This window comes from Globicephala melas, chromosome 7 (assembly GCF_963455315.2).
Source record: "Globicephala melas chromosome 7, mGloMel1.2, whole genome shotgun sequence".
Lineage (NCBI taxonomy): Eukaryota > Metazoa > Chordata > Mammalia > Artiodactyla > Delphinidae > Globicephala > Globicephala melas.
Window position 1 is genome coordinate 93813060 of NC_083320.1, and position 1153433 is coordinate 94966492.

General features: G+C 43.1%; 6 protein-coding genes, 3 non-coding genes and 3 pseudogenes across 26 annotated transcripts; 6 read left to right on the forward strand and 6 right to left on the reverse strand.

Annotated features, from left to right (window-relative positions):
- Nucleotides 1-23814: 23814 nt before the first annotated feature.
- Nucleotides 23815-61377, forward strand: MAP3K19 (mitogen-activated protein kinase kinase kinase 19). The gene is given in 15 exon segments (XM_030883013.2): nt 23815-23833; nt 26807-26925; nt 33924-34020; nt 47226-47269; nt 48941-49230; nt 49232-49429; nt 49431-49867; nt 49870-50529; nt 50738-50950; nt 50953-51012; nt 51015-51118; nt 51120-51557; nt 54367-54516; nt 55250-55947; nt 61311-61377. Coding segments are annotated over 15 exon segments (3594 nt in total).
- TRNAW-CCA (transfer RNA tryptophan (anticodon CCA)) lies at nt 60659-60731 on the forward strand. The gene has a single exon. It is a non-coding gene; the product is annotated as a tRNA-Trp (tRNA).
- A 3878-nt stretch (nt 61378-65255) lies between the features above and the next one.
- On the reverse strand, nt 65256-115394 carry CCNT2 (cyclin T2). 14 transcript variants are annotated; one of them, XM_060302510.1, is made up of 11 exons: nt 115223-115394; nt 114314-114395; nt 112144-112170; nt 86169-86297; nt 84281-84341; nt 81737-81799; nt 78489-78534; nt 76674-76837; nt 71998-72068; nt 70336-71494; nt 65256-70234 (listed from the first exon to the last, which is right to left on the reverse strand). In XM_060302510.1, exons 1-11 carry the CDS (start codon nt 115378-115380, stop codon nt 70167-70169), a joined length of 2028 nt encoding a protein of 675 aa, XP_060158493.1. In that variant the 5' UTR covers nt 115381-115394; the 3' UTR covers nt 65256-70166. The 14 variants fall into 14 exon arrangements, 13 of the variants coding, with proteins under 13 accessions (XP_060158493.1, XP_060158496.1, XP_060158494.1 ...); XM_060302513.1 differs by lacking the exon at nt 112144-112170 and adding exons at nt 88898-88949; nt 89491-89632 and having other exon boundaries at nt 65256-71494; nt 115223-115277; XM_060302511.1 differs by lacking the exon at nt 112144-112170.
- Nucleotides 115395-146224: 30830 nt separating this feature from the next.
- ACMSD (aminocarboxymuconate semialdehyde decarboxylase) lies at nt 146225-209696 on the reverse strand. Of its 2 annotated transcripts, XM_030850104.2 has the most exons (10): nt 209640-209696; nt 202637-202681; nt 190678-190774; nt 186803-186852; nt 185214-185450; nt 180423-180516; nt 177875-177970; nt 176585-176757; nt 150923-151021; nt 146225-146287 (listed from the first exon to the last, which is right to left on the reverse strand). In XM_030850104.2, exons 1-10 carry the CDS (start codon nt 209694-209696, stop codon nt 146225-146227), a joined length of 1011 nt encoding a protein of 336 aa, XP_030705964.1. The 2 variants fall into 2 exon arrangements, with proteins under 2 accessions (XP_030705964.1, XP_030705965.1); XM_030850105.2 differs by lacking the exons at nt 186803-186852; nt 202637-202681; nt 209640-209696 and having other exon boundaries at nt 190678-190752.
- A 75888-nt stretch (nt 209697-285584) lies between these two features.
- LOC138842746 (tigger transposable element-derived protein 1-like) lies at nt 285585-291510 on the reverse strand (annotated as a pseudogene).
- A 285-nt stretch (nt 291511-291795) lies between these two features.
- TMEM163 (transmembrane protein 163) lies at nt 291796-544774 on the forward strand. Its single transcript, XM_030850102.2, has 8 exons — nt 291796-292146; nt 297983-298102; nt 455087-455130; nt 456575-456666; nt 501457-501553; nt 534369-534480; nt 542479-542620; nt 544023-544774. The coding sequence occupies exons 1-8, from the start codon at nt 291945-291947 to the stop codon at nt 544081-544083; spliced, it is 870 nt and encodes a 289-aa protein (XP_030705962.1). The 5' UTR covers nt 291796-291944; the 3' UTR covers nt 544084-544774.
- On the reverse strand, nt 500560-500666 carry LOC115849133 (U6 spliceosomal RNA). Its single transcript, XR_004037897.1, has one exon. It is a non-coding gene; the product is annotated as a U6 spliceosomal RNA (small nuclear RNA).
- Nucleotides 544775-546067: 1293 nt separating the features above from the next.
- On the reverse strand, nt 546068-915775 carry MGAT5 (alpha-1,6-mannosylglycoprotein 6-beta-N-acetylglucosaminyltransferase). 4 transcript variants are annotated; one of them, XM_060302520.1, is made up of 18 exons: nt 915757-915775; nt 860310-860359; nt 775886-776268; nt 760594-760758; nt 702419-702495; nt 701300-701389; nt 685925-685996; nt 683781-683942; nt 680215-680384; nt 676421-676555; nt 660887-661020; nt 645371-645504; nt 595679-595828; nt 586386-586532; nt 577135-577251; nt 569046-569120; nt 558447-558604; nt 546068-552000 (listed from the first exon to the last, which is right to left on the reverse strand). In XM_060302520.1, the coding sequence occupies exons 3-18, from the start codon at nt 776124-776126 to the stop codon at nt 551802-551804; spliced, it is 2226 nt and encodes a 741-aa protein (XP_060158503.1). In that variant the 5' UTR covers nt 776127-776268; nt 860310-860359; nt 915757-915775; the 3' UTR covers nt 546068-551801. The 4 variants fall into 4 exon arrangements, with proteins under 4 accessions (XP_060158503.1, XP_030705960.1, XP_030705957.1 ...); XM_030850100.2 differs by lacking the exon at nt 915757-915775 and adding an exon at nt 914133-914520 and having other exon boundaries at nt 775886-776265; XM_030850097.2 differs by lacking the exon at nt 915757-915775 and adding an exon at nt 914133-914520.
- LOC115849128 (histone H3.3-like) lies at nt 782058-782419 on the forward strand (annotated as a pseudogene).
- Nucleotides 855459-855975, reverse strand: LOC115849127 (glycine cleavage system H protein, mitochondrial-like; annotated as a pseudogene).
- Nucleotides 912724-914871, forward strand: MZT2A (mitotic spindle organizing protein 2A). Its single transcript, XM_070045867.1, has 2 exons — nt 912724-913217; nt 913896-914871. The coding sequence occupies exons 1-2, from the start codon at nt 912724-912726 to the stop codon at nt 914869-914871; spliced, it is 1470 nt and encodes a 489-aa protein (XP_069901968.1).
- Nucleotides 915776-1071757: 155982 nt separating the features above from the next.
- On the forward strand, nt 1071758-1071864 carry LOC115849134 (U6 spliceosomal RNA). The gene has a single exon (XR_004037898.2). It is a non-coding gene; the product is annotated as a U6 spliceosomal RNA (small nuclear RNA).
- The last annotated feature ends 81569 nt before the right edge of the window (nt 1071865-1153433 follow it).

A 1153433-nucleotide genomic window follows, 5' to 3' on the forward strand; every position in this document is an offset into this window, starting at 1 on the left:
ATGCAGGGGACGCGGGTTTGATCCCTGGTCCAGGAAGATCCCACGTGCCATGGAGCAACTAAGCCCATGCGCCACAACTACTGAGCCTGCACTCTAGAGCCCACAAGCCACAAGTACTGAGCCCGTGTGCCACAACTACTGAAGCCTGCAGTCCTAGAGCCCATGCAGTTCAAGAAGAGAAGCCACCCCAATGAGAAGCCCATGCACCTCAACAAAGAGTATCCCCCGCTCGCCACAACTAGGGAAAGCCCATGCATGGCAACAAAGACCCAATGCAGCAAAAAATAAATAAATTTAAAAAATAAAGTTTTTTAAAAATTAAATCTCATTTATTGATTTTCTGCAACTCACAAGAAGGGATTCGTGGGTAGAGGACTCAGAAATACAGCTTTAGAAATTAAAATTTTTAATCTTAAGAGCAAGAGATATCAAAAATTTAGTGATGTAGATGATGCAGATGAGTTAAATTAGGTCAGAAGAATTTGTTAATTATTGCCAGTGCCAAGACTTGAATCCCTGTCTCTTAATATTCTTTCTAGTTTCTGTTCACTACACTAGTGGGAGTTGGGGGTTACTACTGCAGCAATCTTTCCCAAGAGGTCTGAACTTCCACCTTCATTCATTTATAAGCATTTATTAAATACCTACTATAAGCCAACCATTATGGTAGACGGCAGGGAAGTGAAGACATACGGCAGATACAATCCCTGATTTCAAGGAACTCAAGATCAAGTAGGGAAACTGGAAATTACTGCACAAACAGAAAGAGGAGATGCTACATGTATCAGTATCACTGTTAGCAACGTGGAGGTCATTGGTGACCTTCACAAGAAGAATCTTGGGGGCCAGCTGAAGGATAAGGTGGAGGCAGCCAGGTTGGGGGCAGGGAAGACTTTTAAGGACAGAGAATAGCATATCCAGAGGCTTAAACGTAGGAAAGTCTGATCTGTCTAGTGAACTGAAAGAGGACACTTAGAGCACAGTGGTTGCAATGAAGTTGGAGAGGTAGGCATGTGCCAGACCGTATAGGGCCTTCTGTATGGCCCTTATGTGAAGCACAATGGACCTCACTAAAATGTTTTAAGCAAGAGAGTATTGTGATCCAATTTACATTTTGCAAAAATCTGGATGCTACAGGAACGGATTGGGGAGGGGGACAAAAGAAGAAATAGGAACAGCTCGTGACTATTAAAGCATCCAAAGAGAGATGGTGTGGAGGCTTTGACTAGGGGGGTCAGCAGACAAGGTAAACTGATTTGATATGTATTTTGGAGAAACAATAGACAGGACTTGATGATGGATTAAATGCAGGGATAAGGGAAAGGTAGGAATCAAAGATATTTTGCAAGATTCTGGCCTAAGCAACTGTGTGAGGATGATGCCATTTTCTGAGATGAAGATGGGAAGGAGCAAGAAAGTTAGAGTTTGGTTTGGGAAGCGTTAAGTTTGACATGCTTGTAAGATATTCAAGGGGAGCTGTAAAGGAGAACATTGGGTGTAAGAATAGAACTCAGAGGCAAGATCTGGGGTAAAGATATGCACTTGGGAATATTTTAAATCACAAGAACAGATGAGAAGACTTAAGAGAATATAGAAAGAAGAAGAGGAGCCTCATAAAAAGCTTGAAGAAATTTTGTATTTAGAGAATGGATAAAGGAAAGTATATAGTGAGAGAGGAAAGGAGTGGGTAGAGAAATAGGAAAACACGGAAAGAGTAATGGCATAGAACTCGAGAAAGGAGAATGTTTCGGGATGGTAAATATTGACTGCTGCTAGGACTTCTCTGGTGGTCCAGTGGTTAAGACTCTGTGCTCCCAATGCAGGGGTCGCAGGTTTGATCCCTGGTCAGGGAACTAGATCCCGCATGCTGCAACTAAGAGCTCGCATGCTGCAACTAAAGACCAGGCGCAGCCAAATAAATAGATAAGTAAATATTTTTTTAAAATATATTGATTGCTGTTGATAAAGCAGGTGAAAGAGGAATATAAGGTCAAGGGTGATTGTTGGTGTTGTTTCTTGGGTTTTGTTTGTCTTTAAGGTAGAGGATAGTGGCTATGTTTGTATGCTGATTTGAATAATCTAGGAGCATGAGAGAGAGATTGATGATGGAGGGGAGATGCAAGACTGAAGTTCTTCATAAAGTGAGAGGCAGGAAATCCACAGAGCTGGCAGTCACACAACCCCAGGGGGCAGCATTCACATGGCATGCTGAAGTCTTGCTTCAGGAGGTGCCACCCACAGAAAGCACCTTGTGGACAGCGCTGCCTGGAGTTGTGGAGCAAGGTGGTACCAGGAATTCGGAGCACATGTAGCAGGAGGGAAAGGATATGTTGTGAGGTTGGCTTTTCTTGAGAACGGAAAGAAGGGAGGAAAAAGCTGGAGACAGACATAGACATTGGGACAGTGGTACATATGAAAGGAAAAGAGCTGTTCACGTAAAACTTTTTAAGGTTCTCTCCAAGTGAAATAAGTTTGCAGGTTTTAAGGTCAAACAAATCCAGGTTCAGCCATTTACTAACTATATGACATTGGGCAAATTACATAACTCCTCTAAACCTCAGTTTCTTCATTAGTAAAATAGGATTTGTAATACTCCTTTACCGCATAGGACTGTGGCAAAGATTAAGTTCTCTGTACATATGTAGAATGGTTAGCACAATGTCCTGTAGTAAGTGATCAATTATGATAGTAGCAATTATAATGAATGCTTTATATAATGAAAGCCATAAAGTGCTACTCACGTGTAAGGCACTACTCTTTTTCCCTGCTTGCTTAACCATGAAGAAGTTTCTGTACATACCAAAATCAGAAACTAAAAAAGCCACAAACACTTTGCTGCATGAGGTTAAATTTCAGAAACTGTATGAAACAGCCTGATCAGGTTGCTAGGTAAAGTTTTCTTCCAAGATATTTTTGGTTCCTTATCTCCTCCCTGGAGAAACTTTTAAAATAAGTTATTTGTTAAAGTGAAGTGTGAAGCCAGGATGCTAATAATGTAAAGTACTCTGGAGAGACACGCTTTTATTAGATTTTCACTGGTTCACAAAGCAGAAAAGATTTTGTTTCTTCAGTATTAAGAGCTATTTTGCTACAAGTCCAAAGGCAAGGGCTTTTCCATGCAAGTGTACTCCCTCTCTGGCTTAACTTTCACTTATTTCAAGGTGTTACCAATAATGGCCCCGGGGAGAATTTTGACGCATAGGCAATTTAAGAGATTAGAAGCCTGGAAAAGTCACCCTAGGCTTAGTCCCCAGAGGAATGTAGGGGCATCACAGTTTAATTAGGTCTTAGTGAGAGAAGCAACAGCTGTGGGATTACACCATCCTCACCTGCCTTGATGCCCTGAGTGCAAAGAGAATCAGGAATTTTCAACAATACAGCTGTGAGACCAGTTGCAATAGAAGGTACAGCTGGAAGAGGAAGACACAATATGAGAACAGAATATGAGAAATTCTCTAAATCCAAGTTATGAAAATTGTCAGCATTTATTCATTCATTAATTCAATAATATTTATCAAGTAGCCACTGTCATGGCATGTCATGGTCAATTGTAAGGAGTGATTCAAAGAATAATAATCCCTGCCCTCAAGGTGTCCACAGTCTGAGATAAGACATGAAGAACTATAATATGATTTAGAAAGGGATGCATGATGATTATCCAACTTCTTAAAGCTCTTTGTAAAATTAGTAGTGGGAAAATAATCAAGTGACCTTTCTGAACACACACACGCAATATCATATATCCTAAATAAGTAGTCCACTATTTCTTGAACTAGAAAGAGGTACACTCACCAAGGCAGGAATCTCCAGAGAATTTCAGGAGAAGTGATTTAAACCTTCCTCCACTCACCATTCATTCACTCCTTCCTTCATTCAATAAACACCTGTTAAAAGCAGCTGTTAGGTGCCTGGTGCTGTTTTAGAAAATGGGAAATGAAAACTTAAAAACAAGGTGCCTGCCTTTAGGAAGTTTCAAGTATAAATTAATTGAAGTCCTTCTAGATGATAATAAGTCAAGAACGCTAGTTCTAATTCCTAAAGTTGTAACTTAACTTCTCATCTGGTAGATCCAGCAAGGACACTACCTGTTGCCAGGTTGATTTAGTTTGCCCAAGTTAATGTTTTTCTATTTAAAATATTTTAAGGTTAATGTATTTTTGAACTCAGAATGTGGAAAACAAAAGAATTAATTAAAAAGAATCATAAGAGGGCTTCCCTGGTGGTGCAGTGGTTGAGAGTCCTCCTGCCGATTCAGGGGACACGGGTTCGTGCCCCGGTCCGGGAAGATCCCACATGCCGCGGAGCGGCTGGGCCCGTGAGCCATGGCCGCTGAGCCTGCGCGTCCGGAGCCTGTGCTCCACAACGGGAGAGGCCACAACAGTGAGAGGCCTGTGTACCACAAAAAAAAAAAAAAAAAAAAAAAAAGAATCATAAGAATTATGTACAAGTTTACAGAATAAGCATATTCTTCTACGGGTGTTGGGTATATATGGACCATTACCATATTTTACACAGGCATATTCTTATTTAATCTCCAGTCTTTCCTTGTGAGGGATAAGAACTATTCTAGCCACAGATGATGAATAAATGCAAAATATTAGTAAGTCCCACTAACTACATTTACATTAATAATATCTCCAAATGTGTGCTTATGTGCTCTTCAGATCTGCTCCTCAAATCCCTTTCACCGTCCACTTCAGTCTAGTTTATAATGAGACTAGATGGACTAATTTCCATCTCAACTGCTTCTGCAGTTCTGCTGCAGTGAATCTTATATCTTCCATTTATCCCTGCTCTTTGCTTTTGCCCATTTATATACTGCAATATACTTCCAAATAAGAAATATTTAAATCACTATTTATCTCCAAAGGTAGAGCCTGGGAATTGTTTAATTTGTCTAAGCATTATACAAGTAATAGGAATGTCTTCTCATAGTAAAAGGGTCAAATGATATACATAAAACAAATGGCCTCCTTGACCGTCCTCTCAATTCCCATACCCCCAAGATAAAATCACTAATACCAGTTAAGTGTGAATAATTTCAGAATCTTTCCTATGCTTTTACATAAATATTTGTATATATAAAATACAGAGTTTTACCTTCTTTTGATCAATTTTTTGTACAAGTAAGAATGTCTAGTACTTAATGCATGCCAAACATTCTCACAATTACCCTATGAGGTAGATACTATTATTTTCATTCATCCTTACTTTACAGATGAGGAAACTGAAGCAGAAAGAGAACAGGTAACTTGCCCAAGTCACACACTTCCTAAGTGGTAGGGCTGGCTCCTGAGCATGTGCTCTGAACCTCTTCAACCTACCAGTATCATACTATGTGGGTTATTTGGCAACTCAGTTTTTTTTACTTAGCTATATGTTGGAACCCATTTAGAAAGTTATATAAAGCTCTTTCCACCTTTTTCATACTGCTGCAAAGTATTCCAAAATTCAAAGTATGGATGTACTACTTTTTATTTAATTTTCTCCCATGACTTGACATGTAGACTATTTACTACTTTAAGCTATTAATAACATCCTTAGATGGGTGACAAGTGCATGGGGGCTCATTATACTACTACTGTTTACTTTGCATGTTTGAAATTTTCCATGATAAAAGAGCTCCAAAAAAAAAAAAAAAAACCTCGGGTAAAAATTCATTATACCTACATCTTTGTGAACATGTGTGAGAATTACTCTAGGGTGGATAGTGAGAAATGGAAATGCTGGGTTAAAGAGTACGTACATTTTAAAATGTAATAGATAGCACCAGATTGCAATGTCCAAAAAGAGCATTATTAATTTATATACCCACTAAGAGTGTAAAAGAATAGTCATTTCCCCACACATTTAATATCAGGCATCTTTTAAAATTTTGCCAGCATGCTGAACAAAAAGTGGTTTGATCTGCATTTCCTTGATCCCTGGTGAGGTTAAACAATTTTACATGCATTTGTTGGCCATTCATATCCTTCCCCTATAAAGAGTGATTTCAAATCTTTCACTTGTTTTTCATCCCAGACTCTGTGTCTTTTATAAAATCTGTCCAGATGAAGCTGACATTAAACCATATTTTGTTGCCAAGGCTTTAAGGAATGTCATTTTTGGCTTCATCTCATAGAACCGGAGTTGTCCCTGCTCACATTCTCTTTCTGGGCTGTAAAACAAAACACCTTAGTTAACGAAAATACCACCACCCCCTTCATTCAGCATCACAGAAAACCCTGGTCTCTCTCTATCAAATTTCTCTAGACTATTACGCCCCTTGGACCTCAGTGATCTCCTTTGTCTCTCTTCTCCATCCACCAAGATACCCAGTTTATCTTCCTTCCTTTCCTTCACCAACCCCCCAACCCTCCACTCCCTCCACCACCTTTTAAGTGGAAAAGAAGAGATTTGGGAGAAAGTGTTCCTAGGAAAAGTGTGTTTCTTAACAGCCCCCTTCATGGGCTTCCTGAAGAGGCTTCCACCTATTTCTACAACTGTGCTGCAGGGGACAAAGAGGTCGTGCTTAACATGCAGAAGAGGTAGCTCACATCCAAACCACTGCTGCCTCAGCAGAAGAGCTCTTTTTAGAGCTTTAAAATCTTTAATCCTTTCCTACTCAATACATTGGGGTTGCCCAGATTTTTTCAATTATTCATTAATGCATTCTTATAGCTAACATTGGATTCAAAACGTTAACTGTTGTCCTTTTCAAGTCCCCCCCACCTTACAGCATCTCATTTGCTACTACTGCTCACTGAGATTCTTTCTCCTCCTCTCTACCTCGCCAGAATGTAATAAAAACAAACAAACAAACAAACAAAAAACATAGCTCTACTGAGAACTTGAGTAAGCAAAGTGCCTATAGTAAGCAATGTGCCACTACATAAAATTCTTCAGTTTTTTCGCTCTTCTGGGCATATATTCAGTTCGAGAAATAGTCACCAAGAACTTGCTATGGGTAAAACACATAAACACAATAGGAGAAACAAAGATAATTAAAACACATTCCTCGTCCTCTAGAAACTAGAATCTGATGGAGAGATTAAAATAACTCTAAAACAAGGCTGCCTCTGTCATAATAGAAGTACAAAATGACAGGAGAATAAAGTGGATTGGAGGGGTACATATTGGATCTGAGAGGCAAGAAGAACCTGGGAATACAAAGGCCCTGAGGATATGGCTGAATGAGGGCAGGCTTTTGAATGCGGTGACCACCAGAGGGAGGCTTGATCCCAGTGTTATTTCTCATTTCTTGGGTTTTTTTTGGTTTGTTTTTATTAATTAATTTATTTACTTCTGGCTGCGTTGGGTATTTGTTGCTGTGTGCGTGGGCTTTCTCTAGTTGCGGCGAGCAGGGACTACTCTTTGTTGCAGTGCACAGGCTTCTCATTACGGTGGCTTCTCTTGCTGTGGAGCACAGGCCCTAGGTGCACGGGCTTCAGTAGTTGTGGCTCGCGGGCTCAGTAGTTGTGGCTCACGGGCTCAGTAGTTGTGGCTCGCAGACTCAGTAGTTGTGGCACAGGGGCTTAGTTGCTCCACGGCATGTGGGATCTTCCCGGACCAGGGCTCGAACCCGTGTGCCCTGCATTGGCAGGCGTATTCTTAACCACTGCGCCACCAGGGAAGTCCCTCATTTCTTGGTTTTTCTCATACAATGAAATTGTTTTTCTTACTTTCTGTTTTGGATTCCCAAATTTTTAGAACCAGAGGTGGTTTCTGAAATCATATTACACAACCCTTTCAATATATAAATAGGAAAACTAAGCCCAAGTCACACAGCTAGATAACATTAAAGAAGAGAGCTCAGTAATACTGACTCCTCTTCTAGGGCTCCTTGCTGTCCCCAGAATCTTTGCTTATTGTTTTAACTTTTCTGCTCTTCTGTCTCAAAATATCAGTGTTTGATGTCACCTACAGGTGGGAACTCAAAAGGCATGTTTCAAAGATAACTGCATCCAGTAGCTGAATATGTGTGTGTGTGTGTGTGTGTGTGTGTGTGTAACACGAAGGATCATATTGTCAAATCAGACTCATGCAAATCTAAGATCTCTTCCAGTATCAAGCTTTATGAATAATTTCAGGAATATAATCAATCAACAGGAACAGGCAAAGCAGGGGAAGATCTGAGAAACTGAGGCGAGCTCCCAGGTCCTTTCTTCCCATGTAAGACATAAGCTCTCTGTAATGAAACATTTCCATTTTATGGGCATATAGCTGAATGGTTTTGTAACATTTTTCAGGAAGCCATGTTCCTTAAATTCATAGATTCACCACAAGCAATCCTAAAGAAGTAGGGATATCGTGTAAAGATCATTCCACGAACAAGGATGCTCCTCTTAGCAAATAACCATGTATCTTCCAAGAGGTTCAGTTATTGTCATGTTTACAATACTGGGTCATCTACTTTCTTTCTTTGTCTAAGAGTATGTTGACCTCTCCACTCCCAGTAATAGGAGAGAAATTGATGACAGGCCAGCTGGCTTAACTTCTTCCTGCTTAATACTTAAATATTCAATAAATAGTAAATAGGCCTGGACTTACCTGGCAGTGCAGTGGTTGAGAATCCGCCTGCCAGTGCAGGGCACACGGGTTCGAGCCCTGGTCCGGGAAGATTCCACATGCCGCGGAGCAACTAAGCCCGTGTGCTACAACTACTGAGCCTGTGCTCTAGAGCCACAAGTACCAAGCCCACGTGTCACAGTTCCTGAAGCCCATGCACCTAGAGCCCATGCTCTGCAACAGAGAAGCCACCACAGTGAGAAGCCTGCACACCACAATGAAGAGTAGCCCCCGCTCGCCACAACTAGAGAAAGACCCTGCACAGCAACGAAGACCCAATGCAGCCAAAAATAAATAAATGTATTTATTTAAAACAAAAAAAGGAACAGGCCCCATACGTGTACGTCTTCCCAAACACTACCAGATTCTCCGTAGTGGGAAAGAGAAAAAAATAAGCCTGTAGTTTTTCCATATTTAACCATGATCAGAGGTGGCCAGTGGTGAGGAAATAGAAGTATTAGAAGTTTTGTTCTGAGCATCTTTAATCAGAGCCTATAAAAATGTTATTCCAAATTGCTTTCTTTGTGCCAAAGAAGTAATAGAAACCTCAAGCAAGCAGTCATTTCCCAAGGCCTTTTATTTCACTCTGCCTTAGTTTTTACAAAAATATACTCATAAGAATGTCCTTCAACCAAGAGCACTCTTATAGTTATATTCTTTGCCTTCAAAGCTTCCACTCCCTGGGTTTACTTATGGTAAACCAAGCACCAGCTGCTTTTACATTCACCTCTGACTTCCACTGCTGCACCCTACAATCTTTTCTCTGTAGAACTATTGATACGATTTTTTATAAAAACCAAATCAGACCTTGTCACTCCCTTGAGGAAAATGCTCTGATGGTTTTATATTTCACTTGGAATAAATCAAACTCCTTACTATGTCTATGAGGTCCTTCAAGATCTGGCCCCTACATACCTCTCCAATCTCAATTCTAATACCTTCACCATCTTCCTTCTTTCTGTAACTTTAACATGTTATATTTATGTATACGTTAGGACATTTGTACCAGCTATTCCCACTGCCTAGAATGCTCTGCCACCCACTCTACAATGGACTGGCTGCTTCTCTTCATTCAGGTAATAGATCAAATGTTTACCTGTAATGGAGACCTTCCATGAGCATACAATCTAATAAAACAAACACTCTCTTACCCACAACTATCAGTCTCTATCACTTTAATTTTCTTCATGGCATTTATAACAATTTGATGGTATAATACCTTGATTATGTATTCATTTATCCTACTATCTTGTTTATCTGGCATTTCTCCAGTGCTTAGAATAAAGCTTTTCACAAAAAAAGACATTCAATATATGATGTTGAATGAATGAATGAGTGGGCCCTCCTTTTCTTTCAGGTACACGTTCAGGTAGTTTAACCTTACATCCATATATAGACGACTCTCAACTCTTTGGAAATTATACAACACACTTATAAGAAAGCCAGGTATCAAAGAACAAATCATCATCAGAGAAATTTAAACATATTTTGAAATGAATGACAATAAAAATACAGCATATCAAAATTTGTGGGATACAGCAAAAGCAGTGCCTAGAGGGAAATGTATAGCCTTTTTTTCTTATTTTTTTTTTGTGAAAGCACCAAGTCCTAACCACTAGACCACTAGGGAGTTCCCAAAATGTATAGCCTTTATGATTACATTAGAAAAGAATAAAGGGTCCAAACCATTGACCTTCAAACGTGATCTTATGTCATCTATATGTAGATGACCCTGAAATTTTTATCTCCTAGCCAAAAAGCAGCCCCTAAACTGCAGACTTCTGCATCCAGCTGCCTTACTTATAACAATTTTTAGAAGATTAACAAACATCTCAAACTTAAGTAGGTCTAAAAAACAATTCTTGATTTTTTTGCCCCAAATGTTCCTCTCCCACTCTCTACATCTTGATAAATGAGATCCCATTTTTACATTTGCTTAAGCTCCAAATTTAATAGTCTTCCTTGATCCCTTCCTATCCCAACAGGAGCTATTTTACCATTTCTAGAAGTGGATCCATCCTCCAATTCGTTTTCCATACATCAACCAGAATGACCTTCTGAAAAAAAAGGAAAGCAGACCATGCCAGTTTCCTGTTTAAAACCCATCAATGGGGGCTTCCCTGGTGGCACAGTGGTTAAGAATCCGCCTGCCAATGCAGCGGACACGGGTTCGAGCCCTGGTCCGGGAAGATCCCACATGCCTCAGAGCAACTAAGCCCGGGCGCCACAACCACTGAGCCTGCACTTTAAAGTCTGTGAGCCACAACTACTGAAGCCAGCACACCTAAAGCCTGTCCTCCACAACAAGAGAAGCCACCGCAGTGAGAAGCCTGCGCACCACAACGAAGAGTAGCCCCCCGCTTGCTGCAACTAGAGAATGCCTGCACACAGCAATGAAGACCCAACACAGCCCAAAATAAAAATTAATTAATTAATTAATTTTAAAAACTCAATGGCTTTATATTGCCCTTGGAATAAAATTCAAACTCCTCACTGTGACCTGCATGGTCCGGCATTACCCTGCTATGCAATCCTCATACACTACCACTTTCTGCTTTAATCAATTGTGCTTGAGTCACAACCTCCATTTAGTTTTTTGAACAGAGCTTCAAGTTCTTCCCTTTCCCTAGCCTTTTGCACTGGCAACACCCTCTCTGTGGAATGCTCTTCCACAGGCTCTTGTATGACCTGTTCATTCTCATCCGCCAGGTCTCAGCTCCTGTGTATCTTCTGTAATTGTAAGAAAAATTTCATTAGTTTTCTTACTATTTCATAAATCAAACATCCACATATCAACCAGATGAAATAGAAATAGAATATTTCCAGCATTCATGTGCCCCCTATCAATTATAGACCCACCTCACTATAGACACAAGTATTATCCTGACTTTTGTGGGGTGATTTCCTTGTTAATCTTTGTGGTTTTATTACCTGTAATAAAATTCTATCCATAAACAATATATTTTAGTGCTGCCTGCCTTAAATAGAATCATTCTATTTTTCTGCGTGTATTTTACTTCTTTTGTTCAACATCGTGCTTTCGAGATTCATCTACACTGCTATGCATAGTAGTAATTCATTTATTCTATTGCTATGTGGTATTCCTTCATATGAATATAACACAATTTATTTATCTCTTCAACTACTTATGGGCATTTAGATTGTTTTCAGGTTTTGGTGAGTAATACTGCTGTAAATATTCCTGTACTTGTGCCCTGGTATATATTTGTGAGAGATACTAGGAGTGGATTTGCTAGGTTATGGGATAAGAGTGTTATCAACATTACTAGATAATGCTGGTGTTTCAAAGTGGTTTAGCAAATTATATTCCCACCAGCAGTTTATGAGAATCCTCATTGCTCTTTATCCACACCAACACTTGGAATTTTCAGATTTACAAAATTTTTGCAATTCCAATGGGTGTACGGAGTATTTCACTGTGATAATTTTTTTTTTTTTTTTTGCAGAATGTGGTCCTCTCATTGTTGTGGTCTCTCCCGTTGCAGAACACAGGCTCCAGACGCGCAGGCTCAGCGGCCATGGCTCACGGGCCTAGCTGTTCCACGGCATGTGGGATTTTCCCGGACCGGGGCACGAACTGTGTCCCCTGCTTCAGTAGGTGGACGCTCAACCGCTGCGCCACCAGAGAAGCCCTCCACTGTGATCTTAATTGGCAGTTCCCTATTGCTGTTTAGGTTAAGCACTTTTTTGTTTGCTTATTGGCCATTTGGATATCCTTTGTGTGTGTGTGAAAGTGGAAAATTGAGTTTTAAAATTATTTTTATAGGGCTGTCATTTATTGACATCTAGAATTTATTTATATATTCTATGCATGACCCCAATATTGTTTATATAGGCAGCAAATATCTCTCCCACTCTGTGACTTGCCTGTTAGCTTTGGCAAATTGGTGCTCTGCAAAGCAGACACTGAGCTGGAATTGAAAGTGAAAAAGATTTTACTGAGGAGTAACACCTGTGAAGGACAAGGGAGGAGGTAAGGTTGGGCAGGGATTGCCATCAGACAAAAATTCCAACCTCAGAGAGTCTCTGCCAGCCCACGGGGAGCACTGGGACAGAAATATTCCATTATATGAGTGTTCCGTTGGGCAGAAATGACAAGCCCCTTGTACCACTGCCGAGTTCAGTTAGTCGTTGGCCAGGGACCTCCCCAAGAGGAGAGTGACCTTGACTATCACTGGTCAGTTTTTGCCTGGGGACCACCTCAAGAATAGCATGACCTTGGCTCCACAGCTAGGCAAACGTGACTAAGCTAATAGCTGGAGGCGGTCATCAAACCACACTACTTGCAGCTGGGCAGCAAGTCATTTCTTGAAGGGGGCTCTGAGTGGCACATCTGTGCCTGTCACACTCATTTAATGGTGTCTTTCTATGAACAGAAGTTCTTACTTTTAATGTAGTCAAAATTTCAATACTTTACTTTACGGTTACTGTACTTTGTGTCTTTTTTAAGAAATCTTCTCCCCCCGCCCCAAAAAAGAAATCTTGCCCTAGTTTGAGCTCATGAAGATATTCTACTATAATCTATTCTGGAAGTATTTTTATTTTATTTTATTTTGGCCGCACCACGGGGCATGTAGGATGTTAGCTCCCCGACCAGGGATCAAGCCCACGCTCCCTGCAGTGGAAGTGTGGAGCCTTAACCACTGGACCGCTAGGGAAGTCCCTTTAAAAGCATTTTAGTATTACCTTTCACATATAGCTCTTGAAGTAATGGAATTTATTTCTGCATATAGTGTGAGGAGAAGATCTATTTTTCCCATATGGGTACCGCATTGGCTCCACATTATTGAACAGATCATGTTTTTCCCACTATTTGCAATGCTACCCCGGTTGCATACCAAGTGTGTATACCATGTATGTATGGGTGTGTTTATGGGATCTCTCTGCTATTCCATTCAAATAGCACCTTATTCCCCTTTATGAGTATCTTCATTATTTAGGGCCCTTTAAATTTTCATATAAATTTTAAAATCAGCTTGTTAATGCTCCCCAAATAACTTTATGATTTTGATTGTGACACTTCTAGAAGAATTTATGTCTTTACAACATCAAGCCTCCTAATTCTGAACATGGTATATCTCCAAAAGTTAGACACTCCTCTCCCGCGCTTCCTTAGAGCATTTTACACAGCTCTCTGGTGGCCTTATCACCTAATACTGCCCTAGTTTTGCATGTTTGTCTCATCACTTTTCTGAAAACCTGAGTTTCTTGAAAAAACATGATTTGAATGAATGACTATTTCTCAAAACGAGACACAGGAGGAGGATTACTCTTTGGGGAACCAAGTGAAAGATTCATGGATTGCAGACCATCCTGAACCCAAGGGTAACGCTGCAGAAGTGCTAAACATCGGAAACTACAGTACTTGTAACTTTCTCTTGACATAAAAGCTAAGAGAGAGTATTATTCCTCCTGGGAGTAGAAACAAGGTAGGATGTAGGAAGTAAAGCAGTAACAAACTGCTTTGTACTTGGATTCGTGTCAATCTGCGTCAGGCTGAATTGGTTGATGAAAGAGTATACAGAAACCTAGCAATCTCTGAGTGGTTTTTACCCTGTCGTGTTCACTCACCAGAGAAGTGTGTGTGAGCGAGTGTGTAAATGTGTGTGTGTGTGTGTGTTGCATGTTAGCTTAGTAAAAGTGGTGAATATTTCAACATGGCGGTCAGGCTGTTTAGATTTTTTTTTTTTTGCGGTACACGGGCCTCTCACTGTTGTGGCCTCTCCCGTTGCGGAGCGACGCGCAGGCTCAGCGGCCACGGCTCACGAGTCCAGCCGCTCCGCGGCACGTGGGATCTTCCCGGACCGGGGCACGAACCCGTGTCCCCTGCATTGGCAGGCGGACTCTCAACCACTGCGCCACCAGAGAAGCCCCAGGCTGTTTAGATTTAATCCCAGGCTCTACCATTTGTTAGCTTAAAATGTCTAAGCCTCATTGTCCTCATCTGTAACATGGGAAAGATGGTGATTACAGTATCTATTCCATAGAGTTGTTGTGAGGGTTCAATGACATCATTCATGTAAAAGACGAACCTAGGAAGCATTTAATAAATGTTAGTTGTTGTTATGATAAAATATTTAAATCCTTTTCAGTTGAATATATGTAGTGTTAAGTACATCTTTAGAAGAGAAACCCCTGCATCCTTCAGTAAGTGGTGGAAAAGAATTTGGCGGCACAGGGATGCCAGGTGACCTTATTTTTTGGAGTGCCCTGAGTCTACTTCCTCATGAGTATGTTTTTGTAGACCACAGTTTAAAGTCTCTTTCAGCTGGATTTATTACCATTTATGACTCAGACAAAAATCCAGTCCATTTACTGAAGCTTTCGCTCTGAAATAGCACAAGTCTAGACAAGAAATATGTTCTCACATAAGAATTTCCATTCACTAGTGCTTTCTCAAGCATGACTCTAAGAATACAACGACTTTGGGTGTAATCTATAGGATTCTCACTCTGTAACCCATATTCAGATTTGGAAAGGGGCCCTTTTGGTACATTACAGCAATTATAAAGGTACAGCTTTCCTGGAAAAAATCTCAGTGGATAAGGTGATAATGGCAATTGTGCCAACCGTGAAAGTCCATAGGGGTCGAACTCTTTTAAACATCTAAACAGCAACTTCGAAGAGTGTACACACTTGTTTTCCTTCTTGAATGAAATTGTACTGCTTTCAAATCTCCAAGCTAAATGCACAGTGGATGGTTGCCCAGGTGACAGGCCGTAAACTAAGCAGTCCCTGCAGCTAACTGAAGGGTTTGTACACGCAGAACCAGCTTTAAATATCTTTTTTTCCAAGTACTGTGAGCTGTGAACCACTGGAAAATAATCAAAGAAAAAAATCGATATCTATGCTGCTTTTAAATGGATCCCTTGTTGAAGTGTGGGTTGACAGCTGTCCCAGAAATCAGTGCCACGATGAATTAGAATGATGTTGACTGCTGTTTGGCTTGGTGTTTCTTCAACAGTGTACCAACTTCCTCTGCAAAACATACCACAGGTAAGCCAAATCTCCACTTTTCATCACATTTTGGATAATACCAAATGTTGCAACTTTTTTTTTTTTCTCCCCAAGGATGTCCCAAAGGAGGAACATCAGGTAAACTGATAGAGGAAACTGTGTCCTAATCTCAAATAATTATATCCTTAGAGTCGTTGTAATAAGCTATTTTTGACTTTTCAGATATTGAAACAATCCCAACCAATACTTTATATAAATGCCTCTAAACCAGTAGGCTAAACTGGGAAGGACAAGAAAAGTATATAAAAACACTTATGTTGGGCTTCCCTGGTGGCGCAGTGGTTGAGAGTCCACCTGCCGATGCAGGGGACACGGGTTCGTGCCCCAGTCCGGGAAGATCCCACATGCCGCGGAGCGGCTGGGCCCGTGAGCCATGGCCTCTGAGCCTGCGCATCCGGAGCCTGTGCTCCGCAATGGGAGAGGCCGCAGCAGTGACAGGTCTGCGTACCGCAAAAAACAAACAAACAAACCTTATGTCCACTGAATTATACCCAGCAACAATCTTTCATTTTAGTTTAATCACCTATATATGTGTTAACTTCACATGGTTTAAACCTTCTTGTGCCACTCAGTATTGTATGTGTTCTTGGCTATATTTTCTTAACATAAAAGGAGACTCCCATTGCTTTAAGTCTTAATTACATAAGATTCCAAATCATATGTAAGGTATAATAAAGATTTTGTTTTACAAGTATTGTAGATTAATCATACATACAATTAAAGATACAAGAACGGGGCTTCAATAGATGCTAAACCAGCAATCCCTGTGGAATGAAATGTTATTGCTTAAAAAAATCGTTGATCAAAGCAATCCTAAAAGAAAAATTGAGAAAAGCTTTTTCATGAAAAAACTTAAGATGGAAATGTACAGACTGAAGATCAGAAAAGGAAATGGAGCTTACTAATAAAAAGCAGGGTGGGTCCGTCCACTCTCATTGAAAGAGCTACCTGTGTATAGGGATACTGCTGTATGTCAATTCAATCATTATTTTCCTCCTCCAGTCACTGCTGAGTGTATGAGACAGTAGATTACCAAATAAACGACCACATTGCCCAGTACTGTAGTCATTTGACTTAATAACTTTAGAGTTGCAGTTGGTTTAAACATTAATTTTAGTTTTTATTTTTGAGGTAGATACTACTTTTGAAATGCTCTCCCTTAAGAGTTAAGCCACAATTCCGTAACATGCATTGTCATTTCATTGCTAGGGGTAATAAGCTTGGGAAAAAATATCTTTGGGGTTTTATTTCCACTTTATAGACGAGCTGGTGATATAAATATGTATTTCTAGTCTAGTTATTTGATTATCCAGTTTTCATCTTTATTGAAGGACAGGTTTTAATTATCTTTTGTTTCTGAAAGCTTTTCTTTTAACTGAAATGATACTGCAAATATTGTTTTCAAAAATAAGTATATAAATCCAAGTTGCAAAGCAGTTTGCTGGAATAGACACGTATATTGGTTTTAAATTTTTCTGTGGCCTGATTCTGAGTGTATCATTTGCTCCTCAGCTTTTTTTAAAGTTCCAAATACCCTGCTTACTCAATGTTAATGATTAGGATAATGATGATTAAGTGACAGCGATCAGCCAAATGTCTGCTTCATTTAGAAGAGCTTTAAGGAAAGAGACAGGCACTACTGGTGGAAATGTAAACTGGTGCAGTCATTCTGGAGAACAACCCCAGCAGTATTTAGTGAAATTAAATGAACTCAAACCATTCACTCCGTGAAACTTTTGCACAGTGCATAACAAGGCCTGAACAAGGATATTTACCACAGTGTTGTTTGTGGAGTGGGAAGTTGGAGGCAACTTAGATGTCCATCACCAAGGGAAGAGACATTGAATACGGCTGATGCATACCATTCAGCCATTAGAAGCAAACGACCAGGGGTACACATAAGTATAAGGTTAAATCTTAAAAACAACATGTCACGTTAAAAAGTAACAAGATCGGGGCTTCCCTGGGGGTGCAGTGGTTGAGAGTCCGCCTGCCAATGCAGGGGACACGGGCTTGTGCCCGGGTCCGGGAAGATCCCACATGCCGTGGAGCGGCTGGGCCCGTGAGCCACGGCCGCTGAGTCTGCACGTCCGGAGCCTGTGCTCCGCAACGGGAGAGGCCACAACAGTGAGAGGCCCGTGTACCGCAAAAAAAAAAAAAAAAAAAAAGGTATCCCCAAACTAACCATATCATGGAGATTTTTTGTTTCCCAAATTAAAAAAAAGGCAATAGCAGTCACCTGCAACCAAATCGATCCTTCATTTTTATGCCTCTCTTATTCTCCTTTCTCATATCATGAATCAGAGCTGTGCCCCACTAAATAAGTTTTCTACCCAACCCAGAAGACACTATTGGTACTCAAAAAGGCTAAATTAGAATGCTGTGGTGTTGCAGGTTGTTGGATTTCTTCTGGAAAACGGAGTAGATATCACCCTTTGCAATTACAGAAATCAAACTGCGGTCCATGTGGCTAATTGTGATGTCCAAAGGCAACTCTTGGCCATCAATGGAATCCAGGCTCCCCAAATGCAACTTCTACAAAGTTCATGGCAAGATGACCTTGAACAACTTCAGCTCTTGCTGGTCATTTAATCTGATGTTTGCTTCTGTCTTTGGGTAGGTGGGTGGGTGAGGGGTGAGAAGGGAACAGACTACGTATGACTCCTTTTAAAGAAAAATAAGTTCTTTTCAAATGCAGTTCCAGAAAGTTTCAGGCAGGAAATGTGAGAAAGAAACAGAATTAAATTGGACACTTGGGGTGGAAAACGAAATAATAAAAGAACACAGCAGCAGCCTATTTACACCTTCTTCCGGCTGGATGCGAGGAGAAGTCATGTGGCACCCCTGGGAAATGATGTGCTCCCAAGGATACCCCTGGAGAACCACTGTCAACGTGCTCACAGGTGTTCCCTTGACATCATTGCCGTTTATACGATTGCTGTTTAGATCCCTTCGGACCATTTGCAGGTATTATCTTTATCTTGAAAAGGGAATCAGAGAGCCTATGCTTTGCATAATATTTAGTTGTGATTAAAGTTAAGAGAATACATTTTTAAATGCTAAGAGAATACATTTTTACATGCTGTCTTTTTAGGGTATTGATCTTCTTATTTAGATTTTCTGGCCATAGAGACTCTTTCCCAAAGTAACTTGCAAAACCACATGCATAATCAAGGACATTAATTACTGGTAAATGGCAACTGGCTACTCTTGGCATTTACCTTCAGAGGTAATGTCAGATCACATGACTTTCCAACTGAAAGAAAATCAATTGCTGCTAGGAAAGTTTCTTCTATTCCCTTATGGTAGAGACACAGATAAAGAAAAAGTGAAAGATATTCTGGTCACCTAGAGTTCAAGGAAACAGACAACAAAATCCAAAGGACTCTAACTTATTTTGTTGTACTAAACGATAGTCTAAAATTGCCATACATCATAAACTGAGGTTTAGAAATATTTTTGTAAGACACTAAATTTTATTTTAATGGTATTTTCAACAGTTGTTGCTGTCATTCAATGTCTGTTTTCTTTTCTTTTTTTTAATCTGTTAGCTCCATCACCATATATATATATATATATTTAACATTTTTATTAGAGTATAATTGCTTTACAATGGTGTGTCAGTTTCTGCTTTATAACAAAGTGAATCAGTTATAAATATACATATGTTCCCATATCTCTTCCCTCTTGCATCTCCCTCCCTCACACCCTCCCTATCCCACCTGTGTAGGTGGTACAAAGCACTGAGCTGATCTCCCTGTGCTATGTGGCTGCTTCCCACTAGCTATCTATTTTATGTTTGGTAGTGTATATATGTCCATGCCACTCTCTCACTTTGTTCCAGCTTACCCTTCCCCCTCCCCGTATACTTAAGTCCATTCTCTAGTAGGTCTGCATCTTTACATCTTTATTCCCATCTTACCTCTAGGTTCTTCTGACCATTTTCTTTTTTTTTAGATTCCATATATATGTGTTAGCATACGGTATTTGTTTTTCTCTTTCTGACTTACTTCACTCTGTATGACAGTCTCTAGGTCCATCCACCTCACTAAAAATAACTCAGTTTCATTCCTTTTTATGGCTGAGTAATATTCCATTGTATATATGTGCCACATCTTCTTTATCCATTCATCTGTTGATGGACACTTAGGTTGCTTCCACGTCCTGGCTATTGTAAATAGAGCTGTAATGAACATTTTGGTACATGGCTTTTTTTGAATTATGGCTTTCTCAGGGTATATTCCCAGTAGTGGGACAATGTCTGTTTTCATAACCACATTTTTCACTCCTCAAGATAAGCCTCTAAGTTTTAAAAAACTGGTACCTGTAACTGGATCCAGAGCTTAATCAACAGATCCTCAAATTACTGTGCTATTGGAAAACTATTCTCAGCTCAAAACTTTCATGTTAGTTCTAACTAATAATAAACATTGATATAAGAAGTGGTTTCTTTTCAGAGATTAAAAAAATAATAACTGATTAATTCCCACAGCACCCCTCTGAGGTAGTATCATTATCTCCAGTCTGTCCCTGGAGAAACTGGGGTAGAGACACCGACTGTATTGATGTGGCATAAAGTGAAATAGAGATGGAAATTCTTGAGTTACTTTGGTCTAGAAAATAAACAATTTGGATAATTTGGCCTTCCAGTAGCTTCTCAGTTCTGAATTATCCAAATTAAATTTTACTTTCATTAAAAAAACATATAACATCTATATATTCACATCCATTTGACTATATAAATACTGTTAAATAAGCTACCTTGTAATTGTAAATCATTCATTCATTCCACAAATGTTTACTGTGCATGTAGCAAACACTCTTCTCAGTGCTTTTCATATTCTATCTATCTCCAATCATCAAAACAACCCTGCAGGGAAAACACTATTATTCCCACTTTGCAGCTGAAGCCCCTGAAGTTCAGTGTATAGGGTTGCAAGATTTTGCAAATAAAAATACAGGACACTCAAAAAAAAAAAAAAATACAGGACACTCATTTAAATTTGAATTTCAGATAAATACCAAATAATTTTTTAGTATGATTATGTCCCAGATGAAAAGTATTCATTATTTAACTAGGGGTCCCTTATTTCATCAGGGTGATTTGATCAACTTTTAACAGACTGTCCTTGATATAACCCTGTCAGGGAGGTTAAATAACCAATTTAAGGAGTTCAAGTTCAAACAGAGATCTGTCTGTCTCTCGGGCCTGTGTTCTTTCAGTTAATCAGCTCCCTCTCAAGATATTGAGGAAGAATGACTTAAAGTTGAGAATTTGGCCAAACAATGAAAATGCAAAGATTAGTATTAAGAGACATGCAGTAAAGACATAACAGAAATAAAGTTTCATGTTTTTAAAGACATCTGAAAAGCGGAAGCTAACACACCATTGTAAAGCAATTATACTCCAATAAAGATGTTAAAAAATAAGTAAATAAAAATAAAGGCATCTGAAGAGTTCCTAGATATAAATTTCCCAAACCAACATGGCTTCACCCCTCTGATGCTGGCTGTGAGAGATGTGGACCTGTGTGAGAGTCTTGATGTTAACCCTCTGTAGACATGCGGAGGTTCTGTCTGAGCTCCTCAGGCATCACGCGTGAGTATAAGTGGTTAGTCAGCACCCAAGGAAGGGGGTCTCTGCCATTGTTACTTACAAAGTCATTTGCAAACCTAGACATATAGATTGCTATATATATATAATTCTTTATATATATATAAATATATAGTGAATATATATTAAATGCTGTATATATATAAGATATATATATATAATGTATATATATATGAAACGCACATGCGTGGTCACAAAAGGGACTTCGAAGTTGCAAAGTGATGTACAGATGTTAGAGGTTGCTATCTATTATTCTTATGATATTGGTCCTTTGTTTTACTTGTTTAAATACTTACTCTTTTGGTACTTCCTGGGAATGTCAAATAATTCTTGAGTATACAGCTCCCTACCCCCCAAATGTTACTAATTATTGCAGAAAGCATTGTCAATTATCAAAAACAATTTATAGTAATGATTTACAGTTATCTAACGATTACATGTCAGCCTGCTCTTTTAGGATAGGAGACGTAAACAATTTCTTTTAAAAATTAGAGGGTTAATAAACAGTCTTTCATGTCAGAATTGCAGTTTCCTAATTCTGTTTGCTACCTATTTATCTTGTCATCAAATAAGAAAAGATAGCCAAAGCTCTTTCTCAGTATTTCACATGAATTTTGTTTTGGGAATAAAAAAGGAAGATGAAACTTCCAGAACAAAAGTATAGTCAAGAACATGATCTATTGTAAAAGGATCAATTAGTATAATAGGATGAAGATGGAAGTCTGAAGCTACGTCAAACTTTAGTGTTAAACAACAGCTGAAGAGATTGTTAAAAATGGAGATTACTGGACATCACCCCAGAGATGGTGTTCAGTAGGCCTGGAGTGGGGTCCAGAATACTGGAGATCAAAGGACACCACGTGAAGAAACACTAATCAAGGCAGATGAGCAAAACAAGGTCCTAACAAGATAAATGACTTGCTTAAGGCCACATATCAAGGTAGTGGCAGTTCATCGATTCTTGGTGCCATGCTAACTCTTTTGAATCATGACTTTTGATGGAGAAAAGGTCATAAGAATATTGTTGCAGATCATAAAACATTACCCTGTCCCATAGCAATAAAGAGATTCAAATTCAAAGGTGTTAGGTTGGAAACCATGATCAATTCGCTCCTGGTCTCAGAATGTGACTAGTGAAGCAAGTTTAGTCATTGTTTCTCTCACCATAATCTGTTAATAAGAGTTCCCATCATTTACCCTTTGGACCTCTCTGAGCTCATGTCTAATTCTAGGATCCAGTACAGCAGAGAGAGGAGATTTGTGCTGATTCAAGGTGACCTAAGACCAGTCCGTTGGGCTTAACAGTCACAGGGCAAGGCAAAGAGGAATGAAAAAATCACGCAGAGAGAGATTTTATGATACGATCACTCCACTCAACCAAAAGCCTGTGAAATAAGCATATCAGTTTAATTTCAAAGTGAGATGCTAGGCCATTCTACTATTTTGAATGATAAAAGAGCTAGCTGTTAGCATTAGGAAAAAGAAATATCAAGACTAAGCAATTAACTAAACCATTGGAAAGAAAAAAACAATCAAGTCAGCTATGTGGCGGTGATAAGACAACAGTTAATCAAGATTTTTTTTAGGGCTTCCCTGGTGGTGCTGGGGTTGAGAATCTGCCTGCTAATGCAGGGGACACGGGTTCGAGCCCTGGTCTGGGAAGATCCCACATGCCGCGGAGCAACTCAGCCCGTGAGCCACAACTACTGAGCCTGCGCGTCTGGAGCCTGTGCTCTGCAACAAGAGAGGCTGTAATAGTGAGAGGCCTGTGCACCGCGATGAGGAGTGGCCCTGCTTGCCACAACTAGAGAAAGCCCTCGCACAGAAACGAAGACCCAACAAAGCCAAAAATATTTAAATAAATAAAAATTTTTAAAAAAATTTTTTTATCTTTACTTGATTTAGGCATTATTAAAGAATTATGAAACTTCTTGTCCAAAGTTGGAAATTTTCTGCTTTAGAAGGTTTTTAGAATGGGAGAGGCATAAGATATACAGCATATTCTTCTCATTTAAAAATCTTGAAAATTTCTGCTTCCTTGGTGGCACAGTGGTTGGGAGTTCGCCTGCCAGTGCAGGGGACATGGGTTCGAGCCCTGGTCCAGGAGGATCCCACGTGCTGCGGAGCAACTGGGCCCGTGCGCCACAGCTGCTGAGCCTGTGCTCTGGAGCCCAAGAGCCACAACTACTGAGACCCACGCGCCTAGAGCCTGTGCTCTACAACAGCTGAAGCCACTGCAATGAGGGGCCCGGGCACCGCAATGAAGAGTGGCCCCTGCTCCCTGCAACTAGAGTAAGCCCGTGTGCAGCAACAAAAACCCAATGCAGCCAAAAAGAAATAAAATAAAATAAATTTATTTTTAAAAAAATCTTGAAAATTTGTCACTCTCTCTCATACATTTTGAAGTCATTATTTTTATCCCCAAACTATATAAAATTACTTTTATTTATTTGATGTCAATGGTTTTCTTTTTCAATAGATTAAACTAAATAATCTTTGATGTTGATTCTATTCTTCCTAGAGATCCTAAACTCTGTGATTTTAGTGGAAAATCAGCAATACATTATGTGTCACAAATAGGAAGTTTCAGGAAACAGCAGTTATTGGACATTCTAATGAATTCTATGCCAAAACCAGATAAATATTTCTATTCCACTTTCAAAAGTCTCTAACTACAAAAGCCCTATTAGAAATCTTTCTTTTTCTACATGGACTTGATGGATCCGTTTAAAGAAATCAAACTAAATGTGTATATATGTATAAATGAATCACGTTGCTGTACAGTAGAAATTAACACAACATTGTAAATCAATGATACTTCAATAAAATTTTTAAAAAAGAAATCAAGTGAACAACTATTTATTGAGCAGGGACTTTGTACAAGACCCAAAACTAGATACTCTGAGGCAGACGAAGAAGTCTAAGACATGGTCCAAACGTCTGAAAGTGTTCAGTACAGTCAGGGACACATCATGTAAGTCAGAGGAGAAAGAGCTTGTTGTAAACTTGAAAGGGGAAGAAGGACTTACAGTGGTTCTCATATGCTGGATAAGATAGGAAGGAAGAGAAGAAGAGAGAAGGTGTGATATAGGCAGGGAGAAAGAGTCTGAGCAGGACAAAAAAACCAGCCACAGAGAAAAGTGTAATAGAAAAAATGCCACTGAACCACATGTGACTGTGAAAGCTGCTTGACTTTACTGTTTGATTGGCTTTTTTTGGAAGCTTCTTGGCAGGGAACAAGGTTATCCCCAGGGAGGTTTCATGGAAGAGGTGAGACTCAATCTGGTCCTTAAAAAATGATGAGATTTGATTTTGTGGAGCAGAGGCATCATGCTGTAAGTGAGCATGGCTTATCCCAGGAGCAAATGGGAGACTAGAACCAACAGTTCATGTCAGGAAAAAGGAATACAGAAGATTAGATACATAAAGAAACTGGGTCCAGGGACTTCCCCGGTGGCACAGTGGTTAAGAATCCGCCTGCCAATGCAGGGGACACGGGTTCGAGCCCTGGTCCAGGAAGATCCCACACGTCACGGAGCAACTAAGCCCTCGCGCCACAACTACTGAGCCTGTGCTCTATAGCCCACGAGCCGCAACTACGGAAGTCCGCATGCCTAGAGCCTGTGCTCCGCAACAAGAGAAGCCACCGCAATGAGAAGTCCGCGGGCCATAATGAAGAGAAGAGTAGCCCCCGCTCACCGCAACTAGAGGAAGCCTGCACGCAGCAATGAAGACCCACAGCAGCCAAAAATAAATAAATAAAATAAATAAATTTATTAGGGAAAAAAAAGTAAGAAACTGGGTCCATTGAGGACTCATTAAATGTCAGCCTGAAGGACATTTTTTTTTCCCAATAAAATAGAGTCACTAAAGAATTTTAAGCCAGGTAATGATGAAAGCCATGTTTTAGGAAACTTAACCTGTCGTTGTGTTGGATGAATTTGAAGGAAGAGACTCATACCAGGGAAGCTCTCTTAAGAAACTACAGAAGTACCTGTGTGCGGTTATAAGAACCAGGAGAAGAGTCTTGGTCATGGTGTGTAGTGGTCCTGAGAAGTGCTGGGTATGGTGAGTCTAAGAGATTGTGAAAGAATTCACAGAATTTAGTACTGTAACATTGATAGAGGAGACACAGAGACGAGGGTTGAGGGAGTTGAGTTAAACATGATTCCAAAGTTTCAGCCCTAGGAAGTGGGGAGATAGAAATACAATCAACAAGATAGGAGAATACTTTGGTTTTGTGAGGATGTTGAAGGTAATGAGTTGTAAAACACTACATTTGATGGAAACTTAGGATGTTCAAAGTAGCAATTTTCTGTAGGACAGGGCTTGTGGGAATGGATGGGTTGATATGTTCTTTTGGGAGTTCTCTACAAGGAGATTGTGAGGACCTGAGAGTAGGTAAGATCACTAAAGTACTGATGATGGTAAGAAAATTGCAGGGGCTGAACAGAGGAGGTGCGCCCACAGTTAGAGAGAGCTGTGCACATAGAGACTCAGGGGAATGAGAAAAGGAGGAGAATTGGGAGAGAGTTACAAGAAGGAAGGAGTGGGAAACAACGTCAAATTGGAAAAGAGGTTACAAAGCAGATGTGATAAGGAAGTGAGAGTTTCAATGGCAGGATAGAGGCAGAAGACAGGTTGCAAAGAGTAAAGAAAGAGGATATGGTGAAGAAATGGAGGATATGATTATAGATCACTCGTTCAAATTTGTTTCAGTTATTAGGATAAATGGAAGAACGATTGCAAGAGGAAGTTTTCATGGACAAGCCTGTGCTTATTTGAAGAAGTCAGGATAGCAGGAGAGGGATGAATATGAGAGCAATGTCCCCCAAGAACTAACTGGAAATTCACTGTTTGGTGTTTAGAACTCTATCAGTTTAATATGGCTTCAAGTGCTGGACAGGAAGTGTGCTCGAAACTTTGGCCCCCTTTTAAAAATAAACAGACAAAACCCCGTTCATTCTGTGGACTTTTTTTTTTTTTAAATTAAGGACAATTTTTATTTCCTTCCTTTTTTTGTTATTACATTAAAATAAATTTTAAATGTTTAATAATTGTCATAATCTTAATAACACATAAACATTTTTCCATGTTTTCTTTTGATTTTTGTCCATTTACATGCATATTTTTCACATATTTTTATCTTTAATCTATTTTCTATGTTATCTTCTATATTTCCACTTAATATTAATGACAAACATTTTTGTATGTTTTTACCTTACCATCCATCACCTTCCTGTCTGTATGATAATAATTTCTCTTTCCTTATTTTTCTTTTTTTTTTTAACATCTTTATTGGAGTATAATTGCTTTACAATGGTGTGTTAGTTTCTGCTTTATAACAAAGTGAATCAGTTATACATATACATATGTTCCCATATCTCTTCCCTCTTGCGTCCCCCTCCTTCCCACCCTCCCTATCCCACCCCTCTAGGTGGACTCTTGTTGTGAAAATTATGGCCCTGAAGCTTCATCAGGATCCCAGTCCACTATTTCAAGAAAATCTTAGACAAAATGGAACTGATTTTAGAACCTAGAGCTAGATCTTGCTGTGAAACTGCTGGAGATGCATCTCATCAAAACACATTATTATGTTTCTTTTGGCAGAAAGACATGCTGAATCATTGCTTGACATTTGTCATGATACAAACTCTTCTCCAACTGATATGATGACAGTCACTAAAAACCAAAATATAATCTTGCAGAGCATCAGCAGCAGGGAGGTAAGAAACTCTCTTTAAAAAAACGAAGTAAAAGAAAAATGGATAAGCTACTCCATCTACACTTAACTGTATTTACATCTACTTCATTTGTGTTGCTTGAATATTTATAACAATCATATATTACAATTATAGATTTAAATGTGATTATAAAGAAACTTAAAGTACAATTAATGACAGTCTATCATGAGTTTAATCTCAGGGCAGTAATGAGTTAGTCAACTCTGAGTCTCATGCACTGTGTGTGTGTGTGTGTGTGTGTGTGTGTTTGTGTGTATGGAATACCACAGAATATTACTGCAGTTGAATCCATACTAAATAGTAAAATGTAGCTTGTCTTTATGTATGTTAATGTGGAAACGGAGAAAATCATTATTCTGATCATGTCAAATCCATCACAGGGTACGACAAAGGAGGTACCTCCTCTTGGCCCTGGTCATCACCCCCTGCCCATGATGAATGACTCCATAAAGTATAGTAGCAGTAGTGGTAACAAACATCGTGCCCATGGAAAATTATGGAATGATTCCCAAGAGGTACAGTAAACTGGTAAAGTGGTTACCTAAAGGAACAGAATTGGAGAAAAACTTTAAAAGGTATACTCATGTGTACCTTTTGAATTTTTATAAAAATTAACATAGCCCAAACTGTTAAAAATATTACTACTCTATGGGAATTCCCTGGCCATCCAGTGGTTAGGATTTGGTGCTTTCACTGTGGGGACCTGGATTTGATCCCAACCAAAAAAAGAGAAATTCCTACCCTATATTTTATTGGTAATAAAGAATATGACCACACAATTGTCTATTTCTAAAAGGTAATGAGGTATGTACTATAATATGTATAAACAATACGAAGAGTTTTGGAGATGGTGGAGTAAGATCTTTCAGTCCCTTTCTCCTTCCAAAAACCATCCCCAAATAACAAGAAGACAAAAAACAAAAATTTGAGTAAAAAATTAGTGGTTTTTTACTAATTTTGAGAGTTGGTTGAGAGTGGTTGAGAGTCCACCTGCTGATGTAGGGGACACGGATTCGTGCCCCGGTCCGGCAAGAGTCCACGTGCCGCGCGTGCGCAGAGAGGCTGGGCCCGTGAGCCATGGCCACTGAGCCTGCGCGTCTGGAGGCTGTGCTCCGCAACACGAGAGGCCACAACAGTGAGAGGCCCGTGTACCAGAAAAAAAAAAAATTAGTTTGAAATAAGTATAGATTCACAAGAACTTGTAAAAATAGTACAGAGAGGTGCTGTCTAACCTTCACAAGCTACCACCAATTGGAATTATCATCATAACTATAGCTGATTGTCAAAACTAGGAAACTGATATTGACACAATACAAGGAACTAGACTACAGACCTTACTTGGATTTCACTAGTCTTTGAATGCATTCCTTTTTCTTCTTCTGTTTTCGTGTGCCTGTGTGTACAGTTCTATGGCATTTTATCCCCTGTATTATCATGATCAAGATACAAAACTGGTCTGTCTCCACAAAGGAACGCGCTCTTACTCCTCTCTTTACTGCCACATCCTCCCTGCTAACTCCTGGCAACCACTGATCTATTCTCCAACTGTATAATTTTGTAATTTCACAAAGGTCATATAAATGAAATTATCATACATGTGAACTTTTAAGATTGCTTTTTCAACTCAGCATAATGCTCTTGAGATAGAGCCAATCTGTTGTGTGTACCAATAGTTTTTCTATTGCTAGGTAGTATTCTATTACAATTAAATTTTGTTTCACAGTTTTTTAGCCATTCACTTGTTGAAAGACATTTGGGTTGTCTCTAGTTTGGGGCTATTACAAATAAAGCTACTATGAACATTCATGTATAAATTTTTGCGTGACTTATGTTTTCATTTCTCTAGGATACATGCCCAGGAGTCCAATTAGTGGGTCATTTGGTAAATGTATGTTTAGTTTTTTTAAAAACTGCCAAACAATTTTCCAGAGTGGCTCTACCATTTTATATTCCCACCAGCAATAAATGAGATGTCCAGTTTCTCTACACCCTTGCCAGAATTTGGTACTATCAGTATTTTCTATTTTAACCATTTTAAAAAATTTAAACCAAAATTAGTATATGGTGTTATCTCATTGTGGTTTTAATTTGCATTTCCCTAATTACCAATGTTGAACATTATAAAAAAATTTATTTGTGGGCTTCCCTGGTGGCGCAGTGGTTGAGAGTCCGCCTGCCGATGCAGGGTACACGGGTTCATGCCCCAGTCCAGGAAGATCCCACATGCCGCGGAGCGGCTGGGCCCGTGAGCCATGGCCTCTGAGCCTGCGCGTCCGGAGCCTGTGCTCCGCAACGGGAGAGGCCACAACAGTGAGAGGCCCGCGTACTGCAAAAAAAATAATAATAAAATAAAATAATAAAAAAAAAATTTATTTGCCATCAGCATAAATTGTTCAAATATTTTGTCCATTTTCTGATTGAATTGTTTGTTTTCTTATCGTTGGGTTTAGAGTATTCTTTATATATTCTGAATGATGTGTGACTCGCAGATATTTTCTGCTAGCCAATAAGAAAAACTTGGAGGTTTTTTCACCTTTTTTTTTTTGCGGTACGCGGGCCTCTCACTGTTGTGGCCTCTCCCGTTGCAGAGCACAGGCTCCGGACGCGCAGGCTCAGCGGCCATGGCTCACGGGCCCAGCCGCTCCGCGGCATGTGGGATCTTCCCGGACCGGGGCACGAACCTGTGTCCCCTGCATCGGCAGGCAGACTCTCAACCACTGCGCCACCAGGGAAGCACTTTTTCACCTTTTTGACAATTCCTTTATCAAACAGAAGTTTTTAATTTTGATGAAAACCAGTGTACCCACTTTTTCCTTTACTGGTCTTGATTTTTACATCTAAGAAGTCTTTTACTTGATCCGGGTCCTGGTTACATGGGTGTGTTCAGTTTATAAACATTCACTAGTCTATACACTTATGATATGTGCATTTTTCTGAATGTATGCTATACTTAAAAATAAATTAAAGGGAAGGGGTATGCCTTCAAATATCTGAGAAAAAATATGGTTTTCAACCTCGAATTTTATATCCAGACAAACTATAAGTCAAGTATTAGGGTTGAATAAAAACATTTTTCAGACACACAAATGCTCAAACATTTTACATTTCATACACCTTTTAAGGAAGCTACTATGTGCTCTGTTAAATTAACGAAATAAGATAAAAATGGAGGGGAAAATTGGATCCGTGATTCAGGGTATCTGAAACCTAACACAAGAGAGGAGGGTATCCTTGGTATAAAGCAGAAAGCAAGTCCCAGGGCTTCAGCCACGTATGAAGTCTAGAGAACAAAGAGCTCTGATCCTTGGGGGATGGGAGGAGTAAGGGAGAACAGGATAATGGAAATTTCCAGGAAGAAGATGGAACTGATATATTATCTGATATATTTAACCAAGTGAAAAGACCACAGGATGTTTGGAAGATTTGAGTTAAAAAATATAAGAAAAGGAATTAAATATTAAATTAAATTGTGAATGAAATAAAAATAGGGGTTTTGGGTTTTGTGCAGGAAGTTATTTAGGAAAGTATAAACATACTACACTACGATTGCACTACTACAGTGCAATACATACAGTATAGTACAATACTCAAATAATCATAATTTGAACTTTGCCTATTGATTTAACAAGAAACAGAGGGTGAATTTACTGGGAAGATAGAGGCAAAGTATGAGAATATTAAATTGTCAACTGCAATAATAAGAAGCCAGTAGGTAATATATCACTTTAGTGACAGCAGGATAAGTACATTATCTAGAGATATGGAAGAAAATACCAAAAGAAACACTTAAAAGGCTGGAACTGGCTGCCTTTGGGGGAAAGAGTGGGGAAGGTAACTGATGACCTTTTTTGTTATAAGTTTTTGTTTTTAACCATTATTTGACTTTTAAAAAATGTATAAGTTAGGTAACAATGAAAACGAATTAAAAATTAAAATACAGAAATGGTTAAATCCCAACTCCTCTGGGGCAGGGGATGGGATGAGGTAGAATGGAAACATTTCTTTTTAATACTATTTGAATATTTTACTATTGTGCATTTGCAACTTTTCTAAAGAGGTTAGCCTGCTTCTCACCAAAGTTGCTTTAGTACAGTGGTTGTCAAAAGGGGGTGATTTTACCCCTCAGGAGGCAGTTAGCAAGGCTTAGAGACATTTTTGGTGTCACAACCGGGGCAGAAGCGCTGCTGGCATCCAGTGGGTACAGGTCAGGGATGCTGCTAACATCCTACAGTGCGCAGGGCAGCCTTTCCACAGCAAAGAATCACCCAGCCCCAAATGTCAGTAGCAGCGAGGCTTAGAAACCTTGCTGTGTAGTAGGCTTTGTCACAACATTGAAGGTTGTATTGTTTTTGATTACTGATATTACATAGTAATTGGAACAAAATATCTAGAGACCAATCTTTAAAATGTGTGTCATGCATCAGAAATTGATAAACAAAAACTCATTTACTTTTCTTTTTTTGTGTGGTATAGTTAGGAACTTTCTTTCTTAAAAAGACTAAAAATCCTTTCATATTAGTATATTTTTTCGTGCAAAACATTTTCTGAACTTTCACTCTATATTTTCCTTATTATGGTTGAAATAACTGAACTCATTTCTGAAGGAGAAATAGACTCTCACTATTGAATTTGCCTCTTCTTCTCAGTGCTTTCTCTAGTGCTTAAATTGCAAAACCCAAGGTCACTCTTCACTTCTTTCCTTTGAATGAAAGCTTGCTTTTCTTTTGGGTTGTCTGTAATAGGTTTTTATAGTTTACAAATATAAGCAGCTGCCTTGCTTATAGGATTGCTCCTGAGAGGCTCTTTATACCCTCTCCCAATCTCTTTTCATCTAAGGAGAATCGTCTTTCTAAATTTAATTACGTATGATTTCTATGCCTCTTTTCTGTGTGGTTGGCATTCTGTTGTTTACAGATTAGAATGCTATGCCCTCTATCTAGTCTGTTGTCACCTCCTGCATCACTGTCAATGGTTTATGAACTCCATTTATGTTTGGGATGTGCTATTCTAACATTTTCTCTCCTTCACTCACAACTGAGTGTCATTATTTTAATTTTCCTCCTTGTAGCACCCAAGCACTCCTTAAAGTCATTCATATTTAGTATTCTAAAAGAAATTAGAAAATTCTGAGCTGTTTCTACTTTTGTCTTCATTTCCATGATAACCTTCAAAGTAGACATTATTCCCTACATCCTTTTTGTTTGTGATACTTATGGTTTTTCAGTTTATTCTATGGAAGAAATTTTTGTCAGGAGATTGTAGGCATCACACATCTTTTATTTTATCTTTTCCTGTGCAAAACCTATAAATCAGGTTTGAGTATTCTTTCTTTTAATTTTGCTCACTGTTATTGATTCCTTTCTTTCTGGTTCTTGTTGAGACTCTGTTTCAAGTTTTTTATGGTAACAAGAAAGCAGAGTGGTTAAGACCTCTGTAACCAGACTACAGAGTCTGGGTGTGAATCCTGGCTCTACCATAGGCTAGCTATGTGACCTTGGGTAAGTTACTTAACTTCTCTGGACCTCACGTACAAAAGAGAATAATAGTTCCTACCTCTAGAGTTGTTGTGAGGATTAAATTAGTTAATATGTGAAAGGTGCAACAGTGTCTGGCACTTTATGTGTAAATGCTAGTCGTCATTATGGGTTTTGTAGGTAGGTGTGCCCACACTCTGTGTCTTCCAACTTTTCTTAAAGGACCAGCTAATGAATGAACTAAGCAGTTGAGAGGGGTGGGATAGGGAGGGTGGGACGGAGGCTCAAGAGGGAGGGGATATATGTATACATATAACCTATTCACTTTGGTGCACAGCAGAAATTAACACATTATAAACCAATTATACTCTAATAAAGATTAAAAAAATAGAAAAAAATTCAGTAAAGACTTTAAAAATGGTCCACATCAAAAAAAATCTTAAAAATCATGTACTGCTAAGTTATTACAATTGAACACCTAAAATATTTTCATGGCAGTATAAATGCAGGGTTTTATTTTTATTTTTTTCTGTGATAATTAAAATGAACAGAGCAAAAAGAAAAGATTCCCAAGCTCTCTTGGGAATTAATGAATGAAATATCAGATGATGTTTGGTGATAAAGGCTACCTGCTTGTCCAACAGGCATCTGCATTTAGGGCAAAGACTTTTTATCCAACAGTCTCCTTAAGTAGACGGTTCAACCAGATCACAGAAGCCAGAGAGCCACTTGTAACATCCAGGTTGTGACGGGATATCTTAACTACTACTTGCATCTATCACTGTTCTAGACATTAAAAAGGGCAAAATCACCAGCAACAACTTCTAATGAAGGAAACTGTCAACAACAATGAATTCTAATAGAAAACATTTCTTCTTTAGAGAGTTAGGAGTACTTTTTATAAATCAAGCTGTTTCTCAACCATGTTTTTCAGCATAATGATTATTTTCTAGAGGGTAAAAGGAAAGCTTTAGAGGTTGCATACCACGATTAGATCAAAAAGCTGTCATAGTGAAAACTTTAATCAGCTTTGCTGCCTCCTTTCAGTCTAAGGTTATATCTGCAGCTTCCATATGGGGCAGGGATTTCTACCCTCATCATTTACAAATGATGCCCCAGGGAGGCATTATGGAAAAGATCATGTTCCTTTGGGGTTGTTCACGGACTGTGGCCAAAGGATTCTTTCCAGTTACCCACCCAGATGGAATTTGGGGCAGTTTAACAGCCTGGACGCGGACATGATAAAGTATAAAATATTGAATTTCTCTGTGTCTCAGTGATTTCAGCTTTGATCTTCATTTTTGATTATGCAGTTAATCACGTCCGTGTCTGTCTGAGCCTGGTGCTCTGGAGGCGAATAGTTTCCCATTTTTTTAGTCCTAAATGCTTTATCCGATTTAAAAGGAATCCACAGTGTGAAACTCTAGCCTAGAAAAAAAATCAACATTCACTCTGCCAACCAAGTACGACATTGAACAACTGAGTTTCTATTTTATGATATTTCAGGAGTTTGACCAAGATGATGTCTGCACTCATTCCATATTGATTAGTGAAAAAGGAGATCCAAGTGGTGATGGACTAGACTGGCAACCCAGGACAGAAGGTATCTGTCTTCTGTCCTTGATATGGTTACAAAGATAACATGGATTATTTGGATTTCCCCCCTAATTTTGGTAGTCCTCAGTGCAGGAACATTGAAATCACAGAGAAGCGCAAAGAAAAAGAAAAATCACTTATAATCCTATCCTTTGGTCCATACCTGAATCAGTGAGTCTTGTCAGTCTGCCCAGCCAAAATGGGCATCCCTCTTCTGTCTCTCCTCTTTGTTCTACCCGACTCCAGCTCAGCCTACTGTCCTCATCTCCTATCTTTTCTGTCTAATAACATCTTTTTCCTCATTTCTTTCCTCTCAGAATCTTCCATCAGCTCCAGGGATCTGTTCTCTTCCAGGACCAAGCATTTCTCCACTATCTGTCATCCCAGAGCTCCTCCCTTGAGGGGGAGTTGCGGGCCTGAACAAAGAACTAAAGCCCCAAGTTGCACTCTTGTATTCTAGGAGGTCATAAGTCTGGAATTTTCCAGAACAATGCCCATTCCAAATATGTCATCCTGTCCTACCCATAAGTGTCCTTGCATTGAACAGATCACAAAGTATTTGCAGATTCTCACTTCAAAAAATAGTCATCACAGAGATCACATTTGTCTGTCATCTATTCGCCTATAAACTTTTTTTAAAAAATAAATTTATTTGTTTATTTTTGGCTGCATTGAGTCTTCGTTGCTATGTGCAGACTTTCTCTAGTTGCGGCGAGCGGGGACTACTCTTCTTTGCGGTGCGTGGGCTTCTCACTGCAGTGGCTTCTCTTGTTGTGGAGCACAGGCTCTAGGCGCACAGGCTTCAGTAGTTGTGGCACGTGGGCTCAGTAGTTGTGGCTTGCGGGCTCTAGAGCGCAGGCTCAGTAGTTGTGGCACGGGCTTAACTGCTCCACGGCATGTGGGATTTTCCTGGACCAGGGCTCAAACCCGTGTCCCCTGCATTGGCAGGCAGATTCTTAACCACTGTGCCACCAGGGAAGTCCCCCTACAAACTTCTTAAATGAAATGTTTATTTGAACTGCTCCAATCTCTCTCTGATAATTTTCCTATTTGTATTTCTAACACTCCAGGGAAGCTGCTCTCTGGATGTCTTTCTTCTCATCCCTGTCAGCCACCCTGAATGCCACAGTGCTGTCCTAGCTGCTGTCTCCTTTGGCCCCTTATGTGATGCTGCCCTCTTCTGGGGAGTCTTCAGTCTTTCTCAAACTCACTCGGTATCTCCTCTCCCCTGGCGGAGGGCGGGGAATAATTTAATAACATTTGAAATGATTAACTCCATGAACCCTGAAAGACCTAATTAAAATAAACAAGTTCTGATCCCCTTCCAAACAGTCTATGTGATCTGCCTTTGACTTTCAAAGGTTTCAAAGCTGAGTTCTCAGAAGCCTGATTGTGTTTCCCATCATCTTCCAAGAGGTTAAAATAATGTGTTTATTCTGCTCCATTTGGAAGTGACTTGCCATTTGAGGTGCTTATAATTCTTTTAAAATCGATTTGCAAGATTTTACGTTTTCATATAGGAACCATAACACTTATGCAGCATCTCGACTAGGCCCTTGTAGTTTTAAGCTTTCATAACTTGGGTTACACATTTGAAAGAAGCAATTATGTTTCTAAATTTTCCTCTCATAGTTGATAAGAGTCTTCACTAGAGCTAGTTACTCTTTTAAGTCACAAAGCCTGAAATAAAACTGTTTGGGGTATTATTGTGCATTGTCTACATCTTAAATAGCAATAAATCTCTTTAAATCCCATTTACATGTTTCTACCAATAACATATTCCAGGTTGTTAATGTTAAAGTGCTTGCACATGTTATGAAGACTTTATGCACATACCATGTGACTATTCTGTTGTAGATATGAACATTTTAACATTTTATTTATTTATTTTTGGCTGTGTTAGGTCTTCGTTGCTGCATGTGGGCTTTCCTTAGTTGCGGCGAAAGAGGGCTACTCTTCATTGCGGTGCGCAGGCTTCTCATTGCAGTGGCTTCTCTTGTGGAGCACGGGCTCTAGGCACGTGGGCTTCAATAGTTGTGGCGCACGGGCTTAGTTGCTCCGCGGCTTGTAGGATCTTCCTGGACCAGGGCTCGAACCCATGTCTCCTGCATTGGCAGGCAGATTCTTAACCACTGTGCCACCAGGGAACCTCTAGATATGCACGTTTAGTTTATATCTGTTCATTGTATTATTCTTTTAAAAAGGGAGCATCACTGACTAAAGTATGTATAAACTTTATATAATGTTTGGATAACTCCCCTGGTCTTTTTTTTTTTTTTTTTTTTTTTTGCGGTACGCGGGCCTCTCACCGCTGTGGCCTCTCCCGCTGCGGAGCACAGGTTCCGGACGCGCAGGCTCAGGGGCCATGGCTCACAGGCCCAGCCGCTCCTCGGCATGTGGGATCCTCCCGAACCGGGGCACGAACCCGTGTCCCCTGCATCGGCAGGCGGACTCTCAACCACTGCGCCAGCAGGGAAGCCCCTCCCCCTGGTCTTTTAACAACTAAGTATTCCTGCAGCATACATTTGCTTTATTATGGGCTTTTACAGATGGTAACTTGTAAAATAAAATCCCCCCGCAAAATCCCTCATCTTTTTCCTTAGTGTAAAAATCTTGCATTCCTCAATCAGCTATTTTCCCAGAACATATCAGATGCAAACCTCATAGACTGGAAATTGAGCGTGTAAAATTACCCTTTTCATGAGTGAATAAGAACCTATTTTCTGAAATTTCTGGGCTTAATTTATTTTTAATTGTGTATCATCAGAATTCTTAAGTGTAGATAACAGAATCTACTCTCCTTGAGTGAAGAAGCAAGGAAGTTTTCAAAGATACTAGAAAGTTCACAGACCATTGAAAAACCAAAGGAGAAGAACAGACCCCAGGTTGGATTGTCAGAAAGAATTCTTGTAGCTACATCTCAAAACTGGCTACTGACCCCCAGGTCATGCTGCTTCATCCACAACCAGGAGCTGCTCCCACACTGACCTCAGAACCTCCCTCCTCTGTTGACACTCACGTCAGCAAATGATGCCTGTGCCTTATCTTTTCTCATGTAACCCACGTGAATCCATGTCTCAAGTTAGCTTTCTGAACTCTAGTGGCAAAAAAGGCTGGAAAATGTAGTTTTAAAAAATTCTGTTGAAAATCATGATTTAGGAAACTATCAAAACATGGAGAGGTTATCAAAATGTTTTGAACCTCGATTCCCATCAATTTAAATAGAACAAGTGGAAAACACAGAAAAGTAAGACTTTTCTGGAGAAAATAATTTTTCTTCATTGAATGAATTAGGTTAGGCCAACTTTAAATATTCATTTTAATGATTTAGCACTTACATTAACAAATTAATCATCATTTCCAAACTTTTATGAATGTCATTTGCACCTCTTCTGCAAGGAAATTATGTTTCTGGTTGTGTTTAAATGTTGCCTTTTAGTTTCTCTCCACTGTAACATTTTCTGGTGGGGTTAATTAATTAATTTTAAAGATTCTTTTGATGTGGACCATTTTTTTAAAGTCTTTATTGAATTTGTTACAATACTGCTTCTGTTTTATATTTTTTGGGTCTTTGGCCGTGAGGCACGTGGGATCTTATCTTCTCGACCAGGAATCGAACCTGCACCCTCTGCACTGGAAGGTGAAGTCTTAACCACTGGACCACCAAGGAAGTCCCAGGGTTATTTTATTAATACATCCTCTTACTGGAAAGATTCACTCAGATGGGAGCAAGTGTTTTATTTTTACATGTTAACAGTGCATCCTCTTTCCTGGATCACTGGATATGTTTAGAGGCTCCCGTGACTACTCACAGTATTCAAAAGACAAAAAGAGAACAGACGTGTTCCAAGATGATTTCAGAGCCAGAATGTTGTATAATCTTTCCCCCTCCCCTCCGCCATTTAGGACCAAAATTTTTTTTTTTCCATTTAGGAGCCATTAACTTTTCACAACGTCTAAAAAGGCAGGTATTTCTCATACTCGCTTATTGTATCTTTGCTCCTTGTTTTAAAATAAAAGAAGAAATCAACCAATTAACAGATTTTGAACACCTTAAATTTGCTTAAAAATATTCTGGGTAAAAAAAAAAATAACCTGGGTTTATTAGTCCTCAATGATTGTAAAAGTACAGTCATTCTTAAGAACGTGTTCACATGAATACACTGCCCAGTTTTCTAATTTCCACAGCAAAATACTAACTGTACCTAGCCTTTACTAGAACATCATTTTCACTGACAGGTTAGTTATTAGGAAAGTATGCTGTATGTTTTTCTTACTCCAACTTGTCAGCTAAGTGTTTGCCCTCAAGGATGACTATAAAACTGGTATGAAAGACACCCATCTCCCTGTGCTATGTGGCTGCTTCCCACTAGCTATCTATTTTACATTTGGTAGTGTATATATGTCCATGTCACTCTCTCACTTTGTCCCAGCTTACCCTTCCCCCTCCCCATGTCCTCAAGTCCATTCTCTAGTAGGTCTGCGTCTTTATTCCCATCTTGCCCCTAGGTTCTTCATGACCAGTTTTTAATTTTTGTTGTGTTTTGTTTTGTTTTTTAGATTCCATATATATGTGTTAGCATATGGTATTTGTTTTTCTCCTTCTGACTTACTTCACTCTGTATGACAGACTCTAGGTCCATCCACCTCACTACAAATAACTCAATTTCTTTTCTTTTTATGGCTGAGTAATATTCCATTGTATATATGTGCCACATATTCTTTATCCATTCATCTGTTGATGGACACTTAAGTTGCTTCCATGTCCTGGCTATTGTAAATAGAGCTGCAATGAACATTGTGGTACATGACTCTTTTTGAATTATGGTTTTCTCAGGGTATATGCCCAGTAGTGGGATTGCTTGGTCATATGGTAGTTCTATTTGTAGTTTTGTAAGGAACCTCCATACTGTTCTCCGTAGTGGCTGTAACAATTTACATTCCCACTAACAGTGCAAGAGTGTTCCCTTTTCTCCACACCCTCTCCAGCAGTTATTGTTTCTAGATTTTTTGTTGATGGACATTCTGACTGGTGTGAGATGATATCTCACTGTAGTTTTGATTTGCCTTTCTCTAATGATTAGTGATGTTGTGCATTCTTTCATGTGTTTGTCGGCAATCTGTATATCTTCTTTGGAGAAATGTCTATTTAGGTCTTCTGCCCATTTTTGGACTGGGTTGTTTGTTTTTTTGTTATTGAGCTGCATGAGCTGCTTGTAAATTTTGGAGATTAATCTTTTGTCAGTTGCTTTATTTGCAAATATTTTCTCCCATTCTGAGGGTTGTCTTTTGGTCTTGTTTATGGTTTCCTTTGCTGTGCAAAAGCTTTGAAGTTTCATTAGGTCCCATTTGTTTATTCTTGTTTTTATTTCCATTTCTCTAGAAGGTGGGTCAAAAAGGATCTTGCTGTGATTTATGTCACAGAGTGTTCTGCCTATGTTTTCCTCTAAGAGTTTGATAGTGTCTGGCCTTACATTTAGCTCTTTAATCCATTTTGAGTTTATTTTTGTGTATGATGTTAGGGAGTGTTCTAATTTCATTCTTTTACATGTAGCTGTCCAGTTTTCCCAGCACCACTTGCTGAAGAGGCTGTCTTTTCTCCATTGTATATTCTTGCCTCCTTTATCAAAGATAAGGTGACCGTATGTGCATGGGTTTATCTCTGGGTTTTCAATCCTGGTCCACTGATCTATATTTCTGTTTTTGTGCCAGTACCATACTGTCTTGATTACTGTAGTTTTATAGTATAGTCTGAAGTCAGGGAGCCTGATTCCTCCAGCTCCGTTTTTCTTTCTCAAGATTGCTTTGGCTACAGGGTCTTTTGTGTTTCCATACAAATTGTGAAATTGTTTGTTCTAGTTCTGTGAAAAATGCCAGTGGTAGTTTGATAGGGATTGCACTGAATCTGTAGATTGCTTTGGGTAGTAGAGTCATTTTCACAATGTTGATTCTTCCAATCCAAGAACATGGTATATCTCTCTGTCTACTTGTATCATCTTTAATTTCTTTCATCAGTGTCTTATAATTCATTTTCATGTTTTTGAATTTCTTTTAATTTTTCATATGTTCATTTCATATAGTCTTTCACTTTGATTACATATTACAAAAGTTTCAGCCCACAATGCAATGGAAAATTTTAAAAGCATTCTTCACCAAAGATAGTTTGAGAAGCACTGGGCCTTTGGAGAATGGTCAAAGGCCTTTGGTCAACACCTTTGGAGAAGTACAAGTATGCACCCCCTACGTCTCCCCTTTGCCCCTCTGATTTCTCTGCTTGAGGAAACAGGGAATGGGAAAACTAAAGTGTGAGGGGCAGAGGGCATATGAGGTGGGGAGCAACTCAGAGGACAGGGAGGTCTTGTGCTTTCAGGAATACAGCCATTCCACACAGCAGCACCGTTTGGAAGTAGTCCTCCAAACTTTCTAGTGATGTTGGGCTGGGCTGAGAACTGGAGACCCAGAAGACATGGGGAATGACTTTTAAATCAAACCGTTTCTCCTGCCTTTTAGTCAGATAACCTCAGTGCATCAGGAATGGGTACCAGCACATTCTGTTTCACTTCCAATTAAATTGAGATGGTAGGCTCCAGGACAAATATGGTGACCAGGCAGCCTTTACTCCTGAAGAAAGAGGAACATTACCAGTAGCTCTGCAATGTGAACTTGGGCTTTTTTTTGCCAAGACCTTGCTTAGAACCGAACATCTCCAAGTCTGTAGCCAGAGAAGATGTTCCTCACTTTCTGAAGGGGCAGCCGAGAAAATCTGAAGGTGAGTTCATTTAATTACACAGTTATTCCTTTATTCTTTCGTCCATAAATATTTCTTTACTGACCTTTTTCTTCAGCGTTTGAAAATCTTTACAGGGAACTCATATTTGGTTTATTTTTATCTATGGGAGTTTGGGGGGCCTCCTGAGGACGCTTTCCTCCAAGATTTGAGTTAGCTGTTCTATCTAGCCCAAGACTTATTTACCAGATAGCACACTGGTGCCAGTGTTTCCCCTTAGGACGTTGCTCTCATTGATGTCTGCTTACCACTGTCCGAAACCAAGTGGCCTAAACCACCAGGGCAAACCTATTGTCCAAAATTTTGCATTTATTGGCTTATTGCAATGAGAGATATCGCACAGCAGAGGAAATGTGAAGCATTTCACCAAAAAAAGGGAAAAAAATAGAATTATTTTTATAGGATTTGGGTGCAAGGGTAGAGCTCAAATGAAATTTAAATGACGCAGTGGTGTTTTAAAAAATTTTTTTAATTTTAAATTTATTGTGGTACAATGTACATCACATTAAATTTACTATTTTAACCATTTTTAAGTGTACGGTTTAGTGGAATTAAATACATTTACATTGTTGCACAACCATTGCCACTATGCATCCCCAGAACTTTTTCATCTTGCAAAACTGAAGATCTATACCCATTCAACTTTAACTCTCGTTTCTACTTTCCCCCCGTACCCCTGGTAGCCACTGTTCTACTTTGTGTCTCTATGAATTTGACTATTCTATGTCCCCCATATAAGTGAAATCATACAACATTTGTCCTTTTCTGTCTGGCTGATTTCATTTAACATGATGTTGAAGCCGAGTTTCAATAGGCTGTGTATAAAAGTGTTAACATCAGGTCTGGACTGTGATGTAGACCCAGGGTCTTCTTCCTTGAAATCCAGAAATCTCACTCCCAGTTGTCTACAGCCTCTCTTCGGCCTCCTCTCTTGCCACTCTTCCTCAGCAGGTGCTAAACATAAGCATAACCAAACGCCTTCTGTTCCCAGAACAAATATGTGAATATTTGCACATGTTGTTTTTCTCTGCCGGAACATTAAGCCATCCTTCAGCTCTCCCCTTAGAAACCCCCTCCTATGGGAAGTCTTCCTGAATGTCCCCAAGACTGGGGGAGTCACCAAGCCTTTGGACTCCCATAGGATCCTGACCTTGTCTGCAACATAACACCCATCATGCTGAATTGTCACTGTCTTTTTTTGTGCTGGTCTTCACCAGATGACAAAGGCAAAAACCATCGCACCTCTGCACACCTCGCTCCAGATCTGACACATAACTATTTTAAAATGTATATTGAATTAATAACAATGGCAGTCACCATTTATTGAGTGCCTATTACCGCCTGGCACAAATATTCACTGATATAGGTGATATTAGCATGCTTGTTTTAGAAATGAGGAAAGTGAGCCTCAGAAGGTTAAGTGCATGCCCAGGTCACATTAACTAAGGGGTTACACAGGCTGCGTTCAAACCTGGACCCCCTGTCTTTGAAGCCAACGTGCTTAAGCACTATGTCATGTGTGTTCAGAGCTCACATCGCCCATTTGAGCCCCACTTTAGTTATGAGGGAAAAAAAGGAGAAACATGTAGTCTTGTGGTGGAGGTGAATTTAGAGAAAAGGGAGGGCAGTTGGTTCAGGTACAAACTGGAGGAAGGATGGATGGAGAGATTGAATTGGATATCATGGAAATATCCTCTTCTCCTGGCCAAACCACAGAAAGTCTTGAGGACGTAATCAAAGTAGCACATTCAAACAAGAACAAACTGGGTTAGGTCGGTATTCTGTGATGGGATCTGCTCCATTGGTGTTACGATCTTGTCTGAAGAAGTCAGCTGGGTTTACCAGGCTGGTGTTTGTTCCCTTTTTAAAAATATTTTTGTTTAAATGCAATCTTAAATTTTAGACAATCAATATATATGTCAATTAAGAAAAATTCAGAAAAGACAGGTGAGCAAAAATAAAAGGAAATAAGAAGTACAAATACTGTTTCAAGACCGTTTCTTCTAGAATGTAATTCCACTTTTCTAAATAACATGTTTATAACTACATTGCTTGATTGCTTAATTTAGGCATTATCTATTAGGGTTTAACAATTTTATATTACTCTGTACACACACAGGCAACCTTCGAAATCTTTGTGCTTTAAAAAAATTAATATTCAATGTCTCCCTTATTATGACTAGGTAAAATACCATTCACAGCTGAGCCCCAGGGTGTGCTATGATTACATTGCTTTTCTTTTGAGACATTCTATTTATCCCGGCTTTAACACTCGCCTCATTTCACCATTTGCTTACTTTCTGTATATCTGTCACTAAGTCATCCCCATCCTGTCTGATGGACCTGTGAAACGCACCTCAATACAGCAACTGCACACCAGGTAATCCATTGGTTTCTTTTGTTTTCTAAGACGTTGCTCCTGGAATGCTCTGCCCTCCTGTTTCACTCTGTGTTACTTGGTCTTTGGACCTCCTGACCAGCTGTCTCTTTGGGGGTTCCTCACCATTATCCTGGAAATGCCCTTGGCTACCCTCTGTGTTGAACCCCTGTGTACTGGGTACACGGTTTCCTCTCTCTTGATTAATGCATTCACTTTAGGAAGGTAAATTTTCCTGTAGCTTCCTGAAGAAGGTACATGAATGATATTAACGGTAGTTTTTCATTGTCTCTATTTCCTCTGAGCTCTCTTCTTTCTTTCTGTTTTGTTCTGTGTATTTTCATTGTTAGAGGCTATTCCCATATATCAGTTGATCCTTGGCGATTATTTGTATTTAAGAGGGGGAGACTAAAAAGTGCCAGAGGCTCAAAAGGGCTTGTGGAGTGGACAGAGACCTGGTGGTTGGGTGACGGATTCCCCTAGTGTCAGGATGCGTAGCTAGGCTTTTCTCTCAGCTAGTTTGCCTGAGGGAAGGAGAATCCAAGCTCCTGCCTGTAGGTTATAAGGCTGGAGCTTCACATGTCAATGTGGAGGCTTTCATTTATCCTCACATTTTCAGTCCAGCACCCCTTTTCTGCTCTCAGCTGTACCTAGCTCCTTCGCATCTTTGTTTCAAGCTCTTCAGAGAATAAACTTCCAGCCAGGAATGGAGAAGAGCAACTCCTGACAAGTGGGGCAGGACACAGGACAGGGAATCTGGAACCAACTCCTTGTACAGAGTTTGAAGCAACCCCTTGTTTCAGACTCACCTGCAACCCCACCCTCAGAGGTACCTGGTATCTTTAATTCCTGCTCCTTTCTGGGGTTATTATTTCTTGTTGAGTTCTACCCTCTGCAGGCAGTGAGCAGAACAGAGAAAGCTGACTACTAAACTGGTTATTATTCATCCATACAGTTTTTTTAAAAAATAAATTTATTTATTTATGGTTGTGTTGGGTCTTCGTTGCTGCGTGCGGGCTGTCTCTAGTTGTGGTGAGCAGGGGCTACTCTTCGTTGCGGTGCACGGGCTTCTCCTTGCGGTGGCTTCTCTTGTTGCGGAGCATGGGCTCTAGGCGCACGGGCTTCAGTAGTTGTGGCACACGGGCTCAGTAGTTGTGGCTTGCGGGCTCCAAAGCGCTGGCTCAGTAGTCGTGGCACACAGGCTTAGTTGCTCCGCGGCATGTGGGATCTTCCCGGACCAGGGCTCGAACCCGTGTCCCCTGCATCGGCAGGCGGATTCTCAACCACTACGCCACCAAGGAAGTTCATCCATACAGTTTTCACCTTCCAAAATTTTGTTGATGTCGTGCATGTGTGGTTTTACCCTCTAGGTTTTTGCTGTTCTTTTTCTTTACCTTTTATTTTTATTTTTTTTTGTTTGGCTGCATGGCTTGCGGGATCTTAGTTCCCAGACCAGGGATCGAAGCCGGGCCCTGGCAGTGAAAGCACTGAGTCCTAACCACTGGACTGTCAGGGAATTCCCTTCTTTACCTTTTTAAAAAATTAGTCTACCATCATTTTAGTGAGGTTTGTGGAGAGAGTGGAGAAAAGCTTGTACATTCAATCTTTTAACTGGAATTCTATACACATTTAAAAAGGCTTTCAATATATATTACCACATTACCTACTGGAAAGATCTTACCTCTACATTCTCACCAGAAATGCTTAAGAGTGCCTTTATATCTCACGTCATTCCTTATCAATACTTGACATTACTCATCTAAATATTTATAATACCCTATTTTTTTAAACTCAGGGTGTTATACATAAGCACCCAACTATAAATCATATTCAGTTATATTTCTAGTATTAACTTGTAATATCTTTTCAACAGAAAATCTCAACCTCTAGCATACAACCTCAACGAGGGCAAGAATTTTGTCTTTGTTGTTCACAATTATATTGCCATCTTCTGGGACAGTGTTGGCTACTCAGTAGGCAGTCAGTGAATATTGGTTAAATAAATGGATAAAGAATTGGGGTGGGGCTTCCCTGGTGGCACAGTGGTTGAGAGTCCGCCTGCCGATGCAGGGGACACGGGTTCGTGCCCCGCTCCGGGAGGATCCCACATGCCACGGAGTGGCTGGGCCCATGAGCCATGGCAGCTGAGCCTGCGCGTCCGGAGCCTGTGCTCCGCAGCGGGAGAGGCCACAACAGTGAGAGGCCCGCCTACCGCAAAGAAAAAAAAAAAAGAATTGGGGTGGTGCTCTGGCCAGCTGTGGCTAAGGGGAATGCCCGCATCCCCCTCCTATTGGAATCCTCTTCTTAGGTGACCATTTTTCACCTGAGAATGGCTTCTACCTGTGGTACATCTCAGAGAGGTCTTAAGTGAAATTTCAAAATGGCAGCCTGTGGCCAAAAAGGATCTACAGACATATTTTGTTCGGCCTTCAAAGTATTTTAAAAAGGAATGGGAAGGAGATTTCACATAAAGTCTCCAGCTCTCTGGCTTCTCTTGGCAATTGGAAGATCCAGCAGTGCTGGACTACCCATCTGGAATGGACAACACCAACTAGAACTGGGGAATGGATATCCCTGTAATTGGGGCACATAATTTCAGTTCACCACTGTCCCTACTTACCCCACTTCATTCATTTATGTGCCTACTTTGACCCTGAACACATTGGAGCTTTTGGCTTCAGCTTTAACCCATGATGGTGAGTGGGGTTTACCCCACTTACCAAAGTGGTTTACCCCACTTACCAAAACATTCTGATGTTTTGGTAAGAAGAAAACAGTGTCTGGGTTTTACCCTACCTAGTAAATCTCATCTCGCCCTTCCCCGCACTCCTTCAGAATTTATGATCTATCCCATGTTTGAGTTCGAACAACGGATGGGAGACAATTATACATAAATACTCTCACATTTCTGCAAAGTCTGGGTTTTCTGAGCAAAAAGCACTAGGAGATTGGGTTGAAAGATGACTGAATGGCAAACATGCCTTGGAAGTTAGAGATAAGCTATTGCTCCAGAAAGACTGAAGCTGGCTTTGCCAAGAGCTGTTTACTTACTTAATAGGGTAAAAAACAAACAGACAAAACCCAGAGACACATTTCCCCCTTCTCCTGGAGACACTTGCTTACATTTCATAGTGAAGGTCTCTCTTTCTCAGAAGGGGAAGATGGGTTGAACTGCCAGAACTCTATACATAAGCTCTGAGTCTCATAATTTCAGGGTCTCCTCCTACGGTGCAGCCTCACTACCGGTGCAGGTAAGCACCTGGTTCTCATTTGTGTCAACCTGTGGGAAATTGGGCTGCAGGGAACTGGCACTAGGATGCCCTGTGGGTGATAAGTGCTCTGCTTTCTGATCCAGAGGTCATGTGCTTCCAAAAGGAATATAAATAAAAATAAATAAATATCACTATATATACGCAAATGTTATAAATATAAAACAGAGATATACACATATATATAACATATATATATATATATAAAACAACATTGTATATAAAACAACAACCCTCTTCAGTGGCAGTAGTTTTGTGTAATCATTCTGTACCCACTGCCATGTGGATTACACCTGGAAAAATTCTTCATTTTGACAACATTTCCTCAAACCTCAGCACCAAGATGACTCCATCGCCATCGCCTGGCTTAAGGCCGACTGTGTTCACTCTACTACTAAGAATATCTGATAATAATAATAATAATTTTGGGGACTTCCCTGGTGGTGCAGTGGTTAAGAATCGCCTGCCAATGCAGCAGACAAGGGTTCGAGCCCTGGTCCTGGAAGATCCCACATGCTGCGGAGCAACTAAGCCTGTGCACCACAACTACTGAGCCCATGTGTCACAACTACTGAAGCCTGCGCTCCTAGAGCCCGTGCTCCGCAACAAGAGAAGCCACTGCAATGAGAAGCCTGAGCACTGCAACAAAGAGTAGCCCCTGCTCACCACAACTAGAGAAAGGAAGAAAGCAAGGAAGACCCAATGCAGCCAGAAATAAATAAATAAATTTATCTTTTTTAAAAAAAACTTATAAAAAATAATAATTTTTCTTGTTACAGTGTTTTCCTCTTCTAATATGAAGTATAGTAGCCGGAGAATTGAGGTAAGAGTAGTGTGAGCATTTTTGACTTAAGGATTAACCAAAGCATCTTGTTAGAGACAAATCCTATCAAAGAACTCAGAGCCCAGGGCTTCCCTGGAGGCACAGTGGTTTAGAGTCTGCCTGCTGATGCAGGGGACACGGGTTCGTGCCCCAGTCCGGGAAGATCCCACATGCTGTGGAGCAGCTGGGCCCGTGAGCCATGGCCGCTGAGCCTGCGCGTCCAGAGCCTGTGCTCCGCGACGGGAGAGGCCACATCAGTGAGAGGTCCACATATCGCAAAAAAAAAAAAAAAACTCAGAGCCCAAATCCTCAGCATATATCTTGGAAAAACCACAACTCACATACAGTTTATAGAGGAGCTAATTTCTGGGAAAATTATATCTTGACACGTATATTTCTTTTCTGGGGTGTTTCCCGTTGTCCACATAATGAAGTGAGTAGCTCTTTTGGACATATTTAATTTTTCTTCTTTTAACATATTGAGAAATGAGGTAATTCTTTTTCCATTGGTAGAAAGATTTTCCTAGTTGTCTCATTTGTAAGTAAAGCGTTTGGAAAGAGCCTTGCAATTCTCTCAACTGACTCTTCTGTATTCTGTGAGCCTCTGAGAAAATGCATAGGTACTGCTTAGTGTTGAAAAAAGGACTTCATTGGCCTAAAAAGTAAATAAATGAAATAATGGCTGTTACTGCAGAGGTGTTTAAGCACTGGGAGAATCTGTATTTTGAGAGATGGAAGAAAGTCATCTAGGTAATGAAACTAGGGGATTATACTGCATCTCACCTGTTTCTAATGCCTGTTTCTAGTGTCAGTTTCCTTTTCCTGTCTTCTTACACACAGGTGGCAACAGAATGAAAATTAAACATAAAGCTCTCAATTACCACTCGTGATCTATGCCTATAAATATTCTGATATAATTAGTTATCAAATCTCTATACCCGGAGGGTGGGGTGGTGGAGGGGGAAGGCCACAGTGAAAACTGTAAAGTTAGAGCTTACAGCTTAACCAACCAAAAAGCTGAATATTATATATTGGGTTACACTGACCTCTAGAGGTTGATAATAATATAAACTTGCTTAATTTGAAAATAGTTGGAGGGCCAAGGAGAATTAAAACCCATTTAGGGAGCTAACTCTCAAGTGTATAGTGAGGCACGTTTATAAGCCACTCTCAACAAAACAATTCAGCCAAATAATGAGGAACAGTTGTGTTCTGAATACAAATTCTGGGTTGGTTTGCAACCTAAGGATCACTATTACAGTAAATGTAACAGCAATTTTAAGCTGTTCTAAGGGGGAATTTTAAAAATCTTAGATCAATTCTATGGAAAGTAAATAGAAAAGAGAATGAAATAAAACAGAAAGTAAACAGAAAAGAGAATAGAAGTTTTAAAAAACTTAAAAGTTCTATTGTTTACAATGTAGGGCCTTTATTTTAAACATATAACCATGAATCTTTACATATGTTAACATTGGTTTTTAAAAGTATTGTCTTACCTTGGTTCTTAAAAAACACCAGGCATAAGATTTTAGTTTTTAAAACTGTGATCTCCAGGATAACTTTGTACTTTAAAGGACTTCCTAAAGAGAATCTTGAAATTTCTTCAGATTACTTTATTAATATGATATGCGTATGTGTTTCTGCATTCATTCTTTTTCTCTTTCCTTTTAGTTCCCTCAGCCACCATTGTCACCCTTGCCTGTGAGATCCTGTCTTCTTACTATACCCCCAAATCATAAGGATCAGAAAGAGAGAGAAAGAAATATTCCAAGCTTCATATCTTTCATACCTAAGCTCTCAGAGCCTGTTAGTCGATCTGATGAGTTTAGACCATCAAACAAGCAGAAGGAAGCACCGTTCAAGGTGTTAGAGGATCAGACTCTCAGGTCATTTGATAGCTCTATCTGGTCCAGAAACATGTGCTCTTTCTGGAAGGCTCACCATCACAGACAACACCTGGAGACAGGAGAGTAGGAAATCCAAGGAAACAGAGTGATGTGTCAACACTGAAATCTCTCACTTTGAAAAAGGACAGTCTTTGGTGTCCTTTGAGAATTTCAAGGAAGGCAATTTTCCTACAGATAGGGAAGTGGATATTGACTGCCATGGTGCTGAAGTGAGAAGAGCAGAAGAGAACACTCAATCTCTTTCATCAGGAAAGACACTATGAACAAGATTCAGAAGCTGGGTATATCAAACCAGTCAAGTTCCAAGAAGCCCTGCATTCAGAAATAACTCTAAGCCAGGATGAAGGGACTAGAAATGATAAAGCGGATTCAAAAACTGCTTCAGCACATAAAGGGGAAGTAATTGAGCCAAATCATATTTCAGAAGAGTATACTGTTCTTAAAAGTTTGTCCAATATAGTTCCTCATGACCCCATTGAAAAGCTCCCAGAAGATCACAGAAGCATGGAGACAAACATAAAAATATCAGTAGCAGAGGCAACCAAACCAGAAATGAACGGGATGGTGCCTCTTATCCACATCACTTTCCCTGGAGATGAAACTCCCAAGGAACCAGCAATAACTAAACCAAGCCTCCAAAAAAGAAAGGGCATCCTTCATAACAACAGTAGCTTCAACATACTTGCAGACCAAGAAACGACAGGCATAAAATGAAAACCCATAGAAATAAGTTGGATTCAAAGACCAAGGCCAGTAACAGGACACCTCAGAATTTCATGGTTTCCATTGAAAGTTCCATGAAGCCTACCATGCACAAAACCAGCATAAAAACTCAAGTTTTTCCTGCTCTGGGGCTTGTGGACCCCAGACCTCGGCAATCACCCAAGTTTCAAAAGAGAATGCCACAGATAGAAAACAAGCAATCCACTTACCGGGCTTTGAAACCTGAAAAGCAAACATTCTCTTGCATCTGTAAAAATCCAGGAATAAAAACGTCTTCTGTTCCTCTCTCTGCTCAACCAACAGAGCCAAGACTAAATTACTTAGATCTGAAGTACAGTGACATGTTCAAAGAAATCAGTTCAACTGCAAATGGACGTGGAATCTACGAAACGTTCAGGACTCCTATTTATCGTCAGATGCGAGAGGCTGAACAGCATGAAAACAAATATTTCCGAGAGATATGCTCAGCTCCATCGGGCAGATGTATCACCAATAAATGTCGATCTTCACACAGCGAGAGGAGCAGCAAGAGCCGAACCAGACTCTCTCAGAAAAGACCACATATTAAACCCCCAAAGTCTTCTCTTGGCATTAAACAAAAGCACAAAAGTTTAATTTCTAAAGAAAAGCGTTGGGGCTTTCCTGGTGGCGCAGTGGTTGAGAGTCCGCCTGCAGATGCAGGGGACGCGGGTTCGTGCCCCGGTCCGGGAGGATCCCACATGCCGCGAGGCGGCTGGGCCTGTGAGCCATGGCCGCTGAGCCTGCGCCTGTGCTCCGCAACGGGAGGGGCCCCGGGAGTGAGAGGCCCGCGTACCGCAAAAAAAAAAAAAAAGAAAAGAAAAGTGTTGCCAGCCTGTAAGTAGCAATGACACTGAAAATGGTGATGGTATTTCAGAACCAGAATAGCAGATAAAGTCTTCAGGAAATGATTTTCTATCTTCCAAAGATGAAGCTCTGCCCATGAACATGGTTCAGACTCATGAACAGTCCACCGAACAGAATGAATTCCTTCCTGTCTCAGATTTGTCCATTGTGGAGGAAGTCTTGATGAAGGAGACATTTCTAGCAATCGGATACTTGCCACGAGCCTCAGAGATCTGCATGAACTCGAAGAGCAAATCACCAAACCCCATTTGTCCTTTCAGAAAACAGCTGGGCACTGCCCAGTGAGAAGAGTTCCAGCAAGCATGTACTGCAAGAAAAGCAGACTGTAGTATCTCCTGGTGAAACTAATTGCCAATCAAATTTTAACTAACGATGTAGAGTTTGATAGTGTTTCAGATAAGTCTAAAACACTTATGAGTTTCTCTTTCCAAGAGAAACAAGAAAGTGCATCTTCTCAAGCATATCAACATTGGGCACATTCTTTGGATCATGATAGTTTGGCTAATAAGTCAATTCCATGTCAAACATTTGGAAAAACTTTAAATGATGCAGATTCAATTGCCCAAGAAATTCTAGACCCTGTAAAGAATGAAGAATCTCCAGATGAACTGTTAGGTTGTCTAGCTGCAGAACTACTAGCTCTTGATGAGAAAGACGACAACTCTTGCCAAATAATGGCAGATGAAACAGATCCTGAAAGCCGAAATCTTGCCCGCAGTAAGAGAGGAAATACCATGCAAGAATTAGGCGGAGAGACAATTGTCAAAATACAGGTGGGTATAATTACAATCAGAGATTCATTGGGGCGGGAAGGGATCTCAGAGACAATCTGTTTCAAACCCCTTAGTTTCAAATGAGGAATCAGTAACCCTAAACAATTAGTTTCATCAAGATCTCATTGTTTGGTTGCAAGTTTGGAATCCAGATCCCCTGACTCCCGTGCTAAGACGTTTTCATTATGTTGCCTTACTTCTAGAATTTAGCTAGCCTGACACTGCAATGGAATCACTTTGGTTCCATTAATATAGCAAAGCTACTTATTGAAATAGGTAGATATTATATTCAGTGATGATGTTTTCAATCAACAAGTAACAGCAGGGAGGTAATTATGGGTAAAGCATTACTCTAAGTGGTGTGTGAGATAGAAAGAAATTAACACAGCCCCCGAAGTAGCTCACCATCTAGTTCCAAAAGACCATATGAAAACATGAAAAGCTCATTTCTCAAAGATTCCCTGCACCTGAGCATTTGTTCCCAAATGGTTTACTTTAACACAAAAATATTATTGATGCCTCCTGTGTTTTTGGTATTGGGATAAGAACTGAAGACATGGTCGGGTACAAGACTTAGCCGTTGCTCTCAGGGAAGCATAAACAACACTCCTGAACACATTTTTTAAAAATTTGTTTGGCACTGGAGTGGGGCGGTGAGAAGAATATCAGCAGGTAGTAAGGTTACGTTTGTTTTAGTTTTCACTGAAGTATATGAGCCTCCTGTTCTACTAAATTTTTTTTTTTTTTCAGTACGCGGGCCTCTTACTGTTGCGGCGCACAGGCTCCGGACACGCAGGCTCAGCGGCCATGGCTCACGGGCCCAGCCGCTCCGCGGCATGTGGGATCTTCCCAGACCGGGGCACGAACCCGTGTCTCCTGTATCGGCAAGTGGACTCTCAACCACTGCCCCACCAGGGAAGCCCCTGTTCTACTAAATTTTAAAGACAAACAGTAGGTTTAGCTGAAACATTATTTACTGTACACTAACTCAGGTTATATCACACTCTTTCAGGATCAGGAATCATTATTTTAAATAATTGATCAGAAGAATACACAAGGTAAATAATTATACCATAGCTAAGTTTACTGAGAACTTACCACATATGAGTGAGACACATCATACTGTCTCCTTTCTATACTTCATAACAGCTCCATGAGATCAGTACTAAAGGTAATAACAAGTCCCCATTTTGCAGACAAGGAAACTGAGGTTTAGAAAGGCACGCAGGTAGTGAGTGGTGGGGACAGCCCCACACTCTTAATTACTACACAGTGGGAATATTCCTGGTTGTAAAAGGCCAGCTTCACCCTCATGGTGAGCCTGGTCTTGGCTGGGACGTGGGCAGTGATTCACAGAGGCTGCCAGGCTTGGCTGGGAGTTGGGGGTACGTGTGTGCATGCCTGTGTGTCTGAGATGGGTCCACCAGCCTGCCATTTCACATTCAAGAAAAGCTAACAAGCTAGTAAATACAATCAGCCCATAACCCTACCCTGCAATCACAGAGTCAAAAGCTGACCTTTTGTGATCTTTTCATCTCTAAGCAATCCTTAAATTTCAGTTTGGATAGAAACATGAGAGGCTGGGGAGGAGGAACCCAAATGGCCCTCAGGAGGCACCCGTGCTCATTCCTGCGGAAGGAAATCCTGTGCAATGTCTTATTCTTTTTTTAAAAAAATAAATTTATTTATTTATTTGGCTGTGTTGGGTCTTCGTTGCTGCACGTGGGCTTTCTCTAGTTGCGGCGAGCGGGGCCCACTCTTCTTCGTGGTGCGCAGGCCTCTCACTGTCACGGCGTCTCTTGCTGCAGAGCACAGGTTCCAGATGTGCAGGCTCAGTAGTTGTGGCTCACGGGCCCAGTTGCTCCGCGGCATGTGGGATCTTCCCAGACCAGGGCTCGAACCCGTGTCCCCTGCATTGGCAGGCAGATTCTCAACCACTGTGCCACCAGGGAAGCCCTGTCTTATTCTTAAGGACCGTCACCGTGCCTCTACATCACCATCATCATTTATTTTTAAGAACTCATAGAGGAGATCAAGACAAAGTAGTTTTGGTCCTAATCAAACAATTGGTAAACATGGTCTAAGCGCTACAGAAATATACTTGTTTCCTGACTTCCAGGGGAAGGCCTTTCAAAGTCTACTGTGGATGCACATCTCTTGAGGGTCATGCTGAAATGTAGACACTGATTTGGTATGTCTGAGGCCTGAGATTCTGAAAGTCTAACAGCTGGTCTGTAGGTTCTCCTTTGAGCAGCAAGGGTCTAGAGGACCATGGATGTTGAGTCTACTGCAGCCGGTCTTGACCATTAGACTTGCTTGCATGGCTGTGCATGGGTGAATGTATGTGCGTGTATGTGTAAGAGAGACAGTATCTATCTGTATGTATATTTGTGTGTAAATGTGTATGTGTATGGAAGTGTAGGCATATGTGCCTACCTATGTGTATATTTGAGTGTATGCGTATGTTGTAGAAATAGAACAAAGGTTGTTTATTCAGAGCTCACTATAGCAAAGGAGTCAACCGCCATCACTTGTGTTTGGCCGAGACTCAAAAGCAGGCAAGGAGTAGGAAAGCTTTCTAGTGGAAAAAAGGCTTCAGGTGTGCCCTGATTGGATGCTCTTGTCCTGGGGAAGCTGTAGGTGGGCTAACTAGAAGGGGCCTCCCACGGGATTGGTGAGGGGGTGCATATTTGGCCTTCTCTGGTTGGTCCTAAGTTAGAAGAAAGGAAGACCTTACTCTCCACCCTTTCTCTCCGTCCCAAGGACTCAGAATGTAATGATGACTTTTCTTTGTGTCTCATTCTCCCAGAGATACAGTAATGGCTTTGGGGTATGTGACAAAGAGGAGAGATTTTTCAACTCACAAGAAAAGAAGACATTTTCTGAAAACAGTTTAAAGTATGAAGAACCTATCCTGTGGACCAAGGGTGAGACCCTTGGGAAGGGAGCCTACGGCACAGTAAGTGAAACACGAAACATGTTGAAATAAAAAGTCTCCACTCCTGCTCGACTCCTCCCTCTTCCCTAATCTTCCTGAGTGCCCTCCCCACCCCGTATACTCTTTTACTTAGAACTCTTTCAGTTGGAAGTAATAGGAAACACAGCCTAAATTGGCTTGAGGAAAAGGATGTCCACAGCTTTATGTAACTGAAGGATTTGAAGTAGGACTGGCTCTGGGCACAGCTGGTTTCAGGGGTCAGACAATGTCCTTGGGGATCTGGCCTCTCTGTGTCTCCTTCTGGCTCTGGTTCTCAGGCTCCACGGGGTAGTACAATGGCCATTGTATTTCAAGCCTCTAATTCTCTGAGGTCCAAGTCCTGTGGGAAAGAAGTCTCTTTGTTCAACGGTTCAAGTTATGTTACCAGAAGTTGGAAGAATCATTGCTGAGTGGCAAAAACAAAAGATGTTCCTTACATTTTGTGAATTGCATAAAAGATCATCTAAATTCCCAGCACTTTAGATAATATTTACACAGATTGGTAAAGAGAAGATTGAACCCAAGCCATTATGATACACATTCACTATGCTACTTATTTATCCCCATCTTGGCTCCAGTGAAACATTCAATTTGCTTAAGTACTTTGCATTTAGGTAGGGATGTATCAGCTTAGAGAAAGACAAGTGTTTGGGAGGCATTTTGTGAACAAGTGTCATCATTTACATTTAATAATAAGGCATTGGTTTGCTTCTAGGTATATTGTCGTCTTACTTGCCAAGGACAGCTAATAGCTGTAGAACAGGTGGCTTTGGATACCTCTGATAAGTTAACTACTGAAAAAGAATATAGGAAACTGCAGGAAGAAGTAGATTTGCTCAAAGCACTGAAACATGTCAACACTGTGGCCTATTTGGGGACATGCTTCGAGGAGAACGTTGTAAGCATTTTCATGGAGTTTGTTCCTGGTGGCTCAATCTCTAGTATTATAAACCATTTTGGGCCATTGCCTGAGATGGTGTTCTGTAAATATACAAAACAAATTCTGCAAGGTGTTGCTTATCTCCATGAGAACTGTGTGGTGCATCGAGATACCAAAGGAAATAATATTATGCTTATGCCAACTGGAAAAATAAAGCTGACTGACTTTGGCTGTGTCAAGTGTTTGGCCTGGGCTGGCTTAAATGGTACCCACAGTGACATGCTGAAGTCCATGCATGGGACTCCGTATTGGATGGCTCCGGAAATCATCAATGACTCTGGCTATGGATGGAAGTCAGACGTCTGGAGCATTGGCTGCACTGTGTTTGAGATGGCCACAGGGAAGCCCCCACTAGCTTCCATGGACAGGATGGCAGCCATGTTTTACATTGGCGCACACCGAGGGCTAATGCCTCCTTTACCAGAACACTTCTCAGAAAACGCAGCAGACTTCGTGCGTGTGTGCCTCACCGGGTAAGAAAGTGAAAGCAGGAGGAGGATAAATCCCGAGATTCCAAGCAGCTGACGTTTCCCCTGCAATTTATGGCCCATTATAAGCTCTGCTTGGGTTATGAAATCAAGCAGGGAGTGATTTTGTGCAGAAAAGAATCATGATTGGCCATATTGGGTGATTGTGTTCCTTGTTGTACCAGGGTATGGGGGTAATGCTTCAAGTGGGAAGTGCCTCAATGAAATGTCTTATCAGGTCCAGACAATACTTCCTCAAGTCAATGGGTGTGCAAAAATTGCTAAGGATCTACTTATTTACCAATGAGACATCTTCCCAGGGACTAGCCATGGTGAAATGACATCACCTATGTTTTAGCCTCCCTTCCCTCTCGGGGAACCAGTGTTCTCATTCCTTCCTAAAACCAGCTCTCAGGAGAGTATATGAGAAATTCATTCGTATCAAGGGAATGATAGGAACTGATTGATTGATGATTGACAGAGTTAATGTATTGTTTCCCCAGAAACACTTGCATTTAAAGCGAGAGGAAGCATTATGAGCCGAAGGAACAAATCTCTAATTGGAGTGTTTCAAGCATCAAATGGGTAGTGTTTGGGGAAGCAGAAAAGCCCCAGAAGGTTGCCTGTTTTCTCCTGTCCTGAGGCTTCCTGGTACTTATGGAATAAAGTTCTGTGTAAAATGTTAGAACTGTAGGGAGCTTAGAGATTACTCATTTGTGTGGTTTTCAAACTTTTCTTATCCAGGCACTCTCTGCTCATATGAAATCTTAATTCAAAGAATAAAAGATAAAGGCAGAGAGATGGCTCTGGTTAAAGTGTGTATATGTATATGCGTGTATGTGTACGGTGGAGGAGAGCTAAAGAGTAGGGTAGGGGTGCTCAAGCCTACGTACCTGGCCTCTACGATGATGTAGAACAGCCTAAAATCCACCCACCTAGTGAGGCTCAAAATTCAGTTGCATGTGCAGAATGAGGAAGGCCTGAAACAAACAAAATTTCTTGCCTTTCAAGGAAGTATGCTTTCTTATTGCTAGATGAAAAACTCTAGTGCCCCAGCTTTCAGCAAACATATATGGCAACCTCCAGCTCCCTGAATGGGTTAATTTTATCTTTCTCAGTTAACCTCCAGAACCCACAGGCCTCCCTGTCTGCCGATGAGTGTGTCTCTTTTAGACTGTCTCCCTCTCCCAGCATGTCCTGGTTGATTTCAGGGGATCACATAGGCCAGGGCAGCAACGCATACTCCAGGGTTGCAGTTCTGGGCACCCCTACATGCAGAGATGCCGTAAGCGTTCCAGCATGGATTTTGCAGACAGAGCTCCAGGCACAGAGCTGCCCCCCAGCCCCCCCACCAAAAAAATAAACGCCTCACAAAAGGGACATAAAGGTGTTAGGAATATCATATAGACCAGTACTAGTCTTGGAGATTGGTCTTAGCTCTTAAACATACTGCAGTTGCTTTGTTCTGAATTGAACAATTATCTATTATTGATCCACAGAAAGTGCTTGCTATCTCATTTTCTTTCTAGTTCTCATTACACACACACACACACACACACACACACACACACACACACACGGCTTTAAAGAGAAAGGGTGGAATATTTTTTTCTGGCTCTCCTTTTGAACCATTGCTTCATAAACTAAGCAATACACAACTCACACCAGTAGTAATCAATTAACAGCATTGTTGTGAAGGGTAAGGGAAATGGTGTATGTAAATTGCTTAGCACAGCTTGGGGTATGTAATTAGGGCTCAACAGTTAATAACCCTTAGGGAGAATACTAATACACCTTACCTAATGAGTGTCATATTGCAAGCCTGCAATTCTATGCCAGAGACCCTAAGGACTCTAGAATCTTGCCTGTTGTCTATGACAATAACTTCTTGGAGGTGTGGATAGTCATAAATAAAGGGGTAAGGCACTCTTAAAGATTCAGAAGTAGAGATGGTCAGGTAAAAATCAGGAACAAGGACTGAACAGAAATCAATCTGGGGAAGCAGTAAGAAGCATGGCTGGGGGTACTCCTATGGGCAGGTCTCAGAAGTTTTGGGAAGTCAGGCCAAGGAGTTTAACTTTGTTGAGATAGGCAGTGAAGACCAGAGGACTGCAAAGGATTTGGGGTAGAGAATGCCATGAAGAAAAATGTCTTTGGCGAGGCAGGTCAGACAGCAGATTCAGTAGAGGGACCTCGAATGGAGGCCATTCTGGAATCCAGAATTTGGGTTTTGATGGTGATGGAAGCAGTGGGAGTGTAAAGAAGATTCCAAAATATCAGTATTTCAGGGACTTCCCTGGTGGTCCAGTGGGTAAGACTCCATGCTCCCAACGCAGGGGGCCCGGGTTTGATCCCTCATCAGGTAACTAGATCCCACATGCATGCCGCAACTAAGAGTCCACATGCTGCAACTAAGACCTGGCACAGGCTAAATAAATAAACATTAAAAAAATATATATCAGTATTTCAGAGGAAGGTGAATCAGGACTTGGTGATAGAGGATGATAGGATCTCATGGTTTTGAACGTGGATAATGGAAGAAGTAATAGAAAGTTGTGAAAGAGGAACAGCGGAGGAAGTTGAAGGAAACATTTGAAGCTGTGGAATTGTTGCTCAGGAAAGCAGTGAACATTGGAAGTGCATATTTGAAAATCATAAGGTTGGTAGCTATAATCATGAAAAAATTAGAGGGCTGAGGAAAATGTTTTTGAAAGTGCTCATGGGAGAAGATAACAAAATATGCATAGAATTAAGTCCAGTACACAACTGGAAAAAAGGGAAGGAGGGGAGTTGCCACAGTGTGGGAGAAGAACAAAGAGGACAGTTTCTCTTAAGTAGAGACTGTTTCAGAGAAAAGGGGGTAGTGAAATACCTCAAATGCTACAGAGATGACAAGGAGGGTGAGCTCATTAAATCTGGTAAGGAGAAGGTCATGGTTAGTTTTAAAAGAGCAATTTCTATAGAGAAGAGTAGGCCAAATGGTAAGGATTTAGGTTAGTGAATGTTGAAAAAGAAATCTTCAGGTTTGACCAACTTAGAGAAATTTGGCAGGAATAGAAGAAATAGGATGGCAGCTAGAAATGGTATGCCGGGAGCCGTGTAGAAAGTGCCTTTGAGTCTCAGCACGGACGAGACCCATAGTGCCAAGCAAAGCTGGTACTGTCAGGTACAAATATGGAGAAGCAAAGCTCTCCTCTGCGTGGTTCCCCTTGTTCCCCCCTGCTTTTGCTTAAGGTGATTTTTATGGGATTGCTATTAGTGTTGGGAAATATTTCCAGCTCCGATGGAGGGTTTAGGGAAAGACCCCAACTTAGGGTAAAGCCAAAAAGATTGTAACTACTCCGGCTCCTTTAATGGCTACACCTGAAATCCCCACTCCCAGGCCAGGGCGTTGGGTTCAGGGAAATACAATAGGAGCATTTGTGTGGCAAAAGCTTACTTTAGAAGACAAATTGAATGGGTTCTGGCCCTCCTGGGGAGTTAGAGATATGTTAGGAAACACTTGGGTATGGTGGCGGGGAGGTTTTATGGCCACAGGGGATGAAAGAGACTATAAGCGATAAGAAGATTATTTAACCTGTTTAACCTGCTGATGTAATCTGTTGATGTAAATTACTTTTGTTTTATGGCTTGTGTAAGAGATTTTTTGGCATGGGAATGAGGTTGTTAAGATTGAAAATGAGATTATTTTATAGTATAAATACTTTGGAATCGTGAAAAATAAATTTGTCAGATCCTTGCATCCTCTGAGGTGTCTTGTGCTCTGTCCACGCCGACTCCGTCTCCCCTTTGGGTGAAACCTGTCCAGCTGGGGCTGGTCCCCGGCAATGGTAGTCATTTAAGGATTTTTTGAAGAGAAAAGAGATTTCTGCATATTTTGAAGGCAGGAGAAAGAGCCTCCAGAAGGGGAGAGGTTTTTTATTTTAGAATGATTTTTGGTCACTTGCTTTTTTTTTTTTTTTTGCGGTACGCAGGCCTCTCACTGTTGGGGCCCCTCCCGTCGCGGAGCACAGCCTCCGGACGCACAGGCTCAGCGGCCATGGCTCACGGGCCCAGCTGCTCCGCGGCATGTGGGATCTTCCCGGACCAGGGCACGAACCCGTGTCCCCTGCATCGGCAGGCGGACTCTCAACCACTGCGCCACCAGGGAAGCCCGGTCACTTGCTTTTTAACGTATTTTATTTTTATTTCCATTTTTACCTGGTCATCTGCTTCCAAAATGATCAAGATAGCCAGTTTAACGAAAAGAATGCCTTTGGAATAGGTCACTGCAGATAACCAGTGACTGGTTCATTAGTTCATTGACTAGTTCATTGGCAAAAGCTTTTTGATTTCTTGAGGGGGAGTAAACCTAAGCCATAATAGTACTAATTAAGTAACTGCCTCCCTTTATGCTCATCCAAGGGTGCCCCAAATGGAATTATTCAAATTAATCACCAAAACATATTTAAATGTCTACTTCTTAAAGGTTTTTCAATCCTGGATATCTCTAAATTTAAAAAATAAATTTCATGCTAACTAAAAGTGCATTAAACTGTACATCTAAAAGTGTGAATTTTACTGTGTATAGATTATACCCCAAACAAATTGAGCGAAAGTACAATGGAAAAGGAGGGACTGGTTTTGAATCATAATAGGTACTAATTTTTGAATTATTAGTATGTGACACTGTTTCAAAGTTGTATATGCATTTTTAAACATTCTCCCAGTGGGGACTTCCCTGGTGGTCCAGTGGCTAAGACTCCCTGCTCCCAATGCAGGGGGCCCAGGTTCGATCCCTGGTCAGGGAACTAGGGAACTCCACATGCTGCAACTAAAAAGCTCCCTCATGCCGCAACTAAGACCCGGTGCAGACCAAAAAAAAAAAAAAATTTTTTTAAAAATTCATTATTAAAAAAAAATTCTCTCAATGAATTGGGATCGACATATACACACTACTATATATAAAATAGATAACTAATAAGGACCTCATGTATAGTACAGGGAACTCTTCTCAATGCTCTGTTATGACCCACATGGGAAAAGAATTTTAAAAAGAGTGGATATATGAATATAATTGATTCACTTTGCTGTACAGCAGAAACTAACACAACATTGTAAATCAACTATACTGCAATAAAAATTTTAAAAAACACTCTCCCAGTGAGTTAGGTGTTATTGTTATCCCCATTTTACTGATGAGGAAAGAGTTGGAGTCCCTCACCTAAGATCACACAGTTAAAATCTGGAGGCTGGACTCAATCCAAATCTGTTTGACTGGCAGAGGCTGTACTTCCATTGTTAAAGGTGGCATTTTGAGTCAACTGAATCTAGTTGGCAGGCACGATACTGGGTGCTGTTTACTCTAATGTGTTTTTTCCCCTTCTTAGGGACCAGCATGAGAGACCTTCTGCTGTCCAGATCCTGAAGCACTCCTTCTGGAAGAGAAGTCATTGAACATACATCAGGACTTCTTTCCCAGCTCCACTATAGATTACTCCGTTACTGCTTCATTGCGGAAATGATGGCTAAGGGACCCTTGTTTTCCTACTGGAAAGTCAATCTAACCCAATTTAACCAGATCCTGCAGTGGCACTAACTGAAAAGTTTGTTACAGGTTAGCCTTCTCAAGCTTCAGGCACAATTACCCATATACATAAGAAAATTGTCTTAAAGAGTTAACAACAGAAAACCTATTCCAGTGTTTATAGTTTTGATTATCCAGTAACTACAATCTCTCGCTTTATACGATATTTCCTTTTATTTTTGGCCTGTCAATTTTAATGTCATTAAATTGTAGAAACAAGAATAAAATGTATTTTCTTGCTTGATGGGTAGACATTTAATTCTTACAAAGGAGAGTAGAGGAAGGTGAGAAGGTAAAAGGAGTAGAAAGACGCTAGATTCAGTTTACTTAGGCAGCAACCTTAACGCTGCAGACTATAGGGGCCTCAAAATTAACAGGAAGAGCTAAGGGCCTTGGCGTTTCATTACCAGAGGGTCCCCTAACTCCTCAGAAGTCTCCACCTACAAGAAACTGGGCTCTTCAAGGTGTTTCCATAAACCTCAGTCTGCCTTCTCTGTGACTGGTTGTGTTTTGAGGTCTTCATGTATTTACAGCGTGAATTAGAACATTACTGCATCGAGAACCAGCTAAACCTAAGGCAGCTGGTGGGATAAAAGCTCACTGATCTGTTAAGCGGAGACTGGGTGAGCACATAAACTTTTCCAGGGCACTTTTGCTCACTTCACCTGAAGGAAGGACACCCCTGCTAAGGTCACTCTTCGCTTTCATTCCCAGAACACTGGAAAACCTTGCAAAAATGAACAGGGACAAGTTGTCAGTTATTACAAGATCTTAAGTTGGTGGACTGAGCATTTTTGGTAAGGTTTCGGTTGCTGTGACTCCACTCATCTAAATTTCACTGACACCTGTTGTCTTAAGCTAGGTCTACAGATTTTGTTTTACTAGCTACTGTCATTTGAACATGGCATAACTACAAACTAACTTCAGGTGAATTCCAACACCAGTTGTCTGTCAGACTTTGTCAAAATCAAGCTGCTACTTCAGAAGTTTTTGAAATAAATGTGAAATGCAGTCCAGCTGAGATAAAAGCTTTTACTTTGGCCAACATGTTCAGAAGGGTCTTTGCGGGTGTACCTTCCTTCTCTCTCTCCAGTTTGCAGAGTTCTTCCCTTATATTTGATAAAAATTTAAGGGATATGTCCCTTATTTTACTAACTTGTATATCAACGTAACACCATTTTAAGTAGGGTTTAGTTTTTTAATCTTAGTAGGGATTTCAGCATTCTTTAAAATCTGAATGATTGTATCTGATTTCGGAGCAATTACCTATTTACATTCAACCCTATTAAACCCTATGAGGCAAGGGCAGGGACTAAGACATATTTATACTGTGTATACAGATCACAGTAATGGACACAGGAAGTTGCTGTTAACAAACCTACCCCTCTTCTACTGATATAGAAAAATACTGAACACTAATTTCACAGAACCTTCAAAACCTGTATGTTTTTAATAGGCAAGGCTTGATATTAACAGCTTTCTGTTGTTCTGTCATTCACTGTGTCTATCATTGCCCAGGTATCTTCCTTTAGGGGGCAGAGGTCCTAAAAGGAGACTGAGAGGGAAGAAAGGTGTGGGCTGGGAGGGCTAGCATTCCTTGAGCTCTTAATGGAGAAAGGCCTATTATTTAATTCTGGCTGTTGCTTGGGTCGGTAGTAGTCTCATTCTATTAATGCACAATGAGGCTCAGAGGTACTTAACTTTCTCAAGGTCAAGTTGGGACTGCCACCCAGATTTGTCTGACTTTAGAGCCTTCTCCCTGCTGCTTCCCAGATTTGTAGTTTATAAATGAAATCAGTTACAGTTTTAAGTTTTACGCAAACAAAACTCCATAGATGCTGATAAACAAATTCACCAGTCCAGTCACTTTGATGACTTTAACGTTGTCAAAAGCTTTTCCTTTTTCACTTAGCAGCAACATTGCCTTCCCTTCTATGACTATCTTCCCTTCTCACCATGAACACCACCCCAGTTTTCAATCACATTCAGAAGCGCATTTCATTTCATACTGAATGGGTCTCAAGCTCAACCAAAGTAAATTTAACTCCCCAAGTAAAATCCTGACAGTAGTTCCAGCTCTAGAGCGTCTCCTTAACTTTAACCTACTTTAGCCCACTGGACGTCTCTCAGTGTCTGAATGAGAGTTGCCGTTGTGGAAAAGAGCGAGCTCTGGATTACAGGGTTGGGGAGTGCACAGGATTCCACTTACTTGCTTTACCCTCTCTCTCCTGCTTGACAACAGCAGTCCTGGGCCTTTAGTGTACTGAGTAGCTCCAAGATAAAAACTCAATCTGTTCAATGAGCATCAAAAGCCTCCATCACGTACCAGGCCATCTTTATTCCTCATACTTGCTGTACCTGCAAGTATTCAGTTTAAGGCAGCTATATAATAAAGCAACTTGCATTTAAAAACAGCTTTTGACTTGAAAGTACTGGCTGTAGGCAGTCTGCATCTTCCTGGAACGTTAACAAGAAGAGTTGTTGTGTATGGCACTGTGCTGTGAAAAGCTGAAATAGCAAACAGTCCTGAGGAAAAGCTGTGGCACTTTGTCTCACTGTTATGACTTCTCAAACTTGTGAAAAATCATGGCTGAATTTGTCTCTAAAGCACTTGCTCCTATGGATTATGACTTGAAAGACCAAAAAAAAACTGATCTTGGGTATATGCCTGGACATTTGTAAGGTCTCAATAGCCCGTTAATTTCATGGCAATATGATTAAAAACCCTCATTTAGTGAAGCCCTATATTGCTTTGGAAGGTGGTGTTGGGGGGAGGGAACAGGCAGGTCATACACTAGAGCTAAAACAAAAACGTATAATTTTTTCCATTATATTAAAAACAGCAGGGGGTGAAAGAGTGATGAAACAATGGAGTACGGTGAATTAGTAAATGGGATTACTAACTTTGGTTAAAGGGAATTACTAAACTTTGTGATGTTCCTAAATAAAGCTCATGTAATTTATTATATGAAAAAAAAAGACGCCCTTACTGCTGTTATCAACATAAAATGAAGACAAATCTTTTAATGTGATTTCAAAACTTTTATATTTAGGCTTAAAGTTCATGCTAGAGAAAGTAACTTGTCTATCTTAGCTCTATTTTATGAAAAGCCATTGCAAGGCTTCCATTTTCTTTCTCAAGTGTGAGGTGTAGGAAAATCGGGGAGGGAGGGAAGGGGGTTGGAAGGAGCAGCAATATTAAAGCAGTTGATGATTAAATTTCTCAGGGGTAATTCCCCTTGCAGATAATTACAATTACTCTCTGCTTTTTGTGAAGGTGACGCAAGAGGGTACACAAGAAAATCCCAAAGTATGAATCAGAATGAACAACTTAAATTCTGGAAACGGTACACATGCAGTGTTTAATACACACTCAAGTCTACTGCACCTGGATTGGGCCTTCACCACTCTCCCCAATACCCAAAACATGCTTCTATTAGGATTCTTTTCAATGCCATCTATTCCATTTATTCCCTGATCACCCAAGCCTTAAACCTCACAACCCAATGAATAGGTACTATTACTGACATTTTGTAGATTAGGAAATCAAGGCACAAAGTAATTTACCCAAGGACATCAGCTACTAAGTGATGGGGTTGAGAATGGAGTATGGACAATCTGATCTCAGTGGTCATACTCCTTGATGATATATGAAGTCACTCAAAGAGTATTGAGACCTTATTTCCCACATCTCCCAGGGACTGAAAATTATTTGATTCACATTAACAAGACATGTTAGAGCCTTGGATTTATGTAGTCAATAAACAAACTTTATTAATGATTCCTTGTAATAGATACTGAGCTGAAATTCAATGTCTGATTGAATTCATACCATATACACAAACTCCTGTTTTAGATTTTCTATCAGCAAACATCCTGTTCAATAGTCCTTGGGGGTTTTGAGTACATTCACAAAATGAAATCCCAATTTGCTGACAACAAGTGAGCACGTGTGAAGTTTTTCAAAGTAAGGAAGCTGCTTGAAAAACACAACTTAAAAAGAAAGAATGTACTCATTACTTAACAATAGGCAAATAAAGTTAAACCAACCACTAAACAGGTTTTAAGTGAGGCTTCTTCCCAGAACTTGGAGATAAAGGAAATTAGCCCTCAGAATTTACTTTTGAGATTAATGGATCACAGCAAACAGGTTAAGTCACTTTTACGACACCAGAATTACTCCTAGCCACACAGCCTTCAATGTATCTTGCTTATCTAGCTACCTTAAGAAATTTCAGGCAGAATACATACTAATAAGTTAACAGAAACAGGAGTCATAGAAGCAAAAGCTGGCTGTGCCCAAATTAACATTGTGGAATAAAAAATGGATGCATAGTATCAGACCTAAAACCCTCAGAGCATTCCAGATCCACTGGCAAGATCATCTCTACTGTAATGACAGATGTTTCAGAGGCAAACATCTCTTACAAAACAAGCAAACTTCTGATTATTTGGCTTACATCTGTCCGCTTACAGCAATCAAATTTCGGGTATTAATATAGCTGTGAATTCTCAAGTTAACACATTAGTACCATAACCTGGGACCCTAGAAGGGTAGGAACAGAATGTGCTACTTTTCCAATGCAAAAACCCCTAAATCAGCCTATCATAAACAAACTGGTACATGAGATTAGCATGTGTCACCAAGCTTCCCTCATGTATGGGGTTTATTAATCCTTCATCTGGGTAAATGTGGTTAATGAATCCTACTGCATCCCAAGAAAGCAGACTGCTGAATCAAGAATTCTCCATAACCAAAGCTCTTATTTTTCTTAGCAAAGACATCTTAAAAATCACCTAGCTATTTAAGCACAGTAGTAAGTGAGAAACAATGGCTTTTCTGTGTAGATAAAATTCGGGAACGGTGAAATATCTTGACAGTAGAACTGTCTCCCTTTAGAGATATTACCATGTTTTTAAAAATCCTTATTTCCATAGTAAACGCAAAACCTAAAATATCTAATCAACCAAGGGTACTTTGAGAGTACATAATAGTCATGCATATGCAAGCAGTGGTTTATTTCTAAGATTAGTTAAGGAATAAAAATCAGTAACTTAAATTCTCAAATACAACCAGAAAATGTGCTTAAAATGTTTTAAGGCAAGACATTTGGTAACTAACAAACATATTTCAAATTTGGTTATCTGAAATAGTCATTTCCTTTCAACTATCTGAAACTAGTCATTTCTTTAGTTCAAAGAGGATAGGCCAGAAAAGTAATGTATCCTACATAATCATAATCTGTTCGCACAAAGTAGTGTATGCACCCCTTATGACATTCTGCATGAAACCACGTATCATGGTAGAAATTTTCTTTTGACGCTTAAGAACTCTAACAAGAACAAATCTGCATACACAGAGAAGATCAAGATGCACTTGTAACTGTTTTCAAAGATAAACCTTGGGGTGACTACACAACTTTTCAGTATTTAAATACCTGCAACAAGAAATGAACCTCAGGGTTAAACAAGAAATAGGAACTAGGAATTATGCAAGGTCTCACCACTCAAGGATACTACCATCAGTTTATTTGGTAAAGTAAGCCTCTGAGAATGTTTCTGTGAAAAAAACCACTCCTTTGCTTTGGTTCTGAAAATATTGTATTTTAAAATAGCTAAGGCAAATATTTAGGGGGCACAGCTCAATATTGAAAAATTAGTTGAAAGAGGTAGAAGTAAAGCCTTTCTATGTAATGTGCTTCTGCGTAAAGGTAACAAATCTATGATCTTTGATCTAGGGAAAACACAACTAAAAAATGAATCACTCTTTTATAGGATGTTTAAAGATAATGCTTTTTAATAGTTCAAATATTTTTAAAAATCTCATCAAAAATGTATCACCTTAACAGTACTTTGCACATGTGGAATTTCATACCTAAATTTGATACTATTTTGGTTTATTTATGGCTACTTACAAGAAGACTCAGTAATAATGTCCATTCATTGGAGTCTTTTTCTTTGGTTGAGCCTATTGGGACCAGGCTGATGAACTACTTTATGCAAATGAGATGGTTAAATTCATGGCAATATGAATTATAAGGGTTCTCATTTAATGGAAACGAAACTTAAAAGAAATTCCATATTTTATCCCCATTGTGGTTTACGGAAGCTAATATCCTGTTCAGAGGTTTAAGAGTTTGAATAGCTCACACAATCCTGTAAAAATTACAACTGGCTGCCCTTTAATAAATAAAGTCATTGTAAAGAATTACATTTACAGAGTGAAAAATGAATACATAGCATTTCAAATTCGATTTTGGAAGTACTAATAAGTACTGACCCATAACAATATACACTAGCTACCTTTTTAACTGTCCATCATTAGCACCAATAAAGATTCAACAAAATTACCTTTATTCTCACATCTCAAAACAATTCTGCAAATTCTTAGTGAAGTATAGTCACAGACCTTAAATATTCACATTGTTTTCTATGTCATACTGAAAATAAGTTCACTACTTTTCTGGATATTCTTTACAAAATCTTATTAAAATTCCTGGTATTATCACCCCAATTATACAGTAGCACAATCACCCTACGTCGTTTCACATGATAGCTCCTTAGAGGTTTCACATCTAAATTACCAAGAACAAAACCCTTCCCTCCCTCATCTTGCACTCATCTTAATTCTATACTAGTCCTTGGATTATGTACCACTGTAAAAGTATAACTGTATCAAAATTACCATGTTTATGGATACAATAATATGTCATACAGAGTAACAAAGTTACATGTAATGACAAAGATTACTAAAGTTATGCCAGACAAGAACAAAGTTAGGACATGCTAGCTAGGCAAAGTCCCTAGAAAGAGGATCCTAGTATCCTAAGTTCAAATAACATTGACAAAATAATGAACAATTATCTTAAAAAAAAAATTATAAAGCTACTGGCAAATCAGGTAATTGCTAAATAAGAGTAGAGCACGAGATTAAACTCTCTAATATTTACAACTGCAACATACTTGAGTAAAATTACAATTGTGCACATATCAGTGGCTTTGTAACAAAAATAATTCATATACATAGAGGAAAAATTAAGACAGTTTTCAATTCAACAGAAGTTGAATTCAACCTATCTCAAAGATACTCAACAGCCCAAAGATTTACCACAGAATTGAAGATTAGCTGATAAACCAGAGCCATGTTACCGGCATTTAAGACAAATTTTAAACAAGTTAAAGTCTATTGTTTGTTCCGAAGTCAGAAGACTGTGCAAACTTGACTTCAACAGGAATATACTGAGATGTGCAAACAAATGTAAAACCTCCACTAGCTGTTTACCTGGAGGCTTACCTTTTTTTTTTCTCAGTGAGCTTCCTGTTAACAACCATAAGCTATAAATACAGGTACAATGCACAGTCAGTGATCTTTTTGTTTTATTTATTGTTAGAATATAAAAGAACTGAAAGAGCAATAAGTTTAATTTCATTTTTATAAGGAAGACTGCATTTACCTGAAAAAGAAATATGGCATCACACACAAACACGCTTCAGGGGAGGAGTATGTTTAAGAACATGGTGTCCTTCTGAACGCTAAAGGAAAAGCGATTCCTGTTTACTGTTAAAATACGTAGTGTTAAAGTTCTCTATTTAAGAAAAAGACTTACTAATTCTTCACTAATGTAAGTTTCTGTGAATTTAGTTTTCAAATCACAGTAATCTACATAACCATTATTAACAGCTCTGTGTTTATAGTACTGCAACAAGCCAACAAACACTTAAATGCACTTCACATCAAGAGTATGTAAACTTTATTTTTTCCTCTTCAAGCCTTCAGAAAATTAGGGGCTATTTCAGCAGCCAATCTGGTCAGAACCTCTGAAGGCAGAATCAGTGCCTCACAGTGTAAATGACCATCTGTGGCACTGCATACCCATCTGGTAGTGAAGTGTCCCCCTTCAGTGGCTTCCAGTAAGGCCTAGAGTTTAAGGTTAACATGAAAAAGTGCCACCTTTGTTTTAGATTAGTGATGGACTCTGACAAGATAAAATAAAGTTATTCTGTATATTGTTATACTTACAAGCAGCTCCAATCCTGAGTATTTATGGTAATATCTAAACATACAAAAATGTATGTACATTTTTCTCCACTTTCTTGTAAACAGTTGTCAGTATACTGTTTTATCCCTTTATCATTGAAACATGCAAATCATACATACGAGTATAAATACACAAAAGAAAACAATTTACACTCATTCAAAAGCCAAGCAACAACAAAAAATAGCTACAGTATTCAAATTATAAATAAACGAATGCTTGAGGCATCTTATATTCCTAGAAGCAGCCAGCCATTCACCCTAATGTTCTTAGCTGCAATTGTAGAAATACTGAGTTTTGCACCTTCCATGCTTTTACAGTATTTATAACACTATCATATGTGGAGATAAAGACTTGTTTACTATAATCTCTTCTTTTCAGAATGAAGAATAAAGCAGCACTTACAAATATTGAAGCAGTGGCAGTAACAGCAGGTGTTACCACTGCTAGATCAGGAGGAAGTTTTCCATTCTAACAATTTTTAAATTAAAAAAGTAAAGGAAAAATTGACCTAAACAAATGATTACATGTTCATTCCTTGGGCACTTAACAGCGAGTCCAGCATGTCGAATGTGTCTTTGTAGTCCATATGCTGGCTGTTTGTACTGTACTCGTGATTGACATCAGGACCGTGGGTCTCCACTGGCTTCTTGTCCAGTTTCACGAGGGTGCTGAGATGTCCGTAGCCCACCTGGTATGTGACAGGGGGAGGAGGGGGTAAGGGATGGTTAAAAACAGAGTTGTGAGAGGATACATACTGCTTAACAGAGGAGGAAGAACTAGATGAACTACCTGAACTTTTGGAACTTTTGCTCATTTTGGAGTGATGGTTGTGAGATGCATCATTGATATGCAGCTTCTTCCTTGAAGAGCTGGAACTAGAGGAAATGCCATCAGTGCTCAGGCCAACAGGACTCCTCAGAACAGCGGGTGGTATCCCATCAGCACTGTGCTTGCTGCCACCACTGCTGCTGCCACTGTATGAGTGGGAATACTTGTGACTGCTGGGGTGGTGGCGGTTGGAAGGATGCTCCTTGTGCTTCTCCTTATGGTCCCTGCTAACATGCGGGCTGGAATGCTTGCTCTTCCCACTGCCTTCATCAGAAGAGCTGTGTCTTTCTGAGGAAGAAACTTTTATCTTCATTTTCAGTTCTTCTTTACTGACACTTTTATCAGTGGGTGGTATTGGAATCCGTAATTTCAGTGATCCACTCTTTTCCTTCTTATCTGCCATATATTTTTCAGGTTTTTCAGCATTTGTAATGGGAATTTTCATTTTAATGGGAGAGGTTACAGAACTGCTGCTGGCTGCCTGGGACTGTACATGTTTGTGTTGCTGTTCTACCTGGGCAGCTATATAATGATCCCTTGCATCCAGATCAAGGGTTTCTAGCTTACGTTTTTCTCTGTATTTATCTAAAGACATTTTCTGAGGAATTACTCCAGGAGTAGCAGAACTTGGCCCATGGTGTTTACTGCTTCCTGCTTTATGAGTATAATCTTGCTTAATATTAGAATGGTCAGAAATTTTGTCAGGTCTGTGATGTAGTCCTGAATGCAGTGATACAGAAGGTCCCTGCTGGAAGTTGATGCTGTACTGGCTACCAGACAAAGATGTCTCCTGTTTCTGTGAATATATCTGTTCTGTCCTTGCCGACTCTTGATGTTGAGGCCATTCTTGGTGTGATGACAAACCATATGAGGTACTTGGCATTCCTGTTGCTAGCACTGACAAATTATCAGATGCATGGCTGTCTTGAACAGAAATATTTCCTGAATTTAGAGGTACTGGTGCAGGGAATGTTGATGTAGATGGTTTCTGAAAACTTGGGTTGGTAGGCACACCAGTAACACTATCTACTAAAATGGAATTCTGGACCAAAGATGAACCAAGAAGTGGTGTTTCTGATACTTGTCCATCTACTTTTGGTTTCTTAGCCGCCTGATTAGCCTATTTAAATAAAACACAGAAGAAGCAATGACAGCAAAGGAATTTAATACAAATTTCTTTGCTTATAAAAATTCTATATTAAATACATGGAAATAAAATCACCTGGGGTTTCACTTTATGTTACCAGTAAATAAATATCTTATTTAGAGGCATAAAAAGGATATAAATAGTTGAAAGCACTGGTTTTAAATTAGATGCAGACTAAATCCTAGCCCAGCATTTGAGAAAGGAATTTAACTCGTCTAAGCTTTAATTTTCCTGTTTGTAAAGTGAGGAGACTATTTCCACGGTAATCACTATGAAAATTAAATAAGGAATTTATAAAGTATTTATAGCAAAGTCTACTGGACACCGTAGTTGAATAAATTATGAGTGTATGTAGCTTACGAAACACTGTAATTACTTACGAATACTGGAAATAAGAATATTTAACAACAAAAATTCAAACTGATTAGCTATGTAGTTAACAAATTGATGTTCTAAAAACCCGCCAATTCTCTTACCCTCCAGTTTCGAATCCTCTTCAACCTACTAGGCGTTTTCTCCAATATTTGTAGAAACTCATGTGTTAGCTCTAAAGATAAAATTCAAATTTAAAACTTAGAAGGTGCCTTTAGATTTAGAATTCTCTCAAGTGGGCAATATTAGAAAGAAAGCGCAAGAGTTCATCTACTTCACCATCACCCTCCTAATTCAACCATCAGCACATACAGAAGTAGACACAGCTCTGAACTGGTATTTTCAAAGACGAATCTTAAAAAAATTTGTTTTAAATAAATAAAACAAAACACTCCTCCCACACCCCCCTGATTTTACATGCTTACTTAGAATCTCTGGAAAATTTAGTCACATTTAAAAAATTCCTTCCAGATAGAAAATCTCTATTACGCAAACATCATAGTAATAATTGGGATGGGCAAGATCCATCAGTAGATTCTTTAAAATCAGTGGGCAAAAGTTTAAGGAAAAAGAGAATATTTGTGTAATCCCAACATACCGTCCTCAAGATATTAATTATAAACAGAAAATCAGTAACTTTATGACCTTAACCAAGTGATCATGATTATCATTACCAGCAATGACATATCAACATAATACCCCATGATAAAATGCACAGTAGGATAAAACCCACTTCTGTGGTATTCTTGCCAAAAACGCATAACTTCACTCTAATAATGGGAAAACATCAGACAAAACTCCAATTGAGGAACATTTTATAAAGTAACTGACCATTCTTCTTCAAAGTGTCAAGGACATGAAAGAAAAGGAAAGACTGAAAAATTATCACAGATTAGAAGAGATTAAAGGGGCATGCCAACTAAATGGAACATGGGATTCTAGAATAGAAAATGGGGGAAATTTGAGTAAAATCTGTAGTTAATAGTATTATACCAATGTTAACTTCTTCGTTTTGATATTCATATTATTATTATAGAAGATGTTAACATTAGAGAAACTGGGTACAAGGTATAATAGTATAGAATCTGTACTACTTCACAATTTCTTTAGATTTAAAATCATTTCAAAGTTAAATGAAAAAAATTCCTTTACCTATACTCATAACTTCCTAGCAATCAACACTAGTAACATTATCAGTAAATCACCCTGGTTATATTTTTACAATTTTTTCCCTAAAATTTAGGATTACAATGAGATGACCCACTTTTCCAAAGTGGTGTGGTTATGATGAATTCGTTTTTGACTCCAAAATAGTGTCATTAATAAAGTTATTGGCCACTCTCAAGATAAATAATATTAGTCAAATGAATTACAATGTCACGTAATATTATTAATGCCAATTTAATAGAGACTAGATTCATGCAAAAACTCGGCACCATTATATGCTCACAAGCTGTGACAACTAATTCCTGCTAAAGACTCAGGAGCTTTTCGATTCAGTCTGGATGAAAACAATCTAATGTCTGTACTACCATTTCTTCATCTGAAAAAAAATGACCACTTTTCTACTTGGACACAGCAGTAAGTCTAGTAGACACATGCCTTTGGGTCCAAAATTAACAATAAACTGTTTTGACTCAATTTCAGAAAAAATTCAAGTTATAAAAAACACATGAAGGTTTGTTATTAATCATTAAAAACAACCAAGCCCCCCCCCCAACCCTGTTACAGGTAGGCCAAATACAAGCCAATGTTGTTTTGGGGACAGTCATTAAATGAATTATTTTAGTAAACACTGATGCTTCAGACACCGCGATAAAATTCAGATACTCTTAGTATCTTATACTTTGTTACTTTATTTTTACGGGATCACGATGTGATCCCATAAAAATGTGAGAAAAGGCTGCCACATAATACATTGAAATTTTCAATGTGTTAAGTGTCCAAGATTCCTATTCAGTGGTTCTCCAAATGAATAACGTACTGGAGCCTTTTCAGAATAGAAGCAAAGGGATATTTAGGTGCCTCCTGTTGTGTCAAAAAAAGACTTTACCTATTGATACAATTTAAGAGCAGGATAAAAGGCAGATTACTTGCTTTCTGTGAGCTTTATTTTAGCACCATATATACAAACTATTTTTATTAAGTTTATGCCTATTTTATCTTTATCTATTGACTGCTAAAATAAGACGGTGGCATAGGTAACCTAATTTCAAGTCACAGATGGAAAAAAAAAAGCCCCTACTAGTTTTTTATTTTTTATTTTTTTGCGGTACGTGGGCCTCTCACCGCTGTGGCCTCTCCCGCCACGGAGCGACGCGCAGGCCCAGCGGCCATGGGCCCACGGGCCCAGCCGCTCTGCGGCACGCGGGATCCTCCCGGATTGGGGCACGAACCTGCGCCCCCCGCATCGGCAGGCGGACTGCCAACCACTGCACCACCCTAGTTTTTTATTTTTTATTATTATTAAAAAAATTTTTTTACTGGAGTATAGTTGCTTTACGATGTTTTTTTTTTTTTGCCCACATCTCGCAGCACGCAGAACTTCCCCGACCAGGGATCGAACCCGCATCCCCTGCAATGGAAGCGTGGAGCCCTAACCACTGGACCTCCAGGGAAGCACCCCCCGCCACTAGTTTTTAGAAGATGTTATTTCAACTCACTGAAGATTTCCTATCACTCTGAATAACCTTTAGAAAAACCTCTGGCAATGTAAGGAAAAGAGGATAATCATGCGGCAGTAATACAGCATGAGGTATATAATCCAGGAGAAATTTTTCAGGGAGGAAAAAAAAATACCAAAACAAAATCAAGAGACCTAACAAAGAGGATATTTTACCACAAGGGTAGACAAACTATCACCAGTGGGCCAAATATGACCTGCATCCTGTTTCTGTAAATAAAGTTTTACTGGAACACAGCCACTCATTTTACAGGTTGCCTATGGCTGCTTTCCAGTTACGGTGGCAGAGTTGTCTAGGTGCATAGATAGTATAGCCCACAAACCCTAAAATAGTTACTATCTGGCCCTTCACAGAAAAGGGAGCAGACCCTTAATGAAATTTCTGTCTTAAAGCATCTAAGATATTAATGGAAAACCACATTCCAAAGCCATAGGGGTCTCTCACTTTATATAACGCAAGTCATGCAAATCCAGTTTTCAAATTAGCTTCAATTTTGTAAAGGAAATTGGGGAAAGCCCACAAAAAGAAGCAGAAAATCTAACATACCAGTTTAGATTTATGCATATATTAGGTAAGAAATGTTATCTATTTCCTTTCTGAAATCTAGAGTGCCTGGTTAAAATGTCTTAATCCCCAGGAATCCCCTGCCTCTGGCCTGCTTATTTCTCTACCAGAAAAACGTCCTATCAGGAGACCTCCAAATTCCAGGTCCATGATGTACAGAACTTATACTCCCAATCTTTCCTTGTGAATTCATACTTATTAATGCAAGACAACAATGACACACTTTACCATCAGTGGAACAGAGCAAGGAATATTACCATGAAAATACCTTTAGCTCACTGCTTCACATCTTCTACAGTAAGCTAATACCTGACTTTGTGCTTATACATTTTAAACTCAACAAAATTAGTTTACTTTATTTTTTATTTATTTTTTAAAATTTATTTATTTTATTTATTTTTTGGCTGCATCGGGTCTTCGTTGCTGTGCACGGGCGGCTTTCTCTAGTTGCAGCGAGTGGGGGCTACTCTTTGTTGCGGTGTGCGGGCTTCTCATTGCGGTGGCTTCTCTTGTTGCGGGGCAGGGGCTCTAGGCGCGTGGACTTCAGTAGTTGTGGCACACAGGCTCAGTAGTTGTAGCACACAGGCTCAGTAGTTGTAGCACATGGGCTGAGTTGCTCAGCTGCATGTGGGATATTCCCGGACCAGGGATTGAACCCGTGTCCCCTGCACTGGCAGGTGGATTCTCAACCACTGTGCCACCAGGGAAGCCCCAAATTAGTGTACTTTAAATTAGGTATTCCTGTATTATCAACCTGTAGCATTATAAATCATATTTCTTTGAAAAGTCCTGAAAAGGCTTTAGATATTGAGTGCTGGTTAATATATGCTCATTTTCCCCCCCTTTAGGCTAATGAATCCTTATTTTCATCCTGTTCATTTGATCATGTTACTATACTTTTTTTAAAAAAATAAATTTATTTATTTATGGCTGTGTTGGGTCTTCGTTGCTGCACGTGGGCTTTCTCTAGTTACGGCAAGCAGGGGCTACTCTTCGTTGCGGAGAGCGGGCTTCTCATTGCAGTGGCTTCTCTTGTTGCGGAGCATGGGCTCTAGGCATGCGGGCTTCAGTAGTTGTGGCTCATGGGCTCTAGTACACAGGTTCAGCAGTTGTGGCGCACGGGCTTAGTTGCTCCGCATCATGTGGGATCTTCCCGGACCAGGGCTCGAACCTGTGTCCCTTGCACTGGCAGGTGGGTTCTTAACCACTGCGCCACCAGGGAAGCCCTGATCATGTAACTATACTTTTAAATTCTACTGCCAAATTGTTAAAATGGAATTATGTTTTTAAAGAGTCTTTATCTTTTCAAAACAGATGAAATATTAATAGATGAAATGATGTCTGGGATTGGCATCAAAATAACTATGGGGGAAGGAGGATGTTGGATTGGCCAGAACTGATAACTTCAACTGAGCATGAGTATATGGGGACTGAGTATTTTTTCAAACCTATACAAAAGTAGATAGAAGTTTTAATCCATAATAAAAAGAAAAAATTTAAATGTAACAAAAAGATTTATTTTCTCTACTTACCATCTAGTAATTCCAGAGTAACTGTAGGATCCACATATTCCCACCAATGTTTTCCATCAGTTGACACGGGAATCTCCCAATTGGACCATTTGCAAGCCAAATGAATGCATACACATGCTATCACTGTTGGTTTATACTGAAGACAGAAGGTTGTAAGATGCAGACTGTTGTGGAGCAGGTTTGGAACGAAGAGTCATAGAAATTCAAATATGTAAAACAAAGAAAAACATTTACCAATAAGATTAGAGCAAAAATAAAATTATAAAGGTTTTCTTTTTCAAGTCTAGAGTATAAAACCTTATTTTATTAAATTAAAAGTTAACATTATAACACTTTTTATGACTATGGTCATAAAAATTTGAACACTAAAAAACCTATATAGATTATGAACATTTTCACACTCTTACTTCCTAGAGTATATTATTAATACTACTAATATATTAATATTTCTAATTTTTTTTTTACATCTAAGTTAAAAGTATTTTTACCTCTCTATAAAAGGAGAGGAAGACAGTATATTTCAACTAATTACTACATACAAGTAAAACGCTTTAAACTTTCTTTGGTGGTATTTTTGTTTCTTTTGTAATGTCATGGCAAAAAACTAAAGAAAAAGCAGACGACTATAAAACTGACAAGGTAATTTCAATAACACATCATAATCAGGGATTACCATTTGATGTGGCTTAACAAACATTAATTCTTAAGTAACTCAGACAACTTAAAACCTATCTAGGTAAAACTAACTTCTTCTCAGCAAAGCCACAGAGGAAACTTACCTTTTGCTGAACAGCTTGAAGGCCCAATGTTGTTAAATACTACAAAAATACTACCTCTCTCCTTCCATGACATGCCAAAGACTGGGCATGTAGCATGTCACAGCTAGCCTCTTCTAACCAAAGTTTTAAATTTAAGTGATTTTTTTGGCCTTGTTGTTCAGAATTTCTAGGGATAGAGGTTAAATCCCAACAACATATACCTAAGAAAATATATTGGCTTTTGCCAATCCAAAGTTTTAAACAAAACTTAACAGTGTCACAAGAAATTAAGGACCACATAAAGATGGTTTGGTCCACTCCTCCCTAATGACTCACTTTAAAAACAAATTTACATCATTAATATAATCAATCTAGAACAAAATTAATATATTAGATGTGAAAGACTTTCAAAAACTATTCTTCCAGTTCAGTTTCAGAATTGATGAAAATGTCTACTGATCAAGCACAAACCCATACCATTCTTTATATGAACTGAAGAGTAAGTTTTTTTTTTTTAAAGTAAAAATTATACTTATGCAAATCAAGGCACTGATAGGATGTGACTACTACTAATCTACTACTGGCGGGTATTATCTGGAAAAAAAAAACCAAGTTATATAAATTTTGTTTATTAAAAAAGCTTTAATGATTATTTTAAAGTTAAGATTGGATCAATGTGAAATTTTTTTAAATTGTCATTTAACTATAATTGTAAACTAGAAATAGCTTTATACTTACCAAGTTGCTCGAATTTCTACGTTAAGTTTAGCTCTTTGTAATCTTTAGCTGCTATTCAGGCTACCAATTTTAGACTTATGCACTCACAAATCGAGAATATGTCATCAGAAAGCACCACTACACTTCACATTGTGCATTTAACCCCTCTGTGCCAAAAGTCCCTTGTACAATACACCGCAAAGCAGACAGGAAGGTACCACCACAGTAGATGGTCCAGTCTCCTGCTGCAACAAGGGTAAGAGACACATTGAGGGGGCCCTGCATTAAAGGAAGCTATAGTGTGCTACAACAGTGCAACAAAGAGGGTCAGGATAACAACCTGTTGGTAGCCATGAAATAGGATGTCTGTGCCAAATCCTTGCTTGCTGTAAGAAAAGAAAAAAAAACGAAGACAATACTATCAGCATTAACATGCTACCATCGAAAAGTTCTCAACACAACAAAAACTTCAAAGATTTGTACACAAAAAGTAAATTTTACTTACTACTTACAAATATCACAAGAGCGCCATCATTTTCTATACTACTGAAAATCTTCAACAACATTCACTCAAATGTTTCTTGCTATCCCCCAAAGATCTGAGAAACAAGCCGATTTGCTTTTAGCTAGCCAGTTACAAGGGCTAAACTTGTTACTAAGTTAAGCATCTAGTCAGCTAAAAGTTGCAATAAAGCATTCTCCTGGATTTAAAAAAAAAAAAAGAAGAAGAAGAAGAAGAAAAGATTTTGAAGTCTAATACAAAATACAAAGAGTTGCCTGCCAGACTTAATCCTCAGTCATCATATTTAAGTTGGTTTAAGTACTTCCACCAAAAGAAAAAACAAAAACAAACCCCCAACCCCCAAACTCAGAGAGCACAAACTGCTCAGTTTTTCATCATGCTACTAAGCATCAACAGAGAATAAACAACCTAGAAACATCATAAGGATGTAGATACAGAAAACACCACTGTATTATTTTTAAATTATATAATCCAGTTAACCATAACGTTAGAAAAGATACAAGTACTCTAGAGGGAATCAGGATGCTTCAATACTGGTCCTCAATAGAAAAGCAATTTTTAACAACTAGCTTCTTGAAATACTGAAATGGAAAACAGTGCCCCTCTCCCTTCTTCTGCTTCTTATTCTTCCCAACAGGGATGCCTCTGCTATTAGTCTCCCCCCTTTCCCCAGTTACATTCATAATCACTGACATACCTTTCCTCTCTGCTCACCTAGGATCAGTTCACCTCAGCTCACCCCCTCTAACAGGTCTCAAATTCCTTGCCCTCTCCTATTTGTATTTGTGGCACCTGTAATTCCCCGCTGCCCCATGTGGATCATCAACATAAAGGTTTACAAAAGGGATTTGGGTTTAGCAGAGTTGTGCTAAGGAAGAGTGTCAAAGCATCAGATGTCTTGGAGGCAGTGTGACTTAAGTATGGCATTCTTTCCTGGTGGGGAGGGAAGGAGAAATCACAGAAATGAAAGGTCCCTGTAAAATGACATAAGCCAATCCTGCAGCAAAGTAGCATAATAACTTTCTCATCTCCAGAGGTCGGGGGCAGGGGAGAACTTCAAAGAACTCAAACCTTTTACCCTCACCCCCACCCACGAAAGAATCAAAACATATAGAAAAGTAAGTAAAAGTAAGTTTAAATTGCTATTGCAGTTTTCACCTCAGAACAAATGTAAATTCAATAACCTATTAAAAGTCATTGCAACAGAGAAGAATGTAGGGAAAATGTTCTTTTGTTAGCTGAAAGTGGTTTTAGGGGCAAAGGAAAAAAAATATACCAAACACGAAAGAACATTTTAAAAATGCAGTAAGATGCAAATTATAGTTACTTGAAATGTTAGTCAGACAAAATGATGTTAAACACATATGAGAGTCATACTAAAATTTAAGAATTGGTCACATTTTAAACATTAACAACAACAACAAAAAAATCAGATTTAAATATTTTGCTTTGGATGATATATCAAATTCATAGTTTTTGTAAATGTTTAAATTTTACTGTTCAATTTGGCAAAATAAATGGACTTTAATGTCTCTAGCTTCTCTAGATAGGATTTAAGAGAAGCTGACTCAAATTTCACAATACTAAGCTGAAAATTCAGTTTCATTTCCTACTAAGAGTGTGTGTGTATGTATATGCACATACAGGTACATATTTTTAACCTATATTTAATATCTTCAACATCTGTCTTTACTAATCTCAACTTAAGGCAAATTATATGGCTCTCCATTATTTAAACAAAACAGCTTACCCTTTCAAATTTTCAGGAAAACAGAACTTCTCTCAAGCTCTATTTCTTAATCCAGCATCTACAATAGTTATCTATACAATTCTATACTACACTTTAATACTGAGGATGAGAAAGTGCTATAAAATATATAACCATGAAGAACAGAAACCAAAATTAACTATGTTCTAGTTTAGTTTATAAATGATAACATTTGCTTTTAGGATTAAAAAAATATAAATGGGATTTTTATTAGTCCATTTCTTAACAATGACAACTGTGGTACCAGACAACAGGTTTGTCTGTTTTTATATGTAGCCATTAGCATAGTAATAAAACCTTAACCTAGATATAAAGTGAATTCAATTTAGAATGAATAAGAGAACATTTAGGTAAACACTAGATTCAAGGCCTTCAAAAGTCTTACCCATTTTGTTTAGAATAAACCTAAACAAGTCTGGTGGTAAAGGAATGAAACTGCAAAATTTCATTTTCAAAAAGAAGTATCAGAAAAAGGCACACTAAAGGTTCCAAGTGGTTGCTATTAGTGTGTAACACTTCACATGGTAAACAGGAAAGTAGTAGTACTGCATGCATCTGTGTGAAAAATTATTTCTAGAGATACAACGATAGATACACAGGATTCATTAACAAGAGTAGAAAAATATATACCACATGCTTTATAAGGAGTAAAGAAAACAATACAAAAACTCTGTACTCCTGTTTATAAAAGGTTTAATAAGTACATCACATGCTGTTATATATCATGCTATATAATAATTTCCTCATTATACACAAAAAGGAAACCATTTTTAGTAATGCTAAAGAACTTTGAAAAATGTATTAAATCAATTCTGTTCAAACGAACATGGGCAAAACATTTCCCAAAATGACAAATCCGCTAAGAAAGGCAATTTTTACCTGAAAGATTTGAATTCTTAAACCATAAACACTTTTCAGGAAGTCAATCAAAGTTTGACATAAATTGGAAATCAATACTATTTTCTGCACCTATATGTTAAATTTGGCCTACATCTTAAATACTACCTGAATTGGGATGGGCATAGCCCAATGGGGAAGTAGAAAGAGTCCTAGTATTTGGAAGCCCTCTAATTTTTTAGAGAAACAAGACTCTCACCTAAAGTTAAAGGAAGCTAATTCACCAGGAAGAACCAAAAATAGAAGTAGATGAATAGGCAGGTGTAGAACACTGAAAAATAATGCTTCAAAATGACATTTCTGCCATTTTAATAAAACTCAAGGCTAGAACAAAATAGCATTCAATTATCAATTATAGACAATAAAAAGCATTAAAACTTAACTTAAAAGTTTCACTTACCTCTTACTAACTGGGTACATTTCACCACATCTGTGTGTGGGTGTTCAATGGTGATCTCAAAACCTGAAATGAAAAGCACTTTTTTTCCCAGTCATTTACCACTATAATACTTGCCTGAGAAATGCCACTCATAACCATAAACGTATATTTTTCATTATTAAAAAAACTCAAAGACAAAGTTTCTCATCACTGACATGTTTATTATACCCCCAATCATAATAAATAATATCTTCTCAAAAATAGTGTTCCAATTGTGAAAACTGACAAAGTTATTTAGAGATAAGTAATATGTATTCAAAATTCTCAATTACAATTAGTTTGAGACTATCCTCAAGTTAAAAACAAACTAAGAAAAAAAAAACTAACTAAAATCATGACAAATACAATTATTAAGCTTGCCCCACAGTTTAAGGAGGGAATTCAACTACGTAACATATTTCTTAAATATATTCCAACTCTTTCAGAAGTGTGAAAAGAACATTTTTCATAAATACAACCTTTGGGCCACAGTGGGAGAAATGACCTTTTAAATATGGTCCTCTTATTTTCTCACTGTACCTTAGATCAGTGGGTTTCAGTTAGCTTATAACTACATTTCATTACCAATAAAAATAAAATTGTTAAGGCAAGTGAACCTTATAGGCCTCAAGATTAAATCACTGTTTCTAAAACCAAAGACAACATATTGAAAAGCTATCATGTCCAGTCAACCCCTTAGGTAGGGCAGGGTTTTTCCGTTTCCTTTTTTTTTGAAGTGGAGGTCGCTGTATGGTGCCTTCAGCAGTAGTAAAGGAATAACATCCTAATAAACAGATTATCTGGATTTATAAAGTTATTGTGTGGTCTCTTCACATTTCTACTGTTATTAAACCTGCAAAATCGCACTTTAACAAGAGCCATATTTATATCTTGTAAATTCTAATGCTCCCCTTAAAATAATGCTATTCATTCTCTGTGTTGAAGAATCTGTCATCAACAATATGAATACAATACACTGATTTCATATGATAAAATAACTATTTTAAAATGTTATTTTCCTTCAACTTTCATTATTTGTAAAATTTCATATTTATATAATAAAATGGTAACATGCTAAATAGATTTGAAGGGAATAAAAATATTCTCACTTTTATTTTTATATATTTATATTATAAAAACTTTCAGCAAGTTATATGTGTTTCAAACAACCTACTTTTATAATAAAAAGAATCTGTCATGATGGAAAGCTATGATTGTTAGACTTCTATTCAACATTTGGGAATGGAGTATAAATAAGATAAAAATAACTACCATAATAAATAATGATTATTTATGAAACACTATGTGGCAATGTTTTAAAAAAACAATCTTTCGGGCTTCCGTGGTGGCGCAGTGGTTGAGAGTCCGCCTGCCGATGCAGGGGACATGGGTTTGTGTCCCGGTCCGGGAAGATCCCACATGCCACGGAGCGGCTGGGCCCGTGAGCCATGGCCGCTGAGCCTGCGCGTCCGGAGCCTGTGCTCCGCAACAGGAGAGGCCACAACAGTGAGAGGCCCGCGTACAACAAAAAAAAAACCACAACAATCTTTCATCTTCAAAGTCACAATGTTATAGCTACATTATTATTCCACCTTGCACATACAGGATGGAGGTACGAAAGGTAAAGGAACTCTGACCAAGTTTAGAAAGTAAAGAGGCTTACACATTTAAGCGCAGATCTCCATAAAGCCTATGTTCTTCCCACTACACCCTGCTAGGTTCTTCCAGAAGTAATATATGACTGCACACAGTCAAAACCTGCTTAGGGCTCAATTTCCTCATGAGTAAAGTAAAAGATTAGAATAAACAATTTTTACAGATACTTAAGTTGCACAAACCTTGCAGACAATATAACTTTTAGACAAGGACGATCAACATTTAAATAAACTACTATGTCACATTTAAAATGATGTGATAGGGACTTCTCTGGTGGCACAGCGGATAAGACTCCATGCTCCCAATGCAGGGGGCCTGGGTTCCATCCCTGGTCAGGGAACTAGATCCCACATGCATGCTGCAACTAAGAGTTCGCATGCCACAACTAAGGAGCCCACATGCCACAACTAAGGAGCCTGCCTGCCTCAACTAAGGAGCCCACCTGCCCCAATTAAGACCCAGCGCAACCAAATAAATATTTTAAAAAATACAATAAAATGATGTGATAAATTCATAAGCTCTAGTACAGCAGGACTGCCATGTATGTTTATACATATTACAGTCACACACCACAGCCCTAAAGGACCATTTTATTCCCCAATGCAAATCCAAAATGAAGCACTGTGTCTCAACTATCTGAAAATATAAGAAATCACACTGAAGGCTATGTTTGCCATTCAATTAAATGCTAAACAAAATTAAAATTTAAAAAATGGCTTCCTTAGGACCAGGTAATACTATTCTGGCACCAAACTTTATTTTCAAATGAAACTTTCTTCAATGATAAAATTACTCCAGAAATCTTTCCCTTTATTTAGAATACTGCACTGAAGAACACACACACAAATAATACCTGACATAAGTACATACCTAGGGTTTGTAGCATTATGGTTTCAAGTAAAACCAGTTCTTGAGTCTGCTGAAGGTAAGCCTGCCAGGTAAAAATAATAATATTAAAATGCTTAATAAACATAACACTACTAGACTATGGGGCTGTTAAATCTCATGAGTATTATAGATTCATTACAAACTACTACAAGGTAGTTTGGAAATATGAAGAAAATAAAACTGAGGGTGATAGAGAAAACCTATTTTCTGTGATAATTCTAAATTCAATTACTTCTAATATAGGAAACTCTAAATTCAATTACTTCTAATACAGGAAATGTAAACAAAGCAAAACAAAACAAAACAAAACAAAAACCAATCTAAAAATAATAATATGAAAGGGGTAGGTTAATTGAAAAAAGACATCTCCAGTCTGTAACGTAAAACTTTACCTAGGCATTGGTGCTTCAAGACTCATTAAGGACAGGAAGCGCCAACCCAAGTAAGATTAAATTCGAACTGGCCTTTAAAGAAAAGGATTTATCAACTCACTCTAGGATATTTCATGTAGTAATTCCTTGACTGTCACAGTAGGTCAGTGCGTTATTTTTTAGAATTAAATTCCTCTCTTCAGAAAAGACAAAATAAAACAATCCCTCAAACCCCTAGATTAAAAGAAAAAATTTTAGCTATAAAATACCAAAACAATGTACCATACACCTGTGGGGACAAAAATAGACGATCTTCTCCCTCAACTTCAATAAATCATTGCCCTAATGTAATTACTCGGGGAATAAAAGGTATGAAAACTTTCCTGCCATCTCATTCTTATATCATGACAATTGACTAAGGTGATAAGAAAACTATATTATATATAAATATTCATTTCTAAGGACACATTGCTAAACTTAGAGTGAAAGCACCTTTAATTTTATTTATGCCCATTTTGAGATCACTGAACTGAATTTTAAAACAGATTTTTCTATTATTTGAACAATACCCTAAGCATTCACAAGAAATAATTCTGAATTTGTAAAGTTAATAGAAACTATAAGAAGTAACTTTAAATAATCATACATTCTCTATTATTGAATAGCTACATTAATATTTTAGTCCCTAAAAGCCAACATGTAGGATAAAACCTGTCATTAATAAAATCAGATATATTTAATTTGGACCTTAAACTTGATCCAAATCAAACTGAATTAATACAGTCTGGTAGTCATTCAGTAGTTAACAGTTCCTGATAAAGCAACTCACTTACATAGGAGTGCTAGAAAAAGGATTTCAAAGGCCCAGAATGCTAGCTTCTGTTTTAAGATGTCAGAACATTTAAAAATGGTGTTTTCAGACAAGGTCTATTGAAACATTGGTGATGAACAAGCTGCCTGTAAACCAGCCTGTAAATATTACTCTTTAGGAAAACAAAAATAATTTCAAAATGACACTCATGAAAGCATGGTAAAATAAATCTTTATGTGTCAGAGAATAGTAGTAGCATACACGCATTAATAAAGGAACACTTCTACAAAAAGAGTAATTACTGGTCTAGAGATAAATCCAGAGGTTTTTCTATTCCCTCACTTGCCAACAATTTAAGAGAATTATATATCTCTGGTCTTAAATACACCCAAACGATGAAGGTGATATGATATACCCTCTACATATATCACAGGTTTGCTGTGAGGATAAACAAAATGTGAAACACTTAAAAAGTACCTTTGACTCAAAGCTTTACGTGATGCAGAATGACAATGAAATTCATGAACATAACATGAAATATGGTTCTGTCAGATCACTTCCTGGTATTACATTCCTAAGTCGTAATAGTAATAAGCAGCATTGGAAGGCAACACTAATCGAATTGTATTTTTATTAAATCTAAATAATGAAAAGGTTTCAAAACCCAAAACATCCAATTTTTACATACATCACATTTAGTATCCAGCAGTGGCTCTAGGGGATGAAGACAAGCATGTGCTACTTTGATAACATGTTCAAGTTTTCGAGCCTGTTCTTCTACTTTTGCAGCCAAAAATAATGCAGTAGGTGATATTATCTGTGGAAAAGATAATATTTGGTGATTTAAAAACAAATAAATTTTGGAAACACCTTCTACTTTCTAAGGGAGGGGGCATGCAAAAAAGGAATGCCATATTAATAGTATGAACTGAAGTTGGGCTATGACGAGATTAAATTTTTTAAAAGTTATTCATTAGATAGAACTAGTTACCTCAGTCTATAAAATCTGTTTTACTTGTTTTGCAAGTAGAATTCTAAAAGGAAAAAGACTTACACTTTAGCTAAAAGAGAGTTTAAATAATATTAACGCACATTGTGGAGGTAAAGGAAAAAACTCAAGCAAAATAATGAAGCCAAAGCTTTAAAAAAAAAAAAAAGAAAAAAGAAAAAAAGAAAAGTGGGTAAAGTATACCCAGATTTTCCCTTTGGAGGCAGTCACCACTTACTAGGATTCTTTTAATCAATGCTTCATTTTGCGGCTAAGAGCTATACAATCTTGCTTAAGAGAGAAAAAGAAAAAGAATCTACAAGGCAAAATAAGAGGATTCTGAACATGAAACTGCTCCCTAATATCTCTATTACTTCAATACAGCAATATTAAAAGTAGCTAAAAAACCAGGGAATATAAACATGTAAGACAAACCAATAGAGCAGAAACCTTTCTAACTGGAGATGAAAAAATTAACTTTTTTTTTTTTTAGCTTTAGTAAGTTATGTTCTTGGGACAGAAACATAAGAACATTGCACTATAAAGATACTAAGAGAACACCAATTTTGAGCAAATATTTACCCAAAAACTTAGTAGTAAACCAAATAATTGCTGACTCAGAAAACTGGCATAATTTAAGTTCAAATAACATTCTAGGAATATATACAAAAAATTTTTCATGGAAAGATAATTTCTAAACGTCAAGATTCAGGTACATTATTTTTCAAGAGATGAGTATCTAAGTCTAACTGCATCTGAGGGGTTATCAATCACTATACAGAAACAATGCCAAAAGAAGGAGGGGAGGAGAGAGGGGGGCATAAGTCAAGCTACATGATTTGGGTAGTTAACATAAGGAGAAAATTTGATACAGGGGAGATGGATCTTTCTTCTGATAGCTTTTAAAACAACTTATAAATATTCTTGAGATATAAAATTTAATCACTGGATTTTGGATCTGAAAGGGGCCTTCTCTAGTCCAACTGCATTTGCAGATGAGTCAATGGAGTAAAAATGACTTCACGAAGTTCTCTTCCTGTGTATAAATCTTTAAAACATATCTAAAATTAAGTGAGTTTGGCTACAAACAACCAGCAATAATGTTACCTTAAATAGACTGAATAATTCCATCTTGGACTTTCAATTTATTTCAGTCTCTTAAAATTACAACAGGAAATGATTTAAAAAACTGAGAATGCTCAGAAAAGCAACTTATTCTTAGTTTTCATAGATACAGACTAAACTGTTATTCTTTACAACAGATTTAATTAAGCAATACCAAAATTAGTCAATATTCTTGAAATACCAGTTATATGGCAGTCATCCAGGGCAGGGGGGTCCCTGAGATGTAGAAAGTGTAAGATAACTGAGAGTGGACAATTATCTTCTATCTGTTCTGTCATTCTGTCTACATACTGAAAATTTCTTACCACTGCTACCTAGTCTGTTTGATTAATTCCTTTTCTATTTAACAGCTTGCCTCAAAAGATCACACCCACCCAAGGTAAAATTCCCGAGTAAGAGTGAATTGCTCTTCTTTATTCAATAGCAAATGGTGTATTCCTCTATCATTGTACTTACACTGTACTCTAACTTGGGGTTTATTAATTTTGTCTGCCCTACCAGTCTAGAAGCAGCTTGAACACAGAGACTAAATTATTCATTCGTTATCCAGCATTGTGAGCTGCTGTTCAAAATGCTTGCTTAATGAATGACATGTGGATAATCCACATATTAATATAAAGGCACCAATATTAAGTTCAGAGTATTCCAAATGTCAAAACAAAAAATCTAAGAGCCAATGCCAAGGTAAGAAATGCAAGAAACACTCAATAAAATGAAGATACTCTCAGTTTCCCACAATCTCTCATTTATTATCTCGTTCATGTCTAAGAGGGAAATGGCTAAGTCAACCTTCAAATGCTAGAACTCTTTGTCAAACAGTGAAGCAATACAGGCTCAAATGAAAAGTCAAATTAGACTGAACTTAATATTTAAACTGTCTTCCTAACACCAAATAATCCAGAATTTCTCTTACTTGCCTAAAGGGCACTTCTAAAAGTCTCCAATGAGTTTTTCTTGGTAAAATCTCTTAGGACTCCCAGTCACAGCTCCATCCTCTTCAGACTTTTTGTAAACCTCAATATCAAGAAGCACTTTCAAACCACATAGCTCTTCTCCTTAGAAGACAGTCTCAATGGACACAAAATATGCATGCTAGTGAATGATTCTAAAATTCTACAAAAAAGTTTTAAAAATTAAGTATTCAAGGAGCTAAGCAATGATCTTCAGGATAGGTTCCTGGTTTATTTACCCACACTCCTCACAGAAGTCTTTCTGTTCTCCCTCTAAATAGGGCTCAATTCTCATCCTCCTCCAGTGCAACTAATACCCAACACTCTTCCAAAGTTCCTGGTGAAATCCACTACCTCCATTCACATTTCCTCCTCTACTGCCTGCAAACATCTTACTCCATCAGGGCTGTAAAAACAAAACAAAACAAAACACCTTTTTAGATACTTTGTGAATTATCCATGCGAGGCTTTAATTTTAAGGATGACTAAGGAAGGTAATCAAACTAGGTACCACTGCTTTTTGTATGAAAAGCTGACTTTGTTGTTTAGCTTATTAAAACAAAAATAACTCAAAAACCTTTAAGTAACGACAATACTTCTAGTTGGTCGGTGGCTTTTAAAGGTGAGCATACTTCTGAAGGCAACAAACATTCATTAGCAAACTTGGTTCAAAGTAAAAGAATTCACACCAATATTGGAGTAGACATTTGGTTGGTTCAAATGACCAATTACAAACTGAGATTCAGTTCACTGGGGACAGGGACCATGCACTATTCATCTTTTGTGTTCTGGTACTGAGTTTAATAAACTTTCTCAAGTTACTGTAACTAAAGGGAAGAAAAACTGATCTTTAAATAGTGTCCACAGTTTGTCACTCTAGCAGATGTACAACTATTTCAAGGGTATATTACATTCTCAAAACAAGACAAATTTCTACAGAAATATACCATACAAATGATGGAGAGGGGGAGGTAGAGGTGATGAAGCCAGCTGTAGCACAGTAGTCAGACTGCCTCAGTGGAATCCTGGCTCTGTTATCTGACTAGCCTAGGCAAATTACTTATTCTCTTTGTGGCTCTGTTTCCGCATCTGTAAAATGGGAGAAATAGTATCTGCTTATTAAGTTGTGGTAAGGATTAAATGAATCAATATATGTAAAGCACTTAGAATAGTGCCCCATTGTAATATGACTCAAATATTATTATTACTATGCTGCAAAATGAAACAACAGTTGTGTATTTTTAGGGTTGATCTTAAATTTAAAAAGTGATTTAACATGCTCATCAAAATTCCCTTCTTTCTCGCTCACCTTCTTTCTTCCACGGTTAAACTCAATTCTTTAAAGGGTTCATTGTAGTCCTAACTAATAAGCAGATTCAAACACTGAAATGATGACACCTGACTTTACTTCAATGATTACACTTGTACTCCTCTCTTCCCTTCTCCCTCCAGCTGTTTTTACATTCTTCTCTTATTCTATTCCTTTGTATGTTTCCATTCCTACCTCTTGATCTGACTCCCTTCCTTCTCCATCTTTTTCCTCCTGCCCATTCCTGGCCGCTGTCTCCCCCTTCTGCTCATGATGCCCTCACTGCTGACATTCTTCACTCTCCATTGCTGCCTTCAACCCTGATAGTTGGAGGCAAGGTCAGTTTGCAATAACAAAAAGCTTGGGTGATTTCTAAGTCACTAAAAATGGCTACATCAAAATCAGTTTCAAATAAATCATTCTGGTCTTTATTCTTTTAGTAGTTAATTTTCTGCATACACTTTGTGTATACATTTTTATTTAAGAACTAGCCATAGCTGTTTTATTACTCTTCAACTTTAAATGCAAAAAAGCCCTTAACAGAAGCAAAGACCTCCAAGTCTGCTTTCTATTTGCTAATACATCATCAACCAGCTTTTTCTAATCTTTTCTTAGGTTTCATCTTTAGGTCCTACAGGCTGGTGAGGCCATTTCTGCCTTGTCCCTTAACTGCCCCAACACTTCCTGTCCCCTAAGAATAGGAGTAACTATTTTCTGTGCCTTGAAGACGCTTCATTAATAAATATCCAGCTAGTTCTAGATACCACAGTCTGAATCTGGAACTCACTTGCCTATGGCTATAGTTACAGAAAAGTGGTAATGGTTTAACTTCAGCAAAGACTCACAGAAAGAGGATCCCAGAACAGGAAAAGTAAAGTAAAAACTTAGATATGAAGAAAAACAGCCCCTCAACAAAGAAGAAAATGGAATAGGTCAAAATGTCCGTTTGTTACTAAGAAAGATCACCAAGTTTCAACAAATTAACCCAAAATTCCAGTACAATGTTAAAAAGGGGTTTAAACCCTTAATTTTACTGCACTGAAAAGACTGACATTTCAGTGTTACAGAAAATGTCATTAACTCACTCTGGCATTTTAGCTGTTTTCCTACCCATATAATTATGTGTGAGTGTAATACTGTCAACGTAAGAAATTTTATGTTGAGAATTTAAACAAATCTTCAGGTTGGATGTTATTTGGAACATCTAGTTACATTTTAAAAAGAGCTGGCTTAATAAAGACTGAAAAAATACTAGTATTCAGTATGGCTGAAAAATAGTACTGATGAAGAGAACAGGGCTTGATTTCCAGAGTAATTACATTATACTTAAATACATTTAATATGCTTAACACAATTTGGCATTTTAAAATTTATTTATTGAGGAGTACCTCATCATTATGAATTTGTTACAAAAAAAATCAATTTATAGTTTAAAATACCCTTAGCATTTCAAATGTTGGTGTTCAACTCTCCCTTACATATTCAGCTCCTACCAGCCCATAATAAACAATCATAGTACTGTGAAATAAGAACATTAACGTTGCATATGTATTCTATCATACCACATAAACCTTAAAAAAACCACTTTTCTTCAGATGGCTAAACAAACAAAAACTAATATTATAGAAGAATTAATACTGTGAAGATGGCTTGATTCTCCAAATTGATCTACAGATTCACACAATCCCTGTCAAATCCCAGCTTCTTTTCTGCAGTAACTGACCAGCTGATCCTAAAATTCATATGGAAATGCAAGGGACAGAGAATAACCAAAACAACCTTGAAAAAGAAGAACAAAGTTGAAAGACTCATACTTCCTGAATTCAAAACTTACAAGCTACAGTAATCAAGACTATGTGGTACTGCATAAAGACATATAGGTTGTGGAATAGAACAAAGAGTTCAGAAATAAACATTATATTTATGGTCAACTTATTTTTCAACAAGAGTGTCAAGATAATTCAATAAACAGTCTTTTCACCTAATAGTGCTGGGACAACCATATAATCACATGCAAAAAAATGAAGTCCATCCCTCCCTCTTTAACACCACAAACCAAAAGTAACTGAAAATGGATCACAGGACAAAATGTAAGCACTAAAGCTATTTAAAAAAACTCCTATAAGAATACAGCAATAAATCTTCATAACTTTGGATCAGGCAATGCTTTCTTAGATATACCAAAGCACAAGTGACAAAAGAAAAATATTAATAAATTGGATACATGTGCTACAAATGACACCATCAAGAATGTGAAAAAGACAAGCAATGGAATGGAAGAAAATACTCTCAAATTATTTTTCTGATAAGCGATTATTACCCAGAATATATAAAGACGTCCTACAACTTAGATTTTTTTTTTCAATAAATACATACTACAGTGCCTTAGCAACTGCAGTGGGTTGAATCCACAGATGTAGAACCTTGTATACAGAGGGCAGGGCAACGGTAAAGTTCTATGCATATTTCCTAGTGTGGGGGGGGTGGGGTCCCTAAACCCTGTACTGTTCAAGGCTTAAGCATATACAAACAGCCAACACACACAAGAAAAGATGCTCCAGACCATTAATCACTACGGAAATGCAAATCAAAACCATGAGATACTACTGTACACTCACTAGGATAACCATAATTTTGAAAAAAGCCAGTTTAAGTGTTGGCAAAGATGTGGAGGAAGTGGAACCATTTAACGCTGTTTATGGGAAGGTAAAATGGTATGAATACTTTGGAAAACCATTTGGCAGTTTCACAAAATGTCTTTTAAAAAGCTACCCAAGGGACTTCCCTGGTGGTTCAGTGGGTAAGACTCCTCACTCACAATGCAGGGGGCCCGGGTTCAATCCCTAGTCAGGGAACTAGATCCCGCATGCATGTTGCAACTGAGTGTCCACATGCAGCAACTAAGAAGTCCACATGCCTCAACTAAAAGATCCCTCACGCCACAAGGAAAATCCCATGTGCCACAACTAAGACCCGGTGCTGCCAAAATAAATAAATAAATAAAATATTTTAAAAAAAAAAGCTACCTAAGATTACTGAGGTCTAGGTTTACCATGCAATCTAGCAATTCCACTCCCAGATATATACTCAAGAGAAAACAAAACCTTAACTCCACACAAAACCTTGCACACGAATGTTCACACCAGCATTATTCACAATAGCAAAAAATTTGAAACAACCTAGATGTCCACAAACTGATAAATGGACGAATAAAATGAGGTATATCCACACAATGAATGGAATGTTACTCAGCAGTAAAAAGGAATGAAGTGCTAATATATGCTACACCATGGGCGAATCTTGGAAACATTATGCTAAGTGTAATACCACATATTGCATAATTCCATTTATATGCAATGTCCAGAATAGGCAAATCTACAGAGACAGAATGGTTGTCCAGGATTGGGAGGGGGGAGAAAAATCAGCGAACTGCTAATAGGCATGGGGTTTCTTTTTGGGGTGATGAAAGTACTATACACTTAGATTGTGATAATGTCTGCATAACTCTATAAATATACCCACTGAATTACACATTCTAAACTGGTGAATTTAAGGTATATTTTCATCACCCGCAAAAGAAACCCTATGCCCATTAGTTCACATCACATCTATTTCCTTAAATATGACATACACGGAGTACTTAACATGCCAGCATTACAACTAGGACCACAACTTATATTTAAGTATAAAATATTAAGTTAATGCCCCAAAATGCTGTGGGGTGGTAAGGATGTTTTTATCACTTTCCTCATTCCCTAGAATGTGTACACATGTTTATAGTAGAATGTATAGTGATATAATCTGATTTTCACTTAAAAAAATTACTGTAAACAATTTTATGTACTAAAAATATCTTTGTTATGCCTTCAAAATCAGTTTATAAATTACATAAAGTCAGTCTTCATACAGAGACCTTTGTGTGCCTTGGCTAATGCAAACACTCTTTGCATATTTGTTAACATAAAAATCTGCTCTATTCTATAGACCAGGCTCAGTTTAGAATTACCACATCACCAAGTTGTATAAAATACTTTCTTAGTTCTGGGACAAATAAGCTAAAGCCATCAAAGAAGCATATGAACTAACAAGACTAGCAGACACAAGTATGTGTGTGTGCACGAAAAAAAGTATGAATTATATGAATATTTTACAATCATTTAATTTTGAGGGAAAAAAGCTGCTTCATGAAGACTTTATAAAGACTTGTATAAGATATGGTCAATACATTCCACCAGTCAACATATGTAACTAGACATATAGAGCACCATGTTTCAAAATAACCTTAAAGCTTTTTTTAAAAACTTTGAGCTCTTTTCAGAATCAATCTGAAAAATAATCTAACAAGAATATCACATGCTTTCATATGTCTATCAAACTCTCTCTGATGGATCTTCTTGCTTACTCAAATCTTCTTGCTTCCTCAAATCTCCACAGAAAATCAGAGTAACAAGATAGCAAAACCAAGAGCCTATGGATGCTTATAACCACACCACTTAACAAGGAAATCCCAAAATACAAATGGGAGAGGAGAAAACAGGCTACTGTAACCACAATACCTACAGTATCAGCATCTATGCAGTAAGGAAAGGGAAGTAATGGGGCATGTGCTGGACTTGATAACAGAAGAAACTCAAAGTAGCCAACAGGCACCCACTGGAAACCATGGCAGGTCAATTTGATAACAGCAGCTAAACCTGGGAAAAATTTTGTCAAGTCCAATTAAGTGGATGAATGCATGAGGCCTAGAATAAGGCTTAAAGGGTTGAAGCTAACTTCTATGAACTTTTGAAACTGATCTCCCAAGGCTCTCTTCCAGGACTCCATATTGAAGAAAAACTTCTGGGAACAAAAAGCAAAATTGGCAGGACAGGTACAAGGCAAAGCAGAGATAAAAATGAGGTAGGGGAACACAGCCAGGAAACCCCAGAAAGCAACCTGCTACATTTCTGAATATCACACAAAATAACAGTGAAGTTAGAAAAGCTCCTCTGAAACACATCTACTTAAAACTCAGGAAAACTAATCTCTGAAAAAAGTGAGTATCACAAAAAGTATTTAGGTCTCACAAAGATACTATAAGAAAAAAATTAGAAGAGTTGTCCCTAAGCAACAAAAATCACACTAGAAAGAACTGCTTAAAAAAAAAGTCAACAAATGGTACTGAGAAAACAATATCCGCATGCAAAAATCAGACCCTTACCTTACACCACATATAAAAATTAGCTCACTATGGACCAAAGACTTAAATGTAAGAACTAAAACTATAAAACTTAGAAGAATACGGGAAATAATTTTGGATTATAATTTTGGATTTGGCAATTATTTCTTTTTCTTTTTCCCCGCAGTACGCGGGCCTCTCACTGTTGTGGCCTCTCCTGTTGCAGAGCACAGACTCCAGACGCACAGTCCCAGCGGCCACGGCTCATGGGCCCAGCCGCTCCACGGCATGTGGGATCTTCCTGGACCAGGGCACAAACCCATGTCCCCTGCATCGGCAGGCGGACTCTCAACCACTGCGCCACCAGGGAAGCCCAGCAATGATTTCTTGGATATGACACCAAAAGCACAGGCAACAGGCTTCCCTGGTGCCGATGCAGGGGACATGGGTTCGTGGCCCGGTCTGGGAAGATCCCACATGCCGTGGAGCGGCTGGGCCCATGAGCCATGGCCGCTGGGACTGTGCGTCCGGAGTCTGTGCTCTGCAACAGGAGAGGCCACAACAGTGAGAGGCCCGCGTACTGCCGGGAAAAAAAAAAGAAAGCACAGGCAACAAAAGAAAAAATTTGGACTTCATCAAAATTAAAACCTTTTGTGCACTAAAATATATATATTTTTTATATATATATATATATACACATATATATGAAGTTGGCCTACAGAATGGGAGAAAATACTTGCAAATCATGTATATGATAAGGGATCAATATCCAGAGTATATGAAGAACTCATACAACTTAACAACAAAATACTCAACTAAAATATGGACAAAGGACTTGAGTAGACATTTCTCCAAAGAAGATAAATGACCAATAATCACATGAAAAGATGCTCAACACCAGTAGTCATCAGAGAATCTCAAATCAAAACTACAATGAAATATTATTTCACACCTGTTAGGATGGTTATTATCAGAAAACCAGAAGAGTAAGTGTTGGTGGGGCTTCCCTGGTGGCACAGGGGTCAAGAATCCGCCTGCAAATGCAGGGGACATGGGTTCGAGCCCTGGTCTGGGAAGATCCCACATGCTGTGGAGCAACTAAGCCCATGCGCCACAACTACTGAGCCTGCATTCTAGAGCCCACATGCCCAGAGCCCGTGCTCTGCAACAAGAGAAGCCACAGCAATGAAGAGTAGCCACTTTCTGCAACCAGAGAAAAGCCTGTGCGCAGCAACAAAGACCCAATGCAGCCAAAAACACCAAAAAAGAGTGTTGGTGAGGATGTGAAATTGGCATCTGTGTGCATTACTAGTTGGAATATGAGATGGTGCTATTGCTATGGAAAACAGTACGGCAGTTCCTCAAAAAATTAAACCCAGAATTACAATGTGATCCAGTAAATCCATTTCTGGGTATACACCCTGAAATACTGAAAGCAAGGAATTGAGCAATCTGTATATTCATGTTTATAGCAGCTATCCATCTGTCCATTAACAAATTAAAATGGATGAACAACTGTAGTACAAACATACAATGGAATATTACTCAGCTTTAGAAAGAAAGGAAATTCTGACACATGCTACAACAAACACGAATCTTGAAGACATCAGGTAAAGTGAAATAAGCTAGACACGAAAGTTCAAATATTTTAAGATTCCACTTACAGGAGGTACCAAGAATAGTGAAATTCATAGCAATGTAGAATGGTGGTTGCTGGGGGTGGGGAGAAAGGGGAAATGTGAAGTTTGATTACAAAACAGACTTTCAGTTTGTGAAGATAAAACGTTCTGGATATGGATGGATGGTGGGGATGGGTGCACACAATGTGAATGTACTTAATGTCACTGAACTGTACACTTAAAAATGGTTTAAATGTTACATTTTATGTTATATTTTACCACAATTAAAAACACCAAAAAATTTAACAAACCAACACACCTCCAAACTAACAGACATTAAAAAAATGATTCAGATGGTGAATTTGCACCTACAAGACGGTGGAGGAGTAAGACATGGAGATCACCTTCCTCCCCACAAATACATCAAAACTACATCTACATATGGAGCAAGCTACAGAACAGAGACAAAAGGATAGGGACGGGACCTGCACCAGTGGGAGGGAGCTGTGAAGGAGGAAAGGTTTCCACACACTAGGAAGCCCCTTCGCAAGCAGAGACTGCGGGTGGTGGAGCAGGGAGCTTCGGGGCCACGGAGGAGAGCACAGCAACAGGGGTGCGGAGGGCAAAGCGGAGAGATCCCCGCACAGAGGATCGGTGCTGACCAGCACTCACCAGCCCAAGAGGCTTGTCTGCTCACCCACCGGGGCGGGCGGGGGCTGGGAGCTGAGGCTCAGGCTTCAGAGGTCAGATCCCAGGGACAGGACTGGGGTTGGCTGCGTGAACACAGCCTGAAGGGGGCTAGTGCGCCACAGCTAGCTGGGAGGGAGTCCGGAAAAAGTCTGGAGCTGCCGAAGAAGCAAAAGACCACTGTTTCCAGGTGTGCGAGGAGAGGGGATTCAGAGCACCGCCTAAATGAGCTCCAGAGACAGGCACGAGCCGTGGCTATCAGCACGGACACCAGAGATGGGCATGAGACCCTAAGGCTGCCGCTGCAGTCACCAAGAAGTCTGTGTGCGAGCACAGGTCACTGTCCACACCGCCCCTCCCGGGAGCCTGTGCAGCCCGCCACTGCCAGGGTCCCGTGATCCAGGGACAATTTCCCTGGGAGAACACACGGTGCGCCTAAGGCTGGTGCAACGTCCTGCTGGCCTCTGCTGTCTGCTGCCGCAGCCTCGCCCTGCATCCATACCCCTCCCCACCCCAGAGCCTGAGTGAGCCCCCGAATCAGCCAATTCTTTAACCTTGTCCTGTCTGGGTGGGGAACAGATGCCCTCAGGCAACCTACACGCAAAGGTGGGTCCAAACCCAAAGCTGAACCCCAAGAGCTGTGCAACATAGAAGGGAAAGGGAAATTTCTCCAGGTAGCCTCAGGAGCAGCAGATTAAATCTCCACAATCAACTTGATGTACCTGCATCTGTGGAATACCTAAATAGACAACAAATCATCCCAAAGTTGAGGTGGTGGACTTTGGGAGCAACTATAGACTTGGGGTTTGCTTTCTGCATCTAATTTATTTCTGGTTTTATGTTTATCTTAGTTTAGTATTTAGAGCTTATTATGACTGGTAGATTTTTATTGATTTGGTTGCTCCCTTCCTTTTTTAATTTTTTATATATATATATTTTTTCCTTTTTCTCTTTTTGTGTGTATGTGTATGCTTCTTCGTGTGATTTCTGTCTGTATAGCTTTGCTTTTGCCATTTGTCCTAGGGTTCTGACTGTCCGTTTTTTGTTTTTGTTTTTTAGTATAGATTTTAGCACTTGTTATCATTGGAAGATTTGTTTTTTTTGGTTTGGTTGCACTCTTTCTTTCCTTCTTTTTAAAATTACTTTTATTATTTTTAATAATTAATTTTAACACCTTTATTTTATTTATTTCTTTTCTTTCTTTCTTTTTTCTCCCTTTTCTTCTGAGCTGTGTGGCTGACAGGGTCTTGGTGCTCTGGGAGGGTGTCAGGCCTGTGTCTCTGAGGTGGGAGAGGCGAGTTCAGGACACTGGTCCACCAGAGACCTCCCGACCCCACATAATATCAAACTGCGAAAGCTCTCCCACAGATCTCCATCTCAAAGCCAAGACCGAGCTCAACTCAACAAGCAGCAAGCTACAGTTCTGGACACGCTATGCCAAACAACTAGCAACACAGGAACACAAACACACCCATTAGCAGAGAGGCTGCCTAAAATCATGGTCACAGACACCCCAAAACACACCACCAGATGCTGTCCTGCCTATCAGAAAGACAAGATCCAGCCTCATCCACCAGAACACAGGCACTAGTCCCCTCCACCAGGAAGCCTACACAACCCACCGAACCAACCTTACCCACTGGAAGGAGACACCAAAAACAATGGAAACTACGAACCTGCAGCCTGCGAAATGGAGACCCCAAACACAGCAAGTTAGGCAAAATGAGAAGACAGAGACATACACAGCGGATGAAAGAGCAGGATAAAAACCCACCAGACCTAACAAATGAAGAGGAAATAGGCAGTCTACCTGAAAAAGAATTCAGAGTAATGACAGTAAAGATGATCCAAAATCTTGGAAATAGAAGGAAGAAAATACAAGAAATGTTTAATAAGGACCTAGAAGAACTAAAGAGCAAACCAACAGTGATGAACACCACAATAACTGAAGTTAAAAATTCTCTAGAAGGAATCAATAGCAGAATAACTGAGGGAGAAGAACGGATACATGACCTGGAAGATAAAATAGTGGAAATAACTACTGCAAAGCAGAATAAAGAACAAAGAATGAAAAGAATTGAGGACAATCTCAGAGACCTCTGGAACAACATTAAACGCAACAACATTCAAATTACAGGGATCCCAGAAGAAGAAGAGAAAAAAAAAAGGGACTGAAAAAATATTTGAAGAGATTACAGTTGAAAACTTTCCTAATATGGGAAAGGAAATAGTCAATCAAGTCCAGGAAGCACAGAGAGTCCCATACAGGATAAATCCACGGAGAAACATGCCAAGACACACATTAATCAAACTATCAAAAATTAAATACAAAGAAAACATATTAAAACCAGCAAGGGAAAAATAACATACAAGGGAATCCCCAGAAGGTTAACAGCTGATCTTTCAGCAGAAACTCTGCAAGCCAGAAGGGAGTGGCAGGACATATTTAAAGTGATGAAAGGGAAAAACCTACAACCAGATTACTCTACCCAGAGAGGATCTCATTCAGATTGGATGCAGAAACTAAAACCTTTACAGATAAGCAAAAGCTAAGAGAATTCTGCACCACCAAACCAGCTCTACAACAAATGCTAAAGGAACTTCTCTAAGCAGGAAACACAAGAGGAGGAAAAGACTTACAATAACAAACCCAAAACAATTAAGAGAATGGTAATAGGAACATACATATCAATAACTACCTTAACTATAAATGGATTAAATGCTCCAACCAAAAGACACAGACTGGCTGAATGGATACAAAAACACCACCCATATATATGCTGTCTACAAGAGACCCACTTCAGACCTAGGGACACATGCAGACAGAAAGTGAGGGAATGGGAAAAGATATGCCATGCAAATGGAAATCAAAAGAAAGCTGGAGTAGCAATTCTCAAATCAGACAAAATAGACTCCAAAATAAAGACTATTACAAGAAACAAAGATGCACCCTACATAATCATCAAGGGATCAATCCAAGAAAAAGATATAACAATTGTAAATATTTATGCACCCAACGTAGGAGCACCTCAATACCTAAGGCAAATGCTAACAGCCATAAAAGGGGAAATCAACAGTAACATAATCATAGTAGGGGACTTTAGCACCCCACTTTCACCAATGGACAGATCATCCAAAATGAAAATAAATAAGGAAACACAAGCTTTAAATGATACGTTAAACAAGATGGACTTAATTGATATTTATAGGACATTCCATCCAAAAACAGAAGATTACACTTTCTTCTCAAGTGCTCATGGAACACTGTCCAAGATAGATATCTTGGGTCACAAACCAAGCCTAGGTAAATGTAAGAAAAATTAAATCGTATCAAGTATCTTTTCCAACCACAATGCTATGAGACTAGATATCAATTACAGGAAAATATCTGTAAAAAATACAAATACATGGAGGCTAAACAATACATTACTTAACCAAGAGATCAGAGAAGAAATCAAAAAGGAAACCAAAGAATACCTAGAAACAAATGACAATGAAAACACGATAACCCAAAACCGATGGGATGCAGCAAAAGCAGTTCTAAGAGGGAAGTTTATAGCAATACAATCCTACCACAAGAAACAAGAAAAATTTCAAATAAACAACCTAAACTTACACCTAAAGCAATTAGAGAAAGAAGAACAAAAACCCACCAAAGTTAGCAGAAGGAAAGAAAGCATAAACATCAGATCAGAAATAAATGAAAAAGAAATGAAGGAAATGATAGCAAAGATCAGTAAAACTAAAAACTAAAATTAATAAACAATTAGCCAGACTCATCAAGAAAAAAGGAAGACTCAAATCAACAGAATTAGAAATGAAAAAGGAGAAGTAACAACTGACACTGCAGAAATACAAAGGATCATGAGAGATTACTACAAGCAAGTGTATGCCAATAAAATGAACAAACTGGGAGAAATGGACATTCTTAGAAAAGCACAACCTTCTGAGACTGAACCAGGAAGAAACAGAAAATATAAACAGACCGATCGCAAGCACTGAAATTGAAACTGTGATTAAAAATCTTCCAACAAACAAAAGCCCAGGACCAGATGGCTTCACAGGTGAATTCAAACATTTAGAGAAGAGCTAACACCTATCCTTCTTAAACTCTTCCAAAACATACCAGAGGGAGGAATACTCCCGAACTCATTCTACAAGGCCACCATCACCCTGATACCAAAACCAGACAAAGATGTCACAAAGAAAGAAAACTACAGGCCAGTATCAGTGATGAACATAGATGCAAAAATCCTCAACAAAATACTAGCACACAGAATCCAACAGCACATTAAACGGTACACACCATGATCAAGTGGGGTTTATTGCAGGAATGCAAAGATTCTTCAATATTTTCAATATATGCAAATCAATCAATGCGATACACCATATTAACAAACTGAACGAGAAAAACCATATGATCATCTCAACAGACGCAGAAAAAGCTTTCGACAAAATTCAACACCCATGTATGATAAAAACCCTCCAGAAAGTAGGCATAGAGGGAACTTACTTCAACATAATAAAGGCCATATATGACAAACCCACATCCAACATCGTTCTCAATGGTGAAAAACTGAAAGCACTTCCACGAAGATCAGGAACAAGACAAGGTTGCCCACTCTCACCACTTTTATTCAACATTATTTTGGAAGTTTTAGCCATAGCAATCAGAGAAGAAAAAGAAATAAAAGGAATCCAAATTGGAAAAGAAGAAGTAAAACTGTCACTGTTTGCAGATAACATGATACTATACATAGAGAATCCTAAAAATGCTACCAGAAAACTACTAGAGCTAATCAATGAATTTGTAAAGTAGCAGGATACAAAATTAAAGCACAGAAATCTTTTGCATTCCTATACATTAATGATGAAAAATCTGAAAGAGAAATTAAAGAAACACTCCCATTTACCACTGCAACAACAACAACAAAATACCTAGGAATAAACCTACTTAGGGAGACAAAAGACCTATATGCAGAAAACTATAAGACACTGATGAAAGAAATTAAAGATGACACAAACAGATTGAGAGATGTATTGTGTTCATGGATTGGAACAATTAACATTGTTAAAAAGACCATACTACTCAAGGCAATCTACAGATTCAGTGCAATCCCTATCAAACTACCAATGGCATTTTTCACAGCACTAGAACAAAAAACTTCACTATTTATATGGAAACACAAAAGAGCCCAAATAGCCAAAGCAACCCTGAGAAAGAAAACGGAGCTGGAGGAATCAGGCTCCCTGACTTCAGACTATACTAAAAAGCTACAGTAATCAAGAAAGTATGGTACTGGCACAAAAACAGAAATATAGATCAATGGAACAAGATAGAAAGCCCAGAGATAAACCCATGCACATATGGTCACTTTATCTTTGATAAAGGAGGCTAGAATATACAATGGAGAAAAGACAGCCTCTTCAGTAAGTGGTGCTGGGAAAAGTGGACAGGTACATGTAAAAGAAAGAAATTAGAACACTCCCTAACACCATACACAAAAATAAACTCAAAATGCATTAAAGACCTAAACCTAAGGCCGGACACTATCAAACTCTTAGAGGAAAACATAGGCAGAACACTCTATGACATAAATCACAGCAAGATCCTTTTTGACCCACCTCCTAGAGAAATGGAAATAAAAACAAAAATAAACAAATGGGAGCTAATGAACCTTAAAACTTTTGCACAGCAAAGGAAACCATAAACAACACCAAAAGACAACCCTCAGAATGGGAGAAAACATTTGCAAATAAAGCAACTGACAAAGGATTAATCTCCAAAATTTACAAGCAGCTCATGCAGCTCAATAACAAAAAAACAAACAACCCGATCCAAAAATGGGCAGAAGACCTAAATAGACATTTCTCCAAAGAAGATATACAGACTGCCAACAAATACATGAAAGGATGCTGAACATCACTAATCATTAGAGAAATGCAAATCAAAACTACCATGAAGTATCACCTCACACCAGTCAGAATGGTCATCATCAAAAAATCTACAAACACGGGCTTCCCTGTGGCACAGTGGTTGAGAATCTGCCTGCTAATGCAGGGGACACGGGTTCAAGCCCTGGTCTGGGAGGAACCCACATGCTGCGGAGCAGCTAGGCCCGTGAGCCACAACTACTGAGCCTGCGCGTCTGGAGCCTGTGCTCCACAACAAGAGAGGCCCACGCACCGCGATGAACAGTGGCCCCCACTTGCCACAACTAGAGAAAGCCCTCGCACAGAAACGAAGACCCAACACAGCAAAAATAAATAAATAAATTAATAAACTCCTACCCCCAACATCTTAAAAAAAAAATCTACAAACAATAAATGCTGGAGACGGTGTGGAGAACAGGGAACCCTCTTGCACTGTTGGTAGGAATGTAAATTGATACAGCCACTATGGAGAACGGTATGGAGGTTCCTTAAAAAACTAGAACTACCATACGACCCAGTAATCCCACTACTGGGCATATACCCTGAGAAAACCAAAATTCAAAAAGTCATGTACCACAATGTTCATTGCAGCTCTATTTACAATAGCCAGGACATGGAAGCAACCTGTGTGTCCACTGACAGATGAGTGGATAAAGAAGATGTGGCATATATATATATACAATGGCATATTACTGAGCCATATATAGAAATGAAACTGAGTTATCTGTAGTGAGGTGGAAAGACCTAGAGTCTTTCATACAGAGTGAAGTAAGTCAGAAAGAGAAAAACAAATACTGTATGCTAACACATATATATGGAATCCCCCCACACAAAAAAAATGGTTCTGAAGAACATAGGGGCAGGACAGGAATAAAGATGCAGACATAGAGAATGGACTTGACACGGGGTGGGGGAAGGGTAAGCTGGGATGAAGTGAGAGAGTGGCATGGACATATATACACTACCAGATGTAAAGTAGACAGCTAGTGGGAATCAGCCGCATAGCACAGGGAAATCAGCTAGGTGCTTTGTGTCCACCTAGAGGGGTGGGATAGGGAGGGTGGGAGGGAGACACAAGACGGAGGAAATATGTGGATGTATGTACATGTATAACTGATTCACTGTTACACAGCAGAAACTAACACAGCATTGTAAAGCAATTATACTCCAATAAAGATGTTGAAAATAAAAGAAAAAAAAAGATTCATAACACAAAACCTAAGTAAAAAAGATATGAAATCACACATTCAAAGAGCACATCACACCCAGAACATAAGAGCATATCAACCCAGAACCACCTAGATTTTTAAGGAAAAAAAATCCTTTGGCCACTTAGGCAAAAATAAATATAAGAAAGTTAGATCACCACCCAAACTGCCAGCAATGCTTTATACCAGAAAAAAAGAAAAAAGCAATTGTTACACATTTAAGATACTTAAGAAAAGAAAGCACAAGCCAAAAATTTTATATCCAGCAAAACTGACCTTGGATATAAAGGGCACAAACAATTATCAACATCCAAGGATTCAGACAATATTGTTTCCATGATCTTCAAGATAACTTTAAACAATCAAAATGACTACAGAGACTTCAACATACGCACTGGTAGTGAACAATACAAATAAAGTTACTTGCAGAACTAAGCTTGAATGAAGATTAAAAGGGAGAGTTTTGTAATGGCTATTTATGATAATGTAGGTACAACTTTTAAAAACCAGGGGTGAGAGGGGAAAGCAAACAAAAACATTTAACTGTTCTCAGTAATTACACTGGTGGTGGTTATACTGTAATTCTGAGACATGTTTGTGTAATGTGGGATTAACAAGTGATATTGGGATATTTAAATCCTGTCATTCCCACATCCTTCAAAACTAAGATTTTTGGTGTGAAAGAAAGGTCACAGAGATGTAATACAAAAGAGGTTAAAGAAAAGAAAAAAGAAAGAAGTTAAGTAAAAAATGCTATTGTTGCTTGAATCAGAATGAATTCCTAAGATATCTTAAATATATATATTTAAAATGTATATATATATATATAACAAGTCCACCTATATTTTGTATAGTTCATATATTTACTGTTAAATGAAAAACAATATGTTGATGTGTATAGTGAATACATATTTACTATGTATTTCCTTGCTCTGTTCATTGAAGATGCCTAAAAACAAGACAAACATAGCAACAATGAGTATCTCCAGGGTCCAGGTTGATATCTTGTAATACCACTTTCTACTAAAAGAAAAAGCAGGGTTTCTTAAAGAAATGGCCATTTCAGCTGTGGATATAAAACATACAGGATGAACCTGGAATATCTTGCTATAACAGATACTGAGGAAACTATCCCAGACTATATGGGTACAGACAGAGTTACCAGATGGTCCAGCAATTCTACTCCTGGGTATATATTCAATAGAAACCAAAACATCTATCTACACAAAAACATACATAAATGTTCATAGTAGCAATATAACAGCCAAACAGTAGAAATAACCCAAATGTCCACTAACTGATAAATGTATATACAAAATGTGGTATAATGGTAGTTCAGCAAGAAAAATAAATGAAGTACTGATACATGCTACAACACAGACGAACCTTGAAAACATTATGTACTAAGTGAAAGAGGCCAGTCACAAAGGACCACACATTGAATGATTCCATTTATAGGGTATGTCCAGAATAGGCTGGTTGGAAGAATGGGAAGAGATGGCTAAAGGATGTGAGATTTCTTCTTGGGGTGACACAGATTTCTAAAATTGACGTACAACTTTGTGAACGTACGCAAAAACCACTGAATTGTACACTTTCAAAGGATGAAATATATGGTATGTAAATTTTATCTCAACAAAGGTGGTAAATACAGGGCAAGAATCAAGTATTTATTCTGCCTTTCCTATATGAACTTGTACCACCGGATGTCCAAATAGTGATGAATCACAACATTTCACTATACAAATATTCCAATTAATAAATGAAGAAGAAATGACAGAATTAAAGTATCACAACGAATAAAAGGATCTAGGCATTGAATATCGACAGCTGCTAACACCACAAAAAGACAACCAGACATCAGGTGCCTGCTGATTAAAGAATATAACATCACCTGTAGTCCTGCCAAAGGGATCTAACATGAGTCTGATCAAATTTCTGGATCCAACTGGCAATTTGCAGGGAATACAGCAACAAAGGAACATAATAAACTGCACCATGAATATACAGTTAGTAAAACCCAGACAGGTGGAAACTCTACAGGTATAATGTCCTAGGTCCTTCAACAGATAAAATTTAAGTAAAAGAAAGGGATAGAGGGGAAACCTGTACCTTGAGAGATTTAAGAAACCTACCAAATCCTTAATAATGGGAAAGGATAGGACAGTTTTTCTATCCCTTTGTGGAGGGAAGGAAAGGGTTGACATTGGGATGTAGCACATGAAGGCACTTCTGGGGTAGTTAGCAAAGTTCCCTTGTTTGATTTGAGTGGTAGTTACAAAGTTGTTTACCTTATAATAATTCACTATGCTATATATTTAGTGGTTTTACATGTTTGTGTTTCATTTTGTAACAATTAAAAAAAACCACCTCCTCAGCGCTTCCACTGTTGGGGGGCATGGGTTCGAGCCCTGGTCGGGGAACTAAGATCTTGCATGCCACGTGGCATGGCCAAAAAAACTCAACCAACCAACGAAACAAAAAACATAAAAAACCCCACTTCATTTCATATACGCACAGTTACACTACAGCACTAAAGAATACCAAATAGATGAAATAGAACAGGACCCAAAGGATAAGGTCAGAGAATCAAACAGAAGTGAAAGAGTGGAGTTATCTGGGGAATGGTTTATGAAGAGTTGTAAAGTCAGCTCAGTCTCACAACCTGACAGGTCAGGATCACATGAAAAGTGAAGGGAAAGCACCACATGGAAAAATAGGGATGCACAATGCGTAAATCCTAAGATTGATATATGGCTGAAGGAGGAATTGGGGCCTAACTCAAAAGAGGACTTCACTGGATTTCACCCAATGAGAAAAGCAAATCAATATCTGACAGTATTTTCATTATTCACTTGTATACTCATCTCCTCCTTAGAAATCACTGGCATCAATAATTAGTGTGCCCTATTTCTGAAACACATTAGGAACATTTCTTAAACATATTAGACACAAGCGAGAACTGCAGCATGCGATCAGGCTAGGGATCTAGGTTCAAATGCCAATCACGTAACGGCTACTTTCTGGACAAGTAACTTAGTAATTGCATGTTTCCTCAGGAGGAGAATACTTCAGCTGCCATAAGTAAAACGCCTATTACATAGTGGGATTTTTTAAAAAAAAATAAATTTATTTATTTTATTTCTTTATTTTTGGCTGCGTTGGGTCTTTGTTGCTGCGCATGGGCTTTCTCTAGTTGCAGCGAGTGGGGGCTACTCTTCATTGCAGTGCACGGGCTTCTCATTGCAGTGGCTTCTCTTGTTGCAGAGCATGGGCTCTAGGTGCGTAGGCTTCAGTAGTTGTGGCATGTGGGCTCAGTAGTTGTGACTCGCGGGCTATAGAGTGCAGGCTCAGTAGTTATGGCGCACGGGCTTAGTTGCTCTCCAGCTCGTGGTACCTTTCCGGACCAGGGCTCGAACCCATGTCCCCTGCATGGGCAGGCGGATTCTTAACCACTGTGCCACCAGGGAAGCCCTACAGAGTGGGATCTTAATGAATTTTCATCCACACAATTTATAGTTGAAAAGGAATTTAGAAATCATCTAGTCTAATAATCTCAAATTTACAATCCAGGAAACGTGTTTGGTCAGTACATATCATTTTGAACATAAAAGATACAGAATACGTCCATTATCACAGAAAGTTCTACTGGATAGCCCTACAGTATTTCCCAGTAGCATTAATGGATTTTGAACATAAGATTATTCTTCGACTAATTGCTTTATTAAATTAAAAAGCAGAAGCATAAGTGAGCTATAATATAAACAACCACTCAGATTTCAAAGACACTTTACTTTTGTAGGTAAAAGAATTAAACATGCTGATTTAACTTCTACAAAACGGCCAGTGTACAGTCATCTCTCAGTAGCCACAGGTGGGGGATTGGTTTTAGGACCCCTCCACATTTACCGAAATCCATGGATACTCAAGTCTCATGTAAAATGGCATAGTAATGGCATATATCCTACGCACATCCTTCCTTACACTTTAAGTCATCTCTAGATTACTTATAATACCTAATACAATGCAAATGCTATGTAAATAGTTGCTGGTGTGGGGTAAATACAAGTTTTGCTTTTTGTAAATGAATTTTTTCCCAAATATTTTTGATCTGCAGTTGGTTGAATCCACAGATGCAGAACCCACAGACATGGAGGGCTGACTGTATAACAGATTATGAGACACAGGGGAAACATCAAAATTTAAACGAACAGTCTTCAACTTTAGCAGGCATCAGTATCACCTGGGAAGCTTGTTAAGGTAGAGGATCCCAGGTCCCACCACAAATATTCTGATTACATAGGTTTAAGGTACAGCCCACTAAAGCATGTTTTAGAGGAGCATCCTGATAATTCTCATGCCGAGCGTTGGTGAATCACAACTGGCACATCACAAAAGCTTTACACATCAACTGCTTTTAGTGAAAAATTTCAGGGCTATGAAAAGATTCCTAGTAACAGATACTTGAGGCAGAAATACTGATAACTGCATCAACAATGGAGTCTAGATCTGGGTGCGATTTTTAGCTTTTGTCACTCAGCTGCTGTGTGACTTCAGACAAAGTGTTTAACCTTTATGATTCTTTTCTTCCTTATCTGGGGTAAGAAAGAGAATATCAACCTTAAGTAAGTGTTCAGGAACCACATACCAAAATAAACCTAACAAGGAAAAACAAATGTCAAAACCCAAGAATCTCTTCCCATGAAATAAATAAATAAATATAGGTAGACATTTATCTCCAGATAAACATAAAGGTAATGAAATAAAGCAAAATTAAAGGCTGGCAGATTTGAGTAACAAAAAAATTTATGTCAAAACCTACCATAGGGCTTCCCTGGTGGTGCAGTGGTTGAGAATCCGCCTGCCGATGCAGGGGACACGGGTTTGTGCCCGGGTCCGGGAAGACCCACAAGCTGCGGAGCGGCTGGGCCCGTGAGCCATGGCCGCTGAGCCTGCGCGTCCGGAGCCTGTGCTCCGCAACGGGAGAGGCCACAACAGTGAGAGGCCCGCGTACCGCAAAAACAAACAAACAAACAAAACAAAAAACCCCCACCATAAACAAAATTAGAAGCCAAACTACTAAAACATCTTCTAATATGGTAAGATTCATAACAAACTCAAATAAGAGGCTAAAAAACACATTAGTACTTAACAGAAAAGCAACATTTATTAATGAGCTAAATTTAAACTTTAAATTTTAGAAATACCAAAAAGTTTCCCTAAAGCCCCCAATTAGAAGAAGATTACAAATGTGATCTGTGTTCTTATGGTCCTTGAAGAACTACAGATGAATAGGCTATTTCTTACTAGAACAGATAAAATTCACCAAACACTCAAAATCAATCTAGTGATAATAACATAGCTTTTAGTCTTACTTCTTAACACTTTAGGAGGTTTACCCATGGTTTTTTCAACCTCAGCACTACTGACATTTTGTACCAGGTTAACTTTTTGTTTTGCAGGAATATCCTATGCATCGTAGGATGTTTAACAGCATTCCCGGCTTCTATCCACCAGATGCCAGTAGTACCCCTTTCCCATCTGTGACAACCAAAAATGTCTCTAAACATTGTAAAATGTCCCTTGGTGGGCAAAGCTGCCTCTGGTTGAGTTACACTGGGTCAATCTATACTATCCTTTTCTGGGGCCATATTAAAAATTACTTCTCCAGAAACAGCCACATCTAACCCCAACTAGGACCAGTCCAATTCTGTCTGTTCTCATATTGCTGTTGTGTGCTGGATCTAAGAATTGTGAAAAAAACAGACAAAAACCCTTTTCTGTGCTGAAAAAAATACACACATATATGCTTGCACAAGCAAAAACTATTTCTGAAAGGGCACACAGAAACTGTGCACAGCAAATGCTGTAGGGCAGGGGGCTTAGATACCTGGATGGGAGGGAGGTTTATCATATCCCTTTTTCTATTGTTTTCATTTACCATGTGTATGTTAGTTTTCAATAATAAAACATTTAAAATGTGTCTATGTGGGGAGGATGAATATAGAGGAAAATGTGGAAGAATTCACTCAACAGACCTATGAGCAACAAGATTTGATACATTCTATTGACAAACTATTGCCAAATACCAACTTTATGTGAGGTACTGGTGAGTATAGCCAAAAAAGAAAGGAAACAAAACCCCCCCTGTCCTTTTGGGGCAGGGAGGTTACATTTAACTTTATCTAGATTCCTATGTTTGAGAGAAATTTAGGGCTTTCACAATACAAATTTAAACAAAATCCTTAACTAACCAAATTGCCCAAAATGTTATTCTTTCACAAGTGGCAATTGGTTATGACAATTTTATGAGCAATCTGAGTATAAATAAGCAACAGTTGGTGTAAACTGAATGAAATCTACCATTAAAAAATCTTGAATAAATTTCTATGCAAAGACTATTAATAAAAATTAGAATGGGAGAATGCTTTATTATCAGACAAAGAACAGGGATTGTGGGCACTTTTCTAGAGAGAAAAGAATGGCTTTCCTTTAAATCACTTAAGTCTTTACAGGGGAAGAAAGGAATGCAAAAAGAAAATCTTTAAATTTTCAAGTGGTATCTACTAGTCAAGAACCAAGCCAACTAAGAAAGATTAAGACTGCAAGCAAAAAGTGGTAATCAAATTTTAGCACAAGCAAATACAAGTTCCTTTATGTGTATCAGCTGACTAATCTTAAATGTATTAAGTGAAACTCAGATATGACATAGATGGTGCATTCTTAGATGTCATCACAGTCAAAAATCATTAGTTCTGAATACTGCCCTTAACTTATTGTGTACTCTTGAGACATTAAACAAAGCTACATTTAAATTTGGCATACTATAATGTTTCAACTGCTGCAGCTCAAAAAAGAGGCAACAGAACTAAAGAAAGAGAAGATTAAAATGATCACACGAATTGGAGAGAGATATGAGACTAGACCATGACCAACAAAAATACTAAGAGTGTGTTCATTACAACCTTATCTTAAGAGAACTCAAAAGACTTGGAATTAATATAAGAAACAAATGCATCATAAACTTGACTAACCAAACTAATGAACAGAGTTTCTAGGAAAAGCTGGGTCAATTATCTATTCTACGACTGACACTGGGGAGGATGCTCTCCCACAGTACATACTTTGTGGAGGCACTACTGGTTCCAGGGCTTTTTTATATACTTCATTAGATTTATCTTGAGCTTGATCCAGCAAGGCCATTCTTCAATTACTAATCTCAATTACATAAACCTCACTGCATCCAGTGAGCAAAGAATAGATTTATCTAATTAGGTTACATATAAAAGTCATTTCCTGCTGGTAGCCATCCAACCTTCTAAAAAGAGAAAGTAACAATGATAAAAGACAGCTCTGTTGACACTAACTTTTAAAACAAGACCAACTTGACCTTTAGGGGAGTTTTTTACTTTTAAATTTGTTAATGTGAAAAAATAAAATAAAGCCACATAAATATTTTTAAATATTTTTACATAATGAATGCATATTTATTATAAAACTAGATATATGTTGTTACTAGCATCTTTAAATTGAAGCTTGTTATGGTTTAATTTACCGAATGGTGTTCAATTTACTTAGTGGTGGAGACTCATGCTTTTTTAAAGTCTACCATGACATTCCATTATAACCTTGTAAGAAAAATTTTCCCAGTGATGTCAGGGAGTATGAATTTGAAAGTGACTCACATTCAATTTGAGACCACCCCCTTCACCCTAAAAGAATAGGGAAAAAAAAAAAGATAAAAGAGTGAGGCTGTGCAATTGATGCAAGTGTACCAACACAAATAAATATTAAAACCACTTTTGATAAAATAGCAAAGGTAAAAAAGACAATGGTTAGATATGAAGGGTGCAATTTACTTCTCAAAACAGAAATTAGCATCAGATTTCAATTATTCTAATAATGACTCAATGCAAAACACTGAAGTTTGCCTTTATACACACAGAAGACAGAAAGTAGGGTAATAAAAATGAATACTCTGGCTTTCTTATTAAATGATGGCATTTAAATAAAATAATAAGAGTTAGAATGCAAGTGACCTGGGCTTCACCAGTCAACTTAAGGTTACAGCTGTGAATTTTGGCTGTTAAGTAAGGTTTTGCTTTAAAGCACACCAACCAGGCCATAGAGACAAACTATGAAAGACGGAGGGTTCAAAAAGAGAAGTGTAGTCTTGTGGTGAAATCATTACTGAAGTAGAAAAGTAAGCAAACAGGACATCTGTAGCCACATCAAGAATTTCCAGGGCTTCCCTGGTGGCGCAGTGGTTGAGAGTCCGCCTGCCGATGCAGGGGACACGGGATCGTGCCCCGGTCCGGGAAGATCCCACATGCCGCGGAGCAGCTGGGCCCGTGAGCCATGGCCGCTGAGCCTGCGCGTCCGGAGCCTGTGCTCCGCAACGGGAGAGGCCACAACAGTGAGAGGCCCGCGTACCGCAAAAAAAAAAAAAAAAGAATTTCCAGAACTATTTTGATTTGTGATTCCTACCAGCATATTCCAGGGCTACTTAAGGGAAGCCACACTTACATTAGTATTCATCAGTTCACTACTGCCTTAGGAGACAATTTAAATAAAACTGTATTTCTCTCAATCTAAATGTTACACCAAAAAGGCTTCCTCTCTCTTCCCTAACACTATCACTGACCTAAGTTCTGTGTACAAGAAATAACTGGAAAAATATAAACAGAGCAAGAATCAAACAGATTTAAAAGATGAAAAGTAGAAGCAGTGGAGACTGCAAGAAACCAAAATGTATACTGTTTAATATAAACCTATATGCCAATATGATAAACCAAATCAGATTTATGATCAGAAGAGGTTAAAATAGGAATCAATCTAAACTATGAAGCTTTTCCTTCCAACTAAAAAAAAGGACCTTTTCAAAGACTGTTTTCTTAAAAGGTCCTAATGACAATCCACAAATTGCATAAAGTCTTCCAGGGTCAACTTTTCCACACTCCTTTCAGAATAGCATTCTATAAATAGCTGTGAGCAAAAAATATGGTGAGAAATAAGGTAGAGCTAAATATTTCTAAACAATACGCAATTTTCTTTGATAACAGGTACAACACAGTATTCGTGTTTCTCTGAAAAGAACAGACACCGAAGTGCCATTTTCATAACTTAAAATGAAAATTTCAACTAAACGCCACTACTAGTTTGTCAAAATTTACAGAATATGTTCCAAATCAGTACTTTAGTATTGGAAGGTAAGATTTACTTCAAACTAATTGTACATACACAGACACACCTCTGACATAGTATTTCTGAAGCAAGACACCATTCAAACCACCAAAAATTTAAGTAGACAACTAATGCTAAAATGTGATAAACAAGAACGTTTTACAACTTAAATTTTGTTAGCAAATGAAATATTTCTGCTAAACATTTAACTCTTTCAAAGGGTCATTTGAAAACAATGTTACAATTAAACTAAGCCCAATTCACCGTATTTGAAGCAATGAGTCCAATACAATTAAGATGTACAACAGAATGACTGGGTTTTCTACAATTACATCGTACCTATAAATTGTTCAAATGTTGAGTGTAAAATTTAAATGAATACCAATGTAATAAATACTCTTTGAGAAGAAAAATGGTTCTGATTTATCTCTTAGCTCAAAAGACCTGGCAGAGCCTGACACAGCGCCTGGCAGCTTGTCAACACAAATTAAAAAAACCAACCAACCAACCAGAAACCCCACATTTGAAGCAAAATGTTTATCACGCGATTCACCTTCACTGTTAACAGAACATTAAATACAATAGTAAAATCCACGACCAACTTTTTTCTGCGTATCGATTATATCTTAAAATTTGGTTGTTTCAAAAACAGATTAATAAAACAATACTTACATTTCTATTGAATTTGGTGAAAGAATGGTGCATGTAAAACCTGTGCATATAAACAATCGCAGTGTTTATCGTAAGCTGAGAGCTGGAACGTTAACATTTAGGAAATATCGGAGAAAAACAAGATCTCTTTTCCAAAACAATTTTGAAGGAAAATTCCCGATCTACGGTTCTTTTCCAAGGCCCCCGTTCACTCAAAACCAATCCCCAAACTGTAATAATAAGGAACTAAATACCCACAGGATGATGGCGTGGGGGCTGGCGGATCGGAAAGGCTCCCCACCGAATAAATAGCCGGAATAATAACAAACGCCGAGCATTCCGCTCCAATACTGCTATTAAGCGAGCCCAGGAAGCATTTATCAATGGCTACGACTAAACCCAAAATCAAACAGTTGAAACACGCGCGCGCGCACCCATGCAAAACCATGCCAGGAACATAAAGACGTCCCGTGCGCTCCCAAGGTACAAGTGAACCGCCATCAAACCGGCGAGGAGAGCGGGGAAAGGCTGCAGAGAACACTTACGCCTTTCAGCATCTCCCTCCTAGCTCTCAACCCCTTCTCGGACTAAAAGTAGAAGCAGCCGCCGCTTTTCTGCGATAATCCCTAAGATTTCCCTCTCGCCCGGGCGGCACTCCCAGCCCCCGCCGTCACTACGCGCGGCCCCAAACAGATTACACAACGCAGCCTCCCAGCCCGCATTCACCGGACTCCCTTTCTCCTCCCCTCCTCCGCTGCCGGCCGCTCGGAGCCTCCAGAACTCTAGCCTGTCTTCCCTTACGGCGCGGCCGAGGCCCAGGAAAGACCGAGGCGGCGGCGCCATGTTCGCGGGGCACCAGGCCCGGCGACCCGGCGAGTAGTGAGGGGGACAGGGCGTGAGAGGCGCAGGGCCAAAAATAGGAAAGGATACACATTGAGACGCTGTCCCATGTCCTGGATGAGGTTGGCCGCCTGCTGGCGGTACGAGAGCTCTTTATCCGCCTCCACTCCGCAGCGGCGGCTCGGCGTGTTCTCCAGCTGTTCCCGAGTAAAGAACCAGCGAGAAGAAGCTCCACGGCCGGACGCCATGACACTTCCTCCTCCGCCCGCTCCCTCACCCACCCCCCGCCCCTCCCGGCTCGCGGACACCCAGCCAAGGCCGCGCGACCCCGCCCCACTCCGCTCGCCGTAGACCACGCACCACCCTTTTTCACCACCGCCGCCGCCCGTGCGCGTGCGCGGGGGCCGCCCTACCGGCTCGCCCTAGTCTTTTGCTTTCTTTTTCCGGCCCGGGCCTCGCTCTCGCGCACGGGACCACAATGCTCCGCGCCGCTTGTCATTTGGAGGCGCCCAAAGGTGGGGGTAGGCTGGAAGGGAAAGGTCAGCGCGGTGCATGCCGGGCCTAGGATTGGCTGGGAGAAGGGCGGGGAGGAGAGGCGAGAAAAGGCTGGTTTCGGGTCGGGTGGCGAGAGACGCGGGCGGGCGGCTGCGCCGTGGGGCCTGGGCGTGGGCTCTGAAATCCCGGCTGCTTTTTGGGCCGGGAGTCTGGCGGCGGTTTAAAAAAGAGAAGAACTTTCCTCTGTCGCAGTCGCGCGGCACATCCTCCATTTTCCTCTAGCGTCGGTCTGCGCAGTCTCGTAGGTTGCGGACTCCGGAGTCCTCGACGGACAGCCTCCGCCCAGCGGGCGGCCCTCGGAAGGACCTACCTGGGAAAGGGTGCATAAGAAATGCTTCCCCTCGCCCCCCCCACCCGCCTACGTTTGTGCCGCACTTTAGTTCTTTTTTCCTACATTATCTTGTTTGAATCCTACGACCACGCAGGCCGTGGGTTTATTTTTTTAATTACTTGCCAAAGGTTATTAGCAACCAGAGGCGCTGAATTTCTAAACTAGGTTTGGCGTCCCTCTCTGTAGTGTGTTTTCAAATCAGTCTGTGATTTGAAAGAGAAGGTTAAAGAGAAGCAGTGTAAAAGGAACTGAGTTAAAAAGTTATTAGTGTTTAATATGGTAATACCGCACATATCTATTGATTAACTCTTTATCCTGTCCCTGCAAGAAATTTTGCAGACTGGGAGTCGGTGGGTCTCTGGCTCTGAGCCAACGCCTAATATGTGTGAATAAAGTTGCTAAGTTTTAAATTTTAGCTATTTGCCAAAGATACAGCGTACAGGAAGACATACTTTTTTGTTTGCATTGTTATATCAGGATTCCTTCTTAAATTAACTTTTTATTGGAGAACAGTTGCTTTACAATGTTGTGTTAGTTTCTGCTGTACAGCAAAGTGAATCAGCTATAAGTATACATATATCCCCTCTTTTTTGGATTTCCTTCCCATTTAGGTCATCACAGAGCACTGAGTAGAGTTCCCTGTGCTCTACAGTAGGTTCTCATTAGTTATCTGTTTTATACATAGTAGTGTATACATGCAGGAAGTAATACTTCGAAAGGCAATAAATACTACTTTTCATTGAGTTCTTGATTATATCTCCAGGCTTTTGTCATTGTTTCAGGGCTCCCACGCTGAATGTACTGATATACCTTGGCTCTGCCTGCCCCCGTCAGGCCACAGTGTTGAGCTGCTGATTTGGTAGGCAGCTATCATGAACATTGTCTAACTTCTTACCTACCTTGCCTCACATCTTAGGCTGCTTAGAGGTTCCAGGATAGATTGACTTAAAGCAGCATTTAAAAAGTGGCTACCTCCAACGCTCATTCATGATAAAAGCTCTAACAAACTAGGAATAGAGGAGAACTTCTTCAACTTCATGAAGAACGTTTATAAAAACCTTACAGCTAGCATCATACTTAATGGTGAGAAACTAGAAGCTTTCCTGCTAAGGCATGGATGTCCCCTGTCACTGCTCCTTTCAACGTTGTATTATACGTCCTATAAGAAAAGGAAATCAAAGCTAAGCAGATTGGGAAGAAAGAAATAAAACTAGCTTTGTTCATGGATAACAATTGTTCATGTAGAAGATCTCAGAGTACTAAAAAAAACTGGAACTAGTAAGTGGCTATGGCAGGATTATAATATACAAGAGTGAATTGCTTTCCTGTATACCAGCAACGTATAATTGAAATTTGCGGTTAAAAACATAATACCATTTACAAAAAGTAATACTTAGGTATGATTCTAAAATATGTACAGGATCTGTATACAGAAAACAACAAAACTCTGATTAAGGAAATCAAAGTAGATATAAGTGGAAGGATTTTCTGGGTTCATGGATTCGAAGATTTAATATCATTAGATGTCAGTTCTTCCCAACTTGATCTGTAGATTCAAATGCAATCCCAATAAAAAAAATTTAGGAAGTTATTTTATAGATATGTGCAAATCGATTCTAAAGTTTATATGGAAAGGTAAAAGACCCAAAATAGCCAACACAATACCAGAGAAGCTGAACTGACTTTATCCGACCTCAAAGCTACAGTACCAAAGACAGCGTTTGCTGGCAAAAGAATAGACACATACATCAGTGGAACAGAATAGGGAGCCTGGGAATAGATCCACACAAACATGGTCAACTGATCTTTGACAAAGGAGCAAAGGTAATTCAATTGAGAAAAGATAGTCTTTTCAACAGATAGTGCCGGAACAACTGGACGTGTATGGAAAAAAAAGAATCGAGACACATCTCACAACTTTCACAAAAATTAAGTAGATCATATCCCTAAATGTAAAACGCAGAACTTTAAAACCTCTGGAAGATAACAGGAGAAAATGGAGGTGACCTTGTGTGTGGCAATGAGGTTTTTTTTTTAAATTATTATTGGAGTATAGTTGATTCACAGTGCTGTGTTAGCTTCAGGTGTATAGCAAAGTGAATCAGTCATACATATATACACTCTTTTTTTAGATTCTTTTCCCATATAGGCCGTTACAGAATTGAGCAGAGTTCCCTGTGCTGTACAGCAGGTCCCCACTAGTCATCTATTCTATATATAGTAGTATGCATATGTCAATCCCAACTCATCCCTCCCCTACCCCACTTGTCCCCAGGCAACCCTAAGTTTGTTTTCCACATCTGTGACTCTACTTCTGTTATGTAACTAAGGTCACTTGTACCCTTTTCTTAGATTCCACATATAAGTGATATCATATGATATTTGTCTTTCTGTGTCTGACTTAAATTCACTCAGTATAACAATCTCTAGATCCATCCATGTTGCAGCAAATGGCATTATTTTGTTCTTTTATATTGCTGAGTAATATTCCATTGTTATATATGTACCACGTCGTCTTTATCCATTCTTCTGTTGATGGACATCAGCTTGCTTCCATGTCCTGGCTACTGTAAATAGTGCTGCAATGAACATTGGGGTGCATGTATCTTTTCAAATTACGGTTTTCTCCAGGTATATGCCTAGGAGTGGGATTGCTAGTCATACGGTAGCTCTATTTTTATTTTTTTTTAATATATTTATTTATTTGGCTGCGGCAGTTCTTAGTTGCGGCACGCCGGATCTTCGTTGCAGCATGCGGAATTCTTCGTTGCGGCGCGGGCTCTTTGTTGCAGTGTGCAGGCTTCACTCTAGTTGTGGTGGGCTCCAGAGTGTGCAGGCTCAGTAGTTGCAGCACGTGGGCTCTCTAATTGTGGCACATAGGCTCTAGAGCGCACAGACTCACTAGTTGCAGTGCGCAGGCTTAGTTGCCCCACACGTGTGGAATCTTAGTTCCCCGACCAGGGATTGAACCCGTGTCCCCTGCATTGGAAGGCAGATTCTTAACCACTGGACCACCAGGGAAGTCCCCAGTAGCTCTATTTTTAGTTTTTTAAGGGAACTCCATACTGTACTCCATAGTGGCTGTACCAGTTTACCTTCCCACTAACGGTGTAGGAGGGTTCCCTTTTCTCCACACCCTCTCCAGCATTTATTGTTTGTAGATTTTTTGATGATGGCCATCACCGGTGAGAGGTGATACCTCATTGTAGTTTCGATTTGCATTTCTCTAATAATTAGTGACGTTGAGCATCTTTTCATGTGCTTTTTTGGCCATCTGTATGTCTTCTTTGGAGAAATGTCTAGTTAGATCTTCCACCCATTTATTTATTTTTGCGGTACGCGGGCCTCTCACCGTGTGGCCTCTCCTGCTGCGGAGCAGAGGCTGCGGACGCGCAGGCCCAGCGGCCATGGTTCATGGGCCCAGCCGCTGCGCGGCATGTGGAGGCACGAACCCGTGTCCCCTGCATCGGCAGGTGGACTCAACCACTGCGCCACCAGGGGAGCCCTTCCACCCATTTTTTGATTGGGTTGTTTGTTTTTCTGATATTGAGTTGTATGAGCTGTTTGCATATTTTGGAGATTAATCCCTTGTTGGTTGCTTTGTTTGCAACTATTTTCTCCCGTACTGAGGTTGTCTTTTTGTATTGTTTATGGTTTCCATTGCTGTGCAAAAGCTTTTCAGTTTACTTGATCCCATTTGTTTATTTTTGTTTCTATTTGTATTACTCTAGGAGGTGGATCAAAAAAGAGCTTGCTGCGGTTTGTGTTCTGCCTATGTTTTCCTCTAAGAGTTTTATAGTGTCCAGCCTTACATTTAGGTCTTTAATCCACTTTGAGTTTATTTTTGTGTATGGTGTTAGGGAGTGTTCCAGTTTCATTCTCTTACATATAGCTGTCCAGTTTTCCCAGCACCACTTATTGAAGAGACTGTCTTTTCTCCATTGTATATTCTTGCCTCCTTTGTCATAGATGAGGTGACCCTAGGTGCATGGGTTTATCATTGGACTTTCTATCCTGTTCCATTGATCTATATTTCTGTTTTTGTGCCAGTACCATGCTGCTTTTCTTTTTTTCCCAAGGTTTTTTATTTTAATGTGGACCATTTTTTTCTTCTTTTTTTTAATTATAAATTTTTTTAAATTTTTAAAAATGTGGACCATTTTTAAAGTCTTTATTGAATGTGTTACAATGTTGCTTCTGTTTTATGTTTCGGTTTTTTGGCTCCAAGACATGTAGGATCTTAGCTCCCTGACCAGGGATCAAACCCGCATCCCCTTCACTGGAAGGTGAAGTCTTAATCACTGGACTGCCAGGGAAGTCCCTACCATACTTTTTTGATGGCTGTAGTTTTGTAGGTAGTCTGAAGTCAGGGAGCCTGATTCCTCAAACTCCATTTTTCTTTCTCAAAATTGCTTGGGCTATTGGGGGTCTTTTGTGTTTCCATACAAATTGTAACATTTTTTTGTTCTAATTCTTTGAAAAATGCTGTTGGTAATTTGCTAGGGATTGCACTGAATCTGTAGATTGCTTTGGGTAGTAGAGTCATTTTCACAATATCAATTCTTCGAATCCAAGAACATGGTATATCTCCATCTGTGTCATTCTTGGTTTCTTTCATCAGTATCTTATAGTTTTTTGAGTACAGGTCTTTTGCCTCCTTAGGTAGGTTTATTCCTAGGTATTTTATTCTTTTTGACATGATGGTAAATGGGATTGTTTCATAATTTATCTCTTTGATCTTCTGTTGTTAGTGTATAGGAATGCAAGAGATTTCTGTGTATTAATTTTGTATTCTGCAACTCTACCAAATTCATTGATTAGCTCTAGTAGTTTTCTGGTAACATCTTTAGGATTTTCTATGTATAGCATCATGTCATCTGCAAACAGTGACAGTTTTACTTCTTTTCCGATTTAGATTCCTTTTATTTATTTTTCTTCTCTGACATGGCTAGGACTTCCAAAATTGTGTTGAATAAAGTGGTAAGAGTGGACATCCTTGTCTTGTTCCTGATCTTAGAGGAAATGCTTTCAGTTTTTCACCACTGAGAATGATGTTAAATGTGGGCTTATCGTATATGGCCTTTATATGCTGAGGTAGGTTCCCTGTATGCCCACTTTCTGGAGTGTTTTCATCATAAATAGGTGTTGAATTTTGTCAGAAGCCTTTTCTGCATCTATTGAGATGATCATATGGTTTTTATTCAATTTGTTAATATGGTGTATCACATTGATTGATTTGCGTGTATTGAAGAATCCTTACATCCCTGGGATAAATCCCACTTGATCATGGTGTATAATCCTTTTTTTTTTTTCTTAACATCTTTATTGGAGTATAATTGCTTTACAATAGTGTGTTAGTTTCTGCTTTACAACAAAGTGAATCAGTTATACATATACATATGTTCGCATATATCTTCCCTCTTGCGTCTCCCTCCCTCCCACCCTCCCTATCCCACCCCTCTAGGCGGTCACAAACCACCGAGCTGATCTCCCTGTGCCATGCGGCTGCTTCCCACTAGCTATCCACCCTATGTTTGGTAGTGTATATATGTCCATGCCTCTCTCTCACTTCGTCAGAGCTTACCCCTCCCGCTCCCCATATCCTCAAGTCCATGCTCTAGTAGGTCTGTGTCTTTATTCCCGTCCTACCCCTAGGCTCTTCATGACATTTTTTTCTTTCTTAGATTCCATATATATGTGTTAGCATACGGCATTTGTTTTTCTTCTTCTGACTTACTTCACTCTGTATAACAGACTCCAGGTCCATCCACCTCACTACAAATAACTCAATTTCGTTTCGTTTTATGGCTGAGTAATATTCCATTGTATATATGTGCCACATCTTCTTTATCCATTCATCTGTTGCTGGACACTTAGGTTGCTTCCATGTCCTGGCTATTGTAAATAGAGCTGCAATGAACGTTTTGGTACCTGACTCTTTTTGAATTATGGTTTTCTCAGGGTATATGCCCAGTAGTGGGATTGCTGGGTTGCATGGTAGTTCTGTTTTTAGTTTTTTAAGTAACATCCATACTGTTTTCCATAGTGGCTGTATCAATTTACATTCCCAGCAACAGTGCACGAGTGTTCCCTTTTCTCCACACCCTCTCCAGCATTTATTGTTTCTAGATTTTTTGATGATGGCCATTCTGACCAGTGTGAGATGATATCTCATTGTAGTTTTGATTTGCATTTCTCTAATGATTAATGATGTTGAGCATTCTTTCATGTGTTTGTTGGCAATCTGTATATCTTCTTTGGAGAAATGTCTATTTAGGTCTTCTGCCCATTTTTGGATTGGGTTGTTTGTTTTTTTGTTATTGAGCTGCATGAGCTGCTTGTAAATTTTGGAGATTAATCCTTTGTCAGTTGCTTCATTTGCAAATATTTTCTCCCATTCTGAGGGTTGTCTTTTGGTCTTGTTTATGGTTTCCTTTACTGTGTAAAAGCTTTGAAGTTTCATTAGGTCCCATTTATTTATTCTTGTTATTATTTCCATTTCTCTAGGAGGTGTGTCAAAAAGTATATTGTCATAGAGTGTTCTGCCTATGTTTTCCTCTAAGAGTTTGATAGTGTCTGGCCTTACATTTAGGTCTTTAATCCATTTTGAGTTTATTTTTGTGTATGGTGTTAGGGAGTGTTCTAATTTCATACTTTTACATGTACCTGTCCACTTTTCCCAGCACCACTTATTGAAGAGGCTGTCTTTTCTCCACTCCATATTCTTGCCTCCTTTATCAAAGATAAGGTGACCATATGTGTGTGGGTTTATATCTGGGCTTTCTATTCTGTTCCATTGCTCTATATTTCTGTTTTTGTGCCAGTACCATACTGTCTTGATTACTGTAGCTTTGTAGTATAGTCTGAAGTCAGGGAGCCTGATTCCTTCAGCTCCATTTTTCGATTGCTTTGGCTATTCGGGGTCTTTTGTGTTTCCATACAAATTGTGAAAATTTTTTTCTAGTTCTGTAAAAAATGTCAGCGGTAGTTTGATAGGGATTGCATTAGATCTATAGATTGCTTTGGGTAGTAGAGTCATGTTCACAATGTTGATTCTTCCAGTCCAAGAACATGGTATATTTCTCCATCTATTTGTATCATCTTTAATTTCTTTCATCTGTGTCTTATAATTTTCTGCATACAGGTCTTTTGTCTCCTTAGGTAGGTTTATTCCTAGATATTTTATTCTTTTTGTTGCAATGGTAAATGGGAGTGTTTTCTTAATTTCACTTTCAGATTTTTCATCATTAGTGTATAAGAATGCCAGAGACTTCTGTGCATTAATATTGTATCCTGCCACTTTACCAAATTCATTGATTAGCTCTAGTAGTTTTCTGGTGGCATCTTTAGGATTCTCTATGTATAGTGTCATGTCATCTGCAAACAGTGACAGCTTTACTTCTTCTTTTCTGATTTGGATACCTTTTATTTATTTTTCTTCTCTGATTGCTGTGGCTAGAACTTCCAAAACTCTGTTGAATAAGAGTGGTGAAAGTGGGCAACCTTGTCTTGTTCCAGATCTTAGTGGAAATGGTTTCAGTTTTTCACCATTGAGGATGTTGTTGGCTGTGGGTTTGTCATATATGGCCTTTATTATGTTGAGGAAAGTTCCCTCTATGCCTACTTCCTGCAGGGTTTTTATCATAAATGGGTGTTGAATTTTGTTGAAAGCTTTCTCTGCATCTATTGAGATGATCATATGGTTTTTCTCCTTCAACTTGTTAATATGGTGTATCATTTTGATTGATTTGCATATATCGAAGAATCCTTGCATTCCTGGAATAAACTGCACTTGATAATGGTGTATGATCCTTTTAATGTGTTGCTGGATTCTGTTTGCTAGTATTTTGTTGAGGATTTTTGCGTCTGTGTTCATCAGTGATATTGGCCTGTAATTTCCTTTTTTTGTGATATCTTTGTCTGGTTTTGTTATCAGGGAGATGATGAATTCTTAGAATGAGCTTGGGAGTGTTCTTTTGTTTGCAATTTTTTGCAATGGTTTGAGAAGGAGAGGTGTTAACTCTTCTGTAAATGTTTGATTAAATTTGCCTGTGAAGCAGTCTGGTCCTGGACTTTTGTCTGTTGGAAGATTTTTAATCAGAGTTTAAATTTCAGTACTTGTGATTGGTTTGTTCATATTTTCTATTTCTTTCTGGTTCAGTCTTTGAAGACTGTACCTTTCTAAGAATTTGTCCATTTCTTCCAGGTTGTGCATTTTATTGTCATAAGCAATGAGTTTTTGGATACAACACCAAAAGATGATCCATGAAAGAAAAAATTAAGTTGGACTTCATTAAAATTAAAAACCTCTGCTCTGTGAAAGACACTGTTAAGAGTGAAAATACAAGGAGAAAATCTTTGCAAAACACATATCTAATAAGGAACTTGTATCCCAAATATGCAAAGAACTCTTAAAACTCAATAAGAAAACAAAGAACCCAATTTAAAAATAGGCAAAGGATCTGAACAGATACTTCACAGAGAAGATATACAGAAGGGAAATAGACAAATGAGAAGATGTTTGACATCATATATCATATGGGTATTCTTAGTAGTAGTTTATAATTGCAAAAGTTTGCAAGTATGACTGTCCATGAATTGAGGATTGGATGATTTGATACATCTATGCAATAAGATACTAGTCAGTTCTTAAAAAGAAGGCGGCAAAAAAAAAAAAAAAAAAAAAAAAAAAAAAAAAAAAAAAAAGAAGGCATCAAAGTGCTGAAAGAAGAAAAGCTACCAACCAAGAATACTCTACCAAAAAAGCTATCCTTCAGAGTTGAAGGAGAGAGAAAGAGTTTTCCAGACAAGCAAAAGCTAACGGAGTTCATCACCACTAGACTGGCCTTACAAGAAATGCTAAAAGGACTTACTTAAGCTGAAACAAGAGGGTGCTAATTAGTTGCAGGAAAACATATGAAAGTATAAATCTTACTAGGAAAGGTAAATATGCAGTAAAAATCAGAATAATTTAAAGTTGTAAACGTGGTAGGTTAATCACTTACAAAGCTTGTATGAGATAAAAAGACATAAATAGTAAATAAAAGCTATAACTACAATACTTAGGTAAGAGATACACAAGATAAAAAGATGTTAAATTGTGACATCAAAAACATAAAACATTGGCAGAGAGGGAATTAAAATACAGAGTTCTATAATGCATCCAAACTTAAGTTATCAACTTAAAATAGACTGATATAAAAAGAAGGCAGGGACTTCCCTGGTGGTGCAGTGGTTAAGAATCCGCCTGCCAGTGCAGGGGACACGGGTTCAAGCCGTGGTCCGGGAGGATCCCACATTCCACGGAGCAGCTAGGCCCGTGCGCCACAGCTACTGAGCCCGTATGCCACAACTGCTGAGCCTGTGTGTCACAACTGCTGAGCCCGTGTGCCAAGAGCCCATGCTCCGCAACAAGAGAAGCCACCACATTGGGAAGCCTGTGCACTGCAACGAGGCGTGGCTCCTGCTCACCCCAACTAGAGGAAGCCCTTGCGCAGCAGCGTAGAGCCAACGCAGCCAAAAATATATAAATAAATTTATTTTAAAAATAAATAAAAATTAAAAAAGGATACCTTTAAAAAAAAAAGAAGGCAGCTTTTATGTGGAAGGACCACCAAGGTATTAAGTAGGGAAAAAAAGGAAGATGCTACTGTTTGGGTAACATGAACAAAGGAATATGTACATGTAAGTGCTTGTATGATTATAGATTTTCTTTTTAATTAATTAATTTATTTATTTTCTCCCTCTCTCTCTCTCTCTCTCACACACACACACACACACACACATTGTATTTTATTTTTACAAGAGATAAATAGACTGACACCAAGCATTGTAAATGGATGACCACAACAAAAGCAACAATGATTACAATTACCAAACACGAAACACACTCATACTATGTCATAATATTGACATTCAGTCCAGTAATCCTCCACTGTAACAGCTCCTTTACTTTGCAGTGAAAATTGATTTGTATATTTTTTGCCTCTGAGTCCTTGTGGGATTTTTTTTTTATTCATACAGAAAGTCACAAAAATTATAATCATCCTCATCAGTTCACTCAGTCCCATGTAATTAATTTTTTTTCATCTTGATCTTTTATTAGCACTTTTATGAGTTCATCAGTTTTCCATCAGAGTTCTGAAAATGCTTATTCACTCAGTTCAGCAGTATAGTCAGTTACCAGAAACCTGTACTTGTCAGAGTCTTTTCCATGAATTCCTTGAAGATGAAACCCTCTTATAGGAACATATTTGTATAGATTTTCTTTACAAGAATACACATATACACACAACAGGCAAAATTGGTTCCCTCCGGGAGACATACATTGAATTTGACTTTTTGAACTCTTCTAACATGTTCATATATTGACTTTTCAAAAATAAACTTAAAATTTTTTATTAGGTACCTAATAAAACTGCGTAGTGTTTTATATTCAGAAATGAAGACTTCAATTCACTTGTGTTCAATTTTCATTGTAAAGAAGCCTCAGAATGGTGTCTGTAAGCTAAAAAAAATATAAAGTGGGTATTTATTTCAATTAAGTTAATCTTAAGTGAATATACTTTTTTGAATTTTTATTTTTTTATAGAGCACGTTCTTATTAGTCATCGAGTTTATACACATCAGTGTATGCATGTCAATCCCAAACTCCCAATTCATCACACCCCCACCCCCAGCCGCCGCTGCTTTTCCTCCTTGGTGTCCATACGTTTGTTCTCTACATCTGTGTCTCAATTTCTGCCCTGCAAACCAGTTCATCTGTACCATTTTTCTAGGTTCCACATATATGTGTTAATGTACGATATTTGTTTTTCTCTTTCTGGCTTACTTCACTCTGTATGACAGCCTCTAGATCCATCCACATCTCTACAAATAACTCAGTTTTGTTCCTTTTTATGGCTGAGGAATATTCCATTCTATATATATATATATACCACATTTTTTTTTAACATCTTTATTGGAGTATAATTGCTTTACAATGGTGTGTTAGTTTCTGCTTTACAACAAAATGAATCAGTTATATATATACATAAGTTCCCATATCTCTTCCCTCTTGCGTCTCCCTCCCTCCCACCCTCCCTATCCAACCCCTCCAGGCGATCACAAAGCACCGATATGATCTCCCTGTGCTATGCGGCTGCTTCCCACTAGCTATCTACCTTACGTTTGGTAGTGTATATATGTCCATGCCTCTCTCTCGCTTTGTCACAGCTTACCACTCCCCCTCCCCATATCCTCAAGTCCATTCTCTAGTAGGTCTGTGTCTTTATTCCTGTCTTACCCCTAGGTTCTTCCTGACATTTTTTATTTCTTAAATTCCATATATATGTGTTAGCATACGGTATTTCTCTCTCTTTCTGACTTACTTCACTCTGTATGACAGACTCTAGATCTATCCACCTCATACAGATAGCTCAATTTCGTTTCTTTTTATGGCTGAGTAATATTCCATTGTATATATGTGCCACATCTTTATCCATTCATCCGATGATGGACACTTAGGTTCTTTCCATCTCCGGGCTATTGTAAATAGAGCTGCAATGAACATTTTGGTACATGACTCTTTTTGAATTATGGTTTTCTCAGGGTATATGCCCAGTAGTGGGATTGCTGGGTCATATGGTAGTTCTATTTGTAGTTTTTTAAGGAACCGCCATACTGTTCTCCACAGTGGCTGTATTAATTTACATTCCCACCAACAGTGCAAGAGGGTTCCCTTTTCTCCACACCCTCTCCAGCATTTATTGTTTCTAGATTTTTTGATGATGGCCATTCTGACTGGTGTGAGATGATATCTCATTGTAGTTTTGATTTGCATTTCTCTAATGATTAGTGATGTTGAGCATTCTTTCATGTGTTTGTTGGCAGTCTGTATATCTTCTTTGGAGAAATGTCTATTTAGGTCTTCTGCCCATTTTTGGATTGGGTTGTTTGTTTTTTTGTTATTGAGCTGCATGAGCTGCTTGTAAATTTTGGAGATTAATCCATTGTCAGTTGCTTCATTTGCAAATATTTTCTCCCATTCTGAGGACTGTCTTTTGGTCTTGTTTATGGTTTCCTTTGCTGTGCAAAAGCTTTGAAGTTTCATTAGGTCCCATTTGTTTTTTGGTTTTTATTTCCATTTCTCTAGGAGGTGGGTCAAAAAGGATCTTGCTGTGATTTATGTCATAGAGTGTCCTACCTATGTTTTCCTCTAAGAGTTTGATAATTTCGGGCCTTATATTTAGGTCTTTAATCCATTTTGAGCTTATTTTTGTGTATGGTGTTAGGGAGTCATCTAATCTCATTCTTTTACATGTACCTGTCCAGTTTTCCCAGCACCACTTATTGAAGAGGCTGTCCTTCCTCCACTATACATTCCTGCCTCCTTTATCAAAGATAAGGTGACCATATGTGTGTGGGTTTATCTCTGGGCTTTCTATCCTGTTCCATTGATCTATCTGTTTTTGTGCCAGTACCATACTGTCTTGATTACTGTAGCTTTGTAATATAGTCTGAAGTCAGGGAGCCTGATTCCTCCAGCTCCGCTTTTTGTTCTCAAGATTGCTTTGGCTATTCAGGGTCTTTTGTGTTTCCATACAAATTGTGAATTTTTTTCTTCTAGTTCTGTGAAAAATGTCAGTGGTAGTTTGATAGGGATTGCATTGAATCTGTAGATTGCTTTGGGTAGTAGAGTCATGTTCACAATGTTGATTCTTCCAATCCAAGAACATGGTATATCTCTCCATCTATTTGTATCATCTTTAATTTCTTTCATCAGTGTCTTACAATTTTCTGCATACAGGTCTTTTGTCTCCTTAGGTAGGTTTATTCCTAGATATTTTATTCTTTTTGTTGCAATGGTAAATAGGAGTGTTTTCTTGATTTCACTTTCAGATTTTTCATCATTAGTGTTTAGCAATGCCAGAGATTTCTGTGCATTAATTTTGTATTCTGCTACTTTATCAAATTCATTGATTAGCTCTAGTAGTTTTCTGGTAGCATCTTTAGGATTCTCTATATATAGTATCATGTCATCTGCACACAGTGCAAGATTTACTTCTTCTTTTCCAATTTGGATTCCATTTATTTCCTTTTCTTCTCTGATTGCTATGGCTAAAACTTCCAAAACTCTGTTGAATAAGAGTGGTGAAAGTGGGCAACCTTGTCTTTTTCCTGATCTTAGTGGAAATGGTTTCTGTTTTTCACCATTGAGGACAATGTTGGCTGTGGGTTTGTCATATATGGCCTTTATTATGTTGAGGAAAGTTCCCTCTATGCCTACTTTCTGCAGGGTTTTTATCATAAATGGGTGTTGAATTCTGTTGAAAGCTTTCTCTGCATCTATTGAGATGATCATATGGTTTTTCTCCTTCAATTTGTTAATATGGTGTATCACGTTGATTGATTTGCGTATATTGAAGAATCCTTGCATTCCTGGAATGAACCCCAGTTGAGCATGGTGTATAATCCGTTTAATGTGCTGTTGGATTCTGTTTGCTAGTATTTTGTTGAGGATTTTTGCATCTATGTTCATCAGTAATATTGGCCTGTAGTTTTCTTTCTCTGTGACATCCTTGTCTGGTTTTGGTATCAGGGTGATGGTGGCCTCGTAGAATGAGTTTGGGAGTGTTCCTCCCTTTGCTATATTTTGGAAGAGTTTGAGAAGGATAGGTGTTAGCTCTTCTCTAAATGTTTGACAGAATTCGCCTGTGAAGCCATCTGGTCCTGGGCTTTTGTTTGTTTGAAGATTTTAAATCACAGTTTCAATTTCAGTGCTTGTGATTGGTTTGTTCATATTTTCTATTTCTTCCTGATTCAGTCTTGGCAGTTTGTGCATTTCTAAAAATTTGTCCATTTCTTCCAGGTTGTCCATTTTATTGGCATAGAGTTCCTTGTAATAATCTCTCATGACCTTTTATATTTCTGCAGTATCAGTTGTTACTTCTCCTTTTTCATTTCTAATTCTATTGATTTGAGTCTTCTCTCTTTTTTTCTTGATGAGTCTGGCTAATGGTTTATCAATTTTGTTTATCTTCTCAAAGAACCAGCTTTTAGTTTTATTGATCTTTGCTATCGTTTCCTTCATTTCTTTTTCATTTATTTCTGAGCTGATTTTTATGATTTCTTTCCTTCTGCTAACTTTGGGGGTTTTTTGTTCTTCTTTCTCTAATTGCTTTAGGTGCAAGGTTAGGTTGTTTATTCGAGATGTTTCCTGTTTCTTAGGGTAGGATTGTATTGCTATAAACTTCCCTCTTAGAACTGCTTTTGCTGCATCCCATAGATTTTGAGTCGTCGTGTCTCCATTATCATTTGTTTCTAGGTATTTTTAAATTTCCTCTTTGATTTCTTCAGTGATCACTTCGTTATTAAGTAGTGTATTGTTTAGCCTCCATGTGTTTGTATTTTTTACAGATCTTTTCCTGTAATCCATATCTAGTCTCATAGCGTTGTGGTCGGAAAAGATACTTGATACAATTTCAATTTTCTTAAATTTACCAAGGCTTGATTTGTGACCCAAGATATGATCTATCCTGGACAATGTTCCATAAGCACTAGAGAAAAATGTGTATTCTGTTGTTTTTGGATGGAATGTCCTATAAATATCAATTAAGTCCATCTTGTTTAATGTATCATTTAAAGCTTGTGCTTCCTTATTTATTTTCATTTTGGATGATCTGTCCATTGGTGAAAGTGGGGTGTTAAAGTCCCCTACTATGAATGTGTTACTGTCGATTTCCCCTTTTATGGCTGTTAGTATTTGCCTTATGTATTGAGGTGCTCCTATGTTGGGTGCATAAATATTTACAATTGTTATATTTTCTTCTTGGATTGATCCCTTGATCATTATGTAGTGTCCTTCTTTGTCTCTTCTAATAGTCTGTATCTTAAAGTCTATTTTGTCTGATATGAGAATTGCTACTCCAGCTTTCCTTTGGTTTCTATTTGCATGAAATATCTTTTTCCATCCCCTTATTTTCAGTCTGTATGTGAGTCTAGTTCTGAAGTGGGTCTCTTGTAGACAGCAAATATATGGGTCTTGTTTTTGTATCCATTCAGCCAATCTGTGTCTTATGGTGGGAGCATTTAGTCCATTTACATTTAAGGTATTTATCGATATGTATGTTCCTATTCCCATTTTCTTAATTGTTTTGGGTTCGTTATTGTAGGTCTTTTCCTTCTCTAGTGTTTCTTGCCTAGAGGAGTTCCTTTAGCAGTTGTTGTAAAGCTGGTTTGGTGGTGCTGAGCTCTCTCAGCTTTTGCTTCTCTGTAAAGGTTTTAATTTCTCCATCAAATCTGAATGAAATCCTTGCTGGGTAGAGTAATCTTGGTTTCAGGTTTTTCTCCTTCATCACTTTAAATATGTCCTGCCAGTCCCTTCTGGCTTGCAGAGTTTCTGCTGAAAGGTCAGCAGTTAACCTTATGGGGATTCCCTTGTATGTTATTTGTTGTTTTTCTGTTGCTGCTTTTAATATGTTTTCTTTGTATTTAATTTTAGACAGTTTGATTAATATGTGTCTTGGCATATTTCTCCTTGGATTTATCCTGTATGGGACTCTCTGTGCTTCCTGGACTTGATTAACTATTTCCTTTCCCATATTAGGGAAGTTTTCAACCATAATCTCTTCAAATATTTTCTCAGTCCCTTTCTTTTTCTCTTCTTCTTCTGGAACCCCTATCATTCGAATGTTGGTGCCTTTAATGTTGTCCCAGAGGTCTCTGAGACTGTCCTCAGTTCTTTTCATTCTTTTTTCTTTATTCTGCTCTGCAGTAGTTATTTCCACTATTTTATCTTCCAGGTCACTTATCCGTTCTTCTGCCTCAGTTATTCTGCTATTGATCCCATCTAGAGTATTTTTCATTTCATTTATTGTGTTGTTCATCATTGTTTCATCTTTAGTTCTTCTAGGTCCTTGTTAAATGTTTCTTGCATTTTGTCTATTCTATTTCCAAGATTTTGGATCATCTTTACTATCATGGTTCTGAATTCTTTTTCAGGTAGACTGCCTATTTCCTCTTCATTTTTGAGGTCTGGTGGGTTTTTATCTTGCGCCTTCATCTGCTGTGTGTTTTTCTGTCTTCTCATTTTACTTATCTTACTGTGTTTGGGGTCTCCTTTTTGCAGGCTGCAGGTTCATAGTTCCCGTTGTTTTTGGTGTCTGTCCCCAGTGGCTAAGGTTGGTTCTGTGGGTTGTGTAGGCTTCCTGGTGGAGGGGCCTAGTGCCTGTGTTCTGGTGGATGAGGCTGGATCTTGTCTTTTTGGTGGGCTGGTCCACGTCTGGTGGTGTGTTTTGGGGTGTCTGTGGACTTATTATGATTTTAGGCATCCTCTCTGCTACTGGGTGGGGTTGTGTTCCTATCTTGCTAGTTGTTTGGCATAGGATGTTCAGCACTGAAGCTTGCTGGTCGTTGAGTGAAGCTGGGTGCTGGTGTTGAGATGGAGATCTCTGGGAGATTTTCGCCGTTTGATATTATGTGGAGCTGGTAAGTCTATTGTGGACCAGTGTCCTGAACTTGGGTCTCCCACCTCAGAGGCACAGCACTGACTCCTGGCTGCAGCACTAAGAGCCTTTCATCCACACGGCTCTGAATAAAAGAGAGAAAAAGTAGAAAGAAAGAAAGAAGAAGAAGAAGAGAAGGAAGGAAGGAAAGAAAGAAAGAAAGGGAGGAAGGAAGGAGGGAAGGGAGGAAAAAAGAAAGAAAGAAGATAAAGTAAAATAAAAGTAAGATAAAATATAATAAAGTTATTAAAATAAAATCATAATTATTAAGAGAAAAAAAACGGACGGATAGAGCCCTAGGACAAATGGTGGAAGCAAAGCTATACAGACAAAATCTCACATAGAACCATACACATACACACTCACAAAAAGAGGAAAAGGGGAAAAAAATCGTAAATCTTGCTCTCAACGTCCACCTCCTTAATTTGGGATGATTCGTTGTCTAAAGGAGGGAAGGAAGGAAAGAAAGAACGAAGATAAAGTAAAATAAAATAATTAAAATAAAAAGTTATTATTAAGAAAAAAATTTTTAGAAAAACAACAAAAAAACGGACAGATAGGACCTCGGACAGATGGTGGAAGCAAAGCTATACAGACAAAATCTGACACAGAAGCATACACATACACACAAAAAAAGGAAAAGGGGAAAAAATCATAAATCTTGGTCTCAAAGTCCACGTCCTTAATTTGGGATGATTCGTTGTCTATTCATGTATTCCACAGATGCAGGGTACATCAAATTGATTGTGGAGCTTTAATCGGCTGCTTCTGAGGCTGCTGGGAGAGATTTCCCTTTCTCTCTGTTCTCACAGCTCCCAGGGACTCAGCTTTGGATTTGGCCCCGCCTCTGCGCGTAGGTCGCCAGAGGGCATCTGTTCTTCGCTCAGACAGGATGGGGTTAAAAGAGCAGCTGATTCGGGGGCTCTGGCTCACTCAGGCCGGGGTGGAGGGAGGGGCAAGGAGTGCGGGGCGAGCCTGCGGCGGCAGAGGCCAGCGTGACGTTGCACCAGCCTGAGGCGCGCCGTGCGTTCTTCTGGGGGAGTTGTCCCTGGATCCCGGGACCCTGGCAGTGGCGGACTGCACAGGCTCCCCGGAAGCGGGGTGTGGATAGTGACCTGTGCCCGCACACAGGCTTCTTGGTGGCAGCAGCAGCAGCCCTAGCATCTTATGCCCGTCTCTGGGGTTCGAGCTTTTAGCCGCCGCTCGCGCCCGTCTCTGGAGCTCCTTTAAGCAGCGCTCTTATTCCCCTCTCCTCGCTCACCAGGAAAGAAAGAGGGAAGAAAAAGTCTCTTGCCTCTTCAGCAGGTCCAAACTTTTCCCCGGCCTCCCTCCCGGCTAGCCGTGGTGCACTAACCCCTGCAGGCTGTGTTCACGCCGCCAACCCCAGTCCTCTCCCTGCGATCTGACCGAAGCCCGAGCCTCAGCTCCCAGCCCCGCCCGCCCCGGCGGGGGAGCAGACAAGCAGCCTCTCGGCCTGGTGAGTGCTGGTTGGCACCGATCCTCTGTGCGGGAATCTCGCTGCTTTGCCCCCCGCACCCCTGTTGCTGTGCTCTCCTCCGCGGTTCCGAAGCTTTCCCCCTCCGCCACCCGCAGTCTCTGCCCGCGAAGGGGCTTCCTAGTGTGTGGAAATGTTTCCTCCGTCACGGCTCCCTCCCACTGGTGCAGGTCCCATTCCTATCCTTGTGTCTCTGTTTATTCTTTTTTCTTTTGCCCTACCCACGTACGTGGGGGGTTTCTTGCCTTTTAGGAGGTCTGAGGTCTTCTTTCAGCGTTCAGTAGGTGTTCTGTAGGAGTTGTTCCACGTGTAGATGTATTTCTGGTGTATCTGTGGGGAGAAAGGTGATCTCCGCGTCTTACTCTTCCGCCATCTTCCCGGAAGTCTCCCCCACATCTTCTTTATCCATTCGCCTGTTGATGGGCATTTTGCTTCCATGTCCTGGCTATTGTAAATAGTGCTGCAATAAACATTGAGGTGCATGTGTCTTTTTTTTTTTTTTTTTTTTTTTTGCGGTACACGGGCCTCTCACTGTTGTGGCCTCTTCCGTTGTGGAGCACAGGCTCCAGACACGCAGGCTCAGCGGCCATGGCTCCCAGGCCTATACGCTCCGCAACATGTGGGATCTTCCTGGACTGGGGCACGAACCTGTGTCCCCTGCATCGGCAGGTGGACTCTCAACCACTGCGCCACCAGGGAAACCGCACGTGTCTTTTTGAATTATGGTTTTCTCTGGGTATATGCCCAGTAGTGGGATTGCTGGGTCACATGGTAATTCTATTTTTAGTTATTTAAGGAACCTCCATACTGTTCTCCATAGTGGCTGTATCCATTTACATTCCCACCAACAGTGCAATAGGGTGCCCTTTTCTCCACACCCTCTGAAGCATTTGTTGTTTGTAGATTTTCTGATGATGCCCATTCTAACCAGTGTGAGGTGATACCTCATTGTAGTTTTGATTTGCATTTCTCTAATAATTAGTGATGTTGAGCAGGTTTTCATGTGCTTCTTGGCCATCTGTATATCTTCTTTGGAGAAATGTCTATTTCGGTCTTCTGCCCATTTTTGGATTGGGTTGTTTGTTTTTTCAATATTGAGCTGCATGAGCTGTTTATATATTTCGGAGATTAATCCTTTGTCCATTGATTCGTTTGCAAAAAATTTCTCCCATTCTGAAGGTTGTCTTTTCGTTTTCTTTATGGTTTCCTTTGCTGTGCAAAAGCTTTTAAGTTTCGTTAGGTCCCATTTGTTTATTTTTGTTTTTATTTCCATTTCTCTAGGAGGTGGGTCAAAAAGGATCTTGCTATGGTTTATGTCATAGAGTGTTCTGCTTATGTATTCCTCTAAGAGTTTTATAGTGTCTGGCCTTACATTTAGGTCTCTAATCCATTTTGAGTTTATTTTTGTGTGTGGTGTTAGGGAGTGTTCTAATTTCATTCTTTTACATGTAGCTGTCCAGTTTTCCCAGCACCACTTATTGAAGAGACTGTCTTTTCTCCATTGTATATCCTTGCCTTATTTGTCATAAATTAGTTGACCGTAGGTGCGCAGGTTTATATCTGAGCTTTCTATCCTGTTCCATTGATCAATATTTGTGTTTTTGTGACAGTATGATATTGTCTTGATTACTGTAGCTTTGTAGTATAGTCTGAAGTCAGGAAGTCTGATTCCTCCAACTCCGTTTTTTCCCCTCAATACTGCTTTGGCTATTCGGGGTCTTTTGTGACTCCATACAAATTTTAAGATTTTTTATTCTAGTTCTGTAAAAAATGCCATTGGTAATTTGATAGGGCTTACATTGAATCTGTAGATTGCTTTGGGTAGTATAGTAATTTTCACAGTATTGATTCTTCCAATCCAAGAACATGGTATATCTCTCCATCTGTTGGTATCAGTGTCTTATAGTTTTCTGCATACAGGTCTTTTGTCTCCCTAGGTAGGTTTATTCCTAGGTATTTTATTCTTTTTGTTGCAATGGTAAATGGGAGTGTTTCCTTAATTTCTCTTTCAGATTTTTCATCATTAGTGTATGGGAATGCAAAAGATTTCTGTGCATTAATTTTGTATCCTGCAACTTTACCAATTTCATTAATTAGCTCTAGTAGTATTCTCGTGGCGTCTGTTGGATTCTCTATGTATAGTATCATCTCATCTGCAAACAGTGACAGTTTTACTTTTTGTTTTCCAATTTGGATTCCTTTTATTTCTTTTTCTTCTCTGATTGCCATGGCTAGGACTTCCAAAACTATGTTGAATAATAGTGGTGAGAGTGGACATCCTTATCTTGTTCCTGATCTTAGAGAAAATGCTTTCAGTTTTTCACCATTGAGAGTGATGTTTGCTGTGGGTTTGTTGTATATGGCCTTTATTATGTTGAAGTAGGTTCCCTCTATGCCCACTTTCTGGAGTGCTTTTATCATAAATGGGTGTTGAATTTTGTCAAAAGCTTTTTCTGCATCTATTGAGATGATCATATGGTTTTTATTATTCAGTTTGTTAATATGGTGTATCACATTGATTGATTTGTGTATATTGAATCCTTGCATCCCTGCGTAAATCCCACTTGATCATGGTGTATGATCCTTTGAATCTGTTGTTGGATTCTGTTTGCTAGTATTTTGTTGAGGATTTTTACATCTCTATTCATCAGTGATATTGGTCTGTAATTGTCTTCTTTTGTAGTATCTTTGTCTGGTTTTGGTATCAGGATGATGGTGGCCTCATAGAATGAGTTTGGGAGTGTTCCTTCCTCTGCAATTTTTGGGAAAAGTTTGAGAAGGATGGGTGTTAGTTCTTCTCTAAATGATAGAATTCATCTGTGAAGCCATCTGGTCCTGGACTTTTGTTTGTTGGAAGATTTTGTTTTGTTGTTTGTTTTTAAAATTTTTTTTTAATTAATTAATTTTATTTATTTATTTACTGGCTGCATCAGGTTTTCGTTGCTGCATGTGGGCTTTCTCTAGTTGCAGAGAGTGGGGGCTACTCTTCGTTGCGGTGTGCGCAGCCTTCTCTTTGCAGTGGCTTCTTTTGTTGCAGAGCACAGGCTCTAGGCACGTGGGCTTAGTTGCTCCGCGGCATGTGGGATCTTCCCAGACAGGGCTCGAACCCGTGTCCCCTGCATTGGCAGGTGGATTCTTAACCACTGTGCCATCAGGGAAGCCCTGTTGGAAGATTTTTAATCACAGTTTCAATGTCATTACTTGTGATTGGTCTGTTCATATTTTCTGTTTCTTCCTGGTTCAGTCTTGGAAGGTTATACCTTTCTAAGAATTTGTCCATTTCTTCCAGGTTGTCCATTTTATTGGCATAGAGCTGCTTGTAGTAGTCTCCTAGGATGCTTTGTATTTCTGTGGTGTCTGTTGCAACTTCTTTTTCATTTCTAATTTTATTGATTTGAGTCCTCTCCCTCTTTTTCTTGATGAGTCTGGTTAATGGTTTATCAATTTTGTTTATCTTCTCAAAGAACCAGCTTTTAGTTTTATTGATCTTTGCTCTTGTTTTTTTTGTTCCTATTTCATTTATTTCTGCTCTGATCTTTATGATTTTTTTCCTTCTAGTAACTTTGGGTTTTGTTTGTTCTTCTTTCTCTAGTTCTTTTAGGTGTAAGGTTAGATTGTTTATTTGAGATTTTTCTTGTTTCTTGAGGTAGGCTTGTATAGCTATAAACTTCCCTCTTAGAACTGCTTTTGCTGCATCCCATAGGTTTTGGATCGTCGTGTTTTCATTATCATTTGTCTCTAGGTATTTTCTGATTTCCTCTTTGATTTCTTCAGTGATCTCTTGGTTATTTAGTAATGTATTGTTTAGCCTCCATGTGTTTGTGTTTTTTACGTTTTTACCCTGTAATTCATTTCTAATCTCATAGCGTTGTGGTCAGAAAAGATGCTTGATATGATTACAATTTTCTTAAATTTAGTGTGGCTTGGTTTGTGACCCAAGATGTGATCTATCCTGGAGAATTTCCGTGCACACTTGAGAAGAAAGTGTAATCTGCTGTTTTTGGATGGAATATCCTATAAACATCAATGAAATCTATCTGGTTTATTGTGTCATTCAAAGCTTGTGTTTCCTTATTAATTTTCTGTTTGAAAAGAAAAAAATATATTTTCTGTTTGGATGATCTGTTCATTGGTGTAAGTGAGGTGTTAAAGTCCCCCACTATTATTGTGTTACTGTCGATTTCCCCTTTTATAGCTGTTAGCAGTTGCCTTATGTATTGAGGTGCTCCTATGTTGGGTGCATATATATTTATAATTATTATATCTTTTTCCTGGATTGATCCCTTGATCATTATGTAGTGTCCTTCCTTGTCTCTTGTAACATTCTTTATTTTAAACTTTATTTTATCTGATATGAGCATTGCTACTCCAGCTTTCTTTTGATTTTCATTTGCATGGAATATGTTTTTCCATCCCCTCACTTTCAGTCTGAATGTGTCCCTAGGTCTGAAGTGTGTCTCTTGTAGACATTATATATATGGGTCTTGTTTTTGTGTCCATTCAGCAAGCCTGTATCTTTTGGTTGGAGCATTTAATCCATTCACGTTTAAGGTAATCATCGATATATACGTTCCTATGACCATTTTCTTAATTGTTTTGGGTTTGTTTTTGTAGGTCCTTTTCTTCTCCTGTGCTTCCCACTTAGAGAAGTTCCTTTAGCATTTTTTGTAGAGCTGGTTTGGTGGTGCTGAATTCTATTAGTTTTTGCTTGTCTGTAAAGCTCTTGATTTCTCCATCGAATCTGAATGAGGTCTTTGCCAGGTAGAGTAATCTTGGTTGTAGGTTCTTCCCTTTCATCACTTTAAGTATATCATGCCACTCCCTTCTGGCTTGTAGAGTTTCTGCTGAGAAATCAGCTGTTAACCTTATGGGAGTTCCCTTGTATGTTATTTGTCATTTTTCCGTTGATGCTTTCAATAATTTTTCTTTGTCTTTAATATTTGCCAATTTGGTTACTGTGTGTCTCAGCGTGTTTCACCTTGGGTTTATCCTGTATGGGTCTCTCTGCACGTCCTGGACTTGGGTGGCTATTGCCTTTCCCATGTTAGGGAAGTTTTTGACTATAATCTCTTCAAATATTTTCTCGGGTCCTTTCTCTCTCTGTTCTCTTTCTGGGACCCCTATAATGCGAATGTTGTTGCATTTAATGTTGTCTCAGAGGTTTCTTAGGCTGTCTTCATTTCTTTTCATTCTTTTTTCTTTATTCTGTTCTGCAGCCGTGAATTCCATCATTCTGTCTTCCAGGTCACTTATCCGTTCTTCTGCCTCAGTTATTCTGCTATTGATTCCTTCTAGTGTAGTTTTCATTTCAGTTATTTTATTGTTCATCTCTGTTTGTTTGTTCTTTAATTATTCTAGGTCTTTGTTAAACATTTCTTGCATCTTCTCCATCTTTTCCTCCATTCTTTTTCCAGGGTCCTGGATCATCTTCACTATCAGTATTCTGAATTCTTTTTCTGGAAGGTTGCCTATCTCCACTTCATTTAGTTGTTTTTCTGGGGTTTTGTCTTATTCCTTCATCTGGTACATAGCCCTCTGCCTTTTCATCTTGTCTATCTTTCTGTGAATGTGGTTTTTGTTCCACAGGCTGCAGGATTGTAGTTCTTGCTTCTGCTGTCTGCCCTCTGGTGGATGAGGCTATCTACGAGGCTTGTGCAAGTTTCCTGATGGGAGGGACTGTTTGTGGGTAGAGCTGGCTGTTGCTTTGGTTGGCAGAGCTCAGTAAAACTTTAATCCACTTGACTGCTGATGGGTGGGGCTGGGTTCCCTCCCTGTTGGATGTTTGGCCTGAGGCGACCCAACCCTGGAGCCTACCTGGGCTCTTTGGTGGGGATAATGGTGGACTCTGGGAGGGCTCACACCAAGGAGTCCTTCCCAGAACTTCTGCTGCCAGTGTCCTTGTTCTCACGGTGAGACAGAGCCACCCCCCGCCTCTGCAGGAGACCCTCCAACACTAGCAGGCAGGTCTGTTTCAGTCTCCTATGGGGTCACTGCTCCTTCCCCTGTGTCGCGATGCACACACTACTTTGTGTGTGCCCTCCAAGAGTGGAGTCTTTGTTTCCCCCAGTCCTGTAGTCAAATCCTGCTAGCCTTCAAAGTCTGATTCTCTAGGAATTCCTCCTCCCATTGACAGACCCCCAGGTTCGGAAGCCTGACATGGGGCTCAGAAGCTTCACTCCAGTGGGTGGACTTCTGTGGTATAAGTGTTCTCCAGTTTGTGAGTCACCCTCCCAGCAGTTATGGGATTTGATTTTACTGTGATTGCGCCCCTCCTACCATCTCATTGTGGCTTCTCCTTTGTCTTTGGATGTGCGGTTTCTGTTTTGGTGAGTTCCAGTGTCTTCCTGTTGATGATTGTTCAGCAGTTAGTTGTGATTCTGGTGTTCTCGCAAGAGGGAGTGGGAGCTCGTCCTTCTACTTCGCCATCTTGAACCAATCTCGAATATACTTTTTATTAATTGAAGTATAGTTGATTAGTTTGTTAGTTGGTTATTTTCAGGTGTACAGCACAGTGGTACAGTCACACACACACACATGCACACTCACACACATATATATTCCTTTTCAGATTATTTTTCGTTATAGGTTACTACAAAATATTGAGTTTAGCTCCCTGTGTTATACAGTAGGTTCTTGCTGGTTATCTGTTTTCTACATAGTAATGTGTATATGTTAATCCCAAGCTCCTAATTGATCCCTCCCCCCACCCCCCTTTCCCTTTTGGTAACTATAATTTTGTTTTTTGTGTCTGTGAGTTTCTTTCTGTTTTGTAACTAATTCATTTGTATCATTTTTTTTACATCAATATAAGTTCAAGTTTTCTGGTTGGGTAATATAAATTGAAGTAGAGCTGACTTCCTTTTTAGTGGAGATCGGAAATATGGGGAATGGTAGAATACAATGAAGAGAAGTACTTGGATAACTATGCATAGTTGTCCTTTGGAATCTGATGGTGGTGGGATTTTTTTCCCCCCCTGGAGTATGTTTTGGAGAAGTACTTGTAGTAGAAAACATGGGCAAGAAAAGCCTGAAAAGGTGATTTTCCTGAGAGATTTTTGAGATTCTGGGTGTGAGCAGTATTGTTTTAGGGCCAGAAGAGTCTTTTCAAAATTCAGCTCTAGTTATGTGATCTCCTAATTGAAAACCTCATTGCTTTTTTTTCTTAACTTTATTTTTTAAATTTAAATTTATTTATTTTAATTTTGGCTGCATTGGGTCCTCGTTGCTGCGCACGGGCTTTGTTTTAGTTGCAGTGACGGGGGGCTACTCTTGTTGCAGTGCACGGGCTTCTCATTGCGATGGCTTCTCTTGTTGTGGAGCCCGGGCTCTAGGCGCAGGGGCTTCAGTAGTTGTGGCTTGCAGGCTCTAGAGTGCAGGCTGAGTAGTTGTGGCACATGGGCTTAGTTGCTCCACGGCATGTGGGATCTTCCCGGACCAGGGCTCGAACCTGTGTCCTCTGCATTGGCAGGCAGATTCTTAACCACTGCGCCGCCAGATAAGCCTGAAAACCTCATTGCTTTTTGACAGATAAAATTCCTTAACCGATGTATGGCCCTACGTGATCTTGTCACTTTGTACCAAGAATGTCTTGCTTTCTCACCTCCAGCCCCAGTGGTCTTATTTCTTACTGTGGTCTTATTTCTTATTGCTCTGCCTCAGATATTTTTCACTCTCATCTTTGCCTCTCTACCTTTTAGCTCTTGTCTGCTCTTCAGATCCCAGCTCAAGCAACACTTCTGAAAATTCTCTCCCCAACTCTGATTGGCTCAAATCCCTTATTTTAAGCTCTCTATACACTGTGTGCTTCTCCTTCATAGCTCTTGTGATGGTAGAAGTTTTATATTAATTTGTTGCTTATTTGATACATGTCTCCCTAACTAGATTATAAGCACAATTGAGGACAGGAACTGTGTTTGTTTTTACTTACATCATCCCAGGACCTAGTGTGGTTCTTGGCGCATAATAGACCCTCAATAAGTATTGTTGAATGTATGTGAATGAGTGCATAAGTGAATGAAGTCATAGTTTCTGCTCTCAAGGAAGTCCCAGGCCAGTGGGAAGATAGCAGCTGCAATCCAAAATGAGAAGTATGTTCTATTAGAGATATCAGTACAGTTTTTCAAAGGGGGAGGTACTGATTAATGAAATCCCAAAGCCTAGAAACCATCACTTTAGGTCCTGAGGAATTTTGAAGGAGAGAGAGAGAGAGAGAGAAAGCAATATGATCAGATACATACTTTGGAAAATTTTCTCTGGCCACAATATGGAAGATGGATTGTACCCAGACTAAGCCAAGAGGCAGGGGTAGACATAAGAGATTATTTCAATAGTCCTGCTGAAACTTGAGGACCTGAATTTAGTTGGGAGCGTTAGGGAAGAAAGAATAGATAAGAAGTGAAAGATATATGTTAAAATGGCAGAATCTATCAGAGGTAATGTCAGGTTTGATATGGGTGAAGGAGAGAATTTTGGTGACTGGGTGATGCCATTAATCAGAGTTGGGACTATAGGAAGTGGAACTTTTTTGGGTTAAAGGGATTGAGTTATATTGGGGGCATATGATTCTGTAAAGTATCATAGTATTGTAGCTTTTTTTTTTTTTTTTTAAATGCCTAAAGCTGTTAGGACTTGTTGAAACATTGTCTCCCCCTTACTTCTGAATACCACATTTTTCTGGTTTTCCTCCTACCTTACTGGGCACTACTCAGTTTTCAATGCTGGCTACCTCCATCCGACTTCCAAATGCTGCTGAATCCCAGGTATTTGTCCTGGGTTCTTTTGGTTCTCTGCTCTACTTTTTCTCTCAGTGATTTCATCCAGTCTTATTTCTTTAAATACCTTTTGTACACTGCTTCCCTCTTGAAGTCTCCAGAGTAATATACCTAACTGCTTACTGGACATTCCTACTTAAATGTCTAAGACACATCTGAAATATAACAAGTCCAACAGTAGAACTATATATATATGTGTGTGTGTATATATATATATATATATATATATTTTTTTTTTTTTTGCGGTAAGCGGGCCTCTCACTGTTGTGGCCTCTCCCGTTGCGGAGCACAGACTCCGGACGCGCAGGCTCAGCGGCCATGGCTCACGGGCCCAACCGCTACGCGGCATGTGGGATCCTCCTGGACCGGGGCACGAACCCATGTCCCCTGCATCGGCAGGCGGACTCTCAACCACTGCGCCACCAGGGAAGCCCACAGTAGAACTATTGATTCTCTTTCTTCCTAAATCTGTTTTTCCCACTCTTCCTCATGATGGTAAAATAAATCTGCTTAGCTGCTCTAGTGAAAAAAACTAGGAGTCAAGGCATCTGTGTCTAAGGTATGGATGAATTTAATACCTTTAGCTACATCTCAGAGGCTAAATGTCCCCAGAGTTATTGCACAGAAAAGACATCATTAGAAAACCCTTCTTGGGCTTCCCTGGTGGCGCAATGGTTAGGAATCCGCCTGCCAATGCAGGGGATATGGTTAGAGCCCTGGTCCAGGAAGATCCCACATGCCGCCGAGTAACTAATCCTGTGCACCACAACTACTGAGCCTGCACTCTAGAGCCCGCAAGTCACAACTACTAAGCCCACGTGCCATGACTACTGAAACCCATGCCCCTAGAGCCCGTGCTGCACAACAAGAGAAGCCACTGCAATGAGAAGCCCGTGAACCGCAACGAAGAATAGCCCCCACTCACTGAAACTAGAGAAAGCCCGCGTGCAGCAACGAAGATCCAACGCAGCCAAAAATAAATAAATAAAATAAATAAATTTTAGAAAAAAGGAAAGAAAGCCCTTCTTTATATTCGGATTAAAGAGGAATTTTCTCATCTTTTCTTGCATCTGCATAGTTTCATTTTATCTTAGAGTTAATCTTTGATCAAATCGAAGTTGGGGTTGTCCTTATGTTTGCTGTAAGAATTGAACCTAATTTTATTGCAGTGTTGTTTGTAATTGCAAAATATTGGAAAATTACATGTAATGTTCAAATGTAGGAGACTGATTGAACAAACTGTGGTGCACTCACACATAACAGACAGGCACCTGGGTATCAGCCTTGATTTCTTTCCTTCCCATCTCCCCTTGTCCTCACATTTATCAAGTGCTGTTGCTTCTCCCTACAACCCCATCTCACCATCTCCTTTCTACTACTCTTGCCCAAGTCACCATCATTTCTTGCCTAGTCTCCCTAGTACCATTCTTGACCCCTTTAAATAATTTTCTACACAGCTGCTAATGTGTTTTTTTAAACCTAAGTCAGAGCATGTCACAAACCTATTTTAAAAAAACTCCAATGGCTTCCTATAAAACTTAATATGAAAATCTAAACTTGACCTTGGCCTGCTTACCTGGCCAGCTTTTCCGCTTTGTCGCTACTTCTCACCCCCTTGCTCACAAGCTCTGCCACAGCTCTTTTCTGCCTCAGAGCCTTTGCCCGCAAGACTCTTCTCCATGGCTCTTTCTTTCTACTGGTCGAGTCTTAGTTCAAAGTCCTCTTTAAAGTGGTATTCTCTGGCCTTACAGCTCAATGTTTTATCTCCCATCCTTCCCTTAGTCACTCTATACATTTCCTTGTTTTCATCTCTGCATAATGTTTATCAGTATGAGAAGAATTCCCTCTCTTCCTTCCCTCCCTCCCTCCCTCCCTTCCTTCCTCCCTCCCTCCCTCTCACTCTCCATTCCTCCTTTCTTTGTCCTCCTTCATTTATTTATGTTTCTTACCCTCCAGATTGTAGGCTTCATCAGAGAAGGAATTTTATCCTTTTTGTTAACTTCTATATCCCCAGTGTCTGGAACTGTCCTACAGTACTGGCACATCATATAAATACTCTGTGACTATGAATATACCCGGTATCTATTTAAACTATGTATCTATAGATCTATGATACTGAATGAGATGATCAAGTTACTTTTCATGATAACACAATCATCAAACACTGTGTTAACAGTGCTCAAATATATATTATTTGAAAAGGAACAGATATTTTCCCCAAAGAATGGGGAAGGAAAAGAATAATAACACATGCTTCATGTTGCTGTTTTGCACAACTTTGTTTTTCTTTTTAGGCAGATTGGAGTAACAGAGTGGTGGGTGGGTAAAGTCCTAGAAAGCAACAGGAGTAGCAAGAAAGAGATGGAGTTACAGACTAAATAAATGAAGAAAAAATAACGGGATGGGTGTAGTTTAGCAAAAATTAAATCAGTACAAATCACATGCCAGTACTCAACTTGATTTTCTGGACTAATGGAAGGGAAAAGAAGTATGAATGAAACTGAAGCAAGAGGGTAATTTAGAAAAATTATATTTGATTTTAGAATTCAGCCAGAGGAACATGAACCACAGACGTTCATCACCCTTCCCAGGACCAAGTTCATTTTCAGCAGTCCAGGTGGGATGACCAGAAATGAAGTGAGTAGAACAAGGCTACCCTGGTATAGCCCTGCTCAGTCTCTACAGCCTTCTTTAAACATTCTGCTCTGTATTTTAAATTAAAAGAGCTTCTCGTAAAAGTAAATTACATACTGAAACTTTTCTCCAGAATAGATAAGTTCTCATTCATATGGGAACTATGTTCCCATAGTTTTGCCTTCCTATCTATTTCCTATCTTCCAAACCTAAACATGCCTTATCCATCCGTATAGACTCAGCCCAAGTTCCAGCTTCTGTGAAGATCTGCCCAAAGTTTGAATCCAAATGAATTTTTCTTACTGAAACTTCTGTGACATGCATGTTTTATTGCTTAGTTATTATTCCATGAACATGTGTCTTGCCTCCTTAATTGGGCTATAAGCTCCTAGACATTATGGAATATGAATATTATTTATTTTTTTGGAGTCTAAAGCACTCTCAGCCCACTTCTGGGCTAATGGAAGGTGTTAAAGTGAATAAAAACAGTTTATTTGGGCCCTATGAACATATATTTGCTCAAAGTAGAACCTACCTGAATGCTCTGGGATGAATCTGTTATTTTTTCCATATAAATCATTAATGACATTTTGCTTTTTATTTCTGACATTAATTTAAAAGGCACTGGGAAAATTATTTTTGATTTGCACATGAAATAATGTACTGCTTTTCTGAATAAAAGCACGAGTCATTTTTGTTATGAACAATTTAGGTTATATATTCTATTTCTAGATAAAAGTGTTCAAAATAGGATTTTAGTGATACATATTTAAAAACAAAAATAAAATATCTTCTTGAAATTTGCCTTTGTAGTAAATTCAGTCATTCAAATTGTTTTCTCTCAAGACCCAAAAATTTTAGAGCATTGCCAGCTTTGAGTTTATCCTGAAAAAGAAAAGATTTTATTTTAAAGCATTATTTAATGGTTGTTTTAAAGTACTTAGTAAGTGTCTTTATCAGGTTTTTAAAAACTCAGTTCCCCAGTGTGAGAGAAAAATATTAGCAGGTTAAACAATGACTCTCTTGACCCATGTTTCACCCCACTGTTTTTCAAATTATATTCATATATTTGTTTTGAACAGTCTTTTAAAAGCAAAAATATAAATGGTGTGTGGTATATTTGTGCTTTTATTATTTTCCCTACTTCTCAAATATGTTGACAATCATGGACAAAAAAAGGATTTTTTTGAATTTTGAAACATGTAAATATGTATTTATGTTATAAGTAACATATAAAATGTATATTTGTTTTATGCTTATTTTTATAATAACAGTTCCTAGTGAAAGATTTCTGCAAATGCTTTTTATACAACATAATAGAATGATAAGTTTAAATATATTAGAAACAGAATTATGATATGACCCAACAATTCTACTCCTAGTTATATAGCCAAAAGAATTAAAAACAGGGACTCAGATACTTGTATGCGAATGTTCACAGCAGCCAAAAGATGGAAACAACCTAAGCATACATCAACAGATGAATAGATTTTTAAATGTGGTATATACATAAATGGAATATTCAGGCTCCAAAAGGAATGAAGTTCTTTTTTTTCTTCCAGTTTTATTGAGATATAATTGATATAGAACACTGTATAAGTTTAAGGTGTACAACATAATGATTTGACTTATGTACATCATGAAATGATCACAATAAGTTTAGTGAACATCCATCATCTCGTATAGATACATTAAAGAAACAGAAAAAAATATTTTTTCCTTGGGATGAGAACTCTTAGGATTTAGTTTCTTAATAACTTTCATATATAACATATAGCAGCATTAATTATATTTATCATGTTGTACATTACAACCCTAGTACTTATTTATCTTGTAACTGGAAGTTTGTACCTTTTAACTAACTGCCTTCAGTTCCCCCTTTGTCCTCTATTTGAAATCTAAGTTTGAAACTTGGTTGTGGCAGGAGGGGAGGAGAATTACAACAGGGAAGACCCTCTTAGGAAAATGACTTTCTTTTTACAGGACCCTCCAGTGAGTTTTAGGTCTGTAAGATAAGACAGTTGGAAAGAGTGCCCAGAAGTCATCTAGCCACCTACCACCTTCTCGGTATATGTGTTGTCCTTTCACATGGCCCTGAATAAAAAGTAAGCTCTTTTGGAGCAAGAAACGTGATACAGATGAAGAGTCTCAGAAAATTGTACAAGTATGTACATTTATAAATTTCACATGAGAAAAAGACTGCCAAGTTTTTTTTCACTCTCTCCCCAGCTATAGATTAGATCATCTCCACAGAAAGAACTCCTGTGTTTTGAGGGGTAATTTTGTGATACCCTAATTGATATATATCCCGCTTGCAAAAGGCAGGTATGTAATTGAGGGTGGAAGGAAACATGTATGGTGTCGTGTAATATCCGTACCATTAGTGTGTATCTATATATCATGACCACTTCAGGGTTCTCACACAGCCTTGCAGAGTGGGTAATTTGAGGCAGGGACCTCTTATTCAGGGTTCTTCCCAGATTCACACTTGGGCCATCCTCCTCTAAAGGAAGATTCAGAAGTGACTGTTGCTGCTGTGAGAAACTATTTGCTTTTTAAAATAGGTTGGGTGGGGCTTCCCTGGTGGTGCAGTGGTTAAGAATCCGCCTGCCAATGCAGGGGACATGGGTTTGAGCCCTGGTCTGGGAAGATCCCACATGCTGCAGAGCAACTAAGCCCATGTGCCACAACTACTGAGCCCACGTGCCACAACTACTGAAGCCCATGTGCCTAGAGCCCGTGCTCTGCAACAAGAGAAGCCACTGCAATGAGAAGCCTGCGCACCACAACAAAGAGTAGCCCCTGCTCACCACAACTAGAGAAAGCCCACACGTAGCAACCAAAACCCAAGGCAGCCAAAAATAAATAAATAAATTTATTAAAAAAAAATAGGTTGGGGGGCTTCCCTGGTGTCGCAGTGTCTGGGAATCTGCCTGGCAGTGCAGGAGATGTGGATTCGAGCCCTGGTCCGGGGGGATCCCACATGCCGCGGAGCAACTAAGCCCATGCACCACAACTACTGAGCCTGTGCTCTAGAGCCCACGAGCCACAACTACTGAGCTCGTGCGCCACAACTACTGAGCCTGTGCCCTAGAGCCCGTGAGCCACAACAAGAGAAGCCACTGCAATGAGAAGCCCGCACACCGCAACGAAGAGTATCCCCCACTCGCTGCCACTAGAGAAAGCCGGCACGCAGCAACGAAGACCCAACGCAGCCAAATAAAAATAAATAAATAAAAATAATAAAATAGGTTGGTACTGAGTATCCTTTGAAGGAGATACATTTTGGTGTGTTGGATGGAAACCTGATCCTGGAGTCTGGAGATTTGGGGTTGGGTCCATGTGCTGTAATCCAGCAGTTATATCCCTTTTGGCAAATCACTCAACCCCCAAGTCTTGTTTTTCTCCTCTGCATCTACATGGTGGAATGCATTTGCCTATCTCCCAGGCTGGTTGTGCTCATCAAATGGATTTATTTATTTCATTTAAAACTTTTTAGTGAAATTTTACCTTCATGTGGCTCAAAATTCAAAAGGTATAAAAATGTACATTTCCTTTCACTAGTGCTACCCAACCACTATTTTTTCTTTCCAGAGTTATCAGTTTCTTGTCCTTCTTCCAGAAATATTTTATGCATTTATATGTAGGTTTATAATTTTATTTCACAAATGGATAGTATACCATACACAAATGGAAGTATACTATAGGCAGTTTTTGCACCTTGCTTAACTTAATATATCTTAGAAATCGATTCTTAGTATTTTTTTATGGCTGTATAGAATCCATTGTATGGATATGTTATTATTTATTTATTCCCCTGTAGATTGTTTTTAGTTTTATTACAAACAGTGTTATAATGAGTAACCTTATACAGAATGTCATGAATTTGTGACAATATAAAATTTTTATTCAAGATTTTCTGAAAACTTGAAAGTGATAAGCACATAAAATTAAATAACAAAAGGCATGTAATAATAATTATTATTATTCCATTAAAATCTTAATCAGGATTCTTGGGGTAATCTGGTTTCAGTTTAATTTTGGTTAATGTTATAGAAAGTTTTTCATTTCTCAACCTTTGATATAAAACCTTTGATATAAAAAGTTAAAAAACTTAGTATTGCTTACTACTTTAGTAAGTATATATTTAACAATTCAAGACTTTTAGTGCCTTAAGGTGGGTAAGTGCCAAAGGAGAAACTTCCTGTTTAAAGCAGTCTGAGGTCTCCCAGTCAATAACTTGCAACTAGTATATGTCAAAATGGACCCTTGGGACTTCCCTGGTGGTCTAGTGGTAAAGAATCCGCCTTACAATGCAGGGGATGCAGGTTCGATCCCTGGTCAAGGAACTAAGATCCCACATGCCATGGGGCAATTAAACCCACACACCGCAACTACTGAGCTCACGCGCCTCAACTAGGGAGCCTGCGTGCCACAAACTACAGAGCCCACGTTCTGTGGAACCTTTGCGCCACAACTGCAGAGCCCACACGCCCTGGAGCCTGTGCGCCACAACTAGAGAAAAGCCCTGTACACCCCAAGGAAGAGCTCATGTGCCGCAACGAACGATCCCGTATGCCTCAGTGAAGATCCTTAGTGCCACAACTAAGATCCTACGCAGCCTAAAATAAAAAATAAATCTAAAAAAAAGAAAAAGGACCTTTGTTGGCATCTGTTCATGTACTTCAAGCCTACTGAGAAGATGTGATGAGCTAATATATCCTTAAAAATTAAAGCAGAGAATTAGAGTTGAAGAGAAATTTTGGATTCTAGTTTAGAAGAAAGCCAAGACTTATACAAAAGGACTATGACTAAAACTTTTGTAAGATTTGTTAAGAATTTATATATCCCCATGTTTTCATTTTTGGCCATCCCTGTCCCCTGGTAGTAATTGGCAGTGAAGTCTTAGGAAAAACTTGTTTTGTTGGGGGTGGGTGTGGGATGGGAAGGGGATGGCAAAAGAGAGGAAATCTGGGGACACTGAGTCTCATTTTAACCTCATTTTCGTTCAGGAGCCTGAGGGGCAGAATGGCAGTGGCAGCATTAAGGCACATTTAGCCACTCTAAAAGTCAAATGCTAAAAGAAAAAAAAAATCCAGTTACTTGAGGGTTCTGGATCCTTGAGTTCTGTTAATCAAGACTTTAGTCTCAATATCCAAATAACTAGAATCATTACAACTTTTGAGATTGGTAGATTTGTAACAGAAACATTAAAGGAAAAATTTAGACATTTCTCTCATTCATCTAACATGCAAATCTAAATATATTATTATTATGTGCTTCTTTACCGTTTTCTCTCTTGGCTTTATGAATTTAGTTGTACTAGATTGACTTTCAGCATTTTAACTTTCCTTTGCCCTTTAATAGGTCAGCTATTTCTGGAGATCAAGTAACAGTTCTAGGAATATTAAGTGTAACGATTTCTCTGTTCTTTGCTATCACATAGCAAAGTGCTCTGAAATCAAACACAATTAGAGCAGGAAAATTCAGGAAGAAGATCATGAAGTAAAAGGCACATACCTTTGTTTCTGCATCAAATTCTTCCATGGATTCTATCAGTTTCCCAGGTTCCAGCTCACCGAGTGGAAAGGGGTAATCGGTTCCCAAAATGACTTTATCCTGAAAAAGGAAAAAACACTTTTATCTCTAATTTTGCAGAACATCAAAGAACCTCTTGTAAATTTAATTATATTTACATATTACAAGCACTCCTATGGTAAAATAACAAATTTCTTCCTGATTAACAGAAACAAACTGATCTAAAATTTTTAAGATTTAATGGCTTCAAAACTTATTCTGACATTTTCTCCAGCAGGTGCCGCTATTAGGTCTCTTAAAGCTGCAAATCAACCCCCATCTTCCCTTGTTTTTTTTAAGTAACTGAAATGCAGAATACGCAAATATAAGAAGCAGGCGTTTATTTAATAAAACATGCTGATGTCTTCAGATGATATTAAGGATTCTATATTTCTTAAAATGATGCATTGCAGTTGACCCGCACAATTTTTGAAAATATACTGGAGTTTAAAAGGAAAACATAAAAAACAAACAACTGGATGAAAAGAAAAGAAACAAACAAACAAAAACCAACCAACCCCCCCAAACAATTACCATCTCTATAAACTAGATTGTTGTTTGCTTTTTAATGATGTAGCTTTGAAATTCTATTTGACACTTTGTACAATAAAGCACACAGGCTTGTCTGTCTACAAATAAGTAAAGCACTATGTCAAGCAATGTGCTAAATTCTAGATTGCTAGATTGGTCAACAAAACAGAAATGGGGATAGAGAAAGATCAAGATGGCAAGATCAAGGAAGATCCTGAGCTCAGCTCCTGTCACACCTAAGTTACAGCTACTTACAGGCCAACTATCTCTGAGAATGACCCGATGGCTAGCAGAAAAGATTTTTTCCATAACTAAAGATATAAAGAAAGAACCACAACTTGACAGGTAGCGGGGTGGAGACGTGGACTGTCAAGACCCACATTCCTGGCATGGTGACCCATAAGCAGGAGGAAAATCACAACTGTGGAGGTCCTCCCTGAGGATCAAGGGGTCCAAGTCCCACACTGAGTTCACCAGCCTGGTGGTCCTGCACTGGGAAGGCAAGCACCCAAAATACCTGGCTTTGAAAACCAGTGGGTGTTATGTTTAGGAGAGCTAGAGGCTGGAAACTGAGACTCCATCCTTAAAGGGCAGGTGCAAAAACTCGCTTGCTCCAAGTCCCAGTGCAGAAGCAGCCAAAAAAAAAAAAACTTTGGGGCTTCCCTGGTCGTCTAGTGGTTCCCTGGCGCAGTGGTTGAGAGTCCGCCTGCCGATGCAGGGGACACGGGTTCGTGCCCCGGTCTGTGAAGATCCCACATGCCGCGGAGTGGCTAGGCCCGTGAGCCATGGCCGCTGAGCCTGCGCGTCCGGAGCCTGTGCTCCGCAATGGGAGAGGCCACAACAGTGAGAGGCCCGCGTAACGCAAAAAAAAAAACAAAAACAACTTTGTATGATGACAGATGGTTACTAGACTTATTGTGGTGATTCATTTGTAATGTATAGAAATATATCGAATCACTATGTTGTATACCTGAGATGAATCTAACATTGTAAATTAACTATAATTTTTAAAAAGTACAATGAATAAGAATATGATATATTTTTGTAATGGAATAGTATACAGTGATAAATGAACAAATTTTGGGGAAAAAAATAGAAATGTTCCTTCTCCTTAAGAAACTCATAATCTAGTAAGAGAGACATTAAATCAATAATCAATCCATCTATCAAAATAAGAACATATTTTCAACCAGAAATTTTACTTCTAGAAAGTATCCCACCCATATGCATGTAATGGAAATACATCAAGGAAGTTAATTGCAACACTATTGTAGCAGCAAAAGACTATCAAACTAAATTATAGCATATCCAAAAATAAAAAGGAATGAAGGATACTTGCATATGCTGTAATGAAATATCACCAAGTTATATTATAAAGAGGAATGATCTCGTACAGCAGAAACTAAAACAACATTGTAAATCAACTGTACTCCAATAAAAAATTGATTAATAAGAAAAAAAACCATGATCTTGTAATTGAGAAAATACAGTGTAATAACTGTCATATGGAATTTACTAAAGTTAATTCAAATAGCATATGATATCACTTATATGTGGAATCTAAAAAAATGGTACAAATGAACCTATTTACAAAACAAATTGAGTCACAGATGTAGAAAACAAACTTATGGTTATCAAGGGGGAAAGAGGGGGAAGGGATAAACTGGGAGATTGGGATTGACATATATATACTAGTATATATAAAATAATAAGAACCTACTGTGTAGTGCAGGGAACTCTATTCAATACTCTGTAATGGCCTATATGGGAATAGAATCTAAAAAGAATGGATATATGTATATGTATAACTGACTCACTTTGCTGTACAGCAGAAAGTAACACAACATTGTAAATCAACTATACTTCAATAAAAAAATTAATTAATTTAAAAAAGAGGAATGATCTTGAAGTTATATCGTGAAGGGGGAAAACAAAGTCTAGGACAGTGTATTTGCTATGCTCATACTTCTGTTTCTACTAAGGGATCTATAGACACACAAATATATGTTTGTATGTATAAAGTCTATTTCACGAATGGTAGCCAAGAAATAAGTAACATTAGTTGTCTCCACCAATGAAGACTAGGATTCAGGGGTGTAGGAGATCCCCCCGCTTCTTTTTTTGAGATATAATTCACATACCATAAAATTCACCCTTTAAAAGTGTACAGTTCAGTGGGTCTTCATATATTCATGAATTTGTGTAATCATTCCCACTATCTAATTCCAGAACATTTTTATCACCCCAAAGTAAACCCCGTACTCATTAGCAGGCACTCCTTGTTACCTCCTTCCAGCCCCTGGAAAACACTAATTTACCTTCTGTAAAGGAGGTCCATGGAATTGCCTCTTCTGACATTTCATATGAATGGAATCAAACAGTATGTTGCCTTCTTTTCTCTTAGTATATTGTTTTTCAAGGTTTATCCATGTTGTAGCCTGAATCAGTACTTCATTCCTTTCTGGGCCAAATAATATTCCATTGTATAGATATACCACATTGTTGTTTATCCATTCATCAGATGATAGACATGTGAGTTGTTTCTACTTTTTGGGTGTTATGATATTGTTTCTCTGAACAATTGTGTACAGAGGAGTTTTTGTATGAACACGTTTTCACTTCTCCTGGGTATATACCTAGGAGTGGAGTTGCTGGATCATATGGTAAGTCCATGTTTAACATTTTGAGAAACTATTTTTCACAGTGGTTTCAGCATTCTACATTCCCAACAGCTATGTATGAGGGTCCCAATTTCTCCAAATCCTCACCAACACTTGTCATTATTCATCTTTTTGATGATGGCTATCATGGTGGGTGCAAAGTGGTATCTCACTGTGATTTTGATTTGCATTTCTGTAATGACTAATTACATTGAACATCTTTCCATGTGCTTATTGGCCATTTGTATGTCTTTGGAGAAATATCTATTTATATCCTTGGTGTCTATTCAGGCCCACGTGTTTCCTTTTTATTGTTGAGTTGTAAGAGTTCTGTATATTTTCTGAATACTAGAGACTTATCAGATGTATGATTTACAACTATTTTCTTCATTCTGTGGGCTGTCTTTTCACTGGTTGTATCTTTTGAAGCACAAATTTTTAAATTTTAATGAATTTAATCTATTTTCTTTAGTTGCTTGTGGTTTTGGCGTCATATGCAAGAAATTATTGCCTAAAAGGTCACAAAGATTTACAACTATGTTATCTTCTAAGAGTTTGTAGTTTAAGCTTTTCCCTTTAGGTCTTTGGTCCATTTTGAGTTAACTTTTGTGTATTTTGATTGTAAAGAAGAGATCCAACTTTATTATTATTATTTTTCTGTATGTGGATATTCAGTTATCCCACTATAATACATTGAAGAAATTATTCTTTCTTCATTGAATTATATTGGTACCTTTGTTCAAAATAAGTTATCTTTATGTCTGTCCTTAAGCCACTACCACACAGTTTTGATTACTGTATGTATCTGTGTTGAAAATTTTGAAATTGGGACTGTGAGTCCTCCAATTTTGTTCTTCTTTTTCAAAATCATTTTGGCCATTCTGGGTCCCTTGCATTTCCATATGAATTTTAGGATCAGCTTGTCAATTCCTGCAAAAATAAAAAAGCAAACAAGAAAACCCTGGATTTTTGATAGGGATTGCATTGAATCTATAGATCAGTGTGAGAAGTATTGCCATTTAACAATATTAAATTTTCCAACCAATGAACATGGGATGTCTTTTATTTATTTAGGTCTTCTTTAATTTTCTTCAACAATGTTTTGTAATTTAGTGTCCAAATCTTACACTTCTTTAGTTGAATTTACTCCCAAGTATTTTATTCTTCTTGATGCCATTGTAAATGGAATTGTCTCCTCAATTTCATTTATGGATTATTCAATGCTAGTGTATAGAAATACAGGTAATTTTCATATATTTATCTTGTATGTGTTTATATATATTTTGTATATTTATCCTACAACCTTACTGAATCTGTTTATTAGCCCTGATGGTTTATTTGTGGATTCTCTAGGATTTTGTGTATACAGGGTCATGTCATCTGCAAATAATTTTGCTTCTTCCTTTCCAATTTTTATGCCTTTTATTTATTTTTCTTGCTTAATTTCCCTGGCTACAATCTCCAGTACAATGCTGAATATAAGTGATAAGAGCAGAACCTTTCAATCTTTTACCATTAGGCACGATATTAGTTGTGGGTTTTTCATAGACGTTCTTTATCAGGTTGAGGAAGTTCCTTTGTACTCCTTTTTGAGTGTTTTCATCATGAAAGACTATCAGTTTGTTGAGTGCTTTTCCTGCATTTATTGAGATGATCATGTAGTTTTTGTCCTTTATTAATATGGTGTATTGACTGATTTTTGTGTGTTGAAACAATCTTGCATCTGTGGGATAAATCTCAATTGATCATGGTGTATAATTCTTATTATGTGTTGCTAGATTCAGTTTAATAAATATTGTTCAGGAAATTCACATCTGTATTCATAAGGGATATTGGTCTGTAGTTTTCTTGTGATTTCTTTTTCTGGTTTTGGAGTGTGCTGGCCTCAGAATAAACTAAGAAGTGTTGCTTTCTTTTGTACTTTTTTGAAGAGTTTGTGAAGGATTGGTTGTAATTCTTTTTTAAAAATTTGATACAATTCAGCAGTAAAGCCATCTAGTCCTGGGCTTTTCTTTGTGGACGTTTTAAAATCACTGATTCAATCTCTTTACTTATTATAGGTTTATTCAGATTTTCTATTTCTTCTTGAGTCAGTTTCTGTAGTCTTTCTAGGAATTTCTTCATTTCATTTAGGTTATCAAATTTGTTAGCACACAGTTGCTCATATTTTTCTTATAATTCTTTTTATTTCTGTAAGGTCTCTAGTAATACCCTCCTCTTTCATTTCTAATTTTAACAATTGAATCTTATCTGTTTATTTCTTGGTCAGTCTAGCTAAAGGTTTGCTAATTTTGTTGATCTTCTCAAAGACCCAAGTTTTGATTTTATTGATTTTCTTATTGTTTTTCTATTCTCTATTTCTTTTATAACTGCTTTAGTATCTGCTATTTCCTTTCTTATGCTTGTTTTGGGTTTAGCTTACTCTTCTTTTTCTAGTTTCTTAAGGTGGACATACAGGCTATTGATTTGAGATCTTTCTTCTTTTTCAATATAGGCATTTTAGAGCTATAAATTTCCTACTAAGCCCTGCTTTAGCTGCATTTCATGAGTTTTGGAAAGTTTTGTTTTATATTACATTTGTATTAAATATTTTCTAATTTCCATTGTGATTTCTTCTCTGTCTAGTGTCATTTCATTTCAGTCTGAAGGACATCCTCTAGCATTTCTTGTATGGCAAGTCTACTAGCATTGAATTCTCTTGACTTATGTTTATTTGAGAATATCTTCATTTCTCCTCATTCTTGGAGGATAGTTTTTTGTTTGTTTGTTTTTATAGATTTATTTAGATTTGGATATAGAGTTTTTTGTTTGTTTGTTTTTATAGATTTATTTATTTATTTTTGGCTACATTGGGTCTTCATTGCTGTGTGTGGGCTTTCCCTAGTTGCGGCGAGCGGGGGCTACTCTTTGTTGCATTGCACGGGCTTCTCACTGTGGTGGCTTCTCTTGTTGTGGAGCACGGGCTCTAGGTACATGGGCTTCAGTAGTTGTGGCTCGCGGGCTCTAAAGCACAGGCTCAGTAGTTGTGGTGCACGGGCTTAGTTGCTCCGCGGCATGTGAGATATTTCTGGACCAGGGCTCGAACCTGTGTCCCCTGCATTGGCAGGCAGATTCTTAACCACTACACCACCAGGGAAGCCCTGGATGTAGGGTTTTTGATGAATAGGTTTTTGTGTGTGCGTGAGCTTTAAATATGTCTTCTATGGCACAGTGGTTGAGAGTCCACCTGCCGATGTAGGGGACACGGGTTCGTGCCCCGGTCCGGGAAGATCCCACATGCCGCAGAGGCGGCTGGGCCTGCGAGCCATGGCCGCTGAGCCTGTGCGTCCGGAGCCTGTGCTCCGCAATGGGAGAGGCCACAACAGTGAGAGACCCGTGTACTGAAAAAATTAAAAAAAAAAAAAAATATATATATATATATATATGTCTTCTACTGCCTACTGGCCTCCATAGTTTTTACTGAGGGCTAAGGCTAGAGCCATAGGGAACATCAACACTGGGGGTGGAGTGCTTCCAGGAATGCAAGACAGAGGGAGAATGTCCACAGGCAGAGAGAGCCAGTGAGGCAGAGAAGGAGAGACAGAAAAAAAGTGGTATTAGAAAAAAATGCAGTGAGAGATATTTGAAGGAGAAAGTGTTTAATAAGTAATGCTTTAGAAGAGGATGAAAAAGATAAGGGCTAAAGAGTCTCTGTGGGATTTGGCAGCCTTATTAAGTGCACTTTCAGTGGAGTGATGGAGAGAAAAACAGATGCACAGGATGAAAAAGTAGATGAATGGTGAAAAAATGTTAAGTGTTGACTACACATATCTCTTAGCTTGGGTTTCTCTCATCTTTGATTATCACTCTATTTGTGCTGCTTGGGCAGTCTCATCCATAAACAAAGATCTAGTTCCTAAGCCTCAAGTCCTGGGTATATGGCAGCCTGCTGGACACTTCCACTTGGCTGCCTTACAGGCAATTAAAATGCAGCATGTTATCTAATGTTGAAGTGCTCATCTTCATATTTATGCAACATCATGTTCATTCTCATTCTCTTGTTCTCACTTTTGCATTCTCTTACTCTCCTCCCTCACCCCCTCACATCCCATCCACTTGCTCTCTGGATATCTTTTTTTACTCCTGTTTGTCCCCTGGAAGCTGACCTGTCTGTACTGTACAACAGGCTTCCTTGACCTCAGGTTTCTAGTTGGGTTTAACTAATGGGCAACATAGGCAGGAGATTAGAGAATGGAGGAAAGTGTTTATGCCCCAGATCCCTCCCTTTGGAGTCATCAACTTGGCTCCAACTAAACATCTTGGCTCCTGTTAGCAGGCCCTTTTCACAGAGCCCTCTCTGTCTTTTGGCCCGGAATGGTAATGGAGCTTTCCATACCTTTGTAAATAATCCATTTATTAATTTTTTTCTCTAGTTTTCTCAATTCAGGATGCGATCTTATTTTCTGCTGGAATCCTGCATGAGTCACACTGTGTTCCAGTTATACCAAAATCTTTATAGTTTTCTCACTTTACTAGGTTTATCCTCTGGTTGGCATGTCCTATCCAGCCCCAAACTCCTATTTTTAATTGATTAATTGATTAATTAATGTGGTGGACAACTTTTTATTTTGACAGAATTTCAAATGATTAGACAGATAGAAATGTTGCAGGCTAATTCAGGGATCTGCCATATAACCTTTACGCAGATTCACCAATTGTTTATATTTTGCCCCCTTTTCTTTATTATTTTCTCTGTATAGATATTTGTGTATCTATACAGAAACACACATTTTTCTGAACTGTATGCAAGTTGGAGACATTACAGCCCCTTACTCCTAAATAAATTAGAGTTTATTCCTAAGAAAAAAGACGTTTTCTTATGTAACCATAGTACAGTTCTTAAAATCAGAAAATTTATAAGTTGATATATATATAATATTATATCAATGTTATTATACACACACACACACACACATATATATATATACACACACATATATATAATATCACCAGTCCATACTCAGACTTTGTCAGTTATCCCAACAGTGTGCTTCATAGCTAGTTATTTTTTCCTGGTCCAAGATCCAGTTGATAATTACATTAAATTTAGTTATCATGTCTCCGAAGTTTCCCTTAATTTGGAACAGGTAATTTTTTTTTTTTTGGTCACTCTTGACTTGGATATTTTTGAAGAAGACTACAGTCCAGTTATTTTACAGAATGTCCCTCTATTCTATTTTATAGAATTTTATAGAATGTCAGTTCGTGTTTTTTTGATCTTTCCTCATGATTACATACAAATTATGCATTTGGGGTAGAAATTTTACAGAAGTGATGTTGTGTCTTTTTCACTGCATCATATCAGGGGTACATGTTACCAGTTTGTCCCAGTATTGGTGATGTTTGATCATTTAGTTAAGTTGGGACCCACCAGGTTTTTTTCCTATAAAGGCTATTTTTTTCCTTCATGATTAGTAAGTAATTTGTGGGGAGACACTTTAAGATCACATAAATATCTTGTTCCTTATCAAACTTTCACCCACTGGTTTTATCATTCAGTAATGATTTTCTTCCTGACAGTTATTGCTGATGTGAACTGTATGTGTGTGTGTCTCTCTTGTCTTGTTTCTGTTCTTTGATTTTGGCTCTTATCTCTATTTTTTCTTTCTTTCTGTCTGCTTACTTTTTTAGTTTACTTTTCTCCTTCCAGTTTCTTAAAGTGGAATCATAAATCACTGATTTTACACATTTCTTCTTTTTCTAATAGAAGCATTTAAACCTATACTTTTTTACTGAGGTATAATTGACATACCATATTATATTAGTTTCAGCTGTATAATATAATGATTTGATATTTGTATATGCTGCGAAATGATCACCACAAGTCTAGTCAACATCTGTCACCAAACATAGTTTAGCATTATTGATAAAATACTTGAGCAATTTTTTGATAGACTTTAATGAGCTTAAAAGCCCCTCCTAGGAAATTGCCCCTCCACTCAATTGACTATTAGTCTTGAAACTAGTCTAAGAACTTTAACCAATAATGCAAAAAGGCTAATTGTCCTTAACTAGATAGTCATCTCCTTCTTTTTTAAAATCCAGTCTAACAATAGTTGTCTAACCATTTTTCCCCATGAAATGTCTCGGCCAAGATAGAATCTTTGAATTGGGCTTTTCAGAAAGCCTCTTTGTTTGAAATAAAACTCTGACCTATGCTTATAATCAATCTGAGAGTGGCTTTGTGTATTGAAGGAATGAAGGCTTGAATGTACAAAAGAGGAAAGTCTGATTGTTACTAGGCCTGAAATATTAAATGTATAAATGCTCTCAATTTGAGCTGAGGATAAATGATTCTTTGATTTCTACTAGAAAAAAAGGATTTTCCTAGGTTTTATGAATACATTTACATGAAATAATGTGGGGAAGTATATAATAAAATTTAGAGGAAGGCCACGATAGACTCACAACTCTATCTCTAGATTCCTGTATTCATGTACTGTATTAAAACCAAGCAAATACACCTGCTGGTAGAAGCCCTAAAGACCCAAAGTTATGTCTCCTCACATCTGTGCCAACAGCTGATCTCGTTCTGAACTGCCTGCTTGGTATTCCCTGGAGGTTCATTTGTCCTTATTTCTACTCCTCTTGCTAAAAGTTGTTTACAATTCCAAAACACAACATAATTTTAAAAAGTCCCATGCTTACATTACATTTGTCAATCACATTAACATGAAATTGAAATCTAGAAAATAATTTTTCTTTCTAGTCAGGAATTCTTCCATTCCCAGTATTATGGCCTTCTCAGATATAAATACATTTCAAGCGGGGAGGGGTCTGTTCTGTTCTGATGAGAAGAAAGCAAACGATTTTAAAGCCGAAATGTAATTCATTCTTCCTCTGCAATTCATTCTTCCTCTGCAATTCATTCTTCCTGGTTAAGACACTTCCCTGTTCACCTAACTTGAGTTTGAAAGCCTATTGTAGAACACCAAACTTATAGTTTGGCAGTATTTAATTATTATTTAATAGCTACTCTTCACAACTCCTCTCCATAGGAGGTTAATTATCCACTTGTGATAATCTGGTTTGTAAATTTTTCATACCTGTTATCTATCTATGTACCTTTTATTGATATCTTCTGATAAACTTTTGACCATTTCTAACTTGCTAGTGATTTCTTAAGGGAGAGGGAAGTAGGCATAAAAAACCTGGAAGTGAAGTTCTTGTTAACTGCATTTCTTGTTCAGAGAAGGGATAGTAGCAGGGAAAGGGTGGGGAGAAGAGATTCCTTAAAAGGCAAACGGTCCTATAGGATAAAGGTCACATACTCCATCACTTGATAGATGCTTAATAAACACTTCTTGAGTTTAAAAAAAAAATTTTTTTTATAAATTTTTAATTTACTTATTTTTGGTGGCGTTGGGTCTTCGTTGCTGTGTGCGGGCTTTCTCTAGTTGCGGCGAGTGGGGCCTACTCTTCGTTTCGGTGCACAGGCTTCTCATTGCGGTGGCTTCTCTTGTTCCGGAGCACAGGCTCTAGGCACGCGGACTTCAGTAGTTGTGGCACACAGGCTCAGTAGTTGTGCCTCGTGGGCTCTAGAGCGCAGGCCCAGTAGTTGTGGCGCACGGGCTTAGCTGCTCCGCGGCATGTTGGATCTTCCCGGACCAGGGCTTGAACCCGTGTCCCCTGCATTGGCAGGCGGATTCTTAACCACTGCGCCACCAGGGAAGTCGTAAAAATACTTTTTGTATTGCTATTTCTACCACCTGTTATAACTGCAAATTGTGATTTAAATGGATGCAGAGTCCTGGTTAAGGAAGCGTAGCATATGGCCTTGGATGACTGTTGCCTCATTTCCCACTGATCCAAGCTCTCTGGTATACCCAAGACTCTTGTGACATCTCAGGCTCCCAAGTAGCATACCTGTTCCTGGCCTCCCAAAAGCTAGAACTTTCTTCCTTCTTCTTCCTTCTTGTCTGTGATCCAGGATTCTGTTCCCTTGGGATTGACCATAATCATGAACCAATTTTTAAGGACATCTGTGCTACTGTAATATTTGACAACATCTACATTTTAGTAGGACCTTTCTAAAGACTCTATTAAACCCAGAGGAATAATTCTAATGGTAGGCATTTTAGGTAGCGTGGCTGCCTCTTCTAGGGTCCTAAAATTATACCTTTTCAACAGCCACTGGCTTCCTTTATTAGGCAGGAAAGCAGTGGATAATCCTGATTGATTTCTCCACAGCAACACTGCCCCAATGTGCATTTTCCTTCCCAAAGCCAGCTGCACACACTCCCTATGAAGTCAAAGACTTACTGAGCTGATAATAATAGTAATTAATATTCCTTCCAGGGAAAAGAAATAAACTGCTCATCTGCTGGGATGCATTAACTTTTTCACATTTTCAGGGAATGTTGCAAGCACTGAAAGATGTGGCTTACTGAAGAAACTCAAATAGTGGAAGAGAATTCATTTGTCTTCTGGAAAAGGAACGATTAACTATCTTCTCATTTAGCATATTTCATTAGTAGCATTTTGCAATAAATACAACACACCTCTATTATAACATAGTTATTACAGACCTTCTAGTATATCAAGGATTCAGTTTGTTCCCTGAGACATAATTTCCTCACTAAGGAGCCTGATTTAATTCAATCAGTGCAGGGTAAGATTAGCCTTATACCCACAAGATCATTACATAAGTTACAAATATTAACACCTACTGTGCATAAAGCACTAACATTTGTACAGTCCTTTGGCATCATGTTATATTAGCCTCTCCCATCAACTTTGTCTGGTTATCATCTCCATTTTACAGTTGAGGAAACTGAGGCTGAGAGGGTAAGTGACTTGATATTAAAGGTCACCCAGCTAACAAGCAGTAGAGCCAGGACTTGAACTGTTTCTCACATCCCACAACTTCGTGAGAAGGTAGTAAGTTATATTCTTGTTCTCAGGAATCTTACAGGCATCAAAAAGGGTTCCACTCTGTTGAGGACTGCAGCACACAGAAAACATCACTTAACCAGAATACTTACAGACAGAATGTTAAAATACATTTAAATTTCAAGTCAGGGTGGAAATACTTAAAATTCACAGGGTATACTCCACTGCCCCCACTAGCCCTAGAAATAATCAAGTCTTTGGTGTTAAAGGACCTTTTCATTGCTTCCAGATCATGTTAACCCTTTAGAATAGCTGAATAGAGCAGTCCTGAATGTTAAAGAGGTAGATGGCCTGGAAAAGGAATGGAGAAAAAACTTTGGCTTTTGGGCCTGACCGGTCTCTAGTTTAGGTTCATTTTCTAACCCACAGATCAAATGCCCAAGACAAGATCACATGTATGCCTACTGTAAAAATTGGGGCATAAAATGTCCCAAAATAACATTGTTACTTCTAAAAGTGAACAATTTATTTTACTCTAAGATAAAATACTTTCTATTTTGTGGAACAGGTGTTTCTGGTTTCTCTTTTAAAAATAAAAGAACATATGAATAGATATTTTGGTTTGGGTGGTTGAAAGTCTATCTTGCAGAGAAAGGCCTCTTCATTTTTTAAAAAAATTGAGGTGAAATTCACATAACATAAAAATTAACCATCGTAGGGCTTCCCTGGTGGCGCAGTGGTTGAGAGTCTGCCTGCTGATGCAGGGGACACAGGTTCGTTCCCCGGTCCGGGAAGATCCCACATGCCGCGGAGCGGCTGGGCCCGTGAGCCATGGCCGCTGAGCCTGCGCGTCCGGAGCCTGTGCTCTGCAACGGGAGAGGCCCCAACAGTGAGAGGCCCCGGTACCGCAAAAAAAAAAAAAAAAAAAATAACCATTGTAAAGTGTATACTGTGGTGACATTTAGTACATTTACAGAGTTGTGCAACCATCAGCACTATCTTGTTCTAAGACATTTTCACACTCTCAGAGGAGACCTTATGCACATTAAGAAGTCACTCTCCATTCCCACCCACCCCCTGGCAACCACTATTCTGCTTCGTGTTTCTGTGGGTTTATCTATAGTAGATTTTTCATATAAATGGAATCATACAGTACGTGACCTTTATGTCTGACTTCTTTCACTTAGCATGTTTTCAAGGTCCATTCATGTTATAGTGTGTATCAGTATATCATTTCTTTTTATGGCTGAATATAATATTTCATTGTATGGATATACAACATTTTGTTTATTCATCCATCTGTTGATGGACATTTGGGTTGTTTCTACCTTTTGGCTATTGCAAATAATGCTGTTATGAACATTTGTGTACAAGCATTTGCTTGAAAACCTGTTTTCAATTCTTTGGGGTATAGACACAGGAGTGGCATTGTTGGGACATGCTAATTCTGTGGTTAACTTTTTATAGATTTGCTAAACTGTTTTCCACAGCAGCTGCACCATTTTATATTCCAACCAGCAACGTACAAGAGTTCCAATATCTTCACATTTTTGTCAACATTTTCTACTTTTTAAAAAAAATTATAGGGATCTTGGTAAGGATGAGAATTGGTATCTCATTGTGGTTTTGATTTGCCTTTTCCTAATGACCAGTGATGCTGAACATCTTTACAAGTGCTTGTTAGCTATTCATATAGAGTACTTATATATTTGGATACAAGTCCCTTATCAGGTATATGACCCTCTAGTGAATTTTTCATTAAAGTTATTGTACTTTTCAGGTCTAGAATTTTTATTTGGTTTCATGTTATAATTTCTATCTGTTTATTGATAGTCTCTTTTGGTTCAGTCATTGTTCTCCTGGTTCCCTTTAGTTCTTAGTCTATGATTTTCTTTATTTCTTTGATCATATTTAAGGCTGTTAATTTAAAGTCATTGTCTAGTAAGTCCAATGTTTTTCCAGTGACAGTTTCTGTTAATTTCTTTCTTTTTTTTTTTTTTTTTGCGGTACGCGGGCCTCTCACTGTTGTGGCCTCTCCCATTGTGGAGCGCAGGCTCCACGGCATGGGGGATCTTCCCGGACTGGGGCACGAACATGCATCCCCTGCATCGGCAGGCAGACTCTCAACCACTGTGCCACCAGGGAAGCCCAATTTCTTTTTTTCATGGGAATGTGCTGTACTTTCTTTTTTCTTTGCATACCTCAATTTTTTTGTTGAAACTGGACATTTTGAATAGTATAATGTGGTAACTTTGGTAATCAGATTCTTCCTTCTCTGGGTTTGTTCTTGTTCCTTTGTGTGCTTTGTATTTGCTTATTCAGTGACTTTTGCAAACTATTTTTAAAGACTTATTCTTTGTTGTATATGCTCTCTGCAGTCTGTTCCTTAAGCTTGTGGTCAGCTCATGTTTTGATAAGATGTTCTTAAATGCCTAGAGCAAAAAGAGAACCAAAGAAAGACAAGGGAAAAAACCTCTCTCGGCCTTCGCAGATTGGCTCTGTGTTGGGCCTTCCTCTAATGCTTGGCCAGGCCATTTACAACTCCACCCTAGCATTCACACCCTGCTGATACTGAGCCTAAAGATCAGAGAGAGATTAAAGCTTAGGTTCCTGTCATGTCTTTTCTGAGCATGTGTCCTGCTCTCGGCATGTGCTTGGCTTTCTAGACTCTTCCCTCTTTCTATCTTGTTCCCTCTTCACTTTTGATTAAATTGCCATAGAAGATCCAAGCCTTATTTTACATCATTGCTTCAGAAGGAGACACATTTTGTTTGTTGTGAACTTTAATTTAGTAGAATTTTTTTCCCTTTATCTCAATTTTGTAGTGATTGTGTAATTCTGAGGTTCCAACATTTCAAGATGAATGAAAGATCTTGCAAATTGATTGATGCTGTCACAGTTGTTCTCACTGTAGTTTCATTCTTGAAAGTCTGTATGTACCTTTGTCAAATGCTTTTATTGAGCACTTACTGTGGGACTGGAATTGTGTTATATACTTTATGTGGTTTTCTTATCTAACGCTGTCTACAACCCCAAGAGTTAGGTACTATTATTATCTGTATTTTATTGATAAGGAAACAAGTTTAGAGAGTTCAAATAATTTACTCATATCTCTCACAGCTATGACTATGTTGTATAGCATTAAACTCTTAAGCATCATTTACTGTTTGCTTCACAAGAATGGGATTTCTAGGACTTCTTTTTTTCCACTTTATCTTCATTTCTATTTTTATTTCTACTCTTAATTGTATTATCATTTTTTACCACATTTCTCAGGCATGCAGAAACAAATCAGCAAACTAACAGAAACCACTGGAAAGTACAAACTACAAACAAAAGACTAACAGCAGTAGTGAATTCAATTTGGAATAGAATGCTATGTGTGAATAACATAGGGATAGTCCTGTAGTTCCTCCATTTCTAGAAGAAAATTCTAATGATACTTGGTTGTAGATGAAGCTTAGATATTTAGAAACTTAGGAAACAGACACTCTCATTAAAAGAGTTTATTGGACACCTTATCTTTGATAAAGGTGGCAGGAATGTACAGTGGAGAAAGGACAGCCTCTTCAATAAGTGGTGCTGGGAAAACTGGACAGGTACATGTAAAAGTATGAGATTAGATCACTCCCTAACACCATACACAAAAATAAGCTCAAAATGGATTAAAGACCTAAATATAAGGCCAGACACTATCAAACTCTTAGAGGAAAACATAGGCAGAACACTCTATGACATAAATCACAGCAAGATCCTTTCTGACCCACCTCCTAGAGTAATGGAAATAAAAACAAAAATAAACAAATGGGACCTAATGAAACTTCAAAGCTTTTGCACAGCAAAGGAAACCATAAACAAGACCAAAAGACAACCCTCAGAATGGGAGAAAATATTTGCAAATGAAGCAACCGACAAAGGATTAATCTCCAAAATTTACAAGCAGCTCATGCAGCTCAATAACAAAAAAACAAACAACCCAATCCAAAAATGGGCAGAAGACCTAAATAGACATTTCTCCAAAGAAGATATACAGACTGCCAACAAACACATGAAAGAATGCTCAACATCATTAATCATTAGAGAAATGCAAATCAAAACTACAATGAGATATCATCTCACACCAGTCAGAATGGCCATCATCAAAAAATCTAGAAACAATAAATGCTGGAGAGGGTGTGGAGAAAAGGGAACACTCTTGCACTGCTGGTGGGAATGTGAATTGGTTCAGCCACTATGGAGAACAGTATGGAGGTTCCTTAAAAAGCTACAAATAGAACTACCATATGACCCAGCAATCCCACTACTGGGCATATACCCTGAGAAAACCGAAATTCAAAAAGAGTCATGTACCAAAATGTTCATTGCAGCTCTATTTACAATAGCCCGGAGATGGAAACAACCTAAATGCCCATCATCGGATGAATGGATAAAGAAGATGTGGCACATATATACAATGGAATATTACTCAGCCATAAAAAGAAACGAAATTGAGCTATTTGTAATGAGGTGGATAGACCTAGAGTCTGTCATACAGAGTGAAGTAAGTCAGAAAGAAAAAGACAAATACCGTATGCTAACACATATATATGGAATTTAAGAAAAAAAATGTCATGAAGAACCTAGGGGTAAGGCAGGAATAAAGATGCAGACCTCCTAGAGAACAGACTTGAGGTTATGGGGAGGGGGAAGGGTGAGCTGTGACAGGGCGAGAGAGAGTCATGGACATATACACACTAACAAACGTAGTAAGGTAGATAGCTAGTGGGAAGCAGCCGCATGGCACAGGGATATTGGCTCGGTGCTTTGTGACAGCCTGGAGGGGTGGGATAGGGAGGGTGGGAGGGAGGGAGACGCAAGAGGGAAGAGATATGGGAACATATGTATATGTATAACTGATTCACTTTGTTATAAAGCAGAAACTAACACACCATTGTAAAGCAATTATACCCCAATAAAGATGTTAAAAAAAAAAGAGTTTATTTACTGCAATGCTTATATGCTATTAAAAACAATTTTAATGCCTCAAATGGTGTTTCTAATAATGACAAGGCACTATGTCAAAGATGCATATTTGAACAAAATTGTTTCATGAAATGTAAATGTGGAAAAGTAATATTTATAAACTAAGTTATGTGATTTTAGATGTTCTAGTTGAATTAATAGATTAACTTTTAGAAGTAGAAAAAGGGTGGTCCAGTAGTTAGGATGCCACACTTTCACTGCCCAGGGCACGGGTTCCATCCCTGGTAGGGGAGCTGGGATCCCACAAGCCGTGAGGCGTGGCCAAAAAAAAAAAGTAGAAAAAAAAATCTTAAGACTCTGAAGATGTGCATATCATCTCTCGTCCTTCCACCTTCAACCCAAGCCAGAGAGAGGACTAGAATATTCTTTAACTTCTGAAAATCTAGCCAGACCCCTTCTATTGCTGTAGTTTCTGCTGACCTCTAATTGCCTATAACCATGAAAATGACTTCAGGGAGTTGGAAGCTGGGCTATAGGTGGATGCAATATAGGTAAGATAATTTTGTTAGCGAAAAGGAGGAAAGCTCAAGACCAGTATTAATACATGCACGCAAACTGGTCTTTCAGTTGTCCATGATGACCTAAGGAGCTTACCCCAGAATGTAAATCAATGCACTGCTTCCTTTACTGAAAAAGTCTTGCTATTAAAAACAAAAGTCAGTTAAACTAAATGGTGTCTTTAGTGACTCAGTTTGCATTCTGGCACAAGTTCCTTTTCTCATCATGGGCTGGTAACAAACTCTTTGTGGACTGGTATTGGTCTGAGGATCACAATTTGAAACCCCGTTAAAAAGACGGTAAAGTGCATTTTGAAGAGCATATAGCCACAAGGACAAAGAGAACAGGATAGAAGAACTAAGAAGAAAACTTCAGAAACTGGAAAGCAGTTGGATAATAGTAACTAACTTTAGAAGACCAAGAAAGAAATTCTTAGCTAGTATGAGATAAGCCAAAAAGTAACCTGGCTTATATCACCAAGCCCCCAAATATATGTAATTGATAGCACCAGGTGCCTCTGGAAGTAGAGACAAAGAACTAACAACAGGAGGATTCATTGTAAGCCTGTTTCAGAAGCAGTTAGACCCTAGATCATCTCCCTAAGTCCAGTGTCTGCTTTCCCCTCATCCTGGCAAAAGACTGGTCGTTTAGTCTCAAAAGGGGATGAAAGGATCAGAGAGTCTCTGAACTGGGAGATATCAGGCATAGTGGAGAGTGTGGAATGTTCTGAAAGCAAAAGGTTAATGAAAGTTTATTTATTAAAAATCGAGCATCCCAGGGACTTCCCTGGTGGTCCAATGGTTGGGACTCCATGCTTCCATTGCAGAGGGTGTGGGTTCAACCCCCGGTCAGAGAACTAAGATCCCACATGCCACACAGTGTGGCCAAAAAGTAAAAAAAAAAAAAAAAAAATTTAATTAAAAAAAAATTTTTTTAAATTGAGCATCCCAGCCTTTATTCCCTACTCAGTTCCCAGGATGCTGGCAACCGGGCCTTTACCATTCAGGTAAGAGATTGAAAGAGCTCTGGGAAAGTGATAAATCAAAAAGGAAAGACCAGATTTCTGGAGTTTCAAAAGAACATGGCTCAGTTGGATTACTCTATAGAGAAAACCACACTTGACAGGCCCCATCCATATGCAGAGACTTCCAGTCATCCTTTTAGTGACCGCTCTTAAATATGAGCAGACAGCCAAGGATTATAGACATTTGAGGAAAGCATTTAATATGAAAGACTGAGACTTAAAAAAAAAAAAAGACAAAAAGCCAATTGGAGGAAGGCTTGTGGGGAGAAGTACATTTCCCAAAATTACTAATACTTTTAGAGAGATAAAAGATATTGAACTCAATCAACAAGAACAGGATGCTTTAAAAAAGTTTACAGAACAAGAACAGTAACAACAGCTCTTTCAAATTAAACAAATTAAAAAGCCAATTAAATAAAAGGATTTATTAATAAAGTTGAGGAAATATCCCAGAAAGTAAAACAAAAGCTCAAAAAGGGGAGGTGTAAGACAGAAGAAAAATAAGGTTCAACTTTAGGAACTCCAGAAAGAGAAAACAGAGGGAAGGAAGTCATTAAAGAAATAAATTAAGAAGATTTTACAGAATAAAAGGGCTCACCAAATGTCTAGCATAATGGATGAAAACAGTCCCATACTGAGTAACATCACTGAGAAATTTTAGGACAAAAAGAAAATCTTAGAGTCTTTGAGATTGGGAGTGAAGGGGAAAGAAGTAGGTTTTATATGAAGTTTCAAGGATTAGACTGGAGTTACATTACTCAACAGCAACTCTGGAAGCCATAATACATAAAGACATAAAAATGTCTTTAAAATTACTCAGGAAAACAGTTGCCAAGCTAGAATTATATACCTAGCCAAACAATTAACTCACTGTAAGGGAAGAATAAAGACATACTGAAATAACCAAGGTTTCAAAAATTTCATCTCCCATACTGTCTTTCTTAGAAAGTTATTGGAAGATGTTCCCTACCAAGATGAAGGAATAAAGCAAGAAATTGGAAAATCATAGGGCTCAGGAAGCAGGGAACCCAATGTGAGAGAGAGAGAGAGAGAGGGAGAGAATGTGAGGAGTACAAAGGGGAGATTCAAGATGACAGCTGTGCAGCAGGTCTAAATAGCAGCCCAGTCCATATTAGAGCAAGTCAGAGACTCCTGAATATATTTTTTCAAGAAGAAGGAATTAATAGACTACTGTACCTGATGTGTTTAAGTGTACTGAGAGGAGAGTTATAAAATTGGTGGAGAGGTTGGGGTTAAGTTAGTGTAAAGTAGTGTGCAAAAAAGAAGTAAAGGGTGAAAGAATGAAAGATAGATAGATATTATTGGGCTGCAGTCATCTCATTGAACCTCATAAGAAACCCTGAACCCGAATTGCCCAGCCATGGGGTTCCTGGATTCCTGACTCAGAGGAAATGAATGAGATAATAAATATTCATTGTTGTTTTAAAGCTAACCTAAGTTTTAGGTTAATGTATTATGTAGCAATAGATAACTAATACAGATTTTGGTACCTGGAAGTAGGCTGTTGCCATAATGAAAACTTAAAAATGTGGGAGTGGCTTTGGAACTGATTAGTGGGAGGAAGTTGGAAGGACCTTGAGATAGTGGAAGACTGAAGATCCTTGTAAAGACTGTTATTAGAAGCTTGATAACCTGTGAGGTTACCAGTAAAGACTTTAAGGAGAATGAGGAAAATGTTATTGGAAACTAGAGGAAAGGAGATCCGTGCTATGCTGTGGCAAAAAAAAAAAAAGTAGCAACACGGTCACCTACAGTAATATGCAAAGTAGAAAATATATTTAATAAACTGGGTGATAGAGCTAAGGAAATTTCCAGACAAAGTGTTAGAAGTGCTGCATGGCTGCTTCTTGCTGCTTATAGTAAAATGCAAGGGGAGTGCCTTAAAGGAAGGACTATTAAATATAAAGGAGCCAGGAACTGTTGGGTTTGAAAATTCCCAGCCCCTCCAATGGCAAATGATGCTAAAATTAGAGATGGCTTTCTGGCAAAGATTAACTCCAGGGCACAATCAGAAAAATATAGTCTAAAAATGAAGCCAAGATATGACTATAATATCTGTGTTATGACCTCAAGAGATTTAAGGCAGTGCCTCAAAGAACCAGTGTCAAACACTTAAGAGTGTTGTTCCTCAGCAGCCTTTGCAGAAAAGGGCTTTTCTCAGAGATTTGTGGGTAGGGCTTTTGCCTAATGGTTTGAAACCTAATAAGATTCACGAAAGACCTGCAAAGTTTTTTTGTTTGTTTTTTCTTAAACTTTGTTACCGTTTAATCATTGACAATGTTCTCTACACTAACGCCACATTCGTAGTCATCAGTGCTGTTATGATCTGCAAAGTTTTTAAGAGAATTGTATTAGCAGAAACACCAGCAGGATTGAAAGGAATGGATAGAATAAAATGAAAAGAAGCTTTCGAGCCTCAAAAGTTGTAGGGGCATGAAGCAGTCTGTAGAAACTACTCAGCCGCAAATATGGGCTCCCTTTCATGGAAAAGGAGGGATGACTCAGAGGGTAGAACCAAGAGCTGTGGAGAATCATTCCTGTATTCTGAGTTCTAATCAAGGAACTACTAACATGTGCCCAATGGATTTCAGATTTGCTAGTTACTAGTAACTCCTCTAAACCTCCTGATTTTCCCCTTTTGGAGTGGAGGGTGTATAGCAACTATCCTTTGCATGTCTCACCATTTTATAGTGTTGCATGAGTGTGTGCTGGGTAAAGAACTTGTCTCTGTGGTTCACAAATCTTAAGGTTGAGAGAAACTGTGCATGAGGAGCGTCATCCCTGAGTTACTTTAAGTGGTGAGATCCTGGACTTTAAGCTGATGCTGTAAATGAATGAGACTTTGGGGTGGTGTGGGAGGACTAAAGGTAGTTTGCATTTAGGTGGCTGGAGTGTGGGGTGTGGTGGTTTACAAACATGTCTTCAACAGGTGGAGCTGGGCTGCCCTGGGGGTGCAGTGGATAAGCATCCACCTGCCAATGCAGGGGACACGGGTTCCAGCCCCGGTGCGGGAAGATCCCACGTGCCACGGAGCAACTAAGCCCGTGTGTCACAACTACTGAGCCCATGTGCCACAACTACTGAGCCTGCACTCTAGAGCCCGTGAGCCACAACTACTGAACCCACGTGCCACAACTACTGAGCCTGCGTTCTAGAGCCCACGTGCCTCAACTACTGAGCCCATGTGCCACAACTACTGAGCCTGTGCTCTAGAGCCCACGAGCCACAACTACTGAGCCCACGCGCCACAACTACTGAAGCCCATGCGCCTAGAGCCCATGCTCTGCAACAAGAGAAGCCACCACAATGAGAAGCCTGCGCACCGCAACGAAGAGTAGCCCCGCTATCTGCAACTAGAGAAAGCCCGTGCGCAGCAACGAAGACCCAACACAGCTGAAACAAATAGGTGGAGCCGAATTCCATTCCACTTGAATGTGGGCCAGATTTAGTGACTTGCTTCTGATGAATAAAATGCGGCAGAAGTGATGTGACGTGGCTTTTGAGGGTAGGTCATAAAAGGATAGCTTCTGCCTGGCGCACACTCCATCTCTCTCTTGTTCTCCTTTCCTCTGCCACCTCCGTCTCTCTTTCAGATCACTTATTCTTTAGGAAAGCCAGCTGCCATGTTGTGAAGACACTCAAGCAGCTCTTTGGAGAGTAGAGGGACCCAGATGAGGAGGAACTGAGGCTTCCTGCCAAAACCCAGCACCAGTGTGCCAGTAATATGTAAAATAAATCCTTCAGCCCTGGTCAAGCCTTCAGGTGACTGCAGCTTTGACTGACAACTTGCTGCAACCTTGTGAGAAATCCTGAAATGGCTGAGCTGTTCCTAAATTCCTGGCACAGAGACCATATGAGATAGTAAGTGTTTATTGTTGTTCTAGTCCACTGAGTTGGGGCAGTTAGTTACACAGCAATAGATTAACAATGGATCTAGCCAAAATTGTGATATAATCGTAATGGGAGGAAAATGGACCTCTCAAAATCTACCCACCTAAATATGTAAAGTGAATTGTCTATGGTCATGTTAATGTAGGGAGGCAATACATTTTTTCATATTTTTCACAGTGATAGACTGATAACATATAACTAGCATTCTTTGCACTCTGTCTTTAAAAATGAGTAGACAGGGCTTCCCTGGTGGCGCAGTGGTTGAGAGTACGCCTGCCGATGCAGGGGACACGGGTTCGTGCCCAGGTCCAGGAGGATCCCACATGCCACGGAGCGGCTGGGCCCGTGAGCCATGGCCGCTGAGCCTGCGCGTCCGGAGCCTGTGCTCCGCAACGGGAGAGGCCACAACAGTGAGAGGCCCGCGTACCACCAAAAAAAAAAAAAAGTGCTTAAAAAAAAAAGAAGAGTAGACATGGATTAAAAGCAAAGAATTTTAGAGATGGGAGGAAAATAAGAGATTATGTAATTCACGTCTTCTGTTTAGAGGGAATTTTAGAAATAGTAGGTACACAATATATGGTTTTGGTGTATGTACGACATACATCTATTTATTCTGAAGGTATTATTTAAAATTTTGATTTATCAAAATAATACCTATACATAGTTAAACAATCCAATATTACTAATATCTTTCTTATCAAAAACAGTCCTATCCATTTTTGTATCCCAAGACAGCCACTTTTACCTTTTAACATGAATCTTCTGATAATCACCCTCATAGTTTCAGATAATGAGATTATACTATTGTTTCTCGATTTATTAGCTTTAGAGAGTATTTACTGACTTTGCATTATGATCATGGAGAATTTCTTTCTTAACCCAACTTCTCCAATTTCCCAGTAGAATTACAATTTTCAGTTAAGCCAGTGCTTAATATTTACACCATAAATATAAATAGTTTTCACTGCTGAGTCAGGTAATATACAATGATTATCTGTCTTCATATGGACGTTTGTTTTCTTGGAGTTAATTATTTCCTTTTCTTTATTTTGCTTAATTTTCTATATATGTACAGCTTGTTTGGTACTCATGTATTAACAGATCCGATGAATGCCCGGCAATCATTGTTTCAAATTCAAACACATCATATAATCCATCCGACCCACAGCCTTCTGTCCTCTTGCTCAAATAGGGACAGTGGCTCTCTAGACTAGCTGTCATGTTAGGACTTTCCTTAGCCATTCTGGTTTGGGGATTGTTTTTGAAAGATTTTGCAAATGTGAATATAACTAGAAGGAGGAAGCATTAGTATTTTAAAGAGAATCCTAAATTATTAATGTATACTGTTTCTATGTCCTAGATTCACCAGCCTGTGAGGTCACATAAAATGAATTCACTTTTGCTTTTGATGCCCAAGGTATAGGGGCTCAAGTCTTCACAGTTTGAATGCAAGATCTTAGCACCTTTGCAACATTGCAACTTTGCAAAGTGCCCTCTGAGTTTTTCTGGGGGTCCACAAAAGGGATATACTTACTAACTAGTCTATCCACTGGTTACCACAAGGCACTTGCCGTGTTTTTCCTCTTCTGCTGTGACCCCCTGGCCGATGTGTATCGCCCTGAATGCTGTTTGAAGGGGCTGATGGTCTCCCTCACTGCTGATGGTATTGCTCGTAAGATAGATGTTATATTTGCCAAGGGTGTTTTTTCCTGATGTCGCCATTGCCAGGAACACCAGGGGTACTAGGCTTGATGGGAGGTAGTTAGACTGACCCTTTCCCCACTTCCACGCCGCTTTCCTACTCCCCCTCCTCCATTGCTCAAAATCCAGGGTTTATAGACTCTTTCGGCTTCTCCTTTTTGTAGTTTCATACTTACACACCTGCCCATAGCTCCTCTGTCCAATCCAATGATAATCAACAGTCACAACCAGCTGCTAAGCACCGATTTCAGCAGGGACAACACAAAAGCCAGAAGGCTCAGAAACATAGCTCAGCCACATAACTTATTCCCAAACCAGAATGTTCAACATTCATATTCTAGTGAGGTTCTCAAGCCAGAGAAACAGTCAGCTTTAAAGTGAGATGAAGTCTTCATTCTGGAGATGGAACAGTAACTTGCAGCTTTCAAATAATGGACCGCTTTCTCTGCTAAACAAGATTTTAAATGCCTTAGCATCTCCTCTCAATCCAAGCACCATATTGCCAATCTTTAAACACATATGTCCATATTCTTTTAGAAACCCCAAAGAGTTTTTTTTCTTTGGGTAAATTTGGAAGCCTTCTATTGCTATCTGTAAGTAATCAAACAGAATTGAAATACTAAATATTTCAGACTACTAATTCAGACTGACCTTTGCTCTAAACACTGTCTAAACTTGCTCAGTTAGCATTTCCAAAGAATACTTAAAAGTGGAGATGCCACCAACAGGAGAGCTGCCAGCAGACCACAGAAGAGGAAAGGCCTTTTCTTGTGAGGTTTAAAGCACTACCGTGCTGGTCTTTTGGGCCAAATGAGAGAATGGTTTTCAAAACAAAGGCCATGTTATTCCAGCAAAACATTTCAGGTGGTACCCAAGACCCTTCATCATCTTCCCCTGCCTTCCTGGCCAGTGCCATCCCCCCCTCTTTAATGTTCCAGTTTTCTTCATTTAGTGGATGAGGACAGTTAGAGTCACACTTTACCTAGTCAGTAAGAAGTAGAGCCAGGATTTTAACCCAGGTGAATTTGACCTCAAAACTGGTGGCTCTTTCCTGCTTACCTCATCGTGATGTGTCACTTCCTTACGGTCACTACAGAGGCGACCGTAAGGAAGAAGAATTTATCTGAGGAGCTACCCAGCCATGTGGCTTATCTGGGATTTCCTTGGCGTACATCCATAATGGCTCCCTGCTGATACATGGTCTATGTTGCAGGAGGTTCTGGATTGGATACCCTGTGCAAGCAGACCTAATCCCGAACCTCACTGTCCCTCCTTTTTCTTCTAATGCCTTTTCTCCCATCCCTTTTTCAAAGAGAGACCAAGCAACTGGTTGCTGATCCTGTACTCTGCTCCCCATAAGTCACCCAAATGGCAGCCCTGGCTTACCTTTCCTACGACATCTGTTAATAGCTTCAGGGCCAGAGGATCATGAACCAAGGAGTCCGTGTAAAAGGAGCCAAGGTATTTCTTTGGGTTGGTTGGATTGTCCTGGGCACACAGATCTGGACGCATGCTGAATCCATGGGAGATTCTTCCTACTGTGTAGGGGAAGGAACCACCTGCAAGTAAAGCCCATTCCTGAGGGACTAGGGTTAATTGAAAAGGATTCTTTTCAACCCTCATGTTGTATGCAAAGAGAAGTTACTGTAGCCCAGCTAGTTAACTGTATTTACAAAGGATCTACTGGGTTCCAAATGTGAGAGAAGACCCAGAAAAAAGAATAAAGTTTAACTCATCTAGAAATTCAGATTTAAGGAATTTATCCTAAAGAGAGAAGACAAGTGTATAAAGATGTGTGGTCAAGGTTTTCAAATGTAGCTTGGTTATAATAGAAAAATACAGAGGGAGCCTTTCAGTTGGGGAATATCTAAATAATGACGGTATATCCATAAAATGCATTGTCATGTATACAGCCATCAAAAATGATGAAGCTCTGTACTCCCTGACATGGAAAGATGTCTCCATGTGCTGTTGAGAAGGAAAAGCGGATTAGAGAACAGTGTGTATAGTTTGATATTGTGTGTGTGTATTCAAGGGTCACAAACTCACTTACCTACAGGGACCAAGCAGGAAATGGAAATGAATGAAACAGGCCTGTTTGTAAACAATAGTGAATGGTAGGGACTATTGCAAACTGGAGAGCTTGTGGTAGCTTGTGGTCTGACGAGAGATTTAAATGAAAAACAAAACAAAATCAAGTAAACTGTGCCAACCAAACTAAACTTGTCTGCAGAAATGGAATTTGGTCCTTGAACCATCATATACTTTAGAACAACTACCAGGACTAAATTGTGTCCCTCCAAAATTGTGTCCCTGACCCCCAATGTGACTGTACTTGTAGATAAAGCCTTTAAGGAGATAATGAAGCTTAAATGAGGTCATAAGGTGGGACCCTCATCCTACAGGACTGGTGTCCTCATAAGAAGAGGAAGAGACATAGGAACTCTCTGTCTCTCTTCCTGTGAACACACAAAGAAACGGCCATGTGGGGACACAGTAAGAAGGCGGCCTTCTGTAATCCAGGAAGAGAGACCGCACTAAAAACCAGCTGCACTGGCATCTTGATCTGGGAACTCCATAACTGTGAGAAAATACATTTCTGTTATTTAAGCTGCCCAGTCTGCGGTCACATTCTGTTATGGCAGCCCAAGCTGACTAATACAGATAGGGTCTTACCTCCATGTGCAAAACATACTTTCAGTTTAGGAAACTTCTCGAACACTCCACCCATGATCATGGAGCAAATGGCTGTGGTGGTCTCTGCGGGCATTCCTGGAAGAAGAAACAGTCATGACGTATAGCGCTTGTCATCACGAGCAAGAAGTTCAGTGATGTTAATGGCAGGGGAATGGGACCTTGCTGAGAAGCGCAGGGTCCCTGTGCCCTAGCATGGCTTGGTTGTACGCAGGCCACGACTTTGGCAAGCAGAAACCATCTGACACTTCCTATTTGCCACTTGCAAGTAGAGTCATCTAATGGCTAGAAGAGTCAAGGAGCCAGAGGACCTGTCTTTTGTCCTGATTCTCCCAGCTTCCATTTTGTGTGCAGTGGGGCAAGCAGAGTACAGTGAGTCTAGACTGAACCCTTTCTCCTCCAGTTGTTTGCTTCTTGGCCTTTGACAAGTAATTTAATGCCCCCGAGTCTGGGCTTCTTCACCTGGTAAATGGGGACAGTGTTGCCCATCTTGGAAGGCTGTTGTGGAACCTTGCAAGTGATGATGCTGGGAAAGTTCTTGGCCAGAGCTTCACATTGGAGGGGCTTGACAAATATGATTTGCCTCCCTGCTTTAATTTCCTCATCTGTAAACTGGGGTTAAGAATGGTTAGTTCTTGCCACTTAGTGAATGCTCAATAGATATTAACTAATATTAATATTCCTGCCAAATCTTTACTGCTTCTTGGAGTTGAGGTTGAAAATAACTGGATTAAAATGAGTTATTTCAAGTGCTTTGTGCTTCTAGAAGAAGCAGCTGGTCCATGCCTGATGCCTTCACCTCCATGGAGTCCATCTGGGCTATATTTCCAGATGACTGCTTTTCAGACTGTGATTAAGAAATCTCTGGGGGCTCTGTGACTGAGCCCTAGGCCTTCTGGGGAAGCCTGATTCTCTGGCTGCCTAGTGGGCCTTTACTGGTTGTTCATCCTGCCTTAGGCCTGTCACTGTTCCATGGACAGAGATGCCCCTGGCTCCCTGGATCCTTGGCCTCTTGAGAATTCTGGAAGCATGATGGATTCACATCTGTCTGGGAGTGGTTTGTGGGCAGAGTTTCCTGCAGGCGGGGGAATAGACAGCATCCCTTCCCTTTGGTCCTGTGATTCTGCTTTCCATTAACTACCTGGACAAAAACCCCACAATTGTCTATATAGGAGCCAAAGTGGAATATTTATAATGTAAATTGGATCATGGCCCTGCCCTGCTGGGAATCCTCCAGTCTCCTAAAGACCGCCTTTGCATCCAGTATAAAATTCAGAAATTAGCCTGTTTGTTTATGACCTGTGTACTTGTCAACTCAGGCTTCAGGGGGGCAGAGGTTTTGTCCATGTCTGGTACATCTTCAGTGCCTGGTGTGCTAGAAAGGATCAATATATGTGTTGCATAATGAGGGATGAAACGATCCTCTATGTAAATGCTCTCCTTTGTTTTTCATGTGGGAAGTTGCAATGCAAATAAGTTTGTGGAACTTGTCAAAGTGTTGTGTGAATTAGGATGAGGTTTTCTTAGAAGCCAGAGAGCACAGGGGCTACTTAGTTTATCTCTTCCGACTAATTGTTGCTCAAGAATTTGGTGGGGGATGGGTAGGAAGCTGCCTTACTAAACACATTCAGTCTCCAAAAGCAATAACAAGGGCATGAAATGTCAGAGCAGAAAGAGAATCCGGACCAGCTCCTATCCAGAGCTTGGTAGGCTCAGTAAAGGTCTCTCCTCTTTGCCCTTCCCTTACCCTCAGGTGGAACCATGGGTGAACAGTGCAGGTGGCAAAGAACAGGTAACAGGGGACTTGAAAGCCTGGTCATCTGCAATCTAGGGTCTCAGATCCTTAGGCGGTAGAAGCTGACCTTCTTTCTGCTTGTAACTCCAGGGTTCTCATTTGTAAGGGCTGATGCGATCATTGCCTTCTAAACATCTATTAGACAGGCATGGCTACTTTTTTGCAGAGCCTTTTTGGGAGTCTGTGTAGTGAGGTGGTGGCTTTGGAGTCAGACAGATCTATGTAAATTCCATTTTCACTTTTTAACTATGTGACCTGCACAACTTAACCACTTCGAGACTCAGTTTCTCCATCTGTAAAATGGCTATTACAGGGAATTCCCTGGTGGTCCAGTGGTTAGGACTCCGAGTTTCCACTTCAGGGGGCACGGGTTTGATCCCTGGTTGGGGAGCTAAGATAACCTGCAAGCCATGTGGCCCAGCCAAAAAAAAAACAAACAAAAAACTGGCTATTATAGTGTCAACCTCATAAAGTTTTGTGTGGATAAGATTAAAATTAAATGAGGTAATCTAACTGAATCACTTTGCTGTATACCTGAAACATTGTAAATCAACTATACTTCAATTTAAAAAATTAAATGAGGTAATACATATAGCACTATCTGAGTAAGAGCTCAATAACTCACAATCCTGTTAGTTATTCATACTTTCTCTCTTTGACATAATAGGGTCCCATAGATAATTGGAAAAAACTAAGGGCTTGACTCTCTTTTCCAGATCCCAAGCTGACACAAACCTATGAGCCAAGGGAACCAGTATTTGGCCATCCGTCCATCCATCTGCATGTCCCAGGGGTGCACAAATAGGGAACAGTTCAGCTTTTCAGCCTCCTTCAAAGAAGCAATGAGAGAGTGAGGGGGTTATTTGGATGAGCCAGCAAATTATAGGGCCCTATTTTAGGGTATTGCTTTTCTCTGGGTCTATATTGATCTGAATAAATAAACTAAAATATTTTTGAAATTTTTTCTGATCTATATAAAAGAATATTGATAAACTCTGCTCCTGCTTGGCAACTAAAAAGAACACTTAGAATTAACAAGGGTGTTGGTGGATTTACCATTGAGGTTGATGAAACATCTACCCTTGAAACACTTTGGCTGAGAGCAAAACACTCAAGGACTGATCTCACACCTCAAACGTGAGGAAATTTCCCCTTCTGGTTCCTGTTTGGTCCCCTCTTTCGGAAGGACTGCTTAGATTGTAGTGTTGAAGTCAGGGGTGGAGTGTTCCCTCCTCTCCCTCTCTTGGAAACCCGACGATGTGGAAAGTGAGGAAGTGATGGGTTGGGAGCCAGGGGCTCATAACTGGCCTGACCTACGCCATCTGGCCACTCCGAGCCTGACACTGGGTGGGAATTCTGGGATCTACAGGCACTCACAAAGCCTCAGGACCACAGCTGAGCGCCTGAAGAGTCCGCTGTGTATGAGATGACTTTAGAAAGGAAAGAGCTCTCAGTGCCTCAGCCAGGCAGGTACTGAAAAGACTGTCATGAGCAAACCTGCTCCAGGACCTTCTGGGAAATAGAAATACCATCTGGAGGAAATGACCTTTATTCGACACAATGGTTAATTAGAAAAAGTCCTCACAACAGGCTTTTAATATTAGTTGCTTGTCAAGGTTCAAAACAGATTTTCCTTGGACCATTTCTTTTCCAAATATATTGGGGTGCTGGGGTGAATCATCCTACCTCTACATATAAACATTTGGGCTAACCAGGCTGATGCAATGTGACTTGTGTACATAAGCCTTTTCAAAATGGAGAAATAATCCCGGGACAATAGGGGATTCTGGAAGTGGCAGGCAACGGGCAGATTGAAGAAAGCCCTCCTAAATCAACAGATTCTGGGGAGCAGAAGAGATAGAAATCTTTTGAAGGGAGAGGAGCTGATTGGTTTCTAATAACGGATGCAGGCTGGAAAGAGTATCAACTTCTTGGGATGGTTTGGGCTTGACAAAGGCATGTGATCCTGGTATCTTGGTGGGATTTCACTCCTCATAAGGATAAAGCTTTATTCTGTGTACGTGTGATGGTTCATTTCTATTCAATTCAAATTAACAAATATTTCTGATCACCTTCTGCATGTGAGACATTGTAGAGAATATAAAAAGAAGCCACTTATACCCTCAAAATCATGATAGTTTAAATTTAGTGAGCACTTACCATGTGCCAAAGCTGTTTATATATATATGTATATATGTATATTTTATATATAATATATATCCTATGTATATTATATACTACTATGCATTTTATATATATTATATATACTCATATATTTTTGTATATTATATTTATTTTATACATAGCATATTTTATACATAGCATAGCATAGCATATTTTATACATAGCATATTTTATACATAACAATTGTTAACTAGTTTAATCCTTTATGAGATGAGCACTTTCATTACTCCCATTTTATATAACATATGTATTATTATATATTTACATATTATATATAATATCTAATTTTATATATTTAATATATATTTTTAATATATATAGCAATTTTACAATTGTTAACTAGTTTAATCCTTTATGAGATGAGTACTTTTATTACTCCCATTTTAAAGAGAAGGAAACTAAGGCAGATAGAGGCTAAGTAACTTACTCAGGTCTTCTGGCTGATAAATGATAGGCAGTCTGCCACTACCACTCTGTTTGCTTCGTACTCACCACAAAATCATTTTTGTACCTGAAAACTGACCTGAGCGTGTGCTGTTGGTTTTGCTCACTAAGAAGGGAGGTCTAGGAGATAAGGGGGACAGTTGGGTGCTCTGGAGCTCAGGCTGCCCTCGAGATGACGAAGCCAACTTGGCTTACAGAAACTCCTCTCATTTGTTTCAGCACGTTACTGATGCGAGTTAGATAGTGCTAAGGCTGGGAAGTCTTGCTAACCAAACAAATGTGCTATCAACTCCAGGACATCACAAGTCACGTGGGGCCAGGATGCTCTTTTGAATCCCCACAGAGACTGGTATCCCCCAAAACAGCCTAGTTAGAATGATTGATTGAGCTGGTCACATAAATGAAAATATCCATTTGGACCCCAATGGGCTGCTATTGCGTTCTGAGCCCCTTAGTAATTCATAAAGCCGATTCCAGTGAATCCTAAAATGACCTACAGCTGAAGGCTTGCTCATACTGTGCTGAAACAATTTGGATGCACAAGTAAATACATCCTCTTTCAGAGCTCATTAAAGTTTCTAGAAAACATTCACTGGATCAGTTCAGCCACTGCAGCCAATCATCTTCTGGGAGTCTGATATTTAGAGGAACATTAACTAAATCTTTCAGGTCATTAGGAGGCAATTTAACAGGCAGTCCCCCAGCTGGTGGGCAGTGTCCACAGATACAGGCATGGAATGCATTCTGCATGTAGTCAGAGCTCAATAAATATTAAATGAATAAATCATCAGTGATTATATTGCCTGATGAGTCTACCAACATCTACTTAATTCATTATTGAAGATTTTGCATTTACAGTGAAAATAACAGAAAATGATACTATTATAATTCTAGGAGGCAAGTAAGAAATTTTTTAAAAATGCAATTGAATAAAGAATTATGCATCTTGAATCCTGGAATTAAGGAAAGCAGATTTATGTACAGAAAGAACAGAAGGTAGAGAGGACCATGGGACTGTGGACACTTCTGTTGGATATTTCAGAAATGGATGGCACTGTGTTTTTGAAAATGTATCTCATTATGCAATATTTCAAATATAGAAAGTTATAAACAACTAAAATGAACACCCATATATTTACCATCTAGTTTCATCAAATGTTAACATTTTGATGGCATTATTTTTGTTGCATATTTTTATTATACTACATTTAAAAAATATATGGCTTAAAAAGTATCTTAATTGCGGGTTGGTTAAATAAAACATATCCATATATTGGAATATTATGCAGATTGAGAGAATTTTCACTTAGGTTGGAAATTCTCAATTAGGATACAAAATCGCATGTTTAGGGGCTTCCCTGGTGGCACAGTGGTTAAGAATCTGCCTGCCAATGCAGGGGACACAGGTTTGAGCCCTGGTCCGGGAAGATCCCACATGCCGCAGAGCAGCTAAGCCCGTGCACCACAACTACTAAGCCTGTGCTCTAGAGCCCGCGAGCCACAACTACTGAGCCCATGTGCCACAACTACTGAAGCTTGCGTGCCTAGAGCCCATGCTCCGCAACAAGAGAAGCCACCACAATGAAAAGCCTGCGCACCACAACGAGGAGTAGCCCCTGCTCGCTGCAACTAGAGAAAAGCCTGCACACAGCATCAAAGACCCAATGCAGGCAAAAATTAAAAAAATAAAAACATTATTAAAAAATCACATGCATAGTGTATTTCCAATTTCATTAAAATATAAAATATGCAGATGTATGCAAATAAAAAGATAAATGGGGCTTCCCTGGTGGCGCAGTGGTTGAGAGTCCGCCTGCCGATGCAGGGGACATGGGTTCGTGCCCCGGTCTGGGAAGATCCCACATGCCGCAGAGCGGCTGGGCCCCTGAGCCATGGCCGCTGAGCCTGCACATCCAGAGCCTGTGCTCCGCAACAGGAGAGGCCACAACAGTGAGAGGCCCGCGTACCGCAAAAAAAAAAAAAGAAAAAAAGAGAAATGAAATGTACTATTAACAGTGTTTACTCATCTTTGGGTGGCAGAATTATGGGTTCTTTTTGTTTTCCTATTTATTTAAAGTATAGTTCATTTACGATATTGTGTTAGTTTCAGGTGTACAGCATAGTGATTTGGTTTGTTTTTTGCAGATTCTATTCCATTACAGGTTATTACAAGATATTGGGTATAATTCCTTGTGCTATACAGTAAATCCTTGATGCTTATTTATTTTATGTATAGCTGTTTTCCTCTTTAAACATTTTTGTATTTTCTGCAGATTCTTCTAAATTATTTCATAATTTTGAAAAATGATAAGAACTTTTTTCCAAAGCAAAAACAAATACTTCGGGGTATGTCATTAACCTGATTCTTTTGCACAGTGGCTGTGGTGAGGGTAGTATTTTGGCTTCCAAATGAAACTTTTTTTTCCAGTTTACATAACCTCTTTATTTAAAAAAAATTTTTTTAATTTTTAGTTTATATTGGAGCACAGTTGATTAACAATGTTGGGTTAGTTTCAGGTGTACGGCAAAGTGATTCAGTTGAGCATATACATGTATCTATTCTTTTTCAAATTCTTTTCCCATTTAGGTTATTACAGAATATTGAACAGAGTTCCCTGTGCTATACAGTAGGTCCTGGTTGGTTATCTATTTTATTCCAAATGAAACTTTAAAAGGAGATCAAGGGGGCTAGAAAGAAGAGAGATTTCACTGAGTTAACTTAGGGCTGGCCTGGGAAGCATTTCCACCTGTCCCTCTTCTAGTAGGATGGCCCACTTATTTGGGGGAGCTCTTTCCACATTTCCCCCTACATCTAGCATGTCATCAGGCATCTCTCCCACCCAGGGACACCGAGCACAGTGCCTGGCCACGCTCCGAGAGTGAGTGCCACGTACTCACCGCGTACACTGGGAAGAGTTCCTGGGCGTTCAGGTCCCACTCGTTGATGTGGGAGCCAATCTGAACCCCCGGAAAGCCCAGCTGCTTCACACAGCGCTCCAGCTCCTTGACCGCCAGCCCAGGGGCCTGCATGGGCAATGTCCCCAGACCCACAAACCTCCTTGGGTTGCTCGCAACAGTGGCAGCTAGGTCATTGTTTAGAAGCTGGCACAGCTCTAAAGTGTCCTGAGGTTTCGCCTGGTGGAGACAGGTAAGGGAAAGCACATGGTTCAAAACTTGCTTCTTTAGATATTTACTCTGATCAGCACCTCCTCAGGGCTCAGTCATTTGTCACTCTCAGTGGCTTTACCCCTCAGAAAGCTGAAGGACAGCCTGAGTTAGGCCTTGGCCACAGGAGACCCAGAAGCCATTCATTGCCAAGGCAAAGAAAACTGCTAGCATATTGCTGATTAATTAGAAAAACTGGGGCTGTAATCAGAAGGGCCTGGAATCCTACACTAGACATGGAATGAGGGTGGGCCACCCCACCAACTGCAGACAGGAGTCTGCAGGGCTGCACACCTAGGCATCCCCCCTCCCAACCCCAGGAGCTGGGCCTGGTGAGGGCCCGATTTCAGGGCACCTCCTTGTCACGCCTCCTCAGAGGATGCCGGGCTGCTTATGGACCTCTCCTGTTCCTGTCTGTCCTTCTCTGTGTCCTTCCTGTTGGCAGTGACACTCAAGAGTAATCTCTCCGCTATTGCTGTCTTTCAACATCATCCCACCCCACTGCTAAGAATTTGGTATTCGCCTGCAATCCCAGTTGCCCAGTCAGAATAGCACCCAGTCTGGTAAATTCAGGTATCTCGAGGTCTTAGGGGATTTTAAGTAGTGAATCTCATGATAGGAACAGATAAGGATTGAATCACTAATACTAGAATCATGAGCACAGGTGGAGGAAGTAAGTGTGAGCAGGTGGTATTTCCATTGCTTATTAAATAACAACACGTGTGAATGTTTATTTGGTTGAGAGGGTACTTAGTGCACCCCCAACTATGTACAAAAATGTCCTTCCACAGGCTTGCCATCATGCCTGAAACTTTTAGCACTCAAGACTTAGTCACTCGGGGAAAGGCATCCAACTCTAGGAATCCTGTTTTGAATTGTATATTTCCATGGGAGAGGCAACATATTAGGCCATTATCATCACTTCCCCTGCCTCAAAATCATTATCCCTTTTGAATAAGCTGGCTTGTCAGTTACTAAGCTAGGCACCGCAGGAATGTCAGCAGACAGGTCAGTTCTGACGGAGATTAAGGTTGGGTCTAGAACTGTGCTGTCCAGTGGAAATGCAATTCGAGTCACATAGCAACCTGCAGCCATTGGCTACCATACTGGACCGTGCAGGTCAAGAGCAAGGACATGACTAGGAAGACAGGCCTGGGAGGGGACGGTGTGGTGTGAGAAGCTGAGGGACCCTGCTGATCTCTGAAGGGGTGGAGAGTTGGGTGGGCAATGTTCGAGACTTGAGGCATTTGTCTACTTGCTAGGGAGCTGGACGTGATTGAGCCTTCGCCCACCAAGGAGATGGTTTGAGGTTTCACACTCACCCAGTAGCTAAACATGACGGGAACAGTGGAAAGGGCTTGCACGGTCACTCCTAGACACAGACACAAAGGCAAAGCTAATGAGAAGAATGGCCCGGGCACTCCGACATTTCCCAGGGCTGAGGAGCCCAGCAAGTCTCCGTCCCACCGTCTTTCCTCTCTCCCCTCCCTCGCTGCTTCTCCCTGTCCCCCTTCTCGCAGGGTCTCTGTCCCAGGCTTCCCTCATCCCTCGGCGTCAGTTCTAAGGAGAGGAGTAAAGGCTGGACAGAAGTGAGATCATTCAAGAAAAACTAAAAAGCAGTTTTTCAAAGGTGTTTTCCAACCCTCCTTCCTGTGAAGTTTTATTTAAGCAAGACATTTCCCAATCAATTTTTTTAGGACTTTTCATCTTAGGTCATGCATGACAGACTGTATTTCTCAGGCACCTTCCTGGCCCCTTTAATTCATCTCCTAAGTGAGCATGGGTAGAGTCCCACTGTCTGGAATGCCCAGAATGAGACCCTGAGTGTGGTTCCAGAATCCAGCATCCAGGATGCCTACAATCTCTTATCTTCACACTTCTGGAGCTGGGTTATCAGGAGAGATGCTGCCAAAGCAATGGTGGCTCCTCTTTCCCTCATACCCACGTCCAACCCAGCAGCAAGTCCTGTTAGCTCTACTCCAGTTCCTTTCATGTGCTCACCTCTCCCCATCTCCTGCCACTGCCTGGTCCAAGCCACCAGTATTTCCTACGTGGACCACTGCAGAAGCTTCTGAGCTGGTCTCCGACTACCACTCTTGTCCTCTTACAGTTTGTTCTACACTTGGAAGCCAGGGTAAGGGTTAAAACTTAGATCAACTCACTACCTTGCTCAAAACTTCCAAGCACTTTTCATCACATTCAGAGTAAACTCCAAACTTGAACACGGTCTATAAGGCTCCGTCTCTCCTGGGAGCTCACGTTGAGCTTCATAGACCTCCTGCCTGTTCTTTGGAGTGCTTTCCTGCCCCAGGACCCTTGCACTGCTGTTTCATCTGCCTGGAATGCCCTCCTTATGGCTCATCACAGGACGAGCTCCTTTTTACCCTAAGGTCTCCGTTCAAATGTCAGATCCTCAGAGAGGCCTTCCCCAACTCCATCCACTCTCTATCCCATTGTTCTGTTCCTTTCCTTTTCTGATAACTTATTACAGTCTGTCATGACTGTGGTTGTTTATCCTGTGCCATGCCCTACTTGAATTTCAACACCACATGCACCTGTCTGTCCATGTTCTATCCTTAACATACCCAATATATGAATAAATAAATCATTGTTTAGTGAGGACTAGACACTACAGCGTTTGATTAGAGAGCATTGTTAAACATTGTCACAGATACGATTTGTATTCAGTGATTAGTATACAACAGATAAACGCCGTTCAATTATAAAATCTTTACATTTACACAAATGCTTTTTCTTACATTACTGTATTTCATTTTATAGATTAGATCACATGGCCTGCAAGTGGTGGGATGAGGCTGCTGTCCAGCCTTGCACCTTCTGTATACCCCAGTGGCCATCACTTGTCACCATATTTTATATTAACATAGTAAATTGCATTATTTATGTGTTGGTTGATTTGGACACATGTTCTTTGGTTTCTGGGAATCAAGAGGGGAAAAAAACAAGTCTAACCCAATGAGAGCTGATTGTTTTTAAAGTGGTGTTTAACAGTTTGGCAATAGCACAGTGTTCCCCAGACTCACCTGCTGCGTAAAATGGCTATAGGGGCCAGGGGGTGGAGGGAAGAGAACATTGTAAAAACAAATTCCTAGGCCCTCCTTTGGAAACTGTGACTCAATGGATGGGCCCTGAAAAAAGGTTTTAATAAACACCCCAGGCAGGTCTCATCCTGAGGGAGGCTTGGGAAAAGCTCCCTTGGGAAAAGTGATGGAATGAGAGAGACAGTCCTAGGTATAATTCTAGCTCTGCCATTTACTGCTGTGTAATCCCGAGCAAACCACTTCACCTCCTAATACCCCTCAGGTGGCACTAGGTACAACAATGCCTGCCACATAGAGATGTGATGAAGTAAACCAGGGACTGCAATTACATATTTCTCCCTGTGAAGATGGCATGGCTTGCTGGAACCTTCTGTGCTGTGCCTTCATCATTCTTTTACCTCGGCAGAGGCAGTAGGATGCACCTGTTAAGCACTTGGATCCAGACTGCCTGGGTTCAAATCTCGGCTTTCCCCCCTACAAGTTGTGCGATCTTGGACAAATTGCTTAACCTCTGTTCCTCAGTTTCTTCATCTGTAAAATGGGCATAGTAATAGATGCCACCTACGATGGTTGTTATAGGAATTGAGTTAATACATGTCAGGTGCTGAGAACAGTACCTGGCACAAAGAAAAATGCTCAGCAAGGGGTAGACTTGACTGTCCTCCTAAGGATAGCTGTGGAATGAAACAAACAACAAAAACCAAAGGAGACACTCTTCACCTAAACTGCAGTCGGGAGCAATGGTTCTGACACCAGTCATCTGAGTCTCCTTTCCACTAGTTTTCTCCTTGAGAGGTGGGAGCTGCTTGTGCTTCACATTTAGAGTAAGACCTTTGCTGTCTTTGCTGTCAGTCTGAAAAGCTGTTCTCTCTCAGTGCCCCTACCACCCCCGTTCTAGTACATGGGGCATATATACTATGTTCTATGGAATGGTCTACAGAAGTGCTTCAGGGTTTCCGCAAAGTTCAATTTGAATGCAATTTAGATGTACTTTTAATTATTTAAAAAAATCTATAAAGCAATATCTAGCCTAAAGTAGCTATACCAAATTCTAACATGCCAGAGACCACCTCCTTATTTGGGGCTGATATCTATGAACTTGTTTTATGCAGACCTTGGAATAAAATGTCTCCTGCCATCTCTGTGTGTATTTTTTGAACTTCTTATACATTTGTCCTTGGTTAGGAAGGTGGTAGTTCTAAAGGGCTCTTTTATTTGTGTGTGTGAATTGTTTGTTTTCTGGATTAAATCTAGACCACTGATGTCAAAATTTAGGCCTGATAGTGTTGTCATGGGGAGTTCCCCATCACAGTCTCTGGGCAGATCCCACGCGTGTTCAGAAGGCTGGGTTCTCTCATTGGAGCACGCTCTCCTTGGTGGCACGGTCAATCAGGTAGTAACAAGTGAAAGTACAATGCGTCTGTCATGCCACATTTTTATTTTACTACTTTATTATGTTTTATTTTGTTTTATCTTATCCCCTACCCATCATACCATATTTTAGATAGGCTTTCATAATTCTTTTAAATTATGGGGATTTGTTTGATTTTAAAATATGGGATGAGGAATGCAAGCAGTTCTTAGAAATGGTTAGTGACTCAGCTTGGAAACAAAAATTTCCTCATTCTCCCCTTTCGAATTTCTGGCTTGGTTTCATTGTAGAGTATTCTGAGATTACATGATTAACTTTTTTGTAAACTGCTCCCGTTTCCACCCCTTATGTGTCAGTGGGGACATTCTGTGTACTGTGCACCAAAAGAAACTACAGAAAGAAATCGGATCCTGAATCTGACTAACCAGGCACTTGGCATCCTTAATCTGTGAACTCTTATTTTTACTGTTTTAATTGGCTCTATAATAAGTAAATACTATGCAGTTGAACTTAAAATGTGTTTAAATAATACAGCATTCTACTTTAAAACGGTATACCTAATTTCAAAAAATTTTAAATCCACACTCTAAAAGCATAACTGTGGAAGGTGCCATCCCTCCCCCAGTGAAGCTGGAACAGCCTGGCTTGGAGGATAAAAGGAGATGTCATCACATAAATCACCTAAAGTGGTCAACAGACTTTAGCGGTAGACATGCCTCTTACATCAGATGCAAACATTGGTAGTGTTTCTCATTGGAAGTACCTGTTTGGTCCATCTCTCTAAGGCGAACTTCTGGGTCCCAGCAGTTCTCTTGGACCACTCTGAAGACCTTTCCATCTTTCAGCATCTTTGCTTCTCCCTGAGTCAGAAAACTCACATCAGCATCAAAGGTGACCTAAGCTTACTTAGATTAATCCTTCCTCGTATACTTTGGAACGTGGTTCTCCCCTAACCTTTTTAGGGTTTTTTTACTTAATCCTCGAAGAAGTAGAAATCTGTTTATTTAACAGAACTCAACTCTTTGTCCTTGTGCCTTAATATTGGCTTGGATTTGAAGGGGTGTGCTCTGTGGATGTCAGTGGCTGGACACAGAGAGAACAAGGTCATGGTCATGGCCTTTTGGGACTACACAGCTGAGGATTGTGTAAGTCACCTTGCCAGAACCTCTGGCTCCAAGACCCAAGAGGATAGCCCAGCATCTGGAAAACTCTAGATTCATAACATTTTAGAATTGAAAGGACCTCTGAGATAGACCATCTAGTCCAACCCTCTTGTTTTATAGAGAAGCAACAGATGGATAGTGAGAGTAAATAATTTGTCTAGCAGAGCAGGGCCCACTGATGTCAACACCTGCAGGAGGAGGCAGGCCATGCAGTGAATCAGTCTAGCAGCATATGTGAAATTTGGTTCTGAGCTGCTACCTCTACCAGGCATCATGCCTGCCTTGTACACTACCTTTTAATACTCAGTGCGGGGGTGGGGAGGTGCAAACTAAGTGTCTGTGTGGAGCATGGCAGCGGCCTCTTAATTGGGCCTCCTGTTGCTGATCCCTAAAGAAAAGGGAAAAGTTCTGATCCAGGTCCCTGAAATCAGACTGCTAAGGTTCAAATCCCTATTCTGCCACTTACTGTGTGACCATGAGCAAGTTAAACAACATCTCTGAGCCTAAGTTTTCTCAGTTTTTTTTTCAATTTATAAAACAAATATTTATGTGGCACCTAAGGTGGACAATATACTTTCTCTGACTGATGTAAAACTTTAAGGATATATAGTTGAGGAAAAAAGACAAGTTAGTAATCTGCCACCAGAAAATTAGGTCATAAGCATGGAGATTGGAAAGACTGTGAGAAAAGGAAGAAATTAAGGCACAGATTCCCATCCACAGAGACAAAGAACAGAGTACTTGAGCTGGCTGAGCAGACGTTCCATAAGCCAAAGGTTATTATTATTTGTAGATATTAATATTTTATTATTATTTTAAAATTTATTGATGTGTAGTTTGGTTTCTTTTGGTTTTTTTTGTTTTTTTTTTTTGGCTGCACCGTGTGGCATGTGGGATCTTAGTTCCCTGACCGGGGATTGAACCTGTGCCCCTTGCATTTGGAAGCACAGAGTCTTAACCACTGGACCACCAGGGGAGTCCCCTATTGATGTATAGTTGATTTACAATGTTGTGTTAATCTCTACTGTACAGCAAAGTGATTCAGTTATATATACATTCTTTTTCATATTCTTTTCCATTATGGTTTATCACAGGATATAATTCCCTGTGCTATAAAGTAGGACCTTGTTGTTTATCCATCCTATATGTAATAGTTTGCATCTACTAATCCCAAACTCCCAATCCATCATCCTTCTCCCACCCCACCTCCTCCTTGGCAACCACAAGTCTGTTCTCTCTGTGTGTCTGTTTCTGTTTTGTAGACAAGTTCATTTCTGTCATATTTTAAATCCTGCATATAAGTGATATCATATGATATATGTCTTTCTCTCTCTGACTTACTTCACTTAGTATGATCATCTCTAGGTCCGTTCATGTTGCTGCAAATGGCATTATTTCATTCAGATGTTATTATTATTATGCTCTGCAGTGACGTTGTATTTGGAACATCTGAATATCTTTCTCTCTCTGTTATTTAAATTTGAAGATCTGTGCTGGACTCCTTGGATCTCCTGGAGGAGTTGGCATAACTGGGGCACAGCCTTCTTCTCTCGACCAGGCTTCGTTGGAGTGACAGGTCAGTGGTTGCTTTTGGGAGGAAAGAAGATTCTTGGTTCTTCAGTTACCCTGCTTTCATTGCAGCCTCTTCAGCTCCATGAGGAGGTATTGCTTCCAGCTTACCACCCAGCATACAAGGCACGCATACATTGGATTTGGACTGCTTTTGGCCCAGAGAACAAGACGGGTGGGACAGAGTCATGGTCAGAGTCGATAATGACCGCTTACTTTAAATCATTTTGGCAGATGGCACAGATTAGTTCAAACTCGTCCCATTTAGCCATGGCTCCATGGTTTCTTCTGCTTTGTGACATCAAATATCTGTGGAGTCTCATACTCTGTCCCGCTAGCTGTTCTGTCTAGAAACTTCTGAGTTTGGGCTCATTTTTAAGATAGTTATAATAATATGACTTACCTTAAAGGGATCTTGTGAGCATGAAATGGGATAATCTTTATAAAGCACTTAGTAGAGTGTCTGACACATGTTGAGTGTTAGTTATTCTTAGTATTAATGATGTATGGTTAATTAGAGACTGGGCTGTCTCCCGACATTCCCTTGCTTAAGGACACATGACCTCTGGTGGTGCTTCAGAGCCTCAAGATTGCCCTTGGGCCCTACGTGATGGCCGTGTAAGCATGTGGTGATCCAAGGCCTTGAGTTGTGCTTGATGGAGTTCTCTGCACTCCTCCTCTTCCTCTTGGCTTGCGCTCAGGTCTTGCTACAGCTTCCTCCTTTATCCTTCTGATCCAAGGACTAGACCTTCCCCATCTCCTTCATGGACGAGGCCGAGCACTTTTCACCTTGAAGTGCGGCAGCCTGTGCACATCTCCCAAGCATGAGCAAGCCCTCACATCCATGTTTTCATTGCTCACAGACTGGAGAATAGGTCAGTAAGCAAGTGACTTGTGTAACTATGACAGGTATCTACACCCAGGCAGAGCCGAGTCTCTGAGATCTGGACATCAGGATTGATTTGCCTCAGTTCTGATTCTTTGCTGACAATGACAGCACCTGAACCACCTTCTTAGATTGGGGACTCTCCTGCAAGAGTACTGGTAGAGGTAGGGCCCAGCCTCCCTCTACTAAAACCCAAATACTTGCTCTCCTTGTCTCAAACTTGACAGATCAGTGCTTGGTTGTGAATCAAAATCAAGTGATGCAAAAAGACAAGAACAGGGCTTCCCTGGTGGCGCAGTGGTTGAGAGTCCGCCTGCCGATGCAGGGGACACGGGTTCGTGCCCTGGTCCAGGAAGATCCCACATGCCGCGGAGCGGCTGGGCCCGTGAGCCATGGCCGCTGAGCCTGCGCGTCCGGAGCCTGTGCTCCGCAGAGGGAGAGGCCACAACAGTGAGAGGCCCGCATACCGCAAAAAAAAAAAAAAAAAAAAGACAAGAACAGTTGAGTCTATGCTGCCAGTATTGATTCCAGCAGTGGCCATGAGCTATGTCCATTGGCAGTGGTGCTGGTGGCAGTGTCCTAACCGGGCTGTACCTGTGGCATGGCCTTGGCCGTGGCTTCAATCACCTGCACATTTGAGTGTGGTTCCCTAAGCATTTTGTAATTCTTGAGGGGCTTAAAATACTTTCAACAAATTCCTTTTCTGCTTAAACTAACCATTCTTTGTTTCTTTTGTTTGCAAGCAAGGGTGCTGATACTGAATGCACAAATAGAATGTAGGAACACATCTTTTTATTTGTGAAGGGAGTAGAGAGGGGTGGTGGGAAAAGAGAAAAAGTTGACAAACAAACTTTCATTTGGCAATTAGAAGTTTTTTCTTTTGCTTCTTACTAGGAAAGCTTAATTACCATAAAATACCCAGTGTAGCAGAGTGCTGAGAGCCTGGTCTCTGCATTTCAATAGATAGGGGCTTAAATCTCATTAGATTACTTACTAGCAGTCTAACTGGCTAAGTTACAGCCCTTCTGAGTTTAACCTTCACTTTTTCTATCTGTAAAATGTGGACCGTTTTATTTGTCATGCTTGTAGCCACCCAGCATCCTTGGAACACTTCCTATATGCGAAGATATTTTCACATTATGATTCCCCCTTCCTGAGGGGGAATTCAGAATTCACTTTCCCAGCTCCCCTTGTAGCAGGGGCACTGGCATGTGCTCTAGGCTCTGCCGATCAGAAGACCCCACGTGTGACTTTGATTTGGAAGTGAGCCCTGTGAGGAAGCAGAGACTCTGCAGAATCCAGTCTTTTACTAAGGGGTGTTGCCTGAGGTGTCAGACGTGGCTGGAGCAGAAGCTGCAGTGCTTTGCCCTCCAATGTCAGCATCGTCAGCATGAGCTTCCTGTCTCACAGCCTTGCTAGAACAGGTCCCCGGCCAGGTATTGGGCATTGTTTCTGTTAGCACAGCCTCTGAGCTTGATCTCTGGCCCTCCCAGAAAGTCTGTGAGCTGCTTCTCTAATTAAACTAGCTAGAGTGGATTCTGCTGTTTGCAACTAAGAACACAGAATGATACAGAAGTTTCAATACTAGACTGTTTGTAAAGAACTTAGTACAGTCCAGAGAGCTTGCTTAATGAATGATGGCCAGATTTTGTTTTTGTTTTTTGAATTTTATTTTATTTATTTTTTTATACAGCACGTCCTTATTAGTTATCTATTTTATACACATCAGTGTATTCATGTCAATCCCAATCTCCCAATTCATCACACCCCCACCCCCACCCCTTTCCCCCCTTGGTGTCCATACATTTGTTCTCTACATCTGCATCTCAATTTCTGCCCTGCAAACCGGTTCATCTGTACCATTTTTCTAGGTTCCACATATATGCGTTAATATACAATATTTGTTTTTCTCTTTCTGACTTAATTCACTCTGTATGACAGTCTCTAGATTCATCCAATGGCCAGATTTTACCATATACTATCAATGGCAAGGGAGGAAATTGGGTTTCTCTGGGAGGTGCACAAGTAAGTTTTGGTTTCTGACAAAGCAGAACGTGTTAAAACAGAAACGGATCATTTCTTTAGTTCAACTCTTGCATTTACCATTGAGTCCATGAGATGCGGTGGTATAGAGCTTAGCTGCTATAGAGCTCTTAGTGGTATAGAACTGGGAAAAGAATCCAGGTTCATGAAGCCATTATTCCACCCTGTCTGGCTGATATTTGGTAATTGCTGTCTATCTAGTAAGCAAATGTTAATTACTATAATTTCCTAAGGAGTCCAGTCTTTTTGGGGGGTTGCCCTAATTATGTTGCAGGAGAATCAGACTTACTAAACTTTTCACTCCACACCCTTTATGCTGGATCCATCGTAAGGCAAATGAATGACCGCAACTGTCAGGGGAGCTCTTTCTCAGTGAAAATTACCACAGGGCAGCTGTGCCCCAATAGGCTCCCAGTTCGGACGCGCAGGCTCAGCGGCCATGGCTCACGGGCCCAGCCGCTCCGCGGCATGTGGGATCTTCCCGGACCGGGGCACGAACCCGTGTCCCCTGCATCGGCAGGCGGACTCTCAACCACTGCACCACCAGGGAAGCCCTCTCTTTGCTTTTTCAACCAGTATTTTGGGACCTGACAGTTATTGTGGAGAATCAATTCTTGATCCCTCTCACATGATATTTAGGAACCCAGGATCCCCGCAGGGATATAAATGGGCCTCAGACGTCAGCACTTGCTGCTAGGGGAGGGACTGGGGGGTCTCGTAGGTTCTGTTTTTAACATTGATCCCAACATCAACCAAGATCTTAAACTTAACTAAAAATCAAGTAATTGGAGCAAGCTGCTCTAAATTATTTCAACTCAGAAACAAATTGTTTTTTTATAAACTCTTGAAAGAAAATCAAGGGTTCTTTTTGTTATTTTTATTTTAATTAAAGAATTCTCCAACCATCCATCCCCACCCAGATAACTCATTTCAAATATACCTCTAATGTTTTTTAAGCCAGAACAGCATGGGGTAGTAGAAGTCATGATAACTACAGCGGTCAGGAAACATGGATCCTATGTGTAAATCACTTACCCTTAAAGTCCTGCTTTATTTCCAGGGAAGCCCACTTCGAATGACTGACTGCCACAGAGATGTAAAGGCCCCTCTTCCTTGCCCTCACCCCCCAACTTGGGACAACTCTGGAGGTTAGCTTTAGAGCTTTTTGTAGGGTCAGCTGAGGCCTCCACTGAGACTACATCACAGCTCGACATTGCCCTCTGTTTTATCCTGCTTCCTTCTTTTCCCTTTCAGTGATGTCCACTCTAAGAGCACTTCCTGATAAACCTTCTGCATGCTCATCTCTATCTCAGAGTCTGATTCCCAAGGAACTTCACTTCTGACACTTCTGATTCTTAAGTTCTAGTTCTAATACTATCTGCAAATGAGTTCAAATATGGCTGGTATTTCAAATGTCTGGTATCGTGTATCATTAAAAATGTATTTTATGGAATTAACCATATGATACAGCAATCCCACTCCTGGGCACATATCCGGACAAAACTGTAATTCAAAAAGATACATGCACCCCTATGTTCATAGCAGCACTATTCACAATAGCCAAGACATGGAAACAACCTAAATGTTCATTGACAGATGAATGGATAAATAAGATGTGGTATATATATACAAAGGAATACTACTCAGCCATAAAAAAGAATGAAATAATGCCATTTGCAGCAACATGGATGCAACTAGAGATTGTCATACTAAGTGAAGTAAGTCAGGCAGAGAAAGACAAATACCATATGATACCACTTATCTGTGGAATCTAAAATATGACACAAATGAACCTATCTACAAAACAGAAACAGACTCACAGAGACAAGAGACCAAACTTGTGGTTTCCAAGGGGGAGGGGAGGTGGGGGAGGGATAGACTTGGAGTTTGGGGTTAGTAGATGCAAACTATTACACACAGAATGGATAGACAACAAGGAAAAAACTAGCACAGAGGGAAAAAAGAAAAAATGTATTTTAAAATTCAGTATTTCATATCAGATTCCATTCTCCTCCCCCTGCCCCCAGTCCCCACTCAGGCTCTCCCTCTAGACCATGCAAGCTGCCAGGCTGGTTGGACTTGAGGTACAAAGGTGGCAGAAATGGCCCAGACACTGTCACCAGGAAGCAGCCTCTCTCCCACATGACGAGGTTCTGAAGGACAGCTCCACGGAGGCTCTATTACAACCACCTCCCGCTCTATTCTCTCAGCCTACTGCTCTCTCCCCCAGATCTGCTTGTCCTCCTGGCTTGGCCGCTTCTGTCCTTTGATATCAGCATTATCTTTCTCATCCCTCTGAGACTGCATCATTTTCTCACTTCCCTCGGCTTGACGTGTCACCATCCCATCCATTTCCCAATGCCGTTAATTCTGTCTCCAGAATGGACGCTGCAAGGGCCCACTTCTCTCCATCTCCACTGCTCCAGCTCTGGTCCAAGCCCCATACTCTCTCACCTGGACGACTGCTCCAGCCTCCAGCCTCCAGCCTCATCTCTTGCTGCTTTCACTCTTGCTCCCCTCCAGCCCAGTCTCCACAAAGCAGCCAAGTAAACTCTTAAAACCCAAAATCAGATCTCGCTACCTCCGCCGCTTAAAACTCATGAATCGATTCTTGTTGCCCTGAGGTGAAATCCAAACTCCTTAACCTGGCCTAAGACCCTTCATCATCCAACCCCTGCCTACCTCCGCAGCTTCATCCCACGCCTACACCTGTATAAGCAGGCGCTTTGTTAACCCTTTTCAGAATATTCTAAGTATGCTGTTTGCTTTCTGTTTGGAACCTGATTGACTTAGCTAAAGGTATGTACATAAACATATTAAATAATACTATGTCCTTTTTAATAGGTGCATGTATGGAAAAGTAAAATCACAGGAAAAGGTCTGCAAAGATACCCACCAAACTGTTAATAGGAATTACTTTTGAGCATGGGGAGGGCTGATCCAAGGGAACTGTAGCTTTATCTTCAATAGCTTAAATTTAAAAAGGAGAATTTATTTGACAGCCTTATTTTTTTAAAGTACCTTAAATCAAGAAAGGTTTCATTTGATTTTGTCATTTTTGTACGAATGTTATATTTGCATTGCAAATGGGACTCTTTCTCAGTTCGTGTAGTTAATTCATATAATAAATGCATGTAAAATGAGAAAAATAAATAAAAAATAGAAAGGAGAATTTATTCAGATTCTACATATGTAATGGAAAGTTAAGCTTAAAAATAAAAACAGGAGATGAGGATATTGGACTAGAGGAATGGCTTTCAATCGATTTTGGCTGCGACCCCACATTAAAAAATATATTTTCCATTGTGACCCACTGCATCTGTATAGATCTATTGGGGCTGGCCAAAAAGTTCGTTCGGGCACATTGTTCTGGAAGAAGACGAACGAACTTTTTGGCCAATCGAAGATTTATACAGATACAAACTGAGACAAAAGTTTGATGAAGCAATACTTACTCTTACCATGAACAATACATTCTGCTATTTTCTTTTGTAATCTATTTTATTTTTAAAGCTGTCCTAACCCACTGAATTGATATTATGACTCACTGTTGGGTTGCAGCCCGTATTGTCAAACACTGGACTAGATGCTCCCTAGTCCTACAGTCCTATGATTCTTTATCTTCATGAGAATTGCCCCCGCCTTGGCCTTCCCACCCCCTTGAATTCCCTTACTATTTATTTTCTCTTTTGCTCGGCACAAAATTGTCACTATCTGCATGTTCTTTATTCATTTGAGTGTCTTCCTGGCTCCGCAGTGAGAGGGAAATCATGTTTTAGAGCAGGAACATGATGATCGAAGATCACACATAATAGTGTGTCTGAAAATGCTAAGTGTGATGGAAATGGCGTGTGTGTGTGTCTTTGTATTTCAAGGGCCTGAAGAACACTCAGTCGATGTTTCTAGATGCTGCTGACCCATGGATTTGAACTAGGTCCTGTGTCTGGCCTCCTTTAAATGCTGTTGGGTGTTCCTGCCATCAGCACTCAATTCTGCCGCCACCCCATGTGGCTCCTGAGAGGAGGCCGTACATACTTTTATGAATCTTCAACCAAATTATAAATATTCAACCCAAGGACAAATGTTGTTTTTCAGTTCTGAACAAGGCTTTACCATGGCAAACAAATACCCCTTGTTTCATTCCAAAAGCACTGAAAAACCAAAGATTAAGACGAGAAACAAATAGGGCAGACCAGAGAAGTGTATTGCAAAGACCTTTCAGAAAACAGGAATCTCTGAGGTAAATCATTCATGGGGGACAGAAAAGATTTGTTCACCAAAGGGATACAGGAGAATGAAAAGAAATTTCTACCCCAAAGTGCTGGATTTTCTCATTGCTCTTAGCTGAATTTGCATATTTGTATATATTTGCATGTTGTTTTCCAGTGACTGTGATCCCTGACCACTGTAATTAGGTAAATACCAATTTGGTTCTGTTTTGGTTTGTTTTGTTTCTGAAACAGAGGAAAGGAAAGTGTCACTGTTTTGTTTTATAAGACTACTGTTATATCCAGTTTTGCTGGAAATATCAGGTAATAGATTTGACTGGAAATATTTTCATTCTTGGATTTTTTTTGTTTGTTCTGGGTTTTTTTTTTTTTTTTTAGATTTGCTGTTAAGTTTTTACAGTCTCTTTGACACAGAAGCAAGGATGAAATGAAGGCCATTCAAATCCAGTGTCAAGGTTACAAACTGCAGCCTGGGACAGGGAGTAAAAAAAAAAAAAAAATTACAGGCTGCCCATCCCTGCACTTGGGGCTTCCTAGTGGCCTTGTCATCATCTCCACTCAGCTTGTCTTCTCTTTTGGGGAGACTTGAGGCCAGCTTAGATCATCAGCTCCCGGGCTAGGAACTGACACTTTTCATGGGAGAAGTGCAGCCCAGTGTCTAAATTGGCACTTAGTGGGTGGCCTTTGATGAAAGTGAAAATGGGCTGCTCCAGAGATTCTGATGTTTAAAAAACTCTAATGATTTCCCACTGCCTTCAGGATCAAGTACAAAGGCCTAAACCCATCCTCCAAGGCCCCGTCTGATGAGGCTTCTGCCTACCTCTCCAGCTTCTTCCCACCACTTTGTGCCCCAAACTCTTACCTGCCTCTATCCATCCTCCACAGATCAGACAAGGTGACCTTTTTCAGCCGCTAAGACCCTCCGAAGAATTTGCATTACATTGAGAATAAAACCCGGCCTCCTTAGCACGTGCTACAAGTCCCTCCATGATATGGCCCCTGCCTACCTGGTTTCCTTCCATCTCCCCCTTTCACCACATCTCAGCCAAACTGCCCTCCTTCCTGTTCCTTGAACACAGCTCTTCCTCATATGGCGGGCTTTGCAACTGCTATTCCCTCATCCAGGGATGCTCTTCCAGGCTTTTCCTTCTCATCCTCTAAGTCTTTGCTAGCTCCCCGACCAGCCAGCCCAGATGCATCTCCCCAGTCATTCCCTGTTCCAGCACTGTTTTTATTTCATTCTCTGAAGTGATCATGTTTGTTTGTCTCCCCCTAGAATTTGAGCACCACAAGGGCAGGGGGTATGTCTGTCTTGTTCACCAGCATATTCCGCGTGTCTAGACTGGTGGGCCTGGCATCAAATAGGTGTCGATAAAAATCAGTGAGTAAGTGAGTGAATAGAGCCAGTGGTTTTCAAACTTGAGTGAACATCAGAACCAGCTGGAGGCTTGTCAAAACTCAGATTGCTGGGCTTCCCTGGTGGCGCAGTGGTTGAGAATCTGCCTGCCAATGCAGGGGACACGGGTTCGAGCCCTGGTCTGGGAAGATCCCACATGCCGCGAAGCAACTAGCCCCATGAGCCACAACTACTGAGCCTCCGCGTCTGGAGCCTGTGCTCCGCAACAAGAGAGGCCGCGATAGTGAGAGCCCTGCGCACCGTGATGAAGAGTGGCCCCTGCTTGCCACAACTAGAGAAAGCCCTCGCACAGAAACGAAGAGCCAACACAGCCCAAAATAAATAAATAAATTTTTTTTTTAAAAAAAGGCAAAATTCCTTTAAAAAAAAAAAAAAAGATTGCTGGCCCTATCCTCAGCGTTCCTGATTTGGTAGGTCTGAGGTGAGGCCCAAGAATTTGCCTTTCTCCCAGGTTCCCAGGTGAAATTGAACTCGCTGGTCCACAGACCACACTTTGAGAAATGCTGGTACCAGCCCCAGCCAAATGCTTGAGTTCTAGGCTTACGTAGGTTTGATATCTCCAGGCCTTTGCTCCCTGTCTTTGCTTTCTAGTTTGCTTTATTCCTTGGGCAAGCCTTCACCTCTGCTTCCAGACCCAGGATGAGCATCACTTCTTCCAGGAGGCCTTCTCCAGTCCTTGGTGCCCAAGTGTACATCCTCCAGTACCTGGTGCAAAAGCTGTCCTTACCTCATCACAGTGCATTGAGTTACCCCTGCACATGGGCTTCCCACACCACCAGTCCTCCAAGGGGCCTTAGTCATGTCTGTGCTCCACTGGGAGCTCAGGGGGGCTCCCCATGCACTCCACGAGGGCTTGTGATGCCTCTGAAAATGAAGTCAGACCTGACCTGTGTGCAGCTCTAGATTTGCAGCTCTCTCAGGCTGAATGCTTTGCCCCAAGCCTTCTTCCTCTCGCTCTTTCCTCTGACCAAACTCAACCCTTTCTAACAGTGGCTTCTTCTCCCTTTTGCCTCCAGTGTTTAATTTCTCAGCCTGTGCGCAAACCTAAACTGTTCCATTTATTTGGTCAGCTGTAATATAATGTCATAACTGTGGAGAGGGCCAGGTTGCTTCCTTGACACAGAGCAATGCTAAAATTGGTTCTAGGGCAAAAAAAAAAAAAAAAGAGAGAGAGAGGGAGAGACATTTCTTAATGGCTTGTGCAATTCCAGTTTTATCTTCCTGAATGCTGTTCTTTGACGTTATCCTCATTTTTGCAAATAATTTAGAGAAACCTCAGTGCTGTCCCCTTGCCTACTATAAAGTCGATTGGAGGGCAGAAGAGTTGGGGGTTCCTAGAGGCCCGCCTGCTGGAAGGTTTCAGACTCAGGAGGTCTGTGGGTCTGAGGCATGCTCGTGCTTTGGGAGAAACTCACCTTGCCGTGGTGTTGGAGCTGCACCCAGCCTCCATATCCGAATCTCTGTGGGGGAGAGGAAGCACAGTTAGACTGAAAGATCAAAGCAGAGAGGACTGCAATAAAGGCGCATCCCTGGGACAGAGCATCCCAAGCTCTATCCTTTCAAGCAACACTTTCCCATTTTTCCCCACGCTCATGATCACTTAGTCAACATTTATATTCAAATCAATGTTTTTCCTGAAATGTATTTATTCAGGAAGAAAATTCTCTATCATAGAAGTGCTAGTTTTACCTTTTCTCCTAATGCAGGTTGTAATTTTTAAATAAGGATGCACATTAAAAAATATTTGTGTACCACCTAAAATCCTTTCCAGGCCACTAGGAGTACAGACCGTAGGGACCACTCTTTAGGAAATACCATCTTAGAACATTAACCCTGTTCTTCAAACTGTGGTTTGCAATCTGTGAGTAGATCATGAAATCAGTTTAGTGGTTAATGACCCAGATGTTCTAAAAACATGAAGTAGTACGTGTAACAGATAAGGCTGGTGTCCTACCCATATTCCTTCCCCGTAGTGTGTCTGTGCACACCAGCCCTCCTTCAACTAAAAGCACTCGCATTTCTTTGACAAGATTTTCCCTTTTGCCATTGGCGCCAACTTTGATTAGGCCCTTCTAGAAGACCAGAAGTACCAGGAAATTAGTGGTGCTAATTTCCACCCCCCAAATCCCTCAGTCAACGACTGAGGGCATTTGTATATAAACTGCACACACTGGTTTCCTCACCTCCTCGGGCAGGATGTCTCTGAGGTGAGGCACACATTCTACACTTTCACTGGCTGCCTTGCTTTCCCTGTCTCATTTCCCCACTCTACTGGTGTTTCCTGGCATCACCTCCAGAGTAAACTGTTCGCATTTGAATCCGTATCTCAGGGTCTGCTTCTTGGAAAACCCAAGTTAAGATAGTAAAGCAATGGAATGGAATGGAATGAAATAGGATAGGATAGCATAGGATAGCATAGCATAGAACAAATATATGAGAATGGCTTCTGTGTAGTATTAGTTTCATGAAACTGTTGTTTCCATTATAGATATAAATGTTTGTACCTAGTCAAGTATGAAATATATTTCTTCTTGGGGGTCATAAATAAAAATATTTGAAAGATTCTGCCCGTGAACATAGGCATATATGACTCATGTAACTATAGGTTTTAAAATCTCATTCTTTTCATTCATTCATTCATTTGTCAAACCCTCATGGAGTCCCACCATAACCAGCCTTTCTAGGGCAGAGAAAATAGAAGTGAAGGACAGTTGCAGCCTGTGTGGAGCACAGTCTTGAGAGGGCGAGGCCAGGGTGGGTGGGTAATTGAAGAGCCTTACCATGTGTGAGGCATGCTGTGATAGAGTGACATACAGGTTCCCCGGGAGGAGTGGGGGAGGGTACTGACACACAACATGGGCCAGGCGGTGTCATGGGAGGGAGGCTGGAAAGGTAACCTGGGGTCAGATTGGAGAGGTGCTTCCAGTGTTCAGCATTTCCACGCTCCAGAGCAATGGCTCTCAAAGTGTGAAGTTAAGGGGAGGGTGTGGAGGCCAGAGACCACAGTGTAAAGGGCTCATGAACAGCTCTTGTCAGCAACAATGGGTAGAGGTAGTGAAGCTAAATATTGTGCAACTCCTCGCTTGTTGTGGTTGGATGAGACCAGGTGACCGTGGCTTGGCTCTCATGTCACAGTACAGGGATGTTGTCTTGAGGGGGTCAGGTTCTGGCAGATCCCTCTTCCTGGCTTCCCTCTCACCTGCAGACTCAGAGGGGAGGTCTGGGCCTGCAGCACAGGGGTGTTTGTGTGTCTCTATGTCTGTCCCTGCATTCTGCCCCAGTAGACTTAAGATTTGGTCAGTTCTTTACCAGCCTTGTTCTACCTGGGCAGAAGGTCTGTTCTTGAATTCCAGCTCCAAATTGTCACATTAGCTCTGGAAGTCCACCTGCCTCCTCCCAGGTGACACTGGAGGACCTGGCTTACTAGGCTGGTCACGCAAGTGAACCTGTCCATCAGGGACCCCAGCTCCTCCTCCCGGCACCCAATTTCTCCTTCGTTGGTGCCCTCCCACCCCTTCATGCATTCAGTACCCTTGTGCTTTTCCCCTCTCTTCTCCTGGATAAAGCTGCCCAGAGTGCATGTCGGGGGAAGGGGTGGAATGTCCTCAATCAGTTACACTTTACAGTAAACCGAAATGCTCTCTTGAACCAGAAATTTACCATTGAAATCTTAATTTACTGTAAAAGGAAAGGTTTTATTTCCTTCTTTCCTTCCTTCCTCTGTTCCTTCCTTCCTCACTTTCTTTCTTTCTTTTTCTTAATTCCCTATGGAATGTTAACCCATAAGTTAGCTGGTGAGAGAAGTATTGCCCTGGGGAAGGGCAGAGAGGCAGGGAGGGGCAGAAAGGAAGGATCTGGTCACACACAACAGTCCGCCTACAAGATACTTTCTTGGAGTAACTTAACATCTTGAAGCCGCTGTTTTCTTATGTGTGAAATGAGGCTCACCGCAGTCGCGGTGACATAAGGTTTTATGGGAAGTAACTGAAACAATTTGGACAAAGCTATGGACACCAGACCTGGCTTACAGAAAGGGCTTCATCAATGCTAACCATGATAATGGTGGTGACAGTGGTGGGAGCAGAGGCGGTGGTGGCAGTAGTGGTGATGATGATGGTGATGACGATGGTAGGGATGGTGGCGATAGTAATGGCAGTGGTGGAAGCTATGACATGGTAGTGGTGATAGTTGTGGTAGTGCGTTTGGTGACAGTGGTGGTACCAATGATGGTGATGGTAGTGGTGGCAGGCAGTAATGGCAGTGGGGGTGGCATGGCGGTGACAGCCTCTTCCATCCTGAGGTCGTGAAATAAGGTGGACACTGGGAGCAGACACTAAGGAGTGCTGTGAAGGAAGAAGCCCTTTGTCACTCTGTGTTCCTCCCTTCCCTGTCTTGGAAAGCACTTGGAACGCTTTGGAACACCTTGTACTTGCCCTGAGCCTTTACAAAGACCTAACTTATTTGGGGCAACTTTATTCTGCTCCACATCTGGCCTCCACACAATCCCCAGGCTCTCATCCTAGGTTGAACCAAGCCTGGGGTCTGAAATTTTTGACCCTTGGAGTAGTTTTTGCCAGAGCGTATGCCAGGAGGCATTTACCATCTGAAAATGTTTGACAGTGACCAGTGTCCCATAGACAGTTATGGGCATGACAAATAAAAAAACATATTAAAAATTCAAGGGCGGGCTTCCCTGGTGGCGCAATGGTTGAGAGTCCGCCTGCCGATGCAGGGGACGCGGGTTCATGCCCCGGTCCGGGAAGATCCCACATGCCGCGGAGCAGCTGGACCCGTGAGACATGGCCGCTGAGCCTGCGTGTCCGGAGCCTGTGCTCCGCAGCGGGAGAGGCCACAACAGTGAGAGGCCTGCGTACCGCAAAAAAAAAAAGAAAAAAAAAAAAACCGTTAAAAATTCAAGGGAATTCACTTCTATCTACAAGAGTTGTGTTTCTGAAATGGGTATATGTGAATCAGAGGTTGATGAGCTGAATGACATTTTTAATGTCTTGGGGACCTCACACTCATGAGGTGAATAATGAACCTCCTGGGTAATGAAACCAGATATCTGTTTCCTCAGAGGAGTTGTTTAAAAGTCAAGTTACGTCTGGGATTTTGTCTCCTAAAACCTTACAGCGATCAAGTGCAATTAAATCATCACTAATGAAAGAAGATGTAAACATATAATTTTTTTCCTAAAGGCTGGAATTTTGGGACCCCATTTAAAATTAGAAGAATCTTTGCACACCCTACTCTCAGATACCTAGTAGGTGGGCAATGAAGTCTTGCTGAAGGAAAAAGCTGAAACCTTATTAGCATCCTTGTTGTTATGAATAATCCCATTGTGGATCAATCTGAAACAACTTTCACCCTGGTTTCTTGGGCCAGAGTGTGGGTCCTGATTCATCAGGAACAATGTAATCAAGTGCACCCTGAATCTACTCTCTTTCTACCTCAGGTAGATTTCCCCCCCTAAGGATCTTAACTCTGACTACAATCATTATTAGCAAGTGAAAAATGCAAAAATTTCTCAAATCCCAGTCCTTTGTAATCATTAGTTAATCACCAACCCAGGAGTGTTGATTCTGCTTTTCTATTTCTTTACTGCATAAGGAGGTCAAGGATTCTGAAGTGTGTCTATTAATATTTAACAAGAAAAGGCAGGTTTGAAAAGAGATATCAGTTCTTCCAAAGGGGCTTCATCTTCCAAAATAAAACTAGGACTGGCTTAGTCTTTTCATTTTTTTTTATTGGGAAGTTTGAACAAATGGTGAGAAAAGATCGGAGATTGATGTTTTGAAATAATATGTTACCTACTAAGAAACGATTTGAAGACAAAGGAAATTCTGCTAGAAGTATTGAACTCTATGAACGCCAAGGACTATCTGCTGTCCACTAATGTCACTTTAATACTCTGATCATATAGACTGGAAATAAGGAAAGAGAGAGAGAGAGAAGGAACCCAGCACCATTTAGATGTATTTTCATTTATCTCCCTCCTCCCAGTTTGAAAACACAAACTGTTTTCTGCGAATTGTTTCATCACTGACTTGCCTGCAGTCCAACAGAAACTTCCAGCACATAGCAGATCACATTGCTTGACCTGCTGTGAGGAAGCCCTCAGTGGGTTTACATGAGTGTGGAGAGTTGGGGAGCGGGCTGGTGTCTAGCAGAGGGAAGCAGGGACATCCCCCCCATGATGTGCTCCTGGGCAGCTCTCGGAAGGTAGGTGTGGGTGTAGAGCTATGGAGGGGGCACCATAGCCCCACGAAGCTCTGGGATTCTAGGCTCATTTCTGAGTCTCAGGGGCCTCATTTGTCCAGCAGGGCTAATGATAGAAATCCTATCTGAAACTCACAAGATTTTATATGAATCAAATTACATGTATATATTGCTCTCTGGAAGTGTAAGAGTATTATGATTATTATTACTACCATCAGCAGCATCATAATCATCAAGTATATCAGTTATTGAAATAAAAACAGACTCACAGACATAGAGAACAGGCTTGTGGTTGCCAAGGGGGAGGGGAGGTAGGGAAGGGAAGGATTGGGAGTATGGGATTAGCAGAGGCAAACTATTATATATAGGGTGAATAAACAATAAGGTCCTACTGTATAGCACAGGGAACTATATTCAATATCCTGTGACAAACCATAATGGAAAAGAATATGAAAAAGAATATATATATATATTATATATATATACTCAGTTATATACATATAACTGAGTCACTTTGCTGTACAGAAGAAATTAACACAGCATTGTAAATCAACTATACTTCAATAAAATTTTTTTTAAAAAGTATATCAGTTATCTGCTTGCAGGGTGTGAGATTGCTTGATAAAATCCTGGTTTATGGGTACAAAATGCCCCTCCCCTCTTTTCAGGAATAATTAGAAGATAGGAAGGCATAACTAGAAGATAGGAAGGCATAACTAGAAGATAAGAAGGCATAACATAAAGAGCCAGCAGAACTTGTGCATGGGGAATCTCCAGGGCACACAGCTGTGGCTATAGCCTCCCCATGCTCTGCATCCCTGAGCTTCTGGAGCAGTTTTGTTTTTTGTTTTTTGGAGCAGTTTTAACAATGCCTTCAGGGCCCTGCATTAAGTGGGACGGCTAGAAACTGTCAGCTCTTGGTGACCAGTTCTCAGCTCAAAGTGGAGGCAGGCTTGGGAGGTAGGGTTATGGCACAGGATACTAGGTGGAATGTTTTGGGTATTCATCACTAACATTGTGAAGTGGTGTCTACACTTTAATAAAATATGATGAGGATGACAGCATTCAGAGCAGCAAGTTCCCATGTAGGCACTTAGGCTCCTTTTGGAGGGGTTAGTTTGATAGGGTTAATTCTTACCATGGACTATAATAGGAAAACCTTTCAAAGATGTTTAGCATCACTTGTATTTTCTGATCTACAATGTCCACGGTCCATCTTACCTAAAATACCAGTGGACAAAGAAACACTTAAGATGACCATTTTTCCAGGAGACAACTATGAGTAGAAAATCGTTTCATCTACCTGCACAAATGAAACAGTGAACCACATTTTAATTAGAGTTTGGGTTCATTCATTTTTACTCACTTGGGATAAAAAAGATGAAACACTATGAGTAGTGTATAAGTACTAGAGAAGGCTGAAGATTGGGTAAGATCTGATACTTAGCCCGAACAAAACTCAAACCAACTTTAAATTTCTTTCATTTTTCCCCGGCTTCCTGTTTTAGTGTTCATTTAAAAGTTCTTAATGACAAAAAAGAAATGTCCATCTTTTGAGAAACACAGAGAAGAGTCTTGAGAGACATTCATTGTGCAAATGTTTCATGTCATTTCCTCTAGGTTTTTTTTTTTTTTGATGTTCCTACTCTGTACTTCATAACAAGGATTTACAGCTAAAGAACATCAAAAAGGCATGGTTTCAGACAGTGTCTTAAAATAGACTAAAAAAAATTCCACAGAGCTATCATTTGGTGCTTCTAAAACTTATTTTAAACATTTTAGAAAGGAGATATGTTTTAGAAGTAATGAGAACCTATCACATTCTGTTTTTTAATAGTCTCTTACTTGAAACCATAATTGTCACCTATCTCCCCAGCAGCTGAATATGTGACTTAAATGGAAGTAAACCTGCTTGACTTACATTGTCCAGAAGTTTTAAAGTGTGCTTCATTTGAGGGGAAAAGGGATTTTGAGAGAACACTTACTTCTTTTTATCAATGTTCTTTCAAAATAAATATGAAGTCATTAAAAAAAACTAGGAAATCAGAATAACTTAATAACTACCAAATAACTTAAAATCACTCCTAAAGCAGAGAAACTTAACATCTAACTCCCAAAAGAAGACATCATTCTATAGTAGAGGCATTGAGAAATGCTGGAGAAGTTCTAGAAATAATTCAGCAAATTAATCACCATTACCTTCTTTAGATCTGGCCATTCTTTTGGTAGAATATGACTGTGGATGTCAATTTTCATCTCCACGGGATCAGAGGAGACGCATGTAAAGAAAGAAGTTTTGATATGAAGAGGTCTTCATGAAAACCATGCAGTTAATTGATTTACTTCGTCCTTACAGCTGCCTTCAGGCACCACTCAGTATGCCTGCTCAGCCGGTGTAGATCCATTGGAGCTGCCTTCTTAAAGTCCACAGTTCTGTTTATCTGTCCACTTGGCTTTGGGTCAACAACTCTTTGGTAATCAGGACTCCGGGCACAAAATTAAAAAACAAAACAAAACTGTACTAAACCCCGTGAGGTCAAATGTACTGCAGACTACTTTTGAGTGATAGCAGGTCAAAAATGGACTAATCTTTGTTTTTGAATATTTTAATTTTTATCAAGATATACATAATTAAAAATCAAATATCAGAAGACTTTTAAAGAAAATAATAGATCCCTGACTCATCTGTTCTTATTCTTGGTTTCATTCCCCAGAAGAAACCAATTGTAATGCTTTTTGCTTTTTGTATGGTAGTTACCTCTAGGTCTTTAAACAGTACTTAGCAATTGGCTTGTTCATGAAAATCTAGCATGTTGAAACGTGTGGAGGAAGTTTCATCTTGACTTTTAAATCATAGAAAGAACCCATACTTGGTATATGTTATTTCCTCCATTGCCTTTTCTTTCATTTGTTCATTCATGCGTTTGACAAACTTTTATTGAGAACTACTATGTGCTGAGAATATAAGGTTGAGTGAGAGATAAAATGATACGTACATTGTTATAGGTATTTGTACAGAGTGTAAGTGTAGGGAGAAGTAGAGGGTTGTCAGAGCAGTTTGGGGAGGGCTTCCACTGGAGCATAAAGGGATGCTTATGGTCATGCTTCCAGAGAGAGCCTGGAGCAAAGTAGCCCTTTATTGTTCTGTGTTTGTCCTTTCCTATTCCTGGAAAGCTTAAAATGTTCAGGGGACCTAAGGACCCTGGCAAAACCTTGAACCTGCTTTGGAATGCTTCCATCAGCTCAGTCTCCACAATGAAGGGACTAGGTAGTTTAAAAAAAACAGCCTTCCTACTAGGCTATTCAACTAGAATCTGGATAAATTTTAACAAACATTCTTTTCAACTAGATTCTGGATAAATTATAACAAACATATGTTTAAATGCTTGCTCAGCTTGAAAGAAAATGCAGGAAATCCTCAAGATCATTTTTGTAAAAAGTTCAATGAGCTTAAGCAAATGAATTAGCCTTAAAATAACATGGAGGCACATGCCAGTACTCAGGGTAAGTGTAAGCAGTTTTAAAGCACTTTCTATGGGCTAGGCACTGTTCCAAGCATTGTACTCAAATCAACTCATTTATTCTTGATAACATTCCTATAAGAGGAACTATTACCAATATCCATTTGATAGGAGAGGAAACTGAAGCACAGAGAAGTTAGGTAACTTGTCCATAGTCACACAATAGTGAGTGTGTAAGTAAATAAGCCAGAATTTGAACCCAGGTTATGTGGATTCAGAACCCTGGAGCTTTGAAAATTAATATCCTAGAGGGAAGTGGGAGATCATACCATAGGCTTGTATGAAGTTGAGACTCCTTCATTAATGAATTGGAAGAGACACTTGATGGAGATGCAAGGGGATTGAGCGTATATAAGAGTATATAAGGGTGTCACAAAGTACAAAGGGTAGATTAAGAAAGTCTAAAAGGAGTCTAATTGGAGTGCTAAAAGAGGAGAGAGAAGTTGGAGGAGAGATATTCCAAGAGATAATAGCTAGGAATCAAAACCTATATCTACAAGGATTAAGAAAAAGAACTCCCTTTCTAGAAACTTTCCAGTGAAACTACAGAACACCAATAATAAAGATCCTATAAACTGCTAGAGAGAAAAAGAGAATGCCTTCAAAACTCAGCAATTAGACTGACAGCCAACTTCTCACAGCAATGATGGTAGCCATAGGACAATAGAATAATATGTTCAAAAAGCTAATAGTCAGCCTGGAACTGTATACCTTGTAAAATTTTATTTTAACAATGAAGAAGAAGTAAAGAAATTTTCAGACAAAAACTGAGTTTCCTACCAACAGAACTCACTTAAGGAATTTCTAATGATATACTCCAGAAAGGAGGAAAAATGACCCCAGGAAAAAATTGTCTGAAATGTAAAATGAGTGGGGAGTAAAGAAACTGGTAATCTTATAAGTACATTTAAATAATATTTTTAATAATAATAGTGATGATGCCTATTTTCCAGAGTTAAGGCACTAGCAAAAGGTTGTCCAGCTATATTCTTTTTTTAAAAATGAATTTATTTATTTATTTATTTTTGTCTGAGTTGGGTCTTTGTTGCTGTGCACGGGCTTTCTTTAGTTGCAGCGAGTGGGGGCTACTCTTTGTTGTGGTACACAAAGGGCTTCTCATTGCTGTGGCTTCTCTTGTTACAGAGCACAGGCTCTAGGCACCACAGGCTTCAGTAGTTGTGGCACGTGGGCTTCAGTAGTTGTGGCTTGCAGGCTCTAAAGCTCAGGCTCAGTAGTTGTGGCGCACGGGCTTAGTTGCTCCGTGGCATGTGGGATCTTCCCAGACCAGGGCTCGAACCCGTGTCCCCGGCATTGGCAGGCGGATTCTTAACCACTGTGCTGCCAGGGAAGCCCTGTCCAGCTATATTCTTGGTTTTTCTCTCCAAAGCATGCCCTCCTAACAGTGAATCTCCTAATTCTAACATCTTTTGCAATCTTGATAAGCTGAGAGTTTCCTAAATCATCAAGTCCTGGTTCCTTTTCTCTTACCAGTTTTTCAATCTTTTTCCTCTTGCATTTGACTATAAACAGCAAGAAAGAGCCAGGATGAACCTTTAACATTTTGCTTAGAAATCTCCTCAGCTAAATATCCAATTTCATCACTTATAAGCTCTGATTTCCACACAACTGCAGGACACACAATTGAGCTACGTTTTCCATCACTGTATAACAAGGATTCCCCTTTCCTCCACTTTCTAGACTGTCCCTCATTTCCTTCTGAGTCCTCACCATTAGTGCCTTTAACATCCATATTTCTACGAATGATCTATTTATGGTGATTTAGGTATTCCCTAAGACAATATAGGCTTTCTCTACCATGCTCCTTAATTCCCTCTGAGCCTTCACTGGCAGAATCTTTAACATCTGTATTTCTACTGACTGCCTGTTCAAGGAAATCTAGGAATTTTCTATCACGCACCTCAAAGTTCTTCTAACCTCTGCCCACTGCCCAATTCCAAAGCCACTTTCATATTTTTATGTGTTTCTTACAGTAGCACCCCACTTTCAGAGGCCAAAATCTGCACTGATTTCCAGTTGCTGCTGTCACAAATCTTAGTGGTTTAAGCCAACACAAATTTATTCATTTATAGTTCTGGAAGTCAGAAGTCTAAAATGGGTCAGCAGGGCTGTGTTCCTAAGGAAGGCTCTAGAACAGAATTGGTTTCCTTGCCTTTTCTAGCTTCTAGATACTGTGTGCGTCCTTGGCTCATGACCCCATCCTCCATCTTCAAAGCCAACAGTTAGCATCTCATAGTCCTTTTCTCTGCTTCTGCCATCACATCACCTTTTTTTGACTCTAACCCTGCCATCTCCCTCTTCTAAGGACTCATGTATTCACAATGGGACCACCCAGATGACCCAGGATAATTTCCCCATCCCAGGAGCTTTAATATAATCATATTTTCAAAGTGCTTTTTCCCATGTAAGGTGGCATTTTCACAGGTTCTTGGCGTCTTCGAGTAGGGACATTATTCAGCCTACCACAATTAGGCATGGTAAAAATTTCCAAACTAACTACTAAAAGATTACATATAGAGTATGTAACTTCCAATCCAGTTAAGTGGAAGATGGAATAAAGAAAAAAAATATCAATTCAGGGACTACCTTGGTGGTGCAGTGGTTAAGAATCCGCCTGCCAATGCATGGGGCATGGGTTCGATCCCTGGTCCGGGAAGATCCCACATGCCGCGGAGCAACTAAGCCCGCGAGCCACAACTATTGAGCTTGTGCACCACAACTCTGAAGCCCATGTGCCCTAGAGCCTGCACGTTGCAACTACTGAGCCCACACACTGCAACTACTGAAGCCTGCATGCCTAGAGCCCATGCTCCATAACATGAGAAGCCACCGCAATGAGAAGCCCACGCACCACAATGAAGAGTAGCCCCCACTCGCCACAACTAGAGAAAGCCCGTGCACAGCAACGAAGACCCAATGAAGCAAAAAAATACCAAACCCCCCCAAAAAAAATCAATTCAGAGGAAGGCAATAAAGGAAAAAAGAAACATAGAAGAGATAGGCAAATAGCACAAAATGAAATGGCAGAAATAACAACATCCAACCATGTGTTGTTTATAGGAAATGTGTTTAAACTATAAGTATACAGAAAGTTTGAAAGTAAAAAGGTAAGAGGAATTAAAAGAAGCAAATCCTAACCAAAGGAAGGCTATGATAGCTGTTTATCGTAAACAGGGTAATTCAAATAAAAGAGACTATAAAACAAAGAGCATTATTAGAGCAAAAGAGGACCACTATATAATAATAAAAGGTTCAACTGATTACAAAGCCATAGTAATTCTAAATTGGTATAACTAATGGCCTCAAAATGTAAAATGCACACACACACATACATATTTGACAAATCTTTCAACATAGGTCTCTCAATTATTGATAGGTCAGTCAAATAAAAATTATCTGCAGGGAGCTCCAGAGGAGGGCCCCAGTGCTAGGGAACCACCAGAGAATGTCAAAACCATTCCACAAGAGAAAGAGATGCTTTTAAGCCCCAGCCTGCCCACAGAGCTGTAAGCCATTTTACTACATGGTCGGTCAGGTAACAATTTGCCTATAACCCTAACATTTAATCTCTCTCCTTGCTTCGACTCTGCCAATCAAAGAGATCAGTCTTAAGGAGAAGCAGAAATGCCAGTTGGGGAAGGAGAAGAAAGGACCATGTGCCCACCTTTAGGAAGAGAAATCGTACCTTTCAATGAGAATTGAAGAGATTATTAATGTATTGTACTAGACATTTTCACTTTTTTACCTATGGATGGGTTTGCAATTTAAAGTGACTTTAGGAAGTTTTATTACCTATAAGGGAGTGGAAATGTCTTGGAGACTGTCTAGGTTTTCATCCAGAAGAAGCAGAAAGACTACCTTCACCAAGCAGCATTGAAAGGAAAGTAGGAGATTTAAAATGTTGCATATGCAACTATATCCAATGAGTCCTGTGTCTTCAGTGTACGTGTAACAGAAGAAGAGAATAATGCTTTTACTTCTGCTTATAAAGACAGGCAAACTTTTTGGCTAAATGTGCAGAAGGTCACAGGGTCCTCATGAGCAAAAGATAATACTCTTTCAGTTCCTACCATAACACTAAGGAAAGTGACAGCAAAAAGGAAAATTGTATAAGATCTCATCTCCACATTTAAGAAAATGAGTTATAAATCAGATGAGCTTTATACTGGCATTCCTTTGTGGAAAAAGGCAAAAGATCTTTAAATTATTCAGTGGTTGTATAAAAATAAAATATGGTTTAGACCAAGTCTGAGTAGCTCCTTTCTCCTGGCCCCAATCTGATGGCTATGAATCAGCTCAAATACCAAGGTTCAGCTCCTGACTCTACTGATTATTAGTCGGATGGCATTGGGAAAGTTACTTAGTCTCTCTGTAAAATGGGGATGATAATAGAACTGATTTCATAGAGCTGTTCTACATATTAACTTGAATAATATAAAACTATCAGCAATGAATTAGATGATGACACATAATCCAGTTATTTCTTAGTCCGCCATACGCAGACTGGCAGGAAGTCTGATGGTGGATTATATAAGAACCCTGGGTTTATGTGATGCAGGACTGTGTGGTTGGGACATCCCCTCTGCAGTGGTCACCATGATTGTGTTTCTTCTTGTCCAGGCCTGTGATCCACTTGAAGGTAGGCAGCTCCATGGGTAGAAAGGACCTCTCCTGGAGGCTCCCACTCCAAATTGGAATTCTTCTTTTCTCCAGTACCTGCTGCTCTTCTTGTGTTTTCTCTATCAGTGAATGACACTCTATCCAAACCAAACTTCTCCCTCTCTGCCTCTCTCCTTCCCTTCCTCACAGTCAATAAAGCATCAGGTTTTTTTTTTATTCTAACCTGATTGCGTCTCCCAACCCAGTTCCCTCCTCTCTAGTCTCACTTTTAGGCCCTCATCATGTCTCTCCAGGATTGTTTACTCGCCCACTAATGGTCTCTGACTCCAGTCTTGGCCCACTGTAATCCATCCCCAGGACTCTTGGCCACTGTGACCGCTCTAAAATACAAAATGATCACATCTCCTTCCAGCTTAATGCTTTTCATGGTTTCTCACTGCTAAGTACAAGCATGCATGGTAAACAAGGCCCCATGTGTCCTTTTCTATCTCTTCTGTCCCTGTGCTCTGTGCTCTGGCCACACGGAACGCTTTATTCCTCCCCAAAGGGAATGCATTTCCCTTTTTGTCTTTATTTATGGCTTCTTTGACCTCTAAGGTCTGGAATGACCTTTCCCTGTCCTTCTTTCTAACAAATGTACAGCTATCCATCACTGAACATTTTTGGCTTAAACATCACTCCTCTATAAGCCTCTCCTGACTACTCCCATCCCTAAATGGTAAAGGGGGACTACCCACTCCTGGAAGGCTTAGTTGAAGGAATGAGTGAGTAGGAATGACCCTGATAAAGCTATGAATGATTTCAAGTTCATCTTCAAAGATAACAGAATCCCTTTCTGCTATCTTTTACCCAGCCTCTAGCTTTTGGCACCCAGAGACCTCTTTACCTATTTTTCTTCCTTATCAATACTTGCTATTTGAAGAAGAGCTAGTTTTAGTCTTTTGCAGTTGAGTTTGAATTTGTCTACATTGGGGAACTGTTGAATTAATGAAGTTTTGAGAAAATACCATAGGGCCAGGAACCATGTTTGTCTTGTCTGTTAAAACCCCCGTGAAAAGCAAATGAGTAGGTACTTGTGATGATTAATTTTATGTATCAAGTTGGCCACAGTGCCCAGATATTTGGTTGAACACTATTTTAGATGTTTCTGTAAAAGTTTTATAAGTTTTTTTGGATGGAATTAACATTTGAATCAGTAGTCTTTGAGTAAAGCAGGTTACCAATGTGGGTGGACACTTCTAACCATTTGCAGGCCTTAATATAAAAAGAGTGACGGGGCTTCCCTTGTAGTACAGAGGTTCAGAATCTGCCTGCCAAAGCAGGGGACATGGGTTCGAGCCCCAGCCCGGGAAGATCCCACATGTCGTGGAGCAACTAAGCCTGTGCGGCACAACTACTGAGCCTGCACTCTAGAGCCTGTGAGCCATAACTACTGAAGCCCACACGCCTAGAGCCCGCTCGCTGCAACTGGAGAGAGCCTGTGTGCAGCAACAAAGACCCAATGCAGCCAAAAAAAAAAAAAAAAAAAAAGAGTGACGGCCCTGGATGAGGAGGAAATTCCACCAGCGGACGGCCTTCAAACTTGAACTTGAAGCACCAACTCTTCCCTGGGTCTCTAAACTGTTGGCCTACCTTGCAGATTTTGGATTTGCCAGCCTCCACAATCACGTGAACTAATTCCTTAAAACTATAAATGTTTCATAAATATTTGATGAACTAATTCATCAATTAGTAAATACATATGAGTAGGTGGATAAAATGTATTTTTCTGGAACATTTCTATCTAAGCCTCGCATGGAATTGTTATGGGAAGGGTTTCAGCTTTTATTCAATATATGCAGCAACAGGTGTCATTCCCAGTATTTCTGTGAAGTCTCTGGCACTTTTTATATTTGGAAAATTAGGTGTTCAAGGGTAAAAACAGAAACCAGCTCTTGGATTTTGAGGGTTTTTTCAAATTGAAGTATAGTTGATTTACAATGTTGTGTTAATTTCTGCTGTACAACAAAGTGATTCAGTTTTATATATGTGTATATAATTATATACACATTCTTTTTTTAAATATTCTTTTCCATTATGGTAGGTAGGCAAGCCAGTCATGGGGGGGCCTTGGGGTGAGGGATGAGTCAGCAGGCACCTGTGTGTGTTGATGATGGAAGGAAGATGTTTCAATATACACCAACATGGACAGTGACCCAAACCAGATACCACTGAAACCGAGTTCCCCTGCTGAGTTTATGATTAATCTCGCTATCCAAAACTTTATTCCCCTGCTTGTCCTGCCCCTGTTCCCCTCAGGACTGAAGAGGATCAAAGAAAAGGGGACCCTCTGGTCCGCCCTCAGTTACAAAAGCCCCTCGGTGTCCCCTTTTTCTTGTTTGTAGAGAAAGACTTTAGTTTCCTAGGCCTTCCCTGAGTTCCAAAGAGCAGACTCAAGCAGTTACTAGTTAGGGAAGTGAGGGAAGGCAGAAACAAAGGTAAGGCAGTCAAGCAAGAAAAGTAATGATAGATTAAACAATAGTTCATCAATAAAACTGAGTCCTAGTTCCTTCTCAAGGGATATACATAACAATTTGATGTATATCTTGAGTTGTTCTATAGGAACTGTGACCCCCACCCAAGTGGTGGATGGTGATTACATGCTGACCACAAGCACATAGAACCCATACTGGTTGGAACCAGAAAGTTGATGATTAAAACATCACGCTGTTACCTCACCACCAACCAATCAGAAGAAAGTCAACTCTTGCCCCTAATTTTGCCTTTAAAAACTCTTCCCTGAAAGCCATCAGGGAGTTCAGGTCTTTTGAGCATTAGCTGCCCATTCTCCTTGTTTGGTGCCCTGCAGTAAATGCTGTACTTTACTTTACCACAACCCAGTGTCAGTAGATTGGCTTTGCTGTATGGCAGGTGAGCAGACCCAAGTTCAGTTTGGTAATAACCACCTCTGCCTGCTAATGCCTTGGGCTCCACAAGACAGTAAGGAGCGTCTGGGGTAATGGTTTAGAGCACAGACTATAGCATAAATTTACGGACTTTATTTCCCTGAGCAAATTACTTAATTCTCTATGTACTCATCTCCCCATATGTAAAATAGGGGAATAATAAAACCTACCTTGGGGGAATTCCCTGGCGGTTCAGTGGTTAGGACTCTGCACTCACGGGGTCCAGGTTCGATCCCTGCTTGGGGAACTAAGAACTCACTGCCTGGGCTTGGCCATAAAAAAAAACAAAAACAAAAGCAACCCAAAACCTACCTTGGTCTGTTTTAAGGATCAAATGAGATAAGACATGGAAGGCATATAAAATTATGCCTACCATAATGTAAGCAGTATATAAGGGTTAGTCATTGTTTTTCATGTTATTGTCAACACATAAGCCCTCCAGAATTCAGACAAAACCTCAAGGAAAATGTGTGGGTAAGGGAAAACCTGAAATAACTGTGATTAAGTTTCTGCCATCTGATGACATAAGGATTTGTATTAACAGTTGAGAGAGATTATTGAAAAGCAGAGAAACTTACATTTTGCTTGCATTTATACAATGGCACACTGGAAATTTTTGCAAGCTCCACTTGGAATTCCAGGTGTTATTATATGGGCAGGGAAGTTTTTGGGTGGAAGTTGGGGTTGATAATTCCACGATATATAGGCCATATTATCAATGGATGTGAGCCAACTGAGGAAGCCTGGAGCAGTGGAGACCAAAGTTTAGGTGGAGGGTTAGCTCAGGGGGGACAGGAAGTGATGAAGACCAGAGTACAGGTAGAGGGTTAGCTTTGGAGAGGAGTGATCACCTGTCTTTTTGAGGGTGAAGGGAGAGATGAAGTGATACAAGGGGCCATGATGTGTCACACGAAACCTCAACCATCAAGGGCTAATACCTATGGTCTTTCTGAGGTGGGAAGTGAGGTCATCTACTGAGTCAGTGTTAGAAGTTTAAAAAGAACAGGAAGAAAGGAAAGAAAGGAACACCTTTACAATGGCATTTGAGTTGCTTGCTAGGTGATGAACAGCAACATCAGCGCTACAGTGTAGTTGGACTTTAAGAATGTTTAATGGAAAACCACTTGAAAACACACAAAGGAATTTTTAGTCTAGGGGAAAATGCAGCTATAAATGCACACAGTGGTTCTATTAGAGTAGTGAGAGTCTGAACTATTTTTTTAATCTCTGTATTTTCAAAATATTTCATAATGAAGTTACAATAATCTCATCATTGGAAATGTTTATAAAAATATAGTTGAAAGGAATTTATGATGTGTTGCATTGTCAGTGTTCTCAAAAGTCACCATACCTAGTGTCATTTTTGACCCTGAATCACAATGCTTTGTCTTCTCTAAGCAGTTTTTTTTTTTTTTTGGCTGTGCCTTGCAGCATGCAGGATTTTCGTTCCCTGACCAGGGGTTGAACCCGTGCCCCCTGCAGTGAGTCCTAACAACTGGACCACCAGAAAATTCTTCTAAGCAGTTTTATCAACGCTGTCATCTCACTCTGATAACCTAGACATGATTTAGCTTACCTATTTGACAATACTCCCACAGGGATGTATATTCTACTCCAGTTGACCCCTGAAATATTTTTTACATCAACTGCAGGAAACAAGAATTAAGATTCAATTCAGGATCTCTTCTGATTACATTAGCTTTTGCCAGATCAGAGTAACCTAATACGATTCTACATTCATAGAGACCTGTGCCTAGTGGAACTCAGGAAGAATGATTGGCTCACACTAAATTAGATTCATGAGTGTCAACCTAAAAACTAGTGGTACACTTGAATTTTATTCATATTTTTTTCTCTGTGACTTTGAATCAGAGATCAGCTCTCCTCTCTAAGTCTCTTCATTCACAATTGCCGTAATTGATGCCTAATTCGGAAATGAGGTGGTAGGCATTTACGTAATGGGGGATTATGTGTTATTCACTCATAATGACAATGCTAGGGCTGTCAATCATTGCACGCTTTTACAGTGCTATGGAGGGGAGAAGTGGAAATGAATGCATGTGAAATCCATCACCTGAAGTGCGTTTAGAAAAGAATGAATTCCACTCTAGACTTACTCGGAGCTCTGATGATAGAAAATAATAACTTTTATCCCGTGGGGTTGAGGATCGATTGGGAAAGACTAGAGACTCTCAGTCTTAACCCCCAAGTGGTAATCACTAGGGGAACGTTAAAAATATTGACCTACCTCCCCGCAACCCTTGCCCTTGTCCCTGTTTGCCCTGTCCAGGGAGGCCTAATTAAATTTGAATTTATAAACAATGAATAATATTTTTAGTATAAGTATTTCTCAAATATTGCATGGGGCATACTTATATTAAAGATTCATTATTTATCTGAAATTCAAATTTAACTATGCATCCTGTATTTTTTACTTGCTGACTCTGGCATACATACACCCTCCCTCCCCCATCCCCAAACCAGATTCAGAATTAAAAGGTCTGGTATTTTTAAACAGTTCCTCAGGTGATTCTAATGTGCACCAAGATTCAGAAACACTGTGCTAAACCTTAAAATGTTCAAGCTGCAAAGCTCTGGAAGCTGAGGTTGGCAGAAGGCAAACTAAAGCAGGAAAGAAGAGAATGGGAAATGATTGTTAAGACAGGTCAGTAGCACCCATCACAACTTCTTTGAAGTCTTCTATTTTGTTGTCCTATGTTCTATATTTGTTATAATTTATTGAAGAGAACATTTACACTGCATCTATAGCCTCTCTGAACTACCATAACTGATGCTGAATGAACAATTCTTGGTGGTTATGCAGGGAGGTGTAGCCATGCTCTGTGTCAGTGACCCTTTCTGCCCCCCTCCAAACTATGTCCCCTGGTGACAGGGCTGACTGAACCTGAGGGAGACACACAGCCCAAGACAATCAGTTTATAGTCTGGACAGTGGCCTATGAGGTACTGCGGTACAAGAGTTCTGCCCAGTAGGGTGATGATGATTGAACTAGACCAGATAGCTTCTCTCTGTGTGCATTTTATTTCTGGATACAGAGCACCAGATGTCTGATAGTGGAAGCAGAATCAATTGGAATAGGTTAGGTCAGTGGCGCTCAAACTTCAGTGAGCATTAGAATAATTTTCAGGACTTACTAAAACACAGATTGCTGGTCCTCATTTCAGAGTTTCTGATTCAGTAGGTTTGGGCTGGAACCCAAGAATTTGCATTTCTAACAAATTTCTAGGTGATACTGCTGATTTTAATTCCGGGAACACACTCTGAGAATTACTGGGTTAGCTTCTGCTGCAGTAACAAACAAGCCCCGGATCTCAGTGGTTGAAGGAAACAAAGGTTTATTTCTTGTTTGGGCCAAGTGTTTGTTGTGGGTTGTCTGGGTGCTCAGCTTCCAATGTCAATGTCAGCTTCTTCACTCCGAGACCCAGACTGATGGAGTAGCCACTGTCTGGAATATCCTGGCCACCACAGCAGAAGACACAGGGAGTGCGTGGTGAAGCACACCCGGGCTCTTAAAGTTTCCCCTGGAAGTGACATGTGTCACTTCTACTCGATTGCACTGATCAAAGGAAATCATATGGCCCCACATAACTTCTAGTGGAGCAGGTAAACACAATCTTATTTGTTTAGAAAGAGAGAGAACTAGAAGCTTTGCAAACTGCTCTAGTGATCAACCAGCAGCTGGAACTAAAAAAGACGCACAGAAAGAGACCAGCACACAGAGGGCATGAGACCACTGGAGCCAGGGATGGAGGAGAGCCCTGGCTGGTTGGATGGTAGTGGAGGGGAGAGTAAAGGCAAGGCATGGATATACAGAGTTATATAATGGTTGATGGCAGTTGTTGAAGCTGCTTTTGATCCTGAACCACCTCTAAAGCTGTTGCATTATGTTCTGATCACCATGGATGTGTTAATATAGGTGTTCACACATCCCTGTGAGATTCTCAAATCCTTATTCCCACAGACACCTGTAAGCTTGTAAAGCCTTCTCCCATGGGATCTCATCACATAACCAAGCCACCACCAACAAAGTGTGTCCCAGCAATTAAATTAATTTCAAGGTAATTTGGGTCTCCAACTTGTAGGTCTCAAATACCATGAAGTGGACATATAGACCAAAATAAAGCATCTTACAATTTTTAAAAAATTTTCATTTTATATTGGAGCATAGTTGATTAACAATGTGTTAATTTCAGGTGTACAGCAGAGTGATTCAGTTATACATATACATGTATCTATTCTTTTTCAAATTATTTTCCCATTTAGGTTACTGCACAGTATTGAACAGAGTTCCCTGTGCTATACAGTAGGTCCTTGTTGGTTATCTGTTTTAAATATTGCGGTGCATACATGTCAATCCCAAACTCCCAATTAAATTTTTAAAGTACATTTTTCCCACATAAAGCCCCAATTCTGCCCCAGCCCCAGCCTTTGGATTTCTAGTTTTTCTCCTTCTTTTCCTTTTCTCCCAATTCTGCACTTCAAAATCCCCAAAATCTGATTTAGCAATACAGGGGTGGGGACCAGCATAAGCAGGCCCAGCGGGACTCACGTGTGGTGGTTGGAGGGGGAACGTTTAGAGATCCACTTAGGGTAATAGTCTGACCCATCACAACATTGGGACAAACCCCCATTATTTTAGGAACCTGAGGGACATTTGGTTCCTTTTACATAAGAGAGTCCAAACAACTTGGGCATGGACTTTCATACCAGGAGTAAATGATTTCTAAGGTGAAGAATGTGTGTGGGGGGCTTAAATGTTCTGACAACATTCACAACCAAAAAGAAAGTGGTAAATTTTCATCATTGCTCAACTGCTCATCTTTTGATTTCGAGCTTAGTCATGTCCAAAACATCCCCACTGTGCTGGAATTTGGGGTCTACTTAGTTGCTTTCCCCCACTGTTTACTTGTCTAACACATGGGTTTATCATGAACCCTGTGATTCTTTCTCCTTACTGCTCTCTTCTGTTCAGTAACTGACTGATTGGGCTTGAGTTCTGAATTTTGTCTATGTCCTAGGATTGCTTCTGTGAACACTTCTAGGGGCAGGCAATAGTTCTTTTGGGCTTGAGAAAGAGGGTCCCTTCTCTGGGCTCCATGCTTTAGTGGACTTTGGCTCCTGCCTCTCCTCTGGCCTCAGCCCTCCCCACAGGGCGAGGACTCCTGGAGACCAATGGACAATGCCCACCTGTAGGCCTCCTTCTCACCACTTAGACATGGCCGTGGAATTCCCAAGGGCTCTGAGCCTGCTTCTAGGTTCTGGGTGGGTCTTGTCCTCAGTCTTGAGTAGCCCAGAATATGTCACTGCATGCATGCCCCTAGGCCCAAAATATGGCCAAGGGGTGGCTATTTGGAGGTGTGTAAATGGAGCTTGGACATGTGGCTTGGGAGTTTGAGGCCATGGGGGTACCTAGAGGTAAGAAGAGAAAGAGAATGGTTCATGGACCGGGGAGCAGAGCTCTCTGCAATATCACAATCGGGCACAGAAGTTCTAAGCACCCAAGAATTTTAACTTCAAACTTGGCCTTCCACATGGTTCTGAGGGAGTACTCATAAAGGTAGGTTGGATAGAATAGATTCTACCTGACATCTTCTTAGGTTGGCTTGTACTTATAAATATTCATAATTGTGGTACATAGGTCTCCACTTATATCCTCACCACAGACCCTGTAAATATTAGACACAGAGCTGGAGGGTACATGGACAAATCAAGAGGCCGAGACTCAGATCTTGGCCTGGGCCAGGAAGAAAGAACCTGTCGATATAATTCCATGGAGCAAACACTGATGAGAATGCTTTGACTATACAATTTTACAGATTTAAAAGACAGTGAGGGAGATTGGTTCAAGATGGCGGAGTAGAAGGATGTACTCTCACTCCCTCTTGCGAGAACACTAGAATCACAACTAACTGCTGAAAAATCATCTATGGGAAGACACTGGAACTCACAAAAAAGATACCCCACATCCAAAGACAAAGGAGAAGCCTCAGTGAGACAGTAGGAGGGGCGCAATCACAATAAAATCAAATCCCATAACTGCTGGGTGGGTGACTCATAAACTGGAGAACACTTATACCACAGAAGTCCACCCACTGGAGTGAAGGTTCTGAGCCCCACGTCAGGCTTCCGAACCTGGGGGTCCGGCAACGGGAGGAAGAATTCCTAGAGAATCAGACTTTGAAGGCTAGCGGGATTTGACTACAGGACTGGGGGAAACAAAGACTCCACTCTTGGAGGGCACACACAAAGTAGTGTGCGCATCGGGACCCAGAGGAAGGAGCAGTGACCCCATAGGAGACTGAACCAGACCTGCCTGCTACTGTTGGAGAGTCTCCTGCAGAGGCGGGGGGTGGCTCTGTCTCACCGTGAGAACAAGGACACTGGCAGCAGAAGTTCTGGGAAGGACTCCTTGGTGTGAGCCCTCCCAGAGTCCGCCATTATCCCCACCAAAAAGCCTGGGTTGGCTCCAGTGTTGGGTCGCCTCAGGCCAAACAACCAACAGGGAGGGAACTCAGCCCCACCCATCAGCAGTCAAGTGGATTAAAGTTTTACTGAGCTCTGCCCACCAAAGCAACAGCCAGCTCTACCCACAAACAGTCCCTCCCATCAGGAAACTTGCACAAGCCTCGTAGATAGCCTCATCCACCAGAGGGCAGACAGCAGAAGCAAGAACTACAATCCTGCAGCCTGTGAAACAGAAACCACATTCACAGAAAGATAGACAAGATGAAAAGGCAGAGGGCTATGCACCAGATGAAGGAACAAGATAAAACCCCAGAAAAACAACTAAATGAAGTGGAGATAGGTAACCTTCCAGAAAAAGAATTCAGAATAATGATAGTGAAGATGATCCAGGACCTCAGAAAAAGAATGGAGGCAAAGATGGAGAAGATGCAAGAAATGTTTAACAAAGACCTAGGAGAATTAAAGAACAAACAAACACAGATGAACAATAAAATGGCTGAAATGAAAACTACACTAGAAGGAATCAATAGCAGAAAAACTGAGGCAGAAGAACGGATAAGTGACCTGGAAAACAGAATGATGGAATTCACTGCTGCAGAACAGAATAAAGAAAAAAGAATGAAAAGAAATGAAGACAACGTAAGACACCTCTGGGACAACATTAAATGCAATAACATTCGCATTATAGGGGTCCCAGAAGAAGAAGAGAGAGAAAAAGGACCAGAGAAAATATTTCAAGAGATTATAGTCAAAAACTTCCCTAACATGGGAAAGGACATAGCCACTCAAGTCCAGGAAGCACAGAGAGGCCCATACAGGATAAACCCAAGGAGAAACACGCCGAGACACATAGTAATCAAATTGGCAAAAATTAAAGACAAAGAAAAATTATTGAAAGCAGCAAGGGAAAAATGACAAATAACATACAAGGGAACTCCCATAAGGTTAACAGCTGATTTCTCAGCAGAAACTCTACAAGCCAGAAGGGAGTGGCATGATATACTTAAAGTGATGAAGGGAAGAAGCTACAACCAAGATGACTCTACCTGGCAAGGATCTCATTCAGATTCAATGGAGAAATCAAGAGCTTTACAGACAAGCAAAAGCTACCAAACCAGTTCTACAACAAATGCTAAAGGAAGTTCTCTAAGTGGGAAACACAAGAGAAGAAAAGGACCTACAAAAACAAACCCAAAACAATTAAGAAAATGGTCATAGGAACATACGTATCGATAATTACCTTAAACGTGAATGGATTAAATGCTCCAACCAAAAGACACAGGCTTGCTGAATGGATACAAAAACAAGGCCCATATATATGGTGTCTACAAGAGACCCACTTCAGACCTAGGGACACATACAGGCTGAAAGTGAGGGGATGGAAAAAGATATTCCATGCAAATGAAAATCAAAAGAAAGCTGGAGTAGCAATACTCATATCAGAAAATAGACTTTAAAACAGAGAATGTTACAAGAGACAAGGAAGGACACTACATAATGATCAAGGCATCAATCCAAGAAGAAGATATAACAATTATAAATATATATATGCCCCCAACATAGGAACACCTCAATACATAAGGCAACTGCTAACAGCTATAAAAGAGGAAATCGACAGTAACACAATAATAGTGGGGGACTTTCAACACCTCACTTACACCAATGGACACATCATCCAAAATGAATATAAATAAACAGAAGCTTTAAATGACACAATAGACCAGATAGATTTAATTGATATTTGTAGGACATTCCATCCAAAACAGCAGATTACACTTTCTTCTCAAGTGCGCATGGAACATTCTCCAGGATAGATCACATCTTGGGTCACAAATCAAGCCTCAATAAATTTAAGAAAATTGAAATCATATCAAGCATCTTTTCTGACCACAATGCTATGAGATTAGAAATCAATTACAGAGAAAATAATGTAAAATACACAAACACATGGAGGCTAAACAGTACGTTACTAAATAACCAAGGCATCACTGAGGAAATCAAAGAGGAAATCAAAAAAATACCTATTGACAAATGACAATGAAAACACGACGATCCAAAACCTATGGGATGCAGCAAAAGCAGTTCTAAGAGAGAAGTTTACAGCAATACAAGCCTACCTCAAGAAACAAGAAAAGTCTCAAATAAACAATATAAACTTACACCTAAAGGAAGTAGAGAAAGAAGAACAAACAAAACCCAAAGTTAGCAGAAGGAAAGAAATCATAAAGATCAGAGCAGAAATAAATGAAATAGAAACAAAGAAAACAATAGCAAACATCAATAAAACTAAAAACTGGTTCTTTGAGAAGATAAACAAAGTTGATAAACCAATAGCCAGACTCATCAAGAAAAAGAGGGAGAGGACTCAAATCAATAAAATTAGAAATGAAAAAGGAGACGTTACAACAGACACTGAAGAAATACAAAGTATCCTAAGAGACTTACTACAAGCAACTCTATGCCAATAGAGTGGACAACCTGGAAGAAATGGACAAATTCTTAGAAAGGTATAACCTTCCAAGACTGAACCAGGAAGAAATAGAAAATATGAACAGACCAATCACACGTAATGAAATTGAAACTGTGATTAAAAATCTTCCAACAAAAAAAAATGGCTTCACAGGTGAATTCTATCAAACATTTAGAGAAGAGCTAACACCTATCCTTTTAAAACTCTTCCAAAAGTTGCAGAGGAAGGAACACTCCCAAACTCATTCAATGAGGCCACCATCACCCTGATACCAAAACCAGACAAAGATACTACAAAAAACGAAAATTGCAGACCAATATCACTGATGAATAAAGATGCAAAAATCCTCAGCAAAATACTAGCAAACAGAATCCAACAACACATTCAAAGGATCATACACCATGATCAAGTGGGGTTTATTCCAGGAATGCAAGGATTCTTCAATATACACAAATCAATCAATGTGATACACCATATTAACAAATTGAGGAGTAAAAACCATATGATCATCTTAATAGATGCAGAAAAAGCTTTTGACGAAATTCAACACACATATATGATAAAAACTCTCCAGAAAATGGGCATAGAGGGAACGTACCTCAACATAATAAAGGCCATATACGACCAACTCACAGCAAACATCATTCTCAATGGTGAAAAACTGAAAGCATTTCCTCTAAGATCAGGAAATAGACAAGGATGTCCACTCTCGCCACTATCATTCAACACAGTTCTGGAAGTCCTAGCCACGGCAATCAGAGAAGAAAAAGAAATAAAAGGAATACAATTTGGAAATGAAGAAATAAAACTGTCACTGTTTACAGATGACATGATACTATACATAGAGAATCCTAAAGATGTCACCAGAAAACTACTAGAGCTAATTAATGAAATTGGTAAAGTTGCAGGTACAAAATTAATGCACAGAAATCTCTTGCATTCCTATACAGTAATGATGAAACATCTGAAAGAGAAATTAAGGAAACACTCCCATTTACCATTGCAACAAAAAGAATAAAATACCTAGGAATAAACCTACCTAGGGAGACAAAAGACCTGTATGCAGAGAACTATAAGTCACTGATACCAGCAGATTGAGAGATATACCATGTTCTTGGAATGGAAGAATCAATATTGTGAAAATGACTGTAATACTCAAAGCAATCTACAGATTCAATGCAATCCCTATCAAATTACCAATGTCACTTTTTACAGAACTAGAACAAAAAATCTTAAAATATATATGGAGACACAAAAGACCCCGGATAGCCAAAGCAGTGTTGAGGGAAAAAAGCGGAGCTGGAGGAATCAGACTCCCTGACTTCAGACTATACTACAAAGCTACAGTAATGAAGACAATATGGTACTGGCACAAAAACAGAAATATAGATCAATGGAACAAGATAGAAAGCCCAGAGATAAACCCACGCACCTATGGTCAACTAATCTATGACAAAGGAGGGAAGGATATACAATGGAGAAAAGACAGTCTCTTCAATAAGTGGTGATGGGGGCTTCCCTGGTGGCTCAGTGGTTAAGAAGCTGCCTGCCAATGCAAGGGACACGGGTTTGATCCCTGGTATGGGAAGATCCCACATGCCGCAGAGCAACTAAGCCCATGCGCCACAACTACTGAGCTTCCGCTCTAGAGCCCGGGAGCCACAACTACTGAAGCCCACGTGCTGCAACTACTGAAGCTCGCACACCTAGGGCCCATGCTCCACAACAAGAAAAACTACCAGAATGAGAATCCCGCGTACCACAATGAAGAGTAGCCCCCACTCACTGCAACTAGAGAAAGCCTGTGTGCAGCAATGAAGACCCAGCACAGCCAAAAATAAATAAATAAATAAATTTATTAAAAATAATAATAGTGATTGATGCTGGGAAAACTGGACAGCTACATGTAAAAGAATGAAATTAGAACACTCCCTAACACCATACACAAAAATAAACTCAAAATGGATTAGAGACCTAAATGTAAGCCTCGACACTATCAAACTCTTAGAGGAAAACATAGGAAGAATACTCTTTGACATAAATCACAGCAAGATATTTTTGATCCACCTCCTAGAGTAATGGAAATAAAAACAAAAATAAACAAACGGGACCTAATGAAACTTCAAAGCTTTTGCACAGCAAAGGAAACCATAAACAAGACCAAAAGCCAGCCCTCAGAATGGGAGAAAATATTTGCAAATGAATCAATGGACAAAGGATTAATCTCCAAACTATATAAACAGTTCATGCAGCTCAATATTAAAAAAACAAACAACCCAATCCAAAAGTGGGCAGAAGACCTAAGTAGACATTTCTCCAAAGAAGACATACAGATGGCCAAGAAGCACATGAAAAGCTGCTCATCATCACTAATTATTAGAGAAATGCAAATCAAAACTACAATGAGGTATCACCTCACACCAGTTAGAATGGGCATCATCAGAAAATCTACAAACAAGAAATGCTGGAGAAGGTGTGGAGAAAAGGGAACCCTCTTGCACTGTTGGTGGGAATATAAATTGATGCAGCCGCTATGGAGAACAGTATGGAGGTTCATTAAAAAACTAAAAATAGAATTACCATACGACCCAGCAATCCCACTACTGGGCATATACCCAGAGAAGACCATAATTCAAAAAGACCCATGCACCCCAATGTTCATTGCAGCACTGTTTACAGTAGCCAGGTGATGGAAGCAACCTAAATGCCCATCGACAGACAAATGGATGAAGATGTGATACATCTTCAATGGAATATTACTCAGCCATAAAAAGGAACGAAATTGGGTCATCTGTAGAGACGTGGATGGATCTAGAGACTGTCATACATCGCTTCTCGGCCTTTTGGCTAAGATCAAGTGTAGAGACTGTGATACAGAGTGAAGTAAGTCAGAAAGAGAAAAAGAAATATCATATATTAACCCATATATGTGGAACCTAGAAACATGGTACTGATGAAACGGTTTGCAGGGCAGAAGTTGAGACACAAATGTAGAGAACAAATGTATGGACACCAAGGGGGGAAAGCTGTGGGGGGTGGGGGTGGGGGTGTGATGAACTGGGAGATTGGGATTGACATGGATACACTGATGTGTATAAAATGGATGACTAATAAGAATCTGCTGTATAAAAAAATAAAAATACATTATGGAAAAAAAAAACAAAAGCAAACAACAGCAACAAAGAAAAACATTGAGGGACTTCCCTAGCGGTCCAGTGGTTAAGACTCCAAGCTTCCACTGCAGGGGGCATGTGTTCGATCCCTGGTTGGGGAACTAATATCCTGCATGATGTGTGGCACGGCCAAAAAAACCCCCAAAAAACAAAGAGCAATGAATCGTCCCCAAATTAAGTTCTCCAAAGCCTCACAGAAGAGCCTGGCAGAAAAAGGCTAAATGCTTATACTTCACTTAGCTGGTTTGGCTCTCACTCTAGTGTGTCAACAACCTGTATGTGACATGCTGTGTTGTCGTATTAAAAGCACTAATGCTAGAAGTTAAAGACGTGGTTTCTAGGCACGGCAGCCTGGTGGCCAAGAGCGTGGGCTTTGGAGTCAGGGAGACCCAAGCTGGGAGGTCAACTCTCCTGCTTACAAGCTGGGTGATCTCAAGCAAGTCTCAACCTCTCTGAGCTTCAGTTTCTTCATCTATAAATAGGATAATGATCCCTGCCTGACATGGGTACTGTAAGGGTTTAATAAGAAAGATCTGAAAGTGCCTGGCTTATAAGGGGTAGCTGCTGCCACTATGTTGTTTTTACTTTTACTGTTATAATTGATTCTGCAGCCTTAGACCAGCAAGTTTTTTAAACTCATTTCAAAATTAATTAGAGGGACTTCCCTGGTGGGCCAGTGGCTAAGACTCTGGGCTCCCAGTGCGGGGGGCCTGGGTTCATTCCCTGGTCAGGGGACTAGATCCCACATGCTGCAACTAAGAAGTTCACATGTTGCAACTAAAGACCCCGCATGCCGCAACGAAGATCCCGCACGCAGCAACTGAGACCTGATGCAACCAAATAAATAAATAAGTAGATGGTTTTTTTTAATTCGTTAGAAAAAAATAGGGTAGCACATTCACATAGTTAGAAAATCAGATATGAAAAGGTATATATTGAAAAATCTTTCTCCCACCCCTCTCCCCATCCACCTTATTCCACACAGCCTTGTCTTCTGTAGGTAACCACTTTTTTTAGTTAGTTTTTGGTGTGTCCTTCCAGTATTTCTTTATTCAAAAATAAGCAAGTTAAAATATATATTCTTATTTTCTCCCTTTTCATACACAAAAGGTAGCACACTATGTATGCTTTTTTCACTTAACAATTTATCTCGGAGACCTTTCCATATCAGTATGTAGAGAGCTTCCTCATTCTTTTCCACAGCTGTATACTATCCCATTGTGAAGTTTATTTTGTTACTCCCCTAGAGATAGACAATTAGATTGTCTTTTTTTAATTGAAGTATAGTTGATTTACAATGTTGTGTTAGTTTCTAGTGTATAGCGAAGTGATTCATATATATATGTGTGTGTGTGTATATATTCTTTTTCATATTCTTTTTCATTATAGGTTATTGCAAGATACTGAATATAGTTCCCCATGCTATATAGTAGGACCTTGTTGTTTATCTACTTTATATATAGTAGTTTGTATCTGTTAATCCTAAACTCCTAATTTATCTCTCTCCCACCTTCCCTTTTGGTAACCATAAATTTGTTTCCTATGTCATGAGTCTGTTTTTGTTTTGTAGATAAGTTCATTTGTATCATATTTTAGATTCCACATATACGTGATACCATATGATTTTTGTCTTTCTCTGTCTTACTGACATCATTTAGTATGATAATCTCTAGGTCCATCCATGTTGCTGCCAATGGCATTATTTCATTCTTTTTATGGCTGAGTAGTATTCCTTTGTATATATATACCACATCTTCTTTATCCATTCATCTGTCAATGGACATTTAGGTTGCTTCCATGTCTTGGCTATTGTCAGTAGTGTTGCTATGAACACAGGGGTGCATGTATCTTTTCAAACTAGAGTTTTGTCCTGATATATGCCCAGGAGTGGGATTGCAGGATCATGTAGCAGCTCTATTTTTAGGTTTTTAAGGAACCTCCATACTGTTTTCCATAGTGGCTGCACCAATTTACATTCCCACCAACAGTGTGGGAGGGTTCCCTTTTCCTCCACACCTTCTCCAGCATTTATTATTTGTAAACTTTTTAATGGTGACCATTCTGACCGGTGTGAAGTGGTACCTCACTGTAGTTTTGATTTGCATTTCTCTGATAATTAGTGATATTGAGCATCTTTTCATGTGCCTGTTGGCCATCTGTATGTCTTCTTTGGAGAAATGTCTATTTAGATCTTCTGCCCTTTTTTTTTTTTTTTTTTTGGTACGCGGGCCTCTCACTGTTGTGGCCTCTCCTGTTGCGGAGCACAGGCTCTGGACGCACAGGCCCAGCGGCCATGGCTTACGGGCCCAGCCACTCCGTGGCATGTGGGATCCTCCCGGACCGGGGCACGAACCCGTGTCCCCTGCATCGGCAGGCGGACTCTCAACCACTGTGCCACCAGGTAAGCCCTCTTCTGCCCATTTTTTAATTGGGTTGTTTGTTTTGTTATTGAGTTGTATGAGCTGTTTATATATTTTGGAAATTAAGCCCTTGTAGGTCGCATCATTTGCAAATATTTTCTCCCAGTCCATAGGTTGTCTTTGTGTTTTGTTGCTGGTTTCCTTTGCTATGCAAAAGTTTATAAGTTTGATTAGATTCCCCCCCGACACCTCACCTTTTTTTTGGCCTCGTCGTGCAGCATGCAGGATCTTATCTCCCCAACCAGGGATTGAGCCCATGCCCCCTGCACTGGGAGCACAGAGTCTTAGCACTGGACCGCCAGGAATGTCCCTGTTTATTTTATTTTATTTTTTGCCATGCCACGCGGCTTGCAGGATCTTAGTTCCCCAACCAGGGATCATATCCAGGCCCTCGGCAGTGAAAGCATGGGGTCCTCACCACTGGACTGCCAGGGAATTCTCCCATTTGTTTATTTTTGCTTTTATTTCTATTGCCTTGGGAGACTGACCTAAGAAAACATTGCTACGATTTATGTCAGAGAATGTTTTGCCTATGTTCTCTTCTAGAAGCTTTGTGGTGTCCTGTCTTATATTTAAGTCTTTAAGCCATTTTGAATTTATTTTTGTGTATGGTGTGAGGGAGTGTTCTAACTTCATCGGTTTACATGCAGCTGTCCAGCTTTCCCAGTACCACTTGCCAAAGAGACTGTCTTTTCTCCATTTTATATTCTTGCCTCTTTTGTTGAAGATTAATTGACTGTAGGTGTGTGGGTCTATCTCTGGGCTTTCTATTCTGTTAATTGAATTGTTTCTGGTATTTTGCTCTAACGAACAACGTTGCTATGGATGAACTTGAGCACGTGCCATTTCATGCAGCTAGGTATATCTGTAGGATTAGGCTAAGTGGAGTAAATGCATTGGTAATTTTGATAGTTAATGTCAAAGTGTCTTCTGTTGGGGTTATACGGTTTTGCACTCCCTCCGGAATACATGTGGTTGAAGTTATGTGAACATTTCACTCATTTTTTTCATCTGTTAAATGGGACCAATAATGATGCCCAACTATATTAGTTTCCTGCTGCTGCAGTAAGTTACCACAAACTTAGTTGCTTTGAACAAGACAAATTTATTATCTCACAGTTCTAGAGGTCAGAAGGGCAAGATGGGTCTCCGTGAGCTAAAATGGAGCATTGGCTGGGTTGCATTCCTTCTGGAGGCTATGGCAGAGAACTTGTTCCCACATTCCTTGGCCCATGGCCCTGCATTACTCCAACCTCTGCTTCCATTTGTCACATCTACTTCTTCTTACTATCCTGTCTCCCTCTTATATGGACCTATGTGATTACATCACCCAGATAATCCAGGATGATTTCCCAACTCAGGAACCTTAACTTAATCACCTTTTGCCATGTTAGGTAACATAATCTCAGATTTGGGGGATTAGGATATAGACTTCTTTGGGGAGCCATTATTCTGCCTACCACAACTACCTACAGCACGGGATGTTAGGAGTCAAGATAGAGTAATTACCTGCGGAAAGTTATATAGTTTGCTGTTTCCTTGTTTCTCTCCCCAACTAGAATATAAGAATGGAGGTGCTTTTGGTTCAACTCTTTAGTCTCTAACTATGCTTGATACCATTTGGTCACAGAGCAGACCTTCTTTATAATTGTTTTATATTTTATATTTATATTTAAGTTATAATATATGAAAGAATGAATGAAATTCTTAGAAAAAATATAAACCATATGCAAAAAAGGCATTATTATTTTCTTTTTAAAAAGGGTATCTATATCCCAGTTGGGAGAAAGCTTGTCTCATTAGACAGAGAATAGTGGTAAAGATCACTGTGAACTCTTGAGCCATTATTTTTTCAAATTTTGTGAATCAGTAAAACAATCTGTTCTTATTCAAAACGTATGTTTTATCTCTCAGTGAAGGAAATGCATCTGCCTATATCTAAAAAACAAAGATTTCCAATTTTTCAGTTTCATGCAAAACTGAATATGCATGTTTCTTTTAACATGCAAAATAGTCTGAACATGCAAATAGTCTGTCCCACTTTTTCCAGGCTTGTGTCACTGAGTCCACAGATCAAAGAACAGACTGGATTAAAGCTAAGAACACACAAATAGTGAGGAACTCAGTTAATATGCACTGATAGTGCCAAAGCAATGACAAATAGAGCTGCTAAGGCCTTAGCAGGAATCAAAGCAACGGTAAAGAATCGCACTAACAGTTACTTTATTTTCACCGTTACACACTTGCCATTAAAAAAAAAAGACAGTTTAACTTAAGAATGTCCTCAATGAAGCAGTAGAAAGTATTAATTTTATTAAACCTCAACTCTTGACTATATATCTTTTTAATAATCTGAGTAGTAAAATGGAATATCTGCATAAAGATCTGTGGCTGCATATCCTGAAGGCTGCATATCTTGAGGAAAGCACTTGGGTAATTATTTGAGTTATGAGTTAAACTAGCCGCCTTTCTCATGAAATACCATTTTTACTAGAAAGAATAACTGTCAGAGAAACTATGGCTATTGAGACTTGGATATCTGACAGACAGTTTCTTGAAAATTAACAAAATGGATTTGTTACTTTAAAGTAAACAACCAGCAATATTTTTTGCCGATGATAAAATTCTAGCTTTCAAGCTTTCCAAAATTAGAACTTTGGAAAACTTGCATCCACGTCCATGAATTCAGTAGCTTCCCGATACTTAACAACTTTCCTGATGAGGTTAGTGGTGATATTAATGAATGTGACTGTTTAAATATTGTGTAATGAATTTTGTCAACATTGGAGATCTGCATAATTCAGAGAACCAGTATTTTCCAGGTATTGGAAAATGCCATTACAAAATCATTCCAAATGCAAGATAGGCCAATGAATTTTAATGTACCAGGGTACAAGAAAGTCACTAAAGTGGTTTCAGATTCTATACCGCTGCAGCTGACTTCTAAGAACGTACCAATGGTCAAGTTTTAGTGCAGTACCGAAGTAGAATGTACAAAATCATCTGAAAATGCTATTAAAATAGTCCTCTCTTTTCCAGCTGTGTATCTGAGTGAGCCCAGATAATCTTCATATCCTTCAACCAAAACTATGTATTATCACAACAAATTTAGTGCACAAGCAGATGTAAAATCCAGCAGCGTTCTACTAAGCCATGTACTAAAGAGATTTGAAAAATTAACCCTCTCTCCCTCTCGGTTTTGGAAAATATGGTTATTTTTCATAAAATGTTACATTAACATGAAATGGAATTATTGTTATATTTATGTGAATTGATAAATATTCACAGATCTAACCATAGAAACAAAAACTCTTTGGGGTCCTCAATGATTTTTAAGTGAATAAAGAGGTCCTGAGACCAAAAAGTTTGAGAATCACTGATACATTACATGATAGGTAATAGAACCCTTACCCAGAAAGTCAGGGCAGAGTTAGAGCAGTGAAGAACGGCTGTAATAAGGTGAATTTCAGTATCGGTGGGCAGCCTTTCACAGATAAATACATTTCAATAGTATGTAGTTGACTGCATTGGTAACTGAGCCATCAGTTTAACCAGAAACTAACAGGCAAGTAATTGTCTAAATATATTCTTGTTCTGAAAATCCCTTGATTTTATCTCCCTCTTGGGAAAAACTGAACTGGAAATAAAATAAGGCCAGATCTTCTGCTATCCATTGCATTACCCAGCCTCCAATGCCAGACCTGCCAGTGAGATTTCATACCAGGCCTCGGGGTCTGAGTGGGATGTGTTCCAATTGAAGTATAGTTGTTGAATTCTCTAGAAAAGGAAGCAGTGGGATCAATGGATATTTAGCTACAGTAGCAAATGGAATTCAGCTGGGGCCTGATGGGTCCAACTGGGTATCAAGGTCTTCACATACTTCTGACAGACTGAAACTCCAAATCCTGTGCTTCATTGAGATTGATGTGCAGTTGCCCACACGAACTTATTCCTTCTCAGCTTTGAGTTGGCACTGTCAGTGGTCATCTGGCCAATGTGTCAGTCCAACGCTCAAAACCAAAGGCAGTCATCCAGGGATGGCAGGCCCGGCAAAATCACAGTCAACATTATGTCAAGGTTTAAACACTCCTGTTTGCAAGCAATCTTCATTTGATCATTTTTCTTTCCTGTGTTTGTTGAGAAATTCATATCAAATATTGGCTGACAAATCTAGTCGTTCATTTCTGTTACCAAAATGTAACCAGTGTTTCTGACTTTCTATGAAGGTCAGACCCATTTGTATTCTGTAAGGTTTCCTTCACTTTCCTGAATGAGTTTGTTTTCACATCCAGTTTTGCCAACCCCAAATCAAATTCTTTGTTGAAAATGTCTTTGGTTGCTTTGCTAAGGGCAGAATGTGACAGAGAAATGGGTATCGGTCTCACTAATGTCTGCCCGTAAGCCGCCATGATGAGACCTCTCTTGCTCTCTGAGCAGCCCAAACCCCTGAGCTGTAGGTGACCTGGGTTGCCACTGAGTCCCCATTTGGCTTTGGGGTTCACCTATAGGGACTGGAGGGAGATTGCTCACTGTCCGCAGGCCTTTGGTAGAATTACTGCAGTGAAAAGACCTGACTTGCTTCTTTTCTGTTTTAGATTTTAGATCTCTATCAGCATTGGTATCTGTCTCTGGAGGAATAGAAATGATGGACTCACGTTAGTGAATTAAAAGGAGACAGAAAAAAAAAAAAAAAGGAGCCAGGAATAGTGTATATACTCAGTAATGATATTATATGCAGAACATGGGATGCCTAATACAACAGTGTGCATGATGTCGTAGTACTTAGAGACTGCTTACCCATGGGCCATATAAATGAACACATTTTCTCTTCTGCATCAATCAAGGGTCCTGGCGGAAACTGGTGGCACATTCAAATTAGAAATTTCAAGAGACTTTGATTAAGGAACTATTTACACAGTTGTAGGCAGGGGGTAGGGAAGCCGCTTGGCTGGTGCAGTACCCCAAGGCTAGAAACAGTAGGGTGAAGCTACCTCTCCCAGGCCTGAGGGACATGGGGAGGGAGTGGTTCCCAGAACCCAGAAGCAGATCTGTGTGGAGTTGTGACCCTCCATGGAGGGCACGGCCAAGCCGAGGCAACCCCACAGGGAGGGAGTGGGGGAAGGTATACTCCATCAGAGTGGATTTACCCTGAAGCTGTTGAAACCAAAGCCTGAAAACCCCTCACTCATATAGGCCCCTGGGTGCTGATTGCTGCCAGAACTTGTAAAGTGTTCTGCACAGGGAAGCAAAACCAGTTAGCAATTAGAAGTATTTCTCTGCAAGCACTTTTGATAACTTGTCTAAAGAGGCCTCATACTAAAAAGTCAGCAGCCTCCAAGCCTCCAGGAGTTTGTTCTGATTTCTTTTGTCATTCTAAAGAAATAGTCACCTTTATATCTAATTGTGTATTTGTAATTCTATATTTTTCTTAAAGAGAGCCTTTGAAATATCAGCTTTAGACTCCACAACACCTGGATTTGATTCAACATCACTCTACCCCAACCCCCAACCTCCCTTGGACCCGAGAGAAAGTTAAGATGAGAATACACCATCTCTGTCCACAAGAGACTTAGAATCTCGTGGGGAGATACTGATGGACAAACAGTAGTCCCCACACACAACAGTTTCCTTTGTCCCATACCACCCCATGCCAGCATTATACATCACAGCCCGTATTGTCTTGTCTTGTCAATGTCTGGGTTCTTCCTTCTCTCTCTCCAGTAATCTAGGAGCTTCTCAGAGCAGGAAGCGGTATTTTAATCACTTTACCCCTCACACCAAGCACAAAGTAAGAGAGGAATAAATGAATGAATGAATGAGTGAGTGAATGAATGAGTGTGTTAAGGGCTGTCATTGATCACTCTAGAAAGTGCAGTCCAAGCATAAGGAAAAAGCAATCTTAAGTATTTCATCTTTCTTTATGGTATTTTATCTTCCTTCAGATTCACGGACATGGGATTAAAAGTCCGAGGTGTGTATATAACCTTTGTCAAATAAGAAATCAGGAACACAAAAGAGCACTTATATATTTACTACATTACACGTTACATCACACTGACCTGGGAAGTTTTTAAAAAATGCGAGTGCCCTGTCCTTACTCCAGGATTACTGAATCAGAATTTCTCTAGTTGGGGCCTGGACATCTAAATTTTTCATAAACCATAAATAATTCAGTTCATCTCTTGTTAAAAACCACTATGTTTAAACTATGTAGCATGTTCCTCTGTCCATCAGCATAAATGAGAAGTGAACTGGAAGTGATGATGCATCACGGATGTGTGGTTTTGCCTGCCCAGCGCCCCTTCCCCTTTTCCGGCAATAGCACTCTGACTTCCCTTTGGAGGTTCAAGCCTCACCCCACCGTCAGTTGACGTGGTTTGGGTTGGGCTGACCCCGGGTCCGCAGACCCCCTCCATCCACATCCTCCAGCGTCCAGCTCCAGGGTGGAGCTGAGACCCTGTTCTGGGCTGATCGGTGCAGCCCATCCCCTCTGGCCATAGGGTTGGCTCCGAGATGGGCATATGATGTCAGTTATTCCAGTGACACCCATCCTGAAATCCTTGCAGGACATTTTGGGAAAGGGAAGGCCTCTTTCCACTGGGATGGCCAGTTGTAAGGAGGTCGGTGTGGAGGTGTGAGAGTCAGAAGTAAAGCCAATAGGGAAAAACAGACACAAGTAATGGGGAGAGAGAGCGAATCCTGAAGATTTTCTTTAAGCCTCAGAGCCAGCTCTGCCTGAAGAAAACCCAGCTTGGAGCCAGTCCGACACCTTTTTCACATAGGCCAACTTGAGTACAAGCCAGCTACGGAGATACTGCGGGTTCATTTCCAGACCACAGCAACAAAGCGAGTATCATGATAAAGTGAGTCATGCAAATTTTTTGGCTTCCCAGTGCACATAAAGTTATGTTTACACTATACTGTAGTCTGTTGAGTATGCAATTGCATTACATCTAAAAAGAATGTACATACCTCAATTAAAAAATACCTTTTTATTAAAAGATGCTAACCATCATGTGTTAACACAGGGTTGACACAAACCTTCAATCTGTAAAAATAAAAAACAACACAGTATCAGCCAAGTGCAATAAAGCGAAGTGCAATAACGAGATATACCTGTGGTTACTTACAAATGAGTCAGTCCTGACTAACAATTTACATTTAGTTATTTTTTCTGTAAATTTGATTAAAGTTCCTGGTCAAAACAAATGGGAGTCAATCTTACTTATAATGATAATTATAACTAATATTTATTGAGCACCTGCTGTGTCCTAGGCACTGTTCTAAGAGCCTTACATACACTCACTCATTTAATCCTCACAGGAACCTACAAGGGGCTACATCCCCATTTTACAGATGGAGAAACTGAGGTACTCAGTGAGCTCCATTTCCATCAACGCCATGTTCAATACACTTTCTGCTCATAGGTTAGGAAAAACTTATGAAGATCTTGCCTTCTATTTGAGAAGCCACCAATTAAGTGAGCTATTGTACTTGTAAGGGTTCAAAGTTTATTTCTGTTTCCAGAAGTGTCTCACTGAAGCCTTGGGAGGATAAGAAAGAATGATGGCAGCTACAGTGCAAGATCACAAAGGAAAAATCAGTGGCAGGCTGTTTCCACATGAGGAGGTCTCTTTTTGCAGAAGGAGGGTTAGAAGGGTTCTTTTCTCTCTGCAAGATTAACTAAACAATCAAGGGTAGCATACTACTCTCAGAAATAGACTCCCGCAGAAAGAAGATGGATTAGGAAATAATGGCGCGTTGCCATGGCAGAGGAGATGGGGAGTTGGCTCTTCTCCTATCTCCTGGCAACCATTTGACAAGGAGCTGCACTAGACTTTGAATTACAGGCAAGAAAGCTCCCACTCGGGGATCATTTGAAAGAGAACTTTAATCACGCTTACCTTGGTGCCTCAAGAGAAGCTCAGATTTATTAATAGAAAAATAAATACAATGTCAGGCCCCCCCCAATGTCTACCTCAGTGGATCTTCCTGACTAGTCATGAAAGCAATGAAAGTTTTGCTCATGAAAGAGCCTTCCGCTTTAGTTTTTGGAAAGCACACCAAGGAAGGATTAGCCCTTGTTTGCAAGTGCCTTCACTCAGGGACCAGACCATGGGTGTGATGGACTCTGGGACACCATCTGGAACAGAATTGCCAATAACCTTCTTCTCCCTAACCACTAAATCTTCTAGATATTTCCAAGCTACTATATCTTTGCCTACTTCATTTTTTTAAAAATTTATTTATTTATTTATTAAAAGGTTAGACTTTATTTTATTTTATTTTTTGGGTTCACTGTGTGGCTTGTGGGAATCTTAGTTCCCCAACCAGGTATTAAACCTGGGGCCTTGGCATTGAGAGCTCGGAGTCCTAACCACAGGACTGCCAGGGAATTCCCCTACTTCATCCTCTATAATTGCTGTCTGGTATTTTGTAAAATGGATGTTCTGTAATTTATTTTACCATTTTCTTATTCATGGACACTTAGGCTGTTTCCAGAGTTTTGTTATAGTAAGCACTGCTGTCCTCAGCATCAGGTTAATGCTGCCAGGTGCAAGTGGTTTTTCTGTGCTAGGGACGTAAAACAGGTTTGCTGGGTTGAGGAGTATATGCACATCTAAAATATTATAGCAACTTCCTGGGACTTCCCTGGCAGTCCAGTGGTTAGGACTGCATGCTTCCACTGCAGGGGGCATAAGTTTGATCCCTGGCTAGGGAACTAAGATCCTACAGGCCATGAGGCATGGCCAAAAAAACCCACAAAAAACTGAAAAAAACAAAACAACAACAACAACAAAATATATGATAGCAACTTCCAAATTGCCTCTCAAAACATTATTGATTTTACATTCTTTATTTTTAAATTTATTTATTTATTTATTTATTTATTTATGGCTGTGTTGGGTCCTTGTTGCTGCGCGCAGGCTTTCTCTAGTTGCGGTGAGTGAGGGCTACTCTTCGTTGCGGTGCGTGTGCTTCTCATTGCAGTGGCTCCTCTTGCTGCGGAGCACGTGTTCTAGGCACATGGGCTTCAGTAGTTGGGGCACGCGGGCTCTAGAGCACAGGCTCAGTAGTTGTGGTGCTCGGGCTTAGTTGCTCCGCGGCACGTGGGATCTTCCCGGACCAGGGCTCGAACCCGTGTCCCCTGCATTGGCAGGTGGATTCTTAACCACTGTGCCATCAGGGAAGCCCCATGATTTTACATTCTTATTAACAGCTCCCAGTGAGCATCCTGCCCCCTTCCTTCTCAGTGCCTTTGTACATGCTCTTCCCTCTAATAGGGATGCTTGTCTCTTACTCATCTTTCAGGTCTCAGCTCAGGCTTTCCTTCTGAGGAGACTTCCCTTACTCCCTGTCCAGGTCATTGTTCTGTGTCCTAAGCTGTCAGAACATCCAGCTCTTTTCCTTCAGAGCATTTAGTATCTGTATATTAATAATGGGACTGCCTGATTAAATCTGGGCTCCCTGTGTGGATTTAATTCTCCATTTGCCTCTCTCTTACACCCAATCTTTGTCTTCTCTGCACCCCAGAGGTTGACCCCAGTCTCCTTTGTCAACTGGCTTCCAGTTGGATTTGGCCAGTGGGGGCTGTGGAGGCTGTGACTGGTATATCTTCCCATTCTAGAAAGCATTCTCAAGTGTTATATCGTTATAGAAATACACTCATTTCACTTAATTAAAAAATCATACACAAACTCCAGTACATTACTATGAGTCCCAAGCGATAACCCACCATATCATAGAAGTCCCTTGACAGAGAACTCTGAGAACTTTGAGAACTAAGATAAGATCATGAAATGAGGGCTCCCAACCTGACAGGGGTTTCAGAGACAGATGATTCACCATTATTGGTAGTTATAGTCTATAAAGTTGCAGCAAATACCGAATCATTACTCCTAGGGGAGATGCAGGGTTAGGTTCCTGTGCGCCTCTGGTCACATTTTCATCAGCGATGAATACCGTAGCCTTGTTTTACGTGTGTTTCTGTTTAAAGGCACCTTATTTAATGTATATTGTTGATTCATTAACATTGAACACATGGCCAACAGCATTAAACTCATGCCTGAGTGAAGCTTATCGAACACATTTATTTTTGTCCATAAGGCACATACGGCCTTTTTGAGTTTAGGGAAAGACAGCACTTCAGCACTATGCTTGGGGGTCATTTTAAACAGCACAATCACCAACAAAAAGCTCAAAAAATTTAAAAACAAGTCCCTAGATAGACTGTGGAGATGATGCTGTTTACAGTATGAGAGCTGAAACAGGAAGGCAGAATATCAGATTGTTTAACCTCAGCTATGTGCCTGGAGACTCAAATTTCCCTCTGCTCTGTGCATGTCCGCAAATGACTACAAAAGTGCTGCAAGTACAGTTGGCCCTCTGTAACCACGGGTTCAACCAACAGTGTATCGAAAAATACAAAAAAAAATTCCAGAAAGTTCCAAAGAGCAAAAGTTGAATTTGCTTGCAACTATTTACATAGTATTTACATTGTATTAGGTATTATAAGTAATCTAGAGATGACTTATTTATTTTTATTTATTTTTAAAAGTATTTTATTTATTTATTTATTTGGCTGCACCAAGTCTAGCTGTGGCATGTGGGATCTAGTTCCCTGACCAGAGATGGAATCTGGGCCCCCCTGCATTGGAGGCTCGGAGTCTTAGGGAAGACTTCAGGGACCACCAGGGAAGTCCCATAGAGATGATTTCAAGTATACAGAAGGATGTGTGTAGGTTACACGCAAACACTGCACCATTTTATAAAAGGGATGTGAGCATCCGTAGAATTTGGTATCTGCCGGGGTGTCCTTGAACCAATCCCCCATGACTCCTGAAGGGCAGCTGTATTGCTTTGGGGGTTACAAATACATTTTAGTGAATAGGCAAATTTGCAAATTCAGAATCCTCCAATAATGAGGATCAACTGTCTTTTGTTTGACCAGAATGGTGACACAAAGAAGAAAACTTTGAGAGGGAATGATTGGGATTACAGGAGTGTCCTCTGGAGCTTGCCCCATTCCACCCCCACCCCCCACCCCACCCCCCCACCCCCACCCCACCCACCCCCCCCACCCACCGCCCTGCCCTGCTTCCAGCTGTTTACAGCTGACTGCTTCACACATTTACTCTACCTACCGGCCAGTAGAGGAACAAGGCAGGTCTGAGAAACCATCCTCGGTGTGATATTTATCCAAGTGGAATGGGATAAATGAGTATCAAGGGCAGACTTAGAGGGACAGAAACACGGACTCGCCCGAGGGAGGGGAGGGCAGAGATGTTCTAGTGACTAGCCAGGTTGGGGTTGGCATTGTGGCCCCCCAGTTCCAAGCACCTCAGTTCTCTCAAGGAGCCCACAAGACACCATGGGAGGTACTGCCCGCCTCCCCGTGCCCATCCCCTCCTCTGCATGCCATTAGGTAGGGCCTGGGCCAGCCCACCCTCCTGTTCTGCCCTAAGGGCATTTCTCTGCAGTTTCAGGTGGGTGGTCTCTCCCTGGGCCATCAGGACTGGGAGAGGGTGGTGAGTCAGACAAGTTCCCATCATCTATTCACAGCACGTGAGGAGTGAGTTTTCCAAGGACCTGAAGTGTATGCATTGAGCACACAAATTAAAATTTCTAGCCATCTGGGGGGAAATTTTTTGGATAAATATTTTGCTTCACCACCAGGTAAAATGATGATACTGAACATAAAATAGTATGGCATCACCCTTACTACCCTATAGTTTTGCACTGAAGTGACTTCCTTCAGGCTCAGAGACTACACTGAACACCCCCCAGCTGTCTTCCTTGTGTTTATCTTTTGTTGGATTTTGAGATCATTTAGCTGGTCAGTAGTTAACTTGGCTGCTATCAGCATCCTCATGGAGTCCAGAAAACGCTCAGGGACAGACTTAGCAGGGTAGAGCTGTGCTGTTTAATTCTACAAAAGCAGAAAAAATTGTCTGGAAACCCCAGAGTAGATACCACAGTGTGTCTGCTTGCTGACTCCTGAGTTACAGAGTTCTGCAGGATTAGCACTGTAGTGGGTCCCCTTGACTTAGTCTGTTCTATGTCTTAGGATCTTCAAGACCGAGACAAAGACCTGTTACTCCTGCAACTTTGCCCAGTCCTGGCCTCCCACTAGCAAACCTGCTCACTTTCGCCACGCTGTGGTCTTTCTAACTTTCTGGTCCAGCTGTTGAAGTTGCTGCTGCTGGCCAGAGAGATGAGTCGTTGCCGTGTGCAGCTGGTAAACCGTCTCCCAGAATTAGGTTCACTGATGGAGAAATTGGGTTGATAGGAAATCTCAATGGGTGGGAGGTTTCAGGCGTGGCAGACTTTTCCCCTGAGGAGCTAGAGAAAGGAAGTAGCAGGAAAGTAACTTCAGAATGCTTGAACTATCTGAAGGGGTTCCAAGAACCCTTGAGAGGCTGCTTGCAAGAAAGTACGTTTTCTAGCTGTTCCATAATCAGTATAACAAAGACAAAAGGATTTTTGTTCGTTTGTTTTTCTGGTCTAGAACAAACGTTGAAATTTTACCATGAATTAACTTCCTGACACAAACAAGGTCCAAATGGGAAGAAAGTTTCCTCCCTACCTCTGGGGATGGCACAAGTGCCCACTCCCCCGCCCCTTGTCACCCAGGCCAGAAGCCAGGGATGCACAGCAGACGTGTCCTTTTCCCTCCATCCCCACAACAAATCTGTTATGAAGTTCCATCACCCCATCCCACCAGTATCCTGAGTATGTCAGTCCTCCCCACTGCCTCATTCCCGGTCTGGTTTCTGACGTTCCATCCTCCACACTATCACCAGAGAGAACTTCCTAAAAGGCCAGTAGTGTCATGTGCCCCCTTGCACATCACCAACAAGAAAAGCCCAGTTTCATCAGCATGGCAGGTGCAGCTCTTCTTGATTTTGCTGGCAAAGTATGTGCTTGTCGTCAGCTCCAGAGGTTTTCGCCAGACTCCCCAGCTTGCCTGGTAGTTCCCACCCAGAAGGCAGAGCCAGAAGCGTGCTGAATCCCAGATGTCCACCTGCTAACTCTGTAACCCCAGGCGAGTTAATATTTCTGAGACTCACTTTTCCCATCTGTAAAATGGGGAGAGTTATACCTAGCTTCAAAACTCACCAGTAATACTGGCATTGGAATCAGGGGAAGTGTGAAGAAGTGACTTAACATTTTACACATTTTAAATTGTTGGCTTCTCTAGTAAGCCATTACTTTTGCCAGTAAAAATATTCAAGGGATGAAAAAATAATCTGGTAGAGTTTGCATAGTGCGGTGATTATGAGCACAGACTTTGCAGCCTGACTGCCTGGTTTAAGTCGCTGTGTGACTGTGGGCGATTTACTTAACCTCTCTGTGCTTACTCTGCTGATTTGTAAAATAAAGTAACTAGAGTACTTACCTTTCAGTGTCGTTGTAATCATTAAATGAGTAACATACGTGAACTATATGGAATAGTGCCAGCACATTAGAAGTGCTGCATAGGAGTTTGCTGGTATTAGTAATAGATGGTGAAACACAGTAAATGAACCATACCTGTCTGGTGTCTTCTGCTCTCCCCACATATTTCCTGGGGTTGCTGTGAGGATTCAATGAGGTGATATATGAATGACACCTGGTTCGTGTTGAGCACTTAGTGCCTGCTGAATATATATGAATTCTCCCTCCTGCTTTCCTTGCCTTTCAAGTTGAAGGACTTTTCCTTTGCGTTTTTTTGGCCGCGAGGCATGTGGGACCTCGGTTCCCTGACCAGGGATCAAACCCTTGCCCCCTGCAGTGGAAGTGCGGAATCTTAACCACTGGACTGCCAGGGACCAGAGTCCCAGAGGACTTTTCCTTTGGAAAGGCGTTCCTGACCCCTAGGCTGTCTGGGCGGCCCTCACATTTTTCTATTTTAGGACACTTTTCACATGGCCATGTCACTGCTGGTTTACTTCTCTGTTCTTCACCAGACTCTAAGAACTTTACAGGTAAAATTGTCTTAATTTATCCTAGCATTTCTAGCCCTCAGCATAGTACCCAGCAAAGAGTAGGAGCTCAATATACATTTGCTGTACTTTTTCATGAATCAATGTGATGTTCACCTTCACACAGTTTATAATGTGTCTAGGGTGAAAAGATACAAACATCTGAAAGGTTAATCCCATCATCAAATGTAAAGATCTATTTGGGGCATATGATGGGCACCAGAGGCAGCAGGGGGCAGTGACTCAAGACCTGGGAAAGGGTCAGAAGACTCGGCTGGAGTGTCCAGGATGTTGCTGAGCATGCTGGGAGACTGGGAGAGTTACCTAACCTCTGTCAGAGGAGGTCCGCGTGGCTGGAAAAGGTGACGAAAATGCCAGGCTCCATGCAAATGCTTCATAAACAGACTGGTGATTAAGTACTAGACTTGGGGTAGCTTGTCAATAGTATTTGAGCCAAGCTTTGAGGGGATGGACTGAAATTAGGCACATGGAGGGGAGGCTGGAATATTTCAGGTAGGGTAATAGCTTGAGAAGAAAACGTTTAAAGGAAATGAAGAGACAGACGTGAAAGAGTCACATATCTTCATTGTCCACAAAGAGGAATTAAAAGAAAATGCTCCTTGGCTTGTGAATGCTGGCATTTTATTTATTATTATTATTATTTTTTTTTTTTTTGCGGTATGCGGGCCTCTCACTGTCGTGGCCTCTCCCTTTGCGGAGCACAGGCTCCGGACGCGCAGGCTCAGCGGCCATGGCTCACGGGCCCAGCCGCTCCACGGCATGTGAGATCCTCCCGGACCGGGGCACGAACCCGTGTCCCCTGCATCTCAACCACTGCGCCACCAGGGAAGCCCAATGCTGGCATTTTATTTCATCTGTCAGCTTCGAAGGAAAGCAGGAAAAACACGAACTGGACACTATGAAAGAAAAGCTGGGGGACGGAGGGGTCTGCTCAAACCTGGAGAAAACTGAGACTCTACATTAATTTCATACACTATTGCATTTAAAAGAAACCGAAAGCAGTATGTATGAAGATAGTTAAGCTCATAACCAAATGTTTTTATTGCTTTGAAGTTTAATTTAGTTGTTTAAATGAATTTTAATCGTCTAAATCCACAACTCAGTTAAAAGGTCTTTTAAAAAATAAAACCCTGGCGGATATATGTATATGTATAACTGATTCACTTTGTTATAAAGCAGAAACTAACACACCATTGTAAAGCAGTTATACTCCAATAAAGATGTTAAAAAAAGTAAATAAATAAATAAAACCCTGGCATCTACTTGTTTTGTATTCAGCTTTTTTTTTTAACACATTGCTCCTTTATTTCTATATAATCATAAAATATTCAATTATGACCAATAAAAATGACAAATTCTTTTTTTTTTAAGTGAAGTATAATTGACTTACAATATAATTGACTTACAATACTATATCAGCTTCAGGTGTACAACATAGTGATTCGATATTTTTATACATTACAAAATGATCACCAAGATAAGTCTAGTTACCATATGTCAGTATACAAAGTTATTAAAATATTATTGACTGTATTCATGCTGAACATTACATCCCAATGACTTATTTATCTTATTTCTTTTTAATTGGAGTATAATTGCTTTACAATGGTGTGTTAGTTTCTGCTTTATAACAAAGTGAATCAGTTATACATATACATATGTTCCCATATCTCTTCCCTCTTGCGTCTCCCTCCCTCCCACCCTCCCTATCCGACCCCTCCAGGCAGTCACAAAGCACCGAGCTGATCTCCCTGTGCTATGCAGCTGCTTCCTGCTAGCTATCTACCTTACGTTTGGTAGTGTATATATGTCCATGCCTCTCTCTTGCTTTGTCACAGCATACCCTTCCCCCTCCCCATATCCTCAAGTCCGTTCTCTAGGAGGTCTGTGTCTTTATTCTTGCCTTACCCCTAGGTTCTTCATGATATGTTTTTTTCTTAAATTTCATATATATGTGTTAGCATATGGTATTTGTCTTTCTCTTTCTGACTTACTTCACTCTGTATGACAGACTCTAGGTCTATCCACCTCATTACAAATAGCTCAATTTCGTTTCTTTTTATGGCTGAGTAATATTCCATTGTATATATGTGCCACATCTTCTTTATCATTCATCCGATGATGGGCACTTAGATTGTTTCCATCTCCAGGCTATTGTAAATAGAGCTGCAGTGAACATTTTGGTACATGATTCTTTTTGAATTATGGTTTTCTCAGGGTATATGCCCAGTAGTGGGATTGCTGGGTCATTTGGTAGTTCTATTTGTAGTTTTTTAAGGAACCGCCATACTGTTCTCCACAGTGGCTATATCAAGTTACATTCCCACCAACAGTACAAGAGTGTTCCCTTTTCTCCACACCCTCTCCAGCATTTATTTTTTCTAGATTTTTTGATGATGGCCATTCTGACTGGTGTGAGATGATATCTCATTGTAGTTTTGATTTGCATTTCTCTAATGATTAATGATGTTGAGCATTCTTTCATGTGTTTGTTGGCAGTCTGCATATCTTCTTTGGAGAAATGTCTATTTAGGTCTTCTGCCCATTTTTTGGATTGGGTTGTCTGTTTTTTCAATATTGAGCTGCATGAGCTACTTGTAAATTTTGGAGATTAATCCTTTATCAGTTGCTTCATTTGCAAATATTTTCTCCCATTCTGAGGGTTGTCTTTTGGTCTTGTTTATGGTTTCCTTTGCTGTGCAAAAGCTTTGAAGTTTCATTAAGTCCCATTTGTTTATTTTTGTTTTTATTTCCATTTCTCTAGGAGGTGGGTCAAAAAGGATCTTATGTGTGATTTATGTCATAGAGTGTTCTGCCTATGTTTTCCTCTAAGAGTTTGAGAGTTTCTGGCCTTACATTTAGGTCTTCAATCCATTTTGAGCTTATTTTTGTGTATGGTGTTAGGGAGTGATCTAATCTCATACTTTTACATGTACCTGTCCAGTTTTCCCAGCACCACTTATTGAAGAGGCTGTCCTTTCTCCACTATACATTCCTGCCTCCTTTATCAAAGATAAGGTGACCATATGTGCGTGGGTTTATCTCTGGGCTTTCTATCCTGTTCCATTGATCTATCTGTTTTTGTGCCAGTACCATACTGTCTTGATTACTGTAGCTTTGTAGTATAGTCTGAAGTTACGGAGCCTGATTCCTCCAACTCCGTTTTTCGTTCTCAAGATTGCTTTGGCTATTCGGGGTCTTTGCGTTTCCATACAAATTGTGAAAGTTTTTGTTCTAGTTCTGTGAAAAATGCCAGTGGTAGTTTGATAGGGATTGCATTGAATCTGTAGACTGCTTTGGGTAGCAGAGTCATTTTCACAATGTTGATTCTTCCAATCCAAGAACATGGTATATCTCTCCATCTATTTGTATCATCTTTAATTTCTTTCATCAGTGTCTTATAATTTTCTGCATACAGGTCTTTTGTCTCCTTAGGTAGGTTTATTCCTAGATAGTTTACTCTTTTTTTTGCAATGGTAAATGGGAGTGTTCTTGATTTCACTTTCAGATTTTTCATTATTAGTGTATAGGAATGCCAGAGATTTCTGTGCGTTAACTTTGTATCCTGTTACTTTACCAAATTCATTGATTAGCTCTAGTAGTTTTCTGGTAACATCTTTAGGATTCTCTATGTGTAGTATCATGTCATCTGCAAACAGTGACAGCTTGAATTCTTCTTTTCCGATTTGGATTCCTTTTACTTCCTTTTCTTCTCTGATTGCCATGGCTAAAACTTCCAAAACTATGTTGAATAAGAGTGGTGAGAGTGGGCAACCTTGTCTTGTTCCTGATCTTAGTGGAAATGCTTTCAGTTTTTCACCATTGAGGATGATGTTGGCTGTGGGTTTGTCATATATGGCCTTTATTATGTTGAGGAAAGTTCCCTCTATGCCTACTTTCTGCAGGGTTATCATAAATGGGTGTTGAATTTTCTCAAAAGCTTTCTCTGCATCGATTGAGATTATCATATGGTTTTTCTCCTTCAATTTGTTAATATGGTGTATCACATTGATTTATTTGCATATGTTGAAGAATCCTTGCATTCCTGGAATAAACCCCACGTGGACATGGTGTATGATCCGTTTAATGTACTGTTGGATTCTGTTTGCTAGTATTTTGTTGAGGATTTTTGCATCTATGTTCATCAGTGATATTGGCCTGTAGTTTTCTTCCTTTGTGACATCCTTGTCTGGTTTTGGTATCAAGGTGATGGTGGCTTCATAGAATGAGTTTGGGAGTGTTCCTCCCTCTGCTATATTTTGGAAGAGTTTGAGAAGGATAGGTGTTAGCTCTTCTCTAAATGTTTGATAGAATTCGCCTGTGAAGCCTTCTGGTCCTGGGCTTTTTTTTGTTGGAAGATTTTTAATCACAGTTTCAATTTCAGTGCTTGTGATTGGTCTGTTCATATTTTCTATTTCTTCCTAATTCAGTCTTGGCAGGTTTTGCATTTCTAAGAATTTGTCCATTTCTTCCAGGTTGTCCATTTTATTGGCATAGAGTTGCTTGTAGTAATCTCTCATGATCTTTTGTATTTCTGCAGTGTCAGTTGTTACTTCTCCTTTTTCATTTCTAATTCTATTGATTTGAGTCTTCTCCTTTTTTTTCTTGATGAGTCTGGCTAATGGTTTATCAATTTTGTTTATCTTCTCAAAGAACCAGCTTTTAGTTTTATTGATCTTTGCTATCGTTTCCTTCATTTCTTTTTCATTTATTTCTGATCTGATTTTTATTTCTTTCCTTCTGCTAACTTTGGGTTTTTTGTTCATCCTTCTCTAATTGCTTTAGGTGCAAGTTAGGTTGTTTATTCGAGATGTTTCCTGTTTCTTAAGGTAGGGTTGTATTGCTATAAACTTCCCTCTTAGAACTGTTTTTGGTGCATCCCATAGATTTTGGGTCGTCATGTCTCCATTGTCATTTGTTTCTAGGTATTTTTTGATTTCCTCTTTGATTTCTTTAGTGATCACTTCATTATTAAGTAGTGTATTGTTTAGCCTCCATGTGTTTGTATTTTTTACAGATCTTTTCCTGTAATTGATATCTAGTCTCATAGCATTGTGGTCAGAACAGATACTTGATACAATTTCAATTTTCTTAAATTTACCAAGGCTTGATTTGTGACTCAAGATATGATCTATCCTGGAGAATGTTCCATGAGCACTTGAGAAAAATGTGTATTCTGTTGTTTTTGGATGGAATGTCCTATAAATATCAATTAAGTCCATCTTGTTTAATGTATCATTTAAAGCTTGTGCTTCCTTATTTATTTTCATTTTGGATGATCTGTCCATGGGTGAAAGTGAGGTGTTAAAGTCCCCTACTATGAATGTGTTACTGTCGATTTCCCCTTTTATGGCTGTTAGTATTTGCCTTATGTCTTGAGGTGCTCCTATGTTGGGTGCATAAATATTTACAATTGTTATATCTTCTTCTTGGATCAATCCCTTGATCATTATGTAGTGTCCTTCTTTGTCTCTTCTAATAGTCTGTATCTTAAAGTCTATTTTTTCTGATATGAGAATTGCTACTCCAGCTTTCTTTTGGTTTCTATTTGCATGGAATATCTTTTTCCATCCCCTCACTTTCAGTCTGCATGTGTCTCTAGTTCTGAAGTGGGTCTCTTGTAGACAGCAAATATATGGGTCTTGTTTTTGTATCCATTCAGCCAATATGTGTCTTTTGGTGGGAGCATTTAGTCCATTTACATTTAAGGTAATTATCGATATGTATGTTCCTATTCCCATTTTCTTAATTGTTTTGGGTTCGTTATTGTAAGTCTTTTCCTTCTCTTGTGTTTCTTGCCTAGAGAAGTTCCTTTAGCATTTGTTGTAAAGCTGGTTTGGTGGTGCTGAACTCTCTCAGCTTTTGCTTCTCTGTAAAGGTTTTAATTTCTCCAGCCAATCTGAATGAGATCCTTGCTGGGTAGAATAATCTTGATTTCAGGTTTTTCTCCTTCATCACTTTAAATATGTCCTGCCAGTCCCTTCTGGCTTTCAGAGTTTCTGCTGAAAGATCAGCTGTTAACCTTTTGGGGATTCCCTTGTGTGTTTTTTGTTGTTTTTCCCTTGCTGCTTTTAATATGTTTCCTTTGTATTTAATTTTTGGTAGTTTGATTAATATGTGTCATGGTGTATTTCTCCTTGGATTTATCCTGTATGGGACTCTCTGTGCTTCCTGGACTTGATTAACTATTTCCTTTCCCATATTAGGGAAGTTTTCAACTATAATCTCTTCAAATATTTTCTCAGTCCCTTTCTTTTTCTCTTCTTTCTCTGGAACCCCTATAATTCGAATGTTGGTGCGTTTAATGTTGTTCCAGAGGTCTCTGAGACTGTCCTCAGTTCTTTTTATTCTTTATTCTCCTCTGCAGTAGTTATTTCCACTATTTTATCTTCCAGGTCACTTATGCGTTCTTCTTCCTCAGTTATTCTGCTGCTCCTGAGTTTGCTGGGAGAGATTTCCCTTTCTCTTCTTTGTTCTCACAGCTCCCGGGGCTCAGCTTTGGATTTGGCCTGCCTCTGCGTGTAGGTTGCCGTAGGGCGTCTCTTCTTCGCTCAGACAGGACAGGGTTAAAGGAGCCGCTGATTCGGGGCTCTGGCTCACTCAGGCTGGACGGAGGGCGGGGCACGGAGTGCGGGGCGAGCCTGCGGCGGCAGAGGCCGGCATGACGTTGCACCAGCCTGAGGCGCGCCGTGCGTTCTCCCGGGGAAGTTGTCCCTGGATCCCGGGACCCTGGCAGTGGCGGGCTGCACAGGCTCCCCGGAAGAGGGGTGTGGAGAGTGACCTGTGCTCGCACACAGGCCCCTTGGTGGCGGTACCAGCGGCCTTAGCGTCTCATGCCCGTTTCTGGGGTCCAACCTTTTAGCCACGGCTCGCGCCCGTCTCTGGAGCTCCTTTAAGCAGCGCTCTTAATCCCCTCTCCTCGCACACCAGGAAAGAAAGAGGGAAGAAAAAGTCTCTTGCCTCTTTGGCAGGTCCAGACTTTTCCCCGGACACCCTCCCGGCTAGCCGTGGCACACTAACCCCCTGCAGGCTGTGTTCACGCCACCAACCCCAGCCCTCTCCCTGCGCTCCGACCGAAGCCCGAGCCTCAGCTCCCAGCCCCGCCCGCCCCGGCGGGTGAGCAGACAAGCCTCTCGGGCTGGTGAGTGCTGGTCGGTACCGGTCCTCTGTAAGGGAATGTCTCTGCTTTGCCCTCCGCACCCCTGTTGCTGCGCTCTCCTCCGCGGTTCCGAAGCTTTCCACTCCGCCACCTGCAGTCTCAGCCCGCGAAGGGGCTTCTAGTGTGTGGAAACCTTTCCTCCTTCACAGCTCCCTCCCACTGGTGCAGGTCCCGTCCCTATCCTTTTGTCTCTGTTTATTCTTTTTTCTTTTGCCCTACTCAGGTACGTGGGGCGTTTCTTGACTTTTGGGAGGTCTGAGGTCTTCTTTCAGTGTTCAGTAGGTGTTCTGTAGGAGTTGTTCCACGTGTAGATGTATTTCTGGTGTATCTGTGGGGAGGAAGGTGATCTCCGCGTCTTACTCTTCCGCCATCTTCTCTCAGCTTTTTTTAAAAAAAATTATTTTTGGCTCTGTTGGGTCTTAGTTGCAGTACATGGGATCTTCCTTGAGGCACGCGGGATCTTTCATTGTGGTGCACGGACTCTTCGTTGTGGTGTGCAGACTTCTCTCTAGTTGTGGCTTGCGGGTTTTCTCTTCTCTAGTTGTGGCACACAGGCTCCAGAGGGCGTGGGCTCTGTAGTTTGCGGCATGCGGGCACTAGTTGAGGCTGCGTGGGCCCAGTATTTGTGGTGTGCGGGCTTAGTTGCCCTGTAGCATGTGGGATCTTTGTTCCCTGTCCAGGAATCAAACCTGAGTCCCCTGCATTGCAAGGCAGATTCTTTACCACTGGACCGCCAGGGAAGTCCCTGTATTCAGCTTTGAAGAACCAGGCGTGACATACAAACACTCCTTTTATTACTGCTTAATTGTATTTTCTAACTTCGTTTACAATGTGGTATTACTTGAGGAACTTTAAAAGTTCTAAAATAAAAAAAGAAGTGAGTTAGAATAACCTCTGAACTTTTTGAGCTCATAATCTCCCTTTTCTGGCTCATTTGTCATCTACATAGCAATAGCCTAAGAGACAATAATAGAAGGGAATCATGATTGTTTATTTTTGTTTTTATTCGTGTTACTCTAGGAGGTGGATCCAAAAATATATTGCTGCAATTTATGTCAAAGTGTGTTCTGCCTGTGTTTTGCTCCAAGAGTTTTATAGTATCCAGCCTTACATTTAGGTCTTTAACCCATTTTGAGGCCTTAAATGACACATTAGAGCAGATGGACTTAATTGATATTTATAGAATATTCCATATGAAAGTAGCAGAATACACATTCTTCTCAAGTGCACATGGAACATTCTCCAGGATGGATCACATGCTGGACCACAAAAATAGCCTCAGGAAATTTAAGAAAATTAAAATCATATCAAGCATCTCTTCTGATCACAATGCTGTGAGATTAGAAATCAACTACAAGAAAGAAAAAAAACCCTGCAGGTCCTTTAGCATCTATTTATGTGTACTTTTGCACCTTATCTACATTTCTGAGATGCTTAGACTTGCATAGTAACAGTAAAGTTGGAAACCATCTCTTCTTTGGCTAACCTTTGGCTATTGCCAGTGACTGAGTGACACATCCTGTTATTAATGGATGTTGTCCTCTGGTGGAAAATCATGGATCCACACACAACTGGGGCAGCTACCTGGGCACAGTGCAGTTTTCAAACCACTCTATCGGTAATGCAAGAGAGATGACCCTTCCCCCATCCTGCCCCCGTTTTAAGCTGTTTTGTCAAACCTGGTGATGGTAGAAAGAATAATGGTCTCCCTAAAGATGTCCATGTCCTGTGAATAAGTTACTACCTGGCAAACGGGACTTTGCCGGTATCATTAAATTAAGGATATTGCGATAGTGAGTTACCCTGGCTTATCAAGGCAGGCCCAGTGTAATCTCAAAGGTCTTTGTTAAAAGGGAGGCAGGAGGGTCAGAGTTGGAGGAGAGGGCAATGTGAAGATGGAAGCAGGGAGAGAGAGAGTTCAAGATGCTATGCCACTGGCTCTGAAGATGGAGGAAGGGGCCATGAATGCTGGTGGCTTGTAAAAGCTGGAAAAGGAAAGGAAACAGGTTCTCCCCTAGAATGTCCAGAAGGATCTCAGGCCTGGTGATACCTTGATTTTAGCCCAGTGAGAACCATCTTGGATTCCTGACCTCCAGAACTGTAAGAAGAGAAATTTGTGTTGTTTTAAGCTGCCAGATTGATGGTAATCTGTTATAGCAGGGATAGGAAACTGATGTGCTGGTCTTGAGAAAAGGAAGATCACCCATGGGCAGGCACTAATCACCCAGGAATAGTGTGAACTGGAATCTTCAGAGTCATTACACTATGAATATACATGTGAAAGAAGGGCAATATTACTCTCTGTGGACCAACAGGGGAGTCAACCAAGGTGGCATCCTTGCAAAAGCACTGCTACTTGGCTGATAAGAACACACACTATTATCCTGGGAAGGGGGAACCTGTTTTTAAAGAAACACCTGTTTTCCCTTAGACAATAGATATGATACACGTGCACTGTAGTCAACTTGAAAAATATAGAAAAATAGAATGAAAATTATCCATAACTCAACTCAGAAAACCACTATTTTAGCATTTTTCTTTTAACAAGTTTTACATTTCTTAATATAGAGTATAAGCAAGCTTGAATGCTTTTTTATTTAATATTATAAGCATTCCCCACATCACTATAAATCCTCTGAAAATGTTGCCTTTAATGATGATGCCATACTCAACTAGTTTTCATATTCTAAATTGACTTAACTATTACTCTGCTATTGAGCACTTAAGCTGTTGGGGGTTTCCAGTACAATGAATAACAGTGCAGTGAATATTTCTATGTAATAATCTTTGTCTGAATTTTGGATTATTTCCTTAAGATGAATATCCAAAGGTGGAATAACTGGTTTAGAGGCTGTGGGTAATTTCAAGGTCTATGAAATTTATTGAAAACTTATTTTTCCATTAGGTGTGTACTGTTTTCCTCTTACTAGTAGTTTATATAGGCTAAGAAGTGTGCATACAGTAATCTTAGATCAGCAGCTTTCAAATATATTTTATTGGCTCACCCTGAGAAACACTGTGTATCATAACCCAACACACACACACACACACACACACACACACACACAGAAACAAATCTTTCTCTTTCCCCATAAGCTGCACTACGACTATGATGTTATGTTTTCTGTTATCTTCTAATTTTTTTAATGCTGGTTTTGATTCATAAGGTGATTTCAGGGCCTGTGAATGGGCCATGACCCAGTTTGAAAAACACTGCTTTAGATCTTGGTGGTGGATCCAGCTGAGTTTAATTCATATTTGCATCTAGGAGGATTATAGGAACTACGCCTCCTAAAAATATCTCAAACCTCAAGTTTCCTGCCATTTCAAGAAACATGTTATGTGATGAAGTGATCATGGCACTAGATTAAAAACAATATCTGTATTGAACAGCTGACCAAGCTTTGAAAAACCTGAATTTAGCTCTGCCTCAAAACCTAAATGTCACCCGCATTAGTTCTATATTATAGATGTTTGTTAACTCACGAAATTCTCACAGGTACACACCTTGTGATTTCTATGCATTTAATAATGGAAGGTGAAGTGGCAACAACAGATCCTTAAAATTTTGAATCCTGTGAGATTTTGATGTAAGTTGCACCTTTGGTGCTATCAACACTTTTGTGTATCTGTGAGTTCTTCTAGCTAGGCTTTAAAAAAAGATTTCCATTTCCCAGTTAACATCTGGGCAAGGCGAATGAACAAGTAGTGGGCTTTTAAAAATAGAGAAAAGGACATAGAAAGTAACCATCTCTATTTTTAAACAGGTGTTAGATTAATTTTCTGGATTCAGGTCTAAGAGAAATTCCTTCTTGTGTGTTAAATGCTACCACAGTGATGAAATTTTTAAAAAGTCTACCAGCAAATATATCTAAAATATACTGTAGGCCATTCAGCTCTATAATTTATGAGAGATTAAAATGCCAAACATTTCATGAAACGTATTGTATTTCTGATTGCTATTTTTTCTCTTTTTTTTCAGCTGGCAAGTACATAGAGAGCCCTAGAAGAAAGACAACAATGATGAAACAGTTGAATGTTACAGATGGTGAAAAGGTGCCTCAAAAATTTTCTCATCTTTTGTTTTTTATTCAGTTTTCCTTTAAAAACTTCAAAGCACTTCACAGACATTGTCCTCATTAATTTTCACAGTCCTTTAGTGTCAGAAACAGACAAAACAATCTTATATCCACTGAATAGACAGATTTAGGGGGAAAGAAGGGCTATGGCCAAAGGAACTGCCCAGATTCAGAAGTCTAGATAAAAAGCTGACATTTGTTATTCTAAATCACCATCTCACATGTGACCCTGCCTTCAATCACAAGTCCCTCAAGAGTTTGAGATCCTGAGACCAGAGTCTGAGAGGGCATCACTCGATGCCAGGAGCTGTTCCAAATGCTTCCCAGATCAAACCCGGTTAGTATTCATATCAAGCCTATGAAGTGGGTGTGATTATTATTTCCATTTTCCTGAGGAGGAAACTGAGGCACTGAGATATAAAGGACTTGCCCAAGTGGAACCCGGGTTTGAAGACTACACATCGGGCTCCATGGTCTTAACCATTGCACTCTGTTGCCTCCCATACTGTAAAGTAAAAGAATCCTCAGCCTTTTCATTTGAAAGCCAACCTCCCCTAGGATCTTCTGTTGTCTGCTATTTTTGACATGATGATTTTTGTTAGAGAAGGAATTCATAAGCGTGTGTGTGTGTTTGTGTGTGTGTGTGTGTGTGAGATATACACGGGTAAAGCAGAATAGAAGTTTACACACTACAACTCAGATGCAAAAACCCCCAAGTAACCTTATATTCATGAACTGAGCCCATCCTGCTTGAGACCAATGTCCTTGCTCATGCTGAGGAACACACTTACAATTTTTTTTTAAATTTAACTCAGTCTCTTCCAGTTTAAAATTGTCAGCTGGGGGTAAATAGTGGATTCAAATTCACTTCCTGTCTCAGGACTGTATCTCCCTTCTCCTTGGGCACTTGGGTGCAGGGGATGAGGGTGCTTTGGGTTTCCCCTGCCTTCCACGAGATGGCCCTCATCCTACAGGGTCACTGGACCAACTGTACCTGTGATGCTGAGAAGTAATGGGTCCTGGCTGGAATTCTGGGAATCACTGATAAAGCTGAAGTTTCCTGAAACAGCCTTTAGTCACAAGACCCTATGTTCTGTGACCGCTTCCTCCTGATTCCCAGTCTTCCTCTGGCCTAACAGTTTTCTTAGCATTCTCTCATCCACTACTGGTACTTTTGCGTCCTCCTCAAGCCTCCTCATGTGACATGTAGACTGGGGTCCACTGGGACCACTAACTGCTCTTGAATGAAGCTGCTCTATCACTCCTTAAAGGCATCAGTGCAGGGCCATTGCCCAATGTAGGACTTCTTTGAATGCCCTGTGGTCTCCTCCAACATAAAACCCCAGTGTTCTCAGGTTTCTCAAAATGTAACAATGGGTTCCTTACACCCTTTCTGGAAGTTTCCACCCCACAAGACAAGCAAGACATTTGTATCTGACCTTTCGCCCCCTTTCCCTTTCCTCTTCCAAATGTTTTGCCCTTATCCAAGTTCTTCCCTTCTCTATAGTCCAAACTTTACTTCTTGTTATTTAAGGGGAAAATTTCAGAATTTAGAAAATACCTTTGTCACTCAGTAAAACCCAGCTTTCGATATTATTATCTTCACCATGGCCTTCAAATCAATTTGACAATTAAAGCTGAGCTGTGATTTCTTTGATCCCAGTAGTGTTGCCTTCTCTTTGAAACAAAGAACCATTGAAGAATTGTTGAAGCAACGGATGGAGAGTTGCCCAGCAACATGATTCCCCAGGAATGACAAGTAACATTCCTTGATTCAGGTACCAGTATTAGAGAATAATGAGACTTCAACTTAAAAATGTCAATTATAGACTACTTATAGGAGTAGACTGATGTTATGGATAAATACACCTGAAAGGACTGTTTTAAAAATTACACCGTAAACAACTGTCACAACCCTATCTCTTTTTTTTTTTTTTTTTTGGCTGCATCGGGCCTTTGTTGCGGCACGTGGGAGCTTCCTTGAGACATGCGGGATCTTTTGTTGTGGTGCGCGGGCTCTTCGTTAATGTCACGCGGTCTGCTCGCGTTTCTCTCTAGTTGTGGTGTGCGGGTTTTCTCTCTCTAGTTGCGGCGTTCAGGCTCCAGGGCACGTGGGCTCTGTAGTGTGCAGCACGCGGGCTCTCTTGTTGAGCCATGTGAGCTCAGTAGTTGTGGCGCTCGGGCTTAGTTGCCCCGGCGGCATGTGGGATTTTAGTTCCCCGACCAGGGATGGAACCTGCGTTCCCTGTGTTGGAAGGCGGAATCTTTACCACTGGACCACCAGGGAAGTCCCCCTGTCTCTGTCTTTCTTCTCTACTGCAGTCTGTCCTCAACATCCTCTAACAAAAATATATTTTGTTCCTTCTCTGTTTTAAATCTCTTGACTTTCTGTCACCTTCAGGATTAAGTTCAGTTTCTTCTGTGATCCGGGCTCAGCCCAAAGTCCAACTTGCTCTGCTGCCATCCTTTCCCCAGTGCATCCTGTGTCTCGGCTGCCGAAAGCTGAATTCCCTGGAGCCCCTCCTTGGCCTCCTGCAGTCACAACAGCACATACTGCACATGCTGCAGGCCGACCTGAAGGCCCTTCACCCTGCTTCTCCACCCTGGCCACTTGGCTTGTCCTCTAAGACCTAGCTCAAGTGGCGTCACCTCCAGGGAGCTTGTTTATAGCTTTGACATAAATTTTCTGAGTTTGATATATCTCCTCTGAGCTACCTGAGGCCTCACTATTCTAGTATTTATCAAGTTTTTCTTTGTTTTTTGTTTTTATTGGCTGCGCCATGCACGTGGGATCTTAATTCCCTGACCAGGTATCGAACCTACGCCCTCGGCAGTGAAAGCGCAGAGTCCTAACCACTAGACCACCAGGGAATTCCCTATCAAGTTGTGTTTTAATGGTCTGTTTATCTATTTCTTTCTACCACCACCCTCTCACAGACAGACACACACACACACACACACACACACACACACACACACGAGATCATGAGTTCCAAAAGGCCATAACTTATGTTTTTATCTCTGTATGCTCAGAATCTAGCATGAGTGTCTGAAACACATTAGATGCTCAGAAATTCTTCATTACTGGGGAGAAGAAAGGAAGGGAGGAAGAGGGAAGGGAGGAAGAGGGAATTGAGGGTACCTCAAGGCTCAGGAGAAGTAAGCATTAAGCTCGACGTTGTTCTACTTATTGGTACAAACAAATTGGCTAGAATGAAAAACACTCAAGGCATCAGCTTTTGTTCCCCACTTGATTACAACTCCTAACATGTTTTGTTTTGCCTTTGCTATTAACAAGACTATTCATAGCAGGACTGGGTCACAGTGACCAGCACAGTGCTTGGCACTTAACAAAAGCTCAATACCTATTGGTCAGTTGACTTGTTCAATGTTCTGTTTTGCCTTCCACGGGACAGGCAACTAGGGATCTCCTGTCAATCTGTGGTTATGAGCCCCCCAAAGGCCTGTGTGAATGTTCTCATTCCGTGCAGTACCCATGCTTCTGAACAGTCACCCCATCGAAATGGCCTTGTAAGGTAAGATAGAAATCCAGGAACCCCCAAATGTCCCAGTTTTCTCCGTAATTGTCATTTGAAACTACCAGCTAGAGGGTCCCCATGACAAGCCTTTGACACAACAAGCTTTACCACCCACTCCTCTCCTCCCCTTCCCAGGAAGATAACAGCTAAAATCACCAGAAGTAGTAGATAAAACTTCTTCACAAGCCCAGTAGAGGAAAAGGGACTATGTCCCTATTAAACCTCACAGAAGCCATAACTTGGATCAAGACCTCTGCTCTTGGATTGTTCCAACTGTTTTTTTTTTCCAGGATGGCTTATACCTGCAACCATTACACACTTAAGATGCTGTAGTGCATATAATCGTGCTTAGTTTCACTGGATGTAACTAATATTTTGGACCTTTCCAGTATGTAGGTAGGAAATGAAGTTACATTTGCTTTTAATGCCCAAACTAAGATTGTTTGAGCCTTAGCCAGCTGTACTGTGAGATATCAGCAGCTCTTACTTTCTACTTATTTCTGGAAGTTTCTAATGGTGTGCCTCACGAGTGCTTAGAAATCTGTTTGTCCACTAGATGATCCTGCAGCATCACCCTGTTCTTTCTCTTCCATTCACCACGTTCTGTCCCTCATGTTCTGGCTCCCCCAGACAAAATCCACTGCTCTCAAAACTTCCTAAAGGGGGACTTCCCTGGTGGTCCAGTGAGTAAGACTCCATGCTCCCAATGCAAGGGGACCGGCTTCAATCCCTGGTCAGGGAACTAGATCCTGCATGCATGCCATAACTAAGAAGTCCATATGCCTCAATGAAGATCCTGCATGCCGCAACTAAGACCCGGCACAGCCAAAATAAATTAACTAATAAATAAATATAAAAAGAAAACTTTCTAAAGGAACCTCACTGTGTATTGCCATTGAGGATGGTTTTCTGTTGAAAACTAACCTCAGGGATGGTTTGGAGAGATTTCAGTGGACCTCCACAATCTTCTCATAATAAAAACAAGTCTCAGACCAAACTCTGCCACCCCTGCTGATACTTATTACAGGAACATTTATTAGCAAGCAGCAGGGACCAAAATGGTCCTAAAACCTCTTCTGTAATTTCAATGAAGTTCCAGCTCCCTGCCATTAAAGTTGCCCTGATGACTCCAACATTCCAGAGGCTGATTCAATTCAGGTTAGAGTGGGCTTTGGCAACCAGGAATCCTCAGAAACAATGGCTGGATACGGGACCATTTAGGAACAATCCTTCCTCAGGGTGCAAGATTCTTTCTTCCTGGCTATAAAGAGTGGGAAATATCTCTAAAATATTATGTCCAGCCTACATATCTTAAATATCATTTCTTTTACCAAATGACAATGCATTTCTAAGCATGAATGATGTTAGTCAACAAGTTGCTAATTTCATCATTGAAAAGCAATTTCTGGACTTCCCTGGTAGTGTAGTGGTTAAGAATCCACCTGCCAATGCAGGGGACATGGGTTCGAGCCCTGGTCCGGGAAGATCCCACATGCTGTGGAGCAACTAAGCCCGTGCGCCACAAATACTGAGGCTGCGCTCTAGAGCCCGCGAGCCACAACTACTGAAGCCCACGCACCTAGAGCCCGTGCTCCGCAACAAGAGAAGCCACCGTAATGAGAAGCCCGCACACCGCAACAAAGAGTAGCCCCCGCTTGCCGCAACTAGAGAAAGCCTGCGAGCAGCAACAAAGACCCAGTGCGGCAAAAAAAAAAAAAAAAAAAGCAGTTTCTGACATTTACTCTTCCAGTTAGCAAAGCAGTGAAGGAAAGACTGATACCGGAAATACTCTGTTATGGCTCTTTTGATGTAAGGCCAACTGATCACCCCTGGAACACATATTCTTACTTTGGACAACTGACATACTTAGAGATGATGCTTGAACTAACTAGCACACATGTAATCACATCTGATCAGTGATGAAATATTTAAAGCAATTTTCAGACACAGTGGTATGCTCCTGAGGGTTTCAAGAACATCTGTTTCAAGTAACTCTCTCCTGCTGTTGCTGAAGTCCACTTCCTGGACTTCTAGAGCAGTTGTGGGCAAAACATGGACATAGATCCTCTTATCTGCTTCAGACCTCTATGCCATACTTTGTTACCGGCCTTGAAACAGTATTGCCCATAAGACTACCGCTAGCCCTTATGGTACCTTTGTGCAGTTGAGAAAAAATGCACCCCTTCCTTCAGGTAGATGCAGCCTGTGCCAGGAGCGAGTTGGATTTTTGTGCCCACTCACCCCGTTGGCCAGGTGCTCTTGTGCATGGTAGAAAAAAGGCCTTGACTCTGCAAGTATAGACTTCCGTTAAACCTCTCACAGAAAAAAAGCTCCTTTAGCTTTTCCCTCGTGTCCTTATCTTTTAAAATTGTCCAAGTGCATCCTCATTTTTAAAACATATACATACACACTTCCTAGTAAAATGTAGAAAAGTAACTACCCATCTCTGCAGGAACAAACACTCATTCAGGCACATGCTAGTCTCAGTTTATGGACAGCCAAGAAAGACTGTGCTTCTCCTCCTTCATGGTGCCCTCAATTTTCCCCAACCCATCACAAAACAAACTAGAAGATTCAGAGAAAGACGATTTAGCCTTATGACTATTTATATGATTAAATTAGAACATTGAAAATTGACTTCAAGTCTTGTATCAGTTAGGACACTTTTAGTGTCAATGAACAAAAACCTCAGGTGGCTACAACTATAAGAAAAATGTATTACCTCACTTAGCAAGAAGTCTTGAGGTAGAACAGCTGCCACGGCTGAGTAGTCCATTGGCTCAGACAATGTTGTCAAAACCACAGATTCTTTCCATCTTTCCACTTTGCAGTCCTCATTATATCAGCTTAGCTCCCTCCCTGTCACAAAGTGGCTGCCATGGTTCCAGGCTTCACACACAGACATGACAATGTCTGGCAGAATGAGAGGAACTTTTTGTTTAATGTTCTTTTTTTATTTAAATAGTGGGAAAAGGGAATTCCCTGGCGGTCCAGTAGTTAGGGCTCCACACTCTCACTGCTGAGGGCCTAGGTTCGATCCCTGGTCGGGGAACTAAGATCCCACAAGTGCACAGTGTGGCCAAAAAAAAAAAAAAAAGCTAAAACTTAATTAGTGGGAAAACTTTTCCCAGAATCCCCTCTTCCCCCAGCACATTTCCCTTTCATCTCTTTGCCAGATCTGTGTTACAAGCTCACACCCAAACCAATGACCAGCATGGCAATGGGAGCACTGAGATTGGCCTTGGACACAACTAGTATTCACCCCTGGAGCTGAGATCAGGAGGAAAGAAGGGCTTTTGTGGAGGTGCACAAGTGTGAGAGACACATGTTCTAGGATGTGAATAAAGTTCTGGGCAGCTGGTAGGAGGCAGACATAGGAGGGACGCAGGGCATAGCACGCCATGTTGAGGAGTCGGCCTTTATCCTACCTGTCACATTGTATTTAATACTCATTTGTAGAAATTATCTTGAAACTAGAAGTTTTGACTTTAAGTTGAAGTTGCTCTTATATTCCCTACTGCTCTCCACTGTGTATCTTCTAGTGACGCCTAAGTGGAAAAGGATGAGATGCCTTATCTCCTGCCTTCCCATTTCCCCTTGGAGGACTCTGAAATGACGGTGAGATTACCTGATGAAGCCATTCATAATAGTGGGGCTCAGGCATTCCTCTCGGGACCCACACACATGATTCTTCTGGAGGCCTCAGCAGTTCTCACCCTTCAAGACCCCTCAGACCCCGGGACAGGAACAACTTTTCAATACCCAGGCTGGCCACACTCCACCTTCCTCACCGACTGGTGCTGTTGAGGCAACTTGGGAGAGCGTCTACACTTCCCCCCGAAGAGAGTTACTCACATTTTCCCAAATTAACTTCTTCCCCTAGGTCATTTTCATTTTGAACCCTCTTTAGGCCCTGAACTGTGACTTTGAGTCTCAGCACTTCACCTCACATCTATTTTAGTATCAACTGCAAATGTCAAGGTAATGACGTGTGATTCCCTCTCTAGAGCACTATTGAAGATACTAAGGGAGAAGTGTGTTGCCAGATGACCTTCTGAGGTCCCCAGAAGGAGGATGCAGAGAGGGAATCCACGTCAACAAGACTGGTCTCCATGAACAGGAGCAGGAAATAACATTTTCTGTGACCTACTATGGACCAGGGGATCTGCAGACATTTTATTTAGCCTTGCCCCACAGCCTTGAGAGGTGGGTATTATCATCCCAATTTTGCAGGTGTGAAAACCAAGTCTGGGATTAAGTAACTTGATCAAGGTGGGATTTGAGCCCAGGTATGCTGCCTCTAAAATCTGTGGTTTGGGGACTTCCCTGGCGGCACAGTGGTTAAGAATCCACCTGCCAATGCAGGGGACATGGGTTCGAGCCCTGGTCCGGGAAGATCCCACATGTTGTGGAGCAACTAAGCCCGTGTGCCACAACTACTAAGCCTGCGCTCTAGAGCTCACGAGCCGCAACTACTGAAGCCTGCGCGCCTAGAGCCTTTGGTCCGCAACAAGAGAAGCCACCACAATGAGAAGCCCGTGCACCACAATGAAAAGTAGCCCCTGCTCGCTGCAACTAGAGAAAGCCCAGCCCTCCTGCAGCAACAAAGACCCAATGCAGCCAAAAATAAAATAAATAAATGGATATATATATATATATATATATATATATATATATATATATATATATAAAAGTAGGATTACTTGGTCAAAAAGCAAGAATAGGACTTCCCTGGTGGTCCAGTGGTTAAGACTCCACCCTACCAATGTAGGGGGCACGGGTTCGATCCCTGGTCGGGGAACTAAGATCTCATATGCCACACAGCGTGGAAAAAAAAAAAGAATATTAAAAACAAAAATCTGTGCTTTTATCAGCACATGATGTCAGGCTCTGGCAGGGGTGAGTGAGGCTGTGTCTTACGGGTATTGTTGTAAGAGATGACTGACCTCCATGGTGATAAAAATCCTGACTCTGGGGTCCCTGTGGTCGTGTCACAGTTTCCTCTTGTGCTGGCGGGAGCAACTGGAAGGATGGGGCATGGAGCGGGGAAGGTGTGTGTATGGGAGCAGGTGAGGGGCCAGATTTTGCCCCTCACCCTGTACTCCCTTCGCAAATCAGTATTTAGAGCAGCTGCTCTCTCTTCGGCCTCACAGTTTGCAAGAAATTCAGGCAAAATGCAGGCAGGTCACTGGTTCTGAGCCTTAGTACTAGGTCAGGAATAGAAAGATGACAGTTCCTCTCCGAATGAGATGTTCTGGGAGCTGAAAAGACAAAATGAATTCCCAGGGGTTTCCTCTCTCCGCTGTGAAACCGCTGCTGAATACCCTTTCCTGAACCTCACAGCTTGTGTAAGGAAGTAAATTTCCTGCTGCCACAGAACGAGCCTCTCACTTACCCAACTACGGGTGGAAGCCTCGTGGCGGTGAGGCCTGTTATACACAAGAGAGTCACACCAGCCAGCGCCCATTTATGTGTTTATCCACCAGGTGCCACAGGTACACGTCAGAAAGCCAGGCTCGGGCTTCCCTGGTGGCGCAGTGGTTGAGAGTCCGCCTGCCGATGCAGGGGACACGGGTTTGTGCCCCGGTCCAGGAAGATCCCACATGCTGCGGAGCGGCTGGGCCCGTGAGCCATGGCTGCTGAGCCTGCGCGTCCGGAGCCTGCGCTCTACAATGGGAGAAGCCACAACAGTGAGAAGCAAGCGTACCGCCAAAGAAACAAAAAAAAAAGAAAGCCAGGCTCCTCATCTGCTCAGCAGATGGCAGAGCCGAGTGGCCGCACAGCCCAAGGGGAAGCACTGACCATCCTTGTGCAAAACGAGGCATCTTGGGCAGAAAGCCTGCCTTGGAGAGAGTGATGATATTTTCATGGATGGATATTCACCAGGTGAGTCTCCCAAGGGGCCCCACATTTCCTTTCTCATATATTTTTTTTTTTATAAAAAGGCAAAACCAACTAATACTTTTTGGGCATTGTGTGTCATACAAAATATATACATTAGCAAGAGTCTGAAAGGAAATATATCAAATGGCTAAGAGCGATTATGCTTAATGAGATTATAGGTCATTTACATTTTGGGTGTTTATTATCTGGTGTCTGGTCTCTAAATTGAACATGAAATACTTTCCTACTAAAAACAGAAAAATAGAAATTAATTGCTCTCTAAACGAAACAAAGGATAAGGAATACAGCTAGTTCTCCACCTCAAATCTTCAATGTAGAAAGGCAGGACCAAGATCTGGGTCCAAACTTTGGTTTTGCCAACGGGTGACCCCATTGTTCAATCTCACGTTTTTAAATGCCATTTCTCTGACTCCCAACTTTTATCTTCTAGCCCTCTTTCCTGAAGTCAAGATTTGGATTTACAACTGCCCATTTGGCAGCTCTACTGGATGTCTCAAAATTAACATTTTATGAACATTTATTAACATTAACATAGAATCTCAAAATTAACATTTCCCAAATGAACTAATTATCGCCCCCAAATCCACTTCTTTTTTTTTTTTTTTTTTTTGCGGTACGCGGGCCTCTCACTGTTGTGGCCTCTCCCGTTGCGGAGCACAGGTTCCAGAAGCTCAGGCCCTAGTGGCCACGGCTCACGGGCCCAGCCGCTCCGCGGCACGTGGGATCTTCCCGGACCGGGGCACAAACCCGCGTCCCCTGCATCGGCAGGCAGACTCCCAACCACTGCGCCACCAGGGAAGCCCAACTTCTCTCTTGAACCTCTTTCTCCAGTGATGGCAGTTCCATCTTTCCAACTGCTCAGACCAAAACCCTTAGGGTCGTTCTTGACTTATCAGTTTTCTCACATCCTACAATCTGTCTGTAGCTCTGGCTGTATGTCATATCCTGTCAGATCACAAAATCAAATTGCTCCTCTTCACCTCCACTGCTAGTACCGTGAACCACGTTATCACTTTCTACCGTGATCACCGCGATAACCTCCTGGCTTCCTGCCTTGCATTTGAACAGAATTTTAGGAAGGCAGACCTTATTAGTCTCTGCTTAAATTCCTCCAGAGGTTCTATCTCACTCCAAGGAAAAGACCTCCTCCCAACTCTCTCTGGCCTTTTTCCCCCACCATCTCTCTTACCCTCCGCCAGCCCCACTTGTCACCTTCTGCTCTGTGAATGTATCAGATGCACTCCAGCCTCAAGGCCTTTGCACTTGCTGTCCCCTCTACCTGGAATGCTCTTCCCCCCAGGTGTCTGCACAGCTGCTCACTTTCCTCCGTCAGACCAGTGTCCCCTTCCCAGTGAGGGCTTCCTGGCTCTAAATCCCTTCACCCAGCCTCAACTCACCTTTGCCTCCTTTCCTGCTCTGTACCTCTCCATAGAACTAATCACCATCTAACATGATTTATTTTATTTGTGTTTTTGTTTATTGCCTCCCTCCCCCTGTAATAGGGGCGGGCCAGGCGCGAGCTGTAGCAGCCCCGCTCAGCCATTGGTCGGCGCTGCAGTGGCCCTGCCCCCTCCCCTCTTCTGTATAAGAGGAGCCCAGAATTCGGACTGAGGGAAGATGGTTTTTTTGAGACGCTGGTGTGTCTTCTCGGTCTGCTAGCTTTCTGATTAAAAGCGTTATTCCTTGTTGCGACAGCTTGTCTCCCAATTTACGGGCCTGTCGTGCGGTGAGCAGAATGAGCTTGGGTTCCGTAACGCCCGCAGCTGGAATATGAACTCTATGAGGCAAGGGTTATGTGGCTACTGTCCTCCTGTGTCCTCAGTGCCCGGGGTAGAAGAGGCACCAGCTCAGTGGTACCTTTTGGGGCAGGCAGAGTAATGGCCCCCAAAGATGTCTGAGTCCTATTCTCCATTCCTTTATTATAAAATATGCTCATATTCGCTCATACTTTTTTCTAGTACTTTTATAGTTTTTCTCTTTAACGTTTATATCTAGAGTCACTTGGAATTTATTAGGTGTAGGGATCAAATGAGGGATTCAGTTCTTTTGTCTCCCAAGCTGGCAACCCAGTTGTTCCAATACTGTTTATTTTTATTTTTTTATTTTTTTTGCGGTATGCGAGCCTGTGACTGTTGTGGCCTCTCCCGTTGCGGAGCACAGGCTCCGGACGCGCAGGCTCAGCGGCCATGGCTCACGGGCCCAGCCGCTCCGCGGCATGTGGGATCTTCCCGGGCCGGGGCACGAACCCGTGTCCCCTGCATCGGCAGGCGGACTCAACCACTGTGCCACCAGGGAAGCCCCCAATACTGTTTATTGAAGGACTTGTTGATCCCCACTGGTTTGAAGGGACACCTTTATCCCATAACAATTTTTCGCAAGCATTTGTGTCTATTTCTGGGCTCTTTTGTATTGAATTGATCTGCCTGTCTATTCATGGGTTACTCTCCAGCTGAGTCTATTAATTATTGTAGTCTTGACAGTGCATTTTAATACCTGCTAGGGTTTGTCTCCTCTCATTTCTTTTCCTTTTCAGAAAATTTTTGGTTATTCTAGTATGTTTATTTTTCCATATGAACTTTAGAATCAGCTTGTGAGATTCCAAAAAAAGACCCTGTGGAATTTTCACTGGGAGAACAATCTATTTATAGATTAATTTATGGTGCACTAACATATTTACAGTGTCTAATATCTGTAAAAATTAGTTCAAAAGCTGTTCTAATATAGAAGTAATTTATGCTCATTGTAAAAATGTTCTGGCAATTCTGTAATGTAGGAAGTATGGAAGTTCCATTTCTCCTCCTCTAGTCCTTCCTCTGGAGGTAACCATTATTAATAATTAGAGGCTCATCCTACATGGTATTTTTTAATATGTACTTTTGTAATCATGTATACATATATACATTTTAACATATGCATATTTTGTTATGTAGCTATATATAATTTCCTATCACACATACTGTTTCAAACCCACTTTTTTCATCAATTATGTGCCATGAATATATCGATTATATACCGTGTTAATACACGTAGATCTATCATATTCTTTTAAGGGTCACATCGTGGGCCACTATGCAGTGGGACAAGGTTACCAAAATTAATTTACTCATTTTCCCCCGTTGACGAATATTTGCATGTTTCCAGCTTTTTTAAAATTATTTTTTTATTTTTTAAAATTTATTTATTTATTTTTGGCTGCGTTGGGTCTTCATTGCTGCACGCGGGCTTTTCTCTAGTTGCGGCGAGTGGGGGCTACTCTTTGTTGCGGTGCGCGGGCTTCTCATTGCGGTAGCTTCTCTTGTTGTGGAGCACGGGCTCTAGGCACGCGGGCTTCAGTAGTTGTGGCTTGCGGGCTTCAGTAGTTGTGGCTCGCGGGCTCTAGAGCACAGGCTCAGTAGTTGTGGTGCATGGGCTTAATTGCTCCGCGGCATGTGGGATCTTCGCAGACCAGGGCTCGAACCCGTGTCCCCTGCATTGGCAGGTGGATTCTTAACCACTGTGCCACCAGGGAAGCTCTCCAGCTTTTATTAATTACAAATAATACTGCAGTGAACAGCTTTGAGTATTATCTTTGCACCTTTGTGCTGGTATTTCAACCAGGTAGATTTCTAGAAATAGAACTGCTGGATCAAAGTCTAAAGGCGCTTTCAATGGTCAAGTGTTATGACGTAGTAATGACCTCTCCATCAAAGAGAGACTTGTCTGAGAAAGTGCCCTTCTTAAACGCTGCCCTCCCCCAAGCCTGAGCGATGGCACTGCCAGTAGTGTGCAATTCAGACCTCCTGGGGGAGCTCTTGCTCCCTTTACAAGTGCATACAGGTCCAGTGCCTGGTTCAGTGAATGCAACTAACAAGTTCTCGGTACATAGAGGCTTGGTTCCACCAAAGGGGCTGTCTCCGAAGGCTGACCAAGTCTCTTACCACATGTTGGGCAGGGATGCTGGGGGAGAGACTCAGAGATGGACGGTGGTGGGCAGAAGTGTTCCAGTTCTACTGATCTGTAACTTGGAATACCTTTTCCCTTAAAAGGTTGTTAATTAGTAATCATGGGAGGTGATATTGAAGTATTAATATAGCATTAGCTCATGACCTCATGGACTTGGAAGAATAAATGGGCTTTGGCAGGTTGCTGGCTGGAGAATTGAATCACTGTAAACAATAGTTCCAATAGGACAATGCTTTCTGAGTCCTGACCACTTACATAAAAGTAGTTTTGTCACCATTTGTGGATCAGAGGCTGTGCATGGAAGACATCCTTCCAGCCTTCAGCTCTTCCCCCGCTGTGTTTCCCAGCCTCCTTTTCTTTCTCTTTGATGATCCCAGATCTGCTAGGGTCCTCTGTTTGTGCCAGACCTTTTACTTGTCTTTAGCCAACTCTCTCTTCCCTTACAAACCCTCATCACTTTCCTTAAGCCTTTCACACAGCCCAGCTCTCTCATAGTGGGATGGCTTCATCTCCTAGGTGACCAAAAAATTAGGTCGTTGGGCAAAAACTGTCCTTATTTCCTGCCTCCCACTTTACCCCTAATATATTCCTCTATCCAGTCTCAAAGGATGAGTACTGCAACCTGTGCTCTAGATCCTGGCCCTATCTTCCTCTCCATCAATGATCACTTCTTTCTTATATGCAACTGGGCCACTGCATCACATAGCCATAGCAGGTGTCATCCACATGTAATGCCATGTAAACGATGCCACCTGGGGTTGGCAATGGACAGTGCTGACTTGAAAATCCTACTTCTCTCCCATCCCTTTCTCCTGCCTGTCCTATTAACAATCTCCCTGCCCTTTGTGCCCTCCTTTAACCACACCCATTCTCTCTCCTCTCAGCCAGTCTCCTCAAAAGAGTTGTTACACTTGTCTCCACTTCCTTTTCCTCTCCATTATACTGCAATTCATTTATTCCTTCCATATATATTTATTAACTACCTATCAAATGCCAGGCACCACACTAGCTGCTCAGACTACAATAGCAAGTAAAAAAAATATATAAGCCCTCTCACACTCGTAGAGCTTACGGACTACTGAGAAAGAGAAACAGGTAACAAGAAATCACATGTTAAAAGTATGCAGTTTCAAACAGAGGTAGGTTTTACCTCCATATAAATGGAAGCAGCATGTAAAAGTCTCATGTATAGCAAGGAAGCTGATTTGCTATCCCTATTAAGTAATGTATTTGTTTCGTGAAAGGTACAGTCTGGAAATACTACTATATCCTAGGACTAAGGGTAGGGATTTCTCACGCTGGAGCAGGTTAGTGGGACAGACATTTGAAGGTGGCCGAACCTTTTGGCAGCCCTCAGATCTATTTGCTTCAACACCTGTAGGCCAGCCTGTTGGGGTGCAGGGTTAGGCCAGGAGTAGGAAGAGAGGACATTCCGTTCATCCTCCCCTGAGCCCTCTGAGTCCAGTACAAAGTGAGTAGCTTGATTTCTGAGGCCCCCTGATGAGAGCATGCTGGTTTGGGGGAAGGGCCTACTATTGAGCCCAATTCCAGAAAACAAGCGAGTGGAGTGTATCAAGCTCCAGACATAAGCACAGTGAAACGAAGGGGGTGCCACGAAGGCAGATGAGTGACGAGTCTTGTTGTTTATTATGACGGCCCTTGACAACAGCCTCCACAACACTGAGGGGGGAACCTGACTCCCACAGGGCCGACCTTCAGCAAGTGTCCGCCCAGAAAGGTGAGAGGAGCGGCTGTGTTGAGATCTGGGTCCAGCATCAGCTGTGGCTGGGAAGCGCTTGCATGCTTGTTCAAGCCCATCCTCTCTCAGAGTTGCGGAGTTGGAATTAAACTGGGGGCAGGGCAGAGGTGAGAGCCCGTACGCTTTGGCTCTGCAGACAGACAGACAGACAGACTCGGCTTTGCAGCCTGGTGCTGCCATTTCCTAGCTGCGCGTCCTTGGCAAGTTATTTATGCGTTGGGTACCATGTGACAGGATTCTCGACTGGCCTGCCTTCATTCATAAGGACATTTGTGATTTGCTGGAGAAGAAGCCCAGAGGTGGACAGTACCAGGCTCAGTGAGACCATCAAGGACCAAACGTCCCATCCTTTCCTCCTGCATCCTCAGACACATCCCATCCCCCCACCTCACAACTGCCATAGACTGACAAAGCCTCCAGCTTTTCCTCCTCTCCTGATAACATCCAAAGCCGGAAACAGCAGGAACGAGGCATAAAGGGCTTTCTCTTCTGCTCCTTTTTCTCTCATGAGGGAGAAAATACTTTCCCAGGACCCCCCAACTGCCTTCCCCTTGTATCTCTCATGCCTGCCTGTGTACCAACTACAAGTAAAGCAGAGAGCATGGTCACCAAAACTGGCTTTGACTAGATCTTGACTTGCTGACTCACTAGGAGCTGGACTCATTGCCACCCCTGACAAAAATCAGGCTCGGTTAACAAGGAAGCAAGTGCTGGGGGCCCTGGCTTGGCAGCCAGAAGCATCTGAGTCTCAGGTGCCTCGTCTCTCCGAAGCGGGGATAATGATACCTGCCTCACTGGGTTGGTATGAGGATGAAATGAATAGCAAAAGGAGAGCACCTGGCGCATAGTGAGTTGCTTGCTCAGCGTCCACTCCCTCCTATGGGGTAGACTATCTAGACTCTTGGGTCTAGCAGGGACCTCAGAGGTTAGCTAGGCCGGCCGCCTCCTTTTATGGGTCACAGAGCAAACAGGTGTTGAAGCCAGACCCAAGAAAGAGATAAATGTGGCTTAAAAAAGAGTGGTAAGAAAAGGTCAGACTAGGGCTCTATTTTGAAGATCTTGCCAATGGGATTTGCTGATGCCTTAGGCATGAAAGAGCAGAGTTGAGGATGCTCCAGGGTTTTTAGATGGTGCTGGGTGCTAAGATGGGAAACATCACAGGGGGCTTAGAATTACTGTGGCTAAAACGGGAAGAAGACGATTTGTTTTTTATTTATTTATTTGGCCATGCCACGTGGCTTGTGGGATCTTAGTTCCCCAGCCAGCTCTCGGCAGTGAAAGTGCAGAGTCTTAACCACTGAACCGCCAGGGAATTCCTGGAAGAAGGCAGTTTGAAACTTTCTTGTCTTTACATTCTTTGTTTTACAGATTTTGGAATTATTTATACCATAAAGAATAATGGGTAATTTCTAAATTGTCTGGGGGTCTGGCCAGGACATTAGCAATTTTTAAACACTCCTCCAGTGCTTTTAACATGTAGCCGGGGTTAAGAACCACTCACTTTGTTCCATTCTTCCTTTACAAATAAGCTCGTTGAGTCCCAGAACTAGAATAAGGCCACATAGCTCATTAGCTAGTGTACGAGGATTCAAACTCAGGCTTCACAAATCTTCTATCAATGGTCTTAAGAAGAAGGAGGCATAGCCAGAGAGAAAAAGGAGGAAGACTAATTTAGAGGGTTAGGGGGAATGCTTGTGAATTTACTGAATCTAGATAGTTTCTGTGGGTCATCTAAGAGTTGTGGTTAGATCACTTCAAAATGTTCCCCAGTGAGAGGGCATGGCGCGGGCAACCGCAGACAACAGCCCTGGTTAGTCTTTCTCCTCCAAAGCCATACCCCGCCTCGGGATTGGTGCTCTCCACTCTGGGCAAACAGAATTCAAGTGAAAAAGAACAGAGCTCATGGAGAATGCTAGATTTTTTTTTTTTTTTTTGGCCGCATCGCACAGCATGTGCGATCTTAGTTCCCCGACCGGGGATTGAACCCATGCCCCCCCGAAGTGGACGCTTGGAGTCTTAACCACTGGACCACCAGAGAAGTCCCTTTTTTTTTTGAATGCTGGACTTTTCATCTTGGTGTTCCCATGGCTGAAGAACTATGAATGGGAACAGGACACCTGTACTCATGACATTAAACAGGGCTGCTGGACAAGTTTATAGGAACCAATAACCAAAGTCAAGCATTCTAACACTTTAAAAACAATGCCTGTAGCCCTACATTTACTTTATTTATTTAAAAAATTTTTATTTTCTATTGGAGTATAGTTGATTTAAGTCATAGTTGGGGGAAGGGTTAGTAAATTTGTCTCTCGTATTATAGGTTTCCAAATCAATCCATAGGAACAATGCTTCTTAGTAGGATTGACTAATAACCGTAGTCCTTATTTTTCAGACACTTTCTTGAATTAAAAGTTAACAAAGTTGTGACCTTGGGTAGATGTCTAGGAGTGGAATTACTGGGTTGTGTGGTAAGTGCATGATTTACTTTTTATGAAACTACCAAAATATTTTCTCAAGTGTCTGTACTATTTTATGTTCCCACCAGCAATATTTGAGGGTTCCAGTGGCTCTATATCTTTGCCAACATTTGGTATCGTCAGTCTTTTTGATACTTCTAGTAGGTGTGTAGTATCTCATTTTCGTTTTAATTTGCGTTTCTCTAATTCCTCGTGATGTTAAGCATTTTTCATGTGCTTCATAGCAATTTGGAAGTCGTTTTTGGTGAACTGTCTATTCAAATCCTTTGCTCATTTAAAAATTGGATTGTCAGTCATTGAATTTATTAGTCATAGTAGTTTGGGTTTGTTTGCTTGTATGTTTGTTTTTTGATAGGTTCCTTAGGATTTTCATGTCATTTGTAAATAAAGACAGTTTTTTACTTCGTTTTTTCCAATTTGGATGTGTTTTATCTCTTTTTGTTGCCTTATTGCATTGACTAGAACCTCTAGTACAATATTGAATAGGCCTGATGAGAGGGGGCATCTTTGCCTTGCTCCTGATCTCACGGGTAAACCAATCAGTGTTTCATATTAAGTATGAAGTTTGCTGTAGATTTTTCACAGATACCCCTTTTCAGACTGAGGAAGTTCCCTTCTTTTCCTATTTCGTTGAGAGCTTTTATCAGGAATGGTGTTGCATTTTGTCAAATGCATTTTTTACATGTATTCGAGATTTAATAGGCCTAATATTAGAATTAGACCTTGGGTGAAGCTGGAAGAGGGAGGTCTGGAAGGCTGCAGCTGGAGGATCAGAGAAAAAGTCACTAAAGAAAGACATGTTGCTGGATTCAGATTGCTAATATATTGTTAAGAATTTTTGCATCGATATTCATGTCTTTAGTTTTCTTATGATGTCTGTCTGGCTTTGTTGTTAGGATAATACCAGCCTCATCTAATGAACTAGGGAGTGTTCCTGAATCCTCAGTTTTCTGAAATATATATAGGATGTATTATTACTTCTTTAAATACTGGATGAAATTATCCAGGTGAACTTTTAAAAGCTTATTTCAAATTATGTCTCTTTCTGGCTTAAAATCCTGTTGCTTTCTATTCCATTTAGATTAAGACCCAACCTCCTCACCTGACTTAGAAAAATCCTAAATGGTCCCTTCTGTCTACTGTCCCAAACTCACCTCTCACCTGTCCACCACCCTCTCTCACTATGCTACAGCTACCTGAGTTTTGTGCGTCCCTCAAACATTCTGACCTTGCTCTAATCACGCACAACTCGTTTTCATCTCTGGGCCTTTGCACTAGCTGCTTTCTGGGCCTGGAATCTCCTTTCCCCACCTCATTGCCTCATTGGTGCCATCCTGTTTTTCAGATCTCAGCCTGAACCTCACTTCCTCAGAGAGGCCTTTCTAACGTAGAGTCTAGACTAAAGAATCTGGCTCAGTGCTATCACATATCCTATTTTAATTCCCTGCATAACACTTAACCACTCTGGGGTTTTTCTTTTTTTTTAATTAACTTTTATTGGAGTATAGTTGATTTACAATATTGTGTTAGTTTCTGCTGTACAGCAAAGTGAATCCGCTGTACGTATACATATATTCCCCTCTTTTTTGGATTTCCTTCCCATTTAGGTCACCACAGAGCATTGAGTAGAGTTCCCTGTGCTGCGCAATAGGTTCTCATTAGTTATCTATTTTATACTCATTAGTTATCTATTTTATACTCTTTAGTTATCTATTTTATACATTGATACTATTTAGTATCAATAGTGTGTATATGTCAATCCCCATCTCCCATTCATCCCACACCCTGGGGTTTTTCTTGGTTATCTGTTAACTGTCTCTTCTCACTGGAAGCTCCCTAAGAGCAGAAACGTCATGTTTTTTCCTGCCAAAATCTTCCCACTACCAAGAACAGTGCTGACACATAATAGGGGGTCCGTAAATATTAGCTGAACAAATGAACATCCATAACAACAATAGTAGCTGCTCTTTGGGAGCAGGCACTGATTTAAGTGTTTACAAATATCATTTAATTCTCTACCATAACCCTAGATGCAGATATTATTTTCCTCTATTAACTGAGAAGGAAATGAAACTTAGCGAGGCCGTGTTCATAGCCACACAGCTGTCAGGGTGCAGAGCAAGGGCACACCCCGGGTTTGTCTGACGGCAGAGCCTGAGCTAATCTGTACCAGGACATACATCCTTTTCGGTTACAGGCAGGAAAAGCTGATCCACCAAGTGAGAGGTAGTGACCTCAGGCTGACACGTCTTTGTGGAAGCTTAAGGTTGAGTCCCCTTGGTTCCAAGCAGTGACCTGCGTGGACCAGAGGAACCGCTACCAAGGCCCGCACTTTCCATCCCCAGACAGGCTCAGGCTGTGCTTTCACATGGTCTTTTTGAAAACAGATTTGATCCCTTAATCACCCTTGGCTTAATCTTGTACCTAATGCAAATTCTTACTCCCGTCTTTTGTGAAATAAGTCAGTGGCCTCCACGTGTCTGTGAGCTAAAACTCTGGTCTTTTAGACAGTCTGGCCTCAGAGGCTAGAAATAACTAAGAATTACTTGAGAGCTTCCTCTGCTCCAAGCAATGCATCAAAAGCACCTCAGGGATGATCTCGCATCACCCTTGCAACAGCCCCAAGAGGTAGCTCTGGTTATTAGCCCATTTTATGGATTAGACTCTGAGGCTTTGCAATATTGTGATTGATAAGAAATATATATAGTTAGGTCCTTCAGAGGATCAAAGTATATTTCTCAGATATATTTGGTCTTCATCCACAGCTCCCAAAACCCTGAAATTTCCTGAACAATAAGAGCAATGGGAGCATCTTTTGTTACAATATTTGGTTTCTTCTCCTTAATTCCTGAAACAAAACGAAACAAAAACAAAGCAAAACAAAAGAACCCCAAAACTGCTTTGGAGCCAGGAAGGTGAAATGGGTGTCCTGTTACCCATAACAAGCCCTTTCCACCATAGCTGGGTTTATGTTAATGAGGTGACTTCTGTAAAGCATCTAAGTAAGGATGGGGGCTGGTTGCCAGGGCAACCAAACAGGAATAGAGGGTTGGAATTTTCAGTCCCACTCCCTGATTTCCAGGGAAGGGAGAGAGGCTGGAGGTTGATTCAATCCCCAGTGGCCAATGAGTTAATCAATCATGCCTATGTAATGAAGCCTCCATAAAAACCAAAAAAGGAGGGATTTTGGAGAACTACGTTGGTGAACCAGACACTTCCACGTGCCACTGAGCCAGGCTCCAAGCTTCCCAAGAACAGAAGCTCCTTGTTGGGGCCCTCACCCCATGTATCTCTTCATCTGGCTGTTGATTCGTATCCTTTGATATCCTTTGTAAGAAATTGACAATCTAGTGAGTAAATGGGTTTTCCCGAGTTCTGTGAGCTCTTCTAGAAAATTAATCAAACCCAAGGAGGGGGTCATGGGGACTTCTGATTTAGAGCCAGTCGGTCAGAAGCGCAGGTAACAATCTTGTCTTACGACTGGCATCTGAGGTGAAGGGCAGTCTTGTGGGACTGAACCCTTTGCCTGTGGAATCTGATTCTATCTCCTGGTAGATAGTGTCAAAATTGAGTTTGTTGGTGTGGGAGGCCTCCACACACACACACACACACACACACACGCACACACGTTGGAATTGGGTTCAGGAATCCTTTCAGGCTCAAAGGGGTTAAATGACGCACCCCAAATCACAAAACTAGTCCACGGCAGTGCTGGAACAGGATGTGAACCTATGTCTGTCTAGACTCCTACTGCCTACGCATGCTTACATTATTGAGCGCAGCATCTGGCAGAGAACCACGCGTTATGTAATGTTTACTATTACTTTTGTACAACAGAGATAAAATGATGGTGATAACTCCCAGCATTTTGATGGGCACTTGAAATACATTACCTTACAGCAGCCCTCTAGGGGGCCCACCCAATGCCCTTTAATTGGCCACACTTCCCCCAGCAGCTGTGAGTGCCGGCAGCTCACGGCTCTCAGCTGTTTCCTCCTTCAGAGCCCTGGGCTGCCTAGAAATGACTGCCTTCCCTGTGGAGATGACCCCCAGCCAATGACTGACAGATACAGGGTGCAAAAGCCTAGTCCCTTGTCTCAAGGCCAGACAACTCTGGCGCCATTAGTGCTATAGAGCTCCCTGCGGGATCAGGCTGAGGTTAGAACTCAGCTGCACCACATCTTTCTTGGCTTTTTCCTCTGTCCTCTCGGGCTTCCCTCATTCCTCTTCTCCCGAGAACACTCCTACCAAGAACCCCCATCTCAGGCCTTGCTTCTATAGAACCTCGGACAAGCTCTGTGAGTCCACAACTACCATCTGTATTTTTGCAGCGTGAGCTCGTGGAGGTACTGTCCCCACGGAAGGCACTCCGAGTTGCTTCTGGAGGTGTGATGTGACTCTGGACTCCCTGCCCAGGGAGGCGAGGTTTCTCCTGTTTGAAACTACTGCTTCCCAAGGATAAGAGGAGTATTTCCACCTTTACGGGCTCTTCACCCTCTGGGTTCACTCTTTCTTACTTTCATCCTTTCCCTGGCTTCTGTTTCATCCTTGTCCCCCATCATCCACCAGGAACCATGGCTCTCCGACCCACGCAGGCAAGCTGGGGGCCGAGGTAGCCATGGATTTGGGCTGCTTAGCATGATTTTCCTCGTGCCCCTTCCGCTGATAACACACCTTGCGCCCCACCACCTGGCCCGACTTCAGCCACATGTGGGCACACGACGCAGCTGGGTGCAGAGACTGGTTCAGAAGTGAGCACGTGACCAAGCCAGGCCAATCAGAGCCTTTACTGGGACTGTTCTGTAGAAACCAAGGAAAAAGACAGCCTCCTGCCTCTGAGATGCTGGAAGGATTTGAACCTGGGGCTGTGAGTGGCCATCCTCCCTGCTATGTGGAAAAAGCCCTTCTGAGGTCATGGACACTAAGCCAGCACCCAGGGAGCAGCATCACTAAGAGGTGGCGAGAGAGAAAACAGTGGTCCTGACAACATGCATGCAGTCCTGGATCTGTCACGCCGAGGCATCCTGTCCTTCCCGCTTATACAACCCAGGGTAGGCCTTTCATCGAGTTCTGTCTGTTGCGCTTGAAAATGTTCTGGTCAGCACTGAGCACAGCTAGATGTCACTTACAGTAGGAAGGATCCCAGGGGACAGGCTAGATTCTCCAAGGGCGTATCAGCAGCTCTGTCATCAGAAGGTGAGAATTAGCACCAGAAATCACTTCTCCTGACTCTGGGTCCTGTTCCCTTTATTCCCTGGAAAAGCTGGAATTACCAGCCCTTGCACCTGCGTAGTGAATGACCAGGATGCAAATCAGCTGGGAAGGAGCTCAGAAGATGTAACTAGGTCTAGAGGATCCCATTCAGCTAGAAGTCCCTCCTCAGAGACATCTCCCCCAGGTCTTTTTATTTATGGTGACTCTTGGTTGAGGTGCGCAGGCTTCTCATTGCAGTAGCTTCTCTTGTTGAGGAGCACATGCTCTGGGCGTGCGGGCTTCAGTAGTTGTGGCACTCGGGCTCAGTAGTTGTGGCTCGCGGGCTCTAGAGCACAGGCTCAGTAGTGGTGGCGCACGGGCTTAGCTCTTCCGCCCCATGTGGGATCTTCCCAGACCAGGGCTCGAACCCGTGTCCCCTGCATTGGCAGGCGGATTCTTACGCTGCGCCACCAGGGAAGCCCGCCCCCAGGTCTTTTCAGCGGGTGAAGATCTGGAGCTGAAGTTGGGAAAAGAAGTTGTTAAAAGGCAAGTCCCAGAGACATTTTTGGCCTTTGCTTAACTCCCGCAAAGCAGGGTGTCCTCATGGGACTCTCTGTCCTACTGTGGTTTTCCTTACTATGTTTACTCCTCCAGGGAAGATTTAGGAATCTACTCAGGGTGGGGCTGGGAGTTCTGATCACAGTTCGTGCAGATGTGAGCCACTCCAGTGCTGGTTCTGGGGAATGAGGGGAAGTGCACACTGGCTTCCCTCTTCCTCTACTTCCTCTACTTCACCTGACTGCATCTCATGTGTCCACACCCCTCCCTGCATTAAAGTCTCTTCTCAGGAGGGGATCGAATATCCCTTAACTATGGCTTCGTGTGAAATGAGATACTGCATACTCTTCTCTGGGAGATTTTGGAAGCTAGATATATATTTGGGTAATAAAAAAATACTATTTCGGGCTTCCCTGGTGGCATAGTGGTTAAGAATCTGCCTGCTAATTCAGGGGACACGGGTTTGAGCCCTGATCCGGGAAGATCCCACATGCTGTGGAGCACCTAAGCCCGTGCACCACAACTACTGAGCCCATGAGCCACAACTACTGAGCCTGCGCACCACAACTACTGAAGCCTGTGCGCCTAGAGCCTGTGCTCCGCAACAAGAGAAGCCACCACAATGAGAAGCCTGTGAACCGCAACGAAGAGTAGCCCCCGCTTGCCGCAACTAGAGAAAAGCCCGCGCACAGCAACGAAGACCCAATGCAGCCAAAAATAAATAAGTAAAATAAATAAATTTAAACCACAGTAATCTATAAAAACAAAACAAAACACTGTTTCCCATTAAAAGACTCAGGGAGTGATGGGTGTAGGAGGCATTTTTTGGTGAGAATGGAAAAAAAAAGCATCCCTCCAGAACCTTCTGTTTTCACACGTAAGGATATCGCTGACTAAAGGCGCGTGGGGTCCTACCCATTTCCTGGAAGTACAAGTGCATGATCACAGGTTCTTTTTGGAGATTGTCTCCTTGTTGATGTTGCTTATTCTAATGGACTACTTTTGCCTACTGCCTTGGTTTGAGTTGCTCCAGTTGCAGACCCTACTGTGAGAATTTGCGTGCAAGTAATTCATTTGGGAAGTAATCTTGAGAAATGCTGATAGTGGGGTATGAAAGTGAGAAAGAGAAGGGATAGAAATAAATATGTGGTGTGTTAGCAAGTCAGTTACTTCTAAGGGTAACTGGGACTCAGTCCCTCTGGACAACCCTGAATGAATGAATGAATGAATGAATGAACATATGCATGAGTGACAGTAATTGCCTCTTTGAGTGGTTTCAGGTAAATCAAGGAAAGGGGCTGAGTCCCAGAACTGGATCAGCACAGAATGGGAGAAGACAAGGAACCAAGAGAAGAGAATGGCTGTAGGAGTTCAAATGCACGTAGGATTAGGAATTCAGTGGCGGCAGGAACTCAGAGAGTGTGGGGAGAGATGACCTTGAGAAGATACGATGGAGGAACTAGCCCATCAGAAGTTAAACAGAGCACGTTTAACCTCTCACAGAACCTGGGATGGGGGCTGGATTCAATTTTACATAATCTTGAATGACAGTCCTCAGCAGACACCCAGATGGGAGCTACACAGGAGCAGCCGTGTATCTACCATCCATCCTGGCTTCTTCCTCATGGTGTCAACTTAAGCAGATCTATTTACCCCATGCTGTAGCCTGGATAATGGCCCCAGAGATATCCATCTCCTAATCTCTGGAACCTGCGAATGTTACCTCACGTGGTGAAAGGCATTTTGCTGATGTGATTAAATGAAGGATCTTGAGCTAAGGGAGATTATCCTGGAGTATTCAGCGGGCTCGAAGTGATCACACAGGTCCTTATAAGAGGGAGGCAGGAGGATCAGAATCAGAGAGAAGAAGGTGATGTGACCAGGGAAGCAGAGACTGGGGTGAAGCGGGGGGCAGCCAAGGAGTGCTGGCATCTTGTAGAGGCTGGAAGAGGCAAGGAATGCATTAATCCCTGGAGCCTCCAGAAGGAACCAGGCCTGCTGACATGTTGGTTTTAGCTCCTCAGACTCATTTCAGGCTTCTGACTCCCAGAAATACACAAGAATACATTTGTATTGTTTTAGGAAACCAAGTTTGTGATAATTTGTTACGGTAACAATAGGAAACTAATGTAATGCTTGTCTCAAGTTCCTCATCTGTAAGGTGGAGCCTCCTGTGAACTTAGATGACCTCCGTGGCCCCATCTAACTCTCTTTCTCATTCCACAGTCATTATCCTGGCTTTCTTTGGGGCTAGACAGAATAAGCATCTATGTCTTTTTCTTCCTTTTTTTTTTTTTGCGGTACGCGGGCCTCTCACTGTTGTGGCCTCTCTCGTTGCGGAGCACAGGCTCCGGACGCGCAGGCTCAGCGGCCATGGCTCACGGGCCCAGCCGCTCCGCGGCATGTGGGATCTTCCCGGACCAGGGCACGAACCCGCGTCCCCTGCATGGGCAGGCGGACTCTCAACCACTGCGCCACCAGGGAAGCCCTTGATTTTTTTGTTGTTGTTGTTTGTTTGTTTGTTTGTTTGTTTGTAGTGCATTCTTTTTTAAGCCCTACTCCTCCCTGTGTTTGACAGCCCATTGAGCCGAGATGACTCGTTAGTCCTCAGTGTCCCCTGGCAACCTCTGCCTGGGTTCAGTAAAAACTGCTTTAGCCGCAATGTCATCTATCCCTCACAATATAGATGGTTCTTCTGGATAGACTTTTTATAAATATTTTATTGCAAAATAAAACACAGACATTGCAGACCACACAAATCAAATGTATGGCTTAACGAATTATTATAAAACAAGTGCTCCCCAGGTCAAAAACCAGAACTTCCCCAGTCACCCCAGAAGCCTCTTTTAACATGTCCCATCTCCTTCCCATTCCCATCCCAACTCCCTTCTTCCCCTAGGTAAGCATTATATGGAGAGAATTGTGGATCTTGTCATTTCTGCCAAGTTTTGGCCAATTTGATCACAGAATCTTCATACCCATCATTGCCCTGTTCTGGGATGCTCGCCCCCTGTAACTGCAGATCACTGTTAGCACTCACCCCCAGGAAGCTGTTCCAGATTGCCCTTTCCTCTGTGTTGAATGCCCACTGTGTGTGTTGAGCACTGAGGGGTCCCAGAGAGTAGTGTACCCTATCCTGCTCCCTCTCTGTGTTGCATGACTAATTACTTACATTTTGCTTATTTGATTTTTCCCCTTTGTCAGTTTTGTCCCCATATTTCTCCCCGTCCTGACTATGTTGTAGATTCTTTCGAAGTAGAAACCAAACCTGCTGCTCGTGCATTCCAGACCTTTGCCACTCAGAGGGTGGGCCGAATACCAGCACTGGCATCACCTGGGAGCTGGTTAGAAATGCGGAAAATTGCGCCCCACACCAGGCCTACTGAATTGAAATCTGCATCTTATAAGATCCCCAGGTGGTTCTTGTGCACATTCCAAGTTGAGGAGAACTGTCCCGGAGCAGTGGTTTCTCAAGCTTGGCTGCACGTTGGAATCACGTGGGGGGGGGGGGGTCTTCCAAAAACACTCAGGGAGGGATTCTCTGGTGGCGCAGTGGTTGAGAGTCCGCCTGTCGATGCAGGGGACACGGGTTCGTGCCCCGGTCCGGGAAGATCCCACGTGCCGCGGAGCGGCTGGGCCCGTGAGCCATGGCCACTGAGCCTGCGCGTCCGGAGCCTGTTGCTCCGCAATGGGAGAGGCCACAACAGTGAGAGGCCCGCGTACGGCAAAAAAAAAAAAAAAAAGTGAATGTCATAATAAAGTGAATCCCACAATTTTTTTTGGTTCCCAGTGCATATAAAAGTTATGCTTACACCATACTGTAGTCTAAGGTGCAATAGCATTATGTCTAAAAAGCAATGTACATATCTCAAAAGATACTTTATTGCTAAAAAGTTCTAGCTGTCATCTGAGCCTTCAGTGTGTCATAATCTTTTTGCTGGTGGAGCATCTTGCCTTGATGCTGATGGCTGCTGACTGATCAGGGTGATGGTTGCTGAAGGTTGGGGTGGTTGTAGCAGTTTCTTAAAATAAGACAACAATGAGGTTTACTGCACGGATTGACTCTTCCTTTCACAAATGATTTCTCTGTAGCATGAAATGCCATTGGATAGCATTTTACCCACAGTAGAACTTCTTTCAAAATTGGAGTCAGTCCTCTCAAACCCTGCTGCTGCTTTATCAACTAAGTTGATGTCATATTCAAAACTTTTGTTGTCAACAATCTTCATATCTTCACCAGGAGTAGATTCCATTCCACTTCTTTGCTCATCCAAAAGAAGCGGATCTTCATCTGTTAAAGTTTTATCATGAGGTTGCAGCAATTCTGTCACATCTTTGGTCTCCACTTCTAGTTCTCTTGCTGTTTCTACTACATCTGCAGTTGCTTCTGCCACTGAAGTCTTGAACCCCTCCAAGCCATCCTTGAGGGTTGGAATTGACTTCTTCCAAGCTCCTATTAATGTTGATATTTTGACCTCTTCTCATAAATCACAAATGTTATTAATGACATCTAGAATGGTGAATCCTTTCCAGAAGGTTTTCAATGGACTTTGCCCATATCCATCAGAGGAATCACTGTCTATGGCAGCTATAACCTTACGAAATGTATTTCTGAAATAATAAGGCTTGAAATTTGAAATTACCCACTGATCCATGGGTTACAGAATGGACGTTGTGTTAGCAGGCATGAAAACAACATGAATTGCATTGTACATCTCCATCAGGGCTCTTGGGTGACCAGGTGTATTGTCAATGAGCAGTAATATCTTGAGAGGAATCTTTTATTCTGAGTAGTAGATCTCAACAGTAGGCTTAAAATATTCAGTAAACCATGTTGTAAACAGATGTACTGTCATCCAGGCTTTGTTGTTCCATTTATAGAGCACAGACAGAGTAGATTTAGCATAATTGTTAAGGGCCCTAGGATTCTAAGAATGGTGAATGAGCATTGGCTTCAGTTTAAAGTCACCAGCTGCATTGGCCCCTAACAAGAGTCAGCCTGTTTTTGAAGCTTTGAGGCCAGGCATTGACTTCTCCTCTATAGCTATGGAAGTCCTAGATGGTATCTTCTTCCAATAGGAGGCTGTTTCATCTACACTGAACATCTGTTATTCAGTGTAGCCACCTTCATTACTTATTTTAGCTAGTCTTCTGGATAACTGGTTGCAGCTTCAGCACTTGCTGCTTCACCTTGTACTTTTATATTACGGAGATGGTTTCTTTTCTTGAACATCATGAACCATCCTTTGCTGGCTTCAGACTTTTCTTATTCAGCTTCCTCATCTCTCTCAGCCTTCACTGCACTGAAGAGAGTTAGGGCCTTGTTCTGGATGGGGCTTTGGCTTAAGGGAATGTTGTGTTTGGTTTGATTTTCTATCCAGACCACTAAAACTTTTTCATATCAGCAGTAAGGCTGTTTTGCTTTCTTTATCATTCATGTGTTCACTGGAGCAACACTGTTAAGTTCCTTCAAGAACTTTTCCTTTTCATTCGCGACAAGGCTAACTATTTAGGGCAAGAGGCCTATCTCCGCTTTTGACACGCCTTCCTCACTAAGCTTAGTCACTTCTAGTTTTTGCCTTAAAGTGAGAGAGGTGTGAATCTTCCTTTTACCTGAACACTTAGATGCCAATGTAGGGTTATTATTTTTTTTCCAGTGTAGAGTTATTAACTGGCCTAACGGCTGGTGGTGGAGCAGTCAGTACACACACAATATTTATCGATTAAGTTCACCATCTTATGGGCACGGTTTGTGGAGCTCCAAAACAATTACAATAGTAACATCAAAGATCACTGACCACAGATCATAACAAATATAATAATTTTAAAAGTTTGAAATATCGTGAGAATTACCAAAATGTGAGATGCATAGTAAGCAAATGCTTTTGGAAAAAATGATGTCAATAGACTTGCTGGATGTGGGGTTGCCTCAAACCTTCAATTTGTTAAAAAATGCAATCTGCAAAGTATAGTAAAGCAAAGCACAATAAAAGAAAGCATGCCTGTACCGAACATGTAAAAGGGAATAAATAGCAAAAAAAAGACACCACTCAATTTGTGGTCTTTCAATAGTCAGGTTACATGTTCATGTGCTCTTACCCAAACGTGACTTTCTAAAGTGTCCTGGTGGAAGCCCCCTGATTTAAGAATTTGAGATTTCACAAAATTCACAAAAGTTCCTAAATCCTTAAATATACTAACAAGTTCCAGTAAAAGCCAGTGGAATAGGCTTAAAATTTTGACTCAGTTTAATTCTATGTCATATTCTTTCTAACCATTATTCATGAACATTGTACTCCTGATGACCATATTAAAGTTTCCAAGTAACTTTAAAGTATTATTAAAGACCCCATGTACTTTGTCTTTCCATAGTTTCTCTTCTGCAATGGGCAAAATTTAAGGTTAGGATGTCTACCTCTACTCAAGTCTTCCCATCTCCCCCACTTAATTTTACTCTTTTTAAAAGTAGACTTTATTTTTTCAGACAGTTTTAGATTGCAGAAAAACTGAGAAGATAGTATAGAAAGTTGCAATATACCCTGCACCCAGTTTCCCCTATTATTGACATCTTATGTTAGTATGGTACATTGCTTCAATTAATGAGTTATAATTGATACATTATTATTACTGAGGCCCCAATTGTTCAGATGTTTTAAATTTTAACCTAATGTTCTTTTTCTGTTCCAGCATCCCATCCAGGATATTTTACATTTAATTGTCATGTCTCCCTAGGCTCCTCTTGGCTGTGACAGTTAAGGCTCCCTTTTCATAATAATTATTATATTACTGTAAGTTATTTGGTACTATTCACTATTGTGATCATGAAATAGAATGCATAGTTAGTCCCTACACACATAGTTTAAACATTAATATAATGACCTAACTACTGATATAATGAAGGAGTAAAACAATAAATATTTAATATGTAGTTGCTTTTATAAATGCTCAGATCTGCATCAGAAATCATAAAAGTCAGATACTTGTACCCATTTATAATTCAAGAGCAATAAGACAAGACTCTGGAATATTACTGACACTTTATTTTTGACATTTTGAAGTGAGAGCTAAATAAAAAATACTCATATACACATTTGGAATTACTGGGCCTGTGACAGTTATACATTTGACAGGTGCTGATGTATTGATTGCCATGAGTGGAACTGGTGTCACTGTCTTGATTTTCCAAAACAGTGAACAAAGTACAACCTTGCCTAGAGTTATGCAGTAGTTGCATTTACAGAAAATCCAGTGTGTACTCAAATGGTGCAAAAAAATATTTTGTCTATATGGAAAACAGAGTTAAAGTTCTAATGTAATTAGAAGCACATTTTAACCGCCCCAGATGTCCAGTCTGACAACCCCTGTGCTGCAAAATCCTGCCCTGGAGGCACTTCCTGCGTCCTCCTCCATCTCGCGTTAAACGCCACTGCCCCCTCCTCATCATTGCGAGAACCAATCAAAGCACATGCAAATTTCCAAAACGCCCCCTAGGGGGCGGTACTGCTGTGGGCTGAGGTGCTAGACGGCTTAACAGGGGACTTGCCTTGATTTCTTCCTTTGTAAAATGAGGATAGCAGTAGTTAAGGGATGGAGACAGTGCACGTAAAAAACACTTAGCAAGGTGCCCACACACTACGTCCTCCAGAATGTAATATAACATCTCCCAGTCAATCAGCAGAGATTGGGGGAACACTGCGTTCCCCCCAGATAGATGCAGATGAGTGAAGATGGGAATCAGGCAAGCACCACATTCCCTGCCTCCAACATGAAATAAGGAGTGAATTATTAAACACTTACAGCTCACAAAAAGGAGAGCCCGGGGAGAGCTGGAGTCAGAGAAATCTTTCTAGAGGAGAGATTGGCTTACTGAGCCAGGGCAGCTGGGTACTTGAAGGAAAATATATTTATCCCATGAATAATAAATAACTCCTAGACCCTTACGTCTCAGAGCGTGGTCTTCAGGCTAGCGGCATCAGCAGCGCCTCGATGTTTGTTAGAAATCTTAGCTTTTACCCTAGACCCACAGGGTTAGAATCTGCATTTTAACAAGAATCCCAGGTGTTCAACTGCACATTCACTGTTGCGATGTGCTGGCCTAGAGAACCAACTGAGGAACCAGAGGAAGGAACAATAATACTTTATCCTTTGAGAGAACACAGACCTTGGGTGCTTGTGTGAGAGGAATAGAGAGAGTGAGAGAAAAGTTCAGATTGTGGAGGGTACTAAGGTAGTGAGAATCTCAAAGATTCCTAGAGGAATCAATCTATATCAGAATGTGTGTTATTCAAATGAAGATTCTCTGCCAGATCCCAGATTTACTGAATCAGAATCTCAAAGAACAAGGAATCAGCATTTAAATAAATTTAAAAAAATCTTCCCCAGATGATTTAAGAATGGGGAGGGACTAACACACCATTGTAAAGCAATTATACTCCAATAAAAACATTAAAAAAAAAGAATGGGAAGGGGGCTTTAGAAAATACCCACATTATCACCTGTGATATTAGAATCTCTAGCAGCAGGTGAGTCCTGGGTATTTTTGTTTGTATACTCCCCAGGTGATTCTTATGTTTGAGAGCCATTGACTGATTAAATGCGAAAACCTGGAGGAAAACAGTCTGGGTGGGAGAGAGTAACAGAGGTGTGTGTGTTGGGGTGTCTACAAGTACCCGAAGTCTGTCTACCTCAGAAGACAGAAGCAAGACCAGTGGGTAAAAATTTTTGTTGTTTTTTTGTCCAAAGAATCATAGCGTTTTTCTTTGCTTTTTTTCCCCTTCCTTTCCTCCCTCCCTTCCTAGCAAGAAGGGGCCTTTGAAACGCCCTAGTCCCAACTCTTTCCGTTTGTAGTTAGATGAGTGGTCCGAAAGGTAACGTGAGCTGGCCAAGGTCAACTCAGATATTCTCATTCCAACCCTACAACAGCAACAAAATAAAATGAGACCCTCTTCCCAGTGCTAGTGCTGTTTCCACTGCACGACAAAGGCATTTAAATCCCGCTCCGATTTCCATCGCAGGCAAAGCGAGAATGAGAAAGGAAACTGGTTACTCTTCAGAAAACAGGGTGCCGTTCCCCACAGTAGGCAGGCTTTAAACGAGGAATTGGCATTTTAGAGAACTCATTAAATCTGAAGACTGATTATACATAGGAAGGTGAAATCTAGGTTCGTGAATTTGAATGTTGCTATTACATTCAAGCTGAATCTGACAAATGGCTGATCCCCCCTCGGCACCTCTCCGAGCTACACCGCCGGGCGTGGGTCCCGGAGTAGACGAATTCGCCGCCTCGCTGCGGAGATGAGCCCGACGGCGCAAAGGGACGACCTCCGCGCGCTCAGAGGTGGGGACAGTTGGCCGCGCCAAGAAAGCCAGGGGAGGGCTTCTTGTAGGAGGGAGGCTTCCATCGGAGGCCTGAAGTACGGGCAAGACTCGGCTACTCAGAGAGGAAGGAGAGAGCCGGCTGGGACCAAGGCCCAGGGGCAGTCGCAAGGAGGGCGGGGTGGGGTCCAAACATCTTCTAGAACGCCCTGTGGTCCTAAGATACCCGGCCCCCTTAAGTTGGTGCTGGAGGGCAATCAAAGCTCCTAGAAGAAGGCCCGACACGGATGGGCTTGGGGGCAGGTGAACCTCGTTTTCCCGGGATGGGCGGTGAGGATGGCAGCCCAGGCAGGAGACCCTCCATAGTCTCTGAAGCCTGTGCGACTCCAGAGGAGAAAGATGCCAAATTAGGGCGCTGATGGCTTTTCTACCCAAGCGCGGCCGCAGGCTTCTAGGACGGTAAAGGAGTGGGGTCCGGGGTCGGGGGCGGTCTCCTCTGGTCACCATCCCGCGGCACGAGTGGGGCAGGTCTCCTGTCACACCCTCACCAGGCCCTGCCCCGGCCGCCTGCTAGTCACGGCTCTCCCAGTCGTCCTCCCACACCGCCGAGCCTCCGGGTATCAGGCCTGGCCGCATCCCTCCCTTCCCACCGGCCTCGGAGCGCCGGCTCCGGCGCCCGTGCCTCGGGGCGGGTCCCTGCCGCACGCACCTGCCCCCGGGGGCGGAGCGCGGCGCCGACGACTGGGCTCCAGGCTCTGCCACCCGCCACGCGAGCCGCGCCGCGCCCGCACCCCCCGCCCCCTGCCACCGCCGCACCTCCATTCCGCGGCGCCCGCCCTCCCTCTCCGTGCGGTCGGTGCGTCCCTCCGCCTGTTCCCAGCCGCTGCGCCTCGCACTTCTGACTCGAGTACCCGCCGCGCTCGTCGTCGCCGCCCCGCGCCATGGAGCCGGCCGCGGGCAGCGAGCGCCGCAGCCCCCCGGGCCCTGCCGTCCCGCCACCGCCCCGGGTCCACGCGCCCTTGGCCGCCGCCCCCGGCCCGGGCCCGCTGAGCTCCCCCGCGCACGAGCCGCCGCAGCCCGAGGAGGAGCGGCAGCTGCGGATCAGCGAGAGCGGCCAGTTCAGCGACGGGCTGGAGGATCGAGGTGAGCGCGCGCCGCACCGGGTCCCTTCCCCCGGCCCGGCCCCTTCCTCCCGCCGGGCGGGCGCGTTGAGGAGCCGCTGCTCCAGGCCCGCCTCTCCCCGCTGGCGGGTGGGGCCGGACGCGGGGCTTGGCTCCTTGGCGCGCGCGGGGGCGCGGAGCCGGGACTTCCCGCGAAGGCGCGGAGAGCAGAGGGCGGCAGCCCCACCTCCCTCGGCCGGCGCCGCCCGGGCCGCGGAGCCTTCGCCGGAGCCCGCGAACCGTGCTGCCTCCTGGGCGACCCCGCCGGGGCCCGCGTCCTCCTCTCGGCCAGCCCTGGTCCCTCCGGCGCCCACTGGAAAAGTTTGCGGGAGGCGTGTGCGTGTGTCTGTGTGTGTGTGTCTGTATGTGTGTGTGTGTCTGTGTGTGTGATTTTTTTTTTTTTCCTTTTCTTTCGGAGCCGAGCGCTCCCGGGGACTGCGGGTCCTGCTCAGTTGGGAGGGTCCTGAGCTCTGTGCATCCTCCTTCCCCAGCCCCCTGCGGCCCCCGCCGGCTCCCCGGGAGAACTTCCCTCTGCGGATTTAGCCTCGAGGAGTCCCTCGGCGACCGCCCCGGCGAACGGGAGTCGGGTGACTCCCGACTCTCATTTACAGGGGACCCAGTTTACCGTGGGTCACTGCCCCGCTGTCTGCCGGTGGGGGGAGAGGCCTGGGACACTTGGATTTGGGCCACAAATCCTGGATGGATGCCACTGGAACGTGATGGTTCCCGGAGCGCCCATCCCTAGCCCCTTCAGAATCCTTCCCAAGACACTGGCCTGGAAGCCCGCAAACGTCCCTTTCTGGGGAGGCCAAACCCGACCCTCTGACGGACAGCTGATGCCCCCTTTGAGTTGCCTGTAAGAAATGGGAGAGTACCCTGTTCATTCCCGTGTCTCTCTACATTCCTCTTTTTCTCCCTCTCTCGTTTCCTTTTGCCTCAGAGAGAGCCCTCTTCGTAGCCACGTCTATACCTTCTCTGCTTCTTGCTGAATCGAAATCCAAATCGGCCCCCTCAGAAAGACTCGGTGGCTTTCCTAAACCCGGTTAGTGGCCGAAACGGGATTCTGACAGCCGGCCCTTAACGGGGAGCCGGCTCGTCGCCACTTCCACCCCCTGTTCTTGGAAGCCTTATTTTGTTGGCTGCGGCGGATTTGTATATTTCAGTCTTCGCAGGTTTCTGTCCTATTCTTAGTATCTCCTGTACATTTTTATTCCGGTTTAGTGTTCGGATGCACGATCTCTTTCGTCTTAGAAATTTTAAATTGTAGCATGTGAAGCATGCAAACGGCAATTCCCAGAGAATCGGCAGGGATGCCCGGGTGAGAACTGGAGCCCCTCCAGGTGCAACGAGTTCCGCCCCTATGTTGCAGTTTCTCCTCCTGTTCTCACCTAACTCGACAATCATTTTCGAGCTGATGATGGGTGACATCACAAGCACCCAGTAAAACCTGTTATTTTTAGTGTAGGTCGTGTTAATTACCTTTCCCACTATAACTAGTGTTGTAGGATTTTAAAATTTTTGCATTGAAGAAACACCGAGCTCTGGGCTGGGCTTATTTTTGTAGCATTGCAGGTCATCTGTAAAAGCTGGCCTATTTCTCCCCACCTCACAAAATGATAGGAGGGAAAAAAGTGCTAGGGCCAGTTAATATTTAGTGTCATTTTGTAGCTCATGCTCAAGTGTAAGAAGCTCTTCTGAATTTATTCTTAAGGTCATTTTTCACTGGTCAACTGAATTTCATTTTCCATTATGTTATAGCATGAAAGCATTCACTGTTCATCAACTGTCACTGTGTGAAAGCGCTGCATGTCACACACTGCCTCTCTGTTAAGATGAACCCTGTCCCCCAAAGAACCCAGCGCCATGTGGCGTTGAAAGCTGAAAGTCAGTGTGACATTCTTCTGTTTGACCCATTCCTGGCAGCAAAGAGTTAATGCTGAATGAGTCATTTTTATTAAATAAATCAGAAGCTTACCTAGGGAGGTTTCTTATAATATTTTGTGTTTGTGTTATTTTTTATTAACGGGGCTGCATCTTTCCAATATCGATGTTTTGTATCCCTTGGGAACTGTTCCATTGCTGCTACCTTTTTCCTAATGGTGAGAGGATTTGGGGAGGAGGAAGCCTCAGCAGTTGCTTGATGTGTATCTTTACATCACGTCTGGCTTGCTTTCTTCGAGGCCTAAATACCTACCAATGGGTATGTGTGTTTCTGGTGGGTGGGCACCTGGATTTGTACCTATACTTGGCCTTCTCTCTTGCCCTAAATTCCTTCTGAGCTATCAGGACCCTGTGACAGGCTCCATTTAACTTTGATCAAAGGCTTGCTTTATACACATCTAGTGTTTGGAGACTTGAGAGGTACTTTTTCCTTAGAAGTGATGTGGGCTGGTTCCCAGAACCCTAATGAGCTCATATTGTCAGCCAAATGACACTGCAGTTACTGAGCCTTGTAGTTCAGGGAGCAAGAGGTTTGTGGTCCAAGACCTTTAGGGACTAAAACAAAACATAGGCCAAGTTTGTCTTACGCATTTCCACGCCCTACCTTTTAATACCCACTCTTCTCCCCACAGGTGTTTTCCCATCATTCTGCCCCAAGCCTTAGGGCCCTGGAGTGTTACATGCTTCAGCATTTCCTACTACCTTCCCATCTAATGAATATACCCCTTCTTTCAGAGAATCCAAGCAGGACTAACTCATAGGAGAAAGCAATTGGAACTAATTCATACTAGCATGGAAATGACTGATGGCTTCAATCTCCCTGCATATATTTGCATCTCCTCCCCCCCCAAATAAGGTATCAGTCCTTCATTAATACAACCCTTATGCTTACTCTTGCCAGGCCCAAATTACAAATAGGTGAAATTCAAGTGAGATTAAAAATTTGAATGTGGAGGCCAACTATGGGTAGGAAGGACCCAGCCCTGTGTGCACATTTGAGGCCTGCCTTGGCTTCTGTAGGCTGTGCTGCTTTTCTTCTACCTTTGACACACAGCTTCCTGAAAGCTTCAGGAATTCTCAGCGCATCTCTGTGTCTTGCGCGTGTGCGTGCAGCTAGCACGGGGCGGAGGTAGTGGCACCTGTGTGCGGACCTTTCATTTATGAGCTGGGTCCTCATAGGTCATTATACCCCACTTCCTTTGAGGAGTGGGAAGTTTTCCATTCTTGGTATTAGCTCTATTTTTAGGAAGGAAAACTAGCAGGAAACAGAAGGTTGGATAGAAATGGGAAAGTTCTTCCCTTCTTGGACAGTCTTCCAATTTACTCCAGTGTTTAAAGTTTGAAGCATCTCGTGGGGAAGCACATACAGGATCAGATCTGCGGAAGAACTACCAATCCTGCTGATCAGAGGATTCACCTGCCACCTTGGCAGGGCAGTGCAGCCCACGTGAGCTGGCATCCCAGACTCCCTCCAAGGGGAGTGCTGGCCCACTCTGGGGTGAGGCACATGATTGGTCTGTGCGGTCAGCTCCAGTCATGTTGTTGGAAACAGCTGGCTTTGGTAGGGAAAATAAATGTCAGGTGTTGGAATTGAAAACCCAGATCCTTGTTGTTTCTCTTAGAAAATTAAATCTACTTCTAGAAGAAACCTCGTTTTTACCCCCAGTGGATAACCTCTCAAGATGGTTGCTGTCACAGTACCCAGCAAATGAACTGCTTATTTGAGTCAGTACTTAAATGTTACAGCTTCACTTCTCTTGAAAATCAACTGGCCAGGATGAAAGAAAGATTTCCATATCATTTGGGCAAAGGGAAGTAAATTATCGGGAGTCACTGGGACCTGCTTATTCTAGGTTGTGGCTTTAACTGGAGGTAAGGGTGATCACAGTTGAAAATTAGAATGGGGTGTTTTTCAGCAGGAAGGGAAGCAGACAAAGGGACAGTTTGAAATCACTTGTACCCAGGGCACAATTTGATAAGAGAGAAGGTCTTTCTTTTTTCTGTCCAAGTGCATTTTTAAAGGAAGGTCTGGGGAGATTTTTACAGTGAGGTGATGGAGATGGAGTTTATTACCTACCTTTTGCAAATTCATCTACCTTTTGCTTGTAAATAAGTCTACAGGTTTCAATGATTAAAAAATCTGTGGGGCCTTCCCTGGTGGTGCAGTGGTTGAGAATCCGCCTGCCAATGCAGGGGACACGGGTTCAAGCCCTGGTCCGGGAAGATCCCACGTGCCGCGGAGCAACTAAGCCCGTGCGCCACAACTACTGAGCCTGCGCTCTAGAGCCTGTGAGCCACAACTGCTGAGCCCTCGTGCCACAACTACTGAAGCCCGTACACCTAGAGCCCATGCTCCACAACAAGAGAAGCCACTGCAATGAGAAGCCTGTGCAGCACAATGAAGAGTAGCCCCCACTCACCACAACTAGAGAAAGCCCACGCGCAGCAAGGAAGACCCAACACAGCCAAAAATAAAATAAAAAAAAATAAATTTATTAAAAAAAAAATCTGTGTCTGTACACTGGACTCAGTAAGCAGGCTTCTCCACATTTCCTGTTTATTTAGGCCCTCTTCAGGGTGCTTAAATCTGGGTAGTTAATGGAATTGGGAAGTTTTAACAGGGTCCTTGTTATAATTTTTGAGCAGGATGCAGTTTTTGGCAACCAGAGGCTTAATGTGGTACCCAGTCAGTCTAACGGAAAGATGCCTTTTCCACAATGCTTAGGTGTGATTTGTTGCACACTGTGCCTTATTTTACAGGTGGGTGCTTAAGCTCTGACTACCAATTCCTTCATCATTTGGAGCTGTTGTGATGAGGCTGCTCCACCTCTGAAAGGTATATTATGGGTTGTTTGGCCAGAGATGTTGTCCTGTTTATGTAGAATGCCGGGCTGAGAGTTTGGTTCTTCATGCAGCTAAGAGATGCCGTATATGATCTCTTTACAAAGGAGAAGAAAAAATATAAATCAAGATCGTGCTGAAGATGTTTTAGTCTTCAACCCATGGCTGCTGAAGCTTGGGCATTGCCTCAGAGTCGTCCTGAATTTCTGTTACCATTGAGGACTCTCAATGTTGAAAGCATAGGAGACGAAATCAAACCTTTCTTACACGTGACCCACCTGGGGAGCGACCTCCAGTTTTAGCAGGTTTACCCCGCTGCAATAGTGTGAGAATTTTTTGACATTTGACTGATATACAGGAATAGATACTATAGAGCAGAAAGAGAGGGAAGAAAACGTGGCATCTCATTTAGGCCTGGTGGCTGTTGGTTGTGGTTAAAGAGGAATGGCCCTCCTTCTGTTAACTGTTGAGGGGAGGCGTGGGGGCATTTGTATTCCACAACCCCCAAACCCGGTCCGCCAGTTAGGGCCATGCTGATGGAGCAATGCAAATCAGTGCCACGCTGAGGAGCCCAAATGCCCAACCAGATGTGGGCTACCTGTGCTCTTTTTCTAATGAAAAAGTCTCGTTAGAAGGAGCAGCACCTATGTGAGCCAGTGAGCCACAGGGGCGGGGGGATGGCTGGGGTCATATGTCAGGTCAGGGGGTGGTAGGGTACTTGAGAAAGAAGACAGCTGCCATTACCCTTGGGAACACGAGTCAAATATTGCCAGAGCCCGAGATCTTTCAAGAGAGGCTAGAAAGCTTGATTTCCGTGCGACGCTCCTAAATGTTAAAACACCTCTTGGATCACTGAATCACTTTGCCATACACCTGAAACTAACACAGTGTTGTAAATCAACTATATTTCAATGGAAAAACCCCACATCTCGGCCGCGGGCTGTCAGTTTGCAATCCTTGGCTAAGAAAGAATAGCTCTAGTTGTGGGTTTCTTAATAAGGAAATGCCTAACTTCCTTTTCTCCTTGTTTTTGTCAGGCTTACTAGAAAGCAGCACTCGGCTAAAACCCCACGAAGCCCAGAACTACAGAAAGAAGGCGTTGTGGGTCTCCTGGTTCTCCATTATTGTCACACTGGCCCTGGCGGTGGCTGCCTTTAGTGAGTATCCAGCGTCTTGCTGAGCGATGTATGTGCCGGTGTTGCCTGTTTTATTCTCTGACTCCTATGGGATGTGCTTTTGCTTTTAGCCGACTGTCATTGATGAGTAAATTGTTTTCAATGGTTGCATAGTCAGGTTGCTTATAAATTAGCAAAATGGCTTCTCTCCTCTGCAGAGGCAAGAGGTGGTGAAGAAGAAGAAATAGAGAACGTGGCTGGGGGCTTTGGCTCTCATCAGTATGCGGGTTCGTGGTAGTAGATTCTGGCTGCCAGCTGAATAGTGAAAATATTCCCTTGGTGGATGCCTTCAGCCTGGGCTGGCGTGTGACAAATGTACGTCCTTGAGATTCGTATTTTGAGCCTCATGCCACCAGATGAGTGCAATCTCTCCCCCGATTATATCTGCGTAAGGTTTAGAATAAAATCATCCGTACGTTTTAATGAAAGGAGAATGGGAGGGTCCTCTCTCAAGTTTTCAGTGGCCACGGAAACAAAAATATTTATTATAATCAAGAGGAACGAAGACAACTGAACACTTTCTGCCCATGGATGATCCTGTTTCCGTGTTAGGAAGCCCCATGACATGCGTTTTCTCTGCTAACATTTGCAGCCTATAGAGATGTGTGTGTGGTGTTTATTCTTATTACATTGTGCGGTGATTCACAAGCTTAAGCAGTGACATTCAGCTTCAGCTCAACCTTGCTGGAAACCACAGTGTTTTTTATTTATTTTCTTTAATGTTAGGGAAAAGAATGTATTTTGTGCGTTTCGTGATTAATTTATGACTTTAACAGAAAGATCTATATTCTAAGTGATGAGTATCGTACGAGGTGTCTCATGTGACACCCCACAGAGTAGGAGAAGAAAGGGCTGTGTCCGCCAGAAGATGCTGCCCTGTGTGTGTTTGAAATTCCATTCTGCACAGTTAGAGCTGCTGCTGCAAGTTGGTGTTGGCTCCAAAGAGGGAATATTAGAATTTGACCAAGTGTTCCCTGCAAAACTCAGCATATATTCCTGGAAGCAATTTATATTGGAAACACTGTAGTACCATGTCTTGGCTTTTTGTTTTGTTTTTTAATTTTTTTTTCTGATTCCTGTTTTTTTTTTTTTAAAGGGAGGTTGCAATTTTAATTTATTTATTATTTATTTATGGCTGTGTTGGGTCTTCGTTTCTGTGCGTGGGCTTTCTCTAGTTGTGGCAAGCGGGGACCACTCTTCATCGCGGTGCGCGGGCCTCTCACTATCGTGGTCTCTCCCGTTGCGGAGCACAGGCTCCAGACGCGCAGGCTCAGTAATTGTGGCTCATGAGCCCAGTTGCTCCACGGCACGTGGGATCTTCCCAGACCAGGGCTCGAACTTGTGTCCCCCGCATTGGCAGGCAGATTCTCAACCACTGCACCACCAGGGAAGCCCTGTTTTTTGTTTTCTTAAAGCCACACGTTTAGCAGCCAAGAATAATGCATTTCAGGGTAGAAACATTTACCAGTGAGCCAGAAATCTGATCAAGAAGAATTCTGGGAAGGGTAAGCTGGGATGAAGTGAGAGAGTGGCATGGACATATATACACTACCAAACGTAAAACAGATAGCTAGTGGGAAGCAGCCGCATAGCACAGGGAAATCAGCTCGGTGCTTTGTGACCACCTAGAGGGGTGTGATAGGGAGGGAGGGAGATGCAAGAGGGAAGAGATGTGGGAACATATGTATATGTATGACTGATTCACTTTGTTATAAAGCAGAAACTAACACAACATTATAAAGCAATTACACTCCAATAAAGATGTTAAAAAAAAAAAGAGGAATTCTGATTCCTGAAAATAGCTCTTCCTCCTCCTTTTTTTTTTTTTTTTTAATGCTGAATCAAGAATAACGAGCCCAGTTGATGTCCCTGGAGCCCGACTGATGTCCCTGCAGCATAATTTGGTCGCGGTGGCTGGTGGTGGGGTCCGAATCTGACACCATAATTTACATATGGAAAGAAAGAGGAATGCCAGGAAGGGAGAGGTGATTTACAAACAGAATAATAGTTACTCCCATGCACGGCTGTGTGCCTGATAGAGATGTTAACAACTCTATAACGTGGGTGTTTGAATGAGGACCTGAATGTGAAGAAATGCTGAGCAAGTCTTTCCTTTGGGAGAAGAATCCTACATTTGATGTCTTTAATCTCAGAATAAGAACAAATTTGGAGGAAATTTTGGTTTCCCATATTATGCCTGATCAGTTGAGTTATCATAAAAACTTTGTTCCATTTCTTATAATAGGAAAAGACTATTGCATAATGCATATGGAATCCGAATATTGCTTTGTGAGAAGCGTTCTGTTTCTTTTCAGAACAGTCTTACCACTTTTTTATGGCAGGCAAACAATTTAACTCCTGTAAGTTCTTGCCTATAAAATGTTGGCATTGACATATACGTGATATGATCTTTGTTGCTTTCTATGGTACATTCAGTTTGTTCCCAAGTTGCTTTCAACTTGTTCTGGTCCAGTGAAACCAAAACATGTAGAGGATAAACTATATTTTTCCCGCTTTAACTACAGAGTAGCTTCAGTGTATGTGCACCTGTGTTTCGTATTTTAGACCCTTGAGGTGGCCTGTGGCTGTGTTGTTAGCGCTGCTGGTTTTACTCTTTAGTTTCCTAAGTTTATTTTGTAATATGAAATATTAAAAAAAATTTAAGGCATCGTTTACATGTTGACAGGCCTTCGCTCAATCCTTTTCATAGTTTTGAAGGGAGAGAAAATCAGTAGAGATTAAGCAATATAAACTGACTTTTGAAGTTGTGTAAATTAGTATTTCAAGGAAAATGGTACGTTTCAGAAAGTGCAGTAAAAGTGTTTTTTAAAAAGTGTCAGAAGGAGCCCCCAGTCTTATTCTCCAAGGAGGTGGTTGACAGAGAGATGGGATAAAATGGAATATGGTCTGGCTTAGCAAACCCCTGTTTTATCCTGTGAAATGGTCAGGTTGAACCAGTTAGCATTTTAAAGAGAATTGCTATAGAATGCAGTGCTTTGAGATGGCAGAGAAGTGTTTGGAGTGTGTGTCTGCGCACGCGTGCGTGCGTGCGTGCGTGCGTGTGTGTGTGTGTGTGTGTGTGTTGCCGGGGGTGATAATCATGGTGAAGAGTAGAAGACTGTGTTTATTGTCATGGCTTCTTGCCACTACTGGATGGTAAACTCTTTGGGGGCAGGATGAACATCTTTACATGGAATCAGTACTCAAGACTGTTGAATGAATGAACAGAGAGAAATCTTAAAAAGTGTTTTTTCAGTTAAGTGGAAGGAAAAGATTTCTTAGAAATAAATTTCATCTGAACATTTGTTTAGATACCAGGCTTAGGTCTCATTTATTTTACGAACAATTGAAATCTTGTCGAGACAGCTGGAAAATCCGACAGCCATTCTCTGGCGAAGGGCCTTGTCTTGGAGCTGTTTCTGCAGGTTCAGTTAGAAACCCATCTTTATCTCCCCACCTGCCATTTTCTCTTTACTCGTAGATGCTGATTTTTAGCTGAGCATCCTCTGGAGAAAGGCTGTTGTCTCTTTTGTGTTTGGAAATGAGGCTGCTGGATATATATGTTAGGGGGGCACTTTTTCTCAGGGCTGGGAAGATTTGTATTTTTACATAGTGTGTACATTGCAAATAAAGACTATTACCTTTTACTTCCTTTATGCTTCCAAGTAATCAGGTATGCCATGTTTTCCCAAATTAGTACTTTCCAAAAGACTATTAGATGAAACTAGCTTTGGTCAGCATTACTGAGTGATCTGTGACAAATCACTTACATATGTAACTACGGTTGACATTCGTATGTCTGGTGTAGTTTGAAAAATTAGGTGAATTTTCAGAGTTTGTGACTTGAAAGTATTTTGAGGGGAATATGTGCTTTGAAAGGGAAATGAACTATTTTTGATAATACTTGGTAATGTAGTGATTCTTTGGACCTGCTCAAATGCTGATATAAAACCAGATGGTAATACATCTTGAATATTTCAGAGAGAGCTCTAGCTTGGCTTTAAAATTACTTCTGTTTATAATCGGTAGGCAGCATGGAAAATGGCAATCCTGTTATGAACAAACCTTAAAAAAAATCTGTTTTAATAATGAGGCTAGAAAGAGAACAGAAGTTCTGTTTCAAAATTCAGAGTTTTGACATCATTGATGTCTTTGTTAGAATGATTTAGGAAAATACATTCTAACTCTTTCTGAGCTTTGAATGAGTGCAAGTTAATTTTTAGGCACTCAATACATGTTCTGTGAGAAATGAAGATATATTTGAAACATTCTCAGGGGAAAACTTTTCCTAAGATACACAGTTCTACTTAAAAAAAAAAAAGTACTCCAAACCAAGATCTTCTCAGAAAAAAGCTCACTCAAAAATTTTGTCAATCAGTAGATTTAAGAATTAGAAAATTTTCTGGGGCTTCCCTGGTGGCGCAGTGGTTGAGAGTCCGCCTGCCGATGCAGGGGACACGGGTTCGTGCCCCGGTCCGGGAAGATCCCACATGCTGCGGACCGGCTGGGCCCGTGAGCCGTGGCCTCTGAGCCTGCGCGTCCGGAGCCTGTGCTCCGCAACGGGAGAGGCCACAGCAGTGAGAGGCCCACGTACCGCAAAAAAAAAAAAAAAAAAATAAAGAATTAGAAAATTTTCTGAAAGGAGTGATTTTATATTTGGGAGTTTTAAAGTAATATATCTGGTTTTCATATAAACTGTTGACCCTTAAAAATGGTAGAATAAGTGTACTTATTCTTTTTATTTTTAATTTGTGAGTCCAAGAGTTGAAAGATAAGTGAAATGAAATGACAGATTCTTCTATAAACTCAGCAAAATATGTCTGGGAACTTTTTTAGGTATCTCTCAAGTGACACATTTGTGAGGTGGGAAAGAAGATAGAAGATCCTCCAGTGGCTTTCTGGTGCCCTAAGAGTAACGTCTAAATAGTTACAGTGGTGGGACTTCCCTGGCGGTCCAGTGGTTAAGACTCTGCTTCCAGTGCAGGAGGACAGTCGGGGAACTAAGATCCCGTATGACCTGCGGCGTGGCCAAAAAAAATTTTACAGTGGCCTAAAACGTGCGTCCTGGTCTGACCCTTGCCCCACTTTCTCAGACACCCCAACTTCTCCTCAGGATGCAAGTGGGCATCTTTCAGCAAAGCTCATCTTCCCATGGATCTCCAGGTGGCTGAATCCTCAGAGGGCCCTCCCCAGCCACCAGGACTCATCCCCCAGAGTAGTTTTACCCATCACACGGTGTATTTTCTTCATCCCAGTTTTCCCCTTTGTGTCCCCTATGCCATTGGATTATGACACCTGTGAGGGCCTCTCCTCTCCTGCCTGTGTCCTTAAGACTCAACCCCTGAACTGTTTCCCTGAACCAAAGACTTCAACAGTTGGTTTCTATTCTGTTCATAGAATGATCCTTCGTGTTGTTTGCTGTTCTTTTTTCTTCCTATCGATAAAAGAAGTATGTGCACATTATAAAAATTCATGAGGCCAAAGGTACACGGTGCCAGTCTCTTTTCCATCCTAAGCTCTCTCCCTGTTACTGCTCCTCCCGGACGATGTTTGTTGCCCGTGTCTTGTATTTTCTTCTAGACATTCTCTGGGCACGGGAAGCCCAGATGTGGTGCTGTGCACGCTTCCCGTTGGTACTTAGGTTAGATATGGCGTCTTATTCTTGCTGGTCTTCTAAAGAGCCCGGCCTCTTCCCAAGCTGCTGTTTCCCTAGTGTAGTGTGAAGTCGATTCGAGGTGGAGAGTTTTCCGGAACAACTTCCCAACCACGGCCTGCCTGGGCTGCTGAGCCGGGTGACACGGTGGGGGCAGGATGTGGGCAGGAAGCTTGTGAGCCACATCCTGGCCGTGCCGAGTGGGATAACTTGCCACCCGGGAACGTGCCGGGCGAATGATAACCGGGGATGCTGATTCTGAGAGGTGGAAACCGGGAGGGAGGAACAGGCTGAAACACAGTTTGGGCGCCTCATCCTGACAACACGCCCTGCCTCTGGGTTCCTCCTTCATATCCTCGAGGTCGTGTCCTCACAGGTTGCTGCCTGGTCCCCTCCCCCATACGCTGGCTCAGTGATGCCTCTCGGACACGGAGTAGTGTTTTCGTCCCACCCCTTTGCTTACCTAGAGGCTCCTCCTGATCTTGGCCCCGCCTTCCTGGCTGTGCTCGGCTCCTCCCATCTCCCGGCCATGCCAGCCCACAAGCACCCCCGTGTAGTTCCCTAAATGCTGCGTCCAGCCCTGCGCTCTCATACCCATGCACCTGCTCTGCCCTTGGCCTCAGATGCCCTTTGTTCCTGACCCCCCGCTTTGTTTTCTTGCTAAATTGTACTTATCCCCCAAAACTGAGATGAAAGATCCCCTCTTGCAGGAAGCATTCCCTGACCCTCCGGGCTGTCTGAAATGCCCCTTTTGCCCATAGCCGCGTGGGCACCCAGCAGTCAGGAACGTGACACACAATCATTGTCGCTCTGTGCACTGATACACCCTCCTCACAGGCAGGGCGCCGTCTTCTCCAGTCTGCTTTCTCAGCCCCTAACACAGTTGGCGCTCAGATATTGGTTGGACTGGAGTAGTTTTTGACATCTTCCTGCTGAGGCCACCGTGGCTGCAGCAGGTTGAGGATGTACATTTGCAGGTAAAGAGCTCCGAAAAAGGCACGGCAGCGTTTTCAAGTGAATGGAAACAAGGGGGAAAGCCGGCTTCAGCTTTGTGGGGAAGGGGGAAGGGGCTTGCAGGCCCCTTCCCTCCCCCTCCCCCTCCCCCTCATTCCACTCTCCCGCCCTCCCCTCTCCCTGTGCCTCCTCTTGGACCGAAGGGTCCAGGGTTCTTTTGACTGGACTCGCTTGTGGCTGTTAGGAGAGCGCCTAACCGTGAGCTGCTGTTTCCAGCCACAGTGGAGGAGGGGTCTTAGCAGCTGCTTGCTTGTTCGGCCTTCCTTCTCCCTGCATTCTGCACAGAGCCTTTAATTAAAAGTGTGGCCAGGGTGCATTTGCATGGGGATGTCTTTGTCACACAGCGGTGGCAATGACTCAGGGGAGCTGGGCAGTGAGCCCCGGCTGGACTCATCTCATTAGGCTCGCCGGGTCCTTGCCCCTCCTTGCTGGCGCCTGGGCTCTGCTAGGAAACGGGCCAGAGCCCTGTGGGAAATTCCTGAGGGCTTTTCCTATTGCCTGTCAGTCTCTTTCTAGGCATATTTGTTAGCTGGTTGGACAAGAAGGGGTTTTCTGGTCTGCTTGTACTCCAGGGCTGTGATTTGGTCCTCTGGGAATTGCGTCCTGAAGATGAATGTCTGGCAAACTTCTTGACAGGAGGTTATTTCCTCGTGTCCCATCCTGAGGGCTGAAGATGATGCCAGAGTTTGGGAGATAACCCTCCTTCCCCCAGTAAAGGGACCTGTTCCTCACTCTCTGCCAACTCTCCCATGCCTATCAGCTCATCCTTCCTTCCAGCTGGTGGATGTGTTCATCCAGTCCTTAGCGAATTTCTGTTGCCTGTCTGCTCTGCTAGGTACGACGGAGAACATTAGGAAGTGGGACATGGACCCAGAGACTGTCATACAGAGTGAAGTAAGTCAGAAAGATAAAAACAAATATATTAACACATATATGTGGAACCTAGAAAAATGGTACAGATGAACCGGTTTGCAAGGCAGAAATAGAGACACAGAGGTAGAGAACAAACGTATGGACACCAAGGGGGGAAGGCAGGGGGGAGGGTTGGGGATGGTGGGATGAACTGGGAGATTGGGATTGACATGTATACACTAATATGTATAAAACAGATAACTAATAAGAACCTGCTGTATAAAAAAAAATTACATTAAAAAAAAAAAGGAAGTGGGACAGTCTCTTGGTCCCCTTGAAGAGCTCCAGCCTAATGGGAAGGGGAACTCCGCAGATGTCAGAGCAAATAGTGGGGACTAGAGGACTTATACCTTCAATGAAAGGATAGACTAGAATAAACCCACTCACCAGCCTAGGAAGACAATAAGGAAGCTTATCTGACTCAGCTTAGCTTGCTGAGGGCTGGGGAGTGTTCCACTAGAATTCATAACCACAGGACTCACCTTGTGCAAGTTTATGTTTGGAATTTTCCTAGGTTGATTTCCTAAGAAATAGATCCTGAGACTCTGAGATTTACTGCAAGAGGTGTATTGGGAGTAGAGGCTGGGAGAGGCTCTAAGGAATAATACCTGAAAGGGAGCAAGGGAATCAAGATTGGGCAGAGGGAGAAGTTGAACTTTGACGCTGTTACCTCAGAGGCTTGTCCCACAGGGACTTAGAAGCTGGAATCGCCCTTCAGAATTTTCTAATTGAAGCAAGGTTGTCAGAGCAGTCATTGGTGTGAGCTGCCCCACGGAAAAGTGTAACCTTGGCAGAGGTAGCTTCCTTCAGTTGAGGCTGGTTCCAGGAGAGGGATGTAACTGTGAGCCGTCAGCAGCCCTCATTCCTGGTGGCTTGAGGAATGAATGCTCAGGTCCTGAGGGAGGATATACCATGGCATCCGCTTTAGGAGTTTATCCTGCCCGAGTAGCCTAGGAACCCTCAAGCTGAGATATTAACAGAGACGTGGCTCTAGGTCAGAAATATCCCTGGAGTGCCTGAAAGAAGCAAGTGTAGAACCTCAGGTAAGTCCCAGCAGCATTCCATGGCTGATGCCCCACCAAAGATGAGCTTATAATCCAAAAATAGGAAGCTCCTGAGAAAGGATCCACCATGACTAAGTCAGACAGCATGTGATTAGAACTCCCAATTCCAGAGGAGAGAATTACCTGACAAAATCTTTAAAATGCGTATATGTAATGAGTAGACAATCAAAAAGGAATCAAACACACGAAAGGAAAAGACACTGAAAAGACCCAATGGAAAATAACCAAAGAAATATATATTTTTGTTGTTTTTATGGAAGCCATAACGTGGATGTAGTTTTGAAAAATTTAAGAACTATAGCAGCCCCCACTCTCTCTCCTCTCTGTTTCCTCCTTGTCCCCATCCTGGCAATGACTTTGCCTCTCTAGTTAGTTGATCCTTGCATTTACTTATATCTGTATAAGTAACAGGCTTCTAATGCCAGCTCTTGAATTTTTGTCACTTAGGCATTATTTGTTGACTTCCCACCATGGAAGAAGATAATTTACCCTTTACCCTCCTCCTGGTCCTACACAAACATGCCGACTTCTCGAATTTCCATCCTTGCATAATAGTTATGCTTTGCATTATTATGACTACATAATTCTTGCTCACTGAGCTATAGGGTGAAGAACGATTACTTTTCTCCTGCACCGTTTTTCATTTTCTCTTGGTTTTAATATCTGTTTTGTTTAGTACCATGTTTACTTTTCTCTGCATCTATTTCTTATTAAACTCTAATTCAGCATTTTTATTCCAACCTCAACTTCTCTGTAATATTTTCAGATGCACTGATAATTCTGTCAGTTTCATCTTGAAGAAATCTCTCTTGGAGCTGTTTGACATCCTCTAATCTGTTTGGTTGCCCTTTTTATTAGGTGCCCAGCTGCATCCTAGGATCATCCTTCACAAGGGATTTGGGCATTCCCTGTATTTTTCTCCTCTGCTGAGTTCCCCGTTTCCTGGATACCACGTTCTCTCTTCTCTGATTGACACCCTTATCTTCTTTTAGCTCCTCTATCTAGGAAGGGGCGCAAGGGAAGGGAAGCTTTCAAGCCTGAAATGTCATTAATATATCCTGACACTTGACTGATGCCTTAATAGAAAATTCTCGGTAGGAAATAATGTTCCTTAAGAGTCTTGAAGTTCTTATTTGTAGGGTTACTATTTAAGTCCTAAACCTTTCTAAATCATAATCCTTTGTATGAGACTTGCTGCAGTAGGGTCTTTTTCATGAATGTATGCCCTTCCTTTCTATTTTTTTAAATTTTCCATTTATCTTTTTCTGTCTTTCTGCTCTACATTGTGGGAAATTTCCTCCATTTTATACTCCTACGTTTCTATTGAGCTTTTCATTCCTACTGTCAAGTTTATTTTTAATTGTCTGAGTGTGCCTTTTTTTTTTTTTTTTTTTTTTTTTTTTTTGCGGTACACGGGCCTCTCACTGTTGTGGCCTCTCCCATTGCGGAGCACAGGCTCCGGACGCGCAGGCTCAACGGCCATGGCTCGCGGGCCCAGCCACTCCGGGGCATGTGGGATCCTCCCGGACCGGGGCACGAACCTGTGTCCCCTGCATCGGCAGGCGGACTCTCAACCACTGCGCCACCAGGGAAGCCCTGAGTGTGCCTTTTAAATAATCATCCAACTCTTGTTTTGTTGATCTTTTCCATAGATCTTTTCTTATCTTTCTGAGCAAATATTAATGCTAGTTAAAAAAAATCTTTTTCTGGTTCTTGTATTGTCTTCCTCCAAGGTGCTTTTTTTTTCCTGCTTGCCTTGGGTTCATGGCTCATGTGAGGAATCCTGTGAATGGTGATCCTTGATAGTCTGTTCATATTAAGAGTGGGTGTTAAAAAAAAAAAAAGAGTGGGTGTTTATGCCTATGTTCATAGCAGCACTATTTACAATAGCCAAGACATGGAAACTACCTAAATGTCTATCAACAGATAAATGGATAAAGAAGATGTGGCATATATATACAATGGAATACTACTCAGCCATAAAACAGAAGGAAATAATGCCATTTGCAGCAACATGGATAGACCTAGAGATTAGCATAGTAAGTGAAGTAAGGCAAACAGAGAAAGACAAATACTGTAAATCACTCATATGTGGGATCTAAAATATGACACAGAGGAACTTACATACGAAACAGAAACAGACTCACAGATGTAGAAAACAGACTTGTGGTTGCCAAGGGGGAGGGAGTGTGGGGGAGGGATGGATTGGGAGTTTGGGATTAGCAGATACAAACTATTATATAGAGAATGGGTGAACAACAAGGGCCTACTGTATAGTACAGGGAATTATATTCAATATCCTGTGATAAACCATAATGGAAAAAAAAAGAGACAAATAAAGTGGGTGTTTAAAAGCTGACTAGAATACACCATTGTAAAGCAATTATACTCCAATAAAGATGTTAAAAAAAAAAAAATAATAAAAGCTGACTAGAGTTCTGAACATGTAGATGGACTTCCCTGTGGGTTAGACTGTTTTGTTGGGTGGATTCCGGTTTAATACTTCCTGATCTTTCCTCTTGGACTTCCCAGGTTGCCCAGAGAAGGGCTTTCTGATCTGCCTGGAGGGTAGACACCTGACTGCCTGAGTTTTGCGAGCTAAATTGAGGAGGAAGATTGAGATCTCAGCATTCTATTTGGAATTCTTAACTTGGTCTGCCGATTAAGAGCTCAGTTTGATTTTCCCACCTTTAGCTGAGTCTGGTGTTCCTCCAACAAGAGACTCTTGCACCTTCTTCAGAGAATAAACCTCTAGTGTCTGATAGGAGTTGGGGAGGGAATCAGGAGGAGTGGTTTTTAAATAGACTTTGAACCAGTCATTCTGTTTTCAGTCTTCTCTTTGTTACCCTGTGCCACCAATTGTTGTTTTTTCTTCTTCAGTGCCCTGAGTGTAAATTGGGTTGCCTTTTTGCTTTCACACAGCTGTCTTAGGAATTTGCTTTCTGGAGTCTGTTAAATCAATTACTGCTTGCCCATATGTTTTCTAGCATCTAAAAATACTTTTTGCTGCCTCTTTCATTTTCTTTTTCTAATGGGGTTGTCTTTTTTTTTTTTTTTTTTAAATATACCTCTACTTTTAGTGTAGTGAGTTTTTTAGAGGAAGCAAAAGTAAGTGTGAGGAACCATCCTGCCATATTTCCCGGGAAGTGTCAAATACAGCAGTTTATAGTGAAAAATGTACTAAGTGAATCAGAAACCAATGAGAAATAGTGAACCAAAACATAGTCTGAGGAACTTACCCAGAATGTAGCACAAAGTAATTCTTCTCTTTCATATTTTCTAAGAGACATGAAAGTTAGGAAAATTTCTAAAATAAATGAATAAGGGTTCCAAAAGTAGAAAAAAGAGGAAATAGAGAATAGTCAGTATTTTTAGAAGTGTCTGAGGCTGTTTTGGAATTGATGGAAGGAGTGGAGTACATACGTTTCAAACGATTACAGGGGAAAAATAATTAAAAACTTATTTAGTAGGCAGCAGGAGAAGTGAAAAAAAATGGAACAGAAAAAGCATAGAAAGGGCAAAAAGTAGAAACAAATCCAAACATTTGAGTAATTTTAAAAATATAAATGGATTAAATCCATTAGGTAAAAGTCAGATAGCTTGGATTTAAAAAATCTAGCTGTATACTGTTAGTAAGAGATAAACTTAAAACATAAGGACACAGAATGGCTTAAGTATAGGGATAGAAAATATGTCTGACAAATAGGAACAAAAGGTTTTTGTTGCTATATTAATCAGAGAAAATAGAGGCTTGAAGACAAAATGCATTATTAGGTATAAAGGGTGTTACTCTATAAACAAAGGTTCAGTTCACCCAGAAGACAAAACACTTGTGAATTTGTTATACCAAACAAAGCTCCAAAGCCCCTACCAAAATTGATGGAATTATAGGTAGAGATTGATAAATCATAATCATAATGGTAGACTTTATTGTAACTCCTATACTTGTTGACAAATGAAAAGACAAAAAACTAGTGAAGACATCGAATATTTGAATTATGGAATTAAGTGGTTTTCCAACATTTTTGAGTGCTATCTGTAGTAAAAAATGCACATGTCACCTAGTATATCTGAACTTATATTTTATATATACACTACATGTCATCATATCTAAGCATATTTAATTATAATACGCAGCATGGTTTTTTTTGTGCTACTAGGAAAATTAAAAAATGTTGTCATTGAACTATATCATACTGACCATGTGTGAATGACTTAATGTCACAGATTGTAAAATTAGAAAAAAAAAAGTACACTTGAACATTTCTCTTTCATTTGAAAAAAGTGCTGGTCACAACCTAATAAATTGATTTTGTGTGCCACCAGTGAGTTGTAACTTTCAGTTTAAAGAACACTGACCCAATGGGTCAATATAGAACCATGCGTCCAACAAGTCTGTTTAACGTTATGGAACATTTTAAAATGTGACCACTTCCATAGTCACAATGGAAGTCTCATCTAATTATTAAGAATCTATATTTTACAGTGTTCTCTATCCACAGTGCAATGAACGCTTGGAATCAAGTATAGTTAAAATAGTTCTGTATATCACGACATATGTGGGAAATTAACACCTTTCTGAGTATCTCAAGGGGGAGAGATCTTAAATATTGAAAAATATTTAGAACTTAAAGGAAATTAGACACTAAAAATTGATGAGCAAAAGTAAAACAAGAGACTAAGAAAGGGAAAAGCAGTAAATCCAAAATAGGTGGAAGGAAGAAAACAATACATTTAAGAGTACAAATTAATGAAAGAGAAAAAGATACAGTAGAATCGATAAAACTAAAAACTGTTTAAGACTGATAAAATAAGCTTAACTCTGGTAAGACTGATCATAACAGAAAAAGAATGAGTGAAAAGTTCTTAGAAGTTAAATGAAGAATAATAATTAGTAATAAAGAAAAATTTAGGTAACAAGACTATTATTTACAGTTTTATGCACATAAATTTGAAAGCTTAGGTGAAATGCATGCTTTCCTAGAGTCATAATCTGTCATGATTGACTCAAAGAAAAAAATGACCAAGTATGCCTGACTTCAATTAAACAAGTTAATCTAGGCCATTGGTTCTCATCCAGGTATGATTTTGCACCTAACTCTGCCCCCTCCATTGTCAAGGGACATTTGGCAACATCAGGAGACATATTTGGTTGTCACAACTGGGGTTAGGAGTGCTACTGGCATCTGGCTGGCAGAGGCCAGGGATGCTGTTAAACATCCCACAATGCATAGGACAGTCCCCCACCAGACAAAGAATTATCTGACCCAAAATATCAATAGTCCAAGGTTGAGAAACTCAGATCTAGGCCAACATGGTTTTACAGGTGTTTTTGTGAATATTCAAGGATTAGATAATCCCACTCTCATGTATTCTGTTTCACTGAAAAAGAAGGAAAGCTTCCCATATCATTAAAAAAAAATTATTTATTTATTTGGCTGCACCGCACAGCAGGTGGGATCTTAGTTTCCCAACCAGGGATTGAACCCGGGCCCCCTACATTGGAGTCTTAACCACTGCACCATCAGGGAAGTCCTCCCATATCATTTTGAGAGCAGTACTAGCTTGATAACAAAATCCAACGATGATAGAGAAGGATTTATAGATAAGTATCACGAATATAGATGTGAAAATCTTAAATAAGATATTAGCAAGCTGAATCTCTCTGTGTTTATATAACAAAACAGTAAATAACCGTCATTACCATATTGTGTTAATTTTGGAATGCAAGGATGGTGTAGTTAGAACAGTTATTACATAATTCACCATGTTTATAAATTAAGCGGAAAAGTCATAGCATCTCTCAGTAGATATTCAAAAAGCATTGGATAGAATTCAAGGCAAGATAAAAACTTATAGCAAAGAAGGGAATTGTTTTAGGCTGATAAAGGCTATCTAACTTAAAATGTCAACAATTATAAGTGATAAAGATTAGAAGCAGTTCCATAAAATCTAGAATGAAGATAAGAATGCTGCTATTATCCCTTCTCCTTAACATTATTCTTGATGTCCCAGCCAGTGCAATAAGGCAAGGAAAAGAAATAAAAGTACATATATTGACTGGAGAGGGGGAAAAAAAGAAACCAGCATTACTCATGGATAGTATAGTCTGCTGTACATAGAAAAGACAAGAGAGTCTCCAGACACTGTTAGAAGAAATGAGAAATTTCAGCAAAGTTGGTGTGGATGGATAGAAGTTTAATATACAAAAATCAGACAGCAACAGTCAGCTCTACCCACCACCAGTCCCTCCCATCAGGAAACTTGCACAGACCTCTTAGATAGCCTCATCCACCACAGGGTAGACAGCAGAAGGAAGAACTACAATCCTGTGGAACAAAGGCTGTGCAGCCTGTGGAACAAAAACCACATTCACAGTAAGATAGACAAGATGAAAAGGCAGAGGGCTATGTACCAGATGAAGGAACAAGGTAAAACCCAAGAAAAACAACTAAAAGAAGTGGAGATAGGAAACCTTCCAGAAAAAGAATTCAGAATAACGATAGTGAAGATGATCCAGGACCTTGGAAAAAGAATGCAAGCAAAGATCGAGAAGATGCAAGAAATGTTTAACAAAGACCTAGAAGAATTAAAGAACAAAGAAACAGATGAACAATACAATAACTGAAAACTACACTAGAAGGACTCAAGCAGAATAACTGAGGCAGAAAAACTGATAAGTGACCTGAAAGAAAGAATGGTGGAATTCACTGCTGCGGAATAGAATAAAGAAAAAAGAATGAAAAGAAATGAAGACAGCCTAAGAGACCTCTGGGACAACATTAAACGCAATAACATTCGCATTATAGGGGTCCCAGAAGAAGAAGAAGAAGAGAGAGAGGAAGGAACAGAAAATATTTGAAGAGATTATAGTTGAAAACTTCCCTAACATGGGACGGGAAGTAGCCACCCAAGTCCAGGCAGTGCAGCGACTCCCATACAGGATAAACCCAAGGAGAAACACACCGAGACACAGAGTAATTATTGAAAGCAGCAAGGGAAAAACAACAAATAACATACAAGGGAACTCCCATAAGGTTAACAGCTGATTTCTCAGCAGAAACTCTACAAGCCAAAAGCGAGTGGCATGATATACTTAAAGTGATGAAAGGGAAGAACCTACAACCAAGATGACTCTACCCGGCAAAGATCTCATTCAGATTGGATGGAGAAATCAAAAGCTTTACAGAGAAGCAAAAGCTAAGAGAATTCAGCACCACCAAACCAGCTCTACAACAAAGGCTAAAGGAACTTCTCTAAGTGGGAAACACAAGAGAAGAAAAGGACCTACAAAAACAAACGCAAAACAATTAAGAAAATGGTCATAGGGACATACGTATCAATAATTACTTTAAACGGGAATGGATTAAATGCTCCAACCAAAAGACACAGGCTTGCTGAATGGATACAAAAACAAGACCCATATATATGGTGTCTACAAGAGACCCATTTCAGACCGAGGGACACATACAGACTGAAAGTGAGGGGATAGAAAAAGATATTCCATGCAAATGGAAATCAAAAGAAAGCTGGAGTAGCAATACTCATATCAGATAAAATAGACTTTAAAACAAAGAATGTTACAAGAGACAAGGAAGGCCATTACATAATGATCAAGGCATCAATCCAAGAAGAAGATATAACAATTTTAAATATATACATGCCCCCAACATAGGAGCACCTCAATACATAAGGCAACTGCTAACAGCTATAAAAGAGGAAATCGACCGTAACACAGTAATAGTGGGGGACATTAACACCTCAGTTACATCATCCAAAATGAAAATAAATTAGGAAACAGAAGCTTTAAATGACACAATAGACCAGATAGATTTAATTGATATTTATAGGACATTCCATCCAAAAAAAGCAGATTACACTTTCTTCTCAAGTGTGCATGGAACATTCTCCAGGATAGATCACATCTTGGGTCACAAATCAAGCCTCAGTAAATTTAAGAAAATTGAAATCATATCAAACATCTTTTCTGACCACAATGCTATGAGATTAGAAATGAATTACTGGGAAAAAAACGTAAAGAACACAAACACATGGAGGCTAAACAATATGTTACTAAATAACCAAGAGAGCACTGAAGAAATCAAAGAAAAATCAAAAACTACCTAGAGGGGGCTTCCCTGGTGGCGCAGTGGTTGAGAGTCCGCCTGCCCATGCAGGGGACGTGGGTTTGTGCCCTGGTCCGGGAAGATCCCACATGCCGTGGAGCAGCTGGGCCCGTGAGCCATGGCCACTGAGCCTGTGCATCCGGAGCCTGTGCTCCATAACGGGAGGGACCACAACAGTGAGAGGCCCACGTACCGCAAAAAAACAAAACAAAAAACCCCCAACTACCTAGAGACAAATGACAAAACAGAACGATCCAAAACCTATGGGATGCAGCAAAAGCAGTTCTAAGAGGGAAGTTTATAGCTATACAAACCTACGTCACGACACAAGAAAAATCTCACATAAACAATCTAACCTTACATCTAAAGAAACTAGAGAAAGAAGAACAAATCCCAAAGTTAGCAGAAGGAAAGAAATCATAAAGATCAGAGCAGAAATAAATGAAATAGAAACAAATAAAACGATAGCAAAGATCAATAAAACTAAAAGCTTGTTCTTTGAGAAGATAAACAAAATTGATAAACCATTAGCCAGACTTATCAAGAAAAAGAGGGAGAGGACTCAAATCAATAAAACTAGAAATGAAAAAGGAGATGTTACAACAGACACCACAGAAATACAAAGCATCCTAAGAGACTACTACAAGCAACTCTATGCTAATAAAATAGACAATGTGGAAGAAATGGACAAATTCTTAGAAAGGTATCACCTTCCAAGACTGAACCAGGAAGAAATAGAAAATATGAACAGGCCAATCACAAATAATGAAATTGAAACTGTGATCAAAAATCTTCCAACAAACAAAAGTCCAGGACCAGATGGCTTCACAGGTGAATTCTATCAACCATTTAGAGAAGAGCTAACACCCATCCTTCTCAAACTCTTCCAAAAAATTGCAGAGGAAGGAACACTCCCAAACTCGTTCTATGAGGTCACCATCACCCTGATACCAAAAGCAGACAAAGATACTACAGAAAAAGAAAATTACAGACCAATATCACTGATGAATATAGACGTAAAAATTCTCAACAAAATACTAGCAAACAGAATCCAACAACACATTCAAAGGATCATACACCATGATCAAGTGGGATTTATGCCAGGGATGCAAGGATTCTTCAATATATGCAAATCAATCAGTGTGATACACTATATTAACAACCTGAAGAGTAAAAACTATAGGATCATCTCAATAGATGCAGAAAAAGCTTTTGACAAAATTCAACACCAATTTATGATAAAAACTCTCCAGAAAGTAGGCATAGAGGGAACCTACCTCAACATAATAATGGCCATATACAACAAACCCACAGCAAACATCATTCTCAATGGTGAAAAACTGAAAGCTTTTCCTCGAAGATCAGGGACAAGACAAGGATGTCCACTCTGATCACTGTTATTCAACATAGTTTTGGGAGTCCTAGCCACAGCAATCAGAGAAGAAAAAGAAATAAAATGAATACAAATTGGAAAAGAAGAAGTAAAACTGTCACTCTTTGCAGATGACATGATAGTACACATAGAGAATCCTAAAGATCCCACCAGAAAACTACTAGAGTTGATCAATAAATTTGGTAAAGTTGCAGGATACAAAATTAATGCACAGAAATCTCTTGCATTCCTATACATTAATGATGGAAATCTGAAAGAGAAATTAAGAAAACACTCCCATTTACCATTGCTACAAAAAGTATAAAATACCTAGGAATAAACCTACCTAGGGAGAGAAAAGAACTGTATGCAGCAAACTATAAGACACTGACGAAAGAAATTAAAGATGACACTAACAGATGGAGAGATATACCATGTTTTTAGACTGGAAGTATCAATATTGTGAAAATGACTATACTACCCAAAGTAATCGACAGATTCAGTGCAATCCCTATGTGGTACATATATACAATGGAATATTACTGAGCCATAAAAAGGAACGAAATTGGGTCATTTTTTGACTTGGATGGTCTGTAGCCTGTCATACAGAGTTAAGTAAGTCAGAAAGAGAAAAACAAATATCGTATATTAAGGCATATATGCGGAACCTAGAAAAATGGTACAGATGAACCGCTTTGCAGGGCAGAAATTGAGACACAGATGTAGAGAACAAACGTATGGACACCAAGGGGGAAAAGGGGAGGGGTGGTGGTGGTGGTGGTGGTGTGAAGAACTGGGCATTTAAGATTGATATGTGTGCAGTGATGTGTATAAAATTGATAACTAGTAAGAATCTGCTGTATAAAAAAAAATAAAATAATATTCAAAAATTCAAAAAATAATCAGTTGTGTTCCTATACAATGGCAAACCAGAAGTAGAATTTTTAATTTTCAAAACAATACCATGTCTTATAGTAACAAACCAAAAGGAATAAATCTACGTACAATTCCTTAATGCCGAAAGTTAGAAAATATTAAAACTCATGAAATAAAATAAAATAGAATAATGCGAAAAATCGTGTTTTCATGATTGGGAAGACAATGTAATAAAGATATTAATTTTCCTTAGATTAACCTGAATACGTGCAATTTCATTAAGAATTCCAATAGTTTTTTTTTTTTTTCCAGTAAAGTTGGTAAGCTCTAAAATTTATATGGAGGAATAAAATGCTAAGAATATTTAGGGTGATTTTGAAGAACGAGGTGCATGCACTTGTCTAAACCTTAAAAACTAGAGCAGTTAAGGACTTCCCTGGTGGTCCAGTAGTTAAGACCGTGCTTCCACTTCAGGGGGTCACGTTCAGTCCTTCGTCAGGTAACTAAGATCCCACGTGCTGCGCAGCATGGCCACAAAATAACAACAAAAAAAACTAGAGCAGTTGAGATTGTGTTTTTAGGGACAAACAGACCAAGGAAGTGGAATAGGGAGTTCAGAATTAGCACCACACGTATATGGAAATTTTTTTTTTTTTTTTTTTTTTGTGGTACGCGGGCCTCTCACTGCTGTGGCCTCTTCCATTGCAGAGCACAGGCTCCAGACGCGCAGGCTTAGCGGCCATGGCTCATGGGCCCAGCTGCTCCACGGCATGTGGGATCTTCCTGGACTGGGACACGAACCCGTGTCCCCTGCACTGGCAGGCGGACTCTCAACCACTGGGCCACCAGGGAAGCCCCGTATATGGAAATTTGATATGCGAGAGAGGTAGCGTCACAAGTTGGGGAGGGAAATAACCGTACTGAAACAATTGGCTGTCTGCACAGAAAAAATGAAAATAAATTTCTACCTGCTACCATACACAAATGTAAATTTCAAGTGAGTTAAGACATTAAACCTGAAAAGCAGGAATTTAAAAATTTTAAATTAAAATATGAGAATATGCATATGACGTGGCAGTAAAGAATGTAAATTTAAGACAAAGTACAAACATCAATAAATTTAACCACAGGAATGAAAAGCATGAATAAATTTAACATTAGTAAAATAAACATCAATAAATTTACCTACAAGCAGACTAAACTATTTGTGCATAAGAAAGAACTATGTAAAACAGAAGATGAGCCTATGACTGGGAGAAGATATTTACAAAGCATGCAACTTTTATGTGTGTTTAAGAGATACACAGACTGTTCATAGCACTTTTGTTTCTAATGACAAAAAACTGGGAGGGAGACAGATGTCCATTAACAGGAGATTTGATAAATTGCAGTGTCTTAATACTGTGTATCTCTATATATAGCATCAGTTTGCAGCTTTATGAGATCCAGTGTACCCTTTTTATAACAAATACTTCATCATACCTATTTCACTATCTTAAAGTTTCATCTATACATAACATTTACAAAAATAGTATTATATCCTATATGTAATATACTGGAGAAATAAAAGGAAGGTAATTTTGAAGAAAATAGTGTATATGTGAACATATAAATGCTTGGTGTGATGATATTATTAGATACAACTAAGCAGTTAGTTTATTACACCTGCAAATAAGGAGGAAGTTGGTATATAAGAGAAATAAGATCCCATTGTTGACATTTTCCTTTGTAGGACATTTTGAAACAAGGACTAAAGAGGTATATTGGTGTGCACATGCAGAGTCATCATGAACGTGACAGCTACAAGAACAGATTGATACAATGAGTTATTGAAAAAATGACTTAGTCATTGATATAATGACTTATTGAAAAAATAGATTGTAAAAATGACTTACAGTCTTGTCAAACTATGTCTTGGTGATTGCTATTCTGGGTCAACTTTTCCCAGGTAGAAGGTGTAGCTTGATGTCTTTCTATTTCAGAAACGTTTCTTGAATTATAGTTTTTAGTATTCTGTTCTATTTCGTTTTATACCTTAGGAACTTCAGGTGTAGGTGTGTTGGATCTTCTTTTTTTTTTAATTTTTGAAATTTATTTACTTTTTTATATAGTAGGTTCTTATTAGTCATCAATTTTATACACATCAGTGTATCTATGTCAATACCAATGGCCCAATTCATCACACCACCATCGCCCCCCACACCCGTGGCTTTCCCCCCTTGATGTCCATACGTTTGTTCTCTACATCTGTGTCTCAAGTTCTGCCCTGCAAACCGGTTCATCTGTACCATTTTTCTAGGTTCCACATATATGCATTAATATACGATATTTGTTTTTCTCTTTCTGACTTACTTCACTCTGTATGACAGTCTCTAGATCCATCCGCGTCTCAAATGACCCAATTTCATTCCTTTTTATGGCTGAGTAATATTCCATTGTATATATAAGTACCACATCTTCTTTATGCATTCGTCTGTCGATGGGCATTTAGGTTGCTTCCACGACCTGGCTATTGGGGTGCATGTGTCTTTTTGAATTATGGTTTACTCTGGGTATATGCCTAGTAGTGGGATTGCTGGATGATATGGTAATTCTATTTTTAGTTCTTTAAGGAACCTCCATATTGTTCTCCATAGTGGCTGTATCAATTTACATTCCCACCAACAGGGCAAGAGGGTTCCCTTTTCTCCACACCCTCTCCATCATTTGTTGTTTGTAGATTTTCTGATGATGCCTATTCTAACTGGTGTGAGGTGATACCTCATTGTAGTTTTGATTTGCATTTCTCTAATTAGTGATGTTGAGCAGCTTTTCATGTGCTCCTTGGCCATCTGTATGTCTTTTTTGGAGAAATGTCTATTTAGGTCTTCTGCCCATTTTTGGATTGGGTTGTTTGTTTCTTTAGTATTGAGCTGCATGAGCTGTTTATATATTTTGGATATTAATCCTTTGTCTGTTGATTCATTTGCAAATATTTTCTCCCATTCTGAGGGTTGTCTTTTCGTCTTGTTTATGGTTTCCTTTGCTATGCAAAAGCTTTGCAGTTTCATTAGGTCCCTTTGTTTATTTTTGTTTGTATTTCCATTACTGTAGGAGGTGGATCAAAAAAGATCTTACTGTGATTTATGTCAAGGAGTGTTCTTCCTATGTTTTCCTCTAAGAGTTTTATAGTGTCGAGGCTTACATTTAGGTCTCTAATCCTTTTTGAGTTTATTTTTGTGTTTGGTGTTAGGGAGTGTTCTAATTTCATTCTTTTACATGTAGCTGTCCAGTTTTCCCAGCACCACTTATTGAAGAGACTCTCTTTTCTCCATTGTATATCCTTGCCTTCTTTGTCATAGATTAGTTGACTATAGGTGCCTGTGTTTATCTCTGGGCTTTGTATATTGTTCCATTGATCTATGTTTCTGTTTTCGTGCCAGTACGATATTGTCTTGATTACTGTAGCTTTGTAGTATAGTCTGAAGTCATGGAGTCTGATTCCTCCAGCTCCGTTTTTTTCCCTCAAGACTGCTTTGGCTATTCGGGGTGTTTTGTGTCTCCATACAAATTTTAAGATTTTTGTTCTAGTTCTGTAAAAAGTGACATTGGTAATTTGATAGGGATTGCATTGAATCTGTAGATTGCTTTGGGTAGTATAGTCATTTTCACAATATTGATTCTTCCAATCCAATAACATGGTATAATCTCTCCATCTCTTGGTGTCATCTTTAATTTCTTTCGTCAGTGTCTTATAGTTTGCTGCATACAGTTCTTTTCTCTCCCTAGGTAGGTTTATTCCTAGGTATTTTGTACTTTTTTTGCAGTGGTGAATGGGAATGTTTCCTTAATTTCTCTTTCAGATTTTTCATCATTACTGTATAGGTATGCAAGCAATTTCTGTGCATTAATTTTGTATCCTGCAACTTTTCCAAATTCATTGCTTAGCTCTAGTAGTTTTCTGGTGGTATCTTTAGGATTCTTTATGTATAATATCATGTCATCTGCAAAGAGTGACAGTTTTACTTCTTCTTTTCCAATTTGTATTCATTTTATTTCTTTTTCTTTTCTGATTGCCATGGCTAGGACTTCCAAAAGTATGTTGAATAATAGTGGTGAGAGTGGACATCCTTGTCTTATTCCTGATCTTAGAGGAAATGCTATCAATTTTTCACTACTGAGAATGATGTTTGCTGTGGGTTTGTCGTATATGGCCTTTATTGTGTTGAGGTAAGTTCCCTCTATGCCCACTTTCTGGAGAGTTTTTATCGTAAATGGTTGTTGAATTTCGTCAGAAGCTTTTTCTGCATCTATTGAGACGGTCGTATGGTTTTTATACTTCAGTTTGTTAATATGGTGTATCACATTGATTGATTTGCGTATATTGAAGAATTCTTGCATCCCTGGAGTGAATCCCACTTGATCATGGTGTATGATCCTTTGAATGTGTTGTTGGATTCTGTTAGCTAGTAGTTTGTTGAGGATTTTTGCATCTATATTTATCAGTGATATTGGTCTGTAATTTTCTGTTTTTGTAGTATCTTTGTCTGGTTTTGGTATCACGGTGATGGTGGCCTCATAGATTGAGCTTGGGAGTGTTCCTTCTTGTGCAGTTTTTTGGAAGAGTTTGAGAAGGATGCGTGTTAGCTCTTCTCTAATTGTTTGATAGAATTCACCTGTGAAGCCATCTGGTCCTGAACTTTTGTTTGTTGGAAGAGTTTTGATCACAGTTTCAATTTCATTACTTGTGATTGGCCTGTTCATATTTTCTATTTCTTCCTGGTTCAGTCTTGGAAGGTGATACCTTTCTAAGAATTTGTCCATTTCTTCCAGGTTGTGTATTTTATTGGCATAGAATTGCTTGTAGTAGTCTCTTAGGATGGTTTGAATTTCTGCAGTGTCAGTTGCCCCTTCTGCCTTTTCATTTCTAAATTTATTGACTTGAGTCCTCTCCCTCTTTTTCTTGATGAGTCTGGCTAATGGTTTATCAGTTTTGTTTATCTTGTCAGAGAACCAGCTTTTAGTTTTATTGATCTTTGCTATTGTTTTCTTTGTTTCTATTTCATTTACTTCTGCCCTGATCTCTATAATTTCTTTCCTTCTGCTAACTTTGGGTTTTGTTTGTTCTTCTTTCTCTAGTTCCTTTAGGTGTAAGGTTAGATTGTTTATGTGAGATTTTTCTTGTGTCTTCAGGTAGGCTTGTATAGCTATAAACTTCCCTCTTAGAACTGCTTTTACTGCATCCCATAGGTTTTGGATCGTTGTGTTGTCATTGTCCTTTGTCTCTTAGGTATTTTTTGATTTCATCTTTGATTTCTTTGATGGTCCTGGATCATCTTCACTATCATTATTCTGAATTCTTTTTCTGGAAATTTCTGTAATTTATTTCTAATCTCATAGTGTTATGGTCAGAAAAGATGCTTGATATGATTTCAGTTTTCATAGAATTACTGAGGCTTGATTTGTGCCCCAGGATGTGATCTATCCTGGAGAATGTTCCATGCACACTTGAGAAGAAAGTGTACTCTGCTGTTTTTGGGTGGAATGTCCTATAAATATCAATTAAATCTATCTGGTCTCTTGTGTCATTTAAAGCTTCAGTTTCTTTATTTATATTCATTTTGGATGATGTGTCCATTGGTGTCAGTGAGGTGTTAAAGCCCCACACTATTAATTTGTTACTGTCAATTTCCTCTTTTATAGCTGTTAGCAGTTGCCTCATGTATTGAGGTGCTCCTATGTTGGGGGCATATATATATTTATAATTGTTATATATTCTTCTTGGATTGATGCCTTGATCATTATGTAGTGTCCTTCCTTGTCTCTTGTAACATTCTTTGTTTTAAAGTCTATTTTATCTGACATGAGTATTGCTGCTCCATCTTTCTTTTGATTTCCGTTGCATGGAATATCTTTTTCCATCCCCTCACTTTCAGTCAGTATGTGTCCCTAGGTCTGAAGTGGGTCTCTTGTAGACACCATATATATGGGTCTTGTTTTTGTATCCATCCAGCGAGCCTGTGTCTTTTGGTTGGAGCATTTAATCCATTCATGTTTAAGGTAGTTATTGATATGTATGTTCCTATGACCATTTTCTTAATTGTTTTGGATTTGTTTTTGTAGATCCTTTTCTTCTCGTGTTTCCCACTTAGAGAAGTTCCTTTAGCCTTTGTTGTAGAGCTGGTTTGGTGGTGCTGAATTCTCTTAGCTTTTGCTTCTCTGTAAAGCTTTTGATTTCTCCATCCAATCTCAATGAGATCTTTGCCGGGTAGAGTAATCTTGGTTGTAGGTTCTTCCCTTTCATCACTTTAAGTATATCATGCCACTCGCTTTTGGCTTGTAGAGTTTCTGCTGAGAAATCAGCTGTTAACCTTATGGGAGTTCCCTTGTATGTTATTTGTTGTTTTTCCCTTGCTGCTTTCAATAATTTTTCTTTGTCTTTAATTTTTGCCAATTTGATTACTCTGTGTCTCGGCGTGTTTCTCCTTGGGTTTATCCTGTATGGGAGTCGCTGCACTGCCTGGACTTGGGTGGCTACTTCCTGCCCCATGTTAGGGAAGTTTTCGACTATAACCTCTTCAAATATTTCCTCTGTTCCTTCCTCTCTCTCTTCTCCTTCTGGGACCCCTATAATGCGAATGTTATTGCGTTTAATGTTGTCCCAGAGGTCTCTTAGGCTGTCTTCATTTCTTTTCATTCTTTTTTCTTTATTCTGTTCCACAGCAGTGAATTCCACCATTCTTTATTTCAGGGCACTTATCAGTTTTTCTGCCTCAGTTATTCTGCTATTGATTCCTTCTAGTGTAGTTTTCATTTCAGTTATTGTATTGTTCATCTCTGTTTGTTCTTTAATTTTTCTATGTCTTTGTTAAACATTTCTTGCATCTTCGCGATCTTTGCCTCCATTCTTTTTCCGAGGTCTTGGATCATCTTCACTGTAATTAATCTGAATTCTTTTTCTGGAAGGTTGCCTATCTCCTCTTCATTTACTTGTTTCTCTGCGGTTTTATCTTGTTCCTTCATCTGGAACATATCCCTCTGCCTTTTCATCTTGTCTGTCTTTCTGTGAATGTGGTTTTGTTCCACAGACTGCAGGATTGTAATTCTTCTTCCTTCTGCTGTCTACCCTCTGGTGGATGAGGTTGTCTAAGAGGTTTGTGTAAGTTTTCTGATAGTGTTGGATCTTCTTTACCTTTCATCTGTATCTGTTAATTTTCCTCAAATCTTTTAAGTTTCATTTCTTTTTGAGTTTAAAGATTTTCCTCCTTTCCATTTTCTAGAAAATAGTAATACTATTTTTTTTTTGCTCTTGTGGTCTTTCTAGTGTTTTCTTTATTGCTGAAATGAAAATTTTCTTTTAGTTTTAAGCCTTTGCTGAGTTCTCTCATCTGTGTTTTTCAAATTTTTTATTTCTCCAATCACATGCTTCTAAAGTTTTAAATTGTGGTTTATATATACATATATTTCCATACATGTGTCACTTTCTTTATTTCTATGTGTTCCCTTTGAGATGCTGTGCTCGAGTTGGCATCAGTTTAGTGAGCACGTTTTTCTTGTGTGTGTGTGTTCACCACGTAGAGGGGCTTCTCATTCTTTTATTTAATTGAATAATATTTGGATGCAGTCTTTTTCTGTGACTCATGTTTATTTATTTATTTTTAAAATAAATTTATTTATTTATTTATCGCTGTGTTGAGTCTACGTTGCTGCGCGCAGGTGTTCTCTAGTTGAAGCCAGCAGGGGCTACTCTTCGTTGTCGTTTTCCGGCTTCTTATTGCAGTGGCTTCTCTTGTAGTGGAACACGGGCTCTAGGCACACAGGCTTTAGTAGTTGCGGCACGCAGGCTCAGTAGTTGTGGCGCACGGCCTTAGTTGCTCTGCAGCATGTGGGATCTTCCCGGACCGGGGCTCGAATCCATGTCCCCTGCATTGCCAGGGGATTATTAACCACTGCGCCATCAGGCAAGTCCCCTGTGACTCATGTTTAAATGAAACAAGTCTTCCTGTACTTGTACGAGGAAGGGTAAGTTTGGAGAGGTTTTTGAGCATGAGAGTTTCTAGAAGTCTGTCTTTTTTTTTTTTTTTTTCCATAAAGTGATTTAAAAAATATGGCCTCTTTCTTTGGGTCTGCCTCCTATTCTTTGGTTTTCTGCCTGTTTTTCATTTTTCATTATGATGGAGCTTTCCTTTGCCCCAGTTGTTTCTGATCTTTTTTGTTTGGATTCTGCTTCTAGTAATTTTTTCTCAGTGTGGAACTGTGTCCTAAAAAAGAGGTTTGCTGTGCTAGTTCAGCGCACACAGCTTTAACAGACCTTATTGCTGTTCCTTGTCCATGAATTGGAGCTTGTGAGGCTTTCTCTCAGTTTGGGCTGCCTTTCTCAGATTGACCTATTACTCATTCTGGTGGTTATCTGTTGATTTTGGGGTTTTTCCTTCTGTTTCTTCCTGATCACTGCTGATAGTATGAAGGTCAGTGCTCATATTTTATGTTTTCTGTAAATGCCTTTCACCTAGTTTTGTTGTAAATGTTTGAGTTTTTGATTTTTCTATCCTAGTTTCTCTGTTGTTTTTATGGCAGAATTCAGGGAGATTAAAAAAAAAAAAAACCTACCATTTCTATCTTACCAGAAAATCTTGGAGCTTATATTTCTTACCTGGGTACCTTATCCATGATAGGTTTTTTTTTTTTTTTTTAATTCAGGGAAATTCCTGGCATTCCCGTTAATTGCATTTAGAAACATTGTAGCATTTTTACATGACAAGTGAACTTTGTTTATTTGATGAAGTACATTTTCAAAATGGAGACGTCTTGATATTGTTTTTGAAAAAGAGTAGTGTGTAATATATAGTCATTTTGTGAGCATTTGGATCTAATCCCAGGTTATTCTTTACTGTGAACGAGGAAATATGGTATCAGAACTGAAGAGATATTTATCATGGAGTAATTGATGTACCAGTCTCCTGAAAGCAGAGGCTTAAACTAAAACTTTACATGTCCCATAAAGAGAGCATTCTTAGAGAATGATTTTTATACAAAAGAGGACTATTTTTTGTTCGAAGCAGGGATAGACACAATTTATTTCTGGTGAAATAAGAATAAGTTCTTAGTTGCAAGTAGATTTCAGTACCTTTAAGTGATGAAGTCACCATGCTAAGGACACTAGACCTTTAGTTCTCCAGTAGTGCCCCCTGCATAGGGCAGAGGGAAGGTTCCTCTTTCCACATAGCACCATGTCTAAGTTGCCATCATGGAGATTCTTTACTCTCTTTAGGTAAATTCTAATGTTCCTCCAGACTTTGTTTGAATACATCTACTATTGAGATTCTAGTAATTTAGTGGTACCCAGTTTATGTTGCCCAATCCTAACTTCAGAAAGCTTTGGGACTTCCCTGGTGATCCAGTGGTTAAGATTCTGCGCTTCCACTGCACTGCAGGGGGCGTGGGTTCGATCCCTGGTCAGGGAACTAAGATCCTGCATGCTGTGTCCTATGGCCAAAAATTAAAAATAAAATAAAAAATTAAAAAAAAAATTTTTTTTTTCGTGGTCAGATGAAATGTCTTTTTCTTTTTTTAATTAATTAACATTTGGCTGCGTTGGGTGTTCATTGCTGCGTGTGGGTTGTCTCTAGTTGCAGTCAGCAGGGGTAGTCTTCATTGCGTTGTGCAGGTTTCTCATTGCGGTGGCTTCTCTTGTTGCAGAGCTCAGTCTCTAGGCGCGTGGGCTTCACTAGTTGTGGCACGCCAGCTCAGTAGTTGTGGCTCGCAGGCTCTAGAGTGCCAGCTTAGTAATTGTGGCGCACGGGCTGAGTTGCTCCGCGGCATGTGAGATCTTCCCAGACCAGGGCTCGAACCCGTGTCCCCTGCATTGGCAGGTGGGTTCTTCATTGTGCCACCAGGGAAGTGCTGTTTTTCTAACTACTGCTTCTTAGTTATTATTTTCCTAGCTAACATTTTATCAGGCACATATATACTGGCCACTGTGGTAAATGCTTTACATACATGATTATACTTAATTTGTACACCAGTGCTCTGAGGTAGTTTTATCATTCCCCTCTTTGTAGACAGGGATTTTTAAGTCTCAGAGAAGTCACAGAACTTTCTGGAGGTCCTAGAGCTAATAAGAGATAGATATTGTATTCACATCCCTATCAGCTTCACTGTAGAGTCTGTGTTGTTAACCACAGGATGAATCTCTGTTTCCACATGGCAGAACTTCGGAGTGAGCTTATCTTGTTGACTTGTCACCTCTTCTAAAGACTGAGCATCCCGGACTCTTCCGCTTTTCCTGTGTGAGGTAGATTTTGGAGCCCACTGTCTTGGCCAACCTTGTCTGGACTTACAGGTGATAGGTGTCCTGTTTAAAGTGATGCCCAGAGGTGAAGACTGTCCTCTAGGTTATGTCATCAACAGAGACCAGTTATCAGTGATTACCTCTGAAGATGCGGAATTCACACTCATTCACATTTATGCAGGTGAAGTGTAGAAGATTCATCATCTGTAGGTTTTGATTCAGTTTTGGGTCATCTAAAATTGCTAGAGTTAATTTTTTAAAATTTGTTTTATTTTTTATACCTTGCTCTTCAGGCAGGGGCCATACTGGTACCTGCTGATGCTCACAGAGGACAGGAGGAATGGCAGAATTTCTCAGAAATAAGGGATTAGAGAAAAAAAAAGATGGTTCTGGTAGCAGTGATGAGGGTGATGCTGGGCAGAGGCAGGAGATGATTTCAATTGAGATACCCTGAATTTAGCTCCTGGTGCTACTTGGACAAGGAAACAGCTGGTGGTCAGTGGGAAATGTGGGCCTGGAGAATGAGGTAGATACAGACAGGGAGATGGACTTTGGGGGTGTTTGCATCAGGGTAGGGGAGTGGGTAACACAGCCTAGGATCATGATGAGACAGGAGGTGCTGGGGACTGAATTGTGTCCCCCCCAAATCATATGTTGAAACCCTGCGCCCACACATGTGACGATATTTGGAATGGGGCTTTTTGGGGAGGTGATTAGGTTTAGATAAGGACAGGTAGGTGGGACCCTCATGATGGGATTAGTGCCCTTAAAAGAAGAGGAAGAGGCGCCAGGGAGCTTGTTCTCTCTTTCTTCACCCACATGCACCAAGGAAAAAAGGCCGTGTGAGGACATAGCAAGAAGGTGGCCAATGGCAGCCCAAAGAGAGGTCTCACCAGGATTTGGCCCTGCTGGCACCTTGATCTTGGACTACCAGTCTCCAGAAAGAACTGTGAGAAGTAAATTCTTGTGGTTTAAGCCATTCAGTCTGTGGTCTTATGTTATGGTAGCCTGAGCTGACGAAGGAGGGGAGAGGGCAGAGGGCAGAATTTGGAGAATGACTCCTTTTGCGGGGGAAGACAACAAGGCACCAGCAGAAGACTCGGCAGTCAGAAAAGTCTGAGTGGAATGTATTAGTTTCCTGTGGCTGCTGTAACAAAGCATTGAGTTGGCCAAAAACTTCGTTCGGTTTTTCCTGTAAGACCATATGGAACGAACTTTTTGCCCAATTCAGTACTATAAACTGGATGGCTTAAAACACTAGGAATTTATTGTCTGATGATTCTGAAGGCCAGAAGTCCAAGATCAGTATCCCTAGATGGACATCGGTTATCAGTAGGGCCATGCTCCCTCAGGGGCTCCGTGCAAGAACCTGTTCTTTGACGCTTCTAATTTCTGGTGGCTGCCAGTATTCCTTGGCTTGTTGTGCATCACTCCAGCCTTCAAGGCCAGGTCTTCAACTCTCTCTCTGTTCTGTCTTCACATCACCTTCTTTTCTGTAGACGTGTGTCAAATCTCCCTCTGCCTCTCTCTTAGAAGGACACTTGTGATGGCATTTAAGGCCTACTTGGATAAGACACCCCCCCCCCCGTTTCTATATAGGGTAATATTCACAGGTTCCAGGTATTAGGACGTGGATATCTTTTGCAGGGGGTGGGGGGAGATTTTTCAGCCTATCACAGGAACCAAGAATTGTACAAGGATACAGAAGCCAAATAAAGTACTTTACCAGGTGAGGTTGTGGGAGTTCCCTGGCAGTCCATTAGTTAGGACTCTGCGCTTTCACTGCCGTGGCCTGGCTTTAATCCTTGGTCGGGGAACAAAGATCCCACAAGCTGCGCAGCATGGCAAAAAAACCCCAAAAAACAAAAAACAGTGAGGTTTTGTCCAGCAATGTTACATTGCCTCAGGTCAAGGTTGAGGATATTGTCATTGGATTTCGTATTCAGGAAGTCACTAGTGACCTCACAGAGAACATTATGTCAGAGAGGTAGGCCCAGGAGGCAGGCTGCCAAGAGATGGGAGTGGGCACAGGAGAAGGAGAGGGGCTGTCTGTTGGAGAAACTTGGGGTCACATTGGGGTTATATGAAAAGGTTGTGTGTGTGTGCGGTTAGAGGTTTTTTTGGAGGTCCATTGAATAACATCCATTTTTTCTGCCCAAGTTCAGAGCCGGCTGAGAGAATGATAGAGAGAAGTGAAACAGATGGAGGGCAGAGTATCACCCGTCTTGCTGATAAACTCAGATTGGAGAACAGGGCTTGCAGTGCAGCCACAGTGGCCTCTTTACATCTGGTGCCTAAAAAGACACACTTAGCGAACTTGTGCCTCGTCCAGGGTGGCAGGGGCTGCCCTGCTCAGCGGGTGGGTCCCAGAGTGGACTGTGGGGCTGCTCTGCAGAGGCGGCAGCAGGGGGTGTAGGGGGGCTTCACCCTGCCCGTCCTTGACATTCACCAGGCATTTCAGCCGCTCCCCTGCTGTCTCCAAAGTCTCACCCTGGGTCCTCACTGCCCTTTGCACAGACTGGCACCCTAATGTGTCCCTCTTGGTTGTCAGGGTGTCCGCCCCACCTCCATCACACTGCGAGCACCTCGGCAGCAGGTGCCTGTTCTCTTCTGCGGGGTGTCGGCAGCACCTGCGACACTACCTGCCTGGAGCCAGTAGCTGGGCGGTCAGGGTTTGTTGAGAACATTGATAAGTAAGTTGTCTCTGAGAGTCGTTATTCAGGGCTCCATCTTTATTTCCCCCACCTCTCTTTGTTCCAGCCCTGGGGCAGGTCTCTCTGAAAGCCCAGGTATCTCTTGGGTGGCGTCAGGCCTTTTAGGAAGGGGTAGCTTGGAGGGGATGTTATAGCAATGATTATTTGGGGACGTGAACTGGATGAACCGTGTGTCTAGAGCAGCACTGTCTAATAGAAACAAAATAGGATTTGAGCCACAAATACGAGCCACATATGCAATTAAAAATTTCCCAGGAGAATGTAAATTGGTGCAGCCACTATGAAAAAACAGTATGGAGGTTCGTCAGAAAACTAAAAATGGAGTTGCCATATGATCCAGCAACCCCACTCCTGGCATATATCCGGAGAAAACTATAATTCAAAAAGATATATGCACCCATATGTTCATTGTAGCACTATTCAGAATAGCCAAGACATGGAAACAACCCAAATATCTATCGACAGATGAGTGGATAAAGAAGATGTGGTACATATGTACAATGGAATATTACTCAGCCATAAAAAGAATGAAATAATGACGTTTGCAGCAACATGGATCCAACTAGAAATTATCATACTAAATGAAGTAAGTCAGACAGAGAAACACAAATACCATATATCACTTATCTGTGGCATCTAAAATATGACACAAATGAACTTATCTACGAAACAGAAACAGACTCACAGACATAGAGAACAGACTTGTGGTTGCCAAGGGGGAGAGGGGATGGATTGGGAGTTTGGGATTAGCAGATGCGAACTGTTATATTTATATAGAATGGCTGAACAACACGGTCCTACTGTATAGCACAGGAAACTGTATTCAGTATCCTGTGGTAAACCATAATGGAAAAGAATATGAAAAAGAATGTATTAATATATATATGTATAATGGAATCACTTTGCCATACAGCAGAAATGAACACAATATTGTAAATCAACTCTACTTCAAGAAAATAAATTAAAAAAAAATTTCCAGGGCTACATTAAAGAAAGGAAAAACAAACGGGTAAAACTGACTTCATTGATACTGTTATTTGCCCCAGTAGATCCAAAATTTATACCAGCACTTGGTAATAAAAAGATAAGCATAATTAATGAGATGTTTTTCACTTTTTTCGCATTGAATCTTTGTATATATGGTTTTTTAAACAAAATTATTTATTTATTTTTGGCTGTGTTGGGTCTTCATTACTGCGTGCAGGCTTTTCTCTAGTTGCAGCGAGTGGGGGCTACTGTTTGTCGCGGTGCGCGGGCTTCTCATTGCGGTGGCTTCTCGTTGCGGAGCATGGGCTCTAGGCACGTGGGCTTCAGTAGTTGTGGCACGTGGGCTCAGTAGTTGTGGCTCGCAGGCTCTAGAGCACAGGCTCAGTAGTTGTGGTACACAGGCTTAGTTGCTCTGCAGTGTGTGGGATCTTCCCGGACCAGGGCTCAAACCTGTGTCCCCTGCATTGGCAGGTGGATTCTTTTTTTTACTCAAACAGAAAGTCACAAAAGTTATAATCATCCTCATCAGTTCACTCAGTCCCATGTAACTAATTTTTTTTCATCTTGATCTTTTGTTAGCACTTTTATGAATCCAAAAAAGTTTTCCATTAGAGTTCTGAAAATGCTTATTCATTCAGTTCAGCAGTATAGTCAGTTCCAGAAACCTGTACTTGTCAGAGTCTTTTCCATGAATTCCTTGAAGATGAAACCCTTTTATAGGAACTACAAAAGGGTAGTTTGCAAAAGCATCAGTGTACACCCAGAACTGTCTCTAAATGACAAAAGACTTAAAAATGACCATGGTTAAAGATTTGATGAAAGTTCATAGCAATGCAATTGACAAGGAAATTTAATTATTTCTGAGATATACATTTTAAAGTAATAACTAGAATTAAGACTTATAACATTATACGAACATATAAGATTTTTAGAAATTTCATGTAATATCTGAAACATTTATATTAACATATTTCCATACAAATAACCCAAGGAAAGTTTAGTATTAGTTGTGTTTTTGTTTGTTTTTTTATAGTGCAGGTTCTTATTAGTCATCACTTTTATACACATCAGTGTATACATGTCAATCCCAATCACCCAATTCATCACACCAGCGTCCCCACCCCACCATGGTTTTCCCCGCTTGGTGTCCATACGTTTATTCTCTACATCTGTGTCTCAACTTCTGCCCTGTAAACTAGTTCATCTGTACCATTTTTCTAGGTTCCACATACATGTGTTAATATATGATATTTGTTTTTCTCTTTCTGACTTACTTCATTCTGTATGACAGTCTCTAGGTCCATCCACGTTTCAACAATGACTCAATTTCGTTCCTTTTTATGGCCGAGTAATATTCCATTGTATATATGTACCACATCTTCTTTATCCATTCGTCTGTCGATGGGCATTTAGGTTGCTTCCATCACCTGGCTATTGTAAATAGTGCTGCAATAAACATTGGGGTGCATGTGTCTTTTTTTTCTTTTTTTTTTTTTTGCAGTACGCAGGCCTCTCACTATTGTGGCCTCTCCCGTTGTGGAGCACAGGCTCTGGACGTGCAGGCTCAGCGGCCATGGCTCATGGACCCAGCCGCTCCGCGGCATGTGGGATCTTCCCAGACCGGGGCACGAACCCATGTCCCCTGCATCGGCAGGCGGACTCTCAAGCACTGTGCCACCAGGGAAGCCCCATGTATCTTTTTGAATTATGGTTTTCTCTGGGTATATGCCCAGTAGTGGGATTGCTGGATCATATGGTAATTCTATTTTTAGTTTTTTAAGAAACCTCCATACTGTTCTCCATAGTGGCTGTAACAATTTACATTCCCACAAACAGTGCACTAGGGTTCCCTTTTCTCCACACCCTCTCCAGCATTTGTTGTTTGTAGATTTTCTGATGATGCCCATTCTAGTTGGTGTGAGGTGTTACCTCATTGTAGTTTTGATTTGCATTTCTCTAATAATTAGTGATGTTGAACAGCTTTTCATGTGCTCCTTGGCCATCTGTATGTCTTCTTTGGAGAAATGTCTATTTAGGTCTTCTGCCCATTTTTGGATTGGGTTGTTTGTTTCTTTAATATTGAGCTGCATGAGCTGTTTATATATTTTGGAGATTAATCCTTTGTCTGTTGATTCGTTTGCAAATATTTTCTCCCATTCTGAGGGTTGTCTTTTCGTCTTGTTTATGGTTTCCTTTGCTGTGCAAAAGCTTTGCAGTTTCACTAGGTCCGATTTGTTTATTTTTGTTTTTATTTCCATTACTGTAGGAGGTGGATCAAAAAGATCTTACTGTGATTTATGTCAAAGAGTGTTCTTCCTATGTTTTCCTCTAAGAGTTTTATACTGTCCGGTCTTACATTTAGGTCTCTAATCCTTTTTGAGTTTATTTTTGTGTGTGGTGTTAGGGAGTGTTCTAATTTCATTCTTTTACATGTAGCTGTCCAGTTTTCCCAGCACCACTTATTGAAGAGACTGTCTTTTCTCCATTGTATATCTTTGCCTCCTTTGTCATAGATTAGTTGACCATAGGTGCGTGGTTTTATCTCTGGGCTTTCTATCTTGTTCCATTGATCTATATTTCTCTTTGTGTGCCAGTACCACATTGTCTTGATTACTGTAGCTTTGTAGTATAGTCTGAAGTCAGGGAGTCTGATTCCTCCAGCTCCGTTTCTTTCCTTCAAGACTGCTTTGGCTATTCGGGGTCTTGTGTCTCCTAAGATGATTTGTCCTAGTTCCATAAATAATGCCATTGGTAACTTGATAGGGATTGCATTGAATCTGTAGATTGCTTACAGTAGTATAGTAATTTTCAAAGTATTGATTCTTCCAATCCAAGAACATGGTATATCTCTCCATCTGTTGGTATCATCTTTAATTTCTTTCATCAGTGTCTTATAGTTTTCTGCATACAGGTCTTTTGTGTCCCTAGGTAGGTTATTCCTAGGTATTTTATTCTTTTTGTTGCAATGGTAAATGGAAGTGTTTCCATAATTTCTCTTCCAGATTTTTCATCATTAGTGTATAGGAATGCAAGTGATTTCTGTGCATGAATTTTGTATCCTGCAACTTTACCAAATTCATTGATTACCTTTAGTATTTTTCTGGTGGCATCTTTAGGATTCTCTGTATAGTATCATGTCATCTGCAAACAGTGACAATTTTACTTCTTCATTTCTAATTTGTATTCCTTTTATTTCTTTTTCTTCACTGATTGCCGTGGCTAGGACTTCCAAAAGTATGTTGAATAATAGTGGTGAGAGTGGACATCCTTCCTGATCTTAGAGGGAATGCTTTCAGTTTTTCACCATTGAGAATGATGTTTGTGGTGGGTTTGTCGTATATGGCCTTTATTATGTTGAGGTAGGTTCCCTCTATGCCCACTTTCTGGAGAGTTTTTATCATAAATGGGTGTTGAATTTCATCCAAAGCTTTTTCTGCATCTATTAAGATGATCATATGGTTTTTACTCTTCAATTTGTTAATATGGTGTATCACATTGATTGATTTGTGTATATTGAAGAATCCTTGCATCCCAGGGATAAATCCCACTTGATCATGGTGTATGATCCTTTTAATGTGTTGTTGTATTCTGTTTGCTAGTATTTTGTTGACGATTTTTGCATCTATATTCATCAGTGATATTGGTCTGTAGTTTTCTTTTTTTGTAGTATCTTTGTCTGGTTTTGGTATCAGGGTGATGGTGGCCTCATAGAATGAGTTTGGGAGTCTTTCTTTGCAATTTTTTGGAAGAGTTTGAAAAGGATGGGTGTTAGCTCTTCTCTGTATGTTTGATAGAATTCACCTGTGAAGGCATCTGGTCCTGGACTTTTGTTTGTTGGAAGATTTTTTTTTTTTTTGCGGTCCGCAGGCCTCTCACTGTTGTGGCCTCTCCTGTTGCGGAGCACAGGCTCCGGACGCGCAGGCCCAGCGGCCATGGCTCACGGGCCCAGCCGCTCTGCTGCATGTGGGATCTTCCCAGACCGGGTCACGAACCTGTGTCCCCTGCATTGGCAGGCAGACTCCCAACCACTGCACCACCAGGGTAACCCTGTTGGAAGATTTTTAATCACAGTTTCAATTTCATTACTTGTGATTGGTCTGTTCATATTTTCTTTTTCTTCCTGGTGGCAGGTGGATTCTTAACCACTGCGCCACCAGGTAAGCCCCACACTGAATCTTTGAAATCCAATGTGTGTTTTGTACTTACAGTGCATTTCTATTTGGACGAGCCACCTCTCATGTACTCAGTAGTTACACGTGGCTCGTGGCTCCCATCATGGACAGTATCGGTCTCAGGAGTGTGTGTGTGTCTGTGCCCTGGGAGATAGACACTTCACTGTTCAGTATTAGGAGGTATCTGAATAGGGTTAACACTTTGATGAAAACTGAAAGTCGGTTTTTCCATTGTTGCCAAACATTGATTGCTTCCCTGGAAACAAGTGGAGAGACTGTCTATGACTGCTACTAGTGGAGAAACAGTTATAGCTGAGGGATGTGGGTGATGGGAGAACTAAAATTATTTCCTCCTCAAACTCCAAGTGATAAATGCTATAATTATTTTTACCTATTTAAGCATATTTTGAGGACTAATACATTCACATAGACTGGGAGTATATAGGAATTTCTATAAAGAGGAAATTGATAGGGACCAGAGATTTAAAAATTTCTCCTTTTGTCATTGGTTGATTGCTGTTTTTCGTGGTGTGCTCCGTGTATCTACTGTGGTGACATTCCTTTCGTGTTATTTTCTGGCCACTCAATCCCTCTCTTGTGTTTGGAGACTCAGCATTTGTGTCTTGATGGGACAAGAAGGGCTCTGGAAGAAACTTGCTTTCCCAAGGCTGAGGCATGTAACCCAAGCTAAACCAATGAGAAGTCCCTGCATGGGGTTGTGAGTCTGGTGGCACTGCCCTTTAAGATTCCCTCCCGCGTTGGAGATGACAACCCTTCCAGGGCAAATCCCTTCTCTGCTTGCTAGTCAGAGTTGGTTTGTGGTGTTGGCAACCAAGGATTAAGCTCCTTGAGTTTGGGAACTGTTTCCATACTTCTCTGTACCATCCCATGGAACTTGGCTCAGAGTTTGGTTGATAAACTAGTTCTGCTTCTTACCAAGGATCCATTGGTAAAGTAACACGGGGTATATAAATGTTGATCATGGCATGTGTAATTTATAATGAATTTGACCCTCCACTTGGAATAGCTTTCCCTGTCACCTGGATCACGGATTTCACAGTTGAACATCATTTAAGATCGAGTATTGCCACCTCTCCTGTACGCACTTTGTCCCGCTGCATGACATATAGAGAGGTCTCTGGTCTGCAGTTGAAACTGTATCCAAAGAATGAATACACAGTGGTTGTGGTTTTTTTCCCCGTCTTATTTTACTTACTTATTTGGTCGTTCCACGCGGCTTGCAGGATCTTAGTTACCTGACCAGGGATTGAATCCAGGCCCTCAGCAGTGAAAGCACGGAATCCTAACCTCTGGACCGCCAGGGAATTCCCAGTGGTTGTGTTTTGTTGCTAAATTTTTACATATTTTAAGATGAATTTTATTTCTCGAAATGATACATGCTCATGATTTAAGTCAAATAGTGTTGAAGTCAATAACAAAAAACTGTTCCCTTTGGTGCTCTCCCCTCCTTCCTCCTCACATAGCTGCGTCTTATCCCAGGGGCACCCAGTTCCCAATGATTCTTCTGTGCTTTACCGTAAACCTGTGTTTCCAAAAGTCATCACTTTCTGGTATTTTTATTAACTTGTTTTAGTCGGCGGAGGTTTTAACTTTCTTCCCTGTTGGGAGATAGTTCTTCCTGGGTCTCTTGTGTTTCTGCTTGTGTTGCAAGCAAATGTACCAACTCCCCTTGTTTTAGATTCTCTTTTCAAAGGTATTTGTATAGTGAGTAGCCTTGCAAGCTGGAGATAGTATCTCCTCCAGAGCAGAGGGCAGCTTTGCTTACAGCCTGGGAAGGAGAGAGGGTGTTTTCTTCCAGAGTGAAGAGCAGGCCTACCTACTGCCCATGAGGAAAGGTTTAGCTTCTCGAAGCTTGGGGTTCCTCTCCTGCAACACAACCCGTGGTGTGTGCAGGTATCACCAGGGCCTCTGTGAGTGGCCAGGGGAATGGAGGCTTTGAGAATCAAAGCAAAAATGACACCCTGGCTATGGCTATTGCTGTGAGTAATAAATTGTCCTTTTTCTCTGACCCAAAGTCTCATGGCTTCTGCCAGCAACCATGGCAGGCTAACTTGTTAGTTTGTAAGTCAGGTTAAATCTCTGACCCTTCACAACTTTTCACTTTCATCTGCCCTGTTTTCCCAGAATTAAAAATTTTGGTTAAATATGTATTAAGTATATTGATAATTTTGACTACATAAAAATTGTACACTGATGAGCTGAGTAGCATGCTAGGATTATATCTCCTTTTCTCTACAACTTCTGTTGCTTCTAAAGTCACTAATTGTCTTTGAAAAATATTTGGTTGATGAGTTTTCTTTAATCTCTGGTCAAGTCTTCCCTTGCTTTTTTTTTTTTTTTTTTTAAAAAGGGAGGGATTTATTTTTATTTTATTTTTCTGGTTTTATTTATTTATTTTTGGCTGCGTTGGGTCTTTGTTGCTGTGCACGGGCTTTAGTTGCGGCGAGCAGGGGCTACTCTTCATTGTGGTGTGCGGGCTTCTCATTGCGGCGGCTTCTCTTGTTGCGAACACAGGCTCTAGGCGCACAGGCTTCAGTAGTTGTGGCGTGCGGGGTCTAGAGCACAGGCTCAGTAGTTGTGGCGCATGGGCTTAGTTGCTCCGCGGCATGTGGGATCTTCCCGGACCACGGCTCGAACGCGTGTCCCCTGCAGTGGCAGGCGGATTCTCAACCACTGTGCCACCAGGGAAGTCCTTCCCTTGTGTTCTTTTTCTTTTTATTTAATAAATTTATTTATTATTCATTTATTTATATTTGACTGCGTTGGGTGTTTGTTGCTGTGCGTGGGCTTTCTCTAGTTGCGGCGAGTGGGGGCTACTTTTTGTTGCAGTGCATGGGCTTCTCATTGTCTTGGCTTCTCTTGTTGCTGAGCACAGACTGTAGGGACTCAGGCTTCAGTAGTTGTGGCACACCGGCTCAGTAGTTGTGGCTCGCGGGCTCTAGAGCTCACGCTCAGTAGCTGTGGCACACGGCCTTAGTTGCTCTGCGGCATGTGGGATCTTCTTGGACCAGGGCTCGAACCCATGTCCCTTGCATTGGCAGGCGGGTTCCCAACCAGTGTGCCACCAGGGAAGTCCCTTTCCTTGCTTTCTAACAACTCTATAATATGTGAAAAACAGCTCAGAGATAGACTGTCAGATAATCTACCAGTTCTTCCTTTTAACTGGAGACCTACGTCTTGGAGCAGCCATTGTCCTTTTCTAATGTGTACCAGTTGCTTTTGGGGCTGTACAGGTGCTTTCGCTGAGCCTGGTGGCAGGCTTCCAAAGCCCCATTCACAACCTTTTCTCCGTTCCTCCACCTGCTTTAGAGGCTGAGTACGTTATGCTTTCTCTTCCCCAGGTTCTGCAGTCTGGGGTGTCTATGTAAAACTTGTGGCAAGTGATATATGAGCAGAGGTTTATCAGGCTGGTGCTGGGTTTAGGGAGAGCTTTTACTTTCCTGATAAAAAGGCCAAGAAGGACCCAGATGGTATTCCTTTCCTCCCGGCTTGATTGTGGGCACGATACCAGGACCCGTGGCAGCCATTTTTCTGAACAGGACAGATGGGTATACAGGGTGGTAGGGTCCTTGGCTCAAGCCATACCTAACGTTAGTTTTGCTCTAGATTTTCTTTTTGTAACATGAGTCAGTACATCTCCTTTTTGCTTAGGCCAGTGTGGTTTGGATTTTCCATCTCTTGTAGTGAAAAAGTCCAAATGATTGCAAAACCTATCTGCTCTCCCTGAATAGGTAATGGAGAAGATGGTCATGTTCAAGAATGTATAAGGTGGTAGTTTCAGATAGTGGGTTTAATGATTTTGTGATTGATTTGTAGACAGAGAGTCCTTTCCTTGTTTTGGCTGTATTTCATTCTGCCATGTTCCTTTTACAATAGCTTTATAGTGATTGCATGAAATGCTGATGGACAGAGGTTGAAAGTGGGGTCTGTGGTTGGGAGGTGGGGTGGGCTCCAGATCCAATTAAGCTACTGCTGGACCTTACAGGGACTTTTCTGGAAAACTCCTGATTTTATAACTCATATAGGTGTAACATGATGCCAAATTATACTTCATTACTCATAAATAATTCATTTCTATCATTCGATATTCCTAACATTCTGAGTTGCTAATTTTAGCAAAGAGCAAGATTGTTCCCCCAAAATTGCTCCTGATAAAAAGTTCTAGTTACTGATTAGGTTGTTGATTTGTTGTTTTCTACCTACTGTGAAAGAAAAAAATGTTGCCTGCTGTATCAGTGAACAAAGGATGTTACAGCCATCAAGCCATCACATTACAGCTGCCCTGAGGGTGAGCCCTGAGGGAACTCGGTATGGAGACAGGATGCCCATCATCTAGGGGTCAGTCGCTGTAGCCATCACCAGTGGTGCACCCTGAGGAGACTCAGGATGAGAAGCACAGGATACTGTTCCCCAAGAGATGAGGTGCACGTCAAAGGAGTGATTTCAGTGACCCCAGACTCTTGCATCTTCCCATACGTAGGAAGGTGCTAACTTCCTTAACTTGAGATGTCTGGTTTTCTTTAATTAACAGTAATCTTCTGATGTTCCGACTATGTGGTCTTTGTTAAAAAACTCCTGTATATCCTGGCTCCCCCCTTGCATCTTCAGAGCAGTCCCTCAGTTATCTGAGATGCCATGTCCTGGACTTAAGTCCTCAGTTTTGTCCACCGAATAAAACATAACTCAACTTTTAGGTTGTGCATTTTTTTTTCAGTTGACACTACCCACAGGTCTTCCTGGACTAGAAATTTATATGTTATTCAGGATGTTTCGATGATTTGTGTAGAGGAAGAGAGCCCTCAGTGGTGGGTTTATAGTGGAAGTCTAGGGCAATTAGATGGGAATTTTGGAAACAGTTATTTTTGAGGGTCAGACTTCTCTAAGACGTGATGAGTGGCTTCAGGAACCGACTCAGCCAGGATCTTTAAACGTAACACTGTGTTTGACTTTTGAGTGGGCACACATTCAGCCAATTGTTTTGTCAACTCAGAACTCAAGGGAAGGTCTGAAGAAGCAGCTCCTGTTTTATTTTAGTTATGACATCAGTGAGGTAAGGACACAAAGATTGAGAGTTAGATTGGAGAGACTGGACATTGTTGGAGTGCCAAGTTTTTGTTTGTTTGTTTGTTTTTTTAGTTGAAGTATAGTTGATTGACGATGTTGTGTTAGTTTCATGTGTACTGGAGTGTACATGTTTTATGTGGACCTTGATCTTGGGAGCTAATTAATTCTGCTCCTGTGTTGTCTCTCTGTGTCTCCAGAACGCTGGAGTTGTAGGACAGCATTTTGTTCTCGTGCCATTTGATTGGTACCTTTGGAGTCCAGCTTCACCAGCCGATGGCTTGGCCCCCAAGGGCTTCCCTCAGAAGGGCTTCCCATTGCCCCTCGCCATGAGAGAATTTTCCACTGCTTCAAGGCCCTGCCTGAGCCTTCGCTCATGTTCATGATCAGAATTAATGACCATACTTCCGCCCACTCATGCTTCTACAGCGCTGCTGCGTATGGTTTTACTTGGTGCTCCTTTCATTTTGTCCTGTAGTTGGGTGTGTCTCTAACCCTCACTAGAGGAGCCCCTAGAAGGTGAGGCTTGTAATTGACAGATCCTTTCAGTTACTAGTAAATGGAAGATGCTCAGTTCAACGTTTGTTAGGAGAATAAATGGATAGGGTGTGTGTATAACAAGGCAAAGACCAAGAGCCGCTTGTTCTTTCTGTGACCTGGGACTACGTGTTGAACTTTTCTTCTATGTCTTGCTTTCCCCACCTGTACAGCAAAACAATAGTACTTACCTCAGGGTTGTGGTGAGTATTGGCCACCGCTTAGGACGTTAGAGCGCACATACGTGGCAATGATTTCATCAGACGTTGCTAATAAATTGCCCCTTTTACTGCTTTAAATTTACCATGAGTTAAACCGTACTCTTCAGAGACCACTCGAAACCAAGGGCATGGTGTACAAAAAGGGTTCCTCCTGTGTTCCCAGTGGTGAGGATCTTAGTGTTGATACGTCAAGTTTAGGGAATTGCTGATCAAGTCCCTTTAGTGCCCTCGTGTCCTTTCACCTGTTGCTGGCCATATTTGTTTCCATAGCATAGTCTGATAAACTGTATCGCCCACCCCCTGCCCCCGTGTCTACCAAACGGTAAAAGCCAGCGGCTGTGCTGGGGACACAGGACTGAGTTAGTAAGACCTGCGCCTGCCATTCAGCATGTCCGGAAAGGAGCAGGACTTATTACACACTTGATCAGTTGAGTTGCAGAACCTTTATAAGCAGACATTTAGGTTCTAGTGTCAAGTGATTGAGACTTTGTAATTCCCCCTGATGTTTACTCTATCAGAAAAGATGTTCTCGTTGTTTAGAGCTTAACAGATGAGCTTGGTTTGGAATCAGAGTTGAGTGTAGTGGAAAGAGTATGGAATGGGGAGTCAGGAGGCTTGGGCTCCCAGCTTTGGGACTCCGGAAGTCATCGCCGTTCCTGGAGCCCTGGCTTCCGTACTCTTTTGTAAGATCTGAGAGTGAAGAACTCTCTCGAGGCTTCTCCAGCTCCAACAGTCTGTGGTTCTGAGGACCTGGGCCCCCTTGCTCACTGATTTTATTCCCATATGCCTCTCCTAAAGGGATGGACACCATTCCCCGTGATTTACCGTGGGTGATGCTGACTGCGACATGGCTTTACCCGCCAAAATGATCTGAGTGTGATCTGGGCCTTCACAAAGAGGAAGAGAAGTTTTCAGCTCTGTGAAGTGACAGAGGAAAACAAATACAAACTAACAAGAAAGTCGCCCTCCTCCAGCCTTTCTCAGCGTAGGCTCTGCAAGAGGATTAAGCCTTCCTGCCTGAAGAAGAGTGCAGTGAATTCATATGCGATGAATTCATATGCAGTGAATTCGTGCCCGTCTCATGCGTCTAGAATAGTAGTAGCCATGCACCATGAATGAGAAAACTCACGCCCACCATTTTCTGGGGTCTGTGGTTCAGAGGAGGAATCCTGGTTGAAAAGGATTGCATGGCCAAGGGGCATCCTTTGGATTAATCGCATCCAGAGTCTTCTGTATTCGTTTTCTCAGACATCTCTGAAATAAGTATTTGATCCAGTAAGGTGGTTTTTCATATGTAACATGTGTCCACCCACCCCAACTGCTAGCTTTTTAATTATTAGTTTTAAAAGTTCCCTTTATATCTGGGTTCCTAATTTATATTTATGAAAATACGCCTACCATGAGGGTGCTTTGGGGCATACGAAAACTGTATTGGCCACCTATGGACATGAGGCTGTTTTGTTCCTAGAGGAAAAAGGTGCTTGTTGGTGACCTGTCCATCTGTCCATTCCACAGACCCCTGATTGAGGTCTCTGTGCTGCACACCAGGTCACCCCGTGGAAGGCAGGCAGGAGGACTCGTAAAGTCAGGGTACGCTGTGTGCCGTGGGGATGCTCTGCTTAGGGAAAGCATGATGCCTGGGTCCAGTCATGGAGGCTGGATAGTGGGGTTTCCAGATGGGCTCTTCTGGTCCTCCTTGGTTAGGAGAGTGTGTGTGTGTGTGTGTGTGTGTGTGTGTGTGTGGAGTGGGGAGGCAGAGTTCCTCAAAACCCTAGTGCCTTTGGGGAATTGCGGGAGGTTAGATCGCTTTGGCAAGAGCACAGGGATGGGCTGTGTGGTAGGAGCTACAAGAAGCTAAGCTGAGGAAGGTGGGGGGCCGGGGATGCGGGGCAGGGGATGCAGGGCTGGTTTTCCTGGCAGGGAGCTGAGGCTCCATCTAGTACTGAGCGGGGTCACCGAAGGAGGTCAGCTAAGACGGTGGCACGAGCCGATGTGCATGTCAGAGACGGCCACGTGGCCTGGGTGCGGGTGGAGGAGGGCGCCCTTCTCGCTGGCTGTGGTGGACACGTGGGCGAGAGGGGAGGGGCTTCAGTGTGCACGTACGATGTGCTGGATGGACAGAAGAGGATGACTTAGGAACTTAGGGTAGCTGTCCAGGTGCCCTTAAACCACCCGAGGATCTCAGGCAGTTGATCTAAGTGGTTTTAAAGTTTAAACCTTTACAATTCAGTCTCCATCTCGCATTATCCAAAGCACTCTGTTTCACTGATTCTTATTCAGTTCTCTTTTTTTATTAAATAGTTCACAGCGGTTGTCGCAGTAATCACTAGAAAGCTAATCTTAATTGAGCACTTACTGTATGCCAGGCTGTCTTCCAAGCCCCTCTCATGTTGTGTGATCCTCGCAACAACTCTATGTAGAAAATCCTCGCAACAACTCTGTAGAAACAGAAGCGTGGAGAGGTTAATAGTGCGCTCAAGGTCCTACCACCCACATGTGACGGAGCTGGGTTCCAAACCGGGACCTCCAGCTCCAGGGCGATGGTCATCCTTTCTCTACGTGCCTTGATGATAAGCCCTGCCTGCCTGAAACCTCTGATTCTCTGAGCACGGACGGGAGGCCATCCCTCCGTTTGTGAAATGGACAATGGGCAGCGGGTAGCTAACTCTCCAGCATACAGATTGCTGTCAGAAGGACTGATGGGAAGCTCGTGCTGTAATTCAGTCCTTAATAAGCCTTTGGGAATACAATACCAGTGGAGAAGTACAAGTTTTGGTGATTTAGTTAACGAAAAAGTGAAAAATTTGTGGGAGGTGGACGTATGGTTAAATGTGACCAGTGACTGGGCTTCCCTGGTGGTGCAGTGGTTAATAATCCGCCTGCCAATGCAGGGAACATGGGTTTGAGCCCTGGTCCGGGAAGATCCAACATGGCGTGGAGCAACTAAGCCTGTGCGCCACAACTACTGAGCCTGCGCTCTAGAGCCCACGAGCCACAACTACTGAGCCCAAGTGCTGCAACCACTGAAGCTGGCGCGCCTAGAGCCCATGCTGTACAACAAGAGAAGCCACCGCAATGAGACAGAGTCAGGGACATCCCTGGTGGTGCAGTGGTTAAGAAACCACCTGCCAATGCAGGGGACGTGGGTTTGAGCCCTGGTCCGGGAGGATCCCACATGCTGTGGAGCAACTAAGCCTGTGCGCCACAACTACTGAGCCTGTGCCCTAGAGCCTGCGAGCCACAACTACTGAGCCCACGTGCCACAACTACTGAAGCTCGCGCGCCTATAGCCCGTGCTCCGCAAGTGCAAAAAGAGAAGCCACCGCAATGAGAAGCCCGCACACTGCAACGAAGAGTAGCCCCCGCTCGCCGCAACAAGTGAAAGCCCGCTTGCAGCAGCGAAGACCCAACGCAGCCGAAAATAAAAATAAATAAGTAAATGAAAAAAAATGTGACCAGCGACTTTAAAGGCTAGTTTTTATAAGTTTCTTCTTTGTGCGTTAAATCGGCTCTTTGATTTAGTCTTTTAATTTAATCCTTTTATCTCTCCCTTGAGGATAAACATCCATTTAAATGAAAATTCCATGAAAACAGGAATGAATCATTTAGAAAATGATTAAAAATTCTTTTAAGTCCTCATTACCATGTTTTTTTTTTTCTGCTCCAGAACCTCACATAGAAAAACTTATTTTCCCATGCAACCGTCTACGTGGTTACGAGCCTTCTAAACCGGCAACCTCCTTCGCCAGCCATTGTGCCACGTGGCACAGAGTCACAGAACCTGGGATATTTCTGTGCCTATTTTGTGGCTTCGTTGGTTCCTTTGTATTTTAGGAGGAATTGGTGTTTAAGGAGTAAGTTAGGGTCCAGCAGGCATAGGGTGCAGTCGTTAGGGGAGCGGGACGCTGAGCAGATGGGTGAGGACCACGTGGGTGAGTCCCTCCTCATGGCATCACTCAGTTGTGGGGTGGCGGTAGGGGCTGGGGACCAGCGTCTGGGGTTAGGAAGGTCACTTCTAGACGGGGCACCCCTCACTAGCTCTGTAACCTTGTATAAGTTATTGCGTCTCTCTGAGCCTCTTTGCCCATCTGTACAATAGGGATAGTGATCCTCACGGTTGGCCCTTTCCAAGACAGGCGTACGAATCAAAATGCCTTAGAGGGCTTCCCTGGTGGCGCAGTGGTTGAGGGTCCACCTGCCGATGCAGGGGACGCGGGTTCGTGCCCCGGTCCGGGAAGATCCCACATGCCGCAGAGCGGCTGGGCCCGTGAGCCATGGCCACTGAGCCTGTGCGTCCGGAGCCTGTGCTCCGCAGCGGGAGGGGCCACGGCAGTGAGAGGCCCGCGTACCGAAAAAAAAAAAAAAGCCCTAGAAAGCCCTGGTAAGTTCTGGAGTCATTTTGCAGCTCCTCACGCACTCTTCCTTGCAACCCGGAGCACTTATTCACCGAATCACTTGGGTGAAATTGTTCTTTCTAAATGTCAATTTTCACAGGGGCCTGGCAGGTATGAAAATGAGTGAAGTGTATGGGGCGGATTGGGGTGATGGCACTCGTGTCACCTACTTGAAGTGTCCTCTTGCCCGAAGTGGAGAAGACCTCTTCGAATGTTATGATGTAGGATCGAAAATGAATGAATTTTTCCTAAGTTGGTGGACCAAACAAATGAGGCTACGTGTATAGTCTTATACACATCTGCAACATACGGTACAAACACGTGAGATATGCATGTAGAGTCATATACGCATGTACATTAACCAAAGGGCTGGGGGGTCAGTGGTCCCTACCAGGACGGTCTGCCGGTTGTTAAAACACCACTTGCTAGTCAGAGACGGGCCCGATCTCCCGCCTCAACCCTTGCCTCCACCCCTACCTCCTACTGAGATCCTGTGGACATACCCACTAACAGCAGCTGAAAAGGCTGATGTCTGGCGTGGGCCTCAAGGACCAACCCTAGCCTGGGAACAGATGCTGTCCTTTATGGCTGATGGGGACCAGAGCTCTGTTAGTTGTTAAATATGATGATTGTCACCTCTGTGTAGAAGTCCTTTGTTTTTCTTTTTCACTTGGTGAGAGACTGACATGTCAGCTGTTGAAGTAACAGTTGTTCTCAAATACAGTGACCTCGTTAAAACGTGGCTTATCTACTTGTAGTTAGAGGGGAACAAATAGCTTAATAAAAATTCATTTTAAAGCAATTAAAAGCCAGTAACTTGAAAGATTAATGTATTCAGCAGGCATTTATTGATCACCTGGAAAAATAATACCGTATCCCAAACAGCGACCATTGCATTGCCCCAGTGAATGTGCCAGGGCTGGGAATGCTTCGGGCGCTTGCAGCCCCGTGTACCTGCCGTGGTTCTGGTTTTACAGGTGTGGGATGGGAAGGAGCTTCCCAGGGTAATGTGGCTTGTGAGTAGCAGAGGCTGGGTGTGAACCCAGTTCTGAAGGTTCCAGAACTGCTGCTGTGACCTCGATGCCCACCCCCACCCCCCACCACTGGGTGACATGAAGGGAAAAGCTGAGAAAGAGAGAGAAGATTCTGGATTTTCCTGCAGGAGGTCATTCTAGTGAGAAAGATCTAGTTGTAAACGTGAGCAGTCCCCACAATGCCATGTTACTTCCAAAAAGAAAAAAACCTCTTCCTCCTTTTCTTTTCTGGAACCATTTAGAACCCATGAAGCCTGAAAAGGGAGCCAAAGAGAGTAACGCATTCCTATGCTGACCTCGAGGGCCTGGGAATGAGGCAGGGCACACCTTTGTACCGTTTTGGCCGCGAGCCTCAACTGACACCCGCTAAGCTTCTATCAGCGGGATTTCTCCGTGCCCTGGTGTAGCCCATGGACGTGAAACCTCAGAGCTCCCGAGTCTCTGTCCAGCTCTCCTTACTCCTGGTTGTTTGCTAGTGGACCGGGGAAAGGGCAGATGTGTTAAAGATGAATTTCAACGGCCCAGTGCAGTTCTAGAAGATGTGCCTTTTGGAACTGAGACAGCAGAATCACTTCACTTTCCTGAGACCAGAAAGACAAAGCAACTCTGACAAAGAGGGCGCTGCAGGTCCTCTTGGGGCAGCAGGCGAGTTTTCTGGAAGGCAGGGAAGCTTTTCACAGCCAGAGTTTCTCCTGCCTGTTAAACCCTACCAGGAGAATAATGACCTTACTCGTTCTCGCCGACATGTCCAGCAACGTGGGAAGAATTGCTGTCCGTTTCATTATGAATGGGTGACACGTGGGTATGTTTAAGTTAAAAAGATAAAGATTACTTAGGTATTTGTTACCAAGTAATATTATAAAGGTAACACACCATCTGGAAGAAAAAATTGGAAAATAGTCTTCTGTTCTCCCATATCCCAGGGACAGCCATTTTAATATTCTTTGTTCACCCCTGCAACTTTCTTAATCTATTTTAAGAATTAGAATGGCCCCCACTTGCCGCAACTAGAGAAAGCCCTCGCACAGAAATGAAGACCCAACACAGCCCAAAATAAATAAATAAAAAATTGATGGAAGTGAAATTTAAAACAGGCAAGTCTGTGTATGGACAGCTTGCTAAGTAAATTATAAAAAAAAATCATATAGCTGTGGTCATATTATAAATATAGTTTTGTATTCTGCGGTTTGGGGTGACTTTATTATAAACAGACATTTTGGAGATTGAAACTATTTGCCTCATATGCCATCCCTGCTCAGAGGTGAGGTTTTTCTTTTGCTTATAAGAGTTTAAACCATGGTATGGTCCAAAAAAAAAAAAGGGTGCTGAAAGCTGATGTTTCCTTTGTTTTAAAAGGCTACTGGCACCTTTATTTTCTGTCTTCCGTGTGCCTTTTCCTCCATGGATTTTGCAGTAAGCTTTTTGTCTGTAGCACTTCTCTTACAAGGAGTGGGTTTTCGCTGAGGGAAGGGCACGACAAGATCAGTTGCTGAAACTTGGGAGACGCCTTTAAAAATAGCCCCGTCACAGGAGTCCAACAAGCCTCACGCTTCTGCTGCAGCCTCCGTCCTGCCGTGCGAGGATCCTGGCACATCTTCAAAGGCATCGTTCCTCTACATGGTCAAGGCTACGATGGGAGGGAGGAAGACAGAAGGGCAGGGTCGCCAGCTTTGATGCTGGAGAGTCACAAGTTACACTAATGGGAAGCGGACATGTTCATGGTATTTTACATCTTTCTCCTTGGTGGCTGTGTCTGTAGAAGGAAGATTGCTGACAGAAAACATGGATGTGTCAGACTCTCCTCTAGTTCTTCCTGCCCTATTTATGGTGTCTTATCAGTTGGTTCTACAGGAGAACAGTGAGGGTGGTTAATTTTTCCATGTAGCACTACCTCATGCAGCGCTAGTTCATTATGGTCTGTTCATCTCAAATGTTTTTATGTTTAAAAATATATATACAGGGGCTTCCCTGGTGGCGCAGTGGTTGAGGGTCCGCCTGCCGATGCAGGGGACACGGGTTCGTGCCCCGGTCCGGGAAGATCCCACGTGCCGCGGAGCGGCTGGACCCGTGAGCCATGGCCGCTGAGCCTGCGCATCCGTGGCCTGTGCTCCGCAATGGGAGAGGCCACAACAGTGAGAGGCCCGTGTGACGGAAAAAAAAAAAATATATATATACATACACACACACACACACACACACACACAAAATTACATGATTTTCATATATGTGAGATACCCAGAATAGGCAAATGTACAGAAGCCGAAAAGTAGACTAATGGTTGCCTAAGGCTGGAGTTGTCTGGGGAAAGTGAGAGGTGGCTTCTAGAGGATAAGGAGTTTCTTTTCGGTGTGATGACAGTGTTCTAACATTAAATGTGGTAATGGTTGTGCAACTCCATTAGTTGTGCAACTAACAATGATTGAGTTGTACACTTTAAATCAGTGAATTATATGGTGTGTAAATTGTGTCTCAATAACGCTTTGAAAAAAATATGAATGTATACATGTGCACAGCAGTACTAAACAATGCAGTTAATAAAACACGTTGCAAAGACATGTCCCTTAAAGAGAGAACCCAAAAAACCAATTCTTTACCCATAAGAATGAGTGGAGATTTAGGCATCTGGATATGAGCGTTTACTTTTAATTTTCTTTTCTTTTTTTTTTTTTGAGAACGAGTGGAGAGCTACTCAATGGAGTCCACTGGCTTGTGAGAGCCAATTGTTAAGTTTTCAGGATTTTTGTAAGTTGGTGACAGCAAGTTGGTAGCTTGAAATCGGCAATGGTGGGTGTATTTGCACCGTGGAAATTGGCAAATGCTGCAAGTCAGGGCTCTTTTTCTTTCCAGGGAGCCGTCACAACACTCACCATCCCTACTCCATTGTACCTTGTATCACAGACAAGTCAGCTTTCCTCCTGGCAATTGAATTACGAGCTGGTTTCAGAGAACTGTATTGGTGGGATGAGGGTGGGGCAGTCAGGAGATCTGATGCCCTGGGTCTCTGCTGCGCTCTCACATTCCTTCTGCCTGAAAGCATCTGATTGACATGTGTCTTTAGCATTTGGGGGCTAAAGACCTGAGGGGTCTTCTCTTTCTGGGGAGCTGTGCTCTGTGGAATGTCTGCTAATAATCAGTGATTGCTTTTGTCTGGCCTTTTTGCTTTTGAAAAAGAAGACAATTTGATTCCCAGATCCCAAGACCAGATTAGTTAATGAGTGCTGTTCTCTCCCGTGGAGGCTGCCCTATTGTGACTCCAGATAAAATTTCCAACTGTGACTTGTGAAGCTGAGGAACAGAATCTACCTTCCTGCTTATTCATCTTCTCTAATTAATTCAGTCTGATTTGGGCTTAGGTATCTAAAAGTCATTTTTTCCAGACAGGAAATATCTGAATTATTCATATCCTCCCAATTATGAACTGTGCATATCGGTCCCCTGAGAAATCAGTGCTGCGTATCTTACTGCTGTTCCCCTGTGTTAGTTTGTCAACATCTCTCAGGGAGATTAGTAATTAGACAGCCAGCCTCACTGGAAATTGTGGAAATAATAAGAGGGTTTGCGAAAACCTCAGGTGGTACAAGTGGCTAAAGTTGAAACCCAGATGTAATTCTCTTCATACCTGCATGGTTCAGATTTCTTTCATTGGTTCATTATTTTTTTATTATTAAGAAAAGTAGTGGAATAATGTGTTTCATTAAATTATATTAAAATATTTGGTCTGACTCTTTCCTTTGTGTGATGATCAAAATGAAATTTTGACATGAAACTTTGAGAATGAGTGTTTCCCTCAAATGGAAATTTATTCACGTATTTCTTTTTGAGAATAGATTTGATAAAATATGATTAGTACATAGAAAGTAAAAGCTGATGCTTAATCCTGTCATCAGAGATGTCCCTCAGATAAGGGAGAGATACTTTTGTATTAATTGGGATGATACCTGTGATGTAATACATAAAGTGAAAAAGGAAGGTTAGAGAGTAGTGTGTATAGTACGATCTGATTTATGTACAGAAAAGTGTATCCCGAATATGGAAGAATATATGCCCTGGACAAAAGTGTATGTTTGTATGTACATATAAATGATCAAAAGAGCAATAACAACCTTTTCCTTCCTAATGGATGTGAGGTGCTTCATTAACCAGTCCCCTATTGATAGATGCTTAGGAACACAGTTTTAGAATTCTAAACAGTGATGTAATGAGAATATACAACAATATAGTCGTGTATAGTAATTTGTGCTAGTTTCCTATTGCTGCTGTAACAAACAAACAACTACAAACCTAGTGGCTTAAAAACCACACAAAGTTATTATCTTACATTTCTTGAGGTCACAAGTCTGAAGTCAACCTCAGTGGGCTAAAATCCGTTTGTGGGCAAGGCTGTACTCCTTCTGGTGGCTCTGGGTCTCCCTAGAGCTGTTTTCTTGCCTTTTTCAGTTTCTAGAAGTTTCCTCATTTCTTGGTATGGGGTCTTTATTCATCCAGCAATCACATTGCTTCAACTTCTGCTTCCGTTGTCACATTCTCCCAGTTTCCCTGATAAAGACTCCGGATTATCCAGGTTAACCTCCGCCTCTCAAGATCCTTAATTTAATCACATCTGCACAATCCCTTTCGCCATTAAGGTAACATCTTAACAGGTTCTGGGGGTCAGGACGTGGACATCTTTCGGGGGGCATTATTCTGTCTACCATATGATTTAAGACAAACTGCTAGCTTAGAGTAAACTTTGCTTATTTTGTTTAACCCATTTCCTAGTCGGAGCACTAGGTCCTAGGGATACAGAAAGTAATGGCACAGTTTTTTGCTTTTTCAGGGGGTTATAACATTGAAAGGAGAAGGGGACTCAGAATGTGGGCTTTTGGAGGGTCTGTGGGTCATTGGAGTACAAGGTGAGAGACCGTTGGAAATGAAGGTTCATCAGAGGCAGACCAGCAAGTGCTGGTGTGAGCTTATGACATGGGACTTGACCTCATGGATCAGGGCTCCTTATCCTAGGTTAATGGCAGGACACCAGGGGGTTCCTTGTCCCACCTAACCTTGTATGTGAAATTTTAGGTGTTGTGCGTTTTCCTGCGGTGAGGGTTGATGATATTCATTAGACAGGGACTGAGTTCCTGGATGAAGATGCACCATCCATGAGAAGGAAGGGATCAGTGCTTGAAAGAAAAGGAACGAGCCAGAGTATCCCAGACAGGTTTCGTTTATGCAGGCACCTAACACGGTGTTGGTTTCAAAGTCCTTTAAAATCGAGGACATTCATGTCAAGTAATTGGCTCTTTGTGGAAAGGTTTCTTGTTACAGATGGTCTCACATTCTAGCTGAACTCAGTTAAAAGGTCTTTGGTTTTCTGAAAGGGAAGCTTCCCGCTCCCAGGACATGCCCCTCCCCCTCCTTCCCAGCTTGTGCCTGGGCTCATCAATAAGCCTTTCTTCCCCTTACGCATCATTTGCTGCCGCTGCCCAAAGCTACTGGAGTCTAGCAACTCTAGGCAATTCAGTGAGTGTCACCAGTCCCTTTTTCTGGTGTTTTTTTTAGTAGCAAGTGAGCCTGATTCCTGGTTGTCAGGGGCCTGCTCTGTGTACCTCTCGTTGTGGAGGAAGGATGGTTAAGGGCGAGAATGCTTGAGAGGAAGTGGGGAGGCCCACATTTTGCCCAGCTCTGCAGGGGGCCCTGCTCTGGGTCTGCCCTTGGGGAACACCGGAGGGCCCTTCCCTTCTAGCTGTGGGGATTGCCTAACCCCTGTTCGAGAGGCCTCGAGGTCTCTCAAGGAACCCTGAAAGAGGTATTGTGAAATTCTCAACATCTTGAAGTAAAAATTTAAACTGATTTTTAAAAAGTGCCACGTAGCCTACCAGAGGTTGAATTGTGAAATTGAACACTGACAAGATGTTCTAAACCTACCCCAGAGGTGACAAATTGCTGTCTTGGGAGACAGGGCTATTAAAGACCCTGGGTTCCAGTCACTATGCTGCATAGAAAGGTCATGGCTCAGAAACAACAATAATCATTATCTCATGGTTTCTGTGGGTCAGGAATTTGGGAGCCGCTCAGCTGCGTGATTCGGGACCAGGGTCCCTGGCGGCGTTGCCATCAGAGAATGGTTTGGGTCATGTCAAAGGCTTGTTTACCCACACATCTGGGGCCTGGTGAGGGGACCCTTGAACATCTGGGGGCTGGCACAGATGGGGCTCCTAGGACAGCTCTCTCTATCCCCATGTAGTCTGTCCACGTTCTCTCTCCAGGATGGTGGCATCAGGGTCCCCGGAATTCTTCTATGTTGGCTCAGGGCTCTGAAGGTATGTGTCCCAAGAGAGAAAGAGGTGGAAGCCGGTTTGCCTTGTATGATGTAGCTTCGGAAGCTGTGCTACATTCTCTCAGTTGAAGAAGTTACAAAATTCTGCCCAGGTTCAGGAGAAGGGAATGTAGACCCACCTCTCGGTGGTGAGTGTCAGTGTTAAGTTGTGAGATGCACACATGGGATGGGAAAGTTACTGGTGTAATCATCTTTGGAAACCCAATCTGCCGCACCCCGGGACAGGGAATTTCTTTGGAAGCTGACTTGTCAGAGCTGATGAGCTTTGGAATTGGAGCGTTAGAGAGTCTTCATTAGAGGTCTGGTTTCTTTCTTCCATCTGGAAGTGATGAGAAGTGAAAGCAAAAAGAAAGGGACGTGGAGGTGGTCAGGGCTCTTGACTCTTGTTTTTCCTTTTCCATGTGATTGGAGGATAGGACTAGACCTCAAAAGACTCCATAGGCCATTGACCAAGGTAGGAGGGAGTTTGCAAGGGGAAGAAGCAGCTCAGGAACACATGATTGGGCATCAGAAGGGGTTAGCGTTAGCTTTGGGGAGGGACTTCGGTCCTTATAGAGTCAGCATATCCTGGAAGTGATCAAAAGACTTTTCATTCGCTTCCCATCCTGTTCTTCCGAAGTGAGGGCGGGTAGCTGGAGGCTCTGCTCGCGCAGGACGCTGCTGTGGTTGGGAAGTGGCCCTGGGCGCCATGGCCTCTTGTTTGATTCGCTCCTTGGTAGTGGTCTCTTTCATGGAGCACATGCTGGAGGCCTGAACTTGTGCATCCCTTGGCATAAGAGTTCCCGTAGGGAATGACTTCATTTAGTAACTGAAGTGGACAAGTGGCCACATGTGGTGGAGTTTGGTTTCCCAAGTGTGAAACAAACACGGGCTCATTTTGCTTCTAAAGGAAAATGATGTAAACATCCAACCACCTTTTTTTTTTTTTTTTTGCTGTACGCGGGCCTCTCACTGTTGTGGCCTCTCCCTTTGCGGAGCACAGGCTCCGGACGCACAGGCTCAGTGGCCATGGCTTACGGGACTAGCCGCTCCGCGGCATGTGGGATCTTCCCGGACCAGGGCACGAACCGTGTCCATGCATCGGCAGGCGGACTCTCAACCACTGCGCCACCAGGGAAGCCCTCCAACCACCTTTGTAAATTATTTTGTGGTTGGGTTCTTAGGAGATCAGTCATTTGTTTAAAGTAAATGAACTATGCGTTTACCATACGTAAGTCCATGTTAGGGTATGAAGAGGAGAAAGGGCACCAGAAGGCTTCCCCCGTCCTCTTTTTTTGGAACAACCTGTGTATTCTTTAAACCTAGTGAAAGGGGAACCAGAAATGGTAGAAACGACCAAAAAAAAAAAAAAAAAAAATGAGGACCTGCTATCTGGGTTTGGGGGCTTGAATTTGGGGTCTGAGTGTCTGGGAAAATGTTAATGCCAATGATCAAGAGACTTTGTAGACCACACCCCATATCCCCCCCACCGCCAGTTACCTCAGTGAGAGGAAGATGCGGCCAGTAGTGAGCACACACGTGGGAATTCTCGCCTTGTTCCGGAAGAGGGTTGTGTACTGACTGGGTTTGAATGGTAACAGGGCAGTGGCTTATAGATTTGATGGACTATTTTTTGGGGTTCAGGGTTTTCATTTTGTGTCCTTACTAGTTTTGTTTCTCCTTCCAGTGGCTACTGTTGGGCCATTTCTTCCTTTGATTGTAGAGTTTTGGTCTCTGGCCCCACTGAATCTCTCAGCTTCAGTGTTTTACAGATGTAGGAAGTGAGATCCAGTGGGTCTTGCTGCCTGGGGCAGGGCTGGATCCACAGCCCAGATCTCCCAGCAGCTGGTCCAGAGCTTTGCGCATTAGAATGGTCCATATTGTTCCAGCTGTGTAGTTCCAAAAATTTGTTGGAAGAGAGCATTGTAAATGTCACTGAATGCGTTTGGGTGTTATTGTCGGATTTAGACTGTTGGATTGGTTTTTCTCCCCCATCTCAGGAGATGTAATGATTAACTATCCAGTGTGTGACTCATTAAACAAATAACACTCTAATACTCCAACTGGCTGACTGTTCCCTTCTAAGGAGTCACTTCGGGAAATTTCACAGAATGTTTTCCTTGCTAAAAAGGTATCTTAAACTTTTCTTTTGCAGATACCTTTAGAAGTTGTTACATGTCCGAATTAGTTTGTCTGTAGGTTCGGTTGCTGTAAGAGATAGTCCAAGTAGTTGTGGCTTAAACACACTGCTGAGGCATAAGCATTCCAGGGCTGCTATGGTGGCTCTGTGGTATCAGAGAAGCTGTTTCTTTTTGCTCTGCTTTCTCTAGCATGTTGATCGCATCCACATGAGAAGAGGTTTCCACGTTCTGGGTTTCATGTCCATGTGCCAATCAGTGGGAAAGGAGATGGGAGAGGAGAAGGTTTATCCTTTCTCTGCAGGGGAAACACCACACGATGCAGGCCACATTCAGGTCTCATTGGCCAGAACTTCCTCACGCCACCATTCCTAGCTTCAAGGAACACTGGAAATAAAGTCTTCTTCTGGATACCATGTGCCCAGCTACAAACTGGGCTTCTACTGCCACAGAAGAAGAAGGAGGAGGGAATAAATATCAGAGGATGACCAGCAGCCTCTGCCACAATATTATTTTTGATTATTATCAGAAGGAGCACTTTGTTGGGTGTGGGTTTGATTTAGGGTATCATTAGACCCTCTGAGCCTAATGGGCGAATAAGGATGTTCAAGCACTAGGTCCTACTCCTCCTGGGATAAACAAGGGGCCATCATGCATGCTGAATGGAGTTCCCTAGCGAGGCTTATCCTCTGAGTCAGAAAGGGACAGCATCATGGAAGGGCTTCAGTGATGTTCTGAGGATGGAAGATTTGATAGCCTCCAAGGGTGACATCTCTGAAAGGGAACAGTTAGATTACATAAGTTCTGGTAACAGCTTACATTTACTGGACACTTACTATATGCTGGACATCATTCGTTATGTGGGTTATCTCCTTTAATCCACATAAAATCTTTATGTGGGGCTTCCCTGGTGGCGCAGTAGTTGAGAGTCCGCCTGCCGATGCAGGGGACATGGGTTCGTGCCCCGGTCCGGGAAGATCCCACATGCCGCAGAGCGGCTAGGCCCGTGAGCCATGGCCGCTGGGCCTGCACATCCGGAGCCTGTGCTCCGCAACGGGAGAGGCCACAACAGTGAGGGGCCCGCATACCGCAAAAAAAAAAAAAAAAAAATGTAGTGTCAAGGGTCTTTATGAGAGGCAACCTTGGGAAGAGTCAATGACAGAAGAGGAGAAGGCAAGGACCAAAAATTGGAGTGATGTGGCCACAAGCCAAGGAATGTTGGCAGCCAGCACAAGCTGGAAGAGGCAAGAACGGATTCTCCACAGGATCTTAATTTTAGCATCACAAGACTCAGATCAGACTCCTGGCCTCCAGGCTCTAAGAGAATACATTTGTTTTTTTAAGCCACTAAATTTTGGTAGTTTGTAACAACAGACATGGGCAACTAATACAGCAGTGACGCTGATATCGCTGGTCGGGATCCACACTTTGAGAACTCTGCACTCTACCTATCCCTGGCCACACCTAATGCCAGTTTGAGGAATGGTCGGTCCCCTGGAAGATATGATTCCGAACAGTGTAAGCACTACAAGTTGCACCCACCCCCTCCCTTCTCTTTAACGCTTAGAGAGGGAGAGAGCACAGCACAGTGGTTACAGAGCCCGGTTCAATACCTGGCTTCACCACTCACTGGCCCTGTGGTCCAGCCAGTCCCTTAACCTCTCCATGCCTTGGTTTCTGCATGTGTAACTTGGTGACAGGACCACCAGCCTCTGTCCACTATCAAGGCACTAGTGAGAGCATTAAACGAGATGATGTGGGTTAAGTTCTGCTCGGCTGATACAAAGTATTCCTCAAACATCTTCTACCGTTATTATTTTTGTGACTTGAAACTCCTTTTAAAGTAGCTGAATGGATATGCCCTACTCTGATCAACGGAAGCCTTCTTTTTTTTTTTTTTTTGCGGTACGCAGGCCTCTCACTGCTGCGGCCTCTCCCGTTGCAGAGCACAGGCTCCGGACGCGCAGGCTCAGCGGCCATGGCTCACGGGCCCAGCCGCTCCACGGCATGTGGGATCTTCCCGGACCGGGGCACGAACCCGTGTCCCCTGCATCGACAGGTGGACTCTCAACCACTGCGCCACCAGGGAAGCCCGACACTACATTTTTGACGCAACAGACAATCCAGAATAATTTTCCCATCTCAAAATCCTTAACTGAATCACATCTGCAAAGTCCCTATTGCCATATAAGGTAACATTTACAGGTTCCAGGGATTAGGACCTGCATATATTTGGGAGTGTGGGGGAGTGTACTCTTCAGCCTATCACACTGGAAACTTGTTAGAAATGGAAATTCTTTGACCCACTCCAGACCTATAGAATCAGAAACTCTAGGGGTGGGCCCAATGGTCTATGTTTTAACAAGTCCTCCAGAAGATTTTGTTGGATGCTGAAGTTGACATTGAGCTCACACAGCTCAGCCTGTAATTGGAAACTGTGCTGAGTCAGGGGCTGGGGAAAGGGTAGTCAGAGCTACGAGCATCTTGTGTTGCTCCTTATTGATTTCCACAAGGATGTAACTGGTAACAAGAACCAATATGCACTAGCCATGATGAAAGCCTGGCTTTGCTGCTTACTAGGGAAGCTGGTCTGAGAATAAGTTCCAGACCAGGAACTTATGAAGCAGGAGAGGGGCACATGGTATAGATAAAAATGCCATGATACAGATGGGAAAAGAGGAGAGTCACAGCCCCCAAATGGGGAAGATGACATTGTTTGGGCCCTTCAGACCATGCCTTTAGGGTTTCTGAGAGTCAGCAAGTTGGCCAGGTCGGGTGTTTACCTGTCAGAATGGCCTCAGGGACTCTGGAGCATCTGAGAAGGAGCCAGTGTGGTGGAAAGGGCAGGTCTCTTGATGTTGAGTGTCCTGGTTTTGCCACCTTCTAGCTGGGCAGCCTGGGCATGTTGCCTACCATCAGCTCATCTCCCCCTCTCACCTGTGGGATGGAGGCGATTCCTACCTTGCAGGGTGGGAGGAAGGTGCAGGAAGATGCCGGAGGGTGTGTGCGCGGAGCATCCAGCGTCCCTGCCCGACGTAAAGAAGATCAGCGCAGTCCTGTTGATGATGCTCCAGACTGACACCATAGCGGGGACGCTCAGGCAGAAAGCACCGTGCGAGGCACTTATTTAGAGCGCTTGACCACAGCTGCTAAGCTGTCACTTTCCAGATCTATCCCAGAACATGGTGCAGCACTTGTCCACACAGCCAAGCCAGGGCCTCCCCCAAAATCAGGGCTTATTCCTAAGGCTTATTCGTACAGGAAAGGGGGCCTGGAGCTCAGAGCTGGGACTGTCACCACGCCCTAGAAACCTGCTGGGACCCCAGCCATCATTTCCTACCTCTATGCCTCTCTCTGCGTCTGTTTAATTCTACTGTCGCTGCAGCTGAGCTTTCTTCACTCCCTAGGCCACAGGGTGAAGTATGGCTGCCTACGAGAAAGGGTTGGTCACACAAAGAGATGGAAGAGTCCTACAGACCCGATTCAGGGTTTCGCGGCCAGACGGTCTGATTGGCCTGCGGTGGGTACCTGCTTCAAGCCGTGCTATCTGTCAGTGGTGGCTGGGAGGATACTGTCACCACCAGGCCACCGAGTCTGCCAAGCATGGCACCGAGAAGCCGTAACTTCATTATTAGGTATAAACTGTAATGAGAGGTCTTGGAAAGCCCCTTGTTCTTCCTCATTCTTGTGAAGCCCAGGACGTGATAAGTCTTGGGAGTTCTGGTGGATTTCAGGTCAGTGGTGCCAAGGGATTAAAACAAATAAATTATGCCCTCTCTCCCTTCATTTCTTCTTTCCTAGGAGATAAATATGAAGGAGGAATATAATAATTATTCACCTCTCAAATCCCAGAATGAGTCACTATTAACATTTTAATTATATTTACAGCTAGTCTTTTCTCTGTATGCATACAGGGATTGAAATTATATGAGAAATTATCTTATGAACAGAACATTACACATATGGTTGTTTTTCATCAGTATCCCCTTTCTGGCCTTGCCTTCAGTATATCTGAAGATAGCCACGTTTATGAGTTTGGCATACATCCTTTTCGTCCTTTTATTATACCTTTCTTTGCATTTTTATGTATGAACTCTAGCCAGTTCAAATATCTATCTTAGATATTTGAACTGGCTCTAGTTTCTCCATCTTTACTGACATTCAATAAAGAAGGAGAAACTATACCATATGTTTGCACATTGGTTCCCAGGGCAGAAAGGAACTGAATGAAAGTGGTAAGCCCACTACAATGAGGCAGCTATAAGAGGAATAAGACCTAAGCTACTGTGGTTGACAATACTGTGTTGCATACCAGACGCTATAAGCATAGAGGCTAGTATTCTTGCCATAACAACAGCAGCGAAATGGTAATCATGTGAGCTGTCAGAGGTGTTAACTAACCTAATTGTGGCAATCACTTCATACTATATACCTGTATCACATCATTACATCATACACCTTAAACTTATACAATTGTTATATGTCAACTCTATCTCAATAAATCTAGGAAAAATAAAAATAGAGGCCATGTGTCATCCTGCATGGGATCCTGGAAAAGAAAAAAGAACATTGGTGGAAACACTAGGGAAATCCACATGAAGTTTAAAGTTTCACTTAAAAACCATAAAAATAAAGTAGGGTAAGTGCTATTAAAAATTTCCAAACTAGGGCTTCCCTGGTGGCGCAGTGGTTGAGAGTCTGCCTGCCGATGCAGGGGACATGGGTTCGTGCCCCGGTCCGGGAAGATCCCACATGCCGTGGAGCGACTGGGCCTGTGAGCCATGGCTGCTGAGCCTACGCGTCCGGAGCCTGTGCTCTGCAACGGGAGAGGCCACAACAGTGAGAGGCCCGCGTACCGCAAACAAACAAAAAATTTCCAAGCTACAATGAGAGGACACACCAGGAGCAACTAATCAGGACACAGAGATTTCAAAGCAGAATAAAAATCTGGATGTAATTTTTTCAGTGAAAAACTCTAGAAACGGGCGATTATTCTAAAGGTGAACTGACTTGTTTTACTGTGGCTGTTGTAATTATTATTATAATTTATCATTTTTGTCTCTCCCTTGCTACACACACACAGTAGAATGTAAGCTTCATGAAAAAGGGGTCAAATCTGTGTTATTCACTTCCTTACCCCCAGTATCTAGAGCGATGCCTGGCATACAGTAAAACAGTGACTGCCTCGAAAAATACATATAAGTGAATGAATGAGCCATAGAATTGGAAATACCGTAATTCAGTCCATCATTTCCCTGTTAACAGACGTTCAGATGGTCTCCAATTCAGATTGGTTTTGTTGCGATTGCCTTCCAGTGCTGTGATATACAACATATCTTTTGCTACTGAAGCATATCCTTAGCTACTAGTCCCTTTGTTCCTGTAGTATAGATTCCTCAAGGTGAAACTTCTGTCATAGCTTTATGCCCCCTTTTTAAAAAATTTTAACAGGGAATGCCTTTCCTAAAAGGTTGTGCTAATTTACTGTCACATCAGCAGTGTAGAAAACTTTCTTATTTCTTTCCCCACTCTAGATAATGTCAATTGTTTTAATATTTTCCAATTTGTTGAATGAATAATTGTTTTTCATTTCACATTCAAATTAAAAATCTTAAAACACTGGAAAAAAGAAAGTAGTAAACCCACGAATATTTCCTTTGAAGACTAAAATTTTGTTACTTATTTCCAATTCTGACTCCATTAAAAACAAACAAACAAACACCCTTTTTTTTTTTTAAATTTATTTATTTATTTATTTATTTTGGGGTGTGTTGGGTCTTCGTTTCTGTGCGAGGGCTTTCTCTAGTTGCGGCGAGTGGAGGCTATTCTTCATCGCGGTGTGCAGGCCTCTTACTGTCGCGGCCTCTCGTTGCGGAGCACAGGCTCCAGACGCGCAGGCTCAGTACTTGTGGCTCACGGGCCTAGTTGCTCCGTGGCCTGTGGGATCTTCCCAGACCAGGGCTCGAACCTGTGTCCCCTGCATTGGCAGGCAGATTCTCAACAACTGCGCCACCAGGAAAGCCCAACAAACACCCTTTTTAAAATCACATAATTCTCCAGGAAATATGCGGAGCCTTCAAGCTCCTAATCTTGGATTGGCAAAATGTTTTCTCAAGACTGTGGAAGTTTGTGAGCTGTGCACACATTTGCTTAATGTCTGAATGAAAAGAAGTTAAATTAGACTTGGTTCTATAGAATTTACATGGGTTCTATATTGTGAATGGCTCCCTGAGGTCATCATAAGTTGAAACTTAACAAATGTTGCTGTGTCTCACCTGAAAAATTAAGGAGCTGCAAAGTGAAGTCTTCAGACCTCGTTGCACGAGCTTCCTCTAGAGCTGGCAAGATGTAGAGAACACTTAGTGAAGAACGCTTAGGGATGATGCTGTGACGTCGGGTGAAGCCATGGTTCTGGAACATGAAGATGGCTGCAGATTTCATTTGCCAGTTAAATCAAGGAAGTTATCCCGTGAATAACTACGTTGTGAAAATGATGCCTTGATATGTGCCAGTACTTTTTCCCAGGGTCACCTTTCATTTCTGAACTATCAGGAACATACTATTTCTTTCTCTCTCTCTCTCTCTCATGCACACAAACACTAAGCCACTGGGCAGTTTTGGGTGTCTCCAGCAATAGCAGTGGGCACCCAGCTCACTACCTGGCTCAGCTGTTTAAAGTGCAGGCCTGGTGAGGGTCCAGTTGAGATTTGTCTAATGGCCTGGTTTCTCTCGCTTCTGTCTGCTGTACACTGGCCCCACGGTGGACGTCAGGTGGCTGACTTCAACCACTGGTCGTGGCTTAGTGGGTGGACCTAGTTTGGGTGCTCAGGCAAATCAGTACCACAACAGAGAGATGTCTTTAAGGATGATTCGGGCATCAGGAAAGGAATTGTTTTTTGTTTAAAACAATGTGTTTTGCTTAAAGAAAAACAATTCCTTTCAAAGTAATCTGAAATTCTACCTGTGACATTCTTGATTTACCCCTTTTTCTTATCCCTGCATCTAGTCCCTCTGTGAAGTCCATTAGCAGTCATCCATGATGCCCCCAGTCTGCCCAGTCCCCTCTAAACTGGCTTACCTCCCACCTACCATAGCAGATAGATCTTTTTTTTTTTTGAATTATAAACTAAATCTTCTCACTCTCTTACTTTAAAATCTTCCTTTGCTTCTCTATTGCTCTTATATAAAAATCTAAACTCTTCCTTCTCACCTCTAGGTCTGCAGTGGTCTGACCCTGCCTGACCTTCCGACCTCATAGGGACCTTCCTATGACTCATTCCCCTCTGACTACTACTACCACCTTCCTTGGTCCTCCAACACGCCCAGACTCCTCAAAAAATCCCCTCTGCACAGGAGCCTGCCCTGACGCTTATCTTAGGTAGCCCCCTCCAGCCCATATTACTTCATCAAGTTGCCCTGTTTTGTTTTCTTCATAAGTTGGACATTACCCGAAGGTTTTTTCTTGTCTTTGTTGACTTTTTAACTATTTTTTTTCCCTTGCTTGAATGTCAGCTCAGTGGCAGGGACTTATCTTTCTCTCTCACCAGGGCACCCTCAAAGCTTAGAACAAATACAAGGCACTTGGCAAATGTTTGTGGAGCGAATTAGCTAACATGCCTGCAGGAGATGGTGCGTCCCAGCCAAGGAGCGGGTTCCCTGCCTGTCCTGACTGTTCCTGGTTTGGCGTGGCGTGGCATGGATGGTGGCAGGCTCTGAGCTGCTTGAGTCGCCCGTGCTGTGTTCTGAGAGGTCCTTTACAGGGTCTGCGCTCAGTATGGCCGGGAGGCGGGGGGACCTTTATCGATGTCTCAACTCTCAGACTTTGGCTTATTTTTTATATCTTTATTGGAGTATGATTGCTTTACAATGGTGTGTTAGTTGCTGCTGTATAACAGAGTGAATCAGCTGTATGTATACATACATCCCCATATCTCCTCCCTCTTGCGTCTCCCTCCCACCCTCCCTATCCCACCCCTCTAGGCGGTCACAAAGCACCGAGCTGATCTCCCTGTGCTACGTGGCTGCTTCCCACTAGCCATCCATTTTTTACATTTGGTAGTGTATATATGTCCATGCCACTTTCTCACTTCGCCTCAGCTTTCTCCCCCCTCCCCCATGACCCCAAGTCTGTTTTCTACATCTGGGTCTTTATTCCTGCCCTGCCACTAGGTTCATCAGTACTGTTTTTTAAGATTCCATACATGTGCGTTAGCATCTGGTATTTGTTTTTCTCTTTCTGACTTACTTCACTCTGTATGACAGACTCTAGGTCCATCCACCTCATTACAGATAACTCAATTTCATTTCTTTTTATGGCTGAGTAATATTCCCTTGTATATATGTGCCACATCTTTATCCATTCATCTGTCGATGGACACTTAGGTTGCTTCCATGTCGTGGCTACTGTAAATAGTGCTGCAGTGAACACTGGTACATGACTCTTTTTGAGTTATGGTTTTCTCAGGGTATATGCTCAGTAGTGGGATTGCTGGGTCATATGGTAGTTCTGTTTTTTCAACTCTCAGACTTTAAAGGCTGTTGTCCTCATTCTTTTTGAAGTATCTTAAGTTTCTTTGCAAACCAGAGCTTTGTAAAAACGTAAGTGATTTTTATGTTATCTATTGCTTTGGAAGATGCATTCTGCTTTTCCTCCTTTAATATGACAGTTTTACTCATATCAATACTCAGAACAAGGCCAGGATATTCTCAAAAACATTAAAAATATATAGTTTTTCAGATTTATTGTCTGAAAAACATTGTCTACCTTTCTGTGTCATGTGGGGGAGGAGGCTAATTTTTTTTTTCTTTTTTTTTGCGGTACGCGGGCCTCTCACTGTTGTGGCCTCTCCCGTTGCGGAGCACAGGCTCCGGACGCATAGGCTCAGCAGCCATGGCTCACGGGCCCAGCTGCTCCGCGGCATGTGGGATCTTCCCAGACCGGGGCACGAACCCGTGTCCCCTGCATCGGCAGGCGGACTCTCAACCACTGCGCCACCAGGGAAGCCCAGAACTTATAATTTAAACAAAAGTACATAAAGTCCTTTCATATTGCTTTTGCTCTTTGGCGTGAATAGAACCCTGAATTGAAAACTGGGTTTCTGTGACGTTAGAGCTGTTAGGTTGGAACAGTGAACATGGCTGAATTTTTTTCTTAGCGGTTTTCTTTCTGCAAGGGCTGCTTATGTTTTGGGGACATTGCTTTGTGTCCGCACAGGCTCTCACCCACACATCACAGAAGCTTCCTGAAGTCTATAGGAATCTGCATGTGGTTGGTTATGACCAGCGTGCAATGAATAAAAGTTGCAGTAAAATATTTGATTCTCATTCCTACCTGTTACAGCTACTTGTTTCTAAAACAAGCTTTTACTTAGAAATAAACCTTTCAATCTTGATTTGTATCATCACCTATAATCTCACTGCTTCAACATTGTCTTAACGTTTTCTTTATTTCAGTTTGATTTTTGAACATACAATTGATTTTTTAAAATTTAAAAGTAATTTAAGTTGTTAAATATATATATGGTAGAGGAGGGAGTAAGTTAAAAATTAAAGGGTCTAAGCACACTTTTTAAGTGTTAATGTTTGAAATATATAACTCCAGATTTGTAATGCATATATATATAATAAATCACATACAATATAGTGTAGGTTTTTTTTTAACACAAAAATGTGATCATACTGTGCGTATTGCTCTACACCATCCTTTTTTTCTTTCAAAGATATATTGTGGGCATCTTTACATGCTACCACATACAGACCTACTGCATCCTTTATCATGGCTGCATAGTGTCCTATAGCAATAACTTATTTCACCCATTCCAGTATTGGTTGACATTCAGATGGTTTCAAATTTTTGTTATGAAAATATGCACCCATATGTTAATGTAAATTCAGTGTACTTGCAAGTTTTTAATCATGCACACTTATCCATGTTTCTCTTTCATAGTTATTGTTTAAGATTGACCTCTTTCAGCCAATACATTACCTAAACAGTTGTAATGCTCCTAAATTCCACCTTTTCACTACTATAGAGAATGCTTCAGTGGGTTACATTGCACTGTTGTTTGCAGAAGGGATTGTAAACATTTCCAATGCAACTAGGACTTTGAGGGTGTATTGGTCACTGGTATTGGTCCTGAGTACTGGGCATGAGAGGGGTACAGAGGGGAGTATCTCTGTTGTACTAAGCATGAGAATCCTTCAAGTTTTGAGGATTAGTTGAGACTGAACATTTCAAGCATTTATTTCCTTTTCTATGAATTGTGAATATATATTTTGCTCATTTATTTCTTGAAGCTTTGATTTTTTTATGAGTTTGAGAATTTTATATATTATAGATGTCATACTTGGTTATATTTCATGTAAATATTGTCATCAACCCTTTTGCCTATTATTTTGTTGCACAAACTTTTTTACTTTGATAGACGCAAGTGAGTTAAGCTTTTCTCTTGATATATCTTAGGTAGAGGATTACGCCTCCAGAGTTCTGACATTCAGTTCTTTTTTTCTATTTCACTTTTTCCCACTGCAAATAAATGGATACATAACAATTCTTTAGTAGTTGAAATGATTCCACATCACCATACAAGTTTTTAGCCAGGAGCCATCAACTATAGTAATATCCTGAGGAAGTGCTTACTTCTGGTTGAAGTGAATCATTTATGTCCCATATTAGCAACGGCTGAATGGTTATAAGAAATATCACAGTTTAATACTGTTGGTAGGAAGCAAGTTCTTGGCACCATGAATCATGCGACCCATTTCAGAGAGCCTATTATAATTAGAAGTAGCAATGCTTACACATGTTGACTAGTTATAAGTTTGTGTGGGGTTGTTGTCTTTTCTTTTTATGTTTTTGAGCATGCAGTTGAAATAGAAATGTAAATGCAATGATTTTTTACTGTTGCAAGCTGGATGGTGGTTCTTCTTCACATCCTTAAGATGTGTCTTCTCTACTCCTCAGCTAGGTTTTCCAAATACTCAAAACTGGTGGTGGGCAATCTGTTTTTGAGGTGTCGACTATATATTTTTTTAATATCTGTGGGGTACAGAGAACATAAATCCTTCTATCAGTTGTGCCAGGAGACCTTGTCTATCACCTCCACAATTTACATTGAACCTGACTGTTTAATCCAGATAGAATGAGCATCTAAATAGAATTCCCACTGTACATGAGTGCTCAGGAATTGTTGAAAAGAATCCTTCATAGGTGATTTTAGAAGTTGGTAGAACATTCAAAGACCATTAGTTTCTAGCTCTGAGAGATGACAGATGATGGGGGGAAATTAAGAGTTTTATTGTTTAAAATTCATAAAAAGACTATCTTTCATGACTTCATTTTGTGCATAAATGCTTCCTCTTTATCAGTTTTCTTTTTACTGCTTAATAAATGTGCTTTCGAGACATTTTGATTAATGAGTTAATGGATAATAATAATATAAACTCAATTGTTGTTGGAAGAGAGTGTAAAGGATATTGAGGGGGCGTCTTCCTTTCGCAAGTGAGGAAATTGAGGCATGGAGCAGTTAAGTGAGTTGGCCAAGAACACACAGCTAACTGAAGGCAGGTCTGGTTTTTCTGAGACAAGTCCAACATCTTCCTTTTCCTTTTCAAGTTGGACATTTGCACCATTCCTTTTGTCTGTGTTGACAGAACTTCCTGAGAAACTGGAAATAAGGACCCAAATTGGGAATAAACTTTAACTGATTTGCCTCTAGCAATTACACAACTCCAGGTGGGTGAAAATTGTGAGGATGAATTGTTCGTAAGTATGAGTTATCGTAGGGTCTCCTGGAACAGTTTCTTGTGTGGCTTCTTCATGAATCCAACCACAATGTGTTTGAGTCCCCGGGCTCCTTCTATGGGCTCAGGCTTTTCATTTAATTGGAAGAAGCAGAATAGGGGTTTGATGCTGAAAACAGACAAATGAACAATAAAGAAGCGGTTTTGTATGTTTACACATTGAGACTATGTTATGTATATTAACCTTCAGATACTAGAAGTGAATAAACATCTTATATAGGAGAATCATAATATTAGAAGCAAAACTTACTATTTTTAAACTTTACTTTCTAAATTAACATAGAATAAAATTGGCTTTGTTTTCGGTATATATAGTGTGACCTTTTTTTTTTTTGTGGCTGTGCTGCACCACATGTGGGATCTCAGTTCCGGGACCAGGAATCGAACCTGTGGCCCCTTGCAGTAGAAGTGCCAAGTCCTAATCACTGGACCACCAGGGAATTCCTGTATAGTACTGTGACTTTTAACACATGTATAGATTTCTGTAATCACCACCATAATTAGGATACAGAACACTTTTATTACCTACCAAAAAAGTCCCTTTGCACTTACCCCTCACACCTAAACCCTGGCAACCACTGATCTGTTCTTTGTCACTATAGCTTTGTCTTTTTGAGGATGTCATACAATAGAATTGTACAGTATGTAACCGTTTGAGACTGGCTTCTTTCACTCAGCTTAATGTCTTTGAGATTCATCCAAATTGTGTGTGTCAACAGTCTGATCTTATTTATTATTGGTTAGCATACCATTGTATGGATGTAGCACAGCTCATTTATCCATTAACCTGTTGAAGGACAGACATTTGGATTCATTCCAGTTTTTGACGATTATGAATAGAGCTGCTCTGAACATTTGTTTACAGGGTTTTGTGTCAATACGAGTTTTCTTTAATCTAGGGCAGATGTTGGCAAACTTTTTCTGTAAAGGGCCAGATAGTAAATATTTTTGGCTTTGTATGCAGTACGGTCTCTGTTGCAAGTATTCATCTCCACTCTTGTTGCAGGAAACAGCCATAAACAATATGAAAACAAATGAGTCTGGTTGAATTTGAAACACTGCTGGATTAGGCCTGAGGGCTGTAGTCTGCGAGAGTGTAAATGCTTAGGAACAGGATTGTTGGGCCATATGGCAGATTTATCTTTAACTTCCTAAGAACCTGTCAAACTGTTTTCCAGAGCGGTTCAATTATTTTGCATTTCTGCATTTATAAGAGTTCTAGTTGCCTGGGTTTATCTCTGGGCTTTCTTTCTGTTCCATTGATCTATATTTCTGTTTTTGTGCCAGTACCATGTTGTCTTGATGACTGTAGCTTTGTAGTATAGTCTGAAGTTAGGTAGTCTGATTCCTCCAGCTCCGTTTTTTCCCCCTCAAGACTGCTTTGGCTATTCAGGGTCTTTTGTGCCTCCATACAAATTTTAAGATTTTTTGTTCTAGTTCTGTAAAAAATGCCATTGGTAATTTGATAGGGATTGCATTGAATTTGTAGATTGTTTTGGGTAGTATAGTCATTTTCACAATATTGATTCTTCCAATCCAAGAACATGGTATATATCTCTCCATCTGTTTGCATCATCTTTCATTTCTTTCATCAGCATCTTATAGTTTTCTGCATACAGGTCTTTTGTCTCCCTATGTAGTTTATTCTTCGGTATTTTATTCTTTTTGTTTCAAAGGTAAATGGGAGTGTTTCCTTAATTTCTCTTTCAGATTTTTCATCATTAGTGTATAGGAATGCAAAAGATTTCTGTGCATTAATTTTGTATCCTGCAACTTTACCACATTCATTGATTAGCTCTAGTAGCTTTCTGGTGGCATCTTTAGGATTCTTTATGTATAATATCATGTCATCTGCAAACAGTGACAGTTTTACTTCTTCTTTTCCAATTTGAATTCCTTTTATTTCTTTTTCTTCTCTGATTGCCATGGCTAGGACTTCCAAAACTATGTTGAATAATAGTGGCCGGAGTAGACATCCTTGTCTATTTCCTGATCTTAGAGGAAATGCTTTCAGTTTTTCACCATTGAGAATGATGTTTGCTGTGGGTTTGTCATATATGGCCTTTATTATGTTGAGATAGGTTCCCTCTATGTGCACTTTCTGGAGAGTTTTTATCATAACTGGGTGTTGAATTTCGTCAAAAGCTTTTTCTACATATGATCATCTGAGATGATCATATGGTTTTTTTTTTTCAGTTTGTTAATACGGTGTATCACATTGATTTATTTCCATATATTGAAGAATACTTGCATCCCTGTGATAAATCTCACTTGATCATGGTGTATGATCCTTTTAAGGTGTTGTTGGATTCTGATTGCCAGTATTTTGTTGAGGATTTGTGCATCTATATTCATCAGTGATATTAGTCTGTAATTTTCTTTTTCTGTAGTATCTTTGTCTGCTTTTGGTATCAGGGTGATGGTGTCCTCATAGAATGAGCTTGGGAGTGTTCCTTCCTGTGCAGTTTTTTGGAAGAGTTTGAGAAGGATGGGTGTTAACTCTTCTCTAAATGTTTGATAGAATTCATCTGTGAAGCCATCTGGTCCTGAACTTTTGTTTGTTGGAAGATTTTTAATCACAGCTTCAATTTCATTAGTTGTAATTGGTCTTTTCATATTTTCTATATTGTCCTGGTTCAGTCTTGGAAGGTTATACCTTTCTAAGAATTTGTCCATTTCTTCCAGGTTGTCCATTTTATTGGCATAGAGCTGCTTGTAGTAGTCTCTTAGGATGCTTTGTATTTCTGCAGTGTCTATTGTAACGTCTCCTTTTTCATTTCTAATTTTATTGATTTGAGTCCTCTCCCTTTTTCTCTTGATGAGTCTGGCTAATGGTTTATCAATTTTGTTTATCTTCTCAAAGAACCAGCTTTTAGTTTTATTGATCTTTGCTGTTGTTTTGTTTCTATTTCATTTATTTCTGCTCTGATCTTTATGATTTCTTCCTTCTACTAACTTTGGGTTTTGTTTGTTCTTCTTTCTCTAGTTCCTTTAGGTGTAAGGTTAGATTGTTTATTTGAGATTTTTCTTGTTTCTTGAGGTAGGCTTGTATTGCTATAAACTTCCCTCTTAGAACTGCTTTTGCTGCATCCCATAGGTTTTGGATCATCGTGTTTTCATTGTCATTTGTCTCTAGGTATTTTTTGATTTCCTCTTTGATTTCTTCAGTGATCTCTTGGTTATTTAATAGTGTATTGTTTAGCCTCAATGTGTTTGTGTTTTTTACGTTTTTTTCCCTGTAACTGATTTCTAATCTCATGGTGTTGTGGTCAGAAAAGATGCTTGATATGATTTCAATTTTCTTAAATTTACTGAGGCTTGATTTGTGACCCAAGATGTGATCTATCCTGGAGAATGTTCCATGTGCACTTGGGAAGAATGTGTAATCTGCTGTTTTTGGATGGAATGTCCTATATTGTTTGTGAAATGTCCTATATTGTCAGTGAAATCTGTCTGGTCTATTGTGTCATTTAAAGCTTGTGTTTCCTTATTAATTTTCTGTTTGGATGATCTGTCCGTTGGTGTAGTGACGTGTTAATGTCCCCTACTATTATTGTGTTACTGTCGATTTCCTCTTTTATAGCTGTTAGCAGTTGCTTTATGTATTGAGGTGCTCCTATGCTGGGTGCATATATATTTATAATGGTTATATCTTCTTCTTGGATTGATCCCTTAATCATTATGTAGTGTCCTTCCTTGTCTCTTCTAACATTCTTCAATTTAAATTCTATTTTATCTGATATGAGTATTGCTACTCCAGCTTTCTTTTGATTTCCATTTGCATGGAATATCTTTTTCCATCCCCCCACCTATGGTCAGCTAATCTATAACAATGGAGACAAGGATATACAATGGAGAAAAGACAGTCTCTTCAGTAAGTGGTGCTGGGAAAACTGGACAGCTACATGTAAAAGAATGAAATTAGAACACTCCCCAACACCATACACAAAAATAAACTAAAAGTGGATTAGAGATCTAAATGTAAGACTCGACACTATAAAACTCTTAGAGGAAAACATAGGAAAAACACTCTTTGACATAAATCACAGCAAGGTCTTTTTTGACCCACCTCCTGTAGTAATGGAAATAAAAGCAAAAATTAAAAAAAGGGATCTAATGAAACTGCAAAGCTTTTGCACAGCAAAAGAAAAGACAGCCTTTAGAATGGGAGAAAATATGTACAAACACATCAACGGACAAAGGATTAATCTTCAAAATATATAAACAGCTCATGCAGCTCAATATTAAAAAAAGAAACATCCCAATCAAAAAATGGGCAGAAGACTTAAATAGACATTTCTCCAAAGAAGACATACAGATGGCCAAGAAGCACATGAATAGCTGCTTAACATCACTAATTATTAGAGAAATGCAAATCAAAACTACAGTGAGGTATCACCTCACAGCAGTTAGAATGGCATCATCAGAAAATCTAGAAACAACAAATGCTGGAGAGGATGTGGAGAAAAGGGATCGCTCTTGCACTGTTGGTGGGAATATAAATTGACACAGCCACCATGGAGAACAGTATGGAGGTTCCTTAAAAAACTAAAAATAGAATTACCATATGACCCAGCAATCCAACTACTGGGCATATACCCAGAGAACACCATAATTCAAAAAGACACATGCACTCCAATGTTCATTGCAGCACTATTTACAATAGCCAGGTCATGGAAGCAACCTAAATGCCCATCGACAGACGAATGGATAAAGAAGATCTGGTACATATATACAATGGAATATTATGCAGCCATAAAAAGGAACAAAATTGGATCATTTGTGGAGACGTGGATGGATCTAGATACTGTCATACAGAGTGAAGTAAGTCAGAAAGAGAAAAACAAATATTGTATATTAACACATATATGTTGAACTTAGAAAAATGGTACAGGTGAACCCGTTTGCAGGGCAGAAATAGAGACACAGATGTAGAGAACAAACGTATGGACACCAAGGGGGGAAAGTGGCAGGGGTGGTGGTAGTGTGATGAATTGGGAGATTGGGATTGACATGTATACACTGATGTGTATAAAATAGATAACTAATAAGAACCTGCTGTATAAAAAAATAAATAAAATAAAATAAAATAAAAAACTTCTAGTTGCTCCACATCCTTGTAAGCACTTTGTATAAGAAGTATTTTCAGTCTATGCCATTCTAGTAGGTATGGAGTGGTATCTTTTGAAGGTTTTAATTTGTATTTTCCTAATGAGTAATGATGATAAATACCTTTTCTGTGCTTATTTGCTGTCTCTATATGCTCTTTATTGAAGTTTCTTTTCAAGTTTTTTACCCATTAAAAAAAATTGATTGTTTGTTTTCTTACAGTTGGGATTTGAAAGTTTTTTTTAGTATATTCTGGATAGAAGTCTTTTGTTTGGTATGTGATTTGAAAATATGCTCTTAGTCTGTAGCTTGTCCTTTCATTCTCCTTACAGTGTCTTTTGCAGAAAAATATTTTTAATTTTATAAAGACACTTTATCAATTTTTTCTTTTATGGGCCATGCTTTTGTGGCTTGTCTAAGAACTCTCTGGCTAACCCAGGTCTCCAAAGACTTCGCCTATGTTTTCCCCTAAAATTTTGATAGTTTTATGCTTTACATTTAGATCTATGACCCATTTTGACCTAATTTTTATATAATGTGTGAGATGTAGTTGTGGTTTATTATTTTCCTTTGTATATGAATGTCCTATTATTCCAACATCATTTGTTGAAAAGACCATCTTTTCTTTATTGAATTGCTTTTGTAACTTTGTACAAGATCAAATGGCCATATATGTGTGGGTCTATATCTGGATTCTGTTATGTTCCATTAATCTTCTTGTCTATCCTTTTGCTAATACCACACTGCCTTAATTACTATAGCTGTATAGAAAATTTTCAATTTGAGTACTGCAGTTCTTTTAACATTGTATTTTTCTTTCAAAATTGTTTTAGCTAGTTCCTTTGCTTTTCTAAATGAATTTTAGAATCAGCTTGTCTATGTCTAGAAAAAAATCCTGCTGAAATTTGACTGGAATAATGTTAAATGTACAGATCAATTTGTGAGGAATTTGCATTTTTACTGTTTAGTGTTTCAATTCATAAATATAGAATGTCTCTCCATTTATTTAGTTCTTCTTTGACCTCTTTCTTCAGTGTTTTGTAGTTTTCAACATACTGCTACTGTACATGTTTTATTAGATTTACCTATATTTAATTTTTTGGATCTATTGTAAATATTAAAGAAGTTGTTTCCAGTTATACATTGTTAGTATATAAAAATATAGTTGATTTTTATGTGTTGATCTTATATCCCATATCCTTGCTAACCTTACTTATTAGTTATATGAGGCTTTTCCCCCCGTTTTATAGATTCTTTGAGTTTTTCTGTGTAGTCAATGTCGTCTGCAAGGAGACAGTTTTCTTTCTTTCCAATCTATTTGCCTTTTATTTCTTTTTCTTGCCTTGTTACACTGGCTAAGACTTCTAGTATAATGTGGAATAGTAGTGCTGAGAGTAAATATTCCCTTCTATTTGTAGTTTGCTGAGAGTTTTTGACATGAATGGATATTGAATTTTCAGAATTATCAGTTGATATGATCATGATTTTTTTTTTCTTTATACTGTCAATGTGTTGTATTACATTTGTTGATTTTTGAATATGGAAGCAGTCTTACATTCCTGGGATAAACCTCACTTGTCCATGATGTAGTATTCTGTTTTATATAACTAAACTTTTAAAAACTAGTATTTTGTTGAGAATTTTTTCATCTATGTTCATGAGGGTTATTGGTCTGTATAATAGTTTTTTTATACTTTCTTTGGTTATGAAAAAGTTGAGAAGTAGTCCCTCTTCTTTCATTTTCTAGAAGACTCTGTGTGGAATTGGAGTTATTTCTTCCAATTTTGGTGGACTTTGCTAGTTGCTAGTGAAATTATATGGATCTGGAGATTTAGTCTTCAGAAGGATTTTTAATTACAGATTCAATTTCTTTAATAGTTGTAGGGCTATTCAGCTTATGTTCTTCATTTTGAGTGAGCTTTGGTAGTTTGTTAGAAATTCATCAATTTAATCAAAATTGACAGAATCATGTGCATAGAGTTTTTTGTGATTTTTTTTTTTTTTTTTTTTTGCGGTACGCGGGCCTCTCACTGTTGTGGTCTTTCCCGTTGCGGAGCACAGGCTCTGGACGCGCAGGCTCAGCGGCCGTGGCTCACGGGCCCAGCTGCTCCATGGCATGTGGGATCCTCCCGGACCGGGGCACGAACCCGTGTCCCCTGCATTGGCAGGTGGACTCTCAACCACTGCGCCACCAGGGAAGCCCTTGTGATTTTTATATTCCTTTATTCTTTTAATGTCAGTGGTGTCTATAGTGATGTCTCATCTTTCATTTCTGATATTGGTAATTTGTGTCTTCTTTCTTTTTTGGTCAATCTTGCTAGAGATTTATAAATTTTATTTTATTTTTCAAAGAAGTAACTTTTATTGTTTTTTTTCCCTTTCATTGCTTTCAATTTCATTGATTTTTTTAAAAATTTATTTATTTTTGGCTGCATTGGGTCTTTGTTGCTGTGCGCGGGCTTCTCATTGCGGTGGCTTCCCTTGTTGTGGAGCACGGGCTCTAGGCGCGTGGGCTTCAGTAGCTGTGGCTCAAAGGCTCTAGGGCACAGGCTCAGTAGTTGTGGCGCACGGGCGTAGTTGCTCCGCGGCATGTGGGATCTTCCCGGACCAGGGCTCGAATCCGTGTCTCCTGCATTGGCAGGTGGATTCTTAACCCCCGTGCCACCAGGGAAGCCCAATTTCATTGATTTTTGATCTTTATTATTTCCTTCCTTCTGCTTGCCTTGCTTATTTTGCTCTTCTATTTGTAGTTTTAAAAGGTGGAAACTAAGGATATTCATTTGAGATCTTCCTTCTTTTCTAATATAAGCATTTAATAATCGAAATGTTCCTTGAAGCACTGCTTTGTCCGTATCCCATAAATTTTGATATATTGTAGTTTCATTTTTTTTCAGTTAAAAATATTTTGCAATTTCTTTTGAGACATACTGTTTAACTCATGGATTATTTTGAATTGTATTATTTAAATTCTAAATTTTTAAAGTGTTGTTGGTCATTTTTCCATTATTGATTTCTAATGTAATCCTGTTATGGTCAGAGAATATACTTTTCATGATTTCAAGTATTTTTTTATTATTAAGATTTGTTTTATGACCTAGAATATGATCTATCTTAGTGAATGTTCTGTGTGCACTTGAAGTGAATACTTATTCTCCTATAAGAATACTTATTCTCTCCTGGGGTAGAGTATTTTATAAATGTCAGTTAGTTCCAGTTTGATGCTAGTGTTATCCAGTTTCTACTTTCTTGCTGATTTAACTAGTTTTATCCGTTAATGCGAGATTAGCATTGAAGTATTCATCTATGATTGTGGATTTGTCTGTTTCTCCTTTCAGTTCCTCTTTCGTGTGTTTTGAATCTCTATTGTTAGGTGGATGTGCTTTTAGGATGTTATTTTTTCTAGATGATTAGAGCCATTTGCCATTACATAATGTCCCTCCTTATGCTTGGTTGTTGTCTTTTTTCTGATATCTACTTTATCTCATATTAATATATCTACTCCAGCTTATTTTTGATTCATGTTTACTGGTATATCTCTTTGACTGTTTCCTTTTAACTTATTATTATTATTATTTTGGCTGTACCGCACGGCATGTGGGATCTTAGTTCCCCTACCAGGGATCAAACCCGCGCCCCCTGTATTGGAAACTTGGTGTCTTAACCACTGGACCACCAGGGAAGTCCCACTTTTAACTTTGTGATATGTGTATTTGAAGTGAACTTTACGTAGGTATCAGATAATTGGGTTATTTTAAAAATTCAGTTCTGATTATGTTTTTAAATTGGTGTTTAGACCATTCATATTTAATGTAATTATTGATATACTTTCCTTTAAGCATACCATTTGATTATTTGTTTTCTGTTTGTTCCCTCTGCTTTTTGTTCCTGTATTTCTTCTTTTCTGCCGTTTTTGAGTTATTTGAATAATTTTTAGTATTCCATTTTAATTTAACTATTGTGTTTTTGATGATATCTCTCTCTATATATTTTTAGTAGTTTCATTCATATATGTATATATATATATACACCATATACACACACACACACATATATACACCATATTTTCTCCCTCAGTCTGCTGCTTGCCTTTTTATTTTCTTAGTTTTCTTGATCATATGTTTTTCTGAACAGAAGTTTTAAAATTTAATTTCTCAGTTTTTAAAATGATACTGCTTTCTGTGTTACATTTAAGAAATCTTTGCCTATCCTCACTTTGGAAAGGTATTTTCTCATGTTTTCATCTAGGAGTTTTATAGTAACTTTTATGTTTATGTCTACAGTCTATTTCAAGTTAATTTTTATGTATGGTGTGAGGTAGAAGTCAGAGTCCATTTTTTTCTTTCAATTGAATATTCATTTATTCCAGCAGCATTTGTTAAAATGATTTGCCGTTTGCCCTTGGAATACCTTGGCACCTCTGTTGAGAATCAATTGACCATATATGTGTGGGTCTATTTTTGTACTTTATGTTCTGTGCCATTGTTTATTTAACTATCCTTATATCAGTTTTGATTACTACTGAGCATTTGCACTCGGGGCAATTTCCTTTGGTTTTTCCAGTTTTTTTTTTCTGACTGTGCCCTTCATAAACTTTCTAAACAATGCTATGAAGCTCTCTTTTTCGAGTTTGTAGTATGTTTGCACATTTGCTTGCTGTTTGCTGTATCACGTGCCTTAACGTGGGTAAGTCTATCTAGACCTATGTTTTGTTTTTGTTTTTCTAAATATTTATTTATTTATTTGGGTGCACTGGGTCTTAGTTGTGGCAAGTGGGATCTTCACTGCAACATGCAGCATGCGGGATCTTTTAGTTGCAGCACGTGGGATCTAGTTCCCTGACCAGTGATCTAATCTGGGCCTCCTGCATTGGGAGCATGGAGTCTTAACCACAGGACTACCAGGGAAATCCATAGACCTATTTTTTGTTTTAATAAACTGATGCTGATTTCTTCAGGACATCCTTTCCATTTTAAATGATACTTGCTTGCCGTCTTCTCTGAGCTGCCGTTTGAGGACGCTGAGTATTGTCTTCAAGTTTTCTGTGCCCTGAAGATGCATAGTAGGCAAAAGGGATTAGGGATGGGGCTTGGCTAAAGCTGGTTGCAGCCTTTTTGAATGAACTAAGCTGTGCTTTCTCTTCTGAGATTTGGTTAAAGGTCTTAAACCAGGGTTTACCGCATCAGAGTTAGGGATATGTTTGTTCCCATGAGGTCGGGGTATACTCAGGCTTGGAAGCATTTTCCCAGTTCACATGGAACTTCCCAAATAACAAGCTCTGGCAGTTTCCCTGACTTCCACTAAGATCTAGAGATACTACAGTGATGGTTAAAACTCATCCCTGCTAATGCCGTTTTGCTTAATACTTCTAGGCTGTTATCCATTTCCTCATCTCACTTCTCTCTAAATTGATCGGTGTTGGTAAGAATTTTCAATATGTTGCCATACTGAAACGAAACAGTATGCTTCTTTTTTGAGAATTTATCCATTTTCTTTTTATTTATTTTTTCTTTTCTCTTTTATTTCCTTTTTGGGCTTCTGTTTTTCATCATTTTGTTAGGTATTATTGAAGGGAGGGGGTGCTGGTCCTTAATCTCTGCCATCTGTACCCAGTTTTCTGAAAGAATTGTTCTTCCTTTTTCTGCCTTTGGGTCTATTTATAATTTTACCTTTTAATTTTGCATTTCATGTCCCATTTTACTGGCTTGAGTTTTAACCTTTGCCTAAGTACTGGTTAGCTGGTTAGCAGAACTGGTACTTAAAAAATTGAAGGTATATTACTAATAAAAAGAAGTGTCAGTAAAGAGACCCAAATTCTTAGATAAACTACAACCTGGGAAAACTGGTTTTTAATGAAATTTGAATTGTAGGCACTATTTGTGAGAGAAGTAAAAAGATGATTAAATATCCGAAAGAAGTAATTTGCTGAATTTAATGATGTTACTGACTTGATAGTAAAGGAATGAATCAAAGAGACATTCATGTTTTCCTTCCCTGGGAGATATGGGGCATATTCAGAAAAAACAAGTTTCATTTCATTTCCAACAGTAGTTTGGAAAGTATCTAATACCCTAAGCCTTGAGAAGAGTCGTATGCCATCTTTTGCATTGCTGCTTGTTTTTGTGACATTTTCTAGATCTTTATTTCAGATTTCGCAGACGGTTTGCTATAACTAGACAAAAAGAGTCCTCCGTGGACAAGATTATACACAAATATGGCACATTCAGATGGCAGCTTGTGTCAGTGACATTTTGCTGTGAGCCTCTTAGAAGCTTCTCTTGATGGAGAAACACCACTGGGGGTTAGCAGCTCACAGCATCTCCAATGGAAGCAAAGGCTACCAGAAAATGGGAAATAGGAGTTGGAACCAGGAACCAAAAATAAAAGGAACCATGGCCGTGTTTAAGCAGTGTGACAGTGGGCTGATTTTCAGATGATCGGACTCTCTTGTCAGTCATGATAATGAGGCATCTGGGGCCAATAGTCCTGAGATTTTGCATGTCAGTTACCTCCTCTGTCTTTTCTTCAGTTCTCTGCTCTTTTCACTGAGAACCTTCTCTTTGGCTTGTGAACTCTGAACTCTCTTCCTCTTTCCCTAAGAAAAATCTCCCTTTACTGCTCCTCTTGAACCCTGGGTCCATTCTGCTCGGTGCCAGCTTGGTTGAATGCAGCTTCTGCCTTGCTTCCTTGAGTTCCTTTGGTGTCTCCCATTTGTGTTGAAGAGAAGCTTGATCATCCCTTTACTCCCCTGCTGTGGGCTTCTCTCTCCCTCCGGGCTACTTTCTACTTGACTCACCCCCCTGTTGGCTTTCATGACACACCGTTACGCTTTTTGTCCCTGCTTCCTCTGTCTGATTGCCTCGTCCCGGCTTCCTAAATGTTGGTGATCCAAGAGAGGTGGTCCTGGGCGCTCTGTGCCCTTCTCTCCCTGGGTGGATCTGTCTGTTCCCAGCCACCTCTATGGGTGGCCTAAATCCCTGTTTTCATTCCTCTCTCCTCTCCTGAGCTTGGTGAGACATTTCCAGCCACAGTTAATAAAGTCCACCTGGTCGTGCCATAGAGTCTCCATATCACCATGTCTCCTTTATGTAGGACAGTGGACCCCACGCAGAGGGTTTTGTTTGGTACCCATGTCCTCCTGCATTGGTCCTGAAATCCCTTTCCCTCTCTTCTTTTTTTTTTTTTTTAATTTTTAATACATGTGAGTATTTATTTAGAATGAGAAAAAATCACAACAAATTAGAAATTTTTAGAAGTAGACAAACATCGCAAAATCCCAAAATATAGCATTTCATCTTTGTTAACTGCCTGAAATACTTTTTCCTTTACAATTTTGGTTACATATTCTTTTTAAAATTCCAGTTTTATTGAGATATAATTGACAGACAGCACTGTATAAGTTTAAGGTGTGCGGCGTAATGATTTGATTTACATACATCATGAAGTGATTACCACAGTGAGTGTAGTGAACATCCATCATCTCGTATAGGTGCAAACTTAAATAGAAAAAAAAATTTATTTTTCTGTGATGAGAACTCTAAGGATTTGCTATCTTAATTAACACCTTTCGTATATAAAACAGCAGTGTTAATTATATTTATCATATTGCACATTACATCCCTCCTTTCCTTCTCTCCTTGCCCTCAGTCAGGTCCTCTCACCTGTATATCACTACTGCCTCCCAGGTAGTTTTCTCCATCATCTCCCTTCCCTGAATCATTTTTTCTCTTCTGTCCAGATTTCCCACCTTGACACACAAATGCCTCTATTCTTGTCCCCCTTTGTTTTCTTGCCTCTCCCACTCACTTAGGAACCTAGAGTGGTCCATACACGCTCTTTGACCCAGCATTTCCACCTCTGCTAGAATATCTCTCGTGAATTTACATAGATGTGTGCACGTAAAGACTGACACTCCATGGTGTTGGCTGTCATGTTTGTAACAGCAAAAGTGGGTAATAACCTCTTTCAGTAGATCACTGCTTGAATTAATAAAGGTAGAGGCCATATAGCAAATAGAATACCTTGCGGTGATTAATAATAATGAAATAATAATATTTGCTGACATGTAACAAACTCCAAGATACATTGGTCAGTTGAAAAAAAGGGTGAGGAACATTATAGTGTATATATGAATATATTTCTGTTTTGTGTTAAAAAAAGAAAAGCAGGATGAGTTTATACACACTCTTGAATATTCATAAAATATTTGTGGAAGATTACCCAACACTGTTTTGTACAGTTTGTTTGTTTATTTATTTATTTATTTATTTATTTATTTATTTATTTGCGGTACGTGGGCGTCTCACTGTTGTGGCCTCTCCCGTTGCGGAGCACAGGCTCCGGACACGCAGGCTCAGCGGCCATGGCTCACGGGCCTAGCTGCTCCGCGGCATGTGGGATCCTCCCGGACCGGGGCCCAAACCCGCGTCCCCTGCATCGGCAGGCGGACTCTCAACCACTGCGCCACCAGGGAAGCCCTGTACAGTTTATTTTTTGATTGTGTGTATGTATTACATTTTTCCTAAAGAAAACTTAGTTAATAAATAAACAAAACCTTGTAGGCACTTCTTATGGACTAGACAAGCAAGTCTGAATTTCTGAACCAGCTTTCTATGAAAGCGCCTTTAGATATGGTGCAGTGGGTATTGACAGCCTCGCTTTTATTCCTTTCCTTTACACGGTCTTCGTTAGCCAGCCTGAGCCCAGTGAAGAAAGGCACAGCCCTCTCACTCCTGGTCTGGTGGGTGTGGCGTGGGCACAGCCCTAACAGAATGGGCCCTGGACACCGGATCTTGCTGCAGCATGTTCTCAGTTTAGTAACTGGATTGTGGGGACATGTGGGAAGTCCATGGGGGACTGGGGAGGAGGACAGCTTGGGTGGCCAGGGTGATGCTGGCAGAGTTGCCTAAGGCAGGAGCCGGTGGGCCAGGGTGGCAGCCAGATAGCTTCTGATATGGAGGTTTGGGGGGTCTTAACAACTGGCACAACCAATCTGTTCTGTCCCCTCTGAATGTCAACACAAGGTGTCCTTTCTTTGGCCTCTGCTGACCTAAGTGTGTGCCTGTTCCCTCTTGGTCTTTTCCACCTGGAAAACCCTTCCTAATCTCTGCCTTTGCAGTCCCTACCCACCCTTCAAGGTGGACTGAGATCTTCATCTCTCCTCATTCCTGACTGTAAGTTATCACGCTCTGCTCTCTGAAGCTCTGAGCCTTTTATGTATCTGGGTTTTCACATTTATCTCTTTCTTTCCCACATTTATCTCTTTTTTTTTCCTTGTCTTATCTCCCCTGCTAAGGACATGCTGAGAATACCAGGGTAATTCATCTTCATATTCCCTCTGCCATGTGATGAGATTTCCCAGGTCTCTTGCAGTGTTGAATGTTTGGTTTGGTCCTTCTAAGTAGAGTAATATTCCTCAGTGCAATGGTCTTGACTTCTTTTTTGGAAGATTTTGTCACTCTGAGTTGCCTCAGAGGGTACCTGAACTGATGGGTGATGAGAAAGGGATGGAGAGGGCTGAAGTGAATTCTCCTTTAGCAAAGGACATTAGCAAAGGTACTTCTAGAGTGTAGGTGGGGGGATGGGGGAGGCTCGGGGATGCACTGAACTAAGGGCTGGAAGAGCCCTCCACTGAGCAGTGAGTGCAAGTCCCTGTCACCAGGAAATAAGGTAGTAGTATTTATATTTTCCAGATCAGCCCAGGAAGCTTAGCAAGGAATTGGAGACATTGCACACTGGAGTAATTCTCTCAGTGTGCAATGTAGATGGGCTTTCATAAATGTTTTTACTTATGTGTTTCTCTAACTTATTATTTTCCATGAGAGCTTTTCATGTTTTTCAGCCAATCTTTTTGTCCTCCCCAAGAACAAAGGAACACTAAATATGTGAAGCCAGTTGTCACACTTGGAATTCTGCTGGCCTGGGTACTTGAAAATTTGATCTTACTTGTCTCAATATATGTTTCTCCTATCTCTTTTACCTTCTCTAAACCTAGCAGCTGGAGTTAGAGGTTTCAAAACGTTTGCCATCTTTTATCACCGGGGTCAGCAAACTGTGGCCTAGAGGCCGCCACAGCCTGTTTCTGTGAATAAAGCTTTATTGGGACACAGCCATACCCATTCATTCATGGATTGTCTATGGCTGCTTTCCTGGTACAAAGGTAGAGTTGAGTAGTTGTGACGAAGACTATGTGGCCCTCAAACCCTAAAATTGTGCTTCTCTGGCACTTTTCAGGAAAAGTTTGCTGATTCCCTGCTGTATCATGTTAAATTGTCACCCATTCCCTCTCCCCACCCCACGATCGTGTTTTCTTCTTGGTTGGTTCTTCTCCTGTGTCCAGGTCACGACATATAGTCAACCATACAGCAGGTACCACTGGTTGGTAGAGGGCAGACCTGCCCTGCTCAGCGCTTCCCTCCCCTGGCTGTCCGTGCAGAGGGGGAACTAACTCACTGGCCTTCTTGGTGCCAGTGGAGGAGGGGCAGGAGGAGGTGTTGAACAGCGGTTGCTGCTGATGGGGGACCAGGCGTTGGGCCAAGTGCTTTCCATGCTTAACCTCCCGCAGCTCACATGTAGAGAATGGCGTTATCTTCATTTTACTGGGGAAAAGGAGGCACAGAGCTATTTCGTAACTTGCCGCAGGGCATGATGGGCAAGGGCCAAAGCCGGGACATGCATCAAGGTCTAAGGTCTGTCTGACTGCAGAGAGCAGTGTCTTCTTACCTCCTGCCTCATTAAAACCAAACTCAGCCCGAGGCCCCACAGGCTTGTGTCCCAGCTTGTCGTACTTCATGTTTCTGGTGCATTTGAACTTCTGCCTACTGTTGGTTCCCTTACTTCTTCCACCTAGAGATAGAAATTCCTTCCCGGCTTCTTTCCATTACCCTTCCTCTTACTTTTGCATCTTGAACCTAGGCATCCTTTAAGATTCTTTTTCAAAGGAACCTTCCTATGCTGTTGGTGGGAATATAAATTGATGTAGCCGCTATGGAGAACAGTATGGAGGTTCCTCAAAAAACTAAAAATAGAGCTGCCACATGACCTAGCAATCCCACTCCTGGGCATATATCTGGAGAAAACTATAATTTGAAAAGACACATGCACCCCAGTGTTCATTAGAGTACTATTTATAGTAGCCAAGACCTGGAAACAACCTAAATGTCCATTGACAGATGCGTGATAAAGAAGATGTGGTGTATGCATATATATGTATATGTGTGTGTGTGTATACACACACACACACACTACTCAGCCATAAAAAAAATGAAATAATGCCATTTGCAGCAACATGGATGGACCTAGAGATTATCATACTAAGTGAAATAAGTCAGAGAAAGACAAATATCATATGGTATCACTTATATGTGGAATCTAAAAAAATGATAAACGAACTCAATTTACAAAACAGAAAAAGACTCACAGACAAAACAAAGGGGAAGGAGGGGGAGGGATAAATTAGGAGTTTAGTATTAAGAGATACATACTACTATATACAAAATAGATAACCAACAAGGGCCTGTATAGCACAGGAGACTATACTCAATATTTTGCAATAACCTATAAGGGAAAAGAATCAGAAAAAGGGTGTGTGTGTGTGTATATATATATATATAATCTATATATATATGTATAATATATATAGATTATACATATTATATATGTATGTATATATATAACTGAATCACTGCTATATACCTGGAACTAACACGGCATTGTAAATCAACTATACTTCAATCAAAAATAAGAGATTCTTCTTTCTCACCCTTCTCTTAAGGACTTCTCCATGGTTAAAGCTTGAAGAGCCGACATTCTCTAGAAAACTCCAAACCTGGAACCTTCTTTGTGAACTAAATCTTGTCCTATTGGGCTTCCCTCACGTGTCCCCTTGAGATTGCAAATTCATTTTCTCCCCCAGGATCAGTTCTGCCTCTGACCCCAGGATTTCTGTTCATGGCAGTATTGTTCTTCCACTCACTGAGATTCCAGAGGTAATGGCTAGGTTTCTCCTTATCCTTTTCCCTCAGAGCTTCTTGTGTCTGCATCATCTTGTGTGTTTGTCCCAGTGTGTCCCATACCTGCCATGTCAGCCCCAGGCTAGCCCTCACAATGCCTTTTGCTTACACTGGTAATAGCCTCTTTCTAATTGTCCTTAGTGTTCTGGGCCAGGAATGACAGACTGCCTCATGGTACAGAAGCCTTCTCAACACGGTAGGTGATGATGGCATTCCAGCCCATCCCTTCCCTGATTTATTTATGCAGTTATAGTGAAATAATTTCCTGGAAGTGCAGCATCATTTATATCACTGTCCTGCCTAGGAGCTCAGTGGTTCCTTAGCAGTTAGGCAGCTCAGTGGTCCTAATAAGTGGTTCCTTACTTCTCACCTCTATGCTATTCCTTCTTCCTAGAATGCCTTTCCCATCTTGCAAATCCCATCTCAGTTGCTTTTTCTTCTGTGTTTCTTTGATTTTCAAACTAATGTGAGTATTCTTCCTTCTAAGCCTCCATATTGCTTTGTTGGAAACTTTCTTAGGGAACTTGTTCTTATGGAACTTGTGCCATGGTGACTGGTGGACTTGTCTGACTGTCAGTTCACTGCACTGCTAATGCACTGAAGCAGGGACTCTTCTCTGCTTAACTAATTTTGGAGATGCCTCAAAAATGCTTAAAAAATATTTGTTGAATCAGTCCGAATGGGAGCATAGGAGAAAAGTCATATGGTTGGCCGTGAAATTTAACAGGTTTTCATTTCAGTATCCCTAATATACTATTAAGTTCTTCAAAATATGCCTTTGGTAACATTTATTTTAAGTTTTAAAATATTGTCATCTTCAGTTTAAGCCCCAACACGAGCCAGTTCCGTGTGACGGAACACAAAGAACCGAGGAGCAGCTCCCATGGCATGTGCCCTGTTTTGGCCTCTGATTCAGCTCTATGGCATTGAGCATGCCTCTTGGCCTTTCTGGGCTTCAGTTTTCTCATCTGTAAACTGGATGTGGATAAAGATCCTCTTCTGGTAGAGCAGCAGTACCAGGGGGTGATTTTGTTTCCCAGGGGACATTTGACAATATCTGGAGACATTTTTGGTAGTCCCTACCTGGGGATATTGCTAAACTTCCTTGTTGCCCAAGACAGCACCCAACATACGATTATTTGGTCCAAAATGTCAATAATGTTGAGGTTGAGAAACCCTAAGGTAGAGTACAGTATGACTCAAAATCTTATTTTAATTAATTGAATGAGTATTGCAAATCTGATATTTTAATTATAATTTAGTCGGTGACTTATTCTTTTCCTAAGAGGTGTTCTGAGATGTAAGATGGTTTTCATTTTCTTAGTGTTTAAGCAAATGGGGATAATTAACATCATTATGGAGGTTTAAAATGTACGTAATTTAAAATCCTGTCCACCTTCATCACGTTGGGTCAGTAATTCTCCAGGTTTCTATCTTATTATTAGAACATTTGAAACAATTTGTAGGGAGGAAGTTCAGAAGAATTGGAAACCACATGTACGTGGGCTGAACACAGGCTTTAAATAACTGGAGGAATTAAAAGTGAAACTTTTTTCCCTCTTATTCCCCTAAGTACCACATTTACAGGTGTTGGCTGGGGAAGTTCCTGAAACCTGATGACGGTGGGACCTGGGCAGTTTGAAGGTGGGACTTTTTGCCATTCCTTGAGACCAGTAAATGCACCCAGTTGATGGTGCTTTACAGTATGGAGAGTTTGTCTTGTTAAACACAGCAGAGTCCACAAAAGAAATAAAGCTGGTGTGGAGGTAGCAGGGCTGGTCTTGTATACAAAGGCGGGTCCTGCCCGTGTACCACGCTCGTTCTCCTAGGATGCCAGGAACCCAGTTTGTGCCTCTTGCCGATTGCAGACACCAAAGGGGGTCCCCTCTTACCATGGATGTGTTTGGAGCAGGTTGGGAAGACAAGGTCGTTTACTCTTGCTTCTTCCCTTTCTCCATCTGTCTCTCCATAGATGAGCTTTGGAAATGGTACCAGGTACAAGAGGGGAAAATGGAATTTAATTTATGGAGAATCACTGTTTTGGAATGAACTCAGAGCTGGATTCTAAGAACTTAGTGTGACGTTGGCGCAGTTGCAGCGATTGGCAAAAATATAAAAATAATTGACATGTATTGGAATGAAAATGAAAGTATTAACTAATTAAATAGGATTAGATGATTTGGCATTTGCACTTATTTATACCACAGTGCCATTAACTGATGACAATGAGAGAGAACTCCAACTCCACGATTCCAGCAGAATTCCTGCAGCCTAGGAGGACTTGTACAAAACCTGACTAGGGTGACTTAGCCGAATGGGAGGTTGTTCTCCTCATCTGAATCCAGAGGAAGGCAGTTCAGAATACTGCCAGCAGCCCAGACCTTCTAGCTTTTGCTTCTCCATCCTTAGTAGTATGAGAGTTTCATTGTCATGTTCATAGGATCGTTGTTTCACCTCCAGGCTTGGCATCCCTCGTGCCTGGCAGACAGAAGAGGGAAAAAGGTCTGAGCGTGCTCTGCTCATGCCTGATTGGCTGGTTCTGGTTCACTTGGCCACCTCTAGTCGCAAAGGACGCTGGGAATCGGACAGCCTGAACCAGGATATTGCTGTCCTACCAGAAGTGGGGTTCTCATGGCAAGGGTTAAAGGAGAATGGATCTCGGAGGAACTTGAGGAGTGTCTGCTGCTCGGTGCTTTAGCCCATCGTCCAACAGACCTGTGCAGGGATTGCAGATGCATTCCTTCATTGGTCTAAGAGAAACAGATCAGGGAAAAGAATTTTCCTCATGTTTCCCTGCTGCCATTCTCTTTCACTGGCTGGGTTGAAAGAGATGGTCTTGTATTTGATTCCTTTTTGTTGCCAGAAAGACTTTAAAATCGTCCTTTGCTATGTGCAGCATCCTTGTGCTATTTGATTTTCCTGCCAGGACTAAAATGTTCACTTTCCACGCTGGGGCATAAGTCTAGCTAAAAGGCCTCTGAATGCTGCTCCAGTGAGAGAGGCTACAGAACCATGGGCACCTTTTAATTTAGAGAGGGGGGCATGAGCCTCTTTCTACTTTCATGTTGGTTAAGTGTATGGTGCGATGTTCTGTCAGAGAAAGACGACCTGGCTGTCCAGATTACCTGTGTTTCTGGAATTTTCTACTCATGAGTGGGTGGAAGTTCTGTGGAAACTGGTAAGAGGTGATGGCCACACAGGTGCTGGCTTATGTGCTGCGTGCTGTGTCTGTAAGGCTTAAGCGTACATGCCCGCCCACATGTTTTATTGTTCTTTATTGTTCGCTGTGATTACTGAACAAGCTGTGTTTATTTTTGACCCATCTCACCTGCCTGTGACAGTCAGAACTTCAGTGCCCACCTTGATTTGTCTCTACAGAGATTTGATAAACCTCTTTTGGGTCTGCTTTTTCCTTTTTATCGGGATGTCCTTCTCCATGCCTTGAAGAGGCTCTGGGCTGCCTTTAATCCATTCCTTTTAGGCTCTTGTTTGTACTTTGTTGCTGATTTTCCTTTGTCAACCAAGTTTTCTTTTTCGCAAGTTTTTGACACTTAGCTGAGTGAGGTTGTCAAAATGTTTTCCTTCCTTCATTAACAGAGCCTGTCTGAGCTCAGTGTTGTGTGTGTTTATGGTGGGTTTTTGTTTAATCTGACGAGCCACAGATTAACAGCCAGACCTCCCCCTCTTCGCCTCACACATCTCCCGTACAGAATGCAGTTGTAAAAAAAATTAGTTTCAAAAAGCATTCTAGACATTTGAAAGCGCTGAAGTGGACAGGCTGCCTGCTTCACAGACTGGAGGTGGTATGTCTTCTGATGGAGGGTTGCCATGGTGACCGTGTGCAAGCTAAGGCGTCCTGGTCAGGGAGGAGGGGGGCCTGGCCCTCAGGCCCCCGATCTGCCCCTAGAAACGTCTTATTTCTTACTGCACTCTTGGGATCGGCATTCAGCTCTCCAAGAGCACAGTGGATGTGCGTGTGTGGAGATGGCTTTGTCAGTTGTGTCCTTATCTTGGTTATTTGCTTGTGCCTTTCTGTCACATTCCAGTATCAGGTGTTTCCCTCTCTTCCAGCATCTCTTATTCTCTGCACAGCGCTGCATTGGAGATGAGGGACCTTATAAAGGAAATTCAGATCTGTTAAGACATCGCTACTTGAAACTGCTGGAAATGAAAGGAATATTATTTAGAGGTTTTTTTTCCTTTCTTTTTGAAATGGCCTGATTGTGTGGCAGGTGCATTAGGAGTGATGATACTTTCCCTTTCTTGGGTACCTACTGTGTTCTAGAAACTTATCATGTGTTGTCTCATTTGATCCTCATGGTAATTCCCAAACGTGTATGATTATTATTCTCACTTTACAGATGAGAAAAATAGCATCAGGGAGGTTAGGTAACTTGCCTAAGATCACACAGCAACTAAGTGACAGATGTGAGTTGGTTTTATAAGCTATTACTCAGTTAAGCACCGTGAACAATCCTGACACAGTAGGCACATAGAACGTAGGTTGCATGATTGAATTCAGTTGCTACTGACGAGGTCCTCAGAGGGCCTGTGAATATTGATACTGATGTATAATTCAACATATCCTCTAATCAGAAAAGTAGCTCATTGGTATTTAGATGTAGCTGTTTGCATTAGTTTATATGTCCACCTGGAATGCCCAGTCATCACTGATCAGTTTATCCATCGAACCCTTTCTTCACAAGCAGCGGCTGTCAACTTTAAGCCAGCCCCCCTTGGAATCAGAAATTCTGAATTGCTGTTCTCTTTATTAATAAGGCTTTGTTCCTGTGTGAAATCCATGCAAATAACTCTAATTAATATACTAATGGAGCTTTATTGGAGAACTTGATAGAGTGATACTGAAGTTTATTTAGAAAAGTAACTATGCAGAAATAACCCAGAGTTTGGACAGAGATTGGTGAGGAAGGACTAGTATAACCAGAATTACAATGAAATAGACCTTAAAATAAAACAGAATGATCAGTGAAAGAGAACAGAAAGACCAGAAACAGCCACCCCTCCATCCCCCATGTGTCTATAAAAACTGGGCATATGATAAGGCAGACCTCCTAACTACCAAAAATTATTATAATGTTAATAGATGCTTTTACATCAAAAACACAATACATATGAAAGTTCAAAATAAAAGTAATACCTTTTCTTCCTGTAATCTCACTCCTAAGAAGAAGAGATTATTAATATATATATCTTGATGTATATTACAAAGGTATCTACAGATATGCACACATTTTGAGAGGGAGGCAACATGGTGTATTGGTTAAGCATGTTGGCTTTTGATGTAAGATAGCTTGGTTTCAAATACTGGATGTGTTATTAAAACTGTGTGCCTCAGTTTTTCTCATCTTTAAAGTGATGATAATAAAAGTACTTAACAGGGTTTTTGTGAGGATCAAATGGTATAATATATGCAAAACACTTAGATAAAGCCTGGCACATCATGAATGTTCAATAAAAGTTAGCTTTTAAAAATGTAAGGTCATACCCATCATATTGTGCAATGAACTGTTATTTGTTGTGGGCATCTACTATGAGTGGATACTCATACACATATGTATGTTTCATTCCTTTTAATGGCTGTATACTGTTCTGTTGCATCAGTTTATCAAAAGTCCTGTTGGTGTGTTGGGGGTTTCCAAGACCATCCTCAGGCTTGATGGTTCACTAGAAGGACTCACAAGACTCAGAAAAGATGTTACAGTGAAAGGATGCAAACTGAAATCAGCAAGGGAAGAGTCACACGGTGATGGGGTGAAGCCAAGAGAAACCAGGTGTAAGCTTCCAGATGTTCTCCCAGTGGAGTCACATGGATGTACTTCATTCTTCCACCAATGATGTGTGACAACACATGTGAAGTGTTGCCAAGCAGGGAAGCTCACCAAATCCAGGATATTTATTGGGAATCAGCATGTAGGCGTGCACTGCCTGTGTGACTGGCCTCAGCTCACCACACTCCAGCCCTTCAGAGCAAAAGCAGTTGTCAGCCATATATCATATTAGCACAAACCATCTGATGAAACTGGTACCTCAGGCATACAAAAACACTCTTGTCAGGCAGAATATTCCAGGGGCTCAGAGCTCATCTCCCTAGAGCTAGTCAAGAGCCAGTCCTGAAGATGGGCCTTTCTTGGCAATGTGCAGGGTTTGATCAGTACAGGTCTACTGAGTTAACCCTATTCCACACAAATAGGCATTTAGGAATTTTCTAGCATTTTGTAGGTATTATGTGTAAAGAATACTTCAATAAGTAGCTGTATATATATTGTCTTAAGAACTTCTGTGAACATTTTTGTATTATAAATTCATAAAATTTAAATTGTTGAGACAAAGCACCTATAGAATTCAACTTTTGACAGTTTCGTAAGTTGTCCCCAAGAAGATTGCTCTCACACTCCCACCAAAAAAATCAGTGTTGGCATTTCCCCACATCCTCTTCAGTGTTTTATATTCTAAAACTTTGTGATCTTTCCCAAACCAGTCGTGACATGTCCATTTAATTTGCAATTCATTGTGATTAGAGAGATTGTACATTTTTTATATGTATACTGGCCATTTCTACTTCCTTTTTGAGTTGAAGTGGCATATCACATTCAAAGAATAGAAGGATAGAATAATGTCGGGGCAGTTGGTTAAATTTCTTTGAAAAAGAGTAGGTTTTTATTTCCCCCCAAATACACTAAAGTACATTTCAGATGAATTGCTTTGTCTGTAAAGGACCAGGTAGCAGATACTTTAGGCTTTGTGGGCTGTACAGTCTCTGTTGTATATCCTTCTTTCTTCCCCCTGCCAACCCCAAACAGCTCATGGGCCATAAAAAATAAGTAGCAGGCCATAGTTTGCTGAACCTTATTTTAATAATTTACTGTAAAAAATAAGTCATCTGATTCTTATATGGTTTTTATCTGATTTTAGTATGAGAATATTTTTATATTAAGTAAAACTCAAATATATAACATTTTCTACCTGCAGTTCAGTGTTCTGTTATACTCCAGTCATAAGCAACAAAGGAAGTCAACATAAGGGAAAATAACGTACCAAAGGGAAAAGCCTGATGATTAAACACATTTTTTAAAATGAGGATTTAACTATTTAGTCCCAAACATCCATAAATACAATTCAAAAAGAAGGTGAAGAACTAGATATTTGTAAACTACACTTATAAGAGATGATATTAAAAATTTAACAATCTTAAAGACATTTTCAAAAGCGTAACAAGTAAAGTCCTATTATATTAGTAAATGAACAAACGGCACGGCCAGACAATTTCAAAGGAAGAAATACAGGTTACTAGTTAATATAACATCTAGAACACAGCGTCACTGGAAAGAAAAGAAATACGAATGTAAACATTAAGCTAACATTTCCAACCAAGTTGGCGATGATTGAATAAAATATAATATTTCATGATGGCAAGAGTGGTGTGAAATGGGCACTCTAATATGCTGCTGCTGAGCATGTAAATGAAAAGTCTTTCCAGAGGGCAGTTTGCAAGCTTGTCTCAAGAGCCTTAATCAGGGCCTTAGAGATTCTTAGATCTGAAAATAATCACAGGAGCGCTGGGTGATTTACATAGTACAGTGTGAGTTTTAGCTTGGGCTGTTGTAACAAAATACCATAGACTGGGTGGCTTATCAATAACAGAAATTTATTTCTCACAGTTCTGGAGGCTGGAAGTCTGACATCAGCGTGCAGGATGGTTGGGTTCTGGTCAGGGTCCTCTTCGTGGTTGCAAACAGTCAACTTCTTATTGTACCTTCACATGGTGGAGAGCAGGGAGACACAGCTCCTATGTCTCTTCTTATAAGGGCACTAATTCCATTCCTGAGGGCTCCACCCTCATGACCTAATTACCCCCAAAGGTCCCACCTGTTCATACTATTACACTGAGGGTTAGGATTTCAAAGTAAGAATTTAGGGGGGAACACAAACATTCAGCCCTGTTAATGTATCTATTTCAGCATAACAGCAAAATATTTAGAAACAAGCTAACAAAAACCATAGGAGAGTATGTGACTTACCCATAAGAGGGAACACTACACATACATTAAAATTCATGTTCCTGAAGACTGTTTTATCACTAGCTGTGGTAGACAGAATAACCACCACCTTCCCCCACCATCCTGCCAAAGATGTTCATCCCTGGAACCTGTGTATATGTTACCGCATATGGGACCAAAGGGACTCTGCAGAATTAGGTGTGATTAAGTTAAGGATATTGAGATGGGAAGATTATCCTGGATTTTCTGAGTGGGTCTAATGGATCACAAAGCTCCTGTGAGGGCGGGAGGAGGGTCAAAGTCAGAGAAGGTGATGTTATGACAGAAGCAGAGGCCAGAGTGATGTGGAGCCAGGAGCCAAGGAATGCAGGCAGCCTTTAGAAGCTGAAAAGGCAAGGAGACGGATTCTAGAGCCTCCAAATGGAATGCAGCCCTGCCAACACCAGGATTTTTGCTCACTTAGTTGCCCAGTGAGACTGATTATGGACTTCTGACCTGCAGAACTGTAAAACAATAAATTTCTGTGTTGTTTTCAGGCACTAAATTTGTAGTAATTTGTTGCATCAGCAATAGGAAAGCAATACCCTAGGGGAAAGCTCACATTCTGTACCTGGTATGGGGAGACAGGATGTCATCTATCTCAGTGAGGTGGTTGGTGAGGTGGGGTGCTCTCCCTGCAACAGACTCTCTGATGAGCTGTTGACCTTGTCTGCCAAAAGCGTAAAGTTGCCAGATTAGAAAAGTTGAGGCTGAATTTTGTCCTGTGTCACAGTCTTTTTTTCTATCACTATTCAGGAATGACATATGAAATGATCTATTTTTCAGTGGGTGATATTCTCACCCATTCGGGACCTATTTGGCTTTATTAATTTTTTTTTTTTATTTTTAATTTTTTTTAATGCAAAGCTTTTTTAAAGTTTATTTTTATTGGCGTGTAGTTGATTTACAATGTTGTATTAGTTTCTGCTGTACAACAAAGTGAATCAGTTATACGTCTATCTATCTATCTATCTATCTACCTATCTATCTACTCTGTTTTAGATTCTTTTCCCATATAGTTCATTACAGAGTATTGAATAGAGTTCCCTGTGCTATACAGTAGGTTCTTATTAGTTATCTATTTTATATATAGTAGTGTGTATATGTCAATCCCAATCTCCCAATTTATCCTCCCCTGCCTTTTCTCCTTGGTACCATAGGTTTGTTTTCTACATCTGTGACTCTATTTCTCTTTTATAAATAAGTTCATTTTTACCATTTTTTTTTGATTCCACATGTAAGCGATATATGATACTTGTCTGACTTACTTCACTCAGTATGACAGTCTCTAGGTCCATTCATGTTGCTGCAAATGGCATTATTTCATTCTTTTTTATGGCTAAGTAATGTTCCATCGTATATATGTACCATATTGTCTTTATCCATTCATCCGTTGATGGACATTTAGGTTGCTTCCATGTCCTGGCTATTGTAAATAGTGCTGCAGTGAACATAGGGGTGCATGTATCTTTTCAAATTACGGTTTTCTCCAGATATATGCCCGGGAGTGGGATTGTTGGATCATACGGTAGCTCTGTTTTCATTTTGTAAGGAACCTCCATACTGTTCTCCGTAGTGGCTGCACCAATTTACGGTCCCATCAACAGTGCAGGAGGGTTCCCTTTCCCATTTGGCTTTTGAGCTAAGCTTAGCATCAGCAAAGCTTAGGAAAGTAAAGTCAGGATCACTCTCCAGGTATCTCTGCTTCTAACCTCCCGATTTCCCTGAAACTTCATTTCCCCAATAGTGTTCTGTGGCTCTGGCCCAGAACTGCACGTAGCTTGTGATCACAGAGCAGCCCTTCCTCCTCCGCTGAAGGAAAATATGTATGCATATGTATGCAGCCGAGTTCCATCAAGAAATGGCTCTCTGTAGTTCTTGGGAGAAAAAAGATTGGCGACTGGTTCTAGGTGGTGAGGTTAGTGGTGATTTCTATCTTCTTGGCTACGCTCTTTTGTGTCGTCAGCTTTTGGCAGTGAATGTGTATTGATTTCTTTAAATATAACAGTGCTTTCTTTTTTTTTTTTTTTAAGGAAAGTAGAGAAACTTCTATGTATACGTGATCCTTCTTTCTATGTGACGCCTCTACCTGATGATGGTTTGTGGCAATGATCATCTCTCCAGTGTCAGGCGAATACAAGTATTTATTTCCAGACTTGCCTTTATGTGCTGGCCCCAAATTATGGAGATGAAGGATAGTGGTGCCTGGGGGTTCTTGTTTCTGAGCATTCATGGAAATAATATATAGACTAGGGATTGTCCGCCATCTTCATTCAGTGATTTCTGTACTTTAATGCCTTGATATTAAGAAACTCCATTTGTGGAGTGGCATGTTTGTGTTCACCGACAACAGCAAGTAGTCATATTACTGTCAGTTGTCTTTTGGTCGTGGATGGTCTCCTCTTTTTTTGTTGTAAAAGTGAAGCATGGAATAATGAAACGAGCACTAAACTCAGAGCCAGAAGGTGAGGATTCTTGCTATAGGCCTGTTGCGAACTGAACCTTGTGAAACTTGCTTCACCTCTCTGGGCCCCATATGCCTATATTCCTTTAATAAAACAGGGAATTTTGGATGTTGTGAACTTTCTGGTCTTTCCATGTCTAACACTCTAGAATTCTTAGTTGAATCTAGTCCTCAGATGCGAGTGCTGCTTTGACAAAGTGTAAATGGAACTCACGAGATGAATTTAATGTGGTCATCCCTTGGTATCCACAGGGGTTGGTTCCAGATGTGCACACCACCCACCCCTGGAGATACCAAAATCCCCAGATGCTCAAGTCCCTTATAAAATGACATAGTATTTGCATATAACCCACACACATCCTCCCTTATACTTTCATCACCTCTAGATTACTTATGATACCTAATTCAATCTAAATGCCGTGAAATAGTTAAACTACAATGTAAATGCTATGTAAATAGTTGCCAGCATGGCAAATTCAAGTTTTGCTTTTTGGAACCTTCTGGAATTTTTTCTTTCTTCGGAATAGTTTTGATCAAAGGTTGGTTGAATCTGCAGATGCAGAACCCATGGATCTGGAAGGGTGATTATATACTCTTGGGTACGTAGACTTAGTTGAGTGGCTATCATCAGAATTTGTCTGGGGTCTGCATTGTTACATAGGAAAAAGAACACACAAAGCCAGTGTTGATGAGAAGATGAAGTTCTGTCCCTTTATTTTTTCTGTTTCTCCTATTCTTTTTCACTTTCATCGGAAATCTTCAGAAGAGGGATAGAAAATAGGATGGGAGGGAAGAAATGGTGTGATCCACTGAAAATCCTTGTTAGGAAATTGATGCATGGGTCAGAGGTCAGAGAACCTCTGCTTGCACCAATTCCTGCTCACTTGTGTTTTAGATACCACCTCTCTGCTTCTGCCTTCTTTCTTTCTACTTTCTTCTTGTGGTGAGAGTAGATTTTGTTTAATATTAAAATACCCCAAGGGCCCCCCTGTGCTTCTGTGTAACCAGTGCCCCATTCAGCAAGCAGGCTGATAGTTTTTCAGGACTTAAGAAAACTACTTGATTTGATATAATAAAAATCAACATACACCGTAACTTAAACATCTGCATCTGGAGTTATCTTCTCATAATACTTTCTGCTGGGAATTCACGTTAAGTCAGTGGAGTGAGTAGAAACCAGTATCATTTACCCCAATACAGAAGGACAGACCACACTCTCTTGGTGTCTTATGCACTTGGAAGCCAAATGCTTTAGTACCAGTTTCACCACAGGCTGTTGATGATGCATAGACTAGCCTTTGCTGTAATTTAGCCAAAAGATCTTCTTGTCAAGTTTCATTCCAGCAATTAGCGTTTTCCCTGTTAGGGAGTGAAGCCACTGATTCCCTGCTGTGGGAGTGACAGAGACAGTGTAAGGATGGAAAAGTTATTTGCTGTACCATCCAAGCTATGATTTTTATTGAGGTATAATTTACATAGAAGATCTGCCAGTTGTAAAATTATCAAGTTATGCAACCATGATTCAGTTGTAAAACATGTCATCGCCCCCCAAAGTTCCCTAATGCCTGTTTGTATTCAGTACTTGTTCCCAGCCCCAAGTAACCGCAGATCTTTCTGTTTCTATAAATTTGCCTTTCCTGGAAATTTCATGTAAATGGAACCATGCAACACGGAGTCTTTTGTGTTTTGCTCCTTTCATCTAACATAATGGTTTTGCATTTCATCCATGTTGTAGCAGGTGTCAGTATTTTATTCATTTAATTGAAATATAATTGACATATATAATATTGTGTAGGTTTAAGGTGTACAATATGCTGATTTGATACATTTATATATTGCATATATAATATATAAATATATAAATAATAAATATAATATATACATGTATAATAGATATAATCATACTGCAATATGATTACCATTGTAGTGTTAGCGAACACCTCTATGTTGCATAGTTATTACTTCTTTTTTGTGCATTAGATCTCCAGGACTTATTTATCTACTAGTTGCAAGTTTGTAGTAACACCGTCTCCCAGTTCCCCACCTCCCCAGCCCCTGGTAACCACCATTCTGTTCTCTGTTTTTATGAGTTCGGCTTTTTTTAGATTCATACTGTGAATATTCATATAGTGATCAGTATTTGTCTTTCTGACTTAATCTCACTTAACATAATGCCCTCAAGTTCCATTCTTCCTGTTCCAAACGGCAGAATTTCCTTCTCATGGCTGAATAATATTCCACTGCATATATGTACCATATCTTCTTTATCCATTAATCCATTGATGCACACTTGTTTCTATACCTTGGCTGTTGTGAACAATGCCACAGAAAACATGGGAGTTCACATATCTTTTCCATATCTTGTTTTCATTTCCTTGTATGTGCACCCAGAAGTGGGATTGCTGGATCATACGGTGGCTCTATTTTTAATTTTTTGAGGAACTTCCATACTGTGTTCCACAGTGGCTGAACCAATTTACATTCCTACCAACAGTGTACAAGGGTTCCCTTTTCTCTGCAACCTTGTCAACACTTGTTATTGCTTGTCTTCTTAATAATAGCCATTTTAACAGGTGTGAGGTGATATCTCATGGTGGTTTTGGTTTGCATTTCCCTGGTGATTAGTTATGTCGATCATCTTCTCCTGTACCTTTTGGCCATTTGGATGTCTTCTTTGGGAATATGTATGTATAGTTAATCTGCTCATTTAAAATACCAGATTGTTATTGAGTTACATGCGTTATTTATATATTTTGGATATTAACGGCTTATTGATATTTGGTTTGCAAATGTTTTCTCCCATCTGTGGGTTGCTTTTTCATTTTGTTTCTTGTTTCTTCTGCTGTGCAGGAGCTTTTTAGTGTGATGTAGTCCCATTTGTTGATTTTTGCTCTTTTGCTTGTGCTTTTTGTATTCTATCCAAAAAGTTATTGCCAAGACCAATGCCAAGGAGCTTCTTCCCTTTGTTTCCTTCTAGGAATTTTATGGTATCAGGTCTTTATTTTAAGTTAATTTTTATTAATTTTGAGTGGTATAAGATAGCAGTCTCTTCCAAACACCATTTGTTAAAAAGACTATCTTTTCCTCCTTGAGTGTTCTTGGCTCCTTTGTCAAATATTAGTTGACAGTACACGTGAGGGGTAGTTCTTTTTAATTGTTGAATAATATTCCATTGTACACATGTACCACATTTAGTTTACCCATTTGGTTAACGGGCATTCAGGTTGCTTCCATTTTGGAGTTTTTATGAATAATGTGGCTATGAGTATTTTCATATTGTGAATGTTTTCATTTCTCTTGGTTATATTCTTAGGAGTCGAATTACTTGATTGTATGGTAACTCTATGTTTAACCTTTTAAGAAACTTAAACTGGTTTCCAGAGTGGCTGTACCATTTTACATTCCTACCAGCACTATATGAGAGTCACATTTTCTAAATCTTCTGCTAACATTTGTCATTGTTTGTTTTTTTGATTATAGCCATTTGAATGGGTATGTAGTAGTATCTCGTTGTTTTAATTTGTATTTTCTTAATGACTGATGTTGTTTGAATATCTTTTCATGTACTTTTTAGCCATTTCTTTGTTAAATGTCTGTTCAAATCATTTGCCTGTTTTTTTAATTGAGATGTTTGACTTATTGCATAATATGTATATATATACACACATACATACATACATACACACACATACTTACACATACATACATTCTGGATATAAGTCATTTATCAGAAAAATGATTTGCAAGTATTTTTTCCCAGTATTGGCTGCTCTTTCTATTTTCTTAATGGTATCTTTTGAAGTGCAGAAGATTTCAATTTTGATCATATCTTGTCTATCAACTTTTTCTTTTATGGATTGTGCTTTTGGTGTCATATTTAAGAAACCTTGGCACTCAATCCAAGGTCATAAAGATTTTCTCCTAAATTTCCCTCCACAAGTTTTATAGTTTTGACTCTTATATCTATTTTAGTCAATTTTCCATTTTAGTTAATTTTTTTTTTCCAGGAGAAGGAAGAATTTATTACTTGCAGCAAGGAAGGAGAACACTGGGGATCTTTCCCAAAGCAGTGTCTCTCATTTAATTTCATTTTATTTATTTACCTACTTATTTATTTATTTAACATCTTTGTTGCAGCATAATTGCTTTACAATGGTGTGTTAGTTTCTGCTTTGTAACAAAGTGAATCAGTTATACATATACATATGTTCCCATATCTCTTCCCTCTTGCGTCTCCCTCCCTCCCACCCTCCCTATCCCACCCCTCTAGGTGGTCACAAAGCACCCAGCTGATCTCCCTGTGCTATGCGGCTTCCCACTAGCTATCTATTTTACGTTTGGTAGTGTATATATGTCCATGCCCCTCTCTCACTTTGTCACAGCTTACCCTTCCCCCTCTGCATATCCTCAAGTCCATTCTCTAGTAGTTCTGTGTCTTTATTCCCGTCTTGCCCCTAGGTTCTTCATGACCTTTTTTTTTTTTTTCTTAGATTCTCCATCCACCTCACTACAAATAACTCAATTTCGTTTCTTTTTATGCCTCAGCAATATTCCATTGTATATATGTGCCACATCTTCTTTATCCATTCATCTGTTGATGGACACTTAGGTTGCTTCCACGTCCTGGCTATTGTAAATAGAGTTGCAATGAACATTTTGGTACATGAGTTTTTGAATTTTGGTTTTCTTAGGGTATATGCCCAGTAGTGGGATTGCTGGGTTGCATGGTAGTTCTATTTGTAGTTTTTTAAGGAACCTCCATACTGTACTCCATAGTGGCTGTATCAATTTACAATCCCCCCAACAGTGCAAGAGGGTTTCCTTTTCTCCACACCTCTCCAGCATTTATTGTTTCTAGATTTTTTGATGATGGCCATTCTGACTGGTGTGAGATGATATCTCATTGTAGTTTTGATTTGCATTTCTCTAATGATTAGTGATGTTGAGCATTCTTTCATGTGTTTGTCGGCAATCTGTATATCTTCTTTGGAGAAATGTCTATTTAGGTCTTCTGCCCATTTTTGGATTGGGTTGTTTGTTTTTTTGTTATTGAGCTGCATGGGCTGCTTGTAAATTTTGGAGATTAATCCTTTGTCAGTTGCTTCATTTGAAAATATTTTCTCTCATTCTGAGGGTTGTCTTTTGGTCTTGTTTATGGTTTCCTTTGCTGTGCAAAAGCTTTTACGTTTCATTAGGTCCCATTTATTTTTGTTTTTATTTCCATTTCTCTAGGAGGTGGGTCAAAAAGGATCTTGCTGTGATTTATGTCATAGAGTGTTCTGCCTATGTTTTCCTCTAAGGGTTTTATAGTGTCTGGCCTTACATTTAGGTCTTTAATCCATTTTGAGTTTATTTTTGTGTATGATGTTAGGGAGTGTTCTAATTTCATTCTTTTACATGTAGCTGTCCAGTTTTCCCAGCACCACTTATCGAAGAAACTGTCTTTTCTCCACTGTATATTCTTGCCTCCTTTATCAAAGATAAGGTGACCATATGTGCGTGGGTTTATCTCTGGGCTTTCTATCCCGTTCCATTGATTTATATTTCTGTTTTTGTTCCAGTACCATACTGTCTTGATTACTGTAGCTTTGTAGTATGGTCTGAAGTTAGGGAGTCTGATTCCTCCAGCTCTGTTTTTCTTTCTCAAGATTGCTTTGGCTATTCGGGGTCTTTGCGTTTCCATACAAATTGTGAAAGTTTTTGTTCTAGTTCTGTGAAAAATGCCAGTGGTAATTTGATAGGGATTGCATTGAATCTGTAGATTGCTTTGGGTAGTAGAGTCATTTTCACAATGTTGATTCTTCCAATCCAATAACATGGTATATCTCTCCATCTATTTGTATCATCTTTAATTTCTTTCATCAGTGTCTTATAATTTTCTGCATACAGGTCTTTTGTCTCCTTAGGTAGGTTTATTCCTAGATATTTTATTCTTTTTGTTGCAGTGGTAAATGGGAGTGTTTTCTTGATTTCACTTTCAGGTTTTTCATCATTAGTGTTTAGGAATGCCAGAGATTTCTGTGCATTTATTTTGTATCCTGCCACTTTACCAAATTCATTGATTAGCTCTAGTAGTTTTCTGGTAGCATCTTTAGGATTCTCTATGTATAGTATCATGTCATCTGCAAACAGTGACAGCTTGAATTCTTCTTTTGCGATTTGGATTCCTTTTATTTGTTTTTCTTCTCTGATTGCTGTGGCTAAAACTTCCAAAACTATGTTGAATAAGAGTGGTGAGAGTGGGCAACCTTGTCTTGTTCCTGATCTTAGTGGAAATGGTTTCATTTTTTCACCATTGAGGATGATGTTGGCTGTGGGTTTGTCATATATGGCCTTTATTATGTTGAGGAAAGTTCCCTCTATGCCTACTTTCTGCAGGGTTTTTATCATAAATGGGTGTTGAATTTTGTCAAAAGCTTTCTCTGCATCAATTGAGATTGTCATATGGTTTTTCTCCTTCAATTTGTTAATATGGTGTATCACATTGATTGATTTACGTATATTGAAGAATCTTTGCATTCCTGGGATAAACCCCACTTGATCATGGTGTATGGTCCTTTTAATGTGCTGTTGGATTCTGTTTCCTAGTATTTTGTTGAGGATTTTTGCATCTATGTTCATCAGTGATATTGGCCTGTCATTTTCTTTCTTTGTGACATCTTTGGTTTTGGTATCAGGGTGAGGGTGGCCTCGTAGAATGAGTTTGGGCGTGTTCCTCCCTCTGCTATATTTTGCAGGAGTTTGAGAAGGATAGGTGTTAGCTCTTCTCCAAATGTTTGATGGAATTTGCCTGTGAAGCCATCTGGTCCTGGGCTTTTGTTTGTTGGAAGATTTTTAATCACAGTTTCAATTTCAGTGCTTGTGATTGGTCTGTTCATATTTTCTATTTCTTTCTGGTTTAGTCTCAGAAGGTTGTGCATTTCTAAGAATTTGTCCATTTCTTCCAGGTTGTCCATTTTATTGGCATAGAGTTGCTTGTAGTAATCTCTCATGATCCTTTGTATTTCTGCAGTGTCAGTTGTTACTTCTCCTTTTTCATGTCTCGCATTTTAGTTAATGTCTTTTTTGTATATGGTATGAGTGTAAGGGTCTAAATTCTTTTTTCTTGTTTTGTATATAGATACTTAGTTTCCCAACGCCATTGTTGAAAAGATCAACATATCCCCCACTGAATTGCATTGACATCTTTGTCAAAAAATTAATTCATCGTTAACGTAAGGTTTTTCTTCTGGACTTTCAGTTATTTTTGATTAGTAATTGTGTCTGCTTTATGCCAATACCACACTGTTGATTACTATAGTTTTATGCTGCTGAAATCGGAAAGTGTAAGTCTTCCAACTTTGTATGTGTTTTAAACAATTATTTTGACTTTTCTAGGTCCTTTGAATTTCTATATAAATGTCATGATCAGCTTGCCCATTTCTTAAAAAAAAATGCTTGTATTTTGATAGTGTTTCTTTTGAATCTGTAGATCAATTTTTGGAGAATTGCCATCTTGACATTAGTGGATATCAGAGTAGAACATTTTTCCATTTATTTATTTGTTTGTTTTTTATAAATTTATTTATTTATTTTTGGCTGCACTGGGTCTTCATTTGCTGTACGCAGCTTTCTGTAGTTGTGGCGGGGGGGGCTCCTCTTCGTTGCAGTGTGCGGGCTTCTCATTGTGGTGGCTTCTCTTGTTGCAGAGCTTGGGCTTCAGTAGTTGTGGCTTGCAGGCTCTAGAGTGCAGGCTCAGTAGTTGTGGCAGACAGGATTAGTTGCTTCGTGGCATGTGGGATCTTCCCGGACCAGGGCTTGACCCATGTCCCCTGCATTTGGCAGGCAGATTCACAACCACTGCGCCACCAGGGAAGCCCTTTCCTTTTTTTTTTTTTTTTTGCGGTACGCAGGCCTCTCACTGTTGTGGCCTCTCCCGTTGCGGAGCACAGGCTCCGGATGCACAGCCTCAGCGGCCATGGCTCTCGGGCCCAGCCGCTCCGCGGCATGTGGGATCATCCCGGACTGGGGCACGAACCCGTGTCCCCTGCACTGGCAGGCGGACTCTCAACCACTGTGCCACCAGGGAAGCCCAGCCCTTTCCTTTTATTTAGGTCTTTACTTTCAGTAATGTTTGTAGTTTCTATTGTACTTCTTTTGTTAATATTGTTCCTAAGTATTTCATTCTTTTCATTCCATTGTGAATGGGATCGTCTTCTTCATACCACTTTCAGATTGTACATTGCAAGAATATAGTATACAGAAATACACTGAACACCCAGTCTGTGTCCAGAACACTGTTTAGTGCTAGAGATATGATGAGACATGGATCAAAGGCATATACTTTGGGGATGTGGCTTTTTTTAAAAAAAAAAAAAATTAATTAATTTATTTATTTTTGGCTGTGTTGGGTCTTTGTTTCTGTGTGAGGGCTTTCTCTAGTTGCGGCAAGCGGGGGCCACTCTTCATCGCGGTATGCGGGCCTTTCACTGTCCTGGCCTCTCTTGTTGCGGGGCACAGGCTCCAGATGCGCAGGCTCAGTAGTTGTGGCTCACGGGCCTAGTTGCTCCGCGGCATGTGGGATCTTCCCAGACCAGGGCTTGAACCTGTGTCCCCTGCATTGGCAGGCAGATTCTCAACCACTGCGCCACCAGGGAGGCTCAGCGATGTGGCTTTTTAAGGAGTCCCAAGCCCAGTCTACTCTTTCTGGTGGCTGTAGAGCCTGCTGGTTTTCAAAGCTGGTATGGCGCTGGAGAGGGGAGGGTGAGAGTAGTTTGAGTTAAAACTCCCTGAGCCTACTGAAGTTACTGAGGTTCAACCTCTTCATAAATAGTAAATGCTGCTTGAATTGTTTCAAGTCTTTGGTTAATTTCCAGAGTTCTAAAAAGTTGATTTTGACAACATTGTTTTTCCTTTTTGTCATAGGTCCTCATTCCACCATTCCGAAAGTCCTGCACAGACAGGTTCTGTTAAATTTTTTAGCTAGTCCTTCAGTATCCTGCATACCCCAGGATTGCAACCCCAGGCTAGGAGAGATGGGCATAGTTTTCCACCCTCTGGTCCAAAGTAAGTTAGCCCTTTCTGGCAGTGGTGCTACCAGTTTTCACATCCAGCTCTGCCTTTGTGTAACCATCCTGTTCATTGAGCTGGGCTGAGGGATGCTGGTAGCTTCAGGCAAGAGTGTCACAGAATCCCACTCAACTCACCCAAAGTTGAGCAGTGTTTTGTGAACATGTGCATCTCAATGTATCGTATGCCTTTTGTTATTTTCCAGAGACCTGAAATGATTGTTTTGACAGTTTTATCCACTTATGGTGTTGTATTTTAGAGAAGGGATTTATTGACCTCTTCTCTCCTTTATTACCAGAAGTCATGCCTATGATTTTAAATGTCTAGAATATGTAAGGCATGGTGGGGTATGTGTGAAAGCCTAGTGGAAGAGAACCAAGGTTTATAATGAACCTTGGTCTGGCATTCCCAATTCTATATATTGTGATCATTTAGTGAGGTCAGCTGAAAGTGAGTGTATCACCCAGTGTTGATGGGACCCTCCATGATGCTTATTCTACTGTCATAGGGTAATTCTTATTTAGAGAAACAGAAGAAAATCTCTTTTGTGTTTATTTTTCCAGTGAGATAATCTGTAAAGATATGATGACATCATTGATGGAGGTTAAATAAGAGAGACTTAAATAGTATTAAAAGTAGCCTAGGTTAATTTGCTGCAGACATTAATACTTCAGTATTTAACTATACCTTGAGTTTCTATAGAATTTACAGAAGAAAATACAAGTTATAATGCAGTTTAACAATGCCATTTAGATAAATAATACAATAGTGTAATTAATGCTAATTTTTTAGTAATTTGTTAGTTGATCATTGAAGATAGTTTAGGGTAAAATGCTGAGGCTACTGTGAGCTTTAAAATTCTGAGGCATTGTACAAATTAATTGCCTAGCACAAACAATATTGTTTTTTACATTTGTAAGACAAGTTGTTCACTCTTCAGTGTAGTGTTCTGCTTTTGACAGAGGTTCCAAAGATCATTTTCCAAGAAGGCAGGATTATTTTATTTTCAAAGTTAAAATGTAGGCTATATACTGGCAAACTGAATCCATCAGTATGTCAAACATTATACTCAATAACCAGTGGGATTTATCCCAGGATGCAAGGTTAGTTTAACATCTGAAAATCGATTAATGTGATACCTCATATTAATAAAACAAATGACAAAAGCCACACAATCATCTGAATAGACACAGAAGAAACATTTCACAAAATCTACCGTTTCAGGATCAAAATACTCAACACACTAGGAATAGAAAGGAATGTCCTAAGTTTGATAAAGAACGTCTATGAAAAACCTACAGCTTAACATCATACTTAATGATGAAAGACTGAATGCTTTCCCCTTAAGATCGCGTTATCTACTCTCACCATTTCTCTTCAACATTGTACTGGGGGTTCTAGTTAGGGTAATCAGGCTAGAAGAAGAAATATATGTATCCAGATTGGAAAGGAAGAAGTAAAACTCTATTTGCAAGTGACATAGCTTTCCATATAGAAAAGCAGAATTCACTAAAAAGCTGTTAGAACTAATACATGAGTTCAGCAAGGTTGCAGGATAGAAACAAAATAAATATACAGAATCAATTACATTTTATGTAATAGCAACGAAAAGTTCAGGAAGGAAGTTAAGAGAACACTTCCACTTACAATAGCATCAAAACAAGTCAAATACTTAGGAATAAATTTTATTCCTTAGGAAATTTTTTCCTTGGGAAAAAGAAGTACAAAACTTGAATCTTGAAACTACAAACCATTGTTGAAAGAAAATAAAGAAGACCCAAGTAAATGGAAATACGTCCATGTTCATGGGTCAGAACACAATATTGTTAAGATTACTCCCCAAATTGATCTACAGATTTAATGAAATTCCTATTGAAATTCCAGCTCCCTGTTTTTTAGAAATTGACAAGCTTATTTTGAAATTCCTATGGAAATGCAAAGAACCCAGAATTGACAAAACAATCTTGAAAAGGAGAAATTTCGCGGACTAATTCTTCTCAATACCAAAACTAACCACAAAACTGCAATATTCAAGACAGTCTGGTATTGGCATAAGGATAGCTACATAGATCAATGGAATGGAATTGAGATTCTAGAAATAGACCCTTACATTTACATCAGTTGATTTTTTTGCAAGGGTGCTAACACAATTCAATGGGGAAAGAATAATCATGTCAACAAATGGTTTTGGAACAACTGGGTATCCACCTAAGAAATGGTGGATTAATGCTGGAGCCCCTTTCTCACACCATATACAAAAATTACTTCAAAATGGATCATAGATATAAATGTAAGAGCTAAAATTGTAAAACTCTTAGGAGGAAAACAGAGGAAACCTTTGTGAACTTAGGTTAGGGAAAGCCTTCATAAGTATGACTGCAAAAGCACAAGGGACAAAAGAAAAAATATAAATAAACTGAACTTTCTAAAATAAAAACTTTTATATTACAAACAGTACCATCAAGGAAGTGAAAAGATGACCTCCATAATGGGAGAAAATATTTGCAAATCATATATTTGATAAGGCAATGGTATCCAGAATATATAAAGAAATCTTATGTCAACAACAAGAGGACAGCTCATTTAAAAAGTAGGCAAAGAACGTGAGTAGATATTCCTCCAAACATGATATACAAAGGGCCAGTGAACACATAGAAAGATATTCAATGTCATGTCATTAGTCATCAGGGAAATGTAAATCAAAACCACAATGAGATAATAGTTGACACCCACCAGTATGGCTATAATCAGTAAGACAGACAATAATACGATTTGGGAGGATGTGGAGAAATTGGAACCTGATGTGGGAATGTACAATGGTGCAGCTGTTTTGGAAAAATTGAGCAGTTCCTCAATATGTTAAACAGTTACCATATGATCTGGCAATTCCACTCCTAGGTGTATACCCAAGAGAAATGAAAACATGCATCTACAAACACAAAGACTGGTACAGGAATGATCTTAGTAACACAGTCACAATAGCTAAAAAGTAGTAACAACCCAAATGTTCATCATCCAATGAATGGATAAATAAAATGTGCTGTACTTATTCAATGGGAAATTATTTGGCAGTAAAAAGGAATGCAGTACTGGTACAGGCAACAACGTGGATGAAACTTGAAAACATGCTAAATGAAAGACCACACATTGTGCGACCTCATTTATATGAAATGGAATAGGTACAGAAAGTAGATTTGTGGATTAGGATGAAGTGCTTGGGAAGAATGGATAGTGACTATTAATGGGTACAGGGGTTTTTTTGAGGGTGATGAAAGTCTGATAAAACTGTGGTGATGGTTGCACAATTTTGTCAATATACTAAAAACCGCTGAAATGTATACTTGAAATGAATGAATGTTATGTCAATAAAGCTGTTTAAAAAAAGCTTTATTTCCCATGGGAGTTTCATAGGGCTCATGCATCCTTGAATTTACCAAAACTCAGCTTTCCATATTAATTGTTTCATTGGAATTGTCAGGTTTTCAGAGGTCTTCTAGTAAAGGAGATGATAGTTAGTGCAAGACAGTGCATCATCTTCTAGAGCTTCTTCTGTACTGTGGCATATTTCTTGAGAGGTATCGAGAAACATACACAATGTTATCAACTTATTATCTTGGCATACTTATTATTATCATCAACATTTTCATTAGTTCCTGGGCATTTTGCACAAGCTCTTGAAATACATTTCCTCACTTAGTTATCTTGAAAACTCTATGAAGAAGGTGGTGTATGTCCATTTTTCAGATAAGGAAGTTGAGTCTTAGATACTAAGCAGTCTAGTTACAATTCATGTGGTGATGCTAAAACCAGCACTTAGTTCTGGTTGATACCAATGATTTTGCCTTGTCCTTGAGCTTCATTGTGCCTGAGTAATATAAGTATTGGGTATATTTTCTCTTTTGTTTTTTAATACTCTTCCTGGGACACTCTCCATTTAGCCGGGCTTGTTTAGCAGATATCTCACTGTTTTCAGCCAGACTTCTGGGTTCATTCATGAGCCTATCGTTTGGATGACTTTTCTGCAGGTGCCTATTGTTTAGATCCGTTCCCTCCAATGGGATACTGTGTTCTTTACTGTCTGCCCTGGCAGTCAGACAGAGGTCTGCAGGTGGTTTCTGGTGGTTGGCTTATCTCTCTGGAAAGCCTTGGTACAAGTTGAAAGTATGAAGAGTCCAGGGTGCCAGGTCTCCTTCAGATTACAGAAATGTGTTAAGTGGGTTGAGTCCAGCATTGTTTTCTGGAAAATAATGGAATTCATATGATTTTTGGCCTGTCTTTGTTCTTTTGCTCTTTGCTCTCTGAAATGCCCTTCCTTTTTATTGTCCCTACTTCACCCCCAGTAAAACACCTCTGAATATTTCAAGAGTCAGTCGATTGTCTGTACCTCTGTGGATCATGCTTACTAATCCCTGCTCCTCTAGTTAAGTACACCTCACTTCCGTTTATGGCTTCACTGTACCCTGTAAAAATAGTTGCACAGCACCTTTAACACTTCATTTTACTTTTGGTTTAGTTAGGTACTTGTCTCTTCCCTCTAGCCTGTCAGTCCCTTATGGGTAAGGACTGTATTTCTCCATCTTATTAATTTTTGCATACGTAGCACTGTGCCTGGGGACCTAGCAGCCTTTCAGTAAATGTTGAATGAATGTGTGGGAAACTTAGGTGAAGCCCAAGTATGGGTGAGTGATCGATCCATGCTGGGATAGCCTGGATTCTGTTGGTTAGAAATTACAGGTGGTGTGCACGTGTGTGCGTGCGTGTGTGTGTGTGTGTGTTTGTGTGTGTTTTACTGAAGGGTACCAATTTGGCCACAGAGTACCTATTTGCCTGTTAAACTTTTTTGGGTTGTTATTTTTTTATTTTATTTTATATTGGAGTATACTTGATTAATGATGTTGTGTTAGTTGCAGGTGTACAGCAGAGTGATTCAGTTATACATATACATGTATCTGTTCTTTTTCAAATTCTTTTCCCATTTAGGTTGTTGCAGAATGTTGAGCAAAGAGTTCCCTGTGCTATACAGTAGGTCCTTGTTGGTTATCTATTTTTAAGTATAGTAGCGTGTAGATGTCAATCCCAATCTCCCAATTTATCCCTCCTCTAAATTTTATTTTTTTGTTTTATTTTTCAAAATGCTTGAGCAAAAAGCATCTGCTTTTAATTATATCTTATTTGTCCGCTGTGTGTACAACATCCTGTGAGCTAGTTATTTGAACATCGCTGACCTGCCTCTTTCAGAAGACAGTTTGCGCGTTGAAATTACAGTCTTGGTAAAGAAGCTCTTTGGATTTAAGGATTTTGCCTCATCTGTAGTAATTACCCCCAGCCCTAGGGTCTTTCCACACGCTCCACATTCCTCCGCCAAATTCCCTAACGCCGTGCTTCTCAATCCTGTTGCTCATTGCATTCACCAGGGGAGCTTAAGAAAAATACTTCTCGGCCCCTCCCACAGAGAATTTCTAGGGGTGAGACCCAGGCGTGGGTATCTTTTGTAAAACTCCCAGACTGAAACCGAGCAAGACCCTTGTGGGGCCTTCTTGGGTACAAGAAACTTTCTGAATCCCCCGATTCTTGTTTGTAGGGAAAAGGCTTCAGCCTCCTAGTCCTTCCCTGAGTTGCAAAGGGCAGATTCAACAGTTACTAATTAGGAAAGTGAGGGAATGCAGAAAGAAAGGAAAAGCTGTCAAGAGACAATAGTACAGCGATAGAGCAGAGTCCTAGTTCCTCCCCAAGGGATGTGCATAGCAATCTGTACACATCTTAGAGTTGTTCTATTGGAACTAAGACCCCCACCCACGTGGAGGAGGGCAACTTCAGGTTGAGCACAAGATACCTGGAGCACCGCCCTGTAACCTCACCACCAACCAATCAGGAGAAAGTCACACACCCTGCAGCCCTCACCCCAAATGTTGCCTATTATGACTCTTCCCTGAAAACTGCTGGAGAGCTCCAGCCTTTGAGAACGAGCTGCCCGTTCTCCTTGCTTGGCCCTTGCAATAAATACACCTTTCTCTGCCCCAAACTCTGATGTTTCGGTTTGTTTGGCCTCACTGTGCGTCAGGCACATGGACTCAGGTTTGGCAGTGAGGCAACTGGTGTGCAGCCAGGGTTGAGAATCAAACCCTGTGTGCATCCTGGGGTTCTTTCAAAGATGATGCTGTCAACATGCGTGTGAACTTTTGAGGGCAAATACCTTGTTTGGGAGGATGAATTTAAAGCAGAGGTTCTCAAAGTGTGGTCCCCAGATCAGCAACATCAGCATCACCTGGAAATTCATTCAAAATGTGTATCCTTGGGCCTCTACCCCAGACCTAATGGATCAGAAGCTCAGGGGTGGGCCCCAGCAATCTCTTTTCACAAGCCTTGCAGGTGACTGATGTACTCTGAAGTTTGAGAATTACTGAGTTAAAAAAGAAGAGCTCTGTCCTTGGAAGGCAGGAGGGCCAGACCACAGCTGGCGATGGTCCCCGCTCTGAGTGTCTGCCCTCCTCGGGCCTCCTGTGTTGCAGGAAAGAGTGTGGGGCGTGAGAGGGTGGTCACTTCCCAGGTCTCAGGCAAGTCCCTGGGACAGCCACAAAGTGTGACTTCTTGGCTTTGGGCAGGAAAGAACTCAAGAGTGAGCCATAGTAAAGTGAAAGAAGGTTTATTCAGGGAGAGACATACTTCATAGACAGAGTGTGGGCCGTCTCAAAAGGCAAGAAGCCCCAAAATATGGGGTGGTTGTTTCTTATGGGCAGGGTAATTTCATAAGTTAATGAGTGGGAGGATTATTCCAACTATTTTGGGGAAGGGGCGGGGATCTCCAGGAGTTGTGGCCCTGCCCACTTTTCACCTTTTATGGTCAGCCTTGGAACTGTCATGGCACTGGTGGGTGTATCATTTAGCATGCTGATGTACTGTTACAGTGAGCGGATACTGAGGCTCAAGGTCTAGTGGAAGTCGACTCATCTGCCATCTTGGACCTAATTGGTTCTAACCAGTTTATGTCGTGTCCTCAATGGCTGTCATTCTTCTAAAGGTTGTGCCCTGCCCCCTTCCTGTTTCACCTGTACGCTCAGCAGAGCAGAAAGCCTGGCTCTGCCTCGATTCAGGAGATGAAGGTCTGTCCTGGGCTAGTTTTGTTTTCAGCAGCCTTTCCCCCACTTCCCCCATAGGTAGCGGGACCGCCTTGTTCTTGTAAACGCTGGTGCTTTGGCCGATGCTGTTTACCCCTCCTCCCCTTTCTGCTTCCTGCAGGATCTTCAGTTCTTTTGCCTCCCTGCACCCAGCATCTTGGGTTTTCTCTCTCTGCTTTCTCCTTCCCTGTCCCCTGCAGACACTCCCAGCCTCCCAGCAGCCCATAAAACCTGCCGTGCTCTTTTCAACACCAGAGTGCCCAGAGGTCTGTACTCTCCGTCCTCGCTGCCTTGCCACGTTCAAGCCTATTTACCCATAAGTCACTTCTTCATTGTTCTAGTGAAACTGCTTTTCACTGAACCGAAGTTTACCAAATCTAAAGATTCCCGCTGCCACTCCCCCCCCCTCCATTAATCTTAGTCATCCTTGAATTTTCTTTGGTGTTCGATGCTGTTGGCTACCCTTTCCTGACTGGTAGATAACTTTGTGTCATTTGCGTGTCACTTACCCTCTTGATTTTATTTTCCCTGCCTGCCACTGGCTCGTCGCCAGAGCTCTACCTTGTGTCCACTCATCCACACTGTGTCTGACTGCTTGGTCCTGGGGATACGATGACACACAGACACAGCCGTCGCCTCCCTGGAGCCACTGGTCCCCCAGCCCCACTCTTCCAGAGAGACTTTGAGGGGAGTGATGGTTCTGCAGGCCTGGTCAGGAGAGACTCACAGAGGAGGGGACTTTGGGTCAGGGGATGCCCAGGAATTTGCTTGTGGCAAGAGCAGGGAAGAAAACATTCATTGTGAGCAGAGGAAAGAACGTGACATTTTCTGAGAGCGGCAGTTTTAGTGTTAGAGCACGGGATTCACGAGGGCAAGTGTTGGAAGTTGACCCTGGAGGGGTTTGGGGGGCCAGATAAAGACATTACATTCTGTGTTTAGAAATTTGTAATTTACACTTAGAGCAGTGAGTTTAAAAATACACGTTTCCAATTTAACTTTTGCCCCAAATATCGCATTCTCACTATATCCCCTTCTGTAAAACAAACAGCTCCCCTCTGTAGTACGCAAGCATTTAAAAGGAAAAGTGAATTTCCTTTCCCACAAAATCACCCCAAGGGTGACCTGTGTTACCAGTTTGTGTGTGCCCCAGACGTTTTTTTTTAATCTTTACTGGAGTATAGTTGATTTACAATGTTGTGTTAGTTTCTGCTGTACAGTTATACAGTTATACATGTACATTTATCCACTCTTTTTTAGATTCTTTTCCCATATAGGTCATTACAGAGTGTTGAGTAGAGTTCCCCATGCTATACAGTAGGTTCTTATTAGTTATCTGTTTTACATATAGTAGTGTGTATATGTCAGTCCCAATCTCCTAATTTATCCCTCCCTGCCCCTTATCCCCTGGTAACCTTATTTGTTTTCTATATCTGTGACTCTACTTCTGTTTTGTAAATAAGTTCATTTGTGCCCCCCTCTTTTTTAGATTCCACATATAAGCGGTATCATATGATATTTGTCTTTCTGTGTCTAATTTACTTCACTCAGTATGACAATGTCTAGGTCCATCCATGTTGCTACAAATGGCATTATTTTGTTCTTTTTTATGGCTGATATTCCATTGTATATATGTACCACATCTTCTTTATTCATTCCTCTGCTGATGGACATTTAGCGTGCTTCCAGGTCCTGGCTATAGTAAATAGTGCTGCCGTGAACATTGGGGTGCAGACTTTAATAAATATAAAATTTGCTGATCTCACTTGATACGTTGCTGTCCTCTTTACACGTCAGCATGTTTGGGTCTGCCTCATGCTTTCTCACACCCATGGCACGTCATTATATCAGTGTCCTGTATTTCGTTTAACCACTTTCCTATTGATGGGCGTTAAGGTTGTCAGATTTTCACCATTGTGAACACATAGCAGCAAACATCCTTGTCCATGTTTCTTCGTTCTTTCGTGTTTCAGTAAACTTTTGTAAGAGGGAACACAAAGGGGAAATTGCCAAGCCCAAGGTTAAGCTCATTCAGAATGTCTCTCCAAGGTGGTTGGAGCCAAAAGGAACTTTGCCAAACTGATAGGTGAGAATTAGGCATTTTATATTTTAGTAGATGTCCCTTTCATTAGCGACATTGAGAACGTTTTCCTATGTACGTTGACCAATGATTTCTTCTGCGAAGTGCCTATCGTTTGTCCATTTTCTTATTGGGTTGCTTTCGTTGTTTTCCTTCAAATTTATCTATTTATTTATTTTTGGCTGCATTGGGTCTTCGTTGCTGCGTGTGGGCTTTCTCTAGTTGTGTTGAGCGGGGGCTACTCTCCGTTGTGGTGCGCAGGCCTCGTATTGCGGTGGCTTGTCGTTGCGGAGCACAGGCTCTAGGCACGCGGGTTTCAGTAGTTGTGGCTCGTGAGCTCTAGAGCGCAGGCTCAGTAGTTGTGGCGCTCGGGCTTAGTTGCTCCGCGGCATGTGGGATCCTCCCGGACCAGGGCTCGAACCTGCGTCCCCTGCATTGGAAGGCGGATTCCTAACTACTGCACCACCGGGGAAGTCCCAGTTGCTTTTTTTTCTTATTGATGCAGGGAGGTTTTAAAAACATTTGAGATATTATCTTTTCATTTGAATTTAATTAACATTTTAAATTAAAATGCAGTCTGTAAATACTTGCAGATACAAGTTTTGAATACTCATGAGGGCAGTCCCTCCACCTCCCTCCCCCAATCCTTTTCTTTGTGCCCCTGCCCCAGAACTTTTACCATTTTGGGGAGTGACCTTTCAGGCCCCTTTATATCCCTTTACACACATATGTACCGAGACAAAATATCTTGCATTATTTTGAGGGTTTTATTTTTCAGTAACTGCTGAGGCTACATTTCAGGTTCTGAAACTTGCTTTTTCATGAACAGTGTGTCTAGTTCATCCTTCCTTGTTGCTACATACAAACCCAGCTGTTGTGTTTACCTGCTGCATAATATTCTGTATGTCGCTGTAACAATTGTATGAACCATATTCCCCATGGATGAACCCTGCCCACTCCCCGAGTCTTTCCTGTGTTATAAGCAGCGCCACAGTGACCATCCTTGTGCGTACCCCCTTGGGCACTCCAGTATTTGTCGTGGATGGTTTAAAGTAAGAGAGTTAGCATCAGATGTGTCTGTCAGAAACCACTCTGACAGCATAGTGAAGGAAAGGGACCTAGGTTGGAACCAATTAGGAGGTTATTGCAATAGTCCACGTGATAAAGAAATGAATCTGAGAGAATGAATCTGAACTGATGCAGTGGGTTTGGAGAGAGAGAGGACCTGTGAGAGGGGTGTGGAGTGGTTAGGCTGTCCGCAGACGAACTACAGAGCTTGAAAGTTGAAACAAAGCTTCTTTCTTCTTATTGATGAGGTCAGTAAAAAGATTGGCCTGATATGAGTAAAACAGTGCTAGCTGTAGGAATGTCTCCTGTACTGCCGGTCCCAGGGGACAAGGAGAGAGTCTTCAGCCCAGGGAGGATTAAGGGTTACAGCTGTCACTCTGCCAGGCAGGACGCAGTGTGTGCTGAGGTCAGGGGTGTGGGTGTGTGGGTGTGTGTATGTGTGGTCCTGGTGACCTGGAATCCTGAGGGGTGCTACTTGGCTTTCTTTTGTCAGGGAAAGGACAGCAACTGTATTAGTGGTTTCCAGAAGATGCCACGGTAACCTCACCTAGCCCTGGGCAGAGGGCCGGAAGACCCCTTCTTTTGTGGGGCTTCTTTACTAGGGCATCTGGGAATGTATGGGATATATTCACTCACTGTCTTAAATTACTTTGCTAAAATCTCTCATGATCTTCAGTTCAAGATTTGGGGCCCCTTTAGGGCCAAATCCAAACCCTAATGAAATTCCATCATCTTTTATAATAACATTAAGGGCCTTTGAACTTGAACTAATTTAGAGGAGAGTCTGGTAACAAAAGGGCAAAAGCCTTGTTAAAAAGTAAAATCAGACCCCTCCGCCTAGGAGGGAAATTTTCTGGGTGATCTCTTCCAGCAGGAAGAGAGAAGGTTGAAATGACTTAATGTTGGATATGGGACTGTGAAAGTGGGAGTTAAAGCTTTGCGAGCGAATGGGATCCCGAGAAAGAAGGTGTGTCAGTTGAATAGCTAGTGAGACGAGCAGAAAACCAGGGAAGAACTGGGTTCTAGAAGCCTAAGGAAGACAGTTTCAAGGAGGAAACAATGAGATAATTTAGACATTCCAGTTTGGTTAGTGTCCTTTTCCCTTGGAAATCAGGAGATCTTCATGCGCCCTTTTCGAAAGAGGATGCTGGTCCTTTCCACTTTAAGTGTCTGCTCTGTAGCTGTGTCTGTTGCCTTAGTCAGGGCAATTCAAGCTAGTTGCTTTAATTACACCCCTAGAAATCTCCAGGGCTTGACACAATTAAGTCATAGTTTCTCACTCATACCACATACTGTGCGGGTAGCTCTGCCTTCCTTGGCAACAGTCCTCCAAGCAGTGACTTGGGAATCTGAGAGCCCTTTATCTTATCACGCTGCCGTCTTTACAATGGTCACTGCAGTTGCTGTGGAAGGGGAAGAGACAGCATGGACAGGATTACAGGGGTGTATGGCCAGGTCTAGAAGCAGCATAATTAACTTTCACTCATACCCTTTTGCCTGGAACTGTGTCACATGATCTCTACGTATTTGCACAGGAAAGCCAAGACTGGGAAATGGAATTGGTGAGCATTTAACCCTTCTCTGCTACAATACCAAAGGCATACCCACAGCCTTCACTTCTCTCTCTAGTTACAAGGTCCACAAGTTGAATTTATTAGTGGACATTTCAGACTCCACTTGTTTGAATTACAGTTGATCCTTGAATAATATGGGGGTTAGGGCGCTGACTGTCCAAGCTGTTGAAAATCCGTGTATAACTTAGAGTCCACCCTCTGTGTATGCGGTTCTTCTGTATCCACGGTTCTTCTCTATCCAAGGTTCCACATCCTTGGATGCAACCCATCTCAGATGGTGTGGTGCTATAGTATTTACTATCGAAAAAAAATCTGTGTACACGTGGACCCACACAGTTCAGACCCGTGTTGTTCAAGGGTCAACTGTAGGTCTTAAATACTCCCTTCCCCCATCTACACAAGAGATTGCTTTCAGCTGCTGGTAACAGATTTTAGTTTTATCCTTTAAGGCCAACTCTGGGAGTCAGAGAGGGACAGTCCTATCTTCAAGCCTTTGCTCAAGCGGTCGCCTCTTGCTGGAATGCTCTTCCTCAAGGTATTTGTCTCACTGCCTTCATATCTCTGTTGAAACTTCACATTCTTAGTGAGGATTGCTTTGTCCTCTCTATTGAATACTGTAACACCCTGCCCCACTTAGAATTCCTGACTGATCCTCCATACTCTGCCCAACCTCTTTCTTTTCTTTTCTTTTTTTAAAAGATTTTTTTTTAATAATGTGGACCATTTTTAAAGTCTTTATTGAATTTGCTACAATATTGCTTCTGTTTTATTATGTTTTGGTTTTTTGGCCACAAGGCATGTGGGATCTTAGCTCCCGAACCAGGGATCAAACCTGCATCCCCTGCATTGGAAGGCGAAGTCTTTAACCACTGGACCGCCAGGGAGGTCCCCCTACCTCTTTCTTTATATCTCTTAAACCTTCGGATGTACAACATACTTGTTTATTATACTTATTTTTTATAGGCTGTTGTCCCAGAAGAATATTAGCCCCAGGGCAGGGATCTTGGTTTTCATTTCCTGACTGAGGAGATCAAGTGTCTTGGACAGTGTCTGGCATATAGTAAGCACTCTATAAATATTTGTTGAGTGAATTGCATTGAGGCGCTTAGACCAGAAAATCTTGGAACCAGTTTAGGAGGTAGGAGCACAGGGAGGGTACGGTTGGCGGTCAAGTCCAGCAGCGCTGTCTTTGCAGTTGCTGTGGCATCTGTTCCCTGGCGTGCTCACGGTTTAGTTACCACTACACTGTTTGGTTGGTTTCTGTATCACTGGCCTCTCAGCTTTGAGGGCTCTGGCCTTGCCTTCTCCTGCCCCTCTGCGCACGTAGCCACGTGCATCTTCCTGCAGTGTCACTGATGATACGATCGCTGTTGTATGAACACAGCTCTTGTACATGGTCTGCTTTGCAGGGGAGGGGGTGTGTGTGGGGGGGGCTGCCTGGTGTTCCTTGTTCCCGTGGATAGGTTTAGGTTGACTTGTCCTCTGTACCAGGCAGTCTTGAGGGCCTAAGATACTTTTGTACTGCACCCATGAAAATATTTTAGTTTGTTTTAAAATCAGTAGAGAAAACTCAGAACTTTTAGGTTGAACAAAAAGTTTTAATACATAATAGCATACTCATCTACAAAGTTGTGAAATACAATAAAATATAATATGTAATTAATAGGTACTTGCTATGGAATTAATTAATATGTAATTACTGGAGGAAGGGGCAAAAGCGACTAGGGCTCATAAAAGTCATATTGCAGCCCTGGACATGACTTGCCTGGGGTCACTCAGAATGTGGTGGACTCAGGCCTAAGATTGTCTTCAAGTCCCTCTCATGGATGAGGGAACTGGGGCCCTGAGAGGCTGTCACATGCTGTTGAGTTGTTAGGTCATATTTAGGTCTTCTGAACTGCTGGCTAATGCTTCTTGCCTGTGTGCCATGCCCCTCTGTCTGAGAAACCTTCCGAAGAAGTAACTTAGATGAGTATAGTTTCTAAGTATATCTCATTTATTTGAATTATTCAACAGATGCTTACTGACACTCCATTCCTTAGCCATTTATGAAGAAGACACCTGTGAGTGGCTGCGAAGTGTTCATCCCATTCTTCAGTCACGCTAGATAAAAAGTTTTACTGTGTTAACTAACAAGCCAAGTCTTAAAAGGGAGTAAAGTAAGGGACCATTAGGTCAGTAGATAAAACTCTTAAAGGGGATAAGAACTGCTTTACAGATTTTTGTGTTTTAAAATGAAAATGAATCTGGAGGCATCTGGTCCCTTAGTAGGCAAGTATTCATTGATCCCTTTCCCTTCTCTTCCATTAGACAACATTTTTAGTCCTCTGCATACATCATATTTTATGCCATTGTTTGCTCACTACCCTCCTGGATCAGAGACAAGTGAAGAATTAAGTCATATAAAACAATTAACCCAATTAAGTCACATATAAAAACCACAATCACCTTCATTACCACGTCTATTCCCTGTGCTATTTTGCTCATCTAGACCGAGTTCCACCTAGCCCGTATTATAGCTGCCCTTGGGCCATTTTCTAGGCTCTGGGGATACAGAAGAGCACAGAGCAGCTGCCCTCAAGGAGCTTGATGTCCACTGGGGGCAACGGTGGGTTTGTTTGACAGCATTTTCAATTGTGAGGTTCCGGAGAGCTCTGGATGTGTGTGTGGGTGGTGTGTGTGTACGTAAACACTCCTACACACAGCAGAAGCCTCTTAACTGGGTATGGTTAGGATTAGGTGTTTTGGTTAATAAAAAAGTAGGGTAAACCTGGGAACATAGGTACCTTTAGTGTTCATTTTCACTTTATAGAGTTTATGTGCCTACACCTAAAACATGCAGATCCTTCCGGTGAATATGGATTCAGTGCCAGGAGTTCTGAATTGAGCTTGTTATGAACCGTATCCAGAACATGCTGCCTCTGATTTCCAGTCCTGGCGTTAAGGCAGAGCAAGCACAAACACGTCCAGACGTGTCAAGTCATCCAAGCCCAGGATTCTACATTTTTTATGACTTTTTCTTCCTCCCACTCTTTCACAATTATCTTGCCCATACCTGGTGTCAAGCTGACTATTTTTCAACAAAATGGCTATAATAAGTCTTTCTAAAGCATTTAATCCAATTTATAAAAACGACTATTTTTTTTTGTCCTCATGAATATCAATGTACCTAATATTTGTGTAGCCAAGCCTAGTAGTTAAAAGCATGGGCTGTAGAGCCAGACTGCCCAGGTTCTTTCTGAGCTTTGCTACTGTGAGCTTGAAGCTGGGCTGTGGCCTCAGTTTTGTCACTGATAAAATAAGCCTAATGATCAGATATATTGCACAGGATTGCTGAGAGAATTATATCAATTAATACCAATGAAGTCCTTAGAGCAACTAGCACATAGTATGTGCTAGCTCTTTTTTTTTTTTTTTTAAATCTATATTTATTTATTTGTTTGGTTGCACTGGGTCTTAGTTGTGGCAGGTGGGCTCCTTAGTTGTGGCTCGTGGGCTCCTTAGTTGCAGCACGTGGGCTCCTTAGTTGCAGCACGTGGGCCCCTTAGTTGCATCATGTGGACTCCTTAGTTGTGGCATGTGAACTCTTAGTTGCGGCATGCATGTGGGATCTAGTTCCCTGACCAGGGATCGAACCTGGGCCCCCTGCATAGAGAGCTCGGAGTCTTATCCACTGCGCCACCAGGGAAGTCCCTGTGCTAGCTCTTATGATTACTGTAAATATTTAGTATTATGTGATTGTATTAACAAATTCAACTGGCATAAGCAGGATTGGGAGCAGGCAACACTGTTTCCTGGCTAAAAACTGGTGAGATTGGAATGGAGCAGGCATCCAGGGAGAACAGCCCAGCTCCCTGGGTGTTTTACAGTAGTACGAGCGGCCGCTGCTCTGGCTAAGGCATAAGTGGAGGTCCGTTCAGAGAGGTTATGCTCGGTGTATGATTGATCGTCTCCTTGTACGTACTGTAAGTCAGAACATGCATCAAGCTGCCTGGAAGTATATTTTCCATCTTTTTTTTTTGGTTCAGTGAAAGCCATTACCTTGCTACAAAACCATTCTCTCTGATTCTCTCAGAGAGAGAATGAGAAAAGGAGAGATAGACAGACAGGCAGACTGACCTACCGACTGATCTTGAGCCCATGCTCCATGTCGTGCTGTAGAGTTTAGAGTCTGCAGATTCTGTGGGATTCAGAGAATTGGCCACCATGCTCTCTTCTGAATTTGGCACGCTGTGTGCTTGATGAAATGCTGTTTACTTGCTGATCATCCAAACTAGTAGAAGGAAATGAACCTAAAGTAATGAACTCAGCAAGCAGGATGTCTGCCAGGGGGTGTGCCTCCCTGATTTACAGTTCTGCTGCATCGTCGGCTCCTGCAATGGGAAGAGTAACTTTTTGCACCACATATGTCTTTGTTTTCATCCTGCGGTGTGTTTGAGAGGACACGGTGACAGGCAGCATATAAATAGCTAGCTTCCATTTTTATTTTTAGTGGTAATGACTTTTTTTTGAAATGGGATTTCTTATTTAATAAGTTATGGGATGTAATTACCACCTACTTAGAATGCCTCACGTTCATCTGAAACTCTCGGTAAAATCAAAGTCCGCGTATAACGGAATAAAATAAGCCTGGTGATGAAACAGATAACCTTTAGGCCACCCTAATGTTCAATATTTCCCTCTCTCCCTCTCTTCCTCTCTCTCTCCCTTCCCCCTCCCTTCCTTCCTTCATTTTCTATAAATTGGAATGATGCCACTTAAAAGTGTTACTGGAGTGAGCTAGTAAAAGGCGAAAGAGTTATATGATCTGAAGAGAAACCAGAGTATTCTGGAGTGAGCTAGATGGCACGTGTCTTCTGCCATCCACAGGTCTCCCACTGTTCAAGGGCTGTGCCTATAAATGGATTTTTCCCTTTGCATCGTCATATAAGTAGTGGCCCACAGCCTTTAAATTTCTCCACCTAGAGAACGTGAAGACTTCATTAAATGACCCTCCCTCTCTGGTTCGGGAAAGGCTGCATAGTGGTAGTGGCAGAGCAGCCTTCGTAGGGCTTAATCACTGCAAGGCAGGCAGCATCTTCCTGAGTTAAACCTCTGCATATAAAAAATTCCCAGAGCCAGAGTTACCTTCAGTTTTTTATGAATCACACTCTTAGTCACTAGAAACTATCAACCCTGCAGTTGTAGGCGATCTGAATGGCCTGGGCCCAGATTGGAGAAGCAGTGACTAACGGTCAGTTTTGGACCTGGCTGACCTCCCACCCACTTCCCTCCTCCCCAGCCCCCTCCCTGCTGGGCTCTGTTCTCACCACCTGAGGTCTGCACATACAGGTCTTTTCATCAGAGGGTTTATTAGGCGATCTGCTCCAAATAGGACTGTAGACAGCACCCGGGGCATGTGTCTTTTGAAGAGCTTGGTGGTGACTGGGTCTGCTCAGTTCCTAGGAGATGCTAAGGGCAGAGGGCAAGGAGACTGTCTTCTTCTTCTCGGGCTGCTCTTCTCAACAGTCGGTCTCCGGGGAAAGGTGTGGTGTAGTGTGTGGTTTCTTCACTGGCCATCAGGCTCAGTGCTACACAAAGGGGGTTCCTCATGTCATCTTAAGTGAATGCATTTAGAATCACAATGGAGCTTTTAGGGGATTCTTGTGTCCTCTGAGAAGGTGAGAGCGCCTGTCTTTCTCTTCTCCATGTGTCTCAATTCTGCCCTCGCCTCTAAAGGTGAGCTCAGGTTCTAGTCCAGCCCTGACGGCAGGTCCTGTCCATTCACATAGATTTCTGCCTTCTCTGAGCTCATAGGAGCTTAATCTGTACCACACAACACGGGTATTCATCACATAGTGTCTCATCTTCCTAAAAGCTTCATATCTTTATTCCCAACGAAGCAGAAGCCCCTGGAGCTGAGCTTTGGAAGCTGAGCAGATGATTATTACAACATTGGTCTTCTCTCATTTCCAAGGATATATAATATCTATGTCATGCCTGTCTTATATGTGCACATTTCTGGGTTGTGAAGGCAATAGGAAAACATAACATTGTCATTGTTCCTAAAAGCCAAATGGGAGGCAGCCACATATGTAAAGAGTGGCATTTCACCGGCAGTGGGAGTCCCAGAATGCCAGGCTATGGAATTTGAGCTTTATTTGGTAGACACTGGCGAGCTATGAACCTTTGTAGTTGGAAGTGGTGTGATGCAGATCCGGGTTTTGGAAGCACTAGGCAAGAACCGGTAGAAGCCAGACCAGAGGTGTGTAATTGGCCGTAGTCACAGATGCCAAGTGACAGCAGACAGGCTGAGTTGGGGACTCTGAGAGCGAGGGGAAGGGTTGGGTGGAAGACTTCAGGGAGGGAGGGAGGCAGGTAAGAACATAGGGTTAGAGACAGATGAGCTGGTCTGGCCACTGGCTGTGTGCCCTTGGCTGTGTGCCCAAGTTACTTACCCTTTCCGTATCTCCACGCGGTCCTTGTCTGAAAGTGGGGACCTCAACCTTAAACTTCATAGGATTGGATTAGGTGTAGTTCGTCAGCAACTCGGTAGAAATAAGAATCAGAGGGGCTTGGGACTGGAGGGTACGAGAAAGCCTGAAAGATGACGGGAATTTAAAGTCTAAGTGACTGATGAATAAGAGCAAGTCTCTTTATCCTAGAAGTCCAAACCATATAGCTGTTGCCATTAGTAACGTGGTTTGTGATTCTCTACCCCTCTGGGGTTTCTTGAGTGCTTGGGGGTGTGTTAGCCATATTTGCATTGCCAGTGCACTGCATGCAGTAGGCACTCAATGAGTGTTGAGTGGCTCATCCTCCTCTAAGTGTTGGCCTCTTCTTTGATCCTCGTCTCCCCTTTTCAGTGTCCAGGTCCTGTGTGTTCTGTCTGTACGTCAGAGCTCACGCGAGTCCCTGCTCTTTCTACCGCCTCTCGCTTCTGGATATCAAGACCTTGTGCACAAACCACTGTGATAGCCTTATAATTATATTCTGCTTTCAACCTTTGTCTTGTCCAATCCATCCTGGGGGTTTCCTGGATAATAGCACGTCTCGTATTTCCCGCTAACATTCAACGGCCCCCATTTCCTACTAAATAAAGCCCATGCTCCTTAGTCTGCTGTTTAAGGCCTTTGATGAACCCTACCCTACCCTTCAGTCTAACTGGTCCTCTACCCTCCACCGGGAACGGCCTCCTGCTTTCCCAATTTTTTGCCTATCTGATTGCTACCCTGAGATACTAGCTCAAATGTCACCTATTCCATGCAGCCCTTCTTGATTCTGCCATCAGCAAGCAATAAATCTTATGGCCTTTTGGACTCTTGGGACAGGCAAACTTTACATCATGATACATCTGCGTTACTGGTGAGTTTCTAGGCATCAGGGTCCCTGTGTATATCCTGGAGTATGCACGTGGGTAGGTTCTCCACCACCCCATCTGGTATATGTCTTTTGTACACAGTAGGCATCTAATGAATGCCTACTAGATTGAAGACTTTCCTTCTGTGGGGTAGCCTTGGTTGCTGGCATGTGTTGGTTGAGCACCCTCTCCCTGTGTCCTGGGATGGCCTTGTCTTCCCTCTCAGATATAATACCACTTCAGTTTCATCTGATTTAGGGACTGTAGATTGGACCCCAAGGTGATAATTGTCTTCTTTGTCTGGCTTTGCTTCTCTGGCCCAAATGATGCTGTGATGGGATGTGATTGGCGTAGGCTGGCTATGGGGCAGATGCCTTCATTGCAGAATCCTTCTCTCTTCCCCCCTCCTTTCTTGTTCTCTGATTTACTCTTTTCTCTTGGAGTTGCCAGAGAATGTTTTTTTTAATTCCATTAACAGCTTAACAGCTTTCCAGGCCTGTGGGCTGACTGATTCTCCAGGTTCTTCTCAGCTCTACATGTAGTAGGGTTTATGGAAAGACAACAGTCCTCGTATTCACTGGATGAATTCTCTTGGTTCCAGAAGTGTTCATCTAGGACCCCAAGGTAAGTGGACTTGGGCTTAGGGAGATGTTCTAAGTTGGGTACAAATCTACCTGACGTTGAAGGGATTCAGGTCCAATTTTTTTTCTGGGCTTCTGTAATGTTTTACTTCCCTTTGGATGTGGCGATTTACAGACACTGTAAACTGACAGGGTTATTTTTTTCTTGTAACACAACAGGGAACATGATGAAGTTTCTTTCCTCCTAAAAGTAAATTAAATGTAAACACTATGTAGTAATTGGATTTGAAATGCATCCCTTCTTATGTTTTATGTGTTTGAATACCTCTTCATCAGTGCCAAGGAGATCTCTGGAGCCTTTTCTGTTTTTGACATCATGTGGCTTAACTGAGTCTTCGTTACCAAGGAAAGGAGTCCCACCAGCCAGCTACCCCTCGGGCAGCATTTGTGTCTCTGCTTAAGCAGCTGCTGTCCTATTCAGAGTCTTAGTATTCCAGATTTAGAACGGTCAGGTGACAGAGTTTCTCAGTGCCCTTGATACTTGATCTACCTACGAGTTCCTGTCTCTTTTGTGTCTTCGTTGGCCTTTGTCAGGGACATATATGCCTGGACATGTGGAAAGCCAGGCCCTGCGGACTGTGACTTATGCAGAACTTTAAAGACCACGGGTTTTCAGGACTCTGGATTTAGGTATTAAATCAAAAATGGACCCCTATTAAACCCTTGTTTTCCCACCTTTTCATTTCGCCCAAGTCTCATGGGGAAGAAAAGTGCCACTCTGTCCACTGTTCATAGGTGTGGCAAGGATAAAGGGATCCTTTTGGATTTCTCTGGTGGATTAAACGTAGGTGATGCTTGACTTAAGATGGCTTGGTATAATAACCCCTGGCATTTTGTTAGATTTCTATGGTTAAGTAAAGCTGTCGGTAACAGCCGGCACTGGGACTTACCACCATCTTGTGACGGGGCCTGCAGCAACAGTCCCACTGGACAGGCCTGGACTCTCTCAACAGCTGTTACGGGTTGACTTGCGTTTCCCAAAATTCATATGTTGAAGACCTAACCCCCAGTACCTCAGAATGTGACCATATTTGGAAGTGGCATCAAGCAGCTATAATTAGTTAAGATGAGGTCATACTGGAATAGGGTGGGGCCCTAATCCAATATAACTGGTGTCCTTCTAAAAAGGAGAAATTGGGACATAGACACACACAGGGAGAATGCCATGTGAAGATGAATGCAGAGAATTGGGGTAAAGTAGCAGAAGGCAAAACAAGACAAAGATTGCCAGCAAACCACCAGAAGCTAGGAGAGAGGCGTGGAGCCGGTATGCGGGCCTTTCACTGCCGTGGCCTCTCCCGTTGCAGAGCACAGGCTCCGGACGCGCAGGCTCAGCAGCCATGGCTCACAGGCCCAGCCGCTCTGCGGCATGTGGGATCTTCCCGGACCGGGGCACGAACCCGTGTCCCCTGCATCAGCAGGCGGACCCCCAACCACTGCACCACCAGGGAAGCCCCATGGTTATTTTTAATGAATGGAATATCCCAATTTTACATCATGTTTATAAGAAATATTAATGATAATAATAGTTAACATTAATTGAGCATTGACTATGCCAGGCTCTGTTCTAAGCACTTTATTGTGTTAACTTATTTGATTCTCATGTCAACCCTCTAAGAGGAAATGGAGGAACAGAGAGATTAAGTAATGTGCCCCAAATTGCCCAGGTAGGAAGTAGAGGTGAGATTGTAAGAGTTTTACAGATGATTCAATCTGCAGCCATCACCCGGAAATGGATTAGGTTAAGACGGTGAGATTGCTCTCTCTTTCCATTCCTGTTTCTGGGGAGGGATGGGGGTAGAAATTAAATGTATAAGTTTAACAACTGCCTCTACACGTGATGTGGTTATAATGGAATGAGAATATCTGCAGGCAGAGCATGCAGTTTGGGGACCTGTCCTTTAAGTTCCTAAAGAACATCCAGGTGTCCATAAAGTGTCTTGGCCATGGAGCATCTGTGGGATCACTGTGTGCAGTTGGGGTCCAGAGCTGGGCCTTGAGCTCTGCAGTTTACCAGCTCTGTGGTTCTGGACAAGTCATGGCCTTTGGTGGCCTGAACTTCCTTAGCTGTAAATGGAAATTACAGCTTCCCTATGTTTACAGGCCACGCTCAGTGTCTGGGCACATTGTTGATACTTTCACCTTGTAGAGGGTTTTGACAAACTTTCAAGTATGAATCCAATACAGGTTGCTTTTTTCTTTCCCTAGCAAGAATCTTGGGTCTTCATCCTGTGTTTTTGGACTACTTTTTACAAGCAGTTTCAGAGAGGTCTTCTAGAATGAAATGGTCAACAAATTCATGGTTCTGGGTCCTTTGCCTTCCAAATAAACTTTGAGGATTGTATCTTGCTTGAAACTCAGTTTGTGGGAGGAATTTTCCACCTACGATTTTCACATGGGTGACAGTGAAGGGGTTGTGTAGACCACCTGGCAACCCTACTATACGCTCTCTGGGTGTTTGTTCCATGACCTTGGAAGGGCTCAATGAATACATGCCTTTGCGGATGCTGCTTTGAACACCATGACTGGGTGGTGAGTTTGTGGTTTTTGTTCGAGGCTGATGCCTTTCTCTGATCCAGCCCTCTCCTGGCAGGATTCTATGTTTATGCTTTTGATTTTAAGGGTTTGCATCGTTTCTCAACCTTGCTCCTGGCGACAGCTGAGAAATTTTACTTGGATATCATTAGGGCATCCAAAAATGTGATTCCATCTGAAGAGCAAGGAGAATTTAGGGGTGCATCTGTTTTATCTTTTAACCTTTATTTCTAACAATAGCTTACATTTCCTGGGCGGCAATCTCGTAGCCCGTTTATTTAGCACCTACTACGTGCCAGGTGCCGTTCTAGATCCGTGAACAGAAATTCCGGTCCTTATGGGGCTCCAAAGAAATAACATACATATTCCATTGTTAGTAGTGCTGTGGAGAAAAGTGAAAATGGGAAGGGACCAGAGAACAAAATAGCAGTTGCTTGTTAAATAATGTAAGCAGAGAAAGCCTCCTTGAGAAGGTCACAGATGCTCGGAGGATGTGAGGGAATAAGCATGCAGGTGTCTGGGGAGGTGCATTCCACACAGAGGGATGGACAAGACAGCGGGTCCTGAGCAGGGGAGTAGGCTTCCCAGAACAGCTGGGCAGCCAGTGTGGCCTGAGCAGGGATGGGGGATGGGAGGTGGGGGAGTATGAGTCCATATGAGAATCTGAGCATAGAACAGGAGCCTGCTAAAGTTTGAGAGCGTGGGTTGAAGGTAGCGTCCATGGGTGTGGCGAGGCCCTTTTCGAGGAATTTCATTGGCTGTAGCTCCCTTCTTGGCCCTGGAATTCTACCGCAGTTGCAGACACATGGCCTCCCACTTCTGAGGGCCTGTGGCCTTCTCCATGGGGGCCTCCTTAGCCCTGGATTTGGTTTGATTGACTTTTTTTTTTTCCTTTAGTCTGTAGGAGCTTCTTATCAGATTTTTGTCCTCTGAAAGGTTTATCACTAAGTGACAAATCTGAGCATGCAGAGGGTGATGGTGACGAGAGCTAATTATTAAAAGCTTACGTGCTGGTAGGTGTTTACTCTGCGCTCTGAAGGCTTTACATGTATCAACTCCTTCAATACACGGCAACTCCGTGCGGTAGAGATTATTATTCCCATTTTATAGGTAAAGAAACCAAGGCACAGTGACATGAAAGTTTTCCATCCTTAGCAGGGGTGGAATGAGTATTCAAATCCAGACCGCTGGGTTCCAAGTAACTGCTATGCCAATAGTAACATTCCAAGGGAGCTCCAAAGTTTCCCTTTCCACATGAGTGAGTGAAAATGAAATTATTCCAATATATTCTTTTTCTCCAAACAATCATTGCGCAGAGATGCCTCCTAAAACTGAGAAGTAGGTTTTAGTGCCATCGTTATAGGAGGTAGAGTAGAGACGTCTTAGGAAGCATGTGAGGCGTGTTCCAGCAGGTGGATTCTTTTCTAGTCTTTGCCAGTAAGAGAATTTAGCCTCCTTGAATCCACAGAAGCGCTTCCTCTGTCTTCGGCCTCTTCTCCTCTCAAAGTGGAGTCTGCCCCTACCTGCGACAGCACCACCTCCTCTTCTTCAGTTGCCAGTGACTTAATGTTGCCATAAAATTGGGTGCAAGGTTATCTTTTGTTCCTTCTCCCAGAGACTGAGCATTTATCATGACTAAATTGTTCTATGCAGCTGGTTCTAGAGGCAGGACTGACCTGAGTTGGGGTTTCCGATTAGTCTAGGTGCGTATGAATTTGTAAAACTTACCTGTCCCTGCCCTAGCCTCTGCCCCCTCTTTATTTATTTATGTTATTGGAGTATAGTTGATTTGCCATGCTCTGTTAGTTTCTGGTGTACAGCAAAGTGATTCAGACATATACGTATTTTTTCCTATTCTTTCCCATTGTGGTTTATTACAGGATATTGCGTAGAGTTCCCTGTGCTACACAGTAGGACCTTGCTGTTTATCTATTTTATGTATAATAGTGTGTATATGTTAATCCCCCCCACCCCTTTGGTAACCATAAGTTTGTTTTCGAAGGCTGTGCGTCTGTTTGTTTCATAAATAATTTCACTTATATCACTTTTTAAGATTCCACATAGAAGTGATATCATGATATTTGTTTTTGACTTACTTCACTTAATATGATAATCTCTAGGTCCATCCATGTTGCTGCAAATGGCATTATTTCATGCTTTTTATGGCAAATAATATTCCATTGTATTTATGTACCACATTTCTTTATCCATTCCTCTTTTGATGGACATTTAGGTCGCTTCCATGTCTTGGCTATTGTAAATAGTGCTGCAGTGAACACTGGGGGTGCAGGTATCTTTTTGATTAGAGTTTTCCCTGTATATATGCCCAGGAGTGGGGTTGCTGGATCATTTGTCTGCCCCCTTTTTAGTTCTTTTCTGTTTCAGAAGGCATCTTTCCATAGTACACAGCTTTCTTTCTTTCTTTCTTCCTTGCCTTTTTGAAATGATCATACTTTCCAGGAAACCCCCTGAAAGTTTCCTCAAGCTCTTGCATTTCTTGTACTCTGTCATAGGCCTCTGCTGTTTGTGTGTGTGTGTGTGTGTGTGTGTGTGTGTGTGTGTGTAAACCCAAGCAGTTTTGATCAAGATATCTCTTGATATTCTAGCCGTATTATTATTTTTTTTTTGGCGGTATGCGGGCCTCTCACTGTTGTGGCCTCTCCCGTTGCGGAGCACAGCCTCCGGACGCGCAGGCTCAGCGGCCATGGCTCACGGGCCCAGCCGCTCCACGGCATGTGGGATCTTCCCAGACCGGGGCGCGAACCCGTGTCCCTGCGTCCCCTGCATCGGCAGGTGGACTCTCAACCACTGCGCCACCAGGGAAGCCCAGTAGCCGTATTTTGAGCCACTGAATATTTAAAATGGAGAACCAGTAGGCCAGAGGTAGGAGGGATAGTTAGTTGCCTTTTTGGTTCTAGTGCTTCACGTAAAGATGTTTTCTTCATGGCTGATATGGAATAATTAGTGTACATGTGCTGATATGTGCGATGGGAAAGGATGGGGAAACTGAAAGTAGAATCCCTGCATCCAGGTCATGAGAAGATCTCCCCACTCCAAAGAGTATGAAGAATGTTCTAAGCTCCTGTAGTTGGGGGATCATTGTGGGGTGTGATGGGGGAGAGTCCATACAGCAAAGCAGCCACAGTGGGATGGTACCTGCTATTTTATATTCGGATGAAAATGGACCTAGTTCTGGAATGAGTGTGAGGGTTGACATTCAATTTTTCTCACCAAAGGGAAGTAGAGAATTTCAGATATTTTCTGAAAGAGACAAGCATGATGTGTTGTTAAGGCTATTTGCATGTAGACACTTTGAAGAGGGTGTGAAGATTGTTTCTGTGGTATGTTTTTTCTAGTTAATTTATTAAAAAGTAATTGACTTTTTAAGAGGAAAAAGGCTGGTGAGTTATTTTTCAAAGAACTACTCTAGGCGACAGAAGCTTGGTTTTCAAAAAAAAAAAAAAAAGGGAAAGAAAGAGCAGGGCTAACCGGAAGTGCTGTCTCAGGATGCTGCTGGTACCTTTTGGACTCCAAGTTCTTTTCTGCCCGATTTGCCCAATGTGTCTCTGACCCTGAATGTCATCTCCTTGCCCTGACTCTGTTCTCACCGGCACCAGTATCTGTAATAGTCAGCAAGTTTGTCTTCATTATAGCATCTTGGAAGTGAATTGAGCCTCAGTTGTCATCTCATGAAACCTTACCTGGAGAGGTTGGTCGGCCAGAGCCAGATTGAGCCAGAACCCCTATTCACATCTTGCCTGTGTCCCAAGGTTGTTGACTTATAAATGCATTAGTCTTGGACCCAGTTCCAGATTCATTTCTTGTTGTCCCAAAGACTGACATCCTTTGCACAATGAATGAATGAATGAATGCATTTTATTGCATGTATATTATTATATATTTTGAAGGGAAGCTGGTGACCTCCTGAACAGGATTTTGTTTTCCTCTTCTTTTGCAAAAGGAGCACTTTAGAGCATCACATAATCTGTTCCACCAACCTGCTTAATTGGGCTTGACAATCAGGCTGTGGTTCTTACACAGTTTTGTAACTCTCCTAATTAAAATCCATTGTATGGTGTTATGTCTCTTAAATTGATGGCTGTGACTCATGGGGTTGAGACGGACTAATTAATTTGCAACCTTTAATGAATTCTAACTCGTTTCACCTCTGTTTGCCTCACTATAAAAGTCTTTGAGGTCCAGACAGCAGCATGTAAAGTGCCATGAAAATTCATCTTCTAAGCTTAAGAGAATTCCTTTATTAACATGTAATTGCACAAGTAAAATACTTCTGCTTGGCTTATTGAAGCTCTTGATAAAAGCCTGGGGTTTAGATTTCTTTTAAGTACCGGATCTTCCCTGGTTTAATAATCAATCTTTGATACATAAGGTACTTTTTGTTTCCTGTGACTTTGTTTTTGTAAGACTAGATTTTTCAATTTGGTATCACATATAATCTTTCATGTTGTATGTAAGAAAAGAAATCCTTACCATTAACCAAGAATTAGGTTTTTTTTTTTAAGCAAGAAACGCGCATGCAGTGAGAAGTAAATTGTTTACTACGTGACTGGTATTTTACATACGTTCCTTCTAATTTTCACAACTTTATGAGTTAGTATCTCACTTTTCAGAGACGAAAACTGAGGTTTAGAAACATTAAACAATTTGCCCCGACTTATGGCTGATGTAGGGTCATGACTAGATTCAAATCCAAATCTGTCTCAATGCCTCGTGTAGCCACCTTCACTACCCCTAAAAGAGCACTTGTCCTTTCTTGTAAGGGAGCAATTAGGGGGAAGAAAGTACTTAGTGACAGAAACTTCACATTTACTTAGAAAGAAAATAAGGAGGAATGAATCATCCTGAAAAATTACCAGAGTCAATCATAGCATCAATGTCCTAATCGTAGGTAAATAGGTTTATGGTGGTGTGTTTTTTTTAAATCCATTTTGTTTTGTAATGTGAGAAAAACATCGAGTTTCTATGTCCACGCTATATATGTTTCAACGAACTGGAAAATTCACCAGTAATCTTTGTATTGAAAGCTCTTATGGGAAGTTTCCCTTTTGTAGATATAACAGCACCCCCTTGAATGGACTTCGGAGAGCTGGGGGTTGTAGGGAAGCGGTTACAGGAGCTGGGGCTGCTGTAGCAAAGTGGGGTGGGGCGTGGATGGACCACACTCTCCCCCCAGTATAGGAGGGCTTGGCGCCATCCTGCCCTTTCGGTGGCCTCCTTCCAAGTGTTCTACCTGCTGGAAACTTCTGCTCCTTCTTTTGCTCTCCTGTAGGAATAATTGAACCCTCCTATTTGTTTTTGTGATTGTCTATTTAAATACTGGATGGGTTCAGGATAGAGGTTTGTAACTCTGTGGTACGGAATGTGTCGATGGAGGGAATGTATACTAGTAAGTTAAGTTGTTGGGGAATAGAGAAGTCTTCTTTTACCTCTCTCTTTCCTGAGAACATTGTCAGGTGCCACTTGGCTGAGCTACAAAAAAATTGTTGGTTTATATGCACATGTACGTGGAGACACCCACACCCACACACACACAGACACGGAGTTATTTATATATCCACTTAGGCCGTGAGGTTTCACATGATCAGAATTACCTTGTCTAGGTTGAATGTCAGATTCCTGGGGTAAGATGAAAGGGGAGTAATCACCACGGCATATTAGTATCATTTTGGATGTGTAGAGTATTTTTCATATTAAGTGTACCATGTGTGTTATCTGATGCCTTTTGCAGTTTGTCACCAAATGAATCTTCTCAAAATAGCTTCATGCAACATTACATATGCAAAATCTAACTGTTAGCAAATTGGTCGACTGGACCCGTGCCAGGGTCCTAGCCCAGGCAGAGGCCCCTTGCCTCAGTCGGGAAGGTTCTTTTTCTGCTTGAATTTGCACAGCCAATAAGGAGCGCAAGGTTTTATTCAATGGCCAAAGAACGGAGAAGCAGGAACTTAATCTGCAAATCAACTTCTCAACCCGATATGGGATGAGACACCATATGTATAGGAGGGTCTCGGTAAAAGGGAGGGAATTGAGTAAAGAGAAGAAAGAATATTCATGAATTCTCTGACAGGGGTGTGGTTTGGATCCAGAACGGAGGCAACACTCCTTTTCAGTCCTTATATATGCTCTTCGCATTGTTGTCATGGCGGTCATCAACTGTCATGGTGCTGGTGGGTGTGTTCTTTAGCATATGCTAATGTATTATAATGAGCGTATAATAAGGCTCAAGGTACACTGGAGGTCAGATCTTCTGCCATCCCGGGCCTAGTAGGTTCTAACAAGTTTTTGTTTTTCTCTTTGCAGCTTCCTCCTTTTGTAATTGGGCCTGAAACTCAGATAAGAGCAGTTATTTTCCATTCCAGGAAGGGGTAGGGATATGATTCTGGGGCAACAGGCTTTGTAACATAACCAGGATGCTTGACTATTCACTTGTGTAGCAAGATGGAACTATAATTGGCTGACGTGAATGTCACCCATTACATTTCTGGTTCCAGAAAGGCTATATCAGTGCAGTGGATACATTAACATAACCAGAATGTTCTGCTCTTCCCTTAGGTGGGTCTGTCTGGGTTCTCCTGTTTGACTTTGGTGAGAGTAATCATTTTGAAATGGGCAAATCCAGAATACAAAGGTGTGAGCAGAATCTATATGTGAACTTTTTTCTTTTTCTAGTTAAGTCCTCCGCATATCCTCTGCTTTAGCTACTCTCCGAAGTACCTGGATAATACTATTTGATGCAAATTTCCTGAGTTGTTTTGCAGATGTGAACCAACACCCCTCCTCCCCCAAATGGAAGAACTACTTGAAGACCTTGAGCACATAGCCCCAGGCCTCCTGGAGCATAAGGACTGATAATGTTAACCCCTGCTGCCTCACCATCAGCCACTCAGAGAATCGTGCTTGAGCTGATCACACACGATCCGCCCTCTCCTGGCCTTTAAAAATGCTTTGCCAGGGCTTCCCCGGTGGCGCAGTGGTTGAGAGTCCGCCTGCCGATGCAGGGGACACGGGTTCGTGCCCCGGTCCGGGAAGATCCCACATGCCGCGGAGCTGCTGGGCCCGTGCGCCATGGCCGCTGAGCCTGCGCGTCCGGAGCCTGTGCTCCGCAACGGGAGAGGCCACAACAGTGGGAGGCCCGCGTACTGCAAAAGAAAAGAAAATGCTTTGCCGAAACCCTTCGGGGAGCTCAAGGCTTTTCAGGGCATGAGCCACCTCCTCTCCTTGCATGGCCTCGCAGTAAACCTTTCTCTGCTCCCAACTCCGATGTTGCAGTTTGTTTGGCCTCACTGCGTCGGGCACGTGAACTTGCATTAACAAACCTGCCAGAACATTGAATATCTCATTTGAAAACCATCCCTTCTCTTATTTTAAAATTTTGAAGCTAATATAACTATTATCAAAAGTAGGAAAATTGGAAAATTAAAGGAGTCATTCAGCCATAATTTCCCCTCATTTAGGATAGACGTAAATATCCTGTGGGCCCCCAGGCTCACAGTGGCAGGTGTGGCAGGTGGGGGAGAGCAGGGAAATGTCTCCCAGCTGGTGTGGGTGTGGCCTGGGCACCTGGGAGCTTCCTGCCAGATTCCGCAGGTAGAGAGGGAGGTTGGGACGCTTCCCTGCTCCCTCCGTCCTGGCTTTGAGCCTCTGGAACAGCGGCCCCACAGGGACTTCTTTCAGGAGTGGCACCTCTTGCTGGGCGTCAGGCTCCTGCTGGCTCTGGGGACACTGTCCCCTCCCCTCGTCACTCCAGCCTTAGGAGCGAAACCAGGTTCTGAATGTTACATGCCTGGGTGACTCACCATATTAATTTTGCTCCCTTAACCCTGCAAGGTAAGGTCTGTTCGTTTGCACCATTTGGGGTGGCTTCTGTTCCCTGCTGTGACCTTGGTTGATAGAAGGGATTCTTGAGGGAGGGAAAGGACCATCCAGAAGAGAGAGGATGTGATTCCCATAGAGAAAGAACACTTATTTTGTTTCTCAAGGGAAGTTGACTTAGAGTCCATGCCATACATATCTTTGTGTGTGTGGTGTATCGTAATGTGTGGTGCATATATGTGTGTATGTGTATTGTAGACAGAATTTGGGGTGAGGGCTGCAGGGTGTGTGACTTTCTTCTGATAGGTTGGTGGTGAGGAAACAGGGCGGTGCTCCAGGAATCTTGTGCTCGGCCTGAAGTTGCTGTTCTCCACCTGGGTGAGAGCCTTAGTTCCTGCAGAACTAAAGATACAGTTCTGTTTATTCCTTGAGGAGGAACCAGGACCCTGCCCCAAGGCTGCACTATTGTTTCTTGATTGCTCTTCCCTCCTCTCTGCATTCCCTCTCTTCCCTGATTAGCATCTGTTTGAATCTGCCCTTTGGAACTCCGGGAAGGTCAAGGAGGGTGAATGAGGCCTATCCTACCAACAAGAAACAGGGGACAAAGGAAGGACTTGTATGGGGAGGGCCCCTTAGGGTCCTGCTTGTTTCATGTGTATGACTTGTATATGTCTGTGTATCTGAAAGGCTAAAAAAAAAAAAAAAAAGGCCTTCATTAACTTCAGGAAATATTTATTGGGTGCCTGTTTTGGGTCAGCCTCTTTGCTTGGCACTGGGGTGAGATTGGAGGAGGGGCTTACAAATGGGAATAAGATAGTTGCAGCTGCTGAGAGTTTCCAGGCTGGAGAAGTCAGAAAAAGCAAACTGGTTTGAATGGGCTGTGTGTGATAGTGCACAGATACAGGTATCTGCAAGATTTGGAAAGTGCTGGCTGTGCAGCATATCACCAGGGAGGATGTATTAGTATCTTTGTTTAATGATAAGTCCATTTAGGAGACTTTAAAGGGTTGTCCCTACCTCCTATCCTTAGTGTTTATAACCGGAAGAAAGGAACCCTGTGCATCAGAAGAAGGGAGGTGGACCTGTTTGCAAAGAGTTTAAAATGTTTGCAGATGCATTAGATTTGGGGAGAGCCGTGTCCCCTGCCAGCCCTAAACCCTCAGCTTTGTAATCAGAGAGGTTCAGGTGAGGTTCGGCCATTATCTTGCGCTCCTGCTGGCTCCTGCTGGTTTGTGTGGGAGACCTTTCTCTCCTAAAAAAGAAAACCTTGGCCTCTGAGAGGCATTCAGCCCAATTGGTAAGGAATCCCGCTGGGCCATTTGTTCAAGCTTCCAATTCTCACTGCCGCATAATGGGTGGCTTTTCATATTGGGAGAGCTGCTTTGCAAGCTAGAATTAGGCTCCCCTGGGATCAGGCGCTTATAACTGGGTGTGCCGCTTTCCCCGAAAACGTGAATACCGTTGGCCCTCATTGGTTTCCCAATTTAGGGCTTAGTGAGAAATATAACAGCAACAGACCCTTCATGACTAAAACCACTTTGTGGAGTTTCGCAGGCAGGTCATAATCCCGTACCCAATATTTTGCGACCTTCTTTTTTTTTTTTTGCGGTACGCGGGCCTCTCACTGTTGCGGCCTCTCCCGTTGCGGAGCACAGGCTCCGGACGTGCAGGCTCAGCGGCCATGGCTCACGGGCCCAGCCACTCCGCGGCATGTGGGATCTTCCCAGACCGGGGCACGAACCCGTGTCCCCTGCATCGGCAGGCGGACTCTCAAACACTGCGCCACCAGAGAAGCCCTGTGACCTTCTTTTTAAGAGCGCCAAGAGTTTTCACAATCCTCATACTCCTGCTATTCTTCCTCTGTGTCCCTTGTCTCCACTTCAGCCTGCTCAGCTGGCCAGTCAAGTGTCCTTTCCTCGGGGGCCTGTCCACCTGTGGATACTGTTGATGCCCCCGCCAGCACTTCCCTTAAGCACTTAAGGCACTAAACCTTCCAGCCCTCATTTTCGTCCTCCCCGTGGCTCCTTTTCTTTTTTCACTGACTCTTCTTCCATCTTTGCCCACCTCTTAAGCAGAGGCAGTCCCCAGGGTCCTTCCTCAACCTTCTTTCCATGGAGCACTCCTTTTCCATACACACCCCAGGACCTTCCACAAGCCTAGTGCTGATGCGGAAAGCTCGGCCTTTGTGCACCTGTGCTGAATCGAATCTCAGAGACAGAGTTTTGAATAAATTAGAAACGAATAGCTTTATTGCTTTGCTAGGCAAAGGGAGATAGTGTGGGCTCATGCCCTTGAAAACTGTGTGTCCCAACCTGGGAGGATTTGGTGAGTTTTATAGCAATGTTTCAAGGATGGGGTTGCTGATAAGATTAGGGTGTGTGCAGAGCCTGCACGTCTCTAATCTGGTCTCAGCAGGCGGTCTCCTAATCTTTTTTTTAAATAAATTAATTTATTTATCTTGGTTTCCTTTGGTCGGTCTTTGTTGCTGTGCGTGGGCTTTCTCTAGTTGGGGCGAGCGTGGGCTACTCTTCGCTGTGGTGAGTGGGCTTCTCATTGTGGTGGTTTCTTTTGTTGCGGAGCACTGGCTTTAGGCATGCGGGCTCAGTAGTTGTGGCACATGGGCTTCAGTAGTTGTGGCACGCGGGCTTAGTTGCTCCGCAGCATGTGGGATTTTCCCGGACCAGGGCTCGAACCCATGTCCCCTGCATTGGCAGGCGGATTCTTAACCACTGCGCCACCAGGGTAGTCCCAGTCTCCTAATCTTCATGAGCTTCTCTGGTTCCTTTAATTTGGAAAGAAGAATACTAACACCTTCCATTTGTTGGGGGTTTTAGTTCTGTAAAGAGATGAAAGATACTGTTCTGTGTATCCCTTGAGGCTGCAATATAGTTTCTTGTCTGCTCCTCCCGTTTCTGCATCCCCTCCCATTCCTGATTAGCAACTGTTCTAATCTGCGGTTTGGAACTCAGGGAAGGTCACGGAGGCTGGAGTCTGTTCCCTACAAAGAAAAAACCAGGGACAGAAAAGCTTCTGTGCCCAGGAGCCCCACAGGGTCCTGCTCTGTTTCAGTTCCTCTCCTGGGGACTCAGTACTGCTTGGAGATTGTCACCCCACAATGTGCCTTGTTGTGATGTAGAATGTTCATAATCTGTTGAAATCCTGCCTAACGTAAAATAGAATTCGGCTCGTCTGTGAAATCTTCCGTGTTCTCTCCCAGCCCAATTGGACACGGCTGCAGTGAATTTGTTCTGCCTTCCTAGAGGCTGGGCTTGGCTCCCTGTAATGAGAGACCTATCTCGTTAGAGGGTAACACACAGGGATGGCTTGGAGCTAGGAAAGATCCTGAGAACACTGCCTGTGTGTCTGTCTCCCCTACCAAACTGTGAGCCCGGGGCCAGGGATTTTTCTGTTCACTTCTGTGCCTGCAACTATTGTTGGACTTAAGTCCTTGTGCCTGATGCACAGTGAGGCCAAACAAACTGAAACGTTGGAGTTTGGAGCAGAGAAATGTTTATTGCAGGGCCAAGCAAGGAGAATGGGTGGCTTGCACTCAAAGGACCTGAACTCCCCTATCATTTTCAGGGAAGAGTTCATAAGCAGAATTTGGGGTGAGGGCTGCAGGGTGTGTGACTTTCTTCTGATTTCTGGTGGTGAGGTAAGGCGGTGCTCCAGGAATCTTGTGCTCAGGCTGAAGTTGCCGTCCTCCGCCTGGGTGTGGGGAGAACAACTCTAAGATGTGTATCAGGTTGTTACATACATCCCTTGAGGAGAAACTAGGACCCTGCTTTATCGCTACACTGTTGTTCGACTGCCTTTCCCTTGTTTCTGCGTTCCTTCACTTCCCTAATTAGTAACTGTTTGACTCTGCCCTTTGGAACTCAGGGAAGGTCTAGGAGGCTGAGGCCTTTTCCCTACAAACAAACAGGGGACACGGAAACGCTTTCCTACTCAGGAGGGCCCTCGTTTCACAACCCTGCACACGTGGCAGACCCTCAGGCAAAGTGTGTGGAGCTGCAATAAAGACAGGTGTGAGCATTACCCCCAGGGAATTGTCTGACCCCCCCCCCCCCCCCCCAGGAGGCAGTTCTCAGCCTGGGCTCCTGGAGGAACGTAAGCAGAAATGGTGGGGAGTCAGGGATGGGGGTCCGACTTTGGTTTACATGGATTTGTTTCCAGACTGCTCAAGCAGGTCCCATTGTGTAGGTGGAAATCAAGGCCGAGCATCTGTATAAAGTTATCCCAGCTGTTACTACGTGTGCTTTCCGATCCTTTCCTTCCTCTTCATTCTCCCCGCTCAAGCTATGCTGAAGAAAACTCCAACAGGGCCAAAGAGGTCACAACTCTCCCTCCCCTCCCCTCTGTCTGGCCTTCCAGGCTGTATGCCTAGGATCCCTACATTAACCCCCTTTCTCCCTGGAGCACGGCAGGTCTGGGCTGGCCTTGCTCAGAAAACGGCTCCTACCTTCTTCTCTACCATGTGGCCTAATTACCTCCAGGCCGTGGGACACCTTTGAGCATATTAGGAAAAGGCCCTCTTTTCTGAGCGTGGCTGCAGCCCCCACCCCAGGGTGCTCAGCTTGGCTGGTCCCCTGACCCTCACTGGACCCCTTGGCAGGAAGCCCTTGGGCAGTCAACAGCCTGTACAGCTGAACAGGGCTTTGCATCAATGTGGGAGCCATCATGCAATCTCTTCCCATCTTGTAGCTGGGAAATCTGCAAGCACAACACCTCCTGTGAATGAGTTTACCCTACCATTTGGTCTTCAGGTACCTTCTTCATCCAAATTGGTGTTTTCTTGGTGCAAGTTAAAGAACACCGAAAGGCCTTGACGACTACTAAGTAACTTTGGGGAGGGGACATTTGAACACACCTTCCTAGGTCTTTGGTATTTATATAGTCGGTACCCTGGCTCTGTTTTACTCTCTTAATGCTTGACCATTTTCCCCCCCATAAACACACAACAAGCAGATCTTATTTATTTTTATTGTATTCACCCACTCTGTCTCCTAAGGTACCCGGATCTACTGCGTTTTGACTGCTTGGCAGTGTGCATTTTATTTCCCACTCCTAATTGCTTTCTTGATTTACCAGTGTTTTCATAGTGCTTTAGAAAATTTTACTCTAAACCCTTAGAAAAGTAATTAAAATGACAAACTGCTGGGTGGTTGCCGGAGGCTCTGGCACGCAGACCACGTAACAGATGATGGCTGCCTGGGCGAGCTCGTGGCTGTGGGTCCCTCTCCAAGTTCACCCGAGGGTCGTAACTCCCTGAGTTCTAATAATGGAAGCAGAGCTGCAACTGGCGTCCCAAGTATCATGACCAAATTCTACCAAACAACATTCCAAGTTTTACAGAATGAAAGGACACAAGCCTTAAAACAGTGAAATAAACAGACTAAAGCTCTTTGTAAATATTTACGGCAACTGGAATCCTCTGGTTAATTAAGTTAGGTTTTAAATTCTGTTTTAATGTTGGAAATTATCTTCAAATATCATCCTGCTTGACACTGAAGCAGTACAGAATTCTCAGAATCGATCTATGTACACATTCTCAAGAACTGCAAATTGGCCTTTATCTCTTTAGAGCAGTGTTTCCCAGCCTCGGCGCTATCCATATTTTGTCCTGGATAATTTTTGTTTTGTGTGTGTGTGTGTGTGTGTGTGTGTGGTCTGTCCTGTGCACTGTAGGATGTTTAGCAGCATCCCCAGCCTCTGCTCACAAGATGCCAGGAGTAACCCCACTCTCGAGCAGTGAAGTCAATGTCTCCAGACATTGCGAAATGTCCCCTGGGGCGGGGGCGAGCAATAGTGCCCCCAGGTGAGAAGTGCTGGGTTTACACTTTTCTGACACACCTTGAATGTCACTTCCTTAGACTGAGCCCCTTCTATCCATCTTTTTTTTGTTTTTTTGCGGTACGCAGGCCTCTCACTGCTGTGGCCTCTCCCATTGCGGAGCACAGGCTCCGGACACGCAGGCTCAGCGGCCATGGCTCACGGGCCCAGCCGCTCCGCGGCATGTGGGATCCTCCCGGACCGGAGCACGAACCCGTGTCCCCTGCATCGGCAGGCGGACTCTCAACCACTGCGCCACCAGGGAAGCCCCCTTGATATTCTTTCATCAGCACACAGCTTGCTCAGGAGTTTGGACGTGGAAGGCCCCTTGGTGGTCAGTCCAGTGGCTGCCTTTGTGGGTGGTTGATGTCTTAGGCATGTTGAATCTTTGCAGATTCAGCACTGTGTTGTACTTCTGGGTAATCATGAATATTTACAAGGGGATACATACAAACATCATCTAAATGTCATATCAAATATCCTCCAGTGCAGCAGTTATTTTTATTAAAATTTATTTCTAATTTGAGGAATATTGGCTCTTTGCTATACATATATATATATAGCTATAGATTTCCTTGCACAGGTCATGAAGAAGACTTTATTTCAGATCATTAAGTACTTAAGGGCCTATAATAAACGAATATGGTCTTCTGAGATATGAACCTGGGCTGATAGGATATCATGGGGCACTAGAAGGGCACGTGACTTAAAGTCAGGAGAGGAGGGTTCTAGTCCCAGCTTTTAGACACACTGATGTTGGGGCCTCAGTAAAGTTGCTTCCCTCCCTGGACCCCATTGCTTTTTCTGTTAAATAAAGATGTTGGACTAGATGGACCATCTCTAAGGACGTTTCCAGCTTTAAGTGAAAATGTAAGATTTTAATTAAAGTGATAATGAGCTTGGTATTTTCAAATATAATTAAATTGAGTCAGAGAGGTATCTTTTTCTAAGAGGAGGGTTAGTGGTAGAATATTAAAAAATTATATTTATTCCATCAGTGAAACTTGCAAAGTGATGGATATAATTAATGTTGCCATGGAGAATTTGTGGCTGGAGAATCAAAGCTCTCCCTGCAATAATTTCTTCATTTGCAGTCTCTGCTCTGAAGTGAACCTCTTTGGAAGATATGTGTCTGGAGGCTGAGGGTGGGGCTGACTGTACTTTCCTCTCTCTGGGCATCTGGAGACCTGGGTGCCAGTTCTAGCTTTGCTCTGTGCTTTTGGGCAAGCCACTTTGTGTCTCAGGGCTCCGATCTCACTCTGATGTGAGAAATTAAGCTTTGGTCCTGTCTAGAAACTGATAATCTAGCAGGTGGGCTGCTGCTATCCTAGAAAAGCCTGCTTGCAAGGCTGGCCTTCGGGTGGCATGTGGGGACTTGACCAGTGAAGCATGGATATGACACTTTCCATGATCAGAGGGGCTCACTGAGCCTAAACTGCCTGTAGAAACGGTGTGGTGTATGCTGAGCACCTGCTTGCCTTCTGGGAGTCTGGGGTTTTAGTACCTGCCAGACAGAAGGTACTTATAAGACAAGTCCCACGGCCCCCCTCCTCCCCCATAAAATCCCCAGGGGCTGGGTCTCTAATGAGCTTCTCTGGGACACAGCGCTTCGTCCGTGTTGTCCCAACTTATTACGGGAGGAGTTAAGCACATCCTTCTTGACCTCCCTGGGAGAGGACTCTTGGAAGCTTGCGTGTGGTCTCCTCTGGCCTTTGCTCGGGGCACCTTTTCCCTTTGCTGATGTGGCTTTGTATCCTCTTGTTGTAATCAGTCTTGGCTGTGACGAAATGCTGATTGTTGTGAGCCCTTCTGGTAAGTCACCAGGGCTGCTGATGTAGGTAATCTAAAAGTTTGAAAATCTATACAGTAGAATTCTTTGGATTTTTTTTTTTCCAGGGTAAAGATAATATCCATACCTTAGGCTTTCCCCACCGCTGAACTTGGTAGTGAGTAAAGGTCACGGCAGAGGCAAGTGGGGGTGAGCTCTCAGAAATCCCCCTGTTCTGTGGTTAAACCATAGCCTAGTTGGTTAGAAAATAAATGCCAGTGAGAAAGGATCACTACAAAGTGAGACGGTAACTAGGCAATACCATTTCAGTCATTATTCTCTTAGCTGTGTGCATCCTTTGTTGTCACATTGGATGTACCTGGATCCTTAAGACTGAGGCTGTTTATAATTTGAGGGCAGCTTATCATTTGCAGAGATCCTTGTGTGCATCAATTCTTAATTTATCTTTGAGGTGAAGCCAACTTGAGTGGGGGAGTCGTGTTTAGCATTGAGTGTTCTGATTGAAAAAGACGTTCATGTGTTGTAGCCGTCAAGAGTGTTCAGGTTACAAGCAATAGAGATGCCTCATGTTAATTTAAGCACAATAAGTGAGAACATATTACTGAGTGCAATTGGCTGGATCCGTGGCCTCAAGTGATGTTGTCAGAATTCTGTGTCTCTCCTGCCACCCACCTGCTTCCTTCTCTCTCCTCTCCTTTATTCTGTGTCAGCCTCATTCTCAGGTTGACTCTTCAATTTGTGGTGGCCTTGAATTATCTCCGAAGGCAGGGCCATCTTAGTATCAATTACCCCTACTGGAAAGGGGCAGACCCCCCCCAAAAGAAAAGACTTCTTATACCTGAACAGTAAAGCAGAAATGAGCAAAAATAACTGTCTAGGATATGTGGATCCCAGAAAAAAGTTCCATGGTGTCCACAGAGTTGAGTATTGTGGGTCCCCTTGGTTGGTGGTAGTTGATGGACGTCTTCAAGGACCGTCTCTGAGTATGGGGACAGAATATGGCCTTATTTTCCCTGATCCATAATAATTAGGGGGGCTTTCCTGGTGGTGCAGTGGTTAAGAATCTGCCTGCCAATGCAGGGGACACAGGTTCGAGTCCTGGTCCGGGAAGATCCCACATGCCGCGGAGCAGCTAGGTGCATGCGACACAACTGCTGAGCCTGCACTCTAGAGCCCCCGAGCCACAAGTGCTGAGCCCTCATACTACAACTGCTGAAGCCCACGGGCCTAGAGCCTGTGCTCCGCAACAGAAGAAGCCACCGCAATGTGAGGACCGCGCAGTGCAGCAAAGAGTAGCCCCCGCTCGCCGCAACTGGAGAAAGTCCGTGCGCAACAACAACGATCCAATGCAGCCATCAATCAATCAATCAATCAATAATAAAAAAAATAAATAAAAAATTGTATTAGGGGCTTGATTTCTGCCAGGGGCTGGGCATTGGCTAGAACACGAGTCCTACCTAGAAAGGACGGTGTGCAGTGTGAAGACCATCCCCCTTATTAATGTGCATAGGGAGCCTTCGTATATGTGTTCTCAAGTGTTCTTTTAAATTAACTCTTTGCAGCTAAATTTTGACAGAACCCTAGTTCTTTTTTTTTTTTTTTAATTTTTTGCGGTACGCGGGCCTCTCACTATTGTGGCCTCTCCCGTTGCAGAGCACTGGCTCCGGATGCGCAGGCTCAGCGGCCATGGCTCACGGGCCCAGCCGCTCCGCGGCATGTGGGATATTCCCAGACCGGGGCGCGAACCCGCGGCCCTGCGTCCCCTGCATCGGCAGGTGGACTCTCAACCACTGCGCCACCAGGGAAGCCCAGAACCCTAGTTCTTAATCAAGGTAAAAAGGAAGTTGCTCTGATGGAAAGGGGGTAGGAGTAGAGTGGGAGACCCTGTGTGATCCCTAAAGGTTATGAACCTATAGAGCCTAAGGAATTGATTTAGAAAAACCCTGAGGTAGATGGGCCAACCATGGTTAAGAGTTTCATTCACTGTCCTGCTACGTAGTTATGAGTTATTTATCAGCACTGAGTGGAAATAAAGCTGGTCCTATCAGGGAAGAATTATTGTCATAGGATCAAGAAAACCATGACTCCTTAGTTATACTTTCTTCTAGGGGCATCAGCACTGATTCCTCTTTGATTTATAGCTCAATATCACTGGGAGATTGTCCCGGTTCATGTAAAATGCCAAAAACACAGTTCTCACGTATAGAATTCAACCGGAGCTCAGTTCAGGCTCTTTGTCTCAGGCACTATGGGTCTTTGGCTTACTGACACCATGGAGTGTCTATAATTCACGTTCGAGGGTTGTACCGTCCATATTTGTTCTTGCGACTGAGCCTAGGCTTCTCCCGTGAAGTTGTATTGATTGTGTGATGGGTCTGCTGATGTCTTTTCTTTGCTGTTGTACTCTCCACACTTTAGGGCGCTCACAGGGTACATGCATAGCTGATGCATTTGTTGACTTAGAAACTGAACTTAAGATTTCTTTCCTTCATTCTTGTTTCTACCTTTTTGAAGGCCATGATGACTTATGTTCAAGGTTAGTGAAAGCTGACAATATTTTACTGAAACATAATAGACCTGGGACACCCCAAAATATAGCAGTTAACACGTGCTTTCAAATATTGTAAGGTGAATTATATTTGTTGAGTAAATTGCCTTATTCTATGCTAAATCTTATTTGGATCACATTTTATTTTTTTAAGTGATAAGAATGCTAAGCTTATGCAGTGAACTACTTCAGGTGTGATGGTGACCTTTATATAAGAAAACACATAAGTTTTCAACCCCCTAGAGAGGGAGCAATGTAGCCAAGTGGAGACCTGACCTTTTTAGCCACTGCAAAATACATTCTCTGACCTTCGTGTCTAGGAGACAAAGTGAGTGTCCAGGACAGTTGTATCACTGAGGATGTTTGCGTTTGTTCTTCCTCCTCTTGATTTCCCATCACCACCATCCCCAACTAGGAAGGAAATGATTTGTTGCAGTGGAGAAAAGTGCTATCTTGGGGCCATTAATTTCGGTCATTTTTTTTTTTTTTTGCGGTACGCAGGCCTCTCACTGTTGTGGCCTCTCCCGTTGCGGAGCACAGGCTCCGAACGCGCAGGCTCAGTGGCCATGGCTCACGGGCCCAGCCGCTCCGCGGTAAGTGGGATCTTCCCGGACCGGGGCACGAACCCGTGTCCCCCGCATCGGCAGGCGGACTCTCAACCACTGCGCCACCAGGGAAGCCCCAGCACTAGCTGTTTAAGCCAGGTCTTTGAAGGCTTATTGGGTGTATTCCTCTTCCCCAACAATATATTCTGTTTTTTAAATAGTTCCTTTAGCAGTTCTTTAAACCAAAGGAGTCCAATGTGTGGTGTGTGTCAGCAGTGCCAGAGTAAGGGGCATCTTAGTCGTCTGACAAGGTTGACCTTGGGTGGCAACATCGACACCGTCGCGAGCTCTAGTTGCCCGTGGCATTAGCTTTTGGTTCCGGTATGAATTAATGATTGCATGTTAAGTAAAAAGCTGACATTATTATCAGGGCTTAGAGATTTTTTAAGAATTTATCGCTCAGTAATCATTTATTAAGCATCAACTCTGAGCTGGTGCTTTCACAGGCCTTGGAGATAGTTGAATACGATGCAATCAGCCTGATTTCAGGTCTTCATAGGCTGGTTGGAGAAGACCCAAGGATCATTTCTCTGTGGTGCAAGGTGAGGGCAGCAGGGACGGGGGCTTTGGGTGCCAGAGGACAGATGCTGAGCCAACTTGGAAATAATGGCCTGAGAATGAGCATTCAAGCTTCAAATTCACAGCAACCACACTCAGAACAGAAGGCTAGAGGTGACAAACTGTGAGGTTCTGTTTTATAAAATTCCCCCATCTCTGATTTCTGTTCAGTGAATGCTTTATTTATGAGGCAAAAGTAGCAGTGTTCTAAGATTAAGGGACAGTTAGGGCTTTTAGAGGCATATTTCATCAAATCGCAGGGCAAGTCATGCCTGTATCCCCAGCTATCCCCAGCAGTGGCACATAGTAGATGCTCAATAAACATTTATTTATTGAATGAAAGAATGATTGGGGAGCTCAGGCTCCTCGTGTTCGTCTGGAGAGGGTTGCAGGACAGGGCCGAGTGTCATCTGAGGGCCCCTGGCCAAGCCACCCACAGGCAATAGAGCTGTGCTCACAGTAACCAGAGCACAGGGAGGAATAAAGTTATATGTAAGGCAGTTGACATTCAGCGAGAGGCTTGCTCCTCCCCTTAGTTCTGGCGAGTGAGGTCTTTGGAATGATTGTAAGAACAAGTGAGGGTGGGTCGTTTACTCCACTGATGACAGTCCGTAAAGGATCATCAAAGTTGGGTAACCGTGCTTCCAGCAGCTCTTCCACCTCTTTATTCCCTGTTTGTAGAAGAAGCGACGTGAAAGTGTGCTGTGTTGCTGAAGAAACTCTGGCATGAAAAGCTGGGCTCTTGGCTTTTCATCCCTGAACTGGTGCCTCCTGTGCCCTGGGACCCTTGAGAGCCTCTCGAAATCCCGTCTTTCCCTGTTAAGTAGCAGTTGTCCCGTTCATGGTCCAGGAACACTGACTTCCCGCTCTGGAGTGGGGGTGGGTGCATTTCATGTTACACTCACTGAAGCGGAGCGAATGAGCGTCTGGTGTGTGTTGGAAGGAGTGAGGTGCCCTGGTCCAGGGTGGAGACTCTCCCTGGGTTGCTCTCATTCTGACTTTCTTTTTTCATGTGCTATTTATTCTGTGCTGGCTCTTGGCTTTCTGGGTTCGAGGCCGTTCTGGCTCTTCCCATAGTCCCAGGTCTTTGTCTTTTGCAGGTGCTCCAGGTTCTCTTTAAAAGAATGGGCCTTACAGAGGCTGCTTTCTCTGTGATGCCTTGCAGAGTGTTGGCTGCCACTCCCGTTTGCTCAGGGAATGGCCGCCTGGTCACACATCTGGGCCTCTCGGTGCGTGTTGAACCCCAGTCCTGTCTGCTTTCTCCCCGAAGACTTTGTTCACTGCAGGTTGAAGCTAAGCAGTAGGCGTCGTTTCAATCAGTCAATGAATCAATCAGTCAATCAAGCTGAGGGCTTTTGTGTGTTCAGGCATTGATTTAGGCATATGAGAAACACTGAGGAACAAAACAGAAGAGCCTGTGGCCTTTGTAGTGCTTACATTCTAACGTGTGAAGTGGGGCAAAGGGTATACAGTATTCATAGATAAGTAAGTGGGATGGTGTGGTAGAAGATGTATGTGCTCTGGATAAAGGAACCCTAGAGCATGGTAAGGGGAAGGTTGCAGTATTAAGTAGGGTTGCCAGGACAGGCTGAGGTGAGCTTTGAACAGAGACCTGAAGGCAATGAGGGAGTGAGCCAGTCAGATTCTGTGGTAAGAAGGCTCCAGGCGGAAGAATGAGATAGAACCCAGACCAGCAGGAGCATGCCTGGCTGAGGGGAGGTCAGTGGACAGGTGCAGCTGTAATGGAGGAGGTCAGTGCGTGGGGCCTCCTCCGTCATAAGGACCTAGGCCTTTCCTGGGAGTGGGACAGCTAGAACCACTCTGGCTGCATGTTGAGAAAGCAGGGGGACGGTTGGGAGGATGTGGGGAGTTCAGGCAAGACACCTTGGGAGTTGCTTCCTGTTATAAACCTGAATGCAAATTCATCTTTCATCGCAAAGCTCCCCAGGTCACCATCAAACGGTGCTCCCTGCCCCATTGCAGTAGCTCAAGGACAATATTTTCTAACCTCTTCATGACTGTCCTTGCTGTGGGTCACACAGGTTATTGTGGGTGTGGGATGGTGGAAGGGACTTTATGGCCACTTTTTGTACATGACCTGCCTCTTGGTCATGTGAAAGAAAGAGAAACCTTCATAATCGTCCCTGAGGTCTTGGCAAGAGCTTCCCTGTCTGCAGACAGGCAGAGCCCTGGAGGGTGGGTGGGCAGTGCCCATAGCCTGCCTGGGCTAATGACTGCTTCTCAGGTTCTAGGGAAGATGAATCTCTCAAAGAATGGTGTTGGCTTTGAGAACTGACCCACCCACCGTACAGCTTTCTATAATTTGCCGAGAGCCAGACCTGACAGTGGAAACGTTGGAGGCTACTGTTCATGCAGTAAAATGAATATTTAGCAGGGATTTTGCTGGCAACTGCAGACACAGAGGTGAAACTACTGTCCTTTCCCTTAAGCTGCTCAGAGCTATACCCTCAAGCCTGCCGGGTCAGCTGGATACCCTGAGGGGCCAGGCGGGTGAGCGAGGCCAGCTGGGTCCAATGATGCAGGAGAGGCAACTGGCCAAGAGCACACCCCGCCCAAACACAGCGCTGCATCGCTGAAAGGGACTGCCCAGCACCGGCAGATCTCAGGTTTTCCTGACTTAAAAATGTTGGTAACCAGTTCTGATGCTTGAATAATACTATATAGGTCAAACAGAAACTTCTGAATTTCATCCTTAGGTGCGCTTTTGCAAATTATGGTCTAGACAGACCAAAGTATTGGGCTGGCCAAAAAGTTCGTTGGGGGTTTTCCGTACCATCTTTCAATACAAAGTCGTCACTGTGCTGCCGCTGAAGATGAGTAGTTGAACGGGCTAAGCAGTTCTGTTGATCTATTTTCCTAACTGCTTTACCCTCTTCCTTCAGCGGTGACTGAATCCAGCATCCTGTCACTCATTTTTGGGTACGTTATATTCTTGTTTGAGTGGGAGGGAGCGTCTGGAAGCTGTTGGAGGTGCTCTTGAAGTGGGTCAGAACATCAGTCAGTTAATTTTGACTCCTGCGGCTGCCTTGGTTGCAGCCAGCACGATGAAGGTGGATGATGGAAAGATGGGTTCGCAAATGGCGTTAGTTCCGTAGCTGTGGGAGGGGTGGTTGGTAGACGTCGGAGGGACAAAGGTGGTCTAATTAAAGTGGGGTTGATTTATTAACGGAGCTGTACTGGGCACAGAATTTAGCAATGGGAGGTGTTAATGGACCTGGGGTATTGCTAAAGAGTGCTAAGGCTCAAGACAATTACTGCCTGACTTTGGTGAGAATGACAGATGGGTCCTTGCTGTTGGATAAATTTTGCCTGCAGCTGAAATGGCATTCTTTGTTTCACCCTTGAGGGGCTCTCGGCCTTGACCCTCAGTTGCCTCGCTGGCTCTCTCACCTCCCTGTGCATTTCCAGGACCTCCCTGTGCATTTCCAGGGCACTTTGTCTGCACCTCTGCAAGCCTGCTGCTTACTCAGCTGTGGGATTTGCATGTGGCTTTGCCCTAACAATGGGTTGCCTGGGTCCGCTCCATTTTCCAGCTGTCCTTCTGTTTGAATTGGAGTTTCCAGCTGAAGTGATTTCTGGCCTGAGTGGGACTTAAAGACGTTCTGGTCTTCAACCAGACCTGTATAAATATTTCCTTAGGACTTCTGTTGTATGTGTGCTTCTGGGAGTGTAGCTGTTATTACCCCCTTGACATGTCAATGAAAGTGGAGTGTAGGACACGCAAAAACCGCGGAGGCTGGAGGTCCCTTAGATGGGAAGTGACATTTTGCTTGTGTCCCTGGCCTGTCTGCCCGCGCCATGCTTCTAAGAACTCTTTGGGGCGTTTGCAAGCTGCTCCTGTAGGTGATTTGGCCTGGGAGATGGATTTCAGAAATGGAGACGTAATAAAGATGTGTATGGTAGGATGCGTTCCTCTTAGCCAGAAGCATTCATGAGCTCACAGTGCCGCCTGCTCTCAGATGTTTGTCATAAATCTGCTTTCTGCTGTGCTGATTTACATCTTTGACTACGTTGTTACAAGTCGGATAATTTTCCCCCCAAATAAAATGGATTTCTTTTTCTACCTTGAGTGGTCATATATGATGGTTGTGGAAAACGTAGGAAATACAAAAAAGTAGAAAGGAAAGAAATCCACTCAAACAGCCCTCAAATATTCCAACCCACTAAAGATTAACCATTGTTATGAGTTGAGGGCTTTTTAAAAAGTTGTTTTCAACGCATTTTTGAAGTGTAGTTGTACTGTATCACACATATCGTCTTGTCTCTTGCCCTTTTCTACCTAAGTTTTTTGCTCAAACAGTAAGGAAATCTATGATCTCACGTAACTTCCCTCTTACTCCCTTTTGTCTCGGACAGAATGGCCTCATAGATGTCAGGTGTCCCACCTCAGGGCCTTTGCAATTGACTCCTCCCATTATCTGGAAGTTTCTTCCCCCAGATGATTGCCCTGCTCTCTTCCCCACCTCCTCCAGACCTTTGCTCAAGTCTCACCTTCTCAGTGAAGCCTCTTCTGACCTCTCCATTCAGTTTGCACCTGTACCAGGCAGAACCCCTCCTGACCTAGACCCATCCTTTCCCGCGGCACCCAGTCCTCACGGCACCAAATACACCAGCTGTTGATTGTCAACACCATTATTCTATCTAGTATGCTAATATCAACGTTAGCCAACAGCACCCTTGGTAAACACTTCTGAACAGCTACGTATAGCTTATTCTTTAAATGGACCGTTCTTTAATCATTACCCTACTGCTGGATATTTAAATTGCAACCAGTGTTTTGCTATTATAAATCATGCAAACCTACAGTGAAGCTTTTGTGTAGAAGGTGTTTGTCCATTTCTTAGGCATTAAAAGAGATTCTTGGAAAAGGGATGACTGGCTCAAGGTGTATTAAGACTCATTTGGCTTCCAGTGATACAAACTCAACTCAGACTGGCTGAAAAATTATTGGAAATGATTGACCAATGTATTGATATTTGAAAAATATAGGGGTAGACTTCAGGTAGGGCTGATTCCAGAGGTTCAGTCCTTGTCACCAGGGCTTTGATTTGTGTCTGTCTTAATAACTGCTTTCCTCCATGTTGGCTTCGTCCTAAGGCAGCCTCCCCTCATTTAGGGCAGAATTGCTACTGGCAGCTCCTGTTTTCTTGCTGCCAGCTCTACTGTCGCCTCTTAGAAAGACATCCTCTTCCCAGTATTTTCAGCAGAAACTCAGGACTGGTTGTCACTGGCTCAAATTGAATTGTGCCATCTCTGAATCATTAACTCTGGCCTCGGGACAGGGATAGACTAGAGTGGGGGTCACAATGCCGTCCCACTCACACCCCATAGTCTGAGAGTAGGGGATATACTGTTTCCCAGAGGAGACTCAGGGCCCTTCTAACCGAATGGGGAATGGCTGCTGGGCAGGCCCCAAACTATAGGTCTTCATTTGACTTAGGAACACCTTAAGAACTCTGTGTCTTAGTATTTAAAAAACAAGACACAAGACAGCAGGGAAAGTGAGAGGAGCCCAGTTGCTAAGCGTGCGTTTTTGGGTGTGCTAGGCCAGCCTAATCAGATGACAGCCTGCTTCCACTCCGAACACGGGGTCGGGGTGGGGGGATGAGAGGACGGAAGCCAAGGCCTCAGCTCCCTGGGGAATGAGGCTCACTGGCCTGTAGGCTGTACCACCTCCTTGAGTGCGTGGTTCAGTGATGAGTGTTAGAGACAAGTTCTGAATGTAAGGGCAGAAACATTCCTGAAAATTTCCCTGATTTTCCCTCTGCTACCAGTGGTATCCAGAGGAAACTGTAGGCTGCTGGTGGTGGGGCGTGTAGCCGAAATTCGGCCTCTGTACACCGCTCCCGAATTGAATCTCGGAGACAGAGTTTCGGGTAAAGTAGAAAAGAATAGCTTGGGCCACAGCAGGCGAATGCCCTAAAAACTATGTGTCCCCACTTGGAGGGGGCAGTGAAGAGTTTTATAGTAATGTTTGAAAGAGGAGGGCGTGATCAGCTCGTGGGCATTCTTCTGATTGGCTGGAGGTGAGGTAATTGGGAGTCAGCATCATCAACCCTCTGGTTCCAACCGGTCTGGGGTCTGCGTGCTTGGGGGCCGCATACGGTTAACTTCTCCCACCTGTTGGGGGTCAGTATCTGCAAAACAGCTCAAAGATATTGTTCTGTGCGCCCCTTGAGGGGGAACCAGGACCCTGCCCCAAGGCTGCACTATTGTTTCTTTTTTAACTTTTTTATTGAAGTAGAGTTGAGGTACAGTGTTGTGTTAATTTCTGCTGTACAGCAAAGTGACTCAGTTATACACACACATATATATAGACATTCTTTTTTTAATATTCTTTTCCGTTATGGTTTATCCTAGGAGACTGGATACAGTTCCCTGTGCTAGACAGTAGGACCTTGCTGTGTATCCATTCTGAATGTAACAGCTTGCAATCTACCAACCCCAAACTCCCCGTAGTGGGAGGCTGCACTATTGTTTCTTGGCTTCTCCTTCCTTGTCTCCGCCTCCCCTCCCTGCCCTGATTAGCAACTGTTTGAACCTGCCCTTTGGAACTCAGGGAAGGTCATGGAGGCTGAATGAAGCCTGTTTCCTGCAAACAAGAAATGGGGGACACAGAAAGCCTTTTGTGCCCAGGAGCCCCACAGGGTCCTGCTGGGTTTCAGGTGCTCCATCCAGGAGCAGCTGTGGTGTGCATTAAACAGCCTCACACTTGCGTGCTGAGGGCCACAGAGATTTCATTATCTTCAGCTGGGCCTCTGCCTTGACCCAGAGCAGCCTTCCTAGGAGACCTCCACCCTTGCAATGAGAGTGGACCTTGCCAGCTTGCAGCATAACGGTCTGAGGTCGACATGGCCCTTTCTTCTCTGTTGTCCAGTGTTGAATGTAGCACCTGCCTTAAAGGCGCCGCTGCACTTTTGTTGGACCTTTGCTGGCTTCCCAGCTCCCGTCAGCCAAGTACTTGTGGGCTCCAGGGGCACCTGCCCTGTGATCTCTGCCTTGGTGTGGGTCATCTTGGCCCAGGATCTCTTCAAGTGGAACTCATTCTTAGCACAAGGGAAGTTGGAAACGCCCTCATGGAAACCCCACAGTTAGCTCTCTTTCTGTGGGAGTAGCAGCTTTCTAAACCAATCCGACCCTTTCCTCTGAGTCCGTTCTTATCCCAGAATTAGGATGTGTCATGTCAGGTTAGGGCCAAGGAAAATAAAGTCATTTACTCTAAAGAAATTCCTAAAAGTTGGGCTGACCTCTTGCATTTGGGTCCGGTGCCAACGACTGTTTGCTGTTGTGTCTTCGCGAGAGCTGGGGAGTCGCTCCCAAAGGGAAGCTGCCAGAGCTGTGCCCAAGTGGAGGGCCCTTCAGTGCTCCCTCGATTCCCCATGCAATGTCCAGCCTTTCCCCCTTTCCATCGCATCAAGGAAATTCGATGGAGCCAATTTAGAAGTAAATGAGACATGGGAATGCCTCCCTTGTCTTCAGGACTCTACGTGAACCTGGGGCCCAGCTGCTCCAGTTCTCCTTGGTGTGTGTGGGATAGAACAATATGAAGATTCTACCTGTGCTCTCAGTTATTCATCCACTGGGCAGGCTCAAGTCGCACAAGCAGAATTTTCCAGTATAGTTCTGAGAGTACTTGGAATCTGTAGCCCACTCTACAAATGCCTGGTATTACCGAATAACTTGATTAAAACATTTTACAGCAATGGTTTACTGCTTGGAAAGCAGCAGGTCTTCTGTGAAGGCTAGTGGAGGGCTTTTCTAGCTGTGTTGTCCATTCCGTGCTGCCCAGTCCAGACAGTGCAGGTGGAGACAGAGAGGGGCCTCCCGCCTGGACAGCTCTTCATCTGAGGTATATATTGAGCATCCGTGCAAGATGCTAGTAAGAGTTAATAAGGTTTCCATTACTGGTAAAGAAGTCACCCACAAAAAGCACACAACTAAGATATCCTAAAAACAGATTGTAAAGGAAACAAGCCAGATACTCATTTCGATTCATTTCTATGAAATTTTATTAAGCTTCATCCACAGTTACTGAGTGCTTACTGCAAGCCAGGATCAGTGTCTTACAGGGCACTTCAGACCTGGCAAGGGGTCTGCTGCCTTTTTTTTTTTTTTGCACATGCCAACCTGGCCGGGAGTTGAGTTCTTTGGGAAGGTCCAGTGCCTCTTTGCACCGTCACACCCATGTTGTCCTTGAAAGCTGCAGTCGGTCACTGCACACGGCTGGCTTTGCCCTTCTCCCTGTGCCAGTAAGAGTGACAGCAGGGGTGACAGGAGCAGCTCACGTCACAAACACAGAAGGCCAGCAATGTAATGAGTTGCACTCACCTCACATAGCCCGAGGACCCGAATGTGGCTGAGTCTCTGGAAAGGCTGGGAAACTTCGAGAAGCTAGCGGTTCTCTCTTGCCCCAGTGCTGTGCTTACCCCTGTAGGAGCTTGTCTCTCTGTGTAGCAAACCGTGTGGCCAACCCTAGCTCTGGTGTTTCAATTCCAACAGCATAAATTGACCGGCTAGGCTCTCTCTCTGTCTCAGTTCTTTTTTTTTTTTTTTTTAAGTTTGAAACTTCATTAGAACACTTGCCAGTCGTGTGTTGCAATTATCTATAAAAATCAAGCCAGTAGTTGGTTGCTTATAACATTCAAAAATCCATCAGGGGGCTTCCCGGGTGGCGCAGTGGTTGAGAGTCCGCCTGCCGATGCAGGGGGACACGGGTTCGTGCCCCGGTCCGGGAAGATCCCACATGCCGCGGAGCGGCTGGGCCCGTGAGGCATGGCCGCTGAGCCTGCGCGTCCGGAGCCTGTGCTCCGCAACGGGAGAGAGGCCTGCGTACCGCCAAAAAAAAAAAAAAAAAAAATCCATCAAACTGTTGTTACCAGGCAAAGAAGATAGGTGCATTGACATACTAGCTTAGTTCTATCAGGAACTGGGTCAGAATTGGGAGAAATAAGTTCTAGTGTATTTATCAGCTACATCGTTTAGAACAATAAAATTCTTTCTATTTCTGCTACACAGAGGAATTCTTAAATCATAGAAAATGAAATATGCTTGCGTCACACTGGGTCAGATGACCCCCCTCATGGCTGTGGGCAGGGGTCCAAAGCACAATATGGCCACCCAGGGTCCATATGGATAAGACAGAGAGCAGCTCCCAGAGAAGGGACATGTGCTGCGTTGAGTGGGAGTCCAGAGGGGTATTGACCTCCATGCCCTGCATCCATGCCTTCCTTACTCGTTGCGGGAGTGCTTGTAACATCTGTGCCCAGAATGATCCACTTCAAAGCCTTGCTGACCCACTGGGTTGGGTTTCATTCTTTATTAGTGAGTGGACATATGCTTGTTTCATAGGGCTTTTGCGTGGAGACCTGCCTTATTAAGTCAAACTGAGAACTGTCTTTGAAGCTGGACATTGCTTTGGCGCAGAACAGATCACAGAATTAGACAAAAGTGCTACCCAATCAACTTGCCCCCCAAAAGGTCGACTGATTTTTGAATATGCATGAAATATGTTTTAATTATAACTGTAACACCTACTTTTGTAGACATCTCTTGTTTAAGGTAATTTGTTCATTCTTTTTCTAGACAGCTTTCATGAGGTCCACACTGGATATTAAGCTCTGGTGGGCAAGAGATTTTATTCCAACCATGCCAGCAATGGTGTGTGCATGTAGTTACCACCACTAATTACCTTATTATGGGAACAGTTTGGATGGTTACAGTTTCACTTTCAAAGTTTAATATGGTTCCCAGCTCTCTATTCCCAGTTGTTAAATTCTCAGAGCCTCAGCTGTCATTTGACTGACAACTGCTTGAGCATTTTCGTTCTGAAGCTGGCCCTTTGCTGCTTCAGGGCACACTGGGAAGAGAGGGTGTTGCAGGTGAAGTCTGGACGCTTTTCACATCGCTCTTGAATTTTTTAAATTCTCGGATTTGACAAGTACAGTTAATTTTTAATTTCCTTCTCTTAGAACTTTTCCATTGATGTGTAAAAGGCCATATCAAATATATGAATAGTCTCACAAATGAGAGAAAATATCTATGAGGTCTTAAAATATTCTGAATAATATTTTCTTTCTTTTTAGCTGTCTCCGTTATGAGGTACAGCGCCTCTGCTTTTGGGTTTGCAGTAAGTAACCTGAAATGTACTTTTATGAAGTTTTGCACGTTTCTCCTGAGCCTGCAAATCTCTTGCTGGGCTCTTAATTAAGAGGGTGGTTAGCAAATGAGAGAGAGCATGACAATCACCTTTTATGGAAGTGGCTTCTACAAACAATTATAATTTAATAGAAGTACACTGCAGTGACACTGTATAATTCTCAACAAGAGATCAGGGCCACCATGTTTTCTGCATCTGGTTGAGAAGGATGCTTATAGGGTTTTAGCCCTTCCCGCCAACCCCCCAAGGTTTTAGGTTTGAAACTGGGCACACATTGGAGTGAACCATTTGCTGGTGTGGGCAGAGGTGTTGGGAGTTAAGATCGGGGCTGCTGGCACTAGGACGTCAGTCCGTAGCCAGACTTGGAATAACCAGGCTTCCCTGCCTGCTTCCTGATGGGTGTTGGTTAGAGAAAATGGGTCTCAGTTGCTGAAAACTTGAGTGAAGTCTTCCCACATCCCTTTAAGAGAATGCTAGTACTTGTAATTTTCCAGATGAAAAGTGCGGCGTGGTGACTCATGCAGAGAAAGCTCCTTGAAACAGCCCTCCTGCATAGCTTCAGGGCTTCCTGTACCTGAGGGTGTGTGTTCCTGTTCCCAGACCTACTTCTTCCCTTTGTTGTGGGGAGAAGTCGGGCTGGGAACAGGAACACACACCCTCAGTGTTTTGAGGCTTGCAGATTCTTTTCAGGATCTTTTGAAAGGTGTGGACTGTCTCTCCAGAAAAATGCCAAAGTGCCGCATACACGCACTCACACACTCCACACCACCCCCCTGCCCACCTCTCATACTCCTGTCTCTCTCCCCTCCTCTCTTACATTTCTCTCTCTTATGCATTCACTCGTTCATTTGAACAAAAGCATTGAATTTTGCATCCAATTTCACGGTGTTGGCAGACTTCCCGGAGCCCCTGGGTGACCCCACCTTCTGGACCCCTGGACCCCGGGTATCAATAGAACAGTCCCACTGAGAGCCAGAAACACAGAGTCCTTGGCCTGAATCTTCTACTTGGGACGGGCAGGAAAATGCTGAAATTATCTTGCCTGCCCTGGGGAAATCAATTTCACATGTGTCAGAACAGCGTCATCACCCTGCCCACATCTCCAGAGGGCTGGGAGCCAGAGGCCCCGGGAGCAGAGCCCTGCACACCAGAGTGTGGTTTCTCAGGCCCCAGCAGCAAGGGACCAGGGAGAGCCGTGACCCTGGCACCAGGCAGGCGTGTTGGGTGCCCTGGCTCAGAATTCCCAGGATTCACCTTGAGGATGATGAATGACCAGCATTGTAACGATGTGAAGCCTGTTTGCTCTGAGGTCACTGGCTCAGATGTTCTGAGTCACAGAACGCTTACCTCGTGTCTTCGCAGTTGTGCCCTATTAACTCTGGGAAACCACTAATACCGTGTCTCCTTCTCCTAGTTTGATGCCATCCTTGACGTCCTGTCTTCTGCGATCGTCCTGTGGCGTTACAGCAACGCGGCCGCTGTACACTCTGCCCATAGGGAATACATGTAAGTGGATTTTTGTCTTCTTCCAGACTGCAGAACCCTCGCAAATGAGGGGCACGTAATTAGGCTGTCAGCACAGCTCCCCCTGTAGCTTTGGTCCCGGTGATGAGAATAATAAGTTCCCCAAATTGCCTTTGAGACTGGCTAGTATGATATCAGCTATATGATAGGCCCCTTCTGCGATGGTCAGAGGGATGGGTTGTCCCTTTATAATTCTCCCTGTTCTATGCACTTGAGTCTGGAGTGAATATTTGTATGCTCATTTGCCTGTCCATCCATTCATCTATCCGTGGATCAATCCGAAACTGCACGGCTCAGATTGGGACTTGGACCCCCAGGCCAGGACTCAAACCCCGTCAAACCCCAGCCTGGGACTTGAACCCACTGTCTTTTCATTGAAATCACACACCTGGTCTCAGGACTTACTGAATGAAGCTCAAGTTCTTTACATCTCGGCACAGAAAGAATTCAGTGAGAGACAAAGTGATAGGTATGTATTTAGAGAGATACACATTCCACAGACAGAATGTGGTCCCTGACTTATGGGGTGGCTAGCTTCTATGGGCTGGGCAATTTCATAGACTAAAGAGTGAGAGGATTACTCCAACTATCTTGGAGAAGGGGCAGGGATTTCCACTAATTTGGCCACCGCCCACTTTTTGACCTTTTATGGTGAGCCTCAGAACCATCATGGCTCTGGTGGGTGTGTCTCTTAGCGTGCTGATGTATACAGTGAGTGTATAATAAGACTCACAGTTTTTGTCATATACTCAACGTCTGTGTCATTTTTTTTTTTTTTTTTTTTTTGCGGTACGCGGGCCTCTCACTGCTGAGGCCTCTCCCGTTGCGGAGCACAGGCTCCGGACGCGCAGACCCAGCGGCCATGGCTCACGGGCCCAGCCGTTCCGCGGCATGTGGGATCTTCCCAGACCGGGGCACAAACCCGTGTCCCCTGCATTGGCAGGCGGACTCTCAACCACTGCGCCACCAGGGAAGCCCTGTGTCATTCTTTTAAAGGTTGTGCCTGTCCCCTTCCCTCCTGTTTCAAATCCATCTACCAATCCACCCATCCTTCCATCCTCTCTCAATTTGTGTTACTGGAATCTTTGCTCCCTTGAATTTTTATGCTTTTTTTTTTTCCTTTCTTTGTAAGTAAGATGAGTTCTCCTCTGTAATTTACAGAAGACATCTTGAAGGCATTCTAAATTATTCTACTTGTCTTCTCTCCCTCTCTGTATTAGAGGATATTGCTTGCCCCAGTCTCTACATCTTGTGGGTGATGATTGTGTGTTTGAGGTACTTGTGTTTGTGACCTTAAAACGTGTGTCTTTCCGATTTCCATTTTTTTCTTCTCTTGGTAATCCCCAGGTTCCAAAGTCAGATCTGTTGGCTTTGAATCTCAGCTGCACAACTTGTCAGCTCTGTGACCATGGGAAGCTATCCTAAACTGGTCTATGCCTTGTTTCCTTACCTGGAAAAAAGGGGAAATAACAGTACCTCCTCATAGGATTATTGTGACGATTATGTGAGTGAGGTAATCATCACATATACGATGTAATATAATATTAGGTTATATATATTAACTTAGAGCAGTGTTTGGCATGTAGTTCAGTAAGCCTTAGCTGTCATTGTTATTAATTATAAAGGGGGCTCCCCTGGGACTGAGCCATCGCTGGTTATTAGAGCAGCAGCTTTACTCCACCTCAGCAGCATTTGGACAGTTGAATACAAATGAGTAAATGCCCCGTGCTTTGTTGCGGTGCCCAGACAGAAGGTATTCTTGATGGGAGATGCTGTGTCACAATCAGACATACGAACGTTGAGTGTCAGGGGACTCAGATAGTAATATATCTGAGGTTGCATGTGCCAGATGGAAGGCTTGAAAGATGATGCCAAAACTGATTCGAGAATGAGAGCAACTTTTAGTTTAGCTGTTGGCTTTAGATAGAGCACAAAAACTTCTTTTAAGTGTTAACTGTGTATTTTAATGTGCATTAGCTCTTGTAACAAATATAATTAAAGTATCAAATCTGTGATATCACAGATGATATTCTTTAGGATAAGGTTAATTTTTGAAAAAGTGAGTCAGCTTATTGGTTGAAAAAATTAAGAAACAATAGTAGTAAACTGATTTTGTAAAATTTCAAATGACGGTATTATAATGATAGAAGTTGAATCAACACTGGTCTAGCTGAAGGAGCAGTGAATGCATCTACCCAGGCTGTTGCTGGCTGGTATTTGAGGAATACACTGAGAACAATCTGGAGAGTGCAGTACAGACACATACTCGACTTTCAAGCGTTGGTCCCTGTGCTCTCAGAAGAACACATATTCTTGGGATTTATGGTTGCGCCATCCAATATGGCAGCCACTAGAGGCTGGTCCTGAGAGGTGTTGTAACTGTAAAATACACACCAGGTTCCAAATACATAGTAAGAAAAATGAGTATAAACGTTTTATTAATAATTTAAAAACAATATCGATTACATGTTTAAGAATATTTTGGATGTATTAGGTTAAATAAACTATTACAATTAATTTTACTTGCTTGTGTTTACATTTTTAATATTGCTTTTAGAAATTTAAAATGACATATGGGGCTAATATTATATTTCTGTTGGGCCTTGCCCTCAGAAGAGAAAGCTCTTCCCTCTGCCTTCTCTTATTTTGGAGTTAATAACCCAGAATTTGATTTGCAATTCTAGGAGGAATTGAATTCAGTGTTTCTCAATTTCTCTCTTCTAATTTGCTTTTTTAATCTGATTTCCTTTATGCTAAAATGAATCTCTTACATATTAGTCACAAAGCCACAAATTATCGTGGCTTTTCTATAGTGTTGGGATCTCTGTGAGCATTTGCCAGGTGGCCTGGAGTTTTTCCAACATTAAGGTTGATGACAAGAAATGTCATTGGTTTCACTGTTTTTAATGATCCCCAAACAAGTACCCTTAAAAAATGTGTATCTTTATTAATACCCATAAGGCAGAAACTCACAGATTTGCTTTGATAATTCCCAGATGGTTGTTCAACGTGATGATACCCATGGATTCATTTGGAGATTCTTAATCTAGGGATTAAAATAACACTCAATCCCCTGTATCGCTGGCTTAGTTTAAAGTTTTAATCTCTGGCTCATCTCATGTAAATTAAAAATTCGTGAAATCACCGCCAGCTGAGAAACTGATGTTTGCATATGAATGAGCGTGAATGAATGATGAGGGGCATAGCCAGAAGAGCCTCTGGTTTTCAGTTAGTTGCTGGAGAACAAGATTTGAGAGAATGGGGAAATACCCAACTAGTTCTTAGTTAACTCTTCTAATTTTCCCTCCTCAGCCTTGCTGCTTGATGACAGTGGGTGTGACGGGTGTTTGATGCTCAGAGGAAGAGAGCATGCATGCCTTCACCACCATCACAGAGCAGAGCTCTAATAAGCTTTGCTTTGTTTCACACTTTTTTATTGTGCCCAAAAACATCCCATTTACCGTCTTAAATATTTTAAGTTTATGGTTCAGTAGTGTTAAGTGTATTCACGTTGCTGTGGGTCGTCAAATTCACAGAGACAGAAGGTGGAACACTTCGCTATTTTTAAACAATGTAAAGACATATTTGACTAGAGGATGGCAATAAGAATTGAACAATTATAAACATAAGCTTCCTCATTTTTCACAACTAAACAATAAATACATTTCCAGAAATAGATGACAATACCTCATGCAAAATTCCAAAGTCATGTAGTCATTTAGATTAACCCAAACTGTTTGTAAATTAAAAGACAACAGCAAAAGGTCACAAAAAGCCTATTTCTTTCATAGCATCATGGCTGATTCCTTTTTTCTTTTTTTTTTTTTCGCGGTACGCGGGCCTCCCACTGTTGTGGCCTCTCCCGTTGTGGAGCACAGGCTCTGGACGCGCAGGCTCAGCGGCCATGGCTCAGGGGCCCAGCCGCTCCGCGGCATGTGGGACCTTCCCAGACCGGAGCACGAACCCGTGTCCCCTGCATCGGCTGGCGGACTCTCAACCACTGCGCCACCAGGGAAGTCCTTATGGCTGATTCTTTAAGCAGATAAACAAAGTACTGTAAAGAATGGTCAAAACTTGGCCTGAACTGTCTTCTGGTAATTATTAATACCACTATTTATAGTTTTGTTGTCCAAGGACAAAAGCTGTATGGGATCGATCACCTTCTGCTGTTACTGGAACAGATCTCCAGGAATTTTTCATCTTGCAGATTGAGACTCTATACTCATTAAACAACTCCCTATTACCCCTCCTCTAGCCCTTGGTAGCAACTCTACCTTCTGTCTCTATGAATTGGACGGCCCTAGGTCCCTCATATAAATGGAATCATACGGTATGTGCCCTTTTTTGCCTGGCTTGTTTCACTTAGCGTAGTGTCTTCAAGGTTCATCCATGTTGTCGCATGTGTCAAAATTTCCTTCCTTTTTAAGACTGAGTAATATTCCGTTATATGTATAGACCACGTTCTGTGATTCCATTCATCTATTGATAGGCATTTGAGTTGTTTTCATGTCAGCCATTGTGAATAATGGTGCTTTGAATATGGATGTACACACGTCTATCTTCATGACCCTGCTTTCAGTTCTTTTGGAAATACACCCAGCAGTGGGATTGGTGGGTCATGTGGTAGGACTATTTCTTCCTTCCTCCCTCCCTCCCTCCCTCCCTCCATCCCTTGCTTCCTTCCTTCCTTCCTTTCTTCCTTCCTTCCTTCCTTCCTGATCTAGTTCCCTGAGCAGGGATTGAACCCACCTCCCCTGCAGTGGAAGCGTGGAACCTTAATCACTGGACGGCCAGGGAAGTCCCAGGACGAGATTTAATGTTTCGAGGAATCTCCATACTTTTCTCCATAGCAGTTGCTTCATTTTGTGATTCCACCAGCTAGTTATCTATTTTGAAAAGCTCCAAATTTACATCATCTTCCTGTGGTAGGAAATATGTACGTGGGGAAGGTGGACCATTGGGCTTACATGCGGTAACGGTTTTCAACAGGTGACTGTTTTAGAAGGAGGGGCAAGGGAGTCATTTGTTTGTAAGGGAAGGATTCTAAGAATACACTAGGATATCCAGCTGGGTGAGGGCTGGGAGGACCACAGCAAGGTTAGTGGACAGTCACCGTTGGATGAGAAATCCTGCTTTGCTTGGCAGTTGTTGGTGTGGGGCACTAACTTGACGGTGGGATGCTAAGAACCAGGGTTTCACAGGTGGTTCATTTATTGGTGTGGATTTAGGGTGGGAGTGGGTGGCTGAGGTAGGGTGAGGAAAAAAGTCAGGGCCAGGTGTGAGCCCAGGCGTTTGGGGGCAAGGGAGCAGGGAGACACGAAGGAGTGTGGTTATAAGGGTGCGGTGGTGACGGTTGTCTTGGCGATAGTGGATTGCTGTGAGGCCACGCAAAAGAATGAAGCATGCTTTGTACACTTATATTGGGATCTCCGAGGTTCATTCAGTGAGGAAAGCCTGGAGCCGAATCGTATTTAGTCTTTTCTCTTTGTGGATGCAAACCTCTTTTGTTAAAACCACACACTGTTTGGACATATGAAAAAAAGTCTCCGCAAGCATACAAAGGAGACCAGCAGTAGGGTCACCTCTGGGAGGGGGACTGGGGACAGAGAAAGAGGGGAGACACTTTATATCCTTTAGACCAGAGCTGTGCATTGAACTCTCTGTGGTAATGGACACGTTCTCTCTACTGTCCAATACGGTAGCTATTAGCCACACGTGACCCTTGAGCCCTCGACATGTGGCTAGGATGACCAAGGGTCTGGATTTTTAACTTTATTTAATTTTAATTAATTTAAATTTATATAGTCACACATGTGGCTAGTCGCTACTGTATTGGACAAAGCCTCTTGAGCTGCTTTGATCATTTTTACTCTTTTTTAAAAACAGACAGAGTTGTTAATAAATCACAATCCAGGGACTTGGAAATGAGAGAAAGATATTGAGGGGGGAAGGAGATGATGGAGGCAGAGGGTGTGGGAGAAATTAGTGTAAGAGGAATTTGGCAAGGTCGAAAGACACAGAGAATTTCATGCCTGTCTTAGCTGTTCGCAGCCCTGGGTACCATGTAAGGCCACAGGAAGTACCACAGCCTCCTGCCGCCGTCAGCTGCGGAGGGCCATCAGGATGCTTGCCTTGGAAGGTACAGCTGGGTGCTCACTGGGGGCCTGTGACGTTTTGCATATGATTGCGGCACAGGTGGGAGGGCCCCCCGAAGGCTCCCCAGTGCCAGCTGTCTGTTTGGGCCGTCCGTCCTTCAGCTCCCTGAGATGGAGAGGCGGAAGCAGATGGGAGGCTGTGCACCTTTACAGGCTTCTAATTCTGCCACATTGAGGCAAAGACACAGCTTGGGAGGTTGTTCTCTTGTGCCAGATGTACCTCCAAATGGCATTATGCTCCGCAGCATATCGGAAGGCGAATGTGAGAGGTACAGAGGAATATTCTTAGAGAGATGGAAATCCTTTGTGTGTCTTCTCATGTGAAAAAGGTGGAGCGTGCTGGTTCTCACCCAGGCAGGGTATTTCTCCTGTTTCCTTTTCCAATTTGCTTGGCCTGAAAACTACCAGTTGACAGAATATCTTGATAGTCTTTTTTGTTGTTTTTTGAACTTTATTTTATATATTTTTGTAAACAGCAGGTTCTTATTAGTCATCCATTTTATACACATCAGTGTGTACATGTCAATCCTAATCTCCCAATTCATCCGCCCACCCCCCCACCCCCCCGCCACTTTCCCCCCTTGGTGTCCATACGTTTGTTCTCTACATCTGTGTTCTGTGTCTCTGTTTCTGCCCTACAAACAGGTTCATCTGTACCATTTTTCTAGGTTCCACATACATGAGTTAATATACGATATTTGTTTTTCTCCTTCTGATAGTCTTTTGATTCCTGGTTTCGGTAGCCCCCTTGCTGGTTTTGAAACCAAGCCAGAAATGGAAAAAGAAAACTGCTGCAGTCAAGTAGAGGATGGGTTGGTGATTTGCTTTTGGCGTCTGGTCTAAGTGGACCCCAAAGGCAAAGAGTTACACCAAGAACGTATTAAAATAGTACCACGGGGCTTCCCTGGTGGCGCAGTGGTTGGGAGTCCGCCTGCCGATGTGGGGGACGCGGGTTTGTGCCCTGGTCCGGGAGGATCCCACATGCCGCCGGCCAGCTGGGCCCGTGAGCCATGGCTGCTGGGCCTGCGCGTTGGGAGCCTGTGGTCCGCAACGGGAGAGGCCACAGAGGCCCGCGTACTGCAAAAAAAAAAAAAAAAAATAGTGCCACGTCCCTCCGCCCCCCTGCCCCCCTTGTCAGGGAGCATTCCTTCTACCCTTAAACTGAGGGCTCTGGGAAGGTGAATTGCATTTCCTCCACGTTTGTCTAGTGCTCTTAACTTTACAAAGCTCTTGAAGTGCGTAAAGTGTGTTTTTAGCTCAAGAGCAGACCTTGAACTAGAAGAATAAATAACTTCCGAGATGACCTCCATGCCCGTTGAAAGCTAATGCAGAAGGTGGAGCCTTGATAGCAGGACATGAGCTGCTATCCTGAGCTCATCTGCCTGGAATAGTTTAGATTTAGTCTTGCCTGAAGGCAGAAGGGAGTTGCCTTCCACTGTCAGGAAACGAACATATGAAACCCGCCAGACACAGACATGATATTAATGGGTTGTGATGCGGTGGGCAGGATGTATTCGAGGAAGGAGGGTAGGCTTGGTCCCTGTTACCAGTTGAATTGTGTCTCACCAAAAGATGTTGAAATTCTAACCCCCTGTGCCGCAGAATGATACCTTATTGGGAAATAGGATCCTTGCAGGTGTCACCAAGTTAGATGAAGTCCTAATCCAGTACGACTGGGGTCTTTGTAAGAAGAGGAGACACACAGAGACAGAGGCACTCAAGGAGAAAATGACCATGTGACAATGGGGGCAGAGTTCAGAGTGATGTATGTACAAGCCAAAGAATGCAAGGATTGTTGGTCAATCCCAGCAGCTAGATGAGACAAGGAAGGCTTCTGCCCTATAGGTTTCAGAGGGAGTGTGAGCCTGCCAACACCTCGATTTCAGACTTTGAGACCCCAAAACTGTGAGACAATAAATTGCTGTTGTTTTAAGACCCCCAATTTGTGGTGCTTTGTTATAGCAGCACAGGAAACTAATACTGTCCTGGAGAAGAATTCTCTGTCAGACCTGCACTCACTGGCTCCGTGACCTTCAGAGGTTTATTAATCTTTTGAAACTTCAGTTTTCTCATGTGTGAAAGTGGGAGGGCCATTGTAGCTACCAAAGGGCGTTGAGGTGAAGATTGAACACGATAGTGAATGGAACATCAATATACGCTCAAAAAATGTCAGGCCACTACTTTTCCATCCCTAGAGTTTTTTATTAGTCAGTACTGGGATAGTTTCTCATTGTCTGCTCTACTGTTCTATTTTGCTTTCAAGAGTGTGGAATAAAAGACTCTGCAAAGAAAAATGGGAAAAACTGAAATACATGCTTTGGCATATGTAGAAAGTTGCTTTTGACCTTGAGACATGGGGTAGTAGTGTAGTGAGGTGATAAAAGATTACTCCTTGATTTCCTGATTTCATCCCATGCCCCTCCTCCATCCCCCATTTTGGATCAAGACAAAGGTTGGAAAAGGTTGGGGTAATTCCTAGTGCCCCAAAGAATACAGTAAAACTCACTTGTTATAGGACCTCCCCGAGCTAACATTTTGATTTATAGCTTGTGTGTGTGTGTGTGTGTGTGTGTGTGTGTGTGTGTACATGCACACATGTGCATGGTTCCGTATACGTCCTTTTTTTCCACATAAATAGAGATGATCTATATATACTCTTTTGAAAACTGGGTTTTCTCTGCTACCAGCACGGTTTGAATATCTTCCCATCTTAGGACAGATACGTTATTTTTTGACAGCTATGCAGTGTGCTATGTATGGATTTAACATATTTTGTTTAAGCAGTTTTCTACTGAAGACATGGGTTGTTTTCAGTGTCCTGAAGTTAGAAACAACCTGAAATAACTACGTGACACATTTATATTTTAATGCTTGTCCTCTTATTTCTTTAGGATAAATTACTAGAAGTCTGGGTGAAATAATATGCTAACTTATAACTGATGCCCGGTGTCAAACTGTGCTCCAAAAAAGGTCATACTGATTGACATTCCCACTGGCAGGGTTGAGGACGTATGTTTACTCACTTTTGCCCACACTAAGTGTTATCATTCATTTTGATCACAGCCCTTTGTCCAGGTGGAAAATTGAATTCTCTATGTTAACACACATTTAAAGAAACGTTAGTTACCAGTCTAGCTGAGCATTTTCACATATGTGTTTTTGGCATTTGTATTTCTTTTGGGAAATGGGTTGCCAGAATTTCAAATGGGATGAGAAGTCTTTTATTTCCATTTTGGGACGTTGCCCAGACTCTAGCTGGTAGAACTTCCGTGACTAAGGAAGTACAACTTCCTTCCTGCTCTGCCCAACCCCATCCCCCCATAATTCTTTCTTTTGCAGTGCCATATTTTTTTCTTTCGTAGATCTGATTACCTGTATTTAATTGATGTATTGGTATATTTGTTTATTGCCCATCGCCCTCACAAGATTTTATGCTCAGAAAAGCATGGGTATTCCTTGACTGTCATATTCTTTTCAACCCCTAGAGTAATGCCTGGCATTTAGTAGGTGCCGGTTATCGAGTTGCAGAATGAACGATTGAACTATGGAACCCCTTCATCTTACGTAAATTTTCATAGCCTTTATTAAGATGATAAGTATTTACTGAGCACCTGCTCTGTACCTGGTATGCGGGGCTGTGCGTTAGATAGCGATATTATTTAACGCTTGGTAGAGAAGGTAAATATTGCTGCTGAAGGCTCATGGCTGGTAAATGGATACAACTGGAGTGTGAACCTAGGTCTTACTTGCCTGGAAATTTGCTTGTAACCATTATGTAACACTGCCTCTCCAAAGGACCATTTGTGTGTCTTGGTTTTACCACTTTTTTGTCCTTCCCACCCCTGGAAATGCCCCTTCCTAGCAATTAGCTGCAACCCAAAATTGATTGGAGGGAGAGGGAAAGTGGAATTAAGAACTATACAGTATTCAACTTGAAGTGCAGTCCTGGGCTTTGGTTCTGCGTACAGTGGGGAGATGGTTGGCAGCTGGCCAGGCAAGGGTAAACTGCCTGGGCCACCTCAGGGCAGTCTAGAGGCAGGGTTGGTCTTCCCAGGAGCTGGTGGTCACGTCCCGGTTTGCCTGGCAATGGCTGCTGAGACGAGCACTGCAGCCCTGCGATGTCTCGAAGGTCTTGCGAATGAGGATCATTTGTCTTAGCTGCAGCCTGGACTTCTTCCATGCTCTTTGCAACTTTGGTTCCTGTTTTCAGACCAAGCTGGCAGCTGGCTAGGGCCTGCTGGAGCCTGGGCTGAGGGCTTTGCCGTCAAGGAACTGGAGCCCGAGTTTGTCCACGGCTGTGGCCTCTCCTCTGACACCTGCTGCAGGATGGGGCATTTGCTGAGTGGAGAGCATTCTCTCTCCAAGAACACCGGCCGGTCAGTTTCACCCTGAAGATGGTCACCCTTTGGGATTTGGGTTTGGATATCCTATTGACCGTCATCCTTCCATCTGCCACTCTGGGCTGTGGTAGTCTAAACCACTGCCTGTGCTTTGAGGTGAGCGGACTTAGTTCTGAAGCCCTCTTTGAAGTGGGGAGATTTTTTTTTCATATATAAATTCATTTAGTTATTTTTTCGCTGCGTTGGGTCTTCGTTGCTGCGCGCGGGCTGTCTCTAGTTGCAGCGAGTGGGGGCTTCTCATTGTGGTGGTTTCTCTTCGTTGCAGAGCATGGACTCTAGGCATGTGGACTTCAGTAGTTGGTGGCACGAGGGCTCAGTAGATGTGGTGCACAGGCTTAGTTGCTCCACGGCATGTGGGATCTTCCCGGACCAGGGCTCGAACCCGTGTCCCCTGCATTGGCAGGCGTATTCTTAACCACTACGCCACCAGGGAAGTCCAAAGTGGGGAGATTTGAGGCAGTTGAGAACGAGGCCCTTCTCTCTTTGAGAAAAAGAAAAATTAATTTATTTATTTTGGGCTGCACCGGCTCTCTGTTGCTGCACGCAGGCTTTCTCTAGTTTCAGCGAGCAGGGCCTCCTCTTCGTTGTGGTGCGCAGGCTTCTCATTGCAGTGCCTTCTGTTGTTGGCGGAGCGCGGGCTCTAGGCGCACAGGCTTCAGTAGTTGTGGCACGTGGGCTCAGTAGTTGTGGCTCGCGGGCTCTAGAGCACAGGCTCAGTAGTTGTGACGCACGGGCTTAGTTCCTCCACGGCATGTGGGATCCTCCCGGCCCAGGGATCGAACCCATGTCTCCTGCATTGGAGGTGGATTCTTAACCACTGCGCCACCAGGGAAGTCCGAGGCCCTTCTCTTTGTGACCACCTTTGTCAGTGGGAGACATTGGCAGATACTTTCCCTTCTCTGAGGGGTCCTATTTTCAGAGGAGATCTCTGTGGGCTTGGTTCCTCCATAGTTGTCTTTGAAGGTTCACAGTCAGAATATTCAGGGCATATTTCCTTTCCCTTCAGTCTCCTATCGAACATTTTAAATACAGTTTTGCATAGTACTTGCCACTAATGACTAATTAATGCAAAATGTTGCTGCTAGTTATAGCTGGTGGTGACTTTCTTGTTTATACTTTCTGATTTTTGGAAAAATATTTTACAAGGTACATGTGTTATTTTTGTAATCCTCTCAAGCATCCTTTTTTCCCATTGGGGGAATAGAAAGGGCAAGCCAGTGTCGGAACGAAGACTAAAGCTCTCCTCTCTGTTTTTACTGCCTGCCTGTGGGTGCTACTGTGCTACCATCAACGCCACCCGGTACTTTTACATACGCTTACTTCCTTGATGAAGTGACCCACCACAGTGCCTGTAGCCTTCCTATGGGTGGTCATGAAATTGCCTTGATTAGAACTGGTGACTTTTCTCCCCGGTCTCCTGCCTTGCTCTAAATAGAGGCACCCTTTGAGCTCTTAGTCAGCATGGGTTTTACAGGCATCTCTGGCTGATTCAGCTTATTCATATGACTAAATAGAAGGCACCTAGAGGGATACTTGAGTTGGTTTTTTGTTTCTTGGTTTTCTGGGGAATAATTTCTATCTACCTCATAAAATTGTTATGAAAAACAAATGAGATAATATAGGTCAGTTTCTTGTCACAGTGTTGCTTGTTACATATAGTAGGTGTTGGATAAGTGGGGGTTATTTTTATTATTTTAAAAAATATTTATTTATTTATTCACTCATTTATTTTGGCTGCGCTGGGTCCTGGTTGCGGCATGTGGACTCTTAGTTGTGGCACGCATGTGGGATCTAGTTCCCCGACCAGGGATGGAACCCGGGCCCCCTTCATTGGGAACACAAGACTCTTGCCCACTGGACCACCAGGGAAGTCCCAAATGGGTTTTTTTTTTAACGGTAGGCTTTCCAGACGAAATAGAGATAGGTATGTGTTTTTTAAAATAGCTTTACTGAAGCAGACTCACAGATCTAGAGAACAAACTAGTGGTTACCAGTGGGGAGAGAGAAGGGGGGCAATATAGGAGTGGGGGGTAAGAGGTACAAACTCTTAGGTATAAAATAAGCTACAAGGTAAACAACAAGGTCCTACTGTATAGCACAGGGAACTATATTCAATATCCTATAATAAAGCATAATGGAAAAGAATATGAAAAAGTATATATATTTGTGTAACTGAAGCACTTTGCTATACAGCAGAAATTAATACAGCATTGTAAATCAACTATATGGTAATAAATTATAAAAATAGAATAAGAAATATAAGCTACAGGGATATGTTATACAACATTTTGATTATAGCCAATATTTTATAACTATAAACGAAGCATAACCTTTAAAAATTGTGCATCACTATATTATATACCTATAACTATATAATACTGTATAGCAACTATACTTCCATAAAAATATAAAAATAGATTAAATTATAATTCACATAGCATACTGTTTATGCACTGAAAGTGTACATACACATCAGTGGCTCTTAGTATGTTCACAGTTGTGCATCTATCGCCACAGTCAATTTTAGGACGATTTTATCACCACAAAAAGAAGGCTCACTCTCTTTAACTTTCACTGTTCCAAACCCTCCCAATCCCTTTTCCCTCTTCCTAGTCCTTGGCAACCACGAATCTCCTGTCTGTCCTGTAGTTTTGCCTATCCAGGACCTCTCGTGTAAGTGCAATCATACACTGTGTGGTCCTTTACTCGGCATGTTTTCTTCTTTTCCTTGTCTGTCACTTAGTTTAATGTTTTCAGCATTTCTCCACTTCCTAGCAGATATCAGTGTTTCCTTTCCTTTATTGCTGTGTAATATCCCATTGTATGGATGTGCCACATTTAATTTATCTCTTCATCAGTTGATGGACATATGGGTTGTTTTCCTGTTTGGCTATTGTGAATAATGCTGCTGTGAACATTTCTGCGCAAGTGTTTGTGTGGAAATATGGTTTCATCTGGGGGGATTCATACCTAGGAGTGGAATTGCCGTGTTGTATGGTAACTCTATGTCTGATATTTGAGGAATTGTCAAACTGTTTTCCAAAGTTGCTGCACCATTTTACATTCCTGCCAGCAACTTACGAGGGTTCTAATTCCTCCACGTTCTTGCCAGCACTTGTTATTACCTGTTTGATTCTAGCCATCCTAGTGAGTGTGAGTAGTATCTTTTTTTTTGGCGGTACACGGGCCTCTCACTGTTGTGGCCTCTCCCGTTGCGGAGCACAGGCTCCGGACGCGCAGGCTCAGCGGCCATGGCTCACGGGCCCAGCCGCTCCGCGGCATGTGGGATCCTCCCGGACCGGGGCACGAACCCGTGTCCCCTGCATTGGCAGGCGGACTCTCAACCACTGCGCCACCAGGGAAGCCCTATCTTTGTGGTTTTGATTTATACTTGAGGGTTCATATGCTTTGGAAAAATCACCTTTCTCTTCCCTTGTTTTACTCCTGGTCTTGATTCCCAAGGACCCTTTAGAAGGGTCCACCCCTTTGCGCTACCCCTGCTAGTAAAGTGGCTTGTGTCTGGAGAAAGCGGCCTCCAGGAGGCCCTCCATCCACTGATGATATCCTCCTGGCCTTCTTCTGGCTCTGCAGAGTCTGGCTTTTGGCCTTATAGGCTGAGGCTCGGTGTCATTAACGGCACAAGGACAGGGGACTCAGATTAATCAAGCTTATAGTCCTGACTGTAATAACAGGATAGCAATTTATCAGTGGTTGCAAGGTATCTGCATTATAAGACCTTGTCTGTGTATTCACGTGGTTTTTTCCATCTCTATCCTTGTATGTAGACCCATGTAGAAATCCCGGGTATTGGAAGAAACAGGGGTTACGTGAATGCAATGTTTTGTGGATTCAGGCTCTGAGAGCCTGTTATATCCATTTGTATAGCAGACATACTGCTCAGGACTAAAAGAACCTTACCTTTGATACCACGATACTGCCCGAGAGTCTGTCTCCTTTGGGAAGCATAGTCTGGAGGGATTTATCATATTTGTCTTTATGATTAATTTTCTTCTGTGTGTTTCCCTAACTGACCAACCGCTTTCTATTTTATGAGATTTTTCTTCTGTTATGTTGATAGTATCACCGTCTTCTAGCAATGGAGACTTCCCTTTTTTTTTTTTTAATTCCATATTTTCTGAGTGCCTGTGGGCTCTAAACATACAGCTGTGGATTTTATAGTCTGGCAGGGAACCAGGGCCAGGGAGCCAAGGGATTTTTGTAGAGTTCCTATTCTGATCTGCTAGGTTTTGATCTAAAAGTTGAACTCTAAAGACGGTCTTAATTACTGATTTTCCTACCATGCTTTGGGCGCTGTGCCAAGTACTTTCTCTGCTATGTCTCCTTGAATCCTCAGAACAATCCTATGAGGTGCAGGTGTCACTGTTCCAGTTTTATAGCTGAGGAAATGGAGGCTTAAGGAGACACAGTGGCTTGCCCAGAGTTGGAGAGCTGGGATTTATGCTGGTAATTTGCACCAGGCCCTGCTGGACTCCAAAGCCTGGTGTTGCCTTCCTTCCGAGATGGTACCACGTACATCCTGTTCAGCTGGGAAGCCCCGTGGATTCATTGTGTGCTGATGGCCCGGCGTGACTTGGACTCAGAAGTAAGCAGGAATCAGGAGAGAACAGCCGGGAGCAGCTCCAAACCTTAGTCATCGCTCACAAGGATGTCCCAGGGCTTCACAGCGAGCTGGAAGGGGTTTGTGAACGGATCTCCTTTCCTTTTCCCTGCAGCCCAGAAAGAAGTCATCTTTCCAGTGCGAGAGGCCAAAAGATCCATGTTTTAGGTCTGTTTTTGCTACATATAATGTAACTACCCTTCGCTTTTATTTCCTCCTCTATTCGGTAAAGATTAACACTGCCTTGGAGGTATCAGGTAAGGGACGAAAAAAAGAGTGTGTTCTGAAGAGCTGAAAAGGGTTGCATGTTTGTGTGTTTATACGTGTGTAGATATATACACACACATACATGTATACATAATATATAAGCAAATAAATAAAAGTTTGTATAAAAATATGTATTCTTAAATACAATTAAACTACTAAACTTAAATTCTTTAAAACAATTTTTATTTTATTGCAGTAAGAACACTTAAGGTGAGATCCACCTTAACAAATGTTTAAGTCTAAGAAACAGTATTGTTACTATACATTGTTACAGTCGTTGTACAGCAGAATCTCTAGGACTTTGGCATCTTGCTAACAAGATTTTTGCCTGTTGCTAAGCAACTTCCCATTTGCCCCTCCCCCCTTTAGTTAAAGGCTTAAATACAGGGCACTAGAGGGGAAAATCTCCGAGAAGATGTAGTATATGTACAGAAAATTTGCTCCAAGCTTTAAGTGGCAGGGTTAACACCCACCACACGCCCATTGCTTTCCAAGGGCGACTCTGAGAACCCGCAAAGTTGCCGTGTTGCTCCAAAGGGGCCCTTTAGTGTGGGTGTGAGCACCCACTAAAATTTGTTCCTTGGCAGTTTCAACCAAGAAATCATTTGCCCTTTCTGAGCGTGTACATTTTTTTTTTTTTTTTTTTTTGCGGTACATGGGCCTCTCACTGTTGTGGCCTCTCCCGTTGCGGAGCACAGGCTCTGGACGCGCAGGCTCAGCGGCCATGGCTCACGGGCCCAGCCGCTCCGCGGCATGTGGGATCTTCCCGGACCGGGGCACGATCCCGTGTCCCCTGCATCGGCAGGCGGACTCTTAACCAGTGCACCACCAGGGAAGCCCCTGAGCGTGTACTTTTAACGAGACTACCTGTGTGAAAGATACATCAGTGGCGTGGACATCCCTACAAACAAGCCTGACCTTACGAGCTTTTAAATCAAAGATCAAATCCTCATCCTCTCCCAAGGTGACTGAGGCCTAGATCGTGGGAAAGTCGGGTTCTCCGAGGTGCAGTTCTTTGGATGTGAAGACATGTGCTGGAGTTTGAAATTGAGTGCCCTTCAAAAATAGTAGCGGTAGGGAGACTCTGTTGACAAGTTCTGTCTGAGAGAATAGAGGGAAGTTTGGAAACTGACATGTTTACGTATTGCAAACATGGCGCCCCTTTTTAACCCCTATTCTGAGTAAGCATTTTGTTGGCTCCAGTTAAGACCCATCTGGCTAAATACCTGCTCTTCCTCAGGGTTCCTCTGGCTGTCGGGATCAACAACTCAGGAAAGGTGGTCACGGAGGGACTCTTTCCTGACATGTGCGAGCGTAGGAAAGATTTATGGATAAATACATCTTAAGGGACTTCCATGAAGTATAGGTGAATCTCAACCTGGTCCTTCTTTTGAATTCTGTAGCTCATCTGCATTTCTGGGTGATGAATGATGATCTAGGCATCCGGTTTCTGGTCGGTTAGGTGTTTTGTGAATTGCGAGGAGCTAAACTTTATTATGTATGTGTGTATGTATCTATGTATTTATTTATTTTCCTCATATGTGAGGAGCTAAACTTTGTTTTGAAGCAAGTCTAGTTTTCCTGATCAGATTCCTATCAGGAGTCGCATTTTCTAACACCCGACTCTGATATGTACTCACTGATTCAGCAATGAATTGCTGAGTGCCCACCAGGTGCCAGGTACTTATGGAGACACCAGGAAACAGACAAACAAGCCTCCGCTCTCATGGACCTAACAGGAGGAGACAGAGCGTAACATGATTGTGGAGAGAAGTAAGAGCTGTGAAGAATATCAACCAGGTGACGTAACAGAGGATGTGTGGAGGGCTTCTCTGAAGTTGGGGGTCAAAGAAAGTCCCAAAACTGATATTTCGGATGGCAGAAAGGAGCCAGGAGGAAAAGCATCCCTGGGCAGAGCGGTTGGTGGGAACCAGCCTTGGTGTGTTTGAAGATCAGAAAAATAGGTTCTTGTGGCTGGACCCAGTTAGTGGGGGACAAAGGGGAGATGAAGCTGAGAGGTGGCCGGGGCTTTGGGACCCTTGGGAGGAATTTTGATTATCAGAACAGTGGGAATCCTTGGGCAAGTCGGGGCAGAAGTGATCTGATTGTATAATTTACGTCAGAGAGCTCAGACGGTTTGTCATAGGGAATTGTGCCGTTCTTGTAAATGTGGGACGCTGTATGTTGTTTCTTTAAATATGAAAAATTTTTTTTCATTTCACTGATTATAGTTGTACATATTTGTAGAACAAATACATTTCAATTAATATAAAATTTAAAGTGAAAGTTTGATCTCATTCATACTTACCCTCATCCTTTTCTCTCTCCCATAAAAGAGAATCACAATGAACAGTTGGGTATATGTATTTTCAGAATATTTTCTATGTAAATACAATATAATACACCACCCATATTCTTTATACACACACAACTAGGTGTAAATGAAAATAGGATGTTTCTGTATATATTGTTCTGGAACCTACCTCTTTTTCCAACATAAAACCCAAGGACATTTCAAAATCTCCTACCTATGGATCTAACCCATTCTTTTTAATGGCCTCATGGAGTTCTGCTGTTGGCTAAACCAGAATTGATTTTGCAGTCTCCTATTAGTAAATGTGAGTTGCTCCAGCTTTTCTGTTGTAAGCTGTCATGCCGTCTACTGCTTGTGCGTGGATCTGTACACACCTCTTTGTGTATTCCTTTAGGCCCTGTGTTTGAAATATGTGGTCCCCCCCCCTTTTTTTTTTTCTTTTTTAATGAGAGACAAACTGTGAATTTACAAACCCTGTAGTTCATCCTAGCCCAATCTGTTTTCTGAATGAGGGTGAAAGCTGACTTGTTGGCAAGAGCGTGCCTTACACAGGAGACCTGTCAGTCTCCAGGTACGGCGGGGCTGTGGTTTGCCCTGATCTGTAACCTTCGTGGTTCGAGGGGTGGCCACTGTGGTTGGAAACGCCGCCAGCCACAAATGCACGGGAGAATGAGGAACATATGCAGGGGATGATAACCTTACCTACTTTATATGCGCGTCAAGCCGGCAGGATTCCCCAGGCATCCTTCTCTGTGCTGCGGGCCCAGCTGCAGGTCTGAAAGAGGTTGCTTTCCCAAATAGCATGAGTAACCAAAGCCGCGGCCAGGCTTGCAAACAGTCGACTACACGAAGCTGGGTTGGCCCTTCACATAATTAACCGGTGATTCTGCATTTCCAGAAATGTGATTGTTGGAGGTCCCAGTCAGGATCAAATACACGCTTCCTTACTATCGAATCTACATCTTGCAAATACCACATCCTATTAAAAGCAAAGAGCTCAGGGAGAAGGATGTGGCTGATGCAAGGGCTCGGGAGGAAGCAGTGACTTAAAGGGAAGTCTTCGGCGTGTGTGGCTGGACCCAGTCCCCATGATGTGATGATCCAGGAAGGCTAATCTTGCTGAGATGTTTGGAGAGGAACTGCACAGCACTTGGGGCTTGCTGCGTGTGGTTTGGACATGAGGCTGGCCTCCATCCACTGCCTCTGTGTGCCCAGTCACCAGCCGGGAGGTGGTGGGCGCCTTCATGGGAAGGCAGATGGGCTTAGGATCGTAGCCCAAGTACATATTTCAATGGCCTTTCACAAGGGGGCTTTTTTTTGTGTTTGCTTTTAAAGGGCAAAGCAGAACCAATGTAGACGTTATCACTCCCTTCTCCACATCAGAGTCAGACAGTGATAGAAGCTGATAAAAGTCATCAGAGCTCAGGCCAGAAGGAATCAAAGCACAGTTGAGGAAATGTGAAAAAGTATGTCCACCATTTTCTCTCTGGGGCCTAAGCTTTATAATGTCTGTTTGGCCCATTTCAAGAAAGGGAGGGTGTGTGTGCGTGCGCATGTGTGCTGGGAAATTGTACTCTGGGAGAAAATATATTTGCACGTTAGCTACTTTCCAGAAATAATTGCTTTGATTTATTCCTCCTTCAATCCCAGAGGGAAGCCCAGGATATTAGGTTTAGGTCCAAAAGAAGGCATGTGTTATTGAGTCAAAGAAACAGCCTTAAAGTAGTAATTCATGTTTTTTTCTTTTTATAGACTAAAAAGGATTGGGGTAGGTTTATTGAGGGAGACACTTTTTGTATTTCATGGGGACCCATTTTATACTGGGAAGTCAATCTTTTTTCTCCTGCCTCTTAGACAGTAGAACCCGGAGAGGAATCCACATGGATGGAGGGGCTGTGTCTTGGGCATCTGAACAAACAGGGGCATTTGTAGGATGAACTTTAAGGGGAAGAGTAGGTACTGCCCCGGCTTCTGCTCTCTACATATCTCTTCTTAGAGTTTGAGACCCGTATTCCTTTTGCTTTGGTATTCAGATGGGGACATATGGGAGCTTCCTCACTTGCATGATTATAATTTTCTTGTGAAGGCCTGGACAGGCCACTAGATTGGAAGTGGCCTTGGAGCTCGTGATGTCATCTTTTTCCCTGGTGTTGAAATCTTCCCTATTGCATTTCCATCACAGCACTCAATGGGCTCCCTGAAGCCCCTGCTTGGATATTTGTAACTTACCATTTTAAGATTTTGGAAAACCAATTGTAAAAGAAAAAATAGTGTTTTTATGACTTCCAACTAGTATATATTTATTATTTTAAAGTTGAAAAAAATCTCAAAGTATAAAAATAAAAATCACCCCTCATCCCTCCACCCAGATAATATGGTTAACTTTCTTTCCATCTCTTTTATATCCATTCACAGGTTTGTGGGTATTTTTTTTAAAAATTGAGTTAATGCTCTGTTTGTTGTACATCCTCCTTTCTCCCCCACCTAACTTCCTAGAGTGAGCATTTCTCTGTCATTAAAAATTTTGATATTTCGTTTTAAGTGTCAGTGTTGCGTCTTACGGATGCACCATCAGTAACCATTCCCATCTGATTAAATACTTGTTTCTCTTTTTCTGTTATAATCCATCAACAAAGAACCTGTACATCCTTGCCTGTATTTGATTATTTTTTATTAAGAAAATTCCTTGAAATGGAATTTCTAGTCAGAGATGTGATTCATATGACTGCTTTGTCCTCTGAGAAAGTTATGACAATTTATATTCCAACTGGCACTGGAGTTTTTCATTTTAAAAATGAACAATTTAGGACTTCCCTGGTGGTGCAGTGGTTCAGAATCCGCCTGCCAATGCAGGGGACACGGGTTCGAGCCCTGGTGCGGGAAGATCCCACATGCCGTGCGCCACAACTACTGAGCCCATGCGCCACAACTACTGAGCCTGAGCTCTAGAGCCGGCGAGCCACAACTTCTGAGCCTGCGTGCCACAACTACTGAAGCCCATGTGCCTAGAGCCCGTGCTCTGCAACGAGAGAAGCCACCACTCAATGCAACTAGGGAAAAGCCTGCACTCAGCAATGAAGATCCAATGCAGCCCCCCCCAAACAAACAAACAAACAAACAAATATATATGTATATATAAAAAGACAATTTAAGAGGCAAAATGGTGTCCATTACAACTTTGTTTGCTTTACAAATGTTTTTTTTAAGACAGGGTGCTAGGTACCTCATTCCAAATCGATTGTGTTTGGCTAATCAAGATTTTCCTGAAGCGTTACCCACACCAGAGTTTAGGGTAACTAAACTAACTAAAGCCATCTATGAAGGAAATGAAGTTAGGCCAGTGCAATTTAGGTGGACAAAATCTTGTTCATTTTGGAATGTTTCCAATAAATCTGTTGAATAAGTCAACTAAGGATTTGAAGTAGAGCTTTCATCCATCTTTAATTTCTAAGATCTATTTAAAAATGTTAAGACTTATTTTTCAGACCTTTAGAAATGTTTTCTGTCTGCCCTGATTCCTTTTCAAAGACCGCCAGCAAATTTTCCATAACGTTGAATGATGCTTCAGTGTTTGGGATGATGGGGTTTGGGACCTGGAGGCTGTTAGCGTGACCGGGAGCTTTTCTTCAAGTCTCTCTGGTTGCATTTGTGTCTTCTTCATGAATTTCCTTTTCTGTGCCTTGTCTACTTGGAAGGTCAGGATGCAGATGAAGAGGGAGTGGTGCTTGTTCTGTGTTTCCTTTGTCTCCTCTGGACCATTTTCTTGGGTTCAAGCCTGCCTGAGCATTCTTCTCTGAATAGCACTTGAAAGGTTTTGGTTTTGCCTTAAATATCAAAAAGATGTTTTCAAGGCTCAGCTCATTTGGGACCTATATCTAATATATATGTTTGCACTATTCATTTGGTTGTGTCTTTGACTAATTAATTGACTATTTTCTTACGTTCCTCTTAAATCTCACCTCATCCGAGAGTTTCCCATGCTGTCACGATGATGGATTTATGGACATCTTTTCTTTCAATCTTAATGTTTTCCAAGCCAGTGATCCTGGTTTCAGCCAGGACCAGAACAGCTCCCTCGATTAGGATGGGTGACTCTGGTAGCCTTGCTCAGAACTTTGGAAAGGCGGGAATTGGAAAGCCCCTGAGATGTTGGTCTCATTGCCACATGCTTCTCTGGAAATTATAAAGCCCTTGTCCCTTGAAAACTTCCTGCCATACCTGTGGGTCTCTACTCCCATCCTCAGCCTATATTATAGCAGGATTTGGGACTCTGGGACTTTTTTTGAGCAAGCATCCTTTGATGAGTTTGTTTCATTTCCCTCTGGAACATTTTCTGTGACTTTTCTGAAGTTTTTTACAAGTCTTTCTAAAGTTTCTTTACAGACTTCTGAAAGTTCTCTCCCCTCCATCCTTGTCTGTCCATCTCTCTCCCTAGTGTGTGTATGTGTGTGTGTATATATATATATACATATATATGGCCATAGGTGCACTTACGCACACATGCGCATGACACATATAGGTAGACACACATACGCATAAATACATGCATATGTAGAGATTTGTAGAGGAGCCAGGGGAAGTGAGAACGAGAGAATGAAAGTGAGACAATGTCTTAATGACTAAGGATATGAGATTTATTCCTGGTTTTAGCTCTTAGTCATGTCTGAAAATGGTCTATTACGATTGGAAAGGAGATGAGGAATATAGGAGATATACTTAAAACTGAGAGCACTCTAGAGCCCCCGTTTTGTTTTGAAGTGAGGCATTTTTATAAGGACTTGATTCAGGGGACTAGGCTGAGACGGTAAGTGATGGGAGCCTCCGTCTGTACTTCTGTCTCCACGGGGGCACACTGGACCTGCTGTCATGTAGAGGTATTTTACGTACGTTTTTATTACTGGGTTTTCCCAGTGAAAATCTCATTGGATTTGGTAAAAGACAAGGCATGGAGGATGAGTGTTTACCATGTCCTTCTCAGAATAATTTCTAATGGCCCAGTTAGGACCAAAGCAGACATAGAACTTGAGAAACAATAATGTCTGGAAGTGATTTCCTGCAGGACCTATGAGCGCACTGCGGTGGTGGGCTGTTTTCACTGCCGTTTCTAAAGCAAAGCAGTGTGGGCTCTGGGTTTAGAAGTAGGTAACCTAGATCTGGGGTCCCCAGCCGTAGCAGGCCACACAGCAGGAGGTGAGTGGCGAGCAAGCAAGCGAAGCTGCGTCTGCAGCTCCCCCTCGTTCGCGTTACCGCCTGAGCCATACCTCCCCCGTCCGTGGAAACACTGTCTTCCGCCAAACTGGTCTCTGGTGCCAAAAAGGCTGGGGATCGCCGACCTAGATGGAGAGGCTGCGTGAGTTACACAAAGGCTCATGTCAGGCAGTCAGGTTGTCTAGCATAGTTGTGGCGTGGATTTTAATTCAGCTCCTCCCTGATAGACTTTTGGTGTCAGTAGCTTTTCCTTAAAATAGTTTACAAATCTTAGGTAGTTTTATAAAATTCTGTTGTCATGCTAAATGTGTCCTGAAACATCCCTTCCCTTTTGTTTCTTTAAACAGAAGAAAAACATGCCTTCCTTCCTATTGGCTTCAGAAAAAGAGTGTTCATTGCAAAGAGTGGAAGGCACCGTGTTTTTTTGACCTACTGTAGGCAGAGCAGATCTTACTATGAAAGCTCTGTGCCCAGAATTGTGGCTGATACCCGAAGAGACCTGGCCCAACCTATCTCTCCAGCATACTCTCTGTAAGAACCCCCTCGCCTAGCCTGATGGGGCAATTTGTTTTTCCGTTTAAACGCCTGTTCCTACCTGCTTGTTCTCTCGAGAAGCCTGCCGTGTCCTCACTCCACTTATCCTCACCTTGCTGCCCTGAAAGACTCACCCTCCTCTGGAAAGCTTTTCTGGACTCCATTCACCCACCAGGTCTGGGAGGTTGATTAGGCGAAGAGGCCCCCTTGAAGTGTGACCAGGGGCCGGGCAGGTTCTGCCACGGTTTGCACGTGGTCCCACCTTGCTCTCAGGTGTGTTGGGCCCATGCAGAAGGCAGATTTCAGTGGATGCTTTCCTAAGTACAAAGTTGGAGGTCAAAGTTCATTTGCATGGCTCCAAACTGTCTATACATACACCTTTACCCCAGAAGTCAATCGCAAAAACACACTGTCCATCCCATTGGGCACACCTGCATACAGCACGTGCAGGACCACAACGAAGGAAACCAGGGCCTCCCAGGGCTGCTCAGTGAGTGATTTTGTAATATGTGGAAGAACACAGCGATATAATTCCAAACGATCAGAAACTGCTGGGTGGCCGTGGGCCTGTCGTTTACTGCAACGCTGGTCCTACTCAGGCACTCCAGTTGCCCCGAGAACTGGTGAGAGCTGACACTGCTGGGCCCACCCAGACCCTCTGATCAGGAGAGGGAATGAAGCTGGGAATCTGCATTTCTGACAAGTTCCCAGGTGGTGCTCTTGCTGCTGGTATGGGGACCACACTTTGAGTAGCCCTGATTTACCATATTTGAAGACGGTGGTTCTCACACCTGGCTGCATATCAGAATCACCTCGGGAGCTTCTAAAAGTCTGGCTGCTCAGACCAGTTACAGCTGGATGTCTGAGGGTGGGACCCAGGGAGCAGCCACCTTTGAGAACCGTTGTTCGAAGTGCGTGCGGCTCAGGTGTTAATATCCTTACTAATGGTCTGGGAGGTTAAAATGCAGATGCTGGTTCAGGAGGTCCGGAAAGGGTCCTGAGAGTCTGAAGAGCTCCCAGGTCAATGCTGCTGGTCCGCGAGCCACACTTTGGGTGGCAAGGCTTGAAAATATTGGAGTAGAACAGGGCATCTCAACCTCTGCTCTGTTGACATTTTGAGTCAGATTAATTCTGTGTTGTGGGGCAGTCCTGTGCACTGTAAGATATTTAGCCGCATCCCTGGCCTCTACTCACTAGATGCTACGAACAGCCACCCACCCGCCCAGGTAGGACAACCAAAAACGTCTCTAGACCATGCCAGCTGTCGCCCCGGCATGGGGTGGGGTGTGGGTGAACTCTCTGGAGTGAGAGGACTTACTGAGCTGGACTTAAGGGCCCGTCTCCCTTCTTCACATTTCTTTCTTTCATGGAAGTTTTCCTCCTCTGAACAGGAGAAAGACCATTTACCTGCATCTAGACGATTCTAAGTGCCTGGCAGAGGCCACAGATTCACAGCAAGATGAATGAAATACCAGCCCTTTTGCAGAAGACACAGGGAGATGGCAAAATGGTGATGAAGCAGTAGGTGCCGGAGAAGTTGGGGGACCTGGGGTGGGGCCCACAAATGCCTGAATGATCTTTTAAATAACAGATTTTGAAAGATGTCAGTAATAGCTTTATATATATTTCCACGTGAGATTTTTCTTGTTCCTGGTTCCGATCATCTCTGAGTTAAAAAAATGTTTTTTTGAATGTCACATCTCAGCTCCTTTCTGTTAAAGGAAGTTTTTGGCATGTGACCTTTTAACAAGCCGATGAATAATTCCCTTAAGTGACTGGCTGGTGATGTTTTTATTCCGCGGTGTCTGAGCAGTCCAGCCACAGCACACACACTCCCACCCCGACCTACACACCCAGTGACAAGCTATTAATTCAGCCAGGGGTGCAAATTACATATCTCTTTCATGGTTTTGAATTGCAAGCCTTTTTTACACCAAGCATGTTAATGGTTAATAAAATTACTGTGTACACATGCATCCGTCTTTATCTACAAGACCCTCATTTTCTAATTCGGTTGAACCACCTCTGGCATTAATGGTGCAGATTGAATGGATGTTGTGATTACCCAGGGCCTCATTATATAGGCTCCATTAGGGGCGGTGTCATTCTTTTCCATCTGTCAGGAAACCAATGGGCTGGTAATTAGGAAGGGAACGAGCATTGCAGGGGCTGCTCAGAGCCACGTCGTATTTTTCTTTCAACATGCCCGGGATTCCATCTTTCTTACCCCCTTGCTTAAAAAAAGCTGTGGCAGTTTAATTCAAAACCGTTGGGTAGACAGATTAGAGCAAAATAGGGTACTTGCAACCGTAGGTTGAATAATTATGGCGGGAATAATAAATGACTTTCCTCCTTACTGCTCCCATGATTGTTCATCCCATGTGGCTGGCAGTCTGTCCCTACAAGACTCTTTTTGTCATTGGCAAAATAAAGGCCGTGGTTGATAAAAGTCTCTGTTAGATCTGAGTCCCCCCAACTCAGGCATAGTGAATTATTTACAAACAGGCCCTCGTAATTTCTGGTTGTGGGGCTTTGGAGCGACAGACTATCTAACGCATGCATCCGTGAAGCCCTAGCCTGCGACACTGTTAGCGCCAGAATAGCTTAGGAGACTAATCCGTTTAGGTGAAACACGTTTCCTTTTTTAAGGAGCTGGCTTCCTGTAGGAGGGGACACCAGTTCAAACACTTTCCTTTTGTCTGATTCATTGAGCCAGCATTTTGTTTTGTTAAGTTCTGTTTTCTCTTCAGGGGAATCTCTGTGTCTTTATGTAGCAGAGCTGGTCTCTGCCCTCTGTGGGAAACAAGCCCCCAGCATTTGGCCTCTGTAACAGGCTTGGACAAAAGCTGTCGAAGTACAGTATCTGGTTCTGAGACTTCAGGGCGCTCAGGAATCATCAGTGGAGCTTATAAAGACCCCAGAGTCTGTGCCCATCCCACTCGAGAGATTTTCTACAGATGTGGGCTGGGCCATGGAATGTTAGGTATAATAAGAGCTTCAGATCATGCTTTGGAGAAATGAAGACCCAGAATGGGGTGAGAAGCAGGGGCGTGGGTGGCCATACCATGCGCTTCTAGTAATACTGATGGATGAGGTATTACCCAGTATTATTTCTTGGGTAATACCCCCCCCCAAGAAAAAACAAAAAATTTAAAACCCAAAGAAATAGAAAAAAGAAAAAAATTTAAAAAGAAGAAAAAGAGAAAAAAAAAAGAATGAAGGTTCAACTAGAGCTTTCACTGTTGTTGCCAATAATGGGGGCATTCGAATGGATTTCTCAGAACTCGTGTATGATTCCTTCTGAGAGGGGTCCACATCCTTAATTAATGAGTTGACAAATTAGTCATTTTTAGGACATTGAGTTGATTGTTTGGAGGAACGTGTGGACATATCAAACACAGGTGGTCTTCTTAAAATGGTTTCTTCCTCCTTTTGGTAGTATGTACAGTTAGTGAAATTATAACGAGGTTTTCTTGATGCCCCTCATCCTTAATTTTTTTCCCTTTTTTTTTTTTTTTTTTGGCCTTGCCACGACGCATGTGGGATCTTAGTTCCCCAACCAGGGATTGAACCCATGCTCCCTGCAGTGGAAGCTCGGAGTCCTAACCACTGGACCGCCAGGGATGTCCTGCTCCTCACCCTTATACTGGCACAAGAGTTTGGTTTCCAGATGAATATTGAGGGTGGGACTGGTAATGTGAACCATCTTGGCCTCTGCGGTCGGCCCTCGGCATCCACGGGTTCTGTGTCCACAGGTTCTGCATCCTCGGCTACAGAGGGCCGACTATACCACACCATTTTCTATAAAGGACTTGAGCATCCATGGGTTTTGGTATCTGCGGAGGTCCTGGAACCAATGCCCCACAGGTAGCGAGGGACGATTGTCCTTTGTGCCCTGAAATGTGACCCTGAATGCTGTTTGTCTGGTGCGTAGCTGTCTACAACCGCCTCTCTCCCTGTACTTACCCCCTTCCTCTGCAGGCAGATTTGTGTTTTAAGATTGCGATTGCTACCTCCGCTCTCCTTCTCTGCCTTTCTTTTTCTTTCTCTCTTTCTTTTTCTTTCTTTTTTTGAATCAGATCTCTGTCTTTCTGATTGAGCTTTTTCAGATGACTCAACACTCAGGTCCTCCCCTCCATCCTGGACGGTGCCAGCCTTCAGAGGGGCCACTGGCCAAACTTGCTGTGTTCATCTGGCCACAGGAGGCTGATGTCTCTCTCTGCTTCAAACTCCCCGCTGCCTCGCAGTCCATATGCCCAGATTCACCTTTGTTCTCGGTGCCGACTTGCGGCACAGACCTCAGCCCTGACTCGGCAAGACCTCCTTTTATGGTCTATGTCTATGGACAGCACTTTCCCCCCCGCATCCCCGCCAAGAGGGGAAAATCACTGGACTTCGGAGGCAAAATCTGTAATGGTTTGAAGGGGCAAAGTCTCACCTTCTTTGACTCTCTGATCTCATGTCCTTGGCTTGGTTTATCCATAGCCTCGCTTTTGCATCTGTGAGTCTCTTACAGGGTAGTAGGGAATTACAGGCTCCTACAACGATTGTGCCCCAGACTGTTGCTTTTGGTTGGACATTTGAGCCCGGGAGAGCGGCCCAATTCTGGGGACCTTGAACAGGTTTAATGTGCAAAACCAGGAAAATGTTGAAGTGGCTGTCCTGGATCTGTTTGGTCGTTCACATGGTTGTTTGTGGTCAGACACTGAGTTCAACCATGTCATCTCTAAGTTGTCTTGCTTTCTCTTTGTTTTGACAATATACCACGACTGTCCTTCCTTTAAATTCTTCCTGGAACTCCTCTGCCTCAGATCAGGGCCTCGGGCAAGGACCTGTCTGCAGGTAGATGATTGGGCAGTGATTCTTGATCCCAGAAGGCAGGAGTGAGGGAGAGGGGAGAGTTAGCGGGGGAGGAAAAGCAGATGAAGAGGTGTGGGATTTGGTGGCTTCTGTAGTAGGGGCAGGATTCCCCCCCGCCCCGCCCCCCGGCCTCTGAGAAATGCACACCAGGCCACCGGCGCGGGTGCTGAGCTGGGACTCTGTGGGAGAACCCAGAGCCTTCACCTCGACGGCACCCCTACTCTGAGCTGGCCGAGGGGATGTGGTGTGGCTCTCGAGACACCTGCTATACCTCCCAACCCCCTGCAGTCTTTCCGGTGACATCCGTGCGCCCCGCCCACCCGCCAGTGGTTAAAAAAAACCCGCCTGTTTACTCTGAGATGTCCTTGTATTTATTCGGCACTGCAGCAAGTTACCTATAGACTCCTTAATTTCTCCGTTCCTAAAATGGGCAGGGTGATAATGGATGTGTGAGCATTTCTCTCTTAAGATGGTGTGATGGGTGATGTTTTTAGCTTACACTGCTGATTTGGGGACCCAATCAGTAGCCTATTGGTAGGCAGATCTGTAGTATTTGGGCTTCCCAAGGGAAGCGTTAGCATTTTGTGACTCTTAATGAGAGAAATCAATGTAACTTAGAGTTCCAGAATTTTCAGGACCTAGCTCCTCCAGGTGAAGGCTTTTAGGATTACTCATTCATGTGCGTTTCCCAAGCTATAATATAGTGAGGCTACAGCATATTCACGTTATTCAAATAATTTAAAACTGTCGCTCTGTTTAGAAAACTAGTTGCCCAACTCAATACATGAATAACATTGTGTTTTAATGCGCTCTCTTTCTGTGTTAAGTATTTTTTCTCTCTTACTCTGGGAAATGTCAGCCTTTCAAAAGAGTAGAGTGTGTAGGTCACAGAGAAGTTGCAGAAATAAGTGAGAGCCCGCCAAAAACGTGATGAATCTTTCTTGCTGTCTGACAGCTCTGTAGTAGTGTATGAAAGGAAGCCCGTAATTTATACATCAGTCAGTGGGAAACTCATATTTTTTTTCTCCTAACTTGCCAGTAGGTAAATAATACCTACTGTTCAGTTCTTACATCTCAGCTCTGCAAATAAATCTGTGCCTCAAACCTGTTGATTTAAGCTAAAAATCTTTAATGAGCCAGAATTCCCACTGCTACCTTGAGACTTGAATTTTAGAGTGTCAGGACCCTGGTGATTAAATCAAAGTTGCTAATTCTCAAATGAGGAAGCTGAGGTCTAGAGAAGTTCTATTATACTATTCCGCTGTTTTTCCCCAAGTTCACGACAAGGATGGTTCTAGAACCCAGGACTCATGAACTGCAACCCCAACTCAGTGACTCCAGCAGTACTGCTGTTTAAGTTAGAAAATTCTGTACACAAAACTGTGTGCAAAAATTGTGTGTGTTAAAATGGACAGAACATCCAAATAAATACAACTCTAGCTTGTCTATGTTTTCAAGCTTCAGATTTGGAGCTGAACTCCAAGTTAGCTACTCACTAGCTTTATAATCCTGGGCAGGTCATGAGGTCTTCCCTAGCTCTCTCTTTGCCTGAAGCCTGCTCTCTCATCCCTTCTAACTTATCAGATGGCGGCACTGATAAGAAGTCCATGGAAGTTCTCTGTAAGCCACAGATTCTTAGCCACATGCCAAGGGGTGTTTGTCCCAGGGGATTCATACCCATAGGGCTTGGCCCTAAGAGTCTGCTTCAGACTGGACGTGCTAAATAGTGGGTCCCAGATATGGAAGAAAATGACATAGGATTAAATGTTATTTTTATTACTTTACATCCGTTCAGTGTCATCGTAATGACACGTAGCATTTTAACCATCGCCTTATTTATGTTCAGAACAATTTTGAAGAGGAAGTAGTATTTTTATCATCCCTATTTTACTTGTAAGTAAACTGAGTCTTGGAAAAGGGGACACGATCTGTAGAGCTCAGGTGGAAGCTTACTGTATTGCTGAAGTAAGAGTGCTGAAACCCACCAAAAAGCATGCCTTCTACCTGTGCCCCCCTCACCTTGTAGGACACAGAGTAGATGCTCAGTGAAAACCTGATCAGTTTGCGTCGTCAAGTTTGAGACTTGATAGAGACCAGCATTTGAGGTCTTATGAAGATACAGTAAAAAGAAATGTTAAAAAATGATACAGCTGGAGAAGGCATTTTTAGAAATTTTCTTTTCATTATAAAAGTACAACATACAGAAAAGTAGAAGGAGAAAAAAGTCCATGTTCTCAGCACTGTTACTTTTCAGTGTGTTTCCTGCTAAATTTTTTTACCTGGGGTTGAGATTTATTTTTATATGGTTCTAATCTGCATACATACAATTTTATATATTGCTTTTTTCACTTAATGTTTTACCTGTTGGTAAAACATATCACTTTTATGTTGTAGATAAACACAGTTTTAAATAGCAGTTAGTAGTCTTCTGAATTGATACATCACTGTTACTTAAACCCTCCTTTTGTAGCACATTTAACTTCCCTATTTTTAAATATAAATAATGCTATCAATGAAGAATGCAGACATTCTTCTGCAGAAAGCTTTTTCTTCAGGGGTAGATTCCCAGAAGCGGATCAAAGAGAATGAACAATTTAAGCCAATTACTTTGAATACAGTAATCAAGAAGGTTAGAAACACTGGAGAATAGGTTACCAAGGAAATGATACAGTATTTTTGTAGGGATGAAAAGAAAGAAGATTCAATTAACCCAGTCATGCCAATAAGCACGTGTCCTGAAGGCTCAGAGCCTTTCATTTCCCACAGAGACAGAAGAGTGGAGTTGGTGTCTGATGCCTGGAACGCAGAGACGGGAGTGCCAGAGATCAAGGAGGCTTCCATTCTTGTATACCTTTTTTTTTTTTGCGGTACGCGGGCCTCTCACTGTTGTGGCCTCTCCCGCTGCGGAGCACAGGCTCCGGACGCGCAGACTCAGCGACCATGGCTCACGGGCCCAGCCGCTCCGCGGCATGTGGGATCTTCCCGGACCGGGGCACGAACCCGCGTCCCCTGCATCGGCAGGCGGACTCTCAACCACTGCGCCACCAGGGAAGCCCTGTATACCTTTTTGATTCAGTAAGAATATTCATTCAAGAAATGGTTTGCTTTGCATATCAATGACACCAGGATTGCCTGCTTTACGGGATGGACTAAAACTTGAGGTGCTTCCTCTCTGCCATGAGCAAGCTGTCATCAGACATGTGTTCTACAGTGATCCTTAATCAGCCAGTGCCCTGCTCCAATTCCAGCGCTGCTTTTTTGAGACAGCCTTTTGCTGCCACTGCCATAAGAGGTTTATCTTTTGAGAACCTCGTATCTGTCAGTTTTGCTGCAATAACAAACAACACCCACATCTAAATGACTTAAACCATAAACAGGAATTTCTCAGTCATTTTCCATTTAAGCCGAGGCTTGGCAGCGGCCTTGTTCCACCTGAATTCTCTTTCCAGGTCTTGGGCTAAAGGCGTGACTCCTCTCTGAGCACCTGAGCAGATGCGTTGTATGTCATCTCCACTCACATTCCATTGGCCCAAACAAGTCACATGTTCAAGCCTGAAAGTGGATAGGATGCACACTTCCCCTACACAGAGGTGCTGAAAAGCACATGGCAAGGGCAGGAATGTGTAAATTGAGATCAAACTGCTGTGAACAATGATGTAATCTACCTACTAGGAGTTGGCTTCCTTGTTGTATTCTGACATCTATCCATCCTCTTGTCCGCTGCAGTACAGAACCTGGCTCTCTGTGTGAACTGCTTTGACCCTAGCATAATAGATTCTCCAGACAAAAAGGATTTACTAACCAAGTATGTGACATTCTTTAAACTGCCCTGTCATTCCCCTATAAGAGATGATGTCTCTTTCCCCTCCCTTTAATTTCAGCAGGCCGATGACTGACTCATAACCGACAGAATGTTCTGGAAGGATGCTGTCAGGTTTCCAAGCCTGGAGACTTCTACCTGATTCTCAGGGAATGCTTGCTCTGGGGGAAGTCAGCCGCCATGTAGGAAGGAAGCCTGACTACCCTGAGGGACATTGCTTAACCACACTGGTCCAGAGTCTCAGCTGAGCTCAGCCTTTCAACCATCCCTGCTGTGGGATGAATCATCTCTGTGTTCAGTCCTTGTTATCATTCATCTTGGATTCAAAGACCGGGGAAAGAGTATCTAATTAGCACAAGCTTGGGGTGAGTACCTTGGTCCAAGGCCAGGTGCAATTATGGTCAGACTTCCCTTTGATGAGAGTGGGGCCTGAAATGGCAAACGGATGCAGGTCTGACCCAGCAGATGTTCCTAGAGGCTGTTGACTGAGTCAGCTGTTGAAAATGCAAATCTAATCATCTTACTCCATTTTTAAAGCCCTCGGGCTCTGCAGGATTTTCATAAGAAAGTTGAGACAACTACACTTAGTCCGTGAGGTTCTTCAGCATTGGCCCTTGCTCACTTCTCTCCCGTGCTTCCTGGCCAGGATCCCTCATGGAACCTTCACTCCAGTCTTACTGAGGGACTTGTGATACTTGAGCAAATGATCTCGTTCACTTTCAAGGCTTTAATTACAGTCTGTGTGATGACCCCCAGTATATGTCCTGGCTTGGACTTTTCCTTGAAACTAAACTCCTGTCTCCAACTGTCTTCTCAGCACCGCCACTTGGGTGTCTAACAGAGATCCCGAACAGCGTGTCCAAAACCCAACTCCTGATCACCCCCCTGCCCCCCCAAACCCTGCTTTTCCTGCAGTCTTCCCCATCTCAGGAAATGGCAACTCCATCCTTCCCTTTCTTCAGGTCAGAAACCTCGAATCATTCTTCAGTCTTGTTTATTTCATGCTACTTGTCAACTGTACCTTCAGAATAAATCCTGAACAGACCAAAACTTGAAATCAGAATATATCCGACACTCACCTTTCAGTGCTTCAGTCCTGACCCAAGACACCATCATTTGTCACTCTCTCACCCGAGTATTACAATGGCCTTCTAACTGCTCGCTCCGTTTCTTTCTTTGTTAAACAGCGCGATCCTGTTAAAACATGTCATCCCCAAGTCAGAGCTTCCAGTGGCTTCCCATCTTTATAGATCTGTTTTTTTTAATTTTATTTATTTATTTATTTATGGCTGTGTTGGGTCTTCGTTTCTGCACGAGGGCTTTCTCTAGTTGCGGCAAGTGGGGGCCACTCTTCATCACGGTGCGCGGGCCTCTCACTGTCGCAGCCGCTCTTGTTGCAGAGCACAGGCTCCAGACGCGCAGGCTCAGTAATTGTGGCTCACGGGCGTAGTTGCTCTGCGGCATGTGGGATCTTCCCGGACCAGGGCTCAAACCCGTGTCCCCTGCATTGGCAGGCAGATTCTCAACCACTGTGCCACCAGGGAAGCCCTCCCATCTTTATAAGTGTCTAAATCCTTACAGTGGCTGTAAGACTTGACGTGACCTTTACCCACTGCCTTCAACTACCATTTTCCTCCTTCATCTTCATCCCACTGGCTGCCTTGGTTTTCTTCCATCGAGTCAAGCAGACTTCTGCTTAGAGCCTTGCGCCTCCTGTGCCTGGAAGCTTCTTGCCCCATATATCTGCATGGCCTGCTCCCTAGAATGGTGGCTGGCACAAAGTAGCTTTGCAGGGAAAATGTGTTGAATGAATGGATTCCGATAGGCCTCTGGATATACTCTCCTGGAAACATACTCAGAATTCTACCCAGCTAACTTCTTTTGGTTCTTTCAAAGTCAACTTAAATCTCAGCTTCTCTAGGAATATTCCTGTGATTTAAATGCCCCCTTTCTCTACTCTTTGAGGAAAAGGACTATGTCTTATTTGTCATTTTATCTAGTGCATCACAGGTTTCTTGGCATCTGGTCGACCCTCACTAACTATTTCCCTCAATCTCAAATTGATGTAGTCTTTATTTTAATAGGTGGTGCAGGCACGTTGTTTACAAAATACATAAAATACATGCTAGGGTATATAGGGAAAAGCAAGCTGCTGTTCCCCACGTGTTTTCTGTAGAGGTCGTCATCACTCTTTTTGGGTATCTCCCTGCATATATTTTATGCATACACAAGCGGTTAAACGTTTTTTAAACATTAAAAAAATTTTTTTGTTTAAGAAAAAATTGAAATTGGTGCACAGATAATTGACACTAAATATAATTTTAAATGTAAAATTGACTTAAATATACTTAAATGGTTCACTCTGAGTAACCAGTTTGCTTAAGTAGTAAGATTTCTTATTCTCCTGAGAAACAAGGATTACCCTGAAAGTCCTTTTCAAATCTCCCTAAAACCCATCAGTTCACTTTGTACTTCCCTAGGCTGAAAACAGTGACTATCAGCAAATCTGCCTTGGATCTCACAAGAACTTGTAGGACCGAGCCCCCTCTCCCCACCTCCACTTCTCCCGCCCTATTCTAGCATCATCTCTTTCCAGGATCCTTGCTGTTACTGTCACCGAATTAAGCCCCGTGGACCCTGCTTGGGCCATAGCCCTACCAGGGCTGCAAGGAAGGTTCTTTTTCTGTTCCGGTTTGTGCAGCCAAAAATGAAAGCAAAGCTGAGATTGAAGCAGTGCAGGCTTTATTCAATGGCTAGAGAATGGAGAAGTGGGAACTTAGTTCACAAATCAATGTGGTGAGAGGGATCTGATTTTAGAGTAGAGACAAAGGGAGGAGGAGTGAGGCTATTGATCGGGAGGCATATGCATTAGTCTATTGGGGAAGGGGCGGGGCTTTCTGAGGGAGTGTCCTGCCACCCTCTCTTTATCCTCTTTGGGTCCTAGACTTCCGGTCATGGCCACAGATGGGTGTGTCATTTAATATGCTAATGCAGTAAAATCTGCATATAGTGAGAGGGTTGGAGGTCGGATTAGTTGCCGTCTTGGTTCCAGCTGGTTCCACTTTTTTTTTTTATTATTATTTTGGCGGTACGCTGGCCTCTCACTGTTGTGGCCTCTCCCGTTGCGGAGCACAGGCTCCGGACGCGCAGGCTCAGCAGCCATGGCTCACGGGCCCAGCCGCTCCGCGGCATGTGGGATCTTCCCGGACCGGGGCACGAACCCGTGTCCCCTGCATCGGCAGGCGGACTCTCAACCCTTGCGCCACCAGGGAAACCCCAGCTGGTTCCACTTTGTTTTTCTCTTCCTTTAGCTTCCCTTTTTATCTCTTAAAGATTTGTGTTAACTCCTATTAAAGGTGGGAGCTGATGGGTTTTGAGCAAGGATCTGGCACCTGTTCTGGCAACATTACCTTCTCTCTGGCCACCCAGCTTCCACCAGTGTCCCTCTTTGGTCTGTTCTCAGCAGAGCAGCTGGAGTGATCCTGTTTACATGTGAGTCATTTCTCTGCTTAACCCATTGTTGGTTTCCTGTCCTTAGCATGACCAAGTCTTTAGCATGACCGTTAAGGTCCTGCATGGTCACTGTGTTCCAGCCTTGTGGGCCCCATCGCTGTTCATGGGCCCGTTCCAGATCCTGAAACAGCAATACCATAGAAACAAATCTCTCTTCCTCAAGACTCTTAGACAAGCAAAGCTTTTTTTATTAAAAGAGCTTGTGCACAAGGGAGAAAACTCAGCTCCGTGAGTAGAGGGACGAGTTGCTTTTATAACAAAACGGAGGGTTTTGTCTCATGATCACTGATAATTTCCAGAAATTGTTCAACTTGTTTGATCAGCAGCAGATGGCTCCGTGGTGGCTCTCGGGAATAGGGAGCCCTTCTGTGAGGGGAAAGGAGTGCAGGAGAATTTTCTGCAAGAATGCACCAGAACAGATGCGGTGAAAATTTATAGTTGAGCTTCTTGTTTTGTGGCAACTAGGTACACTCTTTAGTATAACAGAGATAAACTTAATCTTTTTTTCCTTCCAGTCTGGTTTTTGTCTCTGGGACTCTGGCCTCCAGGGCCTTTGTTCTTTAGCTTCCAAGGCCTGTTTCGCCCAAGGCCATACCCTGGTCCTTTTCCAAAATGGGTGTGCTCGTGCCTTTGTGTCTCACCTCCTGCGCAGGCGCCTTTGCTCTCTGTTCCCTCTGTCTAGAGTGTTCGTCCTCAGGTAGCTGCACAGCACATCTCCCATCTCTTAGGTCTGTGGTTAAATGCCCCCTCGTTAGGGAGAAGTGTGACGACTGTATGTAAAATACACTCCCGTTGTTCTCCTTTGTGCTGCTTTATGTTTCTTTGTGGACTGTGCTTATTTGTTCACATGCTTATTGTCGGTCTCTTCCGTGTAAGCTCCAAGAGAACAGGTAGTTATTCGCATGCTTTTTCGCTGGCTGCTGAATCCTTGTACTGGGAAACAGTAGGCGTCACTCGATATTTGTTGGTGGATCAAAGGAGCCTGGGGCTCGTGGGTCTCAGCATGCACCCCCCTTGCAGCATACATTGAAAGTTGAGGGACTGGGTGGGGTCTGGCAATCATTAGAATGGCCGTGCCCTGTTCCTTTGTCTCCTTGCATCTCTCTACACCCCGGAAATAGCATCGTGAGACCGAGAGGGGCCCAGGAAAATGACCCTGGGCTGCCAGGCTCAGATGATGCCTCTTCAGCTAAGGTCCGTGTAGCTGGCTGCCTGGACATTGCTTCTCAAGCTTCGCGAGTCCTAGACTAAACTCACTACCAGCTCCCCACTCCAGTCTCATTCCTCCTACTTTTGGATGTGCCACCACCTCTTGCCTGTAGGAGAGGAAAATCAGGGTTTTCCTGGCGTCCTTCTCCGCTGCCCAGTCAGTTACCATGTTCCATCCACTCTGCCTCCGTAAGGTCTTTCCCGATTGATCCCTCTGTCTGACTGTCAGGGCTCCTTTGCAGGGGGTCATCACTTGTTTTCTAGGCTACTAGCATTGTCTCCCCGCCGATTCCCTTGCCTCTAGTTTCTTTCCCTTCAACGCTGCCAAACTCTAAGCCCAGTCAGAGGGTCTTTGTAAAGCCGAGATCACATCATGGGCCTCTCTTGCCTAAAACAGTTTAATAACTTCCTGTCGCCACTGCAGGCTTTCTCAGCCTCAGACGTGTGTTCCACCTTGATGATTTTTGCGCTGTCCTACGTACCACCTATACTATTGCTTACTTAACATTTATTTAAATATAATCATGTTTGACTTTTTTCCACTAGGCAATAATATCCTTGCAGGCATGGGGTGAAAATCAGTTTTTCTAATGCACATTAAAATAAATAACTATTAAATACAATATGTGGGTCCTTGTACCATCTAAGATCCGTTGTAAATATCATGTTCTCAAACTCTTCCGAAAAACTGAAGAGGAGGGAACACTCCCAAAGACATTCTGTGAAGCCACCATCATCCTGATACCAAAACCAGACAAAGGTACCAGCAAAAAAAGAAAATTACAGGCCAATATCTTTGATGAATATGGATGCAAAAATCCTCAACAAAATATTAGCAAACTGAATCCAACAATATAAAAAAGATCACACACCACGATCAAGTGGGATTCATCCCAAGTGCACAAGGATGGTTCAACATATGCAAATCAATCAACGTGATACACCACAGAAACAGAAGAAAAGATAAAAACCACAGGATCGTCTCAGTAGATGCAGAGAAAACGTTGTGCATATCACGGGTGTTGTGCCCTCCATCTCGAGGGGACTTCCAGGACACAGAGGGCCCTTCGTGTGGTCCTTGCACTGCTGCTCCCCTAGCCAGATGCTCCAGGAACAGCATCTCCACTTTGAATTGCCATGGAAGCAGGACCACCCAGTGTTAACGTCTTCACATTTTTGCTTATGACGTTCCCTCTGCCTGGAGCGCCCTCCACAGCCTTCCGGCTTCTCTGCTTGATGACTCCTGTCCAGTCTTCTAGACCCAGATTAACTGTCACACCACAGAACCATCCCTCCTTCCCACTCGGTCCCCAGGTTCTGTTTCATTCCTTTGACCCTTTTCTTCTTTTTGTTCCTTGTCCATTATCTCCTCTCACATTCACAACTAGTGACTGTCCAGTAATGATTTTCAGGCTTCCCATCCCAGATTTGTGCTCTCGGGAGCCTGGGAATAGATTTTTTTTGCCTTAGCCTTGGCACGTAGACCTTGAAATGTGAATGAATGCAGTTAGCCTGGTGGAGCAGTAGATGTGCTGGGACTGGTTGACATTAGATGAGAACAAGAGTGAGACTTGGCATGTAAACCTGGGAGCTGGGGGTTTACTGGAGGGAGGGAAATGATACATTGATTGAAGAAAGATACCAAAGACATGATGCCCCTTTGCAAGGTTTCCTAGAGCAGTCCCTGCTAGCCCACTTTATAAACTTACCTGATCGAGATGAGCAGCTTCTGGGTCTCTCTCTCTTTGTCTCTCTCCCTATCTATCTATATAAATTTATATATTTTAAAAATTTAAATTAAAGTATTGGGTGAACTTCTATATTTTCAACCCAACCATTAGAGCTCCACTGTCCAATATGATAGTCACTAACCACATGTGGTCACTTAAATTTTAATTAAGTAAAATTAAATAAATTAAAATTTTAATGAATTTAAAAAGTAGTTAAAATGAAAACTTCATTTCTTCAGTTGTATTAGGCACATTTGAAGTGGTCAGTAGCCACATATGGTTAGTGGCTACCCTCTTGGACAGCACAGGATGGAACGCCTCCATCATCACAGAAAATTGTATTGGACTGCACTGCTCTAGAGTCTAATCCTTTAACAAATCCACCATGTTGCCTTTTGTCCCTAAAGTTGAAGCCAGGAAGAAAGTTCTATCTAAATGAGATTTCACTTGGATGGGATTAGTCATCTTGTGTATTGTTAGGTGTAAAAGCAAAGGGCCATTTGTTGAGTAAGGAGAGGTTCTTAGTGGTTACATGTTGAGGAGATGGACGGTCTATCCGTGGACAGGGTTTGACCCCGTGCCTGGAGAGCTCTGGCCTGAGTGATGGCCCCTGGTCCAAGCCATCTTCCCCCTCACCACAGCCTGTTCACAAAGCAGCAGGTGGATGAGGTTGAAGCTAAAGAGAGAAGAGAGGGACTTCCCTGGTGGTCCAGTGGGTAAGCCTCCGCGGTCCCAGTGCAGGGGGTCCAGGTTCGATCCCTGGTCGGGGAACTAGATCCCGCGTGCATGCCGCAACTAAAGACCCCACGTGCTGCAACAAAGATCCCGCGTGCTGCAACTAAGACCCAGCACAAACTAAATAAATAAGTAAATAAATAGTTTTTAAAAGTCGAGAGAGAAGAGAGATGGGGATGTGGGTAGAGAGAGGAGATGGAGTCTTAGAGCCTGGGAGGGTCAAGTAGGTAAGATGAGTAAGAGCGGGAAGGGGAGGGGAGGGAAGTCCTGCGGTGGGAGAGGAGGTGACTGGTGGTAATTAGTCAAGGAGCAGGGAGTCTTGAATAAAATGGTGGCTGTTTGGCATGGCTGTTACAGAGAAGGAGAAATGGCTCATGGCATGCTTGGCACCCTGTCTCCTTGCCTTTATCCTGCCTCCTAGCTGGTTTTGCTCGTGGCTTTATTTAAAATGGCAGACTACGTGGAGTGAAAGAGGACTAGCTAGAACGAAACAGCATCAGCAATCGTGCACCCCTAAGTACTATGTGTACTCGCCCCTTGACTGTCTTTCATTTCTCATTATTTCACATTTGACTGGACGACAACCCAGATTACATATGCTTTGGAGACTAGGGTGACAGATGATAAATAAAACATTACACTTTAAGCTGTAGATTGGATTGGTTAAGTGCCAGAGCGATTGTGTTTTAGGTCTTTTGTAAATTAGGGGATGGTTAGAAGAAGCTTCTTTTTGGAAAATAATTTAGAATGGGTATGGTAAGACCCAGGCTTTATTCATGTGAACCACAGGCCTTTAAACCTGTCGTTGACCAGGGACCAAACTTCCAACCTTCTCTCCTTTGGATGTGAGAGTGTCTGCCAACAGGTTTTGCCCTTACAACTTCAGAGGCAAAAATTAATGCTGACTGCAAGGTGATTCATATATTCACGATGCTGAACACTGTGAGAACTTGGCAGTCTTTCGGAGAAGAAAAAAAATGTGCTAGTGGTGTTAACCATTTCTTTGGATTCTACTAGTCTTCTTTTAAATATTAAATGTGTCTTTGGCAAGACTAATACTACCATGGTTCTCGAACTTCAGTGAGCATCAGAAGGACTTATTAAAACAGATTGCTGGGTCCCATCTGCAGAGCTTCTGATTCAGTGTGTCTGGGGTGGCCTCTGACATTTCCCTTTCTAACAAGTTCCCAGGTGACGTGGACATTGCTAGTCCATGGACTACGCTTTGAAAACCACTGGTCCTGTGGGAATTTAAATGCAGCTTCAGTCTGGGTTGGTTGGGAGATTGTGTTGAAAGGGGGCTGTAGTTCATTTGCCTCTTTCTTTATTTTTAATTAAATTTTATTTTTTTTCAATTTTTGAGTATAATGTAGTTGATTTACAATGTTGTGTTAGTTTCAGGTGTACAGCAAAGTAAATGAGTTATACATATACATACATCCACTCTTTTTTTAGATTTCTTTCCCATATAGGCCATTACAGAGTATTGAGTAGAGTTCCCTGTGCTATACAGTAGGTCCCTATTAGTTATCTATTATCTTTTTTTCTTTCTTTCTTTCTTTTTTTTTTTTTTTTTTGGCTGTGTTGGGTGTTTGTTGCTGCACTCAAGCTTTCTCTAGTTGTGGCGAGCCGGGGCTACTCTTCGTTGAGGTGCACGGGCTTCTCATTGCAGTGGCTTCTCTTGTTGGGGAGCACGAGCTCTAGGCACGCGGGCTTCCGTAGTTGCAGTACGTGGGCTCAGTAGTTGTGGCGCACAGGCTTAGTTGCTCCGAGGCATGTGGGATCTTCCCGGACCAGGGCTCGAACCCGTGTCCCCTGCATTGGCAGGTGGATTCTTAACCACTGCGCCGCCAGGGAAGCCCTAGTTTTCTATTTTATATATAGTAGTGTGTATATGTCAATCCCAATCTCCCAATTTATCCCTCCTCCCAAAGTTTTTTTTTTTTAACTGAAGTATAGTTGATTTACAATACTGTGTTAGTTTCAGATGTACAGCATAGTGAATTGGGTTGGTTTTTTTTTGTAGATTATATCCCATTAAAGGTTATTATAAGATGTTGGGTATAATTTCCTGTGCTATACAGTAAATCCTTGCTGTTTATCTATTTTACATATAGTCGTTTGTATCTAGGAAAGGGAAAATCACAGTAGGAAAGGCAAATATATGGTAAGAGTTGGAGATCTCTTAAATAAGCCAGGGCGTGGATTAAAAAAACAATACAAGAAACAGGTTGTAAAAGCCATCACTTGCCTCTTTCTGAATCAGTGTCTTCCTGCTGTGGGATTTGGCCTGGAGGGAGGAGGAGTCTGCCTTCACTGCGGTGACCTGGCTCTGCGGGCACACTGCCCTCTATATGTGCCGGACTAGCCTCTCCAGGTGAAGGCCAAGGTGCGCTGATGGAACAATTCCCCTCCCCCGCCCTACCCCCGCCCCCCGTCCATCTCCCCCCAAACCAGGAAAGAACCCACACTTGCCGATTCAGAAGCCGCCATACTTGCAGTATTTGCTCCTGACCCAAATCTTCCCTGCATCCTGCAGACGACTGCAGCCCTGTCAGTGGTGGGGTGGGGATGTCACGTGAATGGCCACAGCCTTAGGGTGGCTGACCACAGGGAGGGCGTCAGGAGACCTGGCTTTTCTTTCTGGGTGGACTTCAAACTCCTGCGGTGACTTTGGACAAGCCTCCCAAATCCTTGACTTTCCCATTTCGACTCCTTGTGTTTACGAAACACATCTCTCGCCACCCCCCAGCTCCCAATCCATAAAATAACAGAAGAACAAAAACCCAGGTCTGGTGAGTGGCCACCGGGGCATTTATGAGCTGATGTGCAGAACTTCTGAGCAGCTGAGGAGAAATCTGCTGTGTAAACACAATATAGTATTAATAACACGTTAAAAAATAGCATCACACCCTCTGCTCATAATAGCTGCTTTTCAGCCCTGGGGGAGCTCTGACACACCGGCTTCCAGCAGTGTTGATGGAAGGGTGACTGTGGGCTTTTGAATTTGCAACACATTTAAAAGAAGATGAAGGGCTTCCCTGGTGGCGCAGTGGTTGAGAGTCCGCCTGCCGATGCAGGGGACACGGGTTCGTGCCCCGGTCCGGGAAGATCCCACATGCCGCGGAGCGGCTGGGCCCGTGAGCCATGGCTGCTGAGCCTGCACGTCCGCAGCCTGTGCTCTGCAACGGGAGAGGCCGCAACAGCGAGAGGCCCGTGTACTGTAAAAAAAAAAAAAAAAAAAAAAAAAAAAAGGCCCTCCAGTAAGCCACCTCATCCTGCATGACTGTCCTCTCAGCTGTGGCCCCTCTGCCCCGAGCACCCTGCCGGGACTGTGGTGACCAGGCCCGGCACATGGCCTACGTTAGCCTTCTTCACTCCTGCCGCTGCGTCCCTGTGTGCTTTTGGCCTGCGTTGTCTTTTCCCCCTTCAGTGCATGCTCTTCCCCTGGCTCCCCATGGGGGTGTATGGCGCTCAGGGCAGATTATCCTTTTGGTTTACAGGGCCAGGATTTCCTTTTGCGCAAGCCTGTACCAAGAGCCCCAGCCTGTTTGTTACTTTTCCCCCTTCTCTATGTTCTTTTGTGTTTCACCCCAGCCCTCGACGATCCTCTCTTTCCATCTGTGTTTTTGAAAGAATAAACCCTACAACTAACGTGTTAATTAGAAGCCTACTGAGTGGACTCCAAGCAGCCTGATTACATACTTATTTCTGACTTTTAGGTTTGGGGGAACATGTCTGTCTATAGGTTGGCTAGGATTCTAAGTAGGTGCCACTGTGGGCAATTCTGTTAGTGCAGAGAAGGGAATCCAAGGTGGGTAATGAAAAATGATTTTATCTGATAGCTGGGGAAGAGGGCTGGGAAGGCTGCCGAATGATGGCGACCTCATGTTGGGACAGCTAGGGTTGACTGCAGTCATTCTTGTATTTCTCGTTTCTCTCTTTTCATTTTTGTTTGGTATTTTGACCCTTGTATTACTATCATCATTTCCTCAGGTTTACTTTCATTTTCGGTCTGTCTTTCTCCTGTGAGTTGTCCTGTCTGGGTTGCCAGAGACAGCTGATGCATCCCGAGCCCGTAGACATCCTCCCAGCTCCCACCCCCAACCCTTGTCTGAGTGTCCTCTGCCTTTTCCCTTGGCCTCATCCCTAACTCACTCCTTCCTCCCCCTGTGCTGGGGGTCTTGGCTGACCTCATCCTTCCTTCTCTCCTCTTATTTCTTTTAAAAGAATCGTTCCATCCTGCCATGAATACTCTTCTTTTGTCATTACCAAATTATTCCTTCTTTTTATCTTTGGGAAAATCCAAAGGTGTCTATCCTGTCATATCATCAAGAGACATCCAGGGTGGGCTTTTCAGTTACTTTGTTTAAGCCAGCATTAATGGGTAACTTTTTTTTTTTTTTAACATCTTTATTGGAGTATAATTGCTTTACAGTGGTGTGTTAGTTTCTGCTTTATAACAAAGTGAATCAGTTATACATAAAAATATGTTCCCATACCTCTTCCCTCAAAAATATGGAACGGTTCATGAATTTGCGTGTCATCCTTGCGCAGGGGCCATGCTAATCTTCTCTGTATCATTCCAGTTTTAGTATATGTGCTGCCGAAGCGAGCACAGTGGGTAACTTTTTTGTGCTCTGTGCAATTATCTCATTTCATCTTCAGGTAGGAAATAGTATTCCCATTTGGCAGGCGAGGAAAATGAGGCTCAAAGAAGTTTGGTAGCTTGACTGAGATCAACCAACAGGTTAAATGGTAGAGCTTGGGATGTCTCGTGCCAGAGCCTCCACTCTCTTTTTTTAAATTTATTTTACTGAAGTATAGTTGATTTTCAATGTTGTTAATATGTGCTATACAGCAAAGTGATTCAGTTATATACATAATTTTTCATATTACTTTCCATTATGGGTTATCCCAGGTTATTGAATATGGTTCCATGTGCGATACAGTAGGACCTTGTTGTTTATCCATTCTGTATTATAATAGTTTGCATCTGCTAATCCCACACTCCCAATCCATCCCTCCCCCACCCCTTCCAAAGCCTCCACTCTTTGCTATTAAACTCTGCACCCTCCAGCTGGAGAAGTGAAATGTTGTATTGCCAGGCAAGGGGGAAGGATTTTATGGCCTTGAAGACCCTCCCACACCAGCATTCATGGGTTGCTGTGAGGTCACGTACCGTGGTGAGCCCCTTTCCCATGGGATTGATTTGGTGATACATCTCTGAGCTGTATTCTTCTGGAGATGATTCTGTATCAGTTCTGAGACTAGGGGTGGTCATGGTGGGAGTGTGGCAAATTACGGTGGATCCCAGTGCCTCAGGCTGTGTCACTGTCACTGTCATTGTGTAAATCAACAGGGTGGAGTTCTCCCAGTAAAGAGTCCCAATGTTCTGTTTCTTTGCAGAGCCTGTGTCATCTTGGGGGTGATATTCCTTCTGTCATCCATATGCATAGTGGTCAAAGCCATCCATGACCTCTCGACTAAGCTGCTTCCGGAAGTGGTAAGGTTCTTCTTTTGTCTTAAGAGTCTTTCCTGATGGTACCAGCCTCCTGTGTTACCTCTCACCCCAGATGTACTGGGGGAAGTTGGGCAGGTGGAGAGAAAACATACAATATTTAGGAGTCCAGAAGAACTCACTGTAGAATGTGAATGACTTGGTGGAGACAAGCCCTGGGCAAGATAAAAAGGTAGTTGAGCTGGTACTGGGTTCTGTGCCCCTCTCCTTAGATCTTTTGACTACTTTTAAAGTCTTTTATGTTAAGAGAAATGGAGTGATTTTTATACAGCAGAGCGATCCGATCTGTGTTGTTCGCATCTGTTTTTCTGTGTCCATTCAATCACTATTATAATAAGAATTATTTTTTTCCTTTGTACCTCAATTCAGTATATAAATTTGTTCACATTAGGCTTTCTGAAACAACTGACATTCAGATGCAAAAACTGGAGGACATAATTTCGTATTGAGGTGACATAATTTCATATTAAAGGACATAATTTCATATTAAAGGACATATTAAAGTGTCCTTTAATTAAAATTAAAGGACATAATTTCATATAAAACTGCCTTGTTTTCTGGGTGAGAGGCACCCAGATTCTTTTTTTTGGCACTCTGATTCTTTTTTTCCCCCCCGCCCCTTATGAATGCTGTGATAAGGAATATTTTTACACTCTCCTGTCAGGCTATCTTCATGTTAGAAGGCAGCTGATATACGTACCAGGAGAGTAAGATGCTGCCCTTACAATGCTTCACTGTACAGACAGTACCTCAGAGATATCGCGGGTTCGGGGCCAGATCACCACAGTACAGCAAATAATGCAATAAAGCAAATCACACAAAATTTTTGGTTTCCTGGTGCCTGTAGAAGTTATGTTTACTATGCTGTAGTCTATTAAGTACTCAATAGCATTATGTCTAAAAAAAAAAGTACATACCTTGATTAAAAAATACTTTATTGCAAAAAACATGAACTATCATCTGAGCCTTCAGCAAGTCTTAACCTTTTTGCAATAGTAACAAAGATCACTCATTATAGATCACCATAGCAAGTATAACAATCATGAAAAAGTTTGAAATATTGCGAGAATTAACAAAGTGTGACACAGGGACAGGAAGTGAGGAAATGCTGTTGGAAAAATGGTGCCGATAGACTTGTTCAACACAGGGTTGCCACAAACTTTCAATTTGTAAAAAAAAAAAAAAAGCAGTGAAATGAAGTGTACCTGTATGTAAGTTGCATAGTGATTTAATACAAAATTATGGACTGTTCTTTTAGGATGTGATTTGGTTTGAGCTTGGCTATGTGCACCATCTTATAAAAGGCCTAAATTATGAGACCTTTAATTTCACTTTTAGAAAAATACACGTTCATCTTTTGGGGGTAACGTATTGCATTTGTGTGTGTGTATAGGGAAGATGAAAATGAAGCGGGGCGTCACACTGCATTTAATAGAGCTGTTAAGGTGACTGCTCTAAGTTGTACTGTGTGCCCACCCCCGCCAACTTGAAACAGACATTAGAGCCATTCCTTTAGTAACTCCCGAGGACCTTAACCGTTATTTATCATCGCAGCTGGCAAGGAGCATGTTCTCTAATATCTCCATGACAGGGAGGAAAGATGGAGAGCAGGTTAGGAGTGTACCTACCTATGGATCTGGTCTTTTTCAGCAGAGCTAGCTCACACAAATAATCCCATGGCTTATACTCCGTGTGCTTCCTCTCACATTGTGCTTGTCTCGCCTTGATCTTCCTGGTTGCCTGGGATCCTGGACTTTTCCATCCTTTTCCTCCATCAGATTGGCTATCCTGTGTTCCATTCCATCAGAATCTGAAGCTTAGGTAAACCGTAGACATAAAAGTATTAAGCATGATGGATTAAGATGTCAGTCAGATAACATCTTTGCATTTTATAAGGGATGGAAATCTCACTCCACTCTAAGAAATGTGTATTGGTGGGAATTTTCAGCCCTGGGCTAGTCGATGCATTCATTTATTTATACATTAAAAATTAATGTGTAGCACGGCTCACTTGATGTGGAATAGATAGCTGTGCTCATGGACCCTTGTTCGTGGCCCCCCTCGTTCTTGTCTTGAAAGCTGAACCATTTTTAACCGGGAACAGTCTTACATCTTACAGTGCATATAGTCTTAAGAGAAGAAGCCTACCAAGTTAAATTCCACATCAGGGTATGATGTCTGATGCCCACCCTGGCTGGGATGGGAGAGGGTGAAGAGCTCCATGATTGTACCAAGACTGGCCCTGTTCTGGGAGGGCTCACACCCACTGCATCTTTTATTAGTCCTGGTGTGGGATTTAAAAATCACACCTGTTTATGGTCATCTCATCAGAACTCTAATAAAAGATGTAAGGTGGTTTGTTTTGTTTTGTTTGTTAAGCCTTCAGAGTTACCGAAAGGTAACAAAGGCATGTGATCTCCTGTTTCCAGAGGGGAGGGCTTCTGATCAGCTGAGTGGCACACGGGGACCAGGTAAATGCTGCCAGGTGTTATCTGACAGCATTTCAATCCCGAGTCTTTGGGTTCCTACTCTCTGCTCTAGAAGTTTGGGGAGCCCAGACCCCTGGCCTGCAGTCATTCAAGATGAGCGTCCATCCACAATGTCTCATCTGAATTCGCAGCCACAAACTCAGATGCTCACAGACGCCAGTCCCGAAAACAGGAGAAACTGCCTGGGTCTGTGGCATCCAGACAGTGTGTGCGCAGAGGAAGGGTCGGCCCCTTAGCAGAATTGCCATGGAAACCTATGTTTAATGTGAAATAAATGGGCAACTAATTAAATTTTGGGAACCCTGGTTGGGAGTCAGTTTCCCGCAGGCCAAATACAGCCTTTGCCTCTTTGCTGCTGCTGGGCTGTGACGGTAGAAACCAGGGAGACTGGTGTTTATGGCCTTGATGTTCGGGATTTCAGGTCCAAGTTACAGATTCACTCTTGCCCTCTTCTGCAGAATTGCCTTTTGATGTATGATTTCCATCAAGTTGTTACTGTGGGTTTGTCTGAAGCAGTGTCTTCCCTGCCCCAGGTCCATCCTGCCCCCACCCCTCGCCCCGGCGGCTTTCTTTTTCTTTTTTTTTTTAAAGGTTTTATTATATTTTATTTTTGGCTGCATCGGGTCTTTTCTACTGTGCGTGCGCTTTCTCTAGTTGCGGCGAGCGAGGGCTACTCTTTGTTGCGGTGCGCGGACTTCTCATTGCGGTGGCTTCTCTTGTTGTGGAGCACGGGCTCTAGGCGCACGGGCTTCAGTAGTTGTGGCATGTGGGCTCAGTAGTTGTGGCTCGCAGGCTCTAGAGTGCAGGCTCAGTAGTTGTGGCGCACGGGCTTAGTTGCTCGGCGGCATGTGGGATCTTCCCAGACCAGGGCTCGAACCCGTGTCCCCTGCATTGGCAGGCGGATTCTTAACCACTGTGCCACCAGGGAAGTGTCCTCAGCAGCTTTCTTTTTAATGTCACCTGCGCAGTTCTCAGCGTGTGAGTAATTGTAAGAATGGGTGAGTTTTGAATAAGAAAGCTATGCCGTCAGGAATTTCCCACCTGTGAAGTCAGCTGGCTCTGAGCCGTGATGTCGCCTGCCCCTCAGTGGCCTCATGCTGGAGGAGTCTGGCCAGCTATGCTCTCAGGGGACCCCCAGACGAGAGTCTGCAGCGTCTGCTGTGAGTGCTTCATGAACAAATGGCTTAGATCTGCACCCTCGCGACCTGCACGGGGTCACGAAGGATCATCGATGAAACAGATTCCAAAAGAACCTTCTCAGAAACTCTGCATGAACTACGGTTCTAGAAGTTGGGGAGCATGGGTGGTGCCGCAGATGTGGTGGTGATAGTCTGGCCTTATGTCTGGGGCTGCTTTGAAAGGAGTATCATCGTCTTGCTGTTTTTACACCTGCCACAGCCCACTTTGGTAGGCGGGGAAAGGTGACATGCTTCTCTGTTATGGTGGCATATGGGGGCTCTGAAAGCTGAGGCGATCTTCCCGAGGTCATCAGCTGGCTAGTGGCAGTACCTGGATTTGAACCCTTGTCTCCTCATCTGGGGCTGTCTTGGCTCCTGGTAACTGTGAGCTTACACGCTCCTGCTGTTCACTGGCTTTTCAGGTCCAGGCCTTCTGTCTTATTTCTTCTTCTTCTCCTTCTAATTTTTTTTTTGCGGTACGCGGGCCTCTCACTGTTGTGGCCTCTCCCGCTGCGGAGCACAGGCTCCGGACGCGCAGACCCAGCGGCCATGGCTCACGGGCCCAGCCGCTCCGCGGCATGTGGGATCTTCCCGGACCGGGGCACGAACCCGTGTCCCCTGCATTGGCAGGCGGACCCTCAACCACTGCGCCACCAGGGAAGCCCTTTAATTTGTTTTTTTTTGTTTTGTTTTTCCTTTTCTGTCTTCTCATCTTCAGATTGGGGTGCCCAGACCCCCAGCTGGTCCCATCCCTGGCTTTTCTGGCTTCCACTGCTGCCCTCACCATGCGGGCCCCCTGCACGCTGTGCCGCTGACCAGGGTGTAGTCCCCTTACTTTGTCTCTTGAAAAACCTGCAGGCAGGTGAACCAAGAAGCAATGGAGAAGTAGGCCAAGTGTGAATGGAGGGGGACTCAGGGGTTACATGGCATCACGCGGAAGAAGGTGCTTTAGGGAAGCTGCTTAGCGTGTGGGAGGGATGCGGGCGTAGGGGTTGCTGAGCTGTCGGAGGTGTGACGCCCCCCCCCCCGTACCCACGTGACCGCCGCAGGCAAGTCGCTCCACCTCCCTGCCCTGGGCTTCCTAATTCGCACAGTGGGGACGGTACTTCCATCAGAGGTTTATGGTGTGGATCGAGTGAGCCGTGTATTTAAGATAATTGTCATGAGAAGACAGTGCTGCTGTGGCGGCTGCTGCTCTTAACCGTCTGATGTTTAATGCTTCTGAACTACTCATCAAAGTTCCAACTTGTGGCCTGAGTTCATTTCAGAGGGGCCCCTCCATCCCTCCTTCCTGCCTCCTGGTCCCCCTTCCCTCTGGCTGGATGGAACCGGGGCTGTTCTCTCTCTGGCTTCAGGTTGCAGTAGCCAACTCTGGGCCACTGCATTTCGGGGAAACGGCGTGCTGTCGGAAGGCTTGTCCTCTAAGCCTAACTCACCGCTCGTTGGCTGCGTGGCTTCCAGCAGATTGTGTTTCCTCTCTGACCGACGGTTTCCTCTTTGTAAATGGGCGCCATGCCCCTTACCGCACAACAAAAGTTGTGAGAATTAAATGATGTGATGAACGTGCAAACGCTCTATCAACCGTCGTGTACTTTACAAAAGAAGAAAGTATTGTTTCTGATCCCAGTGCCCGAGAGGTCCCATCCTTTCCCACGCGCTTTCTCTCTGTGTCCTGTTGTTAGACGCGCTCATTAGCTCCTCTGTTGGTGACTGTGACATCTTTACCTCGAGCTCTTGACCCGTGTCTGGGTCTAACCTCCTTAAGTCAGGTGCACTAATAGTGATAACAATTATAATTAAAATCATGCATGCTTCCTGACTGGCAATGAATAACATATGGTCCTGTGCTGATAATAATAACAGTTGCGACCATGTGAATGCCTCCTGATCCCAGGACCCCCTGTCTAGGCACCGGAGATTCAAAGTCAACTAGCACTAATGCCTAAAGTTTTCCATTTCTCTGCAAAGTCCTTGACTTCTCATAGGAGCTGGCTTTTGCTCCCAGGGATGTCACAGCTGGAGAGAGACCCAGAAACCGATACATCTGGTTCGGGTGATGAGGGTCGTGGTAGAGCCAATCGCATGAGAGCACAGAAGACTTCCTTATCAAGCCTGGCATGGGGGAGGAATCTTGGGGCCTTCCTGGAGGAGCGCTCCCTCCACGTGACATCCGAAGGACGAGTGGGCACTGGGCAGGGGGTGGGGGTGGGACCCGGGGAGGAGGGGGCTCTCAAGGGCAGAGGAGCTACAGGAGCCGTGGGGTCCACGTGAGCCTGTTTTCTGTTTCTCGTGCCCTTTGTCCTCTGCTGACACCAGCATGTCTGGGTAAGAGGGAGGAACAGAGAGAAAAACGTAAGGGAGAAGGGGGCAAAAGGAAGAAGGAAAAATAACTGTGTTGTGGGTCAGGAGTGATGGCTCAGCATTTTTATTCTTCTTCCTTGAGGAGCGAGGTTGCCTTCAGACTTCCCCTTGTCTCTCTCCCTGCTAAGTTCTTCCCTGACATTCCATCCCACCCACCAGAACAAAGGCGCTTGCACCAATAATCGGGAGCCCCTCACAGCTGCTCATTTTCTGGCAGGCCACCAGTCATGAGCGCTGTTTCATTTCCAGTCCTCGTGGGACGTGAAGGTGGCTTCTGGCGGGGTGGCTGCCTGCTTTCATGGGTGCGTGTCTTCACGCCATGTTGCTGCCAGCCTCCTGCGCTCCAGGGTGGGCTGACTGCAGAGCTGGGGGAGGTCCGTGGTGTTCCTGCAAGAGCCTCCGATGAGATCCCACTCTTAGGAGCAAAGCTAGAGAGAAAACTCCTGTAATGGATAGTTTAGGGTGATGCTCACAAGTCCACAGCCGAGAACTTTCCCTCGATCTTCCTACAGAAGTGACCATGATTCTCGGATTTGTAGGCTTTTGTGTTTGCGAAGTGTTGAGCGTTCAGTCTCTGTTGTGGGTGGGTAGGAGTTACTTAGGTTCTTTAGCTGCTTCTCATCTGGCCCTTGGTGCGCCTTTACCTTGTGGAGAAGATGGAGATGGCCTAGCCTGCCCCATCCCCACACCCCTGTTGTCAGTACAGGGGACCATTTGCCCCCTCCCTTTCATCCTTCCCTCTCGCTCAGGGCCTCTCCTTCCCACAGTTAACTCTCTGAGCCCCCTCCTTGCCCACCTCCTTGGAAATGTCGCCTCTACCCCCATTCCTCCTCTTTCTGGTACCTTCCGTCACTCCCTGCCTGCCACCTCCTCCTCGGGCATTTCCCTTCAAGTCCTTCCTTGCCCCCCTTTAGTCTCTGCTGCTCTCAAAGATGCTCATCCCTTCCTTCCCGTTCCTCTTGTCACCCCTCAGCCTGCCCCGGTGGTCTTTCAGGTCCATTCTGTACGGCATCCCTTTGGAGGTAGGAGCTGGTTAACAGGAGGACCTGGGGGAGGATGGTGGGGCAGCAGTGAAGGTTTGGGGCTGGGTGAGCAGTTTCACCGAGATGCTACCCACCCAGGCAGCTTGTCAGCCTCAGGTATTCTGAGGCCAGCGCCTCATCCATGGGAGTGAGTTTCTCAAGGCTGCTGTACTGAGTGCTCTGAGGCAGTAGCACCATGTGGTTAAAGACGTTGGAGCTGAAGTCAGGGAGACAGCGCCCAACTCCTACCCCATCCTAACTAGAGGAAGGTAGAGCATGTGGCTCAGCCTTCTCTGCCTCAGTCTCCTTGTTTGTAAAATGGAAATAATAATAGAGGTCTTCTCTGTAAGATTGTTAAGAAACAGAATAAAAAGATGCAGGTGATGTGCTTAGCACATAACTGTCGAATGAATGCTGGCTAATACTATTGTTGTTGGACCAGAGAAGAGACTTCTAAGGAAGTTGGTGGACCTTCTGATGCCTTTAGTTCTGGAAGCTTAGGCTGTATTGAACCGTCCAGGAAATGCCTTCAAGGATCCTATTTTCAGCTCAGGTTGGGCAATGCTGTGGACGCCTTCTTGCGCAATAACCTCTAATTCCTGGATCCGCCATCAGCGATAGATTCATCTTCCCACATGACGTGCTCTCAAGCATAACTCTAAATTTGATTTGGGAGTCGCATTGACAAATACTTTAAAAACAAACAGTTGCACACAGTCAAGGTCCTCACCATCCATCCACCCTGCCAGCACCTCCCCAGCACTGCACAAAGAAAGGCAGAAATTCCTGCTGTTAGACCGTCAGGGGTGTCCCACTCTTGTTACTTTAGACAGAATAATTCCATCACTGCAGCCAGACGGACCTCTTCATTAATCTAATGCCACAGGCCTACCGGCTTCTAAACAGAAGAGAAGTGAGCACGGATCAAAATGGGTTATTATTGGCTCAAGTGAGCTCAAGGAGAATAGAGCCCAGAAATAGATGCATACATATCTGGTCAACTGGCTTTCAACGAAGGCGCCAGGGCAGTTCAATGGAGGAAAGAAAAGTCTCTTTTCCACAAATGGTGCTGGAGCAACTGGAAAGCTTTATGGACAAAAATGGATATTCACCTATATATAAAAATTACTTCAAAATGGATCATAAACCTCAATGTAAAATCTAAACCCCTAAAACTTCTAAAGGAAAACAAAAGAGAAAATCTTTGCAATGTTGGGATAGGCGAAGTGTCTTAGATATGGCACTAAAAGCTTGAACCATAACATAAAAAAAAAGAAGAAAATTGGACTTCATTAAAGTAAAAAACCTTTGCTCTTCCAAGACACCAATAAGAAAATGACAAGACTGCACAGACAACACACACAGATCAGACAAAAGACTTGCCTCCAGAATGTATAAAGAACAGTTTAATAAGAAGACAAACACTCCAATAAGAGAATAGGCATAAGAGTTACCAGACAATTCCCAAAAGAAGAGATAAATGAATAGCCAATAAGCATGCAAAAAAATGCTCAACATTATTAGTCACCAAGGAATTACAAATTAAAACCACCATAAGATATCACTGCATACCCATTTGAATGTCTAAAATGGAAAAAACAAAAGTACGTGGAACGTCTAGGGCTCACATACATTGATGATGAGAAAGTGAAATGGTTCATCTACTTTAGAAAAGAGTTCAGAGGTTCGTTAAAAAGTTAAACATCTGTCTACCATATGGCCTAGCCATTCCACGACCAGGTATTTACCCAAGAGAAATGAACATATACATATGTACAAAGACCCTTACACAAATGTTTATTGCATTTTTATTTATAATATCAAAAACTGGACAGAGGGGGCTTCCCTGGTGGCGCAGTGGTTGAGAGTCCGCCTGTCGATGCAGGGGACACGGGTTCGTGCCCCGGTCCGGGAAGATCCTACATGCCGTGGAGCGGCTGGGCCCGTGAGCCATGGCCGCTGAGCCTACGCGCTCGGAGCCTGTGCTCCGTAGCGGGAGAGACCACAACAGTGAAAGGGCCACGTACCGCAAAAAAAAAAAAAAAAAAAAAACACTGGACAGAATCCAAATGTCTGAATAGGTGAAATAGTAGTATATCCATACAATGGAATACTACTCGGCCATAAAAAAGCATCACTGACTCATGCAACAACATGGATGAAACTCAGAATAATGAAGGTGGGTTCCAGACGCAAAGCAAAATGAAACATATACTAGGGACTTCCCTGGTGGCACAGTGGTTAAAAATCCGCCTGCCCGTGCAGGGGATGCCAGTTCAAGCCCTGGTCCGGGAGGATCCCACAGGCTGTGGAGCAGCTAAGCCCGTGTGCCACAACCACTGAGCCTGAGCTCTAGAGCCCACGAGCCACAACTACTGAGCCTGCACGCCTAGAGCTGGTGTTCCACAACAAGAGAAGCCACTGCAAAGAGAAGCCTGTGCACCGCAGCGAAGAGTAGCCCCCGTTCTCCACAACTACAGAAAGCCCGCGTGCAGCAACGAAGACCCAACACAGGCAAAAATAAATAAATAAATTAAGAAAAAAGAAAGCTATGTGCAAACACATAGCTTTATAAAAAAAAAAGGAAATATGTAATATGCGGGTATATCTTGGAGATGTTGTGGATTTGGCTCCAGACCATCACAATATAGCGAATATCTCAATAAAGCGAGTCATGTAAATTTGTAGGTTTCCTAATACATAGAAAAGTTACATTTATACTATACTTTAGTCTACTAAGTGTGCAGTAACATTGTATCTATAAAAGCAATGTATATACCTTAATTTATAAAAATACTTTATTGCTGAAAATACTAACCCTCATCTTGAGTCTTCATCGAGTTGTGGGTAACATCAAAGATCACTGGTCACAGATCACCACAGCAAATGTAATTATAACGAAAAAGTTTGAGGTAGAGTGAGAATTACCGAAATGTGACGGAGAGACACAGAGTGAGCAAATGCTGTTGGAAAATGGCACTGAAAGACCTGCTCGATGCAGGGTTGCCACAAACCTTCAATTTATAGAAAATACGGTATCTGCGAAGCACAGTGAAAGGAGGTATGCCTGTATCATTCCACTTACATAAAATTTTAGGTGCAATCTAATCTCTAGTGACAGAAGGCAGATAGTGGTTGCCAGAGGATGTGGTGTTAGAGGCGGGGGAGGGATTATTAAAGAGTCACAAGGAAACTAGTGAGGGTGATGGAAATATCCTCTTGCTTTTGGTGGTGATTTCATAGGCATAAAAAAAGTCAACCGTGGGACTTCCCTGGTGGTCCAGTGGGTAAGGCTCCATGATCCCAATGCACTGGGCCCAGGTTCAATCCCCGGTTGGGGAACTAGATCCTGCATGCATGCCACAAGTAAGAGTCTGCATGCTGCAACTGAGAGCCCGCATGCCGCGACTAAGAAAGGATCCCACGTGCTGCAACTAAGACCTGGAGGAGCCTAAAGAAATAAATAGTAAAAAAAAAAAAAAAAAATGTTAATGCTGATTAAGCTGTCTAGTTTAAATATGTACGGTTCAAGTATCAATACATCCAGATGCTATGCTTGGCCACAAATGACCTCACATAGCTACACCAGATAGAAATCCTGCTCAGATCTATTATAATAGGATAAATATTTTAAGATGCTGTGAAGTGAGGGTTTAGTTTTCTCAGTGTAACCCACACGTTCAGTACCTGGGATGTGGACAGCACTGCTAAAAGTTACACTGTAGTCAATAACATGAAGAAAAAGTGTATGATGAGAGGGGCAAATGTAGAGAGTAGGCTAAATGTGACAGCTGTCATCAGAGGTACATAGTAAGAGGAGCTTCTGCTGAAATATGACTGATCTCATGCAGTGGCCAGAAACTCCCCTGAAGTGCCTGCTGGTGGCTCTGCCTCTTGAGAGTATTAACCGTTTTAAACCTGAAAGTGTGGGTAGTCTGTCCTTTCAGTCCCTTGCATACAGTGTGATTTGGTTGTCAGTTCAGGTGTTACCTGGGAAATTGCTCTGAAGGGGCTCTGATTGGTTCTCTTTTCCTTGCTGTGTAAGCCTAGGATTTTAATCAGAATATGATGTCCGTGATCGGTCTGCCATGTTGCTCTCTTTCTATGATGCCTCTTTGCGTTTTCTGCTTCAAAAAAGGGCCTTTTAGCTTGAGGCTCATTAGGCCTTCGCAGTGTTTCCGAAGTAGGCAGAGACATCAGACCCACTGCCATTTTATAACAAGGAAACAAAACCTCAGATAGAAAAATAAAGTAACTGTATGAGATCCACCGTCAGAGACAACCATGGCAAATGGAACCAGGTCCTGGACTGGTCAGGAGGGCGCCTTCTTTTTCCATGGACTGTCTCCTGAAGTACCCCAGGGTTTGAGACCCAAAAGTCAGCTTTTAAGAAAAGCTAATACAACTGGTTCCGTTTCCCAGTTGAGAAAATATAGCCCAGAGACGTATTCTCACTGAAGATTCTAATTAAACTCCACATCTAGCATTTCCCACACTCAACTCAATGGGAGTGAACTCCTCTGCCCACCCCGATATCTTCCCTGTGGCCTTGAAGATTCCAGCATGACACCTGCTACCAAAAACCTGTCTTAGGGGGCTGCTGGGTTATGGTACCAAAACTGGAGAAGAGAAAGGAAGGCAGGGAGAGAGGGAAACGTGCTCATTCCTCTCCATGTCCTAGGAACGTCTGTGTATTTAAAGATACGGGTGTTTATCAAAGATGGGCGTTGCTGGGTCAAGGTCGAATATGCTGCTATTCAAATGTGTCTATTCTTGACCTTGGGAAACGTATTTAATCTCTTGCTATGAGAATGAGAGAAGTTATCACTCTAACTTAGCAATTTTTTTCTCTCTGTGAGGTTTTGAGAGCATTGTTATCTTTGGAAGGAAGAAAAAAATATATTTTTTTCAAAAGGTGTTTGTTTAACATTTTAAGGTAATTACTTTTTCATTCACTTCCCTAAGTATAACATGGACAACAGAGTCCTCATAACATTTCTGTTCTTGTGTTTATTGTTTAGCTAATGGAGAGAATCATACTGAATGCCTTGTTATTTCTCAAGCGTTGACTGAAATACACCTGTGTATCTGGTGCGCACAATACATCCTAGTACAGCAGAGCATTTCGGACTAAGTTGCAGTGCTAGTACTTTGGAATAGTCTGCCTGTGTCTAGAATGTGAGTATTTGGTGACAAAGCCATACGTGTTACTGGACTGTTAGGGAAACAGTTGATACTGGGAAATAGTTGGGGGCGCACTGGGTAAAAATTCCTATTTCCTGAGTAATCCTATGAAAGTGGGCTCTCTTATCACCCGAGCCCCCATGGACTCAATATAGGATCTTTACCCTAAAGAACTTTCCGAACAGAGGTAAAACACGGGGACTAGGCTGACTGTGGGCACTCGTGAAGGTCAGCTGCTTTAGGAGGGACCCTGGACTTTCTCCTTTATTTTCTGTGCGGTGGCTTTTCAAAGTGGGGGGGGTATATGCGGAGAGGGTTATAAGAGGAAACAGCTGAGTTAAAGCTCTCACTGTTGAGAGCTGTGGCTGTCCACGTTTCCCCCCTTCTGCTAGTGAGAAGCAGCATTGGTGAAAGTTAGCGTTGCACAAGGTCTGCCTGCCGTCCTCCTATATTAACTAACCCCCTCACCCCCACCCGAATCCCATTTAGAATTGCCCAGAAGCCACCCAGCCCATCCTCTGTGGTCCCATGGTACCTCCTGCTGACTGCTGGCCACACTGCGGTGTAATTTCCTGTCTACTCGCCTCCCTGAGTAGACTGGAGACTGAGGATTTAGCCTTGCTGTTCTCCCAGCACCTGATAGGGTTTGCCATGTAGCAGAAACTCAATAAATATGTTGCATGCATGACGCCTTTGGCCCTACCAGGTGACAGGCTAGAACCACACTTAGGAAAAGGTTGTAACCAGGAGGAGCTCATCTTTCAAGGCACTGCAAACAGAGATTGCCTGGGACCTCGCCATGGACGTTCTTCACCCCTGTGGGAGAAGCATCGCTTGCAAGGAGGGCTTATTCCAAATGGACCCACCCCCCTTCCCATTTATAGTCTAGAGTCCTCTCTTTGTGCTGTGGTGCTAGTGATGTATGTGAATAGGTGATGCACAGGTGAGGCAGCCCATATATATGGCTCCTTTGACCATCACCCTAAATTTTTGTGATACATATTTATATCCATAGGAAATCCAATATTGTATGTGTTATTACATCGATGGATATTGTATATATCACACTGCAACTTTTAAAATCAACATGTTGTTTAAATCTAGACTATTTATGATGTTAATTGCCCATCATATAAATTCATGTACCTTTAACCCCTCTCCTGTTGATGGACATTGGGTTGTTTCCAGCTTTTTCACTATATCAAAACTGTTAGAATGAACCTTGCTGTACTATCATGGTAATATGTAGTGTGGGCAGATGGTGTTTCCAGAGGGTAACGTCTTGCAGAGGAATTTTTGGATAGTAGAAGGTGCACGTATTTTAATAAATACTGCCAATTTGCCCTTCACTGTGGCTGTACCAGTTTACGTTCTCCGAATGTCACCATATTTGATATCTTGCAACTTATCACAGTTTTTCAGTCTAATGGGTGAGAAACCGTATTTCATTTTAGTTTGCTTTCCCTTGATTTTTGGTGAAGTTGATTACACTTAAAAAATCATTTATTTTGTCGTTTGAGTTTCCTCTTTTATAAGCTGCTACTTTGCCCATTTCTCTGTTGTCCTTTTCTTATTGGTTCTTAGGGTTATTTATATGTTCTGAGTATCAGTCTTCTCATATACAAGTTGCAGATAATTTTAGAAGTAACCCCTTGCCCCAGCCTTCCATTTTGGTGTAATGAAATTTATCAATCCTTTCCTTTAAGGGGTTGTGGTGGTTGTGTTTCCCTGGAGAAGGTAGGGGGTTAAGAGTACTTTTACTCCTGTGAATTAGATAATGATAGTACATGAATGCGAATAAATGAGTGGATGAATGAATAAATAAATAAATCCATCCACCCATCCACCCATTCATCCATCCACCCATCCATCTGTTGGTTTATGCATAATCCTCCAGTAACACAAACTGAGAGTCTGCATTAGGTTTTTTTTTAGGATAAATGGTTACTTCTCATTCCTGCTATTTCCTTTCATATGAAAGAATCATCTATTAAAATAATCTTGGCCTGTCTCTGCCCTTTCTTTCACTCTTCCCCAGGAAAGAAGTTGCTTTCTTATCTGATTGATGTATTGGGGAGAAGGGCCTCTCCCTATCTCTCTTTGAGATCTGTCTGTCTGCAGAGAGCACAAGTTCTCTTAACCTTTGCTCATTTGATACAAAGGCTCTTCCTCCCCTGGGAAGACCTGTGCTTTTCCTGTCGGTCTATTTATGGAGATCAGATCTGGAAACCAGTTTTGCAGCACATCTAAGCCATGTTCTCCAACATCAACTTTAATGGTAATAAAACTTACATTTTGCTTAAGAAAAAAAAGAAAGAATACCTTACCACCCTGATGCCATAAAGATATATGCCTTTATCTTCTTACTTTCTTTTCATGCATGTAAGAAATTAGACTTTACAATTAGACCTTTAGTTCACCTAGAATTTATTTTTGTGTTTGGTATAAGGTAGACATCCAATTTTGTTGATTTTTTTTTTCCCACCCTCAGGTGATTATACTACGTTCCCATCACGATTTCAAAGGCTACAACCATCATACGCCGAATTCCCACGGGTGTGTGGCCGCCTTTGTACTTGAGGTTCTGTTCCGTGGACCTTTTGGTTCATTCCGTTCTAGTGTCATACTTTTAGAATTTCTGTAATTACAGTAAGTCTTAACGTTTGGTCACCCTCTTTTCTAGGGTTTTCAAAGTGGTTTTGACTAATGTTGCATTTCTAGTACTTCTTATGAATTTCAAAGTCAGCTTGACAACTGTAATGAAAAATCCTCTTGACGTATTGTGTGAGTTGCTTTCAGTTCATTAATTTTGAGAGAACTGGCTTTTTTAAGCTATTTAATCCTCCCCTCCATTTCATCTTTCTCCATTCAGGTTTTCCTTTATGTCCTGTAATGAAGTTTTATAATCTTCTCCATACGGACCTTAGACATTTTTGTTAGGGCTATATTCCTGTATAGTTTTTGAGTTCTGTTGCTTTATATATATTTCATTTTCTAAATTATTACTGCATAAAAGAGGTAATGATGTTTGAATATAGATTTTGTTAGCCTGTAACCTTGCCGACTTGTAAAAATTAGTTTTGTTTTTCGGTTGATTATTTTGGAGATATTATATGATGACAGTTTCTCCCTTCCAGCTGTAACAGGATATATTATATAATGACAGCTTCTCCCTTCCAATTGTAATATTTTTCTTTTTTTCTTGTCTTGTTGCTTAGCCAAGATCTTTAGTACAATATTGAATGGTTTGCTGCTGATTTTGGAGTGATGGCTCCATTTCTGTTTTGCTAGGAGGGTTTTTTTTTTTAAATCACAAGTATGTGTGGAATTTTGAGTAATTTTTCTGTGTACTCTGAGATATTTCTTTTCTTTAACATGTTCATATTTTAATTAATCAATAGTCTAATATTACGTCATCCTTGCATTTTCAAATAAACCCTGCTTGGCCGGATAGTATTATTATATTATTCCATTGCTGGTTTCCACTTACTATTTCATTTAGGATTTTTGCATCTATGCTCATAAGTGACATGGGTCTAAAGCCCCTGTCCTTGTGTATCACATGTAATGGGTTATGTAAGCTTTTCTTCTTTTTCTGTGCTTTGGAGTACTGGTTGTAATGTAGGAATTACTTGTTCATTTAAGTTTTAATAGAACTCAAACTTGGGGCTGCTGCCCTTTGGAGAGACTGTGAAGGATGTTGTTTGTTAAAATAGTGAACTCTGGGGCCAGACCGCCTGCATGAATTAGCTGTCGCACTGGGACCAGTTACTTTCCTCTTTGGTTCCAGTTTTCTCATGTGTAAAATAAACATAACATTAGTGCCTCGCTCATAGAGTTGTAACGCTTAACTCAGTTAATGCACATAAAAAGCATTTTAAAAAGTGTCCAACACTTAGTCCTACAATAGGTGTTTGCTGCTTCTATTATTATGATCATTATTATTATTATTGAGGCTTTTTTCTCACCATCTCAAATATTTTATAGTTATGTTTTTGGAACATTTTTCAAAATTTGTTTTTCTAGAAAATTGCCCATTTTATTTAGGCTTTCAAATTTATTGCATTAAAGTTGCTCATATTACTCCCATATGATTTAAAAATCTCTAATGCATCAGTACTTATGGGCCCTCTTTTATTACTAGTGTTTATTGATGCTCTTTTTGTCTCTGAAGCTAGCTTGCCAGAAGTTCTATTTATTTTTTAAAAAAACCTGCTTCTGATTCTGTAGATCGAGTGGATTTTCTTTCTAGTTCATTAAGCTCTCATCTTTATTTTGTTCACACTCAGTTTTAGGGGGCGGGTAAGTGAATTTCATGTTTGTTTAGTTTTCCTTTTTAGGTTTTGCTTTTGGCATATCATTTTTCTTTTTTGTTCTCAAACTATGAGAGAGACAAAATATTCATTTATGTGAGGACCTAGCAAAGTCAGTTTGCTCGGAAGGGTGCTGTGTGCGGCATTTTTCCACATTGTCTCTTTTAGGTGTTAAGAAGCTTTCAGATTCTGGCATAAACCACACTCTCCTGTGTAAACTGTGTCAGTAACAACCTCTGCTGTAGCCCCAGTATTTATAAGTGTGAGGAACAATTCAGGTTCTTTAGTGGTTGCCCACCAATGAGTGCTCTTAGGGTAACCATATGATGGACCTGGTCCGGAGCGTGAGCATGTTACCTAGCGTGATGGTCAATTTCATGTGTCAACTGGTGAGGCTGTAGTCCCCAGTTGTTCAATCAAACACTCATGTAGGTGTTGCTGTGAAAGAATTTTGTGGATGCGATTAACACCTATTATCAGTTGACTTTAAGGGGATTATCCTTGATAATCTGGGTGGGTTTGATCCAGTCAGTTGAAAGGCATTAAGAGCAATTCTGATGGGACTTCTTCCCTGGCGGTCCAGTGGTTAAGACTTCGCCTTCCAGTGCAGGGGGTGTGGGTTCGATCCTTGGTCAGGGAGCTAAGATCCCACATGCCTTGCGGCCCAAACACCAAAACGTTAAAGAGAAGCAGTATTGTAACAAATTCAATAAAGACTTTAAAAATAGTCCACCTCAAAAAATATCATTTAAAAAAAAAAAAAAAGAGCAATGCTGAGGCTTCCTTGAGGCAGAAGAAATTCTGCCTTAGAGTCCCAGCCTGCCCTTCTGCTTGGCCCTGTGGATCTGGGACTTGCCTAGCCAGCCCTGTAATCACATAAGCCAATTCTTTGCAATACATCTGTTTCTTTTTTTAAATCCCAAACTCCTGTTTATCTCTCCTCCTGTCCCCATCGTTTCCCCTTTGGTAACCAAAAGTTTGTTTTCTGTCTGTGAGTCTGTTTCTGTTTGTAAGTAAATTCATTTGTATTATTTTTTAGATTCCACATATAATTGATAATATATAATATTTGTCTTTCTCTGTCTGACTTACTCCACTTAGTATGGTAATCTGTAGGTCCATCCACTTTGCTGCAAATGGCATTATTTCATTCCTTTTTATTGCTGAGTAATATTCCATTGTGTGTGTGTGTGTGTGTGTGTGTGTGTGTACATACACATACTACATCTTCCTTATCCATTCATCTCTCGATGGATACTTCGGTTGCTTCCATGTCTTGACTATTGTAAATAGTGCTGCTGTAAACATTGGGGTGCATGTGTCTTTTCAAATTAGAGTTTTTGTCTTTTCTGGATAGATCCCAGGAGTGGGATTGCTGGATCATATGGCAATTCTATTTTTAGTTTTTTGAGTAACCTCCATACTGTTTTTCCACAGTGGCTGCACCAATTTACCAACAGTGTAGGAAGGGTCCCTTTTCTCCACTTCCTCCCCAGCATTTATTATTTGTAGACTTTGATGATGGCCATTCTGACCGGTGTGAAGTGATACCTCATTGTAGCTTTGGCAATACATCTCTTAATATCTATGTCCTACTAGTTCTTTTTCTCTGGCTAATACACTCAGAAATTACTGCTCTGAAATATTTTCTTTACGTTGAGTTTTAATTTTTATCCAAGCTGTATGTGTTTATAACCTAAATAGTCAATTATTCTATAAGACTCATAAAAAATAACCCCCTTCCCAGAGGCAATCATTTATAACTCCTTTCAACTTCCACATCTCTAATGTACATATGTTGCTCCTTCTTGCTTTCTCAGTTATAGTCATGATTTCTTGACTTCCCACGCTGGGTGTCCCTTTAACCATTGCCATTGCCCAATAACTACCCAGTATATTTACATTGTTATTTTTGTTGGATCGATATTCAACATTGTTATTATGATGGTAAATGTTATTAGTAGCTGAGCCCTATAGTCTTGAGTGATTTGCTTTTCCCTTTAGTGCATTACATTTTGTGTTCCCTGATACTAATAAATGAATATGTAATATAAATTACACACACACACACATGCACACTCTGGGTCTCCTCCACAGTTGCCTTCTTGGGATCCATTTATTGTAATCCTGGAGATTCATTTTACTTTTCTCTTGGGTCATATCTTATTGAATCTCATGTTGTCATCTTTCATGGTTTACTCCATTGTTTTGGAGGAGCACATCCTGCAGTAGCTTCCTAAGAACAGATACAGGGAAGGCAGTTTTTAATTTTTTTTTTAGACTTTGAATGTCTGAAAATATTGATATTCTATCCTCACACTTTATTCGGTAGTTGTCCTGAGTTTACTCTTTGAATTTTGAAGGCACGAATCCACTGTCTTTTAATTTCTAAGTGTTGCTTTTGAGAAGTTTACCGCTATTCTAATAACAAATTATCCAACCCCCCTTTTTTCCCACAGCACTGTTTTTCCTCTCAGTAAGCTTGTAAGATCTTCTGTTTGTCCTCAGTGTTCTGAAAGTTTACAGTTAGTATTAGCCTTGGTGAGGATTTCTTTTTTCATGTATTGTGCTAGGCCCTCAGACCCTTTAATTCTGTAACTCATCCTTCAGTCCTGGGAAATTTTTTAAAATTATTTTATTATTAATGATTTTTGTTTTTTTGCTATTGTTTTCTCTGTTCTGTATTTTTAGGCTTTCTATTACTTCAAATGTTGGACTTGTTTTCTAATTTTCTTTTCTTTGTCTCCTATATTTTATTTTTATTGTGTTTTTGTTCTACTTCCTGAGAGATTCCCTCAACCTTATCTTCTGATGCTTTTGTTAAGTTGTTAATTTCTGTTATTATACTTTTAAGTTCTAAGAAGTTTTAAATTTATATGTTCTTTTCAAAACATCCTTTTCTTGTATGACAGGTGCAATGTCTCCTATCTCTGATGACAGTTACGATAATTTTTAACAGTTTTCTTCTGTTCACAAATGGCTTCCCCAAATTCTAGTGATTATTGGCTGTCTGATTATACTTAAGAAGAGTATACTCATGATTGTGTGTGGGTGAGTTTTGTCATATGTGATTTTTTTTTTTTTTTTTTTTTTTCGGTACGCAGGCCTCTCACTGTTGTGGCCTCTCCCGTTGTGGAGCACAGGCTCCGGACGCGCAGGCTCAGCGGCCATGGCTCACGGGCCCAGCCGCTCCACGGCATGTGGGATCTTCCCAGACCGGGGCACGAACCCGTGTCCCCTGCATCGGCAGGCGGACTCTCAACCACTGTGCCACCAGGGAAGCCCCAATCATATGTGATTTTAATTCAAGGACTGGGGTTTATAACCTGGTATTTGAATCCATGGATGGAATTTAGGGGATTCATGAACTCTAATTAGAAAGAAGTTGTGTTTTTATTTTGATTTAACCGCTATCGGAAATTTAGCATTTTCTTCCATCATAAAATTAGGCAACAAGCCACAGTTGTCATATTAGCGTAGTTGTAACTTTGTCACCAATAAAAATCAGATTTGTTTTTTATCTAAGATTGGTTTTGGCAGATATTTTAAAATATCTTTTGTGCTTATCACGACTTAAAATCACTGTACTTATTAGATCTGCTATTAAATACATTAATTTAGAAGCACTTATATTATTAAAGCACAGTGTTTGTTTTATATCTTAGTAAGTGTCTGCTAATATAATTGGTTTCCGTAGGATGGCTCCTCTTAGATTCCGTGGCCATGTCCAGAGATGAGAGTGCTAGTGCCCCAATGAGCCTTGCGCTCCTATCTTGTATGAGAACAGAGCAGTCAGACGGATGCTTCACTTAGAAGCCAGGCTGTGTCTGGGAGTGGCAGCCAAGCACTTCAAAGTCCCTTCTTGTCACCGAGGCAGTCGTAGTGCCTCAGCTGATGCTGCCTGTCCCTCCTCTCCTTCATCCCGTGATCCTGCCTACCTCAGCATCCTGGCGCCTGTGGAGCCGGGCATCTGCTTCCTTCACAAGACTTTGCAGGGACTCCACGGTCAGGTTGGCCAGTGTGGCCAAGACCCGCTAGGGACTGGGGTTCCCAGTCTGTCTGTAAGTCCCGCCAGTGACCCCCATGTCCACCAGCTGCAGAACCTCCTGGCTACTAAACCTGATTATCTAAACACCAACTCTTGACCCTCCCAACATCAGAATGGTTCGATGCTAATTTAAAAATTGTGAAGTCACTTAATGTGACTCCATGGCAATTTGTCAGTATAATTTAATAACCAGGGGAAATTGCGGGCTCCTGCTCGGTGTCATTTCCTCCACATCTGCCAGCTTTTCTCATCTGTGGGGGTGGGGCAGGGAAGGGGGTGATGAAAAGATCTGAGGCTGAGAGTGACTTTTCATTTCACCTGGGGTCATAAATCAATGCACATTTCTTATTCAGCCAGCATTCGTATTTCCCTGGGTAATTCTATAACATGTAGTGTCAGAATGGTTTAGAATTTGTCCTCATTAGGAAAGCAAAGGACGCCTTTTAAAAAATTTTTTTGCAGACGTAGCAAGTGAGCGAGCCTCCACATTCCCCCACAAGCTGTCACACAGCTTATGAAAAGGGAGAGTGTTGGTCTCTGGGGGAATGGGCAAGGTGTATGTTCAGACGTGACCTCTGGCTGGTGTTAGTGGCCACAGCTCCCTGGGACCTGGAATTGCCACCAATAGTGTCACCTATGATAAGGAATAAGCTTAGTATAGGAGGTGATAAGTGGCACTGCAGAAAAGTCAGTGCTACCAGAGATTTTTCTGTGAGCAGCACTGTGAGTCAGAAGGCTTTAAGATGAGGCTGTATGGGGAAACGGGGGTGTTGGCAGGGGGCACCGAGAAACTCAGTGTTGCAGTGTTAGAAACTGCTGCTGGCAGCTGGCCTTCCAGAAACAGGGATCGTCAGAAGATGAGTTGGATTTACAGGTGTTAATTCACACCCCCCACTTCTATTTTGATGTACAGGGTATTGGTGGAAGAGATGGTGGAGGTGCCTTAGTCCTTTCTAGCTGCTGTAACAAAATATCATAGACTCAGTGACTTTAAGAGCAAACATCTGTTTCTCACAATTCTGGAGGCTGGAGAGTCTGAGAACAAGGTGTCAGCAGATTTGGTGTTTGGCAAGAGCTCTCTTCCTGGCTCACAGAGGGCCGCCCTTCTTGCGGTGTCCTCATGTGGCAGAGAAAGAGATCCTTTCTCTTCTGTCTGTCCTTACAGGGGCACTAATCCCGTCATGAGGGCCCCACCCTCGTGACCTCATTACCTCCCAAAGGCCCCACCTCTAAACACCATCACACTGGGGATTAGTGCTTCAAATAGGACGTTTTGGGGAACACAAACATGCAAGGAGAGTGGGTGAGGTTCTATTTTAGCCCAGCCACTTGTGAAGGGGTTGGAAAGTTGCATTGGGACATCCTGGCAGCCATGATCTTGGTCAGTGGTGGGACTGGCCTTTTTGGAGGCTGCTCTCAGATGCTGATGGAAGAGGTGGTTCTAGTAGTTCTCCACCTGAGTTCATGCCACCCTGATATTTTGACCCAAAGGTTCAACTCTCATGGTGGCAGGTGATTTCCTATGTAAGGGGAGAGGGTCAGACCCCATCAGACTCCTTCCTGTGTCTTTGCTTGTTCCTTGTGTCAACAACTGTCTATCTTCATTGGGAACCTAAAGAAAAAAGCCTGGTGTCAACAGGGGGCATATAGATTGAATTATTAAAAAAACCTTTTATGTGAAAATAATCACCGGAGTAAGACTCAACAATGCAGAACGCACTGTTGATACCTACAACAACAGGGACGAGTCTCAAAAACATGTTGACAAAAGAAGCAGAGAAAACAACACATACTATAGATTCCATTTATATAAAATACAAGAATAGACTAAATCTCTGATGATTGAAGTCAGAAAGTGGTTGCAGGAGGTGGAGCAAGGGACATGAAGGAACTTTCTAGGGTACTGGAAATGTCCCTAGACATTTTGTTTGGGGCAGTGTTTAAATGGGTGTTACCATTGACAGAATTCATCAAATTGAATGTCTAAACTTGCACATTTTATCATGTTAATTACACCTCAATAAAAAGTATATAACAATTAAGTCCAAATTGAATCCCTAGGTGCCTTTTGGAGACAGGGAGTCAATGGTGATAAACTAGCCCTATGATGGCTGAACTCGAGGTATGGTCTCCTTGGCTACTGTTTGACCATTTGCCAGGTCATAATCTCTATTTGCTCCTTGTCTAGACCGTTTGCTAGCCACTTACTACTCCCCAGTATGACAGCCAATAGCCCTGTGTGGCTTGTGAGCACTTGGAATGTGGCTAGTCAAATGAGTTTTCCGTTTTATTACAGTAAGTCCCCTACATACGAACGAGTTCCATTCCAAGAGGGTGTTCGCAAGTCCAATTTGTTCGTAAGTCCAACAAAGTTCGCCTAGGTACCCAACTAACACAATTGGCTATATATAGTAGTGTACTGAAAAGGTTTATAATACTTTTCACACAAATAATACATAAAAAGCAAACACAAAAAATAAAACATTTTAATCTTACAGTACAGTACCTTGAAAAGTACAGCAGTACAGTACAACAGCTGGCATCCAGGGACTGGCATCGAGTGAACAGGCGAGAAGAGTTACTGACTGGAGGAGGGAGAGGAGTGGGAGATGGTAGAGCTGAAGGATCGTCAGCAACAGGAGACGGAGGGCAAGCTGCCATTTCACTCAACGCCTGACGCTGATGGCATGGGTTCTGGCTCCTTGCTGGATTCAATTCTATCTACCCTCTTGAAAAAAGGATCCAGTGATGTCTGGGTAGTAGCTCTTTTTTTCTCATCATAGATGACACACTAACACTGGATTGCGTTCTGAACAGCTGCTGCAACCTTCGTGTACCGTTCTACGTTCAGGTCCTGAGCCTCAGAAACTAACAGTGCTTCCTCAAATAAAGAAAATCCCCTTGCCGTTTCCTACGTCATGTATCTCTTTGGTTCTTCAGTTCTTCTTCCTGTCTCTCTCTTCATCCTTTCTCTGGGCCTCCAGGGCCATCAGGTCTTCATTAGGAAGCTCCACGTTTGCATCTTTGAAAGTTTGCGACTTGAAGGTTCGTATATAGGAGACTTACTGTAATTTTAAATTTAAAGAGCCAATATGTGTTTGAATGTGAAAAGCGCTATTAAAAAAAATAACAATCAGACTATAGGGGAAGGATTATTAGTCAGGGACCGTCTCACTGAGAAGGTGATATTTGAGCAGTGATATGACAGAGGTAAGGGAGTGAGTAGAAACAGCATGTGCAAAGGCCCTGAGGCAGGAGCATGCTCAACGTGTTTGAGGAGCAGGGAGGAGGCTGGGGTGGCTGGAGCCGAGTGAGAGAAGGGGAGAGCGGTAAGGTGAGGGCAGAAGGGTCAGCTTCATCCAGTGAGTTTAGTTGGGTTTGGCTTCACTGAGTGGAGCTGGAAAAGATGGTCATCTTATGACCTTATGTGACCATCAGGTCACAGTGACCCTCATCTGCCAGGTCACCAGACTGTGTGTGGGGCAGTGCAGGGGCCCTACATCCTCCTGGGAAAAAGCTGAGCGAGGCCCAGATCTGGCTGACCGAGGTCTCCTGAGCTAGTGTGTAAGAACAATATGTCCCATGTCAGTACAGGGATCCTCCCTGGATCCGGTTTTATCAGCTCTGCCCTGATTGCCTTTGAATCCTAAAATTAGCCCTGTGTCCAGCCTGGGCTTAGAGAATTAGAAGGGGTTGGTGGTGCCAGGCTGCTCAGGAGGAGGTGGAGAATGGGTGGGAGCCTCTGCTGTCTTTGGGGAGCCACCTGCTCTACCTGAGCCTCAGCTGCCCCACCTGCAGCATGGGTTACATGGTCTCTAGGCTCTTTTATAGTTCTAATACTCTATGATTTTAATTAAGATCACTTCATGTTTATACAGAAGGTATGCTCTCTTGTCTGGTGCTGGGCCAGATCTGGGGGGCTGGTGGTGGTGATGCTGGGGGCCTGGGGAGGGGGCATGTCTCCAGGACCTGATCTTTTAGGTGACACAGGACTAGTCTTGGCACAGCCCAGAGAATTTGGGGTGGAGAGCTTTTTATACCCCAGGGGTCTATCAGGTTCCTGGAATTTCTCTCTAAGTGATTTATTCCACTGAGTCAAGGTGTTGCTTCTCACATTTGGGGATCAACAAAGTTAAAACATTACAGAGTTAAGGCATTACTGGCTCTTGGAAAAGACATGCCACTTAGATGGACTGACCTTTGGCCTTCATCCTATGCTGTCTGGAAGGGAGAGGCCGTGTTGAGAGCGGGCTGAGGGGCCTTCTCCTCAGCTGTCCTAAAGTTTGGGTTGGGGGTCACGGGCTATTGCCCAGAAGGACAGGAGGCGCTCAGCAGCCCTGGAGACGGGAATGGGGAGGGCGGTCACCGTCGAACCCTCGTGTCCCACAGCCCTGGCTGCAGGGAGCAGAGGGGTGTGTTCAGACCCAGCTCGTGTGTGGCATCCTGGAGCGTGAGTGCGGCCGTGAGGATCTGTCAACCCAGGATCCTCCTGGCGTCGCAGAATATCGGCCTTGCTGCACTGATGTCCTGCTTCCGTCCAGAAGTCCAGGGACACAGCTGGTGCTCAAGAACTGTCTCTGGGGTAGTGTTTCTTCCCACTCCAGGGTACATTCCAGCATCCCATTTGATCATGGGAAAACCAGCCAGCTTAACCCTCTACCCTCCCCTCTCCCACCACCCTAGGAATGCATTTACCCAGTTAGATTTTTAACCTTAAGCTCCCTACTTCCACAGAGGGTCAAGGTGACGGACAGCTGTGTGGATAAACATTTCTGCAGCATCCATTAAAACTGCCTGTGAAAGACTTTGCTGATTATGATTTTGGTGTCTCTGTGCAGTGTAGCATTCCATATCACAGATATATATATATTTTTATTGCATTGGGCATAGTGGATGAGAAAGGACCTCTCCTCTCAGTGAGCTCACAGGAGAGGGAGACAGTGAAGGAAGGGCAGGTGTCAGAACCAGAAGAAAGAACATGGTTCAGGGGGGCATGGAGTGGAAGCGTTGTCAAGAAATGCTTAATAGAAGAGGAAACACTCGAGATGAGTCTATTAAAGGAAGTGTTTATCCACCCAGACAGTGGAAATACAGCAGTAGAGGAAATTCATGAGACTAGACGGCAGCCCACCTGGGTCCATGTTCCACCACTGACCTGTCAAGCCTCTGATCTAATATTTATAATGACCATGCTGTGATCTCTGTCCTCTGCCTCACAGTATGACAATGGACATTAAGTCCCTTGTAATAATGTGCATAAGCTGAGTTATGCAAATATTAGGGGTCATCACCTGGGGGTTCCCTGAGATAAATTGATTTTTTTAAAAAGTTAGCTTTGGGACTTCCCTGGCGGTCCAGTGGTTTAAGACTTCGCCTTCCAGTGCAGGGGGTGTGGGTTCAATCCCTGGTCGGGGAGCTAAGATCCCACGTGCCTTGTGGCCAAAAAACCAAAAACATAAAACAGAAGCAATATTGTAACAATTCAATAAAAACTTTAAAAAATTAAAAAAATAAAAGATAAATTTTAAAATTAGCTTTATTGAGATGTTAATGTACATGCAGTAAAATTCCACCCATACAATTTGATGGGTTTTGATAGATGTTTATACAGAACTACCACCACATTGAAGATAGAGAATGTTTCTGTCTCTCCAAAAAAGTTCCATCAGGCACTTTTGCAGTCATCAATTACCTCTTCTCCCCAACGGCTGATCTGCTTTCTGTCAGCATGGTTTTCCTTTCTAGAATGTAATAGAAATGAAATCACGAACTGTTGAGTCTCTTGCGTCTGCTTTCTTTCACTTGATGCTTTTCAAGTGCAGCCGTGTTCTTGCTGAATGCAGCACTAGTTCACTCTTTTTCGTTGCTGAGTAGTATTCCATCGCATGGCTGTTTCACAGTTCATCTATCCACCACTTGTTGGACATTTAGACTGTTTCCAGGTTTTCGATGCTATGAAAATGGTAGGTAAGAACAGTGGTGTGCAGGGTTTTGTGTGGACTTATGCTTTTGTTTCTCTTGGATAAATACCAAGAAGTAGAATTTCTGGGTCCTATGGTAAGTCCATATTTAACTTTCTAAGTACTGGCCGGTCTCTTTTACAAAGTGGCTGTACCATTTTATACTCATTCCCGCAGTACAGGAGAATTCCAGTTGTTCCAAATCCATACCGTAATCTGTATTCTCTCTTTAGTTTTACTGATTCTAATGGGTATGTAGCAATATCTCATAGTGGTTTCGGTTTACATTTCCCTGTTGACTAATGATGTTGCTATCTTTTCATGTGCTTATTTGCTAGTCATGTATCTTCTTTGGTGAAGTGTTTGTTCAGATCTTTTGCTCATTAAAGAAAAAATTGAGTCATCTTTTTTCTTCTTATTGAGTTGTAGAAATTCTTAATATATTTTGGATAGAAATCCTTTAGCAAATGTGTTTGCAAATTTTTTCCCCCGGTCTGTGACTTTCCTTCATTACTTGGATGGTGTCTTTCAAGGAGTGAAAGTTTTTAATACTTTTGGTGTGAGGAAAAATGGTATCTTGGTGTCGGTTTTTTTTTCTCTTTAATAAATTTATTTATTTTTGACCATGTAGGGTCTTTGTTGCTGCGCATGGGCTTTCTGTAGTTGCGGTGAGTGGGGGCTACTCTTCATTGCAGTGCACGGGCTTCTCACGGCGGTGGCTTCTCTTGTTCCGGAGCACGGGCTCTAGGCACGCGGGCTTAGTAGTTGTGGCTTGCGGGCTCTAGAACGCAGGCTCAGTAGTTGTGGCACACAGGCTTAGTTGCTCCTCATGTGGGATCTTCCTGGACCAGGGCTCGAACTCGTGTCCCCTACATTGGCAGACGGATTCTTAACCACTGCGCCACCAGGGAAGTCCCTCTTGGTGTAGTTTTGGTTTTTGTTTCTTTTATGAGTGTGCTTAGGCATCTTTCATATGTTTAAAATTTGTTTTATTTTTGCCCATGTCCCTTGCCCATTTTGTATTAGTTTTTTAATCTTTTTCTTTTGGATTTCTAAGAGCTCTCTGTATTAGGGAGACTAACCCTTTGTGATAACATTTTTCCTAGTTTGTGTTTGTATATAACCTATCCTGTGCATATGTTTTAGTTTTCCATGTAGCGAAATATATCAGTCTTTTATGGCTTTGTGATGGTTATAAAGGCCTTCACCACTACAAGGTCATAAAGAAGCTTGCCAGAATGGATGTGATTTACATAAGCATTTACCTTTAATATGCAGTTTAATACGCAGTTATCCTGGGCTTCTGAGTGAGTGGCTAGTTGTCTTAACCTTTTTGCCCTGATCTTCTATCCATTCAATAAAGATCCAGTTGTGAGAAATCACAGGGGCCCAGCGTAGGTAACAGTGGAAACAGAATACCTAAGGAGGAAATGCCTGTCCATCTGTTTTTACAGGGTTCACATTCAGCAATGTTAGAGCTGTTTAGGAGGCCATGGTTGAGGCATCTTGGTACAGATTACAGCCAGGAACAAATCTAGGTCCTGCCATTAGCTGAGTGACCCTGGGCAAGTCATTTAACCTCTCTGCATCTGTTTCTACACCTTTCGGATGTCTGCTTGACTGGGCTATGAGGATTATGTGGGACATGACAGGTGTGGCTGCACTTTGAGAGAAGCTTCCGGTGGTGCAAACCTACTCGGGTTGCAATTTCTCATCCTCAGCCAGGTCTGCTCTGTCTTCCTGACTCTCGGGAAGGAATCCTCTCAGAAGCTCCTTGTATTACACTCAGGACTGTCTTAGCTCAGGATGCCATAACAAAATACCATAGACTGGGTGGCTTTTATTTGTCATGTTTCTGGAGAACGCAACTCCAAGATCAAGGTGCCAGCAGAGTCAGTGTCTGGTGAGGGATCTGTCCTTGGGTCAGACAGCTGCCTTCTCACCGTGACCTCACCTGACCTTTCCTCAATGTGTGTAGGTGGAGAGAGAGAGAGAGAGAAATCTATTCCTCTCATTATAAGGGCACTAATACCACCATGAGGGCCCCCTCCCTCATCTCCATCTCCAAATACCATCACAGTGAGGGTTAGGAATTCAACATAGTGCATTTGGGGAGGGCACAAACAGTCCATAGCAAAGACTGATGCCTTGAGCAGGCTGATGACTACTTCTCTGTGACATTATGCTCATGCTAACAGTAGATGTGGTGGGTGTGTGGAAAGAGGAGAGCCAGGTGGGCTCTGGGTGGGAAAATCACAGCAGAGTTCTAGGATGTTGAAAGCTGTTTTTGGGCAAGGGCATTGGCAGGTCTGTGCCAGCCCAGGTCCTCCGTGGGTCCTTCTTCAGGGTTTATTTTTTCTGAAGCAGATCAGCACAGCAATGGTGAGCAAAGCCTGGATGAGGCTTCAAGGTGGCCACAGTCTCTGTTTTTCCAGACTTGGGGAAGGAAGGCACATGTTCCTTCAGAGCTGGTCCTGGGAGCAGACTGTGGTTGCTGGGAATAATCCACAGATAGAAAAAACCTGAGTTTTGCATGTTGGCTTCTGCATATTTAAATACATCATTTACTCTGTGCCAGGCACCTTTGGAGCACTTTGGAACATCCTTATGGAGGAGTATGTGAGGCTCGAGCAGCGTAGCGGAACCTCTCTAAGTGGTGAGGACAGGGCATTGTTGCAGGGATGGGGCCGTGCAGGATGACGGGAGCTGCTGCTCCGGAATCTGGGCCTGAACTCAGCGGGGCTCCCCGGCAAGAGGGAAGCACTGCAGGAAAACTTGGGACCCTGAAAGTGGCCTGAATCCACATCTGACCCTCACGGTCTCAGCCTCGGTGACAGGGGTGACCTGCAGAGGAATCCTGTGTCATGAAGCTGCACACATGTCTGGCTCAGGACTCAGAGAAGCTGGAGGAGGGGATCCAGTGGGAGCTGGCAGAGCTGAGGGCCTGGCTTCTACCCCACCCCCAGGCCGACCCAGTGGATCAACAACACGTGCACGACAGCACCTGGTGCCCTGTACCTGCCTTCGGGGACGAGGGGCCGCCACTTCACCTCCGCCTTCTGAATCTCACACAGGTGTCTCTCTGGTGGCCGAGTGTGACTTGGAAACACCTAGCAAGGGAATTCCAGGAAACATAGTTCCTGCTGATCCCTGTGGATACACTACACAGCTACCAGGGGTGGCAGGTCTCTTCTTTTTTTGCATTTTACAGATGCATGAACGGAGGAGGAGATGGGGGGAGGTTCTGTGACTTGCTCAGAGTCACACAGTTATTAAGTGAGGCTTCTGCTCCGGTGCCTTTAACTATCATACAATGCTTCTGTTATACTTGATTACATCAGAAACCCCATCTCCCGTTCCTCCGGGATTCCAGTCCATGGGAGGATTCTCTAAGGTGAAGGATGGGTTCCAAACACCGCTTCGCCCTTGATAAGCCACTGTGGACCCCAATCATAGTTTCTCTTACGTTTTTTTACATTGCACCATGTGTGCTTCTTTCTAGGTAGTAAATTCCCTATGGTTTCTTTGATAGCGATGCTTACCATACTTTGGGGCTCACCATTAGCACCTAGCGTGGCTGTTTGGTGCAATAAGTGAGTGTGTGGGTAATGCGTTTGGGGCCTTTAATAACAGTTGCTACATTTTATCGCACATCCGCTGCCTGCCGGAGGCTGTGGGTGTCACACTGCTCTTTATGGAAGAGAGAATTGAGATTTGAGAGCTTGGGTTTGTTTCCCTAGTAAGCAATGAAGTCTAGATTTGAGCAAAGATCTGCTGGCGGGTCACTGCCCTTTGTCAGCCAAGCCCCCGTTCAGCAGTTTGCTCCCCGGTTAGCAGACCCAGGGGAGGACCAGCAAAGCCATGCTGGCTCCTCTCAAGGTGCATCTGGGGGTGGGAGTGGAACCTCAACCCCCAGCTCCCTGGGACCTGGATGGGGTGAACACAGCCTTTCTCTATCTCTGAACATGTAGGGATGAGGGCTTTGCCAACAGATCGGGTGAAGCCAGAAGGGCTTTAGGCATGGGGTGAGCAAAGTGAGAATTCACCTTCTCAATCTGGGGCCTCACAGTACTTAATGGACTGCCTCAGTCTCCCAACTTAGGCTTTTTATTTTAAAAAGTTAATTAATTTGGTTGCACCAGTTCTTAGTTGCTGCAGGCAGACTCCTAAGTTGCAGCATGCGGACTCTTAGTTGCGGCATGTTTGTGGGATCTAGTTCCCTGACCAGGGATCGAACCCAGACCCCCTGCATTGGGAGCGTGGAATCTTAGCCACTGCACTACCAGGGAAGTCCCACCAACTTAGGCTTTTTGAATCTTATCTGCATCTGGGTCTATGTTGGTACTTGATTCCTTAATCATGTTTGCCTTTTTTTCTGATGGGCACCCTCTCCCATAATTAGACTGAGTTTCTGCATGAAGAGAGCTTGGATTGGGGGGTCCTTCCCCGCCGCCCGCACCCGTGGCCCCTGGTGCATTAACTTCATGCACCAGCAGGGACTGGGGATCCGTCCAGAGGCCAGGTCTGGCACAGTCCTTACTGGTCATTTGAGGAAGTGAAACTTCAGTAAGGTGATTATTTTTAAAAACTTCAAAATTTGAAGTAATTTCAGATTTATACGTCCGTTACAAAGACATTACAGAGGGGCGCCATATTCCCTTCCTCCAGCCTCCCCTAAGGTTAACGTCTCACGCAGATAACCAGGGTACCATTACCTAAACTAGGGAATGACAACAGTATTAACACAACTCCAGCCTCTGCGCTGATTTCTCCGGCTTTCCCATGTCATGACCTTTTCTGTTTCTGTGGCATTTCATCCTCACATCTCCTTAGCCTCCAATCTGTGACAATTTCTCGGTGGTTCCTTGTCTTTCACGACCTTGAAATTTCATGACCTTGACATGTATGAGAAGTAGTGCTCAGGTGTTTTGTAGACTGTCCTCAGCATGTGTTTGTGTGATGGTTTTCCACGATTCAACTGAGGTTATGGGTTCGGGGCAGAACACCCAGAGGCCTTCTTCTTCACGTCCCATGCCGTCTGCAGGCACATGATAGCAGCATCACTTCTGCATGGTCATGCTCATCTTGATCACTTACTGGGTCTCCCCCCTGTAAAGTCATTGCTTTCCTCTTCTCTGTATTCTGTTTGTTAGCTACGAGGCATGAGTCCAGTCGACGCTCGGTGGAGGAGGGAATTAAGCTGTGCCTTTTTGGGGAGGGAGTAGCACAGGATTTGTGGACATCTGTTAAAACCAACCACCATTGATCAGTGCTGTGGAGGAGGTGCTTTTCGTTTTTGTTTTTCTGCTGCACCGTGTGGCCTGTGGGATCTTAGTTCCCCTGGGGGAGATGCTTTGATGTTTTGCAGATACCCTGTTTCCAGCAAGGTGATTTTTCAGATCACTTTGCTGAGTGTTGTACCCGGGGAAACAGGCTGTCTTCCCTCTTACCAGCGTTGTTATTTGATTAATCAACAGCGTAAGGAATCCTATTTCTCTGAGTGTGATGCTTTATGAGATTTTTGCTGGCAGTGGCATTTTAATATTGGGGACTCTGGAGGCTGTGTCTCATGGGAGTGATGCCTGGGAGCCCGAAGCTGAGAGGCCCTATGGGCTAGATATACAGCTACTCGCTTTTGCATATGTGACGCATGCCTTTGCTTGCAAAGGTAAGCTAACGACTTATAGGAAGTGCTAAGATAACATCAATAGCAGACTTTATTTTTAGATACCTTTTCCCACCTTGAAGGCTACAGATGAACTTCCAGTTGCTTGCGCGAGGTTAAGGAAAAAATATGGTTATAAGTAGCTCCAGCCACGATGGACCCCATGGTCCAGCTCTGTTCTTAGGCCAGTGGTGTACTTACGTGTTCCAGACTTCGCAGTCAGCTGCTTTTTGACTTCTCCATGGAAAACTCGACACAGAAGTCACTGTGTTTAGCATTTGACCAACTCCGTTATTGATCAGTGATTGCCACCATTGTGGCAGAATAGCGGGAAGGGGAATCTCCTACAGGAAAAGAAGTATGTGATCGGTTTCTAACGAAATATAAGTGTGGATTATTCGTTTTTGATCATCTTTTTTGATTCCCAGCGACACAGGTAACTGAGGTATAAAAACAAGCAATATACCCCACCTGGTGGCAGCGTACACCAGTGATGATTTGTTCTGGGAACAAAGGCCAGTGGCTTGCAATCTGCTCTCACCTGAGCTGAACTGTTGAAATCTGGAACTTTCTCTTCTAGGATGATTTCCTGTTCAGCGTCTCCATTTTAAGTGGGATCCTTTGCAGCATCCTGGCTGTGCTGAAGTTTATGCTGGGGAAGGTTCTGACCAGCAGAGCCCTCATAACCGATGGTGAGTAAGGCCAGTGCGTCTAGGGGCTGAGCTCACATGGAGGGGAGGTGCTGTTTGGGTCACGTTTCGCTGCTCGTCTCGCAGAAGAGCTCAACAGTTCGGAATCTGTTCCTCACTGCCCTCCCCTCCACCCAGGCTGTTTAGTGATTCTCAGGGTTTCCTGTCAGGGCAGATGTCTTGTGCCCTAGGAATTGAATACACTCTTCTTGAATCACCTCCACCGGCACCTCCCACCAGGGTGGCTCAGGGCTCCCCAGGCTCTTAATCATGGAGCACAAAGGGCTTCCCAGAGCCTTGCATTTGATGTGCATTGCTCCAAATAAAAAGTAAATGTTTTCCCTGGATTCTGTGCAGGTTTCCTTGGTGAACGCTCCACGCCCATTTCCCCCTCCAGCTAGTGAAACGCTTACCTGGGAGTTCAAGTTGCAGTGACCAGGGCTTCGCCAGGGAAATGAGCCGTGTGTTCTCTGCTCAAGACCCAAACCAGGCGGAGATGTCCCTCTGCGTCCTGTGGGCCAGGAGGAGCTTCCCGCGTGGCCTCTGGGCTGACAGAGAAGGATGTGTGAAAGTAGAAAAAGCACGTTTCCGTTTTTTTGCAAACTAATGCTGGCATGTAAACTAGAAACATGATGGACGCTACTGCCTGCCTGTCTTCTTTTTCTTTATCCTGGAGCGTGTGAAGTTTCTGGGGGTCGGGAGTAGCGACCTGAGCCCCTGTGCCCTGGGGTGGGAGGTCCAAGGGTAAAAGCTGGTGGGTTGGTGGATGTGCCTGCACAAAGTAGAGCAGAGATCGTTAGGATTTTCTTTCTTCCTTCCTTCCTTCTTTCCTCCCCTCCCCTCCCCTCCCCTCCCCTCCCCTCCCCTCCCCTCCCTTCCCTTCCCTTCCCTTTCCTTCTCCCCCCGCCCCACTCCGGCTGCACTGCACAGCCTGTGAGATCTTAGTTCCCCAGCTAGGGATTGAACCCGGGTCCCGGCAGTGAAAGTGCTGCATCCTAAGCACTGGACCGCCAGGGAATTCCCATGATTTCTTTTTAAAGGAAAGCACCACTCCCTCCTCCTCAGATTCTCAGGGTTCTCTCCTATGTGCAATACGTGGGCGCAGTCATGTGTGGGTAGCTGTTATCCGTTGAGGACGGGGCGGACGGCGGTCAGAGGGCCCTTCCCTCCCAAGTGACGAGCTTGGTGACACGGTGTGGACTTGGACTCCTAATCCTGTGCTGATGCCCTGCCGTGTGTGGAGCTGGACTTCTGCACGGTGGGGCAGGCAGGCAGGAGGTCAAAGTGATGCTTCCAGGACTGGGGGAGAAGTGTTCACTCCGTGTGATTTTTGTGGTCTGGTGTTTTTTAAGCTGGAAAAGAAAACGCCTCCTTTGGCTGTGGAATCCTCCTTTTTTAGGAATGAGAGCACAGGCGGCCTTGGGCTGAGAGCAGTAACCAGGAGTTCGGGTGTGGGTTCTCCAGCCACCTTCCAGGTTCTTTTCTGTTGCTCTGAGGGGCACAGCTCTGCCTGCACCCTTTAGGCCTGAACAGAGCAGAGGTCTGGCTGGACCTTGAATCTCCAGCGACGTGTTCTGTTCCTTCCTTTCGAAGTCTCTTTACCTTGCACACGAGGGACGGGAAGGCAGGCCTGGGGGAAGCTGCACCGGTCAGCACAGTTTTCGGGGCTCCGGGTGGTGAGTACCCAGCAGGCGCTCCTCTGTCTGCCCTGAGTTGATCCCATAAGTCAGAGAGCCCCTCTGACTTACAGATATCAGCACTTTCTGTATTCAGGTGACTGCAGCCGAGACACTGGGCCGGGAGCCTGAATGTGGACCCAGCAGTCACGCCTTCCTCCCAGGCCGCCAGGCAGGAGGCCCTGTCCCCTCTCTACCCATGACCACGGGGCTTGACCCCCTTCTTCTCAGAACAGTGGGTGCCCCTCCCTCGACCGGTGACTTCACCTGACGCCTTATAGGCGTTCCAGATGCTGTTTCTATTTAGGCTTCACTCGTTCTAACGTCCCGCCATGTTGTGTGGTGTAAGAGAAGCCCCTGATGAGAAGTATGTGCTTTCTAATGAAATAACTCCTGATGTCATCATTTTCACATACAAAACCATCCACCTGCATAAGCAGTACTTCCGTCCCAGTCTTGACCCAGGGAGAGGGGTCATTACAAAGAGAAGTGGGTGGTTTAAGTGAAAATTGTTCCACCGGCAGGCTGGGGACAGGCACTCCTCAGGCAGAGGGAGTTGAGTTGGGAGGGAGCCTGGGGCATCTGCGGGGGGAGAGTTAGGAAGGGAGGATATGAGGGGCCCCGACGAGTGGGCGAGGGCGGACCAATCAGCACGTTAGGTCAAGCGTGGGATTTTGGATGTTTTGCTAAATGTTTGAACAGACGAGGTGACATGATGTTTTTAAAAGAGACTTGTGGCCATCAAGGTAGAGAACAGAGCGGAGAGGCCTCAGGGTGGGGAGAGGTCTCTGGGGAGCTCTCGGGGTGGTGGCCTGGGTCGGGGAGGGGGAGATATGGGGGAATGGAGGAAGGGTGGGCGATATTTATAACATGGGCAGGGCTCGGGGATGAATTGGCTGTGGACGTTGAGGAGAGACAGACTGGCAGAGCAAGACAGGGGCCGCTATTGCAAACAGCTGAGGCAGCACCCCGGTCCCCTAGCCTGTCACCCATGAGGGCCCCCTCCCCGCCATCAGGGGACATGGTTGTCGCACTCTGCAGTCCCCCGCTTGGTGGGAGTGTCAGCTAAATAGGCGGCAGTAATTACAGCCTCCTGCGAATTGCCTTGTCTGGGATCCCGATTTTCCTCATTCCTTGATGAGCAGTAGGGAACCATCTGTAAGTATCTGCTCTCTGTTCTTCCCTCACGTGGGGAGGTCGGGGGCCGGCTGGGCTTCGGGAGCCATGCCTGCCGTTACTGTTGGTCTGGCCCAGGGCAGGGGGCCAGGCAAGTTAATACTACAAATCAGACAGAGGAAGATTGTGGAAAGGTACCCGGGGGGAGTTCTGAACGAGGGGCCAGCAGCTGGGCTCCAGCGCTGCCCGCAGGACAGCCGGAAACCCGAGTTGAGGGGCCTGGGTTGACTGCTCTGACGTATCAGGAGTCTGTGGTGGATTTCAAGTACGTGAACGACTTTGAATCAGAATTTCCTGCATACAATGAATAGGTGCTTCATCGCACAGATTCTTGTCTAGTCGTCAACGCCAGACTGTTAGAGCCTCTAATCAAGATCGCCTGAGACATTGTTCTGTTTTCTAAGATGATGACGGCGTTTATTTTTGGCAAGAGCCCTGGCTTTAACGGGCAGATGGAACAAGCATGTGGGCCTGGGTGGGGTGCGGACAGCGGCTCAGAGGTGAGTGACCGATGTGGCCTTGTGTGCCTCGTTAGGAAGATGGGTGGCCTGTGGGCTCAGTGTCCTTCCTGGGGAGTAGTTGCCGCTAGGAAGCCTCTGAAATTCTGAAGGAGGCTGCAGGGTGGGTACGGAGTCGTCCCCCAGGCCGGGTGTGCCGTTTCCAGTGTCCCCGCACAGGCTCATGAGAGGTGCAGCTGAAATGAGTCAGGCTCCGTCACAACCACAGGTGGGCAGAGCGGAGCAGGTCAGAGACTCCTGGAAGGTGTGGGTGAACAGGGTGAAAGTTCCACCAGCTGTGAACCATCCGGAGTCTGCGTGGGGTGGGTGGGTCCCCCCACTGTGGAAAGGAGAGGCTGGTAGGTCCTGGGCTGGCAGAGCCCGGTGACTTGGTGCAGTGAGTGGGCATCTAGTGGCTGTCTGGGGGAACCTCCCACCCTCTGCAGCCTTTCTGAGCTCCTCCGGGCTTCTCTGGGGGCCCCGGGGGCCCACTGGTACCCACGACAAAGACGGAGAAAGAAGAATGAAGGACTCCAGTCTGCCCTGCGGCAGCAGCCATCTCTAGCTCGTCTCTGCCATTTTCCTGTAGCCACCCCCGAAAACAAAGTTCCCCCAACTTGATGCCTGAGAGGTAAACTCCAGCCCAGGTAGCCCCTTGACAGGGTAGTGGTCTCTGTGGACGTTTTTGGTGGCCTTCTGAGAAAAGGCGTGGGCTGCAGAGACTTCTTTTAAGAGGACTGGTCTGATTCCACTTGTTAAAAAGAACAGGGAGATTCGAGGGACAGCCAGACGCAAGAGGGTAAATGCCAGCCTCTACTAATGGGAGAGGGGAAGTATCTTGATGATCCTGATGTATCAGGAGACAGGAGAGAAATACGGCCTCCCCCGTCTCAGAGTGGGCTCACCGTCCCCCTCCTTGGGGAGAGATGGAAGCAGAATTGAGGGTGTGATATGCAGAGGCCGAAACCATGGGCAGGACAGAGAGTGGGGAGCTCCAAAGCGCTCTGCGTGCGAGGAGCTGGTAGAGACTCTGCGGTGACAAGGGCGGAGTGGAGTCAGCTACATGAGCCGCATGGCCAACAGAGAAGGGGAGCACGCTGACTGCTTTTCCCCATCGTCTAGAGGTGAGCGAGCCTGGAGGAGCCACGGAAACTAACACCACAGGGGCCTGGGTTGCAGCCTTGTCCCCGGGCGGCCCTGAGGAGAGGCCAGGACGTAGCACGGGGAAGGGCGCCTGTCTCCTGTCGGTCGAAGGTGGAAGGCTTAGAGATTTGGCCTTGGGACCTGGAACTGGTGGGACACATCTCAGGTGAAGCTGATGCCAGCCCTGCCCTCCCGGTACCCACAGGGCACCCAGAGAAAGCTCTTCGTCAGGTCTGCTGTCTGCAGTGGAGGCCTTGGGGGAGGGGTACAAGTGCTCCCTGCGGACGGTGGGTCGGGATCCCCAGGTAGACACAGCGGGGCAGGTGGAGGCCCCGCCTGGAATAGCCCTCACCCACCTCAGGATCCCAGCAAGTCCCGGCCGCTCTCTCCACCCAGTTCCCTGGACTGGCCTCTGGAGGATATGGTCCCCGGTGGCAGGAAGGTGGAGGGGTTTGCCTTTGTTAACCCATGTCACCTGTATTGAGGTGAAACTGGGTTGGAAGGCTCCGCCGGGTGTGAACCTTGTGGAGAGCCTCGGGAAGCGACTGGAGAAGTTTGGCTCTCCAGGGGGCCCCAGACCACACCCTGAAGTTCAGGGGTAAATCGTCCGCCTCTCGGGGGGCTGTCTCCCCAGAGCTGTAGCCGCAGGCCCGCCTCGGCAGGGAGCCCCCCAGAGCCTGGGCAGCGGTGGCTTCCTCTCTCCCTCGGGACGGCCCAGCCCGGCCGGTGGGAGTCCAGGGCTAAGGCCATGTCCATGCCTTCCCCTCCCCCCTCCCCCCCTCCGTTAACTCAGTATTTAATGCAGCAATCAATCGAGTCCCCGAGGAGTGCCAGCCCCTGTGCTGGGACTTGGAGCAGAGCAAGGAGAGACACAAAACTCCTGTCCTTACGCGGACATTTCTGGTGGGAAAGAGGGATGTCTGCAAAGAGAAAAATGGTAAAAATGTCTTGTTACGGAGAACCGTGAAGCAGCAGCAAGGGCGTGCTGGTAGGAGGGTGTGGCTGAGGGAGGGAGGGACGGCCTTAGGGGCTCTGAGTCCAGGCTGGGGAGGCAGCGTGGGAGGCCCAGGACGAGGGGTCTGGCCGGCGGAGGCCTGCGGGGGAGGCTGGGGCCGGCGGCTGCAGGCAGCGGCACGGCCGGAGGGGGGGGGCCGAGGAGCGGACCGGCAGGCCTGGTGCAGCTGAGGAGGGAGGGGCTGGTCACCGCAGGACTCGCCGGCGTGAAGAGTCTGGATGGTTTTCAGAACCGGGCTGCTGTTCGCTACAGAGGTCAGTCTGGCTGCCGCGAGGGGACTCGTGGAGAAGATGGGGGATGCGGGCAGGAGGGGCAGCGGGAAGGGGTTAGACCGGGGGGGCGGGTTTGGGGGGTGACAGGTGGCAAGAATGACTTGATGGGTGGACGCGATTCGGGATGTGAGAGAGGTCCAGGCTGGGCTCCTAGATGTTTGGCTTCGTTAGCTAGGTGCACGGGGGCGCTGTTTACAGAGAGGGTGGCCGGAGGGTGAGTCGTTGGGAGGCAGCAGTTTTTGCCCTGAGCGTGTTCAGTTTGAGATGCTTATATGTCTGCAGCAGAGGGGAAAGGTCAGGACGAAAGAGAGCTAGGGAGATGCGGGCTTATGGGATGGAGGTGAGAACCTGGCCGGAGAATATAGGCGGAGGAAGTGTTCAGGGGACTAAGGCAGGCATGCAGATGGGCCCCAGGAGGAGGGTCTAGCAAACGGGACTGAGAAGGACCAGCGAGGGTGCAGAGCGGGAAAGCAGCAGAGCGCGGCGTCCCTTGAGGCTGAAGGGACGTGTTCTTATTAGGAGGGCGTCCAGTGAGGACGAGGCGTTAAGCATGGCCTGTGGCAGCCGGGAGCCATCCAGGACCAGGGCAGCGCTGGGGGGAGGGAGGGACCTGAGTGGGACGGGGCGAAGAGAGAATGGGAGGTGTGATGGGGTAGCCAGCTCTCCAGGGAGTTTTGCGAAGGGCGGTAGTGAATGGGGATCGTGGTGGGTCCAGGAAGGAGGTGGAGGTGGGTGATGATGCTAAGACTTATCCCAGTGGGAGTGACCCAGGAGAGGGAGAAGAAATTCAAGAGCAAAGCCCTTCAGTGGACAGGGATGAAGGTGCCAGTCTTATATAGGAATGGCAGTAACTGGAGAAGCAGCTGAGTATGTGAGGGCAGCAGGCATAGGCGGGCGGTGGACTTGGTGTTGCGAAGATGAGGTGTTGGTGTCTGAACCTGTGTGCTCGAAGAAGTACAAGGCCGAGTCCTCAGCTGAGGCCTGGAGTGGGGAGACGATGGAGATTTGAGGGTGTGATGCAACAGGCAGTGAGATGTCCTTGCAGGCCCAGCGTCATCTCGGTCCCATTGCTGAGGGGGCCGCCTGGTGAGGTGCACCCCGTGGATCCTGAGAAAGGGCTTGGCCTAAATCATCTCTACCCTACACTCTTCTTCCTGTCCCTCTGCTCTTCATTTAGAACACCCCACACCCCCGCAGTGGTGCAGCCCACAGTGAATGCATTTAAGGTTATTCAGCAGAAGCATGGCGCCTTTACCCAGGTGGAGTTGCCAGGGAACGGAGCAGGCCTGCTGTCGGAGAGGTTACTGGCCTGCATGGGCAGCTGCCAGAGGACCACCGGGCAGCGTGGACCTGCAGCTGCTCTCTGGCCCCAGTTATGCTGGGGCAGGCGAGGAGCCTTGTGGCTCGCAGCACGGCGAGACCCCAGGTGCCCCTCTAAACCATTCCCTTCCCACGTGGCCTTGGAAAATCCACAGGTAGACTGGAAGTGCGATGCCTCAGTCGTGGGGACCCACTGAGGTGACGTGTGTGAAAGGAGACGGTGATCCACGTCTGTTAGCTCCAGTTCTGGTTGGATTGCCCTTTCTGCAACCAGGTAGCTAATGCTAGTCTATGCATTTCTTTCCTGGAGAGTGAAGAATCCTTGGGTGACTTAGGAGACACGGCAGAGAAAGCACACGGGTTCAGGTAGAATCCCAGCCCTGCCCCCTCTCAATCTGTATAACGCTGGTCAGTTTACTAAACCTCAGTCACTCTGCTCAACTTAGTTTTCTCATTGGTAAAACGAGGGTGATAATCTGACTTCAGAGTTGAGACAATCCCAGCTCTGTACTTGCCCAGCAGACACTGGACAGGTATGAGTCACTGAGTATTGAGTGTCCCCTGTGTGTTTGGCAGGCCTGGTGCCCCTGCTGTGTCCCTGGGGCCTGGGAGGAAGACGACAGGAGCCTACACAGGCTGTCACTTGGGCATGGTGGCTGGCAGGGGATGGACGGTGAGGGTGACAGCTCCCTCCAGGGAGGTCTCTGGTGACGTGTGAGCAGAGATTTGTCAAACCACGTGGGTGTCTGAGGTGGTGGCTCTCCCCCGAGAAGTGCTTCTGGAACGTCCCTTCCAGTACGCGTTCCGGGATGCAGAGGCATGCCTGGCATTTTGGTAGTTTTCCTGGTGGCTAAGCAAGTTCGCTGGGCACTGCCCTCAGCCCCTCTCTGCGTCTCTTCCAGGGTTTAACTCCCTCGTGGGGGCCGTGATGGGCTTCTCCATTCTGCTGAGCGCCGAGGTGTTCAAGCACGACTCGGCCGTCTGGTACCTGGACGGCAGCATCGGGGTGCTCATCGGCCTCACCATATTCGCCTACGGGGTCAAGTAAGTGCTGTTTCCTCTTTGCACTCCGGGCGGCCACGGGTGCTTTATTCCCCAGCCCCGACGATCACGTCTTGTACCTGTGACCCTCCCGCCCCCGGGGGAGGTCAGGAGACTGGAAAAGCCCCCTGCAGCCATCACATACGCTGGGGGCTGGGACAGGAGTGGGGCAAGGACTTGGACCAGGGGCCTAGGCTTTCGGTCACAAAGGGTCCGCTTTTGTGTGCCGTCTTTTGTAGTTCACTGAACGGTCCTCCCTTTTTAACCCTTCGTGCCTAAAGATTTGTGCCCCTTTCCGCCTCTGTAGTGAGGGTCATGATCAGCACCAGGGAGGCGTTTGTGGGGCTGTCCTCACCCTTAAAGTCCCCTCTGCCACCTGCTACAGAGGCCGGGACCTCACACTTAGAGAACCTCTTACAAAAGGGACTCTGGTGCAGGAGGGCTACATGCAGAGTTGGTTCTAGCCCAGCCTGAGGCCTGTCACTGAAGAAGGAAGTGCCCAGCAGGCATCGCTGGCTCTGCATCCAGCATCTAGGCTGGAGTCGGCCTTTGAAAAGAGAACAGTTTCTCAAAGGTGCCGAGCTTTTAAATGTTAACATGCCTCCTCTCTCCCACTACGATGGCTATGGTAAAAGACACGGTAAGAGTTGGTGAGAATGTGGAGAAATCGGAACCTCCGTATCTTACCCGTGGGCATGTACATTGTTCAGCCGCTTTGGGGATAGTTTAGCAGTTCCTCAAAATGTTAAACACGGAGCCGCCATTTGACCCAGCAAATCCCACCCTTTGGTATATACTGCAGCGAAACGAAAACACATCCATGCAAACACCTATGCATGAACATTTATAGTGGCATTATTCACAGTGGGCAAAAAAGTAGAGACAACTCATATGCCCAACGTATGCGGGTTTTAAAGAACCCAAACGTCCATTAACTGATGAATGGATAAATAAATAAAATGTGGTAGAGCTATGCAGTGGAGTATTTATACAGCCATAAAAAGAAAGAAATACCGATTCATGCTACTGATGGATGGCTGAACCTCGAAAACACGCCCAGTGAAAGAAACCAGTTGCCAGAGGCTACATCTGAATGATTCCACTTACAGGAACTGTCCCCAGTAGGCAAGTCCATGGGGGTTCAGAGTACGTTTGTGGTTGTCAGGGGAAGATGGGGTGGGGAGTGACCGCTAGAGGGCATGGAGTTTCTCTCGGGGGGGCAATGAAAACGTTCTGGAATTAGGTGGGTGTGATGGTTGCCTGTACTAAAAACCGCTGAATTGTAGGAATTCTATAGTATGTGAATTATATTTATAAAAAAACAAAGCCCCCATCTGTTTCCCAAGTGCTCAAGCCCAGGGCTGCGGAGGGTCTGTGTTGGGGTGACCGGCCTTTCTCTTCGCAGGCTTCTCATCGACATGGTGCCCAGGGTGAGGCAGACGCGCCACTACGAGATGTTTGAGTGAAGGAGGCCGGGGCCGGCTGCCCTGCATCCGCATGAGGACTGTCGGGGCCACCGGAGGTTTCCATGCAGGCAGACGGTACTGATGTTTAACTGAACGTTCACTTTCTTTGTGCTCACGGGAACCAGGTCTCCCTAGCAGGCCGGACCGCACTGCTTCCCGCCACTGCCCCCGCCAAACACCGCAGGACCGTGAGCACGGAGCAGGACCCCGTCTCCGGCGGGAGGACTGACCTTTTCCATCATCTTCTGCAGTAAAAAGGTTCGTGTGGGGAGGATACGACGTCTGCTTGGTGGACTGCCTCTGGGGTGCTCCCAGCCTCAAATGGAGAGCAGCTCCCCGGACTCACCTCCTCGGTCCTCCACGTGGGCCCGGAGTCTCCTGGCAGATTTTAAGAGAAGACCGTACCCGTTGGTCCCTCACCCCTTTATCACTTCCTAATTTCTGTCCATGTATTTCATTCATTTCATACTGTTTTACTAATCCTCAATCTAAACACCAGATTTGTTCTGAAGGAGGAGACCATTCTATTTTTAAAGTGCTTCGTGATAGACGTGTGAGCTTTTGCATGGTCGATCTCAGCCCCTGACCCTTCCTTGTACATTCAGAACCCGAACGTACGTGTAAACACAGGATCCCTTTTGGAGAGGTGTGAAACTACAGTTTATTTGTAATAAATAATTATATAATCTATCCATAGATGTATCTATATGCTTATGCTGTGTGACGTGGTAATGGTACATTTCAGTCTGTTCACGTCGTAAGGAACAAGCTGTTCTCGGTTTATGCAGCGTTAGGCATAGATTCTGTTAAAGACACACACACAAAAACAGTCTCCCCACACGCAACATTCTGTACCTCTAGCACTGCTGCTTGTCCGGGCGACGGTGACCAATAAAGACCTTGACCTGTTTTATATGGTATGGGGACGTGATGGTGAAGGTTGTCACTGCTGTGGGTGAAGCACGGGGTGTCGGGGTGGGGGCGGGGGTCAGTCTCACCCCCTGCTCAGGGAGGGGAAGAGAGAGTAGCCACATACGTCCATGTGGTGGTGCCTGGAGCTGACCACCACCCCCCCCCCAAGTCCAGGAGGGCCGTGCCCCGCCCCCCAGCTACCTTAGGCCCCGGAAGGGGAGGTGGTGTGGTCCTAAGAGGTCACTGACCTTGGAGAGAAAGGCACGCTGAAAGCATCCGATTAAACCAACGGCATTTTGAGGCATATTCTATTGGGCTGTTACCATGTTGCACAGAAAAGACGGACACTGTCCAGGTGTGGGAAATGCAAGATTCAATAGGTTTCTTTTCTGCAGGTTTTCTCCCTGTATTTACTGTTTAATATAGTTCCCATTGTGACAGCTATGCCGTGGCAGCCCCCCAAACTTAGGCACTCAAGTTATGCTCACCTTCCTTGGGGACGTGTGTCCCATCAAACATGCAGGCTGTCTCCCTTGGTGTCTCTGCTCTGGGCAGCGACCAGAAGGTTCACCAGCTTCGGAGAGGCTGCATCACGGCCCTCCACCATCCCCACAACAAGCCCCTGGTGGGAGCATGAACTTGAACTTCCTTGTTCCCAGGGCCTGTGCCTAACCACACTGAGCCCTGGGGTCAAAGTGCTCTCTCTGAAGTGGGGAAACATGTTCCAGGTCTAATAAGCCCTCAGCCACTTGAGGGCTATCTTGCTAGTACATCCTTCAAGATTTTTAAACATCTGATATAGTACAGTTACCTACAAAACAAACAACAGTCTACTTGCAAACTCAATTCCCTTCTAGGTGAGCGTGCTCTGCAAATAGTGCTGGTGGGTGTTCCATAGTGAGCCCCCCACCTCCCCAATTCCTTAAACCTACCTTCCTATCAGCATTTTCGGCAGTGTACCTGCAAACGGTGAAACGCAGTCAGCAGCTACCACTGCTGGGGGATGCAGCTGGACGGGGTCCTGCTGGAGCCCTGGTACCCACCCGCCCCGCCCCCAAATCACTTCCATCTGTCACACAAGAAAAGTTTATTGAAAAATAAAGTTCTCCCTAGTTTTCTCTACAACAGTGGAAAACAAAGCAGTGCTCTCTACGCCGGTACAGTACATTTGACAGCAACACCTTATTTGCAGAATCCCGCACTACTTAACCCCAGAAGTGAACAGTAGAAAATGGTTGTACCAGGAGCTGGCTGAAGACACAGACGCGAATGGCCATTAGCTTACAGACATCAAGGCTGTGACAGCAACTACAGCAGAAAGGACGTCACCATCTCCTTTGGCATAGACTTCCACTCTTGTTCATACCCGGGCAGGCCGGTGAGCAAAGGCATCCCACGTCTGCTCCATCTCAGCTGTGCCAGAGGTGGCTGCCTGTGCTAGGTTCCTGGCTGGCTGGCCCAGGGAGCCCTCCAGCACCGCAAAGGCTCTGAGCCTCCAGGACCACCCTTGCCCCCCACGGACCCAGACGGGGCCCTGCCCGACGTACGAGCGCACGGCTGCCCTTGCATCCCTTTGTCGTGCCTCACCGGATGTGGGGGGCTGGGGGGTAATCTGAAGGCTCCACAAGATCTGGGAAGAATAGAGGAAATGATGCTTTGAAGAAGGTAAGTTCCGATCTTAAATGACTGCTGATTCAGCTGAAGAGAATCCAAAGGATCTGAAAAAGACACCAGACTCCAACATAGTCCTCCATTTTCCACAAATGCAATCTATGCAGAATAGGGCCAAGATAGGAGAGGAGATAAAACTCTAAACCTATCTAGGGAAGCAAGAGGCTGAAACCAACCCCCCCCCCCAAAAAAAAAAGCGAACTGACATTCAGGTGATCTGGGAAAACAACATTAAGCCCCGAGTAGCCTCTTGGAGCTCTGAAGACGCCCCCGCCACCTCCATAGAATAACCTTGAATGTGAGAGAAACGTGACAACTAACCAGCCTGGGAGCCTGATCCTCTTGGACTGGACAGTGCAGGAGCCACCCTGGCCAGCAGGGGGCGCCAAAAGGGGCTTCCTGGGGAGCGATTAAGTTCAATTGGTCATTCCTTTCCCCTTCAATAAAAAACAGAAACGCCTCTATCATTGCATTTCAGAGAAAGATGGGTAACTTTAAGGGGACAGTCTGTCAGAGAATTCATTTTAATTTCCAGCTCACCAAGTTCTGCAAAGCAAAACCCTGGAAGGATCCAGAAGCTGAGTGGGGTGCGGTCCACAGCATGTGGCCAGAGGTCACTCTCTTACGTTCAGTTTGCTAATTCTTGTGGCCCAGTTCCATCTGGGGCTGCAGTCAGGCATATTTTCCAGTCAGTGCATTTTAACCAGCAGGGTGGACACAGGACTCAGGTATCTTCCACCACTACGTCCTACAACATTCCATCAACTTGGGAGTATTCTCCCGTAGGTATTACTTTTGAATCAAGGATAGGAAGTGAGCTCAGCTCTTTTTTTCTCGAATTTTATGAAAGGCGAATAACAACAATATTTAACACTCACTAGGGCTTACTATATGCCAGACACTGCTAAACACTGCTAATTCACTGCTAAACTGAATCCTCACAAAAACCCTAAGTGCTAAGAAAGCTGGGGTAGTTTTTTTTCTGCATCGGACACTAGGCAGCTAATTTGGCCTTTTGCTATAAAAACTTGGTTTTCCATTTTTTTGTTGAAGCCCACAAGAAGGAAAGGAACCCGCCCTGTGCTTTAGGAAATTCCTACCTTCCTAAAGAAGTCTGAATCTCTCTACATCCATCCAGCTCTTCACACAAAGGTGCTCTGCAGCCCCATAGGGATGGATGGGGTTAGAATGAAGCCAGTGTAGAAATGAAAATATTTTTCAATAAATACAACATTCCAGGCACGGGAGAGTAACACAACTGAGCCTGTCGTTAACAGACCTTTTTTTTTAAATCAAGAATTGCGGGGGGCATGGGAGAGGGTGGCAATGTTCCCATTAAATACACAATCTAGGTAAACCACCTCGGAGAACGGGGTGGCCTGCCTTGGTCTGGTCTAAAAAGCACAAATCCACCCATAAACAGAACAGTTTCTGTCTACCTGGTCACACTCGTGGCTTCACTACCAGTGAGCTGCACTGGGGCGCCCCAAAGTGAGCTTACCGGGAAGCTGAGTAGTCACTTTTATCGAACCCCACGTTTGCCAAAGAAACAAAAAAAAGGGGGTGCGTATTCCCCTTCATCCTGCTAACCAGATGAAGTGGTTTGGGGCCAGTGCTTCCATGAGTTCAGCAGGGCCTGCTTCCCTTCAGTGCAACCCCTCAGGTAGGGCTGGTTTTCTGCTGCAGCCAGACCTCACCAAGATCCCGGGGTGGCACGTGTCAACCAGCAGTCCCCAAACCCAAAGACCTGGCCGAGCAGCCTGGGAAAGTATGGGCTGGTCTGGAGGAAGCCAGACCTTTTCTTGGGGGTTCTCATGGCTTCATGGGGGTGTATGTGCCCCTACACTATGGCCCGGGGGGGGGGCTTGGAGGGCATTTCCAGCGCCCAGCCTGAGTTGCCCGCAGTGATGCCAGGGCATGTCCTATCTCCAAGCTGGAGGAGTCTGCTAGCTTCCTTCAACAAAACCCAGATTCCAAAAACCAACCCCACATTCCGAAAACGAATCCGAAAGAAAAGTGAAAAGGCACCTCAGAGAAAAAATAAATATCACCAAAGAAATATCTCCAAACATACAGCAAAACACACAAAAAGTAAACTATAAGCAGTGACAAAACCGAATCTAAGCAAAAATGCAAAAAGCTTCTCCAATTGTACTTGTGCAAATCGAATTACATACAAGAAATAAATGAGGTGTTTACTGGCGGGAGAAGTGTTTCCCCTTTCAGGAACTTTTATTCCCGAAAGTCTTTACATTTCAAAGGAAAGCTTTCTCTCCTTTAATAAATTAAATGTTTTCCCTCGAGTTTTTTTTTTTTTTTTTTTTTTTAAGAACTTAGGATCACAGTGGAGGGAAAAAAAAAAAAAATCCCAAATCTTTTAGGAAAAAAATGTACGAAAACTAAAGACCAGGCAAGAGATGAGAGATGCTCAGAGCACAAGAAGACACTAATCCTGATTGGGGATTTCTCTCCCTGTGGAATTGTCATCAATTACCCATTAATTGGTTTAGGATTCTATTAAGATTGGCATCGGCAAAACCATCGAAGGCTCCCAGCCCACACTCTGAGAGGTGCCCTCCTCTCCCAGGGCAGGCAGGAATCGCACCCCTTCCTGTGCAGGGCAGATGGAGGTCCCTATCCCAATGTCCTCTTGGGTCGCTGACCAGACTTGGGCCACGTGTGTGGAGGCCTGAGAGCCAGTATACATTCAGTGTCGCCGCCTCTGTTCATAATGCCCTCAAGAACTGGAGTGTGGGTTTCTTTGCCCCAGGAGCAGCAGCCCTGCAGGCAGAGAGCTCTGGCTTACTTCCATTACTAGAAATGGGGGGAAGCCACAGGAATCTTCAAATGGGGGAGGTGCTCTCCTGGCTGCCTGACCTTAGAGTCCTGACGTGGAGAAGAGGAATTCTCCAGAAGGCGGAGAGTCCCTGAGCTCAGGGGCAGCCAGCAAACAATCCCTGCAGCTTCTGGAACACAAGCCCGGCACAGCATCTTTCTGAGAACAGGGCTTTCCAACTTCCTTGCTTTCAGAGTTCCTGGGTTGGCTGTAACAGCTCTCTCGCAAAATGGCTTTATCTGGCCGAGTGGGAAACTGGTCTCGGCCCGCCGGCTCCCCCTGCTGGTCAAACACCGGCACTCACGTCCTCAGCACTGGAAGCTCCCAGAAGAGCCCAGAAGAGGGCAGCACCGGCCCAGGAATTGCAGGCCTGGGCCCTCAAGCAAATTGCCACCAGCGAGGCTGCAGCCAGGAGTCCCATCTGTAGGGAAAAGCTGTTCCCCACAGCAGGGATGGCACTCCCACTGCGGGAAACCGCCCTTGCAAAGCTTCAAGGCACCCAGGCACTCGCACCCTCCATCCTTATTGCTGTTCTCAGCTAGGCTGTGACGGGCGGGCCCCTGCATCCACGCTCAGAGCAGAGAGACCTCCCCGCCAGCATTCTCCCTGGCACATGTGGGCCACCTATGGGGTCGGGGAGACCCCGGCTGCCCTTCCTCCTTCCCTCCATTCTCTAAGATGGGAGGTGCAATTAAGACCCACAGAGGGTCTAAGAAAAAATGGCTGGCTGTGTGCTTGATATTAATTTTACACCCAAGAAGAATCTAGAAGCAGGCGGAATCTAACTTCCCATAACTCAAGTCTCCACACTCCATCTGGTCCTCAGAAAGCAGAATTCTAGCTTTAAGCTCATGTCCCGAAGGCCCACCCAGGCCATTAGCCTTGCCCAGCTGCTCTGCTTGGCGACCAAGGCACTCAGAAGCATGAGTGAGGGCTGGACGGATCACGGGACAGCTCATAAGGGGGACGTTCCGCCAGAGAGAGAAGAGGGCTCGCTCTTAGCAGTACGGAGATGCCAGGGGCATCGCAGAAACATACACGCTTACACGCACAGCACTGAGGCACGGGGTGGAGGTGTGCAGGACCGGGGGGAACTCACAAAAGCTGGGGGGGGGTAACTCCACGGTTTGGTCCAACCTGCCAAGCGGCTCACCACCCCCGCCCCCCACAAATACCTGTGCCTGGAGTAAAAGCCAGCATCACATTCCTGCCCCTTGCACGCCGCACCCACACTCATAGGTGAGGGGCCAGGACAGTGTACATGCATCCTGGCCTGCCCCTGCTCCCCGAGCCGGCATCAGGTTCACCAAGAGCCCCATTCCCTGGACTTCAGTGACATCAGACATTAGAGGGAATACAACACAAGCCCATCTGTCCAGAACCCGGCTCTGGTGGTCCCTAAGACCAGCTTCACTCCCGTCCAAATCTCAGCTCGAAGACAAATCTCTGAAGGGGCAAAGAGCACGGCCTCCAAGAGCTCCAAGGGTAGCTCTTCTAATCCGAACCAGAAATGACAGTCAAGGTTGTATGTGGGTGTGGGTTTGGGTGCGAGTGTGTTTTCGGCTGGGGATGGGGTGGGACAGAGGAAAGGAGCCTCTCGCTGCAAAGCAGCCCATCTTTGGTCCCCGTGGCTCTCTGGACCACACAGGCATATCCCCGCACGCCAGGGGCTGCCCATGCCCTAGCTGCCGTGTGGCAAGCACACAAGATCTGTTCTGTTCTGCCACCATCCACTTCGAGGAGCTAGGTCCCCATAGCTGCCCTTAAGCATGCCACCAACCCCACAGGGCACCCTGCCCAAAGCAGACAGTAGTAATATTATAGTGAAGGTGGACGGCCAACAGAGGAAGATCGAAGAAGTTACAAGACACGTGATCAATCCCTCTCTGCCCTCCCTAGCTCCCCCTCCCTCCCTCCCAAATAAATAAGTTAATGGGTTTAGGAATGTTCCCATACGAAGTCCTTTCCAACTAGCTCAATTCCTCCTCTGGTTTTGTTTCATTTAAATGAATCTTGAGATTCTCTTTCTACCCTGGAGCAGCTGCATAGACAGTCTCCCTACAGTAGCTCCTCCAAGATTAAAAATGAATTTGTGCCAGGGAGAAGCCAGGCTCCCCGGCCTGACGTCGACTCTCGTTTTGTTTTGGTGAGAACTCCGCTGTGATCCTCCGACCGCAGCGGGAGCAATACCAAATCGAGACCTCCCGCCAAAAGAGTTCAGGCTCTGGCGAAAGTCCCCGAATGATTTCTGCCCACCGTCTTCCCCAGGAGAGTGCGTGCGGGGACGAGCCGGTGGCTGCTAGAGACAGTCTTTACAGAGAGCCACCTGGCCCTTGATGAAGTCCCGGCAGGGGCAGATCCTCCGGTGCCTGGGGTGGGCGCCAGCACAGCTGAACAGCAGGAGGTCACCTTGAAACACACAGTGCTTGTTCTTGGGGTCGAAGGAGGGCACCACGATGTCCTTGGCCATCTCTGAGCTTTGGCAGGTCACCTCGTACCTTGCGGGGGAAGAGAAAGGGGTTAGGGATGCAGGGGTCGTCCTCACCCCTGCCTCCTCCTGTCCACCGTCCGAGGCGTGGGGAGCTCGTTCGGGGCTCCTGCAGTAGAAATGAAACGTCAGCCAGCCTCTGACCCAGCCATTCTCTCACCTCTGGAAATCCAGGCTCGAGAAAGGCAAGTGTGTGCCTGGACACGTGTGTGGGGCTATGCGTTCAAGGCTGCTTAGCGAAGCACTGTCCGTAATGGAGAAAAACTGGAAATAACCTGAATACTCAGCAAGTGGGAAATGGCTGGATCAACTCTGGCTCATCTATACCATCAGAGTTACATGCAGCCCTTGACAGAGGAGAGGTGGAAATGTGAGCATTAGCATGAGAGCTGTCCTCGAGTAAGGCAGGTAACGACAGGATGTACGGTGTACCGACGCGCGCGCGTGCGCGCGTGCGTGCGTGTGAGTGAGAGAGACAGAGAGAGAGAGACGGGGGCGGGGGGAGGAGGGGGGAGAGGGAGAGAAGTCATGAAAGACTACACACTAAAGACTTAACAATGTTTACTTCTGAGGAGTGAGACTGGGGGAAAGATAGGCATTATTTACATGTTTTTTAAAAACTATATTTAATTTTCTCAATTAATGGCTTAAAGATACCCCTGTTACATGGCCTTAGTCCCCACTGGACAGCAGTCAGACCGTCTCCTGGGGAAGGTGCCGTCCTGGACCTGAGTCACTGGACCTTGGAGGACGGTGGCAACAGTAACACCCCCACCCCAGCCCTGTCCCCAGCTTGAGGTTTCTGGGTGCGCAGAGCAGGGACTGAATCATCCCAGGTCTGTGTTCTTGCCCCTGTGCCACAGTCTCCCAACAGGTGAATTTTCTGTGGGCTGGAGACCCCTGTGGCTTTGCTTTCTCAGCCTGGGACCACTGCCTGGGCGGGGGGGGGGCGAAGGAGAACCGGATGTTTCTGTTTCCAACAGTGTTGGCCTCATTTCAAAGAAGAGCCACGTAAGTTCTCCTCTTACCTGGGGTACCTGGGTCCTACCCACCTTGTCCCCTGTACCCCACATGGCTGGTGGGGACCAGTTCAGAGAAGGTGGTATAGGAGGGCCAGACAGATCTGGGTTTGAGTCCTGGCTTCATCTCTCATGAGCTGTGTGGCCCTGGACCAATGACTGAGCCTCTCTGTGGCTGTTTCCTCTTCTGTGAAATGGGGAGAGAGAATCCTTACCTCACAGGGAAGGTCCAGGGATTAAATTAATGCTTATCGAGCAGCTGGCAGAGTCTAGCTCTGGGAAGTATTCAACACACGAGACCTATCATGATTCCCATCAACACCCTGCCCCGGCCGACGCGGGCTGGGCTATGCCACCTTCCTCCTTTGCCCAGCAGTGAGAACTTACACACGTGCCAACCATCTCTGTTTTGCTTTGTTCACGGAAGTCTTGATTCTTGCCGGTAGGGAGGGGACCTGGATGTGGAACCTGAGGTCTCCTGCTGCCTCTGGAAAGCCTCCAAGTGTCAGGGGAAGAGCACATGGCGCCCCCATTACTCCTGCGCCCTCTTTTTTCTTCCTCCCGCCAACTAACTGCCAGGGCCCACCTGCCCTCCTGGTGGTTCCCAGTGCATCTGCTGGGGCTTCTGGCGAGCTCTCTGAGGCTGCCTGCCTGGCTCCCGGTGCCCAGGAGGGCAGCACCGGCCCATCTTGCTGCTGCAGTCGCCAGGGAGCTCTGCGGCTTCTCTAAGTGGCCCAATACCCCTTGATGTTAGGTAAGCCAGCCGGGAGACGGAGGCACCCAGAGGGCATGGCGAGGGTGGGACGTGGAGGTCTTAAGGAAACCTGAGCCGGAGACAGGGGCTACCAGCTCCCTCACAGGACACTCCTCCTGGCCAACACGAAAAAGGGTCTCCAGAGCTCCACTGTGCGTGAAAAGTTGCCATATGGAATGCGGCGCTGGGATCCAGATTCATGCTCATGCTATTTATTTATTTAGGCGAATTACAGCAGCTGCTGTGTCTTAACTCAAGCCATCTGCCTGGTACACTGCTCGTCAGGAGCGTGGAAATCTCCACAACTCATCTGAGACCCCGAGGCAAGGGGGAGAATTGCCAGGAGCCAGGAAGAAACCCTCCTCCCGCCTCTGGTCTCCTGGACTCAGACTCCAGGCCTGGCCTCCTGGGGTGCGAGCACATGCGCCCGTGACCACGAGGCTGCAACAGCAGCAGCCGGCCCAGGGCCGATGCCCAGAGATGACCACGAGGCACTCAAGCAGCAGGTGCTCCCCGGAGCCACAGGGGACCCGTCCCCAGGCAGCTCCCCAGCGGTTTAGCTGAGGGGCACCGGAGCCACCCGTGGGTGTGACCCAACCCCCTACCCCGGGGAGCTCTACCTTCTGTTAGCTGCAGGTCTCCGTCCCACAAGCCCCGGGCGGTCGGGAAGGCCCCTCCAGCATCCTTGCTGAGCTAGTGAGCCACAGTCCTCAGCTGTTGCCAAGGAGACCTTCCCAATGGCTGGAGCACATCGTCATGCTCTGCCGTGGTCCCTCGCCTCTTCAGGGCGTGCGTGTGGCTGTTTCTGCCTCTCTGTTCCTGGGATGTCTGTGTCGCACACACGCGCACACACACACACACTCCCCGCTCAGACCTGTGGCGCGCTGTGCTGTTTCCTTTCTGTGGGCCCCTGTGGTCCTCACCTCTCTCCAGCTGGCCTCAGTAGCTTCTCTCACAGGATGGGAGCTGGGGCTTCCGAGGCCCCTCAGCCCTTAGTGTAGAGTTTATAGCCCTTGAAGAAGAGAAGGGCAAAGCCCCCCTTCCCGTGGGGCTGCCTATTTCCTGAGAGGAGGGAAGCCGCCCACCCTTCCCCCGACGCAGCCCCACTCAGGATGAAGGGATGGAAGCAGGACCCACCGGCCGGTCTTACTCCTTCCCCCACCCCATCCTCCTTAGCCCCGCCTCGTATCCACCAAGTCTCCCCAAGCTCCCTCGTCACCACTCTGACTCAGGGCCACCTCCCTGCTCCGAAGGTGCCCACGAGCTCACAGTCCAGGCCTCATGGCTTAGAATTCCTGTTCTTCAAACCAACCAACCCACACTCAATAAATGAATCTTTTAGAAGGTACAACCTGTAAAGGTCGCAACATCACGAAGTAAGCCTGCCGCTAACGCACGTTCCCATTTCGGAAGCCGAGGTGCGCCCGCCCTGGGTCCCACCAGCCCGGACTCTGGCTCTGCCTGGGGCCTCTGTCCTCCGGCCACTCCGGCCCCGGTCCGGGTCAGGTTGGATGCCACCCGTATCACGCATGCTCCGTGCACAGGAGTTTGTGGTCGCCTCTCCATCACTCCCACCTCGCCCTGCCTGACTCCCCGATTCAAGACGACAGCACGGGACGCTCCAAAGGGCTCTACTTAAGTCACATCAGGTCACACTGCAGAGCGAGGACAGGCCGGGGACACCCGAAGACGGAGAGGAGCTTAAACTCAGAGCCAGGCCCCAAGTTGGAGAAGAAAGAGCAGCAGCTCGCTGCTAACAGGCCATGAACACGAATAAGCCAGGACTGCCTCACTGAAGAGGGTTTCAACAGACGCGCCAGAGAGCCGGGCTTTCACGACGTTATCAGTATTTACAAGTGCAGAGGCAAGGTATTCACCAGGGCTCCTGCGCACAGAAAATTAACTGCAGGAGGCTCTACTGCAAACTCAGCCTTCACGGCAGCCTCCTAGGAAGAAAACCCACGTATCTACAAGGGGATGGGGTGGGAGGGGCGTTTAGTAACCCCACGGCCGCCCCACAGCAAGGCCTTCTGCTCCCTGGGCTCAGCTTGGAAGACGGCGGCGGGCGGGGGTGGGGGTGGGCAGGGAGGTGGCAGGGCACTGGCGTTTCTGGTCTCAGCCTGGTGGCCTCGGGCCTGCCCCGCTGCCCAAGCTCTCTACAAGACAGGGCTTTTCTGCTCTGCCTGCAGCACCAGCTGCATCTTCTCTCATCATTACCCGGGCTGTCCCCATCTCACAGGTGAGGACATTGCTGGGGACAGAGGAAACTGGTTCCTTGGTTCCCTGTACTGTGCCTCCGCGGGACCTAGCCCTTGGGTCTGCAGACGGGCGGGCTGTGGTGGGCCCCGTGCTCTCTGAGAGCGAGCCCCGGGAGCCCCGCCTGCGGCCTGGCCGCCGCTGCTGAGGGTCCCGTCCGGGTTCCCTCCTCCAGCGCTGGGGCAGCGGCTGCACGTAGACAGTTCTGTGTAGACGCTCTGTAGTCTGCCCCCAGTGCATCCAGACTTCCGCTCAAACAGAGGGAGACACTCGGGGTTCTCAGAAAGCCACTTTGCTACGGGAGCCGTCTGCAAAAGGGGCGAGTGGCAAGCTCCTCCCAGAACCTAGAATTTGGGATGCGTGCTCTGGAGATGGAAGCTTCTGGCACCATCAGGGCTTTCCACAGACGTCAGACCAGTGTTCCCTCCCACAAGGCTCCACGGGCTGCAGAGCAGGCCGCCGACCGACTCTGCTGGCCTGGCCTTTATTCTGATGGTGGAACCGAGGCCACCTCTGATCCGGGTCTTCACGTAAAAAGAACGAGAAAAAATAGCATCATCCACATCCCCACTCAGGAGAGCATCCCTGTAGGCGCGACGCTAGAGACCACGCGCTTTCTCTAAAAAGGGTTTTATACCACACTTGAAGGTAGTAAGACTTTCAGGCAGGATCAGGGCAGCTCAGACCACTAGGCATGGATGAGCACGGTGGCCAACCACGCTCTAGAAGGGTGTGAAGCCAGAACAGGGGCCGGCAAGCCGCGAGCCCTGAGTCCACTCTGTGCCTTATTATTATTATTATTATTTGGGGAGGGGGGTGCGTACGGCGTGCAGGATCTCAGTTCCCTGACCAGGGATCGAACCCGTGCCCCCTGCAGTGGAAGCGTGGAGTCCTAACCGTTGGACTTCCAGGGAAGTCCCCACTCTGTTCCTTAAACATCCTCTTCAAGACTGGGGCCCATATATACAATGGAATATTACTCAGCCATAAAAAGACATGAAATTGAGCTATTTGTAATGAGGTGGATGGACCTAGAGTCTGTCATACAGAGTGAAGTAAGTCAGAAAGAGAAAGACAAATACCGTATGCTAACACATATATATGGAATTTAAGGGAAAAAAATGTCATGAAGAACCTAGGGGTAAGACAGGAATAAAGACACAGACCTACTGGAGAAGGGACTTGAGGACCCGGGGAGGGGGAAGGGTGAGCTGTGACAGGGCGAGAGAGAGGCATGGACATATATACACTAACAAACGTAAGGTAGATAGCTAGTGGGAAGCAGCCGCATAGCACAGGGAGATCAGCTCCGTGCTTTGTGACCACCTAGAGGGGTGTGATAGGGAGGGCGGGAGGGAGGGAGACGGAAGAGGGAAGAGATATGGGGACATATGTATATGTATAACTGATTCACTCTGTTACAAAGCAGAAACTAACACATCATTGTAAGGCAATTATACTCCAATAAAGATGTCAAAAAAAAAAAAGACTGGGGCAGAACCACAGCTGTGCGGAATATCTAGGGTTGGGATAGCAAATCCCTCAGGGGAAAACACCGCATTAAGAGTTCTTAAGGTTGGGAAGGGGTGACAGGTAATTAACCAGGTTGTGGCCCAGGGAGGGTGTGATAAATATCGAGGAACAGATTCAGCACTGACAGGGGGCATGAGTCAGAGGCCAGAAGAAACTTCACATGGAAACCTGGAAAGTGCAAACACCAAAGTCAAAATGCCACTGCAAAGGGAAATGAATGATGTGACTGCAAGTAACACAAGCAGCGCGAGAAAAGAAATCCCAGCAATAGGGAAGGTCCTTCCTTGCTCACTCTGGCCTGCGATCCCACTGCTGCACCCGCACCCCTGCTCAGGGACCCGGCAAAGCCAGGCCTGCTCACGCCCTCAAAGGGGCTGGAATAAAGCACAAAAGGAGATGGGGCTGCAGGAGGGGAAGGTGGCAGGGAAATTTGCTGCGGGCAGTGCTGTGCTAGCTCCCTGCCCGTATTTTTCGTTTCTTCCAGACTCCCTGACTCTGCGGACCTAGCTACAGCCAGGGGACCTCAGGGGCGGGTCCGTCCGTGCTTGTGGTTCTGTGCCCATCTCGGCTCCCATGGTTCTTGGGTACCAATTAGCAAACCGAACACCTCCCGCCATCTCCAAGCCCCGACTTCCCGTTATTTATGCAAACAAAACACCCCTATTCGAATTCTAAATATATCAGCAGGCCAGGTGACCTCATCTACTTAACAATAAAAGCGCTGGGTCAACTTTCTCTGGGTGGAGGGGGGCGGTGGGATCATGCTATAACCTTTTCCGCATCTTATTCCAACAGCCCACGAGCCTAGAAAGGAAAACCTCATCCCTCGCAACCCAGCTCTGACCCAGAGGCGAGCTGCAGGCTGAGCTGCCTCTCCCGCGCTCCAGCACTTACTTCAGCAAGTCCTTGTCCTTGTTGAGATGCTGGAAGAAGGAAGGCTCACAGATGAGCTGTTTCTCCTGACACACCTGCTTGCAGGACTGCCCGGGCTCAGCAAGCTTTACCTGCAGGGCACTCAGGGGCGGCCACATCACTTGCCCATGGCAGAAGTCCTGGAATGACAATGAAATCATCAGCCAAGGGACCAGGGATGCAAGTGGGGGGTCCCCAGTCTGCCAACGAGCCCCAACAAGGGGGCCGGGCACCTGGTCATGGGAGAGCAGTGAGGGGCAGGAGGCAGGACCAGACAGACGTGGGTTGGAACCCAGCTCAGCTAGAACACGGCCTTGGCCTTGGCTTTCTGTGCACAGCACTGTGTCTGCCAGTAACGGGGGCTATTCATTCGTACCGCCACCTACAATGATGCAATCGAGCTAAAGCCTCCACGCTTGAAAGCCCATCTCCAGATCCACCTTCACCAGCTGTTCTATTCCCTCCGCCCTAATTCCAAAGACATTTTCAGTGTCTACCTAATTTGGCGGTTACCTAATATGACACTGTTTTGTGAGTGCTGGTTTCAACTTTGGGAAGCAAAGGAGCACAGCAAGGAGTCTGCAGGCATCTGGGAGAGGTCTGCAGGCATCTGGGAGAGGACTATTGTGGGGTCGTGGTCTTGAGAGAGGCTCAGTGCTTGTTGGTTGGAAACAATTGTAACACACAAATTCAACGGCTAGAGAAACAGTCTGAGGATGTGTGATAGGAGGTCAAGTAAGCTGGTATCCCCTGCAGGGAGGGGCGCCCCGAGGCATGGAAGGTGGTGGCATGCTCAGGATGGGGCTGGGTGGTCATTCCTAGGATCTGGAGGGTGCGCAGGAAATTAACACATCCAAGGAAGTCACGGGCGGGGAAGACCAGGAAGTAACCTGTGCAGCATGGTGAACGGGCAGCCTAGTTATGAAGCTGAGTGTTGAGGAGAAAGACGCAGTGGGACCAGGGAACGGGCAGGTGCGGAGTGGGAACTCTCTCTGCCCTGGGACCCCAGCTTTCATCTCAGCTGTGCCTGGAGCGACCCTGAACAGGTACTGAGGGTGGAAACTCATGCACCACTGGCAACCAGAGCTTGCTCTGCTTGCACGATGTTGATGGAACCCTAGTAAAATTCTTCTGAATCTCCGGGGCCGCCCAACCTGCAGAAGATGATGTCAGGGCAGGAGCCCTTAAGAGCCACGTTTGTGTAACTTTTTGGGGGGCGGGCTAGCCCTCAGGGGTACCCAGTGGTTAGGGTTAGGATCCTGGGCTCTGAATTCCACTTGTAGGAATTCACCCCAGATGTATGGGACACAATTGGGCAAAGAAACCTACACAGGACACAGGAATCCCAGCAGTATTGTTAGAAGAGAAGCAGAAGACTTGAAACAACCTAAAAGCTGTATTTAAACAGGTAACTGTTTAGAAGTAGTGAAAATATGTCAGTGAGAATGTATACTGGGTGCAGCCGCTATGAAAAACAGTATGGAGGTTACTCAAAAAACTAGAGTTGCCATACGATCCAGCTATCCCATTCCTGGGCATGTATCTGGAGAAAACACTAATTCAAAAATATATATGCACCCCTGTGTTCACAGCAGCACTATTTACAATAGCCAAGACATGGAAGCAACCTACGTGTCCATCGACAGATGAATGGATAAAGCAATTGTGGTTGGACGATACATAGGTAGATATGGATACAGATATAGGAATACTACTCAGCCACGAAAAAGAATGAAATAATGCCATTTGCAACAATATGGATGGACCTAGAGGTTATCATACTAAGGTGAAGTAAGTCAGACAAAGACAAATACCATATGATGTCATTTATATGTGGAATCTAAAATATGACACAAATGAACTTATCTATGAAACAGAAACAGACTCACAGAAATAGAGTAGACTGCTGGTCGCCAAGGGGGAGGTGGGCGGAAGAAGGAGGGATTGGGAGCTTGGGATTAGCAGATGCAGACTATCATATGTATGTATAACGGAATCACTTTGCTGTACACCAGAAACTAACACAACAATGTAAATCAACGAAGCTTCAATAAAATAAATTAAAAAAAAAAAAGAAATGGTGCCAAGAGCAGCAGGCCCTTCTTAAGGTTTGGTGAACCATCTGGAAAGCCTGAAGGTGATAAAATTGAACAGATGGAGGCCTGAAGGTGTCCTTAGTCGCTATGACACCAGGTAAGGCAGGAGGGAGTGGGGATCTCAGTTATGATTCTGGCCCCCAGCTAGGAGACTTCATAGCTGCCCCTCAAGCTCTCTCTGCCCACTTTCACATCTAAAAATGAAGAAAATATCACTTGTCCTTACATAACTCCTGTCAGATTAAAAAAAAGACGTGACTCTTAAGAAGGTACCTACAGATGTTAAAGATAACATTCCAAGGAAGACCCTTATTTGCTGCCAGGGTCCAGAGCGAGAAGTTGAGTTGCCTGGATTATATATGACAATCGCCCACAAGGGGCATCCCTTTGCCCAGCTGCTTGGAGGGCACAACTGACGCAGCAGCCCGTCATAAGCCTCTTCTCACCCCCAGGTGCCAGCCCCACTGGGTGCTCGCAGAAAGCTGGAGGTCCTCTGTTTCATTCAGCCTCAGCACCAGCTATCAGGGCAATGCCGACACGCCTTGTCTCCCTGTTTGCTCACTCACTCGTTCATTTGTTCATTCAATAAAATACTTGCTAAGATGCAGAAAAGCCTAAGGGTTTGGGGCTCGAACTGCTGGGGTTTGAATCTCAGCCTCTCCATCTAGCAGCTGAATGCTCTTGGCTAGCTCTGTAATTTTTCTTTGCCTCAGTTTCCTCAACTGTAAAATGAAGAATACATCAACGGCCACCTCCTAGAGTTGTCGAGGGGATTAAGTCAATTATAATGTGTAAAGTGCTCAGAAAAGTGCCTGATAAATATAACACCATGGGTTGGCTCTTCTAGGCCTTGGGGGTGACTTGGTGGAAAAAAAAAAAAGGAACCAAAAACACCTGCCTTTATAGAGCTTATTTTCAGTGAGGGAGACAGAGAAACAACAGAAATCAATTATATGTAATATATTAAAGGTGATAATTGCTCTAAATAAGAATGAAGTGAGGAAAAGGAATCGGGACTGTTGGGGAAGAGGGTATTCAGATAAGTCATCATTGAGAAGGTGACATTCAAGAAAAGACCCGAGGAAGTAAAGGCGTGAGCCATGCAAGTGTGTGTGAAGGACATGATAGGCATAGGCAAAGCAAGATTGGAGGCTCTGACAGCGAAGCTTCTAGCAGGTTCCAGGAGGAGCAGGGAGTTGCACACAGCTTGAGCAGTGTGTGCACGCTGGGGCCGGAGATGGGAGGAGATGGGGTCTGGGAGGTCCCGGGGGTTAGAGTACCCAGAGCTTTGGGGGCCCATGCAAAGCCTTGGCTTTTCCTTGGAGTGAGACAGAAGCTACTGGAGAGTTCGGGGCAGAGGAGTGACTGAGCTGAGAACGGAAGGCAGGAGAAGAAGCAGGAGCAGAGAGACGGGAAGCCACGCAACAGTGTGGGAGAGAGAGAACGGCCTCAGGCCAGACCCACATCTTTGTCCAATAAACCTCCATGAAATGCTCATGTCATAGGGTGGCTTTGAAGGTTTTCTCATGCATCCATTCAAAACTTGACAAATGATCATTAAAGCCTATGCTGGGTGCTGGAAATAAGAATGTGGATGAGACAGAGTCTCCGGGTTCAAAGACTCCATCTAGTAAGAGAGGCTGGCATTTAAAAAATGACAGAACAGTACAAAACAGATGTCCAAACAGGATGTAAAGGCCACTGAGAAGAGAGAGAATTATTAACTCTGGGGAAGGGAAGGAGGGTAGGGGTAGCAATCAGAGAAGGCTTCCAGGAAATAGGGACTTCTGGGCTGGGTTTTGTAGGCTAAATAGGAGTTAGTGGCTTATCATAAACATGGTGCTTTGCAGATAACTGGTGCTCAATAAAGAGCTGTTGAACTGCACTGAAGGGTTCTGGCATCGTGGGGCTTTGATAGTAGAAGTAGAAAAGAATAATATTCTAACCCAGAAGCTTTATACAACCAGAGGAGACATAAAGAGTAATTTCCAATCTGGTTAACAAGCCCACTTAGAAACAGAACATCTGCATCCCTCTCTAATAATTATTTCAACCAGTCACCAAATTTCCCTAAATTTGCTTGACTATGAAATTCTCCTAGAGTAACTATAATAAGAAAGGTTTATTAATCAACAAATTTATGAGAAAAAGTAATGTTCGGAACCAATGAACACAATGAACTGTGAAAAAGAAGTAAGGATGCTGCCTCTATAACAAAGGCTAAGTAGCAGCATGGAGAAAACGTTATTTATCAACTACCAAAAGAGCTGGAGAAGACTGGGTAGGGGGAAGAGGGAGGCGACTCTCTAGGAGGGAAGCACCAGGTGGACGGGCTGGCTTGTCCCTCCCTCTCCGTGGCATGTGGTGGGATCTTTTCCACAAACCCCCCACCCCCAGAGTGGAGGTCTGCCCAAACCTTTGAGTTACTACGTCCATGACATATCAGGTGCAAGTAGATTTCTGCGGAAACGCACATTGTCTGGAACCAAGAAAACAGGTTCAGATACAGATCTGGGGGCAGGATCTAAAGGAAGTAAGGTCAGGAATTTCCAAAAATAAGAAAGAAAAGGGGGTGGTGGTGTAGGTTCAAGGCCATGAAACTGGGGTTTGGGCCAAGTTCAGCCAGCTATCTTATAGCTGGGAAATCCAGGGCCAAGCACAGAAAAAGTGTCCAATACATTGTGACCGGATTAAACACATTTTGGGTGCCTGCCGGCGCCTGCCCTTCTCAGCCTGTGCTGTCCTCAAAAGGAGTGAACTCTGTCCACGGGTGGCCCCTGGGGCTGATCCCCAGCAGTGGGTGCGAATTTACATTTCCACAAGGGCAACAGAGGAGGTGGCTGTGAAGCTGAGCTGTGGTGACTCATCTCTGTGATGATCTTTACACTGCAAATCAACGAGCCAACCAGCTCACCCGGAAAGAGTCAGACATAAACCTCCCACATTTCAAATTCTTCTACGACTAGGAGTCTATCGGGAGAAACAAAAAAGACGTCCACACGCATGCGAATGTTCAAGATAACACTCCACTTTTCACGACAGCTAAAAGGACGAAACGACCCAACTGGAGAATGGATAAACAAACTGTGGTCTATCCATACAGTGGAATATTATTCAGCAGTGAAAAAAGAATGAAGTACCAACACATGCTACAACATGCGTGAACCTCACAAACATTAAGATGAGAAATCTCCGGGAAAGGAGAATCTACAAAGACAGAACACAGGTCAGTGTTTTCCTGGGGCTGGGGGAACAAGCCAAGACTGACTGCAAATAGGCACAAAAGAGCCTTTTAGGGTGATGGAAATGTTATAAAACTAGATTGTGGTGGTAACTGCCCAAGTCTATCAATTTACTAAAAAAAAAAAAAAAAAAAAAAATCACTGAACTGTAACCTTTACATGGAGTGAATTTTAGGGTCTGTAAATTACACCTGAATGAAGCTGTTTAAAAAACTACACCTCGATTGGTTTCTGGGCTCCTGCAGCAGCAAGTAGTTAAGGCTTTCAGAGGACCTACTGTGTGCCAAGCACTGTTCTTTGTCTTGAACATGTATTCATCTACTGATTCCTCCACCAGCCCTATGGGGTAGGTAGTAGTATCCCCATTGCACAGAAGAGGAAACAGCACGGAGAGATTAGAAACTTGACGGAGGTCACCGAGACAGTGGGGGCAGAGCCAGGATGTGAACCTGGCTGTCACAATGCAGGGTCCAGCGATGAAATCATTACCCACCCAGTCCCTCTGGGTTCAGGAATGGCTGGGCAAAGAGCAACCACTGATTTTTCAAAAGAGGAAACATTCCTAGGTGACTGCCAACTTTCTCCCTGTTTCTACGCCTTTTCCTCTTCCCCTGCAAGCTGGCAACTCCACCATTCCCCCTACCCTGCCAATCAGCTTCACTGCCAGGCTCGAACATGCCCCATGGAGTTCGGGATGGGCCCCGATGAGCCGGATTTCCCAGGAGCTGAAGCTGATTCCACTGAGGCTCTTGGAGCTAACGCTTTTCTCCCCTCCGTATCTCCAGAGTGCTTTTCACATAAATGACACAGCTCCTTGCAAAATGATATGAGCACAGTCGTCTTGTAGAGTATTTGCAGGGTCTTTACAGAAAGTAGAAAATAGGGCTGAAGAGCATGTGCATGGTTTTCAGAAATCAATCTCAACATCGCCAAGAACTTGCTCTACTCTCCAGCCTGAGGCAAATACCTAAGTCTTTCCCAAGAAATACACAAGGAGAACCTTAACAGGCCTGGACACACCCAGGTTAGGGAAGAAGAGTGCTCCTGATCTTAGATTACAAGGATTTTTCTTCTTGGCACACACTCCTGCTGCTGGAGCAAGTGCCTCTTTTGGAGAGCTGATATAAAACAGCATGCAAGGCTTCCCTGGTGGAGCAGTGGTTAAGAATCCACCTGCCAATGCAGGGGACACGGGTTCGAGCCCTGGTCCAGGAAGATCCCACATGCTGCGGAGCAACTAAGCCCGTGCGCCACAACTACTGAGCCCACGTGACACAACTACTGAAGCCTGCGTGCCTAGAGCCTGTGCTCTGCAACAAGAGAAACCACTGCAGTGAAAAGCCCGTGCACCACAACGAAGAGTAGCCCCTGCTCGCCGCAACTAGAGAAAGCCCGTGCACAGCAACGAAGCCCCAGTGCAGCCATAAATAAAGAAATACATTTATTACAAAAATAAATAAAGAGTGTGCAATCCAAATCAACATTTTTAGTACAGTAAAGGGAGAGAGGGCATTAAGCGAAGAAGCAAGTGGCTTTCCTAAAGCCAGGATTTGTTCCCATTGGTGCTGCCTAGGCTGGTAGGGTAGGTCAAGCTGCTATCGACCACTCTGTACAGAGTATATGTTGAAACCTGGGGCTTTTCTCAATTGCTGTCAATTGGCTTCCTCTGGCTCCTGTTGCCTGGGGTGAGTATGATGAACAACCTTGAAAGGGTTCTGGGATAAAAGCTTCCTTATTCCCCTAGCAGATCGCATGGAGGACTCTGAAGGCAGAGATCAGCCTAATTAGGGCTGCGATGCTCCTACAGTTTAAGAGATGGGAAGCTTATGCTCCCACCACCCCTTCGGAGCTTGAGGCTTTCCTGTTCATACCAGGAACACCGCTCTGCTCTCTCCTCTCACTGCTCTTTGAAGATATTCTTTTGGCTGCAAAAATAATGAACACCCCAAGCTCTAAAACACTAAAGCCTGGGGTTAATCGTTAGAGGCAGAAGACCCAATCTGTGAACCAGTGGGGTCTTGGCTTCCTAATTTCCCTCTGGTTTGGGGGAACATTATGGCTCTGACAAAACCCTCCCCAGAGGCCTGGGATAAACTCAAAATAGGCCCCTTTATTGCTCATTTAGCAGCACTGAGAGAATGTTGAGTAAGAAATGCCCCAAACACAAGATTCCTAGAATGACTTTTCTAAAGCACCAATCTGAGAGCATCACTGCCCTATTCCTGGGTTAAAACCTTTCTTTAGCTTCTTGTCCCAGAAACAAATTCTGAATTCTTCAGCTGAGCCTCAGCATCTTTTCATGATGTGTCTCCTCCTCCAAACTCTTCTCTCACATCATCTCTCTCTTCAGTCACAGCCAAGCTTCCAATAATTCACCACCATTTCTCTTTTTCACCCCCAGGCCTTTGCATCGCGACCTCTCTGTACCACGACTTTGCCTTTAGGACTCATCTCCCGCAGCGTGCTTCCCCGGTGGCGCAGTGGTTGAGAGTCCACCTGCCGATGCAGGGGACACGGGTTCGTACCCCGGTCCGGGAAGATCCCACATGCCGCGGAGCGGCTGGGCCCGTAAGCCATGGCCGCTGAGCCTGCACGTCCGGAGCCTGTGCTCCGCAACGGGAGAGGCCACAACAGTGAGAGGCCTGCGTACGGCAAAAAAAAAAAAAGATGCTCTCCAAATCATAAGGGCCAAGATGAGCCTCCTGGTTCTTGGCACATAGGGAAAACAAGCACACACACTCACTCCCCTTCTCATTCATTTATTCATGTCTTCGGCTTTTGTGCACCTACTCTGTGCCAGGCAGAGGGCTAGGCACTTGGATGTCAAGGGGAACAAGCTAGGTGTGGCCCTGAATCCCAGAGTATTTGACAAGGTCTATTTGGGGCACGGGATCTTCCTGTTTGAAAGGAAACCTAGTAATAGATTCACAGAGAACAGGCCACATGAGAACTTCTAAGGACTGGCTGGGACTCAAGAATCTTAGGGAAGAAAGAAAGACAGTCTTCAAATACATGTGATAAAGAGCCTTTTCAAGTATCATATGACAGCACTTCCATGTGGAGTCTAAAAAAATGATACAGATGAACTTATTTACAAAACAGAAACAGACTCACAGACATAGGAAACAAACTTACGGTTACTAAAGGGGAAGGGGTGGCGAAGGGATAAGTTAGGAGTTTGGGATTAACATACACACACTACTATATATAAAATAGATAATCAACAAGGACCTCCTGTATAGCACAGGGAACTCTACTCAATATTCTGTAATAACCTACATGGGAAAAGAATCTGAAAAAGAATGGATATATGTACATGTAAAACGAAATCATTCTGCTGTACACCTGATTGATTTAGGTTGTACACAACATTCTAAATCAACTAGACTCTAATATAAAGTTTAAAAAGTCTTTTTACACCTGGTGGTGAGTAACCATTTTCCCTGAGAGGAAGCAGAGACAGGAAAGGCAGAAGTTGGTTCCGTACGCAGCTGCAGGGATCCTAGTAGGATCCTGGCCTCCTTGGAGGGTAGTTAAAGCTGTGATGTGTTAAATCTCACTGTCAGAGGCCACGGCTGCCCTGTCTGCACCTTCAGGAAGGGCCAGCAGCTCCTTGAGATCAAAGAAGATGGGAAGTATAGCTCTGGGACAGGTGCCAGCACCCAGGCCCACAGCAATGCTGCTGGTGCAGGCCTGGGCTCAGACCAAACCAGCGTCAAACCCTGATTCCAAGACTAAGCCCTGCGACTAAGACTCTCTGTTCCCATTATCCAGAGAACGGGGTGATGACTGCCACCTCCCAGGATTACTGTGAGGGTAAATGAGATGATGCATTGGGACGTGTTGGCATAAAGTCTGTACGTAAAGGGCTGCTCAAGTTAGGATGATGATACTGTCATTCTTAAGTTGGGTGTCATGTGAAGAGTGACTGAGATAGTGATTCAAATGCTCAGCTCTTGTGGTAAAGTCTAACACTGTAGAATATATTATGTTATATAATAATACACAAGAATATAATACACTAATGTATAATATAGTAACATCACTAGTGTGTCTTTACTGAGCAGTATGTGTTAGCCCTGTTCTGAGCACTTCACATGTACTAGGCTCATTTAATCCTCCCGTCAGCCCCACGAGGTTCTATTTTTATCCTCAGTTTGCAGGGGAGGAAACTAACACATCCCAGTCATACAACCAGACAGTCTTGGCGGAGGGGCTGGAACCCAGGCGGCTGGCTGCACTGCACTCCCTTCTTGCCACTCACAAAAATTCAGAACATCAAACCTGGCACCCTGAAGCCTCTGCCTCTGGCTCGGCCCGTCCAGCGGCTGCACTCAGGGTCGTCTGCTGCTCACCACGGTCTGTGGCCTCAAATCTGTCCTTTGAAACCTGCCTTGGCCTGCAGTCTGCAACTACTTCCACTTTCAACATGCCATTTCTACTTTCAGCCTTCAGAGTCCTCACCCCCTATTGTGTCAAGATCTCATGACTGCCCCAAGACACTCTGCTTTGTCTTTTAAGAGGAGCCCCTTATTTCTGACATCTGGTCAAGGAGTTCATATTCCCCTACCCACGGGGGTGCTCAGTCTGCCTATTTCTGGCTCTGTGTTGCTTTTGAAGCCTACGGAATGAAAATGTTTGAAAACGACAGCAATGACACTTTTGGCCTTTACTTCTACGAGCACAAGACATAGTTTCCCAACTCTGTTCGGGGTGGTGGGACCCTTGGAACCCTCCGCTGCTTTGGAAGTGAACTTCTGCTTTTATCTGTTTTATATACTTGGATTTCACGTGAAGTTTCATTTGAAAACGGGTCCTATTTTTAAAAACGTTTGAAAATCACTGAAGAGTCCGAACATATTTGCAATTACCAAAGAGATATTGAGCCATCTCTCTGTTCCCTCCCGACCCAAATCCTTGTAAGGCCCCTAGAACCCAGGCAGGGCACAGGTCTGATGGGGAAGGACGTTTTCATCTTAACCATCCAGTCTCTCCCTTAAGTTTCCATTTGACCTTCCACCATCATAAAGAACATTTTTACCCTAAGGACAGACTGACTCCTTGGAGTGACCTTGACAGTGCATAATTTAGAATTTCAAGAAGCCATTCTCTAGCCTGTAGAGTCCTCCAAATCAGGAAAATAAGCACAGAAACATGGTAAACTCTTAACTGTTCATGAGAGTCCTCTGGGGTAGCAGGAGGTAGGACACAGCAAGGACAGATGGACTTCTGAAGAGCCTTACCTGTTTCTCGATGAAAGCGTTGATTCTCTGTAGCATCCCCTCGCACGTGAATTCATACGGCATGTACGGCTCAATCTGCAGAAACAGAACACGGTATCATGAAAGAGGAAGACACAGGACATGCAACACTTACCCAGTTCTCCATTGATTCACTCACACTCAGGTGCCAACACCTGCAGGGATCCTTGTAAGGGGCTAAGACTATGAACTTGGAAGTCAGCAGACCTGGCTTCACAACCTCATTCTGCTCCTTATCAGCTGTGGGACCGTGAGCAAATTATCTACCACCTCTGAGCCTCAGATCCTTCATGGGTAAAATGGTGATAAGAAAAACCCATTTCTTGGAACGTGTGGTAAAGATGACGGGGGGGAAAAAGCGCTTAGTTCAGTGTCTAACACAGAGTAGGCACTCAACAAAAGGTGGAGAGTGTGTCACTTGTTAGAAGGTAAGCTCCATGGGGCAGGGTCCATGGCTGCTGGGTCATCTACATCCCGGTGCTGAGTGGGGCGGCACACGTTGGAACCAGCAAACATCTGGTGAATGAATGCATGCTCCCTGCCCTGAGAAAGGCGCATGATGAGTGGTTTAAGGACCGTGACAGTGACAAAAGCTTTGTTTTGCATTAGTAGGTGAGCACGTTCCCAAAGAACTCATGGTGCAAAAACAGAGTGATGAAGTGTCCCAGAGAGTTCAGCTAGAGGGTCCCAGGAAGCTAGAGGGTCAAAGCCAACTTCTGCTCATGCTGGGCTTTTAAGGTCAGCTATGACTCCAGCAAGCCAAGACTGAGGAGGGCAAAGATGCAGAAGACGTTCCAGGGGGGAGCATTAGTGGGAGATTAGACATGAAAGAAGGACAGCAGGAGGACAGAACTAGGATCATGGAAACTGGTGAGAAAAGCTAGTAAGAGGTTCACTGGATTTCCACAAAAGACTTGTGGTTTCTACTCTAAGGAGCCTAGCCTTTACTTGAGGGTAGCAAGCAACGTAGAAGGTGCTTCACTGGGGTAGGGGAGGCAATCTGATCAATACTGTGACACCTGACGGAAGGGGAAGAAATGCAGGTTGGAGCTCTGCAGTGCCTGTGCCGACACTATGACGCCTGCGTCTTCAGGAGCAGCCGGCTGGCATTATTAATCTGAAATGGAAATTTCACTTGGGAGAATATGGCCAGCAATCCAGTTTGTTACAGCTTCAGAAAGCCCAGTAGCACTTATCAGCACATTCACCACCTCCCTCTTAAGTCTACACTCGCCTATCTCAAATCTACAGGGTGGAGACCTGGACAAAACATCTGTGAGTTGAGGCCTGCTGAAAATGGGACAATTGACGGAGAAGACACCCTTCTGGGGGCAGCCAAGTAGCTGTCCTCAAGGCAGCTTCTCCCGTTTTCCGTGTATGTTGATTCACACATTACATTTGAAATCTTCTTCAACCATGATTAGTAATTTCATAACATGTCTTTGAATGCACAATTAGATGACACATCACACAGGCTGTAACTCAGCCATCCCTGCCCACATCCATCCAGAGAGAGCCGTAAGAGGCTGAGCCATAAGTGCTGTAATATCAGGGTAGGACTATTCTGCATGAGCTGAGGTCCTTTTGTTCCTAGATTATTTATCTCAGAAGAGCTCAAAATGCTTTAACTGACTTAACATCTTTCAAGCTTGCATCTTCTCATCTCAAGCTTTTGCACTTGCTGTGCCTTCTCTAACCCAACCACAGTCCTTTCCACCAAATGTAGACTTTTTCTTTTAAAGAATATTTATTTAATCACCTTGTGAGTGATTCCAGAAGCTTTCTCCAACTGTCTAGAGATATGCCTCTTCCCATGTTTGTGGAAAAAGATATGAACGAATAAGAACAACAAAAAATGTACAATAGAGGACTTCCATATTGGGCTCATTTGGGGATAAGTAGGATTTCTAGAGTGAGGTAAATAAACATCGGTGGGCCATCTGTCATGCGACCGACAGATCCAGTTATATGGTGGGAAGCATACTGAATACTCAAGGGTCATTCCTACAACATATTCTAAAGGGTATCCATTAGAAATGAAAGTGCATTCATTCAAAGGGCTTATGCAATAAACACAGAAAAAGGGCTCTTCCTGTGTCCTACTAACCAAAGCCGGTTTAACCAAAGGGGATGTGACTCATTAACTGCTTTGTGGCCAGTTCACTGTTTTAAAAGATAAGAAGCTAATTTTCCTATAAAGGAAAAGCAAAAAAAAAAAAAAGAAAGAAAGAACTTGTATTCTTAAGCCACCTCTGCCATGAGTTCCACTAGCCCTGCTGTGTACAGAAGCAGGGCCCTCTGTGTGGGAAAGCTCCCCAGAGCCCTGGCTTTAGGAATACTGAGCACTGGCTAGCCTCTGATGTTGGATCTGCTGCACAGATTGTGTGTGTGTGTGTGTGTGTGTGTGTGTGTGTGTGTGTGTGTGTGTGTGTGTGTGTGTGTGTGTGTGTGTGTGTGTGTGTGTGTGTGTGACAGTTTTCTGTAGAACTTCAGGAACAAGTCAAGGTCTTTTGGGGGATGAATGAAAGGGAATGTTGAAACCACACCAGTCACTGAGAATCCCAAGTGGGGTCAGTTATGGAGAAGCAGGGGGGAATGTGCTTGGTCATCTTGCTGGTGGACAAAGGACTGTTACTCATATGGCCATAGGAAGGATGCCTGCAGGCTGCACCATGCAGTCCCTGCTGGCCTTGGAAACGTTCCCTACCCCCCATCTTTTCCTCCGTTTTCTCCTCTTCACCTCCCTTCCAGTGGGATTTCCTGTCTCTAGTATTACTCAGCGTTCTAAGTCAGAGTACGACTTCTACAGGGAACTGCTCTCTGATACCAGTTAACCTCTGCATGGTCCCACCTGACAGGTGGCTTGGCATCTTTCAATGACAGATGGTCTTAGAAGGTACCAGAAGTTCAGGGGTTGAGTCTTATCTCCTCTATCTACTAAGCAGAGAATTTTAAGTCAGACGTTTCCTGGAATTTCTCTTGATGATTTCAAATGTAAAATAGGTCATGTCATTTCCCTGCTCAAAACTACCCATCATACTCAGAATAAAATCCAGAATCCCTCTTGTGGTCTATTTGGAGGCCCTACACACTCTGGCTCCTGCAGACCCTTTTATGGTCTCCATTATTTCTGATGGGAAGTTGGTGGTCTTTCATGCTGTTATTCCCCTGAATGTAATAAAATTTTCTCTGGCTGCTTTCAAGATTATTTTCCTCATCTTTCGTTTTTGGCAGTTCAGCTATGATGTATCTAAGTGTGTTTTTCTCCATATTTATCCTGCTTGGCCTTCACTGAGCTCCCACAATCTGCAGGTTAATGTTATTCATTAATTTTAGAAAATTCTTAGCCATTATCTTTTCACAAATATTTCTTCCAGCCATTCTCTCCTCTGAGGTTCTAATTACACATAAATTAGGCTGCTTGAATATTGTTCCAGAGATCTCATATGCTCTTTTTTATCTTGTTCTTTTTCCTCTGATTTCAATAATTTCTATTGATAAGTCTTTAAAGTTCACTGATTATTTTCGTCTGCTGTGTATAATCTGATCAGCCCACTGAAAGAGTTAATTTCTGATACTGTACTTCTCAGTTCTAGCATTTTTTCATTTGGCTTTTAAAAAAGTTCCCATCTCTCTGCTGAAATCCTCCATCTATTCACATATGTTGTCTATCTTTTTCATCAAAGCTTTTTTAAAAAATAATTAATTAATTAATTTGGCTGCATGGGGTCGTAGTTGTGGCAGACAGGTTCCTAAGTTGCAGCTCGTGGGCTCCTTAGTTGCAGCACATGGGCTCCTTAGTTGCAGCATGCACGTGGGATCTAGTTCCCTGACCAGGGAATCGAACCCAGGTCCCCTGTATTGGGAGCACAGAGTCTTAGCCACTGGACCACCAGGGAAGTCCCCAACAAACCTTTTAATACATTTATCTCAGCATTTAAAATTTGCTGTATGGTAATCCCAACATCTGAGCCATCTCTGGTTTTATTGATGGTGTCCTCTCTTAATGATGGGTCATGTTTTCTTGCTTTTTTGAGTGTCATGTAATTTAAAATCTTGTAATTAAATATGAGAAAGCTTGGCACCAAATTTCTGACCCATTTATAACAAGCATAAGGATTATAATGTTAATAGTCTTTGTATTAATCTCATTCCTTACTTTCTCTCTCACTCTCGTCTTCCCTTTACTTCATTTAATGATGTTTTTCTTTTTAAATTTTTTCTTAATAAACTAGTCGAAAATACTAGTTTCAATCCAGGTTCTACTACTTACTAGTTGTGCGATTTTATGTAAATTACTTAATTTTCTTTAAACCTTAATTTTCTTATCTGCAGAAGGATTAAATGAGACAAGGCTCATAAAGATGTACAGAGAGAGAGCTCCCCTGGTGGCGCAGTGGTTGAGAGTCCGCCTGCCGATGCAGCGGACACGCGTTCGTGCCCCAGTCCGGGAAGATCCCACATGCCGCAGAGCGGCTGGGCCCGTGAGCCATGGCCGCTGAGCCTGCGCATCCGGAGCCTGTGCTCCGCAATGGGAGAGGCCACAACAGTGAGAGGCCCACGTACCGTCTGGAGGTATAAAAAGAGCTTCTCCCTACATATGACCTACTATTATAATTACTTTTTATGCCCCCTTAAGTGGCCTTAAATGGTTTTAGGGAAAGGGTTGGTCAGGGTTTTAAAAAGAGGAGCAGTAGATGTTCCATGAAGTGAACAGAGCCTCATGTAGAAGTGGATAGAACTCAGCACCCACTTAGCGCTTTACATGTCAGGCATTCCCACGAGATTTTTGTTTGACAAAAGGGATCTATTATCTAAAAAGTTTTGGACTCTGTGATCCAAGATTTTCTGCCTCTACATTAGCTTTCAAATTACTCCTCTTCAAAAGAATGCACACTTAACTAAGTGTTGTGGGTTGAACTCTGTCCCCCACCCCCAAAAGATATGTTGAAGTCCTAACACCCAGTACCTGTGAATGGGATCCTATTTGGAAATAAGGTCTTTGCAGATGGAATCAAGATAAGAAGAGGTCATAGTGATTTAGGGTGGGCCCTAATGCAACATGACTGATGTCTCTATGAGAAGTGGAGAAAACAGATAGACACACACACACACGGAGAACACCATATGACAGCAGAGACAGAGATGAAAGTGCTGCAGCTGCAAAACAAGGAATACCTGGGGCCACCAGAAGGTGGAAGAGCCGAGGAAGGACCCTCCATGAGAGGCGTCAGAGGGAGCATGGCCCTGCCAGCATTAATTTCAGATGCTGACATCTGAATTTTAATTGCAGCCTCCAGAACTGTAAGAGAATAAATTTCTGTTGTTTCAACCACCACTTTGTGGTTCTCTGTTATGGCAGCTTTAGAAGCTAATACCCTAGAGGACTCTGAGACTGAAGAAAGAAGAGCCTTCGAGCTCTGCAAGAAGGATCCTCTGGTGGGAAGCTGCAGACATGCAGCAGGTGCTTGAGGTGGCCAGCAGCACCACACCCACTCAGCACTTCATCTCTTGGCTTGGCCACCAGAGGTCTGGGGGGCTTCTGCCCTAAACTTGAGACTGGGATGAGATCGTACACGTCGCTGATGGGAAGCTCTGAGCAGCTACCTCAAAGCTCAATAACTAGACCTGCTCTAAAGGGACATGGGTGACACGCTGGAGTACTCCTGTTCCCCAGGAGATGTGGTCCGTAGCTGAAACTGGCAGTTGGGAGGGCCTCACTTTATTCCCCAAAGGGGAAAGGCAGCCCTTTACACGGGCCAACTGGCAACTCCTCCTCGGATACATGCCTTTCTAGCCTCTCCCCCTTGACTCTCACTGTTCCTCTAACTCATGTCTTTCTGGGCTCACTTCTCTGTTTAACTTTGCAGATTCCTACTCATGCTCTGAGACTTAACTCAATGCTGCATTCTCCAGATGTCCTTATAAGGAGCAGAGAAGACAGAAATAGAAGAGAAACTTACGGTTACCAGGGGGGAAAGGAGCGGGGAGGGATAAATTAAGACTTTGGGTGAGCAGATACAAACTACCGTGTATAAAGGCAGATAAACAACAAGGACCTACTGTATAGCACAGGGAACTATATTCAATATCCTGTAATTAAACCATAATGGAAAAGAATATGAAAAAGTATATATATATACTCATATATATACACACATATATATACATATCGGAATCATTTTTGTTGTACACCAGAAACTAACACAACATTGTAAATCAACTATACTTCAATAAAAAAAAAAAAGAAGCAGAGAAGACAGACACTCCTCCATCTCTGGCATGTTGGTCTTGGCACTGAACATACTCTGCCTCAGTGTGCTGATGTGCATACATCTATGCCTCGCTCCCTCCATGCCTCCCACCATCTATTAGGTACATCGCTATGCTGGGTCCTGAGAACACAGCAGTGAGACAGGTATCGTTCCTGCCCATGCTGCTTACGGTCTAATGGAAATCCAGACTATCACTAACAAAAGTAAGAACGTTATAGTATTACATTAGCCAAGACATGGAAACAACAGTCCATCGACAGATGAATGGATAAAGAAAATGTGGCGTGTATGTATGTACACACACACACACACACACACACACACACACACACACACACACACACACAATGGAATATTACTCAGCCATAAAAAATGAAATAATACCATTTGCAGCTACACGAATGGACCTAGAGATTATCATACTAAGTGAAGCAAGTCAAAGACATATATGATATCACTTATTTGTGGAATCTAAAATATGACACAAATGAGCTTATCTACGAAACAGAAACAGACTCACAGATATAGAGGACAGATTTGTGGTTGCCAAGGGGGTGAGAGGGCAGGAGAGGGTTGGATTGGGAGTTTGGGATTAGCAGATGCAAGCTATTATCTATAGGATGGATAAACAACAAGGTCCTACTGTATAGTACAGGGAACTATATTCAATATCCTGTAATAAACCATAATAGAAAAAGAATATGTAAAAGAATGTATATACATGTATAACGGAATCACTTTGCTGTACACTGGAAACTAACACAACACTGTAAATCAACTATACGTCAGTAAAAAAGAATGTTACATTATTATATATGCAATACTGACTTAATACTCCTGACTAGATATTTATTATGAGATCGACACTGCACTTAAGCACTTTATATTCATTATCTCATTGGATCCTCTCAAGTACCTGTAAAGTAGGTGAAATTAGCCTACATCAGGGATGAGGAAACTGAGCCTCAGAGGTTAAGTAACTGCCCGAGGGGACACTGCTGGACCCCAACCCAAGCTGTCTGATTCTAGCCTGTCCTTATAACCACACCTATACTGCTTCTCTTAAAAAATTATAACAGAGTAATCGCTGCTCTGATAGGAGGAGGACGGAGGGCAGGGTTTACTGGTAGAATCCAAGGCAGTCCCGGGGTTGGGAGAGAGGATAACTTGACCCATCCCCTACAGGGTGGTAAGTTTCCTACAGGCAGGGAGCCAGCCGCGTTTATGCTTATGGAAGTGAGCGTCCCTGACAGTGGTTCAGAGGGCGGTCTGAATACAGTAGGTACTTAATACATGTCTGCTGAATTGTTCTGGAGAGTCCAGAGATGTTAGTTACTTACACAAAATTTTATAAGATGTTTAGGTAGAAAAGCCAAATAAACAGATGCTATAAAAAACATTTTCCAGTATTTCCTTAATTAGTCCTTTTCCTTCTCACTTTTTTTTTTTTTTTTTTTTGCAGGGGAGCGGGTCTATCTTTTCTGATCTTTGGGAGAGCTACATAATGAGGTCACTGACACAAGCAGAATTCAAGTTTCTACTGCTGTGTCTGGGACCCAGGAGCCATGTCGAAAGGGTCTGTAGAATCCATGCACGCATCTGGACACCAGCTCTAATTCCATTTCACAGAACATCCACAAAAATCCCCAGGCCAGTCCTACAGCTGGGCCATTTTCTAAATTTCAGAGTCAAGCTGACATGGAACCATTCTAATTACTTGAACGAAGGGCCTGTGATGCTTTCCACATGATCCCGTTCACATCACAAATGGGGGAAAATGGAATAAAAGATATAACCTTCTGACTTAAAATTGCTTTCACGGCGTCCTCCACCCCCTCCTGATTGTCGAGGTCAACAGTCCAGACGTGTGGCTGGCCGATGAAAACTTCGGCATAAGGATGCTGGGAGGTCAGCTGGAAAAGAGAAAACAGAACACCTCAGTCTCACGAACACTGGCTTTTTTCATTTCTCAACCTTCTGTGCTAGGTGAAGCGTTATGCTTTTTACGGTTCCGAGTTGTACTTGTGTAGGTAATGTCACTTTTTGTTTTGGACCCTTGACGATCGAAACCTCCTAAGCACCCCGTAAGCAGGTAACAATAAAAGAGGGAGGATTCCACAGCTTTCTTTCTTTCTTTTTTGCTTTGACCAGCAGGACATCTACTGTCAGGACCATCTGGAGAAGCAGGCACAGCCCTGACAGGTACAGGTAAGGACACCGAGGCTGTCAAGTGTGCCCGGCTGGCAACACTGGCAGTGCCCACGGGTGCCCACCAGGCTCATGTGGGATGTTTTAAAAGACACACGGCCAGGCTACGCTGTCTTAGACCCTTGGAGCTGGGATCTTGGGCACTTTGGAGGGGTTCCTGGGAGTCTAGGGGTCCCAGGAGGGCATGGCCCTGTGTGAGACCACGGCATCCACAGGGCAGGTCCGGTGATGGCTCCTCACCTTGAGTACCGCTTTGAAAAAAGAGTTAGAATGTCATAACCAGGTGACATGGAGGCTGTTACAGATGGCTTCAACCCCCCAAATCACACCAAGAAATAATGAATATTTACCCTCAGTCATATCCCAGCCCTGAAAATCACCTAGATCAAACTAGCATCTGTTATAAAATACTGGTTAGGATAGACAGGTAAGTATAAGGAAATTACAATAAAGTTCTCATAGGCTTTAAAGTCACAGAAGGACACGTAACGGCACATATGAAAGGTGACAGAAAGGGAAATAATGCTACTAGAAAAAGAGAGAATTTTGGAATAATAATTAGCATAACACTGGAGCCTTAAGAGTCATAAAGGCAATGTGTGATCAGAAAAGCAAGGAAAAGTAGCTTTTGTTTTAAAGGAGGTTTTATTTTAAAAACAAAGGGTGGCCAAAGAAACCCACAGGAATATTGGCAATTCTCAGTTCTTGAAGAATCCGTTTTCTAAAGACAGCTAAATTTACCCCTCAAACTTGTTCCCACCTTTATTCTTGTATCCTTTTAAGGCTGTGGTATAAAGAAAGCATTCTGGTGCACTTTCAGTTCTCAAAGTTGGTGGGTCCTGCCCCAACCCGTGGCTGAGGACCAGGGATGCCAGACGCCTTGAGATGTGTGTGACCGTCCTGCACAGGGCAGCACTGTCCACTCCCCACAGGCCTTCACATGCCCCGCCAAGCTCTCAGGTGGGTTCACAGAACCTGCCTCTTTGGCACAGTCTGAATATACATTGAGTTTTCCAGGAACATAATTGCCATGTAAATCAAGGGACATGTTATTGGGAATTTCACCAATAAGCTGTTATCACTTCAGAAAAATCATGGCAGCAAAGTCAATGCCACGCAGAGGATCTGGGTCTCCAGTACAACATACCCAAACCAGTCCGCCAATGGGGTAGATCTGTGTGTCTACACGTAGGCACCTTTTTATTTAGCTTCTCTTTCTTTAATGTCAATTATAAGTAAAAAGGGCTGACCAGATTTGGCTCAATGTTTTCTTCTTCTTCTTCTTTTTTTTTTTTTTGCTGTACGTGGGCCTCTCACTGTTGTGGCCTCTCCCATTGCGGAGCACAGGCTCCGGACGCGCAGGCTCAGCGGCCATGGCTCACGGGCCCAGCCGCTCCGCGGCATGTGGGATCTTCCCGGACCGGGGCACGAACCCGTGTCCCCTGCATCGGCAGGCGGACCCTCAACCACTGTGCCACCAGGGAAGCCCTATTCTTCTTAAATACAAACATATTCACTGTAAGGAGGAATGAGACACCATGATGCCTTCTAGTGTGGTTCATGGGTATGATACAGTATTTCTGGACCACATATACACAAAATATCTATTACCTTATAGCAAAGTATTTTCCTTTTACTTCTCTTTCATATTATAATAAGAGAATCATTCTTTGTGTGTGTGTGATAATCGCATTTCTCTTTGATTTTATTTAGATTAAACTTGCAATTGAATACATTTTTTAAACATCTTTATTGGAGTATAATTGCTTTACAATGGTGTGTTAGTTTCTGCTGCATAACAGAGTGAATCAGTTATACATATACATATATCCCCATATCTCTTCCCTCTTGCGTCTCTCCCCTCCCACCCTCCCTATCCCACCCCTCTAGGTGGTCACAGAGCACGGAGCTGACCTCCCTGTGCTATGCGGCTGCTTCCCACTAGCTATCTATTCTACATTTGGTAGTATATATATGTCCATGCCACTCTCTCACTTTGTCACAGCTTACCCTTCCCCCTCCCCAGGTCCCCAAGTCCATTCTCTAGTAGGTCTGTGTCTTTATTCCCGTCTTACCCCTAGGTTCTTCATGACCTTTTTTTTTTTTCTTAGATTCCATATATGTGTCAGCATACGGTATTTGTCTTTCTCTTTCTGACTTACTTCACTCTGTATGATGTTAGCAGGGTATATTTTTCATTTCAGGAGGGAAAAGAAGATGTTATAATACACTTAGAATAAAAGAGGGTGTTGGGTGTGGAAGGGTTGAGGCCAAGCTGGTTCCCTTTTCTTCCTTCAGATCCCAATATACTCAGAGGACTGGGTGATTCAACTGGCACCTCTGCAGCTTGCTCTTGGCCACCGTTCTTCGCGTCTTACCACACCAATGGTGTGCATGCATTACTCAGGGGGGAAACCCAGAAGATAAATTACTGGGCCTCCACTCTGAGCCTTCTCTGGCCCCCACTCGTGGAAATCAGGCGATTCTGAGGTGCAGGTATCCTAGACTTTGCTCCTGCCTCTTCTGCCAGAGTCACGCCCCTCGCTAGCCTGCAGCTCCCCATGCTTCTGACATGTACCCTTTTTCTTTTGCTCAGCTGCGTGGCCAGGGATAGAAGAAGAGTGCCCGCAGCCTCCTGGAGCTGGGGGAGCACGCTTTCCTTTTTCTCAGCACATACTTTAGATTGAGCACGCATCAGTGAGGCCCCTCAGTTGGGGCAGGCACGGGGCTAATCACCTGAGCAGACATTATTTATCAGGTTTCCTGTGCATTGATGAGGATTCTGAGGGTTAGAGGGGCTTACAACTCCCCAAGACCACATAGCTAGAAAGCAGCAGAGCAAATTCAAATCTAGATCCTTCAACAACTTTTTACCTTTTTGACAGAAACGGAAGATGACAATTTTAAAGGATGCTCTTGAGCTCTTAAGACAATGACCAAAAGGAGCTCAATGGAAACACCAGCCTTTTCATCAGTTGCTTAAAACCAGCTAACCTAAAACAAAATCCCAGGACTGAATGTATGTCTGCATTAGACCTTTCCTGAAGCTGAGTAAAGTGTCATACCATTTTCATTTTGTGGCCTGGAGAACAAACTAATTAATTCTTCCAACTGAATCAGGGTAAATGAAAGTTGCCGTCAGTGTCACTATTTAGCAGTCTCTCTCCCCTCTGCCTTTTAAGGTCCCTGCTCATTTACAAGGTTGCTCTAAGCACTTGGAAAATACAAGATGCTGAGCCATTATCATTTTGTTCATTTACATTTATGGAGGGTTACTTAATTTTATGAGTAAGGCGTTTTGTGATTCATTATTCCCCCTCTGAATGTTCCATTCGTCCTTGTTAATTTCTTGAGAACCGTATGATCTGAGCTATCGTATATCAATCAGTATATTTACTGGAGTATAGTCTGTAAAAGTAATGAAAATCTTATTAAATATAAGACGTTGTTTCAGAGCGGCTGTTAAATCTCCAAGAAGAACACAAGTTCTCTTCATGGAAAAGGAAACCCTGGAGTCACAGAATTTCTAAAGGTTTACAAAATGTCAGAATAATGATTAAGAACCGGGCTTCCCTGGTGGCGCAGTGGTTGAGAGTCCGCCTGCCGATGCAGGGGACACGGGTTCGTGCCCCGGTCCGGGAAGATCCCACATGCCGCGGAGCGGCTGGGCCTGTGAGCCATGGCCGCTAAGCCTGCGCGTCTGGAGCCTGTGCTCCGCAACGGGAGAGGCCACAGCAGTGAGAGGCCCACATACCGCAAAAAAAAAGAACCTACTAATATGTTTCCCAATATAAAGAGAGAAATCCAAATTATATTACATTTAAAGTGTAACTTGAACCAACCACATTATACTTAAGGCATACGGAACTTCTCTTGAGTGTGTACACTGTGGTTTTAAAAATGGGTCCAATGCAAAAATAAAAACAAAGCTTTTTGTTTTCTAAATACAAAGAAAAATTTAGACTTCTCTTCAAATGAAGGCAAAGAAGAGACATAGATGCAATTTACATGGACCCATTTACATGGATCTATTGCTGCTTAGCTCTAAAGATTAGCAAGGGCACAAGAAGATAGCTACGTAATTATACACGCTTTGGTTAAAATTCTTCTATTTGCTGAGGAAAAAAAGAAAAAGGATACTTCCTAGGGATTCTTGACCCTTAGAAATCTGTACAAGTGTTGATAGCTCTTTCCCAATTAAAAGCATCTTTGATCAGGGGGATTCTGTGAGCTGAAAGAGCAGAGTGGGGTGGCCCACCTGCCCGTGAGGTCAGGTTCACTGGCTCCCCTCAAAGCTGTGTCATGTCGCTGGCTACCAGCCTGCTCTCTGCACCGTCTCCAGCGGAGAAGGAAATGGACATCAGATGGAACCTGCCCTCCTGCATAAAGTAAAGTGACCTGCTTGGGGTTTCCCTCCAACGCATCAACATTCATGCTTCTCCAACTCAAAACACGACTCTTCTTTTCCTCTAAAGCACAGCTCCCCCACTATCCCCTTCTAGCTAACCCAGCACATCCTCCGCCGGGCACCACTCCAAGTTAACTTCCCCTGCTTAATGTACTCAGCTCTTTCCTTATGCGTGCCCGTTGATTAGACATCGCTCTTATCACACTTCCATATCAAAATCTGAGCTCCTGGGAAACAGGAAATGTGTCTTGATAAGTTCCCCCAGTGCAGTGACCTAGTACCACAGGCCCTGTGGGGATACAATGAACATCTGTCAGCTGACCTCTGCATCCCAGCCCTCCCACGGGAGCCCAGGACTGATGGAGTCACTTGTGGGAGGTCACTTGCTGAGCAGCTGTTGAAAGCCTCCCCCAGTGCCATTCTAACCGGAGTCTCATTCCAGCACTGGTGGGACCAGCTGAAAGGACAGGAGGAACCAAATGCCTGGGCGGCAGCTCCAACACCTATTCCCTTTTGATGCCATGAAGAATGAAAACCCTCTATCACCTCAACAAAAAGCAAATTACTAAAGAATCACAACCGACAGCATGAACATACTTTTCGCAACAATTTCATACTGGCTGATCTGATCTATGTAACATTACATCATTCACTGGGAAAGGGTTAGATTGTGTTTAAGAGGGTCTTAAATTTTTTTCAGGAAAAAGTACTCAGTTGTAATACAGTGTTATCAAAATCTTCAGAATTATCAAAATTGAAATTATTATCTAATTCTAGTGATCAAGAAGGTACCAAGTCAGTCCAAAATAGTTTTGATGAATCATTTCCCAAAGTCTTGTATATAGAAACTGCAATAAGAAAACTGATGGGCTTCTTTGCTTTTCATGCATTAGTAAGTCAGACAGAGAAAGGCAAATACCATGTGATATCACTTATATGTGGAATCTAAAAAAATGATACAAATGAACTTATTTACAAAACAGAAAAAGACTCATAGACATAGAAAACAAACTTATGGTTACCGCAGGGGAAAGGGTGGGGTAGGGGGAGGGATAAATTAGGAATTTGGGAATAATGTATACATACTACTATATATAAAATGGATAAAAAAACAAGGAGCTACTGTATAGCACAGGGAACTATACTCAATATTTTGTAATAACCTATATGGGAAAAGAATCTGAAAAAGAAAAAATATATATATGAAACTGAATCACTTTGCTGTACACCTGAAAGTAATACAACATTGTAAATCAACTATACTTCAATAAAAAATCATTTTTAAAAAGCCCTTAGCACACAGTAAGTGCTCCAATAAATGTTAACTAAGATGGTTATTATCATGGGAAACCAGAAAAAAAAAATCATGAGGGAAAAATCAAATGGTTGCAAGAAAGATCCACTGATACATGGTAAAAATAAAGGGGCAAAAGTTGGAGGAGAACGAGGGTATTTGCATGGTCTCAAAGCACTTCCCCCAATATAGAGAAAAACAGTAACTTTACGGTGGAGAAACCTGGCAAACATGACCTTAACCAAGTGATCAAGGTTACATCACCAAGTAATAAAACACTGGTATCACGCACCCCCTGACATGATACACTGAGGCCACATGACTTCTGTGGGATTCTTGCCAAAAATGTGTAACCTCAAACTAATCAGGAGAAAACACCAGTCAAATCCAAATGGAGGGACAGTGTACAGAACAACTGACTGGTACTCTTTCAAAATGTCAAGGTCATGAATGACAGTGAAAGACTGAAGAATTGGCACAGATTGGAGGAGACTAAAGAGACATGACAGGTAACGGCCATGTGGGAGGCTGGACCAGAAAAAGGATGTTGGTGGAAAAACTGGTGAAATCCAAATAGAGTCTGTAGTTTAGATAATATTACGGTACCAACGTTAACTTCTTGGTTTTGACAATTACACCGTGGTTTTATAATATGTTACCATTAGCGGAAGCTGCATGAAGCATATAACCAAACTTTGTAATCTTTCTGCAGCTTTTCTTTAAGACTAATATTATTTCAAAATAAATAAAAAGCAAGTTCCAGCAATTCCCCTCATAGGTATATATACCACAAAGAACTGAAAGCAAGGACTCAAACAGATACTTGTACACCCATGTTTGTAGCCGCACTTTTCGTAATAGACAAGAAATGGAAACAATCCAAGTGTCGATGAACAGAGGAACGGATAAACAAAACGTGGGCTTATTCATACGATGAAATATTATTCAGCCTTAAAAAGGAAAGGTTCTGACACATGTAACATGAACGAACCTTGAAAACATGCTTAGTGAAATAAGCTGGTCACGAACACTGTACGATGACACTTACGTTAGGCACCTAGAATAGGTAAATTTCTATAGACAGAAAGTAGAGTAGTGGTTACTCTTCTGTTCAGGGCTGGAGCAGGGGAGAAGGGAGAGTTACTGTTAATGTACAGAGCTTCTGTTTGGAACAATAAATCTATGAGAGTGGACAGTGGTGATGACTGCACAACATCGCGAATGTACTGAATGCCAGTGAACTGTACACTCAAAAAAGGTTAAAATCATCGTTTCTCACTGTGTATAATTTATCACAAAAAAACATCGAAAATTACAAATAATTATCCAATTTAGGCAGATGTAGAACTTCAGAGATTTCCTACATTCAAACGTAACACAGGAATGATTGATTAGCCCACATTTCCTACCCAGAGCTCCGAAGTTTCAAAGTCAGTCGCACGCTAAAGCACAGATGCCTAAGTTGAGGCATTCTCACTGCTGGGGAGCATCCTTTCAAACCTTTGCAAAGAGTAAGTTCTTGGGTACCAGACTGAAGGTTCCTGATCTGTGTTCTGGTACCTGCCCCACAGCACGGGAAGTCCAAACACTGTGTGCATTAAGTGTTGCTGAGGAATGACCCCCCGCCCCTCAAAATGAAGAACTCAAATTTACAATACTAGCAGAAGGAAAAAGCAAGCGTGCGCGCACACACACGCACACGCCTCGTTAACCTTTGTCAGAGGTTATCTGGGCCATAGGTTCATCTTTTTCAGGATAATCTGTGGTCTTGCTGATCTTCTTCCATCTCCTTTGGCCCTTTCACCAGTGATGGGGTGGGTCAACGAAAAGAACTCTCAGAATGATCAACTCTATTAACTGGTAAGTTCTCTGACTGAAAGGTAAAGAATAATCACGGAAAATGTGTTTTATATGCTATTTGGGGAAGGGGGGAATGGGGTCAGGAGAACTGACCCAGAAAGGTTTAAAAGTAGCAGAGGTGGGCTTCCCTGGTGGCGCAGTGGTTGAGAGTCCGCCTGCCGATGCAGGGGACACGGGTTCGTGCCCCGGTCCGGGAAGATCCCACATGCCGCGGAGCGGCTGGGCCCCGTGAGCCATGGCCGCTGAGCCTGTGCGTCCAAAGCCTGTGCTCCGCAACGGGAGAGGCCACAACAGTGAGAGGCCCGTGTACGGCAAAAAAAAAAAAAAAAAAAAAAAAAGTAGCAGAGGTGAAAAATGTATGCTTTAGAAACATGTCCCGGGAGGGCTGCCCAGCAGTGTCCTCCCCAGCAGACGGTCCCAAATGACAAGGGCACTGGGACAAATCGACACTTAGAGGCTTCCTCCTTGAAAGCAGCCTGGAGAGCCACTTACGAACTGTGCAGAAATAAATAAGAAATAATAAGAAATCAATCTTATGGGTTCTTGCACATACGTGTTTCTAACCAGATATAGAAACACCCAGCCTGGTCACTCACATGCTCTAAATGACTTTGGTTTATGGTCCCAAATAGAATCCAACTGCCTTCAATGGTGATTCATCACCCACTGTGGATTTTCGAGAGGACCTCCAAAGGCAATCCCAATAAGGCTTCTGCAAATGGTTCGAGCGACGGCAGGACTGCTTCCCAGGACGGCACCCTGCTGACAGTCGGCTAAAATACCAGGCATACTATTCAGTCACCCCGATACGCCTTTCTTCTCAAGGATGATGATTCTTCAAGGAAGGAGCCCACGGCCCACTTTGTATTCCCCAAAGCTCCTCACAGAGAGTAGGTTCTTTACAAATACCTGTTAACCCCTTGACTTTCTTTTTATTCCATAAACTCTAATCATCCAGGGAATCAGAGTTCAGCTAATTGGAAGACCGGCGATATCTGTTCAAATTAGGATGGAGATGGGGTAGGGCGAAAAGACCCCGTACTTTGTAGAACGGAAATAGATCGAAATCCTGGCTCTGCCACTACTTAGTGAGGGGATGTAATCAAGTCATCCATCTCTCTGAGCCCCTGCACACCCTCCCCCTTCCACCCAACTAAGTGAAAGGAAGTTGACAATACCTACCGTCCAAGGCTCTGAGGTTCAAATGGGCTCCTAGCACTCAATAAATAGCTACCATTCCTACGAGTGAAAGTAGAATGAGTTTTACAGATGCTTACCTCTCTCAGAGTTGGCTTGCCAATGAAAAAGTCTGTGTTTTTGCTGCTTTTGGGTGGGTTGAACTTGGGATTCAGAAAAGCACATCCATTTGCGATGGCCTCCAAGGGAGCCGGGCCTTCATAAGGGAACCCAAGTCCAACAAACAGCTGTAAGACAGAGAAGCACACCACATGTAAACACATCAATCAGACTGGCATCCCTGGCTCATGGGGGTCTCTTCTGGGCTCCATTCCTGTGCTGATGCCTCTGAGACTCTGGAAAGTTCCCAGGCCCTGGTTGGGGGTGGATAAATGAGAAGCCAGCTTACACTAGGACCTGAAAAACATGACCAGGGACCTTGAAGGGCCCAGGAAGCGGCTCAGGTCATTATGAATTTCCCTCCTTTGTAAAAAAGTAAAGCAGTAAGTGTCAGGGTGGGCAGCTGAAGGGGTAGGGGGGTGGAGGTACTCACAGAATAAAAACAACAACAAAACCCAAGACCCAACAATAATCTTTCTGTAACTTACCAGGAGACATGACTGCAAAAACACTTGCTTAACTAAACAGAAGGTTTCTTCATTGAACCAAAGGAACAACAGGCCCTTTCAGTGATGCTGGGCAGAGGGACAGAAAGGTCGCTCGGCGGTTTGATTACAGTTCACATGGAGCTGCATTAAAATGATGGTAGGTCAGCAAACATGGGTTTTCATAATGGGGTTTTCGCTGGGGGACACCAGCATCTTGGGTTTTATTTTCCCCTCAATGTGGGGAGAGGGTGTAGAGCTGTAACTGGGCAAGGCTTTCCCACCCCAGCAAGTAAACCACGAGTTGTCCCCACGGCAGACAAGAGATGGCAGCAAAAACACATCTCAGAGTCCTCACAGGGACCACGGCTGAGAGCCGCTGTGACAAAGGGGCCTCCCTGCAGTCAGTGGCACTGACTCCTGGGTCCAGAAATGAAACATCATCTCATAGAAAGGCATCCTTGCGTACCCTCCCCTCGGGGTATTTCACACCACTGGACGGCTGTGGGTCCTGATGGGCTTGGTCCAAGTCTAGCCTTGGTGACGTGTGAGATCTCCCTACCCACATGAAGGAGCAAATGCTGAAATCTCTCCAGTCTCCCAGGCACATCAAGTGGCAAAGGATAACTGGGTCCCAGGGTGTCCTTTCCTTCTGCCATCATGTTGGGGAACATCCACATGGCCATGCCCCGAGAGTGAAGGATGCTGCTGAATTGGATACGGCTAGATGCTTTCCCGGGCCCTCTCCCCAGTAATCCTGTCCCTGCAGCCGCTTTAATTGAATGATGATCTGGAATACTTCTGCCTAGACAGCCCTGAGTCTGACCCCGGCAGCACTGGAAGATGCAACCCGTACGTGCTGGGCACTCAGTTCCAGGGCTGAACACGCAGCGTGGCCCATGTTAGGCATATTGAAGAGTCATGAAGCCCCCGCAGGGAATTTTCTGGGGCAAGAAACTAAAATCTCAGGTTTTCTGGAGAGATGCCCTCTCCTATAACTGTATGTTCTTCTGCACAGAACAGGGTACTTAACCTTTTTATTGTTTGGGAAGAATAACCTTTCATATCCTGTAAACCTTGAGATGACCCTCAGGGGCGTCCACAGAGGAGGGAACTGTGGAAGAAAAGCTTTAAGAAGCCAGCCGAGCTCTCACTGCTGGCTGGGTCATTTCTCCTGGAGCAGAAGAACTGGAGACACAGGGATGAGGGAAAATGTGGTAGCAGAAGAGCTTGGAAGCCGTCTTCCACGAGGGCATGAAGAAATAGTCCCAAGACATCCCAGCTTTGTTAAATACGAAGAACCCAGGGTTACTATCCTTGAGGCTTTTGATCTCTGTGATCTGCCACCCCCAGCAGATTTGGGGGAGGAGGTGTCGGCTCTCCAGGGAAAAGAGGACCTCTGTCAGGCCGTGGCTGGGCTCAGGAAAGCACAGGACTTCCAGATCCTGGAAGATGCAGACAGGGGTCTCCGTGGGTTTAACCAGGGGCCCACAGTGTTTTCTGACCTCTGAAAACCAGGGCCTGCCATGAAGTGTTGATACCTTCATCAACACTAAATTACAAAGAATAACTTTGGAGGAAATGTAGGAAGCACAATGGTTGTCTATTTAAATAGAAAATCCTGGGGAAAAAATTTAATTAGCTCCTTCAGGCCCACCAATCTGAACCCATTAATTAAAAGGATTTGAGGCTGTTGCTTAATGGACTTGAATGTGACGTAGGTTTAATTATATGTGAATAACGACTTGCACCCCCTCTTCTGCCCTGCTGGCATCCGAATATCTCAGTACACATAAACACTTCAGGCTAACTCTCCGAAGCCGCACCATTTCAGAAAGAAGATAAAGCAAATATCACACAATTTCTTGGCAATGAGTCTTCTCGTCACACTCATTAGGATCGCAGGAAACGCATTCCTTGGAAACACCAAAATAACAGTTCTTTGTCACTTCTGTCAATAAGCAACCTTCCTTCTTGCTTCCTGTGTACTCACTACCTGTGACATTATAAATGGAGCAGATGTATTAAGGTCAAATAGCACACTTGAGGTTTGAATGACAACAGGATAGGCAGACAGTTCATCACCACCAAAGGGTATTCCATGAACTTTTGAGTGCTTACGGCCTCGCCACACACTGGTACCTTAACCACACTAAATTGCTTTTCCCCTAATTCCCCACTCCCCCCGTCATTCTGCTCGCTTACAGATTTCCTTAGCATGGGGGCAAGAGAGACACTGCAAGAATTCATTCAAGTGCAGAGGCTTAACTCCTCAGGAGGACACAGCATATTTTATTGATACTTCATCTGGCTTTCAGAAGCCTAGAATGTAATGAGGATCTTCCAGACGACGGGACATCTCCATGGCTGCAGCTCTGACTCCATCAACGAGCATTTCTAAATAGAGCTTTAAATTACATACTCTAAAATTTAACTTTTGAACTAACACTAAGGAAGAGAGAACAGATGAAGCTCCAGGATTGGGAAGTCCCTACATGTCGACAAAGAGTTTATTAGTTAAACCACTCAGATTTTCACTCTGTGTGAAAGGAGAAGCAAAATTGTTTTAAACCCCTAAGCGGAGTAGTTCACAAAGAATCCTTTAAAGGTGGATAAAGGTAGTTCTGAGATCAGGACAATGTGGTGATTAAGAGCACAAGCTCTGGAGTCAGGCTGACCAGGTTTCCAACCCTGACTGCATCATTTCCTAGCTCTGTAACTGTGGGAAATTGTTATACGCTTCTCTCTATGGAGTATCTGAGGTCCACTGATAATGCATTCTGTCTAGCTATGGGCCTTAGTCAAGGTAACACAAGCTCTCTAAACCTGTCTTTTCATGTGTAAAGTGGTGAAAGTAATTGTGCTTTATTTCACGGGGCTGCTCTGAGGATTCAAGGAGATATTTCATGGAAAGGATGTATTCCAGGGTTTGGCACTTAGTAAATGTTCGCTAAACGCTAGTCCAAGTTCAAACCCAGGTTCAACTTTACGTGCAGCACATACACGACCTTTTGTTGTCTAGCTGGAGTTTGCTGTGCAGGAGTTGTGGTTGTGGGGTTTTACGAGAGGTTCAGCACTGCTTACGTGTATTTATGAGTTCTCTGTGTTTCATAAAGTACCTGGATTAAAAACAGGGAGAGGCATCCATCAGAAGACAGAGAGGACACAGTTTACAGTGACTGCCTCAAGCAAAGGCCAGTCCCATGAGCCACATGCTACGGCTAAGCCTTACTTGTTTATTCTTCATGTAATGATTGGGAATCATTACATTTTTGATAACAGGTATCCCTTTTATATCTTTAAAAGGAATCCACACAAGGCTGCATATGGAGAAAATCTATTTTCCTGATAGGTGATGCTTTTGTGTCGCCGGCAGGGTCCCCTCTCTGGACATCTGTCTTCCCTTTTGTACCCAACGCTGATGGAAGAGAAAACAGTGCCCCAAATCTCTCCCATATATGTTTGGCTACACCCTCTCCTGGGCTCCATAAGCCCCTCACCTACCCTACCTGAAGACTGTCTCCTAAAGGTCCAGGAGGGCAAAGGAGACAAAGACAATGATACTTGCCAAGCACATTTAAGCACCCCAGGGTAGTCAGTATCGGCCACTAAATCAAAGGTCATTTCCTGGAGACCAGCTCACTGGGTAGACTCCCAGACTATGCCCACTATGTAAGTGGCCTTCCAGAAACAAAACTAAAAACCCAACAACAACATCGAGATCACAAGTCCCTGCCCTTCGGTCATGTGGAAGCCCCAGCACAAAATCCAATGCATTGCAATTTGCATTGAGAAAGCATGTTACCCTGAAGATGGAGAGGAAGAGAACATTCAGATACATGTACAGCTGTAGATGCCGACCATCTTCAGCTGTGCCAGCATGCAATGTCTGCTACGAAGAGGCAGCTCAGGTGCACCTCCTCGCAGGAGCTGTCCCGGACCACCACTCTCACCCCAATAGCTCACCAGGCCTACCCCTCAGCTCCTGACGGTGCGGAGGCATCACAGGCCTGGCTCGCCACCGCAGTTAAGATGTGCTCTAACGGTACCGAGGTCAGAGGACTTTATTGATGAAGAGAGAATTCATGGAAAGGGCTTAACACAGGGAAGGGTTAGAGAGATGGTCGTTACTGTTGCAGTAAAACCCCACAGTCGTGCCCCGTGATAATATGAATGGGTTGTGTGTATTTGGGTGTCAGGAGGTGCCTTTGTTCTTGAAACCTCATTCGGAGAGGTTAATAAATCCTATGTCCATACGTTCTACATTCTATATACATAGGTGGGAGGGGAGGGGGGAGGATGGAGTGTGTGTGCATATGTAAGTGTATGCTAATTAGTTTCCATCTAGTTGGAATGGGAATGGCTTTTGGGACCTGTCACCAGGATGAAACCTGCTTGACTGCCTGAGGTTGAATACTGGAGGACCTGAAGTAGACACGGAAGACGGGTTGCTCCAGCAGTAAGCTCGCTCTTGGGCTCTCTCTCACAGGGCCTGAGGATGTGGGCAACACCACGGAGAGGCAAGCATGGGCTATCAGAAGGACAGTGCCCCTTGGTGGGGAGATCTTGGCGATCTGGGCACATGATTCAGGAGAAAAGCAAGAAATCACTCCTAGGGGCATGGCCCCAAGATCCCAGATGGCCAGTGGATTTCTTCTGGACTCCTTCCTTCATTCTTCATCCGGTTATCTGAAGGCCTCTGCAAGCCAGGCCCTGAGGAGGTAACTGTCAACAGAATAAGCAGAGCCCCTGGGTTCTCATGGAGCTGCATGAGGGTCTGGTCCACTGGTGGTGGATGCCTTGGTCCCTGGGTTTTTGACAGAGCTTGTGCAACCACATCCAAGCTTGTGGGAAGAGCCACGGTTGATAGGGGAGGTCAGACCCGAGGATGGAATGGAACAGGGACAGTGGTACATACTGCCTATCTTCCAACCCTGCCCGGGCTTCTAGGCGAGTACCACAGCTAAAGCTGCTGAGCTGACGTGGGAGGGAAACAGGGCCACCATGCCCCATCCAAGGGCTGGAGGGGGAAACGGCCAGAGTTGTGGGCAGAAAAGGTGTGTGGCAACAGCAGGGGCAGCAGCTGCTTCTTCCTCTGCTTTCCCACAGCCAGATTTGTTCTCGACTCTCACTGTCAGAAAGGGAGGTACCCGTTTGGGCTCACTCCAAATGCTCCTCCAAGCCAGTGTGGGATGCGGATGCCCCAATCTGTGAGGAAATTCCCCTGGTGACTGGGGGAGGTGGGCACAGGGAGGGGAAAATTAGGAAGGAGAAGAAAGAAATCACATTAAGGAAGATGGGGACTGAAGCCAAAAATAAAAACACGCCACCCCAGTTCGGTCCTTATTTGCTGGCTTAAATTGCTCTCCTGGAGTTTGCTGGCCCAAATGACTCATCTCTGGTCTTTTGATAAATGAATTCATCCACATTTATATGCCTATTAGAAGAGTCTTCTACATTCAACAACTTCCCAGCTCCTGAGCCCCGACTTGAGGGTTACACTGAATCCCTCCCATCTCCATTAGGCTCTGTGGGCCCTTCGTGAGGGCCCCTCCTCACACGCAGGGACACAATTCTGCTGAGGAGACAGTTTTCGGGGCTTGGTGCAGAGATTCAAAGATGGCTCATAAAGAAAAACAGTAAGTCAAAAGCTGGTTATGCATCAATCATTTCAATATGTCTCTAGACCTTGAGGGGCACCCGACTCGCTTCCCTCTCCCATAACGAGTCTGAGGAACGTGCACATCCCATTCATTCCACACACATTTGCTTGTCTGCATCCCCAGTTCTGCACTTCCAATGTGGATTGGAATAAATCACTTTTAAATTGCTCAGAGACACCGAGGAAGGAGTTAGAGGCAGAAAGGGTTATAAATGCAAAGCCTGACTAGTCTTTAGTGTCATTATTCCAAAGCCCAAGATTCATTCATTTCAGTGCTGCCGCTGTGTTCTGGGTAGAGGGGGAGCCTCAGCAACACACCGCCTCATTTTCATCGTATTTGCCGACCGTTTTAGCCATAATTCCACTCGGAGTCCTTTCCTATATTCTAGTCCTCTGAACAGGAAATACAAAATGGGATCAGCGACATCCTCTGAAAGTACCAGTTTTTCAAGGATAAACAGATGATCCTTACACTCAAAAAAAAAAAAAATTCCAGCTGTAATCCTTGGGTAATCTCAGGCAATCTCCGACCTCATGGCCTGGGCCTTCCAGGCCTCTTCTCTGTTGCTCTCCACACATCAGGGACCTTAGCTTCGGCCTATCTCATTCTCTGACAGAGTAAGTGGACGGTCTGTAAGTAAGTGTTCGTTTAAGATTTGTAAGGCTGAGTAAGACATTCACACAGCTGGGTTAATAGAAGCGTGTGGGACAGTGATGACAGAGAAGCAGCGTTGCCAACTGTAATTTTAAAGGAGCTTGAGCTTTTCCCACAATCTGATGTGGGGAAAAGTAAAATGAAGCAAAAATAGCATTACGGGTAAAGAGCCTGGACTTTCGGGCTTCCCTGGTGGCGCAGTGGTTGAGAGTCCGCCTGCCGATGCAGGGGACACGGGTTCGTGCCCCGGTCCGGGAAGATCCCACGTGCCGCGGAGCAGCTGGGCCCGTGAGCCATGGCTGCTGAGCCCGCGCATCCGGAGCCTGTGCTCCGCAACGGGAGAGGCCCCAACAGTGAGAAGCCCGCGTATCGCCAAAAAAAAAAAAAAAAAAGAGCCTGGACTTTCTAATGATTCTAAAATGTCCTCCTAAGACAGAAGGTGAACGGAAAGCAAACAGTGCAAACCAGGGAGCACTGGTGATGGCCACCGTCATCAGACTGCAGATGACCTTGTAAGGAAATCAAATCTTAATGAAACAAACTTTCTCTCCTTTGGCCAAGGAGAGAAATTTATCAAGTGAATTTATTCATGGCATCACACACATGACTTGGGAGGTAGACATGATCAAATGCATTTACCTATGGAGAAACTGAGGCAGAAAGGAGATGCAGATTCTTTGGGCTTGTGACTATCCACTGAATGTTCTTAAGTTTGTATGTTTATTCATGAGGCTGGTACGTCGAGGGCCTAGCAGAGCTTTCACTTGCAATAAAAAAATCGAGAGTCAGGGTTACCTCCAGGGTGACCTCAGTGACAATGGACAAGCCCAACTCTCTAGTCTATTTTCTCCTGTTTAGAATAAAGTTAACAGTAATACCTGCCCTGCCTACCTCTGAAGGCTGTGGTGAGAAGTACACAGGACAGCATCTAGGAATGTGCTTTCCCACACTGAAGTATCACACACACTGATCAGAAATGCTACGATGCCACAGAAGCTCATCCGCTCGGCCCCTCCCCTCTACCTGGACAATGAAAATGCAGTCAGGACCAGAGCTGAACAATTCACTACTGATAATGCAGGGCAGGGATCGCGCTTGTTTTCTTTGCCCCTGTATCCCTTGCACGATGCCTGGCACATAGGAGCTGCTCGAGACATATTTGTAAAATTCACACATAAGAGCTTATTAATAAACATGAATTTCCATGATATGTATTACAATCCTCTTTGCTTATCTAAATAACTGACTGAAGTCTGATATATTTGTCTAATACCTGTGATGTTATCGTGTTCAATACCATAACCCTTTTAATGGATTGCAGTATTTTACCTAAAGAACGTGCAGCATTTAGAGGCAGGAATCAGGAATCTATGCGATAAACATGTGAATAGGTGCTCTGCCTCACTCACAGAGAAAGGTAACAAGCACTGACTGATAGACTGTATGATATCTGTGGAGCCATTTTGGCTATAATCTTTAAAACTAAAAACGTATATATCCTTTAGCCCAGCTACTTCTGATACGGAAAGATTTTTAAGATATATACGTTTAAGTTTTTTAAAAAAGAGCTTATTAATAAACATGAGGGATACATCAACGTGCCAGCCAACCCTTCAAGGCCCAACACGGATCTATTTGCAGGTCCCCTAACCTCACCGGGTTCGTCCATGTCAGAATTATAGACAGGCCAGAGACCACTGGGTGGACGCCCCCAGGGTGTGAAAACACCACGCTCATCATGCTACTGAAATGACCGTCCATCAGCTGCTCCTACCCACCTGCCCACACCACGTGGCCTGAATTCTACAGCTGTGACATTCAGACCCTCAGCCCCTCATCAAATTTTATCTTCCACTATTTCCCGACACACAGACTCGCTGGATTGGTCTCTTGACTCTCCTGGGTGTGTCATCTCCACCTCTACCACCTGACTCACTGCCGTCTGTGCCAAATGCCAGGTGCATGCACACCCACATCCTTCACCTCTCACAGCTCTCACAATGCCTTCCTTGCTCCCTGAGCCCCCGAGGACTCTTCCCTTGTCTGAACTTCTCCAGTGTCCAGTACAAATATTGAACAAGCAGGTGTGATGAAAAGCTAGTTGGGGGACGGGTTCCTTGAACAGGGGGGATTGGAGAGGTGCAGGAGTTAAGTGGCCCCAGGCTTGCCGGGAAAGCTGCTGCTCTCTGAGAACGTCTGATACCCTACTTTTCCTGTTTGCCGCCATGTCCCCAGCCCCTCACCTGATGCTTCTTGGCACAAAGCAGGTCCTCAGTAAATAAGTTTTTTTCACAATTTGCTAACTTTTAAGCTACAGCTAGTCTAGAAAACCACTGCCCAGCAATGACCTGAAGATCAATGGTACCACTGAAGAGAAAGCACCGAAGATTCTGATCCCATTTGCAATGGCAAGAGAAACAAACCTCCGCACAACAATACTGATGCATTTTTACAAAACTACAAAAAACTTACCTTGGTTTCTCGGAGAAGAAACTGCAAGTCCCGTCCACTGAGGATCCCGTGGTTTTTCACGTAACTGGGAATGTTCTTTGTGCTGGAGCCGTAAACAGTCGCATGCACTTCCATGTATGTGTGAATGATGTCCAAGTAGAGCTTCTTATTCTAAAGAGGGGACACAAGGAGAAGGTATTTCTCTTTTTGTTCTCATAAAAACCTGCCTCATAGCTGGAGGCCACAGAGACAGGAGCTCTTAACATGGAGATTGCATGAATTTGGCAACCCAATTCCTAAAACTTCTTTCAAAAGTAATCTGACTGGATTTTGAGGGTAAAAGCAGTCACGTGGATACTGTACAATTCTGTAAGAAGAAACATATCCTATAGCGACATACTACTGAATAGTAACGATGGCTCAAGACCAATTGTTTTGAAGTATTGTCCTAGCCTTGTAAATTACCGGGGACCCAACACTTTGCTTTTGGCTTGTCTTCCTTACGGGGGAGTAAGTTTGGGGAAGGAAAGCTCAGAGAAGGCAGTCAGCTGGATTGGAATATTTATCTGGAGACGCTAAACTGTCCCTGAGGAACGCAAACATCCCCAGCTCTTGCCAGTATTTCTAGTGATGATTAACTCATGTTGTCAGAACTGGATCCCACCTAATTCGGATCATGGGGGGATGAGAGTTTCCCACAATATACACTGATTGACTCAGCAGATGCAGAGATGATGAGAAAATCCAGGTAGACAAAAGTGGAAAAAATGTTAAATGGAAACTTTGATGAGCCCTGAAACATTCAAGAGTAGTTTTACTTTTCTTAGAAGCAAAACAAAACCTCTCCTCTGTGTTGGTAGGAACTGAATTTCGAGGCACATTTTCTAAATCAAAACCACCTGCAAGTAGGAAGCAAACTCCCTTTCCCTTCCTCTTCATGTTTCCGTGTGACTAAGTCACACAAGCTGGATTTTGTGGGTTGTCTTTTGGGGTTTTTTTTCCTGGACATTTGAAAGATTCAAGTGCTGTAATGTTTTCCAGTTGTATAAAAGTGGGACAGGGTTCTTCCCATTTGAAGCCTGTTTTCACACACTCCAGGAAAGTGTAATAATCGCCGGTTTTGTGACTTAAGACCGCAAGGGACACGGGGGTGTGGCATCAGCAGCCACAGAGCACATGATGGGCTCTGAAGAGAGGAGGGGCAGCAACACCCCTGGGGTGCGGGGCCCTCGCTCTGACCTGGTAGGACAGCTCCAGGCATCCTGAGCCCGGTTCAGGGTCTACCGTCTGCCTACATCTCGCAGGTGAGAATACTACAAAGCACTCAACTTTGGGGGATACACGTTTCAAATCCTGTAACCGAAGTCTTCACGACTGGAAAAACAGTACAGTCCACAATCTCCATTTTATGCACTGAAAGATTTTGTTTTGTTTGCAATCAATCAAGTCCACCCCTGCACCCTACTGTGTGAAAAAATGAACATTCCGAATTAAAGTCTAATTTCATGCCATGTTCGGCGTGGCTGGAAGATGCTAAATTCATCACCTCAGAGATGTATACCCTTCCATTCGTGCGGAGGTGACTAGGAACAGTTTATAAACCATGACTCCCATTCAGCTTGAGCCAAATTGAGGATCATCTTCCTGCTGTGAGTTAACTGGAGGGGGTCTATGACACAGTTTTTGTGCTAGAGGGACCTGATTACTCCTGAGCCCACAAACCCCCTTTCCCAGGGGCTCTACCTCCACCCCAGCCCCTGGTAGGTAGGCAAGGGTTTCTGTAACCCTGCCCACCCCCTGCCACTTCTGACCGGCCCAGAGTGTGTCTGACCTGAGGGGGACCCATCCCCAGGCTGGCCAGCAGCCCGGGACAGAGTGGCCGGGCTCAGGACAATGAGCTGTGCTGGTCAGACCCTCTCTCTCAGGAGCTCAGAGTCCTGCTCACAGAGAGATGACTGACAGACGGCTGGGGTTGTGGAGCAAAAAGGTCATGCGGTGTTGGAGTCCGGGCAGTTATGGACCAGATGCAAGTTCTGGGGAAGTCAGATGACAGTCTTGGGGGTGAGGGTGAGAAGAGAACTAGGTAAGAGCTGAAAGGAGGAGAGGGAGACAAAGATGCATAATGGGTAATAAGAGGGACCTGGAGTGACTGCGACCTAGACATTCCCCCTGTGAGTGTGACAGAAAGAGAGCAGGGGTGGGGAGGGAGGAGGGGAAAAGGAGGGGGGAGGGAGAGGGGAAGGGCAAGGGGGAGGAGGAGAGAGAAAGGGGGAGGGGGAAAGAGGAGGGGAGGGGGAAGGGGGAGGGGGAAAGAGGAGGGGAGGGGGAAGGGGGAGGGGGAAAGAGGAGGGGAGGGGGAAGGGGGAGGGGGAAAGGGGAGGGGAAAGAGGAAGGGGAGAGGAGAGGGAAAGAGGAGGGGAGGGGGAAGAGGAGGGGAGGGGGAGAGGAACGGAGGGGGAGAGGAGGGGGGGGAAAGAGGAGGGAAGGGGAAAGAGGAGGGGAGCGGGAAAGAGGAGGGGAGGGGGAAGGAGGGGGAGGGGAAGAGGAGGGGAGGGGGAAAGAGGAGGGGAGGGGGAAGGAGGGGGAGGGGAAGAGGAGGGGAGGGGGAGAGCAGGGGGAGGGGGAAAGAGGAGGGGAGGGGGAAAGAGGAGGGGAGGGGAAAGAGGAGGGGAGGGGAAAGAGGAGGGGAGGGGAAAGAGGAGGGGAGGGGAAAGAGGAGGGGAGGGGAAAGAGGAAGGGAGGGGAAAGAGGAGGGGAGGGGAAAGAGGAGGGGAGGGGAAAGAGGAGGGGGACAGAGGAGGAGGAGGAGGAGGGAGAGAGATGGGGAGGGGGAGACAGACTGATGAGGGGGGAGGGAGAGGGAGGAGAGAGTTAGAAGAGGGGATGGAAAGAAAGGTAAGAGGAGGAGGATGAAGGGAGAGGAAGAGAGGAGAGAGTGAGAAAAGAAAGCAGAGAGACAGAAGGGAGAAAAGCAGGGCCCAGAGGTGCTTCTGGGTCCCACCCCATCAGCCCGAGAGTCTGTCTGGACCCTTAGAATAACAGCAGCTGCCCAAATCCCCCCCCCCAACTCTTCTGTCTGGGCCCCTCTGGCTGGATCCCTCCCATCTAAAGGGAGGCCTGTCAGGATGTCATTCAGGGCTTTCGGCAGGGACGAGGCTGGGGGCAGGCATCTTTTCTTTAATAAAGCAAAGAGAGACATTTCCCTGTGAAAAACCAGCTGCTAACTAGTCAGGATGGACCAATAGCCCCTGAACCAGGTCCGCAGTGAGCGACAAAGGAGACCAGTGAACGATCACCCAGGTCCTAACCTGGAGATGAATACTCACGGCAGACAAACTCGAGGTTAGGATTGCCACACCAAATGCCTGGGAAGACGCATGTCCTGCCACCCATCCCAGAAAAGGCTGGGGCTCCTTGAGGTTTAACAAGGGGGCAAGTTCAGGCAAAGAGAAAGAAGTCTATGCCAAGGCTGGTAAAGTCTATGAACTTATTACAAGAAGGCACGGTAAAGTCTGAAAGCAGAAATTCCATTCAGAGAGGATTTCTGTAATTTCATGAAGGAGGAAATCACAACAGGTTATTAGAGGGAAAAAGAAATGGTTCAGATATAACCCTAACCTTTCAAGATGACATGACAATGAAGTGATTCCACCTCAGGTCTCTTGTTGCCACTTGTCAGAATTCTGAAGAAACCTGGCCAGGGTGATTCCCCAGGGTGATTCCAGGGAGGAGCCGCCCCCTTCCTTCCCAAAGTGAATGCTCACCGGATGCGAAGGGAACCCAAAGAGGCATCGCCAGCTCCAAACCACTGCCTGATTTCACAAAATCCAACTGCCTCCTGAACCTCCCCTCCTGGGTTGCCACGGACACTTCCACGCCTTAACAGGTCATTCAGTGCCTTACTTTCCCAGACCAGAAACCCTACCCCCAGGCTCCCGATCTCAGTGATTGGCATTCGTCTCCTAGCCAGGTACCAGAATCACACTTGGCATTCCACACATCAAATTAGTCACAAAGCCCTGCTGATTCTGCCTCTGTAATATCAAATTGTCTCCTCCTCTCCAGGCTTTGATCCTTGATCACCTGGACTGCGCCAGGATGAACACAACCAGCATCTTAACCATCTGCCTGCAGCTCAAAAAGTTGAGCAACTAGTCCATGGTTTCTACAAGTGAGCAGCAGTGCTGGGACGGATTGCAAAAGAATCTGTATGGCTCGATGCCATTTTTTAACCATGCAAAGCAGTAGTAGTCCATGTTAGGCATATCAACAATATTTTTACATATGGGCATTTGGAGTTAACTACAAAAATATGCATGGGGATGACAGATACAATTTCCAGCTATTGATCACTGAGGAGGGAAGGGAGGGTCTGGGGAGGCGGCTGGAGCTTTCATGATATTTGAACTATATCATTTTTCTCTTAAGAAAACAATTGGACAATATCAACATCTATACATCTGGGTGGTGGGCATATTTGATATATTTCACAATTGAAATACAAAAATTAAAATACATGCAACCAAGAAAGAACAGAAACCAGTCGGTATGACACCAAAGCTTGCACCACTGCCATCTCACTGGAGGACCCAGTTTTTGCCAAAAAGAGGTTCAAAGGATCTCTCCTCAATGGAAAATGCTATCTTTTGTGTTTAAGAAATAAGGATAAATTAGGAGTTTGGGATTAACATATACACACTACTGTATATAAAATAGATAACCCACAAGGACCTACTATATAGCACAGGAAACTCTACTCAGTATTCTACAATAACCTACATGGGAAAAGAATCTGAATAAAGAATAGATATATGTATTGCTGAATCACTTGGCTGTACACCTGAAACTATCACAACATTGTGAATCAACTATACTCCAATATAAAATAAAAATTAAGAAAAAAAAAAGGAAGAGAAGGCGCTGCAGTTTTGTAAATTAATCACGGTCCTGGCCTGCCTTTCCCCACCCACGGGAAGGCCCCCAGTGGGAGGGGTGTGTGTGCAACAGGGACCACTCCCCTCCTGATTTTGGACATCCAGGCCCACGGTCAAGGTGACAGCCCGGAACTGGGGGTCCCACTGATCCAAGAACTGGATCAATACCACTCTCCAGAAAGCTTTCCTCCTCTGACTTAAGAGACCAAGGTCAGAGAAAATCGTCTCCACCATAAACCGCATCACCTACAAATCTGTTGAGACACAGTCCAAAAGGGCTTGCAGGGACTCACCACATCGCAGCACGCCACCACCCCTGTCTTGGGGGTGAGGTGTGGCCTCCAGAAGGTCCCAGCTAGCAGCCTGCAGCCCCTCAGTGCTCTCGGTCTTCAGTTCAATTTAAACTCCCATTAAATACAACCAATCAAACGGATTAAAATTTCAATCTACCTAAACTCATTAGGAGGCAGGGGATGGGAAGATGCTAAGGAAAAGGAGAGAGCATGCTGGGGCCAACGAGCAGGGCTTTCAGTGTGTAGCTGGCGGCAGCTCTGTTTGTAGAGCTGGTCCTAAGATATTCAGAGCTTGAATCGAGAGCTTTAGGAAAACAATTCAATCTAAAGCAACACTCGCGTGCGTCCTTAGCAGGGGGAGAGGTAGAAGGCAGAACCGCACAATCTGGAGCCCTTTTCTTTTCCAGCTGGTGAATTAGGGGTACAGGAAGGCTCTCTGGCGAATGGTAGCGTTCTGAGCTTTGGGCTGCAGTGGACATTATATACTTTTCTCCCCATCAGCATCCTTGCTCCCCGTGGCAGATATGCACATCCGTTCTCCTGGACCCTCTTTCCCCTCATCCACATGGCACCTTGTGGCCTCCCATTTAAAAAATAATAATTCTGCTGCCCTGCACAGAGTTAGTTGGTCCATGGAGAGCACCTGGTAAGTGCTAAGCCAGTGGGCGTCCTTCCCAGGAAGGGCTGAATGGGTGTGAAGGGCCAATCGCTCTCCAGAGCCACAGCAGTGAGCTGGAAACCAGGCTGCTGAAGCCAGCATCAGTCCTGGTGCATGAAGGTCAGGCTCCAGACAGAGAAAAAGGAAGTCGTCACAAAGAGAAAGTCACGTGTGAGAGGGTGCATGTCCCAGCAGGGTATTGGTCCACTGTTCCAGTGACATCTCTGCCCAGGGCATGCCTGCCCTTCCCTGGGTTCTGAGAGTCCCCCAGTCCTAAGCTAGGAAAGCTGGGCTTCTGCCGTTTCAGCAGAAAGAATCCTGACAAGTACACTTGTGACCAGATTCTTTATTTTGAGCATCATGGATTTTTAACCATTTTTATAGTAGCTTCCTCTCCTTCCCTGGCAAATACAGGAATTGGCTTATTCCAGGACTTTATGAATGAATCTACAATGATGAATCATATATTTTCCTTAGGAAACCACAGGCCGTAGAGTATGCCTCACCCCACGCTAGCCATGGAAGCCCTTACTGATTGCTGTGATGTTTCTCCCCGAAAGGCTGGGGCTGGGCTTGCTGACTCTACAGAATGAAGATCTTGGACATCTTTCTCTACTCCAGCCTCCTCCATTCACTCTGGCATCCACCCACTCCTGCTTGGACTGCTGTCCTCCTCTCTGAGCGGAGCTTCCTGTCTGAATGGTGACGGCCCTTACGAGCCTTCTCAGATTCCCCGGCCTGCCTGCTTTTCTTTCTCTTTCTCAGCTGGTGCTCACACAAGCCAGGCTCCCCTCTGCTGTCAGACTGGGAAGAAGCTACCCCAGGGTTGAGGGGTATGGTTGGGGGGGGGATCTCCATCCCCAAACAGCACCCCAGATGTATGGGACGCCAGTGACGGGAACCAGTGCCAAAGAGAAGGAAACAGGAGGGAGCCTCTTTTCTCTCCTCTACAGACTATGCCAAGGTAGAGTCAGTCCCTCCTTGCAAACCTTCCAGGGGGTCCAGAGTGCCCAGCGCCCGTGCTGCTGTGTCTGTGTGGCTTCTGGTGCAGCAGGAGCCAGCCTGGATCCATCTGGTACTTCACCTGGCCCCTTCCCTTCATCCTTACAGCCCTGGGCTTGCACCTCCTTCCCCAACAAGTAGTAATATATCAATCTTTGTCTCAGTCCCCCTTTCTAGAAGCTCTGGGCTAAGACACTATTTCTAGGATCTCGGTCCTTCAATCCACCGTCCCCAGTGCCACAGTTTCCAAAACTGAAGATTTAGTTCCCCTCTATAAAAGTTTTCAAAGGCTCCTCATGGCAATGAGAGACCACTTCCCCAACTGCACACACGAGGATCTTCACAACCATGGGCTGCTACAGGCTCTCCAGCTTCACCTCCGGCCATGCCCTCTCCTCCTTTGCTTAAGGTCCCCCTACAACTTAACTCCATATTCCCGAACATCTCCTGCTCTCTCGCATGTGTCTGGCCTGCCATTGCATCGTCTTCCCCTGAGACGCCCTTCTTTCCTCCTTCCTTTTCTCTCCTGAATGGACTCCTTCCCCCTCATCCTTTACAAGTCGGCGTTCCTGAGCTCACCCAGGGGAAGTCAGCTACCACCTCCTGTGTAGCCTTGGTATCTTCCTGCTTGGCCCCTTTGGGCTGCGCTGTCACTCTATGTGTCCACGCAATGGGACTGTGAACTTCTGAAGGTCAGGACATCGTAGGTTCTGTGACTGCAGAGACCTGGCACAGAGCAGGTGCTCGGTAAGCCCACACTGGCTGCATGAAGGAGACTTAAGAGGGCGCACGAACAACAAGGCATTTACAGGAAAAGATGTCTCGGGCATGGCCCATCTCCTCCCACCTACTGTAGTCTCGCCCACCTTCCCAGCCTGTTTCAGGAGCCAAGTTCTTCCACATAAAAACCTGCTCCCAGCAAATGAGCTTAAGGTCCGTGACTTTACCTAAGGATGTATTTGAATCAAAACAAAATAAATCAGAGAGTTGCAAACCTTAAAAGATATATTTCATGGTTGATTCATCTTCCTTTCAACATAGCTACCAAGTATAAGGTTCTCTCTTGAGTTGTGAGGTCAAAGAAAGGGAGGGAGCAAGAGAGGGACAAAAAGAAACTACCTCGGGCTTCCCTGGTGGCGCAGTGGTTGAGAGTCCGCCTGCCGATGCAGGGGACACGGGTTCGTGCCCCGGTCCGGGAAGATCCCACATGCTGCGGAGCGGCTGGGCCCATGAGCCATGGCCGCTGAGCCTGTGCGTCCAGAGCCTGTGCTCCGCAACGGGAGAGGCCACAACAGTGAGATGCCCGCGTACCGCAAAAACAAAAAACTACCTCACCTGCCCGCTCCTGAAGTCGAAAATTCAACAAAGATGAAAAATGCTTTTATTCCAAGATTAGAAGTCAAGTTCTAAAAGCAAATCTCTGTGAATTTCAGCAGTGAAGCAGAAACAATTTACATTACACAATAATTTCAAGTCTTTGCAGTCCCTGGCTCATTTATTTCAAGTAGCCTCCCAAGGTTAAGGTGGGTGTGTGTGGGTCCTTGCTCTGTCCCACTCAGGCCTCGTAGGGCTCTGCAAGACTCCAGGAAGCTAAGATTCTTAAAGCCTACCCACCCCTCACTCCTTCTCCCCCCAAGTCCTTACCTCACTAGGACACAAGATGGTGCTCAATAATTACAGGGGGAATAATAACAAGAGGAAACTTGCTCTCGTCTCCAGCCTGGCCGGCAGTCCAGCTATGGGCCCACGGGCAATAAAAAGGAGGGACTCTGCTTCTTTTTGCTGTATGGGGCTCCACATTTACTCTTTCTTAGCAGATTTTTTATTTTATATTGGACTACAGTTGATTTACAATGTTGTGTTAGTTTCAGGTGTACAGCAAAGTGATTCCGTTATACATATACATGTATCTATTCTTTTTCAAATTCCTTTCCCATGCAGGTTATTACAGAATACTGAGCAGAGGTCCCTGTGCTGTACAGTAGGTCCTTGTTGGTTATCTATTTTCAATAGACACTTATTCTTGACTGGACCTCACCTGGTATAAATTACAACTCATCTAGAGCAGTGGGTGAATAGTTATTCGTAGGTAAGGCTGCCCTCAATGATGAAAGGAGTGGTTCTAGAGCCCACCTACCTTTGTGTTTGGGACGGAGGACAAAAGAAAAGAGTGAGTGAAAAGGAAAGAATCTTCAAGAGCCCTTGACTTATGATTCTCCACTGTCTGGTCAGGTGAAGATTTTGGTCTCTGGCCTAAAGAAAGGAACTGGGAGATTTCTGAGGCTAAATACATGAGTAATGCGGAAAGAGCCACCAGCCCTGTTTCTGCAACTTGAAGGATCTACAAACAGGGGATAATACCACTTCCCAGTTCTATTAGACACTGACTATCTGTGCTGAGCTAGAAACGGGAATAATGACATGTATGTAAAAACTGTTTAAATATATACTCTTAGTTTAAAACACAGAGGGCTAATACTGCCCTGGGCCATCAAATGGGACAACCTAGTGATGAGTCCGGGGACGGCTAGAGCCTTCGAGTCACTGCCCAGCGGCCCCCCTCCAGATCCTGCCCTCAGAACCAGCTGTTTAATTAGTGTGCTTCCCCGGTCCCAGCACTTTCAGGTCTCCGGGATCTCTCTGCCTTAGCACTGGAGCTTCCCGCTACTTAACGAATGCCTTTTAAAGGGCCCTGGGGATGTGCCAGCCAGTTTGTAAAAACAAGAAGCCCTTTGACACGACCTCCTTTCTGCTTTGAGACGGGCAGGAGGTCTTCAAATTGTAAAGCTGGCTGGTCTCCTCACCAACGCAGACGCAGTCGCTTAGGGATAATGTTACCCCTCACTCTGCTCCAGCCTGAAAGCCACAAAGCCCCCCCGACTATGCGATTGTGCTCAGAAAACAGGCTGAAAGGTTGAAAACAGACCACTGCGGCCTAAATGTGTAACCAGGCTCTTTCAGGAGCTCCGCTAATCGGTCTGTCTGGGCAGTAATCACAGAAACAGACTGTCCCGTGACAAAGAGAGAGCTGTCACGATGGAAGGTTAGAAAACCAAGAGGTTGCCTGGAAATCGGAAGCTGCATTTTCTATAGAACCTCCACAGGGTCAGTGACTTGTGGATGGAACGGACTTGACCTGAGAGACTCATCCACTCCTGAAAAAGTGGAGGAGATGATATTCTGATGGGCTTTGGCCCGCGCCCTGCAATCGGATGCTGTCTGACGGCAAAGGCGACCTGGCCGCTGTGCAGGAGTGTCCTGTGCGTCTCCAGGGAAGGCTTCTGGAGCACTGGGGCTGGGCACCACCTTGGCACAGCAGCAGGACAGCCGTGGAAGGTGGGACAGTGTGCATATGGGCTTGCTTCGCCCCTTATACCAAGGCCCCAGAGGCCAGCAATCAAACATGGGTACCAAGTGCCCCCCAAAGTGAGCAGCCAGCCCACGTCCCCACACCCCAAGAGGGAAGGAGGGAGGCCGTCCTGGGGGAAGCCGGGGGCTGTTCCCCTCTGCTACCTAACCAGGTAAGAAGGGCCTCCAGGGGACCACTTGCGGAGCTTCACGTGCACTCCCAGGAATTTCTGAGGCACACAGATCAGTGCCAGACCCGAGCCCTGCAACGCCTCACGGGTGGAGACTGGGGTCAACAGGATGCCCTGAAGGAGGAGTCGTGAGCAGGGCCTGCTCTGGCATCTCCCTGAGCTCCTAGAATTAAAGGAATGGATGCCGGTTTCTCTTGGTGCAGGTGTGGACCCCACAGAAGGGCACCCGACTAAGTCCTACTGGGAAGGGCTCTGCGTAAGGGGCCACGGGGAGTGTGGGCTACCAGAAACTGGTACCAAGAGGAAGCCACTCGACCAGTCTGAGGAGGCATCGCCTGTGATAAGGGAACGTATTACTGTTGATGAGTGATCTGTGGGAAGAGGGGGACCCCAAGGACCCACAGTAGTCCTGCCAGAGAGAAGGTCCAGCATCAGACACCTGCTGGGACTAGGTAGCATTCATACTGGATGGTGCCAGTAAGAGCTCACCTGCCCTCTCCCCACATCGGCCCTCTACCCACTGTACCTGTTGGGAGAAATGGCAGCTGGTTTGGGAGGTGGGAGGACGGTGGGGAGGGTAAGAAGGTGCCCTACAAGTTGGGGAAACAAAGATGCCACACCTGCCACCTCCCCTTCAGGTTTCCCAGGCGAAGCTGCACTTAGAGGCAGGAGGGAAGGAGCTTAACTTGAAATGATGTTCAGAGTTTCAAGTATTAAACTAAAGTGGATACTTCCATTACTGCACTTGGGATTGTTCTTGGGACTAAAAGTAACAAAGGTTTTTGATTATTTGAGAGTTGCAAGGACCTGCCAAAATTGGATCCAAGGGGCAGAAAAGACAGTACAGTTCAAGGGAGAAGAGTTTTTCTTGCTTGTATTTTACGGGGTCCCACGCTTTCAACTTAATGGTTACATATATAAGGTGATTTTAGGTGAAATATGGATAAAAATGTTTAACAGTTGTAAATCTATTTATATGTGGTTTAGAAACACCTAAGTAACATATCCACGTGATTTCATAGATAATAATCACTTAGGACAAAGCTAAAGTAATTATTTTAAAAGTGAGTTCATTTAAAATATTCAGTTAGGGCTTTCCTGGTGGCGCAGTGGTTGAGAATCTGCCTGCCAATGCAGGTGACACGGGTTCGAGCCCTGGCCAGGGAGGACCCCACATGCCGCGGAGCAACTAAGCCCGTGCACCATAACTACTGAAGCCCACGCTCTAGCGCCCATGAGCCACAACTACTGAGCCCGCGCGCCTAGAGCCCACGCTCTGCAACAAGAGAAGCCACCGCCATGAGAAGCCCGCACACCGCAACGAAGAGTAGCCCCCGCTCGCCGCACCTAGAGAAAGCCCGTGCGCAGCAACGAAGACCCAACGCAGCCAAAAATAAATTTATAGAAAAAGTAAAAATAGTAAAATAAAATATTCAGTTAATTAGCCCAGGTGGGGTACGGATATAACAGAAGTCACGATTTGGTGCGGGCGACTGAACTTTGGAAACTGATGCCTGCAAGAAGTGTGTGGTAGAGGGCCTTGTGCTACAGGTGGGGACACAGAACGGTGAGGAAGGCTCACACTGTCATTCCACCAAGCACACTGGTGGCAAGGCCACAGCCAGAGGACTCAAGATCACTCTCTTCCCTCCCTTTCTCAGATGGCAGGAACACAGAAAGGCAAGAGGCACAGGGCAAAGCACTTCTGAGCAGGGGAAGTGCAGGTAGAGGGAAGAGGTAGGGTGGTGGGTCGGTGAGTCAAGAGAAAAAGGAGGTGGGCAAACATTTTCCCTCAGTGTTCTCTCACTTTGCCAAAGTCCAGGCATGGAAAGCGTCCTCATCAACCACACTTTCACCCTGCGGCAGCTGACAACTGCAAACGCCACGCGTGACCTTCCCCCTTGCCGCCTGACTTCTCCCTTGTGAATTTCTCAAGTTACCCAATGAGAAGTCTCGGGTGAGGCTGTGCAAGGCTATTCAGAGTGAAGTGTTGTGAGGCAAGACATCCGGGTACAAGCTTTAGTCCTTCTGGAACGACCCAGAGAAGCACGGACAACCTACTTTATCTTCTGCAACTTCAAATTCCTCCCTTGTAAAATGAGGGGCCCGATGATTTGAAGGTCCTTTGAGCTCAAGAGTTGCAATATTTTTAAATTTATGACTGAAAGCACCTGCCTCTCTGCTCTCCCAAGGGCAACAGCCATTCGTCTGCAAACGAAAGGAGGCGTAGTGGCTGCTGACAGCCACTCAGGTCCCCTTTCCCACCAGCTCACCGGCCCTGGATGTTTAGCACTAATCGTTAATCTCACATCTGACCCCTTTCCAGAGAGTGGCCCTCTACTGAAGAGGGCAGTGACTAACTGTCAGGGGTTCCAAAAGGCAGACTCCTTGTCTCCAGGTGGGGTCACCTCTCCAATAACTCACTCTCCCCCTGCCCCTCCCCCAAAGAATCAGACCGAGGCTGGTCTCCAGCTGAAAACCCGAGGTGTCCCTGGGCCACCTGATGGCTGTAGGGGATCATTCGTTAACACCCGCTCCTTTGGATCAAAGATTATTTTCAGCAATAACCACAAAACAAAATAAGTGATAATAACAGAAAAGAAACACAGACTGTGAATATTTTCTTTCCTGAACTTTGTATATAGAATCTACACAATCATGTCAATAAGGAACAAAAACATGACTGCATGAAAACCAAAAAGTGTTAGATTAATATTTTTTAATCGCTTAATGTATTTTTTTTTCTACAAGAAGGGGAAAAATGTCTCTCTTTTGGTCTCTCTCCGTAACGAAAACCAACACGACATTTCCTGTTTTCAAGTGTCAGCTTCTACGGATCTGTCACTGACTCCACCAAAATCAGGGCTTTTCGTATGGTCATGTTACTGGACAGTGCAGCTGTACCTGTCCATCTATCTTTACTCATAGTTTATCCAGGAACACTTTTTATTAATTTCAAAAAGTCTCTTTCACATGAAGCGAGATGTACGAATAGGCACACACGAGGGGGCTGGCGGAACACACACCTAACCTGGATGCATGCAGGATGAAAGGGCATTGCTTTCCTGCAGTTTCTAACTTTTCCACATGTAATTTCCTTACAGCCAGGAAAAAAAAAAAAAAGGATAACACCTGTCTCCAAAATCACATTTGGCCGCCCTGAAGGGTACATTTCAATGCAGTGACCATGTAGAAATCTGGGAGGCGGGATAAACAGAGACAGCCCTATTTTGTTGGGAAACCAGGAAGAGAAACTGCATATGAGCCAGATCTACGGGACAGTGCACACCTCCATCCTTCGTTCTAAAGAGGGATGGTTTCCCACGTGCCTCACTTTCCTGCTAGCCTCTCCCAGATTGGAATGAGAAGAGAAGCTTGCATTTGCTGAATCACACAAGGACACGATTTAGGCTACCCTGAATACGCACCTGCTTCTCCTTGGACCTTGCAAACATGGGGGTCAGGTCGGGGGAGCTGCAAGACTGGCTCCATTCATTTAATTCTGAATTACAAAAACCACAAGACCAGGCCACCGTGTTGTAGAGAAACAGCAACACACAGTCTGGGACTGAAGGCAAGTTTCCTTTAGTGTTTCACTGATTACTGGAGAATTAATAAAACGATTTGATCCTATGGTAGTAATTGGAGGTATTCTTCTCTCTGGAGCCTTAATGAATAATCAAAAGCACCTCTTTGGGAATACTGGGGAAGCCAAACAGATTAGGCAGGTCACAAATGTGCCCGCTGGTGCTGTCCCAGATCTTGACTGCAAAGTCTGCACAGGAGGGAGACATCTCCGAATAAGATATAATTTAATGTGCCAACAAGCTCTTTCACCGTTGGACCAGTTACATGTTGGGTGAACGGCACTGCTTCAAAAAGGCTGAGGGCTTTTTGAAGATCCTTACGCTTGGGGGCTCTTACCAGCAGTTGGCACTCGGCGTAAGCCCCATCTCCCAGAATGGATGGCAGACTTGGGCCACCCGTTCCAGCCCTGCTTCATCACGCAGAGTACGGAGAGGAGGGAATTGGTAATTGCCTGTGAAGAGCCCCCGCACTGATCTGAAGTTATTTGGCCCCTTTTGGGGACCCATCCACATTTGTGTAAAATTTAGTAGGCACTTTGGGGTCAAGAATGAAGCAATCTGGACTTTTACGCAGCTCTGTAACTTCTTGTGGGACCTTTGGGCCAGTAGCCAAGCTTCAGTTTTCTTGCCCATAAAATAAGGGAGGAGTAAACCTGCCCTGTTATCTCACAGGAGCATCCGCAGAAACAAATGGGACTTTTTTATTATTACGTGATGGGGTCATAATTCCCACCACATTATCCGACACACACGCGCACACAGTCACGCACCCCACTCTCTGCAGGCCTGTGAAATAACTCCCAGCGCTTCGTCCCGGCAGAGACAGGGCCCACCGCTGACCTTGGAGGGTGCAAGGTCCCCCTGTGGAATAGAACAGATACTTCACTCACCAACGGGTCTGTTGTCCTCAATGCTGGGCCCCTGACTGAGGGGATCCCACCTCCAGGTGGGCCCTCGCAGGCTTGCTCCCATCGCTGTTTTGAATTTCCAGGCTTCAGCTCTACTGCATAAGGGCTGTGCTTGTTAAGTTTTCTCTCCGAGGCACTCAGCCCAGTGCCATATACATTAATACCCAGGACTTCACGATGATGGATGTGTCCTTTGGTAATAATGTGCATAATCTCTCCCCTCTGAACAGCAAGTGTCAACGCATCTTTGTTGTAAAGGCTGGGACCTGACATGTGATAAACCAGGCCATTTAAAACACAGGACTCTCCTCTCTCGGGCTCTTTCTTTGCCCTGCTCCAATCAAACCAAGAACCACCTTCCCAATGCCAGGCATAATCTGTCTGCGCTTACTGAGGAAGTTTGTTTGTTTGTTTTAAATAAATAAATAAATAAAGGTATGTATGTATGTATGGCTGCGTTTGGTCTTTGTTGTTGCGCACGGGCTCTCTCTAGTTGCAGCGAGCGGGGGCTACCCTTCACTGCGGTGCGCGGGCTTCTCATTGCGGTGGCTTCTCTTGTTGCGGAGCACGGGCTCCAGTAGTTGTGGCACGTGGACTTCAGTAGTTGTGACTCGAGGCTCTAGAGCACAGGCTCAGTAGTTGTGGCACACGGGCTTAGTTGCTCGGCGGCATGTGGGATCTTACCAGACCAGGGCTTGAACTCGTGTCCCTGCATTGATTGGCAGGCGGATTCTTAACCACTGCGCCACCAGGGAAGTCCAGATTAAGATTCTGATTTTGGCACAGCAGAGAACGTTCCCTTCGAAGGACAGCTAACCATTGGTGTTTAAGTAAAGGACCGATTTTAAGAGGGAGGCTAAAAATACCCTTCTTCCCTCTCCTTGAAATAAATCACGTCTCTTGAAATTTCTTCCCTTCATTCCTGACTTTCTGAAAACATGAAGTTAGCAAAATAAAAGGGATCAGCCTAATCACACACATTTGAATCTAAAATGCTGCAAATAAATACATTTAGAAAAGAAAAACAGCTAAAGTGTCCAATTTAGAAGAGTTTGAAAACAGAAACAATTAAAATACACTGGGAATGTGAAGCTGAGGTCTCAAGCTTGTCCATCACTTTGGAAACTCTCCTTCATGCTCTGTGTACCCTCCTCCCTCCCACTCAGTCCACACCTCTTCCTCGACCCCTCACACATTTCCCAGGCACCATGCGAGTTCTGAAGCTCTGCCCCCAAACCAATGCTCACCATGACCTGCCCTAGGGAGGCACGGGGAAAAGGGTGAGAGAGCCGGGGTCAGGAGGCCTGGGTTTCAGCCTGGGCCCTACCATTTACCAGGCGTGTGCTCCTGGGCAAGTGGTTTCACCCACTTGAACCTGGATTCTTCGGGTGATAACCTGCCCTTCCAGAGAGGCCCAAAAAAGTTACGTGAGATGATGTGGACAAGTGACTCAAACAGCAGAGAGCCATGCCAGGGTTGGGATTTTTCTTAGGACTTCTCAACCTTATCAAGCCTTTCTTCCATCCTGAGCCCATGGCTCAGACGCACTCAAATGGTACCTTCTTTTTGACACTTTCCTCAAGCAGATCACTAATGGCACTACCTGCCTCCCCCACTCTCCTGCTACTCACTGTGTCTCCCAGCCCACAGACCCTCATCCTTTCCCCTAGATTGTGTCCCACCTCCTTAAACAGTGCTTGAGGGCATGGTGTGTCTACGTCCCCAACTCGATTCCCAGTTTCCGGGGAAGGCAAGGAGCTAGTCCTATATGTCTCTGAGCACCAGTGTAGACCAACACCATGAGAAGTTGCTCAGTAGATATCTGCTAAATGAAAACAGTCAGGAGTCCAAAAAGCAAAGACCTCTGGGGTTTGAAACAGGAAAAAGAGAAGCACAAGTCTGAGAACTGGCAAAACCGATACTGAATAAGAGATGTTTATCCAGCAAAACACACCATGTAGAGAGATGGGAAGTGGCCCACTTCAGGGGAGACCTGGCCCTCAAATAATTTATTGACAAGGACCTACTGTATAGCACAGGGAACTCCGCTCAATATTCTGTAATAACCTAAATGGGAAAAGAATTGGAAAAAGAATAGATACATGTATATGTATAACTGAATCACTTTGCTGTACTCTGCTGTACACCTGAAACTAACACAACATTGTTAATCAACTATAAAATAAAAATTAAAAAAAAAAGGAACTCTGCATTGACTATTTTAGCAAAAATCAGTGACCACTATGCTAGATTTCTTTGGAGGGGGGTGTGTGATTGAGTTTTCATATGCTAGAATACTTAGCGTGACTTAACTTTTTATCCTTGGTGATAGTCACACTCTTTCATGCAGATACTAGTGGAATTAGAGTCAGATTCAAGTCCTTCGAGAAGTCCCACCTCTGAAATGGATATGGGGCCCTGCCACGTGATTCAAAATAAAATTTCACTTCTGAAAACAATAGAAACTTTATGTTGAAAATAACGAAAATCATTTCTTTCTGTATTTCCTGATTTTACAAACGAGGTGAAGTTGAATTTTGCTTTTGGTGTGTGGTTTGTCCGGAGGGTACCACTGCTTCACTGGAACCTCACACAGTGCCTAACCTAACTGCTGAAGTGCACCCCAAAGTGGGATGCACAAGGAGATCCAGGGTATGTAAGAAAAAAGTGAGAAAATATTTGTTTGTAGTTTTCAAGGTTTTTAGAATGTACGAAACATTATTATAGTATTGTTCATTTTTATCAATAAATTAATATCCGTAGATTTGGGGGGGGGGTCATGCTCAAATTTTTTTTCATTGACATGGCTGTAACCATCAAAAGCAAACTGAAAGCCAGGTAGCAAACCAGCCCTAAACAGATGCTTGCAAATAACTACTGGCCCACAGCAAAATAAAGTGGGCATGTCAAATTCTACCGGCATCTGTTTTTCCTAGAAGGAAGGGTTGGAAATAAACTGATAAACCACACCAGCGCGTCATCTGTCTTGGTCATTTGCAGTTCTCAGTTTAGAGAGAGGAAGTGTAAAAGGAGAATGACGTGATCTCCCAAATTCCAACAGGATGTGAAAAAGGGAAAGCGAGTGTCCTCATTAAGAAGGTTCAGAAGAGAAGGCATTTGCTCTCCTGTGTCCTTGACAGAATTTCTGAGCTCAGGGCTACATAGCTTCTCTACAAGAGAGTTTCCTAATACCCACTTATGCAAAAACAGAAATATTCCAAATTTATTATAGGAGCAGCCTGCCATATTCCACATTAGTTCTCATTTCGTATTTATTCAGGTCACCTTCACACACCATTAACTCAGTTACTCCCCATTAGATACCATATGTGCACCATTGTGGGCCTCTGGGTCTCTAGGAAAAACAGTCACCAGGGAACCTGTCTAGCTGCTAGGTCTGAAAGTTCAGCTGGTAAAGCATATGGAGACAGCAGAGGGGCTGAGGCTTAACTCCACTTAAAAACTGTAAAGTGAGAAAGCTTTCCTTTAAAAAAGGAGCCAATCTGGAAAAGGCAGAGGGGGCCAGCTGAGTGCAGATGTTATCCAGGTCTCTTTCCTTAGATGAGTTTCCAGATGTTCCCAAACTTAGCATTTATGAAATTTAAATCGGCTAATTTTAAAAGTCAATATAATATCAGTAAGAATAACTTCGACAGACTGAAAAACATCCACTCTATTTAAATTGAGTTTGTAAAGACACTTAATTAGAATATCACCACTACAAGCACCGATGAACTAATGGATCTAGGCAATGATTTTTAATGGCTGAGAACATCTAGAAAAGCAAGATAACCAGACTTCTGTACCTCCTGATGGTAACCCCCAACCACACCTCCAAAGTAGCCTCGCAAAAAGTCAAACCTGAATTTGATCAAACTGGAGTATCTTATCTACCAATTTCAGAAAATAAAGTAGGGAGAGAAAGACGGCAAATCACACCATAGGTATGCGATTAGTAAAATTCAGGCTGTGGGAAACTCTGCAGGATAAATAACCTGGTTTCTTCAACAAATAAACTTCCATTAAAAGAGAGTCGAGGAACGTACCCAATCACAATGTGAGGATCTTATTTGCATCCTGACTGAATAAAATGAAAAAATTATGAGACTGATCTAAGAAATCTGCACACTGTGTATTCAAGGTTAAGAACTCACTAGTAATTATTTTTAGGTGCAATAATGGTATTGTAGTTAAATTGTTTTGCATCCTTATATTTTGGAAGTACACACTGAAATACTTAGGGATGAAATAAGAAGATGTCTTGGGGCTTCCCTGGTGGCGCAGTGGTTGAGAGTCCGCCTGCCGATGCGGGGGACACGGGGTCGTGCCCCGGTCCAGGAAGATCCCATATGCCGCGGAGCGGCTGGGCCCGTGAGCCATGGCCGCTGGGCCTGCGTGTCCGGAGCCTGTGCTCCACAACAGGAGAGGCCACAGCAGTGAGAGGCCCGCATACCGCAAAAAAAAAAAAAAAAAAAAAGAAGTTGTCTTGGATTTGCTTCAAAATAATCTGGGGACGGGGGATAAAGATGAAATGTGACTGGCCATGAGTTGATAACTGGTGAAGCTGGGTGAGGGGTACATGGGGGCTCATTATAGTGTTCTTTTATTAGATATTTTCCATGGTAACTACACATGAGTCACTATATTTTATTTTGAGAAAAGCTTTGAAACACTCTGAAGTGCTCAAACACTCTTTTCTGCTGTCCTTGACTTCTGGGGGAAGAGGTGGCAACTTTTGAGGTTTAGACTCCTCTAAACTTACTACAATTTTAGTTCTTTGCCTCTGTTTCTTTCATCTTTTGTGCATCCTTCCAAAATCCAAGGCTCTGACCCCCATGAGGTCAAGGTAACGACTTTTGTGTTTCCTAATCTCTCATCACTGGGATTGCCCTAATCACAGAATTAATTGTACATATGGGAAGTATCCTGATTCCTCAACAATCACCTAATCAGTCATTTTCCCTTGGGGGTTTGCAGGCAAAGTCTTCCATTCATAGACATAGTTTTTCTTCTGGCTTTGAAGCTCTCAGGTACACACTGAATACTCAACTCTCTGTGGCTATGAGAGGGCTCCTTCCTCCCAATATTCCTGCCCCTTCTCATTCTCTTTCACCAAACAACTCCTCCGAGTTGCTCAGGACTGGGTCAGGATGAGTGTGATACCTCCTCGCCCTCCAGCATGAGGTGACAAGAGCCTGCCAGCTGCTCTGTTCTCAGCTGAACGGGACTTCTAGCAGCCACGTTAGTGGGCGTGGTGCCCCGTGTGCTGGGCTCTGCCTGTACTGGGACTTTTTATGCAGCTTTTCAGTTAATCCTCAAGACCACCTTAGGAGGGAGGGACTGCTGCTGCCACCTTACAGATGAACAAACTGAGGCTTAGAGAGATCAAGACACCTGTCTAAGGTCATCTAGTAAATGACAGGGCAGAATCAGGATTGGAAAAAAGCTCTTCACCATGGCTCTATGAAAGGTAGTGTCTGTGCCAGCTTATTTAGTAAAGAGAGTATATCATACATATCTTTTACCTGTCCAAGTGGTCTTTGACATACTCCTACTGTGATAACATTTTTTTGTTCTTTATTTTTATCTTTACCCCAACTTTTGTTTATCTGGAGATGTCCCACACAGGCATATTTTCTGGGCATCCTCCCTACCCTTCATTTAATACAAAGAGTAGCTCAGCACATATCTCCTCTGTGGCAGAAAGAGCCGGTGGTTACACTCTTCCTGCTTATGAACAGAACTCCACTTTTATTTAGGGCAGCAATAGTTCCAGATAAAAGGTCACGTTTTCCAGTCTCCTTAGCAACCGGGGGTAGGTCAAGACTGGGTACAACTTTCAAGAGAACTCTTTAAAGAGGGCTGCCTCACCAGAGATGTACCCTTTCTATCCTTTCCTCTTGCATCCTAAGTGGGTTGAAGACCTAATGGCTGGAGCTCCAGTACCCATACTGGATCAAGAGGTAACTTTGAAGACAGATGCCATTACTAAGATAGCTGAGGAGAAGGACAAAAACAGCCTGGATCCCAGATGATAGGCCACTAAAACAGCCCTCAGTTGCCTGTCTTACTTAAATCAGAGAAAAACAAAACCCTTAATTTGTTTGAGAAATTATTTATTTTTGGTGTGTGTATAATCTAATATTCACATTTGAATGCAGTTCCAAATTTAGTTAATACACCCACCCATTGCAACACTCCAACCTGGGGGAACTTCAAAGCCAACATTTTATCTATGCAGTTACTCATTTGAATGGCATTTCTAACACCGCTGAGGTCACTCTTCCCTTTCTCATTTTCCATCAATGGCTTGTTCAAACATTTCACATTTTACCTCTGACAGCTGCTCATACCCTGACACTTAACTGTCTCTCTATAGTCCGGCCACAAGCTAATTTCTGGACACTTAGAAATAACCCGTTATTGGGCTTCCCCGGTGGTGCAGTGGTTAAGAATCCGCCTGCCAGTGCAGGGGACATGGGTTTGAGCCCTGGTCCGGGAAGATCCCATATGCCGCAGAACAACTAAGCCCGTGTGCCACAACTACTGAGCCTGTGCTCTAGAGCCCATGAGCCACAACTACTGAGCCTGCGCTCTAGAGGCTGTGAGCCACAACTACTGAAGCCCGCACGCCTAGAGCCTGTGCGCCTCAACAAGAGAAGCCACCGCAATGAGAAGCCCATGCACCACAACGAAGAGCAGCCCCCTCTTGCCACAATTAGAGAAAGCCCACACGCAGCAACGAAGACCCAACACAGCCAAAAATAAATAAAATAAATTTATTAAAAAAAAAAAAAGAATTTGGTCAACTCAAACATTAAAAAAAACAAACAAACAGAAATAACCCATTATTATACTGTGCATCAGTTTTTGGCTCTGACACCCTTTTGAGGATTTCTGCCAGCATACTAAAATGTTCCCAGTGTTCACTGTGATGTGATTCTGGCTGGTTAACAAGGTGCTACTTACACCTCATCTCACCTTCCACAAGACTGCTGTCGCTTAGCACAGCTTCTGCTGAGCTGCTCCATATTTTCTCTACTAGGACCAATATGACCTCATTTTATATGCCCTGAGCAAAAAAATGCTAGATTTATCTTTCTTTTCACAACATTTATCAAAGTCTAATTTTCTGTATTTCTTCTTACTCCTGAGACTGCTCAATATTCCTCAACTCCAGTGGGTTTGTTATCTTTCTCTAGTGTTATATTGTTAAGGGTTTTTCATTTTCTTATTGTCATGCCCTATACATGTGTTGATATATATTTATAAATACCCAACCTTATATGTGTCTTTAAAAAAATTATAGACGTATGTCTAGAACTTGGTCTTTGAGGCTTACCTCACCACCTCAAATTTTGGTGGCATAAAAAACAATATTGTCCTCCATTCCCAGTTTGTTGGATGTACATTTGCACATGATGGAGCCCATCTGAATTGAACATGCCACTCAATCAGCAGCTGAGAATTTCTCTAGTTGGGAGCTGGAAGTGAGGGGCTTTAAATGGCACAGGAAGGACTAGGTACTTAATAACCTTCCAGTCACCCTTTTATTCTTCATTCTCTTTGCATTTAATAGAGACTGCAATATATACACGCTGTCTTGACATAAATGCTGACCTGCAATTTTTAATGCTCGTTTGATATCCACTTGTGTTTTTGGCCAGTTATTGGGATGCAGATTCTCCTGCCTATACTGCTGTTTAATATGTAACATTATTTGGAGAAAGGTAAGAAGTGAGAGAGTCTAAAGGAGGAAGTACAGTCAGTTCTGCTAAAATGCATGTTTCTTCAATATTAACAAGCTCCTACATGGGGGGAAACTAGGGAATGATGTGAACAGACCACTTTAGTGGCTTTGGCGCATATGCGATTTTTTCCCGGCACATTAATATTCTGTAGAATCACTAACAGCAGCTGAATGCAAAAGAAACTCACTCAACTGCATGCAATAAGCCACAGAGGGACAGAGGACTGCGCACCACACCTGTTCTCCCTCCTGGCTCAGGGCGGCGGCCATGGGCTCTGTCTGGGAAGTGCTCCCGTGGGGTCTCTTCCATCACTGTGCACCTTACCGAGCTTCCATGAAATGGAAGTAGCCTCAAATCATCCTAACCTCCCCTCCGGCACAAGCATACTGTAAAGGTAAAGTTAGGTAGTTATTATAGCATTTACGTTTTAGGTTCTAAATGTGTCTTTTTCAACTCTGCTGCAATTTTTATTAGGAGTGTTATTTTTTATAATGGCTGTGGTTCAGAGTGTTTAGATTTGAAGTGGACTGGTCTGACCCTATTTTTCTCCTAAGTTCTGTTATTTTTAGTGTGTGACTTCGCAGTTGGAGATGTCTTGGGAATATAGATATCATGATATAGCACAAGGGCTTGTGCATACAACTTCAAAAAGGTAATGGTGGCACCAAAAGTAAATTGAGGAATTTAAAATAAATTTGTATTTGTAGAAATCAGATAGTTATTAACCCATTAATTTTTTTTAAAAGCTGAGATTTGATTTTACAAACATTTTGTGCTTTAGAAGATTCTAGGAGCTTGGGGTCTTACACACCAGAGGATTGGCCAGGATTAAACAAGTGAACAAAGAACCCTTGAAAAACTGACCCAGTTACATTCAACACATTTACTTTAAAGCCAGGCTATAGGCAAGCCCTCAAGGACAGTGGGAAAGGGTAGGACTAGAAGCAGTGGCTCCCTAAAGGGACAGCTAAAAAGGCAAGAGACTGGGGAAGAGCTGGCATTTGAGTCAGGGGTTCACAACTTTTTTCTTAAAGGGCCAGATAAATATTTTAGGCTTTGTGAACTAATAAACAAATTCAGTAAAGTTGCAGGATACAAAATCAATACACGAAAATCTGTTACGCTTCTATACACTAATAATGAACTATCAGAAAGAGAAATCAAGAAAATAATGCGATTTACAATTGCATCAAAAAGAATAAAATACTTAGGAATGAATTTAAGCAAGGAGGTGAAAGACCTGTATATTGAAAATGACAAGACATTAATGAAAGAAATTGAAGAAGACACAAATAAACTGAAAGATATTCCATGCTCATGGATTGGGAGAATATTGTTAAAATGTCCATACTACCTGAAGCAATCTACAGATTCAATGCAATTTCTATCAAAATTTAAATGGCCTTTTCCACAGATATAGAACAAATAGTCCTAAAATTTGTATGGAACCATAAAAGACCCCAATTAGCCAAAGCAATTTTGGGAAAGAACAAAGCTGGAGGTATCACACTTCTTGATTTCAAATTACATTACAAAGGTTTAATAATTAAAACGGTATGGTACTGGTATAAAAACAGACATGGAGATTAATGGAACAGAACAGAGAGCCCAGAAATAAATCCATGTATATATGGTTAATTAACTTATGACAAAGGAGCCAAGAATATACAACTGGAAAAGGAGTCTCTTGAATAAATGGTGATGGGAAGATTGGACAACCACATGCAAAAGAATGAAACTGGACTATTTTCTTACACCATACACAAAAATTAACTCAAAACTGAATAAAGACTTGAACATAACAAATGAAATCATAAAACTCCTAGAAGAAAACATGGGCGGTAAGCTCCTTGACATTGGTCTTGGCGATGATTTCTTGAGTTTGACACCAAAAGCAAAAGTGACAAAAGCAAAAATGAACAAGTGGGACTACACACTCTGAAAAGCTTCTGCACAGCAAAGGAAACCATCAACAGAATGAAAAGACAACCTACTGAATGGGAGACAATATTTGCAAATCATATACCTGATAAGCGGTTAATATTCAATATATATAAAGAACTCATACAACTCAATAGAAAAAACCCTCAAACAATCTGATTAAAATATGGGCAGATCTGAATAAACATTTTCAGAAGATACAGAAAAGAAGATATAGAGATGGCCAACAGGTACATAAAAAAAGATGCTCTACATCATTAATAATCAGGGAAATGCAAATCCAAACCACAAGGAGATATCACCTCACACATGCTGGAATGGTTATTATCAAGAAGACTAGAAATAACAAGTGCTGGCGAGGATGTGGAGAAAAGGGAACCAAACCTTGTACATTGTTGGTGGGAATGTAAATGGTGCAGCCATTATGGAAAATAGTATGGAGGTTCCTCCCCAAAATTAAAAACAGAACTACCATGTGATCCAATAATTCCACTTCTGAGTATTTATCCAAAGAAAATGAAAATACTTATGTGAAAAGACATATGCACTCCCATGTTTATTGCAGCATTATTTACAATAGCCAAGATATGGAAGCCACCTAAGTATCCAATGATGGATGAATGAATAAAGAAAATGTGATACACACACACACACAACAGAATATTATTCAGCCTTTAAAAGAACGTAAATTCTGACACAAGCTACAACATGGATGCACCTTAAGGACGTTAAGTGAACTGAAATGAGCCAGTCACAAGAAAAAAATACTGTATGATCCCATTTATATCAGATACATAGAGTAGTCAAATTCAGAGACTGAAAGTAGAATGATGGTTGCCAGGGGCTGGGAGGGAGAGAGGAATGGGGAGTTGTTTAATGGGTACAGAGTTTCAGTTTTGCAAGATGAAAAGAGTTCTGGAGCTGGATGGTGGCTGCACAACAACGTGAATGTATATTTAATATGTGTGTGTATGTGTGTGTGTATAGGTATATATATACACACACACATTTTACACACATATATATACACACACACACATATGTGGTGTACACATATACAATGAGATATTATTCAGCCATAAAAAAGAATGAAATCTTGTCATTTGTGGCAACATGGATGAACCTTGAGGGCATTATGCTAAGTGAAATAATAAGTCACACAGAAAAAGACAAATCCGGTATGATCTGCCTTACATGTGAAACCTAAAATCATGTATTTCTCACATGTCACAAATTACTATTCTTTTTTGATTTGTTTTCAACCGTTTAAAAACATAAAAACTATGCCTAGCTCAGGGGCCATACCAAAACAGGTGGTGGCCTATGGGCCAGAGTTTGCCAACCCCGATTCAGAGCTCTGAGATGTGTTAAGGATGAGATTAACCACTGTATTATAAATAACAACTGGTTACGAAGTGGATAAAGTGGACCATGGCAGTACTGACAAGAGCCTGGGGCAGCCAGGAAGACAACTTCCAAAGCAAATCTTTTAGTGAAGTACAGCTCAATAGCTAGGTTAGTAACAGGTCCTTGACTAATTTTTCCTTTCAGTGATTGATTTAAATTAGTGATACTGTGTTTTATAAGAAAAATAGAAAGTTCACTAAATTATTTACTACTGTTTAAGTAGATAGACAATTAATGCTGTATCAATATGTTAATAGCTGATCACTGCTACTCTCCTTATTTACAGCAGATATCACTGTTCATTGTTTCTTATTTAACTAAAGAGGGATAAGTAGTTGATCAGCTAAAAGAATCCTTTAAAGTACACAAAAATGAAAAGTTATACCTATACACCAGTAATGTTTTAACTTAAAACTATAATGCAATCACTACCATTTCTTTAAAGTGTTGTATAAACTTAAAAAGACTTGTAGAGCAATATAAATGCAGCCTCAAAACTCTTATGAATTTTCCCATTATTTTACTATTGTTTCAACCATCCATAATTGAACAGCGAATCATTTTTCAGAGGACTCCCTTGGACCAAATCCTTCCAAAGCTACAATCTAAGTTTGTACAGAAGTGACTGTTAATTTTCACACTTATATATATATATCTCAGTTGACATAATATTTAATGAAATTATGTAATTACAAGTATGTGGCATAAACAGGTTTGGTAACAGACACACCTGACGTTTGATATGCACACAATTTTAATGCTGGGTGCCTCAAATTCCAAGGGCTGTTGGCCTCAGCAGATTTGACAAGGAAATGGCAGATGTAGGTTACTCAGGCCTTTGAGAAGTGGGGGCCGGTCAAGAGAACTTTTGTTCTACTCTCAATTTTCCAGTATATCCTCAAGTCTCTGGAATACCTTAGAATCATCTGGGAGGCAGAGGCTGAAAAGCTCTATCTAAGTTTGGTTCCCCTACTATCTGTATCATACTCACCTAGAATATCTGTAATCCTCAGGCCCTGCACAGCCTTCCTGCATCCAAATCTCTAGGGGTGGTACCTGCTTTTGCCCAGTTCCTGGGTGATCCTGATGCACGCTACATTTGAAAACCACCCTTGCCTGGCAGCCTTACCCTTCCCATGAGACACAATCATGGTGGTCAACCTTGGCCGCATACTGTAATCACCTAGGGAGCTTTTATCAGGCAGACAGAGATTCTGATCTAACTGGTCTGGGGTGGATGACGGCCTGGGCACTGGGATTTTTGACAGCTGTCTAGGTAACTCAAAGAGCAGCACTGAGGGCTGAGAAACATCGCCACACTCCAGGGCTAACATTACTGATGGGGCCAGCTCATAAAGACGCTTCTGAATTCCCCAAAACCTAAACTTATTTCATACCACCAGGCTTTATTAGGCAAATAATGTTTTTCATTATAATATACATTACTAATGTGTTTTTACCATAAAAGACCTATGTTCATACTTAAGCAGGGCCGAGGGAATGCACGCAGCTACAAATCAACTTCTAGAGAACAGCAAATTGAAATGATGGACAGAACAAACCTCTAAAGGCCAAGTTCCCAAGAGCTGATTGCAAGGTTTGAAGAAACTGAGACTAAGATATGCATTTGAGAGCCTGGGCAGCATTTTCAAAAAACGTTTGCATTTCTGAAGCCAATCGCTCTTTCCAGACACTTACCTGGGTACCTGGAATCACAGTCATTTTAGAAAGTCTTATAATCAGGCCAAAGACATGAATTCAAACTCCCCATGATTCAAGAAGAATTCAAAACTCATTTCCACAAAAAATGACACAGGCTCTTCTATTTGTAAGGACTTTACTGGAATTTGGGGGAGGGGGCAGGTGTACGTAAAAAAAGAGTACCCTGTCCACTGTTCTCAGTTTCCTTACCTTATTTTATCATTGCTCATAGAAAGGTTCACCGTACTAATTATACTATGTATTTACTTAGTGGTTTAGCACCGCCTTTTTCCTTACTAGAATATAAGTCCCATGAAGGCAAGCTTACGACCTATTTACTTTTGCAGTACCAGACCTCAAAATACTGTCTGGCATACAGTACACATCTATTCTGAATGAATGAATGAATGAAACAAGGTTGTTGCCTTCTGGAAAGTTAGAAATGGAATATAACCCACTTGGCTGCAGTGGGGCAGACACAAAGCAGCTAAATATGGCAACATCTAACCACATGCGTGGCAGTGAAAGCAATATGGAATTAAGACATAATCGCAAAAATGATGGCTTCCACTCTGGCAAGGCACCAACATTTACACTCTGCTCTCATCAGATTTTGACAGCATACCTGCCAGGTAGATGAGGAAACTGAAGCTTAGAGAAGACAGGTGGCTTATTGACAGCTACAGCGCTCGAGGTGAGGGGAGAGGGGAGGGGTCTGCCCTCCCTCCCCTTTCTTTTTTTTTTTTTTTTTTTTGCGGTACGCGGGCCTCACTGTTGTGGCCCCTCCCGCTGCGGAGCACAGGCTCCGGACGCGCAGGCTCGGCGGCCATGGCTCACGGGCCCAGCCGCTCCGCGGCATGTGGGATCTTCCCGGACCAGGGCACGAACCCGCGTCCCCTGAATCAGCAGGCGGACTCTCAACCACTGCGCCACGAGGGAAGCCCCTCCCCTTTCTTAAACAGACTCCCTGAAGCACAAGCAAGGCCAGGGAGGGTGTACCTACATTTTAGTGGCCTAAAGCTGAGCCCAGATAGAGACAACTGTTTTTCCTTAAAAGGCTAACTTAAGTACAACCATAAATGCTGAGTATTGGTGTGATGTCATAAGATAATAATAGTTACCATTTACTAAGCAATTACTATGTGCCAGCTACACTAATGCGTATTTCTAATTTACTCCTTTCCACAGTCCTGTGAGATGAGTACTGTGATCCCTGCTTAGCAGATGAAGTTTTAAAAACTTGCTGTGTAAAGAGCAGATATGGGAGAGGATGGACCAGAAAATGATCTCGTAATCCCTTTCTTAGTGCTAAAAAATCTCCGGGTCTAAATGACACCTTCCTTGACTTAGAGGAAAGGAAGCTGCCCACAGGCCTTCCTTGAAACTTACTATGTGACAGACACTAAATGAACCATTCCCTGACCTTCCTTATTTCATCTCTGCAGCCCTATGACCCAGGCACTGTTGGTGTCATTCTTGTTTTACAGATGGGAAAGCTGGGTTTATGGAGGTTTAAAGGTGCCCAGGGCCACAGAGCAAGTGATAGAGTTAAGACCAAGTCCAGAATCCCATGGCTAATCCCTTGCAACTGCAAGATGCAAAGCACTTTCATTTCCCCCTTTTCCCTTTCACTGCAAAATGCTGGACTTGCTGTTGAGAGGGTGTGGAATCAACAGCACGTTCCCCTGGCCCATCTCACCCACATGTTCACATATCATTTCTTAAAAGATTATTTTGTTCCCACTGTGGCCAGAGCCTGGCTGGGCACCGAGTTTCAAATGTGAACAAGACCACCGGTGCTTGTCCTCAGGCAGCCTGCCATGCAGCCCACAGCTGCTTGCTGGTAAAACAAGTCCCAATCCCATCAGAGGCAGCACTCGCCCACAGAACCACTTTCTCTGGGTTTCCAGGTGCTGGCAGGCTGCCCCCGTCTGCTGGTTCTGCCTACGTGAAATTTAATTCTTTGAGCTCTATATCCAGCTGGAGGTGGGGAGCCCTCAAAAGTTACAGATGTTTCCTCCCAAGGACGAGAAATCGCTTAAACTGAGACCTCTGTGTCTATTCCTGAGCTGTGACTCATCTGTCTTTCGGGTCATGGCCAGAATAATGCTTCCTTCTTATCCTATTCCTGAAAGAAAAAAACTAGAGAGGGAACACTTGGCCCTGGAGACAAGTAACACTAGCAAGTCATCATAAAATAAAATATTCAGAACAAACGCATATGCATTTCTGCAAGGCCCTGAGCAAATATTTCTAAACTGTTTCATCAAGCCCTTGTTAATTCATCACACAGCAACAACCTAAAAACGGGGAGAAAGAATCAAGAGAAGCGTGAGAACAGGATGGATGAGCAGGGGAGAGAGGAAAGAGCAGAGACTAGAGAGAGAAAGGGAGACAAAGGCAGAGATGCAGAGGAGGTAAGGCAAGAGGCTTGAAGCCAGGTGGACCCACACGGGAGTGTGGATTCAGAGTGGAAAGGACTCACGAATCACCCAGTCCAGTCACCTACAGAGAGCCTGAGTGCCCCGACAATTGACGGAGTGACTACTAGATGCCAGGCACTCCACTAAATGTTTTCACGTCTAAAAATGATCTCACTCCCTAACACCATACACAAAAATAAACTCGAAATGGATTAAAGACCTAAATGTAAGGCCAGACACTATAAAACTCTCAGAGGAAAACATAGGCAGAACACTCTATGACATAAATCACAGCAAGATCCTTTTTACCCACCTCCTAGAGAAATGGAAATAAAAACAAAACTAAACAAATGGGACCTAATGAAATGTAAAAGCTTTTGCACAGTAAAGGAAACCATAAACAAGACCAAAAGACAACCCTCAGAATGGGAGAAATATTTGCAAATGAAGCAACTGACAAAGGATTAATCTCCAAAATATACAAGCAGCTCATGCAGCTCAATATCAAAAAACCAAACAACCCAATCCAGAAATGGGCAGAAGACCTAAATAGACATTTCTCCAAAGAAGACATACAGATGGCCAACAAACACATGAAAGGATGCTCAACATCACTAATCATTAGAGAAATGCAAATCAAAACTACAATGAGGTATCACCTCACACCGGTCAGAATGGCCATCATCAAAAAATCTACAAACAATAAATGCTGGAGAGGGTGTGGAGAACAGGGAACCCTCTTGCACTGTTGGTGGGAATGTAAACTGATACAGCCACTATGGAGAACAGTATGGAGGTTCCTTAAAAAACTAAAAATAGAACTACCATACGACCCAGCAATCCCGCTACTGGGCATGTACCCTGAGAAAACCATAATTCAAAGAGTCACGTACCACAATGTTCATTGCAGCTCTATTTACAATAGTCAGGATATGGAAGCAATCTAAGTGTCCATCGACAGATGAATGGATAAAGATGTGGCACATATATACAATGGAATATTACTCAGCCATAAGAAGAAACAAAATTGAGTTATTTGCAGTGAGATGGATGGACCTAGAGTCTGTCATACAGAGTGAAGTAAGTCAGAAAGAGAAAAATAAATACTGTATGCTAACACATATATATGGAATCTAAAAACAGAAAAAGAAAATAAAATGGTTCCAAAGAACCTAGGGTCAGGACAGGAATAAAGACACAGACGTAGAGAATGGACTTGAGGACATGGGGAGGGGGGAGGGTAAGCTGGGATGAAGTGAGAGAGTGGCATGGACTTATATACACTACCAAATGTAAAATAGATATCTAGTGGGAAGCAGCCGCATAGCACAGGGAGATCAGCTAGGTGCTTTGGTGACCCCCTAGAGGGGTGGGATAGGGAGGGTGTGAGGGAGATGCCAGAGGGAGGAGATATGAGGATATATATATATATATATATATATATATGTACAGCTGATTCACTTTGTTATACAGCAGAAACTAACACCTCATTGTAAAGCAATTATACTCCAATAGAAATTTTTTTTCAAAAAAAACTGATCTCAAGGAATCCAGATAACCGTGTCTGTTGTATATTACTCTCCCCATTTTAGAGTTGGGAACACCGAGGCTTAGATGAGTTCAGTGTCAGATGAAAGAGCTCACAGTGATTAAGTGGCAGAGCCTGGAAACGAATCCTGGTGTGTGTCTGAAGCCCATGCTTGTCATTGCTGGGTCCTGCCTCTAGGGTTCTATAGGCACGTCTATGGCCGAATGGCCTGTTCAATCTGACTTTGGTAAGGGTAAATAAGAGAGAGACAGAGACTGATTTTACGAGATGGGAACCTTGCCACAGGCTCTGCTTCCCCCAGCTCACACACTCTGCCCCGGCCACATGGTCCCCAACTCCCCCTCTCCCACTTTAGGACCGGGGTGCTGTACAAGCCACTAGAGAACCAGATGCCACATCCTTTCCCTCCTGTGAGGTCTTTAATGCACCCTGTAGTGATAATGCTCTAGTGCCAGTTTCAAAGGAGAAATACTGCCAGGGTCCAGATCCACTGCCACAGAGCAATTAGAAAGGGTGAATTTGTACCTGAGCATCAGTAAGCAGGTACCTGGCATATTGGCTTACCTTCCTGCTAAGGCCAGGGAACTTCCTGTCTAGAGGCCTAAGCGCGGTTGGGAGTGGAGGGCTAGAAAGAGCACCTAGGTGTGTGTTGGGTGTCGTAGATGCCACACGGGTTTGGTTGAGGACTGTGCTGGAATTAAGCCCATGGTACCTGCTTGGACACATCTGCTGGTCAGGCCAGTACGAGCATCAGCCAGCTCTCTGTAGAAGAGCAGCTGGCAACCATTCTGCTCTAGAAAACATGAGTAGAGAACAGGCGGGGAAGAGAGGACCGAATAAAGAAAAGCTTGATCAGTTTCGATGGCGGGAGCCCTCGGAATGACCAAGTCACATCAGGTAGGGGAGGAAGGGCCCCGGAGCACACAGATTTTTTACTTTATTTTCCTCAATATTGCCGACGATGTGTTCTACCTCCAAAGTGTCATCTGACTTTGATAAAGAGAAAGGGGTAAGTGAACGTGCCACAGACACAAAATCCACTTCCCTTCCCTTCCACCTTGTTACAGGAATCCCAGTACCCTTGAGGATATTTGAATCCTGATTGAAAAGTGGATCACAACCGTCCGTTCCTCCACTTTCCCGGCCACCCTTGTGCCCAAGGATGGCCATGTGACCGCAGTCAGGTAACAAGACCTATCAGGGGAAAACGAGCAGGGATGCTTCTGTTTCCGATAAAGGAACAGATGTGGCTGGCTCCAGCCCCATCACCCTCCTTTCTGCTTTGACCACAGATAGGATGCTTGCAGCTGCAGGAGTTTCTGTGACCAAAAGCCAGCCCACACATGGACCATCACTCATGCCTCACAGAGGCCATCCTAATCCTCAAAGTCCCGACATCTTCAAAAGCCACCTAGTTTTAAACTTGTTTTAAAAAATAAATTTATTATTTATTTTTGGCTGCATTGGGTCTTCATTACTGCACGTGGGCTTTCTCTAGTTGGGGCGAGCGGGGGCTACTCTTCGTCGCAGTGCATGGGCTTCTCATTGCGGTGGCTTCTCTTGTTGCGGAGCACGGGCTCTAGGCGCATGGGCTCAGCAGTTGTGGCACGCGGCCTCAGTAGTTGTGGCTCACGGGCTCTAGAGCGCAGGCTCAGTAGTTGTGGCGCACGGGCTTAGTTGCTCTGTGGCATGTGGGATCCTCCCAGACCAGGCTCTAACTCATGTGCCCTGCATTGGCAGGCGGAATCTTAACCACTGCACCACCAGGGAAGTCCCTAAGCTTCGTTTTCAAATTTCCCTCACTTTTCACTTGTCTGGGTCAGTATTTCTGTCTCTCCAAGCTCCCCAAGAGCAGACATGTCTTTGTAAGTCCTGATATGCAAGTAGGTTCCTAATGACTGGTTCTAGAACAATTGTTTTACATATAATGAAAACGGACAGGTTTCACCTTTAGACTTGGGACAGAGGCAAATGGTTTCACGCATTCAGTTCCACTAGTTCTACATATGGGATTTTAAGTCTCCACACAGAATCCTACAGAACTTTTCCTTGAAATCTATCGATGCCATCGTGGATATAGTCAGGCTCCTGGGATTTGAGGGAATGGGCAGGAGAAAGAGGAAGGAGTTACGGAGAGTCCACTTCTTGGGAGGCGGTCCGGTGTAGGGGCTGCAGTATTCAATACTTCAATTCAAATCTTGACTCAGCCACTTACTACGTTCCTGCGGTATCTTAATCTCTGCCTCAGTTGCTCACTCGAAAATGGGGTTAATAACAGTACTGACTTGATAGAACTGTTGTGAGGATCATGCCTGGAACATAGGAAGTGCTCAAATATTAGCCATTTTCATCATCACCTCCCCAAGGAGCTCAAGCTCGTTAAACAGAATCAGGGAAGGGAGACACAAAAAGGCCAGCCAGCTATAAAAATTCCGATTGACAAGGGATAATTCCAGTGTTCCCTGGAGCTCTGCTGTCCCTGAGGCTGGACCAGGCTTCTCGAGCAGGGTGGTGTGGGGGGGAGTCCCGAGTTTTCTTGAGTACAGATGGACTCATTCAGTACTGAGGGCTGCACAGCCAGATTTTATGAGCATATGCTACTTATATGATTTTTATTTAAGTATGAAATTGTATATAGATGCTAAATATGATTTGAGAAGCACACATATAACTACATTAAAAAAAAATCTTCTCAATTGGTTTATTAGTTTTTCAATGGTCCTAATACCTCTTCTTTTAATAAAATGATGAATTCTGCTTCCAGAAGCACTGTACCTTGTCAATGATGCTCCCAATCTGTATTTTTGCTATAAAACCCTTCCACTAGCTCTGTCCTTGCAGGGCCTGTTTCACAGTCTCAATGGCATGGCTTTGTGCTGATGTAGAAGGTTATACAGGGTCAAGTCCACAGCTTCAGTTCCTACCAAAAATTATTCCTCGAGGATTCCAGCTGGCCTGGGAAGCCACCTGGGTGCCAACTCACAGAGACACCGCGTACATCTGGTGCCCGTGGCAGTGTAAACAGCACCAGCAAGAAGTTAAACTTCCTGCAACCAGACCAACACACTCGATCAACTTATTTGACTACCATACTCAGATTTATACTCTGAGTGGCTTCTAACCTCGTTTTCAAACAATACTTCTACCTGGCATTCTTCTCCAAGAAACAGCCAGAAATCCACATTTCTACTTCCTTCTACTGCCATGAGTTTGCTTTCTTTGCTGAGTTTCTAAACGAGGGATGATATACGGACCACAGGGACCCCACGTAAAGGCATTCTCTTTTCGTTGTGTCTGAGCCCCTCTCTGGCAAGTCTGATGGGGAATGAACTTCATTCTCCCAGGACGAAGGCAGGTAGCCTCAGGGACCTGTATTCCTCAACCAAACAAAGACATCCAAGTTCTCCTCCCCACAGGAAGCTTTCCTCGAGGGGGAACGGTGGTCAATCTCTGCACGTCTCTCAAGTCTCCTGAGACTGCACATCTTCAGCTGCGCTGAGATGCTGCAGGCAGGTGCGTGGGACCACCGCGCCGCTCAGCCTCTGCTCTCAGGATCTCGCGTTTAACAGGGTAGCTACATCCTCCTGGCCCAAGCGGCTTCAGCCTGGCGTGGCTGAGTACAGATGTGTGCCGTCTAGTTGTGACTGCGCTTTTGGAAGAACTCGAACGATGCCTAGAAGTCTCATCTGAAACCATATTCCTAGAAGCTGTCCTTAAATACTGTTCTGTTTGAGGGAAACATTATATCAATATGATATCTCAGTTGTTCTTACAAATCTGTGCCTCACATTCAGAATGGCACGCCTTTCAGACTGTTATAAATTCACAGCCATTATGTCTCTCTCTCCTTTCGAGAATGATCTTAACCCCTTCTTCGCTCGAAAGGAACAGCCTCCCAGCACTTTTGTAACTCCCCTCTGCACGGTCCTCTGGCCGCGCCCCATGCTGCTCAGCTGGTCACCCTGCTTCTCCGTGGAGCATGGCTTCCACGCGCTTGGCATCGCTCAGTGGCTTCTGCCCACTGTCAGCCGCCGCTCTCTTCTCGGCTCTCAGACAGCAACTTCTTCACCCATCCCTAAGCATCATTGTTCCCATACCGGTTGCCAAACTATTAGGGTTGGAGTAATAGTAAAAAGCCTCGAGGCAAACTACAACCACAACAGCTGTGTTTACTAAGAGCTACAAAGGAATCTGTCCCAGAGTTTTGAGAGCAGGCAGGCCGTGACTCGGAACCTCCCAGAAGCACCTCACCCTCAGGATGATGGCTGGCTGCCTCAGCCTCCTGCTACCCCAGCCAGTCCTGGTTTTTGGAGGGGACCCTCTATTGGGCATGAGGGGCCTCTTTTCACCCACAAGACTTTGATAGGTTTTCTTCTCCCAGCTGCGGTAATTTACACTCAGCTGTTTATGCCTCTGTGGGAGCTACCAGTCACCGACAAGAGCAGGCAACCGGATGGTGGTTCCCCGCAGGGGCACCAAGAAAACGACTCTCCATCCCTAGGGCTCTCAAACAGCTCCCTAACCACCTGCGACAAGGTCTGAAATTCCACCATTCATCGTTCACACTTTTGGACCAACGGTGACCTCTCAAAGTATACACGTTGCAGCAAAAGGAATGGCATCGACAACTATCATCCATACGTACCTCAAGGTGGATTGGTTTTTTCTAAACGTTTCCAAGGCTTTATCACCTGTGAAACTGACGCCTGTAAAACTGAGGTTATGTGGAAGTGCTTTGTAACTTCTCAAGCTCCTACAAATTCTCATTTGAACGGCTGGATTAGAAGGCAAGCATTCTTGAGAGACTTCAAACTGAAACTGGTACCAGGTGATGCCCTTGCACGGATTAATTTAGGCAACTTGATATTACCATGGAAACAAGAGGGTGGGTCCTTGGGGGAGGGGCCTGGGGCTAGGAGCACAGGATACTGCCTGGTAAAACAAGGACACACACATCTTCTACAGCATGAGACAGTTCTTGGCTACATGGCAGCCGTCCACCATGCGTGGAAAGGAAGCGATTAAGGTTTTACTGATCTAGGGACATTTTGACTACCTAGTACAGTGTTTCCCAAACTCGCCTATTTAAAAGAATCACCTGGAGCAACACAGCATTCCCAGGTCCTTTCCCTGGAGGTTCTGATTCTGAGGAGGGCCCCTTCCATCAGGGTGTTTAACACATTTCCAGGGGGAACTTATGATCAGGCAGCTTTGTTTAACACTGACCTAGATTCTAAGCACCGACTTAAGCTTTCCTGCGTTTCCTTGGAACAGAGGCTGGAAATCATTTTAGCAAAAACACCCCCATAAATCACTGCTACCCTGGAGGACTGGGCCAAGTCCCTGCATGGCCCTACAACAGAGCTGCTGCTTCAACTGTAGCCCTGAGAGGCTCTAGCAGTTGGGTTGAAAGGAGAGGTTTTCACTCCCAGGTGGGAAGGAGCCTGAAGACTTTACTACATTATACATGAGCAGTAAGCTGACCGGCTCCAAGTCCCAGATGCAGAGTCGATGGCCATGCATTCTTCCCAGCCGCCCTGATCCTCAACCCAAAGGCTGAAACTCCGTTCCAACTACAAGACCACTTGGCAGATGTAGCTCTGGCAGTATGTTATCAGGGCTGGGCTCTGACCAGAAGAAAAGCTCAAAGCCTCACATACAGATTTCAAGGACCTGGGCTTCCCGCTGGAACCACAGGCTGCAAATGGCCTTCGTCCTCCTCTCAAACTCCCCTTATGCCTCACGACTTGGCAGACCTCCACACAGGCCATTCAAAGGATGACGTGGCCCGGATGAAACGTGGAATTCATTCTTCCATTCAACTTTTTTTTCTGTCACTTCACCCTCTTCAGAGAAAACCTACTCCCTGAAAGCAGGAGACAGAAACGGTGGCTTCTTCCTAGCCTCCCTAGGGCAAGGTCACAATCTCAAATACCTCTGGGGGCCAAGCAGGCCATGGAGGTTAGAGATGGCCCCAGAAGGGCTATCGCCCCTGGAACATCCCCTGACCCATACGTGGAGGTAGCCACTACTCAGCTCAGCCACTCTTTGGCATGTGAGGCGTTAAGAGTCCAACGGGGGCTTCCCTGGTGGCGCACTGGTTAAGAGTCCGCCTGCCGATGCAGGGGACACGGGTTCGTGCCCCGGTCCGGGAAGATCCCACATGCCGCGGAGCGGCTGGGCCCGTGAGCCATGGCCGCTGAGCCTGCGCGTCCGGAGCCTGTGCTCCGCAACGGGAGAGGCCACAACAGTGAGAGGCCCGCGTACCGCAAAAAAAATAAATAAATAAAAAAGAGTCCAATGGGCCACACCACCTACATTTTCAAGAGAAAGTGGGGATTCTGGCATGAATGAACCTTCCCAAGTGGGAAATTTCCCAATATAAAAAATGTTGTGCTGGGCATTCCCTGGCGATCCAGTGGTTAGGGCTCCATGCTTCCACTGCAGGGGGCACAGGTTCAATCCCTGGTCAGGGAACTAAAATCCCGCATGGTGTGCGGTACGTCCAGGAAAAAAAAAAATGTTGTGATGGCTAAACAAAAATGTTCATGGGGTAACCTACATGGCAAAAGAATCTGAAAAAGAATATATTCTTTTTCAGAAACGTGTGTGTGTGTGTGTGTGTGTGTATAAAACAGAATCACTTTGTTGTACACCTGAAACTAAAACACTGTAAATCAACTATACTTCAGTAAAAAAAAAAAAAAATTAAAGAAAATGTCCATGGGGGCTTTTCCTCCTTGGAGTGCCTTCTCCTGTCTCCCACCCTCCTGCCCTTTTCCACCCGCCTTCAACGAACACATCCTCGCTCAGTACACTTCAGGCAGCCCGAAGTCCCCTGGTACCAGTGACACCTCTCCAAAGGCCTGCCAACGTTCCTGCAGCCAACAGCAGTAGGGGGGTTCATGGCTTCCCAGGAGGCCTGCCTCATCTCTGGACGGCACTGACGGTTGTTATGCTGCGCCTGATCTTCCCTGAAAGCTCAGCAAGTTCACGAGCAGCGAGCAGCCCGTTTATTGTCCTTTTTTGGGTCATCCAGGACCAATCTGATTCCTCATCTGTTTGCCGCCCCTTTGGAGTTCTCACCCGCCCACCTGCAGCCTCAATCAGGCTTCTTGTTTCCAGGCCAGACACGCCAGTCTCTTCAAGCAGTCTTCCTAAAGCATGCTCCGAGTCACCCCACATGGTGCTCCTTCCAATCAAAAGGCTCTAATTGGGCTAGCTGATAATAATAAGAGCAAAAACGAACAGATACTAATGAATACCAGGCACTGTTTTAAGAGCTTTGTATTTATTAACTCAGGCGATCTTCCTATGAACCCTAAAGAGGGGTGCTATGATTACCCCCCATTTTACAGATGAGAGAAGAGAGGCGCAGGGAACCGAAGGCACTTGCCTGCAATCACACCGCTGGTCAGGGCAGAACCAGGATGGAACCCCATCAGAGTGACTGCCACACCCCGGAGCCCACTAGGTGCTCTCAAATGGATGGGAACAACAGTCCTTCGTTCTTTACCACTGAAAGTCTGTTATCCACCTGGCAGCTCCCCACACCGCTGACTCACATAAGCTTACCGTCAAGGACTTCCTGAAGTCTCTTTTACACACACGAATGCCGTGTCCCAGCAACCCCGTCCTTTTCCCCAGGCAGTTGGTTTTATGGATTCTGTGCCTGGCCTGGCCCAATTATCCCGCTGCCCTATTTCTGACGGCCCATAAGCTTGTCCTGGAGGTGATTTTCCCTGTGCCTTTGCTTTTGAAAGAATGAGAGGAGGCCAAGACGGAGTTCAGATTACAGCATCATGGAACTCTGGGGAACAAAACCAAAGAACATCCAGGCCTCTACCTCATTTTTCAGATGAGGAAAGTGAGACCCGGAGGGCAAAGGAATTCCAAGGACACGCAGCCAGCGAGCGGGTGCAGCTGAAATTAGAATCTGGGCATCTGCTTTCCCACCCAGGGTTCCTCCAACTGCTCCGGACTGTCTCCAATCCGTGTCTCTGGGCTTACACGGAAAGATGACAAGGAGGATGTGCTCTCTCTGACAATCGACAAACAAAAATCCTTGGGGGCTTTAAGATGACAGCGGAGAGCTGGCTGAAACAGGGGGCAGACCGCTAGGATGATGAGATGGGGAAAAGGCCACCCAAGCAAGGCTCTCTGATCTTCGAATTCACAAGTTCGCTCTTCACACACCGACGAGCTCACATCAGGTGCCACACAGGGTTAGGTACAGTCAGCACGTGGCCCACGCTGTTTTCGAAAAGTCCTTAAATCTCTTGGACTGCAGTCCTTAAAATCTTAAAAGCCATTGATTCATGCCTGATGTTCTCTTTCCATTTGGTTTCTCTTCCTTCTCCTCCCCCCACCCCACCCCCAAGCTTGTACTTGAACGTGGGAAAAGGCTCTGCAGAGTGACTGACCTCTATTGTGGGCCAGGCGCTAAGCCAGGCAGGATGGCATGCCCAGGGGACTGAGGCTCGGCCAGCAGCCGTCCTGGAGGGGCGCATCTGCACGGGGACATGGAAGTCCCGCCTCTAGGCAAGTGTGGTCTCGCAGGGATGGTGATGAGGTCTTTTCTGATTGATTCCCCGACCCCAAGGGGAATAAACTGGGGGAGATACAGGGATGCTTCTGAATGCTCTTCTGGTTGCAACCAAAACCGCAAGCTGCGATCACAATACGTCTTCCAGAAAAATCTCACCAAGAATGAGCCCAGTTTCGTTATTTCAAAACGTATAAGGCCAATGTGACCGAAGGTAGGTTTAAATGTATCTGGTTTATCTCTATCTCATCTGGGAAGGAAAGTCTGGCCAAGTACCTTAAAGAACAGGATGACAAGGTTTAGTTAACCTCTTACAAAAATGCGTTTTCAAGGATTTCAGTACGTCCTTTAAGTGAAAAAGGTCTTTGGCGATTCATTAAAACAGTATACTAAGAGCAGTTAAACCCTACTACGAAATAAAACAGCATTTCTCCAAACAACTCCCATTTCCAATTTTGCATTAATTTAAATTAAGCCCAAATCAACGAAATCAGTGAGTTAGATAATGACACAGTTTTCAGTATGGGATTCTATCTCAGACTCAGAGGTCACCTAGTCTAGAGACTTTCAAGATTTATTTTTGGTTGTTTAAAGCAGTTGAACCCTTTCTCCCAGTGAAATTTGACTGGAAATCCAAATCTAGGCCACAGAGAAACCAGAGCTGCTGTGGTAAGTGGGGACCAAATCGTGCAGCCGCCCCTCTATTTCCCACAGGAGCTGGTCCCCAGGGCCCCAGTGAACACAGGTGAATAATTATTTCTCATCCAAGGCTTAGCAAACTTCTTCTGTAAACGGACTCAGAGCAAATATTGTAGACTTTGTGGGAACACATAAGGTATCTGTCATAGATTCCTTTGTTTTTATTTACTTACTGTATTTTTTATAACTTTCAAAATGTAGAAACCATATTGAGCTTGCAGGCCATAGGCCCACAGGCCACTGTTTGCCAACTTTGATTTAATTTTTACCAGCCTTACTGAGGTATAATTGGCGTATCATAAACTGCACATTTTTTAACTTGCATCCATGGCCCCATGTGCTTTCTAAAGGCAGTATAATGGCTTCTGGCAACATCATAACAATGAATGTTTTCTCTCCCAGATGCTTGTTTTCTGAGGCACCTTGTACAGAATAACATATTCAAAAGCCTGCTTCCTCCCCCCACATGGTCATCTGTTCAAATTTTTGCCCTCCAAGGAAAACGCTGCACATATTTAAAGTGTACAATTTTGTAAGTGTTGACATATGGATATAATGGGAACCCATCACCACCATCAAGATGGCAGATATGCCCACCTCTCTCCCTCAACCCTCTCTAGGCAAACCACCCATCTGCTTTCCGACACCATGGATTAATCTGCATTTTCTAGAGTTTTATATACACAGACCATACAGTAGAGACTCTTTTCTAGGTTTGGTGTTTCCATTCAGTGTAATTATCTTGAGGTTCGCCATGTTGTTGGATCTATCAATAATTTACTCCTTTTTACCAACACCTTCTTCATTCATACAAGGGAGGAAAACAAGGACGGAGAAGCTGCTCCAAATCGCAAAGATGACGGTAGAGCTGGCCCACAGCCAGGTCCCAGCCTCTTCCCAGGTCCTCTCTCTACTCATTTCACCAGGGGTTTTGAAAACCTCTTGACACAGGTAGAGCTCCACTCCTTTCCCTTCAAATCCCTCCTTCCCGTGTCCCTCAGACAAGAGCACAGGGCAATGCCCAAAGCAAGCGCATTCCAAGTCGCACCCTAAACTCCACATATAAATCAGTGTTAAAAGAAATCAAAAGGAGATTCATCCATCCACTAGTTACCGCATGCCAAACGTGCCAGGTACCATGCTGGGTAGAACAAAATCATAATGATTCCTGTCCTCAAATCACTTAAGTTCTTAGCAATTAAGAAGAGACTGACAGAAAAAGATAAGTATGATCACAAAATGGTTAAAATTACATAAAAGGAAGGAAGAGGATGCTGTGATACAGATGGGGAGAGGTGACATTTGGTTGAGGGCATACACGTGGGACAAGGGGGCCCTAGGAGGAGAGGGTTGCGGGGTGCCAGGGCAGGGAACAGCCTACAGAGGCTGAGCTCCCAGCGTGGGGGAGTGGCACCTGAGGCCTTGCGTAGCCAGAGCCTGGGGAGCAGAGGGAGAGCAGTGGGTGCAGAGCACATGTGGCTTACTTGCAGGGAGGCTGCTCAACCACTGACCGACCGGATTTCACCTGAAACGCAACATACTCTAAGTTTACAATGAAGCCATTGGAGGGGTTTGAGAAAAGGAGGAACACAATCCAATTTACATTTTTAAAAAGATCACATGGGCTACTGCTGTGGGGAAAATGGATTAAAAGGGGCAGGAAGGGGCTTCCCTGGTGGTGCAGTGGTTAAGAATCCACCTGCCAATGCAGGGGACACGGGTTCAAGCACTGGTCCGGGAAGATCCCACATGGCGCGGAGCAACTAAGCCCATGTGCCACAACTACTGATCCTGCGCTCTAGAGCCCGCAAGCCCGCGTGCCACAACTGCTGAGCCTGCACGCCTAGAGGCCGTGCTCCGCCACAAGAGAAGCCACCGCAGTGAGAAGCCTGTGCACCGCAACGAAGAGTAGCCCCTGCTCGCTGCAACTAGAGAAAGCCCACGCGCAGCAAGACCCAGTGCAGCCATAAATAAATAAATAAACAAACTTAAACGCGGGGGCAGGAAGTTAAGATGAGAGAAGGGAGAGGTTGTATTACGTTGCTGTTTGCAGTTGTATGGATTTATATCCTATAAGATGCACTATAGGCTTAGAAACTTGTTCTCCTTCATTTGTGCATTTGCACTTTCATTTTGAATGGTTAATTATATCGAGATGCTTAAAACATTATTAAAGACTAAATGCGATATCATCTCTTTTCTAATGCACTGCCTAGTATGCCAGGAAATGTCTCAGAAACAGAATTTCAACTTACAGTTGATATATCAGAAACTTGAATATGGGGTAAACACTGCATGTGAGAAGCAACCATAGTAGTGTAACATTTTTATTGAAAAAAAAAAAAGGTAGTTCTGTGGGATATCTGTTTGGAAATTTCATTGTTTAATAATTGAAATGTGATAATAAAACTATATTACAAGTAAAAATAAATCATCCTTTTCCCTGTTCTGGGGCCTGTGGGTATGGGACTACGTGTCATTTTAGGGGAAGCTTTAAAACCACAATCTTTCATGAAGAACAGACTTGTATAAATCAACTATATTTTGGTAAAATTAAAAAAAAAAGACTTGTGGTTGCCAAGGGGGAAGAAGGGTGGGGGAGGGGTGGACTGGGAGTTTGGGATTAGCGGATACAAACTACTATACATAGAATGGATAAACAACAAGGTCCTACTGTATAGCACAAGGAACTGGGATCTATATTCAATATCCTGTGATGACCCATAATAGGAAAGATTATGAAAAAGAATGTATGTATATGTATAACTGAATCACTTTGCTGTACAGTAGAAACTAACACAACATTGTAAATCAACAATACTTAATAAAAAAAAAGTAAATTAAAAAAAAAACAACACACAGTCTCTGTCATCTAGGTAAAAAGGAGTTTTCTAAATGCAGGTGAGACTAGCTGACTTTGGTTGCTGCCAGGGCAGGCTAGGACTGGGGCAAGCCGGGACCCTGGGGTCTGGGGCCAGCCAGGACCCTGGGGTCTGGGGCCAGGAACACTTGGAAGTGCTCAGATCAGGCGTATTTCCTCCGCAGAACTGGCTGCGAGGCTGTTGCAGAGCTCCTCATCTGTGCGGTGAGCACCCGGGAGCAATGTTTTACCTGTTATACCAGTATTTGTCCAGGGTTCCTGTTGTGCACCTAAGTCACACATGCAGACCTTGCTTCCTGGCTTCTGAATCCTGCTGCTCTAAGCATGGACTCACCGATGGGGGTGGGCATGAGGGGCACAGAACAGCTCCTCCAGCAAGTGGCAGCAGGGAGGCAAGTTTCCAAGAGGGGTGGTGGCCAGAACCTTGACCCTGGTTCTGGATTTGTCATGCCGTGAGCTGCAGAACCTTGGCCAAGTCCCTCCATCTCCTTGAGTCGGTTTCTCCTCTAGAAAGCAGCATGGTGAAGGAGGTAACAGCTGCCCGTGCTTCCTCGGAAGGAATCATCATGCACCTCCCTAAATGATGGCTGTGAAAGGCCCAGAGAAGCGTAAACACCGCACTAATAAGGCCCTCTTTTACTATCAACGCGTCAGCTATCGAATAAGCAGTAGCCTTTGCTGACTGCCTACTACTAAGAGGTGCCAGGCCCAGGGCTGGGGCCTCTGTCTTTATAGTAACAGATTTTAGTAAAATCACACTTCATTTTCCATGGATTGCTTATCCATCGGCCTGAATTATACAGAACATAACCAAGAACCCCCAAAACAAGCTAAAAAGACCCCTGATGAGATCCAACAGGGACTGTTGGCCAAATGTGTCCTCCCAGAGAGATTTGGTTTACATGGGACATGATGTAATTCAGGGGTCAGCAAATTTTTCCTATAGAGGGCCAGATAATAAATATTTTAAGCTTTGATGGTCATACAGTGTCTATCACAACTATACGACTCTGACACTTTAGAGCAAAAGCAGCCATAGGTGATGGACAGGTGTGGCTATGTCCCAATAAAACTTTAGTTACAAAGACATTTTTCACTCAGGGGCCAGAGTTTCAAAATAGGAATCTGAATATCTGGGCGCAGGCTTGTATTTGCCAGTTCCCCACAGGCTCTACCCTGCACATCCCCAATCTCACATCCCCATCAATTCTCACTATGTTTCCAATCTGACCCCAGTAATGATATTAATAATAGCAATCATTTATTTAGACTTACTCTGTGCCAGGCCATTTTCGAAGCACTTTACACATATTATTGCATTTAATCACTACAGAAACCCTATTGCCATCATCCCCAGGAAACATGAGGCCAAGTGAAGTTAAGCAATTTGCCCAAGATCAGGCAGGGGTGGCAAGAGGCAGGATTTGAACCCACGTCTGTGTTCTTGACCACTACACCCTACTGCCCAGTAGGCACCAACTGTACAAACCAGGACGGCAGATGACCAGGAAGACACCAGGCCTCCCACCTCCTCTCAGAGTCCACTACTCATCACAGGTTTGCCCCACTCGAAGAGGCCAGGCACCAGAGATTAGCAGTAGCAATGTTTGCAAATGTACAGAAATGTGCTTAGTGGGAAGTGAGACTCGGGGGGTGACTGGAATCAGGCGCTATGAGGAGTAAAAAGTGATAAGAGCTGGCAGCCTGACAGGAGGAGCAGGAAGGACAAAGTAAAGAGGAAAAAGGGATTATTTATTCACTGACTGGCCAGCTACTCAGGGCCAAGCACTCTCCACAATCCCCATCATCCCAAGGCCTTGTGCTTTGATCAGCATCACCTGTGCCTCACCTGGGTGCTTTCAAGAAATGCGGGATCTCAGCCCCGCCCCAGAAGGTCTAAATCAGAGTTAGCAGCTTCTAACAAGATCCCAGGTGATTCCTATGCACTATGAAGGCTGAGAAGCCCTGCTCTACATGGTACTTGTTACTGCTCCCATCTCCCAGGTCAGGCATCTAAGGCTCAAAGTGGTTAATTACTTCTCACACTGGTGAATTGCAGGCTAAGGCAGGAGCCCCAGTTTGCGGTTCAGCCCCTATGCTTATTCCCTGGAGGGGCTCAAAGCAAGGCCTTCAGAACAGTTACTTTAGCGGCAGGTGTGTACCAAGAAGTAATAAGAACATCATGGTGGGTCCATAAATATGAAAAATGCTGACCCACCATCAACAGAAGCATCAGTTGTGCTCAGGATACTTTCTTTTAAAGAAACATGGAAATAAAGAATACAGTTAAGCAAGATTTCAGTTACTTCTAATTTCTACAATTTTCAAAATCCCTTATTTTTACAAAATTGCCTAATTTTTCACTCCCTGATGACTTAAGGTAACAGGATGTTGAAGGACTTTGAATCTGGCCACACTGGACAGACCTCTCTCCTTCTAGGCACATGTGTTAGCTGATGCCAATGACCAGACTGCAGCAGGGTAGATAGGGAGAACCTAGAACTGTGGGCTATCGGGCTAAGAAAGATATTTGTACTTGGAATCAGGCTTTATGCCGTCCCATTTGATGCTAAGCGTCGTGGGTAATGATGCTTCCTAAGTAGGCATCTTTGGGTTCTGGAATCAGACAGTAAGGTCCCCTCTTTCCCAGCCACCTCCCTACTATGTATTATAACATGAGGACAAGACCACAGGGTACCTCAGCCATGAACTGGGGACCAGTGCGGGGAGTTGAAGAGTTAGTCCACTCCTCCTTAGCCTGTATATTTAACAGACTGTATTTCTTGATAGGCATTTGGAAGGCAGGGAAGACATATTTTAGAAGATACCCTTCATATGACTATAAGGGACAGAAACGACTCAGGATATTAGAAGGGAACAGAGTATGATAGACATGTATGATCTGGAAAAAGAAAGCTTCCAGAAACTCCAGCAACTACTCTCTCTCTCTCTCCAGGCTGCATGGGTGGTTTCTGTCTGTCTGCCTTCCTACCTGGCCCCTGCAAAGCACCCCACATTTTTCACGGTGGTACCTCTCCTCCCTATGGTTCTGCTGCACCATCCTCTCAACAACACCCTCTCCCTTTCCAAATCAGTCCCGCCTCCTCATCACTGGACTCCTGGAAGGCTTTTGGGTCTCATCACACCTCTGGACACATCGTTTTGACTTCTACACCCACGGCTCACTGCCCTTCTACTTTCCAATGTCAAGTGAAGAATCCCATTGATCTAGCTTGGCTTTCTGAGCCAGAATCACGGTAGCCAACCACCAATGTCCTGCTGCCTTGGGTCAGAAGACAACCCGCTGCGCCAATCGGTGAAAGGTGGAGGGGTCATGGGGTGGCATTCCCCAATCACGTGCCTCGGCAGGTGGGGAGGAAGTGGCGGAGGAGTGATAGCATAGCAGCTATCTTCAGAATTTCAGTGAGTCCTAGAACCTGAGGGGGAGGGAGGACTGCCCAAATCATCTGATCCAAAGCTGTACCAGCCCACATGCGCCCGCTGCAATCCCAGACCTCCCGGGACTGACAGTATTGCTCCCCTTCCCAAGGACGTCTGGTTGGATGGGAGGAGAGAATGGGGCGAAAGGTTGGAAAAAAATACACCAACCTTCCTGCTAGCTAAAGTCAGTGTTAAACGTGACTGATTCCTATGCACTAGGTACTACGGGATGGGGAAGTTTTGAAGAAAGAAACTAAACTCTCATATACTGTGCTGTGTTCCAAAGTTTGAGATGATGTCCTGAATTGATGTGAAAACTTTACAGTACTTTTCATCTTTTGGGGTCTTTTGCATCAAAGAATGCTGGGTAATAAAAATGTATTAAAATGGAAACAACACCCCAGATTTTTGGTATTCAAACAAATTCTAATGTAAACTCACCACTTACTCAGTCTTTGGTAATACCTGAGTGATGTACAGGATGGGGAAGGTCAGGCCACTTGTGGGGTTTTGGAGGGATTTCCAACCCTAAACCACTCGGGCTAACACGGTTAATACTTTTGGGATTCTGACTGGCATCAAGAAAATCATCCTTTTACTGGCAGTATTACTTTGTCCAAAAGAAGGTGGCCAAAAAGCCTTCAGAACCAATTTATTGTTTTATTTTTCTAGGGAAACTGAAAAAGCTGCCAGGAGCACCTAGGAAGAAGCTGCACTTGGGTCCAAAACAGAAGTGTATAATTTCAAGGCCAAGTCCACGTGGACATGCAAACTAGTTTTTTTGAACAGGTACAGGAGGGAGAAGGGAGTTACAATTTTTTTTTTTTAAGAGCCCCAGTCTTCCTAAAACCAGTGCCATGATCCATTCTCTTTACAACGGAGTTGAGAACGAGAACATCTAATGTGCCCTTTTCAACCCAAGTTCACCTGAATGTCAGCTGAAAAATGCTCTGTTCACACAGGGCTGATTTTGACACAAAGGAAGCAAAGATATAAATTCATGGGAACATCTGAAATAACCACTTATAATCTCAACTGATTTTATTCTACTTGAGAGGAGAAAATGTGGAATAATAGGAAAGAAATCTTATTAACCAGCCCTAGTTTCTCAGACTTGGCACTGCTGATATTTTCTGCGAGATAAGTCTCTGCTGTTGGGCTGCCCTGCGCACTGTTAGATATTTAGCAGCATCCCTGACCTCTACCCAGTAGATGCCAGCGTCCCTACCCTCGATCACGACAACCAGAATTGTCCCTAGACATTGCCAGATGTCCCCTGGGGGGTAAAACTGTCCCCAGTGGAGAACTACTGTACTAAGACAGGATTCTAGCTCTTTACAGCAAAGACAGTTATCTGGAAATAAATCAGCTTCCCTGGAAATAAATCAGCTTCCCTGCAAATAGGCTGATGTGTTGCCCCTTCCACATAGTTAGCATTTTAGAACTGCAAAGGGGGTGGCAATGTTTTCCCTTTTCTGAACACGGGGTCAGAAAACCAAGAACAGGGAATCCTTCACCTGCACATCATGTGTGCTCTCTCAGGGATCAGATTTCTAACTTCCTAAGGAAGGGAGACAGGGTAACAGGAGAGCACAGTTCCTGAGCATTCCAGAAAGTGATTAACTTTTATGTTTAGGAAGAGGCACGTTTTCGAAGTCCTGGAGACTGTTCTGCCTTGTACAAACACGTCCTCCGAAATACTGCAAAATTTGCATGCTAAGGCGGACTTTCCTTATAAAAAGACTTGCATGCCATGTCAACAGGTCAGGCCCCAATCCGGTTCCTCTTCTCTCATACCTTCCCCAGATGGGGCCTGGAAATAAATAACCCAGGAGGACCAAGGGGCCCTCCAGGGCCCAACAGTCCAGTGTTCTTGGAAAACCTGGCTCAGTCTGTGACCAAGAATGTTGTTTCAACCAAGATGTCCCCATGTAAACTGCCTGTGGTCAACCCAGGCAGGCATCTCCCTTTCCCACGTAGTGGAGTACTGACCACAGTACTGACCACAGCCAAGAGGATGCAAGGGCCACTGCCCTCCCCAGGCAAAAGGAGCTGCCTCCCTTTACAAATCATTTCACAACAGGCAGAGGAAATGAGTCACTTGGCAAAGGGCCTCCTTGTGCAATGCTTTGCTCCAGAAAGGTATCCAGCCCCTGTGAGGCCCCGGCTTCTGGAAGCAAGCAGAGGATGGGAAAGGAGCCGGAATGCATCACTTCCAAAATGCAAAGAGTGAGGGGCACTGCTGTGCAGCCACCGTACAGATGAGCGGGTACATACAGCCTTTATTAGACACCCAGACGCCGATCAGCCCAAATCCCTGCATGTTCTTTTTTACTTCTAAGCAGACCCTGTCAAGCCGTGGGCACTTGGCTTGATCACTCCCCGGATCAAAGTTAAATTAAATTACGCGACAAGCTTCTTTTCAGAGCAATAGGCACGCACAGACTGACTCACCTTCCAGAAGCTATCCACTTTGCCGTACACAAGGGACTGGTTCTGCCTCTTGATTTCGTTAATGTGGTGGATATCGCTGGAGTTCAGGTGCTGCTCGACCACGAACCCCAGGAAGCTGTTGTCTGGGGTGTGAGCTGGTGCGGAAAGGATGGGACAGGGCAGTTAGGATTCAATCAGCAAGAAGGAACACCAACGATTACAAATGTCACGTAAGCTGTCTCAAACATATTTAAAGGTTTTCACTTCACCCTGTTCTCTTACCTGGGAGGAGCGAGGGGTGGCCTGCTCCCACCCAGCCCCAGCTCAACCTTCACGGAGAACAATCCTCTCCAGGATGGATTAACCCAAGCCCAACCCTGCTTGTTTCAGTGGAAAGTCCATCTGTTTAAAATCCATTCAGCTGGGTTCTCCCCTCCTTCCTGTTTCCTCAGCCCAAGGCTACTGTCTCCCTCGTCCAGGTTTTACCAACTAGTGGCCAGAAATCTGTAGGGAGCAGGGCTGAATCCATGGTCCTCAATAGGGTCAGTGGACCCTGCGGCTCTCATCTACTCCAGCTGTGTGTTCACCATCCAGTAGGGCACAAGGGGATTTGGGGGGCAAAACCAAGCAACATCGCCCCAACCCTGCACCTCCTCCAAGAATCACTCACTAATGACAGATGTAATTCTGGGGCTGTGTACTGAACGGATGGATGGGACGAAGACAGCATAAAAGGTGAAGCTCAAGGGGAGGGGAACCCCCCCCACAAAAGCCAACCACCCTAAGGAAGCGTGTCTAGTCTCCAAGGTACACGACTCTGGAAGAGAAGAGGCATTTTCCTTTGGATCGAGTATTTTAACACTCGACCAAGGGAGAAAGCAAGCCCATACCCTTCTCAAACATTTGTCTCTTGTGCCTATAATTTTAAAAAGGAATTTCACCAGAAAGCCACAATCAGAAAATGAGTCTCTCTCGAGGAAACACAGACCCTCCTCTCCTAAGCAGTCATCTGACCAGAGAAATCTGCTTTGCAGGAGATGACCAAGCCTGCAGAGGCCTCACAATATGAAATGAAGCAACTGCTCGGCTTGGCTCTGACCTTAATAGCACGACTAAAAATAACTTAAGTGGAGAGAGACTGGATATTCAGTAAAGTCCACACAGTGCCGCCCGTGCCCTAGTCATTCACCGGTGGGTGGTCGACAATGGACAACCGGAGGAAGCTGGTTCCTGTGTCTTGTTTTGGTTTTCTCAGGACTCTCTCAGGTGGGAAGCAGGGACAGAAGCCCTTAAAGATGCTCTAGGGATCTGAAGGCCCGGGCCCCAAGCATGCACCCGCAGGAAGATGAACCAGGAAGCCAGGTGGAGAGACGTGAGCTGTGGACGTGAAGGGGATGCCTAAATACTCGTGATCACCATCCCGTCTCCCAGGCTGCTGCCTAATGGGGGTGACAGATGAGGAGATAATAGGGTTGTGTCTGCAGAGTCGTGTGTGGTCTGGCCAATCTGTTATTTCATTTCGGCGTTTTTGAACAAGCGCCCAGAGGCAATGGCAATGGCTGCAGTTGGCTGGAAAGTAAATCACTGAATAAGTTCTACTGACAACAAGAGGCAATGGTTGCTTTCATTTTTTCCTTTTGGAGGAGATGGCAGGAAGGGGGTCTGAAGGGGTCTGGGGGAGGGGAAGAGAGTCTGCGTGCATTTGAAATGTCGATAAGGCAGCTCAAGAAATCTCTTTTTAAAACTTATGGTTCGTCATAGAAATTCTGAAATAGAATCAGACACTTTAAACTCTGAAATCGTGGTTTTATCTTCAGAAAATTTATGTGGTGACTAAAGCTCCATGCTTTACATACACGTTTCTGCAGTTCAGTTATCTAGTCTCTAGGTGGGCCTGTCTTTTTTTTCTTTTTTTTTTTTTTTGCGGTACGCGGGCCTCCCACCGTTGTGGCCTCTCCCGTTGCGGAGCACAGGCTCCGGACGCGCAGCCTCAGCGGCCATGGCTCACGGGCCCAGCCGCTCCGCGGCACATGGGATCCTCCCGGACCGGGGCACAAACCGGTGTCCCCTGCATCGGCAGGCGGACTCCCAACCACTGCGCCACCAGGGAAGCCCGGGCCTGTCTTAAAAAAGGAAATAATCTAGTATCTAAAACACTTAACAGGTTAGAAAAATACATCATATACTAAGGTATGTTCAAAAATAAAATGATCATCAAGACCCAAAAAAGAAAAAAAAAACCCTCATATCTGTTTATATTTTTGTGTCAAAGGTTCCCCACAGCTTGAACAATGAGAGCGAGAGGCAGTAAATAATCTACTCAAAAAACTTGTGGGGTGGGACTTCCCTGGTGGTCCAGTAGCTAAGATTCTGCACTCCCAATGCAGGGGACCTGGGTTCGATCCCTGGTGAGGGAACTAGATTCCGCATGCTGCAACTAAGACCCTGCGTGGAAGGAAGGAAGGAAGGAAGGAAGGAGGGAGGGAAGGAAGGAGGGAAGGAGGGAGAGAGGGAGGGAGGGAGGGAGGGAGGGAGGGAGGGAGGGACAGAGGGAGAGAGGGAGGGAGGGAGGGAGGGAGGGATAAATAAATAATAAAAAACTTGTGGGGAATGGTGAGGTTTTACCATTTTATGAGTATCATTTGGTACTAAATTGACTATTTGGACACTGTATGAGGAATAAATTACACATACAAGCTCTCCTCTAAGTTTTCATCTACACACCTTATTTCAACTCCTCTCTCTCGTCTGCAGTATTAAACTTGGGGATCGACAACCTGCAGGACCAGTTTAAGAAGCTCAGGTGCGACTTAAGTTAAAAATAGAGGTAGCACTTAGAAATGCACTGCCACGTTTCAAGAGCAGCAGGCAGACCAGCCATGTCTCTTCCCAGGCCCCACAGGACCCACAGGACCCTGACTGTCTATAACATGAGGGGATGCTCAGTTGAGACTCGTCCGGCAGGTGATTCGCAAGTACCCACAGAGCAGGCGTGTATTGCTTCCAAGGAGCCGGCCAGCAGCTGGGTGCCTTCCTGGTGTCATCCCCATCACGAGCCCTGGTCTGAACACAAGTCTTCCTAAAGTTGCTTATAATAAACCAGAAGCCGAAAGTACAGGCTGATGGATCTGAAAGGACCTTTCTGTGGAGATCTACCCTCAGGCCAAGCTCTGTCTTTTGCTTTGCCTTCAGATGGGAACACAGACTTCAGCTGTGGGAACGGTTTTCAAAGGGAAGATATTTACATTTCAAGGTAAATCAAAGAAATCCCATCATAAATGAGACACAGGAAATCTTGTACTTTTGGAAATCACTCCAACCCAGGCGGTAAACAAATGTGATTTTTTTTTAAATAACTGACAATCCGAGTGCTTTATAGTGACCATTTCATTATATCTTCATGACAACCTTATAACATGTTTGTACAGATGAGAAAAGAGAGAGTTACTTAAACTACCCAAGTTGGCACGCCAGGAAATGGCAATGTTGGGATTCAGAGCCAGACCAGCTGTTTCCAGAGCCCAAGCTCCTTAAAGCACTTTAATATACAGCTTCAGAGTCCAGATATTTTATTTTCTGGACTCTGTGAACCAGGGTGGTAAACATGCTTTGGAGGAGAATAATATTGTAAGGTAGACCAAAATACACATAAAAGACTACTTTAAAAAAAAAAAAAAAATATATATATATATAGAGAGAGAGAGAGAGGGAGAGAGGGAGAGAGGGAGGGGGAGGGGGAGGGGGAGGGGGAGGGGAGGGGGAGGGGGAGGGGAGAGACTTTCCTCAGCTTGAGCTACTTATATGTATGTGGAAGCAAGCTGATTTTTTCTACGTGGTACAAACTGGAAGGGATTTCCTCAACATTAGTAATGATCTTTAAAGAATTTTAGGACATTTTTTTCTTATTAAGAAAAGCATTATTTTAAGTACTTGGAAAGCACCTATTCACAAATGATTACAAACCAAATCAGGTTGGTGAGTTTCCTGAGCTGACCCCTGCAATGACTTCTTTGAAGAATTACTGTTAGTTTAGACGGAATAGTTCATTCAGTGACAAACATTTTAGAGCACTCTTTCTATGAACCACATTTATATGCTAGGTATTGAGGAACTACAACATAAAGATGAGTTTCTGCCTTCATGGAGCTTACCAACTACTTAGTAAATTAGGTATACACTGTATCTACCAAGCAGTTATAATGTCCTCGTTTGAAATGTAATTCACAACTTTTATTAAGTCCAACTGAACCTTCTTTCAACAGCATAAATTCTCCTAGGTCTGATTTTTCAACCAGTCAGTTCTAAACATCTCTTAAGAAGTACAAAATTCCTTCTAGCAGATGTCGGCCAGCCCTGCAGTGTTGGGGACCCCCATGTCACCTAGTCACCAAGGGCAGAAACTGCAGGGCCAGCTGGGCTCCCTCTGCAGCCTCACAGCCATCCAATTCACCAAGTCCAGGGGATGTCAGCTTCTCAGAAGCCATCTCCTCCTTCTCTCCTGTTCACCTTTTCTAGCTCTGACCTCACCAAATCTTGTCAAAACTTCAATAGATAAGTTTTTCTTTAAATAGAAATGGTTTTCCTGGTTGTAATAGAAACACATCCTCAGTGTATAACTTTTTTTCAGACAATAAAGACAGTAGAAGGAAAGAATGATGTCACCCGTCATCTTACCACCTAGAAATAACCACTATTAGGCTCCTTTTTTCTAGACTCATGGATCCTTTTTAATCCTCAAACCAAAGCTGGGTCTTACAAAATTGGATCTTTTGTGAATTTCTTTTTTCTCTTACAGCAAGTGCTACAGGTATCTTTCTGGGGTAATAACCATAGCTCATCACTACTTCTTAAAGCAGCACAATACCTCAGCGCCTAGACTGAGGATGCAATGCCCATGGCTCTGTTCTGCCAGCATCACTTAGTGGAACTAACTGCACTTCCCACACCAGCCATGCAATTGTGTTCCATTCGGGTGGCTTGAACCGGTGCCAGTCTTGACCCCTTATCTCCCCCACTCCCCATGCCTCCAAGGATGGGCACATGATCCACAGGACTCGACTCGACCAAGGCTCACTTGAAAGGTGGGTTTACCATCCGAGTCCCGCCTATCACAGTTGCTCCATGATGCGCGCGCTGCTTTTGGAGTCAACATCTTGCTGCTACGGTTACTAAGCTGGCAGGGTAGAAGTCCAGAGCTGCACATGTTATCTCCGTGCCCATGTGAGGAGAGCCTGCCTGAGAATGACGCTAATCCAGAGACATGCAGAGCCGAGATAGGGAGAGGGTAAAGAGACCCTCCAAGCCCTGAATCCAGCTCTGCCTTAAGCCGGTTTTCACAACTCCCAGTGACAAGAGCCAACAAACCCTTGTGACCAAGCCAGTTCGACTGAAATCCTGTCTAATACACCCTACCACTTTAGGATGTTTCCAATTCTTGACTATCTAAATCAATGACTATCGAATATCACTGCACCCGCATAAACTCTGCAGTGGATTTCCGAGTAGTCCCCACACCTCCAGCCTTGCCCCTTCGTCCCGTTCTCACTGCCTCCTAACTCCAGTCCATCCTTTGCGTTGCCTGACAAGGTATTCTTTGAAACAAATATGTGACTATGGCAGTTTCCTGCGGAAAAGCTTCACTTCCCTCAGGGGGAAGCAGCGCCCAAGTACACCTGTCATTCCAGGTCACCCTTCCATGGATATCTCTTCTTCACGACCTACCCGGGGTTTTTAATGCCATGTTTTTCCATCTTATCTCATGCTGGCATGTGTCTGGCATGTCTATCACTTCCTCCTGCCTTTAAGTCTCAGCTCTCATCGCCTCCTAGTTGAAGGGTTCCCTGACTCCCTAAGACTGAGGTGAGTACCCTTCTTCTGCTCTCTTAGACCACGAAGAGTTAGAGTCCTTATCACACATCACTGTCTCCACTTATGACTATATGCTCCTTGAGGACTGAGCCATGTTTTATGTGCCTCCGACTTCCAGGAGCCCAGAGCGTAGTAGGAACTGAGGAAATATTTTTTGAATGAACAACTGATTAAGTCAATGATGAATGCTTCATTACCTGGTGTGACTGACTTTGTAGGCAGAGCTCTATTACTAGGCAGCAGAGGTCACGCCTGAATTACTTCCAGCATCATGTTCTTTGCACACAAGCTCCCAAACCAAAGCCCATTCTTCTCAGGATTCATCATTAGCTAAGGAAGCTCACCACTCTACCCTAGAACCTAGCTCAGGCCTAGTATAGTACAGATGTTCAATAAATATTTATTAAATAGATAAATGAACATATCTTTTTATCTAGGTCACAAAGTAGATTTGGGAAGAAGGGAAACAAATCAGTGATCTAGGCTTTTAAAATTCTAACATCACAGGTTTCTCAGTATCATCATTCATTCAACATTCGGCACATTTACTGAGCACTTACTATGAGCCAGGCAACAACTTAGGAGTTAAGGATATACCAGTGAACAAGATAAGCATGGATGAAGCTCCCCTCATGCAGCTTATATTCAGCCAGGGAGGAAGACAGTAAACAATTAAATAAAATAATTTAGTTTTGTACATAAAAAAAATAAACACAATTTGGTGACCAATATTGAACTCTCGTTAATGATGTCGTGCTGAAACATCTAAGGGTTAAGTGTTCTTTTATGCATAAAAGGAAAAAAAATTGGATTGATGGATGGAAAGAAGATAGAAATATAGATGGATAGGTCATAGAATAAAGTAAACTGTTAACTGTGGAGTCTAGGCTTTGGGTTTCTATTTTACATTTCTTTCCATTTTTGTATATTTCAAAAATTTCATAACAAAACAGGGAAGAATACTGGCTGCTGTCACTCACGGCACTCACAGTTTTGATGCTGACTCTGGTGATGATGAAACCTACATGACAGAAAAGAACTCTACTGAAAAATAGCTACATCACACAAGTAGCCGTCTGATTTTAAAACGTGCACACAGTGATGCTTTGCTTCAAATTTCATCAAACTTGATTTTGTTTCCCAAATGGTAGTGATGCTAGGCTCTTTGAGAGACAGGAGGCTGGGATACAGGCTAGGGAAACTATTATGTACAGTTGAGTTGAAAAGATGAGCATCTGAATTGTTGACAGAAGGCACACCAGAGTAAATTTTTCAAGTGTCAAAAAGCAATTTAGGAGGGAATGGACCCCTTAGAAGAACATTTCTCCTGGAGGCTGAGTCTCAGACTGAAGGAATTACAAGGCTGATCCTGTTACTCACTGGTCAGCACAGATGTACAAGGCAAGAGCCCTCCCGGTCCAAGTGAAAGGCCAAAAACGCTGTTTGAATCAAAAACAGCTCCTTTGCTTGTCAGGCCCTGAAAATAAAGTCGTACATGGAAGCCATGGATCCTCAGCTGAAGCCAACATGTTTGTCACTCGCATGAAAGGGAACTGGCTTGCTTCTAAAATTCCTGTTTCGTCAGGCAAAATTTTTGGTCTACAAGCCACTATTCCCATCTGATCACGCAAATAAACATGGATGCAAACCCCAAGTCCTTGGAGAAACTCAAAGAGTTAGAATGTCAATGACAACAACCACCAGTATGATTTGAACAACTCTTGAAAACCCAACCATGTGAATCATTTCTGTGGGAAGACAAGGGAGAGTAACATGAGTTCACTGGCTTCAAGAAGCTTCTGTACTCTTAGATTTTTTTTTAATTGAAGTATAGTTGATTTATAATGTTGTGTTAATTTCTGCTGTACAGCCAAGTGATTCAGTTTATACACACGTGCGTGCACACACACACACACACATTTTTTTTTTTTTTTTTTGGCAGTACGTGGGCCTCTCACTGTTGTGGCCTCTCCCGTTGCGGAGCACAGGCTCCGGATGCGCAGGCTCAGCGGCCATGGCTCACGGGCCTAGCCACTCCACGGCACGTGGGATCCTCCCGGACCGGGGCACGAACCCGTGTCCCCTGCATCAGCAGGCAGACTCTCAACCACTGTGCCACCAGGGAAGCCCCATTTTTTTAAAATATTCTTTTCCATTATGGTTTATTACAGGATATTGAATATAGTTCCCTGTGCTACAGTGTAATCTTAGATTTGTACATTTCTTACCCTTCCCTACATTGTTGCATGGACTAAAAATAGAACATGCATTATTGTTCAATTTAATTTAATTCAATCGATAAGTATTTTCTGAATGCCTACCATGTGCCAGATATTCTTCAAGGTATGGGAGTCTCAGCAATGAACAACACAGACAAAACTCCTACTAATACTATCCTCAGATTCCAGCAGAGAAAAAAAGAAAATAAACAAAAGTCCGTGAAGCATAAATGCTAAGTGATAATACAGTTATAGAGGAAAAGAAAGCAGAGAAGGGGTATAAGAAGTTGGGGGAGAAAGGAGTTGCATTTAAAAAAGGTAGGGGTGTCAGGGTTAGTCTCACTGAAGTGACATTTGAGTTAAAGATCTGAAGGAGGGGATATGGAAGTCTAAGGAAACAATGTCCTGGAGGATGGAACAACTGATGCAAAGGTCCTGGGGTAGGAGTGTGCCTGGCCCATCCAAACAACAGTAAGGAGGCTAGAGAGTAGTGAGCAGCAGGACACGTAGTAAGAGATGAGGCTGGGGTGGGGGGTAGTGGGGCCAGACCACTCCAGGCCTTGAGGCAACTGGGGTGACTCATCTTCCCCTACAGTGAGAGGCTACGTCATTGTGGGCACAGGAGTGTCATGATGTTACTTACATTTTCATTAACTCCATTCTGTGGTTGGGTCTACTTTGTTCTTTATTCTCTTTTTTTTTTGCGGTACGCGGGCCTCTCACTGTTGTGGCCTCTCCCGTTGCGGAGCACAGGCTATGGACACGCAGGCTCAGCGGCCATGGCTCACGGGCCTAGCCGCTCCGCGGCATGTGGGATCTTCCCGGACCGGGGCACGAACCCCTGTCCCCTGCATTGGCAGGCAGACTCTCAACCACTGTGCCACCAGGGAAGCCCCTGTTCTTTCTTCTTAATTCAACCAATATTTATCACCAGTGATGTTACAACTTCAGGGACTGAGGACTCAGCAGTGATGATGCTCATGGAAATCGCAAAGTGGCATCTGGGCAGGCACACAGGTGTGGGGTGGGGGAGGGGAAAGGAGCAGAAGCCCGAGGCTCAGGGAGGGAAGGCTTTCTGGAGGACAGGACACCTCCCTGGAGGGTGAGCAGGGGGGACGTGGGGAGCGAGGGACACGGTTTCCAGACAAAGGAACAGCACATGCAATGGCCTGGCTGTCAGAGAGAACTTGGCACCCTGGGAGACCTAAAAGCCTACACAGGAGACAGCACCACATCAGAGGCCAGATGGTATAACAAATGCAAAGGGGTTGGAGGTGAAACAGGGAGGCTCTAATGCCTCCAGAATCCCCAATCTGTTCCTCACTCAACTCTATCGCAGCTCCCAAATTTCTACATGTATCGAGAAACGCTGAGCATCTCCCAGCCCGGATTATAATTACACAATATGAGCCACCCAGAAGGCAAATTCTCAAAAGGACTAAAAAAATTACTTAAGTAAAAATAAACCCGTACAAACAGACTTTGCTTCGAAAATGGGACATGTTCTATTACAGTGATATGAACAGTGAGGTTGCTAAACAGACTAATAAGCGCTACGGAAACTTTTCAACGACAGGAGGTAAATATAAGTCTGAGATGCAGCTTGCCTGAAACTAGGAATGGGGAATCTGGTAATCTCTGCTTTTGCTACTTTCAGCCACAGTCTTCAGGGCAAGAGAGGACAAAACTCAATTAGATGAAGATGTTTTCCCACGACTGATGAAGTTGTGAAAGAGGGTGTCAGGCAGATAATTAGAACTATTCAAATACGGGATAATTCAAGGTGCAAGACACCAACTTCAGGGGGTTATTTTCTCTTGTAAATGGTGCAGGCAGATGTCTTCTCTATTTGATTTTTCTGTGTGGGCAGATTCCTCTACTGGGGTACGATGCACCTTGTTTGGGACTGAGAAAAATAAGAGAATACCCGATTTTTTCTAAACTCCTTCAGGAGTTTAGAAAAAGCAGTACGCACAGCAGATTAAAGGCTGTTGACGGAAATAATGCCTAAATATAGGGTCAAGTCCCTGGCAAGCCCAGAAAAGGCAACAATTAATTCTCAACAAGAATTAGCAAAAGTACCCCAAATAAATACAAAGTCCACTTGATAGACTATATAAAACAGCCTTGGAAACAATGGTTTGAAAAGTTGAACCTTGAAAATATTTTTTGACATAGTAAATGGAAAAATAGCAGATATAAAATTTTAGTATGCGTGTTATAACTATGCAAAAATACACCCCTGAAAAAGATAATAATGCTTACATTAGGATATGGGGGCCTTTTTCTCTGGGGAGGCTTCCCCTGTTTTTATAATAGGGTTATTATTATTTTTTTAATTTGATTGGAAAGATGGAAGTCATTTAAATAGAGACTTCAAGAGAAAAATAAAATTTTGCTGTAAGGGTGATATGAAGGCAGCAAAGGTGGTGAAGAATCATGGTGGCACCTTCAGAGACCAGCAGACTGTCTGGTGAGGTCGGGGAGGCCAGGGGAGGGCCGTGGTAGGGGAGAGAAGGCAGGGGGCCCGAGAGCTATGCTATGGAATTTGGAACTGACCCCATGGGCAAAGGGAAGGCACTATGGTTTTTGAGGAGGAATAGCTTGGTCCATGCTGAGCTTTTCAGAGCTGGCTCTGGGGCAGGAGGAGGGTCTCAGTGCCCAGCTCAGAAGCGACACTAGAGTATTGACAAAAGGGAAAAAGAACAAGAGGCCTGCCCTGACGGAGGAAGAACTGCACTTCTCAGCTCAGCTTCCTGGAAAAAAAGCGATCTTTGATCGCTCAAAGATCTAGTTAAATGTCCTTACTGTTGTCTGACCACTCGGCTGGTCCCTATAGAAGCTGCTTAGGAAGGTGCTGGGAACAGTCTATGCTGACACACAAAAATGCCCAAATGCAAACAGAATACACAGAGAGGATAGTTCTAGTGAAATTCTGAGATGTGGGGCAAAACACTGAAGAAAAAAAAAGCCAGGCTTTTCAGCTTGTAGAAATTCTACCAACTTAGTGAGGAAATGAGTTAGAGGAGAAATACAAGCAGCCTTAAAGTGAGAAGTGCTCTCTGAAAATTCAAGAGCATCGACCGGGTCACGAGCATCCGTCCCACTTCCCTACCCCTAAACATGCTTCAGGAACAGTGTGGGTGCGTTCTTCTCTTTCCTTACCCTCCTGCTGGGCCCTTTCTAGACAGCCTTCTCCACCCTCTCCCTGTACTGCACACCTGCCAGAACACTGGTAATCCCATAATAAGACAGCCGGACTTGACGACGACCTGATTCTACAAGTACAACACTACTTCTGTGGTCTCCAAACTTTTCCTCGTGCATCCCATCAAGAGAAAACAATCCAGGTACAGCCACAGTGTATGTGCACATTATACATCAATTATGTAATGATTACTATCAGCCCATCTATTAAGCACTAGTAAATCTGTTTCATTTTTTAAAAATTGACAAGACATAGGTACACTTTTGACACTTTCATCTTCTACTCAAAGGAACGGTCTTCCCCTTCAGGCCGTGAGAATAGTCACACTTACCGGAAGGAAGATTCTATGGCAACGACCGAGTTAGACTGGACCCGGACTTAGCCACGAGGAAATTTTCCATCACCCTGCTACCTGATGGATTTTGCCACCATTGATGGTCCCCACCTTGCTCCGCTGTCTCATTAGGAATTGTAAAATGCTGATTTTCTAAGTTTTCATTCCTTTTGCATTTATTAGCTGTGATTTCCCCATAATTAACAACGTTCTCTCATCAACTATTTGATTATCTTAAAATACAATTTGTCCTAGAAAGGCACGATCAAAGCTGGATTCTTTCCATTTATTTTTCAGAGTAATGAAGTCAGTGTCTTAGCAACTCGCAAAGGTGATCGATTGATTTTCTGGGTTTTTCTTGCTTGGACTATCATTCTGGATTCATGGATTATTTTCCACTCGTTTGATTCAAATCCACTGCAGTCATTATTTTTTTTGATGCTCAAACTACCCCAGCTTTGGTTCCTGTGTCCTTCTGACTCCACCCCAGGGGTCCTTCTTAGCTTCCTTGCTTCCACGTGAAAGATGTCCCATCTTTAACGGTTCCTGCCCTAGACCTGGAATCACCTATTTATCTTAGAAGGAGGATCCTTTAGTGGGAAAGGTACTTAGGAAATCCCAATCTGAGTGTTAAGGATACTCACTGCCACTGGATTGTCTTTACCTTTGATCCTTTTCAAAGTACAGAGTTAGGAAACATTTCCTTTTCAGAGAGAAAATATAAGTTCATAGTGATATTTCCTATTCAAGCTGAGTATTATACAACCTTTACTTAAATTCTTTATACACTCCCCTCTTCCTATATACTGCAAACTGTAGTTCCTACAGTATAACTGTAATAGTTTCAAATAACAATATAAGTATTCCCCACTACAACTGTATGGTCCAAAGACTGTGCTTAAAATCACTTGCAATAATTATTTTATCTGTGTGAGAGATTAGCACCAACCTGATACAGATTTCTTGTTTCATTTTTTGATCTCTTTTCAATCTTTAGTGAATTCTTTTTTCTTTTTAAATTATGTAAAACATTTCTATGGTTCCAAAGTCAAAATAAAGTACGTTAAGAGACATCTAGCACAGGGAACTATATTCAATATCCTGTAATAAACCATATGGGAAAGAATATAAAAAAGAATGTATCTGTATGTATAACTGAATCACTTTGCTGTACAGCAGGAATTAATACAACATTGTAAAACTATACTTCAATTTAAAAAAAGAGACATTTATTTCCTATCCCTGCAAACCCTCCTCCAGTGGTAATCATTTTTATTAGCTTGTTATTCTTCCATTGTTTCTTTTGAAAACACAAGCACATTCACACATGTACACACACTTCCCTCCCACCATACCCTTCTTATATAGAAGGGGGTGACTCCACATACCTGCCTGCACTTTGGTTTTTACCACTTAATATATCCTAGACATCTCCCTCCAGAGACTGGAGTCTTCCCTCGGCCCTTTTGCACAGTTACACATGACTTTGCTCTATCAACAGACCATATTATTCACTCAGTCCCCTATTAGGAACCTCTGGGTTATTGCCAGTCTTTTCCTAGTACAAATCGTGCCACAATAAATGGCCTTGTACACACTGTACACATACCATGTCTGACCTTTGCTCACGTATCTTTGGGATGGATTCCTAGATATGACCTTGTCAAAATGCCTAGGAAGCTATGCTAGACAGTGACAAATCCCCTTGCACAGGGGCAAGTACCAGGCGGGCTGCATTCCCACTGCTTCCCCTAAGTCTCACCATAGGAAGAGCTGCGTCAGCAAACTTTCAGATTTTTGCCAATCTGATATGCGGGACATGGGATCTTGGTGCAGTTTTAAAATGCATTTCTCTTATCATCAGTGAGGTTAACATGTTTTCATATATTGGGGGCAATACATTTCTTTTTTCTCCGAACTGCTTTTGCCCATTTCCTACTGGATTGTGGAATGTTTTCCTCTCAATTTTTAGAAGCTCTTTATACATTAGTGATATTAATCCTCTGCAACACAATTTGCTATGGTGTTATTTTTCTGTGTTGTTGATTTTGCCATACAGGTTTCGTTTTTTTTTAGGCAGACAAATGTATCAGTTTTGCCCCCCGCCCCACCCCCACCCCCGATTCCTGCTGAATTCTGAGTCAGTTAAGAAACTATCCCTTTCCCAGGTTAACAAGAATTAATCTATTTTTCCATCTTTAGTTATATTTTAAGCAGTGAATTGATTTCAATTCAATCAGCCAACACTGCTGAAATCCTCCATTCATGGAGAATAAAAATAAGTTCTTTTGGACTCTGAATTCCAACATTCTAAAAGAGAACTTCTTTCTGGAAAAGCCTCCTATTTCTACGCCCCAGATATAGGGAAATACCATCCCACGGAGGGCACAGATATACCATGTCATTTAAGTAGTGTTGGCCGTTTTGGACACAGCTAACATTTTATGTATGTGACGTAACACACAAGCCACTTCTTAGGTTATTTTGTGTCACCTCATCCCAGGCCCTCAAAGTTACACAGCAGTGTCGATCCAAAGGTAACTCTAGCCATGTCTCACCATGCTGCCAGCCACCTGTCACCCACCATGCCCTATATTAGTTTGTCCCCTGAACTGTGCCCCCGTGACAGGCTACGATAGGATGACAGAACTCCAGGAGCGGTAATAATAATGTCTACGATGCATACAGAACACTCTCAAACACCGCTCTGAGTTAAAATGAACATTTAAACATGAGTCGATTTTTAAAATCACTTCCCCATCTGCCACAGCCCTTCTTAATTCATCCTTCCTTCTCATACTTCACACCCAAGGATTAGTCCAATGTGTTCGCTGCTGCACTTAGTGAATCCGGCAAAAGGTCACCTTCAGGTGGCTGCACGTGAGGGGGAAGGGTCAGTACATGGGGAAAAGGCACGGCAGAGGGCCTTGGGTTTTAAAGAAGGAAACAGATTCGCAGCTCAGATCCTAATTCCAGGATGGAAATCTCTGGATTAAAATTATTCCGATAATTTAGGAAAATGGAAATCTGCACTCTGAGTGTCCAAATGGACTGTTTAACTCGGAGGACCTTTCATTTCCAGAACAGGAATTCACCTCAACAAGGGGAATCACCAAGGTCTATGGACTTAAACAATAAATTCATTTTTGGCATGAATACTACAGGATCCGGTATTTGGCTTCACAGTCCTCAGCTAATTATAAACGAAATGAAGCTACGGGCAGGTAGACTGATGGCAGCAACAAGACATGGTGAATGTGGGAAAGGAACACAGAAAATTGCTGAAAGGCTACAGTTGGGGCCAGCAGGTTCATCAACTTTTAGCCTGTCCACTACAACACTTTACAAAATAATCACTGCTCGTGGCAACATGGACACCACGTGAGCAAGAGAGGTTGAGATTTCATCCTAGGCCCAAAGTTTAAGAAGCCAGTAAGGTATGAAAGAGTTTTAAATCGTTCCATTTTGAAAAGACTGACTTTTTTTTCTTTACAAAGGTTGATGCTTAAAGAATGAAGATTTAATTACTTGGAAAATGTACGCACATGGAAGACCTCATTCCTCTTGAATATCAAGTGGACCCTAAACAGTGTCTGTGTCGCATGAAGCATGTTTACTGCCTGCCAAAGTCCATCCAAAGTCCTTTCCCAGATGGTTTCCAGTGACACCTCATATTGAATATTTTTCTCCAGAACATTTCTAAGGTTTTTTACAAAATGTTCACATAGCCTTTCAATTCCGGTTTTTAAAAAAAATCCAGTTATTCCCAAGAAAAAAGGTTCTACAGCACCCATTCCTACAGCTAAGGGCTCCGGGAATCACAACTGAAAACACATGGTGGCCTCATTTCTTTTCCCATTTGTCTTTGGCAGCATTCTGGAAAGTAGAGGTGAGACACAACTACTCACGGAACATGGTGTAAAACTGCTGCGGGTTCAGATTCCACTTGCCCCAGGGGGTTTTGTGGCCTTTCAGCTGGGCATAGTTGGCGTGGTTGAACTCTGGTTCGGTGCCGAATGAGTCCAGGACACGCAGCATGCACCTGAAAGATAAAAGACGCCATGGGTAAAACTACAACCTTGACCCCAGAGTCAAAGAAACAAAAGCTCTACCCCCTCAGGGACCACCAAAGATGGACAAATCCTTTAAACTGAAGGCCACTGGGCAGGAATTGAGAGGCTTTATACTAGCATGTCTACAAAACATCCCCACACGTGGCTTCTGAGCCAGAGCCATCACAAAGCTCATACAATCTGCTCTAGATGAGTTGCCTAACCACAGAAGATGCTCCAATACCAGCGAAATAAAAAGCTCCCAAAAGCTGGAACTGCAGACCGCCACGGTCACTGCTGTACCCCTAGCCTGGGCTGAGCATACAGTGGTGCCTCAGGGACAACTGTGGAAGAAATACAGAACTACCATTTTTAGAGGTTACTATGTCCCCCCAAATTCATATGCTGAAATCCTAAGGAGGTGGTGTTAGTAAATGGGCCTTTGGGAGGTGATACGGTCATGAGGGTGGAGACCTCATAAATAGGAACAGTGCTTTTATAAAAGAAATTCCACAGAACTCCCTAGCGCCTTCCACCGTACGAAGATACCATGAGAAGTCTGCGACCTCACCTGACCATGCTGCCACCCTGATCTCAGACTTTCAGCCTCCCAAAATGTAAGCAATACATATCTGCTACTTATAAGCCACCCAGGCTGTGATGATTTGGTACAGCAGCCTGGGCGGACTGAGACGGAGGTCTTATTCTGCTTAGAGCACATAGCATGTCCTGTCTCCTTCAACAACTAGTCAAGATTTTCATCAACTAACTACAGTACGTGATTTTAGGTAAAGCTTAGAATCTCACTCAACAGGCAGTGGTGATTTTTATGTATTTGATAGTAAGAGGGCATTATTATTTTCTCCCAGAGCTCAAAAAGAAGTGAAACTGAAAATGTTTTGTTTGGCTATTCCACAAAAGCCTTAGCACAGCATCAATCAAACCTGGTCTATCGCCTGTTTTTGTACGGCCTTCTAGCTAAGAATGTTCTTTACATTTTTAAATGGTTAGAAAAAAAAGAGGGAGAATATTTTGTGATGTGAAAATTATACGGAATTCAACTCTCAGTGTTCAAAAATAAAGTTTTATTTGAACTAGCCAAACCTAGTTGCTTCTGTACGTCTATGACTGATTTCACACAGTAGCAGTAGACTTGGTAGCTGCAACAGAGACCACATGGTCAAGCAAAGCCTAAAATATTTACTGTCTGGCTCTTTACAGAAAAAGCCTCCTGACCACTGTTTTGGAGTGCGTAAAGAATGACCAATCGGAAGAAAGGAATCAATACTAAAACAGAATTTATTGATTTTGGTTACATTTATTTCATCACTGATTCTCAAAACACTGATGTAAATTTAACTCATGACTGGCCAATGAAAAAGCACTATTTTCTGTTGTTATGTATCAGGAATAATTCTGAATGGCTCTTACTGGACCAATAAGCATACAAGTAAATGAAGATAGAGCCCACATTTTAGAATCAGATGACGGCAATGACTTTTAAGCATCTGATTCACTTTCTTTCTTCCTTTCCCCACTAGGAGGAAGTCCATCTTCCAATTATTTTTACATCAGTGCATATTGCAGAAAAAAAGAATGCAAACACCAGATAGGATTTTCCAGGAAGAGCAACAGTAAACTGTCATTTTAGTGTGATGATTTTCACATCAGAGCTCAGCACTATTTGTCTAGACAAGGAAGAAAAGAGAGAGGGGAGGCAAGGTGGAAGGAGCGCGGGCCAGGACCACAGAGTTAAATACAAACCGACCCCAGAAACAGTGTCCTTCTTCTGGATTCCCATGTGGCTCTCAAGGAACATTCGATCCTCACAGTGACTAGATATATATGTATAAACAACTGAATCGCTTTGCTGTACACCTGAAACTAACACAACACTGCAAAACAACTATACTTCAATTAAAAAAAAAAGAAAACAGCTGGGATGATGGTGGCAACGCTTGCCAAGGTCACTACAGGAGAGGGGCGGAGGGGATGGAGGGACTCACACTGACAACTGGGGCTGGGGAAGGTTCAGCTCCCTCAAGAGGGCCAGAGCTGGGATTCCAAGGTGAGAGCGCCCTGAGCAGGCACAGCAGGGAGAAACAGGCCACCCTCATCAGAGAAACCTTTGCCTTGAAGGCTCTGGCTACCTCCACTTGTTTGTCATTGACTGACCGTCTCTAGCTTGTGACTCTATATTGAACTTGGAGTTTTAGTGGTGTTATTTTGAATGTGGATAACTAAAACAAACCCTGATGAGGAAAGATGCCTGGCAGGAGCCTCACTCCTGAAATCTTGGACTTTTATTACATGGGGCCTATATGTACGCTACGTGAGGCTGGCTTCTACTCAACGGAAGGCTACAGAATGAATGATGGGATGCATGAGATACTTATAACTCTACATGCTTATACTTGAAGCTTTGGTTTGGGAGTTGTCTGGTTTTTTTTTAGCTTATCTGGGTTTGTCTTATAAACCCAAGGCAGGAGACTGATCTCTGTCTAGGACAGAGGAGGCTGAACAATTATATTCTTCCCTCTTCAATCACTTTCTACACCTGTGTGTTTTGGAATTGGGTGTGTGCCGGTAGTATTGATGCTGTTCCTCTAATGTCTTCTGTGTGTCTGGAGCATCAAGAACAGACTGATGACTTAAAAAGATATTTGCCTCGCGGCCCGAGGCAGCTGGCCTCCTCACAGGGCTGGCTGCAGCAATGCCAGAGGATTCCTGGAACATTCTCTCTGCACTAAGCCACACTATTACGAGATGGACGTCCACAACCTCCTTGCCAGGACCTACTTCCTAATTTGGAGTTTGATGTAAAACACGGTATATCTTGGACTATTTGCATCTCACTTTCCTGTGTGTTGTCCATGCTCAGCAAAGGCCTCACATGAAGCAAAATGGATATGAGTTTTGCAGTACCTAGCAGAATACTAGTCACATGTAGGTATTTAATAAATGTTTCATCGAATGTCCTGGGTCGCTATATAAATTGGACAGAATTTATAAATATTTTTCCAAGATCAACAGGAATCACAGATTTGCTCCTAAATAAAAAAACCAACTGATAACTTTACATTTAATAGAATTCTTATCATCTTCCATCACCCAAGATGAATACAGAGAGCGCCGACAATTTCTAATCTTTAAAAGGGAAAGAAATGGGCAAGAAACTTTCTAGAGGACCTGCTTGGCCTTTGGATGAGATCTTAGCTGCCTGAGACCACAAAGACGGCAGCACTGAAGTCCTAACAGACCTCCTGCCAGCTAATATCATTAACACAGATGATTTATTAAAGAAAGGAGGGATAAAACACTCTTCCATAAAATCCCCTCAGAGAAAATATGCCTTTTCATCCAACAAGAACCAAATACCAATCAATGGTGACCATTTTAATAATAAAATCATCCTTTTTAATTGACCTAAACGCTACCACTGAGAATATATTTCCACCCAAACAGCCCTGCTTAATCATGAGAATATGTAAGTCTAGGGACGCTCAGTTCCTTTTGCACATTTATCAGATGCCTGTCAGTCACAAAACGCCAGAGAAAAACAGCTCTTTCTTTTTTTCAGTGCTGTAGCTAAAAAGAAAAAAAAAGTTTGCTTATTTACAAGGTCTATTAGCAACAAGAAATATGGCTACTCCCATAGAGCGGAGAACATTTATGGCGGCCCATGATTCATGAAGATTTCAAAAAAGCAACAAACCAAAAAACAGGAAAACACCTGATGCAGAAGGTAGAGTGCTATCCTGGACCAAACCCAGATTTTTACCTTGCTTTTTTATGAAACCGCAGACACACCTCATTTTATTGTGCTTCACATTTTTGCACTTTGCACATACTACACTTTTTACGAATTAAAGGTTTGTGGCAACCCTGCCTTATCGGAGGTTGGGTAGCATTTTTTAGCAATAAAGTATATAAACTTTTTTTTCCCTTTCCAGTTTTATATTGAAATATAATTGACACACAGCACAGAATATGTTTCAGGTGTACAGCATAATGATTTGATTTATATACAACATGGAATGACTACCACAAGTTTAGTGAACAACCATCATCGTAGAGAAACAAAATAAAATATTTTTTCCTTGTGATAAGAGCTCTTGGGTTGTACTTACTTATCTTAGAGCTGCAAGTTTATACCTTTTGACTACCACTCCCCCAACTCCCCCTCCCCCCGTCCCCTTCCTCTGGTAACCACAAGTCTGATCTCTTTGTCCATGACTTTGTCTTTGTTTTCGAAGTATAACTGACCTATGGCACTATGCCAGTTCCTGGTGTGTAGTATAGTGATTCCGTATTTCTGTACATTACAAAACGATCACCATGATAAGTCTAGTTACCATCTGTCACCACACAAAGATATTACAATATTATTGATTATATTCTCACACTGTGCATTTCATACCTGTGAAAGGATTTTTAAAATTAAGGTATGTTCTTTGGGGTACGTGTCCTTTATACAATGGAATATTACTCGGCCATAAAAAGGAACAAAACTGGGTCATTTGTAGAGATGTGGATGGACCCAGAGTCTTTCATACAGAGTGAAGTAAGCCAGAAAGAGAAAAACAAATATCATATATTAATGCATCTATGTGGAACCTAGAAAAATGGTACAGATGAACCTATTTGTAGGGCAGGAATAGAGATGCAGACGTAGAGAACGGACCTGTGGACACATGGGGGGAAGGGGAGGGTGGGACGAATTGGGAGATTAGGTTTGACATAAATACACTACCATGTGTAAAACAGATAGCTAGTGGGAACATGCTGCATAGCACAGGGAGTTCAGCTCGGTGCTGTGTGACAACCTAGATGGGTGGGATGGGTGGGGGGGGGGTGGGAGGGAGGTCCAAGAGGGAGGGGATACAGGTATACATATAGCTGATTCACTTCACTGTACAGCAGAAGCTAACACAACATTGTAAAGCAATTATGTTCCAATAAATAAATAAAGGTGTGTATTTTTTTAATACCTAATGCTGTCGCACACAATAGACTATAGTATAGTATAAACATAACTTTCATGTGCACTGGGAAACCAAACATATCGTGTGACTCACTTTATTGTGATACTCGCTTTATTGTAGTGGCCTGGAGTCAAACCCTCAGTATCTTTGAGGTCTGCCTGTGTATCCAAAAGGCAATGAAAAGTGGGTAGTCTCCTCTCAATGAATCCCTTTACTCTGCCCAAGACCATTTCACTGCCCAGTGAGAAAATCACTGCCACTGCAAAGAAATTCCACAACAATGGGTGTTCCCCCAACTCTGTTTTTGAGAAGATTCTTAATATTTTGAATTTTCATTGTTTTCTTTTCTATTATGGTTTATTACAGGATGTTGAATATACTTTCCTGTGCTATAAAACAGGACCTGTGGTTTATCCATTCTATATATAATAGTTTGCATCTGCTCATCCCAAACTCCCAGTCCATCCCTCCCCCACCCTCACCCCCACAATCCCCAGCAACCACAAGTGTGTTCTCTATGTCTGTAAGTCTGTTTTGTAGATAAGTTCATTTGTATCATATTTTAATTTATTTACTTATTTTAAAAAATTAACTTATTTTTGGCTGCGTTGGATCTTCATTGCTGTGCACAGGCTTTCTCTAGTTGTGGCGAGCGGGGGCTACTTTTTGTTGTGGTGTGCAGGCTTCTCATTGTCGTGGCTTCTCTTGTTGCGGATCATGGGCTCTAGGCATGCGGGCTTCAGTAGTTGTGGCGTGCCGGCTCAGTAGTTGTGGCTTGCGGGCTCTACAGCACAGGCTCAGTAGTTGTGGCGCACGGGCTTAGTTGCTCTGTGGCATGTGGGATCTTCCTGGACCATGGCTCAAACCCGTGTCCCCTGCATTGGCAGGTGGATTCCTAACCACTGTGCCACCAGGGAAGCCCCCGTGTCATATTTTAGATTCCACATATAAGTGATATTATACGGTATTTGTCTTTCTCTTTCTCACTTACTTTGCTTAGCTTTGATGATAATCTCTAGATCCATCCATATAGCTGCAAAATGCATTACCATTAAGTGCCCAACATACAAACCTTCAAGTTGCAAACTTTCAGAGATGAGAACATATTATAAACCTATTACAGTACAGTACTATATAGCCGATTGAGTTAGTTGGGTACCTAGGCTAACTTTGCTGGACTTATGAACAAATTGGATTTATGAATGCACTCTTGGAATGGAACTCATTGGTATGTAGTGGACTTACTGTATTTCATTCTTCTTACTGTATTTCATTCTTCATGGCTGAGTAATATTCCATTTAAATATATACCACATCTTCTTTATCCATTCATACATCGATGGACGTTTAGGTTGTTTCCATGTCTTGGCTATTGTAAATAGTGCTGCTATGAATATAGGGGTGCAGGTATCTTTTCGAATTTGAGTTTTGTCCAGATACATGCCCAGGAGTGGGACTGTCGGATCGTGTGGCAGCTCTAGTTTTAGTTTTCTGAGGAATCTCCATACTGTTCTCCATAGTGGCTGCACTAAATTACATTCCCACCCTCAGTGTAAGAAGGTTCCCTTTTCTCCACACCCTCTCCAGCATTTGTTATTTATAGACTTTTTTTTTTTTTATAGACTTTTTAACGATGGCCATTCTTACTGGTGTGAGGTGGTACCTCACTGTTGTTTTCATTTGCATTTCTCTAATAATTAGTGATGTTGAGCATCCTTTCAGGTGCCTACTGGCCATCTGTATGTCTTATTTAGAGAAATGTCTATTCAGGTCTTTTGCCCATTTTTTGATTGGGTTGTTAGATTAATCCCTTATTGAACACACCATTTGCAAGTATTTTCTCCCAGTCTGTAGGTTGTCTTTTCATTTTGTTTATGGTTTCCTTTGCTGTGCAAAAGCTTATAAGTTAAATTAGGTCCCATTTGTTTATTTTTGCTTTTATTTCTATTGCCTTGGGAGACTGACCCAAGAAAACATTGCTACGATTTATGTCAGAGAATGTTTTGCCTATGTTCTCTTCCAGGAGTTTAATGGTATCATGCCTTATATTTAAGCCTTTAAGCCACTTTGAGTTTATTTTCGTGTATGGTGTGAGGGTGTGTTCTAGCTTCACTGATTTACATGCAGCTGTCCAACTTTTCCAACACCACTTGCTGAAGAGACTGTCTTTTCCCCACTGTAGATTCTTGCCTCCTTTGTTGAAGATTAATTAACCGTAGGTGTGCGGGTTTATTTCTGGGCTCTCTGTTCTGTTCCACTGATCCATATGTCTGTTTCTGTGCCAATACCATGCTGTTTTGATTACTGTAGCCTTCTAGTATTGTCTGAAGTCTGGGAGGGTTATGCCTCCTGCTTTGTTCTCTTTCCTTAGGATTGCTTTGACAATTCTGGGTCTTTTATGGCTCCATATAAATTCTAGGATTGCTTGTTCTAGTTATGTGAAAAATGTCATGGGTAATTTCATACGGATCAAATTAAATCTGTAGATTGCTTTGGGTATTATGGTCATTTTAACAATATTATGAATTTTCATTTCTTTCAATTCTAGAGGACTTCCAATCTGGAATAACCTTGGACATTAAAGTTAATAATACTAAACTATAAATTAACCTGAAATGGAGAAACCTAGGTCAGGCCATTAAAGATGCATTTATTGGTTAAGTTAAAGAACACATCAAAACATCTCTTTACAGAATAACAACAGAAAAGAAACATATGAAGGGACTTCCAAGTTGTACTAACTGAAAGATTTCAGAGTGCTCTCTTAGGAAGGTGATTCAAAACAAAACGTAGGTCAATACATACTACCAGTTGGTAAAGCTGGTACTAATTTCATGATTTTTACCCAAATTCATGACCATTGACACTATTAAATAATTATGGGGCTTCCCTGGTGGCGCAGTGGTTGAGAGTCCGCCTGCCGATGCAGGGGACACGGGTTCGTGCCCCGGTCCGGGAAGATCCCACATGCTGTAGAGCGGCTGGGCCTGTGAGCCATGGCCACTGAGCCTGCGCGTCTGGAGCCTGTGCTCCGCAACGGGAGAGGCCACAACAGTGAGACGCCCGCGTACCGCAAAACAAAAACAAAAACAAAAACAATTATGATGTTTAGTTAAATGTATTCACCTTTTAAAATTCATTGGAAAATTTTATAGACCACAAATAAAAGACAGTATCAACTGTAATAAATGGAAGACACAAAAAAAGCACATTACTATTCTTCCCCTTTTTTGTGATTATTATTTTTGACTATACTCCGTTAAAAGTTACTACAAAATAATTCCCTGTGCTTATCTATTTTATACATAGTCATTTGTATTTCAATACAATACCCCTATCTTGCCCCATGCCCCTTTCCTCGCCCCACTGGTAACCACTAGTTTGTTTTCTGTATCTGTGAGTCTGTTTCTCTTTTGCTGAATACGTTCATTTTATTTTTTAGATTTGGCATATAACTGATATCATACCACATGTGTCTTTCTGTCTGACTTACTTCAGTAAGCATAATATCCTCTAGGATATTGCTGCAAATGGAAGAATTTCATTCTTTTTTTTTAATCACTGAGTAGTATTCCACTGTATATATATGCCACTTCTTCTTTATCAATTTGTCTATTGAAGGACCCTTAGGTTGTTTCCATACCTTGGCTATTGAAAATAGTGCTGATATGAACACTGGGGTGCACATGTCTTTCTGAAATAGTGTTTTCAACTTTTTTGGATATACACCACAGCAGTGGAATTGCTGCGTCATATGGTAGCTCTTTTTCAGGTTTTTGAGGAACCTTCATACTGTTTTCATAGCAGCTATACCCATTTACTTTCCCACCATGCTGTTTGGGTTACTAAAGCTTTGTAGTATAGACCAGCGGTCCCCAACCTTTTTGACACCAGGGACCGGTTTCATGGAAGACAATTTTTTCACGGATCAGGGATGGGGATGGTTCAGGCTGTAATGCGAGTGATGGGAGTGGCAGATGAAGCTTCACTCACTCACCTGCCTGCCGCTCACCTCCTGCTGTGTGGCCTGGTTCCTAGCAGGTTGCAGACCAGGACTGGTCCGCAGCCTGGGGGTCAGGGACCCGTGGTATAGACTGAATGAAGTCAGGAAGCGAAATACCTCCAGCTTTGTTCTTTTTCCTTGGACTGCTTGGCAATTCAGGTTCTTTTGTGGTTCCACATAAATTTTAGGAATATTTGTTCTAGTTCTGTGAAAAATGTTACGGGCATTTTGACAGGGATCACATTAAATCTGTAGATTGCTTTGAGTGGCATGGCCATGTTAAAAATATTAATTCTTCCAATCCACGAGCGCAGGGTATCTTTCCATTTCTTTGTATCATCTTCATTTTCCTTCATCAATGTTTTACAGTTTTCAGAGTATAGGTTTTTCACCTCCTTGGTTAAGTTTATTCCCAGGAATTTTATACTTTTTGAAGCGATTTTAAACAGCATTTTTTTTTACTTTCTCTTTCTGATAGTTCATTATTAATGTATAGAAAAGCAACAGATTTCTGTATATTGATATCATATCCTAAAACTTCTCTGAATTTATTAGCTCTAATAGTTTTTTGGTGGAGACTTAAGGGTTTTCTACATAAAGTATTATGTCATCTGCAAATAGTGACAGTTTTACTTTTTCCTTCCAGTTTGGATGCTTTTCTTTTCTTTTTTTTTTTTTTTTTTTTTTTTTTTGTCTATTGTGGCTAGGACTTCTAATACTATGTTAAATTGAAGTGGCAAGAGGGGGCATCCTTGTCTTGTTCCTAAATTTAGAGGAAAAGCTTTCACCTTTTCAACACTGAGTATGATGTTAGCTGTGGGTTTGTCATAAATGGCCTTTATTATGCTGAGATATGTTACATCTATAATCGATTTGATGAGTGTTTTTACCATAAATAGATGTCGTTTTGTCAACTGCTTTTTCTGCTTCTAGTGAGATGATCATGTGATTTTTATCCTTTTGTTTGTTAATGTGGTATATATCACACTGAATGATTTGTGAATACTGAACCATCCTTGTGTCCCTGGAATAAATCTCACTTGATCATGGTGTATGATTCTTTTTATATAATGTTGGATTTGGTTTGCTAATATACTGTTGAGGATTTCTGCATCTATATTCATCAAAGGTATTGGCCTGTGATCTTCTTTTTTTGTAGTGTCTTTTCTGGTTTTTGTGTCAGGGTAATGGTGGAATTATAGAATGAATTTGGGAGTGTTCCTTCCTCTTCAATTTTGTTTTTGAAATAGTTTGAGAAGGGTAAGTATTAGTTTTTCTTTACGTCTTTGGTAGAATTCCCCTGTGAGGCTGCCTAGTCCTAGACTTTTGTTTGCTGGGAGTTTTTCTTTGTTTTACAAATTCAATTTCACTACCAGTGATCGGTCTGTTCAAATGGTCTGTTTCTTCTTGATTCAGTCTTGGCGTGTTGTATGTTTCTAGAAATTTGTCCATTTCTTACAGGTTGTTCACTTTGTTGGCATTTAACTGTTCATAGTACTCTTATGATTTTTTGGATCCCTGCTGTACTGGTTATTCCTCCTCTTTCATTTCTTCTTTTGTTTATTTGGGTCCTCTCTCTTTTCTTCTTGGTGAGCCTGGATAAAGGTTTATCAATTTTATTTAACTTTTCAAACAACTAGCTCTTGGTTTCATTGATCTTTTCTATTTTTTTCGTCTCTATTTTATTTATTTCCTCTCTGATCTTTATTATTTTCCAACTTCTGCTGACTCTGGGCTTTGTTCTCCTTTTTCTAATTCTTTTAGGTGGTAAGTGGGGTTGTTTGAGAATTTTCTTGTTGCTTGACGAAGGCTCATATCACCATAAACTTCCCTCTTTAAACTGCTTTTGCTGCATCCCATACATTTTAGAGACTGTATTTCCATTTTCACTTGTCTCAAGGTATTTTCTGACTTCCTCTTTTTTTCTTTGATCCATTGCTTTTTTCAGTGGCATGTTGTTTAGTCTCATTTGTTTGTTCTTTTCCCATTTTTCTTTCTGCAATTGATTTCTAGTTTCATACTGTTGGGGTCAGAAAAAATGGTTGATATAATTTCTATCCTCTTGAACTTGTTGAGACTTGTTTTGTGGCCTAGCGTGTGATTTATCCTGGAGATGTTCCATGTACACTTGAAGAGAATGTGCATTCTGCTGTTTTCAGATGTGATGACCTGTAGATATCTATTAAGCCCAACTGCTCTATTGTGTCATTTAAGATCACTGTTGCGTTACTGATTTTTGGTCTGGATGATCTGTCCACTGATGTAAGTGGGGTGTTAAAGTCCCCTACTATTATTGTCAATTTCTCCCTTTACGTCCGTTAGTATTTGCTTTATGTATTTGGGTGCTCCTGTACTGGATGCATACATGTTAACCGGTGTACTACCTTCTTCTTGTATTGATCCCTTTATCGTTATATAATGCTCTTCTTTGTCTTTTATTATAGGCTTTGTTTTAAAAGTCTATTTTGTCTGATATGAATACTGCTATCCCAATTTCTTGCCATTTCTGTTTGCATGAAATATCTTTTTCTATCCCCTAACTTTCAGTCTGTGTGTGTCTTTAGCTTTAAAGTGAGTATCTTGTAGGCAGCATTTAGATAGATCTTTTTTAAATCCAATCAGCCACCCTATGTGTTTTGATTGGAGCATTTAGTTCAATGACATTTAAAGTAATTATTGATAGATATGTACTTACTGCCATTTTATTACTTGTTTTCTGGGTTTTTTTTTTTTGGTAGTTCTCTGTTCATTTCTTCTTCTTTTTGTTTCTTCCCTTGTGGTTTGATGATTTTCTTTAGTAGTATGCTTCTGTTCCTTTCTTTATATGTTTTGTGTATCTATTGTAGGTTTTGGATTTGTGATTACCATGGGGTTCTACGTTGACTGTAACTATATCTACTTGTTTTAAATTGGTATTCATTTAAGTTCAAACTCATTCTAACGGATCTGTATTTTTCACTCCTTCGCCACATTTTGTGTTTTTGATGTCATATTTTAATCTTCATGCTTCTCCCCTTATTGCTTTTATAATTTTTTTGTCTTTTAATCTTCATACTGGCTTATTTAACTGGTTGATCTTCAGTACTTACTATATATGTGGCTTTCCCAGGGGCATTTTCCCTTTCCTATAGATTCTTACTTCTTTTCCACTTAGCGAAGACTCTTTAACATTTCTTTTAGGGTTGGTTCAGTATTGATGAACTCTTAGTTTTTGCTTGTCTGAATTCTTTATCGCTCCTATTCTAAGTGATAATCTTGTTGGGTAGCATATCCTAGGTTGCAGGTTCTTCCCTTTCAGCACTTTGAATATATCATGCCACTCCCTTCTGGCTTGCAAAGTTTCTGCAGAAAAATCAGCGGATAGCCTTATGGGGTTCCACTGTATGACTTATTTTTCTCTTGCTGCCTTTAGAATTCTCTCTTTAACTTTTCTCATTTTAATTATGATATGTCTTGATGTGGGTCTGTTTGGGTTCATCTTGACTGGGACCCTCTGTGCTTCCTGTACATGGATATCTGTTTCCTTCTTCAGATTTGGAATGCTTTCAGCCATAATCTCCTCAAATACATTTTAGATCTCCTTTTCTCTCCCTCTCTCAGACACCTATAATGTGAATGTTGGTAGACTTAATGTAATCCCAGAGATCCCTTAAACTGTTCTCATTTTTTAAAATTTGTTTTTCTTTTTGCTGCTCTGATTGGGCAATTTCCATTATTCTATCTTCCAGACGACTTAGGTGTACTTCTATTTCACTCAGTCTATTATTCATCCCTTCTAGTGTGTCTTTTTTTTAATTTCACTTATTGAATTCTTCATTTTCGTTGGGTCTTTTTTATACTTTCTAGTTCCTGGTTAAAACTCTAACTGTGTTCATCTACTCTTTACTCTAGTTCAGTTAACATTCTTATTACCAACGCTTTGAATTCTTTATGCAGTAATTTGTTTATTTCTGTTTCATTATTTTTTCAGGGGTTTTCTCCTGTTCTTTTGATTGAGACCAGTTCCTCTGCCTTTTCATTTTGCTAAACTTTCTCTGCCTCTATGAATTTAGGTGAAAAAGTGACCTACCACAGTCTTGAAGGGGTGTTCTTACATGGGAGTACCCCTATACAGACTGCGTGTGCCCAGTGCCTTTGGCGGGAGAGCTGGATTTGATGTGAATGCAAGTCACCCTTTCCTCAGGGTGTGTTGGCAGCTATCACCTTGATATGGGTGGGGCTGGAGATGAAGGGGCCAGAGCTGAAGGCGGGTGTGAGGTGGGGCTTCCTCTCTGCTCGGTGGCCATCACCTCCCTATCAGGGGTGGAGTCTGATGCCAAGGTGCTGAAGTAGAAGCCCTGAGGTTCAGGCCCGAGCTGGCTCTGTTCCTTTAAGTGTGTGCTTTCCCTTCTCCCAGCACTGGGACCCTTACCCCAGAGGACGAGGGAGTGCTGAAGCAAGGACAGAGGATGCAGGCTCTCAGCTTGTGTAGCTTGACCACAGAGATCTGAGCTGTCTCCAGTGCACTGTCTGTACAGGCACCAACAATTGTTTCCCTCGCTCTGCTCAGATGCAGCCTTGGGTCCAAGTACCCTTTTGCCCCTCACAGTCATTCATTGCCCCCAATCTCCTCCACCCCTGCCTTGCTGCGGCACCCTTGGCAGGTGGAGCCTGCGTGACCTCTCAGCACGTACTGGAGGGTGAGTTGTGGTTGAGTGGCCGCCGTCAGAGGTCTGGGCTGCTTCTGATGCACTGCTTGAGTAAGCGCCAACAATGGCCACCGCCTCCCTCACTGCCCAGGCTCCATCCTGGGACCAGGTCGCCTCTGTGTCACACAGTCTTCTCTCTCGTGTGGCCACCCCAGCTCCAGTGCCATCTTGTGACATGGAGTAAGTGGGGCTAGAGCATTTGCTGGGCTAGGGCTGGCACGTGCTGAGGCAGCTGCAGGAAACCTCTGTCCGTCCTCTCTGCCCTGCCTCAGGAGCAAGCCAGGGCACACATGCGCCACACAAGCAGGGTCTAGGCCTTCCACAGCTCTCCTGTTGGTGCCAGTGGTCCTCCAACCTAAAAAGGGGGCTTGTTTCCCCTGTGTATAACTCCACGACTCAGGTGCCCAATCTGTGGCTCTCACCGCTCACTTCCCAGGGCAGGTCTCCACTTGTGCAATCTCCCTTTTCCTCTGAGTCCCCTCCCAGGGGTCCCTACCTGATCCCTTTTCTTCCCTTCCTACCCGATTACATGTGAATCTTTCTTACAGTCTTGGTTGTACAGGAGTCTTTCTGCCAGCTTCCAGTTGGTTTTCAATGAGAATTGTTCCACAGTTAGATGTATTCTGGAGGCGAGTCCCACATCGTCCTACTGGGCCATCTTGATCAATCCTCCATATTACTCTTCTTTAATAAGAATTACTAAACTCAAACTAGGTATTTTTTTTGCCTGCTGAACATTGAGACTTACAGCTACTCTCATGCAAGTGTTAAAAGTAGTGTTGGAGATACAGTAGTATCAAACTAAGCCTTTTTTAGAAAGATTGAAAGGAAATTGAAAAAATTAAAAAACTTCATTATATAATTCAATGTTATTTAGTGTCATGCTTGTAAAATTGTTTCAAATGTTGTTCCATGTAAAATTGTTTCAAATACTAAACCATGGTCTCAAACCCACAAGAGGGAAACAGTGAGATCTTCTACTAATAAAACCTGTACACAGAGTAACACATGCACTCTGGTGATACTAAGCATGAGGCTTATCTTTAAAAGTACAAGACCCCAGCATTCAGACAAGTTACGCCCAGACTTCTCTTCTAAGAATGACAAGAATACCGGTGGGGGAAAGGGACAGAGAAGTAAGTCATCAACTCAAACCTAAGGAACACAAGAAATGACCCTGTCCGTAGTTTATCAAAATCATTATTTGATTAAACAGATGAGATTAGTGTCGACAGACTGACAGAGGCAAGCTAAGTGTTAGGGAAGGGAAAAAGGAGGTTGGATACGTGTTTTCTATTTTTAAAAGAAATCAATGAAAATAATGAATAGCACTTGAAAGTCAAAAGGCACCGAGGAGAATCTGAACTTCAATTAGGAATGAGAAACACTCTACACAGGGAAGCAGCCGCACAGCACAGGGGGATCAGCTCCGTGCTTTGTGACCACCTAGAGGGCTGGGACAGGGAGGGTGGGAGGGAGACACAAGAGGGAGGAGATATGGAGATATATGTATATGTATAGCTCTTTCACTTTGTTATACAGCAGAAACTAATACACTGTTGTAAAGCAATTATACTCCAATAAAGATGTTAAAAATAGAGACAATTATTTAAAAAAAGATAATATTTGATAAGCTTTTTCTACCAGCAACCATGTAACTCTTGTTAAAGAAATAAAAAGCTCTAAAAACTTAAGAACAGTACGTAGCACTTACTGGTAATGAACCCAGGATGGTCCAAGAGTTTTCTTGAATTGAGCGAGTCCTACAATATCAATATAAATAAGCTCAACAATTCTGTCTCCTACAGTTGGGCAGCCAGATCGGTTTCCTACAACCTTCTTCATTATTCTAGAGAAAGGACAGAAGAGAGGGAAAAAAAAAATACAATTTACTGCAAGGTACTGCACTTAGCAACTTTAACAGGTAAATAAACATCCCAAGAATCCTTATCAGGGAGGATGGCATGGCCCTTCCCAGTCAGCTGCCTATCCAAGTTCTGCCCACTCATCACGTCCATCCAAAGCCTCAATTCCGACTCTTGCAAAAGCAAATGGTTGTATACAAACACAGCCTTGGAAACCAAGGGAGATCTGGGTCTCAATCTGTCTCCATTTAATTTGCTGGTCAAGAAGATTAGGGAGGTCTTTAAGTACTGGTGACAGGGCCAGATGTGTTTTATTTAAACAGATCATTGTAGAAGCAACATGAAGCAGTGGGTCCCAAACATGCCTGCACATTAGAATCACCTGGGGATCTTTTCCAACTTCCCAAGACCAGACCATATCCCAGACTAATTAAATCACACTCCACTGTCTAGCAGCTGTGAGATCTTAGAAAGTAACTTCTCTGAATCTTTCCTCATTTAAAACACACACACACACACACACACACACACACACACACACAAAACAGGATTGGATACAGAGAAGACGGTAGGACAGCAACCTCTCAGGAATTCTTCAGGTAGTTAAATTAGGTATTCAGTGGAAAGTACCTATGTATACTAGATATTCAGTACCTATTAGTTTCTCCCAGAGACTGTTCTTATCATACAGCCCTTACTGACCTCCTAAATGTCTTCCATTTCTAGCCTCTACAATATAAACTTCTTTCTGTACTGTCCTGTACTGTTCGCAAATTTCTTTTATGTCTAATTTTTCCTTCTGACTACAATGTATCACAGAACTGGCACTATAGTTTATAAGTTTCCCTTATCCTTCCTTCCATCCACCCACCCATACAAACCCAGCCATCCATCCAAACCCACCCTTGCACTGAGCCAACATGCTTGATCGTACATCAATTTCACATGGGTGGGGCAAATAAGTGCTACCCATACTGCCATTCACCCAGAAATCAGTCATCATTGGCCTTTGTATCCCTGCTCACACCCTGTAACAGTCCTTCACCAGATTATGGACACCCTACTCCAAAGGGCAAGAATCATCAATAGGGCTCTGCCCTAGAGCTCCATACTGACACTGCCCCAGGCACCCTTTTCTCCACTGGGTTTCTGAAAGAGGTAGGTTCCATAGAACAAATTTCTTCCCAACGATTTGAAAATGTTTTCTGTAAAGGCCCAGGTAGTAAACACTTGCATCTCTGCAGGCCACACATTCTCCGTCACAGCTATTCAGCTCTGCTCTTGGAGAAGGAAAGCAGCCACGGGTGTGGCTTTGGGCGCGTGATACTTGATTAGCAAAAAACGCACAGGACTGCATTTGGCCTGCTCAGCCATCGTCGCTGACTCCTGGTCCACCCTGTATTCAGTGGTTCCCAAACCTGCCTGCACTTTGGAATTACCTGGAAGCATCAACAGATACTTATGCCTGAGTCCTATCCCCATAGGTCGTCATTTAGTTAGTCTGGGATATGGTCTGGGCTTAGGGAGCCTAAAAAGATCCCCAGGGGATTCTAATGTGCAGGCATGTTTGGGAACCACTGCTCCATGCTGCTTCTACAAGTATCTACTCAAATAAAACACATCTGGCCCTGTCACCAGGGCCTAAAGACCTCCATAATCTTCTTGACCAGCAAATTAACTCTCTGCCTGATAGATCCCTAATATGCCTTTTCGGAGCTCCCTGGGGAGCGCCTATCCCCAGAGCTCCCACTGTACTCCATTTCTTTACCCCCGACTCATTCATTCATCCCTTCACTCATTTGTTCAGTAAATAGTTATGGGCACCCACTGTATGCCAGGCACTGTTCTAGGTGCTCAATACACAGTGGTGAGCAATATTCACAGATTCTGCACTCCCTGCGCTAAGCAGCGTCACCTCAATTAGAACTAATCACATTGCAATTAGTGTCAATATTGTGCAACGTATCAGTGGTAATTATCAAAAGGTTGGCATCTCCTTGGCCACACACTGGTCATCTCTGTATGTCCCATACCAAGAAGCAGCCCACAGAGAGCACAGAAGGAATGAACGCTCAATGTATGAAGGCACCCACTTCGTACGTTGTGTTCCCCAGTGTGTTTTAAAAGAAGCGGGAGAGGAAGGCAACAGGAGGCAGCTGTTAAAGGGACAAAAGTGGTGAAGGGCTCAGAAGACCTCAGGTTTATCGAGTTCTGAACGGAGCACTGTGGTCCGGTGGTCAAGAGCACAGGCTTCGAGGTCAGACAGACAGAGGGCTCAAATCCTGACTCTTCCACGTACTCTCCATGGGACTTTGAGGAAATCTTTTTTGGTCTGAATCTCAGTTTCCTCATCTTTAAAATGCAGAAAGCAACAGTGCCTACTTCCAGGTTTGCACTAAGGACTAAAAAACATAAAACATGTAAAACACTTAGTAACTGGTGCATGGGAAGCGCTCAACAAATGTTAGCTTTTTTTTTTTTAATATTTATTTATTTTGGCTGCTGCGGGTCTTAGTTGCAGCACACAGGATCTTTGTTGAAGCATGCAGGATCCTTAGTTGTGGCATGCAGACTCTTAGTTGCGGCATGCATGCAGGTTCTAGTTCCCCGACCACGGATCAAAGCCGGCTCCCCTGCGTTGGAAGCGAGAAATCTTACCCACTGGACCACCAGGGAAAACCCCCAAATGTTAGCTCTTAATAGGCATCATCACTGTTATGGTTGTCGTAACTGTTGATACTACCACTGTAACTAAAGCCCGGCTCGTGGTTTCAGTGTATGGAAATCATTTAACAAAAAGAGAGCTGACATTATTTTACGGATATTACTGCTTTCATCCCGATACTGCAACTAATCCGTTGTGGACCTCAGACTTAACACAAGTGACCTCTCTGGGCATCAATGTTTTAGACAATAAAGTAGGAGCAGGGTGAGACATACATTGTCTTAACACCTCTTCCATTTCTAGAATGTTCCTTCAAGCTATTTCTCTTGGAACAGTTGACATATTGCTAGATGTTAACTTGGCTGTTGGGCAGAGAGTCTCCATGGGCAGTTATCCAAAAAGGAGGGAAGGGACTCTAAGCATTTCTGCTTAGCCAGTCGTGTCAATCTAAAAGGGATTAAGAGAGGGCTTGAGCTAGAAGCACATTTCAGTGAAATCAAAAAACCTAGGCAGAGTTGAAAGTGGGCTAACTGAAATAGGATTGGATCAGGGCTTTCGAGAAACTCATTCTATCCAAATTAAATTGCAAACAGGAACCTGCCCCGTTTGAAGATTTAGAAAGCTTGCTGTTGAGTGGGGAACGGTATGAGTTTCAGCAAGAGACAGGGAATTAGGAAAGTCAATAATGTTGCCTGCTGCAGATGCTGGAAGCACCTGTAACAGCAAAGGATAAGCTCCTTAGTTTGAGTTTTCTGGCATTCATTTATCAAGCCTCTGGAGCCTGCAGCTACAATGAAAACATATTAGCCTTTTCACAGTGTATGTATTTAGCTTCTGAAAATAATCTTCTTATCTCCTGTTTCATGAATTATCACTTTCATTTTCCTCCACAAGAAATTACACACCAAGAGAGGGCTTTAAGAGTTTACAATTTCTTTTTTGTATTCTGATTTTAAAATTGAAAAATAATCTCCTTACTCCTTGAGCTCCGCCAGTGAAGCTGAAATCCTAATGTCATGGCCCAGTAAGTACAGAGATGTAATTAAATCACTCCACTGAACTAATTCACCAAGAGGGCCACCACTGAAAGCTGTCTCTGCAATCTTAAATCCAGATTCCTTAGTCAGGAGGCCCAGGTGAACAAGGACCTGAAAAAACAAAAAAAGAAAAAAAAAAAAAAAAGAAGAGGCACATACTGATTCCCGTCAGACAAAGTACAAACTCCACAGTAACCTACCCAAAACCCACCACCAATTCCAAAGTCATGTTTACGTTCTAATGAAATCTCCACATGGGGTAAACCATTTTTCTAGAAGGTACAGAGAACGGAAGGAAATGATTTTTCATTGTTGTTTTAGAGGAATAAAGTCATTACTGCATTTGGTATGAGTATGAGGTAGGGACAGATAATCCTGTTTTCCAAAAGTGGGGTACATTTGGAAAATCGGAACCAAAGGGGAATCAAGCAGGACGATAAAATATCTTTTAACTATATTGGGCTTTTTTCCCACAGCTGGAATACGTTTAAGCTTTTAACACAGAAAATTTCAAACACTAACAAAAGCTGACATGACAATATAGTCAATTCCACTGTAGTCAACAATTATTAACTTCAACAATGATTAACTCCTGACAAGTCTTATTTAATGTACATCCCTCATTTTCTCCCAACCCCTCTAGCTTATCTTGCAGCAAATCCTAGACAGCCCAACCTTTCACCTGTAAATAGTTCAGTTGGCATTTCTAAAAGAAACAAACTTTCACTTAAAAAACATAACCGTAACATCACCCCAACACCCCTAACATAGCTATTAAATCCTTAGTATTACCCAATATCCAGTTAGTCTATACACTTGCTCAATTGTCACTTATTTTTTTCAAGAGCAGTTGGTTGAGTCAAGTCAAATAAAGTGCACAAATTGTAATGCCTCATACATCTCTTCCTTAACCTACAGTGGTGCCCGATTATCCTTTTTTGGGGGGATAGAGGCTGGTAATTTATTTGTCAAAGAAATTGGGTTGCATTTCCAATAGAGCCTCTCACACTCTAGATTTTGCTGACTGTGTAACAGATTCTTCTGTCCCCTGTGTTTATGGTAAATTAGTAATCAGATCTGCAGCCATGATCAAATTTGTATTTGATTTTTGGGGCAATACTACTTCGCAGGTGGTGACGTGTACTTCCAGTGGTGAGAACAAAATCTGGGTGTTTCTGTTTCGTGATGTTAGCAGCTACTGATGATCACTAGCCAGATGCAATAATCCATTAGGGGTTGCAAATGGTGATATTCTATCATTCCTCCTGCATTTATTAGCTGCAATACTTCTATAAAGAGAAACTACCCCTCACGAAGGACAGCTTACATAGAAAAAACCTGGCAAATACTTGATTTTTTACTTGACAGTTTTCAAAATAACTAATTTGATCTTTAGCGTACTCTAATGATGACCAATGAGGATTTTAAATATATATATATCTCATTATAAAATCATGAATATAAGTATATTTGATGTGTTTCAATAACTGCAGTTATTATTCTTACTCATTACCAAATTGTACCATCTTGGGCAATGGGAGACTATTAAAGTTGGCTTCTAAGTTCTTTGACAAAACCCAGTCGTCTTCAATAGTTTCTTTGCTCTCTGACACGACAAGGCGTTCCAAGCTCATCTGGTACAATGTCTGTCTCAGGCCTTAATCAGCCATTTTTCCAAGAACCTTTTAGGCCATTTAGTGAAAATGGTATTTAAAGATCAAAGTCTGGTGCCTAGCATACTCTAGATGATCACTGTTTACAGGCCTTTTCAGTGGACATAGCTAGAAAATTTATTTTTCCTCAAGGATAAAATAAATAACATTTATTTTTCCTCATGATAATAATCATGAGTTCACACTGGTTTTTCCAATTCAAACCCAGGATTACAGGAGCTTTATCAATTTTTATAACATTATCCATCTCACATCTGTTACTTCCTTTCTCTCTCCCACACTGAAAATTCCACTTCTCCAGGACACTAACATAATTGCTAATTTGCTTTATTCCAAGACACATAATGGATTCGGAAGGAGAATATCAACACCACCACCTCTTACAGGATTAGAAAAATTGTTTTAAGATATTTTTGCAGTTTTTTTTTTATCATGTGTGATATCCCATCAGAAACGTTCAAAGTACTGTGCTCTGAAGTCACTAAGAACAGCCCTTCTCTGTGTAAAGTAAAAGTGGACACGTGGTCAGTTCATTTGCTTTATTTTTTCCTTATGATTTTGTTTTGTAATTAAATTGTTTTACACTTAAGTAAAATGATTCCAGTGTCAAATCTACAAAGCAAGATATATTCAGAGAAGTCTAGTTTCTATACTTGTTGCCTCCACACTACCCCCTCTGACTCCCCTTATTAGACATCTTTTTATTGTGGTAAAACATACATAAGCTTTACCATTTTAACCATTTTTAAGTGTACAGTTCAGTGGCATTAAGTACACTCACACTGTCGTGCAACCATTACCACCATCCATCTCCTTTATTGTTAATTGCATGCTTTGCTATTCCATTTAAAAAATCTGAGCAAGAAGCATATATGTATATCATGTATACATTATATATGTGTATATATGTGTGTGCATATGTATATATCTATAGGTACATATGTAGGTGTAGATACAGATATATAGATAAATTCCTTCTTCCTTTTAAAAATAATGTTCACTATTCTCCACCTACCATGTCTTCACATAACAATATATCCTGGAGATAACTGCAGAGGATTATATAGAAATTACTCTTTCTTTTCATAGCCCACCTGGATCTGTGACCACATACTCTTTCCTGGAGGACTCTTTAATGCCAGGATGTCTGGTCCTGCTGTCTCATAAACTCAAGGGATCTAAGCAAAACTGACTCATTAAACTGTGACTTGGGGTTCTGCACGTGTATCTGTATTTTTGCCCCAAAGGTATCAAATTAGTCAAATTAGGAATACTAAACTCATTTTTCATTTATTTTTAGATATGGGAACAGATTGTTTACTTTTCTCGTTTATTCTTCATCAGAATAGTTCATCTAACGTCATGGCCACTTGATGTATAACTAATAGGAACATAAGCAGAAGCACCACCAAACAGAACAGCAATGAAACTCACCAGTTAGTTGCCCAAATCCCAGAGCTGACACATACCAAGAATATGAAATTGTCATGATGATGTCAACAGGAAGTTCTTCCAGATTGTATTCGGGTAAAGAGCAGAGAATTACATTTCCTGATGCCACTGACACAGAGTCAGAGGGTTCATAGCAAAATCCTACAAGCAGATATTCTGCCTGGCTTCACCCAAGAAACATGTGTACCAGTTCCTGCTAAGTATAATTACTGTAACCGGGGAAAACGACAGCCCCAAACAATGGCTGTACAAGAAGAGACTGCACAGATTCACCCTGAGGGAATATCATTTGAGACATGACATTTCTCTTAGCCTGTCTCCACAAAAATCAAATTTTCAAGAAAACTGGCACCCAACTGAAGTGAATTAATCAGAAACTCACTTTCTTCCGCTTTCTCTTTTCAAGATTCTGCTTCTCTGCCAAGGACCTGATTGCCTGGATCCACGCATCAGCCATTCGCCGGATCCGTAGCCTCATCCATCGGAATTCTTCATGCTTTTTCATCATACTGTAGAGAATATTAAAATCTGTACGAATCTCTGCCTAGAAACAGAAATTTAATAAAAATGAGTAGAAGATAAGAGGTCCAAAAGCATAATGGTTTTCATGATGTGACATTTGAAAACTTGAAAGAGACAGTCAATTAAACACAGGGCTTCAAAAGCCTGGTCTGCTGAATAGCTTTGCTTGAAGCGCCCAGGACTGCAAATTGAGGCAAAGGCCTCTTGACTGCTGCGCTGCTATAAGGGACATCATTAAAAAATCAGAAGTGGAGAAAGGCAGCACAGACTTGCAAAGCCCTGAGCTACGTCAAAAATGCATATTTTACAGGGAATGTGCTTGATACACCTTGAAATTCTCTGCACCCGAATTTACTGGCCCCTTGATCTACTGCAGGGTAGCAGACTCCTGGGAAAACTGAAGTCAATTATTAACAGGCTACCTGCCATTGTGTAGGCTGCCAAAAAGCCTCATTCTGTCCACAAAGTTAAGTAGGGAAATAAATGCTCATCCTCTAGTTTTGTCCCAATCCAAACAAACAGAAGTTTATTATTTTCTAAGGAATTTAAAAGCCAGGAATACCATTTTCCTATAGTAACTGAATAAAATTTCAAATTCAAGCCAAAAGGGCTTCCCTGGTGGTGCAGTGGTTAAGAATCCGCCTGCCAATGCAGGGGACACGGGTTCGAGCCCCGGTCTGGGAGCAACTAAGCCCGTGTGCCATAACTACTGAGCCTGTGTTCTAGAGCCCGCAAGCCACAACTACTGAGCCTGCGCTCTAGAGCCCGTGAGCCACAGCTACTGAAGCCCACACACCTACAGCCCATGCTCCGCAACAAGAGAAGCCACCGCAACGAGAAGCCCGTGCACCACAACGAAGAGTCACCCCCGCTCACTGCAATTAGAGAAAGCCCACGTGCAGCAGCAAAGACCCAACACAGTCAAAAATTAAAAAAAAAAAAAATTCAAGCCAAAATAACTTAAAAGTCAGTAAGACTATTTTTCTAAGATGGCTGGATGCAACCAGCAATTGAAATAACAGAGAAAAATAATAACACTAGTATTTTTGTCATATAACATCTAAATAAAACATTCACTAAATCCATCTTTCAGCAGTTACCATAGTTCACTCCAACACTCATCTGACCATGTCCTTGACTCAACAGTTTCCCAAGAATGCCATGGTCTAAGCGAGGCTCGGCAAACTCTGGCTCTTGGACCAAATCCCCCTCGCTATGTAAAGTTTTATCAGAACACAGTCACGCCCACTCATTTACACATTGCCTACGGCTGCCCTGTGCCACCGGTCAGAACTGAGTAGTTGCAACAGAGATCTGGTCTGCAAAGATGAAAATATTTAGTATCTGGCCTGTCACAGAAAAAAATTAGCTGATCCCTGGGGTGAAGAATAAAGACTTGAGCTTTTAATACAAAGCTTTTCCAGCCCCTACCTACCTTTCCCATTTCATCTTCATTCCAGCTCATCCAAACCCCTATGGCCTTGTCCCACTGAACCAGGCTCTACTCCCTGAAAATGCCACGCTCTTGTACAGGCACCTGTCTCCCTGCCACCAGAGACATCTTTCTCTCCTTGACCTGGTATAAACTCATTCAGCGCTTTAAATTCAACTCCAAGGTCATCTTCTCTTTACATGCTCTCCTGACCCATGCAGGCTGAGATCGCCACTTCTTTATTAATTTCCATGGGCCTATGTTTCAGTGTTGACACGGTCATTATTTACAACCATCACCTTCATTATTAAATCACTGGGCGCCTCCATGTCTGGCACCAGGTCTTATTAGTATCAGTAGCCTATCACGTAGGAAACCTCAGAGAACTGCTCAATAAATAAACATATGCTAACTGGTTGACTGATTTGGTCACTCAGACTTCCACAGGGCTGGGGATAGAAGTTCTTCCATTTACCGTTATTTCAGATTACAGCTGGCAGAAGACTCCACATGTATCACTTGGCATCATACTCAAATCACAAGCCTAGTAAGAGGTTTCCAAAATCACTTACCAATGAATTACGATCAGCTTCTTCGTAGGGATTTTTTGCTCTCCAAGGTAAATGAGGACACCAATTTTCAACCTGAAAAATAGAAATCAGAGACACTGAGTATGCTGGTGCATCTGTAAATGAATTAATGTCTGTGCAAAGTTCCAAGCACAGTTCCTGGTACACAGGAAGTGGGTTAAGTGGGTTATTACTATTACCGGTCAGACTCCCACACTTTTAGCTAGCCATCCAGAGGCAGGGCCCCTCTCAGATGAAACAATAATTAGCCAAGGTCCCAAGGAGCGTATCATGACACTTCACATCTGTCCTTCAAAGACTTCACAGTGACTGATTTCTTAATCATTTAATCCTCGAACTTCTACACAGAAGGAGAGGGGGTCTTGCAGCAGAAAGTTAAAAGACTTGAACACTGCTGCCAGGGAATGGGAATGCAAAGGTGCCTCTGTGCTATTTAGCAAGAGGACAGGAATGACTCGTTATCTGCTGTGGTGTGGTGGGCACGGAAACATCAAGGCATATGAGCCACAGAACTCCATCGTGTATCACCAAATTAGGAATGCAACAGAGAGTTTAAGGCTAACTGATCAAGGCTTCCCCTCATTTTCTGGCTGTTCACTTCACACTAACTCAAGGAACAGGGTGATAAAACCTATTGGAAACAGAGATGAAAGAAAAAAAAAATGCCGCAGCAATCTTGTGAGAGCCATTCTGGAAGATGGACTGTTCTGTCAATGCACTGGAGTTTAGAGAGCTGGGGGAGGAGGAAATTTACAGGAACGACTTCGACAAAGGTTAACAAAGAAAATTAGGCAAATTCACACTTTCTAGTAAATGAAAAATGCACTGAGCAATACTGATGTCTGACCTCTTTGCCAAAACTGGCCATATAATTCCAAGATAGCATGTCACCCATTTATTAATATATGAGGTTATTAAAGATGGTTAATAAACAGGTGCTGAAAATAATGTTTCTGGGGCCAGGTGGACCTATAAAAATGAAGAGTACAAGAGGGTGGGGGGCATCCTTGGAGCGCACGGGGGGAGGCAGGGAGGCGTGTGAGGTCAGAGCTCCTGGGTCAGCAATGCACAGTCACACAAGCTGGTTGGCCCTCCAGCTCCTGGTGAGTTTTCAAAGAAACAAAGCAGTTTCACTACTCTAGAAATCTCTCTTAAAGCAAGGTGATTTTGACTAGGACCCGAAATAATTGGGCAATCTGCATAAAGCCCTCTGCCGCTGCAAATGATCTGAAAGTAACAAGCAGAGGGCAAAAGCTTGGGGGAGGGTGGAATTCCTGGATAGGAAAAGTGCACAATATTCTGTTTTCTTTTTGTGGAGTGAAATCAGACTTGGCCATATTTGTGAATGACTTCAGAGACTCAAAAGGACTCCTCATAAGAAAAGTTGCAGTGGTTTTTACTCATAAAAAAAAAGAAAATACTAACTTGCCTGGAATGCCTATGTCTAAATACTGAGCCCTTATACAGCAACATCACCATGAAAGGCAAAATCACCAAGGAAAAGCACTCTATTGACACAAATGAGAAAAGTGAGAGAGAAGCAGCAGAAAAGAGGCCGCCAAGGGGATGAAGCCTCGGCTGGTCCCAGCAGCCTACACACGACACACATGTGTGCCTTGTGTTCTCAGGCCGGACTGAATTATTGAATTCAAATTATATTTTTGTAAATGGACTCAATAAGACAGTGCTTTAAAGCGTATTTGTAACGTGAAGGCTTCAAATGGATTGTAGACCTGATTGTGAGACCTTCCACCGCACAGAAAAAAGCGTGAGGATGCGCAAGCAGGGTATAGATTTGTAGTCGACCCCACACTGAATAAATAACAAAATGTACACAGCAGCATGTCAGGATAAAGAATGTCCTCATGAAGAGCACGATAGGGAAAGATGAAACACGACTATGAATAAAGCGAACCAACCCAAAGGAGAGGCATGAGTGAGGTCAGGTAAAGGAGAGTACATTCACTCCTCTGCCCTTAGAAGAATCTTCTGAAATTTACTCGCAGGAAAATACAGTCCAAGGTGATCTTCTAAAATACTGTCTTCCCTACAGAATACTCAAGACTTTAATTCCCCTTTGAAACTGATCTTTATCTCAGTTCTTCTTACTTTAAATCACTGGATAATACTGGGCAAGATTTCAAGGGCAACCCTGAAAGGATGGGAAATGGAGTCTGCCTATTTTCGCTTTTAGCAAGAAATCTTAGCGTCACACATTCACTCATAACGGAGGAGAAACCAATTCTGAACGTCCTGACACAGGAGTACAGTGGGTTTTTAGGGTGGCTGTTTCTGTACACAGTGATAGGATAACTGGTTAACGAAATAATTAAATTATACATAAACCAATTACTCCACAGGGAGAGGGGGAAAAAGCAAACACATTTCTTTCTGAAACCTCAGAGGATTACCAGGATTGGAAGAAAGCCAGCACCTGCAATAACTCCACCGACTGAAACAAAGAGCCCTCAAATGAGCAACATTATTCCTAAATAAGAACATCATTAATAACACTCAGGGAGAATCTTGCTCAGGGCTACTAATTCACCCTCCTCATCCCTAACTGTTTTGTCTGATCTACCTTGGCTCCTTCAGTGAGTCTAACCACCCAGCACAGCATCCTACCAAGAAAGCTGGAACCCAGAATGAGTCCACTGTCTTCCTGATCTGGAAGCTCTTCTATTTCAACTCATTCTTACCATCTCTCTTCCTGGCTCTCAGAACCCTAGTGTCCTAGGTCTGCCTGTGGTCATCTTCCTTCACTTACTGCCTTGGCTATGCTTTTTTTCCAGCTGTGCCCTTGGTGCTCTCCTTGGGACAGGATCTGTGGCACCGGACCCTCCCACTGTCTACCCTGACCTCTACCAGACTCCTGCAAGCTGGCAAGTCCTCCATCAAGCCCTGTGCCAGGGAAGGGACTGGACAGCCTTAAAATAGTCCACAAATCACCACAGTAAGTCTAAAAATTGAAAACCATCTGAGTTCACGGCAATACGTACACAACAATCGATAGAGGAGCAGAACCGTGACTCTATTAACCTTCGATCTGAAGGCGAAACTTCTACAGGAACTAATCTTTTTAGTGCACTAGACTCGGGCTACAGAACGAAGAGGCAGCAGAAACAGAAAAGACCAGCCAGGCTAGACCTTTGGAACATTAAGGTGTCTTTCACAGAGAGGGCACAATGAATCACTTTTCTTGAGCAAGGAGATCTAAAATTAACCAATTTTATTTTTGACATTCCTCCTCCCAATGATGTAAACTTCTTTGATCTGAGAAGGTTTTACAGCTTCATCACATACAATGTGAATCAAAGGAAAATTCCTAAACAGACCTCAAACTTACTTTCAAGTTCCGTAGGATGGACAATTCATTACATTTAAGAAAAAAGAAACTGCTTATAGAGATTCCTACAGCTCAAGTTGGAATTTAAAGGGGGAAAAGAAGAAAATTATAGCAAAAATGAGGAGATTTAACGTATATATGTGTGTACTTCGGTGTAACTGGTCTAACTCTCTGTAGTAATGTTCTGTTCTTTTGAAAGAATAATAATCAGACTCCATTATGGCCTCTTCTCTCATGCTTAATGTGAAAGGTTTTGCTTTAATGGATCACTGACATAGAACTTCACGCTGTTCTTTTCCTAGAGTAAGTGCAATCAAAACTAAGTGCGCAAAATGCCTAAGAAAAGTCTGAGGTTATCTCTGGATATTGGCGTCATGGGTCCTTTGCATTTTCTTCTGTATGTGAATCTTCATATTACGACTTTTTTTTTTTTTTTTACAATGAACATTTCTTAAATAAGTTTTAAAGGCATTACATTATATAGGCATACAGTCATTTACTGAAGGTTTACAGTTCAGGGAAAAAAATGAACTTGACTGCATCCCATCATTTAATCCCCTGAAGTGCCCTATGACGTGGGTACCATTGCCAGGTTACAAGTGAGGAAAGCAAGGCTTAAAGGGGCTGAGAACTTGCCGAGGTCCACTCACTAGTGAGCAGCAGGGCTGGGTGATGACTGAGATCTGTCGGTTCCTGGACCAGGACGTGTCAGAGCCACCGTAAAGGCCAAGCTCAGTGAAGGGCGAGGATAAGAGAGCTGCGCAACTTGGAATCCACCAAAATGAATTCTATGCCCAACTCCACAAACAGCTAGGGGGATAGCCTCAAACCATTTGACTTTCAAGTTTTCTCATCTACAAAATGAAGGTGCTGGCTTGGGTGACCTCTTAGTAATTCTATTAGCTTTAAGGTCTGAAAAAGATGGTTGGACATCATCCTGTCAGGCTAGTTGGTTACATACCAAAAGGATACCATTGACTATATCTATTCATTTGATCCACTGATGATACACACATATATACATCCACACAGATTTGTTGAACTGATGACATATCAAATGTAGTTACTCATTAAGGGGCATGCTTTTAAAAAAGACTTCTTTACTGCACGCCACTCCCCTCCCTGGCCTACTCCCCTGTCTCAAGCTTTGAACAGGAAATGCACATGGTAAAGGATGTCCACACATGTGAGTGGCTCTGCTATCTGGGCTCATCCTCTCCATCAAACACCTGAGATGATGAATATTTGGGCCAAATTGCTTATTAGGAAAGGTTGTGCCTGTGGGGTGAGTAGAAGACGAAGAAGAAAAGCGACAATATGCTAGGAGCCAAGCACTAGGAAAAGCGCTTCACACACATCATGTCCTTCGGTCTCCACATAATCCTCTGGGCAAGGCCCATCATGACAGATAAAGACAGAGGTGCAGGGCAGCCCCACAGCTGGGGACAGAAGTGCTGTCTGTCCTGCACAGGGCCGTACACTTAGCAGAGAAGCCAGATGTGTGGTTCCTGCAGTCCCACGAGCACAGTCCAGCCTTTGATATTAGAGTATGATTGCCTAGATCTTCTCTACAAAATCCTTCAGAAAGGGTTTACTCTGCTCCTATTGCAGGGCAGTGCTGGAAGGGCCATGAAAGTGATGGTAACTCCCTGCCTGCAGCCCTCGCCCCTGATGTCTCTTCCACGGATAAGGGGCGATTGTTTCAAAGCCTAAAGTGGATTACCTCCTACACTAACTCAGACCCTTCAGTGGCTTCTCCTCGCCCTCAGAATAAAACCCAGAATTTATCCTCAACCTTACACTGCCTGCCTCACTACCCCCGTCCCCCAAAGAACTCCCTTCCAAGTCCAAACACACGCTAGGCTCATTCTTACCTCGGGAGGGTGGCCAGGTTTGTGAGGGGAGGGGAAAAGATGCTCAGTTAAATTTGAATTTCAGACAAAGGATGATTTTTCTTTTTGGTATGTTGCATGCAGTATCTGTCATACACTCGCAGTTAAAAATTAAATAAAACACTCTTTCCCTGAAATTCATTATCATTAGGTATCTTGTATTTTACCTGGTAACCCCATACCTCAGCGCTTCTGCATCTGCTCTCTCTCCACCTGAAACACTTTTCCTTCCAGAGCTCCCATGCCTGCCTGCGTGCCTGCCTGCCTCCCTCCCTGCTGCACTATACTCCAACGTTTCCTCTGAGAAGCCTTCCCTGGCCACTCTACCTCCTTACTCTGTTTTTCCTCGGCACACCTACCACATGTGGAAATGATCTGACCCATGGGTTGACTGTTAATTGCTGTCCCATCCGAACATAAGCTCCTTGAGGACAGAAACTTCAGCTGGCCTGTCTCCTCGGTCCCCAGTGGAGGCCCTGGCACACAGCAGGTCCTCAATCGTTACTTGTTACACAGTAAACAAACAAACAAACAAACAAAAAAAATCAAGGACATGACTTGAGTACTTAAGATATTCATGATAAGGATACTCTTTTCCATTTAAGTGACACTTACCTATTTTCATCATTTCATTAGAACCTTTCAAAATACCCTGAGGGAAGCAGGGCAGGCTTTACCTTGACTTCGGTGGGGAGAAACCAGTCTGAAAACTCAAGGGAATGTTCTAGGCCACACGGGTAGGAGTTGGATCCAGATAGGCAATCAGGCCCATGTATTTTCTTTCCATTTTTCCATGTAAGGCATTTTATTTCAAATACACCAGTTTGTACATGTCAACCCCAAACTCCCAATCTATCCATATATTTTCTATAATATGTAATGCTGCCCCCTACCACGGGAGGGGTGGCAAGAATATCACAGAGAGTATGGAACTGATCGTGTGCAAGAGAGACCCGAGGGCTGGGGAGATCCGATACAGGGCTACTCAGGATGTTAGGGAAGGGGCAGGACTTCAAGAGAAATTGCTGTAAGTTTTCAACATACCACAAACCAGTGGGGTTCTAATGACAGGATGTCAGAGTTTCAAAAATCCATCCCAAATCTCTGTGGGATGAGACCTGTCAATTTCCTTTACACAGGAGAGGGAGCAAACGAATTCCTCCGTAGTGAATCACATAGATAATACAGAGAGGTGCTTCTTACATTGCACAGTGGAAGAACCGGCCTCACTGGGCCTACATCCACACTGAGGACACAAGAGCCACAGTCACCCCATTTATAAAGGTAGTCACATTCCAGTGACCAAGGACAGAGTTCCTCTTTTGTGGTCATGTGCAATTTCGCCAGAAGCGTAGATCCAGGCAAATAATGCAGAGTGACAATAAGAATAAAAGCGGGGCGAGCAAACTGTGCCTTCCAATATAATTGGCTCGTTCCATTCTAATAGTCTAACCTGATCCCCTGCATTCCCTTATAGATAAAATATGAGAGAGCATTATATTAAAATTGTTAATAAGTGCTCAAAATGCCCTTGCTTCATGTCTCAAATTTAATGTTCTTAGCAGATTTTAATGTTACAAATTTACAATAACGTTTTCTTCAAGATTAGAAAGGTGATAGCTGGGGAAGTCACCCACTTAGAACAAAGAGACAAAAAAGCTATTGACTATTTTAAAAAATGCTTTAAATAGAGTTATTCATTCAACAAATATGTGTGCCAGGCACTATTATTCCTGTGAACAAAACAGACAAAAAAAATCTCTCTGGAGATGACTTTCCACGTACTTGCTCTTAACGTTGGATATTGATGGTCACCCCAGGACCTTTGCACTGAATTGTTCCCCCGGCCTGTTAAATACTTGTGCCAGACATCTGCACCTCTTACTCTCTCACCTCTAATTTGGTGCTCACATGTCCTCCTCTCATCTGCTCAGTAGGGCATATTCTGAACACGCTGTCTAAAGCTGACACCATCACTCCATGAGGCCCCTCTCAGTTTCATTTTTCTCCATAGCTCTATTGTAATCTAAAAGATATGTATTTTATTTTTTGTTGCCTGTCTCCTCCTACAAAACATAACTTTAAGAAATGTTTGTCTTTTTGTTCACTGTCATATCCCCAGCACCCAGAAAATAACAATAGCAATGAATTCCCCTGGTACCCAGATGCTGGTCTCTAAGTGTCATTTCCCACTAAGAGGAACCAAAGGTACTTAGAGAAAAGGCTGATTCTAGGTCTAGGGCAGAAATTATATGAGATGAACCTGGAAGCTCTTGTCATACCAGACGAGATCAAAACTATTAAAAACTCCTAGGTTATGTCAAAAGGACTCAGAAGACAACGTGAATTGGCCCCCACCGGTCAAAGAAGGTATAATATGAGAACTAGTAAGAAAATAATTGGAATGCATCAAACATATCAAATATGTTTCAATCAATGAGTTCATAATGATGGTAAAACCCAACAAGCATACAAACAAGCAGGCAAACAAACTACTAGTCACCAGTGGAAGATGCTAGGAAATCAACAGAGAACTCAACATTTCTCTTATGAGCTGTTCCGCAGGGTAACCAAATATCAGATGAGGACTCATTTCTCTATACAGGGTATTCCTGATATATTACAAAGGAATCCCTGATGAATCCAGGCAGTGATTATCAATGGCTGCTAACATCCCCCAAAGAGAGAGAACCAGGCATCTATATGCCTCTTAATAGACGTATTTAATACCACCCATGAAACAGTTTTGAAAAAAATATTAAGCCTGACTCTGATCAAACCTCAGCTCTACTATCAATTTACAGGAAGTGCAAGGGGCAGGGAAACAGGTTATACAACAACACGGGGATATAATCGTCAAAATTCAGAGGACAACAAACTCTTCTAAGGGCAAAGTTTCTTCAGTGAAAAATCACAAGAGGAAAAAAATAAGAGATGAAAGGAAACCTAAATTAAAGGGACTTAAGAGACACCAACAATGGTAATTTATGGTCCTTGCTTGAAACTCTGTTCAAATAAATAAACTGTAATTTACAAGAAATGTGAATACTAACCTGATATTTGATGATATTAAGGAATTCTGTAATTTTTAAAATATGGAATGGTATTAGGAGCTATAAGTTTTAAAAGAGCCTCTTTTAAAGGTACGTAGTGAAACATTCACAGACGATGAGATCTTTGGGATTTGCTTCAAAATAATGAACTGGGGGCTTCCCTGGTGGCGCAGTGGTTGAGAGTCCGCCTGCTGATGCAGGGGACACGGGTTCGTGCCCCGGTCCGGGAGGATCCCACATGCCGCGGAGCGGCTGGGCCCGTGAGCCATGGCCGCTGAGCCTGTGCGTCCGGAGCCTGTGCTCCGCAACGGGAGAGGCCACAACAGTGAGAGGCCCGCATACCGCAAAAAAAAAAAAACCAATAATAATGAACTGGGAGAGGTGTCAATGGATGAGATTGGCCACGAATTGACAATTATTGAATGTGAGCCATGGGCACATGGGGGGTTCCTTATACTCATCTCTTTTACATATGCTTGAAATTTTCCATATTAAAAACAGTTTAAAACATAAAACTTTACAAATATTTTATTGGTATATAATAGAAATAAATGATCAGAGACCATATTTAAAAGTTTGTAAAAGAACAAATTGGAGAGACTGCATCAAAGCCCCAGTCTGCCACATGTATTCCAAGCAGCAAAGAGGTGTTGGTTTGGGGTTTGGCAAATCCTGCCATCTACCCTTAAATTTCTGTTTAAGGTAGAGGTCAGAGTAAGAAATCTCAATCTAAATGTTGTAATATGTGAAAAAAAAAAGAAATAAAATAAAAAGAAATAAAAAAAGAAATAAAATAAAATAAAAATAAAGAAATAAAATAAAAAGAAATAAAATATAAAACTAAATGTTGTAGTATATGAAACTACGGACAAAGAGGACGTGTCACGAGGAGGATGAACTTGGGAGAAGGAAGAGGTTGGGGGAAATTGAGAGATCAATCAGGCTGATGAGAAATGCTGTTCTGTAAACTTGGGATTGTTTTAAAAAATCCTTTTTCTAAATATGTCTTAGAATTCAGGTAATAAGAGCCACGAAAACACATAGATGAAAAAGATAAAAGTAAAGGCTGAATTCAAGAAGTGCAAAGAACACGATCATAAATCTCTGTCACCTCCGGTACCGCCAAAAAAATATTATCTCACAGAAAGTATATTTCGTATGTCAAGGGCTAGACATTTGAAAGGTGTGTGTGGGTATTCTCAGGCAACAGCCTAGTGGCATTTTTAAAGTACTCCCTGACCCGTCGCAAATGTTAGTTATATTTTCTCATTCGGATTTCTTCCTGCAACCTAAACAGTCAATTCTTTACTGCTGCCCACTTTGACAAATTAGTTTGTGCAACACCATTTCCAAGATATCTTTAGCAGCCAACACAGCCCATAAATCCAAATCATTGTACTGGTTATTAGGATTTCATTTCATGCTCACATTCGCAAACATTTAAGCTTTCAACCTTTGCTGTTGGACATTAATCTTGGTATTAATCAAGGGATTAAGTACGCTGAATTTAAACTCAAGGTTAATAGCACGCTCAGTCAATATTAGTTTTACATATTGCCAAGGGCGAACAGAAAGAGGAAGAGACCTTTATGCCTGTTGTTTCTGAAATATAAGAAACAGATTCATGAGCAAGGCATGAAATTGCTTCTTTTGTTCCTTTATGAGGGAGTCACACACACAGGCAGGCGCGCGCGCGCACACACACACACACACACACACACACACACACACTCACTCACTCACTCAACCAGTCCAAATCGGCATTAGCAGCAACAGCCTGTACACATCCTAAGATCTAGCAATCAATCACTGAGCAATTTGATTATTTCAGAGCAACTATACTTCCAGTGGCAACACAAGTGCTTTAAAAAAACAGTACAAACAAATTAAGAAGTCTGGCAGGGTATGATGGTTGCTAGTTGCTAGAATAATTGTGTAAATAGCAAAAATCTGTGGGAGTCAAATATATCAGCACCATCTATCAGCATAATATCAATAGGGGTAAAGAAATTTATTCTCAATTTTGTAAAAGCTGATAGCAGTAAAAGGCTCTGCAGAGGGCTAAGTTAATAACACCTGAAACAATGACATTTAGAGTAATTACTTTATAGGGTCTTGTGTCTATAACGGGAATAGTTAGTTACATGGCTCACAAAAACAGACACAGAAAATGAACTGCTCGATGATCTGGAAATGCAAGGCTGCTTAACGTATCATTCTTTCAACCCTCACCACTTGCAATGGCTAAGTACCTGGTTTCCATGAGTTATATGTTCAGGAGGATTGGCACCGTTTCTTTTTCTTTCTTTCTTTTTGGCAGGGGGGGTAAAGTATTAAAACTATGAGTATTAAACTAGCAATGAAGACTGATTAATGGAAACCAGCTAACTTAGAGCCATATTTCAAACACAGGTGGATTTGAGCATAGAACTGAATGCAAAGGCAATGGTGACAAACGACTTCACTTGAGTTCAGCTTTCGTTTGACGTGAAAGGGAAACAGGAATGGTCGATGCGGAAGCACTAAGCAACTTAACCTCTCGGAGCCTCTAGGATGCGGCTCTCTACTACTCAGAGATGGGGAGAGGTTGAAATGACGCTGTGTATTTGAGGTGTCAGGCACACAGTGCAGCTCAGCCATGTTTCATTCTTATTGTCTGCCACTCAACAAGGGCAATGACGAGACTTTTAGCATCACACCCAGTCCCTAATACAACATCAGACATACGACAAGCATCCGTGGGGAAAATGGAAGGGGAAACACTGATGGCTTTACCTCCTGGGATTTCCCATAAAAGGCTGGGAGACTACAAGTTGGTGAAGGTAAAAGCAGAAGTTTATACTCCCATAATTCAGCAGAGGTGGCACACTGAGACAACTGGGGGAAAGAAAAATGCAGGAAGAGCGCTATCTCCTAAGACTGGTCTGAATCTAAATGCCTCAGTTCAACCGGTGACTGACTATAGAGGAGACATTTTATTTCATGTCCTCTTTTATATCTGTCAAAGCTCTGCAGTTAAACACAGATGGAAACAAGAATTGGCTCTTCGGTAAAGATTAAGAAAAGAAAGTCACCAGCACATCCACTGATCAAGTAAACAAATCAAATGAAGATGTCTCTCTCAATCATTTTACCAATTGCAAGAGTAACCAGGCATACGATACAGGTTAAATGAAGTAACAAAAGATGGAAAGAAAGCAAGAGGACAAAAAAAAAAAACTAGACAAAATACATCACCACAAAGCCATAGATGTCGTCCAGGATTTACAGAATACTAGAACACAATTAACTGGCTTTAGGAAACATCTCTAATAATTTCATGTAGGCAACGGCAGAGGGGTACTGCTGTTCCATGCATCCGGTTCACGATTTAACTGTGAACAAGTTGCACATCCTGACAAAGGAAGTCAAGGGGAACAGCTGAATTTCTGTTACCAGAAGCCTAGGGATCTAAAATTAAATGAGACTGGTGAATGAGAACCAGAAATTGATTCCAATTCTAAGACAGAATCAAGGTCCCACATAAAATGTCACAGGCTAAGTGACACCCCACAACTGTACTCAAATAATGGCAATATCAAAAACCTATCATGTATAGACACAGAAAAGAAACTTATGGTTACCAAAGGGGAAAGGTGAGGGGGAGGAATAAATAAGGAATTTGGGATTAACATATACACACTACTATATATAAAATAGATAATCAACAAGGACCTACTGTATAGCACAGGGAACTCTACTTGATATTCTGTAATAACCTACATGGGAAAAGAATCTGGAAAAGCATATATAACTATATACAATTGAATCATTTCGCTGTACACCTGAAACTAACACAACATTGTAAATCAACTTTATTTCAATAAAAATAAATAAATAAATAACCACTCCCCACAAAGAAGTAAAACAAAAACAAAACCCAAAAAACCTATCATAAAAGTGTCAGTTCTACAAATTGAGTATCATTTATTTGCCACGTTCTACTCTAAGCATGCTCCCATATAGGCTCAGGAATTCTCACGGCAGGATCCTTTAAAAACAAAATTAAAACATATGATAAAGGAAGAACCTGAGGCACAAAGAGGACAACTTTTCCAAGAGCACAGTGTTTAGAAAGCATTAGAAACAGAACCTTAAGTCAGCTACGAGGCTCTAAGGCAGTACTGCCTATTCAAGTGGCCATGTTGGTTAAATTTTCCTCTCTTATAGGATCCCTGTTAAGATGCTTTGATAAAATGGAAAATTTTTTTAAAAGGCCAGAGTTTCAAGGTAATTTTCAGATTAAAACTTTGAAAAAGAAGTTCCTAGTTCTTTCCCAGGACCCCTTCCTGGCTTAATTACCTGTATCCATGCTTCCTCTTCCATTAGACTTGAAAGATAATGAATGCATAGCATGGTGCCAAGTAAATGACTCCTCAGTAATTGTTGACAATCAGTGAATACAATAGATGTTCAGTAAGTGCTCACTGAACTGAATTCAGTGTTGCAGAAAGAAAGGTCTGATCATTTGCATAAGAAGAGAGTGGAAGAGGCAAATGAAGTACCCTTCCACATCTCGAAAGGAGAAAAAATAGTTAAAGGTTCTGCAAGGAAACACCCAGGCTCCAATATGAAGTCTACATGATCCATCACATCTTTATGCGGCCCCATCTATCCCACACTCCTCTCAGTTTACCTGCACCAGAATCTCCCTTTTCTCTCATCTTAGCTAGGTCCTTCCTTCCCTGTCGGTAGGGGTAGGGTGGCAGTCTCAAAGGAAGGGAACCAGGTCATATATAATTACAGCCCCTGTCCACCTGGACCATTCTCCCACCCCTCCCCAGCTCCGGCTTGGGAGATGGAGATCCAGGCTGGAGTGAGCACGTCAAATCCTCTTTCTCTCCCTTCACCTCAGGCAATCCTCCCCGAGATGCTGGAAGGCATGAAATTAGCTCAGCTTGTCCATCAGGGAGCCCGGTTAGACTCTGGCTAAATTCTATCAAATGGAAATGGGAAGAAAACTTTTGAAAATTGAACTAAATGAGGAACTTTTTCCTCAGGGCAGGAAAGGTGCCTCTAACTGACTTCTCACTAGAGTGAAGGTTCACCCATAGCCCCAGGCCCTACTCCTCCGGAGAAGAAAATGAGGCCGGCCCCAGGCCACCCAAGCTCCAAACACACTCAAATACATGCTACAAAGTCAACTGGCCAGCAGCCACCTAATGAAGTGCATCACACACCCAACCTCTCAGTGCTTTTCGTTTCCAAGAGGCATTTTAACTGTCACTAACTCTGACAGTTCCCATGATGGCCCTGGGGTGGCCGTGGAGCAAACCTTGGCAAAAAAAAGTCTGACTGGATCTTACAGAAGAAAGAGAAGTGAGGGTGCGGAAGAGGGACAAACCCCACAGATTCCAGGGCCACATGCCCTATAGCAATACTGGCTTGGCCTCCATCCCCAAAACTGTCCCTGTCACCTTATACCAGAGAGAAGAGGTACCTGAATCCCACAAGGGAAACTATGGCAAAAACATTTCATTTAGCTTCAAAATGGAGGCATTCTCCTTTCTGCATGGCATCACCAGGGAGCTGTTATTAAACTACTGATGAAACAGCAAGAGAACCAAAACCAGGGGGCACGAATCAAAAAAAAAAAAAAAAAAAAAAAGGCAGTCAAGAGCCTGCCAAGTGCACATCCTCAGAAATTAGCTGGCGTCTGTTTCACAAGCCCCTAGGGCTGCTGCCCCTGCCCATAACGGGGGTGGGGAGGGGGGCAGCCGGTGAGTTTTCATTCCCTACTCAGTTCTCTCCCAGTAACTGGCGCTGGATAAAGTCTTAACCCCACCCTATCCCCTTAACCTTTCTAAAGGTGAAATGGAGATCCCTAAAGCATGTAACAAATTCCATGTGGTCTGTAAAATGCCATGTAGCCCTTAAAAAAAAAGGAAAAAAAGCTGCTATTTAAATTCAAGGGTACAAATGAAATTGAGATAAAAAGGGGAAAAAAAGTAAATAATTCAGCCTGTAAGTAGATAGCTAACTCAGCCAATAAGCATATGAAAATATGCTTAACATCACTAATCGTTAAGGAAATGCAAACCACAACCAGAGTGAGATACCCCCTCAAACCCATTCAGAGGGCCACTAAAAAACAATAATAATAATAAAACCAGAAAATAACAAGTGCTGGCGAGGATGTGGAGAAGTTAGAACCCTTGTGTACTGTTGGTGGGAATGTAAAATGGTGCAGCCGCTGTGGAAAACAGTTTGGTGGTTCCTCAAAAAATTAAAAATATAATTACCATATAATCCAGCGACTCTGCTTCTGGATCTATACCCAAAAGCATTGAAAGCAGAGCCTCAAAGAGGTATGTGTACACCTACGTTCATAACAACATTATTCACAATACCTGAAAGGTGGAAGCAATCCAAGGGTCCATTTGACAGATGAATGGGTAACAAAATGTGGTCTATACACACAATGGAACATATTATTAAGCCTTACAAAGGAAGGACACACTGACACATGTACAACATGGATGAACCTTGAGTACACTATGCGAAGTGAAATCAGTCCATCACAAAAAGACAAATACTCTACACTGCACGTATAGGAGTACTTGGAGTAGTCACAGTCAGAGGCAGAAAGTAGAAGGGTGTTTGCCGGGGCTGGGAGAAGGGAGGGAACGTGGAGTTACGGTTTAACGGGAACAGAGTCTCAGGTTGGCAAGATGAAGCATTCTGGAGATGGATGGATGGTGGTGACGGTCGCAGTGTGAATGGACTTAAGGCCGCTGAACTTTACACTTTATGGTTAAGAAGTTTTACTACATTTTTGTGTTAGGTGTATTTTACTACCTTTTTTTTTTAATTGGGAAAAAATTAAACAGTGAACTCAGACTATTCTTCCCTCAAGGAGAAAAAAAAAAAGTCACACTACTTGGGGACAGAGGAGAGTCACGCAGAAGGGAATCACAGGCCCTTCGTGGGAAAACAATACCCGTTTTTCAGCCTTTCAGATTCCAGGCTCAGCTACAGAACAGACCGTCCACTCCCACACCCCACAAAGCCACAAGAAGCTACTCACCTCACTGAGGTAAATAAAAAAAGAGCAGGTGGACCCATCCACTCCGTATTCTGCGTAGCAGGGATCCGAGCGCCACATATCTTTCATCCACTGAAACAACCAGAGAAGGCGAGAACGCCGATGAGCAGCCTGATCTCTGCGGCCAGGCACACCTGCCAACAGAGACGGCGAGGGCTCGGAGGGGGAGCGGGCTGGCTCAAGCCGTGGCCTGAAGCTCGGGATCCCTGGGCTGAGGTCAGGAGACAGATGCTCAGCTCTTGGACGACCGTGGCTTGAGCTGGGCCTTAGCACAGAGGCCTTTGGAGTGAACAGAGGCCATGAGACACACCCTGCAGTGCAGCCCGGGAGAAGCAACGGCAAGGAGTGTTTTATCAAGAGCAAGTGCCTAATGCAGTGCCCCGGCATCAGAGTCCCCTCCCCGGAGAACTACAGTTTCACAAGCCTCGGCACAGTGCCTGGGAGAGAGCGCACGGACGAGGGCAGGAGCTCAGCGTGCGGTGAGTCCCAAATGGAGGCTAGGTAAACGCCCTGTGGTTTGGTCTCACCATCCTACGTGGCGCTTGAACACTTAACTTTTCTCTGCAAACCACTGCGAAGGAGAGTGGTCTCCCCAAGGGCTGGCCGTATAAATGGGATGAAAAAAAAATGTTAAGAGTCAAAGAATGGCCAAGAGTATCTGGGTACTGGACTGCACATGCAAATGTGACATTGAAATCTCGATCTGGAGACCTCACAGCAGAGGCCTGGGGCAGAGGGAAGGTGGATACTAAATAATGGCAGCCCCTTGTCTTTGGCCCTTGAAGGATCACCTGCTGGAGGATGGGAAGGGGGTGGTAGTGACAGCTTCAAAGCCACTGCAGGTGCCTGCAATGGCCCAGCCCTTTCAGTCTGACCACTTAGTCACTGTTGACTAACCCCACAGAGCTGGCATAAGCAGGGAAGGGTTGTCATGGCCACAGCCCCTAACTGGCAAGACTGAGGCGCCCCTTAAATGACTCCCTTAAAGGGCTCGCTTGCCCATGTGTATCGCTGGGGAGAAGAAGGGAGGGTGGGGGAAGCAAGGGGCTGTTCGTGCAGATTAAGGAGGATGGGGACGAATGGACATCCCTTCTGCCTTACCTTAATTTTCCCCTCGCAGTGGGGGTAGCCATCCATAGGAGGCAATACGCATTTTTCTTGAGCTCCATTAATGATATCTGAAAAGGAGGAAAAACAACAAAGGATACTATCAAGTTTATTGCAAGTGAGGGTCAGAGAGAGAAAAGGAAAAGAGAAGTCTACCCTGGGAGCCCCTCCAGCTGACGACAGTTCTGACTGGTCTGCAGGGAGGACCTGACCCAACCACAGCCCACCTCCAGCACGGCCAGAGACCTGTGACATGCATGGCCCAGCCGCAAAGGTTGAGCCGGGCCAACCAGAGTGCTTGCCTGAAAATCTGCAACTGGGAAACTGAGAAACCATACGGGGGGGGGGGGGGGGCAGGAAATGAAGTCATGAGATTAGGAGGGTCACAGGGCCGGCGAGGCCAGACTAGGCTATGAGGACAAACTGAGGCCATGAGCAGCTTCAGGAACACGTGTGCTTATCACTTATGGAATCTAAAAAAGTGGTACAAATGAACTTATTTCCAAAACAGAAACAGACTCACAGACATAGAAAACAAACCTATGGCTACCGAAGGAGAAGCGGGGGGGATCAGTTAGGAGTCTGGGATTAACAGATGCACACTACTATATATAAAATAGATAAACGATAAGGACCTGCTGTATAGCACAGGGAACTCTACTCAATATTTTGTAATAACCTATAAGGGAAAAGAATCTGAAGAAAATAGATATATGTGTGTGTGTGTGTACATATATATATATAAATAACCAAAACTACTTTGCTGTACACCTGAAACTAACACAACACTGTAAATCAACTATACTTCAATAAAACAAAACAGACATGCGCTTGAGCTGAGGCAGCCCACAGGAGAGAGAAAGGCGAAGAGAACCATGTGCTCAGAAAGCCACAAGATGCATCTGCAAGGTGCACCTTCTTACAGACCCGGTTCTTAAATTTCCACCAAGATCTCCTTATTCTTCCACTATTTCCTCCCAATAAACTCCCTTTGTATTAGCAAGCTAGAGTAGATTCCTATTCCTTGTAACTACAGAGTCAAAACTGAAAAGAATGCCTCCCAGAAGCTTTAGTGATGGACAACAGACAAACCAGTAAACAACTGAACAGCAGTGTAAAAGGCCTTATGTTAGGGCAGGGCAAGGGAAGGACACGCGGCTTCCCTGGATCCAGTGACATCTGAGATGTGAAGATGAAGGAGCGAGCCAGGTAGAGGGACAAGGTAGAGATGGTGTTCAGGAAAACATCCAAATGCAGGACCTGGTCTGACTGGAGTGAATTAGGACGAGGTACTGAGAGGCAGCGCCCAACCAGAAAGGCCTCAAGCACCAAAATAAAGACTCTGGTCTTTGTACTAAGGGCCTGGGTGGCGGAGCACTGAAAAGTTTTAAGGAGAAGATAGTTACGATCAGTGTTTTGTTTAGGAACAATCATTTCAGCTGGAAAGGCCGACAACCCTAAACCTACATGCTTCTGTTTTTGGACCAACTATATTTTCTGCACATGCTTGGAAAATGTCCCAATTATTCACTGCTGACAGTTTCCTATACCAAGTACTAATCGGAAATTAGATCCCAAACTACAATATCAACCTAAGGATAACTAGAGTGTAAAATCAATATCCTCCTTATCATAGGTCGGAGGCAGTGTCTGTTAGTTGTTAACATGGAAGACAGTTAGTTGGAGGCTTTGTTTCCCCATCTGTAAAATCGGAATAACTGCACCTCTATTTCATCCAGGTCTTATTAAATATTTAAGTTAACGTTTGTAAGAAGCCTGGTCTGGCACTCGCATCACATGATACCACAGACCATGGCAGGTGCTTAAAAGTTGGCATTTGCTGTATAATTCCACGCAACTTTCACTCACTATACCCAGGAAAGCAATATTTCAAATGCACATGCTTCTGGAAATGCATTCTCTTCGTTTTTAAAATAAATGCAGGCTTGAATGGTGGCTCTCCCTAAAGCTCCCCTTCTCTCTCATGTGTACGGGGACAGCCAGCTCCAGAATCCACTGACAGACGGGCTCCCTCACCAAAGAAAAGAAGTGCTTTCCAATGACTACTGCTCCTATCACTATTTTAAATTCCAATTTTGTTTACTACTTAAGCAAGTAAGACGCAGCAGAGGTTCCGAGAAATTAAGCAGAGTCCAAAACAGCCGAGGGTTGGGATAATCAGACATCTGAGATACTCAGGGGTAAATTACTCTCCTTTCTTTACACACAAGAGGTATTACTCTAGTTCCAGATGTTCAGAGTCAGAAGTTATTGAAATGAGGTGAGCTGGAGGTATGGCAGTGTGGGACGAAGAGAAATCGCCGAGTGTTAAAATAAACCAGCAGGTCCGTGAAGGCTGCAGGCAAAGCCTAGTTGCTGGCAGTGTGGGTCCTCTTCATTTAAGAGTTTCAAGAAATAAAAAGATGTTATGCTAAGAGTCAGCAAACTTTTTCCGTAAAGGGCTGGACAATGAATATTTTAGTCTGGGCAGGCCACATGGTCTCTGTCCGGGATGTAGCAGGAAAGCAGCCACAGACGACAGGGGGAGGATGGGTGTGGCTGTGTTCCAATAAAACTTTATTTACAAAAACAGGCACAGGCCCCCCGATGTTGGCCATGCTAAGAGACTCCCCAAATGAGGATCCTCGCTTCTGCAAAGACCTGCTGAACTTTTTTTTTTTTTTTTTTTTTTTGCGGTACGCGGGCCTCTCACTGTTGTGGCCCCTCCCGTCGCGGAGCACAGGCTCTGGACGCGCAGCCTCAGTGGCCATGGCTCACGGGCCCAGCCGCTCCGCGGCATGTGGGATCCTCCCGGACCGGGGCACAAACCCATGTCCCCTGCGTCGGCAGGCAGACTCTCAACCACTGCACCACCAGGGAAGCCCTGAACTGACTTTGTAAAGGACATCTGCAGGCACTCCCCTGTCCAGCGTGCCCTTCCTGTCACCCCTCCCGGTTCCCTCCACCCATTTAAAGCCCCTCCTCCTTTAAGACCTAGCTCGAGCATCCCCACCTGAAGAGAGCCCTGATCCTTCTCCATCCCCAGGCTGAGTCAGGACCGAGTCAGGGCTGAGTGCTGCCCTGCGGCTTCTGGCCCTCCCACCACAGTGAGCAATCCTGTTCTCTTGTTCACATCTGTTCACCTCCCCTCCTAGGAGGTGGGAAGGTTACGTCTTTCTGCTCCATCACCAGGCACTCAGTGAGTGCTGCTGGGCTGAATAAACATACGCATGTTCTGCCTGCCTCCCCACCATCCCCGGCCTGACCCTTGGGCTCAGGGAGAATGAGTCTGAGCTGAGACCCCTGCTAGACCAGCATTTTTTGCTCCTCTTCCAAGCAGCAGTGTGTCAGCTAATCCAACAGGGGCTCCTCTGCATTTCCATGATCTAATGAGGAATTTTCTCATTATTTTGTTACACAGTGGTGGGTTTGAATAGACAGTGGCTTCCAAAAGTGTAGTTGGATGACTTGAGGCTCTGGGGTGGAAGAGATCTGTGAAACGGAGACCCGGGAAGCGCCATGGGGCCGAGCTGCTCACAGAATCCAACCCCCAGTAAGTAACCTGAACAAGACCCTCCATTACCTCCCAGGCCCTGAGGAGCTTCAGCACATCCCACAAGACAGCTCCCGGCCTTGTTTCCATCACAATGACAAAAACTCAATGAATCATGTTTTCATTCCTTTGTGTCCACAGAAGACACTTCTACCTTTGCAAGAGCCTCCAACCTAAGGTTGGTTAAAAAACCCACAAAAATTCAGGCCAAAAGAGGTTAACGTGACGGCTTTTCAGGGGCCACTTAGCTTAATGAGGCCCTTCCCCACAAAAGGTGTCAGGATTCTGCCAAGATACATTACTAGAAGGCTCTCCCTGCTGTTCACCCCACCCTCTCACACAGGTGATCTTTTTTTTTTTAACGGTGAAAGGGCAAAGGAAAAAGAAGATGCTAATGTTAAGCAAAGAAGCTCAGCTCTTCTACTGTTTAGGATTCAGTTTCATCTCTTACCCTCATACACCAGCCCCAGTAGCATCTTGCACTGAAAACTTCACCTCTGAACTGATTCTATGGTACCGTCAACCAGGTATTAGAAAAAAGGCAGGGTACCCTAGGTGCAAAAAACTCTGTTGTTTTATCAGGGTAGTAGGAGGTCAAATATTAGGTTTAATCTAAGAGAACATTTCTCTTATTATCAAAAATGCTTACAACTCCGGAAGAGCACATGTACAGCAGGAGAAGTGACAAAAGATGCCATAAACACACCCAGAGCAGCGTGTTCCCATCAAGCGTGGAGCCATATTCTCCCCAACGGTCCTAACATGCATACACAGATTGAGAGACACAACAGCATTTCAAATACATATCTGGAAGCGACAGAGACAAAGAGATATGGAACCAGACACACAGATGTTTTTAACTCATGGCTTCCTCTGCCCAAGGAAGGAAGGAAAGTGGGAGAGTACAGGGCAGAAGTAAATGGTAAAGACAGTCTCAGAGGGACTGTGAGAATTGAAAAGGGTGATAGAGGAAACAGAGGTGGACAACATGACCTCCCTTGATACAGTACCAGCCTTTCTGAAGTGCTGGCACACACGTTAGCACGTTTTATACTCACCACATCCTCCTGAACAAGGAAGACAATTACCTCATCTTATAGTTTGGAAAGGAGACGCTTCAAAATCCTCAGCGGCTACCTCCAAACTCAGCCCACAGCCGCCTGGAACATCTCTCAAAAGCCTGCTGCTGGCCATGTGCTTCCATGTCAAAGCTACATCCTTGGGCTTCCCTGGTGGTGCAGTGGTTGAGAGTCCGCCTGCCGATGCAGGGGACACGGGTTCGTGCCCCGGTCCGGGAAGATCCCACATGCCGCGGAGCAGCTGGGCCCGTGAACCATGGCCGCTGAACCTGCGCGTCCGGAGCCTGTGCTCCACGGCGGGAGAGGCCACAGCAGTGAGAAGCCCGCGTACCGCAAAAAAAAAAAAAAGCTGCGTCCTTGAAAGACATGGTCCATACCCTGGAGGAGCTCCCCAGGACTAGGGGGAGGGACCACATACAGCAGAGCCCCCTCCTCGGGTATAGCCTCCTGCAAGGCGGGACACCCACCCTCAGGGCTGTGGCCCAGCACCCAACCTACTGCCTGGCACCCTGGCAACTCCATTGTATTTTTTTAGACAGATGAACAAATGTAACAAAGGGATTAAGAGCCCCAGTTCCAGAGAAGCACAGGGAGAAGAAAGAGCCACGGAAGAAAGGGGGTGGGCGGTCCTCACTGGGAATCTCTGAAACAGAAACGCAAGAGTTCCGGACCACACACTAAACAAGCCAAAGGAATCTGGGCTCCACACAAGGAAAAATGTCACAAAGAGGAGCAGTGAAAGAAGACTCACTGCCGCAAGACAAATACCGCGTGCTAACACATATATATGGAATCTAAGAAAAAAAAATGTCATGAAGAACCTAGGGGTAAGACGGGAATAAAGACACAGACCTACTAGAGAATGGACTTGAGGATATGGGGAGGGGGAAGGGTAAGCTGTGACAAAGCGAGAGGCATGGACATATATACACTACCAAATGTAAAATAGATAGCTAGTGGGAAGCAGCCGCATTGCACAGGGAGATCAGCTCAGTGCTTTGTGACCACCTAGAGGGGTGGGATAGGGAGGGTGGGAGGGAGGGAGACGCAAGAGGGAAGAGATATGGGAACATATGTATATGTATAACTGATTCACTTTGTTATAAAGCAGAAACTAACACACCATTGTAAAGCAATTATACTCCAATAAAGATGTAAAAAAAAAGAAGACTCATTGCCAATGCAGGGAGGGAGGAAGTGGCCTATCCCCCATGTGAATGACTGATATTCATACCTTATTAGTATTTAAAAAGAGAGGCTTGCAGTTTTGTGAGATATGATCTTAATGACTCATATGTTAACTGTCCTGATGCATTTACAAGTCAAACACAAGATCCATTGGGTACCATACAAGGATACCTTTAGTTTTAGCTGCCAAGTTCAATACATATACATGGAGATGCTGTCTGTTTTTAAAGTCATCAACTATCAACTATGCAGCATCATAAAACACTCACCTACTACAAACTTATTTCAAGTTAATGATAACCTTTCCTGACTCTGTTGAACAAAAGAGCTCCAGGAATATGGTTATAAAAAGAGGCTCACAACAAACAAGGCTGGCAGCCAGGTGTCACCCTTAGTCCGATTCTATAAATACTTGTGTGTGGTACCATCTGTAAGAAACTCGGCTACATGCTCCCGGGTGGTGACGATAAAGTGAGGACATGAGCGGAGAGGAGGGGAGTGGATGTGTGTGGTGGGTAGTGGGAGGCAAGGGGGAGGCGGTGGAGAGGGGGAGAGGTGTTTTGTGAGCCCTACACAGAAAGAAGATAGTTATTTTAGAATGAAAGTTGACCCTCCCAAGAGAGCCTCCTTTGGCAAGGTTCACTTTTCTGAATATTAATTACAGCAAAGATGACGTGTCTGAATAGTAATCATAGCAAAGACGACGTGTCTGAATATTAATTACAGCAGAGATGACGTGTCTGAATATTAATTACAGCAAGAACGACGTGTCTGAATATTAATTATTGCAAAGATGACGTGTTTGAGTATTAATTATAGCCAAGACGACGTATCTGAATATTAATTACAGCCAAGACGACGTGTTTGAAACAGCACTTCTTTTTAAGAACCTGTGAAACACAGTGCCATTAATTTTTTATCTAGAACTGAACAGGCATCAGATAGGTTAAGGGTGCCTGATTTCTTCACCATTGCTATTTTAATGGAAGATGAAAAAGGAAATTTAAAAATCTCTCAGAAATCTCAAAACACGTGACCATCTGTCTACCCCTGGAAGTTTTAGGAAACCGAGTTCAATCTCCTGGCCCAGTTCCTTTGCCAGCAGCTAAGATAACCATCTTCATGAGTGAGGGCTCGATTCGGCCCAAAGGTACCCCAAGCATATTTCCTCTCAAAAGATAAAGGGTCTCCAGCAATTCTGTTTTTTGTGTAGGGTAAGGTAGTGTTTCTCTCCGAACACCTGATAGGAACACACCGCCCCAGTTATCAGATGGCCCCTGCAGGGTGCCCACGTGAGCACTGCACCAGCCGGGAGCTGACTTCACCTCTGTGCTCAGCCTGGAGACCATGCTCTTGCCAGCGCCTCCATCAGCCGGCCTCACGTCAGGAGTTACCAGCAATAAATCGGCCAGGAATCAGCCATGGTGAAATACAATCTCCCATTACGAATGACCTCACCAGTCATTCTCAGTTGGCAAATATTCATTTAGGGCCACTTTTTACATTTGCATTATGAAAAAGTGATTTAATTTCCATAACTGAATCATGTACACATATTCCAGAGCCCATATTCCAGGGCCCACAGGAACAGGAAGCTCTCTGCCCACTGAAGGAGCTGGGGAGTCATGACGGGTAATGGGCACGACACACTCACGGACTCCCAGGGATGGACACCGGGCACTTTGAAAAGAGTTGTTTGCATTTTGTTGGTTTTGTTTTGCTTTTCAATGTAAGAAGCTAGAAATGCAATCACTGTACCGAAGAATTTCAGAGCTGCAGAGGACTTCTGAAGCCATATTAGTAAGCTGTTGACTTTTCCTGATTCATAATAAGGCCTAGAGAGATGAACTGCCTTCTGCATTCAGTGGTTTAATAAAATTCACTAGTTACCTCTCATGCACAACACATTCTGCATGTTCAACCCAGGCTTCTGTCTTCTGGGTCAAGAGTGTTTCCACTACTCTGGCTCTTGGTATGAAAAGGCACACGACCGCCATCATCACCATATTCACACTCTACACCAGAAATCCAAAGAGTCAACCCTGAAGAATAAAATGATCAGTTTTTACTTGTCTCTGAAGAAGCACTCCAAGGGCCTCAGGGACTTGCTAAAAACCTGGAGCTACAGTATTGCCCATAAGCAAACACTACAGGCATAATGGAAGTCAACAGGAAAATCATATTCAATGGACAGTTGTTCAATCATGCACAGCTTTTCAAGGATGACGTTAATGTGAAAAAAAAACGAACTTGTGAGGACTATGAAAACGCAGTGCCAAGTATAATCAACGTCAAAAATTTCAAACCACAGTAACAGCCAAGTAACCCTAGATTATTTAGGCTTTCTTCTGTCATACCCTGGGTCATTTGTTTGTTTATTTATTTTTGCAGAATTTCCACCTCATTAAGCTTTGAAGCTAACATTAATACCGTTTTACCTTTCATTGGTAATACAGAATTAAAAAGAATATCTAGGATTAAGATTCTCAGTACAATGAGGTATCACCTCACGCCGGTCAGAATGGCCATCATTAAAATGTCTACAAATAATAAATTCTGGAGAGGGGGTGGAGAGAAAGGAACCCTCCTACACTGTTTGTGGGAATGTAAATTGATACAGCCACTATGGAGAACAGTATGGAGGTTCCTCAGAAAACTAAAAATAGAGCTACCATATGGTCCTACAATCCCACTCCTGGGCCTTTATCCAAAGAAAACTCTAATTCAAAAAGATACGTGCACCCCAATGTTCACTGCAGCACTATTTACAACAGCCAAGACATGGAAGCAACCTAAATGTCCATCGACGGACGAAAGAATAAAGGTGATGTGGTATATGTATACGATGGACTATTCCTCAGCCATAAAAAAGAATGAAATGATGCCATTTGCACCAACATGAATGGACCTAGAAATTATCATACCAAGTGAAGTAAGCCAGATAGAGCAAGATAAATATCACATTGATATGATATCGCTTATATATGGAATCTAAAAAAAAAAAGGATACAAATGCATTTATTTACAGAACAGAAATAGACTCACAGACTTAGAAAACAAAATTACGGTTACCAAAGGGGAAAGCGGGGGAGGGATAAATTAGGAGATTGGGATTACCATATACACACTACTATACATAAAATAGATAACTAATAAGGAACTATTGTATGGCACAGGGAACTATACTCAATATTTTGTAATAATCTACAAGGGAAAAGAATATATATATATATATATATACACACATATATAAAAAACTGAATCACTGTGCTGTACACCTGAAACACAACATTGTAAATCAACTATATATAATTCAATAAAATAAAATAAAATAATTGAATTAAAAGGGATTCTCAGTAGGAGGGGCAGGGTCTGTAAGAATGTTGTGTACACACACATACAGAAACACACACACACACACACACCCTCCATTCTGATAGGCCCCCAGGTACTGCTACTGATACAAGCATGTCACATTCCTTAGAATATTCAGGCAGAAAAGGTTGGTCATCACACACCTAGGAACACGTATGTGCAGTGGGCAGAAAACAGCTGGGGTTAAACACCTGACAGTGACATGGAAAAAAAAGTTCATCATCGTTAGCAATCAGGGAAACGCAAATGAAAACCACCATGATATATCACTTCATCCACTGAAACAGCTATAATCAAAAATTCAGGTCATAACAAGTATTGGCAAGAATGTAGAGAAATCAGAACCCTCAAGCACTGCTGGCAGGAAGAGAAAATAATGCAGCTATTTTGGAAAACAGTCTAGCAGTTCCTTAACAAGTTAAACATAGAGTTACCCTTTGACCCAGCAATTCCACTCCTAGGTAGATACCCAAGAAAAATGAAAACCTAGACCCACACAAAAGTTCATGGCAGCATTATTCATGAGAGCCAAAAGGTGAACACTGGAAACAATCCAAATGTTCATCAGTGGATGAATGGACAGACAAAATGTGGTACATCCACACAATGGGGTATTACTCAGCCATACTGGGAATGAAGTACTGATTCATCCCACAACATGGATAAACCTTGAAGAAATTAAGCTAAGTGAAAGGAGTCAGTCACAAAAGACCACATATTATATAAAATGTCCAGAACAGGCAAATCCAGAGAGACAGAAAGTAGGTTAGTGGCTGCTTCGGGCTGGGGGAAAGGGAGGTTGAAAGGGGGTTAATGATTGCTAATAGTAGGTACAGAATCCTTTTTGAGGTCAGAGATGGAAAACAGATCTTTTATCCTATGTTTTAACCCCGAGTGTCCTACTGAGAAAGGAAATCTACCCCCAGTGGGTAAGAGCAACCAATCAAACATCAATGTCTGAGCGGGTGTGGGAGAGGGGAGAGGATCTATGTGGCTAAAGCAGCAGACTCAGAGCAGGGCAGGAGGAAACTTCAGCTTGGAAAGGTTAGCTGACACCACACCCTGGAGAGCTGCAAATTCCAGGCAGAGAACACCATCACCCACTGCGGGAATACGAAGGTCACTGCATACACTCGGGCAGCTGGGTGTTATGACGCTGGGGAAGAAACAGAGTCTTTGAGGAGAGAAGCAACGTGCTGAAAAACGTGAAATCCAAGGAAAAGGAGAGCGACAGCTACATTATGAGGATGGAAATTTGACTTGTGGACTTCCAAAGATACTGATGTATCAAGTCTTTACAGCTGAATAGAGTTTATACCTAAAGTTGTAAATTGTCAAGGAGCAGAAAGCTGTCTTTCACCAGTAAGGAAGCCCATGTTATTTTTCTGACAAGGGGTCTCTAAAGATAACTATGAATGTTTAACCCCTTCTTTGATTTACAGCAGCTTCTAATACCCTTTTTCATCCATTTACATTTAATTAAGCTCTCACTGATGCCTACTTGGCAGGTAATAGGTAAATTCTTTTCAAATTTTCAAATGTATTTCCAAAATGGCACAGCATAAGCCTCTGAAGTTGTAAAACTATAAAAATCTGTCTTCTGACTGTAGTTAACACTGCTGTATGGTTTATCTCAAAGTTGCTAAGGGAGATCCTAAAACTTCTCATGACAAGAAAAAAACCATTTTTTTCACCCCTGCCCTTTTTTTTTGTATCTATTTGAGATTATGGATGGATGTTAACTAAACTTACTGTGGCAATCATTTCACAATATATGTAAGTCAAGCCATTATGCTGTACACCTTAAACGGACATAGCACTGTATGTTGATTCTATCTCAATAAAACAAAGGAAAAACGTCTGTCTTGTCCGAGCTTCAAAGAGTAGATGAATCCTCTCATGAAATGCCATCTTCCCTCCTTGGCCACCATGCTACCTGCCTGCTCATTATGAAGCGACCTGCTCCTGGAATTGACACTGTAAAACGCTCCAAGAGAAAGCAGCCCTCTGTGCCCTGGTATTTGAGTACCTGACCACATTCCACCCCAGCAGTGGAAACAGGAGAAAAGGTGAGTACACATTATGCGCTGGATGTCTTTGCTGGATTTATTGCTAAGTATTTTATTCTTTTTGATGTTATTGTAAGTAAAGTTATTAATTTATTTTTGGATTGTTAATTACTAGTGTATAGAAATATAACTGATTTTTTACATTGATCATGTTTCTTGAAATGTTTCTGAATTCATTTGTTAGTTCGAATTGTGTGTTGGGGGATGTATTTCTTATATACAAGATCATGTAATTGGAAAGTAAATATATTTTCACTTCTTCCCATCCCCCCCCCCCAAAAAAAAAGATTATGTGCTGGAAAGGGCAGGGTGTCTAAGACATCTCAACTGGGATTCTCTCTCTGCTGCTTACCAGGGGACAACCTGGGCAGGTTACTGGACCTTCCTGAGCCTGTTTCTTCATGCAGTAGATGGAGTCAGTAAAACTTTGCAACATCTGAATTATCCTTTCTGTGCCAGGTACCACACCTGGCACTCATTTATTGCCTCATGTCACCCTCAGCCTTCAAAGTCAAATAAGAAATGCTGAGGGAGATAAAGCTGTAAGAGAGAGAGATGCCTATGTCACACTGAAATATTACACACTAGCTCTCGTTCACTCAATTCGCCTATTTGTTCAACATACTTGTCCTGCTGTCCGTATCTGTGTGTGTGTGTGTTACCCATCTCTGATTCGTTTTATGCCACAGCACTGGATGGAGTGTGAGATACAGCCAGTGACTAAGGTGTGAGATACAGCCAGTGACTGAAATGCTTTGAATTTACGGAAGGAAAAAAGTTCAAGTCTTTTTAAATGAATAGCACAAAGGCATCTGCTGTATATTCTAATAGCTCTGGGAATGGAAGATAAAACTGCATGAACAATATGATTTAGGGAATCAGAGTTCTTTTCATGCATAAATCTACATGTATTCATCTGTATGGGAAATATATTCTCCCATATTCTATTGAGATATATATATATATATTCTACTGATATACTCCTATTCTATTCATATAAGTTCATACTTAATCCCTGTTATCATTTCTTCCACAACAAAATGTTCTTCAGCATTTTAAGTAACAATGTAAGGGACGTAAAACATTCCATGTGGCTACTATCTTATGTATCCAGTTATAATAAATGGACATAACAGTCCCTAAATTGGGAAAATGCTTGTTTTATGCATCAAAAACAAAATAAAAAGTTATAATGGTATCATATTTCTAGAAAAAAAGTTTTAAAAAGTTTTTAATATTTAAAAAAATAAGACATGCCATTTGCAGCAACAAGGATGGACTTAGAGATTATCATACTAAGTGAAGTAAGCCAGACAAAAATAAATATCATATGATATCATTTATATGTAGAATCTAAAAAAAAAAGAAAGAAAGATACAAAAGAACTTATTTCCAAAACAGAAAGAGACTCACAGACATAGAAAACAAACTTATGGCTACCGAAGGGGAAGGTGGGGGAACAATTATGAGTTTGGGATTAACATATACACACTACTGCATAAAAAACAGATAACCAACAAGACCTACTGTATAGCAATGGGAACTCAACTCAATATTTTGTAATAACCTATAAGGGAAGAGAATCTGAAGAATATATATAGTTGTAAATCAACTATACGTCAATAAAAAGTAAATAAAAATTGATACAGACATTCAAATAAAACAAATAAGATATAGTACTGACAGATTTTAATGCAACCTCAGCTGTCAATTTAGATTTAAGAAAAGATACTGGGAAGTAGATGGCGGACATTAAAAATTCAAGATTAAACTTGCAAAACGACATGATATTCTCAAGTTGGGAGCCTAAAGCAATTTTCACACCTATTCTCCTTGTCCAATAAACAAGGGAGGGCCTTTCATAACTTCCCTCTTTTCGCATGCAGTTTACCGCAGCTATCATGCTGTAACAGCCACACCCCCTAGAACGTGGAGCACACACATCTCCCTACTCCCTTCCAACAACAAATGGTTCAATTTTTCTTCTAAAACATGGTTAAGCACAGCTCACACATTTCTGACTATTCTTATCGGACTGTCAAAGCGTTTGGGATTTGGATTTTGTTAAGAAAAAGAAAGAGGGACTTCCCTTGTGACGCAGTGGTTGAGAATCTGCCTGCTAATGCAGGGGACACGGGTTCGAGCCCTGGTCTGGGAGGATCCCACATGCCCCGGAGCAACTAGGCTCGTGAGCCACAACTACTGAGCCTGCGCGTCTGGAGCCTGTGCTCCGCAGCAAGAGAGGCCGCGATAGTGAGAGGCCCGCGCACCGCGATGAAGAGTGGCCCCCTCTCGCCACAACTAGAGAAAGCCCTCGGACAGAAACGAAGACCCAACACAGCAAAAATAAATTAATTAATTAATAAACTCCTACCCCCAACATCTTAAAAAAAAAAAAAAGAATCCACCTCCAAGGCAGGGGACACGGGTTCGATCCCTGGTCCGGGAAGATCCCACATGCCACGGAGCAACTAAGCCCGTGCGCCACAACTACTGAGCCTGAGCTCTAGAGCCTGCGAGCCACAACTACTGAAGCCCGCGTGCCTAGAGCCCGTGCTCTGCAACAAGAGAAGCCACCGCAATGAGAAGCACGCGCACTGCAACAAAGAGTAGCCCCCGATCGCTGCAACTAGAGAAAGCCCGCACGCAGCAACAAATACCCAACTCAGCCAGAAATAAAATTAATTAATTAAAAGAAAAAGAAATATATACCCAGTTTATGAACATCTGTTTGTATTTCTTTGTTGAAACTAAAGAAGAAAAGCAAGCAACGAAGAGTTAGTTTAATGTTGGCCACACTGGGTCTTCATTGTGGCATGCGGACGATGCCCCTTTTTGAATCACCTGTCACAAACTTTTTTGTCGCTGTTGGTGAAGGACAGGGATTCTGATTACACATCAAGACATCTACGGGCACTGAGGAAGTACTTTGATTATTCTTTTAATGGGAGATCAAGATAAATTTTTGTTATCACTCACTCATATGAACTGAGTTTTTCATTTTGTTTTGGTTGCTCGGTTATAGTCTCCCTCCTCCCTTTTTAGCACGGAAAAATAAACTAAGTTAATTTAGAATTAACATGACACCCTGATAATAAGTTTTTGGTACTACAAAAAGAAGCAGAGTGAGAATAAAACACAATAACAAAAAAAGAAGCTTAAGGCCTACAATATTGAGAACACCCCCAAGTACATCAAACGCTTGGGTACAAGTTTGAAGAAAGGCTGAGAGCTACTTGATTTTTAGTTCCATTTGATTTATCCGGAGTTTCATGAAATCTGCAAGCCCACTGGCGTAACACATACATCTATGCCTGCTAGATATGTCCTTGGCTAGCGATGTCTCTCAAAAACCAGGTTGCCTTATAACTTAATTCCTTTTATCTCTCCCAGCCCTTAGCAGGTTCTTCTTCCTGTGGAAAGGAAACATGTCTGCTTAAGAACATGTAAATTTGGACAATGATACTCAGCTTGTGAGGCTGAGAGAGTAATGTGCATATACTTAAATGTATGTCTTACCCTGGAATGCTATTCATCTACTCAATAGAAAATGTTAGTAAATATGTGAACACAAGTTCTTTCCAGTATGAAAAACAAAGGTTTTCAACTGCCTAGGAATCTGTTACAGGAAGTAATCTGCTCTCAGATGGGAAGCTGGTTTTTGAATCAGTTCTTCGACAGCACTGGTCCTCTGGCGGTGGGATTACCACCTGGAGGTCTTCACCTGAAGACCCATGCCACTGTGCCAGTATCCAGGGCAAACTGCACTCACCCACTCACTCTCTAGCCATGGTGTCCAGGAGAGGGAGAGCCCTTATTAAAAATACACTCTCGGGGCTTCCCTGGTGGCGCAGTGGTTGAGAGTCCGCCTGCTGATGCGGGGGACGCGGGTTCGTGCCCCGGTCCGGGAAGATCCCACGTGCCGCAGAGCGGCTGGGCCTGTGAGCCATGGCCGCTGCGCCTGCGTGTCCAGAGCCTGTGCTCTGCAACGGGAGAGGCCACAACAGTGAGAGGCCCACGTACCGCAAAAAACAAAACACTCTCTTTGCCAACCTAGAAATGGTGGTTATTGTGTTGAAAGCAAGAGAGAGCCGGCATATATACCAAAAGGCAGGAGAAGGTCAGAGCAGTGATAAGAAATAACTCAGATTGTTTCTTGGCCAGGGCAGACTCCTGAACTGCACTACCCCACAGTGAACAGCAGCTGAACCTCTGAACACTTTTAGAGCTTTCCTTTAGAGTTCTTCCTTGTGTAAGAACTGTGTGATCAATTTAACTTGGAATTCTTTATAAAGCAAAGCTGAGAAATTATTGATATATATTGGCAATGGCAGAGAAGCTTATATTGGAATAATCTTCCCACAGATATTGATACTTATAAGACAATGAAGAGTAAGGAAAAGGGGCAAAATGAGAAGGAGTTTGAACCTTAAAAGAAAGGAACTGGGCTTCCCTGGTGGCGCAGTGGTTGGGGGTCTGCCTGCCGATGCGGGGGACGCGGGTTCGTGCCCCGGTCCGGGAGGGTCCCGCATGCCGCGGGGCGGCTGGGCCCGTGGGCCGTGGCCGCTGGGCCTGCGCATCTGGAGACTGTGCTCCGCGGTGGGGGAGGCCACAGCAGTGGGGGGCCCGCGTACCGCAAAAAAAAAAAAAAAAAGAAAAAAGAAAGGAACTACAGTGGATAAGACCCACATTAAATGGCTTTGCCCTTCAGGGGACTCTCTGGGTGGTAGGAGATCACTAGAAGGTAAGCAAAAGACTACAGTCTTAGGATGAAATTTGGGTCATCAGGATGACAAGAAACTGAGGTAGGGTACTCCCATAAAGAGGGAACCAAAGAAGGGGAGCCCCCAAATCTGCATATAAACTACCTTAAAATCCTTGAATGACTCCATAACCAAGCCTTTGTAGGGGACACTCCAAGGAAAGCTCTAAAGGTGTTCAGAGGTTCAGCTGCTGTTCACTGTGGGGTAATGAGAGTTTCAATCTTGACCAATTAGAGGGGTGTGGCCAACATTTCAAGCTTTCCATTGAAATCACAGAAAGGCCTTGCATCAGGCCCAGGACTTAAGACTTCCTAAGACTAGGGCAAAAACTGAAACAGACACACCCAACAAACCACAAAATCAAGACTTCTTAGGCTCAAGGTGGTAAGTTAGTAAATTAACTGCTTGCTAGAACAAAAAAATCAACTCTTCAGAGGATAATAACGGAATACATACACTCAACAACATATTATAATGCCCAATATATAACAGACAATTACTAGACATGTGGAAAAACAGGAAAATGTGGACCAGAGTCAAGAAAAGCAGTCAGCAAAAGCATATCCCAAGATGATGAAACATTGGAATTGACAAAGAATTTAAAGTAGCTATTATAAATATGACCGAAGACAAAGAAATGGACACTTTTTTTAAAAGTAGAAATTCTGGAAATAAACTGAAAAGTCAACAAATGGAATTAATGACAGTTTGAAGGTGGCAAAAGAAAGGATCAATGAACTTGAAAAAATAAAATTATTCAATCTGAAAAACAGAGACAATAAAGATTGGAGAGGAAAATAGAGCAGAGCCTCAGTGACCTGTGGGACAACATCAGGTAGGCTAAACTCTGTATAAATGGATACCTAGAGGTAGAAAAGACCAAAAAATGGGGAAAAAATACTTGAAGAAATGATGGCTGAACATTTTCCAAATCTGGTGAAAAACATTACCTTCAGGTCCAATATCTCAATGAATTACAAGTAAGATAAATACAATTACATTTACCATCATCAAAATGCTAAAAGCCAAAGATGAAGAGGAAATGTTGAAAGCAGCCAGAGAAAAATGAGACACATTATATAAGAGAGCCCAAAGATAGAAATGTCGCCTGACTTCTCATCAGAAAAGGATGGAGGCTAAAAAACAAGGAAATAGTATTTTTAAAGTGCTGAAAGAAAACTACTGTCAACCTAGAATTCTCTACCAGATATCTGTATCTTTGTCCTTGAAAAATGCTGGTCCCCAAAAAGCCATTTCAAGATAAATGAATAATGAGAAAATTTACCACCTGCAGACCTGCATGGCAAGAAATAAACAAAAGTAGTTATTTGCACTGAAAGGGAAATGCCATCAGATGGAAACTTGGAACTACAGAAAAGAATGAAAATCATCAGAAATGTTAATGTGGGTAAATACGAAAGACTATTGTGTCTTCCTTCCCTTAATTTCTTTGTCAATTGACTGTCTAATGCAAAAATCATAGTAGGGTATAGTGAGGTTTAAAATATACGTAGATGTAAGATATCTAACAACAACAGTACACAGGATAAACATGCAGGATTAACAGAATTAAACATGAAGTTTGTAATGTTAACCCCTAAGTAGACTGTGGTAAGGTAAGAAGGTATATTGAAATCTCTAGAACAGGGGACAGCAAACTACAGCTTAGAGGTCAAATCTGGTCCACTGCTTATTTCTTTAAATAAACTTTACTGTAATACAGCCATGCCATTCATTTACGTGTTGTCTATGGCTACTTTTGCACTACAACCTCAGAGTTAAATAGCTGCAACAGAGATCATCACAAAGCTAAAATATTTACTATCTGGTGCTTTACATAAATAGTTTGGTAATCCCTTTCTTACAGAGTCCTTCGGTCAGTCTTACTACTTAGAGAATTTTGGGGGGTATCTAGGAGGTGGAATAGTAATGATTAGCTTCCACCAAGTCTCTTTCATTTCAAGACAAAGGGACCAACCTTCTGCAGAACATCCACATCCCAAGGTCAGAGGCAGGAAAAAAAAAAGACAATGGGTGTTACTCTGTCAACATGGGCTCCAGCTCATACTTGTGGATTCCAGCACGTTATTATTCTCCTCTGCTTAACATTCATCTTCCCTTCCTGGCTGTCTGACTTATGGATTTCAAGCTCCAGTGTCAAACACAAAGTCAATACCTTACAGAAACTGTTAAACCAGCTCCCACAACTGTGTAAGGTCAAAACCCTTCAACAAATCCCTTAATACACACGCACGCATGTAAGCACATGCTTGTGTGTGCGTGCACGCACACATACACACACACACATACACAAATACCTCCAGTGGTTCTGCTTCTGATTTAATCCTGACTGAGAGATAAATAAAGCCAAATTTCGTTCTTTGGAAAGATGAATAGAATTTAGAATTTCATGGGCTTCCCTGGTGGCTCAGTGGTTGAGATGCAGGGGACACGGGTTCATGCCCCGGTCCGGGAGGATCCCACATGCCGCGGAGCGGCTGGGCCCGTGAGCCATGGCCGCTGAGCCTGCGCTTCCGGAGCCTGTGCTCCGCAACGGGAGAGGCCACAACAGTGAAAGGTCCGCGTACCGCAAAAAAAAAAAATTAGAATTCCTAACAAGAGTGATCAAAAAGAGAAAATTTAAATGAGCAAATATTATAACTTAAAAAAGGATTGTCACTACAAATCCTACAGATATTCAGAGCATAAGAGAATATGAACAACTTATGGCAACAGGGTTTACTATTTAGAAAAAATGATGGGCTCATGTATTTCCAGCAGTATTTCTAATAGTCCAAAACTGGAAATAACTCATATGTCCATTATCAGGAAAATAGATATTATCAATTATGCTTATACTCATAAAATAGAAAATCATCTGGTGATTTAAAAAAAGAACAAACTGATAAATGCAACACCATGGATGAATCCAAAAGTATTATCCTGGGAGAAAGAAGCCAGACACAAAAATATGTTTATACTGTATGATTCCATTTTTATGATGCTCAAGAATAAGCAAAATTAATCTATGATGATAGAAATCAGAACAATGGTCGCCTGTAGGGGAGGGAGATTAAATGGAAGGAGGCATGAGGGAACATTTGGGGTGAGGAATATGTTCGGTACCTCGCCTGCAGTGCTGGTTTTATGGATGTACACATTTATTAAAACTCAGATGGGGGGCTTCCCTTGTGGCGCAGTGGTTGGGAGTCCTCCTGCCGATGCAGGGGACGCGGGTTCGTGCCCCGGTCCGGGAAGATCCCACATGCCGCGGAGCGGCTGGGCCCGTGAGCCATGGCCGCTGAGCCTGCGCGTCCGGAGCCTGTGCTCCGCAACTGGAGAGGCCACAACAGTGAGAGGCCCGCGTACCGAAAAAAAAAAAAACTCAGATGGTAGTACACTTAAGACCTGTGTCTTGCATTATATGTAATTTTGTTCTCACATAAAAATTAAGCTAAGTTCCTTTTAAAAATGTATGCTCCCTCTATGATTAGGAACACAGATGAAGGAACACTATTTTCCTTCGCTAATCTCTATTTATTAATCCTTTGCAACCACCTTCAGAGGAAAAGATGTACTCTCCAATGAGCTCATATGCATCTCAAAATAACAGTGCCTTCCATGGCCTCTAATATTACATGTTTCACCATGGCTGGCCATGACAGGGGGTCCCTCATTTGGGTTGGTTACAAAAGCACAGAGAGAACTGACGTTTAACCTTTCTTCTAGAAATTACAATCTCAGAGTTAAACACTATCTGTTGGGAAGGTGTTTTTTTCGGTCACTGACTGCATCTCGGTGTCCCTTATTTGCAGTAGACTAGTTAATTGTGTATTTAGGGTGCTTGGCTTGAAGCTGAAACAGGGGTTTAAATAATATCCTTAGCTCTAAAATGTATCTGGCACACGTGAAGAGTGAAAAGTCACCAGTCCCAGGAAATAATCAGCCGAAAGACACTCAGCAGAAGAAAGGCTGTGATTTCACTCCTCCTGACTGCAGCCTTTGACAGAAATCACTTGACTTCAATTTGCAATATGCAACCCTGATTGCTCAGCCTATTTGTAATATGTGATGTTCTGCCCGTCAAAATAAGCTTCTAAGTAAGTACTGAGAAGGGAAGATGGTCTAAGTGAGGGAAACGGGAGGAGTGATTAGGAATTTTTCATTCTTCAATATCATGCAGAGGTAATAAACCAAGGGATTGGAGAAGGGTTGCTTCTTGCAAAAGTTATAGCGAACAACCAGTACTGTAAGGAATGAATCTCACTTAACTTCCATTCTGTTCACTAGAACACAGAAACTAACTTAATAGTAACTTGTGCCACAGAACTGCAGATCAACTAGTAACCACTAATGATTTCTATAACTATCTGACAAAACTGCAGGATATGAGCTTGGAGGTATTCACAGAGTTCCAGGCAAGTTCAGTGCAAGGTAAGGAGAAAGCCAGGGAGCAGCCCATTGGGAAGAAGCAAAGTTATGTGTTCCAGGGGTGAGTGGTTGCTACAGGAAGGGGACATTGCCCAAGGAGGCCTTTGGGATTAAAGAAAGCTTTGAAGTGAAAACTTTTTTTTTTTTTTTTTTTGGGCTGGAGACTGTACATATCAAGTCTGAAGTTCTGGAGTAATAAAAGATGAGATGGGAAAAATACTTGATATTTATCTAAATACTAGATAAGAGAGGAAGAGAATTTCCAGGAGTTCTTTTAGGTATTCCTGTTTGTCTGGGTCCTCCCACTGTGGAATCAGAACAGAGGGTGTACCTACCCTTATCAACGCTTGACATTCATCTTGCTGAAATAAAGAAGATCCTGATGCAGACACACTCGATTTTAAAAATCAAAGAGCTACAAAACCTTAAATGTAAATCCTGTTTCCATTTATTCAATGTATGAAGTTCATGCAAGTAGCTTTCGAAATCTTAGCCAGTCTGCAGGTCGAGCTCAAACTCTCCCTTATCTGCAAAGCTTTGCAACAGTACTTCCACTCAAAGAGATACCTTAGGCTGCTCGTGAATGTCTATAAAATTTTTACTCCATATTGCGCAGTCTACAACTCTGTCTTGTGTTCGTTTTGTCCTCTAATTGGGGTGTGTTTGTGTGTGCACAACCCCAAAATACTGCAAAGTCAGTAAGACTAACTTCTGCCATGTCAGTGACTATGTATCAGCTTCTTTCACTATTCTCCAGAACAAGAGAACAACAAGGGCTCACACAATTGATACAGGTTTTATGAATTAAAGATGGTGATGATAGTGTTGGTACTTGGAAAGGTCAGCTATGAACCTTAGGGGAGAAGAAAAAATGATAAGCTCATGTGTTTCTGGGCAAGATGGAAGAGTGCTGTCAGAAAGACCTAGGCAAAAATATTATTCTCAAATAAAGACATCACTCTTTCAGAAGAAAGAGGAAGAATCTTTGCTAAATGTCACTGTCTTCTTCCGTTCTTCTGTTGCCTTCTTCATTCAGAAGGAAGTCAGAGTCTTAACCTGCCTTCATGTTTGTTGCTGTGAAATCAACTCAGCTTTACACATTACACCCAACGAGCCCCAATTCCAACCCATGGCCCCAGCCAACCAACACAAACAGCCCCCAGGCACACATATACACTCGACCACCATTACCACCACTACCACCAAGAAAAGCCATCCCCCTTCCCCCATCCCCAGCCTAGATTCAGTTCTTTGGTATACTTCCAATAATATCCAATCAAAGAGACTCTAAGGGACTACCCAAAATCATCTGTGGTCCTGATTTATGTCATACTGAAAATAGCTTCCAGCACCTGGAAACTTGAAAACTATATTTAGTTGACATTAATTTTTGATAAACAGAGATCTGTAACTACAGGATTTGATTTATATGCCCAGTTCCCATTATAAATAATTCCTCCAATTATCTGATCACATTCTTAGGGCTGGAAAAAAAAAACTGACATGAATTTCTACAAATAGAAATAACGTTCTAACTCTAAATTTTCAATTATATTATTTATACAAGGAATTCAGTGTTAATACAAAGATATACACATTTATACTCCAAAAGAAAAAAATTGCTTATATTACCTTACAATTTGGATAAACAGAAAACACAACAGACTTAAGGACTTGAAAGTTGTTTTTTTTTATATATAACCTAGGTTATTTTTTTATGTTTCTATTAGAAAAAATTTGAAATATACACAACAGTAGAAGGAATGATAACAATAAACCTTTACTACCCACCACTTAGTTTCAACAATTAACAATATATTGTTGAATAGAAGTGACAAGAGTAGACAATCTTGCCTTTTTCCTGATCTTCTGGGAAAAGCATTCAGTTCTTCTCTGTTAAGTAAGATGTTACCTGTAGGTTTTTCCCTAGTTTGTTGAGAATTTTTTCATGAATCAGTCAGATTTTTTCTCAAATGGTTTCCTGCATTTATTAAGATGATATGTAATCTCTGACCTTTGTTCTATTAATATGGTGTATTATATTAATAATCTCTTGAGTGTTGAACCAACCTTGCATTCCTGGGTTACATTTCAATAAGTCACGATATATAATCCTTTTAATATATTGCTAGATTTGGGTTCCTAGTATTTTAAGAATTTTTGTGCCTGTGTTCATAGGAATTCATGATTTGTAGTTGGTTTATTTGTGATATCTTTGTCTAATCTTTAGTGTCTGCGTAACACTGGACTGATAGAATGGTTGGGAGGTATTCCTTCCTCCTACATTTTATGGAATCGTTTGTGAAGATTGGTATTATATCCTCTTTGAATATTGATAGAATTCACCAATGAAGCCATATGAGCCTGTATTTCTCTTTGTGGGAAGAGCTTTAAGTACTAACTCAACTTCCTCATTTGTTACAGAGCTAGTCAGATGATTCTGAGTCAGGATGGATCATTTGTCTCTTTCTAGGAATTTGTCCAGTTTCATCAAAATTGTCAAATTTGATGGCATAAACTTATTCATAGTATTGCCTTATAACCTTTCTAATTTCTGTGAGGTCATTAGTGATGTTCCTTTTCTCATTTATGATTTTGGTAATTTACTAATACATTACTCTTTTCTTTTTCATCAGTCTAGCTAAGGATTTGTCAATTTTCTTGATCTTTCCAAAGAACCAACTTTTGGTTTCACTGATTTCCTCCATTGCTTTGATTTCTATTTCACTGACTTTTACTCTCATCTTTAGTATTTCTTGATTCCTGCTTGCTTTGGGTTTACTTTGCTCTTCTTTTTCTCATTTCTTGGTATAGAGGCATAAGTTATTGATTGGAACCTTCCTTCTTTTCTAATATAAGGATTCCAACTTATAAATCACATTAACATGTTATAAACAATATTATTTTATAAAATCTTGAAGAAAAAACATACGTATATCTATCTATAGGTAAATCTATCATATTTACCCAAACATTTACTTTCTCTGGTGTTCTTCATTTCTTTGTGTAGATTCAAGTTACCATGTGGTGTCATTTCCTTTTAGCATAAAGGACAATTTTAGCTTTTCTTGTAAGGCAGGTCTTAGCAACAAATCTGAGTCTTTATTTGTCTGGGGATGTCTTCATTTTGAAGGACAGTTTTGCTGGAAAGAGAATTAATTGCTAGTTTTTCTCTTTCAGCACTCTGTTCAACAGTGTCTTCAATATTGCCACTGTTTCTGATGTGTGAGTTATTTTCCACTTACTGCTTTCAAAAATTTCTCTTTATTTTCCAACAGTTTGCCTATGATTTGTCTACGTGTGAATCTCTTTGTGTCTATACTATTTTGGGTTCACTGAGATTCTTGGTCACTAGATTAATGTTATTTATCAATTTTTGGAAGTTTTCCGCCATTCTTTCTTTTTTTTTTTAACATCTTTATTGGAGTATAATTGCTTTACAATGGTGTGTTAGTTTCTGCTTTATAACAAAGTGAATCAGCTATACATATACATATATCCCCATATCTCTTCCCTCCTGCATCCCCCTCCCTCCCACCCTCCCTATCCCACCCCTCTAGGTGGTCACAAAGCACCGAGCTGATCTCCCTGTGCTATGAGGCTGCTTCCCACTAGCTATCGGTTTTACATTTGGTAGTGTATATATGTCCATGCCACTCTCTCACTTTGTCCCAGCTTACCCTTCCCCCTCCCCATATCCTCAAGTCCATTCTCTAGTAGGTCTGCGTCTTTATTCCCATCCTGCCCCTAGGTTCTTCATGACTTTTATGACCGATTCTAGGTCCATCCACCTCACTACCAGCCATTATTTCTTCAAATGTTGTTTCTGACCTCTTTTCCTCTCTATCCTGTTGGGGCTCCTATTAAACATATATTAGTATGCTTGATTTCAGACAGGTCTCTGAGACTACTTTTCATCATTCTTTTACACTTTGTTCCTCAGGTTGGATAGTTTCTATTTACCTATCTTCAGGTCCACTAATTATTCCTTTTGACATCTCAAATATTGTCATGAGTTCCTTTGGTGAATTTTTCATTCCAGTTATTTCACGTTAAAACTCCAGAACTTCCATTTGGTTCGTTTTTTATAGTTTTTCTCTTTGCTGTGATTCTAATTTATGAGTTATTGTCATCATGCTTTCCTTTAATTTTTAAAAAAATTTATTTATTTTATTTATTTTTGGCTGTGTTGGGTCTTTGTTGCTGCGCGCAGGCTTTCTCTAGTTGTGGCGGGAGGGCTACTCTTTGTTGCGGTTCGTGGGCTTCTCATTGCAGTGGCTTCTCTTGTTGTGAAGCACGGGCTCTAGGCGCACAGGCTTCAGCAGCTGTGGCACGCGGGCTCAGCAGTTGTGGCTTGAGGGCTCTAGAGTGCAGGCTCAGTAAGCTGTGGTGCACGGACTTAGTTGCTCCGCGGCATGTGGGATCTTCCCGGACCAGGGCTCGAACCCGTGTCCCCTGCATTGGCAGGTGGATTCTTAACCACTGTGCCACCAGGGAAACCCCTCCTTTAATTTTTAAAACGTAGTTTCCTTTAGTTCTTATAACAACTGCTCTGAAGTCTTTTTCTGATAAGTTCAAGATCTATGCCCACTAACAGAGAGTCTCTATTAACTGCTTTTCCCTCCCTAAGGATAGCCTCACTTCCTGTTTCTTTGCCTAGCTCGATATTTTGGATATATGTTGTAGCAGCTCTGGATTCTGTCCACCACCCCCCCCACCTCACCCCTGCTGGGAGTTGTTGCTAATATTTCGTTTGTTTAGCAATTTGCCTAGACTTAATCTGGAATCTGTTTCCTCCTTGGTATTTGGCGCTGAGACGTTCCTGCTCAGGTGTTTTTGTTTTTTAATATCTGGTTTTTTTTTTAAGCCTAGAGTCCTAGGGATCACCCCGTGTCTGCACAGCTTAGTAGTCGGCCAAACATTGTTCAGAGATTGGTCTGTTGGTAGGGCATTCCATATTCAGTTGTACTTAAATCCATCCAGGCTTTTATTTTCTGCCACATCCCCTTGTGTTTCCCCTGTACGTGCACACAGGTTTATGGTCAGCTAAGGACGAGTAGGCAGCTTGAGCCCTCTCTGGTCTCTCCTGAGCAAATCTGTGGAAAGCTCATAAAATCTTATGACTGTCTGATTTCCCAGATCTCCGTATCTGGCTAGTCTTCTGGTTCACTGCTTGCCCCAACCCAGGAAGCAAACTCCATCCAGCTGAGCCCGTGGTGTTCCCATTCATCTGCCAAGATCACTACTGTTACTGACTGGACATGGGATTTTCCTCTGCTCTGCTCCAAATCAAGTCAACCCCCTCTCTATCAATCAAGCTGTTGGTTTTCTCACATTGCCTTTCCCTGGTAGGCTGAGCTGGGGTAGAAAACAGCAGCAACTCCAGGCAAAAGGCTATCAACTCCCATTGTTCTAATGCAAAACTCCTGAGTTTCTCACGAGTAATTGCTTCTCAAATTGATGGATGCCTTTTGCCAGTTTCCAAAGCCGTGAAATGATTATATTTGACATGTTTGTCCAGTTTTATTATTGCTTTTTTTAAGAGAGGATCTGCCAAGCTACACCTTCCACCATATTGGAAGTTCTGACCCCAATACACATGGTGTCTTCAGAAAGAACTACAAATATTATGCAACATAAAAGTGTAATTTCTTCCTATTAATTTTCATCTATCTTCCCTTTTCTGGATTCTATAAGCTCTTATCATTTGAATACAGATTTTTTTTCTTTTCCTCATCAAATAGCAAAACTATTTTAGAGAAGTAAAAATGACAGAAGAAAGAGAGGTTACATGAAATAGATAACATCTGCAGAATAAGGTCAGTTGTAAAAAGATTCTCTATTTTTGACTGTCTCTTGTACATACTCTGTAAGGAATAAGAAAAGTGGGTTTTTCTTTCAAGTATTAAAATTAACTCCAAACGATGAAAGGGAGAAGGAGAAACAATGCAAAAAGAAAGGGGAAGCAAAAGAACCTTAAGTTCTAGTCCTATGCTACAAAGAAGAAGAAATAAAAAAGAATATTTAAACTTCTACCGACAAAAATTTGAAGCCAAGGATATTAAGAACAGGAAATTCAGAAAAACTCAATGAGCCAGACTCTCCCTCAATACCAAACCAAGTAATTTAATATTTGGTGTTTATTTAGTGCCCACAAATTCCAGAAAATGACTCTCAGGTTCAGCCTGTTATATATGGTTTTAAATTGTGTACGGTTTTTTGAGTACCAGGTGTCCATCCCCGATTCCCGGAAACACAGATGTGTGAAGAACACAGCAACTCAAAGACAATTGGCTCTGCCTACCATGCTACACAAAATTTAATGAATTTAGTCTGTTCCCCACGCTTTTTTCCTCCACCTCACCTCTTTGCCTAAATGGCCAAGAACATAGTATTTCTTTGTCCAAAGAGTCAAAATTCAAATAAGAACAAACATGTGTGCTTGAGGCTGCCAAATACTACTAGATGAACCATTCTTCACCTCCAAAGGAGTTCACCTTACTTTCTACCTCCCAAAGCACTTGCAGTCATTTTTGGGTCCCACTACAAACCGTAAACCCATAGATCTCTATGATTTGGAGAGAATGCTGTGAAACCATCTAACCATTCCCCCTATCCTGAGGCAGAACTTACATTAAGACAGAGGAATATTTGTTGCATTATGGTTAAGAGACTGAGCTGAAAGACAAACAGTACCTTGGTGTAACTCAAGCTTCCTGAAACTACTCTGCTGGGCCTCAAAGCTGCCCAAACAGCCATCCTGATGCTTCCAACAGAAACTCTGAACAGCCTTTTCCTGTTCGACTGAAGCCAGTGACATCATCAACGAACCACTGTCAGGCCACTACTGCTACTCCTATAATCCTTGGAGAGAATCTATGTGATGTATCAAAATGGAACGAATATGCTTGGTAAAATGATCATAAAACCACCTGCCAAAATCAAGGCGGAGAAGAGTGAGAATAAAAGAGAAGGCCAACAGAGGGACAAATATTTTCAGTGCCACGAAGATTTCTTTCCAACTACATCCTATTTCATAGCTCTCGTGTTTGGAAATTACTGAAGGAGGATCCCCAAATGACTGCATCTTCTCTGCCTGACTGAAGAGAGCCACGTAACTGACTTGGGCCCACCGACCTCCATCCCCATCCCCAGTCCCGCAAGACTCCAGCAGATACTTCTAGCACAGTCTGGCTCTCCTGTGACTATATTCAACTTATATCCATAATTTCTACATTTTCTGGCCACTCCAAGTCTCCAATTCTTCTTTTCTGGCATCTTCAAAGACCTTAAGGGCCACCAAATGTCAATCAATGTATGGGCACCCATAACTAGACATCTAGACCTGCCTTTTATAAAACCACAGCCCTAAGCACACAGGATTACAATCCATTTACATAGAAGCCGACCTGCAGTGGGATGTACGTGGGCTAAAAATCCTCTGTTAGACTATATATTTCTAAGCTGTCTCAGAAATATGAGCATCCTACCCTGAGTACTCCATCCTAGTGGTTTCTCAGGCAAAGTCACCCAGCATCCCAATAAAATCCTTATGTTGAGACTTGGAAACAGATGAAACGACAAATGAAAAAATTAAAATGAAGACAGTTACTTTACTGCCAGCATGGAGATCTTCCCACTACTTATAAGGTCTATGGGGCTAGAGAGCAGGTGCAGCCCTTAACCACGGCCTGAAATAGTGCAGACCAGCCACCATGAAAAGAAGGCAGAACACAATTTCATCTCACTTCTGTGTCCCTCACTCAGAGGCAAAAGGATTGCGGCCACCAGAAAAATGCACAGGATCTCTGTGCTGGATGGGAAATGCTGTGTGAAGCAGTCCAAGGACTAGTCCCTGCTAGATGTACCTTCCATCCATTTGGACATTGAAACACCCAGAGAACAAGCAGGCAGGAATCCGGGAGGGGAACAAAGGGAGTGAGTTATCTGCCAGAGCGTGTGGTCCAACCCTCTCACCTCCCCACCATCTTTCTCACTTGTGGCATCATGTGAGAGAAGGGACAGAGAGTATGGACAGAAGGGGCCTCACCTCATTACAGCAAAGCCACGATCACAGACCTGGGAGTGGCTGCATATCCACGTGTCAGCCTAGCTTCCAAGGGCTCAGCCACTATCAAAATAGACACTTTTCCAGCTTGGCTCTTTTTCAGTTGAAACGAGGAGAGAGAAGGAGAAATAAAAAGAGGAAGGGAAGGAGGAAGAAAAGGGTAGATATGTGGAAGAAGAGGGAAGAAAAAGAAGGGAGCAGAGCACTTACTTACTCGCATCAACATCTACAGGCTTGTGTAATTTCCCTGCGTACTTATTATCCTAAAATCACAGCACAAGTAACCAGCCTAGTGCTTGGAACCAAGTGTCCGCTGATGATGGATTCATTTGCAATTTAATGAATCTACCAGCCATTTTCCATTTTCATATTTTCCACTCAATGAATAGTAACACTTATTATCATATACATGTTATAAAAACAGGCAGGAGAGGCCAGGGTGCACAGTGGTACCCAAAATGAATCGTAATTAAATGAGAAAAGGCTACCTCTCTTGTGTGAAGGTTTGCTAAGGACCTGAGCTCCCCTGGAGACATGCTTGCTTGCTATTTTCACCAGTGACAACAGTGGGTTTGCCCTGAGCCAGGCACCTATCTGGGAAGGGGTGACTGGAGACTCATGACCTCTCATCTGAAAGCTATTTGCGGAACCCACCTTGAAACACGGCCTTCCAGGTACCTGTCTGCCCTTATCAATTAGGTATCTGGGCCAACTGCAGTGGTTTTTCAAAGAGCTGCAAGAACAGGGGGTCATATGCTTTGATAAACACCCCCTGCATGGCACGGAGAGCCTACAGCACAACCAGTGGGTACTAGAGTTGTCCATGGAAACTCCAAAGAGAAATTCAGCCACCAGCTATGGTCCAAGGCCAAGAATAATGAGGAAAATGGATCCTAATGGGGGAAAAAAACACTAAGTGATATCTGGGATCCTGGAATGGTCAGGGTAGGGCGGGTGGGAGGGGATAAACCTAAATTCTATTAAAATCACAGAATTTTGTAGTTGGAAGACCTTAGAGAGAACCCAAGTCATCTAACTCCAAAAGTAAACAAAGCAGAATCTGGCTTATCCTCGAGTTAAAACTCCATTTAGCAGAGCTGGCAAGAGAAGCAAACTCTCCTGTGACCGCATACAAGATGAGGGACTAGAAAGAGCTTGGAGTCGGGTCGCAGGAGCTCCAGTTAAGAGTGGGAGAACTTGGGCTTCCCTGGTGGCGCAGTGGTTGAGAGTCTGCCTGCCGATGCAGGGGACGCGGGTTCGTGCCCCGGTCCAGGAAGATCCCACGTGCCGCGGAGCGGCTGGGCCCGTGAGCCATGGCCGCTGAGCCTGCGCGTCCGGAGCCTGTGCTCCGCAACGGGAGAGGCCGCAGCGGTGAGAGGCCCGCGTACCGCAAAAAAAAAAAAAAAAAAAAAAGAGTGGGAGATCTTGAGCAAAGGACACTCCTCCCTGCTGTCCTCCAAAACAGAACTAGGAGGAATATTCTAGGACTGCTTCCTGAGGTACACTCTGTTCTGTGAAGACACAAGCACGATCCGAAAACTCGTCACTAAATGAGGCCATGTTTCCCTGCCGAGGTAGTGCAAGGTTTCCATTTTACTCATTCATTCTAAGGGGGCCCAACCCTTTCAACATATTAAAAATGTCAAACTCCAGACAAAAAAATATGATATGTATGTACGTCAACCCAGCCTGGCCTGACCCAGCCTGCTGGGTGAATGAATTTGAGAGGGGAGCCTTCTAGATAAACAGTCATGGAAGGTCCCAGAATGGAGCAAACTCTATGACTGCTGATAAACAGGCAGAGACAAAGCACCATGCTTAATGCAGCCTGAGCAACCACCAGATACAGAACATGCACAGATTCTAGCAGGGCCCAAGTTTTATAAGCTGTTAGGAACAATCGACTAGACAAGTAATCGTAGCAGCTGCTATCACAATTAGCATCAATATATTCTCCCAGGGCTTCCCTGGTGGCGCAGTGGTTGAGAGTCCGCCTGCCAATGCAGGGGACACGGGTTCGTGCCCCGGTCTGGGAGGATCCCACGTGCCGCGGAGCGGCTGGGCCCGTGAGCCATGGCCGCTGAGCCTGCGCGTCCAGAGCCTGTGCTCCGCAACGGGAGAGGCCACAACAGTGAGAGGCCCGCGTACCGCACACACACAAAAAATATATATATATATATATATATATTTTTTTTTTTTCTCCCAGCAGCCAGTGAACGAACCCAATTTGGCCTGCAGGGCTCTCAAACCTCAGCCTGTATCCCTCTCCCCCTTACGCACTCACTGCCCTGCGGCCACACTGGCCTCACCTGGACCTACAGAAATGCTAAGGAACATCCCGACTCCTAGACTCTCTCCCTGCTGTTTCCTCCGTCTCCAATGCCCTTCCAGGCAGTGAGTGGCTCCCTCACTTCATTCAGATTTTGGCTCAGAGACCTTCCCCACCCAATCTAAATACACTCTCAATCAGCCTCAGGTCATTTTCTCTCTCTTAAACTTGCTTTATATTTTTTATCACACTTATCACTACTTGACATTATTATATGCAAACTTGTTCATCTACTGCCTGCCTTACTTGCTAGAATGTAAGTTCCCTGAAGGGAGGTTCCTGTCCATTTCATTTTGCATTATGTCCCAGTACCGAGAAGACGCTGCACAAACACTTATTGAGTTACGTAATAAATTTTCAGACTCCACGTGCCCAATCTAATCGTGAACTGGTCTCGCCCTGCTTGGTTCCACTGATGAAGTGTTCTCTGCTATGCTTTTCTACCACGACTGTAAAGTGCTGAAGAAACTGGTTTTGCTTTGCAGTTTGGTCTCTCTAGTATATTTTTCTCTGCTGGCAACAGATACCAAATAGAGAAGAAGCCACAGAATCAGCAAATTCCTCTGTCACAGTGATTGACTATGCATGACCGGCCCGCTGGTGCCCATTTTCGGGGCGGGGGGGGGCACCCCTTTCAATGCAAAACCAGCCACAGTGGATGCATGTCCAGTGGAAAACCGAAGGGTGAGGGGGAGAGGTTTTAAAAAACAATTTATTGGGTTGGCCAAAATGTTCATTTGGGATTTTCGTAGGATGTTATGGGAAAACCCGAACGAACTTTTTGGCCAAAACCGTGTGGGAGGGGCGGTCAGAAATCAGTACAAACCCAACATTACATGACTAAGACAGGAAGGGATGCCTCGTTCGTGTGTGGAGCGAAAACAGGAAGGAAGAAGAGTGTGACAGAGGAGCGGGGGTGAGCAAACCACTGGCCCCATATTTATTGCTCTGTAAGTAGAATTGATCTGTCACCTGCTTCAAGCTCCCACACAACCCTCAGAAAGGCAACACAATCAGAGAAATACAAAGGAGACAGCTCCTGCTAGAAACGATAAGAGCCGAAGCTCAAAACACACTACAGTGCATCAAGTGGCCAAGATAAAGCTGGTGGGAGCAGCTCTTCTTGGTTTCACCTCATTGGTTCCAGCGTACGCTTTCTGAAAGAGTAGGCCAACATGAGAATACGTGTGTAGAATGATCCGACACCAGACAGCCTGTCTTGAATTTGCATAGCCTGCAAGGTTCCGAACGTTTTGAGAGCCAGCCCTGAGAATAAGCCGTTTTGTTGGGGGTCAGTATCCAACGCCGCTCCCAAGTTTGGCGATTTGCTAGGAAGACACAGCTAACATCTGTTACAGCAAAAGCAAAACCAGCAAAGGGAAAGAGCGCAGGGGGCTGAGTCAAAGGAAACGAGGCACAAGCTTACGAGTCCTCTCCTGGTGGAGTCACGCAAGATTCAGTTGATTCCTCCAGCCACAGGTTGCAACAACACGTGTGAAATGTTGTCTAGCTCGTTAGAGACTCGATGCCCTGGGTTTTTATTGGGGGCTGGTCACACAGGGACCCTCCGCCTAGCAGAAGCCAAGACTTGAAACTCCCAGAAGGGAAGCAGGTGTTTGGCAAAAACTACATTGTTTGCACAGGTCATTTAGGCACAGAGAGCCACTCCTATCAGGACATGGTAAGAACCCTCCTGGAATCCAAGTCCCCAGATGCCAGCCGTGGGCCAACCTTGCAAGCAGGCCTTTCTAAGGACAACAGCCTCGGGAGCATAATGTGAATCCTTTCTGCATAGGCAGCCCTACACCATACCCAAGTCTGTCACCTCTATACACGCATGACACACAGGGCACTGCTGCCAAGATGCCCTGCCTCACGTAACGTGCAAGATTGTAGGCGGGAAGCAGCAGCTGGCAGCCTTGTGTCCGGGCCACTACCCAGGCACTGTCGTTGGCAAGGACTCTGGAAGAGCCACAGAGGAGTTATCAGCACCCAGGAAGAGAGAGGAGGTCTCCCAGTGCACAGAGCCCAGCAGTAGCTCTCCGCCCAAAGTCAGAGAGGGAGAGGCGGGGCGCACTGCAGAAGAGCAGTCCCACCGAGCACAGGCCGTGCAGTGGGGGGCCAGCCACATGGGACGCTCAGCCCCCAGTGCAAGCACAGCCCTGGAGAAGTGGGTGGAGGTGACAGCCACAGGGGCAGATGTGGAGAAGTCACAGAAGGAACACTGGGGCCCTGCAGACAAGAGAGATGAAGGGCATCCAAAAAAGACTGGTGGTTGAAACATATAGAGAGGCTGTCAGCTTCCACATGCTAACCGCTGGCATCCATCCATCTGCTGGTTGTCTTCGCAATGCTTTGAAAACGGTGACAAAACGAGGTTTGAGCAGGTTAAGCCCATGCTGTACATCTGATATTTCCAGAGGCACGGGGAGTAGGGGAGAAGCGTGGAAAGGGAAGTGGGGTGGCTTTCAGGTAGCATGTGGCTATAAGAGCAATATTCTGGAACCCTCCTGCACCGTTGGTGGGAATGTAAATTGGTGCAGCCACTACAGAGAACAGTATGCAGGTTCCTTAAAAAACTAAAAATAGAACTACCATATGACCCAGCAATCCCATTCCTGGGCATCTATCTAGAAAAGACGAAAACTCAAATTTTAAAAAATACATGCACCCCAATGTTCATATTAGCACTATTTACAATAGCACAGACAGGGAAGCAACCCAAATGTCCATCAACAGATAAATGGATAAAGAAGATGTAGTACATATATACAATGGAATATTACTCAGCCATGAAAAATGAAATAATGCCATTTGCAGCAACATGGATGGACCTAGAGATTATCATACTAAGTGAAGTAAGTCAGACAGAGAAAGACAAATACCATATGATATCACTTACTTGTAGAATCTTTAAAAAATGATACAATGAACTTATTTACAAAACAGACTCACAGACATAGAAAACAAACTTATGGTTACCAAAGGGGAAAGGGGGAGGATAAATTAGGAGTTTGGGATTAACAGATACACATTACTATATATAAAGTAAACAACAAGGACCTACTGTATAGCACAGGGAACTTTATTCAACATCTTGTAATAACCTATATTGGAAAAGAGTCTGAATAAGAACATACATACATGTGTGTATATATATATGTATATATGTAATGGAATCACTGTGCTCTATACCTGAAACTAACACAACATTGCAAATCAACTATGCTTCAATAAAGAAAAAAAAAAAGCAATATTCCTGGAAACCAGTTATCTGGGAAATTCAGAGAAGGGTGGACTGACCAGATATTACACTCACATACACCATTTGAAGAAAGATGACTGCCACTGTCATCTTATTTGTTTTTGCAGAAGGCATGACAATCCCACTTATTAGTTTTTATTTATAAGAACAAGGAACCATCCATCTTCCTGAGCCTTTGCAAATACTTATATAGTACAAAGCAACCAACAAACATCTAGTTCAAGGGTTTGTGAACTCTTCTTTAAAAGAGCCAGGTCATAAATATTCTACACTTTAATGGTCTCTGTCACAACTTCTCCACTTCTGCCATGAAAGCAGCAAGAAGGTAGCCATAGGCAACACGTAAACAAATAAGCCCGACTGTGTACCCGTAAAACTCTGTATTTACATAACAGGACGTGGGCTAGATTTTGCCCACAAGCCATCATCATTTGCTGACCACTGCTCTAATTTATATATAGAACTTGTGAGAGGCAGAAACAGGTCTTGGATGGCCATTTAGGTTTTTAGTTGAACTGCTGTTGACCTATCTGATAAGAAATGCATATAGAGCATTTCAGGTCCCTCTATCCTCACAAGAGACTACTAGAGCCACGTCAGGGAGACAGAATCACACAAAGCTAACAAATATAAAGGAGGCCTTCACTTCCAGACACCAGGATTCAAACTTCAGTGAGTGCTCAAGAGACTAAAACCAAAAAAGGACATGAACAGGATATATATGAAATATACAAGTCTCATGAAACATATGGAAAACATCCAACCTCTCTAGTAATCAGAGAAACACATGTAAAATATCATTTTCTATTTATTATGCTGGCAAAGTTTTTTCTTTTAAAGGAAAATACCAAGTATTTAGACAGAGAATGTAAAACAGGGATATTCAGACATTATTGGTGAGAGTGTAATTTGTAATGGCTATACTTCAGATGCTTATATTAGAGATTTCCAGTCAGAAACAGCAATGGTTTACTCCCTGGAACCAAAAAAGGTTCTGGATCTAGAACAGCAGAAAGGGTAGAGAAGTGGGGATAAAGTCCCTACTCCAAGTTTTAAAAGGCCCCAGTCTCCAGCTCTGTGACAGAGTTTTAGCAGTGATGCTTTTGGTCCCCTGGGCACTGAAGGATTCATCTCTGAGGAAAGTAACCAGAGAGAGAAAAGACTAATCCATGTGTCTGGGGTCGTCTTGTAATGTCCTCTAGAGTTCCTGTGAGGGGTCCAGCCGCTGTCAATCCTCAACCATCGCCAAGCCCTGTGCTCCCCATAGCTTCCCCCTCCAGTATGAAAAAACATGCACAGGTTACCTGACATTTGAGAAAACATTCTAACGTGAAAGAAACCAAAACAAACTCATAAATAGAAAGAAAGGGACAGAAAAAGAACTCAGAGGAAATAGAGATTACACAGAAAACAGAAAACGATTTAACAATATTTTTAAAATATAATAAATATCTGACAGATACCAAGAAATATATTGATTCAGGAAACCAGAACAAGAACAGGATGCTATTTTTTTTTTTTCTTCCGGTACGGGGGCCTCTCTCTGTTGTGGCCTCTCCCATTGCGGAGCACAGGCTCCGGACGCGCAGGTTCAGCGGCCATGGCTCACAGGCCCAGCCGCTCCGCGGCATGTGGGATTTTCCCGGACCGGGGCACGAACCCGCGTCCCCTGCATCGGCAGGAGTACTCCCAACCACTGCGCCACCAGGGGAGCCCAGGATGCTATTTTTTCTTTTAAAAAAAGAGGAAACTTGAGAGAACAAGCACTCTTGGAAATGAAGACTGAATAGAAGAATTAACACATTTAGTAAAGGAGCTGGATATAAAGTTGAGGAAATCTTCCAGAAAATAAAGCAAAAAGATGAACAGAGGGATAATAGGAGAGAAAAATTAGAAGTGAGGAGAGGGGAAATCAATCACAAGTGCAAATTCCAACTAATGTTCTAGAAGAAAAAGTAGGGGAAAATGGGGAGCTGGGCAGGGGGCAGGGAGGACGAGGGACTATAAATATAATAGTTTAAGAAAAGTTCCCAAACAAGAAAAACATAAATATCCCAATGGAAAGAGTCGGAATCATGATGAAATACAGCCCACACCAGGCATAGGAAATGCAGAGAACAGGGCAGAAAGCGAATCCCACAAGCTTCCAGAGGGGCCACAGGTCACACCCAGGTACGAGAATGCCACCAGACTTCTCAAAAATAACACAAAGGAACAAGGTCTTCGAATCTTTAAGAAAAATAATTTTCAGAGTTAGAATCTCATATTCAACTAATTTTACATTCAACTAATTTATCATTCAAGGTACAAGGAAGATATTTTCCATTTACTGAGGCTTACTGTGGTGATCATTACGCAATATAGGCAAATATCAAATCATGACACTGTACACTTGAAACTAACATTATATGTCAGTTACATGTCAATTAAAAAAGTATATTTTCCAACAGTCAAAAATTTTCTCCCTATGTACCCTCATCTCCTCAGTAAACTACCTGAAGTTGAGCTTTACCTGGATGAGGTAATAAACCAATTTTAGAAACACACTGAATCCAGGAAATAGAAGACCCAGCACAAAAGAGAGGGAAAGAGTCTTCCCCAGCGTGTTAGAAATAAGGCAGCCCCAAGACAACAACCGAATAGGAGGCCCAGAAAGACCAGGCCAGACTGCAACAGGAGGGCAGGAGGCTCCAGGAAGAAGGCTGCTGAATAAAAATGCATCCAAGACACTATCTGATCTGCTGCCCAAATTAAGAGGGATTCTGATGGAAAGTTCAGGGCTGAATTTTGATGAGGGCAAGAATTTTTGTTGGTTTTGTTCAATGATGTATTCCCAGGACCCTGAAAGTAATTAGTAAATATTTACTGTACCTATTAAAACGAAACAAATATAAAAAGTAAATTATTAACTGGGAAAAACAAAAAGATGTATCAGGAAGGCAATTCAGTATCATACCACTTTACTGGAGAGCTATTCAGTATCTTTATAGCTTAAGCACTGACAGCTGATTTAACTCTTAAAAAAAAAAAAATCAAGACAATAGGATTCTAGAGGATGGGGAGAGAAGTGTGTGTGGAAGGGGTTCCTGGCCACCGTGGTATGTAGTGCTGGAAAGCTATATTCCCATCTTCCACAACAGAAAACCAGTAGATAATGTTGAAAACTACAAGATGAGGAAAAGCAGCATATATGTGTTAATGAGAAATATGAAGATATATATTGGAAGAAACAACAAAATAGAGCTAAAGGTATTTACATTTGTCAGGGGGAGGGAAAATGAATAAATACAAGACAGGCGACGGGCTTTGTAGAAGTCTTGTATTATTTGACTTTTAAATTTAGATGCATGCGGTTTCCCTGGTGGCGCAGTGGTTGAGAGTCCGCCTGCCGATGCAAGGGAAAAGGGTTCGTGCCCCGGTCTGGGAAGATCCCACATGCCGTGGAGCGGCTGGGCCCATGAGCCATGGCCGCTGAGCCTGCGCGTCCGGAGCCTGTGCTCCACAACGGGAGAGGCCACAACAGTGAGAGGCCCACGTACCGCAAAAAAAAAAAAAAAAAAAAAAAAAAAAAATAGATGCATGGCTTAATTTGATAAAAATAAAAATTAAACCTAAGAAAAGGCTTACATTTTAGGCCTAGCCATTTGATAGCTAAGAAACTCTCCCAGGAGAATAATCAGATGTGCAAAGACCTATGTTCACTGCAACAATCTTCTTAATAGAAAAAAAAGGGGGGGGATCTATTATTTCTTTCATAATAGAAACTATTAGGGATTTAGTTAATGAAATAAGAATGAAATATTATGTTGTTATTTAAATAATCAAGCTTTTGAAGAATAATAAAAACAATAGAATGCTCCTTTAAAAATCAGGATTTAGAAACTATACAGAGTACAAGGATAGTTTCCATATGCATAGAAAAAAGAAAAAAGCAAGTATATGTTAACAGCTATGTGCTCTAGAGAGTAGGATTACAGGTCATTTTTCTTTCTTATTTATACTTTTCCATATCTTCTAAATTTCCTACAGTGAATTTGTATCACTTGGTCAAACACTTTTACAGTGTTTTTAATTTATAAAGCAGGAAAAAAATATAAAAACTGGAAAACAATTCTTGGTATTTTTCTAGAGAAAATGACCTCATTTGAAATACTTAATGGTTAAGAAAAAAATAAAAGGGTAATCAATGCACAAGGGCAAAAAGACAAAAATAAAAAATCAAAACCCACAAAATAAAGTACGTCTGGTGCCTGAAACACAATCACACTGGAATCGCCAAATAAAGGTCCTGTCTCTTCGATTACCTTCCATTGTTGAGCCTTAAACTGGTCTCATCTTTTAAAACACCCTGGATGTGACCTTTTGGCTTGAGGGTCAGTGAAATCCTATTGTCCCAGCTGTGGGCAGCATCTCTGGATGTGAAGTTTAGATCCAAGCCAACCAGGATCTGAGTCCCAGCTCAGGCTTTCACCAATGTGGGCAGATTATACACTCTCTCCTACCCTGCTATTCCTTGTCTATTAAATTGGGATAATTATTTTGCAGGTCTGCTCTGAGAAAAGAACTAGTAAAGTACTTTAAAATGATTATTTGTAGGGCTTCTCTGGTGGCGCAGCGGTTCGGAGTCCGCCTGCCGATGCAGGGGACGTGGGTTCGCGCCCCGGTCCGGGAAGATCTCACATGCCGCGGAGTGGCTGGGCCCTTGAGCCATGGCCGCTGAGCCTGTGTGTCCGGAGTCTGTGCTCCACAACGGGAGAGGCCACAACAGTGAGAGGCCCGCATACCGCCAAAAAAAAAAAAAGATTATTTGTGTCTGGGACATAGTAATCCATCAATAAATGGTGACTATTTTTTTGTTCTATTTTATAAACACCTCACAAATTAAATCTGTTTAGCCGTAGTCACTGATAGAAAGTACACACTCATCCACTCACTGACTCCTCCCAGACTTAACTATGGGCCATGTGTGCTCAGTTTGAGAACGGGCAAAGGGACAGACTGATTTCAAAGAGCTACACAGCAGTGACTAGCTCACCGTGTCAAATTTTTACAACTTCATCCTTTATTAAGAAAGTGGCTATCTCCAAGGGAACTTGATCAACTTGCAAAGGATTTGCGAGCTCTTTTTACAAATCACAGATGAAGGTTCAAGAGGTACAAGAGATGTGCAGTGTGAATAACAAAAAGCTATACCTTTGGAAATTAAATCAATCAGAGCAGTATTAGTTAGACTGACCTTTACCAAGGTCAGGGTGTTACATCCACACAAGGTATGCCTTTCATCAGGGCTTTAAACATTTTTAATAGTGTTTTCAATGACTCTGCTTGTAGTTTCTAGCCCCCAAATCTGTAGGGTGTCAAAGTATAAGTATGATGTAGATTTGAAAGATGAGGAAAATCGGCACCATTATCAAGAAACTGTTGAGAAGACCAGAGATGAGCGAATGTTTCTCCTCCATTCAAACGTGGTAGAGGAATAAGATTATAAAAAGTAAGAATAAGCTTCCTGTTCATTCCTGGCAAAATTCTAGAGAAGACTACTATACAGATAAGAGTAATTAGAATACCAACTAAACTATCATTCTCCACAACTCTCTCCCTCCCCCTTTTTAAAGGGGTACCAGATCAGGAAAGGAGGGAAGGGTGAAATGTCCTGACATGACATCTTGATGTTAGTCTTTTAATGATAGCCTTGTGAATAAGATTGGAAAGTGATTGACTAACTGGTTGTATTTGTACCTGGTCCAGCAATTACACCAGAGCGATACTGATCAATGGACCCACTTCAACCCAGAAGTTGCCTCTAGTGCGATCGCCATGCCTCTGCTCTTCAACTCATTGACTGAAAGCCAAAGTGGAAATAATGATGACCCACTTGGAAGAAAAAACTAATAATTCAGAAGACAACAAAAACTTTAAAGAGTCAATAGGAGGGTAAGGTCCCTCTTTTCTTCCAAGCTCCAGACTACTCAGCTACTTTCTGGAGGAATGAATACAGCTGTGGCATCCCACCATAAGTGGAGAGTCTTGGCAAACTGGAGCATGCTCAGAGGAGGGCACTGGGGCAAGGGGTGGAGACGCCACACACCAGGAATGGACTGGTGACAGACCTGACACGGTGAGGAGGTACTGCCTGAAAAGGAACACTCTGTAGACACATGACACAAGTCTCCAAAGAATAGGAGTTGTTCTAGAAGGAGAAGCCAAGGTCAGCAAGTGAAAATACCAAACTAAACTGCCCCAAGCCCAGCTGGTTATCCTCTACAGTGGTTGAGCCCTCCCAGGGCCAGAGCTCATGGGGCACAGGTGGTGCACTGCACTCCGGGGAGCACCACTCATTTAGAGCAATGGGCAGCAAGCTTTTTCTGTAAAGAGCTAGAGAGTAAATATTCTCAGCTCTGTGGATCCTATGGTCTCCACCACAACTTCTCAATTCTGTATCTGTAGCACAAAAGCAGCCATATATGGAAATAACTGGATTCTAACACTTTATTTAAAAAACATGTGGTTGGCCAGATGTGGCCAGTGGGCCATAGTCTGCTAACCCCCTTATATAGACTATGAGGTCCATTGGCGTTGTATAAGTTCTAGGCTAGAAGATCATCCACCCAGGGTTTCAGAAGGTTGCAGTCCCTCAATTTGGGGGAAAGGTTAGAACATCCAAGTCTCTTCTACTTCTAAAAGTCCATGAAAATCTGGCTATGAAAGAAAAAACAGAAAAATCAGATGATCTCACAGTTGGTTCTGATAGCAGTAGGTCTAGAACCCAGACCTCCTGTATCCCTGGTCCTATACTCCTTCACCGTGGCACACAGTTCCAAGCCTGGCATTCCTCAACTTGTGGCCAGCTTACACTCAGAAATCTTTTGAAGGCCAGCCAGTCACGTATTCTCAGAAACCTTCTTGCACTGATGCCCATGTCTTTGCATCCCTGATATCACACAGAGAGAACCCAGTGGCCAGGAGAATCCGTGCGATTCTCTCCTTTGGAGACCAAGGACAGAGTAGGCAGAGACTGAATGTCACCTGTAGAAGAGTTTCTTGTGGAGCCTGGGAAGCAGGGCCAGACTTTCACCTCATGACTCCGTGTGTCCAAGATTTATTTCATCTTGAGTCAAGGGGAGCAGAGGAGATGACTGAAACAGTGAGAAAATCTGCATCTTGGACCCAGATAAACCCTGATGACTTCTAGTCCAAGTACCATCTTTCAGGAAGCATTAAGCTGAAAGCAAGAACCCAATGTAGGTCAAGCCACACAAATACCATATAGGACCAATGATGATTTCACTGTGGCCCTCTGAAGACTTGCTGTCACACACCCACATCCCCAAATCTGAAATGGTTTCTGAAAAACAAACACTACATTCTTCAACAATGGTTTTAAATCTGAAGAGAGATAGGCAAAAACAGACAAGAAGTTGATCTCCACTTCATGACCAAAAGCCCAACCCTACCCCAAATGTGTGACCCTTCTGCTAAAGACTTGATTACATTTAGCCTACTTGGCAAACGAATAGAATTTGCCCTCACTTTGGTGCCTTAAATACAAGTTTTTAAAAATTTATTTCATCAAAGTATAGCTCATTTACAATTCGTGTTAATTTCTACTGTACAGCAAAGTGATTCAGTTATACATGTATATACATCATTTTTCATATTCTTTTCCATTATGGTTTATCACAGGATATTGAATATAGCTCCCTGTGCTACACAGTAAGACCTTGTTGTTTATCCATTCTATAAATAATAGTTTGCATCTGCTAATCCCAAACTCCCAATCCATCCCTCCCCGACCCTTTAATACAATTTTTGAAGCTCGTTAAATTTGGCTAAAACGTCAATGGAACAAAGTCACCTACCATTTGCCAAAACCACTTTTTGATCGTTATAATAATTGCCAGTGTTTTCTGAGCACTTTCTGTTTCCCAGCCCTTCGTACACACTTTCTCACGAGGTCCTCACAAGGTCCCCATGAACTAATTTCTGCAGTACAGATGAGGAAACTGAGACTTGATCTCTCTAAATGACTTAGCCAGAGCCACAGGTAGAAGTCAGATTTGAATGCCAGCAGCCTGAGCACGGAGCCTGTACTCTCGGCTGCTATACACACTTAGGATCATCACGCACTGAACCACTGCATTAACACAATACTTGGCCATGGTTCCGATACCATCTCTCAAATACCCGGCCTGAGTCTAGCATCAATCACAATATATACCAGATACAGTCTGGTAGTAAATGTTCTCTTTTGGGGTTCTAATAGACCATCTTCTGCAGTAAAAGATTAAAAGGGCGCAGCAGTGTTTCTTGAATACACCCAGGAAGAATGTGCCAGTGATCCCTGTGTGTGGACCAACCTTCCCCAGGTGGCCTCATGGCTTCCTTCCTCACCCATCTGGGTCTCCATCAATGTCACTTCTTCAGAGAGGTTTTCCCTGCCAACCCACCCAAACCTGAAGCAGTCCCCGCTTCCCTGCTATCTCCTCATTCTGCTTCGTTGTCTCCTATAGCATTTATCACCACTGGGCATAGTATATGCTTGGGTATTTGTTGATTACCTGCTTTCACTGCTGGGCTGTAATCTCCAGGAAAGAAGACACTTGGTTTTGCTCACCCCTCTATCTCCAGCACCTAGAAAGTACCTGGCACAGAACACATGCTTCCACTATCTGGTAGGAAAGCAGCAAATCAATCACTCTCTGAGTGACAGCATAACTGCTGCTTTGTATTTTCGTCTTTGTGCTTAGCTGTAATTTCTAAATTTCTAGCAGTCAAGTGTTATCCTTTTTTGTAATACAGAAGTAAAGTTCTATTTACAAAGCCCTTCCTTTAGAGAATACTACCTCTTATTACATAAACTCAAACCTAGAGATTATGACTGCTTTTGGTCACTGGTAGCCTGGAGGCATGAAAACCACGCTAAGCGAACCCCCGGGTGCCCTCAGATGACAGGTGAGCATGGCCAGCCACGGGCAGGCACTCATCACAGGCTTTGCTGGCCAACTCAGCTGCTGCTAATGGCCCTGTCTTCGGTGAACAGCGGTCCCCCCCAACCCGGCCCAGACATGTGTGCCAGAGCCTCTGCCTAGCCCTCCCAGCGTTCCTGGGAGTGCAGGGAAGGCAGTAGGCAGTTTCTCCTCGTCACCACGTTACTCCGTCTCACAGGGGCCAGAAATGGAAGGAGAGAATGGAGGTCATAACAGTCCCCTGGAGGATACCCATGGGCGGCCCCGGACCTCAGCTCAGGAGCGCCACGGAAGAGAAACCACTGGAACCGCAGCCAAGTGGTCCACTGTATCTCCATCTCAGACACCATCAGATTCAGCTTTTACTCATCTTCTCTTTACCCCAAGCCAACTGCCCCTTGAAATAAAGTCTTAAATATTTACTCGGCTCTTCAGCTCATCTCGCTATAATGTGTACTGCTCCTATTAACTTAATCTTAATGAGAGCAATTATTGAGGAAGTTCTATTAGCATAAAGTTTAGACAGGTTAATGACTGCCTTCCCTTGAGAGCTGACCTCTACAGCACAGGAATTCCCCACCCTGCTTTGGAGTGAGATGGTGTAGCGAGGGGTCAGGCACAGTTTCCAGAATGCTTGAGTTTGCTGTCACAAAGGCCATATGACAACCACCGTGGGACAGTGGACATTCCTTCTGTGCCAAATCCTGTAGGTTATTCCAAGCCCTATCCCCAGATGGCTACAGAGTTTGAAGGTCATTTCCCAGGCAGAGCCAACAGGTCCTCCCAGACTAGAGTGAAAGAAGCTCGAGGTTGAAGGTCAAGGAAGGTACTCTGAGCATTGCTGATCGTGGCTTCCTTCTCCGCTACACGGCGAGCCCTACGTTCCCAGCAGGAGCCCGAGCTTCTGACCCGGCTGCATCCCCACTGCCTGATACAAGGCCTGGCACCATTCAGGCAGTGCTGGGTGTATAAAGGGCACATCAGTGCTTGCTGTATTATCTTCGGGCCCCTCCCTTCTAACAGGGTACTAACCACAAAGGGCGGGGTCTGCCGGTATGTGGCGACAAGACATGGTGCAGGCTCTCAGCACAACTTTATCTCATACATCCTCAGCGCTCTTGGGGAGAACGTTGGTATCACTATCTCTCTTGCACAATGAAGCTGAGGCTCAGCGATAGTGACAAAACGCCAACAGCGGGTAAGTAAGGGGGGCTGGGAGTTCTGCTTAAGATTATCTGATACCAATGGTCCAGCCTGTGAGTGCCAAGAGCTTCCAGGAGTCCCTTTCCCCAGGTCCAGTTTCCTCTAGGAAACAGCATCAGAACTGGGTAGTTTACACACTCACAAGCACTGACCATCTGCTACACGCCTGGCCACAGGTCGAAGCCTGAGCTGCATCCTTAAGAAGTGCATCTCCCGAGCTTCCCTGGTGGCGCAGTGGTTGAGAGTCCACCTGCCGATGCAGGGGACACGGGTTCGTGCTCCGGTCCGGGAGGATCCCACATGCCGCGGAGCGGCTGGGCCCGTGAGCCATGGCCGCTGAGCCTGCGCGTCTGGAGCCTGTGCTCCGCAACGGGAGAGGCCACAACAGTGAGAGGCCCGCGTACCGCAAAGAAAACAAACAAACAAAAAAAAGAAGTGCATGTCCCAGTGGCCAAAACTTACTGAGCTCTTATTTTTGTTTTCCATGTATTAACTCACAGTCCTCACCATAGCACCACAGCCCAGGTACTTTAATCCCAGTGTACTGATGAGGAAGCTGACCGGGTTTCTCCAAGGACATATGGCTAGAAGTGGGCAGAGTGGGTATTTGAGCCCAGGCAGTCAGGGCTCAGAGTCTGAGCCAGAACCTATGGCTGCTGTTAGATCACACCCGCCGGACAGGGCAAGCATTAGCTCAAGCCCTTCATTTGATGTTCACCGTGGTTCTCCCATTTCAAGAGCCCATCTCCAGCTGCATCCAAGTAGAGAGGAAGTCCCCACTGTAGATGTTGACTTGAAAAGTTCACCAACACGAAACATCAAGACAGCTTAAAAGCGGTTCAAGACTTGTGGTTGCCAAGGGGGAGGAAGGGAGAGGGAGGGAAGGTCTGGGAGTTTGGGATTAGCAGATGCAAACTATTATATAGAGGATGGATAAACAACAAGGTCCTACTGTAGAGCACAGGGAACTATATTCAATATCCTGTCACAAACCATAATGGAAAAGAACATGAAAAAGAATGTACATATATGTCTAACAGAATCACTTCGCTGTACAGCAGAAATTAACACAACATTGCAAATCAACTATAACTACAATAAAATAAATTTAAAAAAAAAAAAAAGCAGTTCAGAGCGTAGCTGGTCACCTCTGACAAGGCACATCAAAATGCACCCTCTGTCGACCCCCGACGGGAGCCCCGCAGCTGGCCCTGCTGATGCTACAGGCCCTCAGTCTGACATAAATGGACTTGGGGGCTATGTGATCATGCATGTGAGATGTGCCTGATGTCCAAAAGCAAAGGAGGGACAGAAAAAGGAGACCACCAGGAGGTGATGTCTGCAGGCCGAACTGTGGGGCAGCTCAAAGTCGCTTCCTCATGTTACCGAACTGAACACCTCTTTCCTTCATTTCTAAACCCAGCCAAGAACTTCAGACCACCTTTACCATATATGCTCCATCTCTTCTTTTTCTGAGATCCAGTGAGGATGGGAAAACCAAACTAGCAACTGATTTTCATTGAGGCCACCTAATTTTAGAAGCTAGGGATATGCAAAGCCAAAAGCACAGCTTAAAAGAAAATTCCTCAAAACCCCAAAAGCCTCTGAACCTAAGAATCCTTTTCAACAACGTGGAGACACAGACAGTTCCCTGCTTCCATCTAAACAGCTTTCATTCTAAAATATTTCTGAATTTTTAAAATCTCAGGCTCTAGAACGCTTCTATTGAAATAACGTGTCAACGCAAACAGGTAGAGGATGAAACGGCGAAGACACGGGAGTGTCTTCAGGAAAGCATAGGCTGAGCTGTCACTGTGGGATGTCTTTTGAATCAATACCATATGTAAGCTGATAGCACAACTGTATACACACACCTCATTAAGCCAAATGAGAGCGAGTGGGATCTGTCGCCTTCTGATTAAAACAAACACGTCTAAGTTCAGTATGTCCTATCTCCGATCCACAGAAGCACCGCGCGGAGGCATTTTCACAAATAACACTAATGCCCACACAAGTTCGCAAGGCCAACACCACCGTGCACATTCCTAAAGGCTGCCGTTCTTCCTGATGGTTCCCCTCAAACAGCTGGGGAAGCACAGCATTCCCTAGAGGGATACTCACTCTTACTTTTTCAAAGGAAAACAGCCACGGATTCCTTGAAGGATCAGTAATGAGTCCAAAGGCATTGAGATTGGTGGGCCCCTGCCTCTTTTCTGCAAGAACTCTTCATTCAGAGCAATCCTTAACAGAGTGTAGCTGGTGAGAATTTTTTTTTAATCCTACTTACATTTTTACAATTAGCCATGAAGAAATAACAAAGTAAATTATCTTATTATGGAAACTTAGTTTTCAGAAAGCATAGGAAAGCAAAAAAAAAGCACTTCCCTTTTGATCAACGTAGCAGTCAACTTCCTAGGTGCTTTCAGGAATTCCTAAAATATTTAGGAAACTACCAAAGCAGGCGAGCAGCAGACACTGCAATTCAGAACTGAGCGTATGGCTATCACTGTCGTGCTAAAAGTTTCAGGACAGTGGCTGACCTGGTGTGTGGCCAGGAGAGGGAAGCATGCGTTCAGTTGGACAAACACTTATGGAGAACCTGCTATCTGCCAGGCTCCCAGCTAGGTATTGGGATGAAAAGAAAAATGTAGGGGACTTGGTCCATGCCTTTGAAGAGCTTGGAGCCTGGCTGTGAAAGGTCCAAAGATGCACACAGCAGTCATGGGAACATAAAGCAAGGGCACCAGAAACCTCTGGGGCACGAAGGACATCAAGGAAGGCTTCTTATTGGAGAGAGTGCTTCAGGTGAGTCTTGGAACAGATGATAAATAAGGGTAAGCCAGAAAAATGGAGGGCATTCCAGGCTGAGGACAAAAACATGGCAATGTATCAGGGCATACATGAACAGCATGCTGTGGGCTGGGCTAGTGCCTGGCAGGGCTGGGGCACACTCAGCCACAGCAGCATTTCAAATGGGGACAGAGGGCTTCCCTGGTGGCGCAGTGGTTGAGAGTCCGCCTGCCGGTGCAGGGGACACGGGTTCGTGCCCCGGTCTGGGAAGATCCCACATGCCGCAGAGCGGCTGGGCCCGTGAGCCATGGCCGCTGGGCCTGTGCGTCCGGAGCCTGTGCTCCGCAACGGGAGAGGCCACAGCAGTGAGAGGCCCGTGTACCGCAAAAAAATAAATAAATAAATAAAATGGGGGCAGAAAGGTTAGCATTCCAGAAGCTTTGCCCTCTGAACTCTCCTGGAAAGAAAAGTTGGAGTCAGGCTTAGGATGACTCTGGAAATCCAAACCATAACGCGATATGGGTCTCTGATCACTTTATCTCTTTTATCTGCTTGCTTGGAATCTCTTTAGGGACCCTCCCCCATCATGAAATCTCGGGGTGACCTACGTGATACAGGCCTAGCCAATCAGGAGGTCACTGGGCACTGTCACTGGGTTACGGAGAGGCTCACACTGCAAGCCAGGCCAACAGAACGCTCCCAAAGGGTGTTGCCAGAAACCCAGAGCCTCCTGCGGCTACTTCTGCCACCACCCTGGGAAGATAGCCTAAGAATGAAGCCAATGCCCACGGCAGTACCACTGAGGTTCTTCGAGACGGCTCCTGTGTCTGTATCTAGCAATACAAGCTCAGCCTCATCTTCTGAACTCTCCAATTACATGGGCCCCAAATTCCATTTCTGTTTGAGTATTTTTGCCTCTTGCAACCAAGAGATTACTGACAAATACGTGGAATTCCCGTTAAGCCTCTAATATTGATAATAAAGGTCTCCACGTACTGACAAAAAGGTCAATTTGGGAACTTCAAGTTTAAGGCACTCAAAAGAAGTAATATACATGTATGAAAATATTTTCTAATCCAAAAAACACTACAGAAATATTAGTTTCACCATGGTGATATCAATAACTAGTCAATATTATATTGCATATAAATATTAATAACAGTCAATCCAACTTTCATTCTTCTATCAATATTCTAAGTGTGTAGCCTTTAAACTGTAATTAACAAATGCCCATTTAGTGCTGACTTTGCACCAGGCACGTTTCTACGTAGGATACTGATCTCACTTAATCCTCATAAACAACCCCCATGAAATGGGCACTACTATTATCTCCCGCATTTTACAGAAGAGGCAACGCAGGCATTGAAAGGTTAAGCAACACACCCAAGGTCACACAGGTATGAAGTGCTGGAGCCTGGATGTGAACCTGGGCAGCGTAGCTCTACACACAGTGCCTTTCACTGTCCCTCATCTCCTGAGAATCAACGTTCCAACTTCCTTTAAACTGATATTCCTAAACAAATGACTTGCGGCAAGGCAATTTACACTCCCTAAATCCACATTAACACATGGCTACTGTCCTCCCCAACTCCTGCCTTTGCTGGCTTGTTTCCTCCATAAATGCCCCACCCCAGTCATCCTTCAAGCTCCATCCTTGGGAATCATATGACGGCTCCTCCCTCGCCCCCTCCCACGGTCCACCAGCATCCCCGTCACATGAGCTCCACCCACGTGGGTCTCAAATCCTCCCCTTCTCCCTGGCCTCACGCACATGTCTTTCAATCCTTCTACACAAGTCAATTAAACTCTCATCTGGCTCAGTGTGACCCCCTTCGCAAGCAACCTGCGTCCACATGGCCATTAATTTTTCTCTGAAAATACAGACCTCATCTAATCATCCTCCTGCTTCAAACCCTCATCAGCTGTCACTGCCTACAGAACAAAATAGAAACTCCTTAGTGTTACACTGAAAACTCTTCACAGATCCCCCAACCCACATTTCCAGTCTCATCTCCTTTGATGTTGCTCCAGATAAGGTCTGGAGGGTATTTCACACTGTGAAGTAGATCTTTGGGGACCTCTCATTTTCCTTAACTTATTTACTTGCTCATATCTCGATAATTAAATACTCTGCTTAAAAATTAATAAAATGGAATTTCTTCTAAAACATTCTGGTAATTTAAATCCACTCTCTCCAACTACTTTGCCATCATTATTCTGAATTAGTGGCTCTTTCATGAAAAGAAATAATTACCTTCTATATAAGCCAGAGTAAAATGCAGATTGCCAAAATTTTACTGGTTTGTGTCCAGGAAAGAGGTTTCTTAAGGTCAGAACTCCAGAAGAGCATTCTGGGAGTTTATAAAATCTCTTAAAGCTTTCAAAGACCAGTTGCAAAGCCAGAAGCGGTGATGACTGGGAGGTTTGCAAACTGCCTTGCTCGGAAAGGGGAAGGAGACTGAAGGTCCCAGCTGGCTGATAAGGAAGCCTCAATGTCTCAAACATCATTCTACACTGATCATAAGTGGGAAAACCAGTTTCCAACAATACCTTATAGATCAGGGTTTCTGAACCACTGCGCGCAACTGACATTTGGGGCTAGATAATTCTCTGCTGTGGGGCTGGCCTGTGCACTGCAAGCCGTTTAGCGGCATCCCTGGCCTCTATCTAGTAGATGTCACTAGCACCTCCTCAGTTGTGACAACCAAAAAATGTCTCCAGATATTGCCAAGCGTTGCCTGGCTGGCAAAATTGCAGGCAGTTGAGATTCAATGCTATAAATACGCAGGCACACAGGTCAGCACCACTCCTCTGAACTGGATTTTCTTCCTCTTCCTCCTTCTGTGCCCTTGACCACATAAAGTGAAAACCACACCAACAATGGCATACATTTTCTGTGAAGATACCAAAGGGACTGTTTCTCACAAGCAGCCAAATACTTATTGCTGCCTTTGCAAAGAATGAAACAGAAAGGGACACGTAGATAGAAGGAACTCATTTGTTTCTTACTCAGATTAATAATAATAATAAAGAAAAGCCCCCTGCAGTCTCACCTCTCTCCTTTCTCTCGGGCAGCATCTGGGGTGCCACTGACAGGCCAATACCTGATCCTGGGAAAGTCATCTGCTAAGCTCCTGCCTGGGTGGGGCTGGGACACTTCAGGTGCCACACCAACACATCTGAAAACTTGAGGACACAAGCAAGAAAACAGAACAGGTGCAACTTCATTTCAAGGTCCATTAGCAGCCCCAAAGGGGGGGAAACTGCACTTCCAAATACAGGCCCTGGGACTCAGCAGGGACATTTTTCATTATCAATTTTCCAATGCTAAGAATAACAATTATGGTTCTTTTATTGAGAACAACACCCAAGTTCAAATACACTGCACTTCAACCCCAAATACGAGAATATGTTACATGCTGAAACTGACGTGTGGAAAATGCAGGGCTGCCTAATGTTCAATTTGAACTCAGCAACAGAAAGCATCCTCTTGGGTTGTGCTCTGTTTCCCAATTCACCTCGCAATTGTGACTCTGTTTCCCAATTCACCTTGCCATTGTAAGCAATCAAAACAGAAGGCGGTGCTATCACGATGTTCAGCCTTGGAGCGAGCCATCAGCGTTGGCCAGTTATTCAGCTGCTGCTGAACGGCAACAACAAGTTCTTGAGAGTATAAACCAATAAATTTGCAAACACACGTGTGCCCACGTTCCTCCCTCCCCTCCCCCACACCACAGAGAGCTGCACAATATCCCCATTCCCCTCAAATATTACAATCTACAGTTGGAACCACCACATTCTAGGAAGGCTCCACAGCACCAAATCATCCGTGGAAAGCTCAGTCACGACCGACAAAAACTCCTATTTCTTAGGCAGTGTCTGCTGCTCAAGTCCGAGATAGGAACACGAATGCCAAGTCCCACTTCCAAGCAAATCCTCATACATATAAATGGAAAAGAGGAGCAACAAGGAGAAACCCTTGCAGAAGTGAAACCAAATGCCACCCACCTCCAGCATAATCCAACCCATGTGGACAGTATTTATTAAACACCTTCAACAGCCATGCTTTGAACAACACAGTGGACAAAACGAGGATAAAAGCAGACACGAACAGTCCTCAGAAGGCCAGCACTGTCACATCACACACCTGTAGCTTTTTACCTTTCCCCCATGTCAGTACATGGCCAAGAAGTGCAGACGCCATCCTACTCACTCCACTTCATAATTTAATATCACAACTCTAGAGAAAAGCAGAATCGGTCTTTCAAAAAAATCAAAGTATCATTCCGAAAATAAATAATTTTGAAAAAGGCACACTCAAGTCCCTTCAGGGATTAAGCCTGGAGATATCATAATTGGTTAAAACGTGGTTTTTGTTCTTTTCAATCTATTTTTTTTCATTTCTTTGATTCACTGTCCTCTTCCGTAAGATAAACAGAACTCAGAAATGCAGTTCATTGGGTCACAAATCAAGCCTTGGTAAACTTTGAAAACTTGAAATCGTATCAAGTATCTTTTCCGAACACAACACTATGAGACTAGATATCAATTACAGGAAAAACACTGTAAGAACTGCAAACACATGGAGGCTAAACAATATGTCACTAAAGAACCAAGAGATCACTGAAGAAATCAAAGAGGAAATCAAAAAATACATAGAGACAAATGACAATGAACACATGATGACCCAAAACCTAAGGGATACAGCAAAAGTAGTTCAAAGAGAGTAGTTTATAGCAATACAATCCTACCTCAAGAAACAAGAAACATCTCAAATAAACAACCTAACCTTACACCTAAAGCAATTAGAGAAAGAAGAACAAAAAAACCCCAAAGTGAGCAGAAGGAAGAAATCATAAAGCTCAGATCAGAAATAAATGAAAAAGAAATGAAGGAAAAAACAGCAAAGATCAATAAAACTAAAAGCTGGTTCTTTGAGAAGATAAACAAAACTGATAAACCATTAGCCAGACTCATCAAGAAAAACAAGGGAGAAGACTCAAATCCACAGAATTAGAAATGAAAAAGGAGAAGTAACAACTGACACTGCAGAAATACAAAGGACCATGAGAGACTACTACAAGCAACTATATGCCAATAAAATGGACAACCTGGAAGAAAAGGACAAATTCTTAGAAACCGCACAACCTTCTGAGACTGAATCAAGAAGAAACAGATAATATAAACAGACCAATCTCATGCACTGAAATTGAAACTGTGATTAAAAATCTTCCAACAAACAAAAGCCCAGGACCAGATGGCTTCACAGGAAAATTCTATCAAACATTTAGAGAAGAGCTAACACCTATCCTTCTCAAACTCTTCCAAAATATAGCAGAGGGAGGAACACTCCCAAACTCATTCTACGAGGCCACCATCACCCTGATACCAAAACCAAAGATGTCACACAAAAAGAAAGCGACAGGCCAATATCACTAATGAACATAGATGCAAAAATCCTCAATAAAACACTAGCAAACAGAATCCAACAGCACATTAAAAGGATCGTACACCATGATCAAGTGGGTTTTATCCCAGGTATGCAAGGGTTCTTCAATATACGCAAATCAATGTGATACACCATATTAACAAGCTGAAGGAGAATAACCATATGATAATCTCAATAGATGCAAAAAAGCTTTCAACAAAATTCAACACCCATTTATTATAAACACTCTCCATAAAGTAGGCATAGAGGGAACTTACCTCAACATAATAAAGGCCATATATGACAACCCCACAGCCAACATCATTCTCAATGGTGGAAAACTGAAACCATTTCCTCTAAGATCAAGAACAAGACAAGGTTGCCCACTCTCACTGCTATTATTCAACATAGTTTTGGAAGTTTTTGCCACAGCAATCAGAGAAGAAAAAGAAATAAAATGAAACCAAATTGGAAAAGAAGAAGTAAAACTGTCAACTGTTTGCAGATGACATTATACATAGAGAATCCTAAAGAATCCTAAAGATGCTACCAGAAAACTACTAGAGCTCATTAATGAATCTGGTAAAGTAGCAGGATACAAAATTAATGCACAGAAATCTCTTACATTCCTATACACTAATGATGAAAAATCTGAAAGAGAAATTAAGGAAACACTCCCATTTACCACTGCAACAAAAGAATAAAATACCTAGGAATAAACCTATCGAAGGAGACAAAAGACCTGTATGCAGAAAACTATAAGACATTAATGAAAGAAATTAAAGATGATACCAACAGATGGAGAGATATAGCATGTTCTTGGATTGGAAGAATCAACATTGTGAAAATGACTATACTACTCAAAGCAATCTACAGATTCAATGCAATCCCTATCAAACTACCAAATGCATTTCTCACAGAAGTAGAACAAAAAATTTCACAATATGTATGGAAACACAAAAGACACCGAACAGTCAAAGCAATCTTGAGAAATAAAAACAGAGCTGGAGGAATCAGGCTCCCTGACTTCAGACTATACTACAAAGCTACAGTAATCAAGACAGTATGGTACTGGCACAAAAACAGAAATATAGATCAATGGAAAAGGATAGAAAGCCCAGAGATAAACCCATGCACATATGATCACCTTATCTTTGATAAAGGAGGCAAGAATATACAGTGGAGAAAAGACAGCCTCTTCAATAAGTGGTGCTGGGAAAACTGGACAGCTACGAGTAAAAGAATGAAATTAGAACACTTCCTAACACCATACACAAAAATAAATTCAAAATGGATTAAAGACCTAAATGTAAGGCCTGACACTATAAAACTCTTAGAGGAAAACATACGAAGAACACTCTTTGACATAAATCACAGCAAGATCCTTTTTGATCCATCTCCTAGAGAAATGGAAATAAAATCAAAAATAAACAGATGGGACTTAATGAAACTTCAAAGCTTTTGCACAGCAAAGGAAACCATAAACAAGACGAAAAGTCAACCCTCAGAATGGGAGAAAATATTTGCAAATGAAGCAACTGACAAAGGATTAATCTCCAAAATAGACAAGCAGCTCATGCAACTCAATATAAAAAAAAACAACAACCCAATCCAAAAATGGGCTGAAGACCTAAACAGACATTTCTCCAAAGAAGATATACAGATTGCCAACAAACACATGAAAGAATGCTCAACATCATTAATCATTAGAGAAATGCAAATCAAAACTACAATGAGATATCACCTCACACCAGTCAGAATGGCCGTCATCAAAAAATCTACAAACAGGGCTTCCCTGGTGGCGCAGTGGCTGAGAGTCCGCCTGCCGATGCAGGGGACACGGGTTTGTGCCACGGTCCGGGAAGATCCCACATGCCGCGGAGCGGCTGGGCCCGGGAGCCATGGCCGCTGAACCTGAGTGTCCGGAGCCTGTGCTCCACAATGGGAGAGGCCACAACAGTGAGAGGCCCGCGTACCGCAAAACAGAAAAAAACAAACAAAAAAAAATCTACAAATAGTAAATGCTGGGGAGGGTGTGGAGAAAAGAGAACCCTCCTGCACTGTTGGTGGGAATGTAAATTGATACAGCCACTATGGAGAACAGTATGGAGGTTCCTTACGAAACTAAAACTAGAACTACTATATGACCCAGCAATTCCACTACTGGGCATATACCCTCAGAAAACCGTAATTCAAAAAAAGACATGTACCACAATGTTCATTGCAGCTCTATTTACAATACCCAGGACATGGAAGCAAACTAAGTGTCCATCAACAGATGAATGGATAAAGAAGATGTGGCACATATATACAACGGAATATTACTCAGCCATAAAAAGAAACGAAATTGAGTTATTTGTAGTGAGATGCATGGACCTAGAGTCAGTCATACAGAGTGAAGTAAGTCAGAAAGAGAAAAATACCGTATGCTAATATGTATATAGAATCTAATAAATAAATAAATAAATAGTTCTGAAGAACCTAGGGGCAGGACAGGAATAAAGATGCAGACGTAGAGAATGGGGAGGTGGAAGGGTAAGCTGGGACGAAGTGAGAGAGTGGCATGGACATATATACACTACCAAATGTAAAATAGATAGCTAGTGGGAAGCAGCCGCGTAGCACAGGGAGATCAGCTCGGTGCTTTGTGACCACCTAGGGGAGTGGGATAGGGAGGGTGGGAGGGAGGGAGACACTAGAGGGAGGAGATATGGGGTTAGATGTATACATACAGCTGATTCATTTTGTTATACAGCAGAAACTAACACACCGTTGTAAAGTAATTATACACTAAGAAAGATGTTTAAAAAAAACATGCAGTTCAATCTGATTCTTGATTTTCATAAAGTTCATTTCCACCTAAATTTATCTAGGAGAACATTCATTTTCACATAATAAAAAAGCCCAAGAGCAATAATAAATTTGGTAAGACAAGCCATTTTCAATAAAAGCCACATAGAACACAGCTAAAGAGAGAAAAAGGGGACACACACACACACACACACACACACACAAACACACACACATCCCTAAAAAGAAAATATATTTAGAGAATTCTTCTTCAACTGCTATGGTACCCAATTTAGATGCAGTTTATAGCCAACCAGAAGAACTATCAGTGAGCAGTAAGACACAACAGTAAGCAGTCAGAAACATCAGTTAGCAATAAGACACCAGAGTAAGCAGTAAAGTCACACCAGGGAGAACATTTCTTAGCAATTACCACATGTCTTAATGCAGAAAGGAAGAAAGAAAAACTTCACTCAACTAGGATTGGAACCCAATTAAAACGACCTCTCTCACAGCTCAAGAGCCACTCCTGCTATGACAGGAGGGGTGTGAGGACTGCCAGCACAGCCATGGATCAGGAAAAGGACAAAAAAAAGCCATAAAGGGTTGACCATGAGCTAGGACTAGGAACTTAAGTGCTTGTCCTTCTTTTTGGCACCCTAAGCTATAGACCTGGCAAATAAAAAAAAAAATATGTGGGTTATTTGACAAGATATAAAGGACCCTCCAACCTCTGGGGGAAATAAAGGAGGATGCCCGCATTCTTCATTCCACATCTATAGCCACTGTGACTAACGCAGTGTCTGGGCAGGGAATGCATATGCACCCACACGCACAGAGGGACAAGTTTTTTGTTTTCTAACACACAGGTCAGCCAAAGAAACAGACCCTCAGTCATAAAGAACTTCCTTATTAGACAGGATATTAAATAGTCCAGGAAACTGGCAGCTCTTTGGGGAACATCTAAGAAAATGGTTGCACATTTTTTCTAGGCTCACCTGTTTGGGATGATTTTATAAGTGGAAGCAAGAAAGAAGGAGCAAACACAATGTCTTCTCTTCTTGGCACGAGGAGGTCTTCAGCTGAGCTCAGCAACAAAGCCTCACCCCATCCCAAATGCTTAAAGTCACAAAACCTGTGTGAAACCACGTCTCTGAGATGCTGAGAAGAGTAAATAAAATCACGTGCCTCCAAGGCTCTGGAACTGTACTGGTATTTACTGAGTGGTTGCTAGTTGGAAGGAAGGAGAGGAAACTAACAACTTTTTATCTGTGTCACAATCCATTTCTAGTCTGTCTCTTTCTCAATCGCCTCAATCCTACCCACCTTCAAAGTTTACCTTCTGACTATGTCAGAAGCCTTCCACAGTCACCCCTGCTTAGAGCGACCATAATTGGTGTTATTCTAAGCATGTGTATTATATTACTAATTGGCCAAGTAAAACTCCCGAAGGTATGGAGTGTGTCACACACGAGAGCCGCAAACGAGTAAGAATGAGGTTAATTATCAAAGGCATAACTTTAAATTTGCTCCCTTTTTCCCAAAAGGAAACAAAATAAAATACTCTGGTTCTATAAATATCAGTAAAAACACAGTACCAGTGGCACCTCTAAAGGAGCCCTAGTCAGAGCCAATGACTTTCAGGATGTGCTCGGAGATATATGTTAGCCAAGTAAACTAGCTCCATACACAGGGCTGGGATCCCACTTGAAATAAGTAGCCACCACCTGCCTTCCATTTCATTCCACAGTTTTGTACCCTGAGACTTGGAGCTCAGGCACCAAGTCTCCCTGTGAGCCTGGCACACAAACCAGACAGTCAGAGGCAGCTAGATCCCTTATCAGGAAGAGAATGACAGCAGACATGTTGACACAGGCCCTACAGGACAGAGGCGCTGGGAGGCAGCAGTGTTAGAGGCAGAGCAATCTTCACCAACCACCCCCCCCATATAGGGTCCTGCAGAGCTGCCATGAAATCAGACAGGACCTTCTCAACAGCATCTCCTACTGGGAACAGGGGTGGAGGAGTGGAGGCTGGAGAGGCATGGGTTCCATTTATTAATCAGTAGCTCAACACAGTGGGAGGTTTTCTTGTCTAATTACAGAAGCTGTTGGAAACTGCAAGGGAAGACAGGATTTATGGCCTAGATGACACTGCCTCTGAGTTGTAATTAAAAGTTATTTTTAATACCTGTTTAGTGGAATACTTTGGATTATTAAAAATATATTTTGCAATTTAAAACTTGCTAAAGGGCAAAGAACACAGCAGAAACGTAATACAACAAGCTTGCCTGATGTGAAACAATTAAACGTTTTGACACTGGGAGGTGGGAAAGGAAAAGAATCTCTCTCCTACTTAAGGCTGTGAATTTCCTATAAGAAAGAGGGAAAGAAAAGCCAAAAAGGGCACTCAAGGGCTTCCCTGGTGGCGCAGTGGTTGAGAGTCCGCCTGCCGATGCAGGGGACACGGGTTCGTGCCCCGGTCCGGGAAGATCCCACATGCCGCGGAGCGGCTGGGCCCGTGAGCCATGGCCGCTGAGCCTGCGCGTCCGGAGCCTGTGCTCCGCAGAGGAAGAGGCCACAACAGTGAGAGGCCCACGTACCGCCAAAAAAAAAAAAAAAAAAAAAAAGTAATTCCAGGAGCCCATTATGGGAAATATGCCATGGAGACCACCAGATATTACACATCATGAAGAGACTATGAAAGCATTTGAACGTGTTATTCAAAAATAAATTAAAAATGAGCTTTACAGGGGCCACACCAAGTTTATGGGATTTATATTATGCCAATAAGAACACTGTGCTCCTGTATTCTCTTCCGAGTTCGAAGCAGGCTTTGACTTCATGTCAGGGCATAGAATTGCAGTCCTTACCTGCCACATTAATTTTCTCAAGTGCTACCAAGCTGGGAACAGCTGTGGTGGAGTTGGTCAAGTTCGTCCCTGTGCCATTGATTACAAGGTTGTCCACCTTTGACTCTAACTTGCCAATGCGCTGCAAAATGTTATCCAACAACACAGCAAGAGTCTTCTTCAAATCTGTAAAAGAAAACGTACATAGTTTGAAAATCCTTTGGTCCCCGCACATTTGCCTGGTGCGCACACGCTCACCCTCCCCCCTTTGTTTCTCTCTCTGACATGAAGAACAAAAGGCGGCAAATCAAAAAGTACCACTTGAAGACCTGTCCTAACAAACCACCTCTTAAAGATGACGGAGGCCACATTCAAGTGGCCCAAAGAGTACAAAACAAATCAGTTCGCTCTGTAAGACAACTTTCGCGGTAAGTAACATTAAAATTATTCCTGGCTACTAGGTTGAGAGAGAAAACTCCGTTACTCAGCATCCTACCAAAACACTCTGTTAAATTCTTCCTTGTTCTAGCATGGTGGTTACTGACACACTGAATGACAAGCCCAAAGTGTAGCAAGGCCCTGAAGTAACTTCCGGATCAAGTTCATTGTTAGTTTTTTTAGCGCTGTAGACTCTCGCATGTCCAAATTTTTTGCAAAGTCTTTACTGCTGTTGGTTACATATGGTAATACTTAATAAAAGCTATAGTTCCAGATTCCAGACATGCTGGATAACCTAGAGTTAACTATAATGCAATTTAGGAAGACACTTATAATAAAGACCAGATTCATTCATTCATTCGAGACATATTTATTAAACAACTACTATGTGCCAGGCATTGTTCTAGACGCTGGGACGCTGTTCTTTTCTGGTGCTTACATTTAAGAGTTGATTCTCTTTCTTACGTATCTGGCTGTGGGTTATAGAGAAGTGTTCTTCTCTCTGGATAAATTACAGACACATTATCTTCGTGCCTACGTAAGTATTTACTAAGTTTGTATACAAGGTATTCTACACACACAGAGAGAAATTAAGTTAGCTCCCTCTCCTGTGGAAACTCATAATCAAAGAAAGATAGTCTGACTTGTACATGTGATAAAAGCAGGAGGACCACAGGATAGCCATCTAGGTGAACAGAATTCAGACTCGCTTATGAATTGGGAGTGGGCCAGGGGAGTAGGACATAAGTGGAGGGAACAGGATGCAGAAAAGTCCTGAACTGAGACAAATGGGAAGTTGTCACCTTCTATTCTGCTGGGAACAGAGCACACTAGAGCCGAACAGGTGCTCTGATCCGGCCAGGAAAGAAACACACACTGGATCAATCCACCAACCCCAGAGCACAGCCCATGACCCTCCACCAACAGGCATGCAGGCCTCCTACTTTGCCAGGTCCAAGAGAGACACTCATCTGAACAGAAACAAAGGTGTGTGTGTAACTGACATGAAATTTTGCATCCTTGGTGGTTTACAGACGCTTCACCGAAGCTGACTAAAAACTACGAACAGAAACAGAACCCACATCTTCATCCTGAAAGTCTGGTTCTATGTGCTTATTAGCATAATCTCAATCGTTCCACCACACCCAACACCAAACATCAGACTTCTTCACCACGTTAAGATCTGTAGCAGACTGTTCATTCACTCACTCTAACAAACATCCGACCAGGTCTATTTTTTGCTCTTCAGTGTGTACCTTACCCACAGGTAGTAAGACAAGCTGGCCATAACATTAGAGCAATTGGCTAAAAATATGATTCTAACAAAGAAGGTTAGAAGGGAACTAACAGTTCCTGAACGCCTATCACGTGCCATGCACACTTATAAGGAATTCCATTTATCTTCACATTCTCCATGAAGCAGGTATGACTTCATTTCACAGAAGAGAAAACTGAGGTTCACAGACAGAAAGTAATATGCTCAGGGTTAAAGAGATACAAAGGCGCAACGCAGACTCGACTCAGGTCTGCCTAATTCCCTGACATCTCAGTGTGACCAGCCAGAAGTCGAGAGCCTGGCTGAAAAAAGAAACCAAGCATGAAATTCAGTGACTTTCATCCACAGCATAACGATTAAGGGCTTATTAGACTCTAATCACTTCCTAGGTTTGAGTCGTCTCTCTCCATTTTTGCATCCTTATTTGTACGAGTTGAAAGAATAAGCCTACCTCTTCGGGGTTGTAATGAGGACTTAATGAGTTAATATGTTTTGAACACTGCCTGGCACACAATAAGCACTACATAACTGTCTGTTACATAGATAAATAAAAAAATAAAACCTTTGGAAAATGCTCTCATCCTTCCTGGAGAAATCTCTCCCTGAGTGATGCAAAGCTTTACCGTTTTATCCAAAGGGTCATGAGATCATTCTCCTCCAGGGGCTGCAGTCCCACAGTCAGCATGACTCACAGCCTGTCCCTGACACATCATTGGCTGGCGTGGACAGCAGGAGTCAGCCACCGGCTCTACTCTTACACTGGATCTAAAGCACTGCCCCCTTCTCCAGAGCTCTGAAGATTGCCAGAGGACAGTCACACAGACGGGGGCAATGGTGCCACTCGGGGGCTGTATTCACTGTAAAGAAACCACTCCTCAGATAAATGATATCAATCTCCCCCATCTCCAGCCTCTTTGCCCAGAGCCTGAATTATCAGCCAAGGAGTCCACATGTAAAAATGGCATTTAACTCTTACCAGCAATTGTCATCAGCCAGACGCAGAGGCCCTGACCCTCCAGTTTGGGTTAACTCAGGCTTTCTCAACTTTGACACAATTGACACTTGGGACCAGATAATTCTTTGCCCTGGGGCGGGGGGGGGGGGGGAGGCAGGGGATGGGAGAGGCTGTCCTACGCATTTAAGGTGTTTGGCAGCATCCCTGGACTCCAGCCATTAAATGACAGTAGCAATCCCCCCATGTGACAATCAGAAATGCCTCCAGACTGCACCCCATTTGAGAACCACTGAATTAAGCACACTCCCCCAACGCTTGTCTTCCCCGCTGCCCTTCTGTGGAGATGTCCAGAGAGAATCCGGACAGAAGGGTTACGGGAGAGGGAATGAAGTGTAAGAACACAGTCACTAAACTGGCATTCTGTGTGACTTCCATGGTGGCACTGCTACAACTATGATGGGAACTACAATGAGGGAAGGTGGGAGCGGACAGCAGCCTAGCCCATGCTGCAGGTCTCTTAAGGGCTGGTAACCTTTTGCCCTTTTGTTAAAAGGTAACAGGACTACTGGACAGAGTCCCCAACCCACAATTTTTGGTGATAGTCACTGATGGCACACAGCTTAGGTAGAATACAAAGTTGTCACATCAGTGTTAAGAAGACATTCTTCCTTGATTCTTAAAATACAGTCCATCGGGCTTCCCTGGTGGCGCAGTGGTTGAGAGTCCGCCTGCCGATGCAGGGGACACGGGTTCGTGCCCCGGTCCGGGAAGATCCCACGTGCCGCGGAGCAGCTAGGCCCGTGAGCCATGGCCGCTGAGCCTGCGCGTCCGGAGCCTGTGCTCCACAACGGGAGAGGCCGCAACGGTGAGAAGCCCGGGTACCACAAAAAAAAAAAAAAAAAAAGATACAGTCCATCAATAAATGTGACCCCCTATCTCTTGTTGATCCCCCCTACATAGATGGACCTTTTGTGACTGTGACATGGTACGAATAAAGGAATTCATGATGATGATAAGGTGTTGATGGTCACCGTCACCACTACTGCCCCAATACTACCACTGCTGCTACTATCGCTAAGGTTGCTACTGCTGCTGCTACTACTATTGCTACTATTATTACTGCATTGTTGCCACTGCTACTAGTGCTGCCGCTGCTCCTCCAGCAGCACCACCAGCGTCACTATTTACTGAGCCCTATGTGTCAGCTACTGTCCTAAGCACTTTCCGTGGATTAACTCACTTGATCCTGCCAAGACAATATGAGAAACGTGTTGTCATTCCCATCTCCATTTCACAAATGGGTAAACCACAGTACCCAGAGGTTAACTAGTTTGTCCCACGCGTCTGCAGATTCAGTGTCCAAACCCAGATAATCGGGTTCCAGACCCAACAGCTCTTACCCTCTATGCTACAATGCCTCTTGAGGACCACTATGGACCTGCCGGCCAGCAAGCATCTGTGACCTGCTACTTCTGAACACACTTAGCAGGGATTAACTCCTGAGCTTCTGCCACGTGTTTCTGTTAAACCATATCCCAGCCACCCTCAAGACTCGTGATACCACTGTGCCGTGAGCAGCTCCAACACTACAACGTAATGAAGAACTTATCTTTCTATATCGTCTCCCTTAAAATGAAAATGGAATATAAGACTATCAAAACCTTAGCCTCTCTAGACACTCTACCTGAGTAGGCATGGTTTCTCTCCTAATATGGGGGGAAAAAAAAGTTCATTTTCAACTCAAGCAGCTATTTGAGTCACAATTTCAAGGCAGTCCAACACAAGATAAAAGATACTGTGTCAATAAAACACACAAGGGCAAAGATGATCCCAAGCCCATCTTTGTATCCTTACCAACTGGCACAGTGCCTGACACAGTAATCAGTAAGTGTGTGTTACCTAAATGAATAAGTGGGTGAATGAATGAACCAACAACTAAATGAACTACATTTAGTCTTCCCACAAAGAAGGCTAAATAAACTATACCTTTCTAAGTGATGAAATTGTTTCTCACCTTTGTATTTCACAGCTAAACCTGCAAAAATTGTTAAGAGTTTTACTGCAATTTTAAACTAATACCAGAGTATTTTTGTATATTTTCGTCTTAATGTTAACCCATATATTTGATAAGACTGAACACCCAAGAATAATTTCTATACAGTTTAATAAAGAAATGAAGATGAAAACATTCCTCCAAATTCTAGTATAGTATTTTCATATTTATCATTGTGTTTTAAAGTTATTACAGCCATAAACTGTATCCTCAGCAGGATTACAATTCCCAATTACTAACAGGCTTTTAAAATTTTGTTTGTGCTTCAAAGCCTCAGTAATAAAAATTTAATCCCAACATTACTACTGCAATTCTGCATTCCCAAAACTTACTGTCCGTGATAAAGATGAGATCAAAGTAGGTAAAAACATTTAAAATGTCCCTCTGGGGAAAGGAAGCTTTTCGTTTCTATCATGCCAGGAGTTCTCTGATAAAGGGTGAGATCAACAAAATCTCAGAACAGGTGCCCTGGCAGCTTCTGTAAATTTTCATTTCCTGAAAGCCATGACATTAAGGATAAGAGGGGCTGGAAGATGCTGCCGCATCCTTGAGCAGGACAGTCAAGGAGATATCACTGCCAGCTACACCTTCCCCCGTAGCTGGAGTCCAAGGAGATGAAATATCAGGAGAAAGGGGGGTCCTGCTGGTGGAAAAAGGTCTGTCAGTTTATAAGTCTATCAGCTAACACTGTGAGACTGGGTGGTAAACCCTGATTGCCCAGATCAGCAAGTCAACTGAGAAAGGTCAGTGCTTGAGGGCAGTGCCTCAAGGCTGGTCCCACCCCATTCCCCTGGGACACGCTTCCCAAAGCAGTGGTTCTCCAGCCTGCTGTCCATCAGGCTTGGCTGTGGAGTCAGAGGTACCAGGTCCCATCCTCAAGCTGCTCAGTCGGAACTTTCAGAACCTGCATGTCAAGGATTCTGGGCACACACGATCAAGAACTACATTTAAGATACAGCCGCCACGATTCACTGGCACAGAAGCAATAAGCAAGGACTTACAGCGGAACTGCCAGAGATCATTTACATCTGTGTTTGTTCCTAATGCAATTCCTTCTCTACCATGGCCGTGTTTCCCCGCCCCCCAGTCCAGAGCAGAGCTGGAACAGCAGGACCACAGAGCAGATTCACTTGCTGCTCCAGAGAAGCCAGCAAAAGACAGGGCGCTAATGAGAAAGGAAGGCGCTAATGAGAAAGGAAGGCGCTAATGAAAAAAGAATTAACCCCAAACTCTCATTCCCACTGACTGCCAGGAATGTAAAGTTTCATCAGTTACATGTTTGAAAATTAATTTTAAAATGACCTTTCCACAGAAAGATAATACGGTTAGAGTAATGACCAAAATACAGTCCATTCATTATGTACAAGGACATTCGAGACAGTGCTAGTTATAAAAGAGAACAGTGCTATTTATTATAGGTAAGCAGTGGACACTACCCAAATACCCAACAAAAAGGTTACATCATATGGTGTCCATCTATTCCTAAAATGGAATAAATCGCTAGACTGGAGGCCAGAGAGCAGGTCTGTTCTGTCATCTCTGTTTACTGCCACAAGCTATTGACCTCAGGAGCTCAATAAATGTTTATTGAATGGTTGGATGAAAAAGGAAAAGTGTATGGCCATTAAAAAAATATATAATGGACAGGGAAATAAAATAAAGATGAGTTCAAAAAGCTCTATGTAAAATATTCCAGTTTTTAAAAATGAGCATACACACACATATATATCTGCATTTAAATAAAGGATGGAGAGAAATCAAATTTACCTGGTTTGGGGGTAAAGAGTGTTTTATCTCTTTATTTGTAAGAATGCAAAGCTGGACTTGGGATCATCTCTGCCCTTGCGCATTTTACGGACAATATCTTTTATCGTGTGTTGAACAGCTTTGAAACAGTGACTCAAACAGCTGCTGGAACTGAAAATGAATTTTTTTTTTTCCTTTCACATGGGGAGAAAAAAGAAGTCAGCCCAGGAGAAGTGCCTGGAGGGTCCCAGGTTTTCGACAGCCTCATATTCCAGAAGCTCTGAATTTTCTATAAACGTTCACATCATTCTGACAATCACAAAGGCAAGAAATGCTACCTGAAAATGCAATCAGTACTGTGTATTCTACCCTCGGAACTCAAGGATACTGGCCACAGGTAGCCTGATGTCCCCTCCCCCCTCCCAAGAAGCATCTCAGTCACTGACCCTCACTGCCTCATCTCAGCTGGGTTCTTCAAGCCCCCCCGGTGGACAACTCACCGTCCCCTAAACTCACAAATATGCCCTTCCCCCTGCAGCTGTCACAGGCCGTCCAGGTCACAAAGGGAACAATCATCACCCAGTGAAAGAGCAGCTCAGAGGCACTGACTGCCGTGCTCTCCTGGGTTAGCTGTACGGAATTAAGCTTTGACTTGAACTTGTACCTAGAAGTAAATGCTATTCCTGTGCTGGGGGAAGGCTCCCTAGTATTTCAAGGAACTTCTAGGGAGCAGAATCTGAGAAAGAATCCTATCTAGGCCTGTGGAGGATAGTGAACTGCTTTACGGAATCTGTAAACATCCAGACGGAGTTCTTGGGCTGCTCTCTCCATCTTCCTAACTCTTCGCCAGCTGCATGGAATAGGACTCAAGCCGACCTAGCCCTCTGGGTAGAAAAGGACTCAGGCTCTGAAAGGTCAAGTCCACTGACACCCGTAGTCCCCACTGACTCCAGGGCATCTTCCCTGTCGGGAAAGGGCAGCCGTAGCGCAGCCCTCCCTGCTCACTACCCACACCAGAAACTGTGCCCCAATGGGGCCCACTTCAGAGACGAAGAGAGCTCGGCCACACCTCACTTATCCCACACCACAAAGGACAAGCTTTATCTTTTGAACGGGAGAATGACAATCCCGTTTCTATGATGCCAAGGTCACTCTGGAGCTAACACACCTTTGGAAAGGGATCCAGGGAAGAGCCGAACAGCACCTCCCTGGAGTTCAGAGCAGCAGGTCTCAAGCCCGGCTGGGGTGGAGCCCAGCATCGGTGCTGGCACCGCAGCCCAGGGGATTCTGGTGCACAAGCCCTGGGCATCTTGTTTCATTAGCAGTGGGTGGCGAGCCTGCCCTCCTCCAGTCCACAGCTTATTTCTTCTCCTGTCTGGTCGTGCCCCGTCCCCTGTAAACCCTAAAAGCAGCTATATAAACAGGTTCCTGAAGCCCTGTGTTCAAATGAATAAACAATGTCAGCTCTACATGGACAATTCTGGTTGGGTGGTAACTACTGCGGGTCCGTGTAGGCCAGGGTTAGCGATAACCCATAATAACGAACGCATGTTACTAAGCTAAGTGCTTTGATAAGCTCGGTCACGTGCAATCCTATGAGGTCAACAAGTCTATGAGGTCAGTGATATTATATCCTCTATTGCACAAAAGAGGAGGCAGTCTTTTAAAACATCAGCGACTTGCCCAAGGTCACACATCTAGTAAGGAGACCTTCCACAAGCCACAACTAAACACGCTTCAGCTGCTTTCCAGAAGAAACAACGGTTCCCACGTCAGGATCGTGCATAATAGCTACTTGGAGCCACCTGGACACCAAGTCCATAGGGAATCTCTTCTTGTTTCCTGTCTCACTAAAAACATTACTGTGATTTTCTTTTTGTTTTTTTTTGGCCGCACTCCTTGGCTTGCAGGATCTTAGTTCCCCGACCAGGGATCGAACCTGAGCCCCTTGCACTGGAAGTGCAGAGCCCTAACCACTGGACCGCCAGGGAGTTCCCACTGTGATTTTCAAACTAGCCTCAGCAGTAACTGTACTAGACAGAGTCAGGGTGGAGGGGACACTGCTGCTATTCACTCATGGTTCCTACTATGTGCCAGGCACGTGCTAAGGCCCTGGGGCACAGCAGGGAACAAGAGAGACAGGACTCTCTGCTCTCTGGGGGCTTCCATTCTAATAGGGGAGAGAGATGATAAAGACAGTAACATGATAGGTAGTTTAAGTGTCATGAAGAATGAGAATGAAGTAGGGGTGCGGCCCTACTTCTGATAGGGACCCGAAGGAGAGGAGGGAGGGATCTCTCTGGAGGAAGGGCATGCAGGTGGAGGGAACAGCAAATGCAGAGCTCAGAGGCAGGAAGATGCCCAGCCATTGTCCAAAAGCTGGTGCCAGAAGACAGCTGCACTGCCAGGCAGCATGAGAAGGGTGGACAGCTCTTCAGGGTAGCCGTGAGCTCTGCCCAAGCAGTTCTGGCAGAAAGAGCACCAGGACACCGCTGGGAAGGGGAGGCGCTGCAGGGAAGATGAGGGACCTACTTCAGGGCAGGACTCTGAGGCAAATCCCTTTACACCTGTATCCCCTCCTCCCGCCAGGACCGGAAGCAGTGGTGTGGTGTGCAAGGAAAGGGCTTGAGGACAAAGGGAGTACAAGCAAGAGCCTCCAGTTCCTCCCGGAGACCCAGATTCCGACTGCACTCCCGTCTCAAACACACCCGAGGTCCTCCTCAGACATCCAGACTGGGCTGGGTGTGCCCGTGAACTTGGCCTGGCTCTGATGGGGATGCTGGGCGGGGGTCTTCTACCACAGGATCACTGGAAAAGCCCCAAGCCCCAGAGAAGCCCGTTTGTAGGTCCAAGCTTTTGAAAGCAGAGAGCCCTTTCCGGAATCACACCAGCCACGTCACTGTAGGGTAACCAAGTAACCTCCTGAGACACACCAAAGAAAGGGCCCAGCTCTTTTCTCCCCCATTTCGCTCCAAGAACAGTGTTTTTCCCACAAGGGTTCTGCTTAGGCGATGGTGGTTTTCCACATCACGCAGCCCTCCAAAAAACAGTCCCTTGATCAGATTTGGAGGAACAGAGGCAAAAAGAAAAAACTTAAACAATAACCTTCACAGGCTTATCCAATGTAAGTGTTTTCTTCTTTTTCATAGGAGAGGTGGAACGAAACACACGGACAAGCCCTTGTCCGACTCTCAGATCGTTACCTAGGTCCGCAACGCAGGATGGGGGCTACATTTTTGGAGCAGCCTCAGGCTGCCACGCCAGCATCACAGTGAGGGGCCCCCCCCACTGACTTCTGAACCAACCCTAAGCGGTGTTTATGTCTTGGCAATGGACATCGCCAGGCCGACAAGGGCCACAGAAGCCCAAAGCTGCTACCCCCTCGCCAGCAACCAAAAACTCCCCCCTGGTTCTCCACCCCTATGTCCTTAAGGAAACAGAAAGAACTTCCTTCCTCTTGAGCTCCCTGTGGAGGTGACAGTGGACAACAGGTCAGGGTCACGGCCGGCGCCAGGTAGGGGCAAGCCAGGCCAGGCTCCCTTGCAAGAGCATTCGTCTTCCTCATCTCCTCCGCCGCTTCCATCACACTGAGACCACAGCCTTCAGGGCCTCGGTACCCATGCCTTCTTCCTGATTCTCCCACATCAGCACTGGCCACACTGCCCTGTGCTCACCTTGTTCTAGCCGCAGCAGCCTCTGCTCTGCTCTTGGAGTGTGCGTGAGGCCTTAGGACCTGGCACACACCCTGCTTCACCTCAACCTCCCGCCTCCCACCCCACCCGGCAGCTCCTGAGCATCATTTGGGCTAAAACACACCTCCTGGGCTTCCCTGATGGCGCAGTGAAGAATCCACCTGCCGATGCAAGGGACAGGGGTTCGAGCCCCGGTCCGGGAAGATCCCACGTGCCGCGGAGCGGCTAAACCCGTGCACCACAACTACTGAGCCCACACGCCTAGAGCCCGTGCTCCGCAACAAGAGAAGCCACCGCAATGAGAAGCCTGCGCACCGCAACGAAGAGTAGACCCCGCTCGCCACAACTAGAGAAAAGCCCGTGCGCAGCAACGAAGACCCGACGCAGCCAAAAATAAATAAAATAAAATAAATAAAAAATAAAAGACACCTCCTGGGAGAGGCCTTCTTTGATCTTCTCCTCCAAAGTAGCTCCTCAAGTACTTTTTAAAAAATCCCATCTCCCTGTGTCATTTTACTTCCTGGAATTTACTGCTATCTGTCATTCTCTTGTTTATTATTTCTCCCCCCAAATGAGTGCAGCCTCTGTGAGAGCAGGGACCCTGTCAGTCTTTTCCCAGCTGTACACACAAAGCATCGACCGCACTGACAGACACGAGCCCACGGCACAGACATTGCCCAAAGTGCCAGGCTGGAAGGATAAGAGCCAATCCCGGGGACAGTCTAGGCCCAAGGAGTTCAGGGAACCAGGAGACAGGAGGTAAGGCAGAGCAGGTGTACAGACCTGGAGGACAAGGGGGAACCAGGCAGCAGGGAAACAGAATATTGGTGGGGGGCTGGCAGAGAAGCTGAGGGCTCATAGCTGCTTCAGCCTGAGCTGGTGACCAGTCCAGGGCAGAGCGTCCCAGCGCCCAGAGAATCAAGTAGGTGAGAAAAGTCAAGGTTAATGAGGTGCGGATGTACCCCTGGGTGGGGGAGGGGTGTCTCTCATCACCCTAGATTTCTATTCCTGCTAATTTGAGAACACAAGTGGACCAGGCCTGGCCTGTTAGATAAGAGGTGATCACTGGGCATCAGAATTTGGGTCAGGCCATTGGAGACAGAGACCAATTCACCTCAGAAACAAGCACAGCATTGACTGGGCGAGTGACACCATTCGGGACGCAACTCCCGAGAAATCACAGACAGGCATGGCCCTGCCACGCGGGCCTGGGAGATGCAGCGGAGGCTGAGCGACAGACGGCTCTGGCCCCCATGCTCCTCCCCGCAGTGATAGAGAAGCACCCAGAAACGCCCTCCACACCCCAGGAATGAATGCTGCGACTGTTTCACACAGGCTGCCCCGGATATCTTCCAGGCACTACTTCTGAATGACCGTATCCCAAAAGAAAGTCAGAAGTCTCTCTTCAAATCACCAGAACGAGGATGGAGGAGGGGGGGGACACCATTTGAAAGTTCTTCTACTGTTGTTTAAGGACCAGTCAAACGAACAACCAACTGCATGTCAGAGACTGACAAACATTTTTGGCAAAGGACCAGACAGTAAACATCTTAGGCTTTGCACTCTCTGCAGCAGCTACTCAGCTCTGGGATTGCAGCACAAAAGCAGCCACAGACAACACATAAACCACGGGGTGCTGGGTTCCAAACCCATATGAAAACAGGAGGATCCGGCCCAAGGCCATGGGAGTCCTGGGAAATTGTTGAGTCAAGGAGGGACACGATCGCACGAGTGTTTTAGAAGGAACTATGGGGACTACTGAAAGATGGAGTCAGCACACTTTAGATGTTATGTGAAATAAATACTGGTGCTGCCACGTCGCTCTGTTATTACAGTTGTTATAAACAAATGGCAGTGTTTGTGTTTTAAGGAAACTTTATTTACACAGACAGGCAGAGCTCCAAATATGACCCACAGGTCATGGTTTGCTGAACACTTCTGCCCTAGCATCTCAAGTCAGGAATTTTAATCTAAAATCAGCTACTACGATTTTTCAAACACCTGCCACAGCTACTTAAGACAAATTTGTAGCACATTAAGAGCCTCTGATTATACCAATATGGGTTGGGAGAAGGAAGAGGTTTTTTTTTTTTTTTTGGTCTATTAACTGGATTCGTTCAAACCAGACACAGGTCCCAGCCACAGAGGGTTAGCTCTTCACTGGTCCAGAGCAGGCATCCAGGCAGTGCTCTGTACATGGGCTGCATCTGTGGCAGAAAAAGAGACTGCACACCAATGGCTCACGCATCCTCATCCCCACTCCACCAGCCCAGCTAAACCACTGTACATCCATCCGGCAGTCTCCATACTTCCATCTGACACATAACATCACCACCAGAGCTGCCTGGCAATTGACATGCCCACAACTGCTAGTGATGGATTCCAGGGGAAGCACACTTCATCAGAATGGCTCTCCAGCTTTCCAGGACTGGCTCTGGACTCTACCACCTGGCTCAATCCCAGTTGCTGATACCAAGAGCTGAGAACCAGGGAGAACTAGCCTGGCAAATTTCAAACAATAAAATCCAGTTATCTGCTCCGTAAGAAGATGCTGTTAGATGGGGTTTGCTGTTTCCAGTCTTCGTGCAGTAGTTCTCCAAGGTGGGGAGGAGGGAAATTTTGCCCCCCAAGCCCAGAGACATTTTTGATGCTACTGGCATCTAGTGGGTAGAGACACCAGAGATGCGGCTAAACATCCTACAAGGTACAGACAGTCCCCCACTCATAGAATTATCTGGCTCCAAACATCAATAGTGCTGAGATGAAAACCTGTGTCTGGGTAAGACTTCATCACATGATGATTCCCAAACCTCAAGCAGTAACGCACAGTCCAATTAAGTTCCCGAAACTCAGCTCCAAAGACCACTTTGATTGGCATGTTGAGTTGATGAGATGAAAGAGAAAAATACGTTAGAGGTGCCGATGGGGCCCGTTTGGTTGTTTCTTTGTTGTTTTTGAGGAGAATTATTATTTTGCTAAGGTTCGTCTGTAAACGGAGGAAGTTGAAATAAATTTCTGTAGTTTCTTTGAGCTCCAAAGTCCTTTGATTACAAGCATATACAGTGGTTCATATTCTAACAGACTACTCTGGGTTTTTTGATATCTTTCTAAAAAACATACTGCCTCGGTCAGGCTGAAAAGCTAACACCAGATCACTGCTCTTTAAGAGTGTGGAGGAAACCTACCCTATGAGATGCTTAGCAGTACACAAGAAATAAAACTGGTCTAAACAACTAGAAAAAATAAAGTCTATAAATTTACCATTCATGTGGCTTCTTACTTCCCACGGTAAAGGTTTGAGAGAGACCGAGATAAACAGAAGGAGGAAGTTACTACAGGACTAGACCTCTTTCCCTCCAAGTGTTAACGTGGAATGCACTGAACCAGAAACTGAAAAACAGCATCGGTTTTACTTGTGACATTTACTTGTAACCCACTGGTAACACCAACGATGATAGTTTGCTTTCTCTTTTTCTGACGGTTTACCTATAACATTTGGGAATTATTACAGAAGATCGAAGTCAATGAGTAATTTAAAACGTACCCTCTGAAAAACTACCTAGCTGTTTTTCAAGGTCAGCTCTCAAAGAAGTCTCATTTTTTGATCCATTAGATTGAAAAAGGTGACATTTGATTTAGACATATTAAAAACCAGTGCCTACAAATCTTGAAGGAATAGATTAAAAGCAGACTGTGTGATCATTCAAATAGTAGGCACTGAAAAAGAATGTCCACATTGTATGTTAAAAGCAACCATTTCCTCCTTACCAACAAATATATATGTATATAATTTTTATATCTATATATTTATAAAATTAAATTAACTAATTATATATAGAATTTTAAAATAACCGAGTTTCCTGGATCCTTTAGAAAAGAAAAAATGTATATGTAACATTGAGCATGATTTCCTGTGTTAAAACTCAAGCTTCAACCTGTGGCTACACGTTTTATTTGACCTCTACATACTTCAAAGACCTTGAATGGGTCACAAAGTAGAACATCGAACTTTCCCACCTTGCCCAACCCCACTCCTCTGTCTGATTTATAGTATACCTCAGATCTCAAACCGTGAGGCCACTGAAGTCTCCCTTCAATGACCAGAACTGTCACTGCCCAGTAACCAAGGTCATCTTCTGTGGATTAAGTCCACTCCAATACTCGGTGACCACAGGAGGGCTGGGACTTGGATTCTCCAAAATACAGTCTGATCTAAATTTCATTTGCAACTTTCGTTTTGTATTTGTGTGTGTATGTTTTTGTAAATATTTTATTTACACAAACATATATATACATATGTTTATGTGTATATATATATAGTGTGTGTATACACATATTTCAGAAAGATATACACTGAAATTTAATTGTGATTACTTTCTACAGTAGTAGATTTATATGTGATTTTCCTTTTTCTTCTTGATTTTTTTTTTGCTTGTCTACAGCTTCCAACTTTTCTATATTAAGCCTAACTTTTGCTGAAAGAAAAATAAGTAATACTCCATATGTGTATTTTTTTTCACTCAACGTCATTTCAAAACGGATTTCAAGCACCTGACAAAAAAAGCAACGAGTACAGAAAGATTTCTTTCAAAGCGAGGGCAACCAGAGACCAGAGCAAGACACAACAGCGGTAAACTCTAAGGAAGCCAAAGGTTAAAACTATCAGTCAGCACGTAAGCCCTGATGTCCCTGCATACTGGCCAGGGGGAGGCACACGTTCGGCTCTGAGTTTCTTGGCGTCCGTAGGACATTCTTCCCCACCCTCCTTACCTCACGCCCACCAGTCCTAATTAAGGTTTGTTTAGGGAACGATAATGAGAAGATTTTTCTACATTCCCTGATCATCCCCCCAGATGAGATCATGCAGTCCAGCAATGTGTCCAGGGACGAGGAGGCAGCTGCAAACACAACCAACAGAGCGCCAACTAGGAAGCCCCACCGCTCCTGGCGCTAAGTGTCAGCGTGCAGAAGAGGTCAGAATCTCCCGAAGGGCGTAGCTTTAACTTTCTAAAAGTGTCCCTCTGTGGGCAGTTTATCGCCATGAAGGTAGCGGCGAGGGATATACTCAATCCGTGACCAAGTCTGAGAGCCTCTGGGGTCCCTTGGAGGCAAAGCCACGCTCAACGGAGGAGCCCCGGCAGTGTGGTGCTTACCGTAAGCTGTCATGACCCCCGCGTAGGGCCCATCCACCACATTTCTGTTTTCTTCTGCCAGCGCCTTGATGTACCTCTTGCTGAGGTCCAGGATCTGTTCCCGAAGCATGGAGCTGCTCTCGGGCTGAGTTCTCTGCTGGATGGTAAAATGCAAGAGCATCATACCCCAAATAAAGCCAAAAGTCACGAGGAAAAAGCCCAGCTTCTGAGAGGACAGCTTCCACGGAGTAAAGAGAGCCATTGCTCTCTGGCAACTTCACCTGCCCCGGGCTCTTACAGTGTGGAAAGGAGACACGAGTTCATGGTGTAGGCTGGGCTTGTGGGTTTCTCCCTCTCACTCGGGCTCCTGCGTCAGCCGATTTCCTTTCCTCGTTTCCATCCTGCTGTGAAGAAGGGGGAAAGTTAGCAGAGTCTTGTGGCAAAACACAGTGAAATAAACCAGAGCCTTGTTTTCACCCAAATAGCTCTAAAATGTGAACTTCCTTTTTTCTTAATCTGCCAGTTCCCTACCCTCTGTTATGATTCGGGATCTGTAAATGGAGAGGGGAAATCTGGCTGGGTGATGAAAAGCTGTACAAATACGGAGGAGGGAAATGTGTGTCTGCACGTGTTCACAGGTGTAGCAGGGCTGTTCCAGTCTGGACCAAGTTCAAAACAGGAAGCTTGTTCTGCAAGGTGGGGAGGAGATGGAAGGATATTTCACTGAATGTCAGCAAAAACCCAAGTGGAGGGTGGAGTCTCATCACCACCCAGCACTTCTGTGCCTCTGAAACTTGAACTTACAAAGTCATCATTATGTGCTCTAGCAAGGACAAGAGCCCGCAGCTGGAGAGGCGAGCCAGAAAGTGGACGCCCCTGGCGGGTAATCAGACGAGGAAAGGGGAGAGGGCCCCCCGTATTACTTAAGCACGGCCAGCTTTCAGTAGCAGTGTCCACAGCTGAGCTGAATGCCTCGGGGCCACCAGGTGGCCTCGCCCTAGGCACCAGCACAGAGAGGCTGGGCCAGGGGTACCCAGCCGTCTTTCCGTGCTAGCTGCCACGAGTGACAGCTGCACCATACTCACTTGCACACTTGAGCACAGGAAATGCGGGGCACACGATGGCCTGCTTTTTTGTGGTTCTCATTTTCACTCACACCATGGGACAAAATGCGAGGTTAAAAGCCATCGTTTCAATACGAATGCAGCCAGATCCTACCTGGTACCAGCACAGGCTGGACAACAAATGGCACCGCATTTTAAGCAAAGGCTGAGCATGACCTCCTACGAGGGACTAACCCAGGATGTATTCAGAGTGTGCCTATGTTTCAGATCAAAGGATTCTTCTTCCTAAGCAGCCTAAGAAGAAATGACAACGGGATCCTGGGACAGTTAGCTTTCAGCGTCTGCGATGCAGCGGATCTGTGTCGGTCTTCCTCTCTCACTCTTTTCCTCACCTATCAACAGAGTCATCAGTACCTGGTAGTACCTCTACTGATAGTAAATGATAAATAAATTCTAGTTATGTCCCAGGCACTGTGATAGATGCTGTTTGTGCCTTAGTTCATTGAATTCTTGAAAGAGTCCTATATGGTAAGAACCATTAATGTTATCATGTCTGTTTTATAGATGAAAAAACAGGGACACAGGTAGATTAACTTGGCAAAGGTCAGCCAGCTATGTGGCAGAGGAGGGATAATCTAGGGATAAGCCAGCCCAGGAGTCAGTAAACCACACCCTGCCTTCCAAGGCCATCCTTCCCCCCCAGTTTCTTTATGACCAAGAATGGTCTGTACATGCTTAAAGGGCTGTGAAAAACAACAAAGACTATGCGACTGAAATCTTACGTAGCTCAAAAGCCTAGAACATTCACTCTTGGCCCTTAACAGAAAAAGTTTACCAACTGCTGAATTCTAGGCCAGTGGTTCTCAAAGTGTGGTCCCTAACTCAGAAACAGCAGGAGCATCAGTGAGAGATGTCAATCCTCAGGCCCCACCCCAGACCAACTGAATCAGCAACGCTGGCAGGGAGGGGTGTCCAGCATCCTGTGTTTCAATCAGCCATCCAGGCGATTTTTTGTTGTTGTTTTTGGCTGCGTTGGGTCTTCGTTGCTGTGCGCGGGCTTTCTCTAGTTGCGGCGAGTGGGGGCTGCTCTTCGTTGCGGTGCGTGGGCTTCTCATTGCGGTGGCTTCTCTTGTTGAGGAGCACGGGCTCTAGGTGCAACGGGCTTCAGTAGTTGTGGCTCACGGGCTCAGTAGTTGTGGCTCGCGGGCTCTAGGGCACAGGCTCAGTAGTTGTGGTGCACGGGCTTAGTTGCTCCACAGCATGTGGGATCTTCCCGGACCGGGGCTCGAACCCGTGTCCCCTGCACTGGCAGGCGGATTCTTAACCACTGCACCACCAGGGAAGCCCGTCCAGGTGATTTTGATGACCACTCCAGCTTGAGAGGCCTGGATGCAGGCAGACGGATGCCGTCACGATGCCACACCACCGCACTGGCAATCAATGCGGAGGGAGCTCCCTCTGGGCCCCTCTTTATCACATAAGTTCCTCTGGTCCATCGCTCTCCACTGTGATGCTCCTCCCCAGTCTGAAGTTGTAAAACACTTGTCTGTCTACCTTGCTTTTTTTTTTTTTTTTTTTTTTTTACCAGTTTCTGTGTAGGATCCATGACATCCTTTAAGAGACTCCCCCGCTTATGTTTTCAGAGACAGAGAGTGACCCAAGGGGCACAAATAGAATACCTGTTGACTGAATGAGCTTGTCACCCAGGCACTGTGGCACTCCATTCAGCCCCTCTAACGTGGGCCAGATGAAAGGCACCTGCCATCCACTCCTTCTACAAGGATACACTGAGCAAGGACCCACTTGTTGTCATCAGGCCCTGGGGACTGAACTGGGAACAAGACAGGGCTCCCACCCTCAAGTGGCTGACGCTTTAGAATCCACCCTTCTAACTGGTGCTTAGTTCCCCAGGAAATGTCTGCACTTCCTTTTCGATAACCCACGCCAGTTACCCGATGTCACCCCACGGCTGAAGGGATTTTCCCAGAGCAAGTACACGAGGTGCTGTACCAAGAAAGACAGTCTCTGGTAATTTTCTTTTGCTATTTTAGGAGACAGCCGCACGTGCAGACAGGAATTACCTGTCAGTTTTCAGATAGGAAGCCCTGCTCCGCTTCCTCGATGAACCCCCCTGAAGAAGCTCCTCAAGGCTACAAAGTTTAAGCAAAGGAAAGACCAGGCTCAAGAACTGAGCAAGGGGCTTCCCTGGTGGTGCAGTGGTTGAGAGTCCGCCTGCCCATGCAGGGGACACGGGTTTGTGCCCCGGTCCGGGAAGATCCCACGTGCCGTGGAGCGGCTGGGCCCGTGAGCCATGGCCGCTGAGCCTGCGCGTCCGGAGCCTGTGCTCCGCAACGGGAGAGGCCACAACAGTGAGAGGCCCGCGTACCAAAAAAAAAAAAGAACTAAGCAAGGACCCAGTACAAGGTGGCGTGCTTCTCTGCCTTGACCTTGGGGACAGTCAGGACCACCCAGGTGGTGCATTTGAGGGGCAAAAGGATGGTCAAGAAACCCAGTCGTGGTTAAGTCTTTCCAGCTCAGAGACATAAAAATTTGGAGTGAAAATCTCTAAGTTCAGAGCACAGTTCTGACTATTGAGGCCCCAGATTTCAAGTGACTACAGAACTGCCAGAAATATTCCTTTCTCCGATGAAATCCAGAGTTTGAAATAACAGCATCTATATCAGCACACACACACAGAATTAAATTGGAATCCATCTCTACAATTCCTACTAGAAAGAAAGAATTTAAAGAGACTTTTCAAAATCATCATTAGGGAGACATCCCTAACTGCAACAGTAACAGGACAATGATAGGACAGCAATCCAAACCAGAGGGTGCTGGTGCCATGAGAGGACTTCATGATAATTATCAGTCATGGCTATGATATTAATCAACAGGCCACAGAACAACAGTCATCAAAATGCTGTCAGTCGGGCTCAAAATCTGCCTGCCTCCTGATCTCCTAGCAAACAGCTGGGTCCTCTCCCAAACTGGATTCAGTAAGGCACAAAGAGGGCGACACAGTGTATCTCAAAAGGTCTTGTTGCCAACCAGAGTAGCGACAGCCCAGGGCCATGGCTTCATCTATCCTCCTCCAGAAAGAAGTTTGTACCAAGTCTGTCCCTAATATGTTACGCTTCTAGATTCATCACGGACGCTAACCACCCTAATATGCATCTCCTCTATTCTTGTACTTGTGTGCAGCGTGCACTTCCTCCCTTCCCATTCACTCCTCAACGAAATGTGTGATCAAAGATCTGTGGCAAGGACGATGCAGGGGACGCGGGTTCGTGCCCCGGTCTGAGAAGATCCCACATGCCGAGGAGCGGCTGGGCCCGTGAGCCATGGCCACTGAGCCTGCGCGTCCGGAGCCTGTGCTCCGCAACGGGAGAGGCCACAACAGTGAGAGGCCCGCGTACAGCAAACAAAAACAACAACAACAACAAAAAAAAAGATCTGTGGCAAGGAAATGCATCTTAATTTCAAAAATAAAAGTATATGAAAAGACACTCAACATCATCAGCCATTAGGGAAACCCAAATCAGAAGCACAATGAAATACCAATTCCCATCCGTTAGGATGACTACAGTCAAACAAGACAGATAAGAGCAAGTGTTGGTGAGGATGCAGAGAAATGAGAACCCTATATATCCTGTGGGTGGGACTGTACAATGGTGCAGCCGGTGTGGACAACCGTCTGGCGCTTCCTCAAATGATTAAACAGACAGTTATCATAAGACCCAGCTAACTCCACTCCTAGGAATTCTCCCGAAAGAAATAAAAGCATGTGTCCACACAAAAACTTATACAACGTTCACAGCAACATTATTCATAATAGACAAAAAATGAAACAACCCAAATGGTCATCAACTGACAAGTGGATGACCAAAATGGGGCAAACCCATACAACGGAGTTCTATTCGTCAATAAAAAGAAATGAAGCACTGATACATGTTACAACATGGACGATCCCTGGAAACACCATGCTAAGTGAAAAAAGGCAAAAAGGCAGTCACAAAACACAACACATTGTATGATTCCATTGATATGAAATGTTTCGAATAGGCACATCTCTAGAAGTAGAACTTATAAGAGTAGTTTCTTAGGGCTTGAGAGGATGGGGGATCTGGGAGGTGACAACTAAGGCCTTGCCAGGTTTATTCTGGGTGGTAATGAAAATGTTCTAAAATGGACTGTGGTGATGGACGCACAATTCTGTGGATATTCTAAAAAAAAAAAACCAACACTGAATTATATACTTTAAATGGGAGAATTGGATGATACGTGAAACATATCTCAATAAAGCTGTTATGAAAAAAAAAAAGCAAGCAAGCAAGCCCACCTCCAAAGTTGGGGTAGAAGCTGAATTTGAAGACAGGCAGATAAGCCTCGGGGGCGCGCTGTGGCCCCAGCAAGGAGCCATCCTTCCCCCACTGCCCACAGCACAGCCAAGGTAAGGTTGTGCCCTTACTAAGGGCTGACCACAGGCCCAGCGCCAGAAGGAAAGTACAGAGAAATGTGCCACCCCGTTTACAAGACACAGCTGTCCTTCCCAGCTCGGGATCAACCTCCCGGGCCACGCTCTGAGGCAAGACCTGCTTTGCCTGCCGGATGCCAATTTCTCACAACACTTGAGGACGCTCTCAAAAACAGCCCCATGCCAATGGGGTCAAAGCCAGACTGATGAAGCCGTGAAGAAGTTCCTTCAGGGGCCCATCCACCATCCTTGGAGGACCACTTCTGACATCAGGACCTGTGTCGTCAGAGGATGGATGAGGCTGGAAATGCCCATCCCTTCAGGAGCGATGTCAGCCCCAACCAGAGAGATGTGATCTTTTCCTCACTGCCCACAGGACAGTCTCGACACAGCTTGCCGGTCCCACATTCCCATGGGTAGCACTGCTTGAACTGTCATTCACACACCTCTGCTGTCCTACTACGGACCACCGCATCTTCCCACCTGTCTTTAGATGGCGGCTGTCAGGGCCTACCTCTCGCCTCACCCTCGGCAGCAACATTCAAGAAATCCTAATTGTGTTCGCAGCCGCCGCCATGCGGTGGTCGCTCTCCAACGCCAGCGCTGCTCCAGCCGAAGGGGAAGATGGTAAGGGAGGAGGTCTCTATACACCATGGCTCATACAGAGCCGACTGCCCGCAAATCCACCGGTGGTAAAACACCGAGGAAGCAACTGGGTACGAAAGCTGCTCGCAAGAGTGCGCCCTCTACTGGAGGGGTGAAGAAACCTAACCATTACAGGCCCTGCTGATTCGCAAACTCCCCTTCCAGCGTCTGGCAGGGGAAGTTGCTCAGGACTTCAAAGCAGATCTGCGCTTCCAGAGCACAGCTCTTGGTGCTTTGCAGGAGGCAGGCGAGGCCTCTCTGGCTGGCCTTTTTGAAGACACCAACCTAGGAGCTATCCATGCCAAATGTGCGACAATTATGCCAAAAGACATCCAGCTAGCGCGCCGCATACATGGAGAACATGCTTAAGAATCCACTCTGACGGGAAACATTTCATTCTTTAAAAAAATATATTCTCTTCTTCCTGCTATTGGTAGTTCTGAACGTTAGATTTTTTTTTCCCATGGGGTCAAAAGGTACCTAAGTACATGACTGTAAGTGGAAAAACGGGGGGCGACAGAAATCAGGTACCGGCAGTTTTTCCATTTTCATGTGTGTGTGAATTTTTAATATCAATGCGGGGACATGAAGCATTAATGCAAGTCAAAATGTTTCCGCGAACAAGTTTCAGCAGTTCAACCTTGTAACAATTATAAATAAACCTGTTAAATTTTTCTGGACAGTGCCAGCATTTGGATTTTTTTTAAAACAGGTATATTTCTCACTGACTGAAACTAAATGGTGTTTGTAGCGTTTTTATCATACAGTGGATTCCATCCATTCACTATACTTTTCTAACTGAGGTGTCCTACATGCAGGTACATATTTTTAATGTTGTCTGTCTTCCGTGCTGTTCCTGTAAGTTTGCTATTAATATATGTTAAACTATAAAAAAGAAAGAAATCCTGAGTCTGCTGTGTTCATCCACGTTGCCTTGGAAACCCCGCCCCTGTCTCACAACTGAACCCCACATCCTGCCTAAAACCTCCCCTGGCTCCCTGGACTGAGGAGGGCGCATCCTCCTTGGAGCACTCCCAGCAGTACGTGCTCTTTCTAAAGAGCTTACCTACTGCTCTGTCGGATGATCTTTTCTTTCATTTCTCCGTAAGCTCTCTAAAGACAGGAAGTGCCAGGAATGGGACTGCCTTGCACACCGGGGATGGTCATTATGTGTTTGCCAGATGAAATAACAGGATGATGGGGATGAGATGATGAAACACAAATGAGCAGTGACCTCCAGGGCCACCTCCTGGTGTGAAGCACAAAGAAGTCAGGCACTCTGAGACTGTAAGTTGACCTCACCTTTTGGGAGTTTTTAACCCTAAGACCTGTCGCATAGCAGTGAAGGATCATTATGCCCTTGACTAGATGGGGTTAAACTAAAGGGGATATGGTGGTAGATGGGTACTAATGGGGGGGGGAGGAAAAACAGCTTCAGAAGATAATTCTAGAAGGGGCAGTGACTGTGGGACCAAAATGATGTCCAAGACAAGGGATGAGAGGGGAAACAAGTTGAGGGGAACTCTGGGGGAGGCTGTTGGTTTCATCACTGGGTATCCGAGATGGTGATAGGAAAAGATCAGAAGGGTGATGAGGGGTAACTGAATGAACTCCCCGTTGTTTAAAGCATCTTCTCTTAAAACAATTGGTTAGAAAAAGTCTTATACTATAGAGATTTTCAACAAAACTTCCACATACCTCTGTATGTGGAGTTTGAACTTTGAAATCCTACACTAATTTGCTCAGGAAAATTAATGCTTGGCAGTGGTCTTGTTTGCTCATTTTTTTATAAAATTCAGGTCCACATATCTACTCATGTAAAACTGCACAACAGCAAACACTATGAGACCCCGATTAAATGCTAGATGAGGGTCAGTCCTAAACTGTAAGTTTCAAAGACATGTGTCTGATCACTCCTAATTATAAGTAGCAATAAAAGTCTTTAGAGAATGCTAATGACTCAACTCTGAAACAATTTCCTACTACTTCTCTTTCCAGCCTCAGTACAAATTTACATTAAGAGCAACTTAGAGTGCTTGGAAAACTGTGTTAAAACAAAAATACTAGCCATTAACATCTGCTATCAGGGTGAATCTGGACGTCCACTATTTTGCAACCAAAACGCGGCACAGAAATCAACTGTGTGCTAACCCTGACACGAGTGCACACCACTCCCAACTCTGCTCACCAGCGCAGCTCACTGGCCTAGTCATCGCTTTAAAAGGAAGTAGGATAAATTAAAATGTATAAAGTACCTTCATGCAGACTGGGACACTACATGAGATCTTGCTTAGGAACATAATAACCAAGCACAAACTCTTGATTCACAGAGGACACTGAGGTCCCGAAAACGTTATGTTTCCAACTGGAGTCAGAATCAAACCATAACTCAAGTTCTGCTTCCTGATCTGATTTGGTCTCCACCACACCAAGCTGCGTCTCTCAGCTGCCTGCAGAAACTCAAAATGGAAGAGACGTATCAATATGAAACACCAACCAGAAACCACAGTCTGGTGACAGTAAGGTACTGTGAGTCTACTGCGATGTCCCCCCAACCTCGAGGAGCTGGGAGAATCAGCAGATGAAAGGAAGAAAAACATACATTCACGGAATTACTGGTGCAAGGCAGGCAGATGGCCTAGGCTGGGGTGGGAGTCTGGCTCTAAATATGGTGTGTTCTGTACTTAAAAGGAGAAACTGAGCAGGAGGGAAGGACAAGCAAAGCAGCCTTTTCTTCCAAAATAAGCCCAAATTCCTGGGAAGATGCTCCGAGGCTAGATGCTCACTCCCTGGACGGCTCGGTACCGCCAAACTGAAGCCAGCCCCCAATATAAGGTGTGAGTCCTTGACAACTGTGCTAGCCGCGAGCGCTCCTCCCAATCTGTGGGGCAAAGGAGGCCAGGAACCAACGGTGGTGGGGATACTGCTGGAACATGGACGGACGGGCCCTTTCTCTTCCACTTTCCTGACTCGGTTCTCTGACAAATTCTGGGCCTTTATAAACAGGAAAAACACATTTGAAGTGAAAACAGCGTGCTCTTCTTAGAACCGGCTAAACAAGTCTTATCTTGAGTCACTAACCAAAAGACACCCGCTAAAGCAACACACCTTTGCTATTCTCGAGACGGGGGGAGAGGGGTGGCTGCCTGCTGATGCCTGGTCTTACACGGCCCGTCCCTTTTACTTCATTTTTTTTTATTTTTTGAATTCTATTTTATTTATTTTTTTATACAGCAGGTTCTTATTAGTCATCCATTTTATACACATCAGTGTATACATGTCAATCCCAATCTCCCAATTCATCCCACCACCATCCCACCCCCCGCCACTTTCCCCCCTTGGTGTGCATACGTTTGTTCTCTCCATCTGTGTCTCAATTTCTGCCCTGCAAACCGGTTCATCTGTACCATTTCTGTAGATTCCACATATATGCATTAATATACGATATTCATTTCTCCCTTTCTGACTTACTTCACTCTGTATGACAGTCTCTAGATGCATCCACGTCTCTACAAATGACCCAATTTCGTTCCTTTTTATGGCCGAGTAATATTCCATTGTATATATGTACCACATCTTCTTTACCCATTCGTCTGTCGATGGGCATTTAGGTTGCTTCCATGTCCTGGCTATTGTAAATAGTGCTGCAATGAACATTGGGGTGCATGTGTCTTTTTGAATTATGGTTTTCTCTGGGTATATGCCCAGTAGTGGGATTGCTGGGTCGTCGGCTCATCCCTTTTACCTTTGAAGGGATCAAACCAAGACAGTCCTGCGCCCAGTTTGCATTTATTAGGCTGCACTTGCATTCTTGGTGTGGGCGGGGAAGGGAAACAGCCAGCCCTGCCCACCTGAAGCAGGATCGGCCTTGCAGCTACACTGCTTGCTAAGTGTAGTTCAGGGCTCCATAACTGGCATCAACAGCTAAGTAAATTTTCAAACACTGTAATAAGGCTAATGACTCTGTATCCAGAACAGGCCTTCCTTCCCGCCCGCTCTGTTCCATCCCACCCTCCCCTCCCTCCCAACTGTCCTCTGGTCACTGTGCCTGTGGTCATGTCCACTAGGGGGAGCAGAGGGGCAGGGAAAACAGTTGGAAACACACATGGATGAACTGTATTCTGACTCTGCCTCTCAGGCAGGAGGTGTGCACATTATTGGCAGGTGGACAAAGGAGTGAGAAGGAAGCTGTCACTTCTGGATAAGAATCTTCCCGTGTTCTGTAAGTGTCATTTACCAGGCTCACAGGTTGTTCACAGTTGACAGAATTTCCCATCAACAACAAAAAAATGAAACCACAGCAACGCTAAGAATTCGGAAAACATCTACTAAACCAAAACAAAAAGCACGGGTCGGGCTTCCCTGGTGGCGCACTGGTTGAGATGCAGGGGACATGGGTTCGTGCCCTGGTCTGGGAAGATCCCACATGCCGCGGAGCGGCTGGGCCCGTGAGTCATGGCCGCTGAGCCTGCGTGTCCGGAGCCTGTGCTCCGCAACGGGAGAGCCCACAACAGTGAGAGGGCCACGTACCGCCAAAAAAAAAAAAAAAAAAAAAAGCACGGGTCCCTGAAAAATGAAATAAATCCATTTAATCCAAGGTGTCTCGATTCTTGGCACAATTGACGTTTGAGGCCAGAGCATTCTTTGTCACAGGGGGCTGTCCTGCGTGCTGTAGGATGTTAGGCAGCATCCCTGTCCTCTAGCTACTACACGCCTTTAGAGATATAGGCCATTAGAACCCGCCACCACCAACTGTGACAACATAAATGTCTCCTGACATTGTCAAATGTTCCCTAAAGGATAAAAGCACCCAGGTTGATAACCAGTGCTTTAGCCCATCAGCAGCACCTTACCCGCCCCATAGGATGAGGCTCAGGGAAGGGCAGCCCATAGGACTAGATCGCAGGGCAAGGAGAAGCAAACCAAGTAAACTCAGGAGCCAGTCACCAGCCCTGAAGATGCGCAGGCTCAGAGCCCTGAGCTAAGACTAGAGGCCACAGAAAGACGAGAGGAGGGCGGATTCCTGATGCTGCCCCAAGCTGACTGATCATGAGTCTCATTTTCTTCCACATCCCTCAGTGCCAACACTATCCTGGCACCCGCCACGGAGTTCATGCCTGGGCTGGCTATGCCTCCATGTACTAATTAGTATATGTCATTGACGCTCCACTCCACAAAGATCCTAGTCTACAAATCAAGGTACAGGGAAGAAGGCTTTGAGAAGACAAAAGGTGGATGATGCTACGTCAGACAGTCTTAAATAGAAAAGGATTGTCATCTGGCTTCCAGCCCAGGAAACCATGAACACACATTGTGACAGGTCGATGATGACTCTCTAGGAAGAAAAAAGGAATGGTCTGTGAAAAGATCACATGGTGTATAAATTCGTTAGGTAGGTCTCCTTGATGTTGGATGAAAAACTCAAAGATTCGCTTCCACTCAGAGCCAAAGGACAGTAAAGCCACAAAGGAATTTTATGGGTTTTTTCCTCTGAGGATCAGACTTCCGGCAACTCCTTATACGTAGAAAACACCCACGAATGACAACAGGCCCCAGATGGCCCCAGTAATCAAGAAAACCAGAGTCACAAAAATCAGCAAAATTACTTCCAAAAACTAGGACAATGCCCTGAAGATAAAGCTCATTATTCAACAAGTGTTCCCCGAACCCTACAAGTCAATCACCCCAGGACCCCACTCCTCCACCTGGAGAGCAGCACACGCTGGGGTTGGCTCAAGAGTGTGCACTGTCTGCAGGAACGGGACAGCCTTTCAAGCATGAGATCTGATAAAGACCAGCAGGTTAAAAGTTTTTAAAAACTAGCTGGCGGGGACTTCCCTGGTGGCGCAGTGATTGGGAATGCGCCTGCCAATGCAGGGGACACGGGTTCGAGCCCTGGTCCGGAAAGATCCCACAGGCCGCGGAGCAACTAAGCCTGTGCACCACAACTACTGAGCCTGCGCTCTAGAGCCCACGAGCCACAACTACTGAAGCCCGAGGGCTTAGAGCCCGTACTCCGCAAGAGAAGCCACCGCAATGAGAAGCCCGCACCCCACAATGAAGAGTAGCCCCCACTCGCCCCAACTAGAGAAAGTCTGCACGCAGCAACAAGACCCACGCAGCCAATAAATAAATAAATAAATAAAAACCAGCTGGTGAGTGAGAAGATGAGTGCACACACGTGAACATGCACACACCATCAGCGAAAGTGGCCACTCAGAGGCTTATCAAACGTAAATGGTTTAATGAATTTCCCATCACTCCTAAAACGGGGTTATAGCAAATCCCCCTGGAATGCAAAGCCCAGGCTCTGGCAGAACCTAGGTCATAAACGCCCCCAGTCTGAATTTTCTTAGGGAAGAACTCAACCACCAGATGCTTACTTGTCCCTGAATTTATAAATGAAGGTCAAAGCTAAAATGGAGCACCTCAGGAGAGTTCCCTGCCCTCAGAGTTAAGGATTGCCGAAATCCAGGCCTCCCAACCGTGATACACTTAAGAATCACCGGGGCTCCTTTTTTTAAAAAAAAAAAAAAAAGACAGCTGCCAGGTCTCACACCTCAAGATTCTGATTAACTTGGTCTGAGGTGCGGCCCAAGCCGGGGTATTTTTATTTAATACACAGGCAAACATGATAACTATTACATTCTTGGAAAGATGTCTTTGCTATCATGTCTATGGGTCCTATCTAGTGGGATCCAAAACATGGTCTAGCCCACTATTTAAAATGATAAACTCTCTACTCTGGACAAATGCAGTCGAACTGGCTTATTAGACAACCTACATGCAAGGCACTCTGGTTTTCTCCTCAAAGAATCATGCGCTGGTCTTCTCAGATGAATGCCCACGAAGCCCTGCCCAAGGAGGCAGTCTTTCAGGAAGAGCTAGCCCACTATAGAGCCCTGTTAGACCTCTACACCATGGAAGGACTTGTTGGACTGTTAGGGTTTTTATTAACCTCTCCTTGGCATTTGGCTCCAAAGATGAGAGATTATCTGAGGCCTCAATGTGTACCAATGCATCTAGTAACCAGCACCTCTATAACCTTGCTACTCAAAACCTGGCCTGCGAGGGGCTTCCCTGGTGACGCAGTGGTTGAGAGTCCGCCTGCCGATGCAGGGAACGCGGGTTCCTGCCCCGGTCCAGGAAGATCCCATATGCTGCAGAGCAGCTGGGCCCCTGAGCCATGACCGCTGAGCCTGCGCGTCCGGAGCCTGTGCTCCGCAACGGGAGAGGCCACAACAGTGAGAGGCCCGCGTACTGCAAAAAAAAAAAAAAAAAAAAAAAAACCTGGCCTGCAGGCCTGACCAGCAGAACTGAGATGAGCTGGTGGACTGTTAGAAATCTCAGGCCCAATCCCAGACCAACCGAATCAGAACTGGTATTTAGAATGCGATCCTCAGGTATTTGTTTGTTTGCACATTAAAGTTTAGAGACACATTGGTTTTTTTTTTTTTTTTGCAGTACGCGGTCCTCTCACTGTTGTGGCCTCTCCCGTTGCAGAGCACAGGCTCCGGACGCGCAGGCTCGGCGGCCATGGCCCATGGACGGGGCCCAGCCGCTCCGTGGCATGTGGGATCTTCCCGGACCGGGACACGAACCCGCGTCCCCTGCATCGACATGCGGACTCTCAACCACTGCGCCACCAGGGAAGCCCAGACACATTGTTTTTTATCTCATCCAGGATACTAAGAATGAGGGCCAATCGGACACTACTTTCCAGTGGGGGGGGTGATGGAGAATGTGGCACAATTCTTCTCCTTTTCATAATGTGCAAAGAACTTAATGATTTGGTATTACTTCTGAATAAACTGGAGACACGTCAGGAAGACCGGCTGTCTTATAGACATTCTTTGAGTTACTGTTAAGATGCATACCGCTGAGATGAGAATGACCTCTGCAGATGGCAAGGTTTTATCATTGTGAATTAGGAGTGCTTATAAGACAACTGGCCATGCTTTCTAACTGCAGGATTTTGATCCATTTTGCTAAAATCCAAGACACAGTGTGGATCCATGTCTTCCAACTTTAACTCCGATATAGCAAATAACTCTATACAACGAATCACTCTATGCAGCTACCCATCATATACTCTGTGCTGCTCAAAGTCAGATATCAGCAGGGGGTTATTGGGCTTTTGTTGTCTTTTAATTGCTCAAGTGCGCAGTTTAGAAAACCTGCTTAAGGATCCTGACTATTGTCCTACATGACTTCAAAGTGAAACAGCCTTCAACTCAGGTAAGCATCCTTTATCAGGGCCTTAATTTTGCCTAAGATGATGTGAACCAATATTTAAGTTTCTAGAAATGCCTCTAATTCTGATATCTTCCAGGGCATATAACTAACTGACTTTATGGCCACTGAAAGCCTTTCAAAGCTTTGCTGAAAGAAACTATTTTTGAAAGATGACTTAAGTTCTTTCTGAAAGAAACTATTTGAAGGATGACTTAATCCATCTACTGTTCTTGATCGACTTTGCCCAACCTTTTGTAACAAACAAGCTCCTTTAACAGTCTTTCTTTCTCTCACACACATACGCATAGGCACACATACCATAGGAACTTTCTAATCCTTTAACTCCTATTTCATTTTTGAAACAAGATATTAGTTTATGAAGTTCATTTTGATAACATCTTTGTTCATGTGCAAAATGATTAATGACAAATTACCTTTTACCCATTTAGCGTGTAACACACAGCATCTAATTATGTAAGAAAAAAGTATGACTGGTCAACAAAATCAATTTCACAATTACAGTCTTATTAGTATACATTTTGCGTGGGGACCCAACGTCTATTCAAAACCAGAGAGCAATCTAATTACCGGCCCCAGCATCAAAACTAGACAGGAAACAGCCCAATGTTTGGATTTCTTGTATCTGAATTTGAAAACAACTAATCGAATGGTTTATAAAGGGAGGACTCTTTACTTCCTCTGGACACATTTTCATGCAGAACGTGTGCTCCATTTCCCAGGAAGAACCACAGAGGAGACTATTACTGCTCTTTCATCAGTGTTCACAGGTCTTCTTGGGGAGGAAGGACAGCATCTCAGCTGTGGCGCGGGGAGGCGGGGCATGACTGCTGGGCTTCCTGCCCTCAGGAGGTGCACTCCCCCTTTCCCTGCCCGCAGGAGTTAAAGAGGCGGGGCTTCCCTACCCAGCTGAGTCCACCCAAGGCTTCCTGGCAATCACCAGGGCAGCTGTGTAGATTTCTATCTAGGATGGATCAGAAGTCTTGCACCCAAGACCCATCTTCCAACTCAGCTTTGCTCTAATAAAGCTGGTTCTGTAATCTTCATCTGGCTTCTACTATTCTCTCTACTTCAGAACCCAGAAGGGAGGAAGGGTGTGATTAACTGGCATCTCCAATCCCCCATAAGTTTATTTTCTAAGTTTTCCATGTTTTGTTGCTAAGTATCAGGATAAGACAGGTGGTTTCCGGCAGCTATTTGAAAGCACTTCTCCACAAATAACAAATTCCAGGTGTATGAGTCTTTAATTCTAATAAATTAAAAGACAAAATGACTATCACAGTCAAAATATTTTCTCTAAATATTGATTTTTTTAAAAATACTGTAAGATATGCCAAAAGATTTCTGATCCGATGACTCCAACTTGTGGCTAGAAGGGAAGATAATCTGGAGGAAAATCGGCAGAATTATCAGTAAAATGCTCAATAATTTATACTTTGCCCTGAGTGTTCCTAATGCATCGTGCCTGTAACCAACAGTCTGTTGGGGATATACATATTTTTATAACATAGCATTTCCAAAAACTTCCTGGGTTGCTGGTACAGAACTACTAACCACAATGCAAGCTCTTGATAAATGCTGGCAGGCTTTCAAACTCTTCCATCTTAAAGTGGGATCGGAGATCATATATGTAAATATCTATTTTATTTAATGACTTTGAAAAATAGAAATGGTGAAAAGGACATCACCAGCATTCAGAATGAAAGCCTAGGACACCCTCAAGAACCCCCAGGGCATGAGAACCATCACATGGCAACTGCTGCTCTAGACATTTCCAAAATCTTCAAAGCAATGTATACATTTGACCTAAAATAGAAGGCAGTAAAAAGGAAATGGCCAGGGCTTCCCTGGTGGTGCAGTGGCTGAGAGTCCACCTGCTGATGCAGGGGACACGGGTTTGTGCCCCGGTCTGGGAAGATCCCACATGCCGCGGAGCGACTGGGCCCGAGAGCCATGGCCGCTGAGCCTGCGCGTCCGGAGCCTGTGCTCCGCGACGGGAGAGGCCACAACAGTGAGAGGCCTGCGTACGACCAAAAAAAAAAAGAAAAGTAAGAAAGGAAATGGCTAGATAAAACATATCTCTGGGTTTACTGTAAACCTGACAAAGGTTTTTCTCATTCTTCTTCTTGTATTCAGAAGGACCTAGAGAAGAAAGTTCTCTTTCATCTTAGTATCATCTGGGCATCTAAACAACTGGTCGGATCTTACTCAATGACACAGTAAAATATAACTGACATTGCTTCCCCCTTCAAGAGAGTGGCTAGGAAAAGCTCAAAGCCAAATCACAGTTCACTTCCAGGAAGTAAATTGGTGTCTATTTTGTGTTTAAACCTCATTCCTGACTCTAAATGTCCTCTTATTTTCTCCCTGTTTCCCCTTAATTTTTTTTTTTTTTTTTTTTTTTTGGCGGTACGCAGGCCTCTCACTGTCATGGCCTCTCCCGTTGCGGAGCACAGGCTCCAGACGCACAGGCTCAGTAGTTGTGGCTCACGGGCCCAGCCGCTCCGCAGCATGTGGGATCTTCCCGGACCAGGGCACGAACCCGTGTCCCCTGCATCGGCAGGCGGACTCTCAACCACTGTGCCGCCAGGGAAGCCCTCGCCTTAATTTTAAATGTATTTTTATCTTCCTGTATTACATATTTTAATCCTTTTTGAAACATATTGTAGGTAATTAGTTAAACAAAAAGCAACAAAACTATAGCACATAGAATAATGGTCCTCCAAATACGTCCACATTCTCATCCCCAGAATCTGTTACATTACATGGCAAAGGGGGATTATGGTATCGATAGAATTAAGGTTGCTAATCAGATGACCTTAAAATAGGGAGATGATCCTGGCTTATCCCGGTGGGCTCACTGTAATCAAAGGATCCTTAAAAGTAGAAAAGGGAGACAGAGGGTAGGTCAGAAGGATACAACAGTCTCTCCTCAAGAACTCTCAGACTGTGTCCTAAGTTGTTTGCACAAAGCCAAGCATATCGATGTAACAAGTCTAGTCATTTGGTTTCTCCTGGTGACCTTTGGTTCTACTCTAGTGGTGAGAGATTAGGAATTTTAGAGGTCAGGAGGGTGTGAATGAAGATGACAGCACACAAACTAACAGCAGAAAAGGACCACAGTTTAGGGCCATTTGGTATAAGTGCCAGCAGCCTCTCAGGAGGGCCTGGGAGCATCACTCTACGATTCTGACCAGAACTGATCTTCACAACAATGATACTGCACCACCTCACTCATTAACAAGATGTAATACAGAATTCAGGGATATTTCTCGATAAATTCATATAGCTGAGCTCCTCATTTATAGATAAATGAGGCATGGATGGGGGGTGCAGAGGGAGGGAAGACTGTATGGTGAGATGTGAAAAGCACAGACGGGGTCAAATGTCACATGTGCTGACCACGGTGCTTCCCTGCTGGACCCTGGTTGCTACCCAACTACCCACTCTCTGAAGGCAGGGCTGTCCTCATCCTCACTGCAGTAAGAGCTGGCCGTTATCACTGTTAACACACATCCTCTCGGCTGATGAGGTCCCCATTTAGAGCGGGGAAACTGAGGTATGAACGACTGAGCAATGAAGGCCACACAGCTACCAGGTGGCAGAGCTGTTGAAGACCCCGGCCATCAGGCTTAACCATGGTTCTCGGATGCCTCAGCATCTATCAGAGAGCCTCACACCTCGAAGGTATCTCACTGATGAATAAATGGAGTGAGTCTGCAAAAAACCAAAGGGATTAAATCACTTGCTTGGCCCACGACAATAAGCACTTAATAAATTATCAGCTGCTTTCCACCGAGTGTTAGGGTTTTCCCCCAATTTCAAGGAAACCCTGTAAGGCAGCTCTTTTCAAATGAGGAGCTGGGGAGATATATAATAATCATCTGGAAAATGTTCAAAACATTTAGCGCTGAGCAGAGCCCTCCCTCATCCTCCTCCCCTAAGTTTGCTTTAGTCATCCTAGTTGGGCTTCAATTTGGGGATTAGAAAAGAAAACAACTTCCCAGGTGATCCTGCAAACACTCACTCCTATCCCCACACCACTCCCACCCAGCAAAGCATCTCTGCTACGAGGGGTCTTGGCCTTTACGACAGGGAGGGAACCCAGAATGGGTTGAGTGTGTAGCCTCACGGTGGAGACTTCATTTCAAAGGTTATGAGGGGGCACAACTAAAATTTATGTAATCAGCAAAGTAATTCCAAATATTAGAGCTGGGCATCCAGGTATATAGCAAGGGCGTAAAAACACACGCATACCTTACACTGCAGAGGCTATCCGGAGGAAAATGGCTGATTACTAACACCTCCGTCAGGCAGACGTGCACAGAAGGAGCACGCGGTGTGCCCTCTGTGGGTCCACACGTTGTGGAGAAGACACCGAAGGTTCAAGAGATGGTCCCTGCCCTTAGAGACAAGTGCCTTCTCCACCAACCCTCCCACACAGCCGTGCAGAACACGCGAACTCAGGGCTCTCTCCAGGGCACCACACCAGGGGGCCCCAGAGGCTCGGGAGATGGAGAGAAGCTCCCCAGAGGTTTCAGAGACCCTGTGATGTAAACTGGGTCTCTTCCCTTCATTTCCCCTCATTTCTTAAGCTCCAACTAATGCCAGGCTCCAGGCTAGGCATCGGGGGATAAAGGATGAACAGAAGTTCTGGAAGCTACTGACTGCAAGCTGCAAGCTTGAGGAAGGGTACACAGCAAGAGAGATACCCAGTTTCTCTGCAGTTCTGGGGACCTGGGGAGGGTAGCTGTAAACCAGAGGGAGGGGACCCTGAGGCACAGAGTTCCAGGACTCGGGACAGTTTTGAATGAGTCTCTTAACATCTCAATTTGTTTCTGTCTGTCCTTAAAAGGAAGCCGCAGAAATAGGGGGTATCTAAGTCCCTTCCATTTTAAGATTCAAATGAGAACAGACTTCTATTGACCAGCTACTCAAATGTTTTGATAATTCAGGATGAACAATCTCATAGCCTAGAATGCGATCCTGGCAGGAGAGGGAGGGGCAGGTTGGCATCAGATGACAGAAACTGATTTACAGTGAGGGAATTATACATGAATGAAGCCATTATGCAGAACGGAAAACCACCGAAGTTCATTTTAACTGTGCCCCCTCCATTTTATCCCTTGCCTCGAAGGAATATACTAAATTTATGTCACTTGCCTCTCACGACCGCTGGATTTATAAGCTCATTAAAAAATACTTTTATAATCACTGTGCAAAATACTATGGTCATTATTATAATGATTTAAATGCCTGCAGCAGTGCAGCAGGACCTGGGGAGAGTTTATTAATACCTTGGCAAAATGTGCCGTGAACACGCCATCGGGATGTTTGCTTTGAAAAACGTTCCCTGATTTTTTTCCAGTGAGCTCAGTTCACGTTGCGCTCACATTGTGACAGCCCCAACCAATGGGGCAGGTGAACTGTTTCCTCATTTCCTCTGCCCCATGGTGCTTCTCCCCACCAAAACCTACCCCAGGATCAAGGTTCTCAACCCGGAGGCACTGGTTCTCAACCCTCACTGTGCATCAGAATCACCGGGGGAGACTTTTTAAACACAAATGTCAGCCCACCACCCTCCCCAAGACGATGACTCAGTTGGCCTGGGTAAGGCGAGGAAACCAATGTAACGTTAAGCGTGCCCTCAAATTCTAAGCGCTATTGAGCGTAAGTGTCCACCTTATCAGACACATAATTGAAGTGCGCAGAGAGAAAAATGGGGGAAAAGCAAGTCTGAGGGGTGAGGGTGGTAGGTGAGGGAACCCATCTAGAGGCAGCAGCCACTCTGCAGCTCCAGACATGGGACAGCTTGAGGGTAGACAGTCTGGGGTTGGCCGAATCTTTCATTCTTTCCAGAGAACCAGAAAGCCCAGAGTCTTGGGACAAATCTCTGTATTTATCAATGTCTGCACTAATTTCGTTTTGTCGTTGTTGTTTTTTTAAGTTCAAAGGAGTTTACAGTCTGTGCACCTGCTCAGCCCACCTCATTACAGGTATCTGTTACTTTATCCTAACTGCCTAACCATACTTAACTTTCTGAACAGTAGCCGGTATTGTTCTCAACCAGATACTAATTTCTTATCATCACTCTCAAAGGCTTCAGAGCTCTAGCTTCTAGCCCGCATGCTCTCCCCAACACAGGCTTGTGAATTAGTCATACCTAACTGCCAATCCTAAGAAACTGGAAAGGCATTTAAAAGCCGTCTAGAAAGAGAGATGCAGACCCCAGGATCCAGAAAGTCTAAGTGACCCGCCCAGGACCACAAAGACTGTTGAAGGTGGGGTGACCAACTCCACCCTGGTATTAGCACTGGAAGTCCCCCGTCCTGGGAAACCCAGGCAAAGCGGGATCGTTGATCGTCCTGGATGAAGGACAGAGCCACACGGCTGTTCCTTTGGAAGGCACCCCCATCATCTGGAACTCTTGATACATATACACATTCTAGCGTCAAGGTTTGCTCCCTGTTAAGATTCAAACTCCCTGAAGGAAGGAATTCAGATCCTGCAAGTCAAGTGCTTGATACTTGCTGGAAAAAGTCCTTATGACTCCTTGGTCAAGAAAGATGCCTGCCGGTCTTGTCCTTGGAAAATACAGGCATCACTGCTCTGGGAATCTCTCTGAAGAACCTAAGGTCTTGACTATTCAACTGGAGCGTCCTTCTCAGCCCGCAATGACCACTTCACCACTTCACTGACAGCAAGCATGAGAAACATGAATGAACGAGATGAGTAACTTTCAGCTGGCCGCTCCTTTCTCTCCTCGTACCACAAAGTCTCCTTCCTACCCTAATGAGGTTATTACCCATCACCAAGGACGTGGCACCTAGTACGTTCTGAATTCTCCACTCAGAAGGCAGCCTCTCAGCCGTGAAAGGCGTCAGCCTCTGCAATCCTCTCTCAGAAGCCTGCTTGGGAATCACTCAAGAGGGTCAGAGCTGAACGCCGAGTGTCTTGCATGGATGGAGGGGCCGTCTGGTGTGGCAGCAAGAACCAGATTCCAATCTCAGCACTGACGTGAACTGCCTCTGAGCCCCCTCCCTCCGGGAAATTACAGAAATGGAGACGCAGCTTCCTCGTCTATAAAATGTCTACCTTGCAGGGTTTTCATTTGCAAAGGGCCTAGTCCAGTGCCTGGTCCTGTAAGGCACCCCAGAGGCCTTTGCAAGTCAGGTGGGAGATCTCCCCCTACTGCCTGATTTCAAAACACACAACCGGCCTCCGCTAACCTAGTTTTATTCCGAATCAGACAGTGGTTTTCTTACTGCCCCTCAGCTGCCTTTCTCAAAAGATGCAAGCAAATCTGTGCGAGACACAGAGAGCAGAGGCAAGTGTTAGCAAATGTCACCACAACTGACACAAAGGATTTTTCTAGCTCGTCCGTCCGTGTTGATGGGGAAGACCGCAGAGCTCTGTCACCAAGCCCGATTCCCGATGTTGGTAAAGATCACTGCTTCAAAGAATTTCCTAGGTCAGCCCTTAAAGTCTGAAATCCGTTCCCCGAATTCATTATAACCCATAGTAATTCATTATAACTCCATCTCTCAGAGCAAAACTCCACTTTCTGATTCACGGTCTAGAGCCATTCCCTTGTAGATGCTGTAGTTTAGAATTCCGACCAAATCAAGACCGAACAAGCCCTGTGCCCTTACGTTTTACCATCTAAACAAGTTAAAACAAAGCAAGATGTACACATGCTTGGGAAACAATTCACATGGACATCATTTTAAGCAAACTGTATCTTAGATTCGAGAACTGTCTGCATTATTCTCCTAGCATAAAACCCGTTGTGGCAGTTCCACCTTTTTACATAACAAAGTTATGACCTTAGGTCACCAGATAGAATTACACTGCTCAAATTTATTCTTGGCAAGCTCTTTGGAGGTATAATCCACTTTGCAAGGATAAACAAGTGGCAGCTATCAAACTCTTACAGACACTCACATACAACAAACACCACCGCCATGACCCTCAACTCTCACAGACTCAAGACTGTCCATGCCAATCCTAAATTAAAATGTATCCCGATAACGTCAAGAAATAACCCAAGAGTCCGTGTAACAGGAAGTGTGACATTCTAACCTGGCAAGGGAAATGGGCATTAAAAAGCATTACTTAGGTCTGTAGTCAATGTCCTGGTACTAGAGCATACAAAATGACACCACTGGGGGAAGCTGGGTTCATGAAACTCTCTGTACTCTTTCTGCAACTTCCTGTGAAATAATTATTTCAAAACAAAAAAGTTGCCTTTTAAAGCATTACTTATTGGGTTTCTTCCTGTTTGGGGAGATTTTTCATAATACAGAAGCCCAAACCCCATTCTGAATGCCCCCTTTCTACTTATGGGTCCAGGATAGGACCTACACCTAAATACTTTGAAAAAGGTCTGCAGATGTTTCCAGAAAACCTCCCCTGTTCAATGAGAACCCCAAATGACGTAAATCACTGGAGACTTTAAGAGTGGAGAGGCCGTTGTATTTGATCTTGGCTGCCGTGTGGAGGATGTGAAGAGGACACGGCCAGAGCCCAGGAACCCAGGGAGAGGCTCCTGCAGCTCTGGGTGAGGACTGAGTCGGATAAAGGCCTCAACAGGGTAGTGGCAGCCTTGGTTGGGAGAAATATTTAAGAGGTCAAATAAGCAGGACAATGAACAATGACTAAGTGGTGGGGATGGAGGGAGGAGTCTCAGGTGACCACTAGACTTTCATCTTGGGCAGCTGAGGCAACGTGGTATGTCGTCCACCAAGACAGGAAAATGGAGGAGCCGGTGTGTAAGACAGGATCAGGAAGGCTGCCTGAAGGTTCTACAGGGCAACAGTATGATGTACCTTCTTCCTCTAGTGGAGGAATCCCCTCTCCCTTGTCTGACGGAACATAAAGAACTGAGGACGGACAACTTGGCACAGGGGGTGAGAAGAGCGGCCGTTGTTCAGCCACATCACCCACTTGACCCTGGTCAGATCATTCTCACGGCCAACAACACACACAGGCATTTAAACTTATGTACCTCCATTTGGAAAAGAGCTACCCAACCAAGATGTCGTGCCCCACAGGATCTAGAGGCGCTTGGATTCGAACATTTCTATGAAAAGAACTAAACGTCACAGGAAATCTGACTTAAAACTTTTTTTTTTTTCAAAATTGAATATCCTACAACAAATGTTTTCACATTTTTTTCTTACTTGTAGGAGTACAGGTTATTGGGAATAGGAAGTAGGTCCCTGGACAAACATTTCCCTGGGTAGACTGCCACAGGCCCCCAAAGTTTCACTTAGAAATGCTTTGGGGTAGAGAATTTAAAATCCAGGAACCCCCTGCAACAAAAGGAATGTTCCTAGAATAAACTACCAAGAATCATAAGAAGTAGAAGAGACCTCAAAAATAGTTACCTCTGCTGTACACCTGAAACTAACACATCATTGTAAATCAACTATACTTCAATAAAAAAATTAATTAAAAAAAATAGTTACCTCCGATTACCTTCTCTATACCTAAAGGAATCCTTTCAGTATCACTGATTATCAGAAATTAGTCTCTTCACCATATCCCCCATCCTCCACCCCAGTCTTTATCTACTGAAAGGCCATTTTCAGATGAAACATTGCCTTGTCAGGCCCTAAGCATACAGGATCCCTCCCTTCTGTTTCTCTTATAACTTTTATGAAATATCTGTGCATGGCATGGTTACTTTTATACTTGAATTATTCCTGATTATATTATTATGCTATATAATAAGTACTATTTCTTGAGTGCTTGCTATGAACCAACTAGGAACTTTATGTAAACCTTAATTCTCACAGCCAGTATAATATCTATTTTACAGAAGAACCCAAGACTGGGAGATTCAAGTACCGAAATGCTCTTATTACTTCTCTGTCCTAACCCAGGCTGCCCCTTCCTGTAAACCCTAGTTCCTTCCACATTATACGTGTGATGTGAGGGTTTTCTCCCCAACGCATCTAACATAGTTTTCCCACAGAAGATACTCAATGATTATTTGCTAAACTGCACTGACATCTCCCAGGCCCTCCCCCAGCAGGGCCACCCTCTACCTGCACTCCCTGTAAGTCGATGATTATGTTAACCAGGTCCCAATGTTCCCAGTGGGATCTGGTTCTTGCCACCTACTGGTACAATCTCTTCCTTAACCTAGAATCCCTATTTCTGGAAACATCATCTGTGTCACCATCATATAGTGCCTACTAGGTGCCAGGCACAGCTTTAAGGCTTCACAAACATTAACCTGGCTGATCTTCACAACAATCCTGTGAGGTCTATACTACTATCCCCATTTTACAGATGAGGAAACTGAGACTTGGTGAGGTTACACAGCCTGCCCTGGGCCATTCAGTCATTAAGTGATGACCTGCGGTCTCACCAAAACTTCAGGGTTAGCTTTCTGGAAGCCACAGCAATCTTTGGTTCTTATTTAACCTTCCTCCCCACCATAACCCAACTGAAACCACCATGGCTTTATTTCTAATTGGAATGACCATTAAGCAAGGTCTTCTCCACTCTGGGTTGGTGTAATCGATTGTTTTGCACCTACGTGCAAGACTTCCTATTTACAGTGCCCCCCCCTTATCCTTGGGGGATACGTTCCAAGACCCCCAGTGAATGCCTGAAACCGTGGATAGCACCAAACCCTATATATGTTATGTTTTTCCTATACATACCTACCTGTGATAAAGCTTAATTTATAAATTAGGCACAGAAAGAGATTAACAATAACTAAAAATAAAATACAACAATTCTAACAGTATACTGTAATAAAAGTTATGTGAATGTGGTCTCTCAGAATATCTTATTGAAGAAATTTACTGTCTTTCCTTGTTAACTAAACACCATGCACTGTGGCTGTAAGTTTTGCAATCTGAGGGGCAACAGCAAAACTAGCAAAAATTTCTTTTTTCTTCTTCACAGTTTCACAGAAGATTCGTTTTTACTGTATATCTTAGCAACCTCATTAAGTTGAGAGCTTTCACGTTTTCATTTAAAGAAATCACTTTAGAGCTTCCCTGGCAGCTCAGTGGTTGAGAATCCACCTGCCAATGCAGGGGACATGGGTTCGGGCCCTGGTCTGGGAAGATCCCACATGCCGCAGAGCAACTAAGCCCGTGAGCCACAACTACTGAGTCCACGTGCTGCAACCACTGAAGCTGGCGTGCCTAGAGCCCATGCTCTACAACAAGAGAAGCCACCGCAATGAGACGCCTGCGCACCACAATTTAGAGGAGCCCCCACTCGCCGCAACTAGAGAAAGCCCATGTGCAGCAACGAAGACCCAACACGGCCAAAAATAAATAAATAAAATAAATAAATTTATATTTTAAAAAATCACTTTACAGCTTCTCTTTGGTATATGTGAATTGCCAGCATCACCACTCCTGCGCTTTGGGGCCATTATTAACTAAAATAAGGGTGACTTGAACACAAGCCCTGCAATATCACAGCTGTTGATCTGAAAACTGAGATGGCTACTATGTGACTAACGGGCAGATACACTGGACAAAGGGCTGATTCACATCTGAGCAGGATGGAGTGGGATGGTGCAAGATCTCATGGCTGCTATTCAGAGTGGCGCACAATTTAAAACTTGTGAATTGTTATTTCTGGAATTTTCCATGTAATATTTTCATACTGTGGTTGACCGAAGGTAAGTGAAACTGCAGAGGGCAAAACCGCAGATAAGGGGAGACTGTATACCCAAGGCATTTTATATTGTTACTTTTGGTCCATTGCTCTATCCCAGTGGTTTTTCTTTGAAGTGTTTCTGTCAATCAAATCTCTAGGTATCATTTTGGCTTTGTACAATTTGTAAATTAAATAATTTACAAATTTACAGACTCCTTCAGCAGCCACTATCACAAGACCTTGACAGGAAAAGATACAAAATAAGACTTTAAACACTTAAGTAGTGATAGAAAACCAGGAGAAATAAAGGTTCCAATAAAGCATCAGTTCTCCAAACTGCTTCCAAAGCTGGGGTATGGGGAGGGGAGGGACATCCTGTTAAGAAATCATGCAGCTATTCAGTTCATTTTGCAATAATCTTCCTTAAAGAAATGGTGCTCCAGGGCTTCCCTAGTGGCGCAGTGGTTGAGAGTCCGCCTGCCGATGCAGGGGACACGGGTTCGTGCCCTGGTCCGGGAAGATCCCACATGCCGCGGAGCGGCTGGGCCCGTGAGCCATGGCCGCTGAGCCTGCGCGTCCGGAGCCTGTGCTCCGCAACGGGAGAGGCCACAACAGAGAGAGGCCTGCGTACCGCAAAAAAAAAAAAAAAAAAAAAGAAAAGAAAAGAAAAGAAATGGTTCTCCAAATTAAAAAGGAAAGTTCTATGTGAGAGGACATACAAGGAGAAAGCACATGAAGATCTTCTGACCTGCGGACAGTGGATCTGTAATGTTCACGCACAGGCAGCATTCACCACCCACCACTGAGGAATTCGGTTTATCTGATGATCATTTGTCTAGGTTACCTTTTATTTGGTAACAGCTTTATTGAGCTATAATTCATATACCATACAATTCATTCTTTCAAAGTGTGCAATTCACAGGTTTTTAGAACGTCCACAGAGTTGTGCAACTATCACAACAATCAATTTTAGAACATGTCCATCATCCTGAAAAGAAAACCCTTTACTTATCACCTCATAGTACTCCATCCTCCCCCGCCTCCCGCCCCCAGGAAATCAGTAATCCACTTTCTGTCTCCATAGATGTGCCTACTGTGGATGGTTCATATAAGCAGAATCCTATACTATGTGGTCTCCTGTGACTGTCATCTTTCACTTAGCACAATGCTTTCAAGGCTCATCCTTGTTATAACATGTATCAGTACTTCATTCTGTTAGTGGCTTAATATTCCACTGTATGGAGAGATCAGATTTCATCTATTCACCAATTGATGGCTATTGTGAATAAAGCTGCTCTATAAACATTCATGTCCAACTTTTTTTGTTGTTTTTTAGGGTTTTTTTTTTTTTTCTTTTTCGGTACGCGGCCCTCTCACTGTTGTGGCCTCTCCCGTTGCGGAGCACAGGCTCCAGATATGCAGGCTCAGGCTCACGGGCCCAGCCGTTCCGCGGCATGTGGGATCTTCCTGGCCCAGGGCACGAACCCGTGTCCCCTGCATCGGCAGGCGGACTCTCAACCACTGCGCCACCAGGGAAGCCCCATGTCCAACTTTTTGTATGGACACGTTTTCATTTCTCTTGTGTTTATATCTAGGTGTAGAATTGCTGGGTCATATGGTAACTCCATGCTTAACATTTTGAAGAACTGTTAAAATGCTGTCCACAGTGGCTGTGCCATTTTACATTCCCAACAGTAGTGTATGAAGCTTCTCATTTCTTCATATCTTCACCAACACTTGTTATCATCTGTCTCTTTCTTTTATTATTATTGTAGTCATCCTAGTAGGTGTAAAGTGGTATCTCACTATGGCTCTGATTTGCATTTCCCTGATGACTAATGATGGTGAGAACCTTTTCATGTACTTATTGGCTATCTGTATTTCTTTGGGGGAAGTTATCTATTCAGATTCTTAGCTCATTTTTTAATTGGGTTGTCTTTTTATTACTGAGTTGGAAAGAGGTTTTAACATATTCTAAATATAAGTCCCTTATCAGATAATATGGTTTGCAAATATTTTTTCCCATGCTGTGGCTATGTTATGAATCTTTTTTCCCCCCAAATTCACTGGTTTTATTTAATTCAACAAACATCTATTGAATGCCTTCCCAGTGCAGGACACTGTCCCCAGCAGGCGGAGGTTAGAGCCGTGAGTGAGCTCAGGACCCAGGTGAGGACTGGGGCTGACCACTCCCTGATCATAAAACAGAATGGGGTCAGTACAGAAGGGACAGAGAATGTTGGGGGCCGGGTGCATGTGTGAAGAACAATCCCAGATGAGTCACTGGGGGCCTTCATACAGGCAGCCATCTGTGAAAGGTGTCTCTGAAGTGGTGTGAATGGTGGCCTATTGCCAGATCTCTCATTTTCAAGAGACGTCAGGAATCCCTGGTGGTGGTACACATGGGAGTGGACACTGGGCACCAAGGTCCCCTTGGGTGTCCACCCATGGCCTCCTCTGGTTCCTCTGGTTACAGCCCCCATGGAAGCGGACCTGTGGCCACTCCGGGACCCCCGTGGGAGTCTCTTCTGGTTCCCCTGGAGGGGACTCGAGGACCCCCTGGCGCTGGTCCCATGGGAGGGGCCCCGGACCCCCGACATAGGAACCGGCGAGCACGGGCGCAGCCTGGGGAGTGGCAGGCGGACTGACGTACCCTGGCTGCCCGCCACCCTGGTCTGCTATGTTATGAATCTTTATCTTCTATGTCAAAACATAACTGTAATACTTATTTGTTCTTTCAAATAGATTTTACTCTTCTATTTGTCCAGTTATAAAATATTAAAATGTTTCTAAGTCAAGCAATTCATATCACCATTTTCTATATTTTTTAATATAAGTGGGCATATCTGATGAGCTCCTTAAAGTATTATATTGTTATGATTTTTCTACAGATCAAACCATGACTCTTACAAATATAAAATGAACAGATATCAAAGATTTTACTTAGCTCATTAATTAAAGAGGGAACCAGAAGGCTATTACAACAAATTCAAAGGAGATTACAAAGAACACACACAGAACACATTAGGAGTGTTGAAATAAATTTGTTAGTATATATAAAACTTGTTTCTTGAGAGCAATCAATAGTAGCTCCACTGGACAAAATTAATTTGTATTTCTATAAATAAGAATCACTTCCACTGCTATCATTTTCCTATAACTTGCCACATTAGTACAATAGTTCAAAGAAAATGAAAGGCACAGATGACCCAGAAGGGTGCACTGGACACTAAATTATCTCTTTTGAAATATCAGAGTCAATTTTCTTGACAGTACTTTACAAGATGTCTAATATCAGTCAATCCAATCAGGAGATGGAAATCACACAGTAACATTAACAGGAAAAGCTTAATATAAACAATAGTTAACTACAACCAGGGTTAGGGTAACAAGAGATTGACTAGTACGCAGTAATACAAGGGATGCTAAAGCATACAGGAAGAGCAGCTATAAGAAACAGCCACTACCCTTGGGACTGAGACAGAGAACCCAAGGAGGGGGCAGCACCCACCCCAGGGTGGGGACCCTAATTGTTGGAGAGGGCACAGCTTTGACTCCCTAGATGGCACAGAAGCCACTGTGGCGCCAGCTGGCCAAATTTCCTAGAAATGCATCCTCTACAGTGCCAAGGAAAGCTGTTCACAGGGAGGTATCTCACTGCAGGCAATCTGCTATATATCACCAAGAGGGTGCTCGGGAAGCTGCTGGCCACCGTGCTGCATGACACAGGAGCCAACACTGCAGAAGACACACAGCCTGGAGGAGCCCCCCAGAAGGCACAGAGAATCAGGAGCGAAACCCTTTCCTCCTACAAAGTCTCCCCAGTGCCCTCTACTGGCAAAGCTTAACATTGTGCCATCTGCCAAGGAGAAACAAAGAAGGGGCCCAGATTCAGTTTTAGGCAGCAGGCAAAAGGGACAAATCGGCAGTTGAGAGGCCATAAGCCAACAACGGCACAAGTGGTACAGTCAAATACATTTGAGAAATGCCAGATATATACCCAGAGAAAGACATTTGTGTTGTACCCTCTGGCTGGACAACTTGAGGCAACTTTCACCAAAACTGAAAACGAGCATTCTAATTGGGGCTTTTCTTACCCTATAATTTGTCAAAGGCTGACCCTGAGCGTTTATAAATTTATAGTACTAAGAATCCTCCTCAACCTTCCTATGAATCCTCACCTTCCCCTTCAAAGGAATACCCTTACCTTCCACTTCACTCCTGCTCTTTTCCTACCCTCCTAAACACACACACACTCTCACAAACACAACGTTGTAACAACAGGTGTCACAGTCATCTGTGACTCACCCCACACCAATTCTGTACCGTTCTGACTGATTACATTCTGACTGAAACAGCGACTAAGAATATCCCAGTTCTTTCCTCTCTTAACATTACTTCCTGCATAAATCCTTCCAATTTTGTGCTAATATTCTTGCTTAGACATCACCATCCTGAGCCTGGTATTTTCTGGATCCAATTCTTCCCTGCCTGAGCTGTTAAGCCAGCCTGTGTTTTGTCTCTCTAATGGCTGGCAGGTGAGTGAAAAGCTCCACAACTGGGCCCTAGTCTAGGTAAAAGAAACGTGGCTCATCCTCACACGTCACACTCCACAGCCACAGGCAACACAACCGTTAGCACCAGACCTGCCACTCCAAAGCCCATGGAACTGACCACAGAATACAACGCCTCCCACCCCGATGAACCAGGACAGTCTGAGGCTGTATGAAAGGCTGAAGAAGATCGCAGTTAGAGAGGGTTCTAGACTAAGCCAAGGGCCTTCTCAAGGACACCATCTCTGCCAAGCCCACCCCAGGAACCATACGATGTAATTCAAAGTAAGTAGGTATGGGTGAGAGTACAGCTCTTCCAGAATCCAGCCTATAAAATAGCCAAACTAACAAAGAGGTTGGTACCATTGTTTTCTGAGAGGTACTTTTTTTTTTTTTTTTTTTGCGGTCCGTGGGCCTCTCACTGTTGTGGCCTCTCCCGCTGCGGAGCATAGGCTCCGGACGCACAGGCTCCGCGGCACAGGGGATCTTCACGGACCGGGGCACGAACCCATGTCCCCTGCATCGGCAGACAGACTCCCAACCAATGCGCCACCAGGGAAGCCTGAGAGGTACTATTTTATTGTCTGTTTGGGGCAACATGTGTAGCTCAGAACTTGAGTGCTCATAAATGCTGAACCCTGCAGAGTATGAATATAAAGGTCCTGCCAAGAAGAGCTCCTCTCTCAAACTTACTACTTCAGGTTTTCATTTTGGGGTTCAAGGGGAAGCAGCAATTAGGACAGAGAGGTGGAAAGACCGCACACGCAGAGCTCAATCCAGTATGAGATTTTTAAACGGTTTTGTTTCACAGACAAGTAGCCATTCCATGGTCAAGTTTCCTACCACTGCAGCCCACGACTCACAAGGAAGAGAGTGTAGGCGAGGCCCTGGGATAGAGACTCCAGGCATGTGCCCTGTTAGTAGGAAACAAGATGGAGTGGAGGACAGGGGCCCTGCTTTGGGGTAAAGTGATGGGCCAGAGAGGGCAGAATATCAAAATTACATGCGTTGATAAGGATATGCCCTTACTGTTATTTGATGGTAGACTAGAAATTAGGTCAAGGAGTTTTTTTTAATGACTTAACAGCATTTGGGAAACAGGGGGATTTCATTGAAAACTCCAAATTTCTGGCATCCCCTGAATAAAATGGGACTATGTGGTCACAGTGAACCCTTTCCTGTGAGAGGACCTTGGCAGGAATGAAGTGTTGAGCATGTCCATCCAATATTCCACGGAAACTACGCAGGCTGCTTTACATACCTGCCACCTGCCTAGCATTTTAGTACAGTCATGTACTAAAGGACTACAAGCTCCAAGGAGAGCAGGTCATGTGTTATTTTCCTTCGTAAGCATATTTCAACATAGTGGCAAGGGCACAGTGCCCAGCAACTGTGCCTGCTGGGTGCTAGGCACTAGGTATCAAATACTCTACTAGACCCTCTGCATACACCACCTCATTCCATTCTTACCCTTTTGAAATATTTGCTCCCCACTTTGCATATGAGGTTCAGAGAATCAGCTAACTGCTCTTCCAAAGCTCACACAGCTAGGAAGCAACTACAGAATCTTATCCCAAGTTTATGTGATTCCAAAACAGTGTGGAAAAGCAAGTCAGGCTATGGAAAAAGAGTTTCTAGTTTTAAAAAAAAAGAGCTAGATAGCAAACACTCTCTGGTTTCCCAGATACAGTTTTTGTTCCACATCTGTCAACAGAAAGTACAGATATTATAGGGTCATTGCTTCTCTCTTCTGTAACTCTTAAGAACCTTGCATCAAGAGAGCCGAGCCCTCTCTAGCCTTTGGAGATGGTCCACACTCTGTCTGTGGAATGTGTATCTCTCTATATAAACTCACTTTCACTTAAAAAGAAAAAAGAGAGAGAGCGCGCCAACATCTACCTCCTATATCTTCAAATGGGTTATTTCAGCTACAGGGATTAGTGACCATGCTTCATCTAGGCAATTTGGAAGGAAAAGCATTAAGTTTAAACATAACACGCCTTCAATGTGAGATCACAAAGACAAAAAGTCATAGCGGGAAGTCATTCCATGTAACAGGAAGCAGGGACTCGTAGCCAAGGGGCAGAGCACAGAACAAGCTCTCAACGACAAACATTCTCTCTCGGGCTACATATCAGCTGACTGGTAACTGAACAAATGGCTATTTAAGCTACTTGCTTGAAAACACAAAAGGTGCTACCCATTCACGGTTTGAAGAGGCAACAGGGCAGCTCCCAGAAGAGGTCAAATTCTGGCAAAGGTCTAAAAATGACTTTATCATATAGGGTTGTCCACCTATCAATGTATACTGATTGGTGACATGCCAGCAGTAGGACAAAAAACTACCTGCTCTTTTCTCTGGTCCCTTATGCAATCACAAGATACACTGTGAGATGAAATTACCCTTTTAATGTTTATCTCCCTGGACCAGACTCCTCAAAGGCAGAACCAGTGTCTTACTGCTTGAATCCTCAGCACCTTCTATGGTGACTGCATATGGTAGGCATGATGGTAACTTCCCATCCCCAGACCTCAAGTAGATAGTCAAAAAGGATTCTTTTTCTGATCCACACATTTGCCTGCTAACACAGCAAGGTGCCGAACTAAATCACATACAGATATATATCTAAACCACTTTGTATTAGCATTTACCATAAAAGTGATAGGAAATCAGAACTGAATCTAACCCATGGACAGGCCATGCCCGTGACACAATGCTCAGAGAGACCTGGCTGCTACTCATGGAACATGCTGAGCTTAGAGCTTTGCTGCTTGAACATTCATGTGCCTCTGAATCACCTCAGACTCTGGTTATTCTATAGATTCTGAGTCTGTGGGCCTCAAGAGTCTGCACGTCTTTTTTTTTTAGTTGAAGTATAGCTGATGTACAATGTTGCGTTAATTTCTGCTGTACAGCAAAGTGACTCAGTTATACACATATATGCATTCTTTTTCTCATTCTTTTCCATTACGGTTTATCCCAGGATACTGAGTATAGTTCCCTGTGCTATATACAGTAAGACCCCGCTGTTTATCCATTCTGTATAAAATAGTTTGCATCTGCTCATCCCAAACTCCCAGTCCACCCCTCCCACAGCCCTCCTCCCCCTTGGCAACCACAAGTCTGTTCTCTATGCATGTGAGTCTATTCCTGTTTCACAGATAAGTTCATTTGTGTCATATTTTAGATTCCACATATAAGTGATATCATACAGTATTTGTCTTTCTCTTCCTGACTTACTTCACTTAGTATGATAATCTATAGTCGCAAGAGTCTGCACTTCTAATAAGCTCCCAGCTGTTGCCGACACTGCCAGTTCGCGGAGCCCCTCTGAGCAGCAAGGATCTAGGAGCTCCAATGGGGACCGTGACCACCTTGGTTCCTTGCAGCCTCCGCCATGCTCTAAGAAGCTGCGCTCACTTGCAGCATAGGATAGCACTGATGTGACGTGCTTTAGATGGGATATTCCTAAGGCAACAACCTTTTCCTTTTATCCCATTCAAGCTCTAACAATCTATCAGCAGTCAATCCTAAGGGGTAAGAATCAGTACAGGGGGGAAGTAAGTCAGAAAGAGGAAAACAAATATTGTATATAACGCATGTATGTGGAATCTAGAAAAATAGTATAAGTGAACTTATGTGCAGAGCAGAACTCGAGATACAGTTGTAGAGAACGTATAGATACCAAAGGGGAAGTGGGGGGGATGAACTGGGAGACTGGGGTTGACATATATACACTACTATGTATAAAGTAGATAACTAATGAGAAGCTACTGTAGAGCACAGGGAACTCGGTGCTCTGCGGTGACCTAAATGGGAAGGAAATCCAAAAAAGAGGGGATATAAGTATAGGTATGGCTGATTCACTTTGCTGTACAGCAGAAGCTAACACAACAGTGTAAAGCGACTATACTCCAATTAAAAAAAGAGAGAGAGAGAGAGAGACTTAGTATACGAATAGCAAAGTGCCTTCATGACCGCCACCCCCATGCGGCTGTCACAGCCATGGCTGCCTGGGCTATGCACCCCTGCGCGCCTGGTGAGGGCTTTACCCCCGTTAGAAACAGGTTCCTACATGCTCCTGCAGCCGCTGTCCTTTTCTTCCAGGTTGCACATTATAATTTCCAATCTCTTTAGGCTTTCTAAATAACCTAGGCAGGGGGTCCGAATATTGAGGGGGGCACAGACTCCAAGGGGAATCTGATAAAAGCTATGAACACTCTTTGCCCCGCAAATACACAGACACTAAAGGTTACTTAACGTTTAAAGGGTTTCAGAGACAGTGCCTGAAGCTATAAAAGGAAGCCTGCTCCCTGGCTTCTGGAAGATGTACTTTAAAGACACAGGGTAACACTTGGAACGCTTTATTTTTAAAATACGAATCCTTTTCAACAAATACTCCATGGGAGATACCAAGTCCCTGCCTCTGGAAACTTACTGCAGATCGTAAAACGCCTGCAAACAGGTTACGTGCCTCATTACAGAGCAAGATGACAAATGAATAAAATCCCAAATTTCAAGACAAAGCCGCAAGCCTAGAAACAATAACCGTGATGGACACTGCTCTGACCCACATTTTCTTAAAAGCACGCAAGAGACAGTGGGACTTGTTCTGTTTATCCACAGAAGGACTGCAGGATGGAGGGGACCAGAGGAGAAGCAGGAGAGGAAAACTAATTAAAAAGCAAATAGGGAAAAAATGAGCTTGGAAAAGGCTCACTGAACTGCTGACAGCCTAGAGTGCGGAGGTGAAAAACAAATGCAAAAGAGATTTGGCAGAATCCAAAAAGAGCAGGATCAGAATGAGAAATGAGGACACAGCCAACTTCCAGCCACAAGTCAGAGAGAGGAGTCAGAGGGACATTGCGCAGAGGAGAAAAAAAAAGTTCCCTGGATGAAAGCGGAAAGAACAGAGTGGACTGAAGGAGAGAGAGGAATGAGGAGGAATGTGGACAGACTGCTGCTGCAGCAAATAAAACATGGCAGCATCACACACACACACACACACACACACACACACACACACACACACACACACACGCACACCCCCAGCGGAGAATCTCACCCAATGCAATCCAATGCCCTCTTAAGAAAAAAGAAGGAGGGAGGGGACAAGGAGCAGCCTAAGCCATCACAAATCAGTTTAAAATTACAAACGAAAGCCCACCTGGTGCGTGGAGGGATTTGCAGGCACCCGCAAGAGCACCTCCCACCGCCACATCACAGGCTGTCCGGCTCCTTTCCATTAATGCAGGAAACGACAAGCCAGAGACACCCTCTTATGCTCCTTTCATCTGAGCCATTGACTGCGGAGACAGGTCATTTCACAGGGGGTAGAGGTGGGGATGCAGGAAAGAGACAGGCTATATGAATGGAGGTGACTAAGAGCATGACTTTGAAACAGAGCTGCGTCTGGAAAGGAAAGTTTCCTCAAATGAGAGGCTGGGGGAGAAGAGGCTCCCGTGGCTGACTGGAAAGATGCACAGCACTGCCCGCTGCAGCCTGTAGTTTCACGCAGAACAGGAAGTCCCACTGGCCACTCAAAGGCTTGTGAACTTCTCTGTAGACCTTCCTTCCAACAGGGGTACCTGTGCTGTGCTTGTGTTACCCTCACAAAAAAAGACAACAGAACCGGCAACCGCCCAGTTACGGGGGCAGTGCTGAATGAGTAACTGTGATAAGGCAGCTAGGGACTTCCCTGGCGGTCCAGTGGTTAGGGCTCCGCGCTTCCACTGCAGGTGGTGCAGGTTCGACCCCTGGTTGGGCAACTAAGATACTGCAAGCCTAGCAGCGTGGCCAAAAAAATCAAAAAAAAAAAATTCAGCTAACCAATTAGTGTTTATCCACTGCCAGGCTCCACTTACAGCCCTTTACTTATACAAACTCATTTATTCCTCTCAATCACCCTAAGGGGGAAGTACCATCCCCACTTTACAGATGAGGAAACAAGTCTGAGAAAGTAACTCGCTTGCCTGAGGTCACACCTCTAATAAGAGGCAGGGGTAGCATTCGAACCCAAGACCCTTAATAATTTCATCAGCGGTTCCCAAACTCAAGCTTTCTCACCTTACTGTGCCCTTAGAGTTTCAGTCATTTTTTTCATGATACCCTTCAGCCAAAAGAAGTAACTGAGAAAAGCTCATTTACTAAAGAGTTAGGGCCAAAGAACTTCATGGCAGTAGTCAAGTGCTACCTGGCAGAGACAGCTGTTTTCCTCCACATTGCACAATATCCCCATGGTGCCCTCATGACTTTCTCCGGGAATCCCAGGTTCCCTCAGCACACAGTTTGGAATCCACAGAACCACACTTGCCTGCCTACCTCCTTCTGGTGAGGGAACGGCATCGGCCTGCAATAATCACACTGTCTGTTCCTTCAAGCACATGAGTCACTAGAAGGAGTCCTTTGGTCGTCAGGAATGGCTGAGCCCCTGAGCCCTCCCGGCAGTGGGGTCCACCTGGCCCACCTGATCTCCTGTCACTTCAACCCAACAGTGACCCAAGCCTTCCAGAAGAAGCTACTAAAGGTCCTGCCACCTGCTTCCCCTTGCCTCCAGCCATCTCCTGCTCCTGGTTCCTGGGTGACTCAGTTCCTATTGTGGGAAACCTCTCCACCCACAGACTTGGTTCACCCCTTCCTTGGAGGTCGATGCCCACTTTGCACACGAACTTTGCTGGGCTACTCCAATTGGCCGCCTTCGTGTGCATCTCCCCCACCCCTTTGGTTATGAACTTCTGCAGGGTGGGCTCAGACTTCGCTTATCTTGGTGGCTTCCTCAGGGACTATGCACAGTAAATGGTACACTCTTCCTTGAGTTTTCATTAAGGAAGAATAGAACAAGAGAGCAAAGGATGGCTTAAGGGACCACAAGAAGGATTATGGGATGAATGAATAAAAGAATGTGGTAGATGAATGGCATTGATGGTCCTAATTAATGGTCTCCCTTATCCACGCACCTTGCAATGAGACTCCACAGCAACTCTCATCAAGGCGAGTCTTTATCCTTATCCTTTGAATCTGGACGGATCCTGCACCTTGCTTTCGCTGATAAATGCGGTGGAAGTCAGGAAGGCCAGCTCTGAACCTGAGCCTCAAAAGGCGTTCACTGCATGCTTCTGCTTACCCTCTTAGAACCACATAAATAACCTCGGCCAGCCTGCTGCAGGAGGGCAGGCCGTGTGGAAGGGAGCCCAGCTGTCCTGACACAGGCTGGGTCCTGGGACCCTTCGCTGCAGTGCTTGCACCAGGACAAACGTCTCCTCCAGCAACAAAATACAAAGAAAATATAAGGGACTAAAAGTAACTGTGTGCATGTGCAGTTGGGCCAAATTATGGACGACAAGATACAAAGACCAAATCGCCCAAGTGCCTCTTCTGAAGAGCCATGAGCAAAAGCAGGGGGTCAGGAACAAAAGCAGGGTACTGCGCATGCCCCTTGCACACACCACCACCGAAGGGGTGGGCAGACCACCTAAGCCCCGCCTCTGGCCCCACCCCCTGGACACACCCCTACCCTCACCACATATAAGAGACCAGCTCTCCTCCCCCCACCCCCCGCTCCCTCCCCCAGGGAGCAAGTGAGCGAGGGAACACGTTACTTGTTTTCTCTCCCCCCTGCTGCAGCAGGGGCCCCAATAAAGCCTTGCCTGAATTTCTTGTCTGGCGTCTGTCTGTTGATTAAGGAGGCCACAAACGCTGGTCAGTTACAGTCCCAGCTGAGACCATCCTGGAGCAGACTCAGCCAGCCAACCCCCCAAACACATGAGAAGCCGGCTAAGAACAGCAGACTACCCCCTAATCGCATGAGTGAACCCAGCTGAGACTAGAACCACCACCCAACTGACCTGAGACCCGGGAACACTTACCGTCTTAAGCCACCTACTTAACACTTACTGATTTAAGCCACTAAAGTGTTGGTGTAGCTTGTCATGTTGGCGTGCCAACGGCTAACTGCTGATGAATGAACAGTCTAATAACTTAGGGCAGTAAAGAGTGTCTGTCCTGTGCCTTACTGAGCACCCAAGCTCTTAAGCAGATTGTGGTCGCATGTTAGGAGGCACCTCATGATCTGTTGTAAGGTATTTTTTTGTTTGCTTGCTTGTTGGAGAGAATAAAACGAGAGCTTCATTCATGTGCACTTAAATGTTTCTTACATTTTTATAAAACAGGCTGATTTCATATCAGTCCTTACAGTCACACTCATATCTGGAGAGAAACCCTGTTTTAAGGGATTTGAATAAAATTCTGAACAAAATATTTCTGAACTTTACAAGGGATTTACTTGAAGTTAGGTGTGGACGCATCATCACCCTCATCTGTAACACTCCCTCTGTGCATTTTGATCATCTCTCTAGAGGGAAGGAAGGGGCAGAGGTGGACAGGACCCCACTTCCTGTTCCACCTCCTGGAAGCCAATAAATAATAGTAACATCCAGCGGGTATTCATCACCTGTATAACCCACCCTCTTCACTCACACCACCCTGCCTGGGAACCAGCTCCCAGTGAATCTAAACCACCATTTCCGGTGAAGATGTCGAATCCTTTTGAAAAAGAAAAATGCTCTTATGCCTTGCCCTAAGTTATAATTCATTTTTTTTCCTTCGACGTTCCATGTTTTTCCCCCTTCGGTCAATATATTGCCTAGTTACCTGGAAAACGAAAGACATGTCTTCTGCCCCCAGGGAACTCCAGTCTGATGGACTGAAGAGGTCCTCTTCTCTAAGCAAGAGGTTAGATAAGGGCCCAGCCTTACTCCTTCTGGCTATAAGTCAGAAATCCACAGCAGGTGGTGAGCCCCAGGGCCTGCCATCTAAAATGGGAAAGTCCTAGGAACCAAACCTGCCGTGGTGGTTGTCCCAGTGGTGCTGCAGGAAGCCTGTAATCTCAGCCCCATTTCTGAAATGAAGAACTTTAATTAATGTCCTTGTGGAGGGTGACTGCTTCTTTGGTGGCAAACGCAGCATCTCTCCATGATGCATTTCCTCTGGAAAGTGGCTTTCGGTTCAGTTTTTAGGTACCCACACCCACTTTCCCTTACACTTTCCCAGGGAACTCTAGCCCAGCCAATTCTCAAGGCCTGCAAACCTCAGTTTCACATACGTAAACTGGAGGAGAAATGAGATTGAATAAGATGCTATGACATGAAAATCCAAAGGCTTGGCATGGTCCTAAGCAGCTATCAGTGCTCACAAATGATTGCTTTCTTTCCTTGCAGCTACAAAAACCCAACTGGTATACACACACACACACACACACACACACACGCACGCACGCACGCACGCACTCCTTCAGGCCTTACTCATCCCCTTCTGCCCAATATAATGTCACATTTGTAACAGCATGAAGTCCTGAAAGTCAGATCCCCAAAACATAGACATTCATTCAACTTTTAGCCAACACCACACTGGGTATGATCAACATGGGGCCCCCTGAGGCCCTTGCCAACCTCCAGGGACATGTCTCTTACTAGAAAGGATCACAACAACCTCCTGAACAATCCACGAACAGCTAATGAGAAAGCAAGCCACTGGGGTCCTAGCAAACAGCCTCCCGTTATCCTACTGAAGTCGGTCTTCTACCAAGTCCACAGTGGCTTTATTTTCTGGCAAAGGCATCCCTGTGCTAAGCAAGACTCCTGTCGTGTACAGTCGAGGGCTCTGATCTATTCAGCTGGCCCTCAACTGTCAAGTACAAGATGGATGGTGCCTCCCGTCTGGAGACCTCACTCCCCCGCTCCCACCTCCCTCATTCCCTGAGCACCCGAGATGGTCCCCAGGCAGAGAGCAGTAACAGCAAAAAGGAGCAGCATAGAAAACGATGCCTAATCTGTCTTCATTAATCACCTTCCTATGCTGGGTGTGAAAAGAGCTGGAGAATGACTCAGATCACCGGCTTACGTAAGGCGACCTGGGTGTCTAACATGCTTCATGTACCAGCACTATTTCCTAGTCAATCTTTAATTTCCCTTCAGGATCTTCACGGTACATTCTTTAGATCATGAAATGGCCTCAGAAGAAAAACTTGGACTCCATTCTAGGAAGTAACGCAACAGTGTGCTTTCAGGTTGTCAAGGGGTTTTGAGCTACTTCATCTTCATTTTCCTTCGTTGTAATCCTTCCATCCTGGAAGTGTATTGGGTTGCAACAGGGGAACTTCCCACTAAAAACCTGAAAATCAAGTTTGGTCTCATTGGACCTAGACGTCAACAAGCTTCAGACTTATTCATCTTTTACCCGCTGAGTCCCCTGGGTAAAACTATAAATGCCCAGGGTGAGTACTAATAAATTCAGCTAGACCAAATTAAGCCAGCCTGATTTGGACCTTGTTCCTTTTTTCTGCTGATCTCACGGCAACAAACCAAACAAATGGTGAGAGCAGAATGGTATGCAGTACAAGACACCAACTTCACAAGCTTCTCCCCTGCAGAACAGCTGAGAGGTGGTGGGGTCCGTTAGAAAACATCAGCCTCTTCGAAAACTTCATTGTGCCTGCCTAAGGTCAGCATCTCAAAACAGTAAAGATTACAAAGTCCATTATAAGCACACAACGAAAGCATATAACCAAGTCCTCTGGAATCAAATATAAAGGATGAGGTTAAAACCACAACATAGTACCAGGACACACCCACCAGAATGGCTGAGGTGAAAAGGACAGGAAATAGTGAACTGAGGATGTGAGGGAGGGTAGCTCTCACACACTGATGGTAGAAGGTAAATACAAGCTGGTATGACCAGGAAAACTGGCAGTTTTCTCATACAGCTGAGTATGCACACTCCCCGTGACCCAGAAATTCCACTTCTAAGTATATTCTCAACTGCAGTGTGGGCCTCTGTCCACCGAGAGCCATATACTAGAGTGTTTCCAGAAGCGCCATTCAGAACAGCCCCAAACTGGGAACTATCCAGGTGCCCGTCTACGGCAGAACGGACCAATCAATGGCAGCATATCCACACAACGGAAGACGCTACCACAATGAGAACAGATGGTCTACAAATATACACGATAATATGAACTGCATAACATCATACTGAGCAAAAGAAGCAAAACACAAGAGAGTACACACTTCATGAGTTCATTTACATAGAGTACGCAGAAACAGACCAAAGCAATCAGGGATAGCAAAGGTCAGGACAGTGGTGGGAAGGGTAGTGCAGGTAGTGATGACCAGAAGTGAGCAGAAAGGGTTTCTGACTTGCTGGCAATGTTCTGTTTGCCCGTCTGGCTGGTTAGGGGCTGTGAGCACTTTGTGCCAATCCATCAGGCTGTACACCTGTCATGGGTACTTTCCTGTATGCATATTATATGCCAGTAAAACGTTAAATTGAAATCAAGGGTGCTGGGTTGTTTTTTTTTTAAGTCCTAGCTTGCCTCAGTGACTCTACCCAATGCTGGTTGGCCGGTAGGTGGAGCTAAGGTTCCTGACGACTACGGTGGCTCTGGGAAAGGTACCTACCCTTAGGCGCTAGGTGGCTGTGTGCCCTATCACCCCACGTGCCTAAGCTTGTTAAAGATTGGACAGAATGCTGACTCAGGATTCCTCGCAGTTCTAATTCTTGAAGATTCTAACGTCGCCCTCCTCACCCATTCCTTCATGAAGTGGATCAGAATCACACGTGGAAGGTGGCCAGCCTTTAGGGTACTGCCGGAGCCGGAGGGAGCCCAACTCTCACCACCTGAACGTCTTCGATGTTTCCAAAGCCAGCCCCAATCCCTGATCAGATAAAATGGCGCCTCACCATCAGGACCACCTATTTATCAACCTGCAGTTTCAACCCGAGAGTCCAACTTGCTGCCAGCCTGTCACTTGCCTCCTTTTCTTTCCTCTAGGAAAATGAGGCGATGAGGTATATACAAAGTCATGCTTTTACCCAAGTCAGCAGCAAAGGCCCTCTGTAAATCAAGTGCACATATTCAAAAGCTTGTCCACACAAGCCTCTTCCAAAGAGCAGAACAGATCTCAAAGCCAAGGAGAAGACGACCCAAACATTCTGCACCTGCATCGACTTCCCCGAATCGGGCCTTCCTCGCCCAGTGAGGCTCAGCACGCAGGCTGGTTCATGCACCACCATTGCCCCAGAGACGTGCAGGTCTCAAGGTCTTCCTGACGTTCCCCTTCTCCCCAGTTTGATGTATCACAACGGAATAATAAAAGGAGTATTTCTAGAGAAGAATGAGAAGACGATGAAGAGAGACAGAATGCAAGTATAGGGGAAATGCAAGTCTTCCCCATGATTTTCCACGTAAAACGAAAGCCTTGTTTTGGGGGGGAAGTTGGAGATGCTCCCTGTTTCCAGAGAACTCTGATTTTATATTCTCGCAAAACTGGACGAGAGGAGGCCCAGGAAGCAAGGTCATCATTTTAAGGTGTTTTATGTTGTTGTACAAAGAAGCCAACCCCTTGTACAACCCCCCCCGACCCCAAAAAAGATGCAAAAGCAAGAGAAGAGGAAGACAAGTGGCTGCTGGTGACACACAACTGCAGGACAGGCCTTGGTCTTTCCATGCACATGGCCTTCATGCCAATGGAACAGAGACCCCCTGGCAACGCTGCTCTCAAGATACTCAGAAAATCTGACACTGATCACAACTGTGGGGCCTTTCCTTACTGATTTGATTTTCTTTATTATTTAATGCTTTCATTTTCCCCTGAGGCTGAAAGTGAGATCACGTTTTATTAAAACAAAGAATATGGTATAAAAATTTTAAGAAGTTTAAAGCCCAGTCAAGAAAGGTCAAATAGATATAGAGAGTTATGTTTATTACATTTTTGCTTCACTTGGATGTTCAGTTTCATGGTCTGGTGAAGGCCCTGTTTCGATCTTGTTTCCTTAGACATTTCATATAGACATACTGTAAGTTCTTCCTTAGCTTTTATTCCCAAGCGGGACAAAGATGAAGGTTTTGGGGCGGGAGGGTTACATACATCTCTGTGTTATTTATATTGCAAATACTTGTGTAAGAAACTACACTCTTTTGCTTGCTGAGAATATCAGCTTGTCCACTCCCTGGTGGACAGGAATTCTACTTGCAATGTTCCTAAATAGCTAACCAGCCACCCTCTTAGCCACTAAAGCTAACAGAAGTCTGGCTGATGACTTTATCTCCCTAGGGTGCGAAACGTCCGGGGGAGTCAGCATGGTCTAATATAGTTTTTTTTCTGAGTGGGGGACATTTACACCCTGGCACACATGATATCCAAACACACTCTTGATTCTAACAGTTCAGTAATTATTTCAACATGTACACACACACCAAATCTGTACGTTTGTATATGTTGTCAGGATGAGACAAAATTAAAATAAATGATAAATTTATTATATATAAATAAAATAATAATACATTCTTATTAAAATAAGTTTGAAGAAAAAATGCTAAGTAACTAGTACAGGTGGTAACAGGAAGATGGTAAAAACTGTGCATGAAGTTTGGAAAATACTGGTCTGCTGTAAAAAGAAAAGGTCTTGCCAAGATTCAGAAAGCTCTGGCTGTACCGGCTGCCTGGCTGTGCTGTGTCCTTGGGGACTCTCCACCTCCCCTGCCCCGGCAGCCCTCGCTAGAATGACTGCAACAAGGCTGACAGGGTTAGGACAGGGTGACAAATGCGAAATCTTTTAGAAATAGAACACAAGGGCTTTTTCCTTCAAATAAGGTGTGGGTACTGTCCAGCTGAACCTCATGCACCTTTATTGAGTTTTGACACACACACCAACAGGGCAATAGAGTAAAAGTTTAAACCTCCTTAAAACCTCCCTGAGCTGTGGAAAGGCACTCTGCCAAGCCTGCAGGCACTGACCCCCTGAGGTCTGCTTGGTGGTACCACACCAACTAATACATATCACTGAGGCCTGGGGTCTCAATGCCAACCGTGCCCAAGATTCCCAGGAAGGCAGAATGTTCCAAGGTCATTCATTACTGGGCTCTCAAGATCACTTTTGAGCCTAGCAGAAGCAAATGACCAGTACCTCTGGTAAGCAACTATCTTTTTTTTTAACCTGTTAGTAGTATCCTGGGGTTTGCCATGTGCCTCGAAAAAGCAAGCTTGATCTGGAGGCTAAAACATAAAAGTCTGGCGGGCTCAGGGAGCTGAAGGAGGAGCTTGCCCAGATGGGCAAGTTAAGTTTCCCAGAGAAGACCTATTTCTTCACCTTATATACTTTTTCTTAAGTAACTGCCCACTGTGCTAGGCAGAATGATGTCCCTACCCCCAGGAAAAAATGTTTCTGTCCCAATCCCTAGAACCTGTGAATATGTTGCCTTACATGGCAAGGGGAATTAAAGTTGCACATGGAGGGTGGGGGGATGGGTGAATTAGGGGAAGAGGATTAAGAGGTACCAACTATCGGTTATAAAATAAATAAGTCACAGGAATATAATATACAGGGAACACAGTCAATATGATAACAACTTTGGATGGTGTATTATCTATAAAAATATCGAATCACTATGCTGTACACCGGAAACTAATATTTTCAGTCAACAATACTTCAGTTAAAAATATACGGTTGCGGGCTTCCCTGGTGGCGCAGTGGTTGAGAGTCCGCCTGCCGATGCAGGGGATGCGGGTTCGTGCCCCGGTCCGGGAAGATCCCACATGCCGTGGAGCGGCTGGGCCCATGAGCCATAGCCGCTGAGCCTGTGCGTTCGGAGCCTGTGCTCCGCAACGGGAGAGGCCACAACAGTGAGTGCGAGGCCCGCGTACCGCAAAAAAAAAAAAAAAAATATACGGTTGCATCTGGAACTAAGGTTGCTAATCAGATGACCTTAAGAAGATTAGGCTGGATTATGCAGGTGCGTCCACAAGGGTCCTCACATGTGGACCCTTGTCAATGTCACAGGGTCAATGTCTAAGAAGTGTCAAGACAGACTGGCTTTTAAGATGGAAGGGGGCCGCCAGGTAAGGGCTGCAGGCATCCCCTAGAAGCTGGAAAAGGCAGGTCAACATTCTCCCCTGGACCCTCCAGAAAAGAACGCAGCCCTGCTGGCCGTGATTTTAGCCCAGTGAGACTCGGTATTAGTTTCCTATTGCTGCTGTAACAAATTACCACAAACCTAGTAGCTTAAAACAACAGGAATTTACTCTTTCACAGTACTAGAGTCCTCAAGTCCAAAATCAGTTTCACTGGGTGGAAATCAAGGTGTCAGCAGGGCTGTGCTCCGCCCTCCCCACCAGCCTAGGAGACAATCCATTCCCTGGCTCCTCCAGCTTCCAGTGTCTGTGGACATTCCTTGGCTTGTGGCTGCATCCGGCCAGTCTCCACCTCCCATGGTCACTCTGCCTTCTCCTCTCCTGTCTCTGTGTAATTTTCCTCTGCCTCTCTGTGATAAGGGTATTTGTGATCGCATTTAGGGCCCATCTTGATAATCCAGGATAGCCTCCCCATGTCAAGATGCTTAACTTACATCTGCAAAGTCTCTTTTTCCATATAAGGTACTATTTACAAGGTCTAGGAGTCAAGAGTTTGAAATCTGTGGAGGGCACTATTCAGCCTACCACAGACGCATTTCAGACTTCTGACCTCCAGAACCGTAAGATGAATGTGTGCTGTTTTAGGCCACGGAGTGTGGTCATTTGTTACGGCAGCAATAGGAGACTAATACGCCCCCTATCTCCCAAATGTGGGTTACAAATCAGGAGACAGCGTGGGTAAGAGGAAGGAGCCAGCCCATCCCTACTAGTCACACATCAGCATCCTGGGGGGCCTTTGTATCTAACGATGACACCCCTCTCCCCCCACTAGATGTGAAAAAATGCCAAGATTCTGAAGTAGGTGGCCGATAGAATCTTCAGAAATCACCCTTCTCTCCTCTTAACTACCAGAAGTTTCTTAAATAAACTTTATGGTAATTCATAAAGCAACGCTTAGGGGCTAAAAAAGAACTGACATTTATTTCAGGGAATTCCTCTTCATATAATGAGTATGCTCCATCCACAAATGTCAAAGGGTTTTGCTCACAAAGCCCATAATCCCTACCACAAATATAAGACAGTGTCAGACCCTAAAGGACCATATTCCTCAATTAGGAACAGCCTCTTCAGAGAGCTTCAGTATCAGCCCAGGGCCAAAACATCCCACTTTGAAGCACCCATTCACCCTCGGGGCATGTCATACTGCTGACTTGCTGTCATTTCTGGAGGGATTTCTATTCATGGAACTGCTCCCTTCTCACTGACCTGCTTCAAGACACTGCAGCAATTCCTGGGCGGACTCCTCTCCCAGAACTCACACATCGGGACACCCATAGGTTCTGTCCTCCGCCTTCTCCTCTCTGCGGTCTCTCCCTTAGTGAGTGTACCCTGGCCCACAATCTCAGATCCACACACCCAGCCTTGACCCCTCCCCTGAGCAAACTCCAGATGCAAACGTCCAAGTGCCTACTCCACTTGAATGTTTAGGAAATCCTCCCCGTTTAGCCAGGCCCCAAACAGAGCTGCTGGTCTCATACACATGCACCCATCCACTCGGTAAAGGCACCACCGTCCACCCAGAGCTCCAACCAAGTCCACAGCCCTGACGTTCACACTCTCTTCATACCCTCCCACCCCTCGTATTTAATCCCCCAGCAAGTCTATCAGCTCTGCCTCCAATATGTATGCCAAATCTGACTATGTTTCAATCCAGTCCAAGCTCCCCTCACTTCCCAACCAGACTATGGCTACCAGCTGGTCCTTTCGCCTCACTCACTGTCGCCTCCAACCAGACCGTAACTCTCCACAGGCGGTTAGTCATCTTTCTAAAGTAGAAATCAAATCCACTCCCCACTGTGAAACTACCCAGGCCCTTCCAGCTACACACGAACTTACACTTGACCGTGATCTATGATGCGCTCTGGCCACCGCCTAGCCCTCAGCCTCTCTTCCCCTTTGCTAACACGCACACACGCTGGCCTCTGTCCTCGCCCGGAACGTGCTAGGCTTATCCCACCGCAGAGCCTTGGCGCTTGCGGCCCCTGACCTGTGAACGTGCGTGCCTCCTGCAGATCTATGTGTGACTGTCCTCGTCCATCCCCGAGGCCTCGCCTCAAACCTTTAAGACCCGAGCACAGCGAAAGTGACCCCTCAGTCACCCCTTTCCTACTGCCCTACTTTGTCTTCTTCAGAACACTTAGGAATACCTGAAAAGGTCTTCGTGGTTTGTTGATGCAGGCGTGATGCCCTTCTGAGGGAGTGCACGCTCACAGAGGGCAAGCCTCTTTACCATGGTCTCCCCAGTGCCTGGTACGTCTCGGGGGCTCAGTCAATACTTGGTCACAAGCTGGCGAGGGCTTTACAATCCAAGGGCAATAGCAAATCATCTTAAAAGGTATTATCTTAGTCTCTGTGTTTTTCTGTTTGTTTGTTTTGTTTTACTTCTTTTCCTTTTTTTTTTTTATTTTTTTTATTTCTTTGCGGTACTCGGGCCTCTCACTGTTGTGGCCTCTCCTGTTGTGGAGCACAGGCTCCGGACGCGCTGGCTCAGCGGCCATGGCTCACGGGCCCAGCCGCTCCGCGGCATGTAAGATCCTCCCAGACCGGGGCACGAACCCGTGTCCCCTGCATGGGCAGGCGGATTCTCAACCACTGTGCCACCAGGGAAGCCCCCCTTTATTTTTTAATTGAAGTATAGTTGATTTACAATGCTGTGTTAGTTTCAGGTATACAGCAAAGTGATTCAGTCATATATTTTTTTTTCTTTTTCAGATTCTTTTCCATTATAGGTTATTACAAGATATTGAATATAGTTCCCTGTGCTATATAGCAGTCTTGCTGGTTATCTACTTTATATATAGTAGTGTGTATATGTTAATCCCAAACTCCCAATTTATCCAGTCGCCTTGGCTCGGAGGAAGAATTATTTCCTGGGTTCCAAGAGGAAAAGTATCAAGATCCCCCTCCTGCACATCATTCCCGTCCCCTCTCCAGCTTCCTCTGCTCTCTTTGGGTGTGTCCCGTTCTTTCCTTCCTACCAGCTAGCTGGCTCCCTAACCTTCCATTTTATATTGCTTCTGCTTCTTCATAGAGCTCAGGGCATCATGATACTCGCTAACAACAAAGCTTTCTTTCGAGTCTCTCAATTCTTCTTCCTAAGAGGCCATCTCCCTGGCCTGGGCATAGAATGAGAGCACTCGGGCAGAAATTAGAAGTTCTAGTACTGACATGAAGAAAACCTCCCAACAGTAGTGAGACCAAAGGCATCTCCATTCATTCTCTTTTAAAACATGAGTACAGACCACAGGATCCTCCCCCAAGGGTGGGAGGAGTGTCAAAACCAGCAGATGGCAGGAATCACAAGGACATATGAAATGAGGATTGAACGAGAATGAAGATTAGGTGGGGAACAAATCTCTGTGTAAACAACATGATCCATTAAGAAAAATTAAGCCATGGAAGGACACGCCCGATCCTTTCTTAAATGCCTGTACAAAGGCTCACTCTAGCGGAATGCTTCCTCTTGGCCACTATACAACTCCAATTTGTGCCAGGTAGTAAACATGTTAGAAGGTTTTGCTCAAAGTGGATCTAATGCCTACAACATGCCTGCAAAGGAACTACAACCTCCCTTTTCAGGGGAAGAAAAAGATGTTCAGAAAGGCGCAAGGCCGGTTTATCCAGGAGGCATGGCATGCATGGCATGGAAGGCCTGTGAAACTCTTAGGGGCCAAGAAAACGCTCTCATTTTTTAAAAGTAAGAAGAAAAAAAGTGCATATAATTCCCCCTGGATACAATCAATAAAATGTAATTTTCAATACTGTAATGGAGGAAGGGGCCCATTAAACCGCCAAGGTGGCTCTGAAGAGATGGAGTGAGATTTACCTACAGTTACCAGAAGCAAAGAGCTGAGAAAAGGCCAGATCAGCCCCTACTCTTTTCCATAACACCAACTGGCCTCCTCATACTTTCAAGCCTCATGGAACCCTGGGTAACTCTTGAGTTTTAGAATGTCTCCATTACTTGAGCTTTTTGAAAATGCATTTTTTTCAATGCAAGAATCATGTAGCTAGATACTGTCTAGCACAGGGAACTCTCTTCAATATCCTGTGGTAAACCATATGGAAAAGAATATGAAAAAGAATGTGTGTGTATGAATCACTTTGCCGTACAGCAGAAATTAACACAACTTTGCAAATCAACTATACTTCAATAAAATCAATTTAAAAAAAAAAAAGAATCATGGAGCTAGAAAGGTACCTTATAGGACTCACCAAAAATCTGATCATTCCTCCTGTGACAAATCCTTAGCTTACTTGAAAGACTGGTTGTTCTTAACATATTAAAACAAGTAGGCTCTGAGGACATCCCTAGGACATCCCTTGGAGAGCCCTCAAGGCAAATAAAGACTGAGTTTCAAATAACGTGTCTCAAAGCTTGTCCCAGGACTGATAACTGCATTGAAATGACCTGGCATGCTCCTTAAAAAAAATGCAGATTCCAGGGTCCTACCTCCATATCTGCTGAACCACCAGGGTTAGAGCCCAGAAATCTGCATTATAAACGAGCAGCGCAGGGGATTCTGACCTGCTGTGGAGATTAAGACCCACTGTACTGCTCAGGAGCCCAGATGGGGACAAACTACTTTTTGCACGGTTTCAACATTGTCTAAATTTTCCCAGTACACAAATATCAGGTACAATGAACCAACAATATACTTTGTTTTGTTCTCAACTTTACCACAAGCAATAAAAAAAAAAAAAATCATATCACTGACGACAAAGCCACTTCTGGAATATGAGTCACCAAATCAACCCCGTATTTGGAGTTGTTACATTTCTTGATGATTTTACCAGTACATACAGGGATCTGATGACATCATTTCGTCTTGTTAGTACAGTGGGGCCCAAGCATTTAGACAGTAAAATACCTACTTGATTATGCATTACTTGCATTTCTCTTTCACATTAGTTAGGAAATTGCATTGATTTTTTTCTTCCAATTATGTGTGCCGGTAGGTTCTATCATCTATGACTTGCGTTCCACGTGGCAAAGAGAGCATGACAAAATAACTGTTAGAAAGGAGACCATGGGCCTTATAGGATAAAGTTGGACTAAGAAGAACCTGGCTAAAATGTACTCTCTGAGACGTTGCTGCTAATCTCACAGGTAGGGGAGGTCCCGAAGGACATTTCCCACCCAACCACTCACGCACATACAAAAAAGAAAAGAAAAAAAAACAGTGAGCTGGGCTACAGGGGCTGGCAGCCAGAGCAGATACCTAGAGCAGCACCTCTATCCAGGAACTGAGCCCTGGGCCAGTAACAAGGCAGACAAGCTGTATGAGAACACAATAAACATGAAATTCTGGCACGTGGTCGCTGGGGCAGGAGGCCAGGGATGGGAGAAAAGAGGAATAGAGAGATGAGAGTTCCTGGCAAGTCCAGGCCCTTGGGTTGGGTGGTTTCAAAGGTATTCAATAATCATCATCATGACAACAGTAGCAACAACAGCAATAATGAAGATGAAACGGGTTGCATATATTCATTAGTATCAATCAACTACTGTATCATAGAAAGGAAAATAATTAATTTAGCAACGGTACCAAACCCTGACAGCTTGCACTACAGACAAGAAGCTACATATTAGCACAGAGCGGTTTAAGCCTGAGAACTCACGGGCAGCTTCACGGGGGACGAAGAGCCACTGTTCTCATATTAAGAAAAAGAAAAAGAAAAAAAAAAGCAGGCGCTTGGCATGGAGAGCACGGCCTCTTGAGCGCTGTGTCAGGCAGATAAAGATGCCGGCGCCTGGCGGCCACCAAGGCCACCACAACCAACCATTCTGTTTTCTCATTAGCATCGCGCAGCCGTTACCTCACTAGACAATAACACCCGTGTCGAGGGATCTGACAAGCACAGGTCACCCTGAAGACGAGGGGAGACAAGGATCTGAAGACAAATCATAAAAATTGTTTCACCCTGACTGGAGCTGTCACAGGTTGACTGGACACGGCAAAAGATGGTGACTTCTTTTCCGAGTGGCCTCCGGAGGCTTCGAAGGGGCACCTACCTGTCTACTCTTCCCCCCTCCCTCCCCATCATCCCATCTTCCCTCCTATCTGCAGGTTCCCTAACACAGAAAATGCAAAGAACGAGGCTTTGCAAATAGAAGAGACAGAGGAAAATAATTTGCTGACTATGGCCAAAGCCTAAGAGAGGACACTACGATCTCCTACCCGACTCCATCACCTCAGAAGAGCAGACAAGCCCCTCTCTGGTGCCCCCAAAAGACACATCTTTGTGCCCCCCACTGACCCCTGGACCTGCCTTTACATTATCACTTAAGACCTCACTGTACCTATTGCCCCAACTATGTCAGAGAGGCTTCAAGAGGGCAAAGACCACATCCTCTCCATTTTTCAGAAACAGCACCATGAGTAAGATCAGGCACAAAACAGGTCTTTAATAAAGGTAGTTGAGGGCTTCCCTGGCGGAGCAGTGGTTGAGAGTCCGCCTGCCGATGCAGAGGACGCGGGTTCGTGCCCCGGTCCAGGAGAATACCGCATGCCGCGGAGCGGCTGGGCCCGTGAGCCATGGCCGCTGAGCCTGCGCATCCGGAGCCTGTGCTCCGCAACGGGAGAGGCCACAACAGTGAGAGGCCCGCGTACCGCAAAAAAAAAAAAAAAAGGTAGTTGAACAATAAATACAACAGATAAGCTCCCCCAAACTGAAGAATAAATCCACTTTTTGTGTTCAAAATCCAGAGTAGCTTATGGGAAACTCAGGCACTGACGTGACTTAAAGTCCATGGATGTGCATTTTATTATGCTATATCACACATGACCTTTGTGTCTTTATGAGACCTGGTGATAATTTACAGGAACAGCAGAGGAGGAGATAGAAAACTTTAGGCACAGCCCCAAATGGGGACAGAAAAGGGAAAGGCAGGGACAGAAAGCCAGCCATAGCTCTCAGGATGTGGGTAACGATGATTTGCTCCAGGCATGCTTTATGCAATTTCTCTTTTCTCTCCCTCCACCGGCGAGTCAGGAAAGAATATTAGTCAATATCAACACAGGGACAGACAGGCAGTTAGAGTGGCCCGAACTTCCCTGCCCACAGCACCTCCACGAGCCAATATAATCACAAGGAACAGATTCTGCTGTGGCAGATGAAGCCCTCGGTTGTGTAGGATGAATCTATTAAGGCAGTGAGGACGGCATGGCATGTCCCCTCTAGAAAGGAAATCAAATGTATAACCTGGCACTTAGGTCTCAATGTCCACATGCCAGTAAGTAACCCAGAATACTGGCCCTGATGGAAATGTGAGGCCATTGGTACAGCTTTCCTTAGTAGGGCTGTCCTCTTTATTCCAATGATTCCCATTACACTGCAGGGAAACTCGCAACCCCTTACCCTGGCTGTATGCCAGGTCTACCTCAACCTGGCCTCCTGCCATCTCACCAACCTCATTTCATCCCACTCCATACTTCCCGCCCCCATCCTTGGTGATGAGAACAGGGTCCATTGCGTAGTGAGTGCTCAACTATTCCCTCAATGAATAAGTATGTGGAGAAAGGCTAACAGCCAACAGAGGTGACACCGAAAGACATTTGACCTGTACCAAATTGGGTTTATCTGATTACATTTAGCGGGTGAAGGACGAAGAGTGGCTAAACAGAGAAGAAAAAGAGACCAGTGGTACCACTAATTGGCAACAACCGCCCTGGTCCAGGAAGAACAGCTGTGTCCCTGCCAAGGCAGCATCACTGCAGAGATGAGAGAATTTTCCAGAAGAACTCACAAAGGAAGCTGATGTCAGGGGACCTTCAGACGGCTCTGTCTGAAGCATTCAGGCTGAACACTGCATTTCCTCGGCAGAAAATCTGCTGAAACCCTTCAAGCATGACTATTAGCAGTGTCCTTACCAAGGTGAGTCACCCACATATTTCTGGAACACTTCCCCCAAAGTTGTGACTTTCTCAGCCTTTACTGAGGAGGCCAGGAGGGTCAGTGGAAACACTCATCGTGGTCCAGATAAAAGGCTTATTGCTATTTGCAAAGTCCTATGTAATCAGCTCTTAGTTTCAGAGAAGTTGACCTAAGACAGAGAAAAAACAAATCCTCAGGTATTCCAGAAACATACTTCTAGTCAATGGCTTTAACTACGCATGAAGTGTTATGTTTGCCAAACTACGGAAGTTCCTTGTGGGCAAAGATGTTCAATTCTGCCATCTGCTCCACTTCAACAAAAACAGCACCCAGTAGCTACCCAATCAATACCTACTTCCCTCAGACCAGCAGGACCAATGAACAACAATGGATACCAGCCATCATGCAGAGCCATTCCCGAAGCAAAGGATTTTTTGGGTCACGTTCCCAAACTTGAAAGTTCAAATAATAAGGGAGAAGAAAAAGCGAAGGATTCCAGGTAAACCCTAAGAAGAAAATCCTGAATGACTAAGGGAACAAAACCACAGAATGAATGATCAAACAGTTGGGGGAAAAAAAAAAACACAGAACAATGACATGAAAGAGTTGTTGGACCAGCATGCACAACAGGGTAAAAGTCATCGTGTTTTTCTCGACAGAGATTTAATCCTCCAGCCCCACAGAGTGAACGGAACAAAGAGGTACAGGCTACTGGCTTTAGAAAATGAAAACAGATCAAGTAAACAAAATACAGCTGCAGCCAGCCCGATGGATCAGCTTCCATCAGAGACCAGCCAGATAGTCTACAGGTGGCACAAAGGGGAAAGTGGGTTTCTGTCAACAGCTGGTCACACAGCTTCAGACACTTGGCCCTGACCCCCTCCAAGAATCCAGCCCCATCCCATGAGATTTTGTCTCGTGGGATACACAAGCTTCTGAGCCCTACCAGGAAACAGGAAAACATACTGTCTTCCCATGAGAGGTGCAGGATGGGAGGCAAAGAAGTGCAGTTAAGAAAGGAAGCAAATTCGGTACTCTTGAGAATCTAGCCAAATTACGTGGAAAAGATTTCCCTACCAAGCACTGGCTTAGTCTAAAAATTCCAGAATGGAGTTCAATGTTTACTTTCCAATCTATCACCAATTTTGGAAGATCTGAAAGTATTTCATTTCCCGGAAATGGTACACATGCAACATTTCCTGGTGTGCTCATTTTTACCTTCTGTTAACCAAAATGTTTTAAAACAACTTAGTATGCCACGAGAATACATTTCAAGGGAGCCTGGGAGCTGCGCACAAATACCATTCATTCAGAAAATAAACTTCTGTCTCTTTGATACTTACTGAGCGCCAAAAACAGCCCAGCGCTTAGCACTTACAAGTCAAGCTGTAATATAAACCCCTTCATGGACAGGGAAATGAGATGCAGTTACCTAGAGTTGTAAGTAGTAACAGCTTACAAAAGCAGTGGGTCCCAAACCTGGGCCACCATCAAACCCACATGGAAGAGGTATTGCTTCAATGTCCACTCTTGGGTACCACCCTAAGAACCTGCTGGAGCTGGTCTACTATGGTGGATCGCAGGAACCCACAGATTTAACCAGCCCCGCCTTCGGGTGATTTTGATCACGAGGCAGGTTTGGGAGCAGCTGCCACAGGAAGCACGGGCAAGGATGAGTGGACTGCACTCACCCACACCAAGCGAACTCCAGGTCCACAGGCTGCTCTGTACTGGAATGCCCAAGAGATCTCATTAACTCAGCCACCTTGGAGGGAGTCCAGATGGCCCAAGACAGCCCAGCCTCCCATCCAGCTGGACTCCGGAGCAAAAGGAGTCCTCCAGAAAACTTCCTGGGCATTGCTGCCCGTAGCTTGGCAGTTCTGAAGAATGCTGGGTTGGAATGCTAGAAATCTTCAGAGCTGGACAGACCTTGAGAGCATGCAGTGTGCCTGTCCGCCCAGGCATTTGTATTGCCCATGATGCTGAAGCTCGCGGAGAGCAGCTGGAGGCCAGCTCGTGCGCTCAGGGTGTCTGAAGACGCAGACAGAGAGAGTAAAACCTGTCTCATTTTTCAGCGTGAAGCACTCTGAGAAAGTACGCTGTGCCTACCCTTCTTGATGACTCAGGGTTTAAAGAACCATTTATTTGTAGTTACCAGTAGTTTCAGCTGCAGAGGACAAGGTCCAAACAGGGCTGTGATGGACTGCTACTGTTCCCCAAAACCATTCTCCACTCCTTCCATAGAAACAGAAACTGAGCAGAGCACAAGCATCTCCTGCAGTAGGTGGCAGTGTGATCAAATTCTGCCCAGCGGGGTAAGAGTTGAAGAAATGTGTGGGAGATGCAACCCAACTGAAGGAGCCCAGGCCCTGAGCCTTTAGCAGAAGAGAAGTGCCATTCTAGCCAACTTGAACAGGAAAGAAAACTAAACTCTAGGTTGTTTAAGTCACTACTGTCTTGGGTTTCTGTTAGAGCAGCTGCACGTGTATCCTAACACAGGCTTTTCTTTCCCACATGGGCTATCAAAACTACTGCTCGAGAAGCGATCCTTTCATACTTCTTCCTCCTCCTCAGCCTATCAATATGGCAGATATTATCACCTGCGGCTCCAAAGGATAGCAAATTATGTCAGGAGACTCAGAAATCTCCCCTTAATCCCAAGCATGAAAACTTTAAGTGCTAGACCTATCTGAAAATACAAGCTTTTGTCTTTTGGCCAATCAACGCCTCCATCTACCTTCTGAAGTGAATCTTCTACCAGTAATTACCACGTAAACGATTCACAGTTTCTGGAACAAGTCGAGTATCACTTCTCCAATGCTCATGCTGTTCCCTCTGCCTGGAAGGCCCTTCCTGACCTAGAAGATTCCTCAACATCATAGCCAAATTCAAATGTAAAAATGTCCCAACTCCTAAGGGCTTAGAGGACTTTTTTAGAAACGGACTGGAGATATATTGTAGTATCTATGCCTGTTAATCTTTGAGTCTGCTGGGTTCTTGATGCCAAGAACAGCTGAACAGCTTATTCATCTTTGTAACCCTGATCACCACCGCCCTCCACTGCATGCATCTCAGTACCTGGCATAGTAAGAATGCAATGAATGTCTGGTGAACTAATGAATGAAACTGTTGAATGAACTGTGTCAATGCTATCTTGAGAGTAATTTCAAAATTGTCGAAAATTCAAAAGCAGAGCCTATACTTTAAGGATATCTCCATGTAAATCAAATAACCACAAATATTCCCCATAAACTATTATACCTTAGTCTGTTAAGATAGGAGGCTCAGATATTAAGGATAAAGGCGGAGTTAAAGGTCCATGGCACTTACGAGCATCAACTATCATTTATTAAAAGTTGCACTTAATGGAAAGACAATTTTGCACCTTAGAAAAACAGCTAGCTCACTAAGAAGTCTGAGCAGTCATAGTTTTTAAATGATCGTTTTGCTTTGTTTTTTTGTTTTTTTGTTTTTCGGTACGCGGGCCTCTCATTGTTGTGGCCTCCCCCGTTGCGGAGCACAGGCTTCGGACGCGCAGGCTCCGGACACGCAGGCTCCGGATGCGCAGGCTCAGCAGCCATTGCTCACGGGCCCAGCCGCTCCGCGGCATGTGGGATCTTCCCGGACTGGGGCACGAACCCGTGTCTCCTGCACCGGCAGGCGGACTCTCAACCACTGCGCCACCAGGGAAGCCCGATCGTTTTGCTTTGAAAACAGATCCTACATTAAGTCAAAAACATACACACATTAAACAATATTTTTAAAAGTTCCCTTAGATACTATATAGATTTGTTTTTACCTAAAGATCTGAAGGAAAAAATTATACACACATCCCATGCTAGTACTTGAGCACCGGAAGCAACAGCCTAAAATCTCTTTTCAAAGATAAAGGAAACAATATTTTCACAAACACCAAGGATAGGTCATGGGTCACAATTCCCAAGCACAAGGCAAATTTGGACCAATTCTACACTCAGTGGAAATTTCCACTTCTGCTGCTTGCTTATAGCTTGGCTCGGGGACTAAACAAATGTCTAACAAAAGGTTAAAGAACAATACGGGCCATGAGAAAATTCAACTATCAAAGAATACCATGTCCAGAGTATAGAACAGGAGCCTAAGGGGACCCACCTCAAATGATAAGCTGGGGGAGAGTTACTTTTAATTCCATAAGGATCATCTAAGACTTTTACCCTGGAGTTGCCAAAGATAAACAAGGTCTATCTTATTCTGAAGCTCACAGCACTTTAATGGTTGAGGAACCTTCAAGACCATCTGTTCTAGATGCCCAGATATATTAAGTGACCTGCTGGAGAACACAAGCCCGTTATGGGCATAGCAAAGCCTAGACTCCCCAGACCTTAAAGATCTAACCCAGGGTGTCTCCAGCACAGCACAAAGAATAAAGACTACTCCTGAATACAATCTACACAAAGAAAACCAACTCAGGGAAAGGAGATCATCCAGCCCATCCAGAAGTTCTTCCCAAAACACACACACACACACACACACACACACGGCATCAAATACAACAAAGATTATATATAGACATTAAAAAGGCTCCAGGCAAATTTTACAATGACATTCACTTAACGCAGTAGGTATTTACTAGGAATACAAAAATGAGTGAGGCTAAAGGAAACCCATTCCAAAGGAGCTCACAGTTAGTGAAGGAAACAGAGGGGCCTACATACATAAATTATAAAACTACATGCTTCATCCCATACTGGAGATAGAAACAGGGTACCATGGGACATTTCCGACTCCGTGATTAAATGTTTATCTGAATCTTTCTCCCCTCTGTAATTTCTAGGATAGCTTCTAGAAAATTACACTCTAACCTAAGTGGATAAAAATGTACGAAGTTACAGACAATGCCCAGACTAAAATCAAAAGACTCTTTCAGAACCTTTGAAAAGACGAATCCTTCTCCAGAACAGGAAATCCATCCTTGAAACTTTTTTCTAAGTCAAGTTTAAAAATACTGAGGGTATTACATTTGTTGAAGACGAACAAAGTTTCAATTCTAGTATAATGCCTTCTAATTCAGATTCAGGTCACCCTCTCAGGTGGGTGAGAAATTAACCCAAACAGTTGACAGGAATATTCCAAACAGTGTTTGTCCTGGAGGTGGACAAACTCCATTATGCATGACCCCAATGCCAGCTGTATCCTGGGGACATTTGAGGTCAGAGACCATGAAAATAAAATAGATATGAGACCTTCAAAGCCTCAGTCACTAATAAAATGCTGGCGGACGTTAAGAACCTGAGCAAGTCACTCAGATCAGGGAGAAAAGCCTTCTGGATATTGGTAAAAGAGCTCCCAAGTTCACCGCTCTCTTGGCTTCCCGAAGTGAGGGTCTTGGGGTTGTCTGGACCATCTGAACCACAAAATACCATCTAACATCGTGGAGAGGCATAAACGCCAGAGGACATCCCACCAGGGCCCTCACCAGTGCAGAAAGTGAGGGCAGCACAGAGGAACACTCCTACCACTAGAAGGGCTGGTGAAGGAGGCAGGACCTCAGAACCTACTTAAACAATCGGAGCAAAACTGTCCACCATATGTCGCCTGAGGGACCTACACCTCCTGGGGAAGGGAAGGAATTCATGCGGGCAGGACCAAAGCTCTTGGATTCTAAACATGCCCCCACCATTTCTTGCACAGCCTGTGAGCCAAAGATTCGATTACTTCAAACATTTATTACTGGGACTTCCCTGGTGGCACAGTGGTTAAGAATCCGCCTGCCAAGGCAGGGGACACGGGTTAGAGCCCTGGTCCGGAGAGATCCCACATGCCGCGGAGCAACTAAGCCCGTGCGCCACAACTACCAAGCCCGCGTGCCGCAACTACTGAAGCCTGTGAGCCTAGAGCCCGTGCTCCGCAACAAGAGAAGCCACCGCAATGAGAAGGCTGCACATCAGAACAAAGAGTAGGCCCCGCTCGTCACCACTAGAGAAAGCTCGCGCGCAGCAACGAACACCCAACGCAGCCAAAATAAATTAAAAAGCAAACAAACAAAAGAAGTCTCTTAGCTGGTTCTGATCATTGTCTGCTTCGCCATACAAAAATATTAAAAAAAAAAATTTATTACTGCACAGCACCTAGATAGACATCTCATCCTTTTTAAGCTGTTGACTGATCACTGGGTGGACTTCAGAGGTAATATTTCTACATATACACACTACTGTATATAAAATAGATAACCAACAAGGATCTACTGTATAGCACAGGGAACTCTACTCAATATTTTGTAATAACCTATAAGGGAAAGGAATTTGAAAAGGAGTATATAGATAGATAGATAGATAGATGTGACTGAATCACTGTGCTGTACACCTGAAACTAACACGATTTTGTAGATCAACCATACTGCAATAAAAAAAAATTTTTTTATAAATTTATTTATATATTTATTTTTGGCTGCACTGGGTCTTCCTTGCTGTGTGTGGGCTTTCTGTAGTTGTGGCGAGCGGGGGCTACTCTTTGTTGCAGCGCGCGGGCTTCTCACTGAGGTGGCTTCTCTTGTTACGGAGCACGGGCTGTAGGCGCGCAGGCTTCAGTAGTTGTGGCACGCGGGCTTCAGTAGTTGTGGCTCACAGGCTTAGTTGCTGCCTGGCATGTGGGATCTTCCCGGATCAGGGCTCGAACCCGTGTCCCCTGCATTGGCAGGCAGATTCTTAACCACTGCACCACCAGGGAAGTCCCTAAAAAATTTTTTTAAAGAGTTAATATTCTACAACCTGCCTCCTTATTACCACCCAAGGTTGCAGCGGGAAGGAGTGACAGAGAACGGATGTGGAACACCATAAGGAAAGTGGTATTACAGCCACCAGCATCATTTTCCTAGCCCCCTTCACGCCAATACCTACAGGCATCCTATTCCACCGGAGGCAATAAAACTATTTTAAGCTACACTTGCAGACAGCTCTGAGAAGAAATGTACTTTTCCCAGAAGTTGGCACAATGTGTGTTTATTTAGGGAGACATATCTACACAATACTAGCAATAAAACTAATTCGACCCATGGGAAGTTATTCCAGAGAGACGGCTCACCTCCTTCTCCTTCCTAAAAAATCCAAAGAGGGAGAAGAGAAAAAGAAAAAAAGCAAATGCAAATTGCCACTGGCAGAGTCTCGTGTTTAAGGTGCGCAGAAGGATTCAAGAGAAAGTCAAGGTGCCCGGCAAATGCCTGTTCATTAACCCGGTAGGAGGTGCCACGCCATCTGGCACCCATGTCCAGTGGAAGATATACTGCTTAGGATCAATGCTGAGAAGCGAGCAAGTTTATTTTTACCCTTTTATGCACAAAACTACAAGGACACAAATGCCTGCATTGGACATACCAGAAAAATTTAACGAGACTGGAAAATGGGATCCAAAACTGGGATCCGGCAGAAGCCAGCTTTCATTGAGCTTGATTAAATAACACCCTCCTCCCAAACGTTCAGGAATCCCAGCAAACCCCACAGCGTCTCAGTTAGAGACTCCTTAAGAAACCACGAGGACTCTGGGCGTGTAAGGGAGGGGAGCCGGCCCTGCATCCACTGATGCCAAAAGACTTGGAGGGGCTCACGTTCAAGGCGGGACTCTGGAGTTTGGCTGGGCAGAGGGCTCTGGGGGCGCCTCAGCGGCTGGGCACAAGGCCAGCCACCAGGGGACAAGACAGCCAATCACTGGGTGTCGGAACCCCTATCACACTGGCCACTCTGCAGCATTCTCCCTGAGGCTCTCTGAGCCTCACATAACCAACCGGAATCTTCTTTATCCAAGTGAAGTTACTACCTTTTTCTCTAATAGAAACATAATGCTTGTCCAACGCCAAAAATTTGTTCAGTGCCAAATAACCAGAAAATTCCAAAAAAATTTTTTAAATGTTATCATTCCACCACTCACACTGCTAAGATTTTGGTATATTTCATACACACACACACACACACGCAGTGTGGATACACACATGTATGTATCACAAAAATATATTTGCTTTCTTAGAGTCTGCTTTTATATCTTAATAACACATTTTAAATGCTTTCTCATGATAATAAATATCTTTCCACCACAATTTTAAAGCTAAATAGTACTCCCCGATTTCACCATGTTTTACTTAAATAAGCTCCAAAGTATTAGGCATTTATTTTTCTCCCAATTTTTCTCTATTAGAAAATAACACAACAATGAACTGTTCCTCACTCTTACCTTTGCAATTTCAGATATCTGCTTACAATAAAGGAATGACCAAATCAAATAAGAAGATTTTGAGGCTTTTGATGTAGTAATATTCCTACATTTTCTTTCAGAAAAGTTATGCCAACTTATGTTCCCTATTAGCAAGGTATAAGAATGCTCCTATAGGGCTTCCCTGGTGGCGCAGTGGTTGAGAATCCGCCTGCCAATGCAGGGGACACGGGTTCGAGCCCTGGTCTGGGAAGATCCCACATGCCGTGGAGCAACTAAGCCCATGCACCACAACTACTAAGCCTGCGCTCTAGAGCCCCCGAGCCACAACTACTGAACCCACGTGCCACAACTACTGAAGCCCGCACGCCTAGAGCCTGTGCTCTGCAACAAGAGAAGCCACCGCAATGAGAAGCCCACGCACCACAACAAAGAGTAGCCCCCGCTCACTGCAACTAGAGAAAGCCTGCGTGCAGCAATGAAGACCCAAAAAGCAGCCAAAAATAAAATAAATTTTAAAAAAAATAAAATAAAAAATGAATGCTCCTATACCCTATGTTCTTACCAAAGTTTTTATTATCTATATTTTATTGTCACTTAAAAAATGATCTGCCAATCAGACAGGTGCACATGACCACTGCTAATAATAATAGGAATAATAATAATAATTCAACCACGACATTCACCAGGCACTTACTATGTACCAGTCACTGTTCTAAGAGATTTACATTTGTGAAGTAGGGCTATATTCTTAACCCCATTGTATGGATGGGGAAAAGGAGGCACAGGAAGGTGAGGTCATCTGCCCATGTGGTAACTGGAGGAGCTAAAGTTTGAACCCATGTAATCTGGTTCCAGAGTCCAGGCTCTTGACCATTAGACCATACAAACACATGGGGAACGATCAGGAAGACGAAGAGAAGGGATAAGATTAACATCCGGTGGAGAGATCACTGGAAACACAACCTGCCCTTTATCACACCCTGACCTTTATTTACATGTTGAATATCACAAATGGTGGGCCATCCCATAAGTGATGAACACAGTCGTCTATTCTAGCAAACCAAATCTGAAAGCAGACTATTAACTTCCCACTGGCTCAGTCATCAGCAAGTGACCTGGGTTTATTACTCTGGCATGTAACTATTTGCCTGGTCACACTAATTACATAAAAGGAAGTGGCTTATTTGTTTCCTTGTGTAATAAAGGATTAGGGACCCAATAATTCCACCTCTTGGTATAGAGACGGCCTAAAGCGCTGAAAGAACTGGAACAGACACTTGAACACCTATGTTCACAAAACCAAACGGTGGAAGCAACTCAAGTGTCCATCGACAGAGGAGTGGATAAACAAAATAAGGTATACATACACAATGGAATATTACTTAGCCTTAAACAGGAGGAAAATTCTGGCACATGCTACAATATGGATGAACCTTGAAGACATTAGGCTAAATAAGTCAGTCACAAAAGGACAAGTATCATATGATTCCACTGATGTGAAGTACCCAAAACAGGCAAAGGCAAAGAAAGGCAGAAAGAAAAACGGTGGTTGCCAGGGGTTGGCTGGGGGGGGGGGGTGGGGCGGGCGGCGGCGTGGGTAGGAGGAAGCAGGGGTTGTTCTTTAATGCGTACAGAGTTTCAGGTGGGAAGATGACAATAGTTAGGGCGCTTCAGCCATCTGGGCCCTCATCAGATCCTCATAAGCCTTTCTGGGTAATGCCACCCAGCAGACGTTGAGAGGGGATACAAATGCTCAAGAAGAGATGAAAATGCTTCTAGAAACAATCTTTAATTGCAGGGAAGGACTTGTACTGATGTTCACATAAGTGAGCACTTTGAATGGCAAAGGAAAAACAGACTCCAAGGAATGTACTATAAAAACCACCCCTGTACAGCAATCAAAGAACGAATGGGGAAACCAGGTGAGCATTTCCTAACGACTACCGAGCATAGCAAACACAGCCACGAGAAAGGTCTTCCCACCAGCCTGTGCATCAGCAGAACTCAGGTTTTCAGGGGCCAAGAACATCAGAAACAGAAAGACTGCCCAGCCAAAAGCCAGATTTGGGATACACTTGTTGAGAAGGGCACCTCTGGGAGCCAGAAAGACAGCTTCTGACCACTCAGTGACTCACTGTATTCAGAGCACCACAGAACAGTTTTAAAAAGACTCAAATTCAGAAATGCTGTCTTTGTGACTTATTTAATAGAAGGTCACTATAAGATCCCCAAAGACAGCTTAATCACCATAAGACCATATAAAGCTATTCTAAAGAAAGGAAAGCTAGAGCTATCAAGGCTAACCACACGCTACTGCCTAACCATAAACCCAACCTGACAGACACAGGATTAGAGGGGCCACACCAAGACGAGGGCTCGGCTCACTTCCCAGGCCACCATCTTGTACTTCGCTAACTCAAATATAATCCACTCCTTGTACAATAAAGAATCTGACTCGTCTTTGTCCCTGGTTCCTGAAAGGCAGCCTATAAATCCTTGGAACTTCCCGAGTAAGAGAAGGGTCTTCATTATTCATGAGCCCCTTGAGTCACACCTGAGATTATGTAAAATGAGAAGACTCAGGTTGGGGGCTGATCACCAGTAAGACCAACCCTGCGATGAGAGGGGTGGGGCTTTGAGGCAGCCCAATCCTGGGAAGAGGAAGGAGGCTGGAGACTGAGTCCATCCACATGGCCAATGATTCAATCAATCATGCCACATAATGAAACCCCAATAAAATCTCTGGACATCAGGCTCAGTGGCGCCTCCTGGCTGTTGAATACAGTGATGTGCCAGGAAGGTGACACACTCTTAACCCCACAGGGAGAGGGCATGGAAGCTCAGCATTTGGAATCCTCTCAGACCTCACCTATGTCTATTTGGATGCCTGATCTATATCCTTTAAAATTAAAGTATAATCATAAGTATAGCACTTTCCTGAGTTCTGAGTCATTCAAGAGAATTATCGCGCCTGAGGGAGTCAGGGGAGCCCCCCAGATTTGTAGCCAGTCAGAAGGGTTAGTGGCCTGGGGACCCCACTTGCAGTTGGCATCTGAAGTGGGGGCCATGTTGTTGGGACCAGATCCTTTAACTTATGCGATCTGCACCAACTCCAGGCGGTTAGCAGCAGAACTGCATTGCAGTCCACCAGCTGGTGTCAGAACTCCCCCGACACAAATTCCCAGCTCACTCAAGTGCTACACACGGCTTCAATACTCAGCTCCATATAACGTAGCTTTTATCTGCTAAAATTCATGCCAAATGTTAATGACTAGAAATTTTCCCCCAGTTCAAATATTGCCATTTGCAGCAGCATGGATGGACCTAGGAATTATCATACCAAGTGAATTAAGCCAGAAAGAGAAAGATAAATAGCATGTGATATCCCTTGTATGTGGAATCTAAAATATGATACAAATGAACTTTTTTTTTTTTTTTTACAAAACAGAAACAGATTCACAGACATAGGCAACAAACTTATGTTTACCAAAGGGGAAAAGGGATGGGGGGGGGAATAAATTAGGAGTTTGGGATTAGCAGACCTACCCTATTACCTATAAAATAGATAAAGCAACAAGGTCCTACTGTGTAGTACAGGGAACTATATTCAATATCCTGTAATAAATCGTAATAAAAAATATGAAAAATGTGTGTATATATACACACACATATACATGTATATATAACTGAGTCACTTTGCTGCATACCAGAAACTAACACAACATTGTAAATAAACTATATTTCAATACCACACACAAAAAAGAAAATTTCCCCCATTCAACACTAGTAACAGCTAAAATGTTTTGAATAATTGCTATCTCAGACATGGTTCTAAGATCTTCTACGTGTATTAACTCACTCACTCCTCAAAGCAACCTCACAGGGTCAGTACTGTTATTATTCCCTTTATAAATGAAAGCACCGAGGCACAGAGAGGTTAAGGAATTTGCCTGAGGTCACACGGCAAGCTCACGTGGCAAGGTCACATGGTCAAGGTGCCAGAATTCAAAGCACGTTCCTCTGTCTCTGAAGCTGCCCCTTAGCCACAAGTCCAGAGGAAAAGGCGTGACTGCTGGCCGCCAACCCCTCCAAGGGCCACAGGTCACTACCCTTCCCCATCCCCACTGGCTCCCATTCTCCATCCTTAGAATGGCCACATGCTGAGTTCCTTGGGGAAGACTGCATGCTTTCTGACGATAGATTCATCCGGTTTTGACTGTAGCTCAGGAAAGCTAAGTTTGAGAACACTACAGCACTGGGGAAGATGAACTATTTTCCTGAAAGTCTTTTCCAAAAAAAACACAAATTAGCAGCTGGATGGTTCTAGATGTAAACGAAAGTGATAAATTTCCCTGCAATAAATGAATAGATTCAGAGTTGTTCCTTTTTCATTATCATCTCCCTTACTGCAGGCAGAACGGCTCCACGGGTGACACGAATTCCTTCTCCCTTCTTTTTCCCCAATTATTTAAACTCAAAAGTGCTACATAGGTACTTCTTCACTTTTATTAAATTAGTAGTACAGGTTGATGTTCTCAGTGTTCTTAGTACTGCAATTAAAACCTCAGCAGTCACGGTGGTGATTTTTCAAATATAAACGACGTAATAAGGTCATCAGCTGGCTGTCCTTCCGTTTCATGTCCTCTTTTAGTAACACTTTTGAGCATGCCAGGCACTTGGGACTTGGCAATAAATCCGAGCAAGTTTCTGCTTGCCCTCAGGGCACTTACATGGCAGCAGGAGAGAAAGCCAGAAGAGGGACAAGTGTGTGCGTGTACTGCCCGTGTACGTATGCATAATTTAGGGAAATGGTCAAGGATATTAAAAATAGAGTGAGTGTAGATCTGGGGGACAAACAAGAAGATGTGTGTTTCTGGAGTGAAATCAACATGGGAAAAGGGTGGGAGATGAAGAGAGAAACGCACCAGATCATTCTGAACTGAGGTATCCAATTCCTTATCACCATGTCCCTCACCTCCCCTGAGTCTATGCCTCCATCACCTTACATTGGACAACTGTCTTTCTTACCTGACCTCTACGCTTCCTTACAGCCAGTTCTCCACAAATGTAGCTGTAGTTCTCTACAAATGACCTTTGTAAAACAGAAATCAGATCAGGTCACGTCCCTGCTCAAAACTCTCCACACATCCCTCCCAATCAGAATAAAACCCTTAACTCCGCACCGCGCAACGAGGTTCTCCATGTTCCAGCACTACCTGCCCTCCAAACTCAGCATCTTGCTCCCTCCCCCGCCCACACAGCCCTCACACTGGGCCACGCGTGTTCCTGCCTCGGGCACCTCATCCTGGATACCACCTTGACTCCACCACCATTCAGGTCTGGGCACAAACATCCCTCCCTGGTCTGGCGGAGGGGGCACTTAGCCCCCCTAGTGGAATTCAGGCTTGAGTGGGACATGGGGTTCCTTCCTTGAAGGGGGGGTGGGGTAGAGGGAGGGAGAGGATACCCTCTCACCCTTGCCTGAAATCTCACCCCTAAGGCTGCCTTCAATACTTTCACGGTGATCAAAGCCAACTTTTCTCTTTCTCTGGACAAGGGTAGTGACGCCGAGGACAAGCTCATGGTGACTGACAGAGCCTACCGGCCTTAGCCCAGAGAGAGAGAAGGTCCCTCTCAGGTGGCATTGTGTCACAGCATAACAGAGATGGGCAGCCTTTACAGACAAGAGCTTCCCCGCCAGGTGAACTTCCTTGATGGCAGCGGCTGTCCTAGGGCTGCTTAGTCCTCACCTGTGTTCTTTCTGCCCAGGAGACTGAGCAACTCTCCCACGTCCTCAGGCCAGCGCAGGGTGCTCCATTCAGAGTAACTATCTCTCCAAAGCAGGCCTACACATTCCAGCTAAAGTCATAACGGGATTTGGGACATCCCTGGTGGTGCAGTGGTTAAGACTCCACACTGCCAGTGCAGGGGACGTGGGTTTGATTCCCTAGTTGGGGAACTAAGATCCCGCATGCAGCGTGATGCTGATAGATATATAGATATATAGATACATAGATACATAGATACATAGATCATAACGGGCTTTGCCTGGACCATGTACGATGATCTGCTCAATTCTCCAGTTTGGGGAGAAGTAGGGTTAGGAATGTGTTTAGGAATCAGTCTTCTCTCTCACTTTCTTTCCCCCAGGTTGGCAGCAGGGAGCCACACCCTGTAAGCCACGGGCCTCAGGCAACATGCCTCTGTTTGGAATCCAGGGGTCCCCAAATGTGTGAAGCAGCAGAACTCCGAATGTCTTGGGCTCTGGGACACCAGGGGATCCCTTGGACGCCCTTCTTCTGAACCACGAACAATCCGACTGGCAGGACAGGGGACATGTTGTGGGCAGAGGCCTCAGCATCGCAGAAGAATGCAGAAAATATTTAAGAGTCACATCTCCCTGCTTTCTTACGGAATGTTTTTTCCTTGGTTATTCTTTTCACCACCCACGGCACTTACTGGTAAAACAAGTGATTGCCACAGATCTGAGCAGGTTAGGGGGAAAAAAGACTCAAATTTGGGAAAGCTCTATCCCATCACTTAATCTCTTTTTCTGGGAACTGAAAAAACACCACTAGGATATGGTTCTAGGGGCTGAGTACCTGAATCCAGGTAAGCGCTTATACCAAAATTACTGTAGAAATAAGATGTGCAAAACATAGAGCCTTTACTGGGCTGTACAGTCATCATGTAAAAATGACAGTTATTTCCCTAAAGGGATGATAATTAATGCTGCCTTTACATAAGCCACTGCTTTTTAAGTTTTTCTTTTTTCCTGATGTTTGCCTGCATTAGCAATCAGCAGGGTAATGGACATCAGTGTCGGGCATTTTCTCTGAGAGATGAACACTTTCACCAACACTTGCGCATATGCAGAGGCATTCCCATTTGAATAACAAGGCAGGGGGACTTCCCTGGTGGCACGGTGGTTAAGAATCCACCTGCCAATGCAGGGGACACGGGTTCAAGTCCTGGTCCAAGAAGATCCCACATGCCGCAGAGCAACTAAGCCCGTGCGCCACAACTACCGAGCCTGCGCTCTAGAGCCCGCGAGCCACAACTACTGAGCCCGAATGCCACAACTACTGAAGCCCGTGCGCCTAGAGCCTATGCTCCCCAACAACAGAAGCCACTGCGATGAGAAGCCCACGCACCTCAACGAAGAGTAGCCCCGGCTCGCCACAACTAGAGAAAGCCCGTGCACAGCAACGAAGACCCAACGTAGCCAATCAATCAATCAATCAAAAAGAAAAACAAGGCAGGGGGATGGGGGAGTTTGAGGGTATAGTTCTTGCCCCAGAGCATTCTGGGATTCCCTTGCACCTGATCACAAAGCCACAAGAGGTTCTGCCCATACACTCAAGACAATGCAAACGACTGAGGTGCAAGAAAAACTCTCCCGCGTCTCTAAAATGCTCTCCCCGCCAGACCGGGCTTTCCTCCCTGCCATTCAAACATTTTTGAGTACTTCTGTCAGGGACTGAGTATGTGACGATGAAGAGACATGATCCTGGCCCTCAAACTGTAGCGGGGAGACACACACGTCAATGGATCATTAGACTATAACATAAAAGTGGAATCTACCCACTGATTCAACCAGTGTTTGCTGAGCACCTACTACATGCAGGGCACTGTTCTGGATGCCAGTGTACAAAAGCAAGAGTACATAATAGACACAGGATAATCAGGAGAACACAGAAGAAACCCATCACGTCCTATCCAGGGGGATCAAGAAAGGCTTCTCTGAAAACGGAAACCCTGGAAGGAGTCCTGAAAGACGAAAAGAAGATGGTGGAGGAAGGCATCCCCAGCGTGGGGTGGGAGCCTGTGCGTGGAGCAGAGGTACCAGTGACCAGCGATAGTCAAGGGAACTGTTGCCCTGCACACCTGGAACAGAAGGGGAGGCAGGGGGCCAAGATAAGTCTTGGACGGCAAGACAAGGTGACCAGGGACCTTGACGCCACAGCAGGACTTAGGGCTCCCCTGTAGTTGAGTAATTTTGAAGAGCCTGAATCCCAGGAGTGGCGCGATCTGATTCCCATCTCAGATATAATACCCCGAAATGGTTTTTATTTTCAAGCACTGCCTCTCCTGCCTCAGAGGCTTGAAAATGCAAAAGACGGGCAGATTTAGATTTAGTAACTAGATACAAACAAGTTTCAAAAAAATAAGGCATATAAGATTCTTCCCTGTTTTAATTAGAGAAGATGGTTAGAAACTACCAAGGCGGCGGGGGTGGGGGAGAAAAAGAAGAATGTTTTTTCACAAATCCCAAAAATCAAGTGAGCAAAAAGCAGCTTCCCAGAGACAAACCGTCCTGACTTAGTAATTCTGCTAGAACTGCTCATTTTCATCTCCGCTGGGACCAACAGAAGCTGCGTGACAAATGCTCTTCACGTCCCGTGTGGCCTGCTGCCACATCACACCTCGGTACGAGCCACACCAGCCTCCCAACTTGGCCACCAAGCTCGTGGTGAAGGAGCCAACCTCTGACAGATCCAGAAAGGAGTGAGTGTACATATTCTCACCATGGACAATGGCTGCAAGGAAAGCTATTTTTTCCAAATAATATTTTCTATTAATTTAACAGTTCAACATTCCCAAAGGCCTTCAAACTGAGGACTGAATTTCCCCTATAACATGAAGGGCAATTTCAGATCCCCGTAGTCCAAAATTCAACTATTCAACATCCCATTCATTCTGTCCCTATAGACGAGACACACTTACTACTCAGAAAATGGTACCCTGTATATAATAAACTGATGCAATGAGATTGCATTGCAGTGTTATGGTTTCCAACCCAAATCCAGTTAGAAGCTCCTATGTCATATATCCTGTTTATTGACCACACTTTAAGCCTATCAGCTACTCTAGCTTCAAATGAACTTGATTGCTTCGATACAAACACAAACTCCAATTTAATTTCTACACAACTAACTGCCTTCCAAATGAAATTCTAAAGCCCAACAAGTGAGATCATAATTAGGTTGGTTACGTTTTTTATTATAGAAGCAAGTACGTTAAATGTTACTGCCTTGAAAGCCCATGTTTCTATTAGCGAAGCCACACATGAAATAGACTGGGGATTTTTCATCAGCGACCACTGCGAGTTGCCAAGATGTTTAACTGCCACATTTTGGAATATTTCAAATGTTTCCAGTCAGAATCAAAACTGAGAGATGGGTTAAAAATTAGTCTTCACTGTATGCCGTGTATAATGAATTCCATCACTTAACATCCCCAAACAGGCAAAACTAGCCTTGCTGAGAAGTCAGGTCGGTGCTTATGCTTGGGATGGGGGTGAATGCAGACCTTGACTAGAAGGAGGCACAGGGGAGCTGCCCGGTACTGTGCAGGGTTTACTTCTTGATCTGGGTACAAAGGGCTGTGCTAATTCACCATGCTGTACATGAACCACGTGTAACTGTTCTTTCGTAGAATTCAGTTAACGTTTAAAACATTAGGGTAGAGGACAATTCTTTGTCTACTCTCAAAAAGACCCTAATAGGTCAGCACTTCAATTCTATGCGGCATTTGAAAGAACATGGGTTTCACATGGACAGAAATCAGATCAACAGAAATCCTGATCGGCTTTACTGGACATGCTTTCATTCTCTTTCCTTCATTTTTCTGAAAGATCGCAACCATATTGTTCATTGCGGAAGTACTTACAATTGCCAAGATGTGGGAACAACCTAAGTGCCCATCAATGAATGAATGCATAAAGAAGATGTGGTGTGTCTAGATATACACAATGGAATATTACTCGGCCATAAAAAGATGAAGTCTTGCCATGTGAAACGATATGAATTGACCTTGAAGGTCTCATGCTAAGTGAAATAAGACAGAGAAAGATAAATACTGTATGATATCACTCATATGTGGAATCTAAAAAAACACACGAACAAGAAAACAAAATAAATGAACAACCAACAAAAACAGGTAGATACAGAGAACACAGCAGTGGTTGGCAGACGAGAAGGGGTGGGGCAAAACAGGTGAAAGGGACCAACTTTGGTGATGGATGGAAACTAAACTTCGGACTGTGAGCAGCCTATAGGGCATATAGAAGATATAGTGTCGTATACATGAAACTTACATAATGTTACAAACCAACATTACTTCAATAAAAAAAAGATACTAACCATCCTAACGGTCATGTGCGCAGCATGGGGAACACCCAGCGTGAATCATTATTTAACATCCCCTCCTCCATACAACACAACTACTTCCAGCGACAATCATGCAATAATCATCATTCTATTCTTGAATCATTTAGTTTTAAAATAACCATTTAAAAAGACGGTCGAATTTATTTATTTATATATATATTTTTAACATCTTTATTGGAGTATAGCTGCTTTACAATGGTGTGTTGGTTTCTGCTGTATAACAAAGTGAATCAGCTATATGTATACACATATCCCCATATCCCCTCCCTCTTGCGTCTCCCTCCCACCCTCCCTATCCCACCCCTCTAGGGGGTCACAAAGCATGAGCTGATCTCGCTGTGCTATGCAGCTGCTTCCCACTAGCTATCTATTTGACATTTGGTAGTGTATATATGTCAATGCTACTCTCTCACTTCGTCCCAGCCTACCCTCCCTGTGTCCTCAAATCCATTCTCTACGTCTGCATCTTTATGCCTGTCCTGCCCCTAGGTTCATTAAAACCTTTTTTTTTCTTTGTTTTTTGAGATTCCATATATATGTGTTAGCATACGGTATTTGTTTTTCTCTTTCTGAATTACTTCACTCTGTTTGACAGACTCTAGGTCCATCCACCTCACTACAAATAACTCAATTTTGTTTCTTTTTATGGCTGAGTAATATTGCATTGTGTATATGTGCCACATCTTCTTTATCCATTCATCTGTCGATGGACACTTAGGTTGCTTCCATGTCCTGGCTACTGTAAATAGTGCTGCAATGAACACTGTGGTACATGACTCTTTCTGAATTATGGTTTTCTCAGGCTATATGCCCAGTAGTGGAATTGCTGCATCATATGGTAGTTCTGTTTTTAGTTTTCTAAGGAACCTCCATACTGTTCTCCATAGTGGCTGTATCAATTTACATTCCCACCAACAGTGCAAGAGGGTTCCCTTTTCTCCACACCCTCTCCAGCATTTATTGTTTGTAGATTTTCTAATGATGGCCATTTAAAAAGAAGGTCAATTTTTTTTTTTTTTTTGGTACGCGGGCCTCTCACTGTTGTGGCCTCTCCCGTTGCGGAGCACAGGCTCCGGATGCGCAGGCTCAGCGGCCATGGCTCACGGGCCATAGCTCACAGGCCTAGCCACTCCACGGCATGTGGGATCTTCCCGGACCGGGGCACAAACCCGTGTCCCCTGCATCGGCTCAACTACTGCACCACCAGGGAAGCCCAAGAAGGTCAATTTTAAGGTGACTTCTAAAATGCAGCAAAACATTTCTTCCATGAACTAAAATATGCACTTACCCAGCAATATGACACCTAGGAGTTCTCACTCTCTCACTGTTTTAAATTTTAAGCACATATTAAAAACTCCAGGGACTTCCCTGGTGGCGCAGTGGTTAAGAATCCGCCTGCCAATGCAGGGGACACGGGATTGAGCCCTGCTCCGGGAAGATCCCACATGCCGCGGAGCTAAGCCCGTGCACCACAACTACTGAAGGCCGTGCTCTAGCGCCCGCGAGCCACAACTACTGAGCCCGCATGCCTAGAGCCCATGCTCCGCAACTAGAGAAGCCACCGCAGTGAGAAGCCCGCGCACCGCAACGAAGAGCAGCCCCTGCTCGCCACTAGAGAAAGCCTGCGTGCAGCAACGAAGACCCCAGGCAGCCAAATAAATAAGTAAATAAATAAAAACTCCAAATGGTCACACAGTGACAGAAGTGAAGAAACTCAATTTCCATTTGTTCATCTTCAACTGCGCTATCACTGTTTATCTCAAAGCCGTATTTAAACATAAGAACATGTTGTACCATAAGGACGAAAGGCATGAAGTACTCCTAAAGCAGCTCCAACATGGCCGAACTGCTAGGAACTTAACCCTCAAATCAACGTGTATCACTCGGTCCACGTGTATCAGGGCCAACTGTATAAGAGTTGCCCAAATTAATTTCCATGTACAATACGATGCTTATTAAGGGGAACTTTTTTTTAAGTGTGCTAATCTGATGTGTGTAAATAAATATATACTCACACATATGTATATGTAATTATTAACAGCAGCAACTATTCAGAATTTAGAGGAGCAAAAGAGTTTTTCCCAGAAACTATTTTATCAGTGGCTTTTTTCGGATTTGCCCACACGTGGTGGTATCAAACCGCAGACTGGCTGAAGTCAGCTGTACAGGTTTTAGCCTCTGTAAAGGCTGCCCCGCCTGACAGCCCCACCTGCAGGGGTCCGCTCCCATGGCTCCACCCATGGGAGGCAGCTGCACACAGCCAAAGGAACCCTGCAGACAGAAGGCGTCTGAAGACACAAACTAAACGTCCAAGTTCAGACACAAAAGCTTTTGTGTTGCGCACATTAAGACAGCCCTTGCAGTTTACAGTGAGGGTAAAGCAGGGTTTCTCGACGTCAGCACCGTTGGCTATTTGGGTGGGCTAATTCCTTGCTGTGGGACCGTCCTGTATGTTACAGGATGTTAATCTGCCTGCCTGGGCTCTCTCCACTGCATACACAGACATACACTCCCATACCCTTGGACCAAGATGTAACAAAGGTCGCCCTTCACCAACAGCTCAGAGGCCCTCGGGTGGAGGTTAGAACACCTTGGGAAGAAACACAGGAAATCAAGCCCAGTGCTGCCCCAGGAAGGGAGACGTGGTTTATTTTTAGAGCTCCCTTTTCATTCTTAGCAAATGCATCTATTTCTTATTCAAACACACATTTAATTAAATACACAAAGAGAGGGTGTGCCACTGAAAAAAATGCCGGCAGCCCTCTCAAATTATTTTTCCTTTATTTTCAAATATTTACCTAATGAACGGAAACAAAACGAACATCTTTCCCAAAAGGCCATTCCAGCCCAAGAGAAATATTCTATAAACACGGACATAAATGACCACTGTAAAGAAAATATTTCCGGACATGCATCCACCCCCGAATCACTTCTTTTACACACGATCCTAACTTGCCGTGGTTCCTCCAGATCAAAGCAGCGTGGGAGCGGCAAATCAGAACAAGCAGCAAGGTAAGCATAGTGTCCCCAGACAGACTTGGGAGAGGCAGCCTGGGTATTGCAAAAAAAAGAGCCGGGGATTCGGGGACAGGAAACCTGGATCTGAGTCTCTGTTCTACCACTTTCTCACCCTGGGGCTCTGACCAAATCACAACCTCCCAAGATGCCAGCTTTTATTTATGACATGGAGGGTGACGTGTGCTTCTAAGAGCTGCCTTGAGAACTAACTATTGGAACTAAGTGAAGGTTTTCATCCAGGTGTCAAATGTTATTACCTTTATTTTAGAATTACACACATCACCAGTCTCAGCCAGAGGTAACTGCTGGCTTTACCAATAGGAATTTTGTCACTGGAAACAGCCCCAGGGTTGGTTCCAACAGCATGAACAGCAGATCCAGAAGGTGGAAAAGAGTAGGAAACGTGAAAGCGTAGAGCACAGGAGCGAAGGACAGGGAAGCCAGACTGCCTGGGTTCTCATCCCACTGGGTGACGCTGGGCAACTTGTTTGACTTCTACATGCTCCAGTCTCCACCTACAAACTGGGGATAACAGTGGCACCGTCGGTGCCCATTATTTGCGGTAGTGATACTTTACAAAAATCTCTGTGAACACTGACTTGGCAAATATTAAACCAGCGATCCTAGGGGAAGGGAATACGGGCTTAGGTTCCTGGGAGCCTCTGGTCAGAACATTTTTGTCCACTGATCAACACGTAACCATGGGGACTTCCCTGGCGGTCCAGTGGTTAAGACTCTGCGCTTCCACTGCAGGGGGCAAGGGTTCAATCCCTGGTCGGGAACGAAGATCCCACGTGTCTCGTGACCAATAAATAAATAAATACATACATAAAAAATTTGCTGTCACCTATTAAAATCTTTTTAAAATCAGAAATAAATCATTTTTAAAAATACATAACCATGTTTTATGTCCTTCCGTTTTAAGACACCTTATTTAATATATGCGGTTGATTCATCAATATTGAACTCACAGCCAACAGGACTATAACTCATGCTTGAAGAAGCTTATCTAACACACCTGTTTTCTCCCTAAGGCACAGCACAGCCTTCTAGCACTTCGGAACTCTAGATATAATTCCAGTACTACCCTTAGGGGCCATTTTAAACAACAAACTCACCAACCAAAAAAAAAAAAAGCTCAAAAATGCCAAGAGTTGCACTAATGAGACCACGAAGAGGACACCTTGTTATAGTAGGAGACCTGAAACAGGAAGGCAGAGCATCTCCTATCTGAGCTGGGAACATGCACATCAGTATCTCAAATTTTCCTCCACTCTGTGTGTGTCTACAAAGGGTCGCACAGTGCTACAACTACTGATTTGAGCGTTATACAAATAAGTTGTAACAAGGAGGCAAATTTGCACATACAGAATCCGCAAATAATGAGGATCAACTGTACCAGACTCACAAAGTAGCTCTGATGATTCAATGAATGGATACAGATAAAGCACTGAGAACTCCCCCATGTGCAGGAAGCACTCCACAGATGTTATTATTGGGGAGTCAAATATGTCCATAACATATCACATGGTGTAAAAGGCTTAACAAAACTGTGAAAAAAGAACTTAGATGGTGGTAGAGAACCACAGGCGAGGGAGTATGGCAAAGAATAAAGAAATCAAAAACCAAAACTCAGGAAATTTCTTCCCTAAAGGAATCTTCCACTTAACCTATTTAACTTTCTTTCTCTCCACCAAAAGGTTACACTCCCCAGGCCAGTCGTCTACCGTTCCGCTCTCACATACATTCTCTGGATGCTTTGTCCTTTTTGCAACGTATGGTAGGAAACTACATTTCCCCAACTCCCTCACCAACTGGCTTCCAGGTAGGGTTGGCCTGCGGGAGACAGCAGCAGCAGCTGGGAGGACAGGCGCAGGGAAGGGGTCGGGGTCTCTCATCCACTTTCCATCCACCCACCAGCATCGCCTCCAGGGATGCAGCCCTTTCCAAAGGGTTCTACTTCCCGTTTCTGGTAACACTTGCAACTCCCATGCTCCCTGCAGTCCTCGGGGTGGATTTCTTCTGGTGGCTGCAAATCTCTGGGTTGTCACATGCTCTTTGGTACATCAATGTCACCTCTTCCGTCACCTACAAACCCAGTTTTCTGTAGTAGGTCCTCTGGTCAAAATGCCTAGTCCAGTTATCCTGACTGACATGATACCACATGTGGCTCCAAAAAGATGCTAAACCTGCAACTCTCCTGCCAAGACCAGCTCCCCTATACACACACACACACACACACACACACACACACACACACACACACACACACACACACACACACACACACACACACACCCTGTCCTTCCCACAATCTCACCTCACATTCAGACTCTCTGGATTGAGGACAAATAAAGGTGCTTTGGTTTGCTTTCTTTTAATTCACTGCTGCCGGAAGAAAGTGCACTTACAAAACTATTAGAGTTACTTCAGCTTTTTATCAAGTACGTTACCTCCCCCTTTCAACAAGGGTTACAGGCTGCCCCTGCTCCAACCGTCTCCTTCTGCTTAAGTACTATTTACTTTTAAAAGACTAAGCAGTACTCTCCCCTCACACATACCTTGATTTAAAAAAAAAAAAATCCAAATGTGGCCGATGGCACATGGCCAATTTCCTCCCCCGGTCAGCACTAGCCATGGCTGCTGACAGCGGCCAGTATAATCAATGTCCATTAATTCTGAGGCAATTTCCAATCTTCTCTTCCCATTGTTTCTTACTCAGGGCATAAAAATGCAACGCCTGACCATAATCACGAACAGGCGTAAAAGAGGAGTAAACAAGTTCAGGTGGATAAAAGAATGCAAGAGTGAACAAGATTCTGATAAGTGAATCACAGAAGCAGGAGAAAGGGGGCCTGTGGGCAATGCTCGCTACTCACTGAATGCCTGTTCCCTTCTCCTCCCTAGACGCACAGGTGGATGACGTGTCCCAGCAAGGTGAGGCCAGGGGACCTGCGTCTGTGCCCCCTTCCAGGGGGCTAGAATGAACGCCACCGCAGGGTGATCCTGGAGGGCAGGGGTTCACGAAGTCAGCGCCTATTTAGCCTTGGTCGTTAAATGACTTTTTTTCTTTAATTGAAGTAGAGTTGATTTTAAATATTGTAATAGTTTCAGCTGTACAGCAGTGATTCAGTTATACATATATATGTAGATATCTATATTCCTTTTTCTCTGATTCTTTTCCATTTTAGGTTATTACAAGATATTGAATATTGTTTCCCATGCTATACAGTAAATCCTTGTTGTTTATTTTATATATAGTAGTATGTATCTGTTAATTCCATACTCCCAGTTTATCTCTCACCCCTCTCCTTTGGTAACCGTAAGTTTGTTTCCTATGTCTGTGAGTCTGTTTCGTAAATAAGTTCATTTGTACTATTTTTTTTTAATTTTTTTTTTTTTTTTTTTTTGCTGTACGCGGGTCTCTCACTGTTGTGGCCTCTCCCGTTGCGGAGCACAGGCTCCGGACACGCAGGCTCAGCGGCCATGGCTCACAGGCCTAGCCGCTCTGCGGCATGTGGGATCTTCCCGGACCGGGGCACAAACCCGTGTCCCCTGCATCGGCAGGCGGACTCTCAAACCACTACGCCACCAGGGAAGCCCCTTGTACTATTTTTTAGATTCCACATAGAAGTGATATAATATTTGCCTTTGTCTGACTTACTTGACTTAGTACGATAATCTCTAGGTCCATCCATGTTGCTACAAATGACATTATTTCATTCTTTTTTATGGCTGAGTGATATTCTGTTGTATATATGTACCACATCTTTATCCATTCATCTGCCGATGGACATTTAGGTTGCTTTATGTCTTGGCTATTGTGAATAGTGCTGCTATGAACACTGGGGTGCATTTATCTTTTCAAATTCGACTTTTTCCAGATATATGCCCAAGAGTGGGATTGCTGGATCACTCGGTAACTATTTTTAGTTTTTCAAGGAACTTCCGTACTATTCTCCATAGTGGCTGTATCAAACTACATTCCCGCCAACAGTGCAAGAGGGTTCCCTTTTCTCCAAACCCTCTCCAGCATTTATTATGCTAAATGATTTCTTAAAAGGGGTAATTTCCCCACCTCCACCAGCCTAAAACTATGAACTAGGAAAAAGAAACTTGCACTGGGTATGACTATACGTATAGACACACACACACACACACACACACACACACACACACACACACACACACAGAGGTCCTTCTGTTACAGAAGGTCACAAACGCAGGACGTGTGCCTTTCAAATGAGCTGGGCAGACATCTGGTCAAGGTGGCCAAAGGCGTATATGAAATAACCCCCAGCAGGTCCCTTCCAGACGGATCTCTATAAAGAGAGATCACCATTTGGGTGAGGAACACAGAAATGGGCACTGTTCCTGGTTCCTCACTCATCTCCTGTCGGGGAGAACAGTGCCCTGCAGACCAATAACACTTTCACTTTGTAGCATAAAAACCAGGATTCAGAGAGGTCAGGGTGGGCCCTCCAGCAGAAACAGCTGAGACCCCCATCTCCCAGGTCAGTGCTACTACTCAAAGCGGGTGGGAGCATCCACAGAGGGGGGCCAGTCCACCAAGTGTTTCTGGTGTTTGAAGAGCTAAGTACCAAAACTGAGGGTAAGTGTCCTTTTAACTTTTACAGTCAGTGGACAAGGTAACTCTATGTCTTTGAATCTCATAATAAAATTGAAGGCTAGTATTTTATACTTTTTTTTTTTAGATTAAGTTGTTTCAAACTAGTTTATTTAGGGGTTCCATTTTCACTCAACAGATTTTACGTATTTCTCATATGCTTCTTCACTCATTAGTTCATCTAGTTCTGAAGGGTTACTGAGTGTCATCTTGATCAGCCAACCATCTTCATAGCAAGATTTGTTGACAAGTCCTGGATTTTCTGCCAGAGCTTCATTAATTTCAGTTAATTCTCCTGATAGAGGAGAATAGAGTTCACTAGCAGCTTTCACACTTTCCAAAACACCAAATTCCTCGTTTGTTCAATTTTGTCCCAACTTCAGGCAGACTACAGTAAACAACATTTCCCAAAGCTTCCTGTGCAAAATTGCTGATTCCCACTGTTCCAACACCGTTTTCTGCTGTTACTCATTCATGTTTGTCTGTGAATTTACGATCCGACAGCAGAGCGGGTCCGGTGCGCAGCGCCCGTACGGCGCCCGCCCGCAGTCCCCAGGGCCGCGGCGGCCAGGGCACGTTGGGCGCAGAGACGGCGCGCAGGCTGCAGACCGCGGCCCGCACGCTCCGTGCCACTCGCAGCGCCATGTGCGCAGGGGACCACTTTCTTCTTTCTTTAATCTCACTTTTTCTAGCAATTTATTTTTATGGTACCAGACCATGATGATTTAGAATTTTAAAAAACGGTTCCAGGCTTCCCTGGTGGCACAGTGGTTGAGAGTCCGCCTGCCGATGCAGGGGACATGGGTTCGTGCCCCGGTCCGGGAAGATCCCACATGCCGCGGAGCGGCTGGGCCCATGAGCCATGGCCGCTGAGCCTGCGTGGCCGGAGCCTGTGCTCCGCAATGGGAGAGGCCACAAACTCTTCAACCAAATTCCCATGGCCACCACACCCCCTTCCCCAATCCTTCCTGACTCACCCTCACCCAGGCTCTCCTCTACCTTTCACCCTTCCTTTCCAGCAGGCATCTCCCTTTAAATGGGTGGTGGTAAACTTTCCGGTAGCCCCTCCAATGCATGCGCAGTGGGCACTGACTCCTGTGAGCCATCCTGAGCTCAGACCAAAAGGAAGAGTTAAAAGTAATCAGTCATTCATCCACACAGCCTAAATAACACAGGACTCCGGTCCCAGAAAGCCATCACGGTAAAAGAAGAAAAAAACCGTCCGTGGCCCTTACCCGCGTTAATTAACCCGAGGGAGAGCCTCAGCCTACCCAACAGATGCTCTCTATCCATCACCTAAACCTGAGACGCAAAGTAAAGGAACCTTCGCCTGTCTCCTCCAGGGAGGTCGACATACGTGGTGAGATGCCACGCCGCCTTGGGGAGAAAGGAGAGGTTACTGACAGAGTGAGTCACGTGTGCGGCATCAGGTATGATGAAGTGTATTATGGGAAGGGGACGTGGAGACGGCATTAGCTCTGTCCAGCGGGACCCACTGAACTGCCCATTACAAGGGAGCCCTGAACTAGTGGAGGAGGAGGACTTGGGGAGAAGGATTTAAACACATACACCTCCTTGAAAATGAATGAAGAGAAACCGTCTAGACGACAATGACGGGACAGTGACGTAACGAACGAGACCATAGGAAAGGGCGGAGCCAGGCAGCACCAACCCTCCCCGGAGCGTTCCAGGCAGGCCACGTGTTTTAGACTTTCCAGGGACAAAAGGATGGTAATTTTAACAGACGCCAACATCGGCACCTTTCACAGTTACTAAGACGTGTCATCCACGAGTTCAGAAAGGCAGGGACTCGAGGGGGATGTAAATGAGCAAGTATTCCACTAAGTCTCTGCACTTGTCTGGGTATTTGAAATATTTAAACATTTTTCAGTATTTTTTTTCAAGTATCGCCAGAGAACAGACACATGACGCTGTTTTGAAACGTCTTGCCACAAACCGGGAATTCTGATTAGATCCAGTCCAAACCAGGCATGCCTTGGGAAGACAACTGCTCTGCTGTTCCACGTCTGGCCTGGTGACAAGGGGCAGCCCCAGCCCTGACCTCTGCCCTGCACCCCACCTTTCCCTGGGGCAAACAGGGCATCGAGGTTAATCCAACATGCCCAGCTATCAATGGGCGGCAGCTGTCTAGACAGACTGCAGGCAACTCTTGGGCTTGGAGAAGGAGGGCCGAGATGGAGATCCAATGTGCACCACAGGCAAAGGGCCGGGAAGGTGACAACCATCCTCAGCTGACTCTCTTCCCAAATCCTGTGGCCCCCATCAAGCTGGTTCAAGAGCCTGTCCCTGCCCCACTCCAGGCAGGCCATGCAGTGGACGCGGCTGCACGGCACACAGCCAAGGTCAGGCACTGACATTTCCCAAGACGTGACTAACAGCCTGGGAACCACAGAAAGCAATCTGAGCACGGACAGTGAAGGCTGTTTCATCTTAATTGCATCCAAGACTTGCCATCTAAGCCCCCATTTGTGTTACACCTCTTCCAAGATTACTCATCTTTGATGCCAACAGGAGAACACCATGAACTTGAAAACTCCATCATCTGGATTTGTTGATGACTGTATTTCAACGCCTGCATGAGCAGGATAAAAAGAAAATGAAACCAAATTTTTCCTGCCTATGACACCTGTTTCTTTTTGACACTCATTGGCTTGGCTCATCCTGCTGCCACATGCCAGGTTGTGTACTCGCCACTGGTGGTGTGAAAAGGAATAAGGCCAACCCTCGTGCTCAAGGAATGTACAGTCTAGACAGACCCACGGTGAGGAACACGCCTTCTGCTGCCCTCCTGCGCCTTAGCCTTCTCCTCTGGCAGTGTGTGTTCACGAGATCTGCTGGGGTGGCTATGGTTTTAACTTCCATTTTTATCAACACTGCATCCTTCTCTTCCGGTCAGGTCTCCAGAAATGAAACTCAGAGATGGTTCTTTGAGAAACTAAGGCATAAAAAACCAGGTACAGATCTACCAACCTAGGTGAGAAACATTTTCTGACACCCATTTCCCAGCAACACCCTTTCTTACCACAGACTCTGTAGCAGAGTTAGAGTCATTTGTTTCCAGAAGCCAATCATTTCCCTGATCTAAACCGACTCAGGGTTACACATAAACCCAAGCCCAACGCTGGGACAACTTCCTTCCCACTGCATCAGAAGAAAGACAGTTTTACAAAATGGCCAGGGGAGAAGGGTGACTGCTTCTCCACCTTCAGGAAGACCCAACCACCTCCAAAGTCCTGGGCGTTGTCAAAGTGTGGAGGGTGTGCTTTATAACCTGAAGGCTAACTTAAAAGATGGTAAGACACGCAAACTCATCTGTGATACGGCTTTCAAGTTATAAATGTCAGTGACAGCCAGTCTGCTGCGTTGGGAACTCCTCCAACAGGTTGACAGCAGCCCAATTCCATGGTTCTGGAGGAGGCTGACAGACAGCTGCTCTTTCAGTAGTTATTTTGAAAGGAGCCAAGAGGCCCTTCCAAAGGCAGCTAGGTATTGGCGCGCTGAAGGGGGAAGGTGACACCATATCTGGTGGCAGGTAGACACAGCCCAGGAGTGCCACATGATGCCAACACGTCTGCGTGCTCCACAAAGACTGTCAACCCCACACAGAGCAGGAAAAAAAGAAAAAGAAAATCACAGCAGAGGAGAGGCAGAAAGATGCACATCCTTCCCAGAGCATAAGCCACTGCACCTGGGTATCAGGGACCGCAGACCCAGCTCCTATTCTTCACGACGCCAGCCTGCTACAGCCCCAGCTGCCATGCGCCGCACCTCTTGGGAGGGCAGTGAACAGACTTCCTTATCTGTCAGCACTCCTCTAGTTTCAGAACAGACCCTTGAAGATAGACGGTTTACTTGTCCGGTCCCTGAACTGAAAACCACTCCCTTTCAGTCATGTGTGTGATGTGGAGGTAGGGGGATGTGTAAGAGGGATTAAATATGCTTGTTCTTAGACAAAACCATATGTCTTTAGACACGCAAAATCTCTTTGAGGTTCTGACAGAGACACCTCTTGTTTCTCTGGTTTCTCCCAGCGGGACAAACTTTCAAGGTGACAGCTAGAGAGAAGCCTCTGATAAAAGTCACATGGTCACATCATTTGAGTTCTAACTAAGGCTTTTATTCACATCAGACATTCATCTGCTTGTCAGTTGCTGGAATGGATTTTCCTGTGATGTTGTTAGGGACAAAGTTTGTTCAAAGATCCACACACATAAGAGAAACAAGAATTATGAATGTTTCACGTGTCATTCTGCTGGTCCCATAACCTTGACACCCAAATCCTATTAGCCTGTAAAATCCAAAAGTTCTGCTCCCAAGCTGAATGTCTGATTTACCAAGGTTGACTCTCAAAGGTAGCTTAGACAGTGGTTTTAAGCACTCAGGACTATTCATACAGTTAGAACAAGGAAGCGCTCAGCAAAGTGCTTCCTCCGTAAAATACGTTCATAACTGGGGGCTTAGGAAAATGTACTCCGTGAACAATTCCTTGATACAGACACAGTTCAGAGATTGTGCAGTCATTCTGAGTCACACTCTCCACTTCATTGGCTTTGCTTATTTATGTTCATACCATGATCCTCTGTGTCTGAAGGGGCCAGCCCTTCCACCTAAGAGTATCAGGCCATAATCCAGCCCAATACATTTACGTTTGATAATGACTAAGTAATAAATGACCTTCTGCTCCAGTCACTTCACTAATTCGAGGCAGATAAAACATTCTCGCCCAGCTAACCCAAAAGATAAATTTCACCAGGTTTCAAGCAAATAGCCAGGGACGTACGTCTCCTTGGGATTGAGTTGCGCTAGAAGGGCAACCCCCCGGCCCTTTGGGACTGTGGTGCATTTTGACGGTTCCAAATGCTAACGTCTGACTCAAATCCTCGGTCCTCTCCCCCTAAGGGCAAATATCCCAGGGTCTGTGCTTAGCCAAGTAAATATGTGCTTACTGTGGTACTTACATGGCCTGATGGATCCGCCTCCAATGTCTACTACAGAGCAGTAATCACTCCTGCAATCACAAGAACAAAGACATTTTTAAGTTTCTCCTCTAAGAACTTGATCCATTGCAAACAGACAGGCTGACAAAGAGCTTCTGCGAACTAGGCCTCTCACATTTCGGAACCGAATGCCTTTTAAGATAAATACCGAAAAATAGCTAGGTGAGCATTCCCTATCGCTTCAACACCCAGAGGCATTTGTCTAAAAAATTACATTATCTCACTTGTTAGGATCCAAATCCATCCATTATTAGTTCAGCAGGAGTAAGGCTACATTTGGCGAAGATGGAGCATCTCCACAAAACCATTCTTTGTTCCAAGTCTCAGGAGGCATTAAACCAAAGCTTTTACCAATCCTAATGCTTCCCGGACTAGACTACATTAATTTATACACACAGTCTCAAGTAGGTGTATACACATGACTTAAAAAATACAGAGCCCTACGACAAAAAACCAAGGAGTCTGCAATACGAGATAAAGCCAGTTGAATCACAAGCCTGTTCATTTAAATGTAACAGATTACTTGTACCTGCTTCACCTTGAATAAAATCAGAAAAGCAGTAAAAAACCATTTTAGAAATATATCTACTATGTGTGCTTCTGATATCACTAATATCTTTCCTCTATAAAACTTTACTGGGCTTCCCTGGTGGCGCAGTGGTTGAGAATCTGCTTGCTAATGCAGGGGACACACGTTCGAGCCCTGGTCTGGGAGGATCCCACATGCCGCGGAGCAACTAGGCCCGTGAGCCACAACTACTGAACCTACACATCTGGAGCCTGTGCTCCGCTACAAGAGAGGCCGTGATCGTGAGAGGCCCACGCGCCGCGATGAAGAGTGGCCCCCACTTGCCACAACTAGAGAAAGCCCTCGCACAGAAACAAAGACCCAACACAGCAAAAATAAATTAATTAATAAACTCCTACCAACGACATCTTCTTTAAAAAAAAAAAAACTCCTTTACAGAAAAAGAAAAGGGGGAAAACATGTCCTTTTAACAAATACATACAGTGTGTTTCTGATATTTATGGAATTTATCAGCAGAGAATTATAAAACTGAAAGAGAGCTCAATAGAGAGGGAGGGAAGAAGAGGGAGGGAGGGAAGGAGAGGGAGAGGAAAAGAATAAAGACGATGCTGAACAGACCCATCTTCAAACTAACTGCCCAGAAGTCTTCTAAGACTAGCCAACTGGTCTACTTTTTACTTAAGACCCTCACAGAAGAACATGTACCATATTCTGCTGGGAAATGTCTGAAAGAGTTTTGTTTTTTTAACACAAAGATGATTCTCTCTTTATATGGTCTGCAGCATATAACTACCCTTCACAGCACTAACATTTGTGTGTGTGTCAACAGTCTCTGAACAATAGCAGAGGGTTGGTGCACTGGGGCAACTTACAAGAGCAGATTCAACCTGCTGTTATTCCAAATCCACCATCTCCATGAAACAGTCTGGCCTCAAATGCTTGCTAAGGAAGGGTAGAAGGCTGGAAGGAACTGAATCAATGCTGGTGACCACGGGGCCCCTTTTGTACCAGCTTCATTCTGAGATAGCTTTGAGGTGAAGGAATGGGTTATCATGATACAGAAAAGCTACTAACTCCTGTAAGCAGCACCAAGATACATTTCAAGAAAACAATCCTAAGCATCTTGGTCAACATCAAAAACACATTCTCATGTAGCAGTGTCAGCTAACAAAATGAACACCCATGTGCCTCCGACTGCAATAATATCAACTTACTTTCAGTGCCTTAACTCTTTTCTGTATGTTTTCATAAACACCTAATTTGGTATATTACCTGGCAATTTGCCTTTGAATGTTGCGATCAAGTGCACAGCCCGTGGTGACTTAATGAATCATACCAGTAGTGACACTGGTGTGATTCATAAGTCAAAGTGTTCATGATGTGCCAAAAGGAAGAGAAAAGTTCATTACCCTTTACCTCCCCCAACGCTTTCAAATCTGGATTTTCTTTAATAATACTCAGACTAATTAAGAACTCAATCTCGACTTCACTTTAAGAATCAGACAAGCTATTCCCTGAGTCATACGCAAACTACTGCATTATGCTTGGCTCTATACATTAGCAAAATTCGTGGTCACCAAGAAACCCAAAGGCCATTCACTTTAATCCTCAGCAAAGCTTTAATGTTCAACTAATCTTAAATATCATTTTCTGCAGGTATATAAGATTAAAGTTTATAGCCATTTCTAGTTGCGTCTATAGATAAAGAAAATGTTGAAGGAAGTCCTTTCTCCTTCCTAATTTTCAAAACCAGCACCACTCCACAGCTTTCATCAAGCTTTTACCCAAAGTATCTTTTCTAGGTATTAATAATAGGCCCCCTCAATCTCTTCTTGGGCTTATGCTTTGATTTTCCTCCCTTAATTAAACCTAAACTTGTGAAAGCACTTGTAAATAGAGATCATGGGAATGCAATTCAATCTAGAAAGAATAAGGTAACAATCACTGGAGATAGAGAGTAGCTAGGAAAAACTGGAATCCCATTTTCAACCAACCTATACCCCTTTCATTTTATATTTCGGATAAAATATACTATAAATGACCCACAAACAAAACAATCTACTTGATGAGCTCTGCCCTCTCAAGCGGCATTCTATCAGAAGTCTGCATCTGCGTATCTTGCCTATCGCCCCTTCCCCATTCAAAGCATCTCTAAAAGTGAGCCATGGTAAACCCAGCTTGTTCAAGGACCACCTCTGCAGCACCTACGCTGCATCTGATGACACAGGATAATGGAGGCCAATTCCAGACTGGTGGGTCTCACACCTCTTTGTCCCTAATGCCCTTCAGCACCGTCATCTGTTGGGTTGATCCCTTTTCAATTTTACACCCAAGTGTTCCATCCTCTTATTCCCTGTGGACAATGTCTCTCCAAATAGAGAATCTCAGAATCTGTATGTGACCGGGGATACAACTCAAAGCAGGCTTTCCCTCTCTTCTTTTCCACAGCCTAAGCAAAGGTGGCTCATTGTGAACACCAAAGCTGTCCCGACATTGATTCATGTGAGCAAATAGTTGAAGGGAGTTTATGGCTCAGCTTAAAATATCTTCATGTCTAGAAAAAAGACTTCCAACGATAAGGCCACTGAGCGCTTACACATTACAAACAAATCATGACCATCATTATAAGCGTTTTTAAATTTTTTCCTTTAATTCTTTTTATTTTTTTAATTGAAGTATAATTGATTTTACAATATCGTGTTAGTTTCAGTTGTACAGCACGATTCAATTTAATATATATTTCTATATGTTATATATATATATTTTTTATTCTTCAGATTCTCTTCCCTTAAAGGTTATTACAAAATATGGAGTATAGTTCCCTATCATTATAAGATTTAAGTCATTCAGTCTTCCGTAAGGAACATCAGCTAGTCACAGAGAAAAAAAGGCCCATAATTACAGGAGTGGCTTCATATATGGCTTTCACCTTAGGTTGGGCAGAGCAGCTAAATTTACCGCATAGCAAAATTTTGCCCCGTTACAAAGATCTAGAGTGGTCCTTGACATCAGAACTTCTACAATTTTGACCTGATATGTTTGGTTTCATCACATTTCAAACTTGCTAGCATCTTTCCATTTCGGTGAGGTCTTTCATCAAGGCTCCACTGAGAGCTTCCCAAAATAGACTCCAATCTACATTTGCCTCACATGGCTCACACCGCCTGGACTCAAATGCAGAGGCCCAACCTCACAACGCCAGTGCCTCCCCAAGCCTCTGTCTCCTTGTGTCTGAAGGAGAGAGAACCACAGCGCCTCAGTCAGAAAGGATGGGGGGATTCACAAACTACTACGCCCAAAAAGCACAGCTGCTGCATCAGAGAGGCAGCGAACCCTCCACAAATGTTAGCAATTATTACTGTGGTTGTTACTCCTATAAGAGGATAATAAAAGGGCAGTTCTAGAACCGGTCAGAAGCCTGGAACCATAGCCTGGTGGTGCCCGATGCATTACATTTTGATTTTGCTAACAGCTATTTTGTCAGGCAGGTGTGACAATTAACAATGATTTAGTGCCTTGGGCCCTGGAATACCCTTACCTAACACGACCGTGCTACAGATGGTCCCTAGGTAAAGTGCTCGATTTACAAATAAGAAAAAAAAAATGCATTCCTTGCGAGTTCCGAATTCATCACTAACTTGGATTACAGAGAGAATACTTGTAGCCAAACAAGTTTACCCAAGATTTTACCAAGACACGGGCCGGGAGACCACTTACCAAGGTTTGCAACTATTTTTAACATTCATTGACGTCACAAAGAGCAGATCCCCTTTACAAAACTGGCACATAACCCCAAAGCTCAGTATTTTCATCAAAATTATTTTTAACAGCCACCGGGGAATTAATCTTAAAATTCTGGTTTTGGAACCATCCGAGTTACACCTGTTTCTCTCCCCTAGCCTAATGGCTCTCAACGTACAGCCCTGGAAGCAGCAACATCATCATCACCTGGGGAAGTGGGGAATGCAAAAATCTCAGCCCCCACCACGCACCTACCAATCAGAAACTCGGTTGGGGTCCCGCCATCTATCTGAACAAGCCCCTCAGGAGTCTGGGATGTAGTCTCAAGCCTGAGACCTGCTGCCAATAGGCTCTTCACATGTGGCCTGGGGAATCACTTCAGGCGGCTCTTTTCCTTAAAAACTATCTGGCATTTTTCTGTTCCTTAAAAACCTGCTATAGGATGATGTCAACTGCTCCTTTCTATTTTTAATTCCTCATGATGAGGCTGAGGATGATTCATTCAGCACCTTATGTGATCACTTAAATAAGTAAGGCTCCTTCTCTCCCACCCCTAATGGAAGGTGACTGATGCCTGTTAGTTCTGATGTAATTATAGGAACAATTCAGTAACAAAAGCCTGTCCTTTATCAACCTCGGCGAAAGCTGTAACAGAGAGTTATAATTATAATGCTCCATTCTTTTCCACAATGTGTGCATAATAATGTCTCCTTTGAAACTGATCATACTGCATGTCATAACAAGGAAACACAGAACCCGGGATCAAATTTAGTTTATTGCAAATAGAGATCAAAACTGCAAGTGTTTGGGCAAACCTTTTCAACTCACAGGAAACAAGTATGCATTAACCATCTGGCTTGGTCTCATTTATCTAAGTGAAACATGAAAAAAGAACGTTGATTTGATGCTTTCCATGGGTCTCAAGGCGACCTCACAATACAGAATGGGTCTTATCACCAGACACCACCCATCATCTAACTAATTATCAAAGTGGGAAGCATTAAGGGGCATTTCCTAAATAATAAATAACCCTTCTCTATACCTTTAATTTGTTGAAGCGTGTGTTAATTCGAAGTTAATTTCATACCTGCTGTGAGGTAGCCTGATGAATTGTGACTACCAACCGTATTATTAATTTCCCGTTCCTTTTTGATTAATTTCACACTTAGGCCTGGTAAGAAAGGCAAGATTAATGATGTCTGGAAGACAATATTTGGTTCCTGTAAGATACTAAATCAACCTCAAGTGTTGAAGTAAACAGAGAAGCCAGATAAGGAAATGATAATGGAATCATCTCCAGGAGGGGGTCCAAGGTGCCATGCAAATAAATACCCAGAACCCCAGAGAGTGTTTAAGCTGTACACTCCAGTTAATACTCTGCTGGGAGGGGAGGAGAATGCAAGTTGGAACTCTGAAGATTGCAAGACACGCTGATAAACTTGTGCCCTTTCCAGTGACCGCAGCGACGGATTTATTTATCACACTAGAGTTCTCAGTTTGGCAAGGGTCCCTCTGTGTACTACTTAGCCTCTTCACAGCCTTCTTGCCTTCTCCCCACTCTCTCTGTGACACTCTCAGGACTCCTAGCTCAATGTGTCAAGAGACAGATCTCCTTCATCAAATGATATAAAGAAAAGGAGTATAAACTCAATCGTATTATGCACTTTTCAACAGTCAGGGACCTTTGTGTATATATGCTAATCCTATTTCCAATAATAACACCTACATTCATTGAGAACCTGCTATGTTCCAAGACACTAGGAACTCTGTATAAGTTATCCAACCTAACAAGAGCTCTTGGAGGTACCATCACACACATTTTACGGATCAAGAAACGGAGGCTTAGAAACCTAAATATCTTGCATAAGTGAACCCCATCTTCACAGAGATCTGTCAGGCTCCTAAGCCTGGAGTCTTCCATACCATACTGCTTCCCTGGGCGCATGAGTGAAGAGAACGTTTACGGCTGTGTGGAAATTATTCCAGAAAACCTGAAAGCTATGGGCATGCCATTCTCCTCTAAGAAACTTCCCTGCCTACCCCAGCTCCAATGACCCAAGTCTTCTTTGAAGTCCAACATTTTTCCTTTTATACTGGAGTATAGTTGATTAACAGTGATGTGTTAGTTACAGGTGTACAGCAAGTTATACCCATACAAGTATCCATTCTTTTTCCAGTTCTTTTCCCATTTAGATTATTACAGAATATTGAGCGGAGTTCCCTGTGCTATACAGTGGGTCCTTGTTGGTTATCCATTTTAAATATAGCAGTGTATACATGTCAATCCCAAACTCCCAGTCTATCCCTCTCCCCCCACCCACCCTTTTCCCCTGGTAACCATAAGTTCATTCTCTAAGTCTGTGAGTGCTTCTGTTTTGTAACTAAGTTCATCTGTATCATTTTTTTAGATTTTTGAAGTCCAACATTCAAATAAAATTCCACAATTCTATGCTATCTCTTAGACTTTCTAATGTCCACTAGAGTACCCTGTATCTTACATCTCCCCTCACAAACAAGCCTGCCCAAATAAGACCTAAATCTAAGTTCTAAACACGGCCATCAGTCATCTCTGACCATTGTCTAGAGCATCATCAATATAGTAGTAGCCACTTGCTACATGTGGCTATTTAAGTTACAATAAAATAAAAAACTCAGTTCCTCAGACACACTAGGCACATTTCAAGTACTCCACAGCTTCATGTGGCTAGTGGCTACCATGTTGGACAGCAGAGATACAGAACATCTCCATCGTGGCAGAAAGCTCTACCGGACAGCACAGGGGTAGAGATATTTCAGGACAGCATCTTTTCATCTAAAATCCTTCTGACACTGTACAGAAGGACCAGCCTCTTCACAGAACTAATTAAGGGCTTCACTAGGCTAACTGAGGCCATACCTACATGTCCTCAGATGTCATCTTTTAGGAATAACACTCCTTGAGAAGTTAGGTCACTGGATAAACTTATAAAGCAAGCAGACCAACCTCATACAACACAAAGTGTCAAACTAGAGGTGCTAACAAACAATCATCGTAATAAGGCCTTCCATTCGGGAATAACCACCCTGTGGAACCACAGGTCGGGATTCACCAGGAACAATCACACAGACACACGCATGGCCACCCACACAGGGGCATCCCCAGGCTCTTCCTCACCAAAGCCCTCTTCCCTATGCCTCCTGGGCAAGACAAGGTCCCCACGTTTGGTCTCTCGTTTCTAATTATTAAGTAAATCAATGCAAGAAAATCACCTTTCAATCAGATTGGTATTTCCCACCAATCTCTCTCAATTGCTTTATTAAAAGCTGGAGAATCAGCAATGAGACAGGCTTTTGGTGACAATGACAGTCTGACAGTAGGCTAGAAAAGAGAGCCTCAGTCCCCTCAGTGACACCTGACCTGGAAGGAGTTACTTAAAAGACTTTCAGAGGGCTTCCCTGGTGGCGCAGTGCTTGAGAATCTGCCTGCCAATGCAGGGGACACGGGTTCGAGCCCTGGTCTGGGAGGATCCCACATGCCGCAGAGCAACTAGCCCCGTGAGCCACAATTACTGAGCCTGCGCATCTGGAGCCTGTGCTCCGCAACGGGAGAGGCCGCGATAGTGAGAGGCCCGCACACCACGATGAAGAGTGGCCCCCGCTCGCCACAACTAGAGAAAGCCCTTGCGCAGAAACGAAGACCCGACACAGCCATACATACATACATACATACATAAAATTAAAAAACAAAAAGGCAAAACTCCTTTAAAAAAAAAAACTTCCAGGAATTAAAAAACTTGAGAAACTCTGGGTATAGCTCCACTTTGGGGGAGGATCCTAAAATACAGTGTTGGTTACTGTTGGATTAGAACAGCCCTGGATGGGACGTACAGAGTGATAAAGAGGCAAGGTCACTGATCTGACCTTCGACTGTTCCAACCTGCAAGTGCCCTACAGGAGGCATTTCTTCTCTCTCTCCATTCTTCACTGCTTTCTCCTTCCTCCCTCCCCACTGCTGTCTATGCACCAGGCCCTTAAGATTGAACTCCACGCCCAAGATACGCCAGACTTCATGGCTGCCGGTACTCGTCTATAAAGTGGTAGACCGACAATTGAATGCCACCTCCAGTGCGAACTCCTTTAGGTAATTACAGTAACCCCTTGACAGTCCCAGACTCAAATCAGCACGCAGGTCAGACCTGGGGCTCTCTCACCACAGTTATGGATGGGAACTTTGTAAAGCTAAGACAAGAAATCGAGGAGGAGAGTTTTCTAAGAAACATGCAAATCAATTCATCCTCGGTTGGGGGAAGGTGATGATAAACTAACATGTTCCTCTCTTACAGCCTATGAAAGTCATCTCTGAACTCCCAACTCCATCACATGAGTAAGGCCGACTTCTGCCTCTCTTCTTTGGCATTACTCACCTTTGCTTAAGGACCACAGCCAACAGAATCACTACCTCCAAGGAGAGGTCCAGCATTAACCCTTTCCTGCCCAGTAGCTCACAACAGCTTTGTAACCTGGGGGACCTTTCTCTAGCCTCATCCCTCCACCTCCCAATCTATTCCCGACCACCTGCCAGGTGAGCCTTGGGAAGCAACCCGCAGGTCAGGCCTCTACACATCAATAAGGTGGGTCAGGTGCCACCTTCTCTAAGATCCAACCCTGGCCTTCAGGTCTTCCCTGCCCCCCAACACATCCAACTTACCCTCCATAACACCGACAACATCTGCTCTGGGAAATTTTCCCAGGCCTGAAATGCCCATCCCCTTTTGGGTGCGGTAACACTAATAACCAGTCATCTCCTCTAGAACAGGGTACGTCCTACACTTCCTGGTATCTCTGAACAGCGTTTCAGAGCCAGACTCTTACACAAAAATCAACGCTCTGCAAGTATTTGCTAATCCACTGAAAACAGCTGCTATCCATGCTGGTAAGTTCATTATTTCGACAGTGGGTTCTCAGACCATGAAGACCCCTTCCACATCCAGTTTGCTCACTGTGAGCCCATGGAGGCTCCAGACTCCGTCTTGTGATTCCAGCTCCACCATTTATCAGGAAAGGCACTTAACACCTCTAAGCCTCAGTGCTGTCTTTTGTGAAACCAAGGTCATAAGAGTACCAATCCTCCACCCGCACTCCCTGACCCAGGCAATGTGGCCTGGAGACAAAGGTAAAGCACTTAGCATAGGGCCTAGCACACAGCAGGCATTCAGTAACGGTTACCTTTACCCTCTCTCTTTCTCCCAGTTATTAGTAAGTCTCCTTAAGGGGACATGCAGCATAGTAGAAATAACACAGTCATGGGAATAAAAGAAACCTGTGTTCAAATCCCAACTTAGTTCAGATCCCAGCTGTGGACCCTTGGAGAAATTTCACCACTCAGCTTTAGTATCTTCATCTGTAAAACGGGGTTAGCAATCAACCTTAAAGGGCTCGTCTAAGAATTATACAAGGGAATATACCTGAAGTTCCCCGTACCTAGTCAGCAATTCACTCTGTGCCGTTTATTAAATATGAATTTAATTCAGTCAAAACACAACTGAAAAGGAAACAAACACCCATGTATCCTCACATCACTGTCACCTGCTTCCAGTCACATTCTTTAAGTCCATAAACCAGGCCCGGGCCATTTGGAAACAGAGCAGGACCCTGTGGGATGCTGTTGGGCACAAAAGCCTTGCCGTGTGCCCCGTTTCTTGTTTGCAGGAAAAAGGCTTCAGCCTCCCAGACCTTTTCTGAGTTTCAAAGGCCAAACAGTTACTAATTAGGGAGTGAGGGAATACAGGAAACAAAGGAAAGGCAGTCAAACAATAGTGCAGGACGGGGCCTGGTTCTGGTTCCTCCGGGGGAATGTGTGTAATAATTTGATCCGAATCTCTGAGTTCTTCTACAGGAACCAGGGCCCCCTACCCAGGTGGAGGAGGTAACTTCAGGCTGAGCAAAAGCACGTGGACCCCAGACCGGCTGGAGCCAGATGGCTGATGACTGAGATCCCTGAACACCACCCCGTTCCCCCTGCAACAACCGATCAGAGGAAGCCCTCAGCCCAAATTGTGCCCATACAAACTCTTCCCCAAAAACCATCGGGGGGTTCGGGTCCTTGAGCGCCAGCTGTCCCATTCTCCTTGCCGGGCCCTGCAGCCCACATTTCTCCCCTCCAGACAACCACGATTCGGTTTGTTGGGCCTCACCGCGCGCTGCGCACACAAACTCAGCTTCGACAAAAATTTCAGCTGCCCATCCGCACCCCCCGGGTCATCAGCCAGAGTCCTCACACAGTGAATGCCAGAAAATTCCACCGGGCGCTGCAAGGAGACCCATTGCCTTAAGGCGAATCACCTGCGTTCACGTCCCCATCTCCAAATATTCACATCTACTCAGATTGACACTTAACACTAGCGAGGCCATTCCTGAAAGGAAAATACACTAGGACGATTAGCTACTTCTCCAAAACAAACCTATGGTTGAAATCATTCTAACCGAACAAGAGCCCCAAGCGCTAGGGGAGAGAAAAACCCACAAGTCTGAATATTCAAACAAGTGGTTGAAACCCTTGCAACCCCAGAAAGGAAGTCCCCAGCCAGGATCACACTTTCATTGGAAAGAAAAAGAAACTCCACTCTTTCAGATCAATTTGCAAGTTTCCGGAAACTCAAGAGTGGGCGTTGGAGCATTACAGAGGCCTGGTGCGTCCCCTCTCCCCTCCCACGGGGCCCTGAGGGTCCTGACGTCTGCCTCCCCCTAGCTCCAGGCCGGGGCCCAGGAGGCCCAAGCTCCAAATCCTTGGCGCCGATCCCCCCAGGGCTGGAGGGGAGAGGAAGGGCAAGAAGACAGCATTCAGGGGTTGCAGGAGTTACTGGGTAAGCAGGCTCCCAGCAGAAATATGTGTCTTCCCTGCGATGGTCTTAATCCCCAGAGCTGAAAGAGGACTTCCTTTCCTTCCCAGAGCACCCAGCTCAGCTCAGTCCAGCCCAGCCGACGCCTCGATGCCCTGGGCTCGCTCAGGCTCACAGGTTCTTACCCCAGTCCCGCTCTGTCAGCTGGTCCAAGGACAGCCATTCTCCCCGACACAGGCGGGGGAAGGCTTGGCGGTACCCAGGGCGAGGGAGCTGTGCTTCACAAGGGCCTGCGTGTCCCTAAAGAGCTGCAGACTCACCGCCCCTGCCCGAATCCTCCGAGCGGCTCTCCACCTCAAACTTTCTCAGCTCCACTACCTCCCTCCGGGTGTCCCCAGGTTTCCCCTCGCCCAAATCTGCCCCGGGGGCAATCAGCTGGATGCTCCCAGCCTGAAGTTCACCGGAAGGTATCAGATAACACAGCAGAGGCGGCCAGAATTACCCACGCTCCCCAACCAGCCACGACCTCCAGGACCGGTGACTTTTACAACCACCCCGTTTGCAGATGAAGGAATAGAGGCTCAGAGTTAAAGTAACAGGCACCAAGTCACAGAGCTGACAGGCGACGGTGCCATGATGGGGACCCAACTAACCACACAGCTCTCCCTTGTAGCCTCTGGAAGGGCCACGTACCTTCCAGCCACTCTCCACCATCTATCCTCTCACTGCCTCATCATTGGAGGAAAGGATGACCTCTTAATAAGCCCAACTCATCATCATCAGGTGCTGTGTGCTGGGGGAGGGGAGCAGGGAGGACCAGCTGCGTCCACCCCCAGCTGTACCCACCTCATCAGCATCTCTCTCGAGAGGCTCGGGCAAGCCAGACCGCACTTTGCAGCTATGAATATTGAGGCTTACGCTGCAAGCCAGGCTGCACTGTCCCCCAAGTCAGGCCGAGTCCACTGACTTGTTTGGTGTACATCCAGCCTCATTCTGGGCAACACCAGCGTGCAGAGCTCAGGAATCTGCATTTCACTCCCCAGATGACTCTGATGCCACTTAGGAACCCCTGGACCATCCCCCTTCCCCAGAGTGGCAGTTTTGGGAAAGGGATTTTAGACTCCCCTCGAGGGCTGTTAAAAAGATGTGCCACCAGCCCCAGCAAAGATAAAACCAAAGATGGGCTTCCCTGGTGGCGCAGTGGTTAAGAACCCGCCTGCCAATGCAGGGGACACGGGTTCGAGCCCCGGTCCGGGAAGATCCCACATGCCGCGGAGCAACTAAGCCCATGCGCCACAACTACTGAGCCTGCACTCTAGAGCCCGCGAGCCACAGCTACTGAAGCCCACGCGCCTAGAGCCCGTGCTCCGCAGCAAGAGAAGCCACCGCAGTAAGAAGCCCACGCACCACAACGAAGACCCAATGCGGCCGAAAATAAATAATAAAATAAAATAACTTTATTAAAAATAAAACCAAAGAAATAAATCCAAACAATCTGAAAACTGCTCAGGCGTAAAGAGTAAGGTGGGGAGATGGAGACAGTGATGAACTTCCCAACTGTATGGTCTGGGGTAAAGCACGCACTGCCTCCTCTACTGGGCAACCTCAACATGCTTCAAAGGATTTAACATTCCCAGAGATTCATGCAGCCAGCTAGTTGCAAAAGGAGGGGAGAGAGACAAAAAGAGAAAAAGACAGACGCAGACAAGGGAGGGAAAGAGAGAAAGAGAAATCCTGGGGAAGCCTTTTACATATCACAGTGACAGAAATAAAAAGACCCTTCACACACACACACACACACACACACACACACACACACACACGCTCACACACACAAACTCACAGATGATGAGTAGGATTTAGCCCAGCACTCTCCAAAAGAAAAACAATGCAAGCCACATATATAATCTTAAATGTTCTAGTAACCACATTAAAAAGAAACAGGTGAGGGAATTCCCTGGCGGTCCAGTGGTGAAGTCTCTGCGCTTCCACTGCAGGGGGCGGGGGTTGGATCCCTGGTCGGGGAACTAAGATCCTGCATGCTGCGCAGCACAGCCCCCCCGCAGAAAACAAAGAAACAGGTGAAATTAATTTCAATACTGTAGTTTAACCCAATATATCCAAAATATTATTGTAAAACATGTAAGCGGCATTGCAATACCATTAACGAAGTCTTTTATGTTCTTTTCTTCACACTACGTCTCCAAATGTCAGTGTGTATTGACAGCATATCTCAATTCAGATTAGCTGCATTTCAAGTGTTCAAAAGCCACACGTGGCCACTAGCTGCCATGCTCGGCAGTCCAGATTTAGATAGAGATGGGCAGGTCAAGAGGAAGAGGAGGGGTGGACAAGGAACTAAGGGAGTATGACATTCAGGATCATCTATGACCCCCAGAGAGTGTTCATAAGGGGTCAGATGTAATCAGCCTTCAGACTCAACAGTCAGTACGTCAGCACAATTTGCTAACCGAGAGCGAGCTGGGGTCACCATTTTGGTGCCCAAAGTACCAAGCCCACAACTGAAGAATCTAAGTCCATTACCACTCAGTGACATGGCACCCAGTGGCACATCACACACACGTGCTAGACCCCGAGCCACAGTCTGAACCCCCAGCAGCCACCCACGTGGAGCTCAGGCCTCCACGGGAAATGGCTGAGAGCTGCCCTCTCTCTGCCCCGTGGGCATAAGCTCCACCCAAGGAAATCAAACAACAGGTTCCTCCCACCTACAGGCTGTAAAGGGGAAGGGGAACACAGGCAGGTGAAAAAAGGAGAAGGAAGATACCTTAGCGCTTGCGGTGGGCAAAATAATGGCCTCCACAGATGTCCTTGTCCCAACTCCCAGAACCTGGGCATGTTGCTTTACGTGGCAAAAGGGCCTTTGCTGATCTGATTAAGTGAAGAATCTTCAGCTGGGAAGAGTATCCTGGATTATCCAGGTGGGCCCAAAGTAATCAGAAGGGTTCTTATAAATGAGCGGCAGGAATGTCAGTCAGAGAAACGTGGAATCCCAGAAGCAGAAATCACAGTGACGTGATCACTTGCTTTGAAGATGGAGAGGGGGAGCCCTGAGCCAAGGAATACATGGCCGCCTCTAGAAACTGGGAAAGTCCAGGAAACAGTCTCCCCTACAGCATCCAGAAATAATGCAATCCTGCTGACATCTTGATTTTAGCCCAATGAGACGTCTGTTGGACTTCTGATCTCCAGAACTTTACCAAATCTGTGTTAAGCCACCAATTTTGTATCAACTTGTTACGGAAGCAATAGGAACTCACATACCATTTGTAGAGTGGTCAGCTAGACACACACATGAGTTACCACGACGCTGCAAGGTATCAGCAGCAGTAACTGTAGTTGTCTTAGTAGTAATGGTAACGGCCACCGTGCACTGAGGGCTTACTAAATCTCAAGCACCCTGACTACTTCGCCAACGTTTTTAAAAATACACTTTTCATTTTGGAATAACTTTCAATTTACTGGAAAGTGGCAAAGATAGGACAGAGTCCCTGTATCTGTTCACCCAGCTTCCTGAATGCTAACCTCTTACACAACCATAATGCATTTGTCAAAACCAGGAAATTAACATCAGCACAACACCATTAACGAAACTCCAGACTTTATTTGGAATCCACCAGTTGTCACAAATATTTTATCTTCCCGAGAGCCCTAGGAGGCGAGTACCATTCTAATCGCCATATGATAAACGAGGCGGCTGAGTCTTATTAAGATCCAATCACTTGCTGGGGGTCACAACAGCGAACACCAGCAAGGCTTTTCAACTTGATGCCTCTGTTTGGCTTTTCAACTTGACCCCTACACCATAAGCTCCCCTGGATATCAACACCCCTGTCTTATAGGACAGGAAAACCCAAGGAGAAGCAAGTTACCCAAAGGCATGCTACCGGAAGCAACAGCAAACCTGGGGGCACCTGACTCCAGAGATCACAGTCCAGCAACAGTCTCCCTCCCTGTCATGGAGGGATAGGAGCCTCCAGGGGCCATGAAAAGCTCCTGAGATCCATGAAAATGTCGTGGTGGCTGTGATGGGAAAGAGGGGATCAGGGCTCTGGACGATGCCTACCTGCCTAGGACCACTAGGTAAACCTCAGGGCTTCCTGTGGCTCTCAGTCAGCAAGGGGGCCCACTAAAGAGGCCTTTACCAGGAGCTTTCCTATAGAGGAACGGGCAGCAGAAGCAGCTTCCATCAAACCACCGGGATCCCCGCTCTGGGGCCTTCACAACATGATTACAATGAGCTCCTGGAAAACATTCCTCTCCGGCGGGATCCTGTACCTCCAACCTTTCTAGCCCCTAGATTCTACCAATTCAGCAGCAAAAGAAGCAGGCAGAAAAGATTCTCCCACTGTGAAGTCGTTAACGACCTCACCCACAACTACACACAGCAAGTGGGACAGGAACCGGGACAGACTCACCTGGATGGCCCACAGCAAGCCGCCCTGTTCACTTTTCTCCCAGCCTTTGTTTCCTTGGTGGCATTCCATGACCCAGCAGGTCTCTGAGCACTGTGATGGTTGGTTGCTTTGCTATCTGTACACCTCTCTCAGTGGTTCTCAAAGTGGGGTCCCCAAACCAGCAACCTCACCTGGGAGCTTGTAAGAGATGCAAATTCCCAGGCCCCAGCCCCCAGCCCAGGCCTACAGAATCAAATTCTGGGGACGGGCCAACAATCAAGTTAACAAGTCCTCCAGGTGTTCCTGATGCCCGCTACAGTTTGAGAACCATTAAATTCTGTATCCCCTGTACCTCCTCCATGGCTGACGTATGACCCAGAAATGTGCTCGGAAAGGTCTCTGTCTGCAGAGGTAAACACAAGGTCGTACATACGCCGACTGTGGGCCCAGGGCAGGAGCTCACAAGCCCGACTGGGTTAGCAGTATTCATTCATCACAGTCAGGGAGCAGCACGGGCCAGTGCAGGGCAGGCCTGTGCCACATGCTGTGGGCCCATCCTTGGCTTCACGGCGCTTAAAGGGAGGAGAGCTTGAAGATACCAATCGAGCAAACCTACAGATGAACGGAAAATTACAAACTGTGGCAAAGACTATGAAAGAAAAAAAAAATGGGGGTGCTGCAGCACAGAATGACAAGGATCTCCTTCCACCTCAGTGGTTGAGGGAGGGGTCCCCGAGGATGGGACACTTAGACCAAGATACAGAGGAAGAGCAGGAGTCGGCCAGGCAAAGAGGCAAACATCCGCAGTAGAGGAAAAGCTTGTGCCAAGGCCCTGGGGCAGGAGAGAGTGTGGTGCTTTGGAGATACTGAAAGAAGCTAGGGTGGGTAGAAAACAGGAGGAGGCAGGAGGAGTCCTTGGGAGAGAAGACAAGTTGCCCAGCCTTGGATGGTGCTGCACCTCACAAGATTGGTTAGAAGTCTGTGTTGGGGGCTTCCCTGGTGGCGCAGTGGTTGGGAGCCCGCCTGCCGATGCAGGGGACGCGGGTTTGTGCCCGGTCCGGGAGGATCCCACATGCCGCGGAGCGGCTGGGCCCGTGAGCCATGGCCGCTGGGCATGCGCGTCCGGAGCCTGTGCTCCTCAGCGGGAGGGGCCACAACAGTGAGAGGCCCGCGTACTGCAAAAAATAAATAAATAAAAATAAAAAAGAAGTCTGTGTTGGAGTCTAGGCTTAGGAGGCCCATGAATTTTAGGCAGAACACTGACAATAAACATAATAACTAACATCTATTCAGCAGTGGTCTAAATGTTCCAGGTAAAAAAGTAATCCTTACAACAACTCATGAGTAGGTTCTATTAGCATCATCATCTCCATTTTACAGTTGAGCACAGAAGCTAAGTTGCCCCCAAGTCACCCAGCTAGTGACGGATCAGAATCCAGTCGGACCAACTTCAGATCCCAAGCTCTGGATCACCTCGCCACATGGCCTCTCGGTAGGAAAAGACTGACGGCAGTGATCTGGTTTGCATTTTCAAAAGCTTGCTGAAGATGCTGCACCGACGGGGAAAAGACGATGCAGGCAGAGGCCACTGCATGGTCCAGGCAAGAAATGGCAGCAGCTGTGTGACAGGCTGGGACCCAGGACCCTCTGCTGCAGTGCTCGCACCTGGACACACCTCTCCTCAAGCAACAGGATACAAAGAAACTATATGGGACTAAAAATAAGTGCGTGCACGCACAGTTGGGGCAAATTCTGGACAAAAGACACAAAGAGACCAAAAAACCCAACGGCCACTTTTGAAGAGCCTGGAGCAAAAGCAGGGTACTGTACATGCTGCCTGCACACAACAAGGGGTAGCCAAAGCACCTAAGCCCCCGGTCCGGCCTGACCCCTGGACACACCCCTGCCCTCACCCCACATAAGGATCCAGCTCACTCCCCCTGAGCGAGCAAGCAAGCAAGGGAAGCTGTTGCTTGTTCCTGCTCCCCCCCTGCTGCAGCAGGGGCCCCAATAGAGCCTTGCCTGAATTTCTTGTCTGGCCTCTGATCAATTTCTATTGATTAAGGAAGGCCAAGAACCCTGGTCGGTAAGGTAACAGCCGGGCCAGGGTAGTGGCAGCAAAGTTGTCCAGGCGAGAGAAATGTCTGGGTGCAAAGAAAGAATGGTCTCTCTCAGGGGCGCTCACCAAGTCCCCAAACTCCTGAACAAAAGTCAGTGCATTCTAACCCACCCCCTGCACCTTCCATCAGAGAATCAGAGTAAGGGCTGAGGAGAGGGCTCCCCGTCCTGGGAGGTAAACCCAAAATACAGGGCTGTCATCATGACAGAAACAGCGCTTGGCCTCTTCAACCCGAGCCTCTGTCATTCTTCTCTTTTTTTTAAATTTTTTATTGAAGTATAGTTGATTTACAATGCTGTGTTAGTTTCTGGTGTACAGTAAAGCGGTTCATTTATACATATATATTCTTTTTCAGATTCTTTTCCATTATAATTGATTACAAGATATTGAATATAGTTCCCTGTGCTATACAGTAGGTCCTTGTTTTTTAATCTATTTTATATGTAGTAGTGTGAATCTTTTAATCCCAAACTCCTAATTTATCCCTCCCTACCCCTTTCCCCTTGGTAACCATAAATTTGTTTTCTACGTCTGTGAGTCTGTTTCTGTTTTGTAAATAAGTTCATTTGTATCTAAAACGTTAGCATTTTGAGGAAAAAGTCTGTTCCTTGTTCAGAATGGATGTCGTTAAGCACCAACAAATGTCACCAATGGCCAAGATGCCTCACCCAATACCCTCACATAAAACAAGGACCCTAGTCAAACTTAAGAGGTAAAGAGAGGCTTCCCGCTCCCATTTGAACAAGCAGAGTTTTCTTTAATTACCTTGATTGCCTCGCAGTTCATCAGGGAAAGTATGACAGCACATTGCTCAGGGTGGCTGACGTTTCCAGACAAGTCCCACCTATGACTAGGTAAAATGGTGTGGGTCTTGGGGAAACCAGTATTCAACCATTGCCTTGGGCTTGATTTAGAGTCTGAGGGGTGTCGTCAGTGTTACCCGACTTTAAAAGGGTGGGTGAGGGTGGGAGGCTTCACCCCGTCATCTGACAGAGCCTGAGACTCAAAGCCACTGACTGAGATCTGTGTTGGCAGTGGGCCAGACCACTAGAGCCACCGGGTTTCCTGTCCCCGACAGATCGAGTCTGGACACCCCTGGCCTGCCATTTCCCCAAGATAAGCCTGGCTTCTGCCCTCTGACCTGCAGGTCTGGACGTAGCTTGGACAGGCCAGCTGTGGAATCCAGCGGGCCTCTACAGGAGAGGCTGGGCACGTTCCCTTCTGTAAATCAGTCACAGCCTCATTCGGTACATTTGCGAAAAGGCAACATGGATTTCAGAGCTCTGAAGGGCTCTGTCTTGGAAGGCTAACAGAAGTGGGCAAGGGCTTCCCTGGTGGCGCAGTGGTTGAGAGTCCGCCTGCCAATGCAGGGGACGCGGGTTCGTGCCCCGGTCCGGGAAGATCCCACAGGCCGCGGAACGGCTGGGCCCGTGAGCCATGGCCGCTGAGCCTGCGCGTCCGGAGCCTGTGCTCCGCAATGGGAGAGGCCACAACAGTCAGAGGCCCGCGTACAGCAAAAAAAAAAAAAAAAAAAAAGAAGTGGGCAAGCTGTCCTTCTGAAGCCCCCTCTGGCATAACCATCCATGCCCCACCCACCATTCCTCTGTCCCACATTCTTCTTCCTTGCACTGGCTGCCTTAATGAGGTACAAAGTCTCTGTTTTGTACACTGAAACTATTAAAACCTGGGGAGTGAAAAATGCTACATCTTTCTCTTGCTTACGAAAGTATTCAACTGCCTCTTGTTTTGCAGGGCTCGTGTATTTTTTCCCTAGAGGATGGTGAACCTTAAAAAGAGAGAGCTGTGAACTACTGGGCATATACCCTGAGAAAACCATAATTCAAAAAGTCATGTACCACAATGTTCACTGCAGCTCTATTTACAATAGTCAGGACATGGAAGCAACCTAAAATGTGGCACATATATGCAATGGAATATTACTCAGCTGTAAAAAGAAACAAAATTGAGTTATTTGTAGTGAGGTGGATGGACCTAGAGTCTGTCATACAGAGTGAAGTAAGTCAGAAAGAGAAAAACAAATACCGTATGCTAACACACATATATGGAATCTAAAAACAAAAAATGATTCTGAAGAACCTAGGGGTAGGACAGGAATAAAGATGCAGACATACAGAATGGACTTGAGGACACAGGGAGGGGGAAGGGTAAGCTGGGACAAAGTGAGAGAGTGGCATGGACATATATACACTACTAAATGTAAAATAGATAGCTAGTGGGAAGCAGCACATAGCACAGGGAGATCAGCTCGGTGCTTTGTGATCACCTAGAGGGGTGGGATAGGGAGGGTGGGAGGGAGACGCAAGAGGGAGGAGATATGGGGACATATGTATATGTATAGCTGATTCACTTTGTTATACAGCAGAAACTAACACAACATTGCAAAGCAATTATACTCCAATAGATTATGTTAAAAAAAAAAAAAAGAGAGCAGCAGGGACCTCCCTGGCGGTCCAGTGGCTAGGTCTCCGCGCTCCCCACTGCAGGGGGCGCCAGTTGGATCCCTGGTCGAGGAGCTATGATTCCACGCGCTGCGTGGCGCAGCGAAAAGAAAAACACCGATGTCAACAACAAAAGAGCTACAGCCCTGCCCTTGCCCCGCGTGAAGGGTCCAAGAAGCCTCTGATGCTGTAAGAAAGGTAAAGGGGCAGGGTGGGAAGGAGGACTCCGTCTCCCTGGGCCTGGACCCCAACAGCATGAGGCCCTGGGGAGCCTCCCTTCCCAGGGAACAATAATCAAGTCAACGCGCCACGCAGCGCGCTCTGGGGGAAAGGCAGCGCCACCTCCAAGCTGATGGTCCTTCAGCGGCCTGTAAGATGCCAAGTGAGTGGCTTAAGGACCCAGCAGGATCCAGTACACGATACACAAAACTCCTCCCAGAAGGCAGGCCTGTCAATGGAAAAGTAGTATCATTTGTGACAGCATTAATAACAACCCAGGCTTGAGGCCAACAGATACCACTGGATTACTTTTCCAACCTCTTCAGGGAGACCACCTAGTTCGATGGAGGCTGTTATTTCTTTGTTTTCAAGCATGACAGCATCTCCCACCATGTGACAGCAGGATTCCCTTCCAGGGAATTTACTTCTGATGCGTCTGTCCTGCCAATGACAGGCTGCCTGAAGTACAGGGGTTAAAACAAACAAAACAAAAAATACAGTCTGGAAGAAGGTCCAGAGGAAGTTTACAATTCTGATTCCAAAAAAAAAAAAAAAAAAAAAAACAAACCAAAGAGCTCCAGATCAAGCATCAATACCTTAAAAAAGGCTTAAGGGGGAGGCAAGGGTGGAGGGTGGGAAATAGGATGAAGACAGTCAAAAGGTACAAACGTCCAGGTATAAGATAAATAAGTACAAGGCATGTAATATACACCATGATAAATGTAACTAACACTGCTGTTGCGTTTATGTTATATTTGAAAGTTGTTAAGAAAGTAAATCCTAAGGGTTCTCATCACAAGGAAAATAATTTCTTTCTATTTCTTTAATCTCGTACCTATACGAGATGGTGGATGTTCACTAAACTTATTGTGGTCATGATTTCATGATGAATTTAAGTCAAATCATTATGCTGTACACCTTAAACTTAAACAGTGCTGTCTGTCAATTATATCTCAGGGGAAAAAACGCTTAAGGAATGTTTCAGTGTTTTCTAAGCCGTGTTTCTTGAACCACCTGGGGAGTCGGCTACAAAGGTGGGCTCTGTGTCTTGGGACAGGGTTGGGGGGCTGAGATCTGCCTTTTTAACCAGCTCCTTTGGTCCCTTCTTATACTACTGAAATTGGCAAACCGCTGCCCTACAGATGGCTGAAGCCTGAGAACGATCCCGACTTTTCTTTTAAAACTAAGGTAGTCTCAATCACGTTTGCTTGGAACTTGGGGGATAAAACAGAGTCCACCATGTTCACCAGCCCAAGCCTCTGGTCCCCAAATCTTTCAACAAACAGTTTATTGTTTTAAAAAATGAAGACGACACTGATTTCACATTTGCTTCCTTTCTTCTCCTTCGGTGAAGTCTCTACGGACTAGCAGTGATCTACAAAAGTCAACATCTGGAGACAGAAGATGAGGTGTTCCCCCGGTGGTGAGCTGAGCCACTCTGCTCCTCGAGAGGTTCCCGCAAGGCTCCCATACTCATGCTCTATCAGCCCGACAATGACGCAGAACACAGACGTACTTTCTAAACCTGGGTCTCAGAAGGCACAGAGAGGCCAAGGGAATCAAAGCACACAGAACACGGAGGGATGGGGGGTAGATTCGGCAAGAGCTCAAGTCACCACAGCCTCAGACCCCGACATATGATACTTTCTCCCAGGGAGTCACAGAGCCTCAGAGAGACACAGCGATGGGGTTGAAACAGAAGACATTCATCATATAACTTTGAACTGATATCCCATTACCAGATCACACCACTTAGAGTGTGCTCTCTCTCCATAGTTTCGTAACTCCTATAATTATCTTGTGAAAAGCGTGATTAGGTCATATTATGTTTCTCTGTGTTAAAAACATGCAGTTCTCACATATAAACATTTAAGATTCCCTAGGGTGTTTCTAATCCTAATATGCATTTTCCCACTTTTCAAATATATCGGGAGGCTCTAACGATGGAAGCAGCCTGGTCTTCTCTTGAGCTCTGAGGGGCTGACCTGCAGAGTGGCTGGTGAGGCAACTCTGGCACGAGTGTGGTCTCCTAGCTGCCGGAGATGAAATCTACAACTGGAAATCTCCAGGCATGTGTGTGAGAGGAAAAAAGAGAGGGAGTTTCCAAATTAAAATTAACATCTCCTCAACTGGACCTCCATGTTTCTGGTGTATTACCTGCCCGGTGGCAGCGGTGAACTGAGGGACAACGTACATGGATAGCTTCTCTGCACAGACAACAAGAGAGCCAGAACTCAGAAAATATATGACAGATCTTGACTCGAGGGTTTGTTTTTTAGTAGGTGAAGCTCTCCCTCCTTTTCTGTCTGCCTGAATCGCCTTGCTGCTGTTTCTTTAAGACAAGGGTGAACAGCTGCCGTCCAAATCCTAGGAGGTGAGGGGAAGGGAACAGCACGTACTGGGCCCCATCTAAGTGCTCAGCCCACTGGCAGGCACTTCACTCACTCCTGATGTCTAACAGCCACTGTGCTGCTTATCTGGTTATCATCACTGGGGCTCCACTGTCTGCTGGCTTCCCACTGGTTCAGCCCAGCAGAGGCCCAGCAGAGGATTCAGGGTATTTCTTCCCAGCTCCATCCCTCCTTGGATGCCCCATCTTGGGGCGGATTCTTCTTGAACGCAGCTCCTGCTGGGCAGCCCTTCTCCAGTTCCAGATCCCACTGGGCTCCAGTAACTCTACTTCTTCCCTTGCCCCCTTAGCCCTAGCGGTGACGTTGGTGTCCCACTGTTGTTAGTCCCTGGGTGCTTCACGGTGCCTGGCCAGCACCTCTGTAACTGTTCCTTTCATTAGTCTTCATTCAAACCATCTGGGGTGAATTCTGTTTCTGGCCATGTGCTCCGATACTGGCTCTCACTCTAAATGTAACTGCTTTTGCAAGTGAGATGAAATGCAAAGATGTGGGTCAATAAGCTTGGAGGAGCATTTCTAAGAATGTGTTAAGCTGGTAGTATAAGTACTCGACTAAGAAGAGCTAATAAGGTTAATTCATCACCAGTGTGGCCTTGAATCCAACTCCTAATCCAGGCAGATAATGGCTATCCCAAAGTGTGGTTTAGGGCCTCTAGACTCTGTCTGCAGTAGTTGCACAGGGATTTTTTTTTTTTTTTTTTTTTTTTACTTACCCCGTGTTTTCTGCATACTAATAGAAAAAAAGAACTGAGGGGCCCAAGGACCATGCCAAGCTCCTTTGGGGAATACAATCTGCAATGAGGGTCATGATAATCGCTACCTGTCACTGAGCTTGTACACATTTCACAGCAGCCCTGGGAGGAAGCCTTCTTTGTCTCCCTCTGACTGATGAGCAAACAGATTCAAAGAAGTGTGCATGGATAAGCGGCTTGCCCCAAGTCCCACACCCCAGATGGACCCGATCCCAGTGCTGCTGTTTCCTGTCCATCCCACTAGTGCTTAAAAGAGGGAAATGAGGATTCAGGGTCTCCAAACTACTCCTGAACTGGGCCTACAGGGATCAGGCTCCCTAGTTGCAGGCAAATCAAAAAACACCAAAGAAAAAGAATTTAGTCTCAAGGACCAACGTAGCTCAAAATTAGTTTTGAAAGCTCTCTATAAGTGAAAAAACTTGTATGTCTGTATGATGTAACATGTGTAGTATATACCACGGTGGGTATATGTGTGGATGTGTGTCTATAATGATTGTTTATGCACAAAAACTGTCAAAAACAGTTATCTCTGGAAAGGTGAGTGAGCTGTGCTCTCTGTACAGTTTGAATTTTCTACTGTGAGCATGAAACTCAAGTTCTTATTTAAAGAATCAGAATGGAGGGGAAGAGGGAAGTAGGCTGGTTTATCTGAACATACAGACCAGTGGTCTTCAACCTCAGCTACACATCGGGATCACCTGTAATCACCAAGCTCCTTTCCCTGGAAATTCTAACTTAACTAGTCTGGCGTATGGCCCGGGGAACCAGGGGTCTTGAAGCTCCCAGGTAATTCTTGTGGGCAGCCAGGGTTAAGAGTCCTTCAGTCAGCCCCAGTTCCTTAGTATAAAATTTAAATCACAAAGCATAGGGTCTTAACCTTTTGTATGTCATGGATCCCAGGGGCAATAAGGTGATGCCTCTGGACTTCTCCAAATAATGTTTTTAAATGCATAAAATAAAACAAAACATTTCAAAGCGAACAAATTATACTTAGATTTAGTCATCACAATGTTTTTAAATTGTGATAAGGTGATATGAGCGTTTCTTTATTAATACACCAAGTAACAAGATGGAAAAGTAGCTCTGGGATCTAGCATCATTGTGAAGTAGTGATGTGTGTGAATAACATTTGGAGGTATCCACAACCGCGGTAATGTGATATGGATTTATTGGTGACGAAATCGGGATACCTCTAACACTACTTTGGTTTGTTGCCCAGGTTCATAATTGAAGAAAATGCCAAATTTCAGTTAGAATTCATTGTACATAAACATGGAATGTTTCTCCCATTCAAGCTCACAGATTCCCAGGTAGACAGGGAGGAGAAGAGGATGCTGTTAGGGAACAGAGCTCTAGGACTCGCTCATCCTAGCATCAGTATTACCACTAGGTGTAAGGTCTCAGACAGAAAGGAAGGGGCAAAAAACAACTTCAACCCTATCATGTGCTAACTTCCAGTAGAGGCTGTTTCTTTTTTTTTTTTTTTTAAGTAACTCTGTAAGCCTCCTTCAAGACATGAAAGATGTACATTTCCTGAAAACTAACCATACCGTATATTTTAATTACAGTAATATTTTTCAAGTACCACTTCACGTAAAAGGATCCCTGTTCCTTCCACTCAAAAGACTCAACTGTTTTATCTGCCTCAAGACATCCATCACAGGGCTTCTCTGGTGGTGCAGTGGTTGGGAACTCGCCTGCCAATGCAGGGGACACAGGTTCGAGCCCGGGTCTGGGAGGATCCCACATGTTGCAGAGCAACTAAGCCTGCAAGCCACAACTGCTGAGGCCTGCGCACCTGGAGCCCGTGCTCCGCAACGGGAGAGGCCACCGTGATGAGAAGCCCGTGCACCGCAACAAAGACCCAATGCAGCCAAAAATAAATAATAAATTAATTTTTTTTAAAAAAAAAAAGACATCCATCACAGGAGGGCCAATATCTTGGGATTTAAAAGGAGGTTTCTGGAAACTTTCTAAGTGTTTAATCAATAGGTTCTTTTTCATACCATACTACGCTGTCTGCATAGAACCTGAACCCTTTTTTTCTTTAATTTGAATTTAAAATGGCATTTACCATGTATTGAATGGCTGTTATACTGCAGGCACAACACTGGTCTCTTTTTCTGAATTAGTCCTAATGCTCACATCCATGCGGCACTACTATCCCACCTTATAACACAGAAATAAAAGGATTAGGAACTTCACAACAGAGCCTGATGCTGTAAAATCACTCTCTCAGGAAGAAAAAAAGAAAGAGGAAAAGAAAGCCCCAGGGGCTTTCCTGGTGGCTCAGTGGTTAAGAATCTGCTTACCCATGCAGGGAACACTGGTTTGACCCCTGGACCGGGAAGATCCCACATGCTGTGGAGCAACTAAGCCCGTGAGCCACAACTACTGAGCTTGTGCTCTAGAGCCCGTGAGCCCGCGTGCCACAACTACAGAAGCCCACACGCCACAACTACTGAAGTCCTCGCGCCTAGAGCCCGTGCTCCACAAGGAGAAGCCCCTGCAATGAGAAGCCCACGCATGGCAACAATGAGTAGCCACCGCTCGCCGCAACTAGAGAAAGCCTGCACGCAACAACGAAGACCCAACGCAGCCAAAATTAATTAATTAATTTAAAAATATAAACCCCCAAATACATTAACATCTGTGTTGACACTCCAGTTATAAATTAAAAGGTAGTCATTTTTAACTAAACAATAAAATATTTTCCTAGGGTGGGGAGGGACTACCACATCCATGTATCCTAGCAACAGACTAAGTAAGTAAAAGGCCTATTTTTCTTCATAGCCATACTTTTCTAATGAATGACTTTTAGGGACTTCCCTAGAGGTCCAGTGGTTGGGACTCCGAGATTCCACTGCAGGGGGCGCAGGTTAGGTCCCTGGTCAGGGAACTAAGATCCCACATGCTGTGTGGTGCAGCCAAAAAAAAAAAAAAAGAGAAAAAAATTAAAGAATGACTTTTAAAACTTCTTCCAGTCTTCCATTCTTCCATTCACGAAGTATACAGCACTCAGATTAAATGCAGGAGAGAATGGCATGGTCAGACCCAGCATGCAGGCCGTCCAAGAAGCAGCTGCCAGTACCCAAAGGTGACAGAAACCCAGCCGAGGAGACGGGCACCCAGCAGTCCCGGAAGCCTGGCCTCTGTCATGTCGAAACAGGCTGGGGAGGGTCCCCAGGCCACCAACATCATCATTTTCATATAAGAAGGTTCCCATTCTATAGCCACAAAAGGGCTTTTTAAATACCCCTACTAAAACATTTTGATTTGAAATGCTCTCAGACTTAATAATATCTGAAATGCGGGTGGGGGGGGGAGGTGGCATTATTTTGTTTTCTGCCCCCTATGTAATCAGTTCCTCATGAAGGCATTTCGTGCGGTGAGGAAGGCTCGTAATTAATAAGTTGTTTCAACATTAGCCGAACACCTTAACAGAACTTAGGATGCCCCAAACTCTCCTTGAAACAGAACAGAGAGGCTGGGGAAAGAAACCCACGGAAGAGATCACGAGGCAAAGAGAGGCAATGTCAAGGATACCTTTAAACCAGCTCAACAGGAAGGCTTAGCGATTCACCCTTTGTTCTCATCTGTCTCCTCCACCAGGGCGGAAATGTACAAGAGGCAAGCATAGGCGGAGACTGGGGGTGGGACGACGGGTGCCCAGGAGGAGGAAGAACTGGCGTTTATTGAGTCCCCGCAAGCTTAGGGGCTTCCACGTGTGTCAGTAACTCCTTTAATTTTTCCCATAACCTTATCAGATAGAAAATCACCTCTCCAATTTTAAAATGAAAGCAGCTGTCAGAGAAGTTAAGCAACTTGCCCAGAAGCACATAGCTCATAACAGCAGTCAGAATTGGAAGCCAGATTGCCTTTGCTCAGGACCACACTCTATTTCTCCTGCCCCTGACTCCTCAGATCTTGAGTTCCTTTCAATTCAGATAGCAAGATTCAGGAAAACGTTATCCCAGGTTCCTAAAAAAACTCCCCTAGGTCATAATCTCTTGAGGGGAGGGGGGGAATATTAATGAACATCCAGGAAGTCAGAAGAAAAAGGTCCAACTTTCAAAAAAAACTGGGTTGGAGGTTGGGGATGGATTCCAGAAACAACCGACATTGATGAGTATTCAGGTTCTACAAGGAATATTCGGCAAATGGGTTGTGATCAATTTTAAAAGGTGATCCACAGTGCATAATGGGTTTGCACAGAGCCAGTGACTCCAGGGAAAACTCATGCCTTTTCTGGAAGATACCCTTATTTGGTCAACCAGGCGATGGTGACAGACACAGGAGACACGGGGCTTCTGTTTCAGCAAGCCATGTGGCCTGGTCTCCCATGTGACATCACTCCCAAAGATGTCATCCCAGGCCTGCCAACTTCCCAAACCAGTCGCCTTCACAACTATTGGTTTTTTGTTGTTTGGGTTTTTTAACTTAATTTTAATTTTATATTAGAGTGTAGTTGATTTATCAATACACTGTTGTGTTGGTTTCAGGTGTAGAGCAAAGTGATTAAGTTATACATATACATACATATACTTATTCTTTTTCAGATTCTTTTCCCATATAGGTTATTACAGAATACTGAGTAGAGCTCCCTGTGCTATACAGTAGGACCTTGTTGATTATTTTATATATAGTAGTGCGTATATGTTAATCTCAAACTCCTAATTTATCCCTCCTCACCTCCCCCCTCTTTCCCCTTTGGTAACCATAAGTTTGTTTTCGAAGTCTGTGAGTCTGTTCCTGTTTTGTAAATAAGTTCTTCACAACTATTTTGGCCACACATCCCATTAGTAAAAAGCGAGCATGCACCCCTAATATATGTTCATTTATTTAAAAATAATAAACGTGTAAATATTACTAAAACATAAGTGCTTAACTTTTAAGGGAAAAAAACAAAGTTAAAGTTTTCATATTTTCTTCCCATATCCCAAAAGGTTATCCTGAGTACCAAATCTTGGAAATCACTGCCCTGGGCCTGCAACACTGTGACCCCCTTGGAGCCCAGCAACCATCACCTTCACTCCACGTGACCCACACCCCTGACCTCTTCTTGTTCGGGTCAGCTGTCCCAGTCTCCACTCCCAACAATGACGACCTGCTCTTTACGTCTTAGAGTCCTGGGATCACTTCTTTCCATTTTGTCCAGGTCCAGAGCCGACCCCTCCCAGATTCCCTCACCTCCCTGAACTATTTATCACCAATGCCCTCTTCTCCCCTAAATCCTTGTCTTTCCACTGCAATCACCCAGCAAAATCCCCAACTTGTGGCAACAAACTCAACCTCACAGCCTACCTCTTCTTCTGCACTCAGCAGAACCAGGGAAAGCAGTTGTTCCCAGGTGCCTTCATGTCCTCATCTCCTGCAGGCCTTTGACCATCAGGAACCCAGGCTTTTCCTGATCCTCAGATCCATTTCCCTGTATCCTCAGCCAACGATTCCAAACCGGCAGCCCCTTCCACCCCCAATATCCAAAAGCCCACCTGACCTTCCATCCCATCCACCCCCGCCACCATTCTTTCGTTCATTCCAGCATCTACTGAGCACCAGTACTAGAGACAGGATGGAATCTCACCGCCCTCTTTTACGTTCTAGTAAACAAATCGACATCAGCTGTTGGGAGATGATGCCAATAAAGCTGTTATATAACAGGGGGCAAGCAGGGGCCAGAGAATCATGGTCGTTGGATGTGACCCACTTTCTCCCCTCCCACTTCTCCCTCTTCCAATTTTTTTTTTTATTATTGAGGTAAGACTCATGTAACTTTGAATTAACCATTAAAAATGTCCAATTCAGTGACATTCGGTACATTCACAATATTGTGCAACCAGCACCTCTGTCCAGTTCCAAAACGTTTTTATCACCCCTGGGAAGAAACCCCGAACCCGTTCAGCAGCCCTCCCCATTCTGCCCATCCCCCCAGCCCCTGGCAACCACTAACCTTCTTTCTGTCTCTGTGGATTTACTTATTCTGCATATTTCCTACCCATGGAACCCTACGACTCCCCTCCAATTCTGACAACAGCTCTGACCTTCCTGCTTTCTTCCCTCCAGCCACCTCCTCCTCCTTTTCCTCCTCCAAGGCCTCCTCTCTTCTCTGTGCTTGTCATCCATCACCTTACACAGCGGTCCTCAGACCCCAGGCCCTCTCCTGCCTCTATCTTCAAAATCTCCTCCTGAGCCGGCTCTTTCTCTCATCCTTTCAAAAAAAAACAAACACCCACCTTAACCCGACCTCCTCTATGCCCTCAAGATAGCTCCAACACCCTCCTTCTTTTCTCAGGCTCTGATTCAGGATTTGCAGAAGTCTTCACAGATTATCATATTGACAAAACGTGCGCGCGCGCGCACACACACACACACACACACACACACACACACACACACCCCTAGGGGGCTTCATCTCGCCAGGACATTCTGGTCCTGCGATGCACGTGACCTTGCGTTGACTGTGATTAACACTCTGTGCCTCGCTTTCCTCCTCTGTAAAATGGGGACCAGAATAACACTTACCTCATAGGGGTTTTATAAAGAACAACTGAGTGAAAGCACCCCCAATGCTTGTCCAAGTGCCAGGCACACTGTAATGGCTCAAAGAATGTTATCACTCCGGTGAGGATGACCAGTTCCATAAAACCCACGCCCTGCTCTACTCCGGCAGGACCCAGGCCTATCTGGCTGTTCTTCCGGGGCTTCTTTTGGGCTTAGCTTCCAGAGATTGGCTCTCTCAGGGTAACACTGTTTGGGGGATGCTATCATCCAATCTCCTGTCTTTATCCACCACCTGATGCAGGCGCCGCCCAAACTCCCATCTACCCCATCCTTCCCCTCCAGTTCAAGCTACCTTTGCATTCACGGGGGAGCATCTGTGTTGCACATCAGCAGCCCTAGGACCCTTGAGCTCAACATGCCCAAAGTTAAGGGTCACCCTCTTCTCCTACCCCTCTAGCCACCTCTACCCCCTCCCCCACTCCAGCGTCCCAAGATCTCTTGCTGGGACCCCTGCAGTAGCCTCTCCCTTGCCCAATCTCATTCGTGTTCCTTCCACCCTTTACACTATAGCCAGAACACGCCATCAAAAATCCAAAGCTGCCCGTTCCACTCCCCTGCTTAAACACTTTCAAGAGCTCTCTCTCCACTGTCCTCAGGAGTGAGCACAAATGCCTTTCCCAGGAGGGCTTCTCCTGACCTCGCCCCATCTCTATCAGCCCCTGCCTCACCCTCTATGCTCTAGGAATAGCTGACTGCTGTGGCAATGCTACAGTTAGTTCACACGGCTCCCCTGCTTGGCATGCCTTTCCCACCAGATTCTCCCAAATTCTGCACATCTTTCAAGGCTCAGTTCAGGCATCACCCCCTCAAGGAAGGCTCCGCTGATGCCTCAGATTGGACTAAGTATCCCTCCTGACAGCGACTGACATTAGGTGTTTATGGGTCTGTTTTCCTCCTTAAGCTCCCCAAAGACCTTGTTTATCTCATCCATCCATCCATCCATTCATCCATCCAACCAACCACCCATCCATCTATCCATTCATCCATCTATCCAGCCATCCAATCATACGTCCATCCATCCAGCCATCATCCATCCATTCATCCATCCATCCATCCATCCATTCATCCATCCAACCAACCATCCATCCATCTATGCATTCATCCATCTATCCAGCCATCCAATCATACGTCCGTCCATCCAGCCATCATCCATTCATCCATCCATCCATCTGACAAAAATGCCTCCATAGCCTGTGTTGGGCCAGGCACTAGGGATACAACAGCTAACAAGACAGACAAGGTTGCTGCCCTTGGGCAGCTGACAGTCCAGCAATGGAAACAACAAGAACATGTGACAGCTACTCCCCCTGCCCCCCCTCCACACACACACACACAGCAGCCGCGCCGTGTAAGATCTAGAGCCAGGCTCCCTGGGTTCAAATCCTGATTCCACCACTTGTTAGCTGTGAAACCTGGGACAAATTACTTCATTTCTCGGTGCCTCGAAAATTAGAACACTCATAGCTACCTCATAGGGTTGTTGGGAGGCTTAAAAGAGCTAACAGATGTAAATCAATGGGAAGTAACCATAACCCTGCCCGGCACATAACAAACGCTTTCTAAGGGTTAGCTGTTCTCCTTGTTGATGGGCAACAGGGGCATTTAGGACAGGGCCCCGCCCTAGATGGAGGGCCACGGGATGCATTCGCTTTTTGTGCCCCTATGCCTGACATACAGGCGCTCAGGAAGTATTCACTGGGCCACGCTGGTGAGCCCTGCAAAGATGGTTCAGCATCCAAGGCTCACAGAGCTGAAAGTCACGTGCGTAACATTTGACCCGACTCGCCCAATTTTGCGGAAGAGATGGAGGCTCACCAAGTGAGTTAGCAGGAGGAGAGCGCCAGCCCCCAGATCTCCTGACTTCCCAGCTGATGTCTCCTGCCCTATTCCAAGAAGGCTCTTGTCCCCAGAGACGGCACAGCTGCTCTGCATCTTCCACAGGCTCTCATTATCCACAGCAGAAAGGCTGCTCACCACCTAGGTCACCTCTTTTATCTCCCTGCTTCCCCTTCTCACACCTCTCCTCCAAGCCCGTTTTCTTTTTCTCTCTGTCTCGTGCCCTGTGGTTCTCTTATTTCCAATGGGAAATCTGGCCTTTCAAAAAGGCCACCAGGGCTTCCCTGGTGGCGCAGTGGTTGAGAGTCCGCCTGCCGATGCAGGGGGCAGGGGACACAGGTTCGTGCCCCGGTCCGGGAAGATCCCACATGCCGCGGAGCGGCTGGGCCCGTGAGCCATGGCCGCTGAGCCTGCGCGTCCGGAGCCTGTGCTCCACAATGGGAGAGGCCACAACAGTAAGAGGCCCGAGTACCGCAAAAAACAAAACAAAACAAAAAAAGACCACCAGAGATCGTGGTCTTCCTCAGGGAGCAGCTCAAACAAATCACAGGAGCAGGTGCAATCCCTGGGCCCCCCCGTCCCTCTCCCGCTCCCACTGGATGGGGGAAGGCTTCTTTCTCCTCCATCTCCAGAAAGTTTCATTTTGCCTTCTCTGGGAATCAGTCATTTTTGGATGCTCCAAGTTTCAGAAGGCAGATCCCCCAGGGACCTGGGTGCAGCCTGAAGGCCCAGTAACAGCTCTCATCTGAAAGCCAGATCCCGTATTTCCAGCCAAACACATAACTCTCATCCGCCAGCTTGCTCTGGTTCCCAGCAGTGGCCTTTGAATGGCACGCCATTCTCTGGCACTGCTGACTTGATGACAAGTGGCAATCCAGCAGGACGTTTTTAGAGGCTGTGGGATTTACAGAACCTGCTCTGCTAGGAAACTCTTCCTTTCACACCTCAACTGGCCTGGAAGGTGGCAAGAGAACGTGACACAGAAAAAATAAATCCTAGAGTGCTGTGTGATGTTCTTTATTACTTTCCGTGGTTGGGCTATAGTATCAGTTATAAGTACCCTGAGCTTCACCTACCCTTGTGTCTGCACCTCTGCTGGGTGTGTTCACACACGCGTGTCTGAGGCTCACAGCGGCACAGAGGCTGGTCACTAGCCAGGGCATCCAATCCTGAGAGAGCAAATATATTCAAGTTCTGGGAATTTATCTTCACATCTCACGGTAATGAGTATACCACACAGATCTGCCTTGATAATAAGAGTCATGGACAGAGTTCTAAAAACAGGGGTAGTAAATTTCATCTCCACACCTTACTATTGAAGAATTCATTATATGACCCTGTATGGCAACAGCCACTGGCCATGAAGATGTTTGCCCTGCATATGAGATGTTATGAGTCTTCCTTTATCTTTCTGGGAATGGCTACAGCAGACCCATTCTTTTGAACAACAAAAAGATGGAAAACGATTTTTTTTCAGAAGAGAAAAACCACCTGCCTTCCCAACAAAACCCTTTCTACATTTTTGTATGAAAGACAATCTCTAGTAGACCTTTTTCCTGCCAAAGGGAACTTTTACCTAGCCTAAGGGGAATTCCTCTCTGGCTCTCTACCTAGCGCAGAACTCACCTTCAGAAGTTCATTCAATGTGTGCCTTAACAATTCATCTGTAGATGAGGCAGCCCAATTTAATGCATCTGAAGGAGAGCAGGCAGCCTGGGGAATCAGACCTGAATTAAACCCCCAATCTGCACCTCATTAGTAGGGGGACCATACGTCCCTGTTTATTGGTGTTATCCCAGCTTATTCATTAATTTAATAGCACCCCTTTCGGTCACAAAAGTGTTCAGGTTTAGATGATAAATTACATGATCACCTTATATTTATGTGAGTCACTGCAGGCAGGACACTTAACTTTCCCATACTGTGGTTTTACATGTGTTTAACGAAAACAAGGGATTCTAATGTACAGGGCTGTCATAAGCATGAAATTAGACAGTGTGCTCAAGGCTCGGTTCCCAGGAGTACCCAGCACTCCCACGAACACCAGCTACGTGCTCAAGAGGTCCACTTTCCAGAAAAAGCATTACTCTGTATGTGGGGTCTTTAGATTGTCAGTTTCAAGGCGGGACCTGTATTTTCCATTTTTCATTGTGATAAGATCTATAAAACAATAACGGCATCTGCGTCCAGCAGCTGCACAATTAATTCCACCAACTCTGACCAGGAAGTGAATTGCTTATGGATATTTTAACTCTTATATTCTAGATCTTCTGAACTTCATTTACTCTCTCCACAAAGGTAGGGTTAAGATTAAAATTCACCCCAAACCAGACCTGTATGAAAATGAGACCAAGTGCACGTGGCTCACAACCAGAAGTGGGTGAGGGATAAGAGATCCTTCAAACTGAGTGAAAGCCCTACCCCTCAGCCAATGAGTCTGGTGAATTTCTTGCTTTCTCTAGCCAAAAAAACAAACAAAAAAAAAGCGGCCTTACCAATCCAATGATAGGATAGTTCCTCGATAAAAGGATCTGAGGTATCTCATTTTAAAAATTAGGCCAGGGACTTCCCTGGTGGTTTAGTGGTTAAGACTCTGTACTTCCAATGCAGGGGGCACGGGTTCCATCCCTAGTCGAGGAACTAAGATTCCACACGCCCCATGGCGCGGCCGAAACATAAATAAATAAGAATTAGGCCAAATAGTACCCACAGTCTTGTACATGAATCTGTGATAGCATCATCATCTCAGGAAGCAACGGAATTTGCTGTTCTCTTTTACAAAAAGAGAGAGAAATGCTATCACTTCATTGACAAGATTGTTAAAGACACCTATGCTCTCCTTAGTCTGACATGAGCCGTAACAATATCTTGTAAGGGGGCTGCTCCTATTTCTTGAAGGGAGTGGCTTCGACTCAATGAGAAATTTGATCAATAACTAAACCCACAACAACCTGCCAAGACTGAACCAGGAAGAAATAGAAAATATGAACAGACCAATCACAAGCACTGAAATTGAGACTGTGATTAAAAGTCTTCCGACAAACAAAAGCCCAGGACCAGGTGGCTTCACAGGCGAATTCTATCAAACATTTAGAGAAGAGCTAACACCTATCCTTCTCAAACTCTTCCAAAATATAGCAGAGGGAGGAACACTCCCCAACTCATTCTACAAGGCCACCATCACCCTGATACCAAAACCAGACAAGGATGTCACAAAGAAAGAAAACTACAGGCCAATATCACTGATGAACATAGATGCAAAAATCCTCAACAAAATACTACCAAACAGAATCCAACAGCACATTAAAAGGATCATACACCATGATCAAGTGGGGTTTATTCCAGGAATGCAAAGATTCTTCAATATATGCAAATCAATCAACGTGATACACCATATTACCAAACTGAAGGAGAAAAACCATATGATCATCTCAATAGATGCAGAGAAAGCTTTCAACAAAATTCAACACCCATTTATGATAAAAACCCTGCAGAAAGCAGGCAAGAGGGAACTTTCCTCAACATAATAAAGGCCATATATGACAAACCCACAGCCAACATCGTCCTCAATGGTGAAAAACTGAAACCATTTCCACTAAAATCAGGAACAAGACAAGGTTGCCCACTCTCACCACTCTTATTCAACATAGTTTTGAAAGTTTTAGCCACAGCAATCAGAGAATAAAAAGAAATAAAAGGAATCCAAATAGGAAAAGAAGAAGTAAAGCTGTCACTGTTTGCAGATGACATGATACTATACATAGAGAATCCCAAAGATGGCTACCAGAAAATTACTAGAGCTAATCAATGAATTTGGTAAAGTAGTAGGATACAAAATTAATGCACAGAAATCTCTGGCATTCCTATATACTAATGATGAAAAATCTGAAAATGAAATTAAGAAAACACTCCCATTTACCATTGCAACAAAAAGAATAAAATATCTAGGAATAAACCTACCTAAGGAGACAAAAGACCTGTCTGCAGAAAATTATAAGACACTGATGAAAGAAATTAAAGATGATACAAATAGATGGAGAGATATACCATGTTCTTGGATTGGAAGAATCAACATTGTGAAAATGACTCTACTACCCAAAGCAATCTACAGATTCAATGCAATCCCTATCAAACTACCACTGGCATTTTTCACAGAACTAGAACAAAAAATTTCACAATTTGTATGGAAACACAAAAGACCCCGAATAGCCAAAGCAATCTTGAGAACGAAAAATGGAGCTGGAGGAATCAGGCTCCCTGACTTCAGACTATACTACAAAGCTACAGTAATCAAGACAGTATGGTACTGGCACAAAAACATAAATACAGATCAATGGAACAGGATAGAAAGCCCAGAGATAAACCCATGCACATATGGTCACCTTATCTTTGATAATGGAGGCAAGAATGTACAGTGGAGAAAAGACAGCCTCTTCAATAAGTGGTGTTGGGAAAACTGGACAGGTACATGTAAAAGTATGAGATTAGAACACTCCCTAACACCATACACAAAAATAAGTTCAAAATGGATTAAAGACCTAAATGTAAGGCCAGAAACTATTAAACTCTTAGAGGAAAACACAGGCAGAACACTCTGTGACATAAATCACAGCAAGATCCTTTTTGACCCACCTCCTAGAGAAATGGAAATAAAAACAAAAATAAACAAATGGGACCTAAATGAAACTTCAAAGCTTTTGCACAGCAAAGGAAACCATAAACAAGACCAAAAGACAATCCTCAGAATGGGAGAAAACATTTGCAAATAAAGCAACTGACAAAGGATTAATCTCCAAAATTTACAAGCAGCTCATGCAGCTCAATAACAAAAAAACAAACAACCCAATCCAAAAATGGGCAGAAGACCTAAATAGACATTTCTCCAAAGAAGATATACAGATTGCAAACAAACACATGAAACAATGCTCAACATCACTAATCATTAGAGAAATGCAAATCAAAACTACAATGAGATATCACCTCACACCAGTCAGAATGGTCATCATCAAAAAATCTACAAACAATAAATGCTGGAGAGGGTGTGGAGAAAAGGGAACACTCTTGCACTGCTGGTGGGAATGTAAATTGATACAGCCACTATGGAGAACAGTATGGAGGTTCCTTAAGAAACTACAAATAGAACTACCATACGACCCAGCAATCCCACTACTGGGCATATACCCTGAGAAAACCATAATTCAAAGAGTCATGTAGCAAAATGTTCATTGCAGCTCTATTTACAATAGCCAGGAGATGGAAGCAACCTAAGTGTCCATCATCGGATGAATGGATAAAGAAGATGTGGCACATATATACAATGGAATATTACTCAGCCATAAAAAGAAACTAAATTGAGTTATTTGTAGTGAGGTGGATGGACCTAGAGTCTGTCATACAGAGTGAAGTAAGTCAGAAAGAGAAAAACAAATACTGTATGCTAACACATATATATGGAATCTAAGAAAAAAAAAAGGGTCATGAAGAACCTAGGTGTAAGACGGGAATAAAGACACAGACTTACTAGAGAACGGACTTGAGGACATGGGGAGGGGGAAGGGTAAGCTGTGACAAAGTGAGAGACTGGCATGGACATATATACACTACCAAACGTAAATTAGATAGCTAGTGGGAAGCAGCCGCATGGCACAGGGAGATCAGCTGGGTGCTTTGTGACAGCCTGGAGGGGTGGGATAGGGAGGGTGGGAGGGAGGGAGACGCAAGAGGGAAGAGATATGGGAACATATGAATATGTATAACTGATTCACTTTGTTATAAAGCAGAAACTAACACACCAGTGTAAAGCAATTATACTCTAATAAAGATGTTAAAAAAATTTTTAAAAAATAAAAACAAGAAAATAACTAAACCCACAGAAAAATGAAGGCACAACATTTGAAACTATTCGATTCCAATCTTATAATATTTTCTGAAACAAAGAATCAAACAATATGATTCCCATTATTATTTTATATGATTGCCCAAGGTATTAGTAGTATTGGATGCGTGAAGATCCCTCCCATGATCAACTTCTAAGAATTAGAAAGGAAATGTTCAGCATTTTCATGCTGTAAATATAGATTTAGAAGCTGTGAGAGGAAAAAGATGCACATGGCAGCACAGCAATGACTCGAAGAACGGTGCAGTAAGCTACTCTGTGGCAAAGTCATTTCCTCTCAGCAGAAGTTTCCAGAAACAGAAAAAGGCTGACGCCACTCCCAGAAATCCAGTTACAGCTGGGGCACAGCCTCTAAGGTGGACTCACTGGGCAGCAAGGTAGCAACCAGGACAAAGGGCACCCCTTAGGAAGCTGTCTACCTCCACCCCAAACCCTGATTTCTGAGAAATGCCCCTTCCCCCGCAAATCAGGAAAACACCCAGGCAGCTGTTTACGCAACATATTTCTTGGGCAATGGGGTACTTCATAGGGCCGTGCTGTGGTTCTATCACTTTGAAGTGCACAAAGAGGAAAACAGAAGTTGGGCTGTATACAGGCACTCCTCCTGCAGAATGTCTGTGGGTTTTCTCCACTTGAAAAGCAGAACCAGAAACCACACTTCTGTTAAGGATTCAGATAATCAGTCCGTTTGGCTTTAAATGCATCTTGTACCGCGTAGTGATCAACACAAGCCTTGCCAGAGGACTGTTCTGACAAACTTGCCTCCTTGTGTATGATAAAAGAATGACCCAAGGGCAGATCAAGCACAATTCTTTGACCAGGTCTAAGAAGAAAATGAGCCAACTGGAGATAAGCCCACACCCCCTCTAACCCATACCTGGCAGTCTTGGGGAAAGGCTGAGTCACGAGGTGGTCAACTCCCCAATGAATGGAAGAGACAGCGCAGCGGTGGGGTGTGTAGTGTCCAGACCGCTCCCCAATTCTACTCCACGATTTCTGTACTACCCACCCCTTGGCGGATAGGTGAGATGGTACCCCTTCTCCAAATGTTTGAAATGTATAAAATAAAATACATAGGATTACAGAGGAAGTCAATTATATTTAAATATGGTTACCAAAAACTTTTAAAATTGTGACATAATAACACATATGCTTGGGACTTCCCTGGTGGCACAGTGGTTAAGAACCCACCTGCCAATGCAGGGGACACGGGTTTGAGCCCTGGTCCGGGAAGATCCCACATGCCGCGGAGCAACTAAGCCCGTGCGCCACAACTACTGAGCCCGGGTACCTAGAGCCCGTGCTCTGCAACAAGAGGGCCCACCGCAATGGAAGGCCTGCGCACTGCAATGAAGAGTAGCCCCCGCTCGCCGCAACTAGAGAGAAAGCCCGCGCGCAGCAATGAAGACCCAACGCAGCCAATAAATAAACAAATAAACAAAATTGCTAAAAAAACCCGCACACATATGCTCGTTTATTAATACATTAAATAACACTATCTAGCAGCATGTAATAACCACCATAATTTCTAAGTCATAATGAACATGACATTTCAAGATTATGTGTTAGCCATCTAAAATCTGATATGAAAATATGGGCTTCCTATTGGTGACAAAGTTGCAGACAATGCTAATATTACTGTGGTTTGTGGCCAACATCCAAAAGTTAAGGAATTGCTCAATTTTGGTTAGCGGTGAGTGAAAATCAAGGTGTAATACTTTCCCATGCAAGCTCACAGATCCCCTTGAATCTCTGCAAAGAGGGCTGCAGTAGCTCACATGAAACTCATGCGATAATCTGATTTCATCGCCTACTCTTATGGCTCTTCTAGAATCATGAGACCCACAACAGAGCCAGAACCCAGCAGTAGAATCAACCACTTATAAGGGAGCAGGGAGGATCTACCACAAGGAGAGTCAGCCACCCATGGAAGAAGCAGAATGGGCCAACAACTCTACTCCCTTTTTCTCCATCAGTTGTACCCAATGTGTGGGCCACAGTTTTTTATTTTTTAAACGGTTAGTGTTAAGAGATATTTAATTCAGTTGACTGACGGGTGGGGGGATTACTTTGCAAATCATTTCCCCTAGCGCTGTGTTCTAAACGTTATTAGCCCCCGAGTTCAAGGCTTATAGCAAACTTCTAACACCCCTTTACTCCCTGAAATCAAATTCTTAGATAACCTTCCTAAACACATTTTCAAACATATGTATTTATTGCTTTAATAGTAATATAAATGAAAATAAAAGGAAAATAATTTATAACAAACTGAACATGTATTTCAATATGCAATCAGTTGGACAAGACCAATCTAGAAGGCTTAAGAAGTTGTTAGATGCTTGTACTTTACATAAAATAAAAAAACAGGTGAGCTACAAGTGTGGACTGCCACAGGCGATATGGTGATATCATGGGCGGGTGGTTTCCAAAATGGCAAACACCTCTTGGTAAATTTCCCAATAAAACAAAGCACAATCTTTCTTCATTGACTGGAAAAGTCAACGTTTATTTGCAACATGCAAAATACTCTTCATGTATAAGTTAGGTCTCTAGGTTCAGGTAATAAATGGGTTTTGTCATCCACAATCATCTTGTTACCAAATTGGCCCACCAGACCTGCGCCAGGCAAAGCCCCCCTAGTCTTCACCGAGGATGCTCTTTTTCAGATTGGATTCGAGTAGCCAATAACTAAACCAATGCTGAGACTGGAACAGCACAAGCTGTATTCAGTAGCCAAAGACTGGAGAAGAGGGAACCTAGTTTGCAAATCAAATTAATCCAATTCCGACAGAGACACCAAATATATAGGAGGGTGGAGATTAAAGATTGGGATTTGGAAACAGTGGGAGAAATACTGATGAGTTATCTGAGAGGAGGGGTGTGGTTTGGACCTGGAACTGTACCAACTCTCCTTTTCAGTCATTGCATGGGCTTTTCCAGTGGCTGTCATGGCAATCGTCAAGTGTCATGGCGCCTGTGGGTGTGTCATTTAGCATGTTAATATATTATAATGAGCGTATAATGAGGCTCAAGGTCTACAGGAAGGTAAATCTTCTGTCATCTTGGGCCTAGTTGATTCTAACCAACCCTTTTTTTTTTTTTTCCTCTTTGCAGCTTCCACCTGAAACTTAGATCAGATTTGGTTTCTATTCAAGGGAGGGGCAGGGGTATGATTCTGGGGCAACAGCCATGGTAATAGTCTCATAGTGAGACACAGGATACACGTAGGGGTGTAAGACTATTCTACCCATCACAGATGTTGGCATCCCTGGTCCCCATCCAGTAAATGGTAGTAGCACACCTAACTCACTGACAACCAAAACTGTTCCCTAAATTTCTAAAATGCCCCCAATAAACTCCCTAGAGCTAGCCAAAATCCACACTGCAGTACCCACGCTCTGCCCACCTCTGGGTGACGTCAAGCTGGACCGCTCAGGGGACACTGCCCAGGAAACTTGCATTTGCATAATAAGAGAAAGATCAGTCTTGCTGAGTGGCTTACCCAGCAACAAGCGCCCTTACCCAGAGTTCTGCCCTTGGGACACAAAAAGCAGAACAAGGCAGGGAAGAGAAATAAGCAGTGAGGCAGATGGAGGCAGCAAGGAAGCAAGGGGGTTCCTGGGGTCCCTGGGGTCCCCAGAGCTTTGATCCCAGGCTGCTGGCAGCTCACAGCTCCGTTCCTGTGGCCCTGAGGTGAACTCTCCACTCGTGCTGAAGCAAGCTCCAGCGGGTGTGTGTCGCCAGCACCCAAGACTCCTTATTCATTACACACGTCCAATCCCCTGCTGGGAGGGCCACCCACCTGAACTAAGGAGGGCAGCTCACATCAAAAATGTTTAGACAGGGCTTCCCTGGTGGCGCAGTGGTTGAGAGTCCGCCTGCCGATGCAGGGGAACACGGGTTCGTGCCCCGGTCCGGGAAGATCCCACATGCCGCGGAGCGGCTGGGCCCGTGCGCCATGGCCACTGGGCCTGCGCGTCCGGAGGCTGTGCTCCGCTGTGGGAGGGGCCACAACTGTGAGAGACCCGCGTACCGCAAAAAAAAAAAAAACAAGTTTAGAAGAACCTACTCTTTTGTTTGTTTGTTTTGGCGGTACGCGGGCCTCCCGCTGTTGTGGCCTCTCCCGTTATGGAGCACAGGCCCCGGACGTGCAGGCTCAGCGGCCGTGGCTCACGGGCCCAGCTGCTCCACGGCATGTGGGATCTTCCCGGACCGGGGCACGAACCCGTGTCCCCTGCATCGACAGGCAGACTCTCAACCACTGCGCCACCAGGGAAGCCCAGAAGAACCTATTCTTTTTCGAAGAACCTACTTTATTTGGGGGACGCTGCTCAGACTTTTACCAAAGCTCCCCATGCTGTACTTGAAGCTCATTTGGTTTTGACTCTGTTCTCACTGCCAGTAAATAAATGGGCCAGTGCCCATTCTTCATCTGGCATTTCAGAATCTAGACAGATCCAGATCCTTCTGAAGCCTCTTCTGCCTCAGCTCCTTCTCATCAGTCTCATTAGCCACACAACATAAACAATGTTGTCCTCCCCCGGCAGGCTTGGGAAATTTAGATATCGGAGAAATTTAGCCTTTAAGGGCCCAATTAGATATCTGAGTAAAAAGGGAAAAAAATTTTTTCCAGAGACTTTCCAACTCCATAAGCCCATGACTTAATGTCTCTAAATTTTATTATGCTCAGAATTAATATCACCCTAATTCAGAAAGGTGTTCTAAAAGAACCCAAGATGACTGTTGTTCAACCTCTTCCACTAATGGACTCCATTATATCACAAAAAAAGGCACTGCTGGAATCTAATGAATAAATAACTAGCACTTGAATAGAATTTGTGTCCATTTTAATGCCAGCTACTTTCCACAAGAAAGCCTCATTTAAATTAGAAAGCGGGGAGAGGGGGGAGCCTGCTTACAATGAAACACTTCCGAAATGCTTGAAAAGTTTCCTGTATAAGCCAATCAGGTATAACGTTAAATAGCAAAAACTTAATTGTTGAATCTAAGTGAATAAACCAGAGAATTTGAGTGGAACACAGGAAAAGGGTTAGTTTTCACATCTGCCGGATTTGTTTAGTGTCATTTCCAGAAGAGTTATCAGGAGAGCTAATAGTCCCTTGAACGGTGTGTCTTCCAAATGGAGGCTCACAAGTCACCAATGGGTTATGAAACCAATTCAGGACAAGGGTCAGAAAACTTTGTCTTCAAGAGCAGGAGAGTAAATACCTTAGGCTTTGCGCAGGCCAGAGATCTCTGTCACAACTGCTTGGCTCTACCATTGTGACTTGAAAGCAGCCATAAACAATCTTTGCGTTCCAACCAAACCTTATTTACAAAATGGGCTGCAGGCCACAGCGCTGACTCCAGACCAGAATTTTTTCAGCAAATGGAAGGGTAGAAAACATCAGAGGCCATGAGAGGTAGAAGGGTAGGTAGTATCTCATGAAAGTTTTCTTGCTGCTATACACACGTGTATATGTGAGTTCTGGTCAATATGTATTTCTTACTGTAGGTTGAGAGTCAAAAGCCACCATGTTAGAAATGATAAATAGTTTGAGAAGAAAAAAACAAGTTTTCTTCTGACTGAAACTGATAAGAGTTTACAGGACTTTCATGTTTAAAAAACAAGAAAGAAAAAAGGGTAGATATAATGGGCAAGTTCTTAAGCCTAACGTATAATCTTAAAAGAATATTTTAAAATATATTAAAATTTGTAAAAAGAATATGAATTAGTTACAAGTAGTCCAAAATGATCTTCAAAAGGACACTAAAACTGCTTCTTATGCTATGCAAACATCTGATCTGAGCTGTGCATCAGTTAGCAATGGCTGCATAACAAAGTTCCCCCAGAACTCTGTGGCTTAAAATAATCATCAATGCTTTCCACAACTCTACAGGTCAGCTGGCTGGTTGGTTCCGTCCAACCTAGTTAAGCCTAGGACAGGCTTAATCTTGGCAAGATAAGCTCAGGAGACTTCGACCAGCATGAAGTTTAGCTGGGGGCTGGCTAGTCCAGGAGAGCCTCAGCTGACACAACTTGGCTCATTCCCCTGCATCTCTCAGTCCCTCCCTTAGACTAGCCCAGGCACGCTTTCATGGGGCTGGCAGGGATCTGAGCAAGCACGCCTAGCTGTGTAAAAGGTCAATCAGAAACTCGTAGGCTCTTAAACGGTTTATATGGCATCTGCTAACATCCCAGGAGCCAAAGCAGTCACGTGGCCAGGAATGGGGAAGGGGAAGGATGGGGACTAGTAAGTTACAAGGCAAAGAGTGTGGATACACGGAGGCCATTAGTGCAATCAATCTGCCACAGACGTTATTTACTATTCGTCATCATCACCTTGGCAGAAGCAGAGAGATTTTACATTGTTTTAAGCTGTCCCATTACCATTTCTCACTTTGGTTTTCCATTATCACTTCTAAGGCAGGAAGGCAGAGTGAAAAGAACATAGGCTTTGGAATCAATGAGATCCAGTTCTGCAGCCTGGCTCCGCCACTTCTGGCTACATGACCCTGTGCAGGTCTCCTTTGCACCTCAATTTCCTCATCATAAAAATAGGACTACTGGACTTCCCTGGTGGCGCAGTGGTTGAGAGTCCGCCTGCCGATGCCGGGGATGCGGGTTCATGCCCCGGTCCGGGAGGATCCCGCATGCCGCGGAGCCGCTGGGCCCGTGAGCCATGGCCAGTGAGCCTGTGCGTCCGGAGCCTGTGCTCCACAACGGCAGAGGCCGTGGCGGTGAGAGGCCCACGTACCGCAAAAAAAAAAAAAAAAAAATAGGACTACTAACATAACATCAGCCGGAACACGAAATGTGTGTAGCTCAATGTCTGGCCACCTCAGATCTCAAATCTTAAGACACTGTTTGCAAATAGTTAACTTAAATATATTCAAAAAGATGAGGAACAAGGCAATAGGAAAATTTCCTGAGAAGTGAAGTTTCTCGACAGAAAAGTACAGTTCCTTTACATAAAAACTAGAAAACCATTTCTTTACAAAGAGTTTTGGGGACTGTGGCAGCAAAAAAATGGCCCCCGAGGATGTCCACATTCTAATCCCTGAAGCCTGTGAATACAGGACAGGTGTGATGAAGCTATGGACCTTGAAATGAGATTATCCTGGATTATCTGGGTGGACCAATCTAATCACATAGATCCTTAAAGTCAGAGAATCTTTCCTAGCTGTGGTCCCAGCCTGATGGCAGAGGGACACGGAGTCAGCCCAACATTGCTGGTTTTGAAGCTGGAGGAATGGGCAGGAGCCTGTGAATGTGTGTAGCCACTGGCAGATAAAGGGGCAAGGCAAAGGATTCTCCCCTAAAGCTTTCGGAAGGAATGGACAACTTGATTTTAGCCAGTAAGACCCGTGTTGGACCTCTGACCTTCAACATAACATAATAAGACAATGAATTTGTGTTGCCTTAAGCCACCCAGTCTGTTGTTATTTGTTAAAGCAGTAACAGAAAGATGATGTAACTTGTCACCTTTACACAAAGGCTGACAACGAGGAAATAGAAAAGTCTCTCTTGAAGCCACTGAACCAGAAGGAAGAAACTGTGGAACGTGGAGAACACTAACCAGGCATGGCATCAGAATTGGAAAGCTGTATCTGATTCTGGTTATAAGGGCAATGAAAGGAAAGGCAGTATGACCGAATAAGCAACACATTAACCAGGAAAACACTTCATTGCAGGCTACTGGGAAATACAATTAAATCATTATTTACCCATACAATCTCCAAGGATCCCCTGGCTATAGCTGACAAGCACGTGCTAGGGGAAAAGCCATATTTTAAAACTACTTCCACAGAAACTTTCTACAGGTTTCATTTAACTGATGGCTATTCCAGAGATACGCAGCTCCGACTCTGATCACTTCCACTTCTGTTTATAGATAACAGGACAATAAGGTAACAAGCCCTAGTGGTGTGTGGACATGAACACACACACACACAAAGTCTCAATTTGTTGGGCTTCCTGAGCCCACAAATAATGCTCACAGTGAGGGAGAAAAAAGTGTACAAAAAGTCCACTGATTGACTTGAAAAACAGAACTCCAAACCGGCACAAAGAGGACCCCAAAATTAGGAATACATCTAAGAATATTCTTAAGGACAGATTAAAGAAACTACAGTAGATGAGTGTGCTGGGTTCAGCCCGGAAGTCACAGATCCCACAGATGCAGGAGACACTAAGAGATGCCTCATTTGGTGGATGAGAAACCAGAACCACCCAGCGCCGAACTGACCTGCCTGAGGACAGCCCTCTAACTGCGGAGAGGCCCCACCTGCCTGAGCCGGAGCTAACGCATGACGCCATGCTGCCCAGCTGATCACGTGACTCTTGTGTCGGGCCCCGTGCAAGGCTATGCGGCTTCCGGTCATACCTACAGAGCTCCAGACTCCTTGCTGCGAAACCCCTGGAGCCAGATGTAATTTTTTAACCAACCTGGGGGAAAAAAACTCTCCCTTTCTGGAGCTCCCATCAGAATAGGAAATAAGGAATGGTGAAATATAGAAGAAAGTTGATAACATTTGCCTGTACTAAATTATGTACCGTGAAAGATTACCCACATATAATGTCACCTTTAAATCTAGCAAGCACAGTGGTTAGGCATCACAGAAGGGGAGGAGGGGGAAATGGACCATTATTAGTCGCTGGAGCTGAGAACTCTGTTAAAGAAGGTAGGCCATCCCGATGGACAGAGGGGCTGGAAGCTATGTTTGAAAGGATCTCACATCAGACTGGGACTCCTCATACATATGATGAACAATATTGGGGAGGGAGATGGAGGAAAGCATCCCTTTCCCTCCAAGTCCCCACTTAGGGCGCCTCTAACCTTGGTGGCTTTGAAAAATTCTAGGAGATGGGGTAAGGGAAGTATACAAACACAAATACTAAGAAAAGTATGGAAGGAAAACAGAAAGATCATACTTAGCAAGAGGCAAAGACAGTGCTTTCCTAAACAAGATGTGTAAGAGAAAGAATTGGTCATTTAGAAAACTCCTCAGTGGAATAAACATTAGTAAACAAAAAAATCAGAGTTGAAAATAACAGACGGTCCCAAAAAAAAGCAGCTGCAAGGAGACTGATATCAAAGTCTCTATTCCTTCAACATAGATGTTTCAAAGGGAAGCAGCGATGAAGTTATATAAAGAATTTGGTCCAGTGCAAATTCTTAGGCACTTTCCCCAGGACGCTGTGCCACAGAACCACAGAACTCTGTGAGCCTGGTCATCTTCTGCTCTTTGAATCTCAATTTCCCAAGAGGGAAAAAAAAAAAAAAAAGCTTCACTAGGGGAAGCTGGCTAAGCCGGTTATTTCTAGGCTGAGAAGGACGGACCGTGGCCTCTTATTTCTAAACATACAAAAACACACATCCCAAAAGATAGTGATCATAAAGGGCTGGTTCTTGTTAGGTAAGCATTTCAACTGTCTACTAAAGATTCTGCCAGCAAAGGCAAAAACAACTTGAGTTTCTCCTCAATCTTTTTTTATTCAATAAGGGAATTTTATTTCTTTATTCTACACTTCCTTTGCCACATGTGTAAGATTATACAACTTTAGGACTGAACAGAACGTTGGAGCTCGTTCAATCCCCTCCTACTTTCCAACATAAGAACTGAAGCCCAAAGCGGTCATATGGGCTGAATTAATGTGTTCTTCATTTGCATACTGCTTTATAACTGAACTTAACTCTTCTGTGTGGGCCCTGACCAGGCCTAGACTTTAAACTTTTGAGCAGCTAGGGACTATGTATTAACCAGAAGTGTTCAGAATCAGGAACAGGTGAGAGCAATGTCATGTCTGATGCAAGCCCGGTCATATGTAAGGAATAAGATGAAAGGAAATGGTGCTTGTTGGCACGCCGAATGGGAAAATTCCACGAAGCACGAAAATCCCGGTGGTCGGAGGAATATTTTGCAGGGCCTTAGCTCTCTTTCTAGGATCCCACAGATACTAAGGGAATGTCTTCACAGGCCCCTCCTTGGAAATGTTGAGAAATAGCCCTGACTCCTCTGCCGGGTTACCCCCGGCCCACCCCATGCTCCTAAAGGGTGGAAATCAACACTGAGAGGAGCCAGGAGCTGTAAGACACAGCTGCAGAGATTGACACAGAGAGACAGAGGGAGAGAGAGAAAAGGAATATTTAAGAGTGAAATGTAAAATCCATCCCAGGCCAAATTCCTAAGATGTCAAACTTAAAAGGTGACATGAACAAGGGAGCACCTCATGTAAAGGCACGTAAGTTGCTTACATCCTCCCATTTGGGGCTGGAGAAAGGAGTGGGGCACACCCACCTGTTCCCCACCAGATTGCAGGGTGAGGCTGGGTGTGAGCACACAGGGTTCTGGGAGTGGGTGGGACAGACGCCAAATGACCATCACATTCTCTTCCTGGGTCATTTCTCTAAACAAGGCAGGCACACATCTGTTATCAGCTGTTGTCACTTGTCCCTGAGGGACCAAGGCCCAGTTTGGCCACTGCTGTCAGCCAGAGGGACTTCGAGCAAGTGCTTCTACCTCCCTGCACCTCCAGGACCGCAGCTAAAAAGAGAAAGGACGCAGGGAGATCTCCCTGAGGTCCCTTCCAACCCCTGAGTGCCTAAGACTCCTCTTGGCTTTGGCTGGAAAGCCAGCGCTGGCCAGTACAGGGTGAGCTTGCTAGCCTAAACAACTAAGCACAGTCCAGCTAACGCGGGCTCGGGACCTAGACCACCCGGGTTCGAATCCTTACCCTGCCGCAAGTGGCTAGCGGTGCGTGGCCCTGGCCAGCTTTCACAACCTCCCAATTCCTCAGTCTCCCTACTGTGGAAACTGGGAATAACAATACCATCCACCTCGGCGTTGTAGCGAGGAGTAAATGGGATAGGAAAGAAGCCTTTGTAATCGTGTCACCTCTAGAAGATACAGATACATTTCTCATCACCATCGCTCCGAGTTTCCTCGCCCACCTGCTCTCGACACTTCTCCACCCAGACATACCATCTCCGCTGATCACCAACATAACACACTCCCATGGGTGGACGGAGACATGAAAGAGATCCAAAACTATCATAGCAGAGCACTGTTCTGTGTGGGATATTAGAAAAAGCATCTTACCAGCATGCCAGGCCTTAGAAGCGGCTATGCCGAGAATGCAGCCCTAAGGAGTGGCTATTTAAGCAGGAGTCGGTGGGCGGAGCTTAGGCAGGAGTCAGTGGGCGGTACCCATGCCCTCAGCGGCCATCGCCCCCAAATTACAGAGGGTGTAAATCAGTGAGGCTGTTATTCTTCTACGGATAACGCTGAAATGCTGACATTTTTGAAAAAGTAAATCAGTTGCAAACACCAGTAAGTACTTAACTCCTACAGGTAACGAAGTACTTGCATACACCTCGCTCCTGAGTTCATGAGCAACAGGGTGGAGAAATACTCCTTAGCCATCCTAGGTAACCGCCCCAGCTGGGGCCAAGGTTCAGCAGGCGTTAACTGCTGGGGGTGCCCATTTACAGGGAGAACTGCACCCTGCCCCCCCCAAGCCCAGCCCAGATAGCTTATCCCTCTTTCTTGTCCAGATCTGTGAGGCTGGACAAAGGGCCCGGATAGGAAGGACCCTGTTCTCTTTCCAGAAGGTTAGGTGTCCAGACAAGAGAGCGGTGGGATCTTGAAGAAATAAAGTGATTCCTCCAACCTTTCCCATGCGCACATACAGCTTTCCAGATATGACGAAGTCGGGGAAGGAGGCACTTCGTTGTGGAAATGAGAAAACAAACACATAAATACAACAGTCCAAGCTGGCAAATAGAGATGGAGTCCCAACTCTTCCAGCTGAGAACGTGGTTACAGTACTAAGGCTCCTGGGACCCATTTTGGCGGCTTTCCAAGAGCTATTAATTTGCCTTAATATACTGAAAGAGAAGGTGAGATGAATTAAAAGTGAGACGGTAATTTTGAAGGAGGATGTACGCCTTCATACCCAGCACCAGCGCCCACCATGTATGACTCAAGGTGGCTGCCTGATAAACACCCCGTGAGAACCTACAGCTGGCACTGAGGTCACAACTATGCTTGGACTTTTCGTGTTGACCCAGGATGTGACACAGTATGAGGACATGGCTTAGATTAGCAACTTTAAGAAGAGGGGTTTAGGGAGATCTAGACTCAATTTCAAACAGGAATTTAAAAGTTTAGCCATTTATTCAATATCCTGGGATAAACCATAACAGAAAAGAATATAAAAAAGGAATGTCTATATGTGTATAACTGAGTCACTTTGCTGTACAGCAGAGATTGACACAACCTTGTAAAGCAACTACACTTCAATTTAAAAAAAATTTTTTTTAACTGAAGCCATCTTCTGGCTATTAAGAGTGACTCTAGGGCTTCCCTGGTGGCACAGTGGTTGAGAGCCCGTCTGCCAATGCAGGGGACACGGGCTTGTGCCCCGGTCCGGGAAGATCCCACATGCCGCGGAGCGGCTGGGCCCGTGAGCCATGGCCGCTGAGCCTGCGCTCCGCAACGGGAGAGGCCACAACAGTGAGAGGCCCGCGTACTGAAAAAAAAAAAAAAAAAAAGAGTGACTCTATACTTCAAAGCAATCATGAACTTTAAAGGCAGCCTAGTAAAACGTGCCCTGGCAAGTACCAAATTTATTTCTGACCCAAACCTCTCCGCTGTCACCCACCTGGCACTCTCCCCCAAATATAAAGGTATCACCTCTCTTTTTTTTAAAGTACCTAGATTCTGTATCTTTTTTTTTTTTTTTTTTTGCTGGATTTTAGTTCCCCGACCAGGGACCAAACCCGGACCCTCGGGGTGAGAGCGCACAGTCCTAACCACTGGACAGCCAGGGAATTCCCTAAAGTACCTAGATTCTGAAACACACACACCTTCCTTCAGCCAAAACTATCTGTTACTTTTGGCTGACACCTGGTGTCACCTGACACCGGGACCCTTCCCCAGACTTTGCCATCCATCCCCCATAACAAACCCCAGAGATAATCCTCCTGACAGCACGGGCTTTCCGGAGAGCTACTGTGACAACATTGGCACAGAACGCCACCTCCAACCACCACACCACCCTCCTACAGCCAGTAAGCCAAGACACACAAAGAGGACGGAATAAGAGTCCTCACTGCTCTCTAGGCCTCTAGGGAAGGAGCAGAGCAACTACCTGCCTGGAGGACCAGAGTGCAAAAGGACAGGAACTTTCCAACCCAAGCAAGACTTGGGGTGGGAAAACTGCTCTGGGCAGTTTTCCAGACATCTCTGCAGGGGACACTGGTCACTGTCTGTCCCCCCCCCCGCGCCAAAATCAACCTGAGAGTGACTCTGCAGTGACTTAGATCCCGAACCACATGGAACATTAGGAAAAGTCATGTCAAATATCAGAGTGACATCTAGAATGATCGCGAGGAGGCTCACTTCTCAGTGGAAGAACCAAAGGTCAGGAACCAAAGGCCCCCTCGGCTAGGATCACAGGGGGACTCTGCTGTTGCAATGCTTTTGGAGGCCAGCTGGGCAGAAGGCTGGCTGGTTATTTTTAAACTGAGAAAACTGAATGGGAAGGTAGCAAATTTGAATTCTTGTGATCTCCTGAGGTCCTTTCCAGCTCCAAGATGCTACCAAAGAACACTGCATATGCACATACATATGCACACGCTTCTTTATAAAAACGTATATACGGATGTGTGAATATATATAAATGAGTACTATATTCACACTTCCAAACACAAAGCACTTGAAATGCGCACTGCTGAGGCGATTCAGAGGCCCACGAGGCTGGAACACAGATGCAACTGGCAGGCCTGAGCAGAGCCACCAGCCCTCCTGCGACTACAGTCACCTTAAAACCAACCTGCAGCTGCTTGTGTAGGTGTGAACCCTGCCAAGCCCCAAAGCAGGACTCCAGACGCCTTTCTTCCAGTGACTCTAGTCACAAGTGTCCCAAACTCAGGAAGGCGGGCTGGAACAAAGGAGGGGAAGAAAAGAAAAGCCCAAACCTCTGTCCAGGCACCCAGCTCTGCCAGAGCCAGGGATCGGGGCAGAGCAGCATCCTTCTCCTCTTGCCCTGTCCCTCCAAGAAGCAAAAAGGTCACCCTCTTCCCGCTCTGCCATCACCTCCTTGCTCAGGGCCTCTCCTCTTCCAGTTGACTGCACGGACATCAAGTTGGTAACTGGAGAAACTAAAAAGGCCTCTAGAAAGGAGAGCTTTGCTCTAATCCTAACCAAGCCAAACAAATTTGAGGGAGCCTATCTCAGCCCTGAACAATAACAGCAAAAAGAATCTGTGGTTTGGGGTTGGGGGGGGAGGGGGAGGTGGTACGAAAATTTATTTATTAAGAAAGATCTGTGATGGTGTGCCTATCATGGTAAACAGTTTGGTGATTTTCTCCAATCAAAGACAAGGAAGTTCTGATCCTGAGTCAAGGCTCAGGATGTGGGTAGCTAAACTGGGGAGGGGGTTGGGGGGAGGTGGGCGGTAGGGGGTGTGTCTCTCGTAGTAAAAAACCAAGTCCCTCAGGTGCTGACAATGAACGGGGGCGGGTCGCACCAGCTTCCCACTTGCCTCTCTAGAGAATGAGATCCTACCTCTAACACTTGGATCTGAGTTGTTTACAGGTGCAGTGCTGTCATGCCACGGAACCCCGCACAAACCTCAGCTTTCCCCTCCTCAACTTCACAGCCCCAGAAGTGCCCAGCCTTCCCTAACTTTGCCGCCAGAGCCGGGTGCAGACCGCGGCGTCCGCCCTGGGCCGGGCCTGGCAGTCAATATCAGGAGTACCCGGCCACAGACCTCGACTCCGGCATTTCTGAAAACCTTATGCGTCTCCAGGTTACCGCAGTACCCAAGCGCCCAGCACCCTGTTCGCGCTCCAAACGCGGCCCGGCAATGCAAGCGCCACCTCTTCCCTCTTCCGCGCGGCAGCTACGAAACCACGGCATTGTGTGTGACAGCGAGTGTGTGAGCGAACGTCCCCTGGCTCACACACCCCCTTCCACCCGGTCTGCTCACGGCGCCCGGTCTGTGCGCGCGGCGAGCGCATCGCGAGCCGGTGCCCCCATCAAGAGGCCTCACCGCCAGGCCTCTAGCCACCCGGCCTCGGACCTGACCTCGGGAAGCTGGGGGTAACGTCCACGCCCCCATTCTCGGCCGCGGGGGCGACCGGCGAGAGCAGCCCTGGGAGCCGGGCAAAGGCGAGGCAAGGGCCGAGGGGACGCGAAAGGGCGACTGGAGGGCGCCGCGCCCCCAAGTTTGCCAGCCGCGGGCCGGGAGGGGGCCAGGAGGGGGCCGGGGCGGCTCGCGACTCGGCAGGAAGTTCCCAGGGCTGCACTGAGCATGCTCTCGGGGATTATGTGCGCGGGTGTGGGCTCTGCGCTCCCCGCAGCCTCTCCGGCCAGGCAGCCTCCGGAGCGCGCCAGCGGGATCGTGGGCCCACGGAGGTCCCTTAGGGGTGGGGGGCACCCCCGGGCTTCCCTGGTCCCCAGGACCAGAGCGCCCGCCCACCGCATCCCCCTTCCCCCGGAGCCGGGAGCCAGCCTCCCTTGTTGTTCCTCCCCACTGGCCGGTAGCTGAGTCCGCCCTGCGCGCCCAGGTCCCGGGGACCCCAGCCCGGCCCACACCCGCAGCGTGACCCCACCAGGCTCCTCCGCGGTCCGAGCGCCCCTCTACCATCCCTGGCCGCTCGCCTCCAGCCCGCGCAACCAAAGCCTACCCCGGACAGTCCCTTGAAAAGCCCAAACCCCCCACTTCCCAGGGGCCATGGGGGCCTGCAGTCTCCCCTGAGAAGGGGTTGCCCCGGGTAGGTGGGCGCCTCCAGGCGCGTCCCCGGCTGCACTCCCGGCTGTCTCAGAGCGGCCGGGGCACCCACGCAGGCGGCGGAGGGGCGGCGGGCGGAAGCCCCCAGCCGCGCAGCCCACGGAGCAGACTCTCCCCCCGCCTCCCGCGCCCAGCTCCCCGCGCCCTCCGCGGTCCCCTCTGCGTTCATCTCCCCGTGGAGATGGAAAGCTTCGACGCGATCGCCCCGACCCACTGGCTCTCACCTCCTTGTTGAGGAGCAGCAGCAGCAACAGCCGGGAGTGCCTGCCAGCTGCCGTCCCCGGGGGGACCCAAGCTCCGCGGGGCACGGGGTCGCGGCACCCCGAGCCTGCGGCGGGGCTACCTGGGCTGGATCGAGCCCGGGGCCGCCGCGGCAGCCGCGGGAGCCGCAGGGCCGCCGCCGAGCGGGCCGCGGCAGGGACGGTCTGCAAACTCTCAGCCCTGGCGGGGCCGCGCACGGCGCGTCCACACTCGGCCTGGACACTGCAGAGACGCTCCTCGGGGGCTCAGCTGACCAGGGCGGGGGGTCTGGCTTCAAATTCTTCCTACCCTCCCCTCCCGACCTCTCCAACTTCTCCCCGCTTCTGGGCTCGCAGCTCTCTAAGGCAGGGATTCCGGCCGGGGACGTTCGGCAAACTCCCCGCCCTCGCCGCGGAGCGCTCAGCCAATTCGGAACGCCCCAGCCTCTCAGGGGCCGTCTGCAAACTACCAACCCTGTCGGAGAGGACTTTACCAACCTCTCAATTCCGCAACCCGAAGGCAGCAAGGGAGACACTTCGCAGCCACAAATACTATTCTAGCAAGGTCAGGGGCAAATGTGCAAATGCTGATGTGACAATGCATCCTCCAGAGAGGTGCAGTCCAGGCCTCTCAGCACCAGGGACCTTCCAGCAGTTAAGCCCAGTGACGGGAGATTATGGACTCAACCATCTACCGGACGGGCAGCTTGAATCAATGCCCTGAGCCTCAGTTTCCATCTTTGTAGAATGGGCTTTATGAAGCAGTATATGTTTCTGCCACTTGGTTGCTGTGACCTTGAGCAACCCACTTAACCATTTGAATTCAACTTCTTTATCTACGAACATAATAAATGGGGCTTCTTGAGGTTATTCTGAAGATGAAATAAAATATATGTAAAGTACTTAGCAATACCTGGCACATAGTAGGCACTCAACAAATGAATTCCATTTCTCTTTCTCTTTCCCACTCCCGCCCCCGGATTTTATGAACACTCTGGACTGGCTAGCTGAACACTGTACTGTTGTAAATTCAGAAAGAAATAAAACACATCATGCCCTGAAGGCACCACAAAGAACACTGACTGACACCACATATTAAATCCAACCAAGCCCCAGGAGAGAGAATGCTGTACAATGCTAAGCATTACAGATCCTTGTTAAGTATAGTATCTGGAATGGAATGACAGTGACCTGGTGAATTACCTAGGGGTGGAAATTACAAGGTTCATAACCCCATCAAGTTCCAAGCCCTGTAACCAGTCACTACATCAAGTCACTGTATGAAGGTTTATGTTCCAATTTCCCTTATCTTCCCTGCAGAATTTCTCCACCCCCATTTCACTGTCCCCCCTGGGGTCTTCTTTCTTAAACTCAGATCACCCTACTCTGCTGCCCACCCTTCCCAGCAGAGGCGTTTAAAACCTGAAGATCATGGAATTCTTAGACCCTAGAAATGACTTAGTCCAAGTCCTTCACTTTGTAAGTAAGCTCTCAGGGCCACCCAGCTGGTGGGGGAGGTCTCCCGTCTCCAGGATCTTAGTAGAACACACCCTGTAGCACCTGTTCCATGGAGTTACTCTAGGCCCTAGGCACATTAGGTCAGTCCTACCTTTAACTCCAAGCTGGAGGCAATGGCTCTAACAATTCCTGACCAGATGAGCCCCAAATTATCAGCCACTTAGATCCTCAGCTGTCAGGAAGTGTCCAGGTAACGATCAAGAACCGCAAGGAAATGTGCATGGGCAGGATGATTCCTCTTAATAAGACTTTTATGTGAAATGCCAGGAATGTTGGGAGGCACGTATTTCCCTCAGTCCCTTGGAAGAAAAATAACATCTCTCTCCCTCTTTGGGCACTGGGAGGGAAATAGAAGAATGGTGACATCTGGTGGCCAGGACTTTCTGTGCTTTGGATATGGATGGTACAGATTCTGATCCTAAGAGATTCGCTTTGAAGCCAAGTTCCTGCGGGTGGTTAATAATTGTACCACCTGGTTGCCTAGAGATTTCTGAAAGACATCAATCATTTAAACTCTGCGGACCCACTGCTGTAGAGGATATTACAGATGGTTATTATTTCAGGATATTTTTTATACAAAACTGTATGTGTATATAGAGAAATAAAGTATAAGGATGTGATATTCATATGTACACACATCATATATATTTGTATTACATAGATTCTATTTATTTGTATGAATAATGTACTTGCAATGCCTTTGAGGGAAATTATACTATCCCAATTGTTCTTCTTACAGAGTTAAGTTTGTAAATTATAATAATTGCTAAAGGACATTGCTTGTAGAATAGAAGTAAAGATGCTTACTAGGATGGAGTTGTATATTTCATCACGTCCTATCAAGACACAACTGATTACAAAATGACAGAGGAAGAAAATAACACAGTGGGGTTAAAACAGTGAAAGCCCAGGCAGCTGATGGTCCAGGCCAGGCTTACCTGGTGAACAGTGACTCGTTTTCAGCATTTCCATCACTTGTGAACAATAATGTTAGGTTCAAGGAAGAAAGATGTTTGGGATTAATTCACAAAAATGCAAGTGTCTGCTGGTGTTACTAAGTGTTCTTCATTTCTTTCCGTGTTTGTCCCATGTACCATATTTCATATAATTGCTCAGTTATAAACTTAGAAAACACAACTCTGTCCACACAGCCAAGTCCATTGTTTCTCAGCATCACTTATCAAGTTCTATGTGAATTATGTTAATCTTTATAACAAATCATGGAGCAGATTTTACTATACCCATTTTATAGAAGAAGAAAAGACTCTGAAAAGTTAGGTAACATGTCCAACAGAAGGCACGACTGAGTAGAGTCCGTCAGGATTAAATGGAAAGTTTTCTGGACTCCAGAGCCCAGAATCTTTCTCCTATGCTGTGTTGCCTACCCCAGGAAGAAATGAAGATCAGAAACCACTCTGAAGATATGGGGATATATGTATATGTATAGCTGATTCACTTTGTTATAAAGCAGAAACTAACACACCATTGTAAAGCAATTATACTCCAATAAAGATGTTTAAAAAATAAAATGAACACTGAAAAAAAACAAAAGAAACCACTCTGAAAAGCACACTAAAGACTAAGGGGGAGGGCTTCCCCGGTGGCGCAGTGGTTGAGAGTCCACCTGCCGATGCAGGGGACACGGGTTCATGCCCCGGTCCAGGAAAATCCCACATGCCGCGGAGCAGCTGGGCCCGTGAGCCATGGCTGCTGAGCCTGCACGTCCGGAGCCTGTGCTCGGCGGCGGGAGAGGCCACAGCAGTGAGGGGCCCGCGTACCGCAAAAAAAAAAAAAAAAAAAAACTAAAGTTACTATAGATAAACTACATTTCCTGACCTATTCAAATTGAAAATTATAAGCAGCAAAATAACAATTGTGTATGTAAACCTTGTAAAGCTGAGACCCATGTGATTCAGTCTTGGAGCAGCTCTCTGTGAAATAAACAAATGAATTTTTTCCTGCCCAGGACCTGATCTACCTTTAATGGCTTGGGAATTATCCACTATGTAACCCTGAGTGACTCCTAACACTCCTACATTAATGATTGTTGTTCCATCACAGATAATTTTTAACTTTAACTTTTAAACTTAAACTCTTTAGTTTCCTTTGCTTATAAAGGAAGTTTATGTATTTCAGATCCTATTAGTCACTTGCATTTTTAAAGGAAAGATGCCTTCTCTTGGAAGACAAGTTGGTCCCAGTATGAAGTCAAATCACACTTGAGAATGTCAGTGTTCACAAACTGCATACCTTAAAATGATATAGGATATATATATATATATATATATTTTTTTTTTTTTTTTTTTTTTTTTTGGCGGTACGCGGGCCTCTCACTGTTGTGGCCCCTCCCGTTGCGGAGCACAGGCTCTGGACGCGCAGGCTTAGCGGCCATGGCTCACGGGCCCAGACGCTCCGTGGCATGTGGGATCCTCCCGGACCCGGGGCACGAACCCGTGTCCCCTGCATCGGCAGGCGGACGCTCAACCACTGCGCCACCAGGGAAGCCCTAGGATCTTTTTAAAATATTCATAATGCTTAAGATGACATTATATGTAAAAACAGGGGAGTTAGGTTTCTTCCTATATATGATTGTATTAATGGTGCTTTATTAGTTTCCAGTTGCTGCTGTAACAAATTACCACAAATTTGGTGGCTTAAAATAATACAAAGGTATTATCATATACAGTCCTGGAGGTCAGAAGTTCAAAACGAGTATTAAGGGGATAAAATCAAGGTGTCAGCAGAGTTGGTTCCTTCTGGAGGATCTAAGAGAGAATCTATTCCTTGCTTCTTCTAGCTTCTAGAGGCCGCAGCATCCCTTAGCCACTGGCTACGCAACTCCAATCTCTGCTTCTGTCATCCCATCACTTTCTCACTACCTCTGTCTTAGAAGAACGCTGTGATTATATTTAGGGACCATTTAGATAATACAGGATGATCATCCCACCTAAAGATCCTTAATAGGCATAGCCGCAAAGTCCCTTGTGCCATATAACGTTAAGAGTCACAGGTTCCAGAGACTAGGCTGTGAACATCTTTGGAGGATCCTTACTCAGCTCACCACAGTCTGCCTCCTGGACCCCAAAGATTTACATGCATCCCACATCAAAATACATTCACCCTTTTCCAACACGCCCCAACATCTCAACTCATTACAGCATCAACTCAAAGTTCAGAATCTCTTTGAATGTTATCAGTTCAACAGTCCCGCATCACAGACATTTCCTCCATCAGACAAGAGGTTTCTGCGCAGACTTTCCCCAGATAAATCTATGAGGTGGCTGGCTGAGGAGTTTGATGAGCCACATGCGTAATCTCGTCAAGGACAGAATACTGAAATATACATACATTATTCCCAGGCTCTAGCAAAAGATTGTGCAGCCACATCCTTGGCTTTCTCTCCAGCGCATGCTTTCCTGACAGTAAATCTCCTACTTTTAGCCAAAATCTGGACAGGCTGAGAATTTCCAAAAGTCACTTAGTCCTGGTTCTATTTGCCTAATGGTACTTTTATCAATTTATCTCTTTCTTCTTGCATTTTACTACAAGCAATAAGAATAAGCCATGTGGCACCTTCACCGCTTTGCTTGGAAGTCTCCTCTTCAGTTAAATATCTAAGTTCATCACTGCCAAATTCTTCTTTCCGTGTAAATAGAGGACACAATTCACCTAACCTTTCTGCCACTAGATAGCAAGAATCCTCTTTCCTCCAATTTCTAATAACATATTCCTCATTTCCTCCCAAGCCCTCACCAGCAGTCTTTAATATCTATATTTCTACTAACAGTGTATTCAAGGCAATCTTAAACTTCTTCCATAATCCACCATTATCCAATTCCAAAGTCACTTCCACATTTTTAGGTATTTCTTACAGCAGCACCTCACACCCAGATACCAACAAAATCTGTACTGGTTTTCAATTGCTGATCTAACAAATTACCACAAACGTAGTGGCTTAATATAACACAAATTTATTCTCTTACAATTTCGAGGTTAGAAGTCTAAAATCAAGGTGTTGACAGGGCTGCATTTCTTCTGGAGGCTTTAGAGGACATTCCGTTTCCTTGCCCTTTCCAACTTCTGGAAGTTGTCTTCCGTCCTTGGCTCCTTTCCTCCCTCTGCTACCATTGTGCCTCATCCTTCTTCTAACTCTAATCTCTTACCTCACTCTTACATTGGACCCTTGAGGTTACATTGGGCAAATCCAGAAAATCCAGGATAATCTCTCCATCTCAAAATCCTTAATCACATCTGTAAAGTCCCTTTTGCCATATGAGGTAACATTCAAAGGTTGCAGAGACTAGAATGTAACATCTCTGTGGTGCTTTTTTCAGCCTATCCCAGGCCTCAGTTCTTCACCCCTCCTTGGAACTGGGCAGTGCCCTCTCTCTGGGAGGGGGGTGTCCTCTTCACCCGTGGACTCTGAGCTTGGCCCTGTGACTTGCTTTGGCTAATAGAAAGAGGCAAGTGATGCCCTCAAATGGTCTTTCACATTTTCTACTGTCTTTGAGCTCTTGCCACTGCTATGAGAAGGAATGTTTCCATCAGTTTAGCCCAGTGGCCCCATGAGATAGATGAGGGATGTGTGGAGCAAGGCTGCCCCAGCCAAACTCAGCTTAGAGCGGAGCCTCCAGCTGCTCCACAGACAAAAGAATAAGCCCAGTTAAGAGTGGACAGCTTCTGCAGCTAACCCTCAAATGTGAGAAATAAACGCTTATTGTTGAATGCCATTGACCGCAGGGTGATTCGTTAAGCAGCAAATACAATTCTTTTGTTTCCACAATAACTTTAAGGCCTAAGGAAAAACTACCAAGGCCCATCCAATTGTTCAGAATACCTAGAATCGTGCATTTTAACACACACACACATATACACACAGACTTCATTTTATAGAGCATCAAACAATTTTTTTAGTGCTTCGTAAAAACTGCTTCCAAAGAAAATGTCATGTGGGCCGAAGCAAAGAGGAATCAGAGAAAAACTGGAGAAGGCAGTGATTTAAACCAGAGGGACCACCTTTCTTGGAGCATCCCCCAACAGATTAAATTATGAGGGAGGGTATTTACTGAAACTGGTTTCCTAAAGGCCTAAAAATTCTGTAAAGAACACCTTCAGGGCTTCCCTGGTGGCGCAGTGGTTGAGAGTCCGCCTGCCGATGCAGGGGACACGGGTTCGTGCCCCGGTCCGGGAGTATCCCACATGCCGCGGAGCGGCTGGGCCCGTGAGCCATGGCCGCTGAGCCTGCGCGTCCGGAGCCTGTGCTCCGCAATGGGAGAGGCCACAACAGTGAGAGGCCCGCATACCGGGAAAAAAAAAAAAAAAAAAGAACACCTTCAGGTAATGCACATTGACTCTTTTCCTTGTTTTACAAACTTTACAAATTAGAAAGCATTTCCCAAAGAGTTCCTTGCAACCCTAATTTGGCAGTCTTAACTGATGTTGCTGTTGTGTGTGTGTAGCCATCGCGTGCTGAGAGCAGATTGCGTACATCTCTTCCCAACTCCACATTCAGTGATTCAGTGACATCAGGTGACAAGTAGTAATGAGCCTTGGTGGAGTATTTACACCATGGAGATCTTGCTTCAGTTCTGGATGTGTGCATTGAGTCATAATAGAAATGGTAGTTTTTACACTTGGGTCATGGTCAAAAGCTCTGAAGGCCATGGCTCGCATAGTGATTGAGTAAACTTCAACTCCCCACAGTACTAACAGTCTATCTGTGCAAAACATTTTTGCCCCGGAAGTGAAGTTTGACATGGCAGCAAAGCAAATGGTAACATTGCCCACATTAATTTGGAAACAGGCATTTTTCTGTGGCTGTTTCTGCCATGCGTGTTCAGGTTTCTGTGTTTTTCTTTGTCCTCTGTCCAGCTGCAGGAGCTGGGGGGCAGTGTGTGTGTGTGGGTAGTTCATCCTAATGCTTCAGGCTACAAGTTATAATGCATGTTGATAATAAGAAAAGAATGGGTGTTTTGTCTGGATAACTTCAAAAGATGGTGGTGGTCCCTGCAGCCCTTCTCTCAGACCATGCCAGCTCCTGAACAATGTCATTCTTTTTTTTTTTAATTTATTTATTTAATTTATTTTTGGCTGCGTTGGGTCTTCGTTGCTGCGCGCGGGCTTTCTCTAGTTGTGGAGAGCAGGGGCTACTCTTCTTTGTGGCACGCGGGCTTCTCACTGTGGTGGCTTCTCTTGTAGCGGAGCACGGGCTCTAAGCACTTGGGCTCAGTAGTTGTGGTTCGCGGGCTCTAGAGCACAGGCTCAATAGTTGTGGTGCATGGGCTTAGCTCCTCCCCGGCATGTGGGATCTTCCCGGACCAGGGCTCGAACCCGTGTCCCCTGCATTAGCAGGCGGATTCTTAACCATTGCGCCACCAAGAAAGCCCCCAAGCAGTGTCATTCTTGAGTGAGATGGGAGATAGAATTGGCTTTGAACCATGCTGGTGGCCCTTGTCTGCAGCCAGCAGGCCCTTGCACAGCAGTTGGAGAGACCTTATGCTCCAGAATAATTCACCAGCTCACCTGGGCTGGGAACTAGAAGTAAATCCAGTTGGCATTGCTATGAAGGTTGGAACAATCTCTGTGTCAGACAAGAATCTTAAAAGCTACTTTTGAGTATCCATCCTTATGAGGAGGCTGAGATGTTGTTCTTCTTTGAATTTCCCATATTTTATGAAACACATCGTATGTCTGGATAAACATACTCAACGTTTTGCTTTTGCTTTACGACTTTCTGTGCATTCCAAGCCTCAGACATATTTAGGGCCTTGGTGTTTCTCCTTGTCCCTTTTACTGAGCTTCCCACTTTCACTGTAGCAGAAGTTTAAACGGGGCACTGTGGGGAGATACTGATGTAAAAGGAACCTTCCTGGAGTCATATGGTGCAAACCATCTCCACAGCCCTTAGTCAAAGTTTGCTTCCTACGCCCCTCCACCCCACCCCTTACACACACAATGAGGGTGGTATTGGCAGGACTTTACCCACACCCCAGTCTCCAAAACCTCACTGTTTGATTTGATCAGTTGACTAGTCACCCTGGCTTAAATAGCTATGCCTATGCAGTATCAAGTCAACACCTCCCTTATTCACCCTCACAACTTCCAACTAGATTGGTACCATTGAGCCGCTCCTGTAGGGGAGCATGGGAAGTCCACTTGTGTCTGTGCTCCCAGAAAGCAACACTTAGCCAAGGAAAGCCTAAAAAATACCAGTAACAATGGAAGGTCTAGCAGTCATTAGAGCTAATTCTATACACCAGACATCATTCTTGGGGATTTACATCTATTAAATCACACAATTCCTCTGAAATGGGTGCTATTAGCATCACTTTACAATTGAAGAAAACCAAGGTTAACTAACCTATGGCTTGCATATAATTAGCCCTCGAGAAATACTGTGCTCAAGATCACAGGGCCATTTAGTGGCAAAATCTGGATCCAACCCCAGAGACTTTGGCACCAACTCTTAGCAAGACTCTTAGCAAGATGGTCTCACACCCGATTCCAAACCCTTTACATCCCCGGCCAGATTGAGTTCTAAGTAGTAAGAGGGCCCCCCTTGTCTTGCCCTTGGCTATCTCTCCAGCCTCACCATTCCCTGGCCCTCCTCACTCCACACTCTCCCCAGGCTGACCAACTCTCAGTGCCCTGAGCTGCGGCATTGTTTGAAGATGCTCTGGCACAAGTTACTCCCTTCCCTGTGGCCCAGCAAGTGAACGGGAAGGCCACTGACTGTGTCTGAAGTTATATTTTCAAAGGTAAATCACCTTTCAAATATCAGTGTTTGACTTAGATGTAGTAAAAAACATTATGATTCATCTTACAACGGATTACAATGATCAGTGTGGTATGATGCCAATGTCAAAAGCCACTAAAATGACAAGAATAACCAGAGCTTCCATTTAATTGCTTGATAAGCCCTCACCATTTTAAACCTGACCCGAGCCCTGGACTCCAGGAAAACAGCAGCAGTTAAGAAACCTTCCTGGGCTGCCCTGGTGGCGCAGTGGTTGAGAGTCCACCTGCTGATGCAGGGGACGCGGGTTCGTGCCCCGGTCCAGGAAGATCCCACATGCCACGGAGCGGCTGGGCCCGTGAGCCATGGCCGCTGAGCCTGCGCATCCGGAGCCTGTGCTCCGCAACGGGAGAGGCCACAGCAGTGAGAGGCCCGCGTACCATAAAAAAAAAAAAAAAGAAATCCTCCTATGCTTTTAATTGAACTATAGTTGATTGACAAGGTTGTGTTAGTTTCAGGTGTATAGCAAAGTGATTCAGTTATACATATATCTACTCTTTTTCAGATTCTTTTCCCATTTAGGTTATTACAGAATATTGAGTAGAGTTCCCTGTGCTATACAGTAGGTCCTTGTTGGTTATCTATTTTATATATAGTAGTGTGTATATGTTAATCCCAACCTCCTAGTTACCCCTCCTCCCCTCCTCCTTTCCTTTTGTTTTCTGAAATCCCCCATCCTTTCCTGTTCCAGGAAACAGCTAAAGACAACATAGATAAGACCTATCTCCACTGGGCCTCAGAAGTCCCTCATTTAACTGATTCGATGAAACCCCAGATCTCCCTCTTTTTCTTTGAGAGTCTTCATTCATGGATGTTCTCCTTACTGCAATAGCCCGAATAAAACCATCCCCTTAATTATACAGGACATTTTGTCTTTGACAGTTTGCTCTCATGACTCAGATTAGACCGGGCCTCTCCCTTCAGATCCTCCTTTACCTCACCCTGGTCATGGGACTGGCAACTGGGTGGCCCAGTGGTGTGTCAGACTCTTGGTCTCCTGTGTTCCAGACTCTTGTCCATTGATAGCACAGTAAGGATTTGATTTTGATTCTTGCTTGATTTCTAGTGCCAGCTTCCTCTGATTTTATGATCTGACCATTTGTGGTCTCTGTAAATGGATTGAAGGTTTATAGAGATCTTTTCTCTGCTGGGTGAGAGAGGACACATAATCCAGCTTCTTATCCTCCTTTGTTTTTGTGTCAATTTGTCTAATCGATTAAGAATTTGTCCCTAATGAGAACAGCTCTTTGAAATGAACCAGTGAGTTTTGTATTTCTGTGTTTATGCTTGACCCACAGCTGAAACTTTAAAATTGAAGCTATAAGCTCTCCATCTGTATCTGTAAGTATACGTCTATAAGTTTTAATAAATGTCTATATCCAGGTGGTATTAACAAATTAGAGTATAAAATTTCTTAAAAGAGCTCCATTCTGATTGGCTTAGAGATAAATAAGCACTTACACAGATTGAATATTCCTGAAGTTCCTACATGATACAGAGAGGTTATAGCTTTGGGTCTGTTAATAAATTTGTTGATTTTTGGCCACTTTGAGAAATTACACTAAAGGGGATGTGTTTTTGTTAAGAAAAAAGGAGAGTAGTTTTGTCCTAAAGTAAAATGACTGATGGTTCAAGATTAAGAAATAGGAGAGTTTAGGATGAAACCTGAATAGTTATGAAAAGTTGTAGAAAGTTTGCAGAAAGGGAATTTTACCTGCCACAGTCAGAGGAGGCTAAGGTTTATGACTTATTTATAAAATTTTCCAAAAAGAAGTTTTAGTGTCAATTGCTGTACTGATACAAAACTAGAATTTGGTTTTCTCTTGATTAAAATGACACAATTTTCTGAGATGATTGGTCTGCTCTTGACAACAGCTTGTAAAAGGTTATTCTTACCTTCTGTGTGGTCTGCCTAGATAACAAAGATTCTGTATATTATAAGAGCAATTTCCTACTCTTGATGTTGACTTTGTCATGTCCTTGATTATTTAAGAGAACGAAGTTTTCTCACTTTTGAAAGAGCTAAGTCAGGGTTCTTGACCACCACTGTACCACCTATGTTTCCTTTTTAAATCTGTTGCTGTCACTTTGGTTAAATGAGTAGCCAAGTATTATTCTCGGTAACCTACGATCCTATTTTAACCAGTATTCAAATCTCCTGACAACTTTTGATATTTTGCCTTTCCTAAGTCGAATCCTAAATGATATCTTTTACTTTCAAGGCTGTCTTTAAGATTTCCCAGAGGGCCCCCAGAAAATCACAAGCAATTTGTTCTTTCACCTTGTAAAAAGAGAGGTGCTGAAAATAATTAGGTTTATTTGATATGTTACGATTGTTGAGTTGCATGGAAAACATTGTCAAATGAGAAAAGATACTTAACCTTCTCTAGGTTAAATGGGTATGGATAAAATATTATTAATATGAATATTTTGAAATGATATGCCCCATCTTTAAATTATCCTAATGTGAGAGCGCTCACTGTTTTCTGCTGGGACTCTCATTGACATAATTAAATTTATTTTAGGACCTCAGAAGACATTTTTGTTTTCAGGAATCCATTCTCCAAACACTCTTGGGAAGGACAATGGCTTAAATTATTTTCCAAGAACAAGGCCCACCATGATCTGGCCCCTCTCTCACCTCTGAACCTCTTCTCACACATTCCATGCTTGAAGCAACTGAAATTCTTTGAAGTTCCCCAAGCGTCGAATGTTATTTCACCCAATCATGCTTTGACCCAGGCTGAGACACACACTCATCCAATCTGGCAAACTCTTACCATCTTTCAGGATCCAAGTCAAAGCACCCTTCTTAGAAGCTCCCTTCCCTGTGCCTTTCGGGCAGGGATGCCCACTCCTTCCTCCACAACCCCTGGTATTTACCTCTAGTTCTGCACCTGCCATGCTCTCCTGGAGAGGTCTTCTCCATGTCTGTCTCTGCAGTACATTCTTAGCCCCTTGAAGACAGGGTCTTATTTAATTCATGCTAGCATATGGCTTGCATATAATTAGCCCTCGAGAAATACTGGGTTTGTTGAATTAATGTACAACTGATTGAATTAAAATGGGAGTCCAATTCACATTGGGATAGTGAAGAAAGAGAGGGGCATTTGAAACGGGAAGGGTGGGATGTTCGATCTTGACTTTTTACCTAGTGCGGGTCTCACATAACTTTTATACCATAATAAGAAAGAAGAGAAAAGAAAAAGCTTCAGAGTTAATAATATCTTGCTGGCAAACTGGGTCATAGTGAAGCTGGGGGTATTCAAATTGTTCTTCTCTCTAGGGAGGCACACTACATAAATTAATACACTGAACCATGGCCTGAAGGGCCCCGAGGCTTTAATAAATAAAGAGCTGCACTGGGCCAAATAAGAACATAACACTGCCAAATGTCCCGATGTCTCAGTTACAATAACAATGTTTCCTGGGCCCGGGCCAGAGAGCAGCTCAGAGAACATTAAAGAATTTTTGTGCTCCTCTTAAATTCCTCTTTGATTGAAGAGACAACTTTGGCGTCTCCCAAAAGCAAAGTAGACATCTCCAGTCTGCTTAAGGTTCCTTCCTGACTCCAGCTTGAAAAGAAAGCCTATTTCTGGAGACTTTCTCTCTGTGCTGTTTTCTCCTCTGTGACTTCTCCATTTATTTAGGACAAAAAACCAGCTGGTGTTAAAGGGATAATTCTGCTGAGTATGGTAGGGTCTTTGTGAACAAGATCTCTTTTATAGAGAAAAAGAGGGTAATTCTTGGGATGAATTCCCCCTACTCCACTACATAATATCAGAATATTTGAGTAAGAAGGGACCTTAGAAGTCATCTAATCTCTTATTTTAAGGATAAAAAACTAAGATCCAGAGTGGTGATCAAACTCGCTCAAGGTCAGAGAGCAGGGCAAAAATTGGTTTAGGCGTCCAGTGCGGTGCTTTACTCATTCAGCACTCCCTGTTCTTTGAAATATCTCTAACTTTCAATCGGAAGATTGAAAAAAAAACTTTGAAAGGAATGAAAATTTCAAAGGATCGAAATTTCACCATTTACAGCACCATGGATGGAATCGGAGGGCATTATGCTAAGTGAAATAAGTCAGACAGAGAAAGACAAATACTCTATGCTATCACTTATATGTGGTACCTAAAAAATAAACAAACTAGTGAATATAACAAAAAAGAAGCAGACACACAGATATAGAGAACAAACTAGTGGTTACAGCGGAGGGGTGGGGAGGAGAAACATAGAGGTGGAGGAATGGAAGGTACAAACTATTGAGTGAAAGATAGGCTACACGAATGTACTGTACAACACGGGGAATATACCCAATATTTTGTAATAACTGTGCGTGGAGTGTAACCTTTAAAAATTGTATTAAAAAACTTACTAGGAAATATACACAATAAAATATTGATCACAAAACAAGAAGCTACTGCAGTAAGTAATCCATATGGGAGATGATGAGTCTGAAATAAGGAGGGATGGCAGAAATGAAGAGGCAAAGACAGGGACTTCCCTGATGGTCCAGTGGTTGACTCCATGCTTCCACTGCAGGGGGTGTGGGTTCGATCCCTGGTCCGGGAAATAAGCTCACGCATGTTGCCGCATGGCCAAAAAAAAAAAAAAAAAAAAAAGAGGCAAAGACAGATGAGACATATATAGGAGGTGGACCCAAAGGGCTGCAGTGATGGATTGGATGAGTAGAGAGGGAGTGATCAGAAACTAGCCAGTCACAGACAGTCTCTAGAGCAGCGTTTCTCAAGGCTTCCTCAGCACCATGGGTATTTTTAGCCAGACAATTCTTTGTTAGGAGGAAGCGTGTAGCTGTCCCAGACATTTTAGGATGTTTGGCATCATCACAGGTCTTTACCCACTAGATTCCAGTACCACATCCTGCCTCTCCCGAGTTATGACAACCAAAAGTGTCTTAAGACATTGCCAAAGGTCAGAGTGGGATTGCAGAGGGGAGCAAAATCGTCACCAGTAATGTTTCTCAACACTTGGTCTGAAGACCAGCAGCTTTGGCATCACCAGGAACCTTGTTAGAAAGGCACTTTCTAGAGCCCCAAACCAGATCTACTAAGTCAGAAACTCCAAGGTGGAGCCCCACAAGCTTTGTTTGAATGAGCCCTCCCAGGGAACTTTGGGAACCAGTGGTACCAGAGAGGAGGGAGGAGGATGAGGTTGAGGTTAGAGGCTATGGACTGGATCGGGTACTTCGGACCCAAAGAGGGTGTGTCCTAGACGGAGATTAGGTGACTCCTAGTCCCCCTGGCTAAAACAGGTCAGATCACTTTTTCCTGAAGCTTGGGTGTAAGGGATGGAGAGAGAGTTAGAAGATCATGCAGGGTCCAAAGATGGTGATTTACTTTTCGGACTTGGCTTAAATATGCACACAAGTGTAGTCCAAAGAGCCAGCCAGGACAGCGGTTAAAAGCTGCAAAAGGGAGAAGTAGGTCTAAGAGAGAGTAGTTCCGAAGAAAGTGAAGTTCATGGGTAAACAATGCAAAACATCAAAGAACACAGTGGCAAGGACCATTATGTGGTTTAGACCACAGTCTCAGCGGAGAGGTATGGAAAAGTTCATTATTCAGGTTCAAAGTCAGCCTTGGCAATGTGCCTGGATCCTGCAAGGGTCTCAGTGAAGACTCAGGCCTGGTCTACATTCATGCAAAATACCTACCTTTTCAGGCCAAGGACAAAGAACTGAGTCCTCAATTATTCAGACATACCAATTAAAAGGATTTCCTTTGTTTAATGAGTTTCATTGCTCAAATTAAGAAGTTCTTTCCCCACCTTATCGATCCATTTATCTTGCACACAGATCCCGCTTCAGTGGCCTAGAAACTTCCAGTTCATAAATCACCGTAGAGTCCTGGACTCTTGGTGTGAGAGAGTACCTTAAGAGGTGAGCCGGCCTCTGCCCTCTCTTTGGGCAGGTAAGGCCTATTTATGCCCACCTTCACAGGTAATTCAACTGAGTGCCCAAGAGAGAAAGAGATTTGCTCGAGGAAACAGAGTCACCTTGTTCGTATGTTAAACATTAAATGATAGTGCTTGATACTGATGACTCCGTGGCGGGGTGTCCGAGCGTTATCAGGGCATAGTCCATAACTGACAATTACAGGATGGTGAATACAAATCCCGAAACAAACAATGCTGTTGAGAAAACAGCTAGTTAATGCTACACAACTGGAAAGACCCCATGGACCAAAGAGGTAAATTCTCAGGCTATTTGTTGCACTCGCAGCTCCCTTAGGGACCTCCTTCCAGTGAATCATCATACTGGTGCCCTCTGAGCCTCTTTTCCTCCTAACCTCGGCAGATAGGATAAGAAGTAGACACCTGATCTAAGCACAACCAGGTTACAGGCTCTGCAAAATCTCTGTTCAAACAGAGACTTCACTGATCAGCTGGACCAATCAGATTTCCTCTCTTTGGACTTTGAAATGCAGCTGAAAGCAGAAAGGTGGTTAGTTGGCAACGTGAGCCCAGTAGAGACAGGCTTGGAGAGAGGAGAAAGAAACCTTGTCACACTGATGATGGAGCCCTAGAGTAAGGCTCAGCATGATCTAGGCACTGGGGTTGCTTTGGATTCAGAGCAAACCCTGAGCTCCTGACTCTGGAAGCCCAGTTGCCTCAGGATCCTGGTACTGTTGCTGTTCCTGGGCTAACATAAGAACAAACGTAAGACTATGATTCCAACCAAACCAAACCAAAAAACAAAACAACAACAAAACAAACAAACTTTCTTCCTTCCTTGAGGGATCTGGAATCTCTGTTGCTTACAACCAGATATGCCTGGCCAGGCATTCCACTCTAGAACCCCCATCCCTGGTGCAGCCCCAGCACATACATATCCTAAAATGAGGCCAGAGAATCCCAAGCAAAATCTCCATGTCCTAGTCCATAGAAAACCTTCTATCAAAGGAATATGTTCAGAGGGAAGGAAGGCCAGCTGATCCATGGTTGTCCTCTGTACTTGCAGTACAGACAATGCAGCTAAGGTTAGTGATAATAGTAATGTCTGTGGAGGAGAGGGTAAGAGGCAGTGTCTAGCCAGCAGGATTCTCAACAAAGTTTCCAGTAACATACTTACCCCTTTTCCTTCCATCAACCAATGCTGGGTGGGCAAGGTCTGTTCTTTGCCCTCAAGAACTCACTGTCTAGTGGGAAAACAAATATGCAGGCAAGAAAATGCGATACAATGTGATAGGTGCTCTTATTGTTGCAAATACAGGGGAAGTGAGAGGATACATCGAAGACAGGAGGGAGGAGAGGGCCGTTCCCGCAGAGAGAAGGTCATGTGTAGAGTCCTGGAGGCAGGAAGCGTGGCAAGTCTGGGGAATGGCAGCCAGTGCACTCCGGGAAGGCACAGGATGAGGAAGCTGGGGAATGTCAGAGACGGATGGGGCCAGGGCAGGTCACGATGAAACTCATCAGAGATTCCCAAACTTCCTCACTTCCCTGCTCTCTCAGCATGTGAGTTACTTTTTCATGGGGCCCTGAGGCCAAAAGAAATATCTAACAATTCCATGTATTAAGTAGTTGGGTTTAAACAGTTGAATAGGTATTTATGTCCTAACAATTATTGCCGCTCAAAAAAATACACATAAAAGAAAAATGCATGTTTCCGTTCTATTCTTAAAAGATCACGATTAATTATGAACAGGATACATGTACCTGTTGGACACGGCACAGTTTCTCAAAACTGGAAATCAGGTTGGACTCTGCCACCTCATTTTCTGCTTCACCTTGAATTTGGGTGATATTTCCTTTTCATCACCGATACCACCCGAAACCCAGCTTGGCAAAGTCATAATGTTATCAAAAAGAACGAGTTGGGTGGAATGCTGAACTGTGAGCCTTCTCAGGCTGGCGTCCCTCAATGTCGAGGACTGCTGCCTTTCCCTCAAAGAATGTAAAATATCCTATGTGCTCTGAGGCACCCCAGAGCCCAATACAGGAATCCTGGGATTATGATATGGTTCCTGGTTTCCAAAAGAGGTACAGCAATGAAACCACAAAACTGTAAACTTGGAGTTAATACCAGGATACTAAGCAATTGTTGATACGATTGGTGAAAGATAGAGGAACTCCTTGGACACAGGCAAAGTAAATGGGGAGAAGGAACACAGGAAGGTAGAGATGATAGCGAAGGAGATCCTGTGCGCCGGTGAGGTTATTATTAACCCTCTCTGAACGGTTTTGGTTTCTGTTACCCCATAATAACACTCAGTCTGGGTGGAAGGAGGAAGGATGTGGGCTCGAATCAGTCAGCCCTCTCCCAGGTCTGAACGTGGCAAGGGGTTCTGGGATGAGCCCTCACACTGCCCTTTGTTGCTTTGGTGGTGGTGTGCTGTGTGTGTGCAGGCACCTTTCTGTTTCAGGTAAACACAAAAGCACTGAAATAATTGCTGTGGACTCCAGGCCTTTTCCACTCCAATCCCCAGCTTTTCATCCATTGTGAGTGGAATTCCAGGATTTCCAAAGGACTGTAGCAGCAATGAATGTCAGAGGAGACAGAAGAAATGAAGAAAAAAAAAAAAAGAGAGAGAGAGAAAATGTCAGCAGGCAGCAAAGACAGAACTTACCTGGGAATGGAACGACCCCCTCAGTGAAGGAGATAGAGGAGAGAACGCCTGACCTTTATTCACGGGAGACGAGATACAGTCAAAAGAGCGATGCCTTGAAAAGAAAGGGGCATGAGAGCCCTGGAGAGAGAGGGGCATTTTTCTGTCACTTGGACAGTGGTAGCATTATTGAGTCCCTGCCCACGTTGCCTCTGACAGGAATTGTCTCTCTGGGCCTCCTGAGGAATGGGTAGAGATGCCCCTAGTAAGAACAGGCAGAGGGCTGCATGGAATGATTAGAAAGTCACATCAACTCCCCAGCCCTAGACCAAAAAGAACCTCCCTACAGGCCTGCCACCAAGCCTGAAATGCTCTCCATTGTCACAGTGCTTTTGATTTGGGGCACTGGGTCTTCAGGGTTCTTCTGTTAAAATAGAAAGGTGCTATTTAGGGAGGACAAAGCATGAAGCCAACAGTGTTTGTCCAAATTTTAGCTCAGATTGGCTAATGGTTAGCCAATATAATCTAATGAATTATCTAAAAATACATTCTTCTGTATCTAATGTCACCTATTCCTATAAGATGGATTATCCCAAGACTCAGTGGCTTAAGACCAAGTAAAAACTATCTCACAGTCTGTGTGGGTCAGACATTTGGGAATGGCTTAGCTGGCAGTTCTGGCTCATTCTCTCATGAGAATGTGGGTGAGATCTGGGCTGGAGCTGAAGTCCTATGAAGCCTTGCATGCTTCCAGGATGACTCACTCATGTGGCTCTTGCCGGGAGGGCTCAGTTCCTTACCACACGTACTTCTCTCGGGGCTGTATGAGTATCCTCACAACATGGCTGCTGGCTTCCCCTCAAGCGTGAGTGATCCAAGAGAGAGAGCAAGGAGGAAGCTACAGTGCCTTTTATGACCCGGTCTCAGAAGTTATGCTCTCTCACTTCTGGCGTACCCCATTCCTTGGGATATAGTCACCGAGTCCAGGCCATACTCCAGGGGTGGGTAATTAAGCTCCATCTCTTGAATGCAAGAGTATCAAAGATTTGTAGGCATATTTACAACTCACCACAGCTAATCACCTAGCAGCCATAAAGAGAAGGGGGATGATACAGGTAAGGATAGTTTTTAATAGCTTTCCTGTAGTATATTTGACATAACCATACCATCCACCAATGTAAGGTGTACAATGCAGTGGGTTTTAGTACAATCACAGTGCTGTGCAGCCATCACCACTAATTCCAGAACATTTGCATCACCTCAGAAAGAAACCCTGTGGGCTTCCCTGGTGGCGCAGTGATTGAGAGTCCGCCTGCAGATGCGGGGGACACGGGTTCGTGCCCCGGTCCGGGAAGATCCCACATGCCGCGGAGCGGCTGGGCCCGTGAGCCATGGCCGCTGAGCCTGCACGTCCGGAGCCTGTGCTCTGCAATGGGAGAGGCCACAGCAGTGAGAGGCCTGTGTACCTCAGAAAAAAAAAATAATAAAAGAAACACTGTAATCATTAATGGTCACTCCTCATTCCTCCCACTGGCCCAGCCCTAGGCAACCACTAATCTACTTTGGGGATTAGGTTAGATTTTTAAATTTTTAGTTGTTTTAGTTTAATTTTTTATTTTTATACAATTCTTTTAAAATGTATTTATTTATTTTTGACTGCATTGGGTCTTCATTGCTGCGCGTGGGCTTTTCTCTAGTTGCAGAGAGCGGGGGTTACTCTTTGTTGCAGTGCGTGGGCTCTAGGCACGCGAGCTTCAGCAGTTGCGGCTCACGGGCTCTAGAGTGCAGGCTCAGTAGTTGCGGCACGCAGGCTCAGTAGTTGCGGCATGCAGGCTTAGTTGCTCCACAGCACATGGGATCTTCCCAGACCAGGGCTCGAACCCATGTCCTCTGCATTGGCAGGCGGATTCTTAACCACTGCGCCACCAGGGAAGTCCTATTTTTTATACAATTTTTAAAGGTTACTTTCCAGTTACAGTTATTACAAAATATTGGCTATATTCCTCGCGTTGTACAGTCCTTGAGCTTATCTTACACCCAGTTGTTTGTATCTCCCACCCCCTCCACCCCTACGTTGCTCGTACCCCCTTACTGGTAACCACTAGTTCTTCTCTATAGGGGACTGCTACTTTTGATAGGTGGTTAGTGAAGAAGAAAAGCTCAGAATGGAGTTCTATCCTGGTCTCACATCTTGGAAGGCTGGTCAGTGGAGGGCAGGCAGAGGCAGGAACCCTAATGAGATAGAGATAGAGATATTGCCAGGCCTACCTGTGTGCTACAGACAGCAGTCAGAGCTCACTCAGGACTTCTCACCAGCAGCAGCCCGAGCACAGACACTGCCTAGTGAACTTGATCTGCCTGGTGGTCTTTAGTGAGGACTGAGAAGCAGACCAGCAACCTGAGGATTGTGATGCCTTGTAGGGGGGAACAGGGGCCTGAATGGAGTGCTACAGGTTGAGAGATGCTGGATCTAGGATCAGATACAGCTGTGTTGGGATCCCAGCTCTGCTATTGACTAGCTTGTGTCTCTAGTCAGATGGTATAAATTTATTGAAATTGAGGCTTCCTTGGAGGACAGTACAGATTCTCCTTTTGATTCCTCCCTGCCTACCAGTTCCTGAGACCTACTACAGAAGTACCAAACTTTCAGTTTAGCTGTAAGAATTCGAAATATCTGGAAGATACTTAGCTTGCGTACCTTGCATATACTATGTCTTCAATAGAGGATGGTTATTACTATTATAATTCACAAGGTTGCCTGGAATCACTTGGATTTAGGCTGGGAGTCTCAGCATTTCGGGATAGAAACGCAGGTAAGTCAAATCTCCCTTGGATTACCTTTCTCCAGCATGGGACATATGAGGCCCTCTCTTGCCTCCCCTGGGGATGTTTCAAATCTTTCTTTCGAATGGAGGATGAATCTGAGAAGCTGTTTTGCTCTCACTGCACTTAGAAATATAGCAAGAGCTTAGAAATACCATGTAAGTTTATACATTTATATAAAAGTGGGTTGCTTCCTTTTTGAATGCACATCATCTCATAAACACATGTATACACAACTGCACTGCTCTGCAGTGTTAGCAGAAAAAAGTTCTACAGTTCAAACAACAAACCAACAAACAAGCAGCTTAGCCCAGCTGCACAGGCAGTACGGAAGGAAGGCACGTAGCTGGACAGGCTCTCCTCCTGGGCTCCTTTCCAGACCCGTGCATGGGCTAGGGTGGTGTTAACACTACCCTCTGCTGCCCTGCTTGGCACTACCAACATCAGACATACCTCACGGCAGAGGAGCACCAGGGGGAGGACCTGCAGTCTGAAAAAAGAGAAAACAAGCTGCTCCTCTAGCATCCTTCCTCCCCGAGGCCAGCAGTGCCCTGGCACTGCACGGGCACAGAGGGTTTACACACGCCTCCACATCCTTCCTTCCTTGCATGCGGGCCATGGCTCTTTAGGGAGCCCCTGAACAGGCCACTTTTCCTGACTTCCCATCTCACTTGTGTACGCCAGCCATCCAGTCACCACCAGGTCTCCACGTTTTATTTCCTTCATAGCAGTACACATCCAAATCTTTTGTTTGTTCACTCGCCCCACACCATGTGAACATAAGCTCCAGTGGTGCCAGGGAATTTGCCATCTTTCCACCCAGTTTCCCTGGGTGATGCACGGCAGACATTGGGCAAATATTGCTGAAAGAATGAGTAGAACCATCCAGCATTCAGCATCTTATAAAGCCCTCTCTCATGTGTGATCTCATTTGATCTTCCCCAAACCCGTGAGAAAACCATTTTTATTGCCTTTATTTTATAGATGAGGAAACAGAGGACTGTACGCCTGGAATGACTTGTCTAAAGCCACACAGCTGGTGAGAGAGGGAGCTGGAGTCTGAACGAGCTTCTTCAGACCCATTGTTCTTTTTACCAAATCCTGCTACTATTCTGTGTGCCCCATGATGGTGTCCCTACTTCCAGAAAGATTCCTACCCCCCCGACCCCTGTTTAAGACTGTGCACTACTAACACCATGTTTTTTCCTTCAACAGGAATTTTCATCTTGCATGATCATGTCTCATAAGAAGGCCACCAAAGAGAAAAGTGTCCGGGTTGTCATAAGTTTAGATGCATGATGCTTTCCATGCATTTTTAAAAACTGCCTTTAAGAATTCATTGGAATTGATATGGAGTTATCTCCAAAATATAAATGAAAAAAGCAAGATGCAGTACACTGTGCTACTGCTTGGGTAAAAAGGGAAGGGAGATCATTCAATCCAGCAAATGGTATTTACCCAAGTGAGCTGAAACCTTATGTCCACACAAGGACCTGCACACAGATGTTTACAGCAGCTTTATTCATAACTGCCAATACTTGGAAGCAACTGAGATGTACTTCAGTAGGTGAATGGATAAGTAAATTGTGGTACATCCAGACAATGGAATATTACGTAGTGAAAAGTTACATGCACCCCAATGTCCATAGCAGCACTAGTTGTAATAGCCAAGACATGGAAGCAACCTAAATGTCTATCAACAGGTGAATGGATAAAGAAGATGTGGTATATTTCTATACAATGGAATATTACTCAGCCACAAAAAGGAATGGAATAATGCCATTTGCAGCAACATGGATGGACCTAGAGATTATTATACTAGGTAAAGTAAGTCAGACAGAGAAAGACAAATATCATATGATATTACTCATTTGTGAGTAATCTAAAAAAATGATACAAATGAACTTATTTACAAAACAGAAATATATTCACAAACATAGAAACAAACATGGTTACCAAAGGGGATAGCGTGGGGAGGAGGGAGAGAGATAAATTAGGACTTTGGGATTACCATATACACACTACTATATATAAAATCAGTAAACAACAAGGACCTACTGTATAGCAAAGGGAACTACACTCACTATCTTGTAATAACCTATAATGGAAACGAGTCTGAAAAAGAATATGTATGTATATATGTATAACTGAATCACCTTGCTGTACACTTGAAACTAACACAACATTGTAAATTAACTATGCTTCAATTTAAATAAAAAACATGGAGGAATCAAATGCATATTACTAAGTGAAAGAAGCCAATCTGAAAAGGCTGCATACTATATGATGCCAACTATGTGACATTCTGGAAAAGGTCAAACTATGGAATGATGAACAGGGCGAGCACAGAGGAGTTTTCGGTGAGTGAAACTGTTCTGTGTGATACTATAAAGAAGGATGCGTGACATTACGCATTTGTCAAAACCCACAGAATGTACAACACCAAGAGTGAACCCTAACGTAAACTATGGTCTTTAGGTGATGAATGATGTGTCAACGTCGGTTCATCAATTGACACAGATGTACCACTCTGGTGGAGGATGTTGATAATGGGGGAGGCAGTGCATGTGTGGGTGAAGGGGGTTATATGAGAGATCTCTGTACCTTTCAATTTTGCTGTGAACCTAAAACTGCTCTAAAACATAGTCTATTTTTTAAAAGTTCAAAGATTTAAAACTAAAATTGAAAAGGGAGGGGAGAGAATACTTATACGTGTTTGCTCATATATGCGTTAAATATTTCTGACAGGATATGAAAGAAATTAATTACATTAGTTGTTTCCAGTGAAGTAATTAGGTGCCTGGAGTCAGGGGTGTGTAGCCTTTTGTTCCTTTAAAATTTTACAGCATGTGACTGTGTTATATACTCAAAAATAAAATACCTCACTGATAGAAACCACGACCACACCCAGTGTCTGCTTTTGTTTAAGTCTAGTGACAGGTGAGTTCTGAACACCCAATTTGGGTTTCCCTTGACTTTCCACCAAAAAAAAAAAAAAAAAGGGCAGAGCAGCAGGATCCTGGCAGGGGACCAAGGGCAGCTCCCATGTCAAACTCTCCCACGCAGACCCACCCAGACAAATGCGGTCCCGGCAGGAAGTATGGCTCCTGGCATGGTAAGTGGATGTGCCTCTTGGAGACCCCCAGGCCACGTGCTCCGACTCCTTTTTCACCCTCCAGTCCCCAGAAGTAGAGATTGGGGCTAAGGCAGGCATTCTGGGGAGCAGTTGTTTCCCTAAGCATACTTTCTAAGTGCTTTTTCAGTATTTTTTCCCGCCAGGTAATTTGTTGATATGTTAGTTGTTAGAACTGTGATGAAAAAAATTTTCACAAGAGCACATGACATCGGACAAAGTAGGCCAGGGGAGCTGCTGCTCTTTTCTTTCACCTGTTCACTCTTCCATCAACTACCAAGCACACGGCCGTGACACCCCCAGCGCCTTCCTGCCCCCTGCCTCTAAGGTGAGAGCCTGGCCATCCCTCTGCTTGGCTCCCACCGCCAGCTTTTCCCTCTTTAAAGGACAAAATGGTGAGAATTACACACAAAGAGTTAATATCTCCTTTTTCCCTTCTGGTCTCTCCTGTTTTAGATGACTGGCAACACTTCCGTCCTGTCCTGGATTTTAAAGCCCAGCAGCTTGCAGAGGCTTTCAGAATCGATGGCAGATGATTTCCTATTTACTGCAAGTCCTCCTCCGTAGGAGGTAAGAGCATGCTGTGGCCTCGCCTGCCACTCAAAGACGCCAAACATTCCCCAGAGATTCCTTAACCAGCCAGCTCCCTGTCCGCTCAAGCATCAATTAAGTGCCGGCTTTCAGGCACCGGCACTTGAAGAAGGGGAACAATCAATCAATCCGAAAGTATGTACCATTGTCTGAGGAAGTCTTGATTCCAACAGGGGAGGCGTACATCATACTTTAAAAAAAAAAAACAAAAAACAAAACATAATAACATAGTGCAGTAGCAGCAGAAGCTTAAGTACGCGACTAATTACAGATAGGGAAGCAGATGGCCTCAGCCTCGTGGAATAGATAAGGAAAACCTCCGCTGAGCAAGGTTCGGACAGACAGCTCTGATAGGCCCTTGGCAGATGGAAGAAAGGCAGGCTTTATCTACCGTCTCATCGGTCCTCCCCACTCTTTCAAGGCTGGAGAAGCTCTCAGTCATTAGCATGTCAGAGCCACAGGCGTAAACAAAGACAAAGGCCCTCACCTTTCTGGCAACTTGAAATACGGAGAGGGTAAGAGACATTGAGTGAAGGAAATGAAATGCCACTTTGAGCTATTTCCCCTGTGCTTCCTATTCGGAAGCATTTCACCCAGGTGACTGTCTCTGACTGTGTGTATCCCACTGACAGAGCTTGGGAAATGTTGGTCTTGCACATCTCCTTCACCTTGATTCATGTGGTTGTCAGAATCACAGCCCCCAAACACGTCCTTGTCTTAATCCCAGGGGCCTGTGAATATGTTACGTACATGGCAAGAGGGAATGAAGGGAGCAGGTGGATTTAAGGCTCTTAACCAGCTGACCTGAAGAAAAGGAGATGATCCTGGATCGTCTACGTGGGCCAGTGTCACCACACGGTCCTTAAATATGGAAAAGGGAGGCAGAAGAGTCAGTGTCAGGGTGATGCAGTCTGAGAAGGACTCAAACAACCATTGGTGGCTTTGAAGGTGAAGGAAGGGGCCATGAGCCCAGGACTGTGAGCAGCCTCTAGAAGGTGGAAAAGGCAAGGAGAAGAGTTCTCCTCTAGACTCTCCAGAAAAGAACACAGCCTTGCTGACACCTTGATATTAACCCAGTGAGATCCGCTTTGGACATCTGCTCTCCAGAACTGTAAAATGATCCATTTGGGTTGTTTTCGACCATCAAGTTTGTGGTAAGTTGTTACAGTTGCAACAGGAAGTGAATAGAATTAGAAAATCAGATCCTGCTTGACGCAGGTTAGGGCGGGACCTGCCTCCAGGGCCATCCTGGAGGGGGTCAGCTACATCATCATCATTCACAAATGAAGATCAAAAGAAAGCAAATTCCACCCACTGGCTCTGAGCTGGGGCAGCAGGAAGGTTTGAGGAGTCTCTGACCTTTGGCTTCCAATGTCTTGGGGAGAAATGAAATTAAATAGTGCTCGATACTCATAAGAGGACATGACTGGAGCATTTGCTTAGAGGTCTGGGTACTAAGTGTTGGAAAGAAAGTCGTGGTAAGAAAGTACTGCGTAAACTCAGGTGGCAGAAGCAGACCAGGCTTTGGCCTGAAGGTTGGGAGGATCTAGCGAGATGGAGTCAGGAGAGGATGCTGAGGGGTCCCCAGGAGCTGGAGAGCTCTAGAGGGGGCGGTGCTTATCCACTCTTCAGAAAGAGCCACCTTGGCCTGAAGGATTCACTCACACATGACACAGAGTCTCCCCTGAAGCTCTGAATTCCTTGCAAATTACAAAACTAAACCTTATGGATTCATCAGAAGGGGGTAATGACTGCTGAATGGTGCGACTAGTACAACTTTAAAAAATTCAGCAGAAACTCATTACTAATTCATTCCTAGAATCAGCTTTTTAAAATCCCTATTTTCAGTGCTCATGAGCTACAGAATGGGGCTTCACAGGCTGTTTATTTTTCTCCCAGAGGAAAGGCAACACATAATGAGTCCAAGCCTCTCTTTATTTCTGAACCCTCCCCCAGCTGACTCCATCTTCTTTCCCCAGGAAAACTGTGGGGAGTGCGGAGAGGAAGCCGGGCCAGCGTTGGATGAAACCCAGAAAAGCATTTCTTGCCCATCAGTAGAGGTGACCCCTGCTTACTGAAACAGGAAGCATGACCCCCAGAGGGGGTGGTGGCCTGAGATGGAACAGGTTGGGGGAGGAGGGAATGGGATACCTGTGACAGCCAGAACAATTCTAAGCGACACACTCTGGGTTCCCTCTAGCTGGAATCCAACCCTTAGCTTTGGAAACTCTAGAAGCGGAGCTCATGTCTGTTCACACTTTTCACCCCACTGCAACCACCCATCCCAGTGCCAAGTAGAATGCTGGGGACAGAAGGACATTCCACTGAACCCTTGCTGAATTGCATGGGATTGAAGATGCAGCCAAGGTCTTCTTTCCCTCCCAGTCACTGTGACTGAAGATCTCTCTTGCAGCTGACTCCAGACCTCTCTCTGTACCAGGTCATAGGGGTTTAAATGAGACCATGTAGCATTAATGTAAATTGCAGAAAGTGTCATTCAATGAATGCTTCCAATTGCAACACTACCGGATGGCTAATTTGGGGTGTAATCTAACTTCTGAGGAAAGCAAATTTATGATAACTGAACTTGTCTCCTGTTCTAACCATACTCCTCCAGTTTCTCTCCCTCTTCCCTACAGACCCACTGAATGAGTCGGCCCTCTGCGAACACCAGATTCTTTGGGGTTATTCCTCTGCCTGGAATGCTCTCCCTGTACCCTCTTCCCCACCTCTCTGGCAAATTGCCATTCATTTTTGTAAGACTCTATTTCAGTCTCATCTCTCCCAGGAAGCTTTTCCTGATGCTCCAGGTTGGGTTAGGTGCCTCTTCCCCAGGCACCTCTATTGACTGTCAACTTGTTTCAAGCATGGTTAATACTCTCACCTTCAGGGATTGTGTCGTTTATCTTTGTATCGCCACAGCCTAACAAAATGCCTGGCATGTAATAAACTCTCTGTAAATGTCTATTGAATGAATGACCCAGTATTAACAGCTACTATTTATTGAACATATTTCACTCTGGGCATTGCATTATGCTAAGCCTCACATGTATACTATCTCATTTAGTCATCTCAACAGTCATATAAAGCTCCATTGACAGATGAATGGATGAAGAAGATGCGATACATATACACAATGGAACATCACTCAGCCACAAACAAGAATGACATATTGCCATTTGCAGCAACATGGATGGACCTAGAGATTATCTTACTAAGTGAAGGAAGTCAGACAGAGAAAAACAAATGTCATATGATATCATATATGTGGACTCTAAAAAAATAGTACAAATGAACTTATTGACAAAACAGAAACAGACTCAGACATAGAAAAGAGACTTATGGTTACCAAAGGGGAAGGAGGTGGGGGGATGATTTGGGAGTGTGGAATTAACAGATGCACACTATGATGTGTAAAATAGATAAACAACAAGGATTTACTGTACAGCACAGAGAACTAGGTTCAATATCTTGTCATAAACTATAACGGAAAAGAATTTAAAAATATATATATATTAATATATGTATATTTATAAATAGATATGTATGTACACATATATATGTATAACCAAATCACTTTGTTGTACACCTGAAACTAACACAATATTCAACTATATTTCAATTTTTAAAAAAGTAAATTTGCCCTTCCATTTTATAGATTCAGGAACTGGGGTCTGAAGAAGTTCAATAATCTCCCCAAGTTTACCCAGCCAGTCAGTGGAAAAACCAGCATTCAAACTTAGAAGTTTTATCAGATTCTCTGTGGGGTCTCCTAAGGTTCCCAAAAGGGTTATGGACTACTGCTTTGGTTTAAAATAGAAAAGATCAGGATGATCATGTTATGTTTCCCACTTGTCCTCCAATCCACGCCCTTGATCACGTGAGTCTGCAGTCCCTACCATGAGAGCTGGAGTGATTTTTTGGCTCTACTGATGTTGGGTTTGGCTGTGTGATTTGCTTTGGACAAAGGAACGTTAGTGATGGGAAGTGAGCACAGACTTTCAAGCCATCAGTGGGGCTGGGCTGGTCCTCTGTGCTCCTACTTTTCCCCAAGGGAAGGCATGCCTCAGGGTACCACTGATCTGCGGAGAATAAGGAACCAATAGAGTAGCCCTGGTCCCAGCCATGGCTTGATGCCAACCTAGCTGAGGTAAATCTAGCTGAGTCAGATCTCTCACAATCCACAAATGCCTGAGCAAGAAATCAGTGCTTTTGTTATGCCACTGAGTTTTGACATTGTTTCTTAGGCAACAGCCGATGAAGACAATTAAGAAAGTAACTTTAGAGACATCAAATATAATAATAACGAAGAATCCTTTCCCAGTGAAGATTAAAAGGGATCTCTAGCTTTTAGAATCATAGGAAAAATAATTTGTTGGTGGTAACTGTGTTGTCCTAGATTGGTTAATTGGGGTACATTGGAAAATGTTTTCCAGGAGAGCTTAATGAAGAGTCATTTTTTCCAGAATTTCTTGCAGAGACTCAGATGTGGTAAGAGAATAAGCTAGAGGTCCTTTAAAAGTCCCTAAAAACCCTGCAGATTTTGCTGGCCTGTAATGGTTTCGAAACAAAGTTTAAAAGTTTTTGAAGTCACATACATATAATTGAAAAAAAATTAAACTGGCAACCTCCTGATTAAGTAGCAAATTATACTATTTACTTTCTGGCAAGGTTGCTCTTGGGAACAAGGGTACCACTCCGTGCTTAACGTAGGAATATAAGTTAGAGGCCAAAGAAAAGAAAGGATTTGGATTCGGGAAAACTATGCATACATAGATTATGAAAACTTTCGGTATGGTCCCATCACACACAAAATTCCATCGAATTCTCTGCCTTCTAGCAAGTTTCTGCTGATTCCTCAGCGCGAAAAGCCCTTCTCTGGGCTTTCTGGGGAGAAATGTAAAGCTGAGAGGTGAGGTTCATTCCAGGTTCCTCTTCCTGGAGCTTGGCCTTTCTCTGGAGCTGTGTCAGCCTCCTTCTCAGACAACCAGGAGGGAGACTGAATGTTTGCGGTCAACCATGGCAGGCTACTGAAGCGTCCATTGTGTAATAATTACCTCACCTCCCATCCTTCTTTTGCTAACAAGTTTCATGATGATGAACTCATTGGGGGTAGAAAAGGAGACCATCAGCCCTTTAGGAGCTTTTCTTTTTCTAGGGCGATTTTTCTTTAATAAATTGGATGCGTTCCCCTCCCTCTAAGCCCTCAAGTGTACCCAGTGAAAGAATTAAAGAGAATTGTTAAGATTTATAGCAACACAGTCTGACCTACTTTGGAACAAGCACATTCTGGGAAGCAAAAGAGCCTAGCTTTCAACTATCTGTTCTCCTTGTGTCTAAATCCTTCTCTCTTTTAGTAAAGAAGGTCCAAAGATAAACACGGCTTCACTGAGATTTAGAGAATTTCATTCTCTGTGGCAGATCATTGACTAATAAGCTTGATTCTGAGGCGGGTGAAGGCCGTCATGTAAAGGAATCGCCTTTGTAGCTGGGTCAAGGGAGGAGTTTCCATTTCAGCTTTATTAAAAACTCAAAACTCAGGGCAAAAATCTTAGCACTTGCTAAAGCTGACCAAATTGGAAGGATAAATGTGTAACTTTTTCTGAGTGTCTTAAAAACAGAAAGGGAGGGTTGAATTTCAAATGAATAAATGTTACTTGACAGTGTTGTTTGAAGTCTTCTAGAGCAGTCTCTTAAAAAGAGCTATTAAAACAACCTCAGAGACAATGATGGGAAAAACAACAACAACAACAACAACTATTCCGGGTCCAGAGAATTAGTCAAATGTGTTTGAAGAACTTTCATATCCATGACATTTTAAACTTAATGATCAAAAAGACAGAGTCAGGGGCTTCCCTGGTGGCACAGTGGTTAAGAGTCCACCTGCCGATGCGGGGGACGCGGGTTCGTGTCCCGGTCCGGGAAGATCCCACATGCGGCGGAGCAGCTGGGCCCGTGAGCCATGGTCGCTGGGCCTGCGTGTCCGGGGCCTGTGCTCCACAACGGGAGAGGCCCCAACAGTGAGAGGCCCGCGTACCGCAAGAAAAAAAAAAAAAAGACAGAGTCAGGGACTTCCCTGGTGGTGCAGTGGTTAAGAATCCACCTGCCAATGCAGGGGACATGGGTTCGAGCCCTGGTCTGGGAAGATCCCACATGCCGCAGAGCAACTAAGCCCGTGCGCCACAACTACTGAGCCTGCGCTCTAGAGCCTGCGAGCCACAACTACTGAGCCCGCATGCCACAACTACTGAAGCCCGTGCGCCTAGAGCCCGTACTCCGCAACAAGAGAAGCCACCGCAACGAGAAGCCTGCGCACCGCAACGAAGAGTAGCCCCCGCTCGCTGCAACTAGAGAAAGCCCGTGCGCAGCAACGAAGACCCAACACAGCCCAAAATAGATAAATAAATTTAGTTTTTTTAAAAAAAGACAGAGTCAGAGTCAACTGCTTCCCAGTCAATAAATACCTGAATATATGACCTCCACATCTCATTAGAGGCCTTAGAGCTCCACCAGGGCAGGAATTTGAGAATTGATCATGGGGTGGGGTCAGGGCCAGTTTTCCCTGATGCTTCTTTTCCCTATTCTAGTCTTTAGCAGCGTATTCCTTACATGTATCTCCACCTGCCAAGTTGTCCTGGGTCCAACTCATCCATTGCATTGTTGCTCTCTTTCCTTTCCACCCTCCCCAGGATGACAACGATAGGCATTTAGTTACAGTGCACAGTGGCATGTAACTAGAATCTACACGTATTTGGGGAGCAGCTACTATCACAGGTTACTTAGCTTGGTGGGGAAAGCACTGGAAGTATCAGGAGACCTGTGCATGAATGTTCATGACTGTACTGCTGTGATGGTGGCAGTGTCCTAAATGTTCACAAGCCTGAAGATAGGTAAAAATATTATGGAATATTCATAATATAGAATACTACAGAGGCGGAGACATGGGTGCATTTTAAAAAATGCTGGATGAAACAAAGTTGCAGAAGGGTCCCAAAGTACGACAGCAAGAATATAAAGTTTAAAATATGGAGAAAATATACCATAATAGAGTATAGTAGTAAAGGCATGAAGATCCTCATGGGGACAAAAACAACACGTTCAGGACAGTGGTCACCGCTTGGGGGTGAGGTGGGAAGAAGGGCAGGAGGTTTCATTTCTATTCTTTTCTGAAGGTGGGTAGTGGCCGCAAGATATTTGTCTTATTTTCCCATATTTTTTTATATGCCGAAAAAACTTCATTATAATAAAAATATGAGAAAGAGAGTGCTATAGACTGAATGTTTGTGTCCCTCCAGATCTATGTTATGTATGTTAAAACCTAACCCCCAGTGTGATGGTGTTAGGAGGTGGGGCCTTTGGGAGGTGATTAGGTCATGAGGGTGGAACCCTGATAAATGGGATTAGCACCCTTGTAAAAGAGGCCACGGGGAGACTCCCTCAGTCCTTCTGACAAGTGAGGACACAATGAGAAGACAGCCATCTGGGAACAAGGAAGAGGGTCCTCACCAGACACCAAATCTGCTGCCGCCTTTCTCTTGAACTTCCCAGTCTCCAGAAATGTGAGAAAGACATATCTGTTGTTTATAAGCCAGCCAGTCCGTGGTATTTTATTACAGCGCCGAATAGACTGAGACAGCGAGCAAGCATCCGGGCAGGGCCTGAGCTCTCCTCTCGCTGCCACCCGTCACTCACTCGCTCAACCTCGGCCCTCTAGACCTCAGTTTCCTAACCCAGGAGCTGGAAAGGGTTGGATTCCACAATCTAGGATGTTAGGCACCCACCTGCAGGAAAGAGACCATTGCATTTCTCTGCTTGTCAGCATCCATCTGAGTCTGGACAACAGGGTGAGGATAAGAGTGAAAAACTGAAGTGACTAAGTATGACCCCAAATGACTGACATGCCTGATGCTTCTAAAAAATTGCACTGACCATCTGCTTCAGCACCTTTTGAAGCCACCCTGGCTGGATGGCGCTCTTCTCTCCTTGAATTCTTCTAGAGAAAAAAGATTCTACAGTTTCTCTTGGTAGCCCATGCTAGTATCTGGCAATCACTGCTAAGGAGTGTAGTGCTTGAGGAAATAATGCTATAATCATCCTTTTCCCCCTTAGCATTTTTATATTAATAAAACTATAGGCTTAGTAAAAATCATGCATTAAAAATGCCACTAAAATAATCTTTTTTTTTTTGCGATACGCAGGCCTCTCACTGTTGTGGCCTCTCCCGTTGCAGAGCACAGGCTGCGGACGCGCAGGCCCAGCAGCTATGGCTCACGGGCCCAGCCGCTCCGTGGCATGTGGGATCTTCCCAGACCGGGGCACGAACCCGTGTCCCCTGCATCGGCAGGCAGACTCTCAACCACTGCACCACCAGGCAAGCCCTAAAATAATCTTTTTTAAAGAGAAAACTTAATGATTTGACAAAATGCCCATGATATAAAGAACTATAATGGAGGATATATGACTATATATGGTATGATCCCACTTCTGCTAAAAAGTCACACACACAAATAAGTGACCAGAAGGAAATGCATCTAGGAAGTGGAATTACGAGTGATTTAATATTTTTCTTCATATTTCAATGAATTTTTCAATTCTTCTACAATAAGCATGTATTATTGTTGTAACAGATTATCTATATGCATGCATTACTATATATATACATATATATATATATATATATTTTTTTTTTTTTTCTTTTGGCGGTACACGGTCCTCTCACTGCTGCGGCCTCTCCCATTGCGGAGCACAGGCTCCGGACGCGCAGGCCCAGCGGCCATGGCTCACGGGCCCAGCTGCTCCACGGCATATGGGATCCTCCCGGACCGGGGCGCGAACCCGTGTCTCCTGCATCGGCAGGCGGACTCTCAACCACTGCGCCACCAGGGAAGCCCTACTATATATTTTTAAATGTGGTTTCTTTTGGACTGGAAGCTGTATTTCTAGCACTACCTGCCTGTCCCCAACCCCTGCAGTGTGAAGGAGGCTGGGGCAGGCTCTGAGTTAGTCAGTAGGGGTAGAGCACAAACCCTTCCTGGGAGTCATTCATACACTAAGCCAGGTGTTCAAAAGCCTAGTTTCCTAGAGGCTTTCAAAGCTCCATTTGACACATTGCAAAAGACCAAACACATTGCCAGAGAGGATTCCACTGCTTCCAGAGACTTATAAAGAGTGGAATGGAGTCGGTTGTGATTGCCAGCATAAAGTCTGTGTCTAGGGATTAATAAAATGCCTCGATACATTTCCTCAGCCAGCTCAGCAGCCCGAAGTCTTAGCGAGACATCCCCTTAAACCACACAAACGTCTCTGTCTTAGTCAGCTTGGGCTGCCATACAATACACCACAAACTGTGTGGCTTAAACTTTATCTTCTCACAGTTCTGGAGGCTGGAAAGTCCAAGATCAAGGTGCTGGCAGGGTTTGAGCTCTGGTGAAGAGAAGTCTCACAGAGAAGTCTTCCTGGCTTGGTGGATGACAGCTTTCTTGCTGTGTCCTCATATGGCCTTTCCTCTGAGCTCACGTGGAGAGAGCAAGCTCTCTGCGTCTCTTTTTCTAAGGGCACTAATCCTGTCAGGTTACAGTCCCACCCTTCTGACCTCATTTAACCTTAGTTACCTCCTAAAGGCTCCATCTCCAAATACAGTCATATTGGGGGTTAGGGCTTCAACAAATGAATTTGAGTGGGGGGGTGGTGAGGACGGTGGATACCATTCACTACCTAGCAATCTCCTAAAAGTGAACTTTGGAGAGACCCCAATCTGCTTTTTCTCTGTGGGGTCAACCAGCCAATGCCCTTGACAACCTGCCTCTGCAAGGACCAGTTCTTTGAAGAACACAAAGGAAAGGGCACAGACCGATGTAGAAGCAGATGGAGAGAAGACAGCAGTTGTAGAGGAGTACAGGGTGACATCTGGCGAGGGGAACACCTGTAAGGAAACCCCACTGGCTTTCTTAACAAACCACCATCCAATCCTACAAGGTTGGAAATGAAGGGAGAAACTCCAAGTGTGCAGGCATGGCTGGAAATTAGCATCCAAAGATTTAACCTTCTCTCCAGAAATCTCTTGCTACTCATGACAACCACCATGATGGCCAAAAGGATTTCTGTTCCCTTTCATGAAACCCCCTTCTAAGGGTGTCATTGATTTTCTCTTTTCAGTTCCCAAATTTATATGAGCAACCAGAGGGGGTCATCTCCCCAGGAGGAAGGTATTTCTTTATGCTCTCTTGGGCACCCAGAGTTGACTTATTCATCTCAGACTGAGTCATCTAGGACATTCCTTGGTTGACAACACAAGGTATTTACTCAGTGTTACTGCCTACAATGTTAATCTTGGAAAAGGAAATGACTAGTTGGCAGAGACTGGTTTTGCTTTAGAACAGTTAGTGAAGTGGCTGTGGAATGAGCCTGGGTCCCCAAAGATGCCTGTCACTGTGTTAGGTTCATTACCAACATATGACGGCAACTGGGCCAAGGAGAGAATTTATTGTCCTTGTATGAGAATGATGACATGCTTCAAATGACTGGCACTAGTCCAGCACCTAAGCACATAAGTAGGTTCTCCAAAAAATATTTGTTACTGTATGCATGAATGAAATGACCAGTCAGGGTGTCAAGCATGGCTATGCTTCCAATCTCCTCGTCATCAACAACTACAACAATAAGAGTCAATCCTTATTGAGTATTTCCTATGAGGCCAGAATTTCTGAATGTGCTTTTGAAAGGGAAAGTCACTGACAAGTCAAAGGCCCATAACAGTCATAGAATCTAGTGTTCTCACCTAGGAACCCTAGGGTAGCCCAAATGTATCTCAGAGGGTTTGGGCAGGGATAGCCCAGAGGTAGAAGCATCATTTTTATCTGTCTTCTCTATTGGCAGTCACAAAAAAGGGTATCATGAGAAAGAGGGTTCCACTGCTAAAATCTGAAGAGCATTGTTTCATTCAACACTCGCATTGAGAAAATCAAGTACCAGAGTTAGGAAGAGGCTTAGCAAAATGTCACACGGTTAGTAAATGGCAGAGCTGAGCCTAGAAACTTGTCTCAAAGACAGTGCTCTTCCAAACACCCTCCATCACCCTCTGTCCATGATATTGATACTAACTGTTAAGGTAACAATGTAGTGATCTTTGGATTATATATATTAGGCAACTACAATAAAAAAGGCTTTGTTGAGTCCTCACTGTGTGCTGGGCATTTTTAAGTACTTTGCAGGTACTTATTTAATTTTCTCAAAAATCCAGAGAAATAGATGCTGTTCTTGCTGTCATTTGACAGATTCAGAAATTGAGTCAACAAGAGATTGAATAACTTTCCCGAGGCCTCACAGGATGTGTGTGATGAAGCTGGGATTTGACCTCAAACAATATAGCTTCAGAGTTCATCTCCCAACCCGTATATTATTCTGCACACCAAGATCAAAAAGAATTCACATTGCAGCAACATGAATGGACTTGGAGGGCTTACTTATTCTAAGTGAAATAAGTCAGACAGAGAAAGTATCAAATACTGTATGATATCACTTACACGTGGAAGCTTAAAAATACAACAAACTAGTGAATATAACAAAAAAGAAGCAGACACAGATATAGAGGATGAACTAGTGGTTACCAGTGGGGAGAGGGGAAGGAGGGGCAATATATTAGTGGGGGAGTGTGAGGTACAAACTACTGGGTATAAAATAGGCTCAAAGATGTATTGTACAACATGGGAATATGGCCAATATTTTGTAATAACTGTAAATGGAAAGTAACCTTTGAAAATTGTATAAAAATTAAAAAAGGAATTCACATCAAAGCAAAGATGCACAGCGTTAGTCCTTAGCCTTTTCTCTCTGCTTGACAGTTCTTTTTCTGTTTGTCACCTTATTTCCCAACCTTTAAGAAATGAGAATTATAGAATCCTCAATGGATTCATTGAAATCTCTGCAGTGAAGAATTAGCGGTGAGAGAATTCTTTCTGCTTTATAGATGAGGTGTCTCACAGAAGCTTATAGATAAACTCACCATTTCTCATTCAGCAAATGCAGATAAAGTGGGAAATTGCATTTGTTTGAGTCCCCATACTTGGTTCCCCCGACAGTGTGAGCTGCCTAACGGCAGAACAAAATGGGTGTGTGTGTGTGTGTGTGTGTGTTGCGGGGAGGTCAAGTGGGGTGTGGGTGTTGGGACATAAGGCTAGAGAGGTACACAGGGAGGGGTCCTCAGTGGTCTGGAAACTCTTCAGCTGCTGTGCATGACACGATGCCACAGAAGAGCTTCCAGAGAGACAGTGAACAACAGTTAGCTTCATGTTTTGGAAATGTCACTTTCCATGGTTAAGACTGGAATGTAAATCGGTGCAGCCACTATGGAAAACAGTATGGAGGTTCCTAAAAAATTTTAAAATAGAACTACCATATGATCCAGCAATCCCACTCCTAGGCATATATTCAGACAAAACTGTAATTCGGAAACGTACCTGCACCCTTGTGTTCAGAGCAGCACTATTCTTGACTAATAGTCAAGACATGGAAACAACCTAAATGTCCATTGACAGATGAATGGATAAAGAAGATGTGGTACATATACGCAATGGAATATTACGAAGCCATAAAACAGAATGAAATAATGCCATTTGCAGCAACATGGACAGACCTAGAGATTATTATACAAAGCGAAGTAAGTCAGACAGAGAAAGACAAAATACCATGATCTCACTTATATGTGGAATCTAAAGTATGACACAAATGAACACATCTATGAAACAGAAACAGACTCAGACATACAGAACAGACTTGTGACTGCCAAGGAGGAGGAGGGGTGGGGGAGGGAAGGATTGGGAGTTTGGGATGAGCAGATGCAAACTATTATAATAGGATGGATAAACAACAGGGTCCTACTGTATAGCATAGGGAACTCTATTCAGTATCCTGTGATAAACCATAATGAAAAAGAATATATACATGTATAACTGAATCACTTTGCTGTACAGCAGAAATTAAACACAACATTGTAAATCAACCATACTTCAATAAAATAAAAAGAAGACTGGATTGGAGTTGGCTAGTCTCCTTGAAAACTACGCAGGAGAGTGGGGGTCAGGGAATCGAGTTAGGAAGCAGATGCACTTTTCCAAGAGAGAGACGCCAGTGCTGTTTGAGCAATGACAGAGGTGCCTGACCACACTTGTAGGCAGTCCCCACGCCTTGAATGCTCTGCATTTCAGTGATGAAAATACTCTCTAGTGTCATTTAAGCTCTCAGGAAACCCTCCAGTGTTGATTGACTATAACGGTAGTTAGTTGAAGGCTCGTGGTGTGCGGATGCCTGATTAGAGATTTCGAACTAACTAATCTGTCCCTGGAGGTGGTAGAGGATAAAAGTTAACATATATATTTATTACACTGTGGATGCCACAAAATTGAAGAGTACGCAGCCAACAGCAGGACTGAGTGATGGGAGAGTAAATGACAGGCAAGGTGAGTTGGAAGAGATGCTTACCCTTTGGGATCATTCCAAATAGAAGGAAGACGAAATGATAAAACGTGCAGCCGTTGCCTACTCAGGTGAGGCCAGGTATGACAAAGGATCTAAGCGTGGGTCGTTAAGAGAGAAAAATGTCCTCATAGTTGGCCGGTGGTAAGATGGACTGGTCAGGAGTAAACTTAGCTTTTCATCCATTTAGCAAATATTTATTGAGCAGCAACTACATGTCAGGCTCTGTGGGAACACATCAGTGAACAAAAGAGATGAAAACATCCCTCCTCATGGGGAGCTTACGTTCTTGGAAACATTCTTAGAGGAGGTGGGACTTGAGCTGGATTTGGCAGGAAGGGGAGCCTTGATTGGCAGAGAGCAGACAACATCAGAGGGGGGAATAGCAAGTATGAAACTCAGACACAGGAAATGCTTACAGTGGGAAATAACAGGAGGAGACTTGGGGAGTGGCTAAGGTGACTTTGTACTTGGGGGTGGGGACAGCAGGAAATCAAAGTGGAGAATGAGGATGAGGCTGGGCTTGAAAACCTGGCAGGGGAGACCGGACTTTATCCTGTAAATATCACAGAGCCCTGGGATCGAATGCGAGCTTCAGGTCAAAAGGTGGAGGCAGCAAAGATAGGAGAGGGTGGGGCAGGAAATCAGGGGCCATTTCAGAAATCAATTATTTTTCTTTCTCTTGCTCTGTCTTGTTGTTTTCTCCACCCTCTGAGGTGTTTTTTGGTTTTTGTTTTTGCGGTACGCGGGCCTCTCACTGCTGTGGCCTCTCCCGTTGTGGAGCACAGGCTCCGGACACGCAGGCTCAGCGGCCATGGCTCACGGGCCCAGCCGCTCCGCGGCATGTAGGATCTTCCCGGACCGGGGCACGAACCCGCGTCCCCTGCATCTGCAGGTGGACTCTCAACCACTGCGCCACCAGGGAAGCCCCACCCTCTGAGTTTTAAAGATATCTAAAATGTTGTAATTATGTCTGAACGCATAAGAAGAGTAGAACCAGGTGGAAACAGCATACAGATCCATGGAAATTCTTATGTAAGTGACTTAGAAATAATCTAGACTGTGTCCCCCGAGTGAACACTTAGCCATTCTTCTACTGGCTACTTAAATATATTGTGAGCTTAAGAATAAATCCGGGAGATTGGTGTGCCTGGGTGAAGTACGTCCCTGGGCAGGGTCATCCGAACATAGTTCTTCCACTGGAAGTCCCGCATGGAGAATTTAATATTAAATGGATGATAATAAAGTGGAGAATTAAGGTTCAGTGAGAGGGAAGGAAAATGAATAAAGACTCTGAGTTCTTCTCTCTCTCTTATGCTTACCACATGCTTTATGGAATCTTTTATCATTTTGACACTTGCCATTTATAGCCCCAGCGTCATCTGCCAGATTTACTTTACTTTTACTGTTGAGGAGAAATAAAGCTGTTTATGCAATTCTCCAGTTTGCTCTGCAAAGAGCAGCACCCCATGATCATTTCAAGGGTCCATCATCTCTGGAATTTCTCAGAGCAAAGATGTCCATCAACTTTACCTTGAAAAAGAATATGGGAGTTTTTCTTTGTTCAACCGAGAGGTCCCCAAGCTGTAAACAACCTGATGGTACAAATAATCGTGGGGGGATTGTGGAAACTCAAAGCTTGGGCTGAGTCTCCCACAGTGACTTGGGGGAGTCTCTGGAGGTGCCTCCCTTGTGCTCACGTCCTCCTTCTGCTGCTGGTAAATGTGTGCAAGAATGCGCTCTGCTTGGCAAGCCAGTCCTTGAACTCTTAGCCACCTGCGTCTTCAGATGATGAATGAGGCTGCAGGGTGAGCCCCTACATCTTATCAAGGAGGCCCTGAAGCGTCAATGCTTGTATCCAGTCTCACAAAGTCCTTATGACTTTCAGCTTTGAACGTCTCTGTTCACAGAGCTCAATAACAGGCCATCAGAAATAGGCAGAAGAATGTGCATTGCAGATGTGTTTTAGTACCGAAGAACGGGAAATAAACGGATTTCCCATCGAGAAAAGAAATTGCCTGAATAAATTGTGATATACCCATACTGTGAAATTACAGGCAGACATTAGAAAGAATTAGAACTATTTCAGATGACTTGGAAGGATTTGAGTTACAAATAAAAGAGGTAGAAACGTTTTTGTACAACAACGAAAACCTGTATGACAATGGAACCTGTAGAAATAACGTACAGTGTATTGTACGTTATTTGTACAATAAGGTATGCTGTAACTCTGTATGTTTTAGTGTATGTGCATATGTAAAGGAGTTATTTAATATGGTTGTTTATAAGATTTTATTAATATTAAGAAACAGGACATAACCTAGGTTGTTATAAAGGTATCAGACCCCTCTTGTGCCCCAACTCCTACCTTTTCAGTCCACCTGAAAAAAGATGTATTAAAATTTTTTTTAAATTGTTGCAAAATACACACAACATACAATTTACCATCTTAACCAAGTGTACAGTTCAGTGTATAGTTTCAAGTGTACAGTTCAGTGGCACCATGTATATTCACCGTGTTGTGCAACCAGCACCACGACCCATCTCCAGAAAGCTCACATCTCTCCAACTGAAACTCCAAACCCATTAAACAGTAACTCCCTGGTCCTCCTCCCCAGCCCTGGTAACCACTCTTCTACTTTCTGCCTATGAATTTGACTACTCTAGGTACCATATACAAGTGGAACCATACAGTATTTGTTCTTTTGTGATTGGCTTATTTCACTTAGCATAATGTCCTCAAGGTTCATCCATGTTGTAGCATATGTCAGAATTTCTTTCCTTTTTCAGGCCAAATAATATTCTGTTATCTGTACAGAGCACATTTTGTTTATCCATTTGTCTGTTAATTGTCGCATGGGCTACTTCTATCTTTTGGCTGTAGAGAATAATGCTGTTCTGAACATGGGTATACAAACATCTCTTTGAGACCCAGCTTTCAGTTCCCTTGGGTGTATACCCAGATGTAGTATTGCTAGATCATATGGTAATTCTATTTTTAGTTTTCTGAGAAACTGCCACACTGTTTTCCATAGTGACTGAATTGTTTTATGTTTCCACCTACAGGGCACAAGAGTTCCAATTTCTCCACATCGTTGCCAACACTTATTTGTTTTTTTGGTGTTGTTTTTGATAGTAACCATCCTAATCGGTGGGAGATGTTATCTCATTGTGATCTTGACTTGCGTTTCCCTAATAATTAGTGATGTTGAGTACATTTTCATGAGCTTATTGGCCGTTTATGTATCTTCTTGGGGAAATGTCTATTCAAGCCCTTTGCCCATGTTTTTCATCTGTTTGTTTGTTTCTTTTTTGTTGTTGTTGAGTTCTAGGAGTTCTTTATATATTCTGGATATTAACTCCTTATCAGATATATGATTTGTAAATGTTTTCTTCCATTTTGTGGGCTGCATTTTCACTCCATAGTTTACCTTTTTGATGCACCAAAGTTTTTACTTTTGATGTTGTCCCATTTGCTTATTTCCTTCTTTTGTTGCCTGTGTGCTGGTCCACCTTTTACGCCAAACTTTGCTGGAGCTACCAGCTTCAGCAGGTGTAACTTGACAACACCTCCCTTCACCTCTGCTTCCTCCACTTGGGATTTCTGGGGCCACTGTGTGGGATGCCTGCTGGATCCACCCGACCCTCACACACGCCTACGCAACCTGGAAGTTCCAAGTGGTTAACACCTACGTGACAACCAATGGGGCTTGGAGGTGGTGGATTAATCTTCTCTTCCTTCCCTGAGGTGGGCAATTCTGAGGTGCATTCTATGGAACTCCTCAGATGTCTGTGCTTGGCCGAATAATGACCTGCCCAGAGATCCATGTCAAATATCTAGACTCTGTAAATGTTATTTTGTTTGGAAAAAGGGTCATTGCAGATGTGATTAAATTATGGATTTTAAGATGAGAAGAATATCCTGGTTTATCTAAGTGGGCTCTAATTCCAATGACAAGTGTCTTTTTAAGAGCAAGGCAGGGGAAAATTTGAGACAGACAGAAGAAAAGACAGACACAGAGGAGAAGGTGATGTGAAGACACAGCAGAGGGAGGCACAGCCACAGCCAAAAAATGCCAACAACCCCCAGAGGCTGGGACAGGCAAAGAAAGATCCTTCTCTACAAACTTCGGTGGGAATGGTCCTGCTGACACCTTGATTTCAGATTTTTACCCCATAGAACTGTGAAAGAATACATTTCCGTCGTTTTAAGCCAAGCAGTTTGTGGTGTTCTGTTACCGCAGCCACCGAAACCAACAGTTTCCTGGGGGGATCTAGCCCCAGTTGCCCACAGCTGGGGCAAGCTCAGTAACTGAAGGACTGGCTTTCCTTCCTGCACTGTCTCACTCTTCCCAGGCCCCCATTCCTGTTCCCTAGGACCATTTCCCCAAATAAGTTTCCTGCATGTAAACCATAGTCTCAGGCTCTGCTTTCTGGGGAAAGTCTAGGCTAAGACACTTGGTTGCAGAAGTGACCCTAGAAAGCAGAACCTCAGCTGGGATTGTGGAATTTGTTCATTCACTAGTCAGACAGTGAAAAGGACCGTGTTGCTGGTGGGAAGCAGGCTTGTAACAACTGATGATGTGTTTGGTGGCCCCGATGACAAGGGGTAGGCAAGGACAGTCCCAATAAGTTGCAAAGGACAACTTATTTTTTTTACTTCTACCTCCTACTACCAGGTAAGAGACATTATACTTGTACCTCTTTCAATTTTGGAGGCTGCCCTGAAAACATCTGGGAAAATGGCTCTTGTCCTTTGATTGGGTGACTCAGAATCCTGTCTGTCCTGAGAAGGCTCTGCAGCATGTCTAGGCTTTGGGGTGGGCTGTCCTGCCTCTTGAATCATAAGACTTGGCAAATCCACCAGTGTGAGAAGTATCTACGGTAGATAAGGATGCTGTGTGGAGTCCTTGGAAAACCTGAATGGGAAAATCACAGCATAGAACCCTAGGGATGGAAAGCAAGGTCATGCCTTCTGCAGCAGAGATTAGCTCACCATTTGAAAAGCAGATGTATGCTACTTTATATGACACTGACCACCTGTCATGAACCGTCAAGGGACTATGCGACCTGAGCTGCCAATCAAAAGTTGGGCATTATGGCCTACACCAAATCCTAAGATTGGACAGACACAACAACAGAGATATGGCTAAAAGGAACGGTAGATGTTTGGACTGCACGTGAAGAGGCACCAAGGGCACAAATAAGTGACAGGAATAGGTAGCCCTGATTCTCATGCCACCTGCCTCTGTTGTACCATTGCCTCAGCTTAATAGCTGCAGCCTTGAGGTCGCAGGTAGGGGCGAGGGTTATGACCAGCTGACATAGGAGGAAAGAACTTGGAGATTGTTCATAGATCGATAAGCTCAGAATGTTGATGGACCCCTCTGCAGTCCCACCTAAGGGGGCCCTGTGGGACAGTGAGAAAAGAAGTACTCTTTGTGGGAGGAGCTGCAGCAGTACACTGATGACAATTTGCATGGAGGCAGAGATGGCCTGAAGTATGGCTTATACATAGACTGCTGGCAGGGGGAAGGGGCTTGGCTGAGCGGCTAGGGGCCCAAGGGAGCAAGATTAGCAGATGAGAGTTGAACAAGTTAGGAGGTGAGGCATTTGTGTCCATGGAAGTGGGCACAGTGTATAAGATCTTTGTGTCTCATGTTAATTCTCACCAGAGAGCATCTACCATAGAGGACATCCTTTTGTGTGGATAACAGCCTCTCTCCTTGGACACCCAGGTTTTATTCAATAGTCCCCTGAATGCCATAGGAACCGAGATTAAGGCTATATAACTGGGCCCAACAGCATGAGCTTCTTCTCATCAGGGTCCATCTAGCCATTGCCACTGATGAATGCCTAGATTTCCAGCCAAGGAAACCACAGCCAAGCTCTCAATGGGATAACATCACTCAAGGAGACCAACCAGCCGCCTGGTGGCAGGTGAATTTCTTCACCCTGGTGGGGCAGCAATTTGTTCTTATAGGAATTGACACCTACTCTGGATATGAGATTCTGCCCCCAGGCTGTCAACATCACCATCCAAGGGTCTACAGAATGCCTGATTTACCAGCATAGAGCCTATAGTACATTGTCTCAGATAAGAGACTCATTTTATAGTGAAAGACAAGTGCCGTTTGGATGTATGGCTACAGGAATCAACTGGTTCTACCATACGGCACAGCACCTGGAAGTTGACAGCAAAGAAGAAGGATGAAGGATTTAGTAAAGATTCCTGTAAGATGTTGTCTCGGGCACAACACTCGGTGGTGTCAGAATGTAGCTTTCAGGAGTGTTACATGCACTGAATCAATGGCCAGAATATGGTTTGTGTCCTTAATAGCTTTTGCTCTGGAACCAAGGGGTGAAAGAAGATTAGCCACTCTCACCATTATTCCCAGGGACCCACTTGAGGAATTTATACTTCCCACACTGAGACCTTATGCTCTGTTGGATTAGAGGCCTACAAGGGGATGGAGTGGAAGAGGGGGTTGGGAGGCATGCTTGCTCTGCTGGACTTGAAGTTGCAAATACTGCCTACTTCATTTTAGATTTCTTGAGCCAGTGGACTGTAAATAACTATATTGGTGGGGATAATTGACCCTGATTACTATAAGAAGCTAGGATTACTGCTCACCAATGGAGTAAGAAAGGAGCTTGTCTGGAACCCATGGAACACTGGTGTTTCATGCCAAGTGGTAAGTAGAAAAGGGCCATCGGAGCAACCACGACTAAATAGGAATAAGAGAACTAAGGCTCCAGCTCTACAGGGATGAGGGATAAAGGCCTGGCCAAGGTGAGGGAAGTCTGGAACGAGTGTGGGGGAGAGAATCAATGTACATCAACGATGGTACTGGGACTGGTTGCAGCTGGGAGGACCGTAGCTTGGTCTACAAACTCTCCTGTATTTTTTGTAGAGGTTGCCACTGGCCACCACATTAAAGCAAAACAGAAACAGACTCATAAATACAGAGAACAACCTGGTGCTAGCAGAGGGGAGAGGGTAGGCGGACAGATGAAATGGGTGAAAGGGATTAAGAGGTACAAACTTCCAGCTATAAAATAAATAAGTACATAAGTTATGTACACATAGGGAATATAATCAATAATATTGTAACCACTTTGTATGGTGATGGATGGATGGGAACTGGACTTACTGTAGTGACTATTTTATAATGTACAAAAATATTGAATCACTATGCTGTACACCTGAAACTAATATAATATTGTATGTCAAGTATAAAAATGAAAAAAGAAAGACTCTGTGACTAAGTAGACTCCAGGAAGGGCATGAGTGGATTCAAGTGGTGTAAGGAATGAACTGTATTGGTCACGACTCACGCCTCATGCCTTGTATCCCTTCAACCTACCTTTCACCGTGTCCATTGCTGCAGTGTCCAGCTTCACACCGGTATAACCTTCCAGCACCTTCCCTCAGCTGAACGTCACTTCTCACTTTCTGTCTGGAGGCCTCTCTGAAGCCACTTGATGAGATGCCTGCTAAACCAGTCTGGCAGCTGCTCACTCATGCATAATCTAGAAGTAAGAGGGAATTAATACTCCACGGGGCAATCCTTAACCAGTGGGTGACAGAAGCTAGTGAATAAATAAGTGCTTGCATCTTCCCTCCCACAGGTGGACAATTCTGAGGTATATTCCACACAGCCCCTTAGAGGGTCCCTGGGAGATTGAGCCCCAGTTGCCCATGGCCGTGATCAGTCCAGTAAAGCACCCTTGTACTGGCTTTTCTTCCTTCCCTGCTTTGCTCTTTCCAGTCCCTCGCTCCTGTTCCCTGGCTCACTGCCTCAAATAAACTACTTGCCTGTAAATCCTTGTCTCAGGCTCTGCTTTCTGGCTAAGACACATGGGTTAATTGGGAAAATGGAGATGGATATGGGCTGCTGATATGGGTGAGGACAGAGAGAGGTGGGGAAAGGTGTCCACAGGAAAAATGATCATTTATATAAGATCCTATTTTTATAAAATTACATAGATATGTGCATGTATGCATAAAGAGACGCTTATAAAAATGGTCACCAAAATATTCGTGCTGGTTATTTAGGATTGTGCCATATATTTTATTACATTTTTATATTTTAAAAGTATTATATTTTTATAAGTTGTTGGAATTACTTACAATGAACTTGTGATATTTACATATTGTAATCAGATGACATTGTAAGGAGGGGGGTATAAATGGTGGGGAAAAAAGTAGACCTTCAAGCCAAGGTAGGATTCCTGCGGCTAAATATCTGTGCACAAAACTCTCCCTCCTTCCTGAAGCCAGGAAGCAAATCCCTCTCTACATACCAGCTCAAGATAAATAGAAATTCCAAGGTATGATAAGACCCCGCTAGTTCTATAGCAGGGGCTGAACTTTGATTTGAGCTCAACTGGGATTCCTGCTACACATACACACAGTCTTCCAGCCTTGTTGAAACCAGATGAATCAAACCCCAACTTGTAGGGAAAGAAAAATAATGTCCTGAGCTCATTGGGATTTGGTATTTCCTCAAAATTCTCACTTATGCTAGATGGCAAAGGCAGCTAAAAGGCCTATAGATTACAGAGGACGAGTTGGATGCTCTAAAAAATGATGTCTTCTATTTATTATCTTCTTCCTTCCTCCGGTCAAAGGTCACCACATGGGGGTCCTAAGCCCATCTGATTCTAAAGGCCTCAATCCGGCCCACAGTTTCAAGTGTCTTATTTAAAATTGTCCTCAGTTCATCAGGGAACCAGGCCCTGGGTAACACATGGTCAGGACACAAGGCTGTGCTTTTGGGAGGTGGGGGAAGCCATGGAACTCTTTTTTAGGACTGGAAATTGGATTTTGGAAGATAGAGGAAAGTTTCTAATTTGAAGAGTGGGCTGTCATGCCCCTGACAGAGGAAACCTTCTGGGTAGAAGATTCTAAGTACAAAAGATTTTTAAATGTGACCTAGAAAGAAGAAGGTTGGTGAAATCAGATCCCAAATCCCAGGTTGACAGCAGCCTTGTGTGTTATTAAATCCTGACTTTAGGGTGGAAGAAAATTTCCCACTGGAAAAAAACAGAGTGAAAGCTGATACTTGGTGCTTGATTCCACAATCAAGGAGAGAGAAAAGGCAGCTCCCTGCAAATATCAGTTTAGGGATTTAAAAGCAGTAGCAGCATCTTTTTTCAGCCTCAATGCTTCCACCACTCAGGGGCTATTAAACAAGCTTGCATATGCTTTATTGAAAACTGTAATTTATGAGTCAGACCTCTTTGGTTTCACTGTTATCTTTCTCTTGTCCCCCATATCTGGATTTTCCTTAAACCTCACATTCATTGCTATCCTCACCCAGCCCCCATACCCTTTTTCCTTGCCTGAAGGCTTCTTTTACTTTGTCAGGAAAATGTTCTCAAGGGCATGGGGCTGCTTGGAGAAGGCGATTGATGGGGAGTTCTGAAATTACGTGCCTGAACGTCTTGCACCTGCCTTTAGGAGAAATCTTTCCTGCCATCTCCGCTGGCTACCCACGGGGGTCCATCCCACATTTGGGATAATTTGGTCACCTCAGCGGGGGAGTCTGGAGGCTTCAATTTGCATAATCTTTAAATGTTATTTACATATTTGTGCACCCTAGGAACCTTTTGGGGGCACTGGAAATGTTCTCTACCTTGGTTAGTGTGGTGGTTACCAGGTTTATAATATATAAAAAGTAATCAGCTTTGTACACTTCGTTGTATATAAGGTATACTGCAATTAAAAACTTAAAACTATATATGCCTTCAAAATGTGCATAGATAAAACCTCACACTGTCCTCCTTATGGCTTTGGAATTTGAAATATGCAATAGAAGCCATTGCTATTTTATAGGACACTAAACACCACTAAGATAATATACATTTTATTTAAAAAATTTTTTTTGCGGTATGCGGGCCTCTCACTGTTCTGGCCTCTCCCGTTGCGGAGCACAGGCTCCGGACGCGCAGGCTCAGCGGCCATGGCTCACGGGCCCAGCCGCTCCGAGGCATGTGGGATCTTCCCGGACCGGGGCACGAACCCGCGTCCCCTGCATCAGCAGGCAGACTCTCAACCACTGCGCCCCCAGGGAAGCCCGATAACATACATTTTGAATCAGCAGCAGTTTTGGTTTGTACTTGCATCTTGTAGCTGTAAAAACATTCCTTTTTCTGGGAGAAAATCAGAACTCAGAAGAAATGGACCTTTTATGGCATGACATTGTGATGGGAGGCAGCTGTCTCCACTTAGCTGATTGGTTTCTTTTTCTTTTTAAGGTGACATTTGATTTATAGGTGACAGTACCCTGGAATGCCAGTTAGTTTCAAAACTGAAAATGCTCAATTCTTGAGTGAGCTGCGGACAGCTCCTGCTTTCAGGATCCTTTCCCAGGAGACCACCTTGGACAGCCTGCAGGACTGTGTCGCTGATGGCTCTTGGCTGGAGCCTGTGGGCTGGAAAGGGACCATCCCTGATATTGTTCCACTGGGCAGGGGTCCCAGGCACTGCATGTGGCTTCTGCTCCCAGGACTCTAGGCTAGGAACAGGACAAGACGCTCTGCAAACCACAGGCCAGGTGTCTGTTTATAACTTGGCGTTGTCTGCTTTTATTGATATTATATTAAATCAGCCAGTCTCTGGGGAACCTGCACAAGCTTTTTATCCATACTTCTCAAGGTTTCGGGGTTTTTCATCTGTAAAATGAAGGAGCTGGTCAGACGCAGTGGATGATAGCCCCTGAGGCAGCTGAGACTCACTGGGAGATTTAACCAGAACAGAAAACAGGTGCTGTAGCAGACGTTTTTCAAGGCTTTGGCTTAAAGAATGCTGATCAGCCTATAACCGAGCAGGACCCTATGGGGCTTTCCCCGGGAACAGACACCCCCCGCCCCCATATCCTCTCCTCTAGCGTATCTCATGCAAATTTCCTGAGTTTTTCAGAGGCTAAAAACCACCACCAAATGGAAGAAATTAACTACTTGATGATCATGAGCACGAAGCCCCCAGACGTACTGGTGCCTAAAGATTAATCATGTTAACTGCCCTGTTACCTCACCGTCAGCCAATCAGAGAACTGTGCACGAGTTGATCACATACCCTGAGACCCTCCCTCCCTTTCCTCACTTTGCCTTTCAAAATGCTTTGCTGAAAACCTTCGGGGATTTCGGGGTGTTTGGGGACATGAGCCACCTTTCTCCATTCATGGCTCTGCAGTAAACCTTTCTCTGCTCCAAGGTCCCACATTGCAATATTGTTTGGCCTCACTGTGTGTCAGGCACATGATGAATTTGCATTTGGTAGAAAGTCTTTAGGTTTATTAGTCATGGAGGACATGCTTTTAAAAACACATGTCTGTACTTACGGATATAGAGAACAGACCTATGGTTGCCAAGGGGGAGGGGGTGTTGGGGAGGGATGGTTTGGGAGTTTGGGATTAGCAGATGCAAACTATTATATAGAGAATGGATAAACAACAAGGTCTTACTGTATAGCACAGGGAACTATATTCAATATCCTGTGATAAACCATAATGGAAAAGAATATGAAAAAGAATGTATATATATATGTATAACTGAATCACTTTGCTATACAGCAGAAATTCGCACAGCATTATAAACCAACTATACTTCAATAAAATAAATTTTAAAAACGTGCCTGTATATCTGGAGAAAACTCTAATTTGAGAAGATACATGTACCTCAATGTTCATAGCAGCACTATTTACAATAGCCAAGCCATGGAAGCAACCTAAATGTCCATCAACAGATGAATGGATAAAGAAGATGCAATACATATATACAGTGGAATACTACTCAGCCATAAAAAAGAATGAAATAATGCCATTTGCAGCAACATGGATGGACCTAGTGATTATCATACTAAGTGAAGTAAGTCAGACAGAGAAAGACAAATATCATATGTTATCACTTATATGTGGAATCTAACAAAATGATACAAGTGAACTTATTTCCAAAACAGAAACAGATTCACAGACAAAGAAAACAAACTTATGGTTACCAAAGGGGAAAGAGGGGGGACGGATAAATTAGGGGTTTGGGGGCTTCCCTGGTGGCGCAGTGGTCGAGAGTCTGCCTGCTGATGCAGGGGACGCGGGTTCGTGCCCCGGTCCAGGAAGATCCCACATGCGGCGGAGCGGCTGGGCCCGTGAGCCATGGCCACTGAGCCTGCGCGTCCGGAGCCTGTGCTTCGCAACGGGAGAGGCCACAGCAGTGAGAGGCCCGTGTACCGCAAAAAAAAAAAAAAAATTAGGGGTTTGGGATTAAAAGAGTCACACTACTATATATAAAATAGATAGACAAGAACCTTCTGTATAGGACAGGGAACTATATTCAATATCTTGTAATAACCTATAATGGAAAAGACTCTGAAAAAGAATATATATATATGTATATGTGTATATATATATATACATATGTATATATGTATATATGCATATATATATGTATAAAACCAAATCACTTTTCTGTACACCAGAAACTAATACAACATTGTAAAACAACTATACTTCAATAAAACAACAACAAAAAATGCCTAGTGAAACAATCTTCACCCTCCATCTCATTGAGTGACATTCAGAATACATTAGCCTCGCAATTAGGTATTTTGAGTATGTTCCATAACCTGCCCGTTCCTCTCCCTTCACCCCACCTCAAGTCATCCATTTCTTGTTAGGATAAATGAAACTATTGTTTGGTTATTATTTTTAACCTTTGCCTTTTGAAATAATTTTAACTACAAGAAATTGCAAAAATAATACAGAAAGTTCCTGTGTATCCTTTACCCAGCTTCCCCCCAAAGACAGCATCTGACACACCCGTCCTCACTGGTCATTATTTCACATCATGATTAACCTCATTCTCACCCCTTAACCCCAATCGGTCTTGGAATCTGAAAGAGCCTAATATCAAACAGCAGCATGTTTGCAATGAAAGAGTGAGCATCTGAGACAAAAACTTGTTTCCTGGTCCCTAATCCAGAGCTTGTGTGTCTTTATGTGATCTGGCTTTACAAGGAGGTTATAAAAAAATCCCCAAACAAAAACTGATGGTTTATTTATTTAAAGTAGATGCAGTGAATAACTCAGGAATGCATGCATTTGCTTATTAGTCTCCCTCGCAGTGGAGATGGATGGGTAAATCAATTTATCTCTCTGCCTACACACCTCTCTCCACCACGTAAGGAAAATGAGGTAAGTTGGGGAAGGCAGTGAGCTGTGATAGAAAGACGACATGAGACTTGGGAAGCAGAAGATTTAGCCCTAGTTCTGCCAATGGGGTGAACTTGGTAAGTCGTTCTCTGAGCCTTCGTATCCTCGTTTGTAAAGTGAGGAAGGAGGCTCAAATTGTATGTCTGTGGGAATGGGCATGGCATGTTGGGTTCCCTAAGCATCTGACCTGAAGAAGCGGGTTAGCGTGCAGCATGCTGCTTAAGGAGGAGCTGTGGGAGCCATGCCACGGGAGGAAGGTGCAGAGGGAGAAGGTGAAGCCAAGTGAAAGCCTTGGTCAACTGCATGGAGACCTCCAGAACTGGAGTGCCCTTTGGCACAGTGTCAGTCGGGGTGAAAGGGCTGGGTGTTCACACTCTCCATCCACCAGGGTGGGCTGTCCCAGGACAGGCTGGCACTCTGCAGCTTGAGGCACCTCTTCCCAGTGACACTCCTAACAGCTGGGTGATAAGGTCTTCACTGAAGAGAAGCTTCCTCCATAAGGAGGGGCAGCACCCTGTCCATCTCAATGTGAAAGCATACATTGCTGTTAATTAATAGAATACTAGGAAGAGTAGGATATTAACATACACAGGGATATTAGAAATCAAGCAGCTCAACCTTTTCATTGAATAGGGAAGGAAAATGAAGGGTTGTGACTTGCCCAAGTGAATTACAGAAATGCATCTCAGGGAGGGGAAGCTCTGGGGAGCTCCAGTTCTCTATATCTCAGCGTAGAAATAATTCAGTGAGAGGCAAAGTGATAGATAAGAAGTGGTTTATTATAATGGGACGCTTGTGAGGCTTACAAGCAGGCAGGGGAGAGAGTGCCACACCCCGAGAACTTAGTGGGCTATAGTTTTGTAATCAAAGGCAAAGTGGGGAGGGGGAGAAGACCACCTTCTTCCTCATTCTTGAGTAGACATCAGACTTCCATCATCAGCTTCTCCTCCATGTCAGGTGGGGGAGTTTTGTCGTCCCTACTTGGTCAAGCCGAGACTGCCATGGCAAATGGAAATGACCAAAAATTCCATAACATATACTAAAAATGGTAAATCATCTCAGGTTTCAGTATAATATCACCCTTTCTTTATATTTTTGTTTTTAGTGTGCCCAGAGGAGCATGTCCTAGGAATCATTAACTTACTGAGCTCACTGGGCAGGATGTGGGTCTCATTCCACCATTGTTTTACTGTTTGGGGGCATGTCTCATGCTTCTGTTGCATGGCTTTGCTGCTAAGCAAGTCTGCTGGGTTTTGTGGTTAAGCAAACCTGCTTTCTTGAGTGATCATTAACTTACAGGGGTCTCCCATGCTTGCTTTCTTTACTTACAATCCCCTAGTGGGATTAACTATTTAATTACCTACTTTGTCCCTTTACTCTGTCCCTATCACAAGGTTACACGGTTAGGTCATGGTCGACCAAAGCCTTGTCCTTGCCTTTGTTCTTTCCAGGACAGGGCAGCTCACGTGCTAGGCATCTGCCCTACTCTCCACATCAGCAAGGAGAGGACCAGGCAGGCCACAAGTTGGCCTCAGCCACAGCCAGTGGGGCCTGGAGCCCACGTTGATGCTTTTTTTTTTTTAACAACTCTTTTTCTCCCAGTGCCCTTGGCCTTTCCAAAAATGTGGCACTCATCCTTCTGGCTTCCTGTGAGCCTACCCAGGGAAGTTTTTCAAGGCGATCTTTTCTTTGGCGCTGGGTTAAAAGGGGGAAAGTTAAAAATACATTAGGTTTTCTCAGGGTATATGCCCAGTAGTGGGATTGCTGGGTCGTATGGTAGTTCTATTTTTAGTTTTTTAAGGAACCTTCATACTGTTCTCCATAGTGGCTGTATCAATTTACATGCCCACCAACAGTGCAGGAGGGTTCCCTTTTCACTACACCCTTTCCAGCATTTTTGGTTTCTAGATATCTTGATGATGGCCATTCTGACCGACGTGAGGTGATACCTCATTGTAGTTTTGATTTGCATTTCTCTAATAATTAGTGATGTTGAGCATCTTTTCATGGGCCTCTTGGTCATCTGTATATCTTCCTTGGTGAAATGTCTACTTAGGTCTTCTGCCCAGTTTTTAATTGGACTGTTTGTTTTGTTGATATTGAGCTCCATGAGCTGTTTGTATAGCACTATTTACAATAGCCAGGACATGGAACCAACCTAACTGTCCATCGACACATGAACGGATAAAGAAGATGTGGCACATATACACAATGGAATATTACTCAGCCATAAAAAGAAATGAAATTGAGTTATCTGTAGTGAGGTGGATGGACCTAGAGTCTGTCATACAGAGTGAAGTAAGTCAGAAAGAGAAAAACAAATACCATATGCTAACGCATATATATGGAATCTAAAAAAAAAAAAAAAGGTACTGATGAACGTAGTTGCAGGGCAGGAATAAAGAGGAAGACATAGAGAATGCACTTGATGACATGGGGTGGGAGGGCGAAACTGAGGCGAAGTGAGAGTAGCATGGACATATATTCACTACCGAATGTAAAATAGATAGCTGGTGGGAAGCAGCTGCAGAGCACAGGGCAATCAGCTCGGTGCTTTGTGACCACCTAGAGGGGTGGGATAGGGAGGGTGGGAGGGAGACAAAAGAGGGAGGGGAGATGGGGACATGTGTATGCATATGGCTGATTCACTGTGGTGTACAACAGAAACTAGCACAGTATTGTAAAGCAACTATACTCTAATAAAGATCTATTTTTTAAAAATGCATTAGGATTCGGCCCAGTGGCCACGGCGCCTCGGTGCCTTCAGCCACATGGGAAATTCATCAATTCATCGTCCAAAGCTGGATGGACAGACCACAGAGCCAAGCCTGAGAGGATCGGGAACTGGCATTTTTCTCTTGATTTGCGCAATTCATCCCCAAGGGTCGCTGGGGCCCAGCTTGGAGAGGCCCACGTGGCTAGATAATGAACTCTTGGGCCCGTGCTGAGAGCTTGCTGGGTGCCTGGCGGCACTTGGTGGGGTGGGGGGAATCAGGGAGGGAAGAGTGTCAGAAATGATTACACTTCGTAAGAGACGTGTCTTATCTTGTTCCATTCACAGAGGAAAAGAAAACAGCAGTTCCAATGCCAAACCTACGTCTCCAGGTAACGCATCTCTGTACAGCTGCTCCCTGCAAAGCTCTCTTGCATTAGGTTGCCTGGGCTTCAGACTAATTCACACGCTGCATTCCTCGGAAATTTAATAAGAGCCCTACGTGTCTTTTGTAATTCGTGTTGCTGTGCCTTATCTCCACATAATGCATTAATATGGAAATTAATTTTGTGCTTATCAGATTAGCAGAGTGAATCGTCAAGGTGTGGGTTTCTTTCGGCTTTGTGGAAAGCTTTCCCTGCCCCCCTCTCTCACAGCTGAATACTTAATATTATCCAAACAGGAGGAAATTAGCTTGCTACAAATACAGAGAAACTAGTTTAGAGCTGAACGGATTCCTTAGCTTTTCAAGCCTGGATCCAAGGTGGCTTTCCCTGCTCAGTCTGTTTTCCCATCACTCCTACCTGTGTCCCCCTTGGGTATCTTTCTAGAAGATTCCTAAATACTTTCCCAAGTCTCTGTCCCTTAGTATACGCTGGTCCCTTTGTCCGGGCCACTGTTCCTTGCCTTCTTTACAGGAGAAACATCTTCACCTTTTAAGACCATTAAAATGTCACTTCCTCCAAAGGATTGGAGTTGGGGTCCTTCCATGCTGAAGGTGTCATCAGTGGCTGGGGATGGGGAATACACTCCTGCAGGTGGGCTTATCAGAAATCCCTGGGGAGCTTCGATTCGCATTCATTGTGACGCTCTCTCCATGGAGAGACTTCCTGCAAGGGAGACCGTCTCTCGCTCCTTGGGGGCTGCTTTCAGAGTGTTTGCTTTTATTGGGCCCCTCCTGGATAGATTGTCAGCAATGCCCGTGTAGGAACCTGGGCTGCCGTTGTTGGTTTCCAGCACTCAGCGGGTCCAGCAAGGGGGCAGGTAGTAGGAGTCTTTCTCAATGAATACACGAATGAAAGAGGGAAGGCGTCAAGTAGGAACAGGAAGTAAATATGTTTCCAAGAGAAAACAGCTGCAAAAATTATTTTTCTTCTGATTTGCAAGATTACAGCTTTTTTTTTTTTTTTTAAAGTACCCTTCTCTTTAATAGAGAAAAAGTTTAAAAAGCAAAACAAAACAAAACAGGTAAAAGATTCCTCAGGTCAGAAGCCAGAAAGAATTTTCACAGTTCTGAAACGTGAGAACAGCAAATTCACTCCCCTTGGGCCCAAAAGACACAGACTCGTGTAGCGCAAGCATTCACCTCTCCCTGTAAGCCCTTCATCTGGAATATTTGGGAGGAGGAAGCTTGTCTCGAATGTGCTCCCCTGAGCTGTTCCTCTGTGAAGTCGGAGACCCTCCTTCCCACCCCAGCACAGCCACCGACCTCTTCCCTGACCACATGCCGCCTTCAGTAGCCCCTGGACCCCTGCAGCCCTACCCCCATCAGTACTACTGCCCTGGGAGTGAGGGCACAAGCATGGGCAGAGCATCCTTCCTTCCTGTTACCCCATCCTGTGCTTCTAATAACCACCTCTCCAAAGGCTGTGTGGGAGGGTCTGATTTCACTGAAGGGTGGGGAGAGGTAGGGAAAGGGGATGCAGACACAGGAGGGAACCATTAAAAAAAACGGAACTTTATATTACCACCTATGGTGACCAAGAGAGAAGCACAGTTAGCCCTTCATAGACACGCCGTGCCCCAGTCCCTAGCCTTCTTCCCTCCCCTCGGGTCGGCCTCCTTGAAAGAGAATCAGGGGCTACCATGTACATTTATTTACAGCGTGGTAGAAACAGCGTCCCCTGGAGTTGTGCAATGCAGCAGCCCTGGGGAGAAGCCCTTTCAAACCTTCACATCCTCAGGAAAGAGACCCCAGAGGGCTGGTCTTGTCTAATTTCACTTCCCTCCATCCTCCCCACCCAACCCCTCCTCCCCTCTGGAGACAGCCATCCCCAGCACTAGACATGGCAGGACAGTCCTCAGTGGGCCTTGGCAGGTGCATTGGTCTCTTTTGAGCTCTTCCTGCTCATATGAGATTTATTCACACCACACATTTTTTTTTGTTGTCCTGGGGATAATGACTGACACAATTCCCAAAGTCATATATAGACACACCTCAGAGATATTACAGGTTCAGTCCCAGACCACTGCAATAAAGTAAATATCGCAATGAAGTGAGTCACGCAAAGTTTTTGGTTTCCCAGTTCATGGTAAAAGTTATGTTTAGACCATACCGTAGTCTGTTAAGTGTGCAATAGCGTTATGTCTAAATATATATATATATATATATATATATATACACCCTTAATTTAAAAACCTTTATTGCTGGGGCTTCCCTGGTGGCGCAGTGGTTGAGAGTCCGCCTGCCAATGCAGGGGACGCGGGTTCGTGCCCCGGTCTGGGAGGATCCCACGTGCCGCGGAGCGGCTGCGCCTGTGAGCCATGGCCGCTGGGCCTGCGCGTCCGGAGCCTGTGCTCCGCGACGGGAGAGGCCACAGCGGTGAGAGGCCCGCGTACCACAAAAAAAAAAAAAAAAACCTTTATTGCTAAAAAATGCTAACCCTCATCTGGACAAAGCAGGTTGCCATAAACCTTCAACCTGTAAAAAATGCAATACAGCAAAGTGCAATTAAAATGAGGTATGCCTATACTAAATCTCTCGGATAGTACAGTCTCTCTAGTCCACATTAATAAAGTAAAATGTCTCCCTAAATAGAACAATTATCCGTGCACCAACCAGGGTGCACCAATTCGTGCACCAGCGGGGAATATTATTTTCTAGAATCATGCATGATGATGTCAGAACACCGTCCCCATCTCCAATCTTTCAAGGCTTGCCTGGGCCTGTGTGAAGGAACACTTTCCTGTTAGTGGCAAGATAAAGAAAACACTACTTCACTGGGGGCAGGTACATTCACTCTCTGGTTTCACGTGTGGTTCTAGTTCCCATGAGAGCCCCCAAGCACCATGTAGGCACAGCCTCACTGCCCCTTCTTGGCTTTGCAGGCAGGAAGGCAGTCACTGGAAGCCCGTCCTGGGAGGAATGAAGGTGCTGCCTGCCGGGAGCTCCCCCAGGACTGGGAAGGCCAAGCCTCGCTCCAGAGAGGAGCACAAAACCCTACGAAGCCCAGAGCAGCTAACACTGCCCAGCACACACCTGGGGACGCTGAGGGCTGTGGGCCAGGGATCCTCACTCAGAGGCAACAGCTTACCTTCCGTAAGGCAATGTGGGGGACATTATCAGAGGGCCAGAGCATCATTTTCCATTTACATGTGCCACCTTGGGTCTCTTCATTTTCCTTCCCCAGTATTTCCTGCGGGAGACTCTGCGGCAGTTGTCACCATGGGGAGGGAGGAAGCATGGGTTGCATACGATGGACCACTGACACTTGTTCATTCTGAGTAACGTATTCAATTCAAGGGACACAATGCATTTACTCTGAGCTGGGACTGCTGGGCTAGGTGTGTGTTGCTTAGAGTAAAAAGGGGAATGACACATGTTCTGAGCCCTAAAATAATTTCCGTCCAGTAGAACGGTGTTTCTCAAACTTTTGGGGCCCTGAGTCACAGTTAGAAATATCTTTAAAATTTTTATATTTAATTGTGGTAAAAGACACATAACATAAAATTAACCGTCTTCACGATTTTTAAGTGTGGAGCTCAGTTACGTTAAGCACATTCACATTGCTGTGCAACAGATCTTCAGAACTCTTTTTGTCTGGCAAAGCTGACACTCTCTACCCATTAAACAACAACTCCCCATAAGAAGTATCTTTTATGTTGAACCCAACATGTTCATGTGTGTACATACATGCACCCACCACTGATACAAAATGTCATGGGACAATGCTTGCTCTTTCTACATGAGACTGATATTCTATGATACTCCTATTCTATTCTATTCCATTCCATTCTATTTAGTATTCTTATTTTTTTTTATTTTTATTTTTTTGCGATACACGGGCCTCTCACTGTTGTGGCCTCTCCCGTTGCGGAGCACAGGCTCCAGACGCGCAGGCTCAGCGGCCATGGCTCACGGACCCAGCCGCTCTGCGGCATGTGGGATCCTCCCGGATCGGGGCACGAACCCCTGTCCCCTGCATCGGCAGGCGGACTCTCAACCACTGCGCCACCAGGGAAGCCCAGTATTCTTATTTTTTTAAATGCTGATCGAGATCCAACAACTATTTCAGTACACTTTAGTTGGTTTTATACCTGTGCTTTGAAACGCTCAAGATCACAAGTAGCCCCGTTACAAGGCAGAGCCAGGTTTAGGGCAGAAGGCAGAAGCAGGAAGAAAGTTCTGGCAGATTCACAAGAGGGAGGGAGTCTATTTAGTCAGGAAGATCACCAAGTGGAGGCAGAGGTCTCCCTAAGAAGAATCGATATAGAATCCACATAGTCCAGGGCTTAGGCTTGAATGACTGGGCTACTAACTGTAACTCCAGATCAGATGAAAATATGCACAGAAAGGGCTTAATTGCATCCTTCAATTAATGCCAGTGATTGTTACTGCTGCTTTTACTATTTACTAGCCCATAGACGATAGTCTGTTAAATCCAGTTCTTCAGGTACAGGGAAGGCTTTTTAAATCTAGCCGGGCTGGGAGAACCACCCTGTAGAAGGCAGCAGAAGTCCTGGGTTCTTTTGGAGCAACAATGGAGATGGCGCTCTGCTCCCCTGGCTGCCCAAGGCTGCAGAGAGCACGGCCTGGATAAACATTTGACCTTGACTCAAGAGCTGACCTGACGACTCCCTGTCTCTAAGCCTTAGTCTATCATTTGTAGAAACTCCAGGCTACAAACTGTTTAGCTGCATTTTCTAGTGGCAAACCTAGGAAGCCCTGCCAAGCTCCACCAAGGGTGGCATCGACCTCCTGACCCAGCGTGTAGATCACTGAGCTGGCCATCTTCATCCCGTACGTTCAGCTACATGACAGCCAGCTGAAGACCAGGCAGGAAAGCTCTTACTCCTGACTTGAAAGACCACCTCTCAGGCCCTCACTCAGAGCCTGCTAATTCTTGTATTAGTATAGATATATCCTGACCAGTCCAAATAGCCGACTTTCTGTCTGCAAGCAGATTAGAAACAGCAAAGCAGAAGGGAGTAGGATGTGTGATGTTTAATTTGATGTGTTGACTTGACTAGGCCAAGGGATGGTCAGATTGAACATTACTTCTGGGTGTGTCTGTGAAGGTGTTTCCGCAGGAGATTAATATTTGAATCCGTGGACTCAGGGAAATAGATTGCCCTCCCCAATGTGAGGGCCTGCCTGGAGCAAAAGGTGGAGGAAGGAGGGATTGGCCCCCTTTTGCTTCCTGCCTGCTTGACTGAGCAAGGCTATCCATCTCCTGCCCTTGGACTGGGAATTACACCATTGGCTCCTCTGTTTCTCAGACCTTTGGACTCAGATTGGAATTACACCCTGGCTTTCCTGGCTCTCTAGGTTACAAGCAGCAGATCGTGGGAATTCTCAGCCTCCATACACATGTGAGCCAATCCCTCCTAATCAATCTCTTTATTTATATATATATATATATATATATATATATATATCCCATTGGTTCTATTTCTCTGGAGAAGCTTGGCTAATACAAGGTGTGTGCATGAGGGGAGATTGCTAAAGACAGCAAAGCCTAAAAAGAAATGATGGAAATGAACTTACAGACTCAAAGACATAGAGAATGAACTTATGGCTACCAGGGTGGAAGGGTGGGATGCGGGGGAGGGATAACTGGGGAGTTGGGGACTGACATGTACACACTGCCATATTTAAAATGGGTAACCAACAAGGACCTACTGTACAGCACAGGGAACTCTGCTCAATATTATGTAACAACCTAAATGGGAAAATAATTTGAAAAAGAATAGGTACATGTACATGTATAACTGAATCACTTCGCTGTACACCTGAAACTATCACAACATTGTTAATCAATTATACTTCAATGTAAAATAAAAAGTTAAAAAAAAATAAAGACAGCAAAGGAAGAAGAAACTGAGACGTTATACATAATAAATGAATATGCACAGAGAACTCCACACCTGGGGCCAGTGTGGGGTATAACCACTCGACACCGCTTTGAAGCCCACTGGACCCCCTGCAGGGCAACCCATGGGCAGAAGGAGACCCTGAGTTCTCCAGGCGAGCTTAACTGCTGGAAGGCAGTGGCAGGCCTAAGTGGAAAGAAAAGGAGAAAATGACTCCGAAGACCAGGAGTCAGGCCCAATCCCACCACTTAACAGCCATGTGACCTTTAGCAAGTCACTGTCCCTCTCAGAATCCCAGTTTCACATTCGTGTAGCGGAGCCCAGGGTTCTTGTGAAGACAAGATGATACAGATAGAAAGTCCTCTGTGAGTTTAAAAGCACAAAGTAAATGTTTGAGTTTAATTATTCAGCTCCATGTTTAAGAAGAACTGTGTGTGGTAAGATTTGAAAAGAGTTCTGGAATGGAAAGGGATGACTTTCAGTGTTTTGAAGATTTCACTTAAGTAAATGTATGTGTGTGTGTGATCTATATATCTCTATCTATCTATCTATCTATCCCTCTATAGAGAGAGGAATGGAAAGTTTCACTGATGGTAAAAGCAGGGGTTCTGGAGTCTCTTAGGTATAAGGTATATGTTCATTCATTCATTGATTCACTGAGTATCTACCATGGAGCAGGCCCTAGACTGGGTGCAGGGGACACAATGGTAAGAAGAGACCTATATGGTCATGTTCCTTTTAGTCTAGTGGGAGGATTAATAAAATAATCCCATGAATGGATGTACTGTTACAAACTGCAGTAGTTCCTCTGAAGCAGGATCTGGTGGTGTCAGTTTGCCTGGTTTAGAGCCCAGATTTCTGGCTGGGTGACATTGGGTGTGTTACGTAACTCCTCCAGACTTCAGTTTCCTCAACTGTTAAATGGGGTATAATAAGGGCACCTCTTAGGGTTGCTGTGGTGATTAAATGAGATAATACACCTAGAGTAGGGTTTCCGAACCTTGGCATCATAGACATTTTGGGCTGGATAATTCTCTGTTGTGGGGCACTGTTCTGTACATTTCAGGAGTTTGCATCCCTGGCCTCTACCTGACACATGCCACAAGCACCCTTCCCCCACAGTGACAACCAGCCATGTCTCCAGACACTGCCAGACGTGGCCAGATTCAGAAGTGCTGATCTAGAGCACTTAGAGCAGTACCTGGCACGTGTTGAATACTCCGTGTATGCTGGCTTTTATCATTCTCATGAAGGAAGGGTACACGGAAAGACCTAGGATTCAAATCCTGATACTGTCACTGTCATGGGATCTAATTTGGGGAAGTTTAATGATATATGCATACCTTGGTTTCTCCATCTCAGAAAAATGTTGATTATTACACATAGCTTACTTAGTTGATCTTAAATAAAATATACACATACTGTATATAAAATAGATAACTAACAAGGACCTACTGTGTAGCACAGGGAACAACAGTCAGTCTTATAATAACCTAAAATGGAAAAGAATCTACAAAAGAATATATATATGAATAAATATATACATACACACACATATATATAGAACTGAATCACTTTGTGGTACACTTTTAGTGGACCTTAAATAAAACAATATATTAAATATCAATTTGGCTCCACATAAGGGTATCTTAAATAATGTTTGTATCTTTAAGGCAAAGGTTGACAAACAATAGCCCTTCGGCCAAATCTGGCCTGCTGTTGGTTTTTGTGTAGCGCACAAACCAAAATGGCTTAATTTTTTTTTTTATTGAGTTGAAATTCACGTACCATAAAATGAACCATTAACCATTTTAAAGTGTACTATTCAGTGACAATGGCTTTTAGGCTTTTTAATGTTGAAAAAAATCAAAAGAAGAATACATTTCCCTGACTCGTGAAAAGTATATGAAATGCAAATTTCAGTTTCCACAAATAGGTTTTTTGGAAGCCAGCCCCGCTCATGCTATGGCTGCTCTCTCACTGCAACAGCAGGGTTAAGTAGTTGTGATGGAGAACGGTATGGCCCAGAAAGCCTAACATATTTCCTATCTGGCCCTTCATAGAAAAAGCTTGCTGACCTCTGCTTTAAGGTATTACTAAGGTGGGAGAGTTAAAGCACTAGCTTTGGGGAAATATGTGCTTCCTTCTTTTTTGCTCTGCTTGCTGATTTCAGTGAATGACACAGCATACTCTGAAATAGGAGGCGCTGGCATTTTTCCCCATCAATTTGTCATAGTAGGCAGCATCTTTCACCTTGTGGCCCCAGAGGCCAGCGAAGAGGTTGGTACCATGAGGACCAAGGGCAGGCCTCCTGCTGTCTGATTTTCAGTTCCTGCTCTTGACTTCCCTTTGCCATCTGGGGCCAATGCAGCTGTGTCTGACTCAGATGGCTTCAGTTTGGAACGCTTAGTCATTTCAACTTCTGGTCATAAACCTGGGCTGCCCTTGTCTTTCTATTCTCTGTGTCACCTACTTCTACCTACGGTATCTTTTCTAGAAGACCCCGTAAAACATTTGACCGCCCTGTTTTCATCCCTGGTCTAAATCAACTGATCATGAGACACTGCTTGGTCCAAGGTTGAAAAAGAGATTCCTATTACTGTTCAGTTCATGCTAAACCATTAGACTGCCTGGTCTAGGAAGTTTGTTAGAATATGAAACACATATAAGAGGGAGAATTAGAAATTATGCTTTCCTTCTGAAGGCCATAGTGTAGGAAAAACCTGAGGAATATTTATCTTGAGCAGATACAGGTAAGATGGAAGCAGAAAGAGAATCCTGTATGAGAAGCAAAATTCTTGAGTGTCTCCCACACAAATAGTCTGGACAGTGTGCAAAACATGAATCGACAGGCAAAGAGAAGGCTTCTCAGGTACCTGATAAAGCCTTCCCGTGTGTTTATTCCCAAAAACCCACCGGAGTATGGGATTCCTTCCTGGCTTCTGCAACTTGATTAGAGCTGAAGACCTTCTGGCCATTATTCCCCAAGACCCTCAGGGGATAATATCTAGACAAAAGGAATCTAAACTACTGGGCTTTTCACCCTAGGAAGCCTTATTTTTCACAGTGAATGAGTAAGCGTCTTTCCTGGGTGTATATTACACAGATGTAGAGGCTTCCACTGAATACACGTTATTCTGACATTGATAAATCTGTAGATCAACTTATACCCCAAGAATCCCTTTGTCAAAATCCATCTATTGTCTTGTCCCACAAAACCCTGTGTCTCCCAGACTGGGTCTGAAATTGTAGCCATGGTCAAAACATCAGAGAGGAACTGGGAAGGCCCACACAAAGCTTGAAAGCTTTTTGATGTAGCAGATCTTACTTAGGAGGAAGTCAAAACGTTTCTGGCAATAGCTCTGAGCCTCCACAAGGGTGAATGTTGATTCCTCCTGGGGCTGACCAGCCACATGTTTGTCTCCCAATCTGAAGAACTTTTAGACTCCTTTAAAATTCCTTAGCTCTGTGACAGGTTAACTTGGAATGAAAAGAATTAATGTATGACACAAGAAAAGTATGCCCATTAGTTTTATATTAGAGATAATTATCTAAAAATTAACGGAATAAAAAACAGAAGTCAGACAAATGCCCTCAAGGTTCTTATAATCACGTCTGGGAAGTCTTTTTTTCAACCAGGGGAAAAAAAGCCAGTGAGGGGGGCTTCCCTGGTGGCGCAGTGGTTGAGAGTCCGCCTGCCGATGCAGGGGACACGGGTTCATGCCCCAGTCCGGGAAGATCCCACATGCCGCGGAGCGGCTGGGTCCGTGAGCCATGGCCGCTGAGCCTGAGTGACCGTAGCCTGTGCTCCTCAACGGGAGAGGCCACAACAGTGAGAGGCCCGCGTACCGCAAAAAAAAAAAAAAAAAAAAAAAGCCAGTGAGAATGACTATGGAAGTTGGATAATCTAATCTGTATGACACTAAAAACCGTAATTCTTTCAGCCTGTATTTTGGGGGCTGTCATATGGATTTTGCACTTTTCCTTTAACCTACTGATGCAAAATGGAAAAGTGGGACTTTTTAACATCCTGGAGAAGGGTTGCCCAGGACATGGGACTTTCAGCGCTAACAGCAGGACAGGTCTAGGTAAACCAGTTCGGTCACCCTAACTGCCCTCCAAGACTGTACACCACCTTTACCACCACTATCTTCTAGATTGTGTTCTGGGTGCTGGAACCCCAGAATTCCTTGCACAGATGGTCCCAAGACTGTTTCCGGAACCTGCACAGCCTCTCTCCTGGGTTTGCTCTTGACTGTGCCATTGGTATTCATTTGCCTAGGCCCACAGTGAATGTGTAGGGAGAAGGGGTATTCTCTTTGCAAGTATAAGGATAGAGCTTAGCCAGTAGGCTGGGGTGTCAACATGCATGGTGGAGCAGTCCCTGGAAATATGCAACAGAGCAGGGCTGAGAAGAGTAAGGCTCGACCTGAGACTGACTCTCTCCATGTCTCCATCTTTGATATGGAACTCTAAGTAGTCTGAGAATTTTAACTTGAATATGGGCTTCCAAGTTATTAGGAAAGTATCTTTTTCTAGGTAGGATGATAGAACATCTTTTCTTTAATAATTTGCTAGCTTGATTTATACCTTTTAAACATGGGTAGAAATGGTTATGTGAATGTCCATTTGTACTTTTACCCCAGGCCCTGGCAAGCATTATGGATGGCATTTGCTTATCTTAGTCCTATGCTTGAACAGAAATTCTGCAGGCAATCTTATGTGGTAGAGAATTTTGAAGGTCCTTGGGGGGTGTTCTCCAAATTTTCGTCTATGGACAGACAGTTAGGTATCTGAAGAAATCAAAAAAGCAGCTCTCAGTGAGAAGCTAAGACTGACTAATGAACTCATCTGAGCAGCCATCCATGGGCACAGTAAGATTCAAAACCTAAAGAAAGGGAGGAAGCTAATTTTAAGTTCCTCCAAGTTAAAAGTTTACAAAAGCAATGGATCATAAACTCATTCCTTAAAGATAGCCCCTCCCTAAATCCTACCTAACAAATTGCTACTATATAAAACTCCAGGACGTTGGAAAAACCAATGTCTTAGAAAACCTCTGAGATTCTCACATTCCCCTTATATTTAAACAGGACTTAGGGTGTCCTGTCAGCCTGCCTCAATCACTCCTAACAACACTTTCCCCTCTTTCACCTACAAATCCCACATCCCATCACAGACATATTCAGTTTTCTTCACATGGGTTACTTATTCAATGTTGTCATTTGTTTGTTCTGTCCACTGTCTGGTTGAATAAGAGCAATCAGCCATCATCTTAGTAAATGACTTCAAATCACCCCATAACCCTTCATGAAGGAACATACCTTCCTCCTTGACCTGTGTGTGTACTGAATTGAGATTTACTTTGTAAATTAAGTACAGCAATATACTGTACCTTACACCAGATCTTCCTATCTGGACAATCTTGAGTGGAAAACACAATGACTAAGTCACAAACACTGTATCATTTGGGACTGACCCTTGCAGAAGTCCCATCTGTCTGTGGGCAGCGTCCCTAATGAGATGGGGAATCAGTTTACAGTACCTTCTGCTAAAACCAAGGTCAAATTGCCTATGTGGCCACTTAGATGCCCTAAAATCTGTGTTTAAAATAAGCAGAAGTTTTGAGGCCTTCATTAATAACCTCCTTAAACAGGATGTCTTACTTCTAATCTAGAGTCCACTAGACACCTAGTGAAGAAAGAGGTCAGGGAATTTTAACTCTGTTGACAGACAAGTCTATTGCTTTGTTGAGAACCTTTGCCACCTTAATGTGTAAGTCAGCCCTGTTCATCCCATAGTTCCCAATTCTAATACCATCCTCTCTAGGATCCCAACTCAGGTCTCTACTGTTTTACCTGGCCAATGCATTATTTTTCCTCTCCAGTATATTGCTATTCCTAACCTCTTACCTTTTCTACCATGACTAATAGCTCACATCAATTACATCGATGAGATTAGTCAGGGAATTGCTTGAGCTGTTGCAGCCACTGAAGCTGCTTCTCTCAAAGACCATCTATTTCCTCTTGCCACTTACCAACCATAAAACAACTCTGTGACTTAAAGAATGAGGCCCCTGATTAGAAAAATGCCATCAGGAAAACAGCAGCTTGCCTCCTTCACCCCTTTTACAACCTGTTTACGTCCATACAGTCATCCCATAACTCCTAAGTCCCCTCTACCAGTCAATATATCAGTTGGAGGGGACACCCAGGAAAGTCGAGGGAACAGAACAAATCAGAACTGTCTTGTGCACCTGGATTATTCACCAGAGCAGCTTGTCATTGTGTGTGCTCTCTGCTTATAGTGCAGGGTAGTTGATCCAGGAAACATCCAGGACTTGACTGGGAACTGGATGCCTTCTATCCACTAGCAAATTAAATGTATCAACAGTCTCCCATCAAGTGGTAACCCCAAGTCCTAGTAACAATATGCTTATTTTCTGGAGGGTCCAAGGATTTTCCCTTGTAGAGTAGTTTCCAGACTTTGGTATGCATGAGGACCACTTGAAGGGCTTGTTAGAACACTAACAACAATGGTTTCATTACACTAACAATGAACTATCAGAAAGAGAAATTAAGGAAATAATCCCAATTATCACCACATCAAAAAGAATTAAATACCTAGGAATAAACCTACTTAAGGAGGCAAAAGATTTGTACTCAGAAAACTAAAAGATACTGATGAAAGAAGCTGAAGATGACACAAACAGATGGAAAGATATACAGTGTTCTTGGACTGGAAGAATCAACATTGTTAAAATGACCATACTACCCAAGGCAATCTACAGATTCAATGCAATTCCTATCAAAATACCAATGGCAATTTTCACAGAACTAGAAGAAATAATTTCAAAATTTGTATGGAAACACAAAAGACCCTGAATAGCCAAAAGAGTCTTGAGAAAGAAGAACAGAGCTGGAGGAATCAGGCTCCCTGACTTCAGACTATACTGTAAAACTATAATAATCAAAACAGGGTGGTACTTGCCCAAAAACAAAAAAATGTAGATCAATGGACCAGGATAGAGAACCTAGAAATAAACCCACACACTTATGGTCAATTAATCTACAACAAAGGAGGCAAGAACATACAATGGAGAAAAGACAGTCCCTTCAATCAGTGGCGCTGGGAAAACTGGACAGCTACACATAAAAGAATGAAATTGGAACATTCTCTAACAACTCAAAACTCAAAATAGATTAAAGACCTAAAATGTAAGACCAGATACTATAAAACTCCTAGGGGAAAACATAGGCAGAATACTCTTTGACATAAATCACAGCAATATTTTTTTGAATCTGTCTCCTAAAGGAAATAAAAGCAAAAATAAACAAATGGGACTTAATTAAATGTAAAAGCTTTTGCACAGCAAAGGAAACCATAGACAAAAACAAAAAGACAGCCTACTGATTGGGAGAAGATATTTGCAAATGATATGACTGTTAAGGGATTAATATCCACCATATATAAACAGCTCATACAAGTCAACATCAAAAAAACAAACAACCTGATTAAAAAATGGGCAGAAGAACTGAGTAGACATTTTTTCCAAAGAGGAAATGCAGATGGCCAAAATATGCTCAACATTGCTAATCATCAGGGAAATGCAAATCAAAACCACAATGAGACATCACCTCACACCTGTGAGGAATGGATATTACAAAAAAGAACACAAATAACAAACGTTGGTGAGGATGTGGAGAAAAGGGAACCCTTGTACAGTGTTGGTGGGAGTGTAAGTTTGTGCAGCTGAGACAGGCTGGGACTTGGGACCTGGGACCCTTTGCTGCAGTGCTTGCACCTGGACAAACATCTCCCCAAGCAACAGAATACAAAGAAACTACAAGCAACTAAAAATAACTGTGTGCATGGGCAGTTGGGGTAAGTTCTGGACAACAATATACAAAAAGACCAAAAAAAAAGCCCAACTGCCACTTCTGAAGATCTGGGAGCAAAAACAGGGTGTCAGGAGCAAAAACAGGGTACTGTGCATGCCCCCTGCACTCAACACCACCAAAAGGGTGGACAACCCCCCTAAGCCACCCCTCTGGCCTGACTCGTGGTCCTGCCCCTACCCCACCCCACATAAGGAACCAGTTCACCCGCCCTCAGGGAGTGAGCAAGGGAACCTGTTACTTGTTTTCACTCCCTCCTGTGGCTGCAGGAGCCCCAATAAATCCTTGTTTGATCTCTTATCAATTTTTATTGATTAAGGGAAGGCCAAGAACCCTGGGCAGTATCACAGCCACTGAGGAAAACAGTATGGAGGTTTCTCAAAAAACTAAACATAGAACTGCCATATGACCCAGCAATTCCACTCCTGGGTATATATCTAAAAAAACCCCGAAACACTTATTCAGAAAGATACATGCACCCTAATGTTCATAGCAGCATTATTTACAATTGCCAAGACACAGAAGCAACCTAAGTGCCCATCAACAGATGAATGGATAAAGAAGGTGTGGTATATATATACAATGAAATATTACTCAGCCATAAAAAAGAATGAAATTTTGCCATTTGCAGCAACATCAATAGTCTTGGAGGGCATAATGCTAAGTGAAATAAATCAGACAGAGAAAGACAAATACTATAGAATGTCACTTATATGTGGGATCTAAAAAATGCAACAAACTGGTGAATATACAAAAAAGAAGCAGACTCACAGATATAGAGAACAAATTAGTGCTACTAGTGGGGAGAGGGAAAGGCGGGAGGGACAGTATAGGGGTAGGGCGGTAAGAGGTACAAACTATTAGGTATAAAAAAAGCTGCAAGGATATATTGTACAACACAGAGAATATAGCCAGTATTTTATAACTATAAATGGAGTATAACCTTTAAAAATTGTGACTCACTATATTGTACACCTGTAACATATAATATTGTACAGCACTATACTTCAATTTAAAAAATGCAGGTTTCTGGGCCACACTTCCAGTTCCTCATTCAATAGTTCTGTGGTGGCACCTAAGAATCTGCATTTCCAACGAGTTCCCAGGTGATACTGGTGTTATCAATCTTGTGACCACAGTTTGAGAACCACTGTCCTAAAGGAAAACAGACATGTGACTCTGCCAAAACCTTGCTCCAAAAACACATTCCTCAATATAGACTCAGATTGTTTCCAGTTTTATGGGATAAATTTTCCAACTTTTATGTAAAGCCCCAAACATTAAATTCTAACCACAGAATCCATAAGCTTGAAAAGCTTTGACGAGGTAGATAATGACATTAAGCAAGAATTAAGTTGACTTTTCAGTGAAGACCTTAAATGGCCTGAGACCTCCCCAATTATCATAATGAACATGTTATGTTCATTGTATGTTCATATGAACATGTATGTTCATGTCCAGAGAGCTCAGCCCATGTGAAATTGTAAGGGGATGGCCCAGGCTGGTTCCAACTTACATTCAAGCTGTTTTCCTCTAGAACAGTGGTTGGCAAACTATGACCCACAGGCCAAATCAGGCCTGCCATCTGTTTTTGTACGGCCTACAAGCTAAGAATGGTTTTTATATTTTTAAATGGTTGAAAGAAAAAAATAAGGACAACTGTTTCATTAAGTGTGAAAATTATACAATTCAAATTTCATTGTCCATAAAGTTTTACTGGAACATGCCATGCCCATTTTATGGTGTGTTGTCTGTGGCAGAGTTGAGAAGTTACAACAGAGACAGTATGATCCACAAAGCCTAAAATTTAGTATCTGGTCCTTTATAGAAAACTTTTGCTGATCCCTAGTCTAGAGGGAAAGGGGTTACCTTGTGGCATCTACTGAGTGAAGACCATGTGAAGCCTGCAAAGAAGTGGTGAAGAACTCTTTGGAGCCACAGGTCATGTGAGTTCAGGACTTGAGACATGCACTGGAAAATGCTGAATTTCTATATTCCCATTGGATTATTAACCATCTTTATTGTGCTCACCACGGCAGTTGCTATGTCTGCTAGAAAGACCTTTCCTCCTGCCATCTGCATTTTCTGTGCTCAAAACCCCAGCAGAAGGTTTAGAAACCAGTTCCCTAAATCCAGCAGTTGTGTTGGAAAATAAGTCAGTGCTGGGCTTGTGTGTATGGCCCCCTTGATGATGGTGAGCTTTCTTTTCACTGTCTTACTGTAAATATTCCATTTTGGAACAATTCCATGGGCTGGGTGAAGGCCCCCAGATCAAAATAGAGTTGGAACAATGCTAAGCAAGAGGCTGCATACCCATCAGTGTGGTCACATACAAGCCCCACAAACTTCATAAGAGTGACGTATAACCAATCACTAGGTCAGTGGCACAAGTTCAGCCTCATAATCTCCTGTGACTGACCACTAATGGAACATACTGCATGAGAGCATATTACCCAAAGACAAAAGCATTCAGCAAAACAAACAGATATTTTTGAATAAATATGGTGTTTTGTGATTGCAAAGTCTCAAGAATGACTGACAACTTAGAACATTCTTTCCAAGCAAACAGTTAAAAAATACTTGATTGAAAGCGTAAAGCTTTCATTGATAAAGCCGTAAGTACTCTGTTTGGAGGTTTCCTAAAATCTGTGTATTTTTATAACCAGGAAAAATATGTGAATTTCTTTGTATACAACTAAAAATTATGAATTAAACTGCTTTAAAAATAAGACTTCTATTTTTCTACCATAGTCTTAAGCTCAAAACGTTTGATCTGCTAACAAGAGAACACAAGTCAAGGAATAAAAAGTCCCAGTTCTAGAAAAAGGGAATACGTGGGGCTGATTTTTTGGTTTACAAAGTCTTTTGTAGTTCTTGTCTTTCTTAAGCATATTTTTCAAATATAGATACCTTTGTATGATATACCTTTAAGCTTCAAAAGGTGCTTAAACATATTTATATAATGAAAATGGGAAATTTAACATTTCAATATTAAGAATGTGATTTGTTGCTTTTCTCCATAGAGGAAAAATTTTATTTTATTTCAATAGGCAATATAGTTTCATGATTCAATAAAATCAGAACAGTACAAAAAGGTATGCACTAAAGTGTTTACATTCACCCTTTTTCCATTCATGCCATCTAGCCTGTTCCCCAGAGGTAACCATTTATATTAATTTCCTGCTTACATTCCAAGTGTTTGTTTTTGAAAAATATAAGTATGGATATTTATTGTTATTTCTGAGCTTTTTCTCATATAAAAAGTAGCATAATAAAGGCAGTGTGAGGCACTTTGCTTTCATCATTTCTACATAACTTGTAGATCTTTCTTTGTCCTACATAGAGAGCCTCTGCATTCTTTTTTTTCAGCTGTATGGTACTCCACTGTGTGGCTCTACCATGGTCTCTTCAACTGATCTCTTATTGCTGGACCCTGCTTGTTTCCAATCTTTTGCTATTGTGCCCTTCAGGAATGTTTTAAAGTTTTCCTCTATTGGTTTTGTGTATTTCCTGTTAAACAACTGGTCTTTGTGTATATGTAGTTCTTTCTCTTGCTCTGAGTAAAATTTTAAAGTATAATACCTGTCACATTTTTCTAACATCTGTTTATTATAAAATGTATTTTACCTGGTTAAACGTGGTTATATTTTTTAAGATTCTTTTTTAAAAGTTGAGATATAATTGACATTTAACATCATCTTAGCTTCAGGTATACGACATAACGATTTGATATTGGTATGTATTGTGAAATGACCACCACAATAAGTCTAGTTAACATCTGTTACCACACAGTTACAATTGTTTTTCTTGTGATGAGAACTTCTAAGATGAACTCTATACAGTATTAACTATGGCCACCTCGCTGTACATTGTATCCCCATGACTTATTTTTATTTAACAGCTGGAAGTTGGTAACTTTTGACCCCTTTCACCCATTTCTCTCACCCTGCCCTCACCTCTGGCAACCACCAATCTGTCTTCTTTATTTATTTTCTTGGAATTTTTTTTTTTTTTTTGCTTCCGCATATAAGAGAGATTAGTATTTGTCTTTCTCTGCCTGTCGTAATTCACTTAGCATAACGCCCTCAAGGTCCATCCATGTTGTCAGAAATGGCAAGACTTCCTTCCTCTTTTATGGCTGAATTATATATATATAATATATGAATTATATATTTATATTATATAGATATAAAATTTTCTTTTTCCACTCATCTATCAATCAACACTTTGGTTGCTTCCACATCTCAGCTATTGTAAATAATGCTAAAATAAACATGTGTGTGCACGTATCATTTCGAGTTAGTGTTTTCATTGTCTTCAGAAAAATACCCAGGAGTGGAATTGCTGGATCAAATGGTAGTTTATTTTTAATCTTTCGAAGAAACTCCATCCTGTTTTCCATAGTGGCTGCAACAATTTACATTCCCGCAAACAGAGCACAAGAGTTCCCTTTTCTCCATATCCTCACCAACACTTGTTATTTCTTGTCTTTTTGGTAATACCTATTCCAACAGGTGTGAGGTGATATCTCATTGTGGTATTGATTTGCATTTCCTGATAACTAGTGATGTTGCGCACCTTTTCATGTACCTGTTGGCCACCTGCATGTCTTCTTTGGAAAAATGTCTATTCAAATCCTCTACATAGGGCTTCCCTGGTGGCACAGTGGTTAAGAATCTGCCTGCCAATGCAGGGGACATGGGTTCGAGCCCTGGCCCGGGAAGATCCCACATGCTGTGGAGCAACTAAGCCCATGCGCCACAACTACTGAGCCTGTGCTCTAGAGCCCGTGAGCCACAACTACTGAGCCTGTGAGCCACAATACTGAGCCTGCATGCCACAACTACTGAAGCCCACATGACTAGAGCCTGTGCTCTGCAACAATATAAGCCACTGCAATGACAAGCCTGCGCACCGCACCGAAGTAGCCCCCACTCACCGCAACTAGAGAAAGCCATGCATAGCAAAGAAGAATCAGAGCAGCCAAAAATAAAATAAATAAATTTATTTTAAAAAGATCCTCTACATACTTTTAAACTGGATTGCTTGTTTGTTTTTTTCTATTGAGTTGCATGAGCTTTTATGTATTTTGAATATTAATCCCATATGAAATATATGATTTGCAAGTATTTTCTCCCACTTGGTAGGTTGCCTTTGTTAATGGTTTCCTTTGCTGTGTGGAAACTTTTTATTTTTTATTTTTTTTATTTTTATTTATTTATTTTTATATTTATTTATGGCTGTGTTGGGTCTTCGTTTCTGCGCGAGGGCTTTCTCTAGTTGTGGCAAGCAGGGGCCACTCTTCATCGCGGTGCGCGAGCCTCTCACTGTCGCGGCCTCTCTTGTTGTGGAGCACAGGCTCCAGACGTGCGCAGGCTCAGTAGTCGTGGCTCACGGGCCTAGTTGCTCCGCGGCATGTGGGATCCTCCCGGACCAGGGCCCGAACCCGTGTCCCCTGCATTGGCAGGCGGACTCTCAACCACTGCGCCACCGGGGAAGCCCTGCTGTGTGGAAACTTTTTAGTTTGATGTAATCCTACTTGTTTATTTTTGGTTTTGTTGCCTTTGCTTTTGGAGTCAGATCTAAAAAATCATTGCCAAGACTGATGTCAAGTAGCTTACCACCTATGTTTTTCTAGGATGTTTATGGTTTCAGGTCTTATGTTCAAGTCTTTAACTCATTTTTAGTTTTTGTGTACAATGTAAGATAATGGTCCAATTTTCCCAACACCATTTATTGAAGAAACTGTTCTTTCCCCATTGTGTATTCTTGGCTCCTGTGTTATACATTAATTGACCATAAATGAGTGACTTTATTTCTCAGCTCTCTATTTTGTTCCATTAATCTAGGTGTTTTTTTTCATGCCAATACCATACTGTTTTGATTACTATAGCTCTGTAATCAGGAAGTGTGATGCCTCCAGCTCTGTACATCTTTCTCAAGATTGCTTTGACTATTCACCGTCTTTTGTGGTTCCATAAAAATTTTAGGATTGTTTGTTCTATTTTCTAATATTCTTAATTTGCTTTGAAAAATTTGAATTTATGTGTGATATTAGAGTAATGAACATTTGTGTTTATATAAAGGCCTCTCAGAAACTGGCATTTCATACTGGGCTTGTTTTTAATTAAAAGTAAGATTCATAATAACACATATTATAAGAAATATTGCTGTCATAATAACCATATGAACTTATGTTTGCATATATCATTTTTTGGTAATCACATAGATTTTCAAGATGTTAGGGATTATATATAAAACTTCCTGGGAAAAAAGTAAATATTTTAACTGGTATTGGTCCAAAATAACAGTAATTGGGAGAATGATTTAGATTTATATGCTATAAACTTTGGTATAACAGTACATGATATAATTTTTTTTTTTTTTTTTTTTTTTGCGGTACACGGGCCCCTCACTGTTGTGGCCTCTCCCGTTGCAGGGCACAGACTCTGGACGCGCAGGTTCAGCGGCCATGGCTCATGGGCCCAGCTACTCTGCAGCACGTGGGATCTTCCCGGACCGGGGCACAAACCTGCGTCCCCTGCATCAGCAGGCGGACTCTCAACCACTGTGCCACCAGGGAAGCCCCCATGATATAATTTTTATGTAATTAAGGGAACATTTATTGATCATTGTAAGAGGAAGAAAATCTTCTAGTTCAGAAAATATATAAAGACAACATAAAAAGTTCCAATATCAGATTAGGATTCAATAAAGTAAATAGCTGAATATGTAAAAACATGTAAGTTCTAATATTACTAGAAACTGAATAACAGAAAGCACAATTGGTATCCTTAATCTAGATCTTGTGTTTATGAATCTTCAGCTATAACCATGCACTTTATCATTGCACATGGCCCAGAGGTGAAAATAAAACTCTTATACATGACTTTCTACATATATCTTAAAGTGGTGTGACAAGAATGATTTCTACCCTACTCTCCTAGCGGGATATTGCCACCAAGAAAATACTAGTGGTCAAAGCCACTCTGTTTATTTTTATTTTTTTTACAAGGAAAAAAGTATCTATATTGGGAAAAGCTTTTCATTATATTTAATAGAAATCAGAAAATGTGCTTCCTTTTTAGAAGAGTATATTATTTAAGGTAAAAGACTAAAATAAAGAAAAATAACATTCTAACGCACTGAATGCAAAGCTATTCTCTTATAAGAACTTAGAACTACCATCTATTAGAATGTCAACACTTTCTAATTGAAAAATAAATGACAACAATGAGACTAAATGAAACATTAGATAAGTACTTTAAAAATGCACAGAATACAGAATGATAGGTGACTTTAAAATTCAACTATAGTTATTAAGTGAGGACTCTAATACGAAGAGTGCTGGGATATATCAGAATACAAATTAAGGGGAGCGACATCAGCAAGATGACTAAATAAGGCATCTCTCACATGTATCCCCCCCTCAACAACAATAATTTGGCATCCATCCCAAAAGTGCCTTCCTGGGAGCTCTGGGATCCAGGTGGGAGATTATGGAAATTTAGTGTAGTCCAAGATCAAGGAAAACCATTTTAAGAAGACAGGCCTGTAACCAGGTGGCTGACTCATTAACTGTGTTACAAAGTAACTCTGTATCCCTGAGGACTTGGCTACAGCTCTGTTTGGCTTGGTCCTGTCAAGCTTCTGGGATATGACACACCCACCTGTGCACTGGGTAATAGGCATACAGACCTCAGTCCCAGCTGTGGACACCAAAGTGGCCCATGATCCAGCTGCGGCCCCACTCAGCTGTGGTCTGGGAGTCCCTGGAGGTAAGCCTGCCAAACTCAGTCAGATTGTGGATCTAGAAAGGGCACTATAACTGGGCTCCACCCCATCCCCGCTGCAGTCCACAAACAGTCTTGCTGGCACAGGAACCAAAAGGAGACACTCTGATCTGTACCCTTGGGGACCATGAAAGGGCCCTCTATACAGCTCCAGCTTCCTTACAACCACAGTCTGCCAGTAGTCTGGAGGGTCCAGGGTCTCAGCAAAAGAGACTGTCATCTGCAACCCTGGAGATTCTAAAAGGGCCCTATACTCAATTCCAGCCTCTTCCAACCATAGTCTGTGAATAATCCTGCTGGCACAGGGACTCAGAAAAAGACTCTACTGTTTGCATCCCCAGAGATCCTGTAGGGCCCCATGCTTAGCTCCAACTCCATCACAACCACACTCTTCCCCAGACTTGCCAGCCCAGGGACTCAGGAGGAGACAATCCTGTCTATGCTCATGGAGATCCTCAAAGGGCCCTATCCTCAATCCAGTCCCTCTTAGCTACAGTCCATGAGCAGTACTGCTGGCCCAGGGGACCAGTGGGAGACACTTCCATCTGTGTCCCTGGAGATCCTTGAAGGGCCGTATATTCTGTTCCAGCCCATTCTAGCTGCAGTCCATGTGCTGTCCTACTGGCAAAGAGACCAGGAAGGACATACTCACATCTGTACCAGGAGATCTGGAAAGGGGCCCAACAATGAGCTCCAGCTCCTCCAGCCATGGTCAAGGACCAGTCTGGCCTACCCAGGAACATGATGGAGGCATATCCATCCATATCTGTACCTCCAGAGCCAGGTCTGCAGACCTCAGTCATGGATGTGGAACCTGAAACAGCCCAGGGGGTTGGTTCCATTCCTTCCCAGCCATGGTACAAGGCCAGTCTTGCCCACTCAGGGACTCATCCAGTGACCAGGCTGTAGCCCTCTCAAGAGCTTGGTCAGAGCCATACTCACCATGTACATGGTAATAGGCTTACTGACTGAGAACCCTAAAGTGGACCCTTGGCCCAGTGTCACCCTACTGAACAGTGTACTGGAAACAGGGACCAGATAGGATCTATGACCACCTGAGCTACTGGTAACAAGCTGACCAACTGTGGAGCCTACTGCAGACCCAGTAACAACCTTATAACTGGTTCCAACACAGCATGACTGCAATTCCAAAGGTAATCCCATCAGCTCAGGGAACAGACAGGAGAAGGTCTTTATCTGGTGAAACCAGCCTATAAAGAATGGAAGAGGTGTTTGCTCCCTAAATGCACAGACATCCATGCAAGTCAACACAGATCATGAAGAATCAGGCACATATGACTCCACCAAATAAAATTAATAAAGTTCTGGTAACTGACCCCAAAGAAATGGATATCTATGATTTGCCTGAAAGAGAATTCAAAGCAATCATCTTAAAGAAACTGAATGAAATGCAAGAGAACACAGACAACTAGAGGAAATTAGGAAAGCAATGCATCATGAAAACGAGAAGTTTAAGAAAGAAACAGAAACCATACAAAAGACCCAAACAAATATCGTAGCATTAAGAATACAATAACAGAACTGAAAAATTCAGTGGAGAGCTTCAACAACAGACATGATCATAGAGAAGACGGAATCAGTGAACTTGAAGAGAGATCACTTGAAAACAACCAGTTAAAGGAACTAAAAGAATAAAAAAGAGTGAAGAAAGCCTATGTGAATTATTCAACACCATCAAGTGAAGGAACGTTCACATAATGGCAGTCCTGGAAGGAGTGGAGAGAGAAAAGGCAGCAGAAACCTCATTTAAAAAACTAATAGCTGAAAACTTTCCAAATCTTGGGAGAGATATGGACCTCCAAGTAGAGGAAGTTCAAAGGACCCCAACTAAGATCACAAAGATTACTATGAGACACATTATAATCAAAATGTTAAAAGCCAAAGACAGGAGAGGATTCTGAAAGCAGCAAGAAAAAAATGACTTATCACATACAAGGGAACCCTCCACTCCCCCACCATAAGAGCAGCAGCAGATTTCTCTGCAGAAACTCTACAGGCCAGGAAGGAGGGGGGCAATATACTGAAAGTGCTGAAAGAAAATAAAAAGCTGTCAACCTAGGATACTATACCCAGCAAAATGGTCCCTTAGAGATGAAGGGGAGATAAAGACATTTCCAGACAAACAAAAGCTAAAAGAGTTCATCACCATTAGATCTTCTTTACAAGAAATACTAAAGGGAGTTCTTCAAGTTGAAGTGAAAGGATGATAAGCAACTACATGAAAACATATAAAAGGTAATGGTAGATATATAGTGAAAATCAGAATGCCCTAATACTGTAATAGTGGTGTATAAATTACTTTTTTTTTACATCTTTATTGGAGTATAATTGCTTTACAATGGTGTGTTAGTTTCTGCTTTATAACAAAGTGAATCAGTTATACATATACATATGTTCCCATAACTCTTCCCTCTTGCGTCTCCCTCCCTCCCACCCTCTCTACCCCACCCCTCTAGGTGATCACAAAGCACCGAGCTGATCTCCCTGTGCTATGCGGCTGCTTCCCACTAGCTATTTATTTACGTTTGGTAGTGTATATATGTCCATGCCACTCTCTCACTTTGTCCCAGCTTACCCTTCCCCCTCCCCATATCCTCAAGTCCAAACTCTAGTAGGTCTGTGTCTTTATTCCTGTCTTACCCCTAGGTTCTTCATGACATTTTTTTTCCTTCTTAAATTCCATATATAGGTGTTACCATATGGTATTTGTATTTCTCTTTCTGACTTACTTCACTCTGTATGACAGACTCTAGGTCCATCCACCTCATTACAAATAGCTCAATTTCGTTTCGTTTTATGGCTGAGTAATATTCCATTATATATATGTGCCACATCTTCTCTATCCACTCATCCGATGATGGACACTTAGGTTGTTTCCATCTCCTAGCTATTGTAAATAGAGCTGCAATGAACATTTTGGTACATGACTCTTTTTGAATTATGTTTTTCTCAGGGTATATGCCCAGAAGTGGGATTGCTGGGTCATATGGTAGTTCTATTTGTAGTTTCTTAAGGATCCTCCATACTGTTCTCCATAGTGGCTGTACCAATTCACATTCTCACCAGCAGTGCAAGAGTGTTCCCTATTCTCCACACCCTCTCCAGCATTTACTGTTTCTAGATTTTTTGATGATGGCCATTCTGACTGGTGTGAGATGATATCTCATTGTAGTCTGATTTGCATTTCTCTAATGATTAATGATGTTGAGCATTCTTTCATGTGTTTGTTGGCCGTCTGTATATCTTCTTTGGAGAAATGTCTATTTAGGTCTTCTGCCCATTTCTGGATTGGGTTGTTTGTTTTTTTGTTATTGAGCTGCATGAGCTGCTTGTAAATTTTGGAGATTAATCCTTTGTCAGTTGCTTCATTTGCAAATATTTTCTCCCATTCTGAGGGTTGTCTTTTCATCTTGTTTATGGTTTCCTTTGCTGTGCAAAAGCTTTGAAGTTTCATTAGGTCCCATTTGTTTATTTTTGTTTTTATTTCTATTTCTCTAGGAGGTGGGTCAAAAAGGATCTTGCTGTGATTTATGTCATAGAGTGTTCTGCCTATGTTTTCCTCTAAGAGTTTGATAGTTTCTGGCCTTACATTTAGGTCTTTAATCCACTTTGAGCTTATTTTTGTGTATGGTGTTAGGGAGTGTTCTAATCTCATACTTTTACATGTACCTGTCCAGTTTTCCCAGCACCACTTATTGAAGAGGCTGTCCTTTCTCCACTGTACATTCCTGCCTCCATTATCAAAGATAAGGTGACCATATGTGCGTGGGTTTAACTCTGGGCTTTCTATCCTATTCCATTGATCTACATTTCTGTTTTTGTGCCAGTACCATACTGTCTTGATTACTGTAGCTTTGTAGTATAGTCTGAAGTCAGGGAGCCTGATTCCTCCAGCTCCGTTTTTCATTCTCAAGATTGCTTTGGCTATTCGGGGTCTTTTGTGTTTCCATACAAATTGTGAAAATTTTTTTTCTAGTTCTGTGAAAAATGCCAGTGGTAGTTTGATAGGGATTGCATTGAATCTGTAGATTGCTTTGGGTAGTAGAGTCATTTTCACAATGTTGTAAATTACTTTTGCCTTTAGTATAAAAGTTAAAAAGCATTAAAAATAACTATAGCTACAATAATTCATTATTGGATACACAATATAATAAGATGTGAAGTGTGACATCAGTAGCATAAAATGTAGGGGAAAGAAAAGTGTAGAGTTTTTTATGTGATCAAAGGCAAATTGTTATCAGTTTAAAAACAGACTGTTATATCTATAAAATATTTTATATAAACCTTATGTTAACCACAGAGACAGAAATTATAGTTGATACAAAAAGATAAAGAGAAAGGGATTAAAGCATACCACTACAAAAATATATCACACAGGAAGACAGTAAAAGAGGACTGAAGGAACAAAGAAACTAAAAAAAAATGACAGAAAATGATTAATGAAATGGAAATGGTAAGCTCTCACCTTTCAATAATTACTTTAAACATAAGTGAACTATATTCTCTGATAAAAAGACACAAAGTGGTTGAATGGATAATAAAACAAGATCCAAAAATATGCTGCTTATAACTTAGTCAATTTAGGTTTAGGTTTAGGGACACTAATAGGCTAAAAGTGAAAAGATGGAAAAAGATATTCCATGCAGTGGTAACGAAAAGAGAGCAGGAGTATAACAACTGTATATCAAATAAAATAAACTTTTAGTCAAAATTTGTCATAAGAGACAAAGAAGGTCATTATAGAGTGATAAAGGGATCAATTCACTAAAAAGATACAGCAATTGTAAATATATATGCACCTAACACTGGAGGATCTATTTAAAGTAAATATTAATGGAAGTGAAGGGAGAAATAGACAGCAATACAATAATAGTATGGATTCAATATCCCACTGTCAACACTGAATAGATCATTTAGACAGAAAATTAATAAGGAAACAGTAGACCTGAATAATAGTATAGACCAAACAGACTTAACAGACACACAGAAAATCACATCCAACAGCACCAGAATGCACATTCTTCTCAAGCACACACAGAACATTCTCCAGGACTGATTATATGCTGGGTCATGAAGAAATCTTAACAAATCTAAGAAGATTGAAATCGTATCTAGTATTTTCCCCAACCACAATATTATGAAACTAGAAATCAATAGCAGAAGGAAAACTGAAAAATTCACAAATACATGGAAATTAAACAGCACACTCCTTAACAACCAATTGGTCAAAGAAATGATATCAAAAGGAAAATCAGAAAGTATCTTGAGACAACTGAAAATGAAAACACAATATACCAAAACTTATGGGATGCAGCCAAAAGCAGGTCTAATAGGGAAATTTATAGTGATAAATGCCTACCTTAAGAGAAAAGAAAAATCTTAAACAAATGATCTAACTTTACACTTCAAGGAACTGGAAAAAGAAGACTGAAATAAGTCAAAGTGGGTAGAAAGAAGGTAATAATAAAGATTATAGCAGAAATAAATAAAAAGGAAACTAGAAAGAGAATAGAAAAAAATCAATGAAACTAAGAGTTGACTTTTGAAAAAGTAAACAAAATTGACACACCTTTAGTAGAACAACCAAGAAAAAAGGAGGGGGGACTCAAATAAATATTATAAATGAAAGAAGAGACATTACAACTGACACCACAGTAATACAAAGGATTGTAAGAAGCTACTATGAACTATTATACTCTACCAAATTGAAAAACTTAGAAGAAATGGATAAATTCCTAGAAACATACAACCTACAAAGACTGAATCATGAAGAAATAGAAGATCTAAATAGACCAAAAACAAGTAAGGAAATTGAATCAGTAATCAAAAACCTCCAAACAGAGAAAAGCCCAGGACCAGATGGTTTCAGTGGTGAATTCTACCAGAATTTTAAAGAAGAATTAATATGAATTCTTCTCAAACTCTTCCAAAAAACTGAAGAGGAGGGAAGATTCCCAAATTCATTTTATGAGGCCAGCATTACCTGGATACCAAATTCAGATTAAGGACACTACAAGAAAAGAAAACTACAGGCCAATATCCCTGTTGAATACTGGTGCAAAAATTATCATTAAAACCTAGCAAACCAATTTAACATCACATTAAAAAGATTATACACCACACGTCAATTGGGATTTATCCTTGGGATGCAAGGATGGCTCAACATACACAAATCGATAAATATGATATACCATTTCAATAGAATAAAGGATACAAATATATTATCCTCTCAGTAGATGCAGTAAAAGTGTCTGACAAAATCCAACACTCTTTCATGAAAGAAGGCTCTTCTATATCCAACAAATTGGGTATAGAAGAAATGTACCTCAACATAATAAAGGCCTATATGACAAGTCCATTGCTAACATCATATTCAACTTTGGAAGTCCTAGCTAGAGCAATTAGTCAAGAAGAAGAAATAAAAGCATCCAGATTGGAAGGGAAGAAGTAAAATTATCTGTGTTTGCAGATGACATGATCTTACATATAGGTAATCCTAAAGACTCCACAAAAAAACTGTTAGAACTAATATATTCAGTAAAGTTGCAGGATAGAAAACCAACATACAAAAATAAGTTGCATTTCTATACACTAAAAATGAAATATCTGATAGAGAAATAAAGAAGACAATTCTATTTACAATATATTCAAAACAATGAAATTATTAGGAATAAATTTAACCAAAGGGATGAGAGATTTGTATACTGAAAACTATAAGACACTGATGAAAGAAATTGAAGAAGACACAAATAAATGGAAAGATATCCCATGTTCATGGATCAGAAGTATTAATGTTTTAAAATATGGATTCAACTCAATGCTACCTATAGTTTCAATGCAATCCTTCTCAAAATTCCCATAGCATTTTCCATAGAAATAGAAAAAGCAATCGTAAAATTTGTATGGAACCACAAAAGAACCCAAATATTTTTAAAAATCCTGAGAAAGAACAAAGCTGGAGGCATCTCATTTCCTAATTTCAAACACAAAAAGAATAATAATCAAAACTGTACGGTACTGTCATAAAAACAGACACAAAGACCAATGGAATAGAAGAGAAAGCTCAGAAATAAGTCCATGCACACAATCAAAAAATTTACATATTTTATGATCCCCCCAAATCACCTAGGACAAGTTTCCCATTTAATGGGACAAATTTTCCAACATGTAAGAACAGCCTTAATCATCAAATTCTAACCACAGACATCAGTTTCTGGGAATATGGTGGACTAAGTATAGAAAATAACCATACTAATGAAAACTACCAGAAATGCTGTACAAAATACAGCATTTGAGAAGATTTTAAAATCTTCTCAAAACCATTGAAGGGCTTACAAGAATGTAAGTAATTTTCAGGCCAAAATCTAAGTGAGAGAAAAATACAAAAGGCAGCATAAAGAAACCAAGAGGTAGATAATATAAAAAAGCAATTAGGAGACATGGAGTATAGAGTGATAAGGTCTAACATACATATAACTGGAATTTCAGAAAGAGAGGAGATAGGGAATTGGGTAGAGGCAATGTTATAAGAGATCTTTTTTTGACATTGTCCAACTGATGAAAGATACCAATCCACAGATTCAAGAAGTATAAGAAATTCCGAGGAAGATTACAAAGAAAAGAAAGGAAAAAGAAAAGAAATCCACATCTATAGAAAACTAATGGCAAAGAGAATATCTCAAAAGCAGGTCAAGAGAAATGACAGATGACCACCAAAGGAGTTAATGTTTGATACTTGACTTCTCAACAGAACATGAAGCCAGAAAACTATATCCTCAATGTGATTAAAGAAAACAACTGCCAACTTAAAATTCTGTATCCAGTGAAAACATCTTTCAAGGATAAGGGCAATAGCAAGAGGTATTGTTTTCTGGCATGCACTATAAATGTAGTGAAAATTATAAGTCTCAGTGGAGTGTACAAAGATATTTAGGAGTGTACCTAAATATCTCAGGTCTCATATTATGGGTTGAGAAGCCCATATGGGTTTTAATATGGTCTGTATTATTCTCAGCAGTCTATGCTTGCTTTTGTAGGTTGTTGCTACTTGCCAGGAAACACTGTTCTCTCCCTGCCCTGCAATTCCTTGACCTGATAGTTACCAAGTGACATTTCCCATGTTATTCATACAGAGCATAGTAACCTTGGTACAGTAAAATGGAAAGACATCATTTTGCAGAAGAAATCTTCCCTTCCTCTTCATCCGCCAATAATAAAGCTGCATGTCACAGAGACTGCTAGTTTAGACCTTGGAAAACAAATAATAACCTTATGTTTTAGTTCTCCTGAATAAACAGTGTGACCCATTTCAAAAGTCAGTTATAAGTATGCTTTACAAATGGCTCTAGAAATTGCTAACCCAGGCTCTAGTTTAAGAGAACTGCAATAGAATACCTCACCATGTTGCAATATTTTGCCATGACCAGTTTGCTTCTTATTTAATGTACCTGAAATAATCCATTATTTCTTTTGTAGATTTAATTTGTAAGCCTAGAAAGGTCAGTCAAGGAACTGGGTTGAGTGTTGTAGAAACTTTGTGTCATGTGTGTGTTTCCCTCATTTCTTCCTGTATGAGGACTCTTGGTAAACAATAAGGTCTTCCTCAAAGCCTGGAGGCTGAGGACTTATTTTCTACAATAATCAAAATTACTCTTGAGGAGAGCAATTTGATAAGCCTATGAAGTAGTGGCTAAGACCCCAAGGTCTTCTTCAAGGGAAAAAACATAACCTGTGAATTGCCTTCATAGGAAGGTGGGTTTTATACCTGGAGAGACCCTCATTTTGCTGAGTACCTTGACAAGGTTGCTGAGGTGAGTTGTCCTGTATAGTTGAGTGGGGTGAGGACTCTGAAGTTGGGGTGAGTGTGTATAAGAGTCTGGGAGTGAAGAGAGAAGAACCAGTGAGGCTCAAGACATAGATGCAGAAGCAAAAATAAGAACAAAACATCTTAGGAGAACGTATCTATTATCCTAGAGTGAGGGTTCTTAACCTTCCATGTGCCATGCACCCCTTGGGTAGTCTGGTTAAGCCTACAGATCTCTTTAAATGCACAAAATAAAATATGTAGGATTACAAAGGAAACCAATTATATCAAAATATAGACAAAGAAACTAATTTCCAATATGGTAACCTATGAGCTTGTTGTTAACACTGTACGTAAAAAGATCTAGCAACGGGTCTAATAACCACCATAGATTTTGAAGTAGTGGTGAGTGTAGGACATATTTCCAGATACAACAACTATATGTGATATGAAAATGCCTGTGATTTCTGTTAGTGAGAAAGTCACAGGGATTGCTAACAGTGTTGCAGATATTCTTAAGGGAAGGAAAAGCTTAACTTCAGTAATTTTGTCTAACCAAGGTCACAGGTCCTAGACTAAGAACTCTACTGTAGAGTGTAATGTAAATTTTCTTTTTCCCCAGGTAGTTTCTAGCAAAGATTACCCTGTTATGCCTTGCTTCCATGTCAGTGCATTCTCTTGGGGGACCTCAAGGATGAGGAAGCAGGACGAGGACCCCCCATGTCCAGCCAACTCTTAATCCTAAGACATTTGCCAAGAGCTCAGCCACCCATGGCTCTGTCCTGCTGAGGGTGAAGACATGGCCTCTGCCTGTCACCTTGTACACACACAATGCAGGTGACAAGGAAGACTATACAATGAACATCCACTTGTAAGAGAAATGCGCTTAAAAACCAGGAAATGAGTAGATTAAATATTTCCCTGAGGTACACTGAGAGCATTTATTAGGAATGCTGAAAGGGTTTTGTGATTTCTTCCACCTCCTCATATCTGTGGAGCACTTTTAACTTCTCAAAGCATTTTTTCTATCCATTATTTAATTTGTTATTCACAACTACCCTGGGTTTGGCAGTGCAGTTCTTATTCTTTTGCTTCTTCTTCTACACAGATATATTTAAAACACAAATTTACCAGAATCAGAGGAAAAATTCAAGATGGAATAAACAGTGATATTTCTGAGAAGAATACAGCTGTTCCCTCCTCAGAGTGAAAATTTAAATGAAATGAGATATTTAACATATAAATAATCCCTTTCTGCTAAAGCATAGTACTAAGTGCTTATTAAAGGAGAACACATTTTTAGGTCAAATTTTTCCAAGAGAGAAAATGCTTATAAAAAGTTCAGACAATGTGGTAGTGTTGTAGAGAATACTTAAAATTTTCCACCAACTTAATAATAATAAAAAAAAAATCAGAGAACTTGTGTGAGGCCTATTCCAGTTAGGAGACAGAAATAACAAGTTATTCGAATGAAGTCAATTTTATACAAAGAATTGCTAACTAGGTATAAAGTTGTCAACTTGGTAACTGAAAGGGTAAAAAGAGAGTAAGGCAGAGGTCTGTAAACTGTAACCTGTGGGCCAAATCTGACCAGCTGCCTGTTTTTGTAAATAAAGCTTTATTGGAACACAGCCATGCTCACTTACGTATTGTTTATGGCTGCTTTGTGCTATAATGGCAGAATGAAGTAGGCTCAACAGAGACCATATGGCCTGCAAAGCTTAAAATATTTACTATCCAGCCCTTGGACAAAAAGGTTTGCAGATGCCTGCTCAGTATCAAGATATCAAGGATGCAGCAATTGCAGGAAGCAGCTTTGACCTCTAGAACTGGGGGAACAAAGAGAAGGGGTTGGAATTATTAACTCTTAGAAGCTTGGAGGAGCCGAAAGTCAGACCACCGAGGAGGGGGTTGAAGTTTGGCAGATGCTGGTGTTTCAGGGACGGGGCGCCATGAGGATGGTTCCCTAAGTGTTGGCAGAACTGTAAACCAGGTCTGTCTGAGTGAACAAATGAGGCTCACAGTGGTTAAGAGACTTGCCTTTAGACCACACAGCCTTCGCAACAGAACTGGAAGTTCCTCCAGGAAATGGAATTTCAGAATTGGCTTAAAAATGTTGGAAAGGAGAGAGAGCCTGGCAGGATGGTGATGTGGGAAGGGCCTTCTTATTAGGGAATAGCTCAAGGGGGAAAATGCAATGCAGGCATTAAGCGTGGAAAAGATGAAAAGAGCACCAGATCCCCAAGCCCAGGTCACAGCTCAGATGGATTAAATCAGGACCTCTGGTCATGGTCCACAGGCATCAGTGGTTTTGAAAGCTCTGCAAGTGATTCCAATGTAGGGGCCAAGGCTGAGACCAAGTGCTTGAAATGAGACATGGATGCACTCACTTTCAGAAGCATCCCCTTACCCTCTTCCTGCTTCACTCGTGGAATCTTCCACCTTGGAAGGAGCCCACTGTTTCGGGGTGGAGGGGGCCACTTCTGCACTGCGTGGGGAGGTGGCAGGGGGCAGCAGAGAAGCAGCAGCCCCTATTCCTCAGCAAACAGAGACCCATGTACACCTTGGTGCTGCAGCCACAGGGGTGAGCAGCTTTTCTCAGACTCCTGGCTTAGAGCAGCTTGGCTCTATCCCCTGTGTTCCTATTGCAGTCAAGCCCCTTAATGAAGCTTTCATTGAGCGAGGTCATTTTCAGAGCAGTAGCACTTGTGTATTGAAGATAAAACAAACCCTCGTGAGGGAGGAAAACACCCACACAGGAAGAGGCAGGGGCAGGAACCTCACCACCCCAGGTAGCTCTGAGCTGGGGCCTCCTGTGGAAGGTGGCACCAGAGGGACCCAAGGAAGGCAGCTTTGCTTAGCAACACAGCCTGGGGCCTTAAAAAGCAAGCCTGATCCTTCTGTAACGTTTTTTTCCACAACAAAAGAAGTGCGTGTTCATTTTTTTAAATTTGAAAGATACTGAAAAGCACAAAGTAGAAAATTATCACCTGTATTCTACTACCCAGATATGATTACAGGTAGAATTACAGGGTAATAGGCCTGGACAAGCAATGCATACATAAAATGAAATACAGATAGAGCAAAATTCATATCACATTGATTGCATGCTCTTGTACAGTTTTTTAAACTGAATGATATATCTTGAGCATTGTCATTTGTAGAGTTATTTTGAATGGTTTGTTGGATTCTAGTGCATGGATAGGATAGCTTATTTATTTTAGACTTTTTTTTAAGAGCAGTTTTAGGTTCACAGCAAAATTGAGAGATTTCCTACATACTTCCTGTCCCTACACATGCATAGCCTCTACCATTATCAAATCACCCACCTGGGTGGTACATTTGTTACAACTGATGAGCCTACACTGATACATGGTAATCACTCAAAGTCCATAGATTACATCAGGGCTGACTCTTAGTGGTGCACTTTCTATGGATTTAGACAAATACATGTCAGAATACAGACATGTATTCATCATTATAATATCATATAGACTTTCTTTGCTGGCCTAAAAATCCTCCGTATCATAGCTTATTTAATTATTCCCCGGTTATTGGACACATGGGTTATTTTTCATTTTTCATTCTCATAAATGTTACTCTAATGATCATCCTTACAGATAAGTCTTGACACGTGTAATTATTTTTCAGTTCCTCTTAAGTTCAAGCTGTGGGCTTTTATACCCTCTGCCTGGAACACTTCCATCTCTCTTGGCTCTTTACTTAGTTAACTTCTACTTATTTCCGGTGCGAGCCTGAAATATCAGTTCCTCTAGGGAGCCTTCCTGACCCCAAAGCTGAGTTAGATCTACTATTATATACCTTGGTAACAATTGTCCTTTGCTTTCACAGCAATAGGACTTTTATTTCTGCCTTGCTCTCTCCCAGGCCCCCAGAATTTGAATAGTGCCTGGTCTACAGCAGGTATCTAAGCATTTTCTAATTGAATTTACATGGGCATCAATGCTTCTCAGCTGGGTTTTCAGATATCTTTTCATTTTTCAGAGAAAAGTTTTTGAAGACTGAGTGAGCCTCCATTTCACCCATAGTCCTAAGGCTGCATTGCCCAGGTTGCAGGTAATGAAGCCAAGACCAGAAGCCTGATCATTTCAAGTGTTAATTAACTGTACTTGCTGATGGCCACACTCAGCTCCTCCAATTCGGGCCCAAAAAGCATACCTTGGTTTCCCCAGAGGACACATTTATCTTTGCTAGAGGAAAACTACATATCTCTCTATCCAACTCCCATCTGTCAGCCCATCCATCCATCCATCCATCCATCCATCCATCCATCCACTGATCCATCCATCCATCCATCTATCCTATTTAGAGTGAACATATATTATTCCTTCGCACAACAAATATTTATTGTCCACCATGTGCCAGGCATGGTTCAATTTTCAGTGAAAATGATGGATAACATCTCTTTCCTCTTGGAATTTATAATTCATCTGTTATATGGGAAACATTGTGCCATCAATTTAGAAAATATCTACAGAGGAAGGGACATGGTTCTTATCCCTAAGGAACTTACGTCTACTGATGACACAAATAGCCATAACACTAGAAGACAGGACAGCTAGAAACTAAGAATTATGGAGAGTACAGCATTACATCCTTCATGATGGAGTTCCCATATTCATATAAAATTTTAACTCTTGGTCCAGTGGTGGGACATCATTCAAGTTGGTCAGTATCCTCTGGTCACAGCTGATTGGTCTAGAGAAGGAATCTGACCAACCCTCGCCAATCTGCTTCCTTCCCTGGAATATTTCACACTAAAATCAAAAGTTTCTATTTCTTTCTAAGAGTGTGCATTTTAAGAGGAATAGTTTCAAGGAGCTGTAGGCAGCATGTTTCTTGACATGTGGAAAAAAATGGGCTGTAACGAGATAGAATGGAGCCTAAATGAAAGAGATGGAGAGTCTGGTGCTTTTCATGCGATGGTTCCTTCTGTTCCTGCTGCCCAGCTGCAGTTTCTCCCTTGTATTGTTTGTTCAAGCCTTCCTTGTATTTCACAGCTGACATATTTACGACTGGTATTTATTGGTTAGGGTTGGGTTTGTGTCACTTGCAACTAAAAGAATCCTTCCTAAAACTAAAGGCTTTCTAGAAGAGGTGAAATTGAGCTGTCTTAAAGGATAAATAGGACTTAGGTGTTTTAAGTTTTGGCTTTTGCTCCAAGCCTGAGTTACCAGATAAAATGAGTCAAATCACATTTCAATTGTCATTCTGTACTTTAAAAAAAAATTGAAATAACTTTTCCCCTGATAATATTAAAAGTATGAAAATTTCAAATAATACAGAAAAAGTTAATGTTTATCCCCTATTGCCATATAATCCCACCCTCCAGAAATAACTTTTGTTAACAATGTGGGATGAATACACAGTATTCTATAGTCTACTTTTTCCCCCTATGGGCTTCTTTAAAAATGTTTTTATTTAAAAAAGCTTTTTATTTGGAAACAATTTCAAAAACATTTGAAAAATCAAAATAGTACCATGAGAAGAAAACCCACATAGATTCATCTTATCTCATTTGCTTTTCTTTTGCTCTCTCTCTTTGAAATGTTTGAAGGCAGGTCATATACATCATGGCTCTTTACCTCTAAATTCTTTAGTGTGTGTGTCTAAGAATAGGGATATTCTCTGATATCACTACAGTATAGTTGTCAACTTCATAAATTTATACTGATATGACACTCTTACCTAACTTACTGTCTACAGTTCAGTATTCCAGTTGTCCTAATGATGTTCTGTACAGCCTTCTTCCCTCTCAGTACAGGATTCAATCTAGGGCCAGGGATTGCATTTAGTTGTCATATTTCCATAGCTTTCTTTAATCTGGAATGTTTCCACAGCCTTTCTTTGTCCTTTATGACATTAACATTTTTAAAATAGAAAGTGCATCATTTTGTATTCATCTGCTGTTTCCTTATGATTAGATTGAGGTTATTTATTCTCTGCCAGAATATTGCGTAGGTGATATTATAGTCTTTTAAGAGTATTTCACCTACAGGTATAATTTATATGCAGAAAAATGCATGAATCCTAAGTGTACAGCTTGATGAATTTTTTAAACTGAAGTATAGTTGATTTACAACATTGTGTTAGTGTCAGCGTACAGCAAAGTGATTCAGTTATATATATATGTATATATATATTCTGACTCATTTTCTTTTCCATCATAGGTTATTACACGATACTGAGTATACTTCCCAGTGCTATACAGTAAATCCTCGTCGCTTATCTATTTTATGTGCAGTAGCTTGTATCTGTTAATCCCATACTCCAAATTTATCCCTCCTCTCTTCCCTTTCCCCTTTGGTAAACATAAGTTTGCTTGATAATTTTTTCTGCATATTCATATACCCATATGACAAGGTCAAAATCTAGAATATTTCCATCCACTCAGGAAGTTCTCTTGTGCCCCTTCCCAGTCAATGCCCACTCCCACCCCCTCACCTCAGGGGAGCCACTATTCTTCCATCACAATATATTAGTTTTTTGTGTTCTTGGGTCACATATAAATGGAATCATGCAGACGGTACTCTTTTACTTCTCTCATTTCACATAATTCGTTGAGATTCTTTTATATTGTGTACATCAGTAGTTCACTCTTTTTTTTCACTGTTGTTTAGTACTCCATTGTATGAAGACACCACAATTATTTTTATCCATTTTCCTGTTGATGGAGAATGTTTTAAGCTTTTGGCTACTGTGAATAAAACTGTTATGAAAAACCTTTTACAAGCCTTTTGTGGATATACAGTTTTATATGTCTTGGGTAATTAGCTTGGAGTAGAATTGCTAAAGAAAGCTTATGCTTACATTTTTTTTGAAAGTACTAAATAGTTTTCCAAAAAAAGTTCTATCATTTTAAACACATAGCAGCTATTTATGAAAATTCCAGTTGTGCCACATCCTCACCTAGGCCTGCCATTGTCAATTTTTCATTTTAGCTTATTCTGGTGATTAAACAGTAGTATCTCTTTGTGGTTTTCCTTTGCATTTCCCTGATGATTAATTATTTTAAGCATCTTTGCATGGTCATTTGGATATCTTCATTTGTGAAATGCTTCTTGGGTCTTTTGCTTGTTTATTTTTTAATTGGATAGTTTGGCTTTTCTTCTTGATTTCTAAGAGTTCTTTACATATTATCGTATACAAGTTATGTCAGATATATAGATGGTGAATATTTTCTCTCAGCTTCTCTTTTAATTCTCTAAATGATGTTTGTCATGAGTAAAAGTTTTTTTATTTTGACCAAGTCCAATTTATCAATTAAAAACAATAATTTCAGCTTTCACATTTCATATATCTATGAATTAGTTTTTGCATTTGGTGAGACACAGGGTCAAAGTGTTATCCTATATGTGTTATAGGTCCTTGCCTCTAGCAGGACTCTGGACCCTGAGCCCTGGTGACTGTGGCTGTCTCTCTCTGCCCTTCAGCCTGGCTCCAGCTTCCCTCCCTGCTGTTACTGCACACCCAGAAAATGTGACATGGGGAGAATTGGTAGACATGGAGAGCTAGCTCTGCATTAAATCTAACAGATCCCTGTCTCTCGTGCCAACCCGCAGGTTGTTCTAAACTCCACTGGTTTCTCCTTATCCCTGTAAAGTCTCTGCCTACAACAAGCTGGATTCTTCATACACTTGTATCAAGACTCAGCGGACACCTCAAGGGAAGAAAGCAATCCCTAGTCTCTTCTCATCTGTGGAGGTCCCATCCTTTGCAGGCACTTTGTTCCCTTAGACATCTTTGCTTCCCCAAATTTCTGATGTCCTTTAAAATTGTACATTTTTTAAATGTATCCACTATTTTTTAGTTATTACAGGGAGTGTGATGATCCACTACAATTGTCTCCATCAGAATTGAAAGCTAGAAACCTAGCTCCATGACTTTCAACTAGTATCGTCCTGTTGTTAATTCTCAATTCTTTATTTTGAGCCAGGACTATGCAAATGAATCCAAGACCTTTATCTCTAGTTATCCTAATGTTCCATTATCCTCTCACATTTGCAGAGGACTCATCACCTTTCCCCATATACCAGCTCCTACCTGGAATTTCCTGTCTTGGTGAACACCATTCCCACCCACTCAGCCACCTAACACCTGGACTTGTTGATTTCTCCTTCTCTCTCACTATCCCAGCAATGGGTTACTAATTTCACTGGCATGTGTCTCTGAAATTCTCACAAATCCATTCCCTTGATTCCCCTGCCACTGCTCTAATCAAGGCCTTAAGAACCACTGGCCAAAACTATTGTAACAGCCTCCTGACTGAACTCTGGTGTCTCTCTCTCTCTCTTTCTGTGTAGAAACACACACAGACACACACACACACACACACACACACACACACACAATATTTTCCTTACTACTTTAACAGTGATCTTTTAAAATAAATATCATTTTGAAGCATTAAGCAAGACTGAAAAACTCCAAGACTTTGGGCTCGGTTATGAGGAACTTTGAATTCTAAAGAACTTACACTTTCTTCTGTGGGAATTAAGAGAGCTATCAGGAATTCCCACAGAATAAAGAAATAATTCTTTAGACTACAAAGTCCTTTATAACCTAGCCCAAACCTACCATTCCAGTCACATAACCATTCCTCCCACTTAGATGCTTGGGGACCAACTAATGCTATGCAGCTTCTGGGTGCCAATCATATGGAATTCTATATAAGTGGCATCCTATAAAATGCAATGTCACTGGAGTTTTTGCAATGAAATAGCTTGGTTATACTTTAGCATCTCTGGATTGTTCTTTGTTCTCTAAAAAAAAGTACATTTACACCTTTGTATTCTTTCTCATGCTCCCTGGAAACCACTCCCTTAGCTGGCAAAATTCCTCTTCCTACTCCAAGAGCCAGCTCAGATGACTCTCAGCCATCTTAGGTTTTCCTAAAAGCCCCTTCATCCTACAGAGAGGAATGAATTATTCCATTATTGCATTGTATTATTAATATTTGTTTTTATATCTCTCTCTCTTACTAGGCCACCAGATTTTAGGGGAAGCTTATGCGGTTATATACCTCCATGTACTAGGCTGAGTAAATCTTTGCTCGTTTGAGTTGGAAATCATTTAGATGGATGGGTGTGTCTGATTGTTGAGGAGCTTTGAATATCAGTTTGTGGAAGTTGTATTTCATCCTGTAGACAATGGAGAGGCATTAGGACTGGGGCGGCTGGGTGCGTGGTAGGTAATAAAATGGACCCTAGCACACTTAACAAAAACGAGGCAGCACCAAACGAAAGAACAGTCCATGTGTGTGTGGAGGTGGGAAGGGCAGCTGCGTTGCCTGCCCAACCCACATGCCTAGATAATAATCTCCTGAAACATTATGAACAGTCATGTGAAGGCGTGATTCCTGCAGAAGAGAACAATTAGCCAATTTCTGAATTGTCCCCATGTTAGCTTTCAATTTGAATGTCCCATTTAATAGTCCAAATGTTGATTTGTTGAAATAACCCTGTAAGCACATTCATATATATTTCTTTCTTTAAAAAAATTTTTTTTAATTTATTTATTTTTATGTTTGGGTGCGTTGGGTGTTTGTTGCTGTGTGCGGGCTTTTCTCTAGTTGCGGCGAGCGGGGCTACTCTTCGTTGCGGTGCATGGGCTTCTCTTTGGATGGCTTCTCTCGCTGCAGAGCACGGGCTCTAGGCGCGTGGGCTTCAGTAGTTGTGGCACTCGGGCTCAGTAGTTGTGGCTCGCAGGCTCTAGAGCACGGGCTCAGTAGTTGTGGCACACGGGCTTAGTTGCTCCAAGACATGTGGGATCTTCCTGGACCAGAGCTCGAACCCGTGTCCCCTGCATTGGCAGGCGGATTCTTAACCACTGCGCCACCAGGGAAGCCCCATATATATTTCTTGATGGCCTTGGCTGGGCTGGTGCTAGGTGTAAGGAGCAGCTTCTTCCTTTATGACCATGGCTGCATATTCTGCTTTCTGCTGGGCTATGTGGGGAGAGAAGCACTCAGCTCAAGGGCAGGTATAGGTCTCTGCTTCACTCCTTTGTTTGACTCTCCTTTCCTAACTGGATCCCACTGACTCAAATAAGAGGGCCTAGGGCCCTTCCAGGGTGGACATGTAACATTTTATTTCAGGACAGAATCAGATCATTTTTGCAGCTCCTTTGTTCATCCCTCCTTTTCCTTATTTGCTTTCTTTGTTTTTCCCTTCGTCCCTATTTTCTATTTCATTAACTTCATTGTATATTTCTTCTGCTGAAAACCATGCCAAATACATTTTGGAAAAAGACAGGCTATAAATAAAACCAAGGAAAAAATGAAACAATAGCATGCTTTTGAAAAAAAAAAGCAATACACTTGTATTATAGAAATTTTATGACATGTAGACAGGTATAAGAAGAAAATGAAAACTATTTAGAGAAGATGAGTATTAACATTTTGGGATATACCTGTGGACAAAGAATGCTGCACAACATCAAGCCATCAGCCACTGCAACCCCCCCCCCACATCACCCAGTGTTTCCTGAGGGGGACTGAGGATGGAGAAAACAGGATACTGATCCTAGATAGATAAAATGCACATCAAAGGAATAATTTCAATGAGCCCAGATTCCTGTATCTTCCCATACATAGAAAAGCACTAAAATCATTAACTTGAGGTGTCTGTTTTATGATTAGTGTAATCTTTTGATGTTCGACTACATTTCCCTCTTCAGCAAAAACTCCTATATATCCTAGTTCCTCCCTTACCTCTTTGGAACGTTCTTCAAGAGCATCTGAGAGGCTGCCTCCAAGGCTATAGTCCTCAGTTAGGTTCCCGAATAAAACACAATGCACAGTATTTGGTTGGGCATTTTTTTCAGTTGACATACCCTTACACATTTTTATATAAAATTTATATGTTATAGTTTTATTTATCTATATCTATCTATCTGTTCATCTATATTTATATCTTTAGGCTTCAGTATAGATATAGATACATACACACACATTGATCAAATCTGTATTTTAATAACAATAAAACAATTGTTTCATAACCTGCTTTTTTATTCAAAAGCTTATCTCTCCACGTCAGTCTGTATCCATCTAGTTTCCAGATAAATGTAGTGGAATGAAGTTGGAACATAGAGTTTATTTCCCTCTATGTCTAATAAAATAAAAGCAACAAAAACAAAACCCAAACTAAAACAAATAGCAACCAAACAGATAAATACAACCTCATCATAACCTTCTAATCTGATCAAGAAGACAAATGCTTCTTTTTCCAACCCTTAGAAGTAGGTTATGAAAAAAAGAATATTAACAAAGTCCTGAGAATTTTTGCAAATATCTTCTAATAAGTAAGGGAAAAGAATAAAAGTTGAAAAGGAAGCTTGGGATCTTTTCTACCTAGGGAAGTAAGAATATCTGCTGGGAAGAGGTGGGTAAAAAGAAGAGGTACACACAACTGGAACTGACAGTCTTATATGACATATAGTCTCCAGGGATTCACACTGAATTAAGCAAATAATACAAAGTTGAAGTGCAGCACTAATACTTCCCACTATATTAAGTGGAACCCTTTTACAGGACATTAAACTCATAGGAGACAGGTCAGAGCCAAGTTTTCCAACAAAGATTGCATACAGCCCAAGCTGAAATCTTCTTCTATCTTCAAGTGAATCAAATTTTATACTCAGTTCATATGGAGCAGTAGGAAACCGATTTCAAGTGGGAAGGAGTCAAGGAGAATTCATCTACCTTCCAATAGAGAACAGAACTTCCCTCTTAAGCATCTAAACAAACTGTGTGGCACTTAGCAACCAAAATAATAATATTAATAGAAATTATAACAATAAGTGAAAGGAATATAGAATGCAGCTGACAGCTGAAGATGCCATTCTGGAAAAAAAAAATAACCTAAGGAACAGAAGAAAATTCTCTGCAAATATTACATTCTATACAACAATTTAATGAGAATTTGAATGCAATATTTAGAAGAGTTCTGAAATTAGATGATAAAATATCTAAATGAGATGGATATGCAGTTGCAAAGCTAAGGAATGAAAATTAAGAATAAAGCACTATCACTACAGAAGTAATAAATAATTTAGAAACAGGAAGGAATAGAATAATTGTGGTTGGAAATGTAATCATGGAAATCCAGGAAAAGCTAGAGATAATTTCAACAAATATAAATGATTTAGAAAGAGACTAAAGGAATTAGAGAAAGAGAAGATAACAGCTATGGAAGAGAGATAATAATAATCAAATGTTGATAAACTTGAAGTAGATAACCCAGAAAGTAGAATAGAACATTTATTAAAAGATTTAATAGAAGAAAAATTTACCAGAAAAGAATACTTGAGTTTGATATAAAAAAATAATCTGTGTTGTACAAAACCATTGTTCCAGATGGTAGACTCTGGTTATATCCTTTTAAGCTTATTGGGGAAGGAAAAAGATAACCTTCTTTAGGTCACTATGAATAAAAAAATCTTTTGAAAAAGAATCAGGTTATCTTTACACTTCCCATACCAACATTCAATGGAGCAATACCTACAATCACATGACGGAAAGTATGAAAAAAAAAACACTTAGCAATTAACAAACATTAAAGAATCAGGGAATAAGTACATATGAGCCATTCTGGAAGCAAATAAAACAATAACTACTTTGTGATAAAATCCAGTTGATTAAAAGATGAATGGAGAGGCCATGGGGGGAAAAAACCCACGAAAGACTAGTGGAACAATACATGCAAGAACATGGTGAAATTATACCTACAAATTTCTGAGGTAAAGAAAGTGTGACTCAAAGATATTATAGCCCCATTGATTTTATATTAGAAAGGTGAGGACTCCCCTCCACAGCCCCCAACACACATGTGAGAGTTGGATTTTGGGCCTAGACTCAGAACTCTTTCAAAACAGAGCTGAAGCCCTCTAGTGATGAGCAGGTGCAGGGAACTTCTTCCTTGGACGATTGCTGCCTCTGTGCCTATTCTGACCTCAGTAGCTCCACCACTTTGACTGCTATCCCCTTGCTTTGCCAATAGAAAGAGCATGATATTTAGTGTAGCGGTTCTGAATTTATGTTCATGAGTGAGGTTGAACTGAAATATTACTTTCTCATCATGTCCTTGCTATGGTTTCGAATCAAGGTTATGTTTGCCTCATAGTATGAGTTGGCATGTATTATTTTTATTTTATAATCTTTTAATAGTTTGGGTAAGATTAGAATTAATTTTCTTTAGATGTTATAATGTAATATGTGTTTTTAGTTGCGAATTTCTCGATTAGTAACCTAGTAGTAAAAAAGGATAGTCTAATGCTACCAGTTGTTTGAAATTTACTGAGATTTATTTTATGGCCCAGTAGAAATATCAATGTCATTCTTACAAATGACATTCTTACAAATGCTTAATGTTTGCTTCATATGTTCTCTTTTATTATTGGTCCAGAGTTACATATATGCTATTAGGTCAAAATTGTTTATTATGTTGTTCAAACTGTTTATATCCTTACTTATTTATTTTTTAATCTGCTTGAAACAATGAATTTCTGAGATAGGTATGTTAAAATTTCCCACTATGATTGTGAGACATACATCTGTATCTCTTAGCAGTTCTGTCAAATTTTGCTTTATATTTTTTGAGACTATGTTATTAGAGAAATATTATATCAATTAAATCAATCATATCGAATATTATATAATTTAAACTTTGTTTCCAGGAAGGCTTTATGCTTTAAAATTGATTTTTCTGATTTAATATAACTTCAGTAGCTTTAGTTTGGTTAATATTTACCTGGGATAGCTTTTCCATTCTATTCTTTTCTTTTTTTTTCAACCTTTTAATATCCTTATTCATTTTATTTACATGCTCTTATAAACAGCATATAATTGGATTTTTAAAAATTCTGATACTCTTTAATGAGCAATATATTTATATGTATATTGTTATCACTTGTGTATTTAGATTTATTTCCACCATCTTATGTTGTGTGTTCTATTTGTTGTGACTTTTTCATTGTGATTTTTCTCTTGTCTCTTCTCTGGAGAGATTAAATTTTTTTTTATCCATTTTTTTGGTCTATGGATTCAGAAGTTATACACTACTACTTCTATTCTTTTAGTCATTAGCCTAGAATTGTAACATTAGTGCTTAACTTATTATATTTCTAAAGTTACCCAAGATGTTTGCTCAACATCTCAAACAGTAAACATCAATTCCAATCATGTCTTTCTTTCTTAATATGCAGTTTTTGTCATGTATTTTCATTGTAATTTTGTTTTATTTTCTCCCCATAAGATACTATTGTTCTTTGATATTTACTTGGTTTTTATAATATAGCCCATGGTTCAAAAAGTCAAACACAATATAAAAGGGGAAGTTCAATAAAAATTCTTCTCCTGTCACTGACTACAACCCACCTCCTTACACACCTCTCTAAACAGAAGATTTTTGTAATCTTCTAGTATTTCTTAGTATTCATACAAACAGCTATCAATATAAATTCTCATTTTTGTACCTTCTCATACAACCACCAGCATACTGTAAAACTCTCCTGTATTTTGGTTTTTTGAATTTAACAATATACCTTAGAAATGATTCATATCAATACATAGAGATTGTCATTATTCATTTATATATAGATGCATAATATTCCACTGTCTGTATGTATAGTAATTTATTTAATGAGGCCTTTACTGTTGACAACTTCGGTTGTCTCCAGTCTTTTCCTAATACAAGCAATGATGCAATAAATACTCTACATGTGAACACTATCATTTTATAGGAGGGCAGTTAAATCTGTGAAGCAAATTCCCAGAATTGTGATTGCCAGGTCATAGGATAAATGCATTTTTAATTGAACAGATTTTTCCAAATTGCCCTGGTGGATTTGGTTTGCTAATATTTTGGTTAAGAGTTTTTACATCAATGTTCATGAGTGAGATTGACTTATAATTTTGCTTTCTTGTAATGTTCCTGCCAGATTTAGGTATCAGGATTATGTTTGTCTCAAAAAATAAATTTGGGATATCCCCTTGTTTTCTTTACTTTAGTAGAGTTTGTGTAAGATTGGCTTTATTTTTTATTAAATATTTTGTAGAATTTGTTAGGGAAGCCATGTGGGCCTGGAGTTTTCCTTGTGGGAAGGTTTTAAATCATAGCCTCAAAATTTTAATTCAATTGTATAGTCTGCCATTACCAGAAGAGGAAACTCCCTATGACCTTATTATAGAAGGATACTTTCACAGGTAAAAAATTCAGGCTGACAGTTATTTCCCTCAGCACAGAGAATTAATTGAATATAGTGGTCAAGGACATGGTCTCAGAAACAAGGCTAACTTGACTTGAGCTCTAACTCTGACATTTACTAGCTGTGTGAACATGTTAAGATTTCTACTTCAGGGCTTCCCTGGTGGTGCAGTGGTTAAGAATCCGCCTGCCAATGCAGGGGACACAGGTTCGAGCCCTGGTGCAGGAGGATCCCACATGCCAAGGAACAACTAAGCCTGTGCACCACAACTACTGAGCCTGCGCTCTAGAGCCCGAAAGCCACAACTACTGAGCCCGTGTGCCGCAACTACTGAAGCCTGCGTGCCTAGAGCCCATGCTCCGCAAGAAGAGAAGCCACCGCAATGAGAAGCCTGCACACTGCAACGAAGAGTAGCCCCGCTCGCCACAACTATAGGAAGCCCGCGTGTGGCAACAGAAACCCAACGCAGCCAAAAAAAAAAAAAAAAAAAGATTTCTACTTCAGTTTTCTTGTGTGTAAAATGAGAATAATATCAGTACCTACCTCCTTGTAATTTTGAGGAGTGAATGGGTTGTTAAAGCAAGAGAAGCCTTTAGGACATTCTTAGGTGCATTATAGATACCATGTAAGTGCTGATTTCTATTATCCAAGATATCATCCTTCTATACACTGTGCTTTATGTTGAGAGGAGACTTAATCTTTGTTCCTTTGAAATTCACCTGTGGGGGCTTCCCTGGTGGCGCAGTGGTTGGGAGTCCGCCTGCCGATGCAGGGTACACGGGTTCGTGCCCCGGTCTGGGAGGATCCCACATGCCGAGGAGCGGCTGGGCCCGTGAGCCATGGCCGCTGAGCCTGCGCGTCTGGAGCCTGTGCTCCACAACGGGAGAGAAAAAGAAATTCACCTGTGTTTTCTTCCTGGCTACTTGTATGATCACTTTTCGGTTTTGGTATTTCCCAGTTTGATTATGATGCATCTCAGGATATATTTCTCTTTATCTGTCCTCTTTCTTCTTTTTAAATCTGTGCATAAGAGTAATTTATCACTTTTAAAAAATGTTGAGCTCTTTATTTCCTCAAAGATTGCTTCTGCCTCCTTTTTCTTCTGCTCTTTCTGGAATTCTAACAATACATATGTTGTACCTTTCTACTTTATCTTTAATTTTTTTTTTGTTTTGGTGTTTTTCCATCTCTTTGTGTCTGTTTAATCTTGGATAATCCCTCCAAATTCTCACTTCCAGTTCGCTATGTCTCTCTTCAGCTGTGACTAATCTGTTTTGTAGCCAGTCATCAAAGTTTTAATTCTATTTATTAGATATTTTTCATTTCTAGAAGTTATTTTTTTTAATGATCACAATATTTTATTTATTTATTTTATTTTTTGGCTGCACCCCACGGCATGCGGATCTTAGTTCCCCAAGCAGGGATCGAACCTTGCAGTGGGAAGCATGGAGTCTTAACCACTGGACCACCAGGGAAGTCCTACGTTTCTAGAAGTTCTGTTTGCTTCTTCTTGAAATCTGTTTCGGTACATTTTATATTTCTAGTTCCTTGATCATTTTTCAAGTGTCCCTTCTGTTTCTTTAAGGATGTTAAATGCGATTTTAAATTATGTGTCTGATAATTCTAATGTCTGAATTATTTAATGTTGCTTCAGCCCTCTCTCTTGTTTTGGCTTATTCTCAGACCTGGTGACTTGTATTCTTGTGTGTCTTGTGACATTAGAGTCTTAGCTGCTCATTGTCCTTGGAACTTGATCTGTAGGAATTCTCAGGATTCTGGGATGAGTGGGTCCTCCAGAGAGGAACTGTGTTTATTTCTACTCTGTGTCCTAAGGCAATATCACAGTCTGGGATGATTTGAAACACTATTTTTGCCTTGAAGTTTTTCAAAACATGACGAAGTATGAATTCGGGGTGCAAATTTAAGTAAAATGTAAGAAAATCTAAGTAAAGTCAAGTAAAATTAACTTTCATACTTTAAAAGTAACATTTAGTAAATATCTACCTGTGTGTTCAAGTGTCCATGCACCTATTTATCTATGTTTCTGTCTGTATATGTGCTTAGAGTTGTCTGAAATGGCATCCATCTAATGGGAATAAAGCTTATTCCTCGCTAATAAAATTTAATGTTTTATTCTTTGACCTCTGTTTCTTTTCGTATTGCTTAATTTTATGTTATAATGACCACATATTTATTTCCTAAAACAATGAAGTAATTTTACTTTAAAAACAAACAAATATGCAAACACTTTCCTATCTGACCTGAGGCATTTTGCCTGGCCTCTGCTTGTGCTTCTGTTCTGTATCTGGATTCCTGCCTTGTGCTCTGGGCTTAAATCTCTTTTGTAACCTTGGATTAGAGTGCAGTCTCTACAGTCTCTGGTTTCTAATCCAGCATGTCCGGCTTCACTACTTGCTGGCAGACTTTAACTGAGCCTGCCCACTTGGTTCTCAAATCTGGTCTGCGGGGAGAGTCTTCCTGCCAGGGCCTGGCATCTGGCAGGTCCCTCTTGTCAGATCTTGGTGCGCCTGCTGTTCTGGCATCCCGTCAGGCATCTGTGGTCAAGTCCTCAGGATGGTGTGCGCTGCTGGCTCAACCCAAATCCCCTTGGTACCTTCTGCTGTACCTGGGCTTCCCTTGGGGCAAAGCTACTTGCAGGTGCCAGTTGCTCTCTCTCTAAATCTCTCCCTCCTTCACTCTTTCTCCACCTCACCTCTTCTCGAGTCCCCTCCCCACCCCCCTTCCCCTCGTGATCCTATCCCGCCCCCTTTTCTTTCCACTCTCCATTCATCTGCCTCCCCCTTTTCCCCTCTTCCCTCAGCCGCCCTCCCTTCCCTCCCCTCATCCTTTTGCCCTCTTTCCTCTTTCTTTTCCGTTAGTCTCCCCCTCCCCATTTCTTATCTGTAAAATGATTTGTTAGAAGGATTAAATGGGATGATAAAATGTAAGTTGTTTAGTGTAGTGCTGAATACATAGTAAACGCTTGTTCTATATGGGTGCCACTTTAATTGTTATCTGGTTACTGAATCCTTCATTCATTCAACAAACGTGAATGAACCTACCATACACCAGGCACAGTGTTAGGCATTCACGGTCACAGTAAGGATTCAGACATTTCTGCCCTCAAGGAGCTCACAGCCAAGCAGGGAGAATAACACAGGAAAGGACAAATACCGTGTGGTTAGCTGGCCATCTGCGTCCCTGTCACCTTCTGTACAGAGGCCGGGGATCGTCAGCTCTGCGGCAAAATCCGAGAGAACCGCTCCACAGCTTGTTACTGTTGCTGGTGAAGGACTGGTTCCCTGAGCAGAGAGGGGAATAACACCAGCAGGGTGTTACGGCCAAAGAAGATGGAGTCTAACGCCTTAAGTAAATTGATCTTTTTGGTCTGCTCAGAACTCTAAGTCAGCCTGCTTAGTGTCTAAGCTGGGACAGCCCTGAAGCAGAGTTTAAGAAGTCTGTATTTGATCTATCTTTATAAAGAAGGCCGTGGGCTGGAAACAAGATGGGGCAGCAGTGCTTGCAGGAAGCAAACTGGGTCCCATGAGAACTGAGATTTCTTTTAAAAAAGAACCGCCATACATTCTGCCATTTTCATCATGAGCCAGATTCGGGCCTCTGGCACCTCTTCTTGTCCAAAAAAATTTGCCTTTGAAAAATAAGATGTCCCGAGACATTCAAAGGACAATTTTCCACAAACAGTCCAACTGCTTTTAAAACTTAACCGTGTGTGAAATGTATTATCTCCACCTGTACAGGCCATTTGGCCCTTGCAGCAGCTTCCCGGCCAAGGCTCTGTGCATGTTAGCTGTCCCGAGGCAGGGCAGCTCCAGCTTGGCTCTCCAGTGCATCCCCAGCAGGCAGCCCTGTTGCCAGGCAGAGGTGGGAGCTTCTCAGTCTTAATGTTATTTGTGCAAGTTGGCCTTTAGCTCCTTCTCTGGATGACCCCTGGATGCCCACAGCTGCCCACTGTTTCCTCTAGGCCGGGTGGTGTGCCCTGGAACTTTGGATACTGAACCTGCCAGCAAAACTGATCTATCACCTGTCCTCTTACACTCCTAGTGACCTGAGGTCAATCTAGGCGTTGCATTAGATCACAGCTTTCCTGGTTGGAAAGTGAACGCTGATCCCTACCAGGTAACGGTGATGATGCACATCTTCCAAAGTCCTTTAGGGAACAGTCTCCTCAGCAATCTCCAGGACCATAGCAGGTGGGTGAGGGGGCTATTTAAGGGCCTGGGGGATTTGCTTTACGCCTTGAATGAATCACACCTATTTGGTGGCTGCTTCCTTTGTCTTATAAATAGATTGCTTTTTGCTGTAAAGTGTCTATAGCACAAGGTTCTGGGAAGGGAAGGGCCAGCCCAGGCCTGGAAGGAAGAGTGAGTACTCTGCCCCTTGGTCAGTCTCATTTTCTAGGATTATATTAGACAGACCCAACCAGCAAGTCTCTTTATCTTTTGAATAACACTTTTGACATATATGTTTTTTAAATTTCAAGAGAAATACATGCTCGTTTTAGGTAACTAGAAAAGTTCAGAATGCGTGAAGTAAAAAATATAAACCGTCTATAATCTTACAACCTAGTTATAATCACAACTGCCATTTGGTATATGTACTTCCGGTCATAGATGGCTAGATAGACAGACAGACAGACAGACTGACAGACGGAGAGAAGCCTCAACATCACCCCCTTTAGCTGTGCTCAGACCATGGTGTTCCTTAACTCTCTAGAAGAGTGGTTCTCAAGATGGCATTCCAGGACTAGTAACATGGACATTATTTGGGAAGTTCTTAGAAATGCAAATTCTGAGGCCCCATCTCAGACTTCATGGGAGTCAGAAGCTCTGGGGGAGGGCCCAGTGATGTGTGATCTAACCAGCCGTCCAGGTGATTCTAATGTACACTAAAGCCTCAGAACTACTATATCTATAACTAGTTTGATCCTCTGCCCCATTCTGCCCCCTACCCCACACTATCACCACATGGAATTGCTAGAAAATATTCTCCATTGAGCTCATTGGAGTTTAAACTTAGTCCAAATCGGTAACTGGTATCGTCTCTTTAAGCTTAATTTCATCTCCTTGGGACAATTGAGTCTTTTAGATTCTTTCCCTGCCCGCCTCACCAAGCTCTTCTCTAAGTGACATTTGGGAACACGGGGCTTAAGCCTCCCTGTCCCCATGGCCAGAGGGACCCCTGACCCTGTGCTTGCGTTCCTGTGAGCTGACTGCTAGTGCTGAGACACACCTGGCCTAGTCTCATCACTGGACGTCCTACTGGCATTTGCCCCTGCCATGTGACTGCTGACATGCGTCCTATTCTGTCTCAACTTGTTCGGGGACCAGGGGCCTCTCTCTGCAATCTAGGTCCTTCCACGGCTCCTGTAGCTGCTGCATAACCCTGAGTTTCTGCCATTTCTTCTTATTTACTCTTGACTGGCTTGATCCACCCATGCTGTCAACTGTCTACGTCTTGACTCATGCCCCACAGGGATGCTTGCTCTGCTCAGCTGTGTCTCTCTGCCTTATTAGTCCTGCACCATGGACTTGTCTTGTACCATGGACTTGCCCTCTCCAAGGAGAGACCAGGGTAAGATTCTGTCTGCCCTCAGTCCGGTCCCCTGAGCTCAGGGGAAACAGCTTCTCACTCCCCACCCCCACCCCGCTCTGTCTCCATTTCCCTTCCCTCTAATCCCTTATGCAAAGCCATTGATATGTACGATGGTCCTTTTTAACTAGTTCCCAGCCCTCAAGCCCATCTCTGGGGTAAAATCCTATTTTGAATGTCAAAAGCTTAACAGTCATTCTTTCCCTTGGTATCTGTTATCATGCCTTGCCCTGAGGCATATGGATGTAGCAAAGCAAGATGGAAAAACACAATATGTTTCCAAATCTTCCGCTCTTCTCCTAATCAAATATAAACATCACTTTCATGTAATCTGGATTCTACTGCACGAACTTTTGGATAGGTCTTTTTTTTTTTTTTTTGGCCGCTTAACCATATATCATGAACACTGTTCCCATGTCATTAAATACTTTTCTACCACATGATTCTTAATGGCTCTGAGGAATTCAATTAAATGTGTAGTGCAAAGGAAAAAAAATTGCTGTTTTAAAAGCTATTGGCAGTTTGTCTTGGTTTCTCTGGGGTGAGGTAGCAAAATTCATTTGAGGGAGAAATTTTTTTTTTTAATTGAGATAAAAGAAACATTTCAATGGGCCTTTTGATGATACAAAGGCAAGAACGAATTCCTTCAGTGGAGCCGAAGTTTGAGACAAGGAGGAAATAAATGGCAGTGAAAAGTGCCTCTTTGCGTTGTTCGGATGGTTACAGATTTCTGGCTTCCTTTGGGGGTCTGGAGTCTGGGTTGCAGGCCTAGGACCCAGGACAGTGAGAAGAATGTGGCTATAAGTAAGAGTTGACTCTCGCAGGGGGAGGTGGACCAGGGCAAAGAGGTGAGAGGTCAAGAAGGCGCTCCTTGCGTTGAAGCAACGAAGATGGGTTTAGGAATATTGGTGTCTGACTTTGAGATTTAAGTTTTTATGTTTTTGGTCTTGAACTCTCTTTATGATCTGCCTGGTAAAGACTCACAGTTACACATCCAAGTGATGCCTTGAGAAATGAAAGAAGGGGGCTATTTCCACGTTTGCGGTAAAGCGGAGAGAGGGTAAGGCCAGAAGATATTAGAAGTCAAGAGGGCATGAACCAAGGTGTGAGAGCCACGACCGACTGCTATGGTTACTCCCCAGGAGTGGTTAGAAACAGTCAGGAATCCCAGTGTCATGAGGATTAAATAGCAGGTGACTGACTACTCAGGGTTGGAAGGCCTGGGACACTTTAACTATTAGTGTATCATAACTTATTTAACCACCCCCCTCACTTGGGGTATTTTCCTCCCCATTTTCTATTATAATTCATAACACTGCGATACGCAGCCTTGTAGATAAAGTTTTGGGCATATTATTGATTGCAGATCCCTAGAAGTGGAATCACGTGGGTGACGGTATGCCCATTTCAGATGCTTGTCATGTAGAGCAATTTTGTTTCTGTCTTTGAACTCTGCAGAAGAACAGCCATCTGTAGGGTCATGCATCTATCAGAACTGTTACTTTGCATGTAGTCTGTCAACCAGGCGGAGGATTCCAGTGTTTGAAGGAATGTCCACATCCTAGGTGCAAACCCTGGCACCACACTCGGGCACATGGGGTGAGTCAGATGCCTGAGACTTTTCTCAGTTTGAAAACAGGGATGATTCCATATCAACCTCATCACTTTGATTTCACGGAAATTACATACAGAAAGCACATGGAATTTTGTATGTATCAATACGAAAAAAATCCATAGATATTAAAAACACGGAATTCTCTGCCATTTATTTTTTTTCTTTTTCTTTTTTTTGGAGTGAAAGTAATGAAGATTTCAGCACTTTCGTCTCAGCAATTCCAGAAAAGAAAGAAAAATAAACCACATAGAACCTGCTTGCTCTGGCGGCCGCTGCCAGACATTAGCCCCAGTAATTCAATTCAAGGATATTTATGACCTACTTTTTGAATCACTGCAGCCCAGGCTGTGCTATTTCTCATGTTCCCTTGCTGAGAACCCAATGTCCAAGCAGAGGTTGTGTGGTTTTCTGTAAAGGGGTGGGAAGGCTTCTATGGAAATTCTGGAAACCTTTCCAAGTGTGCTGTACAAGCTACCAGAATGATAGAAATAGGCTGCTATGCAAACTTGGGTCTGCTTCCCTAGGAGTCCTTGCAGGCCTGAGCCTTGGGGAAGTTCTTCTTGCCTCCGGAGGTGCTCATTCTCTCTGACAATCACTGGCAATAATTAGATCCCATCTGGCATGAAGGATGGTTTCTGCCTCTCTCCTGAATGCCTTTCTTGCACTGAGGATGGCCGGCCATGAAAAAGAATGAAATAATGCCATTTGCAGCAACATAGATGGACCTAGAGATTATCATACTAAGTGAAGTCAGTCATACGGAGAAAGACAAATATATGCTATCACTTATACGTGGAATCTAAAAAAATGATGCAAATGAACTTATCTACAAGATAGAATAGACCCACAGACAGAAAACAAACTTATGGTTACCAAAGGGAAAGGGCAGGGAGAGGGATAAATTAGGAGTTTGGGATAAGCAGGTATACACTACCATACATAAAGTAGATAAACAAGGTCCTACTGTATAGCACAGGGAACTATATCATCTTCTAATAAACCATAATGGAAAAGAAAAAAAAAAGAATGGAGTCATGTGAGTATGGACAGTGGGTGCAAGAGGGAATAGAAATATTTTCAACCATGCTTGTGCACCTTGACACCTGAGAGGTCAAATCCCAGCAACCGATGATATTTCCTCATGAGAAGCAAGTACAGAGCGAAGTGGTAGAAGAAACCAGTGTCGAGCGTATCTTTCTAGCTCCCTGACCTTGTTCTGGAGGCTTTTTACAGAGATGATCTCATAAGGGCTGGGCCTAGGAGAGGTGAATGAAGTGCCCTGTGCGAGTGCAGGGGCGGATCCTGTATTTAGAATTTTGAAATTTCGTTCTTCTTGGATTTTTTGCATGAATTTTGATCTAAAAAATACTGCTCGGGTTGAATAGTGTCCCCTTCAAATTCAGAGCCTCAGAATGTGACCTTATTTGGAAATACGTGGAGTCTGTGCAGATGTAATTAGTTACGATAAGGTCATACTGGATTAGAGTGGACTCTGAGGCCAACGACTGGTGTCCTTATGAGAAGGTCACCGTGTCTATGTGATACACAGAGACACAAAGGGAAGACAGCCATGTGGAGGCAGAGACTGGAAGGATGCAGCTACAAGCAAGGGAGGCCGAAGATTGCTGGCAACCAGCAGAAGCTAGGAAGAGGCAAGGAAAGGTTCGTCTCTAGAGCCTTTGGGGGAAGCACAGCCCTGCTGACGCCTTGATTTCTGACTTCTAGCTCCCAGAACTGTGACAGAATAAATTTCTGTTGTTTTGAGCCACTCGGTTTGTAGTACTTTGTTACGGCAGCCCTAGGAAACTAACACAATTGCATTAAAATATTACTTATCTGACTACTGAGATTTTGGGTGTCCCCTTAAATTTTGTACCCAAGTTGGGTGCCTTCCTTTTCTCACCCTAGGGCTGGCTCTGTCCTTCCATTTAACCATTTGCAATAACCCAATGAGGAAACTGTTCAGGGGAAAATTTGACCATAGGCTCCTTGATATCATATATCAAATATATGACTGAGTTTTGAAATTGAAGTATAGTTGGTTTACAACGTTGTGTTAGTTTCTGGTGTACAGAAAAGTGATTCAGTCATCTATATCTATATCTATACCTACATCTATATCTATATTCTTTTTCAGATTCTTTTCCATTATAGGTTATTATAAGATATTGAATATAGCTCCCTGTGCTATACAGTAGGTCCTTGTTATTTATCTATTTAACATACAGTAGTGTGTATCTGTTAATCCCTACCCCTAATTTATCCCTCCCCCACCCCCTTTTCCCTTTGGTAACCATAAGCTTGATTTCTAGGTGAGTCTGTTTCTGTTCTGTAGACAAGTTCATTTGTATCATTTTTTAGATTCCACATATAAGTGGCACATGATTGATATTAATGTGACTTTATTTGAATCCCTGGTTGGTGAGGTCTGAACATATCCAGGCTATAGAGTGCCCAATGACATTGGTTCATTTAACAAATACTAGGTACAGACAGTGTTAGAAACTGTCCTGGGTGATAACGGCAAAATACACAGTCTCTGCGGTGAAGAAAGGCAGATAAGAGATAGAGGCAAGCACCACAGAAAGAGACGGCGCAGAGCAGGGGTCATGGTCCCCCAGAGGTTTTCGTCTGCCCTGGGATCCTTCCAAGCCTTTCACAAGACACTCTCTAGACCTCGTCCTTCTCATCCATGGGACAAGAGATGAGAGCTGTGGGAGAGTTTCCTTTGCCCTGTTCCCTCCCTCCTGCTTCCCGGTAGGTGTGATCCTCCTGGTGTTCTGCTAACACCTCCTCTCTCTTGCCAAGGTTGTGAGTGAGAAGTTCAAGTCCATGATGACGTCAGAAAAATACTCAGAGCCAGGAAGCCCACGCCAGGGTTCGGAGCGTTGTCAAAATAAAACTAGGAATAAATATTTCTTTTGGGAATGATGGGGTAAGGATAGGGGCCTGAGTGGGGCTCAGGGTTCAAGAGCCACTGGGCATCCACTGATGGATGAGAAGAGGATAAATCAGATCTCTGCTGGTTTGGAGAGCCAGCTGGGCAAGAAGGAAGAGACAGGTTGACGGTCTCATGAGCCTGGGATTTGCAGGTGATGCCATATTGGAAGAAGACCATTGGGGAAAAGAGGGATGGGCAGTGACTCCGGTACATAATTTTCCCAGCTGGAGAAAACTCAGCCTTCTTGGAACCAGCTGTACATAAAACCATTTGCCTTAGTGATGCAAGTTAAAAATTGTGGTAATGGCCAGCTCCCTGAGTGTGGCCAATTATTACCGTTATTATAATTGGACTGGAAATTAACCCATTGTGTATGGAACCCACAAATATCCAAACTTGTTTCAGGCCAGCTGGTTTGCAAAATGCCAGCGTTAGCGTGGTTGGTGTTTTCTTAGAACTCAAAGCAGAGGTGGAGGTGGGGGAATGGCGCCAGCTGCAGCCCTTGCTTCTTCCAAGTCTTCTGCAGCAGTTCTAAAACCCAGAGCAAGGGGAAGCTGTGCCATGGGGCTGAGTGGCTTTGCCCTTCCTGGTGAGGTCACATCCAGCCTGACCATCCTGATGTGTCTGCCTGCTCTCTAGGGGTGATGGGGACGTGGCTGTGATGGTGAGGCCTGTGTGTTCTAGAGGGTCTGAAGAGGTCTGAGGTCTCTGAAGCCCCAACTGATCGAAATTCTGAGGCTCACAAAGGTTTGCCCATTTTAGAAAACCAGATCTAATGGGAAGACATTGTCCCACACAACATGGTGAGGAGAAAAAAGGGCTGGACATTTGCAACTGGAAACGCAAAGGTAGAGCTGGGACTAGGATGAGGCCTGCAAGGTGCCTAGGATGCGAAATTTAAGGAGGCTCTCAATCCCAGGTTCACACAAGTGGAGCTTCGGCACTTGCACAAACCTGAGAGAGAGGGCCTCCTTAGATTTTGTGCCCTGGTCCCAGTCCTGCTCTCTGGATGCCTGACCCTGGTCCTTACTCAGAGAAGAAAGTGAGCAGGATGCCTGTGATGGGACTGACCTCCAAGGGGGCTCAGGGGGATGGGGGCTTTTGTGGCAACTGTTGGTTACCTCCCTCGATGTTCACTTTCCTTCCTCCTTAGGGACAGGAGCCCCATTTTATTTAGGGTGATGAGCAATGAGCCTAGTTTAATAAAAGCACAAAAAAGAAGATTTCCCTGGTGGCCTTGTACCTTACAGCTTGGTCATGAGAACAAGCTCTCCTCCTTGAAAGAGAAGTGTTAATGCATGTCATGTGGGCAGGACAGGCTGCTTAAGAGGAGCTGACTAAACCAGAAGAGGCTTTTTTTTTTTCCTTTTCTTTTGCCATTTTGACTTTTCTCTTCCTTCCAGCCTGTACTGTAATTAGGAAGCTCCAAGGGCATCTTGGACCATTAGGTAACCCTGAGAATGGAAGCCTTGTACCAGGGAGACACAGTAGAAAGAGAAATCTGGGTCTCTAATGACAGTATGGAGCTGTTAGTGATGCTGTAATGAAATCCCATATGAGACAGGTCTTTATAGACAAAGAAGCATAACTCTGAGGGATAAAGTGACTGGCTTCACATCTTCCTAAGAAGGGCCAAACAGGACTTGAGACTCAGAACCATCTGATTTTAAACCTGTGCTCTTAGCTGCTACCTTGTTCTGCTGTGAGCCAAGGGTGCTTGTGGCCAGCCTTTGGGAAACAAGCTGTACAGCGGCCTGTTTGGGGCAGGGCTGAAAGTTAGCCCTTTCCCTGACCCGGCTGAAAGGTTTCTGCCAAGGCCCCCTGAGCAGCTTGTGCTTCCCAGACCTGAAGCCTGGTCATTGGCTCTGCTGCCCGACCCCTACTTCTGCAGGCCAGGCCTAAGATCAGCTTCACTCCTGTGACCTTTGAGCTCTCAGCTTTCAGAGCACCAGCTGCACTGCGCTGGTCCCACCTGCCCAGCCAGGAGGGAGACACTCCCTTGGGCTTTTTTACCTTTTCCAACCTCCACGCCCTTAACTAGATTAGGTTTCCATGAAATATGTATGCTCTTTCCTACGGTCCTGGCAAGCCTGTGTCTGCCAGGATCATCTGGGCGGGCTGATAAGTCAGGCAGAGGAGAGACACTCTTTTACTCAGCTGTTTGCCCTCCACCAAGGGGGAGGGAGGGGAGTCCTGGCTGGAGGATCTTCATGTTTCAGGGCAGCTCAAAATCAGAAAGTCTGCCCGCGGACAGGTTCTCTGGGTGGCAGGGTAGGTAAAATGGATTGTTCTCAGGGAAACCATTCAGCCGAGAGGCGGGCCAGGGCGTACCTGGTGTGACTTGGGGCCCCCGGTTCTATCCCACTGCCCTCCAACTTTCCACTCGTCTCCTCTCCCAGATACTCTACTCTGCTGGCAGCACATTCCTTTTGTCTTGAAGCCTTTGAGAGCTTCAGCAGGTTTCTCAGTCTGGTTGAAATTTTGAATTGTGTTTATCTTAGGGTTCAGCCTTGCCTGATCATGTAGAGAGCGGATGGCAGGGTAGCTGGTGTGAGAAGCCCTGGGGGGAGGGGGTGATATTTATCTGAAAAATAAAGGAGTTTGTGGGGAAGGAGCTCAGTGGAAGGGAAGAGAAGGCTAAAGGTCAGAGTTTGGTTCAAAGGGTGAGTAAGAGGAAGAAGGGGAGGTGGGGTACACTCTCTTCCACCAGAAGAGGCAGCCACCATAAAGGGTTTGGTGCCAGCCTCACGAGTTACGTTCCTGCCTTCTTTGTGGAGGCCTCAAGCTGCCCTGCGGCAGCCCCATTAGTTCTAGGTGGTGTGCTGGCTGTGTGATGTGGGTCACGGTGCTGGGTGCTGGTGGTCTCTGGGCACCCCTGCTGCAGACTGTAGTGGAACCAGCATCTGTGTCAGCGCTGGGGGACACCCACCCCAGCAGGCATGAGCAGCACAGCTGCCACCTCTGCCACTGGCACTGGGGGATGGTTAGTTTTAGGTGTCAACATGTCTAGGCCACAGGGGGTCCAGACATTTCATCAAACATTATTCTGGGTGTTTCTTTCAGGGGTTGTTTTGGAGGAGATTAACATTTACATCGGGAGACTGAAAAAAAGCAGATTGCCCTTCCTAATGTGGGTGGGCCTCAGCCAATCTGCTGAAGGCCTGAATCAAACAAAAAGGCTGACCCTCCCGGAGTGAGAGAGAAATTCTGCTTCCTGTTGCCTTTCAAACTGGGACATCAGCCCTTCCAGGTTCTATAGTAGCTTCTGGCTTTTGGACACAAACTGGGACACGAGCTCTGCAGATTTTGGACTTTTCAGACCCCGTAATTAATTGTGTGAGCCAGCTCCTGATAATAAATCTCTTTGTCTATACCTATATCTATACCTAAATGTAATCTCCTTTTGCTTCTGTTTCTTTTGAAAAACCCTTAACTAACACACCATCAAGAAGCATCACCCTGGTGGCCCAAATTAAAGGGTCACAATTAACCTCATCACACCCGTCATGGGGTAGCCAAACTGCCTGGGGTAGCTGAAAGGGCTCTCTGAGGAACACATGTGGAAATTTCTAGAATTATCTGACTAAATCTTTAGGAAGAATGGCTTGTTTCCTTAGAGGGAGTGAGAGCATAGAGGATATCACCAAAGCGATACTCTTGTGAGGTCCTGTGCTAGGCTGAATAATGGTCCCTTAAGGATGTGACCACAACCCCATCCTTAGAACCTATGACTATGTTACCTTACATGGCAATAGGGACTTTGTTGTAAGTAAGTTAAGGATCTTGAGATGGGGAGATTGTCCTGGATGGTCCGGGTGGGCCCCATGTAACCAGAAGCGTCTTTCTAAAGAGGTAGGCAAGAGGGTCAGAGAAGAGGGTGAGGGATGTGATGGTGGAGGTTGCAGTGATGTGCTCTGAAGGTACAGGAAGAGGTCACGAGCCAAGGAATGCAGGTGGTCTCCAGAAGATAGAAAAGGCAAGAAAGACTAATAGCTGGAAAACACATTACTGTCTTAATGGGCAGGGCATTAAGACGACAGCCTGAGCACAAAACAAGCCTCTCTCTACATAGCTAGGAAGGCAGACACTGAGGACGGCTCCCCCGGTGGCACTGACTGATGCACTGACAACATAGAACAGCTAGACTGACCCTGGAACTAGCTTGCCCCAATTGTCTTGTTACATTACAAAAACATATACACCCTGATGGATGAGGTCACTGTTTAGGCAGATTGTCTGATGTGACAGCCAGATGTATCTGAACTGACCCAAATCTTAGCTGGGTCTCCTGTAAGTGTCTCAAAATGTTGCGTGGGAGCTGGGCATTTTTTGGAAACACAAGGTTTTGCAATTTACCTCCCCTGTGCATAAGGCAGGTCCATCCCACTGATGGTAGAGAAGGGCGTGGGGACCCTCTTGCTGCCCCAGGGTTTCGATTTTCTTTGATGTGAGCACAGTAGTACAGAAGGCGGTTTGCTTATCTGATTTGAATGCTTTGATGTGCAGTGCAGGTGACCTGGGATGGTTTCTACCGGGAAGCAACAGCGGAGGGAGAGAGCACTGCTAAGGTAACCGACAACAACGAGGGGTGTAACTGTTGCTGGGGAGGGAGGTTGCAGTTCTGTTTTCTCGCTCTCCTCCCATCTTGTAGTTTTTCTAAGTTTGGCTTGGCTGCCCAGATAATCTGATTTTCACATTCTGTCTTTGTGTTCGCTTTAACTATTTTTAGATCCTTAGTTGGCAATTGCTCTTCCCCCAAATACTTGAAGAACTTACAATTCCACAGTCGGATTAGGCAAAGTCGCAGTGGCTGGGAAGGGGCCCTCTTCCCGCTGTCGCTTCCCTGAGTCACCAGGACGCGGGTGGCCTGGCTCAGCAGGGTGTCTGCTGGCCAGCAGTTGGCATTCTCCATGGGAAAGCTCCAACGGAGGCTTTCTCACGCAACCTGAGAGCCACGTCATCTCCTGCGAATGCAACTCATGGCAACGTTTTGAGGGCAGCCCTACAAGTCTTTCCTTCAGAGAACCTACGATAGCTCTTCTAAGGTGCTCTCCGCAGCAGTGGGCAAAAGCAGGACTTTCCAATTGGCTCCATGGCAAAGGCATGGTTTTTCAACTCAGCTGAGATTTCAAAACGACTTTCTGATCCTTCAGTCATTCCCGGGGTATTCCTTCTCTAAATCCTGACATTGGTTGGTAATTCCCTGGGTTCAAATCCTCACTTTGGGGCTTCCCTGGTGGCGCAGTGGCTGAGGGTCTGCCTGCCAATGTGGGGGACACGGGTTCATGCCCCGGTCTGGGAGGATCCCACATGCCGCAGAGCGGCTGGGCCTGTGGACCATGGCCGCTGAGCCTGCGCGTCCAGAGCCTGTGCTCCGCAACGGGAGAGGCCACAACAGTGAGAGGCCTGCGTACCGCAAAAAAAAAGAAAAAAAAAATCCTCACTTTGTCACTTACCTCCTACATGACTGTAACCTGTCTGAGCCTCAGTTTTCTCTTCTGTAAAATGGGTATGATGATGATAGTGTCTCCCTCCTGGAGCTGTGGGGAGGATTAAATGAGTCAATATATATAAAATGCTGAGGACAGTGACTGACACAAAACACACACTTGTAGAGGTGTTAGCTCTTTTTGTTCCAAACCTTTGCACCTCTCCTCAAGCTCCCACCCCCAGCCCAAACCCTGTGTTCTCGGGTGATGGTGTTGCTGTCTCATGACTAAGGAAATAGAGGCCTCTGCTACCAATGATCTCAACTTTGTTCTGCTTCAAAAATTGGTATTTCATGCACTTTTATCCCCTTCTTTCTGACCTCAAAGGACACATGGCCCGTCCTCTTTGCCAGTGCTAACCCTTCTACACATGGGCTTGATCACTGCTCTTGTCTTTAAGTCTGGGTCTCCAGGGCTTTCCCGTCCTGGGTTGCTCTTTCTCTTCATGGCCATACTTCTTAATTCCAAAGGAAGTAGTGAGTAAAATACATTCATGGTAGGAAAAAGGACAAATAACTAAAAATAAAAATCACCCAGAATCTCACTTAACTGACCCCCTCTCCAGTCGGTTCTTCCCACACATACCAAGTAGTCTTTCTATGTGTCTGTTTCCTCACACCATCCCTCTGTCCCTAAGGGTCTCCACTTTCCACAGAAGAACATTCATCTTCTTCAGCCTGGCCCTGGGGCTCGTTGTAATCCACTGTCCCATCCTTGTCTCGCTCGCAGGAGGCCTTCATGACCCCCCCAACCTTTGTTCCTGCTCTTTTCTCTACCTGGTAAAATTCTACTGGTGATTCAACTCCACACTGAATGTCGTCTGTTGGGTAAAGCCTTCCTTTACTATCTGCAGTCAGCAGGGATGGTTGCCTCTGTACTCAGCTGTATTGTGTTCAAATTCATGATGAAGCCCTTATCACATGCTACCACCTGTGCAGGTGAAAATTTACATGATTCTCTAGCTTCATGGCATTTGGCTGTTGTGTGATTTTTCTCTCATTCAGCACTCCCAGACATGGCTGAAATATAGGCGAGAGAGCTATTCCTCAGAGTTGCATGCATAGGCATTTAGCTTACTTTTGGAAGTAGCATGTCATAAACAGTCCCAGATCTCCATCTGCAACTGGAAGAGGGCATTTTGGGGGCTTATCTTGGGAGCACCTCTGTCAGGGACATCTTTTCTGGTCTTTCCAGGAGACAACAGGTAACTCATCTGTGCCAGGTTTCCTGCTGTGCATTAGCCTTCCTGAGTTATTTAGAATCTGCCCCTCACTGAACTTTCAATCAGGGGTCCTCAGGCTTCAGCAGGTGTCAGAGTCACATGGTGGTGGAGGTGGGAGCTGGGCTGAGGTGGGTGAAAAGGGGGAAAAATGCAGATGGCTGGGCCCCGCCTCCAGGGTTTCTGATTCCCAGGAGGTCCGGGATGGGGTCCGTGAATGTGAATGTCTAATAAGGCCCCAGGAGATGCTGATGCTGCTGATCAGGGGACCACACCTGGGGCACCACTGCTCTTACAGAACACAGACAGGCTTAGACCCTGCTTCTCTCCACTGTCGCTGTCCTACATTTTTTCCCTGTCACTATGGCGATGGCCACGGGTTTTTTCTTTGCTATTACCATCACTGCTTGTGACTTCCATTCATTTTATACCCATTCCTTGCTTTTCCCTGGCCCCCTTTTCCTTCTCCGACCTGTCTGTTATGAGGACCCAAAGGACAAGGATTACGCCAATGAGGTTTTTATATCCTCATTGTGGACAATGCGTGACACACACTAGGTGCCTGAATAAATGTGAGGCTGATTGAGTTGCACATCTGGTTCTGGCCCTGCTATTGAACTGGTTCTTCGGGCAGTGAGTTAAATACTCTCCAATTCATTTTTATTGTTTGTAAAATGAAGGGAATGGTGTATGTGTGTGTGTATTTTTAAAATATTTATGTATTTATTTGGCTGCACTGGGTCTTAGTTGCAGCATGCAGGCTCTTTAGTTGCAGCGTGCCAGTCGGATCTAGTTCCCCGACCAGGGATTGAACCTGGGCCCCCTGCATTGGGAGCGTGGAGTCTTAACCACTGGACCTCCAGGGAAGTCCTGGGAATGGTGTTTGACAGCAGATACGAATTAGAGAACTGGGTACCAAAAACATTTTCCTAGGAAGAAGGCGAATTGATAACGTGTTAATCCATAAGGTGGAGGTGTCCGTGGGTGACACCAGGGGTGGTCGTGCTGGTCAAAGCCCAGATGGCCTGCAGAGCTGTCTCCTGGGCAGGACGCTTCCAAGTTTTGTTCCTTAATCTTCTCCACAGGAACAGAAGCTACTGCAGCATCCATGAGAAGAATTCTCCCCAAAGAATTTCGGTTTGGGAAAAAAATAAGGAAATGTGAGCCCTTACACAGCTGCCCTGGCCTAACACTTCACAGGAAATTAAGATAAGCCTGGCTATAAAAAATAATCATGTCCATTTTTTTCTGATTTAAAAAATTAATTTACATTTTAAAGTTTTCAGAACACAAAACGTATCCTGAAGGACATACAACCTTCATACCCAGAAATTACCTACATTGGCGTGTTGAATTATTTTCTTCCTTTCAGTGTCTTTTTCTGCCTCTTTTGTGTGTGTATGTGTGTGGGGGGGGGCATATTTTATGGGGTTTTAGCCTTTACATATTATGTGTCCTACTTTTAAAAATTAACCTTGTATTATAAACATTTCTGCCATTCATCAGTCTTCAAAAACAATTTTTAATCCTCATTTTTTAATTACAAAAAAATAATTATTGTAAGTAAACCCAAGGATTCAGAATTATATTTAGTAGGAAAGAGAAATGTTCTCTTCTCCAAATCCACTCCTTAGAAGAAATCACTGCCAGCAGCTTGAGACTTCTTTTTTTTCCAGGCATAGTCAGTAATTTAAAGTTTAAAGAAAATAAACAAATGGGTTTATATCATTCTTCCACTTGCTCTTAAAAAAAGATTTAGCATTTTGTGGCCACTTCTCCTTTTATACTAAAAAAAAAAGTGAACACATGATTTTTCCTAGCTACTCAAGATTCCATTATTGAATATCCGCATTGTTTGGCATTTTCAGTATTCTAAAGAATACTGAGATGAACACCCTAATATACACTTCTTTGTCTATGGGAGGTAAGGGTATTTTTAATGGCACTTGTATATTAAGCAAGTCAGTATCAAGGATTCAATCTCCAAATAGGGTTCCTGACTTTGGTCCCACCTTGACTCCTGACTTCACCCCTCACTTCCACCAGTGTTTCAAGGACCCTTTGTGGTTGAGTGCTGTCTTCAGTGTGGATCACTGAGCCCTGGGGCCCTCAGGTCATGCTCAGGGTGGCATTTTCCCAGAGAAAGGAAAAGTTTTGAGAAATTCAGAGCAGCAGAAATGTCCTGGACGGAGAGAGGGCTGCTATCATTCATTCCTGTGAACACCCAGGGTCGGGGGTTGGGGATAAATCCTCTTTCCTGCTTCGCTCCCTCAAGTGGAAGCCTTCTAGCTGCATCTCTGTTCCTGAGCCCTGCTAGAACAAGCAGCTTTGGGATAGGAACTTCTGAAGTTATCAGGATGATTAAAGGTGGAGGACAATGTTATCAGCCCTCCTGGAAAATCAGGTCCACTGCTTGTGTGGGGAAGGCACAGGATCCTGAGAGAAAGCTCTCAAGACAATGGATGGCAGGCCTGATGGTTTTTGATAGGGAGGTTGCAGACCTTTCTTGGAAGAGAGCAGAGATATGTGCAATTTCACATGACAGGAATATGTGCTTCTTGGTGAAAGGCTGGAGAAGGTTCACAGCTCACTGGGAATGAGCAGGAAATCACACCCTCCCAAGATGCAGAGACATAAGGGAGGAATCTTGGGTCCTTGAGGACCACAGCTGGTATGATTATTCCAGGCCTGGGACACAGTTCAAGGGTCTTGGCAGCCATTTCTCCCAGTATTTCTTGCTCTGGGATCATCCCTGTCATAAAACTCTCCCTGAGATGGTGCAACAGGGAAAAGGATGAGCCTGGAAGGAACAGAAGAAGCCATGAAGGTGCAAAGACTTCTTCAGACACAGGGCTGGAGTTTTATGATGGATGGCTCTTGCCCAGGATGGGAGCTCTTCAGACTCTTACAGGGTGTGTGTCTGGCAGTCACGAGTCTCTAATCCTTTGAGCTAGACCTATGTTTCTGTAACTGAGCAGGACCCTATGGGACTTTGCCAGGACAGACCTCCCACCATGTCCTCTGCTGGCCTCTTGCTTCTAGAAAAACTTTAGCCTCCTAGGCTTTCCCTGATTTCCAAATTTAGTCAGAGAAGTGAGAAAATATAGAAACAAAGGACAACAGGTAAGCAAGACAAAATAATAATAGTTTAGCCATTAAACAAGGTCAAGGGGCTTAATTCCTCCTCAAGCGCTATAGATAATATTCTGAGCCATATCCTTGAGCTGTTTTGCAGATACTGAAACCCCACCAGATGGAGGAAGTAAACAGCATGCTGACAGTAAGAACATAGACCATAGACTGGTTGGAACCAGAAAGTTGATGATGTTGACTCCCAATTATCTCACCACCAGCCTATCAGAAGAATGTCTACGAGCTGATCACACACCCCATAACCCTGTCCCTCAACCTGTCTTTAAAAAATCTTTCCATAAAAGGGGGAGTTCAGGCCTTTTGAGCATTAGCTGCCCATGCTCCTTGCTTGGCCTTGCAATAAATGCTACACTTTCCTTTACCAGAACCTGGTGTCAGTAGATTGGCTTTACTTCAACAGGGCAAGCAGACCCAAGTTTGCTTTGGTAACATATGTGTCAGGATTCAATCAGAGAAGCAGATTCACTAAGAATTAATATCTATGCCAAATCCCTGCAACAAAGTATTTATGTATATTATATACAATATAATGTTTTTATATTATATATTTACACAGAGAGTTCTTATTATTGGTAACGTCAAATCCCTGCAATATATCATATATATATATATGTTGTTGTTTAATAATATATTATATTGTATTATATTATATTATGTATTTAGAGAGAGAGAGAGTTCCCACTATTTTTGTTAAGGTCAATTTTCTGAAACGCATTCTATACATATGTATGTGACGGTAAAGTAGCAGAGAGCAAAGGACAAGCTGGAACCCACAGGACTAGTGGGAGCCCACGAGGATGAACTCAAGCCCATGTCAGTTCTTGCTGCCTCTGGCCTGGGTGGTATGAGTACTAGCAGAAGCTGAGGCTCTTCATCAAGGTGTGAAACACACACCTGGCCCAGGAGCTACACAAGATGAAGAAGGATCCAGGGGAAGGCAGAGCAGTTGTGGCCCCGACTCCTCTCTCACACCAAAGAGATGAGCCCCCAGATAAATGAGAACATGTGTGAGCTACACAACACCTGCCGTGACACTTCCACCACCCCCCTTCGAATTTGCCACAAGAATATATCTCTTGTGTCCCATCCTAACCAGAAATACCAAACCAGAAAGGGAATCTAGCAAATGTAGGTCAGCCTAACCACATTGACACATCACACATATACTGTAGTCTTCTTCCTGACCACTTGGCACTCATACACACTCCTGGAACCACATTTAATCTCCAAATAAAGATAGTAGCAAAGTCATCCTCCCACCTCCCACAGTACAACTATTCAGTGTGCAAACAGAAACACTCCAACCCTTTCTCCAAAAGAGAATATAAAGTCCTTTTTTGTCTTTGGGTAATGTTCATTCTTCCTCCAGGAGATTCACACACCTGCTTCTATATCCTCTACCTTAAATACTGAGATTTAAAATTAATCTCTAGCAAGACGTCTGACGTAAGATGATAAGGGGAAGAGAGAGGGAAAGAAAAATATTCAGTTAATATGCATATAAACATTCATATAAAAATAAGGAATAAATATTCTAGTCCTCTATGCAACTGCTCAGAATTGCAGCCCGTTTTCACGACTACCTTCTTTCTCTACCCATTCCATATTTTCTTTGTCTTCAACCAGAACCTCAGCTTGTCATGGTTCTTTGCTAGTAGGTTTCCTAAATTTATTGCTAAAGGGTCTGGGCCATTAGTAGTCCTGCCTGAACTGGATTGCTGAATTTAATCCCAGAGCACGGGAATACTAAGAGGTGGTCCAGAAGATGTACCATCCAGACATACTCCTCCCTACACTTCCTGTGGAATAGCAACTCAATTTCCCCTTGATAAGCAGGCTCAGTTACACCAAACTGTACAGTAACTCCCCCCTTTTCTGCCTGATGATTCACTGGAACGAGGATATGGCCAATATGGCCATATGGCAGCCTCAAATTCCAGTTCAATGGAATCATTCTTGTGCTGCTAGTGGAAGCATTTCTCCCTTTGGAACTAGACCTCTAGCTTAGCAGAATCTAAAGTTGAGGGGACAGAAAGCAAAATTTTACCAGTGGATCACTAGAGGTTATAGTGAGTGGTGCCAATCCCAGCTCTAGCCCTTGATTCCCAAACCTGTGAATACTGGTTATGAGAGAAATAGCACGATATGCTGATTTAGAGCATATACTCAATCCTAGAGAAGATTTTCTCATCCTTCCAATATTTTAACATATACCTACTGCTGTAACCGAGACTTCAAAAGGCTATTCCATGATCCTGCCAAGCTAGCTGCTGCAGGATGATGGGTACATCATAGGACCAGCGGAAGCCATGAATTCCATGAACATGGGCTCATTTCTGTATTTCCATTTTCTTTTTTTAAATTAGTTATCTATTTTATACATATTAGTGTATATATGTCAATCTCAATCTCCCAATTGTTCCCACAACCGACCCCCTAATTTCCCCCTTGGTGTCCATACGTTTGTTCTCTACATCAGTGTCTCTATTTCTGCCTTGCAAACCGGTTCATCTGTACCATTTTTCTAGATTCCACATATAGGTGTTAATATACGATATTCATTTTTCCCTTTCTGACTTACTTCACTCTGTATGGCAGTCTCTAGGTCCAACCACATCTCTACAAATGACCCAACTTCATTCCTTTTTATGGCTGAGCAATATTCCATTGTATATATGTACCACATCTTCTTTATCCAGTCATCTGTCAATAGGCATTTAGGTTGCTTCCATCACCTGGCTATTGTAAATAGTGCTGTAATGAACACTGGGGTGCATGTGTCTTTTTGAATTATGGTTTTCTCTGGGTGTATGCTCAGTAGTGGGATTGCTGAGTCATATGGTAATTCTATTTTTAGTTTTTTAAGGAACCTCCATAGTGGCTGTATCAATTTACATTCCCACCAACAGTGCAGGAGGGTTCCCTTTTCTCCACACCCTCTGCAGCATTTGTTGTTTGTAGATTTTCTGATCATGCCTACTCTAATTGGTGTAAGGTGATACCTCATAGTAGTTTTGATTTGCATTTCTCTAATAATTAGTGATGTTGTGCAGCTTTTCATGTGCCTCTTGGCCATCTGTATGTCTTCTTTGGAGAAATGTCTATTTAGGTCTTCTGCCCATTTTCTGAGTGGGTTGTTGGTTTTTTTTAATATTGAGCTGCATGAGTTGTGTATATATTTTGGAGAGCAATCCTTTGTCCGTTGATTCATTTGCAAAGATTTTCTCCCATTCTGAGTGTTGTCTTTTCGTCTTATTTACAGTTTCCTTTGTTCAAAAGTTTATAAGTTTCATTAGGTGTCTTTTTTGTTGTTGTTGTTGCGGTACTTGGGCCTCTCACTGTTGTGGCCTCTCCCGTTGCGGAGCAACAGGCTCTGGACGCGCAGGCTCAGCGGCCATGGCTCACGGGCACAGCCGCTCCGCGGCATGTGGGATCTTCCCGGACCGGGGCACGAACCTGTGTCCCCTGCATCAGCTGGCGGACTCTCAACCACTGTGCCACCAGGGAAGCCCGGTGTCATTTGTTTATTTTTGTCTTTATTTCCATTACTCTAGGAGGTGGATCAAAAAAGATCTTCCTGTGATTTGTGTCAAAGAGTGTTCTTCCTATGTTTTCCTCTAAGAGTTTTATAGTATCCAATCTTGCATTTAGGTCTTTAATCCATTTTGAGTTTACTTTTGTATATGGTGTTAGGGAGTGTTCTAACTTCATTCTTTTGCATGTAGCTGCCCAGTATTCCCAGCACCACATACTGAAGAGACTGTCTTTTCTCCATTGTATATTTGTGCCTCCTTTGTCATAGATTAGTTGACCACAGGTGCGTGGGTTTATCTCTGGGCTTTCTATCCCGTTCCATTGATTTATATTTCTGTTTTGTGCCAGTACCATATTGTCTTGATTACTGTAGATTTGTAGTATAGTCTTAAGTCAGAGAGTCTGATTCCTCCAGCTCCGTTTTTGTCTCTCAAGATTGCTTTGGCTATTCAGGGTCTTTTGTGTCTCCATAAAAATTTTAAGATTTTTTGTTCTAGTTCTCTAAAAAAGGCCATTGGTAATTTGACAGGGATTGCATTGAATCTGTAGATTGCTTTGGGTAGTATAGTCATTTTCACAATACTGGTTCTTCCAATCCAAGAACATGGTATATCTCTCCATCTGATTGTGTCATCTTTGATTTCTTTCATCAGTGTTTTATAGTTTTCTGAGTACAGGTCTTTGACCTCCTTAGGTAGGTTTATTCCTAGGAAATTTATTCTTTTTGTTGCAATGGTGAATGGGATTGTTTCCATAATTTCTCATTCTGATCTTTTGTTGTTAGTGTATAGGAATGCAAGAGATTTCTGTGCATTAATTTTGTATCCTGCAACTTTACCAAATTCACTGATTAGCTCTAGTAGCTTTCTGGTGGCATCTTTAGGATTCTCTCTATATAGTATCATGTCATCTGCAAACAGTGACAGTTTTACCTCTTCTTTTCCAGTTTGGATTTCTTTTATTTCTTTTTCTCCTCTGATTGCCGTGACTAGGACTTCCAAAACTATGTTGAATAATAGTGGCAAGAGTGGACATCCTTGCCTTGTTCCTTATCTTAGAGGAAATGCTTTCAGTTTTTCACCATTGAGAATGATGTTTGCTGTGGGTTTGTGGTATATTACCTTTATTCTGTTGAGGTAAGTTCCCTCTATGCCCACTTTCTAGAGTTTTTTTTATCATAAATGAGTGTTGAATTTTGTCAAAATCTTTTCCTGTATCTATTAAGATGATCATATGGTTTTTATTCTTCAATTTGTTAATATAGTGTATCACACTGATTGCTTTGTGTATATTGAAGAATCCTTGCATCCCTGGGGTAAATCCCACTTGATCATGGTGTATGATCCTTTTAATGTGTTGTTGGATTCTGTTTGCTAGTATTTTGTTGAGGATTTTTGCATCTATATTCATCAGTGATATTGGAATGTAATTTTCTTTTTTCGTAGTGTCTTTGTCTCATTTTGGTATCAGGATGATGGTGGCCTCATAGCATGAATTTGGGAGTGTTCCTTCCTCTGCAATTTTTTGGAAGAGTTTGAGAAGGATGAGTGTTAGCTCTTCTCTAAATGTTTGATAGAATTCACTTGTGAAGCTGTCTGGTGCTGGGTTTTTGTTTGTTGGAAGATTTTTGATCACAGTTTCAATTTCATTACTTGTGATTGGTCTGTTTATTATTTCTTTCTGGTTCAGGCTTGGAAGGTTATACCTTTCTAAGAATTTGTCCATTTCTTCCAGGTTGTCCATTTTATTGGCATAGAGTTGCTTGTAGTAGTCTCTTAGGATGCTTTGCATTTCTGCAGTGTCCACTGTAACTTCTCCTTTTTAATTACTAATTTTATTGATTTGCGTCCTCTTCCTCTTTTTCTTGATCAGTCTCGCTAAGGTTTATCAATTTTGTTTAACTTCTCAAAGAACCAACTCTTAGTCTTATTGATCTTTGCTATTGTTTTCTTTGTTTGTATTTCATTTATTTCTGCTCTGATCTTTATGATTTCTTTCCTTCTACTAACTTTGGCTTTTGTTTGTTCTTCTTTCTGTAGTTGCTTTAGGTGTAAGGTTAGATTGTTTATCTGAGATTTTCTTCTTTCTTGAGGTAGGATTGTATTGCTATAAACTTTCCTCTTAGAACTGCTTTTGCTGCATCCCATAGGTTTGGATCATCGTGTTTTCATTGTCATTTGTCTCTAGGTATTTTTCGATTTCCTTTTTGATTTCTTCAGTGACCTCTTGGTTATGTAGCAGCATAATGTTTAGCCTCCACCTGTTTGTGTTATCTACATTTTTTCCCTGTAATTAATTTCTAATCTCATAGCATTGTGGTTGAAAAAGATGGTTGATATGATTTCAATTTTCTTGAATTTACTGAGGCTTGACTTGTGACCCAAGATGTGATCTACCCTGGAGAATGTCCCATCTGCACTTGAGAAAAAAGTGTAATCTGCTGTTTTTGGATGGAATGTCCTATAAATATCAATTAAATCTATCTGGTCTATTGTGTCATTTAAAGCTTGTGTTTCCTTATTAATTTTCTGTCTGGATGATCTGTCCATTGGTGTAAGTGAGGTGTTAAAGTCCTCCACTATTATTGTGTTACTGTCGATTTCCTCTTTCATAGCTGTTAGCATTTACCTTATGTATTGAGTGCCCTTATGTTGGGTGCATATATATTTATAATTGTTATATCTTCTTGGATTGCTCCCTTGATCATTATGTAGTGTCCTTCCTTGTCTTTTGTAACATTCTTTATTTTAAAGTCTATTTTATCTGATATCAGTATTGCTACTCTGGCTTTCTTTTGATTTCCTTTTGCATGGAGTATCTTTTTCCATCCCCTCACTTTCAGTCTGTATGTGTCCCTAGGTCTGAAGTGGGTGTCTTGTAGACAGCATATATATGGGTCTTGTTTTTGTATCCATTTAGCGAGTCTGTGTCTTTTGGTTGGAGCATTTAATCTGTTCACATTTAAGGTAATTATCGATATGTATGTTCCTATTACCATTTTCTTAATTGTTATGGGTTTGTTTTAGTAGGTCCTTTTTTTCCCTTGTGTTTCCCAGTTAGAAAAGTTCCTTTAACATTTGTTGTAGAGCTGGTTTGGTGCGGAATTCTCTTAGTTTTTGCTTGTCTGTAAAGCTTTTGATTTCTCTGTTGAATCTCAATGAGATCCTTGTTGGGTAGAGTAATCTTGGGTGTAGGTTCTTCCTTTTCATCACTTTAAATATATTGTGCAACTCCCTTCTGGCTTGTAGAGTTTCTGCTGAAAAATCAGCTGTTAATCTTATGGGAGTTCCCCTGTATGTTATTTGTCATTTTCACCTTTTTGTTTTTATAATTTTTCTTTGTCTTTAATTTTTGTCAATTTGATTACTATGTGTCTTGGCATTTTTCTCCTTGGGTTTATCCTGCCTGGGACTCTCTGCACTTCCTGGCCTTGGGTGGCTATTTCCTTTCCCATGTTAGGGAAGTTTTTGACTATATCTCTTCAAATATTTTCTTGGGTCCTTCCTCTCTCTCTTCTCCTTCTGGGACCCTTATAACGCAAATGTTGTTGCGTTTAATGTTGTCCCAGAGGTCTCTTAGGCTGTCTTCATTTCTTTTCATTATTTTTTCTTTATTCTGTTCTGCAGCGGTGAATTTCACCATTCTGTCTTCCAGGTCACTTATCCGTTCTTCTGCCACAGTTATTGTGCTATTGATTCCTTCTAGTGTATTTTTTCATTTTAGTTATTGTATTGTTCATCTCTGTTCATTCTTCAATTCTTCTAGGTGTTTGTTCTTTAATTCTTCTAGGTCGTTGTTAAACATTTCTTTCATCTTCTTGATCTATACATCCATTCTTTTTCCGAGGTCCTGGATCATCTTCACTATCATTATTCTGAATTCTTTTTCTGGAAGGTTGCCTATCTCCACTTCATTTAGTTGTTTCTCTGGGGTTTTATCATGTTCCTTCATCTGGTACATAGTCCTTTGCCTTTTCATTTTGTCTGTCTTTCCGTGAATGTGGTTTTTGTTCCACAGGTTGCAGGATTGTATTCTTTTTGCTTCTGCTGTCTGCCCTCTGGTGGATGAAGCTATCTAAGAGGCTTGTGCAAGCTTCCTGATGGGAGGGACTGGTGGTGGGCAGAGCTGGCTGTTGCTCTGGTGGGCAGAGCTCAGTAAAACTTTAATCTGCTTGTCTGCTGATGGGTGGGGCTGAGTTCCCTCCCTGTTGGTTGTTTGGCCTGAGGCACCCCAGCACTGAAGCCTACAGGCTCTTCCATGTGGCTAATGGCAGACTCTGGGATGGCTCACACCAAGGATTACTTCCCAGAACTTCTGCTGCCAGTGTCCTTGTTCCCGCAGTGAGACACAGCTGCCCCCCATCTCTGCAGGAGACCCTCCAACACTAGCAGGTAGGTCTGGTTTAGTCTCCTATGGAGTCACTGCTCCTTCTCCCTGGGTCCTGGTGCGCACACTACTTGGTGTGTGCCTCCAAGAATGGAGTCTCTGTTTTCCCCAGTCCTGTCAAAGTCCTGCAATCAAATCCCACTAGCCTCCAAATTCTTATTCTCTGTGAATTCCTCCTCCATTGCTGGACAGCCAGGTTGGAAGCCTGGTGTGGGACTCAGAACCTTCACTCCAGTGGGTGGACTTCTGTGGTATAATTCTTCTCCAGTTTGTGAGTCACCTACCCAGCCATTATGGGATTTGATTTTACTGTGATAGTGCCTCCCTACCATCTCATTGTGGATTCTCCTTTGTCTTTGGATGTGGGGTATCTTTTTTGGTGAGTTCCAGTGTCTTCCTGTCAATGACTGTTTGACAGTTAGTTGTGATTCCGGTGCTCTCGCAAGAGGGAGTGAGCGCACGTCTTTCTACTCCGCCATCTTGAACCAATCTCACTACCTGCACTTCCATTTTCTGTGAAGTGAGTTCCTTAGTTAGAAGTGGGGCTGTTTGGCAGCTCATACAAATCAATATCAAAAAAAATCAAACAACCCAATCAAAAAATGGCATAAGATCTAAATAAGACATTTTTCCAAAGAAGACATACAGAAAGGCAAACAGACACATGAAAGATGCTCAACATAGCTAATTATTAGAGAAATGCAAATCAAAACTACAATAAAGTATCACCTCACCCTATTCACAATGGCCATCATCAAAAAGACTACAAATAACAAATCCTGGAGAGGGTGTGGAGAAAAGGGAACCTTTGTACACTGTTGGTGGGAATGTAAATTGGTACACCCACCATGGAAAACAGTATGGTGGTTCCTTAAAAAACTAAAAATAGAACTACCCTATGATCCAGCAATTCTACTCCTGGGTATATATATTCAGAAGAAACAGAAACTCTAATTTGAAAAGATACATGCACCCTAATGTTCATAGCAGCATTATTTACAATAGCCAAGACATGGAAGAAACCCAAGTGCCCATCAACAGTCAATTGTCTTAAGAAGATGTGGTATACATATATATTCGAAGGAATATTACTCAGCCATAAAAATAATGAAATATTGCCACTTGCAGTAACATGGATATTACAGAGAATATTATGCTTAGTGAAATAAGTCAGACAGAGAAAGACAAATACTGTATGATATCACTTATATGTGGAATCTAAAAAATAATATAAATGAATCTATATATACAATAGAAACAGACTAGAATAAAAAATTATGGTTACCAAAGGGGAGAGGGAGTGGGGTGAGGGACAAATTAGGAGTATGGGATTAACAGATATAAACTACTATACATAAAATAGATAAGCAATAAAAATTTACTGTATACACAGAAAATTAAATCCAATATCTTGTATTAACCTATAGTGGAATATAATCTGCAAAGAAAAACCTATGCTGTATACCTGAATATACAATATAATATACAATACAATATTGTAAATCAACTATACGTCAATAAAAAAAATAGTGATGCTCCTTGGAATACCACGAAGATGGATAAGGCATTCTGTAAGTCCACTGATAGTAGTTTTGGCAGAAGACTTGCAGGCAGGAAAGGCAAATCCATATCCAGAGTAAATGGCTAAGAACAAAATACTCTCTCATCCATAATGGAAGTAGTCCAAAGTAATTAACCTCCTGCCCAGTCCTCCTGAGAAACGGCACCATATTTCTGGCTCAGTGTTGGTCTTTGCTGTTGGCAGATTGGACACCCAGCAGTAGCTGAGACCACATCAGCCTTAGTGAAGAGGAGTCTCTTTTCCTGAGTTACATGATCACATTGTTCATGAGTCCATTGGCCAATGACAGGAGTGGCTGGGGAAAGAGGCTAAATGGTATCCACAAAACGGGTCATCCTATCTACTTATTAAATTTCTCCGCTGAAGAGCTCAGCCTTTAGTGAACATTTATGTATGAAACATTAATATATTCACACCCAGTCCCATTTGGAGAGGCCTATCCATGTACTTCTCCCCATACCTCCTTATCATTAATTTTCCAGTCTTTTTCCTTCTAAGCCCAGATATTAGCTACAGACCATAGCTTAGGTACGTATTTCTGGTCATTTCTCCTTCAAGGCAAAATGAACAATCAGGTACCCTGTTCCAAAATCTACTCACTGGGAATATTTCCCCTTTCCACTGTCCTTCTGGCTCATCCTGGAGTAAGGCTGTAATGATGTAGCCACCTGCTTTCAGGTAAAGAATCAACTGTAAACCATAGCCAAAGGTTCTTCTTCCTTCTCCTCAAACAAGTGGCTTTAGGGAATTCCCCATGAAGCCATAGGTGTGGGTTAAAAGAGAGAAAGTGATGAGCAGATATAGGAGCCGTGGGGATCTGATCTACTTCATCATGTAACTTGTATCTTCAAACCTGCTCAACTCTGATCTCACATGTACCACTTCCATTTGATGATGGGGCACTGCTGTGGGTCAGACAACCCCCAGTGCATGACGTGTAGCTCAAGTCACATAATAATGTGGTGTCCTATGGCCAAGCATTTCGTTTCCACTAAGGCCCAGTAGAAAGTCCAAAGCTCTTGCTGTTTCTCAAAGGAAAGTAGCTATTTGCAGAGGATGGCATTGTTTTGCTCCCACATCCTAAGATTCTGCCCTGTGATTCACATACAAGTGCCTTTCAAAGCCTCCATACATCATGCCTATCAGCCACTGACATGTCAAGTGTGATTGGATCTGTGGGTTTTGCTGTCCAAGTGTCAGAGCAACTTGCATGGCAGACCTGTTTCAAAACCTTCTCTTGTTCTGGAACCCACTCAAAACAGGCAGCTTCTTGAATCACTTGGTAAATGGGTATGTGTTGCCTCCGAAATCCAGAGACCCACTATGCAGGATGGGACAGATATAGCAACTTGTCCTTCATATTGGAAGAGATATCTCAACATGCCTCAAACCATGAAATTTCATTAAGATTTCTGTGGAATTTATTTCCCTTACCTTACTTAAATGTTATCTCAGTGTGCATAAACGTGGTTGCTCACCAGGTCCAATCAGTGTAATATCATCCATGTAATGGACAAGCACAGTATCCTATGGGATGGAAAGGTGGTCATGTCCCTATGGATGAGATTAAGGGATAGGACAGGAGAGTTCCTACAGCCCTGAAATAGAATACTGAAGGTGTATTGCTGACTTTGCCAGCTGAAAGAAAACTACCTCTGATGATCTTATTAACAGATATGGAGAAAAGGGCATTTGACAGACCAATAGCCGCATACCAGGTGCCAGGGGATGTGTTGATTTGCTCCAACAACAAAAAAAACCACATCTGGAAGAGCAGCTGCAATTGAATTTACTACCTGATTAAGTGTAAAATAATCTAAGCTGCATCTGTTTTCTACACAGGTGAACGATTACAGGCTAGCTGTAATCTAGCCTGTAAGCTGTGTGGGATGTGGTAGTAATCACCGTCCCTGCATTCAAGTCCTTGATAGTAACAGCAATCTCTACAGTCTCTTCTGAAATGTGGTACTGCCTTTGGTTTATGATTTTCCTGGTTATAGAGAGTACTAGTGGTTTCCCTTAGCCTTTCCTACCATAAGAGCCCTCATTCTATAGATTAGGGATTCTGTTGAGTATGTCTATTCCAAGTATGCAGTCCAGAACTGGGCAAATAACCACAGGATGATTTCAGGAACCCACTAGGCCACTATGAAGTGAAACTGAACCAGAACCCCATCAGTCATTTCACCTTCATAACCCCTACTCTGACTGGTGGGTCACAGTGACATTTTAGACTTTTTAGGAATTTGTGCCAATCCAGACCCAGTGCCCCAGAATCCCTGAAAAGTCTGATGGTGTCTCCTTCCCCAATCACAGCCACTCTGGTAAATAGTCACAGGTCTTTGGGGAGAAGGCTGGGAGGGAGATAAACAAGGTACATTTCTGATGCTGGAGAAAGTGTGGAGAAAAGGGAACCCTCTTACACTGTTGGTGGGAATGTAAATTGCTGCAGCCACTATGGAGACCAGTATGAAGGTTCCTCAAACAAGCTAAAAATAGAGTTGGCATATGATCCAGCAATCCCACTCCTGGGCATATACCCGGACAAAATCACAATTCAGAAAGATACATTCACCCCAGTGTTCATAGCAATACTATTTACAATAACCAAGACAGAGAACCAACCTAAATGTCTATTGACAGATGAATGGATAAATATGTGGTATATACACACACACACACACACACACATACACACACACTGGAATATTACTAAGCCATGAAATAGAATGAAATAATACCATTTGTAGCAACATGGATGGACCTAGAGATTATCATACTAAGCGAAGTAAGTCAGAAAGAGAAAGACAAACACCATATGATATCATTTATATGTGGAACCTAAAATATGACACAAATAAACCTATCTACAAAACAGAAACATACTCTCAGTCACAGAGAACAGACTTGTGGTTACCAAGGGGGAGGGAGGTAGGCGAGGGAAGGACTGGGAGTTTGGGATTAGCAGGTACAAACTATTATATATGGAATGGACAAACAACAGGGTCCTATTGTATAGCACAGGGAACTATATTCAATATCCTGTGATAAACCATAATGGAAAAGAACATGAAAAAGAATATATATATGTGTGTATAACTGAATCACTTTGCTGTACAGCAGAAATTAACACAACATTGTAAATCAACTATACTTCAATAAAAAGGATACATTTTTGACAGTGAGGCAGGCTTCTTCTTCAAGGACCCACTGAGTCCAGGTTGGTGAACTGGCTTAAGTCTGGAGGTGGATTGAGAGGCTGCTACTTTCTAGTTTGGTAACTTGAGTCAGAATTCTGTTCACTAGACTTAGAGCTTTGATGATTATACAGATAAAATAAGGCTTGAATATACTGTCCAACTATTTTAGTTATAGGGACAGCATGATCAGCTAGTCAGTGCCAAAGATCTCTGTGAGTCAGACTATTTTGATTACTGCTTGGACCCTTCTGTGCCCTCCAGAATCCTATCATTCCTATTGCATTTAGGAATCACACCTGAGTCACAGGTCACACTGTAATATCTGATCTACAGAGAAGAGCAATTGTAAATCTCTTCAAGGATGCTGGATACAGCCTTAGTGAAAGGTGTATCCTCTGGACACTTCTAGAATGGATGAGGCGATATTAGGTAAGCATTCCATTCTAGCATTCCAATCTCAGCAAGGAAGTTTCGGCATTTCATCTTCATTTACCGTAGACCACCTTTGGATACAAATTTCAGTCAAGAAGTCAAGCAAAATGTGAGTGCTATTCTAATCTCCTTGAGCTAATCCTTAATTATGGATTCTCTGCTCAGTGATCCTGTATTAGAGTTCTCAAGAGAAACACAACCAATCAGTGTGTGTGTGTGTGTGTGTGTGTGTGTGTGTGTGTGATGTATTATAAGGAAATGGCTCACATGATTATGCAGGTTAATTCCAAGATCTGCCAGGCAAGATTTGTGAGGTGAGTCCCAAGTCTGCAGGGTGAGTTGGTAAGCTGAAGACCCAGGAGAGCTGATGGGGTAGTTCCAGTGTGAAGGAGGGTAGGTTTGAGACCCAGGAAGAGCTGATGTTTCAGTTCAAGCCAAAGGCAGGAAAAGTCAATGTCCTAGTTTGAAGGTCATCAAGCATGAGAGCTCCCCGCTACTTGGTTCAGCATTTTTGTTCTATTCAGGCCTTCAACTAATTGGATGAGGCCACATTAGGAAGGGCAATCTGCTTTACTCAGTCTACTGAAAATAACATTAAAAATGTTAATCTCATCCAAAAACACCTTCATAGAAATACCCAGTATAATATTTTACCAAATATCTGGTGGGCACCCCATGGTCACATTAGCACGTAGAATTAACCAATTTAGAGTCCTTATCAATAAGTTTGGCCTGGTCTAAGTTTACATTTCTTCTACCTGAACTATGGCAGGAATGGAGAGGCAGTGGAGGAGAAAGCGAGGATAGAGAATCTACAAGATCTGATGACCTCATTCGTCACTATTTATTTCATGATGTACATTCTGTAGGTTCCTGAAGAGACTGGTAAGGCACACCTCCTAATTAGCAAGGCAGCTAACTTTTCCCTTAATTAACTTACCTTTGCAGTGTCAGCTTATTCTTGGCGGTTAATAGTGAGGTAAGCTGACAACTGAATTGGGAAAGGATGCTACTGTCACCTGGATTCTATTCCTGTTCCTTCTTTTGAAAGGAAAAGTGCCCAAACTACAGTTTCTTCCTCTTTGAATGGGGTGCTGCCTCATGGAAGTTGTGATGATTAGAGATACTGCAAAGAGCTTGGCAGATAATAGGCATGAAATAAATACTTGGTATCTATTCTTATCATTAGGCCTAAGCATGCAAGTAAATCCCATTCTCATCTTTTTTGCTTGAATAGTGTTTGAGAGCATTTTTGCTTTCAATTTGTTAATTTCTCCTTCTAAATCCTGAATTTTGTGTAATCAGCAAATTATCCCTTTCATACCAATATGCAATTCCTTAAGAAAACTATCTGAAGGATCTGAAATCACAGAGAGAGTCAGAAGGTGCTGTTTCTGGAGTATTAAAACACACCCATGACTGGTTTATTTTGTGCAAACCTCAGTGCAAATGCTGTTTGGCCAATCAGTGACTTGCAGATTTGCATCATTCACTGATTTTGCTTTTGATTTTTTGGTTATATACATTCGTTTATTTTATTTTTTAGATTCCACGTGTGAGTGGTAACAGAGTATTTGTCTTTCTCTGTCTGACTTACATCACTACGTATAGTACCCTCGAGGTCCACCCACGTTGCTGCAAATGGCAGAACTTCATTTTTTTATATGGTTGAGTAATATTCCATATATGTGTGTGCGTGTGTATGTGTGTGTGTGTGTGTATATATATATATATATATATATAAAATCACTTCTTTATCCATTTATCTATTGAGGGACACTTAGACTGCTTCCATATCTTGACTATTGTAAATAATGCTGCTATGAACATTGGGGTTCATTTATCTTTACAAATTAGTGTTTTCACTGTTGATTTTTTTTTTCTTGTTTTTTATTTTTTTTTTGCTGTATGCAGCCCCTCATTGTTGTGGCCTCTCCCGTCGCGGAGCACAGGCTCCGGACGCACAGGCCCAGCAGCCATGGCTCACGGGCCCAGCCGCTCCGTGGCATGCGGGATCCTCCCAGACCGGGGCACGAACCCATGTCCCCTGCATCGGCAGGTGGACTTTCAACCACTGCGCCACCAGGGAAGCCCTTCACTGTTGATTTTAACAATTTGTTTCCTAGTGCTTAGAAGACCGATCAGTTTTCAATAGTCATCCAATAAACATAGGCTTGGGTATGGGGGAAGAAGGGCAACTACAATCCACAGAGTACTGAGTACTTGGTACAATCCTGCCTAATTTAAAAAATAATCTTGAAAGAAATTTAATTTTATAAACAGGGAGTGGTACAGGTAACTTGGCTAAGGTCACATAGAAGAAAAACCCAGGGTAGTGGAGTGCTTCAAAACATGTTTTCTTGTAATTCTAACTAGGCAAAGTAAAGCTCAATATAATCTCCTTGGCTAGGAGGGCTATGTCAAAGGAAATAGACTCTTTTACACATTAATAATTCTTTAGGATGATGATGGAAATTTTCATCAAATGGTGCTATGGGTTAAAAAAAAAACTATTGAAAAGTTCTGGATTAGATGGTATGACTCTCTGATACCCTACATCTTGTTTGCCCCACCTCTACCCTCCCTCCCTTCCACCATTGGCCAAGACAAACCGGGATGACTGCTAAAGTATTAGCAGAAATTTTTCTTTGGCATAATTGATAACTCAATATTGGGAAGGGGAATTGGAGAAACATTTTTACACGGACCTCTGCTCTTTCACTGATCCAGGAAAGCTGAGTCCCCTGAGCTTCAGGGAATAGATCAAGGCCGATTTTTTTCCACCTGGGTTCCATGAACTATAGACTACACATCACCTCATACCTTTCCTCTGTAGTCTTGTTTGACCAGGTTGACTGCTAGGCTTGAATCGTGTTTCAACTGCATAAAAGCTGAACTGTCCTGTGTGACACATTTGATCTCTCTGAACCTCCATTTCCTCATCTATAACGTAAGAAGGATAACATGAGTACTCCTAAGGTGGTCTTTGAAATACTTAAATGAGATAATGCATTTAAAGCCTCCAGCACTTAAAAAGCCCTCACTAATATTAGCTGTCATTATTATCTGGGGATGGAATTAATTGATCTTTTGCTCTCCTTCACCTAAATGTCACCACCCCCTTGACTGCACCACACGTTTTCAGTCCTATCATGGGATCTTATATAAATGCTTGGTCATGTTCCAAGTATAAATTTGTTTTATGCATAGGAAGACAGAACTAATCAACTAGAATCAGGACTAGGAAGACCTAGACATTTAATCTGTAATTTGGCCACTGGTCAAGGTGGAATCTGAGTTCCAGACTGAATTCCAGATGCCTCGACGTGGAGCATCTCTCTGGTTAGGAGAAGCAGGAATAAGACCTAATAACAATCCTTGACCTTGCCTGCTAAGTTCTTAAATTCCAAGTGCTATCCTGCTTAGGCTTTCTCCTGGGGACCCTGAAACACCCCTGGTTTCAGAAAACGGGATCTTTGCTGTCCACCCCCCTTTCAGGTGGGAGTACTTCCATTCTGTGAGAACCCAAGAGTCCAGGTCACCGTCTTGGTAACAGATGATCAGCTTTTCCAGCTGATGATCTGGTGCCCAAGGCTCGTGTACTCCCTGAATGCCCAGCCGGCATTGTCCTGTGTCTCCTTTCTGTGAGCTCAGCCTCTCTTGAACGGAAGCCAGCTGAACTTTGTGAAAGTGACCTCAGGACTACTCGCATTTACATTTCCAACTTTTTTTTTCTCTTTGGCATTTTGTTTCTATTTTTTATGCTCCTTTTCTTGTATTTTATATATCCTTATAAGCCATCTGCCATCCTTTCTGGAATGAGATGGCATATAAATACATACACAGATGCATACATAAAATGTATGCTGAGATTTGAGAGAGACATTAAACACAAATGCATCCCTCTAGGTTACTGATATTCAAGAGAGTGACAGGGAGGAAAAAGAGCTCTAATTTTCAAAATATACATCATAGTATTTTTTTCTGATCCCTCCCTACCCCGACTCCCAGGTTTCCAGGTAACATGAGAATCATGGTGGAGGGTGGATTCATATCTTGAAAAATTCAGGTGATTCTGATGCACCTCTTTGCCTCCCATTCCTCCACCCAGAGTTCAGAGCCACATCTCCAGGTTTTCTCAGCTCTGTCCCTGTGTTTGGTCAGCAAGCAGCTCAGTCTGCCAGAGTAGCTCATCTCTCCATGGAAATGCCATCCTGGAGCGTTATGCCCTTGGCTTTTAAAGCAGGATAATATAAGAAACAGACAAGATAGTTGAAGGGCATTTCTGAATCTTTTGCAAAGCTTTAGATGAGGCCATAGTCTGTTATATGACCAAATGTCACCTAAATAAAGATTTCTCATCACAATCCGTGCAATAGTCAGTGTTTGAGAAAATTTTGACTCTCCAGGAAATCTTGAATATCTATAGAGGAGGAGAATTGCAGTGCCCATCATGCTGTCATTTTCCCCCCTCATTATCTACCAGGGGATTCTATTCAATGCAGCAAATACTGAAGGCTGGATACCATGTTACATACGGGGCTGTAAAGATCAGCAGGGCCAGTTCTGGGCTCCGGAACATTTACAGTCTATGAAATGCAGAGTGAAATACATGTTCCATTATAGCTATGCTTTTCTCAGATTCCTCTTATAATGATATTTCCCTTCCTTCTCAGTAGTTTCTCTAAGGCTTTGTTGTCTGAATTTAAAAAAATTTATCTCTACAGAATTTTAAAGGTTACTTTCCATTTACAGTTATTACAAAATATTTGCTATATTCCTCACGTTGTACAGTACATCCTTGAGCCTATCTTACACCTAATAGTTGTTGTCTGAATTTTTTAATACCCTGTTTTTGGTTTTTGGTTTCTTCCCCTAGTGGAAGATAGACTTTTGGAGGGTTTCCTGTTTTGTTTGTTTTTGACTGTTCGCTGTCCTCTATTTTGTATCACCCTTTATCCCCTTCTCAGAGCAAAGTCTCTTTATAAAAGCCTCCTGTGCAATGTAACCCCTCCTCCATGGCCACAGCTGAATGGACTGGAGCTGACCACCTGACCCAAGCTGGGCCAATCAGGTTTTTCATACTGGGAATCTAGAGTTGGAAATCTGAGAAACAAGTCAGGTGGTCTTCGGGGCTGAGGTTACCATTTTGAGGTGACTGTGGTGGAACTCAGGGTGGTAAGAAAGTGAGACAGGAATGATGATCAGAGGAGGAGACTGAATTAAACACCCAAGAAAAGCTGACATGAAAGACCACATAGAATGAAGGAAAAATGGGTATGAGCCCAAGAGGGTGAGAAAAGCAGATGGTGGCACATGAAAGTTCTCTTGATTACTTCTATTTTCTCAGTGAAATGAAAGGTGAGGTCTTCAGCTGAGACTAGGGAGGGGAAGGAGGTGGGCAGCTTGAGAGGAGAGAAGGTGGTGTGAATTACTCATCATGCAATGGGGGAGTGAATTGACTCAGGGAACGTGGAAGGCATGACGACCAGCACTACAGGCTCACTGGAGTGACTAAATGGGGACAAGTCATCCTGGTTGTCTGCTTTTCTCTGACCACTTTCAGCTGTGTGGGTAGGGAGCTTCCAACTGAGCCTGACAGAGCAAGAGAGGAGCAAAGGAGTCGACTGTGTCTGGGAAGGAATGATTCTAATAATGGACCATGGAATCTAATGAGGGAGCTTCAGATACAAGTGGACAGTGAAATGATGGCAGGGTTCGTGATCCTAACGTGGTCAAAGAATCAGTGATACTGGAGTAGAGAGGGAATAAGCTCTAGATAAAAGAGTGTGTTTGAGAATTTGTGTTTGAGAACACATTTGTAAATAGATCGTGGAAGGGTGTGGTAAACGGTAATGATAAAGAATAAAGGGGGGGGGGTGAGCAGAAGTAAGGAGGACAAAATAAGTGGAGATGAGAAATTGGCGAAACTGGGAGGTAAAAGTCCTGAGGTATCATCTATGTGAATACTGAAATTATCAAGTGTTGTACAGGAGTATTAGAGGGAGAGAGAGGCAAACAAAGACCTTTACATGGCTCTGATAAGATGGTACAATATGGTGCTTATATAAGCTTCAAAGAAGTCATGTGTGTGTGTGTGTGTGTGTGTGTGTGTGTGTGTGTGTGTGTGTGTGTGTGTGTGTGTGTGTGTACAGGAGGAATGAAGCTCTGAAAGTTGCAATGAAGAGGAAGGAGGACACGTTTCCCACTTATAGGCTCAGTGGTTGGAGAGGAGTGTGATAAATCTAGGACTTGAGAGGGCTGCAGGGGTGGCGGAAAGTCCTCAGGGAAGAGCCTGGCTTCAGCCAGGGCTACAAGAAGGAAACATTCAGCTTTTAAGGATGGAAGTGATTTTGCTGATGATGGACCATGAGTTTCAGAGGGCACAATGAAAGAGTTTGAAGAAACAGGAAACTGGATTTGATTAGGGGATGTTTTGTACTTTATGGGGGGTGAGAGTCCAGGTGAAGAAGAAAGACCTGGGATTGTGGAATCATGTGGTGACTTAGGGAAACAGGAATGTAGGCTCAGATGGGAGAGGCCTTGATGGTCTCCTACTGGAAGGTAGAAAATCTACTGTAAATGTATCCTCCTTTTTTTCTTTTCTTATATCCTCCTTGTTGAAAGTATGTTTTTGGGCAGATGGTAGCAGTGAGAAGGAAATCCTGGGGAAGGGGTGCTTTGCGGTGTTCCTGATGGTGGAGGCATGGCTGGGTAGGCATGGTGGGGTAGGGGCGTGGGACATAGGAGCAGGCACGTGACACATGTTCAACCAATCACAGACCCCCAGCTCCCATCAGAGATGGTCTCTAACACAGGAAACCAGTATCCAGTTTTTAGTGATCTTTTTCCACATCCTTGCTATAGCTCCACTATCTCTTATCTCTTATTCTGAAATCCTCCTACTCTGAAAACCAAAAGGTTTTACATTATGCATTCAGTGGCAAAGTCTGACCTGACCTGAACTAACAAGAAAATTTATATTAACATGATTACCTTGAAAGTGTGAATATTCAAACATCTTACCATAAAAAAATGAATGAGTTTGATGATGGAGTGCTGCTCCACACTCCACTGGCAGTGATACATAATACATTATATATATACCCTGTATTATGTTTTTAAAATCTGAAAAGTTCTAAAACTCATCTGACTCCTAAGGTCTTGCATAGAGGTTTTTGGATTTATACACCTAATCAAGTGTGTAAAAGCTTCTCCCAAGCCACTCAAAGGTGGGGCAGCTTCATGGGACTTGGCCCCACCTGGGAACACTGTGAGGACTCCCAGGTCCTGGGGGGGGTCCTGTGTGCTTGACCTGCTTATTCTCCATTCCTGCTTCTAGTCTCTTCCTCTACAGGCTGAAACAGGGTGGTAAGAGAAGCAAAAATGCATGCTTTCAAAGAAGCTATAACTATTTACAATAGTCAAGACATAGAAGCAACATAAATGTTCATCGACAGATGAATGCATAAAGAAGATGTGGTGTGTATATATACACAATGGAATATTACTCAGCCATAAAAAAGAATGAAATAATGCCATTTGTAACAATGTGGATGGACCTAGAGATTATCATGCTAAGTGAAGTAAGTCAGAGAAAGACAAATATCATATGAAATCACTTCTATGTGGAACCTAAAAAGATGATGCACATGAACTTATTTACAAAATAGAAATAGGCTCACAGACATAGAAAACAAACTTATGGTTTTCAACAGGGAAAGAGGTAGGGGAAGGGATAAATTAGGAGTTTGGATTTAGCAGATATAAACTACTATATATAAAATACATAAACAACAAGGACCTACTGTATGAGCACAGGGAACTATATTCAATATCTTGTAACAACCTATAATGGAAAAGAATCTGAAAACGAGTGTATATATACATACACATATATATGTGTGTGTGTGTGTGTGTATATATATGAATCACTTTGCTGTACACCTGAAATTAATACATTTGTAAATCAACTATACTTCAATAAAAAAATAAAAGCTATAAACCTCCATATTTCTCCTCTATTGCTGAGAGAAAGAGAAGGAATTGTTTTTTATAAGCCTGTATTCTGCGTTTTTTTAATCCTTTATTGAAGTATAACACAAATAGAAAATGCACAAAATGTAAACCCACATTTTTATGAGTTATCACAAAGGAAAAACCTGTGTATTCACCAAGACCTAGAACACAGCCAATCATCCTTATGTTCTACCCACATGCCACCCCTCCCCTCCTTCCCGAAGGTAATCACTATCCTGACCTTTGGTAATGTAATTTAGGGTTTTTTTTTTAAACATCTTTATTGGAGTATAATTGCTTTACAATGTTGTGTTAGTTTCTGCTGTATAACAAAGTGAATCAGCTATATGTATACATACATCCCCATATCCCCTCCCTGTTGCATCTCCCTCCCATCCTCCCTATGCCACCCTCTAGATGGTCACAAAGCATCGAGCTGATCTCCCTGTGCTATGCGGCTGCTTCCCACTAGGCTATCTATTTTACATTTGGTATTGTATATACGTCAATGCTACCCTCTCACTTCGTCCCAGCTTACACTTCCCCCTCACCGTGTCCTCAAGTCCATCCTTTACGTCTGTGTCTTTATTCCTGGTCTGCCCCTAGGTTCATCAGAACCACTTTTTTTTAGATTCCATATATATGCGTTAGCATATGGTATTTGTTTTTCTCTTTCTGACTTACTTCACTCTGTATGACAGACTCTAGGTCCTTCCACCTCACTACAAATAGCTCAATTTCACTTCTTTTTATGGCTGGGTAATATTCCATTGCATACGTGTGCCACATCTTTATCCATTCATCTGTCGATGGACATTTAGGTTGGTTCCATGTCCTGGCTATTGTAAACAGTGCTGCACTGAACATTGTGGTACATAACTCTTTTTGAATTATGGTTTTCTCAGGGTATATGCCCAGTAGTGGGATTGCTGGGTCATATGGTAGTTGTATTTTTAGTTTTTTAAGGAACCTCCATACTGTTCTCCATAGTGGCTGTATTGATTTACACTCCCACCAACAGTGCAAGACAGTTCCCTTTAAGAGAAGGAATTTTAATTTGGGTGTTGAAATTCGTACCCACTAGAGATGCCAGGGCTGCTGGTGGCCTTGGTTCCTGCCATTAGAGAAAACTGTCTTTAGAGAGTGAAGGTGAAGCCAAGTTTTAAAGACAGCAATGGTGGGAGGCAGGACTGGAAAGTAGGTCCTGACTCTGTTCCAGTCCTGGCATCTATTATTTCTGAGCCCCCAAAATCCTCATCTCCTGCTTAAGCTGGTTCAAGTGTCCTGTTCCTACATGAAACCGCAGGGATGTCCTTCCAGGCAGGCAGTGTAAAGTGACAGGGATCCCTGTACCTGGGGATGTTGGGCATCTTAGAAGATAGGTAGCTGTGAGTGTCATGGAAGTGTGTCAGCCAATAGCAAAGTCTCAACTTCTGGGCTGGGCTTCAGGATGGGAATCAAGTCCTAGAGAGAGAGAAGAGGGAGCCGACAGTCCCAGAGGAACTGGGGTCTTAAGCGAGTTCCAGGTCAAAGACTCAGGGTCATGAGGCAAATGTAGATATCCGAGTGCTACCCTCAGCCAAGCAGGGTCTAAGGTGCTGGACCCAGAAGCCCAGATGGGGTCCCTGGTAGGCATCACTGATAGGTAGTCTCTGGTGCATAGAAATAAAGAGTCAGTCTCAGGGGTAGCATCTGGGTTGAAACCCAATAATAAAAATCAATCAGCTTGTCCTAAGTAGTAGTTATCATTTGAAAGAGGCTAGGTAGGTGGATATGGTAACATGTACAGATAGAAGAGAAGAGAAGCAGATGAGAGAAAAGATCTTCAAAGAAGAACGAAAGAGGTAGAGTCTGGAAAAATTCCTGAGCTGAAGAGAACATAGGTATGGCTGCTTTTGATAGGTTGTCTGTGGCTCAAGTTGTGGGTATAGAGAAAGCTGCTAAAGGTAATAATTCACTGGAGAAAACAGAAGCACAATGGTCAGAACTGGGGCACAGGATCAGGGCTGAACAGGACTCAAGGATAAGCCAGATGGTTGATGTGGTAACTTACACTCATGGCCCCCAGTAAGCCATGTCTCTCAATGTTCATACTCTTGTTTGGTCCCCCCCATAGTGACGCTGGGCTCAGCCAGGTAAATTGCTTTGGCCAATGAGATGTCAACAAGTGTGATAAATGAGAGGACCGATAAGCACTTGTACGTCGAATCTACGCTCTTAGAATGCTCCTTCTTTGAACTGTGAGGCCACCATGTTGTGAGGAAGCCCAAGGTAGCCATGTAAGTCCCCAGACTGGCCAGTCCCCCAAATGAAGCCCCAGTTATCATGGAGCAGAAATGAGTCTTCTCCATTGTGTCCACCCAATTTCCTGACTCATAGCATTGTGAGCAAATCAAGTTATTGTTGCTTTAGGCCACTAAGTTTGGGGCCCTTTGTTATACAGCAATAGGTAACCAAAACAGGTGGCCTCCTACATATAGAGCTCCCATCTCAGGTCAGAATTGACCCTAGAGCTGGTGGGGTGGGGGGTGAGAGGTGTGGGAAGAGAACAACCAAGCAACCTCCAAACAACCAAGGAACCTCCGTACTGTTCTCCATAGTGACTGTATCAATTTACATTCCCACCAACAGTGCAGGAGGGTTCCCTTTTCATCACACCCTTTCCAGCATTTTTTGTTTCTAGATTTTTTGATAATGGCCATTCTGACTGGCGTGAGGTGATGCCTCATTGTAGTTTTGATTTGCATTTCTCTCATAATTAGTGATGTTGAGTATCTTTTCATGTGCCTCTTGGTCATCTGTATGTCTTCCTTGGTGAAATGTCTATTTAGGTCTTCCGTCCATGGAGCTCAATAGCAAAAATAAATCACGTAACTGTTTGTGAGAGCTTTTCAGTAAGTTCAGTTACTTGTAGCTGAAAGTGCATTAACAATACAGGCTTGTGCTTTTTCTTTTTAATTTATGGAATTAAAATTCACAAAATAACATGGGTGTTTACTGCAAGCTGGAAATTCTGTAAATAAAAATGTTTGCAAACACTTTCCATCTTCAATGGGGAGGCTCTATCCTTGTCTCCATACTTTCTCCCTACCTGATCCCCTCAGTACCAATTTCTGAAATGCACTAGGATGCAGCAGGGAGCCAGGCTGGTAATTTTAGAGCATTACAGCCATGCAGAATTATTATGGGTTATGTGTGTTCATCTTGAACTAAGACAGACCTTTTGGTTCCAATTGTCATCTTGCGACCCAAGTGGGCGATACCCATTTATCCTTACTACCAAGGGCTTTGAGGAGGACACCAGGTATAAACACTTCTCCTATCCCTTCTTGCTCAGTGCCTAACACACCTGCTGACTTTTCCCTCTGGTACCTGAAACTTTAAAAAGGCAAGAAAAGACACACATCAATATGTTGAATAACTGTATCTTCCAAATATCATATTATGGTTTTCTAGACATACAAATGTGTACAATAGCCTTGTGCAAAAACAGAAGTACAGTTTATAACACCATTTCCATCTGACATGTTCTGCTACAGAGAAGACTCTGTATTACATTCCCTAATGTTTCCCCAACATATTCTCTACCTGAGTATCAAACAACTGTAAGATGCTGTTATAGAAATTAGTATTTATCTGTAATTGTCTTCAGCTTTGACTGTATCTATAATAAGCCACTGTGCTGAGGTCGTTAAACTCTAAATAAATCAGAGGATGGGGATGACTAGTATCTATCCCCACTACTGGGTGACAACTCAAAGCTTGTCCTTATTACTCACTCTGGGGTGTCTTCCCAAAGAAAGATCCTTATTACTGATCCCAAAGACAGATCAGCAAGGCTGTGTTATTTGGGGAAAGCTGACACCTGTGAACGCAGAAGGACAGCAATGATCAATGGAGCATCCCCATCATTCATCACTGGGAAAACCTAGAGAGGGAAAATGTGCCCTATTTCCTCCCACTGCCTTTAGTGGAACACGGTCTCATCGCTCCATCTCTTTTCTGAGCCTGTGCTAGAGCAAATATTTTTTGGATGTGCACAATTTGAAGCGACCCCGTTAAGTCAGGATAGCAAATGTTGTAATGCATTTACCCCCATGCCCTTGGAGAAGAGGGATGAATGTTGCAGGTGGGCTTCCTAGGTAGAGACTGACAGAGCCTTAACGAGGTTTAGAACAGTAGGTCAAGGTCCTTTCTCAGAAGAGAACCACAGACTCTACCTCCACTTGGTGTGGTAGATATATTAGAAACGCAAGGGTCTGCACTAAGTTTGCAGCTGGAAGCAGGGCAGTTCTTGGAACACTTAAGTCAGAGTTCTTTCCTCTGATGAGTGCTGCTATTCCAGGAAGACTCTAGGTGAGGCAACTCAAGTGTTCAGTGGGTTCCGTATTTTAATCTTCATCATTTGGTTGGCACTTGCTCTTATCCTATTTCCATCCCTTTCTTTTCACTCTTAGGCCCAGATGTCTTCAAGCTACAGGACTTCTTCCATAGACAATCAGAGGGTATCTGGTCACTACAGCCTCACATGCTACCAGAAGCCAAGCGGGATAAGAAATGCTAGCAACTCCTTTTGTCCATGGAAAGAAGATGGTGCAAGGGAATTCCTGTTAGTTCAAGTAAGAATATGTTGAGTACCACATACTGGCGAGGCCCTCAGAGGACACAAAGACGAATGAAGCATGGCCCAACTCAGATATCTCACTGTCTAGAGCAAGGATTGGCAAACTACATCTGAGGGCTGAGGACTGCTGCCTGTTTTTGTAAATAAAGTTTTATTAGAACATAACCATGCACACTCATTTACATATGGCCTATGGCTACTTTCCCTCTATAATGACAGAGCTGAGCAGTTGTAACAAAGATCATATGGCCCACAAAGCCTATGATATTTACTATCTGGCCCTTTACAGAAGATGTTTGCCCACCTCTGTACAATTCAGTGATTTTGGGCGTATTTACAGAGTTATTGCAATTGTCACCACTATTGAGTTTCAGAACATTTTCATCACCCCAGGAGAAACCCTGTGTTTGTTAGCAGCCAACCCCCTAGCCCCTGGCAACCACTAATTTAATATCTATCTCTATGGATATGCCCATTCCTGACATTTCATATAAATGGAGTAATGTAATATATGGCCTTTTGTTTCTGTCTTCTTTCACTGAATATACTGTTTTCCCGGTTCATCCATGTTGCAGCATGGATCAGTACTCCATTTCTTTTTATTGCCAAATAATATTCCATTGTGTGGATATACCACATTTTTCTTATTCATCAGTTGATGGATATTGGGGTTGTCTCCACTTTGGGGCTATTATTGGTAATGCTGCAATGAACATTTGTGTACAGGTTTTGTGTGGACATAGGTTTTCAATCCTCTTGGGTATATAACTAGGCATGGAATTGCTGGGTCATATTATACAATAACTATATGTTTAACATTTTGAGGAAGTAGTGAACTGTTTCACAAAGCAAATACACTCTTTTACAATCCTAGCAGCAATGTATGAAGTTTCCTATTTCTCCACATTCTTGCTAACACGTGTTACTGTCCGTCTTTTTTTTTAAAATATATTTATTTAGTTGTTTTAATTTTTAGCTGTGTTAGGTTTTCGTTGCTGCGCATGGGCTTTCTCTAGTTGCGGTGAGCGGGAGCTACTCTTCGTTGCAGTGCGTGGGCTTCTAATTGCGGTAACTTCTCTTGTTGTGGAGCACGGGCTCTAGGTGCGTGGGCTTCAGTAGTTGTAGCTTGCGGGCTCAAGAACACAGGCTCAGTAGTTGTGGCACACGGGCTTAGTTGCTCTGCGGCATGTGAGATCTTCCCGGGCCAGGGCTCGAACACGTGTCCCTTGCATTGGTAGGCAGATTCTTAACCACTGCACCACCAGGGAAGCTCTGTCCGTCTTTTTGATTCTAGCCATCCTACTGGGTATGAAGTGGTATCTTATTGTAATTTTCCCTCGTGATGAATGATGTTGAAAATTTCAGGTGACTACTGGCCATCTGTACACTTTCTTTGGAGAGATGTCTATCAGATTCTTTGCCTACTTTAAAATTGGGTTATTTGTCTTTTTATTGCTGCATTGTAAGAGTTCTTCACATATTCTTCATCCTAGTCACTTATCAGATATATGATTTGCAAATATGTTCTCCCATTCTGTGGGCTGTCTTTTCACTTTTTTGATGATATCCTTAGAAGTTTCTTTTGTCACTTGTGCTTTTGGTGCCATACCTAAGAAACTGTTGCCTAATCCAATGTCACAAAGGTTTATTCCCACGTTTTCTAAGAGTGTTACGGCTTTAGCTTTTACATTTAGGTCTATCATCCATTTTGAGTTAATTTTTGTATATAGTGTGAAGCTGGGGCCCAAGTTCAATCTTTTGCATGTGACACTGTTTGTCGAAAAGATTATTCCTTCCCTATTGAATTGTCTTTACATCTTTGTTGAAAGTCAATCAACTGTAAATGTGAGGGTCTATTCCTTGATTCTCAGTTCTATTCCATTGATCTATATGTCTACCCTTACGTTTGTACCACACTGTCTTCATTACTGAAGTTTTGTAATTGAGAAGTGTGAGTCCTCCAACTTTATTCTTCCGTTTCAAGATTGTTTCAGCTATTGTGGATTCTTTGCATTTATGTATGAATTTTAAGATAATTTTTAAATTTCTGCAAAAAAAAAAAGCCAGCTGGGATTTTTGATAGGGATTGTATTAATCTATAGATCAGCTTGGGGAGTATTCTAGGATTGGTGTTCATCCTTTTGCTGTCAAAATGTGAGAATGGGTCACCTGGGTAACTTTCCTCAGTGATTCCCAACAGTTTCGAGCATCAAAATCCCTCTATAATGCAAAACATTACTGTTGACTGCTCAAAGGATAAAAATTGTACTTTTAAAATTAATAGCAACTGTTTATTGCCTAAATACATAAGGACAAAAACTATTTTGAATTTGATAATGATTTTATGTGAATTTGTCAGTTCATAATAACATCTATATATAATTCAGAAATCATAAGGCATAATGTGGAGAGATGTGAAGTACTCTGTCTTAAGTCAATGTATGGTGTAATTATGGGGTCTTTGTACCATATGCAAAATGACTCCCATTTTGAGAACCTCTGGTCAACATAGAAGTCCTTCTTAGGCAGCATTCCATCTTTCTGTACAGAATGCCTCAGCCACAGAAGGAAGCTTGGCTAGTACTGGCCCCTGAGAACTAAGTAACAATGCCAATTAGCCCACAATCAACCCAGTTCTTGTGATGACTTGATTTTCTTGTGGGGGAAGGAAATCCCATACTGAGTTGCTGCCCCTGCTGTCTCAGGCCGACCATGCTGATTGCCTCACCTGGCTTTGGAATCCTTGTTCCCAAAATGAGCCAACAATTGAGCTAATTGGCAGTAATGCTCAGATGAACAAATCAGCCACAAAGACACCTTAACATGTTTGCTTTGATAACTCCAATTACCAGTCTTTATAAAAATAGAAAACAAGCAAACAAATCTCATGAGAACATTCTAATCTTTCCTGCTGCTACCATTTTTCTTTATATTTGGAACAAAGTGAAGAAATGAAAAAAATTCTTTTTTTTTTTTTTGAGTCAAGGAGCTCTACTGAAGAAAAAGAATGATGTACATTGATTGCTTACAACTGCCCAGAAAGACGTTTGACGTTTTATTCTCTTTTACTTGGAAAGATCCACTTTGCCATATTTTAATTGAAAGGTCACTGATTTTAGAATAAGAATATTTAAGCTCAAGTCTCAAATCCCTGTCTTGCTGGTCTCCGTTTCTTTATCAGTTATAAAATTAGTAATAGCTAACTTTTGGATGTGAGAATTAAGGAGAAACTTGAAGAGAGTAGTTTAATAATTTAAGGATTGTTTTTATCATTAGTGCACTATTTCCGCATTAATAATAATGTACCTGCTACTTCATGAGACTCCCAGACTCTTCCAGAGGGCCATCTATTTCCAGAGAGGCATAGGTCTATGTGGGTATCCCTTCCTCTGGAATGAGGGGGCTGTGCACGTTCTCAGGAGTGTGCCCAATCACGGAAGGCTCAGGAGATACCAGCCCCCAGGAGCTTCTTTCTGATGGCAGGAGTGGCCAAAGGCTGTGGGCCAGAGGCCCATATGTAGTGAGACCAAGACAGCTAGGAGAGAGAATGTCACCTACCAGAGAGAAGAGCATATACTTTTTCTCCCTCTAACTTCTCACTTGTCCATGTAACTGATAATGCTTTTAACTCCGTGTGCCCGTTGGATCCCTGTATTTTCTTTTTCAGTATCAACTAACATTTTCTAGACTTCTGGCTTGGTGCAAACTATTTGCCTTTGTGGAAAATAAAATATTTTGAAAGATTCACTAATAAAAAAATCCCTCTAATTTCCCCTTCTTTTCTCTCTTTTCCCCCTTCTGTACAAGCCAGATTCCATTCTGTGTTCATTGCCTCAGGAACAGCTTGAAAGGGAAGGCTAGCCTGTCAGTCACTGGCTTCGTGTTTCTGAAGCCTGACCCATGAGCAAGAGTGGGTAAGGTGCCCTGGGTAGGGTTGGGGGATAATAGGAAAGCATGAAGATGGAGGAAGTGGGAATGCCTCTGAGGGCAAATGCCCAAGGTCAATAGAGAAGAGGTTCTTTCCCCTACTCTCCTACCTCCAGCTACAAAAGGGTCCTCTGGGCTGAGGGTTAGGCTCAGAAGAAAGAGGGAAGAACAGAAAATCAACAGGTCTGAGAGGGCCATTGTGCACGTTATTTCAAAGGCAGGGTTTGGGAGCCCATGCAGCCACAGAAATTTTGGGGAAGCTGGAAGCAGGGGGTTTTTTCAACCTTCCTCCATGGCCATAGTCCTGGAGGCTGCAAGTGCCTAGATCGGTTATGTTTGAGCAGGGTATCTCACAAGATGGACCACAGAAAGCCTGGATGAGAATCTTGTGTCTCATTCTGGCTCAGAAAATTCACAATGGGTCAAATATAGAACAGAGAAGTACAGCCCCAAAGGGGCCACATGGACAAGAATCTCAGAACGTGCACAGGTGACTGAGGACCAAGTGGGGTGAGGCACATTTCGGCCAACACCTGTGACTCAAGGACCAGGAGATGCCCCCCTCTACCCCCATGCTCATGGCCTTGGCACTAAGTAATCTCTCTTGAATTAAAAACACCACCCTGGACAAAGGGGAAGTGGATCCCCATGATCTGAGATTACATCTTTGCCATCCTGGCAGGATGAGGGCTCAGATAAAATTTAAATTGAGCTAAATAAAATTTTGTAATTCTTACATATTTGAGTTGGTGGAATGAAATTCATACCTATCCCACCATTCTTGGTGGAATGAAATTCATACCCACCACACCATTCTTTGTTGATTCCTTGTATATATCCTACTCTACTTAGTGTGAGTCCTTTGGGCGGGATTAATTCTGGTGCAACAAGTATAATTGAGCCTACCATTTCCCTGGCCCTGTATTAGGTGCAGAGCACACCCCTGTGACTGAGATATGATTGGTGGAACGAAGCCTCTAGGAAAGCCCAGGTAATCCCTATGGGCAATCTCCTTGGGCAATCTCCAAGCTCTCCTGATATGTATGACCTTGTGAATCCTATCCACTTAGGTGTGGGCCAGATCTAGTGACTCACTTTTAGCACATAGAATATTGCAAAAGTGATGGGATGCCATTTCCGCTATTAGGTTACAACAAGACTATAATTTCCATCTTGTTCATTCTCTCAATCTCTCTTCTGGCTCATTCTGAAGGAAGCCAGCTGCCATGTTGTGAGTTACCCCATGAATAGATCCATGCAGAAAGGCACTGATGTCTCTGGCCAAGAGCCAGTGAGAACCTGAGTCCTGCCAACAGCCACGTAGGAGAGCTTGGTGTCTTCCCATGTTGCACCTTCAGATGAGTCAGCCCTTGTTGACCCCTTGATTGCAGCCTTGGGAGGGCCCCTGAGCCAGGGACACCCAGAGAAGCCACCTGGATTCCTGACCCTCAGAAACTATGAAATAGTAAAGGTTTTCTGTTTTAAACAGCTAAGTTTGGGGGGTATTCATTATAGAGCAATAGTTATAGAGCAATAGTTAGCCCAATAGTTATCGAACAATTCATTATAGAGCAACAGTACATGGTCCTTGCCCTCCAGTAACTCTTGCTCTAGGATGAGAATTTCTTTGGAATGGGCATCCATGGTAATCAATTAGAGCTGGGCATAATGGCATGGATTCTGTTAATTAGGTTTCAGGTGGTGAGATGGGAAGGAGGGAAGACGCAGATTGGTGAACAGGCAATAATGGCTTTTGAAGTCTGTGATGGACTTTCTCTAGCCAAGGCATTTTCTTTAATTACAAAAGTTCATTTTCTTGGAATGACAATATTTGCATTTTCACTTAGTGGGTTGGCAGAAGTTGGAGAAATAGCATCGCTTGGTAGAGAAGAGAAAACAGGGTTGTTCTGCTATTGACTTTAGATCAAAGCAACACCTGATTTTTGGGTGTCCACACTATATATACACACACACATATTCTCATATACACACACGTGTGTGTGTGTCTCATATACACACGCATATTCTGCCCTAGCCTCCACTGCATAGGCCTTTACTAAGGGCATCTTTGCTAGGAGGGACTGCCTGTGAGTGACATCCTTAGTCTCCATCACTTCTGTGATGGGGGGAGCTCTGAGTCAGCGATTCTCATCAGCCATCATTTACAGTTATAAACAATTCAGGTGCTACTGTATTGAAAATGGAAGGGGGTGGTGGTGGAGGTAGCCATGAAGGAGAAATTGGACAACAACCTTTTCTCCTGAAAAGTCTCAACTTAGCCCAAACCTTGGGAGCAGTGCAATCTTTTTGATTCTGCTACTTGTGGCTGAGGATCCCTAAGCCACTATGAGGGTAAACTCCCTTCTCATCTCAAATATTGTATTCGAACAAAAGCAACCCTGGGCACCTAGATCATTTTCCTCTGATTCTTTCCCTTGGGTGTCATCACATTGGAACATTATTCCTGGTTCTTAATTTTAGCAGACTTTAGAAGAAAAGACACTTCAAACTGAAAGAGGGCATTGAAATCAATTATGAACCAATCAGCTTGAAACAGTTTCCCTGTTCTTTCTCTTTTCCCTTCTGTACTGGAAAATCCCCACTCACACTGCATTTGGGTGCAGCCAAGCTGCTCCAAGCCTCTGATAACGGCCTCAAATGTCAGAAGCCAGAGGGACGACCAGCAGTCGGGCCCCATTTCTGCAGAAATACCACTGAGTTATATGGAATTACACGAATCTTACTGGAATAGCTTACATTTCAGCTTGTCAGCCCAACTGGCTTAGGTTACTGCTTGTTATGTGCGATGTCTTAGAGATAATCCATTCCTGGGCACAATGTGTATTTCGCCTGCTGAGTATTCACTCCTTTGTCTTCTGTTTACAGCACTCTGACTTTCTAGGGGGAAAATCGCACTCTTGGTCCACATGATCAGGTGGAACTGCTCCCACCCTTGGCTCCGGAAGGGGGCATAGGACCTAGGTATGAGCCATCAGAGGACTGTATCACCCGGACCCAGTGATTGGTTTAGGATGGACATGTGACCCAACCCAGGCCCAACATAACCATCAAGACTTGATTCCCGAACCTCCCTTAGAAGGGTTGGAAAAAGCATGTTCTGTTTTGGGGTTGGTGCTATAGGCAGCCCTTTTACGATTTCAAGGGGAGTGACTGTTAGTGAGTGGAGACAACATAGAGGAAAGGAGATCAGAGAGAAAAAAGGAGAGAGATAGGAGTTTTGTGAGTCGATATATTTTTTTATGTCCTCTTTTTGTTGTTGTTGTTTTGTTTAAACAAATTTAAGCTGGGTTTCTGTAAGTTGCGGCATGATGAGTCTTGAGTAGATGTCAGGGAACGATCTGCACAGTCCCCTCACACTCTTGATGGATAAGCCAAGGACTCAAGGCCCTGACTGATCTTTTCTTGACATGCTTTTCAGGATTGTGTTTGTACTGAGCAACCTGAGGGATGAGGTAACCTCTCCCACAAAGAGCAGGCTTGCTTCCATCTGCTATAAAGGTGGCAAATCCCCCAAAATTCAGTGCTCCTTTCTTGCAACACCACCCACTATGTGTGCAGCCATTCCTCTGGCCCACCTGTGTGTGCTGGGGCACCTGGGGGTGGGAACAGGAGGAACAGACACAAACGAACAGAATTCCCACAATTTCCTGACTGTGACCTTTGTCTCTGACCCAGGAGTCTTGTGTCTTCTGCCAGCAACCGTGAAAAAGTAACAGACTAACTTATTGGCTTGAAAAGTAAGGAGAAAGTCTCAGACCCTTCACACTTGTTGGCTTCCCTGGGCCAGGGCAGGGTGCATGGCAGCTTCACTAGGGGCATGTGCCTGACAGGAAGACAGACTAAGTTGAGTCCTGGCTCTGCCACTGACTGGCTTTGTGATTGTGAGCTAGTTACCTAACCACTTAGGCCTTTTGGGTTCTCCTCTGTGGAATGGGGCTACTACTGCCAGTCACACAGACTTTTTCAGGAGGACTGAATAAGAAGATGACTGTAGTGCACTTGACACAGAGCCTGGCATAAAGTAAGCTCGGCAAGTGTTAACTATTATTAACTCCTTGGTAGTGGCACTTAGTACATTAGGTTAAGTGAAATAAGTCAGAAAGAGAAAAACAAATACCATATGCTAACGTATATATATGGAATCTAAAAAAAAAAGGTACTGATGAACCTGCAGGGCTGCAATAAAGACGTAGACATAGAGAATGGACTTGAGGACACAGGGTGGGAGGGGGAAGCTGGGGTGAACTGAGAGTAGCATCGACATATATACACTACCGAATATAAAATTGTTAGCTAGTGGGAAGCAGCAGCATAGCACAGGGAGATCAGCTCGGTGCTTTGTGACCACATAGAGGGGTGGGATAGGGAGGATGGGAGGGAGGTTCAAGAGGGAGGGGATATGGGGATATATGTATGCATATGGCTAAATCATTTTGGTATACAACAGAAACAAACACAGTATTGTGAAGCAATTATACTCCAATAAAGATCTGATACAAAAAAAAACTAGGTTGCAGACAGTTTGAGGATAAACTTTTTTAAAAATAAATTTATTTACTTAAAAAATATTTCCAAATATTTTCTCATTATAAAAAAAAGTTGATTGTTGAAAAATTGGGAAATACATATCAGAAAAATGAGAAAAGTTTTTAAAAATTATAATTCCACAACCCACACACTTCTTAATCGCATTTTGGTCAATATCTAGCGAGAATTTTAGTGTGGGTGTGTATTGTATGTGTCTTGTCAAGGCAGGGTCATGATGTACACACGGTTTTGTTGTCTGTTTTTCCTCACTTAATATACCAGACCATCTTTGCAGTTTATACTTCTTTTGTAGCTTTCTATTAAAAGTTATTACAAACTAGTAATATAAGTGAAAGAATGAGTAGCATAGAAGTTATTAGGAAGAGGGATAAAATGAACACCCAGGACCTCACCATGTAACTTAAGCAGGAGGACATCCCCTATACTGTTGAGGCTCCTGTGTGCCCCTCCCTGATCAGATCATCCTGCCCCATCCCCTTGATCTCAGGATAACATGATCCTGAATTTCTATTTATAATTTGTATTTATTTATTCTTATAATTTGTATACTTTTACCATGCATGTATATATTAATAAATACAACATCATTTGGTTTGCTCACTTTAGATCTTAATAGACATGGTATTATGCTGCATGTATTTTCTGTGACTTGTTTTTATGCTTGGCATATGTCTCTGAGACCCATCTGTGTTGATGCCATTGTTCATTCATTTTTCAGGGATATATAGTATTCCCATGTAGACATATGCCATGATTAAGTCATGATTAAGTATCTGGCTAAGCCACCAAGGCAATGGTTTGGTGAAGGATGTCTACCTCCCTTGACAGGTGCTTCAGACTCTGGATGGGGGGTGGGAGTCCCACCCTGATCCAAGCCATTTTGCTCCCAGGACAATTAGAGGTTTCCCAGCACTAAGCAGAGTGACCCAGATGATATAGGTCCCAGGGCATAATGTGGAGGAGATCCTCAAAAGCACAGAGGAGAAAGAGAAGGGTTGGGGGTTCAAGGTTATAGATAGAAGACAGTCTGGATGCCATAGGTGGACTGTAAAGATTCCACTCGGGGAAAACGTAGAAGAGATAAAAACATTTTCCCATAAGGATAAATGGCTGGAGATGTAGTACTGAACCAGCTAAGATTAGTCTGCCTAAGAAAAAGCATGGACAAGGTCATACAATTTAAAACAACCTATGTGGGCTGAGTGTGTGGGGAAACTGACACTCTCTTATGTTACTAACAAGAGTATAAATTAGCAAAACCTGCATGGAGGGTAATTTGGCCAAATCTACAAAAATGTAGATTTAAAATGTACCTACCCTTGGATCCAGTGATTAAATTTCTAGGAACTTATCTTATAGATGGGTAAAATTATATATGTAATTAGTTATTGCAGCATTATTTATGATAATAAAATATTGAAACAATTTAAGTGTCTTTCTATAGGGAATTAGATAAATTATGGTTGATCCATCCAATGAAAACAGTGTTGCTGCTACAGAGGATGAGGTAACTTCTGAGGTACTAGCCACTTCCAATCTCCAAGTGTATTTGCTGTCTATGAATAGAATATCCTTGGTTACGGTCGTTGCTTCTGGGCATCTGGATTGTAGGGAATAGAGATGGGAAAGATATATTATTGCTACCTTTCTGTGTCTTTACAATTTTGTACCATATGAATGTATCAGTGAGCCAAAGAGTAAGTGAAATAAACATAAAAAGAGGTGAGAGGCTGCAGTCAAAATGAGGGCAGTAGAGGAGTGAAGAAGATGCAGGTACAAGCTGGAGCTTTGAGGAGAGGCAGAGGGATTTGCCCTGAAGGAGGGATTATCAGAAGATACGATGGTGAAGAGGATTTTTGACAAGTTTTGCAGACTGTTGGGGTATACGGACTATGGCCAAGATGCCCTTTGCCCAAGGAAATCTTTACTTCATAATGCAACTTGTGAAGTTGGATTCTTTTTCTCTTTTTTAATGTGTTTTTGTTTTGTTTTCTTCCTTTAAAGCAAAAGTTCTAAGAGTGATAATAACAACAGCAGTAAAATCATGATGTAATAATAACACCAACAATGAAGGTTGGTTATTATTTTAGCATTTAGAGTGTGACAGCCATTGACTAACACTTTCCATGTCTGATCTCATTTAATTCCTATATCAACTGTATGAAGTTGGTGGTACTATTATTCCCATTTTATAGATGAGGAAACTGAGGCACAAAAATATTAAGTAAGATATATTAAGATTACATAGCTAGGAAGTGATAGCATTGAAAGGTGAGCTCACTTTGGTCTGCCTTCAAAGATTGTTCTTTTAACTACTTTGCTATATTCTTTTCCTAATGAATGAGTCATTTGTTAGAAAGTGTAGTAGCCTGAGGGTGTGCGCATGCACACACCCACACCTACACCCACACCCACACACCACTCATCTAACTTCAGATGTTAACTGTTTACAAATATTTATGGGCCAACTTTCAGGGAGAGCTGGGATAAGAAAGAGGAATCGATGCTATGATCTTGTTCACCCAAGAAAAATCTAGAGATATTAGGACAATAGGCAGGGTAGTCATTTGCCAAGTGTTAGGAAGAAAGATGCCTGCAAACTGACAACCAAGCAGGTGTTGCTACCATTCCTATTAGGCCCCTGGGAATTCCCAGAATGTGAGGCTGAGGAAGAAATCAAATAAATAGTTTGCTGACTCCACTAACTTGCAAAAGTATTTTCAAAACTCCAAGCAGATTGCCCACTGTTCAGAGGCCATCAGACTCTAGGTGATCTTTCAGACATAATGCGTTAACCCAAAAGCTCTTACAAATCACCCCAGAGCTAATATGAGCCAAGCTATTTCAGCTCAAATGGGGCATGAAGGAGCCAGTATATTCCCTGGAAGACTCATTCTTTCTTCTTTACCCTTACTGTTCCAACAAGGCTGATTCCAGTGAGTCTCTGAGAATAATTCAAGGCTTATTTTCTCCAGAGGGAGCTGAAGTAACAACAGTATCTTTGCTACCACTGAGGGAGAAAGTGTATTCTGCATCGTTCCCCACCTTAAGTCTTGATTTGTTTAGACAGAAAGTTTCCAGTCAGCTACTCATATTCCCACCAATGCCAACACTGTTCGATTCCGGTTTAGAAAGAAAGGACACTCCAGATTTGTGCTGTCAAATGCTGTAGTCTCTAGTCTATGTGGCCATCGAGCACTTGGAATGTGGCGGATCTAAATTGAGCAGTTCTATAAGTGTAAAATACACATCATGGTAGTTTGAAGACTTAGTATGAAAACAAGAATGCAATATATCCCAAAATCTTACATAGATTGTATGTTGAAATGATAATATAGGCAGTCCTTGCTTTGCAAGACAGTGCAGAACCATAAAAGAGCCAAAACTACACAAATGGTTAAAATAATCAATGGGGGGAAATTATGATTATTATGTGACCTTTAGTGCTCGCTTTGGCAGCACATATACTAAAATTGGAATGATACAGAGAAGATTAGCATAGGCCCTGTGCAAAGATGATATGCAAATTCATGAAGCATTCCACATATTTAGCATGAGAAAGGAAACACTCACTCCAGTCCAGGAAGCGCTGAGAGTCCCATACAGGATAAACCCAAGGAGGAACACGCCAAGACACATATTAATCAAAATGACAAATATTAAATACAAAGAAAAACTATTAAAAGCAACAAGGGAAAAGCAACAAATAATATACAAGGGAACTCCCATAAGGTTATCAGCTGATTTTTCAGCAGAAACTCTGCAAGCCAGAAGGGAGTGGCATGGTATATTTAAAGTGATGAAAGGGAAAAACCTACAACCAAGAATACTCTACCCAGCAAGGCTCTCATTCAGATTCCACAGAGAAATCAAAAGCTTTACAGAAGCAAAGCTAAGAGAATTCAGTACCACCAAACCAGCTTTACAACAAATGATAAAGGAACTTCTCTAGGCAGAAAAAAAAAAAAAAAAAAGAAGCCACAACTAGAAACAAGGAAATGACAAATGGGAAAGCTCACCAATAAAGGCAAACATACAGTAAAAGTAGGAAAGCATCCACACACAAATATGATATCAAAACCAGCAACTGTGAGAAGAGGAGAATACAAAGGCAGGAAATGGGAGATGCGTTTGGAAGTAAAAGACGAGCAACTTAAAACAGCCTTGTGTGTATATAGACTGCTATATCGAAACCTCATGGGAACTGCAAACCAAAAAACTATGATAGAAACACACACAAAAAAGAAAAGGCCATCCAGAAACAACACTAAAATAGTCATCAAATCACAAGAGAACAAAAGAGGAAGAAAAGACCTACGAAAACAAATCCAAAATAATTAAGAAAATGGCAATAAGAACATACATATTGATAATTACCTTAAATGAAAATGGATTAAATGCTTCAATCAAAAGACATTGACTGGCTGAATGGATACAAAAACAAGACCTGTATATATGCTCTCTCCAAGAGACCCACTTCAGGTCTAGGGACACATACAGACTGGAAATGATGGGATGGAAAAAGATATTCCATGCAAATGGAAATCAAAAGAAAGCTGGAGTAGCAATACTCATATCAGACAAAATAGACTTTAAAATAAAGACTGTTACAGGAGACAAGGAAGGACACTACATAATGATCAAGGGATCAATCCAAGAAGAAGATACAACAACTGTAAATATCTATTCACCCAACATAGGAACACCTAAATATGTAAGGCAAATGCTAACAACCATAAAAGGCGAAATCAACAGTAACATAATAATAGTGGGGGACTCTAACACCCCACTTACACCAATGGACAGATCATCCAGACAGAAAATCAATAAAGAAATAGAGGCCTTAAATGACACATTAGACCAGATGGACTTAATTGATACTTATAGAATGTTCCATCGAAAGCAGCAGATTACAATTTCTTCTCAAGTACACGTGGAACATTCTCCAGGATAGATCAAATCTTGAGCCATAAATCAAGCCTCAGTAAATTTAAGAAAACTGAAATCATATCAAGCATCTTTTCTGACCACAATGCCATGAGATATGTGACTTTTAGAATTTTTTGTCCAAACAATAAAAATTCTTGCTATCAGTTATAAATGGATGCAGATTTAAAAAGTGGTAAAACTAATTTATTTGGTACCCACTAATTTAAAATATTAGGAACTCTGAGAATAAAAGGTTTTTTTTCATAATAAAATATCAAGAGCAGGTTGAACAGGGCCTGCCACCTTCTTGTTATATAACTTGTAATATGGACGAGCATCTTTTATGAGCCTTGGTGAATTATCATGTTCCTTTCTGAAATCAGTTCCCAGCATTTTATCCACTGCTTTCCCAATGTGATGAAATATCTCTGAAAGTTTCTTTAATGTGAAATTTTATTGCTGGTGTCACTTCTTCTGAGTCGTCTGCATCCTTTTCGTCACAACCACATTCCTCATTTCTGTCAGTAAGTTTACCTTCACTAAGTTTCTGAGGCTATTCATCTAGAGTCTCTTGAACAGGAGAAGTGTCAACGGCCCCACACAGTTGTTCATCTTGTAATCACACCTGCTTTCACTTCCAACAATGTCTTTTTAAAATGTCTTTGCTGATCTCTCACCTCATTAGCCAGTTCCCTCTTTAGATTATCCATTTTTATAAAAGTGTCATGTGGATTTAACACTGAGAGACAAGGAGGCAACACAATCACACACTTCACTCTCTATGCATGAACTGAATATCAGATGTGCACTGACCAATCACCAGTGGACTTTGAAAGAAATGCTTTGACTGGTCACTGATAATGATGTCCACCTGTTGTTTCCATAGTCATTCATGGACTGAAAGTATAGCAGTGAATTTTGTACTTTATGCAATTATGCACAGTTTTTATACCAGAACAATTGAGATTTGAACCATGTTATTGGAAGACTAATTTTATTAAATTAAATGGCGATAACTAAAATTAATGCATGTTGGAGCCATGCAAAGCAAAATCTGCCTATGTTTTGGATACTGGGTTAAATAAATGATATGATTAAAATTAATAATACTCATTTCTTTTTACTTTCTGAGTGTAGCTAATAGAACATTTAAAATCATATACGTGGCTTACATTACATTTCTATTAAGCAGTGCTGCTTTATCCCATATATTAACAAAAATGTTAAGAGAACAACAACAAAAAGAAATATGCAGGGACTTCCCTGGTGGCACAGTGGTTAAGAATCCACCTGCCAATGCAGGGGACATGGGTTCGAGCCCTGGCCCAGGAGGATCCCACGTGCCACGGAGCAACTAAGCCTGTGCGCCACAACTACTAAGCCTGCACTCTAGAGCCCACAAGCCACAACAACTGAGCCCGCATGTCACAACTTCTGAAGCCCGCGTGCCTAGAGCCCTTGCTCTGCAACAAGAGAAGCCACTGCAATGAGAACCCTGTGCCCAAAAACGAAGAGTAATCCACACTTGCAGCAACTAGAGAACACCTGTATGCAGCAACGGAGACCCAACGCAGCCAAAAACTAAATAAATAGATTAATTAATTTTAAAAAGACATTATAAATAATTTTATGCCCATTTAAATGAAATAAATTCCTTGAAGAATATAACTTACCAAAACTGACACAAAAAGAAAGAATAATCAGAATGCTGTATATCCACTAAAGAGATCAAATGTTTTACTTTAAACCTCTCCATAAAGTATACTCCTAGCCCAGATGGTGTCTTTGGTGAATTCTAGCAAATAGTAAAGAAAGTAGTAACTTCAATTTTATATATACTCTTCCAGAAAATAGAAAAAGAAGCTACCCTTTTCAGTATTTCTATGGGGTCAGCATAACCTTGACAGCCAAATAGTTATGAAAATTATAAGAAAGGAAAAATTACAGACCAACATGTAGCAGGAACATATATGTAAAAAATCTAAATAATATATTCGAAAATGAAATTCAGTAATATATGAAATAGGTAATGCATCACAATTAAATGAAGTTTATCCTAGGAATGTTAGCAATAGTTTACCATTAATAGTCCATATAATTCAATGTATTCACAGAAAATGGAGATAAATAAAATGATGATCTTAATAACTGAGAAAAAACTTTTGATAAAACACAATACTGATTTACGGTAAAGACTCCTAGCAAGTCAAAAAGAGAAGTCAATTTAATGGTCAATTACTGAAAACTTTCTTCCTGAGGTTGGGGGCACTATATGGATTCTACTAACATTATTTCTATTAAAATAAAAATGAGGATCTTAATCAATGCAATAAGGCAATAAAAAGAAATGAAAGTCATAAGGTTTAGAAAAAGACAAAATAAAACTGTCATTATTTATAGAAAATATGATTGTGTACATAGAAAATCTTAAAAAACATCTAGAGATAAACAACTAAAATTAATGTTTATTATCCAGGTTATTGGATCCAAGGTCAGTGTATGAAATCAATTGTATTTTTATATACCAGCAACAAAAAAGTTGCAAATAAAATTAAACTAAAAGAGATAAAATTTATATTAGCATAAAACACTTCAAATCTAGGAATGTATTTGATGATAAATGATCAAGACTTCTACACTGAAAACTATAAAACTTTGCCAAAAGAAATTTCAAAAGCCTTAATAAATGGAGAAGTTGTTTTTCCCCATCTTCATGGATTGGAAGAATTAAAACTGTTAGGATGTAAATTTTTCCCAAATTAATCTTCAGATTAAACACCACTCTAATTAATGGTGTTTTCAGTAGGTTTGTGTAGAAATTGACAAGCTGATTTTAAAATTCATATAAGAATGCAAGAGGTCAAAAACAGTCAAGGAGATCATTAATAAAAAGAAAGAAGCTGGAGGACTTATACGATCAGGTGTCAAGCCAATTATAAAGATTGAAGTTTGCATAAGAATAGATAAAAAACTTAATAGAATAGAAAAGAGTCCCACATCCACAGAACTACCTCATGCTCGGCAGGGGTGACAGTGCGGTATTGTGTAGAAATAATGCTCTTTTTAATAAACGGTGCTATTTGGTTATTTGGATATCCAAGTGGGAATAATTAATCTTTATTGTCACCTTACACAAATAAATTCCAGGTGGATTGTACACTTATATATGCAAAAGTTAAACAAAGGCTTTTAGAAAAAAGTCAGAAGATATCTTTATCAACTCAGGTAGACTAAGTTTTCTTAAATAGAATATAGAATATGCTAATCATAAGACAATAATTCAGACTACATTAAAATTAGGAAATTCCTATTCCTCAAAAGACACCATGAAGAGAATGAAAACCCAAGCCGCACAACATTGAATATGTTGGTAATTCATATAAAAAGACTCATATCTAGAATACACAAAGAACTAAAAATCATTAAGAAACAGTTAACCCAATATAAAAACAGGCAAATCACTTAAACAGTCACTTAATCAAAGAGGATAGCCAAATGGCCAATAAACATATGAAACATATTTAGCCTCATCAATCATCAAGAAATGCAAATTAAAATGACAATATAACACCACTACACTTTCACTGGAATAGCCAAAGCAAAGACAGATGTGACCAAGTCTTAGCAAGGGAGTACAGCAACTGAACTCTCATTCACTGCTGGCAAATTAAGTATAAATTTGTACAATCACTTTGGAAAAATGTTTGACAGTCTCCACTAAAGCTAAATGTATGCATATCTTATAAGCCAGTACTTCCAGTCCTAGGTATTCACTCAGTAGAAATACAAACACAGGGCACCCCAAAATGTACAAGAATGTTTATTGTACTATTTGAAATAGCTCTGAGCTGGAATAATATGTTCATCAACGGTTAATGAATGACCGTTTATCAATGGTTGAATGTATAAATAATTTTTTGTATATTTATACAATAAATACTACAGAGCAATGATAATAATGACCCACTGCTACATGCAACAAAGAGTGAATCTCTTTGTTGGAATGACATCATTCCAACATCAGCATCACTCCTAGAGGCATAAGTTACCCCTCTTTTCTCCTTTTTAAAGGAGACTAATTAGACATCCATGACTGAACAAAGGTGCCTCTGCCGATTACACCAAGGCACTCAGCAGGTTTCTAGCCCACCTGTGCATCTGGAAATAAAAAAAAGAGCAAAACCTTAGAAAGGGCTGAGGATTCAAGCGAGTCAGCAAGGCTGCCCCACCCCACTTGCCATGACTGGGAAAAAGGAAACCTGAAGAATGTATAACTAGGTAGATACCCATGGATGAGAGAGAATTTGTGGAAGTCCAGCCTGCCTAACGGGTAGAGTCCAGCATGCCATTGGAGAGGGACAGAGACAAGTTTGAATGCAGAGGAGAGGAAGGAACTTGGCAAGGTGGCCCCCCTCATCAAGGTGACACTGCAAAGGGCTAGGCTTTTGATGGCAGCAGCGGAGACTTCTCCAGCAGAGGAAGAGGAAAGAAGTGACCGTTCCTATGGAGGAGGTGGAGAACAAAAGTGGTGAGTGACTGCCCAGCTATCCCCGTTAATGAATAGAAGGAGTTCTTTACCAAAGAGACTGAAATTAAAACAAAATAATCAAATAGAAATTCTGGACCTGAAGAATTATGAATGAGACGAGGAACGCAATAGAGGGCATCAGCAACAGGGCAGACCAGATGGAAGAAAGGATAAATGACTTGTAGGATGGAAATATAGAAGTAATTCACTTAGAAGAGGAAAGAGTTTTTTAAAGTGAAGAAACCCTACAAGATCTATTGCATTTAATCAGAAAGGCAAATATAAGGATAATCGGCATCCAGAAGAAGAGAGGGAAGAGGGGGGCAGAGAGTATATTTAAAGAAATCATAGTGAGAACTTCCCAAACCTGTGGAAAGACTTGGACATAAAATTCCATGAAGCTAATAGAACACCTGATTATTTCAATGCAAAATGATCTCCAAGACACATTATAGTGAAACTGTTAAAATCAATACTAAGTAAAGAATCTTAAACGTAGCCAGAGAAAAAAAGAAAGTAACCTACAAAGGAATCTCTGTTTGGCTACCAGTAGATCTCTCAGCTAAAACTCTACAGGACGGCAGAGAGTAGAATGATATATTCAAAGTGTTGAAAGATAAAATTTGTCGGCCAAGAATTAATTTCAGCAAAGTTATCCTTCAGTTATGAAGGAGATATAAATGCTTTCCCCTCTCAAAAAACAAACGAACAAAAACCAAACACCCCCCCAAAACTGAGGAAGTTCACCACCACTACACCTGCCTCACAAGAAATATTGAAAGAAATTCTTCAAGCTGAAATGAAAAGAGACTAACTGGCAGCATGAGAATATGTGAAGGTACACAACATTGGTGTAGGTGAAAATAGATAGTCAGAATTAGAAAACCGTAACTCTATATTAGAATGGTGTGTTAATCACTTAACTATAGTATAAAGATTAAAGAAAAGAGTATTAAAAATAACTATGGGTACTATAATTTGTTAATGACTACACAACATAAAAAGAGGTAAATTGTGATCTCAAAGGTATGAAAGGGAATGAGTAAAAGAGTAGAGCTTTTACAGGTGAATGAAGATAAGTTGCTATCTTTACAAAATAGACTGTTTTATCTACAAGATGGTGTATGTAAGCCTCATAGTAACAACAAAGCAAAACTCTAGAATATATTTATGAAACATAAAATAAGGGGAGACAGAGCTTACCAGAGGGAAAAGAAACAATGGAGATACGGAACAAACAGAAGGCAAACAATAAGATGGCAGTAGTAAGTCCTATGTATCAATAATCACCCTAAATGTAAATGGATTGAATTTACCAATCAAAAGGCACAGAAAGGATGCATATATAAAAACAAGACTCAACTATATGCTGCTTACAGGAGACTCATTTCAGCTCTAAGGACACACACAGACACAAAGTGAATGGGATGAAAGAAGATACTCTATGCAAGAGGAAACCAAACAAAAGCAGGGATAGCCATATTTATATGACACAGAATAGACCTTAGGCCAAAAATGGTAACAAGATGCAAAGAAGATCATTATATAATGATAAAGGAATTAATACATTAATAATATATAACAATCATAAATGTACATGCACCCAAGATTGGAGCACCTAAGTATATCAAGCAAATACCAACAGATCTGAAGGGAGAAATACAACAACACAATAATAGTAGGGGACTTCAATACCCCACTGTCAGCAATGGATAGATCATTTAGACAGAACATCAACAAGGAAATGTTAGAATTGAACCTACTTTAAACCAAATGGACTTAACATATATATATATATATATATATATATATATATATATATATATATAAAACATTCCATCCAACAGCAGCAGAATACACATTCTTCTCAAGTGCACACAAAACATTCTCCAGGATAGAGAATGTTAGGCCACAAAAACAAGTCTCAATAAATTTAAGAAGACGGAAATCAAGCATTTTTTCCCTACCACAATGGCATGAAACTAGAAATCAATAACAAAAGGAACCCTGGAAAATCTACTCATATATGGGGGAAAAAAAAAAAACACTTCTGAACAACCAATGGGTCAAAGAAGAAATTAAAGGGAAATAAAAAATTATCTTGAAACACAACATATGAACAACAAATGAAAATGGAAACACAACATATCAAATTCTATGGGATGCTGCAAAAGTAGTTCTGAGAGGAAAGTTTATAGCGATAACTGCGTATTAAGAAATTAGAAAAATCTCAAATAAGAAACCTAACTTTATACCTCAAGGAACTTGAAAAAGGGAAACAAATTAAGCCCAAAATTTGCAGAAGGAAGAAAATAATAAAGAGAAGAATAGAAATAAATGAAATAGAGACCAGAAAAACAAAAGAAAGGATCAACAAAACTTACTGTTTTTTTGAAATGATAAACAAAATTGACAAATCTTTAGCTAGACTGAGAAAAAAAGGCAAGAAGATTCAAATGGATAAAATTAGAAATGAAAGAAGAGACATTACAACGTATACTACAAAAATGCATAGGCTCATAAGAGACTGCTATGGACAATTATATATCAACACATTAGATAACCTAGATGAAATGGCACTTTCCTAGAAACACACAACCTACCAAGACTGAATCACAAAGAAATAGAAAATCTGAACAGACCAGTAACAAGTAAAGAGATTAAATCAGTAATCAAGAACATCCCAGCACAGAAAACCCCAGGATGAGATGGCTTCACTGACAAATTCCACCAAGCATTGAAAAATGAATTAATGCCAGTTCTTCTCAAACTCTTCCAAAAAATTGAAGTGTAGGGGAACGTTTCCAAATTCACTCCACCAGGCCAGCATTACCCTGATACCAAAACCAGATAAAGACACTACAATAAAAGAAAACTATGGACCAATATCCCTGATGAATATAGATCTGAAAATTCTCAAAACAATTCTAGCAAACCAAATTCAGCAACACAGTAAAAGGATTGTACACCATTACCAAGTGGGATTTATTCCCAGGAAGCAAAGATGTTTCAACATATGCAAATCAATAAATGTAATATATCACACTGGCAGAATGAAAGATAAAAACCACATGATCATCCCAATAGATGCAGAAAAAGCATTTGACAAAATATAACATCATTTCATGATTAAAAAAAAAAAACCCTCAACAGATTGGGTATAGTAGGAACATACCTCAACATAAGAGAGGCCATGTGTAACCAACTCACAGCTAACATACTCAATGGTAAAAAAATTGAAAGCTTTCCCTCTAACATCAGGAACAAGACAAGGATGCCCATTCTCACCACTCTTATTCAATACAGTACTGGAAGTCCTAGCTAGAGAAATAGGTCAAGACAAAGAAATAAAAGGTATCTAAACTGGAAAGAAAGAAGTAACATTTTTGTTACTTGTAGATGATATGATTTTGTATATAGAAAATTCCAAAGACTAAACCCAAAATGTTGGAACTAATCAACTAATTCAGAAAAGTTGCAGGATACAAAATTAACGTACAGAAATCAGTTGTATTTCTATACACTAATAGTGAAACATCTGAATAAGAAATAAAGTGAATTATACTACTCACCATAAAATCAAAAAGAGTGGAATACCTAGGAACAAATTTAACCAAGGAAGTGAAAGATATGTATGAAGAAAACTATAAAACATTGTTGAAACAAATAGAAGAATACACATACAAATGAAAGTACATCCCACATTCACAGATTGGAAGAATATTGTTAAAATGTCCGTACTACTCAAAGCCATCTACAAAGTCAATACGATCAAAATCAAAATTCCAATGGCATTCTTCACAGAAATAGAAAAAACAATCCTAAAATTTGTATAAAACCACAAAAGATTCAGAGTAGTCCAAACAGTCCTGAGAAAGAAGAACAAAGCTAGAGTATTACACTTCCTGATTTCAAACTATATCACAAAGCTATAGTAATCAGACAGTACAATACTGGTGTAAAAATAGACACATAGACTAATGAGACAGAAAAGAGGGAGAGAGCCCATAATTAAACTCTTGCATATGTGGTAAACTAATATTTGCCAAGAATACCCAATAGGGAAAGGATAATCTCTTCAATAAATGGTGTTGGGATACAAGGATATATTGTACAACACAGGAAATAAAGACAATGTTTTATAATAACTACAAAAGGAATATAACTTTAAAAATTGTGAATCACTATACTGTACATGTAACTTATATAATATTGTACAACAATACTTCAATAAAAATAAAAATAATAAAATAATCATACTTTAAAAGAGAAAAATAAGTAACTAAATGGTGTTGGGAAAACTGGAGAAACACATGCAGGAAAATAAAATCGGACACCTTTCTTACACCACTCCATAAAAGTTAATTCAAAATTGATCAAAGACTTAAATGTAAGACCTGATGACATAAAATTCCTAGAAGAAAACATAGATAAGAAACTCCTTAACATTGGTCTTGACAATGATTTTTTGGCTATGACACCAAAATCATAAGCTCCGAAAGCAAGAATCAATAAATGGGACTGCATCAAACTTAAAAGCTTCAAAACAGCAAGAGAAACAACTAAAAAAAACAAAAACAAAAAACAGAAGCTTACAGAATGGAGAAAAATTTTACTAACCATATATTGGATAAGGAGTTAATATTCAAAATATACAAAAACTCATGCAACTTAATTAAAAAATCTGATTAAAAAATGGGCAGAGGAATTAAATAGCTATTTTTACAAAGAAGAAATCCAAAGGGCCAACAGGTACATAAAAAGATGCTGAACATTAATATTCCTCAGAAATATGCAAATCAAAACCATGAAATAACACCTGAAAATTTTTAGAATGGCTATCATAAAGGAGACCAGAGATAACAAGTGTTGGTGAGGATGTAGAGAAATTGCAACCCTTGAACATTGCTGGTAGGAATGTAAATTGGTTCAGACATTATGGAAAATGATAAGAAGCTTTCTCAAAAACTTAAAAGTATGGAAACACAAAAGATCACAAATAGCTAAGGCAATCTTGAGAAAGAAAAACAGAGCTGGAGGAATCAGGCTCCCTGACTTCAGACTATACTACAAAGCTACAATAATCAAAACAGTATGGTACTGGCACAAAAACAGACACTTAGATCAATGGAATAGGATAGAAAGCCCAGAAATAAACCCATGCACCTATGGTCAATTAATCTATGACAGTGGAGGCAAGAATATACAATGGAGAAAAGAGAGTCCCTTCAATAAGTGGTGCTGTGGCTTCCCTGGTGGTGCAGTGGTTGAGAGTCGGCCCGCCAATGCAGGGGACATGGGTTCGTGCCCCGGTTTGGGAGGATCCCACATGCCGTGGAGCGGCTAGGCCCATGAGCCATGGCTGCTGAGCCTGTGCGTCCGGAGCCTGTGCTCCACAACAGGAGAGGCCAAAACAGTGAGAGGCCCGCATACCACAAAAAAAAAAAAAAAATAAGTGGTGCTGGAAAAACTGGACAGGTACATATAAAAGAATGAAATTAGAACATTCTTTAACACCATACACAAAAATAAACTCAAAATGGATTAAAGACCTAAATATAAGACTGGATACTATAAACTCTTAGAGGAAAACATAGGCAGAACACTGTGACAAAAATCACAGCAAGATCCTTTTTGATCCACCTTCTAAAGTAATGGAAATAAAAACAAAAATAAACAAATGGGACCTAATGAAACTTAAAAGCTTTTGCACAGCAAAGGAAACTGTAAACAAGATGAAAAGACAACCCTCAGAATGGGAGAAAACATTTGCAAATGAATCAACAGACAAAAGATTAATCTCCAAAATACATAAACAGCTCATGCAGCTCAATATTAAAAAACGAACCCAATCAAAAAATGGGCAGAAGACCTAAATAGACATTTCTCCAAAGAAGATATACAGATGGCCAAGAGGCACGTGAAAAGCTGCTCACTAATTATTTAAATGCGTTTCACTAATTACTAGGGAAATGCAAATCAAAACTACAATGAGGTATCACCTCAAACTGGTTAGAAGGGGCATCATCAGAAAATCTACAAAAAACAAATGCTGGAGAAGGTGTGGAGAAAAGGGAACCCTCTTGCACTTGGGAATGTAAATTGATACAGACACTAAGGAGAACAGTATGGAGGTTCCTTAAAAAAACTAAAAATAGAATTACCATATGACCCAGCAATCCCACTACTGGGCATATACCCAGAGAAAACCATAATTCAAGGGCTTCCCTGGTGGCACAGCGGTTGAGAGTCTGCCTGCCGATGCAGGGGACATGGGTTCGTGCCCCGGTCCGGGAAGATCCCACATGCCGCGGAGTGGCTAGGCCCGTGAGCCATGGCTGCTGAGCCTACGCATCCAGAGCCTGTGCTCCACAACGGGAGATGCCACAACAGTGAGAAGCCTGCGTACCACAAAAAAAAAAAAAAAGACACATGCACCCCAGTGTTCATTACAGCACTATTTACAATAGCCAGGTCATGGAAGCAACCTAAATGCCTGCCAACAGACAAATGGATAAAGAAGATGTGGTACATATATACAATGGAATATTGCTCAGCCATAAAAAGGAAGGAAACTGGGTCATTTGTAGAGACATGGATGGACCTAGAGACTGCCATACAGAGTGAAGTAAGTCAGAAAGGGAAAAATGAATATCGTATATTAACGCATATATGTGGAATCTAGAAAAATGGTTCAGATGAACTGGTTTGCAAGGCAGAAATAGAGACACTGATGTAGAGAACAAACGTATGGACACCAAGGGGGGAAAGCAAGGGGGCGGTGAGGGAATAATTGGGAGATTGAGATTGACATATATACACATATATATATAATAGATAACTAAAAAAAAAGAGATATTTCCCCAAAGAAGACATACAGATGGCCAAAAGGCACATAAAAAGATGCTCAACATCACAAATTATTAGAGAAAGGCAAATCAAAACTAAAATGAGGTATCACCTCACACCAGTCAGAATGGCCATCATCAAAAAGTCTACAAATATCAAATGCTGGAGAGCATGTGGAGAAAAAAGAATCCTCCTACACTGTTGGTGGGAATGTAAATTGGTACAGCCACTATGAGGAACAGTATGGAGGCTCCTTAAAAATCTAAAACTAGATTTACCATATGACCCTGCAATTCCACTCCTGGGCATATATCTGGAGAAAAATGTAATTTGAAAAGATACATGAATCTCCAATATTCACTGCAGCACTGTTTACAATAGCCAAGACATGGAAACAACCTCAATGTCCATTGACAGACGAATGGATAAAGAAGATGTGGTATATATATATACAGTGGAATATTAATCAGCCATAAAAAAGAATGAAATAATTTGCAGCAAAATGGATGGACCTAGAGATTATCATACTAAGTGAAGTAAGCCAGGCAGAGAAAGACAAATATCATATGGTATCGCTTATATGTAGAACCTAAAAAAAAAGATACAAGTGAGCTTATTTACAAAACAGAAGTAGACTCAGAGACATAGAAAACAGACTTACGGTTATCAAAGGGGAAAGGGGAGGGAAGGGATAAATTAGCAGGCTGGGATTAACATACACATACTACTATGCGTAAAATAGATAGCAACAAGGACCTGCTGCATAGCATGGGGAACTATACTCAATATCTTGTAATAGCCTATAAGGGAAAAGAATGTGAAAAAGAATATGTATGTATATATAATAACTGAATCACTTAATTGTACACCTGAAAGTAACATGACATTGTAAATCAACTATACTTCAGTAAAAAAAAGCAAAAAACAAAAAACACAGAGAGCTACCATACGATCCAGCAATTACAATTCTGGGTATATACCCAAAGAGATATCTGCACTCCCATGTTCATTGCAGCATTATTCACAATAGCCAAGATATGGAAACAACCTAAGTGCCATCAATGGATGAACAGATAAAAAGGTGTGGTGTGTGTATACGTAGGTATGTATGTGTGTATATATATACACACATATATACATACATATATATATAAAATATGATTCAGGCATAAGAAGGAAGGACATCCTGCCATTTGTTACAACATGGATAGACATGAGGATATTATGCTACGTGAGGTAAGTCAGAGAAAGACAAATATGTATGACATCACTCGTATGTTGAATCTGAAAAAGTCAGACTCATAAAACAAAGAGTAAAATGGTGGTTTCTAGGGGAAGGGGGTAGAGGAATAGGACAGAGATTGTTTAAGGGTATAAACTTGCAGAGTAGTAAGTCCTAGAGCTCTAATGCACAGTATAGTGAATATAGAAAACAATATCATATTATCATCATCGAAGTTGCTAAGAGAATAAAACTTACCTATTCCAACTACTACAAATAAATGATAAATATGTGCTGTGACAGAGGTGCTAATTATCACTATAATGGCAATTATATTACAATATATAAATGTATCAAATTAACATGTTGTATACCTTAAATTTACATGTTACATGTCAAATGTATTTCAGTAATAAAGGAGTGAATCTCCATACTTAACGTTGAGATAAATAAGCCGGACACGTAAGAGTTCATGTTGTATGACTCCATTTGTTATGGAAATCAGAAGGGTGGCTAGCTTTGTGGTGGGGTGGAGTACTGCGGAAGAGGCTTCTGGGTTTCTGGTGGTGTTTCGTGAGTTGAGCTGGGTGATCGCTTATGAACTTTATAAAAATTTATCAAGTGATGTTAAGATTTGCACACTTTTTGTGTGTATATTTTATAAAAAGCTTTAGAACAGAACATGAACAGGTGTGTGCATGTGTGTGTGCGCGTGTGTCTGTGTGCCCACTTAACAGGATTGCTGTCTCTGTGCACTGTAGGAAAAGGACAGGTCCAAGAGAGAAATAGGAGATAGGTTCACAGACCCAATTGGGTTGATAACCTAGTTACAGTTAGGAAACCTACATAAGAGTCATCAGGACAGAGTCTGCCATGTGTTCTGTGCTTTCTAGCTCATAAATTTCTGTTCTATACATTAACTTCATTCCTTGTCATAACAAACTTTTGAAGTAAAAATTATTATCCCTAGTTTGCGTCTCAGGAAACAGACTCACAGATATTGGGTGATATTTCCAAGGGATCAGAGCCAAGGAGTGTTAGAAGCATTGATGTTCTAGCTCCAAGTCCTATTCTCTTATCTGTACATCACAGGTAGAGAAACGGATGATTGCATAAAAACAGGTCATGTGGAATCAATTATTTCTCTATGAAATTGGCATTATCCTCGATTTATGGATGTGGCTCAGAACTATTAAATAACCTATGACTAAACGATCTTGTAAGCCACTAAGGTGGGATCTGAACATGGATCTACCCCACTCTAAAGCTCACTTCTTTCATCAAATGTAGCCAATAGCTGTCCATTGTACAAGCAATCCAGTTACAAGAACTCAGACAGGAGAAAGAGCACTTCAGGCTGGGTTGATTTTGGAGCCTTGTGGTGGTAGGGGTACCCTTTGAGACTGGATTTAAACAGGGGACCATGGAGAGGAGAAAACTCTGGGTTGGGGGGTAGAAAAGTGCTGGAAGTTTCAGTGGTCAGTGAGCAGACTTGTTTGGGTGAAAAAGAGGGTTTTTAAGTTCCTTGAAGTCAGGGACTGTGTCTGTTTTGAGAACCGAGTTATCCCCAGAGCTTGACACTTTATTTTATTTTATTTATTTATTTATTTATTTTTTCAGAGCTTGACACATTTTAAATGCTTCATTAATACCTGTTGAATGGGGAAGGGTAAATGAAGAAACTGAAGGTTTCACATCAAAAGTAGGTTGAAGGTAAATGTTTATGGGTGGCAAATTTCATTCACTCCACTGATAACACAATTTGACACACCAGTTAAAACCTGAGAACTACCCAGAAAATAAGATGGTATCAGCCAAGTCTGTTGAGAAAACGTTCAGGGAAATCAGAGCTTTTCAAGCATGACTTTGCATCTGAGTACTGAGAATATCTTAGAGCACAGGGTGGAGACAGCTTAGATTAGTACCTATCCTGTGGCCAGCACCTGGACATCCTACCCAAGGCTTCTGTCCCAACCTCTTCCGTCTAGGGCATTTAGAGCCTTTGTCCTTCCTGTCAGAACTGCATTTCTTGGAAATTTCTCTCTGAGTTCTCTTTTCACTAGAAAAACGATTTTTTGAGATAATGATGTGTACAATGCTACAAAGTATTTCAGGTACCACCTCTTCTTTGAGGGGGAAAATTGGCATTTTAGGTCACTGTTTAAGAATTTCTCTGTTTTGGTGTTGCAGGAACACTGCTCCTCAAGTAGTTTTCTCCTGTGAGATGAAGAGATGATGAGTCTTCTAACCTCAACGTCTCTAACATTTACATTTGTGGGCTTCTGGAAAGACTCATTTCTAAGACACCATTGTTGGTTGAATGATGGTATACAAAAGGCATTGATTAATGGACCCATGTCAACCTTGAAAGAAGTTTCTAATGGACTGCAGAAAGGTTCTGTCTGTAACTCTGTCCATTTTATTATCTTGCAAAGATATGAAATCAGACAATTACAATACATTAGTAAGGTACGTTGGATAAAAATTTCTAATACAAAATTTCAATAGGCTGCAAAGGTGTGCTGAAATTCAGTCAGTACAAATGATGTCATAGGTTCAGAAAGCCAATATCACAAGTACAGAATGGGACATGTGAAACTTTACATCAGGTTAAATACAAATGGAAAAGGTGATTTAATTAACTGCTAGTCAGAAAATGAAACCTAAAACAATGTATTCTCTAGTAAACACTTGCAGGACTGTCTGTACAGCATATCTTTTCTACAAATTGCCCCTCCACTGAATCCAAATGGTTGCAATGAAAGTACTTAAATCACAACATGACATGGTTCCCTGCCCATCGTTAAAGGTTCCAGGAATGGACATGTGACTCAAGAGCAAGAATCCATCTCTAAGTTCTGAGTTAATAATTATAAGTTCATGTTCATTTAAAAATATGATTATTTTGAAATTAGAGAACAGTGAGCCAGTCTCTCTTTGAAACCCTGGGTTCTAAGAGGTAAAGGTCTGGATTTGTAGGCAGCCATGTCTCCACCACTGGAACAGCAGAGGAATCTGGTCCATGGAGAGAACATCACATGAGAGATGGCAAAAGAAACTTCTGTTTAAATTTGGGTTCCTTGGGTCAGTTGTGCCTATGGCTCAGCTCCATTCATCCTTTCTCAGTGTTATTCTATTGTAATAACCTAACAGAACCTGATAAATTATTTTTTTAACTCAAGCTAATTAAGTTTCTGTCATCTGCAATACAAAATGTCCCAAGTAATACTACACAAACATAAGCTCCAACTCTAGTGCCTGGAGTAAGGGTGCAATAATCATAATATATTAAATCTCTAGGTAGCCCTAATCTAAGCTCTGCCTTGGCTAGTATAGACTGTTGTGGTCATTTCTAGGTTTAACTTTCTAAAGATGACTGTCATCTAGTATAGACTGTTGTGGTCATTTCTAGGTTTAACTTTCTAAAGATGACTGTCAAGAGGGAGAAGTCTTGGAGGAGGAGGATGCAACTATGTAGAAAAGTTTAAAGGGCTGCCATGTGGAAGGCACAGTAGATGTTCTACTTGCTTCAATGGACAAAACTGGTACCAAGAGTAGAAAGTTGAAACGAAGATTTTGAATCATTCTAAAGATGGTCATTCTAAGCTTTGGAGTTATCCAACAATGGAATGAATGACCTAATGAAGGATCAAGGTCTCCATCAATGGGAAGGTTGGATCAGAACTTGGATATTCACTTATTTGGTAATTTGACAAATAGGTAGCAACTAATAGCTATAATTTGTTGAAGGCTTTTATGTGTGAAGAGCAGTGATTAACATATGCTTTACATAAATTTACTGATTTAATCTTTGTAACGATCATACAAAATAGGTATTCCATATCCATTTAAAAAAACTTACCAAATATTGTGCATAGGGCAATATTCTGATAATTTTTAAATGCAAAAGATAATATGTAGAATTACACTATAGTGTCAATCTTTTCTCTTTTTTTTTGCAGCACACGGGTCTCTCACTCTTGTGGCCTCTCCCATTGCGGAGCACAGGCTCAGCAGCCATGGCTCATATGCCCAGCCGCTCCGCGGCATGTGGGATCTTCCCAGACCGGGGCACGAACTTGTGTCCCCTGCATCGGCAGGCGGACTCCCAGCCACTGCGCCACCAGGGAAGCCCTAGTGTCAATCTTTGTCATAAATATTTGTAAGTTTATCATTTCATGGATACTTTAAGTTAATAAATAGTTCTTGATTCTGACTCACTTCTACAGCAAATGGTGACCTATCAGATTTTTAAATATGGACAAGATATAGCACTTTCATTTCGATTATGATTAATTCAGTATGTTTACCCAATAACCTCCCTGTAGTGTCTTCAGGACATAGTGGATAATGGCCTTTCATTTATTCTATAGTACGAAAACTGACATTTGTTGTCCTAATGTTCGCTAGTTGTGAAGCTCAAATGCTTTGTCTCTCATAGGTGGGTAAGATAAAGAGTTACACTTTCTACTTCACTATTGCTTGTCATCCCCGAATCTTTAATATTATCTGCTCCATGAAAATTCCAAAAACCACCACTGCTTAACAGACTGGAAATGGATCATTTCCTTTGGAAGATAACCTAAATTTGATAACTAATCCAACCTACCATACTCTCTAGACAATAAGGAAAATTTATCTATCACACTAAATTTTAAAATATATTTTTGAGCTTTAAAACACTTTCTATATGGTAATCTTATTTTTGATAAAGGAGGAAAGAATATACAATGGAGAAAACACAGCCTCTTCAATAAGTGATGCTGGGAAAACTGGACAGCTACATGTAAAAGAATGAAATTAGAACACTCCCTAACACCATACACAAAAATAAACTCAAAGTGGATTAAAGACCTAAATGTAAGGCCAGACACTACAAAACTCTCAGAGGAAAACATAGGCAGAACACTCTATGACATAAATCATAGCAAGATCCTTTTTGACCCACCTCCTAGAGAAATGGAAATAAAAACAAAAATAAACAAATGGGACCTAATGAAACTTAAAAGCTTTTGCACAGCAAAGGAAACCATAAACAAGACCAAAAGACAACCCTCAGAATGGGAGAAAATATTTGCAAATGAAGAAACTGACAAAGGATTAACCTCTAAAATTTACAAGCAGCTCATGCAGCTCAATATCAAAAAAACCAAACAATCCAATCCAAAAATGGGCAGAAGACCTAAATAAACATTTCTCCAAAGAAGATATACAGATTGTCAACAAACACATGAAAGGATGTGAAACATCACTAATCATTAGAGAAATTCAAATCAAAACTACAATGACGTATCACCTCACACCAGTCAGAATGGCTATCATCAAAAAATCTACAAACAATAAATGCTGGAGAGGGTGTGGAGAAAAGGGAACCCTCTTGCACTGTTGCTGGGAATGTAAATTGATACAGTCACTATGGAGAACAGTATGGAGGTTCCTTAAAAAATTAAAAATAGTTTTCACTTTTTAATGGATACCATTAACCACAGTGATTCTCAAGATTTGTTGCCTCTCTCACCAGAAAGGCAATTTAAATTTATATACATGCCATATAGCATCTACAAGATAATAATTACCTGGAGAACTTTATATGTCTTTATAACTCGTGTGTGTCATAAACGTAATGGTCACTTGATAAATATTGGAATGAAGTAATAATAAATGCTTATTTACCAAACAGATTTGATCCTCAGGGTCTCCTAACCTATACGTCTAGAAACAGTCACTGTCAGGTCTAAGGCTCAGATTAAGCCCCTGATACAACGTGATGGTAATTCTATAGCAGGATTCTGTGCTTTGTGAGTCGGCAGTCTGCTCATACAGTGCTCCCAAGGCTCTTTCATAAGCACATTTAAGATAAGAGGCCATGGCCATCTGTGTGGATTATCAGCACTTGGTAGATCTTGGCAAAGAATCTAGACTTCAGGTAATTTTTCTTGTTAACACTTTTGGTATTTGGGGGCTGGAAGGCATCAGTGTTAGCAATAACGTCCTGCAGTTTCCTATACTCAGACAGCAATACTCAGAAATATACCCTGAGAAAACCATAATTCAAAGAGTCATGTACCACAACGTTCACTGCAGCTTTATTTACAATAGCCAGGACATGGAAGCAACATAAGTATCATCAACAGATGGATGTACAAAGAAGATGTGGCACATATTTACAATGGAATATTACTCAGCCATAAAAAGATATGAAATTGGGTTATTTGTAGTGAGGTGGATGGAGTCTGTCATACAGAGTAAAGTAAGTCAGAAAGAGAAAAATAAATACCGTATGCTAACAGATATATATGGAATTAAAAACAGAAAACAAAACAGGTTCTGAAGATCCTAGGAGCAGGACAGGAATAAAGACGCAGACATAGAGAATGGACTTGAGGACACTGGGAGGGGGAAGGGTAAGCTGGGACGAAGTGAGAGAGTGGCATGTACATATATACACTACTAAATGTAAAACAGATAGCTAGTGGGAAGCAGCCGCATAGCACAGGGAGATCAGCTCGGTGCTTTGTGACCACCTAGAGGGGTGGGATAGGGAGGGTGGGAGGGAGACACAAGAGGGAGGAGATATGGGGATATATGTATATGTATAGCTGATTCACTTTGTTATAAAGCAGAAACTAACCCGTCATTGTAAAGCAATTATACTCTAATAAAGATGTTTTTAAAAAGCCACTTTCTATAACCATCTATTCAATTTTGCATTTATTTTTAACCAGGTACCATAAAAATTCTGCTATGACACATCAGTGTTGCTTTCATTTTACTCTTTCTCTTTTCCTAGTTTGTTCCACATTCTTTTCTTTATAAAATTTCAGTGAAAAGACTAATCATAAATATACAAAAATTCTAGCTAAGCCAGATGCAGAGAGACTGACAGTTAATGCCAGATGCTGGGGATTCTCTTCAAATTAAATATTCAGCACCAGGTGTTTGAGTTGGCCTAACAAAGGAACATGTGCTTATGAGGGATACAAAGATGGAATTAAAGAGACCAGTTCTCATTTGGATAAATTATTTAATCAACGTATGTAAGAAGGGTTTGAAATCAGAGTAAAAAAGAGATTAAGTTAAATCATTCATTCGCAGCTATACAAAAGGGAAATATTGCAATTTGTAAAATTTCTTTTCAAAACATACTTAGGACAAATGTTGGTATTTATAATATTGGCTAAAGGAAAAAACCCTTTAATTTGCTTAGTGACAGCATAATATTAAGTCTGTTTCCAGCTCCCCACAGACTAGTAATAATTAAAATAATCATCTTTCTTTCATCTTGGTTAAAGTACATAGAAATAGAATTTCTTGTAAAAATATATCATATTTCTTTACTGAAAGATCTCATAGCTGAAATTCAGGTTGGTACCTTTACAACTGGCTGCAGTAAGTGAACTGACCACGTAGTATGACTTCACACAGAAACTAGTGACCTCAGGAGCATTTTAAGATGTTTCCTTAACACAAGAGAAGCAAGTCATCACAAATACACTGTGACATGTGTTCAAGATAGATGTCCATGCATGTGTGGATGATACATGTTTGTAGGCAGGTGAATACTGTTATCACCAAAGTGTCCACTATCTCAGAAAGCAATCAAATGAAGGCAGGATGTTAATTTTACCGTAAGATGTATTCAAGGTACCACTGTCATCACTTATATTTATTTCATACAAGTTACTTTTTATGTATATAATAGAGATGAATGAGAAAGTAGCCTATTAAAAATACATCAGACAATACTACAAACAGAGCAAAGGCACAGTTGTGTAGTCAACACATAGGAATCTCCCTTTTTCCTACGTGACCCTCACCTTACAGAAGTAACTTGAATTTAGAGTTTATCATTCTGGAAGGGGTTCTTTCAAGTCCCAATAGCAAATTGTTTTTATACTAAAAATAGTAGAAAAATAGAAATAAATTTCATCTCTGTTACAGACACTTTGTTGGACTTCCTATGGTTTACAACGAGAAACACTTCAATATGGTTTCAGCTGTACTCTAAAACCCATCTTTTATATTGAAAATCTTCAGAATGCTGAGATTTATTCCAAAGACTACATGCTGGTCACGATCATAAGGGGCTGACCATGGCAGGAATCAAGAGAACATGGGACGCCCTGCTAGTCAAATGATAAAACTGTAAAAGAAATACTGTTGCACTCATGTAAACATCATATGTTTAATGATATCACACATATGATGATGCAAATATTTACACTTTAAGCATATAACATTGACTATTTATTTATTTAAATGTATTTTTTAAAGTCTTTATTGAATTTGATACAATATTGCTTTTGTTTTATGTTTTGGCTTTTTGGCCGAGGCATGTGGGATCTTAGTTCCTGACCAGGGATTGAACCCACACCCCCTGCATTGGAAGGCGAAGTCTTAACCACTGAACCGCCAGGGAAGTCCCAACATTGACTATTTAAATGATAAGAGAGAGGTTTAAAGTAAAGTGAAAAAAACACATAATAGAATAATGTGACATAGAGCAATCTTGCATGTTACAGAATGGCTGGGTCATAACTGGTTAATTCAATTGTTCAGAACATGGTTTTCATCACCTGTGGAAGACCAAGTTGACTATATCTAAATCTTCTAAGAAACTTAGTGTTTTTTTAGTTGTATTTTTTACCATAATATTGCAGCATAATTTTAAAGGTTACACGCTTTTACAAGACTTACAATGAAAACATGCAGACCCCTTATCTACTCTACCCCACCACCAACTCCCTCTCCCCAGCCATGTTCAGCTTTTCTAGCATTTCTTCTGGAATCTATTCTGTATTTCTAAATGACATGCGTGTACTATACTATTGCTTCCTGAGGGGATGGATTAGTTTTCTGTTGCTTCTGTAACAAATGACCATAAGCATGCTGGCTCAAACAACAGACTTACTATCTTACAGTTCTGTAGAATAGAAGTCTGACACAAGTCACGATGGGCTAAAATCAAGGTGTCAGCTGTGTTTTCTGGATGCCCTAGAGCAGAATCTATTTCCTTGTCTTTTCTAGCTCCTAGAGGCCACCCACATACCTTGGCTCATGGCCCCCTTCATCTATCTTCAAAGCCAGCAAACCTGCATCACTGTGCTTTTCTTCTGTAGTCACATCTTCCTCTAAGTGACACTCTGCCTCCCTCTTTCAGTTTTAAGGATGCTTGTGATTATATTGGGCTCACTAAATAATCCAGCATAATCATCCTGTTATAAAGTCAACTTATTAACTACCTTAATTCCATCTAGTACCTTAATTTGTCTTTGCCATATAATGTAACACATTCATAGGTTCTGAGGATTAGGATGTGGACAATTTTCGGGGAGGGGGCATTTGTTTTGATTAACACAGGGGCCTTCACCATCCCCAAAGTAGACCTTTTGCCCAATTCCCTTGTTTTTAGTGTTAGCAGCCTATCTTTTGCTATTCCTGGCATCTCTGAGTCCCTTGGTTCAATTTCTCCTCCAATCTTCAGCTGCTGTGAAGGAAGATCAGACTACATGTGGCTGGAAGGGGAACCCAAGACTTTATCTGCTTCCTTAGCAATTTTTCTATTTCCTATCCTGTCCCATTCCCCCATCCTTAGCAGTGCCATGTCCCTGCCAATTCCTGAAACTCTCTGTGATTCTTCGGGTTGTGAATTGGCTTTTTTCCCTGAAAGAAGTTGGCTTCTTTCTGCTTATAAGCATTTTTGCCCATGATTTTTACCTCTCTCATTCTCTTGTTTCTTATGGGTAAAAAAAATCCTTTGCTGCAATTTTATGAGGGTTTCAAGAGGGAATGGAGACAAACATGTGTGTTCCATCAGCCATGTCCAACCACAAGTCTAGGATACTCATTTTACAGAAGAAAAAGCAAGGTCTCAAGGATATCAAATAACTTGCTTATGCTCACAAAGCCAGTCAATTTGAAACCAGAATTCCTGTCTAGGCTTTTCTGATTCTTGCACTAGGAAGACGATTAAATGAGATGAACTTTAAGTTCTCTCCCTAATCTAAGGCTTTATGGATACAATTAACCACAGTGATTCTCAAGATTTATTGCCTCTCTCACCAGAAAGGCAATTTAAATTTATATACATGCCATATAGCATCTACAAGATAATAATTACCTGGAGAACTTTATATGTCTTTATAACTCGTGTGTGTCATAAACGTAATGGTCACTTGATAAATATTGGAATGAAATAATAATAAATGCTTATTTACCAAACAGATTTGATCCTCAGGGTCTCCTAACCTATACGTCTAGAAACAGTCACTGTCAGGTCTAAGGCTCAGATTAAGCCCCTGATACAACGTGATGGTAATTCTATAGCAGGATTCTGTGCTTTGTGAGTCGGCAGTCTGCTCATACAGTGCTCCCAAGGCTCTTTCATAAGCACATTTAAGATAAGAGGCCATGGCCATCTGTGTGGATTATTAGCACTTGGTAGATCTTGGCAAAGAATCTAGACTTCGGGGAATTTTTCTTGTTAACACTTTTGGTATTTGGGGGCTGGAAGGCATCAGTGTTAGCAATAACGTCCTTGCAGTTTCCTATATTCAGACAGAGTGAAGATGGTGTTAAGTCTGGGCTGTAACCTTAAAGGGTTTAAGAACTGAAAAACTTATAGTGTCAAGAGAATGAGAAGATAAACCACAGACTGGGAGAAAATATTGGCCAAACACACATCTGATAAAAAACTGTATTCCAAAATACACAAAGAACTCTGAAAACTCAACAATAAGAAAACAAACCAACCAATTAAAATGCGCAGAAGACCTTAGCAAGATACCTCACCAAAGAAGACATACAGATGGCAAATAAGCATATGAAAAGACACTTCATAGCTTCAGTCATTAGGGAATGGCAAATTAACACAACAGTGAGATACCACTACACACTCAGTAGAATGGCCAAAATCCAGAACACTGATAATACCAAATGCTGACAACGATGTGGAACAACAGGAACTCTCATTCATTGCTGATGGGACTGTGAAGTGATGCAGTCACTTTGGAAGATAGTTTGGCAATTTCTTACAAAACTAAATTTACTCTCACCATACAATCCAGCAATCATGCTCCTTGGTATTTAACCAAAAGAGTAGAAAACCGATGTCCACATCAAAACCTGCACATGGATGTTTGCTCATAATTGCCAAAACTTGGAAGCAACCAAGATGTCCTTCAGTAGGTGAAGGGATAAACTGTGATACATCCAGACAATAGAATATTATTCAGTGTTAAAAAGAAATGGCTATCGAGCCATAAAAAGACATGGAGGAACCTTAAATGTGTATTACTAAGTGAAGGAAGCCATCTGTAAAGGCTACATAGTATATGATCCCAACTATATGTCATTCTGGAAAAGGTAAAAAACTATGGGGAAAGCAAAAAGATCAGTGGTTAGAAGGGGTTCTGGGGTGGGAGGGAGGGATGAATAGGTGAAACACAGAGGATGTTTAGGGCAGTGAAACTACACTGTGTGATACTATACTATAATGGTAATACATGTTATTCTACATGTGTCCAAACTCATAGAATGTACAACACCAAGAGTGAACCCTAACATAAACTATAAATTTGGGTTGATGATGATGTCTCAGTGTAGGTTCATCAATTGTAACAAACGTACCACTTTGGTGCAAATGTTGATAACGGGTAAGTCTGTGTATGTGTGGTGACAAGGGGTACATGGGAACACTCTGTATCTTCTGCTCAATTTTGCTTTGAGCTTAAAACTGATTAAAAAAAAATCCAGGGCTTCCCTGGTGGCGCAGTGGTTGAGAGTCCACCTGCCGATGCAGGGGACACGGGTTCGTGTCCCGGTCCGGGGAGATCCCACATGCCGCGGAGCGGCTGGGCCCGTGAGCCACGGCTGCTGAGTCTGCGTGTCCGGTGCCTGTGCTCCGCAGCGGGGAAGGCCACAACAGTGAGAGGCCCCTGTACCACAAAAACAAAAACAAAACAAAACAAAACAAAACCCCAAAACTTTACAGTGCCCTAGCTTCATATAATATACAAATTTTAAAAATTATGGTATTCTCCATATAGAATTCAAAATGGAAACAGTATAAATTATAACTTAAATTAAAATTTTTTTTCCTAAATGAAAATGTCCCTGTTTTGAGGGGAAACAGCAAATTTTTTCAAAGAATATTTTTCTCTCCTTTTTGTAGGGGTGCTCCAGCTTACTGAAGCTAGTGGTCTGCATTTGGTTACCCAGCAGTAGGTAGAGGCACATTGTAATTCCTGTATTCTTTTTCTTTCCCCAGTGGTTTCCTCGGTCCCCATGACCCAGACACACGGAAAGGGGGAAGGCCTGAAAACCCCTGCCCACAGCGAGGTACCTGCTTAGGCCACAGATGTATCCTTCCTCCTGGTTCCTGAAGTCCCTCCTGAGCTTGGTGAACCTTCAGAGGCCATTTCCAGGGATGAAAATGAGGATTTAGATACATGTGAATTTAAGAGCTACCCCTCTTGTCTAACTCTGCAAACTGAGGCAAGTCATTTTATCTCTCCAAACCTCAGATGCTTCTGTAACATCTGTTTTAAACTACCAACCCCTTAACACATACACACTACTATGTATATAATAGATAACAAGGACCTATTCTAGAACACAGGGAACTATATTCAATATTTTGTAATAACCTATAAGGGAAAAGAATCTGAAATATATATACATATATTTTCCTGAATATATTCAGGAAAAAACGCATACGCCCTTATTGACCAACTGCATCATTGTCGAAGTTCTGCCGCTTTTCATGTGCTTTAAAGGCAAGTCCAATCTACCTCTAGAAAACTGTTTCCTACAATTCTGCTTTGATTTCAAATCCTCTTGGTTGCCTTAACTCAATATATTTTTGGACGATAGTTATCATTTATAACTCTGCAGGTTTGTGAATTGCAGTGCCCCTGAGCTCCATTTTTCAACTCACTTTTTTGTGAGCTGGCCGCAAAACCACAGGATTGCTTCAGGCCCTATTCTGGTTCCGGAGGGGTGGGGCAGGCTGAGCCTTTGGTTAATTCTTCTTCCCGATGGGAAATTAGACATGTGCCCATCCAAACACCTACAGCTAGTGTCTCATTGGTTCCCCCTCTTCCCGTTCATCCTGCGCACTAATTGCAAACTGTATGAAACAGGTTAAGGTGCTGATTCTCTAAGTGGGGAGATTGCTAGTAAAGCGGCTGGGATGGCAAACCTGAGCACCAGGAGATGAAAAATGAGGTGCGTTTTAGAAACTTTCCCGATCACACGGTGTACCATTCTCTGGGTTTCCCATGCATATTTTAGCTGTAGGAAGATTCCCTTGAACCTGGAGATGTGGGACCCATGGAATGGGTATCACGCAATATTACTTTAAAGGGTCTGCATTTGCTCACCCAACCTCACCAATCCTCTCAGCTCCGAGTGTCCAGCTTTATATCTCATCCAGCTGTGGGTGTAGATGTGGTCAGTGCAGGTTGCATCACAGCCCCTAAACGAATTTTGTAAGAATTTCTCTCTCTTTCACTGTCTTTGTGTTTTGTTTTTGAAATTTATTTTTATAATGGGGTTTAGCTGATTTTCACTGCTCTGTTTATGCCACTTTATAAACACTTGATTCACTTACAGAGAGATATCAATACATAGGTTTTAAGATTCTTAGTAGTCAGATATATTCTTCTGCAGTGAAGAGGGGGTGTTGAGTCCAGTTCATTGAGCAAGGTGTAGATCTTGTCTATTACATATTTGGTTTATGGAATGGTATCTGGGCTAATTTCAATCTCTGGTTTTATGCATCACCCCACCTCAACTTTCCCCTTAAGCTGACATAAGTGTGTTTTCTAAATGTGTGACTCTGCTCTGTTCTGTAATTCAGTTCCTGTGTAGCCAAGTTTACATTCCGTGTATTAGTGATATCTTATGATGTTTCTTTTTCTGTGTGACTTATTTCACTTATAATCATCGTACCTTAATGCACTCATTATGCTATTTCTAGCCTTATGACATTGATTTCATGGCTGAGTGATATTCCATTGTACATAAGTACCACAACTTGTTTATCCATTTTTCTCATTCCTGCAATATTTAAGGTGTACCAAAGTCGAGCTTCTTGTTAACAGAGCAGCCCTAAATTTTGGGGTGCCTGTTTCCTGTCAATTTTTGGTTTTCCCAAGATTTACGCCCATGAGTGGAAGTGCCCTAGGCTCTGTAGCTGTTTTTTAGATGTTTTAGGAAACACCATACACTTCTCCAGAGTGGCTGTTGGCAATTTACCTCCCACCCATCAGCATAACAAGGCTCCCTTTTCTCCATGGGCTGTCCTGATATCTGGTTTTTATGCTTATCCAGGAAGGCTCTTTCAACCGATGTGAAGTGAGACTTCTTTGTAGTTCTGATTTGCTTGCCCGCTTGTTTTGTTGGCCAAAAAGGGCGTATGCATCATTGTCGAAGTTCTGCTGCTTTTCATGTGCTTTAAAGGCGATTCCAGTCTACCTCTTGAAATCTGTTTCCTGCGATTCTGCCTTTCTTTCAAGTCCTCTTCGTTGCCTTACCACAATATATTTTTGGATGATAGTTGTCATTTATAACTCTGCAGGTTTTTGAATTGCAGTGCCCCTAAGCTCCATTTTTCAACTCGCTTTTTTGGGAGCCGGTCACAAAACCGCAGGATTGCTTCAGGCCCTATTCTGGTTCCCGGGCGGCAGGCTGAGCCTTTGGTTAATTCTTCTTTCTGATGGGAAATTAGAGAGACATGTGCCTGTCCCAACACATAGAGCTAGTCTCTCATTGGTTCCCCCTCTTCCCGTTCATCCTCCGGAAAAATTGCAAACCGTGCAAAACAGGAGGTTAAAGGTGCTCATTCTCCAAGTGGGGAGATTGTTAGTAAAGTGGCTGGAGTGGCGAACCTGAGCACCAGGAGGTGAATAGATGAGGTGCCTTTTAGATACCTTTCCTGATCAGACTGTGTACCATCTTCTTGGTTTCCCATGCATGTCTTAGTTGTAGGAAGATTCCCATGAACGTGGAGATTTGGTACCCATGGAATGGGTACCAGGCGGTATTACTTTAAAGGGTCTGCATTTGCTCACCCAACCTAATTCTCTCAGCCCGAACAGTGTGCAGCCTTATGTCTCCTCCTGCTGTGGGTCTAGATGTTTTCAATCCAGGTTGCATCACAGCCCCTGAGCAAAAGTTGTAAAAATTTCTCTTTCTCTCACTGTCTTTTTTTTAATGTATTATTATATTGGTTACAGCTGATTTTCAAAGCTCTGTTTCTTGCTGCTGTGTATCCACTTGATTCACGTACAGAGAAACATCAATAAATTCTTTTTCAGATTCTTACCAGTCGTATATATTCTTTTCCAGTGACTTGAGTGTGCTGAGTGCAGTTCTTTTAGTAACCGTGTAGGCCTTGTCGATTATCAATTTGGTATTTGGAACGGTATCTTTGTTAATTTCAACCTCCTGGATGATGCCTCACCCCTCCCCACCTTTCCCTTTTAGCAGCCTTAAGTGTGTTTTCTATATATTTGACTATGTTTCTGTTTTGTAATTTAGTTCATGTGAAGCCATTTTGGATTCCACCTTTATGTGATATCTTATGATATGTGTCTTTTTCTTTCTAACTTATGTCACTTAGAATGATTGTACGTAACTCCTCCCGAGTTGTTGCAACTGGCCTTATTTCATTGATTTCCTGGCTGAGTAATATCCCACTCTACATAAGTACCACATCTTCTTTATCCATTTTTTTCCTTCCAAGGACATTTAGGGTGTATCAAAGTAAAGGCTCTTTTAAACAGAGAGGCGGTAAATGTTGGGGTGCCTTTGTCGATTTTTGTTTTTTCCCAAGATAAAACATGTTCCCATGAGTGGAACTGCCCTATGCTCTTAGCTCATTTTTTTAGCTGTTTTAGTAAACACAATACACTTCTCCAGAGTGGCCGTTGGCAATTTACATTTCTACTATCAGCCTCAGAGGGCTCCCTTTTCTACTCGCCCTGTCCTGCATTTCTGGTGTTTACACTTTATGAGGATGGCCCTTCCAACTGATGCGAAGTGATACCTCTTTGTAGTGTGGATTTGCAATGCCCACCTGTTTGGTTGGCTAAAAAGGGCGTATACCCTTTTCTTGAATATAATCAGAAAAAACACATACGCCCTTTGTGGCCAACTGCATTGTTGTTGATGTTCAGCCCATTTTCATGTGCTTTAATGGTGAGTACTTTCTACCTCTTCAAATCCCTTTCCTGCAATTCTCCCTTGATTACAAGTCCTTTTCGGTGACTTACCTCAAGACATTTTTCAACGATAGATATTTTCAACTGTGCAGTTTTGTGAATTTTAGTGCACCTGAGTTCCATTTTTCAACTTGTATTTTTGGGAACTGGCCACAAAACAGCGGGATTTCCTCAAGCCCTATTCTATTTCCGTGGGCAATCTTACCCTTTTGTCAATTCATCTTCCTGATGGGAAATTACAGTGGCATGTGCCTCTCCGAACACCTAGGGCTTGTCTCTCATTGTTTCTTCTCCTTCCGCTTCATCCTCTGGACAAATTCCAAACTGTGCACAACAGGATGCTGAAGGTGCTGACATCCCCAAGTGGGGAGATTGTTAGGAAAGAGGCTGGGGTGGTGAACCCGACTACCGGGAGATGAGGAGATGACGTGTCTTTTACATACACTTCCCGATCAAACGGTGTACCATCTTCTGGGTGTCACAGCCATGTTTCAGCTGTAGGAAGGGTCCTGTGCATGTAAGGAGAACACCAGGGATTTTTCCTAAATCAGTGTCTCCCCAAACCCCAAACTAGGAAATTTTTAAGCTACGGGTACATGTATGTTCACTAAGGGCCTTGGGCAGTAGGCAGAGTCCGAGCTTTAGATGACTGAAATCTTCAGGGTCAGAAGCACTCACCATCGGCCTCCTTTAGGTTACATTTTATCTGTCGTTGATAGATGATGTCAATAAAAATATCTATTCTTTTTCAGATTATTTCCCCTTATAGGTTATTACAAAATATGGAGTGTAGTTCCCTGTGCTATACAGTACTTCCTTGTTGAGGATCTATTTTATACATAGCAGTGTGTATGTGTTAATCCTAAACTCTTAATTTATCCCTCCTCCTGTGTTTCCCCTTTGGTAATAATAAGTTATAAGATTTTATCCTTCTCAGAAAGGGGGAAGATGAAAGAGAGGTAGCATTTTCAATGGAAAAGCATTCAAAACAAGATTGAAGCTTCAGCCAAGATTATTAGATGTACATCGTTGGAAAGAAATCACGTCATTTCGCTAACGTTGACATGACAAATAAGACAAACCCCTCCACTGAACTTGCTTACAATAAACTGATGGAAATATCAAATGGAAGTGTTAGAAACATCTTATTTTACCCGAGCCTGATACACTGCTCTATGTTAATTACAGATTGGCTCACACATCTGTTCATTGAAGTTGCAATGTTCTCAAATTCTGTTACTGATCCTCCAGAGTGGGCCCCAACAAGTGTCCCCCTGCCCAGTGTCATTGGAGCCAACAGATCGAGACTGAGTTTGGTTCAGAAGCAAAGGATAACTTTATATTTTGATCAGAGAATGGAAAGGTGAGAGCGTGCGCTACACCGCGGGCTGTGGGCTTAGCTGCTGTGTAGGGATCCCAGCAGCGTCAGCGGGAAGCAGGGGGCGGAGCTCTTGAGGGCCGGGTTGGCTGCAGCTCAGGCTCTATGTCACGGAGTCTGCATGGGGCCCGGCGAGCTGAGGTGTGGGCCCAGCCATTTTGCACTAGGAAATCGGGTCTGAAGTGCCGGGTGTGGGACCTCTGCATGTGGAAACCTAGGAGCACGTGAAATTAGACAAAGCGCAAAGGAAAAAGAGGTTAGACTTTATTTTATTGCCTAGATTCTATTTTTATCTCTGAGGAATTATTCATGGGCTTTGCCGGTGACAAACCACTCCTCTGCCTTTTGTCCCATTCCTCATTGTTGGGGCACGGGGGGTGCCAACCCCTCTTCTGTAACTGCTTCGTGCTGAGTTGGGAGTCCTCATACCTGGAGGGAGAAGCAGAACTTCTCCCCAGCAGCTTCAGGTGAGGTTGATGGTCCCCAGGTCTCCTGCCTCTCTGCTCCTCTGCCTGAGCACCAGCATTGGAAGTGTTATAGATTCTATTATAGATTCTAATGACCTTTAAGGGTCCAGGAAAGAGATGTGCAGAGACGCTGTGGGGGCCGGTTTCACCCCGCCCCACATTTGTTCGGCCACCTTAGGCTGATGGTTTCTGCCAGCCTAGATGCTCTGACCAGTAGTCTGCGCTTTCTTCAGTTAGGCCCCTGAATTAACGTACAAACAGCACCAGGTGTCAGAGCCCTGCCTGCTCAACTCCCAGACAGTCCAGAGCCGGTGGTGATCCAGGACCGGGACGGCCACTGAGTCAATGGCCTTTTGAAGTAGCCAGGAGTCCAGCCGGTCTCATCGGCTGCCATTCCCACAGTGTCTGTAGGCTTTTCTACGGTAACAGCGTGATATACGGTTCCCCCGCCAAGCTTATTAGCTCTGATCTGGGTGCAGTAAGTCCTTCAAGCAGTAGTCTGCTCCTGTGGGGGCACACTCTTGTTTTCTGAGAGAAGCTCCAGGTCAAGTGATGTTCACACGAGTCGTCATGGTGCCCTGTTGACCCCGGTTCTCTCTCTGGATGTTGGAGTTGGAGGGCCTCCCCACTCGAGGTCGGTGTGCCCACGGAGCGAACCCTGCAACTTCAGGGCATGGTTGGTGGTTACGATCACCACGTGGGGTCCTTTTCCCTTAGGAGGGAGCTGGCCTTTTGGGCTGCTGATTTCCAGGTTTTTAGATACCGCCAGTATCACGGCCAGATGGGGCGGCAGGCCAAGCCTTTGGTGACTGTAGTTTCTCCTCCCTGGAGAGCATTCTTGTGTTGTTCGATTTCAAGTGGTCCCAGTTTTTGCACTAATTCTCCAATGGCGATTCACCTTTCACCGGGAATGTAAAGGTCAAAGGGTTTAGCTAAATTAGGGAGTTCCAGGGCAAGGGTCTGAATTGACTGCTCTTTCCATTCTTGAAAGGCCGCTTCTGGATTCTATTCGAAAGGATCATCATCTTTTCCTTTCAGTGTTTCATATAGAGGCCCAGCTAGTAGACTGTAGTTAGGGATCCAGAAGCAGCAAACCCCGGCCTCCCCAGGAACCCCTAAGCTGTCTTCTCGTTTTAGAAGGGGTAAGGCTGCAAATGGCTTCTTCCCTTTCCTAGGATGGGCTTCTCCGACTTTCTGTGAGAATGAAGCCCAGGCAGGTCACCGCAGTCTGTGATATTTGAGCCTTTCTCTTGGACACCTTCTATCCTTTATTGGCTTGGTAGTTCAGAGGCCTCCTTAGTAGGGCTGGCGATCAGAGTGTCATCTGCATATTGAAGGAGGGTTCCCTTTTCCAGAGGTAGAACTTTTAGGTGTTTAGCTAACATTTCCGTAAAGATGGTGTGGGAATTTTGAACCCTTCGGGCAGGACGGACTAGCAGTATTGTTTTTGTTTTATGTTGAGTCCTGCCACTCAGAAGCCAAAATTTCTTGTGACTCTGGGACTAATGGAATACAGAAGAAGGCATCATTGAAGACTAATACAGAATACCATGTCCTGGTGGATGGTAGAATGACCAGCAGTGTGTAGGAATTAGGAACTACTGGATGTATATCCTCGGTGGCTTCACTGAGTGTCCTGACGTCCTTTACCAGGTACCCAGCAGCTCACGGCGCTCTCGTGGTCAGGCCCCTCCCAGGATACAAAGCTACCCTTGCAGGTACCATGGCAGGGCTGGGCACACAGGAACCAAGCACATAGCCCTCATTGCAGAGCAGCCCCAGCTCACCTGTTGGTCAGAGCTGACATAGAGCACCTCAGAGCAGGACTTGAACTAACAAACAGCAGCTCTGACAGGTCTGTGATCCTGGGCTTCATTCTGTGTGGCCTCCGTCCACCTGGTCTTCCAGAGGCTTCCACTGCAGCCGGGACACCAGGCCTCTGTCTCCAACCACCACCCACCCCTCCTCTCCCTGACTCCTGGGTTCCTCTCATTAGAAGAGGGTCTTCTTGAAATTGTCTCCCACTCATGGGCCAGATAAAATGATTAGAAAACAAGCCAGAGCTGCAGCCCCTTGTCTATCCTGACTCTCAGGAGCCCACACCTGTTCCTTGGATCTGGCCGGTTCAGCAAGTTCCATTTTCTGCAACTTTGAGCCCCTGAGGGGTGATGATTGGCTGACCTGGGCAGCCTGACCCTGCCGGCCAGCCCTCCCCAGGTGTGCCTGGGTTGAGGTCAATATAAACACCGCTCCAGGCAGCAAGAGCCCCCGCAGCTGTGCCTGATGCCATTTTCTCTGCCCTGTCAGCAGTCTCGAGGCTGGGCTGGTGGGAGGGAGTGAGGGGCCACGGCTCTGTGGGTGGCCCGTGTGAGTGGTGCTCTGCTGGACTTTCTGCAGGAGTTGCCAGGCTGTCACCTGCTAAAGAAGAGGATGTGTCACCCATACCTGCCGCTGGAATTTCTCCCCGGGCAGAGGTGAGAAAGGAAAAAAGCACTGAGGGCCGGGACAGGAGCGGTACCTCAGGCAGGGAAATGGAAAGCTCCCAGAAGAGCACCCAGGGCCAGGACGATCCTGGCTGGCCTGCAGGCACCAAGTCGGCCTGCATGCTGTCGCTGGTGTGGCTCCACGGCCCTTCCTCTAGGCTTTCAAGTCCTTGCACACATTCAGGTGTTTTACCTGGGAAGGGTGGGAACACTTCAGCAGCAGCTGGACTGGGGCTCAGCTCACGTTTACTCAGAGACGCCTCGGCACGGTCCTCCAGCTTTTCAATGAGGACACACCTTGCGGGGGGCGGGGGGGCTGCTGGCTGCATGGGAGATGATTCCCCACCTCTGACCACCTTCAGAATTGTTTACCACTGGAGCAAGTGCCCTGATAGGGTTTGCCTCTGTATGACCGGTGGGTTCTGTTTTTTCTCTTTTTTCTTTTTTGGCTCAAGGTAGGTTTTATTCTTCTTCTTGTATTTATAGATATAAGCATGGAAATAATTCATTCATATAAAGATGTCTATGGGAAGAAATTTTTTTTCTGTTTTTCAAAAAAATATTAATTTTTAATTTTATTTTATTTAATTTTTTATACAGCAGGTTCTTATTGGTTATCTATTTTATACATATAAGTGTATATATGTCAATCCCAGTCTCCCAATTCATCCCACCACCATCACCCCGCCACTTTCCCCCCTTGGTGTCCATACATTTGTTCTCTACATCTGTGTCTCTATTTCTGCCTTGGAAACCGGTTCATCTGTACCATTTTTCTAGGTTCCACATGTATGCGTTAATATACGATATTTGTTTTTCTCTGACTTACTTCACTCTGTATGACAGTCTCTAGATCTATCCAAGTCTCTACAAATGACACAATTTCATTCCTTTATATGGCTGAGTAATATTCCATTTTATATATATACCACATCTTTTCCATTCGCCTGTCTGTGGGCATTTAGGTTGCTTCCATGACCTGGCTATTGTAAACAGTGCTGCAATAAACTTCATGGTGAAATGTGTCTTTCTGAATTATGTTTTTCTCTGGGTATATGCCCAGTAGTTGGATTGCTGGGTCATATGGTAATTCTATTTTTAGTTTTTTAAGGAACTTCCATACTGTTCTCCATAGTGACTGTATCAATTTACACTCCCACAAATAGTGCAAGAGGGTTCCCTTTTCTCCACACCCTCTCCAGAATTTGTTGTTTGTATATTTTGTGATCATGCCCATTCTAACTGGTGGGAGGTGATACCTCATTGTAGTTCTGGTTTATATTTCTCTAATAATTAGTGATGTAGAGCAGCTTTTCATGTGCTTCTTGGCCATCTGTATGTCTTCTTGGGACAAATGTTTATTTGGGTCATCTGCCCATTTTTGGATTGGGTTGTTTGTTTTTTTACTGTTGAGCTCCATGTGCTGTTTATATATAGTGGAGATTAATCCTTTGTCCGTTGAGTCATTTGCAAATATTTTCTCTCATTCTGAGGGTTTTCTTTTCATCTTGTTTGTAGTTTCCTTTGCTTTGCAAAAGCTTTTAAGTTTCATTTGGTCCCATTTGTTTATTTTTGTTTTTTATTCCACTACTCTAGGAGGTGGATCAAAAAAGATCTTGCTGTGATTTATGTCAAAGAGTATTCATCCTATGTTTTCCTCTAAGAGTTTTATAGTGTCCAGTCTTACATTTCGGTTTCTAATCCATTTTGAGTTTATTTTTGTGTATGGTGTTAAGGGGTGTTCTAATTTCATTCTTTTACATGTAGCTGTCCAGTTTTCCCAGCACCACTTACTGAAGACACAGTCTTTTCTCCATTGTATACCCTTGCCTCTTTTGTCTCAGATTAGTTAACCATAGGTACGTGGGTTTATCTCTGTGCTTTCTATCCTGTTCTATTGACGTATATTTCTGTTTTTGTGTCAGTACCATATTGTCTTGATTACTGTAGCTTTGTAGTATATTCTGAAGTCTGGAAGTCTCATCCCTCCAGCTCTTTTTTTTCCTCTCAAGACTGCTTCAGCTATCCAGGGTCTTTGGTGTCTCCCTACAAATTTTAAGATTTTTTTGTTCTCGTTCTGTAGAAGATTCCACCAGTAATTTTATAAGGATTGCATTGAATCTGTAGATTGCTTTGGGTAGTATAGTCACTTTCATAATATTGATTCTTCTAATCCAAGAACATGGTATATGTCTCCATCTGTTTATATCATCTTTTATTTCTTTCATCAGTGTCCTATAGTTTTCTGAGTACAGGTCTTTTACTTCCTTTGGTAGGTTTATTCCTAGGTATTTTATTCTTTTTGTTGCAGTGGTAATGGGATTGTTTCCTTAATTTCTCTTTCTCATCTTTCATTGTTAGTGTATAAGAATGCAAGCGATTTCTGTGCATTAATTTTGTATCCTGCAACTTTACCAAATTCATTGATTAGCTCTAGTAGTTTTCTGGTGGCATCTTTAGGATTCTCTATGGTACCATGTCATCGGCAAACAGTGACAATTTTACTTCTTCTTTCCAATTTGTATTCGTTTTATTCCTTTGTCTTCTCTGATTGCTGTGGCTAGGAGTTCCAAAACTATGTTGAATAATAGTGGCAAGAGTGGACGTCCTCGTCTTGTTCCTGATCTTAGAGGAAATGCTTTCAGTTTTTCACCTTTGAGAATGATGTTTGCTGTGGGTTTGTCATATATGGCCTTTATTATGTTGAGGTAGTTTCCCTCAATGCCCACACTCTGCAGAGTTTTTATCATAAATGGGTGTTGAATTTTGTCAAAATCTTTTCCTGCATCTATTGAGATGATCATATGGTTTTTATTCTACAATTTGTTAATATGGTGTATCACATTGATGGATTTGTGTATATTGAAGAATCCTTGCCTCCCTGGGATAAACTCCACTTGATCATGGTGTATGATCCTTTTAGTGTTGTTCAATTCTGCTTGCCAGTATTTTGTTGAGGATTTTTACATCTATATTCATCAGTGATATTGGTCTCTAATTTTCTTTCCTTGTAGTGTCTTTGTCTGGTTTTGTTGTCAGGGTGATGGTGGCCTCATAGAATGAGTTTGGGAGTGTTCCTTCCCCTGCAATTTTTTTGAAAAGTTTGAGAAGGCTGGGTGTTAGCGCTTTTCTAAATGTTTGATAGAATTCACCTGTGATGCCATCTGGTTCTGGGCTTTTGTTTGTTGGAAGATTTTTCATCACAGTTTCAATTTCATTGCTTGTGATAGCTTTGGTCTCATTTTCTATTTCTTCCTGGTTCAGTCTTGGAATGTTATCCCTTTTGAAGAATTTGTCCATTTCTTCCAGGTTGTCCATTTTACTGGCCTAGAGTTGCTTGTAGTAGTCTCTTATGATGCTTTGTATTTCTGTGGTGTCTGTTGTAACTTCTCCGTTTTCATTTCAAATTTTATTGATTTGAGTCCTCTCCCTCTTGAGTCTGGCTAAAGGTTTATCATTTTTGTTTATCTTCTCAAAGAACAAGCTTTTAGTTTTATTGATCTTTGCTATTGTTTGCTTTGTTTCTATTTCATTTGTTTCTGCTCTGATCTTTATGATTTCTTTCCTTCTATTAACTTTGGGTTTTGTTCTTCTTTCTCTAGTTCCTCTAGGTCTAAGGTTAGATTGTTTATTTGAGATTTTTCTTGTTTCTTGAGGTACGCTTGTATTGCTATAAACTTCCCTCTTAGAACTGCTTTTGCTGCATCCCATAGGTTTCGGATCATCGTGTTTTTGTTGCCATTTGTCTCTAGGTAGTTTTTAATTTCCTCTTTTATTTCTTCAGTGATCTCTTGGTTATTGAGTAACGTATTGTTTAGCCTTCATTTGTTTGTCTTTTTAATGTTTTTTTCCTGTAATTGATTTCTAATCTCATAGCATTGTGGTCGGAACAGCTGCTTGATATGATTTCAGTTTTCTTAAATTTACTGAGGCTTTATTTGTGACCCAAGATGTGATCTATCCTGGAGAATGTTCCATGTGCCTTTGAGAAGAATGTGTAATCTGCTGTTTTTGGATGAAATGTCCTATAAATATCAATTAAATCTATCTGGTCTATTGTGTCATTTAAAACTTGGGTTTCCTTATTTTCTGTCTGGATGATCTCCACTGGTGTGAGGTGTTAAAGTCCCCCGCTATTATTGTGTTACCGTCGATTTCCTTTTTTATAGCTGTTAGCAGTTGCCTTATATATTGAGGTGCTCCTATGTTGGGTACATATATATTTATAATTGTTATATCTTCTTGGAATGATCCCTTGATTATTATGTACTGTCCTTCCTTGTCTCTTGTAACGTTCTTTATTTTAAAGTCTATTTTATCTTATATGAGCATTGCTACTCCAGCTTTCTTTTCATTTTCATTTGCATGTAATATATTTTTCCATCCCCTCACTTTCAGTCTGTATGTGTCCCTAGGTCTGAAATGAGTCTCTTGTAGACAGCATATATATGGGTCTTGTTTTTGTATCCATTCAGCGAGCCTGCATGTTTTGGTTGGAGCATTTAATCCATTCACGTTTAAGGTAATTATCGATATGTATGTTACTATTTTCTTAATTGTTATGGGTTTGTCTTGGTGAGCCCTTTTCTTCTCTTGTATTTCCCACTTAGAGAAGTTCCTTTAGCATTTGTTGTAGAGCTGGTTTGGTGCTGCTGAATTCTCTTAGCTTTTGCTTTTCTGTAAAGCTTTTGATTTCTCCATCGAATCTGAATAAGATCCTTGCTGGGTGGAGTACTCTTGGTTGTAGGTACTTCCCTTTCATCACATTAAATTTATCATGCCACTCCCTTCTGGCTTGTAGATTTTCTGCTGAAAACTCAGCTGTTAACCATATGGGAGTTCCCTTGTATGTTATTTGTCATTTTTCCCTTGTGGCTTTCAATAATTTTTCTTTGTCTTTAATTACTGTCAGTTTGATTACTATGTGTCTCAGCATCTTTCTCCTTTGTTTTATCCTGCCTGGGACTCTCTGCACTTCCTGGACTTGGGTGGCTATTTCTTTTCCCATGCTAGGGAAGTTTTCGACTATAATCTCTTCAAATATTTTCTCAGGTCCTTTCTCTCTCACTTCTCGACTATAATCTCTTCAAATATTTTCTCGGGTCCTTTCTCTCTCTCTTCTCCGTCTAGGACCCCTATGATGCGAATGTTGTTGCATTTAATATTGTCCCAGACGTCTCTTAGGGTGTCTTCATTTATTTTCATTCTTTTTCTTTATGTTGTTCCATGGCAGTGATTTCCACCTTTCTGTCTTCCAGGTCACTTATCCGTTCTTCTGCCACAGTTATTCTGCTACTGATTCCTTCCAATGTATTTTTCATTTCAGTTATTGTATTGTTCATCTTTGTTTGTTTGTTCTTTAGTCCTTCTAAGTGTTTGTTCCTTAATTCTTGTAGGTCTTTGTTAAACATTTCTTGCATCTTCTTGATCTTTGCCTACGTTCTTTTTCCAAGGTCTTGGATCATCTTCACTATCATTATTCTGAATTCTTTTTCTGGAAGGTTGCCTCTCCCCACCTCATTTTGTTGTTTTTCTGGGGTTTTATCTTGTTCCTTGATCTGGTATAAAGTCCTCTGCCTTTTCATTTTGTCTATCTTTCTGTGAATGTGGTTTTCCTTCCACAGGCTGCAGAATTGTAGTTCTTCTTGCTTCTGCTGTCTGCTCTCCGGTGGATTAGTCTATCTTAGAGGCTTGTGCAAGCTTCCTGATGGGAGGGACTGCTGGTGGGTAGAGCTAGGTGTTGCTCTGGTGGGCAGAGCTTTAATCTGCTTGTCTGCAGATTAAATAAAACTTTAATAAAAAGTTTAATCCACTTGTCTGCTGATTCATGGGGCTGGGTTCCCTCCCTGTTGGTTGTTTGGCCTGAGGCAACCCAACACTGGAGCCTACCTTGCTGTTGGTAGGGCTAATGGCAGACTCTGGGAGGGCACACCCCAAGGAGTATTTCCCAGAACTTCTGCTGCCAGTGTCATTGTCCCCATGGTCAGCCACAGCCACTCCCCGCCTCTGCAGGAGACCATCTAAAACCAGCAGGTGGGTCTAGTCATTCACCTACAGGGTCACTGTCCCTTCCCCTGTGTACTGATATGCACACTACTTTGTGTGTGCCCTCCAAGAGTTGAGTCTCTGTTGAGACTCTGAGACTCTGAGTGGAGTCACACAGACTCTGGGTCCTGTGAAGTTTCGATGCTTTGTGGTTCTAGAAATCCTATAGGAGATGGTCCACAGCAGGTGAAGCTAATGCTGTCAGTAGAGGTGGTGAAGCCAAAGATCTGCAGTTCTGACTAGAGGTGCTGAGGTACATACAGGACAAAATCATCTCGTGTGAATGTAGTTCAGGCACGTTTAAGATGAATGCAGTAATCTTAATGCCTAACATCTTCTATCTTGTGCCTCCCTCCAGGGACCCCCTCCTCAGTTCCTGAGGCCCCTGTAAGTCATGTACAGGGGAATGGAGAGTGGCTCTGTCCAGTCTGAGCCCTGAGTTACCCTGTGTGTATCTTAGGATACTTTGTATTTCTGTGGTGGCTCTTGTAACATCATCTCTTTCAGTTCTGATTTATTTGGGCCCTCTCTTTTAAAAAAAGTACTACTGTTGTCTTTTATTCTTTACAGAAGTTTTATAAGCGTGTGATCTACTACCCTTACTCTATGTATACTTTTTGCAGTGAGATTTTTACTTTTGTTTGTTTTATTCTTACTATCAATAATTAGTGAGACTTCTTTTAAGTTACCTTCAAGATTGCTTATAAAGCTGCTTTATTAGTGATGACAGAACCTTAATGGAAGTCGTGTTCTGGTTGTAAATGAGAAGGCAATGTACCAGCAAAAAGCCCCTTAAGTTTATGTCTCACTACTTCTTGTTCTTTTTTTAATTTAATTTTTATATTTTATCACAGCAAATTTGATTACAATGTTTTCTTTGTTCTAGGTGTGCAACATGTGATTCTTTTACACACATATATATATATATCTGTACTTCTTCTGATCCTTTTCTCATGTAGGTTATGACACAATGTTGAGTAGTCTTCTCTTGGTATTCCGTAGGTCTTTGCTGATTATATATTTCACATGTGCTTCTGTATCTATGTTAACCCCAGTATCCTAATGTATCCAATCCTCACACCTTTCCATTTCGTGAACCATAAGTTGGTTTAATGAATCTGTGATTGCCTTTCTCTGTGGAAATATCTTCATTGGTATCAATTTTTAGCTAACACCTATAAGTGATATTACAGGATATGTGTCTTTTGCTGTCTGACTTAGTACAATTTGCCTGATTACCTCTAGAATCATCTATGGTGCTGCAAATGGCATTGTTTCATTTTTTTCCCTAGTTAGTATTCCATCTGTACATGTACCAGTTCTGCTTTGTCCACTCAAATCTTGATGGACTTTTTGGTTGCCTCCATGTTTTGGATATTGTAATACTGCTGCAGTGCACATTTGCCTGCTGTGTCTTTCCAATTCTGTCTTCTAAGGTTATAGGTCCAGGAATGGGCCTCCTGGATCATATGGTAGCTCAATGATTGCCCTTTAAAGGCATCTCCATTCTGTTCTCATTAGTGGCTCTTTCCAGGTTACGTCCCACTTAAAGTTGAGGGTATGCATTTCTCCACAACACCTTCAGCATTTATTGTTTGTAGTTTTCTTGCTGATGGTTATTCTGAGTGGTGTGAGCTGATACCTCTTTGTGATTGAATTTGCATGTCTCATAATCCGTTGAAATTTAGCTTTAAGACATGTCCTTTTTACTTTTCAAACTGTGATTACAGCTTAGTTCTTCAAAGTGTTTTCTTAAAGTATGTGTCACATTTTGACATTTTTTGGCCATTACCTCCCTCAAGACATTTTTAGGGCAGGTTTTATTTACACCCCTGCAGTGCTTGGTCACATGAAGTGACCATTAGCACAGGCTTTAAAGCGGCTTTTGCAGGTAATGGCCAGAGTGCAGCAGCCTTTCTACATTCCCCACGCTAGTACTAGGGAAGCAGACCTTCCTGCCATTAGTGTTCTACGGTTATAAAATAGAGTGGAATGTGCCCAGATAAATCCACAAATGCTGATGTCTTCTTATTTTTGTTTGTTTTTTAAATTTAATTTATATTTTTTATTGGAGTAATACTCCATTGTGTACATGGACCACTTCTCCTTGGTGCATTCCTCTGCTGATGGACATTTTCGTTGCTTCCAAGTGTTGGCTATGGTAAATATTGCTGGAGTGCAGGATTGCCAGCCTGTGAGTTTTTGATTCTCATTTTCGCAGGTGATAGGCCCAGCAGTGGGTGTGACTGATTGACTGGGAGCTCAATGTTTCCCTTTACAAAGCACCTGCATTGTGTTTTCATTAGCGGCTCTTACCACATCCCCGTTAGAACCGAGGGTATGCATTTCTCCACAATCCCTTCAGCATTAATTGTTTGCAGCATTTTTGCTAATGACCTATGTGACTGCTGTGAGCTGACAGGTTTTTGTAATTTGGGTTTGCATGTCTTTAATTATTCCTAAAATTCATCATTTTTCCACGTCTTTTACTTTTGTGTTAAAAAAGAAAACAAAAACGTGTGAGTACAATATACCTGTTGAAATTATCTTCTTGGAAGGTTGCCCTCTTTTAATTTTTGGTCGATTTTCAAACTCAACATGTTTTTGGAGGGCAGATGTAATTTACAGACCTGCAAGTTTGGTGAATATTTAGTGACCATTAGCACTGGGTTTAAAGCTGCTGTTGTGGGAAACGGCCACAAGGAGGCAGCATTTCTCCATTCCCAAATTTGGGTACTAGGGCAGCAGAGCCTTTCTGGAAGTCGTGTTCCTAGGTTGTAAATTAGAATGGAATATGCTAGGAGAAACGTCCGTAAGTTTATATCTCATTACTTCTTCTTGGCTTAAAATTTTTTTTAATCGGGGTAATGATGAGAATATTGTTTGTCCTAGGTGTACACAATCTGGTTCATTTGTACATTATATATGTCTATTCATGTACAGATCCTCTTTCCATGTAAAATATTACAGAGTGTTCTGTAGACATCCCTTACTATATTGTCGGTCTTTTTGATATATGTATATAATATGTATTTGTATACGTACGGTAACGCTAAACTTAATTTATACATTCTGCCCACCTTTCCTTTTAGATACGCATAGTTTGTTTTTTAAGTCTGTGTGTGTCTTTCTCTGTGGAAATATGTCCATATTTGTCAGTTGTTAGGTAACACCTACAAGTGATATCATAGGATATATGTCTTTCAGTTTCTTTCTTACTTCAAGTGGGATGATTATGTCTAGGTCCTTCTATGGTGGTACAAACGGCACTGTTTCATTCTTTCCATGGGTAATATTCCATTGTGTACATGGACAGCTACTTCTTTCTGCACGCTGATAGGCAGGATGTAAATTGCCAACAGCCACTCTGGAGATGTGTATGGTGTTTCCTAAAATATCTAAAAACAGAGCTACAGAGCATAGGGCACTTCCACTCATGGATGTATCTCTTGGAAAAACTAAAAATCAACAAGACACAGCCAGCCCAAAATTTAGGGCTGCTCTGTTTACAAGAACCTCGACTTCTGTACACCTTAAATATTCCAGGGAAGAGAAAAATGGATAAAGAAGGTGTGGTAATTATGTACAAGGGAATATCACTCAGCCATGAAATCAATGTCATAAGGCTAGTAGCAGCATAATGAGTGGATGTAGGTACAATGATTCTAAGTGAAATAAGTCACACAGAAAAAGAAACTTATCATAAGATATCACTTATACAGGGAATGTAAACATGGCCACACATCAACTGAATTACAAAACAGAACAATGTCAAATATTTAGAAAACACACTTATGCCTGCTTAAGGGGAAAGGTGAGGTGGGGTGATGCATAAAACCAGAGTTCGAAATTAGCACAGACACCATTCCATAAACCAATTATGTAATAGACAAGACCTACTCCTTGCTCAATGAACTGGACTCAACACCCCCTATTCACCGCAGAAAAATATATCTCAGTAGTAAGAATCCTAAAACCTATGTATTCATATGTCTCTGTTAAATGAATCAAGAGCGGCATAAACACAGCAGTGAAAGTCAGCTAAACCCCATGATAAAAATAAATTTCAAAAACAAAACACAAGACAGCAAAAGCGAGAGAAATTCTTAGAAAATTCGTTCAGGGGCTGTAATGCAACCTGAATTGACCACATCTACACCCACAGCTGGATGAGACATAAGGCTGGACACTTGGGGCTGAGAGGCTTGGTGAGGTTGGGTGAGCAAATGCAGACCCTTTGAAGCAATACTGCGTGCTACCCATTCCATGGGTCCCAACTCTCCTGGTTTAAGGGAATCTTCCTTCATCTAAAACATGCATGGGAAACCCAGAGGATGGTACACCGTGTGATCAGGAGAGGTTTCTAAAATGCACCTCAGTTTTCATCTCCTGGTGCTCGGGTTCGCCATTCCAGCCGCTTTACTAACAATCTCCCCAACTGGAGAATCCGTGCCTTTAACCTCCTGTTTTGCACAGTTCGCAATTTGTGCAGAGGATGGACGGGAAGAGGGGGAATCAATGAGAGACTAGGTGTAGCTGTTTGCACAGGCACATCTCACTCTAATTTCCTATCAGGAAGAAGAATTAACCAAAGGCTCAGCCTGCCACCCCGTTACCAGAATAGGGCCTGAAGCAATCCTGCGGTTTTGCGACCAGCTCACAAGAAAGCGAGTTGAAGAAAGGAGCTCAGGGGCACTGTAATTCACAAACCTGCAGAGTTATAAATGACAGCTATCGTCCAAAAATATATTGAAGTAAGGCTGCCAAGAGGACTTGAAAGCAGGGCAGAATTGCAGGAAACCGATTTCAGGAGGTAGACTGGAATTGCATTTAAAGCATAGGAAAAGAGGCAGAACGTCCACAATGATGCACTTGGCCAAAAAGGGCGTATGCGTTTTTTCCTGAATATATTCAGGAGAAAACGCATACGCCCCTTTTGGCCAACCAAGCAAGCTTGCAAAGGAAATCTGCACTACAATGAAGTCTCACTTCCCCCAGGTCAAAAGGGCCATCTGAAAAAAGTGTAAAATCCAAAAAGGCAGGACAGGCCATGGAGAACAGGGAGCCTTGTTATTGCTGATGGGCAGGATGTAAATTACCAACAGCCACTCTGGAGAAGTGTATGGTGTTTCCTGAAACATCTAAAAAACAAAGCAACAGAGCCTAGGGCACTTCCACTTATGGTCCTATAGCTTAGGGAAATTAAAATCAAAAAGACACAGCCACCCCAAAGTTTGGGACGGCTCTGTTTATAAGAACCTCGTTTACGGTACAAGTTCAATATCCCAGAAAGCGAAAAAATGGATAAAGAAGTTGTAGTACTTACGTACAATGCAATATCACTCATCAATGAAATCTATGTCATCAGGCCCGTAGCAGCATAATGAGTGGATTCAGGTACGATGATTCTAAGTGAAATAAGTCACACAGAAAAAGAAACATCATAAGATATCACTAATACACGGAATGTAAACTTGGCTACACAGGAACTGAATTACAGAACAGAACAGGGTCTCAAATTTAGAAAACCAACCACGTACCACAAAAAAAAAAAAAACTTCCAACAAACAAAACCAAGGACCAGATGGCTTCACAGGTAAATTCTATCAAACATTTAGAGAAGAGTTAACAGCTATCCTTCTCAAACTCTCCCAAAATATAACAGAGGGAGGAACTCTCCCAAACTTATTCTATGAGACCACCATCGCCCTGATACCAAAACCGGACAAGGATGTCACAAAGAAAGAAAACGACAGGCCAATATCACTGATGAATATAGATGCAAAAATTCACAGCAAAATACTAGCAAACAGAATCCAACAGCGCATTAAAAGGATCATACACCAAGATTAAGTGGGGTTTATCCCAGGGATGCAAGGATTCTTCAATACATGCAAATCAATGTGATACACCATATTAAAAAACTGAAGGATAAAAACCATATAGTCATCTCAATAGATGCAGAAAATGCTTTAGACAATATTGAACACCCATTTATGATAAAAACCCTCCAGATAGTAGGCATAGAGGGAACTTTCCTCAACATAATAAAGGCCATATATGACAACCCCACAGACAACATCATTCTCAATGGTGAAAAAGTGAAACCATTTCCACCAAGATCAGGAGCAAGCCAAGGTTGCCCACTCTCACCACTGTTATTCAACACACTTTTGAAATTTTTAGCTACAGCAATCAGAGGAGAAAAAGAAATAAAAGGAATCCAAATTGGAAAAGAAGGAGTTAAGCTCTCACTATTTGCAGATGACTTGATACTATACATAGAGAATCCTAAAGAGGCTACCAGAAACCTACTAGAGTTAATCAGTGAATCTGGTAAGGTTGCAGGATACAAAGTTAATGTACAGATATGTCTTTCAATCCTATACACAAAATATGAATAATCTGAAAGAGAAATTAAGGAAACACTCCCATTTACCACTGCAACAAAAAGAATAAAATACCTAGGAATAAACCTACCTAAGGAGACAAAAGACATTTACTAAACAAACTATAAGACACTGATGAAAGAAATCAAAGATGACACAAACACATAGAGAGATATACCATCTTGGATTGGAAGAATCAACATTGTGGAAATGACTCTACTACCCAAAGCAATCTACAGATTCAATGCAATCCCTATCAAACTACCAATGGCATTTTTCAGAGAAATGGACCAAAAAATTTCACAATTTGTATGGAAACACAAAAGACCCCAAACAGCCAAAGCAATCTTGAGAAATAAAAACAGAGCTGGAGGAATCAGGCTCCCTGACTTCAGACAACACTACAAAGCTACAGTAGTCAAGACAGTATGTTACTGGCACAAAAACAGAAACATAGATCAATGGAACAGGAGAGAAAGCCCAGAGATAAACCCATACACATATGTTCACCTTATCTTTGATAAAGGAGGCAGGAATGTACAGTGGAGAAAGGACAGCCTCTTCAATAAGCGGTGCTGGGAAAACTGGACAGGTACATGTAAAAGTATGAGATTAGATCACTCCCTAGGCCAGAAGCTATCAAACTCTTAGAGGAAAACATAGGCAGGACACTCTATGACATAAATCACAGCAAGATCCTTTCTGACCCACCTCCTAGAGAAATGGAAATAAAAACAAAAATAAACAAATTGGACCTAATGAAACTTAAAAGCTTTTGCACAGCAAAAGAAACCATAAACAAGACCAAAAGACAACCCTCAGAATGGGAGAAAATATTTGCAAATGAAGCAACTGACAAAGGATTAATCTCCAAAATTTACAAGCAGCTCATGCAACTCAATAACAAAAAGCAAACAACCCAATCCAAAAATCGGCAGAAGACCTAAATAGATATTTCTCCAAAGAAGATATACAGATTGCCAATAAACACATGAAAGAATGCTCAACATCATTAATCATTAGAGAAAGGAAAATCAAAACTGCAATGAGATATCATCTCACACCGGTCAGAATGGCCATCATCAAAAAATCTAGAAACAATAAATGCTGGAGAGGGTATTGAGAAAAGGGAACACTCTTGCACTGTTGGTGGGAATGTGAATTGGTACAGCCACTATGGAGAACAGTATGGAGGTTCCTTAAAAAACTACAAGTAGAACTACCATATGACCCAGCAATCCCACTACTGGGCATATACCCTGAGAAAACCATAATTCAAAAAGAGTCATGTACCAAAATGTTCACTGCAGCTCTACTGACAATAGCCAGGTAATGGAAGCAACCTAAGTGTCCATCAACACATGAATGGATAAAGAAGATGTGGCACATATATACAATGGAATATTACTCAGCCATAAAAAGAAACGAAGTTGAGCTATTTGTAATGAGATGGACGGACCTAGAGTCTGTCATACAGAGTGAAATAAGTCAGAAAGAGAAAGACAAATACCGTATGCTAACACACATATATGGAATTTAAGGAAAAAAATGTCATGAAGAACCTAGGGGTAAGACAGGAATAAAGACACAGACCTACTGGAGAACGGACTTGAAGATATGGGGAGGGGGAAGGATGAGCTGTGACAAAGCGAGAGAGAGGCATGGACATATATACACTAACAAACGTAAGGTAGGTAGCTAGTGGGAAGCAGCTGCATAGCACAAGGGTATCAGCTCGGTACTTTGTGACCGCCTGGAGGGGTGGGATAGGGAGGATGGGAGGGAGGGAGATGCAAGAGGGAAGAGATATGGGAACATATGTATATGTATAACTGATTCACTTTGTTGTAGAGCAGAAACTAACACACCATTGTAAAGCAATTATACCGCAATAAAGATGTTAAAAAAAAAAAGATGTGGAACATATATACAATGGAATATTACTCAACCATAAAAAGAAACGAAATTGAGTTATTTGTAGTGAGGTGGATGGACCTAGAGTCTGTCATACAGAGTGAAGTAAGTCAGAAAGAGAAAGACAAATACCGTAGGCTAACACATATATATGGAAATCTAAAAGAAAACATGTCACAAAGAACCTAGGGGTAAGACTTGAATAAAGACAGAGACCTACTAGAGAATGGACTTGAGGACCCGGGGAGGGGGAAGGGTAAGCTGTGACAAAGTGAGAGAGTGGCATGGACATATATACACTACCAAATATAAAATAGATTGCTAGTGAGAAACCACCACATAGCACAGGGAGATCAGCTCGGTGCTTTGTGACCACCTGGAGGGGTGTGATAGGGAGGGTGGGAGGGAGGGAGACGCAAGAGGGAAGAGATATGGAAACATGTGTATATGTATAACTGATTCACTTTGTTATAAAGCAGAAGCTAACACACTATCGTAAAGCAATTGTACTCCAGTAAAGATGAAAAAAAAAAAGAAACTTCAGGCCAAAAAAAAAAAAAAAGAAGGTGTGAAGGATGTCACTGAGACAGTGACAGTCATTGGAAGACAGACTCTGTGTCAGGACATCCTGCTCCATCCATTTAAATCTCTGAGATCTCTGACCTTTACGTGGCTATGCAGGATTGCTAGAGCAGCTGCGTGTGGATATTATCTCGGGCACAATTCAGTCTGCAACCAACTTGCAAGTGGTTCCAGAAAACACACAATTGTGCACACAGGCAGGCACAGCACACACACAAACATACGCAGGTGCACAGCACAAAAATATTCACACACTAGCATATGAACACACATGCACACGTATGCCCATGCACACACTAACGTGTGAAAGTGCACATACCTATGCACATGCACAGCATATGTACGCAAACAGGCACATGCACACGCATAGCACACACACAGGAAATAAAGTGAATCCATAAAGCATTACTTCCTGAACACAAGTGAAGCTGACATGCATTTTTCCCTTTTCTTAGCTTTGATGTTTTTCACAATAAAAAGTTTAAGAAAAAAAAGGAAAAAGCAAAAACAAAGCATGAGGCATAACCCTCCTAAACTTCAGACAATACTACAAAGTTACAGTAATCAAAACCACATGGTACTGGCACAGAAAGAGATACATGGATCAATGGAATGGAACACAGAGCCCAGAAATAAACCCACACACCTATGGTCAATTAACCTTCGACAAAGGAGGCAAGAATATACAGTGGGGAAAGGACAGTCTCTTCAGCAAGCGGCGTTTTGAAAGTTGGACAGCCATATTCAAATCAGTGAAGTCAGAACATACCCTCACACCATACACAGAAATAAACTCACAACGGCTTATATGCTCAAATATAAGATAGGACACCTTAAAACTCCTAGAAGAGAACATAAGCAAAACATTCTCTGACATAAATCATACCACAGTTTTCCTAGGTAGTTCCCCCTAGGAATACAAATACAGTCAGTCACCTACATATGAACCTTCAAGTTGCAAACTTTCAAAGATGCAAATGTACATTCACATGTCCAATCATGTAAATTACTTCATGAGTCTGGCATACATTGTCACGTGTGTGCATCCTCTATAAGTGGTTGTGCTTTTTTGTACTTTACAGTACTGTATAGAGTACAGTAGTACAGTACATTTATTTCCAGCCCAAGATGTCTGGAAGCAAGCATAAAAGCAGCGGTGATGTAGCTGGTACTCTTAAGAAGGGCCACGTGATAATGATGGAAACAAAAGTGAAAGTAATTGAGAGAGTGGAGCGAGGCAAAAACATGTTAGACATCGCTCATTCTTATAACATAAATCATTCTATCATTGTCATGAATCTAAAGAACAAGGACAAGATCATGGAACATGTGAAGTCAGCTGTGCTGATGATGTTGACAAAATATTGAAGAAGCATGGAAAAGTGATGGAGGAGATGGAGAAACTTCTCAGTGTGCAGATGCAGGATCAACATTAGTGCTGAGTCCTGCTCAGCTTAATGCTGATTCGAGAGAAAGCTAAAAGGCTTTATGAAGACTTGAAGAAGAAACACGGCAAAGAATCAGAGGGCACGTCTTTTAATGCCAGCCATGGCTGGTTTCATCGGTTCAAGGCTAGAGCCAACCTTCACAATGTAAAAGTAAGTGGACAGGCAGCAAGTGCAGATAGGGTACCTGTCCAGGAACTTCCGGAAACACTTTGAGAAATTATTGATGATGCTGTGTATTTACCCAACCAGGTTTTTAATGTGGATGAGACACAACTGTACTGGAAGAGGATGCCAAACCGAAGTTACATCAGTAAGGAGGAAAAGTTGATGCCGGGCTGTAAAGCAGCAAAGGATAGGCTAACTGTTGTTTGGTGGCAATGCTTCTGGTGATACGAAGCTGAAGCCTCTCTTAGTTTATCATTCAGAGAACCCAAGAACCCTTAAAAACATAGCCAAGGGCTCTCTTACTGTTGTGTGGAAGCATAACCCCAAACCCTGGATTACACAGGCCACGTTCCAGGACTGGGTTTGCCACCACTTTATCCCAGATAAAGAGAAATATTGCTTGGAGAAGGATGTTCCAGCAAAACATTCTTTTGCTGCTCGACAATGCTCTGGGCCATGCCCCATCCATGGATGACTTTCATCTCAACGTCAAAGTAGTGCATCTGTCACTGAATACTACATTGCTCATCCAACCTATGGACCAGGGAGTTAGAGAGACTTTCAAGAAATATTATTTATGTCACACTTTTTGTCAGGCAGTAAAGGTAAGTGACAAATCAGGAACAACCTAGGGACAACTTTGGACGGACTATAACATCTACAAGACCATAAAAGACATTGACTTTGCATGGTGTGAGGGTATGGTGGTCACCATGAATGGGGTTTGGAAGAACCTTTGCCCCCACTTTGTTCATGATTTTTGTGGATTTGAGAAGGTAGATCAGAAGTCCGAAGAGGTCTTCAGCAATGTAGTGACCCTCAGCGTGAAGCTGGAGCTAGATCTGCAAGAGGACGCTTTCATTGAACTCCTTGCTGTGCAACATGAGGAGCTTACTGATGGAATTAGAGGCCCAGAGAAAGGATGAAGAGGGACAGGAGGAAGAAGAAGTAACTGAAGAACTGAAGAGATTCACGACACAGAAAATGGCAAGGGAATCTTCTTTATTTGAGGAAGCACTGTTAGGTTTTGAGGCACAGGACCCGAAACTAGAATGGTACCCAAAGGTAGCAGCAGCCATCCAGAATGAAATCCAGTGCTACCTTGTCATCTATGATGAGAAAAAAAGAGCTACTACCCAGACATCAATGGATCATTTTCTCAAGAGGGTAGATAGAATTAAATCCAGCAAGGAACCAGAACCTGTGCCATCAGCGTCAGGCGTGAGTGAAATGGCAGCTTGCCCTCCATCTCCTACTGCTGATAATCCTTCACCTCTACCATCTCCCGCCTCCTCTCCCTCCTCTAATCAGTAACTCTTCTCGCCTGTTCCCTCGATGCCAGCCCGAGTATCCCAGCTGTTGTACTGTATTACTGTACTTTTCAAGTTACTGTACTGTAAGATTAAAAATGTATTCTTTGTTTTTGTGTTTGTTTTTTACATATTGTTTGCGTGGAAAGTATTATAAACCTATTACGGTACAATACCATATAGCCGACTGTGTAAGATGGGTACCTAGGCTAACTCTGTTGCACTTACTAACAAATTGGACTTACAAACGAACTCTTGGAACAGAACTTGTTCATATGTAGGGGACTTACTGTAAAAGCAAAAAAGAAACAGGAACTAATCAAACTTATAAGCTGTTGCACAGCAAAGGAAACCATAATCAAAATGAAAATACAACCTTTGGACTGGGAGAAAATATTAGCAAATGATGAGACTGACAAGGGCTTAATTTCCAAACTATACAAACAGCTCATACAATTCAATAACAAAATAACAAATAACTCAATGGAAAAATGGGTAGAAAACCTAAAGAAACATTTCTCCAAAGAAGACATACAGATAGCCAATAGGCACATGAAAAGATGCTCATCATCACTAATTATTAGAGAAATGCAAATCCAAATTACAATGAGGTATCACTTCACACTGATAAGAATGGCCATCATTTAAAAAATCTACAATTAACAAATGCTGGACGGGGCATGGAGAAAACGGAACCCTTCCACACTGTTGGTGGCCATGTAAGTTGGTGCAGCCACTATGGAAGACAGTATGGAGGTTCCTCAAGAAAACTATAAAGAGAGTTGCCATATGATCTAGCAATCCCACTTGTGGACATATATCTAGACAAAACTATAATTGAAAAACATACATGAAACCCTATGCTCATAGCAGCACTATTTATAATAGCCAAGACGGAAACATAAATGTTCATTGAAAAATGAATGTATAAACAAGGTGTGGTATACGTATACAATAGATATTACTCAGACATAAAAAAGAATGAAATAATGCCATTTGCAACAACATGGATGGACCTAGAGATAATGATACTAAGTGAAGTAAGTCAGAAAGAGAAAGACAAATACCACATAATATCACTTATATGTGGAATCGAAAACAGGACACAAATGAACACGTCAGTGAAACAGAAACAAACACACAGATATAGAAAACAGAGTTGTGGTTGCCAAGGAGAGAGTGAAGGAAAGATTGGGAGTTTTGGAATAGCAGAAGCAAACTATTCTACATAGGATGAACAAACCACAAAGACCTACTGTATAGCAGAGGAAACTATATTCAATATCCTGTGATAAACCATAATGGAAAAGTATATCTATATCTATATATATATCTGAATCACTTTGCTGCACAGAAGAAATTAATACAACAATGTATAAAGGCTGCAGAGGGTGTGGAGAAAAGGGAACCCTCCTGCACTGTTGGTGGGAATGTAAACTGATACAGCCACTATGGAGAACAGTATGGAGGTTCCTTAAAAGCTAAAAATAGAACTACCATATGACCCAGCAATCCCACTACTGGGCATATATCCGGAGAAAACCATAAGTCAAAAAGATACATGTACCACAATGTTCACTGTAGCACTTTTTACAATAACCAGGACATAGAAGCAAGATAAATGTCCATCGACAGATGAATATATAAAGAAGATGTGGCCCATATATACAATGGAGTATTACTCAGCCATAAAAAGGAACAAAATCGAGTTATTTGTAGTGAGGTGTTTGGACCTAGAGTCTGTCATACAGAGTGACGTAAGTCAGAAAGAGAAAAACAAATACCGTACGTGAACACATATATATATGGAATCTAGAAAAATGGTACCGACGAACCTAGTGACAGGGCAGGAATAAAGAACACAGACGTAGAGAACGGACTTAAGGACACAGAGCAAAAGGGGAGACAGGGAGGTAGTGAGAGAGTAGCACTGACATATATACACTACCAAATGTAAAAGAGCTAGTGGTAAGCTGCCGCGTAGCACAGGGAGATCAGCTCGGTGCTTTATGTCCCCCACAGGGGTGGGATAAGGAGTGTGGGAGGGAGCCTCAGGATGGGGGGATATGGGGATATATGTATACATATAGGTGATTCACTTTGTTGTAAAGCAGAAACTCATACAGTGTTATAAAGCAATTATACTCCAATATACATGTATTTAAAAACCCACAACATTGTAAATCAACTACACTGGAAAATATTTCTTAAGTGCAAAAGATTTTTTGAATGTAAGTTTTATTGTGAGTGTGTACCACAGGTTCAATATATATGAATTATGTCAAGTTGATTACATTGTTTTTCAAAATAAAGAATTTTTGATATTCTACATCAGCTTCATTATATAAATGCAGAAAAACTATTTTTTTTTCTAAAGTTCAGAAATAGCCATTTTGCTCATTCAGTATACTATAAACCACTAACTGTTAAAAAGGGATTCGTGACTTCTTCCTTCCAAAGAAATATTTCTGCACTCACACAAGTTTAATAGAATGTTCCACCATGAACTGACTTCCCACCTTAGAGACACCAGATTTGCATCCTGAAATCTCTTTCTTGCAAAAATGTCCAATTACCATCCTAGCATTACAGAAAAGAAATGCTTTTTTCCAGATCTCAAATTCCATACAATTTTTTCAAGACATCATGTATTTTTTTTCACACACACAGACTGTATTTTGTTTTTACAAGAGACAAATCAACTGACACCAAGCATCGTAAATGGATGACCACAACAAAAGCAACAATGACTGCAATTACCAAACATGAAACACACTTACACTATGTCATAATATTGACATTCAGTCCAGGAATCCTCCACTGTAAGAGCTCCTTTACTTTGCAGTGAAAGACATCATGTATTTTTAAATTATCAGCACTCACCTGAGATCTTCAAAAATCAACAGAAACATAATTTTGTGTTCTCTTTCATTTATTCTGGTTCTAAGTGGTCATTTGTAAACAAAAGTATTTAAGTACGTTAACGTCATCTCATAACATCATATTTCAAATGACTACTGTCTCTCCAAAGATGAAATATGAGGAACTCATAATTAGGCTCTCCAAAGTATTACTCTCTGAATCTGTATTACCCTTCTGCTGAAGTCCACACTGTTCATTATTCTCTGATAATATTCTTTTTCTTGTATGGCCATCACATGCTCTTTCATTTCATGAAGTTTTTTCCTACAATTTTATGCCTAGTTTATTTCTGAGAATATGAATTATTTCAGATTGATATTTATAGATACAAAGACTTCTCTATAATTCCCTGAGAGTTTCAAGAACTCCTTCTTCTTCTTTTTTAATACCTAGATTCTGAAGCTCTCCACAAAGCATTACGAAAATTGCATTTTCGTAAGTATCTACATATTAATCACACATTAATGCATTTATAATTGTACTACGCTTTATTGTTAATTTTGGAGCATAAAAGTAGCTGTCTTATTCACCACCCTCTTGGAAATCACTTTAATATTTGCACTTAGAACTTGAAAGAGAATGGATAAATAAAAACCTGAAGAATATGCAAATACAATTTATATATTTCGCATAAAATTAGGTGATTATCTAACCTTTATCCAGAAAAACAAGAGCCCAGTTACTCTGCAGGCATGATACTCGAGAATTTGGGGTCTTCCAGCAGGAAAACATGCAGTAATCCACGTGGCAGAGTTTACCTGTGACCAGCTGGGGTTAGCGTCCTATGCATTCCTTACATGCAACATATCAGGGGTGGAAAAAGTGAATTTGTCAGTTGTGGCAATAAGTATAATGAAGATTTGTAGCAGGTCATGCTCATATATTCAACACAGGTACAATCAAAATTTTGCTCAATTCTGGTGGATCTAAGTCTGTATCCATTACCTTGTCTTTAACGAGGAAATGTCAGAACTGACTTACAAAAAAAATTGTTTTGTTTCTTTGTTTTAATTACAGTCACGGTGAATAAGACATAGCTCAGAACAGCTAATGTGACTTAGTGATTCTCTCATCAGGAAATACAGGTTCTACTTCCCTCTTTATTCTCCACATCCTGTAGTAAGTTAAGTTTCAATGAAAGATAAATCTACAGGGCGAAAAATAAAAGAAAACTTTCACGTGTTGATAAGATCATTCTGACAGGTTTTACCACGTATGTCAGTGTTTCTGGCGATGGACACAAGCCAGAGCTCCCTACTCTGACATTGTCACTGATGTCATTCCCCTTGATCCTCAATTTGAAAGTGGATAAAAATGTTTTCTATGTTTTCTTCTTTAAGAAATTATATAAAGAATGCTTTCTAGACATGATCCTCTAATGCTTTTCAGTCAGTGGTCATCAAGAGAGGAAAAGCACAGAATGTCATCCCCACAGAAGGGTGACATTCAGTCTGGTAAGAAAATTCTCCCCAAAATCAGAGCTTCATCTTTAACATGCAATCAGAGGCTTTCACAGGTTCTTCATCACTCTGCACTCAGCCCTACCATATGGGATTGGCTCTGAGAATCTCACATCAGATGACTGACAAACATGTCCTAGTACACTGATCTGGTACCAGATCCTGCCTCTCTAATTGCAATATTCTAGGATATTTCCTGGAGCCCTCTACTCTCTACAGGTACACTTCCAAGTAGAAACAGAAGCTTTGATTCTCAGTGGGACCCATGCTCTGTCCAACCAACCTCTCTAGAAATATGATGTTCTAATCTCTCCTGATTAGAACATTTCAAGGTCTCTCCCTGTGCTAATTTACTAAAGGTAAAAGAGAAACAAGAAAGAGCAAACTATGCAAGGAGCAATATATAGGATTCCTTTACTTAATGTATTTATCTGATATACCCAAATATTGAGAAATATCGATTCATTTCATAATGGTCAAGGAAAGAGGAGGAGGAACCTCCATGCCAACAGTATATATAAAATGGAATCAATATTGCATAAGCTCCAGCTTAAGCTTAGCTACGAGGTACTAACTCTTCTCATAAAGAAGCAATAGTTCTCCACCATTTGAGGCACACTGAGGACTCAGACAGCTGGACACTGAGGGTGTAGTCTCCTTACTCGAATTCTGTACCTGCATCACAGAGCAATGAAATATTCCCAAAGAATTGTTAAGGATGAGGTGGGGAGCCGAAATAAGAAAGATGAATCCATAGTCTGCCCTACCATCTGTTCTGTGGGATATTACCACCATCGTGGCCCAATATGACCTTCCCACTTTTCTCTGGGCCTCCCTACTTTCCACCTCCATCCTCTCATTATATCTTTCCTACACTTGGAAACGACTCTAGTTTTTCCACTTATCTTTATCAACAAGTAATCCAAGGAGCAACTGTGTATATAACTCCTTAGAAATCTCAGGTCTGACTCAGTAATACATGACCTCCGAAGTCCAAAGTTTTCCTAATTCCCTTTATTATTTTTTTTCTAATTTCCATGTACTTACACTCTCTGGACCTCCACTGTTCTCAGGTTCATCTTCCCTGCAAAATCTGTCAACCTAGACATACACTTATGTACCACCCTCTAATTATTTTCTAGGGAATCCAGTTTTAAAAAAAGCCTCAGCAAGCCTTATGGACTTTATTAAACACTCTTTAAGATAACCCATGGGAGACAACAGTACACCCACAGATATCTATTTAATACACCCTCAGAGTAATTTTTTTTTCTTTTTTATAAAGTCTCTTCTGCCCAATGAAGACTCTCAGCTCTTCTTCTTCCACATATGCAGTGACACCCTTCTGATTACTCTCTGCTCTATCCCAGGGCCACTCCCTTTCCTGATATTACATTCTTTCCCAATTTTGTATGTTAGTAAAATCAAATAACATTAAATATAACGCGTTAATTATTCTAAAGTGCGCCGTTCGGTGATATTAAATACATTCATATTATTGGGCGACGAACATCACCGTTTATTTTTCTAATTCTTTTCTACGTTTTAAAACTGTAACTCTATATCCTTTAAACATAACTTTCCTTTTTCTTCCATAACCACCTGAAAAGCATCATTACCCTCCCAATTTCTATGGTTTTGACTACACTAAGTAACCCCCTATAATTGAAATAAGTAGTTGTATTGTTAGGACTCCCTGAAAGTCACAAAAATGGCATTTTGGTAGCTAAATTTCCTCAAGATTCATCCATGTTGTAGCATATTCCTAGATCTTTACCTTCTTAACACTTAATAATATTGCATTATATGAGTATACCACACTTTGCTTATCCAGGAACTAGTGGATGAACACTTAGGTTGCTTTCATATTTTAGCTACTGTGATTATTACTGCTCTAAACACTGGAGTACAAATATTTCTTTAAGGCCCTGATTTCAATTCCTTTGGGTATACCTCATAGTAAAATTCCTGGATCATGTAGTAATTCTATTTTTCAATATCTGAAAAATTGCCTTACTCTTTTGAAAAGCAGCTGTATCATTCTACATTCCCACTGACATAGCACAATGCTTCCAACTCCCTCACATCCTCACCAATGCTTGTTTTCTGCTTGTGTATGTGTGTGTGTGCTTCTGTGTGTATGCATGCACACAAATATATAAACATGCATTTAGGGATATGGAGCATCTATTCAAGTGCTTAGTCATTTGTACATCTTTTTAAAGAACCATCTATTCAAGTCTTTTATCCATTTTTGAATCAGGGTGTTTGCTTTTTGCTGAGTTGTAGGAGTTCTCTGTATAATCTGAATAGAAATCTCTTGTCAGATAGATGGCTTTCAAATATTTTCTCCCATCTTGTGGGTTGCCATTTTATTCTGTTTACATTTCTTTGATACACATTCTTTTAAATTATGTACTGCAAATTGTTTATTTTTTTGTTAGCTGTATCTCTGTTGTTCCTTCGTTTCACATTGAGGAAAACACTGCGAAATCCAATGTCATGAAGCTCTTGTCCTGTGTCTTCTTCTAAGATTTTTTATTGTATTAGGTCTTATATTTAGTTTCTTGATATGTTTTCCTTAATTTTTGCGTATGACGTTAGCTAAGGGTCCATCTTCCTTCTTTTGCATGTTGACAACAAGACTTCTCAGCACCATTTGCTGAAAATACTATCCTTCCTACTTTGAAAAGTCTTGGCAACTTGTCAAAAATCATTTGGCCATATATCAGGGTTTATTTCTGGGTGTTCTATTCTATTCTATTGGTCTTGAATAAGGGAGAAAATAGTATAACCTATCCAGGTTGATGAAGAACATAAAGAAAGACAAGGAGTGAGAATTAGGAGGGCAATATAAAACAGCAGGGAGTAAAAGACAGTGTGAGAGAAGATCTTGTATTTGCGAGTTCATGGAAATATGATCATGCTGAAACCACTAAACGCCTGATTTTGAACAATACGGTACATGTGCTAGCAAGAAACATAACACTTACCCATCTCTGGGAAATATACTATGGGCATAAAGATAAAATACACACAAGTATATTAAAAAAGGAAGGGTTTTCATGGTGTGAGAATATTGTGGGATTTCAAATACAACCTACTTCTGTTCTACCATTGTCTCTAAAATTTATCAAAGTGTATATACAAGCAATTCCAATTCTGGTAATGTGCTTGACAGATTTATATATGAACTTGAGCAGACCAGTAAATGTACATTCATAGTAGGACTGTTCCCTAATCCAAAAAACAAAACACAAAAACTGGAAAGACTAGCGTTCACTTTGTCAACACACATTCAGATGCAGTGATGGTTAACGGTCCAAAAAGAGAAGGTGAGCATGGGTGCAAGAGGTTAATCCCCAGGCTGGGGTGGGGAGCAGAGTCCGAGGGTAACACAGGTAGAAAAGGATTTTGTCCTATCCTTGATTTTTGAGGTATGGAAATTCACAGGTCACTACCTTCATTTCAAAATGAATGAATGCACTACTCAATTTTTTAAAACAGGATAAGTAAACATGAGTGATAATAAATTTCAAACTGTCGCTAATCAAATAAGATTCTAAGAAAAATCAAATAATATGATTTAAGAATGAAGTGGAGAGATTGTCCAAGATGGTAGCATTCAAAGACCCAGAGCTTGATGCCTCTCATGGGCACACCAAAGTCACAACTGTTTACAGAACAGCAATTGATGAAAAAGGCCGGGACCTACCATAAAAGAGGTTTTACAGCTAAAGACATAAGGAAGGCACCTCGGCAAGTCAGGAAGGAAGGGCAAAATCTCAATAGAGTCAAGACACATACCACCAGGTGGGTGGCCCACAAATGGGAGAATAATTACAGTTTCTGAGGTGCTCCCAGGTAGCGAGGGATATGAACCCAACATCAGGCTCCCAAGCCCAGGGATCCTGTGCTGGAAAGAGAAGTTCCTAGAAAGTTGGGCTTTGAAGACCAGTAGTGCTTATTTTCCAGAGAGCCAGAGGGTTGTGGGAAATAGAGATTCCACTCCTAAGAGATGCTCACAAAATCCCACATGATCCGAGAATCAGAACAGAAGCAGGAATTTGAAAGGATCCTGGGTCACACCTACCTCCTGATCTTGGTGAGTCTCCCAGGGAGGCAAGAGGCAACTACAGCACAGCCTCAGGGACATAGACACTGGCAGCAGACACTTGAGGGAGCTCCTTCTACCTTGTGGCCACTGGTATCAGCAAGCATAATTTCAGAATCCTCCCTCTATCTTTTTAGCCTCAGGACCTAACCCTACCCATTTCCACCGGACCATAGACACAAGTACTAGGATGCTGCAGGCCAAGCCACTAACTGACCAGGGGCATAGCCCCATCCACCAGCAAACAGGCTGCCTTCAGACCCTCTCAATGCACAGCTGCCCCTGGACATGGGCCCAGCCACCAAAAGCCCCAGGACCAGCCTCCACACCTCAGGGGACAGGCACCAGCCCCAGAGTTCCTGGCCCCTCTAACAGGTGAGCCTGCTCTGGACTTGGAATCAGCCTCACCATCAGCTCACTGCACAGGGACTGGATGGAGCTTGGATCTACCCAACAGCAAACCTGCTCTAGCAGTGGGATCAGCCTCATACACCAACAGGCATACAGCAGCTCCAGGAATACCACAGCCCAGCAGCCTGTGTGACCAGAACACTCACTTGCAGGCCACAAGCAGCCAGGGACTCAGCTGGGTCCTGACCCTGCCCATCAGAATGCCAACACAAGACTCGGAATACCCCAGACCCTGCAGACAGCTGTGTCAGGGACAGTGATCCAACACCAACTCTGCAGCTCCTGGGACCTGCAGCCGGAACTCAGGACCTGTGTCTTCCTCCCAGTAGCCATCGTAGCCCCAGGACCAGTGACTGGGCACTAGCCCTGATATCACCTGGACTGCAACTTTACCCATAAGTGAACCAGCACTAGATTTGATGTCTCCCAGCATTGTGCAGCAAGCTGCCTTATGATTTAGCCTCACCAAGCAGCACAGACAGCCTCCATACTAGGCAGAGTCTAGCAAACAAGCACTCTGGGGGCAGCCAAGCCTACCAGACCACCCATGGTAGTCAGCCCACCACAACAGAAGAGCCCAAGCAGCCCACATAGGGGGTACACCTAGAACATACAGTTCCAGTGACCACGGGACAGTGGGCTGCTGGGACACATTGGACCTCTCCTACAAAAGGCCACTTCTCCAAGGTCAGGAAATGTAACGAACCTACTACATACATAGCAATAAAAACAGCAAGTTAAGAAAAATGACATGACACAGAAACACGATCCAAATGAAGGAACGAGATAAGAACTCAGAAGAAGATCTAAGTGAAGTGGAGATAGCCAATCTCCTCAACAAAGAGTTCAAGGTAATGACTGTAAAGATGATCAAAGAACTCAGGAGAAGAATGGACGACCAGAGCAAGAAGTTAGAATTTTTAAAAAAAGAGTTAGACCATTAAAGAACAACAAAACAGAGGTGAGGAATACAATAATGGAAATGGAAATTACACTAAAAGGAAACTACTGTAGACTAAATGATACAGAGGAATGAATCAGAAAACTGAAGAACAGAGTACTGGCAATCACTGAAGATGAACGGTAAAACAACAGATTAAAATGAAATGAGGAAAGTTGAACAGACTTGTGAAACAACATCAAGTGTACTAATATTGGCATTATACTGGTCCCAGAAGCAAAAAGGAAAGAGAAAGCAGTGTAGAACATACCTGAAGACATAAGAGCTGAAAACTTCCGTAACCTGGGAAAGAAAACAGACATCCAAGTCCAGTAAACACAGTAAGGCCAAAACAGGATCAACCCAAGGAGGACCACACCAAGACTCATTGTAATTAAAATGACAAAAAAAAATAAAGATGAAAAGACACTATTAAAAGGAGCAAAGGAAAAGCAACAAGTTACAAACATGGGAACTTGCATAAAGTTATCAGCTGACTTTTCAGGATAACTTCTGCATGCCAGAAGGGAGTGGCCTGGTATATTTAAAGTCATGAAACGGGAAAGCCCTATAACCAAAAATACTCTACCCAGCAAGGCTCTCCTTCAGATTTGATGGTGAGATCAAAGGTTTACAGAGAAGCAAAACTCAAAGAGCTCAGCATAAAAATTAGGAACATAAAAACATAAACATAATATAACATAAACATAACATAACTGAAACATAAAAATTAGGAAAGGAAACTTACTAAAGAATAAACCTCATTGGATAAGGCAAATATTCAACAAAGGTAGTAAATCAGCCATGTATACAGCTAATAGGAAGGATGAAAGAAAACAGTAATAAAATCATGTATATTCACAATAAGAAGTTAAGGGACTCATAAAACAAGTAGATGTAAAATATAAGGTCAAATTCAGTAACTGTGAGCAGAGTAACAATGCAGGGTTGTTAGTGTCCAAGTGAAATTAAGAGCTCAGCAACTTAAATAATCACACACACACAGAAAGAGAAAGACAAATACCGTATGCTAACACATATATATGGAATCTAAGGGAAAAAATGTCATGAAGAACCTAGGGGTAAGATGGGAATAAAGACACAGACCTACTAGAGAATGGACTTGAGGACCCAGGGAGAGGGAAGGGTAAGCTGTGACAAAGTGAGAGAGTGGCATGGACATATATACACTACCAAACGTAAAATAGACAGCTAGTGGGAAGCAGCCACATAGCACAGGGAGATCAGCTCGGTGCTTTGTGACCACCTAGAGGGGTGGGATAGGGAGGGTGGGAGGGAGGGAGACACAAGAGGGGTGAGATATGGGAACATATGTATATGTACAACTGGTTCACTTTGTTATAATGCAGAAACTATCACACCATTGTAAAGCAATTATACTCCAATAAAGATATTTTTTTTAAAAAAGGTCACAAATAACAAAGTTTACTGAGGATGTGGAGAAAGGGAAACTCTTGTACACTCTTGATGTGAATGTGAAGTAGTGCAGCTACCGTGGAAAGCAGAATGGAGGTTCCACAAAAAACTAAAAATAGAACTACCATAATATCCAGCAATTTCACTGTTGGGTATATAAGAAGAAAACAAAAACACTATTTCAAAAAAATAACTGCACACCAATGTTCATAACAGTGTTATCTGCCATAGCCAAGATATAGAGTCAAACTAAGTGTTCATCAATAGGTTAGGGGATAAAAAAGACTTTTTAAGATGACTTCAGCAAAAATGAAATTTTGCCATTTGCAAGAACATGGATGGACTTGGAGGCTATTATGCTTAGTAAAATAAGCCGCAGAGAAAACAAGCATGGTAGGTTATCACTTACACGTGGCATCTAAAATATTGAATACAACAACAACAACAACAACAAAACAGATTCACAGATTAAAGAACAGACTAGTGCTTAGAAGCAGGGAGAGACAGGGTGGAGGAGCAAAATAGTGGTAGGAGATTCTGAGGAAGAATCCACTATGTATAAAATCAATAATCGACAGTGACATACTGTATAGCATGCGGAAGAGAGCCAGTCTTTTATAATAAGTATAAATGGAGAAGAACCTAAACATTTATGAATCACTATGTTGTACCTCTGAAACTGATACAACAATGTAAATTAACTATAGATCAATAAAATATAAAGTAAGAAACAATAAAGGGGAGACACAGATTATTAGATAGAAATCAATGAAATAAACACACATTTTGGAAATCAAGGAATTAAAAAACAACGTATAAGACACAACATTGGCATTTAAAGTGTACAATCTATTCATTGAAAAGAAATCATTTAAGTGGTGAAAAATGGTACCCATTCTCACAATTTTGTGTACCTAAAATATGTTACAAATATTCACTCAAAAAGAAAGAGAAAATTTGGATTAACCCATTTTAGTTTACAATTTTAATATCAAAGTCTCTATGTAAAATTGATTTGAATAAGTTCTGTTAGCCACTTCTAGTTTCTTTGTGATGTAAAATCTTTTAAAGCATAAAAATCAGCCTTTCTACATTATTCCATTAGACATACATAGAAGTTAAAAGAAATGAGAAGACAGAGCAATCAACCAGGAAGGTGAATTTACTGAGAAACAGTCATTCGTTCTCCCTCCTCCTTTTCTTTTCCTCCTTTTCCAGGTCTCTTTCCGTTCCAATCAGGAAAAGTCTTGAGAGTTCTGAGAATATTTCTTTGAGGGCTTCAAATCACCATACTTACATCCTCTGCCACAACTACACACACGGGAACAAAAATAAACCTCTTCTATCTACTCATGTAGGAGGGATTCATGCAAAATAAACTCCTACATGGAGACCAACAGGTGAGTTTTCTACCTGTTCTTTATAATGTCCTTCCATTATAGTAAATCCCACACATTATGAGGCAAAAGCGGTTATGTGAGCTTTTCCTTGAAGTCAAAAAAATTGCATTCATTTCAAGTACCTGGTGATCACAGGGTACAGCCAGGGAAGGTGCCATCCCCCTTGGGGGGAGGGTCGGTGAATGGGCTCCCGCCACCATGCACCTCCTGATGTACAGATTCTGGAGGAACAAAGGGCGGTCACACCGCAGACAGCCTGTGAGGCTGTCGGGCCACTGGGCAACCCCACCAGCCTGGAAGTGCCCCATCAGTTGCTGAAAGCAAAACTCTGTCCCCCCTGTGAAGCCAGGCCATTTGGGCCAGAGAGTCAGAGGAGATGGGTAATCAACTCCTCCTCTCTGCTCACCTCCTTGGGGTCACAGCAACCCCATCTCCAAATCCAAATCTGACCCTGCAGTGCCAAACTGGGAGTGGCAGGTGGGCTCTGCCGGTGCTTCAGCGCCATCTGGAGGTTGTCTGCTCTAATGGCAACTCTCAGCCCTTCCTCCTCCTCCTTCCCTAGTCCTGGGGGGCTGCCTTGCCTCCTGCAGCTGCTGGCCTGATTTCATTCTTTTTTCTCCAGTTACAATGAAGTTTCTTACAGAGGTTTGGAATCTCTTGAAGAAGGAAGATCTTTTAGTCAATACACCTTAACCGTGAGAAGTTGGTTTCAAGAATGAACCCGAAATACTGTATTTTTCTCCTGATGATTCCAAGGAGACACACTCAGGTTTCTAAATCATAAGAAAAACCAAGGTAAATATGATATTCTGAGCCAGAGATGAAAAAGCCGTTTTAGCACCCCCTCCTCATGTCATGTGATCGGGATTTAAATCAATGAACTGGCACTGGTTTTTAAAGCACATGACCCAACTTTAAATCAATCAGCTGCTTACCTCTAACTCACGTGACTTGGCTTTGAATAGTAAGAAATGCAGAGGTATAAAAATGATGTTCTGAACAATAAATGGAAAAACAACATTTTAGAAAGTTTTTTTCTTTCCGAATGGACCATTCATTGCATATAGAATAAAGGATTCTTTTGTGGATTTCTTGAACTGTAAACACATACAATGTCTCCATTGGCTTGATTGACTTAGTTTTTTGGGTGTTTTTGTTGTTGTTGTTAACATCTTTATTGGAGTATAATTGCTTTACCATGTTGTGTTAGCTTCTGCTGTATAACAAAGTGAATCAGCTATTCGTATACATATATCCCCATAACCCTGCCCTCTTGCGTCTCCTTCCCACCCTCCCTATCCCACCCCTCTAGGTGGTCACAAAGCACTGAGCTGATCTCCCTGTGCTATAAGCAGCTACTTCCCACTAGCTACCTATTTCACCTTTGGTAGTGTATGCCACTCTCTCACTTCATCCCAGCTTACCCTTCCCCCTCCCTGTGTCCTCAAGTCCTTTCTCTACATCTGTGTCTTTATTCCTCTGCAGCCACTCCTGCTAGGGATGGATACTTCCTTTCATGCTCAGGGAAATCCCCTAGTTTGAATATGATTTGAGTTTGATCCTGTGAAACCATCAGAACTTCCCACCAGAGATAAATGGGGAGATCCTGGCCTTTATTAGTATGCACGGTGAACACAGGTGTCCTGGCTGTACTTGCCAACCCTCCTATTTTACCCACCTATTTTTATCCACCTTCCTCCCTGTGAGTACCTTTGACCAACCTTGAGCTCAGACTCCTGACCTATTACAGTGACTTTGTCAGTCTTTCTTTAAAAATGGACAGGTAATAAAATGAATTTAACCTAGAAGCAGCAGCTCAGTAAGGGAAATAAAATCACCAGAAGTTATCTAATCACAGCCACAGCCATCCAGGGCTCTGTCTTATCTGCTGGGTCATAAGAATGGGACCTTCCTAAACTTGAAGGACATCCAATCAAATAAGTAAAGGTGTCGCTCACCTCTGGCTCTCGGAGGGATTGCTAGGCAGTCTACCCAGTGTATACTAACTGCAAAACACTGTCATGGTTTTCAAACACCTATGTTCCAGGAAAGCTTTTTGGGGTGCATGGGGAAGGTTTCTCTTTGACATCAAGCAAAAAATAAATCACCAAGCTCTTTGAGCACAGGGGTTCTTAAGAGGGCAGTAGAAGGAAGGAATGGACAGAACAGACGATCTCCTCTGAAGTGAAGGTCGTTTTTCCAAAAGAGTAGGATTTAGGCTCAGTTTAAGGAAGACACTTTTAAATAGCTGGGACAGCTCCTAACTGTACTTTAGGGAACAAGTGCTTCAAAAGAACAGTGCTTTAAAAGTCCTGGCAAGGGAGCAAGTGGATGAAGAGTTGGTTTTGCATAGTTGTGAACAAGGAGTAAAGAAGCAGAGGCAACGCTGACTAAACGGCCCTGAGATCCTATGACATCAATGGGTCAGTTGCAGGGGGCAGGGGGTGTGGGGGGCGATATTTCTCTCTCAACGTCTCCCAGGGCAGCCACCCCTCCCTTCCCCACCCCCCTACTCCTTCACCCTTCCTCCCTCCACTGTTGGGTCCCCAGGGACAGCACTTCTTAAGCTGGAGCGCACAGGCACCATCTCTGCAGTCTGGATTCTTCCTGGAGCCTGACAAGTTCTGGGACAGGAAGGCAGGTCTGCAAGGCCTCTGGGGTGCATTCGGACCTGGAGGCCTGGAGGGGAACTGGAGCCCTGAAGCCCACCCACATCCTTGAAGCCGAGGGAGGAACACATCCTCCTAACAGTACTTCTCAGGGCTCAGCGTGCTCCCCACCCGACGGTGATCCATACTCACCTGAGGCAGCAAGGACTGCCTCTAACTGGCCCCCTCGATTCCGCCTTAAGGGTCCTCACACACGTGTGATAGCGCAGGCCCCGGATCTCTTTAGTCAGCTAAGCCCAGTGCTGCAGGGGTCCCTCCACTCCCATCCCCCAGCCCCTCCCTCTGGTACTTCATCTAATAGAAGAAAGAGCACAAAGGAATTGGCTGAATCAAGGGACCTGGGAGCCTGGGGATGAGTTTGCAGACCGAGAACCTAAGGCACAATTACATATTATTGGAAACTCTTGTGGAGTGTGTGGGGCGCTTAGGAGGCTGAGAGGCTGAGTCGACCTGGTGAGTCCAGCCCCAGGACACCACACAGCCCCGCCCCCCTTTCCCTGCCATCAGACAAGGGATGCCACAACTCCAGCTGGGACTCTGCATTTCTCCCTCCCTGATTCTCCTCCAGAAGAGCAGGTGGCCCCCCTCCGAGGGCAGGGGCAAGACAACGGACCAAGTCCCCCTGCACTTAGGTGCTACTGGAAGCTCTTCCTGAACAGCAGTGCTGGCTTGGAGCGAACCCGTGCACCGCCAAAGTTGGTCTCGTCCTGCAGCTGAGGGACGCAGGCTTTAAGTCAGCTGCCTTGGCTTTAAATCAATCAGGCACCCCCTTTAAGTCAGGTGACCCAACTTTAAATCACTGTGTGCCCCTCAAACCTGCAACTTCAAAAGTTGGGAACTTCACTTTGATCCCAGCACCTCACATAGCTGAACGCACACTGTAGTCACCCCCCAAGCCTGGCTTAGAGGCAGGATATAAGGTAAGCGGATGGGCATGCACTCATGGTGATGAGGGTGTACTTCATGTACCAGAAGGGTCTAGGTACTCTGGGGTACAGCGAGCAGTGCACGATACAGCAGCTCCCTGGCAAAGCTGGGGATGCACAGGGAGAGCAGGCACACCCATGCATGCCGAGGGTCCAGGACAGGAGCTGGGGCACAGCCAGCCGGGAGGGTGTGAAAGCGGAGGATCTGAGCCTTCTTGAGAAAGGCGGACACAGAGGATGGATGAGAAACAAAGGCCAGATGAAACATGGATTTGAAAAAAACACCCTGCTCTGGAAATTGGGGTGGGGGGCACCCCAGATTTGAGTCTTCTTACTCCCCAGTACCTAGTGCTTTGACATTTGCCCAATTACATATAAAATTTACTGATAATATCTAACCCATAGAATACTGCATTTGTAGTGGTATTGCGTGTTAATGTTTCTATAGTGGAATAAACTTTTCTACAAGAAAAATGTACACTATCTGAAATAAATTAAAACCCCTCTTTATAAAGTACTATATCCGACTTCCCTGGTGGCGCAGTGGTTAAGATTCTGCCTGCCAAAGCAGGGGACATGGGTTTGAGCCCTGGTCAGGGAAGATCCCACAGGCCGTGGAGCAGCTAAGCCCATGCGCCACAACTACTGAGCCTGCAGGCCACAACTACTGAAGGCCGCACGCCTAGAGCCGGTGCTCCACAACAAGCGCAGCAACAGAAGCCACTGCAACGAGAAGCCTGCACACCGCAAAAAGAGTAGCCCCCGCTCGGGCAACTAGAGAAAGTCCGCGCATAGCAATGAAGACCCAACGCAGCCAAAAATAAATAAATAAATAAATAAAATTTTTTTAAAGAAAGTACTATATCCTTCTGTACAACTTCTCTGGGAAGAACAGAGAGATGGCATGGTAGAGTGAGAAAGACCAATATTTAGTGCACATTTCTCATGCAGGTGCTCTGCTAGCTCAGATACATTTCTCCACACTTTACAAAGGAGGAAATAAGCTCAGAGAGGTTTAGTAATTTTACCAAAGCCAAACAGCTATTGAGTAACAGAACCAAGATCTGAACCAAGTCTGTTACCTTCAAAGCCTAAGTCCTCATCACAACAAAACTCAATTAATATTTACATTTATCAAATTACATTGAAAACTGGGGAGTTCTTGGCACAATCCTGAATAAGAGTGAGAAAGAAAGAAATAGCATTGTTCCTACAGTCAACCAAAAGTTTTGGAGCAGCTGCTAGATACCTGGCCCTTTTTGGGGTTCAGCAGTGATCACAACAGGAAGAATCCTGCTTTCATGAACCATGTAGTGGGGAGGAGAGACGGGTGCAACTTGCGCGAGGGATTTCACCTTGCTGGGCCTCTGTTTTCTCATCTGGAAAATAGGACGGGTGTTCCTCAATTTCTGGGATTGTCCAGCCCTCACATTCTCTGATTCCATAAGAAGCATTTGTTTTCCTGTTTCTTTAAAATTCATTCAGGCCGTGAGCCGTGATGAATGTTGTTAGCTGCTCCCCAAAGCACTCTATTCCCACTCTTTTCCTGTGATCAGGTCTTTCCCGAAACATGACTCACAATCAAATCAAGTCACAGAACCTAAGGGGCACCCAGGACAAGACTTCCAACCCTTGCTTCTCAGGAGCTTTGTGGTCTACCTGCCACATAAACTTAACTCACCTGGCACAAAGTGGCCATCCCTGGTTTCACATCAACATGATCTCAAGCACAAACCTCCTCGTTTTTCCATTTTGTCTTTAAGATACTTGTTGAAACAACTGCACAAATATGACAAAGATATAAAATCAGGCATCTGCCCCCAGTGCCTACTAATAAATGATTTTCTTGCATTTTAATGATAAAGATAGAACATTTCAACATTCTGCTGCCCTTATTTGTCATTTTTGTTGGTATTTCTATTGAATACATCTTTCAATATTTTAACAATGGAACATTTATTTAGGCTGTTGCGGACACAGCCTTTGGTGGTAAAGGGTTTGTTGTTATATTTCTATTATGTTTCCTTTAAAAATCATTATCCTGTTTAAATGGATTAAGCCAGTTCTATAGGCATTTATCTTATGATATTGATGAAATGAATACATGGAGGGTAGTAGTACAAGTTGATTGGACTTGAGAACCTCTATTAGCACAGTTAAGCATAAATATTATCTATATGTAAACCAAAGTACATGCTGAGTGAGATTCTCCGACTCTTTTTCACTGTCTGCCCCTCAAGACTGTGAGAAATGGAATATTTCTTGCCATCTCAGTAAACAATGGATGTCACAGTCATCAGCACTTGCAGCCCTCCAGTGTGAGCCCCGGGCCCTGAGGAGCTCAGGATATGCAAATACAGAATGCAGATCCCAGAGAGCTGAGGTGCATATGAAAGGAAGGATTTCAGTGAGCCCAGACTCTGGCATCTTCGCATACAAAGAAAAGTGCTACATTCCTCACGTTGGGAGAGCTGGTTTTCCTTAGTTAACAATCACCTTTTAATGTTCCCCATTACCTGAGCCAGTCGCCTGCCCTGTCCCCTCCCCCCGGTACTTTAGCTCAGGGAGGAAGGAGCGCAGAGGACTCGGCTGAATAAGGGGCCTACGAGCCTCGGGAGGAGTGTTCAGCCGCTTTCCCCGCAGTCAGGAGGAGGGGTGTTGACGCTGCAGCCGGACCCTGCGCCTCCCTTGCCCCGTTTCCCTCAGGCCGACCCCCTCCCCACGCCCCCCCATGCCCCGCGAGCCAGGCCGAGGGCATGGGCAAGAAGAGGGACCCAAGTTCCCCGGGACCAGACGCTGGGGGCCGCTCTTTCTGCACAGCGGCGGGTGGCAGCGAACCCCTGCCCCTCAGAAGCTGGTCTTGCGCTGCCGCCAGGGCACTGGACCAGGCGGAGGGTCGGCGCCCACTTACCCGGCCTGCCGTCCCCACGACTGTCGCGGCTTCGGCCGCCGGGACCCCTCCAGAGCCAGCAGCCTCAGTGAGGCCGCACTCCCCTCGGGCTCCGGGGCAGTTCCGTGACGGAGGAGGGAAGAGTCCCCGAGCTGCGGGAGTTCCAGCTCTGCGGAAACGCGTGCTCATTTGTGGGCTTAGAGGGTGGGACCGCTCTGCCCCGAGGCCTTCCGGGAGCAGGGGTGGTGCCGGGGGCGGGAGCAGCCAGGAGCGCAGGGCCCCGTCGGGGTCCTGGAGGGGCGGCGCGACCTCGGGGCCCCGCCCACTGTGACCGCGGCCCAGGCCTTTTTCCTGGAATCCTACACAAAAATGTTAGAAAGATACAAGGTCTATAGTAAATATTCACAAAGGATTGTTGCTGCTGTGTTTACTATCCTATTAAAGGTGTAAAATTCATAAAACACTTTAAGTTCAAAATTAAATATGAATTTTTACCTTTCTAATTACATCTCTGCTATTCACAATTGTAGTTAATGAATCAGAGACTGTGGCGTCACTAGTTAAACATGAGCTTGTTAAAAAAATAGAACTAAAAAAAAAATAGAACTCAGGCCCACCGGACCTACTGAATCACAATCTGCACTTTTACAATCTCCCCGGTGTACTTGTGTACGCATGAATAGTTGAAAGGTACATTTCTACCTTGACATGTCTTTTCTGTCTGAGAAATACACACATTTTATCCAGTTTGATATAAATAAAGCACTCAAAAATGCATATGCCTGTGTTGAAACCATAATTTTATCATTTGTTTTCCAGTTAAGTATAGTCTCTCTACTGGTTTTGTGGATCACATGCCATACTCTTTTCTTGTAGTTAGAAATAAGATAGAGAAAGTTACTTTGTAACATATATATATATATATATATATATTAGTGGATAATTGAAAACATTCTTCTAAATTAAAACCAGTTCTCTTAACTTGCTGTTTTCTTCTTGGGTCACATTATGAACTCTTCCCGTGGCCACATGGCATGTGTACCTTTAATTTCAGGGATTCCTGACATTCCAGGATATGGCCATAGATTTCTCTCAAGAGAAGTGAGAATGCCTGGACCAGGATCAGTGGGAATTATACAGGGATGTGATGTTAGAGAAGTATAGGAACCTGCTCTCCTTGGGTGAGGACACCTTCCTTCCAGAATTCCTTATCCAACCACAGTGTTTAGAGTCCTTCATCTGTAGAATGTCTCCTGGAATCTTCTGCTTCCTACAATAAGGTTTCAGATTGCAACATTTCAGGAAAGATTGGGAGTTTGTGGATATAATTTATCTTATTCTTTTAAAATTGCAGCCACCCTTTTAATATACCTTGTAACTACTTGGGATGTGTCTATATGAACTGTGTACTATATGCTTCTGTTATAGTCCTTACAATATTTTATTGTCTTATTTTCTGTAACAATTTTCCATGGATTCTTTGGGCTTAAGGTATATTAAAAGGGAGACTGTGATTCTGGGACTTCCCTGGTGATGCAGTGGTTAAGAATTCGCCTGCCAATGCAGGAGACACCGGTTCGATCCCCGGTCCGGGAAGATCCCACGTGCGACAAAGCAACTAAGCCTGTGGGCCACAACTACTGAGCCTGCGTGCCACAACTACTGAAGCCGGTGTGCCTTGAGCCCGTGCGTCATTTATTTTTTGGAGAATAAAACCACCTCTGAGTGATTAAAATTTAGACCAGCTAGTCAAAATGCTTTATCACTTGTTCTTCTAAAACACTGATCAACGGAACAAGTTTTACTAGGGATAACAGTGTAATTGTATTCTGGAGTTCATATCGGCAATATGGTTTATGACGTTGATGCTGGATCACGACATTTCAATGGTATAACTGCTATTAATTATCTGTTTGTTCAACGATTCAAGTCTCACGTGATCTGAGTTCAGACTGGAGTCATCCTGGTTGCTTTCTGTCTATTGCAGATTTCTTCCAGTATGAAAGACCAAGAGCAATACGGCTTACTTTACAAAAGGTCTGCAAACTAAATGATGATAGAATCTACATTCAATTAATTTATTCATACCTTACTCTATAACTGGGTTTGTTACAGTTGCAGAGCCCGGTAATTATGTAAAACTGAAACCTTTATCTGCATGGGTTCAAGCCTTCTTCCTAAGAATATGTTTATAATCAACATTCTTTCACAAATGACCCAATTTAATTCACCATAGCATTCCTCATATTAACTAAATGGAAAATCCTAGGCTATATACAAATCCAGAAAGGGTCAAAAATCATCAGCCCCCATGGATTATTACAATCCATTGCTGAGGCATTCAAATTACTTATTAAAGAACCACTATGCCCATCAACATCATCAATTTATATATTATTGCCCCAATGCTAGCCTTAACCCTGGCTCTCACAACATGAATTCCTCTTCCCGTATCTTATCCACTAATTAATATAAATGTAGGCATACTATTTATATGAGCCATATCACAGCTAGCCATTTATTCCATCCTCAGATCTGGATGGGCTTCCCATTCAAAATACTCACTGGAGCTCTAGGGATAGTAGCACACACAATCTCATATGAAGTAATGTAGCAGTTATTCTATTCTCAGTCTTACTGATAAATGGATCATTTACACTTTCAACAGTAATTAATACACGAGAACACCTATGACTAATTTTCTCCTGACCCCTACCCAGAATTTGATTATCTCCATAGTAGCAGAAATCCAATGAAGTCCCACTTGATTTAACAGAAGTAGGATCAACGCCTGTATATGTCTTCAATGTAGAAAATGTAGCAGGCCCATTCACCCCCTCCTTCCTAGAGAATATGTCAATTTCCTTATAATAAACATTTCCACAACAATCTATTTTTAGGAGCATTCGACAATCCCTAGGTGCCAGAATTATATACAGCCCAAGTTATCATTAAAACACATCTAACAACCTCCTTTCTATGAATTTGAGCATCCTACCCACAATTTTGATATGATCAATATATACATCTCTTATAAAAAGTTTTTTTATTACTAACATTAGCCCTATGCATATGAGTTTTCACTACCTGTCATCATACCAGGAGACCCACCACAAACTTAAGAAATATGTCTGACAAAAGAGTTACTTTGATAGAGTAAATCATAGAGGTTTCAATGCTCTTATTCCTGGAATTGAATTCTTCCTAAGAATTTTACATTCCCCATGCCACCACATTACACCACATGCTATATAGTAAGGTTCTCTAAGTAAGCTTGAAGCCCATACCCCCAAAATGTTGTCGTATATCCTTCCTGTACTAATAAACTCTCATTGTTTTTACTATCATTCTACTGACCCTTATCTCAGGAAATATAATTATACAACAAGCTCACACTGGTTAATGGTATCCCCATTCTAATAAAAAACACGAACCCATAAGCTACAGAAGCATCCAACAAATATTTCCTAAAACAATCCACCACATCAATACTACTTATAATGGCTATTATCATTAATCTAATATACTCTGGTCAAGGAACACAAAGAATAACAAAAATCTTTAATCCAGCAGCATCCACCCTCATGACAATCACCCCTGTCACAAAAGTAGGACTTTCCCCGTTTCACTTCTGAGTGCCTGAAGTCACACAAGGCATCCCATGAACAGCAGGCCTGATGCTATCAGCCTGACAAAATTTCTCCCCTGTCAGTTTAATATCACATGTCACCGTCCATCAAGCTAAATATACTATTAATCATAGTGATATTATAAATCATAGCTGGAGGCTGAGGCAGATTTAGCCATACTCACCTGGAAAAAATTACACCCTCCTCATCAATTGTCCATATAGGATGAATAACAGCTATTATAAAGTATATTGTAATTATAACAATCCTAAACATACTAATTTATATCATAACAACACTCTCTTCTTATTATTTATACCCAGATCATGTACTACAAGAGTATCATTATCACATACATGAGATAAAACACCTCCCATCACAATCCTTTTCCTCACCATTATAGTATCATTAGGACATCACCCATCACTATCAGGGTTTTTACCCAAATGAATAATTATTCAAGACATAACAAAAATGACAACATCATTCTACCAATACTAATAGCCATCATAGCAGTCCTCAGCATATATTTTTATTTGCAGCTAACATACTCCACATCACTAACTATATTCTCTTCATTAAAAACACAAAAACAAAACAATTTGAACATACAAAGAAACAACCTTCCTATCATTACCAATCATAATACCCACACGATTACTACACACAACACCCATTCTGTCGGCGCTGCACTAGGAATTTAGGTTAGTTCAGACCAAGAGCTTTCAAAACCTGAAACAAGTAAAATTTACTTAATTCCTAAAAATGAAGATTGCAAGACTTTATCCTGCATCAATTGAATGTAAAGCAAACATTGTAATTAAGCCAAATCTTTACGAGATTGATGAGTTTTAACCCCAGGAAACTTTAGTTAACAGACAAATCCTCTAGTCAACTGGCTTCAGTCTACTTCTCCTTCATTTGAGAAAGAAAAAAAAGGCAGGAAAATCATGGGCAGAATTGAAGCTGCTTCTCTGAAGTTACAATTCAATTTGTTGATTCACCACAGGGTTTGCGAGAAAGAGGGCTCAATCTCTGTCCTTACATTTACAGTCTAATGCTAGCTCAGTCATTTTACCTCTGTTCATACACTGCTGATTATTTTCAACAAATCACAAAGATATCGGCATTTTATATTTACTACTTGGTGCTTGCGCTGGAGTAGCAGGCAGCACCTTCAGTATAGTAATCCAGGCTGAGCTATGCTAACCTGGAGCGCTACTTGGAGATGTCCAAATCTGCAAGGTAGTCATAACAGTCCCTGCACTTATAATAATTTTCTTTATAGTTGTACCCATTATGATTGCAGGGTTTGAAAACTGACTTGGGCCACTAATAACTCGGACAACTGAGGTAGCATTTCCCCAAATAAATCATATAAACTTTTGACTACTTCCCCTATCATTCTTACTCCTACTCCTATCACCAATAGTAGAAGCTGGTTCTGGTACCAGTGGAATCCCATATTCAGCTCTAGCCTGCAATCTGGCCCATGCAGGAGCCTCGATCGACCTAACCATTTCCTCCTTACATTTAGCAGGTGTCTCTTCAATTCTTGGTGCTATTATTTTTATCACTATAGTCTTTAACACAAAACCAGCAGTCACATCCCAATACCAAACACCAGTATTTGTTTAATCTTCCCCAACTATAGCCATATTACTATAATTACCAGTGTCAGTCCGAGCACCCAGAATTGCCGTACTGTTAAGAGATAGAAATCTCAACACTACTTTCTTTGACCCTGCAGGAGGAGACCGAATCCTATACCAACACCTATTTTGATTCTTTGGTCACCCTGAAGTCTGTATTCATGGCCTACCAGGGTTTGTTATAAAGTCACATATCATTACATACTATTTAGGACAAAAAGTGCCTTTCAGCTATTTGGGAATAGTATGAGTCATGCCCACTGGCTTTTTAGGATTTCTCTTATGGGCCCATCATATATTTACCATAGGGATAGCTGTCAACTCGGGAGCATACTTTGCATCAGCTGCCGTAATTACTTCTATCCCTACAGGAGTAAATGTATCTAGTTGATTAGCAACTCTCTCTTTAATTTTTCTTTTCTTTTTTTTCTTCTTTTGGCTGTGTTGTGTCTAGTTGCTGCATGTGGGCTTTCTCTGCTTGCGGTGAGCGGCAGCTACTCTTCGTTGCAGTGCACGGCCTTTTCTTTGCAGTGGCTTCTTTTGTTGCAGAGCAAGGGCTCTGGCACGTGGGCTCAGTAGTTGTGGCTCGCGGGCTCTAGAGGGCAGGCTCAGTAGTTGTGGCGCATGGGCTTTCTGCTCCGCAGCATGTGGAATCTTCTGGGACCAGGGATCGAACCCATTTCCCCTGCATTTGCAGGTGAATTCTTAACCACTGTGTCACCAGGGAAGTCCCTGATTAGCAACTCTTCACAGAGGTAATATTATATGACATCTCACTCTATTATGAGTTTTAGGCTTTATTTCCCTTTTGACAGTAGGTGGTTTGACAGGAGTCATCTTAGCCAACTTATCCCTGGACATTGTCCTCCAGGATACATACTATGTAGTAGCACATTTCCATGACATAATGTCCATGGGAGCAGGCTTCACTATTATAGGAGGCTTCCTACATGGATTCCCACTATTATCAGCTTATACACTTAACTCAGCAGTAGCAAAAATTCACTTAACAGGTATATTTGTAGTAGTAAATATGACTTCCTGCAGCAATTCCTTGGCCTCTCAGGGAGGTTACTACATTACTCTGAGAACTCTGAGGCACACACAACATGAAATATTTTGTCTTTAGGCTCATTCATCTCAGTAGCAGCGGTAATGCTAATAATCTTCATACTGTGAAAAACATTTATGTCCAAACCAGAAGTCTCAGCAGTAGAAACTGTTACTCCTCACCTAGAATGGTTGCACGGATGCCCTCCACATATCCTATGTTTGAAGATCCTACTTATGTAAATGTAAAATAAGGAAGGACTCAAGTCCTTTCCAAGCAGTTTGGAGCCAAAAGCATAACAATTATGCCTTTCTCAATAAATGAGATAAAAGTAAAAATTGATGTAAATTTTTCAAAGTTAAATTATAGGCTGGAGTCGACCACTCAGGGACTGAAGTGGATATTGGTGCCAGGGGCAGTGGGAGGGAACGGGGAGTGAGACTTTCATGGTTGTGGAATTTTGGTTTTGCAAGATAAAAAGTTCTAGGGATGGTGGTGACGGCTCCATGAGAAAGTGAATATATCTGATGCCTCAGAAACGTGCACTTAAAATGGTGACGATGGTAAAGGGTATGTGACGTGCGTTTTATTTCACTTAAAATAAATTCTTAAAATAATGTCTTGTTAATTGAGATTCCATTTTGACTCCCCCTCATCACAAATGTCGGAGGCCCAGACACAGTCCCCTATCTTAGGGGCCATCACAGTACCCTCACAGAGCACGTGGGAGACCATTCTTGGGGGGGAGCTAGTCTGTGCTCACCTGACCTCTGTCCAGGGGGACCCAGGCAGTGGTGACCCCCATAGATTAGACATATGATATGATATGATATTAATATGATACCACCAAGTGTTGTCACTCACCAGAACACAGAGCAGCAACACACTCAAACATGCCTGACCTCATATGAATATGAGAAGATTAAGAGAAGAAAAGGTACCACAGGTTAATCAGGGCAACACACTTAATGCAGAGGTTGGAAATCTCAAAGGGGAAAAGAAACACTGCAGGCAAAGAGCACATATGGGGCCTCCCCGTACATGTGATCCTGACCCATGCAGATGTGGTGAGACCCACACAATCCCCACACCCTTTACCTGGGGTCGCACATCCACACTCACCACGGTGACCCCACCTCCCCAGACCCTGCACCTAAAGTCACACGTTCTCTCTCAACAGGTGACCCATTGTACCCAGACCCCTCCACCTGAGTCACATGTCCACAGTCCCAGAGTCAACCGCCCTCCCCAGACTCCCCCACCTGGGGTCACACGTGCACAGTCTCCAGGGTGACCTCACCTCCCCAGACCCTGCACCTGGGGGACATGTCCCCTTGATCAGGACACCACGGCTCTGCTGGTGGCTCCCCTACTGTGGAAACAAGCTGGGTTCCTGGGACCTCCTGGGATGGGAAAAAGTGGCAGGTGGGTCTCCTCTCCCCACACTTGTCCCAGAGAAGTCCTCCTCTTTTCCCTTTGGTTCTGTTGATTTTACCTGTTTTTAAAGCTTTCATGCTAGAGGTGAACACACTTCCTTGGTTCTGGCAGGCTCAGTCCTTTCTTGTCTCACATACTTGTTGAGATAATTCACAGGACAGCAGGGCTGAAAGCCGAGGGGCAGCTCTGGATGCTTCTGAGTACGGACGGTAGACTGGAAGGAGAGCTCAGCAGCAGCCTCAGCTGTTACCCATCAGCCTTTTGCCCAAACTGCGTGCCCTGCAATCAATTCACCAGCTAAACCTGCCTCCCTACGCACCATGCACATGATGGTGAATTGGAATTATTGCCAGGTAGCCCTCCTGCGGATTCTCCACAAGCCCCAGGGAAGGTTAACCTTGCAGGGATTAAGACTAAGGCCCCGACCATAGCACTGACCCTTGGGAGGACGAGGTAACCACACTCAGAAGAGAGGCTATTACTTAGACAAGCCCACCTCAGCTCCAGACCCCAGACATCTAAGCACTGACCTTCAGATGCAGGCACGGAGCTTCCCAGTACTGAGGCCAGGCCGGGTTTCTACCCAGGTTCCCATAGTCCTAGCGTGCACAGAAAATGTTCAGGTCTAAATCTTCTTATTATAGACAACACATGGTCAGCTCTAAACATAATCAGTAGGCAGGACATGCAGAGGTCTAAATCTACCGTGTAGACAGAACTTGATCGTGTTTAAACTAGCTTAGGGCTGATCTCATAGGAGGTACAGATCACACACATGGGTCTCTCATCTTTGGACACCCACATCAGGAAACTGAACAAAATCTTTGTCATTAAACATTTCAACAGGCAAAACAGAAATGTTACCAGTATCTCTGGTCACCTGATGGTCAGGATCCATGGGTGAGCCACGAACTTCTTAGAGTGCAGCCCAGTCTGCTGCCAGGATAGACAAGAAGTGGCCTGATTCCAGCCTCCCAGGCTTCCAGAAGGAGGCAGCCGCACTGGAAGCCCAGGCAGGACAGTCCTGCATGGTCCGGGCCGGGAGATCCGGTCTGTCCATTCCATTGGCCGATTCCGGGCGGGGCGCTCAGGGCCGCTGAGAGCCCTGCACTCAGGTCCTGCTTCCCTGCAGCATGTGCATGTGTGTGTGTGTGTGTGCGTGTTTGTGTGTGTAGAGGGGGTGGTGGCTGATGGCTCCCATGGCTCCCGTCCCGGGCACCACGCTGTCTTCGAGGGGAGGCACGGGGAGAGGTAGGGGCACAGAAGCCGTTGGAGAGGAGAGCCCACCGCGGAATTCCTTGCACACTGGCTCGCCCCACCTGGTGATCCGTCTGCCCATCGTGGGCCGCATGTCACCCCCCAGCTCCTACCCCCGAGGGCAGGGCGCATGCTCTTTCAACAGCACAGGGTCTCACATGAAGGAGAGCCAGTGGGGACTGTCACGTCCCAACTCTTGATGCTGAGTTTGGGAGAATGAACCCCCTTGACTGGGCGATGGGACCCTGTGAGGAAAGAGGTGGCGGCCCCATCCAAGTCAGGGCCTGGCTGAGAGATGGGAACACAGGAGCCAAGTGCAGAGCCTGGAGGCCAGGCCAACAGGAGGGGCACCCCCAGCCTTGGCCGGGCTCTCCAACTGTGACATTGTAGCTTGAGGGGACCTGGGGCAGGTGACTGAATGTAATGGGGGCCTAAACTGGACCCTGAATGTGGCTTAAAGAAGGTGTGCAGGATGTTACTGAGACAGTGACAGTCATTGGAAGACAGACTCTGTGTCAGGACATCCTGCTCCATCCATTTAAATCCCTGAGATCTGTGACCTTTACGTGACTACGTAGGATTGTTAGAGCAGCTGCGTGTGGATGTATCTGCAAGTGGTTCCAGCAAACACACAGTTGTGCACACAGGCAGGCACAGCACACACACAAACATATGCAGGTGCACAGCACAAATATATTCACACACTAGCATATGAACACACATGCACACATATGCCCATGCACACACTAACGTGTGCAAGTGCACATACCTATGCACATGCACAGCATATGTACGCAAACAGGCACATGCACACGCATAGCACACACACAGGGAATAAAGTGAATCCGTAAAGCATTAAGTCCTGAACACAAGTGAAGCTGACATGTATTTTTCCCTTTTCTTAGTTTTGATGTTTTTCACAATAAAAAGTTTAAGAAAAAAGTTAATGGCAAATGACTTTTGATTCATAGGAGTTTCTGACGTTATTC

Bases quoted from the DNA above. Each gene is read 5' to 3' on its own strand.
- MZT2A (XM_070045867.1), top strand. From the start codon at position 912,724: ATGCCACGGAACCCCGCACAAACCTCAGCTTTCCCCTCCTCAACTTCA. The intron at 913,218-913,895 runs GTAACGTCCACG...TGCCCCGGGTAG, and splicing joins CTGACCTCGGGAAGCTGGGG to GTGGGCGCCTCCAGGCGCGT.
- TMEM163 (XM_030850102.2), top strand. From the start codon at position 291,945: ATGGAGCCGGCCGCGGGCAGCGAGCGCCGCAGCCCCCCGGGCCCTGCC. The intron at 298,103-455,086 runs GTGAGTATCCAG...CTTTCTTTTTAG, and splicing joins CCTGGCGGTGGCTGCCTTTA to CTGTCTCCGTTATGAGGTAC. The intron at 534,481-542,478 runs GTGAGTAAGGCC...CGTCTCTTCCAG, and splicing joins CAGAGCCCTCATAACCGATG to GGTTTAACTCCCTCGTGGGG.
- MGAT5 (XM_060302520.1), bottom strand. From the start codon at position 776,126: ATGGCTCTCTTTACTCCGTGGAAGCTGTCCTCTCAGAAGCTGGGCTTT. The intron at 676,556-680,214 runs GTAAGGAGATTA...TCCTTTCTCTAG, and splicing joins TCACTGGCGGAGCTCAAGGA to AATAATGAAGAAGGTTGTAG. The intron at 569,121-577,134 runs GTTATATCTTTT...CTGTTTCTGCAG, and splicing joins AAGCAATTTTAAGTCAGAAG to ATTGAGCCGTACATGCCGTA.
- CCNT2 (XM_060302508.1), bottom strand. From the start codon at position 115,380: ATGGCGTCCGGCCGTGGAGCTTCTTCTCGCTGGTTCTTTACTCGGGAA. The intron at 81,800-84,280 runs GTATGTACTTAT...TTTTCATTTCAG, and splicing joins CATAATGCTACAAACCCTAG to GTTTTGAGATCACCATTGAA. The intron at 78,535-81,736 runs GTAAGTGAAACT...CTTTTCTTACAG, and splicing joins ATGTACCCAGTTAGTAAGAG to CAAGCAAGGATTTGGCACAG.
- ACMSD (XM_030850104.2), bottom strand. From the start codon at position 209,696: ATGAAAATTGACATCCACAGTCATATTCTACCAAAAGAATGGCCAGAT. The intron at 190,775-202,636 runs GTGAGTTTCTCC...TTTCTGACTCAG, and splicing joins AGCTCCAACACCACGGCAAG to GGAGAAGCAAAGATGCTGAA. The intron at 146,288-150,922 runs GTATGTGCCTTT...TTTCTTTTTCAG, and splicing joins AATTTGATGCAGAAACAAAG to GATAAACTCAAAGCTGGCAA.